The sequence below is a fragment of the Lutjanus erythropterus genome, chromosome 12, assembly GCF_056507025.1.
Source record: "Lutjanus erythropterus isolate fLutEry1 chromosome 12, fLutEry1.hap2, whole genome shotgun sequence".
Lineage (NCBI taxonomy): Eukaryota > Metazoa > Chordata > Actinopteri > Lutjaniformes > Lutjanidae > Lutjanus > Lutjanus erythropterus.
The window spans coordinates 26,396,510-27,524,910 of record NC_139328.1 but is presented as its reverse complement, the minus strand read 5'-3'; the positions used below and the strand labels follow the sequence as shown (position 1 = coordinate 27,524,910).

Genomic DNA, 1,128,401 nt, shown 5'->3' with positions numbered 1-1,128,401 from the left:
AAGAGTCTTGCTCATTGTTTCCCTTGCTGGCTGATAAAAGGATCAGGAGTCGCTGGATAAATACTTCAGGTAAAATACAGTTACAAGAAACAGAGATGCTGAGAACAAGGCAGTTTATTCTTGGCATCTCTGGGTTAAAGTTCCATAATTCCTCCTCCTCTTGGTTCTGTTTTCAAGCCTGTGACAGAAGACAGTCACAGATTGGGAATGAAATGCTGCAATTAACTCTCTTTCTCTAGAATTGTTTACTGCACGTTTAATGTTACATCCATGGGTGTGCCATTTGTTGGGCAGGGTTTATTAGAGTTATTGTTATTAATGAAAACAGCTGCCTGCAACTTCTGGAAATGGGGAGACAGAACCACACAGTAGACTTGTGGCCCTCAAAAAACAAAAACAATGAGCTAAAACATCTTTAAAGTTTCATAGAGCCGAGGGGAACTGCGGGGTTTGGAATAATTCTCTTTGAGTTTGTCACTATGACAAACACCTTTCACATTACACACAATCATTTGGCCAATTGTTGATATAAAAAAATGACAAGTGCTGTTTTAACGCAGCTGATTTAAGAGATCTGAAAAATGAAAGGAGCCTCAATGTGGCAATATCCTGTTATTGCCACTTGCAGCTCAGCATAACTTACAGTCTCACTTTGAAGATGACACAAAAATCTACTCTTTGAGTCTGTTGAATGTGTGATATTTGTTATTTTGTAGAAGAAAATGAAATGGCACACATGAAGGAAATTTTCACTCAGATTTTATATATCAATATATAGAGATATTCAAAAGTAATCCATTACAGAAAATCAAAAAGTGGAACCAGTTTGGTCTTAATACAGATCATCTTTGCATGTACAGTAGTTGGCTGATCCCTGTCCATTTCATGAAAAAATACTAAAGGAAAATGAAAAAGTAAACAAAAAGGCACAAATAAACAAAAATCAGTCATCTCATTAACACCAAGGTTAGGAAGCGTTGCAAAGATGTGGGAGTTCTCCGGGAGGGGACACCATGTTTTACGTGGGCTAACGAAGAAAGAAAGGGTGCACACAAAAAAGGATGCTAAACGATGCACAGCAAGAAACAACACAAACCACTTTGGTGGATAATTCAGATTTGATACAATCAGGGAATGCAGTGCTCTCCTTTTATACAAATAAATTAATATACCTGTCAACACTTTATCTAAAATCTTATGTACATCGTCTCTTTTACATAATTGTATAATACATTATCAAAAACCTTATGAAAACATATTTACAAATCAATGAATCAAAAAGCACCCTCAAAGCTTCTCCAGTGTCGTACACTGTCACACACATACAACACACACGCACGCGCTTACACACCTGTGTATCCACACATCTTCATACACTGTTTTCTTCCATGCAATACACAATACAGAAGGCATTCTAAGAGGGTTGTGCAACAAAGAGCATACAAAACAGTTCAAATATATGGCTGTGGGATGAACGTTAGCACTCACATGCATAATAATGATACACACACGCACGCAAGCACACTAACACACGCACGCACACACAAACACACACAGATTTTTAACGGGATAGTTCGGATTGATTGATGGGGTTGTATGAGGTACTTATTGATAGTTAGCATATTATCCACAGTAGGTGGTGGTTAGGCGCTGTGGACTGAGTCAGCAACCAAAGGTTTTTCAGCCACTTTGAAACAGTCCAGCTAAAAAAAAATCAAATCAACATCAGTTTAATTGTGCACTATATTTATAATATTTTCATCACTTCAATTTGCTATCAGACAGCCTTTTCTGAGGAGAAACCGCTGTTTTATAATCCAAATACTGGTCTCTCCAAATCAACCAAACTCCATCGGTGAAATCAGTAGGGGTGGGAATCTTTGGGCACCTGCCGATTCGATTACGATTACGATTCAGGGGCTACGATTCGATTATAAAACGATTATTGATGCATCTTTATGTATATTGATGCACTTTTTCACAAACACATTTCTTTTTGTCTCATTGAATAAGCATTCGTCACTTGCAATTTTTAAAAACAGGGCATTTGTAATAAGAATTCATTTCGATTATATTTTATTAAACTATTGGAAATATGTGCAAACTGGAAAGTACCAACAGTAGCCACTAGTAGCCGCAGCAACAGCAGCCTGCCGTCTCCCCGACTCCTCCGTCGGGTGGAATCGAGTTACGGCTTCTCATGTTTGTTGTGTTGCCAAAGTATTTTATTTTAGCTCGACACAGCTTACATATAATGTGGCTCTTGTCCAGTTCGCTTCCGCCGTCGACGTTGTAGAAGCCGAAGTGTTTCCACACGGCTGCTTTTAAATTAGAAGGAGCTGTTTGGACCTCATGGCGAGGTGGCTGCCGGTCGGCCATGTTTGTTTTCCGCTGTGCGCGTGTCGCTCCAGGTGCGCGTCCCAAAGTGTCCCATGACGCGTACCGCGCTTCTTAGTTCCACATTATTTAGAAGGTTCTGTATCACTTTAATTAACAGATTTAAATAATCGAAATTTGGACGTTTGTGAATCGATTCAGATTCGTCCACGTCCGAATCGCGATGCATCTAAGAATCGGAAATTTCCCCCACCCCTAGAAATCAGTAATTTTATGTTTCATTACACTGCAGCTGCTGATCCACTCCTGCCTCGATTTGTTAGTTCATTTGCATTATTGTGTGGCTTCATTGTGTTAAAAGCATTCACCAAAGTCACACAATAACACAAACAAACTAACAGATCGAGGCAGTGATAAACCAACAACTCCTGTGTTCTGAGAAGTAAAATGACTGACTTTGCCTGTGGAGTTTGGTTGGTTTGGCTAGAGCAATATTTGTCTTATATAACAGCATATAACAAATATATAACATATTTTTAGCTAACAAACCGACTATCAATAAGTACCACATCCAACGCCACATCAAAAAATCCAAACTATCCCTTTAAGGTTTATGAATGGACAGTGTTAATGACGGGACTAAACCAGCATAAAACATTTTCACTGATAGGACAATTTGGTCTCAACCTCATTACATCACAGTCTGATTTTAGTTTCCGTGGTTACATCACATGACAGGTCTTTTTCATCAGGCAGCCACCAGCTGGGCCCTCCCACATGGCTCTATCCAAAACTGTCTGCTCAGATATCGGCCTTCTCAGGAGGAGGCTATGGCATCCAGCTTGCTTTTGTGAATGTGTGCATGCATGCGCGTGTCTGTGTATGTGTCTGCGTGCATCTTGCCTGGAACAATGAATGGCTGCATTGTCAGTTGGTGTGCAATTATGCATGCTGTTTGTTTTCGGGGGCAAGTGCACATTGTCTCTGTCCCCTTGAGAACAGCGTGAATTAGCTATCACTGCGCCCCGTGTGTACTTATGTGTGCATTTGTCACAGTCAAAAGCGGGTGATCAAATAAAATTCTTAACACTGGAGGATTCTGTCGACCACGTAACACTGCGGCCTGCGAGCTGCAAGCCTATTGCTTTTCTCAAACCATTTAACACCCATAAACAAGTTACAATAGAGATGACAGAGCTCCTAACCTCTGCTCTCTGGTCATAGAAACAAAGTTCTAAATACTGGATGTCTCCATTTCTTTTTTCCAGTCTGCCGCCCTCTCTTGAAACTCTGGGGTGTTGGAGGTCAAATGAAAACATAACCTCTCAAATAAACTCTGTTCAACTGCAATCTGAAATGTGAGACAACTCACCCATAAAGGCTCTCCTCTGAACTAGAGAGGAAGCAAATAACGTGGGTGGTAAACGTTCTTTAAAAGCAATCAGGAGAATGGAAAAATGTCACAAAAGAAAACCCATCCAGGAACATGTTAACTACAAAAGACCAGTAATGACATTTATCATCGATTCTAACATGAATCTGTACAGATTGTCCCATCAACGCAGATGCTGTCCCAGTTTCAGAGCCCCTCTTTCCAAAACAGTGTTCCCAGAGCTCTAAGGCCCACCAGGAATAACACAAAGCCCAAATTAATATATCAAGGATGAAACAGAACCTCTCAGTACGAGCCCCGTCACAAAGTATAAGACACACAGCACACGCCTCACTCAAAAAAGAACCAGTCTGACTCCTATTTCCAGTTTAGGTCATTGCTGGGAACACATTATAACACATTAATTATTCTGTAACTAATTTACTGGAGAAAAAGTAGATCCAGCTCCAGCGCAGAAAAGGTATGAAACGTTTGTTTAAAGAATCATGTTAGTCTTATTAATGCTGCTGTTTTTCAAATGGAAATTGGCATAGAACATTGGCTGTGAATGGCTGCATGTAACACTTGATGATATGTTGTTCGTCCCTTCTGCAAACTCAGTCCAAGTCACCCCTGACCTTACTGTGTGTGCGTGTGCCTGAGCGGCCATCTTCCCCGCAATCTGCGCTCATGGGTCACTTCGCGGTGGAGAGCATGGGCTGCTCTGTGTACCAGTGAGTCCCCGGGTCAGGCATGCTGCCCCCAAGCGGCAGGGCAATGAACTGCGGGCAGGTGCCGCCTCCCGCTCCGACGACTCCCATGTTGACGCCCTGCGGGTACGGGTGGTGGTGCGCGTGGTGGCCCATGCCGTCGGTCCGCCCGATGTGGATCTCGTCCTCCTCGCCCTCGCCGGTGGTCTTTCGGTAGACGGGGTTGTCAAAGTTCATGCTCTTGGTGGAGTTGCGCCGCCAGTTGCGCCACACCAGGTAGACGCCGGCGCACACCAGGCCGAACACCACTGTGGCAACAATAGGAACTGCATGCGTTTAACACACAGCGGCAGGGACACGGGAAGGGGGGAGCGTTAACAAGGCATAACGAGTCCATGGCGTGAAATGAGAGGCACGGAGAGGAGCAGAACAGGCATGCAGGGGACAGAGAGGGCAGGGGGCAGCGGTAGAGAGGTTGTGTGTGTGGGTGGCTTGGCTAAACACTGGGTCAAAGTCGGGTCACATGGTCTCTAAATCAGCAGCGTGAAACATCATTAGTGGCCTGGCAGGAGTAAATTAGTTTTAAACTATCCTTGGGGACCAAAAATTTAAACTATCACATTACATCACAATCTCTTGGCAAATCATCCTCAGCAAATGTGTCCTTGAATAAGCAATGTAATTTAATAATGCTTTATTGAATTACACCAATAAAGCACCCATAAAGCTTGCACGCTTTATTGGCATCTCTTTTTCTCTCCTGTACTGTCTGTTCACCTTATGACGTTTGGTCCATCTGAACTCACTGGCTCTGTCATAGTGTTGCTTTTGTTTGCTCATACTCAAAAGATGCAAAGAGAGATCTACAGTAACATTTTCTACAAATGCTGTGTATTTCTTTCCGCAAGTGGTGTCAAAGCAGGACCAGCTCGAGAGAAAATATTCCCAGGGAAAATTAATCTTTTCATCAGACTGTATCCCTCTATAAGGCAGCAGCTCCATTAACCAGAGTAACAGGGACGCATTTTCTGGAAAAAAGATGTCGAATTTTTTAAATGTAATTTTTCAATGCTCTGAACACCACAAATTGACAGTTATTGTCCAATCATCATGTCTCTGCTGGGAGTTTACGCTCCAATAACCCGAGCTACAGTTACCTGAAACAGAGTTATGCTGGCCAAACACATCAGTGAGTCCTCAAGCCTACAAGGTTTAAAAGTGAAACCATTCTTTTTGAAAACATGAAGAATTTGTAAGCTATGACGACAAACAAGGTTATGTTAATGTCTTTTAGGAAGACATTATGCATGTAGCCATCAAATATTATATTTTAAGTTAAGCAACAGGCAGCATTTTCAAATGACTAATGAAGCTAACTTTGTATATATATATTTATTGCTCTGTATGCCCTGTATGCACCTTTCAGCCTTCACAGATTTAACAGATACCCATGATACCATGGGCTTTTGAAACTGGTGCTAGTAACAATCTGGATGGCCCAAAAACAATTTAAATATGGACTCATCAGACCAGCTCAGGTCTAAGAGAAGCCAGCGGTGTTTCTGGACGTTGTTGATATATCCTTTCATGCTGGTTTTTAATGCAGTGGCACTTGACAGGTCAAAGGTCACAATGATTCAATGTTTCTTTTGTTGCCCCCAACTTTTTTGAAACATATTGCAGGCATCAAATTCAGACTGAGTGCATGTTAACAAAAACCAATAAAGTTTGTTAAATATTTTGTCTCTGTACCGTATTCAATTGAATATAATTTGAAAGGAATCTGTAAATCATAGCTTTCTGTTTTTATTTACATTTTACACATCATCCCAACTTTTTGGAGTTGGGGTTTGTATTAGTGATCAGATCAAGACACATGTTAATGCCAAGTGTAAACAGCCTCTGTCTGGATACATACCACTAGTGGTAACATTTTCTGTAATTTCTGTAATTTTTTTGATGCACCTATCCATTACCTGCTTTCTAACTGCACTATAGTACACTAACTACACAGAGACAAAAGGTCTACTGACAAGTCTGGCTGTAGCAGAACCCAACACAACAACACAGTGTGAAGTGAATAATGTGGTGTGGCAGCAATGTCAGACGCACAGAAAATGACTCCTGAGAAACGTCAGCGAGGAAGACCTGTGGGCCAGGCTTCTCTCATCCTGCTGCAGCAGGCTCAGTGTGAATGGACTACAAACAGAGTGGCCACGGGCAGTAGGTCGACAGCAGCTTTATGCAGCCCTGCGGGCCCTCAGTGCGGACAGACAGACACAGACAAGAACGCTCCGGGTGACTTACCGATGGGGATGACCACTCCCAAAACAGCCACTGTCAGGTTCTCGCCCAGGAGGAAATGCTCGCTTCCAGCTGAAGAGAGAGACGGAACGAGAGAGAGGAGTTAGAGCGAGAGTCAGAACAGACAGCAGAGCGAGAGGGGATAAGAGTGAGAAAGTGTACGGGGATAAAAAATATGTGAGAAATAGAGTGAGAGATAAAGCAGGCTAGGGGAGGCAGGAAGGGGGGAGCCGGTGGAAGAGGAGTGAGATAAAACAGAGCGGGTGATCATGCGTGCACGGCTGTGAGTGTTTTACAAAGAGACACAGATAGAGAAAAAGCGTTTGGAATGAGAATGAAAGAGGGGGAGAAAAATGATGAGTTGCTTGGCATTTTGCAGGAGTATGACCTTGACACTAACCCCAACCTCCTACACCTCATCCATCCATGCTCCATCTCACAGGCATTTACATATCACAGAGTCACAAACATGCTTATTTATGTACAGTCGCACAAGTGCATGCATGCCCTCGTGGACATACAACAGCCTACGGCCCACACAGAGCTCGATTTATGGAGGGAAAGGCGACATTTTCAAGGTGTCAAGGTGCCATCCATCACTCTTATTAAAGTCAGTGGAGCGTGGTTGTTAGGGCTAGTAGGTATCTCACTTTAGTGTCATCATTACAGTGAGGGTGAGGTTGTTAGCTACATTATGAGTGCCAGTAGGACTATAGGATGTGGTACTTGGCAGGAGATGAGGACGCTCAGGTGAAAGTGCCGCTTTGTCAGAGAATTAGGCCACATTGCTTGATAAGTCCTCAATGGGCCACTCTGCCCTTTCTAAATTATACGGAGGACCCCGAGGGGTCACATGAAAAATGTTATAGAGAGGGTTGCACAGCAAAGATAAATTCAAACTAAGAGTAGGTCTATTCAGAGTTTTGAAAACCTAGGTTAAAAATTAGTAAATCCAGATTTAAAATTAAGCAGAGCTAAGGCGGCACAATTAACAACTGTTATCTCAGTTTAGTAAATCCAAGTTAATGAAATAGTTTAATCAATAAGGAGATGCTTGCTAACCCAAATGAAAATAGATGAATAAATAAGAATTCATTTGAGTGCTGTTGGGACCTAGTTAAGTTCAAATGGCTTCTCCTGCTATTGCCTGAAAAACATTACATTGTTTGCTAGCTTTGACAAAACTTTACTTTGTTTGGCAGCTAGCTGACAAGTAAGAAAACAATTCTATTGTTTGTTAGCTGACTAAAAACAAAAACAAACAAACAAAAACAATGTTTCAATCTTTGCTAGCTAGCTAAAAGGTTAACAAAACAAACAAAAAAATGTATATTGTTTAGTAGCTAGCTAATAAGTTAATATAACATCACATTGTTTGTTAGTCAGCTAAAAACAAAAATCTTTATATTATTTGCTAGCTAGCTAGACACTTAACAAAATCTTATATTATTTGCTAGCTGGCCAAAAGATTAAAAAAGTTAATTTGTTTGATAGCTATATTGTTTCTAGCTAGCTAAAAAGAGAAAAATAACATTAAATTGTTTGCTAGCCAGCAGAAAACTTAAGAAAATATTACACTGTTTGCTAGCTAAATAAAAAGTTAGTTAGCCTGGTTAGCCTTATTATTGCTAATCAATCAATCAAGCTCCTCAAGTTTAAGTTTAAACTTAAGACTGGATCACAGTTTTTTCACAGTTTAAAGTTATGGTGCAGCAGAAATAAATTTAATCTAGATTTAGAGTAAACACTAAATTGAGGTTTAAATTGAATCTTTCTTTATTTTAAACTAGTTTACAAATCAAACCATGAACAGTCAAATAAGCAGCCTTGATAAATTTCACTTTGAATTCAGAGTCCACTTACAGTGTTGAGAGACGCTACTGTCCCCTGCAGGCGTGGTGGAGATGACCATGGTGGTGGCGGTGGAGTGGGAGCCCAGTGCCTTTGACTCCTGTGATGACATAGGCTTCAGTGTGGAGAGCGGTGTGAGGAGATCAGGGGCACCAGATGGAGCTGTGGTCAGGTGTGGCGTGGCGTCCGCCTGTGATACTCCCCCCGAAGGAGGTGGGAAGTCTTCAGCAACAGTCGCTCTGGTGCCAGTTGTAAATCCAGCAGGAGGTGAGGGTGTCGGTGTCATGTCATTTCTTGGTGCTGCTGCAAAGACAGGAAGAGCACAGTACAGTACAACAGAAAGCTCAAGAAACTGAATTATTGTAGACGTGTTAAAGTTCCAAGAATGTGATTTCAAGTCTGATGTATTTCTCTAGAACCTTAATGGAAAACTATGGAGGATTTTTCCCAAAACAATGACTCATACAAAATTAATCCCTCTCAATCATCATCCACAACCCGCCAGACGAAGAAATGTCTGTATTTGACATCCTAGGAATGAGACTGAATAATAAACCATCTGTCAGGTACATTTACAAACAGCAACTGACAAATCCTGCGGATTTAAAGTCAAGATGAAATGGCACTCTAAAATGGGCAGTTTTATCTTGAAAAAAGAAATTTATCAGGCGCTGAACTACAGTTATTTCACATGGGGCTATAGATACTAATTATTTCCCCAGGATGGGAAAGTCATAACCCACCCTACTCTGCCTCTCATTGTATGATGCTGATATTCTTCCTTGTAACTTTAACCAATCAATCCTCATGTTTAAACCTAACCTACACAACCAGCAAAGGGAATGAGCACTAGCCAATCAGAGGCAGAGTAGGGCATGGTCATGACTTTGCCCTCCTGGGAAAAAATTCTAACCCTAACTCTATATTCCATTGTGTCCAATTCATAATTGTGTTCATTTTATGAAGAAAATGAAGAAATTCTTTTTTATTCTCCTGGCATCTTTTGCTCTGTTGTTGTAACTGTGAAGCACTTTGTAACTGTGTAAAACTGCTATATAATAGACAAGAGCTTCCTTAAGTGAAGCAGAATCTGATTATCTACACAGTAAGCACCGTGGCACTCTGCCCAACAAATCCCTTTAGGTGCTATTGATTACTAAAAAGTCTCAATTACAACTCATAAACACGCTCACCTGGCACGCAGCCCCTCATATCGGGCCCCAGGTCCTGTCCGTCGGGGCAGGCGCAGGTGTACTTGGGTGAGTGTTCGGTAATCTGCGGAGCCTTAAGACACAAGTACTCACAGCCTCCATTGGCCACACTGCCCAGATTACAGCTGTCTGGGCCTGGAGACAGTGACAGAGAGAAAGAGAGAGGAATGGAAAATTACACAGTTATGGGTATGGTTATATAAATAAGATTATCACTTATTCAACATGGGGAGATAGCAGAGAGTCAGACAGAGACAGCAGAAGTTGCTACACTTTATTGTTCTCCACTGTGAACGCTGCTGTATTCCCTTTCAACAAAGCCCTGTTCTTTCAGTAAACAAAATCTGAAAGAATGCAAAGGATAAAATGTGGCAACAAACAGAAACCTGCTGTAAATATTAAGCAGTTCCTGTGCTACTGTGGCAGGTACACTCTTAGAAATAAGGGTTCCACAAGGGTTCTTGCTGAAGGGCTGAGGCTCTACTCACAAACATTTGCTTCTGGAGAACCCTTTTTGAAAGGCTCGTCGAGGACTCTTACGGGTTTCATTTAGAGCCACTGTCATCCAAAGAACCCTATTTGGATGAAAGGATTGTTGAAATCCTTGAAAAACTCTTTTGTCAAAGGTTATATGTACCATAAAATAAAAGGCCTCTCCTCTCTTGAATATAAAAAGTTTTGCAGTAGACCCTTGGGTGGGTCTAGATAAAACCCATGGAATATAAAATGGATTTAGGGTAGAACCCTGTGGTTTAGTTCTAGATGAAACTCTTGGAATATGCAAAGATTTGCGGTATAACCTCCTAAATTGGGTTCTGGACATAACCCTTGCAATATAAAAGGGTTTGCAGTAGAACCTCCTGGTTGAGTACTAGATAAAACATTGGAATATAAAAGGGATTCTGGTAGAACCCCCTGGCTGGTTTCTTGTTAGCACCCTTAACAGGTGGAAAGGTTCTCTTACGGGGACAAGCACCTTCATTTCTAAGAGTGTACCGCTCTTGTTTAGATACGACCTGGGAAAGACAGGAATGTATGAAGATCGAAGTGGAAAGACGGTGATGAAATACAGTGAAAGATTAAAATATAAATGGGCCCAGACACTGAAAGGTAGGAATACAAAGGGACAGACAGGCAGAGACAGATATGGAAACTGACACACAAGAAAGGAAATACATGGCCACCACATTCATGATTAAGAGCTCTGTTCAGTTTGACTTAAATCTGGATTGTCCTGTTAGATGAAATCGGGTTGGAGGCAGGGTTTTGACAGATGTGTGAATGTACTGCTGCTCCCAACGCTTTGATCCCTCCACCGTAGTCACAAGCCTCAGTATCATTTATTCATGTGCCTGGGTTGACAAGGACCCACGGAGGAAACACGGTCGCAGAGATGAGACTCACACAGTCACGGCGAGGGGAGGAACGTGAAGCTGAAATGAACAGATGTCACAAAGTCCCACACTCATACTGTACACACACCTTGTGGCTGACGGAGCTGGTGGAAGACCACAATGTCATGTGGGTCGTTGAGGTTTTCAGCCAGCGTGTGGACGTCTTGACCGGTCAACCTGTTGGCCATGAAGACCGCAGCCCTGTCTCTGTCTGTCCAGTAGATACGGTCCTGAAACGCAGGGAGAATCATTGTGTTAATATGGGTAACACAGACATCAAGTTAGTGAGGGTTGTGTTGGACTTGAAGCTGAGGGCACACACTGGGAAACTGGGAAATTACAACAACTTGGGTGGTAACTTTTTCTGATGTTAAACTGATGCTGTTGAGGATGACGGGTACTAATGTTGCTGGGTTTGTTGTTTGTACGCTGTCCAGTCACCTGGACCTTTAGTCACGATCGCGGCACGGCTCTAGGGATGGCAATGTCTGTCGGTCGGTTCACCACTTTGCAGACCTGAAATGTTTCAACAACTGTTGACATTTTCTGTCCCCCAAGGACGAATTCTAATAACTTGGATGATCCTCTGACTTTTCCTCTGCTTCCTCCAGCGTGTAACATTTTTGGTTTTAAATGATGTCACAACAACTCTTGAGGGGCTTTTCTGTTGTCACTTTCGTCCATGCCGATTCAAAGCGAGCTGTGGTGATTCACATTTCCATCGGTCCTCTCTGGAGTGGGGTCAAAGCAAGCCCGACACTGACGTTTCGCCCACTGCAGCCAACCTGCGTCAATCCCCCCTCAAACAAGTGACCTAACACAGAGACATGAGATGTAGACTGTGGGAGAAAACACAGGCCTAACCGCTGTAAATCCTCAGCTCGGGGTACTCACAAGACTTATTTATCTGAGTAAAAACAATAGAGGGAAAATTAGCACAAGTGAAATATGCACTGATAAATATTTGTTGCCACACATAGTCTAATTCATTATGTTTTGCAGAGGAGAGAGAGAGAGTGCTAATTTAGCTTTCGTTGAAAATAATACAAGGGGATGAATGCATCAAGGAAATGTATATGCAGAGGTTTAACGGTAACTAAGAAACAGCAGGCATGTAATAACTAGGACTGTCACAGCTTGTTGCGGAAGAAGATTGAATCTATCTGCTGGTTTTCTTTTTATAGATTTCAAGTGTCTGCACATCCTTTCTGATTTGTTACAGCATCTTAAATCATTAAAAACATGCAATTTAGATCAAAATATGGTCGCTCAGAGGCACATTTTAACTGTGCTTGTTCTTTATTAATTGATTTGTTTGCTTTGTTTCCCCAGTTCCATCTCTCAACAGTTTAAAAAGACAGTTTTAGACTGGAGCTGACATTTTTTGCAGTTGCCTTAGAAACTACAGGCTAAAATCCAGTGTGTGTCGACACAATAAGCCTCACACAACATGAGTGTGTGTGTGCATTTATGTTGAGTCACATCATGGAGTAAGAAGGAGATGGTAATGCGTTGTACAATACAACAAGCTCAGCTCAATAATACAAGGATGTTCAGCATCCTGAACAAGAAGGTCACCTTGTAAACAACAGGGCAGAGAGCAGAGAAGCCCCTGATCGATTACGTATTACACCAGAGGGCGTTTATCATCATTTTTCTGAGTTACACTACAGAGCAGCCTGCAGGGTGGACTAACAGCAGAGTTCAGAAAATCCTCAAGGTTATGCCTGGACAACTTAACTATATTGGTATTTTCGTTCTGAAAAATAAAAACTGTGAGAAAAACAGAAAAGACCTGTGAACAATTTAATCTAACTATATTCTATTTCACTCAAGTACTGTACTTAAGTGTGAATGTTTTGGCCCTTGACTTGCTCCATTTTATGCTGCTTTATACTTCTACTCCACTACATTTCAGAGGGGAGTTATAGTTATATGTTACTTTGCAGATTGAGATTTTACGTATTATACAAAACATAAATACATATGAAATGTGATGCAGTTTTATAGACTCAACTGCCCATCAATAGTTAAGCAATTTATATCAGCTCCACCTCGCAAGGGGTGGCAATTGCAAGGGGATGTAGTGTACAGAGTTAACAGACAGCAGTTAGATAGTTTACTTTTTGCTAAAGTAGGCTAGCTAGGCGCCTACTTATCTGACTCGGCCCCAGGGTGCCAAGAGCCAAACCTGGTAAGAAAACCACCTTGGTACTTGTACTTGTTGTCAAACTCTCTTGGTTAAAGTCAAGTTGTCATAGCAAGAACCTCTCAAACAATGTCAACCTTACATTATCATGACATAATTGACCAAGTGACACTTAATGACAAAACTCATAAAGACTCCTTCATGTTCATGACAGTGTACTCACAGTCTTATGCACACCCCTCAAAAGAAAGTGTTATTATTGAATAGCTCAATAATAATCCAATATTATAACATACAGTATAACAGTATAACACTGAACAGAGTCATTCTGCAAAATGTGTAGTTTTACTTCTGATACCTTCTGATAACATCTGTACTTTTACTAAAGGATCTGGATATTCTTTCCACCTCATTTTTTTTAGATCAAGTCTGCAAAGACTTGCTACTCAAGGAGGGACATTTGAATCCAGTGTCTGTGTTTCGACTTAAAAAGTCACCTGGGACAAGTTTCATGACCACGTAGCACACAGATGTAATTCAAACCAAAGTGGATATTTTAAATGACTCATGCTTGTACATCTGGTCTGCTTGCTGAATGAAACCTGTATCCCTGCTTCCACTGAGACCAGTTCCCTCTGAGAGGAGTCCCACTGGGGAATAGGCCACATGGGTGGTGTCATTACCACCCATCTGAAGCCGGCTGGGACTTTGCTGCAGTGGCAACAACAGAAAAACCCCAGACAAGAGTTTGTGAGCAGATGCATGCTTGTACACACACAACACAGAGGCCGTGAGGCAGCAGATTTGCAGGACTGCTTGGCACGAAGCCAGATTTAAATGTCTGTGATGGACATGATAGATCACACACACACACACACACACACACACACAAGGACGCTGGCTGATGACCAAAAGCATGAGTGTGTGGGCTGCTTCAGGCTGCTCTCTACTCCTTATAGCTGTCTTCTGTTTAGTATGCTCTGCCAGACAATCCCACATGGACACACACACACACACACACACACACACACACACACACACACACACACACACACACACACACACACACACACACACACACACACACACACAGAAACTGAGCATAAAGTAAATTGAATTTAACAGTCATTACACTCAAACTCCCAGCCACACTGCAGGCCCCTGTGAGGCTGATGAGAGAGATGTAGATATGATGAGATGTGGGAGGCTGGATGATATCAGGAACAGCGGACCGACATCATTGAAATCTGTCGCGCACAAACCTCAAAAACAGCCAGAGCGTAGGGGTGTCCCAGCCTCTCTGCGGACGACATGTGAGTCCTGCGGTGAGCTCCGTTCAGGTCCACGCTGGCTATGAGGTGCAGCTTTGAATCCACCCAGTACAGACGCCTGTTGGCTACGTCTGGGAAACACACATACACACACACACATGGATAGGACTTTCCCAAGCCTGAGTAGAAATTGATTGTCTTTGCGGCAAGCACTCCTGCACTCTGACCAACAAATCCCTTTAGGTGATATTGATTAGGTTTTAAAATGTCAGATTCTCACGATTACACCACTGCAAGTTTTACTGTGTCGATCTATAACTTCTTAAACACTTCAAATATCACATTTAAAAGCAACTGTGATAACTTTAGAAATCATTTTTTGTGCCATCATTTAACATTTACCCCTCACTATTTCATTTTCTTCTGACCTTTACCGACAATGAGTTGATTGAGTGCATTAGCTCTTTTTTCAGGACTGTGCAACAGTAGAAATGATTTGACGTGCGTCTGCCCAGCCGCCATATTGGAGAGGTCAAGATCTGCAAGGAATTTCAATACGACAGTAGCTCACTTAATTCTTTCATGAAATGCGGTTTGTCATAAACGTGAGATACGTAAAGGAGGCAGTAAACTTTACTGTCCAAAGTGATACCAGATGTTGATAATGATACCAGTATTTTTAATAATACACCTGAAAAAAGAAATAAGTTCAAATATAAACAAAATCATGTCCACTATGGTTGTGATAGGCAAATATCCGGCAGATAATATTAACTGACCAATATATCTATCTTGCTCTAGTAAAGATATTCTCTTAAGTTGAAAAAAAAAAAAAATATATATAAATTTTATTAATGAATCTAAATAATTATTAATAAAATAACATGCCTACAGGCAGCTTTAAAGCAATATAACTGATATAGAAGTCTACATTTTTGGAGAATCTTGCTAAAGCTGAAATTAATAATTAACAACAATAATAGTAATAAAAATAATTTACACTTGAAGTTGCCTATTCATCAGAGCTGGTATGTCGCAGTGGAAGTTGTGACTCTTCTTCTGAAGTGCTACAACTTCTTCAACAACTGTTTTGGCATAGAGCTGATTAGATCAACCCCAGTAACCGAATTTAATTACAGTGAGTAACCAGTATCATGTTTAATTTATATAACAAACAAATTTCATGAAAATCAGTTCAGCATTATCCAAGTTACAGTCAATTTTGCACTGAAATCTGTGTCTGTCAGTACAACTGTATTTGTATACTAGCAGATCTTGACCACTCAAATATGGCAACAGCACAGATGGAAACACACAGCAGCAGCCAATCAAGTATCTACACTGCTTTATCAATGTTCAAGCACATTTAGCAACACACATTTGCCAAGTAAGTGGAAACATGTCAGCGTGTAACACATAACATAAGGACAAAAATTGCTCTCCTCTCACCTAGTGTGATGCCATTAGGCCATTCAATGTTATCAGCCACCAGCACCTGTCGGTCCACTCCATTCATCCCGGCCTTCTCTATCTTGGCTTGCGTGCCCCAGTCTGACCAGTACATGAAGCTGGGTTGAACAAAGGAAACATATTGTGTTGTGATGCTGCACTCAGCAAGAAATGTGAAAGTCATAATGTCACAGTCATATAGGGATGCTCTTCAATCAATGACTTTGTCTGGAACTATTTTGTTAAAGATTTTAGTAAGTTTTTCAAGTTTTTCTGAGGGTGTTGCTCTTCACATCGTCTATTCAGACTGGCAGCTGTCATATAACAAAGAAACTGCTACCAGAGACCAGGGGGCTGAGTTACTAACGTCGTGCCTCACTTTTTTTTTTAGGTACTAATGAGTCAGATAGAAGTCTTCTATATTTATCATGAGGACTGCACCAACATTTTTGCACTGGCAAGATGACAGAAAAGCAATGCTGCTAAATACTGCCAATGAAATATACAGCTTATTGTAGAACAATCCTATATAAGACTGAAAAACAGGACAGGGGAATGTCTTCTTCTTTCAAACAGCTTTGAAACAATTTTCCACTACAGCCTGAACACTATAGCAGAGACAATACTGTCTCTGATTTGATGTCTGAGAATAGCACATGTAAGATTTGTGCAACTGAAGGGGAGACAGACAGGAAGAATGTCTGTTTATAACCACCAGTACATTACAAACCCATGTTAGTGACAGCAACAAAGATAACTGCAGCAAATCAAAAGATCTGTGTACAGTGCACTCTGTGGGAGCTGTCCGTTCAGCACCACCACATCATGACTGGGCCTGTATCGAATGTTTTTATTCATTTATTTATTTATGTATGTATTTTTTAGAGCTACACTGCATTACATTTCATACATTCTATTTAGGTTTTCAAATGAAGCTTTGAATGTCTGTCATATTTTATGATGTCACCATTCTAAAAAAAAAACCTGAAAGAAAATCCTCATTTGAATAAAGTGATTCATCTGAATAAATTTGCAAGTATTCTTTTTTTTTTATTAAATCAGATCTCTTTGAAGACATAATTTGTCAGATTCGGCAACATAAATGTAATTTACGCCGCTGCCAGATTGCCGCTAGACTAGTTTTTTCACTGCAGTGGGAATGTTGGTCGATTAGTTGAGAAGAAGAAAATAAGCTGCCAAATATTTTGATAATCAATTAATAGTTTCAGTCATTTTTCAACCAAAAATGTCAAACATTTGCTGTTTACAGCTTCCTTAATGTGAAGATCTTCTGCTATTGTCATTTATGATAGTAAATGAGGAGTCTTTGGGTTTTGGATTAAACGACTCATCAGTTAATTATGAAAATAATGTGCAGACTAATTCATGTTGAAAATAATCAGTAGTTGCAGCCTTACTTTAAACTATTCCATACAGTCCTAGTACATGATCTTTCATACTAACTCTCTTACTACCTCACTGGATCAAGTCCGTTGTTGAAGCAACTACCATTCCTTACAAATTAATACTTATTAACTTAACATAATAGCTTAGTTACAAAGTAAAGCAGTCTTGCGTGGATGTGGTACAGCCGACAAAATCCCAGACAGATCGTTTATAATACTACGAGGCTTCTTTTTTTTTTTTTAAACTTAATCACAGACCTGTTGGACGAGCTGACAGCATTATTCAATTAAAAAAACAAAAACACTTTGAACTTGAAAAGCACCTGAGTTTTCGCTGTGATATTACCCAGTGTAACACTTCCCTCGTCCTTTCTTTTCTAACTATATCCTTAGGTAGAGATTCTGTCTTTGCAGGAGGAGTATACGATGCTTATTGTTTTAGTCAGCCAATACTTCATGTTCTCTGACAGAAACAATTTCTTTTGCTTTCCAACATCCCATTATGTCATAATTAGAAGCAGTGTGCTCAACTGAACTCTGCGGCTGTGCTAATTTACATCATCAGTGTCAGCAAGTACCCTGATATATGAAACCAGCCATGGTAGTGATTTATAGTAGGCTTAAACTAAACCCCACGTGTTTAAACACCACATTTAAAAGCTGTTATTGTACCAGTTCTGTAGAGTTTGAATGGTTATTGGGCAATATCAGCCAGCAATCACAGCAGCAAAATACACAGTGATTCACACCATCATTTCTATGTAAATGTGTATCACTGACATTAAGTGAATTTTCCCACAAAGACAGAACTCATTTGCTGTCACGGTAAGAAAACAGTGTGTGCTGGATTCCTGCTGGGCAGTTATGATTCGGTCTGTAATGTGCAGAACATCTCACTCGGTTTAGGCTACGCGCCTGTTTATTTAAGTTTATTTTTGTGCCTGTTTGTGCTCATCTGGGTTTGGATCATCAGAACACAAAAGCTGCAGAAGCACACGCTGGCACAAATTCATAAAGCTTCCCAGATTAGGAGCGATCATCTAGGACAGAATTTCTAAAAAAACTATTGAGTCAGGATGCTAAATGGGTCACCGGCTTGTTACTCTGGATTCCCACATACAGCAACAAGACATCTCTTATGTTTATCATTAGATGTGGTCCCACAAGAGGATTATGTTTATTCAATTCCTGGGCTGAAAAATCACTTTACAAATCTCTATCCAGGGTCACTGACTGTCATCCTCAGTATCATAGAAGAAAAGATGAGTATGGTGTCTGCCAGCATGTTCAAAGAGATCCAGTAGAGAAGGGTAACCCCTATAAACTCAGCATGACACTATTTTATGCTGACATTATGGAAATTCATGGAATACAGTTAAATAATTAGCATACTTATTGAAGTTAGAAGTTAGATGGTTCAGATGTTTTGAAGCAGGGTTGTATGAGGCACTTACGCATAATCAGTGTGTTACCTACACAACCTACAGTTCGGAGGAGCAGAGAGGAAACTGTACTGAATTGTACTGCGGACACGGTCAACAGAAAAATGCATTTTAGCTGCATAAAAATAGGCCTCAATATCCGTTTAGGTGTATGCTGTGTTCACCACTACCATAGTACCAAACCAGCTGTTTGGGGGAGAAAGTTGTGAGACGGAAATCAAACTTAACTTTGGGTTTTAAAGATGGTAGGTGGGTGTGTTTTTCTGGGCTGTTCAAGCAGCGTCCCAGAGCTGCATTCTTGCCTAACTTGCATATCCCATCTTGCCTGTTTCCTAAACATGGTTATTGGTGTTAGGACCTGATTTAAGAGAAAAGTCATTACAGATGAAGAGCTGAAAAATCAGTGTTCATATCCTACCTTAAGATAGGAAAAGTATATTAAACAAGTCCACTAGCTTCTCAAAATCTTCACTCTTAACTCTCCTAATCTTATGATATCTGTAAAGCCGTCCTAATTTTCACTTTTCCGCCTGCAGTAATAGCTGTCTTACTCACAAGCTAACATGAGCTAATGGTAGTTTTAATAGCAGGTAGTTGTAAATTTCCCCTAAAAAAGTAGTGTTGATTGCTAGGTAACAGACATTAAAAGTTGATAAGTGATGTGATAAGTGATGGTGGATTAAGTCTTCAAGTATTCAACATTTTCTAACCTGAGATAGGAGAGGATGAAGTATGAAAAGATAGGATTTGCTTCTGTAATACCAAAACTGGGAAAAATCCTGTCTTATACATGTTTCTGTAATACAACTCCTGGTCACCATATATACATATATATATATATATATATATATATATATACATACATATATGCCACTGTGTTCACTTGAGTGGTTTTGGCCTTAGACAGCTGTGACTACACAGCTGGATATAGACATCAACACTTCACATCTTCACATGCAAGACTGGTACAACTCTTTTTATGTGGCTAAAATAAGTTTTTCTGTCGACCCCGTCTGCAGCAGTACAATGCTGAGCTTCCATACTGGGACATGGTTGAGTACCTCATACAGCCCCACTTCAAATAATACAAACTATCCCTTTAACTGTGCAGGTAAATAACTTCTCACATTATAATTAACACTAGAGATCATTATTTAATGACCATAATTATTGAACCTGTCATTTGCGTCTTCAGTATCGGGCATTGCATGATGTGATTAATGCTTGATGTCTGAGCCTGGTCTCAAATAAACACACGTCTCCTCCTCCTTACCCGTGGTGAGGATCCAGTGCTATGGCCCGGGGTTCGCTCAGGTCGGTGCTGATGAGGACACGTCTCTTGGTGGCGTCCACCGAGGCCACGGAGATGGATTTGTCTCCGGAGTCGGTCCAGTACAGGTTGTGTTGGAGCCAATCCAGAGCCAGACCCACAGGGGTCTGCAGGTGTGAATCTAACAGAGGCACCTGCTGGGAGGGGTCACTGGCCTCGTGGATGAAGGCACTGCGGGGGAAGTCGAGTCAAGTCAAGTCAACAGGATCAATGAAATGAAAATCTTTCACAGGGCGTAAATTATGCCAGTAAAAAGTAATAAAATGAACTATATTGTCTCAGAGAAATGCTGACATGGCTGCTGTAAAAGAGGCACTCTGATACACTGTCTGGTCAGTGTCCTCACAGAGATCCTCCAGAGTGATATCCCTAAATGTCCTGTACGGTGTACACCAGGGGACAAAGTAGATGGCTTATCTGCAGGGAAAATTAGATGTGTAACATTGGGCTGTCTTGCTGCTAAATGGAAAATCATTATCAACTGGAAGATAAGAACTCCAACTGGTTTTAGCTTGTTTAGAAGCTGGCTGGAAGATTTTTTAAAATTTATATTGAAGTCCCACATTTTGTCATAAATGAATGTTCTAAGACACAGAGAATATTAATAGACAACAGAAGAAAACCAAAACTTAAATTTATCAGCGTACATTAAGAAAGGATATTAGATTAAAAAAGAACCAAGAAAACTAAAGAAAAAACTTATAACTTATGTACATATACATAAGTATATTAACAATGGGCTTCATCAGCTGATATTAATTTTACATGATGTGTGAGATCAGTCCTTGGGCATTGTCTATTAATAATACAGTCCCTGAATGGGCTCCATGTTTTCAGGAACAAGTCCTGGTGTCCTGAGAGTCTAGTAATGACTTGCTATGTTTGACATTAGTTCAATCCAGTGTTTGAAAGACGAAGCTGTGATTGTTTTCCATGGTCTCACAATAATTCTGCATTCAAGAATCTTTTGTTCAAACAAAAAACAAACATATTGTTTTGTCTGCTTTTGTGCACTTGTTATTCTGTGTTTTGTATGTCATTTTTGCATGTATTGTGTGTTTATATGAATGTAATTTCTGTGTCCAGTCTACAAAATAAAAGGAAAAATGAGTTAAGAAAACAACAAACAAAAAAAGTTTAGTCATGTAGTTATAAAGGCCAGAATCACAAATCACAATTTGCCCTACGGGGCTTTAGAATCTGTGCAGCATACAACACTCACTATCCTCAGACCCTCCATACAGATAAGTAGAGGGGCAGGGCGATGAAGCGAAGGTGGGAGGAGGGAGTATTTTGAGGGGGGAGAATATGGAAGTCATAATCTACAGCAAGCCAAGCGTTATTGCAAAATCGATGTGCGGTGGAGGGAAGTTGACTGCATGGTGGAGCCCTATTTTGTGATAATGAGTCTGTATACACTATTCTTCTTATTACATGCCAACCTAGCAAAAGATTTATCCCTCTAAAACATTCACTTTTAGCGATTCACCATTCCGCATTTTATAAACTTTTCCCAAGAAGAAGTTAGATTGTAACTGTACATAAAAGCAACCGCAATTACATAAGTGAAAGCAAATCTAGCAAAAATTGATCTTTTTCACACATTAATTTGATAAACTGTGAGTGGATATAAAGTAGATTTATGAGCATACACAGGACAGTGACAGAAAAAGTGGACAGCCTAAAGATTATGTATCATAAGGACGGATGCATACTGATTCTCCACTGTGCTGTAAAGCGACTGCAGAGTGAGGAGAGGGACTGGTGTGTGAGCTATAGCCTTGGGCCATGTGCTGAGCAGGTTCATCCGGGGGTTAGCGTCCTTCTTAGGTGGACCACTTATCAGAATAGACAAGGCCTAACTCAGGGGTTGCCCCGCTCGCTAATGATTTGGCCCCAGCAGAGGTGTGAGGTGAGGGCCGGGCAGCTGTGCTCCCAAACAGGAATTTCAATTTCGGTTTCCCCAGAGATCTTTTCTCTTAACATCCATTTTATAAAGAGAACACAGTGCTCCAATTAGAATACACTCTGGGGAGAAAATGTAGTCGGGATAACAATAGGAAGGGTGGAATTAATCTAAAATAATAGCAGGCTTGAGCCGTCAAGTCAGTTGATTAAATATCAAAAAGCATCAAAAGGCTGAACTTGTAGATGCTCACTACATCAACCACTGGGGAATCATGTCAGCATTCAACAATATAAGATTTGTCATATCAAGTGTTTAGAATGCCACATTCAGATTGTTTTGTTTGAACAGTCAAAATAGCTGAAATCTTCATATCACAGCTGCCAAAATCTGGTAATTTTGATTTGCAGATAAAAACTGAAGGAGAGATTTCTCCTTGAGACAACTGTCCTATTTCTTAAGCCAAACGCACGTTTACAAAGTCACTGGATTGTCTGAAAAATGCATTACCACAAAGCTGGAAACATGGCTGCTTTTCTAGGCTCATTAAACATTAACAATTTGGAGATAAGTGGTTTTCAGTGGACAGGGGTGATATGTTGCAGTGGTTCATTTTTTGGAAAACCAGGGATACATCAATAATGCAGTTAGGAGATAAGTTCAAATTTACATTTACATTCAAAAGTCATTCCAATTTCAGGCATTTGGATAGAATTAAACTTGAGTATTGTAATTTGCAATTGAAAATATAAAACATATTTCCTACTAGAACAACATTAGATAAGTGCACACCAAAATTTAAAAAATCTAATGTTAGAAAATGCTAGCAAACTAGCCAGCTACATCAAGTATTAGCTTAATAGTTAGCTATCTAGTTAGCTAGCTTTTGACTAATATTATCTAACTTAATATTTGACCTTATATATATCTTTTACAGGAAAATGAGAAAGTTCACTGAGGAACCAAATTGAGTCAGCTGTTATCGGAGCACAGAGCAAAAGGGGGCAGGACTTAAGATAAGTTCATTTCTGACATATCTGAATGGAACATAAAAACCAAAAATGTTTTGCATTTCAAGTAAAACTTTTGTTGCAGTAAAAAAATATCTGCTGTTTACTGAGACCTCGGTTTCTATATATAACCTCACATCCTGTGCATGGGAGAAGTAAGGCTTCAGGGCTTTCTTCTAGAAAGCATTTCTCTGTTCTTGGTTTACCTGTAGATTTTCCGGTGGAAGCGATCACACCAGAAGACTCGGTTGTTGGCCACATCCAGGTCCAGAGCCACAGCGTTCTTCTGGGTGGACACCACCTGGCTGTAGTCCCTCTTCACCAGGTCGATGCGTCGGATCTCATGCCGGTTGGTGAACAGCAAGTACGGACTCTTCCCTGCACACAAAGCGGAGAATATTTAATGTCCTGCTTTTGTGCAAAATCTTCGGCTTCGATTCAGGGTGAATTTAGCCAGATAAAATTTACAATCACAGTCACAGTCCAAAGCAATTAAGAAAAGGGTCTGAAGCAGGATCAATAGATTGTTAGTAAGAGGAATAAATTACTGGCGGGTGGAGCCGGGATGTGCTTAATAATGACCAGTCAAATCAGCTTTGACAGTTGGGTAAAGGGCCAGAAGACGGGTCAAAGCTGGTAACTCCTATTAGAAAAATGTTCTCGTCCAGGAGCTGCACAGATCCTCTTCACATTTATATCATTTAAATTTATTAAACAAGTATAGTGTAAAATAAACATAAAAAACATTAACATAAAACAGAAAATAAAATGTCTAACCCTTAGCCAGTGGAATTAACTCCTAAAATATTCAGGGCAAATGTGATCCAGATTTAGACTGGATTAGAAATGAGACATAATTGCTGTACCTCTGTGTCTGTCTGTCAATAATTAAAGGAGCAATATGTAAAAAAAATTAACATATGGCTCAATTCAAACATTATGAATATCTACTGCTTCTAAAAGCTTGTTGATGATTTCTTACGACTCATAAACAGACTCTAACTCATTCTGCAAGCATTCTGCATTAACTTGAACTCTAATTCACATGAAACGGGCAAACAATAACACAAGTTACTGACTAGGATGGAAATTTCAAAGGTCGACTGTGCAACTGTAGAGGTGAGTATTTCAACTTGTTTCCTTAACCTCTGATGCCATATCGTGGCCATTTTATGATTTATTACAGTAAATATATTACAGATTTCTCCTTTAAGCCCAAAACATAAAGAATTATTCTAAAGGAAAGGCACAAAAAATAGGATGCCAAAGCCTGAGAGATTTTTTTTTTTAGCAGAGCATCAAAAAGTTTTTTGTGTTGCAGTCAAGACGGTTGACCATGATGAGAGACGCTGCGTGACAGGAAATGATGTCGCCATTCCTCCACAGTAACAACACTGTGGTTTCACCAAAAGTCAAAAAGCATTGCACCTTAATGCACTACTGCACATCCGTAGCACAGGAGTCGATACTATAAATGTCATCTCTTAACACAGATAAATAACACAGCAAAGCTTTTGTGATACAGCTCAATATCCTTCTTTAACAAGAGTGTGGGGACAATAATCCTTCATTAAAAACTGCTGAATAGTTGCGGTATTGATCAGTGTGTCTGTATGCATCATTAAGTTGTACGCTCCTTATTATCTTCTCCTTGCAGATATAGATCAGGAGTACCTTAGCATTCGGCTGCACCTCTTTGAACAGCAGGCTGTCAACTTTCACACAGGCGGTAGAACTAAATTGACATGAATGAGTGCGCAGACACTAAAAGACTAGCAACGCAGTCATTTCCTCTGTGGGCTGACAAACAACCTTGAACAAAGTGAAATCAGACAGATCTCTTACCCTTGTTTTAGCCACCTAACACAAAACAATAAGGATCAGTTACTCAGTTTCCTCAAAACACTCTGCAACAAATTTCAACCCCCAGAATGCACCAGAATAATGTTAACCCCATCTTTTTATACCTGCACTGTGTCTATTATAGGGGCAGCTATGGTTTGCAGGTGTCACCTGGCAGCTGAATGCATCTCAAATGCATCTCATGTGATTAGATTTTCCTTTCCCTGCTCCCATTTGATTTTATCAGCAGGGAATCTGTGACCACCAAGAACTACAGAAGCATATCCTTAGCCACGCTAGCTGCTCTGAGAAACTGTACCATAGATAATGTATTAAAAAGCAAGGTTAGGGCGCCCCTATAGCTAGCTAAATATTCCACATTATGGCTTTAAGACCATGGAAAATGTAGCATTCTATTAACAGTCAGGACATCAGCAAAGTCAAAACGATTCATCCTCTGGAAACATGACTGCCTGCACAATGGCTGCTCAACCAACACTACATTATCATCCCTCGAGCTACACCACCAGGACGGCTAAAAAGACATTTTCTTTCAGCCAGAGTTATAGAAGAGGACTGCAGAGAATATCTGCATACTGGATAAAAAACACTACACACAAAAAAAATACAGAATAAGAAAGAAAAAGCTGGAAAGAAAACCCTGAAAATCTCAGACATAGACTGTTTTGTAGCTTTGTCATGCTACAGTATTAGCATACATGGCTATTAGCACTGAGCACCTACATCACAGTGTGTCCTTGTTTCATTTCAGCTGCATTCACACCTATTTTTAGAGCTGTCTGCTTGTGATAAGGTCACCCAGGATGCATTTTAATTAGACCCAAATCTGAACAGGGGGCTTTTATATTATCATGTCTTTATGTTTAGGTCCTTTTAATTCTGTCAGGAAAAAGCCAAGTGGGTGACAGTGACACTAACAGCGTGTGCCTGCAGGGAAGGTTTTATCACTCTGGCTAGCAACTACAGCCCACCTTTGTCTTGTAACATCTATATTGAGACTATCTCTTCCTGACACTGCATGGTAATAGGCTGGCAGCTGCAGCCAGTTATCTCCAGAGGCAGATATGATATTCTCTCATTAATGGCTCGCTTGACTCAGTTTCCCTTCTGACAGCCTGCGTCGTATCCTCAGTGTAGTGCCGTACTGCCGCACGTTCCCTCTTTCTTCCCTTTCCGTCCTCTTCGAGCCCCAAAAGTCCGAATGATAACACCGCTGTTCAGGACTAAGTGTTCTCAAAAACTGGCCATTACAGTGACAACACTCCCAGCCCCTTAAAGAGGAAAATGGCCCCCTGCTGGTTTTATGGGCTGTCACGGCAGCAGTAGTTTTCACTGCCTCAAAAACCAAGCGGTGGAACTGCTGCATTCGCTGGGACTCCTGCTTCCGCTGCCTTTGACACACGGCCAGACGCAGAGTGCTCTCCTGGCCACGATAAACTGATAGCAAACACACCGGGCAGTCATGCACAGAGAAATACACAAGTGCAGACAGAGGCAGGGGGAAGATACAACCCAAACACATACACAGTGTGTGCAAATTCAAACACACACACACACACACACACACACACACACACACACACACACACACACACACACACACACACACACACACACACATCAGAGTGTTGAGCTTTGATATGAGCTCAGCTTAATTGAGGGAAATGAAATCACAACATTTGACAGCCACGGGGACCGAATCACCAGATTTCGTTTGACTCACTGTTTCCTGCCAATTAAATAATGTACATTTTGGGGGAAATGAAGTGTAAGCATATAAACTGGCCTCTCTCTGTAATCTTCTCGCTAATAGCTCTTGGCCATAGTTGGAGGTCAAAGGAAATTAATTGGCCTCTTAGCAGTTCACTTTGTTCTCCGCTAGTCTAACAATTGTTGTCAACAACCCTAATGGGAGTCCATATTAAATTTGTTGTAATTAGCCTCCACCGTAACTCAGCCAGGTACCCCTGAAGAGTTGCTACACCTAATTATAAGTGTTCAGCACGGGTGAACACATCAGTCTGTCACTCATGAAACTGTCTAATGGGACGGGACAGAGGAGGACAGATTTGGCCTCGGAGAAACTGTGTGTGGTTGCCTTGGTGATACTTGAATTTCTTGTTTTTTTTTCTTCTTCGTTATTTGGCAATTATGTCAAGCGAGTGCAGAGCGACGATAAGAACCTAACAGCAGAAAGATGTTAGTGATTAGGAGATGTGGAGGGTTTGACACTGTTTCACAACAAGCTGAGAGTGAAGGGTTGCATTAATGAGGCAACGCAACATCTGAGAGAATGTCTTGTTATCAACAGCTCTGTACAACACAGCTTTTTAAACTTTCAGTACATCAACTATGTGGGTTATAAACTGCATAAATATAAACCCAACAAAACATTTTATTATCCCATAATGCAGGAATATAAAGCACAATCTCTGGCATCCTTTCTTATTCTAATTTTCAGCCTCAAAATAGCCGTCCTTGATTTAAATCTGATTCTCTACTTGCACAATGTAGTGTGACGTATATTCATTTTACAGGCTGCAAGTCTGTTTACTTCCTGTCAACGCTATAGGAACATTACCATCACCTACAAACTTCATTTCTCATTCTTAAGTTAGTAACTTCACTTTTCACAAATAGCTTGGTACATATTGTTAATAATAACAAAAACAGTAATAAAAACAGTAGCTTCATCATTTTCATGGTGAGTTTTATTTTGTTTATGTCAAGTTTAAATGCCAGCTAGCTAGCTAACGTTACTAACGGTTATCTAAGACAATGAATTTTGAAAATACTCAAAAACAGTACATTCAAAATGAACAGTAAATACTATATTCAAGCATGCGTACCAAGCTAGCTGTGAAAGTGAAGATTTTGTCCAACATTCTTTATACAGGATATAATAAATAGAATATAGTATAAGACACTTTTTTTTGCAATAGTTCCTCAAATGTAGTTATCAAACACTCACAAAGAAACAGTACGTAGTGGAGGATATTTTACAGATTAATAATACATTTTATTGTCCAAAATGGCATCAGATCACTGATAAAGTAAAATCTGGTATTTTTAAATTTTCTTAATAACTATAAATTAGAAATAGCACAAATAGAGCCATATACATAAACTTGAATTAAAAAAAATATTGCATACAAACCTAGTCATAAAGCTAAAAAAAACACATTAAAGTTTTTGGTGCATAATTGACAAAATATATGCAGATACCAATATAGACCAATATGGCTGTGACAGGCCAACTCTGGGCCAATAATATCAGAAGGTCGACTGGACTCTGAACACTACATTGTGCAAGTAGAGAACTGTCTCAGACATCCTGCATGGTTGACTCACCTTCTGCCTTGCAGGTCTTTGTAACAGGGTCCATCTCATAACCTTCATAGCATTCACATTTAAAATCCCCCTTGTAGTTGATGCAGATCTGGCTACAAGCGTCAGGGTTCTCACACTCGTCAATGTCTGCAGGGAGGAGGAGGGAAGACAGGTTATCAATCAACTGAGAGACAGAGACCGACACAGCCAGTGACTAATTCACCCCCATGAGCTGCGCTAGATAACTAAATTCCTAAAATGGAAAAATGGCAATGATTTTCAGAGAATAATGGCTGTAATGGATGAGTAAATATGCACATTTATAACTGCGAGTGCCAGAGAAACACACAGACATGTCGTCATTGGCGGTTAATGGGAAGAAAGAAGACGACTGGGAGACAGTGAGGGCGTGTCCCCGTCGACTTCTCTGTTCTGCTTCCCTCCAGCACATTTCAGGCGTTTTCCTTGGGTGTGATGGGGAAACGTTAGTGTTAAAAGGATGGGGAAGGGTGTGAAGGACGTGTGTGAGTGTGTGTGTGTGTGTGTGAGAAAGAGAGAGAGAGGGAGAGTGAGTGTGTGAGAGAGCAGTATGACTGTGCTAGTTTCCCTATGGGAGTGACAGGCTGGGCACATTAAACAAAGACAGACAGCTAGAGAACTGAGAGCAGCCCAAAGCAATACACACACACACACACACACACGCACACACACACACGCACACACACACACACAAACGCATGCATGTACGCACACAAACTCACACAAACTCATAGTAGCTTGAACAGCAGCCAGCCCGTCACTCGAATTTTTAATCTACTCTCTTAGAAATAAAGGTGCTAACTAGAACTGTGAAGGGTTCTTCAGGTTGTCCCCATGGGAGATCCTCTGGCTCCCAGTAAAAGTTCCACCTGGAACCATTTCAAAGTGTTCTGCTTAGATCCCAACATCAAGGGTTATATCCATCTGGAACCATCTGTGAAAGATTTCACCCAGACCCCCCTATGAGAGGTTCTACAGAGAACCCTTTTACAGTGTAATGGTTTTACTCAAAAACTCTCTGAAAGAATCTCTGCATGTTCTAAGAGTGCTACCAAGAATTTGCTAAAAACGTTCTACGAAGAACCCTTTCATATTATGATACATAGAATGCAAACCCTTGACGAAAGAGTTCTTCAGTGGATTTAAACAATTCTTACAGGAACCCTTAATGAACCCTTTATTTGAAAAACAAGAATGAGAACTCACTCAGGGTTTCATCGAGAACTAACATGGTGGGTTCTACTCAGAACCACTTTAAGAACCCTTTTATATTGTGGCATAAAGAACCCTTGACAAAAGAGTTCTTCAAGAATTTCAACAATTCTTGAAGAACAAAAAAGGTTCTTAATGGAACCCTTAGTCTTACAATGAACCCTTTACAAACCCTTCATTAAAAAGAGGGTTCTTTAGTAGCAAATGGTCCTGGGTAGAACCTCAGCTTTTAAGGAAGAACCCTGATTTCTAAGAGTGTATCTGTCTATCTGAAGCGTCTTTATTTACCGCCACAAGTCTTTTTGTCCAGTAGCTGGTAACCAGTGGGGCACTGGCACTCAAAGCCGATTGGTCGGTCCATGCAGACATGGGAGCAGCCGCCATTGTTGATCATACACTCATTCAGTCCTAGGAGACAAAGAAAAGCAGCGAGTGGTCAAATGTAGCCAATCACAGAGGAGGTAGGGACATAAAGGTCGCCCAGCAGGTCAGTTAAAAGGTCAAAATCTTTTATTTGCAACATCTTTTTATTTCCAAAGAGCGCACCATAACCAGCAACAATGGGAAAACATACAAAAATAATCAAGTACACTGAGTTTCCTCAAATCCTCCATCCCTCCCCTCCACTCCCAAACACACCCAAGTGAACAAAACAGATGGACAAGCAATCAAAAGAACAAACATACAGAGACAAAAAAAACCCCAAAGATGAGGTCAGAATGACCTTGACCCCACCAAAATCAAAATAATACATTCTTGAGTCCAAGTGGATGTTTGTGCCAAATTTGAAGAAATTCTGTCAAGGCGTTCTTGACACATCACGGACGGTTATCTCAAGAATGCGTGGGACTGTCACAGCTCTGATAGGAACAAAGACTCAGGTGCAGAGATATTCACTGGAGGCAAGGTAGTTTTCAAAATGCACAAAGTCTTCACTGACAGTCCCAACTGTCATACGCAGGAAGACGGTCCAAAATGGCAGGGAGGCGGCAAAAATCCAAAACCAGAGAAATAAGCAAAGCCTAAAACCATAGAAAGAAAACACTAGGAAAAGTGCATCAGCACACAAGGGGAACAAAACAGACACAAAACAGACAACGAGACATGGAAACAGGAGAATATAAATATACAGGGTTGACAGGGTTCATCAGGAACAGCTTAAAAGTCAGAGGGGATTCATTTTTCCAAAATAAAAGTATGCATTTCTTCACAAAATAAGAGTAATTAATCCTCTGCATTTAATTTAGATGCAACTGAAAATCTGGAAATAATGTACTATGTATATATAAAAAAGGGTTTAAATCAATTCTATTTTCAAGACTGTAAAAAGGTAATTTTTATATTATTCATTATTTTTGGAAAAAGTACAAGAGCAGTGAAATGGCCTGTGACATTTGATAAAGGTATATGAATATGTGTGGCACATAGGTGGGGTGAAAATGGATATCATCTTCATAATCTTCATTTTATCAACGCCTCTTGTACTCAGCTCTTTTCTATCCCTTTTGAATCCTTATCAGATGTTCTCAGTGCAAAAAGGAATCAAAGAGACGCAACATCACATGGTAAGCTCTTAAACCGAGAATCAGGTCCATCTGTGGGGATATGAAATATGTGTGGAGGGGGGGATTAATGCTGTGAACTGGGATTCTGAGATGCCCCCCATGGATCTATCACAGGAGAGAGTGAGGACGTCTAAATTAAACAGGCGTGCTGCTCAAATGGAGGCAGAGTGATGTAAAAGCATCCGCAGAATGAAAGACGAGAAAAAAAAAAACAAGACGTAAAAACACAACCACTCTCATTTAAAACTAGGTCAAAGCAGCTGGCACAAGGTTGGCACATAAAAAAAGAAAGCAGAGACAGTTAAGATTTGATTGTGCTGCACACAATGGCTTCCTGAATTACAGCAATTGATAGCAGGAAGGGCTCAAAAGTCACCGACGGAAATGATAGTGTCCATTTTTTCGCACCACAAATTTGTTCAGTGCAGCTGAGAATAAAGTATCGTCGCAAGTTGTCACACAGAGAAGCTTTTTTGTATCATTTCATTGTCGCAATCTGGTTTTAAAAGAAAAAAAAAAAACAACTGTTGTTTGAATGATTTATAGGAGGTAAGCCAACTGAGTGAAAGCCACAATCACGAGAAAATGATTCTCCAACGTTTCATTCAGCGGCATAAAGGCTTTGCGTTTTACACAAACAATTGAGCATGACAGCACACTGAACGACTGGAAAGGGGTGATAAAGAAAGAAACGGTTAAACTGCAAGAGAAACTGCACTCCTCAATAAGAGAGTACTTAATTCTGTCAGCAGCATCCAAACCAATCTAGTGTAACACATTTATCAATAGGTAGTGAGCTTTATATCATCAGTCACTGAAAGCAGGGACACTGTCAGTGTGTGAGGTGGGAAAGAGCACAATCAAGACAACCACTGGCTCTAAATGAACTTCATTAGTGGAATATTTAAGGAACAAACTATTTTTTTCTGTTATATTAACCTTATTATAACCATATTATCACTTCAATTTTCTAATGTTCACATAAATAATGGAATGCTTTCCTTTTGTGGATGTTTGTCTGAGTCAGTGTAGTTGTATATATGTTACTTTGCTAAATATACAGGCCATTAAATTCTTAGACTGTAAAATCATTTGTGGATTTAGCAGAGACTTTTATTTTTAAAGGATATAGGCCAACACTTATGGAGTTGCTGTTATATTTTTTTTTAAGTCAAATCATACTTGTTGCAGGACTGTTTTCTTGCCTGTGAATGATAATCCTGAATCCTGAGTCATGGTTGACATCTACGCGGTGCTTGTTGTTATAATCACTGTGCTGACATTATCAGACAAATGCAAAGTTTCTTGATATGCTTCACTCACAGGTGCGTGAAGTGACCTGGATACGAAGAGTCCGTAACACAAGCGACACTGGTTTCTAAAGAGATAAAATGGAGCCCCTCTCCTCTCTGTTTATATGCTTTACTCACAAGTGTGTGAACTGACCTGGATGTGAAGCGTCTGTAGCGCAAAATAATACAATTTTAGTTTCTAGAGATAAGATGGAGCCCTCTCCTCTCCTCTCATGAAAATGTGATCATATTTCCAGTGCATACAGGAGAAACCCTGAAACACAGAGTTAAACGCACCGACTGCAGGGATCCACGATGACCTGTTCAGCTCTTCTGTGGAGCTTTGAGAAAAACCACTTTTTGCTGCACAGCTACACAACACTATTCTTTATTTATTGTAGCAAAAATAAAGAAAGATAAAGTTGACTCTCCAAAGATTGACTGAAGGTTACTTTTGTGGTTACTTTGCTTTGTGGAAGTGCCAGCAGGCTTTGAGCGCTGCAACCGCCAGCATTAAATTCCCATCTCTAATTCAGCTGGATGGGTGACAGCAACCTGCCACTCACGGTAAAACTCCCGCTAACTCCCTTCATGTCAGTTCAGAATTAACTGCAGACAGAAGAAAGACCAAGATGTAGCTGTATGTGAGGACTCACTCATTCCTGCTTCTTTGCGAGGGGCTGTGTGGGCAGTAAAGATGCCCCCAGGAGAGGCCCTGTGTGACAACAGCTTTTTCCAGGCCGCTTCCAAGGACAGCAGCCATGATTTAGAGGTCACTTCTCCCTTCCCGTGGGCAAACCAAACACGACGTCTCTCCTTCTCCACCCCACCTCCATCTCTCTTTCTCTCCTCTCTCACCATGGTAACGCATTATGTACAGTACTACCTATTTTCAGCCGTTCCCCTCAGTGAAAGCCGTATGTGACGGTGCAGTGTTAAGAAATGAATGGTGTGCCAAGTAATGACTTAGTGCCGTGATAATGTGCCATTATTTCTAATGAGATGGGAAACATATAAAAACATTTGCTCGAGCACGGAGAGAGACACGTTGTCTTTATTTTCCCCTGATGTAAGGCTGATGCTGCAAATGCAATCACACCCAACGTCTACATACGTACAAGTGTGTTTCAGAGTGGCTGGGAATATCATTGTCTGTCTGTGTGTAAGGTTTTTTTTTGTGTGTGTGTGTGTATGTTTGGGTTGGGGAACATCTTGCGAGTAAACGGTTGAGCGGGCAGAGCGATGAGCTAGGTGTGTGTGGACACGCTTTTAATGAGCTGAGAACAAGACCTGAGCTGAAGGAGAAAGGGAGGGAGATATGAGGGGAGAGAAGGGGGGAGGAAGGGATGGAGGTAGAGGAGAATTACTCTCTGGAATACCTGTTTCGGTCTTGCAATTTCCGTCCCTGGCAGAGGTCAGTCTACTCTGTCAGCTGTCACTTTTCCCTTCTCAACTTTATGTTCCTCTGAGGGATGTCATTTTACGAACGTTTATGTCTGCTTCTCACTGTAAGAAATTTTCTTACCAAGCTCTTCAACACAGAGAGAAAGTAATGAAGGCACAGACCGGCTTGCATCAACAAAAATTAATTCAACCTAAGATTAAAGAGGATGAGTTTAGTAAAACTAGGTTTAAAATGAGTAAATCCTTTTTTAAAATTAAGAAGAGCTCTGTTGTAATGAATATGGAGATGCTTTCTAACCCAAATTAAAATAAATCAATAAAAATGAATCTGAGTGCCTAAAGTATAAAAGAGAGGAGAGAACTGTTAAATTTCAGCTGCTCTGTATTCCTTAATGCGGCACTGTTTGCCGTATATATATATATGTATATATGTATATATGTATATATGTATATGTATATGTGTATATATATATATATATATATATATATATATATATATATATATATACACATGTATGTATATGTATATATAAATACGTATAACTTTCATCTCAATAACACAGCTATTTTAAAAGTTAAACCTCTTCTCTTCTCATTTGATCACAGTTTAAAATAGAGTTTGATGTTTTGGTGCACCACAAATGAATTCAATCTAAGTTTAGAGTAAAAACTAAATTGAGGTTAAAATATAATCTTTCTTCATTTTAAGCCATGTTACAGTAACAAAGATTAATCTATCTCCAATTAGACTTTAGGTAAACTAGGTTTAAAATGAGTAAATCCATATTTAAAATAAAGACGAGCCCTGAGAAAGAGGACATGCATCATAAAACTGACTTGGGTTTAGTCTGTCCCGTAATTTTCTAAACTGAGGTTTAAAGAGATATTCAAATTTAATTCTACCTTAAGATAGAGTAAAGGTTTAGTGCAACATAATTTAGACTAAAATCATCATTTAATCAGCGTAGCCACAACGTTTGATTTCTTTATCAAAGACATTGCTTCCATTTACTTGTGGTCAGTAAAACAGTTTAAGAGATGAAGGCACATGGAGATGGGAAGAGAGATGGAGACCAGAGAGATTATCACAGAGCAGAAGAAGCCTTTTTCTTCTGTCTGATGGTAATTAGTACACGCAGGATGTTGTTCTGATCAACGGAGACTGCTGCTAATTTGAGTGCGCCTCTGAAGCCTTTGAAATGCAAGGTAATAGGTGGGAGGTAGTTGCATTTTGTTATGGCAAACACGATTACAATGCTACATTAAGCGCTTGAATCCATTTACAATAGATATGTACATGCTCCCTCCCTGCACAGGGCTGAGACAAAAGCTCCGCTGTCACACGGTTTCCCTCAATTCAAACCACTGGGAAATGAAGAAAAAGCTTTTACCTATAAGCAAGGCAGATGAAAAGTCATAAATAAGTGGTTCTCTTAACAGATGACACAACATTACAAGCAGGTACGTGCGCAGAAAAAGTCCTCTTACCGCACTCTTTCTTAGGCTCGTCTGATCTGTCCTTGCAGTCCTTAACAGAGTCACACACCTTGGAGCTGTCAATGCACTCTCCATTCTTGCACAGAAACTTCAGGGGTCCCTCGCATTTGGTGGCTGAAACAGAGAAGCAGAAGATATGATCAGCATTGTCTCAATAAACTTCATTTATTTGCATAAGCTATTGCAAACTGATTCATAACCTCATGCATCTCAAAGTGTGTGAAGTCAAATTGAATATCTCCAGCGGTTCACCAAATTATTGAAGGCTCACATGAAACAAGTGACAGCAAAAAATACTTCCCCCTTCGATATTCATATCATCCCACATAAAAAGCCTCGTGTAATAAAAACTGAACTTTAATTTGGTCCAGTTTCACACTGCCAGGGCTTAATTTCCTGCAAAATAATTTTGCAGCACCCTGGTAAATTATGCATCAATCAGAGGAGGGAGAAGTTATGAAATCGGCTCACAAAAAGGCACTGGACTGGATCCCCACAACACACCATCAATGGTCATTACAGCAACTCATTTCTCAATAATTTATGTACTGACAAACCTCACCTAAATTTATTTGAAGGAAGTAATAATACTTACGGTTTTCATTAAGTTAATCCCTATTTTTGATACGATTTATGGTCTGCAGTTTTCCTGCAATAGCCATTTCATATTCTGTAATTACCTTTCTAGGTAAAAGGGTATCCACGGGATACAAGGCAGCATGTGTTTTAGTGTTATGTTATCTCACTGATATCAGACTGTTTACTGTTCACTCTCTCTACACTAAATCAGAGATGAAACAAATGGATACTACTGATAAAGCAAATGGAAAACTTCCTACTAATATTGCATAACATGAAAAGCTTTTCATGGTCAAAACATGGGTTGGCTTTTACTGAAGCAGCCACAAAACTTATAGCATTTGCCACTGCTCTGTAATGTGTCATTAAAAATGATGCATACATTCATACGGAATAGCGCCCCTTACACTTCACACACGACCCAGCAGAAGTGTGTGGCAGCTAGGCTTGGGTGGGTATCAAGGTATTACGGTGTACCAGCTGGACCGAGGAACATGGCATCTGAAGGATAAAGTTAAAGGACTAACTCGTAAAAAAGAAAAATCCTTCAGCCCCTGTTTGGGAGTATTTTGGGAGAGAGTGAGCGGCAGAGAGTGACAATGAATGTGTGCAGAATGGAGGAAAAGGTGACTGTTTAAGTTGTTTCACTAGCAGGAATTGTACAGTTTAAGGTTATGGTGTGTCAGTGAATAAAAGCTGCAGCTTCTCAAAACCAAACTAAAGCTCCTGAGCGTGTGTTGTTTTCTAACATTGGGTATAGTGTCGATTTGATGATCAGCTTTGCCGACATAAAGGGAGTACTATGTACAGTGGAGTAGAGTCAAGTCATAATACCGTGTACCTCTGTAAGATGTCAAAAAGGTATTAACAGCCTAGTGGCAGCACCTGCATCTGCAATGAGCCTGTCCTCTGCCTGTACCTTCTTATTTTCTCATTATTTTGCTGTTCTCAAACGCCTCACCGACTCAAAATGTTGGTATTTGACATCCTGGGAATGAGACTCTATAATCAACTCTTTCTGATGTATTTCCAAACAGCAACTGACATATTCTACTTATTCTATCTTTAAACTCAAACCACAAGCTGGAGAATATTTAAAAGTAGCAAAAATAAACACAGACAGAGGCTAAAAATGGTTAAGAACCCAGATTTAAGCAATAAAAACAGATCAGAATGCTAACAATGGTTAAGAAAAGGGTGTTGTACTGTTTCATCGGTTATGGTACTTTTAGCTTAAATACCCTTTATTTCTGCAACAAATACAGCCAGGAGACTTTAGTCAACCATATTATGCAGACCAAACAGGTCATCACAAAGTCATCACTAGCCGTTACAAAGTCCCTCTTGTTTTAAAGTATTTCACAAAGGCAGACACGTGCGAAAGTCAGAGACACGCTGAATAAAGTATAAATAGCAGACAGAACGACAAATGGGAAGACAGATTCAAAGAGACACTTGCATACAATAAGAAGACAGATGAACAGCCAGGGAGGAGGACAAAGTGTGGCAGCTATGCACATGCAGACAGAGATGACAGGTGTACCCACCGTTGACACAGCCAGATTCATCGCTGTGGTCAGGACAGTCATGGACCTTGTTACACTGCTTGGTGCCGTGGATGCAGGACCCGTCACCGCACTGGAACTCATCGGGGCGACACGTCAACAGGGCTGTAAGAGGCACACACGCATTAACACACATGCGAAACTGGACTTGTAAATCCCCTTTAAATCCTTCAAGAGGAAAGCAGCATCCTGCGGTCCAAACTAACCCAAGACTTTTCGTTGCATTTCAGCTTTTTCACGAATCTCTCAACTTTTCTCTGTCTAATGAAGGCAACACATGTCAAGAAATGTATTATAGGCATGTATGGACAACATACAGTCCTGTGCTTCTATCTATTCACAGCCTGTGTTCGGTGCTGCCTACCAGGACAGAGACAGTCAACCTGAGGGCGTGTGATGAATGATTTTCAATATAGTAACGTGAAGATGGAGGCTGCATGGAGCCACACCAAATTTCATTAATATCCCAAGCACAGACAAGCTTTTCATCAACAGGACCCAGTATGCTCATATAACTCTCTCTAAACCACACTAAAAAGCAATATATATGACTGAGGGGGATATGATTTACTGTTATCACAGGATGAGCAGAACAGAGGCGATGTGATGGAAATGGGGGGGCCGCTGTTGCCTGGACACATGTGCACATACGTATGCACATACAAACACATAACACAGGAACATGCTCTGTATGTAATGTTTCTCTGTATCTGGGAGATCAATCTACAGATCTGATTGGCCAATAACCCAGTATTGCATGCAGACTAGGGATGCACCTGAATACAAATGGGTTATTCGGGAAAGTACAAATAAGGCAAGGGCAACAGATATTTCTACTATTCATATATGTTTGTTATTGTTATTATTGTTATTTTGGTCAAATAATATTTCTGAAATGTAATGCAGTAATACCAAATTAATAATAATGTCATATTTTTCTCAATATATTATTTTTATATATGACAATATATGTATGAATGCAGCGTCATTGCAATTTATCTTTATAAGATTGAAATCCTACTTAATATACAGTCTATGGTTAAAGCGAGTTGTTTCCCCCGCCTCCTCCTTTCCAGACTTGAGGAAGCCCAGGCAGGCTGCAGGAGCGCTGCAGGAGTGCAAGACGAATGCAACATTATAACCTGACAATTCGACACTTTGAGTTGATCAGCTGTTTATAACTGTCAATTGTCTGTTGATGTAAAGTTGAGCCTGCTCTTGTTCTGGAGTTTGAGTTCAGTGACTGCCTGTTTTACTGCCTGTCAGACTTGTTCTCTCATTAACATATCGCTCAACTTAACTGTTATAAACATTTACTCTGATCAAAAGATTATTCATAATCTCTTATGACTCATAAACAGACACTTACTCATTCAGCATTAATTTGAAGTCTAACTGGCAAAAAAGTTACAGACCAGAATACAAATTTTAAAGGAGGACTGTAGCAGTGTTGTCAGAGAAGCAAGTTTCCTTGATCTCTGAGGACATATTATGGTCAATTTATGATTTAGTACAGTACAAATATCACAGATTTTGCCTTTAAATCAACTTGATGCTTTGAGGGCACAACAACTGTACTGCCAATGAATATTAGTTTGGAAAACGCAACATTTTTCAGATTTAACATGACTTCTGCAATAAAGTACAAAGTAATTTTGTTGGTTGAACAGATGCAGAAACAGTGCACGTCTAATGCAGACACATTCATAAGAATAAACTGATGATTCAATAGCATTTGTCTTCTGCTGAAGAGCTGGTGGAAAATTCAATTTTCATGGTGAAGCAATCCTCATATAGACATTACAGTATGCAAATAGAGCAAAGGTAGTGAACATAAATGGGCTGCACAGTAACCTCTGGACAAACATGAGGTGGTGCCTGTAACGTCTCCAGGCTCCTCTCTTGATGCAGGGATCCAGTCGGCCAACAAAACATCAATCTCTCGTAAGTGCTGCTTACATGACACCACAGAGTTTGAGAGGTGGGTTTGATGTGCGCGCCGCACATCTTGATAATGAATAGTGGGACTATCTGGGCTTCACACTCTGGCTTAGTGAGACAAGAGCTTCAGGGCTCCGCCATCCATGACCAGCTAATAGGAAAACCTGTTTTATCACAAGGCCCCATCGTCACACGGTGTTTATCAACACAAACACATTCCTCACCAGACACATTTAGAAAAAAAAAACAAAAAAACAAACCCTACCCCAACTCCCAGCAGAGTGGAAATGTGCTAAATGACAAAGTAACACCTCAGAAGAGGAAGAAAATATTATTTGCTGTGATTTTTTTTTTCTACTCTTCAGTCTCAAAGCAAACAGATATCTTGACATACCATCCACAAAAAAGATCACGTAAAATGAAACTGACCTTCAGTGTAATTACTTCTGACTGTGCTGGAACCTGATTGGTCTGAAGTTTTCTTTGAACATGACAAGTATAATGAATGTAATAACTCTAGGTGCTACTCAACTGTAATTGCCACTGTGAAAATATTCATTGTGGCATATGCAGAATCAAGAAAAGAAAGAAAACTCAAACACTACTTGTGAATTTAGAGGAAATCCATCTACACTGACACAGCAGCCAAGGAAACACGCATCACAAATAGTAAACCACCAACTAAAAATGTAACTTATATTTGCTTATATTTAATTAAAACAATAATGACACAGTCGAACTTGTTCTGCATGCGAATTTGTGTCAGAATAACCTCACCACTATCATTAGGATGCTGGTTACAGTTTCCTCCTTTGTTTGCGAGGAGGCTGCACTACTGAGACTTCAACTGTGTGCACACTTGCCAAAGAAATTTGTCACAGTCATCCTTGTTTTTGTTTACTTTTGGCTCTGTGCACCTGGAACATTTTGAGGTCGGAACTGGGAAACACCTGCGACTTTGACTGAAAAGCAGCATTAGTATACAAGATTTTAATGGAATTTGCTGTTTGGTATGAAAGACATAGTATGCAACATTCTCCTAAAATATGATGTATAGACTCATATAGACATAATCCCTTCCAATCATCACTTATGATCCACGAGAAGTGTGTGGTGGTGTCTGTATCTGCAGAGACCCTGCTCTCATTATTTTGCAGTGCTTGCATTGCTTTACTGACCAAAAACATCGATATCTGACCTTCTGGTATCTTTCTGGTGCATTTATGAACAGCTCAGACAAAATCCTACTGATTCTACCTTGAACAAGAACTGATGCAATATATGTGTTCTGATGGAATTTGAGTCAAGGTGCTGCCAATGAATTTTTCAAAGATTTTATACGTAGTTTGTTTTGCAGCAATTACAGCTCCTCCATTTGGCACTCACTAATGTTGTGTTAGTTATTTGTGCTTGGACTCAGAAAACATCAGCGAACATATCCAGCTGCTGTCTGAGAGAAGAAGCCACTGTCTGTACTCAACTGTGGTACGATGTAAGAGGAAAATGGGCGCCAATTTTTTTTTTAAATGAAGATTTGTTAATTTCCTTAGCACAAAAGATGGAATAAATAACAGCACATCAACTAAAAGAAACACCCATCGACACTGGCTACCAGGTCTGCAATTTCTTCATTCTAGGGGCAAAGTCACTTTTTTGAGGACACAAATGGGACAGTAAGGCCATCAAATAAAATCATTATTTTATTCAACAGTTAAGGATAATTTTAGCTGAAATGGATAAATGAAATTGGTGTAATATTAGATATGCCTCATTTATTTATTAGCATTTTTACAGACTCAGACCAGTCAAAAGTTCATACACACTTAGCCCTGGACTAATCAGAGTCACTGGACTTGGATGGAGAGTCAAGGGGACTAACTTTACTTTTGTTAATATTAATATTACAAACATTGTACTACTTGTTAGGCTCGTAATGATTCTTAGGCCACTGGGTCAAGCAATGCGTAACATAATATTTTTCTTGTGTTATTCATTCCCTTATTTATAGAACTGTAGTCATAGATGGGCTAGTCTTTCAGCAGTTCACAACAGGCTAGAAGTTGAACCCACTACTGGTTATTTGCATTGAATTGAGGGGCAAAAGGCCAAACTGAGGGGGGCACGGCTGCCCTGCTGCCCTGATCCCTACACAACTATGGCTCCCACACTCAGAGATTCATGGTTATGTATGGATCATTCTCTATTGCACTGATGGTCTCCTCCAGCCTACTTACAACTCCATATGTACAGAAAACCTTTCAGGCAGAGCAACAAAGTCCTGCATCAACATAAGTGGAGAGGACAGCCTTTTCAATGATGAATAGAGAGACAGCCACCATAGAATAGACAATGTATGAGCTCTTCAGTGTTTAAAAAAAAGAGAGAAAGAAAGTGCACAAGAGGGTACGTTAAGGTAAATAAGGGTGGAAGAAAAGGAGATGTTAAGAGAAGAGAAACTCACGGCAGTCAGACTCGTCGGATTTGTCCTTACAGTCTGGATCTCCATCACACTTCCAGGTCAGTCGTACACACTCCCCGTTGGCACAGCGAAACTCCCCAGCAGTGCAATTCGCACGGCGGTTGGGCAGGTACGGGACGCCATCGCCGCCGCAGCGCTCCGGCCCCTCGTCCGAGCTGTCGGAGCAGTCGGGGTCTCCGTCGCAGCTCCACATGAGCGGCACACACTCCGAGGTGTTACAGCGGAGGTGGTTGGGGCCGCAGGTCAGAGGGGAGGTACACTTGAGCTCGTCGCTGCCGTCTCCGCAGTCGTCGTCACCGTCGCACACGTAGACGGTGGCCAAGCACTTGCGGTTGGCGCACATGAACTCACCATTGGGGCAGGCTTTGGCATCTAGAGGGGCAACAGAAAGACACAGAAATTACTGATACTGTGCGAACACTGAAGCAGATAAAATGTACAGTTTCGTCCAGTGTGTCTCTGAGGACTCTAAAAATTGCTCTATAAATAAAATGTATTATTTTATAAACAAAGGAGGAGCACTGTCCTAAATAAAATTTTGATGAAGACTTTCTGGTAAGCTTGAACAACGGTCAATATTTTCTTCTTGAACCAACCATCTCTAACATCCAGGGTGATGGATGGGTACCATTTTATCAGTAGTGATGCTGCTTATACATATGTATACAGTAAATATACAGATACTTATCAATACTCTTATCTGTACTACTTCTCAATAAAGACCTACCATGCAAAGATGTGAAAAATTTCAACAGTGTTTTAACTGGAATAACTGAGGTTAAGGCAGGGGGCTCAACCCCTCCAACCGACGACATGATGTCAAAAATATAATTCAATCAAGCCCACAAAAATGTTTTGTTTTACTTAATTATATTTTCTAGTTGTTTCATACCAGCTTAAACTACTCTTTCATATACAATTTAAATAAAAACACAGTTCGGGACTTGATGAAAGCAGAGACAAAACCAACATTTAACAGCTAGCCAAGACCAATTTGCCAAGACCAAGTGTGATGAAAATATGTTAGTACTGGAAATAAAAAAGTACATTTTTATAAATATTGCCATTTCCTTTTGTACTTGAGCACTGAAGTGATCCTCCTATGACATGACAACACCAGCAGTGGCAATAAGCCATTTTGAGTGTGAGACCCCTGGGTTAATAGCTGTGGTCATCTCCTGAGCAAATGAGAAACAGCTTGTCACTAAAATGAGAACAGTTGGTCTGGTCCACCTTAAAGGAGCAATATTCACAACTGCAACTGCATGTCAATAAATGAGCACTGCAGTCCAAATAGGAAGCTGCAGCCATAGATGTTAAATTTAAATAGGTTAATCCTATTTAACATACCATCTATGGTTGAAGTGAATTCTTCCCACACCCCTCCTCCCCAAACTGGAAGAACCTCAGGCTGCAGGAACACTGCAGGAGTGCAAGACGAGTGTAACTGTCATTTGACAATAACAAGTGAGTCCTACACTGTAGGTTGATCAGCTGTTTATAACCACTAATCGTCTGTCAGTATAAAACATTAATCAGCATTAATTTGAAGTCTACACTTCAACAGTAGTATTTTAACTTAGCATGTTTCCTTAATCTCTGATGACATATCATGGTCATTTTACAATTTAATTATATATGTATGTAAATATATTACAGATTTCTCCTTTAAGTGAGCCTGTGTGAAAGTTGTCAGCACCTTCAGCGCTAACCCCCTTCAGCAGCATGCGAGACGGGGGGGAACATGGCCTGAGGCTACAGTAGTAATGTCATCATGGCTCTTGCCATCTACTTTTCCTGTGGATGTGGTTGCCATTGGTTTCCAGTGCTATAAAGTCCCACTGTTTCCTCTGTGCATCCTTTGCCACAAAATGCTTTCTTGACGTCTACTGGTATTCAGATTTTCCAAGTATTCCAAGCATGAGGCGCAGTCATCATCGTGACTTTAACATATGAGAGTTGAGCTCACTTGCAATTAGGTCCACTCAGGAGGATCATAACATCTTTGTAAAATAGCTGGTGTGGCTTATCAACTTCCACCATCTACTGTGGGTGCACAGTTGGATATGCATTTAATTTATTCAGTCAAGCCAGGGATAAAAAAAACAAATGACCACATGGGGGGATATCAAAAGCAGAGTTGTGGAAATCCCCCCAATGCCTTCAGCAATTCAAACCCTAGTTTTGTCAATATGTTGCTAACTCTCCCTTAATTACTGAAAAGTGGAATTTAATGAATGTGTCTAGAGGCCTGCGCTTTAAAATGAACTGAAATGTAACAAGCAATTTCACAGACATAAAAAATGCACACCAGTGTTACAGTTTTTGCTCGCAGTGGATGAAATAAATCAACGCTGGCTGCAGCTGTAGGTAGATGAGAGAAAGTAAGAGCAGAAATGAGAGGCTTGGCTTAAAATAGCTGCAGATATAAGGACAAATAGGGTGAAAGAAAGACAGTTTCCCCAAGTAGGTTGAAAGTCAAATATTGGTATTATAACTGGGGAAGAGACAGACAGGTGATGCTGGACAGGAGGAGAGGGGATGATGGTGGTTATCACAAGGAGATGGTGAGAGGCTTCCTCTCCTGTGGAGCGAAAGATAATAGAGCTCTCTCTGCTATCAGCTGCTCCTTCTCCTCTCTCTGTGACGGCTCTCTATTATGGTATTTCCTCCTCACTCAAAGGATCCTTCCCTTTCTACTGTGTATGTTTTTCCTCGTCTGCTGCCTGTCTCATCCTTCTTTTGTTCATAACCAACAAGGGCACACTGGTTATCCATATGTGGTGTAGTAGAGTAGAGTACATACCTACATACCATAGGTTACAGTTGATATTCTACCTTACAAAAGCAGAAAGCTGTAACTATGGGGACAGTGAAGTACAGAAAAATGGTGTGAAGGTTACCTACCTCAAGCTGTGCAACAGATATACAATGATGCAATGCAACTGCGGTCAGGATCACTTCAAACTTGGTTTCATTTTTTTTAGTCTGCTATTTTTTGCTTTATTGCTGAAACTCTTATTACCTATGACAGAAATACGCTCGTAGGCATTGGAAAAGGCAGCGTGGGGTTTGCACACTGCATCTTTTGAGTGGAGGCAAGCCGAGATAAGAGCCATGCTAACCCAGCTCGGATCTTATGGTGACCTGCTCCACCACAACGACCCAGTTCAAGCTGTTGCATTTGACTGGCAGGATGTGTTCTGAACTGAGAGGAAGCTGATGCTTATATTCCCCACAGACACAAATTCAACAGAATTATTTCCAGGGTGTATACATATATATGTCTATTAATAACAGTATATAAATTGTTGTGTTTTTATGTTATTTTTTATTCTATACTATTCCATTGTGCATTTAATTATCCATATACATGGTACATGTATTTAATGATACAGTCACAGTCTTTGCACAAGACTTAAGATAATCAAACAAAAACCAACAAATAAAGCATCCCTCCTGCTTTTCTTTTGGATTTGAACTAATTAAATAATACACTTTCAGGTCAATAAATCTGAAAATCGCGCAGGGTCAGAAACTGAACCTAGCTTCTATAGCAGTAATGCCACTCTGCTAGCTGAGCTAGTTAGCTTTGAGCAAGCTAGTTTATCTGAGGTTAGGTTTTTCCTCTATTATGAATAGATTTAGGTACAGTCTTACTTATGGGCTATAACAAACACGGATACGCTAAAGCTTTAGCTTTAGGTGTTACTGCTATCTTAACTAGCCAGAGATCAGTCACTGCAGTTTGTTTACCTCTGTTTTGTAGTTGCTGCAAATCACATATTTCCAAGGTACAATATATTTTACCTAAAGTATTTAAACCTACAATATGTAAGTTCTGCCCCCAGAGTTCTCTCTTACATTAAAACAATAACAAACAACAGTGTTTGATGACATCATGAAATACAGTGGGATCATGGGAGCTGTTATCCTCACTTTTAAACAACCACCATAGCTGATGAAAGTCTATCTGACAAGACTCATGTTTATGAACGACGCTGAATAAATTTTAAAGTTTTAAAGTTTTATTCACGTTACGTGTAGCCAACATCCTTCCTCACTCTCTGACATGTGCGACATATCCCATGTTTTCACGGAAGTTACAGCAACTAGCTATCAATGGCTTGCAGGAAATGCACGGTTAACTTGCATAAATTACAGATTTCTGTGTTTTAACATTGTTGAAAGCATTTGGGATAATGTAACTGAACAACTTAACAAAATATATAACAATTCTAGCATCCTCAGACATTTAATGCAGAAATGTTACATATTATAGCTCTAAAAAAGTCACATTCTAGTTGTGACTTTATGATGAATACATTAATAAAGTTTATACAGTATTTTGGGGAGAGGACAGGTCTCCCTTAATATTTAGAACACGTGCATTTCTCCCCCAGTTTATTATGATAAACCACTTGCCTGAGAGCCTTACTGCATAATATTTCATTATATTTTTAATTGTCATCTGGCGGATGCATTTTGTGTTTTCCTTTACAAAAATAAAGACATCACTGGCTGCTATAAATTGATACAAAAAAACCCCAACACAGATTGGTGCACTGAAAAACTGCCAAAATGCAAGAAAAGAACTGTTTCATTCTCAAAGTTTCCTGGCCGAGGACTCATAAAACTTGTGTCCTTGACATAGTTATTGCAGTTTGGCTTTGTAGGGCAGTAGGTATTGTTTACGGCACGAAAATGTTTATGCAGGGTGGAAAAGTTTGTTGTCCCTCTCCTCTTCACAAAGCCAACTTCGAGGCTTATGTAAATCCTCTTCAATCCCTCTCTCCCTACCTATTCCAGATTCCTCTGTCTATACTCATGTCTGGCCAAAAGCACTCAGGCTGTGAGGAGAGTCAGGGTTCCCACTGCGAGCCCATAGCAGCGCAGAGGCCAGCATGGGGAGAAGCAGAATTTGATATTTACACAAACCACAGGGAGTTCGGCTTCACCACCGCTGCCTTTGGCTGTTAAGGCTGGTTACAGGAAAGGATTGCTGTTTTCAAACATTTTACACAGAATCAGCACTTTGTAAAGTGGAAGCATATTGTCAGTGACCTGCAGGAGAAATCTACCACCTCCCGAACATCAAGTGGCTGGTTTGGTCCTCAAGTCAAGATTTGCAGATCAAAACATTTAACAGTATTTGAATCGCTGCAGAATGAACTAGTATGAAATGTTTTGAAAAGAAATATGTTTAACCATCAGTTATAAATAACGATGAGCAGAATAAGTGTCCTTGTTTGACTGTTTGAAGCTTTAACTCCACCGCAGAAGCGAATGCAATCAAAAGCAGCTTCGGCAAAAAAGAGAAATCAAATAACATAGTAGAGTAGAAAATCATATGCATTCCCACGTGTAGAATTTAACTGGGTGAACGAACATCGGTTGCAAGATAGTGTCCTAATTACTGGGTTATGTAATTATACCATATGCTAAATCACTATCTGTTTTCTCCACTGCAAACATCAGTGTTGATTTAATTTGCTGGTACCAACATGAGTGCCACAGGAGCACGAGGAAAGCAACTGAAACCGAAAACAAGTGTCGTGGATTCAGTTCAGTGAAAGGGTTTACACTCATTAATATTAATCTCATTCTGACGTGTTTTATAACTACTGTCCCTGTTATGCCGCTACCCTCACTCCATACTAATTTGGCACTAAATAATTAACCAGATTCCAAAGACATGTACATTATTACACATGGGGCAAACCATTAGTAATGTACATGAGAGGCGCAGTGTAACCAGGCCACTCATGGGCAGAGAGACTTTGTTTTCCAGCGGGGAGTGAAAAGACTTTTGAGCAACTTTGAGCCCAGAGACTGCCTGCATATAATATTGTACAAGTCAGCGGGTTTTAAATGATAAATAAATCACAGAGGGACTCAGAATTTTACTCAGCTGGTTGAACATAATTAGGTATGGCTGATGTACATACACTGCATATACAGTATATTGTATGTATGTAAATACATATAAAATAGACATACTGAATTGACATACACCCTGTTAAAGTCAAAGGTTTTTTAGCCATGTTAGCAGCATGTCTGTCAGTTTGAGATATTTCAGTGTGGGACTAAGTGGTTATCCAGCTGCAAAGACTATTGCATGAGTTGGTATAAAACTTTCTACAGACATTTGTGGTTCCCAGTAGATGACAGGTACTGATTTTAGTGACCCCCCTGATGTTTCCTCTAATGTTACCATGAGGTTGACTCTGGTGGTTCAGAGTGAAATGTGTGCGTTTGATGGAGTTCAAGTAAATTTTGGTGCAGACACGCACATGTCCTTTTGGATAAATTGTAATAATTTGATGTCCTTTCTTTTCAACTGGTGTCATTACCAGATCAAAATTTTAATTTGTCCAATACTTGAAATACAAGAGACTTTACCATCATCATTAACTGTACTTTTATTTATGCTAATGAGCAAATGCTAACATGCTTAACTACGATGGTGGACACGCAAAACATGATAGTGCCTGTTTAACATCTGCTAGTCAGACTTGTTACTGGGAACATGTTAGAGTGCTGATGAAGAAGACTGGCTACTGCAACATAGTTGTTCTTAAAGTCTGCCACCGGGTAGGATTCTCCATGAAAATGAGAAGAAGTGAGACTGTGTTTACATTTTCCCAGCCAAAGTTACAGTGCATCATATTTTAGCCAGTTAAAAAGAAGCAGGAGGAGACTTTTATTGAGATGATTCTACTTTAACTTTGATTTGTATCGTCTCACGCCTGACAAGCAGCAACAACTGTTGGGCGTCAGTTTCTGGCTCTTTGGTTCCTTTGAATGAAAAGCTTTTTTTTCCATTAGTTTTAGATCAGATTCCATCAACATAATTTGAACAGGCTATATCTAAAAACTTCTTGCATATGAGACCATTTTCTCAAGCAAATTTTCTTTTAGCATCAAGATGAAAAAAACAAGAAACTTACAAAATAATTCACAAATCATTCAGCACAGCAGACATCTCATTACTGCTGTAAACACCATATGTGATGATAAAATCAACTAACTTTCTGAAACTGCTGACTGACTTGCAGCTTTTCTGAACTTTAATTTTATATCTCAATCTGCTTTTCTAATTTACTGAATTTCAACTTTTTCTACAGACAGGCTGCCTTGATTCCTTCAATTATCAAAATAAACAAAACTTTTGTTTGCTAGTTAAAATGAATGATATATAATTAGATTAAAAAATATATACTATAAAATCTACTAATAAAAACTCCATTAATATATTAAACTGACTGAGAGCCTTACACCGTCATATACTGCCCATGCTTTTTTCATTCCTTGGATGGAGAACCTTTTCCTATGACGACCGCCATGGTAGTCAGAGGCTGGCAGCGTAACCCACTTTACTTTTTCCAGCGGCTTTAGTGACGTGAGATTGTTGCCATCGGCAACCAGTGGCTCAGATGTAAAGGCAAGAGATGACTGGTCGTTCCACTCACATTAGTGTTACAGCTGATGAGTGTGTTGGTTCGTGTTCGTGTTCGTGTGTGTGTGTGGTCAGGATGCACAAAGGAAAGATAAAATAAAGGTAAAGAAATATTTTTAGCATCGGAGGAGGAAAAGAGGGAGAAAAGAGTAGAAGTGCGTTGAAAAGAGAGCCATTCAGGTTGTGTGTAAGTGTGCCAAAACAGTCTCGTTTATTTTTTATCTGTACACGCACAAATACGTCTGAGCACATCAGTCACTGTCCGTGAAGCTTAACGTCCTCTCAGCTCTCTCATAGATATTCATAGATTTAAACTGAAGGGACAGTCCAGACCTGTCCTCTCTGCTCAGAGAGCTTAGGTCCGCTGCAGCCACAGCCACTGCTGCAAGGTCACTGAGAAACACACACACACACACACACACATCCACTAAAAACAAAGCTAGGAAGGTAGAAAGACACACACTCACTCACACTGCCTGCCAGTTCAGACAGGTCAGAGAGGCTCACCAGGGAAATAGCTCAGTGACTGACCTTTCCTGTGATACCACACACACACACACACACACACACACACACACACACACACACACACACACACACACACACACCCACACACACACACACAGTTAGAGAGGATACACAGCTGTAATAGAGAAGAAACAACTCTCTAATCTACAGTAGCAATCAAGAGAAGGTAATAGAGGACAGGATGGGATGAAAGGGAAGGTAGTTTATAAGCTCCCCTCTGATAAAATGACAAACTGAGAAGGTAATAAATAAATTAAGTTTCTCAAGAAACAAAATCACAGACAGAGATAGCAGACTTCCCAGCACACACTGTCTGAGACCCTTCTTTTTCAGAGTTTGAAGAAAACATTCATAATGAAAACTTGAAGTTTGTCTCTTCACTGTCAAAATGAAATAGTTAAGAAATGTAAAAAAAAAAAATTACAACTTGTTTTGAGCCCAACTTAAACTATAAATTTTTGAAAAGGTTTTGCCACCCAGTAATGTTTTATTGAGAGAATCTACTCTTCTTCTTTGGACAAACTTGAATCTTTGAGCTTTAGAAACACCCCAGAATTTGTATTTCAGAAACTGTCGAGTATAAACTCATTGAAGTGAAAGTGAATAATAGTAAATAATTCAATATTTTCAGTTGCAACCATTTAATTTTCAAGCACCCAAATAAGGACAAATCAGGTTTACAGTTCAGTGCATTTTCTTTTTTCAGTTTGGGCAAAACTTTGTTCAATTTATTTCAAAATGTAAGTTTGAGTTTGATTCAAAACTTAAAAATCTAGTGAAGGCTGATGCCTTGAAATTATGATTTTTCTCAACTTTTTTTAGCGTAATACACTTTAAGTCATGGTTGTCTGTTTTCACAGTAATGAAAACACTGCGAACCATGGTGAAGGTTATTAAATTCAGCCTCTATCCCCTTTCATTTAAAATTTAATCAGTTTGGGAGCAGTTTCACATATTGTCTTTGTACCAATGCTGGAACAAAGTAGCTCCAACAGCAGCAGCTGCAGCTGCGAGCTCTTTGTGTGAAATGAAAAACTGAGAAAATGTAAAAGGAAATCAAACTTGTTTGTCATGTTCATCAGTGTGAAGGGTTGTTGGTTCAGCTTCAACTTCATATCTTAAGCTTATTGAACATGTTTTCTCAACTACTTCATTAATATCAAGTTTATTTAAACAGAAATGTTTATTTGTTTTAAATTATTACAAAATTACCTCAACTTGCTTTTTCAGATGCAGTCCACTCAAAATTTTAAGGCAGCCTGGACAACTACTAATGTTTTGATGAGATAATTTACTTTTCTTCTTTAGATAAACTTGAATGTTTGAATTTTAGAAACTCCCCAAAAATGTATTTTGAAAATGGTTTAGTAAACTCATTGAAGTGAACGTCAGTTATGGTTAATAATCTAATAGTTTCAATTGTAACCATTTAATTTTCAAGCACCCAAATAAGGACAGATCAGGTTTACAGTTCACTGTGAAAAATATTTGAAATATAATTTTTGGGGGGCTTCTAAAACTCAAAGATTCAAGATTATTTAAAGAAGAAAAGTAAATTATCTCAACAGAAGACAGATTGGCAAAACTTTGAGTTTGATTCAAACCTCAAAAATCATGTAAAGGCTTGAAATTCTGAGTTTTTTCGGAACTTTTTACAGTGTAGTTTATTTTTATTGTGTGGACCGTGTGCCGAGACATTTAGACATTTAGCTAAATTAGCAGAATGAAATGTTTTGGAAGTAAAGTGTGTGAAAGCTTCATCACTGTGGACACACAGTATCTAGTTCAGTTTCACTACAGGGGCAGACAGCTGTGAAGACTGCAGTAAGTAATTGTTTGCCTCATGGTATCCAAGCAGCTTTAAATATGAATAAAGAAAACAAGCCAAAACACAAACTCGCAGAAATATTATATGCACAAACCAGGTAGTCAACTCAACCCGACACTGAGTGCAAATGCAAACACACGTGAAAACACAGACTTGCAGTAGATCCCAGCAGACAGGCGTTCTCAGGAGGGACACCCGGTGAGCAAGTGCACATTCATCTCCACATCGCTGAGGGTTGAGGACAGTTCAACTTTCTTGCAGAGCCTCTTTAGAACTGCTGCTTAATGTAATGTTGATCAGGGAAAGCTTCCTCTGGTGAGGGCTAGATTCTACTTAATGCATAATTCAACATGTGGATGACTCAATTAGCACGATGCCTCTGCAAGATTTGCTTTTTCAAGTCTGCGGCGGGCTATACACTCAGTAAATTTCTACTAATAGCAGAGCGCGCTGGGGCTAACTGGTTACATTCAAACTCTGTCATTTTAGGGAGTACAACCTCTCCACTCACATTCGACTAAAGTGAAACGAGATTTTGAATGTTTTGCTTGTAGTCAGCTTGAGCATGCTCGCAAAAGCATGAGCGTGAAATACAACAAAGAGCAGGCTCGCGTTGGGGTGCTTTCACAAACCATTGGTTCGGTGCAGCTCCCACCGAAATCTGGTGCGTTTGGTTGGTTTGTTCAGTCTGGTGTGAGCGCTGTCATTCAAACTCTGGTGTGAAACTAACAGGCTTGTGCTGCGAATGCAAAGAGCAATAACTAAGGAATTGTGTGAAAGTGGATTTGCGAAACTTATGAGTTCAAAGGCTAAATTAAAACTTGTGCATTTGTTCTGCTGATCATGAAAAGTGTAACAGAATCAATTTCCACCTTATTTGACCCAGATTAAATTGAAAATGGGTTTGAAAATTAAAGGGGTGTTGTGCTTGTTTTATACACATGAGATCTGGCAGTTCACCTTGAAAACACAAAAAGTTCTGACAATCAACGTTGCACTGCAGCGAAAAGACCTCGTGTCCATCCTGTTTTACCTGTTCAGCCATACTTACGACGTGCTGCACAGACTGCAGGGGTTCCCAAACTTTTTTCATGTCAACTACCACCACAATAGATGCACATTAGACCACTTTAATGACCCTGTCTAACTCCCACCCCTTTTCACTGTGTACTCCAATGACCTGGCACCCAGCAGAACCTCTGTTAACCTTTTCCTTTCCTGTTTTCTGTGCTTAGATATGCTATGTACTGGGCTTGTCTATATTGAAAAGAAAACCTCATTTTGAAGATGGGTAAAAGATGTTGCTGGGGGACCTGTAAAAGCGACCTATGAAGTCACATTTTAAGTTAGATAATGTAAGATAATCTAGCTAGCTAGTTAGCTAGCTAATCTACAACAATAATTAGCCTGCTAGTTAGCTAAGGTCATATATGTCACCTTAATGGGAAAAGGAGAAAGTTACCCAAGGTACCAAGTTTGCTCAACTTTCATTGGAGTACAGAGCAAAAAGGGGTGGAACTTTGGAAAGGTTGATTGTATGTATAGGACAGGTGAGGATAGACAGGAATGCTGGGACAGAAAGAGGGGACAACATGCAGCAAAGGGCCCCGGGCTGGAATTGAATTCCAGTAGCTGCAAATCAGTCTTAGTCAATGGGACACACACTACCAAATGAGCTACCAGGTGACTTTTTTTTGGTTATGTTTTGTTTTCATTTTAAGGTTCTAAGATAATAAAGTCATAAAGCCCTATTTCCTCTCTTGTTGTTCCAACTTCTAAAAAATGTGACAAAGGTTCAAATATTCTATTTCTCTTTTTTTCGGGCAGACCCCTTAAAACCAACAAGGAGCCCTGTTGGTCCCCGGACCCAAGCTTGAAAACCACTGACAGACAAACAGTAATATTCTGATAAGCAACCACTGTCATGTTAACTTTTTTTGACCACAAGAGAGAATAAATTAAGCCACAAGGTGCAGCGACATGGAGAATGAATTGAGGTGACAGTCACTGGAATAAACTGATTTTCCCAGACGGGTCCACACGGCGCTGCAGGACGCCAGGTCACCAAAAGTGTCCAATAAATCATTTATGTGTCAGTACATGTGAATTCTCCTGGTTCATTTGTAACAAGTCTAAATAGAAAACAATTCAAAGGTGTGGAGGTGAAAGTAGAGTGTGAATGTTGGTGTCTGAACTCTTTTGAAAGCGTGCCACACACCTTGGGTGGTGTGTTGCAGTAGTATCCATCACTTCTGTCTAATAGGAACACTTGAAAAAGAAATTGTGCAACGTTTAAACTGGAGCACGCAGGATCTTCTGTTTCAGAAAGTAGCCCAGACCACCTGAAAGGGACTTTTCCCCACTTACAGACTGCTCAAAGAGCATGACAATTTATGCTTCAATATTTTGAATTAACTACACCCAAAGATGACTTGCAGCCTCACTCTCTGAGGTTTGCAGCTCAGCCTTTGCTGGCAGGCAGGAGCAAAATGCAATTGGATGCGTACAATATCTTTATTGTCGATTTTGTACGACCACTGCTGCATCATTTTTACACATCCTCATTCATTCATCCTCTCCCTCTAAACCCAAACATACAGCAGAGTTAATGCCGCTTTGAAGTGAAATCTCCAGCTGCCCCTGTGCCAACAGCTAGCCCGCAACGAACAGACACACTGAGACATGTTCAAACCAATTGGTAATTTCCACCACTTCTCCCTCGCATCACCACATGACTGTAAATGAGGAAGATCTAAAGACTTCAGTCTGCAGCACTTAAGAGTAATACAGCACTCAGTGTTTTGGAGACATGAGGTAATTATCGTGTGCCCCGCTCAAATTCTGTGAACTTCTTTGAAGTTTGCATTCACACAGGTTCTGTGTCATTCGTAACACTTTCAACCACACAACACACTCACCACTGAGAGGGCTGATTTGACAAGTCTGCAAAACATGAATTATGCTCAAGGACAATGATTTTACTGCAAATATTTTCTATTGTTTACTTCTATAATAGCCAGGCAAGGTCAGTACAATATGAGTAAGGACTGGTTCAGTTGAGGCATTAAAACTCCTTGTTATTGTTAAATATTTAAAGAAAGCTTTCTTTAATGTACTGCAAGGAGCTTTTAACTGTTTCAATTTAATACTGATTATGTGACCTACAAAAGCAAGCAAGACCATCAGTGAGAATTTGGCTATTTCTGTATACACTCAACAAAAATATAAATGCAATACTTTTGTTTTTCCTCCCATTTTTTGAGTTGAAGTAAAGAATCTCAGACCTCTTCTGTGCACACAAAAGGTTTATTTCTCTCAAATTTTGTTCACAAAATGTGTCTTTTTTCTTTATTAGGCATTGAACTAGGGCTATTTCAAATAGGGCTGCAGATACTGATTTTTTCCCAGGAGGGCAAACTCATGACCTGCCCTACTCTGTCTCTGATTGGCTTATCCTGATATTCTTATAATAACCCTAAAAAAAACTTCTCATTAGAGCTCTGTATTTGGAAGACACTAGAATACATATCACGATACAGGAGTTACGATTCAGCATACTGAAATGTTGTAAAAGGGGTATTTTTTTCAATCTAATCTTTTAGGACTTTTTTATGTAATCACAGCAGTGAAGATACAACACTTTTATGAAGTGGTGGACAGATTATCTTGGCAAAGGAGAAGTGCTAATGAACAAACTAAATTTGTGAAAAAAATCTGCGTGAAATAAATCTTTTGTGTGCACAGAGGAAATCTTATATTTCTTACTTCAACTCATGATGGGTCGGATTCTCCTGAAAATCAGATGAAACAAGCCTGTGTTTAAATTTTTCCCAGCAAAATGATACAGTATTTTATTCTTGATATTATATTTAATTTAAAATAATATTGTTTTTTATATTATGTGTTTAGGGTGCTGGAAACACTGCTGCTTTTGTCCCCAGCTGCCTTCAAACAACACAATATATGAAAGTTCCTTTAGTTCCTTTACTTTTGAGGATGTCATCATGAGCTTTGGGAAACACTGATCGACATATTTCACAGTTTTCTGACATTTAATAGACCAAAACAACTAGTCGATTAATTGAGAAAATAATTAACAGATTAAGGAACAATGAAAATAATCATCAGTTGCAGCCCTAGTCTGATATGATCGCTCCTTAGGTCACTGGACTGGACCACAAACCCCGAAGAATCAATGCTTGCTACCCTCAGATTGATCTGCAGTGAGGTAACATTTAAAAGATTCTTTCCCTTGGTTTAGACATCATCTCTCAGGCTGGCATGGGGCCTAATCAGTCTTCAGATAAACTGGCCTGAGCAGCACTTAATAGGCCTATAATTTGCGATGCTATCTTGCACTGTGCTGAGCTGGTGTCGGAGTCAACTTGTCCCTCCTGGTCACACTGGGTGGCGTTTACCACTGCGGGGATTTTGGCCTTTGCCTGGGTGGGCGGCAGCCTGCTGCCTGCCCTCATGTCATTATTGAGAGGCTTAAGACTGCCGCATCAATACAGACATTAGAATGAAAAACGGATTAGCACAGGCGAGACTGGGTCTCAATGGACAGTGCAGTGAAAAGCCATCTAAGCTAGGAAGCATTAGATCTAAAGTCAATCGAATCACTAGCACTTGTTCTGGCATGAGTGTGTGGGACCACTTTGAGACCGGGAGACATTGACAGGTCCACTTACTGGCTGATGTGGAAAAAAATATCTTTATTATACAACAAATTAAAAGCACTTGCATCAAGGTATCTCTCAAGGAGGTGAGGGAAGATATCTATTCACTCAGATTTGTTTTAGGGTTAGGTCAGTTTTATTGGTCCAATCCGGTGCATGTACTTGAACCAAATTATTTATATACCAATCGACTAAACCAGCATTTGTAATTATTATCCATTTGATTTTAATATATTTGAATACATGATGTAGATATAACTGTAACAAGCACAAAAACAATAATTATCAAGATAAATAAACCTGGATGCAAGTTAGCATATTAGCACTTTTGCTGTTGTCTTTTTGAAGTAATTTTTTTTTTTTTTTTTTTTTTGCCCTGAAATAAGGTCTGTGGTAAACAAAAGACTAAGAACATTTCATGTTTTCTTCTACAACATAATCTATTAATTAATATCCCACTAACTATATTTTTAAAGCTTTTATGTGTAAAAAATTGGTTAACAAGTGGTTAAATTGAGACTGCAGTGGTTGTCATGTACATTAAACGTCAACACGCTGAGCACCAGTCACTTAGTGGTGGTGACCTTAATGTCATGCAACTGTGATGTAATTCATTTGTTTCGTTCGATTGCACTCAGGTTAAAAAAATCATAAAAGTGGTGATCATTTGTGAAGATTATCTTGTAAGTGTCATAAACATTTGTTCTCTATGGAGCTCTATTTTCTGCACTAATCCAAAATCCAAAGGAAAAACCCAACTCGCTTTTTTGTCAGGGGAAGCAGAGCAATACTTCCAGGCTGGCTTACAAAAACACGTTGTCCTTGCAACAATATGCATGGGAGCGGCTAAGTCATGTGAGACATCTACTGGTAAAATTTGGTATTCCCCATCTGGTCTGGGTATTTGGCTTTATATCAAACTAGTTTAAAAAATGTTAAACCCTTTTATATTTTAATTTTTTGCCAAACTGATTTGGTTCTCTTAACAGAAACCCAAAATTGTGTTTATTCTTCACAAATAAATATGAATTGCTTAGACACCATCCAGCCGTAATCTGAACACCCACACACACCAACAGCTAAACGGGGAACAGATGCCTATTAAAAGGAACAACATCATTTATATAGGATAATAAGGAGATGGCTTTTTTCTCTCTTCCTCTGTGAATTTGCAGCCACGTGCCATTTTGCACAATCTTCAAAGTCTAAACACCAGAACCCCTACAGCTCTGTTGCCTCAATCAATTTTTTCTGACGTGAAGAGGCAAGGGAGAGAGAGGGAAAAGAAGAAGCCGATTCTTCACGGCGCCTCAGAAGTAGGGCAAGGATAGTCCCTGCAGGGGGCGGGGGGTGGGGGCAGCGCACGGTTGAGTTGTCTGATTGGCTCGGTAGGAGGTGATGTCATTTTTGATGGTTCTGAGGGCCCTGCAGTGGAGAGGCTAAAGACTCGAGGTTCGAAATGTGATGACAGAAACCTCCAAATATCAGCAGAGAGCTGCAGATATCTGATATTCCACACCAAAAATCACTCGACATCAAAGGGGACTTTGTTGTCGGGCGCAGCTGGCTTAAAACTCAAACCTCACTTCAAATCCCTCTAATTATATAGAGTGTTCCCTGCCGCGCTTTAATGTCTCAAGCCTCTGGATGATAAGACAGATCAGAAAGGGATGAGAGCTAATAAAATATAAAAAAAGGAAGAAATCTGACTGTTATTACCATCATCATTATTCTCTGAGTCTCATCAAGTCACTCACTTTTAGACCTCTGTTAGAATTAAAAGTCTCTCTCTTGAAATGCATTAAGCAGTGAAAAATGTACATAAACCAGCAGAAACAACGATTCATGTGTTTATTTGAGGTTACTTCCATTAGAGCACTGATACACTACCGCAGATTTTTGAGTTTTGAGCTCAACGCAAACTCTTAAGTTTTGAAGTTTTACCAACTACTGATCTTTTGTTGAAATAATGTACTTTTTTTCTAAAGATAAACTTAAAAAATTTCAGAGTAAAGTCACTGAAGCGAAAATGAATAATGGATAATAATTTTCATTAAAGCCATTTAATTTTCAGGCACCCAATTTTTGAAATATGTTTTAGTTTAGGTTTCAAAACTTCAAGGTTCAAGTTTATCTAAAGAAGAAATGTAAATTATCTCAACTGAAGATTATAGTTTATTTCAAAACTTAAGAGTTTGAGTTCAAAACTCAAAATTCTACTGCAGTAAGTTGCCTTAAAATTTTGAGTTGTCTCGACTTTACTCCATTACATATCTTTGCCACAAGTGTTGACCACGATTGAGAGATCATTGCACAAAATGTGTACTTATCTATATAGTCTATATTCTATATTTTGTATTATGCATAAAGAATATTGGCACAAATATCAATATCAGAATTCTTTTACTCTCTAATATTCCATTATGGTGAGAACTGACAGCCGACTTTGACACTTACCAGACGCACAGTCTTCTTCATCCGCCCCATTCTCGCAGTCCTTCTCTCCATCACATCTCCATGACAACGAGACACACTTGTTGGTGGATCCCCCACAGTCAAATTTCTCTGGGGGGCACGTCTGTTTGCCTGTGGGCAGAGATGAAAGAGATAGGGAGATTACTGCAGTGGTTTTATGGTCCCATAAAGGCAGCAACAAAAAACATCTACAAGACACTGCTGGACTCGATTTCTATCACCCCCACGATGCAGTTAAAACTCATCCAAATCTCCAGCACTCTGGCCAATTGATTTTACTGTCTGGACTGCCTCTAAAGAGACATGCAGAAAGATCATGAAATACAGCAAAATGCACAGTTGGCTGTAAAGCAAAAGAACAACCCAGCCCCCACCCCCCTTCTTTTCCTGCCAATCTGCTCTAGTTGGCACAGGGTACGTTTGATCCAGATTACACTGCGTTTAATATGAGGCATGTTGTTAATTATATATCTTTGCTTACAGTGCAGCCTTAAGCCTCCCGGAATGAAATCAAAGGGTCAGCTTATGTGGCGAATCATTTATCTTTTCAGTGATTTTATTTTTATGTCATATTTAAGAGCAATGTTTCCCAACCTTTTTTGCCACATGTACCCCCACAGTCCTGTCAGATGAACTCAAGCACCCCATCATTAACACCTGTTGTGTTACAAATATGTCCATTCAAAGTGCTGCTTAACACTATTTTTATACACTGCAAATGAAAATACTGTTGTAAAAATGTTTTCATACAAATCAACTGTCAGTGTAGGTCTGTTTGATCAAGTTTGTGTTTGTCTTTCTACCACTAAGACTGGTTTCAACTGGACTTTTCAACTAATTATCCATTACTTCAAAGGAACAGTTCACCCCAAAATCAAAAATACAAAATACAGTACAGTACTTTTTATCTCTCTTGATTGGTTTGATGTGAGCTGTCAAGTTTTGGAGATATCAGCCTCTTCTCTCAAATATAATGGAACTAGATGGCACTCAGCTTGTAGCGCTCAAAGTGCCAAAAGAGGACAAATAACGAGAAGCTCATGACAGTGAAAATTAATGCCGGCCTTCCTAGCTGTAACCTCTTGTCTATGACTAGATGCATGCTTCCTTTTTAATGGTGATACAGCAAGTGGCTGTAGTTCAGTAGATTAAAAAAAAGTCCTAAATGAAACTGCTTACAACAAGGACTGTGGATTATCTTGAGTAACCGGGTCATAATTTTCTGGAAAGAGACATTGCTGTTGAATTTTTCAAATGTATTTTTTTGGCACTTTGAGCACCGAAGCCAAATACTGTCTCATTCAAGTATCCTTGAGACATCTCTATGGCTGATATCTCCAAAACTCTGCAACTCACCAAAACAATCTGGATGGATTAGTAGCACTACAGGTAAGAGGAAAACTATGATTTTTTGATTTTGCAGTGTTTTGAAATATCACTTTAAGCCAACAATTTAAACAATTTATCTACTATGTTTATATCATTAAAATAACTGTTTCAGCTGTTTCTCCACTTCCTTCCACTCCAGTCAAGTTCAACTTTAAGTATATGACCTAACTATTTCAACCATTTACCCATTATTTATAGAAAACTGATAAATTTTATCTAATTATAGCAAACTATTTTTTATTCATTTAAGCTTTAGTATTAGCTTTTTAACTTGTCTTTCACCCACTTCTAATCACAACATGTTCACATGGTACAGCGGTATATTATTTCATCAAACTATAATTTCTGTTTTTCTCAGTTGAGCTACTCTACAATCTTTCTGGCAACTGCAGAAATATTGGAACGATTTTCACCAACACCCTTTGCAGCAAAGCATCAAGGTTCGTTTTCTTTTTTACATCAAGCTCACTGACAACATTGTTAGAGCTGATAAGCAATACAATGAGAGGATCATTTGTAGCGTGATGACTGAGAACACGCTCCATAATGAATATCATTTATGAGGTTAGAACAGAATCCCTGATGCTGTCACTGGCAATGTTAGGTGCAAACTGTTGTGGGTAATTGGACCAGACAGGGACACGGTCTGCCAAACCATATTTCTAAACAAAGCACATCTGTTTGTATGGAAATACATTTGTTAGAACACTGCACTTAGGCTAAAATTGAATTCCTTTTTATCTAATGTAAATCCAGCATGCATGCATTTTAATTATTAAATGAGCTACTGTGAAGTGTGGAGTGCATTTTAGTTTTCATTTGAATTGCTTTTTTCCGGAGTCTAAATGTTTTCTTTTTACATTAACTTGTATGTTTTATTTAATTTACTAGAGTGAAAATTCATTTTCTGTTATTCTGTGGTATCACTGATAAAAGCATTTATACAATAAGCGTGAACTACAATGCATTTTTACAGTTGTAAAAAACTGGACAGAACAATTTCTTCCAAGTCAGAATAATCGTGGTAATTTTCCTTGCAACAACACTTTTTAAAACATACCATTTTATAACAATCCCTTAAAGTTTGTTATTAAGGGATCACAACAACAACTACCCAGCGGCTGCACTATTTCTAAATTTTATTTTTAAGGATTTTTTTGGCATTTACTACAGTGACAGTAGATAGATGCAGTCAGGAAACAGGGTGCGAGACACGGGTACAAAAGAGTGTCCAGCTGCAACAACACAGGATATTTTATGCTGTGGAGCCAGAGCAGAAAAAAAAAGTCTTGACCGGAATGAGCAACCGCGGGGTCCTCGGAGCGACAGGGTGGCCACTCGTGCAGAAGCAGACGAGTGTAACGGCCGGGCCACAGTCATGGGGTTTAACCACGGCTTGGAAGAGGAAGGAGCAGCTCCTCTCACTGCCCTGTGTGTCAGACCCAGACTTCTGGACTGAGAGCTGCAACAGGAAGCCAGTGCAGCGAACGGAGAAGAGGAGTGGTGAGCACCTTCTAGTTACGTATCAGCCGATACATAGAACTGAAATAAGCAGGGGTGGAGGAAACAACTTACAACTACCCAAATTACTGTAATTAACTAATTATTTGGGTACTTTTACTTTTAAAAGTATTTTTTAAGTCTGTTATTTTACTCGTCTTGTGGATGCATTACACTATGTAATGTTATTTTTTAAGTCATAATTCCCAATTGAGTAGGTCTGCAGTTTAAAGTCATATCAAAACCTTTCATCTGCATTTTTGTAGCCACTGGGCTTATATGATTGTGAACTGGCCAATGAAAACCACACAGGTAGGGCTTTTCCATTAGTCATTTTAACTGTGCAGAGTCAAATCATTCTGCACTGATTTGCATTTCCAAAAGCAGCCACAGTGCACTGGACCCGCCTCAACAGCAGTAATTTTACTTGTAGTTGAGTAATATTTCAGTAGTATAACAGTACTTCCACTAGAGTACAGATTTTCAGTAATCAATACACTACTGACAAAAGGCTAATGACGGCTGACACATCGGCCTGGCAGAGAGGTGAAGTAACCGCCATTAGATGTCGTTTGAGCATCATGGCACGTCTTCAGCCCTTCACTTCTTCTGTGTGTGTGTGTGTGTGTCACTGCAGCATGTCGGGGTGACAGCAGAGAGGAGGCTGGAGAGGCAGCTGATGCCTGGGGAGAAGCAGCAGTGAGAATGGCTGATGCAGACAGGCCCTGACCCCCCCCCACACACACACATGCACGTGTACACACTGAACACTGGACACTGCAGTGCTCGGGGGCCGTATCTGCACCTCAGGCTCACAGAACATTGTATTACTCTGCTTGCTGAGTAGTGATATCTGCCTAAAGTCATTTTTCAGTCGACAAATTGTAGTTGTGAACAAACTGCAGCGTTAGGTCGGCGAACAGCAGCTTGCTGTAATTCACACTTTGTCACTAGACGTTCTTGACAGGTGTGTGCTAAAATATTCTGTCGCACCGTGTCCTGCTTGGTGATCATGCACCTAACCTCTTCCACCTGCCAGCTCTGGCATTCTCTGCCCTTTCCCTCATGGCTTATATACATCAAAGGAAGAGTTCTAAAAGTGATGTTTCATTTCTTCTGTTTAGGGCAAAAAAAGTTTATTTTATTATTGAATAAAGGCATAGTTGGGTTTATTTGAAGTGGGGAATGTATGTGGTGCTTATCCACAGTCGGTGCATCACCTACAGGAGATGCCAGTCGACGCAACCCTAGCGTGGAGAAGCAGAGACGTCTACCAGCATGAAAGCTAAGCAATGCACTGCTGTGGACAGGGTCAGCAGCAAAATGTATTTTCGCCACTAAATACAGTCCACCTAAAGAAAAAAATCAATATCAATTTAAGTGGGCCCTATACACTACTTTAGTTTCACAGAAAAGGCTTTTTGACAGGAAACTGCCGTTACATAAGGCAAACATTGCTCTCTCCTAACCGACCAAACTCCAGAGGTGAAATCAGTCATTTTACCTCGCAGATCACAGGTGTTGCTGGTCTGCTGCTGCCTTGATCTGTTCGCTTGTGTTTTTGTATGACTTTGGAGAATCCAGACTATCCTTTTAAAACACAGAAGACGTAATACCGCAACAAGCATTTAATCAATTAATCATTTGGTCTATGAAGTGTCAGAAAAATGCTCATCACAGTTTTCAAGAGCCCAAAGTGATGTCTTCAATCTGCTACTTTTCTCCAATCAACAGTCCAAAACCCAAAGACTCTTCATTTACTACCATAAATGAAAACAATCCTCACATTTAAGAAGCTGGAACCGGCAAATGTTTGACATTTTTGCTTGATTGAGGATTGAAACGATAAATCAGTTATCAAAATCATTGGTAACTCATAAAATACAATTCCATAAAAGTTGGGACACAATGGGGATAGTCATTTTCCTCTTTAGCCCAGAGGACATGGTGTTCATGATTTCCCCACTCAAAAAATTAAAATGCAGACTCATCAGACCACAGCACACTCTTCCACTTTGCATCAGTCCATCCCAGATGACCTTAGGCCTCAAAGAAGTCAGCTTTGTTTCTGGATGTTGTTGCAACATGGCTGTACACTTTGTATGGTAGAGTTTTAACTTGCATATGTAGATGCAGCGACGAAGTGTGTTTACCAACAATAGTATCGACAAGTGTTTCCCAAGGGTTTTTAATGCAGTGCTTCCTGAGGGGTCAAAGGTCACAGGCAGCCAATGTTGGTTTTCAGATGTGCCACTTATGTGATTTTCATCTGAAGACCAATTAACCCGATTAATTGCCGAATGTTCCAAACAGGTGTTTTTTGAGTATTCCACGACTTTTCCAATTTTTCATTGTCCCTGTCCCAACTTTTTTGAAATGTGTTGTAGGCATCAAATTCAAACTGAGTGTATCTTAACAAAAAACAACAAGGTCATTCAGTTTGAACATGAAATATCTTGTCTTTGTACTATATTCAATTAAATACAAGTCAAAACGCTTTTGTAAATTACTGCATTATGTTTTAATTACATCCCAAAGTTTTTGGAATGGTTCCAATTGGTTTGTATTTCGACGAAACAATTCATTGACTAATTGTTGCAGCTCTGCTTGTCTTTCTGTTTCATGTATAAGAAATTTGGAAAGTGTATAATCAAGGCATAAAACTATAAAGTCAAGGTGTGTGACAATCTTTGATGTTGCCTGCCTGTGATATGCTTTTCACTTCATTCCAGACACAACAGTGGAAAGTGACAAGTGAGCAAACACACTTAATGAATGCTGCAGAAACTCAAGACAGGAAGGAATGATTAGTCAAAAAGAAAGATTACAACTGAGCAGTGTCTGAAAATCAAACAGCAGACTGGCTGGTCGGGGATGAAATACAGGAAACATCTCTTAGAAATGTCTGAGATGAAAGAGACGAGGAGGTGGAATCTATGAGAGAGGAAATTACATGCTGTCTGAATGAATTCGAACTAATGTAGGTCCAACGAGGACCTGACAGAAAACAAGAAACAGAGAAGGAATACAGAGAAAATGAACGAAAGGGTGACGGAGGGCAACTTCAGAGGAGAAAAGGAATCCATAAGAAAGGAGACGCGCCAGGAGCAAGATACTGTATGAGAGGGAAAATGAAGAGACAAACTGCTGTATGACCTTTCAGATTCTTATCCTAAAGCAAAATCAAAGCCATCCATACCAAGTGGAAAGAGATGAAAGATGAGGAGAGGCGGGCAGAGCGCGGACTCGAGCAGAATCTGAATCCACCGAGCGGAGGGCGCGCTGTCCTGTCCTTTTAACTGATGAGTCTTTAATGAAGCGCGAGCTCTGTTCCTCCCAAATACAAACACAGAAACCAAACCGCAACAAACTGCACTCTCAGATGCAACAGTTCCAAAAGGGTTCTTCCTGAAGGGCTGAGGTTCTACCCAGATTTTAAGAAAGGGTTCACAAAGGGTTCTTTGTAAGACTAAAGGCTCCTTTAAGAACCCTTTAAATTCAGAGAACCATTTTTTGTAAGAAAGAATTCTTCTGTAATCCTTGAAGAACTCTTTCATCAAGGGGTCTTTGTACAATAATATACTATGAGAGGGTTCTTGGTAGAACCCTATGAGTGAGCTCTTGTTAGCACTCGTAAAAGGTAAACAGATTCTTGACAGAACCCCCAGAGAGGGTTAAGGATGGAACCATTGCACCTTAGTGAGTTCCAGATAAAAACCTTGGAATATAAAGGGGTTCTCGGTAGAACCCCCTGAGTGGATATGAGATAAAACCCTTGGATTGAAATGCTATTTGGTAGAACCCTTTGAGTTCTAGGTAAAACCACTGGAAAATAAAAGGGCTCTTGGTAGAAACCCCAGGATAGGTTCTCAATAAAACGGAATGGAAAGCAGCTTCTGGGAAAGGGAAGGGTTCTCCTTTAGAACCTCTTATACTGGGTTTTGGGTGACACCTTTCAGAGATGGTTTTAGGTATAACCCTTTATTTTGGGTTCTAGGTAAAACTCGCTAAAAGGATAACAAGTGGAACCTTTATAAAAGCTTCTTCCAGGAACCAAAGAAAACTCTTTACGGTTCTCATTAGCACCTTGACTCCCGAGAGTGCAGTGGTATCTCTGACAGCTATTGATGAGTGAAGCTCAGATTTTATAAAGACATGGGTAATGGGGTTTTTGCTTGAGAAGGAGGAGACATAATAAAAGCCAATTACTCAGAGACAAACTGACTGCCTGCCTGTTGTTTACCATCAGAGTGAAAAATGAGGATTCATCTCCACTGTGGCGTTTTGGCAGGAGATCTGTTTAGACTTAATCACCGTTTACAAACCCAAAGGCAGTGTTCACCTCAACACTGCTACGGTGTAATAGCTTGACTTTTTTTTTTTATTTGATCATCACGGTTGACCTTGTTTTTGCTGAGAGCCTTTTACCCTAAACCTGGCTTCTCGATGAAGAAGTGCAGAAATGCTTCAATTTGTCAGTTGTCAGGCAGGAATAAGGTATGTAACACCGTGATTCAAGTGGGGGCTAATAAGCACTGTGGAGCTGAAAAATCTGTTCGACTGATTTGATATAATGAACTGCGGCTTCATAACAAATGTAACACTACACTCCAATATGATATGGAGCTCCAGAAGTAATAATTTGCAGCCTATTCATATAAATTAACGTCTACTTTGCTGCCTCTAGTCGCTAATAGATGTTATAGAGTGGTGATTCATCCTACAGCCACTTCATGACAGCTTTTACGTGTGAATTTGTGCACTCAGCATATTTTGACAGCCTGACTTGTCTATTTAGGGCTGCGCAACACACTGTAAAAATGAAAAAGTTGTCAAATTTGAAGGCAACTTTCTTCAATAGATTTTTGACTCAAACTATTCTGGTTTACCAACCTATAATGTGAGCTCCTTGACATTAAAGTGAATAGAGGTTAATAATTTTCAAGCACCAGAATAATCCAGATCACAGCTCAGTGAGAACACTTTTGAAATACAAATGGAGACAAATGCAGTTATGGTTGCTATTGGTTTCCAGTGGTATAAAGTCCCGCTGTTCTGACGTCCCCGCTGCGGTCGACTTCCCCTGAGTCCTAGCTTCACTGCTACTTCTGTTTGAGTCAAGCACCCAGCGTTTTACCAAGAATTTGATTCAAAACTCAAAAACCTAATGAAGGCATTGTTGTTGCATTGAAATTATGAGCTTTCTCATCTTTTTATTTTTGCAGAGACACTGCAATATGATTTACATTTAGTGGGAATGATTTTTGCATCATAATTTTCTTTTTCACTGAAAAAAACAATTAAAATTATAATGATGTGACATTTTTTAGGTTCTGTACCAAACATTGTGCATATTTTCTTACATCTGGAACAATATTTGTAGACCAAGCCATGTCTGCAGCACCACAGTATATGATAAAGCTGATTTGTCAGACAATTTTCCTTAATGAAAAAATTGCAGCTACTGCAATTAGATATTGCACTTCCCCAAATTGCAATTTTGACAATATTTCAGTTAATTTTGCAGCCCTACTATATTGCTAGTTCCACCTAATGAAGAAATAGAGTTGAACAATGTCCAAATAAAGCAATAAAATAAATAGTCGTAGATAGTCGCTGTCGTGCTGATATTCAGTACAACTGTCCAGATGGATCCATAAAACTGCCTCATGATTGGATTCAGCTCGGTCTTCTTCATGGACTGAATGTCCATGTTGAAATTTTTGAGACTCAATCTGGTGCAGACCAAACAATAGCAAATTCTGGTGTGGTCTGTTCGTGGTCCGATATCAAACCAACCAACCACAGGGTTTTATGATGGCAGATATGTGATTTCAGTGTGATTTTAAAAGCTAAACTCTTATAATTGAGCTGTATAAGCCATGTAAATAATTGTGCCAACCATTTCATAACAATGGCTCACAACAAAAACTGCTGTTTTAGCATTCGACTCCATCATTACTGTGCAAGACGAGCCCTCCTTGTCCTGCTCTACCTGTTATTCATCATGACAATGTAACATTTATTAGAACACCTGTAAAGTGACGTGATATAAGTAGTTCTTTCTTTTTTCTCTCTTTCTTTTTCTTTTTTTTCTGAGCACTGCCAGCCCTCTTTTCCAACTGCTAGCGCTAAAAGGCTTTTTGAGGTCTGTCTGTGAGTCTGTGTGTGTGTGTGTGTGCATCTATTTGGGTCTGCGTACCGTAAGTGTGTTCCAAAGCATGTACTCCTGTGTCTGTCAGTGTCCAGGCTCTGATGGTGAAGGCGATAACTCAGTCCCTCTCTCTCAGCCTCAGAGCCAAAAAGGCACAAAACGCTGTGAGTCATACTCAGATTCACTGCTTCATTAAACCGTGTTAGCGTGTACATGTCCTCCTCTCTGAATTATAGATCTGCTACAGCGGAGAACACTTGCTGCTTGCAAACTACAAGATGGAAAATTGTTATTTTCAGCAAAGTGCATTAGCTAGTAATGTACTGTGGCATGCACCTCTGCTTAATATCAAGTGTTGTACCTGAACCCCCTGAGTGTGACTTCATCAGCTGAATAATGAATGCCAGTCTATCACATATACACAGCATTTAAAATAGCCAAGCTAGTGGGTTTTCTTGCCACAGCCGTAAGCACTGAGCCACCATGCCACCCTTCTTTTTCATTCATAGTTATTACTTATAATTTGGGTTTTAAAAGGTTACTATTCAGACTTAACTGTTATTTAGAGCTGCAACTGACCATTGTTGATTAATCAATAAGTCGCAGTGTTTGTGTTATAATTGTACAGGTAATGGGAACCCACCAGGTGATTAAAAAAAACTTTTTTCCCTCACTGCCAGAAATAAGTCATTGTAAGAGTTTGAAGAACTCAAATATCAAATATCTGAATGTCCGATTTGTTGAGATCAAATCATTGTAAAACAAACTGGAAATGTGTTTAGCTTTAATTTTGTTCTGAGTTTCTTTGTGTCAACATCACATGCCGAGGTGAAATTTTTCTCCAAGACAAAAATTTACGTCAATTTAAAAGCAGCAAATAAAACCCGACCATGAACACGATTTCTGCTTGAGTCAAATCAGATTTTCATCTGGAATTGTGGTTGTTTAACAGTGTAGAAAACAACTCCCATGATCCCATGCTACTTCACGATGTCATCAAACTGACCCTGACCCGAACCAGTAGAACCTACATGTAGTACATTTAAGGAAGTTCACAGGACTAAATGATTATCAAGAAAATAACTGACAGATAATGAAAGCAAACGTCATCTATTAGTTCCTATTATTGTTGTGTAATTGTTGTGTTACCGTTGTCTTTATCTCTTCTAATACAAAATATTATGGCCAATAATATTATATTACATTTTAAGATGTGCCATAAGATGTTTTTACAGTTATTTTTTGAGTCCCAAACTGAATGTCAGTACAGATGAGGAGCACCTGCTTCCTCTCCTGAACTCTGTCATATTAAGTAAGTAACAAAGAAAATGACTCCAAAATATGATGATGATACAATATCAGCCTAAAAGCTGATGACATCAAAGAGACAGATAAACAACACTTAGAATGGAAAGACTGTGTACAGAACAGCCACAGAGCAGATGTACTATACATTTATACACCTGCGTTCAGTGTGTGCATGTTGTCTTATTGTTGAGTGTCGACATAAACAGCCCACAGTAACCGGCAAACAGATTTCATAGCTTTCACAGCACCTGCTGTAACAATCCACATCTCCACGTGAATGGAAATTCAAAGGATTAAACAGACAGAGAAATGTAGGATCCAGTATGTGCAATCCAAACAACTTTACAAAGAAAATAGTCCCTATTATAAAGTCAATAAAAAAGCGAGGCTTTATTATTTACTCCCCCAGAGGAAATCTCAAAGGAGTTTGAAGCTCAATATCTACAAAGAGGTTTATAGAAGGAAGTTTTCATCAAACCCCCTTTCAAAGAAATATCTATAATCCACTAGAAATTACGTAACACTTAGAAGACCAAATCGAAAACGCAATATTGTGGATTTAAAAGGAAAAAGTTCCGTCTGTTTACATAGTCTACAATTTCCAAATATGCACCAGTTCGGGGCTGTGTCCTTCTCACACAATGAAAGACTCCACAAGAAAGATGGAACATTGTGAAGTCCCCCTACGCCTGTCAGCTCCTCCAAATGAATCTGAAAGCAGAGAGGACAAACTGACATGCAGAACTGAGCTGAACTCAGCAATTTTGCCAGAAAGCGTCAAGTGCCTAACATCCTTTAAATTCTTAAAAAGTGGCTGGGGCCAGCTACAAATGTCGATGCTCCGGCCGAGGAGCCGGGAAGCTGCTGCACAGCTGGCTGCTGTGGCCCACTTCCTCCTTGATTACACATTAATCTAATACAAAAACTATGAGCTCTGGCGCTTCACATGTTTCTCCAAAGAGTCATTCATTTTTCAGCGCATGAGAGTGACTCCCTCAGTGTGGCCCGAATTTGAATTCTTAATACGGCAGTGTAACGCTACTCCAGCGTGTAATTGGGAATCCACTCGGTGAGCCAGAATGATTGTGGCACAGATGTCTGCAGCACCGAGTCCAAAATAGTTAGCCGAGTGTGTGTGTGTGTGCAAATGTGAGCGTGTACTGTATGATTGTGCACATGTGAAACTGAAATAGACAGAAAGTACAGGAGGGTTGGAGGGCAAACTGAATGAAAAACAAGATGAGGGTTTGCTGCATGTGAGAGTACAGCCTGGCTTATCGAGCTCTGGCATAACTGGAGCGTGATGCATTAAAGGTGTATGCTCTGTCTATATGTAATTAGCCCGTGTAAAACTGACATGCGCTCACTGGTCTCTGCTATTTACATAATGGCATATTTCATATCTCTATCACGTTAAAGATTGGGCGCAGTCTGTGTGAAATCTGCCCTTCCCTCCGCTGTTAAGACAGCAAAACAAGTCCGACTTTAGCAGAGTCTAATTGATAAATGTAAAGCTTGGTGGCATTTGGATTTCAAGTGAAGTGTTGCATGGGATCGTGTGTAAAGCAAAATCCTGTGCCTGGATGCATAAAACCACTTAGCCTAAGGTTTCCCTTAAATTTTCATCCTTTCAATGCTTTAGGTTTAAAGTGAGTTGCACAAAATCCCCTTAAAGATTTCCATATATGTTGAGAGGGAAACCCTTAAATCTCTAAGTACAAAGAAAAAATGAAAAAAGTTGAGGAAACTAAAAATTTCAAGGCAACTCACTTCAATAGATTTTTGAGTTTTGATCCCAATTCAAACTCTTAAGTTTTGATAAAGTTTTACCAACTAACAGTTTTGTTTTGATAATTTCCTTTTCTTCTTTAGACTAACTTGAATCTTTGAGCTTTAGAAAGTGAAAAATATCTCAATAAAAGATTATAGGGTGGGAAAACTTGTTTAATTTGGTTTACTTTGTTTATTTATTTTGTTCATTTCAAAACTTAAGCATTTGAATTCGATGCAAAACTCCTACCTGCAGGTATGCAGGGCTAAGACACCATAATATAGTGTTTTGTTTAGTTTGATAGTATGTAACTTAAGTTTAATGATAATATGTTATATCAAAAGAACATCTGCTAAATGTCTACATTGTGAGAGAAGACGAAAGAAATAATTTATCTCTCATTTTTGTGCATAATATTAACCAAACTCATATGATATTTTAGTTTTAGTTTGTTTAGTCTAGTTTAGATAGTATTTCAGACATGGAATTATTTTTATAAATTTAATACTAAGTTTAAGTTTTTAATAAATATAGTTCAAGTTGCCATGTGGAAGTAAGAAAAAACAAAAAACAAAAGTGTAACTCTTTAATCCCACGGTCGCTGCAGAATATTCACAGCCTCTGTACATGAAGTGAACACGCCATCAACTGAGCTACCAGGCCACCATTTGTGATTTTTTTTTAATGAGCTACATTAGGAGAGTCAGAACTTCAGTCTGACTGATTTGGTCCAGTCGGAGCTGTGGAAAGCTAAATCATCCATCGTTGCTCACTACATCTAAACCTTTTCTTACCCTCAGGTGTGCAGAGACTAATGGTTACATCATCTCATTTTTAAAATGACAAAAATGTTACGTTTTCTGTTATCTTATGGGTTTCTAGCAGTTTTTTTGTATCGGCTGAAAAATTTCCATCATGCATGCCTGAATCTGGTGGCATGTCAGACTGGATATAGTAAATTTCCCTGACAGATGTACAATCCTCATTATAGCTGTGTAATCTTACCAAAAGGCTGAAACAGACAGGTAATTTAGCAGTGAAATGAGGTTAATGAGATAGATGATAAGAGAGCCATTCAAGAGTAGGCTGGTTGCTGTTGCCTAAGACGCTGCATGCACGGTGGAACAATGTCCATCCTTGAGTCTTTTTTTTTATCCTTTTCTTGTCTCACCAGTGTGATTATCCCACGGATGCATCCACTCAAAACTGAAAGAACGCTGTGATGAAGTGGATCTCATTAGGAGTCCCTCTGTTCAACACACAGCCTCGATCTGAACACATAATCAGGGTGACTACACAGCAGCAAGGACTACCTGGATTACAGTTAGAATTTTTTTTTTTACATTAGGAGGAAGAAAGAGGAGAATATAAATGTTTCTATTTTGCCTTCAGCTCTGTAAAAAGATAACAGACATCACTCCGCACCTAAAAAGACACTTGGTTAAAACAAATTCAGAACATTTCTGTCTTTTTTTTCACAGAGAGAAATATAAACCTTAGCAAAAATTTTGACTATTGGTGTACATGAAATTTTTACATAACAACATCATATGAATACATATGGGATTTCCATATAAATGGCTTTCTTCTCAGCCCAGATCTCTATCTCTTTATTCTGCAGCCAAGATGAATCCTGAAGACGAATCCTTCCTTCATTTATCTTTAATTGGATTTCCAATATAAACTTGTTATCCTTCAGAGGTCCCTTTATGTCTCCCTCCTTGCACTCAACTTTCTGGGGGTGACATTAGAAGCTTTGCTCGGCTGCTACATTATTCATCCGACCGACCCACACATCCACAGCCAATAAAATGTAACAAAACTAGAATGAATATCTGCTGAAAGATTCACTTGGCTTTTTCTTGATTCATTTCCCGCTCCGCTTGGTGCATTTTAATTCCTTCCCACAGCAACTTTAAAAAGGGGTTTTGCAGATCAAAGCGTGATAATGGTGGGTAGAAGTGAAGATATCCGTTTCAAACTTGTTACACACTGTCTTTATCAGCATTACTCACCAACCTCTGCTGTCCTGTCTAAACACTCTGACATCATTTAAGTCATTCTTGAAAAGTCCCACTGCTGTTAAAAAACAAAAAAACAGAAAAGTTATTTGAATATTTTTATTTGGTATGACTGATCATCCTGTGACTGTGACACTGGTACATTTTCTCAAATTTGAGGGGGAGTTTTAATGTTCTTGTGGATTTGCAAAGCATCATCGGTCACGGCCCAAGATCAGCTCATGCACCATTTTATCAGCATTGGGAACTGACTTGTGTGAGCTCGGGGCAGATAACTGCTGTATCCCAGCATGCATTTCTCATCAAACACAGCTGTCAAAGCTTTTCAAAACTTTCTCCATAACATTAAATACTCCAGCCCGGCCTTATTCCCAACTCGTCAAATATCGACATTTTGTCACGGCGCCTTGGCGACTCAAACAGACGCACACTGTAGCCGTTGAAAGAAACGCACCAGGACTGTATGGGGAGAAAGTCTGCAATTGGAGGAGGTGGCTGAATGGATGCTTCAAACAAACACACTATTAAAAGTTTTAAGGCACATAACATTACACGTGTCATGTGACTTGTATCATGTGAGTGAGGGGCGGTGACAAAATGCTGGTTGAGTATTAAAAAATAAATGAGCAACAATAAAAGTCAAAAAAGTCTATGCATTATTATTTATGATTAACAGTGAAAAACTAATCTGCCACATCAGGACTGTGTTGGTGCTGTTTGATCAGATTTGATAGTGATGCACGATATTTTGTCACATCACCTTTTTGCAACTTAGCCCCTCCCACTTCAGATCAATGGGTTCGCAGAGAAAAAAAAAAGAAAATCATCTCTTATAAACAAAACTGATCAAATTTTGGTAGCAGAATTGTTGTGTAGCACTCTGCCATTTATAGTAAACCTCTTCCAGGCTCAGGAACACACTCTGTTCTGACTACAGGTTGAAAAATATACAAATACAAAAAGAATACAGTGCTTTTTTATTGGGCATAATCAAATTGAGCAGAGACTTGACTTGCAAATAAATGCTTCAGATAATTTAGCCCATGAGACCCCCGCCAGTGAAGAATGCATCTGGCAGGCTTGTGGTCGAGAAAGATGTTAGGAAGCTGATGTTTTCAGGGCCTTTAAAAATTTAGTTCTGCAGCTCAGATTTGGAAAGATTTTTTGGGGTGAGAAAGGAATTGTTTAATATTCCAAAATAACGCCAGTTTTAAAGTCTTGTACACAATGTAAAGAGCCACTAGTTCATTAATTAGTTCATTAACTGGTGTCACAGATGTCTCTGTAGCATTTTAACATGAGATAAAATTTATTTCAACAGATACAATGAAATATTCACTGCTGTCACACTCAGCTTGTTTGGCTAAAGGTAAAGTCACTTTTTTTTTTTTTCTTAATTGAGCTGTTAATGCTTTTCAAATTTGGCTAAACCCACTAGAACTAGGCGACCGACCCTTTTCCCATTGCCTGTAGATACTTTTGGCTATCAGCTTTCATCTCTCAGTACTTTTGTAGCTTCTAACTGAATCTGTGGTTTGAAGCACAGTTTCTCTCCCGTGTGGCTACTTTAGATTAAATCAGACACATCCTGAAAATATAGTGTTTCATGTTCATTTTCAACTGAATAGTAGTTCCGTGAAGTTAGTGCAGTTGAAAACCGAACATTTCATGACTTCCTGCTTCATAATGAAATCTTTTAGATAAAATATACTATATATTATTTGGAGCTGCCAGACTCTGCTCGTCCGGCTGAAGTTACGCTCTTTTTGAAAGTGATCGCTGTGGAACAGCACCGCCTCAGTGTATTTCTGACTCCTACGTGCAGATGCCACACACAAAAACAAACAGAGGCAGTGTGGTGTACATCAGATGTTACAGTAAATGCATAATGAGGATAACATCTGCCTGATGAAGACCTGGAGATGCCTATTTAGTGTAACACATTTCTGATGCTCTCTGCTTTTCCCTGAGACATTGTTATTTATCAGTGCGGTGCCTTCAGCTCTGTCTGATATATGTAACCTCAAGAGAGAAGCGAGCAGTCACGGAGGAAAAAGAAATTAGCATTTAAGAAAGAAAGAAAACAATTAATAACTGGTTCAGGCCTCCCACTCTTGAGCCCCTGCTTGGCTGAGGAGATGTCATCTCACCTAACCCCCATCAGGACCCGTGTGTGGGTGCGCTAGACTGGCACAGGCTGAAAGTGAGCCAGCCAGAGATCCTTGGCTGTAACAGCTTGGCAGAGAGGTAATCGAGGCCTTTCTGTGCACTCGCCATCAGACAGCATTGAGCACTGAAGTGCGTGGGCGAGTGGAGGCAGGCGAGGTGGCTGAACGGCCGCCGGAGCTGAGATAACAAGGTAAATTAGCAATCTGAATACAGGTTCTCAGAGAGTCAAATTAAATCTCGTCTTGAACGATGGAGATGAAGGCATTACAGCGTATCAACATGCAACATGCGAAATGCCAACATATTTACCCAGCCATGGATTCTGCTTTTTTCTGATGTAAAAAAATCTGATCAACTGTAACAGCAGATCTCACTCTCTTAAGCAGTATAATTACCATACAAACTGCCTGTTGTAAACCTTTACCACCGATCTAAAGTAACTTACAAAAGTTGCCACATTTTCCCCTGCAAAGAGGAATTATGACATTATTAGTGCCCTCACTTTTGGTTTTACCTCCAAATACAACAGTTTAGATCCTTTCTGCCGGTTCCATCTAACATCTACTTGCAAACCTCTTGCCTCAGGCTGCATGCTTCCCTCATTAGACTGGTTCATTTTTCTTGATGCCTGAGGAGATACAACTATTCAATATTTCAAACTTGGCTGTTTCACTCTAGCGTGCTCGCGTCTAGAGGAGAACCCGGGATTGTACATGTTTTTTCTTCATTCTGCACCTCCCAAACTAAGGTACACACTAATTTAAGGACAAAAAAAACACCTGACCAGGGTTATGGAGAGATCATGGTTTGGGTTAAAATGGGGGGTTCTCTTCTTCTTGGTGCCTTATGTCCTGCATCACAAAGCATTGAGAGCCTGATTCTCATTGGCTCATGTTGGTTTGACAGTTTTTGGATCAGCTGGAAAATCATAAGCCAAAAAGTTGTTTATTAAACTAATCCTTGTCTTAACCCCAAGACTGAGCATAAAAGAGATGTCGCGGCTAATAGCAACAGTTGTGATTTTTTATTTGTTTGTGAACATCGATTTTCATAAATAAACTGCTTCATTTCTCTTCTTCAGCTCCTTTATTGCTGCCTGAGGCAAGTAATAAATAAATTAAAGGCTCTTTCACTCAGGATTTTTGATGTGTTACTATATATCACAGTGTCTCTCACTGTGCCTGTTCCCTTATTTCCATTCCCCTCATATCAGGATCATCACCGTCTTGTCAGTGTTGCATCTTGCACGGCACGAGGAACAAAAAGGACACTGTTCCTGAGATTTTTACTCCTTGTAATGCTGGCCCGGTCGCAACCACAACTAGGCTTCCCGGCAGATTTTCAAATAACTGTTACCTGACTGTTGACCTAAATGGTGCTAGAACACGACGACATCTAGATGGACTAAATATGTCCGACTACAAAAATCCACTGAGGTGGGGGATCAGCATTCTGATGTTAGTATGCTGCATCAATACCTGCCTGAACAGCACATAGGTGTGAGTTCAAATGTATACATTATAGGAAAACATGAACAGTATATTATGTAAGCCCTCATGCTTGACATGCATTAAATAGACTGATCTGATATTGTATGAATGTGCTCAGTTTATACAGTACACGGGCTAAAACGGTAACGAAGCTTGCTGAAGCGTGCACTGCGATGTCCTGCAAACCCACTTGTTTACAAGCACGCATAACCTGGCAGCACCCGCTGCACCCGGACAGAAAAACCTCTCCAACAATGCTCCAATGCTTCATCCATGTGTATTAAAAAGTGTTTGAGGCATTTGCTTTCCTTTCCCTTTCTTTTCTTCTTTTTTTTGGAGTTCAGTGTTACCCGTCTGTCAGCAGCTCGTTGGTTTGTGGTTTGCACTCAGCTTTTAGGTCTGCTGCTCTTATATAGATTTATTGGGGCATTTCTATATGCTTATTTCAAACTCCCTGACATGCGGATCCAATTTCATTCATCAAAATATCCAGGTGGGTAAGCACAGACCTGGCTGTCGGTGCATGTTGCGTGAATCCCATGAAATGTGTGATTTTCCTCTTATTGCTTTGTTTAAACACAAATAAGAGAAAAATGAAGACACATTCAAGCTTAATATTCGTAGCAAAACCACTGCTGCACCTATAAATAACACCCATTAACTGAAACAAGCTGGTAGTATCCTTTAAAGGGTCAGTTCACCCAAAATTAAAAATACATTTACATTTGTTTTCCCGGCGTGTAGTGGTATTTATCCATCTAGATTTATATCAGCCGTAAAGGTGTGCCTTCTCTCTTCTCTGGTGCTCACGTGAACAAAAAAATACATTCAAAAAATTAAAAAGCAGTGTCTCTTTCCAAAAATCATCATCCGATTGCTCTAGATAATCCACAGACCCTGTTGTGAGCAGTTTCATGTCCTAGATTTTAAAGTAGTTCTGGTAGATTTTACTGCAGAAATAAAGTTGTAGTTTCTACAACAACAAGGTGTGTGGATTATCTTGAGTAACTGGGTCATGATTTTTGGAAGAGACACCGGTTTTGAATGTATTTTTTGTTCCTTTGGGCACCAAAACCCAGGTGCCATTTAGTCCCATTATATTAAAGAGAAGGCAAACACCTCCACAGCCAACATCTCAAAAAACTGTACAACTCACGCTAAAACAAATCTAGATGGATAAACAGCACTACAGGTCAGAGGAGAAATATGTATTTTTGATTTTTGGCTTCACTGTCCCTTTAATAAAGATCCTTGACGCCCTTGTCCTTGATGTGAGCAGCTGAATGTTGTAACTTACTGCAGGTCTCCTCTGCCTCATCAGAGCCATCGGGACACTCTGGTTCCCCGTCGCATCGCCAACGTCCCGGGACACACTGGCCATTTAAGCAGGCAAACTCTGCTGGGGCACATGTCTTCCTGGCTGCTCAGAGAGAAAGAGAGACGGAGGAACACAGACGGAGAGAACAGGACAGTGTGAGGACAGGGTGAGAGCATGGTCAGTCTGCAGTGGGGCTTTAATCTCTGTCATGAAAACTGGTCACATTATCTGAATCCCAGCAATCACCCGTCTCATCAGAGGAGATCAGGTCCATCATCTCTCACATTATTCCTACGCAGCCCTCTGCGGTGCTCTCTTTCCTGATATCCTTCACTAATTATCTCCACTTTGCCTATTTTCTTGACTTTTATTCATTGTGCCGTCTCCTCCTCCCCTCCCTCCATCTCCAAAAATCTAATCTCTGCTTCAGGTTTTTCATCTCGGAGCAGTGAAATGGATACTGATTGCTGAACACTGCGAGCTCGGGGAGGTTAAACCTTTTACCTTCCAAACCTGTTTACCACAGAAAGCTACAAGCCAGCAACGCTACGGGCTGATAAACATGTCAAGCGTGCAGAGAATTGGAAATCAAAATCGCGTCAGCAAAAGGCCTGTTGAAGCAGTAAGAGGAGAAACAGAGGGTGATCAAAACTTTCACGGCTGCTACTCAAATCTTAATAACCCACTGCGTTCAAAGAGGAACATGCATTTCACACACATGAAGAAGAAAGAAAACAGATTCTCCACCTGTAGCAAGGCTGAAAGCTCGGCCGGAGAGCCAGAAGCAGACGGAGGTCAGAGCCATTCAATTTCCTGAGCCTGTTACTCCGAGAGGACCCGCAGTACGGTCTAATAAATCACTGGCTAAAAGGCCCTCAGCTGAGCTCTCCGGTGTTGTTACACAGCTGCAACTGTTCCTAAGCCGGCCCCATCTTGGCTCTGATGCTTCAAATTAGATAGAGCGTTTAGAGATGTGCAGGGAGCTTAAGCTTAGCTGAGGGGCTGTAAGGAAAGAGAGCAGGCAGCATTTTTTCCAAGTCTTTCTTTGCGGCGCTCACAATAATCTAACTCTGCTCACACTTCTCCAACTCCTGCTCTTTCTAGACCTCGGTATCAAAGGGTAAAAAAGTTGACGTGTGGGTTTACACGTAGAATTAGTTTGAATGTAGCAAAGGAGTTATACTTTAACTTAAGTTTAACTAACAACGATGGAACTTAAAAGTTACGTACACATTCAGAATTGTTTCATGATTTCAATTCGAAATCGAAAATTGATCGAATGAGCAAAAATGGATCAACATCAAAGTAAGGATCTGCCATTGTGACAGTAGTTTTTTTTCTCCAATCCCAACAACTTTTGCCTGTCCTCTGCATGTGTCAGGTGTGTGTGACAGTTTTCAAGGCATAAACCCACTGATCTGTTGATCTTTACAAACCCAGACTCTTTAGTAGTCTAACCATGGTCTAGTTGTCAGTGCTAAAATATGTTAAAGTTGGAAATCAAATCGAATCATGCCCTTAAACTGAAAGTCAAATTCAATCATGGATTTGGAGAATCGTGACGCCCCTAGTTACTCTCTACCACCACACCTTTCCAATATCAGAAATGGAGGGGATGATTTCTGTAACTTTACAAAACAGATCATACACACACTCCTCACATGTTGCTCGTTTAGCAGTGCAGAGGTGGAGAAGGAGCCAAGTTTTAAACCTTTCCCTCTAGGTCTTTATTCACAATTCACACAACTATTTCTGTTAGTTTTCAAGTAAACAATCGAGTGCAACACTATAAATGTGTTCCAGATGAGACTGACTGAAAATGCGCAACAGTATCCCCATATTTAAATGATTATTGCATCTCCCACCTCCGTGTCAGTCTGCTTTTTACGCCACTTTCCAGTGTGGCCATTTGGAACAGCTACAAAACACTTTTGATTTCCAATGTGCATTGGATGACACACCATACAAACCAACCCTTACTTGAAATAAACAAGGGCTTTCATTTCTGCCAGCCCCACTTGGTTAACATATATATGACCATATTTAAGTGTTCCAGCTATCATTACCTTAGAAAAAAAAAGAGGTACCTGATAAATGATTGTTGAATAATTAATGTGGTGATAGACAAACATACATTGGACTATAAGTCATCTCTCTTCATTTGCATCATTAGATAGGAATGGCAATTAACGTAATTCCACTTTCTGTGGATTACAGTTGATTTAGTTGGGTTGTAGCACAAGGAGAGATGCTGCAACTGATCAAAGTGGCAAGTTTAATAAGTGCAAACCAACTAGTTAGAAGTTTTAATTGACTTTACACTTAGCTGTCTGTCTTACTGTGTGCCAGACTCCATTAACATCCTTCTAAAGGATTACTAATGATTTCTGACTCATAAACTCATAAACACTTAACTCATTCAGTGAACATTCAGTATTAATTCAGCATTATTAAAGTGAATAAACTAATAAATATCAAAGTGAATGAACTTCACACAGAGGCAGTGTGTGGAATCACACAGGCCAGAGCACAAACATTCACCACCAGAAAGAAAACGCTGTATTTTCAGCTTAGCGTATTACCTTCATCTCTGATGACATATCATGGTCATTTTATGATTTGGTACTGAAAACATATTTGTGTCTTTTTTAAGATCATACTTGCATTCAGCTGGTGCAGCAGGCTCCTAACAAAATGTTTAAATAGTTCATAAAAATCAATTCTTGAATCAGTTAACTGTCTTTTACAGCCTAATTTTTTTTTATCCAACTAGAACAGTCTGACCTGTAATACCTCGATGGGTGTATTAGTATTTTGATAGACAGTTTCTCATCTCAGTTATGACAGACGGACAGTGATGGACTGGGCTTCTTAGGGTTTTTCAGTGAGAAAATTAAACTGTAAATGTAGACAGGACAAAGGTGAAACCTTGAAAAGTGAAGGGGAAGATGTCCAGTTGTGGTCCCCGTTTCTGTGTCACACTTCTGTCCTGTTTTCTCCGCTTGTCTTTCAACAGGCAGCCACTGAAATCTTATGATCGCATTTACAGTAAAAGCCACTTTATCTATGTGATTGTAAGTCGTGTTACTGCAGTCCAGCCACAGTACGGGCTGGCCTGCCACTGAGGAGCACTCAGATTAGAAACCGCTTGTCTCTAATTCTAAATCTTCTTTAATTGCCCCATTCTCAATTACCTCCCGTGTCAGAGTGGCAAAGTCAAAGCGATAACGGCTGATCTTGAGCTTGTTGACACTATCAAAAGAAAATTATGAAATGTCTAATAGTGTCACTCTAATAGGACATGTGTTACAGTGGTAAATGTGCTTTCAGCCTGTAAGCAGCGACCCTCGTTTCATTTCACTTCAACAATGTCAATTAACATTCTTTCTCGCCTTTTCTGCAAGACGTAATGAACTGACCCCATTAAACTACTGAGACAAACATTCCCTCTGCTGCCTTTGTTCCTGCACATCTCTCCTCTGTCTGAACGCCAAGCCTCTACTGTATGTTAGCCACCACAAAAAAATAAAATAAACACGTTTGATTGTTATTTTTCTTAGATCACATAAGGAGCATAGGTTTTCCGGAGTGTAGCTAAAGTGCCATTTGTGTTCTCATTAGAGTAGCAGTAATGTGGGCCTTTGTTAAAGGTGAAGACGGATGATTATGGGGCAAACAGGGATGTGACATCCTTTTAACCAACACCTCCCTCAAGTGTATAAACTCATTAGTGGCGTGCTCACATAAAAAAACAAACAAAAACAAACTCTGGTATTTCCTGCAACACATACGAATACACACATATTCGCATACTGCATGAATATCTTCAAAACCTATTCATCACTCACGAAGGTAGGTGTGGCGTCGGAGGAGAGCGCAAACCGAGAGGCCCTGAGGCGTAATACCAGCTTTAAAGGAAACAGAATAATTAGATTCATAACATCCTACAAATCCTGGAAGATTCAGAAAATTCTTATTCAATTAATTAATCTGACTCCCCTGAGAAGAGCAGAGAGAGAGTTGAGGGCAGAACTGAGAACCTAAGGCAGAGAAGCAGTATGTTCTGGTGCTTAAGACGGGGGCCGGGCAATATATGGGTATTATATCGATATTGTGAGAAGATACTGGGTATTGTCCTCAACTATGAATATCGTTAGATCATGATATGGCATAAGTGCTGTATTTTCTCAGTTTTAAAAATTGCACTACACTTAAATGATGCCATTTTCTGAATTTACCAGACTGTTTCAGATTGTCTTTACCCACTTAGCTATCAACTCCACTCAACCCTGGATTTTTTTTTAAATCAAAAATCTCATTATGTTTGTAAAAGTACCAATTGCAAATAAAAAAGAGAAAAAGAAAAATAGAGGCGGTTCTGATCCCCTCTTTTTTTCTTGATTTTTATTTGTTATTATTATTATTATTATGATTCTTATTGAGATTATCAGTAGTAGAAATAGTAACATCATTATCAAATTATGCTTTGCTGAGAGTTTGTTTGCCATTTTATGTAGCAAAATGCAAATGTTACTGTTTGTTAGTGTTTGTGCGGAACATTATCTTCTGCTTCTACATGCAAGAGGAAAGCATTAATAAGCCCTCAATTCACACTGCTTAGCATAGTGTTTACAAATAGCAAACACATGGCAAACACGTGCCGTTGTGACATTTAGATCAGAATGTGGATTTGTGTTGCAATCCCTTAGCAAAATTTACTTCATGTACTCATCATGCAGTAAAATGGTCCCTGTCAGTGTTTTTTTTTTTACACCTATATCTGAGATTTCTGGATTAAAGCTACTACCATGAACCTGTGGACAAAAGTAGTAGTGTTTCTGCTGTAATAACCATAAAATAGAACATCAATGATGTAAACAAAAACCTCCTTGTGCTTCTTTTTAACTGGCTAACCTACTAGTCAAAGTAGTTTAGCGCGGAAAAATGTAAACAAAAGTTTGATTCATCCGACTTCCTGTAGACTGTGACCTGGTGGCAGGCGAATGTCTTTACAGAAATAGCTGATCTTCTCGCAGATGGTCTTTTTAACTTATGTAGGTCACACTGAGGCATCAGTAATAAATCAAGACTGTTACATAACCGGTTAAAACTCCTTGTAGTAGCTTAAATATTACTGCTGCATTAATGTTTAAGTTGTATTTTTCTGTTGTCGTTGTTTTAAGCTTGAGCTCAGTTTAACTACTTTATGCACCGTTGGCTAGTTTAATCTACATCAATGCATCGCAGAGAAAATGATGATATATATTATATACCATGTAATAGCTGAGCCACACTGTCCAGCCCCACTTAAAGACTTTGTTTGATAGCGTGACAAAGACCTTGAAAATCTCATGTCGATCCATTACGTGGCCTCTGCAGGTCAGATGCGCCCGCATCGTGCAGCCTCTCCGTGGGAGTCTGAGCTTCTCACCCAGTCCAACTGAGCCTGGTACTCATTGAAGGTCTACGGGGGCCATGGTTCACTTGGCAATAATTACCTAGGCCAGCTCATGCCATCTGCTTGGAATGACTTTCTGTTTTAATTAGAAGGTTTTAAAATGTTAGGCTCGTAGGGGGACGGGTGGCGAGCGTGAGGGTGGGCTGAAGGGGAAAATGACAAGAGAACGAGAAGGAGGCGAGTCTTTGGATAGGAGGAGGAGAAATAACAGAAGTGAGTAATAGCAGCAGAGATGGAGACTGACATACACAGTAATAATGCTTTATGGAATCCTAATGGAAAGTGTAATACTGAATAAAACCAGGCAATATTACTGTAGATGGCAGGGATAGCACTTACTGAACATTAATCCCTGTGACATACACTGCATGTATGTAAACCCACTCATACACACACACGCACACACACTTTGTCTCCCTAAATGGAAGATTTTTTTCTCAGACGCACAGCTCCAGCATGTTGGAGAAAAATCTAAGACAAAACAAAAACAATAGCGATTCAGCGTTGTGCGAGTCGCCTATCGCGAGCGTTACAAATGGGATGTGACACAGACAGAATGAGGGCCCTGCACAGGGGAGTTCACCCAGCCATGTTATGTCTCCTGGAGGAGGTACAGTGGGAAGGAGCTCCACGCTCCGACAACCCCACCTGGAGCCTTCTCCTCTGGGGCCGATGTTGTCAAGGTTTTACCGCTTCTAATCTTTTCATCTTTCTTAAAAGCAATTCATGTGAATGTTGATGGTAGACCTATATACAGTATGGGCCGTTATTTTGGGGGTGATGTTGAGTTTTATATTATAATCAGATGTGGGGGTGTCAGGTTTGCTCACCATATATGTCGGTGATCTATGATTCTCATCAGCAGCTTAAGGCGAGTGTAAAAACCGTAATGAAATCTGTCGTATCCTGCCTTGAGGAGCTGCAAACCAGCTTTTAACATTTTAAACAAGCTAGCGGCGTCAAGTCAAATCAAGTCAAGTAAATTTTATATAGAGAGCACCAGATCATAACAGTTATTCAAGGGAACTTTTCATATAGAGCAGGTCTACACTGCACTCATAATAATCATAATATTTACTAGCTTCAAAATTAAATCGGAAACTCAATCAAAAATGTGGCGACGCCTGCGAGCTAGTTCAGGCAGTCAACTGCAGCGCCGATCACACGTGACATGCCTCACTCTCGATAGCACATACCAAACACACCCTTCCAATCTGGTGGTCGATTTGAACTGCTAAACCTCCCATTTCTGTCAGACTTATTCCGTGTTTTACAAGAAGTGATAGCAACTAGCATCTAGCTAGCAATGGCAAGTGGGGAAACGCAGTGTTACCATGAATAAATTATGTTTTGTTTGAACATTGCTGGAAAAATCTGGGATAAAGTAAGTACACAACTCAACAAAATATATAACGTATTTCTAGTTTTAATGTGAAAATTAGTTTTTGTGAAGTTTAGAATCTAAATTGAAAGTATTTGACAAGACTACAGTTTGATGGAAAGTGTCAGATTTGTTTATTTTCTAGATTTGTTAGGGTCAAAATAGTCAAAGGTATCTGTGTAAGATACCAACTAAGAAGCTCGACCTGGTGAAACGTGAATATGAATAACTATGTGTGAACATACGGCTGCTGGGTGTCGTTCTTAATGCATCCTGTCAAGAACTGAGCTCACTCAATCAATCAGCGATGTTGAAGAGCAGAGCGGCAGACAGCCTTCAGTCATCTGACATTCACACACACACACACACTCCCTAACTAACCCCTTGAAGAAACTTTTTTTTTTACCATGAAGGATATTAATGACAGCTCTTTCCATTTGGAGGCCATGAGGAGCTTAATAGGTAATGCAGTGATAAGCACATTCTCTTGGGCATCAGAAGACAAATGGCCTCATTAGCTGGGAGTGAAGTAGGGGAGTGTTGTCGAAGCAGGAAACATAATGTATCCTGTTGGCTTAAACCGGCATGCAAATGACTAAACCTTCTGAAATTAATGGGATATCACGATGGCATACAAAATACAGCGTGGCATCAACAAGTCTTGGGACACGCTGTTCTTGAAATTGCTTTTGCCAATGATTATTGGATTTAATTAGGCTAATTTGAGTTTGGAGGTTTCCTAGAAGTGCCAGCTGCTCAGGCAGACTTTTTCTAATATACATTCAGTAGAAGTTCCACATAGCTGACTTAAAAAGTGTCCTTAGAGCGAGCAAGCCACTTCTCCTGTTGATTCCAGCGCGCTATCCGTCAATAGAGGAAGTCACTACGTATTGTCTCCTGTCAGTCAGGCCCGTGTGGAAAGCAGTGAGCCACTGGACCCAACAGGAAGACAAAAAGCCAAATGGGACTCAGCTCTAACTAAGTGCTGGTTGATAGAGTATTGATCTAGCAACACAGAGCCACAGAGGAGTGGCATCTACAGATTAAATCTCTTTCCATCTCTCCCTGTACCTTTTTGCCCTTTTGGGCAAATTGAGCAAATCAAATGTTAAAGATAAAGTTAAAGGTATGCCATCAGATTGCTTACCCTCCCATGGGAAACCCAATTTGGGCTGCAAACCTAATCACATGTAATCTTCTTAGTACCTTGACCAATTCTTGTTTTTTGTTTTTTTTTTTTGTTTTTTGAGTTTGATTGGCCAGGAGGTGTGAAATATGTGATTTCGTCTGATGGTATGTCTCTTTCACCAAACTGAATATACATAGTCATGTAAAACTTGCACTCACTACTAATTGTATTTAAAGCAGCAAATTCAAATTTGAGAAACATTGGGAAGCAGAGGACAAATGAAGGAGGTAGGATATTCACAAAGTTTTGACAGAGGAGAAAAAAGGTTTAAATACTGTCTGAGAAAATATAATGCGTATTAAGAGCCATTTGAAACCATTACTCACATTCTTCATGTTATGTATGACACTGTAATGTTGACTGACACCAGAGATGAAACGGAATTAAAATGTCATATCACGATTATAGTGGCAAAAATTATCACTATCATCAGTATCATTGTGGTATTGTTAAGATGTGCTGAAAATGTTCAGAAAGAACTGATACATACACTAAGATCATTTCACTAAGTTATGTATTGAAAATATCATAACAGTTTGAAATGGCATTGTGTCCTTTGTGTATCATTGTTTTCACTGATGCAAAACAAACTCTCATTGCTGCGTCTGAGAGACCGTTGCTAACTTAAGTTGATGCTTAACAGTATTTACTAGCAGTTTTTCAAAGTGCAGTAATTAAACATGGTTTTCATAATAATTAAGATTTGAAAGATCAAGATCAAAATACTGCCAAACACACTTGTTTTAGGAGATGTCATTTTTGTCCAACTTTCCAATTCGCTGTATCAACATCCAACCATGAGAGCAGGAGAGGGAGGGCTGCTGGCTGCACATCATATCATCACCTTCAGGCAGAAACCTTGTATATCCAAAACTACTACTTTTCAGGAAATGTGTTTGTAAATGAATTGAAAGTTGCTTATTGAATGCTTTTTATCTGTTATATATTTGTAAAACCCACAGACACACAAAGGATGACTGAGTGCATTGATTTATAAAAAGAAAATTAAAATGTCAAAATATGAGATTTGTGGCCGACAGCAGCAATATTAGAGGCAACAGTTAAGTGGTGTTAAGCATTAATAAAATTGCTGTTGATGCCTGTTGATGGACAAATTAAGTGATTTGAATGGAACTTAGTCTGACTCACTGGATGTACACTGGGCGTACAAGCCTGCCCAGAAAGCCCTGGGAAACAACAGCAACTTCGAGCTAGCAACCTGCATGCTAAAAACAGCTAATCATCCCCTAGGCTGCTAACAGTACAAACAAAGACAAGCTACAAGCTTTTCTTTTGCAGGAATTCAGACATTTCTATGCCAAAGCTTGCCTCCTGACATGCAAATGTTCCACCAAAACAAGTTCCCCTCCGACACTATTAGGCAGGCACTGCTGCTGCATCGTGGACTTGCCGCCCAAGACGACTGTGATTGGTTTAGAGAAATACAAACAAACTAGAGCGTTTTTCTCCCTGTAGCAGAATGATAATGTGTGGAGCCAGAACTTGGTCCAGTGCTGAATGCTGTGGAGAGAGGTTTATCTATGTGAGACTAAAGTGTTAAACTGAAAAGTGGCCCTGATAAGCAATTTCATATCCTTACTCAACATAACCCAAAAAGTCTGCTGTCAGGTATGCATTACAATCCATTTAGGATGCCAGAGGTAAGGGAAGCTACTTGGTGCTGTTCACAGCCCAGCATTTCTTCTGACCTTGTGTACTGATCAAAGACACATACTGTGCTAATTATAGCTCTCGGCCTGCTAAAAGACATATTTTCCCTCCCCCTGTCAGGTCACATTGGCACAAACAACCTCCTGACCAAGGAGGAGACCAGGCAGGCTCAGCTAGCACAGCTCCTCGGTTCCTTGGAGGCAGCATGAGAGTGATTTATGCCGAGGACGGTTTGGTTCAGCTTGGCTAAACCCCAACAGATTTACCCTGAAGTGCGACAGAGCAATATCAGACAGAGGTACAGGTGGTTGTACACCGGCGTCTGTGAGAAGGCAACCGCTGAGCCACATCCGCATTCAGAACAGGTCTTGATTTATCGAACTGTTTTCAAGCTTCGGTGCATTTTTTTTTATTCGTGCTCATGTGATGGTCCACTTCCTTTAGCTCTGCATGCTCATATGGAGCATGCATAGGGGTGGACACACACACAAGATGTACACAGCGCAGAGCGGTGAAATCAAACTGACAAATATTGCTGAGATAACACATACATCGGTGTTTACAAGAAAAGCTTGCCACTGCTCTGACTATCAGCAAATACACAAACATATACGTATACACAAACACCCACACACATATCCCTGCCCTTCACTGCATGATGCCTGCTCCATGTGTCTGACCTTCTGCTACTTCCCTTTTTTCCTGCGTTTGCCGATTTAGAGAGGCAAAGGTTGGTTGATATACAGCCATATGTCAACATTTTCATCCTACAGCCTGGCATCTTCACTGCAACACACTGTTCCTTTATACAAACGAGAGAGCAGGCCAAAGCTACAGGGGACTTTAGTCAAACAAGCTGAACACTCTGTTTAAATTCAGTTTGGTCAAGGGTGAAAAAGAAATCTGAACGGCTGGAAACATTTCAGGATTCTGGACAAGAAGCAAATGTTTTTCCATACACTGGTCTCCACTTCCCTGGTGTGTTGAATGTACCGTCAAGTTTCATCAGAGAGAAACCTCAACCGAGTCCAGCAAATTTATGATGAGTGTCACATGTAAATGATGAAAACAATATAAAACAGTGCAGTAGGTTATACTTCATGAAATGAAACCCTATTATTCATGATGAGTGTTTTTTCAGCAATTCTGCTTGTCATTACTGTTCCACATTGTAGTTTTCACTATTCGTGGTGGAGTCAGCCAGTGCTGCATGAGATACGAATTTACTTCACACACACAAGGGATTCACAGGAAACAATGCATGTACTTAAAGAACCAGTGTCGTAGGATTTAGTGGCACCTCGTGGTGAGTTTGCAGATTCCAAACACCTCATCTCACTCTCTTCCTCCCCTGTGTAAGAGAACCTACAGAACGTATTTAAAGCCAGTGTTTGGTTTGTCCGTTTTGAGCCATAGTAGAAACATGGTGGTGCAACATGGCAACCTCCACAGACGAGGACCAGCACCCTCTGTAGATATAAAGGCTCATTCAAAGGCACTGAAAACACAACTGTTCTTATTTTCAGATGATTACACACCACCATATTCTGCCAATAAAACCCTGCAAATCTTACACACTGGACCTTTAATCCAGCATCACTGTTTGCAATTTTGTTTCCCTGATATCTGCTCACTCTCCGACCCCGACATCACAGTTGTATCAAGTTACTGTTAATGCAAACCAAACATTTCCTACTTCTTAACATTAAAAGAATTTAAGTGGTCAAACACTTGCACTTGCTGTGACCACCAGCAACCTGACTAAAATAACAAGGATTATAACTTTTAAATGCCTGGACATAACTTAAAGGTACATTTACAGAAGTCTCTGCCGTTACACCGACTGGAGGCAAAAATATGAATGGCAGGCAGGATTAGTGTTCAGCTTGAAAGTCATGAAAACTCACACATCTACAATAGGAGAGAACTGTTGGGTAAATGATTATACAAATAAATTCAACAAGAAATCAGAGCAATCTTTTCACAAATGGCCTAAAGCTAAAGCAATGAGACACTGAAACGTGGGTTTGCAGTTGCCATTTTCTGATAGGTATGTTACAAGTTTTGGTAAAAACATACAGTGTTTATTAATGTTACTTGTCAATTAAATATTTAACATCCTTCATATATTCCATGTAACTGAGCCTTTTGTTCTACAAACACACATTGCATTGTGCATCCCCTGTCCATCCCTCTGTCCGATTGAAGGGGCGTGTTCGGGTGGGAAAGCGATGTTATTGCATATCCTCTAATATATGCCGAGCGTCCTGGTTGCTGTTTGTGAACACGCAGTTCAAAGTTGGCCCCTTCTAGATAGGAGTATGTGCAGAGACCCTGCCCTCTCCAGATACCCTCCCCCACAGCACAGACACCACCCACAGACTTCATAGAGTGAATCATAAGTGATGACTGAGAGGAATTATTTAATTTTGTTGTTTAGAATAATTCTCCATAGTATACCTTTAAATTGCACCAATTACAGGAGACACTAGCTGTCAAACGCTCATTTATGGACTGTTTCTATCCAGATAAAATACATAGACACGACATGACCATTTGTTTACTATATTAAACACGGAGGAGGAAGTAATGAAACCCTGTTTAGCTCAATGACGTATTTGGTTGATGAAGAAACGTTCTGGGCATCTTTAGGTCACTGTGACTCACAACAGACTGCTGAATGAGAGGATTGTAGTCAGATAATGAACTGACCTACATTAGCTAACAATACTTACACAAGTTTAAGTCCACTGCGGTCACCTCCTTATCATTTTTATTGTGCACCCATCATAGAGAAATGTCACATGCGTTAAGCTGCTATAACTTGTAAATTTCAATTTTTTGCTATTGTGATCTCTCTTTGTGTAGAGTTGTATCCATAACAACAGGAAAACATCAGGTTCATCAGCAAAGAACAAGACTGTGAACAACAATAGTGCCCATCTGACCTATTTATACCAACCCTATGATATAAGATCAGAATGTAAGAACAGAGATGAGAACAGACAGAGGACAGTAGCTCAGATAATGTACAGCACATTTTTAATGTACTGTACCTGCTTTACAGCCGACATATATTTCTAAAACAGCACCGCTGATGCAACATTGCTGTAATGTCACACAATCGTATGTAATTACCATTTCTGCTGGGAAGTTTAACCTAGATTCAGCCAGGAATTTTTACGTCTCATTATGGAGTTAAAACAATTGTTGTACAAGTGGTTACACGATTATATTCGGCGGTTCAGGTTCTGCTCTCTGGGGGTGTTCCCAGTATGAATTCCAGCAGCCCGCTAATGATTCAGCGGGGAGCACAATCAAACCCCAGGGGTGTCAGAACAGAGCCAAGCAGACACGTATCACTGAGATATGGAAGACATAGCTTCGAGAGAAACGCCTCCAGAAACAGACGACAGGAGCCACACAGGAGGAAGGTGTGATGGTGGAGGGAGTCAACAGCAGCACAACCCAGTCTGCAGCAGAGCATCACTTACAAATATTTACTGAGCATTTCAGTGAGAAACCTGTGTTTGGAGTGAAATAAAGCATTTTGGCAGAGGACTCTAATTATGCTGGGCAGTAGCGGATACAGGCAAGGTTTTAACAGCGGGTGTTTGCAGGAAGCAGGCCCTACTGCTGTTTCTTAATCCATAGAAAGGGTCAGACAATGAGTACTTTTCTGCAGCTGGAGTGCATGCATCCCCAAAATCCTACTTTTATCAGAAAATGAGCAGGAAAGCAGGAATCGTCCAAATAAAACTAATCCTGCTTGACAGATGGATGGGCCTCTTGGTGGTACAATAAAATGCTGAAAGCTTTGTTTTGATAAAGGCCTGATTGTCTGACACAAAATCACACACAAAATCACAAGCCTTTGCAAAACGAATTAAAAGCATTATTTTCTACGTGCACAGTGTGGTTTGATGTATATCTGTTTTACCAGGTGCACAAACACCGTGCAAAATCCTTCAATTACTTACTTAACCTTTCAGAGTTAGCTTGGTATATACTGTCAATACTGTCGACTGTTCAATTTATATATGCTGTTTTTGAGCATTTTGACACAGTAATCACCTAAAATTACTGTTCGCTAGCAAGCTAGCATCGTTATTCTTCATTCAAACTCAGCAGATACAAAATCAAACCCACCAAAAACATCTTGTCTCGTCATTCCTCTGTGCCACCATTATCAACTATGGTTTGGTTGAAATAAGCGTTTAAAATGATCACATCAAATATGAAAATTTCACCATGAGAGGAGCGAGAAGAGGGTCAGACATCAGAGAAGCTTGAAATCAGAACTTTGAATGAAGATGACAATACTAACTAGCTAGTTAATGTTGCTAATAGTTGACTAAGACATCTAAGTAGCCATCAAAAACACCCCAAAAACCTATATATACACAAAACAAATGGTAAATACTATTAACAAGCTACCAAACTAAGTGTGACAAGTGAAATAACTAACTAAAGGATGAAAAATCACTAAGTTTACATGCAAGGAAGTAAACAAATGTGAAGCTCGTAGCACTAATATACATCACAGTACATTGAGCAAGTAGAGAACTGAAGCAAACTTGCAGATAATGACCACTGACATAAACAAAAGATGCACACCGCAGCTTCACTTCCTCCCACTGCACAAAAATGAAGCCAAAATTTCCCAAATACAAAGGCTGCCATTTTGCCCTGGTGCAGTCGTTTGGAGGCAGAATCTGCGCAGTAATGACCAGTGTTGGAGCTGTGCTTTCAAGTTACCACCCACATGGGCGGCTGACTCAATCACAAGCAGAGCATGAAACCCCCTTTTTACAGCATCAAAGAACTAATTAAAACCAAACTAATCAGAAAAATTAACACCTGAACAAACATCAGGTTGATATGAACAATCTAAAATGACAAAAAACACAAAACCAAAGCCAAATGAATTTTTAAAATAACTTCTAAAATAACTTAACCCTAATCCCACCTCTTTTTCTTTTTGATACAAAAAATGATCCAGTCCATTGACTCAAAATCGTCATATGATCTGAACCGTGAATTTTGTGATCCATTGCACCTCTATGTTTGGAGAGGTCTTCTGTTGTCCATTTCTATATACAGTCTCTGATAAATGACACATTGTCAAACAAACAGCAATGAAGCACACTTCTATAGCTGGTAACCCTTCAACTGAAGTGCAATCTAAATGAGAGGAGACAGGCTGGCTGGTGCAGTCTGTCACCTGCCCCACAGTTTTTGGTAATAAAGTCTCCCTGGTCTAGAAAACAAGGAGACACACAATTTGAGGACGGGTCCCTCAGCCAAACAGCTGACACCTCCACCGCTGTTCTTCCCTCCAGAGTCTCCCCAGCACGCTTCAGTGGAAATGACTCCAGCAGCCAGATGCTCCTTCTTTCTGGCCTGACACACCACAGTCAGCTTGGAGTTCAAACTAAGATCCTGGTGAATGTAACTTACATATTCTGCAGAGGTTGCACCCTTCTGTTTGGTGTCATTGAGTCCTGAGGTCTTGTATTTCTCATCACAGTCACAGTGGTCCACCCAGACCTTTTCCCCAGAGCTGTATTGATCGGACTCTCAGTTTTTAACCTTTAATGATTCAGGGAAGCTCGACTGCACACGTATAATCTTCCCTAGGAATGCTTTGCTTCACATCCAAACCATTCACATCACCTTAAACGGCTGTTCGGCGAAAATTCTATCATTTATACATCAGCTACTGCATGGCTCCAATGGCGCAGCTGGGGGTTCAGGGGCTTGCTTAAGGCAGATACTCAAATATATTTGGGAGAGGAAGGGCAAGATGTTTAACTAGAGCTCACATCTACAATCTCCAAAGATCACATCTAAGCAACATCTAGGCTTTCACTGCCCATACATTTCAGTATTAGTTTTGAAGTTACAAAAGAAAGCTGGAATAAAAGCTTTCAGTACAAAGATACAACTAACTTTACAATCTGACATGCCAGTTCACAGCTTAGAAGCAGAGGACTTTCAAAGCCTCAGAGAAGATCTGTGGGGAGAATATCACTGCTGTAAGTTTATAGTAAAGCATAGCGTGAATTCTCCGATTAATTAAGTGCATAAACACACTCATATGAGCAGTTCAAAAGACTGACTATAAAACATCTTGACTTCAAGATGTTTTGGGCTCACATAAGTGCCTACTTCTATGGCCCAGCACAAACTCAAAATGTACTTTTGCATGTGCATACGCATCAAAATTTCCATTCACTCTTATCCCACCTTACAGAATTGAAAAAAAAGACACAAAACGGCCTTTAACCCTCTTTTGCAGCAATTCAAGAACAAGTATGACTCAGAAATGAGAGTCTGTGCTGTGCAGCGATCAGATGAATGAAAATTAATGAGGAGAATCCCAAAGTGATTTCCCCCCTTCACTTGGACAATCTCTCGGTTTCAATGTAGCTGCACACAGGAGACAGTCTGCTTTAACAATCATTATCCATCTGTCAGAAGTAATTATGACTCCAGGACCAAATGCCATCAGTCACCATTGAGACCTGACTGACACAATCCATAAATTGTGGCGATGAATAAGCTGGTGGGTCTGTCATTTTACAGTAAGAGACTTTGTGATGGGAACATTTTACCTCATTTATACTCAACCACTTCTCATGTCTTGTTCAAAGCAGATCAGTGACAAATATAAAACATGAACATGAGTCTACAGCCACACTTCCACATCTGTGAGTCTGTACTAAGGTACAGCAATGCTTTGAGCTAAGTGCTCAGCATGCTCACAATGGCAATGCTTACACACTCATGTAAGCAACAGAGTCTGTATATCTAATAATAGACAGAGCTTCCAGGTCTTGAAAGTGAAGCCAATGCAGAAAGTCCCAAACCTGCATTATTTCTACTTCAATGGCTGCAAAAAAGTATGACTGTATGCACTCTTATGGCAAATGCAGTTTCTTAATTTAATTTATGGTCTCAGTCACAAGTTTCAAGTCCTCTTCTATACAGCAAAATGTTCGTTTTGTAAATTATGGTCTCACTTAGAGTTAAGTAGACAATGAAGCAGGGTATGCTCTAAGGCGGGGCTAACATGTGAGTCCATCCAGTGCAACAAACAGATCTGTCAGATCTGTCAGAACTGTCAAACTTAGCAGTGCTGATCAAATATGAATCAAGATTCTGTTACTACATTTCCTATTTCTGGCCTCAATCATGTTTTAGTGAACTGTTTAGCTGTAATACAAGAAATATCAAGACCAGACAGCCACCTATGTGTGTCTGGTTTGCAACAGAGCCTCCTGAAACTTGGATCTAACTGCAAGCCAAATGACACAGCCTAGCCAGCTTTTGAAAAGGTGTAAATGCATCCAATTCTCCAAGGTGAATGATTTTACTCCTTCCAAGTGTTACTAGGTCAGTAACCGATCTGTGGAAATAGCCGCTCACAGAGCTTGTCTCCTGTGGTAATGACAGCTGAAGTGACACAAATTATCCGTCCTTCTCCTGTCACATATAAAGTGACAGGATGAAAGCCCCTCCAGGAATTTTAACACATACAATCATGCAGAAGGTGAAACCTACTGTTGTAGGGTTTGTAAGAACCCTGATCAGTGCAACCACTGAAAAGTCTGTATGGGTGAGCAGTTGGCAGGGGTAACAGCCCATGAACAGTTGTTGGCTACCAAGTTAATTTGTTTTGTTGTAATTAAATTGCTAAACTCTACATCTTATGGTGTTATTTATCCATTACCAAAACACCTTCAGTTGCATTACCACCACCATCTGAACATAAGTAGTGTCAATCCTGATTCAGATCTTACACCAAAGTCATGTTCCCCCATTGTTTCCATGGTGCTTCCCATCATAGTTGGGGTTAGGTCTTAGGTTATGTTAAGGATAGGAATCGTGTGTTTATCTGGTTAGGAGCAGGGCTAAGGTTAGGTTCAAATTAAGACAAGGGAAGCACAAATCAATGGTGTAGTAATGGGATGACCAAGACAGATCAATCAAGATTCTTATCCTGATAACAGAGATACAAATAGGCCTACAAATATGTAGCTTAAGATATCTTACATATATGGATATGAGACTAGAGAGGTTCTGGTACCATTTTTGCTTCTTGATACCAATTCTGACACATGAACTTTTCATATCAGCCAATGCTAAGTATTGGTCAGATATAAATATCTTAAAAATACCAGAGTTCAATGCATTTGGTAAAAAGTCAGTTTTGTTCTCCCCACAACCCCAAAACAGTTCAGTCAAATCCAGATCATAATTGGAAAGGAAAGACCATTCAAAACAGCTGTCGATTCCCACAAAATATTATCAAAGGGTCATAAATAAAGACTGAAATAACAGCATCTGTATTTGCAACTCAATAACAAAAATGATGCCCCATATACACTCTGGTTACTCATGGTATCGTTGATCAGTCAGTCAGTAACTTAGTCAGATAGGTTTGCAGCATCAGCCATAGCTTCACTAAGACACCAGCAACTCCTGGAGAAACTCCTGACTGGGAAATAAACAATCCACTGGATTAGTCGTCCTCCTGACATGGACTCCAGAGACTTCCTGCTGACATTTCAACACAATCTGATGCCAAGGTAAAGGCAGCATTTCTCTCCACTGACCATCCAATTTGGCTTACAGGATGCTGCTGGGAAGTAGCAGGGTCCTGTTTCGCGGTTTTACACTGAATTGGATTAGTGCATATACTTATGGACTCACCAATGCTACATTTTCGGCAGTTTCTGAGCCATTATCCAATACTGATAATGGAAAAAACATATATGAGATACTTGTAAATGGGAGCATGATCTACAAGGTATGTGTCACGAGTATCTGGGTCTCTGAGATTTATCTGCATCCAGACTGCTGATCTTAGACTCTATAAATGAATCTATGAAAGTGCTTGTAAGCAACCAAAAGTATGTCAATCCTCTCTCTGAAAGCAACGCAGTAGATAAAATACTCTGAAAAGTCTTCAGAGAGGTTAATATCTATTCTAACGACTTTCCAGCACCTTTTCATTATGCATTTGAGTTTACGATAGGTCTGGATTTAAGAATTAATGCTAAAAGTGCCCTGCCACTCTAAGTCACAGGCGCAAAATGCATTAGGGGAGCCTATAGTCACTCCTGTATATGGAAATGTGTGCCACACTGGATTATAGTGTCTGTCGACTAACCGGGGGACTGTAATGGGAATTGGGAGATTAGCCTTTTAGCCTGAAAAGAGAATGAGCCACATCTCTCTTTTTTTTCATTGCTCCTTCTTTCTCCTTCCCTCTCTTTTTCTTGCAAAGACCTGACTCCAATAACACGAAACACAATGCCAGCTGGAGACCAAATTTTCAGAAGAGGGACCCTCACTGGCCTGAAGACTGAGGCACTCAAATTGCTGTGACGAGGCACTGAGAGCAGGATTTTACATTTCCCACTGCAGACGAAAATTAGCATAACTGTAATACTGCCCGAGGTCAAATTTCTTGTTCTAGAAAATCTGCCCCTAGCAACCAGGCAGCGTAATTAAGACACAGTCAGATTTTCATCCCAGCTGCTGTTTGCCTTTGAACATAACCCGACAGTTACATGCAAACACCACACACACGCACATTCACCCACTTCTGCACGTGTGCTGGTAGACCTTCTGTTTCTCCGCGTTTCAAGCTTCATACTTTGTCTGTTTTTTTTGTTTTTTCTTCGTCTCTCCAGTCTCCACACAGGAGTCAGACAGAAGAAACAAAGTGGCAGACAGCTATTGATGGACTGTGTGAGGGCTGACATCCTTTAGTGTGGGCCCACCAAATGCCCGCTGTCCAATCAAAGAGTCCGGCAGCCACCCACCATAGAAACAGATTACTCAGACCGTGACTAAAGGCTTCCCTCTCACCACCAAAGCTGGTGAATGTTAGCGAAGTAACACAATACAGCAGCTGTATAGGGTGGGCACATCACAAAAGCTGTTGCGAGTGATGCTTTTGATCAGGCCTATAAGTGGCCAGTGCCCCGAATCCAGCCCTTTAATGACCTCAACCAGAGTCTTTTATCTTTATAAATATAAAAAACTATAAATAAATAATTTCTTCCAGTAAGAGGCAGGCTAATTAGCGCATTCATGTGTCTGTTGTTAAGGACAGTAGGGTTGAGCAATTAATTGAAATTTTATTGAAAACCCAATATGGCCAATGGCAATTTTCAAATCGCAGGAGGTGCAATGTGTGCTAAATGCAAAATGTGTGTCAAACTATCACTTTAAATTAAGTTTTGTGCTGCGGAAAACACCATTTTTTATAGTCTTAAGATCTTTGTTTGGTTATACCTCAACCCGTCTGTAAAAGGTTATTATGAAAGGTTCTACAGAGAAACCCTCTATGGTGCCAAGGGTTCACACAGAACGCTGTCTGAGGATTCTGTCCAAAACCTTTCTACCTCCCAGTGTGTGCTAACAAGAACCTACCCAGAGGGTTCTACCAACAACCCTTTTATATTCCATGGGTTTTATCTTCACCCAACGCAATGGTGTTTTTACTATTTAAGGGTTCTTCCTCCTGTCCCCATAGGAAAGTCCTTTTTGGTTCTTGGTAAAACCTTTTGTAAAGGTTACACTTGGAACTCTTAAGAGAGTTCTACCTAGAATCCGATGTTAAGGAATATACCTAGAACTATTTGTGAAAGCTTTCACCTTGAACCCCCTATGAAATGTTCTATGGAGAACACTTGTGGTGTAATGGTTTCACTCAGAACCCTATCTGGAGGGTATCCAGAACTTTTCCATTTTTTAGTAGCATTAACAAGAACCCACCCAGGCAGTGCTACTGAGAATCCTTTTATACCATGTTACAAAGAACCTGTGAGGAACCCTTGACAAAAGAGTTCTTCATGGAACCCTTAGTTTTACAAAGGACCCTTGATAAACCCTTTCTGCAGAAAAAGAAGGGTAGCGTAGGACAGAGGAGTGTAGGATGACAAAAAAATGTTTTTACTGTAGTTTTGTATATAATGTTTCTTTTCCAATCATGAAAACCAGTTAAGCAGAGAAGAAAAATAAAAGGTGCATTGTTTTATGTGTTTAAATTCCAAACTTTACAGGTCAGAGATGGGAAATGTAAAAGTCAAGCCCCTTGGCACTTTTTTAAAATCTGTTTCTTTAAGAAAAGTAATTGAAAAGATCTGTTTTAGATTGATACTTCATCAAGGGAATGTGAACATATCTTGACATCCTGTGGGTCAGAGGAGCATATCAGGCCTGGATGTTTGCTTCCAAGCACAGAAAATGACTTGGAGTCGTACATAAACAGTGCATGTAAATTATTAAAAAGTCAAATCCAACCCCCATATATTCCTGTCAAAACACTGAGGGCTCGCTCTTCCTTTTAGCAATGCAAGACTATACATCTGCATGTGCTGAATATTATATTAGTATGAACGAAGACACTGCATCTCAAAGTGAGTCTTTGTGAAAATGCTGAAGGTGACACAGCAGCAACTCGATCTCTCTTTACTGCGAGAGTTTCTCTCATGCATGTAAAGCTCTGATGGCTCCATTAAAAGCACGGTACATTTGGTACACATTCGAGATGTAGCATTTCGGTTGGCCTCACTTTAACTAATAGAAGAGAAGTGAAGTGATTCATTAGCTGTTTTCATAAAATCTTACTTAAGCCTTAATGGGCTGAGGAATATTACAGCAGCCTTGATCTACATCCCTGACGACCAAAATGTCACAAGACAAAACTGATTTAACGCCACACTGGTAGAGTGAGCAAGCAATCTTCTTCATATGCATCCTATAAAAATGAAAATGATAAAAATGTAAACAGGAATTTTCATGTTAATTAAACCTAAAATCTCTACTATTTATTTTCAGAACACCTCAGAACTTAGAAACTTATAGTTCTTCTAACTGGAAGACTTTTGACTTGAAATGATGAGTTGAATGAATGTACAGTACAGAGTTCAATCAACTCATTAAATTAACTTTCTAAATAAACATGATCAGCATATTAGCAGAGATCCCAGCATGCATTATGTGAGAGTTAACACTCTCTAGGGACTCTTTCACTGGATGCAGTTTCACATATTGTCTTTTTTCTGATGCTGGAGCAAAGTAGCTCCAACGAGAGCAGCTGAGGTTTAAGTTTTTCGTTTGAAAAGAAGAACTGACTTCTAAAACTGAAAATGTAAACAATAATCAAGTATGTTTGAAATGTTCATCAAAGTGACTGAGCAGTTGTTGGTTCAACTCAACATCCTAAGTTTACTGAACATGTACAACTTAATTAATATCAGGTTTAATTGACTAGAAAAGGTTATTCATATTGAATCATTACAAAATTACCTCAACTTGTCTTTTCAAATTGAATCAACAAATTTTAAGGCAAACAGTTTTTACAGTGTATTATTCTAACAGTTACAGGAAAACAAGATGGCTTTGACAGTATAGCATTATCAATGGAATAAGATTTTAGAGACTCATTTAAAAGCACATTTAAGTAATTTACACCACTTAAATTAGCACAGTTTCTGCATTTGAGCTATTTTTTATAAGCGCTCAGCATAAAAAGAATGCAAGCTTGCACATTAATGTCGAGATCATAACATTTTTCATAATGCTCTGTGTGAAATGAGTTTGAGCCTTCAATTGCAACAGCAGCTTCTTGTTGCATGAGGCAATTAAATAAAGTTGTTTTTTTTTTCTGGGGCGTTTTTGAAGCTATTTCTACCCTGTATTCATGTATGTGGTGTCGAGATTAAAAGCAGGCCGTGGCACTATATTCTACTGTAGGCAAAAGTGAGCTTTCTGCTGTGTGGATACAAATAACACAGCTTTTCAGCCCACAACAAATGAAAGGATACAGAAAATTTGTGATTTTACACAGCATTCAGGTGTCTTTATATTATAGGAGGTGAAACGGCATCACCTGCATGTAATGCAATCCAGTGCAATAATCCTGCAACAAATATGTTTGCTTGCTTATGTAGTAGTTCACTATTGTATTTTTTTTTTTGGCTCATTATTAAATACAAGCTAAATCACAGGGTTGTATAATGAAATGAAGTCGTCGTTTGCTATTTGCTACTCCCAAAACAAATATTGTATACAAAATTTATAAAACATAGATTAGCTGAATAAATAACAAGTCATAGAGTCATAGAAATAAAAAACAAACTGTTTTACATGGTGGAGTGCTAAGAATGAACTAAGCAGTCTAACAAGCCAAGGGGAGAGGCCTCTGCAGATACGGCAGCATCTCTTGCCAAACACAAGCAGGATGAACAAGCTGTAGCTCGAGTGGGTATTATCTTTAGTAATAATAATGATAAACAATAATAATGATGGTGCACTTTATTATTATTGTTATTAAAAGACAATCCCCAGCTCAGTCACAGCCTGTTCGCCCTGCTGCTGTCTGGCAAGAGATACAGAAGTATCCACTGCTGATTTTGTCTTTTTGTCTCCTCTGGGCTCTGCACACACCTCACATCACTGATGCTTGCTAGATGGTACCAATAAGCTGTGATCGACTCAAGAGTTTGTGGAGCAAAATAAAAGGAGTCCTGGGCTGTGCACAACGCATGCTAGTTTACGTTCCAGTCAGAATGCTTTCTACTGCCCCTCTGTAAAAGCTAACAAGAACTCACAGAATTGCAACTAAATTTTCTTGAAAAAAATACAGCCATATGTACAAAAACTGTTATTTTAAATGACAATAAAGGAAGTCTGGTTTGCCACCATTTTGACCGATAGTTAATGGAAAAAATGCACTTCAAACAGCATTGTAAGTAGAGCAGGAAAGTATGCCAGGTGTTCCCAACAGTCTGGCTGTCTGATAGGATGAGCAGATGTTCTGCACTGACTTGGAGCTTCCCATAAAGATGCTCTGCTCGTCTTCATTCAAACCAAACAGGTGCCATTTTTTTCAATTTGGTAGTCTGGCTAAAGCAAGAGCTTCATGTGTCTTGTTTACTTTGTGCTCGTGTTGCTGTGGTTACTCTCTTTCTGTCCAGAACACGCATGATAAGACAGAAAACACATTGTCAACTTTGACCTTTCTGAAGGAGAGACTACAGTACAGGTGATTTTTAATGAGCTGTCTCTCTTATCCGTGACCCTTTATCTGATCTGCATCACAACAATAACACTGCAAAACAACCACTCTAAAATCAATGACACTGCAGCACTCTTCATTCCTGCTCCCACCCCCCAACCCACTCCACAACAACACCCTCCTTGGCTCGCCTCTATCCTGCCTCCTCTTTTTCTCCTTTTATTTTGCTCCGCTCTCCATCGCTCTTGTTCTTCTTTCTCTGTTGATCCCTGTCACAAAAGATTACATCATTTTCCGTGCACGATAGGTGCGCACAAACCAATAAAACCCCCCGCACACTTGAGTGTGAGTGCCTCTGTGTATCAAGCTATTCTGTATGTGTGTGACTGTGCGTGCTCGTGTGTATTCATATTTGTGAGTGCATGCGTGTGGCCGATGGCTATGCATTTAAAACATATCTATCTCTAGGCAGAGCTTAGCTGCTGAGCTTTGATCACAAAATTTCTCCCCAAAGCACATGAGGTCAGGCGCAACACAGAAAAACCATCTGCCGGTGAACATTTCCCACTACTCTGCTTTCTATCAGCATTATGCTCTCACCACTTTCATGAAAACTTCTGCCGGAGTAGTGAGCAACAACAGTGATGTTAACACAAATGGTCAGGATAAATCTTAAATAAGCATTAAATTCTTATATAGCCAATAATTTAAATATAAGCTTTCTAAATTAAAACAGGTGTGACCGACCTTTCCTGATATGAGATCTGCTTTTTCCTTGAAGGGACTGCAGAAATCTATTAAAAACTCCATATAACACTGTCATTAAAGATATAAATGATGAAAAAAGTAATTTCATTTCAAATTCAAAACTAGCTCCAGCATTTGGGAAGATTTGGCAAATTGGATTTTTGCACATTCTCATTTATATTCAAATCATCAAGACTGATCATAACAATTTAATTTCCCGTGGATTATACACAGAAAAATCCATATCAATTGCGCAAGGAAAATTCTGCACATTTCATGTCGATGTCCGGTCAATGTTGATGGTAAATGTAGTCGGATGAAGCAATCAGTTCCTGTGCGTGTTATACTGACCAAGAAAGTTTTCCTGCTCGCGGAGCCATGCTCACAGTGCATACATGTACCAGGGTGCATTGCATGCAAGCTCCTAACAGCCACACCCATTTTGTCATGCATCACCACTCTCTCCTATTAATAGTCCCTTGTACACTGAACCAAAAAGGCCACTAACACCCAGTAACATCTGGCTTTTGTCTTCAGTGGGAAAGAGTATAGTCGGAATTCAGTCCTGGGTCAAATGATTCTGCTTCGGTCAGCAGTGATGGAAACATCCAGGTGGACACGCTAACTTTAACCTCTTTAAGGTGTATACTGAAGGTGTTACAGATGATGCCTCGTTTTTAGTCACGCATCTGAACATTGGATAAACATTTTTATCTCCTATAAATTCTTCACAGAATAAGTCCACCATTATTGTGTGATCTAAAAGCTTTTATTAGAAGCAGCAGAATCAGGAAATGTTGCATTTTCATCTGAACTAACTTAACAAAAATCCAATTTAGTTGAAAGTGCAAATGAAACAGTAAGTTAAAGCAGGTACCTGAAAATACAAACCAGGATGCAGGAAAAAAACTTCGAACCACAGAGACCCTTATAAAAACCTTTTTCCTTCTCTGCTCTCCTGCACAGACATGGGCTGAGTTTCGGCTTTCCAGCATACACCAGAAAAAAAGAAAACAAAACAAAACTAAATGAAAAAACAAAAAGGCAGACTCATCTACTCGCAACACAAAGAGAGTTGCTTTTTAGCAGGTTCAGCCACGTTTAAAAACCAGCATATACACACTAACTTTGGTGTAAAAATGGCAGCTGTTGGCTTATTAGGTGACAAAAGTACTCATCAGGCACATCCCCTGACACCTCAGAAGCACAGACTAGGAGTCCAAACTGAAACAACCTGCAGTTCTTCCTTAACACCAATGACATCACTGGATACAGGAAGAAACTTTTCAGCACAAGAACTCAGCTTTCTCAATCAATATAGCACACACAGGAATTTATGACTGCATTTACCATCAATGTTGACTGGTCGTCCACATGACAAGTGCAGAATTTTCCCTTTAATACACATGTGTGAGGAAACATTTCAAAGAAAACTAAAGAATCAAATGGCAACTGCCATTTTAAAGTCCTAATACTAGAAAAGTGAAAGTGTCTTGCTAAAAAAAAAAAAAAAACGCTTTGATGTAAAACAGGCCTGCAGTGGGAAAAAAAACTGCTCTGCAGAAAAGCTCTGCACTCTGCACACAGCCAGTAAATTGTCTCAGAGTCTACTACACTCTATTCCACCAGTCATGACGTGTCAAAATTTTCTTTGTACAGTTCTGAGTGTGAGGCATCATAAGTCTGTCATCTAGACATATGACAGGATTGATCAGCCCATGTTGAAGTGCTCCTCCGCTAATTGGAAGGCTGGTTTTGTACGGACATAATTTGATTGCACCTTTCTGGCATCTCACACTTAAAAATCTACAGCTGAGTAAATTAGTCTAAGGCTGATTCTTATTTGCTATCATTGTTCAGGTAATGCAGTGTTTGACACTATTAAATCCCCATTTAACTAAGGTTTAGCTCATAAATTCTGCATTTGTGCAGGAAATGAATCACAAATCACTCCTTGACAGGGAGGGGAAGCTAATACGGCTTTACTCCTACAATGACTTAAAACTAGCAGGATGTTTTTTGCCCCCACATACTTGATGCAGGTTGATGCTCCATGAAAAAAAATTACAAAAAGCACATACAATATGCACGAAGCATTAGGGAGACCCAGGGTGCTCACTCCAGTTTCTGTGGTTTAATTGGGTTTTCCATGAAATTACACAGAGATCGTGTCAAAGAGCTATTCTGTCCTGCCGAGTGAAAATGAATACGGCCATGTTAAAAATAAACTGTCCATCTCCCTGGATCCTGGACCCACTGAATTTAGTCTTAAAGAAGATGAGTCTTTCTATAACCACAATATAACCACGATGAGAGATTTTTTTTTTATATTCAGCTGTTTTTATGATTATTTTCAATTTGAGCATAAAAATAGAGTAGTAACACCCTCGATAAAAGGAAAGTGCTAAAAAGTTTTTTATGCTTAGCTGAGGAGGAAAGGTGTGAGGGAAACAGACTTTATGTATTAATCATAAACCTGACACTATTTCAGATTAAAGCTTCAACTCCACTGAAGAGACTAAAAATTGCCGCTAATGAAAACACTGTATCTGTGTGGAGCGATGAGGAGAGTCTTCCATTCACCATATTTCCATTGTATTCTTTATGTTGTTTTCCATATTTGAGTTTTGACTGGCACTTCATTACATCATCTCGATGTGTCGTCCTCTTTTGCAGTAGTTCACTGGGACCCAGCTGGAGAATTAGTCCCATGATTCCCATTTTTTCCAGCAGATTTCCTATGAATAAATTTGCACCACATTTGCTGGAAACCTGAAATTTGGAATTTGACTATCTTTGGATCTTTGGAGGATGGACTTTCTGCCGCAGCTGAGTTTTGCCCAAGACTACAATAGTGCACTACGCCGCTATCACAGAGTTCATTCTCACCCCTCCATCACCATCTGGTAACCTGCTGCCAATACTAAGGGCAAGGCCAGACTGCGGCGTATCATTTGCTTCACGGAGAAGGTGATTGGCTGCAATCTGCCATCGCACCAGGGCCTGCACCCCTCATGCAGGTAAGATTGTGGCTGACCCACACTACCCTCCAGCAGGAGGCTGCGGTCCATCATGACCAAAACCTCACACCATAAGACATAACAATTTCTCCCCAGCCTCATCAACAAGGCGAGCGATCCCCACTGACACTGATTCTTATACGCCCCCTCCCCCCATAGACACCAAACGTTACATTAACATAAGGTCTACGCCATCTGTCACTGAATTACATTAATGCACATTCATTTTGGACGACACCTTTTTCTGATTACTCTCTTGCATCTTTTAGATATTCTTTGAATGTGTATTGTGAACTTTTGCACAAAAGTGTACAGTCACTTCATGCAAACAGTACATTTTTAGAATATGTTTCCATATCTTGTTGATGTTTGTTATTGTCAGTTTTCTACTTTCTATTATGTTCCTGACTTTCAGTTATTTCTTTGTATTGGTCTTTATATTTTTGTATATGTTGTGTTTGTTGTTATGTACCAGAATCACCAAGAAAAACTCCTCGTACACAGTATTGTGCATGCACATGTTAAAGGAGCACACTTTCATGAATATGCTCATGTTTTTGGTGAACGGTAAACTGCAACTAATGGAGGTAAGCACTAATCACTCCCAAGAGTTAACAATGCTCAGCTGCTAAAGTGTGATACAGACTCACATATAAAGCAGAGCGTGTGCATATATGGACTAATGAGGTGATTTAAAAAAAAATGTGTATGCCATGGGCTACACAACAGACTGGTGTCTCTGTTACAGCAAGAAACAGACAGATCTGCTTGTCTCATCTCTCACATCTCCCTCTTTCTCTCCTTGCACTTCTCGTACATTATGGTGTGTTCAATTTCAACTGGAAAGTCAGAATTTCCACATTTCCAGTTGGAAATTTAAGCAGAATGTTGTTGTTCAAGTTTGCTGCCTGCTTCAGTGTTCTCACGTTGTTGTAAATTGTTAGTTAAGTTATCCTGGCCACTGAAGTTAATACAAAAACACAGGGCACCCCTGTCACTCAGCTGGTACAGCAAGCTCCTCATTATACTCAGGCTATCAGCCCTCTGCAGTGGCTGCTGGTTCGACTCCCGTCTACGGCCCATTTGCTGCGTATCATCCCCTCTCTCTCTACCCCCTTATCGGTCATATCTTCAGCTGTCATCTATCAAATAAAGGCAAAAATCCCCCAAAATAATCTTAAAATTAACACATAAACATGACTATCACGCACCATTTAGTATGACCTCATTATATAGACTCAAGCCTCCCAATTAAGAGGAGTTTCTATTTAAAATTAAATTTAAAAAATGGAAGGAATGAACATTACTGAACTTTGAGCTAGCTCTTGTGAAGTGTTGCACAACACTGCTCATGTGTGTAAAAGTACTTGGCAACAAACCTGCTTAGATTATTAAGAATGCTGGTTGGACAAAGCAAGAAAACTGAAGACCTCACTTTAGGCTTGCTGGATTTTTTTTTACACACCGAATCATCTTGGTACATTTCTTTCCAGGAACAATGGAGTGTGTGTGATGGGTGCATTGATGGTGGAGACATGCAGGCAGGTGGAATGATTTCATGGCAGTGACAGTCAGCATGCAAAGCCTCAACACTGTGATGGTGGCGACGTAATGAGTCAGTGCGTGGCTAGGCAAGAGGGAGCCATTGTTGCTACTTCTGTGAGTGGAGGTGACGCTCATAATTCATCCAGCTACACTGAATCATCAATAAAAAAGAAAAGAGACCGAGGGCTTTGGTTACTGTGTCACAGCCATTTGCTCATCATTTCAATTCACTACCATGCTTGCTGCAGACACTCTCTGTTACCCTGGCTTGACTTCAGAGTGGCATAATGTCCTCTGTAGGTCTATGATGAGTGTGTGTACTCATCCACAAACAGATAAATCAAAATAAAGTGAGACTCAGAGCCACACTCAGCCAATCCCAACATCCCCGGAGCTGTCAGCAGAGATTCACAAGCATGTCTGTTGAGTCACATGAAGTGGCATTTTTCACAAAAATGAGTCACAAGTTGCAAAGGGCCACAGTTCTTGCAACGTGTGCCAACATCCTCCCTTGTGGGTCTGTGTTTTTTTTTTTCCTGACAGTGATTCTGGATGAAAGGCGCTGTCTTCCTGGGTGCCTGTGGCCCCAAGGCCTGGGTTCACAGAGCAGACAGCCTCTCTCAAACATCCAGCATGTGTCTTATTGATTTCCAGGCTAACCTGGGTTCATTTCACTGCCACTGCTGTAAATCACTGTTCCTAAAACTATAGCCATGAGCAGCAGCATTGACTTAAAACTGTAATGTTTTCATATAAACTGAACGGTGGGATTTCAAAACCAGCCCAGCTGTCAATTCTTTAGAAAAACAACATTTTGCCAGATGCATGCACCGACTAAAGATCCGATTCCATTTTTTTCCTTCCAATACAAGTGTGATAATTTACACTGAGGCTTTGAATAGTGAATTACCAACCTTTGGAGGCAGAAGTTTGATGAAAGGGAAAAATAATATATTCAACAATGGAGTACCTCAAGGTTCTGTTCTGGGTCCCCTTCAATTGATATTAAATGTTGCGATGACATCTATTCTTGTGTATTGTGTATACTTCTTTATGAGAAATATAAACACACACAGTAGACATATCGATCAAAATGAGCTGTGAAGTTCAATAATCAAACCTCACATACTTGCAGTATCTGTCACGTCTGAACAAGAAAACAACAATCCAGCATAACTTACCGGCCATAATATCACACTTGATACTGTAGACTTCTTCTTTTAAAAGAATCAAATAATGTAAATGACAGTTGTCAGGGTACAAAACCAATGATCCATGGATCTTTACAAATGAAGACTTGATGTAACAACAGCATTGCCGTCAGTGCTAAAAAAAAAGTTATATATATGGAATATAAGAAGGGAAATAGGAGTCATCCACATGGGGCACGTGACACAAATCCTTACATTTGAACTCTCTTTTTAACAACACGATTCAAGTAAAAGCACAAACCACACAGCTGATTATCCTGTTTAAAAACCAGTGTTGCAAAGACTACAGCTGATGCTGTTGTTTTAATACCATAGCAGTATTTCAGTGATTCAAATAAAGCAAAGCTGCATTTTTCATGAGGCCAGACACACTGCTCAGTGTCCCCAAGGAAATATCTACTTTCTGATTGCTGGGAGGAGTAATGTTCAAAATTATGCAAAGAAAAAGTTTAATTTTAGGTGTTGAACACTAAAAAATGAGTGGAGCGAGGGATAAATACATGACAAGAGGCTGAGGCTGAGTGATGTTTTATACTCCCACATTAATCCCTCTCTCTCTCTGGCTCATCCTCTCTCTCTCTCAGCATCTTTGCTTAGCGACACGCTCTAATCTGAGATAATAGCTCAATTGCAGACTTCTTAATGATCACTTTGGGCGAGCTGGCTTTGAGACACGCAGACACAGGGCAGTAGGCCAGTAGGGCCAGTGACCAAACAAACAAACAGACACAGTTTCACACACAGACACACACGGTGTGGACAGGGAGTAGACATAGGCTGTATTAGAGAGGAAGGTTTTAGAAACCTGATGCCGACACATTTACTGAGCACTAAGTGAATCCTTGGAGAAAATATCTAGTCAATATTGGACAAGAATTACTTAATTATGAATTGCTGTAATAATTAAAAGGTAGAGAAGCTCTGCATTTTTAATAATTTCTTTGTTGCACATTCTTGAATCCCCTACTTTGATGTTGTCCAGTGGGTGTGAATTTTAGGTTTCCACAGGCTTAATTCTGTTTTTGAGTGAGATTTGACAATCTGGTCTTTTACCATCATCACGTCTAGCCAACTAGCTTGTGCTTTCGGAGAGGGAGCTAGTTAGCCTACTTTGCTAGCTTCCACTTTTCAGGTAAAATACTAATTTAGTGGCACTATGGGTTCTCCGGAGTACTGCATTGTCTTAAATTGCTAATGGTTCTCATGCCGACAGTATGTGGGCTTCTTGGAAAACACATTCGTAGGCTACACAGATAGGGTTGTTCCAATACCAATGTTGGGACTGGGTGTAGGAGAGTATACGAATCTACGCACTGATCCAATATCATGACTGATATCTGATATGATATCAATCTGATGATTATATTGTTTGAAACAGATGTATCTGTTTTCATATGTAAATGGGGCGGCCTTTAACATCTTAGTAGACGTATGCAGCTGTTAAAAAAATAATATTTTTTAACACAGTGGTCAGTATTATTGGTCAGTAATAGTTCAGGTACCGTATTACAAAGAATGCAAAGTAAGGTATTGGAATCGGTACCAGAAAGGAAAAAAAATTTACCACAGCATCTCTATACAGGGATACGACATGCGCTACGTCATTTTTACTGCCATGGAAAATGGACACACAGAGGGAAGCTTTGAGGTTGTTCCCACTAATATGTTTATTAATGGCTTTACCGTCTTTTGAGAAATAGAAAAATGTGTGCAAACGCTTCAGCATCACTAAAGTTTATATTCAATTTTACTGTAAAACCTTTATATTCTGACTGTAAATACTGCTTCTTGCTTAAAAGACAAAAATCAAAAGGTAGAGGAAAATACTGAGGTCAATTTGACTTTCTCGATTCATAAAGTCAACTAGTTTTTCTGTAAAAACATTTCTTATCCATGCTATTAAACACTCGCACACTAATTAAGGCTCTATCACGATAATGTGAACTGCGAGTGAGTGAGTTAACAGAACATAAATTGACCACAGACCCCATGGAAAACATGCCTCATTGCGTGGAGAGATAAAGGCCTAATCCGTTCCACGCTGTGTACAGTTGTCAACAGCCGTGGAGATTACGGAGAGAATTTGATAGGAACACAAACAACCTCCTCGACTCGCCCTGCAGGTCAGAATTATTTCTTTCCCCAGTTTCTATCACTTCAACCTCACTTCTTTTTTTTTTATCCCACACTCTTTGTTTTTCCACATCATCAACAGCCCCTCGCTTCCCCGTTGTCAAACACATCCCTTCACATAACACAGACGAGCACAGGCAGAGACTGTGGGGGGAAAATGCAAGCGCACAAACCAAGACGCGTTTTCAACAGTGATAAGTCAGAAACACAAGATGATGGGTTTCTCTCTTTTCCTGAAACCTCTATGATACAAAGCAGAAAATCAAGTGTTACCCTATTATTCTATTATTCAGCATTTACAAGTAGATCTCAGCAGGTGCCCAAACTTACATTTTATTTACTTCATGATACTGCTGTAAACTAGCCTGGCTGGCTGTGAGTCCATGCGGCTACAGCAGGAGAAGAACAAGTTGCCAGAGCAATGAAAGCAGAGCCACAAGTCCTCAAAAAGTGGAGTTGAATGTTTGTGCTCCTGTCACCCATGAGCGCCAGAGGAAACAGTCACGATGCAGCAGCAAGTTACACTGTCAAGTCAGGGTTTAGTCCTTCATTTCTGCTCTCTCTGGCTGACACTCCTTAAAATACACAAACCCTTTCCCCTGATCATCTGTACTCAAAATGGTCAATTTTAGTCGACCAAATATAAGCTTCTAAGAACATTGGTTTCTCATCAAGTTACTTATTTAATAAATTGGTTGAAGAGGGATGTTTTAATATCTTACGGCACATTGGCATTTTGATCCAAAAAGTTGTACTAGTAGACTGTGAGGTTTGAAATCTTAAAAGTCTTAGATATTTAAATTTCCAAAAAAGAATGTTAATGGGCTGATCCATCCACACGCCATCTGGTTGTGGGCTTTCAAACTTTTGAAACATTAAATGTCTTCAGCTGTGCACGGGCTTGAAGAAAAAACAAGCTAGTTCACCACGTCGGGTTATTCCAAGATGAAGGAGCCAGCTCGTACAGATCTTCATCACCTATTAACCTTAGTTTCTCAAAATATTGCACCCTTCCCTGCTGATCTGTAATTTTTAGCAACTTCTACGTCTTCCTGAACCTTCCCAAGGTATAGACGTCCTGAAGTCATCTTAAAATTAATTTTCAGCAGGTAATCCAGTCCAATTTTTTTATTACTGTACCTAAAACACTCTGATCTACTGATACCCATGATAACTTTGAGGAGAGGAGAAAAGAGAAATGAGGAAGAGAAGAGAAGCTATGTTGTAGATGTTATGGGGCCAAATTGGCTCCACATGGGTATGTTTCAACTGAGATGCTGTTTACACAAGACATGAGTGAGTATTATAGAAGTCTGATAGCAAAAACTTTCTCGGTTTTTGAAAACTGAGAAAGTGAATGAGCAATAGATAAGCCAAGAACCAAACCAAATCCCATAATGTGAAGCCTTTTTGCTTTCAGTGTCAGCTGCTTTCAGAATAGCTAAAAAATAAATGTTTTGTCGTTGTATCCAAAGCAATACCTGGAGCACTTTAGGGCAGAAAATAGCAGCATTTTAAAGTTAGTCAGTTAGCGATTGTGACTATTGTCAAGACTTGAATGGAAAAAGCACTCAAAAAGGCTTTGGTGTCTTTCAGTGAGCAAGACACGATCTGTTCCCAGGAACACAGAGAGAGGCTCGATGGAAAAGAGACAATATGGTTGGAAGCCAAAAATAATCTTATAGATTATCTAATCAATTTACACACCATGGAAGAAAGTAGAGAGCACCCAAATGAACAGACCACATGCTTGAGACAAGAGCATAAATAAAAGATGCATGCACAGTGGATTTACCCTTGTGGTTTGATTCTCCTCAACTGGTGTCGAATGTAAGCAGAAAGCAGCTGAGGTTTAAACACCGCTGAATAAAGCATTAAATAAGAATTAACCCGCGGTGCAGGGATACTTTTTGCATTTCCAAAACTCGGTGTGCTGGCAGGACTTTGGTTACAGCGCTGCAGCAGAGGAGGCTCTCATCCACTGGAAAGGCTTTGGAATAAAGAAATTAGCTACGACTACAGGAGGTGTGGAGGAGCGCCAGCAGTTTCAAAAGTGAGTTTGCCTATGAAGGAGTTGTGCGGATTTATTAGGTAAAAAGAACACAAAGCGAGGAGGCTCGCGGTTTGTTGCTGAGTCTGCATCACAGAGGAAAACAAAAGAACACTTTGAGCTCTTCGTGGCGATGTGAAATGCCTCCCTGCAGGTATCGATGTTAAATTCATGAACACGGATGAAATAGATCGTTATCATATCCAGGGATGAAGAAGAAAGTCAAGCGGACATGCTGAACTTTGAAGGTAACGCAGCGAGATGGGAAAACCGGGTGATATGCTGCTATAATCAGGATGAAGATTAAACAGCGGCTCCATGTCACAGTTGGCACAAATCTGACTTTCAGAACTCAAGGCAGAATTCTTTTGTTGCCTCCACTTCTGTCAACTCCAGACGAGGCGACAGGCACGGTGGCTCTGCAGCTCATCCTACCCACAAATGTTACGCAACCAGTAAACAAAACATACAGTTTTTGTCCTGCTTTATGTAGACTCTAACTTTTCAATTATTTGCCAGAAAAAGTGCAGAGTTTATTGGTATGCATTCAAGAGTGTTTATGTATGTATGCATTTATGCTCACATGGTCGGCGCTTGTGTCCGCGCATGCTTATGAGTGCAATTATGCATGTATGAATGTATGGGTGCATGCAGCGAGGGACTGGTCAGTGGGGAGATTGAATGATGGGGGATGGTGATGGGAGTGCAGTCTGGGGGTGGAGTGGTGGGGGATGGGGTTAACAGGAGGAGCAGGGTGGATGGAGGAGGATCATAGTGCATAAAGGACGTGATACTGGTCTGAGCAATAACAATAAGGGTGTCACGATTTCAATACTGCATCAAAAATCAATCGCAATGAGCTAAATCTAAATTAAAAATTGACTGAAAATTGATTGAAACTGATAAACTTGCTGATTTTCATTTAGATATGGACACAACCTTGCAAAACATGAGCCCTGCATTATTGTGTTCATAATACGGGTATAATATTGTGTGCTTGAATGATATTAGAATATCCTGTTAGCAGACATTAGCTAGCTAGTCAGTCAGTGTTCTTGAGACTCTACTCTGAACACATGTCTCTTATTTAGTCCTTCATCTTATATCTTCAATATTTCTATTGTGCTGTCTTTGTTTTTCATACCTGTTAGGACATAACCTGGTGGTACCACTGCGAATACATCTATCTAGTAGCTAGCTTGCCGTTTCTGCTGGTAACATTTATTTGTTGTAAGTAGTGTTCCACATAACTCTGCTGTGAAGAATACAGGAGGATGTGGTGGTAAGATTGCAAAAAAAATTACAATGGCAGTTATATCAAACCTCATACCATGCAGTGTAAGGGATGGTTTAGATTGTCATTTAAACTGTATACTACATTTCAAATATTTTTGCATCTTTACTTTAATTAATTCCATTAGACGGCCTTTTACAATGGGAAACCACTGTTACACAAGTAAAATATCACTTTCTCCAAACCAACTAAACTCCATAAGTAAAATCAATAATTTTACCTTGCAGATCACCCAAACTGTTAGTCTATCGCTGCCCTGATCTGTTAGTTTGTTTATGTTATTGTGTGACTTTGGTGAATCCGAATTATTCCAAAGTCACACAATAACACAAACAACCTAACGGATAAAGGGAGCAAAACACCAGCAACTCTTGTACTCTGAAAAGTAAAATTACAAATTTTGCCTATGGAGTTTGGTTGGTTTGGAAACGGCAATACTCTGCTTGTATAACAGCAGTTTCAGCAAAGTAAAGAAGTGAAAATACTCTAAATATAGCATACACTTAAACCGATATTGTTAGGTGGACATTTTTAAGTGGTTAAAATGTGTTTTGCTCCTGATCCCGTCCACTGCAGTTCATTGCTTAGCTTCTGTTATGGTGCTCATCTCTGCTTCTCCAAACTAGCGGCTGCCACCAACCATCTACTGTAGGTAATACACTGATTTCCATTAAGTACCTCATGCAAACCCATGTAAAATAATCCAAAATATTCCTTTAAAGAAGACTTTGAAAATGTAAATGACAGCTGTCATAAAATCAACGATGCATTGATCTTTGCAAAACATTATATGCCACAGGCAACAGTGCTGAAATGAACTGAGTGGAATCATAATCTTAAAATCAAAAGTCAAATTGGATTGTGAAATTTGAGAATCGTGACACTGCTAATAACAATCTTCTAAGAGCTTTACACCTGTTCTGAGGTTCAGCTACAAGCACCAAGTCAAGTTGGAAATAAGGTGACACCGGCATGACAAATAAGCAGCTGCAGCAAAGGTTTCCTCCTGTCAGCATATTTCATAACCATGCTCTGTTGCACACATTCAGTCACTGGATTCCTGTGTTATAAAATAATACATTGTGAATACAAATAGAATAAAAAGTGAGACCATCCATTCAACCCCTCAGAAACTTAATTTAAAAATGCAACCACTTCATAGTCAACAAGAAACTAAGTGTGTAATTCCTGCCCAGGATTTGCTGTGTGTACACGTTAAATCCTCACAGCACTCTCCCCTTGTGCAGCAGCATATGTTGTACAGGTTTACACTCCACTGCACTACACCGCCTGTCCCTATGTCTTATTGCCTCCTCAGATGTAGAAATAGAAAAAGAGTTTACAGAGGCGACCCCTGAGAATGATTTTAATAGTAACACATTAATTAAATATTGCCAGAGCTGCAAAGTGAGCCAGGAAAACATTCTCTCCAAATCAAACATGGTAAAAGTTGAACAACCAATATCCTTCGCCAACACAGCGAGGATGCCAGTGCAGAGACAAGTCTGACTCTGCCTCATCTGCCTGCCCACGCACTTACAGCAAGACACACAGAGGAAGGAAACGGACAAAGAGTGAAGGCCGCTCTCTAATATAATGGCAAGTAATACTGGAATGTCATAATCATCGAATGGTGCGTTGATAGTAGTACGCTTTCAGGAAGAGTGTTTTCACTGAAGCTCTGCCTGATGAAAAACACACAGGGGCCAATAAAACCTTGCTGACAATTTCCTTTTTCATTCATAAAGTGGATACTGAGGAAACGGAGCCCGACAGAATGATGATTTTCTGCAAACATCACAGGTTTGTGTGTGAGTGTGTGAAGCGATGAATGGGGTTGGGTATCATTTGGATTTTATCGGCTCCGATTCTGATCCCGATTCTGCTTATTGATTTCAGTTCTTAACAATTCTCAATCCCAATTCTTTGAGTGTTCTCATGCATTCTTCACAGCAAAGTTGTGTGAAACGCTAATTATGTTATACTACGGATAAATGTTACCAGAAGCAGAAGCAGAAACACTAAGCTTAGCTAACGTTAGCTAGATAACCACAACAACAGTGCTCTTCTTTGTGGTTGCTTTAATATTTTGTGGTTTACTTCAGCTTTACTGCAATAAAAGAAAGTATTACAATCCTTGTAAAGGGTTTTGTTACACAGCATTTGCTAAATTGGGGTGACTCATGCAATTTGTGTTATTCACCTGCTAGAAAAGCAGCTTAGCAATAGCTGAACAGGTTCATGCTGGACTGCTGGAGATGGGAAGACATGGATGCATTCAACTCACATGTCTGTAAGCTAGAGCTGTGACAAAAACCACATTATCACAATACCAGAGTCATGTGATTATTGCTGTACAGTTGAGGTCATTGCCATCATCACCTCAATTTTATTTTGAAGAGCCAGTCTTAGTTGAGATCAGCACATCAATCTATTAACACAGCTGAAGATCAGTTGTGTTACACACAAGCCAGGAACACTGCCTCTCATTAGCCTACAGATCGCACCCAAGGTATCCTGGGATTGCCAGTGGGTAGCCAACAACAACATTTTTCAAGATGGAAAAATAGAAAAATGATCAAAGAGGAAATTCAGTGTTGAATTTATCATCATGGATTTTTTCTCCTTTGTTTCTCCAACAAAGACCCTGCAGTTAAATGATGCAAACAAAACTTCTGAACGGGACACGGTCTCCCTGGAACAACGTTGTAAAGGTACAATGCTAATGTTAGCATTCGTTTAAAGTTAGCCTTTCCTGCTCAGCTTACTTCAGAGCTAATACTGTCACTTTTCCAGCAGTTGAGGGAAAAAAAAAGATCAGACTTTTCTCGGTGTTGAGAAGATGCAGCGTTTATTAACTGACATACTGTAACATGTACTGGACATTTACTGCCAGACTGACAACTTATTTCTAAGTTTAATTTAATGCTCCACTATAAGCAGAACCAGCAGTATCCTGCTCGCGCTCCTTCACTTGCACACTGCACACAAATCACTAAACACTGCCCTATTCCTATACACTACACTTACGACAGTTTCCTTCAATAAAGTCCAATAAAACATAATAATTTGTGCAATCAGATGTAGCTTTGTCACCATGGTAAGCAAGAATCCATATAATCACAGCCCTTCTACAGAAACAAGCACAAGTGAAATCTGTGTAGGCATCAATTAGCAAAATCAAAATTAAAATTTCTTAGTGAGTCTTTTGCAGTCATAATTATGGAATCAATTCTTATCTGAAATTGGTTCTTGTTGCCCAACCCCAGCAGTGATACATGAATGTTTTAGGAGTGAAGATGCTCCCAGTGACCAGCTTTCTTTGACATGCCAGAGGCCTCGTCCTGCTGGCCTCAGAGACGGGGTGACGAAGGCAGCACCTCCAGACTAATGCACAGAGGAGCTGTGAGGCGGTTGTATACAACAGGTCTGTGTGTGGGAGTTTGGTGCAGAAAGATACAGAGCGGCAACAAAGACAGAAAGAGATATTAGGAGAAATAGAGAGCATGTATGTATGCATGTGTGGGGAGGTGCAGGAATTCCTCCCGAGCCACAATTAACCCAGACACAAAGGAACATAGCTGCACGGCAAACATGCAGGGCTCGGATTCAGCTTTGGCACAACTTCACTGGTTTCAGCGCAAGCATTCTTCCAGAATATAGGCCACTGGCTCTCAGTCAGAAAGGAAACTGGAATTCTATTATTTCCGCACAGAACAACACATCCAAGATACCTGTCAGAGCTGTGTGCACCAGACCGATGCGCCACGCAATCTGTCTCTCAGCTGGACAGCTTTTTATTTGAAGATGATTGGAAAATGGTTCCACCCAATCAACCCTCATGTAAAAAAACATGCTTGTTGAGCTTTCTATATTTAGGTGTAGCAGGGATGAAATCACCTGCACACACTCTTGGCCTCAGGCGCACACACACACACAAACATCTATGCCTAATCCCCACTCAGAACAGGATTTTATTTGTCTCTTTGTGAACTCTGGGAGCTTTTATGTCTCTCCTGAACAGATAAGGTGCTGTAGAAATACACGCAACAGAAATATGAATGCAACACTTGTTTTTGCTCCCATTTGAAGTAAAAGAAAATACTTTTTCTATGCACATAACAGGTTTATTTATCTCACATTTTGTTCATAAATTGATTAAAATCTGTGTTAGTGAATTCCCAGGAGGGCAAAGACAAGACACGCCCAACTCCGCCACTGATTGGCTGGTGCTAGTTTCCTTCATTGGTTGGGTTTAGACATGAGAAGTAATTGGTTAGGGTAAGAATATCAGGGTAAGCCAGTCAGATGCAGTGCAGAATTTGCTCTTCTGGGGGAAAAAAATAATCTCTAACCCTGTGTTAAATAGCCATAGTTAAGTGCCTAATAAATGTCTTTTTTCAAGATAATACTGACCATGTTGAGTGACCTTTTATTGTGACCACACTGGGGTTATCTTGGCAAAGAAGATGTGCTCACTAACAATTTGTTAACAAACTTTGAGAAAAATAAACCTTTTGTATGCATAGAACAAGTCTTAGATCTTTCACTTCAATTCATGAAAATGGGAGCAGAAACAAAATCGCTGAGTTTATATTCTTTGTGAGTACACATAAAATGCAAACAGAATAGCAAATCCACCATAAAAATAAGAAATTATGAGAGGACAGCAATCTAGGGGAGATATGAGTGCATTTTTCTGTTCATAGCTCATTAAGATAGAGGAGCTTCGATACACATTCTAGTCATGAACAGACCATTAAGTCAAGCTCTAATGGATAGCTGATGGGAGCAGTTCCAGGTATTGTCCCTTGATCATATTAATGACATAAATCTAATTAGTTTCTTTAACTTTGGTAACAGTTTTAATGGAGAAAAACTACTCAATGTATTATCTAAGATCTTAAGAAAACAATGGTAGCGCACATTTTCATACATGAGTGAGAAGAAAGGGAGGGGAGATGAAGTGACCTACTAATTAAATGTTTTCATTATTTTGTGATATGTATTGTTGTTCCAGGTTTTTCCTATGTTTTATGACACCTCAATCATCACAGGTCTTTTTTTTTTTTTTACAATTAAACGCACAATATATAAATTCTGCCGCTGGGGTTGACTCTCACATTAAAACAATAGCAAAAGACATACTGACGGCGTCATGAAGTGGCGTGGATTTATGAGATGTGTTATCTTCACTTGATGTTAATTTATCTGATATGACTCGAGCAAAAATCATGTTCATAGATGAGGTAATATTAAGCTTTATTCGTGTTCTGTTTCGTTGTGTTCGCAGACTTCCTTACTCACTTTCTGACATATCCTGAGTTATAACAACTAGCTAGCAATAACTAGCAGGGGACACACCATTAACTAAAATACATACCTGTCTGCATTTCAACACTGGGGATATTAGAAGTACACAACTCAACAAAAATATAACGTACGTCTAGCATTTTTAAACACTGTAATGCAGAAATGTTACATATGTCAAGCTCTAATGGATAGCTGACAGGAGCAGCTCCACGTATAGTCTCCTGAGGATATTAATGACATAAATCTAGTAGACATTTTTAGTGCCGACATCATAATTACGTCACAGTATTAGCTGGAGGCAAACATGAGTCACGTAAGAGTAGTAGCGAAAAGAGACCGACATCTGCTCGTCATGTTTAATCACGTACCAGTTGCCACTGCCAGTCAAAAAAGTCCAGAAAGAAAATATTCTCACACTTATTTTCATCATCAAAGAGAAAAATACAACCAATCCATAAAACACAACGCATTAAAACCTGGCAGACAAAAACAAAATAAAACCCATCAAAACCATCTACTCCGGTCTTTCAATGGTAGGTTGCTCCCACTGATTAATGTGTGACTGTGTATGTTCAGAAAAACTCAATTTTCTTCAGCCATTATAAAGAAACAGGCCGACAAAACTTGCTAGCTAGTGTTAGCTAATGTGTTTAGGAAACTGCTTCGCCTCCACCTAAGCTCCATCATCAAAAAACTCACGTTGTTTACCAACAGGAAAGCGATTTTAAGTTTTTTCTTCACTTCTGTAACACTGGAGTAAAACTACTCAGTGGACTATCTGAGATCATAAGAATATAATAGGATGCTTTTATGGTTTAGTGCACATTTTCACACATGGGTGGGCGGGAAGGAGGGGAACAGAGGAGGTGCAGTGACCTACTAATTAAATGTTTTCATTATTTCCTGCTATTTTTGATATGTTGTAACAGGTTATTCTGTGTGTGCTGTGATATTTGCATAATGCCTCACTTATCACAGGTCTTTTTCACACATAACAGCCCTCGTCTGACTTGATTTTTTTCCACTTACGACAGTTTTCTTCATCACTGTTATCCGAGCAGTCGTCATCGTCGTCGCACCTCCAGATGGTGGGTATACACCTTTTGTTGTTGCACTGAAACTGTCCATCCTCACACTCATCCGTTGCTGGAGAGAGAGAGAGAAAAGAAAAACAACACACACACACACAACAAAACAAGAGGGGGTGAACAACCAGCGTCCAGATGGATGAGCAACAAACGGATATAGTGGAGTAGTCAGCGCTTGTAGTTCAACTGTCATTTGCAAATGAATGCCTAATTGATATTCAGCATTCATTCAGGTCAATTGGCTGAGGCGCCGGGAGCGTCATGGTCTGCGTTTTCTTTCAGTTATTCATCTACTTTTAAGCGAGATGATTAAAAACTGTTGTGGGGAAAACAGGCGCACAAGAGGCCCCACAACACGAAGACAAAGATTCAGTCTGGGCTACTACAGCTACTACCTCTGATGCAGTATGGATGCTCACAGCCGGGAAACACATGACAGACAGACACGCTTCTCCGCCACCGAAACCCCTGTTGTTGTTTTTTACACCGTATGTGGGCCAAAGCTTTTTACACATTAATGTTAAATAAAAAGTAAAGTGTTTTCTCTTTTGCTCTCGTGGTTTTAAAAGCTCAAATCAAAAGCGCTGAGTGCCGGCAGCGCGTCCAGTCTGTCACCTCTACAGCATCACTCACACACACAAACACACACACACACACACACACACACACACACACACACACACACACACACACACACACACATCACGGTTTAGGCTGTATGTTAGTGCTCTACCGTCTTATACTCAGGTGAAAAAAAAAAAAAAAAACATTATACCGACCTTCCAAGAAATGAAGCCTCAAGACTAATGACTGTAAAAGTAGCAATGTCCTTATATCCGTCCACATTTCTGAAGGAGGTGATGGAGCTCATTCACATCCACAAAACAAAGCCCGACTATGAGTCGCTCTTGTTGTATCGCTGCTGCTGCTGCGACCGACGCTGCTGCCGCCTGCCTGCCTCTTCTCTCCGCTGTGTGTGTGTGTGTGTGGAACACCCCCTCCACCCCTCCACAGCCCAGGCCTCCGCCCAATTGGCCGCTCGGAGAGTGACGACAGCGCGGGGGGGCGGGGACAAGAGGCGAGTAGAATAGATTAGAATAATGATACATTGATATGGTATTATCTGTTTATGAGATTGAAAATTTATCAGCAGCAAAACGGGCCTGCATTTGATACTTATTGTTTCATAAACAAACACAATAGTGTATAGAATATAATATGCCAGGGGCCAATTAAAGAAACATACTATCTTAAGTATTAGGATGGGAAGAAAGTATGTTATCTCGGGTTAGCAGAGCCTTTCCTGACTTCCATGGGCCCTTCAGCAAAATTCTGCTAAGGGGCCCACTGAACTGACCGGAGAGCCATGTAAAAACCATTTAGTCACACCTGACACCCCAGTGCTTCCATTACAATCCCTCCTGCTTTCAAACAGTTTGTTTCTCAAATGAGCAAATGTATATAGAACAGAATGAGGTACGAAAACTAATATTTACTGAATAGAATTTTTTTGTGTAGAATCTTAAGATAAGTGAATACTGACATGAAAATAAATGAGACATTTTAGAATATATAAAATGTAGAAAATATTAATACATAACTCTGAGCTTTGTGTCTGCTTCTTGGTAATTAGTCAGTTAAATGATTTCAAAGTCTGTGTTAAATCAGCTGTGGACAAAGTACTCAACCCCAATACTTGAGTCAAAGTATAGATATTCGTGGTCAAGTATTACTCAATGATGCACTGACTCGCTTGTAGAATCACTCTGCTGCACAAAACCTATAGAAACACCTATAAAAACATCAGCACAGAAATGCAATCAAAAACAAAAAGGACACCTTTTGTCATTTTCTGACAACTGTATTAAAAACACCACATAAAATTAGACTGAAGCCAAATGTAACGACAAACTTCCTAGAAATGTAGTGGACTCAAAAGTACAATATTTCTGCTTGAAATGTAGTGAAGGGAAGTCAGATGTGTCCAAAAAACAAATACTCAAGTACAGATACTCAAAAAATCTGGAGAGGGCGGGGACTGTTTGCATATTCATGATCCTTGAATAGCAAATCAAGTCAAGGTGTAGAGCTGTATGTAAGCCATTATAACAAGGTATTTCAACTTCTTTTGCAATAATCAAAACCATATTAAATACAATGCATTACTTCTTGCATTTCTTACACCTAGTGTCTGATAACTGACATCTCACCAGCCATTACTCCAATAGGCAATATTACACTGTAACAGAAATGCTGTAAAACTTACAGTAACTTACTGGCAGCAATTACCTGGTAAGTTACATGTAAAACGCCAAAACTGACCACGAATATCAAAACTGCCAGCTTCCTGTTGGATTTAGCCTGTGAATAACTATTCAAGTAAAATTCAAAAGGCAAGCAATACACATAAATTCAAGCCAATAGTGCAGCACAGTCTAAAAGTTAAATGATATTGAGTTAAGTTGCAGCAGTTATTCCTGCCTTGCACATCATTATTTCATCTGTCTTCTGTAATTACATGAAATATATCAGCTGATAGTCTTTGAACAGCGAAAACAAACTTATTTTTTGATCCCTCAAGTGGTTAACATTTGTGACAAGTAATAGAGGCATTTTATTTTGCTTTACTGTCCCAAATGATATCAGGGCTATGAAACCATAAACTTTAACCAGTATTTTTAATAATTAAAAATAAGTATGCATTCAAAAATGCAAATGGAACAAAACATGTATATAATAAACCTGAATTAAGGAATAAGGATTGACTATACACAGAATGTACATAAAGGTTTGAAAATAATGCCAAGCACAATAATAGTGATAATTTTCAGAAATGTCTCATAACCCTGTGTTTCATAGTATTAAAAATAACTTACCTTTGACAGCTGATGAAAAAGAGACGAGGTCCGAAAGATTCTGGAGTGATGAACTGAGCCAGGCCAGTCTGCAGCACAGATCACCTGAAAGAATAGAAAATGTAGGTCAGTAGACTGGAATAATACAAGAAAACATGTCTAAAAAGATGGATGTGGGTAATCACATTTCAAATTGTGGGGAAAACTCTGTTGAATGAGGCTTAATCTATGAAAACATGTTTAGATCATGGTAGTTTGAGTAGCTGTCATTCATTACTTCCATCCCTGCTCACATGTTGCAAAATGACTATGATGCACTGATAGTCAGCAAAATATTTCATCATTGTTTTATATGGTTCCAGCCAGAGTTCATCTGACAATTTCCTGTTTGAGATTTTAAAGGTCATTCCCCGACATGGATGCATGAATACACTCTGTCATGAACACACTTTTCATAAAAATGAGCCACCAGACCAACAGCACACAAACAGTAACAGCAAATAACCAGAGTGGCAATGCAGCACAAGTCAGTTCAGTATAAATCAGTGTATTGATGGGACAATGAAAAAAACACATTTAACCAGAGAGAAAGTCATTTTCAGGAAAGTCCAAAAAAAATCTTTTCTCAATCTTAAGAGCTCAAACAGAAAAACACCACTTTTCAGGACTTCATCAATAAACAGCAAAAAGAACACAGTGCTGTGGTAAAATTGTAGTGGTTCGTTTTTTTTTTTTCCCCTAAAAAGTAAATCACCTCCCCAGCAAAGTTAATTAGAGAGCCCTGGACAGGTTTCCAGTCATTTACTGCAGTTTTTCCCCCCACACATAGTAAAACAGAGTAAAACCTAAAATATCTCTTAAAGCAAAACCTCAGACACTGTCACAGTTAACTCCAGGTGCAAGTTTGTCTTCAAGTTCACAAGACAAAGGATAAAAGAATCAAACCTCACAAAGGATAGACATATAGATTTTAAACACACAATACCCCTGGGTAATTTTTCACAATAAACAATTTCTTAAATTATTTGCCAAGCCAGACATAAACCCTCTTTTAACAAACCAACGCCATCAGTTCAAGATTTCAAACATTATCTTAATGGTCACAAAACTAGGTCAGTCCAGTTCCATGTAATTCAGGTCAGTTCATTAGGTAACACAAAAACTCCACTTCGGGATTTCCAGCTAATGCAAAGTCACGACACAGAAGTATACCCAATAAGAGAACCCCAGATCCACGAAAAGTCTCGCGAGTTATCATTTTTAACCCAAACCATAGGTTTTCTACAACCCTAACCGAGTGTCCTTAAACCGTCCACATTTAACCACTTCGTTCTCACATTTAAAACAAAATTGGTTTGTAAAAGCTGCACAATGAAGAAACTAACCCAAAAAATTCGCGAGTGTTCCACAAATCAAAGGTTCCCTTCTAGACTTATCAATAGCTATGCTCTCTCTCAAACAGAAAACCAAACCCCAAAAGTTTGTGAAAGAAGAAAATGAACAGGAAGAATGAAGAGTTGGCTTTCACCGTATTGTGGAGGGAGCTTATTGATCAGCTGGTTCAGGAGATGTTTTAACTTTTCGGAGGAGGATTGACTCTTTCCACCAGCTAGCGTTCAGGCACCATCACGTGACTTTCACCTCTCATAAAGGAAGTAAAGTGGGCCGACCGCTCGATAACCGGTGATTGGTTGTCAGGGTGGACAGGTGACAGGGGTGTGGGGTTTTGATTTCCAGGGGACAGTGCCTATTAATAGACATCACTGTAAATATGCCACAATCAGACAAAATGTTTGTTTTTATCAGCCAGATGTAAAGTTGACAGCCTGAAATCAATGTAAAAATTAAGATTTAATTTAATTCAATAAATCTGCTGTATGCCAAACTCAGTATCATCAACTTTTCAGAGGCATTATGAAGAAATGACAAGAAAAGAAAGCTGAATAAGAAAATGTATATAACTCATAGAAATTCCATGAACTCATTAACTGAAAACCAAAAAAAAAACAAAAAAACAAAAAAAACAAAAAACATAATTTCTTCATAAAGACTCTATATAAAACCAATATCAGATTACTAATATTTTATTCTCCTTTATTGCTTTATTTTTTCTTTATCACTCTATTTTATTATTATATTCTTTATTATTCTTTTTTACTTGTAAATAGTTTATTTTCATATTTGATGAACAACTGCAAAATAAACTGAACAGTTAAATAAACAAAAAAGCAAATTATTTCCAGCTTTTCTCAATCACTTTGGCTCATATTTTGAAACTTTTAACTTTTTGTAAACCAGGGACATTCAACTTGTTTTGCCTGAGGGCCACTTCTGCAAAATTACAGGAGGCCAGGGGCCAGTTAATAAACAAGCTTTAATAATAACATTATTTATCACATAAAATGAATAAACATTAAAAGCCCCATAGTTGCAAGCTAAAACACCTCTGTAAACTTTCTTAATTCAAAGTGACTTGTTTTATTTGACAACATTCATAGTTACCCTGTTCTGGACTGATGGAGGATTAGAGCGGCTTCAGGACTTCAAACAGGCAGCTTTAACTCACTGCTGTTTGTGAGGGAAAATGGACTCTTTGTAATAGCTAAATAAGGGGTGGACAAACGTTTACCCTTCGAGAGCCAAAGCTGAAACACACCTCAAGTACTGAATAGTTAAGATGCAAAATGATGCTAAGATCCCAAGTTCCCTTAACTTCCTGCGCAAAGAGTCGCTCTACCTGCCTGATCGGATTATAAAAAATAATTAATAATTAGAGACCCTATTTAAAGAGTTTTTTAGATTATTTTAGGAGATTTTGCTTCCATTGAACAAGACAGGTGAAGGTAGACAGGAAAGGTGAGAGAGACAAAGGAGACAACAAACAATAAAACAGAATAAATAACATGTTTTATATACACACATATAATTGTTTTTCATTCCTTTGTAATTTTTTAATTCATTTTTCTTTTTTGGAACAAATTCTTTCAGCCTCTGCTGTTGTTTTCTAATCCATTCCATGTATTTTGAGCACCATACTGACCTGACTCCCACACCCATGTTGCCACCTGAGCCTATAGCTGTTACTTTGGCCAAAACATGGTGGTAGGTGACAGAAATACTCATCTAGCACACTCCCTGGCTACCCAGAGGTGGAGACTAGAAACCCAATCCAGTGGAAAAGTGAAAGTTAGGACAGCTAAGCAGGTACCCTAAAGGTGGGAGAGTTTAAGATTTTGGGAACTTTCCTAACTTAAGTCAAGAACACTGACTTTGAATGTAATGTCTTTTTTTTTCCCAAAGTCAGGTCCTAACTATAATTACCATAACTGCAAGTTAGGAAGCTTCTGTAAAAGGCTAAGGCCCAGGACTACAAATATTACATATAGTAATCACTGAAGTGTTATGGCCAGGTGGAAGACTACTTGACAGAACATGTACTGGACTGATTTGGCTATCATATTAAGTTAAAATAACTAAATAAGACACTTAATAACTCATTATTTTAATCCAATAATTCAAGGGACCAGTGTGTAGGAATTAGTGGTATCTCAGGATAAACTTGCATTTTGTAAACACATCGTCTTGACTCTCCCATTCCAAACATGCAGGAGAACCTTTGGTGGCCGCAAAACTTGTGAAAAACCCAAAACTCTGTATCAAGAGTCAATGTAAACACACTGGGGATGGATGGAATAACAAGACACAGGTGAGGGCAATCAAGAACAGGTGAAAAGGAAGTAAAAACAGGAAGTAAAAACAAGGACACACAAGGGAAAACATGCCAAAATAAAACAGGAAGTGGCTATGGAAAAAAACACAAACTATGACAATTCCTGTAAATCTTAGACACCGGCCCTTTAAGTGTTGCATTATGTATAAAACTATCCTGACATTTTTGATAGTCTTTGTGTCATTTAAATGATTAATTAAACAAAAATGTTACATTCCTATATTGTGATAAATTTTCTATATTGGCTTGTGGTTTGGTGATTGCTAAAATGATGTCATACACGATTCACAAAGATGTAAACAGAAATGTGTAGGTTTATTAAAGGCCCCGCACACAAATACACACCCACCCACCCATACACACACACACACACACACAACACACAGGTGTTTTTAATTACCCTGGCTGATTAGACCACCACTCATGTTGAAGTTGTGAATTATATAATGTCACCAAATTGACTACTAACTAAGGTGCAATTTGTCCCTCCAGGTGCAATGAAACTAACAGGGGAGTGAGGGAGCTGTCAGTCAAGCACCACTGGTACAGCCCACACTGTCTTAAGAAACGCTCTAATAGGCCTTTGCACACGAGGCATGTGATTTGTCACAGTGCGAAAAGCACAGGTGTTTCTAATAACGTTAACACTGGCTCCCTTCTGTGACAGTGAGCCAGCGTGAACAACACCAAGACCCTGAAACAGAAGCAGCTAAATGGAATTCAGCCGTCATTAATTTCATTATTTACACCTCTGTCCTAAGGTGGCATGTCAATATGTCTACACTGAAAAATGTGTGTAGGTGAACTGTGGGTGTGCAGGGACTTAAGCATCTTATATAAACTATTTCAAACATACGTACATCCACAGCTCCCACTGTGGAGGACATTTCCATAACACAACCTGTGATGATGGTGAAGACCTGAAACAACCTGCTGTCATCTCTTACACAAAACAGTAAAAAACACAAAAATAATTTTTAAGATTTAGTAGCCAGCAATCCTCTAATCCCTATGAGAGCAAAGCATGCAGGTAGCAAACTAACCTCGAAAACATTTACACCTCTTTGGTGCAATTCAAGCCTGTGCTTGTGTTCATAATATGAGTGTAATATTATTTTCTTTTGTTTTGAAATAAACAATTTAAACATATTACAATAAAATTAAACTTACAGGAGACTATAAGTTCAAACAGACATGATTTTTTTAAATGTGATCACCAGTTACAAAGCTGCAACTGTGATGAACTGATATTTTAAATTACATTTACCTGCCTGATAAATTCTTAATGTAATATACTGGTAAATCTAATTGAATCTGGGGTTAAGTGGTAGATCTGGTAATACAAGACTTGCTTTCCCTCATTGTTTGATGCACTTGGTGAAAAATAGGTGAGTAAACTCTCAGCCTGATTTCAAAGAGGTGGATAAAATAGTGGGTTTACTCCCACTATTTCTCTTAACTAAACAGTACTAAATGTACTAATAGGATGGACAAAATTATGTCCAATGACAAAAATTTACTAAGATGTGGCGTCTGTATTCTGATTTCAGAGTAGTATCTTGCCCAAACAGGCTTACAAGGATTACAAATTTACCAAATTTTGGAAATAAAATTAGCCTAAACTTTGCCAATCAGTCCAACTTATTGTCATGTACTCAAGAACACAGGCTGGGACAGTCACAGAGCTCATCATACTGAAGCGTGCACCGCTAATGTCCTGCAAAAAAAAATAAAAAAAGTTTTTAGGCAGTCCCTGCTGTAGATTGCTGTTTTATTTGATTTGTGTCTGAAGTAGAATGTAATGTTCATTAACAAAACATTAAATATGTATTTCACTTACATTTGATGCAGCTGGGCTTATTGACCACTGGACTGACCTATCTTCAAGTCTGTTCAAGAAACATCAAACATTAATGTGAAAGATTGTCGTCGTCAGAGGTCAAAGGTCAAGCTCAATGTGACCCAGAGACACAGTGAGGAGGGGCTCCACCTGTCAGTGGCACCTTCCAGCTTCTTACTGACTCACTTACTCACTTACCTACTTATATACTGACTTACTTACTGACTTATCTACTTACTTACTTACTTCTGCAGAGAAAATGTTTTGACGATACTACTCAAAGAGAGGGATGCAGCTTTCAGGTCAGGTGACAAGAGTGGCATCAGGGATGCAAGGCAAATTTACTTACCTACCTACTTATTTATATACTTACATATTTACTTACCTAATTAGGTACTTACTTACTTACTTACCTGCCAACTTACTTATTTACTTACCTTTGCTACAAGGGACCACAAATGATCAACATCTGCTTCACTTTGAAATCTTATTTCAGTTTGTTTGTAAATCTTTCCTGGTTGCATGCGGCAGTTGTGGTGGCATTGCAGTAGGTGCCTCACCACCTATTCCCTTGTTCAGAAATCTGGTCACCTTACTTTTGTCATTATTTGTAACATACCATTACAAATGTAACACTCGCAGAGCTTTTTAGTCCTTTTTGGAAATAAAAGATCCAACAAGTTTTCTGGCACAGCTGTTTGGATGAGACATGGCTAACAGCAGGAAAAATAACAAACAGCCTAACTGCTGGATAGAGCGAAATAAGTGAGAAATTCAACATCAAACAAATGCAGCTTTTATCCAGACAACCCATCTCTTCCCCCTTTTTTACTGAGTGTGCTACTAATACCAATCAGAAAAGCACAACAGTGTTTATACATGGGTATGTGAGAGTGAGGAAAAGAGAGAGAGGGCCTTGGGTTGTCCATGTCACACCCGCTGAGCCGGTGAAATCAATCTCAGAGCATGACAGACCTGTAATAGTGGTACAGTGGTGGCCACCAGCAGGAGCAGACAGGAGCAGATCAGGAGGTCAAGCAATTTTGTGTCCCTGTGGTGTTTTTGTGTCAGTTTCGGGGGGACTAATTTAAAAAACCTTGACCAAGTAGCTAGCTAGAAGCCCCCTCAGGAATATGGCAGGTCATCTACACAGGTAACATTTAAAGGAACAGTTCACCCCAAAATCAAAATAAATTTTTTTTTCCCTGGCCTGCATTGTTATTTATTTGTCTAAACTGTTTTAGTGTGAGTTTTGGAGATTTAATTTTTTAGTACACATGTCAAACCAATCTGGCCCACCATCAACTTATTTTATGTTGCCTGCAGGAACTTGCTAAGAATATTATTTGCACAGTACAAATCTATGATACATTACAGAAGTACAATCCCAATTAACTTTTTTCCTTATTTATATACTCATTTATTTGGCTCCAGTTCTGCCACTGGACTGGACTGTTGCCAAGCAACACAAGCATTTTCCTGCACACCACCATTAGCTTGCTTGCTACTTTATGTAGGTCGACACGTTACCGCAGTAGAGCTTCCCAACTTAGTTGAATTAGTTGGACTGAATGTCCATGTTTAATTTTTGAGACTCACCCTGGTACAGACCAAACAACTAGAACCCAGACTGCATGAAAAGGTGGACCTCGGCCCACTTCCAAACAGAATCTGGTGCATTTCATTTGTAGTCTGAAAATGCACTAACCACAGGATTTTACAATAGCAGGAATCCTTTTTTAACTAATTTAAGAGGTTAAACTACAAATAAATCCATCTGCTGATTGTGAAAACTATTCAAGGAAACCATGAATATAATTATGCAAACCATTTTTAACAATAGTAAGACATACGCAGGTAAGTGTGGGTATTTTCCCTTATTAACAGATCCCAACCTGTTTAAACTGCTGTCCTCGTGTCAAACTTCATGTTCTGTCAGATTAAAAAGTGTGTGACAGCCATCTGAACACTTGAAAAGAGGAGTGATACATGTAGTTAAAAGTCTAAGTGATGTTACACTCTATATCAGCACTCATGGAATGTCTTTCATCCAATCAAATTACTTGGTCGGAGCTCACTGTTGTATAATAATTATTAATTAACCAGCACTTTGAGAGCAGCCATAACGCTGATGTGTAGAAAGAAAGTATATTTAGTATAATTCCTACATGAAACTGCTCACAACAAGGTCTGTGGATTAACTTGAGTAACCGGGTCATGATTTCTGGAAAGAGACATTAGTGTTTTTCAAGAGCACTACAGGTAAGAGGAAAAATATATGTGTTTTTAATTGATTTAGGAATGACCTGTACCTTTAAATTCTTCAAAAATGTAAACAAGAGGGAGAAGGGATGACTGACAGAGAGCGGGTGAGAGATGTGGCTCAACATGGCTTCAGTGAGGCAGAAAACCAGCCGCTCTGGGCTCCACCTGTTTCAGCATCTACACAAGTCTCGTGTACAGTACCGTATCCTGTTCAACAACCCCATTATTAATATACCCCCAATGCAATAATGTGATATGATTCTCATCTATATGCAAATTATGCGAATACGAAGGTGAACCACAGGCTATACAGCTTCTCGGAGGCAGCTGCAGCAACAGGAAAAGGCCCCCGTACCTCTTTCATTAACCAAACTGCAGCGTTATTGCTCTTACTAAACACAATGAGGTAATACTCCTCTGCAGATAAAAGTGCATCAGTAGTATTTACAAGGTCTAGTGGCTCCCAGCCAGAGCAAACAAGGCTGTCTTTCAAATCTAGGCCACGACCATTGCTGACAGCATAATCAGTCATTTTGATGGAGATAAGCTGAAGGATAACTTAATCCCCCTCCCAACCTCAACATATAGTTAATACACAGACAGACACTGCCACACATATGCACATATTTGCACACACAATTGTATCCACAGCCAGTAAAGTCACGGCGCTGAGGAGGAGAAAATCAGGATCGTTGGGGCCTGTTGTCATGGTTTCACGGCAGCCATCCAGTAAGAATGAGGCAGCGGGAGCAGAACTGGAAGTGGCTGTTGAACAGGTGTTCGAATCTGTTACAGGAATTATTGTCTGAAAATGAGTATGTTAGCAATATTGGCCAATGTGATATTAGCTCGTTCCAGACGTGCCCGTGACAAATGATGATTCTGAGCTGTGACCAGGGTGTTTAGCCGTACAGGAAAACATCCACCTTCTGAAAATCTCCCTGTCCCAGCCATCAGGTCTGCAGGTTGTAAGGGAAATGACTTTCGAACCACAAAGTAATGAGTTTTTAGTTTTAATATCTATGATCTCCATCATCATCACTGTAAAATAAATAAATAAATTAAAAAATTAAAAAGCTGAGAAAACTCAAGGCAATTGATTTGTCATTATTTGGGTGTTTGAGGGTTAAATGCTTGCAACCGATAATATAAACGTCGTTATTCACTTTTACTAAACTTTCGAGATATAACTTTTTGCTGTTGTTTTTTTAAACTCAAAGATTCAATTTTATTTAAAGAAGAAAAGCAAATTATCTCAACAAAACATCATTAGTTGGCAAGAGTTTGAGTTGGGCCTAAAACTCAAACATCTGTTGATATAAGTTCCCTTGAAAGTTTTAGCAAGTTTTTTGTTTCATGGTGCTTTGCACAAAAGACTATTTGGTTTAACCTAAAAGGTTCTTTTCTGGGTAAATTTTTAAGCTGACTGAATTTTTTAAAAATGAAGTAATTTTGTAACGACTCAAAATAAATGGACATTTCTAGTCAAATAAACTTGATATAAATTCAGCTGTACTTGAGAAAACATGTTTAATAAGCTTAAAATATGAAATTTTAAGTTCAATTAACGTCAGTAAATAAAACAGGTATATTTACATTAATTTAATGAGAAAAGATTAGCTGTTCCACTAAATTCCTGGATGATTTTTTACAGTTTACAGAACAAGCTGCTCATGGAAAGAGTAATTATACTTTGAAAGGTGATTATAACATGTAAAGTACAGTATGTGTTATCATTCATGCCCATCTGGCCTGATCAAGTAAAAATTAAAGTGAGGCATATTGATGTAGCTGAAGAAATGCTTTTGCTTTAGTTGAAAATCAGATTCTCTCCCATCAGAGATAACACAGACTAAATTGAATTTACAGTCAATTTGCTGCGAGGAGTGAGTCATGACTAAATGAAAATGCTTTTAGCACACTGAGGATTAAGCAGGAGGCAAGATATATCTGAGAGAGTGAGAGAGATTGCCAATCAACTGGAATATGAAAATACTAGAGAGCATATTTTGCATACCTAACACAGTCCGTGGTTCTTTGCCGTGTCCACTGGTCTTTTTCCACGGTCAAACATCCTGTGACTTCGGTGCCTCTAAAAACCAGAGAGCTGCTCTTGTTTTGCCACCGCTGTGACTGTACAAGTCATTGTTGCAAAACGTATCTACGAGAAAGAAAGAAAGACCTTGACCCTGTAAAGACATTCAAGAACTGAGAAAACAATTTATTTCAGAGCACAGACTGCATAATAAGTAGCGGATGTTAGAGGCCTGACATTTTTTTTTAGGATTCCTCTGGGGTTCCCGCGGGTCAAATTCACTATTCATCACTGGACTGGGACGAGACAGGAATCATTATAACAATAGGTCAGGTTTTGATAGTACAAATATGTTCTTATATGGTTCAGCACTATTTTAAAACACAATGCTAGTTATTCTGTTGTCTTTTTTTATTTGCATCCTTTTTTTGTTTCTCTTTTGTGCTCATTTGATTCATGCGATTGTAGTGGTACTGTGGGAGTGGGGTGGGACAGGAGTAAACTCACATACAGTATCACCATCATTTTAATTCACTGGGTCTATAGATTATGAAGCCAGTTGGTACATTCCTTGCAGATGTTACAGTAACATTTAAAGAATAATGGGGAACCTTAATAATTGCCTGTATCCTGATTGGATTTTACTGACAATGGTAGCAACATGTAGCTATGCCCTAAAGCATACACTACTGTAAATGGGACCATATTTTGGAAAATTAACATCATGTTGTGCAGAACAAGACTTGAAACTATAGCGACTGAGACCATAAATGTATTAGGAAACAGTTTACTGAGGTCCTAAATCAAGTGAAAGGCCATTTTCTCATACAGTTTTATACAATTTGACTTCTTTTTGCAGCCAGTGAAACCACCCCCTGCTGCCAATTAGGAACAATGCAGGTTTAAGGGGCTTGAACGTTGGCTTCACCACGAGTCTACAGGCACACTAGCAGCTTCCTGAGGCTGCCCCTAGTCACAGCAGTGAGCTAGATGCTAATGTCGGCATGCTATCATGCATAGCAGGTAATGCTTGTTGTGCAAAACATTAGTGCAGGGGTCTTAAACATTTTTCAGGCCATGGACTTCTTAACTGAAAGAGCAGAGACCCCCTAATACATATACTATTATACTACTATATTTTAGCTGCTAAGTCAGCAGCATGGCTAATGTTAGCTGCGTTAGCCTCACCCTCTGCTCTTTTGCCAACAGTTTCTTTTGCTCGTGGAGTTTCAAAACAATCCAGTGTGGCTCCGAAGAGTGTCTGTACTCTTGGGATCATAATTCAGTTAAGTGGCCGCTCAAAGCCACATGTCAGCTTGGTGGTGGCACAAGCAGAAATCATCATCATCCTCTTGGGACCATGACTGACAGTACAACATTTCATAGCAATCCTTCCTAGAATCGGTGATATACTTCGGTCTGAGTTTTCGCAGCCAGTATCAAATATTTGCCGTGTAGCAGTTGTGATTCTGTGGCTGAGCTGAGTTTTTGTGTGACATGTATTGCAATAGCAGTCTACTTCTTCACCAAAATGATACACTGCTGATGTACTATAGAAGACTTTTTGTGTTACTCTGCAGAGTACAGCACATGACACATCAAATCACTCATCACTCTCGCTTTTTGACAGACTGTCTACAGATCAATGCCGTTACTGAGATGAAGTCACTTCGTGTCACATCTCTGTATCTCTGCCTGAGGGACATCAGGCTTAACTACATCTGTGCGGGGGTTCATCATTTGTGGGGGAAGTTGTAGGGACTACTAAAGAGTCAGGATTGGCGAGGTTTGTCTGTGTTTGCCTAGTGTGTCACCTGGGCCTGAAAAATTGGCAGCAGATCCTTTTCATTTATCACAGCAGCAAGTCTGGGTGAGGTGTCACATTCTCTCAACATTGTGGATTCTTGAGACGCTTCCACCCTCCTCACATGCAGTCACAGTGATCATGAAAGTCTGCAGCTCTTCTTGCATGTGAACAGAATTTCAGTAAATACTGTGACTCCTACTCGGGCCATGTTTCTTATTTAATTAACCTTTAGGGAACATTTGCTGAGCGTGCATACTGCTTTCCCTGCTCTGCATTCGCACAGCTGCAGAAGCTGGCATCGATGGGCTTCACGGTTCATTTACAGTGTTTGCTCTGGGCCTCTAAGCGCGACCAAGAACAACTGGGTTTTAGTACCTTGCTCAAGAACACCTCAACAGCCAGCGTTGAGAGATGAGAGAGCCAGATTTTCTGAGTTTCGTCCCACTTTTCACCTGCTGGTTGAGGAGAAACTGGAGCAGCGATGCACTGGTCACAAGCCCTGTTTGTCTAACCCAGTGGTCTGCAACCATGAGATTAGTTCATCCTCTGTGGTTGATGTTACACCTGTCGGTGAAATCAGCTGCTGGAGTGTGGAGTGGAGCGGAGCAGCCAGAATGAGAAACTGTTCACACAGATCTCTCCATGGCACATTCTTCAACAGCAGTTTTTTCAGACAGCATACTGCTGCAAGTTTGTGGAGGCTGCTGTCTGTGCTCATCACTCCTCCAGACCCCTGCTTTCATCTTAACCAGAACCAACTATCACTTTTTTAAAGCTCAAAGCAGAATTTTATCTCGCCTCCTCCACACAATCAGCACAGTGTGAAATTATAAACACGAAGGATGGTCTCAAATATGTATTTAAGCTTATTTATAGTATATGAATAACAATACAGCAATCATGAGATTGAATCTCAGTATGAATGTGACCTTTCTGTGTGGAGTTTGCACATTCTCCCTTCACAATATAGTTGGCCTTTACCTTTATAATGTACAAAATATATGTGGTATATAGTATATATCATTCAAATGTATGAACATTTATTAGCTTAAATGACAAAAAAGATGATAATGCAACTACTTAACTGTTAAGCTCTGAGTTGGCAACCATTTGAATATTCAGGAAGTGGTGAAATGCAAGTTCTGTAGTTCAGTATTATTCTATATGTTGTCCTATATGCTCCGATATGGAAACTGTTTTTAAACAGAACATAATGGAGATTAATTAATTGACCTGCCGATTCAAGTAGTTAAAGATGACTGCTGTAAGGAAGTAATTGTTTTAACTGAAACCATCATCTTTTCCTAAACTGAATCAACACTCTTTGTTGCCTAAACCTGAAAAGGTACTCTCTTAAAACTATAACTGGACGTTACATATCAATTATTGCTAAGTTTTGTTTTTTTTTAATTTATTGAGAGACAAAAGACAAAATACTGACAGAAAAGTACAAGAACAGTGTGTACAGATCAGTTAACAAAATGTTGTCAGGGAATAACTACAGGGTTGTGTTAGATGTCATGTGTTGGTTTGATGTTGGTGTGTGTGTGTGTGTGTGTGTGTGTGTGTGTGTGTGTGTGTGTGTGTGTGTGTGTGTGTGTGTGTGTGTGTGTGGTAAATGAATAAGGTGGAGAACTAACAGTAGCATAAGAGAGGAGATAGTTGAGGAATGAAAGAAAGGAAAACAAAAGCACACTAATAATAGTAATCCAACCTTTTCTGCCACAAAGTGCTATTTCTAATTAATAATTAGTCATGTTGGATGAGCACCATTACTCTTTGGAATAATATAAGGTTAATTATAGAGAGAATGACTTTTTGGGTTGGATTTTTACTCTACATTCACAAACTCATTTTACTGATTTACTACTTATTTCACAGATTATCATACAAAACATGTGACCATCTCATTAAATATGATGCATCTTCATAGATTAAATAACCCATAAAGTACATAAAGGAATTAAAATGAGCTCTACCTCAGCCAGCTACAACAGTAAAATGAAACATACTTTTAATACTTTAACTACATTTAGATGTTAATACTCATGTATTTGTTATTTTGACTTTTACTTGCAATGGAGTATTTTTACATTGTACTAGTATTGCTTTAATTTAAGTAAAAGACCTCAATACTACTGCATTTACAGTACAAATATATACGGTATTATTGTATTGGCATTGCACAGGCTGCTGTAGGAACTTGGAGGCTGCTGCCCTCTACAGGTTGATCTGCAGCAACAACAACAACACACACTGCATGGGAACACAGATACTGCATATCACTTTACTGTTGGTGTATTAGTACAGTAAATGGGACAAGTGGCATTTGTGACAAAAATTGCATATTTTAACTTGGATACATGCCCCATTTAAATGAATAGAGTGAATATTGGTTTCTTTAAATCTTACTAAGAAGTATATTCACGACTATGTGTTGTGCAGTCTTCAAGTGTTTTGACCATTTTAACATTTTCTGTTGATGTGTTGTGTTGATGCATATTAACCCTTCACTATGAGGTTAAAGTTCCATCTTAAATCATTTATAAGAAGGTTTGAGGTTGCACTGTGGGAATCATAGCACTTTTAAAATAAATACTCAATACAATAGTCTTCTCATTCAGTGATAATAAATACAAAAATATCTCACTGTCCAGAAACATGTCACACTCTGTATATCATGCCAGAATAGTAGCTGAATTTAGTAATCAATAAAAAGCTGAATGTAAATGTATTTCATGGTCAAGAATTTATATGTACTGTAATTATATTTGCCCATCAGTTTTATACACCCACTTTTATCAGAGCCTGTTGCACTCTGAATTCTCTCCCAGAATGCAACAGGCAAATGACAGGCTGTTCTATCCCAAGGCAAACAAACATCAAACAAAGCATACACATCTACCAGCTGCTCCAAAAGTTACAAAACAGATGATAACCTGTCACAGTTATGTTTTCAAATGTTGTTGTAGGCCTGTTTTGCTTGATGGCTGGGTTAATTGCTTTAATTAATTTACACAAGGGCAGTATTGATAATAATATACGCTGTGTTTTGTAGCATGAAGAAAACAAGATTAAAACCCCTGTGACAAGAAGCAAAGGCTATAACAATGTTTAAATGAATGTAAACAATGTTTTAATGTTTAACAATGAATATTAAGAGTAATCAACAATAGGAATATTTATTATAAACTAATATGTCCTGCCTTATGTCTCAATTTGAGTGACTGTATTGATGGCCACAGAGTAACATGGTTCTTTGTTGCCACCTTGTGGTTGAATCAGATTGACTGCAGATGCATCAGTGAGAGACACATTTTATTTACAATAAAAGCTACTCAGAACTCTGACTTTACTCTGACTCTGACAGATGACTGAAGTCACTGAGGGTGCAAGATCAGACTTTAAATCGGGGAATTCATACATCTATCACAGATTCAGATGTCCATGAAGGAAAGTGTTGTTTTATTATTAGTGAGTCAGTCCCTGTGGATTCTTTTACCTTTCAAATGAAACTGTCTGGATGAAATTCTAAGCTGCTGAAAAACATGTTTAAGCCCCCATTCTCTACTAAAATCCTGAAACATGTTGGAATACTCATAAAAATCAGAAACACAGCAAATACAAAACCATCTCGGATAATGTTGGCTGCCAAGGACCAATATCAGGTAGAGTACACAGCGTCAGCACTTTGTACAATCCAAGTACATAAATCCTGCTACTTGCATTACCAAAACAAATAAATCTGCTTTGTCTTTTCCTGCCATAGAAAAGCTTATTCATACCGTTTTCTATTCATGCCTGAGCTATTGCAATGCTCTGTTTACATGCCTTAGTCAATCCTAGGGCTTCAGCCAGAGCAGAAAACTGCTGTAAACAAATCATAGGCTCCATATCACCCCAAGTCTTTTAATATCCTGTGAGGCCATGCTATTGTTCTTGGTAGTAGTAGTAGTAGTAGTAGTAGTAGTGGTAGTAATAGTATATACTGTGAGTGCAATAATATCTATTTATCCATCTATTAATTTATCTACCCTTCTAGTTCCTAGCTAGGGGAGACCAGGGAGTTTTGTAACAACAATTTGGTTGTAACTCTTATTGATCAGAAAAGTGCTGTGTTGATGTCATCAATATCGTACATTCTCATTTGAGCTCAAAGGAGAAGTCATATGTCTCCGTGAGCAACATTGTCGATTTTACAACCCAACCTTATTTAGGTAAAAAGGTAAAAAAACAAAACAATATCAGGTTTATTTCCTGCTTAGCATTCATTGTTTGTAAACAGACAAATATGGGTACCATCTATTAAAGTTTTAGAGATCTAGCACAAACAAGTACTGTGTCACTGATGCAAAACAAAAAGTGTCACTACCACCCCCGGTCTCCCCTACACTTATTTGTTGAAGATCATAATTTAACATTTGACTCCAGTTGATATTAAGTGGCTCAAAGATTCAAAGGCTGAGCTAATGATATTGTCCACTAGAGGGAGGAAATGCATCTTGAGATCCTGCAGACTCCTTTAATAAAGAGGCCTTCAGTGAGTTGCCCCTCAGAATTTGTATAATGGATGAAGGACTCCAGGGAGACTCAACAATTTTCTTTCTTTTTTTTTTTTTTTGTGTCACAGTCCCTCCTCCATGATTCTTGCCTGCTATGTGAGTTTTTGTTATTTTTGTTTAATGGGTGAGGTGTGCTTTGTGTATTTTGGTTTTGTCTGTCTGCACCTGATCATCATCTCCAATCAGGCACATCTGTCACCTCTTCATTATAAATACTCTGCATCAACAGCCAACTCCCTGCTGGATTGTTGTGCCATACAAGATTTTGTCTATGTTTTACGTTTCCAGCTCAGATTAGTTTGCCAGCCTGTTTTTCTGCTTGTTACTTTGTTTGCCTGCCTACTTGACAGAGATACTTACCACCTCTTCTTCCTGTCTCCAGGATCACCCAGCTGCCAGTACATCTTGCCAGTTTGCCAAGCCTTCCAACCGGCTCTCTTTTCTGGATTACCCTCTGTTAAGCCTTCACCCCTGGATAGCATTCCCCTCACCTTTGCCCAAACTCCCACTGCCAGCTACCATCTCATCCTCCTTGCAAATCATCAAAATAAAAGAGACTGTTTTTTTTCACAAACCTGCATGTTCCATGTCTGCATTTGGATTCTGTCTCAGATCCATGTCTCGTTGGGCAGACTGACCCCCTTGTTTTTGTGGTGGTTGCCAAGAAATAATCAGGTACATGACTGCCTGTAAAACCACATATTCTCTGTTTTTACAGTTTTTGTGTGGATTAAGCAAACCACGTTATTGCCCACATTTCTTGAACTGTGCTCCAGCAACAGTTGAGTGATCTATCAGAGGAACCTTGGTCACCCTTTCCTGTATATAAGCTATGCTATGTCTGACATGTGCTATTTTGAAAAGAAAACTTTGAAGAAATTTTGAAGATGGTTAAAATATGTTGCTAAAGACCCATTAAAAGTGGCATATTGTCACATCTTATGTTAGCTCAGTTGTTCCCGAACTGTGGACTGGTAGTGAAACAAAGTTAAATGAGTATGATTTATGCAGGAGAAATAAACAAGCAAGAGTTTACTGATACTGTTATGCTGATCTTTATTTTTAAACTTGAATCCTTTTCTTCAGTTGTTTCACTGGCTAATTAGCTAGCTAATCTACATCAGTTGTTATCTAGGTAGTTACATCTGATAGCTAATGTTAGCAAAACCTACAACAGTCATTGGCTAGCTAGATAGATAGCATTTTGCTAACATTAGCTAACTTATAATGTGGTCATACATATGTGCCTTGTACAGGTCCCCCAAAACACCTTTTAACCATCTTCCACATCTGATCTGGTTTTCAACATAAGTGAGCCTAGCATATAGCATATCTAAGTACAAAAGGAGAAAACTGATCCACCGAGTACCAAGATTACTCAACTGTTACTGGAGTACAGAGCAAAAAGGGCTGGTATTAGGAGGCTTTTTTTTTTTACCTATGGACAAAGGTTTCCCCCACTTGCAGTCATAATGCTAAGCTAACTGTCATCTGCTTGTAGCTTCAAATTTAAGACAGATATGAGAGTGGTTTCAATGTTTTCATGTAAGTCTTGACCAGAAAGTGAAAATATGTGTCCCAAAAGGTCAAACTAATCCTTAAAATTAAAGGCAAAATGTTTTGAAGACCCATCCTCTGATATGGCAGGTGTATTACTGGATGACACAAACCAGCAGGCCTGGGTCAGTGAACGTCTCACTGAGGAGAAGCAGCATTCACTGTAGCCTATCTAAGAGGCTCAGCATAGTGTGTGAGTGACGTTATCCTTAGGATCACAGAAACACCATTATCAGTACACACTGACATCACTCAGCCCTGCACCACAGCAACACAACACCCCTCCACGGCTCACACACACCACCACCCGCCTCCTGCAGCATAGTCATTGTGTTCACCGGCCTACCCATTGTCTGCATGGAGACACGGCGGACAATGTCGCCAATCTCTGTCAAAACCATGATCCAACACTGCTATAGTGACCCGTCTTTTCTCCCACTTAACCAGACAAGATGGTGTCCCCGTGTGATGAGACGTGGTGGAGGAGGAGGTGGACGGGGGGGTCCTGTGTTCTGCCTGGCACTGGGCTGGAGAATGTGAATGGGAGACAGATCATCAATCTGTAACGTGAGTACGCGCACTGCGGTGATCATGAGCAGACATGTGGACAGACGACGTGCACAACACACTGTCAGAATGTCAACATCACCATGACTTCTCTACTGACAGCGAGTATTACACAGTCTCTGCTTCTCTATGGTTGGGTCCTCACAGGATTTCTGCCTTCATTTACACTGAGAAGAATTGAAAACATCTGACAACTGGGCCGTTGGAGAATTTTCCTCAAAACTGGATTGTTTTTCACCATCTTTTCTTCAGAATGGAAACAACAAGACTAAAGGATCTTCTGAAACAACTGCTTTAGTGCGTTGACTGGGGTTGTGTGTTGGGAAGTAGATGGATGAACAGCAACACATGACACTCATCTAACACCAAGTGAGTAACTGTTACCACAGAGGCTGAGATGAAGTACAGGATGTTCCTGCTGATAATACAATTAATATCCCAAAGAACATTTTCCATTAGAAAGATGTTTTAAAAACGAACTGGCTTGGTAACTAGCTTGCAAATGATAAGCCAAGTGTTTAGTGGTGTAAATGACAGTCGTCGTCAAATAGACAGCAAAAAAAATTATCTGTTCAGGTGTTGTGATGTATTTAATGACGTTCAGACCACCTTTGTCTGCAGCGCTGCCTCCACTTTTGTCTCTGTCCCAAGAAGTATATTATTACAACCTCCTCCAGTGTCACCATGATTGCTGTTATCAGAAAATTTTGACTCTTCTTCTTCTTTGGGGTTAACTCTGAGCAGGGCCCTCTAGTGGATGTATTGCTTAACATCCATGCCAACATGTAGGACGCATGGAAGTATGTGGGCATTGACGGTTATATTGTTTAAAATGTATGTGTCTATTATTGTTCGTAAAGGGAGCTTAAATGAACGTTTAGACATTCAGACTGCATGCCAGCCAGTTTTCAAACAGAAGTTCATCAACACTGAAATCCTGGTTGGCGCTCATTGGGATATTTTTGAAGATTAGGTTGTCTCCAATCTTCTGCCTAATTCTACATACTTTACAGGGTGTCAGTCTGGTTTTGGGCTGGTTGAGCTGCAATCACCAACATGCCTGAAATGCAGACCTTCTACCAGCCCCGACACACCTTACGTCACCCCCCAGGTCTCTACATGGACCCCACCCTGATGCAGCGGCGTGTCCTGGAAGATCAAGTGGAGCTCTGGTGGTTCAGAGAGCCACGCCACTCCCTGCTGTGCTACTGTGCCTCGGTAGCGCTCATACTGGGGCTGGGCCTGGGCGGCGTGGGCCTCCTCTCCACCACCACCAGCCTGTCTGGGGAGTGGCGCCTCGGGGTGGGCACCACGCTCTGCCTCTTAGCCCTGGCTGTTCTGCTCAAGCAGCTCCTCAGCTCTGCCATCCAGGACATGAACTGCGTGCGCAGCCGACGACGCATCGACCAGCTGAAAAGCGGCGGAAGGGCCGACCCGGCGCTGATCTTGGCTGTGGGGCTGGCAGTGATGCTCTGTGGGACGGTGCTTCTCTGCGTGGCCACAATCGGCAGCCAAGGTCATGACAGCAAGGAGATGTTGGTGTCCAGTCTGGTGCTGATGGCAGCTGGTGCAGGCATGGCTCTGGCTGTGGTGGGCTACAGTGTACTCATCTACCTTAAAAGAAGACGAGAGCAGAGGAGGAGGAGGATGATGAGAGTGAGCAGAGCGAGGAGGCTGGGCTATCGAGCTGTCAGGGTGTTCAGTGTCTCAGGAGGACAGATGAGCCAGGCCACGAGAGAGACGTCTTCCAGCAGGACCAGTCTCATCTGAATGGACTGAAGGGGCAAATCCAGTGAATAAGGGATGAAAGTTGTGACTCAGATGTGCAAAAACAAAGAAGCAGCAGCTTTAGTTTTGGCTGCTGTGGCATTTTTCCAGTGTCTGTGTTTCCATTAGCAATTGACTGCTGTTGAACATCATCAAAAGAGTACCTGCAAATAGTTTGCAGCAGAACAGAACAGACTGATTTCAACAATAGCAATCCAATGAACTCACTGTCTGCAGTGTTCACATCAAACCAAAACTTTACTGTGTTGCATTATGGTTTCTTTTCTTCTTTTTTCTACCACTGACTCAAAGATTAAGGTTGACAAAGTAAATGAAAGGATGAATGATTATGACAGTGGAATTTATTAATGAAGTGCATTTCTAATAAAATTATTTTAGACTATACAAACACATGCATCAAAATACTTTTTGCTATTTTACATGAACACACTGAAACTCCTGTCACAATCAATGTACACTTGTGGGCTGCATTCTTTTTTTTTCTCTTACATTTTGTTCTGCATGTTCAGACTACAACAAAGATGATGCAGTGTCAAATTATTTTACCTCTTTGTTGCAGCTAACATAGAGTCAACCAACCACATAACTTGAATGTGAATACATTGCTTATTCAAGTGATTGACAGGTGCTATCAAAATTTCTCATTCACAACTTCAAACAACTTACAGATGGATATACACACAATATATTAGACATGTTACAGGTTTCAGCTTTAATGGAAGTATACTACAGGCGAGAGTGAAATCAGCAAGGCAAAGTATAAGTGATAGTTCAGAGTATTTGATGTAGGGTTGTATGAGATACTTGTTGTTGGTCAGTGCATTATCAACAGTAGAAGCCGGTTGGCACGCTCCCAGTTTGGAGAAGCAGATGGGGGCACCAGCACCCACACTAAGCAATGAACTGCTGTGGACGGGGTCAGCAACAAAAGATATTTTAGCCACTTTAAAAAAGGTTCACCTAAAAAAATTTTCACCACTTTACCTTTGTGTCTGACAGTGTTTTCTGATGGGAAACTGCAATTTCACAAGCCAAATATCACTCTCTCGTAAACCAAGTAAACTCCATAGGTAAAATCAGTCATTTACATGCAGAACATGGGAGGTGCTGGTCTACTGTGTTATTGTGTGACTTCACATTTGTCTTATCATCTACTGAGCACTTTCAGTGGTTCCCAAGCTATGGATCAGTGCACCTATAGCGGGTCATAAGATGATCTCAGAGGGTGCAAAATGATTAACTGGAACATGAAAAAGACGGAAGCAAAATTCTGATCTCTTTTTGACTTTTCTTTAGGCTTTTTTTTGTGATATAGTTTCACCTTTTCTGGCCTACCACAATTATGCAAAGGGCCACTGTACAGGATTTAAGGGGATACATTTTAAGAAATGGAATATAAAATTTATAACTATGTTTTCATCAGTGTATGATCACCTAAAAATAAAAATCAGTGTTTTTGTTATCCAATGAGTGATGAGCTAACAAGCTAAAAAAGCTTCTGAGCTAACAAAAACAGCCCTATATATCTACACAGGGAGTCTGTCCTCTTCCACAGAGGACAGCATGTTGCACCACCATGTCTCTACAGTAGCCCAGTATGGACAAACCACACCACATGTTCACATTTTTTCATTGAAGGGACAGCCACTATAGTTTGTCCTACATTCTCTGGGAGAAGGGGTATTCAGTTGGTTGTAATCTGCAATTTGCCACTAGATGCCATTAAATCCTACACACTGGACCTTGAAACAATATGAGACTTTTTGAAGGAAACTCTTTGGTGGAGCCACTCACAGTTTATAGACAAGTAGACAATGATTCATTTTACAAGGTCATAAGTCAGAAAGGTTTAGAATCAAATTCTACTCTTATGAGTCATGAACTCTTCCTTTATCTAATCACCCTATAGTGAACTGAAGATCATCATCGCTGTCTTCGATCTCCTCTTCTCCCTCCTCCTCCTCTCTTTCTCTGTCTGCCCTCTCTTTGTCGCTGGCCTGGATGTAGTTGTCCTCAATGAAGCCATCATCATCATCATCCAGTTCTCTTGGAGTGTCTCCAGCCACTCCCATTCTACCCATCACACTGTTAGGGAAGGGCGCCCCATCCTGGCCATACTGGCTGACCCCATCAGACTCCTGGAGCAGGGAGTGTCTGTAGCTGGCCAAGAAGCGATGGAAAACGCGAAGCTTGACGGCCATCACGATGAGGAGTGAGACGGTGAGAGCCGCGCCCAGTCCTGCAGCCAGGTAGGACCAATCCACAGATTTCGAGCCCTTATCTGGGTCAGATGCCTGCACTGGAAGAGAGCAGAAAACAAATTAATCGCATCGACTACATGTACAGGTAGTGTGATGTAACAATAAAGACAGCGAGGTCAACAGCAGTCCATTCAACCTGATTCCTGTAAATGAAGTGTTATAAAGGTCGAAGTTCTTCAGACACACCTGGTTGTAAATAGTTAGGTGGCGGTAAAATATCCAACAGAGTGCACCTTTTGCTACTTACTTCGAGTTTCAGTACTGTTATCGCTTGACAGATTCTCATCCTCCACCAGAAGGTGTCTCTGGGCTCCTTTGTGCCCCCCGACATCAAATACAGTAGCCAGATGTGCTTCTTTGATAAAAGCTCCACAAAGAAAAAACACCACAAAGAGGCTGCAGCTCCACTGGGCCATCTCTGTGTCCTGAGGGAAAACCTAAAGAAATCAGATCACCAGCTGAGTACATCTTCATAAGATCACGAGAGGTTGTTGTGAAGGGCACAACACTTTAACGTCTTCCTGTACTCAGAAATATGTTTCCTTCTTGTTTTTACATGTTTGAGAGTCACCGTGCAAAATGATGTATGATGAATATATAATATATGCAGAGTTTGACTTTAGAAGGCAGTTTTCAAATCATTTGCTGAAAGTGAAAAGTTTCTCCGCGCTCATTGAAAATGATTTTAAGGGGTGGGCCTCCGAACCTGATTTGTGACATCACAAATAGTTTGGAAGTCAATTCACCATATTGGCTTATTTCTTCTGACATCACATCCAAGGTGGGAAGCTCAAATGTACAGCTGTGTTCCAGATTGTAAATCATATTAATGTAGGGAATCACAACTTCCCCACTGACCAGCAACTGAAAAGAATGGATTGTGAAAATCTGGAGGGACATGGGGCCATATTTTAAACTAAAACAACATTTAGTAACCCATTAGTTACTGTTAGAAAACATCTAATGTTAGCCTTCAACCACTTCCTTGCTAATGTTAATGTTTGATAGTGCTGCATGATATGATAGGAAAGCCATAAATTAATTCTGTAATATCAATGTATATTTATTTAAATGTAAATGTAGTCTGTAACATTATGTGACAGTTTGCTGACAGGAGCAACACATATTTTTGTGTAATGTTTCATATTGATTATACCCAAAACCATAGTGTTATATGTATGATGAGGAAATGTAAGGTTCAGTTGTTTTTTTTTCTAACCTAACATAGCCAACCGATAGGCCACTTTAGCTCTTTAGTTTACATACGTGGACAAGAGACAGCAAGATAGTTAATGTCACATTGCAAGCATGATTATATCCAGTGTGTTTTACCTCCAAACTTAAAAAAAAAAATATCCAAAATGTGCATTGATATTTTCAGAATTAATTCACACTTTTCTTATCGTATCACGTAACAGTATCAAATGGTAGACCTACTGTTAAGTAACAAGTGACTGAAGGCTATAGTTAGCTGTTGTCTCACAGTAGTTAATGAGTATCAGATATGTGGTTTTAGCTTGGAATATAGCCTGATGTCGATCCAAAGTTTAAATATTCATTGTCTTTCAGCTGCTGATCAGCTGGAAGGAGGTGAAATGATAACAACTTATCAGATTCCCTATGTTTATAGACTTGTAACCTGGAATCAAGTCAGAGGAAAATGGCCATTGTGTGAATATGGTGAATCTTGTATGTCGCAAATTTGGACAAACATTGCAGGACTATGTGTGTCCTCTCAAGCGCATCTCTATTATTAACCTTTGGTGAGTATTTCAGTTTCAACTGGATTTTATTGGCTATACATGTATGTATGGAAGGAGGGACTTACAAACATGAAAATAAAAAGATATAGGAGTGGGTAGGGGTATGAGGGTATGTAGCTTGAATTTGAAAGTGTCTTGAGGGCTATGGGAATGTAAAAAAGACTGGAAACCACTGACATGAATATGTAGTGAATTGATCATTTGTTAATGGTTAGCAGCAGGGATTAATGGTGCATCCTGCATTAATTCATGCATTAAATCATCATGAGTCACACATTAGATAAGCAGTCAGTGATGTTTTGAGAAAACAGGAATCCAACCTTCAACGTATGGCTGATGAGGCATCATGTATTATAAACAATTAATTATTGAGCAATACCATGTGAAAATCAATAAGTTTTAAAAACTGGCACTAGACTAATAGTGTTAACATTATATGACTGCTCAAAGCATGTTTAGAGATGACTGGACAAATGAGAGAACTATTGTATTCTTAAATATGGATCCAAATTCTTCTGTATTGTTCTACTCCCTTTTATTCTATTTGACTGTAGCTGCCATTTACACACATTTGATTTCAAAGATTTGATTAGACTTTAGTTGTCGCTGTGATTTAACAATCACCATAATTATCATCAACCCTCTGTTTGTTCTAAATTACAGGGTATAAGAGAGAAAAAAAAGCCAGTGAATTTGTAATCCATGAACGAACAGGTGCCTTCAACCAGCAAATAAACACCTCTCTTGTAGCAGTGGAAAAGACGTATTAACAAACAAAAATATCTTCATAACTTTGTGAGGAAACAGTGATCTATTGCACACAGAAACTGTCACATGATAGAAAGCAGCTGACTTGCTTGTTGAGCAATGTTCATGGTCACAGTCCTGATCTGCTTACTAATTAACTTTAAACATTACATGAATATACACATTATGCAGATAATAATTCTTAAACCAGAGATCAGATATGTAGTGTTTCAATACAGAGTTTTCTGTCTTTTGAGGCAACAGTCTCAGTCAAACACTGGTCATATGACTACAACAAATGATTGCTGTCTAACCCACATACATCACCAAAGCATACATATGGCCACATATAAGGCACATACAAACCACAAACACACACACACAAGAAAAATCTAAGTTGTCTTACCTGTACAAAATCAGATAACTGACAGAGCAGGTGTTTGTCTCCTAGACGTGGCTCCTAACAATGTTTTTTGTCCTCCTTTTCAGTTCCCTCTGAAAAAGTAAAGAGACTTGGTGGGCAAAGGTCGCAGGCCATAATGTTGCCCTTCCTGCACCTCAAGACGGAGATGTTAATGAGTAACTTTATTAGGTTTCTCCTCGTAATTCATTTCTCATTCACTAGTCCAATCAGGAGTGAATATAAATTTTTTTTAAATTTCAAGATTCGAGATTCAATAGATTTTTTTGCCATATGCGCAGGCACACTGGAAAAACCTTGTGTGTTTCTCTCAGGATCACCTTTGTAACAAATATAAAGGGAGCGGCATAAAAGGAAAAAAGAAATACATATACATACTATATACCAGATCTATTCATTTATATTTTTAGGGTCAGATTTTAAAAATGTAAAGTGTCAAGGGGCCAGACAGCTACATTTCCTATGTCTGACCTGCAGATGTGGATTTATTAATCTTCATCAATAATGATCTTCAAAGAAACAATTAAAATACATGTAAAATTATAATGGTTGCAAGATATTTAAATAAAATTACCATGATATGTAATTTTTTTTTTTCATATTTTTATCATTTTTCATATTTGCCTGCTTAAGACCACCATTTATAAAAACAACTCACTGTGAATTCGCTAAAAATACACATCTTTATTGTGAGTTATTCTGGGAGCAAAAAGTTAATTTTATTTTTCAAAATAGATGTCAATAATCAGTCATTAGAAGAAATAGAAAAATCAGTGACAGGAAGGAAACCATTTGGATAAATTGTGCCAGTTGTTGCAAATGTGCTCTGAGGCCAGATAGTGGCGCTGTTACACACAAGACACGAGTGAAACACTCCACAGAGTCTTTATGAAAGTTAAACCTCTGGCTTTACGTTGCTTCAGAGGATTTTCTCCCATCAAAAGAACTTTTCCTTGAGCCACTTCTCTTTCTCTTTGGTGCCGTGAGGCGATGCCGGCTGACAAAAGCACTGACTTGAGTCCTCGTGGCCTTGGTCTCATTCATTATTCATGTAATGTGTCTTCAGAGGAGCTTCAAGTGTCTTAAGAATTCTGACTCCTGACTCAGATTCACCTCATTATGCTGCACTTTATCACCAAGAATGGAGCCTGCTTCACAAAGGATTACCGGGAATCCCCTTTGAACGGGAATTAAAAAAATTCCAGCTTAATTCACTTTAATTTACTTCAGTCCTTAAAAAAACTCACTCTTACCATGATAATAATACATGAGCCAGATCTTGAAGACATTTTTACATTGGAACAAGTAAATTTAAGTGGACGTACTCAAAACACGCAGTAATTTTGTAAACTGTTGTTGGTTTCTTCCTCTAGACAAGTCCTTTAATCTCAAATGAATGAAGCTATTTTCTTTGTGGGAATTTCTTCTTTATAATTAGCTCCAACCAGCATACACTTTCATTATGAAAATTACTTGGCAGACGAGGATAAACGACGAGGTTAAATCTGTCTGTTTTTAACACCAGCACTATTAACACCTTCTCCTATAATATTTAAAAATATAGCACTGAGTTGGTAAAGCAAAATGTTGGTAAAAAAGTAAAGTAAGAAAAGAAAAAGAAAAAGGGAAAGGAAAAGGAAAAAATGGTAACATAACATGGTAACATAAAGAATTTAAAATGGTGTAACCAAATTTTTTTCAAACTTTTTGTTATGATTCAGTATAAAACAACATTTGACAGAGATGACATCAAGTGTGATGCACAAAATAATATATATAATCCCTGTAACAGAGACAGGTGTGCCCTCTGTATATGGAAAAAGGCAACACTAAAGGGATAGTTCTGATTATTTGATGTGGGGTCGTGTGATGTACATCACACACCCCCAGTTTGGAGAAGCAGAGAGGGACACCAACACGGAAGCTAAGCAATGTAATGCTGTGGATGGTGTCATGACCGTTCTCTGCTCTTCCAAAACAGTCAGATACCCTCCTTTCTGAAAAAAGAAAAACTACACAACCCTCCCTCATTTTCTGAGCTCCCCTCCGCTTTTAGTAATTAGTGTACCGTCCCTTAATTCCCAGTTTTCTAGCCTTAGATATTAATGTTCTTTAATTTCTGTATAAAGCATTAATAATCAATTTTCCAGCCCATCAAACTGGTTTACTTCTCTCTTTTTTAGTTCACAAGTTGTATGTTAGTGAGCACCTCTGCTTTGCCAAGATAATCCGTCTGCCTAACAAGTGTGATATGTAGAGATGCTGATTAAACTGCATGAATAACACATATGTGCCTTGGATTGGTCGCAACACAATATCTTTAAAAAAAATACATTTATTAAGCACTGAACTATGGATATTTTAAATAGGGTTATACATACCTCATTTTTTCCCAGGTCAAAGTTATGACCTGACTTACTTTGCCTTTGATTGACAACCTGTTGTCTTTGATGGTCGAGTTAGTCAGGTTAAGACACGGGGAGTGATTGGTTGGGATTAAGGTAAGAATATCCGGGTAAGCCAATCAGAGGCAGAGTAGGGCATGTCATGAAAAAGTTTGGTATCTGTAGCCCTGTGTGAAATATTTGCCACATGCGTCATGTGGGTGGATTATCTTGGCAAGGAAGGGTGAACATGAATTTTTACAACTTTGTGAACAGAATTTGAAAAAAATAAACCTTTAGTGTGCAGAGAAAAAGTTCTTGCTCTTAATAGGAGCAAAAAGTGTTTTGCTTATACTTAATAATCACATCAGAGGTGTCAAGAATTAAATGACTTCTTGAAATAGAAGCACATCTAGTTACTACAGTCCACTCTCTGTAGTCAGCTGCCTTCTGTTATGTTAGGTCCTCACATTTACTGTGTCTGCGTGTTTTTCAAGCCTTTCACCTATGATCATTACTTTTGACCTTCAATCTTGACGAGGGGCAATCAAATCAACTTCATGCATTCATACTGGGCGGCGTAGATGGGCTCAAGCTGGGTAAAATACAACACCAACCCTGGCTGTTTGGTCAGCCATCACGAGCTTAATGCAGCTATGGGTATATTGTGCACATTTTCCACTTGGTCTTTTCCATTCAACAGTTAGTTCTCATCACCCATCCAGGACATTAGCATAGCTTATTACTACACTGACGTTTGAAGCGCAATATATGCTAATGGGGGTTTTACATGTCAAATTGCTCTCTATTTCAGGAATACATTTCTTGTTCAGTGTGCATATTAGTGTGTAGTTACACTGAGAAAGAAGCTCCATCCAGTTTTAATCCATTATAGCTTTCCTCATCGCGCTCACTCACTGTCAGAGCTGAAGCTGAGCAAAAAGTCGGTTGGTGAGAGAGTTTTCATTGGATTATTCATGTTATGGATGTATTAAATCCATTATCTTACCCAAGAAAATAAGGCCATGAAAAGACTGTCAGATGCTTATTACAATGATCAAAGCAGTTGCATTGTCACTCTCATCCTCTTCTCACCATGTACATCTTCAGAAATGCTCCTCCTGGCTCTTCAAGGCTCTGCCTGTCCGTAGAGAAAGATGAAGAACCCAAAGCCAGCACCAAATCTCAACTCTCTGACTTTAAGTCTCACCGACCCATCTCATCTTTTTCGCTTGAATTCTTCAACTGACACGGTGGCTTTAAAGCAAAGGGAAAGAGAGACAGAGAGAGCCTTCATCATTAAAGTTGCTCAGCTGGATGTGTTTACTAAAAACACAACAAACGTCAGCATGGCAGTGAAGTTGCCCATCAAACAGTTTCTCTTAAAAAGACGTTTGTGTCAAGAAACATTTAGTTTGACCAATTTAAAAAAATATATAAAGAAGAATAATTCCTTTCAGGGTAGTACCAGTACGACATACTGTTCTAATAGGTGCAAAAAACCAACAACAAAGAAATAATGTTTAAATCAAGACTATGTTATTTTTAGGATTTGACAGCCATTAGCAGATTCAATGTTTATATTCTTTAGCAGATAAAATATATCTGAGTGAGAGGCAGGTTGTACCATAAAAAATAAAATCATGGTTTAACTTTAAATTATGTGGCACTTTTAAATATCTAATGACCAAGCTAATTAACTTTTTAGCTATCTTACAGACAATATAATGTTTTTTTCTTTTAATGTGTAAGCAAACAATATGACGTTTTGTTATTTTTTTGGCTAGTTAGCAAACATTTGCTGTGTCTCAATTCTGGGACCATTTGTATTTACACTTCCTGTTTTGAGTGCACTGCAAGTACCCACGTGTTGTATGTAAAACAGCAAAAACACTTAGTGTGAAACACTGAGCACCTGTCACCCACCATCTTGTCTACATAGTGGAAGAGGTGAGACTAACAAACGTGTGAACATGGCGGTCCAGGCTGTCAAGGAAGCAGCCACAGTGACTACAGTGAACACTGAATTATACAGTTATAAGTCATGCATGTATTTGTATCAGTAAGCACCACTAGACTGTTATTGGATTGAAGTCGTCAAATACATGTATTTGGTTAAGTTTGTATAGATTTGGTATCAGGGATCAAATCAACACATTGGTGCATTTTCATCCAGTAGGAGGAGGGAGGGCCGGCCCATTGTCAACGGAGATTATGGCGTATTTTTAACCTCCTGAGAAACAGAAGGCAAACAAAAGCAAACAGAATTAAAATGATCTTTATGTTGATTGATGTGAAACTGAACACAAATTAATAAACAAGCTGGTAGATGTTGGGTGGGTGACAGTAAAGATCTGCCCAGCTTCAGTTTGGCCACGAAGAAGAAGAAGAAGAAGAAGAAGAAGAAGAAGAAGAAGAAGAAGAAGAAGAAGAAGAAGAAGCTGCGAACTCCTTCATTTGAAACAGCACGACCCTGTATAAATTCATGCACTACACAAGTGAGTACAAAATGTTGTACAACATGACATTGTACTAACGGATCTGCATTGAGACAGTTAAAAAAAGAACATTGTCTGGATTTACTCATTTTAAATGGCTTCAAAATCCTGTTGAATTTCACAGCACTTCACAGTGTAACCGATATGAGCAGGTTGCTTTTTTCACCACATGGCATCGGGCCAGTTCAATCTGCCAGTGGAATGGCAGCATCGATGCATAATAATCAGGATTCGTCTTTTGATTGAGATTTTATTGATGCTCTTTCAAGAACTGTGTAAATAAACCACTATGTACATTTGTGCAGTGCCTTTGAAAAAAACTGCCATCAAACACGGGAACAGGATGTGAAAATAAATCAAACACTCAGTCTTTCCTCTTTCATTCAGTGTGTGTGTGCTGTAGTAGATTACTACACACGCTTTGGAGTTGACATTTAGAAATGAACATAATGCATGAGTAGGGGAGACTGGGGATGGTAGTAACACTTTTGTTTGTACATCAGTAACTCAGTGGTTGTTTGTGCCAGATCTCTCAAAATTTAATACAATGTACCCATATTCATGTACTAAATAAAGCTCGTGTGGACATCTACTACACAAGCACAGATTATGTGAGTCAATGTCAAATACAAAGAGTTCCATTACAACCTACTCCACAACTGGGGTGAGTTGTAATACTTGCTGGAGTAATTATGATCAACATTGTCAAAGTTATTAAAGAACTTCATTAAAGAATAAAGAATAAATACTTACTTGTGTGTGTGTGGACTGTATTTCTTAATGTGCATGTGTCAAATAAGGATTTAGACAGTCACAGTTGAGGGAATTGTAGATAACTGCCCCTGGGGTGCAGAACTGACAACGTACACACTTGACCTACACATCCTTTGGCCTCGAGTTTGCAAAGTGTTCCATGTACACAAAGCAGAAATTCTCATCATTTTAATAAACTGTTACAACTGTTCCCACCTCAAGCAGCGATTATGTAGATAACTAGTTTAGCATGTGGCCTAAAGGTAGCATGAATGCAAAGCATCAAATTAAACTAAAGAAACTGCTACTTTAGATTATGTAAGTCAAACCACTCTATAAACAATACAATGAATGCTAGGCAAAAAGTCATCTTGATAAAATTAAAAGTTATTTGCTTATTTGAAAATATTTTTGTGTCATAAAATCCACAGTGTTGCTCACAGAGAAAATTCTCATGTGAGCTCATAAATTAACTGTGAGTGTATGATTTTCATGACATGTCACCACAGCTCTTTTCTGATTGGCCAAACTAACAATGTTACAACATTCCCCAGTCTTCGCTACAGCACAACAGAAACTCATCCAAACATTTGACAAATACACCAGCAGTTGATGATTTGTAACACTTTAAGGTAACTTGTACACACATTTATGAACACACTGTTAAATGAGTCTTTTCTCCTTTTTGCATTAGTGTAAGTTACTATTCAGAGTTACAAAGAAACAAGGGCACTTGAAAGCTTTGAGAAGGAAATGAGAAATGTAGCTTTGTGATATCTGATGTATGCCTCTTTATAATAACACTGTAAAGCGATCAGAACTCTTCAGACAGAAGTTAAAAGGCTGGTATAACAGTTAATGGCATTGCAAACTATGCAGTGTCATATTGCCATTTAATATACAATGTGTTTAATGTAAAATGCCGAAATGTATGTACTGTAAATGTGAAACGACAGATAAGAGGTTACTCTTACATTCTTTTCTCACTGAAATGTAATAAAGGATAGTTTCACATTTTTCCTGTCTGTCATAAAACCAATGGTCAACATAACCTTATGTGAACTGATTATGGTCCATTCTGGTTGTGGACAGATTCCTTCATAATGTCATTTCAGTGTAAAAGAAAGGAGACAGAATCCACAGTCTTCATTCTTGCATTCTACAGTTCAGCAGTGGTAAAAGGTCCACCATGTGAGATTTACAGGGATTTATTGGCAGAATATGGCAGAAATGGAACATAATATTCCTATGTTTTCATTATTGACAGACATCTGAAGCCTCATAATCAATGTACATAATGTTTTAAGACAGATTTGAAAAAGTATGAAACTATCATTTAAGTTGGTTAGATTAGAAAACAGACTGAAAAATGGCACAGCGATCAGAAAACTTTGTGTTTGTCCTGAAAAACACTCATACATATACTCATATGCAAAATGTACATGTATATAGGCTGGCAACATCCATTGTGCTATTTAGGGAGCAGCGGCTACAGAGACACCTGCTGAGGAAGAATGTACATGAGATGGTCTGTTCAACACGCAAACCTTTTCTCATGCTCTCCTTGTCCACAGCAGCACACTGAATAACTTCAGATGAGCAGATGAGCTGTTTTACAGTGGTTGGTAAAAGCCAGATAGAAGACAGACAGAATTTTACAACTCGGAAATGATCACAGCTGCAATTATATTATCATTTGTCACCACAATCACGAGGTACACAGTAAAAAATATGGCAATCTCGTTATGAAGTCATTTACCTGAAATGTGCTTTGATCGGCTACTGCAGTGGCTTGCCGGATAAGCTGAGTCAGGTTTAAGTTATTTTACAATGATGCATTTGTTCCCAGACCCCCACCCCCTGCACTGGCAATTCCTCTGCATCACCAGATCGGACTCATTCAAATGAATGGAGGGCTGCATTTTGATTTTTTTTTTTCTTTTTAATGCAGAGCTACAGTCAATCTGAACACAGCCTTATATTTGGTTAGTTGAAATAACTAAAATTGTTAATGCATAGCATTAGTTCAGTTAGAGCACTGAAGTCACACTGGTATTTGCGTAACTAGTATCAGCGGTTTCATTAATGCTTTGTGATCACTGGTTTATTCACTCTTGTGTGGTCTTCAGCTCACTAGTGTTATCATGTCTGATGAAGGGCTGGTGCCCAAAATGTTACATTTGGTGATACTATTAAATTTCCTAAAGGAGCGGCTTCTGGTGTGTGGACCTATTTTTGTATTTCAGCTTACTAGTGCCATCAATCATATTCATCCAGGTGAACATTCATGTCGACGCTGTTTGCTGCCACAGGTCCCTGCACCGCCCCAGCCTCCTCCTTACGTGCTATAGTTTTGCCATTGACCCTTCCTAAGTCCCGCCCTTTTTGGAACCTCATTCAACTTTCTCGTTTCCTGTTTCCTGTACTAAGATATGCTATGTATATATAGTCACATCTTAAGTTGGCTAATATTAGCAAAACACATGCTAACTAGCTGTAAGTCTACATCAATTGTTACATCTCATAGGGTGTGTCCAAAATCACTCACTATATAGTCAGCTACATCGTGAGTATTCCATTTTGTAGTGCTGTCAGAATGTATAGTGAGAATTATTATACTCTATATAGTGGACTCAGAGTATCCCTAACCCACAATGCATTGTTAAAAGTAGTGTACAAGTGATTGTCAAGCACCATATACCATCATGCATTGCGCTGAAAGAAAAACAACAGCAACTGCTTTACTGTATAGTGAGCTAACTATGTAGTCCCCTCTGTATAGAAATCCCCAGACAGCGAGTGAGGAGTAGTGAATGAGTGATGCAACCATAGTTAATATTAAGAAAACACTAACTAACACAGCTAGCTAGTTACATCTCATAAACTGTCTGAAATGGCTAACTACTCACATAAAAAGTCCACTACTTAGTGAGTTTGGCATTCTGTTGTGCTGCCTGAATGTATAGTGAAAATTATTATACCCTGTATAGTGGACTCACAGTATCCCACAATGCATTGTAAAAAGCAGTGTTCAACCAATGATCACATCCCAAGCGCTATATACCATCATACAGCAGTGTTAACAGAGATTAGTGTAGCAAAACACCAGGTGAACAGCTAGCTAATCAACATAAACCGCTAACTAGCTAGTTACAGCTCATAGTTAACATTAGCAAAAAGCTAGCTCGCTAGCTAGCTAATCTCAATTGTTAACTAACTAGTCATCTAGTGTTTTGCTAACGATAGCTAACTTCAGATTTGACTATATGTCAAGGACCTCATCTTTTGAATATCTTCAAAATGTGGTTTTCTTTTCAACATAAACAAGTCTACCACATATTAAATCTAAGTCCAGGAAACAAGGAAAGGAGAAAGTTGACTGAGGTTCCAAAAAGGGGTGGGACTTAGGAGGAGACAACTGTCAATTTACTACTAAGGAGGGATCAGTCCTCTCAGTCCTTGCTGCTGCTCAGATTCTTTGAGAGCTCCATCAAAGAGCAACATATGTTTAACCCTCTGCTATAACCAGTCAGTTGGTGTGTGTGGTGTGCTGTCTTCACTGTCTACTTTTAATTAAAGGCAAGCATGGCACAAAATAAATCTTTAAAAAATCAGTTATTTGACGTGTCTCTGAAATTGGTTACTGGTTTACTGACAGATCTCGGTGTCTGGTGTCAAAGTCAGGCACATCTGATGTTCCACCCCGATGATTAATAAGGGTCTCTTGTCATTAAAAAGTAAACAGGTTATTTTAAGCATTTGAATGAATAAACCATGCTGTCATTTTTATGGTGAGGAGAGTGGCATCATGCTGTAGATCCTCCCCACATATCCTTCAGTCCCTGAGTATAATGTACCCTGCGTTGCTACAAACCTTCACAGTCTTACTGTCCAGATTCAGCTGTCCCCTTGATACGTCAGGCTCTTTTTTCCTGCTGTCATTCACATCTTCAGCATCTTTCACATCCTGAATGTAAACTGGAATACATCCCTAATTGCTCTAGCTTTAATGATTCTTATTAGTCTTTGGCTTTCTCAAGGCCAATTACAAACATTCACATCCAAGAAGATGGCAGATAATCAATTTCCATGCATACAATTCCAGTTACTGCATGGTGCTGAAACACTCACTCACACAAAATTCATTAAGGCTGCTCAGAGCCTTGACTGTGTGCACTTGTTAAGTTTGGTCTACAGCACTCAGAATTGTTCTTTTTTTTTCACCAGGCGTTAGTGTTATGTAATATTTACTGCTCTCAACCACCATGACTGTACTCCACATTATTGTATGTCAGCCACTGTCACAGCAGTCCCGTGGCAACGCAGTCCTCCAGATTCACTGGTTCTCTTGACCTCTGTCCCGTTGGTCCCAACAACTGTCTCAGAGGCCTACGAGGGGCTTTCCACTTTGACGCCGGTGACGTTAGCTGTGAAACACCTCTGGAACAGCAGCTCGGGGTCCGGCGGCTGGTTATCACAGTCCAGCTTCCTGCTCATGAAGTGTTTTCTGAACCCCTGTGGACCGGTGGCTCTCGCATGACTGGATCCCTCACTAGGGTCGCCTGCACAAAAAGTGCACACGCACAAAAAGTGGGTAAATCATTTCTCTGAAATGAAGGCTTCCAGAAAAAGCAAATGAATTGAATACCCATTATCATAGTGTACTTAAGAGAGCCTGCACACACCTGGCGCTCTGAGGGGCAGGCCGTTGTCAAGGCGACTGGGTTTGGTAGCGATGAAGAGGTAGCAGAGGACACACACGGTGATAAGAAAGGCAAGGAGGACCACAGCCGCGATGGACAGACCAATCAGAGCACCGATACTGGAGAGGAGAGGTCAATAAAGAAAACATTATGATGCGTAGGATTGAAGAGAGAATATTGACAGTGAGAAGATCAAATATAGAAAGATAAATAACGTAGTAAATGGTATGAGATGAGATATTGCATTTACGGCTACAAAGCAAATCTGCCCACTGGCATGAATAAAGTCACCTGAACCTGAACATACCGGTTATTTTCATTATCGATTAAACTGTCAATCATTTTCTCAACTAATTGGTTAACTGTTTGGTCTTTAAACATTTAGAAAATGGTGAAAAATGTCAATCAGTGTTTCCCAGAGTCCAAGGGGATGTCCTGAAATGTCTCATTTTGTCCACAAACCCAAGATACTGAGCTTACACCTTTAGAAATAAGAGTTCCAAAAGGGTTCTTCCTGAAGGGCTTAGGTTCTACTCAGAAACATTTGCATGTGAAGACTCCTATTATGAAGAAAGGGTTCATCATGGGTCCTTTCCAAGACTAAGGGCTCTATTAAGAACCCTTTTCATCCAAAGAACCCTTTTTGGAAGAAAGAGTTCTTCAAGGACTGCTGAGATATTTGAAGATTTTTTTGTCAATTGTTCTTTGAACCACAAAAAATAAAAGGGTTCTGGTAGAACTTCCTCAGTAAGTTATAGATAAAACCCTTGGAATATAAATGTGTTCTTGATGGGTGGAGCTGAGGTTCTGCTCAGAACAATTTGCTTGTGAAGAGAGCCCTTTTTTGATGAAAGGGTTTGTCAAGGGTGCTTCATAAGACTAAGGGTTCAATTAAGAACCATTTTTCTCCACACAAGCCATTTTGGAAGGAAGAGTTCTTCAAGGATTGTTGAGATATCTGCAGAACATCAAGTGCTCTTTTTACCATAATATTTACCATGAAATAAAACAGAACTCCCACACAAGGTTCTGGATGGAACGGTTACACCATAGAAGGGTTCTCCTTTAAAACCTCTTATGGGAGGTTCTTGATGAAACCCTGAAGTATAACCCTTTTTGCTGGGTTGCAGCCAGAACTATATGACAGGGTTTATAAAAGGTTATGCCAGGAACCAAAAAAGGTTCTCCTATGGGGACAAGACAAAGAACACTTTGTGGTTCTAGTATTCGCCTTTATTTTAAAGAGTGTGCTATTGTAGAGTACTGAGAAAACCAGAAAATATTCACATTTGAGAAGCTGAAATCAGATCATTTGGACATTTTTTCTTTAACAGAAAAGACTCAGGACAATGAATCACTTATACTGGATTAAACTAAAAAAATGGTAAGGTATTAAAAAAATAAAACAAAACAAATAAAAGTACTTATATATTGTGTTATATATGTGTTACTATCTCACTGGGTTAGGTGGAGATGGTGCAGATGATCCAGCTTTGCTTGCTGAGAATGAGTGAAGACAAAGAGCTCCAGCAGCTGCAGCAATTAGCTATTTAAAATATTTTATATCAAGCTGAGTGAAATCTATCTGACAGGTGGATCGAGGTTCAAACGGGTGCTGCTGCCTGCATTACTGACAGTTCAAAGTGTCAACACAAAGCTGCAATATCAAGAAAATCTTAGTTACACACTGATTCTTCATATTTTGATTGTGAGTGCATTACCTGCAACATCTGTGTTTGGGAATTTGGTCAAAATAAATAGATTAAAAAGACTGCATTAGATTAAATATTTAAAAATGATTTTTGCCACATATGAAGTGTCGTTACCTCAGCCACCACATGTATCCGTACTCATAGGGGTAAAAGCTGTTGGGATCATCACAGCAGTACTTGACATCATTAAATCCGCAGCAGTAGACGGCGGTCACAGCGTTTCCCGGTCTGGGGCAGGAGAACCCGTCCACAAACACACCGTCAGCGCTGTAGTAGCTGCTGCACTCAGCGCTCATCATGCTGCAGCATGGAAATCAAGGAAATTTAAAAAAAAAAAAAAAAGAAAAAAAAGAAGAAGAAAAACTTGTTATCCTCAGATTAAAGTGAGAAGGAAGGTGGTCCGTGCATCCTCAGTGTGAGTGAGAGAGTCTGTGCGCTCCGCTGTCAGGCTCAGTGTTTCTCCATCAGCTGCTTGTGTTTCCCAGTAAATGAACAAGGAGGTGGAACATTTAGAAGCAGAAGAAAACTGGAGCCCTCTCCTCTCTGTCACACACACACACACACACACACACACACACACAAACACACACACACACACACACACACACACACTGCTTACTTAATCTGCTTAAGTTTTTGGACAGCACAAGCTTTTTTGTGGATCCTGGAGTTCCTCACTTCAGTTCACTTTGCAGCTCTTCGCGACGAGATTGAAGCTGTCCGCAAACGCATCAACATTTTTAATGTCGTGTAGTGAAACAAAGACATAAGAGCCCCTAAAGCAGCGGTTCTCAAATAGTGGTCACTTCATTAGGGGGGTCATGAAATGTTTATTAATTTGCGTCTTAATCTAACACTTAATAAATTTATAGGGGGGACTGGGGAGTGTTGTAACACGGGGTTATAACACTGGCTTGTTACTTGTAACACTGTCAGTTTAACCATTAAGAAAAGTGCTGTTGATGATGTCATGAATATCATACACTACGACCAAAAACATGAAAGAAAGTACATTTTTTTTGTCGTTGTATTAATGGATGGACTTTCATAACCGTATCAGTTTCTTTAGTTTAATTTGATGCTTTGCATTCATGCTAAAACAGTTAGATATGTGATGGATACATGAGTGGGAATAGTGTAGCAGTTCATTCAAATGTCTGCATTGTGTCCATGGAAAAAGAGTCACATGGTCAGTCACACAGCCTGCATCCCCAGGGCAATCACTGGTAGACATGATAAAGTGTCCTTTCAACAGACAAAACATGCACCATATAGGCTGACCTAGACGTAAGAAAATTAGTTGGCCTTTACTTGCCTCAATGGTGTGTTTTATGATAAAGGTGATGTAGTTGTTGTACCTTAAAGGTATAATCTGCAGCATTTTCCTAAAAAAGCAATTTATAGACTCATCTTTCATAATTCTTTTCAGTCCTCACTTATGACCCAATAGAAGTGTGTGGTGGTCTTTGTATCTGCAGAGACACTCTGCTTGTATTTCCTAATTTTTTCCTCATTGTTTTGCTGTGCTGTGAACGTGTCTCTAATCCAAACCATTGGTATTTGATGTCCTGATGCGTATCCGAGCAGCTCAGAAAAATCATACTGACTTTACCTTCACGTCATATTATAAAACTAAACCAGTGTTTGTAACTATTCTACCACAAATGCATCATGTCTTTGACTTTGTTTTTTTTTTTTTCGCCTCTGCCACTCAGAAGTTCACTACTTGGGGCAGCCATCTATGTTTGTACAACTGTGACAGGAATTGAACCTCTATGTGAGTCTTACTTTGAGTTGTTTGCGTTCTTCAAAACTGTTTATTCTTTATTCTACAGTTGCAACAGTGTCTTAAAATAATGAGATTTTTTGTTTTGTGTACATGGAACAAAGGAAGGAAGGCCAAAGGATGTGTAGGTCAAATGTGTACGTTGTCAGTTCTGGGCCCACAGCTGAACCCCAGGGGCAGTTATCTACAATTGCCTCAACTGTGGCAGTGGTTGAATCCTTATGTGACAGGAATCAGTCCACACACACACACGTAAGGTGTTTTTTGTCACCTAACATTATTCACTTTATTCAAAAGTGTTTATTCTTCATTCTTTAATGAAGTTCTTCCATTAATTGTGTGGATCTTAAATCAGTAAATTACCTTTCATTGTTACATCTATCCCCAACTTGTGTTACAACTCACCCCAGTAGTGGGGTAGGTTGTAACAATGGAACTGTTTGTATTTGACATTAAGTCACATAATCTGTGATTGTGTAGTAGTCATCCAGGTGAGTTTTATTTATTTGTAGATACTGTGTATCAAAGTTTGAGACGTCTAGCATGAACAACCACTGAGTTACTGATGCTAAACAAAAAGTGTTACGACCATCCCCAGCCTCCCCTACTTTATATAAGCCCTTATCCTGCCAGGAAAGCACACATCACCTTTTAATGATGGAAACCTGCTCTCTATATTCAAGTCTCATGCTAGGACTACTAATAAAAGAAAAAACAAAAAACAAAAACTTGTGCCTTAAAGTCCCAAAAGTTTTTTTGTGCATGCCAGGTAAGCTGTGTAGAAAGCATGACAAAGCTCACTTGTTATTCCCTGGAAGTCCACTGATCTTCTTATACATTCAAATTCAGTTAAACTCAGTGGAAGCAGCATCTCAAAACATCTTTCATTAAGGTACTGAACACAAATAGCCTAGATTAGTGCTGCGATAAATACAGTAAACCTCCTAGTGTTTTCTCATAAGTGTTATGATCCAGAGGTGTTGACTACAGATGCCATCTTCTAAGTCTGACCTAAATTGTTTTGTCTCCTGTGTTTATGACTAAAGCACAGCTGAAAGAATTGGAAAAGATAATCCACACAAAAGATCCCACAGATAAAAAAAAATGTGTGGGACAGGTGAAAAAAAACTTTTTTGAGAGGATCATTTTTCTTAGTTAATATTTTTCATCTGTGAAAACAGGTGAAAAAATGTTTTGGCAGATGAAATTTTTATCCAACCCAACTACGTTACATAGATAATGTGACACAACTCATACAATATTACACATGTGGTTTACATTTTAGTCACAGTTTGGTTAGGTTTAGGCATAAACCCTCAGTGATTAGATTTAAGAAATAAAACTACTTGGTTAGGGTTAGAAAAAGGTTCTGGACTTTCTCACTCCTTCTATTCCTCCTGTCAAACTAACTATGTCCACTAGTTGCTCCTCTTAACAATAGACGGACAAATCAGTCAAGATAAGCAGCTTGTACTCCGAACAACAGGCACGTTTTTCTTGTGAGGATTTTTCAAGGTGTTTGCTGTTGTAATGCTCATTTTGGCCACAAGAGGCTGAAGTGCACCACTACACCATAACTTGTGCCTCGTACCTTGTGTTTGGAGGAGAGTTGCAATTACTCAATGAATCATTAATCAATTTGTCGTGACCTCTTAATGAATCACCAACTACTTTGATAATCGGTCGATAATTTTAAGTAATTTTTAAAAAATGATTATTACAGCAAACACGACATAAACAACAACTATATATATATATGTATATATATAATATATGATATATATATAAAGTTGACTTGACTATAAAAAATGGATCACTTGCCTCAGGGCTTCCGTAGTTGACCATACTGTACACTGTGATCATTACAGGAGCAGTACCAGGGATTACGCCCCAGTAATTTTTTTTCTTGGTGCCTTTGTGAGGAATGCAGCTTAGGCTGGTTCACACCTTTCAGGGTGAAAACAGAGAACTGCTTCATGGTGAGAATGTGGTTCGAATGACTCAGTCTTTCCCATGGTGCAGTGCAGGAACATGCAGGTATTATCAGTATAGAGAATCAATATTCAGTGGGATATATTAGCACTAATGATGTGCCTTCTCTAACACTAATTAAAAGTCCAGTTGTCATTGTGTCATTTTTGACACTGTGATCACAAGTCTGACTCATAGAGCACTGATAGAAGTAGGAAGTAGGCAATGTTGTACAGTGAATTACTTCATAAGCACTGATTATTAATTTAAACATATGTTGCCTTAGACGCCTCAGGGTTTTTCTAAAAATTATACTATGAATATGATAAAATTAAATGCAGCAAAATCTCCACATGATTTACAGGCTCAGACACGGTCCACCCACACAGGTGTTGTCACTTTGCCTAATTAGATCTCCGCTCAGGATTGTGTGGGTTTTTGATAGACAGCTCCATCATTGTTGAAACTCTTAAAATGATGATCAACAACCATCATCATTCTCTTAAGCACACTGGCCATGTGCAAAACCTACAAAATCTTGTTGCTGTCAAGCCAGAAAAATTATATTGCTGGGAAAAATATATTGCTGTAATGAGATGCTACAACAAGATATTTTCATGTTATAACCAGTGATGCGCAACATGTTTTTTTAATCAGACGATACTAATAATTACCTGCTGATAATTCCACATTTTTTTTAATTAAAAAAAAGGTTAATATAACCTGTAGTTTATGTACACGTGAGGGTAAGAAAGGCTGAGATGAAATGAGCAAAAATGGATGATTTAATATTCCACAGTTCTGACTGAACAACATGGAACTAACAAAGAACAGTTCTGACTCTTCAAAGGTTTATTTGTTTTTTCTAGTAAAGTTAATTTAAAAAAAAACTTTACAAATTGGCTTTAATAGAGCATTTTCCTAAGAAATCAAAGTAAATGGTTTGACATAATCTGTCAAATCAGATATTTATAGGTTAATATATGCCATTACCGATGGTCATGTTATTAGACGTTTGTGAATTTCCCCCATGTGGGATCAATAAAGTTTATCTTATCTTTATTGTAACATTATAACAAGAAATATTTCTTGTAATAACAACATGTATTGATTTTGTTATAAAGTGAAAAGTTTCACATTATAACATAACTGAGAGTTATACCATAAAATATTTCACATTATAATGTAATAATATATTGTTATATCAAGAAACATTTCTTATTCCAACAGTTTATCTTATTATGAATGAAAATTTTCATTTAGCATGATAACTTGTTGTTATAACATGAAACATTTCACATAAGACAGTTACTTCACTTTATGACAACAGATATGACGTTATCACTTGAAACAAAACAAAGAACATTTGTATGTCGTAATAATGTGAAAACAATTTGTTATAACAAACTGATTTGTTTTGTTTTTTATGGCATGGCATCTGTAAAAAAATAATTGTAAATTCTCTATTAACAATCGTCTATCATATCTGTGCAGTATCAATATATTTTGTTTGTGCAATGTTGTAAATTTAACTGCTGAGTCTGTTTCTTGTTTGTATTGTTTTAATTCTTTTATTTCCTCTTGCTTGTAAGTTTATTTCTTTTTATTTGATTTATATTGCTTATTATTTATTGCTTTTTAATGACCCCCTTTGTGGGACTGATGAAGGAATATATGATCATTTATTACACTCCATCACATTCATCCACTACATATAGTCAGTGGTGGACAGTAGTGAAGTAGATTTACTTGAGTACTGTGCTTAAGTACATTTTTTGAGTATCTGTACTTTACTTGAGTATTTGTTCTTTTGGAAACTTATTACTTTCACTCCACTACATTTCAAAGACAAATATTGTACTTTTGACTCCACTACATTTCTAGGAAGGTTGTTGTTACTTTTTGACTGAGCTTTGAAGTCAGCTGTTGCTGTTATTTCTTTTCTAAAATATAATTGGTCACATGCTGTGTTCCTCACAGAAAGAAACCAATCACAGTAGCTCCTCTCAAATGGGATTGATGTAAAAGTGGAAATTTGTCATCCAGGCGCTCTCTGTAACAAGAACAAGCAAGTTCTCCCTCTTTCATTCAAACAAAAAGCAGTAATGGTGACGGCAGGAGAAAGACAAAATTAAATCTCAAGATGTTATTATAATTATTAATAATTCCAGGTAGCTTTTAAAGTTGTATTGTTTTTTATCAGGGTGAGAAATACAGCATAATTCATGTATATATACTGCCTCTGAAGACAGAAAGAAATTTGGAGAGACTTGGAGAACTCCTTACAGTTGTCTTCAATCTAATTTTATGATGTGTTTTTAATACAGTTACATCAGAAATTGACAATAAATGTCCTTTTTGTTTTTGATTGTATTTCTATGCTAAAGTTTTTATAGGTGTTTCTACAGGCTTTGTGTAGCAGAGTGGTTCTACAAGCAAGTCAGTGCATCATTAGATGGTTTCAGAAAGTTACAAGCTTACAAAATTTTGACTGAGCAACTTTCACTTGTAGTTGAATAATATTTGACCAGGAGTATCTATACTTTGACTCAAGTGTACTGTGTCCACCACTGCATAAAGTTCACTAAAAATGTTCCAGAATGGAACAAAAGCCTGAAGCCCTGCCATATACAACACCTTCCATTAACAATCCCACAATGCATTGCTATTTGTAAATGTTTTATAGATGCCGTGTCACCTGTCAGTACTGACACAAAATGATGATGATTCCTACGTTTTCAAAGTCTCCTTACAGAGGGAGACCTGAGCAGAGGCCTAATCAGGAAGTTTAAGCAAAAATGTCTGTGTAAATGAGCAGCACCTTGAGTCAGTAAACGCATCCAACAGAGTTCGACGGACGTTGAGCTTACACTCTAAAAAATACTTGGCTAAAAATTTACTTCTCACTCTGGACACAGCACTGGGTTAACATGACCCAGTACCAGCCTGCAGTTTTGACCCACAGCTGGTGTTATTTTTCCATTATTTCTGGATCACAGCAACCGTTCTGTTGGATGGATCATTTTCAACCCAGTTTTCTTGTTTGTTTGTACTGAGCTGAGGTATTGCTTGTGGATAAAACACATTTAGAGTTATTATTCTTCACCTATTTTGCTACTCTCTTGAATATCTTTAAATTCAAGAGACTTTGTTAAATTGCATTAGAATATTGTATTAAATGTCTAAATACTTTGAAATTATAATTATATAGTAGATTTCCAGCCATTAACTCAGTGCTACCAAGAGAGGCAACTAAACCCAACAAGCGTGTTGTGGGAGATGGTTCACGTAAATATCCGGACACAGATGCCTCACACCAGTCCACCATTCAAGACAATTAAACCCTAATTTGAAACGAATCCTGCTATACTGTCAGTTTACAGTATTTTTAACCCTCATACCACCCTGTGATTCAGGCATAAAACGATTTAGCTAAACCCTAAGCTCACCTGTCTCACTTCAAAAAAGTTGGGAATTCTGCTCTCACACTGGTAAGCTTTTAATTTTTTTTTTTTTTATCAAATTCAGTCAATAATATTGCAAAATGTCAAAGCAAACTAAGAATTGTGGTTTAAAAATATGTATTTTGATATTTTTGGCTGGCCAAACATTGTTTGCTTAGCTCTTCTTCAACCCACCATGTGGCATTAAAAAGTGGAGAAGCTCTTATTGACATCTACGATATTTCACTGGACAATGTCCAATGACCCTGTGACTTGGGGAAAAAACGTCAAACCTCTATTTGGTTGGAACATTGTTGTTGTTGTTTTTTTCTTGTTCACCAGACCCACAGTCTCAGGATGACTCATTCAGATTCACTCAATTTCATACTGAACCAACTCTAATGCTGACTGATACAATCATCCAATCTATGTCCAGTCATGGTTATTTTAAGTCTATTTGTCCTGCATTAGTGGAATAGTTGAATGTGGAGAACAGCTTGTGATTGTAACACAAAAGCTCTGGACTACATTTCGATCTCAGTGCAGGATGAGACACAACTGACTACTCACTGTTTTAATGACAAATCACAGAATGAATGAATGACTCTAACTGTAAAGAAATATATTTCTGAAACCACAGCAGCTACATGATGTAGATACTGAAGTATTTTAAGACTTAAATGTAGTAAACCTTAAAGGCATACTCATGTGTGGAAGTAACTAATTACAAATGTTGCAGTTACTATAATTACCTTTTTTTTCAGGTACTTTTATGAGTAGATTTTCAAGTCTGTACTTTACTTTTAGCACTTAGTTACTTTTAAAATCATAGTTGAGTACCAAGAACAATTTGAATTAATATCCAAACTTTTCATCTGCATATTTGTGGCCAATTAAGTGATATGTTCACAAATGGACCAATGAAAAACAAGGACAAGTGAAAAACAAAACAAAATGTTGCAGCAGCACACGTTTGGAGTAAGGATGTTAATGATTAATCATAAATCGATTAATCACTTTTAAGAATTTGAGCAATTAAATATGTAATCATGGATATTTAATCAATAGTCATAACAGTAATTTGCACCTAGTTTGACATTGTTTTGTCTGGTGGAGCCATTTGTTGAATAAGGAAAATCAAACTTAGACTTAAAATGAGAATTTGGTGTTGTGCAGATGTGGGCATGTTTGTGTATTTGTTCTTGCTAACACTGCTCACTCTCTTAATTCACTCGTTATGTCTCTCTCCCTCTCTTGCCTTCACTGAGGTGGAGAGGAGGGGCCATATTTAAATGGTGCATTTTAAAACAATGCCGCTTATTCTACCTTTATTTTACTATGCACTGTTTTAACAAAGAATGATAGTGAAAACTACGTCAGCGTTTCCTGGGTACTCCATATGTTCTTTGAGCCTCTGTTATTGACTGCACTGTAATAAGGCAACAGAAGCATTTCCCCCTACGTAATTATTGATCCGCCCCCTCCCTCCACATCAGCTCGCACTGACAAATGAACAGCAACAGTACAGCCAAGAAAAAAAAAATCATTTGTGATATCCTGGTACTCTACTACTCTGAAGTGCATAAAAACCCAAGCCTGCAGCATACTTGAGTGGTTGCATTAATATATATAAATAGTTTTGAGAATAAAAATGTAGTCTCTAATAAGTATGCCTGTGTGTGCGTGTGTGTGTGTGTGTGTGTGTGTGCGTGTGCACTTGGTGTTCCCGAAATTGTGGTGACACGTGTGTTTACATTTCCAGTTTGGGGGCTCCAAAGCTAGTCACCACAGTTTAATTATTTATTTTATATCTTCACTAATCATTTTTTTGGCCACTAGTAGAGAACAACATGTAAACACAACACACACTGATTGCCAGAGATCAGTAGTATTTCAATTTAATGGATTTAAAAGACATATTTAATTACTTTTGAGTATTTCGTCATTTGTATTTTGCTGGGCAGAAAAAAATAAGGTGTAATTTGTAACTAAATATGTTAAAAGCGTGTATTTATGTATTTGAAATACTAAAAATACATTATGTAATGTCATTTTATCCTCAAACAAGACACATTATCAACTCCAGGTTTAAACTGTAGGAAAAAAATGGATAACAGCCTTATCAGTCTGTGGCTAAATTCAGATGAATAACTTGTTGTTGAGTCCAGCAATGTTGTCATTGTGAATTATCATATTTTATTTGTGTTCATCACATTAGCTTGAGGAAAAAATCCCATTGGTGTGGTGGTGTCCAGGTCGTACCTCGTCTCTCGTGTAACATCAGCTTGGAAATAAAACAAATGAAGAGATAAATTAACACATGATCTACAACTGGAGCCGATGTAACATAGTGGCCAAATGGTGTAATGACAATATCAAGTGATGCACAGCAGGCGAAAAGCACTTTTCTCCATACACTTACACTGTGAAAGAAGCATCTGTAAAACAGTGGATACATTTTTTTAATCACAACCCCTGAAAAATACCATACCACTGCTAGGATTTCATCCGTTTGGTCTGATAATATTTGGAAAGTCTAGAGGAGCAGTCTAATTAAATAATCTTATCCCCACACAAGTTAGCAGAGGGCTCAACTGGAAGCTACTCTGGGGCACAGAACAATATGCATTCATTCAGAAAATTTCTTTCCAGTGAGATTTTTTTGTTTTTTGGGAGTCAAGCACCACTGAGCAACCATTCATTGGAATACAGGGAGCTACACTTCCAACTGTGTATCCAGTGTGTTAGGGTCAGCATACAAAATGCATAATATGTGATAATATTAGTTTGTATAAAATGTCAAATTACAAATAACTTAACTCAAATTATTTGTATTTTAATGAATTACATTTTCCATACCAGTATTATATTTGTATTTTGATACATTTGTTGAACAAGTATTTGTAATTTGTAAAAAGATACTGTTGATGATGTACTTGTACCCATCTCTACTGATACGTGTGCATCCAACCTGCTGCAAGCTGCACACAATTCATCCACTCCTCACTTCAGCAGTGTATCAACCCAGGTCCTTCATCTACTCATCGCCAGATCATTGTTTCACCTATAATGGCAGAACAGGCTTCAGGCCTCTACCATCATTTTCTTTTTATTTTAGTCCACACAAATCATTCCCTCTCTTTCCTGTGCTTCAAAATCATTACTCGCCTGCCCTGCTGCTCACATGCCTGCTCACCAGCCCATTAACCAGCTGGCACCTCTTTCCTGCCCACGCCATTCTCCCGCGCTCATCCGCCCTGCTACAGCCGGTCCAGCCATTGTTCACCGCCCCCTTGCCCTCTGCTCCAGCCAGCTACCTCCCTGCTCATTTAACCTCCACACTCCAGCATCTTCTCATTCTCAGTCTGTGTTTGGGTCCACATGGTTAAAATTATAATTGCCATCATCATTTAATCATCTTCTAAAGTTGTTAAGTCAAATGTGTTAGCAAACAGTTACCTATTTATGCAGTCAGCAGACACAGAGCAACATTAGCATTTATTTCAAGTCATGTTGTTATCATCTGATGAATGTAGGTCCAATGTTTGATCTCCTTTTAGCTCTGATTTGGGCTCCACCACCTCCTGAGGGAAATATCAGGCTCTTCTGCTATGTTAAGTCATCCTAACTTCGTCCTTTTATGCTGCACAGATAGCAATGGGTTTTTAAAGTTTTTATATTGGAAACAGCTGCTGGTTGTGTCTAGAAACAAGGAGCATTTGGAATGAAGCAAAACCACTGCCCTAAAACAAAACAAAACAAAGCAGTGGTAGGTCTCGTTCACATTAAAACAACAGAAAATGAAGTACTTTAATGATGTCAGTGGGATCATGGGAGTTGTTTTCTTTACTTTTTAACAACCAGTATCGATAATGAAAGTCTATCTATGTTTTATTCACATTGCATTTAGTCATGTTCGCCTTTCTCAGCCGCTGATGTATCCAAAGTTCAAAGTTATAGCAACTAGCCACTACCTACCAACAGCCAGCAGGAAATGCATCATTATCTTGAATAAATGCCAGATTTCTTTGTGTTAGACCACTGTCAGAAACATTCAGAATGATCAGGATAATATATGTGCATATATATATATATATATATATATATATATATATATATATATATATATATATATATATGTATATATGTACTGTGGAAATGTTCATTATGATAGCTTTAAAGTCCAACTGCAACTGAAATCACATTTAGGTATTCCTTTTTTCATCCTAAAATAATAACCTAAATCATTGTGTTTTTTGTTTTTCAAATGTATTGTTCATAGTTTAAGAAAAAGGGTCTCTGGGGAAATATCAGAAATGTTGAATAAGCAAAACTTTGTGTGTTTGTCTTTGTCTGTCACTTTTCTGTCACTGGAGGACAGCACGTAGTGGAAGGATCACACCAACATCTAACTGGACCTAAGTTATAGTTTGTGTACATGCTGCTTAATTTGCCACAGCTGAGCAGCTAATTAGCTCCCGTTAGTTGTTCAGAGTTTTTGGCTGTTGCGCAGCAGGCTGCTGTCTGGCTCAGTGTGACTGTCTTTTCTGCCTGACTGAACACTGACGTTGCTGCTTTATGCAAGATTTGACTAACTATTCGAAGTAAGGTCTCCAACATAGAAACAAAACAAAAGAATCGTGTCTAATTATGTGTAACGCAAAACATTATGAAGCCAAAAAAAAATATGTAGCTGTTAGCCTGTGACGTTTTTCTGAAACGAAAACACACAAATGATTTACAGAGCAGATATGGATGCTGTCTCGCTCCCAGCTACTCGGCACCTTGGTCAGTGTGCCCTACACTTCAAACTATGATGCTGTAGGTACTTCTCTAGCATCTGTTTGGCACATGCAGGTCAAGTTAGATGACCCACTCTGATGCCCCCGTGTTCAAAAAAAACAATGCTAAAGTGCCCTCTTGGATGTCATAGATTAAATGTGATAAAGTGCCCAGTAAGGTTGCTTTGTATTGGAGAAAATGTGAAAAATGCCCTCTAAAAGGCCATTTCAGTGGAAAAAAAACCATGGTAAAGTGCCGTCTAAAGTGCCCTTCTAGTGGACAAAACAATAAAATGCCCTCTGGGCTGCTTTTGTTGTGGACAAAAAACAATGGCATAGGCATGACTAACCCTACATACTAGAGAATTATTTGGCCTCTATGTGCCTTTAAATAGTTAAATTGTTCCCTGTGTGTTATTATAATAATAAATGGGTTTTGCCACACTGGTGCCCCATTATGTACAGGTGGTGCCTTTTTTTGTTGCCCCTACCCCTGAGACCTCCTCCAGTCCACCACCACTGATGTCACCTGACTTTGACAGCACATTAAAATGTAATGCTAGAGGGACTCCTCCAGAAAATATGCTACAGGAGTGCCTACACTTTGAAAATGTCAGTGGGAGTGAGAGCAGGCTGATGCTGTAGCAGACAAAAATATGCAATTTAATTTGGTCTTTAACCTAACACAAAGCTGAGAGGAGCTGAAGAGTCAGGTGATAATTCTCTGTGGGTTTGTTACTACAAGTGACCCCTGTCATGTCATTGATTATTAATATAGAAATTTTGAAGCAGCTTCAAAATGACAAATTTTAGGTGTAAAAATAAATCAATTGGTAAAGATAGCCTCTCTGATGTTGTCACAGCTCCAAAAAGCTCCCTAACAGTTTATGCTGACTAGAAAACATATCTGACATAACATGTTGCTTTTCAACACATTAAATGAGCTGGAAGTCACTGAGGATTAATTTGTAATTCTAAGACATTTATGATAAATGCCAAACAACGGAAATGTCATCCCTACATCCACGCAGCTGTGACAAGATACAAATCCCTGACAAACAAGCCAGAATGATATTTTATTCAAATTATTTTAACCCGTCCATCCATTTCTTTACATGACTTCTGCGACTTGCATACATGCAATTGGTTTAGGCTTCAAAGAAACTAATGTCAAACATAGAGGTGAAAGATTGACATTATTCTCCTGTGTGAGGTGCATTGATGGTGTGAAATAATTAACTGTAAGATGGGCAATAAAAGGTAAATTAACGTGCACAGGGATTTTTAATGAGACCGCCTGGCTCCAGGATCAGGGGCTCTCAGCGTGATAACAAGGCTCAGTGGAACACCTTCTGGTGTGAGGAGAGTGCACATTAAAGATGGCATTTTCATCATCTTAAAGAGGGAATGAATCACTCAGGTTCCTTATATTCTTAGTGACAAGCACTGACCTTGCTCTACACCTCAGTGGACAGACATAAATCCAGAGTAATAGTGTATGATCCTTATGTGAGGGAAGTCTCAGTAGGGAATAAATGTAATCCTTTAAAATGAAGAAACAGGAAAAGGTACTGAGCCAATTTAATAACATCTGAGGAAGCAGAAGAGTGTGGTTGTAGCTGATGAAACAAACAAAACAACACAAACAGTGTGTGTTCAGTTGAAGAGCTACAAACATTTCCAAATGATTTCCAAATGTTTGATTGTCTGGAGCGTGGAATATAATTATCTCAATCAAATTAACTTTTTTCCTGCAGAAATACTATTCTGAACAACCCTATAAATGATGTTTGTTGTTTTCACAGTATTATTACTGTATTTTCCTACTGTACAATCTGTGTCAGTCACTCAGTATTATCACAAGGCAAAGCATGCATTGTACCCTCAGTTTAATGTATATATTCAGGGTGTGCGTCTCCATGTCCACTTTCTATTTTGATTAATGTATGTGCAGCAGCGCAAAGTGCAAAGGGTTGGGTGAAATGTCTGAATGGGAAGAACGGAAACTGATTTGGTGATGATTATGTCATACTGACTGACAATTATTTAATAATAATTCTAATGTATTTCACCTCCTACATGGTCACATAGTTTAGTAATTAATGTTACAGTAATGTTTTGCTCCCTAGTGTTAGATGCCTTCTTTACTTAAAAAGCAAAACAAAATAAAACAAAACAGAGTTACATGGAGTTATAACTGGTAAGTCAGTAACTGGCAAGTAAGTAGCTATGTTAGCGTAGCATAGATATCCTGATAGCTTGTCAGTAAGTTATGTTAGAGTATATTTAGGCTTAAGGCCAAAATTAACTTAACTTTTTATGTAATTTAATGGAGCTTTGACTTTAACTTTGGATATCTGCAAGAAATGTAGGTCTTTTTTATTTAATTTTCAGTGGTTTGAATGCTCTCTTCTGTCTACACAGCAGGAGCTGCGCCATTTTGTGGCACCAAGACCATCTTTAGGATTCAAACCTGTGCATATTTCCATTAGACCTATTGTTAAATATCATGGCCTATTATTGTGGTAAGCCCTATTAAAATAGCTATCTAGTGATTTGTTGGATTTAAGATATAATAATAAATGATATTATTATTATATCTATTTTTATATTAAGTTGCGTTGGATAGCGTTTTATACTTCATGTTAAAACAAGCCACCAAAGCTAATGAAAATCTAAAAGGAAATGGTCATGATCACCAACTTCCTTGCTCACGCTGATGTATCCGGTGTGTCCTGTTTTTTACAGGAAGTTAGCAACCAGCAACTAGCGAGCAACAGCTTACAGGAAACATACCATTACCTGAGAAAAACTATGGATTTCTCTGTTTGAAGATTGCTGGAAACATTTGGGATAATGTAAGAACAAAACTCAACAAAATATGTAACATATGTCTAGAGATTTTAGACACTTATGATGTGGAAATGTTACATACAATAACTTTAACTATTTTTTCTTATACATCAACAGCTAAATAACAGTATTTTATTATAATAAGTACAGTAGAATATAGATCACTGAACAGAAGCACTGTAAACACTGTAAAAACTATAAACTATGTTAAAAACATACTAGTTATGTAAACAAAGTTAGTTTTATGGTAATTTCACCATGGTATCAAATACAGCAAATCCTAGATATTTGTTGCCAGTAAATTACTGTTAGTTTAACAATAATAATTTAACAATTTTACAATGTTTTTTCTCATTCTTTCTTGCCTGTACATCTGTTTACAACTGCACAGAGCTTCAAGAGCTGTTTGAACAAACACTTGACCTTTACAATGGGAGTGTCAGAAAGAAAAGATGGATAACAGATGGAGTCCCATCAGTCATTGACCTCCGCTGGATTTATGAGGAAAAAGACCAGGAACAGGAGCAGAATAAGTCAAAGAGAATTATCTTCCCTGCCATCAAAGGCAATGGGCAGTTTCCATCATACAAATGCACAAACACTTTGCTACAGCAACATTAATTTGGATATGGGAACATAAACTGGAAAGTGCCTGAGAGAGAGAGAGTAACTCAGAGGAGCAAAAAGAAAATTTAATTAGAAAGAGAGATGGATCAGATAATTGAACTCATCACCCGCCAGTTTTTGAGGACCACACTTATTTAGGCTGATGATGATGGTTCACCGCAGCCCAACAAGCAGCAAGCACATTCGTTCTTGCTCTCAGTTTAGCATGCAAAGTGCCCAAATCTGCTAAATTTTGCCCTGAGATGATATGTAATGGAATATGTTGAGGCCCACAGCAGATGACCTGTGGATGCTGAACATGTCTGCCCCGTCTAAATGAATGAGGAGCACACCAGGCCTGACTGCTCGCTCTAATCCCAGATTATCTCTGCCAGTCCAATCCAGCAACGGGGAAAAAATTGGCAGAAGAAAGGGGATTATTTGACGGTGGTGGGGGATTGTGGAGGGATGTGACAGTTAGAACACACACCTACTCGTCCATAAACATCACTCACAGTCACACACCCGCACGGACCTCCTCACAACAGTGCACACCCATCAGAAATGCAGATTGCAGTCACACATATAAACATATATGCAGTTTGGAACTCATACCAAGATCCGCTCACTCATAACTTGTTCATTCATGAAAGCGGTGACGCGAGAGGCAACTGATCACAGCAGTGACATGACCTCCCCACCCCACCAGCTCTCCACCCCCCCCCTCCTCTACCTTCCCCTCCCATCCATCTCTCCTCCATCCAGCCCACAGAGAAAACATCCTCTATCACTGCGCTCTGCCACATGACAGCTAATGCTGGCCACCCCTGCCCACACTGTGTGCTGCACAGCAACAATCGTCACAACCCTGCCACTCACAGCCCCTCATATCTGCTGCACTTCTTCTCACTCTAATTGTTTTGTTTTTTTTCTACCTTGCTTGAGTTCTTATGCACCCTGAGTCTAACAATGTGACTTTCTCTCTGTATTTTTCACCAACTGAAAACATAAAGCATCTATCTACACCTGGATGAAATCTCTGAGCTCCAGCTTTCTTTCCAAGCAATCAAATTTCAATTAACATCTCTGTTGGTATTCTGTGGGCATGCACAATGCTGTCTGGAAATTAACAGAACTGAAAATCAGAAAGGTGCAGAGCAATATGCTTTATTATTACAGTCAAACAACCCTTTGACGTTGATGTTTTTAAATGTCACACCATGGCAGAAACTTTTTAAAGGGATAGTTTGGATTGTTTGAAGTGGGATTGTATGAGGTGCCTGTCAACTGCGTGGACAGGGTCAGCAACAAAGGGTATTTTCGCAGCTTAAAAAGGTCCAACTAGAAAGAAATCTATATCAGCTTAAGTGTACGCTATATTTATGCATGCCATGATTGTCTTCAACACCCTAAAAATCAATAATTGTCTTCCAAAGATAGATAGCAGTCCCAGGGAGGTCACAAGGCTCTTGTCCCTTCGGGGCTACTGTTGCAACATGGCAGTGCAACATGGCAGCATCCATGGAAGAGGACCTACGCTGTCTGTAGATATATAGATATACTTTTGAGGTGCAATGTCTTTACCTGATGACAGTAAAAATCTTGAAGTGAGCCTTCAGGGTTAGGATTTTCAGTCCAGGATATTTTATTGAATGTAATTGTGATTGAAATTTATTAGCCATTAGTCTACTTTTCCTGCTTTGCATGTCAGCATAACCATCCTTTCAGAGTCTATAACCAAGCGTGAGAGACATTTCCAAAGCACATTTTGTCATCCTGTAACAATGGCAAAGACTGAGCCCAGCAACTGGATTAGACTGTGCTTCACCGATGGTCCATTTCCTGACATAGAGAGACAAAGGACAGGATTGCACCAGGATCCATCCATCAATATCCATTCCACTATCATTTGTGCCTATTTGTGCCTTGCAAACTCCACTTAGAGCATTTTGATTTTGAGTTAGACCTCCTTGTCCCTTGGCTTATCAAAGACACTGCTGTGAAAACTGCGTTGTTTCAGCTGTAGGGGCTTCATTTTCCTCAGGGAACGTTTCTGAAGGCGGAGATGTTGAATAGCTTTTTTTCTTTTCTGTGACTAAAGTGGCCTGTGGCCTTTTCAAAATGACATTTTCTGCAGGTTGCATAAATTGCTAGTGATTAGCACTTCAGACATTTTGCATGCAGGGGGCCCACCAGCATCCAAGTCTGCGACTTCAGCCACAGACGACAGCACATCCTGGAGCCCCGTCAGGGATTACGCAGCAGCCTCACAGCAGATGTGGCATCTGGGATTACAATTAGAGTAATATCACGCATCATGTGAAAGCTTGTTATGTTAACATAACAGGAGAGCCTCCGGTTTTCCCCATGTGTCACACGTGGGGCATTGTTGTTAATGGAAATGAAATAAGCTGTTTGCATTGTGCAGGTCTCTGATGTAATCACAGTGATGGAGGTCTTAGGTTGACATGTTTCCACAGGGACTCTTCTGTTGTTCATACTTTTTCTTTCTTGTTCTTATAACTTTAAAAATCGCTATACTTTGAACCGAATTTCCCTTACCTCTCATCACTTATATTTTTCATTTACTTTTTCTTTTTTTTATTGACTTTACCTTAGAATACCCTCCTATGTCCTTGTTTGTGTCCATCCAGAACAACCACTTTCTTGGCTTCCTGTTTTCCCTCTATTAGTTCTATACTGTGTGCTGTAATATGTAGCTTTCTGCATTGTCTACTCTATGATTTCATTGTCATCGCTGAGCAGGTCAAAGACGAGCACCTTATGGACCTGATGTGTTTTTATAACCATGTCTCCTAGAAATCACATTTCTATACAACTAATTTGCAGCAGTAAATATGCTTTGGAAGTAATGCAGTGCCATCTTTGAGAACAAAATACAAGTTCTGTGGCAATAACAACCATTTTATACATTTTTGGACAATTTTGCACATTGTTGCTTTGCTCCTTTCCGTTGGGACAAAACAAACACAGGCATTGTACAAATGCATTGACTGGATAAATCAACCATGAAACAAGCATTAAATATTTGGTTTTCCTTAGCCTAACCCTGAACATTTTCTGCAGATATAATCATAAAATAAATACATTTTTAATACTCCCATGACAAAAATAACACCTTGCTACTTTCATCAAGAGAAAAGGTCTATGTTGTAACTGTCCCCTCAGTATTTTTGTACCTGATCTCCCCTACTTTTCTATTAAAATATGAGTTTTTGTCAATATATGTTTGTTTTCAGGCAGATTATCTGATCTTGTTATTCATAATTTGCTAATTGCAACTAAAGCATCATTAAACTTTTTATAGTTTTATGTATGCACTGGCAGCTCATCATTAATGTTAGGGAAAGAAGATGGTTTAATACAAAACATTATAACTCATTATAATATAACATTGATCTCACTCTTGGCCAATGAATATGTAAACTGTGCTAAAATATGACATCACATATGAATTATAATTAAACTAAGTGCAGCCATCAGACCTCCATTAGACTAAATTAAAAAACATGGAGCTCATATTGTGGACAATACTTTTTATGTTTATACAGGATGCACTGCACATTAAGTCCTTTATGTTCTTGAGACACTTTGAAGAGCTATTCTTGGGGATCCTTTGTACATGACATGCTGTACATTTACAAGCAAGCAGAAGCTTTCAATAAGACATTAGCTCACCACAGGCTTTTAGCCCTGAGGATAATTGACTGATGTTTGCTGAACACTAAGCCACAGACGTACAGCACAGAGCCATACTATTTTAATAACATGAAGAGACGTGGAAGGAACAAGAGGTTCCAGTAAATCCTTCACCTTCAGCTTTTCATTTGTTTGGATGGAAAGTCACAGAAGAGGGAAAGTTAATGTTGAATTTTAAATTAGAACCAGTGCAGCATCAATACACCGGTTCCCCAGTAACAGAGAATAACACAACCTTAACAGCACAGATCTCACCTCAACTTACGGGGGATGGTGGTGAATTTTAGAGAGGACTAGAACTACTGTTTCAGTCTTCAGTTTTAAAAGCCATTTGTGCTTATTACTTGACTTTTTATTATGAGCTGAAAGAAGTAGCCCCAAACAAGTCAGTTTTAGTTACTTTGAGACCCTTTAGTTTAGTTCCTGCTTTCATGCTCTTTACAAAGTTCATTAAGGTCAGTCAGCTTAATCTATGTGAATTAGCCAGTAAAAAATTTAGTAACACGACCACAAAGACTCTTTTTTGATTCACTTTGATCCACAGAAACAGTCGGCACACATTTACTCAGTAACATCTTTAGCTGACCTATGATGTGTTTGCCACAGACGTTCACGTAGTAACTGGCCGTGCACTACAGAGCTTGTTTTGACCCTGTGACAGACAGGTCTTCAAAGTGTTGTGTTCTATTGAATATTGAAATTATTGAAATTAAATCATACAACTGATCATTTGCTAAACTACCCCTTCAGTCTTTAGTTTTGAGTCTTTTTTTAGCCTTTCCAAAACCAAAAATGTAAGACCAAGCATCAGGAATGGATTAAACGTTGTGTTTATCTGCTCTAATGTAAGCCACAAATATTAGTATGTCTACGTAGCACAGCTGACTACCTTACTACAGTAGTATTCAGTGTTTTTTTCCAAGACCACAAGTTAGCATATCATTAGCAAAATATGTTATTTTGTGAGGTCACAGGTTATGTAAAAGACCTTTTGACAACATCCACTGTATGGGAGCCAGCTGCTGCCAGAGTGTAGATAACATTAGATGCTCTGTCACGCTGTTTCATCTGGGAAAGTTACACTCCAGTAACACCTGTCAACCTCATTACCTGAGATTAGCCAAGAATTATGTGGGTTATGAAAGGAATAACTAGCACCATACAGACAGAATGACAGCTTCTTCATTTTCACATCTTCTTCCAGTCTCATCAACAGGTGAGGACATGTATCATTAGCTTTAGCCTGATAGCTCCCAGTGAACATGGCCAGACCAGAACAAAAACAGCCAAGACCAACAGAGGCCAGTGTGATAACACGGAATATGCTACAGCACCTAGGTGCTTTGCTTGCTTGGTTTGGCTTCCAGTACTGAGAAGGCACAGCTCACCGAGTTAACTTTAGCAACAAGTAAAGCTTTCTCTTCATAAGGAAACTGTAAATGAGCTTGGTACTGTATTCCATGTTGGTCTCAGAGTTGGTTTTCAGCCCAGTGTCCGGTTGTGTTCACTGGGAAGCTGCTGAGCCCAGTTCTGTTACCAGCTAACGGCAGCTAACAGCTAACAATCATGGTTAGATACTTCAGTAACAATTAGGCTAAGCTACCTGTCCATCAGAAAAACTTTGTAATTAAAATAACCGACAGTTGAAGCTGAGCAGCCAGAGGACATCAGAGGGGAAACTATGAAATCAATCAATCAATCAATCAATCAATCAATCAATCAATCAATCAATCAATCAATATTTTCTCCAGTGGATAAACTTATAAAGTTGTGATTTTGTATAGTGAGGCACATTGTTAGAATCACCAGTACAGATTTGAACCTAAATGCATGACAAAGGCAGTAGTGTTTCAGGCAAAGTTCTCTGTACTAGTCAGTTCAGGCAGACTCAAAAATCCATCGATGGCCACCAGAAACGTTGTCGGAGAAGTGCTAAGGTGCGTCTCACCCCAGGGTGGCAGGCCAGCTGGGAAGAGTGCCCCCACTGAAGAACCTGAGAACAGAGACTGACAGGGACAAACAACATGGAGCAGGGTGTTCAGCATGGGAGTGTTTCACCTTGTCCTCCACCTTCCAGGTTACTGCCCCGATAAAACAATGTCATAATTCCTTTCAGCAGGAGAGAAAAAGGCACGTGGATGAACCTTCTGATTCTCAGCCGACACCGGTGTCTGAAGCATCCACCTCCACAATAAACTGGCGAGCAGGATATGCTCTTCTCCTTCCATGCTCTGCTGCATTCTGAGCAAGAAAGTGTTTCATTGGGTGCAAAATTAGTGTACACCCCCAGGAATATCTAAAACAGTTTTTTTTGTCATTGTTGAGCCAGATGCTAGCATATAGGTAACGTATAGCACAATACATACTGTATGTGATGAAAACACAACATTGATTTTGACTTCATGGGAAATTTAAGATAAAAGCAACAAAGGGAACAGACTCAGCAGTCAAAGCATGTTTTTTCCGAAGTTATGAAGTTTGAGGGGAATGGCTAATTATTTTAAACATCAAAGTTACAATTCCACCAGGAAAAGCTCCTTTCTGACAGTGATTTGTCTTCATTTAATCCAACTGACACTGGCCAGCTTTTCTCAGCAGGCTGCTTATTACATTAGTTTTTATCATAGGCCTCATCGTATTGGGTCACATAATGTAATTGTGGTTGTCAGGTTCAGATTCCATTATATTCACGCTGAACACAGCATGGTCATCTCCCTGCTTCCAGGAGGGCTTCACAGCCGATTCACTCAAGTATCATTTCCATTTTCACAGTGTGCAAAATGAGAGCCTCAGTGGGAGATGATTTCCCTGGATATGAATGAAAACCAAAGGGTTTACAGTCAGAGGGTTTGAGGAATGAAGTCAATTAAGGGAGATATGGTAGCGATGGCTGGACTGTCTTAACTATGAATAATGTTACAACAGGACATGCTTTGAATAATGTTTCTTAAATAACTAGACAGTTCATCTTTTACTGTGTGAACCCTGCAGACTTGTGAAGTGACTGTTTTTATTTAGAATAGATGCCGATTGCTTGTTTTTCCTATAAATACATTAAGTATTAATATTTCCATGTGTGCACATGTTTATGCCCTCATTAAATGTGGTAATTTTCAGATATTACTGTTTTTTTTAAACCTTATGTCTACATTTACAGATACCTGCTGTTTGGGACCATAACAGCCATTTAACCAGTCAGAGCTCTTTGCACCTCTCAGTTACTTTCAAGCTTAATGCTCTTTTTATGCATTTGTTTCAGACTTATTTTAGATTTTCTTTACATATGTGTAGGAATAGGGTTTGCTGGCAACCTTGGTGTAGCTTCAGAATCCTCTGAGGCTCACATCTCTTCTTCACTGTATTTTGTTTCAGATCCCTGTTGATCACCTTTATTCTTTATTGAAATTCAAACGGCTTTATTTGCTTGACATAACAGTGTACATATTATCCGAGCGACGCTTTACTGAAAGGGACATTGAAATGCTAAACACGCTATGAAGACACATATTAAATCATCCTGCAGCTTAAGAGTTTCAGGGTGTGTGAACTCATGGGCCTCACTCTGAGGATGAGACCTCTGGAGTGCTGCATGCAGTCACTAATTAAGGTAAGTACCCTTATGCCATCAGCTGTTCTCTTAAACCACAATGTCTCATGAGCATTTGATTACATTTTTTAGGTAACTTGCCCAACACTGTTTGTAGTTACACTTCTGACAAGTGGCAGACTCAGGCTGTTTATGGGGCAGGGGCAAAGAAATTAAAACGGGCACTAGCTGTATGCAGTGAGCACTGGCATAAGTATTGACGTTACAATCAGTGCACTGCACTGGAGCCCAGAAGCTGCCAGCGATCACATGCACAGCCTTTGCAGTAGGACTGAGAAAAGAGATTACTCCCTTAACTTTTTCCATTCATTCTCTGCGGTGGTCCTTATTGCATCAAATGTAATATATTTTTGGCCACAAGGGGGATTTTGTGGAAGTTAGCATTATTCTGGGTCCCTCCACAAAAAGGGTTTTCCCATTACATTTTGGATTAGTGCAGAAAATAAACTCCATGATGAACAAAAATTTATGATGCTTATGTGTTTTGCTCAGCAAGATAATCTTCACGAGCCAACAGTCTCACACTTTTATGATTTTTGAAGTGTAATTGCAAATGGCTCTAGTAAAAAGCTAACAATAAGCTATGAACAAACTATACCACAGTCCCAGGACTTCATGTTGCCACCACTAAGTGACGAGCGTTCGCTGTGAGGATGGTCAGTGTTCCCGACAACCACCATAGTTTCATCTGGAGAGATTGTGTGCACGCATGAGCAGGCAGTGGGGAACCAATGTGCAGGAAGTCATGTTGCATTTATGGTGAAATAGTTACAAGCCTTTGATAAGATTAAAATTGATTTATTATGTGAGTATAACGGCTGCAAATCTGTAATAAAACACACAGCGTACTTGTGCTAACTATTAACCATTTATTTCACAACAGGTGATGATGTCAATGAGAAAGAGCTGTATAGACATCTACTCGCCCAAAAAGTCCATTTTTACCTGCCCCTATATAATAGTATTATTTCTTAGTGATTATCAAATAACAACAGAGACGTTAATTGTCATGTTAAATAAATATCAATATTTTGTCAGTCTAAAATCCAAAGACATTCATTCATATTTAGATTTTTGCCCTGAGCAGGTGGGCAATCCGTCTTGTTGAGCCCTGACAGATGGTGATATTCCACATTTGTTTCAGAGACAGCAAAAACCCATGAAAAGAACAAATCCAACAATGACTCAATCCTGCTGATAAGCTGTATCATACTTCCGTTAGTGTGATTCATTTTATTCCATAGACCATTTTATTCCACTGTTGTTTGAAAACTAATTAAAACATGTCAGTGAGACACTGTTGCAGCTACATGCTCCTTCATTGTCATGAACACAGCCACTGATACAGTGATAGTTTTGCATGTCTCGAGGCAACTTTTTGAAAAAAATCAAAAATATATACTCTTGCCAGTCTCTTTAAACATAAATGCATGTTAGTATTACCTGCACATGACCTTAGAAAACTCAGCGTGCAGCACTCTGTGAATGTAAAGGACTGCTGCCCACACAGCGAGTGTTACAGATGTATTAATTGCATGCAGTATGTACTGGCATTTGTGTTTGTTCCTGAAAACATGAATTATGAGTAGCGAACAATCATCTGAGGACACAGACTGATTGTGTGGCTATTTGTATGGGCCTACATGTACCTTTAGTGGTGCTGTCATCATTATGTTCAATCATGTGTACAGTGCCTCTGTGAAACAGGTCAACAACTGACCATGACTGTGAGGCCCTGTTTTTGTTTTGCTCTGTTATTTACCTCATGTCACTTGTTGTGCAATTTTTCCTCTCTTTTTTTTTTTTTTCTTTTTTTTGTGATCTGGAACAATCCGCTGTCCAATTGTTCAGAGAGCTCTCTAATCCAGCCTTAGATCTGAGTCGTGCAGCGCGGCCTAATAGGATCGTAGTATTAACCCTGATGACAATACCACCAGCTGTCGCAGAGCCCCCTGTTGGCCACCAGGAGGAGTGTGTTTGGGGGAAGAGGTGTGGGGGGGGGGGGGGGGGGGGGGCAGAGAGGGAGGTGACTGACAGAGAGGGAGACAGACGCAGATAGACAGGGACAGAGAGTGTGTCTGTGTGATGCTCTTAGTCTCATGTGGAATAACCAAGGAAGCAGCTCAGTGGAGGAGCACAGAAACTCCTGAAGTGCTTTACTTTTGGACAACTACCTCTTTAATTTTACTTTTCAACCCCCCTTTCAGACAAACTTTTTTCTTTTTTTTCTTTTTACACCTCTTATCTCTTCTCTCAATCCCACCCTCCTCTTCATCAGTCTGCATCCATTTTTCTCGCCCCACCTGCTGCATCCTCACTTCACCATTTCCTCCAGCGTGGTGGTGGCTGTTGGCTCTGTGCTGGCTCTATATGGCTGAATAGGTGCTTTAAAAAAAGGGGGGGCTTGCTCTGGTGGTTTTCTCTGAGGGGGGTTGTTAAGTTGCAGTCAGGACCAGGACAAGCAGGAGGAGGAGGAGGATGGCGGTGGCTCTGGATGAAGTGTGGGGGCGGGTGAAGAATGTCTGCAAGCAGAACGGACTGCTCATCCTGTCTGTGCTGGCCGTGGTCATTGGCTGCCTGCTGGGCTTCTTCCTCAGGGGCAAGCAGCTCTCCGAGCAGGTCAGTTGCTTCAAACGCCTGGTTGGTGATTGTGAACCCTGGTTCCCCCTCACACCCACCTGCCCACACGCCTAGCCAGCCTTATCTCCCCCGTCAAGTGTCCGTGTATCACTCCCCATCTTTATCTTAAATGCTGAGATGGATTCAGACACCAGAGCTCCTAATACGAGAGATTGCACCTAATTCCCTGTTCCCCGCATCTGCCTCTTTACCTCCTCACTCCATGTGCTACACGCCAAGATTTCCACAATCACACACACACACACAAACATGTACTACTATCTTTCTGAGGGCACTGTATTGACTTCCATTCAGGCTACATGCTTCACTCCAACCTTCACCTCAACTTCAACCTTGACATGACTCTAACTATATCTCTAAAGGAGAAATATGTAATATATATACTCTACTAAATCATAAAATGGTCATAATATTAGCAAACATGCTAAGTTGAAATACTTACTTCTCCGACAATAATGCTAAAGGTATGTTCTCCTTTGAAATATTCATTCCTGTGCAGAACATCTGCTTTTGTTAATCCTCTTTATGTTAATTAGATTTAAAATTCATGCTGAATGTTCACAGAATGACTAAGTGTGTGTATAGATGTTAAACTGGGCAAATGTTAGAGGAGTCTGGCAGGCAGTCACTGAACTCTATAGTGTGTATTTTCAGAGCAGTGGGCTCTGTTGCTGATCAACTAACAGTGTAGGACTCGTCGTTACTTGCTATTGCCAAAGTATAACGTCACGCTCATCTTGCGCTCATGTAGGTTCAGTGTTCCTGCAGCTTGCCTGAGCCTCAGTATGAGGAGGAGGTGGTGGGGGAAACAACTCGCTTCAACCAGAGATTGTATATTAAGTAGGGATTCAACTTATTTCACGTACTGTCTATCCCTTCAACTCACTATTTGGACTGGTGTCCTCATTTTTGAATGATAGGGTCTTTCATTTTGCTCCTTTAAAACCAATTGACGAAGAAAAAATAAACCATGTGGAGACTTGATTTTTGCCCGCATATTCACACAAACAGCCTCTCTTAGCCCATCTGATTCCACCAACATACAAGTTTTATCTCCACAATTGGCCACACTTGCACCATTACGATGTAATGAATAGTTTTGTGCCTCAGACAGATGCAGTGGCAAAAGCTATCAATCTGACCTAAGCGACTGATGCAAGTTTCTCTATCTGCACTCTTCAGAGTGGAATTGCAAAAGAGCTTTAGAAATACAGCATCGAGCAGCCTCCAGGGTCACTTTAGCTTGCGCCTAGAATGGGTATTAGTTCAGACTCATCCAAAAGCCAATTTGTCTGCTACCCCGGGCACATTGGACTGGCAAAAACACCACCAAAACATTCTTTAGTTTTGTGCTTTTTTTACAAACAGTCTCTCATCAGTAGCTCAAATTGCCCATTGCCCTCTCAGCTGGACTCAGTGCATCAGTGGAAAGGGATTGTCGGTGGGGAGATTAGTTCTCAATCACTCACAGAGACATCAAGTCAACAACAAACTGTTCGTGTTCACTTATATATTTTACACAAGACAAAATGGGAAGTGGAATTAATAGTAAAAGGCTGCCGATGAACAGAGAAGTAATATTTCAGCAGGTATTAGGATGATTATTTCTCAAAGCATGACCTGTTTGATGATAACTGAAACTTTTGTAAGAAAGTGAAATGTGAAATGGAAAAAAAGATTGCTTCAAATTCTAAGTCTGAACTGATGGGAAGGCATGTTAGATATTTGACATTTTCTCTGTTGAAAAAATGGTGGGTGCGTGTGTGCTCTTGTATGATGTATGAGGTGTGTGGGTAACGCCTTTAAAGCTGCAGCAAACAAAATACCACTGCTCTGATAACTGCAGCAGTTGTCTGTTTTATATGGAGCACATGTCTCCTTTAAGAAGAGTCATGTGACCAAACCCATACTTGAACAAGTGGGAAATTGAAGTCTCCGACCATGGCTGATGGAGCTCAGAGCACAGTGTCAGTGTGGTGAACAAATGGTTACGTCTGATTAAATGACTGCAGGTTAATATGTCCAGATCCAAACTTCCATCTCTCCCATATATTTTCTATAATTGCCACGTGTTCAGGGTCAACAACTCAACAACAGAAGCGATGGCGCTGAATTCATCACACTGAACTGGCAAAATGTCTCACGTTAGTTTACATTCCCCTGTCCTCAAACTGTTCAGTATAGACACACACCCGCAGCTGAATATGAGAATGAAAATTTGTAAAGTTTTGCAGCTGCAAGCAAATCTATTAGTTTCTTTCTACAATTTCATGTACTATAATTGCATACCACATGGGGGAATTTTCTCATGGTAGACTTAATTATAAAAAGGAGACACACTGAGACACTCTCGCAACTTCAACAAGCCTGGCCTTAAACTGAGTAATTTCGGAAATGATAACTAGGTCTAATGTGAAACGTGCAGGTTAAAAGACACACCTAATACAAAATATGGAAGCCATAATGTGACTAAATGAAGTGCAAAGTATTAATAAATACTAAATGCTAAATACATCCTGCAATGACTTATAGCTCATGCATTTGAAATAAGAATGCATTATAAGTCTAATGTAACATGTAAGAGAACACAAAACAAACCATCACACAAACATAGTTTCATGTTAGTTAACAACGTTAGCTGGCTTGAAAGAATTCCACAATTGTGTGGAAAAAGCTGATATTTCCTTTTCACACAGCATGTCACAGGCCAATGATGTGAGCACATGCTGTACTGTGACTAGCGAATCGATTGGCTGTTGGCGCTTGTTGCCTTTTGATGACAGTGGATACACATGTATTCAAAACTGTGTTCATTAGATCTGCTGTTTTCCAAACAGCAAATGTCAGTGAAAGGTGACAAGTTTGCATGACTGACTCACAAATAGTCTGTTAAGCTTGGGCAAAGACACTTCTACAATAATTTTAAAGGATATTTCCTTCTATCCTCCTCGAGAACAATAAATCATGAGGAAACTTTTGGTGTTATTTATCAAGCATTTACAGTATTTACCATGTTAACTACAGTAGCTTAGGTTAGTGTGATAGCATGCTAACATTTGCTAATTAGCTCTAAACACAGAGTACAGCTAATGCCATTAGTTTTGCAGGTGTTTAGTCATAAATCACAGTACTGGATAAAGTGAGGGGGTCATTTTGAATTATTCGAAACTACTACTATTTAAGATAATCAATAGACCTTGTTGTGAGCAGTCTTACCAAGGCAGTAATTCCTTTCTTGTATAAAGAAAGTGGGTCTAGTAGAAAGAATGTACTTCTGGTGGTTTTTGTACTGCAGAAAGAAAATAGTTCCTACCCGAAAGTGCTCACAACAAGGGGTGTGGATTATACAGCAGGTCACACTAACACAGTAGATGTGTAGCCTATTTGTTCTTTTATTTACAGATCAGACATCAAACATTGTGTAAATCCTTGGAATAATGTACAAAGCTATTACGCAGACAGAGCTAATTCATTAATTTATGGTGGTAAAAACACGAAACAGCTGTAGTTTATTATGATGAAAATATTATGATTGCACAGATTAACGAGAATGTGGTTTTCCATGGAGAAACAAAGCTCATTTCTGTGTCAGTGAGCTCAAACTGTTGTCAACGGGCAAGACAATCTGCCCACGCTGAGCCTGCCAAGGCGATTTTTACTCCCTCAGCAGGAAAAAAAGAAAATACTATTAGCTGCCTGATGGGTACCTCTCAACAATCCTGAATACCCTGACCTCGAGGTGAACAATTCGTCTTCACTATAAAAATTCAAGAGTGTCCACAACAAGTGGTTCCCAAAATGTTTTAATTACACTCACACGTGGAGAGGATTTCATTCCCTTGAAGAGAGCTAAATAATTCATTTATATGGGGCAGCACAGCGTCTTTGTCTCTGTCATCATCGAAAAATGGTTCTCAGGGTTAATTGTAGAATGATGAGGGTGGCGGTGGATTAGAGCGTAACAGATGTTAGGTTGAAGGTGAAGACGAAGGTGAGGACAGTCATGCTCACACTTCATGGGGTGAAAGCCAGAGATTAGAGCGTGGGGGTGTGTGTGTGTGCCATGAAAGGGAGCTCAGGATCCTAGTAACTCTTTCACATCTTACAGAAACAACACAATAGGTGTTTGTCTTTAAAGGTCAGTTTTATTGTCATATATAGTCATACAAGATGCAATTAAACAGTGAGATTCAGTCAGGAGCAGTGGGCAGCTGATGTAGCATACATGTTAATGGCGTGGGAAACTGGAGCACATGGAGTAAAAACCACACAAGCACACGCAAAACATACAAAGTCCACACAGACAGGCCATGTCCGAACTGGGATTCAAGGCAGAAGTGCTTAAAAAATGCTGACACTGCTCAATGTATACTGACCTTAAGGTTGCACCATATGGAGTCATATGATATTGTGTTGTATTGATGTTATTATATAACATGAATATATAAGATGTTATTATAGCCTATAGCCTATTTCTACTAAACAATCACAGACTAGACTATTGCTTTTCCCAACTGAAAAAACAAGCAAACAAGCAAACAAGCAAACAGTAAAAATGGTCTTGTCTCTGTTGCCCAGCAGCAGTTCATAAGATTATCTATTAATTATCTATAGCTATTCATTGGTCATAACATATATGTCTCAAACGATAAACAATTTAATTAAAGGCGAGACGCCTGCATGCAGAGACATGCTTTGTGTATTTATAATTATCTATTTGTGCACACGTTACATGTACATGTGCTAGCTCATGGACTGTGTTGACTCTGTGTGTGTGTGTGTGTGTGTGTGTGTGTGTGTGCGTGTGTACTAGACATCTTGCAGAAACAGTGTTTGTTCCACTGATAGCAGATGCCAAGACTCAGTGGCAGCTTGTCCTTCCTGTACACAGACAATACAAAGATACACACACACACACACACACACACACACACACACACACACACACACACACAAATACACCCTGAATATTATGTTCGCAGACTGACATACAACACAAAACATACAAATGTACCCTCACCCCCCTCTCCACACATGCTCACTCAGCCATTTGGCCTAAAAGCTCTTTGACTCCGAAACAGAATCAAAAAGCTTTTATTGCTCCATCATCTCACTGACAGCACAGATGTGCTGTACTTAAATTTCATTTTTTCATTTCCAACTCTTCACCTTTTTTTGTTTTATTCTGCCATTTTCCCCTTAAGGTCTTACTGTCATTATTATATAATAATATGTTTTTATTTTTGTTGTTTTTTGCAAAATTGTTAAAAAAATGTTTGCATCCACTCTATAACCTCGTGTTCTACTTACATTACAAGTGTGTTAAATGAGATGCATCATTTCACATTCACACCTTTCATGCATTAATTCAAGGAAATCATCCACTATTGATTGCCTTGATTAGTCTGCTAATTCCCCAGACACTTACCTCTTGTTTGGAAAGCCTTTGTTAAACATCCATTAGTTGATTTTTTTTTTGGCCCTTACCTTTAAAGTTGTTTTGGCAAACCCAAGCAAAAAGTTGTCCATTTACATATCAAGCAGAAACAGAATAACATTAGCATTCATTTGAATTTGTTGTGTTTTTGGCCACAAAACCACCTCCTATTTTCACTCTCCTCTTAGCTCTGTTTGGCAGATGTTCTACGATGTTCACCAGCTAGTTGCTAACTTCATTTCACTGTTGTTTGGTGCTGGACAAGTAGCGTACATCAGAGCTTTTTCACTGATAACAGCTGCCTGCTGTGGCTTGAAACAATGCCAACAGATAGATAGATTGGTGAGACTGAACCAAAATATTAAAGCTGAAGGCTGGAAAATAATCATCTAAAAGACATTAAAATGAAGTGCAGAGTTAGATAATTATTATCAGTGTTCGGGAAACTACTTTGAAATTTTAGTTTACCAAACTACTAGATACCTCACAATGAAAAGCAGTTAAACTACATCTTAACTACTCCCAAAACATTTAGCTTGTCAGACTAAAACCACTTTGAAAAAGTAGTTCACATACATCTAAACTACATCATGGAAAACTGTCACAACCTGAATCTGAAATCTCATGTTGTGTTCAGACTAGTCAAGTCTAGTCGAAACTATCTGATAGGAGCCCTAATCTGCAATTCGTAGAAGAAGAAAACTGGACTGGACTGCTAGCACTTAGTGGGTCCCTCAGCCCGGACCCTGCTAGTGCTGGTCTCTGCTTGCTTGAGCACTTTAGGTTTGCGTTGGATGGATCCCAAAAATGAAAGAGCTGTTTTTCATGAAAAAAAAAGCCTTTGAGGTGGAAAGTGGTTAGTCTCAGCAGAGCTTGGCACAAGCTGGTGTCACTGTAACCTTCATTCAACCACTGCGTGCTCCAACACACCTGAGCCTCGTCACACACCTCATTATTATTTATCTTATTTAAATAAAAGAAGAAAGAGGAAATGTAATTATATCATGTCAATACACTCTGTGGCTCAGTGCTCTCATTTTTAACCACAGTAAAAAAAAAAAAAAAGCTAATTAAAAAATACAGTCATTAAATAATGTTTGATATTGTATCCAGTTCAAGAGCACTGTGGCAGATAGGTGCTCCATTTCTCTTTTTGCCAGAGAAGTGAACCAATCCAGTCTGACTACGAAGCTGCCATCTCAATCTCGCTCAGCTGTTTAATATAAATGAAAGGTGTTTCTTGATTGTGGAGATGTGTGTGTGCATCTCAGCCAAGGGCAAGACAAACACACGCATGTTGTTAACTTCAATATTTACAACTCATTGCTGAAAGAAAATATATTCAAAAGATACTTTACTAATCCACAATCCTGTGTGGGGAGAAGACTTAACATAAGTGACAATGTTTTGTGACTGTGGAGATGTGTGTGTGTGTGTGTGTGTGCCAAACGTGCTGGGTGCTTTACTCCAATGCACCAAACACAAGGTAGCAAATGCATTGGACCTCCCTCACATAGCTGAACAGACTAGGCAAAAGTGCATTTGCTATCTTGCAGATGTGGCAAAAATGGAACTGGTGTAAGACAGCAACTCCACCTGCGCCACCTGACGCAACAGCTTTGCGTCAGGTGTAAGATGGGACCCATGATTTTCAATACATTTATGCTTGCTTGTGAAAAGCACACCTGTTTTTTCTTTCTTTTCAGTATGACATACACAATCTTAAGAAGGTGTGACAAAAACTAACAGCAGACTTATGAAGCTGAAAAAGCCAATCAGCTGCTGTATTTGTGTTTGTTGTGGCCCTAAAGGTTCAGTGTATAAGATTTAGGGGCATCTATTTGCAAAATATGGCAGAAATGGGTTATAATACTTGTATGATTTCATTGGCATAAAATTACCTGAAAATAAGAATCATTGTGTTGCAGTGTGTATGCACCAGTGTCTAAGTACTGCCTCAGAGTTGTCAGCATGGCTGTAATAGACTCTTAGGCTTGTCTTTAAATACTTTGTTTTGGCATTGCTAAATGTGAGTTCAGTGATTTTTTTTTCTATTGGAAGGGTCCATCATCATTATTTGAAGAGGATATGACTAAAAACATTTTGCATATAAAGAAACTGTGGTGCCCCTGTACCTCAGCAGCAGCCTTGCTTCTGGAAACTGGAATAAGAAAAGTTTAAGGTTATTTATTTAAGAGTTTAAAGAAGGCATTTTAAGCCCTCTGAGAGACTATTTCAGCTACAAAGATCATAAAAGCTAAAGGCGGTTGGAAACTTTTTTACAGCAGGAAGCCAGTGCCAAATGACCTGAGAGTTCTCTCTGGCTCAAAGCTATTAGCTAGCTCAAGGCTGTTCAGTAGATCTATCAAAGCTCCTTCATAGTTTGTTCTCTTTAGTGTCTCAGTTCCTGTCATAACTGTAGAAAATAGTCCTTGTGTGTGAGTCAAGGATGACACCGGCTTAAGACAAAACTGCAGTTTGGGTTTGAAATGATTTGAGGCGGTCGAATGCCTCCTGATGTTGCTGAAACCAGCACCATGCAGTCTCTTTGTGTCAGTTTCCTCAGTGGTGCGGAAATGTCGCTGAAGTTCAGAATGTACTTGCCACTGTAGTTCACCATGCCGAGGAAATGCTGTAGTGAAGCGACATCCGTGGGGACTGGCATTTCAGTGATTGCTGCAGTTTTAGCAGGGTCAGCTTTCAGGCATTGGCTTGTGAAGATGTGGCTCACATAGCTTACTTGGTCCAGGCAAAATTTGCACTTGTTTGGATTTAATTTGAGGTTGACTTCTCTCACCCGCTCAAGCGCTCTCTTTAAATTGGTTGATGCCGAAAGGCATCCATAGGAATCTGTAACGTCCAAATGGAGTGCTGAATGTTGTCAACATGGGGGATTTCTCATCAAGATGTACCTGCCAGAAAGAGTTTTTCACATCCAGTATAGAAAGCACTGTTGCCTCTGACATCTGCGCTGCCACCTCCTCAGCACTATTGCATGGTGGGGCCTTTTCAATGCTGTGTTGAGGTCTTTCGGGTTAACACACAGTCTTATTTCTGGGTTGTCTTTCTTATGTGCAGCAACGATGGAAGAGACCCAGTCTGTAGGTTCAGTGACTGGTGTTATGACACACGTTCTCTGTGTGCGTACTTTACCTTGCATTGCAACCAGGGATGCGGTGAGCTGGTTGAATTATAGGCTCTATGCTCCACCGTCATGGAGTATGTAAATGGGAGTTTGCCAAGCTCATTGTCGATCAGGTCTCTACTGTGTGAGAATCTGTGTGCTAATGTTTGTGTCACTCTCCATAGTGACGTGATGGACATCAGGACTTATTTTGATGATTCCTATGTTTACACAAGCATGAAATCCTAGCAGTGGTTGCACCTCTCTGTCCACTATGAAGAAGGATAACTGGTGGTATTGCTCTGTTAAAAACCATGATAGTGTAACTGTGCCTTTGGTTTCAATCCTGGTGCCACCGTAAGCAACAAGGTTTGTTGCTTTCTTTGGCTTTGTGAGTTGCTCGCGATTAGTCACTCATTTGAAAGTCTCTTGTGACATCACATTGCATTTTGCTCCTGTGTCAAGTTTGATTTCAGTGGGCTTGCCATTTATATGGATTGTTATAAATCCTTCATCCTGCTCATTGGTTTAGGACTTGACACAGTCAACATAACTGTCCGCCTCGACCCCATCCACATAAAATGTTTCATCTTCACGTGTTATGGGCTGATCCACAGTCACACACAGTCTGTGACTTTTTTAGTGTGAGCTAATTTGGCTTTTTGATTTGGACTTGCAGCATTTTTTGTAGTGGTTTAGCTTTTTGCAATTATGGAATTGTCCGTATGCTGGACACTTCTCCCACTTAGCGGCGTGGCTGCTTCCACAGTTATTGCACTTCGTGATGGTTTGGGAGAATGTTTGGGGTTTTGACTGGTGCTTTCTGCTTGGAACTGGCTTTACTACATCAACATTGGTAGCTTGTGTGGCTAGCGTTTTGCTACATTCCTCCGTCATCTCATGAATCTGGCAGATTGAAATGGCTTTGGCCATTATCTCTCAACAGAGATTTTCTTAAAGAGTCACTGGTAATGCCACACACTATGTGGCACAGATAAGCTCATCAGTCAAGTCGCCAAAATGGCAACTTTTAGCTCTGATTTTCAAATAACTGATGAATGACTCGATACTCCCACCTTGTTTCTAGTTTCTTGAATGAAACTTGTGTCTTTCCATTGTTTTGTTGGTTTGGCTGATTACAGATTTCACTAAACTTCCTCTTCACACAGTCCAGATCCTCCCTCGACTCCGCTGGGGTGATTACAGCTCTGTCTGCCCCGGGTCCACGCACCTCAGCTGCACAGACAAATGAACTCTCCCGTTCAATGGCTTCTGGCCCAGCAAGGTTGAGGAGAATGCAGGCTCTTGTCTTTGCAGGCTTGTCAGAGTGTGCTGCGGTGATAAACATATTGTATTCCTGCTCAAAAATTCGCCAGTTCTCTGCAACATTTTCATCAAAAACAACGGGGTTGGGTCTGTGAAATCCACCCGCTTTTACGTCCGGCTAGTGTGTCTCTCACTAGGCATCAGTACGGTCAAGGAAAAAAAATCTGCAACAGGTTGACCAGCGAAACAAAATAGCTTAGCACAAAAACTGTAAACAAGGTATAACTTCAGCTAGAAAATGCATTGGTCATATTTCAAGCAGCATCATATGCAACATGGAGAAATATGAGCTCCAACCCTGACCACTCTGGTGTGTTATTTGGTGGTATTAATAATTATTAAAGATAAAATATGCAGGATTGTTTGTTCAAGTACCATTCAAAGCTGGCAGCTCATCCCCAGATCAAGAAACAAGAGAGGTAGAGAGTGAATGAAGTGAGGGAGCAGCATTAACAAGAACAAACAACTGAATTAGAGAAATAAAACAGCTTTCAACTGCTTCTTGGGAAATAGGAAATATTTCAGGTAGCATTCTCAGGATACCAATTTCCCGGGATTAAACCCCAGTTGGCAGATGTTATTTGCACCCAGGTTTGAATAGCCACTGTGGCTATTTGCACACAGTTGTATATAGCTTATAAATATTTTTAGAAAACAACTGTAAATAACAGCTACCAATGACATGTAATTTCACACAGTGTCAACTTTGAATTACCCAGGGCAGGATTCAAACCCCGCTCCCCCACAGACAAATCACTTAACCACTTAACCCTTCATCCACCACAGCCTCTCATGAGGAGTTAATTTGTTGCTTTTTATAGCTGAAATAACAGTGTTGGATGTGAAAAGCCAAACAGCTGGTCAGCCTGTTCTTACCCAGGTACAAATAGACACATATTTTTTAACCTTTGGACAGAGCTAGGGAAGCCATTTTCCTGTTTCATAGCTTCATATGTAGCATGCAGGCATGAGAGTAGCATTGATCTTCTCATTTAACTGTCAAATACATGTGTTTCCCAAAGCGTCACATAATTTCTTCAAGAGATAAGAAATAAAGATAAGCCTTAAATTTTTGTCTCTCCTTTTTAGCGTCAGTACCATCAACTCTGTAAACAGCAAAACCTTGGAGAGTAATTACAAGTGTACTCTATGTACCCAGTGTGCTTGGTAATTGAATTAATGGGATAAGGGTCATCCACTTCTGCATCATGAATATATGTATGTTAGATGTTTAATAATAGACAGTTGCTAAGGACTGATTCTGGTGGTGCTCCAAGCCATGCTTGAACTGTTTTCTTCCATTAAAGAAATCCAATCATGCAAATAGGCATTGAATAAGTGTCACACTTTGGCCAATCAAATTCAGTTTTTCAATGAGTCCAATAATATTGTGATGCAGTGATTGGGTGATGTCTGATTAGTGCAGTGAAAACACTCACACAGCAATTAGCACATTGCACCACAGATGTCACTAATACAAACAGGAATGATGCAGGTCACCATTGTGAGCCAAATACTTGCATAACACACTTTGCTTGTATAACATGGTGTTTTTTTTCTCTGCCACTCGCAGGAGGTGAAGTACTTCCAGTTTCCCGGAGAGCTGCTAATGAGGATGTTGAAAATGTTAATTTTGCCCCTCGTCGTGTCCAGGTAAGAGCAACACAGCTCCAAACGCACACTCACACATAAACACGCACAAACACTTGCCAAATTCGAGATGATTGAATATTTTTTTTTTGCACGCATGTTGATTTTCACTGCAGGAATGTGATTTCGATAAAAGTCAGGGCAACAGAAAACACAAAAACACTTTCTTTGATATTATCTCTACCACCTGTTGGATCTACATCTTGTTGTGCCATTGAATTGTATTGTCTATTCTGAAAATAAATTGAACCACACTGAACTACACTGAACTGAATTGTAAGGAGGAGATGTCTGCAGTGACTGGGCGGGTATCGTTGTTCATGCAGCCACTCTTCTCCTACATGCATGCATATAAAATAAGGTTGCTGACATATGGTGCAGGTGCATTTTACAGATAGCACAGTGTTCCCACTGGCAGTGGTTAATAGCACTTTGAAAATGTACCATTCGAGAAATCAATGCTACTGACCCCACATGCCTCACCTCTTCTCCTGAATAAGATGAAACAACATTTACCAGCCTGGGCTATTTGAATGTTCTTCGGAGAATATGGAGACTGCAACAAAATAAGGTGTCTGACTCTACTTTGTAGTGGCTTCAGACAGAATCGACCCTTCGCCAGACCTTGTCCACCTTAGTTACTGTTACTATGCATGTCAAGCCCTCCATTCTTGCACTGCACATATGCCCCTTACAGCCCCTTATGTTCGCAGATTAAACATCGAAATCAGCAATAACTGTTGACACACCAGGTCTTCGACTCCACAGGGACGTAAACAAAAGCAGCTTCTTGTTTCTAGCTGACGACTGTGGATTTTATCGGCTAAAATGATGACGCTAACAGATTTACAAGGGTCGCTAGCTAATGTAAGCTAATGCTAATGCTTAAACTCATTGAGTCAGCTGTGAAGTCCATCTCCAGCTGACTTTTTAACCCTTCCATTTGACACATTTTTAAATGAGAATCCTGTAATAACATCTGAAAAATGTAAAGTTGCTTCACGGCAGCATACATGATATAATATTAATGCTAAAAACCTGACGCTAGAGCTACACCCCAGCAAACATTGGTCCGACAGTAAAATATGACACGTATACACACGATAGACGACAGCATATACTCATTAACGTGGAAAAAGGAAGGGCAAGGATGAGATTAAGGAACCTAGTGACAGTCACCCAGCCAGACTGCAATTACCCCAGACAGAAAGCCAAGATAAGAGCTAAGCTAACCTGGCTTAGATTTAAGAGAGTGAGCCAGAGAGAGACATTGAGTATTGCTCTTCATAGAGCCTCATGTACACTGCTTGAACATATAGAGAAATGTTAAGATTGTCAGGCCTATATGATCACTACTCTATAACTGGACATTGCTGTTCGGAGACTGGGCCAAGCATGTGGTCAACTGAATATGAACATTTGTCCTTATGGGCAGGTTCCACAGTTGAGACATTCTCAAAATCCAAGATGAAATTCTTTAGTTTATCTACTCCAGAACTGCAAACTTTTTAATTGCCTCAGAGACGCTTTAAGCAACACAATCTTTGTGTTGCTTGAAGATAAAAACAAGTCTGTCACTATCTGGTGACAGCTGGTGTTTCCCACTGAGGATCTGCACTGACTTAAAGCAAAAATCTGCTCTAGACGCCTGAACGCTAACAGTGTGTCTTTCACCTGTGGGTCATTTTTGTTGTTAGTCATAGCTGTGTCTTTCACTTTGAATTACCTTCTTTCATTTTCCCTTTTAATTCCAGCCTGACCCTCGAGCCAGTCAGCTGCCCTCAGTGACCACCTGTTGGTTGGTCAACTGTGAGGAACTGTGATAAAATAGAGGAAAAAACTATACATACTGTGCTTTGAGTAAATGAGCAGCTTACAGACATAGCCACTTTTAAGAAAATAACTAAAAGTTTTTAGATGCTACATCAAAAATTAAAAGTATAAGCAAAAAATTAACTTAGTGAGTTTGTAGAAATCTTGAAGCAAATATCTTAAAACTGCAGGCATCTGTTTTAAGCAAAAAAGCTCTAAAAACCCAAACCGCTGACAAACTTAACTGAACACAGCGCAGCATTTAATAACTAAAAAACAGATATTGAATATTGGACATTTTCCACGTGGGCAAAAACATGACATGACAGATGAAAGCTAATGTTGCTCTGTCTGCTGGATGTGGACAGGCAAGTATTTGCTGTTAGCCTTTTTAACTAAGGAGGAAATAAAATCAGTTTAAGTCTAAATTATGACAAAATAATTCAAAAGTTTGAGTTACCACATCAAAATCATTAGATAAGATTTTGACTCATTTTGATTTAATTTTTATTTTATCAATTGCATAATTTTCTTGGCAGAAACAGGCGTAATATTTTCATATTTGGCAATATTCATGAACTAAAACACCCTTAACTGGCAATATAAATACTGACCTGCCTTTACACTCACTTTTGACATAGAGCCAAGTTCATGCTGGTCTTTTTGAAAAGGGAAATGTCAGAAATTACTGCTAAAACTAAAGACAAGGCAAGGCACATTTATTTGTAAAACACTTTTCAACAGCAAAGTCATTCAAATGCATTAATTAAGGCAATTCTTTAAGACATAAAGAGGTATTAAGACAAGATATAAAAGAATCAAAAGACAATTATGAATATGATTTAAAAGGAGTAAAATAAAACAGAAGATACAAATAAGCTTAACTCAAATAAAAGGGATTAAGCAGAACAATAGGATTTACATTACAATTACACTGCAGTGCAAGATATGTATGAATAAAGAGAAGCAAAGAGAAAAGTTTTAAGAAAAACTGAAAGTTGAAGCAGACCTCATGTTTTGGGGGGAGTTTGGTCCACATACAAGAACACAAAGCAGCTCAGGAGAAATTATTTTAAAAAATGCAATATAACTTCTTGGTTACCAGGGTGTGCATAAGAATGTCATTACAATGTCATAAACATGTTATCACACCTGTAATGGCTGTTGTAATTAAGTTTCATTTGGTCAATTATGTTGCTTTTAACGCAAAGTAAATATTATTTGAGATGTCTTTGTTATGACAAATTGACATTAATCAAGACAACATAACGAGTCAATGTTTGTAAGGACAACTTCACACTATCAAACTTAAAGTTAATATGCAAAATTTTCCTCAGAAAATATGATGTTTAGACTCATTTATCATATGATTATATAAATAATGTAAATAATCCCTTTTAGTCATCACTTATGACTCACTGGAACTGTGAAGTCTTGTCTGTATCTGCAGAGACCCTGTACTGTATTCTCTCATTATTTTGCTGTGGACACTTTACCAACCCAAAACATCAGTATCTGATGTCCTAGGAAGGAGACATAGCAATAGACTATCTTTGTGGTGTATTTATGATCAGCTCTGACAAATCCTACTGATTCTACCTTGAAAGAAACTGCTTAGCTTTATGTTTTAATGCTACATTGTACTCTCAAATGTGGTTGGTTTTGACATGAGCCTTCATGATACCATATAAAAATTGTGTCATGAATATTTTCCTTGACCTCAAGTAAAGTGGTACCATGTGAACTTGTCATTAAGATGTCATTAAATGTTATCCTGTAAGGCCACTTTGACAACAGACTGCAGCACCAGGTTGATTTAGCTTACAAAGTTTCCTGATGGACAGACTGCAGTTATCTAGTTTACTTGGTGCTAAAGTAAGAAAAAGTAAAGTAAACCTGTTTTTTTTTTTTATCTGTAGCTTATCTGTAGGTGTAGCTGTAGCAGCCCCCAAACCAGGCAAGAAAACCACCACAGTACTGTATTCCCAGTCATCAAACCGATCACTCAAGTTTGGCCAAATTCAGCTAGACGCTGATGACACCGTGGTTTAGGAAAGTACTGATCAAGCGTGTGCATGTCCATTTCTCAACTTGCATGAAGGGGAAGCACGTGCATGGGTCTTTCCCTTTAATGAATAAAAAATCACACATTTAAAGTGAAGTTTTTCGATCAAACAATGCCAGTGACTGTTTTATGCATAGCCTGTGGGATTTAATACTCTGGCTAAGCATGGCTGCGTGGTGATTAATACAAACGAAAAGTACAACCAGATGAGGTTTTTAACTGCACCCAATTACCATTTTTAACATCAGGGATTAAAGAGTAATGTTTATATGGATGTAAACCCGTTGGCCTTTTATAGCTTTGGGTGCATTCTTAGAAGCGCACAGCCTGCCAGATTCTCCAGTTTGACTATTTTAGGCTCAAAGCTCTTAGTTGCCTGCATGAGGTCAGTGATGTCCAATACACAAAAAAACTCCCAAAACAAATCATGCAAACGCACCGGTTACATGCAGGGCGCTTTGTGCAATAAGCTACTTACAATCTATGCAACAGCAAAGACTGGATGAGAAGTTAATCCTCCCTCCCTCACTCTGTCTCTTTTTGTCTGTCTCTCTCTATCGCTCTGTGTTTTTGTGTCTGTCTCTTACATGTTTCTCTTTCTGTTTTTATTATCTATGTTGTACAAACAAGGCAACAGGCAGCAAGGGTATGTTTGTTCATTTATGCTCATGGACAGTCCCACCCCCCTCCATCAGACAGATTCAGAGCAGGAGATCACTTTAGTGCAGGTCTCCTGCCAAACGTGAGGCACGTGACGCCAGGAGACGTTAATTACAACTAATCTGAAACAGTGGGTGCAGGCAGGGGGCCAAACACAGCCAAGTTCAACACAGCACTTTAGCACACGGGAGCGTAAAAACAATCAGGGCGAACATTCAACATTCTGAACATGAGCTCAGGCTGCTGGAACTCCCGTAGAGTCTGCAACACTCACAAAATGTTCCTGGTGCCTGCCCGCGACTCGATGGAGGCAATAATGGATAATGAATGTGGAAGGCATGGCTTGTTACCTCACAGCTGTTGTGTTAAGACTAATCACTACCCATCCACTCCCATCTACTCTGAGATGATTTGCGGCCGTATCTGCATATCTTTGCAAGCCTCTGCAGACACGCACCCTAATCCAGCCACAGACACAAACACAGTCTTGTTCGATATCCTGCTCTTCTCCCTCTGTCCTCGTGCCCGCTGATGACAGACAGCAGAGCGTATCTAGATCGGGATGCACGGACCGGCTGGTTGACATGGTGCATGGTACAGTAGGGCTTATCTAGGGGTGAATATCTGCCCCAGCCCTATAGCCTGCCTGTCCCCATTTTTTTCTTTCCCAGTGCCATCTGCGCACCAGCCAAAGAGGAAACCAGATTATCCCATGAACGCGTCATGCAGAATCAATGGCCACTCCATTTACTGCCTCCTTATGTTCCATGTGTCTTTTATTTTTGAGATTGTAATTAAAATGAACTATTAAATAGAACCACATTCTGAGAAATTTATATATATATTTATTATTTTATTTATTGGTTGTTCTTTTTGTCATTTCTAGTTAAAGAGCACGTTATCACTTTCATAAAGCCCTTGGAAGCTCTTATTGAGCAACGCTATTGCTGAGATCTTAAGGTCAAAAGGTGAGGAGGAGTTTAATGTTATGCAGCACTAACATATGGCTGATCCACACCGTGTTCACAGTGCTGATAGTTCTGCCTTTGTGTGAAATCTTTCGGTGAGGTGTAAATGAGTCCCTTTTGCTTACGATGGCTACAGTGGAGCTGTGATGCAGCGCAGTGCAAACATCTCCAGATGTATTTGTCTGTCTTTGACCCGCAGTTTGTTCTCAATCAGTCTTTTCCTTTGCTGCTTTAAGCTAAATGCTCAGTTACACACGGTGATGGAGAAATAATTGGAAGAGAAAATGACAGCTGCAAAACAGAGTGGGCGTGTCCTACGGGTTGTTTACAAGGTTTTGAGTAATATGAATCACATATAGTCCTGGCAGCATTGTTTTGTTTAAATGTGAACTTGCCATAGGCGTTTTCTCTCATAAAATGTTAGAAACAGACTAGAATTCAAATGTGTGTTTGTTTACCTTGAATATGATAATATCATGAATACATTGAAGATTAAATAAAAAAACATCTTTAACACAAATGTAAGCTTGTGCAAGTCTTAGTATTTCCCATAAGTGCATTTTAATTGGACACCCTGTCCTGCTTTCATTATCATCCTCACATTTTCTGGATTTCAGATAAATAACACATTTGAGGGAGGATGTTTTAATCATAGTCTTTGTACGTGATCAATATTTTCCCTTCAGGGTGACATTTGTCTTGGCACTGCTCAATTTCTGTCTTCTCTTAGGAGCAGGGTGATAGATATCCCAATTAGTCATTTAATTCCCTTTGAGTATTCCTCTGACTGAAAGAGGAGAATAGAAGTGAAATGAGCCAGTGTTACTCTCTTGAGGCGGTGATCATGTGTGAGTGAACAGAGTGTAAGGGACTCTGATTATAGCCTCAGATTTAAGTCCTTTTCACTGGATGCCACCGTGACTCAGTGAAATTGGGCGCACGCCATGTGCTCATCAAGTCACATTGTGAAGGCTATTTGTCAGGCTGCATCTGTGCATCTCTTTAGCTTAATGCAGACTAATTTGTTTTGTCGCACTGCAAGAGGACCTGAGTTCACTTTAAATTATGAAATTATTTTAAGATCTCGCAAGGACATTGTCAGTGCTGCTGATCAGGAACAAGCGTACTTGCCAATCTTGTAAAATCACTTTTTTAAATTCACAAAGATCATATGTGTTATTTGTGGCACAATTTAAATGGAAGCAGAAAATTATTTGTCCCTTGCCACTGAAAATCGTTCTTATTTTTTCCAAAATAAGGTCTCATGGGACACCCCAGAGAGGGAAGAACTTCGCTTCTGTATTATTAGAAATCTCATCTAGGTTGTACTTTTCATCTGCGTTAATCACCACACAGCCACGCACAGCCAGAGTATCAGATCCTACAGGCTACACATAAAACACTCACTGACAGTGTATGGAGAAAACAGAATTTTCAGGATTTATTCTCTTCTATGTTATGATTTGTGGCACAAGCTTTTCCATAACTTACTTTTAAATCTTTGGACTTTGGGAAAGGTATCAAATATTTTCAAATGAAGGCATAAATTATTGGTGTTAAAGTTCAAGTTGAGTTGCAAGTCTTTTTTGATTTTGTTGAGTCCTCAAATTTGTGACTTGAGTCCAAGTCATGTGGCTTGAGTGCACCCCTCTGGTTTACAACAATGGAGAGTATAAAATTTGAAAGTGAGATGTTGTTAATAGCAACTAATTCATGTCTCCAATTCATGCATGTATTTACATCTCATTTGCTTGATAATCATGCTGCTCATGAGATAAATCATTAATTCATTAAATCAATCACTTATTTATTCCCTAGATCATGATGTCTGTGTCAGTGCTCGGTATTTTTCACTGAGTGGCAGTGAAAAGCGCTTCTCTCGGATTCATCTCGAACAAACTCTGTTTACCCGCATCGCCACAAAATTGGATCAATACATGTCTAAAAGCACATGTAATAACACTGACCAGCACTGACCTTCATTTGAACTGGTTGCACTATTTTCGCCGACTTGTATCGACTTTGTTGCACTGACAGTAACAGTGTTCTCGTCAGACATGCACTGACAGGAGACATTAAGCAGATGTCAGACTCATGCACCTAATATGTCAAAAGAGCAATGACAGTGTTTTTCCGCATCCAACATATTGATGCTCAGTGAGGATGCACTTCTTGTTATGGTTGTTTCAATGAATGAACTGGAAAGAGATTGATTTGAAAAAGCCTTGGAGGCAATGTTTCTCAAAGAAAAAGGAAGGACATGTTTGTAAATTTTTTATTCTTTGCATGTTGTGGCAGGTCCATGGAAACATCCTGGATTCCAGATATCTATTTTTGGCCATTTGTAGTCAACACTAGTTGTCAGAGCTGTTTCATGTCTGAAACTTTCCACATCGACTGTATGTGAATGTGAGAACTGGAGACTACAAATAAGTCTGGAACATCAAATAGTGAAACCACCATGAAGCAGAACATTGATGTTGTTTATAATGACCTGAGCTGCTGAAAAACAAAGGCCACAGTGTCACTACCACATGTCATGGATGTCATGGACAACCCCCCTCCAAGGAGCCTCGGCCTTCTTTTTTTCATCTGGACGAAGGATTACTGTAATGCTCTTGCTCAGCGTAGGTGCAGCAGGGAGGACTGTAAGCCCCATATGGTCCAAAAATCTTGTGGCAGATCTGCCGTACGTGAGCTGGAAACCTCACGATCGAGGCAGCTACACATGGCAGGTGACATACTGTAATCCAACCTTGACTCAGATATCAGAGATAAGGGCAGAGATCCCAGTGTAGATACAGTGAAGAGTTCAGTTGCCCAGTTTCCTGTCAGTAAGAGGCAGAGAAGCAACAGCTCAAGTGCACTTATCTGTTTCTCTGAGTTCGCAAGTTTTATGTTGTAAAATGTATTCTTAATTTCCTATTTCTGCATCACTGTGTGAGAGCTGATGAAAGAGCTCATGAAATGGCTGCACACATTACTACTCTGCCAAAGCTGAAAAAATGGTCTGGCTTACTTGTATTTTTATTTATTTTTTATATAATTATCTTGAGTGGAACAAAGCCAAGGATGCAATGTCAGTTTCCCTGCAAAACACGCAATAACCTGTTTTGTCTGAACATTTGCACATGGGGAGGCAAGACCTGCCATTAAAATGGCTTATTCAACCCAAAAGAAAAGGGGATAGTTGTTTACGTTCAGATGTGACCAAGGGTTAGGGTAACTTGCCATTTTCAGCATACATGTTGCTAACATGGAGGCTGTGGTTGTTTACTGTAATTTTGAAAATGGTAACATGCAAGTAGCAGGAGAATCCCACCTGAAAAAGGCAACCATTTATTTATTTATTTCCACAGTCTGCATCCAGTGAGTCAGACTGAATTTCATATACTTTAACTTCTAATTCGGCAATGTTATGTTGACTTTCTTCTGTTTCTGTGGCATCAATTTAAAAGTCATTTCTACTTCTGTAACCACCACTGATTTGTTTCATATATACCCCATACATTCCAGGTTACAGCCTTGTTTGGACTATGTACAGTGCAGGCCTACACCTCTGGCAGGTGTATTGGGATGCACCTATGGCCATGCGTGCTCTGAAAACCATGCCCACCATCAAACAGCAGACAGACACAGTTAGCAAAATGATAGTGAACCTAGTGACCTAGTTGGTAGGGCTCTAGAAACAGAGCTAAAAGGACAATGAATACTGGATTTACATTCATTCAAAATAATGAGAGTTATAGTTCCTTTATGCTACATACACATACAACATATAGATATAGATAATTAATTAAATTCAGGGTAGAATAGGATGGAAAATAAAATTAAAAAAATATATACAGCAATTTACATATATATACACACATATATATGTAAACAATAATTCTGTAGTACACTTTTTGAATTTACATCAGGTTGAATATAAACAGCAGCAACAAGATGGTATATATAATAATATGGTCAACATCTTCCCATTAAAAGTTCACAACTGGAAAACATTGTCCATCAGCTTTTACTGTGTTTATGCACAACTCATTGCTGAGTAAACACAGTGTCATGTGTTGCATCCTTTTTGTTCAGTGCTGGTGTGCCTGTCAAGTGCAGCTTGATCCGGGATGTTGTCGAGTCTCGCTATGTGGACAAAATTCGTTGCATTTTCCTGTCAATTCTCAGGAGCAGCCTTTCTGTAAATCCAGTGTGGGTTAGCATGGCTCTTAACCCTGCTCCCCTCCACTCCTCCTGGAGTGGTCACACGGGGCACTGCATTCAGCTGATCTGACTGCGGAGTCAAAAGTTCCAGTGTGAATTATGCATAATCCAAACTCCACGCTTCCTTTTGTCAAGCCTATAAGTCATCTGTCATAGGTGATTTGTACTTCAGAAATAAAGACGAAAAACCCCAAAAATTAAAACAGAAAAGTAGGTATTTTAGCAACTTTGTTTGACGAGTTCACCATATCAATTTTAGAGGTGAAAATATATCAGTGTTTTGTTTACAGCTTGTGTCCGCTGCCCCCAAGTGGCCAAAAAAAACTCAGCTATCGCAGGTTTAAAGAGTCACAAACCATAATGCTTGTATAGCATTTCACAGTTTCTCTATTTATACTCAAACCTATCCATCTCATATTAGACATCAGTGAACTTATGTTTGGAAGCTACCTGTGTGTCCACATTACATTAGAGTATATCTTTTCTGACTGGTTGTTAGTCCACAAGGACGTGTGTATGTTTATGTGTTTTCATCTGTCAGTGAGTGCTAAGTCAAAGTATTCATTTCTGTCTTTATCTTCACCTTTATTTATCCCATGTTAGGGAATAAAATATAGAATACATTAAAAATGACCTTACCTAGTGCTTATCTACCCAAAGCATATTTAAGACAATTTAATATTAAACTTTTAAATAATCTGCTGTCAAAGCAGCAACCGATTGGAATAATTTGATCTGAGATAAAATAAGACTTTGTCAGTTTGATAGATCAGTAATATGACATTTTAAAAAGATCTTTGACATTTTAATCAGTTACTGTATCACTATTCATTTTCTATGATTTTATCAGTTCACTCTGAGGTTTTATCAGTTTCCTAACAGCTGCCACCTCACAAGACAGCACATCAAAAACTCAAGATAAGACAGGACTTTTGGACAGATTCCATCAAAAATACAGCATTCGGCCATGATATTATTATCAGATTTAAATGCACAGAGTAGGGGAGGAGGAGGAGGAGGAGGAGGAGGAGGTCATGAAGTAAATCCCTGGAATAGCAAATGTAATTTTTTCCCATTTTGATCTCCTGGCTGCAGTTTCTGGTCATGTCAACTCTGTACCAAACATCTGGACCTACAATACCATACAATTCAGCAGAAACAGTCTGTCTGCTGTTTCCCAGAAGACGGTTTGGTGTTTTGTTGTGCTGTCAATCCACCTCATCTTTACTTTATACTTGTTCTGATTTTCCTCTGGAACATCGTCTAATCCCTGACCAGCGCAGGTCAAGCCCCTTAGTTATCGCTGCTGCAGCTGCACTTGTTGTCCGATATGCCAAAGGGGGCACGGTTTACTCACACAAGCTGTGAATCTGTCTGGCATTGTGATTCCAGTCAGTTCACACTGCCAGTCCAAGCAACAAACAAACAGTCAACAGGGGACCACCTTTGTTACTGAATTTCAAGAGGTTTTCTGTTTATTAGATGGAAACAACATGGTGGGTGGAATAATTTTAACTTGAATGGCAGTTCATTTGCTGCAGCATTTAATAGGCTATCTGTGATGAGATTTCGGATCATGGTGGCTGGTGATTGCACCCTGGCTAATCAAGCACAGGGTGACAGATTAAAGGAAAAATCAACAGCAAGGCGTGGGGCCAGTACATGCCAGCAGAACGACTTCAGTGTGTCCTTGGCATTGATTCTACAAGTCTATGGAAATCTACTGGAGGAATGAACACCTTTCTTCAAAAAGTTCCCTCATTTGGTGTTTTGATCATGGTGGTGGTGAATGCTCTCTGATGTGCTAGCGGGTCAGTAAGGTGTCAGGTTGAGATCTGACTGCGATGGCCATAGCATATGATTTACATCATTTTCATACCCATCAAATCATTCACTGACCCCTTGTGCTACACAGATGGGTGCACTGTCAGTCAGGATAGAAATGTGTCATCAAGGTGATCACTCAGGACGTCTTTGTAATGATTTGCAGTGACCTTTTCCTCTGTGGCAGGGGTTTTCAAAGTTCAGTCCATGGACCGATGGCGGTCCGCAGAAACACTTTGTGCAGTGCATGCATGTTTTAATCATTCCATTTCAATGCTTTCACTTTCAGTTGAAGGTCCCACCCTTTTCGCTCTCTGTTCAGATAGCAATTGAGTGAGATTGGTACCCAGTAGCACCCCATGGTCAGCTTTCACCTTTACTGTTTCATGTATGTAGATATTTTTTTGTGCTAGGCTCGTCTATGTGACCAGACCGACCTAAAGATTTAACAAGAGCGATCATTTTAGCTCAAACCACGGTCTTTCCCTAACCCTAAGCAAGTGTTATTTATCCTTAAACCTACCCACACTTTAACCACAGCACAGTCACATTACAAAACATAATTAGTCAGGTTGACAATGAGACTAATCTAGCAAATGTATATCAATTTTGCTAGCAAAAACACTAACTGACTAATTAGTATTGTAGTATTAGTATTATACATGTAATGTACATCAATCATTAGCTGTCCAGTTAGCTATTGTTTTGCTAAATTAGCTAAATTAAGATGGGTTGTGTCTAAGAGTGAACCCCTGATTTGCAACTCTTACAGTAGTAACTTTTACGATCTTAAAAAACTTGTTTTCTTTTTGACATAGACGAGCCTAGAACATAGTATATTATGCTATGTTATGTTTGCTTCTGAACTTATAAGTACAGGGCACAGGAAAGGAGAAAGTTGACTGAGGTTCCATAAGGGGTAGGACTTAGGAAGGGTTAATAGCCAACATCCCACCACGTGGCTACTGTGCCTCCGGAACAAGCGTCTGTCAGGTTAGGAATAACAACTTATAGCAAGCCACTTGTTGCAGCTTTTGAGCGTCACAGTGTTCCATTATCAATGATAATGCTAATGTTTTTATTCACTGCAACCCTACTATAACATCCCTCTCTATGTAATTATAGATGGACTGTTCTTGCTGGCTGATCAAATTGTGCATGAGTCACCTTGTTTTCCTTTTATAATGCACGAATGCACAAGTGTCGTCATCGAATGTGCGCAATTTAACACAGTTCCCGAACCTATTCACTGACGTCTTTCCCATACATTAACTGCAAATGTCATTTTAGTCACTATTCCTTATAAACACTTGCCAGTTGAGCAGTCTTTGGGACTGAGGTTCCTGCCATCCAGGTCCCAACAATGAAACGTCTTTCAAGTCACTTACATATTTTCCTCTTGCCATCTTGATAGAAAATCATATTGAAATGGGCTTGCACTGCATTTTTATAGATGATACATGATTGGATGCTAAGTGCTTAATTATACTATGCAGCGCACCTGTATGGATGCAGCTGCATTTATTATGTTTAACTACTAATTTGTTCAGGTTTTCGCTTTAATTTTTCACTTGTCTTATCCTTTAGTTAATTACATTTATGCACCAGGCTCAGGAACAGCTTCTTTCCTGAAGCTGTCAGACTGCTGAACTCGAGCCATGCTCTATAGCCTATATATTGCCTTGTGTATATTCTTCTCTTGCCTTACTTGTGCTCTTTAAATACTTTGTTTTTAATTATTTATGGCTCAATCCCGGACCCGAGTACCAATTTCGTACCATAAACTGTAAAGGTGAGCTGGTATGACAATAAAGTACCTTGAACCTTGAACCTAATGTACTCGATCAAAGTGTCATATGCCATAGGCCACAATTCACTGCTATTTGCATTCAAATGACAATCCTACCTTAGAGTCATTCATGCTACAAGTACAATGGCATAACTAAAAGGATAAATGTTAAAATGAGTGAGAATACATTAAGAAGGCAGCAGAAATATCAGAGTCATGAATCTAATACCTAATTTCTAATGGCACAGTCCACCTGCAGGGATGTTTTTGGTCAGAATGTTCTTTGATTTTGGAATACAGTATCCACCTGGAGTGCCTTCAGGAAAGCAAAGATTAGTTCACCTCCTGAGGGCACTGAAAAAAGTCATTACTGTAGGTGAAGAGAGAAGTATGAAGGAGAGGTAGAAATCCTTGGCTAGAGAGCCTATTTCATAGCTCTAATGATTCTTTCCTGGCCCTATGAAATTACAGGATAGAAAATGATTTGCCCAGAAAGGTTTAGCTCGACTCGACCTTAGAAAAAAAGACCTGATGACAACGCAGTAGGGTGATACATTTCTTTGTGCGCTTTTGTCAGCATGGGCATTGATCTTATTTTGTATGAGAACCAACAATAGAAGTAGCTGTATGGCTCTTTAGTTAACAGCCCTGTAGGTTGCATGAATACATCCCTTTGAGTGAAAAGTGGACATTTTATCTAGCTGGATATTTGATGCGCTATAAAATGCTAGTTGGATAAAAAGCATAATTTATTGAACATGTTGTGTTGCATGTTTACACTCACATTACATTCATATTTATCCACATGCCCAGAAATAGCCTGTCTGCATGGAGACTAAATGGCACCACTATTTAGCCACTCAGTACACTGTAAACCCAATTAAGTTAGCAGCACTCAAAAAATTTAGGCTGTTGGCACCTTTTTTAGTTCATAAACTCAAAAGTTGGATGTTATAAGATTTTAATTAAAATGACTGAATAAGGCAACTCAGATATTTTCAGTAATATAACTTACAATTTTCATTCACCCCTCTCATTGCATTGCATTGTTTAGAGCATTAATAACTGTAAATGTAAAAAGCCATTATTTCATGTTCAGTAAAGTTCATATTAATGGAATCTTTTGGGTTTAATAAATACAATAGAAAGAAAATTCTACTTGCGCTCAGCTTTTTTTTTAAGTTAGTAGAACTCCCAAACAAACTTTTCACTACTTATTACAGTTAATTAATTTGAGAAATTGGTTTTACAATGTAGCAGCTCTTAAGCAGCTTCACTGTTAAGTGGCTGCACCTAAAGATAAAGTTCAACATTTTTAGGAAATATGTGTCTATTAGCTCTTTTACCAAGAGGGAAATGAAAAAGTTGAGACCACTCTCGTGTCTTTTCAATAAATACAAAGGTAGAGGCAAGATAAGGTCAGTTTGCTTAATTCATACAAAAAATGAGCGCAAAAACTGCGGGACTTGTGGGATCTTATATTTCCAGACTATTCCTTTTCTGTTTATAACAACACTGATCATTGATTGGCAACAACATAATATAATTATTTGTCTGACTGTGCTGATTTGAGCTAAAACATAATATGGTATTATTGTTTGATGCTTTTAAATACCTGCCTGGGTCCAGACCTTCGAACCTGCCTGCTCCCCGGAGTCGACTGATTTTCTGGTCTGACATTGTGACGTATAACAGCAGTGTCTAGATGAAAACATAATCAACCAATCAGCACTGTGGGGAGGTTATTGATTAGCCAATCAGCAGCATGGGGCAGGATTAAAGCTGTCATCAAGCTTTTGTTAAACTGTGCTCCAAAAGCAGAGAGAAGTAATAACAACAGTGGTGACCGATATACACTAGATAGACGCTGCTGTCGAGGCTATTTTCAGTCAAACAAAAAAGAGTATGTAGATAAGTTTGGGTTCCCTTGGCTTGTGGTGCTCAAAGCACCAAAAAAAATACGTTTAAAAATTCAAAACCAGTGTCTCTTTCCAAAAAATCATCACCTGGTTACTCAAGATAATCCACAGGCTTTGTTGTGAGCACTTTCATACAGGAACTACTTTCCATCTGCAGTAAAATCTAGGGAAACTACTTTCTTTTTACTAGAAAGAAATATTTCAATTTCAGTTTTATTTATTGTAGTGCCATTTAGTCCCATCGTATTGGAGAGAAGGCAGACATCTCTATGGCCAATATCTATCTCCAAAACTCTGCAACTCTCTCTCTCTCTCTCTCTCTCTCTCTCTCTCTCTCTCTCTCACACACACACACACACACACACACACACACACACACACACACACACACACACACATACACACACACACACAAAACATTATTACCCCTAATGCACTCACTCTGTAACAAAACCAGTGGCTAGTATTTAGTATTTTGGCATGGCAACACACCAGTGTTGATGTCAAATGAGGTTGGTCTCTAATGACTGGTGAAGGAAAATCGAATCCCCCCCTCCATCCCCCTGGGAAATCTGTTAGAGTGGAGGCAATGCCACACTGAATATGGAATTGGAGTGCAATGAGCTGACAGTTCAGTCTGACATCAGGCTACAAACATGCCATCACTCAGTTCAGTGCACTCAGGCGTTTTGCCTTACAATGTGTCCTAACTGAATGCAAGTACTGCAATCTGAAAAAACTGAGCTCTGAGCTCAGGGACATACACTTCAGTGATGATTGAATCTTCAGTCCCTTAAAAAAAAAATACATATTATTATTATTAGAATAATAATAATTCTTCCTATTATTATTATTATTAGTAGTATTAGTTTTAGTAATAGTAGGAACATGCCAACTGTGAATATTTTATTTATTCAATGTCCTTTTAATTTGGCGAAAAAAGTGGCAAAGGGTCACTCTGGTGCTTCAAGCAGCATAACTGTGCTTCTGTTATGTAATCAAACCACATCCAGGGTGATGATGATGATGATGATGATGATGATGATGATGATGATGATGATGATCTTTGTTATATGCTCATCTCTAAATCTCATTTTCTTAACTTTTCCCTGCAAATCATTGCTTGCTTTAAGCTGAATTCATCACCAGATTAACTTGTGAATGTGAATTAGTCTGACAACTCTCAGTTCTTCTTTGATCCCCAAGCGACGTTGTCAGAACTTGCAGGTCAAAATGCCTCTGCACACAACTGAATGGACCTGCAGTCAATCAGAGCAATCAAACATGTGGTGTAGCAGTGCTTGGTTCAATTTCATACAGGGAACAAACTGGTGGCCACCTGGTTACAGCCTTTCTTGTATCACAGCTAACATTTCCTAAAATATGTTCCTGAAAACATTTTAAGTAAAAATAATAGGTAACACAGTAACAGAATATTGATTAGTACTGCCTAGTTTGAGAGTTTGTGGAGTTTCTGGGTTTTGGGAGCCTGAGGCGCTGGACCTGTTAACCGGATGCAATTAGATAAACTCACAACCAATCTGGGCCCCGTTTCCCAGAGCCTTCGTAGCACTACTTGCATCATAAGTTGTATCTTAAGGTCTCCCTTAAGCTCCCAGGCTGTTTCCCAGAGCTGGGAAACAGCCCGGGAGATGGGCAGCTGAGCTTGTGCCCTTCAGTGATAATATATATTCCTACCAGACTCATGTTGTGATTTCAGGCTCCAGTCCAAGCCAGATGTGACCTTATCTCTCATGCAAGTTTTTGATCACTGAGTTGTTTTCAGAGCTGTGGAAATGTGGCTGCAGTGTAGTGGAAACCTTTAATCACAAACTTAATTTTCAATTTTTTTAAAGGAAGTCCTACAGCCTCTATAGGCAGAAAATCACTGTTGCTGGTGATTCTTTCAACCAATCCAAAATGCTTTCTGATGATTCAGCATACTCAGTTATGGATAAATGGATGCTTCCTTGTGACCCTGCTTTTTTTGGCATCACAAGTAGTGGCAGACTGGCTATAAAATTAGATGACACACTTTTTAAAAATGTTAAGCACTGAGCAGACTCCAGAAAAGGAGGTGGAGGCTCTCTGTCACACATTTCAAAGATGATGACAGGATGAGTTTGAGCACAGACAGTGATGGCACAGAAAGACTCAGCTGCCCCATCCAAACGCTTGTCAAGTGAAACCAGATTACATTTTGGACAGGGAGAAAATCTTGTCACTGCAGCTCAAGAGACCCAGTAAAGATCTCTGTAGCTCTCTTCCTACTTTCACTGGCTCCACTGTCCAGCTGTGCCACTATTCCAACATCTTCTCACGCTTAGCGATCTGCCTGCATTTTTAAAATGTTTTTATTACAGCAGCTGAGAAGCAAACTCAATCTACAGCGAATGTTACCATGTCAGTGCAGTGAAAATGAAAATCTGAACGAGACTATTCAAAGAAGCCCATTTAAATGCAAATTACTCTGTTTATAATGTTTGTGATTGCAGTTTCCCCTCCCCCAGGCTTTCTGTGATAGAAAATAGAGAGGCACAAAACTCTGAATGGCTTCAGTAGATTCACAGTTCACAAGTAAAATATGAGGAGAAAGTGACAGAAAGACAAAGAAAGACAGACAGGTTGAGTTAATGATTTGATGAGTTTGATGCTTTTTTACTCTCTGTCATTTTCCCAGTGGCACAGATTGCCGTATTTGAGATGGCAGAGGCTGTTTCTTCTATAGAAAAGGCTTCTCTAGTGTGAAAATGGCTCATTGAGTTTAGTTAAGTGGTGCCATCATGTCAAAGTTGTGCAATCAGATGCACAATTTAAGCCTTGATGGAAGGTTTTCTTACATAAAGTATGTTATTAGGGTGAATAGTGATCATAAAGCCTGTCAAAGCTCCAACGTCCACTATCATTTTCAGTGTTCGTTTGAGTCCTTTGAACACTAAAAAAAAAATCATGCAGGAACGTAGTGGAATCAATTAATCTTTGCTCATTAACTTATCATCAACGCATGCAAAGTATTCAATATTTATTCATCATTTTGAACCAGGTTTATTTTTATTGCACCATTCAAAAACAAGGCAATTCAAAGTGTTTTAAAGGAGAATAAAAATGCATAAAAATAAAACACTGAAATTGCATTTCAGAGACCATAAAAACAAGAGGCGAAAGCAAGCCAATAAATAGTTAAAACATACATAGATTGCATTTAAAAGACATAAAAACATGAGGGAAAGCAAACAAATATAAAAAAAACAATAGCTCCAGACTACCTTAACAACAAGTTATGAATGCAATTTACTGGAAAACTGCAGGAAACAGTAATATGAATGATTTAAATGAGCTGACAGTTTCAGCTGACTTCAGGTATTGAGGAAATTTTTCCCACACATGTGGAGCAAACAAACTAAAGGCTGCTGGGTACGCCTGTGCGTGCTTCATAACCTACAAGTAAATCAGCAGTGTATTTAGGCTAGAGACTATTTAGTGCTTTCATGTGCACTCAAAGTGAAAGCAAATACAGTTGAATCTGAGTGGTTTGTTTTTTCCATCATGCACTTGTGACACTGTTGTGAAGCACTTATATCATTTCTTGTGTTTACAAAGGGAATTTCTTCCTAAATGAACAGAAGTAATAGTTACAACATTGTATTGAACCTTGGGAAGCCATTACTCAGTATTATATATTTATTAACCTTCAGTTTTGTTGTGCAGTTTAGTGCCACTTGCTTTGCTCCATAAGTGGTTGGAATGCAAATGAACACTAAGTGAACATGAACAATGAACATGAATGAACATCTGCAACAGCATGCCATTGAGCTAACATTTTTATCCGGCCTCCCTCTGCAGGAACACTGAAAATCACTTTCAAAGAATCCACTTCTGAAAACTGAAGCACAACAAAGGCAGTTCTTTAGCAGTGGTCTTTCAAAGTCCTTCTCGATTTCTAAAGTTTAACCTCTGTCTCTGTCTGTCTCTTTGTCTCCCAACTGTTTCTGTCTCTGCCTTTGTGTGTGTGTGTGTCCACGTACTCCAGTTTGATGTCAGGTCTAGCTGCCCTGGACGCCAAGTGCTCCAGCCGCCTGGGCATCATGACCATCTCCTACTACCTCTGGACCACCTTTGTTGCCGTGGTAGTGGGCATCGTCATGGTATACATCATCCACCCGGGCGGAGCTGCTCAGAAGGAGGACTCCGAAGACAGCAAGAAGCCAATGACCAGCTCTGCCGATGCTCTGCTGGATCTCATTCGGTAAGAGACTGTCATAAATCTCCTATTACATCCAGATGTGAGGTGCATGAATAATGCCACTGTGACACCTTTTCACACACACGTTTTTTAGTTTATTAGTTTATTCAACAGGGCCCATGCACAACACAACCCTTGAGGTAGAGTTAGCTATATAATCTAATTTACGTCTGTGGTCCCAGGAAAGGTAGATGTTAAAAAAACAGCAAAGTACAAACAATACAATGCAAATAATTAAGAAAAAAGCAATCAATAAAATGTAATTTTGTGGCATCACCACACAAGAGGCTGCATTTTACGTGAACCGCATTTTTATATTATTCTTTCAAACATACCCAAACAGAAGCAATAAATGCTCAAACCCCCTGTTACATCACATTGTCGGGCTATAAAATTAATTTGGGAAAATCTGTTGCTTTACCTTTCAGATTTCCCTGGAACATGTCGATACAATCTCCCTTTCAGACAAGAGCCTCAGATGTCTGGTTGTTTTCATCACAACCAATTTGAGCAGTTCGTTTGAGACACATTTTTCCCCATTAATTCAAGAAATGAAAAATGATTTAAAGAAATGGACCTGCTTGCAACTTCAGTCCTTGGGAGGATCAATGCTATTCCTTCCATGTTATCTGATTGCAGCATTTTTAAGTCACTGGACTTGTATTTCTCATTACATTTGGAGTTCTCTAAACTTAAATTGAAGGAATTAGGAGGTTTATCCTTGTTCAGCTTACAATTATACTCTTGGTCGGCTCAGCTCAAAATGATGTCAGATTGGTTTATGAATAGGGAAGAAGCTTTATAGATTGGTCTCGAGTCTCTCGCTTGTTACCCCAGAAGGCTTAAATCCCTCCCTTTTATCAATAACATAGAGCAAATAAACCCTTTTGATTTTACCACAATCATTTACAACACACTACTGGTGTGGAAGGATGTGAGAAAACATTAGGATATCCCTTTTGTCACTTCTTTTTGGTCTCCCCTGTGACCTTCCAATGGCCTATTGATTTTGCAGGCCTATTGATCTGCATTTGTTTGAGCAAATTTGAACAGATTTTAATATCCCTCACAACGATTTCTTAACGTATCTCGAAATTCAGCATTTTTTTGAATCTCTTTTCTCAAAGAAGAATGGGATTCGCTTGAAACTGTCAGAGTTGGACAATATGTTGGTCTTGGCAAAGTCTCCCGAGGGTGCAATTTCAAAGTTTTATGCTCTGCCGCGTCAACTTTTGACTCGTCTGTGTACGATTCCCTGAAGCTATTGTGGGAGCGTGATCGGAACAAAACTAATTATATGAACAAAACTTTCAATTTTTTCACAGGATTTATTCTAATCCTATCCGCCTCCAGAAAATGTTCCTCAACAGCTCAAACCTCACTTTTAAAAGTAAAATACAAAAAGAAATTTTTGTTTCGTGGTCATGTCAGTGCATCCAAGTATTTTGGGAAGAGGTTCATTCTGTAATTCAGGAGGTTACTGACAAACAATTCTTACTGACTCTGCTTGCTGCACTATACTTTGGACAATTTCTTTGATGAGGGTGCCAAAATCTCTGTTGACAGTTCTGTTATTTTTGGCTAAAGAGTGCACTTTGCTGCGATGTTGTGCCCCACAAGTCCCCACGGATGACGTGTGGTTATCACAGATATCAGCTGTGCTTCCTTTGGAGAAACTGACTTAGGCTCTCAAGAACAAATCGGACAGGTTCTGACAACTTTGAGAACCCCTGCACTGTGAACTGTGACTTGTCTACCCCAAGAGGGCATTAACTAATTGCTCCATCTACTGATGTCAGTGTCACATTATGATTCTTCTTCTTCTATTTTTTTTAATTGTTCATATTCTGCAGCATATGTTCTTTTGGGGTTTGTATATTTTTTTATGCATTTTATCATATTTTACCCCAGATTAATTATTGTGTGTGTGTGTGTGTGTGTGTGTGTGTGTGTGTGTGTGCCTCTGTGTATTTATGGAAGAATGGTTGGGTGTCTGCTGTGTAATGTACATTTATGAATCAAGATCATAGGCAATGGTTGTAAAAGTTGTACGCCAACATTAAAAAGGGAAATAAATATATAAATATAAATAATAAATAAATATGAAATTTAATATTACTGTGCTTGCTTTAAATTTAGTGAGACAGATATCAACAGCACTAATGAGAGCAGCAGGCTGAAGGGAAAAATTAATTATTAGCACTGAGAGTAATTTTTTAAGCTTGGGGATGTGTGAGAGATACAGAGCCACGTTATGCAAGCATGAATGCACAGTACCTTCATTTAAAACTGTTTTTATACTACCTGTAATATGTAAATGTCTCGCTCTGCATGCAGCTTCGTGAGGACTGAAGTCAGGGGAAATGTTTGAGGTCAGAGCATAAAGCCTGGAGCCTCGTGTGCCAGTGGGTTATTGCGCTAAGCTAATTAGAGCTGCTGAAGGATGGAGTGGGTGTGTTTGAGGTGAACCTGGGTCAACTTGCAGTGAGAAACATGACAGTGAGAGCCACTGTGTCAGTGTGACACTTGGTCAGTAGGGTAAAGTCAATGGCCTGTGATGCAGAGAGCTGCTCCACCACCAGGATTTTTAGGTTTATGTGTGCTGTTTTATTACAAACAACAGTTTTAACTGAAAAATAATTTAATTTTAGTAAAAAAAAAAAAAAAAAAAAGTAGCTATCTTTTCATCCTCTGTTGATTTTGGTGTTCTGTTTGATATATTTGAGAATTTTAATAACAAAATCAAATCATACAAAGAATAAATTGTATTTGGATGACTCACTCTCAATCAGAATATAAAAAAGGGAGTAATAAACTGGCCAAGCCCATGAAATCCAACTATGTACTGATCATGTGGCAGAGGTGAAGCTCTGTCGTTCACAGGATCTCAGAGCATGTGTGTGTGTGCGTGTGTGTGTGTGTGTGTGTGTGTGTGTGTGTGTGTGTGTGTGTGTGTGTGTGTGTTTCACAGAGCACAGCTGTGCTTTGGATTTATCTCGCAAAGCTTCTTTACAGCCTTCATCTATCATGCAGGCATACTATATCAGTGCACTCACAAATGGGCCCTACTGTCTGCAGCCATTTGTGTGTTTGTGTGTGTGTGAGTGTGTGATAAGTATGCATAATGAGCGCAGTATGTATGAATATATGCATACTTGGACTTATTAGGGGCATGGGGGTCAGAGGGGTTCATTAGCCTGCTTTGCCATGTCTTAGAAACAGGATAGGCTGCTGAATGGCTGAATGGTCAAATCCGTGCAGGATGCTAACTATAGTCCCCTGAGTTGCACCATATTGTCTCCATATATCTTTGCCATATGTTTTTTTTAAGTGACTCTGTCAAATGCAGGAACTGTAAAATACAATGTGCCTTTTAATCTCTCTGCATTTGCTCTGCCTGTGCTTTTTGAGCTCTGTGTTGGTGTGGGATTTACAGCCGGTGCTAATGCAATGCTGATTCTGTTGTGATTGACAGACACTCATACGTGCATAGAGATTGCTACATAATGTGTCTTATTCGAAAGCCTGCAGTCGGCAACACAGACACAAGGTGTTTCATATTGCAGATTTGATTGCAACACTGACATCATAACAATGTCGCTGTTCATTCACTGCAGACTACATTTTTTAATTTCAGTGGTCTAAAATCATTTATTTATTCTTTGAACAAAGGGCTAATTATTATTTGGAATACATTAAGGCTATAATATGCAACATTTCTGTATTAAAATGTTGAAAAACACTTGATGTATGTTATATATTTTGTTCTGTTGTGGACTTAAATAACACAGAGAAACCCCAAATTCATTCAAGGTAATGGTGTGTTTCCTGCTAGATGCTAGCTGCTACACTGTAAAAATGAAAAAAGTGGAGAAAACTCAAAATTTCAAAAGATTTTTTATTTCAAAACTCAACTCTAACAGTAAGATCAGATCACCTGCTGGATGTTGCAGAGTAATGTGAGGGGGAACACATATCAACGGGGAAAACAGATTTAAACATGACACCTATCATCTTTGCCACAGAGGTACAACAACAATACCTGGTGGACATAATGATAATGTCTTAGATAACACACATACAGTATGTCTGTAAGGAATAATTTATTCCCAGTTAAGACACAGATACACCCATAGCAGCAGTAGGGCACAAACTGACTGGAAAATATATATAATAAAATCAGATATTTGGGTAGTAATATCCCCAAGTACAGATATAAGACTTTAGGACATCCTCTGAAAATAGCTTAGGAAAATACACCAAATATATTGAATAAATAAGACTCTGCGATATGCACACCATTTTATCCAGACTGTGTCACTCTAACACATTCAAACTTGTTTTTCACCTAAAAAAAATTCCACTAAATCAATTAAGTTATACTTTTAATATATATCACAGGAGGGTATTAGCACCAATAAAAGATATGAAACATTACTATTGCAGTTTCTCTTAGGCTGGGCCCTTCTTTGAGATTGACTGAGCTATATATTGATCCGAGTTTTCATCTAAAATACTTCCGCATTATACTTTCTATTCAATATTATAATCAGATGGACTATATATATGTGTAGAGCTTTAACATCAAAGAGCTTTACACTGTATCTCTCAGCCATCTGGGGCATCAGCACTTTGCTCAAGGACACTTCAAAATATGGACCTGAGCCTGTGACATAATAGATATTCATGTTTTTCTCTTTTTTATCTTTGAGATGGTCATTCCAACATCACCAATATCCACTTGAGCTGTTTCATTTTGTCGGCTTTCTCCTCCGCCATGTAGCAGCACGACAAGCCTGTGCAGTCTCTGACGCTGAGCAAAATGGTCCCAGTTAATTATCTGGACTGAGTGGAAGCATATATGGAAATCAATGAACTGTATCAGAATTAAATTACAGTGATTAGAGACGGCCTGTGTATTATATATCCATATGCTCATCCATTATCCATACCGTGCTGGAGGCTAAACCCTATCCTAGTTCACATGGGGCGAGAGATTGAGAACAGGTCACCATCACAGTTCTGACACATGCACACTGCCATTCACTCTCAACAGCTATGAGCAATTTAGAGTCGATAATTAGGCTAATTTTGCATGTGGTGACAGTTAGAGCAAAGAGAAAGAGAATAAGACAGAGAATAAGAAAGAGAAACAGGATTATGAAGATTGTATTCAGCAGAAATTGATACGGAAAAAAAATATTCACAGATGGTACAAAGGAGTACAGAAGATAGTTACTCCTTTCATGAGGAACTCCAATGAGCCGAGTCCAATGAAAAGCTGTCTTCCTTCATTTGTTCCTACTTACTGAACTGATGCCACTAACAAATGTAGGAGATGTACATGATGAGAATCAAAACTTGCTAGAAAGTATTGAGTATATTGCATCTGTCATGTGGTCTCATGATAGCATCTATAATTCTGTTTCAGATACAATTTAAAGAGATACATCTCTCATCTCTATTTATTTTTTATGAGGCCTTAAATCAACCACTGTGAGTCAGTTGTTCTTTTATTCCTTGGGACTTTGCAATGTAGTATTTGTGATAATGAAAGACATTTTTGGTTTTTTACTTTGGGAATGCTTAGTTATGCGTTTCTCCTGAATTATATTCACATTTGACATTCACTGAAAGATTAACATTTCTCAAAATTGTCTTCCTCAGCAACATGTTTCCAGCCAACCTGGTTCAAGCTACTTTTCAACAGGTAAGCAAAAATGTTTAAGGACAAAATACACTAAAAATGAAAATAGAAAATGTGGTCAAAACACAAACAAATGTGCTTATTCAATTACTTGCTGAGAGTTAGATGACAAGATTGATATCATACACGTGTCTACATTAATTATGAAGCTACAGCCAGCAGTTGGTTAGCTTAGCTTAGCACAAAGCCTGGAGGCAGGTGAAACCGCTAGCCTATCTCTGTACAGCGGTAACAAAATAAATTATAGAACTTGTTTGTTTAATCCATACAAAAGCTAAAGTAAATGACAAATCCCAAGCTAGCTGTTTCTTCCTGTTTCAAGTCTTTATACTGAGCTAAACTAAGCTAACAGACTGCTCATATTTAGTGTACGGGCACGATATAAATCTTCTAACTTTTGGCAAGTCTTGAGTTATGTACTTAACTTATCTGATATGTTTCCAACAGTGGTCAAACACAGATAAATCTGTCATTTATTCAGAGTAACAGTGTTTTTCCCACTAAGTGCTATTCCTATAAAATCCAAACACAGGATATGATGATACATCACAGGGTGTGGAAGGAAGTTGTCGAATGTGACTAAACGTAACATGAACATAACTTTAATATTACCTCGTCCATGATCATGATTTCTACCTGAGTCAAGTCAGATAGATTTTCAACAGCAATGGCGGTTGTTCATCGGTGAAGATAACAACTCCCATGATCCCATGCCCACCACATAATCAAACTAGGTCTTTAAGTATTGTTTTAATGTGAGAGAGACACATAATATATGCGTTAACTTGTGCATTTAATTCCCTTCTCAATGTTGAGGTAGCAATGTTTATGTTCCCTTTCACCATGCAATTCTTTGTTTTAGATTAAAATCAAAATTATATGATAGCATATAGGAAAGTAAGTCTCTAGCCTGTATCTATAAACTCATAACATAGACACAGATTATAAAATAACACTGTCTAATGTGTTCATTGGCATCTCATTACTGTAATGTGAATCTTTTTTAAAAATAGAACTGTTAGCACCTCAGATATGAGCCCACAAATGTGTCATTATCATGTGACAATCAGCATCTCTGTTGGTCTTGTGTTTACTGTGCTGATGTTTGGGCCTGTGCTCTGATGTGGTTTCAAGTATCGAACCCAGAGAGTCCCCGAGCTCATCCCCAAACCAACGGTGGCTCAGCTCCTGGATGAGACCACCACACGTCGGGTCTACATCTACGGCATCCAGGATGACAATGGCACAGATGTTCAGAACTTCTCCCTGGATCTCACGCCGCCGCCTGACGTCATTATGAAAACGTCACCCGGTACCAGCGAAGGCATGAATGTGCTGGGGATTGTTATATTTTCTGCTACCATGGGTAAGTGGTTGGCATGTATCCTGTAATGTGCACATTGCATTACATGAATATGTATAATTGTATAATTGAAGTCTTGGTACACCCACATCTTTGCATAATTGTTTGAAATGTGTTGACCACCCACAAGGAAGATAAATGAATGACGACATTCTTAACAAACTCTATATTGTTGAAGGCATCATTGTGGGTGTATGATTGATGCATATATCAGTTTATTCATGCAACATATGTTATCGTTTTTTTTTCTTCAATCCAGGAATAATGCTGGGCAGAATGGGACCCAATGGAAGCGCTTTGGTCAACTTCTGTCAGAGTTTGAATGAGGCAGTTTTGAAGATTGTTGCCATCGTCATCTGGTAAGAGGTGAAAGTAAAAGCCCCAAAGTAAATCAACAAAATTTGTGAGCAGTTTTGTTGCTAATTAGTCTGACATCGCCAGACTGATTCTCAAATGTGAATCTGCCAGAGCAAATGAAAACCTGAGCTTGGCAGCAGGGGTGTAGTGCTATTTGCACTGGAGCACATAGATGATGCACGGGGCGTAGTTACAACTGTGGCCAGGTCATAAAAATTAACATTTTGATTAATAGCAGAATGGGAAATAATGTTTGTCTCCCAACAAAGAGAAACACTGTGTGCACATTTAAACCGTTCAGCTTCATTGATTGTTTAATTCTGTTTCCTCTGGAGTTTCCTATGTCCTGTCCACTTAACTTTGGTTAACCTTTCGCTGCTTAAATGTCCCATAATGTTTGCTGCAGTGACATTACTGCACACATGGAAACAAACCTGAAAGCAGCTTCTCTAATCATTAAAGTAAATTAAGAAAACATTTAGACATCAATACAGCACACAATAAAGAAATCACAAACTTGCACATCTCAACCTCTTTTAGAAAGGTAATATAGCCCACAGGGGTGGGTAAAGGTACAGGTCTCTGAATCAGAGAAATAATGCATTCAGGTGGGTGGCAGATGGATGATAAATGCATACATGCAGATTTGGATAAAGTCAGTGCCAATCTGTTGTTCAGTTGTGGCTGCGTCTGATCAGCACCATGAACATATGGACTATGTAAACTGGGAATATTTCTTCACATGGAAAAAAAATGTATTCTATATGCTCCAGCACAACAACACCTGTGCTTGGCAGATTGTTTCCAGGGTAGCTCATAATGGTAATAATGATCACAATCTTTTGCTGAAAAAAACATAAATTTGTCATTTTTAGTGTGGCTTTATGGTCGGCAGTGTCCAGGGCCACTACTTTAGTCTAGACTGAAATATCTCAACAACCAATCACTGTACTTGCTGTAGCTTTTGTTAATACTAATTAGCATCTTGGCATGCTAAACTAAGATTGTGAACATGGTACGCATTATTCCTGCAACCAGTCAGTATTGTCACTGTGAACATGTTAGCATTTAGATCAAAGTGCCACTGTACCTAAGTACAGCCTCATAGAACCACTAGCATGGCTGTAGTACAAGTCTTTGAACAGTAAATGCAACTGGATGAGAAGTAAAGGCTGATGTAGCTTCCATTTTATGAACATGCACTCAAATCGTGTTACAACCAAGATTTTAAATATTACTGATTCCTACAATTTTGATAAGCAAGTAAATTTGTAGCCTTAAAAGAAACTATAGGAAAGTTGAACACAGGCAGAAATCCAGTAAATTGCAGGGTCTTTTCTCCCTGCTCAAAGAACTACTGACTTCAAGGTCTGCTGCATTTAGAACCAGTATTTCTCTCAACTAAACTCTGCCAACCAGCACTGTCCCAGAATCATGATTAATATTACCAATCAGCTTATAAACTTTTCTCCTCTACCACAGATGTTTCCTGTCCAGCAAACCAAAATTTATTTAAAAATTGATCATATTGATTGATTGACCGTATTAGAGCAAATGTCATCCCTGCCACCTCTGGAGTTTACCTCCCCTGCCCCCCCTTGGATGTATTGGATTGTTTTGATCAATATCCATCAGCTTAGGACAAGTCACTGACCATCATCAACAGCTCTCTGGAGTTGTTCCAAATCTTTTTCAAACTGCTTGTGCTCAGTTTGCTGAATGGACCCGGTTTAAATCCCACAAACCTAAACGAGCAATTTCCAAATTGACCTTTGTATCAACAACTGAGAGTCAATTTCAAATGACTTACTGATGGCTGCTGACTGTGGTGCAAGTTTTGTGATACTATTGCCTGACCTCATTGGCAATAGTTGCCTGACACCATTGATCATGCAATCCTTATCAACACACTAGAACAGTGGGTGCCTATTTCTGAAATGGCTCTAGTCTGGTATTTCTTCTAGCCATCAGGAAATATCTTGTTTCTGTTTGTGAATTTACCTCACACACTCTTCAGACTATACATGGAATACCTCAAGGATCGGTCTTGGGGCCTGTTCTATTTACCCTGCATGTTACCCCTGGGACAGATAATCTGTCATTACATCTCTCTCTATAGCTATGCAGATGATACACAGCTGTACTTGTCATTTAAACCCTCTGACACCAGTAAATTAGTTTCACAACATATCTATATGACAGAAAAAGTTGGATGTCCCCAAACTTCTCAGATTTAATCCTGACAAGACAAGACTTCTTCAATGTTAGCCCTGAACACACCTCAGGAAAAAAAAAAAAACACTTTTTCATTTCATTGCAGTTTAAAGTGCTCTGAAAAATAAAATGATTATTATAATGATTACCTTCCTTCCTTCCTTCCATCACAGGTATTTTCCCTTTGGAATCGTGTTTCTGGTTGCCGGTAAGATCTTGGAGATGGATGACCCTTCAGCCATGGGGAAGAAGCTGGGTTTTTACGCCATCACAGTGGTAATGGGCTTGGTGCTACATGGCCTCTTCATCCTCCCAGCAATGTATTTCTTCATCACTAAGAAGAGCCCCATCGTTTACATCAGAGGCATTCTGCAGGCCCTGCTTATATCCTTGGCTACTTCCTCCAGGTAAAAGTGGAAGATCTGACTTTCAGAATATAAGACTACATTTAGATTCATTTGTACATGTGGGGATTCTGTGAATCTGGTTTGCTGAATGTCTTCAGGACTAAACATGTAGTGAAGAATTGATCCATGCTACATTTTCCTCTATAAAATAAAAAAGATGTTATTTGAGATCACCCAAGGCTCTTATTCAGTCATGATGTTTACCAGAGGAACTTCAGTGCATTGAGTACTATTATAAAATAATAATAAGCTTCAGCAAATAACATTCAATTAAGAGAGTGTCATGGTCAGAGTAGATACCGTATGCTTTTATACGCCATTGTAAGTGTAAATGCATTGGATAATGGAATTCACCTTGAATGAAATGGATGTTTGTTAGGTTTCACAGTGAACCTCTTAACCTCATGTTCCACTTCAGGTTTGTCATTGTGTTATGATTGGCTATATTTGACTTTTCCAACAGCACTACTTGTAGCTTTTCAAACGGGTAAAAAGCACTAGTAATGTGTGTCTAGAGGAGTGTTTACTCCTGGTTCATCATCAGAATGATTACAATTAGTCCTGACGCGTCCCCTTCAAATGCTGCAGCACTGAAGGTTCCTGAAAACATCTCACTATTTGATGTGTCATTATGGGTTCTAGCAGCTAACTGATCCTTCGCTAGCTCCTGTCTTCCTTCAGTACTGTTGCTGCATCTGTCAAGTTTTGCATTCCTGTAATGCACATATGCAGTTTACAGTGATAATGGTGGCAGGTTTAAAGTTGAAATTGGTAGTAATTTCGAAACACTTGGTCTCTGATTCCACATAGAAGTAAACAAAAGCACCTTCTCATTTCTAGCTGATGACACTAATGTAAGCTAATGTTAATATGTCAGCTGAGAGGTTTTCTTGAACTGACATTTTTAAGTCTCATTTTAAAATGAGAACGCTGTAAGAGAGTCTGAAATATGTAAATGGCTGTGTACATGATATAACGTTAATGCTAAAAGACACGTATATGTATACAACAGACAACAGAAATACACTCCTTGACATCATAAAACGAAACACTGTGATTAGATGATAGGTGTAGTGGACTTTGAGGTGGTCATCTAGCCAGACCATCTGGACATATTCACCCCAGGATAAGGGCTAAACTAACCAGGCTTAGACCTAAGACAGCGAGACAGAGAGAGATGCGTCATCCTCGTCCCAATTTGATTATGCACCAGCCCATGTGTGGCAAATCTGGTGGTATCTAACAAAAGTTTGGCTGGAGGGAATGTTACTGCAGGTCGTAAGCTAGTTAGCTGGACAAGCTAATGTTAGCTGCTTATGTTAGAGCAGATCAAGACAAAGTTTAATCCATTGAACATGGTTAATCCCTCAGGTTTGTTCTTGTGTTTTAGGTTTGTGACATCACCCTAAGCAAATGAGACAGAGTATCACACTTTTTAAGATTCATTTATGCAAAATGTCTGATACACATACAGACAGATGGCCTGTCCGTATTTTGCGTTCATCTCATCCATATTTCAGCATGTTTTCTGAAAGCTTACAGACACAGATGAAACGGAGCAGTACTTCTGGTAGTCGTGGGGTCAGCGTAGCAGTGTAGCCGATAGACGAGAAAGTATATTATTGGAAATGCAAACAAAATATTGGAAATAATGTCTGTTCTCAGTTAATGAAAAGAATTCCACGTCGTGACCACTGTCATCGACAACGCTGCCTCTGCTATCGCCTCTTCCTCAAAAGGTACATAATTACAACTTCCTTCAGCATCTCCATGGTTGTTGTTGTCACAACCTTTTGACTCTTCTTTGAGGTAACTTTTCATCCTGAGTGGCACCATCTAGTGAAGGCATTGCTTAACATCTTTGCCAACATAAAGGACGCATAGAAGTATGTGGACAGAGACGGTTTCTACATTTGGAACAGATATATCTGTTTTTGTATGTAAAAGGGGAATAAATGAGCCTTCAGAGCCCCATGCACACTACTTCAACATGTCGAGAAATGCAAAGCTTGACAGGCCTGCAGTGCCTAGTTATGGTTGCTAAACTATGATTGGACAGTTATTGTTTGGAGGAGGGGCTTAGCAAACGGTCAGTTGAGAGGCAGAATTTTGCAGTATTCAGTTTGTCTCACCTAACCAACTTTGCTCAAGCCAAGGGTAATTTTCTGCAGATTGTTATCACAGCATTGTGAAAAATATATTTACATGCATACTGGCTTTTTTACAGACCTTTGGGTGTGCTGTGGCTTTGTTATGAGAGACCCCAAACTACCCCACCCACACCGTGCTGGAGAAAATTACTACTTGTAAATAAAGATGTCGTCTTTGTTGTGTCATTCATGACACGACACTTGTTACAGAGGAGGCTCATTATCTGTAATTATGTATCTTTTTCTTGTTGTAGCTCTGCCACTCTGCCTATCACCTTCAAGTGCCTCCTTGAGAACAACCATATCGACAGACGCATCATCCGCTTTGTGCTGCCTGTTGGGGCCACCATCAATATGGATGGCACCGCCCTCTACGAGGCTGTGGCAGCCATCTTCATCGCCCAAGTGAATAATTATGAGCTTGATTTTGGACAGATCATAACGATCAGGTAAGGCTCGCTGACTTTAGATTGACAGTGGCTCATAAAAACGTAAAGTTTTAGAAACTGATAATGAATGTTGGCGTGTGAGGGAGGTCAAAAAAGGAAGATCAGCACAATGGCTCCTGTATCAAATATCTGTTAGAAGAGCAAACTGCTGACCTTTATCTGTTTTTTAACAGCAGTTTCTATATTTTTATTGATTATGTTGTTCTCTGGATGACAGTAGTAGTTTTGATTATTTGATGCAGGACTATATTATATATTACAGTAGATAACGGTCGTACACCCCTAGTTTGAAGAAGCAGAGAGGAGTTCTAACATGGAAGTTAAGCAATAAACTGTTATAGACCTCCTTGGGGGTCCCAACCCCCAGGTTGAGAACCACTGGCTTAGCTTCTGTGCTGTTGCCCTTCTCTGCTTCTCCAAACTGGAGGTGTGCCGACCAGCAGCTACTTTAGCTAATACACAGACTATTGATAAGTAAGTCATAGAACCCCACATCAAATAATCCGAACTATCTCTTTATACAAATTTAGTGAAAATAATCACAGGGCTTAAAGGGGCACTCCACTGATTTTACACATCAGGTTCAGTTCACTCATCACAGGGAATAATTTCCAGCCTGTAAAAACAGTTGTATAATCTACTCTGGATATGGAGAGAGATTTCTAAAGCCTAAAATAACCCTAATGATGTCATCAGGGTTAATACAAATTTTCAGCAGAAAGCCTGCATTACAGACAGGGGGATAGTTATCTAATAAAAGATGCTGTTAGGTTGCATTATGACAGTGGTTCCCAACATTTTCCACCTTTCCTTTCATTTAGTAAACTGATGACCCCTGACTAAATGACATTTTATAGATATTTCATATTATATTCAATGCATTATAATAACAATAAAGAACAGCTGATAAATTGTACAATGAATTGAAATAGTGAACACAAATACTAACAGAAGTTTGTATAAAACAAGTAATTTTTGATGAATTTTGAGCAGATTATTTCCTGTGAAACTGGTAAGAGATGAGTTTTTCTGATATTTCGGATAACATTTCATACAATTCTCTATTTGTATTACATATTTTTAAAATGTTTAACAATGAGTCATACTTGATAGGCTTCTTTTCGATAAATTATGATTTTTCTTTTCCCTGACATTGGGCCAATTTTCTTTCAGCTCAGTTATTGCAGCTGTGTACTTTTCTAATGCAAGACAGGGCTGATCAGCAGAGAATGAAGGCTCTGTGAATATATATAACTATATAGCTTTACCATCCTATCCTATCCTATGAGATTCTTTTTAAGTTGATATTTTTGGTCATAATCCAAACTGGGGCTTGCCTTTTTTCTCAACCAACTCTCATAAAGCATATGGCAATCATTTCCTTTGAAATGACTTCATGACATCAACAAGTCTTCAGACAGATTCTGCAGTTTGCAAATGAGGAAAAAACTCCCAGAGTCTGACAATGTAAACAAATTTCATCTGGGTCAGAAAATGTTACAGGCATACTTGTGGTTTTTTGAGTGCAACATGTGAATTAAACGTCACACATTTAGTTTAATTCTGAATTAATAAAAAATATTATAGGATTTAGTAGATACACATATATGTAAATGTCACACAGATTATGCCTCATATGAGCTTCTTAGTCTGATCTGATTTCTGCTAAATCAGTCTGGAAGCCCCGGGGACACAGACAGAGAGACAAACAGACAAAAACACAGACAACCCACCAACACCACCAGCCTGTAACCTTCAGCTACAGTACCTGTGGCCACCCTAGGTCTAGGAAAATGGCCTCCCCCTCCTATGATTTCATGGCCTTTCCTACTGTAATAACATTAAGCAGACCTCTCCTCATGGCTGCAGTCTGTGCCCATTCCCTCATAATCCCTTGGCGGTAAAACCCATATGACCTGTATTACTCATCTCCCTTGTCACGCCAGAATTATAATAATTTTCCCCTCTCTCTGCGTCCTGTTCCCGTGCCGTTTGGCTGCTGACCATGGAGATGTTCCATCTGCATGCTAACCCAACCTCCACCCCACTACACCACACTAGCCCCACCCCGGCCCTGCAGAGGAACACTTTGTCAGTTTGTGCTCAGAGGTCCAAGGTCTTAGACAGAACATCCACTTAATCATTCTCCCTACATCTCCTAGTCTCCCAACACAATTGTTGCTTGAATATTCAAATCTTTTTTTAGCCTTTAATTAAAAGTCCTGATTCTACAGTGTAAATATACTCTGTTCCAAGTAAAAGTGGTGCACTGAAATGTGCATCATAATCAAAATGTGTCCCCTAAAAGTATGCATTATGCTCCTATAGCTCAGTTGGTGGAGAGTGCGGCCCATGCACTGAGGCTTTTAGTCCTCTGCAACGGCCACTAGTTCGTTTCTTGCCTGTGGCCCATTTGCTGCGTGTGATCCCCTCTCTCCCTTTCCTGTCATATCTTCAGCAGTCCCTATCGCAAAAAAGCCCAAAAGTAATCTTTAAAAAAAGGATTCTTTATGGTGAATAGCTCAGCGCGTTAGATTATTGTACCTTATATTGTTTGATTTGCATTTTAGCAGCATTTTGCTGGTTGAGCCAATCCAGTTTTAACTGCTTTTTATGGGTTTGAGTTGAGACTGTTGGCCTCCCCTCAGTCAGCTTGTGATAAAATGCCCCCCCCCCCCCCCTTAGTTAACTTGCTCAGTTGGCTCAAATAAATCCCTGGGGGGATTTATCAGGGCCAAGATGTAATAAGTTTAAGAAGAAACAATACAAACACAACACTTTGTGAAGGCCCACAGTCATGTAGACATCCCAGCATCGATAAATATGTGCACCAATGCCTCCTCCTAGTTTCAGTTTTTAGTGTAATTTTAGTTAAGTATAATAACCTGGTGTGAAATCACAAACCCATTGTTTAAAAAAATTGTGAAGAGTGTAAACTGCAAATGTGTCGTGTTAGAATGGAAAGCTTGACAGGCTTACAAACAGTATTTAAAGGGGAGTGGACAAATGCAGTCATTTACCTTGAACGTATGTGCTGCACTTTTCCTTATCAGTGCTTGCATGCCTCCACAAAACTATACCTATCGTGAACTACAGTGCGCCATCAGTATCAAGGTAACCAGTCGGTGTCCACCCTCCAGCATTTAGTAGTACAAGAGAATGTCACAAGATCATGAAATTGTTGATCGAAAAACAGCCTGCAGCACAAAAGCAGAGAGAAACACCAGTAAGCTGATCATTTGTTTTGTGTGAAAAACGTGAACCTGCAAAGTAACTAGCTGTAAAAAAAATGTAGAGTAAAAAAGTACAACTATTAAATTGATTGCCAACTATTTTGATAATCAATTAATCATTCTGAGTCATTTTTTAAGACAAAAATGTCCAAATTATCTGATTCCAGCTTCAAACATATGAATATTTTTTGGTTCCTTCACTGCTCTATGAAAGTAAACTGAGTCTCTTTGTTGGTTGAGGACAAAACAAGACATTTGAGGACATCACCTCTGGCTTCAGGAAACAGTGATGAACATTTTTCAACATTTTCTGACATTTTATGGACTTAACAACTAAGAGACATCCTGTACACCTTTAATGAAGACTCGTTCCTGTATGTTATAAAAAGTAAATGCCCTTTGCTCTTCTGTCTCTTCGTCTCAGCATCACTGCCACCGCAGCCAGTATTGGTGCAGCTGGAATCCCACAGGCTGGACTGGTAACCATGGTGATCGTGTTGACCTCTGTAGGTCTGCCCACTGATGACATCACTCTCATCATTGCTGTTGACTGGGCTTTGTAAGTAAGGGTTAATCTCTCCATCATGAATAGATGGACACAAGCAAAGCAACCAATTAGAAGTAATTATAACATTTTCTTCCAGCAATTTAAATTTTCTTCTTCTTAACTGGAGTTAATACGTAAATGCAATAAACAGAATAAAATATGTATTGGGAATTTTACAATAGCCTCTAAATGGCATAAACCTGAACATTTATGTGAAAAAAATAACCACTTCGAAGATCTGCATGTTTTTTAGATGATTAGTAATATTTTCCCATGCTTCATTACCACTGTGGATGACTTCTGATTGTATCATTCAGGGATCGATTCAGGACTATGGTCAATGTGATGGGTGATGCTCTGGCCACAGGCATTATGGCTCATATCTGCAGAAAAGACTTTGTCAAAGAAGGAGAGCAGGTAAGAGCATGCAAGGACAAATCAATGAGGCTGCAAACCATCTGTCTGTTGTCTTCTTAAGGTTGTTGTGTAGGTTGTTGATCTGCGTATGGGATATTTGTTATTCATATTATGAAGATCAGCAGTTTTATACATATATATATATATATATATATATATGTATATATATATATATATATATATATATGTGTGTGTGTGTGTGTGTGTACATATATATTCTTTTTTTTTCTTTTATCATAAGTTCCTCCTGCAGTGACTCTCTGTCATCTGGTTTAAAACAGGCCAAATGACACTAACAATCCATTATTTATGACAGACCTATCATTGCAAGAGACTAGTGAAAACACATCAGTAATATTCTTTCACATTTTGCAAAAACAAATGAGACATTTTTTTAATAAATAAGAGCAGGAATTATAGCCTACATATATTTTCACAGATTTATTTGTTGTTCATATATTAATTTTTGTGACAAACAGAACAGGATTCGGGACAATTGCTTGTAATTTGGTACTGTCCTGAATTTGTCCGGACATCTGGTCACCCTAGGATGAAACTCCCTGTGAAACCACTACATATTGTTTTTGGATTTGTATTTGTGTACAGATTAAACAATAGGTGTTGACAGAAAACTAAATCAAAGGACTTGAGCATGGGATTTAATGGCATCTAGCGGCGAGGTTGCAGATTGCACATAGCTTGTAGGAGAAGCTACTGTGGCGGTAAAACCTACATAAGTCATGAAAGGAGTTATCAAGAGCCAGTGTCTGGTTTATCTGTTCTGTTCTACTGTAGAAGTATGATGGTCCAACCTGACACCGTCAGTGGAGGAAGACACTGTCAGTGAATGTAATGAAAACACAATGATTCTTATTTTAGGTGATTATAGAGTAATGACAGTATATTTACAAATATTATGTTCTATTTCTGATTCAACTAATCCCTGTAAATCTACACGCTTGACCATCAATTTGGGTGATTGGCACAAATTAACATTGCTGGACCAAGTGTACAGTCCATGATTACTTGCCCCAAACAGCCAACATACAAGCTATACACAGACATTTGGTTGTAAGCTAATCTATCTATTGACTTAGTATGTAATTGCACTGCCTCTAAAAAACAGACTGCTCATTGTTCCAACATGTGTTGGCCATTTCTGCAATGGTCCATCTCCTAAAAATACACACTCTCCCTGCTCTCCCTGTTAGTTCAGACTGCTGTGGACTCTGTCCATGGTGCTGAATCAGTGGGGACATAGCCCTTAATAAGCTATCTTTCTGGCCTTAATTTCAGTCTTAACGGTGAGGGTTAGGGTTAGGGAAAGTGTGCATTATTGAAGCAATGGGCCTCGGAGCAATGAACATTTGTTTTTATGTTGGGTAAATGAAAGCCCATTGACATTATTTAGACTATCGGGGTTTCAGAATAATAGCCTGGGCTGTCCAAACAATGGCATGGAAACACTTCCATTCATCACATTAAGCTTTGCTAATCAACTCCTGGCTCTAGCTCCATTGCTAACACAGAGACATGAGAGTGGCATCAATCTTATCATCTTACTATTGGCAATTAAGTAACAATTTTTCCCCAAAATTTCCTTTTTCATATTAGAGTTAAGCTATAAACAAAACATTTATCATATTTAAACTGATTACAATCCCTAGATTTCATCAAGACAGCAGTCTTAATAAAGGCAATTCTCACAGGAAGTTGTTGTAAATACATGCTGGTAAGTTTATCCATATTAATCAACAATAATAATGCAAAAGCTTTACATTTACTCATTCATTATTGGAGGAAAAAAGGCTAAAATTATTCTAAAAATGATGTTACAAGTTAACATTAACTTATCATTGTGTTATTCATGTCCTAATCTAACCTTAAATGCTAACCTACTGTATGAAAAATATATGAGCAATGAAAATGTAAATGCAGCGCTTTTGTGTTTGCTTCCATTTTTCATGAGTAAAATAAATCTAAGACTTCCTCTGTGGACAATAAATGTTTATTTTTCTTAAGTTTTGTTCACAAAAGTGGTAAGATCTGTGTTAGTGAGCACCTCTAAAGTCATTACCCGCTCTAGTCTGCTTCTGATTGGCTTACCCTGATATTCTTACCCTAACCCTAACCAATCACTCCTCATGCTTAAATCTAACCAACAAAGGCAACGAGTCCTAACCAATCAGAGGCACAGTGGAGTGGGTCATGACTTTGCCCTCCAGGGGAAAAAAAAAAAATAGAAGAAGTGTTGGACTAATTAAACTTGTGAGAAATGAGAGCAAAAGCAAAAGTGGTCAGTTTGTATTTTTGTTGAGTGTATTCCCAAATTAAAAATCAGGATCTACAGGTCAGTTTGCTGGCACATACAAGAAGTGCCTGTTTAATAACTTGATTCTGGGTGACTCTTCATCTTCTTCTTCTCCACGATTGTCCACAGGTGCCTCTGATCTGTGAAACTAAACCCATGATAAGCATCCAGCAGATGATGACCTACCAAAACCAGAAGAACGGCTGCTACCAGCCACCTCCGCCGGGCAGCAAGCATGACCACCTCTCCCCGGACGTGGCTCGCCTCATCCAGCTGGAGGAGGGGATCCGGCCAATAGAGAAGAAGAAACACGCTCACTCCTCTCACCACAAGAGAGAGCACAGGGACAAGGACCACTGTTCGGTTGACATGAACGGGCTGGAGACTAACGTATAAGAGCAGCCGCCCTGCCAACAGCTACTGGCTCGCCCACAGCTGCGGGGCCAGCAGGAGAGGAAGACGAATTACAGATTGAGGTGACTTCAGTTCACACGCTTTTCCCCTCTGAGAAGGAGAGCGGCACAGAGCGGATGAATGCAGATGACCCTGGAGGAAAAAAAAAAAAAGACGATTTTTTTTCTACATAACCTAAATAATGACCCGCATTCGATTGTGTATGTCTGTGTGTGTGTACATATTTATCAGAGATGTATTATTTGGTACCAGCAGTGACAGCGTGCTGTTCTAGCTGATGGACATTTTAAACCGGAGAAGTGATCCTGTTCGAGGTCTTACTAACATCCTCCCAGCCCTTCTCAGAGGAGCAGCAGTGGAGAGCACATTAGCTAATATCAGATATAATTTAAGGAACCTATCCCTCTGTGGACTGTGGAAAAAAACATCCACTCATATCTCTTTTTATTCATTATGATCTGATTTGGTATATTTTTAGCTTAATAATGGGTTTTTGTATATTTCTTTTTTTCTCATTCTGTTGTCTATAATGAAACTCAGGCAAAATGTTGCCTGTTTGGAGCATTTTTCAAATAGATTCACAACGCGCACAACACAGAGACAAAGTGGGACAACACATAATAATTGAGCTATAATAAGAAACCTTTATTTCAACACACATATGCAACAGTTTGGTTCACATTCAGAAAGATTTGGGAGGAATTTATTTCGGATTATCCAAATTTTCTCAGAAACACCTTTCCCTAAACTTCTCTGCCTTGTGGTCCTGAGCCTAAGTGGGTACTCTGCCTCACAACTGCAGCACTGTGCGGTCACTGCCAGAATCAAGGCAAAAAGGTGGCGATGAAAACAAAGAGTGTTTGCCCTTGTGTTGAAGTCATGTTACGTTGTCTTTTGCACCCCATTGTATTCCCTCTTTGCCTTAAACGACCAAAGGAGAGGCACACGGGACATGTGCGTCACTGACGTACGCAGCAACAGCAAAACAACACAAGTGGACGATCACAGGTCAATACTCTGAACTCTGTCCATATGTATGTGATATATGCTGTACACATGTATGTATTTCAAAAAAATTAAACAAATGTAGATTTTACTACCATGTCAGTATGTTTCAAGAGCTGCCATTCTGTATTTGTTAAAAGAAACATTTCACTGTAGTCCAAAATTTATAAAAAATGTACCAACTCTGTAAAAAAAGAATACATCGAGAAATGAAAAATATATGAAAAATGTGCAATTAGTAAACTGTTGGAGTTCTTTTTTAATGGTTTTGGAATCTGCAGGTGCAATAGAGGTTCAAGAATGACATTTTGGTAGCACTTTATAATAATCTTCCTTAATGAATGGTAAATTGATAGTTAAACTTTAGTAATAGTTATTTTATCATTAATAAAATAATAATATATAATATATATATATATATATATATATATATATATATATATATATATATATATATATATATATATATATATATATATATATATATATATAATATAATATAGAAATAATGTTTCTATATGCTTCATAAACAATTTGTTAAGCAATTGTAAAGTTTTGTAAACATCAGTTGCAACTTTAAAATGGCCAGCGTAGTGTCATTTTTGCACATCCAGGACTCTGGGCAATTTATCAATAATAAATATCCAACATCCAGGTAGATTTTCAAAATAAAGGCACAAAAGATAGGTAGATCATGCTTTGGATTAAAATAGCTTGCGTAAGTTCATGTACTTAAGTAATATACATAAGGTACGTACACAGTATGTAAGATATTATAATCATTATAGTATAGTATTATAGTAGCCATCCAAATAATATTTATATACAGCTAACAAACTAATTATTAACCATTTACAATTTGTTATAAATATCTGGTCCATCTTCTTATTTCATTATTGCTTAAATGTTTAAAAATCATTTGGCAATAATTAACAAATGCTATAATATATAAAATGTTATGTGTGCATCAGTAAACTGTTAGTTTACTAATTTAATCAGAATGTGATTGTCTCTAATCAGCTGTGATGCAATATACTGTATGATTTATAAATCATATTACACAACCTAATGGTAAAATAACATGAGATATAGCATTCCTAATGATTAGTTAGTATAATTAAATAGAATTCCATCATTTGTTAACAGTGGAATAACTATTAAGTAATGTTAGGTTGGTTATTATAAAGTGTTACCAACATTTCAAAGACTAAAATTGCAAAAGTGCACGTACTTAATGCTTTATTTAAATATCAGTATAGCTGAATCCTCTCTCTTAAAGGCATACAGAAAAAGCAGCTGTTTACTTGTTAACAGATGAGCAAATGTCCTGTTCAAATGTGAATTAATTTATTATCTAAACCTAACCAACTGAGCCATCATGTAAAAATAAACAACTTAAAAGGGTCTGGTTTAATCCAAGGCTAATTAAAGTTTCATTCTGCTAAAATCTCCTTACTGATTTACACAGCTGTGTACAGGTCAGCTCTGAAGGTGAGCACATCAATAAATGATTTCCTGGAATTTAGTACAACAAAAATCTAATTATATTTATTTATTCTTTGTGTTTTAACATGAAGAATTATATGTTTCATTGTTGTGGCTGGCCAAACAACCTAATGTACCTCTACTTGTCAGAGGATTTCCCATTCAAGATAGTTTTAGGTATATTTATTTTGCAGTTCTCACATAATTTACATATCCTCATGTTACACTTTGCAATTAGCTTGAATGTGTAATCACCTTAAATAATGAGGGCATTCAATGTGGGGGAAAAAGTAACCACAGAAATCCACATTCAAACGTACAGAAAAGCGAACACAGCATGTATTCTATAGACTGCACCAACATAGCAGGTTACATGAATCTGAAGGTCGCAGGTGAGCGCTATGACGTGTAATTTTACTCGACATTCTGCTGATTTAAAGGAAAAGCTCTGAGAAGGAGCAACAAGAGCAGCCTTGGAGTAGACTGAGCTATAGAAATCTGAGAAACACCATTACCAAGGCAACCTTGGAGAACAAATTACAGAAATTGTGTGCACTTGCCAACCCAGTGAAGATCACACAAGAGACTGAAAATGTTCACAGTGTAAAAGTATAAGAAAACATTACCTGTATTATAGCAGTATTCTATCTGAGGAATATAAATCGTACCTGACATTTCTCCCAGGTATTTTCAAATTGAGAGTCAAAAAGTCAAAAATGGATGTGTGTGTTGTTTGTTTGCTTGTTTCTTTGTTTTTTGGGAGACATAAGTCTGGACAAAGAACATGGGCATGTGCTAGAGTTTAATATAACATTTGAAATGTATTCAGAAATAGAATAGATGTGAGCCATATATTCAACAAAATCTGGACAAATAATGTATGAGGTGAAGGAGTGGGATACATGTTAATTCTTTTACATAAAATGAAATAGACCAAAAATAATCTTCATATAAAAACGACTGACAAAGCATAAAGCATCAGTAAGGTTACCATGGTTACATAATTGGTTCTTTCATTCATGTTTTTGAAAAGCTGAATGACTACTGCACATCCCACTATAGATTCATCTTTGCTTTGCTTTCAACAGCTGTAGCTCCTATGAGGTTTAGACACAGGTATCATGTGCTGGGACATTAATTAGCTTGTTTCCTTTAGCAGTTCTATTAAAGCAAAAACATTTGAGTATTTAATGTGCTTGAACTTTCAAGTGAGACTGTGCAATTTTTGAAAAACGAAATATCACAATCTTCCTCTGAAATCACAAGCAGTGAAATGTTGTCTTGTTCAATTCAGTGCACTCAGGAGTTTTGCTGCTGCAACCTTCATCTGGTGTGACCACAAACCTTAAGTTAGCTATTAGCTAGTTCGCAAATCTTATCAAACATTATATATATTCTCTTCTTGCACAATGCAGTGTGACATATATCCATTTTACAAGCTGCATATCGATTTATGAATGCTGTAGGTCATGAATGAATGAATGTCATGAATGCTGTAGGTGTTACTTCACCTATAATTTTTCTACAGATTTTTAATTCTTAAGCTACTTACCTTACTTTTCACAGTTAGCTTGGTGCATGTCAATAGTATTAAGCATTCATTTTGTACATGTGTTTTTGAGCATTTTGATAATAACCTCATTGTTTTAGATAACCCTTAGCAACATTAGCTTGCTCGCTTTGTCATCTTCATTCAAACTTAACAAAAAATAAACTTGAACTCACCAAAAACATCTTGACCCACCTTTCCACTGCACCAGCAATCACCAGGTTTGATTGGGTCAAAATAAATCCTTCATTCACTGATGTAGAGGTGAAAATATTCTGGCTCTTGACATTGTTTCTCCCTGCTGCTTTCCTAAGAACAGACCTCCCTCTAGCTCCTCTCTCTGTGATATTTTCATGTCTAATCCAATAAATTCAGGGTTTATTTCGAACAAACTTGGTTGGTGGGGAAGTGGAAAATGCTCAAAAATATTGCATACAAAACAAACAGTACATACTATTAACAATATGTGTCAAGCTAACTGTGAAAAGTGAAGTAAGTAACTTAACGTTAATATAGCGTTGACAGGAAGTAAACACACATGCAGCATGTAAAACAGATATACCTCACACTACAGTGTACAACTAGAGACTTGCTGTGCAGCTGTGATTTAACTGACGTCATAACTCTTCTGTGCTTGTGGAATTGTTACGCTACATTTACCATACAGATTGACATTTCAATGGTTTTATCACAAAAAGTAAAATAAGACATAAAAACACCAAACTTCAACCAAAGACATGTTATTATAGCCTCTTAAGAATTTAGTATTTGCCCTCAGATCATTAAAGGTCTTTGACTGTTATTGATTTCTTAATTTTAAAAAGACTACTGGAATTAGCAGGCGCCAACAGTGCAAGAGAAAATTAAAAGGTTTGGAGAACCATGAGTTTTATGTGGGAATTAAATTGTTGTAAAGGTTAGGGTGATAATTAAACTCTTAAGACTCGGAGAACACATCAGAATTAGTGCCACTATGATTATGTATAATTATTATATTGGGCAGGTGGTGAACTTTGGGGGTTGTCTTTTATACCATATGCAGAAATTTGTTGCACTGAACAAATGTCAAAGACCACAACTGATGGGTCTCATTCAAATACTGCATATTCAATATATTTATATATTTTACCTTCTAGGAAAGCTTTGTGTTGAGGTTATTTATTCGAGCACAGGCTGAGCTTCTTAAGTTGACTTGAGGCGAACCAAGCCTGAAAATCCTCAGCTAACACCACGCCACTTCACCTCATCCCACCCCTTCACACTGCGCTTGTTACAGTATATCTCCTAAAGACCCATTAGCCCACTGCTAATGGTCAGTGAGACAGGCCAGCCACGCAGCTTGGGCAGCATCTGAACATCACCATTTGGCGAGCTGGCCACCTGGCAAAGGGACAGGACGGGGGGGTGGGCTAAAGGGAGTTGGCCGGATAGGAGCAAATAGGAGCGCAGGCTGGATCTGGCAGAAGGTGCACAGTGGTGGGCGGAGGGGGTGCTGTCAACAGGGAGAAGACTGGATCAACTCAAAAATGAATAGACAAATGGAGAGGAAATGGAGAAAGAGGGAAGTAGGGCACAAAGGCTGGAAAAACAACTGAAATCCCTTTGTTTGTCAAACCAGTGGAAACTAGTAGAGAACGCAGTTAGAAGCCTGATGGTCAGTGACGTGTGAGGCCGTGACAGATGGTCAATAGCATCTGGCCAGCTATGCATTCACAATTTTCATTCAATATACTATCACAAAGAATATACATTCATGATTTAAATTAATAGTAATGTAAAATATGAATCATACAGTGAAAACTATTCTCATTAGAGATGCACCAGTCGAGCAGCCAGCAACCTCATTCAGCCAGTTTTAAACTTGACCGGCCAGATACGATTCTATGCAAGCCGAATTTCCAGGCATCCGTCGCACAGTGGTTCACATAAAGTATCCATCATCACAGACCATCATGTCAAAGCCATATTCAACGGCAAGTGTAAAATGTTTGCATATGCTGTCAATTATAGTTCTTAGAAAGAAAGAAAATTAGCAGGAGATTTCTAGAAACTGCCTCGACATAACCTTAGAAAAACATGTAAATATTTATTTTCTGCAGTATTGTTATCACATCTAAACTTGGGACTAGGTCCAAATGCCGTGGTCCCATTATGATGTTCAGGTGGAAATTAAAAAAAAAAAAAATCTACTTCAGCTACTTCAGTGTGTTCAAACTTCTGTTACTCAGGGAAAACAACTTCACATTTACCTTTTAAAAGAGATCAAAACCATGCATGTACTCCAAATGGTTCAAGAACAGCTTTCAGTTCACTTTGAGTATGAAACTGTTTGATACAGTAAAAAAAAAAAAAAAAGAAGAATTTGACTTAAAAATGTTAGTTTGCTATAACAAACTGATACACATGATAGAAAAAACTGCAAGGACTTGTTTTTTACCTCACAAAATTAGAGTTCTATTCATTACATCAGTCCTCTACAACTTCTTCAGTCTTTTTTGTTAGAAAATTAGAAAATATTTTGTGGGCGGAGCTCAAATGGAGGCAAAACTATTTCCTAAACAACTGCCATAAGTTGGGGGATTGGTTGAATATATATATGGTTAGTTGTTTTCATCACTGCCTGGGTTTTTGGGGGATAATTTTTGTGTTTCTCGTCAATTGTCTGCACAAGTGTCAGATGCTGCTCTGCGGGGCCCCGGCTCAGAATGGTGCACTTGGCCGGAGGACAGTGGGCTGAGCCGGTAGGATGAGAGAACGGAAAGGAACCTGTAGAACCAGACTATTTCCACACATAACACAGTGAATTAAGGATATTCTTTTCGATCAAACAAAAGATTGTGATTGTTGAAACAGTGGAAAGACCAGTCAAGATAGTTTTGGTGAGTTTTGTTTTGTGTATTTTACAGAGTAAACAAGGAAATTAATTCTCATCATAGTTCGGTAAGAGAGAGAAAATTAAATTCAGGAAGTGATCAGTTGTGTTTTTCTGCTTAACTTTTTTTTTTATTTTACAAAAGTTACCATTGTATTTTTTTTTTTCTTTGAGTGGCTGGTATGCAATAAACTTCAATTTTGAGCAATTATTTCTGTTTCTGGCACCCAACAAAGCAAGGTGACATTTTAGCTTGGTCATGTGGCCTACTACTCTGTTTACCTCCAGCTAACACTGCGCCATAATCATAACATCACCTCAGAAAAAAGCATCGACATACTGAACTCTGCTTGAACATCATGATCGTCATTTTTCATGTCTGAGGACTTCTTATTTGGTGGTTCTTATCGTTTGGGTCTCCTTATGTGTGTAACTGAAGGGAGTGGGATTTTTTTTAACTGTGAAGCACAAATATTACACTTGATAGTGTGTATTAATCTTTGCAGCGCCTGCAACAGCCTCTTTTTTCAACTTTCATTGGCAATTGCCCCATTATCCCTACAACTGTCAGGAGGGGGCTCATTGTGGCCATCTTTGCCACACTGGGGCTTTGTGCTCTATGGATGGTCTGCTTCTCTTCAGGGTATTGATTTTGATGAGAGTGGTCGGCTGCCAGCTGTGTCTGGAAGCATCTCCTGTTCGTGACTTTTTTTTCCGAGGGATCTGCAGGATACTACAGTAACATATGAACTGCAGCTGAGCGTTGACCACTCCAAGGATGATGGTGTAGGCAGAACTTGTAAATGGCTTAAGGAATCAAGCAAATCGATCCCACCCATGAATCAGTTATAGGCCTTCATAATGGATGGTCTCCTAATTTCACTGAAGGACTTGGATTTTTCCCATTGGGAAACCTTATACACTGGCTGCGGACAATCAAAAGTGGAAACAAGAGTAACTGACGGGTTGTCATTCATCCTCACAGTCTGCAAATGCCTTGTGGTTTTGTTCTGCAGGAAATGTTGATGAAAGCGTTCTCTCTAAAAACTGGCACGTTTACCCTGCACACTCCCTTAATGTACGTCAAAGTCACATATCAAAGTATACGAGAGATTCCTGTTCTTCTTGTAACGTCCAATTCCACTGAAATTCCCCTTAAAAGCAATCATCCTTTCATCCCGTTATTATGCTCCTCTGTCACAATCTGTAGGCAATTCCAATCATGGTCTAATCTCCCAAAGTCTTTCTTCTGTTCATCTGAAGCAAGTGAGGTTGTTGACAAAGTGGATGGATCAAAGAATGTACTGGAAACAGTTACAGAGCATTACATCAGCGTAGCACCATGATGTGTGTCAGGCTTTTTTACTACACCCATTCACAAGTACATGCATATCATTTGTTCTAGCTCTTTGACAGATACATCAGCACCTGTCCCGGGTTCCTGGAAACTGTACTCTGCCATAACTGGCACAATTGATAAATTTAGAAAAAAGGCGAGGCCTTTTTTGTGAATAAGTGATGCTCATTGACGTCCAGTGACACGTTTTCACAGCATTAAACAAATACTTCCAAATCATGTGCACTATTTTTTTCAAAATCATCACTAAATATTAGGGGTGTAAATCACAAGTTTCCTCATGATACGGCATTTCACTGATTCTTTGGAAAATACGATATTTGCCGACATCACAAAGTCTGTCTGGGATTTTGAAAATAAAGACAAATCTCAAAGATGACGATACGATACGATACGATACGATAGAACGATATTTTCACTTTGCATATTGGCTCATGCAATCAATATATTAATCCAAACTGATGTATCGTTGCAGCCCTACTAAATATCTTACTTATTGGAAAATTGTTGAAATTGGTCTAAAAGAGAGCGCTCAATGGGGTGGTCATATGGTACTCCTTTTACTCTCTATTACTTTTTTCTTTTTTTAACTCTCTATTACTTTTTCCAGCCAGATTGTGACAAACTGGGGGCTCATCCACGATCCAAATGAACCATTTTGGTAAGATGTGGCCTTACAGACCTAACTTGTTTAAAAGCACATTTGGGGAGTGTCATACATAAGTTTTTATATTCTTGTTTGGGGAGAGAGAGCAATATTCTAGTATTGTCCTTCTTTTGCCTTGAGTTTGGTTGTGAAAATACGTAGATTTATTATGATGTATATGAAAACAATGACATGGTATAAAATAAATAAACTGCTTTTGATTTTATTTCATAAAGAAAAGCATTTAGGATCTCACGCTGTGACAGATTTCTTAATTAAACTCATCACTCATCTTGACACGAGGACTGTCAACTATGATGAAATGAATATGATGACATACAAAGATGGTAAATACAGATTTAATTATCAACCAGGCCAAACATTAAGGGAAACAAAATTCAGAAGTTGTTACTGTCAGCGAATTATTTATTTTAAAAAATTATACTAGTGCTATAATTTACAGATATATATTCTATACAAAATTATCTATCAAAATGGTTAAGGCTAAAGACGGCGTTAAACAAGAAGTTTAGCTTTTACAGACGGTAAGTAGAGGCACACTGAGTGTTTTGACCACATGATTAATCCAACATGGAGAAGCATCACATATTTTTGAAATGCACTGATGTTGCACATGAGAAGCTCATAAAGACTCACCATGTGTTTCAGAATTTAAATCAGACTTAAAGGTGATGGGTCATTAATATCCAACAGCACGGTTATCAATTATTCTATATGTACTATGCAGTGTGGTCTGATATCAAAGCAGCAGCTGAAAGTGAAACTTTATGGGCCATATCTCAACATCAAATACATTATCAATGCATTCGATTAGCTTGTTGATTAACGCAATTCAGGATGGATTAAGTTTTCCAACAAATTCGTCCTTCAAGAGCTGGCCAGAGGACAAACAGTTAGCTCCTGGTCTCACAGCTTGGCCTTGCCTGGCGTGACCTGGAGGTTCTGCAGCTTCATAGCCATGCTCATGTTCCCAGTGATCTTCAGTTTCCCTTTGAAGAACGCCTGAGAAGACAGAAGATAAGAAGAAAAAAGATCAAACGTTTTAAGTTTGATGAAGTTAAAAGTCGATTTTGGCATTAAAAGTTAAAGCCAACGTTTGTGGCAATTAGGCTGAAATACATCCGCTCCAATGTTATAGAAACAAAAATAAAATGGCACTTTTATTAGCAGCTTTACAGTCAATGTAAAAGAGCTTTTTTTCCATTTGTTACTTTTGTTCATGAGAAAAACATACAAACAAATTTGTGTTTATACATCATTACATACCGTTTGTGCGTTCAACTTTCCTGTCATCAGAGCCAGAAGATCCTCATCACTCATGGACAGAGTGCAGTCTGCCTTTTTACCTAACAGGAAAGAAAACAACCCTTATTCATTATGGCTGGCTTCTACTATATATCAAATGTCTCAGAAAATTCACACACAGAGAAATATTAATATTTGATGTTCCTTATACACATATTAAAGAAAAATAACCCCACTTGCCTAAAAGAGAAAAAAAGTTAGATCTATAATATTGAATGTTGGAGAAAATCATTCTCAAAAGGCGTACGATGTTAGTCATCGTTATTACAATGCTCTAAATAGAAAGCACTCCAGAGTACACTTGACATTTTGATTAAACTTGCCATTACTGTTAGAGCATGTTGGAGTCACACAAGTCCAACAGTTTTTTTTTTCACAACGGTTCAGAAAGCTTTATGACTCATGCTTCCTATAGTCTCTGCTGTGTTCTGTGGCTTTCCAGAACAAAATGTCTGAATGTCACCATCAGCCTGTTAGAGCAGAAAAAAATCTCTTTCATCATTGTTAAAACGGGCATGATTTCTGCTTCAGTTATACTGGTGATGTACTCTATTGATATGAAACTGTGTATGTATATGTTGTGAACTGCTTAATGTCCTGAGGAATCCTTGCAGTCCCAGTGCATAAATTCAGAACAATTCATAAAATGGGTTATTATACGCATGCATAGGTTTAAAAAAAAAAAAAAAAAGCATCTAACTTAATTAATCCCTCATTTAATGCATCACCAGGCAAGGATGCTAACTGACCCAAATAAAACACACCCATGATGTTGTGTGACCAACAGATGCTTTGTTTATTTAGGAACCTTTACTTTAGTGAGGTGTCTGTTAGAAGTCTATTTTTTAGACAAAAACGTGCGCAAACACAAGGCTGGTGCCCAGTACAAAGGCACCTAAAATGTATTTTATCCACATTTTGTAACAGAGGAGGAGCTGAGTCTGCTCCAGAGCCAGAGAGCAGCTCCCTCTGCTCCGCTTTTATCCCACACACTCTCCCTTCAATTTATGAAGCAGCAAGACTTAGGAGCTTCTTTTATTTTTCCTGCAGTGTTTTTTCATGGGCAAACTGCACATTTACTGCTACTAGAAAACTTCACTGCTAAACTTAGTCCGTCTGCTCTGATGCTCTGATCACCAACACCTGCCTGCACTGAGCACAGCCATCTTTTTCTCTTTTTTCCCTTTTTTTCTTTTCCTCATCCACACCCACTATGCACACACTTCTGCAATGAGCACATCCACCGTGTTGATGGAAAAATAGATCAGGAATATTTCAGACATATCTAAGGAAAACTGCACACTGCACAAAAAGTTTGGCTGCTCATTTGCTGCTGACACTTTAACATGCGGACAAGACGGATCCTATATAGACAGAAGAAGAGCCATTTTTGTTCAAAAATGAAAAAATGCAATCTGGTGTTAGGAGCGATGTTGAATGCATGGAGGTAATGCGATGTTTTGAGGGGCACTGCTTGTAATTTCACCCTCTTCCTCCTCAGGTGCTGTGGATCATATAAAACGTTCCCTTCTCAACCTCTTACATTAGTTTCTCTCTGTTCATGTTGACTGCTGACTGGAGGGGAAACGGAAATGTGAAGAATCCAGCTCTGTGAGCAGTTCAATGTCAAACAGTGATTCATAAATGTCAGCATAGATATGTAAGGTCTACAGTGGAAACCGTTATACCAAGGAAAATCTCCTGCGGGTCATGGACTTGACCTGCAGGAAGTCTTGTCAAGACTTGATCTGGCACACCAAAGTGTTTTTCCTCCATTATATAGCAAAGAAAAAACATTGCCTGTGATGTATTTGTGTGGATCTGTCATCTGTATTACTTGCAATTCTTACAGTATACAGTATGTACATTATATACACATATATACAAATGTTTTTCTGTGGCTACATCTCTTAAACACTGTGTTTTCCATGATGTATGTATGTATGTAATTATGTCATATGTAATGACTGCTCAGTAGTTTTTATATACTGACTGGCTGTGTGTATCATCTCAAAGCGTTGTTTGATTTTGAGATAAAGATAAAATGGTTTTGAAGCAATTGCTTGATTTCACCAGCAGAGTCAGAGGTTTGGTGAATGTAGCTGGTTTTGCGGTTACAGTTTTGAGAAAAGCGTGATGGATTTCAAGAAATGTGTCTGAGCAATTAGCAATTGTGAAGAATTCTACTGGGCTTTTTTCACAGTGGCCATGCTGATAGGAAACAGCAGGTGTTATCAATGATACCAACTAAGGACCCATTCCATTTAGTGTAGTATAGCAGCACCCTGGCTCTGTTTGACCTGAATGGAACACTACTTAATTGTGTCACTGGTAACACCTGTGTTTACACTACTATGTCATGTCAAAACGGCTGCTGTGCTTTGTCATCTTGAGGAAGGTTATTATCATTTAACATTTTTACCCCCTTTTGACTTTATTTTTATTTTAAAAGTACTTATACTTGAGTGAAATGCCTCTAAAGTACCAGTACATTACCTGAGTATACTGTAATATTATTGTAGTCTTTTAATCCCTAGACAATAGTAACGCTCAGAAATAATGACTTAGATCCAGTGAACATCTCAGGAGGAGACAGCCTAATGGGAACAGTCAGGGAGCTGAGATATGAGAGAGAGGATGTGTGTGTGTGTGTGTGTCTGAGTGAATGTGTATAAAGGCAGAATATAACACTGACAATTTATCCATATACTTGAGGATTCAAATAGATGTGAATAGATTGTGTTTTTAGAGGATATTTGTGAGTGTTTTCCCTGAATTGTGAGTTTTTAGTTTCTGTTTTGACGTCCATAGCAGCAGCTTCATCAGTCTTTAAATACAAAGACGTTTAGAAGATAATTCCAGTTATTGTGATGAAGACTGCGATCAAAATTTCAACTGCTTCACTTGACTAGAATTGCAGCTATCCAACACTCAGCCAGACAGCCAAAGCCATCTTAAACATCTGAGACCAAAACACAATTAAATCTCCACCTTTCAACTGTATTGCCAAGATTCCCTCGTACTGTTAAAATGAAGACACACTTACCAAAGGTGAAGAGTTTCTCAATTTTAAACCGCTATTTACCTGAGTGATTTGAATCGATCTCTCTTTCGAGCATTAAAGAAAAAGAGCCAAACAAATAAAGTTGTTCAGTGTTGGTTTTTTTCAGCCTGTGTGGTACGTTTAAATTCACAGTGATGTGATAAACAGACAAGAAAGAGAAAACCTCATGAAATACTTTCAATAATAAAATCGTGGCATGTTGGCGTATGCACATACTGCTGCTGAGAGGTGGGTGTTTGGAAATAGACAGAGAGAGAGAGAGAAGTCCTACTGTGTCAAAACATTAGAGCTTTTATCAGAAAACACCATTCATGACACAAAGAGTAGGAGAATAAAACCCAGGATGACAAATTAAAAACTTTGACAGCAGAGTTAAGCTCTTTAACTCTGCAGGGAGTCTGGGGATGTGGTCGCCATTACTCTCTTTCAGAGGCTGAAGCGGGCTCAGGTTTAAAGCTAGAATATGAAACTAGAAGAACTTAAAGATCCATTAATACCAACCTGTCACGCTAGCTCCAGGAAGTTAGCATGATGATATTCAAAGCGGCTCCTTAACATCTCACCACAAGATATCTTAATAAAAATGGGTTCTGTGGATACCCAAGAATCTCCCCTTTATAGACATGCCCAATAATCCTAATCCCATGCAGTTCAGGGCAATAAAAATGCAGATTATTGTATGCAGTATTAATGTGTTATATTTACTTTTTCTACTTGGATATTTCTGCATGCTTTGATTCCTACACAGTCTTGTGGAGCTGCGTCGAGCCAACTGTGCTATGGTGACTTGCATTTCCATAATCACATAACGTGCTAAAATGTGCTGACTTGCGCCGGAGATGGACCATCTCCAGAGTGGGGCCACAGCTTGCTCAACCCACTTCCAAGCACGCTGAAGTGACATCTTACCGACTGCGGCCAACCCATGACGACCCCACTTCTACTCCTCAAACAAGCGAGTGTTGGGATACTCAACTCATGTCTGTTCAGAAGACCAGAGAGAAAGATGTTTGTAAAAATCTGTTTAGCTCTTAGTACTTTTGTAGCTTCTCACTGAGTCTCTGTGTTTTCAAGTTTGGTTTCTCTGTTGTGTTTGTATATTCATATATCAGATTTCGTGTTCATTTTCAGCCGTAAAGGAATCCTGAAAGCCTTTTTTTTTTTAAGCTTAATTTTGGGGCTTTTGCCCTTATTTTATTTTAATAGTGAAAGTTGAAGATATGACAGGGGGTAGAGAGGGAGGATGACACTCAGTAAATGGGCCACACAGAGGAACCAGCGGCTGCTGCAGAGGACTAATAGCCTCAGTACATGGGGCGCACGCTCTACCAACTGAGCTATTTGGCACTTTTATTGTGAAGATTGCCTTCAGTTAACAGACATGCTTCAAAGTGTGTAGCACTTTGTAGTAATGGAGATGCAAATCCCTGCCATGCTGAAATATTCAGTTTACTGTTATAAACAAGTAAAAAAAAACAGAAAATATTTACATTTAAAAAGCTGACATCAGAGATTTTTTTAGTTTTTTTTTTTTTCTTAAAACAAAAGACCCAAACCATTTTTTTTTTCGATTATCAAAATAGTTGGCAAATAATACTCTCTGTACCATTCCAGAAAATATTAGGCTCACCAAGTACCACCTTTTTGACCAACATTAGTGAGGAGCTACACTGATGCACACACCGGGCTGATATTGGAAAAAAAAATATTATAGATAGGACGGAAAGACAGAAACATATTTTAAAATGCATTTCAGCAATATCATAGTTCAAACAATTTCATATGAAATATGAATTATGAATATATTTATTATTTCATTTTTCAAATTTTAAGAGATTCACAGTGCACCACTAGAGGAAGCTCAAGTACCACCAGGGGTACTTGTACCACAGTTTGAGAAAGCACAATATTTATAACAAAAGTATATGACTGAAAAGACCTAACAAAGAGTGCTTAGCTGCACCTTAAATTAATCTTCAGGTTCACAGCTTTTGCATGACACTACTACTACTTCTATGTGGCATATACTGTTAACCTGCTATCCTCCCCTAAATACCCCTGCCACCACAAAAATAAGTGTATGGTACAGAGGGGTGGGAGTGGAAAAGGTTTGACACCTACGTTTAGATACATACCTGTGTCATTGGAGACAGATCCTTTGCCATTTTTCACATCCACAATCCAAGTCGCCTCTTTCCCACCTGGGCCATCCTTCACTTTAAAGGCAAACACTCCACCGATCTTCTTGACAAGCTGCTCTCCTTCCTGCAGAGAGGCAAGAGGGATTTTATTAATCCTTGTTATTTAAGGGATGTAGACAGGCAGTAATCACCTAAAGATTTCAAATTAAATGCACGCCTTCAAATGCAAACAGTCTGACGTCAATAATTTAAGTCAAAGGCAAGGCAGGTTTATTTCTATAGCACATTTCAACAAGGCAATTCAAAGTGCAATTAAGACAAAATGTGAAAGGAACATTCAAAGTCATATGGTTTTGAATCTGTTTAAGAAGTAAAAACTGTGATTTGATTGGTTGTAAAGGCTACTTCACTTCAATATATTTCAAAATATTCCCTATAGATTTTCCTGTTGAGATTCAGACTTATTCTCTGCAACACTGCATACTGAGATTTCTGGCCGTGTTTTATTAAATGCAGTCAAATGTCAAACCACTCATTTAAGGGATAGTTTGATTATTTGAAATGGAAGCTAAGAAATGAACTTGAACAGGGTCAGCAACAAAAGGTATTTTAGATGCTTACACCTAAAAACAGAAGTATCCATTTAACTGTGGTGAATCCAAACTAACTCTTTAAACACCAAAGTCACACATTAACACAAACAAACTAACAAATTGAGGGAACAATAGACCAGCGCCGCCTATGTTCTGCGAGGTAAACTTACCGATTTTGTCTATGGAGTTTGGTTGGTTTGAACAGAGTAATATTTTTCGGTCAGAAGAGGCTGCCTTATGGCAAGGAAAAGCAGTGAAAATATTGTAAACTATCACTTTGATGATAATGAATATCTTTGTTTATATAACAGTATGGTTTATACTTACACCTCAGTTTCTAGACTGGCTGGCGATGCAGTTTATGGTTACAAAGCTGTTCATATTATTTTTTGTGCCTACAATTCACTATAGTATTCAAGTAAATTTAGTCTTGCCAATGCTGGTCCAACAAGACTTCAGCTCTTTAGATCTCTCTCTTCACATCACTGCCACCTGTTTAGGTCTCTACAGTGACTGTTAGGCTGAAGAATAACTGACTATAACAAAAAAACACATTTCTAAAATAATCTGTGCACACAGTCATCCACATTTTAGCTCATTTCAGTGACAAAATTCTGAAAGGAACATCTCCAAACAATAAAAACAAGTCTAGGCTAGAACCAACAGTGTCGCCAAAACCATATGTCTGCTCTTGACAAATGTGAAACACTTGCAACCACCAATCAAACTAAATTCCTGCAGTTTTTAAGAGCGACAGCTTTTCACACTGGTGTGCAGCACAGTCATTGTTTAGTGTTGTGTTGGCGGGTAGAAGATGGGAGCTCAGCCCACATGCAGGAGTGAGTAGAATTACAATCAATAAATACATATACTGCGCACACATAAATATCTCCAGCCACCTGAGGCTTCCAGGCATTTCAGCGGACTTTGAAGACAGCCCTGAGGACTGCTTGCATACATGATTACTGTGAAGTGGTTCTCCGTTACATCAGCCACTGCCACATGCAGCTTATAAATGATAGATCAATGATGAGTTAGGCTTAAATCATCAGTGTTACTTAAGATAAATAGGTGTTTTTGTATTCAACAGTCACATTCACGCTCACATTAACATGTGTCTGTCTCTAAGTGTCAGCCCTGCAATGAAATGGTGACTTCAGCTGGAATACGCTCCAGCCCCCACACAACCCTTCAAGCAATTATGGACAATGAATGAATGGAAAAAGGATCCAACAGTGCCTTAGACCAGTGGTTGTGACAGTGGTTGGGGCTGGACAGCAAGGCTGCTGGTCTCTCTTGTTGTTGTCAATGTTATTCTTCATCTTTTCCTTCCTAGAAAATCTGCCTTCCCATCCTGGGAAATTCACCAGACTTTGCACTTACGTCCAGTCCTATGTCAAACCTCCAGAATTGGCTTCATAGGCGAATAGTTCTGATGGTGGCACAATAGCAATCATCTAAATTTTAAAACTTTAAAAAATTTTAACAAGTCATCCCTATGTGCACACACTGCAACATGCACCAGAATGTGGTTGAGCTCAGAGCATTAAAATGTTTTACTGTAAACAGTAGTGTCAACAGCTACTGCAAATTCTTGCAAAATAAATCTCTGATCCTCATGGAAAAAATTAACAAAAATTTGATGTCTAGTGTGGTAAATTCCAGAACTGTATCTCAAAAACAGAATTTAAAAAATGTATCATGTAAGCTATTGCAGTCAATAGAAAATAAAGCATATTTAAACATCAGTTTGTCACTTATGGAGCAATCAATCTTTGTGAAAATAAATTACAGGCACCTTTATGCTGTGCAGATGATTCTCAACATGTGAAGCTATCTGGACATGTAGCTCAACAGGGTTGTGACAAAACAGTAAAAGCAATGAAGCACACAAAACACATAAGCAGACAGCTGATGAGTCGCTGATTAGGGCTGATGCCATGTCAACTACAACATTTAGAGTTGTCAGTTGTTGCACTTACAAAGCATGATATACGATATGTATAATAATTGTCAAAAGTGCTCGGGGAGGACCTTGATGAAGGCCGAAATGCATTGGTGTGACAATAAAGTTGTTCTTTACTTTACAAGTGTTGCTGGAGTTTTGCTTCTAACATTTTCCCTGCTCCATTCACCTTGGAAATAGGTGAAATTTACATTGTTGTTGTTGTTGTCTTACTGTAACTGTGCACATACGTCTTTACCTATATCAATAACAGATAATATTGACAACAATGAGTCAGGAGCAACGTATGAAGGCCAGGATCACTCTGCTTTTTGAAGGATAAGACGTAAATTGTGAATGCCACGTGGCCATGAAACTGCTGTTTATTATGTATGATACTGCAGGTTGCTTTCAGAACCACCTTCATTGTTTATTTATCCTCCTTTACTCATAATGTTACATATTATATAGATAACTTTAATATTCATCTTAATTGACAATTTATTTCCCTCCTCCTCTAGGCTCCATGATTACAGGGATCACAGTTTGACTTGAATGACACATTTAAGAAATCCTTATGACCACCTATTAGGGGCTTTTGCACAACACGGGGTGATCAGTGAAAAGATCAGAAGGGAGGAAAGAAAAGGGAAAAGAAATCTATGCTATGGATGATTTTAATTGGGTGTTGATTCCATCAGATCAAACACAGAATAACTACAGTGTGAAAGGGGCAGCATGCTGTTCTACCTTATGTAGATGGTTTTCGATCTCTTTGAAGACAGAGTAAGCTTTAAACCCCTCCAGGCTGTTCACTGAGCTGGTGGGAACTGCACCTATATGGGAACTGTAGGAAACATTATAGACAGCTTAAGTACACACTATGAAGTATTTCAGTCTAGACAAACCATATGGACTGTCTAGAAAAGATGACAGAAATGCTTCTTAGAATTTAGGCAAATTCACATCATTGAATAACAAATTTCACAGGGGTGTGCATAAGACTGTCATTACACTGTCATAACCACGTCATGACACCTGTACTGGAACATGAAGTCTTATGACAGTGTCATTTGGTAAATTATGTCATTTTTAATGCAAATGACATGGTTTGAGATGTCTTTGTAGTCATTACAAAGACATCTCAATCAATGTCAACTTTGCATCAAAAATTAAATACCTGACTGAATAACACTTGATGACAACAGACATAAACATTCATAAAGACTCCTTCATGGTCATGGCAGGTGTTGTGACATGGTTATGAAAGTCTTATGCACATCTTTGTTAAAGAATAGACCTATAACAGCTGTGTGATATAGAAACAGATCTCATGTGCATTATTTCTCCAGTATATGATTCAGCAGACGATCACCTGCCTTTTTTTATCCTGAGACAATGGATCACTTAAAAAATATAAAAAAGTTGGTCCTCACCTGGTCTCCTGAGGGAATCCCATCTTGTAGAGAGCTACAACCACAGCTCCTCCCAAGCCAATGTTGTGCTGCAAAGCCACTTTTGCCCGTGGGACCTGCCTCCTGCCAGCCTGCCCACGGAGCTGCCAGCACAGCTCTGCACACTGGGCCAGACCTGAGAGAGCACAAAGAGCAAGAGGAGGAAAAGAAGGTGAGGGTGACTCATACAGGGTGGTGTGAGGACCTGTAATTTATGGCTGATGAAGCTGAAGAATCTGCCGTCACACACCAACTGAAGATGGGGACATTAAATCAAGTGAGAAAGACAAAAACAAGCAGGAGAGTTCAGGTGTCGCTATAGAGAACTACTTTTTGAGTCTCAGTTCACTGAGAGTGATTTAGATGCTGTAGTGTCGCCTCTCAATTTTCCCATTTCATAAACACATGTACTTTTAAGACAACTGAAATTTGCATTAGCTAATTTTTGAGGGCAGCAGAAACAAGTTGTAAACTGTGTATTATCACCTTATAAAGTTGATATGACAAGCTTGTTAGCAAACAGTTGCTTATTTACACATCAAACAGACAAAGACAAACATTAGCATTCATTTGGAGTCATGTTACTGCTGAGCTGACAAATTTAAGTCACTCTCCTTTCAGCTCTGTGTTTGAGAAAGATATCTGGCTCTTTAGCTGATAAATGCCCCACCATCAATTTATTATGCACCTTTGGACTTCTTGGTCAAGAACAATTTCCATTTCTATTAAAAAAAACATGGGGAACTTTTTTGTTATTTTTACCATTAGTGTCCCTTCTTTTTCTGTGGAGAACTGAAAATACAAATACTTTAAATGAGTTGAAACAGAAGAACTAGAGCTAGAGGAGCTGAGGAGAAAAATATGCAAATGTATTTTTTTTTAAAGATTAGAAATATAAAGTATAAAACAAATATGTAAACACATATACAAGCTACCACTGTTACAGCACTCACAATGTCCATTGCTCATGTTGCCCTCCTTCAGATCCCTCAAATGTCTCAACACAATCTTGAATCTAAGCTTCTCCAAATGGACAATGTCATGCAGCTCTCTCAGCCACATCAGGGTTACATAAGGTATAATAAGGTACAGGGTTCACCGTTAATGTTTTTTGTTTACCTGAACGGTCGAGGATTGGATGCCCGGCGTAAATTTTTACTTGCCCATGTACAAACTATTTTATTCATTAGCAGCTGTTGAATAACAATGAAGTCCAAAATCTAAAGATATTCACTTTAGGATGATAATAACCTAGGAGAGTGGAAAATCTCCATATTTGAGAGGCTGAAAAAATACCATTAATCAATTATTACATTAGTTTAACAGTTTAATTCTTTTTTACCACTTGCCCAGTCAAGCAAGTGAGGTGCTCAGTGTACAAGCCCAAGATGGCATTTCACTTAATCCTTATTGTTGAGCTCTGAGGTAAAAGGGTGGAAAGGTACCTAGATGTCTTGGCCAAGTGCAATATCCAAATCGAAGATAAAGGAGAAATGTGTGGCATTATAATGAAAAAGCTTTACAGTGAATTACTGCAGTGCCCTGGTCTACAAATCTTGTTCTCCAGATGTAAGAAAACAAAACACATGTGTTTTGCAGACTCCAACAAGTGTCACGTCATAATGATTTTAGTAGTTTTTTCAGTGATAATATACGATACAATATGATTTTTTGTCATATTGTGCAGCCCAACATACTTACATACATACAATAATTTTATATTGGTGGCATGCAAAAAGAGCTTTGTCTCTGTCGTGCATTCGAAAATACCAAAGAGGCTGCAATAATCTGAAGGGAAAATGTAGGTCAGACTCATATGCATGGAGATGCAATCAATAAACTTGAGGATGATCACTAAAGAAAATACAAAAACTCCAACACTGAATATGGCTATAAATCCGCCCTATGTCTTGGTCTGCATGTGTTAAACACAAAATATCCTCACTGAGAGGGGTGACAAGTTGACTCCTAATCTGACAACTCACTCCCTAATCTCACCAGGGACAGCTCCTGTGCTAGCGTTATGGCTAAGTATTTCATCCCATCTGCTTAATGAGCTTTTGCATTTCTCCATTATCCCAATAAGCTAAAGGACTTAAGGGTAAAGACCTCTTCATGGTCCGTCGTTCACATTCTGCGGCCCTCTCCTAATCTTCCCCCTGAGGACTTGTTTGTGTGACTGTAATTTTGTGCTAATTGGAAAATTTACTGTTGGGTCCACCAGGCTATTTATCGCTATTAAACAGCCTCTGTATATCAGCTCAGGTATATAATCTATACACAATGAAAAGCAACTCTTTTCAGCCTTTTCATTTCTGAAGGTTAAGGGCATGAGGTACTTCACCACATATGTCAAGCGCTGCATTGGTGAGGCTTCAAGGTCCCTGGATGTCAGCATGTAGAAATCACCCCCTCCCTCCTGAGGTGACTCACAAAGCCTCCAGCCTGTGAGGGGGTCCCTGCATGGGGCAGTCAATTAGCCGTCACTATCTCTGCTCTTCAGTGTTCCCGAGGCAAGAGGTCAGAGCTTTACAACCACGATTAGGAGCAACACCATGGATCAGACAGAGCTTAGCCGACTGGGGCACTCGCACTCTGGGAGAGTGACCCAGGAGACAGAGGGAGTATTGATGATGAGTGACAACTGAGAGTGTGTGGTATGAAGAACGGAGGGCAGAGAGGAAGACGATGAAGCAAAGGGAAAAGAAAAAGGACTGTATCAAATGAAGGGAAAAGGAGAATACTGCACTGTTTCACCCTTTTATTCCCTGTCACTGTGTGTATGAGTGACAGCACACAAACCTACTGACTTCACAGTGACTGTAAATATGAAAAATGATTTGCTTATGAAAATATTGGTTCTGCCAGGGAGAAGGTGAAAGCCGAGTGAGTCAGCTGCACTGTTAGCTCAGTCTCGTCCCTCAACAGTTTAGTATGTGGAGAGATTACAGGGAAGGCTTGCCAAAGCCACAGGCGGCTTCCCTCTCACATGCAGGCTTCAGCTCAGTCTTACCCAGCTACAATCCAGGTAGACATCACTGTGAGACACACGCCATCTGGTGGCCACTGAGGAAGTTGTGTGTAGGTATGATAATACAATGCACATGTTTATAGTGGCTGGAATAGGTGAATTTTGGATTCTGCTGTCACTTAAAAAGCAGCACTTATTGGCTCTTTTTCCTTTACTAAATATGTTTTTAACATATATATATATTTAATATATATATTATTTCTAATAAGAATAAATTCAGAGTAGGATTAGAAGTGAATATTTTTAATATAACTAATGTTGTTTCTAGACTGGCAAGAGCAATATTTACACCAGCAGAGTCACAATATCAACTCAATAATATCACACTAGAAACAAATGTTTAGTCTGTTTATGGTGTTGCAATACTTTTAAGGCCTTACTTTTAGATTTCTGAATTCCATACTTGTTAAATACTTTTAAGACCCTACAGGTACCCTGACAAATCCCTCCTCAGGCTTGTTGCGTTGACGAATTTTACCCAAATGACAAAGACTAAAACTAAAGACATATCCTGTATGTTTTTATTTTATTTTAGTTAATTTTCTAAGTACACAATGTCATTTCAGTTTTTGTTTTTATCTAAAGTGAGGTTTTTATTTTATTTTAGTAAACTAAAATGTTTTTTCACACCTACTTTTAATTTTTTGTTTAGTTTTAGTTAACTGTTATAACCTTGCAGCAGACTGGATTATGTTTTGTGCACTTTGTCTTCCAGTATATGACAAGTGGTTGAGTCAGAGGCTGGACGTACCTGTGGCACCCAGTGGATGTCCTTTAGAGATGAGACCACCGCTGGGGTTGATCACAAACTTGCCTCCATATGTGTTGTCGCCTCTGTCAATCAGCTCCCCTGCTTTACCTGCAGAGGGTGTGAAACACACGAGAAGATCACAGATTTATACAGAGGGAAATTCCCAGTAAAATACTATTACATGTTAATATAATCATCAGTACATGCATGGTATTAACTAAGCATTTAAAGGATCACATATTTATAAGGCAGGGTACTGGTATTTGACACTTTTGCGGCACTGATTCCCAACCTTCTCCCTCAAGAGACCCCTTTTACTATCATTGAGTAAACTGACGATGTCTGACTAATTGACATATTTTAGGGATATTTCATATTATATAAGAAAAACAACAATGCAAGCCAACTTTATATTTAAAAAGAAGTCTTACACCCCTTAAAATCAAGTACGCAGATTGAGGAAAAAATGACTTGCCTATTTGCATTTGTATAGTTTTGCTCCCAGCCAATCACCGCAAGTGTTCTTCATTTTAATGCATCCTGTGATTGGTCCACTACTGCAGCAGCTACAACCGTCTGTCTGTCTGTCTGTCAAACAGTCTGATGTGTTGAAGTGGAGCGTGATATATTTGACGGAGTTCGCGGTTCTGTGTGCTGAGATGCTACTAAAACATTCAAAAGTGTGGCTATACTACATGCCTCTGGCATCTGATAGAAATAAATACATAAAATGCAGAAAGATTATTTCAAGTTATTTTCATTCACATGATTGGTATCAAATGAAGGACTCTATTGCTATCAGTACCACTTTAAGGGTATTGGTATTTTATTTATTTTTTTAAACAATACACTGGCCTTGACTTTGTCTATAGTGGCTTATTGTTAAAAGTGATTTATGATTTAAAAAAATCAAATAATAAACATATTTGAAAAAATAAATAAGAAATACCACAAAGATTATAAAGTTGGTCTGATGTATGTCATTGTGTAAAATGCATTGAAAAGTAAGTCTCTCTCTAGACCCCAGGAAAGCATCCATTAACCAATCAACAAATACACTAATAGAGCTGATGAAAGTTAACTTAATGAGACAACATATTCTTCCTGCCGGATTTTGAAGTTGAAGATGTTTAACTTTAAACTGGATGAGTCACCATATCCCTGCAGTCATCAGAGATGTGACTTGGTGTGAAGTAAAGTCTAGAACTTAAAAGTTTCTGTCACTCACAAACCAACAAAGTCAGCATTTTCCATCTCAGACAGTGAAGCTCCAGATCAGATATATTTGTAAAAGTTACTCTTTATTTTATAAGTGACTCAGCTTGCTCTTATCATCCCTTATTACTGTGTCTCACATAAGAACAGACCTTGTGAGAGCACTAGGATCTGTATTTAGCCTCACAGGCAAATGTCTTCATAACCTAATAACAAAGAAGCAGGAAACTACACACAAAGATTCTGTGAACGAATATATTTAATTCTAGTTTATGTGGTGATTTCTTACCGGTTACACAGTGACACAGACGTAATATTGTTTGTTATACCTCATCCATTCAGCTAAGCATCCCTGGCTCTGTGTAGGAACATCAGCTAATATTTAATATTACAAAAAACTTCTGTAAGGATATTCCTAATCCCGGTCCATTTTCATGTCTATGTATTCTCCTAAAAGTAGAAACTTCAATTCAGGTGGAAGAAGGACACTGGAAAACTTCCTGCTGTAATCCTGCAACTAAAAGTTTTAAAACAGCTGGAGGATAAATGTGAGTTTAACAGTGACAGTCTTACCCTCCGGGCACAACCCCAGAGCCTCGTACGTGATAAGCTCATTGGCTGAGAAGCAGTCGTGCAGCTCGACCACATCGACATCACTGGGCTTCAGACCTGCAGCTTCATAACACTTTTTGGCAGCCATCCGCGACATGTCGTATCCCACCTGAGAAAGAGAACAAAAATAACATGAAGTATGCTTAAGAACTTATTAAAGAAACAAATGCATCATAATGGTGTTATCTTCCAGATCCAAATGTATTGTAAACACTAGAGTCTGTCAGGAGGATTAAATCTGATGTATAACTTCTGTGCAACACTGATGTAGGGCATTGTGCAAAATTGTTGGTGTGTATGGATCCGTGTGATACTGTATGTTAGTTGTAGTTTGTCACCTGTGTTCTCTCGAATGTCCAAAACATTTTTATCCTAAGGGAGACAACAGCTCAGCATTCAACACAGTCTCCTGGGCTTGAGTACTACACACTGCCATTGGACTTCAAACAGACCCCAGACAGTTTGAATTGGCACTCTCACCTCCTCCACTCTAGTGCTCAACACTGAAGCCCCCAAGGGCTGTGTGCTCGGCCCCCTCCTGTTCACACTGTCCACCCATGACTGCAGCTCTTGACATGGAGAGAACTCCATTGTCAAGTTTGCGGACGACATCGCCGCCACTGGTTGGATTTCATACAACGATGAGACTTCATATAAGGAGAGAATCAACAGTCTTGTAGAGCGGTGCACAGAAAACAACCGACCGCTCAGCATCAGCAAAATCACGGAACTGATGTTTTTGGAGAAAGGAGGCAAAGACAGACAACCATGTCTACATCAGTGGAGCTGAGGTGGGGCAGACAAACAGTTTAAAGATTCCTGGAAATCAACATCACAGAGAACCTGTCATGGACACCATCACATCTCCACCTGAAGGCTCAGAAACTGTTGCATTTCTTAAAGAAAACTTAAAAGGCAAAATTCCCATGCCATGTTCTTGAACTATTGAGAGCATCCACAGATCAGAACAGGGAAATTCTACAGCTGCTCATTAAGTTTTGCCACTTGTCTGGGTTGAGATACTCAACCTAGTTCTGTTTCTCACAGCATGTCTCACCCATGGGATAAAGTTTGACAAATTCAATATATCAAACCTGATGGGATTCATCCAAACATCACTGGATCCAGACTACTTGGCACCATCTTACATCATGCTCTTGAGATGCCAAACCAAAACCAGAATGCACAGATAAGTGCCAAGGACAAGGACAGCAGCTACAGGTAGACAGCCTGCATCCCCCCCACCAGACCTATGCTCAACATCACCCAAGGCATTCAGAGGATGTCTCCATCCCAATCAGGGATACAACAACCCCCCTCTGGCCCCCCACTGCACTCACCTAGGAGCCTCTGCCTTTCCTTGGATTTTGGACTGTTGGTTGGACAAAAAAATGAAATATAACTCCCATTATAGGCTGTTCTGATTATCTCTAACAGGCTAATGTGGCTAGGGTCCAAGTGCTAATGTAAATATGAGTGGAGACGCAGGCCAACTCTGTCTAGTAGAAGTGAACAGTTGAAAAGTTGGTGACAATGCAGTAGGATTACAATTAAGAGCCTTAACCCTCTATATACATGTTGTACCAAAAGCAAATTTTGATAGAGTATAAAGTAAGTTTGACAACTCTATCATGTCCAGTGATGATTCTGTCACTGGATACTTAATTGATCCTGCTTTTGTCATTATATGAAAAGGTCTCCGCGTGTTACTAGAGACAGGGCAACCAGTGATGAAACACACTTGATCTACTATATATGAAATAAAGATGAACGCTCCCTCTCGAGACATATTACAAGTATATTTGCAAACACTTTCTAATCATTATTTAACTTGGTGGATGTGAATTATTCATCTGCAGATGGTCTCTGCCTGGTTTTTGGCAACAGAAAAATCACAGCAGAACTCATATAGCTCTTGAAGCTCCACTACCCTGGGGCAGAAACACTCGGCTCTCACAACTTTGCTTTAATTTCTGTAATTCAAGCTCTTTGAAGTGTGTCCCTGAAGCACTGCAACATCACATGCCCAGGACTTTTAATATGAGATTATTTTATAAAGCTTTATTTTATTTGAGAGCCCATTTAGATAACATGGTATAATTTTAACAGTGTTGGATTCAAACCAAGTTAACAATTGTTACTTTTGCAACTGGAAACTGTACATAAAGTAGCGAAAACTGGAAAACTAGTAGTTGGCAAACAATCAGTGTATACCTAACATTCCTCCAGTCCTCATTATTTAAATGCGGACAGATACACCTTCATTTCTTTTATGTTTTACAGATATATTCAGTCACCTCCACAGTAACAACGAGCCTTGCGGGGTAGAGAAGGCTGCAGTGGATACCTGCTGTGTGGAGTTACTTCTTTATGTCCTTGTATCTCTATTCTGCATGTGTTTGCTGTATTTCCACTGGAAGATCCTGGTGGACATGAAAAGGTTTGAGCACACATGCATACAGTAACACTAACTGTTTTGTGTTTTGTCTTGCAACAAGGAAAAAAGGGGAAAAAAACAAAAATCTTTACATATGAAACAGGAATTCTTTCCGGGACATCTGAAATTTGCTGAAGCATTTCTTTCTCTTAGATATCTCCTTTTCTCTCTCTGTCTCTTTCACTCACTGAGGAGGGAGAGTTGTAGGGCCTGATCATGCTGTCCAGTGTCAAAAACAGGGTTAGGATGATGAAAAAGCAAAAAGGTGAGAAAACTTTGAAATCTGGAGAAATATAGGAGAATTTGGCACAAGGAGGAAACCGGGGGCAGCAATGAAAAACCGGAGTCTCCTGGGAAAATCAGATAGGTTGACAAGTCTATCTGTGCAGCACCAGGTTGTTCCTCCAGCTATGATTCAAAGTAGGAAACTCTGACCTTTCTTGGTGAGGTCTGTATTGCTCTGATCCACTTCATGTTTATCTTCTAAAAGCCCAATGCACTTCTCTGTATTGGACATTTTATTCAACACAGCCTTTGTTTCCTTCTTAAGATCTTAATATTTAATTATTTAGATCACCAAACTTTTCTGGGAACATCTCCTTCATGACTCTATCCTGATCCAGAAGATCTTGGGCCCAAGAGGTATGGACGGGTCAGTGTCACTTTTATGCATGATACCAATACGGCAACCTCGAGTATCTGCCAATCCGAAACAGTCTTTTTTCATCATATACTAGAAAACTTTGAAAATGCTTCAATATGACACACTCTCACAAATTCTGCATAGAGTGTAGATCTTACAAGGTCAATATTTACAAGACTACAACTAGATCATTTTGGTCTTCCTACATTTAGTTCCCAATATATTGATTCTGAATCTTCACTTTCCTGTGATAATCTATTGCTTGGCTTTTTTCACATATTTCCTCTAAAATAAATGAATACTATATCATCAATTTGATCCTAATAATTGTGAAATCTTACATCCATACATCTAAACTTCCCAAATCACAAACCTTCTCATCATTTTGGAAAATCTATAAATTTGATTGTATAATCTAAAAACATCAAAACATTGAATTTATTTACCCTTTAGAACATTTTTACATTAAGAACTGATTAATGATTCTGTCTGTTCTGATGCCCTGGAATTTTGTATTGTATATTAATAGTGCTTTTGTCAATTAAATGTTTTATGAACAACTAAATAAAAACAACTATATTGTACCAATACTGAGTATTAGATCAGCGCATCCCTACGAAAAGAGAGGTTCTTCCTCAACTATGCTCGGTTTCTCTGCAGTTTTATGTTCTTGACATTCATTCTGATGTTTTATCGTTGGAGGATTTTAATCTGATCAAGTGCCTGGTCTGTGAATGTCAATCTGAGTCTGTTATCATTGTCGTTAATTTCTTACCATCTTAATGCAGCTGTTTTCATCAAACGTGGAGGTGAGGTCGGTCACCATCTCTTGGGCCAAAATCTCCACTGCTTGCTTCTCCAGGTGGTGCTTCCTGACGAAGTCCTCGCTGGCCAAAACCGCTGCTCCAGCACCATCAGATGTAGGGCTGATGAGAGCAGAACAGCAGGACAAACAAATACAGCCATGGTCAGAACAGAAGCAATTACCATCAGTAACTCAGAATCTGCACTTTGAGCAAACAGAAGTAACTGCTACTTGGAGGATAGGAGAGAGGTTACGATACAATCTGTTCTTTCCTGATACCGTTTCTGATACCTGCACTTTTTTCGTAAAAGATGAACAAAAACATACAGAGAATGAATGCCATAGAACAGGACTTCGCCATCTCAGGGGGAAAAAAACAGAATGCTGCCAGCATCAGACTACAGAGCACGTACTTCCCTCAGGCTGTGGACACCTCACCCCATCCCCCACACTTGTGTAGCATAAAGGGATGACAACTAGCATTTCATTGTGCAACGCTCTGTTGTGAATGATAAATAAATGACCCTTGAAGATTCAATCTTGACCTCAGTGAGTCTCTTACCAACACTGCAGCAGAGTGAGGTACTCAAACACCTTCCTGGAGTTAACCACCTGCTCCAAACTGTACTCGTCCTGGAACTGGGAATACCTGCATGAATGTAAACACACAAAAGTCAGTGTTTCATCTATTATCTCTCTGTGTGCTTACCCTCTCCACACACACTGTAGTGAAAATAATGCTGCTTGAGTCCACAACAACTCATAACCCTGCTGTAAGTGCAATAAAAACTTCCCAACAAGAGTAGTTTATTGACGAAATTCATCTAAAAACAAAGGTGGGCAGACATCGATCCCAAAAAATCTGAAATATATATCTGGAAAGAGTGGTGAGGATGCTACAAGCTTGCTAGAAGCTCTATTGTTGGGTTTTATCAGTGTTCATGAAACATAGTCCCATGTTCCCTTACAAGGGAACATGGGACTATGTTACCTTTTAACATTTGGACTGAAACTTTTCGCTTTCATTCAAATAGAACTGGAAAGTTACTCAAAACAGCCTGTCCTAAGCCAAAAAGGAGAAAAATTACTTTAAATAATAAATATACATAACTTTGTTTGTAAAAAGAAATATGGGAAGACCGGTAAAATATGACTCCTTTAACCGTTTATTTGTTAAGGTCCAAATATTCTGTAATATTGTAATTTATTATTCTTTTATTGTAATCTTATTGTTGCAACCTAGAGAAAACAGTGAACACGAAAAGAAATAAGTTTAAATTTTGAGGTAATAATTTGTATTTGGAGTTGTGCCTTACGGGTTGTTGGTGGAATGCTTGTGGTTCTTCCAAGCAATTTTGGCAAAGTGTTCCGGTTTTGTGCCTGGAAGAGATTCAAACATTGACACAAACATTTACTGTATACGGTATAGCAAAAAACATGAACTCAACGCACAATACAACCCTCGCTTTCACACTTTAGATCCTTTGTATTTAGCACACGTGTAGCACGCTGTACCATATTTCTCCATGTGCTCCCTGCCGGCGTTGCCAAACATCTGTGGTGCTGCTGGAGCTGCCACCATCCCGTAGCGGTTGATCATCACCTCCATGTGCTTGTCCATGGGATTGGTCCTGTCCATAAACTAGAAACAGGCGATTTTACTTGTTTTGTTTTTTTTACCTCATAAAAACACGGTATAGTGTGGTGAATTTGCATTTATACTCAAATAAGCTGGGAGTTCCAAAATGTTCAGAAACAAAGTTGTGACAGAAAACAAACATCAACATCTGTACTGCTGTATGATATAGTAATGCCTGTTTTGTTCATGGTAGATACTAATACATTTATATATTTTTTATGTTTGATTACAAAAGAAAATTAATAAAAGACAATCAATTTGACAAACTTCTCAGCCTATTTGTATTATTTGTGTTTGCTCCTCTGCTCACCTGGAATATGAATTACCTCCGTAGCAATGAGCGTTTAATAAATACTAATAAAATAAAGTAGGAGTTTATTATTACTTTGTTTCACACTATACATCATACTGTACATCTATTGCGTCTGCTGTGATCAATTTTTAAATGTTTATCAATGAGGTGTATCCCTCTGTTTTACAGAGGCAGAGGATGAGTGCGGAAACCAGCTGATTTTCTTTCTTTTCAGCAAAAATGACCATGCTGCTAGCAAACACTACAGGACGTCAGGACAATAACAAAATCTATACGGTCCAGTGAAAAATATTGTTCATGTTATTTTGTCCACCTCTTCTACAACAACATATAGTTTTATACCTTTGCGGACAAAGAGCCTCTCTCCATCTTCTCAAACCCGAGAGCGAGCACACAGTCGGCAAGACCTGCCAAAGGAAATGAGATGTGCTCAGAGTTTCAGCTAAATCACAAAAACAATATATAACAGTTGAGAAAAAACTTTAAAGGCAACTTTCTTCACTACATTTTTGAGTTTTGGATCAAACTCAAACTTTGAAGTTTTGAAATAAACTAAACAAAGTTTTGCTGCACTCTGTTTTTACTTTTCCTCTTTAGGCAAACTTGAATCTTTGAGTTTTAGAGACTCTGAATATTTATATTTAAAAATTGTTCACAGTGAGCTGTGAACCAGATTTGTTGTTATTTGGGTGCTTGAAAATTAAATGGTTGCAATTGAAAGTAGTAAATTATCAACCATTATTCACGTTCACCTCAATGAGTTTATGCTCAACAATTTTTGAAATACAAATTTTTGGGTGGTTTCTAAAACTCAAATATTCATTTCTGGCATGAAAATCTTGGGAGGGATGGTTTGGACTGAAGTTCTGGCAGGTTAGTTGCAAGAGCTGGAAACAGACAAACAAGATGTGCCTAGTGGTAGCACATGGGGATTGGAGGAAGAGACCAAATGTTTTGTTGACATTTGATCTGACAACTTTCAAAGAATCAGCTGGGAATTGTCAATTATTCTTTTCAAGAGGATGAAAGACAGGGATTGATTTGAACTGACAACGCTTCAGATGCAAATCTGTCTACCAATCGATTGCAAATATAAGTAGACACAGCTCACGTATGTCATGACTACAGCACGCAGAAAGGTCACGTATAGTTCTTAAGTGCACTTACATTATAACAACGCAAAACTAACTGGATCAAATGTATACCACGTACAGTTTGGATCTTGGGAGTGAAAAGCGCCACAGGTTTTGGGTGGCTTGTCACATCCTGCTTGACTCACCTCCCTGAACCAGCTGTCGTGCCATGAAGAGAGCCGTGGAGCCGGTGGAGCAGTTGTTGTTGACGTTGATGATGGGGATCCCGGTCAGGCCCAGGCTGTGGTAAATGGCCCTCTGCCCACATGTGGAGTCCCCTGAGGGGAGAAGGTAAGAGAGATGTTATTCCATATTTATTTCACTTTTCTACCTCTGGTAATTACAATATGAGAGACATATCATTTTTCTTTCATGACCAAAAGCATTTTATTTTAGAAAATGTAAAATTATAGACAACAGAGCAGCATAGGAGGTTACAAGAGAATGAGAGAATATACTGAATGTACATATAAATATCAACATTTGTACTATTTACTATTTTAGTGGACATTTTATTGGAAATTGTTGTCTCAATTGATGTTTGTAGTGGTTGTTTGTTTTCAGCCACTGTTGTTTCAATTGTGGTTGATAGTGATTGTCTGTCTATGTCTGTTTTATTATTAGTTTTATTGTCTGTATTAGAGTACTGTATTGTGTTTAATTCCTTAAAAGTCTAACCAGGGACAAGGACTGCAAATTAGGTATTATTTTGATAATTGATTAACCAGTTTGAGTTATTTTAGGTAGTAGGAAATGCCCAAATTCTTTGATTTCAGCCTCTTGAATGTGGATATTTTGTGGATTCTTTACTCCTCTGTAACAGTAAGCTGAATATCTTTGGGTTGTGGACAAAACAAGATATTTGAGGATGTCATTAGGCTTTGAGAAACACTGATTTCTGCCACTTTCTGCTATCTTATGGACCAAACAACCAATCCATTAACAAAGAAACTAATAGATAGATTGATCGACAGTGAAAATAATCATCCGTTGCATTTTTTATTTAAATGTTACAATGTCTTCATGAAAAGTGCCTGTACCTGTAAAATAAATAAACATGACAAGGTCTTACCGTAGACGTATCCTACACAGGCTTGTTCAATGGCAGAATATGGGATTCCAGCATCTGCAAGAGCATTTTGACCTGAAACAGGATGAGGACATACAGTCATAAAACACTTTTTATATGTTACACAACAAGATCCATCTCACACATATTCTGATATGGTATCTTTTGAGTGACTGAACAATGTCCACATTTTGTGAAGATAAGCACCTGCTTCCTTGGCCATGTCTGGATAATCATAGTCACCTCTGGCTCCGGGCTTGTCAAACTGCAGCAACAAACAGAGAAACATGAGAGGCAGTTAGTGTCGCTCAACAAGAGCATTCACATCTGTTTTCCTGCTCTTGTGTGCAGGACAACATCCTGGCATTATTTCTTTTGCATTAGTAAACATCCAACTTTATAGCAACTGTAACCATTACATTAGATGACACTTGGCCACTTTAACAAAGCTGTCCTTATAAGATGCTTGTGATGAACCTGACTTGTAAGTAGAGCTGAAGCAATTAGTTGATTGGCAGAAAAATAATCAACTATATTTTTTATATAGCTTTGTACTGTAGTAAACATTTCCTGGCTTTGACAACATCTTTCTCAAAACACATTTTGTGTTATGAAATAGAAAAGACAGAGAAAGGACAAGACAAAAAGGCTGTATCCAAGGCAATGAGTAGTTTTTTTTCTGGGGTGGACATCTATTACTGATTGGACTACTACTAGGGCTGCAACTAACAATTAGCAGATCTTTGTTTTAAAAGGTGAGAAAATGGTGGAAAATGTCTATAAGTGTTTCCAAAAGCCTACGATGATGTCCAACAAAACAACATCAACATCAACATCTGAAATCCATAGAAGTGTTGTGGTAATGTGATGGGCATGGTAAACATTTAGGCGTCTAAAAGCTTCACATCTCTGCTTTCAAAGTGCTTTAACATAAGACTGGTTCTACACTACACTTAACTACACAGCTCTGGAGTTACACTTCATGATATCAACAGCAGCCTGAGAGATGATGACCCTTTACACAGATTTCAACTCAGGTGACCATGACCTATGGACTCAAAGTAGTGTATGTGCAGTATGTGCAACATTTAACCCACGTCTAACTTTAACACTAAGCACAACTTTAAAGCTCAAAATACAAACATAAATGACAACAATTGTACCTTGTTTGGGCTAACTTAGCTAGCTAATGTTTACATTGTGTTGTATCAGCTCTTGACACAATCTGAAAAATATGGTAAGTTTTAACGCCATGAGCTGTTAGCTAACTGCAACATTAATGTATAAAAGGTTGACATTTTTAAGTGGAACATGTTTAAGACATGCAGTCTGGAGTTAGCCAACTATGCTAGCCTCAACTCTTACATAAGGTCGCTCTTGTCGTCTTGTGGACTGAGACAATACAAATATAGAATAATAATATTACCTTTGTCATGCCCACACCGATGACAAATACTCTGTTCTTCTTTGCCGGTGCCATGGTGGCTTCTCTTCAGCAGCTGGTCCAAACGAAGACAGACAGGCAGTCAGGTCTGTGACTGTGAGCAGCTAACAGCAGCAGCACTGACAGGACCAGCTAACTCACTGTAGAGCAAAGATCGTGTATCTCCTGGTCGATGCGTCACTCGGTGGAGAAAAAAACGACACCTTTCTGTCTGTGGTAATGTTGCATACATGGGAAAGGTTATCCTGAAGACAACATCGTTCTCCTTAAAATCTTAATAAAATAGTAAATATACAACAGGAACAATATGTCCCAAATGCAAAATATATAATAATATATAATAAATAAATAAAATAAAATAAATAAATATATAATAATAACAAAAAAAATCAAGCAAAGTACCTAGGGATGCACCCAAATCCAAATGCATTACTCAGGAAAGCACAAATAACACAATGGAGACATATTTCTTCTATCCAAAGTTGCTGCTGAATTTTTAATTTTTGATTTGAATATTCAATATTCAATACTTCTGTCAGGTGTATTATCATTCAGTGTGCAGTATCAACTTTTCATTCAGGTGAATTTTTAATTCTAAAGTGCAATAATCAAGTGTATTATCATCATTTTATGCACAGTGTGAATATTCTCTCTGTGCAATGATGGAAATGATGGATCGTACTGCTCCTATTTTTATATTTCCCATATTTGTAGTGTTCCTATCTTTAGTCTCATCGTTCCTTATAGTTCAAAGTTTCCTTTGATAAATTAGATCAGCTAAGTATGCAGATGGTGTTGACTAATTTCAGGACAATTAGTCCAAGGGTTTGGAAGGAGTTTGGGAAAAAAAAGATTTTGATAAAACTGAGAGATAGGCATATAGTTGATATAAAACATGTATTAAAACTATTTGCAACATGTAAATGCAATACTGATGACATACATACATATACACACATCAAGATTCAAGATATTTATTTATCACATGCATGTTTGTACAACAGCAGAAAAATGGGATTGCACCAACTTTTGGCTGCACAATTATCATCAAAATATCATCAAAATCACAATATGACCAAGCGCAATATCCAAATTGCAGAAGCAGCAATTGTTTGATAAAGGAAAAATATGACAATTCAGCATTATAATGAAGTACTGTAGTACTGATGCCCTGTCCTAAACATCATGTTCTCCATTCTCCAAATAGTACAGACCCCAACAAATGTCAGAACATTGCAATTTAAATAGTTTTGTTTTGTTTTGTTTTTCAGTGAAAATGAAAACTGTGATGCAAAAATGGTCATTCCCACTAATCACGAATGATACTGCAATTACCATATTTGTAAAAAAAAAAAAAAAAAAATCACTATGATTTTTTTTAACCATATAGTTCAGCCCTACAAGAGACCAATCATCCTAATCCTGAAACCAACCTCAATTTGGGCTCAAACAACAGAGGGATCTCTTCATGACCATTATGGACAGGAGGATATAACAATCAAATCTTTTTCCTGTCTGTACATATGAGCATATAAGTATTGTTATTTGGTGAACTATAATTGTGAATCTATCCTTTAAGTTCATGATGTTATTCTGTGGGAATTCTTGTATTCCAACATACTTTGGTTTAACCTCTGCACTTGTGAGGATTAATGAATCAATTATAAAATCATAACTTTTCATAGATTTTGAAAAGCCTTTTTAATTTGACTTAATGCTGTGAAGCTCTTTTGTCCTCCAGGTTCACCACTCACACGTTTCAATTATCCCTGGCCACTAAAGGGAGCTATTGTACAATGTCTGTGCCCATGCAGGAGAGCAGCTTGGTGGAACAATTAATGTGCCACAGATACATACAATTAATCAAATAAATAAAACAAGCATGAGTATAAAAGTCTTTTTAGTCTTTCTTTAAGCCTTTCACTTGATTCTATCTCATGCTCCAGTTACATTAAACTGCACAGGAACTCCCCTTTATCAAACAATAAAAGCAAACTCAAATGAGAGTATCGATCATCTTAAACATTCATTAACTGCTGTGACTTTTTTTGTTTATGTGACATTATGGAGCAAAGGACATTAAACCACTCACAGGATATTAAGGATGATACAATGTATATAAAGTCAAAGATGAATGTAACTTCTTGATATGAATAGAGCAGGAACTGTCCAGGTGACTGGGAAATACCATAACACATAACAAACACTTTAAAGGAGAAAATCATCATCAATAACATCAAGTCAAAAAGCAAAAAAAAAATGTATATTGTATATTGTATTGTATATATGCAAATTGTGGCAGTAAGCAGTTTTAGTGTAGATAGATAGATAGATAGATAGATAGATAGATAGATAGATAGATAGATAGATAGATAGATAGATAGATAGATCTGTTTTTTGTGATACCCAAGGATTCTCCTGCTGCTCTATTATCATCTGACACCTCTGCTCAGACTTTGTAAAAATGAGATGACATGAGATGGAACATTATTTATCCCAAGGAAAACTGCTGTGCCACAGTTGCAGTTGCAGGGCCTTTCTCTGCAGAGTTTGCATGTTCTCCTCGTGTCTACGTGGCTTCTCTCCAGGTACTCCAGCTACCTTCTACAGTCCAAAGACGTGCAGGTGATTAGGTTAACTGGTGACTCTAAATAACCAATGGTAGTGGTGGAGTCTACCTTTTCTGCACAGGATTCAAATTGCCTCCACACACAGAGGACACACTGGAAATGATGTAGCATATTAATGATACTATTAAACTACGTTTTGCTAAAAAAAAAAAAATGCATCCAATTCTCAGGAGGACAATGTATTTGTCACTGGGGTTAACACTGACAGCAATCATGGGTATTTTTTCACAGCAGACTGACACGCTGCAGATAAGAATTCATGAAGGATCAGACACAGTGAGCTATTACTGTTTGTTCAGACAGAACGGGAGGTAAAATTTAGAGGTGAATTTTATACAAGGTCAAGTGAACGGAGGGATGAGATGCAAATTTGCCTGTGGCTGTTTGGACTACAACAACTTCTTAAAAGGATAGGTGTATGAACTGTGTCTGTCTGTGATAACACCTCCTTAGGTAAGGACTTCATTCAACAAACCACACCTATAAAACACTATTGACATCAATGTACATTAAGCTCTAATTCTTAAATTCTAATGCAGTGGGGTGTTTAAATCTAAACAGGAATTTATGTGTTTCATGTTTATCATTTATTACAGTAAACAACTGTAAAATCCTGCCTTCCTTAATAAGCCGAAAGAGGTGAAATGTAGCCTTTTCTTACTGCCTCATGATATGATGGCAGCAGATTTACTAAACTGGTGGTGATGTTTAGCTGATTCTCTATTGGTTAACTTTGCTCTTTCTTCTCTGAAGCTTTTGGTCCAAACCTTCAAAGTGTTTCACAAACTTGACTGCTGGACATTCTGTCTTTGTAATCTAGCTCAGCTTGAATATCCAGTCCTCCTGTATTTTCATGATTCCTTCTGTTAACTGTAAATAGCAAACCTATTTATGTATGCTGCAAACCCAGTCAGTAGTTCAACAGATGGTACTATTCTTTCACAAGATGTAAGCTTTCAAAACACTTCTGAGGTTTACCTTCAACTGGGCTTTTAAGTAAACCAAGACAATGATACAGCGCCAAACAAGAAAACAAATCTGGTCTCTAAAATTCACAGAAATCAGTGATAATACATTCCTAATTTCCACATCAATATCCCTCCCATAAATGAATGTAGAAAAATGATCAAATGAAAAACATTAAAGGTCCAGGTTGGTTTGTTTGTTTTGGTTATCATCATCAATGGGAAACTACCTGCACTCATCATAAATTATTCTTCTGCCAGCGTTGTTGCTGTTCATGCTGTCATCAGTGATGTCTCAGCTCAACTAGAACTGAATTAATGAAGAACAATTTCAACTCAGTTGCTCAGTTTCATATGAACAGTCCAAGTGACTTTGTTGCAAAACATGAAACAAGTCCTCCTGGTTTGAATTATTTTTCACCAGCTAAGGCCATGTCAAAGAAGAGGAGTGGCTGTGATTCACAGAAACTCTCCTGAAGACTTTTCCACATTTGAGTCACTTGGTTTTATGATAAAAGTCTTGTTTTAAGGTCATTTTAACATGCATTCATGCATGCAGTCCCTCTGAAAAACTCAAACTGTTTGTGCCCACAGCACACCAAAGGGCAGGCCAAAATCTCAAAGCACACCTCTCCTCATATCAATGCAAAATATTATAATGTTTATTTTTATTTACTAATGCCAAATAAAATTTGACAAACAGTCAAGACACTGCATGAATGGCAAAAACTAGGGTTCACTTTGAAAGGGTGTAAAATTTGTCTCTGTATTGAGAAATGAATGTGCACAAAGTACTGATATAGTAAATTAAAAATTAAATTAATAAGTTATACTTTTATATTGCAATGTAAATCTCAAGGCACACCTGGGCTTACCTCAAACCACACCAGTTTGCCTCGCCACACTGTTTGCGAATGTGAAATATTTTAATCTCAGCCAGGTGAGGATTCCAGTCACTTAAAGGGACACACCCTGGACATTCTTTTCTCTTCTGGTTTCACTCTCAAAAATCGTGATCTCTGCGAAGCTAGCTAGCATGTTACTGATCACGAAGCTATTATTTTTAAGGCCCTACTTCCACTTCCTGTTCCCACAGGTGGGGCTTTCTTACTGGCACTACTGGCTATGCCTATTCAAGCCGTGATGCGCTGATATGCATTACCATGACCACAGTAATCGTGCCGCACTGTGCCGCACTGTGCCAAGCTGTGCCCCACTGTACTCTGGTTCAGGAGGAGTCACATCCTCAATTGTTCTATTTTATTTTTATGATCTGGCACAGCTTGAATATCCAGTCATCCTTATAGCTGGAAACAACAAATCCTGTTCACCCCTCCCATCAGCGTTAATAAGAAATACCACTAGTTCTTTTAAATGGTAAAAAAAAATACAGAGCACATGTGCTGCATTTATATGAATACACAATATCAATAGTGAAGGCACAGGTGCACCAGGATGTGCCTGTGCTACCCAAAGGGGTTGTTAAGATCCAAAGACTGTCAATCTAAAATGCAGTAGAACGGAAGTGTAAAGTGGTAGAAAATGGAAGTACACAAGTAAAGACTGTGTACTCAAGATTGTACTTAAATATTTCAGTACATGTACTCAGTAGAGACAAAACATAAACACACAGAAAATCTTCTTTCATCACTTAAGGAATGTTTTTACTGTGAATCACACACAGGAGGACTGATTGACTTGATTGTTTTTTGTTTGTTTTTTTGACAACAGAGCTCCCTCATAGCTTTAATGCCAAATGTACAAAACAAACAAACAAACAAAAACACTGTTGTTGGGTTGAAATTTGTGACCTAATTTTGGCCAAACAGTGTAAAATGCAGGATCATAGTTAACTTAAATCTTTGAATTATAGCACCCTCATGTGGCTGAAAAAGTGTGTTGAAAGAAGCACATTTTTTACTGGAATGATAGTGTGAAAGCAAGTCAAAAGTATAAAGGTAAAGTCAAAGGATCTCAATATTGTACTTCATTAGAGTATTAGAGTAAATATTCTTGTTTTCATCACTTAAGGAGGCATTTCATTTACCTAAATCTATTCCCTAGATTAATCCTAACTATGACCTTAAAGTCTTGACACTAACTTTTAATAATTTACCTTCTGGGGGTTTGGATTTTGTCCCCAGAGGTTAGAAAAGTCCCCACAATGTGACTGCGTCCCCAAGCCACGAGTAATACCTTCACAACAGCTGCGCTCACAAACACACACTGAGGTCAAATCAATAAAACTACAGACTGCGTTACAACATTTTATTGACATTCTTGAGTTTAATTACATAAAAGTACATTTTATTACTGCAGCTTGGTTCTTCTGACCCACCAACATGTTTTTGAACTAAGTTCAAAGGATTTTCTCACTTTTAGACAACTGCATGGAAGCCACCATGATACAACCAGAGGGTGAATGAAAAACATTAACATTTTTATCAGTTTACTAAATATTTAAAAATGTCTTTATTTAGTGAAGCCTGAACCTGCCTGAACTGTTATTCAGTGGTTGGAACATTTCTTTGTTTTATACAGTTATCACATGTGAGCTAGAAATGAACTGCAGCCACTACAAAGTCCTCTTAGGCACTGATAAACAAATATTTCTATAATAACCTTTAGAGTTATGCTAGTACAAGGCATTACATGATTAATTCAAGAGGATACATTATACAATGCTGTGTGTCTTTATTATAAAAACAATGTCTTTAAATGTACAAGGCATGTTAAAGAAACAGTTCAGTCAAATTTCGTCTTTGTTCTGTGAATCCACAACTGACGCTTCACACAGCAGACTGTCCTACGTACAGCGGGTGCATCATTAAATAATATTTAAGGTGCAAATGGAAATATGCCATCTCATAACATTTTACTGTCAGTGCACTAAATTTTACTTTATTTTGAGTCTAATTTTGGATCATCCAACAACATGAGGGGCAGGTCCTCATGGGCTCACTTGGTTCCTAGAAACAGAGACTTGACCAGGGACTTGAGTCAGGCCATTGTCTGGTATCGTGAGATCAGGGTTTGCACACGTAATTTTGAATCATTTGGAGCATTTCGACCATGAATAAACGAATTCAGAACTTGGAAATTGGCAGGTTTTCCTTAACCTCATGTGCGAACCATGACAACATCAGTGGGCGTATGATATTCTACAGAGGATGGAGAACGCCCTCCATTGAAGACAATGGCTCCGATCAAAACATGGGCTGGTTCGTGAGATAGCACCAATGTTCCAGAGTCCTGAACAGAACTGGTTCAAGAACCAGTGCTGATTTGATGGAGAGACACTGTCAGAGGTGTACCCCAGACATGCAGCCTAATCTTTTAAAGCCTCTGGAAACGTGGCTTTAAATAATAAAATGCATATATGTTATCAAAGTTTCGTCTTTCAGTAAGCATCCACAAAGATCTGAGTGAAAATAAACATTCATAAGTATTTGAAAACCGAGTTTAAAAACTTCCCTCAGGAGTTTCAACACAGAAGCTAAGTAATGTCCTGCTGTGGACAACTGTAGGACCACCTAAAAAAAAATCAATATGGGTTTAAGTGTAAGCTCTATTTAGAACCCCTAACCCTCAATCCACCTTGGTGTTTCAACACGTTTGTTCAGGTCCAAACTCCTGCGTCCTGCGAGGGAAAATGACAGCACAGAGAGCGAACTAAATGCTGTCAAACTGCAAAATAAAGCAGGGAAAATATTCTAAATATAGTGTACACTTAAACCAATATTGATTTTGGCCAGGTAAAATCACTCCCTGTCGTTGAGTTGGCTCAGACTCAGAGAGCAGCTGCAGCAGCGGGAGAAGAGATGTTTTTTTTTGTCCACAGAGCAACTGACATGGATTTTTTATGATGGGTTTGTGGAATTATTTTGCGCAATTTTCATAATAAATCTCTGAGCACAAATCTATCCAATTCAACCCCATACAGGAAAGTCTACAAAAACTTAAATGGCAATATTTTGAATTTGGATTAAATCTGATTTCTAATACTTTTACATGCTTAGTATTATTTACATAAGACCCTAAATTACAGGACTTTAGTGGATTTGGGTTTCCAGAGGATTTAACGCACAGCTAAAAATCTCCTTTGACATTCAACAATTAATTAGAAAAAGGTCTCTAAAAGGAGGTCAGAGTTAATCAGATTTGACTAGATGTGTAAGTAGGCAGCAAAATTTGCTTATTTAAATGGGTCATTTATCATTTGTAAAACCAGGAAATAAATAAAAGGAGTTGCTCCTTTTCCATTGTGAGTTTTTTGCAGTGGGTCTGTAGGAATGTAACTGAAACCTGAATCTGTTTTTTTTGGAGATGTTTCACTGAAAACCATCCACTGAATGACCAGTGTCATGTTTTTGTCATGTTTTTACTAGTTAGTTAGAGGATGATCCAAATGCAGTCATTTGTCTTTATGCTCTCTGATGAGCCATGTGAAATTCATGGCGTTGGCGCACTGTAAGTAAAATGTTTAAATTTATTTATGTCTCGAAATGAGATTTCCATGCATAGTATTTTGAGACCTGCTGCATGTTGTAATAAAATAAAAGTCCCCCGACTACATAAATGTGTCAGGAAAAAAAATGTAAATACAAAATTAAAAAAGGAAATAATAAAAAATAAAAAAAAGGTTTCCTAGTTTTTGATCGTCATAGTCAATCATCCAACCAGCAGCAGTATTTTGAGTATTAAAGGTGTTTTGATTACCTAGTGATTGTCATTGGATCTGATGTCTGTGGAATTCTGGGTAACGTAGTTGGATGAATCAATTCAGCATCAAAGTGAGTGTTAGGAGTGTTGTGAGTTGTCTACATAATAGCAGCAGTGGCAGATGAGTTTTGAACTTAAAGGCAGCCAGTCAGTCATATATAACAGGAAGTCTTTCCCACTTGATTTTCCCCAAATACCACCTTGTGTCACTGGTAAAATGTGCATTTTGCTGCAGTTAGATTGGTCTTTTCAATGCAACTTTGACTGATTGCAAACTGGACAAAATCAATGTTTCATTCCTTTACAAATTTGTTTTTCCCATTCTTTTAAAAGTATTTAGTTTTGAATTATTTGTGTCCCATTCAGAGGGACAAATGTATTTGTATCACTTTATTGTAATGCCCTATTAAGCATTTATAAGCAATATATAGTTATTAAATGGTCTATAACCCACTATAATTCAGTTGTAAGCAGCTATAAGGACTTCTTCAGTGTGTAAAGCTAATAACTTTGCTTACAAATTGTATTATTATATTTATCTTTGTGTTTATGTATTTTAAATTGCCGAACAAATAAACAAATAAACAACAAATAAATAAAATGATAAAATATAGATTCTATTTCCCTCTGAATGAAAGTTCACATGAATTAACATCTAATAATTGTTTTATAAAAAGACTGTGAGAATTTAATACTTTATATAATTATTTAGGGTTAAACCTATTTCATCTTATTACACATGCTAATTGTAGTCATAGTTATGGAATACATTAATAAACACTTAAAAAGTCTTTTCTTTGCTCACAACTAAATTATAGTGTGTTGAAACCCTTTAACAAGTGTTTATATGCTGCTTATGAATGTTAAATTAATGTCACCATGAATGTGATTAAAGTTGCTTTGGAACGACAAATATAACCACAGCAATCGATTAAAACCTGAAGAAAAACCTTCTATCATCAACAACCTTTTATGCCGAGATCAGACGACACAATGCATTTGTTTTTCATGTATATTTCAACGTGTCATTTTAGGTGATCATAAAATCATAAATTTTTGCCGTTACCCGATTGAGGGACATTGCAGATGAATGCTGCATTCACAGGGATTCAGACAGACAGTAGACTGACAACACCTTCTGGACGACAAGGGAAAAACAAACAGTCCAATCGAATGACAAGACAGCAAAATGAAACACGCATGATGATATGTTGTAATGGTGATGTTGTTTTCTTTACAAAGAATATTATAAAATATTTTTAAATTATTTTATTTACGAAATTGATTAATTCTTAGCTTCTGCTTGTCAAGATCATCAGCAAAAAATTTGATAACTCTGGACAACAATGCCGTCTGCCATTACAATTTTCAGTATTCTCTGTCGCTTGCCTAATTTTACCACCCCGCTCTTGATCCAGATGCACACTGTGAGTATAAGCCTGCCACCGGTTGCTTAATCTCACTTGACTAAGGCTCACTTGACTTAGGCTAATTATATATTCTCTGAGTTGGCTACTGATGAGTACTGTAGGGGTGGACAACAAGAAACTAAATAAATGTTAAAAAATAAATAGATAAATAAATAAATACAAAGTGACACATGCACATTACACGGGCAAAAGCACCCTCCATGTTTTCGTCCACACTCACACCTCTTCAAAATCGTCACAGGACATGTTGTAGGTGTCGTCAAATTCAGTGAGAGAAGATGCAGTCATCGATGTCGTGAGGTAGGGCTGCCCCTGCCTAAAGATGTTAAATGCTAATGGCAGAGAGGGTAATGACCCTGAATGCATCAGAACAATCAGCTTCATTTATTTCAACACAGTATAACTTCACATACGTCTTGGCATTTAAAGATCGTGTCCTAAACTGATTATACATGTTAGAAAACAGTTGCTGAAAACACATGATAATGCTAAGAACTATGTCAGACAGTAAAACTGTTGCTCACAATTTCTGATTTTTTTGGGTGGACCTGAAATATGGCTTGGTGACATGCCAGTTACCTTGCGAGGCAGTTCAGGTGAGAATCCATCTTGCCAGGCTTTAAGTTATTGGTTTGGCTACACCAAAAGTGGTGCAGCCAATCAGCATACTAGGAGGGGCTACTGGTAGCTGCTATGGATGTAGTTTTAGGTATGACGACAGCGAGAAGCGTCCACAGAAGCGACTTGTCTTGAACAGACAAGAGCGGCTCCTGAAGAGGTTAGAGTAGGTACTGTGACAGCATCAGTTATATCAGAACTAGAGAGAATGTCTTCATTGAAGGAAGAGCAAAGAACGACACTGAGGGCTTTTCTTGATGGAAAAGATGTTTTTGTTCCTCTGCCGACCGGCTTCAGCAAGAGTTTGACCTGACTGGTTGAAGTTAGCCTATGTTAGACCTGACAGGCAGATGGTTCATCCAATCACCTGCCAAGTGTTTTTTTAATGAAAGTGCCTGCCCTTTTCCAACAGTTTTTAAGGTCAACCTCCCAGATGGTTCTGTGCAATAAACCATCTGACTTGTCAGGTTAAGGAGTGGAAGCCATGGTCCCCCAACACGATATAAGGCCCCCCACAAACCGACACACTAACGTCACCTTCTCCTCTCCCCTCACCCTCCCTAACAGACAGTTACAAACGTGCTTCAGCAACTCTCTCAGTCCAAATCAGCTCACTTCAGTTCCAATAACCCCACACAGAAGAACGTCTCTCATTTACAAACTCGCATCTCAATCACTTCACGCCTCCTGACCTCACTGGAATCTGCTATGTCGACTGTTAAGGGGCAGCCCTGGGGTTCCTGGATGCTGCATCAGTAGTCTTTCACTATCATGCGCTACAGAGGATAAAACAAGCAACAGTGGCACACTAGCGCTCGTTTTCATTCTCACGTCTGTCGGGTCGGGGTGTTATCTGGCTTGATATCATGTGTTCTGATCTCGGCATTAGGCGAGGATGATTCTGATTAAAGTGACATCACTTCCACCTCTATATTTGACAAACTGATCAGGTTTGAAATGTTGATGTTCGCTCTACAGGAAGAAGATAAATGGAAACATTGTTTTTTCACAACCCCCTACAGTCCTCTGTGACCAGGACACCCTCATCTCCCCTCCACATGTCCTGTGTAACCCGTCCTCCTCCCCAGCCAACCGTCATGTCATCAATCAGTGGCGTCTCAGGAGTTTGGAGAAGAATCCAGAAGTGGCCGGCTTGTCACTCTTGGCCTGATCCTCCTCTTTGGCCGGGGCCTTCTCCTCTCCCAGCCCCAGCTCCCCCTCCAGGTGCTCCAGCTCCGACTGGTCCAGCAGCTCAAAGTCCTCCACCTCGCTGTCCGACTCCTCGGCCAGCTCCAGCAGCCTGGTGGATTCTGGAAGCCTTGACCGCTCCAAGTCTTCGCTCTGCGCCGTGAAGCCGACTGCTGCCTCTATTCTCTCCTGGATGGCGGCTGTGACGGCGGCGGCGATGGCATCGCCCGCCATTTGGTGGACTAATTCCAGGGCTTTGTCGGTGGCTTGGCCTTTGCAAGCAGAAGGTATATGCTTGGATTTGATTGGCTGCTGGGGCTGAGTTGGAGGTGATGGAAGGCCGAGGCTGAGGTCATCGTCGTCGTCGCCATTGGTCGTTGTACCGTTGTCAAGTGATGGGAATTCTGGAAGACCACCAGTGAAGGCTTCTTCTCTGTCGAGGTCTGTGAGGTTGAGGTTAAAAAAAAGATTTTTTTTACAAAGCTCTGGCAATATTGTAAACAGCAAGAAACTGATGAGCAGTGGCCAAGATATTAACAAGAAGCACAACATGTTCTCAGTCTGAAAAAAGACGTTTACAGTGTATTATTCGTCATTTTATTTTTTTCTAATACTGAATTTCTAACTTCAATGACACAATATTTAATATTGTACTTAATAGTTCACCCCAAATACATATAATTCCTCTGTAGTGCTATTTTCTATACTGTTATGGTGCAGGTTGGAGAGTTTTGGAGGTCTCGGCTTTAGAGATTTCTGCCTTTTCTCCAGTATAATGGAACTAAATGGTACTAGTCCTTTTTTTTAAAATGTATTCATTTAAAAAACTCAACCGCAACATCTCTTTCCAGAAAACATGACCTGGTTGCTGAAGATAATCCAGACCTTGTTCTGTGCAGTTTCATGTACTTTTTACTTTCTACTGGAAAGAATGTTCTTCCTACATGACACTGCTCACAAGATGTCTGCAGATTTTCTTTATGGATCTGTTTGACTCGGCTCGTCAGCCGTGCACAACAAGGGTATACATTTCCATTACAGTGGGGCTATCCGCTTGAAGGTGTATTTTTTAATTGAAGATGAGTTCAGCAAAGCTCGAGTTGAACAGCTGTAAAGTGGTGGATAAACTGTTTATTATCTTTAGGATAAAGATGCTGTTTCCTTAAATTCTTTATAATAAAAGTCCCCTGCTGTTTTGTTATTTAAACACTTTTATTATGAAGCAGTACAATCAGGAAATGTTTTCATTCCGGCTCACTTTGGCCCCACTCCAGAGCAGGTCCATCTTGGGTTGTTGACACAGCTCAGAGCGATAAAAGTGGTAATGGAAATGCAAACCAACACACACGACTCGCCGTGGCCATAAGTGCAAGTGGAAAAGCCCCATATGATTCACCTGATTGCAAACCTGCCTATATATGCTCATATGTTATATATGTTTATAAGAGTGCCTGGTGGATTTTGTTTGTCTTGTAACCTTCATGATTTAAGAATAACAAAGATAAATCTCAAATATTTACTGTTTATTTGCACTGGCACAATTCAAACTACAAGACCAGCTTAGTTTTGTAACAGCTGTTCAGTCTCGTTTGGCTCTTTGCTCTCAAACCTTGTTTCTATTGGATAGGTGGTTTATTTTAAAACCATGGCTCCATCTGTGGGATGGTAGGGAGATGACAAACATACCCTCTGAGTTCTCTGTCTGTGGTGTGTGTCCCTCTGACAGGTTGAAAGTGCCATTGTCCGTCCACGTCACGTCAGACACCTCTGTGTCCGATACAGACATTTCCTTACACACTGTGGAGTCAAGCTGTACGGGGGAAACACACAGAGACGTCATATTATAGAGCGCAGACAGAGCTGCTTTATCTTGAGGCAGAAATAATCCAATTGGTTTACTCAGGCCTCAGTTGATGGAGCTAAAAGATGAAGTGGAGATAAAAATTTAATCCAATTTTCTGATTTACAAAGGTGAACAACTATAGAAATTTCAAACAGATACACAGTATATGTGCATGTCACATCCTTTTTAGGCATCTTTCAGTATTGTAGTTGGCAAAGGCCTTGATTCTAATGTTGATCATGTGGACTGAATTTCGGTTAGCGTTAGCTGGACCTTGTCAACAATTAGAGGCATAATTAGATTGAGATGAGATGATGAGCCAACCTTGGGAAACATGGAAGAGAGGTCAGACTCGATACCCTCTTTCTCAGTCTGAGCCTGCAGCATTCTTTTCTCTGAAAGGAAGAAAACATCATGAGTATGAGAAACTTTTATTTACACAGCTTTTGAAAGTTTAATCAACACTTTTTTTCTGTTTTTTTTTGAGTGAAAGAAAGAAATCACTTGCAAACAGTAGTTGATATTCATTGCACATTGAATAATAAACACTTATATCTAAATACAGTCTGGATTCTTATGATTGTTTAACAACTGAAGCCCTGTTTGCACATGACTAGTTTTACCTGGGGATTCCAACTTTGCACAGTACATTAAAGGGTGTCCATTTGCTGCTCTAAACTCTGTAGTTTCAAAGCTCTTTTATGAAAAAAAAAATAGGGGACAAAACTGTTTAGACATATAACATATTGACATGTTAGTTACCATGGTTCTCTTTGATTTTCTGAAGGAACTCCCCGATGCCAAAGTCCAGCTTCTGCAGAACTGGCTTCAGCCACAAACCAACTTCATGAGATGAAATGAGAGGCCACAGGAAAACTCCCAGCACTGCAGAGAGATGTCAAGAAGGAAAAAAAATACCACAAAATAAGTACTGATTCCAAGAAAATCCATTAACATACCAGCTATAAAAACAATTCCTTTAATTTTATTTGCAGAAACAAGTTTGCTCACCATGTTGGAATACAGTATTTGATGCTATATGCCACATAATTAGTTACTTGAATATCTGTCATCATTATTATACTGATGACACACAACTTTATCTCTAATTTAAGTGTCATGACTCCATAAAGCTCGATGCTATTAATAAGTTCTTGCAGTGGGAGAAAGCAGAAACTGATGCCTTCTATGACACAGTGGGATGATGTTCACTAGTTCACTAGTTCTATGATAACCTGGATTCACTAGATCAGGGCTCAACACTAACTTTTAAAAGGGGCTGCTAGGCCTATAACCAGAACTCAGCTTCTGGTTGCTTAAACTCAAAATATAGTTCTCATTTTTTGTCACCTCCGTACTTTTATATTATATTTTTTTATATTTTATATATATATATTTAAAAATTAGTTGCCACTGGTGATTATCAAAGGCCAGACTTGGCTGCCAATTTCTTGAAACTGTTTCCAATCACAAACTGGCAGCCATCACTGTTGAGCCCTGAAGCATATAAATTAGTTTTCTTAGCGTCTCTTCATATGCAAAACTGTAGTTTACTCACCTAGAATATATGAGATAACAATCCCTGGAATGTAGCGTCCTAAGACAGCAAAGAAGGTGCACAAACTGCAAACCAGCAGGCAAAACTAGAACAGAGAGAAAGCAAACACAAAGAGAGTAACACAAAAATGTTTACCAATGTAGTCATTTTCCTCTGTCAGTTAGTCACAGTATACAGTGACTGTCAGTTTTTGCAAAATATTGGTTTCATATTTCTATTTGTGTACAGATTAAACAAATGAGATACATATTTGAACTTAATTTCCCCTATCCTTGCAGTCTTTATGCGAAGCTGAATGATGAAATCACTTTGCATTTAAATAGGAAAAAAATCCTCCAGAAAGCCTGACAACTACATGCAGTTGAAGTTAGTCTGGAGTTGTCCGCAGCCTCACCTTGCCTGGGTTTTGCTGTTTGAAAGCAGACGTCTCCTGGAGGAAGAGTTTGAGGGAGTCACTGAGCTGAGGTCCAGTCCCGGACCGGCTATCCTGGCCTGAGTCAATGATCTCCCAGCTACAAGAGAAAACAGGCAGAAGCAATGTTAGTCATCTTTAAGATAACTGCTGACAAAAATTTTCTACCTTATTCAAGTAGTTTTAGCTGCCTAACCTTGAAACAAAGTGCTGCTGTTTTGTCTTTGTTTGGCCAGTGAGGGCACCAGATCACTGAGGAGATCATTTTGACATTTGAACCTGCATTGTAAGATTTTGCAAACACAACCCTGATATATTATCACCGCCTATATTGATGGTGTGAACAATTGCTTATTTACACAATCCAGATACAGAGCAACATCAGCACACAAGCAAGTGATTTATCAAATAATTGGCAAGTTTCTCTGTTTTATATCATTGTAAAGTGATTATGTTTTAGTGTTGACTGATGGGTGGTCAAATAAAGCACTCTGAAGACATCACATTGGGCTCTGGTAACTTGTTTAACTGATCAATTGTTTTGATCAGTTAATCAAAAAAGTTCACTGCTATATGCTGATGACAGTCAGCTTTATCTACTGCTAAACCCAAATACTACTACTATACTCTAGAGCTAGTAGTTCACAGTCTTTACAGTCTACAGTGTTTTAGTGTTTAGCCCAAGTGTACAGATTTCACTACACCCCCCCCCCCCCCATACATGATGACATCACGATGGGGTCTAACCTAATAAACAGCTGAAGCACATCCACTTAACCTCTTCGACTCTGCAGGGACGCCTACGTGACTATGACATTACTGTCTTTCTCATATGAAATTAAAGTACCTTAAGAATCCATTGGTACCAACCATGTCATGCTGGCAAGTTTCGCAAGGGAGAAACCAGCGTGGCCATTTTCACAGGGGTCCCTCGACATCTCACCTCAAGATATCTGAATGAAAACTGGTTCTTTGGATACCCAAGAGTGTCCCCTATAGAGAGAACCACAATCTAGAGACCTGGAGCATTCAAAGGGTGGATGGCTTTCCCAGATGTTTTGAATATAAGAGGATCTCTAAGAAATTCCCAAAATGGAGGTGCTTGCCATCCAATTGCTGAAAAATGCATTTAACAGAAATCTCAGTTTTTGATACCAAATTGCAGCATTTTTTTTCTATGGTGTTCCTGATGGCCTTGATGTATTTTGGATGGATTTCAGACCATTTTTATCAGTTCTGCAGTGGTCAAAAATGATAACATTTTGCAGCAACTTACAATCAACCAAAAAAAGTGCTGAAACAATTTAAGAGACATAATCCACGAAAACTACCTACCAATACCACAATGCTGTAAAACCTGTCCCAAACTAAAAGTGTCAAAAATGGATCTGTAGTAGGAAGTGGGGGAGTGGAAGAGGTTAAACAAGGGAAGACATAGAGGAACACTGGAGCAGTAATTTGATGGAGCTGTAGGATGGGCAAGGGGTGGAGGGGAGGTGATGGAAAATCTCCCAAATCAAGCCTTTCCTCTCACCCCTGACCTTGAAAATAGTTGCCTCAATGATTAAGATCAGTTTCCGTAAGGCTGCTGGCACATTAATAGTCTAGATTTTATAACTGTCTTGAAACTTTGTACAATAATTCGTTCAGATGTGCTTTACAAATAAATTTACTTGACTTGTTGGCATGTGTAGACGGTTATTATGTAATTATTGAAACAAAATGCAGTAACTCTGCATTAAAAATAGTATCAACATTTGACTTGACCAAGAGAGGGACTGAAGAGATTTATTTAGAGGCTGAGCATTCTACTGGATGAGAGTCATTGATAAAAATCAGTCCAAGAAAAAAAGCCTATCCAATGCAAATGTCATTGTCCAAAATGAAGAAGCCTACAATAGAACTGGCAGATGACTAAACAGACAGGTGGCATATGGGAGTAGGAATGTGAAAGTGCTTTCCATGCTGTAGCACCGCTGGGAATCCTGGGCCACCTGGTGAGATATAAAACTTTCCCCACCACCTCGAGGGCTCCCGACAATCATCTCCTGTTTAAAGCCCTACTATCAACCCTCGTGCTCGCTTCACATAAAACAGCTATAAAAGGCACACATGTGGCTCATGTGTAGGTCAGGTGCGATAAATAGAAAAGGGAGGGGGGGCAGCCAAAGTCCTGTCTTCTCTCTTAGCTAGCTTCTGCTACATTAACATGCTTTAACCCAGTGACTTCAGTCAGTGGGGGGTTTCCTTCATCAGTCTCTTTTTTTAAAGGTGAAATATGTTGCATGTGATAAGTGATAAATGTATCAACATCGGTGCAGGGCAGCAACAAAGATAAAACAAATATTAACAACACATCACGAGTCACATGTCAAATTTCCACTGTGGTTTGGACCAAATCAATCAAACTGCCTCAACAACTTCCTTCAGATTAAATGACAATGTACTAAATTTAAGTCCAACAGAGGATGGAAACTGTCCTGTGAAAGCAGCTGTTCTGGAAACAGCTGGTGTGAAATCACCATGGAGATCTGGTTACTACAACGGCTCAGGAGGTTCCCGCCAGTTAACACAGCTGTGAGGTTTCTGTGCTAATTGGGAGTCATGTGATCGTGCTCTTTCTGGGGGCATTAATAAGAATTCTATAAGAACTGGTATGTTATGTTCCAAAATGAGTTATCCACTATTTCAACAAGGGAGACCAGCTAGGATATGACAATGTTATAATGTACAAACTCTAAAGTGGTCTAAATATGTCAACAGCGTATGGCAGCATATGTTGCTCCAAAACATCTATGTACCTTTCAGCATTACTGGGGCCTTGACAGATGTGACAGTTACACATGATGCCATGGGTTCTAACACACCCCCAAAACCATCATAGATGTTGGCTTTTGACCTTTGTGCTGGTAACAATCCATGTTGACTGACAACAGTTTTCCAATATATTTGTCAGCCCATGTAGTATCCAATTATTTGGGTTTTTAATGCAGTTTTTAATGCAGTGCTGCCTGAGGGGTCAAAGGTTACAGACATTCAATGTTGGTTTTCAGCCTTGCTCCTTACGTGCAGAGATTTTTCTGGATTGTATGAATTTTTTTCATGATATTATGGATTGTAGATGATGAAATCTCTAAATTCCTGCAGTTTTGTGTTGAGAAACATTGTTCTTAAATTCTTGGTCTATTTGCCCATGCAGTGTTGAACTTCACCCCATCCATGCTTGTGAACGACTGAGCTGGTCGATGATGCCCCTTTAATCATGATACTACTGTTACTGTCTCCTGTTTACTGGTCAAATGTTCCAAACAGGTGTTTTTTGAGCTTTCTACAACTTTTTTCTTCATCTTCATTCCAACTTTTGTGAAGCTCGCTGCATGCATCAAATTCAGAATTACATAGAACAAAGTTTATCGGTTTATCAGTCAGTCATGAAATTCAAAATCATATCTCATATTATCCCTTCTTCTATTATCCCATCTCCTCTTATCTTATCAATTTCTATCTTCTCTCATCTCTTCTTTTCTTATCTCATTTCCAAAGGCAGATCTAGAGAAAGAGTCATGGGGTGGCAAGACGGTGGCATGGAGACTTTGAGAGGTGGCAAATAATAATGCAATTCATGCAATTTTAATTGCAAACAATAACATACATCAACATTTGCATGGAAAAGCCGCCAAATGAAGGCATTATTGTGGTACTTGAGCAAGCCATTGAATAGAGGAATCTAAAAGTGGCAATAAAAAGCAATAAATTGTTTTATTTTCATATCTTGAAAGATTTTTCCTAATGTCTGCATTTCATTGAACATACCTAGCCTAAAATGTGGCCAGAATAGGTCACTAAATTATATGTATTAGAGTGTCATCTCCTGCTGCATTCACTTGCACTCAGACTTTAGAGTTTCAGTCTTGGTAAATTTCCATCCAGCCACAACTTTTCATACATATATATATGAACAAGAACAGTCCAAAACTGGGGTGGCAGCTGGCGTGGCAAGGCATCTTATCTTATTCATTTATTAATTATTTACTGTAGATATAGGAGAACTGACTGTGGAACAAGTGCATTACTTACGTTTCCAGGGAGAGAGTTCATTTAATGTAGTGTTTCTGACACATTCCAGATTGATCCCTTTTGCTGGCAGCTCTTAAGGAAAAGTTTTGGCATTCAAAGTGGTGCAAATTAGCATTGCTGGCAGCTGCTGCTGACAGAAATCTTGTCAAGTACTACCTTTTCCACTGGTCAATTTTTCTCCACACACACAGCTGTTAACTCCATATTCACAACCTAAACCACCCAAAGCCACTCTGCCACTCCTGTTGAGCTTCCCTGCTTCAATTTTTTCTCCTGAACCCCATTACCCTTTCTCCCCCCATGCAGGCCCTTCCAAACCTCCCTCCCCTCTAATCATGTATCTGCTAGGCTGCAAGAAACAAGCACAAGAGACCACGAGAAGCTACAGTATCTCATATACACCCAACACCCCTCCCACCTGACCCAAACACCCAGCCTTGTCTCACATAACCCTTATGATGAAAGGTCAACCCACTGCTCCCTTCTCGACTTCCAGGCACATGCCCCCAGTATGAGGCTGATTTCCAGGGAAACATGATGGGTCGAACATGTGACAGTGATACCGTGAAGCAATAAAAGCACTAAGGGATAGACAAGATAAGCGTTTCACTGTTCCATGAAGGACAGACGTCTCCTCGGAAAGGGACACAAATTTCTTGGATAAACTGCCATCAAATTTCACCACATCACAGAACACCTGGAGTGTGGAGGAGTAGTTTGTTACAGTTTGTTTTCCCACCGGCATGGAGACGAACTGTTTTCTTGGAGGTGCCATGACTTCATGGCATGGGTGAAAGTTATGGCCATGTTCAGAAATCAGAAACACTTTTTAAATTTATGTCTCTTTAAAATTATTGTCGTGTTTGCAGCCAAAAGTCATTCTAACTTTTAAGCTAGTCCATATTTTAAATTTTGAAGGGAAAACATATTCAGAAATGTCAATTTAGTCTTCAGTCCTTCAGAGCACTGGTGTTGAAGAGTTTAACCAAACATTTTGCGCCTAAATGAAATCTTGATTCTTAACATTATCTGGTAAGTTTTTTAAATTGTTCTAACTGCTACAGCCAACTAACTATTAGCCAAATTTAGTAAGAAACTATTCTTCACTTCCACATCTTCTATTATTTTTCTTAAATTAGGGTATCACATCATGCATTATGGCTCTGAAACCCCTTTTCAACCAACAAGAACTTAGTGCTAGTTCAGTGCTGGTGCTCATGTCAGTTCACAGTTGGTTCAACTGGCAAACCATCTAAAAAAACGACTTGCGTTATGTAACTGTACACACCTCCCATTTCCCAGCAACGCTAGCTTCAAGCTCTTCAAACTCCGACATAGTAAGTAGCGGTAATGCGCTGTAACGTTGGTTGGCACTCACGATAAGAATCACAACTTCTAACAACTTTTTAACTACTACTAACTACTAGTACTCCCTACTAGATAAACAATTACATCTGCCATTACCAGCAGATTGATCACACTGAAATGTACTCCAGCAACACAATTGTACAATTATAATGGGCACAAGCTAGCAAATATCCAAATTTTGGTGAAAGTGATACCTTATTCCAAATCAAAGCTAATGATTATGCTTTTTAATTATGATATTTGACAGTCTACAGCTGAGCAGCTAACAAGCTAACTAGCCTGCAAACTGATGTTCCTTAATTTTCTTTCAATCAACTAATCGATTAATTGTTGTAGTTCCACTACTTAGGCTGGTTTTACATCGCCATCTGTCTGTCTGTCTGTCTGCCTCCGTCCTCAAGAGATTTTTCAGTGAATCACACTCCACTCGTTTTAATCCAGAGGCATTTAGACAACTTGAGAAGAATAACTGTCATGGGTTGCAAATCCTGTCATTTTTCAGCCCTCCAGTCACATGCTGTCTGAGCTCCACGACCACTTTGGATACTGACAAACGATCATGTTTCACTACTCCAGATCATTACAGAACACGCCAATGTGTGCGCCAATCAATCAGTCAAGAAGTTGTTTCACCCCAGTCTGAAGACTTCAGTCATCACTCAACAGAAAAATGTTCAACTTGACAACAACTACGTCAGAGGACTACAGGCGAGGAGGACAGCGGCACCACATGAGCAGCTGCTGGGCAGATATCACTTTTTACCCAACCAGTAATCTCTGAAACAACACAGGGAGCGGCATGTCTGAGCCTCTAACAAGCCCCAGTGACGGTGCTTTAAAAATAGAGCAAGACAAACAATGCGAGGAATGGCGGTAAAAACATCCCAGCTCTTCACTTGTAACTGGGAAGATGGGGGGGGGGGGGGGGGGGTAAAAATATGTTTACCCAACTGTCTGTGTGGGCATATACCACAGAAACCCTGACTCTGATGCACCTAATACCTGTTTATGTTCTGTGTACAGCCACATATACAGTATGCTGACATTAACAAAGTGAGGAAGCAGAGGACCAGCTGATCGAGTTTACAGTTAATGCCTTTGCAAAACTCCCCTCTGTATGTGTCTGCCCAAGATCCAAAGCCAAGAACTACAAGTAATATAAGATGGCAGTGTCGTGACGCAATGACGTGTGCCACTTTCCAAATAGATCTGTGACTTTAAGTATATCTCTTAGATTCATTTTGAAAAACTCAATAAATATACAGATATGATATACAGAAAAAAATGCAACTAAAACATGAAAGCAAATAAACAAAATTAAATCACAAAATGTCAAGAAAGGAATATTCTCACACCTATTTTCCTCACTGAACAGAAAAATACAACCGTTCACCTTCTGATTTCAAGATTCTCTCTTTTACCAGGCTTTAATTGGCTTGTTAATACATTTCATTTTAACTCAACAAACAAAACCAAAATAAAACTCACCCAAATCATTTTGGTCAGTCTTCCCACTGTTAAAACAATCACCACCTCTGGTTTGGTTGCAATAAATCCTTATTTTAGTGGGTAAAATGTGAAAATATTCTGGTTCTATAGGCTGTTTTCTTCTTACTTGTCATCCGGCTCAGTGGGTGTGTCCTGTGTCACTGAGTGCATCACTCGAGCAGATTATTACAATAGATAAAAATAATGACAAAAAACATCCCAAGAAAACAACCAGTGATGGACTCAGTTATTCATCTAACCGTACGGCCATAGCAGAAAGCTTGTCTATCCACTGAGAGGGCGTGTATGGATCAGCCAGTCTGCTCCCACTGGTGAATGTGAGTAACATTCATGGTCCTGGAGAGTGAGAGACTTTACATATTCAGAAGAACTCGTATTTTCTTCAGCCATTGTTAAGAAACAAGCCAACAAAACTTGCTAGGTAGTGTTACCTAAAATATTCACATCCACCAAAGCTCCACCCACAAAAAACGTCATAATGTTTACCAAAAGAAAAGGGGTACATATATCTGCGAATACATCAAAAAAGCTGATGAAGAGCTAAATCATTGTCAGATGATAACTAATACGATCCGAGATTGCATTTTGGCCAATGGGTTCTACCTCTTTTCCACAAGGACAGTTTGTCTGCATGCAACCAAACCCACTCAAACATGAACACGAATCAGACTACAGATTGACTACAAATGGAGATCAGAACGCTTCCTATACCAAAATCTTGCCTCTTTCCAAAAGATTCTGCATTTATCCAAATATCTATTTAGCGATCAAGCACTGCCAAAAGGTTCAGGTCACCAACAAAAAGAAAAACAAAACAAAGTTTCGTAATTATCACTGCTATTTTCAGGGCGATTTTGTAACCAGGAGTAAAGGCATGTTGCGGCAGAGATTTTCAAAATGTGTAAGTCTTTAAGCAACACCAACAAATTTCTATTTACCTCCTTTGTTTGAGGCATAAAAACACAAGTGCTAGGTCAATTCTCCAGTCAGTACCCCTGACCAAGGTGCTGGCTTTGAACTAGAGTTGGTTCCCCACAGCTGCGTAGCTGCTGCCCACTGCTCCAAATACTAGGATGGGTTAAACGCAGAGACTGAATTTGACTGTATAATTGTACTTTGTATGGTTACATATGTCACAATACACTTTGCCATTATCTTTTATCTCCAAACCAAGAGACATAAACCCCAAACTATCTGCATATCAAGATACCACAATGGGTGAGGAAAAAAGTCTATATTTATTTTTCTGTGATTTGGGTGAACGAACCCTTTAAAGAAACAAACGGATGCTTGTCACGTCTCTACTTCCTTAACTATAACACACACAACTCCAGTCATACCTCAGTCCTGCCCCACGATCTTCAGGAGACATCTCAAGAGCTTTGGACACCTTCAAAAGATTGGACGAAACTATTAAAGGCAAACACTGGATAGTCGAGATGAGACTTTTGCGATGCAGGAATCAGGAAACAGCTAGAACTTGTCTTTGCAGTAAAAAAAAAAAATGCCGCCACAAAGTCAGAGCTGAGCCAAATTCAGGTTTTACGTGCCACACGGCACAAGAGCAGCTTGTGTTTATCCTCAATGAAGCCCCGGTTGGAGTATTTCAAGCGGCCTCGTCTAAAAATATCACGGTCACACAACATTCCAACTGGCAGCCATCAAGAGGACAGAGGGACGGGGTTAGGGGGTGTAGAAACAGCAACACCCTCCTCCACCACCGACCCCACCAACACCATCACCCTCCCAAACACGCCTCAGCTTGTGTCAGTGACATGGCATGGACGTGTGACTCAGTGCTGTTTCCATGTTGCCGAAAGTGTTTCCTGATCACTGGTTGTTTATTTGAAGGAAAAAGGTTGACATTTTGGAAATAAGCATCCTTGTTGAGAGGTAGATGAGAAGATCAGCACCCAGGGGTTTAAACTCGAGTTAGACTTGAGTCAGAACTTTGATGATTTAGACTTCAGAAACCAAAAAAAGACTTGTAACTGAACTAGGACCGATGACTTGTGACTTCTCTCATGGTCAAACATTTTGACTTGAAAATACTTGATACTTTCCCCCAAGCTCAAAGATTAAAAAGTCTGTTTGTCAAGAAGTATGAGAACACAAATCCATTAGTTTCCCTTCATTTCCTGAATCAACCAGTGTTAGGGAATGTTGCTTTTAAAAGTAGCTTGTAACATTACACAGTTAACACATTACAAGATTACTGCCGTTAAAGTAACTTTTTTCTGTTTGTTTTGTTTTTGAGATGTGAAAATGACTTCACCTCAGAGTCTCCTCCAGTGACAGGTGGTGGTGGTGGTGGTACTTCTTGTGGTAGTGAAAATGGTGTAATTGTTACAGCAACTGACTCTATTTGAAAACATAATTGAATAATGGAGTACTTGAATTGCAACACTAACAAGTTAACTTGCTTGTTACAACAAAACAGTAATCTGAGTACTCTAACAAATTACTTTTCACTTTTTCTTGCACTGCACAGTGTGTATAAACGCTACGCCTCCAAAAGTCTACTGTTTCCACCTGGACAACAATGGAATTATGCCAAATGAGACTAAGAAGAAATCTCATTTCTTAAGGAAAGCTTTGAAGGAAAGGGGCGCCCATTTTCTTAAATCTGCCACGTCAATTTTCTTTAGGGGGCAGAGCAAAAAATAAATGAATGAAAGCAAATTGATGAATATTAGTTTATGCCAGAGAATTATGCAAATTCATGCCTAAGAGAAGACTTATTCTGTATTCTTTTCCTGAGAATTAAAAGTAAAATTAGAAGTACTTCTATAAAAATGCTGTTGCAGTGTACTTATTATTTTGCTATTCTATGTCTGTGTATACTTAGGCCTACATACTTATGTCAGAGTCCTACAAATATAACTATATTTTAAATCTACCACTGCAGTAACCTGGTCCCAAACATAGGCTTAAAATAATGAAAATTGATTTTCTAAAACATTTTAAACATTTTGATTTTTATTGTAAATCTTTCATGAAAGATTTCAGTGTCAGATTTAAGAAAATCTGAAAAAAATATGTTTACTTTTACAGTTTCACATGGTTAAGTCATGATGATGTATAGTAGGTGCATTCTACTACACATGTATTTTCTTGGAAGTTGCGCAAAGTCCTAGTTTAGCTGCTGCACACATGGTCCACAGTTTTTCAGTAAACATAATGTTCAGTACACAGGATATTAGAAATGTTATGGCAAATCAGGAGGATAAATTCTTTTCAGTTTGTTTTCTGTTTGTTTTCAGTTGCTGTCACTACTTCACTGAGCAGTTCCCAATACACAAAACGTTCGATGGATTAAAAGCCTCTAAATACAAAATAAAGACAAGTGACAGCTCAGTGAAAGGCCACAGCAGAGAAGAAGAAGAAGAAGAACACTGAACAATGATTGAAATATTGATCAAAATCACCCAAAATATCTAAAACTGCAACTAATTATTTTCATTACCGATTAATCTGTTGATTATTCTCTTGATTAGTTAAGATTAGTCTAGATTAGTTAGAATGATTAGTTGTTTGGTCCATAAAACATCAGAAAATGGCAAAAAAAAAAAAAAAAAAAGATGATCACTGTTTCCACAAGCCCAAATGTCTTGTTTTGTCCACAACCCAAAGATATTCAGTTTACTCTCAAAGAAAAGTAAAGAAAACAGAAAATATTTACTTTTGAGAGCCTGAAATCAGAAAACTTGGACACTTTTTCTTGTAACATGACTCAAAAGAATCAATCGATTATCAGAACAGCTGATGATTATTAAATTGTTGATTAACTATTGATTTTATCATTGCAGCTCTACAAATATCATCTATGTCATAAGTGACTCTGCAGCTTTGATCTTAATAATTTCAGTCTAAAATTGAATAACTTGTTACTTGACATATGGCTTTATTTGTTGAGAGGTAAATTAAGATTTTGTCAACTGTAATGTGATTATAGAAAATGTGCTGCTGTAATTTGCTGAATTGCCCTTTAAAGGTACATTATTTGCTTCAGGAGAGAGAAATGTAAATCCTCCAAATTAAAAAAATGTCAAAATTATGACTTACTATTATTACCTTATATTGCATGTTGTTTTGCCCTAAAAATATATATATATAAACAATAATTTGTGCTCTTTTCATGTCACCATTTACATCCGTTTTTTGGTGCCTACTAATTTATATTTATGATAATGGTTTTTACCAGGGTTGCAAAATCAATTCTGCAAATCTTAAATGAGTTAAATATTGTTATATATTTTGCGCAATAAATACTTTATTAAACACACACTTAGTCAAACAGATTTTAATTCATAACCAACACAAAACCTTGAGAGCGATGACTGTAAATGTGTGATTTTCAGATGAAACATCACAAATCTCACAGACTTTGACACCGTGACGACTCTTGTTTATATCTGACTTGTCCACATCAGTTGACTGTGATGAAACACTTGTGGCTGTTTTGTTGTGTTGTTTTCTACCAGTCGGCCTCCGTCCAATCAGAGTGTTCACTTCAAAGCACACCCCCTCTCTGTCAAGTGATCTGATTGGCTCAACTGCTTCATGTCACACCTCTGAATCAGTTCCGTCAATGCAGAAACAGCTGAGTCACACACACACATACACACACACACACACACACACACACACACACACACACAGATCATACACACATTGCACTCAGGTTTCACAACTCTTAAGACACTTTGTGTTTGTTGTGGGAACAAACAGGAGCACAGGAAGTCACAAAGCCACAAAAACAAAATCATTTAACATCTTGTGATGTTTGTCCACATGTTAACTGATGTCTTATTCACAGACAGGTAAAGATGATGATTGTGATCATCTACATGTGTTTTCAATGATGCAGGTGATATTACTTTATTTATTTAAATCATGATCTCATTTTCCTGAAACCTAAAACACTCAGAAAGCAACAAGTCCTCCAAGCAAAATATCAAAATACCTTTTTGTCAATGCGTACCAAAAGACAAAATGACACCACATGTCAGAGCCTCCTAAAAAAGTTAAAAAAGAGTAAGTAAACTAGAATGGTAACTAATGATAACTTATTTGTATATCACCTTTAAAAACTGAGTTTACAAAGTGTTTTGACAGACAAAGTAAAATAGCAGGATACCCAGGAGGCAAAATAACAAGAGAAGGCCAAAAGAATGAGGCCAAAAAGAAGCAACACGAAATTAAGCTAGAATTTGAGTAATACTAAGGCACAAAAAGTAAAAGAGCTCAGAGCAGAAAACATGTCAGTAAGAATAAATGAAAATAGAGGGAGGAGAATGCACAGATGACACTGCATGATGTTGTCTAGTCAGTATAAATAAATAAAAGGAATTAAATGAATAAGACAACATCACAAATTGTCAATATAAAAAATACAAATAAAAACAATAAAAAGATTAAAATGTATTAAAAAAAGATGGCATCCCATAAAAGCAAGTCCATAAAAACGGGTTTTAAGACGTGATTTAAAAGATGTGACTGATTCTGCAGCCTTACCTCCTCAGCCAGGTCGTTCCAAAGTCAAGACACCCTGATGAAAAGGGCACAGTCACCTTTAGATTTAAGCCTCAACTCTGGAACACACAGAGGATCTAAGGCTACATACTGGCTCATAAAGGGTAACTATGTAGCTCAGGGCCAGACTCATATGGGCTTTAAAAGTGATCAGTAAAATCTTAAAATCAATTCTTAAACACACCAGTGGAGCCAATGGAGGGAAGCCAGGACTGGGGTGATCTGATGTCATCTGTTAAAACCAGTAAGAAGCCTCTCTGCTGTGTTCTGAACCAGCTGACTGATGATATCTGGACTAAACTAAAACTGTGCACACTCAGGATGAGAACCCAGAGGAAAACAATCATCTTTTGTCTTATGAGAAAAAGATTAAATTCTTATTTTGAGCTTATTGAAGTCCCTGACTCAGAAGTCTCTTAGTTTCTCCTAAAAGCAGGCGTTCGTATAGAGCAACAAGACTTTAATTTGACAACCAAGACAAATTTAAGTTCTCGTTTAAGACAACAAAGTTTTCTTTGTGATCTCACTTGTATCGCAAGAGCTGATTATTTAATTATTTAAGACAAATTTAAGATCAGTGCATTGAGACACACACAAAAAAAAAAACAATTGAAAATCTTCAACCGAGCTCAAACGAGTCTTGGGCAGAGACGAGACGAAGGCTATTTCTCAGGAGCCAAATTTAAGAAGTATGTTAAAATAGTCCAAGTCACATATTGGTCTTAAATTGACCTCATTTATGTTGAGGAGACACAGGCAAAACAAAGACAATATCTAATTTCTAACTTTTCCTTCCCTCTGGGAAAATATGTAATTTTTCATTTTACTATAGTGTGTATATAATATGTCCAGGACCTATTTCTGTTTTTCTTACCTGTCTGTACTTTGGTTGTTAGTACATGTTGCATTTATTTGTGCTGGTTTTTTTAAAAGTAATTTTTCTGACTTGGAATAATAAAATAATCTTAAATCTGAAGTCTGAATATGAATGTGATACTAAGAATTATTTTGTACGTTATTTACCAAAAAGCAAAGATCCCTTTTTGTCAAGCTGAGATGTGGTCTTTTTCCACTTAATGTTGAAATTGGATGATTTGTCAGTCTGGAAGAAGAAAAACAGATTTGTTCTATGCTCTATGTCTGTTACAGAAAATTAACTCCATTTCATTTTCTATTGCTCTTTTTATGGGAACTAGATAAAAACAGATATTTATTTTGTAAATATGGATGATGCACAAAGATTGAGTTGGCTCTTCACATGAAACTTTTAGATTAATCAGCTTCTTGGAGAAAATTTGGGAGATGAGGAAAAAAACTTGTTTACTTGAAATTTGTTATTTCAAATGTGTTATTTTAAGGAATACAGAAGAACCTGAGAATGTGGTAGTCTTTGTTATGCTTTTTGTTTTCTTTGTATATGTATTACCAGAAACTTAACTGGATATTTACAGATATATATGTGCTGTGATTTACACACACGCAGCCAGAACAGGGAGGGATGTTGTTGGTTCAAACGTTCCAGCTGTCAGCTCGCATTTTGGGTCAGCAGCTAATCTCTCACAAGCCTCTGCCCAAGACTCGCTCTGAGCCTGATGTACAATTACCCATAAGACACCTCTGACAGACAACAGCAGGTGACAACAGCACAATCCCACCCTGCTACCCAAATGTCACAGAGACAGAGACAGAGACAGAGACAGAGACAGAGGAAGGCCGAGGGGTACAGAGAGATATTTAGAGGTATGAAGTTGAACAGAAGGAACCTCTAATGACTTTAACTGTTTCCTCAGTACAAGTAAAACATCAACTGGATGAACGGAGGATACTTTGCGTTACAGGGCTTCACAGTGGCCTAGTGGCACAATTTCCCTGACTTGAATCTGACCAGGGACCTTAGGTACAATCTAATGCAGCCCAATACAGCTGTTCTGCCCTCTGCCTTTACAAAGGTCATAATGTTCAGTTTCAGATCACTTTATCTGTCACCGAGGTCTCCTCAACCATACAATGTTTTTCTCTGCTGGCTTTAACGTCCACATTAAAGTAATATATTTACTGTGATAAATCCAATTTACAATGTTGTAATCGTCTTGCACTCCTGCAGCCTGCAGAGCTTCCTCAAGCCTGGGGAGTAGGAGGCGGGGGGGAAGCAACTCGACCACAGACTGTATACTAACCTCTTTAATATACAGTCTATGGCTCCAACTCACTAATTGGACCACAGTACTCATGTTTGCACACGCAACTGCTACATATCGGACCTGTAAACTGCTGAGTTGTCCACCAAAGTACAGCACTTGCAGTGATGACATAACATAATTCCTGTGACGCTCACATCACTCACAGTCTCTATATATTTGGACAATTAACCAGTCATCATAGCTTGGTGGAAACGTTGTGTCACGCCGGGCTTTTCTTCTGGCATTATCAGCTCCGCCATGATCACTTCTTTCTGACCCACAATGCCTGCTATTTCCATGATGCCTGCCTGCTTCTATTTGATTGGCTAATGCCATGTGGTTATTGCCTGGTTATTCTCTCCATTGAAATGACTTGAGGTGAGTTACCACGCAGCAGTGTGCGAAGGCCTTTAGGGGGCCACAGTTTGACACAGAAACTGAGTACATTACATGAAAGTGACAGTACTGAAATGGGATGATCAAAATAAAATACATGCATTTTAAGCCACACAAAATGTTTCGGGGGGCCACTACTGGACTGCGGGCCACACTTTGAGAACCCCTAATATTCCGAGATGGAAACCCAGCTTGTAAGGTCTGCATGTCTTTATATCCAAACAGTCCCTGACCTGGACTCACCGGACTATCAGTTATATAACTCAGATGTGTTGCATCCAGCCTGGCGCCCACAAATCCCTCTCACCTCCACTGAATCCCCCCAAGCCGTCAGATCTGGCATCGAGTAACACACACACACACACACACACATACACACACACACACACACACACACACACACACACACACACACACACACACACACACACACACAGAGTCACTTTCAAAATGAGGGCAGGAGTGTGTACCAGGCTACCAATGTGACCCCCCCACCACCACCTCCACCTCATAAACTAGAAGAAGTTGGTGTGGGAGGTGGAGGCATTGGGTCAGAAATCAGCGACACGGATTTATGTGTATCTGCTCTGATAATAATAATAACAACAATACTACTACTATTGATAACAGGTTAAAAACAACAACAACAAAAACAACAATAATAACAATAATAATATATTTATGTATACATTTTCCAAACAAGAGATGTTGACACAATATAATATGGATCTTTCAACCCAGTTCTTCTGGCCTTGTATCTATAAACTCTTAAATATTGTCACCTGAACAAACTGAATGAACAAACTGTATGTGCCGAAGCTCCACCAAGTGGTAAAAGTTAAAATGTAAAGATTCTGAAAGAATAACAAACACATCCTTCACATCCAGACAAAGAAATTCACTAAGACATGGGCTGTACTTCTAAAATATGCTTTTTTTTTTGTTTAACATTTGTAGATGCTAAATATACTAAAGGGACAAGAAAATATTCAGACAGATTTTTTCAGAACTTCATGCTAAAACCATTTCAGGCCTTCACACAAAAATCAGCTTTCTCTTTTACTAACAGTCTAATTTATCCTGTCTGGCATATCTGTCTCTCCTTCCTCGGAAAAAAATGAGTGAATGGGTTTTTCATTATGAACTACAGAATGGTCAGAGGACCATTTAGCACTCTACTGAGGGCCAGATCTGGCCCAAAAGTTGAGTACAAGGTCACTTCCACATCACTTGTTTGGCAATGACAAACTGCTCTCACCTGTTAACTCCAACTGAGTAATCAAATCTTGCAATTATCCAGTTGATTTGTCAAAATCAAATAACAGTTTTTTTTTACATCTTAGTTACTTCACTAATCCTTCATGTAAACACTTTTGTATCACAAGGTGAGTTTGTGATTTGTGATTGAAGCTGTACGTTTCAGTGTTTGAGCCGTCACATGGTTCAGTCTCAGTCTCAGAGAGGATTAGATTAGACAGTCATGTGTGACCAATCAGCTGCGCGGCTCAGCAGCTTCTCAACAGACCAGTGCAGAAATAGGATGAGTGCACTCATAGAAAGGATGTCTACTCAACACACCTGTGCATTCACTTTTCATTGCATACACATGTGTGCATGCAATGAAGGGAATTTCAGCAAAAACATGATAAAAATTTAAGAGAAAGAAATCTTTAAAAGTTGCCTGTAAGTGGCAGATCAGAGTCATAATTTTAGAACCATTTCACATAAACCAGAGTTGATCTGAATGCAAAAATAATCTCATTTTTCATATTAACAAGTTAATCAGATGTGCCTGCTGGTTTTTCTTCACTGTAAACCTGCATTTGCTGTGTTTCTGAGAAATTATTTTTTTTCTGAGTTTTAGATGCAAATCGCTTTAATATACTACAATATCCAGAGGACTTAGCAGGTGTTAAACACGCAGAGCTGCAGCCAATTCTGAATGCTTTTTTGCTGAAATAGGGAACAAACCCTTCTGCCCGCATGGCTGCTGAATATGTCCTGAGTTGACCCAGAATGTGAAAGTGAACTGATTCAAACTGCAGTGAGTTAGCAGCACATTTAACAGACTTGCTTAATAGACAAGCTTAAATCAGACGTGGCTTATCAGGGCAGGAATTTCACAGTGACTGTGCCTGTTTAGTTGGGCCTCATGCCCCTCAAACAAATCATATTCCCTGCACCCACAGAGGCGTCGATGCTCCACCCGCACCGTATGAACTGCTGGAACACCACAGGGCTATCTACGAAATGTCTGTATTTCCATGCATGCATGTCCATGCACTCTCTCTCTCTTTAGAAGCCCATTTCTGCAAATGTCATGAAAAAATCAGATCCTTTTAGTCATTATAATGTGAAGTTTTCTCAAAATAATGAGTTAGTATCTCAGCATAATGACTTTATCTTAAAATTAAGTCCAACCTTCTCAAAATATTGAGTTAGTTTAGTTTGCTAGTTGCTTTAAAGGCCATGTATGACAAAGACTGTAACACTATCACATAAAGTGTTTTCTCATGTTTAGGGCTGAACAATTAATACATTTGTAGCAAAATCACAATATGGTGCACTGCTATCGCAGGATATTTGATAAAGGCAAAATCATAACACATCCTTCTCTAGACTTTAGAAAACTTCTCTGTTTAGTACAGGTATCTGAAAGAAATAACACACCATAATTGTTTTTGTGTTTTCCAATGAAAATAAGAATGATGTAAAAATGACCCTTTCCTCTAATATCACAAATCAAAATTGCAATACCAATGAAAATAATTACAATTAGATATTTCTTCAAAAACATTCAGCCCTACTCATGTTTTCAGTTGTCCATCTTTTGTACTGGTGACTCAGCCGAGTAGGACTGTAGTAAATATCATTTTTTTATACTCTGAGCTTGAGTTTTTTGAATAAATCTTTGAATGCCTGTCATCACATTTACAACGTTGTCATCCTAAAATCATCCTGTATGGATGCTTCAAAACTGTGGGTTTTTTTTAAAGAATAAATAATCGAACATAATTTTTGGCCAGTTATGACGTCTCTCCTGCCTCGAGAGCAGATCTGCCTCTCAGATATGTTTCTAGAACATAATCCCTGCCCAACGCCAAACACACACACAACAAACATTCAGATGCACTTCAGTGTCCTACCTTGCAGTCATGCTGCGCCATAAGTGAGCTCCTGTGGGAAAGAAAGAAGAAATCTATTATTCATCATCACTGAGTAGGTCACATCACTGTCTGCAAAATAATGAGCCATAATCGTGAGAGTAAATTGACCGATAAAAAATAAGACAGATATAAAAACAGATAATGAATGACAGTATAGAAAAAGGCAGCTGTAATAATATAAAATGTGCTTTTTGAAAAATACTGTACATTCATAGACATGTAAAATGTTCGTTTATCTGCTCACATCTATACTTTACCTTCTTATGAACTATTTATTACATTTTAATTTAGTGCTTAAAAATATTGTGGTTATAGATTTGTTCACAGATGTTTTGTTGACACAAATATAAACTTGATGACACAAAGCTGGAAGAACATTATTGTCTAACATATCATATTGCAGCATTAAGATTTCCCTTTATTGGAAATAAGAGGCCCAAACCCTTAAAAAAAGACAAGCGCCAGACCAAAAGCAAAAAAATAAATGTGGACAGGAAGACATTATGTAAGACATGGCAGAAATATTTTATCAGTCTGAAGGACAACATGGACAAAATGCAGCAGAGAAAAAGCATCTTGTCCTGAGATGCTGTAGATTTCAGCTACATACAAAATGTACTGTACTGTACTGCACTATCTGATCTTCTCTCTGTGAGTACACAAGTTGCTCTCTGTGCCTCTTCTATCATAGATCATTTTGTCCTGAATTGTGGGTTAATATCAGTGGAAAAAGGTCTTGCTCTGTAACTTTTAAGACAGACACAAAAACCTACCATTAATGTTTGAGATCTCTGACACATATTCTGCTGCTTAGGTTTGTTGTAACTACTGGAGACACACACAGGGTTTCTGCAGGGTTCAACAAGTTCAATTTAAGACTTTATCAGACCTTTCAAAGACCATTATGAATGCAATTTAATATACTGGTGTTACTTTTTATGTTCTTGTTCCATTTATTTGTTGTTTTTTTTCCTTCTTCCTGTGGACAACCAGAACCTACAGCACTTAATGTCACATCCTGGTGTTTCTTTGTCATGTCCCCTCAGTATCTCATACTGTTGCACAAAGTATCGCTAAGCATCTGTATGAGATGCTGCCAGAAAGCGGCAATTTAACAGCACCATAAATTACATTCTTGGGGACAAATTGTCAAGTTATATTCATTAAGGAAAGGTGGGTCAATCCAATTAATCACTTTATTCAAATTTTTTATTTTTTTTTATTTTGGTGTCATGACATCATAAAATACGAGGACAGATGAATATAAACAAGACTTTTGCTACAGCCCTACAAGAGGTAGTGACACAAAAACTTTAGATGTTTAAGATCACAGAACCATTTCCTGCTCTTCAACTTAAAGGTCCAGTGTGTAACACTTAGGGGGACATATTGGCAGGATAAGGCAGAGATGGAATATCATTTTCATGAGTAGATTTTCATCAGTGTATTTCACCTGAATACATTCATACAGTCCACAGAAAGAAGAAAAATACAACAAAAGTGGAAATGGAACATAAAGACAGCAGCCAGTATGTTAAGTGTTAAAGTGGACTTTCCCTTTACCTGATGTTCCTTAAGACTTATTTTCTGGCTCTGTAGCTTTACAATCAGTCAATATTAAGACTCCATATATGGAGCCATAGGTCTCTTTCTGGATAAGTGAGTAAGAAATGAAAGTAAAAAGCTCTCTCATTTTTCTGGGTAACAGAAAATAATAGATGAAATGCATTTAATTTTCATTTCTCTCATAACAACATCACTGACATGAAAATGACATGTGTTTAAATATGAATGCAATAGTGAGTAATGGTCGGGCTGATCAGAAACCATCTGTCTCATCCTCATCTCAGACTCGTCCTGACTCATCAGGCTAATGAGTCACCACCAGGGTGAAATCATCTGACAATCTGAGCTGGACCCTGCCGGTGTTATTCAGTCATGGCTTTGTTCAAACCACATTTGCTTCTCCATTCAGATCTTTGAGACCGACTGTCCACACTGTTACTTCTAAGGGATCAGACATCACCAATCTATCTGCATGGGCTGCTGAAGTAACGACACACAGTAGGTGTTGGTAACTACGTACACTGGTTAGGGCAGCTTTCCAGTATGGAATTGAGATCCATCCTCTAGCCTTAAAAAACAATCACGCAGTGCAGAGCTCCTCCAATACGCCAGACAAACTCTGGATTTGACGCCGTAGCTGTGTGCTGTTTTGCAAGTTATGCAAAAAACCCTTTAAAATCCAACATGATCCAACATTCATTATTTAGTCTAAAAATGCAAAAATGCTCACAATTTCCCAGAGCCCAAAGTCGCATCTTCAAAGTGCTTCTTTTGTCCAACCAACAGTCCAAAACCCAAATATGCTTCATTTGTCATAAATGACAAAGAAAAGCATAAAAGTCCTACATTTAAGATGCTGGGAGTGGCAAAGATTTAAAGTTTTTGCTAGAAAATTGAACAATGAAACAATAAATCGCTTAAATAAAATATGTGACAACTAATTTTCTTTCGCTCGACTAATCAATTAATCAAGTTGCAGCCCTAGTGGAAATCGCATTTCAAAACCACCTCCAAATTTATTTTTTTTTTGCTGGCCAGACTTTCAAAAATCAATCTGGGTATGCCAAAAAATGTATTTTGGCTGCCTGTCCGAACAAGGATTTAGAGATCAATAACAATCAATCTGCCGAATACTTTCTCAATTAATGAATTTATGGTTTGTATAACATCAGAAAACAGTGAAAAGTGCCCGTCACAATTTCAGCCATAGACAGTAGAGTAAGTGGATGAGGTTCCAAGTCTGAAAACTAAAGGCAATGCCAAGTGTCTTAAACCTGCATTCTTTCTAATAGCCAGCAGAGGGCGACTCTACTGGCGGCGCAAAAATAAGTGTGATTGTATGACGTCCCTCCTGATGAGTTTATGGTTACAATAGCTAGTTCAAGTCTTCTTCTATACAGCATGATGTTCATTTAGTTCATGGTCCCATTTACAGTAAAACAGACCATAAAACAGGGTATACTTCAGGGCGTGGCTACCGTCTGATTGACAAGTCACTCTCAAGTCACAGGGTTCACTAACCTCAGATCAAACTGTCAAAGTAGACAGTGTTGATCAAATATGGTCCAATATTTTGTTAATTCACTGCCTATTTCTCACTTTAAATGTTTTCAGTAACATAATTTAGAGTGCTGTCCACACAAAATTATTCATTTTAGTATCACGTTAAGATGGGAAAAAATGCAAATTTCATATTTGAGATTTTTCAGCACATAGTGTGCAAAGTGCACTCTGTGACTGTGTATTAATGGAAGTATCCAAATTGAGACACAGCAATACTATCATCACGTATTGGTTTGATTCAGGAACCAGACCTTTAGGTGTGAACCCGACCAAACAAGGTAGACCTGTTGTAACTTGACGCAGACGCCGAATACCGACGCTGCTTTGTCACACCCCTCTGTGTTTCAAACTGATGCACAAGATGCCCTTTAGTGCCTGTATGAGACACTGCCAGACTCGTTAACACCTGCCTATATGGTCACAATTTGATTAGGTTCAGGCACCAAAACTACCTGGGAAAAGATCGTGGTTTGGGTTAAAAGGAGTATGAAAAAGGCCGACCTGGTGGCTCAGTTGGTAGAGCGTGCGTCCCATTTACCGAGGCTATGAGTCCTCACTTCAGCTGTCTTATCAATTAAATGCGTAACTCATTCATGCACGCCACGTCCTCCATACGTAAACTTTCTCACTCTTTATTTTTCTCCACTTCATACTACTTTTAGATTGAAGTTACCTGAAAGCCTGGTGCATCTAATAAAGAGTACCTTGTGTGTTTGTATGAAACACAGAGGGGTGTGATGAAACATGGGTATTTGATGACCTGGGAATGAGAGCAGGCTGGTGATAAATTGCAAATACAAGTAACTAATGTTATATTTTTTGTATCTTAATGTGTATTGATATGTAGGAACTAAAATTAAACATGTAAAAATAAGTATTTAAATTTGAAAGTTGCAAGAAGTTATATTTTCATTATCATTATTAATCTGCCTTCTTAATTAATCAATTAATCATTTGGTCTCCAAAATGTAAGAAAATTGTGTAAAATGTCTAAATACCAAAGTGATTCATTGTTTTGTTTGACCAACTTTCCAAAACTTTCCAAGATATTTAGTTTATTGCCACATAAAATAAAGAAAAGAAGAAATAATCAACTAATTAAGAAACGTTTTTGCTTGAAAAATTACTTAAAGGACCAATTCAGCTCTAATTTAGAGTTCCCTTTACCAGGTAAATTCAGAATTTACATACATATGATATTACTGATATCTGTTATTTTGGAGTAGATTTGTATTTTATGACAGAAAATGATAACATAGTTACAATGTCCTGACCCAGATAAACACTATAAGAAAGTGTTTTCATGTTACCTGTGGATCTGGACTGAGCGATGTCTCTGGCGGTTACCGTGACAACCAGCAGAGCCAGCAGGACAGCCAGGAGGCTGTAAGCTCGCAGAGGGCTGAAGGCCACAAACCTTAAGAGAAACAAAACAAAGATCCGAGCCATCGCTCCATTTCAGCATAAACCGTATCAGTGAGTGTTGTTCTGCAGACGTTAAAGACTAACTGAGGTTTTTGGAGTGAAGCTGTTAATAGCAGATAATAATAATAATTTATTAGGCTACAAATACCATTTTTTCCCAGGAGGACAAAGTCATGACCTGCCCTACTCTGCCCCTGATTGGATATTCTTACCCTAATCCCAACCAATCGACCAATGTCTAAACCTAACCAACCCAGCCAACAAAGGCAATTAGCACTCATAAATCAGAGGCAGATTAGGGCGGGTCATGACTTTTCCCTCCTGGGGAAAAAAACATTGGTATCTGTGGTCCAGTGAGCAAATAAAGTATCTAACAGGTAAAGACAATGGGAAAAGGAAATGCATATGTTAAAGAAAATTTCTCTTTTAAATGCCTGCTTAAAATCTGTATGCTTTATTGAATTGTAAAAACCCAGTTAGATTTTCAAGTTCTATTATTAATTTATGAATTCATTAATGCATTTTAAATGATGTGCTTACTGACTGTTTTATGTTGTTTTTCTTGTTTTTATTTTTATTTATTTATTTTTTGTAACTATTTACTGATGATTGGTATTTTTTTGTAAATTTGTATTAATATTCTTCAATTAAAATATCAAATGATTAACTACTCTGTAATTTAGTCTATTTATTCATTTTCCATTGATCAATTTTAAAAAAGAAATATTATTAACGTCTATTTTTAAAGTACAGTTTACGAAATGCTTTAATACTATTTCAATTACATTTGTGGTCCTCCATAGACTTTGGGCTACTGAAATCCTGCCTTCTGCCTTACTATACATGGATACTATTTATATAGGAAGTCTACTCATAATAATTCTAAACATAATAAATAGAGTAAAGTCTTTAAAAAGCTGTTAATTTTGAATAATGACACCATAAAAAATATAAATGCTATAAAGAATAGCAATTGTGCTCAGTAGTGGTGGCTTTAAAAGTAACTGGAAACTGGAAGTCATTGTTTGCTCTTAAAAAAATTATTAAGTAAAATAGACTGTTAATTCTTAAGGGGGGAAATGATTTAAAGAAAAAATATTTAATGGCTTAACTTAATTCAATCCATATAAATATGAATCATATATTTTACTGATGTACGGAGTCAATCCAAAGTCATAATTATTTCCCTGTAATTACCAGGAGCTCAGTGTAATCAGGATGGGAGTGTGTGTGATATCCCTGCGTCATGATGCCTACCAGAACACCGTGTTGGCTGCAGCAAACAGGGCTGAAGTCCTGCACGGTCTCTGCTTCCAGTTGACCAGGCCGGCGAGACGACACCCTGCGCGGCCGGCCGCCGTCTCTTCTCCGCGGTGTGCCCGGCCCTGCGGCCCCGATGGCCCGGCCGCCGCCTCCCCGCCGCCCGCGGTTCCTGTCTCCCGGCTCCCCAGCATTGGAAAACGACCGGGTCTCTCCGCTCTGCTCCTCCAGCAGAGCTCAGCGTCAAGTTCACCACACGGTTATTACTGCACTTCCGGTGCTGGCTTTTCAAAGTAAAAGCTTGGGGCAAGAGTCGTGACTACAGTCGGAAAGAAAAAGTTATCTGCTTACTCAAGTGGGGTAGCCTGGGAGCAGTTGTAACTGGGGACGGTTGTAGCAAGTCTTCTTCCTCCAAACAGAAAAATGTTTGACTGATGATACTCACACTTAGCTTAGATCTATGTTCAAACATTTTTTTTTTGTCTGAAGTTTGTTTTTATTTATTTACAACCAAAAAAATCCAGTTTGGTATTTTTAGAGGATTAAATAACCTCACCATCTGGAAATTTTGTAGAAAAACATTTTCCAACTTTGTAAGGACAAATTTCCCAGCTTTGTGAAGAAAAATCAATAGTATGATGACTAATAACAAACATTTTACAACATCATTCTCAAAAGTTGGAATGACAACTAGCTGTATAACCCTATAGCACTGGTTCACAACCTGGAGGTCAGGGTCATGAGATAAATCTAAAGGATAACAGGTGATTAATGATAAGTAATCAATTAACTAATGATTATGATTAATATAAAGGAGGGAGTTTTTTTTTAAAAAAAAACAAAACAAAAAAAAAACATATTCTACATATGTTAATTTTTCTTATATGTCTCTTTTCCTTGTGAAATACTGGATGTTTTTGCCTTTTCAGGGTTATCACCTGAAAGAAATGTTGATATTAATTCTTTAATGTATGTTGTGCTTGATTTATTAGAAACAAACAAACAAACAAAAACAACTGTGTTTTTTATTATTACTGGGGAATGAAATTAGGTGAAATTTTACCAACTTTGTAAGATGACAACTAAGACATTATATTTAGTAAATGTGACTCCACGTGCAGCTCACTTTCATCATTTGGGTCATAAATCCTTAGCAATGTCAGAATTTTTGTCAAGATTTAGTTTCATATGAAAGTTAGACTGTCCCATTACATCATGTCCAGCTGACACACAGCTAGTAAATTAAACACCTAAAGAGCAATAGTACTCTAACTGCTGAAATTGTATTGAATTTAGTTTCAGTGAACGTCTGTTTTTATTTAATCACTTTTATTGTGAAAGGCAAAATCGCCATACTTCCTGTTATTCACCAAGCTCTTTGCGACTTGAAGCTGCTTGTTTTGTTGTGGTTCAGGTCATTGACGTCAGGTTTGTGTGTGTGTGTGTGTGTGTGTGTGTGTGTGTGTGTGCGTGTGTGTGCGTGTGTGTGTGTGTGTATTGGAGTGTGACGTCATTTTAATAATACGTTATAATATTACAACGAAATGACTAGTGTTAAAGTGAAGATTTCTGATATCAAAATGGAATCAAATGACTGTTTACTATGAAAGTGTTGCTAAACAGCTGGTGAAGAAAGTGACACCCTCAGCATTCAAATAGCTGATAGGAATTTTTCTCAGGACTTTGTGGAGGCCAAACCAGAGCCAGAGTGGTCATAAATTATTTATTGCAGTATTAAAGGAGAAATCTGTGATATATTTACTGTAATGAATCATAAAATAAACACAATATGTTATCAGAGATCAAGGAAACATGTTAGATTGAATTACTTCATTCTCTGCCTGAACCACCTCAACTAGCTTTCTTTCTGTCTTTCTTTCTGTCTTTCTTTCTTTCTTTCTTTCTTTCTTTCTTTCTTTCTTTCTTTCTTGCAGTATTTTCTGGAGCCTGTTACCACAAAGTTGACCATTAGAAACCTAATATCATTCTGTACAGTACACACAACTGCCTTTTTTATTTTATTTTAAATTATTGTTGACATTTTATTGAGTAAACAATGAATTGGCAAACAAGATACTAACAAGATGAATGGAGCCTGTGTGTGGGAGGTGCTGTGTGTGACAGACAGCAGACTGGGCCGCTTGCCACACATGTCAGAGTCAGAATGAACCCATCCAGGGGAGAAACGGGTAAAGAACAAATTATGAACTACAAAGAGACGATGACCCATTTTACGCTGCCGCCTGCACTGTTCTGGACCCAAGTCAAGATGAAAGCTCAGTGCCAAACCATGATCTCCAACAATGACCTGCTCCACTTTCCACTGCCGGGGCCACTCCTTCAATCTGAGCCAGGCTTCCATTTCTAAGGTTAAGAGTTAACTTTCACCCCCAAATTAGTTAGGACCAGTCCAGAAGATATTAAACTAGCTGTAACCATGACCGAAACATTATCCTCAACAATAATACATGTTGGGACATGCTCAAACAGAACTAGTTCATATGATAAGTTGTCTGATTATGTCAGAATGCAAATGTGTTCACAGTAGCCCCTCATGGCCACACTGGAAGGCAGAGTGAAAAGCTAACTGCCATGGAGGGATTATATGAAGATAACAGTGCACCTTTTAAAACTGTCTCAGACATTCATAGTTCTGCATAATGTTGTTCACAGGAAAAGCGAAGAAATAGTTGTGCAAAGACTGAAAAGAAGGAAACAGAAAGTTACAGAAACAGATGTCAGATGTAGCCCCCAAAAACGACATTGGAACGGCGTGGGATGCAGGTTTCTTCAGGTATTCGAACATCCAATGAGGGATGTAGTTTGTGGTAGAGCTGCTCCTCAGAGTTTGTAGTCTGTGATGGAGTTTAAAAGACTGACAGGTGAAGTGACTAACACTGATCATCTCGTGACAATGATACATGCTGAAGTGTAGTATATATTAGATTGCAAGTGAACAATCAGTTTGTTAAGTTTATGTGTTCGAAGCAGGACAAATGGGCAAGAGTAAGGATCTGAGCGACTTTGACAAGGGCCAAATTAGGATGGCTAGTCGACTGGGTCAGCGCATCTCCATGTCTTCTGCAGTGGTCCTGGTATGCAGTGCTTAGTACCTTCCAAAAGTGGTCCAAGGAAGGACAACTAGTCAAGCCGCAACAGGGTCATGGGTGTCCATGGCTCACTGATGCACATGGGGAGAGAAGGGTGTATGCCGGCTATGACAGAAAGAGGCAGACCCGTCAGAGTGCCCATGCTGACCCCTGTCCACTGCTGATAGCACCTATAAATGGAACGTAAATGGTCGAACTGAAACATGGAGCAATGGAAGAAGATGACTTGGACTCCAAAGTCCCCACATTTCAATCTGATCAAGCATCCCTTGAATGTGCCGTGAAGACCCCACCTTGCAACTTACAGTCATCTTGACATCACGGTGCCAGATACAACAGGACAAAACTCAGAGGTCAGAGTCCATGTCTGGATAGTTCTGAGCTGCGTTAGGAACGAGGGGGACCTACACAACATCTAGCCTATATGGAACTTATTCTTGGAAGTACAAGAAATCCTTTTGTGCTTTTCCTTAAAGGCCCGGCCAATGTTCCTTTATAAATATTTGAAATATTTAGGTTTTATTAAAAGATATAATTGAATTATATTATATTATATTATATATTATAATTATATTGAAAATTAGACTGCGATTATGTGATTTGTCAAGAGGAGTCTGTGGTCAACTTTTGATTGTAAAAAAATGAGAATTGTGCAAGAAGTCCTGAAAAATGTACAAGAGAACAGGGATCATAAAATGCATTTAGCTGCAGGAATATTTGTTTTATGAGGAAAAATTTGCACACTGTGTAGAGAACAAACACACACATACACACACCCCTATTTATTCATGTTTTGTAGCTTGCATTCACACAGTTAAGCTCACGCACACACACAAACACGCAAATTTATTACTAGCACTTGCACTAGCAATGTACACAACTTTGCATATTTACACACAGACACACACGCACACACACTTAAACATTAACCTGCAGACACACTCATTCATTGTTTTATTGTGCATGAAAAATGATTCACAGTTTGGTCCACGTAGACTTCTGTTTCACTAACTGTACAGAGTTTTGACAATGTGACTTTAGTTTTGACCAATGCATGTTAGCACTTGACTAAAACTTGGCCAGTTTGCCCCAAAATCAAAAATAGATGTTTTTCCGCTTACCAGTATTGTTTTTCATCCATCTAGAGAGTTTTGGTGTGAGTTGAGTTTGTCTCCAATATAATAGGACTACATGGGACCTTGTTGTGATTAGCTTCACTGGAACTACTTAGAAAGAAAATAGTTCCAATAGATACTATCACAGAAAATGTGTAGTTCCTACATGAAACTGCTCACAACAAGGTCTGAGTAACCGTGACATGATTCCTGGTTGTTGAGAGAAGGCAGACATCTCTATTGGCGACAACTCTGCAACTCATGCCAAAGCTATCCACTATCCAACTGTCCCTCTAACATTTTGCATTGGTCTCAACTCACAAAAGTTTTGAAGTAGTTTGCCTTTAAATTTTGAGTTTTCTCAACATTTTCATTTTTACAGTGTACATGTTAGAGGTTGTGTTTCTGTGTGTGTGTGTGTGTGTGTGTGTGTGTGTGTGTGTGCGTGTGTGTGCGTGTGTGTGCGTGTGTGTGCGTGTGTGTGTGTAGAGAGAGAGAGAGAGCCACTAATTGGACTGAATTTCACTGAGCAACAAAAGATCAGGCTCGAAAATTCCAGCTCTGGTTTGTACAGGCTTTGCTTTGTTGTCCCTTCGCCTCTGTTTGTTCTCTTCTAATGCTGTGTTAACAGTTATCTCTCCCCTCTCTCACCCCTCTCACCCCTCTCTCAGCCCCCCCTCCCTCTTTCTCTCTCTGTGTCTTTCTCTCAGTCTCTCTCACTTTCTCTCTCTGTTTTTTCAGTCAGGGCCATGAAAGGCTTTTTTGCCCCAAACGAAGCACCGTTACCCCAACTGCTCAGAGGCAGGCAAACTCCAGAGGCCAGAACTCACCAGGGACTTCCCACATCGACTTCCAAATCTCTCTCTCTCACACACACATACACACACGCACACAGTGCAGGAGCCCGTTGGACAGCCACAATGAACCCCAGACCTTCAGTGGAGTGGACCGTTGTCACTGTCTCCATCTATGGGAAATTTCCCGCGGCCCTCAGTGCTGAGCCTGGACCTGTGCTTGTGCTTGGATTTTTCTGTTGATCTTGAAGCAGGATAGAGCTTGGAGTGAAGGATGATGATTGAGCTGCAGAGCCCTGAGGATGGCGGCAGAGGTGGTGGTGGTAGTGGTGGCCATGTGGACATCCTGAGTTCAGAGGAGCTGGAGTGTAAGATCTGCTACTGCGCATACAACCTCGGGAGTCGCAGGCCAAAGGTGCTCGAGTGCTGCCACCGTCTGTGCGCCAAATGCCTCGCTAAGATCCTTGACCTGGGTGAGTCACCTCCCAACGCCGTGGTGTGCCCGTTCTGCCGCTACGTCACCAGACTGCCGGGGGAGGCGGTGAACAGCCTGCCAGATGACTGCAACCTGGTGGCGGCACTGGCCCTCCAAAACAGAAATCAGAGGAACCTCCACTTCAACCAAGATGCCACCACAGAGCTGCTCCTCAGCCCCAGGCGCCTGAGCTCGCTGATGGGGAGCAACCCACCTGTGACATCCGCTTCTTCTTCATCCTCCTCTGCCTCTTCTTCCTCCACCACCTACTCCTCCATCCGGGGGTCCCCTAATTTTGTGGTCATTACCATCATGGAGCCTCCGCCGGTGCCTTCGTCCAGCCAAGACCTCCACCTCCACCGCCAGCCACGTGGATTATCAAACCGGGGCTACCGCTCGTCCAGTCTGGACTCCATGGCGTCCATCACGCAGAGGTGGACGGTGTGGAACTGTGCGGCGCTCCTGTGCCAGACGTCGGCCCGGGCGCTGGTGTGGGTGCTGGGGCTGCTGTATTTCAGCTCGCTGCCCATGGGGGTGTACCTGCTCATCATGCAGAGGACGACGCTCGGGGTGCTGCTGGTGAGCCTGGTTCCTGCCAGCCTCGTCATGATCATGGTCTACGGGTTCTGCCAGTGTATCTGCCATGAGCTATGGGACTGCATGCCACCGTAATGGGACCAGATGAATGGGCAATGGTTTGCTTTGAATATGCTTGACAATGGATCTCTAGAATTCACTAATGGGGATGTTACTGTGTAACTGACCATGTAAAGGCTTCAGCAGGAGAAAAAAATGTTCATTTCTTTATTGAGGAAGAAAACAAGAACATTATGTACATTACAAACAGAACCCCCAGTTTGGGACTTTTCTTTAATATCCATGTTAATTTGTGCTTTGTTTAGCTTGGTAGCCAACTAATTACCCATTAGAGCTCTAAGTTTATGATTTAGCTCAGACTTCAAAGGGAAGGTTTAACCCAGAATGAAAAATACAGGTTTGCCCCTGGATTGTTGTGCTATTCATCCATCTAGATTGTTCTGATGTGAGTTGAGATATCTGCCATCTCTCTACTATAACGGGACTAAATTGCACTCGGCCTATGGTGTTCAAAGCTCAAAAAAATTACATTTGAAAAACTCAACACCAGGGTCTCTTTCCAGAAATCAAGACCCAGTTGCTCAAAATAATCCACTGGCCTTGTGAGCTGTTTCATGTGGGAACCAGAACTACTTTCTTTCTAGTGGAAAGAAAGTAGTTCCAGGAGATTCTAGCATAGAACTAAAGTAACTCCTACATGAAATTGCTCACAACAAGGTCTGTGGATTCATTTAGTAACCGTGTCATGATTTCTGGAAAGAGAAATACTGGAGAGAAGACAGATATTTCTATGGCCGATACCTCCAAAACTTGACAACTCACACCAAAACTATCTGGATCAGGGGTATCAAACATGCAGCCCATGGGCTTGATCTGGCCTGCCAAACGGTGAAGTCGGGCCAAAGGATGACTTTGCAAAGTGTGAAAATTACAGAGAAGCTGTTAATTGCAATTTTTTTAATAAAATGCACAGCTAGTCCTGATTTATACTGCTGAGATTACACTTATCTCAGGTTGTTCATCCTCTGTTTTTCAACTGAATGTTTTCAGAATGTTTTACTTCTTTACACAGAAAAAAGGGGAAAATTCAGAAGTGTTATTCATAGCTGCAACATTTATCCAATTAATGGATTAGCTGTCAGTTATTAAATTAACTGCTAACAATTTTGACAATTGATTAATCATTTTGAGTTATTTCTTAAGGCCAAAATGTTTTCAGCTTCTCACATGTGAGTATTTTCTGGTTTCTGTAGTCCTCTATGACCGTAAACTGTGGACAAAACAAGACATTTGACAGATAAACTGATAATAAAAATAAACTTCTCTAATTAAAGCCCTAGTATTGTTATATAGGTTATTATGCACTGCGATGATTTTACTGGTCTGGCCCACTTGAGATCAAATTTGGCTGTATGTGGCCCATGAACTAAAAACACACCTAATCTAGATTGATAAATAGCACTACAGATCCAAGAAAAAATATCTATTCTTGATTTAGAGGGGTGAACTGTCCCTTTAATGCCAATTCTGGTGCCATCTGCTGAATATTATGAACAATAGCCTGCTGTTGCAGTGACAAATCTGACAGTATTTAAGGTGTTTATAATATCAGTCTAAGACGAGATATAATTTGTTTCAGACCACATCACAGCCAAAAATGTAGCACATGTTGAACTTAAAAACTTCAAAGTCCTGAAAGTTCTTGAAATCAGCATAATCAGCAGGGTGTCACCAAGTGCGAACAACACTTCCTGTGGGAGTGGGAGTGTCTTCTCACCACAATAGAATCATATGAAGCAGTCACATGTTAGCTAGTACAGAGCTAAAGTCAATAACTTTTCTCAAAAATTTTTCATTCTTATTATTAGTATAGTTAGGGGTTTTTTTTGGTGGGCGGTCTTGACACCACTGCAGCTAATTTGTTATCAGAAAACATACCGTGTGCTGCCATGGTGACCCCAGGAGAAGGAAAAGTACATTTACTCAGAGACCTGAGCCAAGAACAGCCATGCTTGTCATATTCTTATTTTTACTCAATTTTCTCAAAATCACAAGCTGATTATTTTGTTATCTTGAGAAAACAAGGCTTGCTATCTCAAAATACTTTGATAATCACCCCTGTTATCAGTAGAAAACAAAAGGCTGTTTCCTCTTATTAGTTATAATGTTTATCAGAGATCAGGAGGGCCATGTCAGCATGCATAGCTTGTGTCCTGAGTGACTGCAGTAACTGATTTAATCTGAAAATGTCAAGGAGGATCAAGGATCAAAGAGTACCTATTATTGATCAGTGTGTCAGACTATACTTCAATCAAGGTCTTAATAGTAGTTTGAGGTCACTGTCAACAGGTTTCTAGTATGTGGAGATGCTGTGGGGGTCACAGACAGGCTTGTGAGTCTCAAAGTAAACCAGAAGGCCTTAATAATGTCTTTAGCCCTGCCATTATAAAAAGCTTTATTTTAGCAGCCGCTCAGACTAGAGCTGGTCAACCTCCTGTTTCTGGCTATTGTAAGGAAGAAGGGATACTTAATTAATCATCTGTGGGGACATTTTTTCATTCTGCTGTTATTTAATACTCACACAGGTCCAAAAACACACACATGCACAACAGGACCTACAGTCATGCACTGGAGAGACGTCCGAGCAAAGGGGCTGTCCACATACATACTTAGACAGGCAGTTAGGGATTTGGCGCCTTGGTTAAGACACGAGGTGAACTGGCATTTCTCTAGCTACCAGTCCACACTCAAAGCAAGCAAACAAAACTACACGTTTAGGAACTGACTTATGTCTCAGTTATGAATCCTCATGAAAAGTCATTTTCATTTTGTGATAAATTATCTTGTTACAACAAGAAAACAGCTTCGTTAGCACAAGGGCACTTTTCATATGGAGCAGGTCAAGACTGTAATCATAGTTCCCTTGTCATGTTGATGGACGGGGAAATACTGAAGTTTTATCACCGTCACATTTGGTCACATTTACAACTTCTTTTTTAATGTCTTACATTTCTCTGATATGACAATTGTTAGAAATACTCAGCTCAACAAAATATATATAATATGGATCAAGCATTTTAGAGATTTTAATGTGGAAATTGAACGTATTGTAGCATTAACTCATGATCTCAAGATAATGGAATTTTTTAAAAAAAGGATTGCAAATACAACCATTCATTGCGTCTATATTGCTCAAGCTGTTACTTCATCAAACACAAATAACAATTGGATGAGAAAAATTAGGAGAAAAAATGTGCATAGTAAAATCATTTTGATGAAAAAGTGAAAGAAAGCTGTCAGAAGATTTGCACCATTAGCATTTTTTGTAAGAGGTATATGACAAACATTACACACATTAAATTAGATTCAGGATGTGCAAGTTAGTATTAATTATTGATGAATATTTTTTTTGCTTTGGGGAGGTTAATGTTCAAACCCAATTCAAATGGAAGACTGTCAGTTTTACTGTGAAGCTTTTAATTAATAATTATATCTAGATTTATTTGTCTAAAACATGTTGGTAGTCAGTGTTTGGAGAAGAGAGTTTGTTAAACTGTAATTAATTAAGGTAGATTGAGTTCAGTCTGCACTGCAGTGTTCTATCTCACTCTCTGTGGTGAGGTCGGGCCTGAACCACCAGAGGGTGCTGTGACAACTTCACCCCACCACCCTTAACCCCACCACCCTTCTCCATGGAACATCTTGCACTGACAGTTAATATCCAGTGTCTTCATCCAGTGTTTGTGTTAAATAACTAAATAACTGCCTGATGACACAAAATGACTGATGATCCTCCTCCACTGCTGCACCAGATTCTCTCTGTCTCTGTGTGAGAAAACAGTTTCAAAAGCTCAGATTGTCAAGTCAAAGGATGATGCAAAGGCTGCAGGAGTGTTTTCATAAAGAATTTGAAAGTCAAATCAAACTACCATGCTGTTATTACAACTTACTTGATACTATCTGAACCACAAAAAAGTCAGAGCCCAGTGACCCACCTGTTAGTCCCACTCTCTGTGCATTGTGTGTATTGTGAATAAATTTGATGCAATTAGGAATTATTTTGTGGAAACTCGATTAAGCACAAATTACTGTAGAAATATGCACCATGCATGTAAGTAGAATTTAGATTGAAATAATAAATACTTTAAAAACAGATGTTGCGTCTCAAGATTGCTTAATAATTCAGGTGTACATTAAAGGTGCCATGTGGAGTAAACAAGCTCACTGTGTGTATCTGAGGTTTAACAAACACGCTGACAGCATTTTGTTCCTCGTAAGATATTTGAAAAGCATTTTTTTTTTTATTTCTTTTAAATCATGTAAAGTTTACATCTTTGTTTACCAGCTAGCAGTCTTCCTGTTCATGCCTTTTTTTGCATGTTACTGCAAACAACTGTTGAACAGTATAAAACTGGTGGCAGCAATGTATATTGTGTTGTGCATGTACTGTGCATACATGTACTTTACTTGAGTATTTGTTTTTTTGGAAACTTCTGACTTTCACTCCACTACATTTCAAAGACAGATATTGTACTTTTGACTCCACTACATTTCTAGGAAGGTTGTTGTTACTTTTTGACTGAGCTTTGAAGTCAGCTGTTGGTTTTTTTTCTTTTCTAAAATGTAATTGGTCACATGCTGTGTTCCTCACAGAAAGAAACCAATCACAGTGGCTCCTCTCAAATGGTATTGATATAAAAGCAGAAACACGTCCAGGCGCACTAACAAGCACAAGCAAGTTCTCCCTCTTTCATTCAAACAAAAAGCGGTAATGGTGACGGCAGGAGAAAGACAAAATTAAATCTCAAGATGTTATTATATTTATTAAATCTTCCAGGTAGCTTTTTAAAGTTTTTACTGTTTTTATCGGGGTGAAAAATACCACATAATTCATGTATATATACTGCCTCTGAAGACAGAAAGAAATCTGTTATTTAACAGACTTGGAGAACTCCTTACAATTAGCTTCAATCTAATTTTATGATGTGATTTTAATACAGGTACATCAGAAAATGACAATAACTGTCCTTTTTGGTTTTGAATGTATTTCTATGCTAAATTTTTTATAGGTGTTTCTATAGGCTTTGTGTAGCAGAGTGGTTCTACAAGGATCAGTGCATCATTAGATGGTTTCAGAAAGTTACAAGCTTCTGTAAATGCATCATGAAAACAACACAGCATGTATTGATATTAGAAAATGTACTTTGTAATTTGTACTTTTAAATACTTAAGCATTTTTAAAAACATGTACTTTGGAATACTTAAGTAATTTTAAAACCAAGTACTCTAGTACTTTTGACTGAGAAACTTTCACTTGTAGTTGAGTAATATTTGACCAGGAGTATATATACTTTGACTTAAGTACTGTGGTCCAGTACTTTGTCCACCACTGCTTGTATCTAAAATCCCTACGTATTTAAGACTTTTAAAAATTTGAATTTTAGGCCTTTAAATCTAAGATTGTGCAAAAGAAAAAGAAAAAAAGCCCTGTTATTGAAGGGCACAGATGATTTATGGCAGTCCTATCTGAATTATATTGGACCTGACCTCTCCTCCACAACAAGTGAATAATTTTAAGACTGAACGTTATTTATGACCTTGTATCTAAAATACCTACCCATTTAAGACTTTTAAAGGCCTAAAATTTAAATTTTTAAATCTAAGATTGTGAAAAAAAAGCCCTGTTATTGAAGATGATGACATCAGTCATGTCTGTTGGAGAACTAGCTCAGTCCATATCATCTTCTCAGCCAGAATCAAACATAACAAAAGTAAAAGTACTTGTACTACAAGAAAAAGGCCCCTCTAAATATTATTAAATTAAATTAAAATTGATTCAAAATGTGTAAGCAGTATTTAACCATAGTAGCTGGATCAGGTTTGAACTGTTTTATACAGGATACTGTGCAGTTGTTCCCACTCTAAAGGTCAGTCCCCTTCTTCTTCTTCTTCTTCTTCTTCTTCTTCTTCTTCTTCTTCTTCTTCTTCTTCTTCTTCTTCTTCTTCTTCTTCTCTGAGGTTTAGTGGTGGTTGGCAAACCAGCTTAAAGGTGCATTACCACCACCTAATGGACTGGAGTGTGGATCTGAATACTGGCAAAAACAAACAAACAAAAAAAAAACAACAATAACAACAACAAAACACAAACAAACCCTAAACTCTATTATTCCTGTTAGTCTTGTGTAATTAATTAGAAAATGGTATAGTCTGCATGTCTTTCCCAGCAGCTTGCCCAGCTTCATTATTTAGTGCTGATATCAACTTAGGTCCCACTGTTCCTGCCAGATTTTGCACATATGATCCTGCATGTTTTAACCTCCACTTACTTGTTTGTAAATTAACTGTCATTTTAATGATTGTTTAGCCAATATGTATACCTGCTCATTTCCTTCCACCCTACATGAGCAGAAACTGTAATGAAGCCTGAGTAGCACATGAAAGATTTGATGCACAAGATCCTGCCTGCATGGCAGTTTTCCTGACTTAATACTTGAAAGCGCTGACAAACCATCAGAAGCAATTATAACACTAGTTTGATTATTTTCTGCCATTCATTATAGTGCCAACAATTTTGGCAGCAATGTGTATGCTGGAAGATGGTCTGTCTCTTTTTCATTGCTACCTCACAATGAGGGATGAAGCAGACTTGTGCAACGGACAGCAAAGTGAATCTCCAAGGAGGTGTGGCTGGTAATGTGACATGGGGCTAAGTTGTAGATTACATAGACCTACTTTCGAGCTTTAACATTCTCTACTGACAAAAAATTGTAAAGCTGGATTCATTATGTCCCTCTTGCGGAAGAATTGTAGGTCGTGATCCACAATGTCCTTTCAGAATAGCCCAATATGCCAACATTGGCTGGACAAGATGAATTCCCATTTTACTTCAGCTTGCATTGCAGATACTGGTGATTCAAATAGACTGAGCCTGTTCACCACCATGCTTTTTAAGCTTGGTGTCTCGGTTGCATCCCTCCAAAGGGTCACAAGATAAATCTGAGAGGTTGTGAGATGAGTCATGAGTCAGGAAAGAAGATAAAAGAAATTTCTGTTATATCATTCTGTACTTTTCTTTTACTCGTTTTTTTGTGATTTTTTTTTTTTTGTGAATTCCATCTATGCATTTCAAACTATTATTTAGACTGAACCATCTGAAAAGTTTTGGGGAGGAAATTACCATGACAGCTCATAGACGTGAAATGTGGCAGGTTGTGAAAGGTCATCAAAAAGGCTGGGAACCACTGCTTTAATATTTAATAATGTGCTGCATTTCAGGGATGCATCATACACAAATGTGCCAGAGGTGGGAATCAAACCAACAGCTGCCACAGAGGACTGATAGCCTCAACACATGGTGTGCACGCCCCACCAACCGAGTTATAGGGGCGCCAGAAAAATTTATGTTTTTATCTCTACTTTAAAAAATACAATCCTGGACTTAATCTGCATTTCTTTAAAATGCAAGAAATTGCATTTTTTTTCCCCTATACATATACAATATGTATTTATGTAGTCCCAGCTAATCTTCTTTCATAAAACCACGCAACAAACATTTCATTGTTGAATTTGCTCTGCAAAGTGAGTAAAGTCCATGACCTCTTTCAAATGCAAGGTGCCTGTCACTCACAGCAGGATCCACCATTTTATGCAACGACTGTTGGACAATAACCAAACTTGTTGACAAAGGAAGGTGCAGATTGAACTTCAAGGTAAGAATAAAGTTTGCAAAGTTGGGTGAGTTAGCTACAGTCTTTTCAGTTTTCAGATCGTTGTAGAAATAAAAATTCAGTAAACCAGTAAAGGGGCTTTTTGTGAAGATATTTTTACCAAGCGGCTTTTATGCAACTACTTTTATGCAATTTATATATTCATTCTTAATTAAAACTAGAAACATCTGGTGGGCTGAATCAAACATTGTGGTTAGCCAACTTTGGTCCGGGCGCCACAGTTTGGGCAGCCCTGATCTAAGTAAAGACTAACAGGCTCTACAGAGGCCAGATGAGTCTGTTTTTTACTTTCAATAGCTGGATGGTTTGAGACTATTTGTTTTAGAGGAATTTTTCATTTGCAATTATATAAAGTGCCTCTAATTTGTGGGATACTTAAGTACAAGAGTAATGTACTTAGTTACATTTCACTACTGAAAAAAGCATAACATCTGAGTACTTGGTTTGTTTAAGTGAACCCAACTCAAGTACACTCAGTTTGGCAGCTTTTTTTTACCTCAAAGTACAAGTAACTTATTTAAAACGAGCGTTAATAACAAATTAGGTGACGAGTTAGGTGAACTCAGTATTTGTAATTAATCTTGATGTTAGTATTTACAGTGTATGTTTTTTTTTTTTTTTTTTTTTTTGCAAAATCTCGAACTGAAAAGTAGCTTGCTGTCAAATAAAGTAGTGGAGTAAAAAGTTAAATGAAATCACCAGTAAACAGAAATATTTGCTACTAATTCATTAGTCATTTCAACTCTGTAGAAGCTAATAATTACTGGGGTTCTCTTTGCCTTAACTAAACTCACTGTGGGTAAAGCAAGAGCACGGGGACAGCTTCGTCTGAGTAACTCAATCCACTTTAATGTCCAAATCAACTGTAGGACAACTGAAAACTGGCATCAAAAGTGGCACATCACCTCCCACATATAACTCCACCAATCACAGTGATAACTCACATTACATGTACATAAGGTGCGCAATATTATATAGTTCCTAATCTAAATTAAGGAGCAGAACAGAATATGTGTAAGTGTAGTTACCATTAATTAAATTATGTAAATTCTAAATAATGAACCTAAATCTTCACAAAAATAAATCTCATCTTACATTATTTATATTTCTTTTATATCTTCAAATGAACAATGTGCAATAATTCAACTGTTTGATACTCAGTGCTATAATAATAATCATTTAGTGGTGCAATACACTGATACACTGGCATCAGAACTGCATTTATTTATTTATAATGTACATTTAAACCAACCTATCCTGTTATTTATAATATTCTTACATTCTAACACACTATTACCACTGTATATATTGTTTACATATTTTTAAAGATCTCTTAATCTATTTTTTCTACATTTTATATAGCGGTATAATGCACATATTTTTACATACATACTATATTTTCTATTTGCTTTTTACTTCTATTCTTGCATGGAAGCAGCTGTAATGCAAACAAGCCCTGCTGGGTTCAATAAAGTATTTCTGATTCTGATTAGTCAAGTTAAGTTACAAGCACCTCAAAACTTCACTTCATACAGTACTTGAATAAATGTGTTTTCCACTGGTTACTAGTTTTAATTCCAGAAGTTTCATATTGCAGTGATAAGTCAGTATTTGTTTCATCACTGTCAAAATGATGTTAAGCTCCACCTGACTAGCCATCCAAGTTGGATATAAAACAAACACTGAGGATCTGTTCCTCAGAACAGTTTGTCCCCGTTTGTCTCCTCCTTCAGCACACGTCCTGCTGATGATAAACAGTCCAGGCCTTCTACCATTTGTGTTTTCCAGGGGACTCTGAATCTGAATCTGAGCAAGTGCTTCCCTACAGGGAGCGTAACATCATTTCAGATTCCTTTTTACTGATGCAATGAACATTCCCACATGTTGGTGTGAGGGACTTTCACAGGCGGTGCAAGCCAAACTCTTCAGCCTGTATTCCGCCTCATAACTCAGATCAGAGCTACTGGAAACAAAAACAACGTGACAAAACATGATGGGTGAAAGGACTGTTTTAATTTTATTCATTCGCTGTCAGTCATGAATAATATATGATTACGTTGTACATATTTGTTGTTACAGTGTGTTGTGGCGGGGCGTTACCTTTCGAGCAAGGCTGGATTACCAAGCAGGCAACTGTCGCAAGGCCCTCAGGGGTCCCAAAGGCCCAGAGTTCAGCATGTGTTTATTAGTTTGGGGCAATTTGATCAGCTGTAAATTTGTGTTGTAATGTGCTCTACAGTTTAACGTTAGCCAAAAAGACAAGGGTGGCTCCTGCATTGTTAAAATAATTAGTCAGTCAAAATCTAGACTGACTTTTTTATTTCAGTTGAGATCATGCTGAAATGTTACATCTTCCTGGATAAAGCTGTATTTAATTAACTCACAATAAAGTAACTGATAAACTTAGAGAGTGGTAGTATTGCAGCACAGGAGCACTTATTGTTTTCTGTAACCTTGTCATCTATAAATTACATTACATAAACACACAGCTGACTTTTTTTGCCAGTTATGGTTTGAGGGAAACATTTACTGTGTCTCAATACAGATACTTCCATGAGTACACTGTCATGTGGTTCACTTTGTACTTTGTAAACTACGTACTCACTTACATTGTGTATGAATTTCGACAGGGTGCTATCTCAAATCATGGATGGCTGTTGTGCCTTTACCAGGATTGCCTATTGCAGCTTCTTCTTTGTGGGCGAACTGAAGCCAGATGGAGTTTTACTGCCACTCGCCACAACATCTACCGGCTTGTTTATTTATTTGTGTTCAATTTCACTTCATTCAACATAAACATCTTTTTAATTTTATTTGCTTTTGCTGCCCCTCTGTTTCTTGGAAGGAAAAAAAATGTGCCATAATCTCCTGAAAACACACCAATAAGTTGATTTATATTTGATTCGCAGTGCCAAATTTTTTACAAACTTAACCAAATAAAAGTATTGGTTGCTTCAAACTGACCACAGTATACTGGTATTTATTGTTAAAAATACATGCTTGACTTATATCTGTATAATTTAGTGTTCTCCATGGCCATTGTACTTCATGTTCACTAGTTTGGTAGGCCAGCCTCTTCTGCTACATAGACAAGATGGCAACTGTTGAGGATGTCCAGCCTTCCAAACTCAACTTTTTGGCCATTTTATTCATTCATTTTGCCATAAATATCAGTGTGAACTCACATTTGCACTCAAAACATCAAGTATAAGTACAGAAGTACACAAATTGAGACACAGCAATCCTGTCTGCCAGAAATATGTTTCGTGGATATGTTTTTATGCCTCCACACTGGTGGTAGGTATTATGTTTCCAGGCTGTCCATTTCCATGAAAGTGAGCTCTCTGGGATTTCTTTAAATTTTGCACCAACATTCTCTTGGACTCAAGAATTAACTGATTAGATTTTGGCAGTCAAAGGTAAAGGTCATTGTGACCTCATAAAACATGTTTTTGACTGTTGCAGCAGACTTGGATCATACTTGAATTCTGGGTGAACTATCCCTTTAAGCTACCTGAAAGACTACCTGAAGATTTTTTCTTTACTTTTCTTTCTTTCTTTTTTTTTTTTTTTTTTTGCCCATGTCTGCTTTGTAACCCCATAGAATTCGCTCACTAAATATGACACAATTTCACACAAATATCTAACAGGATAAAATGATAAAGCGACTTTCACTGTGGCATCAAACACTTTTCTGTCCATTATTCAACACCTTAACTCAGGAGCAGAAGGGTAGATTGTGAAACATATTTCCCATTATGTCAGATACCGACACTAATCTTGGGTGTCTACCTTGAAACTGTGTCGATTGTAGCTCCACTGTGCTGCAGCTGGGTTGAAGATGTGTGTGAAGCTTCTGTGCAGCAACATCCATATTTGAAGCCTTTTAGTCCACCACCAGCTCATTGTTTTTGCTGATATTGAGCTTCAGGTGATTGTTGTTGCACCATGTGACAAAACTCTCTATCGGTCCTCTGTCTTCCTCTGTAAAAATAGTCTGTAAGTTTCTCACTCAAAACTATACACTGGAATCACACGTTTGTATAGCGATAATTTCCATGATCAGAATTTTGGCAAAAAAATGCACTTTTATTAAAGTCCTTCACTACATATATTTAATGAGTCTGGACAGACATGGATGTAAAATGCAACTTGAACGGTTAGCAGAGACATACAACTGCAATACTCTATGTTCTTGTACCTCACAGATGAGTGGTGGATGTATGAAGCACAGTATTTTGAGATCAGGATTTTGCATCCTGAGTACCAATTGTTGTTAGGTTGAGGCAACAAAAGCACTTTGATTGACATTTAAAGATCTTATCAGTGTATTATTATTATTAGCGTTAAGATGTCTGTATTCTCCTCCTTGAACCGCCACCTTATCGTGGTGGAGGGGTTTGAGAACCTAAATGATCTTAGGAGCTATGTTGTCGGGGGCTTTGCCCCTGGTAGGGTCTCCCAAGGCAAACAGGTCCTAGGTGATGGGTCAGACTAAGAGCGGTTCCAAAGCCCCCTATGGAAAGTTCAACACCAGGGTCAGTTACGTCGCCCGGATTGGCGTTACCGGGGCCCCACCCTGGAGCCAGGCCTGGGGTTGGGGCTGGCAGGCGAGCGCCTGGTGGCCGGGTCTTTGCCCACGGGACCCGGCCGGGCCCAGCCCGAAGGAGCGACGTGGGCCCGCCCTCCCGTAGGCCCATCACCCGCGAGAGGGTTCAGAAGGGGCTGATGCACTGTGATTTGGGTGGCAGTCGTGGGCGGGGGCCCCGACAACCCAACCCCAGGACATGGAATCTCACAGTGGGGACATGGAATGTCACCTCGCTGGGGGGGAAGGAGCCTGAGCTGGTGCGGGAGGTTGAGCGGTACCGGCTAGAGATAGTCGGGCTCACCTCCACGCACAGTCGGGGCTCTGGAACCCAACTCCTTGAGAGAGGCTGGACTCTTTTCTACTCTGGAGTTGCCCACAATGAGAGGCGGCGGGCTGGTGTGGGCTTGCTAATAGCCCCCCAGCTCAGCCGCCATGTGTTGGAGTTTTCCCCGGTGAACGAGAGGGTCGCCGCCCTGCGCCTTCGGGTCAGGGATAAGTGCCTCACTGTTGTTTCGGCCTACGGGCCAAACGGCAGCGCAGAGTACCCGGCCTTCTTGGAGACCTTGGGAGGGGTGCTGGAAAGTGCTCCGACTGGGGACCCCATCATCCTGCTGGGGGACTTCAATGCTCACGTGGGTGGCGATAGTGTTACCTGGAGGGGCGTGATTGGGAGGAACGGCCCCCCCGATCTGAACGCGAGTGGTGTTCTGTTATTGGACTTCTGTGCTAGTCACAGTCTGTCCATAACGAACACCATGTTCAAGCATAAAGGTGCCCATCAGTACACGTGGCATGGGGACGCCCTAGGTCGGAGGTCAATGATCGACTTTGTGGTCGTGTCAACTGACCTCCGGCCGTGTGTCTTGGACACTCGGGTGAAGAGAGGGGCTGAGCTGTCAACTGATCACCACCTGGTGGTGAGTTGGATCCGCTGGCAGGGGAGGAAGCTGGACAGACTTGGCAGGCCCAAACGTACTGTGAGGGTCTGTTGGGAACGTCTGGTGGAACCATCTGTCAGAGGGGTCTTCAACTCTCACCTCCGGGAGAGCTTTGACCAGATCCCGAGGGAGGCTGGAGACATCGAGTCCGAATGGACCATGTTCTCTGCCTCCATTGTGGATGCAGCCATTCGGAGCTGTGGCCGTAAGGTCTCCGGTGCCTGTCGCGGCGGCAATCCCCGAACCCGGTGGTGGACACCGGAGGTAAGGGATGCCGTCAGGCTGAAGAAGGAGTCTTATCGAGCTTGGCTGGCTCGTGGGACTCCTGAGGCAGCCGACGGGTACCGGCAGGCCAAGCGTGCTGCGGCCCGGGTGGTTGTGGAAGCAAAAACTCGGACATGGGAAAGGTTCGGGGAGGCCATGGAGGAGGACTACCGGTCGGCCTCGAGGAGATTCTGGCAAACCATCCGGCGCCTCAGGAGGGGGAAGCAGTACCCTGCCAACACTGTTTACAGTGGTGGTGGGGAGCTGTTGACTTCGACTGGGGATATTGTTGGACGGTGGAAGGAATACTTCGAGGACCTCCTCAATCCCACTGACACATCTTCCGTAGAGGAAGCAGAGGCTGGGGACCCAGAGGCTGACTCATTCATCACCCAAGCTGAAGTCACTGAGGTAGTTCGGAAGCTCCCCAGTGGCAAGGCACCGGGAGTGGATGAGATCCGCCCTGAGTACCTCAAGTCTTTGGATGTTGTAGGGCTGTCTTGGCTGACACGCCTCTGCAACATCGCGTGGCAGTTGGGGACAGTGCCTCTGGACTGGCAGACCGGGGTGGTGGTCCCTCTATTCAAAAAGGGGGACCGGAGGGTGTGCTCCAACTACAGGGGGATCACACTCCTCAGCCTCCCTGGTAAAGTCTATTCCAGGGTACTGGAGAGGAGAATTCGGCCGATAGTCGAACCTCGGATCCAAGAGGAACAATGCGGTTTTCGTCCTGGTCGTGGAACACTGGACCAGCTCTACACCCTCCGCAGGGTGCTTGAGGGCTCATGGGAGTTTGCCCAACCAGTCCACATGTGCTTTGTGGACTTGGAGAAGGCATTTGACTGTGTCCCTCGTGGCATTCTGTGGGAGGTGCTTCAGGAGTATGGAGTTCGGGGCCCTCTGCTAAGGGCCGTACGGTCTCTGTATGATCGGAGCAGGAGCTTGGTTCGCATTGCCGGCAGTAAGTCAGACCTGTTCCCGGTGCATGTTGGACTCAGGCAGGGCTGTCCTTTGTCACCGGTTCTGTTCATTATTTTTATGGACAGAATTTCTAGGCGCAGCCAGGGGCCAGAGGGAGTCCGATTCGGGGACCACAGGATCTCATCTCTGCTTTTTGCAGATGATGTTGTCCTGTTGGCTCCTTCGAACCTGGACCTTCAGCTTGTACTGGGGCGGTTTGCAGCCGAGTGTGAAGCAGCTGGGATGAGAATCAGCACCTCCAAGTCTGAGGCCATGGTTCTCGACCGGAAAAAGATGGCTTGTTCCCTCCAGGTCGGAGAAGAGTCCCTGCCCCAAGTGGAGGAGTTTAAGTATCTTGGGGTTTTGTTTACGAGTGAGGGGAGGATGGAACGCGAGATCGACAGACGGATTGGTGCGGCGGCAGCAGTAATGCGGTCGTTGCGCCGGTCTGTCGTGGGGAAGAAGGAGCTGAGCCGAAAGGCGAAGCTCTCGATTTTCCGGTCAATCTACGTTCCTACCCTCACCTATGGTCATGAACTCTGGGTCATGACCGAAAGAACAAGATCTCGGATACAAGCGGCTGAAATGAGTTTCCTCCGCAGGGTGGCGGGGCGCTCCCTTAGAGATAGGGTGAGGAGCTCTGTCACCCGGGAGGAGCTCGGAGTAGAGCCGCTGCTCCTCCACGTCGAGAGGAGTCAGCTGAGGTGGCTTGGACATCTATATCGGATGCCTCCTGGGCGCCTGCCTAGGGAGGTGTTCCGGGCATGCCCCACTGGGAGGAGGCCCCGGGGAAGACCCAGGACACGCTGGAGTGACTACGTCGCTCGGCTGGCCTGGGAACGCCTTGGGGTCCCTCCGGAACACCTGGAAGAAGTGTCCAGGGAGAGGGAAGTCTGGGTGTCCCTGCTCAGACTGCTGCCCCCGCGACCCGGCCCCGGATAAGCGGAAGATAATGAATGAATGAATGAATGAAAGATGTCTGTATTCACTCCGGTATAATGGAACTAGACAGCACTTGGCTTGTGGTGCTCAAAGAACCAAAAAATACTTTTGAAAAACTCAACAGCAATGTCTCTTTCTGTCTACTTTTCCTATTTTCTGTCTACTTTCCACATAAATTGTTGAAGTTAGGGATGTAACAATATCTCACTTTAAAAAAATGTCTCAATACAGTTCTGATTGTGATCTATATTGTTATCTATATTTCATAGTTAAACTTAAAATCGGGCTTGGGGAGTAACTGATTACAGGTAACAAGATTACATGACCAGGATCCAAGAAAAGGTCGCTGTATTCCATTACCGTTACAAAAAAAGATGTAATCTGATAACAGCTACTTTTAGCACAAATGAGAATTAGTAAGATGACAATTTTAACATTTATTTTAAAATAAAAACAATATACAACACTTTGGGAGTCACAACATCACTCTGATCTCAAGTGAAACCAGCTAATCTGACAGTTGTCAGTTCATTATCATAGCCTAAAAAAAAAAAAAAAATGCTTCACTGGGTGGTCTTAAAATAAGAGAAGAGGAACAACATCACCATACAGTTGCAGTTCTGCATTCAGTTGTGAAAATACTGTCATCATCCAAGAACTCAACATTTAATTTAAATGTTCAGTGTTATAGGTTTGACTGATTGCTAATGTTAGTGCTAATGTTAGCTATGCAGAAATCCAGTTATCTAGCTGATCTATAAACACCTACTACTACTGAAACAACATTTTGGGACTATAGGCTAAAGAATTTGAACATACTTGGTATTGAAGTAATTCAAAAGTAATGAAAAAAAATCAGGTTGCATTACTTTAATATTCTGATACTTGGATTAGGTTATTGACTACATTTTTAAACAGGTAATTAGCAACTATCCGAATACATTTTTAAAGTAACCCTCCCAAGCCCACATACAAGGTCTAGAACTAAGGGTCTCTCATTGAAACAGTAACAAAAGACATTGTTTGATGATGTCATAAAGTGCCGTTGTTTTTGTTTTCGGCCCTTTTAAAGAGCCACCATAGCTGACAGGACTCAGACAGAAATCATATTAATGGATAGATAATATTGAAGTTTTAATGACATTATGTTTAGTCATATTCACCAATTTCTTTCCTCACTCTTTGGTGTATCTGACATATCACATATTTTCCCAGTATTTATAGCAACTAGCAGCTAGCTAGCAACAGCTAGCAGGAAACGCACAGTTACCTTGAATAAATTATGGATTTCTCTGTGTTTGAACAGTGTTGTAAACAGTTGGGATAATGTAAGTAGGCACCCCAACAAAATCTATAACATATGTCTAGAGTTTTTAGACATTTTTATGTGGAAATGTTACATATTGTTGCTTTAATTACTACATTGTTTTTGTTTTATTTTAGTTCAAAAATGCATTGCAACAGACAATTAATTAATGCCAATTTTTTGCATATACTTGGCTGGCTACTTTCAATTTACACAAGTTAAAAGAACCTTGAATAACATAAAAAAAAAAATGTATGAAGTGTATTTTTGACAAAAGTACAGATGACTGTTACAGAGCCTCAGGTGTTTTTGCAGAACATTATGATGTCACTGTGGAGCTGACCTTTGACCTATGGTCAAGATCATCACCTTATCATTTTATTATCTATTTAACTCTTAAAAAAAACTCTAATCAGCTAATCCTTGAGTCCACGTGGACATTTGTGCCAAATTTTAAGAAATTCTGCCCAGGTTTTCTTGGGATATCACAAGAATGGAACTGACATGAGGTCAGAGTGACCTTGACCTTCAACCTCCAAAATCTAATCAGGTCATTCTCCAGTCTAAATGGATGTTTATGCCAAGTTTGAAGGAATTCCATCCATGTGTTCTTCAGATATGTCATTCACAAGAAGTCAGCAAACTCAAAAATATAAGACCTATAGCCAAGGCTGTAGCCAGCATAGAGGCCTAAAAGCAAATTTCATGGGAACAAAAAATGCTGTAAACAACAGATTTATTATTCAATAAATATCACTTTTTAAATTTGTCATTTTTTCTTGTTTTTTCATATCGCATTTAATAAACTATCACAAGACTTTTCATTGTGGTGTTTTCATACCTTAGTATTGTTACATCTCTAGTAGAAATAATTCCTTATCTATTTATTTTTGCATTTTTTACTTTTAACATTATGTGATGAATACAGAATACTGATGATGATGATGAGGATGACTCACTGACAGTGTCTACATTGTAAACCTACAGATGAGTTAGTTCTTACCCTGTTTAAACACAACACCGTCTGTCTGCTGTACATTCACTGTCCATTCTGTGTATTTATTTCACATTCCCATAGGAAGTGAGTGGGGCTGCTCTCAGCCAATCAGATTGGCGGATAACGCTCCGACAACAAACAAAAGATCGAGGCTAGCTGAGCTCATTATACTTTGTCGATCCGTCTAGCCTAACGTTAGTAGTTACTTTGCTCCCAACAACGACCTTCTCCTCTGTCTTTTAACCACTTTCTTCTGATCCTGCGCGGTCGACAGTCTTCTTATAGTGTCTCTATTTGTGGCTTTGTGTCAGCTAATGTCAACCTGAGCCATTTCAGCGATCGCTTTGCCGTTGCTGGCCAAGCTAAACGCGTTAGCCAGGTTAGCTTCTCGGCTAACCAGCTCTGGCTGCCCCTCAACGACCAGCGGAGCCAGTTAGCTTAGCCTGCTAGCTAGCTTTGCTAAACCTCCCTTTAAAACTTGACACTGACGGACACAAGTGGCTCTGGCTTGTTGCTGACAAGCCAATTAACTAAAGCTCGTGTCGTAGCCATGTCTGGACAGTCGTCGGGCTGTGGGTTTCTCATGTCGGTCGTTGTCCACGGAGACTCGGCTCTGAACGAGCAGGAAAAGGAGCTCAACCAGCGGCTTCGACGGCTCTATCCAGCCGTTAATGAAAACGAGACTCCGCTTCCCCGCTCCTGGAGCCCGAAGGACAAGTTCAGCTACATCGGGCTGTCTCAGAACAACCTCCGTGTACACTATAAAGGTATGACACAGACACACACTGGAGTTTAGCACTTTGTTGCCAAATGCTAACGCCAAGTTGGCTAACGTTAGCCTAGCTTGACGGTTAGCGGATCAAAGCCAGCTGCCGTTGTGGCTAAAAACAAAGTAGGCTAGGCTAGTAGCTTCATCAACAACAAGGCAGAGGACATCTTGCAACCCGACCAGCTGGCGAGGTGTATCCACAGCCAAAATTGACCTACTAGCTCGTTAGCTTCCCTGCTACCCTGTTAACCAGATTCATGAAGTCTCACCATGAAGACAATCTGTCAAGCTGTTTTGAAATATCATGTAGAATAACCCCTAGACAAAGTACCTCTGTCACGTTTAGGCAAAATGGACAAGTGCTAGACATTAGCATTATTAGGTAATTAAATGACAGGAAATACACAGTGTCGAATATCATGATTAGCCTAATCTGCTCAGAGGAATTGACAGGCTTCCAGTGACTGATGACAGGAAAGGTATTGGTGGTTCTTTACTGCTGAGGGTTTAATATCAAGTGTCTTGTCTGACATTCAGGTTGACTAGTTGCTTAGCAAAGCTATCAAGTGTTTTTTTTTGGTGCAGGCCTACAAGAAAAGGCTAGAGTAAAAAAAAGGTGTAACTGTGCTTCCTGGGTGTGTTCTACTATTCTGGGTCTGACCGGCCCTCTACACACACTCTTCCTTGTCACAGCTAGAATGTTCTGTGTCTGTTCAACAAATTCACCTGAATCTCTTCTAACAGGTAGGCAGATGTTGTGGGACTTAAAGGGGTAGTTCACCCAACAGTGAAAATTCATTGTTTGTCCACTCACCCTCATGCTGATTGAAGGTCAGGTTTAGTTTTGTAGTCTATAAAACACTGCTGGAGTTTCACAGGAAAACAGCACTGCAGAATCTCCCAGACAGTTTAACTGAATTGTGACCTGTTTTCAAATGGAATGAAACAACCGAAGTCAAACAAACAAACAAACACAAAATTCCTCCATACTGCTCATCTGGTGTAATCCAAGTATCTTAAATCCCTGACATGCCAAGTTGACTTTGAAAGTTGTCTTTTACACCATGTTTTTAGCCTAAATCTGCACTGTAGATCCTTAACTTGGAGCCATGTTCATGTGTGTGTGTGTGAACATTGTCTGAACTGGGTGTGTGTGTGGTGTGAGGGTGTGCATACGTGAATGTTGGGGTTTTAGGAGATTTGGAATGCAGATGAGTAGTATGGAGGATTTTCATTTTAGATGAACCATCCCTTTAAGCATTCAAACACTGCAAACTTCTACATGAAACACTTACATGGAGCGAAAGCAGATAACCACTTAAAATAGTCACATATTTTGCATAGTTTATTTTCACAGCAGTGCTAAAGTGAAAATTTCTGGCCATCTACAATTAACTACTAGGCTACACTATGTCAAATGTCATAGTGTTTTTATACTTATTGGACTTAGGGTTGTAGCAATATACAGATATTGTCAATAACTGTAACTTAAAAAACATGTCATGGATATGTTGTTAATAACACACATATGATAATATTTTGTACACAATCCAGTGCATCTTAAACACACTATCTTGGATAATTTCCTTTTCTTTCCATTTTCACTTTGTCTCCCTCCCTCAGCACCTCCCCACACAAACACACTGATGTGATGCCATGTCAAAATGAACAAAGTGACTGATGGCATTATTGTTATTTTAGGCCTGGGTGATATGACTTATAATATCTCAGTATTTTTAGTCTGTTCCATAATAGGCAGTACATATCTCAATATACATATTTTCATTTAGATAATCTACCGTAAACTGTCAAATAGTGCAAACATATGATGGCCTTTTAGAATTAGGCCTGCGCAATATGGACAGAATCAAATATCACAATACTTTTGACCAAATATCTTTATCAAGAATAAAGCAGTGTTGTAGGGATTATTGGTGCTCTCACAAAATCTTGACACATTGAGATTTTTGATAAATAATCATCAGTTATGTGGATATAATGACTAAGTGGATAAAGGCAAATAATAGAACAGCCTGGTAAGTTCAGAAAATGCATCACTTTACTGTAATGCAACCTTGAAGACCAGGAAAAGAGTACACATTTGCCATATCACTATATAATGATATCTAAAATCTAAGACAATATCTAGTCTCATATCACAACATCAATGTAATGTTGATATATTGCCCAATACTAATGAATATATTTTAAAAAAAAATCTTTGGATATCATGATAACATTGTCAGTGTGAATTCTTTTGGCTGTAATAACTGTGTAGAGAAAATCTGATATTGTAATAGTTGTAACTGGATAGAATCACATTGTCATAAATAAACTGAAAATGTAGAAAATTACATTTTGTTAAAGATAATATTGGCTCTATCTGTCTGTCTGTTTATTTGGGTTGCAACTAATGATTATTTTCATAATTGATGAATCTGGAGCTTATTTTAACTTTTAACTATTTATAAAATGTCAAGTCAAAAAAAGGAAAAATGCAAAGAGGCCAGAGTGACATCTTCAAATTGCTTCTTGTGTCCAACCAACAGTCCAAAACCCAAAGAGTCTTAACTATCATAAATGAGAAAGAAAAACAGCAAATCTTTACAGTTAAAAGTGTAGAACCAGGAAATGTATGATATTTTTGCTTGAAAAATAGTGGGGAACTAATTTTCTTTGGATTGACTGAGCAATTGTTGCAGGTCTACAAACTATAAATATCCATTATTAAATGCCTTGTTTTCAACCCACTTAACAGGATTATCCATTATTTGTTTTTACAAAAAGTAAATGTGTCTTAAGTTTAAATGCCGAAGTCTCTCTAAATGTTGATAAGGACTTGAGCTGAAATGATATCCAAAAAAATCTGCTTCTCTTTTAATAATCTATTAATAGCTGGTTCCATCTTAAAATGCAAATATTTGTTTTCCTAGTTTTCTATTATAGCAACAACAACAACAAGAAGTATTAGTTTTCTGGCATTTATGGACCAAACAATTAATCGATAATTGAGGAAATTATCAGCAGATTAATAGCCTAAATTGAAAATAAACGTAATTGAGTCCCAGGGACTACGTCTGTGCCAGACTGGCGCTCTGCACACACTTTTCTGTGTTAAAACTAGTATGTTCTATTTCTGTTCAACACATTCACTGGAATCTCTTAAAGCAATTATGCAGATGTTGTAACTGTAGGATTCAAACACTGCAGACTCTTCCAGGAAACTTCTTCATTGAGCTAACATAGATAACCACTTAAAAATAGTCATGCTTTTTGAGCACCGTATTTCCACAGCAGGTTAAACTGAACATTTTCAGGACATCTGTGATTAGCTAGGCTTTGTTATGTCAAATATCCTAGTGTTTTGGCACTCATTGGATGGATTCTGAATCATATTGGCTGGTCATAAATAAACTGAAAATGGAGACAATTACATTTTGTCAGTGATAGTTTTGGCCTCATCTGTCAGCATCAATTATTAACAATCATGTAATGACTTGTTATCCCCGTCTTAACTGGATCTTTCATTATTTACTTTTTTAGAGAAACTAAATGTAATGGTAAAAGAACATTTGAAGAGTCAGAACTGTTCTTTGGTTTTGTTATAATAATGATGTCCGTTAGATTTGGTTCAGTCAGAGCAGTGAAATATTAAATCATCGATCTTTTTGCACTACATCTTAGCCTTTCTAAGCCACAGGTCTGAATAAACTACTTATTTTTAAAATACAAACTTATTTTTAAAATACAAAAATATTAAATTATTGGTTATCTTATTCATGTCATCCATGAGAAGCAGTTAATTATTGGTTATCATTATTGGCTAGAAAAAAATATTGTGCATCCCTAGTTCTGATTTCAGTGTCTGCAACAATTTAAAAAATCAGTCATTAGGACTACATCTTAAATTATTGGTTGATTCATCTGTAAGTAATTAAAATATTAATCCAGTAACTGTTTACATCAGTTAGAAAAAATGGTTCCAGCTACTGAAATGGAAATATTCACTGGATTTCCTTGTATTCAACATAATTTAATTGAGAAAATTATTATCAAATTAATAAATAAAGAAATATAAACAAACAAAATTAGATCCCCCAAAACTACATCGGTTGTGCCTTTTGAGACATTTGTTTAGAAAATAACATGTCAGTTTGCAGTGATGTCACTTATCTGCAAGGTGAACATGGTGATATAATATTGCATTTCTATAGAACACACCTGAAAAGCAAGTGATCTGAAATTTCAGAATAACTAAAGGAGATCACTAAAGTTAGTAGAAAATTGTATGGCACAAAGCATGAATAAGCATTATAATGGAAATTTCCGATTACACAACATATGCCAATAGCATTTGTCCCAGGTTACAAAAACACAATGTCTAAACAAAGCAATGATGGCAGTAAAGATCTGAATTTTCAATATAGTGTGAGATCTTCAGCAATTTAAATTAGTGGTTAATCATTCAAGTTTTTTATCAAGCAAAAATACCAAATATTTGCTGATTCCAGCTTCTCAAAGTTGAGGATTTGCTGCATTCTTGGTTCTTTGTAAGTTGAATGCCTTAAGATTTTAGACTAATTCATTTTCACGCATTACCTTGGACTCTAGGTTTGCATTTGTCACTTTTTTCTGACATTTTTTTTAGATCAAATGGTTTAGCTAGAAAATAATCAATGGATTAATTGGCACTGAAATAATACCTCACCTGAATGGTGCGTTCATCTGTCGACCATTTTGTCACAAGAACAAATATAAAATGGAGAAGAAAAGCTTTATTTTAGTCTGTCTACATCAGTTAGTTTTCCAGATTTGAAGGGGTCTTAGTTACAGCTGCAGTGATTAATCGAATAATTGATTATTAATCGACTATTAGATTAATTGCCAACAATTTTGATAATTGATTAATTCCTTTGGGTCATTTTTTAAGAAAAAAGATATCTAAATTCTCTGTTTTTAGCTTTTCAAATGTGAATATTTTTGGGTCTCTGTAGTCCTCAGTGACAGTAAACTGAATATCTTTGGGTTGTGGGCAAAACAAGACATTTTAGGATTTTTTTATAGACATTTTATATACCAACCAACAAATTGATTAATCAAGGAAATAATTGACAGATTAACCAATAATGAAAATAATCCTTGGTCGCAGCCCTAGTCCTGGGTATTCCCAAGCCATATCATCCAGATCACTAAGTAAACGTGCTTCTTGGAACAGACCCCTGGTGAGATGGTCAAATCCTAACAACACTGATTGTTACCCAGCTCTCATTTAAAAATCATGGTGTGTACAGTAGAAAATGTATGCAAACTAGCAAATCAGTAAAATGTGCAGCTGCTTGTTGCTGAGTTGCTCCCCAGGATTGTTTCTTAAACCATTTTCTTCAACTTCTAAGTAACCAAAGTTTTTTTTCTCTACAGAAAAAAATAGACTGATGTAGCTCACATTTTGTAAGATAGTACTGTAGCTGCTTGAGCTAATGTTAGCTGTACAGACAAACAGGATGAGCTGCTTCACAGCTCAGAACCCAGCAGGTCCAGATTCAGAGATTTTAAGGTGATAATCTTATCAGCACATCTTGTGGTCAAAGATATTCAGTAAAAAGGTCTTTTTTTTCAAACAAGCTCCACCTCAACACCCTGTTTCACGTGGTATGAGTCAAAACTAGAAATGTCGGTGGTTAACTGTTTAGTTTACTGCCAGTGAGGATGAAAGAAACCATATACATTAACATTTAGGTTAGATATTACAGACATTAAAACTAACCATTAAAATCTCACTGCCAGTTCTTACTGAAGAATAGACAAGCTGTGTTGACTGTGTCTCCCCAGACATTTTCACATCCAGACTTGTTTAGCCGCCGCCTTTTGTTTTTTCTCACCTCGAAGCATAAACATTACTACAGCCAGTTGCACTATGTGACATCACGATCCCCATGAAATCATGTAAGATCATTTGAGATTGTGCTCTGAAATGAAACCTAGTTGAAAACATACGCAACCTTAAAAAGACTTGCATTGAAAAGTGCTTGAGAGATGTGCCATCTGCTTCTTAAACACATTGTTTGATCTTGGCCTACAGCGACTGTGAAAATATTGGGTTGCATCCTCTTCACAGTCACTCATACCAAAAATCTATACAGTCTTGCACTTTGCTTTGAATTAAAGTGGATCAAAGTGGCTGATGAAAGACAACATCAGAATTTGTGGTCATTAGCATACGTTTCTGCAGAAAAAAATCTCAGTAGTTTTCTATAAATTTTAAAATTATAGATTGATCCATTTTTGTCATTTGTAATGATCAATCCCTGTTGATCTTGTATCTGTGTTTTACCTTCACCTTCAGGTCATGGAAAAACCCCGAAAGATGCAGCATCTGTACGGGCCACCCACCCCATCCCTGCAGCCTGCGGAGTCTACTACTTCGAGGTGAAGATCATCAGCAAAGGCCGAGATGGGTAAGGACACAGAACAAAGCAAAACATCCCAAAAAGACCATAATGCTTGATTTACAACAACTTTGGTAAAGTTTTGGTTGGACCGAAGTAACAATTACCATTCTAATATGCTAAATGTTTATCCAAACTTTTGGTATATACTACATGTTTGCATACTAATTGTAATCTAAGTTTACAATACACATGTCATCAAGCTAACTGTATGAATATTGGCATGCTTAACCAGCTAATGTGACAATTCTGACCCGTTAAGATGTTACCCTGCTAGATTTCAGCTATTATGGCTTCAAACTCAAGGCATGTTAAAGTTTTCATGAAATGACAAGCAGTGCTTATTGCTTTAGTGTTAGGGAGGGACTTGTTGTGGACATTGTCTGACGTTCAGAGTAGCTGGTAGCACTGTTTGTTACGCCCATTCTGTGATTCAGCTAAAGCAGTCCATGGATGTAATGCCAGAAGGGAGAGTGGTCCTATTATTAATAATAATTTTATTTATAATTTTATTAGGATAGTGTAAAGCACTATACTACACGTGTGAACCAAAACAGTCTGAGACCAGCAGAAGCCTGTTTGATAACAGGAAATAGGCCAAGATGGTTTTCATTTTGGGCTTGGCTCCTAAAATATGATGCAGTTTCACCAAAAATCAGTGAATAAAGTTACAAAGTTGAGCTTTTGTACATTGAGGCCTAACCCCCAGGATTGCTGCAGTGGATGGATGGTGGACAGATGTATTCCTCTTCCACGCTCCACTGCGTTTTAAGTGAGAAAGCATTTCTCAAATTTGGTGTATTCTCCCGAGTACAGGATGAGTCATCGACAGTTTTTTTATTGTTCTCCAGAAAAAGACAAACCCTAAAATACCTGATACTATATACAAAATGACTTATTTGTCATTGTTTGGCCTGATGCTAGCATGTACGTGACATACAGCACAATACATATGTGGTTAAAAACACTTTAATATCAGTTTTGACTTTATGAGAACTTGAACATACCAATGTTAGGATAATAACATGCTAATGCTAGCACACAGCTGATAGAACAGTTGAGCTTTACACTAATGAGCATAGAGCCAAATATATAGCCACACTAACAGCCCTGTGAGGTTGTCAAGTTTTTGACATGCAAGAAAACAAAATGGGATGAATGAAAAATAGAGTGAGAACTTTTCTACAGTTTTCTTCTGGTGTATGATAGATTTGAGCCTCATGGGGCTACGAGGGAGGTTATTAAAAGTTACTGAATTGAAATATTGTTAATCCTATGAATGGCCTAGAAATTTAACTACCATAACTAATAAGCTGCTTGTATGTGGGATGATATACCATTTTTCAGAAGGTGGAGAGTTGCTCAAAGCTTAATTTGTTAACAATGAAAAGCCCAAACAATCAACTTGTCTAATCTGGATTTGCAAACACTGTAATCCTGCAGCATTGTGACCCTCACTGTGGCTGTTTGTTGTTTAAGACATAAATTTACATAAGCATTTCAGTCAAATCATCTTACTGTACAACACTGCTGTACTGTATATCATAGTGTAATAGTTCGTATGAAATTGGTCCTGTTAATTGGGGTGAATTGGGCGAACTAAAGCATTGTAGTTTTTCTCCTTTAGGAAGCCCTGATTAACTTGTTTTTATTTGATTAGAAATCATCTAAAGAAAAGGTGCTAGCCAAAATGAGATTACTGGCCTATTGTCCTTCTTCATAGCTGAGATTCTTTTGTGCATGCTGCTATATTGTGATGTTATCAATATCTAATCTAAATGCAAGCAACGTCTTGAGCATATTTAGTTACTCAGGACACTCCTATATAAATGCTTATTTACATAATGCTCTGTTAACTCTGTAGGACCCCAAACTGTAAATCATTATCAATCGTTTTGTTATGCATTACGATGGAGTCATTAGTCTCCAGTTTATTCAATACATGCGCTGTATAGCAAATGAGGCTTTTAGAAATTTGTATCAGGAGACTGCACAACACAGTAAAATCTAATGAAGTGAAAGCCTGATTAAAATCTTCACAGGGCTAGAGGGCAATTTGTAATCCCAAATTGAGACTTCAGTCATCTAAAGGGCCTCATTTTACAGTCTAACAGCCACAAGTCACATGACTTCACTGGTTGTTTTCAACCAATTGACCCTCCTTGACCCAAGATGTCAGACTACTTTGATCCCTCCCCAAAATTCCCCACAATTAATTGGATTCTGTCATGGTGTAGTTTTTGTGCTGATTAGAGAACAGAAGTCAAATACTATCTTCAATTCAAAAGTTTAATCAAATAAAAAAAAAATAGCCACACTGGTATCTTGGCTCTGGTAAAGGCAATGTCATTTGGTCTGTCATCCCAACATTTTGACCAGAGAGAAATACAGCTACTGGATGGATCATATTTAAATTTATGTACACAGTTCATGGTCCCAAAAGATGAATCCTAATCAATGTGGTGATCACCGAACAATTCATTTAGCACCTCCAACAGGTCAAAATTTCCAACTAATAGTTTGATCTTGTTAGAATCTCTATCTAAGATACTTTACTGAATTCCTGTCAGCCTCAGCTGTACTTGGAGGTTAAAGCTTTGTTTTTGCTTGTGATAGGCTGCAACTAATGATAATTTTCATGATTAATTGATAAATTGTTTAGTCTATACAGTGTCAAAATTGTTTCATCACAATTTTTGAAGCCCAAATTCATTTCTTATCATAAATACAGAAAAAAACAAAAAGTATAATCCAATACAATCTATAAGGTAAGGCAAGGCAATTTTGCGTCACAAATAGCACCATTCATACACAGGGCAATTCAAGTTGCTTTAGACTAGCTAAAGACTAGCTATCACATAAATGCTTAACTAAACAGCAGTGCTGTCATCATGTTAGCTGTGGAGTTATTTTAAAAGAAGTAAAACTGTTGAGTGCTGATGCACTAACTTCCACACGCTAAATATTTTTGATAAATCACTTAAACATGCCAATCGTTAGTGCTCAGGTTGTCAAAAGTATAAATACTTCCATACTTTTTCAATACCACGTGTTTGAAATAATACAATATTCAATAATTATAGTACTGAAGGTACAAAACCTATAAAAAAAATTATCTTGGTGCTCATCCAAGACCTCACATCAGTTTTGATTGTCCTGCCCGAAATTCGGCTTGCAGAATAACAAAACCAGTGACTTTGTCTGTTAAAAAAAAAAAAAAATCTTATTTTGCATGCCAAGGACTTTTCTTCTTTTTTCTGTGGTATTGAAAGCTGTATTGGTTATCGTTTTTTAAGCTTAAAATTCTGGTATCGTGACAACTGTGACTGAGATGTTTGTCAGAAAGGCATGATTTGTGACTCCTCACTTGCTCTTCAGTCTCTCTCTTTTCTTCTCTTTTTTTTTTTTTTTTGTTTTACATATGCGAATAAACTCAACTGTGTGTTCCACAGGTACATGGGCATTGGCCTCTCAGCTCAGGGTGTAAACATGAACAGACTCCCTGGTAAGATGACACTCTGTATGTGTTTGTTTCGTCTCAGTGTTCACTGCCTTTGGGTGTGGTATGAAGAGTTTGTCTGTTTGTGTGTGTCTACTGTATAGTACACCGGAGATCTTTTTAACTGTATTTGTGTGGGTGGAATTTTGTCTGTGAACTTATTGTCTGGTAGAGATTAGCATTGGATGCACAGGGTGTAGGTGTGACTGTATGAGAGAATATTCATTCCAGTGAAATTTCTGTCAATTATATGAGTGCACATGCATGTTTGCATGTTTTCTTATGAGGCTTATTTATAGGATTTCTACATTGATTCCATTTATGAAGGTGTACCCTCTCCTACCAAATGTATTAGGTACAATATTAAAACAAAAATCCCTTTCAGGGATTCAAAAAATGTGTGTATAGTAAATTTCCGATGGAGGCAAATGACTGATCAACAGCCTGTTTAAAAGTGACTTTCCTGGTATATTTACCTGAGGGGAAACTCTTTTGGGAACGGAGGGGGGGAGGGGGGCTACAATAAGTAAAACTGATATGGCAGACCAACTGTCTTGTATACTGAAGTACATTGTAGGGATATTTTTGAGCTTTATAGGCAGCTCACATTTTCCTCCTGAGACAGAATATTGAAGGTGGAGATTTAATGCAACCCTGCACAATATCAGTGGAGTGTCTGAGTGTGTTTTGAGCTGTTCCCTCAGCAGTCTCAGCATATCAAAACACAAACACTTCAGTGACATCTGGATGTTGGCAGCCTGTTATTGATATTTTGTTAGAAACTGTTCTAATATCTGATTGCATGGATTATTGAAGGCACCACATTAATGGGTTATGATAAAGCTGTGTGCTAGCATTAGTGTGTCTCTCATCAAAATTGATATGTTTGTGGCTTTCGATTGACATATGTCAAATGATGTGATATGATGATGTGGGCCAATATTCTCTGCTCATTCGGGACATAACAATACCAAAAATTTGCAGAACGATAATGTTTGATTGAAAAATTATATTTATCGCAATATCAAAAAACAAAGAAAAATGACAACCTGAAAAAATCTCCTTACTAAATACTTCTAATGTGTAAACATTTTAGAATTTTTGCTCTTGACCTAAAGTGCTTCTGCTTTCCTTCATAAATGAAATGAAAATTGGCATGCATAGTCTGGCAATTAATTATTTTATTATGAATGTACAGTTGCAAAACAAAAACAATGCCGCAACCAGTAGCAGTCCTTGTACAAAATAAGGTAAAAAATAATAAAATAAAATAATTAACCTTGTAATATTGCAGTAGCTATTGTCACAGTCCAGTATGGTATTGAGACATTTTCTTCATTGCACTATAAGACACATTGTTACATCCCCGCTGCTTATGTTGACTCAGCACAGGTATATCAATATCAGTCTAAATGTTGTTTGATAAGTAACAAGAATTTAAAGTACAAAAAGAGCAATGACTTTATAAACCGTGTGATCAAAACATTACCCTTCTGTCCTCTTGAGAGTGATTTTTCATTTTCAGTTTTTTTCAGTATTTTTCAGTTGTCACATGTTTTGTAAGTACATATCCTTTCACGATTCTTGCATAACCAAAAATGTGTATTGAAGGTAATGTTTGCATTCTGGGAATTGTATTTATTTGTTAGACTCTTCATTTTTGTAGTTCTCTGGTGGTGAAACAAGTTACCTAAGTAGTTCGATCTGCAGAGTCCTACAAGGGGAAACAGCAAGCCTGGCTCTAATATATTTGCCAGTATTTTTTAACTCTGCAATATTAATGTAATTATTCACCTCAAAGATCTAGTATCTGTTAGGCTGTAGTTATTTTAATGATGACACAGATTTGATTATTTTCATTCAATGAATATGGTCAAAGCATAAAATATCAAGAAAATCCTCTGTCACATTAGTTAAATGTTAAACAGACTGGTAGAGTTTAAACTGGTATTAGCCACTTGCCACCTTGCTGCTTTTTCTCTTTGCCATGACATGGTACCATTAACACAGCGTTGGTACGTGTGGCACTAAACACTCCAGAGGTTATCAGGCCAAACAGGAGCCTCGACACCCCTTCACACATCTGAGAACTGGACCCACCCAGAAGCTCCAGTCTCTTCGTGCAAAGATAACAGGAGGCCCAGGCAAACTGTGGACTTCCAGCTGATGGATAGATGCTAATGAAATTCACTAATTGCGAGGAACTGATGCCAAACTGCTTCAGAGTTGAGTGCTCTCCTCCACTGATGAATGTGTCGATGGCAGGACTACCTCTGCAGCTCAGCAGTAACTCACAGGATCCTGCCACTTGGTTTCTAACGTTAAAACAGCCCTGAGGCCTTCCACGCTGCAGAGGCTGTTTCTTCCTTCCCTCTCCCCAAGAAATAAAGCTTGAATAAATACTCCCAGCGCAAACACATGAAATTACTTTTACATACCTAGTGTTCTCGAGGTTGTAAGTACTAAAGTAGGTCAACAGTGAAAAAATATTTTGTTGTTCCATTTTATGCTCACAAGTAATATTTACACAGGTTAAAGGGAAAGTTCACCAAAAAATGAAATTTCAGTCATTATCTACTCAACCTCATGCCAGCTGGAGATTGGGTTTAGTTTTTTAGTCCACAAAACACTGGAGTTTCAGAGGAAAACAGTGTTGCATAATCTCCCAAACAGTGGAAGGGAATGGTGACCAGTTTTCAAACAGAATAAAACCATGTCTCTATACTGCTTGTCTGGTGTAAGCCAAGTCTGCTAAAGCCCCAACATACCAAGTTGACCCAAAAAATGTTATTTACACCATGTTTTTAGCCTGAATCTTCACTGTAGATCCTTAGCTTGGAGCCATGTTAATATGCACATGCACACTGTCTGAACTGGGTGTGATGGTGTGCAAACAGCACATTGCGGCTTAAGAGACTTGGATCATGTCAGACAAGCAGTATGGAGGCATTTTATTTTGTTATGTTTTTTGGGAGATTCCGCACCACTGTTTTCCGATGAAACTCCTGCAGTCTAATGCAAACTAACCAAACAAACCTGATCTTCAGTCAGCATGAGGGTGAGTAGATAATGACTGAATTTTAATTTTTGGGGTGAACTATCCCTTTAAGAACACAAACAAACATGGCCTGTAGACTACAGGTATTTGAATCAACGGCCAAAGATGGAAATTAAGGTCAAAATGCTAAAAGTCTCCCAAGTTCAGGCAGCATCTCCAGCTCTCTGGAAAAAACTGAATGAGTTGTGTCCTGCATTTACAGTGAAACAACAAGCTGTGCCACTGAGTTTCAATTCCCATCATGCAGTCAATCATGCGTACTGTTGCGCTGAAGGTGTCTTTGAGCAAGGCATTAAACCCCTGCAGGTGTCTGCTTCACAGCCCCCACGAACAGGTCTCTATTACCAAAACACACCAGTATTGAGGCTTTGATATAATGACAGAGTGGTTCTATTTTTGTTCCAGCTATGTTTACTAGTTTTAAAAACCAAAGCCTATTTTTCTCAGCTTTCACATTTTTCTTCAAAATATAGTTGAAACAGGAATTGCAGACTTGGATTACATGTGTTGGAGTGAAATTATAAGGAGTGAAACTGATTGCATTCACAAGAAATTTTAGTTGATGTCTTTTTCTAGTCCAGCCATCGTTTTTGACAGTCTTAGTTTACATTTTGTGAGAACAAAGTCAAACGTTCAGTATTAGTGGAGGAGGTGTTTTCTTTTTTTGTGGTTTTTGAGAATAAAACTGAAATACTAGTTTGATTTTATTCTGGAAATGGCATTTCAACCTAATTCTCAACATTCTGACTTTATTTTCAAAATTAAAAAAAAAATCACCTTTTTGTTCCCTTATACCTGGCCCTAATACACACTACAGTCTTCCCCAGGGGAGTTGTTTTTAATCTTTGGACTGTGTAATTGACCCACATGTGTGAGGAGTATTGGAGTATTTAAAACACTAAATAGAAAATGGTATTCCTGAATAGTGCTGAGTAGGTTTTACTCATCTGTGTCATTATTTCCAATATGTTTCCAATAGAAATATTTTATTGTCTACAATTTGTGTGCAAAAGGCAGTAATGTCTTTGCTTACATGTGCAGAAACTGCACAACGTGTTTGCGGGGGGTAAGTTTTACAGACTGCATTCTCTCTTCACTGCTGCATCCAGTGGTCCATGCTACTGTTTTACTTTTGACTCAGTGTTTTTTCACTGCAATTTAATTGGTGTGTGTGTTTTGTGTTTTGTTTTAAATGTAGTCTAAAGCCACATTTTCACCCAGAGTACCTGTACTCTTAGGCCCAGGAACTACTTTTCAAGGTTCCTTCAACACATTGTTTTGTGCCCCCCCCACCTCGGTCTAAAGACTCACAAAGATTAGCCAGATTAGTCTGCTGTCGTAGGAAAAAGCAACAGCTGTTTTACAAACCATAACTGGATGGTTTTGTCTCACTGCAGCAAATTTTAACACCATATCATGTATTGAAACACAATGAACAAAAAAACAAACTGCTTTGTGGCTGCAGATTTTTTTTTTATATGGTGGATGAAATATAATGGTGTGAGCACTGAACCAATCAGAAATGTTCAGCACTGAAAGCCCCACCCACAAAGTTCTTGTGTTTCCCCTGAGCTGGACTGTTTTTGGGGGTAACATAACATCCATGAAACTTAATTTAGAGCCTGGTCCCTGTGGTGAAAACGCACTGAATCTGACCAAAGGTTCCTGTTCCCTGGGGAAAGTTCTTACACATGAACCATCTGTTGCGTTATTACACCTTTTCACTGCCTGCACAACACTCTTATTCTGACATTTAACATCCCTCAGGTTGGGACAAACACTCATACGGTTACCATGGAGATGACGGCCACTCCTTCTGCTCGTCTGGCACCGGGCAACCCTACGGACCCACATTTACAACAGGCGATGTGATTGGCTGCTGTGTTAACCTCATCAACAACACCTGCTTCTACACAAAGAATGGCCACAGCCTAGGTAAGAGAGTAAAGCCAGTAAATAACAATGCCTATATTATATTGTAGGGGCCTGTGGAAAGGTGGTGTCAGTAAACAGTAATAATGTGTTGGTATTTAGTATTTTGTACTAAAAACTATGAGAGACAGGTGTATCGGAGGGCAGCATACATTAAATAAGTTGATATGGGTAAGGGTGATATGGCACTATTATAGCACTAATTTGTTGGAAGCCCATTAGGACTCAGTCCACAGAACTTGTTTCCATACATCAATCATGCGTAAAGCAGTGATATCAATATTCTGGTTGCTTTTGCTTGCAAACATGTCTCCTCATGTCTCTTCCTCATATCTCGGCTCCTCCCAGTGGGGATGTGAAGGAGATTCAGTGAAGAGATGCAATGACTGAGGAGCTGAAAGTGCCAAATGAGAGCTCCTTGGTTCCTTATTGGCTTTAACCAACGTCAGTGACTTATGAAATTCTGCACAGCTGTCTTATCTGGCAAACTGGCTGGTACAAATGTCCACAGAACCTCTTATTTTAGAACAATTTCAAAACCTCTGTATCTTGGATAGATGTTGTTATCTGCACAATAATTCTCACATATTTGCATAAGAATGTGTGTGTTGATTGTAATGTAAAATTAAAAGCAAACAAAACAAGCTGCTGCTTTGTGTGAGGGCAGCTAAATCCTTGTATGTATTTTAAAGTGTTTTTAAGTAGAATTTATCACACAAGGTGACGATGCATTATCTCAACATGCCAGTGTATTGTGTTATATTATTTGTAGAAGCTGATAGATGCAACTACAAAGTAAGTGCTGTGAGAAAAATCTGTCACTAAAAAAGAATGGTTGAGTCAATAGTGCCACATGTGGAAATGCAGCATTTATAAGTCACGCCACTTGATAAGAGACTTCTATGTAGGAAACTACTGTTTTTCCTTGCTCGAAGCTCTTTCAGAAGCCTCCTCGCTCCTCACTTCTTATTTCCTCAAGGTGCATTTAAGAGATTGGATAATCCTCTATGATGGCAGAGGGGGAATGATTTCCGGGTCACGGGAGGAGAGAGGATGCGAGGAAGCATAAGTTAGCAAAAAGTTTAAAAAAAAAAGTACTCTCTGTCGTAGACCAAGCAGACTCTGAGTCAGACAGCAGCCTGCTACGCAACACAAGAGCCACAGACTCTGAACAGCAACCCTCATTAGTGTTCAGCTAAGGTCTCTTTCTTATCTATCATGAATAACAAACATGAGCAGACGTCTTATCCTGCACCATAGCTTGTTGGACAAGCAATCAAACAAACATTCACCAGAGAAAAGTGCTTTCCTAACATCAGTTTCCAGGCTAGTCAGCTTGTTAGCTGCCCAGCAGCAGCTCATTGAACAGCATCTAAACTTGCCTGCAAGTGTCACTTTGTTTTGTTTAGATGCTGTTGTGGTCTTCACTCCTCAGTGCCCCTAAAAACTTCCAGTCTGCCCATGGCGTGTTGATGCAGTTCAAGTTTAGTTACTTTTTCTTTTGCTCCCTGACGACATTTGGCCTGCAGGCCTGCTGTCAATAAAAACACCAACACTTCACTCCAGCCAGCTGAAATAAAAAGGAATATTTTTCCAAAGACCTAAATAACATGTAGACATTATTTTTGAGTGCAAAAAGGGATAATTACATGTGTTTCTATTTTGACTTTAAATATCTAGGTGCCTCAAAAGATGCCCCACTAATGGCAACAAAGCATAAATTCCAGACAAAAAAAGCTCCCAAGAAACCAGGTTGTCTGGAGAAATTAAGTTGGCAGAGGAAACCAGAGAATTGGTTTACATGAACTGTAGTAACCTGACTGCTGGCTAACCCACATTTACATGGAGCTGGTCAGTCATCACTGACTTCAGCTGAAGTTGCTGTGAGAAAGACCAGTTTTTACTTGTTGTACAGACATAGCAGAAACATCAGAAACCCATGTATATATATTGTAGTTTTAGTCATGACATTACAATTTATCATTTTGAATGTAAGGACACACAGCTTAGAATTGCAATCTTCTCTTTTTCTTCTTTTACCTTGTACCTTCTGCTACAGCGATTATGTTATGTGGGTAATTTTTCTGCCTAAGAAATCAGGATTTTCCAAGTCATTTGGACAAGGTTTTTCAGATCAAGGAAACTATATTTCTCATTTACATGGCTTTTAAAGACTATTATGTGGGATTTAGTGGCATCTAGTGGTTAGCTTGCAGATTGCAACCAACTTGCCTCACACTCCTTTTGTGGGAAGACCTGCCTATGTGTGAAAAATGAAGAAGGCCCTCTCTTGAGCCACAGTTTGGTTTGTCCATTCTGGGCTGCTGTGGAATGAGTAATCGATTAGTTGTTGAATATTAAAGTCCATCTACAGTCATGTTTTAGACAATATAAAATGCTTTGCAAGAACTAATAAATCCTGTCTTGATTTTTTTTTTCAAAATAAGTTCAAATACCTTGTAAAAGTGGCCTACATATAGCTCTACATGTTGCCATCATTTTGTATTCATTGATTCATGAATATGCAGAAAGTCTCCCCCCTCTCCACACTCCTCAGTCCCCACCCCTTCCCCTAAATTACTGCATCTGGAGTCACCTATTTGCTATCTGATCATGGTAACTAGCTACATCAGACTTCTCTTGTGGGCTGGGCATCGCTGCTAATGATATGCATAACACCCCCTCAGTAAGCAGGATTGGTTCCTTAGGCTGGGTATATGACATCATAAACCTGACTGAATCAATTTTTTTGAGACTGCCCTTGTTCACCACAGTTTTAGCGCAAGAAATCCTCAGACAAGAAAAAAAACCTGTTCTCTTATTCCAGCTCAGAGCTTATGTGAATCTTTACTGTCATAGATGATTAAATAAACCAGAAAGAATATCTTTGAGCTGTAGACAAAACAAGACATTTGAGGATGTCATCTGGTGCTTTGCGAAACACTAATTCACATTTTCATCACTTTAAGACATTTAAGGACCAAACGGCTAATTGATTAATCAAGAAAATAATGGACAGATTAATTGACAATGAAAATGTTCAATAGTTACCTAATGGTGGTTCAACATTGCAGCCTCCATTGCAGAAACCCTGCCCCCACTGTAAATAAATGCTGACACTCTCTGTCCTCTTCCTCTGCAGGTATTGCCTTCACAGACCTACCAGTAAGTACCCATGTTTTGTTCACTTCTGTGTTGTAAAGTTATGTTTTTGATGCTCCATTATTAATCAGAACTGATCATGAAATGTTTAATGGAGAATGTCCACTGTAGTCAAAATGTTTACACTGTGTAACATGTACCAGAGGCTGAAAAACTTCTGAGCTTCAGATGTTGATGATCAGGGAGTTGAAAGGTCTATGGATGATGAAAATGGAGCGTGTGAGAGAAACAAGTTTGGACACATTTTCATACCTGAAACTGAGACATCGTAAAACATTATAATAGGTTGAATCACCTTATTTGAGGTGTTATATTCAGCACGCAGTGAGTTAGTTATGCACTCTGCATCTATCTGCTTTTCTAAGACATCATTTGACATGTCCATTTGGTTTCTTTGGATATAACCGCTCAAACAGGTTTTTAATAGAGTTTATCCTTGTTTTCTTCTCACTTCACTTTCTCTTGCTTATTGAAGTCAAAGATTTGTGTGGTTTTTAACTCATAGCTGTCACAGGCCTGACACAGTTTATTCTTTTATATACAATTTCTGGAGTGCTATGGATTTATTTTTCCCACCAGTTGATGTATTTGTTATGTTAACCTAACATGGGACTGGAGTCTTTTTTTTGTAGGTTTACAAAACCAGGGAATCTATTTAAATTGAAATTGCTTAAGGTTTTTTTGCGTATGTGTTCTGCTGTATGTCACATATATGCTATCTGGCCCAACAATCACAAAAAAGTTATTTTGTAGATATTCTCTGCTATTTTAATGGTATTTCAGTTTGACTTTTTCCAGGAAATCATTAAAAATTTAATTTGCATTTGTTGCTGAAGGGTCAGATATTTTTCTGAGGACTTGATGATAGTATAAAACAGATAATGAGAGAGTGAATATTGAACTTCATCAGGTCACTAGGAACATGATTCCTGCTCTTGTTTCTGGTTGTGTAATCACGCAACTGTTAACACTTAATAAGGTGATATAGTCTGTACCATCTTTACTGCTCATTTCTACTGCTCCATAATGGACAAAACATAGTTATTGGAAGGTTAAATACTACTTGAATAAAACTTTATCTGCTGTTTGTTTCTGAACAGGACATCACTTGTTTTGCTTTACACTGTTGTGGCTTTTGTCAGACAAGTCTCACTCTGTTGGCTCCCATGCTTCACTATGTGAGCAACTCCCACACCAAATGGACATTAATTCTAAAAGGGATTCGTGCATGTATTAACCGTATCGCGATGTGAGGGGGACACTTGTTTTTAAAGGTTTTCTTTCCTCCCGTTCTTGCTCAGTAGCAAATGAAATTGGGTCCGGCTGTTTTCGTGGGAGTAGAAAATAAGAGTCTTAGCCACAACAATAATCCATTGAGCAGCAAAACAGACTTGGCTGTGAGCCAGACATTCATGTTCCTCCGGAGTTGTGCAGTGAAGTGCGTCACCTCGGCGCAGCTGACCTTTGTGGCTATTGGACCATGACAAAGGCAACTCTAAGAGACACACGTACCTTTTGTGCTACTGTTCTTATGGGGACTTTAATCGACTACATTTATCCTCTAACCCTGAACCTACTTCTAACTCTAATTTAAACTAGTTCCTTTACCCTGAAATATCATCAGTCTTGTCCTATTTCTTCTCTAGGACTAATCCTAAGTCTGATCTAACTCTGCTACATCATACAATCAACTTCTTTTCATCAGTACATTGTAAAGCAGGTTCAGGTTTTAAACTTTTAGTAATACTTTGAGGACATGTACCAATCTAAGAACAGTCTCTCTCACATGCACAGTCATTGTAGTGAACGCCTCTGATCAAATCAAGGCTGTGATTAGATTGGTAGAATGGTGCAACAGTGCACCCATATGAGCTTCCTCACCTCATATATCTGTTTATCTCCTCATCCTGTCATCACAGATGTCATCAGGGACTTGAAAGCAGAATGTCTGTTCCTAGGAACAAGAAATTGACATGTGCTTAACCCCTGGGCATTGGCATGCAACATGTCAACAACTTGTACTGAAACACAGAACGCTTAAGCACTTCACATCCCTGCTGTTACGGTTTTCTTGTCCAGTGTGTTGCTTGCGTGTCTGTCAAGACATTTTTACTAGTCCTGTTAATAGAAAGAAGCAAATCATTAAATTATAAAACAACATGAAATTAGCTAAATATTTTCAATAAAACCTCTAAAATCAGTGTGGGTTTACAGTGATGTTTCAGAGTAGACCGTTACTTTTTTTTGTCTCACTGCTCAGATTTGAGTGTTTTGGAGTTGGTGGTGCCAGGTCTTTGTTCTGTTGTGGTGTTATTACCAAGAGCCTGGCTGCTGTTTAGCTGAGCTTTGTTTTGGAATTTATCAGACGGTGTCTGTAATCTTTTTAAAGGATAAAACTGCAGTATTCTGTATTTTTCTTCTTGTCAAATTCAATGAAAAGCCAAAAACCAATGTATCCTCTGAACCGGGGGTGGGGGACAAGGCCAAAATTTTAGATCATAGTAAAGATATATATCATGTTACAGTAATAATCTCAAAAAACAACTAAGAAATTTTTAAATAACTATGCCATAACAAACACAACACACTCGATTATTTTCTTAATTTATTTGGAATTTCAATACATACAAAACAACTGCCTTGAATGAGACAACACTAGAGTCAACAAAAGAGTTAAAATCGTAAAACTAATATTCTTTCAAAATGGAAACTTGAAGGTTCTGTGAGAACAATAATTTCAAGTGTTTCTGGTTTTAGGGTTCAGACTGCCAGCCCAAATCCATTTTATGGCATGCAGAGATTGTATCAAGATTAATTTTAGAAAGGCTGGGTGGCAAATGCTGGAATTTTGCTAAACAGATCCAAGACACATTTGGAGGTGGTTTGAAATGTGGTTTCTAATCACATTTCTACAGATTTGGCTCCTCAAACTGGATTTCAAAGCATCACACAACACAAAATGATAATGTCAAATCCAGAGTGATGGAAGCGTGTCAGAGCAGTTGTGCTTGGGAATTTCTACCAGCCTCCACTGTTGCTTAGTTTAAGTGGTGGTGGTGGTAACAGAGGAGTTCTGCATTGCAGTTTGACAGTGTAGTGTTTGGAGTGCGAGATGATGGATCTCCATATCTTGGAAAGCTGCCTCACAAGTGTACTTACCTATGCAGATAGGTTGGTGATGTCTGGACATACAAATCTGTTCTGATAACTTGTAAATAATAGTGTGGACAGTGTGTCTTAAAGATTTGATTTTAGAAACACATCTGAATAGACCTTTTTCACAGCAGCCATTTCGGCGTGAAATAATAGTGTGAAAACAGGTGTTACCAGTAACACTAATACAAGTTCAGTTCTATTAAGGTCAAACATTATTATCAAGAATTTAAGGAAAGGTAAATGTTCATACATCGTTGAGCTGCTTGACTAAATACGAGTGCCTCATCAGTAAATACACACCTTCAAGTGGCTGCAAACTCCTCTGTGCTTGGATGCAGTCGGAATCCAACAGCATGTGTGTATGAAAAAGGAGCAAAAGAGATGACAAGCCTTCACTGCCTCTGCTGAAAAAGGGAGAAAGTGACATGTTCGTGTCAACGGGTGTTAGTGGGGATTTTGTCCTGTGTAAATGGGGCTATAGTGTAATTGGTAACACCTGCGTTTACTCTGCTATTTCATATCAATATGGCTGCCCTAAAAGAGGTCTATTTCTGCAGTCTGACCAAAGCCAAGCCTCTGTGCAGTAGAGCCCCATCATTGTCCAAAAACTATTATAAATACATGAATGACCCACACTATTTCACTGAATGACATGTTCCTTTATTACCATGAACACACACATTATTTATTATTTTTAATTTTTAATTAATTATTTTTTTTTGACTCAGTCCCACATACACCTAGCTGTAGATTAGGAAGTTGAGTGCCAAGACAGTGCAAGTCAGAAAGTGAAGCAGAGAGTCAGAAATCTCAGCACTTGGCAATATAGTCGCTGTGTCATTGGTTCTTGAGAACAAACCACTACACTGATCAGCTTAATCAGTGCATTATGGTCAATCTGTGCAGTATAATTCTTAGTTATTGCCCTTTAACGTCACAGGAGTTTGAACCCTGTCACCCTGTTATTGCAATTTAATTGTACAGTCATTTGCCAGCTAGTAAATTCGAGTTTTAAGGGATAATTGTGGACAAAAGCTTATTTCCTGAGATTTTCTGTTTTCCTGTTTTGCCTCTCATTGTTTCCTGTTTTGATTTATTGTCCAGATTACATTCCCACACTCCCTTTCCTCGATCATCCTAATTCTTTACTCTCTAATCTCTCTCCTGTGCAGCCTAACTTGTACCCGACTGTGGGCCTTCAGACTCCAGGGGAGGTGGTGGACGCAAACTTTGGCCAGCACCCCTTCGTGTTCGACATTGAGGACTACATGCGTGAGTGGAGGACAAAGATTCAGGCCCAGATCGACCGCTTCCCCATCGGAGAGCGCGAGGGCGAGTGGCAGTCTATGATCCAGAAGTAAGTCCACTGAGAAGTAATCGGGTTTGGATGAAATACAAGCGATTTTGGCAACTGATTTTGATGTAGTTTCAGTGTTAGCCTTTTGATGACAGCGCTTCCAAGACATAAAATTTCTATCTATTGAAAGCATTGCGAAGCTTATTGCCACCTTTGATGTTTGCAGTTAGCATGGTTGCAGGTGTTCTTGTCTATCACGGGGTTACTAGTAAATGGCATTCTCATACTGATGCTTCTATATGATCTATGTGTGTCAACAAGACCATCTGCGAGAAGACTGGCTATTTCTGTATAGCTGTTCTTAAAGCCTGCCACCAAAAGGAGCCTGTATTTATGTGTTTTTTAGGCAGAGTTATTGTAAGTAGCAGATTAGCAGGTTAAAAAGAAGCATGCAGATATTTTTATTTAGATGATTTTAATTTTGAGGTAATATTTTTTAGGCATCGAGGTGGAAGTGCTACCGCTTTGGTCCATAGGGAACTCCAAAAATCAACAAAACATGAAATTTCATTGTAGTAGCTCTAAATTAAGAACAGTTCATCACAGTGTTATTTCAAGGCTTTGATGAGGACACCAAAACGATGTTCTGATTGTATGTGGACAGATTTGTACAGATATTTATGTTTCGTTCCATTTTTGGAGAGACATGCAACAGTGTTGCATGGAATATCGCAATACAAACAATTCTCAGCATTGTACCAAATTATGACAATAGTTACTGCACTATTACATTATCTAACATATTTTATTATTTTTATTTTATCAAAATACTGCTACTGACAGTTGCATTGTTATTGTTTTTTATAATTGTACATAATAGTTCAAGCATTCAATGCTAGACTCATGCTCATTTTTTGCTCATGCTTAGGTCATAGCTGGCTACTTTTATTTTATTAAAGAAGGAAAGTGAAAAATGCTATACACATCACATTTTTACACATAATTATTTTTCTTTCCTTTTTAATATCACAATAAAAGATTAGATGATGACAATTTACCCAAAAATACAAAATACCAGACAGACGATGGCAACTGCAAATCCTTAATTCAGTGCCTGGATTCCAGGTGTTTCTGTGAATTGCAGCAATTTGGTTTGCTTTTGGCAGTTTTTAAAAAGTTGCTCTGATTTCTTGTAGTATGCAGAGTCAATTACACAACAGCTCTTTCCTATTTTAGATGTGGGTTATTTGTGTTTTTGTGGTATTTAAGCTGAATGTTAACACTGCCACTCTGTAGTCTTTGTGCCATTCAGTGTAACCACAGTGATTTCCTCATATTATGACATCATGTACATACTCTATTTATGGCTAACTCGGTCTCGTTTATTGACTTTATGCAGACCATCCATTTTTCTGCTTGTTCTACTGTTGTTATTTGCTGCTGACATGATGAGGATCAAGGCCCAGATGGACCACTTCCCCATCAGAGAGCAGGAGCTGTGATCCAGAAGTAGAAGCTGTGGGACTCGGTTTCTCTTCATGCCATGCCCTGATGGGATTAGCTCTCTGTTGCTATGATTACTTGTCCTGAATGGATTTAATCTCCATTTGATGGGGATTGGAGGTTGAGGGAGGGTGGAGTGGTGGGAGCCATCGCCTTTATTCAGGAAAGTTGCCTCACGGCTTGGGATTTAAAGCAGGAAGTTTTTAGGCTCACGTCTGATTGGTGGATAGGAACAGTTGATGTCTTTGTAGACCAACGGTAACATGATTACGAGTTGGGAAGAGCGGAGGCCTCTGATCACAAATCTCCCTACAAACAGAGTTGATTTTTAGAACTGGCAATATGTAAATAATAAGCAGTAAGAAGAGGATTCATTCCTGAGAAACACTAATGCATTGTGGGAACATCATCTTAGTACTGATGGGGGGGCAGTTTCCCATCTCATCTGCCAGTGAAAAAGTCCAACACACCATCACACACATTAAACACACATACTGAAAGGATAATTCCAGTTTATCATAACTGGGGTCTTATTTTTGTAGTTTTGGTCATCTTTTGTATTAATATTACTCACAAAGTTAATGACCCTGTTTTGGGAACACTAAAAACCAGTCAGATGTTAAGATTGGAAACAAGCCACCAGTTTAGCCACTAGTTGCTATGACTGCAATTCATACCCCCGCTTCTTCCAGAGTCCTTGCTCACAGCACCCATTGTTTAACCTGGCCTTCATTTTGATCTCAGCTACACACCTCTGAAGTTTCATGACTATATCTTGTACAGTTGTGATGCTGTCACACTGACAAAATCTGTTCATAGACATTAACACTTAATACACAGACATAACTGCCTCTTTGGCAGTTCAGGTAGTAGGTGACTCCATGACCGCATTTTGCCACGATGACACACACACATAGAGTGCATTTCAACAAATCGTAATTGTTGAATGTTTGGTTTGCAGTTTTCTAGTTAATGAACTTTGTCTCAAGTATTGTCACAAAGAAATCATGTGAATGGAAGCAAAAAACATTGTAAATGTACATTAAGGTCCAGGTTTTAGCTCAAGTCTGTGCTTGATATGTAAGAAGTTGACACTTTATTAAACAACAGTACCTACGTTAGTGTTTGACAAACATCTTAATACCAAGACAGTTTAATTAGGCTGACCAAATACAATGGCTACCTAGCTACATACAGTATATAACAGATCTGATGTTTCTGTGATAAAATTTAAACTTACCGGTCAAGAAAAGCACTTAACCGTGTTTGTGGTCAATATGTTTCATGACAGATGGTATACTTTTGGTTGAGCTGATTATCTTAGTATAATAGTCTGTATGATTTCTCCTGCTGCTGTGTCTAATCTCTGAGTGTGTTTTGGTGTTTCTCATCTCATCAGGATGGTGGCTTCCTACCTGGTGCATCACAGCTATTGTGCCACAGCTGAAGCCTTTGCCAAATCCACAGACCAGGCCGTGCACGAGGAGCTGGCCTCCATCAAAAACCGACAGAGTGAGTCCTCCTGTGTTGACATGTTTCTAGATATTCCTGTTAGCAGGTTAAAATGGGAACCAGGAGCTTTCTCAATATTTATTTTTGATTTGACTGTATGTTACTTACATTATGAAGTAAACTGCTTAATGTTAAATTTCACAACACGTTCATTAACACTAGGTATGCAATTTCCAGAAAGTGAGAAAAAAATGTTTTTTGTGAACAGTTGTCAGCCGTACTTGGGAGTAGTGGGAAAAACATGGTATAATAATTATCTGATGTAAACATGTTCACTGTTGGTTTGCAGAGATCCAGAAGTTGGTGTTGTCAGGTAGAATGGGTGAGGCCATTGAGACTACCCAGCAGCTCTACCCCAACCTCCTGGAGAGGAACCCAGACCTTCTTTTTATGCTCAAGTAAGACTAAAGCTGCATTTAATATTTATTTTTTTGACCACTGATTGAATAAACAAAATGGTTGGAAGCCTCTAATTTCTTGTTTGTTTGTTGTTGTTGTTTTTTAAAGAATATGTATCATATCAAACCTGCTGCTTCTCTTGCAAACAGCTGCTTGTCGACCTTTTGTAGGATCTTTGACTTTACTGAAACTGATAAATGTGTTGTGGTAGAGATTGGGTTTGTTTAAGATATTGTTTTCTTGCTTAAAGGAACTTCAGTTACAGTTTGACTCAGATTTGCTGGTGGACCTCTGGCTGTGAATGTTATGCTTTTTATTTTTGCAAAAAGGCTTTAGGGCTGCAAGTCAGCAATTTATTCTGTTGAAACAAGCTGGTTTTATTACAGGGCATCTTCTTGAATATGTTGATTTATTTAAACCACAAATAGAAGAAGATTGCTGAAAAACAAAAAACTGTGTTTGATCTTATCATTCTCAATTAGTGTTTTTCCTCCCTCTGTAAAACTGACTTACTCATTCTTTTTCATGTTCATTGCTTCATACTTAATATTCCACTTAATTTAATTATTTTTACTTGTTTCTTTCATCTTCTGTCCTTATTTTGAACTGCTCTATGGTCCTTTTATCTTGTCCAATCTGCTCCTGTTTTCATACCCTTTCGTTCCTCTCTTTTGTTGTTGTCTTCTTTGTCTGCTTGTTTTACTCTGTACTCTTTTTTTCACATTTTTGCTTCATTTTCCCTGTATTGTTTTTCTCTTTTCTTTCTGCCTTCTTTCTTTCGTACTCAATCTCTTCCTTACTGTCTCCTCTTCCTCCCCCCTGTCCTCAGGGTGAGACAGTTCATCGAGATGGTGAACGGGACGGACAGTGAGGTGAGGTGTCTGGGAGGTCGCAGCCCAAAGTCTCAGGACAGTTACCCCGGCTCCCCTCGGCCCTTCAGCAGCCCCAGCCACAAAGCCAGCAGCTCCCAGCCCTACCTCCCAGGTATGGTCCAGCTGTGCTCTGCATGTTCACATCTGGAGATCAGAACATGCCTCGAGTTCGTCCCGAGTGCAAATACTGCTCTATTTTACATCCAGTGATAACAGTTAACCTCTAGTATCTGCTCTGCACACTGTGCCTAGTATGATCACATACAACTTTCACACATTTACAAATAGATTGAATCCATTCTTTTAATTGGCTGAAACACTGACATTATCTGGATCGACAGCTGTGCATCAGCATTTATATTTACTTTGCACTTCAAAGTAAGAAAGATCTGTCACTGATTGCAAGTTGGAACATAAATGCAGTATATAGTGCTAGGATGTCTATAATGTTTGATGCTTTAGCACCATTTAATAATCACATATTAGTCAATATTAATATATTATCAGCCCAATATTGGTCTGTCACAGATATATAGGTATCGTTTTATGTGTTGTCTCATATGTGCCCATTTAAAAACTTTTTCTTTTGGGTCAGAACATAATGCAGATTGTGTGTTTAGTTTTATGGACAGAACTGTGTGTATATTTCATCCTTTTCGTAATTCAAGTTTAATGTATAGATATTTTTGTTTTTTATGTTATCTATAATTGTTGAAAATACCAGTGAATATTTACCATTTCAGAGCACTGTTGTCATTTTGATCAATACAGGTTATTGTTATACTTAAAATATCCTACCCCTATTTGCATATCTCTGTTCCAAGTGTTTGTTAACCACATTTGTGGATCATTGCCATGGCAGCTGATGCATCAGATTATTTTTTTTTTACTTAAATTCTACTTTAATATTGTAAATGGCATCAACACCAAAACTCAAGCATCAGCTGGGCTTTAAAAATCAACTCTTAACTCTGATTCAAAGTTAGACATTAAGGTTGGGCTGATGTAAGCATTTTCAAACCTTTTTACCGTAAGCCCAAGACTGGACAAGATATGCCAGATTTTACCTGTATGTGTTGTACATGACTCAGCTGCTCTCAAATGGAACATAAGGAGACCCCATATCTATATGAGGTCACTTGTTGAAATGTTTATCTTTCACTCTGCTGTGGTTTTTAGGGTTCGACAGCAACTGCTGTAATGGTGTGACGTCTAATAAGAGCCACAGCTCCTCCCCTCACAGTCACAAGCCCTGCCCCCCAGGCTCTGGCTCCACCCTCCCAGCGTCTGACATTAGCCTCAACGGGAGCCGCAGCCAACAACCCATAACCAGGTACTGTCTATAAAGCTGAATGTTCCCTTGACCTGGAAAAATACTGTAAATTCAGTAAGAATCATCTTAACTGATTTCTCTGCAAATATTCTGATTGAGATTTACTCGCATCTAATCTAATACAGAAAAACTGCAGCTTACTTAACTGTATTTTAAGGTAAAAGGTAAATTTATTTTTCATTTTAAAACACAGGGTTGTATGATATAAGGTTCGTTTCCTTTTTGCTCCTCACAAATATATAGTAAATTTGTTGAATAAACAATAAGTGACAGAAATAAAATAACTATTTATCTTACAAACACTATTTTGTGTGGTGGAGTGCTGTACCAGCTCGCTGCTTCTGATCTCTGCTGTCTGTGTCAAAGTTTGATTCACACACAGGGACTTCATGGTGCATTCAGGTTCACCTTGTAAACTCAAATCTATATTCAAATGTTCACAAAAGTTCTTTAAAAGGGAAAGTTTCTAATTTTTTTTCTTATTTTGCTTCGTTAAAATACATAGCCCCATATTTGTCATTACTTTCTTGTTCTTTCACTGCAGCATTTTCAATATTTAGATGCTCAAATTGTAACAATATTCCATTCATTTCTACATAAGCAGATTTTAAAAATTCTATTAAAAAAATCTTATCACATTATGAGTGAACTAAACCATACTCTTGTACAACATGTCTCCAAGTACCTCCAAACATTTTCAAATTTTTAACTGCTGGGGAGCTCATGTGTGCATCGTATGGTTGTTTATTACAGTCTTGTAAATAATTGCTAAATAAGATCCAGAAAATTTTATTTATCTACACAAACGCAAATGGATCAGTGGTAAATCAAAATCAGCATAGAAATGAACCTAGTCTGTTTCAAAATGTTGCTCAGAATGTTGTTTTATAAATCATAAGCTGTTGTCAGGAATTCTTAAAACAGAGGTACTGACCCCCAGCGTGGCTGCCACAAAGTGTTTCACAAGATCATCCACCAGTATTCATTGACGGAGAATTTACTTCTTCACTTCCTGCAAGCTGTCACACACACTGACTGTTTCTGTCCTTTTCTTCACGTCTTCCCTCAGTAGCGATGTGGATATGGAGGTTGACCACTTCACCAACGGAGTCACAGAATCGTCCTCCAATGGTTTCCTCAATGGCAGCTCCAAACACACCACCGAGCCTGACGACTGTGATGCAGACATGGGTGGGTAGAGTGTGTGTGGAGGTGTTATTAGATTGGAGTATTTATCAGCATGGCAACATATCCCTGGTTGCCTTTTAGTACATTTGCACTACCAAGGTTGTAGATTCTAGCAGCCTTTTTGACAAGAACTATGCTCTTTTTTAAAATCTAGTTGGCTGTAAGAATTCTGCAATTAACCACTGGAGAGCACCTCAAAAGTTTTCTATCCTGTCTCTTCTCTGTAAGAAAGAGATGGTATTGTTCTCTGTGTAAACGTTTTTATAAGACTGTTGTTTGGTAAGCACTTCAGCTAAATGCCTGTACTGTAAATGTGCCATCACATTTAACCTACATTAAACATCCCCCTTTTGCCTTCCGAACTGACTGTGGCTCTGCAGAAGTCGAGTCAGCTCAGTCAAAGAGGCAGCTTTGCGGTGGGAGCCAAGCGGCCATAGAGAGAATGATCCATTTCGGCAGGGAGCTCCAGAGCATGAGCGAACACCTCCGCCGCGAGTGTGGCAAGAACTCAGCCAACAAGAAGATGCTCAAGGTAACACAGAAAGCACTAGCATAACTTGATCTGTGTTGTGTCAACTTATTGTTGAATTGTACTGTAATTTTGCAGGCAAAGTTCATGTACTTCTGTACCTGTAACATACTAAAATACCGCAAGGTGAAGTTAATTAAAAAAGCTTTTGGTTTAAGTATTAAAACATAAAGACTGTATTGGCATTGTTAATATGTTACCCAGCCCCAACCATAAAACACAACTCAAAATTATTTTCATTCTTTACATATTTCACTTGTAGGGCAATTAGCTGAACTTTGGGATAAACCATTGTAAATCAGCAGCAGTTACTAAAGGAAAGACAAACATTAACAAGATGACAGATATAATATGACAGAGTTTCACATACAGTATTATTAGTATTAGTTAAATGCACTAGAGGGATTTAAGAAGGCACCTTCTGTATAGTGGGGGTCTTGCAGGAGTCAGGATTAAAAAACAAAAAGATGAATGAAGACGGAAGCATGAGAGGCTGAGAGATCCTGACTTTCAATCCACAGTTTACATCAAAAACTTTGGATCCTACATTTCCCATAATACAACTCCACAGCACCTTTTTGTTGTCCCTGCATTAGATAATTGGCTGCTGGTACTAGCTTTAGTCTTTTCATTTAGTTCTTGACAAGAAAACAAATTAGCATATGTCCCAGAGTGTTGAACTATTCCTCTAGTTGTGAAATGATCTAACAAGAGAGAATGATTACAGCCTAGGATGACAAAGTAACTATAGCAGTGTATACTATGATGATGTATCATAGTATGAGAACATGTGTAGTGGAGAAGAATAAGCAGTGAGCTGTGGTGTGATCAGTATCTGTTACTGTTTGTGTCTCCTGCTGCAGGATGCGTTCAGCCTGCTGGCCTACTCAGACCCCTGGAACAGCCCAGTTGGCTACCAGCTGGATGCCATTCAGAGAGAGCCCGTCTGCTCCACTCTCAACAGTGCAATATTAGGTAAGTCAGCTGTTTGTGCTGTTAGATAACAGTGATGATCTTATAAGTTTTAACTATCACCCACATCTGTACACTCAAGCTTTTGAATCATTAACCAGTTGTTGTACTCCTCAGAACGACAAGTTTAGTAGTTATAATAGGGCCGATTATCTATTTTTTTTTTTTAACCTGTCTTGATAATGGTATTGTGTGTTTGCAGCTGTAATATGGAGTAAAAGCCATGATTTTAACTTGTAAACAACAACATTCTATCACTTATACTCATTTAGGGGTAGGGTAAATACTTGATTCTGAGATGCATCGCAATGTGGACATGTAATGATTCTAAATTGATTCGTAAATGTCAAAAATCGATTTTCTAAATGTCAATTAACATGAAGTTGACAGAGCGAAAGGGGTGGAACTCAGCTGCGAGGGCAGTGCAGCACCCAGTCTATAGCATGCACACGCTAGAGTTATCAGCATTTAACAGGGAGATGCACTTCATCTTCTCAAAAGGCAGCTTTTGCACTCATGTTTTGATTTACTGTCTGGATATTGAAATTTGCGAGACGAATGTGCATACTTTTTACCGTCACCCAGAGGCGTTAAGACATTCACAGAGCGGAGTGGTGATCAGCTGTAACAAATGAGAGCAGCTGAGTGCCAAAACTGCGGCTTTAACGGATTTGACCAACTGTGATGGAGAAAATAAGTCTCTGCTCAGCCTTTTTCACCACAAAAACTCCTGCTCTGCATGTTGGATGTTAGCATGTTAGCAAGGCCTTTCCTCAGACCTCACAGTGCAGCAGAGAGGCTGCTCTCCACTGCTGGAGACATAACGTGAATAACACCACACACAGCCAAACACACAGTTAGCTTTTTCAAAATAAAAAGGGCGCCGATCATTTAATTGCCAGTTATGTTTCATATTGTATTTTTGGGAAACAGGAGCAAGAGACTGAAAATTGTGCCCCTTTTTCTATTTATTATTATTACAGTCAAAAATAGATTGTGAATCAAAGCAGACAAAAAGACCACCCCCCTCCTTAATGTAATATATGCATCATGTTTCCTTCTAAACGAGGCTACTTCTTGTGTTTTGGTGCAGATGGTTGAACATAAGCAGCTGACGATAAATACAATCCAACCTGCACCCCATGGCTTAAAAGTTTTTAGTTCTGATACATCGAGATGCCTCAAAGATACATCAAGAATCGTTTTCTCATCGAATCAAAATCATACATGGACATTCTCACCCCTAATAGTGGTGTAGCAGTACCATCTGTACGGATCAATCCCCATGGTTCGACTTGTGTGTGGGTATATAAAATGAATACAGCCTAGGGATGCTTACCTGTATCAATACCACAACCTTGAGTACCTACCAATACCAATCTGACAGTCTTCTTCCACTCCCTTAAACTAATAAATAAACATCCTGCTCAAACTGAAACAGTCTACATACGTTACTCAGCTCATCCCTATTGTGAACCACAGATTAATTGCAAAATTTAACCATCATAGTGTAAAATACAGTTTTTCTGCCACGTCCTCTCTCCTGCTCTTTGTTGTTTGTAGTCCTGACATTGTTCCTCCCCTCTCTCTCCTTCCTCTCTCCAGAGACTCACAACCTGCCCAAGCAGCCCCCCCTGGCCCAGGCCGTGGGTCAGGCTGCCCAGTGCCTCGCCATCATGGCACGAACTGGCAGCGGCTCCTGCGCCTTCGCCTCTGTGGACGATTACCTGCACTAGCCCTGCGTGTACACACACACACACACACACACCTACACGCACACACGCACACACGCATACACACACACATACACACACACTCACACACACACACACTCTCTCTCTGAAGAGCTGTCCAGAAGTAGCTCCTTTCACCTCCTCCATCAGTGTAGTCATATTAGCTGAGGAAATGCTCCTCTGCACGATAACAAGCAGTAGAAAGTTAACCACCTCACTCGCTTCTTGTTCTGCTTTTTACCGATCGGCACCACCGAGGATAAGGAGTCATTTCTGGGCAGATCTTTAGATTGCCAACACACCACATACATTTAGAACACACACACACCACCTCCCTTTCCATCGTAAATATGAAATTACGCCTCCACCTTGGTTGGCCTCGCGAACCCCCCCCACCTCCAGCCCCATGAGGCTGCGTCTGCATCATTCTGACTGACAGCGGGGACGCCAGCCAAGAGTAGCTGACTTGAAAATACTCGGAGAGACGAACTCGTGTGGACTCGCTGCAGATATCGAGCCCCTGTACACCCGGGGGCGTCAGACTGGGGCGGACAGACTGACTGAAAACCCCCTGGTCAGATATAAATAAGACAAAATACAACAAAAAAATAAAACAGACGAGTGACCGCCATGGCCGACCACCCTTTAAACGTGGTCCCTGTAAACCTGGCTTGCCGGGCAAACGCGCACACACACGTAACACACGCAAACAAAGCAAACATGGAGGCAGACCGATGCTGAAAACAGGATTGAAAAGTCCGTCTCCACCGAGGCTTGCTGAGCGCTCGAACTCCGGCCAGCGCCAAGGCTCCATTAGGGACAGCCTAACCCCCCTTTACCCCCCTGCACTGCGACTCCCCTCCCCCCACCATCCCTCAATCCACTCACTTCAGGACATCGGCGGAGATTTGTGCGACGCATGTGGACTCGAGGACTTCGAAGAAGCCAGAGAGAATCTACAGTCTCGACTCAACGTTCCCTGTTTTTAATCTTTTTGTTTTGTTTTTGTTTTTCATGGGTGAAGTGGGGGGACTGGGGAGGGGTGGTTACCTGGCTCTTGTTTTGTTTTTAGTTTTTCCAGGTTTACAAGGCATGGTGCAGACGACAACAATGATTATTATTATTATTATTATTATTATTATTCTAATTATCATTATATTAATTATTGTTACTTGCATTCACAGTATATTTGTTGAGCGCCAGCAAGAGCAAGTTCCACCAACTTATTATAATAAAGGTCCCGATTCCACCGATTACCAGTGACGAGCGTGTGTACATGTTAACGTTTATATATGAATTTAACAAAAATGGAATTATATCAATAGAGTGAGATATTTAGTTATCAAATGAAAGGAAATCATTGAAAAAAAAAAAACCAATCCTTTAATGCTTTGTACTGACACCAGTGACTCCTGAAGCGTGCTGGTTGGTCCTAGTCTGTACAGGTTTTTATGTTTCCTGTTTTGTTGACTCCAGGGTTCCTACGCAGGCAGAAAGCTGATGTATTCGACCACTTCCAGGTCTGTAAGATTTTGGAAAACATAACTTAAGTTCTGAAATTGAGTTTTAGAACTTTAATTTCATACATAGGGCTGCAGCTAATGATCATTTTCATGATAGATTAATCTGCTAATTATTTTCACGATTTGTTAAGTCTATAAAATGCCAAAAAATTGTGAAAAATCACCAAGAGACCAGAATGGCCTCTTCAGATTGCTTCTTTTGTCCAACCAAAAGTCCAAAACCCCAAAAGATGTCAGAGAAGCCATAATTGACAAAGAAAAGCAGAAAATCCTCACATTTAAGAAGCTGGAATTAGCAAGTGTTTGACATTTTTGCTAAAAAGAAAGACTAAAATGATTAAATAGGTTATAAAAATAGTTTATAATTTCCTTTTAATTGACTAAAAGTTGCAGCTCCATTCACATATGGTGGTACTTACTGTGAAGTAATCTGTCTTTACTACAGCCGAGCTAAATTTGGCAGATAATGGGGGAATTTTTTTTTGTTTTGTTTTGTTTTACACATTTCTGGACAAAGTCTGGAATTTCTGAAGTGGAAACTCTGCGTAGGAACCCCATGATGATCTCTGACCCCATTTTACTTGTTACCTCCCCAAACCCCCAGCTGCACAGCAGGTTTGATGCAAACATTGTTAATCTTTATTTTCGTATTGATGTCTATGCTAATCCTTAACCCACAAAGAACTCAGGAGCCAAAATGTCCCTTTGTTCCTCCTCCTCCTCGGTCTAGAATGGGAAGGTCCAACCAAGCAGCCGACCAACCCCGGGCCTCAGTTACAGGTTTTTTGTTTTGTTCTTTTGTTTTTTAGCGGCACAGTGATGGGCTTTTCAGACTTGAACTCAAACCAGAACAACAAGCAACAGCAAACCTGAGCTGCTATGAAGCTGGCCTCTAAATGAGCTCTGTGTTTGATTTAAAGCCAAACTGATATTTGAATTCTTTTCACTTTCTGCAAGGAAAGATAATGATACTGCAGCTCTTCTATTTTTATTTTTCAAAAGATGATAAAAGTATTTGTCAACATATTTGTGGAAACTGTCTCTAAGCTTCAAGCCTCTGAGTAGATGTTTTCCATCTTCTGGCTGACAACTGAGAGACAGTATTGCTAGGAAAAACACTATGGTGTTAAAATTTCTAAATATCAATGCAAGAGGATTTTTTTTCCCCTTTTCATCAAGTCCAATTAGTGGTCATCAGCCGCTGCCACTTAAAGCTATTTGTCTCTTTAGAACATATAACATTTGAGAAAAAGACTTTTTTTTTTTGTTAAATTTGTACTCCGCTCATCGATAAATAAAGATGGACAAAGCAAAGCCAAAATATCCCCGACGTGAGCATTGCCATCTGTTAACATGGAGGGGGTGTGGTTTATGACCTATACTGCAGCACGCCACCAGGGGGCGATCCCCTTTGGGTTGTCATGTCATCCATCTTTATACACATCAATGATTCAACTGAAATTGAAGTTAACAAACTAGGCTAATAAGCTTCCACTCTGAAAGTTGAAACTAGATCGTTTGCTAACGCTGGCACTGATTCCTGCTAGAGAACGCTGCTTTTCGTTTTTGGTCATCTGCAGCCTCAGTGCTGTGTTCATTGTGCATTATGCAAAGGAGGGCATCTTGCTAGTGTTAGCTGTCTCTCTTTCAATGCTTCCAGAATTAGCAGGGGCAAAATGCTAAATACTGCATATTTTACCGCATGATTTAAATCACGACACAGCGTAACTCATGCAGTCGCGTAGGGAGTACTGGACTATGCCAGTGGTTCCCAAACTTTTTCAGACTACACCCCTTCACCTCCTTTTTATTCATGAAAAGCCGTAAGCCAAGTAGCTTTCAGTGACTTTAATGAGTTTGTGTCACCAGCGTAACTGCATGTGTGCAAATGTACAGTTAGTCCTTGCAGTACCACAGGGTGTCTCTGCCCACCTTGGGAACCACTGGACAAAGAAACTGCAAACAGTGACGGCTCCCAGCTGTTAAACTGCCCGCGTCACTGTCAGAATTGAAGTGATAGTATGAAATATTTTGTGACTGTAAACACAGATTGACGACACGGCTCCACTTCCTCCCTCTGTACAAAACTGAAGCCAAAATATCCTGGATACGAGCGCTGCTATCATGTGCAGGTGCAGAGTTTGTGCAGTAGTGATCAGCATTGAAGAGTTCCTGCTCAGTTTGTAATTGTGGCACAGAATACATGTTTATATAATCAAATAACTAATTAAAACTAAATTAATCAGATAAATGAACACTTCAGCAAATATCACCGTGATAAGAGCTACCTGAAATGATAGAAACCATCCTCAGAAAAAATGTACTTTTTACATGTCTTAGTTTAATGCATGTTCCATCTCTTAACATTGGGAGGAAAGATTTATGACTTGTACTGCAGTGAGCCACCAGGGGGGCAACCGGGATGCGTTGGCTTCACTTTGGGCAGCTGTGATCCTGTCCATTTCTAATATATGTTGTTGTTACTTACGTCAATATTTGGTTGCAAAAATTCAGTCCCACCTGGAGAGCACTAACATAGGGGGTGCTATTAGTGCAGAACAATAAGTAAAGCTACAATTCAATTGTCAGTCAGTCAATTCAAACTGTTTTGATACAATTTTTTTCCTTTCCTGATTCTGCTATTTGTACATTACCTAATGGCTGATACCAATCTGATACCAGTGCGCATACAAAAAATACTTTTTTTAATGGCTGTGTACTACTAACCCTAAACAAATGTGATATCATCACTAGAATTTTTGTATGGTCTGGCTCAGGTTAAAAAAAAAAAAAAAAGACATACAGGACATTGAAGGATCCTCTTTCAGGGTTAATAGATTGTGATATCAACTCATAAACTCGACCCAGCATTTTGGGCTGTATCTGAGGCATTTCTGATACTGGTATTGATATCAGAACAACCCTAAATAAAACACTAAGGAACTATAAACTGATTTAATTGCAAATAAGAATTTATATTTCAGTTTGCTTTAATGTCGGAAGTGAAATATGTTGCTTGTTTTCAGTTTGCACGATAGTTAACATTGGACTCTGAGCTAGCTCACAGAGTTAACCTCAACTCTTGCCCGCTGTTAGCATTTTGCTGTCTAGTTAATATTTCAAAAGCTGCTGCTGAAATAACGTTCAGGTTTGAAAAGCCCTCAAGTCGCTTGTCTCCAACTACCCATGTCTACCCATCATCCCACAGAGGTGAGCTCCCTCTACCCACTAAGTTTTGCTTCCAGATCTTACTCTGGCCTCTTGCGTTTCTTAGTGCTCAAAGCATTGATGGGGAAACAAAAAAAAAAACAATAAAAACATTCAGTATTGTCAACTGCACTGTGGCTACCACATTTACAAAATAAAGAACCAAATACTTTAGGAAGACAACATTGCAGCTGTGTGTTTGAAGCCTGTGTGTTCGTGCTCGCCACTTGCAGAGAAACAGGAATGCCGAGGCTTTTGCTAGACATGACATCCATCTTTTCCTCTAGTTTTATCCCAGGGGTCCGGAGTTGACTTTTCTTCTCACGGTGGAACCGAGCTTTTCTGTACCTTGGTTTGTTTCTTTTTTTTTTCGGATCACAAGCAGTCATGGCATCGTTTAGAAAACTTCTTAGACAAAGTGTCTGTTGTCTCTTTCTGAGTAAGGTCTGAAACCTATGCATGCCATAGTAAAGTGGTGGTAAGATCAAGTTAGATGTCTCTTATTTTATTCTTTTTGTTTCTCCTTCTTTTAGCCAGTTCACGGTGTATAAGGAAGATGTCAACCAGTAAGTTGTCCACTGCTGACTGTGTGTCCATTTGGAGAAAAAAAAAAGTGCAATTTGTGTGAGGGTGAAAAGATTTATATTAAAAATGAGAAATGATGAAGGCATTTGTCTGGATGCTGCTGCATGACGTCTGGAGCTGAAGTCTCCCACCTCCAACCACTTTTGTTCTGCTTTCCAGTCAATTCACAGACTCTGTGACCAGCAGAGACTGCTCAGAGTTCAGTTTAATCATACGTGACTTGTCCGGAAACGTCCTGCAAAGTGTTTTTATGTCATTCTGAACACACAAACTCACATAGCCTTTGCCAAGTAGTCTAATAGAAGAGGTCCACCTTAAAACCCACCTGTTGATGTCCACTCAACAAAAATATAAACGCCCCAAATTTGTTTTTGCTCTAATTTTTCATGAGTTAAATGCAAGTAAAAAAAATCTAAAGCTTCCTCTAGGCACACAAAAGGTTAATTTCTCTCAAATGTTCACAAATTTGTTGGAATTCGTGTTAGCGAGCACTTCTCCTTTGCAAAGATAATCCATCCACCTGATGGATGCTAATTAAACTGCAGGTTTATCTAAAAATTAATGTAAAAATACATTAGGTACTAAACTGGCTGTTTCACACAGGGCTACAGATACCACATTTTTCCCTCAGGAGGGCAAAGTTGTGACCCGCCCTGCTCCGATAATTGTACCCTAATTAACCAGTCGCTTCTCATGCCTAAACCAAACCAACCCAACCAGTGAAGGCAGCAAGTACTTGCTGATCAGAGGCCTACTGTGAGTCCCCCCCCCATGTTCATGTAAAAACATGAACGAAATAAAGCATAGCCTACGTTTATAATAAATAAGACATAGAAATTAGTCTTGTCAAAGCCAAAGGGAGCCACTGGAGAGGGACAAAAGGGCCACATGAGGCTCTGGAACCACGTTGCTGACCCGTCTGTCATGAATCATTTGTTGGTTATCAGTCATATTTGGTCTGCGGCTGCACCCTCTAAAAATGTCCATCCCAGTGTCTTAAGTCCAAGGTGATATCTTTCCATGTCTTGTTTTGTCGGTCCGAAAATCCAAAGATATTCAGATATTAATATGATAAACTCAAAGCAGGAAATTTGTGCATGACATTACTTTAACATTTAAGTAATTAAACTAGAGTGTAATGGTTTAATTCTTTTTCTTTAAATGGCTTTTTTTTTTTTGCACAGTTCCCTTCAAAAGCTAAAAGAAGTTCAAACCCCACAATTTTATTTTCATCATTAACAATGATAGGAAGTAACTAATGAAAAAGGACCAAAGTTGAATTTTAGGGAAATAAAAGGTGGTCAATATAGAATCAGCAAACTCTTGTTGATTTTCTCTCCCTTAGTTTCACTCCACAGTTTGAGAACCCCTGGACATCAACAAATAGAATTATATAGTATAAATAGTCAATTGAATGCAAAAAGTATTTCTGAAATTGGGAGCAGTAGTTAGACAAAAAAAAAAAACTCAAAAGATCCACTTACTAGCTTTTTCAGAGTTTTCAATACATCTCAGTCTTCCCCAGCAAATGATACTCTGGAAAAATCTAGTATGTGGACCAGGAGCTAAAGGTAGAATCAGTAGGATTTGTCCGAGCTGTTCATAAACGCACCAGAAAAATAGTTTGAGTCTCATTCCCAGGATATTAAACACTGAGGTTTTGGGTAGTAAAGTGTCTCAAACACAACAAAAGAAGAAATGAAAACAGAAAGCACCACACTCTTCTTGCAGGTCATAGTTGAGGATTGACAGGGATTATGTTGATGAATCAAGACATTGTTTTTTAGAAAAATGTTGCCTTTAAGAATTAATTTTCAGGCTCAACTTACTGCTGATATTTTGATATTTTCTTTGCCTTTTTGCTTTTCTTTTTGGGCCAGTGCTGAATTGATTAGTAACAGTTCAAGAGTGTGTACGCTCAGTCTTACTGTGTGTTTTAAAAAATATGACAAGAATTTATTAAGTTGTTTTACAGAAAATGAGAACAGGTCATCTGATTCTCGGATCGCAGCCATGAACTTGTTGAGTATAAACTTATTATTACAGATAATCTATAAACATGAAACTGGATCAACACAAAATCTGCTCTTTAAAAAACACAAGGAAACTTTTCAGTTCATAAAAGGAACACAAGGTTTTTCCGTTCAGGTTATTATAAATCCATTCACGAGTTGTTGAACTGTGGAAATCAGTTTTATTTTGGTGTAATTTCACACCCCCTGCTGCACCTGCACGTTGTCCTCCTGTAGGTTTCGATCATTTGCTTGAATCTTGATGATGAACTGAAGGATTCAGGCAGCTGCAGTGTCTACATTAAGTCAATATCATTTGCTGTCTGGTGTCTCCGGCCCAAAGCCTGAATGACATCTTCCTCTGTCTTTACGATGGTCAACCGTGACTGTTGTCCATTTAAACTCCGGACGCAGAAGAAACAGCGAAGGTCTACTGGCCCGGGTCAGGATTTTTAGAAACATCTGAGCGGTCAGCAGGAGGGATTGTGCTGCTTGTGGATCCACCTTTTCTTCAGCTTCTCTGCTTTGGCTTTTTCTTTACAGGCTGGAGGATCAAACAGAGGAGATTCAAAGTGATGAGAGACTGAACAACACTGGGTTTATCAGGCCAAAATCAGTACTGACATTTGAGTTTAAACAAAACTCATGACGACATATCAGCTGATTAATTTTAACATGAACAAACAAATTAAAGCAAGAAAAACTTTTTATCCAGGAGGAAATACATACAATGTATTGTATTAAGTATTATATAAATTTAAAGGACTAGTATGGAGATTTAATGCCATCTAGCAGTGAAACAGAACACTGCAACAAACTGTCCGGTGTGAAGGAATAACAATGGTGGCCATGACACTAAAAATGCAAAAGTCTGTATGTAGAGCCGGTGTCTGTGGAACAGGAGCTGTGGCCTATGTAGATAAAAACAGCTCATTCAAAGGCAGGTGTCTACAACCTGCGGCTCCAGAGCTGCATGCGGTTCTTGTGCCCCTCTCCAGTTACAAAAAAAAATTACCTATATAGAAATGAATGATGGTTGTCTTTTTAACAGTTTAATCTTCACTATTATTTTCCAGAAATATCCAGCAGGGCTGCACAATATGGTGAAAAAGTCATATTGTCATATAAATTATTTTGACTGAAATTGTGATACTGATAAGGTAAGTGGGAATGATCATTTTTTCCATTACAATTTTCAATTTTACTGAAAAAAAATCTAAACTGTGATGATGTGATATTTGTTGGGGTCTGTAACAAACAAACATGTTTCTTTCATCTGAAGAACAAGAATTTTAAGCCAAGCACTACAGTATCTCTTTACAACGTTATTTTCCACAACATTATAATTATTGTCCAGTGTCGGAGGTAAAAAAACAAAACAAAAATAGTTTATTCTCCTGAACTTACCCCAGTCTTTCTTGACAAACTGCACTGCTGCACTTTTATTCCTCCCCTTCTTGTTCTGGAGGGAGAGCAGCTCGTTACCTGAGAGCAGAAGAACAGGAAGTGTAAAAAGGACTGAACGTGAGGCTGAACGCCACGGATGTTGCTGTCATGTCCGCAGTGGGAGTCCGAGGAGAGCGGACGCCTCAGCGGGGTTAGACGGCATGTCACTGTAGCAGAGCTCAAATTGAGACAGATCATCGTCTTTGCAGACTACTGCCACAGAGTGTAGCCTGCAGGGTTTGGACCTTTTTCACAATCAATTAGAACAAACTGCAGTTAAACATTAAATGGTATTTCTGGAAGTTGTCAGTCATAATTTTATCTTAATACTTTCTGACTTTCCTATACTGTCACTTCACTTTTAAAACAAAGCTTAATAACTTTGAAAAGCACTTGGTCCCTACAGCTTTCATCAAACATGGTGCATTTGTTGGGGACTATTTCAGCAGTGGACTAATCCACAAATTAGTGTTTTTAATGGACAACAGTGGAGCTCTATGACACAGGAGAAGACGAAATCAGGCTTTGATTCACACACAACACTTATTAGGATACATTCACTAATCAAATGTTTTGAGGGTTTTACTACCATGAAGATAATCATTTTGAGAAAATATGTTAAGTAAGGTTTCATGCTGTGACTAGTAAAATGTTACTTATTACTTAACTTTTTCTTTAATCATCTGTACATTAATGTTTTCTTGTTCTCAGTGTTCATGTACATCTGATTTTAGATCACATTCAGATTTGAAGCATCAAAGCTATGATGCTTCTTTATGAATATATGTATGAGGAGGGAAAAACAACAAGCATATTTATCAGAATTATATAGTCCAGTTCCCACTGAAGGTATGAAGGCTTGAATCATTTATACAAACTAAAGTGTTTTTTTATTACAACAGCAAACTTAGGCTCAAGATACTAATAACCAGACTTTAGTCCTTACTGGTTACAGCAACGTACTACTGGGTCAGCAACATCTGAGCTACAGCAGCAAGTGGTATTTTATGATTTAGCTGCTGGTTTTAATAGTTCATTTCAACAGTTAAATATGGTTATAAGTGATCAATCAACTGGTGAAAAACAGACTGAAGAGCCTCATTCCACCATCACTACATGTTTGAGCTGCAGTGTGATTTTCATCAGCTTACTTGTGGTCCTGCGGCTTCCTGGTCCGTACAGTCTGGACTGGATGAAATCCTCGGCCGTCTGCTGTTGGAAGGACGCCGTCGCCTGCTCCTTCACTGTCATCACTGTGTAGTTTCCCTTCAGACTGGCAAACAGGAGTCCAGTTTAATAAATGTAACAAGTCCTTTCATATCTGCTGACATTATCCAGTGGCGTTACAGAGTGGAGCGTCCGCCTTCACAAATAATCTTTGGGTGAGTTCAGACACACAAACTCAAAAGCCAGCCAGATTTAATTTTAGGTTGTCACGTTAAGAAGTGACAGCTGATATGATCTGACATCATATCATGAAATTTCTCATTTTAAAGGTCCAGCGTGTAAGATTTAGGGGGATTTACTCCTAATATGGCAAAAATGGAATGTAAAGAAGAAGCCCAAAAAAGGAGTCCAACACTGGCTCTATATTTGACCTTTTTGCAAGTTTTGCAGACACCGCAGCTTCTCCTGCACGCTTGGAAGGGGAGAGTGAGACGAGGTGTCTGCAATTTGCAAGCTCACCACTAGATACCACTAAAGCAAACTACTGGAGGAGAACTATGAATAACACCAGTCTGCTCTCTGTCATAATAATTCAAAGTTATTCTGATTTTATGATTTAGCTGCTCTGAATTGGTATTAACAACATGTGGCAACAGTTAATGTGGTCATAAGTGATCAATCTACTGGTGGAAAAAAAAAGACTTAAGTCTAATTCCACAATCACTACATATTTGGGCTGGTTCTTTAAAGGGTAACTCATCCCATGAATCTTTTGAATCTGGGAGTGTAGCCAGGCGAGAACACATCCAGTCAGATAACTGCAATTCTGTTTTATCATTTAACTGCTGATTATTCATTTGTAGCACGTAAAAATTCTGTCATTTTAAAACAAACTTGACTTAAGATCTTAGATTACTAACATGTTTTCAGCATCTCACAGGTTTCCTCGTGAGTTTTCTGTTTGATGAGGTTCAAAGCTTGTTAGTGAACCTTGAGTTGTTAATTTTATTCTGATGATCAGTTAGACTTTAGTTTTTTCCAGTTATTATTATATGACAATTAAAAGACATTTAAAATGTGTATTTACATACTTTCGGGTGTGCGCTATTTTCTCTCTCCTGTTCTTTTTCTTCGTCCTGCTCTCATCACCTCCCTCCTCTTCTTCCTCGACATCTTGCTGCTCCTCTTCAGCTGCGTCAGGACAGTTCAGGAGAAAACATGAGTCGTACTAAAGCAGTGTATCGTTAGCTAAATGTTTAAAATCTGACAAAAGGGTAGGATGTTTCCTTACCTTCATCCTCAGACTGTTTCTGCTTCCTGGAAAATAAAGGAGATGTTTAAGCAAAGTTCACTGAGCAGATGTGGAGGAGAAAATGTGTGATAGAAAAGAAAACTTACTTCGAAGGAGCCAAGTCAATTTCCTCCAACAAGTCAGCCGGTAACATTTTTCTCTTCTGTGGGAAACAAACAGCACAATGAAGGAAGCTTTATTGAACTTATTTATCATGTGGATCACATGTCTGGCTGCTGTCAGTCAGTCTGACAATTAATTTCAAAGTGGAAGAAGTTAAATTGAAAGTACACACACCATACAGTAAATAAGATGTGAGAAAAACATCAGAGAGTTTACAGCCATGTTGGCAGCTCTGTCAGGCTGCACTTACATTATCCTAACATTAGCATACTAACATGCTGATGTTTTACATCTTAGTTTAGTTTGCAAATTATGTAAATTTTGTTGAAACTAATCATTATATTAAAATTAAGTGTTAAAATGTTGAACATTTTGAACACAATAAATGTTATCCCAAAGATCTCTGGATTTTTTTAGTCACATAAAAAAACATTTTAAGACTTAAAACTTAAACACACTACAAAAAAGTAACAAAACTGACAAATTGTACAAAATTATGATGAATAAACATTATTCTTCTTTAAAAGTACAGATTAAGTTTATTTATCCCAATTCTGTTGGGATAGATTCTGTCATTATTTTTATATATGGGGTTATTATTATTTATTATTTTATTCATATTCTTGTTTCTTGTTAATATTTACTAATTTGCACTGCATACAAAGGACAGCTGTGCCTGATGGGAATGTCATTAGTTTTGCTGGCATCATGCGCAACTCTTGTACTTTATCTGGTGCAATATAACTTTTTATTACTTTCTATTTTAGATTACTCTCTTACTTATCTTACTGTTATTCTGTTCTGCACTGTTTCTTTGAAATTAACCCCTTACACACTTTATATTTAATTCTCTATTGTTGATTTTCTTATGTTAGTGTAATTTTTGGAGCAATCTCACACAATAATTTCCCTTGGGACTGGTTATAAACTAACCTGATATTTGAACCTGATCATGGCACTAGATGAAAGTTCAGGGGATCAACAAAGCAATTACAATTCATTCTGAAAAGGACATGAATGTCTGCGCAGAATTTTAGGATAATCCATCCAAAAGACCATTTTAACACAGTAAAATTGACCTACCTTCTGTTCCTGGAATAATTCCTGTCTCTTCCTTCTCTTCTCTTTCAGCAGCTCCTTTTCCCTGCAAACATGGAAATGTGCCACTGTCTTCACTGACGAGATGCAAACACATCAAATTAGGGCTTGGAGATATGGACCAAATCAAATTTCTTTATTTCTTTTTTTTTTTACAAAATACCTCAAAATCAATATTCATGCAACAATACTGTAGGCATGACTATTGGTACTTTCACGAAATATTACACTGCTTTCTGAAAACTAATAATCAGTTATGTGGATACAATGACTTAAACTGGCAAAGGCAAAGAGAAACAGCTAGAACAGTGTGCCAATTTTAGAAAACTGAATCACTTTACTGTAATGCAGCCTCTAACACCAGAAACAGACTAAACTTATCACGCTATAACGACAAACACTATTCATGTCGGCAATCACACAGCCCAAAGACAAAGCCTCGTAAAAGATAAATAGATTTTAAAACAAAAATCCATCAACTTTTCTACCGTCTAAGAGCTAACTAACGTTACGCACTAAGTGCTAGACTGTGAATCAATCACATATATTTTGTAAAGCAGTGTCCTTCTCACTGCTGACTTGCACGCCGATGTGTAAAGTGTTTTTTTAGAAATCAGAATATATGAGGAATGACTCGTTATGGTGTATTTATTTTGCTCATTAGCACGAAAAGCTCCTTAAGTCAGACTGTTTTGAATGGAGTTTGGCTTAAGGAACTGTCCATGCATAAGAACAGGTTAGCTACCTTCTGGCTGTGTCCAGCGCTTGTTTCATGCTCAGTAAAGCCTGAGCCTTCGAGTCTTCAAAGGTCACCTCTTCAGGCGCTTCATCGTCACTGGAAGCCGCCATTAAACCGATATCTTCTGCCTGTTTCTCCATAGCTGCTGTCTTTGACGACGAAGCTGTGTCCCCACGTTGTTTCTTCGCCATGTTTGCTAGTGAAAAACGTCATCATGCTGCGCCACACAGTGACGCTAAACGATGCGACCGATGGGAACGCCTGTCCTCGTGAATCACGCCCAAAGAAATAAACATTTCAATGGATTTCTAATTTAAACAATTAATTTCAAGGTTTTCATCAGTAACATACTTACCATACATACACAATAGTTATATAAGTCTTAAATTATATTTCTAATAAATACTATGACTGAAACAGTTTGATATCTTTCATTAATTAGAATAGCGTAAAATACAATACAACTGTATAGTAGGGATGTAACTATGCCAAAAATTCAAGGAACGATGAGATATGATATAATTTTCATCACACTCTTAAAAAAAGACAACTTGAAAAATAAATAAAGTTAAATAATTCAATAATAAATAATAAATCTAACGTGCACACCAGGATAATATATCGATGCATCCCTAATATACAGAGTTAGTTAGATTTCTTTGTGGCAAAGATACATAATAGTAATGTATGGTGTAATGTATGGTCTATGGTGGTAAAGTGTAACAGACAATGAAAAACAAAAACTTTTTTTTTCTTTTTTTTTTTTTTTTCTTTTTGATAAATGCTTTTATGTTCAAATCTTAACAAGAACCCAAGTAATCCAGACATTTATTTTTGTTGGAATAAACTTTTCTTTTCAAGTATTTGAATCATTTTGCTCAATACTCAGGTTTAAACTGGACAAAACAAGTAGTGAAGGTGTTACTTTGTGCTCTTGGTTCTCTCTTGGTTCAAAAACAAAATAAAAGAAATATAAATAAATAGCTGGAATAAATAAATATGTAAACAAACAAATAAAACATTTTTTTATTATTATTATTATTTGGCCATGCCATTGTGAATATAAATGTCTTATCCGGTACTAATTCGTTTACTATGCTTTATTCAATTAAAGTTCTGAGGGAAAAAAACGGTTTTGAATGATTTCATTTCAATTGTGCAGATATCATATTAGCTTTTATTTTGAAAACCAAACCGGAAAGCCTTTTACGTCTTACAGCATCAAACTTGTTAGCAGCAGGTGCGGCCCGTTATCTATAATAATACCAACTGGATCCGTCAACAGGATTCCGGTCTTTTTAGGAGCGATGCACCGACTGTTGTTCACATTTCTGGCCGTTGCCGGGGCGTCTGTTCTCGGCCTCCCCAGGCTGGATGCCTCCCGGGCGACCGGGCCCTGCCTCGCCCCGCTGCAGTGGGAGGGCAGGTGGGTGCTGTATGACCACAGCACCGGGAGGAACGGCCGAGCCGCCGTCTCCTACGACGGCCTGAACCAGAGGATCCGAGTCCTGCAGCAGCACAAGAAACACACCCCGTGTCAGAAGTAAGAGCCCAGTGTCCTAAATTAAAAACATGTTATAGTCTGAGTTTTTATCAACCTATTGCACACAGTCAATATGTAATGTAAAAGTGAGTGGAATAGATTAACATTTATATTTATATTATTATCGTGCAGTATACCTTTTTCTACAATATCGTTGCTGGAAACATCTATGGGCCTACTGTAGTAGAGTATTATGACACTGAAGATATTCAGACAATAATGTCTCCCAGCCTTCCAAACCCTTCCAGTAAATACATTAAATTAAGTTGATTAAAAAAAATGCACTAAAAGGACTTATTAACTTTTTTTTAGAAACAATACATATAAATAAAACATATGGATTGGCTATATGAATTATATATAATATCTTAATAATAACAACAATAATAATGATACCAATACCAATAATAATAATAATAATAATAATAACAACAACAACAACAACAACAATAATGATAATAATAAGAAGAAGGCAGTGTTATCATCATTAGACACCTTTTATAAAGCATTAATAAGGGTTTTGTCATTGTTAATAATTTATGAAAGCTTTAAAAATCAATTATAAATCAGCACTGAGAGAAAATCTTTAGCTGCTATTTATACCTTTGTTTGGTCATAATGCTGTTTTAATTATATTTTATTTTGATATTTTTTTTATTTTTCCCCTCATCTGTAGTGCTGCTTATTCATTTTTATTTTTTAGTGTGGCTCAGAGATTTGGACATGTCAGGTCTGGAGATGTCTGCCGTCTCTCAAATATAATGGGACTAGATGGCACTCTGCTTTCTATACATTTTCCCTCTTACAGTGGACTCTTTGTATTAACGGCCTGTAATAACCCTGCAGCTCAGTCCTGTCCAGCAGCTTTTTTAAAGTATGTATTATTTACTTCATTAGTGTTGCAAGAATAAACCAACACTGAGTCTCTGCCAGGACTGAAGTCTGCAGTTGAGAAATATTCTCTGGCAAAGGACAAGGACAGAGCCTGCTAATCGACTTTGGTTTGTTTAGTTTGCAATGTGGCTTTAACTCTGCCACATGTTTTACAGAAGTGCAGTTTGTTGCCAGAAGTGTTGGGCACCCATATCCTCAGCCCTCTGTAGCCTATCAGCCTCTTTTAGCTTTTAGTTTTGCTTTTGCTGTTTGAATGTGACTGTCGTTCTTTCTCTTATACTGTAATAAATCTCCCACCCAGATGTGCTCTCAAGTACCAAAATTTGGCAGATTTCAAACATATTCACCAAAACAACTTTACAGGGTGATGGTATGTTGCATGTTGCCCCCTAGTGGCCAAAGAATCAACGATTACAGCTCTAAGTTCCTCGTCTCACCTGTCCTCTCTCTTTGTCTCCTGCTCCAGGTTTTTTGAGTATATCTACTTATACCAGAGCATGGTGATGTTCCAGATTGACCAGAAGACCAAGGACTGCGCAAAGATCGCTCTGACGGATGCCTGGGATCCCTTCGACATCCCAGATAACTCCACCTTTGAAGACCAATACTTCATCGGAGGTCCCGGGGACAATGTGGAGGTTCAGGAGTGGTCAGACAGGAAGCCAGCACGCCAACGTAAGTCTAGTTTTTAATGCAGCACCTTTGACCTTGTTGCAAATTCTTGTGCTAGATCACTCGTTTTAGCTCTGGTTTGGTCTCCACCAACACCTACAAAAACATGTTTCTTAAGCTGCTTAATGCAGAATTTAGTAAGAAGGATCTGTAGGTTCATTGCATACAGTAATATCCATTTATGTCTACTGTTGTTATAAAAAGACATTTTAGTGCAGCTGTCAGTCTACATTCAACGTTTCCACTGCAGGAACTTTCCTCAGGGACAAGGAACCTTTGCAGAGATTCTGTGTGATTCCACTGCAGGAACCAGTGTCTAAATTAAGTTGTAGGAACATTATTTTACCCCCCAAGAAGTCCCTGTTCGGCGTGTAGTTTCCTGAACATATGTGATTGGTCGAGTACACACAGCATTTTATTTCAGCCATCATTTTAAAAAAACAGTCATGAAGCAGTTTGTGTTTTGTTTATTGTGCTTTGACACAGCAGGTCTTTGAACAGCTTTTTCCTACAAAATGAATAATTGTACTGTAAAAATGGATTTGGTGTCAAAAAACAGACAGGATTTATCAGATTTAAAGTGCAGCTCCTGGCAGCTCAGGCGGTAGAGCGTACGCCACATGTACTGAAGCCAAGCCCTCTGCAGCGGCCATAGGTTTGATTCCAGCCCGCTGCATGTCATCCCCCCGCTGTCTCCCCCTTTCCTATTGTAACTTCAGTTGTCCTATCAAATAAAGGCATAACTGCCCAAAATAAAAATACAGAAACAGATAAATAAAGCGTAGCTGTTGGTGAAATAAAACCTCCATTTCCTCTCTGAGCTGCCGTGACGTCTGCTCGTCTCTCCACCAGATGAGACGTGGGTGGGCGTTTACACCATGAAGGACTGTTATCCAGTGCAGGAGACCTACACCAGGAACAGCAGCGTCACCACCTCCACCCGCTTCTTCAACCTCCAGCTGGGCATCAGCGACCCCGACGTCTTCACCCCGCCCAGCACCTGTCAATCAGCTCGACCAGAGAAGATGGCTGAATCCGACTGCTGAAGCCTCGTTCGCCCTCACCTTTGACCTTAGATACTTAACAGCATTCTGAGTCTGAAATCACTCCCTCAGTCTCTTCTTTACTACGTCTTATAGTGAGATTTCAGACATTTAAAGGGACAGTTCACCGCCCAAATACATATTTTTTTCTCTGGCCTGTAGGGCTATTTATCCATCTAGGATCATCTCATGTAGGAACTACTTTATTTAAAGTAGAAAGAAAGTAATTCCAATAGATTCGACTGTTTCTAGAGAAAAGGGTTTTTTTTTAGTTTGTGGATTATCTTGACTAACTGTGTCATGATATCTGGAAAGAGACACTGGTGTTGAGTTTTTCAAGACAAGTGCCAACTACTTCATTTTATTGGAGGGAAGGCAGACTCACACCAAAACTATCTAGTTGGATAAATAGCACTACAGGTAAGAGGGGAATGTTGTATTATTTTGCAGTGAACTGTCCCTTAAATCATTTTGCATCACCACTTACAGGTGTGGTGTCACACAGCTGTTAACTTTTTAATCTATGAAAATCCGTCAAATTTTGAGCACAGGAAGTAGTGTAATACAATGGAGATTTTTTTTTAATTTATTTCATTGTGGGAATTTTTAGGCACTATAGTACAATCATGTCACACTCAGATATTAGACACTTGGCATAGAATGGCATAGAATAAATATAATGCACTATATAGTAAAAAGGAGTACAGAAAGCCATTTCTGTCAGGGAAAGAAAAAATATCCCCATGATAAGTCATAGTTATGCAGTAAATAAGTCAAAATGGTGATATAAGAAGTTTAATGAGATAAAAAGTTTAAATTATGAGATAAAAAGTAGAAATTATGAACTTTTCATCCCATAATTTTGAATTTGTAGTACATAATTATGACCTTATCTCATAATTAGCACATTTCATCTCATAATTAAATTTTTATCTCACAAAAATGACTTTTTATCCCAAAATTTCAACTTTGTGTCTTATAATTATGACTTTTTCATCTCATAATTAGCACTTACCGTGGGGATATTCTTTTCTTTTACCGGTGAAAACGGGCTTGAGGGAGTGATTTTGGACACAGTGTTTATTTAGTGTTTTATAGAATTGTTTGTTTATTTACTGCTAATTTGCTTAAACTGTTATCAGGACCAATGAGCCCTGCAAGCTGCAACCTTACAATCTAGCTCACAGCTAATAGTACCAAGTGGTTATATTGTTATTAAATTATATCTTCCTTGCAAACAATTTTTAAAATTAATTCACAAGCTATGTACAAGCCTAGTGTACCATGTTGGGTTTCAGGCAGTTTGATAAATACAAATATGCCATCACACAAATAAAGTGCCTCATAAACATGAGTGGACACAATAAAATCACAGGCGTTATGGTTTACAGTTCCTTTGAGATCCAGGCATATTTTCTCTCAGCATTTTCTGTACTTGCAACTGGCTAGAAATTTTCACACTCCACACACTGATAGACATGTGTCTGTTATAAACTGAATAATATGGATTTCTATACCAGAGACATTTTGACATGTAAAAGTAGATAAAGCACAGGTGCAAATTTCAAGATCTTGTGTTAGAACAAACTTTATTTGTATAGCACCGTTCATGCAAGAAATGCAGCCCAAAGTACTTTACAACAAAGGAATTTCATACACAAGTGCTTCATATATGAAATACATAAGATTAACATAACACAGGAATAGAATGCCATAATTAAAATAAAATTAGATGAAAAGTAAGACCCACAGGTAGGCGCCTGCAAACTAAAATTTTTCTGACACGGGTTACCGAGTTACTTAGTTAATAGCCGGCCCACTTTTATCAGCCAGGCTGCACCATAACGTATTATAGTTCTACTGTTACCATGGTCAAAGTACAGGAAACTGAAATCAACCTTCAAACTGGAAATGCCCCTGGTTTTAATTTCAGGATTCTGGTCACCTAACCTCAGAGATCCCTTTACACTTGATGAAATACCTGCAGAACAAGTTAAGATTGTTGGTAAGCTGATTGGCTCACACCACCTGTAGTGCAGACACAAATGGAGCTTGACAAGATGGATTTGCAAATCCAGCTGCTTCAAAAGGTAAAGAAAACATGGATGCCCGCAGCAAACTGCTGTTTGTATGGAAAGTCTCTGAACTTCATACAAACACTACATATAGTAACTGTTTAGTGTTCACTATGTGTGCTGCCATATTGCGGTGCCGTCAAGTGTGTTTATGTCGGCAAACTCAAGCTGCATAGATCTTGCCAGAGTTTCCAACTTGGAATCCTGACTTGAATGACTGTTCTATAGCTTTTTCCATGTCGGAGGTCAATTTTTACCCTAGAGTTCCAAGTTCAGTGGATTCAGTGGAAGGGAGTATGCCCTCTTGGCATATTGCAGTGGTTCCCAAACTGTTTCGCAGGTGTGCCGTGGGATTTTGTGATAGCCATACATTATGTAAGGGATAATCAATGAGTGGGTGTGTGTTAAAACACCTTGAAGACACAACATGGAGTCAAAGAACCACCTAACGTGAAGTGGAGGGTGGTTGCCTTGGCGAAGTGACTCGTCATACTCATTTCCTCACAAGGCTTCAGTCATTTTTTTCCTACCCTGAGCATGTGCAAACATATGACCAAGTTCCATATTTATCAATCCTGACTAAAATAAAGAAGGAAGGGATTTCATTGACTTTCTTAACCAATTATGTTCATCCCATCAAACCAAGATTGTGGAGAGCTGCAGCTCTGTCTGAAGAATTGCACCCTAAAAAAAGAAAATTTTATGAAAACCCTGCATGCACATATGTGGAAATATAGAAAGTAGCAGAGAGATACAAACATGATGAAAAAAAAAACATGTTGGACAGATTTTGTTGGGATGTTGCCATAACCATAAAACTAAAATTGTGACCAGAAGATTTGTCTACAACAGCTATGATTTCCCTTACAACATTAATTGTTTTACTGCACTATTACAGGTTAAACTACAGTGCTTTATACATGACACAAATACTGTGGGAAGAAATGCATTGTAATGCTTTATATGTACTGCAGCATTCACTCAAATATTAATAAACAGACAAGTTTGAACTTTTCTGAAGTTCTGAAAGTGAAATTCTTTCTCATTCTTTCCTGATATACAAATTCAGGTGCTCTACAGTCCAGGGTCTCTGTTGTCGTATTTTGCGCCTCATTAATGCACCACACATTTTCAGTGGGAGACAGATCTGAACTGCAGACAGGTCAGTGTAGTACCTTATCTCTTTTTTTAATTCAGAATAATGGGCTTAGCTTTACATTTACAGATGACTTGAGTTATAAACAGGTACTTAAGTTAACATCACTAAAGTGTGTTTGGGTTTTATTAACGTTGAAGCTTTTGTGTGAATAATTGTATTGACACTAATCAGAAAAAAATTTTAAAAACTCACAAACTTATCTTTGTGAAAAACCTGAAAGGATGTGTGTAAAGGTTATTTTTTTCCAGATTCATTCAGATGCAACACTTAACTTATTTGCTGTATTTGATGAAACTCATCCCACATTAAAAAAAGCTTGATAACCCCTCCCTCTTCTTCCTGCTCTCTCTCACACAGTCAGTTCCACTCTGTCCATGTGTTTCCTTTTCCCCTCCCCTTCAGATTTCCAGTCTGAAGATGGGTGTAACCAACATTTTTGGAGGGCAAGAACTGACAGACCCCATTCATTGCAGGAGCACGTTGTTGGGATCAGAGATCAAACTAGTTTCAGTTCCAAGTAAGTGAAACTCAGACGGTCGTTGCCACTGAGAGCTGAAATGGCGCAGAAAGGAGTTCAGCTGGACCAGGCAATAATTTCTTGTTCGATCTGTCTGGATCTATTGAAGGATCCGGTGACTGTTCCCTGTGGACACAGCTACTGCATGAACTGTATTAAAAGCTTCTGGGATGAAGAGGATCTGAAGAAAATCTACAGCTGCCCTCAGTGTAGGCAGACCTTCACACCGAGGCCTGTCCTGGTGAAAAACACCATGTTAGCAGTTTTAGTGGAGGAACTGAAAAATGCTGGACTCCAAGCTGCTCCTGCTGATCACTGCTATGCTGGACCTGAAGATGTGGCCTGTGATGTCTGTACTGGGATAAAATTGAAAGCCCTCAAGTCCTGTCTGGTCTGTCTGGCCTCTTACTGTGAGAAACACCTCCAGCCTCATTATGAATCTCCTACATTTGAAAAGCACAAGCTGGTGGACCCCTCCAAGAGGCTCCAGGAGAACATCTGCTCTCGTCATGATGAGGTGATGAAGATGTTCTGCCGTACTGATCAGCAGTGTATCTGTAATCTCTGCTCTGAGGATGAACATAAAGACCACAACACAGTTTCAGCTGCAGCAGAAAGGACTGAGAGACAGAGAGAGCTTGAGGTGAGTCGACAAAAAATCCAACAGAGAATCAAGGACAGAGAGAAAGATGTGAAGGTGCTTCAACAGGAAATAAAGGCTATCAATCAATCTGCTGATGAAGCAGTGGAGGACAGTGAAAAGATTTTAACTCAGCTTCGTCTCATGGAGAAAAGAAGTTCTGATATAAAGCAGCAGGTCAGATCCAAGCAGGAAACTGAAGTGAATCGAGTCAAAGAGCTTCAGGAGAAGCTGGAGCAGGAGATCACTGAGCTGAGGAGGAAAGACGCTGAGCTGAAGTATCTCTTACACACCGAGGATCACAACGAGTTTCTCCACAGCTACCCCTCACTGTCACAACTCAGTGAATCTACAGACTCATCCAGCATCAATATCCGTCCTCTGAGGTACTTTAAGGATGTGACAGCAGCTGTGTCAGAGATCAAAGTTAAACTACAGGACATTCGAACTGAGAAATGGACAAACATCTCACTGGCAGTGACTGAAGTGGATGTTTTACTACCGCAACCAGATCCAACGACCAGAGCTGGATTCTTAAAACATTCACGTGAAATCACACTGGATCCAAACACAACACACACCAAGTTGTCATTATCTGAGGGGAACAGAAAAGTCACGAGCAACCCGCAGTCTTATCCTAGTCATCCAGACAGATTCACTGGATCTCGTCAGGTCCTGGGTCGAGAGAGTCTGACTGGACGTTGTTACTGGGAGGTGGAGTGGAGAGGGGAAGGAGTTGATATAGCAGTCGCATATAAAAATGTCAACAGAGATGGGGGATTTGGAGATAATTATGAATCTTGGGTATTAAAGTGTAACAAAAGCAGCTATACTTTTATGAACAACAGAGTCAGAATTCCTGTCGCAGGTCCTCAGTCCTCCAGAGTAGGAGTGTACCTGGATCACAGTGCAGGAGTTCTGTCCTTCTACAGCGTCTCTGAAACCATGACTCTCCTCCACAGAGTCCAGACCACATTCACTCAGCCTCTTTATGCTGGACTTGGTCTTTACTGGTGGTATGGAGAAACTGCTGAGTTCTGTAAACTCAAATAGACACAAGTCATTTATGTGACAGTGGGTTAAATTCTGTGCTTGAATTCGTACACTTGTGCAGACATCACCTGTCAATCAAACATTATAGGCCGCACTTTGAAACCTGCCCATTTGTTCTTCTGTAAATGTTTGCATTTCTTTTAGTCTTTTCTTTCTTTACTCCCTCCTGTGTCTGTTTAACCATGCTACTCATGATTTTTTATATTAATCTGAATTGACATTTATCTGCATGAAAATGTAAAAATTCCTCTGTCCTCTAAATGTTTGTTGAATATTTGTATGAATTATTAGTGTATTTGTATGTTGTTTCACTTTAGCTGCGTGGCTCTTAAGAGAGAACATGCCAGGCCTTCTTTTATCAAAGATACTTTGTTCTTACCACTTTGTAAATTTGTAAAGAATAAATAAAAAAAAAAAAGAAAAGAAAAGAAAGAAAAAAAACATGCACATATACAACTGTAACTATCACAATCAATAAGGTGATCATTCATTATTTTCTTTTATATAGCTGAGATTCTGTTCAAACTGACTGTGTGGATAAAGTCAATCTGTACATGAAACCATCCAACAGACTTTACTGATAAGAGGTGTCAACAAACTTAAGGTTTACATACTGAATAAAGTTTTTTTTTTGTTTGTTTTAAGATTGAACAAAGTGTTTTCTTGTCTTCATTTCAGGGTGTCATACAAACATGAGGGAGAAAATGTTAAACTAATATCAGAGCATAACTAAGGCAGTTTTCCTCCTGAAACACCACAGAGTACAGTGTTCATGTAAAAGATGTACTTTAAGAAAGACTGACATTAAAAAGAAATGGAAACTACATGCAGCATATATCCGGTCCAGTCATGAAATGAACATATGCCTCTTCGCTTTTTGTTACAAATATTTACAAGTTGTTCAATCAGCATTAGAAGTCAGAGAAATTTAAACCTCCAACCTCAAATTTCATATTCTCAAATACTGTTTACAACCTGAGAGCTGATGTGAATAATATTTGTAAACTAGAAACTCTTTTCTACCATCTGTCCCATGTGAGCTAAACACAGCATTAGTGTTATAAGCTGTGACTTCTGTGAACAAACTGACATATTGTGATGTTACATATATTTACATCTGTCTTTTTTTTTCATGCCATCCTGCAGCGAGCATCACAGCAGGTTGACATTTGAAATGTGAAAGCTGATGTACAACACAAGAGGGCGCCTTTATTCTGCTAACCAGGGATGTAGCGCAGGACCTCAATTCAATTTGTCTGCATTTTCAGTTAGGAACATATTTTAGACTGATCGGATAACTTGAAGGAAAAAGCAAGACGTAATAATCACAGCTTGTAGTGTACAATTTACGTAAGTCTTTAAGAGCTTTTCTTTTATTAGGAGAAATGGGTTATTCTTCATTAATATTAGCTTGTGCTTCCACTTACAAAAGTTTAGGTTCACTACACTGTGTTTGGGTTGTTTTAACATTGATGCTTTAGTAAATAGTTGCATTGACACTGGTAAAACTTAAAGCCTTTATTTGTGTGATGACAACATTACAATTGGCACATTTGGTTAATTATGACAAATCTGAACTACAAAACTGTAAATTTCCCAGATTCAGCCAGTCATTGCAGTCAACCAAACTGCATAGTCAAATGATCTGTTGCATTCAGGTTCTGTGAGAGTCATAATTTCAACAAAAACTTATTTGATTTTTTTTTATTGAAATGCATCTGACATTAAAATACATCTTTCCCTCAAAATGATCATCTGAATTTCATTTAATTTCATTATTTCTACAAAAGTGATTCATTTCTCCATTTTTCATGCACTGTATTTGAATTATTGTGGCTTATTGTAGTTATTGAAAACTAATCATCTCCACACCCGAAAATCACAAGGAGAATTTACCTCCTAAAAGCTGAAGTAGTCACTGTTTTTAAATGAGAAATTATCTCTATGGTAAACAAGTGATGACTGTACAGTTTAGCTGTCATGCTGTTCCTCTTCCTGGAATGAACCAAAGCTCGATGGACCCACCCTCTTTTTCCTGCCCTCAAACACAGTGAGCCCGACCATGTCCATATATGGTGTTTCCTTGTTCCCTCCCCTTAAGATCTACAGTTTGAAGATGGGTGTAACCCACATACAGTGCAAGATCCCATTCACTGAAGAAAGAATACTGTTGCTATTAGTTTTAGTTCGAAGACGTAATCTCAAACAGTTGTTGCCACTAAGAGGTGAAATGGCACAGAGAGGAGTTCAGCTGGAACAGGAAATGATTTCTTGTTCGATTTGTCTGGATCTACCAAAGGATCCGGTGACTGTTCCCTGTGGACACAGCTACTGCATGAACTGTATTAAGAGCTTCTGGGATGAAGAGGATCTGAAGAAAATCTACAGCTGCCCTCAGTGTAGGCAGACCTTCACACCGAGGCCTGTCCTGGTGAAAAGCACCATGTTAGCAGTTTTAGTGGAGGAACTGAAGAAGACTGGACTCCAAGCTGCTCCTGCTGATCACTGCTATGCTGGACCTGAAGATGTGGCCTGTGATGTCTGTACTGGGAGAAAACTGAAAGCTCTCAAGTCCTGTTTACTCTGTCTGATCTCTTACTGTGAGAAACACCTCCGGCTTCATTATGAATCCGCTGCTTTTGAAAAACACAAGCTGGTGGACCCCTCCAAGAAGCTCCAGGAGAACATCTGCTCTCGTCATGATGAGGTGATGAAGATGTTCTGCCGTACTGATCAGCAGTGTATCTGTTATCTCTGCTCTGTGGATGAACATAAAGGCCACGACACCGTCTCAGCTGCAGCAGAAAGGACTGAGAGGCAGAGAGAGCTCGAGGTGAGTCGACAAAAAATCCAGCAGAGAATCCAGGACAGAGAGAAAGATGTGAAGACGCTTCAACAGGAGGTGGAGGCTATCAATCAATCTGCTGATAAAGCAGTGGAGGACAGTGAGAAGATCTTCAATGAGTTAATTCGTCTCATTCAGACAAAAAGCTCTGATATAAAGCAGCAGGTCAGATCCCAGCAGAAAACTGAAATGAGTCGAGTCAAAGAGCTTCAGGAGAAGCTGGAGCAGGAGATCATTGAGCTGAGGAGGAAAGATGCTGAGCTGGAACAGATCTCCCACAAAGAAGATAACAACGAGTTTCTACATAACTACCCCTCACTGTCACGATTCAGTGAATCTGCAGACTCATCCAGCATCAACATCCGTCCTCTGAGATACTTTGACGATGTGACAGCAGCTGTATCAGAGGTCAGAGACAAACTACAAGACATTCTGAGTGAGAAATGGACAAACATCTCACTGAGAGTGACTGCAGTGGATGTTTTACTGTCACAACCAGAGCCTAAGACCAGAGCTGACTTCTTAAAATATTATCGTGAAATCACACTGGATCCAAACACAGTGCACATAGATCTGTTATTATCAAAGGGGAACAGAAAAATAACATACAGTAGTGAAGAAGTTTATCCTAGTCATCCAGACAGATTCACTGATTGGGAGCAGGTCCTGAGTAGAGAGAGTCTGACTGGTCGTTGTTACTGGGAGGTGGAGTGGAGAGGGGAAGATGTTTATGTAGCAGTTGCATACAAGAATATCAGGAGAGCAGGGGAAACAAATGAATGCAGATTTGGATTCAATGACAAATCTTGGGCATTGTATTGGTACTTGAACAGTTACTCATTTTGGCATAACAATGTTGAATCTCCAGTCGCAGGTCCTGAGTCCTCCAGAGTAGGAGTGTACCTGGATCACAGTGCAGGTGTTCTGTCCTTCTACAGCGTCTCTGAAACCATGACTCTCCTCCACAGAGTCCAGACCACATTCACTCAGCCTCTCTATGCTGGACTTCATGCTCAGTTCCATTATTCATTCTCTGCGAAGTTCTGTAAACCCAAATAGACACAAACCATTTCAGGGACAGCAGGTTAAATTCTGTGTTTTACCTGTCCAGAAAACATTATGGGTTGTACTTGGACATCTTCTCATTTGTTGTTCTGTAAATGTTTGAGTCCTTTAGGTGGCGTTCCTTCCTGTGTCTGTTGGACACTATGCCTGCTCATGGTGATTTTGGTTTTCTTGAACTGAAATTTCTCTCTCTCTTGAAAACATAAATGTCTCTATGGCCTAAATGTTTTTTCTTATTTGTTTTGATGTAATTATATGATGTTGTTTCTCTTTCACTGCATGAGTCTGGAGAGAGAAAGCACTAGACCTTACTTTATCATAGATATTTTGTCCTCATCACTTTGTAACCTTGTGAAGAAATCCATAATTACATTGCATGTATTTGTTTGTCAGACCAAATGTTGTTGTTGTTGTTGTCCAAATTGACATACAAATTATAAAACTGTACTTGATGATTGATGATTATAATCAATAAGGAGATCATTATATTCTTTTACATAGCTGAAATGCCGATCAAACAAACTGTGTGCATGAATTTAATCTTTACATGAAATCACTGAACAAGAGCCTTTTTTTCAGACTATACTAACAGGGCAGGTGAACAAACTGAAGTATCTTCTCCATCTATTCATTCTAGAGTATCATAGAAAGCTGATGACAAAATATGACACAGTATAACAGTTTTACTCCTAAATCACCACAGAGGTCAAAGTTCGCATTTAGAGCAGGAGAGCACTTGTCAGTTAGCCTCCATTTCGCACTAAACCAGCTCTATCACAGAGAAATGATCAGAGTTTTCTATCACTTGCTGCTTTTTACAACCAATATTTTATTTGTTCACATGATCAACAAAGATTATTTATTACACAGACTTAAAAAGAAGAAAAATGATCAAAATTCATTTAGTTAAGTTTGGGTGTGAAGAGCTGTATTAGCCTTTATACACATAAGGAAAGAAATAATGTGCAGCTGTGTACTTGAAGTCATTTCATTTATTGCTGTGTTGATTGTCATGAAGATGAGACTTCAGATTTAGCACTGCCATCTTGTAAACTTTGAATTCTGACTAGATCAAAACTTCTTGTGAGTCATTTTGTCCAGGGTGTAATCTGTTAATCCACAAAACGGCCTGCTGTGCTCAAGACTTTGTCTATTTCATCCTCAATTGGCAACATAAAAATGCATCTTTAATAGCGATGATTAGATTTCCTGACAACTGTGATTGATTCATTGCAAGTTACGCCATTTTTTCCAGTGTATAAGTACTTCAGGAATTATTTTTTATATCACCATAACATGCATATGAAATGCTGCATTCAGCTGACACAAGTGAAATATTTTAACATCAACAACAAATGGAAAACATGCAGCCATCAGGTTCAGTCATAAAATCATGGAAACACAAAATGAATATATTATTTTTTTTAAACTTTTGATTAAAAGTATTTCTATGTTGTTTACTCAGAACTCAAGAAGAGAGCTGATGTGAATAACATTTGTGAACTGAAAACTCTTCTCTCCCATATTTCCCATGTGACCTGAATGCAGCATCAGTGTTACAGGCTGTGACTCCTGTGAACAGAGATGTAGTGAAGCCTCAGTTTGTCTGCATGTTTTTGACCATGGTTTTAAACTAATAAAAGACTTTCTAATTGTGATGTACGTCACAGTAGGTCTAAAGGAATGATTCTCTTACTTTAAAGAAATGAAAGCAAGATTTCTTGAATTTCCTGATGATGGTTCAACTAATGACATTGACTAACTGCGGCGTAACATCTTTCATTTTCATGAAAACATCCTTTTAAAAAACTTCAGCAGTGTTTTGCTGTATTTTCTACTAATTTTAGTGTGTTCTATCAGCTACAGATATTCAGATTGACCACAGTGTGTTTGGGTTTTGTGTCAGATGATGAGAACTGCATGCAGTGTGATTCCTGCTTGTTAAAACGCAGGAAAAATATAATGATCAGATGTACACATTCCTCCCATGGTGTCAGATTCACCACGGGAGGGGAACAGTCTCTGCAATGTCCATGATGCCAGGATGAACACCTTCAAATCCCACTGGCTCAATTTAAATGTGCAGGGAACATAACATGGGAGTGCTCCTCCAAATTCTAGTTAATAAAGAAATATCTTGATTAATATTATTATCATTATCGTTAAATATGACATTCATTCAAAACTCTCCTCAACTCGATATATAAATGAGTTTAAAGTCAAACTATGTCTCATGCTTGTGCTGCTCGTACTCACCCATGTTCCTCATCATGCTCCTGCAGGATTTTCTGCACTTTCTATTGAAGTATTTGAATGAAATAATAAAACATAACGAATAAATGTCTTAATAAACAACCTCCTTCATGCCTCTCGATGGTGACACTCTTGATGATGCAGTAGTCATGCATACAATGCATAATAACAATGCAATCTCTAGATATCTAGAACAATATTTCAACGTTTAAATTATAACATGGACCATTACATTTAATAATCTGTCACAGTTCTACAGTTTTACAAGAGTAAAATTCAAATACTTTCAAGGTCTTCTGACCAAAACTTTCCAAACTCTCAAAACCTTTATCAACGCATCTACATTCTTACAAAATTGTGTTTTTTATTTTACCAACATAATGCCAACACTGTATTTGAAGGGATATGCATAAGACCACCATTAAACTGTCATGACCATCTTATGAGACTTTTATGAATATGAAAGCGTCATGTTGACACAAACATTTATGATGTGTTTGTGATGACAACTTGACATTAATCAAGCCATTAATGTCTTTACAAGGACAACCTGACTTTAACAAAGACAAATCGTTCTTGTTGTGACATCTTGACATTATCAAATTTAGAGAAAATGTTTAGCTTTATGTTTTAAACTCACATTAAACTGTCATATGTGGTTGGTTTTGACAGTGGCTGTCATAAAACCATTATAAGTGCGTTGTGAATATTTACCTGGACCTTAAGTAAAGTGGTATTTTTTGGATGTATCATAAAGATGTCATTATGTTTTATTACACTGTCCAATGCTTTTGTAATGGTGTCATGAATAATTCCTTTGACCTCAGATAAAATGGTACCAACTGGACATGTAGCTTACACAGGGGGGAGCCAGTTAGTGATTGGCTAGTTTAATTAAATGTCTTGGTCGGTGTGAAAATTAGCAGCTCAGCATCACTAGCCTTTGTTTTCAACCTTGTTTTACTACAGCGTGCAGCTGCTTTGATTACTCAGTGGCATGTCCTCACTAATGAATGTGACATAACGGAACAAACTGCAGTCAACAGATATTTACATTTTTATTTCCAAAAGTCTAGAAACAATATTTATGTTTAACCCTCTATTGTACACTGCAATAATTCTGTGAGCTGGATAATGTTATGCTCTTGTTCCTGGGAAAAAAATGAAGAAGTGTATAAAATCAGTTCAAAGTCACAATCATCCTGTTAATGAGCAGTTTCTTTCAGTCTGTCGTACTGTCCGTCAGGTGATGTAAACTTTGCTCTGATGACCTGCACTTCACGTGCCTGCAAAGCTGGATGATTGTCTCTCTGAAGTCTTTCATCCTGCAGAATTCACACAAAGAAATGTTGGTACTCTGTCAGGCCCTGCTGTCTGCAGAACATGAACACAATATTAGAAAGGCAAGTTATTTACAGTACACAACACATTTTATACCAAAGCTAAAACTTTTTCTGACATACGTATGTTTATATTTCCCTCTGCTGTGGTCTTTCAGTAGTTTTTACAGTAAGTGAGTGGTAGTATGGTGGACATGATGTTGTGAGTTTGGAGTAGTGAGATGACGCCACTCTCTGGATGCGACTTCTTATGGGGACGGACTGAGGCAGCGATGAGGAAGTGCAGTCTGTAGTTTGAGCAGGAGCCTGAAAGCTGTCACCTGGCAGACTTTTGCTGGAAGCAGATGGAGGGATTTGAGAAAAAAGGTCTGAGAACCACTGCTGTGCCACATATGATGACATATTTGATTTTTTTTTTTACTTAAAAAGGATATGATCAGCTTCACAGTCAACAAAAAATCCAGCAGAGAATCCAGGACAGAGAGAAATATGTGAAGATGCTTCAACAGGAGGTGGAGGCTATCAATCAATCTGCTGATAAAGCAGTGGAGGACAGTGAGAAGATCTTCAATGAGCTGATTCTTCTCATCCAGAAAAGAAGTTCTGATATAAAGCAGCAGGTCAGATCCCAGCAGAAAACTGAAGTGAGTCGAGTCAAAGAGCTTCAGGAGAAGCTGGAGCAGGAGATCATTGAGCTGAGGAGGAAAGACGCTGAGCTGAAGTATCTCTTACACACCGAGGATCACAACGAGTTTCTGCATAACTACCCCTCACTGTCACAACTCAGTGAATCTACAGACTCATCCAGCATCCATATCCGTCCTCTGAGGTACTTTGACGATGTGACAGCAGCTGTGTCAGAAATCAGAGACAAACTACAGGACATTCTGAGTGAGAAATGGACAAATATCTCACTGAGAGTGACTGAATTTGATGTTTTAAACTCAAATCCACAAGCAGAGCCCAAGAGCAGAGCTGATTACTTAAAATATTCATGTGAAATCACACTGGATCCAAACACAGCAAATGCACAGTTGTTACTGTCTGATGAGAACAGAAAAGCAACATTAATGTGTAAACAACAGTCTTATTCTTGTCATGTGGGCAGATTTGCTCACTGGTGTCAGGTCCTGAGTACAGAGAGTCTGACTGGTCGCTGTTACTGGGAGGTGGAGTGGAGAGAAGGAGGAGTTTGTGTAGCAGTCGCATACAAGAATATCAGCAGAACAGGGAACTCGAACGAATGTAGATTTGGACTAAATGACAAATCTTGGGCATTAGATTGTAACAAACACAGTTATAACTTTTGGTACAACAATATCAGGACTCTCGTCTCAGGTCGTCCATCCTCCAGAGTAGGAGTGTACCTGGATCACAGTGCAGGTGTTCTGTCCTTCTACAGCGTCTCTGAAACCATGACTCTCCTCCACAGAGTCCAGACCACATTCACTCAGCCTCTCTATGCTGGACTTCGGCTTTATTATATTGAAGACTCTGCTGAGTTCTGTAAACTCAGATATACAGACGTCATTTAAGGTACATTCAGTTAAATTCTCTGTTTTCATTCTTAAACTAATTTTGTCTTCACATTGCTCAGAGATCAATCAAAATGATGGGTGGTGTTTTGACAGCTCCTCATTTGTAGTCCTAAAAATATTTTTTTGAGTTTTTTGTGTGTTGTTCTTTGAGTGGCGCTCCTTCCTGTGTCTGTTTAGTCATGGATGCTGTCCCAGCTCATTGTGATTTTTGTTTATCTAAACTGACATTTCTCTGCATGAAAATTTAAACTTCTTTGTGCTATAAATATTTGAATATTTGAACGAATGCTTGATGCTAATGGGAGAAACCATTAGACCTTCCTCTATTGTAGATATTTTGTTCTTACCACTTTGAAAATTTGTACAGAAATCTAAAATAACATCTACATTTATTTGTTTGGCAGACCAAAAATTTATGTTTTTCATGTCGACATACAAATGAGATACTATGAGGTATTATAAAACTGTAATTATCATGATATAATCATACAGAGATTATTATTTTCTTTTACATAGCTGACACAAATCTGAAGGGTCATGAGATGATCAATGAGACGGGAAAGAAGAAAAAGATCTCTTAACACAATATTTTTTTTCGACTCTAATCTTAGCTTCAAATAGTTATCAAAGTTAAACCAGCTGTGAAGTATTGAGAGTGAATGTATTTTCAGTGGAACTGTTAACAGCTCATGGACATCTGACGCATGAGAAGAGACCTCAACTGCTTTTGTGTGAAGGTGTCACAAACCAGAAAGATTCGGAAACCAGTGGTTTAATCTGTGTTGTATTTTCTAATGTAAAAAGAGTCCAGGCCATAATCACTCAGGGGTCTTAAAGATGTTACAGGACCAATTTTAATCTCTTGGGAATTGTCAGATTGATATGAAGAGAGCATCATTAACACAGAAGAAGTTGAAATGAGTTAACTTTGTACAATAAAAGCTGATGATTCACAGTATCAGAGGCTTTGTGGAAATCAATAAAAATGGCTACAGTGACATGACCTTTACTGAGTGAAGTTATTTGTTCATTGAATAATAACTATAAGGCAGACGTGGATGAGCAGGCTGTTGCTTTCAAGATGGTTGCGTAATTGGTTATAAAGATTTTTATATATATATAATTTTGATGATTTTGAGAGAACTGATATTGGCCTGTAGTTTGAAACTAGAGTTGAGTCCTCATATTTAAAAACAGGGGTTGATTTGAACAGTTTTTCAACTGGAGGGGAAAAATAGAAAGCCTGATACAGAGATTCATCAGATGTCGTAGAAGAGATGTGAAGCTGTCAGCATGAAGCTTTAAAAAATTGCATTTCAACCCATGAATATCACAAGCATGAGAATATTTCAAGTGTTTCAAACAGCTGTCTGTGCAGACTCAGAAAAGGAGAAGTAGGAGACAAAACATATGGGGCACAAGAAGGAGTGTCAAAATTAGATGATAATTCTCCATCATTGAAAGCACTTGCAATCTTTTCAGCTTCAGTGCCCTTCTCATTTTCGCCAGTAATAAGTTCAAATGTCTGCAATTATATTTTCAGTTTAGAAGCACTGTAACATTTGTAAACTGGAAACTTGTCTTCTCTCTTCTCTCCCATGTAACTGTGGTGTCACAGGGTTTGACTCCTGCGAACAAACTGACTTAGTGTGATATTACATATATTTAAATCTCACAACACAAGAGGGCGCCTTCATCCTGCTAACCAGGGATGTAGAGGAGGTTAAAGCATCTCATCCAATTTGTATGCTGCAAGTCATCAGTAATTCACTCTTGAAGTGTAATTATGCGAGGAATTTCTTTCTTTTCTTTTGGAAATGGTACAAAGACTAAATGATCTGTGTTTTTACGGCTGTACTTTGCTCTCATTAAAAGGTCAGTAATCTACAGCGTTTGTATTTGCATTACATAAAACTGTTCTTCAACCTTCAACAGTTCTGCTTACTGTTACTGAAGTTCAAATACACTGTTTGTTTGGGTTGTTTCAATGATGATTCTTTTGTGTGAACAAATGTATTGATTTTAATCAATAATTTATCTGGTGCTTTCAAGTCCTGTGGGAGATGCAGAGATACAACAATTATAGTTTATTACATTATTGCAATTCTGTTGCCTTTTCAGCAGTAATTAATTTGTCTTTCATGTCTACTGCATTTGAATGATTGTAATCAGTACAAACTGATTAAACTGAATTACAGGACAACACAGTAAATTTGAAAACAGAGGGAACATCTCCAAACCCTCTGATCATAAGAAAAGATTACTTCTTAAAAGTTCAATTGACCCATGTTTTTAAAAGAGAAACAAGCTCTATTGTAAACAAGTGTTAAAACCAGTATTTCTCTCAAACCACTCCTCTTCCTGGAATGAGACAAAGCTTGATAACCCCTCCCCCTTCTCCCTTCTCCCTTCTCTCAAACACAGAGCCATTCTGCACACATACTTCCTCATTCCCTCCCCTTCAGATCCACAGTTTGAAGATTTGTGTAAACAACATGCGGTGAACTGACAGACCGCACTCACTGCAGGAGCACTAGTTTTGGCTCAAAGAAAGTGAAACTCAGACGGTCGTTGTCACTAAGAGCTGAAATGGCGCAGAAAGGAACTCAGCTGGATTGTGAAACAGTTTGCTGTTCAATCTGTCTGGATCTACCAAAGGATCCGGTGACTATTCCCTGTGGACACAGCTACTGCATGAACTGTATTAAAAGCTTCTGGGATGAAGAGGATCTGAAGAAAATTCACAGCTGCCCTCAGTGTAGGCAGACCTTCACACCGAGGCCTGTCCTGGTGAAAAGCACCATGTTAGCAGTTTTAGTGGAGGAGCTGAAGAAGACTGGACTCCAAGCTGATCCTGCTGATCACTGCTATGCTGGACCTGAAGATGTGGCCTGTGATGTCTGTACTGGGAGAAAACTGAAAGCTCTCAAGTCCTGTCTGGTCTGTCTGGCCTCTTATTGTGAGAAACACCTCCAGCCTCATCATGAAGCAGCTCCATTAAGAAAACACAAGCTGGTGGACCCCTCCAAGAAGCTCCAGGAGAACATCTGCTCTCGTCATGATGAGGTGATGAAGATGTTCTGCCGTACTGATCAGCAGTGTATCTGTTATCTCTGCTCTGTGGATGAACATAAAGGCCACGACACAGTTTCAGCTGCAGCAGAAAGGACTGAGAGGCAGAGAGAGCTCGAGGTGAGTCGACAAAAAATCCAGCAGAGAATCCAGGACAGAGAGAAAGATGTGAAGATGCTTCAACAGGAGGTGGAGGCTATGAATCAATCTGCTGATAAAGCAGTGGAGGACAGTGAGAAGATCTTCAATGAGCTGATTCGTCTCATCCAGAAAAGAAGTTCTGATATAAAGCAGCAGGTCAGATCCCAGCAGGAAACTGAAGTGAGTCGAGTCAAAGAGCTTCAGGAGAAGCTGGAGCAGGAGATCATTGAGCTGAAGAGGAAAGATGCTGAGTTGGACCAACTCTTACACACAGAAGATCACAACGAGTTTCTCCACAGCTACCCGTCACTGTCACAACTCAGTGAATCTACAGACTCATCCAGCATCCATATCCGTCCTCTGAGATACTTTGACGATGTGACAGCAGCTGTGTCAGAAGTCAGAGATAAACTACAGGACATTCTGAGTGAGAAATGGACAAAGATGTCACTGGCAGTGACTGAAGTGGATGTTTTACTGTCACAACCAGAGCCTAAGATCAGAGCTGACTTCTTAAAATATTATCGTGAAATCACACTGGATCCAAACACAGCAAACATGCAGCTGTTATTATCAGAGGGGAACAGAAAAATAACATTAATGAACCAACAACAGTCTTATCCTAGTCACCCAGACAGACTCACTACATTATTTCAGGTCCTGAGTAAAGAGAGTCTAAATGGACGTTGTTACTGGGAGGTGGAGTGGACAGGGGATGGAGTTCATGTAGCAGTCGCATATAAGAATACCAGAGCAGGGAGTCCAGATGAATGTGTATTTGGATGGAATGACAAATCCTGGGCGTTAGATTGTAACAACAACAGTTACAAATTTCTGTACAACAGTGGTGAAACTCTCATCTCAGGTCCTCATTCCTCCAGAGTAGGAGTGTACCTGGATCACAGAGCAGGTATTCTGTCCTTCTACAGCGTCTCTGAAACCATGACTCTCCTCCACAGAGTCCAGACCACATTCACTCAGCCTCTCTGTGCTGGACTTCGGCTTTATTATTCTTATGGAGACACTGCTGAGTTCTGTAAACTCTGATAGACAAAAGTCATTTAAGGGACGGCAGGTTAAATTCTGTCTTAATTCTTGAACTTTTTTAGTCTTAATGTTTGTTGCTGAAAGCTGATTATTGTGGCATTTCTTCACTGCACTGAAATAACCTGTCAGTCAAAAATTATGGGCTGTATTTGGACATCTTCTCATTTGTTGTTCTGGAAATGTTTGACTGTCTTTAAGTAGTGCTCCTTGTAGGCTATCACTGCTCATTATTAGCCTGAACTGATATTTCTCTGCATGAGAATAAACGTGTGTTCTAAATGTTTGTTGAATATTTGTATTACTGTACAGTATTTGTATGTTGTTGTGGTATTGTAGATGTTTTCTTATCATTACTTTATCATTGTGCAAAAAAAAAAAAAAAAAATTGATATTTTAATTTATTTAACAGACCAAATATTATTGTTGTTGTCCAAATTGACAAACAAATGAGGTACTATGAGGTATTATAAAACTGCAATTTTTGTAATCACAATCAGTGAGGAGATAATGTATCAAGACCCTGCCCTCTCCTTGCAGTTTATTTCTTCTCATTGTTTTGCAGTGGTTGGGAAATTTCACCAACCCCAAATGTTTCTGCTTCCTCTGTACTCTGACTGTCCATTAGCACAAAGAAGACTGTTTCTTTTAAATTGTCATAAAGGAAACACGAAGCAAGGTGAAGGGAAATAGATAGAATAATCTTAAATAAATAGAAGCTAACAATAAAAGCTAACAAAAGTACATAATGTCTCCTCTGAAAAATAATGACCTGGTTAATCAAGATACTCCACAGACCTTGTTGTGAGCAGTTTCATGTAGGAACTACTTTCTGTCTGCAGCAGAATCTACTGGAACTACTTTAGAATTTACCAGAAGTACTTTCTCTTGTACTAGAAAGAAAGTAGTTCCTACATGAAACTGCTCACAACAGGGTCTGTGGAGTATCTTGAGTCACTGGCTCATGACTTTTAGAAAGAGACACCCATTTTGAATTTTTTAAATGTATTTTTTCTGGCTCTTGGAGCACCACAAACCGTGCCATGTAGCCCCATCGTGTAACGTTTCTTCAGCTGATATCTCCAAAACTCAGCAACTCACACCAAAAAAAAAATAGATGGTTAAATAGCACTACAGACCAGGAAATCTGGGCCACAACATTAAAGGGCCAACCTTTACATTAAAAAATAAATAAATAAATAAATCAAACATGTTTTAAAACAAAAATGATTATAATAGTACATTTAGACCTCTCTTATCAGTAGTTATTGTTAATTTTAGATTTGTAAAGCTATTAACACATTTAAATGGTTTGAAATTGTGAATTCTTGTCTGGGACAAGAGTATTCTGGTACAGAGTACCAGATTAAAGATTAGAAATTAAAAAAATTAAAGGAAACCAAAACATTTCATAAATTACATATATCTCAACATATATGTAAATCCTAAAAAAATACATTTTCACCAACAAATTGGAATTTGAATATTGGTATTACTAATTATAAGTTTTATGTAGGACATGATTTGTCCCAAATCTCAAGAATGAACTTCTACAATGGGACAAAAGAGGTTAAAAAAAAGAAAATCCAAAAAATTAAAAAGCTACAGCACATTCTTAATAGAAATGCTCACACAAAGACAAGACAGTGGCTCCTCAACAGTGCCTAAATCTTTATTTTTCAGTAAGCTACATTTTTTTCTCGAAATTAGACAGTTTTACATCATGACACAGAGTAACTTAAATTATCTATAGCTGACATGTACGCTTGATTCCAGTCTCAATGGAAGAATAGACCCAAAAAATAACAAAAGAAAAAAAAAATCATAACAAACAAAAAAAAGAAGCCCTCTTGAACGCAACCTCCATTCCACGTCTGTTAAAGGTGTCGTTAGGCAAAATTATCTGTCCAAACCCCAACGCGATGGAGTCGTCGATTGTCCACAGCTGTTAGCGTAGCGAGTGTTAATGAGTTAATCCACAGTGAGTTGATAAAGAGATCGAGTCTTGTTCCAGTCAGTTGGTGTGCATTCGTTATTATATCTTTGAAATTAAGAGAAAAAAAAAACACAAGGGGGTCCATTTTCATAACAAGATGCAACCCTCGAGGAAGAAAACTAAAGAAAAACAATGGCACTGTCAAAACGGGCGAACAGGAAGGAGGAGACTGAGAGCTGAGGCGACCGACAGGCTGATATGAGGTGTGACGCTCCAAGTAGAAGTCCATGAGAAAAAGGAGCTCCTCAAAACGCCACAACGTGAGCGTCTGCGTTAATGCCAGCAATACAGGGGAAGCGTGCAGAACTTGCGGCCCTCTCACCGCCCCAAAATGAGAGATCCCTTCGAAAGCGGTGCGGTCCAGTCACTTCAGAAAGAGTCATCTTTGCATCGGTCTGGATATCTGGGTGGTACGTTTATTAATTCCACACATGCACACATTCACAGTTCAGGGATTTTCAGTTTGTAATCAGCATCTGTGTTTACGTCTCAGAATTGGAGGTCAAACATGCCTCGACCTCGGTGGGAATCGACCGCAAGTTACACGAAAGCTGCTCCTACAGTCAGTGGTGTCACATTGTAGATTTTTCCAGATGTGAGAAGTCTTTGATGGACTTTCAGTAACAGGAAAATCACATCTTCAAAATGAAAAAACAAAACAAAAACAAGAACCCAACCTAAAAGCCCGAGATGGCAAGCGCTCAGCTATGTACAGGTTAAACTGCCCAGTCAAGACAAAAACAACAGTTGTATAATGGCACAGTTATTGGTTTTCTTTGCCACATCAAAATGCAGTCCACGTGATCAAATGGTTTGAACAGACATCTCCATCTGCGCATGTTAATGTACTATATGTGCCAGAAAACTCCGCACTGAAACACGTGGAGAAAACAAACTGAACTGTGATTCCAGTTTAGCCTCTGCTTCTGTCCCCCAAAACAAACAAACAAAAAAAGCCCAAAAGAAAATTATTTGTACATTTATTTCTCAGGAGAGGAAGTCATGAAAGCTGAAGAACATGAACAAACAGATAAACCAGAAGGGAAAAAAGGTGAAGACACAACAACACTGAGCAGGTTTCAACGATTTTTTGGCTGAGTGTGATCTCTCGTCTGGTACCTGCAGCGACACTCGGGTGGGGGAATTCGAGCTCAACCTGCTGCAAAAACAACCAATCTGACATTTCACTTGATTCCCCAATAAGCATCTTAAAAGAAGAGACGCCTTTGTGTTGCCCAAATTTGTCGTCACCTTGCAAGTGGCTGCAGACGATCTCCCACCTCAAGTGTCGTGTGCCGTACAAGCTGAAGGTATGAATGTTTTGAGATGTGCTTCAAATGTGCTTCACTGTGCTCCGTTTTAATATCGTCCATGGGAGTCACACATCAGATCGTCTTGAAGCAAAAGCGTGTCAGAAGACAAAACTGTGACGTGTCCAGCAGCCATCGCTCTTTTTATCTGGCTAGTCGAGGTGCAGCTCGTAGTGAAGTGTAATGTCATAGAGGCGAAGTGACGCCCCTTCCAATGTGTTGCATGGGACCTTACTTTGCAAAAAACTTTAACAGTAGTCAATGGCGATAGACAGTCTTTTTTTAGGGTTGCAACTAAAGATGTTGATTATTTTCTCAACTAATTGATTAGTCGTTTGGTCCAGAAAATGGTGAAAAATGTCAATCAGGGTTTCCCAAAGCCCAAGGTGACGTCCTCAAATGTCTGTTTTATCTTGTTTTATTTTATTTAATACTGGATTAATAATTGGTTAATTGTTACAGCTTTAATTTTTTTGATCCCATTACAACTGTGCCACAAATTATACATATGATGTTTGTCAATTTAAAAGATAATTTTACAAGACAAGAGTGCTGAAATTTATCGTAGGTTTGGCATAGTATTTAGTTTCATTTGAAACCACTCTGTGAAGTAAGTCTCTCGTCGTGCACAATATACATTATCAACATCAACATCAGTGTTTGTCGCAATGTCATCTTCCCTGAAGTGTTTTATCCAGTGACTCTTGGTCATTTTATCAGCCAGAGAGAGAAAGAACAAACAAGATCTGTTGTTTGTGTGACTGCATCCCAGTACGAAAACGCACAGGCAGCTTCCCCAGCTTATGTTAGCTTTTGAAGGGAGAAAGTCATGAGGTCATTCACATGAACATGACGTGGGTGTATAATCTTTCTAATTATTTCTCTTCACAGTCTATTGCGACAGTTTTACAACAAACAGCGGCTTTCTTGGCTTGTAAAATAAAGTTCTAAATTGACAAACGTCACATGTGATTGGTGGCATAATTCAAACAGGTACAAAAGAAAATTTGTCTCTCATGATTGACTACATTTCATATGTTCTGAAGCTCGGTCTCATGGTAATCCAACAGAAGGGGCATGACTTCTCTCTATGCCAACATCAGTGTGCTGAGACATGATGGTTATACAGAAAGAAGTTCTGCCTAATTTCATGCTTTGCCTCGGTTTCTCTAGCTTTTGTTGTATTTTGTTGTTAACAGTTTCTTTTATCAGTTTGTCTGAAAAACTAAAACCAAGTTCCTGTGGTTTTCTATCAATAAGTGAAACAACAGCAGCTTTTGTTTAGTAAGATCCAACCCAAGAAAAAGCTTCCCGGCCAACAGACAAATTTGTTTCCAAACAAGGAGTAGACGTAATATGAAACAACAGTTACACCTAATCTAAACTGTTAGACTCAACCGGAACCAGAAAACAGAATACCAGTATCAGTTAGACATGTATATAATTTTGAGCAGGCTTCAGTCTCAGATACAAGGAAGAAACCAGGTGCAGAAGCCTCCACTGTACAGGACAGTGAAATCTTAACAGCATGTGTCGACAAAGATACACCCAAAATTTACTGGCATTCAACAACTTCATGTCCTATTGAGTGTTAACCATAGATACACTATTAGAGCTTCCATGTAGGAATGGACTTTCACCTCAAAACCTTCTTTTGTACTGACCAAATTGTGTCGGAGCATCAAAAACTGTCACCAAGAACTGCAAACTTGTGTCTGCTGTTCATCAAAAACCACAAAACCACAATTAACATTTTTGTTTGTGTACATATTAAACAAAAAAAGATGTGTTAATGAGCTTTAGAGGAGTTGAAAGCTTTCACACTGAGCTAGTGGTTCCTCTTTGTGTCCTGTGTTTGTGCTAAGCTAGGCTAAACACCCTGTTTCACAAGCTCCACACATGAGGGCATGGGGTGTTGATTTTTTTTTTTTTATTTCTGTTTCTGTACTGCAATTTCTTGTTACTTACTGGTCAACATAGTCAGAAACACTGATATATATATACAATCATATCTGTCTTACTCTAATGTGCAGAAAACTTTAAGTCACATGCATGGACCTGTTTCATCATGACTGCATCTGAACAGGAACTGAGACATTAGAAAACAGACAAAAGTAACTACTCCTTCAGTATCAACAGGCTCCAATTTTACCATCCAGCACAGTAAAAGATAATCAGTTATCTTTGAAAACTGACAGAAAACCTCACATTATTTCAGCCTTGCAGGAAAACTGATAAAAGAAACACATTATCGTGGAGAGGTTATTCTTAAAAAGAGGCAGAAGTTCAGCTTTCTATTGCCCTATTATTAACATTGTTTAACTTTAGATATTTTGGAGTCATGCTGTCCACCTCATGTGGACACAATGCAGTTTGATTATATACTGTTGAGTTGCATATGTATGAACATGTCATAATATATTGATGTGGAGTATTAGTGTCATGGCCCTGAAATTATTACAAATCTGTTGGAAAATATTCATATTTTAATGCCTTTTGCTGTAGCTTTTAAGTCACATCAATACATTTCCTTGGTATTATAACAGTAGTATTTAAAGATGTGAAGAATACCTGGCATTAGCGGCTACTGCTGTTGCACAGTGACGACTAAAAATCTGACATGTAGTGCTTTTTTTTTGCTTAACAGCTTCAGCATTCAAACGTCAAGATCCTTGTACTTAAAAAACAAAGTGAAAATGTCAAGAAAAAAAAAGAAGCCAGAGCTTTTAAAGAGGATGTTGGTGGACACGCAGCTTTGTGAGGTTCATTATTAAGATGCTTGTCAGTACCACAGGCTCTTTCCAATTAGTGCACAGTGAGGAGGGGGTGGGGCTAAGGATGCACCTGTACACCCAGGTGCAACCGACCACACAGGTACGAAAAATGGAATGAAAGACGACAAAGAAAAACAAAAAAAAAATTTACAATCAGACAACTTGCTCACCCTATAGAGTGGAGCAGAATTCAAACTCCGCACACCCAAACAAAAATCTTTAAAAAAGTTAAAGAAAAATATTTCCAAAAGCACAACATTAAGTTTTTTTTTTTTATATCCTACATCCAGCTCGATAGCAACATTAATAGTTCAACAAGATCAATATATTTTTATAATCATTTTAAGGTACCTCTTATATTTTCTGAGTATTTACAACTGTACAAGCAAAGCACACACTTCAAAGTGCACAAATTTAATACAGTATTGACTAGTTTTGCATTTACAAGGTCTATATTTTTCCCCCAACAAAACAACCTGAAACTATTAAACAAGAAACAAAAAGAACAATCCAAATGATTCTTTTTCGTACAGTTTACAAAATCAAAAAAAGGGAAAAGAAATAAAATGCTGCTAAATTTGTACTCTCTCTCTCTCTCTCTCGCTCTCGCTCTCTCTCTCTCTCTCTCGCTCTCTCAGTAAGACTTGTGACGTCTGGTACGACTAAATATTTTCCACGTGTCACGCTTCGTTAACATTTTGGGGATTTTTTTTTTGAAAAGAAACAAACTCTATGCTCGTCTTGTATAAAAGTTAAGGCAAAGTCATTTTTCAAGTTTAAATAAAATTCAAGTTTCTCAAACACTGGATGGATTTTTTTTTTTTTACATTTTGCGTATATATAGAGACGCATCGAAGTCTCTATTTTTTTTTTCTTCTGCGTAAAAAGAAAACTTAACGATATTTCTCATGGAATAAACAGCATTGGTTTATATAAATAAGTGGATATGGTGCATTTTCTCTTTTACCATTTCCACCAATGAGAAAAAAAGAAAAAAAAAACAATCAAACCATCCAAGTGCATCTCAGTCCTTCAAAAAAAAATCCCAAAAATATATATATCTATATATATTTTTAGCAAACTCAAGATTTAGCGTCCAAATCAAAAGCAGCTATGAGCAGGAGTACAGGCTTTTTAATGAAGCTTTCCCCTCTCCAGATGGGCTCCTGTTTTCTCTTAGTGGGATTACCCAGAATGCTTCTTGTTGCAGGAAGACTTTGGCGAGACATGCAAGGTCCCACGGCATGTAGGTTAGTGGCCCCCCCGCCCCAAACAGATACTGTGTATAGTACAGTGTTTTGTTTTTTTTGTTTTTTTGTTTGTTTGTTTGTTTGTTTTTTTAGGGTGTTTTGCATCTGAGGTGACAACTGTAAAAGATTAACCCGAGCACACGACTGATGAGCAGGGAAGAAAACCCAAAAAACTCACTTCTGACAGTTTTATTGCTCGCCTGTCATTTTAAGACTTGCACATCAATAACTCCTATTTCGCCAGCCAATTACATCTTAAGAATACAGTAAAACATTCCAAGACTTGGTTGGTTATCTGCCAAAGTGGCTGCTACAGTAGACAGATGTCCCAACCAAAACTTCAATTTAACAAAATCTCATCCCTGCAGCTCAATTCTTGCTACTTAACTCTGATGAAGGAATGAGAGTTGTTCACCAACTCCCCGACAAACAGCTTCCATCCCAAATGGTGCTTGATATAAGGAATAATTCAGATTATTTGAAGTGGGGTTGTACAAGGAGTCAGTGTATTACCTACAGAACATGGCCGACATGGCCCAAGTTTGGACAAGGAGAGAGGAGCACAAGCATGGATGCTTAGCAATTTATTGCTGTTGACAGGCTCAGCAAAAGCACGTATTTTAACAGCAAACATATTTTAACTACCTAAAAATTGTATCAGTTTAAGTGTGGGCAACTTTTAAAATATTTTCACCACTACTACTAGCCTTTTCTGAGAGGAAACCTCCATTATATAAGCCAAACATTGCTTTGTCCAAAACAACCAGACTTCATTGGCAAAATCATTAATTTTACCTCACAAAACACAGGAGTTGCTGGTCAACAGCTGCTTTAATTGGTTAGTTAGTGTTATTGTGTGACTTTTATGTTTTAAAATGTTAGTGCAGATTTGCCCAAGTCACACAGTAACACACACAAACTAACCAATAAAAGGAGCAGTAGACCAGCGACTCCCGTGTTCCGCAAGCAAAAATGACTGATTTTGCCAATGGGGTTTGGTTGGTTTCAAGAGAGTGATATTTGTCTCATATAATGACTGTTTCCAGTCAGAAAAAACTTAAACTTAGATCGACTCTTTTAGGTATCTAAAATATGTTCAGCTGTTGGCCCTGTCTGCTTCCTACACTTGTACACCTGCTGCTTCTCCAAACCGGGGACACGTCAACCATCATCTACTCTAGGTAATACACTACCTATGGATAAATACATACAACACCACTTCAAATATTCAAAAGTATCCCTTCAAGTCCAACTGAGCCTGAATTTGTGTGGTTGCTAACAGAGTCTTCATCCTGAGCCACATTCTGTAGACTCAGGGTGAGTAAAGGATGTTTTCCTTTACTCTGTGCTTTAAATTAACTCCCATCAGGTGCAATTTATCCCAGGGACACAGGAGTGAAGCAGTAAGTGTGCTTTGGTCAATCTTTTCCAATGTGTTTTAGAGAAAAGTGTGCAAACTCAAACTAGAGGAAACTGACGAAGGAGCGTATAGACAGAAAAACACAAAAACTCTTGTTGTTAAGACTCAATGCTAAGGAAAAAGCGCAAGCTGAATGTCTTCACCTCAAGGATGGATTTCACATGACAGTTTCAGACTTTCCTGACTGCACTCCTGCTGTAAACCCACCTGTTCTTTGTCTGCCTGTTAACGGTTAAACATCTATATTTTTAAAGGATGTTTGGTTCAACACTGCTCACATGAGCCACAACAGGACTCCCAGCAAAATCTCTTTCACACTCAAACATGGCAAACTACATTCCCAAGAAACCCACTCAATATTAACCTCCGTCGGTTTAGTTTTAGTAAAATATTCTAGGTCTATTCAACCATCTCACTTTCCGTATTCATCACTTTTTACAAGCACTCAGAACCAGAGGCCAAAATCCAAACCACTGCATGCCTTTAAGAGCACCAACTCCTTCAGCAAACAATAAAAAACATATTAGCATCCGTTAACAAGCTGTCAAAAATATAAAGAGTAAAGTCATGTGATGCTGCCCAAGCGTCTGCCCTTCACTACAGTGTGTTCAACAAAAACAAAAAACTTCAGCGATTGTGTTGACACAGATGGTGTTGCAGGGTGGATAACGTTCACAGATTCTTTTTTTTTTCTCTCCTTGACTTTAAGGATCAATTCCCTTTTTTTTTTCATTTTAGGTAGGATGATCAAACATTGGCTCTCTGAGTCCAAGAAGACACTTACAGTGCAAATAAAGTTCTGCAGATGTAAATCTACTTTTTCTACATAGTATCAGTATCAGATGAGATGTAGTAACAGATTCCGGGATTCGACAGCTAGCACCATATCTAGGAGAAGGAACTAGAAAATGCCACTGATAGAACAAGAAACATCTGTATCTGTACCAAAACTCCATACTGAGCTCTGAACTTGTGCCCTTTTTGGTGCATTTTTGGCCTTTTTTTGTCCCCTGAAGAGTCACCTTTTCTCAGCAGATGTTCGAAACAAGAACACCTTGTAACTGAGGTGGGATCACCAAGCATCTGAAGGGTAGCTAGTGTTAATCTCAGCTAACCAGTGTTTCTTCACCTCAGCAGCTGTCTTACCATCACAACCGGATTTTAAACTTGCCAACCGAAAACTCGCCGGCATCTTCCTTTGACATCATGTGCCTGCTGATCCGTTTATTCCACAGTTTTTAAATAGGAAATGAGACGAGAGGAGAGTGCTGCAGCTGAGAAAGCTTCCCAAGTTTTCCCAAAAATACAATGCCAAGAAAACTGAGCTTCCCCTGACTCATTATATGTGCAAGCAAGTGAAAAACCTCAACCTACTCCCAGACATTTTCAACAGACAAATAAATTTTTTGCCAACAACAACAGGTGCCTCAATGCCTAATTTAGCAAAGTTCAGGTTGCAGATATCGCCATGCCCTTCCTGTCTGACGCTGATCTCATCTCGGCTATGAAATGGGCAATATAGCTAGCTTGTTAGCAGTGTTAGCAAACAGTAAAAACAACCAAACAGCAGAGGGAAGTGATTCTTTACAGAGAAAATGATCAGAGGAAGAAAACACTGAGGCGACCACAGCAACAATTACCAGCAGTATCTGTACCGATAGTCAAACAAAGCTGAGCTGCTGAAAAAAAAAAACTTTATCAACAAAGTGTAAATAAATCTGCAAAAAGAAAAATTCACTTTGAGGTGACGTAAACCAAAGGATCTGAGTCTTGCTGTGAGATGTTGATGTCAAGTCTTGCATATGGATGTGAATATGTATAAAAAAAACATCTACTAATTATGACCCATAATTAAGCTACATAAAGTTGCACAACAGTGCTACTCAACATGCAAACAAACCCCTCACTATAAGAGCCAAACAAGGTGGAGTCTGTTGTATGCACTCTGTCCCATCATCCACTGGGGTGGCTTCAAACAATGCCCTGCTGCTTTACACACAAGACTAATTTAATCCCAAAGGCCATTTGGACAGAATGAATAAATTTCAGTGTCATCTGTGCCGACTTTTTGGATGACACAACTATGTAATGCAAAAAGAGAAAAGGAAAAATAAAACAGAAAATAAAAATAAAAATAACAAAAACAAATAAATAGAATAAAAAGAATGAAACGGTGCTCTACATGCACAGTAAAGTGCTTTTTGTCTGCAAGCCCTGATCCAGAAAAGAAGGCGTCCTCTATGCTTGTTTGTGACTGGTGATTCTGGGATAGAAGTATTGAGTAGCCCTGACTTATATTTCCTTTTTTTTAAACGCATCTGTGGAGCATAGTGGGGAAGGGTGGAGGACACACAGAGGGGCGGGGAGTCACCCTACTGCGGGGACTTGGGCGGGGTGTGGTGGGGATCTTTGCTGGGGGTTTTCCCTGGGTGTGGGGGCGGGGAGGCCCACCGCCCGGGTGGCCTTCGGGCATCCCTCGGGGGTCTACCCGGGGCGGCCGAGCCGGGTTTGGAGGAGGGGGTGTATGTCTCTCTGGCCTTGGCCTCCCCTGCTGGGATGGAGGCATCGGGGCACTTCCTCTCCTCGCCTGCTGGGGCAGTGCAGGCTGGCTTGGCTTCCTTGGGGGTCAGTGGTTGCTGTAATGTCGGGGCATCCTTCACCCGCTGGCAGATCTCAGCGTAGGAGGGCTTCCTCAGCTCCTGACAGGAAGACAACAACAGGGTCAGTACATATTCTGAACAACACCTGTACCTGCACAATACACCTCAACTGACCACAACACATTTATCATCAATGTTCTCCCCTCTGCACACCAGGTTAAGGCACGGTGAATATTTTTAATATGATTCATGATGATACAATAAGAAAACAGAGACTTGTCTACCACTTAGTCTTGTCAAAAATATCAATTCTGAATATTTGAAATGCTTTCAATACTCATTTTCCACAGTACTGATTCCCAGTAACAGCTACGCTCTCTCACTCTGTTCTCTCCAGTGGTGAGTTGACAGACAAACTGCTGTAGTGTCCACACAGCCCTTCCTACTGTGACTAGGGTTGGAAGTAAATTGATTGCTGTGTGCTTAACACACAGTGCTATTAACATTATTTAATTTCTAATAAGTTAATTCAATTAGTTATTTTTAATTGCCTGATGTAAAGAGAAAAAAACCCCAAATGTTTCTAAAATGGTTGGGATAAACATATGTATATGTTATATCCTTGTTGTATTTATCTTTTGATAAATATATACAATTTTATGTCCTAAATGTTGTGTAAAGTTCTCACTGTGGTAACGAAAATGGTAAAGAATATCAATATTTCTGACAACACTACTCCTAGTATAGACATTGCAAAGTGTGAGGCTGACACCTTGTGGACAGTTGGTCTACAATCTCTTATCCAACCAAATTTTGTAAGGAGAGAAGCATTTCTTAATGTATTGTTGTTAGGGGGCAGGATGTATGCAGGCCTGATGTATTTTATTTTATATAAGGAATCCGTTGTGACCCCATACCGCTGGTGTGTGCATAATGTGCATGTGTGCGTGTTGTTGCCTCCTTTTTCGGCCACTCAGTGCACTGTGGTTGATTTAATTAAATCAAGTATCTACAGAAAACACGCAGATTATCCCCCACTCCCCTCGATCAATAAATTGACTGAAGTGTGCAAAGAATTTCAGTCGACCAAGCTTTTCTTTGGTTGACTCCGGTAAAGTGACCACTTCTAGAATTGTCAAGATACCAGAACTCTAAACAATACTAGTTAGGAATGTTATCAATCAATCATTAGTTGATTGAATGCTGTTAAAAATGATTTACTGACAATGTATGTTTTGTGTAGTATTTCTCTGGAGCTCAGTTTGGTTTGATTTGCTGTGGTCTTGTTGAGTAAGAACAGCTGTACAAGATCAGCAGTTCTGAGTGAGAGCCTTATTGTTTTATTATTGTTTGTTACATAAATTCATGTTTCACATAACTGTTTAAATAAAAGTTAAACTGAGAGAAAGACCTGCATTTTGATCAGATTATTTATGATCAATTGATTATTAATTGTTACTGTGTTCACTTTTTGGTCAAGGAAACTGCACAAAATTTGCAACTCTAATATAAATATTAAAAAAGGATACCCGATCATCTCTTTCTATAGGATGACTAAAAGGGAAAAAGTCCTTGGCACACAAAACTCTTTTTTGTAAAATCAGCAACATGCTACCGTGCTGGTACAGAAAAATCACTGTATTGTATGATTTTACAGCAAGCCAAATTTCAGACAGGACAATAAAGACCGAGCTGAACAGAGGTCTTTAGATCGTTTAAACCACATGGTATTGAAAAAATATTTAAGTATTGACACTTTCAACAACTCAAATTTCTTCAGTGTTTTAGTTCCTGCATATCCTGATTAAAGGGTCACTGTTTGGTGTGAGTTCAGTACAGAGGTGAAAAACAAAACAATCCAACTCAATGCATAGGGATCTGTTTCTTTTCATCTTGTTGATGTTCTCACCAAACTAAATACATGACTTTGTCTGCAAAACAACTTGTTCCTGAAACATTTGGGATTCAGAGGATTAACCTGAGAGCAGTGATAGAAGTGATTGTATTTATTTGCTGCATCTTGGACCACATTTCACCTCATCTTACAAGCCCTTCGGGGATTTCTGCTCACACCTACATGTTTGTAGTCTCAGTCTTTTTATCATAGTGTTTCATCAGCCACAGGTTTTAACATTTTGTTCATATTTTACTGCAATGCTACAAAAAATTAAAGCTGAGGAGAAATTCACAAGTACTGAATCAAAAGTTTGTCTTTTGCAGAAACCTTTTGTTGATCTATGAGAAAGTGAGACGTGCAAACCTCAGATAAGAAAAAAAAATTCCTTACAGTTATTGCAGTAAATCTTTAAAACTGATACTTGCATCGGTTTTAAAAGCACACAATATTTTCCCCTAGGAGGTGTAAGATATGTGCTTATCTGCAATCAAAATCAATATGAGGCAGTGCAGAATAAATGCATGATTAATTTACCCCCTTTTGTTCATGCTGAGATTGATCTGTCTGTGATTGAGATGCCTGAGAGGTGGTTATTAAAAAGAATACAGGTGAAGAAAGAAAAAACAGGAAAAGAGAAGAAAAGAGAAGAAATCAATACTGACTGTGGCAGCACCGTTGACTTGAACTGATTTACTTGCAGTGGACAGAGTGCCAGGAACACGTTCCACTGACAACAGCACCTCCTTCGGCTTCACCTCCGTCACCTTCACCTCCCTGAAATAAACACCAACAGGAGGCCAAATGAAATAGGTTGTGAAAGGGTAGTGACATCTAACAGTAACTTATCGTGAGCAGCCAGACTGACTCGTGTGAATTACATGATCACAATAACAGCATTTAGGAAGTCTGTCAGTCAGAGTCAAAATGTGAGAGGAAGTCCATTCTTTGCACAGGCGAAAGATAAAAGTCTTGAAATTGCTGCCGTTGCTACGTCATATCTTGATGTGCTGACTCACATAAACCTGCAATGACACATCTTGATGATTTTTCCTGCTACATTATTGTACACAGAGAAACACAGGAAAATAACATGAAAAGGAGATTTGCCCCATCTGCAGGTGCTATTTAGATATCTATAGTATTATTGAAATAGCACCGGTGATGAGTATTATCCATAACAACATACATCCCTGATTCCAAAAAAGTGGGTTAGGGTTAAATAGTGAAAGGTAGATATTGAAGTTTTTTTGCCTCATTTAATACACCTCTATATGGGCACCATTAGTTGCACAAAGCACATCAAGACAGTACTCGATTTCTTGCCATGTTCGCTGTAGCACAGCCTCATCAATGGTGGCAATGGCATCAGTGATCTTTGTGGACACCCTGTAGTATTATCCTTTGTTACATGTTAGGTTTTTAATGCAGTGCTGCCTGAGCATCAGAGGCACAGGCATTCAGTGGTGGTTTTCAGCCTTGTTGCTAACATGCAGAGATTTCTCTGCATTCTCTGAATTTTTTAATGACATTATGGATTGTAGATGGTGAAATCCCTAAAGCCTTTGCAGTTTTATGTTGAGAAACATTGTTCTTCAACTATTTGCCCACACAGGTGAACGACTGAGCCTTTCAGTCTTTAGTTTCTACTGTTCCAACTTTTTTGAAATTGCAGGCATCAAATTCAGATTGTATATTTACAAAAAAACACAAGTAAGTTTGTAAGTTTGAACACTGTCTTTGTACTGTTTTCAGCTCAACAAAGCTCAGCAAATCATCATTCTGTTTTTATTTACATTTTTACATTTTACAGAGTGCCACAGAGGAAAAAGGAGCAGAAAGCAGGTAATCAAAATCATGTAATAAGCTGTTTGAAGTCAAGTGATGAAAGGCCCTGATTTTCTTAACATTGGCTCAAACTTCAACTCAGAGTGGGAAACTGTTTGAGGTACAGCCCTCTCTCATCTCCAGTTTTACTATTAGTTTTCATGTGTATCCGTAAAAGTAATTGCTACTACACTTGTCTGGAAAAACAACTGGCTTGTATTTTGGCAGCCTCTTTATTCAGTAAGACTGTACTGTAGAGTGCTACTCTTGCTACTGCCAATATTCTCATTCCCATATCAACAACAGTTGGTAGAAATGTACTTACAGACCCTGAGATAAATCTCAAAACACATTCAGCACTGTCAGTGTGGTTCTTACGCTGCTGAGAGGGAAGGAGCAGGACTGTGCGGTGGACCGGCAGCTGGGGTCAGTGTCGGGACTGAGGCTGGGGTCGGGGTGGTTGGCGACGGCTGGAAGCTTGTGGGCATCGGGGAGGTGGAGGACCGAAGGGGCTCTTTGGGGCCCGCTGGAGAGAGCGCTCCTCCAGTACTGGAATCAGCACTTACATTCTGCAATGAAAACACACAAAGAGGAAGAGATTTAAAGTCAGCCATTAAAGTTATTCCTTTTTCCCTTTTTAGTGATAGTGTATTTGATAAATTTATGGCCTTTATGTTATATTATAACCTTGAAACTGCTTGTAGTTGCACTAGATGATGACTTCATTTTCGACACATGGTTAACTCTTCAGGAAATAAGAAACAAAGCGTTGTATTTAGATAATGTCCAGTGTACTCTTGTTGGAACTAAACTAAAACTAAGTCAACATTTTCTGCCAAAATTAACAATGGATCACTTGTTTCCTCTTGGCTTCATAATACATCCATGATGGCTGTACACAGAGCTGATGCAACCTTCATCACATTACTACACAAAACTAACAGAAATGCCTGATCCCCATCCCATTTCTACATTGTGTTTCACTGTTTGAGGTTCAACTGACGCTTTGTTAATTACATCATCTTGTTGTGTCCTCTCCTACAATGGAATAATGGTTTTCCAAATGGAGGACTGGTGCCACCTACTGGTTATCTTAATAATCCAACTCCTAATAATCACATATTAGTAGTGGATGGAAACAAGGATTCATTCGCATTTTCTTGGGCTGATTAATTCTAAATTCTGTTAAAATTTGCAATACATTTTGATGGGAACGCAGCTGTAGACAGAAGTTCAACTCTATATATGCTGACACACATTTATAAGCATGTGGGACGTAATGCAGATTTACGGTGTAGCAGGCACGTGCAGAGGGGGGGGCGGAGGGTGCTGGAGCACCTGCCCCTTTGCCCCTTGATGCCCAAAGTGCCCTTTTGTCAAAGTGTTTTTTTGTTTTTTTGTTTGTTTTTTGTAAGTGTGTGTGTGTGTGTGAAAGTCTGTCTGTGTGGCCCAAAATAATAAATAAAACAAAATAATAATAATTCAGATTTACCCTTGGTCGGTCACATGATCCACGCAGACATGCCCTCACTGCCCTGACGTGGCCAGATGTGCCCTGTAGCTAAGCGCTGCTAAGCAACGGATCGCAGTTGATCCGTGTCCCGTACGGATCGCCCTCTACGGTTCGGCATGCATGTGATCCGCGGACCACATGTGAGCATCATAGTTTTACTGTCACTGTTACTTTTGTATAAGTAAACAGATAGAAACAGATCATCAAACTGTGATGTTGATTGAAACTTTGGTGATATCAGCTGTCTTAACTTCTACACAGCTCCTCTCTGCTCACCGGTGCAGCTCTGTCTCACCCCGTCTGTAACGCAGTGTGTCTGCTGATTGATCATGACTTCTAACCAATCAGATGTGCTGTGCTGTAGGCGGGACATTGAGCCAGACTACAGAGCGTAGTTGTGTATTATACTGTACAGTGTATAATGATCTGATATATGTGTAGTATATACATAGTACAGCACTGTTTAAGTTTGAAGTTTTTAATATTATTACCATTATAATTACTATTATCATTATTATTACATTACATAACTATGGTGATAATTACAGACAGACAAAGATCAAAGACAAGTGCATTTTTAAAATAATTTAACCCTAATCCCACCACTTTTTTCTTTTTTGCTGATCTGAAAAATTATCCGATCCGATACTCAAAACCGTGATACGATCCGTGAGCATCTTGTGTGTGTGTGTCTGACTCTGCACACACCTCTCATAAGTTATACCCGCTAGTTAACCACACACAGCGTGCTGAGAGAAAAAAGTCAGGCTTCATTTTGTTTCTATATGTTTCTTTTGTCATGAGCAAAGTGCATTAGAGAGATGTATCATTTGACTGTCAAGTTAGTTGCAGTGTTTTTCCTCTGTTTCTAGAGGCAATGAGGCATAGGCTGTTATTGCACTAAAACTATGCAATGTACATGCATATTCACATAATTTTGGACTATTACAGTATAAATACAACAACAATAACAATAATAATTAGAAGAATTTGAAGTGTGATTTTCTCAACCTCTCATTTAAACATATCAGTACTTGTTTATAACATTTGTATATATACACACAAATTCAATATAATATGCATAAATATAAAATATATAACTTTTATAACTTTGCTGTCTTGCACAAACTGGATAGTCAAACTGAATAAAAGCACAAATACATTTAAATACATGATTTCTATATAATTTAATTATTTTTTACTTTATTATTAGCACTACGAATAATAAAGGGCAGATTATGAATCAGCACCATGGAGCAAATTTGTGGCCCCCTTTTAAATTTGAGCACCTGCCCCTCCAAAGGTCTCTGCACGGCCCTGCGGTGTAGAGGTCCAGGGATTCTCCTAGCTTGATGCCAACTATTGGGTACAACTTGTCTTCAGTGTGGTGTCAGACCTCAAGTCCAGTAGAGAGTTGTTTTTTTTCAGCACATGATTATGACTGATTGGGCTGTTGTATGAGATTTTACAGTTTGTCAGATAAATATTTGACCAAATTTGTTGTCTGTGAAATTTGGGTAGTTAAAGAATCCCACTCTGTAAATGAGCTGTAAAAGATATAGAAGTAAAGACATACACTTTTTAAAGCTACCCCGTGTAGAATTAGGGCTGTTCAGGTATGGAATTTTTCTTACCATGGTAACAAAGCAACATATTCCTGCTAGATGGCATTTATGACGACTGCCTTAATAACCACTTTTATTGGACTTAACTGAAACATACTGTCATGAACGTAGTGTAGCTCCTTTAAGGAATAGGGCAATGAGTATGTGTGCGCAGTGTGCAAATGAAGGAGAACGAGTGGCAGAGTGACAGCACTGCTTATAGCGGAGCAGAAACTTAAACTCAGCTGAAAGTTGTAGGTCTGGCAATAAATGCACTGTGCAGGTTTCAGTGTGTCAGTTAAATGCTGCCGTTTCCCAAACTGTTGGAAAAGTGACAGGATTAGCCGTGATGTAAGCTGAGAAAGGCTAAGCTAACCTTGCACTTTTACATTGAACACTGAATTTTACATTGAATGTCTTCTGTGATTACTTATCCATTTTTCTATCATGAAGACAGTTGATGTTGTTAGCCACCAACTGGCAAACTCAAGATACCTTGGATTAAGTCTGTTGACCAATCAGAGACTGTGTTCCTGACTTGTGTGAGACAGCGTGGATCCTTAGGTGTATTACTAGATCAGTGCACTGATCTCAAAATGAAACTAACCCTTCAAAATGAAATTTGTGGTGATGATGGTAATGGTGGGGATCACAAGATCATGCTAATCGTCACAGCCCTATTTCTGACTACAGCTCCATGATAGTATTATCAAACCAATTGCGACAGATGCCAGTTTGTAACCTGACCTTCACCACAAAAAGTACAAAAATGCAGAAATTTAGTATAGGTGTTGATGATATGAGGGAGATCATTTCTTTCAAATAACAGCAATAAGCTGACAGCAGAGGGCTGAATGATGCATGATTTTTAATCCTCACAGCATGCAACATATGAACAACACAAAGAAACCCAGTGAGTTAGCTCAGTTTTAGCATCAGTCCTTACCCTTTCCTTTGTGGTTCCAACAACTACGCTGCTAGCCAGCCGATTGTCGAACACATCGTCAGTCTTGAGCTGGCCGGCTGCACCGGGCAGGGGAGGAAAGCTGGAAAGGCCCAGCTCAAAGCTCGGAGATGGGGGTTTGGGAGGAGGCGGCGGCGACTGTGGCGTCACTCTCTACATGACAGCAATAAACACAGAGTCAGGACAAAACTTAGCACAGGAGGGAAAATAAACAACCTCAAAACACAAAGTGAAATTAGTCAAATTACAGCAATCATCAAAATCATACGACTTGTACACAGTTATTTTAGAGGTGATGTTTTATCCATCTTTCATTATTCCCTTTATATTAGTCTACACATAAAAAAAGAAAAGCTATATTCACACCCAAACTATGTAATTTTTGTGAGTACAGCTACATTAAACTGACAAAGAGGACACCAAAAAAATACTTACTGTAAACTTTTCATCCCTCTTTTTCCTAGAAGCAGAAACATTTTTCCTTTAAGAAAAAGAACACTTCAATTTACAAACATCCATTCTAACTGAAACAATAACTTAACCTTGCACACAGTACAAAAGCAAATCATTTTTACACCATATTAATCATATTGATTATAACTGATATCCTTTGATTGAACAGCCAGCACTTAACGGTTTATATCTCAGACCATCTAAGCTAGGTCTCACGTCTACTATTACAACACAGATGAGGTAATTCTAAAAGAAAAGACTGTCTGAGCAACTTTCTGCCCTTCTTTCATTCATACTATAATAAAATTGCATGTGGATCAAACAGGAGTTACTATGCATCTTACAGCTGTGGGTTGCATGCTACATCATGTCTGTGTGCTTTTATTCCTGTACGTAGTAATTAAATTGTTTAAGCTCAACTTTCTGTAATTTTACTGATTTGAAATTGAGTTCAGAGCTTGAAATTAACTTTTAATTTTGTTAACTTTTACTTCTTTATTTACTTTTAAACTGATGAGTCTACAGCTTGAGATTAACTTTTTGACTGAATGTCCCCAAATTTTACTTTCAACTGTCCCAGAATCACAAACTATAATTGCATTATAAACTATGCAGTTTAACTTGCATCACTTCAATGACTTAGTCTGGTTCACCACGAAATTTTTCCCTGCACTTTAGATTAATAAAAAATTTAAATCCCATTAGGTGTTTGGCCACAATCAGTTTTCAGTATTCTCTAAGTCATTGATTGAGTTACTGTTTGATCAATAAATGCATCACCGCAAACTGCAGTGCAATACAAATCCGTTTCTGATCGGTATATATTGATAGAAATAATACAAATAGTAGAAAATCCATGATCCATAAACATAATTTCATTTACAAAAGGTTCTCTACGGCCCCAGAATTGTCACAGACACTGTATTTGTGTGTCCCAGGTGCAATTTCTATTGTCCCTGTGATAATGGGACATCCCAGATGACTGATGCTCGTGGTAGCTTTTGAACTGTTTTTAAACACATAAAAGACATTTCCACAACTGCTCCAGGTACTTTGTCTGTTGATTTATCTCAAAATTATTTTTTTTCCAATGCATACCTGTATTCAAACTTGCACTTTCTGCATACTTGCTCTTTCAGGCATACTTATAATCAGCCCAATTTAAAAATGAAGCTGGTTGTCATTACTACAAGTGAAGCCTTTTACCATTTAAAAAAAATGGGAACTGACAATGGGAACTCTGACAGCATGTTTAGTAGGGATGCTCCTAATGACCAGCTTCCCTGCTGATTAAACAGAAATTTAAATAAAGACTTGTCAAGTAGTCTAAAAGTAAGACAATACTCAGACCAGTGCTAGCACCAGAGGCCTGCTCTCCTTGCAGATTAGCATCCACAGGCTTCAGCTGAATGTGGTTACAAACTGCTGTGGTCGGGAAGCTATATGGCAGTTCACTCTGACACAGCCTAAACACAACCTGTAAAACAGCTTTTGCTTAGACAGCTTTTTCTGTGAAAAGAGCAAAGTCTTGAAACTGTCAGTGTGAACATTTGAAATCTGCAACAGTCACAATCACTTTTATGAATGCTCTAAATCCTGGTTAATTCAACAACAATCATGTACACATGTCTAGCTTTTAATTGTAATGTCTTTAAATGGGGGCTTTAGTATTTTTTCCTGTTTTTTACTTTTTATAATATTCTCCTGTATTCAGTTTATCATCTTCTTATGTCACTGTTCCAATCTCTTTTTTCAAAAGCCCTTCTAGAGATGGGTGTTCCAAATTAGCATTCCCAAACCTATATTATCAGGACAACATGGTCCCATTTTTAAACTACAGCAATGCTGGATAAGTGTCGTACCTTCCTCTGCCGATGCCAAGAGAGTAGTCTGTGGTCGTGGGCTCGGTTACTCGTCCCGTGCCCACTGTGTCCCTGCGTGGGAAGGCGGTGGTGGAGGGTAACCTGGTTCTGGGCTGGCTGGTGGGGAGTCGCGTTGGTGGACTGCTGCGGACCCCATTGAGCCTCTCGCTGGGGAAGCTGGGAAAAAGGCCTGGGTTGTCCAGAAGCCCGGCGCTGCGGTCTGCTGTGGGGATGGCTGGCCTCAAGTGAGGTTTACTGTGATTCCTGCAGGAACCGGGAACACTTCAGTCAAAAAGTGTGAAAAATAACAGTGTACACATCTGAAATTAAAGTCAGTTTAGTTTTGTTGATTTTGGAGAAGCTGTGGTCAAAAGCAGCAGTCTTCCTACTGCCAGACCCACAAAATATAACATCAAGCGCAATTATCTAACCAAAAATCTCCTCCCGCCTCTTTTTAACCGGCTAACATGCTACTCACTGAAACTTCGCCTGGGAAACTGTAAAGTCAGGTTTGTTTCATCTGGTTTTACAGAGAAATTTATTTTGTGAGAGGACTGGTTATTTATGTATAGTTATTCTTAATGGCTGCCACAGACAGTCTTTTTAATCTATATAGGCCATAGAGAGGCATCTGTATTGAATTGAGACCGTTTCATGACTAGTTAAAAACTTCTTGTAGTAGCTTTAGCCATTTTCAGGACTCTGGGACCAAACCAGAATACATAAGAAATTCTGAACTTGATTATTGGACGGATACAAAATAATGACTGATTGATTTGGCCATGAAATATTGCTATTCAAGTAGGTTTACAATGTAATACAACATTTTCCTCTTACTTCAAGCCATTTTGTCACTGCTCAGAAACAAAACCTTCATCACCATTGTGATTATGAGCCATCAGAGTTTGTTTCCCTCCCTCGAAGTTACCAGATATTTAATCATTCAGGTGTATTCAGTTAACCGATGCTTGTTTTCCACCATTTTTGCTTTGTTAGTGACAGAGAAGCCACGGATACCAACCTGTTCCTGGGCGAGTAGTGTCTGACAGTGAGGGGGGATGTCGCTGGTTTGAAACTGTGTGATGTGGTGAATCCATTGATGAACTGGTTGTTGTGAAATGGTGCAACCTGGTACACAGAAAACAGAGTCACCTGCTGCATTAACAGGAAGTGGCAAAAGGTTTTAGGTAACAAAATAATGAGTGAGACCTGAGTGTAGAAGGACAGAATCTTGCAAAGATATTTTTGGATCTTTTAAAGATAGTTTTGGATAGTTTCAAGCTGTATTTTATGTTGCACACATCTGGTAACAATTTACAAGATCCCCATCTGTTTTGAATTATCATCAAATGAACCACCAAATCAAAGGTGCAATCTTCACAAAGATGTGAACTATACAAGCTGCTTGTAAAAATAGTTTAACAGGTTTTACTATAAATAAACAGTTCAGACAGGACACTCTGAATTCTTAAATTTAGTAAACCAGATACCATGAATAAAATTTTGTCGTATTGTCTCACCTAATATCTGCATGCATACTGACTTTGACAGACTCATTGAAAAATAGAAATGCAAGCAATAAATGTTACCCTACTGTTGCTCTGTTTGCTTTAATACCCAGCTGCTTAATGAAAATGCAAATTTGAATATTAAAAACAAAAGCACCAGTAAAGAGTACTTTTGCCATTTGAACCTAAATGTGGGTAATTTGCTGTTTTAACACACAACTGACTTATCAAATCATTAAACACGCTTCCTTAACTTTAGTCATGATGTCAAACTAGCCTCATCTTTCTGAAAAACAGAGTATCACTCTTTATAATCTACAAATTAAAATTTACCAGCTCATTCTTACCAGTGTGGGGTCGATGAAGCTGTGTGTGGCAGACCAGGCCTGTGGCGTGATGAGGCTGTATAAGGGGAACTGCTGCTGCGGGCTGTAAACTGGTGGGATGTAGTAGGATGTGTAGCGCTGCTGGGCGTACGGGTTCACCTCCACCGGCCGGTAACCGTTCTTTGGCATGAAAGTGTTGATAGCGATTGCCTTCGCCTTTATCCTTGCCTGGGAGACAGAGCCAGAACACAGCGGGAAATTAGCGACAGCCAAAACATAGATACAGAATATTGGACATTTCTTGCATACTTTGGCAGCATTTTTGCAACTTCTAAGAATTACACATAGAAATGCTATAAAGCATGGGTCTAAAAACAGGGGGTCCAAGATGTACTGCAGGAGGGCAACTAAATTATTGTTTGATCATTTTTGGAAAGGTTTTTTTCTTTAAAAGAATTAAAATGCGTCTGAAAATACACATCAACTTGAATGTAACATAGCAAAGATATTATTTGTGGGAAAAAAAAGAAAAAGGGGGGAAAAAAGCATGTACATAACATTGACAAAAAGCTATCCATGAATCCTTGTGCTGTCATGTGAGCTAGTTAACATGCTAAAATCACTGTAGCACCTATTTATATTGGCAAACTGCTCTGTGTCAGCGTCATCTCTCCACCAGAAAAGATTATAGATTCACTGACAGATTTGCAAGTCAGAGAGATTTTTACATTTATCTTGCGTTTAAGTCCAAATTTTCACATTTAGCATGATGATAAATATTGGCCTTAGTCTACATCCTTTTCTTATTAAATTACTGTTATTGCATATACACTTGTGCTGTTAGTACTTGTGCTGTCAGTTTATTGCTAATCACTTTGTAGATAACACACTACCTGACAAAAGATCCACTAATGAATAATATTGGCAGCTGGAAGGTAGTTTTGTGCTCTATAATTGAATGTATTCATTAAGTGTAAATAAGTAGTAATAAATCAAAGAACCAATAAAATCCACAGCTGTATGCAGTCTAATAACACGGTATATAAATGAGTGGGAGAAGAGGCAGCTCTATCGAGCTGGGCTCTTCTTCTGTGATGCTACTGTGGATTTTCATACATTAGTGGGACTACTTAAAAGTGTGACGTCACTTAACCTCCAAATGAACCTCTTAAGAGAAGATTTGTGATTTCTCTGCTGAAAACCTTGATGTGTGTTTCTTTGTGACACTGATTAATTATGCATGAGGAAGGATATCGTTGTCTGTCCTTCACTAATGAAAATTCAACATTTAAAGACTGTGTGGGAGCACAGATATGCTTGAAGTGCAGACACTGGCTGCAACATATTTCTGTTATCTCAAAAAATAAAAGAATAGCCCACAGACAGATGCATGGTAAATGTAGGTGAAATGAACAAAAACAAAAACTGCGTCTTTTAGTGTTGACAGTCACAGGAAAACCAGGAAGTTCACACCACAGATGACTGCTTGAGTGTCTTTCATTTAGACATTTTCTTTCCCAAAATGGTTACAACTGACCAAAGTTCATAGTGATAAGATGCTCTGATCTTTGCATATCACTCTTCTTTTACACAAAATCAGTTGGCTTAGATGGCTTTGCAGTAAGTCAAGTTCCCTACCTTAATAGGCTTCCCTTGAAAGGTCTTCACCTCCTCACGCAGATACTGATATGCCTTTATCAAGAGAAAGACAATACAGCATTAGGTAAATAGTTAAATGCCATGACAAACCAGAGGTTGCATTAGACATTTTCATCGTCTGTCATTTTGACAGCCAGAGTTGGACAAATATGTCATGACATATTTTTCAATGAGACTTAGCGTATTAGTTAATATAAGTTAATCACAATATCATTTAATAGACAGAACAAACTTATAAATTATGCATTTATAAGGCCATGGAGAGAAAAGATGAACAGAGACATCCACCATGCATCACCTTTCATGTCAACACCACATGAAGCAAATGGATGACAGCGGAGGGCACTGAAACACCACAGCCATTGTCCCTGAACCGGCACATGTGAGCAATGTAACTTTATACATACCACTCTTAACATGGGATTTCCCCGTGCTGGAAACACTTGCTTCATTCTTCACTAACTTCTGTTTTAAATACTAGAAAAATAAGACAATATATATTCATTTTTCACTTGTGTTTTTACCTGCTGTGCATCTGCTTCTGATTCAAAGGTGATGAACCAGTTGTCATTGTAGGCAAATTCACAGTTGATGAACTTAGGTAAGTTGTCCCCTTTAAAAAGAGCCTCAACCTCCTGCAGAACAAAAAAACAGGAGATGAGGTCAAGTTATATTTATAGTGACACACTAATAAAAAAACTCTCCAGAAAATATCAGCTATGCACTAGTGAAAAAAAGTTAAACCAAACCATTAAACACTGGGTCATACAGGAAAACGTATCTATTAGTTTGCCCTAAAACTGATATGAACAGTTGGTCTGTAGTCAACATCCAAAGTCTTTCCACCTTAAGAAAATCTCAAATTTAATTTCTGGATTGTTAAAGCACTAAAAAAGATTTATGAACAGCGGAATTTAAACTTTTAAAGGTCCAATATGTGCAGACTTCAGTTTTTGTTTTGCTTGAAGAGAACTCAAAACTGACTTTTGTTTCCATTTAGTTTTAAACACCCATACCTGCTTGCCACAATCAATTAACACCGGACTAAAATGTCTTTTAAAAAAACAAACAAAAAACCCCAAAACATATCATACCTGGAAATTAATGTCTGAATGTAGTTACACTGTAGGCAAGGGTGCTGCAGGCAATTTGTTTGCAAGAGTGCTATAAGGTCATGTCTGAGCCCTGTTGTAAATAATTTATTTGGCTCTGAATACTTCATGTGGCTGATAAATTTAAGGATATGACAGATACTATTACTGGTGCAGAATACTTCAGTAAAGTTAAACTAAATTTACTGTTGATCAGCGACACTGTCAGCTGCTCCATTACCTTGTAGACTGTCTGTCCTCTAGTAATCCTGCTCTTGGAATCTATCGCCAACTTCACACTACTGACTATGTCGCTGAGTGTGTGACGTGACCACCATGTGGAGCATTTGTGTGAATTTGACCAGCACATAATCAGATATGTGACGCCGACTGGCCAATCACCGGTCAGGGCCAGTCAAGATAAAAACCGGCCAGTTCCAGTCTCTGGCCAATCAGTCAGTGCATCCTTAGTTTTGAATAAAACTGTCAGACTCCTCCTGGAACCGCCACAACTTCATCTGGATGAGCAGAACCAGACCGAGGTGAATACAATGTTATTTCAGGTTGGTTTGAAAAGTAGGTACGTGGGAGTTGTCAGGCTTTATGGAATCAAAAAATCAACACATGACAAAGATTCAGATGAGAATCTGGAAAAATGTACATCAAAAGCTTACATCTGCAGCTGCAGTTCCTCTGACGTTATTCTCAATTACTGTGGCTGACATAATCACAAACATATTGTAGCATTTCCTGACATGTTTCTTTAACAATCAGACAACATGATATAATAACATTAATTAGTGTGCATAAAAAGCTTTATACTACTAGAAACTGTGGAGCTGAAAATGCACTGCTGTGGTAACCCTCTTTAGCTCTGAGTCATTTGAACTGAAAATGTTCTGTCATGCTGAGGCAGATATGTGTGTTACTGATATCACAGACATTCTGTAAATATTCTACAGCTAATGCTCAACCGTTCAGGATGTTTCAGCTGTTACTGCTGTAGCAAAAAATGTCTTCTGAGTAGCATTAAATCCTCTAAAATCTGCAAACAGCCTATACTTTGGCTGCATCAGTGGAAAAGGATGATGTTTTCTCTGTATTAAAATTCTGATCAGGTGTAAGGAACAACAGTAAAACAACATGTTTTACTTGGATGTCTGAACGTGAAACTGGCTCCCTTGTCAACGCATCACACTGCTGTCATGGTTTATTCAACTGATTCTATAATACAGACATTCCTCTGTAAACTTAATATTTTCTGGATCCCATGTGCATCACCTAAATCTAGAATTGTGTAAGGTACCGATATTAGCTATACCAATAATGCATTCACAAAAATGCAATTTCCTTAACCAATATTTGAATGCATTAACAATTAGGGCTGCAACTAGCATTTCCATTGTCGATTAATCTGTCAGTTATTTTCTTGATTAATCTGTTAGTTGTTTGGTCTATAATAGGTAAGAAAACAGTGAATAATGTTAGTCAGTGTTTCCAAAAGCTCAAGATGACATCCTCAAATGTATTGTTTTGTCCACAAGTCAAAGATATTCAGTTTACTGAGAATATATTCACATTTAAGAAGCTTAAATCAGGGAATTTTGACTTAAAAAAATAACTCAAACCAGTTAATCAATTATTAAAATAGTAGGTGATTCCTCTTTGAGTTTAATAACTGAGTCATAATTAGGTTTGGGTACTGAGATCCCAACATGACCACTACGTACCCGACCGAATCACAACACAGATTATGGTGCCACACGCCTGAGCTGTCTGTTGAAATGGTTGCCCTCTGGTGTGGACATTAAAGATGCATCACTAAACATGCCTTGTTAACTTTACAACTCTCTCGCTACATAGCTCTGGCAGCAAGTAGCCTTCCACTAGGTCAGATTTGTTATGCGTTTAGAATTAATTTATATTTATATATTGAAGTATACTTTAAACTATTAACAGCTAATATATTGATCAATTTTTAATTTGCATTAGCAATGAAAACTGCTGTTCTTTCATGTCATCGACAACATCATTTTGTGCTCCCTTTTTAAAAAAGTTTTGGTTCAAGTACCGTTGAGTATCATTTTAGCTCTGGTATCAGAAAAAATACCACCAGTACCAACCCCAGTCATAACAAATTATTTGCTGCAGCTCTACTAACGATTGATAGTAAGTTATTATTAATAAGATACAAAACATACATCTTTTTCTCAGTTTAATTTGAATTTTAACAATTTTAGCTGCACATCAATTATTTAAAATATTAATTTATGAAGCACAAACAATTCAGACAATAAGAATAATATAACAAAGTTGAAAACCTGTGAGCTCCAGAGAAATGGCACACAAAACAAGAATTATCGGTTAATAAAACCTTAAAACTGTCTTTACGGTGAATAATCAAGTCATGATTAGCCATTTACATGTCTTGCAATAATGCTTCAATTTTTCTTATTTTTGGCATCATTTTCTTTTTTAATTCAGCATTCCTAGACTTGGAGAAGACGGGCTGTTCCTATGAGCATCCAGTCCTTGTATAACCAACCAAAAGGATTTCGATTCACCAGCTGATCTACATTCTGACCCTCACCTATAGTCCTGAGCTTTGGATAGTGAGCAAAAGAATGAGATGGCAGATACAAGTGGCCTTCGCATCAAAACCAGCCTGGTGCAGTGGTTCAGGCATATGATCAGAACGCCTCCAGGGCGACTCCCTTTGGAGGTTTTCCAGACACGTCCAATTGGGAGGAGACCCTGGGGTAGACCCAGAACTCACTGGAGGGATTACATGTCTCATCTGGCCTGGGAACGTCTTGGGATTCCCCAGAAAAATCTGGAAAGCGTTGTGAGGAAGAGGAACATCTGGAATACCATGCTCAGCCCGTTGCCATCACGACCCAACCCCGGATAAGCGGAAGAAAATGGACAGATGGATGGTTTTGTAAAAAATATTTAAAAAATTAAATAACCAGATGAGGATTTAGACTACATTTTAATTTACACTGTAAACACCGCATTAGTTTGTTATTTTAGCTCTGTAGCCAAATGACAGAACATATGATTCTACCTTGAAAAGCCCTACCAAGACTGTTAATAGAATACTTAACAACAATGTGACAAGATTATGAAATCAAATTATCAATCACCCATGCAGATACGTTTGGTATGTTCAATGCGATAAGTTATGCTTGTATTTAGGGCGTGAGGAGTAGAGTCAGCAGAGTAATTATACACCAAGTCTCTGTTGCCTCATGCTGAGCGATTTCTGGGAGAATGAAGACGCTGGTTAACATCTTTATAAAAAAGTAAGGATCATCTCATTGTTGCCACAGTGCAAATCGAACACCATGAACACCCACTGACCTCTATAGGCGTGCTCTCAGGAACCTCTCTGAGGATCACGATGCAGCGGTTCTGATTGGGTCGCACCTTCTCCCCCTTCTCATCCACTTGGACCAATGGCAGAGCTGGAGATTAGAATGACAGAATGAAGCATTCACAGATTTTAACCTTGAACTCCTTACTCTTGGTCTATTAAACTGCATATTCTTAAAGTTAGGTACTACATGGATTTGGTTATCATGCATGATTATTATTCACATCTTACGTCGGGTTATGCTGTGAATTTCAGACACTGAAAGTACAATGAGGGGAAAGACCGACAAAACAACAAATGTTTAAATAAAATAGAATTATCTGGGAGGATTATGTGAAGAGCAGCCACGTTTCCCTGTTTCATCTTTTCTTTCCTGTTACTCTGGTATCCGACTGCTTCCTGTCTACACTGGTATGTGCATGTCCAGTGTATGTGAATGGTACTGTGATGTGCGTTTTCAAGCGTATTGGTATGGATGGAGATAATTCCTGAAATGGTGGCAAAACAGCCATCTGGACTGAGATCGTTTTAGTTTTAAAACAAAAACCTAGTGTGGATGTAGCTTCAAAATGCCAGGTAATCAGCTAGTTGCTAGTGTTAGCTAGTGTTACACATTGCTGGCGGTGCAGGGGAGCTGAAAAGGGGCAAGGGACTCTGGAGCGCACATAAACATCCTTTGGATTTTCCAGGAGAAATTGCCCCAAGAAAGTTTTGAAAGTTCTCATTTTTAATGTCAGATTAAAATCCATTCAGCTATGCTATGCTGAATGGATTGTAATGCATGCAACACATGTAATCTGCTCCACATAGTCCCTCCACTTAGTTCCTTTAATGAAAGTTAACCTGAGTGCCTTCATTCTCAGTGAAAAAGATTAAATACAAATGCATGATGCCATACAGCAGCACAAATAAGTTTATTCACAGTATCTCATCCAATTTCATAAATAAAATCTTGACACTTCTCACATCACTGAGCCATAAAATACAAGTGCAGCTTCAAGCCTGTTAGGATTAATTTTAGTAGTAAATTAAGTGTGTGTATAAATCAAACTCAACCAGGTAAGACTCTGCTGAATGCACTTTAACAACCTCTCCCGGGAAATTAACCCCGACCGCATGCTGATAAACATTCAGTGCGCCTGGTAAGTTTGTCTTGTCATAAAGCCTCCTAAGCAGGTAAGCAGCAATCATTAAAGTCGTGCTTTACTCTAAGATTCTAGTTGGTAAGTAAAATCATGAAGTGGCTCATAAATGATGGAGGACAAACACTTAACATTTTACTCACATCGTAAAATGTCCACGATCAGCTCCACGTCAGTGCTGAGCTTTTTGACATGGTCCAGGTTGGCCACCGTCACAATTGGCACATATTGGTCGCTGTCCATCTGGGAGATGAGGTACATGTCACTGGCCAGATTCTCCCTGAAAGATAAAGAAGAGGCAGAGGTGATTAGTGACACCTTCAAGCGTACTGCTCAGATGACAATATGATATCTTGTAACTGTGCAGAGGTGAAACTGTACCTTTTTTTTTTACTCAGACAAAGTTTAACAAACTTCTCTGTTTAAAGGGATAGTTCGAATTATATAATGTGAGGCTGTATTAGGTAATTATCCATAGTCAGTGTATTAGCTACAGACAGCACACCAGTTTAGAGAAGCTGAGAGGAGAATGAACACAGAAGCCAAGCAATGCACTGCTGTGGACAGGGTCAACCCCAAAACGTATTTTAGTCACTTAAAAAATTGCCTAGTCCAACTTTAAAAAGAAGGGAAAAAAATCAATCCTGGTATAAGTGTATGCTATAAGAAGCATATTTTCACTGCTTTACCTTGCCATTAGACAGCCTTTCCAAAGGGAAAGGGCAGATACATAAGCCAAATATCACTCTCTCCTAACCAACCAAATTCCATGGGCGAAATCATTTATTTTACCTTGCAGAACACAGAACTGCTGGTCTACCACTGTCTCAAACTTTCAGTTTGTTGGTGTTATTGTGTGACTTCAGTGTTTTAAAAGCGTAGGTCAGATTAACAGAGGTCACACAATAACACCAACAAACTAACACACTGAGGCAGCAGCAAACTAGCAACTCTCATTTTCTGCAAGGGAAAATGACTGATTTGGAGTTTGGCTGGTTTGGAGACAGTGATATATGGCTTATATAAAAGAAACTGATACTGATTTTCTTTTAGGTGGACCCTTTATGAGTTGTTAAAACACTATTTGTTGAGGACCCCATTCACAGCAGTTATGAGCTGGGGTCCCTTCTCTGCTCCGAAACCAGGCGAGCGCTAATACACTGACTATGTTAAGCACCTCATACAATCTCATCCAAACCATCCCTTTAACACCTGCCGAGTCACACTTGTCCTAACTTTAAAGATCTCACAATAAACTACAGCTTACATCTAGTAAACATCAATCAGCTTTGTTTGGGAAACCCAACGTAACAAATTTGTGAGTCTGAAACAGTGCACTTCTGGCCATAAATGAAACTCCTGATTCTGTCAGCTATTTCAGTCTACAGCTGTTGCACACTTGGCTGTTTTACTTATGCAACTGTGAGCCAAGTGGTTTTCTCAAAGGAAACGGAATGAAGGTGTTCATGGTTTCGCCTTCTCTAAACATTTCCTGATCCAGTATTTAACAACCCAACACTGCCCTGGTTTTTCTGTCCTCTTAGCTTTTGTCTCCTCTCTATGTGTGGTCATTATCATTTTGGTTTTGTTCTTTTTATTGAAGTTTTGTCATAGAGTAAACTATACTCTATGGCCTGTTCCAGGTTGATAAAGAAGAGGAAAAAAAGCAAAGTTAAACTCTGCGAGGCCTTGATTCCCTCCAAACCAGTAGCCACTGCTGCCACTACCACAGAGGCATTTAACAGTATGAAATAAAGCTTTCATTCAGACCACGCCTGACGCCCACAGAGAGCAGGAGAAAAAGAGGGAGAGATGTTTCATCAGTATCACACACAATGCAGAGCCCCACTGTACACTGATGGCAGAAGCATATGGAACTGATTATTAATAAATTTACAGTACCAAGATTTATCCCAAGTTTAAGGTGCCCACATCTAATCACATTATTACGTCTAAAGCCTCAAATTCCAAGTGAACATAAACGGCAAGCATATTTTCAGCTGCAACAATTAGTCAATCAGACGAAACCTGGTGTCAGCTTCTTAATGTGAGGATTTGCGGCTTTTCTTTATAATTTATGATTGCAAATGAAGAGCCTTTGGATTTTGGACTGCTGTTTGGACAAAGGAAGCCATCTGACAACAGCACTTCAGACCCTGGGAAATTGTGATGAGAATTTTTTTTACAATTATATAGATATTTATAAACTAAATGATTATGCAGTTAATGGTGAAAATAATAATTATCTACTCTGTAAACCACTTCCAGCGTGACTGCGCTGTGGTTAGATAAGTTTGGTGTGGAGGAACTCAACTGGCCTGCACAGAGCCCTGACCTCAACCCCACTGAGCACCCTTGGGAGGGGTTAGAGTGACAATTGCAATGCTTTCTGGTCCAACATCAGTTCCTGACCTCACAAATGCTCTTTTGGCTGAATGGGCACAAATTCCCACAGACACACTCCAAGCCCTCCCAGAAGAGTGGCAACCGTGTCAGTGGCAAAGGGGATCAACTCCATATTAATGCTTACGGTTTTATAGAATGGGATGTCAAACAAGCTCACATAGGTGTGATAGTCAGGTGTCCTTTGACTTATGGCTATGGTGCATCATTGGCAGAGCAGAAGGTCACTCTGAGCCAGACAGCAGCCTGCTACACAACACAAGAGACACAGACCCTGCAATCCAAATTAGATTTGCTGTCAACATCTCTTTCTTACTGAATCTAACTAAGCATAAACACGTATCTTGTCCTGCACACTGGCTTGTTGAATGAGTTACCAAACAAACAAAAGTCGTCAGATCCCTGCACCGTTCACACTACACCACTCTGTCTTGTGATTGTGAGTCTTGAAGTTGCTGTGCTGTACACTACATAACTGATTAAAGAAAAGAGGTCACCAATTACAAGATCATTCACCCAAGGAATCCAAAGGCTCTCCAAACTGCATTTTGTCATGAAAACACACCAGAAGTGACTTTAGATACTGAAGCACCAGTATGAAGCATGTCACTGTTGCCTTTGCATTGCTAGATCTAAATGACCTGGATGCGAAGTGTCCATACCAACTAATAAAGTTTTTACAGTGAAGACAGAGCCCCTTTCCTCTCCATTTATATGCTTTATTCATAAGTGTGTTATTTAACCTAGAAACTAAGCCTCCATAATGCTAAATAATACAACACTGGTTCCTCCTTTCAAAAAAAATAAAAAATAATTTTTTTTTTATCAGCAGTCCACTGCTGCTTCTAGTTGCATAGAGGAAACACTGAAACTATGTGTTATCATTAGAACACACTAGAAGTAACACCACATTGTTAATAACGAAGCATCAGTGGGCAGCATGTGTTGTCTCTCACAGTGCAGCATCAGCGCTACTGGAGGTGAAACTTGTTTCAACTTCTTTCTAACTTAATAGTGACTGCAGGTTTTTTATTAATTTTTGCTGATTTGCAGTTCAATACTTGGGCTTTACTGTCTGCTGCTCCACTGCTCATCCATCTCTCCCTTCCTCTGTCTGCAGCTCTACGCCTGTGTGCTGTGTCTGCTCTCATTGGCTGTAGCTGCTGCTGGCTCCTCAAGTTGTCCCAGACACGACCAGCTGTTAAACCTACTAAATTTGTTGCTGAGTGGGAGATCAGGGCTACACTCACATAGTGTGGCCCTGGCTTTACTTGTTGGATACTCTAAAGTAAGCTTCAAATGCATGATTTGATTAAAACTTCTTTTAGCTCTGACAGATATGCCATTGTTAGATTATCCAGACTTGATTTGCAAAGATAAACAGATCACTATTATTTATACCCTAACAACTAACATTTAGATTTTAGAATTCTTCTTTATTAGGATAAGCTATATGCTATCAAGTGTGATATATCAACCACCAGTCAACTGGGAACTGTTAAAAAAGAACAACAGTCACTACATAGCACAAGAGTACTGTAACAGACTGTTCTGTGTTTACTATGTGTTTCTCTGTTTGAGGTAGCGTGTCCCCTCAGAGTTGCCATAAGGCAGGAGTTGTTGGCAGAGTTCTGCTTTTGACACGTGTGAGAGAAAAATAAAGAAGCTGTTGCTGCTGGCCAGCGCACTACATCTCTATGCTATCATTTTCTTTCTAAGCCTGCCCAGTTGGGTGAATCCAAGACGGTCGGTTACAGCTGGCAATGGTGCGATTAAAATGGCTTGAATTTCATCATCTGCAAGAAGCCACAAAGATTAGAAATGTTGAAATTTAGAAAGAACTGAGCCACAGTGGTAACTTCAGGGAAGAGGGAGGTTCTACTCTTTCTCTGTCAGAAAAAACTCATTTCAGTCCATTTTAGGTTTAGAATCGAAATCGTGACATCTCTACTCTAAGGCATGAACACAGTTTACACAATAACAGTTATCTGTGTAGGTGGTTGTGTTCACATGTGAGCAGTGGGTGTGTACAGTCCACAAAGTCATAAATGTTTAGCTGCATGCAGACGTCCACGCAGAGTAGGAAGATCACATCACACAGACCCTTGTGGACCCATGTGGATTTGCTGACATGGAACACATAGTTTTGCTTAATGGATATGCAGCCTTACTTTCTTATGTGTTGCTGATGAATGTAATACTGATCAATAAAGCCAGTATTTTCAACATGTTGGGATGGTCTGTTGTGCTGCTAATGACAAAAGGGATCGACAGTATTTCAGGAGGCAGAATAACGAGAGGGGGGATTCCACAGAGTCATCCTCCACAAGAGCCTGTAGTCTTGGGTCTCTGTGTTCTTTAATGTTCACTTAATAGTGGATATTTTTCTTGCTGTAGCTCAGTCTGAGTGCTTTTTCCCATTAACAAGTGTAAAACAGCTACTGAGCAAGTCTGAGATTTTAGCATGTCTAGTCTGTTGCTAGGAATTCCTGAACAAGCTGAATGTTCAGTAGCACATTTTTTTTCCATCCGGTGTCACATTGTCTAGAAAATGCTTACATATTTTTAGAGATGGGATACAGACAATCCAAAAGGGAAAAAAATGGTATATCGACCGTCCAAAGAAAAGTACTACTAATTACATACAATAACCGATGACAACATGCCTTCAGACAATTGAGTCTATAATTTAAAGGACCTGAATGACTGACTTCACCATTCTGTGTCCTGATTTTCCAGCCAAAACGAATTTGCTGAAACATCTTTGTACGCAAACCTACTCATAGTCTGGTCAAAAATACACCCAGTGTCTCATTGCAATGTAATGTAATTTGTAAAATCATCGAGGTAAACTCACCGGGAAAGGCAGAACTCCAAGGTCTTCTTCAGGTGCTCCCTCAAGCCCTCCTGGGGACTCTCTTGCTGGGGATCACTGCCTGTTGACACACAGTTTGAGATGCTTTGGTCATTTTTACAGCAACTTAACTGATCCCTGATCCTGGGAGCAAAACATAATTCAAAATCAACATGTAAAACATTTAAGCATGCTTTTAGCAGTTCAACTAAAACTCAACCAGTGTGATTTCCCTGTGAACCACTTTTTTTTTAACTTGTAAATACACCCCCAGGTCTGAGCCTAACTGAACCCACTGCATCATTTTAAAAAATGCTAAAAAAAAAAGAGGGTGAGATGCTGAGGAGGGGGCAGGGTGGGGATACACAGAACAACCGCTGTAGGAGGCTTGGCTATGACAGAAACACAGAGAGCCTGGTGGAGTGTTGATGGTCACAAGAAGCACATTTGTGGCCCTTTCTGAAAAAGTTTCTGTGTTGTGCCTGTGCTGTAGCTAGCTGAGCTAACGCTAGCATCTTAGGGAGGCTGCAAAGAGGCTGCTTTCTCTGGTGTTTGTGTGTCTGCGCTGTAGCCCTGCTGTTGCAATCTGGTGGAGCTTCAACAGCAGCAAAATTGAAAAATGCTAAGTAGAAGGTTAGCAAAAAATAGTAAAAAATCCTGGGAGTATTTGGAAATGAATGCTGTTTTACAGAAACACACTTAAGAGCAGGGGCCAGGAGAGGTGGGCTGCCCAAATCAGATTAAAGGGCATTAATCTGCTTTTTTATACAAATTTTATGAGTTCCCCGAACAGTCGACTGTATATCAGCATTGGCCTTGCGAAGCTCAGGATGATTTTAAAGCAATGTTGCTTTAGCTATTTTCAACCCACGAAACGCAGATTTTTATACATTTATCAAGAGGTATCAATATTAACACTGATGTATTTCATCACAGTACATTTCAGTAATATAATCTAGTTTACAGTTCAAAAAACATGCTGATGTGTGCAATATCTCATTAAACAAATTTTCTGACAGAGTTCACTGAGAATTCATTCAGCACCAGGGATTGAAACAACTCACCACTGTAAAAGTTAGGGTACCATGCTTGTCAGAATGTTACAAAGAAATAAATCAATGGGAAGACAACTAAGCAAAGCTTTTAATTTGATAAAACATCAATAATGGTTATATTTTTTTTCTTTGGTTGGTTAACAAATTAAAGTAAGTTTCCCCAATATATTAATGGCTAGGGCTGTGGAACTACCAATTACTTTCATTATTGATTAATCTGTCAATCATTTTCACAATTATTCATTTAGTCTATAAAATGTCAAAAAAATATGTGCAAAATGCTCATCACAATTTTCCAAAGGAAAAAGTGACGTCTTCAAATTGTTTCTTTTGTCCAACCAACAGTACAAAATCCTAAGACTCATTTACCATCATATAAATGGTGGTGAAAAAGAGCAAATTCTTGCATTTAAGAAGTTTAAACCAGCAAATGCTTTGCTTGGAATAATGAGTGAAATGACGAGGCAATTATCAAAATAGTTAACAATTTGTTAGTCTCCAACATAATTAAAGCTCAGCCTAATCTGCAGTAGGGTTGGGCATTATTCTCAGTATGAAATAGTATAGAAACTTCTACAGTTCAATGATACCTTCCCTTTTAGTGCCAAGATGTAGAAAAAAAAGACAATATAAAATGACTTGCAGACAATAACTGAAAGCCTTCTTCATAAAGAAGAACTTTCAAAAAAGATAACAAAGGCTTAGACATTAGATGCTCTCCAGAAGTTAGGTTGTTGAAAGATGATTCAGAGCAGAACTTTAACCATACTCATAGACAGCTGTGGCTATCAGCATGCACTGCAGCTAAAAAGATGCTGGCTATCAGATGGCAACCACCGCACACTCTATTCATCAGTGAAATCACTCTTTAATAGAGATATTAACTATGGAGCTCTCAGTTGCAAGGATGAACGGGGCAGGCCAGAGTATGATAGAGGCTAGGAAGGAGGCACTCGTTGCATCTAGAAATATGATATGAATGCAATTTATTTGTTTGTTTATTTTAATTCTGTTTACTATGCATTGCATGGAGATGAAATACCACAAATGAGCATAAATGTATCATGGAGACCCAGGGGAGGGGTTAGGGTGGGGATAACTAGTAATCAAAAGTGTAGAGGTATGCTTGGTGTAGCTGTAACTGTATGATGAATTGTTCTAGATATATTAATGGGACTATAATGTGGTTAAATGTAACTTGAAGTTATTAAGAGAAGAGGACAAAGTACTTTTGTATTATATATTATTTTGTTTTACATTTTTCTAATGTATTGTTCCCTTTCAGTCTCTTGGTATGTTGTATGTTATGTGACAGAAAGAGTTTATTTGTTTATGGACACCTGCAAACCTTATGGAAAATATAATAAAAACTTGGTCAAAAAAAAGGTATCAAATGAACTACTCAGTTGTTATTGGTACCATTTTTTGTAATAATACCCAGTCCTAATCAGTAGAAAGTAACCCCTGGAGCTGATCATTTGATGGGATGTGGGGTTGACATTGAACTATGGGACTGAACCTGAGACACATACTTTTAGTGTTTAACAATATTTCTCTAAGTGCCAACCCTCCCTTTAGCTTTGGTCTTCTTGTTGACATTCCTTTCAGGTAGAGGACATTTACAGACAAATGTCTTGTCACAGATAGTGTCTGGTACTGGTCAATGAAACTTTAATGCTGCGATAAATAAAACATAAAACAACAACCAGCTCTTAAGCCATCACTGCATATATCCCGGCAATAAATTTTGCTGCGTGAGGTTTAAGCACAGCTCTTAACAAAGTGATGCAATTTTATTCAAATCAGTAAGATTTATCAAGAAAAATAAAGAGACAAATTTGCCAGCACCCCCCACTTGACCTGCCAACAAGAACAAGTACATACTATCCGCTTCAACCAGGACCACTTTGACAACTAAAAATTGCTTAATTCAGAGGTATTTTTTACATCGAATTGCATGTGTCCCTGTCTCTTTGCTAGTAAACACACATTTTTTTCAAACTGAAAAAAACTTTCCCATATTAACCAAATATAATTTTTTTTAAAAGACTTTTGACTCAAGAAGCCACAAAAAGTAATTGCAAAATTACTACCTGTTTTGAGTAACTGAAAATGTATGCAAGACTTATTTCAACATGCTGCATTCTCTTTTCCTGTACCTTAATGTTTCTTATCCAATTGAGAAGACTAATTAAGTGGAGAAAAACAATTAAAATGTGCACTGTTACACATATACGTTCCTAACTTTATGGGCAAACATGGCAAATGTAAATTCTAGCCTCTTGGCACTCAATTTTTTTTTCCAAATCGGGCCGTTCTAAAAAAAAACGAAGTTGAATTGGCCTGACCTATGCAATCCGTTTTAATCGTGTCATGAAGGCTAGACACCCTGCAAATGTTAATTCAAGCCACAAAGACTACACCTGGTCATTTCACTGTTATCAATCCTCTAAACCTTGTAGACACATGAATAATCCCCACTGATCTTGCAACCAGCCCACAGACTGCTCTGACAGACAACCAATCACTAACCAGCCCACCTGTGCGCCCTGGTTGCCCAGGCTCGGGGTATTCTGTGTAGGCTGGCTCGGAGCACTCCAGGGTGACGGAGGCCACAGGGGCCGGCTCGGCCAGCATTACTGGTACCGGTGGAGGCTCATCTGGGTCGGTTAGTAGGGGCTCCTTGTAAGCCTTGTCTTCACTGGCTTCATAGCCTGTGACAATGAACAAGGGGAGGTATAATAATTATCAAAGTGTGTTAGAAAAGGAAATTTCAATAGCCAATAGAAGTGGTGCCTTTTAAAGGTAAAAAAAAGATATAGTTATGCAATAAAAAAGCCAATTAATACCTGAAGACATATATGGAAGCTGGTCTGGCATGTATGTTTGACCCTTTTTTCTGTTTTAGTAAAAGCCAAAATGATGCAAGGACCAATCAGTTGCTCCCCTTCTCCCAACATTTTACATCACTATATTTTTTTAATGCTACTATTCAAATAATATGAGCACCTTAAAGAATAAATGGGGGAAGGGATGGTCAGCACAACCAAGTAAAGGTTGGGTAAAAAAAGCTGAGTGGGAACACCTGTACAGTACAAGGTTATTATAGTTAACTGAACCTATGTGTGATAACACATTTGTTCATTGAAAAATCAGACAAAGCAAAAACTCACTGAAGCAATATTGTGCACTTACAAAACTCACTGAGGACAAAAAGATATGATAAAAATATGCAGGAAATTTAGTTTAGTTTTAGTCTAAAAAGTTTGTTAACACAACCAGCACGAGGATGCTTTGGTGCATCTGTTTCTTGAGTCTGAGATGTATCTTACTCACAGTATATAACAATAATAATCTATCATAAACATAAAGACAAAAAAGCAACGGTCTTGGTATACTATCAGTATTAGCAGATATCCAAATTAAGATATTGGAATCAGATCGGAACTGAAAAAAGTTGATCAGTACATCTCTAGTTGTCTCTGCAGCTGAGGCAAATAAAGCAACCATCCACTATTTGGGGATTTTCAGTCAGGAGGCCGACCGCACAAAAGTGTTGCTGCAGCATCAACGATATCAAACCAAATTATAAATAGCTACATGGTACATATAACGATTTCACTAACTTGTGACAATGTCATATCAATCCTTTTGAATTAAGTGTTTATACAAACACATGCAGTACAGCTGGTTTATTCAAGATTTTGTATTTCCTACTCTAAACCAGAAAACATTTGGTGGTCTTTTTCTTTGACACAGAGGAAGCCATCAATTTGAACCATCAAACTGGTTTGGAATAAATAAGAATACCTTAATAGCTTGTTTGAGCTGCAACAGCCACCATGGCCTGACAATGGAAAGTGCACTCCACCAGTACCAAATAAACCCTGACATCACAGTACCACTCCCTGCGTGTGATTGACAGGTAATCTCTGCAAAGTGCAGTGTGTCTCACAACATCACACTAGTTTTTTCAGGTAGTGAACCTGCAATTACCAGCTCTGTAACTGTCTTTCAAACATCCAAGTTAAACCTCCAGTTATCCTTTCACATTTACCAAATTTAAAACATTTAATCTAAAAACTGCAGACAACTCCTCATGCATTTTAGAGAAAATTATTTAAATTGTCTGCAACAGAGGACCACTTGCCAGAGAGCAACACAAATGCCGAATACAAAGTTAATATCCAAAGTGGTGAAGTTTAATTGAGCATATACACAGTAAATAAAGCCTGTTTACCAGACGCGGATTAAGACTAATCCTTAGAGAGAGAGGCCTTTAAAGGAGAAATTGGAACATGCACCTGAATGCAATATAAAAAGACATGATTAGAAATATTCAATTTACTTACAACATTTTTAAGGATTCAGGTAAAGGATTCCAGTAAGACATGTACTAAGAGTACTGTAAATTAGGGGTCACCAGATCACCACCTGAAATTGTTCTTCGTAACATAAAATAATGGTGAACACCTAACCATGCAAATCACGTAGCCATATCAGGACACAAGTAAATAAACTTTTTCCAAACTATATAGATTTTTTTCTAAAATTGTTAAAATTTTAGACTCAAAACAAAAGGTGCTCTGGTTGATTGTCCACCAGCTTTTATGGCAGATATACATTCTACAAAGTTTGACTGGTGGTCTCTGAAACAGATGGTCAGAGGAGTCAATCAGATACTGCAAAGTTCAAAATGAACACCCACCCATTGTCAAAAAACACAGACACAGACACACACAGACACACACACACACACACACACACTCTCATACAAAAAGGGACTTCATGGTGCATTCAAGGGCACCTCGTAATGGCCAGTAAAGTTTTTTTTTCCTTTGTTAAAATACATCTGTCACTACTACAGTAGTCAAAAGTATCAATACTTCAACATTTTTCAGTACCACATAGACCAAAACAATAAAACAGTAATAACTGATTTTACTGAAAGTACTGAAGATATGAAAAAGAAAAGTTCAGTCTTCATTTTCCTGCCTGAAATTTGGTTAGTAACATAATAAAACCAGACAGTGTCAGTGAATTTTTCTCTATCATAACATCCCATATTTATAAAGAGAAAAAAAAATCCTCCAGCAGGTCCCGTTATTTTCTACCAATACAGTACAGCTATAGTGGTAGTGAGTGTTAGTTTTAGTGCTGAGGAAAACAAGTTTCCTTCCCTGTTGGAAAATTCATGGTAAGTCTGTAGTGGTGAAAAAGCCTCCTACATGAATGGTCAGACTATAATAAGAGTCCGGTCTTTGGTAATAAATTTTCCATAAATGTCCTCACAGACGTAGGAGTTGAAATAGGCCGGCACGTCAATCAGAGTCAAACGCAGACTAATCAATAATTTCTGTTTCGCCACCATATCCTTGTTGCCTCTGCATTGGCTATACTTGGCTGGGCACATTAAAGTGAGTGATTACCATCATTTGTGTAGAGGGAACAGTGACTGTGGTTGGAATATTCATAGCTCATTCTAAATTGAGTATGAATGATTTAAGAGGTGTCTTGGCATGACGAGAAAAGTGACAAGAATGGACAGACACAGGCTGCAAAGTAAAATAAGGGTTTGTGAGCAGAGACCTACTAATTATTTCAACAAGCCGACATTATTGGTCAGTATTGTTGGATTATTACAGATAAATTGTATTAGCATATCTGAGCAGTAAACAGGCTGCATTCACAACACAACACAATAACACTTCAGCTTCTTTCAATGCCTGAACTCCCCCTGAGCCTTCAATTTCAAATGACCTGTCAATTCTGTTTAGTGTCTCAAAATTAACAAATTAACTCCAGGGTTCAAGTCAACACTTTCAATTACTTTCAGTGCTTCAAATGGAACTAAATGCAACTAACATTGCCACAGAAGTTCTTGCACTTCATCTCCTTTAGTGCTTCAACCACATGCTACTCTCATACCAATACAACGTAAAGGAATGAACTTTTCAAAGACCATTATGCAGCTTCCAGTGTTAAACAGCAATTTATAACCATATTTGATGACATAAACAGTATGTTGGGAGGTATTGTGATACTAGGTATTGTGATACTAGTAATTAACAATTAATTTACCTAAAATACTTATCGAAAATTTTCAATATTTTCAATATTTTATTCAATCATAATCCTGAAAATAGGCACAAAGCACGAGTAGGGATGCACGCAATTAGTTGACTATATGATTAAACATCCATACCCACGCTAGTTGGCACCAGAAATACTAATCATTTAAAATATTTATCAATATTTCATTCATTCACGATGCCAGTTATCTGGTGCCTCTAACATTTTATGCAGCCACCCACCACTAGTTGGGGCTGCGGCACTGTCAGACAGCAGCCCCTCTTGCCCAGCGCATATGCCCTGATTGCCCTGGCAACCCCGGATGTTTATATCAGCAAAGTCGGACAGATGAATGTAGACTGTGACAGAATGACCTGATATATATTCATTCGACTGGAGAAACGTGCCCACATTAAGCACATACAGACATAAACCTGCAAGCGGAGCTGCTGCTGCTACTGCTGCTGCTAGCACGCCAATGTTAGCCACACTGTGTGTCAGGCTGGCAGCTAACGTTAACTCTGGGTCCTTTACCTGCAGACACTGTCACAATCTTCCGTCTGAAAAGGTGAAGCATTTATTGAGTTGTCGTGTTTTGTACATTAGTGTGTAAGGCTTGTATTGCACAGCGCAAAGTAGCGCGCATTTTAACAGGAGCATTTAAAGTATGATTTGGCGATTGTTGACTGTGATTAGCAGCTTCAAATGGTTCAAAATACACACAGTATTTTTTCGGACAGTGTTTAACAGTATAAATCGATAAATTCTGCTAAATTTTAACTGCTTTCTGAGTGTTTTCTTCGTGTTAGACTAGTCGACTAGTCTAAACTAAATTTTGCGTTTAATCGACAGGGAAATTAATCACTAGGAACATCCCTATTTTAAAGTTAGTCTAATTGCGACCTTACATGACTACTCCATGTCAGATGCCTGATCAGAAAAATACTGGCCCTCAAATCAAAAGGAGCCATGATGCATATTAATTTAATCACTAATCACTGTCAACACTTCACTGAACTGGACAATCAGTATTTTGACTTAAAACTTAAACTGGTTATGACATATTAATTCATTTCTGCAGTCATGCAGGTAAGATTATCACTGGCAGTGTATTTCTGCATCATTGTGGGCCAAAGAAAATACTTTTTGTTGTTTTTCTGCTGATTGAAATGCATTACAGACAGTCGTTAACATTAGTTGTAGCCATTTCTGACTCATACGTGGCTGATAAAGTGAACAGAAAGTACTAAATGGCAGAATAATACCGTGAGATGACTCATGGTGCAAAGTTAACAGCAGCAGTGCAGACATCATTTTTAACGTGGGGGTGATGAAGAAACTTATAGAAAATCTATCTTAAGTAACATCTACTAACAGAAACATGTTCCACATGCTGCTAATCCAGAACATGTTGAGCCAAAACCATCTCTGTCTAAAATACTCCCACACTTTTAATGATTGCGTGAGTCTCTTCTCTGCCACTTGTTCTCCAGGTGAATCCATGCTCTGGCAGGGCACAGCAGAGTAATGGCACGTTGACACACAATATGCAAATTTACATATTTTTGTAATCAATGACGTTGATTATGTCGACAAATTACCCCAAGCCTAGTGATGTGCCTTGTTTTTGAGAATACCATCATGATATACAGTCTCTAGAAATGTCTGATAAAAAATAAATAACAATTGCAATAAATTGTAATATGGAATCAACTGGCACCAAAGTATAGCAATAGCATCGAATCAGGAGACAAGTGTATTGTCCATAGCCTAATGTGTTTTCACACTCCAAAAAGCAGGGGTTCTCTGAGTTTTGATGACCAAGTGCCAATTTAGGGAGCCTGCATACGACTGAGTACTGCGCATAGATATATAATAGAACTAGATCGGGTGTTGCTGCTCAGCCTTGCTTCCAATTTTTCCCAGTGGCAATTACAAATTCCCCTGTGGCCATAAAACCAGTTTCCCCTTAAGCCACCATTATAAAAAAAAATAATAAAAAATTATTGCAGACACAGTACATTTACTTGTAACATTTTGTATCTCAAATTGTTGGCTGACCTTCTGGGCCGGGGTCGGCCGAACTATCGCAGCCGTCCTTCCATGGCTGCAAGGCAGCAGTTGTAGTGTCAGCACTCCCGCTGGGGTCCAGGCTAAACATGTGGTTGGCCCATGCTTTCGCATTGGGGTTGAGGTCTGAAACCTTGGCGGATTCCTGTCAAGAGAACACAGAGGCTGGTCAAAGATGTGCATGTTAGCTGATTTATATATGCACAATAGCAACTTCAAGTGAAAAAGAAATATTTACAAACAAATTGTACTTGATATTAAATTTAAATTCATTAATAAAAAAATATTTTGAGTTAAAATGTTCAGTGATGAAAGTGTGTAATTCTTTCAGACTACATGCAGAACAATACTTAAAAGTGCTGACAGGCCAATGAATCAGTCAGCTGATTCATCAGGCTAATTATCTGGCATTTTGATATGATCGCCATCGGCCGATGCCTGTGCTTAAGATCAACGTTCACGGTCCCCCATGAGTTGTGAAAAAGGTGGTGAAAAAGTTAGTTTGGAGCCCTACACTAAAACTCTCATGGACTCGCTCTGGAAACACTCTGATTTCTGTGTTGGTCAATCCATGACTGAAAATGATGTCTCATGCTCCCTGAACCCCTGTTTCACAATTTGAGCCTGATCAATCCTGGCATTGTCATCTTGGAATATGCCTGTGCCATCAGGGAAGAAAAAAATACATTGATGCAAAATCCTAGTCATTCAGTATATTCAGATAGTGAGCTGACGTCATTTTTTGGACACATAACATTGCTGAACCTCAACCTGACCAACTGAGTCAACTCCAGATCATAACAATGCCCCCACAGGTTTGTATAGTAGGCACTAGGCATGAAGGGTGCATCACTGCATCCACCTCTCATCTTATCCTGATACGCCCATCACAGGGTAAATCTGGACTCATCAGACTACATGACCATTCCATTGCTCCAGAGTCCAATCTTTATGCTCCCTACCAAATTGAAGCCATTTTTTTCCTGATTAGCCTAACTGATAAGTGTTTTTTTTAAGGCTACACAGCTGTTTAGTTCCAATGCCATGAGTTCTCTTTGCACTGTGCATGTTGAAATGCTCTCACATTCTCTATTAAACAGCCGTGAGTTCTACTGTTGTCTACATATCAACATTAGCCATTGACTCAACCACTATAGAAAAGTCATATTTGCTAACGTGACAATAAAATGTATTAGAAGTTTGTGACATACTTGTTAGTAGATGAGCCAAGAAACCTGACAGTGGCCTGAAGTGACATATTATTATCTAATGTCAAACAGCAAGATGCCACAAACCCTTATGCACCTCTTGCTGAACTACACTTACATAATGATTTTGTGACAGACAGCATCAACAGGAAAACCATTACTGCAAAATCTTAAAAAACAAAACTGAAAGTTTAAAAATCAACCACCAAAGTGACTTCTTCTGTCAAATAAAGGACAGAATTAACCTTTTCACTTTGATTGAATATTTTAAGTAAATGGGGTTCTGTTTATCACTCAGGTTTGTTAAGTAATAAACCACGAACTGATTAAAACACTGAGGAGCACTTTTCTAAATGCTTTGCAGAGCAGAAGTTTATAACCAGGTTATCTGAATAGGACTCATTTTCCCTAATCAATATGCTAATGGGTATGACAAACACAAAGTCCACAGAAATGTCCACAATTTTAATTCATTTTCTGAGCAACAGCAATACAATAATAATATAATATATATAATAATAATGATGTCATCAGACCACCTCATTTGCCAACAAGACTCATCAGACCAGCACCATCTGACAGGAACTACTTTAAACACTGGGACACTGGTACAAGCTGACAGTGACCAGGCCCATAAAGCCCTAGTGCCTGCTGGACATACTCACAGGATCAAAGTAGCAATTCAGCATGCACGTCTCACAGGCTAACAGACTGTAACCCAGAGCCGTGGTCAGAGCCAGCGTTTCATTGAAGTCCTGAGGCAAAGCGGGCCAGGTGGGTCCTGACGGTGGTGGTATAAGGCTCCACTGCATCCAATCCATGATTAACACATATGAACAGAGTCTAAGTATCTCCACAAACAGACAGAGGAAGACTCCCGACCATCATTGTATACCTTAAGCCAAAACCCAGGCTCCTTGTGAAACTGCCACCACTACACCCCTCTAAGTCTTCCCCGTCAAATCACAGCCACTGCTACGCTCTGTTTGGTCCCTCCGATCCGAGCTGCTGGGTTGATTCAACAAATCTGATGACAGCACTGAGGCTCTGCTGCCCTGGTGGGCTAGGCTGACGTTGCAGAAGCTGACTGGCTGTCTTGCTCCTGTTAAGCAGCCGTCTCTGCTTTTGTTTTGTCGCTGTTGCACTGAGTCATTCTCTGGCAAAATACTGGAGCTGTGGAGGGAGTGTTGAGTCGCACACCTGAGATCAAATGAAGCCTGCTCCAGTGATCCACGTGCTCAATCAACCCTGAGGCATCACTCAAATTAAAATCAGCCCTCTTGAGCCTTGGTTTTAATATATTATTCTGCTAACGAGTTGCTAAGGCAAAAGAAAGGCTGGGAGTCCTGCTTCTTATTCAAGAGCAGCAAGTTGAGTTAAATATAGAATTAGTCAAAGAAAGAAAGCAAGACCGATTATAGAGCAGAGTTGAGTAGTGAGGACAGAGAGAGATAAGCCTGACTTGAGACAAGATGAGCAGCCAGAAACATTGTTCCTGGGTCGTATTTCACAAATGCTGCACTACCAGATCATTCGGGATGTGTCTGGCCACACACACACACACACACACACACACACACACACACACACACACCTGCCACTGCTAATAATTCAGCCCCGCACTAATGTAAATCTCCCACTCCTGTCCGAGCTGGCTGCCATAGAAACTGTTGCTGACATCACCGGATGTGTATGTTTCTGGGCACCGCTTGACCTTTCAAAATTTTAAAATGTTCCCTTCCTTCACAGAGGAGGAAAAGGTTAGCTGCTTCCCTGATTGAGGATGTATTTTGGGAGGAGAAGAGAGGATGTGATTCATCATGAACCGCGGACAGAGACGAGTTATTGTCGGTGTCATCGGAGGGCAGCCGGCGTAGCATTGGGTTTATTGCTCTGCCTCTCTGATGGAGGCAGGCTTGCAGCGGCAGACAGAAAGACAGAGACAGCAGCCATGCAAGAGTCCTTCAGGGGAGAAAACAAAAACAGCTGAATTTGGACTTATCTGGCTGTCTGTCTGCAGACCTGAGGCTCATCTTCCCTCTCTGACAGTTACAGAGCTGAAGGGGACAGCGAGCCCAGATGAGCGTTGAGCACTCAGGAGTCAAATGCATCACAACTACTGTAAAATGCTTCAAATTCTTATAGACTAATAAAGCATCAATAGAAGTGGCTCAAGGTGATGAAGTATTAGCCGTTCAGTTTCTCTAAATGTAATATAGTATTCAAATCGAGTGTTTCCTTTATGTAAGTTTTCAGACAGAACACACAGACACAAACTCCAATGACTGATTAACTTATCAATGACCAAAATCTCATTTAGGGATGTGTATTGCCAAGAATCTGGTGATATGATATGTATCATAATAAAGTGGATACAAAGATACTGCAGTACTGTAAGCAAGGTGCTATATCTATTTTTTGGAAAACTGTCATAATATAAAAGAACACATCACCATATGGATACAATTTGGGTTTAAAAAGACTAAACTTTTTTTATGCAATCATAAGGTAAAGATATAATCTTTGCACGTAGTGTTTTTGCTACCTATCTGCATCCATGAACAAACAATAGAAAAATGGGCATAAAATTGGCAAACGGCATGTTGCATCGACTTATAGAAATGAAATGAAATAATCATTAATAATTATTTTTTTTCCTCATTTTAATTATTTCTCACATTTGGAAGTTTAATTACTAGTTTCCTTGTTCAACAAATGGCTCTGGTAGACAAAAATTAGATACAATTACTCCCATTTCTAGACTATTGATTGATAGATACATTTTTAATTGGTCAAACAGTGATTAATGATGAATTAATGATTAATCATTAATATCCCCACCCCCTTGTCAGACAGAACCAAGCTGAATAAACTGAAACTAAAATCTGATTATCAGGCAACTTTAAGTGGGGTAATAATTTATTTGTCATCAAATTTGGGTAGAATCATATTGTGATATTAGGTTTTCCTTTTTTGCAAAGTTTCCAGGCAAACTGTCGTTAAAAACTAACAACTGGGGTGGCCCTATAGCTCAGTTGGTAGGGCGTGCGCACCATGTGTTGAGGCTATCAGTCCTCTGCAGCGGCTGCTGGCTCGGTAATTAGCCATGTAACGGAGCTACATGTCAGTCTCACCTAACATTAGCAGCTGAATGGAGAAAAGTTGAGCTGTTCTTCAACTGAATGACAAACACCTTTTCAGTATTTACATTTCACTGACTAAGAATGACACTCCAACAAGACATTTTTATACCTGCAAATGCTCTTTAACTAAATTGTGGCTTGCCTTGTTATTCAGTAACACTTCAAACTCAGATGAGGTTTTGTTTGGAGCCCTTCCAGCTTATGTCCATAACTGATTTGATTTTACACACAAGGCTATAAATAGGTCATGTTCTATTTCTGGTCCGTTTCTAACACATATGTGCAAGACATATGGTGTATCACTCTGTCTGTGTGTATGTGTGTGTGAATAAAGAATGAGGTGGAAAAAAAGGGTTTGTAACACATGGCTTGTGTTACAATGACACCTGTTTCATTTGGGACTGAACTAGATATTTGTTGACTTTTTTGTTAAGAGAAAAGGAGATTTCTGTACAATTTGGTCTCTAATTGTATTACTCTCCTAGAAAATGTGAAGATTACAATTAAACACAATTATGATTGTAGTTTTTATTTTAGTATTTCTATTTTAAGGTCTTTGAGGTGCTCTTAAATGTTTTAATACTGTCAGGTTAAATACTCCATAATGACTAACTGTGCAATTATCTGTCTAAATTCCGAGAAAATTAATGACTATTTCTATGACATCTGTAGTTCAATTTTACTCTGTGGTCTAAACACAGTTTCCAAACCCCCAGCCCATTTCCATTTGACTGTCTCAAAATAATGAAAGGGCTACCCACACCAAGAACTATAACCAGGGTCCAACGTTAAGGTTTTTTCCTACTTGCCCTGCAGGCCAAGTACTTCTCAAATCTACTTGCCCCATCTAAATTCTGACTTGCCCTGCCGAGGAGGTTCTTCTTCTGGCTGTGTGGTGCATACTTTTGCTCACAACTTATTTTTTAACTAAAACCCATTGCCTGTTGACCATCTAAAACACTATACAACACTTCTTCCTTCAGAGAGCAGTATTTATTAGCTTTATTATAGCCAACAAAGAAGCGTTAAAAGAGTTAAAGAAACTAAAGAACAGAGAGGGTAAGACCAGTTTTTTGTTTTATTTTTAAACTTCCTCTTACCCCTACTGAACATGAACAATATTATTTATGTTAATTGTTTGTCGTTAATGTGTTGTTGAGGATCCTGTTTGTCTTTTTTCTTTTTTATAGCTTGTTTTTATTTTGTTCAATAAACTTCAAACTCAAACATTTCACTGTTCTGACTGCACTGATCTGTACAAATTCCTGGTTAAATATAATGCTGAGTTAAGTGCTATTTCACAGTAATTAAAAACAGTACCACTTACTAGGGTTGGGTGACTGTACGAATACATCGTCTGCTGATGATGGGCTGAAGCTGTCGCCAATTTTTTTTTTTTTTTGGCCAATTTGTCATTTTAGTCTGCTAATGTAATAGTCTGCAGAGTGACAGCTTCTGCTCTGCACCACACTCTCATCCAGCGACACTCGTAGCTCCAATTTCTCAGACTTTGCCCAGGAACCTTGACATCCTGAACTTTGTGTATTCAACCCTGGAAGCAGTATTTTGGTTCTCTGACCGCTTTTCCCACCACTAATCCAGGCTTGTAATGAGACCTACAGCCTGCAGCATTAGCCAACTGGACTGAGAGAGTGTGTGTGTGTGTGTTGGGGGGGGTCCCTTCCTTTTCACTGCCAATCTTCCTTCCAATCTTGAGCGTGTGTAAATGACAGTGGAAAAAAGACAGCGGGCTCTTTCCATTTCCTAATTTTGGAGCTCTCAGGAAAAATAACTTTTTCTTCGCCTGAAGGCCATCCGCTTACTTCTTACCCATTTCCTTAGTTCCACATTTTTTCCTATTTGAAGAGGTTGATTGAAACCCATCAGGGAACATGAAGACAAATCTTTGTGCTTGCTTTGTGACAGATATAGGGTTCACTCTCTCAATTCAATCCCCTGCATTTCCTTTGTACTGAAGCAGCAGTCAAGTTTCACTACCATCACTGGTAACACTGAGTGTTAAACAGAAAGAATGGATTTCTTTGATGTGGTGTTTTATGAAATATTTATCCATATTTGGTGTATTACCTACAGTAGATATTGGTCAACGTGCCTCCAGTTTGGAGAAGCAGCAGGAGTACCACTGCAGGAAGCAAAGCGATGTACTGCTCTGAACTGGGTCAGCAGCAAAATGGATTTTAGTCACAAAGAAAAAAAAATAAATCAGTATCGGTTTATGTTTATATTATATTTACAAAATTATTCATCGCTTTACCTTGCTGTCAGCAAAGATTTTCTGACAGGAAACTGCTGTAATATAAGACAAATATCGCCGTACAATGCTTGGCTTCCTACACTGCTATACCTGCTACTTCCCTGGGAGCATGCTGACCCCCATCACATGTATGTGACACAATGACTATAGATGAGTGCCTTACACAACCCCACTTCAAAATACCTGAGCAATCCCTTTAATGTTAAAAGCTGACCAAGAATGATTTTCCTCTAGAAACATGAAGAAGCATGATCTTTGCCAAGGAGGAATGATTTGAGGTGCTGGGGCCTACTCTAAAATCATAACTGCCACCAAAACAGGGAGTAATCTGGAACCTGAACACTTTCCTCCTCAAGCCACAGTGCTGCTGCCAAATACAGCACAAGTAAAACTGATTTTCAATCCAAACCAAAAGCCTTGTGACGCCACCAGCCAGAAAAACCAGACACCATGCCAGAGCAGTGGCACAAACACTGTTCAAGGAGACAGCATGACATCACTGGGACAAGGAATACTTATGGTTTTAATCTATCTTACACAGCCACCACAACTCACCACCCACCTTCAGTCTAACCAGCGGCATCCGTTCTTAGGAAATAACCAGAAATCTAATCGACAGCTGATTAAGTGGCTAGAAGAGGAAGCAAGTTTACTCAGCACAGCCAGAATTCACCAGTATCTGGCTTGAGGCTGGTGTAATATCCCACCATGGTGACTGTATTTAGCCTTGACAGTGTCACATATGCTAACGTCAATCAAACCTGTGGGGTTGTGTAGCACCCTGGCAGCTTCATAAGCCATAAGACTGTGCAAATGAACTGAGGAGTCTCTGGAGATAGCAAGTAGGATTACCTACACAGGGGGGTCTGTGAGAAAAAAAAAAAACAGGCATAATCACCTTAGTGCGTCCCCTTACAGTAGGCTTTGAACCCACGTATGTTTGTTCATTTTCACTGCATTTCATGGATAGAAATGCCACATTCTCTACCCAGAAAAGGTTTGGGGACTTAGAAATGCTATTATTTGGTACATCAGTGGTGCCATACATATTATGAGCACAACTCTTGTTTTCTGAAAATAGCATTTTCAATTTGTAACTGTGTAACTCAATTTGTGCAAGTGGTATTTATTAGTTGATAGCTGTAAGCAACAGCAGATTATTAGGGCTACAACAAACCATTATTTTCATAGCCAAATAATTGTTTGGTTATTTTTTCGATCAATTGTCTGTTTTCAAATCTCAGAAAACGGTCAACGTTCATGTTTCCAAAAGCCTAAGGCAACATCCTCAAATGTCTCATTTTACTCATAACCCTAGATATTTAGTTTTCTGTCAAATGAGTACAGAACCCCAAAAATATTCATATTTAAGAAGCTGAAATCAGAGAATTTTGATTTTTTCTTAAAAATTACTCAAACCCATTTATCGTTGCAGCTCTACAGATTACAATTGATTTGTTCTTTATCATTTACTTGGCTCCAAAACAATTCATTCTGCTACTGGACTGGGACTGGACAGCCAAGCAACACAAACAGTCTTGCACATTAATGTTAACTTGCTAATTATTTTGTGTTGCCTACACATTACCACAGTACAACTCCAATTAAATTGTCCATATGGTTTCAGTTTGGTCTTCTAATAGACTGAATGCTGATGAATGCTGAAGCTCACTCTGGTATGGACCAAAGAACCGGACCAAGACCGTTTGAAAAGCTGTATCTTGATTGGCTTCCAAGTGGAGTATGGAGCAGTCTATTTGTGGTCTGAAAGCAAACAACCAACCACAAGATTTCATGATAGAAGGTAATGGTGTGACTTGAGTATGATTTCAAAACCTAATCTACTAGGCTAATAACTTCATCTGCTGATCATGAAATGTCATTGGGAAGTAGTCTTTTAATTGATCTATATAACCCAGGATTTCCACCAGATGTGGCTTTGTGACGTCATGTGGGTGCTGTGGTTTTGTTCCGTCATACACGCAACTGCAATTTCCACCACTACAAATGTAGCATTAATTGAATCAAAATGTAAAGACTGACACATTGCATTGTCTTGTATTGCGTCCCATCGTATTGTATCATGACAGAGCTGAATCGTATCAAACCGAATCGTTGGCCACTTAAAGATTTATAAAATATATCGTATTGTCGAACATGTATTGAGATACGTGTCGAATCATCTCAGTCAGTGAGATACACATCCCTAATAAGCAGGCTACGTAGTTATATAGTTTATTTTCTGTCTGTCTTTATTATCGTGAGTCTGCACGGGGTCCTTTATTTTGAAAACTAACCGGATTCTCCCTGCCTTTTCTGTGCCTGACTTCCTACCCATTCGACCTGCTCTGTGCTAATTGGCACGCCATCCATCAAAAATAGACTTGCTGCGTATTCTCTGCAGAGCAGAGCGCCAACCCACTTCTGGGACATGCTTGAAACGTGCCGCGGCACTTCTGGTGGAAACACAAGCATCGTCTAGAATGGCCGCGAATCAGTCCGAGCGCCATGGTGCAGCCATGACGTGGCACAGCCGCATCTGGTGGAAATTAGGGGTTAGCCATACACTGTATGTAAATCATTGTTGATGTCAGAATTATTAGGATGCCTGTTAGAGCTATGCCATATCATACCATCCATGATAACACTGGTATAAATTTATACGTGATTAAAAAAAAGTGTCATCTCGTGATATCAATTATGTTGTGACACATCCCTTAGTGCACACAGAGCAACAAAACCCAAACATGTCTACATTTTCATGCACGTCAAACTGCCTTGACACTCACACTTTGAACTTGTTTCAATTTTGGAGTGTCAAACAAGGGCCAGCTTTTTCCTGCAGCTGCAGCTTGTGTTTTGGAAGAGCTACATGGAATAAAAAAGGCATGAACGTGAGGAAGGAGTGCTGATGGAGATGCAGCTCCACCTGAAAACAGGTAAAAGAAAAAGAGTGGGAGCGAGTGTGCTAATATGTACAGATGTGCGGACTTGATATAAAAACTTTTTATGATCATGAATCATAATATTACTGTACACTTCTGTGGTGTGTGATTTTTTACTCCAAGTACAACTTGTGTACTTTTAAACATTTAATTACTTCATGCCAATTAATAATAACTGTGAGGGAGGAGAGAGAGACAGCAGAGAGGAGGGAGGGAGGGAGGGTGTGTGTGTGTGTGTGTGTGTGTGTGTGTGTGTGTGTGTGTGTGCAGACTGATATCAAAACTTTTTTGATGATAATATGATATTGCGCAGGCTCCTGCAAAGTTACAAGCTTAAGTTACTGTCATCAATGACAGCAGCTCACTGGATAAGAAGGATGGAAAATGCCCTTCATTTTGTTTGCGCTAATAAATGCTGCTGCCTACAAGCTGCAATCACCGATAAAACGCTGAGCAGTATTTTTTTCTGTATTATCACAAACTTTGTTATCGGAAATTTCCTTCAAATATCATGATATAATTTTGAGGCTACATTGCCCACCCCTAATGCCTGTAACACAGAGTGATACTATTAGTTAAAAATCCCACTGCTGTTAAAACTCTATATTATATTGGCACTCATGAAATGCCTCTTGTCTAATCAAATTACTTGATGTAGACTAATAGTTGTTTAAAAAGTCATGCAGCTAAGGTGCCCAGGTAGCTCAGTTGGCAGAGCATGTGCCCATATACTGAGGCTATGAGTCCTGCAGTGGCCTTGCATTTGAATCCAGCCTGTGCCAGCCTTTGTGTACCAAACAACCATGTTTCCTTTCATCTGGAGAACAAGATTTTTAGGCCAGGAGATTTCTGCAGTACCACAGCACTTCATTATAATGTGGTTTTCTCACCTATTTTCCTTCTTCTTGGTTCTGTGATTTATATACTGCACTTGGCCATACTGCAATTTCAGTACTGCTGCAACCAACTGTGCAGCCCTATTTATTTGTCTTGATGTACTGTTCTTTTTCACAGAAGCAGCCAAACAAAGATCATGTAATATGTTAACTGACAAATTTCCAGTGTAGATACAACAATACAAAATGAGAGGGAGACTATGTTGTCACTCACTGCTATGGATGATACCACTGATACAACATTTGAATATGTGAATTAAATAAAATCAAATCTTTGTTCCCATTTACCAGAACATGTGGTAAGCAAATCAAAGCAAATGATAGCTATATATCAAACTGGATGCTGATGAGATGCACAATCACCAACAGGTTGGGATTCAGTGATACCATACAGTTGTACCAATCAGTCATTTAGGAAGTAAAGAATTTAGTTTTTCAGAGTACCTGTCCAGAAACTTAATATCACTCTCTCTCTGTACTTTGAAATCTTTTCCAATAAAGTCTGTTTATGTTGACCCATTTACATCACCTCAACCTCTGGGGAGAAACTGCAGCCATGACTGATGACTGCAAAAAGATACTGTTTGGTCTGTCTGATGGATGATGACAGGCAGAGCACTAAACTATCAGCTCAGAGGGAACACAGATCCTGACGCAATCTTTCTAAAAATAGTTTCAAAAGTAATATGTACGACAACTCTGCTGGATGTTTCCTCTCTACTACAATTACAACAATTTAAACTAATGAACTACTTGGGTTTAAACAATGGTAAATGTCTGATTAACACCCACGCTGACCTTTTACAAAATTCGAGACACACCCATCACAAAAAGATTAGATGGATTTACGTTAATGATGCTTCATGTGTTGCACATTTATTATAATGACGTGTGGCTACAGAATGAATCTGGAAGTTGCTTCAATGAGGTTTATCTTAAGAATATGATATGTATTGAGGAACAGATTACAGACACTGCCAAAAAACTAATGTACTCATGATAGTCTGTACACACCCAGTTGAACAGTTTTTCTTCCTAGGAACAATGACACAAGGCTCATGGCTGCCTTCTTAAATCAACCATGCCACATATTATTTCAATAAACTATGAAGTGTGTAACGATAGATACATAATTAATTTTCTTAAAAGGTTACAAAACCTGGCACCGACATTGGGGGAGACTCTTGGGTACCCACAGACCATCAATCATATTATCAAAATCAAAATATGGCCAAGTGCAGTATCCTAATTGCAGAACCAAAACGAAATTTTTAAGAGGTCAAATGTGTGAGAAAACAGCATTATAATGAAGTATTGTAGTGCTACAGAGATGCCCAAAAATCTTGCTCTTCAGAAGACATTTGTTTGGTAAAGACCCCAGCAAATATTACACCATCATGATTTTAATAGTCTCATTAAAAATGAAACCTACAATGCAAAAAAATATCATTCTCACTAATCGTACAACATATTGCAATTTAAGTCAAAATAACCACAATATGACTTTTTATTTATTTATTTTTACCACATCGTGCAGACCTATGTAGAGGCCATTTTCATTCAGATATCTTGATGTGAGAGGTCAAGGGATCTGTCTGAAAATGGCCATGTCAGTTTTTGCCTCACCAAAGTTTAGGCTTACTTTGGAGGGTTGTTTAACCCCCTTCCTGACAAGCTAGCATGACACTGTTTTCAAGTTCAAATTCATTTTGGAAGGACGTTGATTTATAAGTTCACTGGTCCTGTGTGCAGTTTTCTAGGACTCTATTTATTTTGGCCTAACATATACTATTCATTATTATCTCTAGGCACTAAATGTAGCTGTTTATTTCATTATTAGAAATGATGCTGCTGAAATAAAACTCAGAATAGGTCGTGTACATTGCTTTTGGAAATATGACTTGTGATATAAACTCTAGAAGTTTTTTCCCTCCCAAATTGCAATCCTGTAAAAAACAAACAAAAAATGCAATTAATCGTAATATCAAATCACAATACTTACGAATTACAAAACATTTTAAATTAGCACCCAAGAATCAGGAAATAAGCACATGGCTCAAGCACTCGGTTGCATGATTACTCATGACGGTTATTTTGAAGGGATGTCAGCTTGCTACAAGTCTTGACATTTGAAAATGTGTTGTATTTATTACATTTTAAACATTGGGATATTGTGCTGCTTTAAAAAAATAAATGAAGTCAAAGAATGATGAAACTTCAACTAATTTTTCAAAGACACCTATATTATGTAGTTCTTCAATGATTACCAACAAGCTAGCAGGGCTACAAAAAATTAGCCCTCAACAGTGTCCCATCTATAATAACCTGCCACTGATATGCTTAAAGCTTGCTTAAATGTTTAATGAAAAAAGAAAATGTAAATTTTTTTCCTGGTAGCTGGTTTTAAAGTTCTCAAATCTTTCACCATGGGCCTCAATGACGCCAAAAATGTAAAGCATTCTCTGCTTACTACACACATGCACAGTTTCATCGACAACCAGCAATTAACTTTGGCAGCTACCCCTGTATTAAGAGGGAAACACACTGATAGAGGTGTAGACAAAGTGTTAGGGCTCTGCAGTCTTTGGAGGTAATTCTACGTCTAGGTCTCCACAGGAGGACAAATGGCATTGGGTGTGTTTGAACTTTTCTTAAAGTGACAGCTGTCATATAACAGTTTTAACCTCTGCGAAACTTCACTGGTTCTTGTTTCTAACTTTCTATTGGTTTACTGTCATCAACACGACAGAATTCTTTCACACTTCTATTCGGTGTTGCCATCAAGTCTTTTGTAGATCAATCAGTCAGATCATAGAAAATGACTGGACAATGCAGGGCAAGTACTTCTCATATCTACTTTCCCTGCCTAGGAGGATCTTTTTCTGGCTGTGTGGTGCATACTTTCACTCACAACTAATTTCTAACTAAAATCCATTGCCTGTTGACAGTATAAAAAACTATACAACACTTCTTTCTTCAGAGAGCAGTATTTATTAGCTATATTATAGCCAACAAAGAAGGGATAAAAGAGATAAAGAAATTGTAAAGAACAGAGGGTAGGACCAGAAAAGTTCTTTTTAAACTTCCTCTACCCCTATTGAATGAACATGAACAATATTATTTATATTCATTATTTGTCGTTAATGTGCTGTTTAGGATCCCGTTTGTCTTTTTTCTTTTTATAGCTCATTTTTATTTTGTTTGTATTATTTTAATATGTTCAATAAACGTCAAACTCAACTCAACATTATATTTAACCAGGAATTCGTACAGATCAGTGAAATGTTTAAGTGCTTTTTCACAGTAATTAAACAGTACCGGTTACTAGGGTTGGGCAATTGGACAAATATATTGTCTATCGACAACGGGTTGAATCCATCGCTGATCGCTTTTTTGGCCAATTTTTAGGGCTATATTTGTCATTTTATTCTACTAATATAATAGTCTGCAGAGTGACAGCCTCTGCTGTGCACCACGCTCTCATCCAGCGGCGCAGTACACACCTACTCAGCCGATTGTGAGTGCGCTGAGCTGAGTGACAAGTGAGAGGAAAACAGCCTGCAGAGTCAGACTCTGTACACTGATTTTGCATGCTGAATTAAGGATTAATTTTGACCTGACCGATTCTTGGAAGAGTGGACAGACTAACAAAGATGGTTTGGTGAGTTTTACATGTTTTTCTGTCGAGTTTAAATGAGGTGTGTGTGTGGAGAGGGTGGGTGGGGGATGATGATATCGCCAATCGCAGATGGATGGGCTGACAATGACAGCTTGGAAAATTTTAGCATATCACCCAACTCTATTATATATGATGGGAATTCCCATTGATGGGCTAATGGAAATTAGCATCACAATAATATTTTAAACATTAATTTTACTTGACATGCTTGAAACAATGTGTGCTCCTACTTTATAACAACCTCAAAGGGTCAAAACTCAAAATTCACAATTTCAAAGTTCAATTTCATATGTAAAGGAGGAAGACTCTCTTGCTGTGTGCAGTTTTCAGCGGCTTTATTCATTCTGGTCTGGCATCTGATTTTTTTTTTCTTAGGGCACCAGCTTGACAAGCAGGAGCAGGTAGCTTACATCAAAAAAATATTTTCTTTACTACTTTTATAAGGAGTATAGCAATGCTGCTGTTGAAATAACACTCAACCAGACTGACTGACATGAGATGTGCAGTGTTTTTGGAAACATGACTCTAGTCTAGTCTCTACAAGTGCACGGTTGAACTTTTTCCCCAAGGTGTTAAAAAAGCAAATAAAAATTGCAATAAAACATAATATCGAATCGCAATACTTGTAGAATCACACAACCTAACAAATCCGCACCCAAGTATTGTGATAGTATTGAATCGGAAGATAACTGTATCATCCCAGCCCTACCATAATAGGTTTCACATACCCAACCCCACCCAACACTCTGACAAGGTCTCAACTTAAGCTCTAGTTTGTATAGCAGATAATGCATTATGTTGATGTTGTCACATCACATGAAGGCATGAGAGTCACAATTTGACCACTGCTCTACTGCAGCCAAGATGCTCTATTTTCAGTCCTGGCCTTCATGCTCCAACAAGGAACAAAATGTCATGCCAATGATCAATAATGCCACTATGACTGCCTGATGAAAACAGAGAAAAAAAAAACAGGTCATGGTTATTTAGTTACAAGAGTTGCTTCTTTTTCTGCCTCATGTTTCTTTACAAAGCACTTTTCTATTATACATAATCAGTGTGGGAAATCAACACCAGTCAAAAGCAGGCTGAGGTTGGTATGACGCTCTCTGTCAATCAGCCAGTTTGGAAGGGCACTGACAATGACTTGGAGGACTTTTTCTAAAAATCTAGGTGGTTGGCACAACAGCTAAAACTATGAGACTTCAGCCACTCCAGCTGATCAACAACAAAAACTCTCGTGTTTTGAATTCAAACATACTGTAGCCACATTGATATGTGCTATATCTACCATCCAAAAGTTCACTTTTTGAAGCCTGTTATGCTGGTAATGCAGGAACTGAAACTTTGTCAGTTTGTTTTGCATCTGTTTAAAACCATCTAAAGACTGACAGATCTAGCATGCAAAATAAACCAGAGCCGGACAGCACTGGTAAAGCTGCTGACACATTGGTACATTTACATGTAAACTTCTATGCTTAAAAATATAGACCACTAAACACTGGCTCAGGGCTCAGGGCAAAGATTGCCCACTTGACCAGGGCAAGTAAAATACCATTACTGGGCAAATAAATCAGGTGGGCACTGACCCACTTGCCTGACTGGGCATGTGAAGAAAATACATTAACACTGAACCCTGCTGCTGAGACCACATAGAAAGCATGTGCAGGTAGTGCCAATAGAGGGGCTGTACTAAATGCTGCTAAGCTTTGTTTGATGCAGTGTATGTGGATGGCAAAAATCGGTGCTCAGATATTCGTATAGACATTTTTCCATCACTGGCCACCTAGGTGTTGCTCAAGTTATGCTCCCACTAAAGTTGCTGCTACTTCTTCTGGTGGTCCCTGTGCCACTTTGAATACATCTCAATCTTTGCTGCAGAAGCTTCAAAGCCTAAAAAAGCTATTAGGGACAACCCTAACCAAGAGTCAACCCAACAGACTCAAAAGCTCACCAGCTATAAATTAATAGTGCACTACAAGAGACCCTTTTACAGTTTGTAAACAATGAGAAAGCTGTGTGCGCATTTTGGCAGCGGAAGTACGGGAGACCACAACAGCTTGTCAAAGGGCCGCAGCAAACACGAGCAGTTTAGATCGCGTCCTCTGTCCAGTCTATACGGCTACTCCCTTTCAGCCTAGTATCAACTGAATCAGGGAAACACCAAGAAAATGTTTTCATCACAACCTGAATGAAAAAAACACTTGTGTTGCAATTAATTCTGAGGTGTCCGTGCCTTTACACCAAATTTAACTGTACTGTAATATGATACATACTGTGAGAAAACATACATTCAACCATTAACCAGCACATTTCAACTAGATTGTTTGGGGGGGGACAACACAAGTGTAAGTGTACACGAGTGCTGTTACACATTAAAATTTAGGGGAGAAAGAGCAGGGCAACTGAGAAAACGTGTCTCTAAATTAAAAACTCACCAAATGAGAGTTCTCTTTTGCCTCTTGTACTTGCTGCACCTGTGGTTCAGCTACAACTTTCGTGTCCTGGTCAGAAGTCATGAGCCGTCTGCTTCTTGGCTCCTCAGGGAGAAGTCTCTGTGTCACCAAGTAAGCTACAGGGGGGCAGAGGGAACAATCAAGTCAGATTAAAGAATGGATGTTTATCACATAACTGTGGCACAATATCAGCTGTTACACGTGTAAGATGAACAAGGCCAGGGGGCAGTGTCCGATTGTTACTTTACAAAAGCCTGTCTTTAAAAAAGAAAAAACACAGTGAACTCCCTCCTGTGATAACAGACATAACATGCTTTTTCATACAAATGTGCCTTGTTTTCTATCGCAGTACGTTTCAAACCCAGTTTGAACATGAAGATAAATAAATTTGACAAAAATAGAGGTTAAACACTCAGTCTTGACCTCAAAATCTAAATTTTTGAGGATTAAGACCCAATAAAGGTAAATTCTTCTTCCCATCATGGTCCTCATTGAATAAGAAAAAGGTTAGATTAAAAGATCTGAAACAAAACAAGCATACGATGAAACTAGCTAGTTACCATTGTACTACTACTACTGTACAGAATACTGTACATTATAGTGAACAAAACAGAAAACACAACAAATTTAGAGTTGCAATTCTAAATCAGATCAACCTTAACAGATGTTTTATTTAATTCATAGGCTATTCAAGTGGAAAAGCATCATTATGTCTCTAAAAGTTGGCCGCCATGTTTACCTTGCAATTTATGCAAACACAAAATCTCCTGGATTCCTTGGCAGGAAATAATTTAAGACCCTGACAGGGAGGTGACAAACAATTTGATTCAAAGGGCTACATTTAATATCAGATTTAGCAGCAGTTTAGCAGTTCTTGTCAAGACACAGAAATATTTAAAAAATAGACAGCATTCAAAGCAACATCCCAATGAAATGTGAAAAATCATCTGTGAACTCTTGCAAACATATTGGTCTGACTCGACTTGCAGGCTTCGGGGAGAGAGAAGAGACATACATTTAAAGGATCAATATCTGACAGTAGTTTGACATCTACTGTAGACAGACTTGTTTATTTGGTTTGACAGGTTTAACAGATCTTAAAACCCATAACAGGAACAACCAAACAGTGAACAACAAGTGACATATTTCAGAGGGGTGCTTCATATCACAGAATTTTTTTTAGGTCTTAAGCTCAGATTTTCACCATGATTTCAAAAATACATTGTATTTCCAGTTGCCTGTGGATACTGTTCACTGGTTTATAGTAAATGAGCTTCTCTTAAAGACATGAGCTGAGAACAACAAGAAATTGCAAATGGAGTTCTGAATATGTTTGTGTACCAAACTGTATTTTTAAAATCACTTTCACTCAAAGTTTGTATTTGATTTTTGCATATTTCCAGATTTGTTTGACCAGATTTTTTGTAATAAAAACAAAAAATAACCATTTAGATTAATTTTAAGAAGGCCATGACCAACACAGTGCTAAGAGCAAGTAAATAATATGCGACCATTGAGGCTGCAACCAACAATTAGGCCTAATGTCCGTTCCAACGATCAATTTATCATTTATTCCATTAAATTAAAAAAAAAGGTCACCAGAATTGTAAGCTATAAACGTTAAACAATTAGTTGACTGTTTTGATGACTGATTAAACATTTAAAGGACCAATGTCAAGGATTTAGTGGCATCTAGCAAACATGTCTTACTCTATCCTTCAAAGCGAGTAGGACATCCTACAATGGCCAAGAAATATGCACAAAAAGCAAAAGGACGAATCTAGAGCCAGTGTTTGTTTTGTACATTCTGGCCTTCTGTAGAAACATGGCGCTGCAACATGACAGACCTCGTGAAATCTTAAATACACTGGGTTATGCTGTTGATTTCAGAACATGACTGGTATGTAAGGGAGAGTGGGGTACAGTATGTAAGAAGCTACATCATTCATCTAGCCAGTAATGGTATTAGTTTAGCTGTCATTTAGGATGACATGAGAAGCGTGTTAAAATTTAGAAAAGACTGATGATGTTCAGGCAAGCATTTACAGCAGATATAACCTGCTGTAGATATAGTATAAGGTTCGAAACTAGGTTTTTCACCACCCTCCAAAAAAAAATTGTTCCACAGCAGCCACACTGACAAGACTGCCCTAAAATGTGTCTGTAGGCAAGTCTCAAAATGCTGGATAATCAGCCTAATCAGTCTATCACCAGCAAATATAACTGCTCTTTGTAGCCCTGGTAAGGAGCATGCAACAAGTGGCTTTGCAGATTTAGGAAATTAGCCATAAGTTAGCGATTTGCTCACAAAAATGGCTGTTAAAGTAAACACAAAATAAAAAATTACCACATAACAGCAATGGAGGAGGCATGGTGTATTTTATAGAATATTAATATTCAAAATATTTAGAAATACTAGGAAAATGAATTTTAAGTGACTACTAACAGAAACATGTGCAGCCTGTTAATATATCATGCTTGGGTGCTGACAAAAAGTAAACAGCACAGTGCTGTCTCATGCCTGCCCTATTCAGCACAATTGACCATCAGTACCCACACAGACTTCAGTTGGTGTGGTGAACCCTCTATAGAGAAATTTGTTTGCATTCTCTCATATTTTTTCTATCAGTTGCCGACAAATTTTGCAGCCCTGGTGTGTGGAGTTTAACATAATTTCTTCATAATTCATCTCACTGGTTCATCAGTTCCACTACATCTGACCTCAACACTACACGTTCACCGAGAAAAAAAGGGAGGAAGACCGCACAGAGTCCAAACATCACTGGAAACACCTTCTTTTCTGTCCTGTTAGAGCCATTTGTAAAGCAGTGATAATCCACCCCAACAATCGGGTGCCTGTCTCTGACACGGTCCCTCTCTGTGTTTGCATACAAAGCAGAAAAAGAATGGCATGGCTGTAAAGCTGGTGACCTTTGATCCACATACTGATTCCCATACACGGTGTGTGTGTGTGTGTGTGTGTGTGTGTGTGTGTGTGTGTGTGTGTGTGTGTGCGTGTCATGCACTGCAATGAATGGGGCTAAACACAACTCTCCATCAGTTATAGTCAGCTATCAAAACAGCTGTTGTGTTATGAGACTTTTCTAAATGGTAGACTTAAACAATGAGTTTGCCAACTGAAATGCACATTTAACTTCTGTGACTTTTGTGTGCCTTTTCAGCCACACCATGGAAAAGCAAATAATATAAATAAAAGGCTGAGGAGATTTGTTAAATAAATATATTTCTGTGGTTTTGGGCTTTGATTTCTGTGTGTCATTCAAAATGCTACTTGGCAACACAGCTTCTTTTCCCTTAAACTGAGCAACTTGTGTAAACTTGGCCATACAGATCGTAATCTGCTACAAATCCTGACAGTTTGTTGTGTTTGAGAAACTACATGCTGTTACTGTTGCGTATAAGCTCTGAAAACTCAATGCTCGATTTCCATTTTTTAACTTCATGGGGGATTATATCCTCCTAGATGACTCACAGAAGCCTTCTTCATACATCTCACTGTTCAAGGGTGCCTACTTGTTTCAGCAAGTTAAATTTAATATTTTTTAAGGCTTTTAAATGTCACAGTTTAATTAAATTTAAGGCCAATTTTGCAATTAACTACACATCAAATGTGAAAATACAGGCATACTCCTCTGAGTAAATACATATATTGTTTGTTTAAAACTCTAAATAAGGCAAAATGACAATAACTGGTTGAGGGAAAAAAAAACATTTATCCATTACAAGGGTAGTGGTATTAATACTGGTATGGTAATTTTTTTTATACCCACCCCTACCTGTTACCATGTCAGATTTCCTGTAAAATCAGATGAAACAAGCCCGTCTTCACATCTTCACAGAGAAAGTTACAGGCATAAGTACATTAGCCAGTTAGAAAGAAGCAGGAGATTTTTTGGGCTTTGTCTCACTGGAGAGGGCAAAACCAGCTCGTAAACAAATACATTAAAGGGATGAGCTGCTTTTTTTTGATAAAAAGGACTATATTTACATTTCTCAAGTGATGCCAGTGAGTTGTTTTTATATTCACAGATTCATGATCTTGATCATGGAGCAAGTTAGTCCCTACTTCATATACATCATGAAAACTTGTAAGTAACATGACTCATTGAAATCGGTTGAGAAATGTAAATCTATAAAAACTGGAGCGCCCTCGTTTACGAGTATATAGGCCAGTCTTGCCTTGTCCAGTTGGCGGTGATGTAGTGCAACAATGGGCTGAAGCGGTCGATGCAGCGTCTGCACTAGCTCCTCCATGTCATTCAGACAGACGCTAGTGGTCACCAGTAGGGGTGTAAGTCACAAGTTTCATCACAATACAATATTATATTCTTTTAAACTACAGCTGCAACAATTAATCAATGATTAATTGATCAGCAAATTAATCGCCAACTGTTTTGATACTCGATTAACTGGTTTGAGTAATTTTTGATATCATTACACCCATAGTTGTTCAAATTCAACTCTTGTTGATTAAATGGACAGCCATTAGGGATGGGTTATCGTTTTTTAAGATTCTACTGATATAGATATTGATACCGCTTATTGATATCTTGATCTGTACTACACAAAGATGTTTTCTTAAGTCTAGAGAATGATGTGTCGGCCAGGACACCTCTGCAACACCACAATATTTAATTTATAATGGCATTTTGACACACATTTCTCCTTTAACAAATATTGTGCATCCTGTGATTTGAAAATTGCAGAAGACCATATTATGATTTCGATAAAACTTTGATTAAGTGTTCAACCAGTCAGGAACTGGTACCAGTCTTTCCCCAACAAGTAAACGTTTAAAGCCTTCTCAAGCAGAGTTTAATACTATTTAAAAGTTTTTAAGGCCTTTTATTAGTAAATATGAATTTAAGACATTTTAAGGAGTTGTAGCCACCCTGGGTTCATCTTAAAACAAGGCTGCTTTTCCTTTGAACCTGACACACTGACAGCTTAGAGATCTGTGACTTAACTGGAATGCTACAAAATATTATATGTCCACCACGCTGTAATTTTAAACTGTCTGACTCAACACTTCTTACAAACACACAATCTACACTGCAGCAGGATGCAAGTTTTGAAAAAATAACTATATTGTAAGTGACTCCGGTCTTGATATTTATGTGATACAGGGCAGAGGGCAATCACAAGACTCCTGACAACGTTTGCAATGCAGTTTGACCTGATACATCCCATAAAAAGACTGACCCTGGTCACAGTGCATGTCATCTCTACAGATGCAGTGAGTCAATCACAATGTCTAGACAAGGCCTGAAGCAAAACACACGCTTTGCTCGGCTCTCCCCCTCCTCTTCCACTGCCGTGTTTCCAGCCTGCATAATCACAAGAGGTGATTTATAACCAAAATGTTACTCTGTTGTTCCAAAATAAGCATGAGGTTCAACCCCACTGGTGTAAAATGCAACAGGGGGCCAACAGGTTTATTTTTAGTCAGTGGGTTGCCGATGGTGGAGGCTGGTTGTTGCAGTGTTGCCAGATTAAGTGTGTTTTAAACAGCTTGTGATCATTTTGGCTATTTTTTTGTTAAAAAACGGAAGCCTTTACATTTTATTTCAATTAAGTTTGACTACGTTCCTACTGACTGGCTCCTCCACTCCTCCAGTTATAATTGATACTGACAGGGTACTAGTACTATCAAGACAATGTCTGTTGATAATGATAACGGATGTCATTTCAGTTTATTATAAGTGGGCTGAAAGTGTTGTTATCTTATTATTTGACCATACCATACTAAGATAAAAGCCTGAGACTGAATTTTGTCAATGACAATTTTCACAGTAAACGCTGGTTGACAGTCTTGTATTTCAAGACTTAATTGTGACAGTGACATAAATGACAAAACTATGAACATTATGACAAAATTTAGAATTGAGACAAAACAGTTTGCTCTGGTGGGGTGGAAAACCCAGGTTCGATCACAGTAATCAGCCATCTCAAAGGACTAATAAATCTGGTTGGCTTAAAAAAAGTACATGCCTCATCCTTGCCAGCAGCCTGTCAGGTCGAAAGAAAAGATAAGGAAGAGGAGAGATGATCTCTGGACACTTTTCTCTTACATTCAAACTGAAAGAAAGATCAGCTGCATCTCTCCCAGTAAGGACAAGTGCCTTGTTGATTTAAGATGACGCAAAAAACACACAACAGACACATGAAAACACATCATCCTTCAGTGTCTGCCAAGGTAATCAGTTATGTAAGTTGATGGATTCAATACCATATATGTTAATTTCCTTTTCCCTTTTCCTATATTTTTAATTTTAGTATAGCTGGTGGTAGATACTGATTTATCGGAGTTCTACTGGGTGTAACATGGCACCAGATTTAGCAGAAGACCTCTGTATAAAAAGTGTCTGATAACCAATAATGATGTGCGAATGGTGACTTATGCCTTTATTTTTTGCATGATATGAAAGGATGTGTTACGGACACATTCTCAGCCTAGATGACTAAACACACAACTCATAGTATGTTTACTTGTCATTGGAATTTTTACAGCCAGGAGGAATATTGTTCCTAAAGATCTTAAGACTTGACAGAGATCATTTTTTAATTACCGGATCAAACTTTCCTTGTGTTCAGCCAACCAAGAGGCTTTGCCATTCATGGGTATTTCTGAGAAGTAAAGAACCTTGTCATAATGAAAACAAAATATGAATCTACTTTTTTGTAGTGGTATGGCAGGTTCAAGACTCTGACTGGGCTATTCGGTGTCAAATCTGGCAACGCTGGTATCAGTCGAGGCATTTTACGTGTTTTAAGTGTGCATCAGTCAGCCTCACACAAATTGCAACATAAACAAAAACTCCATGGATTTTGTCCTTGGTATATAGTGAATGAGAGAAAAAAACTCTTCAGGAATTGTACAAGGGAAAGGTTTTAAAGTCACATAAATTTAATACTACCAAAGACTCCTTTTTTAGTACAGATATTTTGTGAAAAAATGTGGTCAATCTCACATGAATTACTGACAGAAAATCTAACAAAATTACTCAAAACAGTGTCCTCTATAACATATATTCTATAAAGTTCTAAGAGATCTAAGTGGTGGTTCAAAATTGTTTTGTAACCATACCCTGGCACCACTTTTTTGCTTCCTAAAATAATAATTTAAATCCACATCATTATATATACAGCATCCAAGTCTACATAAATTGGCACTAACCCATTAAAATGTTGGCATTAAAAACAGCACTTTCATATTTACTTTCAAAACATCTGTGACTGCCAAATTGGCACTAATGAACAGAATTGTTGGCATTGATGAATATCAACATGTTAGCTTTTGAGTAAAACTTGCTTTCATTACAAAGATACTGCAAGAAAATGAACCCAACAGGTCATTTTGACCCATTTATGCATATAAAGGAAATAATAATTGCCTTTTGCACATTAAATCATGTAAATAACAGTTTCTGGTTGATTGTGGGCATCAGACAAGAATACATGCATACTTAGGATAGGGTATAAGTGACATATTTAAGAGACTAGAACAGTTGAAAGAGTTTTGGTTGCAATTTGTGTCGGGTCTTTTAATATACTTGTACCAACATTTGTCCAGGTTAAACTGATCTGATAAGTGGATGATTATTACAACCAGTTTTGTTTAATTTTTCTTCATTCCTGGTGCAGATTACCATCTAAATGACAGCTGTATATTAATTACACCACCATAAAGCAATGAAACAAAACACTTCACTATTCACTGAATTTTACTGACCATTTTAAAACACAGAGCAGCTGTTTCAAACACTGTATGATTCAAATGCAGTTCTGTAAAAAATGTAGCTTACTGCATCACATTGGCTCATTTTGATAGCTTGTCATAGTATTTGAAGAGAAAAAAAATTTAAGTGACAGAAAATTACTATATTACTTTTTTCCTGTCATATTAATATGCACTTAGGGCCAGTGACAGGTAGCCAGCAGGAAGTATACAGGTTACTGTGAAGCAAAGTATCATGAGAGTAAAATAATATGTTTACAATACATATATAGCCAGTTTTCCATATGTTGTCATGTACAAAAGCATGCAAAATATACACTTTAAGTTAGATCAGTAAAGTTAACCAAAATATTATCTAAACCAATATGCCCAAGTGTAACTGCAGCAGTTTTTTTAATAAGAAAAATGTTTGACAAAACAGCATTATAATGAAATATTGTAGTGTTGCAGAGATGCCCGAGAACTACAGATCTTGTTAGGACCCCAACAAATATCACATCATCATGCCTTTAATAGTTTTCTTGGTGAAAATGGAAAATGAGATGCAAAAATTATTGTTGCCAGTAACCACGAATCACATTGCAATACTGGTCAAGGTACTCACAATATCGTTTTTTTCTGACTACTTGAATAGTCGGCTGCATACCAAACAGCAAATATAACAATAATAGCAAATTATTAACACAGCATTTGCATAGGAATGATTCTGCCCCAAGCTTATTGATCCATATAAAACAACTGATAATTAAAAGATATTTGCATTGTACTGGCCATTTCAGAAAAGTAAAGTTAGGACCAAAATGACCATGTCAGAAGGGGACTTCTGCGGCGAGTTGAAAGGTTCAAGACTCTGATTGGACTGTTTGTTGTCAGTCAAATCTGGCATCACTGGTCACTAGGCATCATCCCTATCCCTGTGGGAGTGTTTATGTCCATCTAACCAGCCTTCCGCATATCTCACATGCGTTTGTTTGGATCAGCTTTACCAGTCAAACACTGCAAGTTCTACTACAGACGCAATGCAGGCGTATTTAGTAGCTGACACAGCCGGGAAGGACTGCAGCTCACATGCCATGCCCATGCCAAGGGCCATGCACACTGCACAGCGACACTCCTTCAGCACTGGGCAATACGCAGGTTTTATGAGGGCGATGTACAGGCTGAGGTTGGGTAATAAATAAACCTAAGTGGAGGCGTTTCACTAACTGATAGACCATAACATTATGTTGTAAAGTTGACTAGAAGTAGCAGCCATGTCTAGTTAGCTGGCTTGCAGCAGCATCCAATGAAAGATGGCGACCTCCGGCGTGATTTCGCGGATTCCCCAACCCCCCCTCATCGTTTTGAATCAAGCTAATATTTAGATAGCAAGTAAGCTAACTTCACTTGACTCCACAGAGGAGTGATATGAGTCAATCACTGTGTTTATTACTCTAATGCCCACTTTGACAAACATTAAAACAGTTTGTTACTCACCTGTCAACTCTCACTGCACGGCAATGCAAATACTCTGGTGGTGGTGGTGGCAGCTGATGGTGGTGCTGGACTGAGGCCTTGAATTGGCTTCCAGGCTAAATACGCAGGGTATTAGCTAGCAGGCTATATCGAGCACGCTAGCTTGGAACAACCGGCTTACCGCTTTAAACCTCACCACAAACAGTCTTCAGATGTCAGGGGAAACAGTCAAGACCAAAAAACGACGCCCCCCAAAACTGTCTGCAAAAACGGGCTCTCCCCCGACCAGCACTGCAAGCTAGTTAGCAAGTAAGCTAGCTAAGAGTTAGCTAGGTGGCTAGCTAGCTAGCTTGCCTATCAACTTTGTGCAGTCGGGCTCGATAAATCTGGCACCGGGAATTTCACGCGAAGCAGATTCCTCACGATCAACAGCAGGCTCTAACGGGAGGGGGGGTCCGAAAACAACCGAGAAACCCTAAAGCCGAGGAACAAACGTTACTGGTCTCAACGGTTCCGATCGATCAAACACTCGTTACAGCTAAAGATGAGAGAGAGAAGGGGGATTTGGAATGGAGAAGTCGCCGTTTCCTTTCCCTTTCGTGTGCAGCATAAAGATCGTCTATTGTATAACAGATGGAGCATTCAAACAGGACTGTCTCCGTAAGTGGCCTTTATGACTGAGTTTCTCAAAAAAAAAAAAAAGAAAAAAATAACTGGGGACCATTTTTGGGATATATTTGTTATTTACACTTCTGCTTGGTTACATGAAAGAACAACACAAAAGAGAATTGTATGCAAATTATATTATACACAAATTAAAAATATTTGCACCATGTCAACAAAGAATAACATCCAGCCACATCAAGAGAGTCTGTTTGACTTGACAAGCACATGTCAAATAAAATGCATATAATTTGAAACAATATACACTAAAAATATATAAATAACAGCAAATCTAAAATTAGCCTAATACTATGGATATAACAATCTATTGAAGATCACAATACTGTGATAAAAAAAAATTCTCAATATCAGTACTGTACCAAAGTGTGACAATATATATTGTGATATTACATAATTAATTTTTTGTTTTTTGTTTTTTATTTTGTTGTATAAAAGGATTGTTACTGACAGCTACATTGTTTTTGTTTTGCAGTTCTACATACATAACTGAAACACTGATTAACTCACATGCAGCCAAAGTGCTTCACATAGCAAAATTAAAACAGACAGGAAACAAGTAGAAACAAACAAACTAGCAAAGAATAATAAAAAAATATATATTTTTTTTTTTTGCAGGAATAAAATTACTATATAAAATGTTTTTTTAAATGATAAAACCCTAAGGATATAACTAATGCAAAAAAACAACTATGTTTGAGGCTTAAAGACCAAAGTTATGACATTATTCCATATTTAAAATTAATTATTCACTTTTCTTTAAAAAAAACAACAAAAAAAACAACAACAGAGCTTTCCATTCTGATGTCCAAAGGCAATGAATTACACAGTTTAGGAAGATAAAAACAGTAGGAAACACCCCTGATGTATGGAGGAGCAAAGAGGAGCAAGGTCATTCAAAGTTTTATAAACAAGTAAAAGATTCAATTCTAAAACAAAGACAATTCATGCCAGGTTTTGCTCATGCTTAGGTCATGGCAGGGAAAACAAATTTTTATACAAACAAAAATCATGTACATGTCAGATTTATTTCCGTTATTTTTCAAGTCATAAGTCTTTGTTTCTTAATATTGTGATAAATATCATATTGTGAAGTTTTTATCATGGTATTATCATACTGTCAGTTTTTGAAATGGTTACACCCCTACCTAATAGTGTAAAAAATAATAAAATAATAACATTTAAAACAACAATAATAGACATAGGCTGGGACTTGAATATGATAGGCACAAAAAGTTGTTTGCAAAAAGGAAATAGTTTGTGTAAATAAGTAATGTCAAATCTTAAGTGCAGGCTGTAAAAACACCCTTTGTAAATAAATAAATAAATCACTTTTTATATCATGATCTTTTAAAGGAATGAATCTGAACATTTTTCATGGATGGATACGGATCCGAGAAGGTGCCAAATGAAAAACAGTCTTTAGTAGAAAGTACGGGCTCTGAAATTAACTCAAAGACTAAACGTAAAAGGTTGTCCTCTGAAAGACATTTCTACTGACTGTTTCTGTGCAAAGCTAACCTCATCTTTTCTCTGCAGTCGAGTCTCCTTCTCTGATCTGTTTCATCTTGTTATGTCTTTTCCACTGTTTTCATGTTGTTATCATATATCTTGTTTCATTGTGTTTGTCTTGTCACAGAGTTTACAGCTTGTTACATCACTGATGTCTTGTGGTGTTTTAATCTTATGTTGTTTTCACCTTGTTTTGTTGTTTTGTCTTGCTACATCTTTTTCATCTTATGTCTTTTACATTATTTTTGTCTTATGTATTTTGTCCTGTTACATTATGTTCATCTTGTTACAGATTTTCATCTTTTTACATCTTTAACCTCGTTTTTGTTTTGTTGCACAGTCATCATTTTCATCTTCTTACCTCTTGTTACGTTGTTACCTCCTTAAAATCTTGTTACATCTTTTTCATCTTATGTTGCGTTGTTTTTCATCTTGTTATGTAGTTTTCATTTTGTTACATCTTTTACATTGTTTCTGTCTCATTGCATCTGTTGTGTGTGATATGCACTGATGGATGCACCATGAATTGTCTTTTCTATGTGGTCTGTCTTGATGTTGAGAATCAATCATACAATTGTGTAAAATAATAATAATAATAATAATTCCCCTCAAATGTATTAAAACTAAAGTAACAAGCCTGTTTTGAAAATGGAAGGAGTAAAAGGTACAGATATTTGTGTTCCAGTGCAGAGAGTAAAAGTAAAAACTTGCCTGCCTGAAAAATATACACTGACAAAATATTTAATATTCATTTACTTCCCACCTCTGGGTTGTTTTTATCTGTCTTGAAATGGTGACATGGTCATTTGTTGCTATCAGTGTTGTAGTAGATGTTTCACTAAGAATATGGAGAGAGTTTGGTCTAACAAGTGGGCGGGGTGCAGGTGAACTAAAGACGAACAGCACTCAGGTTATCGGAGTGAGACCTCGTCGTCTTTTTCTTCTCTCTGGTGCAGCACTGAACCCGGAGCTGTCACACATAGCTCGAGCTCCCGCCCCTCCTCCTCTCTCGCTCTCACAGCGGGCCGTCCTGATTGGTCGAGACTGCCAGTGGGCGCACGCGGACCCACTCGTGATCCGCTCGGGTGGGTGTGTCCCGAAGACAAAGGTGGCCGCTGATTGGTTATTCCTCGATCAGCGCGGATCACAACAAATATGGAGTGCAGTCGTTTCCGGGTTGGGAGGTGTCTTTCCTCACAACACAATAACCCAAAACAAACAGTTTATTGGAGTCCCTCTCATATGTTTAAAGGATAAGTCTGGTTATTTTTTATACCATTCTTTTATTACTGTCAGTAAAAGCCACAAAACAACGCAAAACAACTAAATGTATCCTTTGATATATGATCAAACCCTGGGATAGGGAAGACTGGGGGCATTTGTAACATTTTTTTACATTTTCCTTTGTAACTTTCAGATCACTTGATATACACTTTTCACTTTGATGAAAGTAACATACATATGTGCACTAATTAATAATGGAATTGATATATTTTCAACAAGTACAATACTATAATATTAAATTTAATGTAAGAAATCAGAGAAAAAAAGCACACCTCAAAGTAATCGCATTACTGCTGCAGTGTCTAATAATGCTAATTAAGATAATTTTGTATATGGTTCAAATGTCAGGCACCATTTGTGTTCAAAGCAAAAGTCTTTGCAGAGGAGTAGACCACCAAAGTTTCTGCTGGTAATTAGATTTCAATCATTTGAATTGAATTTAAGGTAATTTTACTTTGACTAAAATATGTTGATTTTCTTATATAATAGTGTGTCAACACACTTGATAAAATATTGTATGCTAGCTAGCAACACCTATATTTGCATAGTTTATTCATGTTTACTTTAACCTTGAGATAAAATTGATGTAAGTTCAAATTAGCAGTCATTTAAACTTTAGACAGCAGAAGAAAAAAATGTCCACTCAGAAAGTGACTTTCACACCCCAAAATCTTTTTATTCAATATCAATATTGGCCATGGGAAGCAGGTTATTATCAGCCATCCGTATCAGCTGAAAAAACAATCCATATTGTACATCCCTAATATTATTTATCTGCTGAACTGAAACTCTGCTACCTGACAGCTCAACTCGGCTCACAGTGGCTGCAACATTCATCACTGTCCCAGGCTGAGCTCCCTGTCACACGTGTCTTATGCTTTGCACAGATGTTTACAGCAGCTCTCAAATTTCTTTCAAATGTGGCCATAAAGTAGCCTTGTCATGAACATTTTTACTTTGAGTTAATTAGCTTATCGACACTAATGTTATAACAACGCTCCTGATATGAACAAATAAGGAGAATAAACACGATCAATAACAAGCAAAACCTGATAAATTGAGCAAAATTGAATATAAGCAACACGTTGTTTTTTTTTTACACAATATATTAATATGAATTAATATGAAAGACAGACAAACAGATCCAACTCTGAAATGGCATTTTATCATTGAGTCAACCAGGATTTACAAAACCATGCAAAATGTATGTTGATTACATCTGTTGACTATAATCTTTTGATCATTTACCAAAGCTGTTTTGCTCTCTGAATGCAGGCACACCCTGAAATGTTCGTAAACAAGAAACCTGTCTATACTTTGTATGTATTACTATACATGCCTGATTATTTAGTAACTAATTCCTCTTTAATCTTCCACTGCAGGGAAGAAGACTCCAGTCCAGAAAGAGGATTTTTTTCAGCTCAGGAAGAAAACTTCTTCTGCAGTTTTGGTTCAAATTCAATTCCAGGGTTTTTATTCATTTTCACTTTTAAAGGAGCAATATGTAGGACTTGTGCATGCAAAAATGAGTACGAGTTGTCGAGCTAGACGGTCTATTAAGTAGGTTAAAATTCTATTTAATATATGACCTATGGTTGAAGCGAGTTGTCTCCCCCTGCTGCCTCCTCCTCAGACTCTGGGAGCAAAGTGAAACACTGCAGGAGTGCAGGACAAGAATAACATGGTCAACGGACAATAACAAGTGAGGACGAGTCCTCCACTGTCAGTTGATCAGCTGTTTATAACTCTGTCAGTTGATGTAAAGTTCAGTCTATTATCCTGAAAATAAAAGCCCACGGCCCTGAAAATACACACTCTGGAGTTTGAGTTCAGTGATTGCCTGTCTTACTGTCTGCCAGACTCCATTGACAGTTTTTTCAATTTAACCGTCATAAACATATATGTCTTCTACAAGATTATTAATGATGTCTTATGAGTCATAAAGATACATTAACTCAATCTGAGAACATTCAGCATTAATTAATTAATTAATTGCTGCCAGTAAGTTACAGAAATGTATACAAAACTGTTACAGTGTTTCTGTTTTCTAATCATAACACAAAAAAAAAAAAAAAAAAAAAAAAAAAAAAAATGCATTTGACAATACATGTTCACTGACTAAAAAAAATCTCTACATAAGTAGACAGAATGTTGTGATTGTAAATCAACTTATGAAGATCATTGGTCACATAAACAATCATCAAGATGATGAAAAAATAAAATTTAAAGAAACTGTGGGCAGCAGCAAGAGAGCACCAGGAACATTAAATAAATAAAGTAATGGAAATAATTCTTTGGTAAAAAAAACATTTTTGTTTTTTCTATCATTTGTAGTACCTTTGTTTTACAATTTTGAGTTACTAATTTCCCAAAAAAAGTTTAAAGGGATAGTTTGCCCCCAAATCAAAAATACACATTTTTCTGTATGTTTCTGTATAGTGAGTCCACATCATTTCATAATATTTGTGTTCTAATTTGTTTATAATTGTTTATTTATGATTTAGAAAGTGTTTACAACCTAATCAATAATTACAAACAGTTTATTAATCATAACATTTATGAATAATTTCTAAGATAAGATAAGATAAGATGGTTCTCAAACTGTTATCCCTAACACAGAGGCACTGCAGGGCAGGTGCAGAAGACCAGGGGAGAAGTAAAAAAAAACAAAAAAACAAGTTTGCTGATTCTATCCTGCTAACTGTTATTTCACTAAAATGTTTCTTTTTAATCTTTTTTGTAATCAGTTACATATATTATAAAATGTAAAAAATAAAAATATAATCGAGAGGAACTATAAATATCTGAGCAATTTAAACACAAGGAAATATAAAAACAGGAGCAGAATATACAATATCAACACGCTCAATGTTTGAATTTACACCATTGCACAGAGGTAATATTGATATTACACATAGAATAACACACCTGATTGAAGTATTGATATTTTGCACATTGAAATTAAAATTCACCTGCGTGACATATTGCGCAGTATATAGTGGCATTACACCTGAATAATTAATAATATATGGTGTACATTATAGTGCAGTCAATTGTCAGTTTTGGTGAGTATGTGGTGATTATGTGGTCTACTGTAGTCTTATTGTAAACTGGTACCATTTCTGCTATGTCTGTGTTGGACCGTTAGGTGGCGCTGTGCAGAAAAACCCACCAAAATATTTCGGTGTCTTTTCCGGTTCTAGCGGAACGAGGAGCGCTCCTTCTCCGTGCCGTCAGCGGACAACAACGTGTCGCGACAAAATGGCACTTTATAATTTCAAGAAGATTATGGTGGTTCCCACCGCAAAGGTGAGTTTTGTCTCCGCGTCCGTAGTGTTTTAAACTTGTGTCGTTTTGTCCGTCTCGCATGTCAGCTGTGAGAGACAGAAGAAGAAGAAAAACATGGTAGAACTGTGCTGGGAAGGAAAACACGTGCTGAGCTGCTGTAAAGAGACATCAGCAGGTTTACGTCTATGTCCGAGTACTTTACGTAGTTTTTGGCTTATAGTATTACAGGAGGAAAACAGAATAAAGAGATGAGACATTTAAATAGTGTGTTTGACAAGTCTTAGACAAAGAATAGGCTTTGTCTTCGTTACTGTTGTCACAGTTGACATAAGCCCAGACTTGTCCTGCACCAAACTCCGTTACAAAATCTAAAAATTAAACACTCCAGTCAACAAGGATCCGCTGTCCAACCATATATCATACATACATACCATACATCAGTAATCACATATTAAAACAAGCTAACTCGTGCTTCTCATCTGTTGCTCCGACAGTGTAAGACCATTTAAATACTGTCACAGAATCAAGTCATAAAAGTTGGGCTCTCTCGAGAAAGTTATGTGTATTATATATGTGCCGAATTGACAAGAAGACACCTAGTATTTGTAATATGCATGCAAAAAGTTATTATAATGTGACCTCTTTTGCCGAGAAGCGATTATAAGTTAAATTAAAGCTGCAAGCAGCGATGAACGGGCCCGAGCACCCCCGCGCCACTCGGGGGGCCGGCCACCGCCTCCAGATGGCCGGACCCGCCCCGGAGCGGAGAGGCCACGCGTGGCCGCGACCGTCCAACGTCGCCCCGAAGCCACAGTGAGCCCGGAAAACCAAACCGCATTCGACACCCACTCTCCGCCGTGCTGATGCAAGGACGGGTGAAGACCTCAAGTGCGCACAAATAACCCACAAACTGTCTCCGTACCGCTCCTGTGGTGTGATTTAAGTGTCTGTAAGAGGTGACAGTAAAATGTAACCCAAAAAGACACCATTTACACCGTGTTTCCAGCCTCTTTGTCAACTGTAGCCTCTGAGACTGGAAATGCATGCACACGGCTGAAGTACGTACACAAGCTCTATCCCAAGCGGCACAGCTGCAGCCAAAAAACACTGTTTCTCTTCTATGTCCAAGTGCTCAGACATTTTCTTCTGTTTTGAAAGTTTGCTAAGGAAACTCTATGCATAACAGGTCACTGTTTCTGAGAAAACTCTGTATGTTGTCTGAGTGTTTTTCAGGATTAAATCATTCGTGCAGCATGGAGACATTTTGTGAGCTTTTTGTGTTCATTTTTACGTTATAAAACTGATCACTCTTCACTTAAATTGCACTGGATGTCACTATGGTTTTGTTTTCTGAGGAAATTGTTGGAGTATTTTGTGTACTGGAGATCTTCATCCCTCCTCACATCAGCACAGGTATGAGTAGATATTGAGTGCAATTTCATTTTTAGGTGAACTACTTTTTAAAGGGATTCAGTGTTTTCCTGCTCTCAGTATTACGTATCTGTGTTCAGGGCATGCCTATTATCACACATGTTAAGTTTGATGCAGATTGGACAATTCTGTAGCCTCTGAGACTGGAAGTGCGTGCACACAGCTGAAGCTGGTACACATGCTGTAGCCCAAGTAATACAGCTGCAGCAAAGAAATGATGTTTCTCTTCTATGTGAAAGTCTTCAGATATTTTCTTCTCTGTTGAAAGTTTGTTAAACTGTGTGCCTAACAATTCACTATTTCTGAGAAGAATGCTGTCTGTTATCTGAGTGTTTTCCAGGATTACAGCATTCGTGCAGCATGGAGGCATTTTCTGTTGTTTTTCTGTTTATTTTTTTTCATTTTAAATCTGATCACTCTTCACTTCAGTTGCACTGGATTTGACTACAGTTCTGTTTTCTGCTTAAACTCAGGGAGTGTCTTGTGAACTGGAGATCTTCATCCCTCCTCACATCAGCACAGGAATGAGTAGATATTTAGTGCAATTTCATTTTTGAATGAACTACTTTTTAAAGGAATTTACTGTCATTTCATGCCCCCAGTATTACATAGGGCATGCTTATTATCACACATGTGAAGTTTGATGCAGATTGGCTCATTTACATTAAAGTTATAGCAATTTCCTGTTTCATGGCGAAACGCCAAAATTCGCCACCCCGCTACAGCCACAGCGTTTAACACTGACTAAATCTTTTAATAAGTTTTAATCACACACTTGTCTAGATGCTCCACACCAGTGTTGAAGTCAATTGAAAAATCTTTGTAGGAGGAATTAATTAAAATAGGTCATGTGGAAAACGCCAAAATTGAGCACGAAATTCAAAATTGCCGACTTCCTGTTGACTTTAGCCTATGGGTCCAAGAGACTTTTTTGTTTATCTCCCTGTGATACATATGTGTACCAATTTTCGTGCACGTCGGCGAAACTCACTATTTGCGGCACCGCACGTCAAAGGGCGTGGTCGAGCCATTTGACCACGCCCATGAATAAAACTCATATCACATGTTCAGACTGAGACTGTTAATGAACATGTAAAATTTCAGCCAGTTTTGACCAAGTACAGGGAGGTTAAAGCCACTTCCTGTGTTTTGGCGAAACGCGTTAATGGGCGTGGCCACGCCATTTGGCCACGGACATGGACGAAACTCACATCATATGTTCAGACCGGGACTCTTAATAAACATGTCAAGTTTCAGGCAGATCTGACCATGTACAGTCCAGTTATAGCAACTTCCTGTGTGTTGGCGAAACATGGACATTCGCCACGCCGCCAGGGCAACGCCGTTTGACGAGACGTCCTGATATTCAGGATATAGCATCATCATGGTCTTAAGGCTTGTCAGACCAAATTGGAGTTTGATATAGTCAACGTGGTGGGAGCAAGACCTCAGACTGTAAAACATGACATTTCCTGTCACCACCAGGGGGCGCTATGAGAATTATGGAATATTTTCATATAGGTGTGTTCAGAGCTGGACTATTATCAGACATGTGAATGTTGGTGCAGATATGACCTTTTTTACTAAAGTTATAGCCATTTCCTGTTTCATGGCGAAACATCAATATTCGCCGCCACACTATGGCCACGCCCTTCAACATGAGGACAATCTTTTAATAACTTTTGATGAGAGTGTAGTCCAGAAGGTAGCCAGCGAATTTGAAGCCATTCTGACTCTTCCCCTAGGAGGAGTTCGTTAAAATGCGTGACAAGTGAAACGCCAAAAATGACCAGGAAATTCAAAATGGCCAACTTCCTGTTGAGTTTGGCCCATGGGTCCAAGAGACTTTTTTGTGCGTCTGGGTGTGATACACATGTGTACCAAGTTTCATGCATGTCCGAGAAATGTGGCGGGGGGGCTGAAGTTTAAAGGGCGTGGTCAAGCCGTTTGGCCACGCCCATCAACGAAATTAATATCATACGTTCAGGCCGGGACCGGTCACACACATGTGAAATTTCATGCCGATATAAACTTGCACACAGAAGTTATTACTAAATATGTCGTTTTTTCAGGCCGCGGTCCTTCGCCGCTCTCCAGCGTCGACACCCTTCGCCAGACCGTCACGACCTTCAAAATGTAGCATCACCCACTTGTTAATGTCATCTTCACCAAATTTGAGCTAGAAATAATCAACACGGTTGGAGCAGCAAGTCACAACCTAAAAAAACTAATTTCCTGTCACCACCAGGGGGCGCTATGACAATTATGGAATATTTTTATATATTTCCATTTAGGCCCATAGACTGATCATACACATGAAGTTAGGTGCAATTGTGACCATGTACCCCAAAGTTATGGCCATTTCCTGTTTCATGGCGAAACGCCAAAATTCGCCGCCACCTAACATCCAGGCGCTTTAACATGACGTGAAACTTTTAATAACTTTTAATCACAAAGTTGTCTAGATGGTACACAGCGATTTTGAAGTCATTATGACGAACCGTGTCGGAGGAGTTCGTTCAAATACGACACGTGGAAAACGCCAAAAACAGGCGCAAAATCCAAAATGGCCGACTTCCTGTAGGGTTTAGCCCATGGCTCCAAGAGGCTTTTTTGTGCGTCTCGGTGTGTTCTATCTGCGTACCAAGTTTCGTGCGCGTCGGAGAAACATGCCGTCGGGGCTCGTCTGTAGATGGCGCTACTGAGCCATTTCGCCCCGCCCTTTCGCGAGACCCTTAAAATACGTAATTTTTCGCCGGGACTGACGCGGCCGCCAAATTTCATGAGTTTTCATATATGTTAAGGCCTCCAAATATGCGATTTACTATTGCCAGAATAATAATAAGAAGAAGAAAAATAATCCGAGCAATTTCAATAGGTCCTCGCACCGAGGTCGGTGCTCGGGCCCTAACTACAGATTTGTTAATGAAGTTTGGCAGGACTCTAATAGGCCAATAGTTTACACAAGATTTTGCTGAGTGTAAATGTAGGGAATGCCATGTTTTTGTGAATGTATGTGAAGTAGTTGTTCCAATATTAGAGGAGGGAAGCTGCAAAAGGAGAAAAAAAATATTTGACAAGTATAAGATGATGGATAGGGTTCATCTTCTTGTAAATGCCAATCCAGTTGTGACCAGCGTAGATATTTCCTGAACCAAACTCTGTTCAAAATTCTGGAATTTTAAGACTTAAGTGAGCAAGGATCCGCTATCCGACCTGGTGTTATTGACCCACATTAAACAGGGCATACAACATCACATAGCACGTTAAACTCGTGCTTCTCATCTGTTACTACAACAGTGTGACCTGCTATGTTTAAAGTTACACATTTTTAAGGATTAAAAAATGTCATGTTTTCTTGAAAATAAAATGTTAATGAATGGTTTGTTTCTCTGGTCACCAGTGAAGGGAATAATGTTAAAGGAAAAATGTCCTGTTCACTTTTCTTCACTAAAACCTTGACCTTCATACTGTTCCCCTCTCTGCAGGATTTCATCGACATCACTTTATCCAAAACACAAAGGAAGACACCCACAGTGATACACAAGCATTACCAGATCCACCGCATCCGACATTTTTACATGCGAAAGGTGAAATTCACCCAGCAGAACTACCATGACCGCCTCACTCAGATCCTCACCGACTTCCCCAAGCTTGACGTAAGTAAAGATGCTCAAAAAAAAAATCTTGTTTCATTTTGTCTGACACAAATAACAGATCATTTTTCTCTGATGTCTTAGATCAGTTTGTGAAATTTAACAATGTGTTGTTTTCTTGCAGGACATCCATCCATTCTATGCTGATCTGATGAATGTGTTGTATGACAAAGACCATTACAAGTTGGCCCTGGGACAGATAAATATCGCCAAGAATTTGATCGATAAGTAAGTTTGGCTTATTGATTTGTTTGTTTCAATTCACACTAACTATCCAGTTGTTCCTCCAATGACCAGCATAGAAATGGAAATGTTAAAATCTGACTGGAAAGAACTGAGCGTTGGTAAACTTTTAGTATAACAAGAGCAAAAGCCTCCATTGCCTCTTGTACTTTATTTAGGTGTTTCCTTGGAACATAACGTGATGCTATGTATGATATTTCCTGCTGCGTGTGTGTTTATTTTCATCTGAGGTTTGTCACAATCTCCTCCATGATTTAAATTGCCTTTAACTTTAATGTATAGGACTTCTTCTGAGGCAATGACTAGCAAATAAAGTAAACTATGGGAAGATTTGTTAAATAGGGGAATTTTTGAAAAAGAGGTTTTCAGTGTTTCTTGTTCTGACTGTATTAAGGCCGGTCCAGTATATATGAAACAAGATCTAGACTTGATCGGCTACAAACGAGAAGGAAAAACAAGGAATAAGAAATGCAGTAACACCAGCAATTTAGCAAAACCCAGAAAGAGATCAAATACAGACTTAAAGAATCAAAGCAGTGAACTAATATCTTTTTTTCTTTTTCTTTTTTTCAATCTCATCAGTGTTGCCAAAGACTATGTGCGTCTGATGAAGTATGGAGACTCTCTGTACCGTTGTAAACAGCTAAAGAGAGCTGCTCTGGGTCGTATGTGCACCATCCTAAAACGACAGAAGTCGAGTCTGGAGTATCTGGAACAAGGTAACAGAGAGGACATGTCCTGTGACTGAAATTCTGTTATAGAGAATAAAAATCAGGCTTCTTAGAACAATGTATGATCTGTTGGCTTCATGTTGATTAAATGTATATCAAATTGTCTTCATTTCTTTTGGCAATTTCATTATTTTTCGGCCTGATAGGTTTTCGTGAGCCAATTTTAATACAGTGATATGTTTTTTCTGTCTTTAATATTTGAAAATAACTCATCTCCCTGTGGGTCTCCTTCAACAGTGCGTCAGCATCTGTCTCGTTTGCCGACCATTGACCCAAACACGAGGACCCTGCTGCTGTGTGGTTATCCCAACGTTGGCAAGTCTAGTTTCATCAACAAGGTAAACAACTATAGTTTACATAGACAACTGCAGTGTATGAGTTGGAGATGTTTGTGTGTTAGGATCACGTATCACGAGAAGAGACTTTGAGTCTTTCAGTGTTTGTTCACAAAAAGATTTATTAAAATTAAAGTCTAAGAAATAAGATAATTAAAGGGGACATATATAATGTTATTCTCAACGTTTCTGTTAATTTTACAGGAATTATCATTATTGGCTTCACGGTGTTTGAGCCCCTAGACGTCTCTGTTTATAAGTATAGTTAACATGGTGTAACTGTATAAATGGTCTTCCCTGTCAGGTGACCAGAGCAGATGTTGATGTCCAGCCATATGCTTTCACCACCAAGTCACTGTTTGTGGGTCACATGGACTACAGATACCTCCGCTGGCAGGTAATGCAGCTCTGACTGTTACACATCACTCAGTTCTTCTCCTTCACATGCTTGTTTTCTTGCTTCAGATGTGCCTTAATGATGAAGTAATTTTAGCTATATGAAGACAAACTGACTGTGAGGTTAAAATGCTTACTGTTGGTTTTAACATACAGATCTTAGTTTTCTGGTCTGAGATTTGTGAAAAAAAAGTAAATTGTCTTAGTGTGTCTGTGATTTAACTTGTATGCTTGTATCATTTCCCTGATTCAACCATAGATCATGGTCCTAAATAATCTAACTGATGTTAAACTAACATGTGTAGAGCTGTTTATTGTGTTTTTATCCGGGAGACTCTTTAAGTGAAAAGCTAAAGCAGTGACAGTGACCTATTACACTGGGCTGTGTATATTCATGTTTAAATTCGTACTGATATGCAGTCTGCAGCTTAAAGGTTTTTGAAATTTTTATTTTGTTTTTTATTTATTTAACATAGCCTCAATGTACCTCAAAATAAAAGAAAAAATACAGCCTTTAGGTCATTATTATTAAAATAGATACAGATAGATCCCCTTAATATCATTATACAAGTGCAGAAACACTCTTGTTTCCCTTATTATTCCACACTTTCATGCTGTGACTGTGATCGTCCTCATTTTAACTGTGTGTGTGTGTTTGTGTGTGCATGTGTAGGTGGTGGACACCCCTGGTATCCTGGACCACCCCCTGGAGGAGAGGAACACCATCGAGATGCAGGCCATCACGGCTCTGGCTCACCTGCGAGCGGCAGTTCTTTACGTCATGGACGTGTCCGAGCAGTGCGGTCACACCCTGCAGGAACAGCTGGAGCTCTTCAACAACATCCGACCACTGTTTGCCAACAAGGTCAGACATCAGTGAAGGTCCAGCCGGTTTTCCACTAGGGCTGAACAATATGCAAGAAAAAAACATATTGCAATTATTTTGTCAGATAGTGCGATTAAAGTACGAGTCACAATTTAAATGGGAACTGCAATTTTTCCAGTTCATTTTCTCTGAACAAATACAAAAATGATGATGTGATTTTTGCTGGTCTATACTTAGTAAGGTTGTTCTCTTGTCTCTGAAGATTGTGAATTGTAGGCAGGGGCATCTCTGTAGCACCACCATGCTTCAAGTATAAAATATGATATGACACATTTTACATTCATCAAAAAATAACAGCTCCTACGATTTGAACATTGCACACTTCCTGACTGCAATTTCAGTAATATTCCTATTAATTGTTCAGCCCTAGAATAAATTTAATGCATTGTTTTGAGAGGATTTCTCATAGTTTGGAGCACCAGCTCCTGTCTGCCAAATTGTCAACAAAAAGCACAGTAGGTACAAACTTTGCTTTCATAAATTGATGAGCACATTAAGTTGTCAACATCCAGCTGTGGAACACCAAATTTAATTTGATATAAAAGTTAGTGGGAAGTATTCTGTATATTTAGCAGGTCTCTCCAAGAGTAAATAAAAGGATGAAAATTGGTCTGATAGTGTAATATGTTGAAGTGCAAGTAATTGAAGTAACTTTGGTGTGTCGCTCCCTGCAGCCTCTCATCATTGTGGCCAACAAATGTGATGTGAAGAAGATCAACGAGCTGCCTGAGGAGAACCAGGTGGGTGATTCACAGTTTACTCTCGACCTGCCTAAAATGTCTTATAGGCTCTGAATGAAGTCAGGTCATCTTGACCTCAGTCTGCTGACATCTCTGACTGTTGTGTTTTTTCCTGCCAGAAAATCTTTGCAGATCTCTCTGCTGAGGGGATCTCCGTGATCGAGACCAGCACCCTGACCGAGGAGGGAGTCATGCAGGTTAAAACTGAGGTGAGACGCTGCAAACTTCACACTCACTCTGGAGTCCTGGAGGTGTTGGGGAACAAGTAATTGTCCTCTGCTTGTTGTGGCTCATGGTTTATGTTTGTTAGGCCTGTGACCGGCTCCTCGCCAATCGTGTGGAGACCAAGATGAAGGGCAAGAAGGTCCACGATGTTCTCAACCGGCTCCACCTGGCCATGCCCGCCAAGAGAGATGAGAAGGTGAATACCAGATTACTAACAGAGCGCTGCTGCTGCTCATGTCATTTTAGCTCATTTTTTAAATTAATATTAACCTCCTTTCACCTGTTATTTCCAGGAGAGGCCTCCATTCATCCCAGAAGGAGCCTTGATGCGCAGGAAGGCAATGGAGGTGGACGCTCCCAAACGCAAACTGGTATGTCTGTTTTTAAGTTCAGCCACGACAACTGTAGGGTTTGTCCAAAGTCTTAAAAGTTTGGAAAAGGCCCATTTTTAACAGTTATGTTTAAAAATTAGGAATATGCTTAAATTTGAATGTGCACATTGAAAAATGTTTGATTTTCAACATTATCTGGTGTTTCATTGACACAGTCATGTAAATATTTTTGTAAATCTTTTAATATTTGAAATCAAATGATCCCCAGATTTGTCATTCATTGCTATGATCAAAACATACAATCAGTAATATTGTCTGGTTTGTCCACTTTGATCAAGACAGACTGACATTGATCAGAAAAGACAGCATAATTGTTAACCTCACTGGCTGGCTGGATTTTGACTTCTAATAGCAATAAAGCAGGATGTTTTTTCTTATTTTGCATGTTTAAACTGGCAAGGACCACAGAATTTGTGTTTGCTGCCAGTCAAATTAGGTTGTTTACACCCAAAAAGGGGCAGGGCATGACACAGAATCAAAGTGGAGGGTATTTCTACTTCACCTGAAAACGAGGATCGCAACAAGACAGGGGTGTGGTGACACAGGGAGACAAACCACCTAGAAAGGGTGTCTCTCACTCTTCCTCACGGGTGAGATGAATGAGTGCCTGTTCTTCATCAGCCAGCTCCACATGTCCCTTGGCTAATGAGCTGTTTATGTCCTGCTGGTTTTGATCAGTGGCTGTTTAATACGCCATTTTATTTTTTGTCTTGCAGGAGAGAGATCTGGAGATGGAGCTTGGCGATGACTATGTTCTGGACCTACAGAGTAAGAAGTGTTTTCATTTCTATCATCAATCTGCCACTGTGAATTTTTACAAAGTAAATGCTTTTATCTGCACTTCTGATGTTGTTTTATTTTGTTTTCAAGAATACTGGGACCTGATGAACGAGGATGAGAAGCATGATAAGATCCCTGAGGTGTGGGAGGGCCACAACATCGCAGATTACATTGATCCTGACATCATGAAGGTGAGTCTTCTGCACTGCCCCTGGTAGACTGTAGTTACCATGAAATCCTGCCCTCCTCTAAACATCTTGATCTCCTCTCACAGAAACTGGAGGAGCTGGAGAAGGAGGAAGAGCTGAAGGAGAGAGCCGGCGAGTATGACTCCGATGACGAGAGCGAGGACGAAGAGATGCAGGAGATCCGCATTCTGGCCAAACAGATCCGCGACAAAAAGCAGCTGCTGGTCCTCGAGTCTAAAGAGAAGGATGTACACGGGCCACGCATGCCCAGGACCACCACCAAGGTGAGGGAGGCACTTGAGTTTCTAGTCAATTTATGCTCATCAGTGCCACATCAGTATTGGTGTACATGTCAGCTGATGAGTGACAAGAAACGAGAGGCTACTCACTGCATCAGTTAGGGTTAAATACCTTGTTGCCAGATGGAACATTAATCATGCAGTAATTATCCAGTGGAAGGCTCTTTGTTTGTCCTCATGTAAGACCTTGAAACTTGAGCAGTTACATTTGTTTTTCAATTTTGAAGCAAAGTAGAGTTCTACTTTAATTTGATTTATTTGAAAACCCTGACAAATTTTGTAGCGTAACTAGAGAAATATTCTGTGGAGTTTTGATAGAGTCCTCTTGGCATTTTAATTTGAAAAGCCACTCAAGTTTGCCTTCTTTCAGGTGTGACATAGTGGAGAACTCTGCAAAAGTATCAAATAATGCCTCCGTTATATATGTTTTTAATCTAGGTGTCTCCACTTGCATTCAGCTCTGGCAGTGATTGCACTTTTGTTTATAAAATTACTTGTTTACCTTTTGAAACATGATTTTGTATTTCACTAAAATGTACCTCTAACTGTGAGTGTTTGATGCATACAGGTTGAAAGAAAGAAACTGGAGAAGCAGATGGGCGACCTCGGTCTGGACATGACTGACAAGGATGATGTGAGTTTATCCTTTAAATTAGAAAACATTGACTCTGTGATATCTTAGAATCGATCTAATCATGTGGACTATGTCCTGTTTCATATTGTTATGTGAAAATATTATGCATAATTTTTTGTTTAGAAAGTACAAAACAGTTATGTCCGCAGTATTAATGTGCATTGTAGCTCTGCTGTTTTTTAGTGCTCAAGTGACAGTGGAAAAAATATACAGAATTTGAATTATTTTTAATTTATTTTCAAGCTTGTGGTTGAAATATTATGAAATTATAATAATTCCCCACAAATTTTGAATTTCAGAAAAAGTTTTTGAAAATAGGAATTGCCTTGAGGGCTTATAGAACGAAGTTAAAACACCTAAACCTCCGTGTTGTCTCACTTTGTCCTTGGATCAAAGCCTTTTGCACAGTACCATTTCATGCTATTTCATATCTCACCCCAGTACATGTCAAAATTGAGTCTTTTACCAAATAAGACCTTGAGAGTCACAGAGTAATCCTTGTGGATGTCTTAAACCTGCTGTGTACATGAACATTTGAGGAATAGTTTCTTCCACACAGAAGCACTGATCATGAGTATTTTCCTCTTGTATCTTCAGAGCCACTATGCACAGCAGGCCCGGCGGTCCAGAAGCGTCGCTAAGAAACGCAAGCGTGAAGCTTCAGCCCCTCCCACCTCCAGAACCCGCAGCCAGAGCGCATCCCGTCCACCACGCGACCAATCTGGTTTACGAGATGCAAAGGTACGAGACTGGCTTTAACTTTATTTTATTTTTATTATTATTTTATTAAACTATGCTGTTCAGTTAGTTGCTTTAGTCTTTGTTTTTATGAGGACAGATTTTCTGGAGAACAAATTCATATTTTGTTGACTGTTCTATTGTCTGCTTGTTCTTCTTGTATTGCAGTACTTGCTTTTCATCTTTTTTTTGTATTTTTCTACTTGTGTTTATTGTTGTGCACCAAAACACCAGACCAACTTACTAATTTGTGAAAACCTACTTGGAGATAAACCTGATTCAGAATCATGAAATCATTCTTATTTTAATGTATCTGCTGTTATTTATTTTATTTCCTCCAAGTTAAGTCTTTTTGCTATTAAAGGGATATTTTAGATTATTAAATGTGGGGTTGAGGTACTTATCCTTATCCTTAAATATCTCATGCAACCCCTCTGCAACAAATCTGAATTATCCCTGTAATCTAGTGACACTGATGTGGGACAGTTTTGGCTAATGTTAAATATGGGCAGAGGAGGCAAGAGAGGACTCCAAACTGATGTTTATTTTATTAATTTGTTTGCACATAAGAAAAATAAGTATATGATATTCATACACATTGAGTACTCGTCATTGCGCACTTCAGCAGCATGGTGTAAAATGTAAAACTGTAAATTCAATAACGAGGCCTTGGTGCTGCTTCTGAAAGTTAATTTGAAGTACACTCAGTGTCTTCTTTGTTTGGTCCTCAGATGGTAAAGAAGACAAAGAAGATGATGAAGAACTCCCAGAAAGGCATGAACCGCCAGGGCAAGAAAGGAGAGTCAGACCGACACGTGTTTGATCTCAAACCCAAACACCTTCTGGCCGGGAAGAGGAAATCTGGCACCACAGATCGCAGATAAAAACTGTTCTTTTCTGGACTGTTGAGACCTGGACATTCATTTGAAAAGAGAGGCCTCTCTGTGGAGACATTGTTTGTGTCTTCATTCTATATTTAGAAATCTAGAGAACTGTTAAGCTGCCGGGGAAATGCACCAACCCATTAAATTGTTCAGTAATTATCATAATAGTGTTTCTTCTATTTGTCAGCTCTCACCCATTTGCTCACAGAAGAAAAGTGTGAAGAAAACAGAACCATATGGAAAAGCAGAGACTCAGAAACCAGTTGTGTGATGGTCTTATTTTGTTTCTGCAGTTGCCATGATCAAATTTATTAACAAAATGTCAAATATTATTCAGTTGTTAAACTGATTTGTATACAATTTCACAAGTGTTTTTCTTTGCAATAGCAGTTGAGTGAACCTTTATGCCTTATAGCCAGTATGGACTAAGGCAGTGATGGGTTTACTTTGGATAAAGTGATGATGATGATGTTTCTTTTACAAGCCTCCCTTTGAGAAAAAATCATTAACAAGGGAGGCAAATAAATATACACCTGAACTAAACCAGTCTGTCATGTTGTCTCATGTCTTCATTTTCAGCACATATATTGTGTGCTTTTTTCTTGACAAAGCAAAGTTGTGCACAGATATTACCTTGCTGTATTTTTAACTTTACTATAGTATAATAATATAGATATTAACTTGGAAATGTTGGTTATAATAATTTTACTGCTTCTCTACTTCTGTAGTAGCTGCAAAGTTTCTCTTTTGCAGTAGAATGGACCCCAGATATTCTGTTCTTTCACACTGATATAGCAACTGAATCACACTTGATATTTTAACAATTTTAATGTTTTCTTCTGTCACATACACAAACATGGTAAAACATGAGTTAATATGCTGTACAAGTAATCAACAACAGCTATTTAATTTAGCATGTAGTAATAAAGAATGATACAGTAACAATACAATTGTACTTAAGATAAAATGGTTGTAGAGTATGTTTAGAAACACTGCTTTTTTGCTTATGTGTTACTCTTAATCATTTAAAAATATTTGTTTCCTAATTTTAACCTGTTTGGTAAGTTTTTAATATTACAGGAACATGATGTTTATTTATAAAAGGTTTTGGGTGCTGCTGGCAAATGGATTAAGTTTTAACATTCCCTGCATATTTTATTTCATTTTATTTAGTTTTGTAAGTACACATGATCATTTCAGTTAGTTTTAGTTTCCCTATAATCTATTTTTTGTTTTTATTTCAGTTAACCAAAATTGTTTTTTTCACACTTAGTTGAAGTATTTAGTTTTAATAACTTTGTGTGACTGTTATTAATTTTAATTTGTACTTTGAATTTTAGCATGTTTTTAATATGCCGAATTCACAAGATGTCAATTATTTATGAAACCCTGTTCGAGGTTAATTATTTGGGGTGCTTGTGTGTGGTTATACCCAAGAAAACATTAAACTGACGCGTTTCGAGTGGAATCTGGTCTGAGGCGATCCTACAGCTGAGTGAGGGACACTTTTATTGTGAAAAACCTCAAGCCGGAATTGGCTTCGTTATCTTTTCTCACGTAGCGGAGCTCGTCAACTGTCAACACGGATTCTGGACAAAACCTGCGCCGCTTTGTCGCACATTGAAGAAAATGATACAAAGGGCGACATTTCCCAGAATATCCAGGAATAAGACACTGAATTTGTAGACTTTCGGGTAAGTTGGAATCCATGTTTGCGGAAGGTTGTCTTTCCGTTAGCCTATTAGCATGCTTGGCACCAGCAGCTAATGGGGATAACGGTAGCTTCGTTTTAGCTGCTTAGCTGTGTTGAGCACAGCGCTGTAACAAGGCTAACATTGTCTTGACCTGCTGACTTACAGCCGAGGAATTGTATTCAGTCTTAACTGCACTTTTAACGTTACGTATTTTTTTTCCAAATGTACCTACACAATGTAGCCGAAATGTTTTTTTTCACAGCCCTGACATCCTCGGGTCACAGTGACAGTCAGTAAGAGGAACTAAGTACCAGCCGAGGTGTCTGACAGCTCAACAACAAGGCAGCTCCTTTATTCAGGACAGAGACACATTAACATGACAGAAGTCTTCAGTAGTTACAAGCTTGCTGGTGATAGAAAAACACCTGATTTATGTGTCTAGAGACCTTCTCGTGTCAACCCAAGGGCAAAGATTAGTGACAGCTGGAGCCATGCAGCTCATGTTGTGTCATTACTGTGATATGAACATCCATAACAATGATCAAGGAGTCTTGTTTGTCATTCTAAGTGGAAGACTTAAAAATATGACTGAGATGTTCATTCTTTTATACTAAGATAATAACTTCGTTGATCCTACACTGGGGAAATTCAAACGTTACAGTAGCTCAAGCAACCTGACTCCAGGAAGAAAATGAGCAGTGGTAAATAGAACACAAGTAAAATAAAAATAGACTTAATATAAAAAACACAGAAATATAAAATATGCCTTAAAATAAGCAATACCCACAGACTATATACATTATATTCACCTTTCACTCATGCAGACATATGGCCAGATATATGGATAATTGTATAGAATAATTGCACTTATGTTGTAATACACACATGGCTATACTAGGAGAAAAAGAGGATGATTCACAGTATGAGGATATTATTACACGGAATGAGTGTAAATATAAATATACACTATATTGTGCAATGATAATTGGACGTTAGAGATGTGAAAAACTAGCTGTATGTGTATATATATAATAAAAAATGTAAGGATATATTAAGGATATAGCCAGTAAATGTTTGACATTTTTACTTGAAAAAATGAGTAATGGATTATCAAAATAGTTGGCAACTAGACTAATTTTATTTTGAGCAATTGCTTAATCGACGTTGCAGCTCTACAGTTAATATGATGCATAGGTTTGTATAGTAATAGACCTTGGTGAAATTGGGAACCTACAGGCTTGTGTTTAAAAATGATTAAACTCTGGCTACAACTGGGAGTGGGCAAGATACTGATCAGCTTTTCTTGTCTGTCATTGTAATAGTGTAAGATTGTTTTTATGTTATTATTGAAGTGCTATTATGTCATTATAAAGAAAACCAAATATCATATAATACTTCTATCCATATTGTAATAATATGGCTGGGATGACTGTTAGTGTTCTCTCAAAATATTATCACCATGAGAGTTTTGATAAATAATCATCAGTAATGTGGATATAATGATTACATGGGTAAATGCAAATAATAGACAGCAGCTAGATCAGTCTTTTGAATTCAGGAAATTCCACACTCATGTCATATCATGATATAACAATATCCAAACTAATATGATGCCGAGTCTACCATCATTATATCGGTATTATATTGATAGAATGCCCAGCCCTAGTCATGAATCATAATAATCACAACAAGTTGGTTTCTCACATAAACGCTGCAAACAAAATACACAGTTTACAGTTCTCCCTGAATGATGTGTGAAATACATTGAAAAACCACTGAAGTAGAAAAAATCTAACAAGTAATTTATGAATTAAAACTACCAAACATATACTAGCTCCATCTATTTAAATATACATTTGTCCATTTATATCATCCATACATTTAATTAGAGCATAGAGAGTTGGATAATTGAGCTACTTTGCAACTATCTGGAGAGTCTAAATCAGTTTTTAAATAAAAATCATCAAAAATATTACATAGTTGAATATCTTTTGATTGGACTGTTGGTTGCTCAAAACAAGCTATTTGAAGATGTTATCATGGGCTCTGAAAATACTGTATGGTGAGCGCTTTTCACATTTTATGGCTTGTCAGTGAAGTTGCTAAATCATTTAATAGTATACTGGCACTAATAATTTGTTGCATCCTTAAATATTTAAATGCCTGCTTAAAATGACAGTTGTATCTTCCATTACTTTACATCCCAGTGTGATGAGCAATAAAGGGTAACTCAACCTTCACCCAAGTGACTAATGGGGAAAACAATTTTTTGAAACTGATCCAGTATTGAGCGCTGCAGCCGTTAGCAGTGAAACTGGCTGCAATGTAATCCTTATGGGCAATAGTGAACCACTGAAGTACTTCTACTAAAAGTGCTTTTTGTTGCCACTGACAGGCTCAGATTGTTAATCTTAAGTATCTGATAACATTATGGAAAGGATCCATATGGAAACTAAATAAAACTCACCAAAACCGTCTTGGTTTGACTTTCCACTAAAACTGCAACAATTAGTTAGTTAGTTAGTTAGAAAATCAATTGCCAGCTATTTTGGTAATCAATTAATCATTAATCATTTATCATTAATGGTAATTTTTCAAGCAAAAATGCCAAACATTTGCTGGTGCCAGCTTCTTAAATGTGAGATTTTGCTGCTTTTCATTGTCATTTATGATAGTAAATGAAGATTCTTTGAGTTTTGGACTGTTAGTTGAAAAAGAAGCAATTTGAAGATGTCACTTTGGGCTCTGGAAAATTGTGATGAGCATTTTTACAATTTTACTGACTGAACAATTAATCCAATAGTAATCGGCAGATTAATCATGAAAATGAAAATGATAATGATAATTATTTGTTCTGACAATCACCAACTCTGGTTTGGTCAAAATGAACCCTTAATTTATTGAGTTAGATATGGCTGGCTCTGCATGCCGATTCTCCCCACTGCGTCTTTGATGTCTGCCCTCCACCCCTTCTTGGTTCTCTCCCAATATTTTTACATCTAGCATGGGAAAATAGAGTCCAGGTTGAAAAATGCTTAAGTTACCTTTTAAGTAGACTTGGGGAAATGATTTTGTGGCTCCATAGCTAAATGGATCAGTTAAAAATCCACAGTATTCTGAGAATTGTATTTTTTCCCCTTCCATCTTGTCCATCTCAAGTTAGAACATTTCAGCTGTCTCCAACAAAATGCTGGTATGCCAACAATTGTATGTTTTTAGAAACAGGAAGAAATGGTTCTGTTATTGTTGCACACTTCTCAGTTTCTGTCCCAATAATCCCTCATGTTTCATTTGAACGGTCCCACTGAGGGTGTACGCTCTCAGCAACACTCTGTTTCACACTCTTTCACTGTGTCAAATCACACATTCACACATAGTAGCTGCCAAATACAACCTCTGCCAAGTGCAGCACACTTGTTGTCTTATACTTTCCATGGAGTGTAGCAGATTATTTCAACCTTGACCCTTTGGTCACCTTCTTCCTACAATTTTGTATTTTCAGACCGTGGTTACTTCAGGTTTGGAAGGAGGGATGCCGGTGGAGAGTGGGAGCAGCGCAGCCGCCCGCCAGGCCAAGCAGAAGAGGAAGTCTCATAGCTTGTCTATCCGCAGGACCAACAGCACTGAGCAGGATCGCTCCGGTCTGCAGAGAGACATGCTTGAGGGACAGGTGACGACTCACTTACACTCTGAAAATACACAAAAACCCCAGGAGAAAGTGAAGACAAAGTATTTAAATAGTCAGAAGTGTCACTACACTGTCACTACCCTGTCTGTCATCATTAGCCTGCTGTCCTGCTGTCTCTGTCAGCATCCATAAGCACTCTAGTTGTAAGCCTAAGCCAATTAGGTTTTCATGCACCCATTTAGAGGGAACATAATGGTTCATATTGTTGCTGGCTTAAGCATCCTACAATTACTGCATGATTGTTTTGAGGTTATTTTAACTCACTGGTTAAAACAGACGGATTCAGAACAGGCTTAGACATTTGTACTTCGCTCAGGAGGATCAGTTAGATGAGTGGTGCATAGTTCTCATGGGTAAACACCTTGCTGGGTTTCACTCCAGCCAACTAATAAGGAACTAAATTACTCATATTATGATGCTGGGTTAACACAATTACTTGGAGTTTATTATCTGAATAGATAATAAACAGAGAATAAAAGTAGTGAGAGCTACTGAATCAAGGATCGCTACATTGCACTGAGATTCAGCTTGGTGAACTTTGAACTGCATATGTGTGTGACATGTTTTATTGGGCTGTCCCTGACCCAGGATTTTTTCAGTTGAATCAGATTTGGTTGTACAACGAATATGCAATGACTCGTTCTTTTTTCTGTTCAGTTTGTGTTTAAATGCCTTTCTTCATCTTCTGTGATATGAAAGCAACTTATTTTCATATTGTCAGATAAAGTTTAAGCCTGTGTCCTCTTATAGTTCATTTATAAATCAGTGTACCTGGAAGCTTCTCTCCCAGGCTGCAACTGCATTCCGGTCCCAGCTGCTCCTTTACGCCGTGAAATAAATTTTATTTTATTTTAATTTTTTGAATCAGAGTTGGTAATTGCTGGAACAGTGTGAAGATGTCTGTAGCAGTCCTCTCCATAATGTTGCCAGTCACTTATAATAACAATCTGAGTCTATCAGTGGTAAAAACAAGCAAGCATTACCTGTCTTGCATGCTCCAGCTCGGTGCACTCTTGTGAAGTGACTGACATATGAGCTCTGGTTCTGTCACCCTTCTCTTCCATCACAGTTAATTTCTTTGGTGATTTAGAGACTCAGTTTCTAAAGTTCACAGCCTATTATACTGTTGCATTGCTCGGTGTGCAATGACATGGCTAACAAACAAGAGCTGAAACTTGTTTACCAAGCACTCATTCCGCCTTCTCTCATCAGTTAACCACAAGTGCATGTTGTCACAAGGATTTTTTTAAAATAAGTGCACCAGCTAATATAAAAATGTTAAAATGCTCATTATTTATAATTCCTCATTGTAAAGTTCTCTCTGTGCATTTTTGTAAACTTTTATATGTTTAATCCTGTAACTGTAATGCACACTGACTGACAAAGGAATAAAAAGACTGCTTGACTGGAAGAATCTCAGTCAACTGAGGGGTCTCAGACTGATGATTCAAATCTTAACCTTCCAGGGGGCAGCTCTAGTACTTTGTTATAATAATTTAGCTGATTGAAGAGCTGCTCCAGCAGCCCAGTATTTTAGTTTAATAAAGTTGCTGGAGACATAAAAGAATAGTCAAAATTGATGCAGGTCAGGATAGGAAATCAGGAAAGGAAGCCTAAAGACATGGGAATTAGAAGCCTTAAGGGTGGTCCACACCAAGGACTATTACTATGACAATAAAAAACAAAGTTCTAAAATCTTAATAACTCAAGTAGAGTCCAATCATAGTTGTAGTTCTTGGTGTGGACGGGCTTTTATGTCTATGTCTTTAAAACTCCACTTCTCTAGTCTGTCCTGTTTCAAACCAAACGTGGTGCCAACAGTGTAATCCCTTCCTCATGACATTTTTGTTTTTTTTAACTCTGGTCCCTTTTGGGCTCAGTCGTCTGATAATCTGGAATCCTTCACGAGACTGGAGGTAAGTTTCAGGTGTCTAGCCCTCCATGTGACAGACAGTAGTGTAATTCCCCAAATAGTTTTTAGAACTAGCTTCACTTGTGTAGGTTTGGTGTAGTTTAGGTTTGATTAGCATTTAGAGGTGGTGTTTTTTCTATTTTGAATCAAAACCTTTGAAATGTGATATTCTAGATATTCCATCAACATTTGTCATTCAGTCACACACACAATAGGTTTTCTTTTGAGAGAGGAAGTAGACTTGACTGTATTTTGTATTTGGTGCAGTTTCCATTCACATTATCCACTTACAAATAAGTCAGTGCTTGGAACCCAAGATCACATGACTCACAATGAGCTTGTTCATTGGACAGTTTAGTAATTTGTCATGATTTTGATGGTGAGAGAGAGTGGAAATAAATGTCCAGTTCTGTAAGTTTGAACCTTAAGCACTTTTTGCAGTGTTTGCTGCAACTCTTTTTTTTTTATTATTGTTTTTTAAATGCATTTTCAATTTGCTCACACAAAAAAAGTAGAAAGTAGTAAAGTGAAAAGTTGAACAGAAAGTTTTCATGGTTTGTTGAGGTGGAAAAGTTGGCGTTTTGATTTGAATAAAAAACAAAAGTGCAAAGAAAAGAAGCTTAGAAAATAGCCTAAATCATGGCATACCCACATGGAGCATGTTACTTTAATATCACATAAGCTTCCACTGAAGAGTAAAATAATGCTGCAATGAAAGAAATTTCTATTGTGTTTTTCATTGTTTGAGGATTGGCTGATGTTCTTTTAATTGTGTTATCTTTTTGCGGACTGTTCCTCTTTAATGGTTTAATGAAATCTGATGAATTGAATTGATCTTAACCTGACCTGATCTTGACCTTATCTCAATGCTCCTAACTCCTAATGTTATTGGGATATGAAGGAAATTAAATGAATGAACGAAAGGAAGGAATGAAAAAGAAAGTGGAGTAAAATTCCTTGTAATTCTTTGAAAAATATTGATATTTGATACCACAGGGAAAATTTTAGATTTTTATTAAAAGATCCATATAACAAGGCTTTAACATGACAACTGATATAGAAAATGAGTGGAGTGATGAGAAGAAGACAACAGTGTGAGTAAGTTAAAGGATGTGGGACTACGTGGGCACTGCAGTAATGTGAGTCAACTTGCTGTCCGAGTGAAGAGAGAAGAGAGAGTGAGAAAATGCAGCTGGTACTAGAGTATCAATACTGTGAAACATGACATTTCAAATATTCAGTATTGATACATCTACATTTTTGACAAATATCATTGGCCAATAAAGCTGATTCTGATTCACACCAGTTATAGTGATAACCCTGTAACTGTCAAACTGGGTGTTGTGATGATATGCCATGATGATTATTAGCTACACAAGGCTTGTTTCGCAATTTGGTATTTCCACTATGCCACTTTCCCTTAATGTCATCTGCAATTTTTCCTTTATTTCCTTTATTACATTTTATTTTTATTTATGTATTGCTGTCAGATTGAAAAATGATGATCTGTTATTTGGTTGGATGTGACATCAAAGGTTCTGTCAAAGGTAAAAAAAAAAAAAAATTATAAAAGTCTATTTTTTACTTGTTACACACCTTTTTTGTTGGTCAGGTGTGTGCTGGCACCTGACCTGGTGCCAATCTCTGATGAGAATAATGAATATATTTCCATCAGAACTGAGTATTAGCAGTTTGTCTCATAGCAGTTTTACCCATAAATCCATGCAGTTCAGTGTGGTGTCCTGTCATTGATTTGGGTATCTGTGTTGTGTGTAATGAACAGTGTTGCATAAATAAACCAAATAAAACAAGCAAATGCTCCAAATTGGTTGCTCCACACATGTTCTCTGAGAGTAAGTTCTTTGTGGGATTTGTTCTCCATCCATTGTCAATATACCCAGCCTTGTACAGCACACAGTATGTCATCAAGTACCTTCCCCCCACGCTGCAGCCTTTCCTCTCAGTCGGTCTTTATTCTGTGCAGTTAGTTATCCTGATGTGTGCACTGTGGCACAAGTCTTTCTGCTGCCAACATCAGCCTGTGAATACTAACAGCACACTTGACTGAGTTCTTTAGAATATATAGCTGTGAGCAGCAATTCAGCTCAAGCATGAGTGCATTATGCTGAGAACACAGTATGCGGGTACAAAAACCACAGTTTCATCCTGATTGGACAAATCTTTGAGGAGAGATGACCCACTTCCTGTTTCTGTCCTTGCTGCAGCCTCTGTCACAGCAAGACAGTCTGTTATAAATTGTATTTGTGATAGAAATGCAGAAATGTTAAAATTATTCAGTAATAGCCCACTGAAATGTAAAGTCTATATATTGGAATATACCGGTATTTATTTTAAATGGGTTTAAATGGGTAAAAATTGAATTTATTTATCAGTAATACAAAAGTCTACATGCTATACATGACAGAACTAAAAAGCAATTGCAGGACACATACTTTTTACTATGTATATTTTTAAAACTTACTTATAGGCACCCAGTCAGCATATTATTGGCATTTTCTTCACATTTTTCTTTTCACTTTTTGTCACGTAAAGCATCATGAGCTGTGGTCATCACAAGATAATTTACTATACTTTTAATTACTAATTAGTGTCTTGTTGAATGCACAAAATTAAAGTTAAAATAAGTTGAAACTGATGAGCTTCTGGCTAAAGTTTAAGGCTTGTTCGTCAGGAGCTTGTAAGGCATCGTCATACCCCCTTTTGCTCCATAACCTTTTACTAATTCTTTCCGTTCATAGATACTTTTATTGTATTTTCTCTCTTATCTCCATTAAGGTTTTTATTGTGTGATAAGAGTCTTTTCTTTTGCTTTGTATTGGAGGTGTCAAATGGTAAACTTTTATGTTGTGAAGGCTTTCATATACTCAACCATCTCTAATCACCATCTTATTTTACTGCATATGGCATAGTTATATTTTATTTAGATTACTGTGTTAGTCATCTGACCGTAGTGATTTGTATTTATTAAGCAAGTTGAGACTTGGTTGTGTTTTTAAGGGCTTTTTTTAGATTTGTTTTTTTAGAGATGAAACTCCAAATGTTGAGGTTGCAGAATGGTCTAAAATGACCTAAAATCACAGCTCACAATCTCTTATTTTCTATAGTTAAAGCCCTGCAATCACACTATAGCTAGTCCTCCACTCTGCACCACTCTCACACAACTCACGCTTCTCTCCTCTATGACAAACCGATTTAGGTTTCATGTTCTCCTCTTCTTTCCCTCTAGGACTCCAAACTGCCTCTGACTCTGAGGAGCAATCTGCTGGACCTCTTCAGTCAGATCGAGAGGGAGTTTGAAAACCTCTACATAGAAAACCTGGAATGTAAGTTGTAATGAAAGTTTTAACTGTGGTTTATATAAAATAAATAAAATAAAATAAAATAATAATAATAATATATATATGTCTATATATACATATATATACATATATGTATATATGTATATATATATATATATATTTTTTTTTTATTATGTCATTAAAGACCTGCATTTCATTTACAAAACTTCAAATTCAACAACTATTTGACTTTCTTTGATAAGAAAAGGAAGAAGGAGTGCTAATTTTCACTTAACTAAATTTTCATTTAGATTCTTCTTGCCTGTACATTAATAGTAGGCAGCATAGAGCTATTAACCAAATGATAACTTGACTTAGTTAGAGCAGTTAATTCTTGTATAAGTACAAACATCTTTGGTGTCAGTGCTGAGTCTTGAACCCCTTTCACATGTCCACTATAACAATGCAGTTGTCTAGAAACTATGTTGATCTTCTTGCTGTCAGTCTTTTAACACACGACCTGTAACTAACTCTCAGTACGCAGGGAAATCGAAACGCTGAACGATCGTTTGGCTGCAGAGGGACAGACCTTCGAAGGGGCAGATTTGGCCAAAGGAGCACTGAAAACAAAAGGTGAGAAACTTTCACTCTCCATTCACCGTAGGTTTATGTATATTCCCATTTCCTTTGTATGAAGTATTTTAAAAAGTGAGTATATAGTGAAAAGTTGATATGAATTTTAGGACTGTACTGCTTAATAGTTTTGAGTTTCTGCGGTTTGACTTTCAAATTCTAAATCAACATACGAATGCTGCACAGCTTTTTTTGTGCATGTCTATTCATTCTGTTTAAACCTGCGCAGTTGTAGATAAAAATTAGGTTTCACTAACATAACTAATTTACTGTTTGTGTAATTAGATTAGCTGTAGCTGTATAGGATTGTTTTCAACTTGTGTGATATAAACAACTCCAAAGTGTTGTAAATTCCAGAACTGCAAATATATTGAAAAAGATAGATGTGATAATTTCCAAAATTCACAACATGTTTTTATCTAAGGAAATATTCTGCTGTTGCCATTTAGCCTTTTCATTGTGGTTTTGTTCTCCTGCTTGCTGTATTCACAGGGAGGCAGCAACTGTATTAACTGGGTGGTGTAGCTGCAGTCTAACAGCACCATAAATTTTCATTGATGAAACTGATGACTTCAAGAAAGTTTATTAAATAAATTATTTAAGGGTAATGACATGACGACAGACATTTCAAACCTTCATTCAGTCCTTTTTTTCCTTGAATGTAAAAAAAAAGTACAGCCCTAATGATTGCTTAATTTCCCCAGTGTGAAATATTTTTTTATTGTTGTTTTTTCTGTCTTATTTTCATTAGCTATTTTTGTCTCTTATTTCTGACAATCCACAGCGAGTCATAGCACCAGCCAGCTGTCACAAAAACTAAAGACGACCTACAAGGCTTCCACAAGCAAGGTAACAACTATTCTATATGTTATTTTTTTGCCAGTGTAAATTATTGTTATACTTGTTGTGCGTTGACGTCTACTTGCAATTCAAGTGTGTGTTAATATTTATTTGTTTTATCAAAGCACTGTTGAAGATGGTTTGAGAAAATGTTGATTTGAAAACTGTCCATTGACGTGTATCAAGGAAGGTAGAAATGAATGTGAAAAAGTAAATTGGCTTCACTGTGTTCTAGCTCGTCAGTGTAACATCATATGTCCTTTGAATGTTAAAGAGAAGAACTGCTGTCTTTTTCACCTTTTTGCTCATAGCCGCGTTCAAACTCTTGCCATGCCAGAGTAGGTGGATCCCGCAACTTCAGCGTAACCAGTTGGGAGTTGTGGGGTGGAGACTCATGGGTAACTTGTTGATTTCTCCCCCTTGTGTGCCAATATGCATGAACAGCCCAGCCAGGGGGTCGACACTCCCTCCCCAAGAGACTTGGTCATTCAAATGTAGGAGTTTGCGCTTTTTCTATCAGTTTCTGTGTGAGATAAAAACACTATTATCTCACTAACAGGCTTTTTCAGTTGCCCCTCCTTGGTTTTGATTTGACTACTTGTCGGCATTCACATAATGGTACACTATGGAGACATCTTTAACATGAAGCAGCTGTTACCTCAAAATGCTTTTTGTGCCTCGATTAATAAAATAATCGAGGTGGAGGAGCGTTTGGTGGCTGCTTTAGATCATTGCTCAATCAAGGCAGAGTGTGTGGTCCGCTGAAAAGCGCTCGGCCATATCAGATTTTGCTCTTATTTTTAAATCGTTTTAGATTAACACTGACTTTCACTGGGATTTGAATACTTGATACTTTTTCAGCTGGGGATCTATCAGATATAGTGGCTTTGAAGAGTCAGTTATCTCTATTCATGCAAAAAAAGTAAAAAATATTTCTCACCAATTACTTATGTTTTAGTTTGCCCAGGATTTAACGTAACTGTCACTAATATTGCTGCCTCCACCCAAGAGCCCAAATAATATTTATAACAGGATTTTTTTAACCTGATACTAATTGTATTGAGATTTGGCAGTTTAAAACCTCATATAATGATAAATTGGCCTATATTACTTTTATTTTTTTCATAGAAACACTACGCAAACATTTTTGATGAGGATCTGTTGGATTTGGTCTTTCAAGATACAGTATGAACTGAGAGGGGAATTTTAAGTTGTATTTCCACCACATGGTACAACTTGACTGTATTGGATTTGATATTTCTACATTGTTTGCCAGTGCAGATAGTATTCACTCAGGATTGGCAGAGATGATCGTTTTAGCAATGCAGCAGTTGGGAAACAACACATACACACACACACACACACACTACACACACACACACACACACACTACACACACACACACACACACACACACACACACACACACACACACACGGGTGCTTTGGTCTGGAGAAGCTGCAGCCTTTATTCACTAACAAACTGAAACCAATATATCTGTGATAAGCTACTGTCAGCCAAGGTCACAGTTAAGCTGTCTTTCTATCCCTTGGCAGATAAGTGCTAACTTTTATAACTATTTCCGAAAAGGTATAATGTGCAACATTGTTTTAAAAAAACAACGTATAGACTCATAATACACATAATCCCTTTCAATTATCACTTATGACCCACTAGAAGTATGTATCAGTGGTTGTATCTGCAGAGACCCTGCAGCCCTCTACCTGTATTCCCTGTTTTTCTCATTATTTTGCTGCTTGGGACACTTTTATATCTCAAAACGTTGGTATTTGACATCCTGGTATCTCTCTGGTGCGTTTACAAAGGTTGTTTTTACATTTATCAGTTTAAAAATCCATCCTCTTGGCTCATTTATAATGTAATAGAAGAGAGTAAAACTGGCAGTAAAACAAGCAAAATCTTGATGTGGCTCTGGCAGACTGCACACTGGCGCTAAAAAACAGTAGCGCATTAACTGCTGGGTGCACTAGATTCATTGCTCAGCCAGTTACTTAAAGCTTATTTTGCGGTGCTTCGCGTTTCCTTAAACCTTCCACTCCCTCTTGCTTTTTTTTTTTTTTTTAACATTTGAACAAAAAATCCATGGACAGCTTTTGACTAATTTTCACACTGTCGCACTGTATTTGCATTATAAGACAAACCTTAACTAAAGAAAATCTTGTTATATTAAATATAGATAAAACAAAAACCACACTGTTAAATATCACTGGACTCAGTTGCTTGATAGTTTTTTTTTTAAGCTGTGCTGCTTGCTAACACTAGCAACCACTGATTCCCAACATGCTTAGCAATGATATGTTTCACCATATCTTCAGTGTCACTTCTATCTGTTTTCTTTTCTTTTATAATTTAATGATTTGATAAAACCCTGAATGAAATACTCTGTTTTCTGTGCAAACTGAGATCCATTTTTCAGATGAATGACACCGTTCTTTATGCTTTCCTGCTTCCTTTCAGTTGGAACTTATTTAGTGGTCTGTGTCCAAAACGAACCAAGAGTCCAGTTTGTATCATCCCTATCTTTAATGTAAACACCTCGACCAAACCTTGATTCAACTGATAATAATTGCTGATCAATTTCTTCTGCCTCAACTTAACTCAGTATTTTTTGCTCCCTCTTCCCCCTCTAGATATTTATTTCTTTATTGCGGGTTTTATTTATAGTAATCCTGGTATGATAAATGCACTTTACAGTACTGATTCGTAATGTTTTAGTTTGTGTTGATACCAGATCTGGGTTGATTGGTCATGGAGAGATGCAGATTTCACCACAAAATCAACTGTAAATTGCTTACTTCTGACTCATGAAATTTGGTTTGTTATAAATGTGAGAAATTCATGATAATAGTTATTTGTTAGAATTAAATTCAGTTAGTGGGGGTGATCTAATCAGCTCTGTGCCAAAACATTAACCTTCTGAATAGCCAAAATTTCCAGTGGGACATGCAAGCTCTTATCTATGAATAGCCAAGAACATGTGTAAATTATTTAGAATTTAATCTTTTGTGAGCGTCTCCTAAAACTGTGTTGTATGTGTCAGTGTCTAAAGTGAAAGAATGAAGATTAAAATAAAGTATTTGGGCTGTACAGATGTATACTGAATAAATCTGTGGAACAATAGATATATTTCATATTATTAATACAATAGCAGGCAACCAAGTAACTTCATGACCAAATAATAAAATAAATAATAAATATAGACACATATTTATGCGGAAGCTTACAAAAGCTGAAATTCTAAATAATATATACTTGATGTTTCTGATTCATCCATATTCACAGATCAAGCCTGCATGTCCCAGTGGAAGTTGTGGCTATTCAGAAGATTAATGTACATGTGCTTAAAACAAACGCCTCCAAAGACTTTTTTGGTAAAACCTCTTGAACCCAGGACTGATATGAATAAACGCTGTTCTCAACCAAAGCTTCTTATCCCTGGCTTACTACAAGGACCCTGCTGAGCAGCTTCTCAGTTCTGCTGACCCGCTTCCTCCCTCTGTCATACCAGGGTTCCTACACAGCTCTGCAGAAGTCAATCAAAATAGGATCTTTTCTAATCTGTAAAATGTTTGTAAAAAGAGCAAAAAGTGTGGGAAATTTTTGAAACCTTTTGAAACCATATTTTATTGTATTAAACTTATTAGTGATATAAATAGCATACTTTGTTATACTAAACTCAGATGAGAACTAATCTTAGATTGAATTCATCTAAGATTAAACCCAGTCTTAAAATGTATGGATTTATTGATTTGAAGCAATATCAGTGACATTTAGCTTTTAAAGTCACTAAATTAACTCAGTTTGAGTCTTAACCCCAAACTGTCAATTTAGTCCTTGTTTTAACAAAAAAAGTCTGACAATTTGATATTAAGATTAAGTGTGGAAATGTTGAAACATTGATTTCCGTCTTAAAACCCACACACAAACCCAACAAAAACGTAGAAGATGCCATTTTGAGCAACAACATGTGTTGGAACCCTGATAGGTTCAGTATGTGGCTATGTTTCTTTTTGTGTTAACATGATTTGATGTTGGTCTCAGATTGTGTCCAGTTTCAAAGCGACCACATCCCGAGCTGTGTGCCAGCTGGTCAGGGAGTATGTCGGCCACAGAGACGGCATCTGGGACCTGAGCGTCACCAGGACGCAACCTGTGGTGCTGGGTACTGCATCTGCAGGTAATTCACTCATTTTCATCGTTCCTGACAAAGACTTTGTCTTTTCTCTTTCTCATTCTCTTTTTCCCCTTGCTTTTTTCTGTCTTGAACCCAACTCATTACTCTACTCTCTGCACCCTTACATTGAAGAATAATTTGTATTTTGTTTTCTTAAACTGAATGTCAGCATTCCTGGTTTTCACACTGTTATTACTGAAAATGACAGAGCCTCTTTTTCATTGTCATTCATTTGTCAAATCTAAAAATCTTTTAATTCAACAGGTATTTAACCCCACTGAGAAAGCAGTTAATGTCATGCTGGATTTAATTTCATAAACTCTGTATTACAGTAGTAGAATAAATCTAGTGATTTTTCTCCTCTTTTGTCTCAATAATATGTGAACAGACCACACTGCGATGCTGTGGAGCATTGAGACAGGAAAGTGCCTCCTCAAATATACGGGCCATCAAGGATCAGGTACAGTCTTCATAGACAACACCTCTTTCAACAACTATTCTGCACGATTTAAAATGAAAAAATGTTTTTTCACAAACATTCAAACATACTGTATATATACTATATGTTTTGCATTTCAGATATGTTCTGTTGACCTCATATGTTTGTTGTTGGTTTGCCAACATGATATCGTTGAAATTCTGAAAAGTCTCTAGCAGTCAGTATTATAAATATACATATGTACAGTACATTATTAGAAAACTTAAGTACTCTCTTCAGAATATGTTTATTCCCTTTTAACTCATCAAAAAGGCTAAAGGTTATTCTGGAATGGGAGTTTCTGTAAAGTGGATGTCAGGGATTGAAGCATTCAGACATTTATTATTAAACACAGGGTTGTACAATGAAATTACAGTTGTAGTTCCTTCATAATACAAACAAAATACAACATATACACAGATGTTTAATTAAATTCAGAATGGAATAATGGAATGAAATTTCTCCACAGGAAAAGTTGAAGGATGCTGACTTCATTTGTTGATCGTCTCATGGTTTCACTGCTCTTAAATCCAATTCTTAAATTCCTTTTACTTTTTGTCAACAAGTGTATTTCTGTCATAGGTGATGCCTGTTTCAGCAATAAAGCCGAAAAAATAACAGATTAAAGATGAAAAATGGTGAAGTTAAAGGAGCTGCCAGCCACTGCATCTACATGTACTGTCACTGCCATAGCTACAGCATTCAACAGCAATCAGCACTCTGATTCTTATTCTATTAGTACTTGTCACTAGATTGTCATTTTCAATTAGCCTTTTTAATTAACTTAAAAGGGAAGAAAGTACTTAGATTTCATAATCAACATATGGTCAACATGTTGACAAACCCACAAAAAAATCTGAAATGGAAAAACATACATTATATATACAGTATTTTTTAATATTATAGTGTGGAATAGTTCTGGAGAGAGGCATCATACTACAATATATAACATCAGTGTAAATAATAATGATGAAAAATTTGATCTATAAATGTGAACAAGAGTAGTACAGTAGATATAAGAATATTAGTTGAAATGTACAGTATAAATGTAATATTAATGGGAGAATAAGTACTATAGTAAGTACTATATATACAGTCTATTATGAATGTGAATTGTGATGTAATATATCTATTTCTCTGTCTCAACAGTCAACTCCATCAAGTTTCACCCCACTGAACAGATGGCTCTAACGGGTAATGATCCAACAACGTCCTTAAAATTCTGTCACATCAGTCTCACTGTCACAGCTGGGAAAATTAAAACACAATCAAATGTTGACCTTAGGAGCAGTTTCATACAGGAATACTTCAACATTTCACAGCATTTTACTCATTTTATCTTGTCTTTTTCTCCTCTTCAGCTTCTGGAGACCAGACAGCTCACATCTGGAGATATATGGTGCAGCTGCCGACTCCACAGCCTGTTGCTGATATCAGTGTAAGCATCAACAGAAACACAACCTGTCTGTGTGTCACTGTGCTCCTGATTGAGTCTCTGGTGTCTTTTCGAGTTGTTTGGGCCTTTATAATTTAAGAATCTTATTTCCTCCATCCCTCCCCTGTCAGCAGCAGACACCCTGCGAAGACGACGTGGACTTTTCAGACAAAGATGAAGCTGACGGAGAGATCGAGGGTCCGAATGACTGTCCGTCTGTGCGAGTGGCGACTACAACTCTGCGCAGCCATCAGGGTGTGGTGATCGCTGCTGATTGGCTAGTTGGGGGCAAACAGGTTGTGACAGCATCGTGGGACCGAGCCGCCAACCTGTACGACGTGGAGACCTCAGAGCTGGTCCACTCCCTCACTGGTAGGAAGACAATATTATTTCACTGTCTTCACTATGGATTTAATATAAAGCTTTGGGCTCAAACAACACAAATACAGTATGGTCAGATAGCTTGACTCTGCCCATGTGGAAAAAAAGGTGCCTACGTTCTACATAATGTGAAAGGAATCATTTTGTTTTAAAAGTGCTATATACAACATTTACCCTCAGGTTGCAAATGCAGGCTTCATTTTTTTCAATCAAGTTGGGGGAAATGTGCCATCTGAACTCATACCCTTCACAAAACTCTGATCAAGCTGTCAAACTAGGCAGTGTTGACCAAATGCAGATGTTAGTACAGTGTTTTCTTACTTAAAATGTTTTCAGAAACACATTTTAGTGACTGTGTACTTGTAAATCAAGAAGGATCAAGCAGCCACCATTCCTGTTCTTGCACCTGGAGGGGAACCCCAGACTCATGAAATATCTCACTTTAGCCCAAACAATGATCTTTCTTTAACCTTAACCAGGTGTTTTGTGTCTCTAAATCTTCCCAGATCTTAAACAAAGCATTGTTACATTATAATACCTAATTAGTTTTTACAGTATGAAGAAACATGTACAAATCTCGTGAGTTTAAGAAATCTAGTGTTCCCTTTCATACATGACCATTTATAACAGAGACTCCTGAAACTAAGATCAAACTGTCAAACTACGATTGTTGATCAGAAATGGATCAATATTCTGTTACTGCATCATCATTTCACGCCTATTTTTTTGTGAAACAGTTTAGTGACTGTTCACCTATTGTATGACCAAGTTACTCACTAGTCAGCCATGTTGAAAACGGATGCAGGGAAGACGGAGAGGGACACACATGCTGGAGCATGTACACGCAGCTGTCAGCTTTTATTTCTATTTTTCAGTTTATCCCTCTATGACCATGAAAAATAAGAACACCTTGTATTCGTTTTTGAATTTTAAAACAAAAATCCAGTCAATTTCTAATACCCATTTCTGAAAGGAAAATCCAATGACCAAAAAATACACTGACCCTGTCCTAAAAACAGGATTAACTTAAAACAAACAACAGTTAAAACTGTAGTAATTTTAGTAGCAATTATTGTAGGAAAAACATCTAAAACAAATATTATCACCAATATACTGCGTGTAGCCTGCATGACAGTTTTAGTGTTTCCTTCTTCATTTCCTTCTTCTTCTAGTGGAGATGCATCAGTGTCTTGTAAATTTGAGCCCTATTCCTCTAATATATGTTACTATTACCTTTTCACAATTTATTACTTACAGAAAGAAATTAGATTGAAGTCTGGAGTGCTAAATGCTGCATAATGCAGCAAGGGGATGTTTTTTTAGAAGATGTATTTTTTCAGTGAATCAGTGTCCAACTCAAAGATGTTTCAGCAGTTTGTTTCCCAACATGTCAGCCTTGAACCACATGGTCATGATTCAGCTGAAGTACATTTTCACTGTGGAACAAACCAACCTGCTGCCAGATAAATTAGATTGTAAAAGAGCTGAAGATTGACACAGTAAATTCAGCGTAGATATGAGAAGTATGTGAGGGAAATTTTCTCTGTGTTGGTTTCTGTGGTTTTAGGTCATGATCAGGAGCTGACCCACTGCTGCACGCACCCCACCCAGCGTCTGGTGGTCACCTCATCCAGAGACACCACCTTCAGACTGTGGGACTTCAGAGACCCGTCCATCCACTCTGTCAACGTGTTTCAGGGACACACAGAGTCAGTCTCACACACAAACAGAGATATTGTACCCCAATAGTAGTAGTAGTAGTAGTAGTTAATATTATTTAATATTTTGTGGCTATTCCAAAATATGTGTGAGTGATCTGCATGTATTGCTCAACACTCTCTCCAACTTGGTAAATTTGTACTTTTATCTTTACTTCTGACAGTGGGCGTATATTCCATATTCGTGAAATAGTGGATGTCTGATGAATTTCCCACAACTTGCCACTCATCATTTGAAATGTTTGTGTTAAATTCTGATTCCCATTTTCATTTTATATATTTAGTTGAATGTTTGTTTCTCATCAGTTTTTGGTGAGGAGCAGATATAATTCTAATTCTTTTTATTCCTTTGCACTAGCTGAGTATAATTTGGATCACACTGCTCACTTCCAAGGAGGGATCTACCTTGACGCCTTTCTTTTAATATTCCTTTAGTTGTAGGTTCCTACAACAATCATGCTTATCTAAATCATATTTATCTTTCATATTCTGAAAACTCTCAAGCTCCACATCTTTCTGTAAAGTGTACCAAGCTGTGATTCTCTTGCTTTCCCACTGATTGAATCCTTTATGATGCACAGTTTAAAATTACTGTCAAATGCGACCCATTTAAGCATATTTGATTCTTTCTTTATCTTGTGTTTTTTTGTATTATTCTGAACCATAATTCCAGTGTAAATAATGTGATTGAATCTGTTATTTTTAATCTATCTAATTCTTGTATGTTTCTTCATCTCTAATAATGCTCTGGATTGGGTCTAACCTAAACTCTTTTTATTTATTACTGTTCTTAAATGAACAAAATTTAATTGTACAATACTACAGTTTAATTTGATTTTTTTTTTTTTATATTTCAAAAATAAAACATAAGTAGAAAAACATAACAGAAACAAACAATAAATAATGAACAAACTTACAATGAGAAACATAAATTAACATTTGATGTCTGAAAAGGAATAGGAAGAAGCAACATGCTTGTCTTGCTCTACCCCTAATCTATACTAATCCATCAATAATCAATCTATTACATAAACCCACTCTCCTCCCCATCAATCAACCTGTTAATTACATCACTGTACTTCTTAATACCTAATTAACAATACCTGATGTAATAAAAATATGAAATAAAAAAAAAGTACATTTTTGTAAAACTCTCTGATATTTTAACTCTGATATATAAACTAACATGTTATTTTCATATGTGCCACAGGAAGGTGACAAAACATTAGTTGCAACAGCTACGCATGAGAAACTTAAATCAATCTTGTACTGTTAAAACAGTATACTTTAAATCAAGTGAAAAAAAGTATTAAAAGTTACTGCCATTTACAGCTGTTTTATTTAAATACATTTCTTTCGATGATACGAGAAGAAATAAAACATCTGGATAATTGAACCAAGTTAAGTTGTCACAGTCCACCCTCTCTTCTTTTATCTTCAGTTTAAACAAACCTGTGTTCTGGTCCTTTGCAGCACGGTGACGTCTGCTGTGTTCACGGTGGGAGACAACGTGGTGTCTGGGAGTGATGATCGAACTGTCAAAGTGTGGGACCTGAAGAACATGAGGTCGCCCATAGCAACCATTCGCACAGACTCCGCTGTCAACAGGTCTGTGAGCTGTAAACAAGCATATACATGAAAACTCTATATATTTGGAATAGGTAGTGATATATCTCCAGTAATTCTATCATGTAATGACTGACATGCATAAGAAGCAAAATCTGTGCTGTGCTGTTACCTGTTTATGATTTTATACACAACACTGAAAGGAAACATCTGACCCCTTTCATACTGCATTGTCCTACTTATTGTTCTGTCCAGGATCAACGTGTCGGTGAACCAGAAAATCATCGCTCTTCCTCATGACAATCGGCAGGTCCGGCTGTTCGACATGTCCGGGGTGCGACTGGCTCGACTCCCACGGAGCAACAGACAGGTCAGTCAGTGGAGGTGGAAGCATTACATTACGTTTTGAATTTCATAGCTTAAAAATGGTCAGAAATAATGTACATGGTGGTGATGCAGTTGGGACGTCCTTAGCTCAAAGTCTGGCCAGAGACCTTTAGCACTAAAAGCACAAAAGACTGTAATAATGAGTCAAAAACTCAGACACAACACCTCACGTGTCTGTGACCTTAGTGTTGAACCGTTGCTGTGTTGTCTGTCGTGGTTCAGGGTCACCGGCGAATGGTGTGCTGCTCTGCCTGGTGTGAGGACAACACCTCCTGCAACCTGTTCACCTGTGGGTTTGACCGGCAGGCCATCGGCTGGAACATCAACATCCCTGCCCTGCTGCAGGAGAAATGACCTCCTTCTCTTCCTCCTCCTCCTTCTGCTGTCACCTCACAGTGAAACTCCACCCAGAGTCTTTGGAGCATCAAACGCTCACATCCAGCAGGCTTAAAAGGCGGCTTTAAAAGGTTTTGTTTCATGCTTCTGTTTGTCCATGAACACTTGTCAACTGATGTCATGTGAGCACTGCCTCCATGTAAGATAAAAAGATAAAATTACAGACATTTAACAGCTGTCTTTTGAGCCTGCAGGACGTCAGTATTTGACACTTGAATGTCTGTCCCCCCCAGACTGAGGGGCAGAAAAGAAAAAGTACTTGCGCTCGCTGTCTACTGAATCTGTTATGCTCTCTAACGCACCACCACCAGTATACTCAGAACACATCCGTGTGTTCTTTTGCGTGGAAGCGATTCCTCACCATCCAAAAGAAAAAAAAACCCAAATACCTGTGTACCACTGATGAAAAAAAGCACAAAGACGTAACACAGGAGGTTCCTCGTCTTTTTTGTTAAAAATAAAAAGCAGAACACATTTTTCTGATGCAAATAAGTGGCGCGCTGCACCTGTATGCTTGACGCTGATTTAAGCAACAATACAGCAAATCTGTTCTGTGCCCTAACAGCAGATTTATGTTTGGGACAAGGACGGCATGCATTTCAGGAGTTAATCTGTGATACCTTACCATTGAGCTCCTGCTTTACTTAAAGGGTAATTCCATTGTTATTAAACCTGGGCCCTATTTAGGTCCCATATTTTTGAGTTTAAATTACTAAAAGGTTTAGAAATAATGAAATTTGTCCAGTAGTTTGCCTCAGCCAGCAGCCACAAATCGGACTGCAATGATTGCAGCATAATCCTTGTGGGCCATTGGGCCCGTGTGTGACTTTGATGTTTTAAAGGGATAGTTCTGATTATTTGAAGTGGGTTTGTATGAGGTACTTATCAATAGTCAGTGTGTCACCTACAACAGATGGCGGTCAGCATGCCCCCAGTTTGTAGAAGCAGAGAGTATCAGCATGTACTCATATTTTAGACACCTAAAAGAAATTGTTGGTTTAAGTGTACACTATATTTAGAATATTTTCACTGCTTTGACTTGCTTTTCTTTTCCACAGGGAAACTGAAGTCACAAAAATACAAACTAACTAACAAATGGAGGCAGCTGTAGATCAGGAACTCCAGTGTTCTTTCCTGTAAAATTAGTGACTTTCCTGTGGAGTCTGCTTGAGCAAGACAGAGTGATATTTGGCTTATGTAACTGTGACTTCCTGTTGAAAAAAGCTGTCTGATGGCGAAGTAAAGCAGTGGAAATATTCTAAATATAATGTACACTTAAACTACTTTGTTTTTTTTTTAATGGAGTCTGGTGGCTTTGAACAGAGCGATATAATGTCTAGGTCTGTCTCTGTAGGGATCCTTTCCATAATGTTGTCAAACAATAACAGTCTGACCTGTCAGTGGCAAAAACAAGCACTTTTAATGGACGCACTTTAACGAAAATTTCCCCAAGGATTGTGTTGTAACTATTGCAGCCTGTTTCCCAGCTGCCATCTGAGGCGATTTATTGGAACAATTACAAAACCTTTTGTCATTTAGACCCCAAAATATATAATTACTCTTTACTTCTCCTGATTTTTAGAATTGCAGAAGTGCAAAATGGCAGGTCAAGAATGTCACATTTTCTGCTTCTGGAAACAACTTGACCATACAAAGTGTCTAAACTGTGTGGATGATTATCCTTTTTGGTTAGCTTGATGTTAAAAGTGGATTTTTCCTCTTGAATATCATTCCAAAACATTTTATTTGGCACTCATGCTTCATAGCTTAACATCTGTAATACACAGAAAACAAAGCTGATAAGTGACACCATCACTTTATTAACAGAACAGCTGGTTTTTAATCACATTTTGGAATGAAGCTCTCCTTTTGTTTGTCACAGCTTGGTTCTGCTCAGTGTTCAGAGGTTCTCGAGTCTCTGTGTGATACAGTAATGCACCTTTTTGAAAACACCAATAGCTGTTACAATATTTCTTCTTTTTCTGATTTAGAAAAGTATGCCACTTCGCAGCTTCTGTAAATAGTCAACACAGTCAGAGTGGAAAAATTACCTAACAGTTCAGTGCTGGTGAGTTTCAGTTGATAGGATTGTTGTCTGCACAGGCAGACATTTTGGCACATAACCCACAGGGGTTTCATGGTCCTGTTCTGTAGTAGAAACCAGTGGCTGATATAGATGTAAAAATAGCTGTTTTATCTTCTGTGGCGACCTGAAAAAATGTGAGTAAAACATTTCCTGTGCTGGCAGTGGTGGTGTGTTAGTGCTGGAACGGTTTCCCTCTAGTGTGGATATATTTATACTGCAACATCAGTGACATACTGTAAAATATCACGATTCTGAGTGGCTTTCAGACTGAACCTGATCATCCAGTCATCACTGAATTGGTTAAGAAATTTGTTAGAATATTTGTAAAGAAAATATTCTTAGTGTTTTATAAGAGGTGGAAAAATATTCCAGGTATATATATAATAGGCTCTCTGATGCTGAGTAGAGCAGGTTGAAAAAACTAAACCACTTCAAATTTTGATTATCTGTACACCGATATATAAATAAGAGTATTGGTTTAATAATTAAGCACTCCAGCCAGTAAGTAAAGAAGAAATCCTGCAACATTCTTTTATTTAAATTTGCTGCTATTTTAATCTGTTTAACACATTTTGCTAACTTTTTTTTAAATTAAAATGATGGATTTGTTTGAAAGCCATCCAGGACCATGTTATACAGTATAGTACTGAGTAGACAGTCTGTAAGAAGGCTGGTATGTGGTTGAATGACTCTCATTTCCTGGTCACAGTGTTGTGGTTTCTCTCGCTCCACTGTGGACATGCAAACTTTTGAATTCGGACCCACATCAGTACAACTCCTCTCCAGGAAGGATGCTGTTTTTTTTTTTCTCCTACCACTATCTCTGGTGTAGTCTCCCTTCAGCTTGTTGGTGTTAAAACTAGAACTCGTCTCACATCGATCACATGTCAGCTTCCTCTCGTTTGGGAAGACTTCAGAGTTTCGAGTGTGTTCTGTTATGGACTGAAACTGCACCAGCGTTGGTCCCAGTAGTTGGTTTTTCACACATATGACCTCCCACAAGATCTTTGATCTGGTTGGTCACTATAGACTGTGTCTCTGTTTCTGTAAAGCCATGAACCAGCCACTGTGTGTCTAGTAGACAAAAAAGTCAACTCCCTGCTGTGTTGTTTATTATTAGAGGCTGATAAATGTGTAGACACACCGGACTTGTGTGCAGGGAGGAAACGTGATTTCAGTGTTTTTGTGTGTGTGCAAATGAAAAGTTTAGTCTCTAAGAGCAACACCTGTTGAAGTGGTTGTTAGGCAGGGCTGGGTACCAAGACATAATAATCTCTAATGTATGAGAAAGTATTACAGAGTGAGTTCTCATGAGAGGGCCTGTAACAATGCATTATGTACTAACTCGACAAAATGTAACAAATATTCACTAAATTTTCACAACATTATGTAGTAACCCCACATTTGGTAATAATCTGCCTCATTTTGTAATAAACAGCCTGAATGCAATATGCAATAAATTTCCCCACATTTTGTAACGAACTACTACATTTTAAGGTGGTTATTAAATTTGGGGTCTTTTTTTATGACACCGTTCTAACATTATTAACCCTGACTTTGAGTTACTAACTCAAAATTCATTTTAAACGATTCAGTTAGTTCAGTGGATGAGTAGTGTATTTCTTTGGCCAAAACCTCAAGTGTCGCAGTATTCCTTAGCTTGAGGGTAAAATCAGTAAGTCTTGTCCAAGATGTTTGTAAATGCACCAGAAAGATGCCAGAACATCAAAAAACAACTTTCTGGGTTGGTCCTGAGTGTCCCAAGCGCCGCAAAATAATGAAATTTACAGAGAATAGGGCTGCAGGGTCTCCTCAGATAAAGCCTCCACCACACACCTCTAATGGGTCATAAATGATGAGTGAAAGGGATTATGTTTATATGAGTCTATCCATTATATTTTAGGAAAATGTTGCATATTATCCCTTCAGTAACTACCACAATATGTAATAATTTATTGCAGCATGCATTTTGTGTTCATGCTGTTACAAAATGTAGGTCTTATTACATAGCGAAGTGAAAATATATTACCAGCAGGTATGTAAAGAAATAGCTGTAATTGCTGGAGAGTGATAAATCATTTGTGCATGTTACATAAAAATGAGCTTACTCATATAATGACATCTGACTTCATTCAGCAAACATAAATTTGAAACTGTTCTCTGATTCTAAACATTTCCTCATTTTCCCAGCCCTGCCTGTTGAACCAACACTTGACATGATTGTTAAAAAAGAAAAAAGAAAAAAACTTTTGTTAGTTTATCGCAGTGCCCTTTAGTCATTAGTGTTGAAACACTGTCGTGGGGATTCTGTCAGTGTCATATTTGTTATGGTACTTTAAAACTAGTGAAATCTCAGAAGAGTGTTGTGATGCATTTGCTGTCACCTGCTTTGCTTTCCCACTGCCACTAAAAATACTCTGCCAAAGCTGCATTCAAGTGAATGGGAGAGGCTGTAATGATGTGTGTGTGTGTGTGTGTGTTTGAGATGACTTCACTACAATGCGAGAACAAAGTGTGTATGTGTGTGTGTGCCTGTGTATTGAAACAAATCAACGTCTAAAAACGTGTTTAATGTTGTAATAACAGGCAGTGCAAGTTTCGACTGCAGTACAGCCGTCGTACTGTTGTATTCTGTCGTACTCGGCGTGTGTTTTCAACAGGCCTCATAAGTTACAGCAGTAACACGATGAACAAGCACAGTTCAGTTCAAACTGATTGTTTCTAAGTCTAGCTTTAGATTTGTGGAGCGTTTCACTGGTTTGTAAAAAAAAAAAAAAATGTTCATTCAAACAAGTCCATTGATATGATGAACATTTCTCCTTACAGTGGGTAAAAAGCACATTTTTGATGGATACTCACAGTTTGTATGTGTTTATATTTGGGAACACTTTACAGCTGCCTTTTTGCAGTGTATTAGTTTGGTGAAATGTGAAAAAAATAATTACATAAATAAATGTTTGTTGAAATAGATTTGAAGGTGTTAAATCAGCATCAATACATTTAAGATAAATTAAATGTTTAATTTCAATGCACTGAAGTGATTACAGTACTTGTAAAAAGGCAAATGTAAAGTGTTAACCTCCTCTCACTTTAAAACCATAACATTTGTATCATATAAATTGTAATATATGAAGAAAGTAGCTGGTTTTGCTGTATAGTGTATTTCAGCTGCAGCAGTTTTATTAGCCTTTATAACTTGATGACATGATCCTGCATTTCACTTGTTTTTATTTTGTGTAAAACAATTTTATTGCTTCATGATGGATGATTTTAGTTAATCTGTCAAAGGCTTTACATTCACATAAAACTGAGTTAATTTTGTCATTTATACCAGGGAGGGCGAAAGTAATGTCTGTGTTTCTTGGTGGAAAGATTTTGTATCTGGCTAATTATGAATTAGCCTGATTTTTCCTGATAAATATGTCAACTCCAGACTGGGCTTTCTTGAAAGCAATTTGAAAGTAGTTACTTTTTTGCAAGTAGTTATTTATATTAGTTTTCAGGTGTGAATTTTGATATATTTTTCACTGTAAACTACTTTTTTGTCAGGCTACCTGCCAAAAGTCCTTAAAGGAATAGTTTGGATTTTTTGAAGTGAGGTTGTATGAGGTTTTTCTCCATAGTCAGTGTGTTACCTACAAGAGATGGTGGTCCGCACAACCTGAAATATCAGTTTAAGTGGCACAATATTTTGAATATTTTCATCACTTTACTTTGCCATCAGACGGCTTTTTCCATTTGGAAACTGTCATGATATAAGCCAAATTTTGCTCTCTCCAAACCAAACAAACTCAAATGGCAAAATTAGTAATTTTATCACATAGAACACAGGAGCTGCTGGTCTGCTGCTGCCTTGATCTGTTAGTCAGTTTCTATTTTTGTGTGACTCCAGTGAATTCAAACTAACCTTTTAAAACACTGAAGTCACACAGTAACACTGACTAACAAATCGAGGCAGCGGTAGACCAGCATCTCCTGTGTTCTGTGAGTTAAAATTGCTGATTTTACTGATTTAACGGTGGTTTCCAGGTGAAAAAGGCTGTCTGACATTAAGGTAAAGCAGTGAAGATATTCTGAATATAGCGTACAGGTAAACCAATGTTTTTTTTTAGGTGGCTAAAATATGTTTTGCAGCCGACCCTGTCCACAGCAGTACATTGCTGAGGTTCCTACACCTATACTCCTGCTGCTTCTCCAAACTGGGAGCATATTGACCGCCATCTACTGCAGGTAATACACTGACTTTGGTATCTCATACAAGTCCAATTGAAATAATCTGAACTTCTCCTTTAAATGATGTGTGGCTTTATTTTCTCTTTATTCATTTCAGCTGCAATGACCAATTTAAAAAAATGGTTTTAGCCAAAATGGGAGTCCAGATCAATGATATGCTTTTTTTTTTTCCCAAATCCATTCTACAAAAGATGTCCTCCCTGGTTTAACTGACGAAACATTTTGTTTGTGTGAAGAAACTTTAAAAGCTGTGTGTGTGTGCGTGAATGGTTGATCTCCAGTTTATCCAGTATTGTTTTCTTCTTTGCTGTCAGTTTAAACACTGCATTCAACTGCATTTTCTACCAACACTGAGCCACTCTTCTGCTGCCGCGTTCATAACTCACCTGTTTTAACCGAATGTTCAGCCACACTGTTCACACTCTGTCACAATTTAAACCAGATCACATCGTCACTGAGCGTCAGCCATCTTCAAATTCACCGTCTTGAAGCCTTGTTAAACTGTGGCTCCTTGGTGTTAACAGTGTTTTGTGTGATCAAAGTGGTTGATGTAGAACAACGAACACCACAGCTCAATACTCAGAAAAAAAAAGATGAAAATCTGTTGGATCGACTTGACAGCAGTTTTGTGGATTATAGCTGTGTAATAAACAAGGAACAAGCATCTGCTTGTGGAATCAAAATAAACCTTTCGTGCTGTTTGAACATTTTCTAGTTGAGTCATATTTGGGCTGTATGTTATTGCCTTTGCACAGGATTCAAATTCAATAAACTGTACACTACCTGCTCAGCACTAAATAACAGCTGGTGAAAACAGTGGAACATGTAGCAGCTGAAGAGCCAGATATATTCTCAGGAGCTGGTTGAGACCAAAACAGAACTTAAAGGAGAGTGAATATTGAGCTTATAATCATCAGGTGAACACTAATGACTGCTCGGTGTCTGCTGGCGCTGGATGAAGAAGTAGTCAATTGTTTGCTAAGAGTTAAGTTACATAATATGTTAAAATAAGTTTAAGTGATACAGTGGCTGTGTTTTTGTCAGCTTGCTTAAAAGATTATAAGATATAATAAGATTTGCAGGGATTTCTTGGTAGAAGATGGCAGAAAGTTTCACAACCACTGTAAGTTCTGGACTTCACATTTGGAAGAAGGGTTCCAATAGCAAGCTCACTACTAGATGTCACTAAATCCTATTCAATGGTCTGTTTGTTGTCTAAATGTTTTTAGTAAATATGTCTGGATTACTGCTCAATCAGTTTCATTCAAAGTTCAGTCATCCAAGTTACTTTTATGTGCAGACTCTTATGAATACTATGCTCAATATGTAAGTGGCCATTTTCACACACATGAGAAACAGACTATGAGTTTTGACTGTGATGTGATAAAACAAACAAAACCACAAAAACTAACACAAATAAGATTTTTTATTCCCAGTGATAAAAATAGTCATGATCAATATAGACTACATCCATTCTGCATACCTCATAATAAAAGTTTACATAACATTCAAACCAGTAGCTTTCAGTTGAATTACTCTTTCGCATTCTTTACCTCATAACACCTTTTTTAAATAAACACCAAGACACACTGACAACACAAAAATAACACTTTTTTTGGAAAATAAAAGCCTTTGGGACAGTTGTAAGTAAATTAATCTGTTTAAGAGATAAAAGGAGAAATTAAAAGAACAAAAAAATGAAGAAAACACTCTTTCTTCAGGAAAAGCTAGACTGTGCATCTTGTAATGCACACAATTTCCCACTAGGAGGGAGCATGTCTTCACTCCTGAGCCTCTTATCCACTACAACACTTCAAAATGCATGAGGGTGGAGAACAGTAACGTATCTGAACAAGTGAGACACAAAGTTATATCAAATTAACATTATTGAAACAACAGAACACTACATTTCTACAAAATAGACAAAACAAACACAAAAACTAAGTAAGAATTAAGTTAAAGTGTGACTTTCAGTTTTGTTGTGAAGGAAACCAGAAGCTGTTATTACTAATACACCTGATTCTGCTCCTCAGTCATTAGGTGTGTTGTTGTCACGTTAGGGGAAATATAAATCTTCTCACACGGTCACATTGTGGGGACTCACCTGTCATTTGGGGACATAAAGCTGAAGGTAAACCATTCGATGTAAGGTTAAAACTTGTTTTTTTTCGTTGTGTTTAGAATACAGTTGGGGGTAGGCATGTAGAGTTTATGGTTGAAGGTTCAGGTAAGCCACAAATGAATCAATGTAAGTCAATACAACCTCCTCCTAGATGAGAAGAAAAGGATTTTATGTGTTTGCACCTGTATTGTACTGTTTGTGAGGAGCAACATGGGTTTTAGACCCTGTAAGTGAGGACACTATGGACTCTGATGACATTTGCCTGTTGTCACTTCTACAAATGAATGAATGATTGAGGGCTACGATTTGGTTTAAAGGCAAGATAAAATGGGATTAACGTGTCTGACTGTGTTATCTTTGGGTACCTAATACTACTTTTACACAGGGGCGGCAAACACAACAATTGACCTTCTATTCACATTTATTGCATCAGATCGAGAGTATCTTCCAAAGTCTATTTCCTGTAGGACTACACAGCAAATCTATTTGCAAAAAGAAATTCATGGAAGGTATCCCTTCATTTTTATTTTTTTTAGAATTGTGTTAAATACCTGGAGTGTTTGCCAACATATAAAACCAGATACAGTGCATTTTAAGTGTAATTAATTAATTTTAATTTGCAAATTCAATTGTGTTTTGGATTTAATTGGATTTTCAAAGATACTGTAGTCAAAGATGTTCCTGATATCAGACAAATATTATACGGGTGACATATTTACTTTACATTCTCTACAGTATGACAGTAAAGGGCCTTCCACACCAAGAATGATGACAATAACTATAAATATATGGTTTTATAAATCATTTTCAAAAGCGGATGGCAGAATCCACATCATAACTATAACAACAAGGTCGGTGGCGGATAATCCTTGGGATCACTTCCAGAGCAAGTTGATAAAATAATACACAGCTCCTGACAGCCAATCAAAATCCAGGGTAGGCTACAGCCTACAACTTATTAAGTACTTATATAAAGTAGTAATATTAGGCTGTAAAGTAAACATTAAAATACACATTTTTACCTGAGACACACTGCCAAACAGTATTTATTGCTGATATGGTCTCTGATGTACAGAACTGATGTTGATTCTTATCAAATTATGGATAAATCTTTTTAATTAAAAGATGACAGCTCTCCTAACACTGTTGAACTCTCCTAACTCCTCTCATCTTTTAAACTCATAGCTTTAGCCTCAGTATAGATTTTCCTAAGCTGCTGACACAGCAGGAACATGCAGTGCATGCTTGACGTCACGGTTAATGAAACATTATCGTTCATCTGTGTGGATGCTCTTATCATTATTGTTACCTTCTTGGTGGAGACGACCCTTGATACATTTCTAGTGCTCAACCCACATTTACACATCCGGCTCTAACTCTGCATTTGTTTCTTTGCAAGTTAACGATTAGCCTTATTAGCAAATAAAATGTTATGTATATTGCTCAATAAAACTAACAGAAAATATCTTTCGTATTACTCCAGTGAGCTAGCTAACTAGCTAAATGGTTTCAGTAACATGGCTGTTAAGCTAGCCAGACAAGCTTCCAGATCTAAATTTAGATTACTTAAAACTACTACTAGGATTTTTCACACAGAAGACATTTTGTCTTGTCAATGCAGGAAAAGCACAGGAGTCACTAATCACAGTTTCCCCATAAACCACACCAGTAATTCTGCAACAGAGACCTGGAACCGACACATCTAAACGACTGATAATGTTGTTGGTCACACTTGAGTTTGACAAGTAAGAACAGGAAATGACTTCAGTGTTACTCCAGTGAGCTAGCTAGCTAAATGGTTTCAGGTAGCTTTAGCTGTCAGAGCTGAATTTATCAGTTTTTGGACCACTCAAGCTAATGTAACACACTCAGAAGTTTACTCCAGTTTTTGCATAAAACCAATTTAAATTCTGTATGCACTATTCTCATGTGCATAATTGATTATTTACTTGTCTGTCCAATGTCACTCCAATCAATCATTTTTCACACAGTTAATGTCATAATAAAATAAATGGTGATGAAATTCCCAACCTTGTCACATTCTTTGTACCGCATTCATGTACTCAGAAAGAAAAACATTCAAGAATTCATTACAATCCTCAGTATTCAGCCTTTAACGCAGTTTTTCATTCACTGACATTGAAATCACCCAGTTCTGGAGGTTTTCTGAGCCAAGTTCCCAGCCCTCCAGCCTGCAGAGCGCTGGTAAACTGCTGCATCGCCTTTTGGTAGCGCCCGACAGCCATCTTGGAACCAGAATACGTCCTTGGAGTGGTTTCTGCACCATCCAACTGAAAAAAAAAACAAAAAAACAAAAAAAAAAACATGACTTTTTTTGGTCATATCTTAATATGAATAAATAAATAAATAAACAGAGACTGTGGATAATCAAGGAGATATTTTGCAGTGTTACAATCACACAAAGTGTTTCTTGCAATTTAATATGAATGCTGCTTTCTATTCAAAGTCAGAGATTAGAATTTTCCACTTGAAATTTCCAACTTCCAACCTCCAAGCATAGTTCAAATGATGGGGGACGTAAGGGGAGCTCGGCTCCCCTGGAAAGGACATGAGCTTCCCGGAAAGTTTACTGAAGTTTACTAAACTATATTTTACAAATATTAAGTTTAATTGATTTACCATGTATTGTGTCATTCTTGAAGGGATGTAAATGAAAGACACAAAAGCATTGCCTTTGTCCCCCTTTATTTATTTTTACCACTGATTATTCTTCGATTTTGAAACAGCAGCCTTATGTTGTTAGTAAGCAGCACTGACCAGATGTTATTGATAGTATTAAATGCTTGTAGTTGTAACAGTAGAATGTTTTTCACAGCATCTCTGTGATTCACTGTGCCACTGCACACTTCCATGTATGCATGTGCATATGACATGTTTTAGTAGCAGCGTGCACTGCAAAATAAGGCTCCCCCAAAAGCTGCTGGGTAATTTGAACCTTACCTCCGAGCATTCCAGGTGCACAATGCCAATGTTAACAAAAAACATGGCTGACTGTGAGAGGCTGATGTTTCTTTATGTATATATAATAGTATGTAATATTTTAATTAAATACAGGCATATATACTTGACTTTGCCTTTCAGTTGATGGTTTAACATTTACAATGTGTACCGCCATTGTTGTGTGATGTCATACAACTGCTTCTTCATGAAGTCGGGGTAGATGGATTTGCCTCGAGTACACAAGTAGGAAAGTTCTCTGACCTTGGGTGGTGTTGCTGTGTAATTTTCTACCAGGATGTCAGAAAATTTTAGGCTCCGAGTTGTCCAGAATGCAGCATATGAAGACCAATGACAGTCCGGCGAGCAGTGCACTCGTCCATTTGTGTTCGAGAAGGGTTCATGTTGAGTTCCCGGCTAAAAATAACATCTGTTGTCCTGTTCAGCCTGCTCAAACTGACACTTGTCCCATGGATATTCATTCCTCTTTCACACAGCAGATATTTTGACTTGTCAATGCAGGAAAAGCACAGGTGTGACTAATAACTTTAAAAGTTTTCCCTGTAAACCACACAGATGATTCAGCAGCTTAGACCTGGAACTGACACATCTAAATGGTTGATAATATTATTGATCACGCCTGAGTTTGTCAAAATATCAGCAATGAGAAAGGTCTGTTCAGGCTCTCCAGGCTTGCAGCATGACGGAGATCACATTTTCAATACTTCCTTTGTGATTAATTGCTGTGTTTACAGTGTTTATTTACTTTTTTTCTATTTTTTATTTTTTCTAAATGTTTTGCTCCTTGTTCCTTTACTTTGATGTTTAAGCTTCACTGTGTAGATTGAAGTCTGCATATGACACCGGAAATCTGTTTTCACATTAAAATTCTGAAAGGTAAAGCCAATTGTGGTCCAGTATGTACTGTACAAATTACAAGTGTAAAAACATTATTCGCCAGATGATTTGTCATACATCTTTAGAAACTGTTTGGAAATGGGCAGGCATTTTCAAAAAACACTTGATGGATGGAAGAGCCATCTGTCTATCACATCTAACACAGGCCAACTTCAACCAATCAGATCAAACTCTTCTCGAAGCCAGTCAGGAGAAGATCGAAAAACATCTTTTTCATGGAGAAAAGCGTTCAGTACTGTTCTCTACTCTTCTTTCAATTAAGAAATACTCTTCAATTCTGATACAGCTGATGCTATCACAGTATCTAACCTCTTCATGAGCTGCCAGTGTTTGTTCGAGACGAGTCACTTCCATGGACGCTTCTTGCTGTTGTCACACCTAAAACCATGCCTGAAGTGCCAGCGGTCTTCCTGGGAGGCTGATTGGCTTTGCCACTTTTGGTGCAGACATAAATGGATAACTTGAAGCCTGGCAAGATGGATTCTCACGTAATCTTGTGAATCCAGCTGCCTCGCAAAGTAAGCACCAACGCTGAGAGTGGACTTTTCAGTGTAGTAGCAAAGGAGTAGATATAATTTTAATACTTTTTAAATAGGTAATTAAACTTTTAGTAGAAAAACATCGAACACAAATAATTTAATACAGTACATATATATATGTATATATATATATATATATATATATATGAATAAATGTGAATTTATAGCCCTTTAAGAGCAGACATTATGACTAGTCATAATGTCATAAAGTGTTATTAATTGCATTAATAAAACTGCATTTTGGGTGAGATTTCTGCACTATTTAATGCCTGCAAAAATGTGCAAATTTGCAAATTATTTTTCACTTTTGTTAACACTGGGAAATAGGGTATTTGGGCTTGGTGGAGTCCTGCAGTCCTGTTTTTCTAGTTAGCTCATGTTACCACAGTACTGTGAATAAATTGTGATCAAATCACACACAGTCCTCACGAAGCAGATTAGCTGAGCTTTTGAATGTTTAAACTACAAATAATAGTATAGTGTTAAACTGCTAATAAATAAGAACTAATGATGTTCTTTCAGTATTTTAACTAGTTGCTTATTTAGTCATGAATATTAAAGATTGCAGCAGAATACTTAAAGTTATTATAAAGAACTTTCATAGTGTGTTGATTTTGGAGCCCCCAGTGGAGAAAAGCAGCAATGTTTCCACCGTAATAACCACAAAATATAATATCAAAAATAAAATTGTGAAAATTTAAATTCCCTCCTTCTTCTTTTTAACTGTCTGACTCACTGTAACTTTGTCTGGGAAAATGTAAACACAGGCTTGTTTCATCTGATTTCAAGGTGAATCTGACCTGGTGGCAGCCATTAAGAAAACTATATAGAAATAGCTGGTCTTCTCTCTGATGGTGTCGTTTGCTTTTGCAGGTCACACAGAGGCATCATGATTAAATCGAGACCGTTTCATTACCAGTCAAAAGCTCATCGTAGTACCTTTAAAACAAAGCTTCAAAGTGTCTCTTCAGAAGCATTAATCTACAGTGCATCCATGTTTTATTCACATTAAGAGCTCCTTTTTTCTGTCTCTCTTTGTTTTTAATTTGTAGTCCTTCTTCATTCCTCCTCACTTCATTTAATTCTTTTTCAAGTCATTGAGTCTTTAAAGTACTGTGTCATTATCTGCCCCTCATTCAGTCTTCGCAGCTCTGTCCTGTCTGCCTCCCTGCACAACATTTTAAAATTTCAGAACGGTCCATGTCTTCTCTTCTAAGCGCAGCTTTTCTTACAATGAATCCAGTTGCTTTTGTAAATAATTACGACTCTGCCGTCATCAAATTTTGAACCGAGACTGTTTGAAAAACACTCTCTGCATACATATTTTAACTCACAGTGTAAATTAAACCCTGCTTTTAAAAACATTTTTTTTATTTTCAGAAAAATGGGTCATTTCTGTGTGTTAATGAAGTAGAAGAAGCCCTCAGCCAGCATGTAAACTTATTGGTTCATTTTTTATTAGTGTGTTTTATTTTATTTTTTTAAGGTAATGTCATTTTTATGTGACATTGTGGGGCATCTCCTGGGGCGTCTCCAGACAAGCTCCAGTGTTTCCAGTCTGTGACCCACCTGCTGCTGCAGCCTCTGCCAGCGGGCGAACATGGAGCGCCTGCAGAGCCGCGATGGCATCCCTGAGTCCTTCCTCCTTCCTGTGGAGGTGCTGATCTCCTCCAGGCCTCCGTCACCGCAGCTCCAGTTCATGCTGACATTCGGTGCCTTCCCTGCTGGTCGAACATTGCTGCTGCTCAGACCTGTGCAGACAGGGAACGGTTGAAAACACACAGTTACTGAGACCGGTGTTCCCACACAGTGTGTTCTCACAAACACCAATGATTTATCATAACAGCTTGTTAGTTGCTGTAATAATGAGCAAAGATGGATGATTTAATATTCCACAGCTCTGACTGAACCAAATCTAAATGACATCACTATGGCAACAAAAACAGTTAAAGGGACAGTTCACCCCAAAATAAAAATACATACTCTGCCCTGTAGTACTATTACTGTAGTGATATGCTTTTAGACTTTATTCTAAATCATAACCAGGTTGCTCAAAATAATCCACAGACCTTGTTGTGACTTCTTACTTTCTGCAGTACAATCTATGTGAAGTACTTCAGAATCTATGGGAACTTCTTTCTTTCTATGAGAAAGACAGGAGTGTCTACATGACACTGTTCACAAAGAGGTCTGCGGGTTATCTTGAGAAACCAGGTCATGATTTTTGGAAAGAGAAGCTGGTTTTGAATTTTTCAAATGTATGTTTTGGTGCTTGGAGCAACACAGCACTGTGGATTATCTTGAGTGTCTCCATTATATTGGAGAGAAGCCAATGTCTCCAAAACTCATACCAAAAAAATCTAGATGGATAAATAGCACTATAGGCCAGGGGACAAATATGTGTTTTTGATTTTGGGGTGAACTGTTGCTTTAAGCTTTTATAGATGATTTTACCAACAACAACAATTCAAATCAAATTCTTTGGCATGATGTGTAAAAGCAGATATTATTATAGCTGATATGTACTGGCTATATATAATATGCTGATACCAGTACAGACCAATAAGCTGTAATTGGCCAATACAGGTAGATATTTTATGGGTCCGATAAATACCGTGCATGCCTATTTATAATATATTTACAGAGATGGAACAATTTCCACCTGAACAGACACTGAGCGACAGTGGTGAAGAAAAGGCAGAAACCTCAAGCCTCATGCAAACTGCCCAGTTCTTCTCTGGTTTATCTCAAATGAACCAGAAACACATCACTGTGTTGATGAACTGGATCACTTGAAACAATTTGTCATGGATTGGGTTTTTTTTTTTCTAGTTCACTTCCTGTCTTATTTTGGTATGTCATCCCTTGTGTGTCTTTGTTGTCTTTACTTCCTGTCTTTGTCTGTCTGATTGGTTTCACTTGTTCTTGATTGCCCTCACCTGTGTCTTGTTATCCCCCCTTGTCTGTTTCCTCTTCAGCTGCTGGTTTGTCCTTGTCTATTGGTTTAGTCTAGTGCAGTGTTTCCCAATCCTGGTCTTCAGGGCCAGAACAAAACAGGGGCACTGACCCCACCTGATTCACATGATCAGCTCGTCATCAAGCCTGATAACAACCTGATCATTTGAATCAGGTGTGTTGGAGCAGAGAAACATCTAAAACATGCAGGACAGTGGGCCCTGAGGACCAGGATTGGGAAACACTCGTCTAGTGTTTCCATGTGGCTTTCACCCTAGTGCTTGTTCCTTTCTGTGTTTTTTTTTTTTTTTTGTTTTTTGTATTTTTTGAACCTTTTCTTCCTAACATTTTGGATTTATTGCTTGGTTTTACCTTGCTTTGGTTGAGGACTCTGTCTGCCTTAATATTTAAACATGTAACACATAAACCTTTTGTATTACTTTTTTCAGCTCATTAAAAATCTGTTCCTGTCTGCCTCTGATGTCTACATTTGGCTCAAAAACCTGTATTTCTAGATGTCTTACAGAGTTAATATTTTAGGTGTGTAAAACAGGCACTTTATAGGACTGCACTTTGACCTACAGCCGAGCAGCAGCTGCTGCTGTCGGTATGGGAAGGCCAGGCGCTTCACGGGCACGAGGCGGCGTGCCATGGCTCGGCCCAGGTGACCCGTGTGGCTGAGCGTCCCCACTGTTAGGCTGTGCAGGTAAACTGGCTCCACCAGGCGAGACAGGAGCGCCCCCTGGAGGCCTACAACACTCCACCTGTTGAGACAAATCAGTTTAAAAACACCGAGCAGAGTCATGACGGCAGCCTGACAGATTTTCAGCTGAGAATATTTTCACTCAGGGCCCATTAATGTTTGACTGGTGTTTGACTGTCTAGACGGCTCCAAGCTGATACTCTGCTGCCTCAACTGAGTGAATATAATATGAAAACCAGCTGCAGTGTCCCTGAAATAAACCAACTGGGCAACATGTGATTTTACATGTGTTTACATCCACTGACATATCTTTAAGAGGTGGGGGCGAAGGTGAGGGCGAAGGTGGGGGTGGAGAGAAATTGGTGCTATTTTCCCATCTAGATAGTTTTGGTGTGAGTTGCAGAGTTTTGGGCAACTCATGGGAAAAAGGTTTGTGCTTGTGAATAAATTTGTTGGTCCTGGTGGTGTCCTCCTCAGTTGAGCAGATGTCTGCTTCCTTCTGCACGGAGATATGTTGGTGGGTGTTGTTTAGTAGAAATAAAGTAGTTTTTACATGAAAAGCTCCCAACAAGGTCTGCAGATTATCTTGAGTAACCTAGTCATGATTTCTGTAAAGAGACACTGCTGTTAAGGTTTTCATATATTTCAGATATTCCTTGGCACTCTGAGCACCTCAAACTGAATGCCATTTAGTTCCATTGTATTGGAGAGAAGGAAGACATTTCTGTGGTTGGTATCTCCAAAACTCTAACTCACACCAAAACTACCTAAATGGACAAATAGCACCACAGGTAAGAGAAAATGGATGTACTTTTGATTTTAGGGTGAACTGTTCCTTTAAGTATAATTCATGGACATTTTATTACACCATCAAATAAAGTGAACGGCTGATCAGAAACTCACTTTGCCATCTTGTCAGTGCAGGACATGGTGACGAGAGGTTTTCTCGCCGCCACACCATCCCATTTCTGATTGGCTCTTTGTGCTGTGATAGGCAGTGTCCCCTCGCCTCCGTCCACCTTCACCCTGAGGTGACAGTGGAACCTCCTGCTGGGGTCTGACACGAGAAGAAGAAGTAAAAGTAAAAGATGACGTACAACCATTAGTTAGACTTTGGTCCAGGCTGAAATATTGCAACCATTAGTGGACAGATTGCGATGAAATTTTGTACAAACCAGCAAAATAATCACAATCCCATCAGCCTCAGATCAATTAATCCTGCTATATATGACATTACTCATGTTTTTGTGATGAAGTGCTGCAGTTTGTTTTATTTCCTCTTCAGGGAGATCATTAAACTATGGAGCCTACGGGTGCCACAAAAAGAGGCACAAAACTAAGGAAAAATAAAGAGAGAAAAATGAAGGGAGGAAATATTAAATAACATAGAAAAGTAGAGTAATATGTATAATAAATTGATATTTTAAAAGTTGTGTGTGATTGTAATGATGTAACTAAGATCTTTGATGTGAACTGTAGTGCCTACATTACCCAGAATGCCCAGAATTTTCATAGAATGGTTGTGACTGCTCTGTGTTCAATTAGCAGCTTTAGACAAAAGTCCTCACTCTCTTCAATTCTGATGGACCATCAGACACTAAAAACTGATGCTTACTAATGTTTTGTTCTGCATCAGTCCCAAAGTGAATTTATCACATTTTATTCAGTCACCTACAAGAAGAGGAAACACAGACTAAGCTGCTTAATGAAGCCAGAAGTTCTTGTAGTTATTAATTCATGTTTTCACAGAGCTTAAGTGTTTTGTTGTGAATTTTGCCTTTTAAAATAAATGGAACTGTCCGAAGTTAGTGGTATTGTGCAGCAGCAAAGAGCAGAATATAAATAGTTGCAGAACAAATACATATTAAAGATATTATTATATGTATCTACAACAAAGTGCATACTGTATTGATAGTAAAAGCAAAAGTGCAAATGTACATCTATCAGGTATAGAAGCAGAAATGTCAGATTTCTTGACATTTATGAAACTTAAATACAAAACAAAGTGTCAGTATCATCATCATCTCCATCATCTAAATGTGTTGGTCTCACATGCAGCTGTGGTCTCATACGGGCAGTTGAGTCGAGCGTCTCCACACGGCGACGAGCTGATGTACATGTGGAAGAGGACGCCGTGTCGGAGTCGGAAGACGCCACTGCTGCCACTTCCACAGTCTTTATTTGGTACAAAGATGGATTGTTCCTCACAGTCTGCTGGCTTACTTCAGAGAGGAAAGAAACAGGTCCAACATGAGACAGAGACAACGTGAAAGAAAGAAACAAACTTCTGACAAAAGACTCACATCACAAACTGATTGAGGGATCATATCATCTAACTTGTGACCTAAAACTCAGTAGCAATGCAATTGTTTGATTTAGTCATGGCATATAATTAATTATGAAATATATTTCTACATCATTTAACTGTATTTTTCATCGCTCTCCCTCTGTTTTATATTTTAATTTTTAACTAAGTTATGTTTTATGAACTGAACCTACCACTACCACCCAGGGACACTGAACAATCAGAAACTGAAGATAAGATTTTTTAAGTAAAAAAAAATCTGTTTTACATTTAAATAAGAACATATTATGGGAAAGATATTAAAAATATATGTAGCCTTCAGTTCAAGGGAATAATCTTAAATTGCAGTGATGCTGCATTCATGTTTTTTGATGTATTAATCTCACTGCAGTTCACAGTAATAGAATATTATACAATTATTATTATCATACTATATTATAACAATATTAAAATTAAATACTTGTGTAAAAATGTACTTATAAAAGAGTAACATTACTGCATTTTGTAAAGAATCTTTTCCTGAATAATAACAAGCAACTCTAGGTAGAAGAAATCGCTTCTTTTTTTTTTTTAGTTGAGATTTCCTAAATAACAAATTTATATTTGGGCGCCTCCCTAGAAGGTATCAAGTGTTTTCAAGTAAAAAGGTTTAAGTCTAGGTGAAGTCACAGGTCTTCGGTGTTAAAGTCCTGGATAAGTCTTTTTTGATTTTGTCTAAAAACATCAAATTTGTCTGGTCATGTGACTCACGTCCACACCAGTCAACAGAAACATAGAGTAAGTGAATGATTCAGGGTCGTACCAGAGCAGCAGCTCCAGCTGAGCATACAGGAACTGAACCAGTGCCCTCCGGCTGACGACTTCAGCGTGGCAGTCGCTGAGCGTATTGCCGTGGTCACTCAAATTGTCCAGACACTTTGTCCCTGTGGCCACAGACACAACCTGTGCTGATCTGAGGTCAAGTCCTGGAACGAAATGGAGGGTGCAGAAAAGACAGAAACAGAAGAGAGAAACACAAATATCTGTAACAGCTCCGATTTGTTAATGATGTAGTTCAAACAAGACGCTGTACAAGACGTTTCCTCTTTACTCTCCTCCGCCTCGGCGTCCCTTCATAACCACAATGTTAACAGGCTGAGACGGGCTAATGAAAAGTGTATGACTGAACAATCACTCCAATGCCTGAAAAACAGGCGGCTGTGTCACAATCTGGCCTCATCAAAGATTCACAGGATGGTAAAGATGGCTGTCTCCCCTCTGGGGTGATTTGAGGTAACGTGTTCATTTGAAATGCAGTGATACATTTAAGAGGGACTCAGATGCTCCTGCACTGGCACTTTAAATGACGAGTGGTAAAACATATTCATCTCTGTTTTTATAGTGATAATGCAGAAGATGTGTTGCTGCTGTAGATGCACACAGAAAAACAGTGTGGATGAACCAACATGTTTTTAGGTGTTGGCTCATATTGGATTTGACATAATGGACTTTGAAGGCAAAGTGGCTGGGTTTTGCTTGACTGGGATCAAACTACACAATATTTTGGTCTTTTAGGTCATCACTGCATCACAGTTATACTAGCTCACTAGTGTACTCTGCATCATATATTGTGGCTCTCTGCTTGATTGGTTTGTTTAAGTAGGTCGTAACAATCGCTTTGTGATCAGCTTGTGTCTAACTCTGTCTGTCTGCTGTTTGCTGCTGTGCAGGGAGTGTACAGCGGCTTTGTAGAGCTTTTTCAGTGGAAGCAGCTGCCTGATGTGGCCAAAAACGCTATGAGAGTGGTGAGGGTGAACCTAAACAGTTGTGACAAACAGTGAGTTGAAACACACCATAAAGATCCATAAAAGTGGAACTACAGATTTAGCTGATGGAGTGACATTTGATACTTTCTAAATATGAAAATATCATTTTTTGGGGGGATTTAGAAAACTTTGAAAAATTGTTTGTGGTATTCTTTCAAGGGACAGTTCACACCAAAAAGTACATATTTTCCCTCTGGCCTGTAGTGCTATTAATATTTATTTTTCTGAACAGTTTTTGGTATAAGTTGCAGAGTGTTGGAGATATCACCATAGAGAGAGAATCCAATATAATGTAACTAGATGGCATTAGTCCTGTGTTGCTCAAAGCACCCAAAAAGTGATTTTGGAAAACTCAACAGTAATGTCTCTTTCCAGAAATCATGACCCAGTTGCTCAAGATAATCCACTAGATTGTTGTGAGTAGTTTCATGTAGGAACTACATTCTTTCTGCAGTAAAATCTAGCAGAACTACTTTCTTCTAATAGAGAAAAAGTAGTTTTTTCTAATAGAAAGAAAGTAGTTCTTGCATGATACTGCTCACAACAAGGTTTGTGGTTTATCTTGAGTAACCAGGTCATGATTTCTGGAAAAAGAAACTGAATTTGCTTTGAGCAACAAGGGCCAAGGGCCATTTAGTCCCACTACACTGGAGAGAAGGCAGATCTCTCTACAGCTGATATCTGCAAAACTCTGCAACTCATACAAAAATTATCTATGAATAATTAACACTACATGCCAGAGGAAAAATATGCATTATGATTTGGGGATGAACTGTCCCTTTAACTGTATTGTACTGAAAGATGTTTTTACTGTCACATTTATATCAATGAAGGTAGACTAGATATCTCAGTGTTTGACCTCACTGGCTTCACTACTCACCTCTGGTCATTACAATTCCTGCCAGGACCTTGTGTCGGGCGTGCGAGGTAGAGAAACAACTGTCTGTCAGCTCTGTGTACTTCTCTCTCACCAGGTGGAAGATCGACTCTGCAAAGAACTGAAGAAGAAGAAAACGTAAAAACATTATTTTAACTATAAATGTATAACTTATAACAAAATTTATAACTAAAACCTGAGGATGCTGTGACTTTTGCTGTCTAACTGTCCACGAACACAAAGTCTGCAGAGATGCACCAACAGCTGTGACACTTGCCTGGACAACGAGTACGAGCTCGCCAAAAATCTCTGACAGTCTGTCAGTGATGTCCGAGAGTTTTTCTCACTCGAAGTTCTGCGGAGGAAGAGGTGTCGCGCTCCTGCTTGTCAAAATGTGCCTAATTATAATTTTACAGGACTGTCACTCTTTTGGCAGACATCAGAAAGTTACAGTTAGTTTTATACAACAAAGTTCAACGAAACACCAAGAGGAGGATCAAAACAAAACAGCTGTGTGGAGGCTTAATTGGAGGAGGACCAGTGACGCTTTTGACAAGATCATATAAATATCAGCCGCGCCTCTTTAACTCGTCTGCTGAATATTTTAGAGAAAATAAGACTTCTCAGACCATCAGTCTCGCTCCTCAGTTTGGAGGAAGAAGATGAAATGTTTGACAGTCTGAATTGAGCTGCAAAATTATTCATGTTGGATAAATTTGTGTGATGATGGGTGGGTAAACCAGACTTCCAACAGACTGTCTAAACCTTAAACTGCTTATTGCACCAATACGTGATCATTCCATCAGAAAAAACACATGTAAAAGATTTGGATTCAAGGAATGTTTCCAACATAGTTCGCATTTTTAGACCATATACTGTTGGTCATAACAGATTAATGGGTAGAACATGGCACTGACACAGTCAGGGTTTCAACAAAAACTGTTTTGTCATGAAAGATTGACAACACCTGACTCATGTTATAGGCAGAGAAATGCAGCCCTCACAAAGCCGCATGACTAAAAGAATTTTTTTGGAAGGAGCTGTAAACACAACAGTAATGTTTGTTCAGTTTTCAGTTTTGTCTTTGAACTTCCTGTTGCTATTGCTGGCTACACGCAACTCAGAAGTCACAGTTCTGATTGGTATAGTTGGGAACCAGTTTTAGGACAAACGCATTATAATGTACTGACAATGACGATGTTCAATCTGCCACTGTAATTTGCAAACACGCAGAGCAAGAATGGAAAGCTTGACAGACATAGCAACAGTAACCAGGGAGGGCAGGGCTTTGTAAAGGGTCATCTGCTGAAAACTGGGGTACATATCTGGCAATCAAGGCTGGATCTGGATTTGAAACTACCTGGACAGCAAAGAGGTAAAGCTGGAAATAAAGTTAATAAAAAGTTACTTTAAGCCCATTTTTCAATATGAATTAAAATACAGCTTTTCACCCAACTATGTTAGATATTATATATATTTTATTGATGCTGTAATTTTGAATAAGCTTACTACATAACTAGCTACAAAACCAATGCTACACACAAAAAAATGCTTCACTGGGTGGAAATTTCAAGATTATTTTGTCCTGGAATCAGAAAAGAGGAACAATATCACAGTACAGTGATGGTTCTGCCTTCAGCTGTGAACTCTTTAAAGAAACATTTACAGGAAAGACCAGTTGCTAAAGTTATCTACACATAACAACTGCAAACGTTAGTTACACAGAACAACCGACAACCTCAGCTACACATACTAATAATCTAAATATGCATTTATGCATAACAAAATAAAAGACCTACAAGGAACACAAACCTCATATTAGGTTAAAGAATTTCAACATATTTTCTATTGTGATCCAAAAGTAATGGAAAGTAAGTCAAGTTACATTACTTTAATATTGTGATACTTGGATCATGTTACTGATGACGTTTTTTAACAGGTAATCAGCAACTGTATCAGAGTATTTTTAAATTAACCCTCCGCAGAACTCGCAGACACATGGACACGACCTCAGTGTCTGTAACCTTCTGCATCTTAAATGTCTTTTCTTGTGGCTCTCATTCTGTACGATCAGGTGTTTCTTTGGAGCGAAAACTCTCTTGCTCAACGTTTTCTGGATGACAGTGGCACAAGGTCGGGTGTAATGAGTGTGTTAAACAATTATCTGTCAGATTATTATGCTCTTCACACCGCCTTCTCGCTCCACCTCAATCTCCTTGGTCTGCTGCCGCTCCTCCTTCATCCCTAATGTGCTGTAATAATGTTCATTAATGCGTCACGCTGCCTGACAGACAGTTCATATTGAAGGGGAGATGATGCTAAATGATCAGTTGGGAAGGATATGAGAAAAATCTACACAAAGAGGAGGAGGGAGCTTCTGCAAATTGTTAAGTTTTGGTGTATCGGCCTTAAGTGTTGTAAAATCTCTCTTTTGCTCAAAATCAGAGCGTTTATTCATCCAAAATATTACAGTTGCATCCTCCTGTCTGTGGATACTCTCATCAAATCTCCCCCAGGCTTTAATAAACTACCTACATGTCTGTCTAAAGACTCCATAGTCCTTTGCATATCTCATGACAGTGTGCATGCTCAGTCCCCTCCTTCAGCTCTGTGGAGTCGATCTCGGGATTCAAATCTCCTTGTATTCATAAAGCACGACAGCAAAAGACGTCGAGGACAATTCTCGGAGGCTCGGAGACATAATGAAGTTGTTTAGATGCTACAGACGAGTGTACAGGACACCATCCAGCTCTCAGGCCTCAGGACATGATGGCCATGCTGATGTGCGGCTCACTCCATTTGGTAGCATACGGCGCACCTCGGACCCATTTATCCAGACCATTTAGAAGACTGAAGACTGAAGCTAAAAAGATAAGGGGGCGAATTCAGTGTCACTGCTCGAAGCTGCCGTGTCTCCACTGACGTCTCCAACTGAGAGAAATATGTTTTTAACATGTGAGGGACATTTACTGAATTTCACATCCTCCTTTCTCCGCACTGCATACAAAATGCTGACCAGATATTTGTCTACAAATGGGTTGTGTGGTCCTGTCTGTTCTGTCTGCAGCTAACCTTGCATACTAAGGGACTCAGTGGAGGGTCCTTTATAACCTACAACTGAGGGTGATGGTGAATGTCATTAGCTTTGTAGGTATTTGGTGATTAAAAAAAGTAAAAATTAAAATCTTGATCTGTAAATTGTCCCAGATGAAAAGTCACCAATTTTATTGGAGTCACTGTCTGAGAGCTATGAACGTCTCAACCCAATCTTGTGTCAACCCACGGCCCCCTTTATTATACTGCATCGGATTTTCCTCGTGAATCCTGGACTTTGTTGCTGTGAAGCCACTGTTCCCTAACAATCTGATCACATCAAATGCCGTGTACTTTTTGTTAATCAAAAGACATCTTTACATCTAAATGCTGTGTGGTGATGACAGAAGACTGACCTACTCACCTGAGGTAGTTGATTTTTGGCTCTGCTGCCCTGGAGGCCCATGAGCCTCCTCTCGGGTCCCAGACTGATGTTATAAATGGACTGCAGGGCGGCTGCTGCTGCCTGGGCCTTGGCCAGCCTCTTACTGTGACCACAACCTTCAAACACCCTCCCCTCCACCCTAACCACCATCACAAAACTCCTTATGGGCCTGCCGTGAACTCTCTCTGTCAGGCACATGTACCTGAGTCCTGGTCGCAGCTCATTGAGCAGCACCACCGGGCTGAGGTGCTCTAAAAGTGAGGTGCTCAGGGCTCGTCTTTTTGGGTTCGTTGAGGAGACCAAGTCCAGTGTGAGTCGGACAAGTCGTCTGTGGTTGTAAATGCTGGAGAAAACTTCGTTTTTTGCTGTGTTGCGTTGCAGGACATCACAGTTTTCACGCAGCGATGGCTCAAACTCTTTGAGGAACATCTCCGGGATGTCAATTTTATCCGCTGTGAAATCCGTTGTAGTGCTGGTGAAGTTCCCCATGGTGGCATGAGCCTGTGATGCATTCGGGAACTGGATGAATGACCGCAGAGCCAGTTCTGCAGCCCTCATCTTAGCCTGCTTTTTTGTTGGTCCCCGACCCTCGAAGTGGAAACCATTGACCTCCACGCCAATAGAGAACATTGGAGCATGCAGCGGACCAGTCTTTGACATGATCTCATATCGCAGGCCGGGTCGTAACTCATTCAGCTGCACCAGCGCGTTCTTCTGAGTGACAGCCCAGGCTGCTCTTTTACAAGTCAAGTGGGTTTGGTAGAACAGCCGCTCTTTTCCGTCCACCAACGGCTGCTTCCTCTTCAGAGCTCTCTGTCCATGTTTGGGAAAAGTTGTGCAAAAAGTTGATGGATGATACTTTTGTAGTAGATCACAGTCCATCTGGCTTTTATCATCCTGATTCTCTTTCACCTCCAAACTGCTTGTACCTGTTGACAGATCAAAAGCAGGATGGGACATAACATGAAGGAAAAATTAGAGATTTTTTTTGTTAAAATCATAATCATAACGACTCTCAGACTATACTTGATAGTCTATTTTTAAGCCATTAGAGCCCTCATGAACCTAGAAATGGAAATGCTTAGCACTGCCCAAGACAACTGAGATGAAGAAACATAACCATGGCAGAGAGATCATGTATGGAGCAAGACCAGTCTGCAGAGGAGGTAGTTCTGGCTATTTGAGACCAACGTAAAATCAGCAGGCACTGAGGACTTTATTGCTTCATTTAGCATTAACATTTGTCCATCTAGATTGTGCCTACACATGCAGGAATCGCTGTGAGCAGGGTTTGAACCTGCGCGGGGAAACCCCATTGGATTTCGAGTCCAACACCTTAACCACTCGGCCATCACAGCTGTTTGCAATAACCACAGTACCTGTGATCATCAGTGATCATATAAAGGAAATGTTTCCAGACTCAAGCATACAAATACACTCTAAAACACAGCTGCTCTTGGTAAGAGATCGCTTCACTCAAGCTGCTGTCTGCCCATGAGGATGAGGACCTACTCCCTCTTAAATATAAAGGGCTCATTCTAAGGTACAACAGCGTGGCTTCATAATACAAGAGTTCAGGTACGAGACTGAGCTGCCTGCAGTCCAGACCTGTCTCCCTTTTGAAAATGTGTGGTGCATTATGAAGCACAAAATACAACAACAAAGACAGCTGAGTACCTGAATTCATATATCAGGCAAGAATGGGAAAGAATTTCACTTACAAAACTTAAATAATTAGTGTCCTGTTGTAATAAGAAAAGGTGATGTATCACAGTGGTAAGTGTGCTGCTGTCCCAACTTTTTTGAAACGTGTCGCAGACAATTCAGAATGAGTGTATGTTTATGAAAAGAACATTAAAATATCATTAAAATCTTGTCTTTGCACAGTGATCTTCTAAATTTAGGTTGAAATGTTTTTGCAAATTATTGCTTTCTTTTATTATTTAGGTTTAACATGCCAACTATTTTTGAATTGGAGTTGTAGGTTACTTGGCACCTGCATTATCATGCTCATAGTTATCTGTCCATGGTGGCATAACATGGAAAACTTTCAGTCTTATTGGCATGAAAAAAACAAAAGACAGATCAAGGAGGAAAAAAGATTTACTTGAATTGTCTGCATCCTCGGCTGATGATGCTCCAGTATCCCAGCGTCTTATGGGACTGATGAGGGTTGATAACATGTTGCTCCATCCTGAAAAACAGAAACATAAATACATGAAGTCATTGAGCATTTTCTCCACAGCAGGATGCTACATCATATATATCACAAACAGACAGATATCGTGTTTTTATGTATAAAAACAACTCATCGTTGACATTTTTGTGTTTGTGAAATGAGCCCAATTACTGTCACGGTTCTGAATGTTTATGCTGCATAGTTTTATATTCAGACCTGACCATAAAAATAATGAAATGGACTGAGGTAAACACATTTATGGCGATAGTGCGAACGTAGTGAGTGAGTCCAGGAGGGCCATTAGAGTTCCCACTAAATGGACGGAGTGAAAACAAACAGAAAGGCGGCTCAGAGGCAGCCGGGGTAATTGAAAGGTGTCGGCGATAAGGACTGAGGTTTCCAGACCGAACGCATCGAGGGGCTTAAACTGAGTGAGAAGCTTTGTCTTAATAACCCAGTCACACAGTTTTTGAATCAAATACAACAGATTTCATTAGATTTCAGCAGAGTCTGTGAGTGGTTTGAAGGTTTCACTTAAGCAGGTTATCTCAGCGTGATAGCGGTTTTTTTTTTCAGTTAAAAATATATATTTGGACCATAATGATATTCTGTAACACATCACCATTTTTATCCAGATTTGGTGGTTTTCATCTTTACCCACATCCTGTCTCATCTCCCATCAGTTTTCTTTGGAAAGACATCCCATAAATCTACTGTTGTTTTATGAAAAGTGATGCAATAGGTTTTTGATTCTGGTCAGAGGTCACAGGGTTTGCAGAATCACATGTAGGGAATCTACTAAGAGGATTTTCAGTAAGGTGAGACATCCGATCTCTCTGTGGTTATTAATTAATGAAAACTGATATCCTAAGTAGAAATACTTTGTTAGTGTACTTAAGCAGATTTTTCAGATTTTTAATTAACTTGAGAATTAATTATTCTGAAACTTTCTACTTTTATTCCCTACATTTTAACACAAATATCTGTACTTTCCACTTCATATATTTTCAAAACAGGCTTGTTACTTTAGTTTTAATGCAAGACAAAAACACTATAAGATGTAACAAGGACAATACAACATAACAAGATGAAACAAGACGAAAATTACGTAATAACACATGGATGACAACAATTACATAAATGACATAACAAGACGAAAACAATGTAATAGGATGAAAGCAACATAACAATACATAATGAAACAAAAATGCAGACCTCTACTCCCTACTTAAACTTACTATATCTTTCACATCTTTGGGATTTTGGCTTCAGGAAACACTCGCAGCTCCAACACTGTAATAAATCACCTTCTGATCCCTATTGGCCTCTGCACCAGTGACCCCATTTATCCCCATTTAGATTTATCTGGTGCCCTGCCACCATTTAACAGCTTTTGTTTAGCAGTGCATGTAGGGCAGAATATAGTCCACATACAGACATAAACACAGAGAAATATGGGCTGCGGTGGCAATTATATTTGATATCTACTGTTTATGAAATATTAATGCCTGCGTGCTGCATATAAAACATGTAATGGATCAGCATTAAAATAATGAGCCATTTAAAGACACCTTATTATTCATGGTTAAGGCCGTACTGATCTGTAGGTACCTGTGTACTAGTTACAATGTTGTAGCATCTTGTGATAAAATAATTCATTTTTATTCAACTTTTAAAGGAGCAATATGTAGCCATTACACATGCAAAAATGAGTGCAGCAGTCCCAATATCGAGATGGAGCCAAAGAATGTATATTAAACAGGTTGTTAAATGTACAGTCTTTGGTGGAAGCGAGTTGTTTCCCCCCTCCTCCTTTTATATAAAAAACTATTTAAAATAATACATTTCTTTGTCCTCAATAAAAATTAGTAGGCTAATTTGCATTCTACTTTGTAAGCTCTCAAGCTTAAAGACAATTATCAAAGATTCTAAGAATAGAAACCATTTAATTGGTGTTTATTTTTGACAATGAAGCTTTGGAATTAATCACTTTTTCTTCTGGTGTATGTGCACTTGTATGCGAGTTGGGAGGCTCAGCTTTTCTTAGATACAAATGGGGAGAAAAAAGGTTGGGACGACAAGTTAAGTGGCTGCCTGTGTCACTGCCTGCCAAACCTTATTAACATTTTAACATTTATAAGCAAACAGTTATAAACATCTACACCTTCTATATAGCTTATTAGTGAGTTCTTCCTCATCATAAACAGACACTTACTCATTCTGTGACAGTTCGGCATTAATTTGAACTCTGATTAATGTGAATCTGACATAAAAAACAGTTATTCCTGTCCGGAATGGAAATTTCAGAGGGGGAAATGTCAAGTGAAGCGAATATTACAACTTAGTGTGTTTTCTTGATCTCTGTTGACATATGATGGTCTTTTTTAGTACAGTAAATATATTACAGATTTGTCCTTCAACCGCATAGGAAATAAAACAGTTTACAGTAAATCATTGCTAAAATTACAATCAGCTTAAAGCTGGAAAATACATAAATCAAATTAAGCCAGTTGTGCTCTGAGGAAAGCTGTCAAGCACTGGTCATCAAATTGTAATGAATCTCAGTGAAATTGTAAAACAGTTATATTACTTTTAAAAAAATAAACTCTTAATGGTATCAAATTAGTTGTTTTACTTCTTACGCAATCACTGTAAAATGAAATATGCACGTTTTTACTGCCTGTTTGGCCCTTTTTTCTTTTTTTTTTTTTACCCCTGGTGACTGGTGATTCTGGAGGGCACAGCAATGCAAACTACAAGTCATTAGAATAATGAAGAGTGCACACTAAACTATTCTGCATTAACCTTGCACCTTGCAGTTATATTAGGCGTGTGATGCCATTAAGTGGTGGGTTGATATGAGCGAGAGCTGAGATGGGATGTGAATGTAATGATGTGAGTCTGGAGCTTCTGAAGGCAGCGGCAGGTGGAGGTTGGAGATGTTTTAATGACCTGCATCATCACAGCTAATGGGGCCATTTATTTTGGGATGAAAGAGATAATAACTGTGTTTGTCTTTGCGTTATATTGGCTAAGCCCTCGCACCTTCCCACACTTTCTGCCATTTTCACTTCTTCAGTCATCTCTCAGTTGATTTCTCCTCACTTGCTGACACACTCCAGTGACACTTCATCAACTCACCCAGTTGTGAATCGGAGTATTAGACTTTAGACTTGGTTTAAGTAGAGGTTAACCAGGCTGCAATGTGACAATCTACCTGTAATCTTCACAAATCAAAATCCTCATCTCACTCTTCATCAGCAAATGTGCGACATGGGTTTGTGAAGCAATTTAGAGATGAGACTGTAGCTGCTGTTTTGCAACACAGGTGAAATGAAGGTCTTCTGGTTTAAATAAATCTGAGTGCAATCAGATTTATTATACTGTAGATGGTTGGTATGCCATTAAAACATCTATTTACACCACTGTCAATACTTGACTTCTCACTGACTTCTAGCAACATGACTGAAGTCAAAGGAATTCTGATTTTTTTGTGACTTTTGCCTAAAGGTCTTCCTGCATCCAAGAACAACAGATTTTGCAGCAGGAGAACTCAGCTCTTTCTGTCAGTGAAACACCAGTTCCACTCTGGCCCCTAAACACTCCCCCAACTCCGTTTGCACGCTCACATGGAGGGTCTGTCTGATTTGGTGTCAATTGCGACATTTGTCATCCAGCCTCTCAGTCTGCACTGATGCAGGCTTACAAACCACACTCCTCAAATGTACAGTGCCACTTTTGTGTCATGGATGGAGGAAAAGCCAATAAAGTTAGTTCTGTTATTTGCAAAGTGTAAGTAATAATTTTCTTTATCTCAAACAGACATTTGATAGACATTTTTGTGCACACATGATGGATTTACATGACAAAAAAACAACAAAACAAAACAAAACAAAACAGAGATGTGGCAAAAGAAGCATGGTTATTTATTTAATTAATATTTTTTCCTTTCACAAGCTCAATGTGACATGTCATACATGTTTGTCAGTGCTGTGTATAAGATTACCATTTTAATTTTTATTTAATTAAAAAACTCATCTTGATGACTATTCCTGTTTCCATCAGAGAAAGGCACTTTCATCTTATTTAAGTCAGCCAGCACAGCAGCATGGATTAGGAGCGTGTAGACTGGCTATAAAGTGACTCACCAGATGTAGAGCATCTGAAGCAACAGCTTCAATGCCAGATACTCCCTCTAAAGGCAGTCAACCGCTGTGAGCAGGGTTTGAACCTGCGCGGGGAAACCCCATTGGATTTCAAGTCCAACGCCTTAACCACTCGGCCATCACAGCCTGTTTCACCCTGCTTCCTGTTGTAACTTCTCTGCAAACAGTGATTGTTCAGTAGTTATCCATTATTACAGTCATAACATGCAACCTTTATGCTACCATTATACAGCTCAGTCAACCAATCACAATGTGGAGCTCACACTGAATATACTGGGCCCAAATTTCTCCTTGGTGCAAAGTGGTGTGCAGCGCTATTTTTTAGCCAACACAGTGTATTTGTGCCCATCTGTGCACCCATGGGTCTCTTGGTCTTAAAATGAGGTGTGGTTAGGCACATTATGGGTGCATTGCTATCTTGAGGCAACAGAAAGCGGCTGTGCCACTGACCAACAAAATCCTGGTTTGAAGTCAGTGGTGTAGAGACATTGTGCACATTTACACACAGTAGCTGTAACTTTGTCGATTATTTAAATACACCAGGATTGGCCAGGATCTGTTTGTTGTTCTTCTACACATCCAAATGGTCTCACACACAGGTGCAGTACATACAATGAAATTGTTTGGAGTAAAACAGACGTAAAAATCCTGAGAGTTTCTTCTGTCCTGTCAAGTTTCTACAGTTTGTTGTTTTGATGCTTAAATAAAGTGTGACTTTTGCCTGTAGTTCCTCTTTGCATCCAGTGACACTAAGTGACATCACAGGATGCAGGACAAACAAGAGTTGCAGTTGCAGTTGAACTCAATAATTAAAGGTAATATAGTGTGAATCACCAGATATAGATTATGAGTATAAGCCCACTATTGGTCTACTTTAGTTGCCATACATTACACCCACTATGTCTCAGCAAATTACTAGAGCCATGAAGACGATGTCACCCTCTATAGCAGAATGATCATATGTTGAGCAAGACCTCTATGTGGAGACAGGTTGGACAATGCTACAATAAAGCACTGGCACCTTCTTGAAATGCACTCAATCGCTGTGAGCAGGGTTTGAACCTGCGCGGGGAAACCCCATTGGATTTCAAGTCCAACGCCTTAACCACTCGGCCATCACAGCTTGCTCTGGTAGCCATAACCTGCAACATTTAGCTCACATGTAGCTCGCACTACACAGCTCAACTGACCAGTCACAACATCAAGCTCACACTGAACATAGTGTGTCACAGTACAGCCTCAGTTTTGACAGCAAACTTAGCACCTGGGTCACAAAATGTACAAAAATAAACAAGCTAGCAGCTGTTATATTTTCTTTCTTTTCTTTTTTTAGCCATTTTAAGACTCAACCTACCTTGCAAAGCTATTTTGGGGGTCCTGCAGCCCACAGTAACAGAGGAAGGGCCAAAGTGAGTTGAGCCCAGCTTTCCCAAGGCCGGTTAATGCACGCTGACTTTGGGTCAGAGCGGGAAACTCTGGCGATCGCCAGCGACTCAACTCGTTCACCTCTGAACGTGTGGGGGAGGTCCGCACCACGCATCCCATCTAAGGGAGCTGGGTCGACTCCAGCTCAGTTGATATCATCTGTCCCCAACAGACCTGACTGAAATGAAAGCTGAGACCTTTTTTTTATCATCATTTCTGATGTCACAACCCAAGCATGACACACTACACCAGGCCCATTCAAATGGCAGCCCACAGGCTACATGTGGCCCAGAAGCAATCCCTGAGTGGCCCAGTCCGTGGCCCAACCAGAAAAGCAGAGAAAATTGGCCAGAAAAACTGAGAAAATCGTTTTGAGCGAACCTACATGCTACAGAAATTCCTACAGTAGTTCGGATCGTGAATGCAGCACTCTGCATAGCCTTGCAGCACTCAGTGTTGTGAAAATGTGGGTGTACTAGTGGTAACATTAGAAGTAGTATTCCTATAATACAACCTCTAAAAAGAATTCTTTCTCAACCCTGAAACACAAAATTGACAATGAAAACCGTCGGTTTAACTCTGCCTGGACTGACAAATTCTCTATTTATACTATTTAATTTGCTGCCAAATCCAAGTGCCAAACCTATGTGTTTAATTTGAGAGTGCATTGCAGTGTTTAAAGATTACAATCTTCAGAGGCACCACATTGAGAAACAGACTTTCCAGACAAACTTTCCTGATGGATCAAAGGAGATCACACTCAGCAATCACAGCTTCTTTCTGTAACAAACATTACCATCTTGTACTTCACATAAACTATATGCGTAACAAACTCACTTTTTCAGCTTCAACATTTCTTATTTTAATTCTAGGCCTATATATTTGGCATATCTAGTAAAGGCATGACTTAAAGCTGAAAGTTTTTTTTTTTTAAATGCTGATATTAATAATTCACAGAACAGCCACTTGGAATGAAAAGACAATAATTTACTGGTCAAGACAGAAAAGACAATGGAGCTGATAATATTCCACAATGCTTGTGTTTATCAAACCTTAGAAGCGAAGTTTCTCCATCCAGCCGCTGTTAATGAACCTTATTTAATAGAATAATGAAATTAGGCATGGCAGGGGGGAAGCAAGAAGCACCCGCTCGCTGTCCGGTGTGTGTGTGTGTGGTCTGACAGCTGTGGATAATCTCATTTGCTAAGCGTAATTAATGGCAAGTGGTTTCATTTACTTGTAATGTGGACTGTCTTTCCTCAAGGGCAAAGAAATATGGAAACTTTTTGAATAGTTTCTCTATCTACTGATATTTGTAATGTTAGATGTTTGGACCATTGTTTTCATACTAATAAGATTTCTTTGACCTTTCTTGCTTGTTACCTCATGCACTTTACCGAGGTTTTTATGAGCCTGAACACAAAGACTTATCTACCAGTGTGATAGCAGAATGGTTTAGATGTTGGACTCAACATATAGGTTGAAACACAACATTAAAGTAATGCAAACTGCAGAAAAATCTTTCCTGAGACAAACTTCCTAGTCATGTGATCATGCAACAAAGATCCTTGCACCTTACAAGAGTAAAAGCCTTCGTGCAGGCTATCTAACAAATAGAGAGGCAAAGTCTGGCCCCTTCTGGTGGACCGCCATGGAACTTTAGTTTGTAAAAAATATATTGTAGTTTATGGTGACAGACAAATAGTTCTTGTTCCTATTTGATTTGTATCACAAATGACACATATGATGTTTGTGAAATTAAAAGACAATTTAAATTAAAAAAGTCAAGAAGCAGATAAATTTAATCACACAATAACAATGGCTCTTACTTGCTCTATCTTTGCCCTGTATGATTAAACACAAAGTCTAAGATGGTTGAGAGAATTGAAAAACAGACAATAAACTAGGTAACACCAAGTCGTGAGATGACTCACTACGTAATTCTAGAATCTGTCCGATTTCCAGCCTGCTGTTGTTGGACATCCTGTTTGAAAGGGTCACTACGCCTGATTAATTGCCTGAGTGATCAACAATCTGTCGGATCTCGGTTGGATCTCTGCCATGTCAGAAAGTCTGCCTGTCTGTCTACAACTTGACTGCTGTCAAAAATCTTGACTGAGGCCGTGCCTTGACATAAAACTAATTGACCTATGTTCAGTGTGAGCTCCACATTGTAACATGTCAATTAATCAACATAATGGGAGCATAAAAGTTGGGTTTTGCCTGAAATAATGGATACGTACAGAACCAACTCTGTCAGCTCTCCCTGGGACTGCTAGAGCAGTGCTGGAGGTTGGTTATGGGTTTTGCATGCCTGATGGTCACACTGCACTGATCAATCGACAGGTCACAACATGGAGCTCAGGTTAGTTCATCACATCGCTGTCACTGCATGGGCCATAGTCAAAACTTTCAAAAGATTCAAACAACAGTCTCATAGGCGAATCATTGGTCCTTCAGGCAATTACTCAGGTGCTGTGTCCCTACCCAAAGACAATGTCAAGTGCCAACCAGAAGGAAGCTGAAAAAGTTTCAAAGGCCCTCACTCAATTATCTTCCCATGTCATATTTATTCTCTCTTTTTAAGTTGTCTCAACCAGCTCAGACTTTATTCATTGTCAGACATTTTAAGAACATACTGTGTTCAAAATCAATGTGAACAGGGTTTTAACCTGCACATGGAGACCCCATTGAATTTCAGATCCAGTGCCTTAACTGCTCAGCCATCACAGCTGTGGTGGCTTTTTGTGCAAGCTGATAGACAGTTTATCCTGATTTATCATCATTTTCCTGTGAAAAAATCTGTGGATTTTTGTTTTATTTGATTTTCCCATTTCCTTTCTGTCTTTCCTGTTAGTAGAGCCTTACCAATGAGCTGTGATGGCCCAGTGGTTGAGGCATTGGACTTGAAGCTCAATAAGGTCTTCCTGCATAGGTTCAAACCCTGATCATAGTCATATGCAGTGGTGGACGAAGTACTCAACCCCAGTACTTGAGTCGAAGTACAGATACTCATGGTCAAATATTACTCAATTACAAGTGAAAGTTGCTCAGTCAAAATTTTACTTGAGTTAAAGTACTAGAGTACTTGGTTTAAAGTTTTCAAAAGTACAAATTACAAAGTACATTTTCAATACATTTATCAATACATGCTGTATTGTTTTCATGATGCAGTTACAGAACTTTGTAACTCTCTGAAACCATCTAATGATGCACTGACTTGCTTGTAGAACCACTCTGCTACACAAAGCCTATAGAAACACCTATAAAAACTTCAGCATAGAAATGCAATCAAAACCAAAAAGGACAGCTATTGTCATTTTCTGATGTACCTGTATTAAAATCACTGCATAAAATTAGATTGAAGCTAACTGTAAGGAGTTTCCAGCTACTTAAGAAAATCCAAAAAGACAGAATGAAGTGTCACCAAGAGTCCAGTGACCATGAAAGTCTCAGACTATGGCTGTTAAAACACTACAGAAGAACAGGTCGACTCTGAAAGTTGAGGGGATAAGGCATTGGGCTTGAAATTAAGGATCAAACCCTGCTGACAGTGATTTATGTATTCAACAGTTATATTAGGTAAATGGGCAAGTGGTAAGGTGAAGTTCAAATGGGTCTTACACTGTCTGGGAATGGATGTCAAGAGTTGAAGATGTGCAGGGAGCCTCTCTCACCTTAGTCTTCATTTAGGCCAGTAACCTTTGATTCTTATAGATTAAGCCACATCTTGGGGAGAGAGTTAAATGACATTAAGGTAATCGCTGTGAGCAGGGTTTGAACCTGCGCGGGGAGTCCCCATTGGATTTCAAGTCCAACGCCTTAACCACTCGACCATCACAGCTTATTTCAGCATTTCGCACTTTGACCCCTAGACCCATTTCAGAGGGTCTTCATGATTACTGCCATAACCAGTGACGTTTACGCTCACACTGTACAGATCAAGTGATTGGTCACAACCTGGAGCACAGTCCTAGTCAAGATCACTGGTCAAACTCTAGACACAGGGGCAGAATTTCTGACATAGCAGAGATCCGACCAATTGTCCAACAGAGAAATCACTGATCACTTAATTAATCAAACAATAATCAGGTCTTGTGACCCTCTTCAAAATGAATGTCAAACAATAATCAGCAGGAACTTGGGTGGATTACAAAAGCACAGAGTCAGCTGTTTTACCAGTTAATGATACTTAATTTATTCTCTCCTTTTTGTCATCACAAATATTTCATTTAGAGGGATAAATGTTTTAAGTTTCTGATCTTGAATTAAGTCTGAGTGTTTGCGACTTACTGAGATAATCCAAAAAGTTAAGTTATATTTCATCCAACTTCAAGACACAATAGGCCATTTGGCTGGAGTAGAGACAGTAGGCAGGACTTAAACTTTTACATTTTATACAATTCTCATTTTTACAAAACTTCAGTGGAACAACTGTCCACAAGAGAGTTTTGTTTTCCTTATCTCATGCATTTCATCCTGTCTTTTGAACACTGCCATTCAGAACAGGTATAAACACTTGTTTTTAGGTGTGGCTGGACAAACTACTTTCTTTTCCTACCTATTAACCTACAGAAAACACCAATATTGGGCACTTTCCCTACAAGGACCCTGAAGTGACACTAATACAGAGCATTATGTCACATAAGCATAGCTGTGATGGCTGAGTGGTTAAGGTGTTGAATTTGAAAATCAATGGGGTTTCCCCACGCAGGTTAAAACCCTGCTCACAGCAATTTGTGACTTTAACCAGATGAGTGCAAATCCTCATCATCGATGTTAGTCTTGCATAACTAGACAAGGTCTGGCTCCACACATGATCATTCTGCTATATGGGAAAAAACACCCTTCCTTGTTTGCATCTCTTTAAGCCAATCACAAATCACTTGCACTGCACTAAACCCGAGATGCAGTCATGATGCTGCTTCACAATAATGTTGAGGGGAAACTTGTTTTGGTGGAACATTTGCACATCAGGAGGCAATATCTGGCATTAAAATAACTACATCACTGTAAAAGAAAAGGTAACAGCTTGTAGCTTGTTTATGTTCATACTATTAGCATCCCAGTTGCTAATTTGCAATTTTCAGCGTGCAGATTGCAACTTCTAGGTTGTTTTTGTTTTCCCGGGACTTTGAAAATGTAGATAGAGGATGCTGCAATACTGCTCAAAGCAAGCGACCAATGGCAGGACGAAGACTGAATTTGGAATAGATGCAGTGGACACAACTTAAGATTTGTTTTGATTGTGTTTTCTGACTCCCTGACAAAATGAGACTACTAAAGACTGTGATTCACATTGAATAATGGACTGAATTTTCATATTATTAAGATCTTATTCTTGTTCTTGTACTTGTTCATTTTGAAGTCAATCTCAGGGACATAAAGAAAGATCAGTGCAGTAGAGCTGAGACAACATGACCTAATTCCTTTTTGCAGGAAGAAAAATTGAACCATACCAATTACTTTTTAACACAAAGGATGTTAAATAATGTAGTTTACAGTTTCCTAACTCAGCATAAAAACCAAAACCTTCCCTCTTACCCTTTTTTATCTTTCATCTCTCAGAAGATATGCTCTGATAATGCCACACTTGGAGCTTTGATCATCTCTTTGTAGGTGTGTGGGCACATCGTGAAAACAAATAGCTGAGCGCGTTCAAGTGAGCTGATGAACACATAAACATTTGCGCATAATACATCATTTTAACGCCATTAAATAAATATGCACACACACACACACACATATACACTCTTACACCCCCTAGTTCACACACCTGAGACTGAACCACACAGTAAACCGAAACTAGGTGCTAAAAGAGTCTAAAACAGCTGCAGTGTCATGGATAGTATTGGAATCATTTAAGATAGAGAAAGCATTGAAAACACGATCAGCGTATGTGATCGAGGGTTTTGCAGATTTGTCCAATGAACGTTAGTTCAGGTGAATGGATGCATCCTTGTGTCTGCAGTGGGACGACGTTAACTTTGCAGAAAGATTTTTTTTACTTCCAAAACCCTGGACGCTCCTTCAATACTGTGCCTCATTTAAAGAATATCAGTTTTAAGGTGATTTTGTTTGTTTTTTTCTTATTCTTTTGATATTCCTTATCCAGATTTTTATCTCTCTTATCAAAGAAGGCAGATTTATGAGATTTATGTAAGGACAACATGTTGAGAAAATCCCTTCACTTCTTTGCAGTATAATATCACACTGACTGACTCATCCTTGGACAGTGACGTTGCTTATCTCACATAACATAATATATATGTTGATTCAAGTGCAATAGCAAAGACTTGGTGAGAACTGGGGATGCATGAGGACCTGAGGTCTGAGAGTAAATCAGGCAGGCAGTCATCAAGTGACAAGGCAGGCAGCAGCTTGAGTGAAACAACCTCTTAACAACAGCAGCCGTGTTTTGGTGTTGATGCTTGAGATAAGAAGAATCTGATTGTGGAGGAATGGAAAATGTATCTGTATGCTGATGAGTTCTGGCATCATTTCCTTTCTGGTCATACAACCAGATAAGTGATGATCTGTGATAAGTGAACAATCGCAGTTTCCTGCTCTGACCCAAAGTCAGCATGTATTAACCGGCCTTGGGAAAGCTGGGCTCAACTCACTTTGGCCCCTCCTCTGTTACTGTGGGCTGCAGGACCCCCAAAATAGCTTTGCAAGGTAGGTTGAATCTTAAAATGGCTAAAAAAAGAAAAGAAAGAAAATATAACAGCTGCTAGCTTGTTTATTTTTGTACATTTTGTGACCCAGGTGCTAAGTTTGCTGTCAAAACTGAGGCTGTACTGTGACACACTATGTTCAGTGTGAGCTTGATGTTGTGACTGGTCAGTTGAGCTGTGTAATGCGAGCTACATGTGAGCTAAATGTTGCAGGTTATGGCTGCCAGAGCAAGCTGTGATGGCCGAGTGGTTAAGGCGTTGGACTTGAAATCCAATGGGGTTTCCCCGCGCAGGTTCAAACCCTGCTCACAGCGATTGAGTGCATTTCAAGAAGGTGCCAGTGCTTTATTGTAGCATTGTCCAACCTGTCTCCACATAGAGGTCTTGCTCAGCATATGATCATTCTGCTATAGAGGGTGACATCATCTTCATGGCTCTAGTAATTTGCTGAGAGATAGTGGGTATAATGTATGGCAACTAAAGTAGACCAATAGAGGGCTTATACTCATGATCTACATCTGGTGATTCACACCATATTGCCTTTAATTATTGAGTTCAACTGCAACTGCAACTCTTGTTTGTCCTGCATCCTGTGATGTCACTTAGTGTCACTGGATGCAAAGAGGAACTACAGGCAAAAGTCACACTTTATTTAAGCATCAAAAAAACAAACTGTAGAAACTTGACAGGACAGAAGAAACTCTCAGGATTTTTACGTCTGTTTTACTCCAAACAATTTCATTGTATGTACTACACCTGTGTGTGAGACCATTTGGATGTGTAGAAGAACAACAAACAGATCCTGGCCAATCCTGGTGTATTTAAATAATCGACAAAGTTACAGCTACTGTGTGTAAATGTGCACAGTGTCTCTACACCACTGACTTCAAACCAGGATTTTGTTGGTCAGTGGCACAGCCGCTTTCTGTTGCCTCAAGATAGCAATGCACCCATAATGTGCCTAACCACACCTCATTTTAAGACCAAGAGACCCATGGGTGCACAGATGGGCACAAATACACTGTGTTGGCTAAAAAATAGCGCTGCACACCACTTTTCACCAAGCAGAAATTTGGGCCCAGTATATTCAGTGTGAGCTCCACATTGTGATTGGTTGATTGAGCTGTATAATGGTAGCATAAAGGTTGCAGGTTATGACTGTAATAATGGATAACTACTGAACAATCTCTGTTTGCAGAGAAGTTACAACAGGGAGCAGGGTGAAACAGGCTGTGATGGCCGAGTGGTTAAGGTGTTGGACTTGAAATCCAATGGGGTTTCCCCACGCAGGTTCAAACCCTGCTCACAGCGAAAACGTTTGTCATGTCCTAAGTGTCATCATCAAGATACACCTTTGCATGAGTTTCACAAGATTTGTGACTTTGAATCACTGTAGTGACATCAATTTCAAGTGTACAAATATCTCATCTCCCTTTCCGAGCATCTAGTAAGTAAGCAACCTGTGCCTTCAGAGCTGTATATGGAATAGTCCTTTGTGGCTCCCTGTCGCTTTGACAAAAAGTTATATGGAAATGAATAACAGTTTGCCTCTAAAATTTTAATTTTCATTTATCATTGCCGTAAGTCTAAAGTGCTTCTTATATTATCTAACTGCAAAAATGTGTAACCTACGCACAGAGTAATGTTTTAATATTTTGTGAAACTAAAATGTGCATCATAATCTACGACTTAACACCTTTTCCTTTTGCCGCTGGCTGGTCTTGAGACTTGCTATGGATGCCAAATCCCCCCAGAAAAAGTAAAGTAGAGAATAGAGAATTTAATAGTTGCAGCTCCTGTTTTTTTCTTTTTTAGTCAAAAATGGCTCTTTTGATAGTAAATGTTCCAGGTCAGTGGTCTAGCAGAACCTAAAGTGACTGTAGAACTTGCACAAAATGCAAAAGGCCATATCCACAGGCAGTTTTAGGGCCCTATTCTAATCCAGCCCCAACACACACCTACTGCATGACTGAGTGTAACTCTGTGTGGAGTAACACTCATGGTTGTGGAGGGTCACTTAAAAAGGGGAGGCTTTAAAGACCCCCTCCAGTGAAAATCATGGTTTTAACCTTGTCCATGTGGCATTATTCATGTGTTAAAAGACATATCAGAAGTGAAACAAGCAGTAAATGTCATGTCTGAGCACTTCTTGCTCTAAAACTGCAGTGGGCAAGGGCAGTCTCAAAAAACAGATTCAGTCAGGCTGGGTATATGACATCATAAACCTAAGGAACCAATCCCATTAATTGGTGCTATACATGTCATTATCAGCAACGAGAAGCCAGGTTTTGGGGTTGATGTGGTTTTGGGGCTTGGATACTAAATGAAGGCAAGGTGTAGAGCTATTTGTAAGCCATTTTAACAAGGCATTTGAACTTATTTAGCAAAAAGAAAAAAGAAAAAAAAAACATACCAGACACAATTTATTACCTCTTGCAGAACATTTTATATTACTCAAAACAGACTGGAGGTGAACTTTAAATACACTGGTGAGCTTTGGGATGCCCTCGCCTTTCTCTCATGATGGATGTGGTAATTAAATAAATAACAATAACAACTGGTCGAACAGATTTGGGTGGTTAAGAACATTTGTTGCACCTGGAGTTGACTTCTCTTATTTTTTCACTTAACAGAAAATATAAGACAATTTAAGAGACTGTTGCTGCATGAGGCTCAATGACTTTTATTTTCAGGTTATTAATGAAAACATACTTGTTATTTTATCATAATATATTCAATTTCTCCGATATTCTGCCAATAAATCTTACGCAATGGACCTTTTATGGAGGGAGACAGGCAGCTGCAGCTTGAGTACAGCTCTGGTGGAAGATGGTAGAGATGACACAGACAGTCACATCCTCAGGAGAATGTTTCCATCCAGGCAGTCAGGAAAAACACAAAGATATTTTTTCACACGGTATCTCTAAAAACTACTGTTACTATTTTGTCAAGACGTTACCTAAGTTTTATTTATTTGTTTTCCAAATGCAAGGTATCTGATTTTGGAACACTGGATTCAGCCATTAGCCTTAATTATGTATTTTTCAATTTAACTGTTGCACTTGGGAGTTTATGATTTTACTGCAGATCCATTTCAAATATTGTTTTCTTTCCCGCACAGTGAGAACAGACCACAAAGCTTTAGTCTAAATTTAGTTCAATGCAGCATCTCATCAAATCACACTCCAGCAACAGAGCCAGCCACAGCTAAACGTCTGCTTTCAAATCAACAGACTGATGATCATTATTTGGAAATGAGTGATGAAATTATTGCCTGAAACATATGGTAATGTGCAATGAAATTGCAATGAGAGATAATAACAATGACAGCAATAATCTATGGCAGGCTGTTGACTGCTGACAATGGCCCCGTTTCAACTTCTAATGCCCTCGCCTGCTGCTTTACTGTCACTTTATCAGTTTGAAAGATTACATTTCATTTCTAATTCTAATTGTGGACTGAATGTGTTGGTGGTGAATAATTGTTGTATGTTTTTTAAAATTTTGAATAGAATTCTGGGTAAAGCTATGAGCAATTCAGTTTAATCTAACTGTCACCTGCAAAATCTAGCAGTGAAAGAGGAATTCTGATCCTTTTTGAAGTAAAAGTGGAAATATAAGTAAGACTGGGAGGCATGTTAGTGGCTGTGTGATGCTGCACGTAGAGTTCAATCAGATTAAGCAGGTTAAATGTTTAAATGCGTCTTTTCTTCTCCATTTTGGCTCTCCATCCAGACTAACGCAGCGTGCAGGATTTATATTGACGGTGACCGATAATATGATTGTGTTAAAGCATAGTACGTATTAAAAATGTAAAATATGACAGATATATATTTTCTGATTTGTAGGTAAGTGGATTTTTTGGTGGTTAAGTGGCCATCAGAGTAATGGCCTGTGGGAAGAAACTGTTTCGTGTCTGTTGATGTTGTTGAGAGGGATGAAAGTAGTGTAATTGATATTGATGGTTTGCCTCATTGACTTAAGCAGCGCAGCCAGTGTTAAATCTGGTCGGGGCTGATAGGGCTGGGACTTCCTTGTAGAAGTCCTGTTGTATTCCTCGATCTCTCCTATTGGAGAGGGAAAGGAATAAAAACAATTCTTAAAAAAGAAAAAAACATCTTAAAGAGGACTCCTCAACAAGTACAGTGCCGACACAAGAGAAGTGTCTGAAAATAGCATTCTGTTCTCACACAGACACACTTAGTAAGACACACATTTAACAACTGTTTTCATTCGAATCATTATACATTAACCATTAACCTTCTCAGGTAGCTTTGCATATTAATATACTCAGCTTTTGAAATGTTGAAATGTTTTGGCCAGTGGGTAGAATCACATAAGAGGGCCCTCCTCTGCCCCCCTCTATAATGCCTCGGGGTTCATATGTTGTCTCAAGCCAGGAGTGAGGCCGGTGAGCAGAGGTCTAGTTGTGTAGGGGACCCACAATGGCAACCGGACAAAGGACAGGGAAACTAGCTGTAATTTTTCTGGGGGCTAAGGGCTCACTAACATAGTCCACCGATCCGTGAGTGCCGCAGGCGGCAGATTAATGAACGGGCCGTTGTTGGCAGGAGAGTCTCAGTTTTTTCAAGCATTTCTGAGGGCAGCCCACTTTTAGAAAATCCACCTGGAAAGGGATTTCCTGCCACATAAAACACACCCCCGAGAGCGAGAGCAGCGGTACAGCATCTTGTCCTCTGTGGGGCTCGCTTCAATGTTTAGTGCCTATCACAGGGGAGAAGTTGGCACAAGTTGAATCCAGGGTGTGATGTGTTTACAGTGGTGCTTAAGAAGAGAATTGACTCTAACTTTCCTGGGTGATTTTGTAGGAATTGTGCATGCAAAATGAGTAGAACAGTCTAAATAGTGAGTTGGAGACACACTGTATATCAAATAGGGATGTTCCTGACGACTCGCTGTTGAGTAAATGCAAATTTTAACTCAGAAACACTAAAAAAGCAGGTAAAATTGACTACAGTTTATTAATTTATAATGTTAAACCTTGTCTGAAAAAATACTGTGTGCATTAAGAGCCATTTGAGGCCTTTAATCACAGTCTACAATCACTAAATTGTATTGATAATGCTGGTGAAAAGTGACACTTATCAGCTTGTCACAAAGTGTGGCTAGTGTTAGCAGTGCTAGCAGCAACAGCCTTCTCTGCTTGCAGGTTAAGGACCGTGTCTGTGCTAATTTTGGTTGTGTACCAGTTTATTTTGGCACTGCCTACATCCAACCTTATTTTAATTTTCTGTATCAAAATACTACCAAACCGTGCTAGTATTTATGAGCTTTCATTGGGCCGTCTTTGCTTATAACAATATCTTGGTGGGTAATTCGGGTATATGTGCTGTGAGAGAGCAGCTGCTGTCTGACAGGGCCACAGCCCCGACTTGTGGTGGGCGGCTACTTAATACCGCTGAGGCAACATTTAATTGGCATTGTGCATGAGTAAAATATTGATAAATAGTTTAAAGGACTAGCATTTCTGGTGCCGATGAGCGAGTGGCAATGTTTAATCGTATAGTCGATTAATCTCACACATCCCTAATATCAGATAGGTTGTAAACCTGTCATTTGACATGTTTGTCTGGCTAAGGTAGAAATCTGAACTGACTGGATAAGTTTGATTATGTTGTCCTTTTATATAGTTAAATTCCAGTTTACATTTTCAGTGAAGCTTCTCTAATGTTCTTGCTTGTCCTTAAAATGCATTGTTTTGATTTTCAGAATTATTATATTATTTACTGTCTGAGAAGGACAAATTAAGTTGATGTATTCTTATTATATTAAAGCTTTTCTTTTTTTGTGTGTGTGTTAAATATTTGAGTATCTCACTGTGATAGCTCAAAACAAATGTAATTAGAGGACCATTAGATAGAATTTGCTGCAATTTTCCTGAAAACATCTCAGACTGACTGAATTGAAAAGGCATAATCATGTTGTCTGTCTGATTCTGTATTTGCACAAAAAGCAGCTGTTTAGGCAGATTGTGAAAAGTCACTGCTGACTAAAAAACACACAACAAGAGGATGCTCAACAGGTTAGAAATTTTTGTTTGATCCCCCGATCACAAGGACCAGCCCTCTTTTAGCGAGCAAGCTCCTTTACCATAAAGCTCCAGTAAAGCTGGTGGTGTCTCAGTGGTTTACTGAAGCTTTCAATGAAAATATTAACACTGAACTTCAGTACAAAATCGAGGTTCGTGTCACTTTACTTTCTTAACTTCTACTCAACCATATTTTTGAGGAAAATCTTTACTCCACTACATTTATCCAAAGGTGCCAAAAGTCTAAACATTCTGTAATCAAGTAGAAGTGCAGATAATTGTGTAAAAAATACTTTGGTAAAAATAGAGGTACCTATTCACTTTCTCGACTGCAGTAAAAGTAAAAAGAAATGCAGGCTCTGTCTAAAGTATAAAAGTTACAAGGACATTTCTTCTGATTGTTTCTGAGCAAAGATAACTGAACCTCACTTTTTGTCCACACTCAAGTCTCAGACTCAGTGCTGTTTTTGTCTTGTTGTCTTGTTTTCACCTTGTTTTTTGTTTGTTTGTTTGTTTGTTTGTTTGTTTTACATTTTTGTAGTTAAGTCTTTAATAGTATTTTCATTTTGTCACATCTTTTACTTTTGTCTTATTATGTTGTTTTTGTCTTGTTCCATCTTTTGGACTGTTTTTTTTTTTTTTTTTGTTACATCTTGTCACATCATTTTTGTCCTGTTATGTCTATTATGTAATTCTTTTCTTGATAAAAACACAAGTAGAAAGTACAGATATTTATGTTCAAATGTAGGGAGTAAAAGTAAAAAGCTGTCAGAAAAATAAGGACTCAAGTAAAGTACAGATACCTGTAAACTCTATTCAAGTGTAGTAACTAAGTCTTTGTACTTAGTTACCTCTAATGGATGTCCAAACATGGACGAGTATGGGCAGGAAGGTCAATCCCAATCCATAAACATATCTAAAATTAAGCATAAATGAACCTTAACATGATTGCCTGTGGCCTGCAAGATGAGCACTGATGCAAATCTGTGGTTATTTTTTTGTAGATATACAGTCGGAGGATATCCTCTGTATCCCTGCATATACAGTGTTCAAAAAAAGTTAAGAAAACTCATACTTTTCAAGCAATTCAAGGCCTTACTCATATTTTGAGTTTTAAGTCAAAGTCAAACTCTTACAGGTAGAATAAGTAGGATTTGTCGGTTGCTGCTTGTAAACGCACCAGAAAGATGATTGATTGTTGAGTTTCATTCCCAGTATTGTTTCTAGAGCCAAGCTAGGAGCTCTCCCCCTGTGTGTCTTGTTGTGATGCTAAGCTAGGCTAACCACATCCTGACTCCAGCTCCATAAAACTGATGCAGATGTTAGTGTGGTGTTAATCTTCCAATCTAGCACATGGAAAGATCATGAGAAAAAGGATTTCCCAAAATATTAAAACAGATTCATAATCAAGGCACTTAGCTGTCAGACTCGTCTGCAAGTCAAAGCTTATTGTTTACCCAGCCGAAAGTCAAGTGAAGTTAAGAGCAAGGATGAATAAAACTGGTAATCATAACATTCATTTTTGCTTTATTTCATCCAGTTCCACCCAGTGACTGTTAGCTCATCATGCTAATTCAACACATCAGCTGCACTCTGTAGCAGAAAAATAAAACTCTCTCGCTGTTAACGATCACTGGACGAAGTCTGTTGAGTACATTATGAAATTACTGTGTTAATAAGGATTTTCCTCTGTGTGCAGATGACAGGATGGCATTGTTGCAGGGTTTTCAGTAAAAACAAATTGACATTTGGCTGTAAAAATCCCCTTCTGCTGGCTTTTTAGTCAAATTATGAAAAAACTGTCATTTGTTGGCTGTAACATCTAGATGGAGAAAACATTTGATTGTCCCGCTTTCACTGAGGATTATAATTTTCTAACATGGAACAAACAGCTGCTGTCTGTGGCGGGTCTGTCAGTGTTTTTTTTTTTTTTTTTTTTTTTTGATGATGCGTCATGCGTTTGGACATATCTGTATATTGGATGCATTTTGGATAAGTGAGCTCCATCGTGCAGTCAAACTTAGTGGGGCGTGTCAGTGTGCAATTTCACTGATGGATTCTGCAATCTCCACACTTCTCTGGGGCTCCGGCTTCATGAAAACATTAGCAATATGGTTTGTGTGCCCATTTAACTTAATTGCAGGGATGCTCAGCGGGTAAAGTGTGCTACTAACTCTGCAAGGGTTAGAGGTCCCATTTCCTCTGCAGCTCAGTGTGAGGAGAACTGCTGTGAACACTGCCAAGATCTGAGTTTTGATCCCCACTGGTGCTGAATATGTTAAAAAAAAAAAAAAAAAAGGTAACACATTTTTATGACACTGCATTATATTCATATAGTGCATAACAATCTGCTAACAGTGCTGTATAAGTAAAGTGATAAGCACTCATGAATAATTCATAATGCTTTATAACAACAATCATACAACATTATAAAGCATATATAATGACTTATAAGGACAAGTATCATAATGCTTCATAATTGTTGGTCACTCTGACATTTTAAACCCTAACCACTAACGCTTAAAGCAGTGTGCATACACTAACTGTACAGTTAATAACAATAATTCACATGTGCAATACTGACTTGAATCTACTGTTATACATGTTACACACTGTTGTATATGATTATAGCTTGATGCACATTTGTTTAAGTAATTCTTAAATCAATTTTTATTTTGCTGTGATATATTGTAGATAAGGCACATACATCTTTACATACCTCTTATTGTGTATATTTATTATTGTTATTGTTATATTATCTGTTTTTTTATATATTGTAGTAGAATGTACATATTTTTACATACTTCTTAGTTTCTATTCTTTTAATTCTCTAGGCTTATACATATTATCTAATCTTGAAGAGGGGCATCTGTAACAACAATTTCCCCATAGGTATCATTAAAGTATTTCTGATTATAGTTGTAATAATAGTTAGATGAAAAGAAAAGATTAATAGTAGGAGTACATTAATGAAAGCAGTTTTATTTGATTATTTTTCATTTCTAAACATATAGCCTATTTGGTTTAACAGTGTCTTTTCCTCCAGTGAAAGACACCAGAGGCAGGGTTTGGGTTATTTGATTTCACTTCACTCAAAGCATCCAATGACCTTTAATGCATTACAACTGTTATTATAATGCATTAGAAAACAATTATAAGTCACTCTAAGAGATCACTGAATGCTTTGCGTGAAATAACCCAAACCCTGCCACTGAAAGAAGAAGACACTGAGCAGTGGTGGAGAGAGTACTGAAAAATCTGAAGTCAAGTAGAAGTATACTGTTACATTTCTGAAATCCACTGGTGTTTAAAAAAATACTTAGTGGTGAATTATCATTTTAAAAGTAGATTACACAGTGTAAGACATACTTAAAGCTACCACAAGGAGTTTTTAACTGGTTATGAATCTGTCTCAGTTTAATGCTGATGCTTCTATATGACCTACAGCAAATGAGACCATCAGCAGCTAATCCTTCTGCTTTTGTCCACAGGGCGCTCAACATCAATAACAGATGAAGGCTCCTTGTTGTAGTTTTAAGAAAGAGTAAAACTACTGGATTGAAAAATACACAATAAGCACAAAATACTGACTTATATAAAAAGTTAAACAATTCACATGAGTTGTATTTCATTACTTCCACCTCTGATCATGATGTATTATAATACTTACTACAGTATTTTGTCACTTTTTTAGTGTTTTGTTTCCATCCTTAGTTTTTAACCCTTGTTAACCCAGCAGATGTTGCCCTCGACCTGCACCATCTTAATTTCTGATTATTTTGCTGCTTGGGGTGCCTTACTGACCCAAAACATTGGTATTTGATGTCCTGGGAATGAAATTAAACAATTAACTGTCTTTACGGTGCGTTTTCAAGCAGCAACTGACAAATTCTTCTTATTTCAAAACGACTTTATTTCTAATTATGAAAGTAGTTCCAGTAAATTCTACTGTAGAGAGAAAGTAGTCCCTACATGAAACTGTTCACAACAAGGTCTGTGGATTATTTTCAGCAACTGGGTCATGATTTCAGGAAAGAGACACTGGATTTGAATTTTTCAAAAGTATTATTTTGGTGCTTTGAGTACTACAATCCAAGTGCCATTTAGTCTCATTATATTTGAGAGAGGGCTGAAATCTCTACATCTGATATCTCTAAAACTCTGCAACTCACACCAAAAATATCTAGATGGATAAAGAGCGCTACAGGCCAGGAGGGAAATAAGTATTTTTGCGATGAACTGTCCCTTTAAATATGAAGCTAAAGTTACCAGGTAATTAGCCTAATAAGCCTAAAGACTGATTTGTTTTTATTCTGAGCAAATAATTGAACAGTTGCCTTTAGTGGGGTAAAGTTAGAAGATCCACTTCTCTGTGGCTGCCTTTGCTTTTTGTTGCAGCTGACTAGAAACACACAACCCAGTTAAATGTGTAAATGCCTCGTTTTCTCTCTGTTTCTGCACTGTATCTAAAATACACAACCTGTCCACAGCTGTACACTGCTGATGTTCGCCACCATCTACATACACTGACTATAGATAAGTACCTCATACAACCCCACTTCCAATTATCCAAACTTTCCCTTTAATGGGGAAAACTGTCTCTCTCCTGGGTTTGAATTTCACAGTGGCTTTCAGGGGAGCCCTATTTTCACGCACACTGCATGCACACTCATGCATGAAAGTGTGTGGCAGTGCGATCAATTACGTAGTTAGTTTCAAAAGAGGTTCTACTCTTAATACAACAGAAAATATTAACTATCAGTAACATTTTATACTTTTAATTGAGGCAGTAACAACAACATAAGGCTACTGTTTCAAAATTAAAGAATAATCAGAGCAAAAAAAAAATGAAATTGAATGTGATAAGAGAATAAACACACAACATTGGCACATTATACTCTTATTATTTATCTCAGAAACCTTAATTCACACAAAATAAAATACAACTTAAAAGAGTTTCTGTCCTGCTGTGCATTGAGGGAACTCTATTGTAAACAGAGACGTCTGCCATTTGTGAAAAAGATGTCCCCTTCTGTTTCTATAATGACAGCTGGCATTAAAGCACATCTCATCGTCGTTGGATACAGCGAAAGCATTAGTTAAGTGCATTATGGCCCTAAAATAGTGGGATTTGAGGAGCTGCAATGAGTACTGATTTTTCTGGAAGCATTTATTCTTCAAAGAGGATGTGTTCGCTCCAGCGCTGTTGTACAAAAAAGACCAGTGGGTCATTAATGAAAGTGGAATGGGCTTAGCGCACTTTGAATAACCATTGGACTTAATATAAAAGCCATCATGGAGTAATCTGCAGCATTTACCGAGGATTAGCATGTGGAGAACAATGCCAGTTTAATCCTAAAAGGCCGACCTTTTGCCCAGACGACTGTAATTATGATTAGAAGAGCACGATGATGAGGTGTTTCATTTATGCACAGAATATGTATGATACAGAGTAAATAGTCTTCAGGTCTAGAAGAGTTTGTTGACTCAGTTGAGTGTCTGATCTTCTTGTCTTGGTGTTCTTAAACACAGTAAATGTGAAACAGTAGATAAATAAATCAACACTGACACTACTGTGACCTGTGGAGATTTGAAGATCAAAAATGTGATTTTATCATTTATCTCCGGGAGCAAAGGAGATGCATGTCGACTTTCTGTTAATGCACTTTATCAGCATGAGAAATTATTATTTTAATATTGCAGTTCCTTATCTTTTTTATTTTGTAGTTCTTGGTTGTAAATTGTTCTTGTACTACTTCTGTTTAAATGCTGAGGTTTCTCCCAGTTTCACTTACATTAGCAGAGGGTCTCTGGGGCGGGGGTTTCCATTTTTTTTTATCTTAAGAGACCCCTTTTTTTAATCACTGAGTAAACTAGCAACATGTTTTATGGATATTTCATGTTATATTCAATGCATAACAATAACAGAACAAAACAGCTAAGTAAACAGTGAACACAATGACTGCAGGACATTATGTAAAATGAGCAATTTGGATGAATTTGGAGCAAATGATTTCCTGTGAATATTGATCAGAGATGAATTTTCCTCTCACCCCCACCCCCATTAAGCTTTGGCAACCCCCAGTGAGGGTCGGCACCCCCATGTTGGGAACCAGTATTCTGTGGCTGTGTTGCTCTTGATCCATACTTTATTTAAATTGGCAAATATTGGATGGAATGCCACGAAATCCAGTACAGACATCAACAATCTCTACTGGATGAATTGTAATAACTTTGGTTATTTTTAATCAAATGTCTGACTTTCCTTTCGAACCATCATCATCATCATCATCATCATCATCATCATCATCATCATCATCATCATCATCAAGTCAAAATTCTAATTTGTCCAATAGTTGTTAATTGTTTGATTGATGATCAAATACCTGCAAAACAAATAGTGCTTCCATCGGCCTCAGCTGTACTTTGTGTTTAACTCTTATTAACAAATGTAAGAAGGCGACCATGGTAAACATTATACCTTCTAAACATCAGCATGCTAGTCTGCAGACATTTAACTTAAACAATGCAGCGCCTTCATGCAGCCTCACAGAGCAGCTAGCTTTCCTTTTCTAAATCAAGTCAGCAAAGGCATCACTTTGTGTTGAAAAGTGGAGAGGACAGATGGAAGCTCAGATGAAAAAACATTTTTTAAGTGATCTTCAATATAATGGTGGAATTATTAGGTCAAAGTAGACTTGGATAGTTATCGCACGTCAGGGGAAAAAAGGTAACAGCAACTTAAAAGGGCACAGCCTTGGCTACTACAGAGTCGACAATGTTATATAAAATATTACATTAAAAATACTATAAAATACTATATTATATATAAATACTCAGCTAAAACACAAAACAACAGGGACAGTGCAAGTCATCAATCAGATCCACAGCTGCAAAACCATGTCAAGCAACTGAAAAATGCCAATATCACATCTACTGTAGAAAGCACCACTTCATGTCAGCCAGCCAGCGATAACAACATCCAATCCTGAATCCAAATCCAAATCCTAAAATGTGACAAATAGAAACAACTGAAGGAAAAGCTAAAGATAACAAATCAACCTTAATTTCAGATGTTAAACTGCTTTGCTGTTTCAGTGCCACATACTTTAGATTAATATTAAAGAAACAGAGGCCACAAGAGTTGAGTCAGTCAGTCATGACTCGTTTTATGATTTTTTTTATTGTGCAAATAAAAAACTTTAAGAGTGTTCCCATTTGTTAGTTGATGTTACTTTTATTTTGTACTTTTCAGAACATTTTTAGGAAATGAAACTTTTAAAAATGATGGGACTCAGAAAGTGGTCATGTCCCCAGACACTTATGCAAGTCAAGTTGACAGGCAATTTTATGACATTGATGATGAAATTGTTTTTAAAATAGATTAGTCAGGTATCTATCTGATACCTGATCCAAGCTGGGGCCATATAAATAAATGTGATTTGATCCAACTTGAGCTTGATTACAATAAGATTAGATTAAAGTTCTGATCACATATCACAATTATCTCAGAGCCTCAGCGTGTTCTAGACGAGGAATCATTCTGTGTTGATGTGCAGTTTTATGCACAGTGGAGTTTTGATTCTGTAACAGACCTGCTTCAGTCTCATTGGATGAGTTCAGCCTCAATGACAGGAGCAAAATATACTCTGTTTACCCTCACATCTAGACAGCAAATTCTGGTTAAACGTGATTTGAATAAAACATTAAAATAAATAATTATTTGTTTCCCATCTGGGATTCAATTTACATTACAAATCCGATTATTTGGCTCTGCCCACAGAGGTTTAACTCAAACAATAGGGTAATTTCAGCTTTAAAAACACCACAAAGTATAATAAAGTCATTACAAAAACACTCAAGCTACGATAAAATCCTACAAGAGGATTGAACTGTAACTAATTTGGTAAACACACACCAGAGAATAACTGTAATTTGATGACATGGAGCTCTTTCTGAAGTTGTTCTGAAAGAAATCATCAGTGAAATGAATGTACTGTGATGTGATGTAGTAATCCTGATATCACAGCAAATATCACAACAAAACTGTAAAACTGTAAGCCTACATAAGAACTATGTATTATATTGGCATAAAACAAAACTACAAAACTACAAAAATAGTCTTTTAAGACACAAAATTGATCAAACAGAGACAGGGAACCTGTAGAAGATAATTTTTAAAAATGCCATAGATTAGTGAATATTAGTGTAGTGTCATCAAACATGCCTGCTGCACTAACCTTTGCCTTTACTCCTCCTCCTCCTCCTCTTCCTCTTGGACTTTCCTTTCATATCACGGTCTGACCTCTCCATGTTTCTGCTGCACGTCCCGTGCACTGGCGCCATTCAGGATGAGATTTTCTTCTTGTTGTTGTAATTTTTCCAGTAGTTTGTCCTCTGCTGCTTCTTCTCGTCTTTCTGTCTGAATCAAAATGCTTAGAGGAGATTCAGAGTGCAGTTCTGCAGCGGGAAGCCCTGTACAGTGACTGACTTCTCCCCCCTGCTGCCAGCTTTAGGAGGCTGTTCAGGCTGTGACATCATGAGGAGAGCAAGAGCTCTGGTCCAGGCTGTGATTCAACATCTGTCATATTCAATATGTAAATATAACATTACATCATGTTACATTCATTTAGCTGATGATTTTTAGGGCCGACTGGTGTGAGTACTTTATTTTATCTGAAGAAATAATTATTTTTCTTTGTCCAAATTAATCATATGTTTGAGGGCCTAAACATGCTCGACAGTGTATGAAACTTGGCACGCGTGTCAGTCGTGGTGAAAACTTTGGTATTTAATGGGTCTTGTGCATGGACATGGCAAAATGGCTTGATAGTGCCCCCTACAAAATTTCCACAAAGTAGCCCCAGCAGTACATTTCACCTGTTTGTATGAAAATCATATCCAGATTTATATAAAAAAGTGTCTTGGAGTCAAACCCTAAAACCAACATAAAGTCAAAAACAGCTGGTTGTCTGTGCATGCAGCTTATTACAACCCACTTATGTTCATTGTTAGGTGCAGCCTCTTGTGGCAATAGTAATTATGACAGGAGTAGTATAAAGAGTAAGATATTCCATGTAGGGAAGAGGCCAGAGTGGATGAATGAAACACAGGACTTTCACCCGGAGATCAGGATTCATGTCCTGAAACCAAAAGTCAACCTTGACTTGTTAAAAGGTTTACGCCACTTAAGTAATGTTACATCATGTGACTTACGTGGCATATTGTACTTATTTTAAACTAAACCATGACATTTGCCTAAACCTAACCCAGCTCTGGCGTCCAACAGTACAGACTCATGCTGTATCTCTGAACCATGTCTTTAAACAAATCCTATACATTTAGGCCATTTTATGTGACCTATGATCCATGTTTGCAACATACTATGTCCCCAGGGTCCTTTGTTCCCAGGATCCTATGTTCCCAGGGTCCTATATTCCAAAATATTATGTTCCCAGGGACTTATGTCCCCATGTTGTATGTTCCCATGGTGGTATGTCCCCACAGTTCCATATTCCCAGAGTCCTCTTCCCCAAAAGTCTTATGTTCCCAGGATCCTCTATTCCCAGGGTCCTATGTCCTATTCTCCCAGTTTTCTATGTTCCCTAGGTCCCATGTGCCTAAAGTCCCATGTACCCAAGGTCCCATGCTCTTAAGGTCCTATGTTTCCAAGGTCCTACAGTCCCAGGATCCTGTGTTCCCATGGTCCTATGTTCACAGGGTCTTATGTTACCAGGACCCTGTGTTCCCAATGTTCTATGTTCCTAGGGTCCTCTGTTTCAAAAGTCCTTTGTTCCCAAGGTCCCATGGCCCCAGGATCCTGTGTTGCCAGGGTTCTATGTATAGTCATAAAGTGTTATGTTGCAGGGTCCCATGTTCCCACACTTCCAGCATCCTACATTCCCAGGATCCTATGTTCCCAGGGTTTTATGTTACCAGGGTTGTATGTTTTCAGGGTCTTATGTCACCAAGGTCTTCTGTTCCCAATGTCCCATGTACCCAATGCCCTATGTTTCTGGGGCCCTAAGTTCCCAGAGTCCTGTATTCTCAGGGTCCTATGTAAGACAAAGAAAGAGAAACAAGAAAGAAAGAAAGAAGCAACAAAGGACTAAAATAAGACATTTTTATGTGCCCCATGACAGACCTGCTCCAATTTGAACCATTCACTACACTATTTTGCATCATAATGCCAACTTTGCATAATCTTCCCCACTTCCTTTATACTTCCAATTAACATCAGCTGTTTAATCCCTGCCAATCACCTTTATCAAACTGATAATTTGACTGTGTTACATCCAAACTCAGATGCAAATTCTTTCCTGTTTTGCTTCCCATCATCATTTTGTTGTTGCTATCATCATATTCCATCTTCACTCCTCCTCTCTGGCCTTTTCTGTGTTTCAATCATCCTGGCTTACTAACATCCTCTTCAGAGGATTAGCAAGATGGTGTACCTGTTTGTTTATCTCCAGGTGAGCGCTGAAGGAGATGTGCTGTATGGATCAGGTTGAGCCTTTGGGATTCACATTTCTTGTGTTATGCCACCTCACTGAGTCACAGCTCCACTGCTGCCTTCTTAGGTAATTATCCATGTTTCTTATCACGTGACACCAGTTATGTTGTGTTGTTAGTGACTTGTGATATTACATGTGCATGTCCCATAGTGCTGTATTTGAAAAATGACTAAAATGAAAAATAAATGTATATTGACAGTTGGTAGCTGTGTTTTAGCCATGCTAGCAGTGTGGCCAAAGGGATAGCAATGTTCTGTCTGGTCGACCTATTTGATCCAGACTGAAATATCTCAACAACTTCTAGACATGGAAAGATGTCCAAACAAAGTATCAGGAAGTATCTATACTCCTAGGGCCCTCAGCTCCCGAGATCCTATGCTTTTGGAGTCCTATGTTCCCGGGGTCCTATGTTCAGGGCCCTATGTTCCCAGGGTCTTATGTTCTCAGGGTCCTATGTCTCCAAGGTTACATGTTCCCAGGGTCCTATGTTCCCATGATCTTATGTTTCCAGAGCCCTATGTTTCCTCCTGCAGAGGTAGTCTCAGTTGGTATCTGTTTTTTTAGCCATGCTAGCAGCATGACTCAAGAAATTGTAGTGTTGGTCTGCTGGCCACTTTGATCCAGACAGAAGCATCTTAACAACTAACAGACATGGACAGATATTCAAAGGACAGAGTCAGGCTAGCTGCCCCCCCTGTTTCCAGTCTCCATGTGGGCTAACTACAGCATACTGACACGAGAGTGGTATCAGTGTTCTCCTTTAACTCTTTGCAAAAAAACAACAGACAGTATACATCTTTTATTGATACGCCCACAGTTTCATCAGATGTTTGTGTTGGATCTCTGCTCTAATTAACTACCTTATTCTTCATCACTGTGGGAAGCTTTGCCCTGAAGGCTAGAAGCAAACTGATGGATGTGGTTCTTATATTTAATACCCTTAAACCATCTATTCATTTTCCAAAACTTTTTAATGTATTCTATATTCTATTTATCTCAATTTTACTAACTTTTTTGGAGTTTCAAGGCTCTTTGGATCTCTGAAATAAAGAAAAGGCAAAGGAAATCTGAAAACAGTAATATGTAAGACTAGATTTGATACCAAGTAGATGGAGGTGAACCACAGATAACATTATGGAGCTTGCACACAGACACTCCAGAGAGAAGTCAGCAGAGAAATGTGCATCTTTCTGAGGTGTGCATGTGATAGAAACAAAATATTTCAGCAAAAATAATAACATGTCTATCATTTCCTCCTGGTGTTTCCAGACATCCAAACTGTTAAGGTGAGATAAAGTGGATGTGAGACTTTAGCATCATGCAGACACAAGTGAGAGGCTATTACTGCGTCTGATGAAAAACAGATAGATTATACTGTATTTCAGCCTGTGGCTAAGATCCCACAGGGCAGGCAGAATGAAGTGTTCTCCAAAATGAGCTCAACATTGCAGCAAATAGGACACAGCAGCGTCCCTGTGTGCTCCTGAGGCCAAACATTATACTGTACATTAGATCCATCTCACTGTTCCTCTGTAAAGAGCTGCTGCTGCAGCCTGTGGCCACTCCCCAGCCTCTGCAGTCAGGTCTTTCTGCGTGTATACAGGATAAATGAAGACGTATTGTTGAGTCATCTGAACATTTGTGTCATCTTGCAGAATTAACATATTTTTATCTTTCTGTCAGTCTCTTCAACTTTCTTCTTCTCAGTCCATACTTTCCTTTGCCTGGTACATGTTGTGTGTATGTTTTTTTCCCCCTTTTTTCAGTTGAACATATTATAACATGATTAATAATAAAATTTTATTTAGAGTAACTATGTGTAAAGTCTAGGAACCATATTTGAAAAGTCATATGTCACCTGTTTCCCTGCTTTGATTGGCTGTAGGTCTATCAAAGTGCCTCCAGTCAGCAAGTCCATCCATGATTGATCGAATGATTCCGATGGTATCCATGGTATCCAAAAATGAAACAATCCCAGTGACAAGTTTGTGCAGTGTTGGATGCATCCAATCCATCACTGCTGTCTGCATCTGTGTCTTTTCTGTACCACTGGGAGGAGGTGCCAAAATGAGATGATTTCAAACTGGTGCAGGGGCAAAACATTTGTTTACTATTTCTGTTGTAGATAGGACGGGTAACATTTAAAAACAATACAATACCAGTACCAATACCAGTGCCTTTAAAGTGATACCCATAGCAAGTGAGTACTTTTTTGAAAGTTCTTCTTTATGAAGAAAGGTTGTGGTGCTTGGCTGCAAGCAATACCATATTATCATTCTGGTATTGTTTGACTGGAGATGTTTTGATGCAACTTGTTACTGGGTTATTTCAATTGATACCCTGAAGGTACTGGGTACCAATATCCAACCCTAGTTGTGCATTCCAATGAAAAGTATGAATCATGCATCAAAATGAGCTGTTTAGTAACATCAGCCTGCACACTCATTTACAGAGATGCTTTTGTATCCCATGCTAGCAACATGACAGTGCCGATTTCGGTCTGTTGACTGGTCTGTGCATCCATCATTTTGCTCCAGACTGAAATATCTCAACAATGATTTGATGGATTGTGATTGAAATTTTATGCTCCCAAAGGGATGAATCCTGATGTTGACGATTCTGACTTCTCATTTGTGACATCATCAGGCCAACATAAAGATTCTGTAGAGCAAATAACTGTGCAATCTGAGTTTATCACACCACAAAAATGTGTTATTAACCACTTTGCCAAATTTGAATGATAAAAAAAAATCTCTAAGTATATAAAATTTGGTCTCAAAATCATGACAAATGAGCAGTTTTCTCTGCTCTGAAATGCTTGGAGTGTGTCTGTCTTAGTGTCAAACACCACTATGACCTGAAAACAACCTGAAACATGGACACTCCTTCTAGCAGCTTTATTGGACTCGTCCAGTCATGTTTGAGCCACCAGAGCCAGAGGATGACAGGTATGTTTATAACTGACAGGGAGGGTGAAGGGAGGGGGAGGCGAAGTCGTTCATGTGTCGGTTCATGGGTCTCATATAGTGTTGAGGGACCGTGGCTCGGGTACGTCTCTGAGTCATGTTTCACATCTGCCCAAAAAATCCTGAACACAGGAATTGTGAACAACAGTTTAACAGTCTAACTACAGTATTTGGTACAACATAGTTATTAGTGTTTCCATGTTTTTCTGCAACTATGTTCTAACAGTCTAACAGTTTGAATATAAAAGGAAGCACTCAAAATGTTGCCTCTGAATTATAATCCTGGTTGCACTTGTTTTTGTCATTCCCATGTAATTAGGAGGTCAATTTAGTAATATGTAAATATAATTTTGAGGAGACAGAGCTGGGTAAATATTATACCTGCACAACATCAGCATATAAGCATATTGGCATTAGCATTTAGCTTGTAAGCATTTAGCCCACAACACCACTGCTGTACCTACGGCCTCATACAGCTACAAACATGGCAGCAGACTAGCTTAACCCTTTTGTCAATTAATTTTGACCAGAACTTCAGATAACAGTGCTGCACAACACTTTGTTATTGTAATTATGCACATGAATATTAGAAACTTTGCTAGAAATGTAGCTTCCTTTTGTCCTTTTGTGTTTCTGTTTGATTTCTCTTTTTGCATTTTTTCTTTCTCTCCCGCATTAATGCACTTAATGTTCTGCATGTTTCTTTCTGTAACTTGGCACGCCTAATATTTTTCTTTCTCTCCCTTCCACCTTCCCCTGCTTTTTCTCGTTTAAGTCTGCTTCTGTTTCTGTGTGAGTGTGCGTCTGTGTGTGAGGATGAAGGGCGCATTAGTTGTTAGTTTTATTTTTTGTGAGAGCGACGGCATGAAGTCAGCCACCCTGGTCACGACTGAGTGAAGTGGCGGGGAGTTTCATTACGCTGTGAAATAACGATCACGCTGTGATTAAGTCGATTAGATTTCATTAATATTTGAAAGGCGAACCAAATTGCTGATTAAATATTTGCTGGTGGTTTCCTTCTTGACAGACAGTGAGATCTTATCACATCTCCCAAAGGACTGACTGTACTGTACTGAGGAGTCTTTATGTCTTATAGCACTACACTCCAATATCACATAACTGTAATTAAATATTAATCAGGTTCATTATTGTCAGTTTTAATGATGTTTATTTTTAAACAGGAAGTTGTTTACATGAGATGGTATATCTATTGTGGTTTATAGTTGTAGTAATGATAATAAAAAATGTGCCTGAGGTAGAAACACAAAAAAATATTCTACTGAACTGCTGTTACTAGCTGTGATTTTATTTATGTTATAATAAATCACTAATGCAAATATCTGGAAGAAGTGCACAGATCTTTTACCTGTTAAAGTACCAATATAACAATGTAAAGATACACCTTTGTAAGTACAGTATACAGTGACCTCTGCATTGAAAATCATACCAAAGTAAAAACTATAGGAAAAATAGCAAAAAGCACTTAAAATAATATAAGGAAAAGTACTTGTTCTGCAGAAAAAATGTCCCCTGCAGCTTTTTACTGAGGTGAAACTATTTTCTCTACTTTTTGTACAGGTGTTTAGTCAAGGTCATGAGATGATTAATGGGGAGAGAGACAAGAAAAAACAAAGTTCTTCAACGAACATCTGTAATTTTTTTTTTTTTTTCATATTTGCTCCCTTCCTGATGCATTGGATTTTAAAACAACAACAAAAACCAAAAAACAGTCATTTAAATACAATTGTCTGGGACGTTTAGAGGTGAAAATGTGTTTTTGGTGGAACTGCTAACAAGTATTTGACATCTGAAACCATCAGATACTGCTTTTGCAATGGGGATCAAAACTTACAAACCAAGGAGTTAGCGAACCATTTGTTTAACAAATGCATCTTTACCTCATCACAGTTGTTTCATGTCAAATATTAATTTGAAAAGTGATTAAAAGAAATAGTAGACAAAATGTTTGTTCTGAAATGTAGTGGAGGAGAAATACAAGTAGTGCTCCTTTGACAGTTTGAAACATTACATATTCTTTTTTTTAAACTAGAACAAACTCTTGACATCAATTCATTATTATTGGCATTAATTTACTGACAAGCATTTATCATGTCACTTATTTATCTGTCACTGATTTTATACCCCCCACCCCTCAGACAACCCCACTCTAATGAAAAAGTATTGATAGTACAAAATGACAAAACTTAATATTAACTTTGTCTTAACATTATTCTTTGTTTTACTTATATGACACAATTGTGTTCTAGGTTTAAGAGCTATGGCACCCACAATGCATTGGGAGATGTAAAAAGGAAATATATTGCTGTTGTTGTTGATACAGTTACAACTTAAAAATCTGATGATTCTTAGGTAATGTCTGGAGTTTAGAGTATCTTTTTTCATTTATTTCTAAGCAGAGTTATGGACATTAATTTGACAGATGTATCATTTGGTTCTGATAGCCTTGGAAAGTATAGTATTCACACTGAATCTAGAAATATGTGTATCATGTTTGTGTGTTTGTGTGTTCCGATTTGAGTTGAGAAACACTCATTTTGACCCAAATGACAGAAATCAGTGCTAAACCTTATTAAATGAGTCAGTGCAGCTCATTTACATTTTTTGCATATGAGGGCTGTTGTTATTTGTTATACTGTCTTTTGCTTTTTGTGTCTTGAGATTTGTAATGCAGAGTTCACCTTAACAATCCCCTGAAAGCAGCATTTTTGCAGACATGGAACGATGGTGGCCCCAAGTGGTAGCAAGAGGGAAATGTGTGAAATTCGTGTAGTGATTAAAAAAGTAACAGATAGGAACAGCATCTAGATTTTTGAAGTAGCCTGATATAACTCAAGTGTCATTTTTACCTCATGATTGATATTGCAGACTAGCACCTCACATGTCTGACAGCTGATGGAAAACTGAGAAAGAAAGAGAGAGAGAAACAAAGGAAACAAAAGGTTTTTTCCCCCTTTCATTCATAAGAAAGTGCCCTAATAGAATTTGTTGAATCTGTTCACTTGAGTAATCCCATAAACCCTTTGTACTTTGCTTTCCATTCACATATCGATGTAAAATAAAGTGAAATGACTAAAAATAAATAAAGTGCAAATAAATAGTACATATACCCGTATACTCAGGATAAGACCAAATGTAAGAACATCAGTGTCAACACATTTCAATAGAATCAAATTCACTCATTAAAAAAACAGGAAAAAAGAGAAGAAATACAAAAATAAAATAAAATAATAAAATTCTAACCTCTATCTATACTCCCTTTGTCCATAAGTTTTACTTTGCACACTCTTTACCCCAACCTCCCCCACCTCCTCTCCACTGTGGCCTGAGTTCTTCGTTCTTACAAGCTGTAAAGTTATACTTGCATTTTACACAATTTTTAAATTCCCTCCTTGATTTCTGTCTTTCTTTCTTCATGGTATTTCATGGAAATACATCACACACTAAATAAATAAACATACTAAGAATAAAATACACACACACACACACACACACACACACAAACAAGAGAGCTTTTCAGGCTTTTATGAATAGCTCCCACTTATTTTGACTGACTTCATTTTCATATGAATCTTCTCACACTGTGTACACAACCTCGATTTGGGGGATAATTGTCTTCTAAATTTAAGAACTATGGTACCCATAATGTGAATCAAAGAGAAATCCTTTAAAAATCTGAAAATGAAGCATAATCTGAAACTCATGATTCTCATCCAGACATGGCTGAATAGTATAGGATAATAGTTTATATAATGTTTGCAAATCTATTTGTGTCATGATTGCAAAATTAATGTAGAAGAAAACATACTGTATCAGTTTCTGAAAGTCCTGTAATCATTTCATGTATTGGGTTAGGGAGCGGCAGTAGTTCAGTCTGTAAAGACTTGGCTTGGTGACCGGTTCAAGTCCAGCATAGACCACAGTATGGCATGTGGGCTTGTAGGACAGAGAGATGCCAGTTCACCTCTTGGGCACTACTGAGGCACTGAACTCTGAACTATTTCAACCCTACTCAGACTCAATCTAAATTTTGAGCTTTATCTGCTCTGAACCTAAGTAACTCCTTTATATGCTCGGCACTACAGCTGGCACTGAAATTAATATGCTCCCTATCACCTCCTTGCAGACATATTGATAAGATATCTTGCAATGAGCAGCTGGTGCATTGAATGAAGTCGATCAAAGAGATCTTAATTGCAGCAGAAAACTGAAAGTCACTCTGCTTTACACAAAACATTTCCAGCTTATGAGGAATATCTACGTTATTGATAACTGAAAATGAGAGCAATCAGCTCATCGTTGAATTATAAGATGATGGTAGACCTGATGATGCAGATGCTGTTTGTTCCTGCCACAGTGGCAAATCATAGACAGGTCTCTCAGGTGTCAGGATTATAGGACAGTCTTATTATAGTCACCCAGACAGATGCACTAATAATTCTCAGGTCCTGAGTAAAGAGAGTCTGACTGGACGGTGTTACTGGGAGGTGGAGAAAGGTGAGGGAGGAGTTGTAGTTGTAGCAGCATACAAAGACAAAGGCACTTTAAATACAAGATTTGGAGATAATGACAAATCTTGGGCATTAGGTTTTTACAAAAATCGTTATGAATTCAGACATAACAATACCAGAACTCCTGTTTCTGGTCCTCATTCCTCCAGAGTAGGAGTGTACCTGGATCACAGTGCAGGTGTTCTGTCCTTCTACAGCGTCTCTGAAACCATGACTCTCCTCCACAGAGTCCAGACCACATTCACTCAGCCTCTTTATGCTGGACTTTATCTTGATTATTGCTCTAGAAACACTGCTGAGCTGTGTGAGCTGACAGTTTGTAGGTAAATACTATGTGCTCAACTCTTTGCATGTTACAGTTTAAGTTACACAACCACAAATGTGTGATCCTCAACTAGGATTTTCATTTTGTCAGCATATTTATTTTTAAGTGCAAGAGTGGTTGTCACTTTGGTATCCTGTGTTTGCTTTACCATGGTGCCTGTCACTGATAATGCTATCCATGCAAATATTGCTAAGCTTTAACAAAACAAACCAGACATATAAAATACATCATTCCAGCAGGATGAGGATTTTCCCAGGAAAAAATAACTACCAGCCAAACAAGAAAAATGTTAAATAAACCGGATGTAGTTTTAATTGCATTAAATAATTGAATTGAAGGTAATCCCAGCCTTACTCTAAGTAAAGGTATATTGCTATCATCCATCAGAAACATGTGGCTAAGAGTAATGCTTTTAAATTACACATTTTCCACTAATGTATTTGCTGTAAAGGTATGAAATTAAGTACTAGTTTTTTGGCAACATTGATGTATGAAGATAGTGCTCTTTCATTGTTGTAGTTCTGACATATACTCTATCTGTATACTGATGTAGAGTTTAAATTGTTTTGAACTTTTATTTTCATATGTGTTTAGGATTTAGGGTTTAAAATATTAAATATACTAGTGCTCTATCTGTGCTCATTTATTCATTGCTCATTAGGTTTATTGATATACTTAGGTATTTTGCACATATTTAAAGGTAGGGTGTTAGCATGCATAGTGTTAAAGGAACCGTTCACCCCAAAAATACATATTTTTTCCGTGGCCTGTAGTGCTCTTTATCCATCTAGATTTTTTTTGGTGTGAGTTGCAGAGGTTTGGAGTTATCTGCTATAGAGATGGTGGCCTTCTCTCCAATTTAAGGAGACAAACTGGCACTCAAAGCACCAAAAGTACATTTTACCATTACTATTTTCTTTCTAGTGGAAACAAAGTAGTTCCTGTAGATTCTAAAGTAGTTCTAGTAGATTCTACTGCAGAAAAGAAAATAGTTCCTACATGAAACTGCCCACAACAAGGTCTGTGGATTATCTTGAGTGACTGGGTCATGATTTTTGGTAAGAGACATGGTTTTGAAGTTTTCAAAAATATTTTTGTGGTGCTTTGAGCTCCACAAGCCCAGTGTGACTTAGTCTGATTATATTGGAGAGAAGACAGACAACTCTACACCACATGTCTCCATAACTCTGCAACTCACACCAAAACAGTCTAGATAGATTAATGGTAATACAGGCCAGGGGAAAATATATACTGTATACATTCGATTTTTGTGTGAACTGTCCCTTTAAAGCAATCAAACTGAAGGTTAAATTACAACTTAAATGCTAATAACTATTGGATCAGTGTCTAATGTGGCCTTCATGCAACTATAACCTTCTGTCTTGCTCTCTGTCAGCTATTTGCAGGTATTAAATTGTCCACTAGATGTCACTCTTTACTTTGCTGCCATTTACAATATGGCCAAAAGTTTGTAGACACTCCTTTGTGTTCTTTTGACGTGAGGCTTTTTTCATGGTTTGGTCTCAGCCCCTTAATTCCAGTCATGGGAAATCTTAGTGCTACAGCATAGAATGATATTTGTGCTTCACTTTCCTGTTTCAACATGAAAATACCCCCGTACAGAAAGCCATATCTATACAGAGGTTGGTGTGGAACAACTTGACTGGTTCTTCTGATCTCAGCCTCATCCAACACCTGCCTCACCATGCAGATCTGATCACCCAGCATCAGTGTTGGACCTCAGTAATTCAGGGAGCAAATTCTGGCAGCCACGTTTCAAACCCAGTCGAAAGACAGAAACCAGAAGAGTGGAGGCTGTTACAGTAGAGGGTTTTGAAGTAGCATTGTTCAGCAATTATACATAGGTGCCATTTTCAGGGGTCCATATACCTTGAGTGGGTGTCCACATACTTTTGGCCATGTAGTGTATGTCAACATCAACATAATTGGAGGCACAAACGTTCAAACAACAACTGCATATGGGTATAATATTAATACAGTGTTTAATAATGTAATGAGATACCATAATAATATCATTAAGAGTAGGTTTTATTTATATAATCTTAAATAATGCTTTAACTTTCTACTGAATATCTTTTAACTAACCTTTTGGCATTTTCAACAGTCAAAGACAGAATGTGATGAATGCAAATACTGTCTGTACATAGCGACTGGTCATGTATTGTTAACATTATCTCATCCTCTCAATTGATGTGACAAACAGATGTTTATTTATTTATTATTTTTGGTATTTTATTATTTTTCTAATTGATTACTGTTTCTTTTCCTGTCTGATTTGATAAAATGCTTATGATTACAGTTCTTGTTGTATCTGAAACTTTCTCATGGTGTGTAGAATGCGATGAGATTAGAGCTTGGCTCAGAAATCTACCATGCTGAAATGTAAAATATACTGTGTGCAAAATTTACTGAATAAAATCACAACTTGATGTAAAGGGTTATTGTTTCTTTTCTTTCTTTTAACTCATAGGACAATTCTCCTGTGTTTTAACTCGATGCAGTCAATATGGTTTCAAACAAAAAATGCACTTTTTTTAAGAATCAAAAATGTATATATGTATATAGTATTTATATGTAGAGCATATTTTGTTGCAATATTTAGAAGGTAGAGAACATGAACAACAACATGAACAATTATCTGAGCCATAAATCTGTGTAATCAACATCCACATTAAAACAATTACAAAATCAGACTGCTATTACCTTAGAAATATAGAAAGAATTAAATAACTTGAGCTTATTCAGAAAGGAGAAAGTGGGTCACATTACTCCAGTTGGAAGATATTTTCACTGGCTACGTGTGTGTTAAAATACTGCTTTTGGTTTTGCCTACTGTCTCCAAGGTCAAAGTAAATCATTGAGAAGCAGTGTTCAATTTGTCCAGCACACATTTGGAATAACTTACTACAAAACTTTAAGACTACTTCTGCTTGTAATTAAATTATATTTGAGGTTATTTAGTCATATATCTCACAGCACTATTAACTTTTTCTGTTTTTATTTTTATCCTGTGTTTTATATTCAGATCTTAGCCATGCAAGTTTTTTTTTTTTTACTATTGCCTTGTTTGTTTTGTATGTATATTTTTATTTTCCATGTCCAAAATGTACTAGTCAAATAAACTTGACATAAATCAAAAGTGATTGCTTCCAGCCTCTCCCCTGATGCGACCCTAGTTATGCTTTTATTTTATGTGCGTTTCCGGTCAAAACAGAAGATGTTTTGTAGGTGAGATTTTAAGATGAACGTGTTTTTTGTCCTTTTTTATCCGCCTGTCCTCTCACAGCGTGGTGGTGTTGCTCGGATATGAAGGTTTAAAGGCTGTGTCATCGCGTCAGATTGTCAGGTTAGTAAAACGCAGTGTTCGCCATTATTATTGTTGTTTTATTCATCGGTCACCGTTACCTTTGCGGGTTAGCTGCTAGCTGTGCCGCTAGCTGGGACGTTAGCCGTGTCTCAAAGAATGACTTCTGCTTGTACTTTCAAAGTAAAGTCCCAGCCAAGTCGATGATAGTCCTGGATAAACGCTTAACTCCATTTAAAAATCGGACAAACACACCTTAGAACAGAACAGAAAACATTTCTCCAATGCATCTACGTTTGTTTAAGGTCCTGGTAAATCCTGCATATATGATTTAACTAGCTATTTCCTTTTTAACAGTAAGCTAGCGTTGATAAATTGTAGTCTTTATCCTCAGTTGTTCTACCTAGCTAACGTTAGCTGCTAAAGTAGGCATTTGACCCAAACCCTGTGCAGTTAATTCAGTGTCTTGAATTTCTGGATTATTAGCATTAAATGATATTAGGCATAATTTCCCCCACTTTTTGTGCCTTTGCTCAAAGTTGTGCATGGTTATTGGTGTTTTTAATGCGATTTTTTAAAATTTATAACTATTTACCTTCTTGATTATGCGTTTTATTCTTACTGTACTTTAAATTTCACGGTTTTGTCATGTCTTTAAAATTTCTGTAGAGGACTTTAATTTGCCTTGTGTCCAAATGGTGCTGTATTAGTCTTGCCTCGCCTTACATGTGGAGAGGAAATACAACGATTGTTTGTTAAAACTACACCCCAACATATTTAAATAGGGTTAACGCCCTGAAATACAAATTATTCTATCATGAAATGTACCTTAATAACAGTTTTAAGTATTTTCAAAGGGTTTACCACATATTAGGTCAAGCAATTAATCAAACTTTATTACAAAGACCTATTATACAGGTTAGTGCACTTCAGAGTGCTTTACAGATGACTGACAGACCAGACGGAGCAAGTGTAGTCCACAATAAAGTGAAATAGAAATTCTAGATTAGACAGATTAAAAAGATAGAAAAAAAGGGAGCTGAATTTGTACACTACGTTTCAGAACAATTTGAATGAACGTAACATTTCATGCTCTTATTTTGAAGTTCCGGTTTCCGTGTGATTATCTTTCTAACTTGACGCTGTTTTGTCTGTTTTGAAAAGAGACAGAGCAGCTGAGCACTGCGGTGTTTCTGAGCAGCGTTCTTATCCGACCAGCCCGTCACCAGACTCCCCGGACTTCTCTCGTTTCATGTTCGTTTTCCGCGACGGCTCTTCTCATTTTCTAATTTTTATTTTTTCACACACATCCCAAGGGATTTACACAGAAATATAATCGCTAAATGACAGCCTCTCTCGCCCGCTGGGAGGACAGCTGGTGCGGCGATAACATCGGAGGGGGGGTGATGCCCTTGACTTGGGGAGGAGGAGTTAGGAGGAGAAGGGGGGTGCCATCATTTAATGTACCCAAATAAGTGATATTGTAACTGTGTGATCTTCATTGGCAGACGCTGTCAGGGATGCGGCGCATGCTCTGCAAGTTCATGCCATCCCTGCCAGCCGCGGAGCAGCAGCGTCCTGCTGATAGAAGCCATCGACTGGAAATGTTGTGCATCTGCAGGGAGCCCTGGCTCTGGAGCTCCGCTGGTCAAGCTGAGGAGGCCTGAACGGGTCTCCACCTCCGGATTAGATGGTGGCAGAAGGCAAATGTGCATGACAAGATAAACAAACCCAGAGGTTGTCCTGCGGGCGCTGCAGATAAGCAGAAGCTGTGAGTCTACTTTCTCTCTGGTTGACATTGTTGCTTCTTTTTTTGGGCCTCTTTGTGTGCCAGACTGTGTTTGTGGGAGTAGATGTTCCTATTAATAATAAATGAAATGGGCAGCAGCCCCTGAACTGTGAACATAGGCTTGGAACTGGGGCGGTTTACTCTTCAAACGCCTAAAGATAGGTGGGTTTGAATGGAAATAATGGCTGACCACGAGGAAGCAGAGTTGTCCGAGTCCCTTCAAAAGGAGGATGGGTTTTCCAGTGAGCAGGAGGAGTCAGGTTCGAACTTCAAATCTAAAAGTTTGCCGATTTTAAGCGAAGAGGCACCTCAAGAGGAAACCTTGCTGGCTAGTTCTGTGCGGATGTCTATAACGGCAGAAGAGAGTGCAGAGTTTATCCAGCTCCCAGCCAAGACTGAGTCCTTTCAGGCAGAGTCCCCGACGAGAACGAACTACTTGCCCAAGCCGGGGAAGTCGGCGCTGAACAGGCCAAGTTCGTACATGGAGAACACCGAGATCCGTAGGAGTAAAAATCTGGCAAGAAGGAAGCCCCCAGGGTTTTTCGCTGCTAGGTTAGCTCAGATTCGTCTGCCCAGCAGGAAATATCTAGGCGTTATTTTACAGGATTCTCGCTGTTTCCTGTTCTGCATGTGTTACCTGACCTTCATTCAGTCACTCATGGTGTCAGGCTACCTCAGCAGCGTCATCACCACCATCGAGAAGAGGTATAGCCTGAGGAGCTCTGAGTCAGGCCTCCTCGTCAGCTGTTTTGACATAGGGAGCCTCCTAGTGGTTGTGTTTATCAGCTACTTTGGCGGGCGAGGACAGAGGCCTCGCTGGCTGGCGGTGGGCGGGGTGTTCATCGCTGTGGGTGCAGCCCTCTTCTCCTTACCTCACTTCATCTCACCGGCATACCAGATCCAGGAGGTCAACTCGTCTTCCAGCAACGAGGGCCTGTGCATGAACAGCAACGCTAGTGGCAGGGACCGTGTCGACATCACTTCCTGTCCCAGAGACCAGGAGGGCAACGAGCACAACCTGTATGTGGCGCTGTTCGTTATCGCTCAGATCCTGGTGGGCATGGGATCCACGCCCATCTACACGCTGGGACCCACCTACCTGGATGACAACGTCAAGAAGGAGAACGCCTCGCTGTATCTAGGTAAGAGCTGCTGTCAAACAGCCAGCCAACCTCTGCAGCAGCTGATGTCACTGAGTAGTCATCAGTGACATCAGCTCTGCACTGATTGGTTTGAATAGAAAATGGCAGGTGTTTGGGCAGTAGGGACTTTTGTTGTTGTGTTTATGTTTTCTGTAATCTTTTCAGAATCAGTTGACGTTCACATCCAGCACAAGACAGCACCTGAAAATATAGTTAAAGATGTCCTTATAATAGTAAGGCTAAGGCTAATAGCAAGTACTTGAGGGTATGCTGGGGTCTGTGTGATGTAAATTTCGTCATCAGAGGGTCTACATGTACAACCATCCATGTACTCCTAATTTCTTGTGACCGCACAGACTCATCTACTGACACTTGTCCGTGCAGCCAGACACCAATCCATTGCACATGTGTGGAACAGGTCCTCCAAGTCTGCTCCAGGAATTAGTATAAACAGAGCCAATAGGTATCTGTGGTGACCACAGCTCTCTGTGTGTATGTGTCCATCCAGGACTATAATAGAGCCATAAGTCCTAGGCTGTCTTACAGGTGACAGTAGTGAGCAAGCAGCCTCAAAATACAGTGCTCATATAGAGTGCCTGGATCACACTCCTTCCACTCTGCCCCATGGGACCTACCTTCAGAAAAAATACAAACAATAGTCTGTGGCAAGAGAAATCATTTTTTTATTCCATTTGAACTGTGCCACGAACTTCACATATGCTGTTTGTCTCATTTTACAAGTCAAGAAAGTCTGTGCATTGGTAGTAGTGGTTTAGTTTTGTTGAAACCGATTGGTGAACTACATCTCTCGTCTCGCACAATATACGCCATCGACACCAGTCTCACTGTCCCTTGTAACATTATCTTACCTGGAGTGTTTTAGCTCCTTGTGGTTTTATCAGCCGGGAAGAGGAAGAACGAGTAGGACTCACTGTTGTGTGAATACATCCTGGAACAAAAACACACAGACATTAGCTTCAGTGGCTAATATTAGCTTTTTGAGGGAGAAAGTCATGTCACTTAGTTGACTTCTGGGTGTGTAGTCTTTCTAATTACTTAGTAGAAAAGGCTGTTGTAGGCAACTTGACTTCTTGAAGACGGTTTGTCTCTAATCCAAGATCCAAGCCTCTTGGATGAGAACCAAAATGTCTTTGAGAACTCTATCAAGTCCAGTTACCTATGACAACCTTTTCGACGCAGACATGACCTGGATGACTAAGAATCTTCACAAACATCTTTCTAATTGCGTATCTTCACAGTATGATACTTCAACAGTTATATGCCAAAGATAGACTTTTTTGACTTGTAAAATTACCTTTTAAATTGACAAAAATCATAGGTGTAAATAATGGCACAGTTCAAATGGAGTCAAAAAATAATTTATCTCTCACCATAGACAACAGATCATATTTTTGCCAAAGTTAGGTCCAATGGTGGTTGACTAGAAGGGGCATGACTTAGGCACTCTGTTGGTAAAATTAAGGTTCCTCATTTTCTGAAAGCCCAGCAGAGCCAATATGTGTGAAGCAAGTACCCGAACAAATAACCAACCAATCAGTTGTGTTGGTGCCATCAAACCAGAAACGCACTAGATGATTTTTATGGCTCCAACAGAAAAATGATTCAGTGTCACACATTTAATGACAGTTTTTAGCTCAGACACTGAACAGGTTTTTGCCATTAATCATCATCAACATGTTTAATGCAATTATGACAGCTCAGAGTTTCTTCGATAGCAGTCCATCTTGTATAAACTCACAAGTTAAACCATTGAATCTTGACAGTAAAAAAATAAATAATAAGACACCAGTATTTTGGTAGACATTTTAACATTAACACATAATATAAAATTAACATCTTCATCACAAAAAATGGTCAGAATTCACTCCTCTGCCTGTCACTGAAGTGGTTTACATCTGTCAGTTAAGAAAATGTCTATTTTCATTAGGTCTATTTTTTATTATGGATTAATTTGCTGAGTATTTTCTGCCCTACTTGTTTAGAAACATGTTTCCCCAGAACCTTTTTCTGGGGATGCATGTTTTAAAAAGGACAAACTATCATGACCCATTGCACAGTAGGCCCAAACAGGAAATCTTGGGAAGAATAAATTTGTGAATAAATGAACATTCCTGACCATTTTCTACTGCCATTTCCAAATCACCTTAGACTCCTGTTTTTAAAAATGCAGATACATTAAATACCTTTCTTATGAGAAATAAATGCATGTAGACGGAGTTAACAAGGCATCTCATTGTTTTTACTTATTCTTATCAGAAAAACAAATATATTACATTTCAGCTTGTTTCTTAAATGGAAAAACAAAACAAGCATTTAGGCAGAATTAACAAACTTAATTTTTCCCTCTCATCTGTAAAACAATGTACACATTTCAAATGCTTTATAAAAGGTGCACTGCAGATATAAATCTTAAATTTGCAGAATTTCTCCCATAGTCTTTTTTTTAGTTGGTGACCCAAATAAAATCTCCTGTGACCCATCTGTGGGTCGTGACCCAGTCTATGGGAATGACAGGTTTAGAAAAGAGTGAAAAGTGCGCAACACAATTTCCCAGAGCTGAAGGTGACATATACATATTGCTTGTTTTGTCTAACAACAGTTCAAAACCCAAAAAGACAAAGTTTTCTGTTTCATGTTACTTGCTACATGGCCAAAAGTATGCACACATGAACATTGAACCCATGTGTGATTGCTGAACACGCCATTACAAACCCATGAGCATTAATCTCCTGCTATAACAGCTCTCAGTCTTAGGGAAAGGCTTTTCACCAGATGTTGAACGTGGCAGCAGGGATTTGCTCTCATTCAGTCACAAGAGCATTAGTGAGGTCCAACACTAGCCATGTTTCTATCCAAATGTTTTGCAAATTTTAACCAAATGTTTGGGAAAGAAAATGCAAATGAATGCTTGGTTCCATCCACTACTGTTATATGATAAAGAATTGGTTCATCAAGATAAGCAGTAGGTAGTTGTAAAAGCATTTGGCTATACCACTAGAGAAGAAGAGGGCTCAAAATTAAAAGAGGGCCAGACAAACCTCAAATGGTGAAAAACAATGTAGAAAACAGGATGAAAATATGACATTTTTGTTGGTTTCATTTATTAATGTGAGAAAGGTTTTATCAGATCTGTGGTGATCATGGATGTATTATAGAGCCATGCGAGCCTTGAGGAGACTGTCATGTGAGTTAAATGTTTGGTATGCCAGAACTTATTTGGAAAAAGTGTTTCAATCTCCGATTAAGTCCATTAACTCTTTTTAGAAAAAGGCACCTCAGTTGCAGAATTTCTTTTGAAATGTTGTCGTTTCCATCAACCTTTTTTCTTGTGATACTTCACACTTAGCTTATTGAAACATGGTTAGTCATGCTCTGTGCAAGCCAGTCAAATTCCTCTTTACCAAACTGGGAAGACCAATTCTTTATGGACCTGGCTTTGCACGTGGGCCCATTGTCATATTCAAACACAAAGTTTGAAGCACACGATTGTCTAAAACATCGTGGTATGCAGCCCAAAGATAAACTGGTCAGGCTCTGTCAGCAGCTGTAGACAATGTACAACTGCACATACATTCACCATGTGGCAGCTGTGTGCATTTCAGCAACCTGCAATTTGAGGATGCAACTGCGGTGAGCATCCATCACAACAATTGTCAGGTCACCTAACATTTAAATTGTATTGTATTTGCCACTAACAGGGCCTACATGTCAGGCATTTGCTCCAGATAGTTCTGTAGCCAAACTAACTGTGCGGCCTTCGCACCGCTCCCCCTTCCTTTTCCCTTTCACATTCTTCCCCAGAAGTTCTCGCCCCAGTGGACTCAAACAAGGTAAAGCCTAATTAAACCAACAAATGAGAGCCGGGTTATGAAAGAGAGTAGGGGAGGCAGATGGAAGAGCGGAAGGTCTTATGTGCATTCCTGTAGTTGAGGGGGGAGAAAAAGTAGGTGGAAGTCCCACAGAGGCTCGGCACTGTTCCAAGCCCTCTTTTCAACCAGAGTATAAAAAAGACGGGCTTTGATCAGCAGGTTGGTGGTAAGATGTCACCTGCAAGGAGTCTGGAGAGTGAAATGTGATTGGACTCTGTCCAGGTTGGAATATAAAACCTTAAAAAGTTGAATTTTGAAAAATGCATGAGTTTATTCAAGGCAAAAAAAAAAGAAAATTCCAATGAAAGACAAAATAAAATTCTTGTATAAAGGAGTACTCCTGACACACTGTCTCGCTTTCTAGTGATTTATTGAATATCCGACGTTTCGGTCCAAACGACCTTCATCAGGTATACTGGCAGCATCTTTTTTTCAAATTGAACTTTTTCTTCCGACGCACCAGTCAGACATTTCAGGTGTGCAGAAACCTTCTCAACATTGCTTGCACATTTTTGAGGAGTACTCCTGACAAAATAATCCTGATGACTGGGCATGAGTTTGTGACGCATGTGCATGTTTGCCAGGCAGGAAAGGTCTAATAAAAAGATAACACTGAATTAAATTTTGGGAAGAGCACCAATATTTTTAGAGCTTTTCCCATAGGAACTAAAAATTGAGATGTCCTGGCTATACACCTATAGGTGTATCAACCGAAATAACCCCAGTACCAAGAAGTATCAAAACAATAACTGCATTTGATCCTTTGTGTACCCAGATCTAGAGAAAATTAGTATTTTTATGGTTTTGTTCACAGCCAGTCATCCCAAGCATTCCTCAATTGTCCCACTATTGCAGCAGCTGTGGTGTGGTGAAGTCAGGTGTTGTGTATTTGATGGAGTTGTTAGTTCAGAGTGATGAAATGCCAGAAGAAAGGTTGAAAGTATGGCTATACTGCACGCCTGTGGTGTAAGGTAACAAATGACTATTGGTATCTGTATCACTTTAAGGGTAATGGCATCATAGTTTATTAAATGATATACTGCTGTAGCCGTTGCTGCTTTTTGACAGTTTTGTAGTGTTGTTTAAATTTAATGATTAAATGTTTAATAAAAAAAGAGACAGGTCAAAGCACAATGAAAAACTTTTCTTTCTGCCCTGAATTTGTTTTGTGGAGACGTGTAGAAAAATCTGAGCTTAAAAACTGTATTAACAAAAACTTTAACTAACCTAAGTTAGGTCATTGCCCTATCTGCACTACCAGCCACTTTGGTAAGTAACCAAAACTGTTTGTCTGGCAAGACCCACTTGACCAGTAAACTCCGCTATTCAGTTGCTTTTGTGAGTGCTGAATGAAGACATTTGTTTCCCGGCCTTAACAGTTTACGGTCAGCAACGGCAGGATGGAGCAAAGCAGAGCAGAGTATCCCAGTCAGCAGGAGCAAATTCTGTTTGGCTGCAGAAACATGCTGGTGTGGTCTGTTGGTTTAATGGCAGCTGACAGCTTCTCCAGTCACTGGAATGAGGACACGGCCTGTTAAAAACCATCACAGTTCAGTCCAGAATCCTGAAAAACACAGACCAGCAAAGTCCCGCCAGTATGATGCTAGTAAATGTGTAAAAGCTTTGTCGCACTTGCTATTATTTTCCAAAGTAAGCAGCTATCAGTTGGAGAGAGTAGGCTATTTTCACATACTTTAGTTGTCTACCATATTATTATTAATCTGTTCCATAGGATTAAAGACTAAATGTACTTTTTTCTTCATGATGTCCACGTTTTACTAAATACTACAAACCAAAATTTCAAAAATGTTGGAACACTGTCAAATGTCAATACGATTAACAAAAAACAGAATGCAATGATTTATTCAATAATATTTAATGTTCATAGATAGTTATGTCCGGCAACGATCTGGATGGTCTTTTTTCTCTTTAGCCTGTGGAGGACATGACATCAATGATTTCCAAAAACACTTTTCAAATATGAGCAGTTCAGGCCACAGCACACTTTTTCATTTTGCATCTGTCCATCTCAGATGAGCTTGGGCTCAGAGAAGTTTTAAACACTTTCCCAACTTTTTCAGGATTGGGGTTCTACAAAGTAAGCTGCTATCACTTGGAGACAGTAGTAGTAATCTATTTCTTGTGATTGAATACCAAATTGACTTTTATATCTTTTCATAATGTCCACATTTTCCTTTTTTGCCACTAAATACTACATTTGGATGACAACATGACTAGTGTACAACTGGCTGTGTTACTGCATTTTGACAGTTGCTGCTCAAGTGGAAGCATAGAAAAGCCTAATTTTGTTTCAAAATACAATTTTAAAGTTTAAACTGCCTTTCAGGTATTTTACAATGCCACACAAAGTAATGTGGAGTGTGTTTGTGTCCAGATGTGACTCCATCACTCGTTTTAAATCTGCAGTGTGTCTGATGTTGACCATGAAGTGTGCACAAAGGGCTGACTGTACACAGATAGGCCTCTTATGCTACTTAGCCTACTTAGGTTATTATGTTAGTGGCAGAACATGAGATGAGCGGAGACAGATGATGTCTTTAGTAAATCTGCAGCTGGACTGTGGATTCAGCAGGAATGCCAACTAGATAGACCACTGCTCTTTTTATTTAGACCACCAGTTCATCACTTTAAAACACAGATTGATCAAGCGCTTACGAAGGCTCCTCCCACATGGCCGCCCTAAATGCAAACCGAAATCAATCGGTTCCATTTGTCTGGCAATCCCTTGACAGATCAAAGGTGTCTTCTGGTTTATCTGAGCTGCTAATGGAGATAAAATGCCAAGTGGGAGGGAGATTTAAACTTGAGTTTCTAGTGAATCTTAAGTAAGATGGCTGTGCCCACTGGGAACAGGGCCAACCCAGCAGCAACACAATGCAACATATTCTATTTGGGCCCTGCCCCGCCTCAAATAAGGACAAAGGACGTCACTAAGGGACAAAGATGGGGTTTATTCCTGGTTATTTGTTATTAAATGGGGAATCCAACTGAAGACAAGGCCTTATTCACACAAGACATGAGCTTTTAAGCTACTTGGTGTTTCTCATACTGGTTGTTGTGGTGTTGACTATTGGTACTACTGATAAAACACATGGCTAGAAGTATATGGACACCTAACCATTGCACCCATTTGAGCTAGTTGGCAGTGTGAGCAGTCAGCTGCTTTCAGTCTTGACTCACAGGTTTCAGTCTTTCCACTAGATTTTGGAACCTGGCAAACTCGCATTTAACCACAAAACCATAAGTGGTGTCCGAGTGCTGACGTTTGGTGATCAAGTCCGGCTTGCAGTCCGTGTTCCAGTTCATCGAAAAGGTGTTGATATCAGGGGTCTGTGCAGGCCAGTCAGGTTCATCAACACCAAACAGGGAAAACAATTTCTTTATGGACTGGCTTTATGAGAGGCTAGGCAGGGCCTTTCCCAAACTGTAAATAGATATATAGTCTTAAAAAGATTATAAAACAACAAAAATGTCTATAGTACAAACAGGAAACATACATAGAAACATTTTATCAATAATATAGTTCATCCACCAGAAAGCACAGACGGATCCATATCGATTGTTGTTTATAATTTATTTTATTGCTCTTGGCTGACACATTGTTTCATCGTTTTTGTTTTTTTTTTTAATTCCAAAATGTCAATGTTGGTATCACACTCAAAACTCCAGTATTGGTCAGGCTATACAGCAAAATACAAGTAGGTTAAGAGTATGTTTTTTATTTTCTTGAGGTATAATAGATGTGTTGAGCTTGTCCCTCTTCGTCACAGGACATTTGATTTTGTTTTGAAAATTATTTAAAATCTGTCCTGTTTATTCTAAGGCTGACACCTTGTGGTCGGTTGGTCAACTGGTTGATCATTATGCCTTTGTCTAAATAAATTCTCATTGTTCGGACAGTCGCTGGTGATAACTTAATACGGAGAGAAGGACCTCTCAATCATTCACTGGTTTCAAACTAATTTACATTATGTCAAAGTGTGGTCCAGGACAGAGGAGCTGAGTGAGGAGTTACTTTGCCTGACTGCTTTCTTAATGAGCGCCTGCCAGTAATATTTCACGCTCAATGATGGATAAATACCAGCTGTTTGTTACCCAACTTCAATCTGTAAAGCTGTACATTTTGACATGTTTTATGTTGTTTTGTGATTTTGGTAACTTTGGTGCTGGCATCTTGTTAATGTGGTGACGCAGGCTAGACTAATGTTGTAATATTGAGGGACTGTTAAGAGAAACTGTGTGAAAGTTATGCCTCATTTGAAGCCAACCTAATAATGAGAGTAGTGGATCAGATGCCAGTAACTGTTGCCTTTTTAAGCATGAGCTGCATTAGTTTTTAACTTTGTTTACATACAGAAACCAGTGTGACCTTTGTTGGTGTGCACCTAATACTTATTTTGTTGCTGTATGTCAATCTACTTGAAAGACATAGACAAATCAATTGGCTGACAAGTGGTTACACTTTTAGTCAACCAAGATTTTGTTTGGTTGATGACAGCCCTAGTTTACGCCCATGTTACCATTAACCAGGACTTATCTTCTTCTCTGGATTGTGCGCATATTTTCTTTGAATGTATGATGGAGAACCTGGAAAGATGTTGCTGCTTATCCATGCTTCCAATTTTCCCCAATGGCCACTTGCAGAATTATAGCCAATTATTCCCCTAGGGCCCATTGACTCAGGAAGCCTCAATCATAAAAGGGGTTTTTGTAATACCGTTGATAGGAACTGGAACTGGAAACAAGGTCAATTATGTTTCTTTCTATTCAGAATTTTTGATCCACGGGGGTTTTGTGTAGTAAAATTGTGTAGTAAAAAACAATGTTGAGCCCACAGGCTGAGTAGGAACTTGTAGGTGAGACTACTGTACATATTCAGAGGGATGCAAACCCTGGAAGTGTATCCTGTCATACACCCATGTTATTTTGCCACATTTCTAGGAGTGTTTCCACCACTGTTGTTGATCAATTGACTGAAGTGAGGGTTGTTGTATCGCCCACTTTTTATTTGATAGACATAGCTGATGTTTGAGGTAAATGTCAGTTTAATTTACCATCACAAGGGGTGATTTGGGTGATTTGTACTAAATTGAAAACATCAAGAGGTCTGTGATGTAGCTGCTGGGCAAACCATGCAGTGTGTGAGAAGTTAACACTAATCTTCAAATCGTTCCCAAAGCTCAAAAGGCTCCAGAGTAAGAAGAACAAAACGGACAAAACACAATCTTGACTGTTTTTTGTTCAAAATTGTCAGCTTTATTTTGCACTTGAGTGAATTTTTGCTGGGAGTAGAATAACAAGGCTGATTAGAAAATTAGAAATAGTAGAGACATGGAAAGCCTTAATTCTGGCCTTGCTTTTGGCATTACTACATTGTTTTGTGCCAGTATGGGTGCAACACACTTCCTGTCTGCTGTAGACGAAACATTCCGGTCCATTTTGGCCCTGCTTTGCGTTAGCCTACATATGAGATCATGCCCAAAGGCGTAACAGACATCCATTAGAATAATTCAGCACAATATTGCTTTGTAACCCCAATAAGAGATGCTCTGTTTGGCTCCCATGAGCGGCAGCGGGCTACGCTGCTGCCACTTGAAATTTTAATGTGCCAGCTCAGAGATGCAATATGGTCCTCACTGAGTTGAACAGCGCCAGTTTGTGTTTGGCATGCTTTGTCATGTTACAGCACTGCGAATGTGACCTCAGACCTGGGGTTTTGTGAGTTATTTTTGGACTGCTGTTGGTGGTAATCCGTGTTCTGTACAACTGAATTGTCAGGTTTATATAGTACTATAATAATAGTAATAAAGATTGAATCAGTTTCCGATGTGATGGGATTGAAGTTCACAGTGGGCTCAGATATGTCAGCATGTCCCACACAGCATAAGGACGGGCACATCACGCACATATGCTTGAGTCAAAGTGCTGATTGGTTGTTTCCTTTTTTATAACTTAGGAAACAGCAGTCAATGAGCAAAAGAACAACAGTATTTTAAAAGCTATAAAAAACTGAGATATGGATGGCAGCTGAGAGGTCTGAAAAAAGGTCATCGCCAGAGTGGTTAGCTTCTCAAATCTAAATCTGTCATGCGGTTTGTGTGTGTGGTTGCATTGAGCACAGTGAACAGTGAAAACATCCTGTTCTTGAGTTTTTTTCCAATGTATTGACCTATATTTTAGTTTAGATAATAGCATTAAAATGTGTAAAAGACATATTTGCTTGTCCCAAATTACTTTCACTCAACAAAAATAAGATAAAAATGTTAAATGACACCATTAAGGATTTTATAGTGATCTAATATCAAAATGTTCGTCAGTTAACTAATTGTTAAACTATTGGATTGTCAAGAGCATCTGTGTCCTTAAAGTACAGCCAGCTCAAACTGCAGTTTGTCACAAATAATATGCAACCTGCAAACTAAAGACTGTCAAAAAATGGAGGGTTAGAAGGAGACATTTGAATGAATGAGAAAAACACAACTTGATCTGAGTTGTGAGTTCTGGGTGTTGCACTGGACTGAGAATGCCTTGCTAATTATAAGATGGAAACACCCAAAAATATACCCTGTTCTATCATCTGTTTTGCTCTAAATGGGGTCTTATTTCACAAAATGAACATCATGCTGTATTGAGGAGGACTTGAAACTACTGATTGAGACCATAATCTCATGAAGAAAATGTTTACAGAGGTCATAAATCAAGTGAGAAGTTTGGTCATTTGCCCAAAGACTTCTTACAATCGGACCTCTTTTTAAAACCAGTGGAGTCGCCCTCTGCTGGCCATTAGAAAGAATGTAGGTTTAAGTCACTTCCTCATTGGCGGCAGTTTTCAGACCTGGAAACTCTATCCACTATTTATTTCACGGTCTGTGATCTGTGATGCAAAATATCTAGAGAATCCTGTTAATCACTCAGTGTTTCTGAATATTAATCTGTAGATATTGTAGATGTCATGTTGTCCAGCAGTCACTATCAGCATCACCTTAATAAACAGACAACTGAGGATCAGGAAAATACTCAGTGCAGGAAGCCTGCTCAAAGATTTCATTGAGGTAGGGAGTCTGATGTTGGCGTTGCTGGCAGCCCATTGGGAAGTTGTAACGAGACAGTGCTGTGTCAGCAGGTTGGCATGACAACACCGTCGTCCCATAACGTTTCATTGTGCCTCCCCTCTTTCATGTCCCCACGGTCCAGCCTGGCCTCAGCTATGTCTTTCTGTCTGTCTGTCTGTCACTCCAAACACTACGTCACATGACTCCTCTCTACTCTGCTGTCGTCTGGGTGAGATTAAAAAAATGCAGCTGCCGTTTTGTAGCGTTTAGAAAGTTGTACGTCACAAATAAACTGATCCATCAACTGGTAATGAAGCCTCAAATGAAACTTGGCATCTCCAATCCTGATTTATATTTTTGATTTGTGATCAAATGGACTGAAAGCTTACAAGCTTTTTGCTTGTTGATGGTGGTGGTTCACATCTTCCTGAGGCTATTGAAACCCCTAAAAAACCCCCCAGTAATTTCAAAATTACATTTTACATTTATTAATCGTGTTTTGCCAGCAGTTACTCTCACACAGCTTATCCTCTAATTTACAGCTACTGTAAATCTACTTTATGGCAGTGTTGTGGCGTGTGTTGCAGGCCCAGCAGGTCCAGACTCGTGTAATCAGGGTTGTAGAGAGCCAGACTGCAGATGCTTTTTGTTAGTGAAGCAGTAACACCTGAGAGAGCTCTCTGTACTCTCACTAGGGATGTTTCTGGCGACTGATTAATTGATTATGTAACATTGTCCCAAAAATGCAGGCAATAGTCAGTCATTGTTGTACATTAATTAAAAATTAATAAATAGTTTAACCGACAAATATTTCTGGTGTTTGGGGAGGTTGGCGATGTCTGATTGACTACACGACTAGTCACACACATCCCTAACACTACTTGTCTGTGTGATGGTGATCAGGCAACACCTTGGCAAGATTTTATTGGTACCAATGCCATTATTGATTCAGCTTATCAGTTGAATTCTTTATCTATTCCTTTATTGGTACCTGATCATTTTTTTGTGCAGGGAAAAGGTAGCCTACTGCAGCCTAGCAACCGCGTGTCTGTTATCATGTAAAATGAAAGAAATTCTGTAATATTTGTACAGTATTTTCATTTAGGTGTTCGTTGTCAAAGAAAAAAATCTGCTAAGCCAGCCTGCATGGCGCTTATGTTACTATAACTGCATATTTACCCTCAGTAACAGATATGTTGGGAACCAGTGGTACTTGTGCATACTGTGAAATACATGGCATTCCTGGAATTTAAGCCCATGTTGCGTAGAAAGAGCTTTCAGCATGTCTATCTATCTATCTATCAATTATCTATCCTTGAGATGATCATTTTACACATTACAACTAACACTGTTCTTTGGACCATTTCTTCCTCTGTGCCATCACTCCTTGTTGCAAGTGTCCAGCAGTGTAAAACGTATTAGTTTGTCGTCATTGTTTTACAATGTGCAATTGTCAGAAAGATCATTAAAAGAAATTGGTGGCTTGGAGGCATACACTTTTGATGGATTAGACAGTTTGGAACTCCTTTTCAACTGGAACTGGTTCTCGATTCCTATCCCTATACTAGCGTGCCTGTGATCCATGTAAGGAACCCTGCTAAGGGTATTACAACACATTAGAGTATCATTGCAGTATTTTCAGCAGTTCCCAGCAAATTGTAATGATAGAAAGCTGCCTCAGTTATCTGCACAGATAGGAAGAAGCAAGTCTAATGGTTAATTAGCTACCTGCTCAGTACAAGAGCTGATCTTGCAGTTAGTAAAACATGACTCATAGCACAGTTCAGAATGTGTCTTAAACCAGATCTGACCGGATGAGGCTGCTTGGCTGAATCTACCTGTTGTCTAACAGGCAACATACTGTATTAAAAGGCACACTGTGTAACTTCTGCACACTTGATGACAGTTCTGCAGGGATCAGACTGCATCACATCTAAGGGACATGTCAGCCTGCATGATAATCTTGACCGATACTAGCTTGTGGTTTTTCATGACCTGCATGACAGGAAAAGGTGATCAAGCAGAATGGACCAGAGAGAGATCTCTGGAATCGGGAATGTTAAAAAACAGTCAAAAATTTTACTGTGCATGTTTTAGAGATATGACATTTATCCAAAGGCCAGAGTTGTTCTGAGCAGACACTGTGGGGAGCAGACTTTTAAATAAAAGAAATAACACTTATTTAGGCTAACTAGCCTATTATTGTTTAATATGTTCACTTTCTTTTTAAATGTCACATGGCATGACAGAGTCTGACATTAAGGTTTTTTCCTACTTGCCCTGCAGGGAAAGTACTTCTCAAATCTACTTGCCCCATCTAAATTCCTACTTTCCCTGCCTAGGAGGTTCTTTTTCTGGCTGTGCGGTGCAAAACTTCTTTCTTCAGAGAGTAGTATTTATTAGCTATATTATAGCCAGCAAAGAAGGGATAAAAGAGATTAAGAAATTGTAAAGAACTGAGGGGGTTGAATAAATAAAATAAATGTTCAATAAACTTCAAACTCATCTCAACATTATATTTAACCGTGAATTTGTACAGATCAGTGCAGTCAGATCAGTGAAACGTTTAAGTGCTATTTCACAGTAATTAAACAGTACAGTTACAAGGGCTGGGTTGATTGGACAAATGTATCATCTATTGACGATGGGCTGAATCCATCGCCGATTGCTTTTTTGGCAGTACACACCTACACAGCCAATTGTGAGTGCACTGAGCTGAGTGACGAGTGAGAGGATAACAGCCTGCAGAGTCAGCCTCTTTACACTGTTTTCGCGCGCTGAATTAAGGATTTATTTTGACCTGACCAGAGTTGGTGATTGTTGGAAGAGTGGAAAGATTAACAAAGACAGTTTTGGTGAGTTTACATGTTTTTCTGTAGAGTTTGAATTAAGTGTGTTTTCTGAGGAGTTAACGCACCAATTAAGGTCGTCTTACTTTGGTAAAAGAGAGAAACCTGAATTCAGAAGGTGTACGGGTGTATATCTCTGTTTAAAATGGAAAATAAGTGTGAGAGCATGTAATTTCTAGACAGTTTGTAAGTAGTGAACGTACTCAGCATGCAACTGCTAGAAATTGTAACTTTAACACTTTTTAGATAGAGAAAAATAGGTCGGATATTAGCTCAGCCATGTTATGAGGAATGTGACGTCCGCTTACAGAAACATGACACATTTTGAAACATGATGCTTCATTGTATTTGAAGAATGGCAATAATCATTTTGAGTATATAAATATCTAATTTACCACAGCTATAAGATGCTGGAAAAGCTTGAAAATGAGCTTGGAAAATTCTTGAAAAGTGCCTGTATTTGACTTTGGAAAAGGTGCAAGAACCCTGTGTTTCTGCAGGGGTCTCAGGAGACATTCACACACAGGGTTTCCCTTGTGAAAGTGGCTGGTGGAAGTATAGACGCAAACCCCCTCACCCTGTCTGATCAAAGCCATTGATGAGATAAGTCCAGCTTACACAAACCTCAGACTCTTTTGAGTAAAATGTGTGTCCAGCTGGTGGTTATCCAACTAACTTCAGCCTTGTGTTTCTGAATCATGATTAATCATTTTATTGGGTTCTTGCAGTGTCATAATGTAGAGACTGACCTTTATTCTACTGTCACAGTTACTGGTATTGACTAAAGAGAGCCGAGGAAAGAGCTGAGTAGGTTTTGTGCCCTGCACATATCCATTTCTGGGTCATACACTGTTCATGAAAGTTTCCATGAAAGGAAGCCGTAACACTGGAGGATTGAACCGTATCAGGCTGTGGATTGGTGGATTTACTGGATAAAGGTGTGTAGGAATCTAAGTCATGGCCTGCTTACAGTAAACGGGTTGAAATGCAGAGCAGTGATAGACGTGAACGATGAGGCTGAAAATCAGTTTGCTTTGATACTTAAAAAAGATTTCCCTCCATCAGCATAAACACTGCTGCCTCAACACAGACTTGTGTCCACATTCTCCATCTCTGTTTTCTTTCTCCGTCCTGTCCCATTTCCCATTTTCCCTCACTTTCTGTTTGCGTCTCTCTTTTTCTTTGTATTTCACTCTTTGTCTCATGTTCTGTTTACCATCTGTCAGTCTTTTCAAGGTATGTTTCCACTCCACTGGCTACAAGAGCAGTTTAGCTCAAACTGGCAGTAGTTGGGTCAGATTGAGGTTGAATCACATTCTCACCAGAAAAGAACCGCTCTAGACCATCTCCACTCAACGATCTCAGTGCGCTCATTTAGGTCAGCACCTGAGCACATAGGTGTGAAAACAACCAAAAAGCATTTTAATAAAAGAAGCAAAAGTTCATTAAACAATCGAGCATGTTTAACCACAATTTTTATACCTCCCTGCTGGCGACAGTTTGTATGTCCATCTGTTCATTCGTGCCATTCTTGTGAATGTCATATTACTTCAGTTGTAGTGTAACATGCCATTTAATATAGGCCTATTCCTATCAAGGTTGTTAATTGACACCAGCTGTGTTTCATTAGTTTTTATGGACAGTTCTAAATATCACATTAAAAAGGTTGATGGAAACAGCTGAATTCGAAGAAACTTCCTTAAATATGCTAATATAAGATAAGTTTTTCATGCTTACTTATGGCGACTTTAGTTCGAATTTTTTCTGGAAATAGTTAATGAGTTTATGGGAGATGAAAACACATTCTCCTGAATAAATTCCAACACAGTGAACATTAAACTCACTTGACAGTCTCCTAATGGCTCCCATGCCTCTATAATACATCCATGATCACTCCACACGGATCTGCTAGAAGCTTCCTCACATTATTACATAAAACTAATAGAAGTGTCACATTTCCATCCTGTTTTCTAGATTGTTTTTCACATTTTGAGATTGGACTGTCACTTTTTTTTGTACCTTCTTTTTCTGCAATTGCATAATGGTTTTGCGACTAGAGAATTGGCGCCACCTTCTGTTTATCTTGAATAGAAACAAGCATTCATTTGCATTTTCTTTTGCTCATTTGCTCAGATTGTTTCAAATGTACATTACATTTGAATGGAAAATCTGCTCTTTTCTTCACACTCTTCTTTGTCAAATATAACATCTCTCATGATCTTTTTCAGTCTTGTTTTCTCTTACAACCATCTGCTCTCTCCACCTCTCTCATCATCATCCTCCATGTCTGTCAGTTTTTTCTTTTTCTCACTTTCTGTCTGGCTCCTCACATGTCAGCTTTGCCCGGTCGTTAGCACACCAGCAGCCCGGTCATCTTTTATCCCTCGGCTGATGGTCGGCATCACGTTGCGTAACGCGGCAGGCCGCCAGCCGAGGGTTTTCCCTCTCCTCCTGCTAGATAAGGGATAATCCTTGATGCCGCTGGGTCCCCTTGGAAAGCCCAAGCCCACAATCCCGATGCTTCATCATCCCAGGCTCTGGCTATCTCAGTCAGATGATGTAATAGTGGAGTGGAGAGATGTGGTGGAGGCTCAGAAAATATGTGTCTGTGAAGATGCTCTGCAGATGAGTAACTGCAGTGCTCACGCTGATGCTGGCATTTTGTGGAATGTTGTTGAGTTTTGATGGAAAACGGCTTCTGAAAATGAGAGCATTTCAATGTTTCTCTAATATATTAATCAGTTTTAATCAAGTAAACATCTTTTCACAGTTAGTGACTTTATTGGACAATGGACAATTTTGATAATAAACTAATTGTTTAAGTTATCTATCAGGTAAAAGTGTCTGTAGGAGCTGTGAGAAAAAATATTTTGTGGTAATATGAAGGTGTGTGATTGATTATATTTTGATATATTATATATATATATATTTGATAGTGTTTATGGTATCATTGATTGAGTGATTGTGTTATTTGGGAGATAGTTGGTCACATAGTAGAGCAGATGCACCTGTTCACATTTGTGGTTACTTGAAGAGAGATTGAGTGAGGCCGCTGTATTCTTTGTTGACCTCTTTGATTATGAGCTTGTACCCATTATGATAAGTTAATAATAAGATCATGTTTTTTTTTAATAAAGAGTTAAACTTCTTTTCTGATCTGAATTTTGAATGAACTTTTGTTGGTTTGGCAGACAAAGCATGACCAGGCCCAACTTCAGCTTCTCACTGTCTGTTGTTTCTAAAGTCACCAAACTTCCCATCATTCTCTGTTTCCAGCTTTCCAAATGTGAAGATTTGCTGGTTTACTATATTTTATTTCACCGTAAATTTAATCTCGTTGGGGTTTGGACTGTTGGTCTGACAAAAGCAGTTTGAAGAAGTCACCCTGGGAAATAGTTTAAGTTTTTTTCTCTTCTTTTAGTTTCTTATACTTTATGAAGAATGAGTAAGCAAGTTCTAATTTAATAAGATTGCTATGCAAAGTGCTTCTTTTATTTAGGATTTTGAATATGTTTGCTATGTATCAGTTACAGGAAACTTTTACAGTTTTTCCAATCATAAGTTATCTTCAGTCTATATTGTACCATAACCAACAACCTTATCATGCTCACAAATTACAAATAAAGCTGTCTTATATAAAGTTGAATTTCATTTGAATAGAAATCATCTCCGGTGCAAAATAACATCTTGGCTTCTTGAATAGAGCCTGCATGAAAAACATTTTTTATGTCCCTGTGTGACAGCTGGAGGCTATGCAGCTATCAGCCAAGTTCTGATAATGAATGTCCTATCAGTGCCAATTAATCAGCCAAACTGATTAATCAGTTAACCTTCTCACTTTACAATTGTTTGCTGTGACCTTAAAATAAAACATAGAAAAAAATGGAATAGTATTTACTATTTTTTTCCTGACCTAGGAATCTGACCTAGATTTTTTTAAAATTTAGAACTTAGTCCCTGCAATCAGCCATGATAGCTGTTGATGCTAGCAAGTTGTCTTTTCATTTTTCAGCACTGGTGATTAGAAATTGTACATGAGACGTTTTTGAAACTACAACTGACATGAACCCAGTGCTCCCAGTGAGTTCCCAGGACAGTTAGATAACCTTCAGACTGGTCCAGTGCCTGGCCCTGCTTTGAGTTTTTAAGTCACGCCACCAGATTTTTGTGTTTGCTTTCAACTTTAGCCAAAGACGTTAAGATTTTAATTCCCTCTAATTGGAGAAATCTTATTCTCAGCCTCAAGCAGGCCCCTTATTACACGGTCATATGATCTGCACACATGACCCACACACATGGCCTTTTGTACCCCGTTCTTAATGCTAGATTAGTTTGATTCAAATTGTTACATAAGGGTTAAAGTTTGGCAATGAGTTCGGATAATTGAATACATTTGTTGACCTACAGTAGTTTTTCTCAAATCATCTAAAATCATGTTCATAAGACAGAGACAGTCCAGGGAAGCAATCAGGATGATGTAACTGGTTCAAAATGTGGAGCTGATGTGTAGAGGAACCATTTGTCACCTGGCTAAATATGTCATGTCATATCATACCTACAGGTTAGTCACTCTTTTTCCTGCCACTCTGTGCATTTTCCTGATCATTTTTTACAGTCTGCAGGACAAAAGCAAGACAATACAAAATGAGCAAAGCATTGAGTAAAAATTAAAGGAAAAGCAGACTAAAAAAAAAAAAAAGTTGGTTTTAACTCCGGAAGAGGTTCAAGCGTCCCGTCTGTCAGTTACCTTGAGGATATCCTCAGCAATCAGGTGACTGGTTAAAACAGAGGAAGTGGATTAAGAGCTTAGTATAAATAAAATATTAAATTAAGGGTACAGTGTGTAGAAGATATAGGGGGGTTTATTGGCAAAGTATGGCAGAAACAGAATATAATAATGTAATAATTCTAAGTATGTTATCATTAGTGTATATAAGAAGTTTTTTTTTTATTATCATCATTATTATTATCATCATTATCATTATTATTATTGATCCTGTGTCTCTCCTTGCGTTCACCTTTTGTCTGTATCCAAGTATAGGTGACAAGTAGTTGATTTATAACTACTACTTTTGAGATAATTAAAACAACATGAATGAACACTTTTGATATTAACATTGAATGAAATCCCTTTGATGTGCAAGGGTCTTCCATAGTCCAGACTGCACAAAAACATCACCAGCTCTGCATCTGTGAGGAGGGTTTATCCTCTTTTAGCTCATTATTTTGTTTTTTATAATGCATTCATTCTAGTAAAATCAGCGTTTAGTGGTTTCAGCAGCAGGCAGCTGTTTTCATGTAACAAGCTCTGACAAACCCAATGTTCACTACCTGCCCACCACAAAATAGCAGACAGACACAGTTGAAGACTAGCCAATGAAGAAAATTGGCCACTTGGCAGTGAAAGAGAGACCGAAACAGAGCAAAAAGTAGAGTGAATATTGGACTTACATTCATCAGATGGCCAGAAACGCAACTCCAATGGGATGATAATGTTGCTCTGTGTCTACTGGATGTGGAAGGAGGCATTTGTTTAACTTAATGCAGCCTTATAAGACAGTAATATGTGTAATTTGTATTTGTCAGCTTGTTTTACTATTTTTTATGCATCTTTGTGGCCAAAAATTGACCACTGAAGCTTGAAAATTTGAGCACTCTTCTTATCTCTTTTCCCCTCTCCCCTCCTTAGCCATCATGTATGTGATGGGAGCACTGGGTCCAGCAGCTGGTTACCTGCTGGGAGGAGTCCTCATCGGCTTTTATGTGGACCCCAAGACTGTTGTCAACATTGATCAAAGTGATCCCCGCTTCATTGGCAACTGGTGAGAACAATCTGGCTGCTTTGAACTGGTTGAATTGTGATATTTTGTATGTGTGCCAGTATAATACCTGTGTTTCAGCACTGACAACAAAGCCATATGTTCTTCTTAATCCCATATGTTCTCCTTAATCTAAAATTTGAGATTATAATGCTACACACTTTTAAAAAAATATATATCTTTTGAATATGTCCCATTGTCAACAAATCCCATAAATGGGAGAGCCCAACCGATATATCGGTTTGTCGATATTATCATTTTGATGTTGACCTATCACAGCTACATTATAATTATTTAAAAATGCAAATGAAAGTTGATGTCAATTTGGATTTTATATATCTGTATAAATGTTAATTTTATAGACCCTTTCAAAATATAGTTCTAAGGTGCTTCACAAGAGCAAAATAAAAACTGTATCCAGTACTGAGGCTGTATACTAACAGGATACCTACTATGTCTTAAAAGTATTACAATGGTATTATTATCGTACATTTAAAAATCTTAAATTAAGGCCCTAGAAGTATTGCATTTGATTTACAAGCCTTGAACTTTGTTAATAAGGGTCTTCATTTTTTTCTTTCCTTTTGTATGATAATATAAATACCATAACGTTATAAATACCTGACAGTACTTGACCCAAGCTGTATGAACTCAACCAAGTTCAAGAAAGAATTCAGTATGAAATAGGTTTACTGTAAGTTTCATGCAAACCAAGCTGGTGCATTGAGCAACTCACTGTCTCAGTTGCACGTTTGTTTTTATATCATTGCATAGTCCTCCTATTGTGGGCCTGAGTGTAACTTTTTACCTAGATTGACAAGATGTCCTTGGTACTTCACACAAAATTAACTATTTCCTGAAAGCAATGGTGGTTAGATTTTTTTCCTGTCTTCATGGGAGTTTGGTGCATATGCCTTCCTTCCACATCTGTTACACCTCTTAGGCAATTAAAAAATAACTTGTTTATTAAAAATCTATTACAGATGATTCAACTTGAATATTTACATATGAATAAGAACAAACAAATAAATGAACATGAATGAACATCTAACAGGGGCATTCAATCACCGATTTTGGGTGATATCTTTAGACGTGAATGGCCAACAATTGCCAGATGTTTCAAAGCTTAACAGGGTGATAAGGAGACATTGCCCTCTCCAGAAATGAGTAATGGGGCCATAAAAGGGCAAGAATACACTTTGCTTACGCTCATTTCTGTGCTTAAAGTGTGATTATTGAAGCTTAATAATAAATAAATAGGGGAAAAGTGTCATCAGTAAAGACAATCAACCACATTTGAAATTACATAGTGGGCAGGAAGCTTTACAAACCAAGAATCTTCCAAAATGCTGCATCACTTTGCGTAAAGGTCCATGTTTGCGCTTTGGGTAAAGTTTTTGTGATCTTGTATCCATCTGTAAATCTGTTGGCGTGTATGAGATGCGGTTAGTCATCTATTTACAGCTCTCAATGATGCCATCCTCTAACTGACAGCATAACCAGTGACTCACGAGCTAACAGCCACAGGCTTCCTACATGAATTATAGGTGATGATCGCAGGAAGAGGATGGATGAGTGTACCAGTGATTTTGCACTTGCCTGACTCCAGTTTATTTATTTATTTATGTATGTGCACAGTAATGAGGCGCAGAGATAAAACGATACCAGACTGAGAGTCTTTGATTGCACAGAGTGAAGAGTGAAGTGTCTCATCCACGACTGACTCAGCTGAATTCACTTCTTGATGGCACTTTGTTTTCCTGTATTTTTGACTTATTTCAATTGTCTGTCCAGGTGGAGCGGGTTCCTGCTGTGCGCCGTGGCCATGCTGCTGGTCATCTTCCCAATGTTCACCTTCCCCAAGAAGCTGCCACCCCGACACAAGAAGAAGAAGAGGAGGAAAAAGCTGAGCCTGGACGACCTGTCCAGTGACGACGACGTCCTAAAGGAGAAGAGCAACAACAACAAGACCCAAACGGTCACCTCATCCATGGGCTTCGGAAAGGACATCAAAGGTACCAGAAAATACTGTGACTTCATGTCACTGGTGCAGGGGTTCCAAATTTTTTCATGTCACTATAGATTCACGTTAGACCACAGAGCTGCAGTTTGGGAATTTGTCTTAAGAAATCTTCTCTCTGTATTTTTTTTTTCTTTCATTTTTAGATTTGAAGATAATAGCACCATCAGAGTCAATCAATTATCGAACTACAGTAGGATCACTATAAATTACAGTCAATAAAATATTTATCTCTCTTGTTTTTCCAGTTTTTCAAAAAATGCTATAAAAGTTAAGATATTTTATTCTTCCTGTTACACACAATATTTTTATGATTCTGTCAGTTACAGAAGACACTGCTGGAAACAAAATATAACTATAAACTTTTTCCATCTCTCTTGTCCTCTTCTTCTCCTCTTTCAGACCTCCCCAAAGCAGCAGTGAGGATTCTCAGCAATGTAACCTTCTTGTTCGTCAGCCTGTCCTACACGGCAGAAAGCGCCATAGTCACAGCTTTCATCACCTTCATCCCCAAATTCATTGAGTCTCAGTTTGGCATTCCGGCCTCCAGCGCCAGCATCTACACAGGTGAGCTGAACTAAACACCACATCACCCAATCAAATTTGTGATCCACTCTGAAAAACTGATGGGGTCTGGTTGGCTCCACCAATCATCATTCATGCAGTTACTGTTCTCTCTAAATAGGATTTTTCAAAAATAGGATTTGTTTCCCATGAAGTTTGGGAGGAACTAGAGCGTTTTGAAGGCAAAACAGCTCTCTGCTTCTTTCTCTGAACCCCTGTTTAATGTCTATGCAGCAGCACAGGCAGGATGTAGACAGACCAAAATATTCATACAACACCCAGGACTTTAATTTCTGCCAGTTCAGCGCTGCTCTGCTAGTTTTATCTCAGATCAGAGCAGGAGAGGCTGTCGGCCCAGAGCTGCAAGCCAACACACATTAATAATAAAGAAACTGCTGGTCTTCAAATGAAGGGGGCACCTGGGACACCGAGCTGGAGCACTGAGTGCATTACACACACACATTTAAAAACACACACACAAATACAGGCGCAAATGCACTCGACATAGACACGCAACCACATGCTGAAGCACACACATGCTTAAACAGGCATATAGGCTAATGCATTACAAACTCTCACACAGCTTGATAACATGCTAACTGTATGCATGTTAGCATGATACATTTGACATGTTTTTGTTAAGTACATGTTACATGTTTAGTTTTACATTTTATATATTTATATTTGATAACCTGGCTACAGCTGCCACATTAACATGCTATTGTTGGGTATAAGCAGCTAGTCAGAGCCCATGTAAATTTGTAGTCTACAAATAGTTATTGTTGCAGCAGGCTTCAGTTGGTCTTCTTGTGTTATTTTCAGTTTGTAATAAAGAGTACTGAATGTTAAAGGGACAGTTCACCCTAAAATAATAAAAAATGTTTATTTATTTATTTAGTTATTTATTTATTTATTACCATATAATGCACCCCTAGTGCTGTTAAATCTGTTTTCTTCTATACTGGAAGGCAGAGTGAAAAGCTGGCTGCCATAGAGACACAGTATCGTTTGAATATATGGATAATGCTCTCCTCAGTATGCCTATCATGGCGTGAAGAGGGTGTGAAATGTCGGATTGTTGGTTTCTGAAAGTTACAGAAATTGTGGGACATTTTACAAAGCTCCTCTACTGTCCAACAAATAGTTCTTCTGATGGAGTCTACTGGCAGCTTAAGCCTGAAGATCTGAGATGGCCTGAAATAGCCATCACAGAGACCCTTTGATTTGGATTACAACATGGCCTTTCTTCTGGCACCACACATGATTTTATGAACAGAACTGAATACGATCTGGATTTTCAACTACAGTGCCACAGCACAGAAGCATTTTCACCATGGGCCTCCATTAGAAAGGGGTGTCTGTAAAACTGTTGACAGGATGCTTTTAAACAGCAGATAAGGGCAATTATTAATCCTCACATTAGGATTTTTTTCAACCTTGAACATAGTCATCTTGGATGTATAAGATGTCATCTCAGTGTAAAGCCTATGTGACGAGCTGGCCTTGTTTTGTGGAAGAGACACCAGAGGAGCATCACAGAGCCTCTAGGATTACTACAGACTTAAAGTCTTCTTAAAGAAAAGGGCACCTCTTTGTTGGCACAGTGATCATTTTATAGACCATCTCATCTTTGTGTCATAGAAATTAAATGACCCTCTGCAGAGGAGTATAGCATTGTGTTAAAAAAAAGTCTATTTTTAAGATAGAGAGCCACTCAGAGGAGTCTCACTGCTGTGGCTGATAACAACAAGCTGAGAGGAATGATGGCCTTTTCGAGTGATGGTGGCTATTTTGGTATTGTTTAGCTGCTGATAGCAAGAAGTATTTCCACATTTGGAAGTTTCTGTGGTGTCTTTGCTTTTTTCCTATAGATTTGCTGAACATTAAACATTAATCCAAACTAGTGGGATGCAGCTACAACTAGTGGGGCTGTGCTAATGCTGACATTGTTTGTATATAGTACACCTAAAACATCATCTAACTCCCTCACTACTACTACTACTACTACTACTACTGCTACTGATACCTTTATTTATATAGCACCTTTTCTACAAAATGCTTAGACAGGCAAAGCAAGGCAGGGAGTCAGAAAGCAATATAACAACATTAGTTAAACAGGAAACACAATGTCAAAATAAATCCAGTGTAAATTCTGTATATGTGACAATATAAATAAAAGCAATAAATGTAAAATAATAGAAAAAAAAACAATAAAGCAGTAAAAACAATAACAAGATGGCATCACATAAAAGCAAGTCTATAAATATAGGTTTTAAGAAGTGATTTAAAAGATGTCACTGATTCCTCAGCCTTATCTCCTCAGGCAGGTCGTTCCAAAGTCGAGGGGCCCTGATGGAAAAATCACAGTCACCTTAAGATTTAAGCCTGAGGATGTGACGCTGCAAACTGGCTCATAAGGGGTCAACATATGTTAAGACTCCATAAATTGTCTCCCTTCTTGTGATTTCCATATTTTTTGCATCTTAGATTATATTTTTTGAACTCTCAAAAGCATTGAATTTGACTTTAAAAGACCCAGGGCATAGGATGCCTGGATGTCTAGACTGTCACAATGATCAATTTTTGGCTACGCGTGTGATTATTCTTTGGTTCAGTTTTCATGAGTTTAATTACAAAATAAGGCAGTCAGCTTTTGAAAAAATGTTTGTGATTCCTGGCGTTAAAGTACCACACATCATTAGTCACACTTGCAGACACAGTGAGTCATCTGAACTTTCCACACAGAAATCTCTGTTATTGATGGCTGAAGTTTTCAAACACTAAACAAACACATTTTATCCAACAAAATCCTCCATTGATATAGTTTTGGAAACCTTTTAGTCATACTGGCACTGGCTCGGTTTTGTCCGAAGAAATTCCACTTTGGACGATTTCTATTGTCAGAAATGTTTTAGTGTTGAGTTGCATAAGTGTCTCAGCTGTAGGTGGAGTGGGCTGTGAAGCCAGTGATTTAAACTGCCACTCATACACATTTTCATATTATGCCAGCCTCTATTTGGTGAAATCAAAGTATTCCTTGGGAATCTGCTCAAGGATCTGTGAAGGTCACAGGACCCCAGTTTGGTGTATGTTGCTGTTAGTTCTTTATGCATCATTTTCAGGTCATGAAAGGGATATGAGAGGTCTAATGACACATCTGTCTTGTCAGATTGTCATCTATCTTGATTGGACCTTTCCTGAAAAGACAGATTTGTGACTTTCCAAGTAGCCAAGGTGTTTCTGCATTTAATCTGGGTTCCTAAACACCAAAACCTAGCCTATTGGCACAATGTTTGTCCTGCTGAAGATTTGCCGTGCTTGTCCATTCAAACTACAAAACACCCTAAGAGAGAGAAATCTCAATCACATTGGTGATTTGACTGGAATGGAATAGAGCTGCAATGATTAATCAATTAGTTCACTGAAAGAAAATTATTTGGTAACTAATCTGATAATCGATTAACTGTTTCAGTAATTTTTCAAGCACCATAAATATCAACAATTTGCTGGTTCCAGCTTCTTTGTCATTTTTTGAATTTTAAAGAGTAAACAATTATCTGTCAGTTGTTTTCTTGATTAATTGATTAGTTGTTTGGTCTACAGAATGTCAGAAAATGGTGAAAAATATTGATCAATTTCTAAAGCCCAAGATGACATTATCAAATGTCTTGTTTTCTCGATGTTGTTTGAAAATAGAAGAAAAGAAAAATATAAAATGTTCACATTTAAGAAGGTTTTTTTGCACATAAAGATGATTAGGTTACCAAGACAGCCAGACTGTTTAAGAACAAATATAAGAAAAAAAAGAAAAAGAAAACATCCATGCATGAGACCCATTGTTTACATAAAAGTACATCTTTTCAAATGCTGTAAATCTCTGAAACCAAAGGACAGCTGTTTTCAAAATTGCATGGCATCACTCAAAGCATTGCTTTGCACCGACTCATTACCTATTTATCAACAGTTGTACATTTATTTTAGAATATAAGCAGTGAATCCAATATCATGCATTCTGAAAATGTTATGGACTAGAATTAGCTCTGAGGAAAATCGTTTGCCTGGACGGTGTATCAGTAATGTCACTGAAACTCAGAACTGGACTCATAACACTGATGTGCACAGGGCATTAAGCTGCACAGGACAGGACACAACATTATCTAACACCTACTGAGAAGGCACTAACTCTGCCTGGGTTAGAGGAGGCTCCACTCCCTTCGGGGCCACCCACACTAAAAATATGTGCTGTCATGGTAATGCAAGGCTGCCTGGAGGAGGCTGTTGTTGCGATTGCTGCATTTTCTTTAGGATTTGTCTTGTCATTGATGAGAAAGTGAAGGCTAAAAAGACCACAGCTATAAGATTTACAGCTGATTGACTTTGTGAAAGCAGAATTTAAGGTAAACTATGACTCTTTGGAAAAAATACAGCTTGGCTTGCAAAACAAGGTCAGATTGTTTTGTAGCTTTCTTTACTGCTTTTGTTTTTTGTTTTTTTCCCTTGCTGCGACACATCTGCAAATTCTGATGCTGCACTGAACCCACCATAGAGTTCATCATTACAGGCAAATGTTGTCAGCCAAACCTGGATGAAACACATTTAGTTTGAAGCTCAAACATCTTGAATATTTCCACTTCATTAAGTGGTGCAACCAAGACCAAAGTGGTATTTTGGATTGAGAAAATTTCACTCAATGTCAGTATTATTAAGGTGTCCATATATAGGAGCAATAAAACACATAAAATATGAACCATTTCATAATTTGCCAGTTTATTATGCTGTGTTCACATCTATCTGGAATTTCTGACTGCAACAATGTTTAACAATTATTTGGACTAATATTGTATTTGCGAGTTGACTCATGATTTGGACATAATTAACATTTTTGCATAATTATGCTCATTTTTGAAAAATACACTAAAATGATCATTGTGTGATTTTTTTGGGAAGAACATTTTTTTGTATGTCTGTAGAGTATGATTTATAGGCTGATACAACTGTGCATCAGTTCACAGCAGTATTTTGGTTCATCCCAGTTTTCCAAAGTCCAAGGTGATGTGTTTAAATGTCTTGTTTTGTCTAAAACCCAACAAATAAAGAGCAGTGAGAAATCGTCACAAGGATGAAAACAGTATTTCTGCAGTTTTGCATGACAAATTATTGTAACCATTAAACAATTGTCAAAAAAATTTAATAGTTAAATTTTTCTTTATCACTTTCTTGGTCGGGCAACTGAGTTACCAAATTCACTGGCCCGACATGGCGTTGTCCTACACAAATGGGCAGTCATTCCAGTTGAGCCCTGTTATGGCTAACGTGGTAGCAAACAGTTGCCCATTTACACATCCAGCAGACTAAGATAATCATCTTTCAGTTGGAGTCATGTTTGTTTCCACCTGATGAGTATAACTCCAGTTTTCACTCCCCCTTTGCCTCTGGTTTGATCTTACCACCTGCCAAACTTCCTAATTTTCTCACTTTTCATTCCCCTCTTCCCGTTCCCTCCTGGGGTCACAATTCTCCAGTATTTCTCATGATAAATTACAAATTTTCATACCTTTTTTTTCCTTTTCGTAATTACGACCTTTTTCTGGCAATCTACAGCGTGTATAAGCTCTATGACTCTAAAAGTCTGCTGTTCCCACCTGGACAATACAGCTACACCAAATGTAATTTCCTGGCATTCACAAGAAGTTTGAAAGGAAAGGGGCACATTTTGAACATATTCCTAGAAAAACATTTGCAAAATATTCACATTTTGTTTTCCAGCTAACAGGTGTCAGTTATTTGTCATCTACAGGCATCTGTTTACAAAAAAAGTGTGTCCTTAATATTTTGTTATTTTCATTATTTAAATGTCACCAGAATGTGGGAAACAAAGTCTGTGAATCACAGATTTTTCTGGGGGAGGAAACCATAACCCCTCGCCTTAGTTTCAAAATCCTTCTTATTTTTGAGCTCTCGAGGTTGGCAAGTTTACTCCAGCAACTCCTGAGAAAGATATTTGGCTCTTTAAATGCTCCACTTTCTTAACTAGTTGGTTACTTCACTTTGAGGGTTGTGTACAGTCAGTTTATCAGAGGTCCTGAAAACAGCTGCCTGCTGCTGAAAACCAAAACTGTGACTAAAGAGTCTTAAAAAGCTCCATGAAGCTGCAGAATTGAGGAACATTTTCTTCAGGTTCATCAGTGTGATTGACAAATAAGTCGTTTGATTCATTGTTATGTATAAATTCTGTATGCAGCGCCAGTCACAAGTCTGGTCTTCTCATTCAAGATTTTGTCTTTATTCTTTCTAAGAAATTGTTCAGATGATACCAACAGTGTGCAAAGCTGTCATCAAAGTGAAAGATGGTTAAAGATGACCTTTTGCATACTTGGAGGTTGACAGTGTGTAGAAAAAGACCATGGGTTGGCAGTAAAAAGCAAAAAGACTGGAATCAAAAATGCTATTAAATAACAATGTTATTAAATCTGTGGGAAAAAAAATCTGTAAATCTGTAGAAATTCTGTAAAAAATAGTGATTCATGGACTTCTTAAGCAACACAATAGGAATAAGACAGACACATTGTCATTGAATACATTTCTCTGCCCTGTCTCATTTTTCTACATCGTAATTTCCCTGTAAAATTATCTTACTAGACTCTCTCTAATATGCTTAGAATAGAAAACTGTATGTTAGTTCACCAAGCAGTGTATGAAGAAAGAGTTCTCTGAGATTCTAATATGCGTCTTTCTTTCCCCCCCAGGTGTGATTATTGTGCCCAGTGCCGGCGTGGGCATCGTCCTGGGTGGCTACATCATTAAGAAGCTGAAGCTGGGAGCTCGCGAGTCGGCCAAGCTGGCTATGATCTGCAGCGGCGTCTCGCTGCTCTGCTTCTCCACGCTGTTCATCGTGGGCTGCGAGAGCATCAACCTGGGAGGAATCAACATCCCCTACACCACCGGGTGAGGACGGGAACTGAGAGGGCGAAATTCGGGGAGGTGGTGGGTTGTCGTGCATCACTGCAGACGAGAAAGAACCCCATCAATGCAGTGTCGAGGCTGTTTGTTTTGTGTCTAATCTGAATTGAACACATTTACACTGTGTGTTGAGTGGTCGGCCTGTCAGTTTCCACAGTGATGTGATTGTGGAGGACGGAGGGAGACAGCCAAACACACTTGACGGATAAAGGAGAGAGGGGAGGTGGAGATAATACGGGAGAACAAGCAGACAGAAGTGAAAGACAAACAGACTGCGAAGGAGTTAAAAACACCCACAGAGAGAAACACAGAATTATGAAAGAGGCTGAAAGAGAGAGGCCAGGTGGAGAAAGAGAAACAGCCTTGGTGACCGTTGTAGCATCATCTCAACATATAAATAGTCTTTCTCCTTTATTGGTCTTATTCTCTGTCTGTCCCTGTTCAGACGTGTTATATTGATGGTAATTTCATTCACCAGTACTTTTTGTTAGTGTTCGTGAAGGACAGAAAAATGTCCAAAGGCTGCGGTGTGCTGTGACGTACCACTAGTACGTTAAAGAATCCAGAAGTAAGTTTTTACAGGCTGCCCAAGTCTGTAAGAAGACAAGAGTGGAGACAGACACGACGCATCAGCGGGATGAATGGGGAAACTGTGGACCCTGACATTCAGTAATTTTAGATTACAGTTGCTAATTTGTCCAGGCTAATTATAGAAATTAAAGATAACTCAGCTATTAAAGGCCTGGTTGTATTTTACTTCTGGTCATTCAGTGGGATCATTTCTCACAGAGCAGTGAGGTACAGAAGGGAGACTGAGATTTACTGGAAATTTGAGTTTGTCAGTTTAACTTTTCCTCTCCTGTAGACATAGGGTGCTAAAATAATCTGTTTTTAGCGAGCTATAGTCACTTTGTTAGCTTTTAAACACTTAGTTTCATATTGTGGCTCTGTCTCTGTAAGGTTCTACATCACACCAATTCTTTGAGTCAGTAATTTTGGTTTATACTTTATATTAACAGACCATTTTTCTCTACGCATGAGAAACACGTTACTCCGAATCTCCTGAACATTAAAAAGTAATCTGTTAACAAATCATTCAGATGAAATAAGGATTTCATCTCATTAGCACAGAGATGACCTTGAGAAATTTCACAGTTAAAAATCTTTTTAGTGTCTCTATTCTAAAATCAAAGCATTTCATATTTATGTCTGATGTTTGGAGGCTCCCATCTCACATCTCCACTAATGGCCAACATTGAAATGAATTTATGGACTCCCAAAAAGGATTGAAATGCTCCATGAGACACAGTGTCACAACTGAAACATTATCAGACACAGGACAAACACATGCACTATAAAGTTGTGTTTAAGTGTTCAAGTAAGTCATTCATTTAGTGTAGAGACAGAAAAAGCAAATAAATTATCAACAACTATCATTGGTAGAAATACATATAAGCAGCTTTCACTGCACTGGATGTTGTCATGGCTAATACAAAGAAAGAAGCGATCAAATTTTGATGCATGCAAATATAACCATCTATCATAAACAGATCCGTCAGGGTCACTCCTCTCAGGTCTCAGGATAAATCCAGGAGTAAACAGGGTCTTTGAAAGATTTCACTTAAATCAGAGACAGCCGTTTACTGACTGCAGTTTGGCCTTTGTCGTATTAAATCATTTCCCAGTGTGACAGAGTCAGTGGTAGTTTTTATCGCCCCATCTGTGGCCGATGTCGGGGAGGAAGCGAGTGTTCAGATCGGTGCAGGATAACAGATAGTGAGCCAGTAAACGGAGGCGTTTTCTTTTGGACGGAGAGTCCCTGAGAGCGATTACATGGCAACGGTGGAAGATGTCCAAGGACAGCTTGGAAGAGAGGATCTTTGGCTGACCGCCCTCTTTTTTTTTTCTCTTGTGTTTCTCCCTCTGGTCTTCTTTATTTTCCTACGTCAGTCTGTCTGTCTGTCCTTCCTGCCCTCCTCTCTTCATCTCTACTTCTGTGTTTTTAATGCTCTTTTTATCTTTTTCATTCCTCTGTTCTCACTTTCCTTTCAGTGTCCTCTTTGGCTCATTATCTTTGTTATTTTATCTCCTCTCTCATCCATCAGTCTTTCTTCCTCTGCCTTTCTCCATCAATCTTTTTTACCCTCTTTTCCCTCTTATCTCTCATCCTCACCTCCTCCTCGTCTCTTGTCTTCCTGTCTTGCGTCCACGTCTGTCTCTCCTCATCATCGTCCCTTTCCTTTATGTCTTCATCCATCACTTTACTTTCTCTTTCCAACTCTTCTTTTATTCTGCTTTATCTACCCTCATTTCCTTGCTTATTGTTTTGTTTTATTTTCCTTCCCTCCTTACTTATTTCTGTGAGCAGTAAACACTTCAATCATTATGATATAGACTTGTTCACTGTTTTGCTTGCTATTCACTTGATTAATATTGACTATTAGCCATGCTGTGAGTGTGGCTCCAGGGATGCTAGTGGTTGGTCTGTGCATTTGATCTAATCTGAAAAAATATGGCTTGCCATGAAATTTTGTGCAGACATGTATGGTCTCCACATGATCCTGACAGTTCATCAAGGCCTTACAACAGGACATTTTTTCACATTTTCCTACTCTTCAGTTCACAAAAGTTGTTTTTTTTTCTTTCTAAAAATTAATGCTCAAAATTCTGTCAGCAGGAGCTGTGTTCATAGATCAGTGCTAATGCAGAATTGTTGATATACTACCATTATCATGTAAGTATTATCATGTTACAATGTAGTCATGTGCACTGGACATGCCAAAAATTTAACATACTAATCATTGCATACAAGACACTAGTAAACATCACTACTTCATAATGGAGCTGCAACAATTAGTCGGTTAATAAATTAGTTGTCAACTATAATCACCAACTATTTTGATAGTTAATTAATCACTAAGAAAAATTGTCCAAACAATCTGATTTCAGCTTCTCAAACAGTAATATTATCTGGTTTCTTTATTTCTCGATGACGGTAAACTTAATATATTTGGGCTGTGGATAAAACAAGTCATTAGAGGATGTCACCTTGAGCTGTGAGCAACATTTTTTTTTACAATTTCTTGTATTTTACAGACCAGACAGAAATACCAATTAATTGAATAAGTGAGAAAATTCTTGACAAATTAAATGGAAATAGTCATCAGCTGCAGCCTTACATTTTAAGCAATAGAATTTAGTTTCAGGCTTCGAAATGTTGGGGTTATTCAGAAAAGTACTAGAATTTCATACTGGCTCAGCTGGAGATCATAGAGGTGACATTCCTCTAAAGCGGCTCTGGTTAGATTCCATCCAGTGGTCCTTTGCTGCGTGTCATCCCCTCCACAGCAATCCTGTCATAATAAAGTCAAAAATGCCTGAAAAAAAAATACTTGAAAAAAGAGCAGAAAACTGTGATTAATTTCTAAATATTTGTGGATAATATCTTTACAGCATGACTACCAGAGGTATTTTAATTATCCTGTAGCTGTAGGTTTATGTTTTGAGCATCAGCTTTTGCTATTTCCACTTTTTTGTGTTTGTGTTTGTTTCATGTCAGATTGTCATGACAGATGGCTTGAAATTTGTTACCCATGAGCCTCAGCTGCTTATTGATGAGCTCCATGCAAAACTATTATCCAAAACTGGCACAGGGGGAAATCTTGAGCTTCAGCTCACTGTTACAGGAGAGAGGACAAGGAGTTGAATGAAGTGAATGGTTGTTTGTTAAAGAAATGCACCTTGGGAGTCGTAGTTATCTATAGGATTGTAGCTTTTTGACTTCAAAGAACTGTCTGTCACAGTTCCTCATCTTTTGTACTGAAGAGTCAATCAGGAGAGTCATTAACTGCCAGTCATTGAAAAAAAACACAATCAACTCTTTACACAAAATAAGAAATAAGGCATAGAAATAAGATGTAAAACCTAAAGAACTGCTGTGAATCATGATCTTGTTTTCTCTCTCCAGACCAACTCTCACCATGACCCAGAGGAACTTGACCGGAGGTTGTAATGTCAACTGCGGTTGTAAAATCCACGAGTATGCTCCAGTATGTGGCTCCGATGGCATCACATACTTTAACCCTTGCCTGGCCGGCTGCAGCAGCGTGGCCAATGACAGCACCGGGGTAAGAGGCAGGCACGCTGGACAACCTGGACAAGAAAATGCAATTGTACATCTATGATTTCAGTGCCATACAGTGTTCATGAATTCAATGTTTCTATGCTGGTTCAAAAAGTGTGAAAAAGCTGAGAAAATAAGTTTGATGCGCAGTAAGAGTTTGACATTGTCGCTGCTGCTTTTTAAATTAACTTGAAAAATTGTGTTCTCCAGTCCTAAAGAGTTTAAATAAGCTGATAATGTAGGATGGTGTCTTTTAATTCAAGTCAAATTTAATATGTAGCCGCTGAGAGAGCCTTCTCAATGATGATGCCTAAAACTCCACACGACTTCCCTCCAGATTCGCAACTACTCAGACTGCGCCTGCGTCCAGAGCCGGCAGGTCATCACACCGTCGTCCAGCGGTCAGGGCAGCAACCAGCTGCAGCTTGTCATCGTCAAGACCTACCTGAATGAGAACGGTTATGCCGTGTCAGGGAAATGCGACCGCACCTGCAGCACACTCATCCCCTTCCTCATCTTCCTCTTCATTGTCACACTCATCACTGCCTGCGCCCAGCCCTCCGCCATCATCGTCACCCTCAGGTATGACCTTGAAGAAAAGCTACTGTTGGTTTTAACACAAATTACTAACTGGGGAGTTTAACCAGATATTATGGGCTGAAATGGACACTGTAGACACTTCTGAAGAATGAAATATGAGTGACCATCTTTAAAAATAATCACAGAATGATCGATTGTTTGCCAGTAGGTTGTCCTTAAAAATCTGTAATTTTCCAAAGATGAAAAGTTTAAAAAATTGTCTTGAAATTAGAATTCATGAGGTCTGAGTGTAAACGTGAACGTCTTTATTAGTCATCTTGTCTGAATTACTTGTTCTTTAGCAGAAAAATCCAATATTTTTTTTAACTCCATAAACTCATCAAGCTTATGTTTACTTCCTCTTAACTTCTTGGACCCCTTTATATTTCACTGCGACATTTTATGTGGCACAATTGGAATTTGGATAATCTAATTCCATTTAAACTGATCTATTGTACTCACTGAATGAAACCAACTAAAAAAACAAGGAAGATTTGTTAAATCTGTCCAAGTTCTGTCTGAAATATACTTACTTTTGGTTTTACATTTCCAAAGTGTAGAATTTGTTTGTAATTGTGGCATCTTTCAGGCCACTCTGTTGGCATAAATTTAAACCTGCTGTGTGGGTCTTTTAAATAAATTATTGATTTAAATAAATGAACAGCTCTTGCCAAATAAGCTCACACAGTGCTGACTAAGCATGTCACTGCCAGGTAAATTTCTCTGTATTACAAGTACAAACCAAATTTAAATAAAAAGGTGAGAATTTTTTCAGTCCTTGATGTTCCTTTCTTTACCTACATTAAAAAGTTAGACGAGTCTTCATCGAATTATTAGTCCTTGCTGTTAGTGACTGGAATTAACTTTTAACCCTTCATCAAAGCCAGGCTTTGTCTGACTTTTCCAGTGATGAAGAACAACACTTGAAGCACCAGTAAAGTCCAAATTTGGATATAATGTTTGGATATATGTGGTGCTAGAAGAGTTCCATCTCCTAATAAACACAACCTGGCAAAAGTTTGATACTCCAGATAAAAAAAAGAAACTGCATTGAAATGAAGGATTTAAGTAAAAAAAAACAAAAAAACAAAAGCGATCAGTGGTGAAAGAAACGCGGATAATCATCGGCACCCGTTGGCATACATCATAAGAATGCTTGACTGTGTATAATTACTCTCATTGTCAGAGGGGGGCGACAAAGGTTCTGCACTGAAGGTTTAAGAAATATGAGACAATACTGCTGAAAATCGGTGCAGTTGTCCATTTTTTAAGCATCCATTAGTCAAAAAATCTTGTTTTGTTATTTAAGTTGTTATTTCTGGTGGCAGATATCTTTTTCCAGGGGCTCAGTGGCTGCATGGGCTAGCAACAGACTGATGGCAGCAGTAAGATAGTTCAGTATAGCTTCTGTGATAATTTAATCACAGCTAGAATCACATAATTGAGGATTTAAAAAAGCCATAACACAGATTTCATATGGCCCTGCATCAAGTCATTGCTAAAAGCTGACTGGAAATGTGAATTTATTCAAAAGTACATCCCGTGAAAATGAAATTTCTAGATGCTCAGGCCTGCTGGGGGGTCAACTTATTAGGGGAAACCCTGTACTCTGTCACACTGCTGCCTGTTGTTTTCACAACCAGTAGTGAGGTCTGCATTTCCTTCTTGTCAAATGCTGGTAAATGTTCAGTTCTGGCTTTGAAGTTCTGTGGCTGGTAACTAACTGTGATAAAGGTGAACAAGTTGATTTCATCATCATCTTACATGTGATTATCACTTGTTTTTACGATTAAAAGTAATGTGATGTAAGAGCTTTTGGTGAAATGTTTTCATGTCTGCTCTGTTTGTCTCCTTCTGTTTCTTTCTTTGGCCATTTTGACTTATTTTTATGTACAAGCAGCTGGTTTTGCAGCTCCGTTACTATAATTTTTTTCATAGCATTCTGTAGCTTAGTCTTAGCGTTAAGATTTCACAAGCCTTTCTTAAAAACGTTCTCAACCGATTTCAGTGAGTTTTTTTTATATTCAAGAGTTTATGATGTACACCTCCCCCATTTACTTGTATTTGTTTAAAGGCCAGTACTGCTCTGTCCAATATGGCGGCAGTGTTGATCTATGATCCAAAGGCCAATGTGGCATCATGTGGTTGCTAAATGCCCTCCCCAGCCCTCCGTCTGTAACTTATGTCGCTGCTTTGTGCTAACGGCTGATTGCGAGTTTCCATTTGAAGCACCTGGAAAAGGATGCAGATGGAATTGCCCTTTAAAGTGTTTTTATATTTGTTGGTTTATGAGAGCCATGTGCTGTGGATACGACATGAACAGCTTCCCACTCCCCAACTTGAAACATGATATATTTTATTGTTAATTTTGGCTTTTCTTCAGTTTTTGATCCCTCTGTGTGGTGTGTGTGTTGCAGGTCTGTAGCGGAGCAGGAGAGGCCATTTGCTCTGGGAATGCAGTTTGTTCTCCTCAGGACTCTCGGTGAGTGAAAAAAAACAGGACAAAACAGAAAACTACTTCCTTATTTTATCTTTTTATGATGACATAGAATTTCAATCATCAATATTTTTACAGGATTTGTTTTTTTTTATCAACAGAAACATTTTAATGTAAAGATAGAATATCAGCAGTGTTATCTGAGGACATCCGACCATCCAGCTGTATGCAGGATAAGAGCGTCAGCTAAATACATTGATTGTAAATGGACTGCACACTCTGTAACTGCTGAGCAATGAGCTGATGTAGCGTTAAGAAATAAGATGTTATCTGTTTAATGCCTGAACATCACTGTGCTCCCGAATAAGGAGGAAGGAGGTAAATTGGATTTGATGCACGTGACGTTGAGGCAACTGCTGTCAGTATGAATCAGTCAGAAAACAGTTAGAAACTGGGGGTGTGGAGTTTGAAATACGTAGGCATTAACCAAGCAACAGGGAATAAAAGATTTGCTTTGCATTATGGGAAACGTAGGCTCCGGTATTGTTGGTGACATGATATCTCGTCATCAAGGACTACATTTTCATGCACACTAATTTTCTACTGTTATTCATAATATGATTATATTTCATATTTTCTGAATTATTCAAATTCAGAATATATTGTGCGTGTAAACATAGTGTTGACTTTTCTCAGTCACTGAAGTAAAAGTAACAGGATTTTGATGAATAGGTTTCTTAGTTTGGTCAAATTCTGTGGTGACATCTCTGCTCATGAGTTTTCTCTTTTTCTGTCCCTCTTGTTCTTTCCCTTTTCCTCTTCCTCACCTTTTATCTTTCTTCCCTTTCTCTCACATTTTCCTCTCTTCTTTGCCTCTTTTCTTCCTCTTTTCTTTTCTTTTTACTATATCTTCTCCTTTCTTCACCATCCCTCCTGTATTTTTGTCCTCTTCCTTTCTCCCTCTTATGTCATCTCTTTTCACTCTTCTTTGCCTCTTCTCTTCGTTTATTTTCCTTTTGTACTTAATCTTCTCTTGTTTCTTCACCCTCCCTCCTGTTTTTTCTTCTTTTTTCCGTTTCTGGCCGATCATTCCCCTTTTCTTGTCACCTTCTCCTTTTTCTTTGCTCCTTCTCTTTTCTCTCCTCCACTTCCTCTCCTATGTCTTCTTTTTTCCTCTCATCTCTCCTCTTTTTCTCTGGTCTCACTTTCCTCTCTTCTGCACTCAGCCTATATCCCGACACCCATTTACTTTGGTGCTGTCATAGACACCACCTGCATGTTGTGGCAGCAGGACTGCGGAGTCCACGGCTCCTGCTGGGAGTATGACGTCACCTCCCTGCGCTTCGTCTACTTCGGCCTCGCCGCCAGCCTCAAGTTCCTCGGCTTCCTCTTCATCTTCCTCACCTGGTACTCCATCAAGTACAAGGAGGAGCGGGTGGAGCGCTGGCTCAAGCGCCACCTGTCGCCCGTCGACACCGTGGGCAGCCTTGTCTGCCACCCAGGCGGCCACAAGGGTCACGCCCGCACCCGCTCCTGTCCAGTCAATATCCCCCGAACCGATCCCAACTCTCTGCCCGCTAACGCCCCGCCGCGTGCCGGTGCCCTCAACCGTGGCGTCAGCACGCAGAGTTGCCCTGGCAACGAGCTTAAAGCAATAACTCCTCCCCCTCCAGCCACACCAACGCCTGCAGCGCCACCTGCCCCTGCGCCAGCCCGTTCGCTGGAACACGTTTCAGTCCGAGTCTGAGTTTCAGAAGGGGGATGGGCAATGAGGCAGGTCTCATCCGCTGACATTTGTTTTATTCTGAAATCCAGACCGCTGGATTTTAGCCACTGTCGAAGGCACCAATCATTACGCCGAGGTCCTGCTCTCATCTCATAACTCTTGTTTGCCGGTAAAACACTCAAAGTGGCTTTTAATTTCTGCAACACCGGCCTCTGTGGGTCAGAAACCATCAGCTGGACGTTCTGAACCTCCAGATCTGCGGTGGAATGATGAAAAGTTGGACTAATTTGGGCACCAACCAGCCTGGAGACGGTTCTCTGCGTCCTCTGACACGAAAAATCTGCTTGGCTGGTGAAAACGCTGAAAGCCGCCTGGTGTTTTCTTTGTAATGCACCAGCCGGTGCAGTGAGCGGACAAAAGCTCAGCTGGATGGAGGAGAGTTCATCACTCATAAACCCAGCTGCCCCCCCTCACCTCACCTCGGCAATATGTGCCTTCTGTCACCATGGTCCTCACATGTACAACAAACGTACGAACACACACACTGACACACTGGACGCCCCTCAGACAGACGGACTGTGGTCACCTTGTTGGAAGAAAACTCACCTGAACAGATACCTCAGCTTCCCCTTCACCTCACTTACGTCTGTATGCTTCTTCTTCATTTGTGTTTTTATTTCTTCACAATCATGCGAGCGATTTTTTTTTTTGTCGTTGTTGTTTTTCGGACACTGCATATCAAAAAAAAAAAAAGAAAAAAACACCCTATGGAAATGTGATAACACTGCAATTAAGTGTTAAGAACTGGAAACCGATGGCATGGTGCTATGTGAAAAAACAATGTTTAGTGTCCATTTCTTTTTTTGTTCTTTTTGGTCGTTTTTTGGGGGGTTAAAACACTTGAAAAGAACCCAACTGGACAACAGGTCACTGGGCTAAGCAGCTTGGCACGCACAGAATGCATTCCTGTCCGATGCAAGGCCTTTTGTTGCTCCCCTGACACAATGATGTGTAGTATTACCGCTGGAAGTCGGATTGTTTGGCTTTCTCCCCGCTCCATACAATGCATCCATACATCCGAGCCGTTTCCCTCCTGACTGGCACCCTGATAAGTGGTTTAACCTGAAAAGAACAGGATCAGCATTTTCCTCCTGACCACATTCTTGGCTCGACGAGTCGCTGGGGATCCTCCACATGTCTGGGAGAATACGGGAAGCTTGGAGTACGAAGTATTGGATTGGGAGAGAGCAAAGGCATTCTTGACAGACTGGATTTCTGGATATCTGGAGACACAGCCAGCCATTTACCAACATTTGTACTGAACATGTAGGCAGATTTAGTCGACCATTAATGTAGAGGTCATTGTGTACTCATCTATTCTTTGTTAGCTCCAGAAATGAAAGCTGCTGGTGAATTTTGGGTCGGATCCTGGCTAGAAAGTTGGTTTCTTGCCCTGCATCATGTTGGTTATTTGTTAAACAGTAGTCCCAATGATTTATGGGTAATGACCTTCTTGCCTAGAAGAGTTTCTTTGCCACATGCCAGATCTGACAACAGTTTGCATACATGCAAGTTTAAGTGTGGAAAGTAAAAAGAAGGCAACAGTTTACAGGTCATGAAAAGTTTAGGAATTTAGCTAAATCACTGGTAATGTACGCAAAATGCTACTGTTCACTGTTGAGCTGCAGCTAATGATTGTTTTTTTTAATCTATAAATCTAATGATAATTCTTTAAATGAATCAAAGAAGTGCTTGATCTAAAAGAAACAGTCAGAAATAAGTGAAGAAATGCCTGTCACAATTTCCACCGCCTTCAAATGTCTTGTTTTGCTCCAAAAAATCCCAAAGATATTCAGTTTCTTATTCAGCTGTAAAGATGTCTGCCTTCTCTCTAATATAATGGAATTAAATAGCACTTGGCTTGTGGTGTTCAGTGCACCAAAAAAAAACTGTTTCTTTTGCTAAAAATCATGACTCTGTTACTCAAGATAATCCATTCATATAGACCTACACCTGACAATTATAGCACTGCGCAGAAGGAGGCGTGCATCTACTCATGGACAAGAGGCTTGTACTGAGGCCTGTACACCGACGCAAGTGTGGTGCTACAAGAAAGAAAATATTTCCTACATGAAAGTGTTCACAACAAGGTATGCAGATTATAGCATGATTGCCATTTAGTCCCATTATATTGGGGAGGAGGCCGACATCACTACAGATCTCCAAAACTCTGCAACTCACACCAAAACTCTCTAGATTGATAAATAGCACTACAGAAAAACCATATAACTGTCCCTTTAACTTTGAACAGTCTCATCTCGTCTCACTGTTCTGGAGTTTTCATTCACATCACATGATCTTCATCAGAAGAAGTCGTCAGTCTGCTGTTTAAGTGCCCCAGTTCCAGGACAACTGGGTAAATTGTATCTGCTGATGAAGATCATGTGATATGATTGGCAGTTCCAGGACAGCTACAGTACTAATTGGACCTGGCGATTGTCACTTCCAAGGTCATAGAGGAACTTTGTTTCAAAGTTTTGTCTCCATCTGAAGACAGAATAAGACAAAAAGGTGAGACTGGTTGATTTGTTTAAATTATCTCACCATACTGGCAGATTTTTCTCTTATTTTAAGCAAATCAGATCTTACGGAGTCCACAACAAACAAAAAGGACTTCATTAGAAGACTTTTATTGCAGTGTCGTGGGCGTCACCCCAGAATATGTACTTAAAGAAAGCAGGGAGAAATTCTGCTTTTCATTGTTCAGTATTAACAGTCCAACCACATTTGAACTGTATTCTAAAATTAGTTAGCTGGTAAAAACTTAACAGCCTGTGGAAACAAAAATTTTTATAAGCGCCTAAGTACCTAACTGAGAAATTCGACCACTACTGAATACTTAATGTTGAAATTGTATTCCCACCATCTGTTTGAATTTATGTGATTTGAATTTACCTCTTTGGAAATTTGCAAAAGTTATTTCAAGTGGTGCAATTTGAGAAACTTGATTATTGTTCTGATTCACAGATTCAGGTAATGGTAGCCTGAATGTTCATGTTCGAATTTTATGTTGAATTTTTGTGTCTATTTCATAGATTTGTTTTTGAATATTCAACACTTAAATCCTAAAATAAACAAGCAAACATTAAGTATTCACAGATGGTTCTGTTTCACCATTAGATCATCAGTTGCTCATAAAAATCTGATTATTGAGGCGATTATTCTCTTCCACTGTGTTGGGGGGTGAAGTTTTTCGATTACTCTCTACATTTTAAAGGATTAGTCCAAAGCATTTCTGAGCTGTGAGAACTGGAGCAGCAGTATACATTTTCCATCAACTTAAAGCAGTATTATTTCCTAATAATCCACTTATTTCCTAAAGAACAGCCTCATTTCTGACGACAGGTGGTATTACAACAGTATGAATCACTGATGCTGAGATCATGTTTGTTTGACTTCTTTTACAAATCCCTCTTTTGTTTCTTTTCCCACTGCTCAACCTGAATCTTCAGACCTAAATGAAGACACTGTGTTTGGGACTGTGGTGCTGCCCGTCCAGGGTCAGTGTTACATGTATATACAGTATATACACATACGAGATGCAGTAGACGGTGTGAGCTGTCCTCTGAGGACACCTGCTGGGTAGATATGGAAGAGCATGTAGAGATTGGAAGTCCTGAATTGAACTAACATCATGTCCTAGAACAGAACAAGAGAGAGATGACTGAAAATTGTGATAGAAAGACAAAAAACTGTGTTTTAACAGAAAAAACTTGTGTCTCATGCAATCGGTATTTTTACATTTGAGACTTTTGAATTAATGATCACATGTAGATTGTTTACTAAGACTTCCTATTTTATCATCAATTTATCTGCTGATTATTGTTTGAATGAATGGTTAATAGTTTTGTACATAAGATGTGAGAAAATTGAGAAAAACGCCTGTGACCATGTCCTAAACACTGATGTCTTTAAAAACAAAAAATTTATTTTTTGTCTGACCATTAGTCCAAAACCCCAAAATATTTAATTTATCATAGAAGACTGAAACAGCCAGCAAATCTTTGCATTAGATAACCTGGAAGCAGCGAGTTTTTCACTGTTTCAGCTGTAGTTCAAACAACAGGTCATTTGTTAAGACGCTGCTTTTTGAAAATGTTTCTGAAATCCTCATAACACCTGGTGAAAAGAAAATAAACCTGTTAGAACTCCCTGCAACCAAATAATGAATGGCTCGAAACTTAACTTAATCCAAATAATTTAAACATTTGTAAGGAATATAGATATAAAGGAGCAGTTATAGCTGTTGACCAATGAAGACAGCAACTCCCATGATCTCACAGAACTTCAAGACGTCATCAGAATACGTCTTTTATTATTATTGTGATGTGAGACACCCTGTGGCAGAAATGACATACTATGTGTTAAATAAACTCTTTAAAAAATTCTCACAGCTGCTTACAAGTATATTACAGTGTTATAAGCCATTATGTACTGCTTATAAATGCTCAATAATACTATTGCAAATACAAGAACAGAGTTAGCAATACTTTTTCATAGCCATTATTTTGACTGAAATTGCAGCTGTGATAGGAATGATCATTTTTGCATTCAATTTTTCATTTTTACTGAAAAAAAAAACCTATTAAAATTGTGATGATGTGACATTTGTTGGCATTTGTACCAAATAAACATGTTTTTCTTTTATCTGCAAGATTTGTAGGCCAGGTCATCTCTGCAGCGCTACAGTACCTCATTATGTTTCCTCACATCTTTCCTTTTTCAACAAAACAAAAAACATTTGGTTCTGCTTCTGTGATTTGGACAGTTGTACTTACAATAATAATATTCAGATTAATTGTGCAGCTGTACCACTAATGTTGTTTCAGCACTAAGGCTATAGTTAACAGTTATTTCCAATATTTAGTAATCAGCCAGTTATTTTCTCAAAAATATCCAACATATACCGTTTTTGTTGACAACATTGTCAGGCTTGGTGAGTAGATGGGATATAAACCTGCTTCATTGTGCAGATAGTGATTTAGGATTTCAGAAATATTTGTTTTTGTCAAATGACCTGCCAGGTTTTTTAAACCCTGAAAGAGTACTTTTTTTTTATGGAAAGTCTCAAATGTAAAAATGATTCTAAGGTGAGAGACACAAACTGAGTTGACATTTTGATGAGTTTTAAGGCTCTGATGAAACAAACTTTTGAAAGAAAACAAACAAAAAAAAATTAAATTTGGTGTGTGATGTTTTGCAGATAAAGATTGGTGGTCACATTTGATGAAAAGATGTTTTTGTGGTAGGTAGATGAATTTTTGTGATGACAAATAGTGGGGGAAGAGGACAACAATCGTACATAACCGGTCTGTCAGATGAAGAGAAAAGTGTGAGGGACACAAAAGAAAGCCGCTTTTTGGTGAACGAAAAGGGGAGATGTAGTCGGTGATCATACCACACCTGCCAAAAAGCAGTGAAGAAGAAAACTTGACGCATGGTTTCAGTACTCAACACAGTAGAGACAGTAGACTAGAGTAGAAACACACAACACATTCCATTTTCATGTAAAGTGAGAACAACAAATACAAAAGTCACAACTTAACTCCAGTGTGGATCTGTGTCGTCTCATTCACCCACATTCAGTTTCTCTGTGCCTGCGGTTCACTTTTAACCTGCCCTTTCACTTTGTTTGTGTGACGCTCCTGTTCAGCTGGTGTCGGGATGAAACGTGGAGTCCACCTGCCTGATAGAGAAAGCTTCAAAATCTTGCTTGAGTTTCTTAGGGTTATAGTTATTTTATTTAATAACCAGAGCTGCTGTGAAACATTTTACATGTTCAGGTTTTCTTACGTTTGATTTGGTGCAAATGTTTTTCTTGTTGGACATAGTTTAGTTAAAGATAAGATTCAACAATGTGTTTGTCCGTCTCTTAATACTTTCTGACTTTCTCTTTGTGGCTCTTTCTCTCTCTCTCTCTACACACACACACACACACACACACACATATATATACATATATCTTGCAAATATATAGTTTCATTTGTTATAACATGAAAATATGTCAATTAAATGTGAAAATATCTTGAAAATCACAAAAGACTCTCTAAGGCGCTCTGTTTTAAAACAATAAATCGCCAATGACAGTGATATTGTCACGGGATGATCATGTTTGACCTTAAAATAATCAAAACAAACAGATTTTAAGGTCCAACATGACCACGCTGTAGCATTGAAAGCATTTTAATTGTTTTAAAAGAAGAATGCCTTGCAGTTTCCATAGCCAATGAGAAACTGACTTTGAGTCCAGGAAGCGCTCCTACCCAAACATTTTATGGAAACATCTTGTTATAATCTGAAAATATCTCATTTAGTTTGAAAATATTGTGTTACAAATAGAAAATTTTCACATTGTAATCTACTGTAATCTGAACCATTTTTTCCTTTTTTTTTGGTGTGGCAGCATTATGTGAGCAAGTAGCTTCAGATTTGGTCCTGTAGTGTCAGAATACCACCAAGGGTGCAGACAACTGGCCCAAATAAAATTAAAACAAGAATATCAAGTTAACAGTTTTGTGTAGGTACTAGTTATAAAATTAACAAGGCACTTAGTGAGCCTTAAATGTGCTGGTAGGTGTAATTTTGTTATTTTTTTTTTTTAAACTTTGGACAGAGGGCGCCTAGCTTTCCCCTACTTCATGCTAAGCTAGGCTAACCATGTCCTGACTCCAGCTCCATAATTTACACACAGATCAAACATTGAAATCAATTACTTTTGATAATTAAGCATCATTAACCATATTTCCCAAAGTGTTGAATTATTCCTTTAAAAACACCAACTACTGGCACAAAACCCTGTTGTTTCATGTACTCAAGTGTTTTCTTGTAATTTACTTACCTCATTTATGTTTTTGTCATTATTTTGTTTTCATTTTGCAAACTTAAGCTGAACAAAATTAGTATTTTGGACATAATTTGTGAGTTTTAACATGTTTAAATGTCCAAAGTATCCCAAAGATCCCGGAGGACATAGTTACAGTATTTTAACCATGAATGAACACACACAAAAAAACTGCAGTAATGAAGTTTACAGTCAGTTATGCAGCTGGTCTCAATATTTCATCCCCATGTTGCTGATTTGTGGACACCAGCTCCAGGATTTCACTGCGTCACTCGGTTTTACCCTCCTCTGCTCCTTTCACTTCCTCTGTGGGACGAAGGAGTCTTTTACCTCCACGTGTTGTGCAGTCGTTTCATGTAGTAAAATAACGTGGCATCATTTCCAGACTGTGACTACAAAGACTGAATCTGATCTGTATGAACTCCTTCAGGCAGATGTAAGTTAGTTAGAATATTCTGAGTTTACTTTGTTCTTTTTTTTTTTTTAATCAGTATTGTATTTATTTCAAGAGGACAGTGTTTTTGACTGACTGAAAGGCTACACTGATGAGAGGCAAAATGTAGATTTGTGGACACTGTTTACAGATGCCTTGGATACTTGACTTCTGTCAATAAAAATGTGAAAAATAATAAAACAGTATTACAGAAATGGCTGGTGTGTGGGTTTTATTTTGTGTAACTGTTGTTTTACAGAGTCAGTGTATTTTCTGGTAGTTTAACCTGAAGTGAATATGGCAGCAGCTTCTTTAGGGAAACAAATAAACATAATATTAATTTGAATTCTAAAAATATAGAGATTATCTAACTGTGAAACCTACTGAATACCTTTAATTCTAACATGTGTTTACTAATTTATTTGATAAATGTATTATATAAGAGTCAGTTTTCAGAGCTGTTCTATTCCTGCAGATTTTATTTCAAAATTCTTGACAAAGACTTATAGGACTTTTATTATCTACTGTTGATATTTCTGCACTGTAGTATCACTACTTTTACTTAACTACACAATCAGAGTACTTCTTCTATCACTGAATGTTGATGCCTTAAATAAAAAAAACTGAGTAAAACACAGGAAAAAAATGAAACCACAAACAAGATTTCACATTTTAATGATTCTATTTTACAGACAAGCTTTTCATAAAAACAAAACCACTCTGCTTGCAAGGCATGCATGAAGATATGTACATGTATTTTTCAACTCATATTGAGCTCCATCTGTGTTTAACAGCAGCTTTTGAGAGCAGCTTACAGTTCAGAGAGAGCAGCCCAACATTCACGTGTAAATGCTGCAGGTTTATGGCTCATTTTGTTTTAAAGTAAAACACTTTTACACTCTTTTTGAAGCAGACGGTATCCTTCAAGTCTTTATACTGTAATGTTCTTTCGATGTTCTGTGCAAGTTGTTCCACTGCTGTTTAAGACCTGGAAGTAGTTAAACACATTTCTAAGAACCTGGTTATAAACACAGTAAATTGTAAATATTCCTCCCCCTCGTTTGCTACAAACACGGTCCATAAGCTCAATACTGGCCGAAAAAAAACCTTCTGTTCTGTATGCAGAGTGTGTGGACAAGCTTATTTTCCTTTACAGTGACTTCAAACCCAAGCAGGTGAAAACGATCAACAGATTAAAAGTAAACATAATGTTGTAAATATAAGATATTAAAGGGATAGTTTGGAGTATTTGAAGTGGGGTTTTATGGGGGATTTATCCGTAGTCAGTGTATTACTATTACAGTAGTTTGGAGAAGCAACAGGAGTACTGCTGTAGGAAGTTTAACATTGTACTGCTGTGGACAGTGTCGGAAGAAAAACTTATTTTTAACACACGGTATGTGAATTCTGTCGCTTGGAGTCTCTCACATCAAGACTTAAGACGTAGTTTGGTGTTGTGGTAGCAGTGGTAGACCAGCAACTCCTGCGTTCAGCCAGGTAAAATGAGTCTGGCTGAGAAAGCAAGGGTGATATTTGACTGATTCAACCATGGTTTCCTGTTGGAAAAGGCTGTCTGACAGCGACGTAACATTGTGAAAATATTCTTAACATGGCGTACAATTAAACTAATGATTTGTTTTTTTTAGTTGTCTAAAATACGTTTTGCTACTGACCCCGTCCACGGCAGTCTATTACTTTACTTCCTACACTGGTACTCCTGCTTCTCCGAACTGGCAGTGTGTCAACCACCATCTACTTTAGTACTTTAGATAATACACTGAATATGTAATGCATACAATCCCACTTCACATAATCTTTACTATTCCTTTATTACCAAACAAACTTTGTGTCACTTGAGAATAAAACTGAAGACTTTGAATTATGGTCCGATACTGAAATCGATCTAAAAAATTTTATTCAACTGAATTCTTCTCTGGGAGTCTCGGAAACAAAGTGCAGTTTTGTGTATAAATATCCATTAATATGAATTTTCCTCGAAATTCCACAGTTCCTTAAATGTGGGGAAGAAGAATCCTAAAAATAACCACAAATCATGAGACTGAAATTGCCTTTTGAGCAGCACTTCTCCAGTCCCAGTTTACATGCAGGAGGCTGGTATCAGAAACTTAAGTGCATTCGTGGGTATGAATATACAAAGACTTCATTGAGACGAATAAAAACTAAAATGGCAGAATGTGTAAGGCAGAATTTTCCCTCAGTAGCACAACAGGAGCAGGAGAAACACCTTCAGAGGTGGAGATCCTGAGGAGAACAAAAACCGACAAAAGAAAAAATGAGGTTCATGATTGGGGTCAGGATACACATTAAAACTACATCATCTTCATGACATGTTAGTACACACTGTTACCTGTTAAGTCACCTGCTGAATGAGCCCTTTTTCTGGATCATGTTTATCATCCAGCTCCTCATCAGAGTCTGAACACAGAGAGACACAAATCAGTGTGAAGATACAACAAAAAGTCCAACCTGGAGCCCTGAGGTTTAAAGGGATAGTTCCACAGTGTTCAGTGGCTCTTTGACTATTTATATCATCAGTTTTAAAACTGATCTCAAATCTCAGTGTTCCTGGCATCAGTTTGTACTTCATCCTCCTGCAGAGACATGAACCTGAGATTCACAACAGTTAACCATGATGCCTTTTTTTTGTTTAAAACAGATTATCGATGTGTTGTAAGCAGTTGCAGAGAAGGGGGGATACTCTTAATTTATGACCTCAATTTTTTTGAGTGGTCCAGTCAACCAAGGACAAACAACTAACTGCTACAAACAACTGTGTTATATACAGTGACACGTAAGAATATTTTATATGTAATATTTTATATGTCTGTTGTGTTTGACATGGACAACATGGATAATTGCACTGATGACGTTACACAGCAGCCCTCAGTACCTGATGAATGTATGTTTTTGGATGGAGATAGTAGTTAGACACTGTTTGTGATGATAATCAGAAATAAATAATGGAGGGATAGATAAAAAATTGGACCACCTCCACCGCATTTAAGTGATGAAATACTGTGTAATAAATATATTAAAAAATATATATGAAATCATATTTGTCGTAATGTTTAACGTTACATAAAAAGGAAACGTAATGTATAACTTTAACAGTGATGTTTTCAAGTTTAGGAATATACTTGAATATACTCCTTTTAAAATTCTTAATTTTAAACACAATCTGGTGTTTCATCTGTACAATCACTCATCTAAACCAAAAATATTTTAGTATTTAAAATGAAACAATCTCTTTGTTTGTCATTCATAGCTAGATAAGTTCTCTTTGATCCCAGTTAGGGAGCATTAAATATATATAATCAAAACATACACTCAAATATAATATGAACAGCTGGAGAATCAAAGTGACAACATACATTGATTGCTGTGTGTATAAATAAATTGGCATTTACATTTATAGTAATACTTTATATGTCATAATAAAAACTTTGAGCCTGAAATTTCTGGTTTGGTTGAATTTCACTCTTAAAAGCTATAGCAACTGTATAATTTAGTTTTTATTCATTTTGTCATTGTTAACTTTTTTGCTTAGTTAAGTCTCCTTTTTGTCATGAAATAAATGTTTTCAACAATTACTTTTTGTCAGGGTTTTTTTTTTGATGAAATTGTGAATCAAGAAGAGCTTAATGTAAGTGTGAGATTTGTCAACAGACCTGCAACAGACTCTGGTGGAGAGTAGAACTGTCCGTCAGATAAAGGACCTGGACCCATGAGAGGAGCTCGCTCTGTGGCGCCCATGATGGACAAATATCCTGAAACACAGTGAAGACAACACATGAAGGGAGCTACAAATGTGACAGCACGAGATAAACTGATTGTTATTCAAAGTATGCAATAACATTAACTATATACTTCTTCCACCACTGAATAATGGTAGTTGTAGTAGTGGTGAGAATATTAGTTCCAGTTTTAACAGTAGTAATAAATATATTGGATTAGCAGAGTTTGGTGACTGTGGCTCACTGTTTTCGTCTTCGGCCTCTTGAGGCAGAACCTTGAAGTCGAGCAGCCATGTTTCTATCCAGGCCAACACGAATGAGATGATGGGCAGCAGGTAGCCGAAGGCCCCCTGACTCAGCAGCTGTGCACAAACACACATACACAAGTGTATAATACCTTTAGTTTTCAGTGCACAAACTAGTACATTTCATGCCAACAAAAAAGAAAATTCGATGTAATCTGTCTACACTATGAGTATTTTTTATGTTATCTGGGATTTTGAGCAGAATATCTGCAATATAAAAACTTCTAAATCTAAAAATTTGATGCAAGCAGGTAATCAAACAGCACTTACAACAGCACCTTCAACTAAGAAGGTGAAATGAGCAGAAATTATAGTTATTACACAAAATTATTAAATCCTACTAGAGTTATTTGTGATTTGGGAGAGGAACTATTGCCTAAACTGTATGGGAAACTATTGTATTTGATAATAATAACAACAAAAATAATGGCAAAACAACAATAACAATAACCTAAATGCAAGGGCCTCCAAACAGAACATTTATTGTTTAGATGTTTTTAAATATTGAATATCGTTCTCTTAATGAACAGCAGGTGGCGCCTGACCTTCCTCACAGTATTGATGTCAAAACTAAACAGAAATGTCTCTTTTTACAGTCATGTGAGTCTTACCTTTGATAAAATGACTTTAACAATCAGGAAAGCACAGCTGACTGCAGTTGTGATCTGTGCAAACAGAGGAAACACCGGTCAGACTCTCACACTGCAGACGTGGTGTTATTAATCATCTGGTGATGTCAGTCTGGTTATTGTGTTTAGAAAGGCACAGACAATAGTAAATGACTTACAGTTACAGCTCTAACATGTAGAATGAACTATTATAAAACAAAAATAAAAACAATCTCATCTGTTAAAAAAGTTTTCTTATCAGCACATTTCAGAGAAAATATATACTGATACCAACAGACATAGATCTGATAGGCCAATGTTTGGTCGATCAATATATCAGTCAGACTCTAGTATCATTCAAATCTTTCTCACTGCACTATTTTAAAACTGCATTCTTTTACATTTTTTTCAGTGTTCTAACTGATTTGTTGTTGTATTATTTTCAATGTCATTTATTTCATTGTACATTTCTCAGGTATTTCTTGCTTTTACGTTTTTATAAATAACTTTGTATCTTGTAACAAATAAACTTGTAACAAATTAAGTTATTATTATTATTTATGTAACGACATTGGCATTTTGAAATGTATTTCAACGTATGAATGATTATGAAGGCCACAGAGAGTTTACTTATGGGGACAATAAAGTATATCAAATCCTAATCAGTAGAAGATCTACATTACACTGAAATATATGACACCCTGATTACTCATTTACATGCATGTAAATAACAACAAACACAGCTGACTGTGTAGGAGGTTTCACTGCATATAAACAACAGTATGAGGTTGTTGTTTTTTTTTTAACACAACAGCGCCCTCTGTTGGTATGAAGAAACACTGTCAGACTTACTGCGATGGCCCACCAGTGACGAAGCTTACAGACGGCGTAAGCCATGATGAGAGTGGCAAACCTGAAAACAGCCAGGAGCTGAGGGAGAAGAGGGAGAAGAGGGAGGAAGACATAAAAATAAGGGAAGGAAAGAAAGAAAGAGGAGCAATGACAGGAAGATAAAAAACACAAAAGACAATAAAAGAGGAGGGATAAGAAAAAATACAATGAATGAATGAACGAATAAAGTTAATCAAACATGATAATAAATAGGGTATTTCTGTAAGAGCTTACAAAAATATCAAAGAAGGAGGCGCGGTAGTCGTAGTGCAGGACTTCTATATTCAGCTGCTTCTCAATGCCACCGTTCACCTGTCAAACACAAACACAAACACAAACTGATGATGGAAACTCTATTACTAATAGAACCAAAACACATTCCTGATCTGCTGCTACGTTATGAATCGAGTCTGTGTTGCATTTGTTAGAAAAGTCCAACAAGTCTAACAAGTCACGGAGAAAACAACAGTATTATTCATAATTTCATATGAAATTAATAACACTATGTGATAATAAGAATTTGTCAACTACCCATATATCTAAAGAATATCAGCTGATATATCAATATCAAAACATTTTTACCTCTAAACATCAGCATCAACCAACTGGGCCAAAAACAACTGAGCCACTTTTCTGTTGGTCCACTTTAAGAGGACTGAGCTTGGTTAAAAGAGGACTATGTGTGAAAATACCCTAAAACTAAACATTTACAACTTTCTAGCAACAGCAAGATTTATGTGTCGAAGCCACTGCTCTTTTCTCTAGAGTGTATTTAATGAAACTATTTAATGGAGGTGGTCTTTACTTCTGGGGGGGGGGGGGCTCTGCTATAAAACACTGCAAGAAACTCTGAATGTCAAAAATAGACACAATGGGAATTTAGACTGACAATACAAACTATCGGACTCGCTTGACTGGATTCAGTTTGCTCAGCAGCCGCATCAGCTCCACTGGTATCATCAGTATGAGTGGAATGAAATGTTTGGCAGAAGTGTCACTTGAGATGTTGAAACTGTTTGGTGAATAAACTTTTTCTGGAACTTCCCGGCCCTGCAAAGGTCTACTGTGTGTTTATGAAGTCTGTATCTTTAATTCTTAACCAGATTATCAGATTGCCAATATTATTCAAGTTATTTATTTGTCATGTACACAACAATTACAATGAATGGTGGACTACTGGTTTGTTTAGGTTTGATTAGCACTGATAGCGTGTGCTAGAAAGGTGTTAAATAACGTTGAGGTGAACAAGGTGTCAAATAACTCTAAATAAATGATTGAACAATCATCGACATTAGCACTTTGAATTTCCTTGTGTCTAAATGGTGCTATGTAAATAAGCTTGCCTTGTTTTTTGTTTGTGTTTGTGTTTTCTCATTCCTAAGATGTTAAATACAGATGGAAAACATCCCAAGCACATTAAGATAACAAGAAAATAAGGAAATGCAGATACAGACACCACCATGCACCTCTAGTGGGTCACACATGATGATTGAAAGAGATTATGTTTACAAATCTATACATTTTTATGGAAAAATGTTGAATATCATGCCTTTAAGTTACTACTTAAGGAAAACAAGCTCACTCTCAGTCGATTATTTGATCGACTAATCAATGTTGTTTGTTTTAAAAGAAAACTGTGGAAAATATCAGAGTTCATGCTCAAATGTCTTGTTTTACTCACAACCAAAAGATACTCAGTTTACTGTCACAGAGGAGTAAAGGCAGTAAAATGGAATTAAGACGTTGGAATCAGAGAATTTAGACTTTTTTTTTCTTGAAAAATAACTCCAAATAGTTGCAGAATAATTTAATAATCGGTTATTCAATGAACTACTCCAGCCCAGATAAATCTTCTCTGATATTTGACAGTGCTGATGTTGACTTTATGACCACCTACTGGCCCAGTATGTTTGAGCATTTGAAAACTTTTTTGCTTTCTTATTTGTACTGATATGTTGTAAAACAAAGGTCATGTGGAAAGACTGTGGGGAATAATATTTGTTAAAAAATGTTCTGATATGTGTAGACAAAACCTAACTTTACTGTTTGTCGTCTGATGCTGGATTTGAATGAGATGCATTATTTTTAAAGCCTGACCCTGGTCTGTACACAGTAACATAACAACCAAACCACTCAAACCAGTGTTACACTGGGGAAGGGAAGGAAACTGCTGAGCTGAAACTGTTATGATTGTGAGGAGTTTTACTGTTTTTAAAGTGAGTCACCGGAATGTCCTTCAAAAAATACAGTTATACATTAAGTGTGTTTGCGTGTGTGTGTTTACACACATCTGTGTCAGCGCTCAAGGTTCACTTTGCTGAAAGTGGAGCATTATGGGAATGTGTCATCACTTCCTCATTCAGGGCACAAAGTTTTATAGCTTCATGACCTCGATTCACTTCTCCAGCGGCACCTGACCAGTCTCTGTTTGATGGCGACACAAAACCACAAAACCATGTGGACACAAAGTCGTCACTGTGTGTACGGCTGTAGCTACATTAGAGATATATTAATATCATAAAATCATAAACATACATCAAATCTAATAACTCACATTGACCAAGTTGAGTTGGATTCATCACCTGACACAGAGTACGTATAAATGTTAGTTAATGTTTGATTAATGTCTCTGTCAACACAACTGTGTCAACTCATGTCACACAAAATCAAACACAATAAAGTCCTCTATATAATTCTCCCTCATTACAAGCATCCTTACAGGTGAATTAGAGACAAAACTGATGGTAACAAAAGTTGTCATCCGAAAGCCAAATACTAAAATGTTCAGCTTTTTTACTCTATTTTCAGCCTGTTTTTATACACAAGATTTTGTGTGTGAAGTAATGGCAAATATTTGGAAACGCAAAGAGAATATTTAGGTATTGGAGAAAGTACCAAAACAGCTAAACAGCTCCATTTCAGAGACATATAAGTATTTTTCTGCCTTACTACCTTTATTTCTACAATCTGTACATAAACATTAGCATCCCTGTATCAGAATTTAATAATATATCATGATTCAAATGGTGTGTACCCCTGAAAACTGAGACACACATTCAGTATCAGACAATCATCCACAACACAAACAGTCTTCTTACATTGAGCTCTATGATCCAGAGCAAGGTGATGAACAAGAGGTCAAAGGTGACGAAGAGGCAGAAGGTCCTCCTCACGTCCGAGATGCACTTCTTCTCCCCGGCTTCGTACGACTCCACCCTCGCACAGATAGGCGTGGTGTTGACAGACGCCATCCCCCTGCCGGTCAGCCGTGAATCGGCGCTGCTGCTACAACGGCTGTCCATCCCCGGTCGCGCACCCCTGAGCAGGGCCAGCCCCGCCCGCCGGTCAACAGAAGGTGGACTCAGGTGGAGTCAAGAGGAAGAAGATCATTGGAGCAGGAGGCAAGGCCAGTGTAGAGGATGTGAACTCAGTCAGTGGAGGTAAACGTCATCACTGCATCTGCAGGGATGATGAAGCAAAAAATAAGATTTCAGAATGACAGATTTATCCATTTACCTACTTTAAAGCTGCACTTGACTATATAATAAAGTATGTGGTAATGAAGTGACAGTGAACCATTTTCTGTTAGAAGTTCAGCTCTTTGATTTGGCTGTATGGCGCTTTACTGGTTTGGTTCAACCTCAGTGCTCTGGTCTACCTTTTTACCAAAATATCTTCGATGAACCTGTCCAGTGTCAATCTGCTGGTGAATACGGTGAAACATTTAGCAGCACAAGAGCCAGATATTCACACCAGATATGTCCCCTGTCTGGTCCCAGAGCTAAAAGAAGAATAAATATTTGGGATGTCATGATACCAAAAATTCAAGCTAAAATAATACAAGAATTAAGAGTCCACGATTTAATATTCATTGCAATATTTAAAAAATAAAAAAAGAAAAACAACTTTGTTCACGTAAAAGGATTTTTTCCTTTTAAATTAAAAAGTGTTTCTGTTTTCCTCCTTTAATTAAATAAAACAAAAGTAGCTGGCAATGACTGAAAAAGCATGTGAAAACATTTGGCATTTGGGTGATGAAACAAAAGCGATATCTATCAGCGACAGACACATCATCAATAGCAACAAAAAAGCAGTTTGAAAATGTTCCACAGTGTCACTTGAATGGATTAAATGCAAAGCAGCGCTGAACACTTAAGCAAAATGTTACCGAAATCACAATACGATCTGCTGCAATTTTCAAATGACAGGATATGCAATATTTGTTAAAGCCGAAATGTGTGTCAGAATGCCATTTTAAATTAAACACTGGTGCTGCAGAGTCCTGGCCGACACACCATTTTATAGACTTCAGGAAACATCTTTGTTTAGTACAGATCCCTGAAAAAAATAACACACCACAATCACTTTAATGTGTTTTTCAATGAAAATGAGAATACGGATGTAATAATCTTAGAGATCCTTTCTTCTAATATCGCAACTGCAATATTAGACAAAATAATTGCTATTAGATATTTCTTCAAAATCGTTCAGCCCTAACCTAATGCTAACTAGCAAGAAAGCATAAACAACCACGCCCCGGCTCATAAACAGCCACATCACAACTGATGGGAAAAGCTGATGACACAAGTGTCACAGTTAAGGATGGCTGTCCTAAGTTGTGCAAAACTGCGTTTTCCGAATTGTTCTTGCACAAGTTTAGATTCAAGCCACAAAAAAATGTACTTTGGTGACCAAATTTAGAGGCTTAGTGAAATGTGGGGCTAGTGCTTAAGAATACTAGAATCTATCTGTGCTCCCTCCAAGTGGCAAAAAATAATAAACGTAGTTTCAAAGTTTCCAAAGATTTTAAGTTTTTCAAGGAACTGCATAAAGTAGTTCCAAAACTAAATACAGTGCACAGAGTCTACAGAGAAATCTGTAGATTATTTGCATTAATGTGGTCGCATTCTTGACAAACAGACAGTTGTGTCATTTTCAACAACAAAGCAACAAAAACAGAATCCCTTTTGCATCCATTGTATTGGGATGCAGATAGAAATTTCAGATATCTTAAAACTTAAATGAAACCAACTATGTCAGCTTGCACTCTTCCGGTTTTAGGCTTTCCTCAAGATGTTGAGCCATTCACAAGCAAGTGCATCGATGAATTAATGAATGTTTTCTTGCTGATGTGTAACTCTGCCCTACTGGGGGAAAAAAAATACATGACTGCTTAATTTCACTCACATGAATATTAAACTGTTGTTCCATGACCCAGACAATAGTGTTGTTATTATCTGGATGCTTTGAACTTTGACCAGAACACTTGTTGCTTATTATGTCTATGTTGTAGGAAGTGAAAATAGGCGAAGTGTTCTGTAAGTCACACTGATGCAGAGTAACTAAAATAAGAGTGGACACATGAATCCAGCGGTTTGGTTCCAGCAGATTTTCTCTCCTGCCTCAATATAAACTGGTTGTGTCGTTGCACATGACCTAAGGATTTTCATATTTTATGGTTGTGTGGGAAACCAGCCTCATCTCAGCATCGCACACAAAATGCATCTGCTTTCAGCGTTACGTGACCTTAAATTATCTGCAAACTCTCTGCAAGAGGCTGGTCATTAATCATCATTAAAAGGTATAAAGATAAGATTTCAAGGTTTTTATTGAAGCAGAAAATTTCCAACCTGAAAAGCAGCCTTAGATTAGAGCTGCATTTTGTAAATAATTTGTAAATGATTCAGAGGTTTAATGGATAATGTCAATGTGATCTACTGGGAAAAAAATATGAGCAATTGGGGGCAAATAAAGGCCAACATACTGTAACTCCTAATCATGTCATGCACTGCAATTTCTCACAAAGAGCCTCTTCCTCTTCACATGTCTGTTAAAGTTACACCACGCTTGTCATCTAAACTGATTTGGCTGATCTTTTTTTTTTTTAGGGAAGTGGTTCTCTGACAAAAATCAAAATTTCGTATTATAGGTATTTCTCAAGTTAGTTAAGCTTCATTTATTCCGGACATCTCACTGAGGTCCAGACATCTTTTGCAGGAGATGTCACAGTGAAGTTGACCTTGGACTTTTTGGATATTAAATGTCATTACTTCATCAGTTTATCCTACTAGATGTTTGTATGTAATTTTGTCACAATTAGTGTATAATTTTTTTAGTTAAAAATGTGTTTAGTGAGGTCACTGAGTGAGGTCATTGAGACGTTTGTCCATCAAAATCTAATCAGTTCATCCTTGAACCAAGTTTGAAGAAATTCCCTAAAGGTGTTCTTGAGATGTCCCAGTCATAAGAATGGAAAAACATCTTTGGTCATGAGAAGATAAAGGCATAACAATCATTAAAAAACTTTTTTTTCCTAAAATTCTGAATCAGTATGCAGTCATGGATGCACACAAAAAATGAGGCTAACTGGTTGAGAAGTATTCAAGATTAGCTCCAGACAAGATGCTTTCCATAAGTGGGTCAAGAATCACTCATATGCATCTCCTACAAAGATTTTGGGAAAAAAGACTTTCCATTGTAGACAGTACAGTATATGTGTATGTATATCTCTGCCAATAAGTAGCAAGAAAATTGCAGTGTAGAAATGCCAAACTAGGTTTTTAGGTCATTTAGAAAGTGTGTTACATGCTGCAGTTTGTCCATCAAAGGACTGATAAATCTTTAACTGTAAAAGTCCCTCACAGTATGTCTCTCAGGCACAGTTATTAAAGAAACCAAACAAGTCTTCAGGATTAGGATCAACATTATTTGTTCATGTTCTCTGTATGTTTGCTTTTAAAATGAAGGTCAATCCCATGCAGTTGGTGCACATGCAAACGGCAACCTTCACATTCAATTTCACCTTTACAGTCTAAGTCTAAGAATCTTTTGGACTTACTTGTGACACAAGACCATAAAATATTTTACATTGTTTATTTTGAAATCGCTACGTCATTTCTTTCAGGTGAGATTTTTTTAAAGGATAGCAATTTCTCCGGTTTTATGTCAGGCAAACTTAATATTTGATCCTTTTAGCTGGAGAGTTGAGGCTTCGTGCATTAAGACTAATGAGGTTAAGAAAGCCAGCGTGCCTTGTGCAGAACCAGCCCCAATTTGAGGTACTGTCAGGAGATACAACACAGTCTTTAACAAGAAGTCACCTGAGAGAAGCTGATGGGAGCACAGGTCTGACTGGTTTCTGCGAGCAGGAACTGGAAATGTCAGATGAATAAAACTGGAACACCAAAGAAACTTCACAGACAGCAAAGAGTCTGGCTCTGCCAGCTAGACAATATTTGTCCAATGGCCCGACCCTACATGCAAGTTATATTTCATATTGTAATTCAGGGGAAGTGGAGCGAGAGCTGAAAATTATGGTCTCTGTTCTATTTAGTCAATCATGAATAGATACTGAATCAAATAAGACAAAAAAATCCCTTAAATTTAACATGTGTATCATGTTTAGGGCTGCAACTAACAATTATTATCATTATCGAGTATTCCCTTGATTAATTGATTAATTAATTAATTAATCCTGTCACAATTTTCACTTGAAAAAGAGGTTCAAAAGTGGAGCACACAGACAACACAGTCCATCATTTTCTTGATTAATCAATTAGTGATTTGGTCCAAAATGTAAAAGCCAAGATGACGTCCTCAGAAACCAGAAAATATTCCTATTTAAAATGTAGAATCAGAGAAATAATTATTCATTATTTTAAAATTCTGTATAGGATTTGATGCAGAATAAACAATATTAAAGGACTTGGGTTCAGGACAAAACAGATATTATTACTTGCTCCTTCTTAATGTTATTAAAAGATGTGGAGAAACATTTGCAGCAGGCCAACTGAATGATAATGATCTGTGTGTTTAGATTCCCTTCAGACTGTTCTCAACTTAAATCATAGTGGATGGTTGGTCACAGGATTTTTACGGATTAGTGGATTTCAATGACATATTTTCTGAAACAGTTTCTCCAGTGTAATCGCTGATCTGCAGATGAATGCGGTCATGCTGAGGAAGCTCTTTAAATCTTGTGCTTATTTGAGACCAAAGCATATTTGTGGATATTACTGTGGTACCAGAGCTGTGACTATCATGTCCTAAGCATGACTAATCACTACCAGCTCAACCACACAAAAAAGACATTAAAATAATATCCAATAAATTTGATTACATTTCTTAAAGCTGGATTAATCTGATCTTTTGGGCCACTCAAAGGAAGGGGAACTCCCAAAGCTTTTTAACACACAAATGACACACAGAGAAACATACTCAATAATGGAGTAGTGTTTCACTCTCCTTTTTGCTCTGGTTTTGTGTCCACCAGCTCCTACTAGAAGTTATATATGAAGTTTGGCTCTTTAGCTGCAATATGTTCCAGTTTCTTCACTGGTTGGTGTCTACTAGATACTAGAAACTGTCTGATGAAAACTGCTGCCTGCTGCAGCTGGAGGAGTACAACACTGAGTAATTTGATTTATTGTTAATATAAAAATGCTGATTAGGGTCTTGAAGGTGAACACAGCGTAAATAACCAGTGTGGGTCATTACTGGATAAAGAGAACTTTGCTTGGTTTAGTTTGTACTGGTGAGAGCAGCGACAGTTAGTCGATTACTCAGTTAGTGAAAGAAAATGAATCAATAACTATTTAGATAATCAATACATGATTTTAGCAATTTTTCAAGCAACATGACAAATATTTGTTGGTTCAAACTTTTCATATATGAGGCTTTGTTGCTTTCCTTTGTCATATACAGTATGACAGCAAATGAGACATCTTTGGGTTTTTGGACTCCTGGTTGGACAAAATCAGCTATCTAAAGACTTGACTTTGAGCTCTGTTATGGATATATTCCACTTTTCTCAATTTATGGACCAAATGCCAAATTAACTGAAAATATAACCATGAAACAAGGGCAAATCATCAACAATGAAAATAAGTGTTAGCTGCAGCAAAGATAGAGGAGCCAAACTTAGCAGACTGGTAAATACTGAAACTGGGTTCATTCTCACCGCAGAAGGAAACTCATCAATGAGGTGTTAGGACAGCAACTAAAATGATTGTCATTCTAGATTAATCTGCCAGTATTTTCACAATAAATGGATGGATCAAATTCTGATAATGAAAGGAGTCATTTACACCCATGACACTCAAAAAAAAATGTATCCACCTCTTTCAAAATGTAAGTCTATGGGGGAAAAATCTTTTTGGAATGCAAAACATTACATGGCATTGTCATTACACAGTTTGGCCACTGTCAACCTAAACATGTAAGCATTAATGCCCCAAAGCATTAATAAGAATATAACTTTTCTGCCATGCGCAAATTGGCTCTGCCCACTGTGAAGCATTTAATTTGTCAGAAATATGACAGAATAATAAGTGGTTCCAGTTTGCAAGCCACCAGTAAACAAAGAAGAAGTGTTTCCACCTGCCAATTTTTAATATGGACCCATGTCACTTCCTGGGAACAAAATTAGAGTCTTAAAATCTTTTAAGGTTTCTAAGAGAAAAGTTGTATCTGCTACTCACTAGTTCTGTTTTGCTGCCACAATGTTTCTGTCCCTCCTGGAAACTGACACATTACCTACCTCAATAATGGGCAGACATGCACAATGCTGTTTTGTCACATATTTTTCCTTCATCCAAAAATTGCAGCATCTGTAATTTGGATATTGCACTTGGCCATATTGAATTTTGATAATACTGCGATTAACTGTACAGCCCTAGTTAAAGCCTTACCTTTAAGAAGCTGGAACCTGCAAACTATTAATTGATTATCAAAATCGCTAGGAACTAATTTTAATTTGATTACTCAATCATTACTTAATCATTGCAGCTCTAATTTTGCGATTAATTGTGCATCTGTACACCAAGCAAAGCCTCACATTTAAGAACCCGGAACTTGCAATGTTCAAAAAATGACTTAAACTATTAACCAATAATCACAATAGTTAGGGACTGCAACTACTATTTTCATCGTTGCTTAATCTGTTGATTAATTTCTCAATTTATTAATTTGTTGTTTGATCTATATTATATCAGAAGATGTCAATCAGCATTTCCTAAAGCCTAAGATGATGTCCTCAAATGTCTCGTTTTGTCCACAACCCAAAAACATTCAGCTTACTGCCATCAAGGTGTAAAAAAACAGAAAATATTCACATTTAGAGGGCTGGAAACACAGAATTTTGACTTGTGTTTTTTCTCAGTTCTCAAAGTGATTAATCAGTTATAAAAATAGCTGGCAATTAATGTATTAATGTGCTGTGTTTTCTTGATTAATTACTCCTGTCACAATTTTATCAGTTGAAAAATCAGTCCAAACATGTCAAGCATGTTGACATACAGTTTTTGTCACAATTATTATTTATTATTAATCAATCTGTTCATCATATACTCCATTAATCTATTACTTGTTGGGTCCATAAAAAATGAAAAATGTTGATCAGTGTTTCCCAAAGCCCAACATGATATCCTCAAATTGGTTTGTCATGACTCAAAGATTTTCAATTTGCTGTCAGAAAGGAGTAAAGAAACCAGAAAATATTCACATCTGGGAGGCTGGAATCACAGAATTTTGACGTAATTTTCCCCCAAAAAAAACAAAATCTCAAACTCAGGTTATGACTCAAAATTGTGACACTAGATCTACTAGTACATGTTGACTGCCTCCCAAGGCCCAAAATACTGTCCAAACCCTGGATGGCACCGCACCGCACACAAAAGCCTGTTATAATGGGTGCACGGTGCTGGATGATCCTCGTCTGCAGCTCTGAGGCCATGTCAGTTCACTAAATGAACACATGAAGCTGCACTGGACGAGACTTTCCCTGCACAACTTGACATTACTGATGATGACAAACTGCAGCAGGAAACGCAAAGTGCAACACTGGTTCATCAAAAACACGGACAGTCCGAGGTGCAGAGGAGGCCAACAAACAGCCACAGAAACGCTGTAGCTTCATTAACGTACACTTGAACTGCTTTATATCAAATAACGAACACAGGAAGATGAAATTTACCTACACAACTACTCATGATGCGGCTGCAGCCGAAGATGCCATCATAAAACAGAGGTGTTTACCAGCATCGTTCAGTTCATTTGACAGCTAGTTAGCAAGTTAGCTTAAAGACACGTATTAAAACAGGGTTTTAAAAGTGTCCATTATGTTGCTTACCCTTAAAACATGTTCCTGGAGGTATTTTAATTCTCCTAATCAGCCCTCGGAAGGTTTCGGTCGGCAGGTTTTAACGCAGCAGACAAGTCATCTGTTTCCTCTTCGTCTGCTCAGACAGGATGGAGGCAGCATATGAAAAAAAAACTGACGCAAAGGATTCTGGGATATGAAGTCTGAAGCTGGACCGTCGGTCTTCTACAGTAAAAATTCTGATTGGTCAATAGCTTTCTAGTTAAATTAGGCAGCAATTTAACATACAGGGTGTCCATAAAGTCTCTTTACAATTTAACAAATTTATTACAAAAGCAAATGAATAGACAAATCTGTGGAAATTATTACAAAATGAAAAGAAGACATTGAAGGTTTTTTTTTTCTCATTTAATACACCTCTATATGGGCACCATTAGTTGCACAAAGTACATCAAGACGGTACTCGATTTCTTGCCATGTTCGCTGTAGCACAGCCTCATCAATGGTGGCAATGGCATCAGTGATCTTTTGCTTCATGTGTGAAACATGAATGTGATTAAAAAACTTTGATAACCGCTGAGTGCATAGAACAAATCTGATTAACATATCTCATCATTTTTTTTTATTATAGAGACTTTGTGGACACCCTGTACATTTTCAGTGAAAACAATTTAATTTTCAGTCACCAAACCAATGACAAAACAGGCTGCTCTGACAAATGTTTGAAATATAACTTTTTTGAGTTTCTACAACTCAAGATTCAATTTTATCTAAAGAAGAAATAGACTCTGTGGTTGTGTTTTAATCACTTAAGGGTAGAATAAGAAGGATTTGTCAGTTTCTGATTGTTAACAGACTAATTGTTGAGTCTATGTATGAGAATGTCAAATACCAACATTTTGGATTTGAGAAGCGTCCCAAGCACTGCAAAATCAAAAATCAGATTTCTCATGAAGTTTGTTATTGAACTCCTAAAAATAACAAATAAAAAAGGAAGATTTTATCAATATTGGACCCTTGTTCAATGTTTCCATGTAATTGTCACCCTCTTTTCTTGGTTGTTGGCATTCCCCAGTTCTTCCAGGCTGTGGGTAATAAGCAGGCTACAACTCTCTCCATTTAATGTTCACCACAATGGCAAGACAGTGTAAACACATTATTACTACCTAAATGTATGTATAAAGTACCCACTACAAGTAACACAAAATTACATTAGTTTATTTTAACAGTGTAAAGGTAAGTAAATGGTCATTCTTTTGACACCACTGACCATGATGTATGACACAATTTTTTTTTTTTTTTTTTTTTGTAAAGCATCTTTGAGTATCCTGAAAAGTGTAATATAAGTATAATGAATTATTATTATTATTATTATTATTATTATTATTATTATTATTATTATTAATTACAATCACAAAATCTCTTATCAGTTTAAAATCATGGTCTAATGCATGCAAACAAACTGAGCTGAGCTGCTTTAACTGCCATGACATCCCTGGCCAGCAGGATGAAGACGCCCTCTTGTGTTGTGTATCAGTTTTTACAGGTCAGTTGTTAACCTGCTGTGACGTTCACTTTAATAGCTAAATTTGACTATCCGGAATTAACATTATAGATATCAATAATTTCATTTTGACTAGTCGTAATTATATTATGACTATTAAGTATTTTCATTGAAGATATCTATAACTTCATTCTGACTAGTCAAAAGTACATTTAGAGATATCTGCAATTCAATTGTGACTAGTCAAAACAGAATTGCAGATATCCGAAATGACGTCACTTAAACCGACACTCGACTCGTCACACATCCTAAATGACAATTACAGATATCTGTAATTCAGTTTTGACTAGGCGGAATGAAAATTAAAGATATCTCAAACGTAATTATGACTAGTCAGAATTGTTGTGCAAGACGTTGCGCATGCGAGGCTTCCCATTCGTTGCTCATTATTATGGCAAGCTTTCCATTGGATACTGGCTCAGTAAACAAAACAATTGAACAGTGTTAGAAGAACAAATGCACATGAAGAAGAAAAAGTAGAAGAAATGGCGGTTGCTGTTGTGGACAAGGTTGTCAGAAAATGCCACGAAATAGAACAAGTTTATCGCCAAGGAATTTGGTTTGAAGGGTTTTGATTGATTGAATAGGAAGCCCTATAGCCATACACATGGCAAGCCGCTCCTACCACCCACTTGCTCCCGCCTCCCACTTTTACAGATATCTGCAATGTCATTTCGCCTTGTCAAAATCCCAATACAAGATATCTGCAATTACATTCTGACTAGGTAGATTGCAGGTAAAAGATATCTCCAATTCGAGATATCTCTAATCAAAATCCATTCCAAGATATCCACAACCCCATTATAGATATCTACATCTGAATTATGACTATCCATAATCCCAGCTAGAGATATCTGCAACATAATTTTGACTAGTCGTAGTTCCAACTCAAGATATCTATAATGTAATTCTGGCTAGGTAAAACTCATTTTAAGATATCTCGAAAAACAAAGCAGATATCTTGAATTAAGGGCATTTGGAGATATCTTTAAATGGAATTAGGGATATCCATAATTCAGATGTAGATATCTTTAAATGGAATTAGGGATATCCATAATTCAGATGTAGATATCTGCAATGCGAGTTGTGGATATCTGCAATTTAATTACGGATATCTGTAATGACAAACCCCATACACATGAATGGGGAAAGTGATGTCATTTGTCCTAGTAAAAATTACATTGTGGATATCTGAAATGATAATTGTGTATAGGAAGAATTACTTTGTGGATATCTGAAATGTTATTTTTGAATAGGAAGAAATTAATTACAGATATCTGCAATACATATCCAGCCTATCTATTAAATGTTAAAACGGCTTGCCATACAAAACTTCACCCGAGCCTTTGGCAGCTTCAACCAGTTCAATAAACAGAGATTTAAATATATGTGATATCACACTGTGCGAGTTTGTTCACAGGTGTCACAGCAACACTGATGCTGCATTCAGGTCACATGAGAAAGATGGAAGAGTTTCCAGTTTCCAGTTCATTTTCAGAGTTAATTATGACTTGACTTGACTTGACTTGAAATGTGTGCATTTAACTTTAATTACAAATAATCAGATGGCCAGATCCAGTTTCTTCAGACAGTCTCCCCTCCTCCATGCATATAGTGTATTGAGCTCCAACAATTGTGACTGCAACCTGGATTGTTTGTGCAAGATTGCAGATACTGGCAGAATATTGAGAAGATGAAGAGGCTGAGTATGCAACTCCCCAACTGTAAACCATAATAAAAACAGTTCTGTTTTCTATAACTGGCATCATGTCAAGTCTTTCACTTCCTCACTAATAAGTTACAAAACAGGATACTGAGAGAAATAGAAAACATACATAGCAATACATTCACGTTCTGTGCAATACAGAGTTAAACAAGTAACTTATTAAATGTATTTAAAATTAAAATACATCTTTTATTCAGACTGATTCTGAATTTAACCTGTAATCTTCAAAGATAGTGAAGGGACTTCAAAAAATCTTGAATTATATTTTACAATATGTTTAGAGTTTCCTTACCTTTACAGGAGTGATTCATTTATCTGTTAGGAGTTTTCAAAGTCTGAGATGGTGGCCCCTTACTTTCTTCATATTTTCATTTCAGAAACTTCAGCATTTTTCTCAGCATTTTATATTAAGTATTGTTTAATAATTCAAGGATGGCTAGACAAGAGAAAAATATCACATTTGTGTGGGTCCCAGCACATTTATGTAGCCTTGGTAATGAGAGAGCAGACAAACTGGCAAAAGAAGCAGTCAAAAAAGACAAAGCTGAAGTCAGGTTTGAATAATCAGAATCAGAGGGGAGAAGTGTAGTGTAGAGGAAGTGTGGCAGCAGTATTGGGGTAATGCAATAAGAGGCAGGCATTTACACTTGATCCAAAACACAGTAGGTATTTTCAGAAGTAGAGGAGCAAAAAGGATAGAGCAAGTTATAACACGCACACTGAAAATAAGCCACAGCAACCTCAACAGCACACTTTTCATAACAAGGAAACATCCAACTTTCTTTCGTGATCATTGCCGTGAGGCTGAAACAGTAGAACTTACAGTATACTCCCACAGGAAATTTAAACAGGAGAGACACGAAATGATGACAGCATTTTGAAAATAGGACAGGTGGAGGACAACATCTGAGTTGTGGGGGACAGTATGCAAGGAATAAAATGATTGTTTTGTTTTTAAGGATGCCTGAACTAGAAAATGACTTTAAAGGAATAGCTCACCCAAAAATGTAATGTAGTATCAGTCACTTTCTACTCACCCTCATGCTGATTGAAGGTCAGTTTGGTTTTTTAGTCCACAAAATACTGCTGGAGGAAAACGGTGTTGCAGAATCTCCCAAACAATGGCAATGAATGGTAACCAGTTTAAATGTTAAAAAAATTAAAATTAAAATTAAAATTAAAAAATGAGAAAAAAAAAATGCCTCCGTACTCTTCATGTCAGGACTGTTGTTGTTTTGTTTTTTTTACATTTGAAAACTGGTCACCTCTGAAACTCCAGCAGTGTTTTGTGGACTGAAAAACTAAACTTGACCTCCAGTCTGCATGAGGGTGAGTAGATAATGACTGAAATTTAATTTAGGGGTGAACTATCCCTTTAAAGTGAATGGATATAGAGGGGTACTGAACCTCAAGGTGGCAGTAATGCGAAATATAGGATGGAAGATGCCGTTGAACGTCAAAGAAGATGAAGAGGAAGCAGAAGAAGAGGAAGAAGAAGAGCGGAGAGGGAGGGGGAGCGCTTGTTTTGTTTTAGGAGACGTCCAGAAAGAAAGAGCGGTGTAGACAGAGGAAAGTTACAGCGGCACTTCCTCGATGCCAAAAATAAAACACATGCACGTCCTCATGTGATTTTTTTTTCTCGATTCAAGACTAACTGGACTAGACCAACCAAATCTTGATATACTAATACTAATTACTACTACTACTACTACTACTACTACTACTACTAAAACTACGAATTTCCCATGTTATTTAAAGATGATTGCATATCACACATTGTTGGCAATATTTATTTGAAAGTATGAAGTCAGGTGTTGCAACTGTCCCCACAGGGGGTGGTTTCAACATATTAAAAACTATATATGTCACAAAGTAAATGTAATTAAAGGAATGTTTTATGCCAGACGAGGAGTCTGGATTTTCTGTTTGTTTTATTTTTGTTTTTTTAAACTTATTATGTCTTAATGCTTGTTGATGAGATTTTTTTTTTAAGAATGAAGACAGTAGCTTTTGTTTTCTTCATTACAGAGTATCATACAAAGCTGATTGAGAAAATGTGAAACTAATATGAGAGTATAACTGAGGCAGTTTTCTCCCTGAAATACCACAAAGTACAGTGTTCATGTTTAGAGCAGAAGATTGTTTGTCAGAAGAACATTTCCCTGCTAAAACAAGCTTGGTCACAGAGTTTTCTACCACTTGTTGCTTTGTGCAACCAAGATTTTGTTTGTGCACTTATGCAACAAAGACAGAATTAAACAAATAAATTAATTAATTAACAGACAAATGCAAAAAAACTAACTCGACTTTATTTTAACAACAAATTAAATGTGCAGCCTACATCAGGTTGGATCATAAAATCATGAAATTAATTATTCTTTACATTTTATTACAGGTAATTCTATGTTTAAATCAGAAGTCAACAAGCCATACATTTTAACTCGTAGCCTCAAATCTAACTTCCCCAAATACTACTTACAACTTGAGAGCTGAGCTGAATATTATCTGTAAACTGGAGACTCGTCTCTGCCATCTTTCCCATGTGACCTGAATGCTACATCAGTGTTACAGGCTGTGAATCCAGTGAACAAACCCACATAGTATGATACTGCATGCATTTAAATCTCTTTAGCAATGTTGTTTGAAGGTGTCAAAGGCTCGGTGAAGTTTTTTACATGTCCTGCTGCAGTGAACGTCACAGCACTGAAATGTGAGAACTAATGTACAGCACAAGAGGGCGCCGTCATCCTGCTAACCAGGATTGTTGTGTCGGTTAAACAACACAGTTTGTTTTAGATGGTCAGACTTTGTAATTGTGTTATGCATCATGGTCAGTAGTGTCAGACTTCTGTAAATCAAAAGGGACAATCCTTTAAAGGAAAAAAACAAGCAGAAAGTATTGATTTTTCTGATGGTAGTTAAGCTTATAACACTAATTTGGGCATTTTTTATTAAATTTAAAATAGCTTGCTCAGGTTGCTTGTGTGTAGGGTCCATGACAAAACCTCTGTGTGCGACGGTCCTTGGCTGCTGTCGAGCCTGTGAACATTTCTATTTCAACACAATATAGCTTCTTTTATTGACCTCAATCTCCAACAAGATTTAAACATGTTTAAAAAAGAAGAAGAATTGAAAATGAACAATCCACCATCGCCCCATTTTTGTCTGTATATGATGCTGTAATGAAACCCTTCCACTGCCACTGGCTCACTTTAACTCTGCAGGTGTAGCTGAGCACATCAATTATTTAATTTTATTTTGGTGAATATTCCCCAAATGTAACTGTGTGTAATATTCCTTTATATACATTTAGAGAGAGCTGTTCTGGTTAGTATCAGTTTTCAGTTTACATAAATATGCCTCCATATGTATTATATTTCATGAGACACTCTAGATTACAGACAGACGTTCTTGTTCAAAAATACACTTTTCCTCTTACCTGTAGTCCAGATAGTTTCACTGTGAGTTGCAGAGTTTTGGCTGTAGAGATGCCTGCTGTCTTTCCAGTATAATGGGACTAAATGTTATCTTAATTTAAAATATTGATAACTCTATATCACCTACATAAGCAAACAAGACCACCAGCAACAAGGTTAGCTCATATAGTTATTCTTCATACCTGTCACCAGGTCAGATTCTCCCTGACATCAGATGAAACAAGGCTGGTTTCACATCTTGCCCTGAAAAGTTACAGTGAGTTGTACGTCAGCCAGTTAAAATGTCTATTCCTTAAAGAAACAGTTTCTTTAAGATTATTTTGTCCATCTACCACTTCCAAAAACAAAAAACTACAACCAAAACAACTAATGCTCTACATACATACTTTGCAAAATTGCAACTTTGGTGCCCCTAAGTGATCATATGAAAAAGACAGTGTGGCAGACAAGAATCAGTCTAAAAGTCTAAACTTGAATGTGCAGCTCTGTCATGCTGCTGCTGCTGTTATTCCTCCATGCTGTCATGAATCTGAGAGTTTTAACACAAGTTCAAACATGGAGCATCTGTGTCAGTAATGGGAAAGTAATGATGATGGGACAGCTGCCACTGCCAGGAGACAAGGATGATGATGATGATGATGATGGTGATGATGATGATGATGATTTTAGTGAAATGACCCGCGGTGTTGTTGGTGTCCCTTGGATCAACTTCAGCTAAAGCTTGTGGTGAGAGTAGATGGTGGAAGCAGAAAAAGACTCATGTAAAAAGTTACTTAAAATGTTTATTCTCTTTAGGCTGGAGTAGGAGTCACAGGAAACAAATGGAACTATGGGAAATGTGGTTCTCTAAATTTATTTGAAAATTTTAACTTTGCATCAAAAATTATTCAGAATTATACGTCAAATTTATGTAAAATGCTCTCCATAGTGCCATAGAGTCAATGGCTAGCTCTATTAACCCACTGTACAAGGTCCAAGGTAGACTGATTTCTTGTTCACAACCTGCTCTGCAGCAAACACCAGACATAAAAAGTCATGTTACTTTCCAAATGTACTGCAAAATTTATGTTCATCAAGATGAGCAGTAGGGGGCGCCAATTTTCCAGCCAGAAAACCTATATACCAATGCAGGGGAAGGAGGTGCAGTAAGATGAAGTAAATAAATGAGCACTAGTCAATGTAAATATGCCATTTATCTTTGTTTCATGTAATAATTAATGTGAAGAAGATACAGTCTCCTCATAGCACCGCACCGATCTGATGTTTTCGTCTGCTGCTATTTTTCGTCGCGTTCAGTTCCAGTGGATGTGTGCCACATGCTTCATGGAGGTTGTGATTTATTCACTAAGAGTGATTCTGTTGCACTTTGTCACATTGGTTGTTGGGGTCACAGCTTTGAATTAATGCACACACATAGAGAAAAACACGTGTGTGTGCCCCTTTAATTTAAAATTAGATTATTCTATTATCATCCCCATGATTAACATGTGTCACAATTTTGAAACTGCTTCACATGACACCTTTAATTAATGCCCTTAATGTGTTCTTGTGGGTTTTGAAGAGCTTAATTTTTTTTTTTTTTTTTTTTTAAAGCCAACTTTTAAAATGCTTTCTGTGCATACTTCATTTGTAAAACAAAACAAAACAAAATAAAATAAAACAAAACAAAACAAAACAAACAAACAAAAAGAAAAAACAGTGCTACAGTACTGAATACAAAGTTCATCAGATTAAATCAACTCATTTGATTCTCAACAAGTGAATAAAATGTATGCAATACCCCCTTTTTTGTTCCATATTTTTTAATATCATGGAAATATGACATTATTTTAAGGAATATGTGCTTTATCTGTATGTGTAGTTTCAGTCAAGAAATAGATAGATAGATAGATAGATAGATAGATAGATAGATAGATAGATAGATAGATAGATAGATAGATAGATGTCATATGGCGCCCTCTGGTGGTTATTTTCAGTTTAATAAAAATTAGCAGTAGTTTCAATTTTTTCCTCAAAACATAAAATCTACAACTTCGCCTGAAGTCGATGAAAATGAAATATTTGATCTGTGCGTATTTAATTTCTGATGTTTTCATTCCTTCCAAAGTCACCTACAGTAAATTCTACCTGCGAGGTGCATCAATATCGTCGCAGTTAACAGACAACAGACAGGAAGCTAAACGACTTCACCTTCAAAATAAAAGCATGATAGAATTACAGTGGAGTGGGGGTGGTGGTGGATTGGTGTCTGTAAAGCTACCAAAGTTGTATCAAAAGTAATGGGCTATTGAGATTTAATTGTGGCATCTCTTTACAAAACACAAACCAAAGTTGCTCTTTAAACAGTTAAGTATTTTAGTCTGTTTCACCGTGGCCATAAACTGTTTAAATCTCTTGTCCTGTCCTCTTTGTTCTTCATAAATGACTTTATAACTATTGCGTGATATTTGCTTTTGTGTGCAATCAATATTTATTCAATCAGTTTTCTGTTTATTTTTAAGCTTTACCTCCTAATGAAAGATGGATAAAACAAGAGAATATGAAAAACACACCAGAAAACCCATTCATCTATATCAACTGTCGCAGAAGTAAAATGTAACATTTAAAAACAGTTTCTGCAAACCTGTGAATTAGATATAAACAGCACCAACTGAAATTAATAAAATAGGATAAAACACATAATACAGCTCATAAATAGGCTGTTTAAACCATATTAATTGCATTAATTGGCTTACATACAGTGAAACTTTGCGGTATTGTAGGCCAACATTAATAAGACAAGGACAGAAAAGTCTTTGAAGAATGGCAGTGACTTCCAAACAACATGAATTTAAAAAAACATGTGGGATTAGATACATTACATTAATTTCAGGGGTTCTCAAATAGTGGTCCGGGGACCCCCAAGAGTCTGTGGCACTCTGGCCAGCGAGCCCAATTAAAAGTTTTGAGACTGATTTGCTTGAATGCTCAAGATATGAAAAACAATGTTTGTTTGTTTATTATTTATAATTCGACAAAAATATGATATTTAAAACTAAAATTGTTCACATGGCTCTCTCTAACAGACTATAGGCTTATTATCAAACTTTTTGTAATGTTTTTATTTCGAGGGCTTATTTTTCTTCCTATTATTTAGATTTTATGAAGATTAATATATCTTTTTTTTTTAAAACTCGTTTGTTTGTTCATTTGTTGTTCTCACAAAACTAATTTATGTTGGCCGAGAAAAAACACAGAATCTCGAATCTGTTGTTTTGAAATAAACGCGGTTTTTATTTTTAAAGTAAAAGCAGCGGAAGCAGAAGCGCCGTGTTGTGTCCAGCTTGCCGCTGGTCTGCAGAGGGAGGCTGACAGCGCTGCTGCTGCTGCACGGAGTGCGACACACACACACGCACACACACACTTACTCACACACGCACACAGTCAGTCTGACTGACTTTGGATTTTGGGGGGGATTGAGGAGAAGCCTGGAGAGAGAAAACAGGGAGAAAGAGGCGGAAAACAGAGATTGAAGTCGGTTTCTAACGGCGGAATGGCGGACCGGGACCCGGTACCGCTTCCTGCGGAGGTGCGGGCCAAACTGGCCGAGCTGGAGCTGGAGTTATCGGAGGGTGAGTACTTGAATTTCACCGCTGAGCTCGGCGGCTCTGCCCGGCTCTGCTGCTGTTGCTTCCCAGGCTGTTTGGGTTGCTGCTGGTCGGTGTGTCTCGGGAGGACAAACCGGTCCAGAGTTTGAGCTGCAAGGAGGGAAAGTGTTGAGCTGCAACTGCCACAAGTTCAAGTCCATCTTCTTAAACACACACACACACACACACACTCACACACACACACACCATAATGCCATAATGAGTGCTTTAGTTTATCTGGCTGTGATTTGGATGCAGGGATGTGGTGTTTTGGTGCTGTGGCAGTGAAGTGGGCTTAAAATGCGTCGTAAGGACTATAGTATTCTTATGATATTCTAATGGTATATCACATTACATTACTTTATACAAATTAAATCAAAACTATTTTAAAAAGTGCAATTAAAATCACATTTGAGCACCACACTTTACAATGTACATTTCTCATGCAATTTTACAGAAATATAAAATTATTACAGAGACACAACATATAGTCATTACTTAGCACCAGTTTTTGTAAAATATTACGGAAAGCACTATATTAATCCTAAAATCCTTATAATGCACCAAACAAAACTATAGAACTCTCGAGACAGGTTACAGTGACATAATGAGGGCTGTAACTGTTGATTATTTCCATTATTGACTAATTTTTCCAATGAATTACTTCATGATAGTAAAATAATGACCATTATAAGTGCACAGAGCCCAGTTAAACATCTTCAAATTGCTTTTTACAACTTGCAAACCCAAAATATTCAGTTGACAAAGACATAAAATGTCAGCCATTCATATATTTAGATATGCTAGAAGCATACATTTGACATTTTTTGTGATTCATCATTATTGTGTAAATGCCAGGAGCACTCAGAGCCAGAGGTGATGTCTTCAGATGACTTGTTTTGTCAAACCAAGCCCCAATGTTCCAGTTAACAGTGATATAAAATAGAGAACAGACATAAATTCTTATTTAGATTACGCTAGAAACTGAGAAATGCAGCATTTTTCATGATTAATTAATTTATTGTTTATGATGAAGATAGATCCATATTGAATGTGTTCATGTAGCACATTTAAAAACAACAGGTGTCCAAAGTGTTAAAAAATAGTGAAAAATGCTCATCATGAACCCAAAAGCTAAAAATGACATCTTCAGATGACTTGTTTTGTCTATCTGAACCCCAATATATTGAATTTACTAACATATAAACAGAAAAAAACAGCAAATTCTCACATTTAATAGAATATTTGGCCTTTTTAATGATTGATTGTTTTAGTGTTTACACTGAAGTCCAATCCAATCCAAATCTATTCATAAAGCATATTAAAAACCAACAGGTGACCAAAGTGTTAAAAAAAAATAGTGAAAATGGCCATCATGAGCTCTCAGAGCTACATGTGACTGTTTTTTTCGTCTTACCAAATCCCCAAATACTCAGTTTATGATGATATAAACAGAGAAAAACAGCAAATTCTCACACTGACAACGCTGGAACCAAAGCAATTAATAGTAGGTCTTGTTTATTATTTGACTAATCTTTCCATCATAGCAGATAAACATCACCATGAAGTCCACTTAAAAGACTCTGTCCGAGTCCCAGAGGGACATTAAAGCCCCCAGTGGGAATATCATAGGAATACTATAGAGATTTATCTTTGGGCTTGTCAATAAGAAGTTGTTGTTGTCAGGGAGGTTTTTTTTTTTTTCATTGTCATTTTGGAAAATCCCGCTCAGCAAAGCCCTGCATGCTGCTTAGATTATGTGCACAGAGCGTGCAGCTGTTACCAGACACAGTTTTCACATGACACACTGCAGCCAGGCAGCTTTTGGAGGGGATGAATGATTTCCATTATATTTCAACTTCTTTCCATAACACCAGAGCACATATTGGCTTCTTTTGCAAGACGGCTGTAATGCAGCCTTGGTATTGATTTTCTCATTAGCCCCCCTCCCTCCTCCTCCTCCTCCTCCTCTTCTTTTTCAGATTGATATGTCACATTGCTGCAGACTCACTCTCAGCCTGGAGAGTATCATAGTGTCATATTTCAGCTGCCTGCGAGCAGTGTTTTGCCTGTTTCTCATGGAGTCTGGAGGCTTTGCGGAGCTCAGCCATGTATGGAGAAAGAAAGAAAAGGCACAGAGGGAGAGAGGGGAAGCGATTTTAACAGCTGACTGCTAATGCACACATCGCATTTTAATGTTTCCACTGCTGCTGCTGCTGCTGCTGCTGCAGACGCAGGTTTCAGAGGATCTGAGTTGAGAGGAAAATGAGGGAGGAGGGGGATGGATGGGAAAAAGGTGACACACATTCCTTTTCTCTGTCTTTTTTTATGTAAACCGCCAGCTCAGAGTTGCTCCAATGTAAACAAGTGCGTCTGGGGGAAATGGGGTCAGATGCCCCATTGCATTATTTACATGCTTAGCTGACGTTGTAAATGCATGCCGGCAGTGAATGCAATGCTTCCTCGCATCCAGCAGACTTTGACCTAATTTTTCGATTTCCACGCATCATCCCTTCCTCCTACAGAGCCCCTCGCCGCGGGGGGAAACAGCGCTAGAAAATATCATTATCAACAGTCAGGTGTCACTACAGCTTCACAGGGACCTCGTGTCCCACTAAGGAGTCCTTGCGCAACGCGTTTAACTCCTCTATTCCCCACTTCCCTCACATCCTTATGGAGGTTTGTGTTGAATCGTCGTCTGGAGGTGGAAAACATCCTCACAGCGCCACATGTCTTGGCTCCTCTGAGGTTGTCAGGTTTGAAATTGCAGTTCTGTCTCATAGGGAGAGGAGAGGTGGGATAGGATGCTCACCGACTGAGGATCCAAATAGAAATAAACTCTTTTGGTGCATGATCAGGCAAAAATATCACAACTTTTTTATTTATGAGTGAATTAAATAATAAATCAAATACTTCAGTGCATTCCAAGAGTTATTTTAACATCAAATGTTCACTGTTCACTGATGTCCACCTCACCTTTTGGCCACTGACGCAGTCGGGGCTTCGCGCACATCTGTGTTGGTAATAAGAGACGGTCAAGTGCTGGTCTGAGAGTTGAACCACCAAGCATGTCAAACATAAGCTGAACTTTTTCTCAGTTGCTTGATTTCTCTCAGCCTTTCTCTGTTACTACTTAAGTCAGCAAATTCTTACATTCCCAGAAAGCCCCCTGGCAACCTTAAGAGCACGTGTGAACTCACACACATTACCGTACATTAAAATACTTGCTCCCATTGTTCACTATGGCTTTCTTCCTAGCGGTGTTGTCGTCCATACCACTATGTTAGTAACAACATGGATTCTGCTCAGCCGGCCCCCTAGATTTGAAATTGTTGTTGTTTGTCAGAATGCGAGTGACACAAAAGAGAATTTGAAATTCAGTTCTAGTGTTCAGAGTGTCCAGACTGAGATGCATCTGTTGAAATTTGATTGGAAAGGCATTTCAAACCACTTTTCCAATATTCTGCCAAACATGGTGAACTTCTGCGTGCCATGGCCAGGTTTGTTTCCACTGTCACTTCCTGTCTTCGATTGCGTCTTGGGCGGGGGCTGTATCGGGGCTACTTCCCAGGTGTGGATTAGTGGCTGAAATCTTTTTGGGAAAGGGATTCTTGTGGGATAGTAACCAGTGGGAGTGAGCAGGAATGGGAATCATAATAACAATAAGTCAGTTTTTTGCACTTGACTGGGGCATCTTATGGGTGGGTTTTAGGACAATACTGAAGGGGTACTGTGGGGTACAAATGTTTTTTGTTCTTGCAGCTTGAGATCCTGAGATTATTAACACCCGCTAGCTCAAGCTCGCAATGGTGCAGTAGTGGAAAAGCAACTATCATGGCCTGGATCCAGTTAGCAAAAAGAAAAAAAAAATGCGTCTGCAACTAACAGTTACTTTCATCATGGATTAATCTGTAGATCATTTTCTCTATTAATTAATCATTAGTTGGTCGATAAAATGTCGGAAAATGGTGAAAAATGTTTTCCAAAGCCCAAGATGACATTCTCAAATGTCTTTTTTTGCCCACGGCCCAAACACAGTCAGTTTACTACCACAGAGGAGTAAAGAAGCCAAAAAGTATTCACATTTAGGATTTTGACTATTTTTTCTTTAAAAAATTACTCAAACCGACTAATCCATTATCAAAATAATTGGTGGTGAATTTAATAATTGATTAGTAATCGATTATTTGATTATTTGTTGCAGCTCTGATGTGTTTTATTTTTTTGTCTAGACTCTCTGAAATACAGTCTGGATATGCCAAAAGTGGATTTGGGCTGACAGTCTGAACAAGGCCAATATAAACCCATAAACTGGTGGTGTTTGATGCAGTTCAACCTGCGAGATATTGCAGAATAGATAACACGTCACTTCCAACTGTTTAAACCTCCAGAAAAGCAGAAAATTTTATCGCAAGTCTTTATCCTGTGAGTAGTTGGTTAACTTTGTGGAGCCACCTTTTTATCCTCAGATAGGAATCTCCATAATAATACTGTTTCAATGTGATAAATACAACATACTTGTGAGAACCTTCACTGATTAAGAAGCATTTCTGAGCCCCTTTAACCTCCACCTTATTCTAACCCTGAGACAAACCACTGAGGAAGTAACGGCTGGAGAGAAAATGTCCCTGCTTCATTAAAATGTCCTTGTTCACTTTTCAAGGTCTAAAAACTCCAATTGGTCCTCACAGAGACTGAAGCACAAGCCAACACACACACACACACACACACACACACACACACACACACACACACACACACACACACACACACACACGAAGCCTCCTTCACTGTCTCTCCATCAGTGTGTTTCCCCCTGCAGCTGCAGACTGACAGGTTGTCCTGAACTAATCTGGCTGCTGGCTGAATATTAAGCTCTGCAGTTCAGCCCTGATAACAAGCTGTCCACCTCAACACACACACACAGATTACACACACACACACGCACACGCACACACACACACACACACACACACACACACAGAGAGAGAGAGAGAGAGAGAGAGAGAGAGAGAGAGAGAGAGAGAGAGAGAGAGAGAGAGCTAACCCCACCTGACCTGCAGTGTCTGTGCATTGTTGTATCAGTTGTGTTTCTGTTGTAAGTTTACTTTCCTTCCTGGTCCGTTATTTTTTTCATTTGCCATCTGTCAGTCAAACAGTGTGGGTGGGGCTGTGATACAGTCTGATTTAGACTCTTAGTTACAGTTTCTGTTGGCGGTGCTCATTTCTGTAGCTCACTCTTGAGTTTTCTTACCCAAAACAATCCAGGAAAAGTCAGAAGCATCATTTCATGGCTGCAAATGTAGAATACTGCACATGTGAAGGGCTGCATGATACGGTAAAAAAAAAAAAAATCATATTGAGATTATTTTGACGTTGCAATTGCAATATGATTCATGGTTGGGGGGATGCATTTTTGCATCATAATTTTAATTTTCACAAGAAAATATATTAAAACCCTGATGATGTGACTTTTGTTTGGATCTGCACTAAACAAACGTGTTTTCATATTGCAATTTCGAGAATATTTTGATTACTGTGCAGCCCTAGCTGGATTCATTTATTGCTAGACAGGTGAAGAACAGTTTAATTGAGTCTTAAAGTGTTCAGTGTCCATGTGACATTTGAAAAGTTCATGTCTTTATCACTATTGATCCTTTTTATACTAAAATCACTGCTGCATCTTTCATTAGGCTGATAAAGTGATCTTGTTTAATCAATGAAGCGAATAAAGGGTTTATCTCGACAGATACATTCAGACTCGTAGATTTTTTTATTCACTGTGCTTCCTGGACATTAAAGGAGCATTTACACAGCCTGTACATAGAGTAGAGGCATTGGTCTCATCATTGTAATCAAGCTAAGTTGCTGTAGCAGCAGGATGAAGGTTGTTTGTTCATCAGCGAAGTGATGCTGTGAGGGGATAAAAAACACTTGATCCTCTGGTAACATTTCTCTTTCTTTTCCTCTGAATCATCTCACTTTAAATGTTGATTCGTTCCTGCAGCTGTGTTTAAGACCTGTGAAATTGAGATGACACCAACAGTTGCCCACAGCTGCTACCTGCTTCATGCAGTGTAATTTGCATCTATAGCAGAGTATAGAGCATCCAGTAAATCTGTCCTCTGGACACAAAGACATCTGTGAAATTTGCACGATGTTGCTGTACTCGTAGGGAGATCTGACGGATTTGATATACTGGATCGATATCACCGCTGGTATTGACCTGATTAAGCGGATCAAGTATTGGCTGTGACATAACTGATCCACATTAAACACAGTCTGTCTGTTGGTGCCATTATAAAAATCAGTGTTTCTGCCCACAGTTACATTCGCTCAGTCACTGCAGGACACTGACTCCATTTTTAGCACCACAGCGATGCCTGGCCTCATGTGACTTTATAACCTTAACACTTTGGGAACAAAGGGATACAGTATTGATAAATACCCAGACTTGTGGTATCAGTCGATTGGTGCTTTCCTACTTGTTCTCGTCACCCTGGCAGTACAAGGCAATGTCACATTAAAGTGCCCAGATATACCAATAGTTTGCTTGCAATAATGTGTCTGATAAGACCCACCCCCCACCAAAAGTATAAATTGTTTAGTAGTATTTTGTGTAATTGCATCATTAAAAGTGCATCTACTTCTTCTACCTCATTAAAAATCCCAGAATGAATGTGCCAATTTTGCCAATTTTTTAAGTTTTCCTGTTTGATACAAGCTGTTCCTGCTTCACTGTTTAGTCCATTCTCAGTGTACGTGTACTGGCAGCTTCAAGTTTCCTCATCACGCTTGCATAAGTTGCAAATTGGACCAGCATTGACTGTTTGTAATGTCACAATTCATGCTCGTGGGCCCACCCCATAAAATCTGATTTTCATTGAACATGGAGAAGCGTTGTACTTTCACTTTCAGAGTAGTGCGAAGATCAGTCTGCACAGTGAAGCTCAAACTTGGGCAATGTCCACTTTGTGGAGAGTTTGGAGGTGGGATTTTAAAAGAGGTTGAAATTAATTAATCATTAATATCCCATCATATAATTGTTCGGTCTATAAAATATCAAAATAAAGTGGGAAAATGTCCATTATTTCTAGTGCCCATGCCTTTGATTGTCTTGTTTTGTCAAACTGAAACATTCAAAATTCAAGAATTCATTCAAAAAATCATTCTTCAGCTGGTATTAATAGATGTATTGTTTAAAACTGAAGCGTGTCTGTTTGGTCGAATGCGCTTCAGATAAATAATCCAGAAATGTAAATAAAATCACATCACATAATCATCACATCACAATCACTTATATCAAATTAAAATCTGGTCCACAGACTGACTGAATGATGTTGAACTCTTCTATAACACTGTAGATTTCCTTCTCTCCTCCTTCATTCACATCTGGTCTTAATAAGATCCCTGTGTCTGTTATTTTAAAGCTCTCGCTCTTCTCTTTCTTTCTTTTCTGATAGATCTGTGCGCGCAGGAACAGAAACTCGTCCTGCTGCCTCATTTCTGATAACTACAGCAGTCTGTTTCAGATGAGTTCCAGTGTCCGTGCATGATTTATCAGCCTCGTTCTGGTCCACAGTCACCGTGTTTTGCTCTGAAAATAGCTGTAAATGTGAGTCTAAGCTCAGGCAGACTCCTGCTCTGTTAGGGTCAGCTCCCAGAATGCATTTCCCCAAACTTCTGCCATCTCGGTTCGCTTGGTTCACAGCTGATCTGAGCTCAGAGGGGCTTTTGGAAAACGTAACTGCACTTGTAGGCTGTTATGTTTGTTCATTTGAGCTTCATATCCAGAGAGTTTGGGGCTATAACTCAGAATTTGTGTCATTATTGATTTGTACATAACTGTTGAGTCGATTAAAAGGCAGAAAACACTAAAGAAAACAGTTAAAAAACACTTCTCTTGACTAACCAGTGGTCGAAGAAGTACTCACATCTTCTACTTAAATAAAAGTAGCAATACTACAATGTACAAAAAAGTACAAGTACAAAAAGTATCAGCATAGAAATATACTAATTTCAGAATAATATATATTATAATTCTTGATGCACTGCCAGGTTTAATCTGTAAAAATCCATTATAATTTATTAGTTGATTATATAGGCCTACTAATAATCTAAAACTGCAAAATAACAAAAGTCTTAAAATAGATGTAGTGGAGTAAGAAGTACAATATTTTCCCAAGAATGTAGTTCAACAGAAGTATGAAGCAACATAAAATTACTCAAGTTAAGTACAAATACCTCAAGAAGAAAGGGCAGTACTTGAGAAAATGTACTTTAGCTAAATCCCACCAGTGCAACTAACTGATTCCAGTTGTGCAGGTTTTTGTTTTGTTCCCAGGGAATCAAAACCAGCTTCAGGTTCCTCTGTGAACTGTAAAGTGGACCCATGTTGTGGTGGAAAGAACGGCTCCTCTGGTGCTTTCACAGTTCAGTCCGGTGAATTTGCTTCGCACTCGTCGCCAGGACAGGATGTGATGTGACATTTTTGACAGTTTTTCAGGAGACTCTGACTGGAGCAGAGTGACAGCATCTTTGAGGAAAAGGAGAGCTCTGATCCTGTGAGCTCAGCTGCTCGGTGTTAATACTGCAGTTTGCAGATGCCTAGTAGGCCTTTCTTGAAATAGTTAAACATGCATTTGTCACTAATATTGAGAGTTAATTCTCTCCTTATGGGTGAAGCAGATGTTTGGAGAAGTTGTTGACAGGAAACTAAACTTTAAAGCTGTCTATTTCTGTTTTCTTCTCTAAAATCATTTAAGTATTCAGCGTTTAGAAAACTTGTTTATGAACACAAGAAAACTCACGAGTGTTCATGTTGAAAGTCAGACGGATAGATTGATCTTTGGAAGTTGAAATTGTGTTTTTGTTTCTCCAAGTCAAAGGTGCGAGGTCAGATATTGATCATGGGCACTTATGCAGGACGGATGCTCACTGAACTGGGTTCATCATCAGTACGAACCATTGTGACTGTAAGTTTTGAAGACTGCAGTTATTGTGCTGCTCTGTTGGATCAGATTACTCTTACAGTTAATTGTTAAATTTACAAAATTGTGAAAGAATGCTGCACAACTTCTGAGAAGATGTCTTATTTTGTCCGACCAACCGTACAAAACCCAACGATATTTAGTTCACCGTGATAAAAAAGCCACAAACTGACTGTGACCTTTGACCTTTTTCTCATGAAAGTCCCTTCTCTTGTTTTTCCTGTGCACTAATTAAGCAGAAACACCCAAAAAGTTATCAAAATATTCAGATACATGTCTTCACTGTGGCTCTTTACAAACAACCTGATGAATTTTTCATTTGCTGACGACTGAAACTCCAACAAAGATGTCATTTTCCTCTTTGACGGGCTGAACTGAACTGAGGGATTTCTTGCTGTTTAATAAAAGGCCAGACTTGCCAAGCTTCCTGCTACACAGTTTAATGTATTCAGAAGTTGACATTTCACTGAATCACTTACAAGTTATGGACTGAAAAATGACAACCTTATTTTGTTGTGTCTCTGTCTCTTTTTAAATTTTTCTTTTTCTTACTTTAACCAATGCAAACTGATTCACCAAACTGTCAAATTAAGACATTCATTAGCTGAGTTTGCATCTGTTGGGCTGAAGGAATAAATCAGATTACTTATTGCCAGCAAAGTCCATTAGAAAGTTTTGTTTGTTTTCTGATCTCTGCTATCAGTAGCTGTATTTCATGCTTTTGTTAATGCTAATATTCATCAAATCAAGTGATGGACGCACAATCAAGAGGAAGACTTGGAAACTGATGATGTGCATGACATTAGTTTCCATGCTTTCACTGTAATTTATCACCTTCTGTACTGACTGATGTGATTTTGTAGAAATTTGAGCAAATTCAGCGTGTCATGATTACTAAAAATCAAAAAAAAAAAAATTGAGCTGCAAGAAAAGTAAAGTGTGATTCACTTTACTTAAATGTTCAGTCATCAGATCATAACAGTAATGCTGAAAAAGACAGGTGCTATCTTGCGACAGGTAGGCGCCACAGCAACAATGATGCCTGCTGTCACTTTGCCGAGGCTTTTATTGGTTGCCTGGTGAATGAAAGTGGGTGTGGCCCGACCTTTGGATGAGAGCATGTACCAGATTATGTATGTTTTATAACACACTGAGGACACACACACACACAAACACACACTTATCTTATCAGTGACCCAGACTATGAATGAATACTCAATGATTACCTGTGACTCAGTGATGTGTTTCAGTCTGTTTCATCAGTGGCAGTGACTCATGTTTGGAGACCAGATCTCTGCAGGCCGGCTCACACTCTCAGGTCTCTCTGTGGAGGATGCTGTTCTATCAATTAAAATTGTTAATTTGTCATATTAATTCTGTTTTTCACAGCTAGGGTTTTAGTTTCATGGCCTTGTCTGTCATTTCTATCAGTGAGAATCACGTCGGACCCATCAAGCACATAGCTGACATCTGGGAAAGTGACGTCACTAAAAGGCAGGGATGGGAATTGATGAGAATTTATTAAGTGATTCTGCATATCAATCTGATTCTTCATCAGTTAGCTCACTGATTCCTGATCAGTTATCTGTGTAAAAATATAACTGGACTACACAGCTTTTCAGGATCAGATTTATTACCTTTGAGATTGTAAGCAGCTGTTTTGACTATTGTGTGTAGATGGGAACCACAGACCCACAAAAAGATCTTGTGAAAATGATCATTTACTGAAAGTTCAACCTTTTCCTCACCGCGACCAGGTGTTTTCTGTCCCTAAACCTACTCAGATCTTAAACAGGTGTTGTCACATTATACAACATAACATAATGTTGCAAGGGTTTGACAAATAGAGTTCCCTTCTAGACACAACCGTTTCCAAAAGAGACTCCTGAACTCTGCTTGAGTTTAGAAAAGTGGATTACAGATCAGTGATTTTCACAGAGACTTTTCTCTCATTTTACGTTTTATCATCAGAAGCTGTAAATATTTGATTTCAGTTCTCAAGGGAACAACAACCCCTGCTTGTTTTGTGCTGTAAAGCAACCTGGAAGATTTCTCTTTCTAGGTAATGTTGATGAAATCTCATTTCATTTACAGGCATCAACATGCGACAGGTGAATAAATCAATGCTTTCCTATTTCTGCCTCTCTTCCCTCCTGCTGTTTTTGTTTCGTTCTACAAGTAATTCAGTGTTTTATTTAAAGATGTACTGTCACTGCAGGGTGAAAACATATGTTTCTGCTTGCGTCCTGCAGCCTGTGGTCACCGAGTCTTCTGCTGCATCGTAACGTCTCACCTTTAGACCGGCAGTTGCCATAGAGATATTATTTTCTCTCCTCCTTCCTGGGAGATTATGACCTGTGGGGATGGATAGAGGCTTGTTCTACTTTAGTGGCACAGAGCTTCTATCTCACAGCAGGGCCATAAATTCATATTTGGTCTCTTTGTTGGCTCCCTCGAGCGATATGAACAGTGATTCCAGACTCCAGACGTGCAGTCACTTGACGTAAATCGGCCGCTGTCCTCACTTGACTCCCACTGGAGAAATATCCGCCGAAATTGTCACTTTATTGCAGTCGCGGCTGTTGTTAAAAAACAGTCTGAGGCGAGCCGGCTGAGGTGAGAAACACTTCAGATACAGTCTGAGATGATCAGCCTCTCGAACGTGCGGCTGTGGAGGGGTGAAAACCTCCTCTGGGCACCAAAGTTTTTTTAGGAGGGAGAGAGAAAAATTATTTTCTGTCTTTAAAAAAAAAAAAAACAACTCAAACAGGGTTTCAAAAGCCCACAGGGTCATAAAACTCAGTCGGCACACAGAAGAGCGTGTAAAACTTTCCACTCAAGGAAGAAAAACAAAATGAAAGTTATGTTTTCTTTACCAAACAGCAGCTGTAAGGATTCCCCAGAGCGCCAAACGCTGTCTTCATCCACAAACACTTTTTCAGTTGAATGCAAATCATCCTGCAGCAGCTCTTGTCCTTGTCCCTGAGTGGCCTCTTCATCTCCTTCTTCTTCTACTTTATGGAACACTTTGCTGTTGGTGGACAATTCCCCTGAGGGACAGGATTCCATTCAGTGCCGGTACCCAACTTTATCTTTTTCTGTACTTTACTCAATTTCAACTTTTTTATTTATTTAGACCATTTTGTTATTTATTTAGAACATTAAAAAAGCCACCCATATCTGTCCCTGCAACTTCCACCTCCCCTAAGAGTTGTCAAGATGCCAGAATTTTAGACTTTGATGCAATACTGATATTGAAATATGATACAAAATTTGTCTATTGATACCACATCAAAAAGAAAAAAAAGACCACCATACAAAGGCGTGCAAAATAGGATAATTTTGAGTTCCACTCAGAATTATACACCTCCAAACAACAATAAGAGGTGAACAACATGAGAGAAGTTCTTAACAATACAGTAGCCTTGTACACCTACAATTGTGGCTGCATTTAATGATTATTTTCATCATCGATTTATCTGTTGATTATTTTCTTGATTTATTGATTATCAGATGGTCTCTAAAATGTCAAAAATTGTGAAAAATGTTTTCAATCAGTGTTTCCCAAAGTCCCATACGACATCCTCGATGTAAGAATTTTAACTATTTCTTCGTATGAAATTACCCAAACCAATTAATCCATTGATGATCTTAAGTTTTTCTTGAATGTTTGTATGTTGAAGCCAAAAACAATAAGGCAGATTACTGAAAAAAAAAAAAAAATCCAACTTTTTGACTTTAGAAACAGTTGTAACTCACTTTAAGAGTCAAAGACTTTAATGGCTGAATACAATGCCTGATACTGCTTTTGTTTTTTGCAGTGCAGCTCTCTGCATACAGTCAGTAGGATTGTACGGTATGAGGGTGTGACTGTCCTGAAAAGCCACAACTCCTGAAAACATAAACACATCAAGTGGATTAATAAAGCTTAAAAGCGGAGCATTTAAAGTATAAACACACCACGAGGTTGAGATATATGCAGTGTGGCAGTGCATGCAGTCAGTCCACATGTTTGTCATCAGCTGTCATCCTCGGTGAGAACCGGGTGGCTTCTCGCAGGAGGCAGCAGCATAAATATGCATCTGCCCTCGCTGTCAGCCTCGTAGCACAACAAATCTGAGGGCTGCAAATGTCAGCGGGGTGAACAAACGATTGTTTCAGCCCGCTTTAGGCTGTCAGTTCTCAGCAGGCAGACAGAGGACAGGGGGATGACCAGTCAGGTATCAAGCAAATAATAATTTTAATTGGCTGTGTTTGTTTTGTCTTGGATGAAGCCCCCTGTGGACATGCGCCTCTTTATGTTAATCAATTTAACATGTCTGAATCAGCACCTGAGTGGCTTTTACATGAAAGTCACTCGCAGTTTTACGGGTCAAACTGAGTCACATCTCTGGATCAGTTTCAGCACAAGTCTGAACTGAATGCTGCCAGATGAATGTAAAGGCTGCAGCAGCACAAAGTTTAATATGTACAGAGAGATGAAATGTTCTCCTGTTCCACCTTTTAACATCACTGTAAAAACGTTATTGGTAACACTTAACTACTCTAAGTCCCCCTGTGTAGCACTTACGCACAATTAATCAAAATTTTAACAAAAGGCTGGTGCTAAGCTAATGCTAACACTAATGCTAGTGATGTATCTTTACAGTGATGGCTCCTGTGTGATCGTATACTTTTCAGAAGCTTTGTAGTCCAGCCTCGAGCTGCATCTTTTGTTTGGAAATGTAAAATAATTCCATGATGACAAATACAACTCTGAATGTCTTCTGTGGTTATTTTTCAGTTTTCCATCTTGAAAACAGTTAATCAATCCCAAGATGCCTTGATCCTGACTTTCAACCAGTCAGAAGTTGTGTTCCCAACTTGTGTGTGACAGTGCTCATCCTTAGGTGTATTAAAAGAACAACATGAGATTGACCCTTCAAAATAAAATCTGAGCACATCCCTGTGGTGTAGGCATCATGTCATCACAGTAATCTGTCATTGTCACCGTCCAAGTACTGTTATTGTAATTTTAAAAAAGATACTCAGCCCTATGTAAGAGTCACTGTTAAAGACGCAGTTTGTTGTTGTTTAGGAGATTCTTTTCATATCAGACCCATCTATAAAACCTATTTTCCTCTTGTGGTGCGACTGGGACAAAAGTAATAATAGTTTAAAAGTAAGTAATAATTTGGCAACAGTCTGATGCTTTATTTTCAGTGTTCAAAAGTCACATACTCTAGGTGTGCATGACAAAATGCCATCACAACAGATAGATGAAGCCATTCTGTGTCTGTAAATTCACTTTTTCCACGTTAACAGCTCTTGTTTCTTGTCGGTCAAGCAGTAACGGTGGTGGACAAAGTATCACAAAGGCCTTAAAGTTAAGTGTTGACTGATGCATCAGCAGGTCAGGCACTGCCTCTCTGAAATGCTGTAACTGCATCGATATCTTCACTTTTAAAAATCCACTTATAAACCGAAATAAGTGCTGCAGCTGTTGCTTTCATCTTTACACCAACATGAAAAAAAGCACTTAACCTTTCAGATTTCAACCCTCCTCTCAACATGTTGTCTGAGATTAGACATGAACCCTCAGTGTTTATCCGTCTCCTCCTCCTGATCTGAATGGAGATGGCATTTGTGCTTGCTCAGGCGATTTGGAAAAACCCTTCGGATGCTCGGTGTAATGGGCTTCGGCCGCTCCATCTGCCATTAGAGCAATCAGAAGACCCCCAATCAGCATTTTCATTTGCTCAACCTCCTGTGTCAGTCCGATCAATGTCAGATTTCAGAGCCTGGTTTTACAGCACGGCAGCTTCTGATGCAAAACCCCTTCAATCACCTAATTGGCTTCAGCGTGCAGGCGCTGATCATAAAAAGCTGTATTTTCCTGCAGAATCAATGATTAATGAGCTGAGTTTACAATTCCCAGACTGTGGTGATTGTGTGAGTTTCTTTGTGGCATCACGGCAGCTGAGTTTTGATTGTTTATTTGGAACTCAGGCCTGTTTTTTTATTATTATTATAATACATGAATGTGCAATTTTGGCAGCTGCCTCCTTGGCTGTGTGGAGGGGTGTGGAGAAGGAGCTTCTGGGTAAAATGTCATGTCATGCATATCCACAGGTTTTTATGCCAAACATGTGGTGAGTAGGAAAATTTCTATGGTAGCAGTGGGACCACACAACAGCCAATACCTAAAAAGTACCACAGATTTACAAGATTATTTAGAAATAAGGGGCTAAAACTAGCAATCACTGACTAATCTGGCTATTGTTTTCTTGATTAATCATTTGGTATATTAGGTTACCAGAGGCTTAAAGTCATTCATTGATTATCAAAATTGTGGTGCAAGAATTTTCTGTTGATCAACCAATAAAATAATAATTTGACCTCTCATTAGATTTTTTTTCTAGGGTTGAAAATGACGGTTAGCTTCCAGCAGTTGGTTTTCTGATTATGTTTCAGATTGGCAAGACACCTGTATGTCTTGAGCTGAGATGCTATAATTAGGACAGCAAAAATCAAAATGCTGTTAGTCATCAAATTATTGAGAATCTCCTCCTGTAGATTCAGCTCACTGGATGGTTGTCATTGATTTAGGCGTGACACAATCAATAATTGAATCAGAATTTGCGCAGGTAATAATGTTTTTTGGTTACTGTTCTAATTTGAGTTGGAGATGTTTGTTTTCATGCTAAAGGACGCGGCGTCCAGACTCCAGAGCTCAGGCCATGAGAGGCCGTGGAGGGTTAATCCCGTCAGACTAACCAGGAGAGTTCACTCTCTGCCACAATGAGAACATTTAAACCCTGTAACTCCCCATCTGTCCTCCAAGGCAGCCTGTAAACACACCACTGCAGTGGACTACAGCACACTCATCAATACAAGCTGTGGGAACACCAGAGAACCCAGAACCCAGAATTATCACAATACTTAAGTCGTCATGTGATATTATTGTGATTTTAAACATTTTATGATATGATGTGTTTTGCAATTACATACATTTAAATTTCTTGCAGTTTCCTAACTTTATCTACTGCAAATGATGTCCTTAAGTGCAAACTTTGTTAATATTTGTTTTAGTTTACAGTCTGTTCATCTCAGTCGAATTGCTGTCATAAAAACCAACCAATCCAGCTGACAATGACCTCGCACCCAAAAAAACAACACAAAAAACAACTCTAGTGGACAATTGATTTTATTATGAAAAGTCAAATTCACATTTGCAATTAATCGGCTGATTATTTTCTCGATTAATTGAGTAACAGGTGTTTGTTTTAAAATGTCAGAAACTGGTGAAAATTGTCAATTAGTGTTTCCTAGAGCCCAAGATGATGTCCTTAAATGTCTTGTTTTGTCCACAACCCAAAGATATTCAGTTTATTCTCAGGGAAGTGCACGCCTCTACGAAGGCCAAAAGCCTTGTTTAACGAAGTTATGTATCTATCCTGTGATTTGGATTTACTCCGAAATTTAATGTGTTCTTTCTTTGCCCATGTTACACCCTTCTACCAAGTTTCATGAAAACTGGGCCAATAGTTTTTCTGTGATCCTGCGGACAAACGGACAAACAAACAGCAACTAACCTCGCATATGGAGGTAAATATTACTTGGAACCGGAACTGTTGGAACTGTTTTACAGTGTAAGACAAAAATAATGTGGGTCTACTATGACCTCCAGTTGACCGTTTAAGTAAAATCTTTTTCATATGTTTGACATGTTTTACCAATGAATCTAAATCATGAAAAAATACAAGCAGATGTCACAATAGATTTACTCTCCTTTCCACGCAGCGTTGTGCAGCTGGATTTCCATCATGTACGCCCACATTTCCTACTAAAATTAGGGAATTACGGCACATGAAGTCACTAATCTTGGAAACAATTCACTCTGTTGCTGGTGTGACAGCTTGAAGTAACGAAACTGCTGTCGGAAAAAATTCCCAACGACCGCACGCAGCCCTGCAACTGTTCTCTGCCATGTTGCTTCTCAGGGAGGTGATGTCATGCTGAAGTGGGAAGGGGGAGGGAGGGAGATTTGGGGAGGCAGCAGCCGGGGGAGGATGGGGGGTGTGTTTCTGGCAGATTGCATCATTAAGCTGCTCAGACAGGCACTTTCAGCCCCTCTCTTGCCTGTTTTCTTCCCTCTTTGCCACTTCCCGCCTGTCGTGGAAGCTGGCGTGCCGCGAGGGGCCCGCCGTTCAGAAAGTGAGGTCTCGAGGGGTGAAGGGAACAAAAACAGCAAAGCAACACCCCCTTTGCCCTCTCGCTGGGAAAATAAATGAAACTGATAGGGAAACACACTCCCTTTTTTCTCTCTTCTAAAACACACGCCACAAATATTTGCTTTAGATGATGCGTTTCCTCTCCATCCTGCTTGTGTTCGCTGTAACAGTTAGTTTACGGTTTCAGCTTTGACCCTGCAACCCCTTGATCCTTTTAACCTCGACTGGTCTGAATGATGTGATGAATATTTTCCTCTCCGTGTTGCTGATTGTGGGTAATTACCACCAGCTTCTACACCAGATGCTGCCTATTTTTGTTTTTTTTTTTAAAACACTATTATGTTCAAAACTTTGGAAAAATATAATATAAATTATAAGTTTGGGACCAAAACTCTCTCCCAGCTCTATTACTTGTCATATTTTAAAGGGTAATTTGCATTATTTGATGTGGGATTGTATAATGTACTTAGTGTATTAGCTACAGTGGCACCAGCACAGAAGCTCAGCAATGAACTGCTCTGGACAGGGTTAGCAACAAAAGGTATTTTTAACCACTTAAAAAAGGGCCACCCAAGAAAAAATCTGTATCAGGTAGTGTACACTGTATTTAGAATATTTTCACTGCTTTACTTTGCTGTCAGACAGACTTTTCTTAATGGGAAACCACCATTATATAAGCCAAATATCACTCTCTCCAAACCAACCAAACTCTATTGGCAAAATCAGTCATTTTACTTGACAGAACATGGAAGTTGCTGGTCTACTGCTGCCTTGATGGGTTAGTTTGTTTGCAGTATTGTGACTGTGGTAAATCATAACTATCCTTTTAAAACACCAAAGTCACACAATAATACCAACAAACTAATAGATCGGCAGGCAGAGGTAGAGCAGCAACTCTGTTCTTCTGTGAAGTAAAATGAGTGATTTTGCCTTAGGAGTTTGGTTGGTTAGGAGAGGGTGATATTTGGCTTTCACTGAAAATATTGCGAATACAGCGTACACTTAAACTGAAATCGTTTTTTTAAGGTGGATCTTTTTAAGTGGTGGTGGTGTAGCTTCAAATAAGAAATGTTGTCCTTTTAATCATTAAGGATTCATGTAATTAATCACTTCTTTTCATCTATTGGTTAAGGAAGCCGCACAAAATTTGCAACCCTCGTCTGTGTTATCCCTTTAAAAAGGTTTTAATGTTCAAAATATAATATACAGTTTAAGTTAGGGTCAAAAACTTCCCTTCAGCTCCTTTGCTCATCATCCAAGCCAACTGTTGTGTCTGGAGCTCCTTGGAGAACAATACTCACAATTAATGATCCCAAGGGTGACACAGTTCCTGCAGCAGATAGGGGAGGGGGGGTGGCTGGCTGCTGAACTCTCGGGCTGTAGGGCTCGCACAGACAGCCTGGGTCGGACAATGAGGCTCTTAATCCGTTTAAATAGCACAGCTTTATTAGACTCTCTTCAGAGGAATGAGATACGGAGCTCCCGTGTGATTGATGTGGTTGGCCGAGCACCGCCGGATTCCAATTTTGTTTTTCGGCCTTGGCAACAGCACCATCAGCGTTCACTCTCACAGTTTATTTCACCCTTCTAACTTGTTATTTGTGCGTCCATGTATCCCTGTCGGACTTTCTTTGACGCCATTTATGCTATGACTTTTATTTCTTTGTCTCCTCTGAGGTTTTTATTGCCTCTTTTTCAGCATTTATTTTTTTCATCTCTGCAGGTGAACGAGGCAGAGAGGTATGCTCGTCGTTCATGCCGCTCGTTCTGTCCTGTATGGACCCTCCTCTGTCCTGTTCATGTCACTGTGTGTGGAAACACTCCTCTTCAAACGCTGCTGCCCTGTGACTCACCTGCTGCCAGCCGGTGTTCTTTACACAGCAGCTAATGTACAAGAAAAAAAAAGTCTTTGATACAGTTGTAGTATGAAAACAGGTTTGGACACAGGAGGAGAGATTGTTCCTTGTGATCTCAGGATGGTGTTTTTGTTTCTTTATGCTATTAGCAAGATAAATAAACATCCTGTGATGCTTGTTGAAGTGCCCTTGAGCAAGATCTTGACACACTTTCTGCTCTCTATATAAACAGTCTCTGCAGTCACATGAGTTGATTAAATAAACCGTAAAATGTGCTTTTAAAGACATAATTAGAAACAAATCAGCAGGCCTGTGGTACAGCTTTTGCAGTATACATTCAGTTGTTAGTTTATTACACCTATCTAAAACAATGCAGTCTAATACAACAGTCCTGCAAAAATCCTGTCTGCATAAAAGTTAAAATGTTCTGTTTGTGTTTTAGAGAATATAGGTAGTGCTTTTCCTCTTTTTATCATCTATCAATTAACTGCCATTAAGAATTTAACTGATTAAAATGTATAAATTGATAACTAATTGATGCTCTAGAAATGGCAGTAATTCCACCTTATTTGACATTATTTCTGGGAGAGATGTGTTAAACTTAAAATGAGAAAAAAAGATGAGGAAAAAAGAAAAAATACAGAATCTCAGTTATTAATGACTAATCGATAAACTGATTGTTAGCATTTTTAACTCAGTCAATGAAAAGGCACAAACTTTGCAACCTTAGCTACACCGTTCTGCGCTGATATGCACTTCCAGGATCAGTTTCACTGTAAACTAAGTTAGCAGTACTTAAAATAGTTGAGGCAGAATCTTCATTCACCCTTCTCATTGCAATAAGTTAACAGAACTAAATAAATTTTAAGTGAATACATTTAAAAATCCATTATTTCATGTTCACTAAAGTTCATATTAATCAAAAATTATGAGAGTAATAAACACAAAAGAATGACAGTTCTACTGGCACTTAACATTTTTAAGTTAGTAGAACTTCTAGACAAAAGTTTGCAGCTTCTCATTGAATCTCTGTGGTTTGAAGTTTAATTTCTTTCCTTCGTCCCTGTTTGGGTTTCTGCTTTATTTTACCATTTCATTGTCACTTTCAGTCGGGGAGGAATGAAGCATTTGAGCAGGAAATTAGCATTTCTTTGGCTCCCTCCACAAAAATAGGATTTTTCTGTTTGGATTAGTGCAGAGAATAAGCTTTGTGGCAAACAAAAGTTTATGATACTTGTTTCATTCAGTGAGATAATTTTTACAAATGAACACCACATTTCTGACTCTTGAAGTATAACTGCAATTACTACACGGTGGTCGCAAGACTCAACATCACCCCCACTGAGTTTGCTTCTTGTTTAAGATCTGCAACAACCACTGTAGTCTCATTTAGACACTTTTTGTAAGACACGTAAAATCAAAAAAATTCAAAATTCACAAGTAGGGCATTTAGTGATGAATCTTATTTTAGATCTTATTTCAGACAAATAATGAAAAACCCACTGACTTCGAGACAAGGGAACCAGAAGTCCTAATATGCTAACTAATTTCTGAGTTGTAGGACTCATTCCTGCAGCACTCTATCATATTAAGTTACTGTGGATGGACATTTTCTGATTAATGGGGGACTTTAATTGTGAAGAAAATGGCACCATTTTACAGCAGCTCGAGTCAAGACAAGCATTTGATCAGTTAAGAGATGTTGACTGTGATGGACTGATAGCCACGTCTCTAAATACGTATAGCCTTGCAACGTATCTCTGCTCTTTTTTCCTCTAAAAGCAGCACTTAATACATATTTTCTCAAAACACTGACATTTTATTACCATATAAACTTGTTGTGGCTAAGTTGCTAGCAAATAGTTGGCTATTGACACATTCAGCAGACACAGAGCAACACTGATATTCATGTTGATTTGTGTTTTTGGTCATCTGATGAATTTAAGACCAATATTTTAGCTCTGTTTTTGTCCTCAGCTACAAAAGAAAAAACTATCTGGCTCTTTAGCTGCGAGATCTTCCACTTTGTTGCCGGTCAGATGGCGTTCAGCAGGTTTATCAGAGCTTATTTTTATGAAAACAACTTGTTTGCTGAAAACAGCTGGGGACAGGGTTGATGTGAGCACTGAGAGGGAATCAAAACAGTAAAGCTGTGGGCTGTAAAACAATGAGCTGAAAGATGCCAAAAAGCTTCTTAGAGCAGCAGGGGAACTGCAGCGTTGGTCGGTTGGTTGGATATTGATCGTATCATCCCCCACTGGTCACTGATACATATGTTCTGTTTTGATTTATTGTCTCGTAAAACCCTGATTTATTGCCCCTGTAATTCACTGACAAGCCCTAATGACATAGGTCTTAAGTATCACTTCCCACATTGCAAAGATCAAGCTGAACTTACTGTCCTTAAGGTAGTTTTAACATCCTAAAGCAGGTTTTTAACACTCAGCTCTGTGGGTCACAGGAGGAAGCATCCTGATCTGCACAGAAAGAGTACAAGTGATGAATTCCATCTGTGCCACTACATTAAAAAGCCCTCTCTTCTTCTTATCCTTGGAATCTGCCTAAAATTGCCCTCATCCTTGAAGACATTCCCCAAACTGGTTTAAACCACTTTGGAGATTAGAAAGTTGTTGGCTTTAAGAGACCAGAGAAGAAAAAGGAGCAGAGGACGGATAAGAGGAGCATTGTGCTGTGAACGTTAACAATGCCACGGCCTGCTGGAGCTGAGGCCCGGGCCGTTGGAGGGTTGGCTGCTTGTTTGTCTCTCGGTATGTCGGGGTGATAAACTTTTGAGCGGTGCAGATCCACAGAGCCTGCCAGGAAAAGCTGCCTGGCAGATTAGTTGCAGTACTACGTGGACAGCGTTTCTTTGACCACCTTCCAAAACAAGACCACACTCTCATGCTGTGCATTAAAAGACTATTGTAACAGGTCATGCGATGCCGTGTTCGAGCTTTAAATCTGCAGAAATGCAAATAAGACCCGAACGATACCAGTTGTTTCCAGAGCAGCTTGAAATATCTCAAAGGCCAAGAGGCTTGAAACAGCTGGAGTGATCTGCACGGCAACTGTCACGGAAAGTTTGAGAGGAGTAACGAGACACACGCCACAAAACTGGAAGAGAGACAAGAAAATAAATAAAGGATTCTAAGCTTGTCAAAAGTATCAATACTTTGATACTTTTTCAATATCAGGTGTTTAAAGCTAGGGCTGCATAATTAATTGAATTATTATTAAAATTGCAATAGGGCCAAGTGCAATATCCAAATAGCAGAGAAAAAATGTGTGACACAACAGTATTTTAATGAAGTGCTGTAGTGCTGCAGAGATGCCTTGGCCTACAAATCTTGTTTTCAAGACTGTACAGACACTGACAAATGTCGCATCACCATGATTTTAATTATTTTTTAAGTGAGAATGAACATTGTGATGCAAAACTTGTCATTTCCACTAATTTTGAATCACATCACAATTTCTATATATTTCAAAAATATTCATAATATGCTCTTTTTCCATACTGCACAGCTGCATTTAAAATGATAAAATATTTATTAATTACAGTATTGAAATTAAATAAGCTATAAATAAGATATAGGTGCTGATTCAATAGCTCAGTTCAGTTCGGTCTTAATTGTCCTGCCTGAAATTTGGGCTTCTGCAAAACCAGACAGTGCTCAGTGTACTGACACTGTGTGCAGGCTACTTAAAGCTACTAGAACTTTCATTGTTGTTGACTTTGCAGGCCCCTGTGGACAAACGTGGTAGTTTTCCTGCTGTAGTAAAAACGAAATATAATGTTACATTGAAAATTATTTAATGAAAATCTCCTCCTGCTTTTTAACTGGCTAGCCCACTACTCACTGTCACTTTGGCTGGGAAAATATAAACACAGGCTCATTTCTTCTGATTTCACAGAGAAGGGGCACTTTTCCTGTAGAGCAGGTTTAGACTATACTTGTTATATTCCTTATAGCACCCCAATAGTTGACACCATGAGCAAGCACTAAGGCAACAGTTGTGAGGAAAAACGTTCTTTTAACTGGCAGAAACCTCGAGCAGATCCAGACTCCATGATGGGCCGCCATCTGTCAGTCTGATTTAGAGGTTGGGTTGGGCATCAAGAACAATTACCATAATTACAGTTCCAGAGGAATCTTGAAGAATCATTTAGATTTTTTTTTTTATTTCACGCACACTTGTTTCAAATTATACCGTGTACTGCAAACACCCACCGTGTATCGACCTGGTTGTCTGTCTGCGCCTATAGCATGCAAGTTTAATGCTTGCATGCTTTTTTGTCCCCTTATGCATTTGTCTTGTTAAATTGTGAGACTAGAATTTTTCTCAGTTAACCTGGTCAGACTAAGTAGCTTAACTAGCAGCACAAATTGTGTAATTGTGTAATAATATTCAAGAAACCAGAAGTGAGACCACTATAGTTACAGTTATGTAGCTAACATTAGTTTAGCTTAGTGTTTCCACTGGTAACATTTATCTGTGGTAATTAGAGATTCATATAACTGCTGTGAGGAATACAGAACGCTCAAAGAATCGTAATAGAGAATTGTTAAAATCCAAACAATAGCCAACCCTATTTTGAGGCAACAAGTATCATTTTTGTCATACTAGTATTGAAGTTTAAAATTCTTGTATCATGACAACTTGTAAACATTCTCACCTCTCCCCCTTGAACTCGTAAAATCTTGGAATCGACTCTCCAAACAGTCTGACAGGTCACTGCAGGAGACCACACTCACAGCTAAACACAGATTACGTCCCACAAACCAGAATGTAAATGAACTGCATGAACTGATGATGCTTTTATACGGATTCAATCAGCCGGAGAGGCACGGCATGAATTTCAGATGTTCCAGCTTAATTACCGGAATCTTTAACCATGCCTTCTCCTGTAGTGACTACGTCTTCCATACGACCTGAAAATCCTCCCAAAGTTGGTGTCATTACATCTGCCCAAAAAAGTCCAGCCTCCAACTTGCCCCGGGGACAAGACACTTGGCTCGGACTCAGTCTGTACTCATCGGGACAGGTTTTGGCAGCCTCTTCCCAAGCTTACGGAGGAGGAACCGCTGGAGAACTTCGACCTCTGCCTCCCTCTTTGTATACAAACCTTGTCGCTTCCCCTCTAAATGATGGGATCCAACCCCGGACCTGACTGTTGGGAGCCTGGAGCGTGGCCAAGTGTGGCTCGGCGGGGCGTTGGAGGTTTACAGTACTCCAGATGGTGTCTTTTACATATGTAAATAAAAATGCCTCTGTACTTGACAAGTAGAACCCCCCCCCCCCTCCCCCATATTGTTTGGTGACTTCCTTGTGAGGCAGCCAGGTGCTGATTTTACACAACTGTCTCTGACGCTGTGGCGTTACGATGCTTCGTGGCTCAGGTGGAGGATATCACTACATTATCAAAGATATTAAGTTTGTGTATCCTGCAGGTGTGCAAAAATAAGAGGTGTCTCTGTTGTTTAGTCAATCCCCACTGATATGAATAGGGTGGACAAAATAATAGAAACACCTGCTGCAATGATTAATCGGTTATTAAATTAATCGCCAACTATTTTGATAATTGATTAATAGTTTTGAGTAATTTTCAAGAAAAATAGTTCAAATTCTCTGAGCCTGTTAAATGTGAATATGCTTTTTTCTTTATTCCTTCATGTTTGCAAATTTCTGACACTTTATAGACCAAACGACTAATCCATTAATTGAGAAAGAAACTGATAGATTAATCAGTGATGAAAATAATTGTCATCTGCAGCCCTACACCTGTCAATATAAGGCTGTGCAGCATCACTGCCTCCAAAATGATCATGCAGTTTAATCCACACATCATAGTGCAGAACCCACTGAGAATCAACAAGTCTACAGCTTTATTCACCTTTTAGCCTCTTTCAGCTCATTGTTTTGGCTCTTCAGCTGCACATAGACTGTGTTTTCTTTGGTCTTTATTTTGTTTTTTCAGGCAAACTTTAAAAATATCATGTATCACTATTTCTGCTTTCTGCACTGATGTGTAAAACCTGCTGATGTGACACTCAGTTATGTCAGATTTTCCCACAGAGTTTGAAAAGCAGTAGATAACATGAGTAATTGCTGGTCAGATGTGAAAACACATAAATACATAGATGTTTTGATATAATGTATTACTCAACCACAGCAGTTTCTTTCCCCTCCACCCCCTCTTTGTGTAATTTTCATTTCAGGCTTGTAATCTTTAAATCTCACCGTGTAGAGAAACACGACACCTTTTTTTTGCCGTTGATGGTTTTTGAACAGAGAATGAAGCTGATTTGCATTTTTATGCTGTTGGCTGGGCTCCATGACCAGGGGGCAGATTTATCTTGGTGTAATCAACACATGAACAAAGAGAAACAGTCTCTGGATGATTATGGAGTCATGAAAATGACTTTGCACCAACTGCTCATGTGGAAAAAGCTGCTTGTTTACAATTGAGCTTAAACCCCGAAGAACAGTAGCAGTGTTGTGGTTGGAAAGTTTGGGGCGCAGCGTGGAAAACGTCTCGTGACTGAAAGGTCACAAGTTCAACCCCTGCAACAGCAAACGTGTCCATCAGCTGCAGTTTGTCCTGTCAAAGCGAAAAACACTGAACCACAACTTGCTATACTACTCTGGAAAATAACTGTTAAAAATGCAAAACACATAACATAACATCTTTCACACGTTTCACAGAATAAACTCATTAAAAACAACTTACATTGAACATGATACTGATACTTTATTCATCTTTAAGTCTCTGATGTTAAAATTAGGAGGCAGTATTGCCCTCGCTATCATAGTGAAACACTCAAACTCAAAGCTTTGTTTAATTTGGAGAATGAGTTGTAACCTGAGTCTAAACGCTTGTCATGTTCAGCAACAGCTAATATTTACCATTTTTCATAACTAAACTGTCTTTATCAACAACTTCTCTGATATCCTAAAATAATTGTAATCACTCAGAACTAATTTTTGCTTTAACTTTGTGTAATTACATTTTCTGGACACTGTTTTAATATTGTAATGTCCATTATTTAATTTTTCCTTTTCTCCCCTCTTGTAACTCTTGTAACAGAGATCAAAGGTACACTGTGACTTTGTTGTCTCACAACTAATATATTTCCTCGCTTTGTTTCAGCCTGGTGTTTTTGCTTTTTTATTCATGCAGTCTGTAGTCTAACTTTAATTTAGTTGTATTATTTTGTGCCCGACAATGGAAGCCCATCTATACCAATAATTAGAAAACAGATTAAATGTCAGGAATTTGAGCTGCAAGACAAATCGATTAGTTGTCAACTATTAAATGAATTGCCTGCTTGATAGTTGATTAATCATTTTGAGTCCTTTTTTAAGAAAACAAACTTTTCTTTGCTCCACTATGACAGTAAACTGAATATCTTTGGGTTGTGGACAAACAAGACATTTGAAGACATTATCATGAGCTTTAGGAGACACCGATTGGTTTAAAAAATCAAAAAAAGAAAAAAAAACAAAATCCCTACATATTCTGACATTTTATCAAACAAACAACTAAATGATTAATTGAGGGGAAAAAAACTCTCAGAATTAGGCAGAATTACTTAACATGTGAAAATAGTCAGATTGATTCAGAGTCACACTTTTGAATTAATATCATGACTTCAACTGATTATTGCAGCTCTACTATTTTTTATTAATTATTTCATCTAATTGTTTCCACTGATATGTAATCAGCTGATTATTTCTGTCTTCTTGCCTGTTTTGAGAAGCTGGAAGCAGCACATGTTTGGTATTTTTGTTTACTGAACAAATAATTGATTATCACTCAATCATTTTTTTCAGTTAACTAATTGTTTCAACAGAACTTGTATCTCATCTGTGTTTTTAGTACTGTTTATTATTCCTCTTTTTCAGCTATTTTTTATTCTTCTGGCAGAAATGGTCTTCCACATAAGCACTTTGTAAGTCTTACTTTGAAAGGTGCTGTACAACTTAACGTACTTCCACGGTGGGAAAACAGTCAGGAAACAAAAGGAGCGGCAGCACTCATGCGAACAGAAAGCTCTCAAGTTTATTGAGTGACGGCCATTCTGCTCTGCTGAGTGCTGCAGCTTTTGACCCTTAAAAAAAGGGCAGAAACCTTTTTCACCCACGTCATCTGTTAACGTGCACACGGCCCATTTAAATGAACGGAGGAGAGAGAGAGTATGTGTGCGGGGGGGTGTCACTGTCTTCTCTGCTCGGCGTTGAAGTGATTATCCAAGTCCAGCTCATGATGAAGATGGATGATTGGTAGTCGTCCTCCCTCCCTCGCGAACAGTCAGAGGCAAAAGCCTCCAGCTCACATAGGATGTTCCGCTTCACGTTGGAGCTGATTTTCTCTCTGCAGGAAGGAAGGAAGGACGGGGATTTCATCATTTGTTCTTTTCAGGCTAAAAAACAAAAAGGCTTTCCATATTCTCTTTTGCGAACCGGAGCTAACCGGCGCCCCCAATTTGCTCATCAATAGCATCAAATGACCTCCTCCTCACTCCTCAGTCTGTTGTGTAATCCTCAGCAATGTGACTTCTCTGTGCTCCTTCAAATGAGCCATTGTATGCTTTTGGGAAGAGAGTGAGCGGTGTCTTATGTTACACAGGCCCCTTTGGTTTGTTTTCTCACATAACTAGGCAACTGGGGGAGCCTTAAGTCAGTAAGTGAGACTGTGAAAGTGCTCATGAAGTCCTGGTGTGTGTTCATTTTGTCCAGAGTTGGAGAATTTATCCCTACACTGAGAACAGTGCAGGACGATTTGGATAAAAAGTGTCCAACAAATGGCAAATTCTACCTCAGATTGTTATGCGACAGTGAATATGACTGCTTTAACCCAATAACAGACATGCTTTCAAAGTTACACAACACTGGCCTACTTTGAATATGATGGGGGCTGTGACCTGTACAGTATTATGTCATGCTAAGAGGGCTCTGTCTGTAGGGATCCAGCTGATCAGTCTGTGGTCACAGCAGTGTTGTGCAGCATCACTCATCACAGATATGAGGCTTTGAGCCTTAACCTCATTATTACTGGTGGCTTTTAGTGCTGATGATCGAGGAAACAAAATGATTTTAGTGCAGCAGGCTAAAAGGAGTGCTCCTGTATTTTGGGAAAAAAGTGTAAATGACTTTTCAGTTTCAACTCTGTGAGTTCAATATAGGGGGAATTCAGGACATGTTTAGCTTAGCTTAACATAAACACTTTTACAACTATTAAAGCTGCCCCTTTAATATATTGGTGGCCAGCTTGCTAGCCAATAAGGCAATGCGATCGATACGAGACGATATCACATGACTAGTTAATACAGTCAGTTACCACCCCTTTTTATTCTGCTTTTGGCCATGAAATTAAAATACAGCACATAAATAATTGCAAATAATTGTAACTGATTAAGTGCAGCAAAGTTTACTTCTAATTGACTCCACTAACTGACATAAAACACAGTTTAACAACATTAAACAAAAATATATAATTTGGCTCTAAGCTTCATAGACATAGCAGTTGTTTTTGGCTAATCACCATTAATTTCTTAAATCTGTGGCATTTTACATTGCATAAAATTGAATGTATTATTTACACTTTTTCTTACTCACTGCTGGTTTAAGTCACTGCATGTCACAGAAAACAGTTCTCAGCATAACATCTACAAAACGTAGCAGCTAATATTGGCGTAGTGAGAGCTACAAGTTCGAAGGCTGGATGCTCGGCCAGGTTCTTCACGTTTCCTGTGGATTTTATCTCTATGGCCAGTTATCTTTGCACAGAAACAGCCCGTAGAAATGTTCCTCAGAGGGTGACTTTTTACTTTTATACTTAAAGTACATTCCTCAGCCTGTACTTTTTCACTTTTACTCACTTACTTTTACTGCCTTGTTCAACTTGTACAGTGTATTCCTTCCAAACGCTCGTAAAATTGCAACTCACAAGTCTCCTTTTTTGTTTCTTTGGCTCATGTGCACATTAGAAAGTCTGACATTTGGCTGACACTTTAATCTTGAGGTGTCTACGATACAGTGAGCACGAGGCTCAGTGTCTCTTCTCAGCACTGATCAACTGTTGCAGGGATCAAACATACAATCTTTCAGTTACAGGATGCTCTGCCACGCTCTGGCCTCATCGTGGCATCGCTCCAGTAATGAGAGCCTGCTTTTGGCCAATGTTGTCAGTGTTATCTAAGTGTTTGGCTGAGTGGGAGCTGTGAGTGGTGGGAGCTTTGTGTGTGTGTGTTTTTATTTTATCTACCATGCTCGTGTTTCTGTCTGATAGCGTCTCATCCAGATAATCGCTCCCACTCTCTGCTTCAGGGATATTAGCATGTTGTTCAGCCTGGCTCCACATTTTTTTTCTTTTTAAATCTCTCAGACAAAACAATCTGTGGGCAGGAGAGAGGCTGGAGGGAGGACGAGTGTGTGTAGTGTGATTGGCCAGGTAGAACCAAAACTGTGTGTGTGTGTGACTCACAGTATGAGCCAATGGTCTTATCAGCTGATCAGAGGTGCCGCCAACATTTTTGGGCCCCAGAGTGGAATCTGACACCGCCAACCACCGGCTTTTAAAAGAAATTGACAAAATAAATACATGAAAAGGAAATGATATAATAAAACCAGTGAAATTTAATTAACAGGATAATAAGGTAGCATTTAGATGAAAAGAAAATAAACAAAGGAGTTCTGCATCATTTTCAATAATTTGAAAGATTCATTTTCCTACACAAATGGAAACCATTTCTCTTAAGGCTCATTCAAAGTCTTTTAAAAACACTTAAAGTGAGACTGTAACTCCAGTAATATAAAAATATAGCATTTCAGTTATATTTGTGTCTACACTTAGTGGCTCAGATGTTGAGAAATCAAGACACACCTGCAGGCAGACGATCAGAAAGCTGGATTCTGTTGATCACGTGGATATGAAGAAGCAGGTTTTTCATGTTTTATGTAAATGTCCTATCATGAATATGATCAAAAACAGGACAAGACTGAAAGCCAGGATAATTGTGCACATGCAAACATAGTTAAAGGCAGTGAAATGACCCAGTTATGCTAGTAAAAAAGACATATCTGCTAACATTAGCGACGGTAACCCTTAATTAGCTCGCACAAATTAAAGCAAAGATGCATCCTTTCAACTTGATAAAAAAAAAAACATCAGTTTAATCCAGACTTTATGAATGTACTTCTGATAGTCTCCAGGACACATGTGTTTTCCACCCCCTTTGGTCTACTACTAAAAAAACATTCTCATTCAGCTAAACATGTTCTTAAAAGTGCTAAAATAATTTGAGTTTATGGTGACACTGTGTGTATTTTATCTCACAAGGACAAGTTGTAAGATGATGTAGCAGACGCTGACTTTGCTTCTGGCTCGGTCTGGCTGTGCAAGTGGTAATTTAATAAAACTGGCTAATGAAATAACAACTAGAATGTCGTGAAATGTACCTTTAAACAACACAGATATGTGGTAAACACTGTGCAAAATGTGATTACATTGAGGAAATTGATGGGAATTTAGCAGCTTCTCCGACAGAGTCGAACATGTTTAATCAAATTTATTGTAAATGTAACAAAATGAGCGTCCTTGTGATGAATCAGCACTCATTACAGGAGACATTTAAGGACACATTATCATCACATACAGTATAATCTGTGTAGAAAACATTATAATTCTTTCACAACTTAATTTTTATCCCTACAGTATTAAATAAACTGAAGTGAATGAAATTGAATGGACAGAATGAAAGACAGAGTCATGCTAGACTAATAAAGAGTGGACAATTAAATAGAAATACAGACAGACAGAGACAGGGACTGACAGAAATAGAAGGACCGGGTGAAGAAGAGTCAAACTGTGTAAAGTGAAACCTGAGGCAGCGTCGAGGTCTTCAGGTCAGAGGTGGATTCACGGCTCTGTGAGAATGGGTTTGTGGGAGCCTCAGGTCACGTTGGTTTGGACTGCTGCTGAGAGAAAACATATAAACTTTACAAACACACAGAGGAGGCTTTGGAGCGCCCACACACTGTTTATATGCCTTCCCTCACATGTAAACACGTTCTGATAGGCCTGCTTGTAATTCCCAGGCTATTTTATTGATTTATTTATAACAAAATCTTTGTTAACCATAGAGGTTTTGCAGTTGAGTCAAATCCTTAAGTAGGGCTTGGAACTGGCACTGTGCGCCGTTCAGGTTCAGTGTTTGTTTCAGGTACACTTTAGTGTAGTAGAGTTTGGACTAAAACAGTGTACAACGATCAAAAGAAGAAGTAACGTACTGGGACAAACTGAGGAAGGATGCCAGAGAAACAGAGGTGGACAATAACAAGAATAAAACTCTAATTTTGCAGATTTATTTACCTTGAAACACCTGAAGCATGCATTATTTCTTTGTTGAATTCACTAACACTTCATAATGGGTTGCAGTCAGTGTATCACAATACATGTGTAAGCTTAAATTTTGTGACTTTTTCTTGGATGTTCAAGGAGTTTAGTGAGGTTCTTGTCAACTTGTCAAATTATTCCCCCACATTTCTTAAACATCGTCAATTGCAGTGTGATATAAAAAATGGAAATAAAGGGCAGTTGAGCAAAAAGTATTAATGAAAGTTTGAGAATACCTGAAGTTTAATTGAGTTCTTTAATGCTGAATTAACCACAACACACTAACAATTCATAATGGGTGGCAGTTGCTGTTTCACAATGCATGTGATGTTTGCACATTGTGATGCAACCTTAAATTTGCAGATTTTTCGAGGGAGTTTTGTGACCTTTTACTTGGACATTTAAGGAGTGCATTGCTGCTTTTTTCACTGAGGTGAAGAATGTACAGTTTTTACAAATGTCATTTCCCAATATTTCTGAATCATTGATAATTCAGTGTGATATGAAGAGTGGAGAGAAATTACAGTGGACTTAGGAAAAAAGCATGAATCAAAGTTTGAGAATAGACCTGTTCTCAAATACCTGAAGCTTGACTGATTTCTTTGATGCCGAATTCATTAGAGAACACTAACAATTCATAATTGGTTACAGTCAGTGTTTCACAAACCATGTGTTAGTTGCACTTTGCAAGACAAACTTAAATTTCCATTGTTACCTTGTAAAAATATAAGGAGTCATTGTGGACTGATGTTACATTCTCTCCCTCTATAAATATATATATGCAAAGTTAGTAATTATCTTTTTCCATCATAAACCCTGAAACACAGAACAATATGGAAATGTAGTGAGATGTAAATTTGCACGACTGCTGATACTACAATGAGTAAGACATACAGGAGGTTGTATGTACACACACAGGAGGAATTTGTGTAAATCCAGGATGTACTGAGCTGCCAGGCAGAGATGAGAGGATTAACCTGCTAGCAGTCCGGTCACACGCTGGAGAGGAGGAAGCTTGCGTGCTGAACATAATGCTAAAAAAACCATGCAGAAGTGGTTTTGGGACGAAAACGTGCCGTATAATGTTTTTTTTTTTTTTTTTTTTTTAACTGCTTTGAAGAACCAGTGTAGTCATAAAGAATCCTCAACATGTATCATACTGTATAATCATGGCAATTCGTATTTCAAAGAGGCAAAGCATTTAAAGGGAAAGGAAAAATGTTCTCATTTTCAAGCTCTGAGAAAGCTATTAAATGGAAGCTGATGATCAGACTCACTTTTCATTTCACTTAATGCACTCAGGCGTGGAAACCAGGTGAACCTTTAAGTTTTGAGTGTTTTGTCACACTTCACTCTGTTCCCAAATTCAAAATGAACCTCAGAGCTCAACTGGAGCTGAAGTTTACTACTTTTTCTGCTAACATTGTAAGAGTCCCTTTTTCCTGGCATATCTTTCCTTTAGGGCTGCAACTAATGATTATTTCCATAGTTGATTAAGTTGATTATTTTCTTGATTAATCGTTGTATAGTTGTTTACCTATAGAATGTTAGAAAATGGTGAAAAATGTTTCCCAGTTTAGCTAAGATGGCTAAACTGGGCAAGTTCAGCAGTTCTTGGGAAAGTGTAGTGACATTTTTGTTCAGACTGATTTTGTGCCTGGTCACTCTGTGTTCAGGCTCAGTGTGAACACTTTAATCCTTTGCCTTGAACAAAGTTGAGTGGAAGCATATCTTGAGAAGTCATCGCTGTGATGAACTATTATCAGTATACACACACAAAGAAGCAAAGTTTGAAGAAGCTACCTGCTGGTGAAGCTGCATGTGTAGCCGTTCCCATGACAGCTACTTGTTTTGGGTTTTTCTTTTTTGTTTTAATTTCTGGTGCTGACTGGCAAGGGTAGCAACATTTAATCTTTTCGTCAATAATCATGTAGACATTTTTCTCATTCCAAACTTCCACTGGGCGGATGTTTATTTAGACTCAGTTTGCTCCACATCATCACCAAGATGATGTGATTTCAGCTTTTTCTCTTGAAATAGAATTGCTTGTGTTTATTTTGACTGAGTATAAAACTCCTCAGTTCAATGTCAAATGTGGTCGAAGCGATTCTCTCCCTATTCAGATGTATGAAAATGCTCCACTCTGAGGGTTAATGACTCCAAATGTATTCTTTTAGATGTAATTAGAAGTTTTGGTAATTAGTTAAAGATAAAGCGTTAAGATGCAAATTTGGTTTGATTGGCTTTATCTGATTAAGTGTAGTGGTTTTGGATCAAAGGTAGATGAAGAGAGATGTCGATGGTTGACCTTTACAAAGGTCAGTAATGGGTCTGTTGCTCTCTCTGTGGCCTTTAACACAGATATACCTTACCCTTACCCTTTAAATCTCAATTATACCTCTGTTCTTTTATAACGATGCTCCAGTATTCCCTTTTCCTCTCTGTTTTCCATCCACTTTTCTCTCTTCCTGACTCCATCCTCCCACATCCCATTCATTAACCCCATGTGACTCTTTTATTTTTCTATTTTCTTTCTATTCAAAACCAGCAGCTGGGAGATGAAGACTTTTTTTTTTTCCTTTCTCACTTTGTTTCCTCAGATTTCTCAGTGACGGAAATCCTTTTTCTCCCCTCTGGTCGTCCTTTTTTTTTTTTTTTGTGATTGTCAAGAGATTTAGAAATCCGAGCCCTAATTATTTATAACCCGAGCACTCCTTTATCTCCATCTCCTCTCCCTCGCCATCCGACCTTTTTTGAAATCACGTCTTAATCTAGCCGGTTTTTACTAAATATTTAATGTTCCTGACACAGCAGGCTGTGGCTCTCTGCTTCGCTTTATTGCCTCGAGGTCGGTGTGTGTGCGATCTAAGACGGCAGAAACGCTTGACTCTGAACGTCTGTGAAAGTGCTTCGTCTTGTTTAAGAAGTGGAACCTCACCGCTCCAGCCTTCTTCCCTCCCTCCTCTTCAGCCGGCGTGGAAAATACTCCTGAGCAGATGGTCGCCGTGGCTTTGGATGGAAGTCAGGGCCGCCATCGAGTCCTGTGTAGTCTGCTGTACGTCCAACACTGTCCCTCTGGTGCTGAATGTGACTTCCTGCTGCCCTTGTACCATATGTTACTGATATGCCTTGTAAAAATCTATAATTTATTAGGATCAAAGCATCAGCTGCACCAGCGTCATCAAGAAAAAAGTCTGCATTTTCGTCTCACTAGAGGGAAATTACAGACTCTGAGTTCTGGGCATTTATCTGATGGTCTCCTCATGTGATAAAGCAGGTTGACACCTCATTAATCCTCCATCAGACAGTCTTGAGTCCTGTTTTAGACCATCAACTGATGTTTTAACCATGACCGTGATCTTTCTGTACCTGTTACTGAGCCTAACCAGCACACAGAAGGATCAAATCATCTACATAGTTCTTAATGAGCGTAATACAAGATGGGAATTATCTAGTATCAGCATTCTGTTGGGTGAGTCGGTTACATCTTATGGTTGCAGTCTGGACTGTAACTTCACAAGCATCTACAGCAGGTGGTTTGACTGATCAAACACAAATCAAATGAATGGAAATGACAACTGCAAAGCTTTCTGCTCACTGTGTGTGCTGTTATATTGCTGGAAGGTCAGATGTGTTTTTATGTCAGAGATCTTGAGCGAGAACGATCTTGCCAAGCTTCTGACTTAGAATACCGACTAGAATTAATGTTGCTTTTTTTTTTGTCAGAGTTTGTTTTTGTTTAAGTTCCTTGTAGAATAGATTTCAGCAGCCAACCACGCTCCATACCTCTCCTCTGAGACGTTTTCTGGAGCTTACAGTGTTACCCTGTGATAAATGATGACCAGTACTGTTGTGTGTTCTGTTGAGCATGGGACATGTTGCAGGATTTGGACTTTTGAAAAGAAAACAGTGTTTTTCTTTTATTACCTGGGTCTTTGCCTGCTTTTGTTATTTTGACCATTATCTCTGTTGGTTATGATAATAATTTACTCACCGCATTATTAATTGAGGTCTTGGGATATAAAGACAGGAGTAGAACAGAGACCCAAGGCCAAAATCAAAAGCAGTTAGATGATTAGAGGAGTTTATAATTAAATGATGAATCATTATACTTTATCACATCTCTTTTTATTAACAAAATGTGAGCGCTTGGCTTGTGTTTCTGTGACAGAAAAAAGATAAATCTGCTAAAAAAACCATGTGTTTTCTATTCATAAATGCTGGTATTGTACCTTTGATTGGGCTCTAGGTTGAACCTGTCATCATCCAGCTGCTGAACAGTGAAAACACAAGTGATTCAATAAACAGTCGATGACAGTTGTTGTCAATAGATGCCAGATCAGTTGGGAAATCTCATCCAGAGCATCTTAACTCTATCTAACAGACATTTGTGTTTTGCTCAGCTTCACCTCATCAGGGACCTGGAGTCAAACCCTCTGATGGTCAAATTGTAATAATCCACATCAGCATCATCTCAGGGCCGATGATTGCAGTGACTTTGGTCGACATTCGGGTCAGTCACGAGTCCCTACATTGTGTGAGATTTCGCTGCCAGCCACATTAGACATGGAGCTATGCAGAGTCTATGTGTCTTATTGTTCTGCGTACTGTAGCTTTGCCCTGTAGGGATGGAGGTTGGCTTGTGAATTAGGTCATCACCAGCCCTACTGTATGTTGTCATTGTTGCCAGGCCGCAAAAAAACATGGCATCTGCTGCTCCAAGCAGCATGTGATGGTAGTTTGTGGGCCAATTTGTTGCCAGTTCCTTCAGTTTCAATCAGACATTGGAACATGAATTAATTCTATTATTGTAATAAAGCTTTCATTCATTTCTTTTTTTACTCTATGCGTTTAGGAAACAGCAACATTTTTTTAGGATTTTTAAGATAAACCCAAACTGAGTTCCCTTTCTTCACAGTCAACCTATTGTCCTCTAAATGTGGATCATAGAAAATTATGTCTCAGTGGCATTAATGAATGGTCATGAAATCACATGCTGTGCACAATGATTAGTTAATTAAATATTGGAAAAACAGGTCAAAATTGGCACAAAAAAACTCCACAACTTGATAACACAGAAATGCTTGATAGAAATTCATGTATACAAGTAGGAAAACAATATGCAGCTCAAAACCAAACACTAGTTTGCTGTTTTTTGGAAGACTTAGGAGGACTTTGGTATATATAAATGGAAGTGGACAGTGTTTTCTTGGAGCTGGAGACAGTAGTTCTTCTTGTAAAGAGATATAAATTACAGCAGATTGTAACCAGCGTTTCACACAACAAAGAAAGAGATTAGCTAGTAAAAAAAATTGGCACAAAACCTTACTTGTTTCAAAGCAAATGATGGTACACTGTCGGTAATTATATGGTAGTTTTGAGGCATTTTATGTCACTGGGAACATTTGCAGATGAATAGCATGTTTTCTAAAAACTGGTGTGTATTTTCTAAAAGTCTGTCTTGGATTGAAACTCTTGTGTTCACATTAGGTTTACATGCACATTTTCAATTTGTAAATAATTACTGGACATGCCAGATAGGGTTGGGTATTGGTACTCAGTACCTTTAAAGTATTGACCAAAATAAGTACCAAGTTGTATCAAAGCTTCTCCAGTCAGACAATAACTGCATTCAATCCTGTTTGTACCCAGATCTAGAAAAAACAAGAATATGTGTATGTTTATTTTCACTGCTAATGTCCGCTCGACCTGCTCTGTGCAGACTGGCGCAGCATTTGTCAAAAATAGACAGAGCGTGTTTTAAGTGCAAGAGACTATTAGACAGTTGGTGATAATGTTCTCTCTCTTTTTTTTGGTTTTCTCTCTTTCTGGTTCATGTGCGAGCACCTCCCATAATCCCTCTGTGTCTGCTGCAGGCTCAGAGAGGGCCGTATGTTCTGCCCTTCTGTCTCAACCCTTGTTTTGGGGGCAATGAGTGAACAGAGGGGAAGAGAGTGGGCAGGGTTGAAATGATGCGAACCTGACACATGGACCTATACTGTAGGTGCCCCAAGGGGTGGTGGAAGGTTTACGTACAACCTCCTGCACACACCCACCAACCCTTAACACCCCACCAACCCTCCATTTCCATCATGATCATAAAGGCAGACGAGGTGCATGTGCTCTGACCTACATTTTAGCCTTAAACATCCTTCACAGCAATTATTGGATGCACAGATCACAGGTGGTGAGAGGAGGGGGGGAGGGAGTGAGAGCAAAATCTTGCTTTGTTCTTCAAGTTGAGCCAAAATGTCAAATTTTGATTAGCATTTCCTCAGTTTTCAGACAGTTGGAGTTCCAGCAAAAACACAAATTGTGGCCAGTGGTTGAGAGACTAAAGACCAGTAACATGTGTGAACAGTAACATGTGTTTGTGATATTCAGGATGTTGATCCTTGTGTTTCTCTGGCTGATGGGATACAGAAACGGCATAGAGAATCCAGTCACTTTTCAAAATAAAAGATCCTATGCAGACTCTGAATCATAAAAAAACAACTAATAAGAAATATGCGATATAGCCTAATTACCCACCTTACTCTTGCAAATCAACAAAATCTGAACCAATCAGATGCTTTCTGTCTGTTTCTGTTAGTTATTTTTTAAAACAGTTCATCCTGACTGCATTTAATATACGGAACAAACTTATAAATTATGCATTTCTAAAGGCATGGAGATAAAGAATGAACAGAGACACTGATAGTGGAGGTCTTCTGACAACAAAAAGCACTGCTGTCAGCTGAGGAATGTAGTTTCAGCCACTTGTTTGTCCTTCATCTTCTACCATATCAGTCTTTCATTTTTCACCTAGTTTATCAACCAAATCTTAATTATTGGGTTCTGTCTACCATTTTTTATGGCTTAAGGTGATCTCTCCTTCACTGTAGCTGACACAACCACTCACCGTCAGTGTTTTAATCTGTCAAAATGACAGACAGCCCTCACATTTTTCCGTCATTGTCAGAAACTTCAAATATTTGGTTAACGCACACTCTACTAGACATAGAGTGACAGAGAGAGAGAGAGAGAGATTCTCCATGTGCCCTCGCTCCTCTCTTGTCATCATAGTGTCAGTTTGGTGACATGTTGTCTCGAATCGGTCCTGTCCAGACAGCGAGGTGATGGAGAGGTCGACAGGGGTCACACAGGTGACAGAGGAAGCTCCACCGAGGTGCCGCCCCTCCCTCTCACTAACCCCCAACATACCCGCCTTCCCCTTTGACTCCCAAAGATCTCCTTTCCACATCCGTCTCCTCCAGTTCCCCAACTAAGGCAGTTAGGTGAAGATGCTGCACAGACAAGCATTAACACAGTATTTACAATCATCTAAAATCACAAAAATATATAGTGCACATAAAAGTAAAGGGAAAGAAAAGAGGAAGTAAATATTCTTAATTTCAAGAAGAGATTGCATGATGGAGCGATTACACTGAATGGAGCGTGTGGAGGGATTGGCTCGTGGCAGATATTGGCAGCAGGTTGCCAAAGACTTGGTCTAGAAACCCAGTTAGTGCTTCTTACTGGACGGAGTCCAGAGACGATGCCTGAGTGAGACCAGCTGATCTCCAAGAACGCTGCAGATTAAACTGCCGTTACACAACCAGCATCTTAATCTGATTGGATGATACAGCTCAGTGGCGGTGGGTGATGTGGCCTTAATTTTCCACTGTGCGGGGGTCATGTTTTAAAGTTCACCGATGAGGTGAAACGAGGTGAAAGCTGTTACATCTAAGTGATTTTCTCTTACAACAGTCAGAGAGGAGGTGATGATGATGTTGGTCTGAGGTGAAATATCTCAACAGCGTCTTGTAGCATTGTCATGGATGATGGTACAGGCATTCATGGCCTTTAGAAGATGAATCCCAGTGACCTTTATGATAACTTGATTTTTGATTTAGCGCCACCAACAGGTCAAAATGTTTTGACATTTACACTTAAATTAGAGACAGGAAACCCCTTAAAATGGGCTGAGCAAAGATGAATTTACACAGCATACTAAATAGCCAGTGTTTAGCATGCTGAAATGCTAAATGAAGGGTTGGGATGGGACATAACTTACAAAATAGGAACATTAGGCTGGCTTTACACAATCAAACTTTCATCCAACTAGTTTCAGGTTGCATGAGCCATAATTTCCATGCAACTTGACAATGGCATGAAGCAACTCAAAAATAATCAGTCTCATGCAACACAATTTAATTATTAATTTTGCTATTTTTTAATAAGATAATTTTATCTTTAGATTATATCAAATGGGATGTGTCTACATCTACCTAACTACATTTGCATCTTTGCATCTTATTTTGTATAATTTCTCCGCTAGGTTGTGTTTGCTTTTTCTTCTAGCACTGGCTCGCTACTGTGTTTCATAATTGCTGTCCCATAAAATAAAAAGAGAGCTATCAGTGCTTTAATGCTTATTGATATGCTGGAAGAAAAAACACAACCAACTGGCTACTCAAAATAGAAACCAATGGATCATTTCACACCATTCAGGGAGCTTGATCTGATGAGCCTTCAGTGAGTGCATTCACTCTTTGATTCAAGAAAAATAAAGAAAGAAATTGCTCTTTAGTGCCACATTCTGACATTAGCATGAAGTTATAGCTTAATATATGAACAGCTGGGATTCTCATCAAATCTTTATATTAAAACAGAGCTATAACTAAGCTAGCAGTAACAATATTCATCTCCTAATTGCAATGTAAACAAGCCTCACTAATACTTGTTTGTTTACAGCGCAAGTTTATGATTATAATCTTCTGATTCGAGAAGCAAATGAAACCGCTATCATCTATGTCTAAATGGTTTCAGATGATCAGACTGTCTCTCAATATAAATGGCATAATATAAAAGATTTCAATTCAACAACTTCTTTTTTTTATCATGAAAACAACAGTTAAAATCAATTATAATGTTTGGAATCTTGAATGTTGGATGTCAACGTATGTTATCAGCAGTTTGACCTGTTTTTGTAATTAGAGTTTTGCAGCTGTTCAGCTCAAAGCACCACTGAGGTGACGTGTGGCAATGGTTCCCAAATTTGGGGTTGGCGCGCTCAAATAAGTCGCTAGCCGTTATTTTTCCCCCAAGACTGTCCCACCCAGTCCCAGCCCAATAGTTGTGTGAGTATAAGTCCTGCTCAAATGTGTTGTAAGCGTGAGTGTAGATATTGGCAACTGGAAGATGTTTACAGAGGAGGATGAATAACTTTTTTTCAGTTTTTAAAACTATTTTCAGTTTCAGTTGCACCAAAAACACTTGGTAATGTGTAGGACAAGATGGTAATGTGTTAGAAAGACTTTCTGACAGTCACAACTCACAAGAAGTGATAATGGATTACAAGCCAGTAAGATTGGGAACCTGCTATAAACTACATTGTTGCATACATTAAGTGAAATATTGAAATCTATATTTCAGTATGCTGCACCGTTACATCAGATGGATATATTCTTGATATATTGGACGCACATTTCCCTGTAATTCAGCTTGACCTGTTTGATATCTTTGGAATATTCTCCTCTACATTTAAGTAAATCAGCAGTTCTGCACATTGGAACAAAACTCAGCTGTACTGTCAGTGTACCTGGGAGCAAGGCTTTCTGGGAGATTTACTGGTCAATTGCAGAACAGAGATTTAAAGAGGATGACGGAAGTGTGAGTTAGTACAGATGACGAAACAAAAAAGACTTCACCTCCTGTCTTGTTTTTCTCAGTCATCATCAACACTAATAACTATTATTATTTCTTCAACCTTCTCTGTTTGAGCTCACACACAAACACGCTGTGAAGAAACACACTTTTCCACTTGAAACCAGACTCTCACCTATCTCATTTATTCCCTAAACTGTCTCATTATCTTTCCTGTCTCTGTGTGTCATTTTGATTTCCTCCCCTGCAGTTTGCACTCACTTATTTTCTCATGACATCCTTATGAATTTAGAAGAAAAACTACATAAAAGGCAGAGCCAAGGCCGCATGTTTATTTTCAGCTGCCTCACAGTATATGATGTCGTAAACATTTACGTCATCCTGGTAGCAGAGGAACAAAATAAGCAGGGAGATGATTTCATTCATCTGACTAACTAAAATGGAAAAAAAAAACCATTGCTGTCTTCAGATTCTTACCAGTGAAAAATATGATATGCAGCATTTGGCCTGAGGAAGGTGGTGGAGAAATACTGCTGAGTACCATCCCACCTTAACCACTGATTTTTGGAGACCTGTAAAAGGCAAAATGATTCAGTAATTCACCAGAAACAAAAATAAGCTAGAGGAATGTCTGAGAAAAAAAATTGTGGCTGAAAAGTTTTTTTCTTAGTTTTTTATTTTATCATCTTGTGGCCTTTTAGATTTATCTTGTGTTCTTCAGTATGGAAAGTATAGTACTGGCTAAAAAAGTTGGGGCATTCTGTAAAACATAAGTAAAAACACAATGCAGTAATTTTCAAAAATCTTTTTTGACATATGTTCAAGTGAATGCATTTTGAAGACAATATATTTAAGTTTTTTTTTTGTAAATCTACACTCATTCTGAATTTTAATGCCTGTAACATGTTTAAAAAAAAGTTGGGACAGGAGCATGTTTACCACTGTGATACATGACATTTTCCTTTAACAACATGCAGTCAGCATTTGCACTTTAAAATGTTAAAGTTTTGAAAGTGAAATTCTTTCTCATGCTTCCTTGACATATGACTTCAGGTGTTCAATAGTCCGGGGTCTCTGTTGTCATACCGCACATTTTCAAAGGGAGACAAGTCTGGACTGCAGGCAGGTCAGTCTAGTACCTGAACACTTTTACTACGAAGCCACGCTGTTGGAACACATCCAGCAGTGAAATGTGAAATGTGGACACACTTTTCCACATTGCGTCAACCTGCATTTGTAGATGCAGCATCAAACTGTGTTTGCTGACAGCACTTTTTCAAAGTGTTCCTGAGCCCCTGTAGTGTCCTTCTTATAATTATGTGGGTTTTTAATGCAACTTTTAAAGCAGTGGTCAAAAGTCACAGGGATTCAGTGTTGGTTTTCAGCCTTGCTCTGACATGCAGAGATTCTTTTAATGATATTATGGATTGTAGATGGTGAAATCACTAAATTCCTGCAGTTGTGCATTGAGAAATGTTGTTCTTAAACTATTGGACTATTTGCCCACACAGCTTTTCACAAAGTGATGAACCTCATCCCATCTTTGCTTGAGAACAACTGACCCTTTCAAGGTTGCGCCTTTAATACTCTATACTATCATGATATTGTCACCTGTTACCAGTTCACCTGTTTACCTGTCAAATGCTCAAAACAGCTGTTTTCAGAGCCTTCCACAAATTTGTCAGTCTTCTGTTGCTCATGTGCCAACATTTTTGAAATGTGTTGCAGGCATCAAATTCAGAATGAATGAAGACTGCATGCTGTATCAAAAAAGAGATGCAAAATCTTCAGTACTTGTGTTCAACTTTAAAAAAGGTTTAATAAATTAACAAGAATGTCTTTTAAAATGACACTAATCACTCTTCTGAATAAGTTTCCAATACTGTACAGATTAGGATACTGTCTTCCTGCTGAGGAGCCATGAACACACAAATCATGAAGTCTGAATTTACATCGCCATCCAATTGAGATATTTCCATGGGTATTTGTAGTTGGTGTGTTTGTTAAAAGCGTTACGGCTCACTGGTTCGCCTCCAGGTTTGGAGGGCAGAACTCGGTCAGGCTCCGGCTTTACTATGCTAATTTTCCTCCTAATGAATTTTTGAACAGAGTCCAAACCCAGAAATGTGTGTTTGCTGTTAAGTGAGGTTCTTTGAAACACTGGAAGCACTACAGGCTGCTTATAAGTCCTAGCACACACACACACACACACACACACACACACACACACACACACACACACACACACACACACACACACACACACACACTCAGCTTCCAGTTTGTTGAGCAGAATATGTACATTTGACTCAATTCACTGTCAGTACAACTGGATTATTTTTTAATCTACTCACATGAATGTACACACACTCTGTGACGATGCCTAGCAACCGCCTCTGCTGGGAATGAGAATGACTGAGGTAAAAATGTGATGACACAGCATTAATAGGTTGAACGCTGCAGAATCTCCTTTCAACATTTCCATAATCTCCAAATAAGTAGTTTTGGGCTCCTTTTGTTCCAAAGGAGATATTTGTATTATAACCATGGAATATTATCCTCATTTTGAGCATTCTTTGGATGTTTTCTTCCCAGAACTGTGACTTTTTAGTGGATACGCTCTTTATGTCTTTAATTTCAGTGTGGAAGTTCTTTCTTGACTTTGACAACAGTATGTGTCACAATATAATTTGAGATTGAAGGTGCAATTACAAGAATCTTTGAGCTTTCAGCATCGTCTCACTGTCTTTGCTGTCTTTGATGCTTGAAGAAATCAGTGAATGTGAGATGTGGCACAAGACTTTTGAATATTCATTTTAAATCCCTTTTATTGAATAAGTAGTCATGAAAGCACATTGGGTCCCAATGTCTTATAATTCTTCATAATACTGATCATTTCTAACTGAAAGTTATTTTAATAGTGGGTCATGAATCCCTTCTTCTGCCGACCTGTTTCAGTAAATATGTTTGCGATGCGTTGTACATGCTGTTCTCACTCCCAACATGTAGCTAGGTACTCTTCTAGCATCATTTCTGGTGACACGTCTCTAGTGTGATGTTTTGATGTATGGTTGAAGTGTGTCCCTGTCCCATGTGTCCCATGTGAAACCAAGAGCCAGTGTTGATTTCTTTTTAACTTGCACACCTTATGTTATATACGCAAGTTACGTTACATACGTGAACTCACTTTTCTTTTCTGAAACTTACCCAAATAGTTTTTGTGCCTTTATTTTGAAAATCTACCTCGATGTTGCATGTGTGTTATTGCTAACTTGACCATGGAGCCCCGCACTTGCAAAACTGACGCTAGAGTGGTACCAGTCTCGTGATACCACACAGTTGGAGTTCTTACCACCTACCGGTTGTCTGGGGATTTCTAAATGCAAGTAGAGAATTGAATGGTAGCCGCTTCAATGGCTGCTAACAAACGATTACCCCTTATTTTTTAAGGACACATCCAACCAGGAACAATGCTCTTTTCTCTTTAGTATAAGGCATGGCAAGTTTATTTATAGCAACATTCAGATGCAATGCAATTGGAAGTGTTTTACAGGAGCAGAGAAATACATTAAAATAAAACAGAACAACAAACAAATCTAAGCACACAGTGTAATTGTCCCAGTATAACAGGTGGGTTTGTCAGTGCAGGTTTAACTCTCAGTTTCCACCAAGTTTTAGTAATGAAAGCTGGGAGACTGTCCTCAGTCTCTACTAAGCAAAGGGTTTAGAGACCGACTTGGCCATGAGTCTACATGGGTACCAGCAGTATGATAGTTAAAAGCGTGAGGCACTGACCATGCTGCCTTATTTGACTTTCTTATCATAGTGTCAACATTTTAAGTACGAGATGGAATCTCATTACATGCAAACTATCTCAATATAGCTGAAAAATCTATCACAGTAGTGGAGTTACATATCAGTCAGTATCAATAATTATTGATCACATAGGTTGTGACTGACTACATGTGCATATTCCAAGGGGTGGCTAAGTTGACAAAATGAGAAAAAATTCACAATATTTTTGACTAAATACCTTTTTACATTGCAACAGTATTGTAGTGATGACTATTGGTGCTTTCACAAAATATTAAACCAATGAGATTTTTTGATAATTACTGGCTATTATGACTAATTAAAACAGCTAGAATAGTCTTGTACGTTCAGAAAATTCACTCACTAAATCACTTTACTGTAATGTGGCATTTAAAAACAGGAAAAGACATCACTTATGCCATATCACTATATAATTATATCCAAAATCTAAGACGATATCTAGTCTCATATCACAATACAATAAAATTTTGATATATTGCAGAGCCCTATGAGAGACATGTCATAATTATGAGAAAACTATATAATTACAAGAAAAATATCATCACACACAAGTTATTTATAAACTTAAATGATGGTATATAATTGGGAAAACATTTCTGGCAGTCTCATAGATGATTGATACAAATCTGAGATACGGATGCACCTTAAAAAGGCAAGAAAGGCAGAAGGAGGACAAAAGAACTTGTAAGATTTTGGTCAAAACTGATCTGTAAGATGGAAAAATATTTGTGAAAAGATGTCACAACTTCTCTGTAACAAGTTTTGTTTTAACAGTTGTAATCATTGGCATAAACTTCACGTCTTACTCAGCTTAACAAAAATGTCTTTTTCATTCTTCATTTGAATTAGCTGCGGTCACATTTTGTTCAACACACTCACAGACACCCATCTTATGACTGTCACGCTCGCTCTTGCTCTGCAGGCTGTGCCGCCTACCGCTTGTTGAGCCCCCTCCTTTCAAACCTGAACAGCTCCCCGGGGCTTCTATACAGCCACTTTGGGACACCAGTTCCCATGATCCCCCCCTGCTGAGGTCAGAGGTCATCCGTCTAGAGAGGCTCAGGCCTGCTCATTAATTGTAACAATTGAGTGTCAACTCTCTGTGGATACCATGTGTTTGGACTGATATGATCCCACAAAATATTTGAAAAAATCTATGTATAAATTATTTGCTAATGCTTAAAGGGATAGTTCAGATTTTTTGAACAGGGATTGTGTCAGGTACTTATCCATTACTTCCAGTAGTAGCTAAATAATGCTTACCTAAAAAATAAATATCAGTTTGGAATATTTTCACCATTTTTCCTTGCTGTCAGACAACCTCTTCTGATGGGAAACTGCTGTTATATAAGCCACTCCATTAACGAAAATAATAATTTTACCTTGCAGAAGGCAAGAGAGTCCTCGATGAGCTGCCTTGTTTGTGTTATTCTACAACTTTGGTGTTTAAATGGTTAGTTCAGAGTGACCAAAGTCACATAATACCACAGAAACTTAACAGATAAAGGCAACAGTAAACCAGCAACTCCTGTGTTCTATGAGATAAAATTACTGCTTTTGCTCAAGGAGTTTGGTTGGGTTATAGAGAGCGATATTTGTCTTGTAATACATTGGTTTCCCATTGTACGAGGCTGTCTGATGACAAGGCGAGGGGACAAATGTATTCTAAATACCCTCTGCTGTTTGTAATACACTGACTATGGGTAAGTACCTCATACAGTCCCACTTCAAAGGATCCAAACTCTCCCTTTAAAGTGATTTTCTATGCAGATAACATGGTTTTATATCAATCTAGCAGGGTCTATTCCCTCAGTCATGTGCCATGCATGCTTCAGACATGAACTATTTCCTTATTTATTCATGTGTGACCTTCCAGCGTCAGCAGGCAGACCGTGACGCTGGGCTTTCTGAACTCCAGGCCCTGAATCCAGTTTAAATGCTGGTGGGCTGAATGTGCAGCCATGTGATCTCCGCTCGGCTGTCAGCTGCAGCACTCAGCAGCCAGCAGAACAGTCAGAGCCTGTTTGAAAGTCTCCAACAACGGGTGGTTGATTAAGAACCCACACACTTAAAAAAAAAAAAAAAAAAAAGCAGATTAAACAGAGGGAGGAACACGTCACCGTAACAGCTTTCCACAGTTCTGCAGAGACCAGTGACAGACGTGAGAAACGTAAGAAGACGACATTTAAACCCCATCTCAGTGTTTTATAACTGCACCAGTCCATCATATGGAAATATTTCTATCTTTTGCAACATATTTGGTATCTTTAGAAACTTTTGGAACTCCACTAGAACTTAAAATAAATTTCTAAAGGATTGAAAGTTAAAACGTACTTAAACAAAAGGACACAGAGCTATTTGCGCGTGAATTTTTCAAGTACTGACACTCTTGATCGTTAAATTCCCAAACGTTACAAAATTTATGTTTGCAAAACATAAATGCGGTTCTAATACATACCGATCTGTACAATGCCGACATCCACACAGACAGCGGCAAGAAGACAACTCTTTAAATCCTCTATCAACAGGTCGCTGATTCTCAACAAACATGTTCAGAATCCCAAAATATTATAGGTAATATTATATAGTATTTCTTGATTAATCAATCATTAATTTAGTTTAAAAAAGTAATGTAGTGAAATATGTTCATCAAGATTTTTCATAATAAACTTTATTTGTATAGCACCTCTCATACAAGAATTGCAGCCCAAAGTGCTTTACAACAAAGAAATTACATGCACCAAGTGCGTCACATAAAAAAGGCACAGATAAGGAAAACAGGAATGTAATGGCATAATTAATGTTAAATGAGATTAAGAATAAAACCTGCATGTAAAGATAAGGTAAGATGAAAACAGAGTAGAATGCACAACATAAGATGTAAAATAATAAAATCTTGTTTATGTTTTGTTTTTTCCAATCAGTAGTTCAAAGCCCCAAAATATTAATTTTGTATAATTTTGCAGTGCAAACTGAGCATCATTTGATATGTTGAAACTGTCACATTTAGTATTTGTGATAAAGACTGACTTAAACCAAGGGTTTTAAAAGTCTGAGACTGTGGGCCTCCCCTTACTCACACTTGTGAACTGAGCCAAGATGGCGTAATATTGCTGTTTGACATAACTTCTGACCCAATACATTAAAAAGGTCTGTCCTAAAAATGTATTTGTTCATGACAGGGAAACACTGTTAAAATCTATTCTGTATGATCCCCTTTTGATAACTAATGTAATAACTACAGTAATATTTTTTCACTTTACTGAACCTCCCCTGAAAATAGTTTAAACTTAACCGATGAATTGATTGTCATAATAGTTGCTGATGCATTTTCTGCTGATCAATAAATCTACTAATCATTGCAGCTCCTAATATAATGTAATAAGGTCGATTAGTCCCTCGCCAATCTTGTGGTTGGTTGCCATGGAGATCAGCCTTGGCGCAGTCATTTATTTTGATTCAGCACACATGGCTGCTTCGCCCTGCCAGGAGTTTGTTTTCCTTCATTTTATCGTCTCGTTAAAGTTCAGGTTAAAAGTTTAGCTTTAAGTTTCCAGAAGAACGTCAACATCTGAGGTCATGTTACACCTGGAGGGGGTGTGCAGTGCATTCTGGGTGCTGTAGTCTATTTGAATAGTCGTTGTACTTCCCCATATTTTTCATACTCTCCAGTCAGGCCATGCTTTGCTTTTTTTCTCGTCATCTCACCTCCCTTTCTGTCTCTCCCGTCTTCCATTCCTCCTCCTCTGTCCTTCTCTCCTTATCTGCCCTCTTGTTTTCCATCTTCCTGAGCTGCCTCTCATCTTTTTCTTTCCACCTTCTCTCCTTTATCTATTCTTTCTCTGTCTTCCTTCTGTCTCTCTTCTTCATTCTCTGTTGCTCTTTGCCCCCCCACCTCCTTGTCTCCTTCTCTTTCCTTCTTTTGTTTCTCTTTCCTCTGATCCATCCCCCCCCATTCCTCTCTTCTCTCTTCCCTGTCTCCTATTCTTTTCATCCTTCTGTCTTCCTTTCTCTTCTGTGCTTTATTCATTTTCCTCCCTCTCTCCTTCTTCTTCCCTCCTCTCTCTGTCAGGAATGCAGTCATGTGGTCTGAACTCCAAACACACACACGTGCAGTAACACACTGTGACGCACACACAAACACACTCATCTCCACATGTTTACCTCTGTGGTGGAAAAATGGGCGTAGCTCGAATCTGCAGAGAAAACACACAGAATGCACCTTTACAGAGAGAAGCAGACTCTGAGTTAATCCTCGGGACTTTATTCTGAGTGTGTTTCAGTCCAGCAGCTCCTGAATCTCATGTTCATTGTGCTGAACTCTGTTATAAAAGAAACTCTGTGTGGTCAACTGAAGACGTACAGAGCTGCTTTTGTTCACAAAGGACAAAGAAAGTGAGGAATTATTTCCAGAAGCTGGAAAAATGTGTTACAGTTAAACTCCACACTGGAACTCGGTACATTCTTTGTGTACTTGCAGGAAAACATAGTATTTAAGTACATTATAAAGCTTATGTTTCACAAAGAACATATTTTGTAGGTTTTATTTTAGTATGGCCTCAAAATTTCACCAATGTTTATGAAGAATTAGTGATTTATGTAGCTGGTTAGCACATTGTCAGTAGGGCTGGGATGACATACTTTGACACCCGATTAGATACTATTGCAATACTTGGGTGATTTGATATGCATTGCGATTCTAGAAGTATTGCAATTAAATTTATGGCAGTAATATTTCCAAAAACACTGCACATATCATGCCAATCAGTCATTCTGAGTTGTTTTTTTTTTTCAGCTATACTGCATATAAAATTGCATAATAAAATACTGAATATGAAGTACACTGCTACTCTTGCTCATTACACTGGAACCTCAAGAAAATAATAAACAAAACTAGATGTTTGGGCAAAATGAACAGAAGTTTGAGTTTTGACCCTTTGAGGCTGCTGTAGCTGCTGACTGTGTCGAGGCTGCAGATTGAGTTAGCAGTGTAAAATTAGAAACTATTAGTTTGTTTCCACAGATCAGAGGAAATGCCTGAAAGGCTGAACACACATGTTGTTTTATGTTAAGCATGTGAAGTAAATTGGACCCATTTGTTAAGATAATATTATCTTGGGAATGGTAGTTCTCATTATGTGTTTGCACTGAGCTGAAAGACTAAGCACAAATTAATTTCATGTATATATATTAAAAAATCAGTTCAGTGATTGAAAAATTGATTCAGGAATAATAATAATAATAATAATAAAAAGAATCATGTTACTTAAGAGAATCGATTTATTCTCCCATCCCTAATTGTTAGCTGTCTGAAGGATTAGATGTTCAAAAGGTCTGCATTAGTCCTGGTTTATTACAACTTTGGCCTCACTTTCAAAGTTTTAGCCATAATTTGAGACCTGAAAGCTTGCTAAGACGATATCAGACCGGTTGGAAACAAACCCACAGGTTGGCTGAAAACATTTGGGAGATAAAACAAAGGAGAAAAATACAGCTGTCTGCTGTAAACATTCATCACAGTTTAGAAACCAGATGTCTTATGCCATGGGGGATTATTACAGACATACAGGAGAGCTTTAGGTTTGATTTAGATCATCTGAGAAAACCTTTGAGTCTAGTACTGTCAGATCATCTGACTGCTTGTGTTTCTTGCCTCGTCAGACTTTGTTGTTGTGATTTCTGTGTTCACAGATCTCAGCGACCAGTTTGATGAGTACAACTAATTGCTCAGTCACGACTCCAACTATGAAAATGAGACCAAACCACAGCAATCTTATATTATGTGGGATTTAAATACATTTTTAAACTCTAATTCCGAAATTCACATTTTGTAGCCTTTCTGTTAGTCCCCAGAAACTGGCCTTTAGTCTATTAAGATGCATTAGGATTAGCATTACCAATAGCAACTCAGTTTACCTACCTGTAAGAATTTAGCTCAAATGAAAATAGGCGATATCAGCCTGAAAGTATGTCATTAAAGTTTTATTGATATGTTAATCCTCTAGCTTTAACCCTAACCCACAGCAGTATATTGCTTAACTTACCACACCAGGGGGATGTGTTACCCACCATCTACTGTAGGAAATACACTGGCTATAGATAAGTACATCATTCAGCCTTCACTTCAGAAAATCCTGAACCATCCCTTTAGATTCTGCTTGACCAAAGCACAGAGGAATTTCATCCCAAACTGTGTACACAGACATCTGTGCCCTTTTGTAATAGCGTAGGAAACAGATAAAAGAATCAACACTTTCTGTGTGTCTGGCTGGAGGTGTCGTCCCGGTCACTTCCTCCCGTAGGCTGAGGAGGAAAAGTGTCGGCGGTGGTGGGAACATGGTGGAAACTCCCAGCATTTTACGCCAAAAACATGTTTTAACACCTGTGCAGTTGAATGAGTGCAACCCTTACCAGGACAAAAAGAGAAACAAGTCATGGTTATTATTGAGTTGTGTTATCAGTTTAAGGCCCATAAATCTATTAGCTACTAATAAATTGTTACAGTGCAGATTAATTCTTTCTACAATGCAAACTGCATGTAAAGTTTTCCAAGTTAGTTTGAGTTGAGACTTTTACTAAATCTATGGGAGACCATAAAGAAAACTAGCTTCATTTAACAACTCTTATGTTCTTAATGCTGCTTTTACAATCATGTATTTTAAGCTGAAATAAAGCTGCAAGTAACGATTATTTTCACAGTCAATTAGTTTTTGTCCATAAAATGTCAGAAAATTGTGAAAAATGTTTATCAGTGTTTCCTGAAGCCCAAGATAACATCCTCAAATGTCTTGGTTGCCCCATAACCCAAAGATAAAGAGTTTACTGTCATCAAGGAGTAAAGAAACAAGAAAATATTCACATTTAAGAAGCTGAAATCAGAGAATTTGAACTTTTGACTCAAATTAATTGATGAGCAAAATAGTTAGCAACTAATTTAATAATCCATTCATAATCTGAAATACACACATGAACAGGTGCAGTCAGTCCTCTGCCATGAAAACACTGTACTGATTGTTGTCTTATCCATCAAAATCCAAAACTACAGACTGTAAATAACTGAAGAAACTGAAACAAAGTCTCTACACTAAAGCCTATAAGCTAAGATTAATGATGTAAATGAGGCGTTGAAGCTTTTAGAAAGAGGATAAGGTTCAAAGAAACCAATCAAAACTACTTTAGTACTACTATATCTACTTTATTGTCTTACATAGGTGCATTTTCAAGAAGTTCAGAGAAACAGCGTTTTATCAACAAATTACATTCACTTTTTTGTCAAAAAAGCTCCACAGCATGTAGTAGAGGGTGCAGTCTCACATTTCATGCAGAAACATGAGATGTCAGTGTAAGTGGAGTGAAGATTTCGTTCTCATGTCTGAGAAAAACTCTTTTCTGGTTTGTTGTTCCTCAGCAGAACAAAGTTTGCAGGAATTCCAAAGCCGAAGAAAAAAAAAAAAAGACAGAAAGCAACGGCACATTCGGCATTCAGGCTGTTTTCAATTTTCTATCTGCTGCATATGTGTGTGTGATAGAGACACAGTTTTCTGTTTTTGGATACCAGGAATGTGGATGTAGCTGTTAGTTTGCTGATGTGTGTGTAACACAGAATGTGTGTGTGACTGTGTAACTGCAAATGTGTGTGTGTGTTACTGGAGGAGGAATGCTCTCTCTTATTCTGATGACCAGTGACAGATGCCCTGCTCGAGACGGGGCTAACATCTGCGTGTACACGTGTGTGTGTGTGTGTGTGTGTGTGTGTGTGTGTGTGCATGAATGTGCCATCAGCTTCCAAGAGTTAGTACAAAAAGGCTCCTGTGTGTGTTTGAGTTTGTTTGTGCGCGCTGCGACCACAAGGAATTATGGGATGCGTGGGAGCTGGGACACCGCTCATAAAAGCAGAAGGAATAATGAGTGATGTGCTCAAAGGTCTGTCTCTTAAATAAAACTACCTCAAAATAAAAAAAAAGAAACACCTCATCACAAACCCTGTTTTCAAAACGTTTAACAGGATCACAAGTATACTTTATGGTATTGCTTTAACTTGACTAAATTATTTGAATACTTCTTCCACCACTGCTGCTTATAATCAATTTCACTGCATGTTACATAATGATTTAATGGATTAATAGGGTAATATCTTGATGGTGCGTTCAAGGACCTTGTTTCAAGTCTTCAGCCCGTTTCCCTTTCAGCCTCATTTCATGTCAGCTGCCTTCATTTTGAACAGAGCAGAACTACCTTAACACTGAGCTTCATTCTTGGGCGTGGAAGCAACAGCTGACAACATTTAGTTTTTTTTTTTTTTTCAGTTGTTTCAGTTGTTCATATAGATTTGCAAATTAAAAGTTGAGTTTCGAAGTTTAATCAATCAATTTTTTAGTGAACAGGATGTCTACAATAGCCATATACAGATGATTATTATACATACAAACAGAATACACGTCACTAGTCTCCATATTTTAATTTAAAAATAAGAAAGTTATTAGTTATTTAGCTAAGTGCTAAGTAATTAGCACTTATAGTTGCTCCAGTTTTCTCCCAATGGTACTTTTCTGGCCTCTAGTGGTCAATGAATGCATTTATTCATTGTCTGTTATATTGGAAAATTGGAAAAGTATCATCAGTAGGTAAAACAGCAAATAAATGTTACTGCATTTGTTAAAATCATATCTGTTAGCGATATTAGCATGGCCGCATTTCTCTGACAGTGAATTACATTTACTATAGTGGAGAATATTAAATATTAAATGCGTCTGGTTGGATTCGGCTTATTTTGTCTACGTTGAGTCGTGTTATGATTTCATATTTGTTGCAGCATCTTAAAATATTATTTTGTCTCAGTTTGTGTCTGATAATGCTAAAAAGACAGCCTGTCCTCGCCGGTCCTCATCTCTCTGTCTGTCTTTTCTCCCCACTGAGGCTATTTCCAGCCCTCATCTTTTATTTCTGAATTATCACGCATCATCCCCGTCTGGCCCTTGAGAGTCTGATTTCAGGCGCAGAGATGGACGACCTTTCAGCAGCAGGGAAAAAGCTTTGAATGGCCGAGTGCAGCTCCGCACTTATTGATGTGGTGTAATTGTCTTCTTCTGAGCGGTGTAATTCTATCTCCGTCTATTCAGGCTGAATGCCAGGGCGGTTATGAATAAAAATGTGCTGTAGTGAGACTGTGGGATGAAACAGAAATTCAGCCCCTTTTTTCTGGTTGGAATGGTGTGATGGAAAGCTGTCCATGTTGATGCTTTATTTATCCAAGAAGTGTGGACTTAGCACTTAGTTATTCTGTCCAGGACATGACTGCCTGGTCAACTCTGGACAGCTCCAGGAATATAATTGGCTATTGACATACCTTACTCAAACGGACACTCAAGGTTTTTTGTGGAAAAGTTAAAGAAAAATAAAACTACTTTTTCTCCTGTACTTACAGTATGGGTCCCCCCAAACTTGAGGGATAGCTCTCCAGCTTTTGGAACTACAGTTCCCATAATTTGGAGGCTGTGGTGCATGTAGCCTACACAGGAAGTATAATGCTGCCATGGAATCAGCTATTTAGCTGTGGCCTTACACAATATGCTAATTTCAAAATAAAGGTGCTTAAAGATGATGATATGGTTTTGTTTTCACTTATCACTTAATGACCATTTTTTTCTAGTATTTTTAAGTGGATTCATGGAATTATTAGGGCTGTTATGATTCGATTTGACTTAGCATTGACCACACAGCCATTGTTGGACTATTGAGTCTTAATATATAAAAAGACTCTGATTTTGGCCTCGAGGACAACTCTTCTATAAACTCTACAGCTACAATAATGGTAGAGTATCATCATTAGTATGTCAGCGTTCCAAAAGTTAGCATGTTAGCTGACAGGCTTTTGTTCCCTCATACTTCAAACTGAACTCTGAACTCTGGCCACTCAGAGTTCCCATGATACAATGGGGCATTTCGGGTCCCTGCTGAAGAGCACGCTGACTGTAGAGCCATCTTTGGTTTTTCTTTGTGTTTTTGAGTGTGGATTAGCTAAATGACGGAGTATGAGATGAGATCACAAGGCCAGCAGTGGACTGTGTGTTTGTGTGGGTGAATACAGCTTTCTTTGTACTTCTCAGTCAGTGTGTGTGTGTATCTATGGCTACCTCATCAACACACCAAACTGCAGATAGACACACACACACAGTGGCCATTGTCCATCACATAGCATACAGGACACACAACCTACACACACACACACACACACACACACACACACACACACACACACACACACACACACACGCACACAGACTTTGAACTTGATGTACTGAGAAACATGCAAACAGGCATCTCCTGTTCAGGCTGTGAATGACAGTTTTATGGCTAATTCTGCTAAAGAGATACCCAAACACACACACACACACACATGCACACACACGCACACACATGCACACACACACACACATCATGGATGGTATTCAGTCATGCATTCCAGTCATATGAACAGCAGCGCTGGCAGTCAGATCCTCAGCTGTGCCTGAAGGTCACCATGAACACACACACACACACACATGCAGGAACACACACTCTCCTGTAGAAAACAAGAAAACACACAGACTCTCTCACACAGTTGGTTTTATTAATGTAACTGGGACAGTGTACCTCTGTTTATTGATTCATATTTAATGTGTTTGTTCAGGGGCGTCTGGCTGAAACCATGTGAAACAGCCTATTGTGTTATGTAGTGTGTGTGTGTGTGTGTGTGTGTGTGTGTGTGTGTGTGTGTGTGTGTGTGTGTGTGTGTGGTCTAGAACAATACAGCACCAGGACACACACACACTCTCTGTTCCCACATCATGTTGAATAAAACTGGGCTTCAAATGTATCTAACCCAAATATTTGACCGGTGGCTCTTTTGTCCTGCAGCTCGTCTTGCTGCAGCTCAAGCTGGTGCCTGTGTTGTGAGAATTTGTTTGGAGCAGAGGTTTGGACTTTAGGGAGACTACAATGGACCTTTTTGGATCATAGGTGCTTTCCCAGGAACTGTTTTAAAAGGAATACATGACTGACATTCTTTAGAGTATCGACCACCACCTGTGGGCTTCAGATGTGGCTCTGAAAAGTTTGTAGCATGGTCTGTCTGCTGGAACAGCAGCTGTAGGCCGTTTAGATTCACAGCAGTCATGGTGGATTCCAGTGGTGACCCAGAGTCATGTCAAAAAAAAACTCCCATAGAAGCATACCAGACCACTCCTGCAACATAACCCACCTTTACACTCTTGATGTAATAGTGATGTAATATCTGCACAGTACTGGATTATATAAAATCTAAATAACTCTTAAAAACTTCTAAGTCAGAATTTGGTGTTGAATGACAAACCAATTTTCCATAGTACATAGTACTTGAGCAATTCTATCGGTGCCATAATGGCATCAAAGTTCAGTAGCCAGCCCTAAGTTTTTCTTTGTCTTACATGTTAGTAAATATAATAATGAATATCTTTGTGTTTGGGACTGTTTGTTGAGTTTGAATGCGTCATCTTGCAGGGTTAGCCACAAACATCTTTAATCACTGGCCCAATGTGCCACCAAGTCCCTAAATTTGGTGGCCAGTTCATGAGCAAGCCAGCTACGAGTATTGATCGTTGTTGACTTAGAATGTTGAACTAAAAAGCACAAATTAATCAGGAAATTAATGTTGTGTTGGTGTAGACTCACAGTATGGGGATAAAAACACCGGCACTGGATATTTGGTGGCCACAGAGTAAGTTTTGTGGCCTTGGGCCATTGAGCTATATGGTTAATGTCGAACCCTGCCATGGGTCTTAAATTATAACTCTCCCCTACTTTCCAACAACATAATAATCAATGAATTCATAAACCTAAGTTGATAATAAAAAGTTGCTTACAGTCCTAGTTCTCAGTCCTTTACAGGCCACTAGTTCCTCTACAACAGAAATACTTCAGTCATGAAAGACAAGTGAACAAAATGCAGATGCTGTATTTAGTGTTGACCTTGCAAAGTGGATCAGTTTATAGGGCCTAAACTGTATTAATAGCATCAATGATGGGGTGTTTTCACTGATGGCTGTGGGGTGGAGGGGTGACACAGCATTAACTGCAATGATCACAGAGAGAGGAACATACTGAAAGGTAGTTTAAGCTCCAAACACATTTTTAGTTGAGTATTTAGCTTAATTTAGATATTTAATGGAGATGTCTAGTAAGTTTGACCACAGGAACGCAGTCCCAGTTTTGGTCTCTGGTGTCATAATGCTCTTATAGCATGTCACTTATTCCTAAAGTAGGACTGTCTAATGGCCTGTTACCATTGCAGAAACTTTTCCAGAGGCCTAAGAACTTTTTTTTAGGGAACATTACTGCAGGAAACCAAACTCTAAATCCAGTCCCTCAGACAAAATTCATTTCCAGGTTGAAGTGAAAATGCTCTTCAAGAGTAAGATGGCTTTCTGGAGGTTCTGTGCAACATGATCAGTTCTTCTTGAGGAAACTTAAAGACAGAGATGTGTGTGATCAGCTGTCAGAAGTTTATTTAGCTGCCACTCTGCTGCTTCTCATGACCTCCAGATGCCTGATATAGGTGACCTGTCACATCCTGGTCTGTTAAGTATGGTGTCATTTAACAAAAGAAACATCACTGCTGTTATACATCGTCACCATTATCAGTGAACAGTCTCATCTGATAAAGATCAATGAAATACTGTAAGGTTCATTCATGTAAGGAAACTCTTGCCTGTGTTTCTACTTTCTTTTTATGTGCGTGTCCCTTAAGACCTAACATATGCCCCTGTGAGAGTGTTATATAGTTCAGCTCTTTGGTCTTTTTTTAGGCGGGTAAACGTAGACTCTGGCTCCTGAGAGTTGACCCTCCAGCTGACCTCTGTGACCTCTGACACGCTAAATACACTCACTGCTGTGCGAGCGACTTTATTCAGTCCTCCAGTAATCCGCCGGCTCCACACTTCTCCACTTCTTCACGTTTCACTTCTGCACATAAATCACCGAAATCACCTGTCAATCAGACTCTATTTTTTTTTTTTTATATATATGCTTTCGCTTTTTTACTTTCTCACTGTAAGCTCCTGAGTGAGCGAGAGAAAGAGTGAGCAAAGTTGGCTTCAGGTAAAATTCAATTAACTTTTATTGTTTTTGTAAATATACGATCATTGTGAATTTGATGCCTGTAAGACGTTTCAGAAAAATTGGGACAGGGACAACAAAAGACAGAAGGGGCATCCTTGAAAGGGTCAGTCTTTCACAAGCATGGATGGAGCGAAGTTCACCACTTTGTCACATAATCACCTGATTATTTCACTGAGACAAAGCCAAGACAGATTGTGTGTGTTCCAACAGCATGGCTTCGTAGTAAAAGAGTTCAGGTACTAGACTGACCTGCCTGCAGTCCAGACCTGTATCCCACAATGTCCCAACTTATTTAAAATTGGGGTTGTAGTTCTTATCGTCCTGATGTTTGTTCAAGTTTGGTTTCAGTAATTATTTGATGCTATATAAAGGGGGATTCGTGTCATGATTGACAGCTGAGCCCTGCTCACCTCGGCGTTCATTCGGTCAGGTGTACAGCACCTCATAACACCACCAACACAAGATGGCAGGACTCATTTCTGGGATATTTTGGCCTAACTTTTGTCCAGAGGGAAGAAGTAGAGAAGCATCATTCATCTTTATTTACAGCTCGTGGTCGTTATTTCCAGTCGTCATGTTTGCCACTTACTCATGCCTGAATATCAGATGAATATATGAATGTACCTCTGAAACAGTTTGCATGTCTGCTCTTATGTTTTGAAGCTCAGCTCTGTTTTTGAAAATCAGTCCTCTGGAGTGCAATTTAACAGAGATAAAAAAAAAAAAATAAAATTATAACCCCACTGCGGATTACTGAGGGAGTTGCTGGTTTTATATAATTGATGTTCTTAAATTGTTGTTCAACTTTATGTGTTACATGCTTGTTTGTCGGTGTTGTTTCACCTTAATTATTTAAGAACGGAAGACATCAAACACAGGTTGGATTTGACTTGGAAGTGTTGCAGTCTTGTAGTTCATTTATATTTCAGGCTCTCAGTTGATGCTGTGATCCAAAATGACTTTCAGTGAGCAGGAGAGAGGCTCAGTGCCTGTTGATAGACACGGCTGGCTGCTGAGAGAATTCAACCAGACACTTTGGAAAAAGACCAAAATGTGGAAAATACTAGTTGGTTGGTTGTTTGACACTGAAGAAACTTTTGTGACTTTAGTTACTGTATGCTCTTTTATTTAAATTTGAATTAATGATTGTTGAAGGTAGAAGACCTGTACAGAAGGTTGCAAGTCTGCGTACTTCAGGAAACAACGAAATGTCATTAAACAAGGCAGTTTACAGCCTGTTTATGAGGTGAAACTTCATGAATGAATAACTATCAACATGAAGCAGGGTTTCCAATACCTTTTGTGTGAATAAATGCAGGCGTTAAATGGAAAAGCAGCACTTTAATACATTAAATGTCCTTAATTTCAGGGACAAACAATTCCTGACTGTGCTTTTTGCAGACAGTGTCTCTTCTGACTGGGTTTGACTGGAGCTGTCAAGCTCTTTAACCTCATAATACAGTTTGTTAGTTCTTGATTCAATTTGACAATTAGGAGTGATTTTCCAATCGTTGCCCGCTCGTCCCCGAGGCTGGATGGGGGCCAGTTTTTGTCCCGAGTATTTACTAGAACTGCTCCTCTTTCAGCTCATTTGTCTTCATCTTTTGTCTGGTTCTGAAACCGGTCCAGGCTCTTTCAGAGAAGCCTCTTGGCTGTCGCTTTGCATAATTCAACTTTGGACTGGAAATGATTTGCATGCGTATTGTCGACAAAGGGCGGAAAATTAATCAACAAAGATCTGTAATGTATAGATCAAGTAGTGCCAATGGACAAAAAAAGAGTTGAAGTTGTTGGAGTTCTCATCTTCCACGTCGGAGAAAAACTTAACTGTTAATTGTGCTGCAGAAATGATGTCTGGCTGTTAGATTTCATCTGCCTGTGATGCTTGACATCCTCCAGGAGCTACTTTGAAATGTTAAACTAAACCTCCCTTGTTTTACTTCTGCTTTAGTTTGTTGTTTTCCTGCATTTCCCAGAATTCCTTTGAATGAAAATCCCTTTTGGGTTGGTGGAGAAAGAAGTGACAGCATATATGAGTTTTTTTCAGGTGAGATAGAGCAAAACCTTACCTCAAAAATGCCTTGCATCTGTGTTTTGGTGTGGTCTATTTTCTGCATCTGTAGAATTCGGCGCTGCAGTGAAGTTGTTGTGTTGCACAGTGGTAAGTTTCACATCTGTAAAATGTGGCACATTGCATTGTGGGATTGTTAGCAGCAATTAGTATGTATAGCCACCATTATGTCCTTCTTTGATTGGTCGTCCACCAATCGTATTAAGTCTAAATAGTTTGATTGGCTGTTTGTCTCTATAAAGGCCAATCAGATGATGAACAGGCAGCCAAATGCAGGTAATTTTTCTCTGAACTGCAGGGGCTTCATGGTGCATTCAAGTGCACCTTACACATTCAGAAATCTATATTTGAATGACCACCTAGTTTGTTTAAAAACGGAAAGTTTTTTTTCTTCTTGTTTTTTCTTTGTTGAAATACACAGGCCTACATCTTTCATTACTTTCTTGTTCTTTCTGCATTTTTCCCTTTTTTCAAACACAGATTTTAAAAATTATCTAAAACATCAAAATCACTAAACTCTTGTACAAGAGGTCCCCAAAAACATCTGTGATCATCAAGTTGTTTTATATCTATGCTTAATACACAGTGTTATTAAGAATAGTTAAGTAATAGATGGATAATGCTCCATAATTAATAGAAGACTTCATATAAACTTGATGATTGGTGATTGATCCTAATAATCCTGACAAGAGCTTTACTGTGGGACTTTTGAGGGAACGTCCTGTGTATTGATCACATTATTGTGGATGCACAAGAAGCTTATTGCTATCAGTTATTTGGTCTATAAAAACTAAGAAAATGTTGAAAAATGTAGATAAGTTCTTGCCAAGATGATTCCCAAGATGACGTCCTCAAATTCTTCATAACTCAAAGAGATTCAGTTTACTGTCATGAAAAATTAAAGAAACCGGAAAATTGGACTGGTTTTCCTAAAAAATAACTCAAACTGATTAAACAATTATCAAAATAGTTGATGATTAATTTAATAATTGATTAATCAATTAATGTTTGCAGGCTCTAATTCTATCTGCCACTTGTTCCCCACATACATCGTGCCTATATTGAGTCTCATCATCTCTTGTTATGCAGCATTAACAGTGTGATGTATTTATTTTGTACCTTTTCAGACATTCAGACAACTTTATGTGAGGGATTCTCCCCTTTAACGATCAAATAAGAAAGTGACATTAATATCCGGGTTAATAAATTGATTTTCACACTGACAGACGCCCTGTTATTCATTGGAAGAACTAAAACGGAAACAAAAGGGGCAGGTTATATGCTTATATAACACACAGAGACGTGGCTTTTTAAGAGGATTAACTGGATTGTTCTTGTGGGGTCGAGATGTCGAGGGCCCTCGCTCTGCACTGATAGGTCAACAGCATCGTTGACCCAGTAAATCTGGGCAATTAGACCAATCACAGCGCAGCGGCTGGTTAGATGACAGAGGTGGGGTCAAGTGAATCAGGTCGACATTGAAACTGAATATTTATGCTGTTTGGTGGCTGCTGTCATCCAAAGCCTCTTGTAGCAGAATGACTGTTATATATAGGCATTATAATTAGGAATCAAGCTGTGTTAGTGTCTTGTTGAGCTGCATTTAGTTAGCATCAGCTCTGATACATAGTTTTTAATAGAAAGACATTAATTAATGTAAATAACCACTAATATGGATAACAAATGAATCATATTTTCGGAAAATTATCATTTATCCCATTAAAACACAGGATGCTCTTAAATGTATCACTTTGTATAACTTTGATGCCACCTACAATAAAGATTATTATGAACTTACATGATGCAGATGATTAAAAAAGAAAGAAAATAAACTTTTTACATGTATAAAAAATGCATGAGTGTTATAGTTTTGTACCTTTAGTGCCTCCGTGGTGCATAAACATAAAAGATAAAAGCTTTACAACACCCCCCTCTTCACCGTCTCCCACAGCAACCCTGCGTCCAGCAGCCCTCATTACATCCTCTGCTGCAGAACATTATTGCCAGCTTTATCTTCATCCTCCTCATAAATGCTCTCGCTGACTCCATTTGTCATTTGTGTTGCTCTCGTTTTAAGTAAATTGGCTCGTACACTCACCGAACTTCACAGAGTTCATTAGTGGAATAGATGTTTTTTCTCTCTGGGTCCAGCTTTTTTCTTTCCTGGTACCAGTTCCAACACCTGGACTCAGTGTCTCTGCCAAATACTGCTACAACGCTCTGTTTTTTTCTCAAATTCAAAATAGGATCATTTTCATGTAAGGTAACTTGAGCTCAGGTATGCAAAGACAGAGTGATCTGAACTGGTGTGACAGAATGCATGTAACCAAAAATGAAGATCATTGAGACAAAGAAAAAGAAACTATTTAAAGGAACATTCCATTTATTTATATTTGCATCTTAGTTTCTTAGTTTTGGTTCCTGTTCACGTGGACAAACAAGCCAAGAAGAGCAAACATTAACTTATACAGAGTGGCAGGTAACTTGTTGATTGGACAGTTTTCACAATTGTAGTCCTTCATCGTCAGGACCCATGTGAGGAAATCAAATTCAGGTGACTCATGTAAGTTTATGCAGCTTTTTAATGCTTCTGATGAATATATTTATGTTCTTAGTGAAGTAATAATTGATTACAGGCATTAGTAAGATTATTAATATTCATGTAATTGACCTGACAAACAGATATGTGCACACATTTCTTAATAAAGACCCCAAATGCTGCTCAAATCATTATTAAAGGGGCAGTTTGAATTATTGAATGTGGGTAGGGACTATTTGCATATTCATGAATCCTTGAATAGTAAGTGAAGGCAAAAAGTAGAGCTATATGTAAGGCATATCAACAAGGTATTTGAAAAAAGACAAAGACAAAAAAAAGATATGAGGCACAATTTATTGCTTCTTGAAGAGCATTTTATATTGTTTAAAACATGACTGGAGGGGGACTTTACAATATTTTCACCAGTCCACGCCATCACGGATGACAAAGGCAAATGAGCACATGCTAATAGCAGGTCAGAGCTCAGTGTCCGTCAGCTCCAGGATTTATACTCGTCCATTTATTTTAAAATCATCTCCCTCCTCTGACAGACACGACATTTAAACAGCAGCGGCGTTTGAAACAGAAACCCTGGTGTCACCTGCACTCCTAGCTAACAAGGTGACAGTGAAAGTGAGATGACGTCCCTGCAGGCGACAGAAATGAGAATCTGCACCTGAAGAAGTATTTCTATAGTATGACAGCTCTGTTCCAACTAGAACTGAATGTGGAGCTGCAGGGTGATGGGATCCTGACTGGCGTTTGACAGACGCCGTTATTAAGACGTTTTCTATGTAAATCCCTCTCACTGGGCTGTAAGTAAGCACTGAATCTCTGCATTCATTTTGCATGTGTGCAGTCAAACGTCCAGCTTCATCCTACAGGCTGGTTTTTAGATTGTGAGATTGTTTTGAGCTTAGAGGAGCTGTACTGCACATGAAAAAAGCTCAAAGGTTCAGTCTCCAGTACATGAAACACTTCCAGCATCATTCATTTCCAGTCAGTCTGAGAAAGAGCAGTGGATAATATCCAGAAAACACACATGTAAATCAGCTCTCCAACAGGTGAAGATGAGTCTTTACTGTGAAGCTTCAGTAAATTATACAAATTTTAACTTTTTGTATCAGATGGGAACTAGCATGGAAAATGAGATTAAAATGTTTATTTTTAAATAGATTTTTGCCTTTTTCAATTTAAAGGTTTGTAGTTTCTCAGTTCTCCAAGTGCCCCCAAACTGGAGACCTCCACCAAGGTCCAAATGCCCTGTCTTGCTATGGTAATGACAGTGGAAAATAATTTTTGTATCCACTTATGATTTGAATCTGCCCCAGAATTTAATGGGTTGTCCCTTGAACTATCCTTCACCTGCCCACCAAGCTTTATGAAAACTGGGCCAGTAGTTTTTTCTGTAATCCTGCTGACACATAAACAGGACTGAAAACATAACCTCCTTGGATAAAATACAAAATTAAAATTTCATTGATAAATTATTTAGTTATATTGTTACTGGTTAATATTAATGCTTTTGTTTGAGAGGTCGCTATGGAAAATTATGTAAAGTGGTGAAATAGATGATCAGAGCTGACCCACTTAACTGTAAATGCTGCATGTTGACAAATCAACCACTTCTGTTTAGGAAGAACAGACATGTCTGGTTATTAGTAGAATTCATACTGGGAGACACATTTTCTAATTGCAGTTTTATTTTTTGTCCCTCTGCAGCACATACAGCACTCGTCTTCACACTCAGCTAATTATCTTCATTATTAATTAATAAGGTGGTGATTAACCCACTCTCACACTCCTGCAGCAGCCCCATCTTTCCCGTGTTCATGACTGCTGCTCTTCACCAGCTCAGCTGATACTGGAAATGTCAGTGTGTGTGTGTGTGTGTGTGTGTGTGTGTGTGTGTGTGTGTGTGTGTGTGTGTGTGCGTGCATGTGTGACAGACTACGGACGCCACGTTAGAGGCAGTGCAGTATAATCAGATGTGACATTTTGGCATGGAGAGGGCTGCTGCTGTTACAGAGATATAATGATCGTTTGTCATGGCAGAGCCACATGGTTAACCCTATGAGGAGTCAAGGAGGGAAGGAAGGAAGCACTGAAAGAAAATGGGTAAAGGTCTGTTTAAATAAATAAATGAACTGAAAGCACAAACATGGATGGATGTTTTTTTTTAGTTTGCTGACTTTATATTCTACCTTTCACCAACCATTCCATCTCTGTTCATATGTCTTGTCTTCCGTCATGTTTTTCGCTGCTGTCCATCTTCTTTCCTCTCCCCTTCTGTCTTGCTTTCCATTTCATTTTATTCCATGCGTTCATCATCCTGTGCTACCTTACTTCATGTGGATATGGGGAGAAGAATGTAAGGAAACATGAGGAGGGAGAGAAGGGAGGGAGAGTAAATGGGAGGAAGTGAGACAAGGATGAGGAATAGTGGGAGGAAAGGGAAGCAAAGGAAGAAGGAAGCAAAAAAGGATGGGATAGTGGGATGAGAGGATAGGGAGAGGAAAGTAAAGTGTGAAAGGGGAATTTGCTTCCTTCAATGCTACATTACTCCTCTTTCTGCCTTTCTTTTTCCCTTATTTCTCTCCTTGTCATCTTACTATTCTTGCTTGCTTACTCACCTTAAATCTCCCTCCCTTCTTACTCCCTTCCCTTATCCTTACATCTTTACCATTTGTTTCCTTCCATCCTTCCTTTTTACCCTACCCAGTCTTCTTTCCCTCCACCCCTCCTTGCTTCCTTCCATCTAACTTTGCATTCTCCTTTGTGTCCTGTTTCCTTCCCTCATTGTTTTGTCCTTTCTACCTTCATATATTTCTCTTCTTCTTTTTCTTTTTCTTAATCTCCATCCTCTCTTCTTTCTCCCATCACTTATTTGTACATCGATCCTCCTTTGCTTCTTTTTATGGTTCCTTCCTACCATACCCCCTTCTTTTCTTGCCCTTTTACCTTCCCTCCTCACCTCCTTATATTTATTATCCCTCTCTTCCCCCTTTCTTTCTCTCTCCCTTATATTTACATCCATCCTTCTCCATACCTTCTTTCACATCATCCTCATCTCCCTCCCTTATTTCTCCCTTTCCTTACACTTACATCCTTCCTTCCATCTTTCTTCCCATCTTTCTTTGTGTTCCTACATCTCCTTTCTCTTTTCTTATACTTACATCCTTCTTTACTTCCATCTTTCTTCTCGTCTTTTTTTTGCATCTCTCGGTGTTCCCTCCATACTTTACACCTCTGCCTTTCTTCTTCCTTTCCTTGTCATCCTACCATCCTTCCCCTCATCTATCCATCATATGTCCCTCCTCTTGTTCTCCATTTCCTTTCCTTATTGCTTTTTCTATTTCCTTTTTTCTTTCTGTTTTTACCATCTTACATCCTTTCCCACTTCTTTCTACTACTCAAGTTTTTTAATGCCTTGCTCAAACGTGAGTGTCAAGTTTAAGGACATACTGGCTGCAGTGGGAATTGAACCTGCAGTGTCTGACTTTGCAGTGTGTGAGCAGAGGTGAGTCAGATCGCATAGCTCTTCCTCCTCTCTGTGTGTGTGTGTGTGTGTGTGTGTGTGTGTGTGTGTGTGTGTTGACATTGCAGTTGCTGGTTGGGGACGCAGTCAGTCAAGGGGAAAGAATCTGTATACTGACTCTGACACACTCTCAGCTGCTCAACTTTACATAATCATTTTAACACACACACACACCTTGACTCCCACACCTTTGTGCGTGCGTGCGCGTGTGTGTGTGTGTGCCGACTGGAGCTTAAAGTAGAAGATTTTATGCCTTGCTCAGCGGCATGTGGGCAGTATTTGTTTGAAAGAGGAGGAGACGACGCTCCCGGAAAATCCAGTGATTCAAACTTTGTGGTTACAAGTTTGTCTCTGGTCCATTTGTAGTATATAGAAACACACACACACACACACACACACACACACACACACACACACACACACACACACACACACACACACACACACACACACACACAGAGGCTAAATGCTGTGTTATTAATAGAAGTGTCAGGGTGACACAGTAATCCCACATGGCGGAGGCATTCCTCCTCTCTGATATCAGCACACACACACTTCAACTCAGCACTTTACAGAGACAGAGGCTGTGTTTGTGTGTGTGTGTGTGTGTGTGTGTGTGTGTTTGAGAGTACTTAAGACACCTTAATTATTTCTGTTTAAACGAGTCTGATTGACTGGTTTATTAATTGGTTGACTAGTACTTTAACACTAAGGAAAAGTGTGTGTTTTTACCTGGTGTGAACTTGCCAGCACACCTTATCTCACCTGCTCCTGTGACCATAATTTAATGGTTTAAACACAGGGTTGAACAAAGCACCGACACCTATAGCTGCTGTTTGAAGTCTATGTGGTTTAGTGGTCTACAAGCTGAGTCTATTTGGGTCGGATTTGGGCTAATTAAACTCACCTTTCATTATTCTCATATTCTATTAGTTACCTATTAGGTAACTAATAGGTCTGATAGGTCTGGTCCCTCTGTGATAGAGGGACCAGACTTTTACTTCAGGGACCTTGGACACCCAAAATAACTTTCCCTGCATCGCTACTCTGTTGACAACCTGACTGACCAGTTGACTGCTTTAACAGGTTTACCATGAGGCTGGTTTACTGGCTGGCTGATCACACCGCATGTTCATGAATTAATCGGTAGGCCAAGCCAAGCTCTTCAGCTGGGACACCAAGCTGTGATTTCCAAAAGAACAGACACACACTCAGTGGATTCAGAGGACAGGACTCCTGACTGTTCTTGGGACTGACACAGTGCGTAGCTGCAGGGTTCTGGCGATACTCTGGACGCTGGCAGAGACTGAACCATGTGACTCAGCGACTCGTCAGAGCCGGCTCTCTGTTCAGCCCAGCAGCCTCAGGGAGCAACACATCTCACAGTCAAGATCTGAGTAACACACACTGGGTTTTAGTCCACAAAGAAAATATTCACCCTAAAAGACACAAACATTAAAGATGAACATTGAGTAAATTAAAAAAACAGGCTTGAAACAGGAGACAGCTGAGCAAGTCTGTTGGTTTTATACTTTTTTTTCTTTAATTACTATATTTGGTTTTATTCAGACCAAGTTACAATTGTTGATGTTTATAGAGACCCGATAACTCAGGTGGTCAGTGGAGAGCAGAGCATGTTTGTTATTTATTTTTTATTTTTTTGGCTGTTTTTTTTTTTTTTTTTTTTTTTTACAGTTGTGTTTTTTTAGTTTGTGTATTTGGTTTTATTTAGACCAAGTTATAATTGTTGTTGTTTGCATAAAGTTACAGTTTATTGTACCACTTCCCGTTTTTTCCCCACAGTGAAATTTTGCATTCACATTTCCAGAAACTTCATGCCGTATACCCGTATTATGAGCACTCCTGTGTTCACCATTATTCCAAACGGTTACAGATAAATAGCTGAATCACATCTCACCACACTGGAAGAGATCTCACCCTTCTGCATTTCACGCCTCATTTTCCAGGCAACTTCATTAGCTTTGTCTTTTCCTCCAAGTGACAGCGAACCAGTTTCATATTTCATTCCTGGCACCAGTTTAGTCGGACAGTTTTGCCAGACAAAGGTCTGGTTCAAAACATGGTGGATTGTGTTCAACATCCACCATCAGAACGAGAAATGACACACGGTTCACGCCTTCTGCTGACATGGTTGTCTTACTGCACCCGACCATGTGTGCACTGCAGAAAAGACCAGTTGTCTGTTGGCATGGTGAGACCGTGAGTCTTATTTGTGTGTGTGTGTCTGTGTTGGTGTGTATCTGGATGGGTTTCTGTGAAGCTGGATGGAGTAGAAAGCCATGGGCTACACACTGTGTGCTTTCTGCTGTTATTATTACTATAATGGCTTAAATATAAGACAGCATTTTCATCTGACATCTTGTAGTGGTCATATATCTGAAGGCTGGCTATTTACATCATCACAACAACAGATGTTCTTGTCGGAGTGAACAATTACTGGCTCTTGTGTTACAGTGAAAGCCTCTTATTTTTAAGAGTATTACGGGTTGTTTGTCGCTATAATGTGGCAAGGTTAGCAAGTTTCAGTCTGTTCATCTGCAGTGTGTTTATTGAAGTTTTGCCATATTTACATTATATCCAGATCATGTTCATGAGTAGCCAAGTCAGGGAAAAAAATGGTTAAAGTCAGCATCCTAGTTCTGAGTCTGAGAGTGCATTCATATTTAACATGTTTGGTTTAGTTAAAACAAACACTGGTGTGTTTTCCAGGTTAGGGGGATTTGTTTGGGCTGGTGTGAACACAGGTGGTCATGGTGCGGTGCCAGATGGACTCTGGAGCGGTTCATTTGTGGTGAAAACGTGATCCAACCTCAAACCAACCCAACTAACAGGTGAACTTAACAATTTGAGCCAAATGTTTTTTTTGTTTTAACATGTTGATGGTTAACATGTTGTTCTACAAGCCCAATATTAGCTCCCTCGTTCTGCTCAGTCATCTGAAGGCAACTGAAAAGTGTGCAGCAGTACAATAGTTTCTTCGCAGTGCATTCAGCGTTCTGATCGTGTAGTTTTGCCTGATACATTGCCCAGATCATTATCACAGGTTTGAGCCAATTCCAACTCTGCCGTTTGTGTATTTATTTATTTATTTTTTATTTTACTGTCATTTTGCCTGGAAAGTCAATTGAAATCCAATTCTCATTAACAATGAAGACGCCAAAAGGCAGCGGCAGGAGGCAAGTTGATACAAGACAATAAAACATAGACACGTCTAGAACAAGAAAACAATCTCATACGAAATTAAAACATCACAGTATATACAGTATATAACATCGGTCTTCCAGAGAAGCAAACTCAGAAGCTGGTGGAGTGATCAGAGATAATTGTTTGTAGAGAACTGTTAACAAATCAGAATGAGGGTGTGGAGTTTAGCTTCTTTTGCAATTTGTTCCAGTCACCATGAGCAGCAAAGTGAAATGATGAATGGCTGAAGGAGGTGCAGACTCTTGGGTTGTTAATTAAGTTGCTAGAACATCAATTGCGGTTGCTGTTGGAGATATTGTGAAGTGAGCGGAGATATGGGAGGTTTGTGCCAGTGATAGTTGCTTCATGTTACGATGCATGGACTAGTCCAGAACACATGACCTTTGTCCTGCATTTACTTTATTGCTTGCGCCACAGACAAATCTGACCAACCAGTGAACACTCTGCTGTGGTTTGCAGTGATGCATTTTGGTTGACTTGGATTTTCTCTGTAATCAAACCAAAGGAAAAAAGTTTCCAAACTGATCAACTGATGTGGACAGGAGCAAACAAACTATATGTGTGTAGCTGTGAAATATCAAAGTGGAAATGATAGTTCAATGGCTGTAAAGAATTAAAACTGAAACAAATCAATCCAGCGCACTAAAGAGTAAAAACAGCTAAATACATAACATTCCCAAAATTACATGCTTAGGCTTAATTCTATTTATTATAATGAGGATAGCCATCTTGAATTAATGTATAAACTCAGCTAAATCAGAATAACAGAACAGAAGTGACTAAAACCAGTTCAGTATTATTCTAATGGTTCATGTTACATGTTTTTCTAACATGTAGGAAATAAACTCAAGATTGTGTAGCACAGACACAGATTGTCATGCGTTAAAAAAAGCCTATAATATAAACGTCAAAGAAATCAAGTCTGTGGTCCCAAAACCATCTGCTTACACGAAGCGAGGCCTATCAAACATGTAACGGCTCAGTCCACAGGCTAAAGGGACGGTTAACTTAAACTACAAATTAAAACGTCAAGTGCGATCTTGTCATGCAAATAGCCTTTTATTTCCTACGTTTTCAAATATTCATCAAGATTTTTGCTTTCAATCAGATACAACCGAATGGAATTTCTTTTTGTGGCGTTTAAATGTTTGAAAAAAGTACGTGGAAAAAAAAAACCTCTTTTCAGACACCGTTTACCTGTTTCCATAAGTTTTTAAAGGGACTGTTTCTTTGGTAGAAAGCAGTTTTAATGAAAAAAGTTCTTCACAGTGAGGTGGTGATTCTTTAATATGTAGTTAGTCATGTTCACTCAGGGTTCTTTTCCCCAGTAAATGGAAAAATGTCTCTGCATCACCACAATCATATGTCAGGGCTTTCATAATCTGTCCCATGTGATGTCTCACATGAAATCTTTTGCTTTGACTTCTAAATACGCGCATCTCATGGAAGTCCCCTGATTCATAACGACAAGGTGATTTGTGTACACATTTATACATTTAACTAATGCACACAGTCTTACTTCTTGTGTTGCCTGGTTAAATAAGGGTTAAAAAAACAAATTACCAGAATGTAAATGGTTGAAAAATGTGCTGACACCAGAACATTGTTGGCCGTTTATGATAACCATGTAGAGCTGGTAGACCTCGAGGGATATTTCACTGCAGTCCTTGTGCACTTTGTTGATTTTTCTCCCCCCACAGGAAACATGCGTATCAGTGTATCATAATTAACTGAGCTCTAATTCCCTCTCTGGCGGCCTCCATGTGTGCTATATGGGTTATGCTGTGACCCAAAGCAGTGATAATTTATTTCAAATTCGTATTTTTAATTAATGCTGCCTCAGTTGGTGCTGTGATTGATGTGTTACAGCTCGTAGGGACGTTTAATGGCCACAAATCTCCATGGAGAGCAATTATTCAGCCGCTACTGGGCATCATCGTGTCAACAATGTCACAGAGACACGTCCTCGTGTGCTTTTATTTGATTTTTCACTGATTTTTCCTTTCTCTTACATAATCCCAACAGCACAAACAAAGTGGAACATTCCTGCTCTTTTTCAATGAAATCCGAGCGGATTGCACAGCAGCGCCGCAGGGCTATCTTTGGACAGATGCATTATTGTGCCAAGTGTACTTCAGTATTTAAGGAATGCTTCTTTTCTCCATTACAGAATTGCCATTTTTGGACTAGGGTCAGCTGGTTTGTAGCCTGTTGTGAGGCTTCTACCTCTAACAACACAAATCAGACTGAAATGGTACAGCTACTACTCTGGTATCTAAACTTCAGCCAGTATGATGCAAGAGGGCTCAGAGCTGTGTACATGCGCTCACAAACCTTCTCCAGTAAATATTTTTTTACATCAACTTTGAATCAGATGACTGTAATGTGATAGGGATCCTTTGTAGTGAGAAATCCACGTAAAATGATTATAACTCTGCAGCTTTTTGAAGCTATTTAATCTCTTGTTGCTCTGTTTTACGACAGTTTTACCACATAGTTCAGACTCACTGTACGATACCTCCTCAGCACCGTGGTTAGTGACTAGCTAAAAGGCACCACTCGAATGGGATTATAATGCTGCTCAGTGTCTGCTGGACGTGGACGTCGAAGCTGTTTGCTAACAAGTTAGCCATATAAACTACATTGCTGGAGGCAGGTGGTGACTGTGTGTGTATTAGCTTGTTTTGCTGTTTTTCCGACCCTTGTGGCCCAAAACCAATTAATACAACTTTAAAAAGAGAAACTCAATGCCCTGTTTCTGATATTTCTAAGCTCATGTCTTTCTAGCATTAATGCGTCTCTTTAGCTGTAAAGAAGTAGAAAGAAAATTTGATAGAGGATCCATATCAACCTGTTCCTACTATACATATTTACCAGTATGTCTTCAACAAGCTCTTTTTGGCCGATTTATCGCTCCAGCTCTGTTTCAAAGTTCTGTTCCCTCAGACTGATTGGCACTGGTTTCCAGTTCGCTCATGATGAGAGGCTCATTAATGATCGCCTCTTAGCTGAAAGCCAAATGATGAAGCCAGACCAAATCTGGAATCACTTAAAGCCTTGTTGAATTTACAGGGCATCAAACTTTCGCTCTATACCTTTGGAAAGTACGTAACTCCCAATATGGTCGTGCGATATGAAGATATACAGTATAACACAAAACAAAAGAAATGTTCCAACTGTGAACCATTTATATCACATTACAGTTGTTTAAAATGTTTCAAATCAATGAGCTGGATGGGGAATGCTGTTCTAGGGGATGTTTGGATCAATATAGTGAAGTATCTTGATTTGTCAGGCATTGAATTCACTAGATTATCAAAGAAACCTTATCCTTTGGTTATTTAATCTCTAAATAGTTTCTTATTTTATTATTTATTTTAAATAATGCTATATATTGCTATCAGGATATAAATTTAGATGATTTCCATTAATGTTTACAACCCTAACCCCACCAAAATAAGTCATTTCGACCTTTTTGGAGCAAATCTTTTGCCACAATTTCACGGCTGAAAGAAGCTATTGTATTAATTGGATTTCCATCACTGTGAATGACCATGGAGAAGAAAAGCCCTGACCAGGCGTTAATCTGGATTAGCATGGTTTAAGTGTGGTGGAGCCTCATTCACATAAAAACCTTTGAGGCCTCAGTGTCGACTCAGGTAATTATACTGGAAAGTGAAGAGGTTAGATTGTTATTTCACATCGTGACTGAATGAGTTCAGAGGCTTTGGGAGCTACTGAAAATGAGGAATTTGATATTTAGCCTCAATCCTCAGTGTCTAGATCTTGTTTTTCAAGGCGTATTCGTACTTTTGAATATTTTGAAGAACCTGTGATTTCTTCAACACCTGTCAAGTGAAAAGTTTGTAATTTCAGTCAGCCTTGTAACTGTCTGTTTCATTTATGCCTGGGGAGTCTGGACTATTGTCTGGGAGTAGTTTCCCTGAGTCTGGTGGAAATATTATTTGATGTGTTGCTGCAGAAGTTGAGTTTAATCCAAGTTGTACCACTGTGAACCCAGTGACATGCTCATTCCTGCACTCTCCTGTGCAAAACAGTTCATTTAAACCACCTGTCTTTATCTCGGTCTACTGCGATCAGAATCAAACTTACTTTAACCACAAAAAACACAACAAATTAAAGAGCTCACAGACAAATAGCCATAAAAAAGCTTTCATTCATGCACACCACGTAGTAAGATGTATTTTAACAATTCGAAATAAATCAAAAGCAGTCAGTGAAACATTATCTTTCAAGTGTTTCCTCAGTCCTGCACCAAACTCTGAAATGGTTTTAATGAATAAGTGGAACTTAGTAACTCCTCACCTAATGCAATTTTAATCTTTCATTTATCTGTCAAGGCTGTAAAGTTTTTTACTGTTGCACATAATCCTCGGAACTACAGATTTATGATCAAACCCTGTCTCCTAAAAATTATCTTTACTGACTACTAAATGTTTTTTTTTTGCCAAAAGCATTTAGGAGGAAACTTAATTTGCTGCCTGGATTCTGTTCAGCGGCACAGCTTTTTCTTTTGACCACTCAATACATCCTTTTTGAGACTTTCATTATAAGAAATGTGAACATCTTTTAGACTAGATCTGAAAACATCACCTCAAAGAAGGCAACTAGCCAATGAATCTACTTTCGTTGACTGACCTTTTCTGGTGGATAATCAGCACCAAATATACAAAATATACCCAACATCACAACATCATGAACCCTTGTATGAACTGATGCAGTCAGACTGTGGCTCAGGAGGTAAAGCAGGTCATCTACTGATCACAGGGTTGGCGGGTTGATCCCCACCTCCTCCTGTTCACGTACTAAAGTGTCCTTGGGCACCACACTAAATGCCGCAGTGCATTCATAATTGCCAGTCCCAAGACTGGATAAATGGGGAAGGTTGCGTCAGAGAGGGCTTTTGCCATAAAATGCCAATGCCAAATCAAATATGTGGATCATAAAATTAGATTTCCATGTGGGTGGTGTTTGGTTTGAGACAGATGATCTGTGGTGTGATTCTCTGTGGTCAACTCTACTTGGGGAGCAGCTGAAAGAAGAAATCTAATGTGGAAGTACTGAAACAAGTATTGTTCTTATGAAGGGTTAAAGTTCAGTTAGTGTTAAGACTGCCAGATGTGTGTTCATTTAACACTTGGGGCTCCTTAAAATAGGGCTGAACAATTAATCATAATATTATCGGAATTGTAATATGTCCAAGTGCAAAATCCAAATGACAGGAGCTGCAATTTTTTGATGAAGATAAAATGTGTCGCAACATACTGATGTAAATGTAGCGTTGTGCTTCAAGATGTCCCAACCTACAAACCATATTCTCCAGACAACAACCAATAAAAATAATAAATGTAACTGACATTAATTAAAGTTAAATATATTGTTATATAGTGTTTTCCCAGAAGTTATAGCAACTAGCTTGCAAAAGCTAGCAGGAAATACACCATTACCTTGAATTAATTACAGTTTTCTGTGTTTGACCATTATTGGAGACATTTTGGAGTACACAACTAAAAAAGATCAATGAGATAGAGCTGATTCAGCATCTCTCCAAATTTCTTATTTTCAAAAATATATTCCTAAAAAAAAATTTTAAAGGTGGCTTGTGGGACATATAAAAGGCAGATGCTGTTTCAAAGACCTGGAATCAGCTGGAGAAACTGTTTGCTTTACGCACTTTACTCAACCTGTATAGCTGGACTAAACTGAAGAAAGTGATGAAATACTGCTACAGTTTTGGACTATATGAAAATATAAACAAGTCTCAGAACTCCTTGGATATTGAAATTTGGTTGAATAGCAAGACGATGAGGCAACTGAAGCAATTCGCAGTCCTAATCACCACCATGTAAATGTATTTCACAGTCTAACTCTAGTATTTCAGTCTGGAGTCTGGTGACATGCTGGCGTACTGGTCACATAGCATTTTATGCATTGAAAGTTCCCCATTGCAGGATCAGTACAGTAGATTGAAGTACATTGTGTTAGATTGTACTTGTGCACATATGTTCTAGATGTTGTGACCATTCCTTTTTAAAATCATGATTTCTAATATGTCATATTGGTAATTGATTTTAGCTGTGTGTGCCACACCTGACGTTTTGCATACTAGTATGACCCATCATCATTATGCTATATATTTTTCCCACATCTTCCTGTTACATATAATACAACATAATATTATAAGGATAATACAATATGACTAAAAGTTGTTTCCGTGACCCAATTTCCTTGTGAGGAAATTCAAATTTCACAGGCCTGTCTGACTTTTGTACTTACGGCTACGTGGAAGCAGAGAAATAAAGCTATGAACCGAGCCGGTGTTTCTCTTTACAATAACAGAGCCAGGTGCAGCAGCCTCTGTTTGCCTTTCTCCTCTTTGAAGAGTCATATATGGCTTGTTGACTCAATGATGTCAGTCTTTTAGCCACTTGTAGGTTTTGAATGTAAGCGATTAATGTTTGTCCGGGCTCGTATATGAGAGGGAAGACAAATATCTACTTAAGTTGGGTGGATTTCTCAACTCTGTTTTCTTTAATTAGATGCAGTGGATGGAAATACTTTAGATCTTTAAGAGGATTTATTAACAGGACATTAGCCCAACCCATCGTTCAATAATTTTGTTGTATTTTTATGGAGTTATGGAGTCATTTATCCATGATTATCTGTATCATTTAGTTCTGCAGTAGAAACTTTTTTTTTTCCTCAGTTTTGCCGATATTCTGATATCTGATAGAGATTTATGATGCTATCTCCACCACACAGGGAGGATCTAGAGGCAGTTTAAGTGCTCACCATCACTTTCTCACATGCTGTATATCTAATCTTGCAATGAAACTCCTCTTTTGTTAATGTCATCACAAAAACTGCCAGCTGCACATCGTTCCCATCAGCAGGATTCTGCAGCACTTGCTTTCTCTTCTCTTTCAAGCTTTGCTGTTCAGCTTTTTTCCCTCCGGATCCTCTGTCTGCGTGTCTCTCTCTGTCTGTGATTGATGGCTGACAGAGAAGCCAGACGGAGACCGAACAGACTCGACTGCTCTGCTCGCTGCTATCGATTCTTTTTCACTTAGGCCATAATGAAGTATTGGTCAGCCTCGGTGAGTGTCAGCAGTGCTTAGCGAGGCAGCAGGTGAAAAGAGCCCCGAGACACTAGACTTAATTACAATTGCTCCGTGTGTATTCAGCGTCTCTGTGAGCGTGGTGTTAGTGTAGAGGTGGTGGATGGACAACAGGAAGCTGCATCCTGTGCACGTCCTCAGAAATTAAGGCTACACGTCCGCAAGATGCAATATACTCATGAAAGGTAGGGGCAGTGCTGGGGCAGTATGAGGATGTGACAGAGCTTGGTAACTGATACCTGTTGCTTACTCTGCGTTGTGTTAAATTCATTAATTCAGCTGCCTAATTTCACCGAGCAAATCATCAAACGTTGTGACATTCTTAAATACTGGTGCTACGTCTCTGTCACGTTCTCACATTGTCATAATGAGTGAAATAGCCTATATTTGCCAGTGTTACGATCTGTTTTATTTAGGGGGATTAGATCTATGATGCCGCTGTTGCTTTTTCTGCCCTGATGTAAGAATTAATGAATTAGTAACCTCTGTGAGTGTTGCAGTGTCAATTGTTTACGTCATGCCGTCTCCGCTGTGCCCTCTAGTGGTGTCCTCCAGTAACACATGTGGTACATAGGCAAGTGTCTTTTTTTACATGGCAAGTATGTCTCTGACCTTTAAAGTCCTGCATTCAAAATGTTATTTAAGTAAAAGTGTGGACGGATTTTTTCACAAATATACAGAAGTGTCAAAAGTAAAAGTCCTCATTATTCTGCAGAAACAAAATAGTGATGATTTCATTTCATTTCTCAGACTTTCCTCCTCATGTTGATGATGGCTCAGAGCTGAAACATTTACTCGACCTGCTGGCTGATTGGCTTAAGGCAACTATAAGTGGAGAATCTGTAAGTGGGACTTAGATTTAGAAATCGCTTCAGTAGAGGTTCAGCCACAGCAACCTGCCAGTAATTAGCTAATTGTGCAAACGTCAACATTTCAGTATGGACCACTTAGTAGATGCATCGCACCATAACGAGAAAAAAATGGTTGTTCAGAGGTGTTTGTTTCTTTGCTCAGCTTTTAAGCGTCCACACTCCGAGCTGAAATGTGTTTTGTTTTTTCGCCCACTTTACTATTTATTAGTGAGTGCCGGTGTTTTGTTGCTTTCGATTCTCACTTTAATGGTGGACTTAATACATAAGATATGAAGCTGTGTGTGCTGCTACTTTTTATGTTAAATAAGATGCGACACTGACTCACTAAAAGCTGGACCTTCCACTCTACAGGTGTATTTATAATACAATCAGTTACAACCCACTGACTTGACTACTACCATGATTTATGTGTCCTGTTAAACACACATGCAAACAAGTGTTTTATAACTCAGCTTTGCAGTTAATTTAGATCCCATTGGAGAGAAGCAAATTAATCTGCATTTATTCAGTCTTGTGAATCAATTAAACATGAAAACTTCCAAAGAGGGGTTCATATTTTCATAGTCACGGTATCTTATTTTGTAGCAGTTTGTTGAAAAAAACATGGTGGCGGTTGATGAAGGTTGTCCTCACAGCTGCCAGTGTATCCTTGAGCAAAGAAATAAAACACCTCTCTACCTGCACAGCCATCCTAAGGTGTTATGGAAGAATGTATCTGCTAAATGTCGCAGATGGAAATGTTGACGTTTGCAAAATTAGCTTATTACTAGCAGGTTGTGTTGGATTAATTTCTACTCAACAGATATGTAAATCTTTAAGTCGCCTTTAAGACATCAACACACACACACACACACAGTCTCATTCTCCAGTTACAGTTGCCTTTAGCCAATCAGATAGCAGATAGTGTACATGTTGGGATACATATCAGAAATGTCCCCAAGGCACGGACACACATTGGAAACATATGCTTGTGGAAAAATTCTTGCATTATTTATCGTGTGCTGTCAACAACATGCGCCTCCTAACTGTCGCCTGATCCACAGAGAACCATGTGTTAACTCCCCTCCTGTCTATATGTTGGTGTTACGTGTGTGTCCTTGAGGCACCCGCCCATTTTTATCTGATAGGAGCTAAACATTTTGGGGATAAATATCTACTTGTGTTTGTTCTGAATGACCACAGAGAGACTTATACTTATAGACTTCCAGACTTAAAGAGACTTAAAGAGACTTGTAGAGACTTATAGAATACATGCAGAGAGACAGAGATTCTTGCCTGTTTGATATGAAAACTCATGAAACTTGCCACAGATGCAGTAGATAATTTGTCACAGTCGACGTCAAGTTTGCATTCATTTTGTAAGTGCAGAATGATTTGAATGACCTTCTAACCTTCTTGTGACATTGATGGATCATGCAACGCAGGTGAACTTCCTTTACAGTCAGTATGGAAATTGATGGAGGATAATGGCAGTCTGATATGTTCGTTATATACGTTCAAAAAAGCTTGAAATGCAACAGATAAATGTACAAAATGTTTAGATATGGAGGATTGTGTATTTTCTATTTCCTCTTCCCTCCTTATATTCACCTGTCCGTCCCAGCAGGACCTTGTTAGTCAGTCTGGATGGAGACAGACACACACAGTGGATGCAGGAAGGGATTGCAGATTGTGACACTGTCGGGTCTGCTGGCACGTCCACACCTTTGCATGCCAAGAGATGGGTATGTGTATGTGTCTGCTTGTGTCTGTGTGTGTGTGTGTGTGTGTGTGATATTCTTCATTGCATCAGCTGAACATGTTGCTGTGCAAATATTGGTCTGATTACAAATCAGTGACAAAACAGTGGTTTTCTTCATGATATACAGCCATTACTGTATGCCCACTACAAAATGAAATAGTTGTAGTCTTTTTGTTTAATGCAACTAAAGATTATTCAGATTTTTTTCATTTGTTATGTCAGTTAGTTTCATGATTAGTTGCTAATTAATTAATGAATGGCTCGGTCCATGAAAAGTCAGAAAAAGTTTCTCAAGACCCAAGGTGGCATTTTAAATGTTTTGTCCAACAGCAGTCCAAAACCCAAAGTTATTTGATTTAAAATGATATGAAACAGTGGACAGGGCCGGCAGCAAAATGTATGTTGTCTGTATGTTCATAAGTCATCTAATGGGAAAACACTAAGTATTTCTGTCTTCAAACCAACCAAACTCCTTTGTCAAAACAGGAAATTTTACTGCATAGAACAAGAGAGATGGTGGTCTATATATTAGATCTATATAATTGTGGTTTCCTGTCAGAAAAGGGTGCCTAAACTGATATTGAATGTTTTTTTTTTCAAATAATCTGAACTATCCCTTCAAATAATTCAAATAATCTTCAAATAATCTATTATCAAAATAATTGGAAATTCATTTTCTGTTGATCAGCTAATGGAGTCTGTGATTTAGCTCCAACTGTTTCTGCATCTTGTTCTATTTGGTGTTTAAGAAACACAAAAATGACATAGATTAACAGTGACAAGATACTAAAATTTGTATTTTTTATTAGTTCAAGTCAGCACTATTTAGAAAAACTGAAGTGAAGGTATAGAGAAGGAGCTGACAGGAAAGAGGGAACAACTATCTTAAGATAAATTGTCTAAAGTCTATGTGAGTTTGATCAAACTTAAGATAATTAAATGCAACTTGGAATAGGGAAGGGCCGAAATATTTCACAACTGACAAAAAGAAAGCAACTGTTGGCTCATCAGAAAAAGTCTGGGTTACTGCTGGGAGCATTTTGTGGTATTTTTCCTGTACTCGACAGTCAAGACAGTCAGGAAACGTGGAGAGACATCATGCAACAAAGGTCCCTGGCTGAACTAGTGACTGTGATTACGTGGCGTGCATCTCAGACCACAAAGCCACAAGGACACCGCAAGGACTTTTGTCATTCATTTAGATCACAGAGACAGCACATTAACTTGTTTGAGACTGCTGAGGATAAATTTAGGATGTCAAACACTAAATCTAAGCATTTGCGGTCTGGAAAACTGAAGGGATCGGGTGATTTGGTTCAGTGTTTCTAGACGTCTTCTCATGGGGTTTCTGACTGTACAGTATGTGCTATGAGCTGTCACTGTAACCTGTCTTTAGCTTTTCTCTAAGACATTTTGACAGAATGTGTCTGTTGTAAGGATCGAACCAGTTGCTCTCTGGCAGGACGCCATGCAGTACTCCATTCCCCCTTAAATCCAGGGAAACACTGACTGTTGGTTTGCCTGAAGGAGATTTAGCTCTGAGCACGCTGCCCATAAATGGACACAGTACACACTGAAAGGAGAGGACAGAAAGGGGGAACAGATAAGAAGAAAAAAGTAGAAAGGGGTGTATAAAGAGTACAACAGGAGGGGGAACAAGGTTAAGAAAATGTGAGAAATGTGAAGAGAAAGAATAAAAGGGAGGGAACTCAAACAGGGAGAGTTTGAGAAGGACGAAAATAGGAGAGGAAGGAGTGCCAAAGGAAATGAAAGAGAAGACGAGAGCGAGTAAGGGGGAAAAGTGATCCGTAAGCCAATCCAAACACAGGAAACGCCAAAAAAGAAAAAAGAGGAAAGAAACATCTTTTAACAGAAACAGAGATTCCCTCCTGACTCTTCGGCAAACACTGCCAACCTGCAAACACTATCCTGAAGTGAACTGAGGTTAGGTTTGTTGCACCTGTTTGAGATTAGTGACCCCAGCAGACTCCCATTTGTCTGATATCAGACTGAACTGTCAACTCCATTGCATCATGACTCGACTCTAACCTATTTCCATGAGTGAAGTGGACTCGATTTTTCCCAACCAATCGCTAGAGACCGACATATCCGCCTGAATCTAACGTGAGCTTAACAATAACGTTAGTCCAACTCAACGCTTACTGGATCAGTTACTTTTTCAACTAACACTTGAATTGGTCTATATAAAACAAAAATTACCCTCTTTATCTGCAATTTATTTTTCTCCCCAAAAAGCAAAGTCATGACCCTTCAGTGCCCACTAGTAATTATTGCTTTGCTTGGTTTGGGTCATTTTGGTTGGGTAGATTTAGGCATGAGGAGTGACATCGGTTAGGGTTAGGGTAGGGCAGGTCATACCTTCATCATCCTGGGAAAAAATATTGTGTACAATTGTTAGGGAGATTATCTGTAGAGAACAAAACATTTTTTTTGTACCAGGCTGTGAACGTGTTTATTTCTGTTGTAAGATTTAGGGTCAATGGGGATTGACGTATTTGGGGAGCTAGCATCAAGCAGCCATTTGAGGAACTGCAGTTTTTGGCACTTCGATGTTGGCTTCATTTTTCAGCTGCTCGTAGTAGATAAATCAGTCAGCTTGGTGGACTCAAAGGTCTGGACCCAAGCAGACCTTCACCTTTATAATAGGTCCAATCAGACAGGATAATGACTAGATGAGAAACATCTACAGTACAGTATAAGTCAGATTCTTGAATCATAATTGGGCTGCACCGCTTTTAGTTATATGTCACAGCCTATTTAGCAGGCATTTGATACAAGAGTCCTGCAATAAATTGTGCCTTCATGTTCAGTTTTTGTTTAAACTGTTTTTAAGGGTGTTGATGCAACTTTATGATCATGTCAGAGGCTGTAGTTTGTGCTGGTTTTCAGCTGCAATGCATTAAATTGAGAAGTGTTTCAAATATTTAGTCTACCCTTATTGATTTAAGCACTGCATAAACAAAACGCTGCCTCCAGCATTCATTTTAGAGAGTTTCAGAGAATCAAACCGCCTTCCTTCATTTGATGGTGGAAACTATTTTTGTCCTCTTTGGACTACCTTGAAATCTTTATGATGATATCTTAATCATAACTGATGTCTATGTTTCTATACCAGCATCAAGGCTGTAACTCCAGTTTCAGCTTGCAAGAATGGCATTTAGTGCTTTTATGTGCATTGCTAATAACATTTCTAACACTGATTCACATAACTTCATGTGCACAGTGTACATGAGCTTAATTGCTCAGTAAATGTGAAACGCCAAGCTCATGTCGGCTGAGATTTTCAAGTGATAGTATGGATTTTTTGAAGTGGGGTTGTGTGAGGTCCTTATGCATAGTCAGTGTATTAGCTACAGCAGATGCCAGTCGGTACACCCCAGGTTTGGAGAAGATGAGCAGAGCACAGCACAGACGCTAAGCTTGAGGACAAGTCATGAAAAGGTACTTTAGCTACTGAAAGAAATTAATATAAGTTGATATATACGCTATATTTAGAATATTTTCATTGCTTTACTTTACAGCCTTTTCTGATGGGAAACCATCGTTGTATATTGTTCTCTCCAAATCAACCAAACTCCATTGAAAAAATCAGTAATTTTACCTCACAGAGCACAGGAGCTGCTTTTCCCACTGCCTCAATCTGTTAGTTTTGTCCTTGTGTAGTTTGTGTTATTGTGAGACTTCAGTGGATCAGAACTAACTTTTTAAAACACCTAAGTCACACAATAGCACAAACTACACAAACACAAAACTAACAGCAGTTAACAGCAATAAACAGAAGAATTATAGATTTCACCCATGTAGCTTGGTTGGTTTTGGGAGAGCAATATTTGATTTATGCAATGGTGGTTTGATAGAAAAGTAAAGGAGAGAAAATATTCTAAATATAGAGTACACTTAAACTTATACTGATTTTTTTAGGTTTCTAAAATACATTTTGCTGCTGACCCTGCCCACAGCAGGTACTCCTCTCTGATTTTGGAAACAGGTGTTGTATAGGTAATGCATTATTAATTAGTATCAGCTCCACTTTAAATAACCTGAACTATCCCTTTAATGGTAAAGTTTCATTGGACCTTTTAAACAACTGAACTGGGTTATCCAGTCAGGAGGAACAATGTCCTAGAAAGCAGTGAGGATGAAGTATGTGTGTGTGTGTTACAGTTGTGTCTGTCTCTGTGAGTGAATATTATATGTGCATATATTATATTTAATGTGGTCTGTGGGTCAGTCTGTGTGTTCATAAATGACTGCACAGGCTGCATCTTGCTGTATTTTTATGCAACGGGACACATATTCCTGCTTAGGGACATTTTCTGCTCTAGGTGTATGTATGCACATGTCAGCCTGTGTGTGTGTGTGTGTGTGTGTCCGTCCAGAAGGGCCCTGTCACCCTGAGTGTAGTGCGAGGTGAAGTGACAGATTTGGATCAGCGGGGAGAGTGGCCACTGCAACTGTGCCACAGTTAAATAATGCAGCAGATCTAATTCACACACCTGAATTATAGAGAGATGGAGCCGCAGTGTTTCTAGGGAGCGTTTTTCTTGTGACACTGTCTGTGTCTGTCTGAGGACTTCATGCCAGACACCCAGCGGAGACAGCAGACAGTCTGGAGGTCAGTCAGGGAGAGACGACGAGCTGACAGACAGATCTTCCACAACGTTCTGCTCACTCTGGAGGTAAACGGATGGAATCATTACATCAATATATCGACAGCATGTTAACTTTAAGATTTTTGTTTATTTACTGTGAACAGTGATGTTGATGTTGTTGTTTTATTGCTCAAAACAAGTCAGAGGCTGCCGTTTTTGCAATTGAACAGTAAGTAGACAAAATGAATCTGTTAATCGTTTTAGGGAAAACCATGATCATTTCTCGATCCCAGTCTCAGATGTTGTTTCTCTTTGTCATACATGATTTTAAACTGAATATCTTTGTGGTTTTGGCTTGTTGGTGAAATCAAATGAGACATTTGAGATGTCAGTTTGTGTTGTGGAAGTTATTATATTCATTTGTCCACTATTTCCTGCTATTTTATAGACAAAATTGATTTATATTGAAATAATCAACAGATTAGAAAAATGATACATTTATTTTTCTTATTCTTTATAAGTCATTAATTAAGCAAGGCTTCAAGGTTGTGACGAGTTCCTTTAGCTGGTATATCATAATAATGATGTAGTTATAAATGACAACAATTGATCGATAAAAACATGTAGTTGAATGTAAGTAATTATTTATTAAGTATTTTTAATCAATCAAGCTCAGTTAGTCAAAAAGTGGTCATACAAAGGGATTTTCACAACTTCGCAACCGAAATCTTGCTAATAACTGATCATTATTTACTGATGTATAACTGATAATAAAGCTCTAGTTGTGTTTTAAAAACTCATTATGAATGGTGACTTATTAGAGAGCGAACCTGTGTGAACTGTGTTGATGACAGATTATTGAAGACCAATGAAAAATCAGATCTGACATTGGGTCAGAGGGGTTGTGGGAAATGCTGTTGTGAGAGCAGTAATATTACTAGTAATTTGAGATAAATGCCAAACATATTGAACATTAATGTTTATGAATGCTTCTCTTAGCTCTTTTAAAGGTATTGTCCTCGCATTTTTATAGGTAAATAATTTTCTTTCATTTTGTCTTCATGAATTTGTTCATGTCAGTGCGTAGTAAGAATGAACAAAATAGTTTTAACTCAGTGCGTGCACCAAAAACCAATATTTAGGAATGGAGTGACACCTGTTGTGTGTGTTTATCTGTTTATCATGTAATTTGAAGGGAATGCTCCTCCACAGTAATAATGGCTGTTATTTAGTCTGCAGGAGGCTGGACAGGAAACACGCAGCACCACCAGCCTCGCACACTTTCAGCTGTCCTTTCCTCCCTTCACACATCCACAAACTGACAGTCGCAGATAAGAACTCTTAAAGGTCTTGTGTGAGCGTCCTGGTGTGTGTGTGTGTGTGTGTGTGTGTGTGTGGTGCAGGCTGACTTATTTCAGCTGACACCTGATCGGAGTGAAGTGTGGACTTCCTCAGCTGCAGTTCTGACTTGTGAGGTCATGTTCAGTGTCACACTATTTTACTTTCATAGACTTTAATGTCATTGAAGGAGCGTTCAGATTTAGCAAATTTTTTTGATTCACTGCCACTGAAAATCACATGAAGGGGGAAATAAATAAAAGATAGGACCTTATGCTGAAGACATAATTGGTTCATAAAACAGGAGGAAAGTTTTTCTGAACTATAATTTATTTAGTTTTCTGCAATTACATTGCTTTACATAAACACCACACCTTCATGTAGTATTAAAGGATTCTTGAATATGTCAGTAGCCCCCACCCTCTCTGCATCCCCCACCACCCCCAACCCCCACCCCTACCCCTACCCCTAAGCACCTGCACCTGGCTTCTCCTCTGTTTTGCTAGCTTATCACAGTAACTAGCTACATCCGACTTCTCCTGTGGGATGGGCCTCGCCTCTAATGATATGTATAGTGTCACTTCCTCGATTAACAGGATCGAACATGGTTTTTACTGCTCATTTTGCTCCTGATATGTCTTATAACACATTAGGGATCCTTTCCATAATGCTGTCAGACTCCTAAAATAACAATCTGAGCTTGTTAGTGGCGAAAACAAGCACTTTTAGTGGGCATCCTTTGCCCAGAGGGATTACAGCATCTCAGTTTTATTTCTCCCTCAATACTGGACCGGTTTCAGAAATTGTTGTCCCCATTAGTCATTGAGACACAAAAAAACATGGAAAAAGGGATCAGGTTGAAAAATACACAAGTTACCCTTCAATTTGACAAGATGACGATATTTTTAGGTCAAAAGGTTTGATTTTAAAACATGCCTGAAATCCTGCATGTTCGTGTTTGAATTGTGCATCTATGACTGTCACAGAAAATAAGGAGTGCTCCAATTACAGTGCTACAGTTTCTTGTTTGTGTGGTTTGGCTGGGCGTGGACACTGTCTGTCAGATATTGAGGCCAGACGGAGGAGCCGAGAAAAGGGAATGCTCTGGAGATCAAATAAAGGATGAAAGAGACGGCAGCGTAAAGGTGGAGACACGGAAGACAGAGGAGGAAACACACAGTGGGTCATCCTGTCAGAGAGGGAGGTAGACAGAGACAGAGTGGTGAGAGGTCCCTGGTGTGGAGATGAACCCGTTTCCACAGCAAGGAGGAGGGGAAGGGTCTGTCGACGGGATTTGTTCCAGTGTGTGTTTTTGCTGTTTTAGACGGCATGAAAGATTCATGGAGATGAAAAGGCGGGCTGGTCGTCTGGGTAGGACGCTCTGATGGAGACGCTGGTGGTGCAGGAAGGAGCTGAAGTCCACATCTACAGACTGACAGACATACAGCTCGTTCAGGAAGGTACGGTGAAGAGTGAATGATGTATGTTGGGTTGGTTTTACAAGTTGTTCTTTGATGTGTTCTGTTACATGTTGCTGCTGCAGAGGTTTAGTTTCCCTGTGGAGGTTTTTTAACCTTAATTTACAGTAATGATGTGTCTTCTGGTAATATCACATGATTGAAACGACCAGTGGTGGAAAAAGTATTCAGACCTTTAAGTTACCCTGTGGCATTTTTGACCACTAATGGCGCTACAAAGCAATGTTGTAATGAGCGGTTTTGTTTTTATCCCGTGCTCTTATAGCAAATATGAGGACTCATACGCACACGAGCATGGTCTATGTACATCCCTGTCGACGACTTCATACTTTCCCACTTACCAAACCTACCAAAACTAGAGCTAAACAATTAAAGTTGAGTGGAGTTTCCCCAAGAGTCTTGTTGTAGCTGAGGCTGACTGACTACTGACCGATCAATAGGACCCATGTGCACCAGGTGTATATATTGTACATCATCTCAGTTATTGAACTACAGAGAAATGCTGTTATGTCTCTTTTTTTTCCCAGATTTGGTTTGGTTTTGTGAGGATCTGCGGCTCCTAAAACCCAGAGCAGACATTTTGAGTTCTACCTTTTTGTCATTGTGAAGTGGATTGAACTGTTTTGGGGATGAGACAGAAATAAAACAGATTCTTTAATGATTGGATTGAACTGCTTTCTGGTGACATATTTTATTCTTATTTGTTATTGTTTTGTGTGCTCTGATGGAGCTATTTTTTTTCTAGTTTCTACTTATTATTTGTCAGACGTGAGTTTGACTGGCACCCCTCGTCATTAAAAGTGTCATCTCCGATGTAAACAATCCATCCATATATCAGATTTCTATAACTGCTTATCCTTTTGAGGGTTGGAGATGTAAATAATGCTGGTCCCAACATATTCAAAAATAGCTTTGAACATTTGTTTCATTTAAGTGTTTTTTGACACCTGAAGAAGTGTGAAGTATACATTATTTCTCTAGTAAAAAGCAATCATTTAAGCATACATTTCTACTGTATGACAATGTTTTCGTACCTCTCATATCACTTTATCTCAGTATAACGGTAAGATGAAGGTAAAATCGCCCAGTGATTTAGCTGTAGATCTGTGGCATCTTGGTTCTGTCAGCACTGTGAATAAAGAGCGGTGAATTGCCAGAGATGGCAGCAAAGTTTTGTTACACTTTTGGGCTTCAGTCGCAAAACTTCAATCTGTTGCTTGACGTAGGAAGTTTTTAAACTCTATTTAAGCAACTCATGAGGAGCTACAGGCCTGTTGGAGAGCATGCTCCTGTCACAGGAAAGATTTGGGAAATAAATACTGACATATATATTGAGAATGTACTGAGTCCTGATAAAGACATGTTGGGGGTTGAAACGTTAGCCAGTCGATAAAACTTTGTCACCTTCGTGCTCCAGTATATTTGGGCTTATTTTCCATTTCTTTCCTGTGCCTTCGATGTGTTGCCCGTTCTTACATCAACAGTGAAACGACTGCAGAACCAACATTTGTGAGTGTGTCGAGACAGTTTGCTCATTCAGAGCTGTAGTTTGTGAAAACAGGCACAGCTGTTCCTCGAGGTGGACGACAGAGTAGGATTTGCGCCGGTGTTTTACAGTAGTAAGCAGAGCGCTGCATTATCTGCATACCAGAAGTTCCTCTGTCAGTCTGTCACCACATTCCCCTCAGAGGGACCACCTGCTGAGGGGAAACCACGCTGAGGGAACACAACTGACTCCTCCGCCTTCGGTTTTATCCATCTATCTGTCACCGGAGCAGTTCGTGTTGTTGTTGCTGTTATGATCAACATTAGTTCAACATGACAACGACTGCAGAGAGACCAAAAGGTTGTTATCTGTCCATCTAAACTCTCTGAACTGCAGGTTTAGTTTTTATTGTAGGGTTTATTCTTTGTTTATTCTTTGTTATTCTGTTACTTTTCACATCCCAGGAAGGCTTTTAGATTCCTAAGACTGGGATTGACACTAGAATTTATTATTTACATATTGTTTATTTGATAGGGACTGCTGCAGTATTTATAGACAAACTGAAAACAGCTATCTGATGAAAGTATCATAGCCTTTAAAGCAGATGATAATTTGCACTTGTCCCTAGAAGGACTTTCATGAAAATAAGAGATTAAAACAGTGTTGTAAAATGAAGGGAAATTGACTACAGCAAGATACCATGAAGCTAAATATAAGCTAGTTCTACATCACCTTTATTTTCATAATAATAACCTGCTCACTGTGCATTATCCCATTTATTTACATGATTACTGACAGATATCAATAGTTTGACACAAAATGTGAATTTAAAATGATTTCATGGATTCAAAAATGATTTTATTGCTCTCCAGAGTCTGTGATCAGAACTGTGCCCGTAGCAACGGCCTGTTATACAGAAATAACAGACCTTAGACTGCTGTAATTGATCAGTATCAGTATCAGGTATTTAACAAAGCCATGTAATAAGACAGAGTAAAGTACACACTTAAAGACAGTTTGCGCCTCTGACAAAAAATGTCAATCTGGATCAATTTTTGAAGAGATATAACATGAACTTTTTGCTTTTACTACTCCCCAAACTCTCTAAATATCCCTAACCCCTAACCTTAACTCATTATATACTAATTAAAGCAGTGTACGGTTTACTTTCTGTCCACCTCTTTCTCATAATCCTATGTACACTACAGAAGTGGATCCCAACCTTTTTCCTTGAGGGACCTCTTTTTGACCCAAATAGTGAACTCAACAACTGCCAGAGGTTTTTGTAAAATGATTTGGATAAATTTACTTTTTTATTATTTCTGTGAAGAGGATTTCCTGAGATTTATAGGAACTTTCTACAATTTTAGTCTGTATTATGTTGTAACAGTCATATATATTTTATATTTATTTATATTTTTGATTGTATTCAGATCTACATGTGTCCTAATCTAAACTTTAAAAATCAAAGAAACATTGTGACCCTCCTGTGGTGCTTTGGTGACCCCGAGTTGGGGTTGAGAACTGGTCCACTATAGTGTATGACCAAAAGTAGTGACTGTAGACACCTTGTCAACAGACTTTTGTCCACTTCTGGCCTGGCTCTGTTTTTCCTGGAATGGGATGGTTCAATAAATGAATTCCAGTGATAGGAAACTAGTTGAGTGGAGGCTGTAATAACAGCAGATTAACTCCCATGGTTTTTGGAATGACACTTTCATTAACCACATGTTGCTGTGATTGTCAGGTGTCCACATACTTTTGGCAATGAAGCGTATCTTGTGTTACTTCCTATGTCATTCCCCTCTCTCTCAAGCACTCTCTGTTATCTCTTTTGGCTTGAGTAGCGCATTGTTTGCTAATCTTGTCTGGTGTGACGGAGCGCTAACAGCCAGGAGAGGAGGTACGGCTCCCTGTCGAAGGAGGCGTCGTCCTCCCATGATAACACCTCCACCTCTGGCCTGCTCCTCCACGGCATGCTGGGGCATCTTATCTGGCCAAGAATGAGCAGCTGTCACCCCTTTAGCTTCAAAACAGATAAGCTAGGCTAACGGTTTAGCTAAGAGAGCCCAGACTTTCAGGATCAGCAGCACACCTGGGGTTCACCAGACATTTCCAAGGTAACTGGTACTAGATAAGCCAGTGGGTAAGATTACAAAAGAAGCATCTTATATCTCAGCTTTTCAGGGATAAAGTCTGCTCTTTTTTGAGGGCACGACAGCTAAGCTAAGTGAGCTTGGAGAGCCTGCACCTTAATATTTCTATGATATAGTAAACAAACAAAAATATAAAACAAACAAAGTAAACTAAGAATAAAAATTTAATGAAACAATGCCAGATTTGTAGGTAGGGTTTGGTATGTTTTGGTGCAAAAATAATACTTGAAAAAAATGCGTTTGAACATTTGTCACATGTCCCGATGTTGGAATACTTTCAAGTGACATTTTAGCTGTGTTTAAGGTAGCTACAGGCTAACAGTAGGCTCTCAGCCTCCATCAGACTGAGTGTAACATTAACTAGCAAAGGCATACATGATGATGCTTCTGTTGCCTGTAACATTCGTTTCAGAGCACCACAGGGCAGTATTTGACACCTGAGGTATATAACTGGATTGAGGCACCAAAATCTGAGTTGTGATTCGGTCTGGTACATTGAGATTGTATCTGAACTTGCCCCCAGGTTTCAGTACCGAGCCCAGTTTGTAGGGTCACCAAACACAAGCCAATGTAATTACCTCGCCATTCTTTGAACATTGAAACAAGTTCAGTTTTATTTGTACATTGGAAGGTGGACATGTCAGAACCCGACATACCATGCTTATGTTAACTAGCTAGCTAAATAGTGAATCTCAGCTCTGTGCTGCTAAAAGTTTAAGATTAATTGATGGGTGATTGTCGTGATGTGGTGAATGATGGTTCAAGCCCATGCCATTTGTTGTATCACAGGAAGAAAGCATGAAAATATTGTATTTTTATGTAAGATTTTATTGGCCTATATTGTTAAATAGATGCACAGTATGATTGGGGATATATGGTCTAAAATGTTTAAAAACACATTTTTCATTTCATTTCATTTTTCATCTCTTCAACTTTAACTGATGAAAACATGGTATATATACAGAGGTAATTCATTTATCATATAGAAGCTACATGACATACGGTATGGTTTGCACAAAGAAAATTCTCATTTCAACGTTTTATCTTGCTTAGATCCTCAAAATAGAAACACACAAAACTCTTGGATAATTTAACAATACTAAAGGGTTAATGTGATGGAAATATCTAACCTGAATTTAGTAGAAATTGTGGCTTTTCTGTCAGTTTGACTTGGCAGAATGATTTATTAGGTGCGTGATTAGTATAATTTTTTAGCTTCAGTTCACCAGAATTGTCCACAGCTTTTGAGATTTTAATCAAAGAACCTGATATTATCTAACCTAAATTTTAATCTTTTTATCTTTTTCAAAAAAATCCTCCACAACATCAGATACCCAACAGTCATTCATGCTAACAAGGCTATCATTCCTGCCTGGAGGTTCAACCTTCAGGTGGTTTCTCAGTGCAGCTGCCAGCAGGCGACCTTGCCGGCGCCATCGTAAATTGATTTTCTGCTCCGCTTCATTCCCTTCTGATGGTGGACGGCTTTAGATGGACAGATTCAGCTGCTAACGGCAGCTAGCAAGGCTAATCTCCCCCCTCAGCCAAAACCAGGCATCATAATGCAGCAGGTATGTCTCTCTGCTGCTTTCTGCTATATCACGCTGCTGCAGCTGAAGGAGAAAGAAGGTCGAGATATGAGAACCAGGGGTTTATTTTAACAGTAAAACAACTTGAACTCACTTATTGACCTGTTTTATGAGGAGGGCAGTTAACCCATGTGGTTTGGCAGAAGACAGAAGACAGCATCATGGATAAAAGTCTAATGGGCCTCCAGAGATTTACGGTGCTCAATAATGACAAACATGTTTTACAGTTTTGTCCAATGTCAGTTGTGTAATTCCAAGTATATCAATCATTTTACAATACACTAACCCTCTAAAATGAATTATGAGCTTAATTTAAGTGTTTTTATTTAAGTCATACAAGAGCAGAGAAAATAAAACCTGATTTAATGGTCCTGTGGAAATATAATTGCTTTTTGTTTACCGTGGTGGTTAGATTCCTCCTGGGAGTTGGAGTAACAGTACCTTCCTTATTGTTTATCATCACATCAATAAAAATTCAATTTCACATTGATTTTCAAATTACAGACTGGATAATAGATCATGATATTATCAGAAAAATGTGAAAACCACCCACGTCATGTTCTTAACAACATAATTTCAATGCAAATAGTCCAATTATATCCTTGTGCACTTGCAGTTTTTGGCCAAGATTAACACACATGGCTGAAGTGTCTTTCTTTTTTCCTCTTAGTTCTATTTAAATCTACGTGATGTGAGCTGCAGTGAAAAGTTAATTCAGGACAAAACCAGAGCATAAATTGTTCTGCTGACTTCAGACCCAGACAGAGCTGCTTCCTCTTACAGAATATGAGTGATTTTACAAGACTCATTACGACTTTTGGTGCGATGGAGCTGCCAAGGTGTCGTCCTCGCCGAATGAACTCCTAATCGTGTAACGGTTAAATGAGAGAGTGTAATTAGAGTTGATGAGGGGGAGCAGAGGGGTAGCGGCAGATGAGGACACTGGGTAGAGACGGAGTGTGTTCGTTTTATTCCTGCTGCAGTTCAGACACCAGAGAATCACTGTCTGACTTCTCATCAAAACACTTTCCCGTTTTGTTTTTTGCCATTTCTGCATCAAAACACCCACTGATCATTAAAAATCCTCTCAGATTCTGTTTGGCTCTCTCTCCCGTTGCCTCCGCTGATGTTTGAAGTGTTGACGCTTTTCGCCCGGGTCGCAGTCTGATTTGTCAAAGTGCCATTTAGGGCACACGAGGCTCAGATTGTGATATTGTAAACACTGGTGTCAGGCAGGTTCATTTGTGCTGGAAAATATCAAAATGCTTCTTGCTTTACAGCCTAAATTTTCATTCTCAGAACCAGTCAAAAACATGCAGTGAAAAGGAGATTATAATCACAACCGCGTTTCTAAAAACGTTGTTAATCAAAACAGAATGCATTAATGCAATAAGAATGCAGTACTTTGCAAAAACTTTTTGACATATGTTCAGATGAAAACAGCACAAGGACAAGAAAGCAGAGAACAGGGAACAGGAAAAGACCAGGACAGACTTGGACGAAAAAGGATAACAACATCATGTTAACAAATATCTGAAAGCTGAAAAGTTGAATATATTTTTGAAAAAAAAATAAAAATAATGTTGGAATTTGAACCATCCTTATGCTGTATTTTCCTCACATTTGCCCTGGAAAATAATCGATTGGTGTCTGTTAAAATCATGTAACAGGGTTAGTTAAACAACAGTTTAGCCATAGTCCTAAATCAGTGTGGAATGTATGTCAAACTGCAGGTAACCATAACAGAATAGTTACAGTGAGCTGTCCTAGTGGCCTTAGACTTTAATGGAATATTTCAGAATTTTTGAAGTGTGGTTGTTCTTATCCATAGTCTGCATATTATCTATAGTAGACGGCAGGCGGCACAACCCCAGTGTGGAAAAGCAGCAGGAGTAGTGGTGTAGGGAGCTAAGCAATATATTAGCATCAGTATTTTAGCTACCTAAAAAAAATCTATATTGGTTTGAGTGTATGCTAGATTTAGAATATATTCACTGTTCTACTTTGCTGTCAGACTGCCATTATATAGATATCGCTCTCTCCAAAGCAACCAGCAATTTTACCTCACGAAACACAGATGTTGCCGCTGCTGCCTCAATTGGTTAGTTAGTACCAAAGTAACTCAATAACACTAACTACGTATCCAAAGGAAGCAGCGACAGACCAGCGACTCCTGTCCTCTGCACACTAAAATGACTGATTTCGATTCTGAAGACAACATGCACGTCACATGCTTGGTATTTTTTGTGGTGCAGGCAACCAAACCCTCCTGAAATCAATTTCAAAGAAAAAAAGTAAATTTCCACACTAACGTTTCCTCTGGATTGATTCATTAAAGAAGTGCTGATGTTTTGGTCACAAGAACATTTCTCAAGACACAGGCCTCATAAAGTGACATAGTGCTTAAATATAACCCACAATTGCATGATAGCCCACAGCTGTGTTGGAGGTCTGTCTATAGTCACATGCAATAGCTCACTCAAAGCCCTGAACTGCAGCAAGGTCCTTGTGACTCAAGGGTTAGGATTAGGGTCTATAAAAAAAACAAACAGTTTTTGCCAGAGGAGTCTGGTGACTTTGGAGACAGCAATATTTGTCTGTGAGCGTGTCCACCACCATACAATTTCAGTTTAACTTTAATCAGCTTTATTTTAGATCAAACCAAAGCAACAAGTCATATTATACACAATATATACAATATAATATACAGTAAACAGTAAATGCTAAACATGAAATGGAATAAGAAAAGAATAGTAAACCTTGAACATTGAAATATTTTTTGGTTTGTTTCATGCAAAAACATATTCTCCTGTCGGTTCTATTGTGATGCTGTCTTCTCCTAGAAGGGTTTGAATGAGTCTGTTTTTTGGAGGGTAAGAAAGTCTGTGATTTTCTGGATGAATTTTGGGAAGAAATTGTCTCTAACTGTCTAATATTCTCTGCACACAGATACATACAGTCACCACCACACACTGACTATGGATAGTACCTCATACAACTGTGGTTATGTAATTGCAACATCTTCAGTTTGAGTCTTGCCATTTGCTGCGTTTAATTCCCCACTCTTTATTTCCTGTCATATCTCATATCTACACAAGGCAGAACATGCCTCAAGAATTCTTAAAAAAACAATACTTCTTTTTGATGCTGAATCACCTGATCATAATGCTCTCTGTTATGATTTGAACATAGCCGACCTTGGTTTTCTTTGGTACGTGTCCATGTTATGAGTGCGGTAATACACTATGAAATTTCCTATTGTAGAAAGTAACTCAAAGGGGAAATACCACCTCGCTTTTCATCATGCTGTTCTTTACCTCTGCCTCATCTGTTATCATCTTATCAGGCTACTGTGCTGTCATGTCTGAGGTGTTGGAGGAAAGTGAACTCTTAACTCTTCAGCTGTTAGTGTGTGAGGTATCCTCTTTGTAGGTGTCGTCCAAGCAGAACCACCACATCTGTTCTCATGTTTAAGGACTGCTGGGATTTGGTGGGGTGTAATGGATAGATGTAAGGTAATACAGGGATTATTGCAGAACAATGCAGACTCCTGGTGTACCTTTAACACAGATCGCTTCACTCCCTTCGAGTCCTGCGACAGACACTGAATGGAGCTGCTGACGGAGCTTAACAGCGATTTGCCTTCGCTGTGTTTTTCCAAACGCACCCCTTTAAACCCCTCGAGGTCCGGTTTCAGATATGCTGAGAGGGCAGGGAACGCCGCCGCTGCCTCTGACATGATGCCAAACAGGCATTATGCTTTTCAAGAACTGATAATAATACTCTTTACTCTGCCTCCCACACAATAAATGGCTGGATTTGAAATGGCTTCATGAGAGCAGAGAGACAGTGGCGCACACTTGGGTCAAATTCAGTGCAGTTCAATCCGAAATATCATTTTCCTGTGGGGGGAAATTGGCTTCACACAAAAAAGGCACAACACTGAATTTACTGTACAGACACATTTCCTTCATTAAAAGACAGCTTGATTAAAAAAGCTTATTCCTTGTTGCAAAATAGTCTCCTAACCTGATAGATTATAGAGACTGGTACTTAAGAGTTTCATGCAGCAATCTGATTGTTTTAAGGTACTGTGTGAAGCAATTTACATGCATGAATTGCTTTGTATTGCCAGTGTGTGAACAGAATGTAACGTAACTTAGGTCTAAACAATGTCTTGGCCCCCAGAAGTTGGGCCAAGACATTGTTTTGCAAGTGACAGGAAAGCCTCAAGTGTTTGCACTCACATCTCAAGTCAAGACAGGGAAGTCCAGAGTCCCAAACCTTGAGTTTCACATCCTAATCAAATCAAATCAATGTGCACTTCACCAACAACAGTTCTGTTCTTTCCAGTCTGCATTTTTTGTATATTTTAATTCCTTCTTTGTTGACCACCATAGTCATAGTTTGTATATTTGAACAAAATATCTTTGGTATCATTTTTTCCAACTGAAGCTTACCAATGTAACATCAGTTCCTAATGGTTCTCTGCTGTCTGATTGGTTCAAACAAACTTAATCTCTGAATTGAGTGTGGACTTGCTGAGGATGAACACTGTACACGTAAATTCAGGAAATTTGTAGAGTCATCATTTAAAGTCGACAAATATCTGACTCAAGTCTATCTCAAGTGAAAGTCATGTGACTCGATTCCACACATCTGTGCCTATAACAGCCCGGGGACTGATTTTTATGTGAAGGACTCTGAACCGTTTTTCTGTGCAAATCTTAAGGATGTGATGTTTATGCCCTCCTGAGTACCTTTCCTCTCTTCAGCTCCCCAGCAGCACTGACAGTGTGCAACGCAAGCTAACATTAGCTGAGAAATGAGTCTGCTAACATCAGCAAACAACTGGCACCCGCCACAACACGGGCCTAACTTCACTTACTTCATCTATCCATCACATTCAGCCTTGTGTATGTCACGTCACTGTTTCAGCCAATGCCCAGGATGCTGACTGCGCTTCGGCGATGTCATTAACGAAATTGAATTGTTTAAATGGGGCAAGAGATTACATGAAATCTAATTAACTAGATTTTCGGACTGTTAATTAGAGTTTTTTTTTCCACACATGTAACATGAGCATGACAAAATATGGCTGTGGCAGCAGTGCAGAAAGGAAACCTCATTACTTAATGTCTTTGTTTCTAAAGTGACTGAATCCAAAGTACAACTAAAACTGTTTCTGCAGCTATAATGTTGATTTTATTTGTACAATTCAGGCACAGAAAATGTGTGATCTTTCCTTGTAGCAGCTGTCCTGTCATCTTCATGTAATGCACGCCACAGTTCGCAGGGCCCTGCTGCCCCTGAAGTGGTGAGACAGTGTGAGGAATGTTTTTTTTTTTTTTTTTTTGTAGATGGATTGTTGTTGAGGCTGAGCCCGGCTGGGATCTCCCTGTCTCAGCTCTTTTAGCCTCCTGGCCCCACTAAACGGGAGAAGGGACGCTGTGTGAATGAGGATATGTGCTGGGTTAAGCATGCATGAGCATTCATCCATATGTTTGTGTACAATATTGTGTGTCTTGTGTGCATTTGCATAATTAGCAGATTTTAAGTTCATGTTTTGTAAAGGTGTGTTCGGACTCAAGTTAAAGTAAATATGTATCTCGCTTTAGTCTTGTTTATTTTCCACAAACTACCAATGTGCCAACTCTAAAGACATTACTTTTAGTTGTTGGCAAGCTGACAATGTGCATTGAGTGTTTTAGGAGTGTGTTGACTTATAGCTCAGTCCACATATTTCTATTTCTGTTTCAAATTTCTGTCCTTTTTTCTCATAATGAAGAATTATTAAAGTTGCACATAGCCAGATAAGTGCCAATTTGCTACTCGGTATGAAACATTTTCCACTCACGCTGACGTGTTTCATGCTACCTCAGTGAATAATTTGTTCACATCCTACCTTCGATTTTGTGTTGGTAGCAGAAGTTGTAAAAACAGTAATATTACCAGAAAGCACAGCTGTGCAGTAAGGTTGAAATATGCAAAATCACATATTAGAAAATAAATTGGTTTTCAAAGCAATGTAGTGTGTTCCACTGTATTATCTCAGACAAAACTCACATATATACTGTAAAACAGAAACACTGCAGTAGGTAGTTTGTTAGATCTTAATGACAGTTTATCTATAATAAGCCTGCCTGTGTGTGTGTGTGTGTGTGTGTGTGTGTGTTTGTGTGTGTGTGTGTGTGTGTGTGTGTGTGTGTGTGTGTGTATGATAACCTGTCTGTAAGAGCCGTCTCTCACCCCACACTGTTTAATGGAGTTTAAAATCATCTTTATGGACTGAAGACTTCCTGTTCAGAGACTGTAGCCGCCTCTGCCTTCTTGACTCTGTGTACTGCATTACTGTTGTTGAAGTTCATATTTAAAATAGGGATTCACCGATCAACCGGCCAGAGACCAGAACTGTCTCTGAACTGGTTTTCAACATGAGCAGCCCTGACCGGTGACCCGCTGAGTAGCATGACATATTTTTGTCTTCTTTTCTTCTCATACCACCCGTCTGTGTGAGACCTGTGCTATAAAAAATGGACTTGTTATTATTTATTATTGTTTCTGTTATTTATTATCTGCTAAACAAAATTAAATATCAAATCAATCAGAATATCTGATTCTACCATATTCTGTCATTGTGTGCGGCAACACAGACAGTAAAGTCACAGCCAAAGACACTCAGACACATACATGTGTGAAGTCAGTGTTAGCGATTGATTCCAAGAACAGGATGAAAAGAAAACAGGCAGTCTACAAGGAGTCGGAGCAGCTGAGCAGCTGATGGTAAACTTTCTAGCTCTTCAGGCTCATGGTTCCTTTCTTTCTTTTGTTCTCTTTGTTATCAGATTTCTGCTGCTCTGGTTTCATGTTTTCTTTTGTTTGTCTGATAAATGTTGCACTTCAATTGAAAGTGAAAGATTTCTTTTTGTTCAGGGTTTGGGCTGTGTTATCTTTGAATGTTCTGCTGTACAGTTTAAAGGAAGAATAAATGAATAAAACAAAGCAAGCATACACAAATATGCATCTGTTGTGCACTTATCCAACACATCTTAAACTCAGTGAGTCTCTTACTGAGTTTTAAAGAGTTTTACTTATGATATATTTGATTCTGTCCATATTATCCACCTCTACTGTTGTGTAGTTTTATCAGTGACAATAAAATGCACTATTTGAGAATTAAAGTGTGTCAGTATTGAGGTAAATATAATATATTGCTGCATAGCCTAAAAATACTGAGATATTATTCTCAAGCTGAATCGCCCTAACCTGACACGCCACATGGCTTTAATCTTATTTTTAATTGTACAGCAGAACATTCAAAGATATTCAATTTCAAACCCTCAACAAAAATAAATCTGTAACTTTCAAGTTAAGACCAGAGACATTAATCAGACAAACAAAAGGAAACGTGAAACCAGAGCAGCAGAAATCTGATAACAAAGAGAATAAAAGAAAGAAAGGAACCATTGTGATGAATTCAACCAACAATAATAACCTGCACTGACACGAGCAGGTTAAGTGTGTGTCTTAGTGTGTATTTGTGTGTGTGTGTGTGTGTTTTGTGAAAATATTCAGCCATATCTAAAATAAGCAGTAGTTGATGTTAATTTGTGTTCAGTGGCCTGTTGTTACCGTCTGAACCGCACAATTTCAAAATAAAGTTTTTATGGAGCTTCTGAGTTAAAATGAGAGGCTGCTCCGCTGCTGAGCAGTGTCCTGAGGTTTGAAGTGTCTCCCTGTGGGATTATGGGTATTGTAGGCTATTGTTAAAGTTGTTCAACTCGCATTTACCTTCCCAGTTAAGTGACATGCGGGGGAGGACTGAGGTCAGTGTGTGTGTTTTTGTGCTGTACTGAATGCGTGTTAACATGTCATCACCTTGACGCAGAAGTGTGTGTATGTTTGTCTTAGCATGAGTGTGTCTGTGTGTGTGTGTGTCTCAGCAGGATGTCTGTGTCCTGACTGGGTTGGCTTCTCAGTTCCCTTCTGTCTTTTTCCAACATCCTGTTTTCACACATATGTAACACACAGAGAAACATAAACACACACCTGGGTCCTCGCTCCTCTGAAACTGGAAACATGAGACAGCTAGTAAGCTAGCATGAAGCCTGTTGAAGCCACATGAGACCTCACAAAACAGCACATATGTCTAGTCTTGACAGTTATACTAAATGATATACTAAAAGCCATGGATAAAGGATAAAGCCCTGTCACCAGATCATCCGCCAAATTTTGTTTGTCACTGTCTTTTTTGGATTAAGGTTTGGCTCGGTGTTGACCAGTGGGGTCCACGCTGAATTAAGAGATATGTTTCGTATATTTTGCTGACAGTTTGACTGCACAAAGTTTACTTGTAATGGAACATTTCCACGGTGCAGTGTTGGTGCTTTCAGGATCTGAATACTTCCTCCACCACATACACCCCTGCGGAGCTACAGCTGCTGGTATAATGACGTTATGTCCGTTGCATTGTCTCCTTCTTTGGCAGATAGTTCTTACGTGTTGATAAAGTTTAAAAATGCCTTGACGTGATTGCTTCATATTTGTATTTGCCTGAGTCACAAAGCTCACGGGTTATGGAACAATATGGGAAGGGACATTTGATCCCCTAGTTTGTCCTCGAAGGGACAGGTCACTCCAAAATCAAAAACACATATTTTCTCTCTTGCCTGTAGTGTCATTTATCCATCTAGATTTGTTTCACTGTGATGAACTTTCAATGAAGAGGGACTATTTTCTTTCTCTGGTAGACAGAAATTAGTTGAAACTGCTCACTACAAGGTGTGTGGATTATCTCGGGGTAACTAGATCATGATTTCTGGAAAGAGACATTCCTGTTGAGTTTTTCAAAATAATCATCTAGTTCCATCATACTGGAGAACAGGCTGACATCTCTACGTCTGATAGCTGCAAAATCTCATACATGCTGTCTGCAGTTCACTCCAGTAATAATGTAGATGGATAAATAGCACCACAGGCCAGAGGAAAAATATATTATTTTCTTTTTTTTTATTTGTAAGTGAAATGTCCCTTTAAGACAGTGTTCCTCTCCAGACTTTGTGCAGTTTTATTGGGTTATTCTTGTAGCCTGGGAGGATTGAATCAGAGAACACCAGAGATTACATGAAAGACTGAAACATGATTGACTGGAGTCTGCAAGACTGATGCAGTACGTATGTGAGGCTATTCTTAGGTACAGTAAATCCCTCTGCACAGAGGTGGGAATAGACCATATACAGTACCTGCATACTGTATCATTTCAGCTCTGGTTTAGACACAGAAACTTGAAAATGAAAATGAAATTTCCCCAAGTAGTTCTTCTTCTGTTTCTCACTTGGTTAAGGTTAGAGAGAAATTGTGTTTGTGGTTAAAGGAAACCAACTGTGACTGTGGAACTATAATGTTGTGCTACTTCAGCTTTTGCCTCTGATGAAATTATTTACACAGCCAGTAGATGTCCTATACCAGTGCAAGCAGGTGTAGTATTTTGTTTTTTTAGGGTACAGTAGTATTTTAGTTTTTTAAGTGTGTCATTTTTTGGGGGGGTATAGTATTTTTTTTATAGTTGTTTTTTCACAGTTTAGTGTTTCTGCTTGCCTCTGTATTTGGAAATTAGTGTGTTAGTGTACAGATTTAGTTATAGATCTAGAAACATTTATTCATGAATATTTGTATAGTTGTACTTTGCATCAATAATGTATAACTGGCACAAAATCCCAGGGAACACCTGGACACTGTTTTGGAACCACTGGTCTACAGAACAAGCCCCTAATGCTGTAATTTTCCCTGGGAGGACAGTCTCATACCAAAACAGGAATGGACACCCATTAACAGGCAGTTTGTCTTGGTAGTTTACAGTAAAAGTACAGATTTAAAGTCAGCTTGGTGAGATGGTGGGTGGAGAGGTGAACAAATTCTGATGTGGAGGTGAGAGAGGTGAAGGTCATGTCTGCACTGACACCTGGATGGAGGGGATTATAAAATAACACCCATGGCTCACACCTCTGTTTTTCTGTTTGGTCGTCATCTACAGGCCACTCTTTTAAAAATGATCTCTCCTGCTCCTGATGCTGGCTATAAAAATCATGTTGAAAATGATGACTGACATCATGATTAAAGGGTTAGGGTTACCCAAAAACAAAAGCAGAAGTCTCAGGTTACACTTCCACATTAGAGAGATTTCCTCTCAGTATTGAGTCTGATGTACAGTCATGTCTCACAGTCATACAAAAGGATACGTTAACAGTATTTAAGTCTGTCTGTGTTAATTTGAAGTCGTCTCAGCTCTGAGCAGTGAACTGTGAGCTGTGCTGAAAAACTGGGTGAAAGTTCAGTCTATTTCTGCTCCGCTTCCATTCAGCACCACGTCCCTGTTATATCACCTGTCCTCCTCATCCCTTTGATTCTGTGTGTTTTCAGTAGAGGGAGTGGTGGTCGTAGTAACTGATTACAGGTCAGGCTTTTACTGTTTGATCCTCAGAAAGTTGGTCGTTGTTTCTTTCTCGATCTTATCTCACTTCTCTTGTTTTTTTTTTGTTCCATTTTTCCATTTCTGTAAAGCAGCTTGTAATTACTAGCGCTGTCATGAATAAAACTTTTGTTGCTTCGAAGCTTCCATGAGAATCACTTGCAAATATTTGCAAATGTTCAAAGCTACTTTGCTATTATTGTAAGTATGAGTTTAAATGCTGCAGAGGAGCTCTATTTCCTGCTCTTTATTAGTCATTTGCCTCTTTTTTTGGTGCAAACAATGCATCATTTCTTTCCTCTCAACAAAAACAACAAAACAAAGCATTCAAATAATGATTTGTTGTCTCTCTTTGTTCCACATCATAGTACTTTTTAGTCTTTTCTTCATCTTAAGTTTTCATGGGCATTAGTATTTTTTCAGTGCGGTCTGAATACATTGCAGCTGTCCCAGCAGGTCGCAGTGTGAACTGGTTTTCCAGGTAAATCTGGGCCGTTTGGGGCACGTCCTGTCACACCTGCCCGTGCCTGCGGGCTAAATAAATAACCCCCAGTGTCCAGTTACAGAAGGGATCAACTATTTATCCTCGTCATCTAACGGTAACTCGCAGTAGTTTTGACGTATTATTCAGGTACCACTGATGCAATCAGTGGAAATATGTGTCAAAGGACTAACTCATGGTAATCCAAAAAGTAATGGAGAATAATCAAGTTATATTACTTTTATATTGTGATACTTGGATTACGCTACTGTCTACATTTTTTTAACAGGTAATTGATCCTTCGTTAAGCGCTGCCTCCAAACAGCAGCTGTCCAATCATAGCTTAGCAACCCTAATTACAGTGCTGCAGGCCTGTCCGTTCTTCCTTTCCGTACATGTTGAAGCAGTGTTGGCTCTGTTATGTTAGCTCCTATCCCGGTGGACGATTGCAGTCCAGCTGGTCTGGCTGGGTGACGCGTCTCAAAGTCCTCTGCACTAATCGAGTCCCTGTGCTTCCTTTTCGCACATTAATGAGTGTATTTCTCTCATCAGTCATATAGATAAACCTGCCGCCTTTCCCCATCCAAACAGTGTTTGCTGAGATGTAAGCTAGCTTTAGCCTCAGTCTTTTAGCATTAACATTATACCATATGCAGACGCTAGGTAACTTTAAATTTACACTTTGACAGGGTCCTTGTTTTAAAACGTGGAAACATTAAAACATCAGCGAGAGACGGACTCCTCAGCTGTCTCAAAGAGTTAGCAGTAGCTAACATCAGCCAGCTACACTTTTCAAATCTAATTGTAAGTCGTAAGTTTAGGCGACAAAATCCACCATCATCAGCTAGAAATGAGAAGCTGCTTTTGTTTACGTCTCTAAGGATTCAAAGACCTCGTGTTTCAACATTACTCCCAATTTTCATGTTAAATCTGTCACCATTATCATCATAAACTGCATAAATGCAGTGCAAAAATGGAAAGTTTGGCAGGTGTAGCAACAGAAATTAAGGAGGGCGGGGCTTAGTGAAGGGTCAATCAGTGACTGTATCAGAAAGTAACCTGCCACACCCCTTTTGAATGACCAAATCTGACTAGTTTATGGTGTTTTTGTCCAAAACAGCAGATAGAAGACCATATTTCCAGACCCTCAAACTTCTAAATCAATCTCTTGTCCTTCAGCTCAGGTTTTCATCTCTTCACCTGAATAACAAAAAGCAAATATGGGAGCAAAAAAAAACATCAGCTGCAGCGGGAGACTGTCTGACAGTGTGTCAAGTGTGTATATAAAGTCTCAACCTGATGGAGGAGAGTCGGAGCACCACCTGTTGAGACGGTGGTGACATCTGCCTCTCATTGTGCAGCCGAGTGTCTTTGCGATAGAAAGCTTTTTTTTTTTCTCCTCCCAAATGGAAACAGTTTGCAGTGGTGGCTCATCAGTATGCGTCTGGGTTTGGTAGACGAGGCTGGAGCGTGTTGCTGTGGTGAACGCATCACAAATCATGACTCTCTCCGTCTTCTTTTTTCTTCTCCTCTCGCTTCGATCGATCGGTCCGATTTTTGTCTGAGCATGAAATGGACCAGCTGCTGTGAGGCGACTTGTTAAGGTGGGGAGTCACGGTGTGTGAGTCCCGGTGTGCGTGTTTGTGTGTGTGTGTGTGTCTTTTGCTGCATCACTCGCTGCCTCCCTCTCAGCTGAATTCAATTCATTAGTGTTTATTGGCATGAATGTTACATGAGCCGAGCTGCCAAAAGATCCTGAATGCAGCAGCAGTTTATCATGAAAAATAAAATCACTGTAAACATCTGCCAAATGTGCTGCTCGGCCTCTCCCCTTCTCTTCTTTTTATTTCTTTCCGCTTCTCTCCATCTCTCGGTGCAGCAGAGGCTCATGGGAGCAGCCCCGAGCGACCCTGTGGGATAAATCCATTTTAGAAACCCGAAATCTTGACAGATACCATTTTTTTTTCTGTATGAGAGAGCAGGAGGAAGAGGAGGAGAGGGAGGATAAGAAAAAGACATAGTGTGAGCATGTACACACACAGACACACAGACACACACACACACACACACACACAGCAGGGAGCTTGGAGGGAAGCAGGCAGGAGCCTCCCAGGCATTTTACTCATGTAGAGAATGTAATGAAATCTGAGCCACTCTTCCTCCTCTTCTGTTTCCCCTCCTCTGTCTCCTCTTCCTCATGCAGCTCATACAGGTACATGGCATTAAAAGAACAAGATGAAAAACAGCACAAATATGATTGTTGTCTGCGGATGTGATGATGATTTGTAATGGTATTGTATTTAAATACTACAAGGGATGATGGGGGGTTTTGTGAACAAAAATAGTTAAAAAAAAAAAAAAGTTAAGTTGAAATATCTTGACTTAACACATAATTGGCTTTAATATTTACTTCATTGTACCCTTTTAGATACAAAAAATGATTATTGTCCCCAAACATAAGGCCACCTGTTGATTGGTTTGTTGCATTCTAACATTACTTTGTCTACTCAGGTAGCTTTAAGCTTTATATCTATATAGCTAAATATCACGTCTGTGTCAGTTGGCTGGACAGTATCATGTATATTCAGTATTCAGCCTGTAATAGTTTAATGTGCTGTCATGATCAGTAGTATTAAGAGCAAGAAAGTTTGTGAATACTGTAGGGTTGCATGATATTATTGGCATGCCATTGGTATGGGAAGATATAGGTTTTAAAATGAAATATCAGCATTGGCTTGAAATGCCAGTATTTCTGCTTATATGGTGATGCTTTACGATACGATATGATACGATACGATACGATACGATACGATACAATATACTTTATTGTCCCCATAGGGAAATTTGTCTTGGACTCACAAGCTGCGCACAAACATGCCTCCACAGTTGTGGTAAAACAAACAACATAATAAATTGCACATAATCCACATTTAACATTACAAGAAATTACACATACATAGCACATAACTCATATTGACAATTTTTTTTTTGCATAGATATATTATAATGAACAAGATAGTGAATGGAAAGATTGTTCCCATTCAGTCCAGTGAGAGTTGCTTGACTAGTGCATAAGCCAAAAAGGTTTTCTTGCATCCTGGTTTACCTCCTGGTTATACAGCCCACTGAAACTGCACAGTAGTGTTTCCCCCCATTGCTCCCGAGTATAAAAGAAAGATTATTTGCAATTTGAGGTGTCTTGTCAACAGTTTTACAGACGTTTCAACATTTTCTGACATTTCATGGACCAAACAACTAATCGATTAATTGAGAAGATAATCGACTGATTAATTGACGATGAAAATAATTACTTGCAGGCCTAAAAACATTATATTAGGCTAAACAATTTCACCATTTTTTATTTTGAAGTAATCCGAAAGTAAAGGAAATCATCAAGTTACATTACTTCAATACTGTGATACTTGGATTCCTTATTACATTTTTTAATAGGTAATTAGTAACTGTATCAGAATACATTTTAACACAAAATACTTTATTTCAAGAAGGGTTGTTTGTTTGTTTTGTCTTGTCACCCCTCCCTCTGTCTGCTCTGTGTCCATCTTTATCAGCACATTATGAGTTCTGTTAAACCTTCATCACATAATCATACACACCTGAAATGAGGTAGTTGTGGAGGCGGGATTCCAGCTGCCACTTCTTGAAACAGCAGCTGGCACTGGGCAAAGAGGCGGAGGATGGAAGATGGAGGATGGAGGATGGGGAATAGGAGAGAGATGGAAGAGAGAGGGAGAGCTGAAAGTGGAGGAAGAGGAGGAGAGGTCACAACACACTCCCCTCGACCACCTCTTCTCATTCCCCTTCACCACGACAAATCCCCAAATCATTTTCACTAATTTGGGAAAAAAAAAAAAACTGAGACGAATGATCAGGTTGTGGAAAGGAGGAGGCGGAGGATGAGGAGGTAGTGGTGATGTTGGTCATTTATGGATCTTAATGGGCTCATCTAAATGTAAATGAGCACTGAGGTGGCGACAGTGTCTGTCTGTCTGTCTGCTGCAGGGAAAGCAAAATATTTAGAAAGAGGAAAATTGTGTTTCGAGTTCACCTCAGTTCACTTCAGTGTGTTTTAATGGCGAGAAGGTATCAGTACTGAGGAACGGTTTTCATTAGAAAGTGCCGTGAGCATCATTTGAACATCAGTTTAAAGACATCACTGAAATCACAGTAAATAAATGAGGCCATGAAGGTAAAAACTGCCAGTTTAAATATTTTGATTTTCAGCTAATGGGTCCGACTAGGAAGGAAATCTGTTTGCTTTCAAAACATGCACTAATTTCAGGTCTGAATCCATCTGGAGTTTGACTGATGATTGGTAATTGTAGATTTTTGTAATGACTATTAACAGTGATGACAGTGAATATTCTGTTTCCAGCCTCTAATTCAGCATGATATCATGAGATGGTGTATAAATAGGATGCCACTGTTAAGGACATTTCACGTCTCACATTTTAAGCTTTTTGTGTGTCATTTAAGACCATTTTGTCTGGTGCATTTTGACTTTTGGACATGGTTACAAAAGTTAAAGTTGTTCCACCTCACATAGAACAAAGGGAGTGTGTCTGAGTTCACTGCAGCCACTGACTGAGCAGTGCACTCAACAGACTCCGGTTGTTTGTCTTTTCACCCCTCTCCTCTCTGTCTGTGTGTTCATAAAGTAAAGTACACCAGCTCAGGACAGAATCCAATGTGAATTCTTTCTTATTTTACTATGATAGAAAACTGAGAAAACCAGCAAATATTCACATATTAGGACCAGAACCATGATAGTTTTGCCATTTAAAAAAATGACATAAACACTAATGATTGATCATCAGAATTGTCACCGATGAATTTTGAGGGTGATGGGTTTCAGTGGAATATTTAGCTGTGAAATTGTGCTGTTGTTCTGCAGAAAGTGACTGGTTTAAACACGTTATATTTTGATGAGAGTCTGCAGTCACCAGCTGCTCTGTTAGCAGGTCAAACAGGGATTTGGTTTGTTGATATCCACCCGCCACTGCGGATACAGCCACCCATGGTCTGAATGTGTGTGTGTGCGTACACATGTGTGTGTGTGTGGGCCGGGGGATTAGCCATATTAGCCATGTTAGATACACACATGTGGCCCGCACAGATGCTGTGGAAACTCAATCTGTACAGTTGGAACGATTGGGGTCACCAGAGGTGGTTAAGCACCAGCTGTGTGTGTGTCTGTGTGTGTGTGTGTGTGTGTGTGTGTGTGTGTGTGGAACCTGCTGGTATAACGAAGGCATAGCTGAGGCTTCTGGGCTCCCAGTATGATGGCCAGGATCCAGTCTGAGGAATTCAGGACTGCAGGATGACGTCCAGCTTCAGATTGTTTGTTAGTAAAATCAGAGGCAACAGAAAGGACACAGATTTATTTTGTACTTCTTTAAATACCGTAACTCGTAAAACATGCAAACTATGTTTAATTATTTGAACTTTTCCGCCTAATTTGCTCCAGATGACTTACTGTTTTCTTGTGGAATTGCAACAATACTAAATTACACTTGTATAAATAAAATAAAATAAAGATAAACAATGTCGATCATAGCAACAATACTGAATTACACGTGTCTAAATAGAGTAAAGTCATGGCAACAAGGTAGAGTGAGATTTAGACAAGTTATCATATATATAAATGAAGTGAATAAAGTATATAAACTATTAACGTTAGGTTGGTACAGACCCCAAGAAAAGTCACATTATCATGATTTTATTTTATTTTTTCTGTGAAAATTAAAATTATGATGGAAAAAAGATCATTCCCACTTATCATGAATATCACCATCGCAATATCTGTCAAAAATAATTGCAATATGACTTTTTTTTTTACCATATTGTGCAGCTATAATGTGCACATAGGCAGGCAGGCACTGGCTTTAAAAAGACCCCACAAAAGTTCCCACAAAAGAAAAAGTAGAAGCTGCTAGCTTGTTTACATTATTTCCGTTAAGGTAATTTGCCATTTTCAGCATGTGAGTTGCTCAGAGGTTGTTGTTTCTCGTAGTAACACAGATTTTGAATACGGTAAGGTACGGGTTTTGGAAAGGGAGGAGAATGCCACCTGAAACAGGTGGCCAATGGCAGGCCTTAGTCAGACTACATGCAAATTTATTTAATATTTTAAGTAGGGCTGGGAATTATTTGAAATGTTTTGGGGTTTTTTTGGTACTAATGGGGAAATTATACTTCTGTTAATTTGACTGTTATCTGAATCAAACAGAGGTTCTGATTACATGAAAAGTGCCTGACATCACTATACCACTATAATACTTTATTTTTTTGTTGTGCAGGTAATTTAGTTGGTACCAAAGAACTACTGAGGTCAGATACTTGCATTTAGAGCCACCTATAGAATGGGGGACACCACTGAATTTCTTCTTGCTCAAGGACAATTTGATAGACAGTTTGCCTATTGTAGAATAAACCGTGACCTTCCCTTCACAAGATCTTATTATTTTATCTTCTTCACCATCAGCTCACCCTGCTGGACAACTTTCATACATCACTTTGAGCAAACCAGAGCTGTTCTTTCACACCCAGTTCCTGTGGTCACATCGGGCTGTTTTGGTTGTAACGCCCTTAGATTTCACATTTCTGCTGCCACATGGTCATAAATCTGCTCCAAAGTGTTAGGAAACAAGAGTATTTATTCTTTCATAGCCTCAGTATTAAGTAGAATATACTGTAGGTCGAGTTGAAGAGGGAAAATGTGTGGGAGTTGGGGTGTATTTCACTTCTTTCTCAGTGTCATTGTGATTCCTGTGTATTGAAAGATGACTTTTTGAAAGAAAAAGAAAGTTCTTCCACCCAGACGACTTCTCCTTCAGCCGTAAAATGACGGAGAGCTCTGCCACCACCCTCGCTCATTATGCTGTGGTGAGGAGTGGAAAAGAAAACTCTTTAAAACCAAAGTTCACATGTCTCTTCTCGAGAAGGCTCTGGAGTCTGAGGAAGGTCAGCATGACGTCTCAGCCGCCCAATTATTCAGCACAAACAGATCCAAAACTGACAGGAAAAGATGCCTAACGTGTCCTTCAGTCGTGTTTTTTAATCATCTGTCAGCTTTGATCTGCTCTCAGCTGCATCTGTACCCCACTCTGAGCCTGACACGAAGCTTTTTCTTGTTTTGCAGTGGTCTATAATATTAATGGTTGCAGCCATGTTTGATTTGGGCAGAGTCTTGAGGTGTGAACAGCGAGGCATCAAGGTTAAGGGAGTTTCTGTGTTCCCACACTTCAGCGCTCTTCCACACTGTGTAGGAGTCCATTAGCGACATTCGTGTGCCGACTACCAGAAGAGCTGAAGAGGCAGGTAGGGAGATGATCAAAAACAGGGGAACAAAGAGAAAAGAGAGATGGAAAAGAGGTTTCTGAACCATCTTCTGCTGACTAAACCTCAGGAGTGAAAGTATTTTCTTGTACAAAGCTTGGAGAGAGAAAGAGCTGGAAAAAAAAAAACGCTTCTGAGAGACCGAGGGAGAGACTGAGTCGCAGTTTTAAAGGCCCGCACTCCTCTCAGATTAAAACCACATTGTTTTAGCAGCACACGCTGGTATTTCCTCTTGGTCGGACTGCTCAGGGGCTGCTGGGTGGAGCACCGGGGGAACGTGAATGCCTTGCCAAGCAGCACTGCAGCTGACTCTCGGCAGCACATGAAATTACCTCCACTGCTCTCGCCATGCCAGGCAGGAGAGGGCCGGGATATTTCAGAGAGGAGGTCATCACTAGTCGTTAGGTCCTGGAGGGCTGAAGGGTGCACTGGTCGGCTTTCTCAGGCTACGTCTGTCGACTGGAATAAAAATGCAAATAAACTTTTGGCAACTTAAGGATCATAAGGGGTGCTGACAGGCTGGTTGTGGCACTGCTTTGGATAAAATGTCCTCAGTAACACCACAGCTGCAAACTGTTAACGCTGCAGACCTGTGAAAACTTTTCATCTCTAAACTGTGCAGGTAAAGAAAATAATTATTTGGTGATTTGCAGATCAAAACATGTCTGACATCTAGTTTAAAACTAGTAAAAAAGAAACCCTTTTCAAGGTGACAGCTAACTTTGTACAACTATGTTTCAGCTGGAGTGGTTTGCAGTTGAACATACACTATATATGTATATAAGAGTTAAACTCTGTAAGAACTGACAAAGTTCAGTCTAGATGTTGGAAACAATACTTATGTATACTTACAAACTTTTTTCAGAGGTTTCAATCAGGGATGTTCCTAGTACCTAATTTCTGTGCCAATTAAATAGTAATTTAAATCTACACTAAGTCATCTATTCTGAGAAAACACTCAAGGGTGGTAAATGATGTCATAATGATGTGCTGAGTGTGGCTAATGTTAGCATTGCTAGCACCAGCAGCCTGCTCTCCTTGCAGGTTAGGGTCTACATGCCCATGCTGAATGTTGTGCATTGCTCCAGTTGGGTAGTTATATACCAGTTTTTTCTGACACAGACTACATGCAACCTTATTTTCATTTGTTAGATCAAGCAAGCTCTGAAATGTATAAAAGTCAAATTTGCCCTCTGAAGGAAATCTCTACTGGCTGTTTCTGTGCAAAGCTCACTGAACCTCACCTTTTCTCCCTCTCTTGTCTGTTTTGTCTTGTTAGGTCTTTTTATCTTGTCATTCTGTCATGCATTATATACACTGATGGATACACAAGTGAACAGTCTTTTCTCTGTGTCATTGTCCCATCTATTTAGGTTGAAATCAGTTTTAATGGTGGGAGCATGGGACGCAATGATGCAAAATTAATACCCCCAAAAATGCATTAAAATTAAAGTAAGGAGCCTGTCTTGAAAATGTGAGGAGTATAAAATACAGATATTTGCGTTAAAAGGGTGTGAAAGTAAATAAGTTGTCAGAAAAATAAATACTTGCGTAGAGTGCAGATACCTGAAAGTGATGTAGTTGTGCTTAGATACTCCTCATATTCATATAGGCTACAGCAGTTGACATGTTGACAGTGAAATGTAAAAGGAACTACGCATCTACTAAATATAACCTAGAAGCAGAGATGAAATTTGCAAAAGGAAAAATCAGTACTCACTGCAAAACAATACAACAGCCCAGCATGTTTTGTTACTTTTAAGCTCAAAATTGTCACTTTTTGTTTGGATTTCGTCAGAGTTGTGGATTGTGTGTCCATAAATTATGGATTGTTTTTGTATATTTATGGGTAGATCTGACATCCATTTTTGTAGCTTGTTTTGGGATGTTTGTCTTTTGTTGTTTGATAGGGATTTTTTTCTTGAGAGGGAAAAGGAAAATGTAGAGAATAAAATTCCACAAAATAAAAAAAAAAAACCACAACTGTAGATGAAATTTAAACAAAAGACACTGTCCGGTCTGCACACCATCTAATCGAGTAACGTCAATGGCTTTTTCATCTTCAGTTCTCTCAGGAAATCACAACTATTTTCCACTTCTGAACGTTATAAATCAAGTTTAAAGGCAAAATCATGTTGGCTCAAAAAGACAAGTCACAGGGAGAGTCACAGTTCATAGTTTATCACCCAGAATGCCATTTGGCAGTGAGAAACATGGTACTGGCCCTGTGATTTCCGGCCTTAGATACTTAATTTCCAGTGAGCAGTTGAGAGAATCCAGTCATATCTGGGATCTGGGTGTGAAAGGCTAATGCTGTGTGATGGTTTTACACAGCCACTGGATTACGCACTCATCTGTGTGTGTATGTGTGTGTGTTGTACAGTATATAATCTGCTGGGATTAAAGGCACTGCAGTCAAGCCATCAGAGGAGTTAACAGATAGTGATGTTTTCAACCCATTCACAGTCAAACCGAAACAGCGATATTATCAAAGAAAACTGGCAGCAGTCTTCTCAGAAGCTCCGTTTTTTTTTTTTTTTTTTAAACACAACCCGTGCCAAAGGACTTACGATCGGTTTAACCTGTACTTACTGAAGCTTTATTTATCCAGTGAAAGCTAACTGAGCACATATGTTCTTTTACAGCAACGCCCTGCTTCATAGCTTGCACATTTACACGACCATTCGTCCGCCGCCGGCCAATGAGCTTCTCCACTGGAGCAAATGGGGTTCTGTTTATTGTTAGAAGACTCCATGAAGGGATGGTAGCTGCTGAAAGACTCAATAGTCTCTTTCCACACCCACATTTTCTGACCAGTCGTGGACATTATAAACTTTGGTTTCCTAAACTTACACCCGACTGGCACATTTTGCATTAGAAATGGCTCCCGTTCAGAGAGTCATAACTCAGCCAAATCAGAAGACATACTACTGGAATCAGTGGAACTTCCTCTTCTTTGTCCAAATAGAAATTCTGCAAAAATGTACAGATCTTGCCTCATAATTTATACATTTTTTTCCGACCGACCGTTCCAGTTGGCAGTCTTCTCTGCATTCTTCTCCCTTTCCACTGTGTTACCATTTTCAAAGGCCCCGCTGTGATGTCATACAATCTCTGAGCTAGAAACCTGCACACTAATGTTTTGATGAAGATTAAGATATTGCTGGATTGTTTTTACTGTTTTATGCGGCATTTTCTTTTACCATTTTAATACCAGGGATTTTGCAGATCATGCAAATGCTCCACCAAAACAAGTTATCCCCTGACAGTATTTTGCATATATTTTCCCCTATTTCAGATTGATAGTGGGTTCATGCAGCCATAGACATGTGGAGATAGGACTAGTGATGCACCACTAGATCCAAATAGTATATTCAGTATAACCAGGTAGTATTCATTGTTTTTTAGTATATTTCTAATAATAATTAGCATTCTATCCATTTTTGTTTGTTCAGGTTTTTTAAATTTGGACTAATTATCACCCAGTTTTAAGTAAACTAGGCCTCACAAAGTGTAGTTTCATCATAAGTTGGTGATGTAAGCTACATTATTTATGGCTGTAATAAACAGAGTAGAAGAAGTAGAGGTCACGAACTGGAAACAAAACTGGCTGTTTGCCAACTGCCAATGAACCTCAAAGAATAAGACGAAAAAGAAACTAAACTTGTTGCCTCAGACACCTACGAGAGAAAAGTGGCAAGAGGTCAGGAATATTTTACAACTGTAGTTTCTCTTTCATTGGATAGTTAATGGCAACAGCTGAAAAAGATTTTTCTTTTTCTTCTGTCGGAGCTTATCAGTTGTGAGTTTATTGTTTGGAACGTCAGAACTTACTCAAAAAAAGTGCATATGCACATGAACTCTTCTTTGAAAAAGGCAAAAACCACCTCAAGTGAGCGTAAGAACATTTTGTGGAAATTAGGATGTTTTTTTTAATTTTACCTTTTCCAACAACATTTTCTAATGTGATACATAAAAATACACATAAATAAAATGCTGTTGGAAACATGTCCATACAGGCAAAATAACAAGCAACTGCAAAAAGTGCAAAACATATATAGTACAACCTACATTCCAGTTAACCCTACCTCTGTTAACTTATCCTGAAAATAACAATGATTTATGACATGTCTTGCTAATGCGGTGATGTTGCAATAAGCCTGTAAATAAAAGGAATGAAAATCAGGCATGACACAGCCGAGGGTTCAATAGGCTAATTTTTAATCTGTCACCTCTGTTACCACTGGGACTGAACATAATCTAAAGCATCACAAAGACCCGATGAGAGAGAGTGTTGTAGCTGCTGCAGTGCACCTCTCTGCGCTGTGTTGTACATTTCCTGGCTAACACAGCTGCTCCGCCGCTCTGTTCCCCCCTGAGATCACAGTCAGCTACACTGAGAGCCAAAGTCTGGGTCACCACTTCCTCCTTCTCTTCCTCCTCCTCCGTTTCTCCAGATTGCAGCTGGCGGATGTAATTGAATTAAGGAGGAAGCCTTGTCTTTTGGCCATTGATGCAGTAGAAAGATGGATGTGATGTATAGGATTGAGTACCTGTTGGTGTTTTTAGCTGGTCTTTGATTTAGAAGTGACTGCTAGGGATTGTACAATTTCAAGAAGCTTATTTTCCCTCTAATATTCTTGATTTATGCTGGGAAAGGATTTGCTGAACACTCATGCTGTTGTTTAGCCTCACAGTCATGTAGTATAGATATGCACAGCTGGGAGCTGCCCATTGCAACAGCTGTCTGTCCGCCAACTCGGCACATCTGCCAAAGCAATCAGGAGTTCAAGTGTTTTGCTCAAAGAAGATATTGGATTTTGTAGGCAATGGAGAGGGCTTCTTTTTCACTTCCACTGTCCAATTTTTTTTGTACCTTGAGGCCAAACTCTCCAGCACTGAAGAGTCAGAAAAACTGCCAACCCTGATGTCACACCCAAACAAACCAGTCCTGTCACTAAGATTTGAAATCAATTTTATTTTGGACCCTGAAAACATGAGTTTCTGCTTTGTTTGAAATTTGAAGGAAAACTCCACTCAAAATCTATTTTTTTTTTTTTTTGGGTGTATCATCACCACCAGTTTACTTGAAAGGTGACTTTTGAAAGGTTTGTGAGGTGATGTAGCTCACTATTTTGTCCACTGGGTGTTGTCAGTATAGGATGTTTCGGCTTTGTGCATCAACAGGTTCTTGCATCAGTAGCTGAAAACCCTTATTTTCTGATCAAGGAATACAGGAAGAAAATGTAAAATCAGAAAGTTCAGAGTGTTAAATTTACTAGAAATGCATTATGCAGAATTACTAAAGGTGTGTAAATTAATAGCCCGTCAAAGCAGCCCGTCAGTGGCCTCAAGTTTAGATGTAGCCACTACCGATTCCATCCAAAGAAAGTCTTGAACTGCTCATGCAGCTCCGCTTCTATTGTTGAGCCGTGTATTCAAAAAATTATTCCTTTTACTGATAAGTTGTTTAACACACTATTAAGGATGGCTTCCATTTGAGAACTGGTTCCATCAGAATCGTATGCCCCTGAATTTATCAATTCCTCTTATCGATGCTGTTGTGTAATCCAAAACAATGATGTCAAACTTGTGTGTCTATGCTGCTGGAAATGTTCAACTAAGAACTCAATCTGGCCTTGTTTCAGGAAGAAAGATGACAACAATGCTCATTATGATGGCTGTAAAATGATAATTTCCAGTAAGGGTTGAAACACCTGCTCCACAGAGGGATTCAAAGCCTCGGGATATATCAGCAGTGCCATGTATTTCACACTCTACACACAAGTTCCACTGCTTCCCAACTGAGCTGCCCAACCGTTACCAAGGGTAAATATCCTGTTGTAATAGTATCTGTGTCACGCAGGCAGACTTAGCAGCTTTTTTCTTGGATCAAGAATCAATAAAGAAACAAACTTATTAGCAGGATTGATAGTGTTATTAGTATTAATAAGATGTTATTAATTCAAATCCCTACATGCTATACTCAACAGAGAGTCACAACTACGAGGACATGACAAGGAATATGAGGGTATGGAAAAAGTAGCTTATGGTGTCTAATGGTAGCAAACTTTAAATTGATGTCACAGACATTACTAATCAGACTCAATGGTCTCACTCTTCTGTGGTTGTGCTACTTATATAGTGTCTTTTAACATGTAACAGATATATATTTCAATTATTTTAGAGCAAAAGATTGCTAATTTTAGGTTTTGTGCCATCCGGCATCCTCTAAGTTGAATTACTGCCTCCTTTTAGAAATAAATCCTTGTCATTGCCAATTAATCAGTTTCTCTCAGAAGACCAAACAGCCATCTTCAGCCCCACTAAATACCTCAGAGCAGGTACTTAGGAGGGCTATTGCAGGAAAGCAGGCTACTGGTGATGTTCATGTAGTTATTGTTCATAAAGCAACATATATTAGGAAATAATGGGAAATTAAAAGAGCTACTGCCCTGTCATTACCACTTGGCCACATTTCAGCAATAAATACATCATCATTGACAAAACCATTTTAACTTAAGGTGTTTTAGTTTCCTTGTCTATAGCTTTCAACTGTATCTCCAAGTCTTTGTCAGTGGTAGAGTTTACTCAGTTGTCATACAGATAGCTATTAGTTATTATCATGTAACTTAGAGTAAATATGGTCACGTCATAACCATGACCAGACTGTTGTTTCAGTCACTAAACAAGGACTGAGTTGATACCAGGGGCCAAAATGGATCAGTTACTCACCTGCCCTTTTGCCAAATTTCACAGGAATCTGTTCTTCGAAACATTCTCCAGGCAGAGAGCCAAACTAACTCATGGCAGAAAGAAAGATAACCTTTTTATTGCAGGGAAAAATAAGAAAACGTGTTTCAAGGTAGTTGATGGTGTTTTTGGCACAGACGGAAAGCAATCAAATGTCTTGGCAGGTTATACAAAGCAAATTAAACCCAACCTTTTACCCCCTTCAGTAGAAAATTGAGACGGGAGCTTGTGGGCTCCATTCACACACAATGCATTTTGGGAAGTGTGCGTCTATTTTGAGTATGTGTGGTCGCTCCTGTGGGTTCCCTCTAAGTAGCTTTTAGCAGGGTTTGATAAGACTTACACACACACATATACACACACACACTCAGTCTGTTAAACCCAGTAGTCTTACAGGCATTAAACCCCCATTTTCATTTTCTGTAAAGCAGCTTTTGTTTGAAGGCGTGTGAAATGCAACGGGCTCCCCTGATAACGCCGCACTTTGTAGGTTATCGACTGGCAGAGGTCCACGCTGAACTGATCTCTATCGGATCTTTACTGTGATGGGGCGCGTACTTTCTCACATGCCAGCTCCTGTTGGGTTATATCTTTAATCTTTCTTCACCTAAAGAGCTTTCAAGTTGTTTCTTTCCTCATTGCAGATGGCCAAGGATGGATTTGGGGATTATTTGTCATCATTTAGGCTGAAGGGAAGTAGAGAGGGCAGAATGGAGGAACGGGCAGGTTAGGAGAAAAGAGATCCTCTTTTATCTACACAAGCTGGATTTGACTTTTCCTGCCCACTTTTCTGCCAATATCTGCCCTCTTGAAGCAAATGGATCCTTGCCAGCTCCTGGGCTGGAAAGTGACCAATAAAAGTATAACAAAGAACCAACAAAAGTAAATTTTAAATTGAAGACCATTACAGTGTTATAACACACTTATCAGTAGTTTATAGACATGTACAAAGCTCTCACGTGTACATGTGTAAACCAAACTACTGAAGATATATTTATGATTAAAGTACTGTCTTATTAATAAGCATTCATATGACAATATGACAGGAGAAGAAAAAGAGCGAAAAAAGGAAAAGAAAATGTAAATGAAGAGTTATTTCAATTTTTAACCCCAACCATGATCTTATTCTAAACGCTACACTAGTATCATGGCTGTTTTTTTTTTTTTTTAGACAAACAACAGTCATAAAATATCCATCCAAAGTATTAGTTAACACTTCAGTTGATAAGTTTGTCAGGAGAATAAAAAAACAAATAAACTCTTAAACATAAACTTAATAAGTGAAGCTAAAGTTACTAATGTTGTTTGCTAGCCAGCTAGCTAACAGTACTCTGGTGGAGATAATTATGACTAATAGCAAAAAACTTCAAATATAAAACACATATTTGGCCACTAATGGTGTCTGTTACATTTATGTGCTGTTTGTATTTCTATTTTTGAAGTATGCTAGAGAGCTGAGGGTGACTGCTTCATTGACATTCTCACATTGTTGCCTTGGATAATATTTGTCTTTACATACCTTGTTGGATGCCGTGCAGTAGGTGGTGCAATTATCTTCTGTAAATGGACCCTCATGATTGTTAGCTAGCAGAGCTGGATGCCTGCAACATGACTCAGCATTTTCTGTTTGCAAAACCGTGTCCCGTATGTGTGTCAGTGCAGTTTCCATTAGTTTGATTGAGATTTGTTTTTATTGGAGAACTTCACACCGTAGCCATCCTGTTTTGACAGGAAGAACTCATTACAGTGACTGTAGATAAACGCTAAAATGTTTCTGTAACTGTAGAAATTTGTAAGTAAAGACCAGAGGACTCACACTCCTCTTCCATTCATCCCAATTTGTACTCAGTTTTTGTTTCTTCATTCATCTTGTCCTCTTCTAATTCTCTCAGTAGACTTACATTACTGTGTACCTACAGCCTATTCAGAGCTGACAGAGTGTGACTGAGGAGGTTTAGACTCCATGATGGGTTCAACAGAGGGTGAACTGGGGTCTGTTGCCCTCTCAGCAGTTGATTTAAGACCTTGGTTAAAATGACTTGAGTTTTCAACTGCTGCATGAAGTTTTTGCCCCAGTACAGTGTGTTGCTTGTGTCACCTGTGATGTACTGCACTCGTGAGAGAAATGTTTAAATCAAAGAAAAATGATTACTCAGAATCTCTGTGGTTCTGAATTTATTGTGCATGTGTTATAAGACAATACGACACACCTGCCCACCATCAAACCGCCTGAAACGTAGGAAGAATTCCAGTTGTTTCCCTGATATTCTGCTTGTTTATCTTAGAGACGTTCAAGACAACCACAAACTGCCAATTTTTACATCCCTAAAGCAGACATTTATAGTTTTCTCTCGACCCATGTCGCTCCATAAGGAGATCGAAGGGTAAGGTCAGGTGGAGTCAAGTGAACAGTTAGCATTTTGTGTTATTACTGCAGACAAACTGTCATGAGAGCTGCAGTTGTAAAAAAAAAAAAAAAAGTTTGTTTGTGTGATTTATGTGTTTGTCAGAGGTCTAACTGTCTCAGCCCTGAAGGTAAATATCATCTGACTGACAGCCAATTCTACCTGCACAGGTGCAAATGTTGTTTCGGTGTGCGAGTGTGTGGATGAGTGTGTGTGTGTGTGTGTGTTGGCTCAGTGGGACTGCAGCAGTATTGAGTATCAAAGGTTATCTCGTTCTATTTTGAGAATCTCTTCTGTAGGCAAATTTCTACTGGCTGTAGGATCCGGTCTGTTGGTCTCTCTCTCTCTCTCTCTCTCTCTCTCTCTCTCTCTCTCTCTCTCTCTCTCTCTCACACACACACACACACACACACACACACACACACACACACACACACACACACACACACACACACACACACACACACACACAGATATACACTCCCAATGTTCATCCAAAACATCTTGTGTATAGTCTTCTATATCTCTATTAAGAATATTGGCTTGAGATTAAAATAAGTCAACTTAAAAATGAAGACTTTTTGCACTGTCAGTCTGTCTCTGTTAAGTTTCCCTGTTTCTATTTTGGGAATCATTCCAGCAGGCAAATTTCTACTGGCTACAGGATCCAATCTCTTGGTGATATTTCCTTTACATCGCCCTATGAAATGTAATGAGGTGAAGCTTTCCACGTTATAAATAACCAAAACTCAAATTTTCAGTGTAGATCTATTATCACCTTTTTTGTTGGCTGAGAAGATGAAATGCTTCAGTCACATGACGTCACCGAAGCGAGGTGAGGAAGCCATTCGTATTTGACTATTTGGGGATTAGAGAGGGCTGGTTCATTGTGTGGCTCCCCATCCCATCCCTGACTCAACCAGATATTAAACCTGCTTGACCACTTTCAGGCATTTAAGAGGCATCGGGCTGCATTTTTGGGCAGCTCACACATAGGAATTCAGGCCTGATTTCCTTCTGGTCAGGGGGCTTTTTGTCAGGGAAAAAATCACTGTACTTTGAAGAGAAATCTCATCGTTATGAGTTTAAAGACTGCTGCAGAAAAGTTCTTTGGTCAGTCTCTGATTTGGTTTTTATTAATTGTGATGAACAGCAGAATAATATGAGTATATAAAATGTCTATAAAACTTCCTGTTATTACCAGAGATCATTAAACATCCCTTTAATGCATGTGTCAGCGGGTGAAAAACCTCATCAAAGAGCAGCGGAAACGTGTTTTTAATCTAAACCATGCATGGATCTACTGTAACAGACACATGACACTCAGCCTGGGTGATCTGCTGGAAAATCCTCGACCCCGAGTCGGTCCGCTCAGATCACAAGACGCCCAGCTAGACAGGGGACTTTCCTCGGACATGTAGGTCAGGTTGTTGAAGCTCAGAGTTGTGAGAAAATGGGCTCCCGGGAACTGCAGCGATGAACCTCTGCTGCAAACCTCTGTGTGTCCTTTGCTGTCTGTTTTCACTTCAGACTGCAGGAAATTAAATCACTCTGCAAGATTGTTTTGCTGCAGGATGACGTTTATTATTATGGTTGAATGTATCACATCATTTAGTTTTAATAGTTAATTATTTGACAGAGCTGTAGATCTTTTTGGAGGAGGGTTTGATATCTGGATAATTAGATGTGATGATCTCATGTTTTAGAATAAATGTGGGCAGCCTTAAGGCCTCAGTTTTTATTTTGAGCGTGGGAATATTCTGATGTGTTTGACCATCAGGAAACGATTGTCATTACAACGAGCAGCACAACACGGATCCCCCGGGTAGACAGGAATTCAAAGAGGCATGCAAGGATACGGTGAAAGTATTCGAGTCTGAGTCTCATCTACAAGAGCAGTAAAAGTGAGAATTCTTGATCCTGGTGACATTTTGGTTTTTTTTTATGTCCTTCACTGCAGTGTCTGCTCTGCACTTCACAGAGACCAGCTGCCAAACAGATGTCTGGGATTTTCTTTTGATGAAGTTTCTGTTGGTGGCGCTCTTTTGCTGTGCATCCACCAAATTCTTCTTCCATTTAGTGCAAACAAACCAGGAACTTACACCTCCCTTTTTCCCAGGAAGGATCTAGACAAGCAGTTGCAGTGTCAGTCTGTGGAAGTGACCTTTTTTTGGTATAAAAATAGGTGCGTTATTTACTTGAAGTGTTTAAGTTTTGTCGCTGAAGGCATCAAATGAGATGTTGCAGACTGGCTTGTTGGAGCCTGCAGGTGCAGTGGAGTTGAATTTGCTATGTTCAAGACAAGAGTCTGAAGAGACTGATTAACTCATGAAATTAAGTGAAAATGTTATGATAGTTCAAAGTTCTGATGTTGTGATGAGTCAGTTATAATCATATTTAGTTAAGAGCATCTTTTTTTCCCAATTTATCCTCTTTGTTGAAGGGCAGCTTCATGGATTTCACACATGAAAAGCTGTTTTCAGATATTAATTTTGATTTTTCTCACATGTCGCTAAGCACTGCACTCCTTAGTTACTGTTGCTACACCTCTCAAGGTTTCCATTCTTGCATTGCATATATGCAGTTTACGGTGAAAACGGTGGCAGATTTAACATTGAAATTGACACTGACATGTTTTAAAGCAAGAACCCTGTGAATATGTGTGTGTGTGTCTAAAGTTACACAACAGCTGCTTTTGTAATAATGACATTATTGCTAAAAGATTGAGGCTAAAGCTGGCTTACATCTCAGCAAACACTGTTTGGATGGTGAAATACAACAGGTATATCAAAAAAGTCAAAAAGTGTTTCAGGAGCAGGAGTCGTGTCTCTTTCTTCTCTTAGTGTCCATAAAAAGAGTATTGTTTGTCTTGCTATATAAATGTATTATGACAAAGTTCTCATGTTAAAATATCAATATTGTCTCAGTTTAGACTAATATATCAAATTTTAGCACAATCTGTAACATTGACAGGTGTAGAATATAATTGAGAACACAAGTCCCAGTGTAATTCTGAATATTTCAGTCAATATCAATAAATATGTCTGAGATTGCACCCTGATAATTATCACCATATTAATTTCATCCACATCGCCCCCCTTTTGTTGGCAGTTATCGCCATAGTAACCACCAGAGATGGGTGTTCCTGTTCCCGAGGGTTGGAAGCTGGGGATATGAGGACAGGCCCGGAGAGAAGTGTGTGTGTGTGTGTGTGTGTGTGTGTGTGTGTGTGTGTGTGTGTGTGTGTGTGTGTGTGTCCCCTCTCTCACCTCACTGTGAAGTCGGCCGACAAACAAACCAATTTGTTTGTTTTGCTGATGTCGCCCGGCAGCGTGTTTGGGCAGGCAGGTTTGGACCGTACCAACTGAGGGGAGACGGGGGGGACATGTTGTTTATATTCTCACACACACACACACACACACACGCACACACTCTGAACTGAGGTTAAAACTAGTTCCTTCCCAGGCTAAAAGAGGCCAGTAAACGGTGCAATAATTGCCAACCAATCCCCTGCTGCAAAGTGTGTGTGTGTATGTGTGTGTGTGTGTGTGTGTGTGTGTTAACAACAAAGGCAGCATCAGTAGCTAAATGTCAGCAGACACCTTCAGCTCTTTGTCTGTGTAGAGGAGGTTGACCTGCTCCTCTTTGAAACTAATAAGCTGCTTGTCTTTGTGTATGTGTGCTAATTGAGAGAGAGAGAGTGTGTGTGTGCGTGTGTGTGTGTGTGTGTGTGTGTTCCCCTGCCAATGGGGAATAAGCAAGCACTGTTTTCACACACTGAGTGGAGGGAGGACCACAGACGAGGACGGAGTCTCGTCTGAGAGGAGCATGAAGCTGAGTTTGACTGCTGTGTCACTTGTTTATTCCTGCTGCCTGTTAGCATTATGCTCGGTGAGTAGAAGGACGCACGCCTGTGTCTTCAGGTGTGTGTGTGTGTGTGTGTGTGTGTGTGTGTGCGTGAGCTGATTTTCTGGATCCAATTAGCCTAATTGGAGAAATGTTTCACAGTTCTTTGGCGTCACTTTGTTTGTTTTTCTCATTGATGGATGAAAGGAGTAACTGTGAGTTTTTTAATTTTTCAAAACTTTTACATTAACTTTGGTATGACTTTGGTTCTAGCAGAACTGCAAATGTCACTAACGGTACTATCATTTGTAGTAGTTCCAGTGGTAGTAGCAGTATAATATATTGTATAATGTTACTGTAGTTCTTCTCCACTGTGCTCTGTGTATCTTGCAGTGTGTGAGTCCTGTCTCTTGTGAGTTTGTGTACATGTTGATGATGTGATGAGTCATGTTGTGCTTGAGACAAATTCTGCTGACTCTACGTCTGTGGCCATTTAACTGCAGTGAAATGGGTTATATGATACCCTTTGCACCAATATGGTTTACATGCAAAAATAAGTGTGCAATGCACAAAAACGTGTGCTGATAAAACAAGATAAAGGACCACGGGGAGGTGAAGAACAGGTGCTCCCCTCAGAAAGTCAATTATTTTCTCTGTCAGAGCACCGCAGAGAGCGGTATGGCACTCATCAACCATCTTTTAAAAGGTTTTTGTGGTCAGTGAATTGCTAATCTAGCATGAAGCTTTGTTATTATTGTTAACAGTAGTTGAATAAACCTTACGCATGCTTTAGAATAGCAATGATCCCATATCACCCGAATGATGCTGCATTCAGGTCATACAGGAGTTACTGTAATTAATTATGAGTTTCCAACTTAGAAATAGCATTTGTTTTGACATTCAAGTTGAAATTATGACTGTGAACTGGGCATTTTCTTAAAGGAGACAAAGGACTGAAGCATAAAAACTTAGCAATGGCTGCATGAAAGTTGTGAACCTTGTTAACATTTTCCATTTGCAATGCAGATTCAGAAACACAAACCTTTCATGAACAAAAGCATGTCGATGCCTGTCATGGTTTTTGGGTGTTCTGCTCAGCTAACAAATGGAAATCATTCAACCTCACCAGATGCATCTACTATTGCAAAGTTTGCACTGGCTGTGTCTAAACTTTAGAAGTGTCTACCTTTGGACTTAAGATGTTATGTTGTACATTTATTATTCATGGCTGTTTCTTCTGTTGATACATCTATTAAGAAAAAAGTGCTTTATGGATATAAACTTAAGTTGCAGTTGAAGCATCAGCAGCAGAGTAGCAGTATGGTTACAGTCATTAGTTTTAGTAGAGTTCAAATTAATCCCACCTTTACCAAGAAGGGAAGCACACACCTTAAAGTGTATAAGATTTATGGGGTATATTGGCAGAAATTGCATATAATATTCTTAAGCATGTTTGAGAACGCCTCAATAATCCAGTGATATAATATATATTACTTGCATTCTGAAGCCAGCCATTCTCCGTTTTAATATTCTGATATGATACTTTTTTTACTTTAGCGAAAGATCGGAGTGCTTAGCCTAGTGATGATAGCAACAGCAGTAGTAGAAGTTATAAAAACAATAGCATGAGTAACAGGGGCAGTGTTAATGGTATTTGGTGATCATTTTAGTTCAGTACCTTTGAATTGTGCAGAATGTTCCCGTCTGATTAACTTGACTCACTCAGTCTGCATTTGAATGAACTGGCTGCACTAATGAAGCCACACGTTTAACACAAATTCATTTCCTCGATTGTCTCATGCGGTCAAACATAAATTGTTCTGGGGACTTTTCCACCCGGACCTTCTTATTGTGCGTGTAATGGTTTAATGGAGCTAAAGCCAGCACAGTTAGCTCCGTTTTTCCACAAGTGCGCTGGATACCCATAAATCATTTAAACTGAGTCCTGAAGTCCAGCTTCCATACATTTATAATTGGTATGTGCCACGCGGAAAAATGGTTACATGCTCCTCTCTCAAATTTTATGACGAGCAGAGGGGAAATGTGTTATTTAAACGCCTCTGACAAGTTATGTGCTCTAGCCATGTGTACTTTGTCTCTCACTCAGATGGGAAATGGTGTTAGCATTAGCATTTGTGGTTTTCTTTCTTTCTTTTTTTTCTTGTTTGCTTCTAGTTTGGAATAAAAAGAATAGAAAACTGACACTCCTAAACATTACACAGGCAAAAAGAGCAAAGGTGGCAAAAGTTCACAGATTCTTTACTTAAGCAAAAGGCCAGATACATGTGTGAAGAAAAGAATGAGTAGAGAAGTTGAATAATTACTTCTGCTTTTACCAAATATACTCAAAGCATATAATTCAAAATGTTGCCCTCTGAAGGACATTTCTTTTGTTTCTTTGCAAAGCTAACTGAACTTCACTTTTTCTCAGTGGTTACGGCCTCTGTCTGATCTTTTTTCGTCTTTTTTGTCCTCAATCTTTAATCTTTCATGCCAATTTTGTCTTGTTACATCTTAATGCCATTGTTTTCTTGTTATGACTTTCTTGTTGTTGTACGTCTTTGATGTCATTTTCATCTTGTTGCATCATCCCGTCTTTTTTCTTTTTACATCATTTACATTTTTTTCATCTTGTAACATTTTTTCTCTTGTTAGGTCTTTTTTTAATCTTATGTTTAATCTATATGATGTTTTTGTCTTGTGTTTTTTTTATCTTGTTGCATCCTTTTTTTTAATGTCTTTTTCATCTTGTTACATCTTTTGTCTTTTAAATGTTTTATGTCACTTTTGTCTTGTTACATCTTTTTTGTTCTTGTTATCTTTTTTATCTTATGTCACCTTTCCCTTCTTACATCTTTTACATTGGTTTTTGACTTGTAAATATTCTTTTTTGTCTTTTTGCTTCTTTTTTTGTCTTGTTAGGTATTTTTTGTTGTGTTTCGTCTTTACATCACAACTGTCTTGTTACATCTCTTTTGTCTTTTTTTTACGTTATTTTTATCTCATTGCGTCTTTTGTGCACCATTATGCACCGATAGATAAACCAAGGAATTATCCTTTCAATATGTTATTGTCCCATTAGGTTGTATAAAAATAATCAATAATTTCCCTCAAATGCATTAACAAGCCTGTTTTGAAAATACAGAAAGTACAGATATGTGTGTTAAAGAGAAGGGAGTAAAGGTGAAAAATTATCAGAGAAATAAATACTCAACTCAGATCCCTGAAAACTCTACTTAAATAGTTAAACAGTTACTTCCCACTTCTGAAAAACAGTCCAAAAATCTCTCTTAGTTTTGCTGTCCAGGGGAAACCTCACAATTTCAGAAAAAGTTTTCAGTTTTCTCGTCACACAGAAAATGGGGGGTTAGTTAAGGTGAACCATGAAAAGCACCACCTGACAGCAATGAAATGTAAAACCATGTAATGCAAAGTTCAGATGTATAGTGACAAACAAGCTTGATGTGCCTGTATCTGAGCTCCTTCCTGTGTGTGGAGGTGAGTTTCAATCCTGACTCAGCGTGTTGCTACTGCAAACACCTGCTGCCTCCAACTGCACACAGGACCTGCACTCACTCAGGGGCCTCTGTGTGTGTGTGTGTGTGTGTGTGTGTGTGTGTGTGTGGGTGTATGTGTGTGTGTGGGTGGGTGTATGTGTGTGTTCCTTTCCCTCTTTCCCGGGGGAGTCCTTGGGCGTTTCCTCTTGGCTCAACTGTGTGTTAATGTGTGTTTGTATGTGTTTTCATGGATGCAAAGCTCTCTGTGTGTGTGTGTGTGTGTGTGTGTGTGTGTGTGTGTATTGGGCTTTCTCTCTCCATCACTTTAGTTATGAGAATATGTCTCTAATCACAGCTTAAATGACAGTATTTAATGAAAAACCTGAGAAACCCCAAGATAAATGAAAATGCACCTGCTGCTTAAAGACTATTTGGTTAAATCTTACAGCAAGAGAAATGTGAATGATAATAAAGACAGTGTTGATAAGTATTACACCAGCAAGATATTTACGTTAAATTAAAGGCACTAAATTGTAATAATGACAGTTAATTTGACACCCTGCTTGAGATAATTAGGAGTCTCCATCTCACACTAGTTGTGTGAGGTGTGTTATGCAAAAAGGAAACACAGTCACACACAAGTCCAGTTTTCTTTTTTCTCTGAACCTTTATTTCTTTCCTCTTTATCAATAAACACATTCTCCCACTTCAACAAAGAAAATTAGTCCAGTATATTTAGTTTTTATTCTCTGGACTTCACACTCAAGCAAATTTGTACATATAGTACTGTAAACGTTTGCAGCCTCAATACAAGAATAAATGTTACTAAATGTAAAATAATAACAGAAATTGAATGTCTCATATTACTTCATCACTGCTCAGAGTAATGTATTACTGTAACACATTACTTATGTCGTTTGTTACCCTCAATACTGTTTTCACCATGTTAGCAACATGTGTGTAGGAATGCCAGAACTGTATCTGAACAACTACTGGATGGATTTTGTAGATAAGATCAATTGTGATAATTTTGGTGATTCTCTGCACCACCATCAGGTAAAAATATGTCCAAGACTTTGGTTTATGGCCAAATGCCCTCTAAATTAATAACATTCCCATCAGCCTCGGCTGTTCTTTGTGTTTAGTAGTAATTGCAGCTAATGTCAGAATGCTAACACGCTTAACTAACTGGTTTATTCCACTGGTCATGGTATGTCTGCGCCACAGGTTTGATCCATCCTTCACATATCTGCAGCCCCCACCAGCAGTGGAGCATGCTAGTCTGATTACGCCGACTTGCTCAGATTTTGTTGATTTGCCTCTTTCCTTGCACTTTGTGCTTCTACCATGTTCCTAAATAGTTTATTTTCTCTCTGCCTTTATGATTGCAAATGCATGGCATCTTTTATTTTGAAAATGGACCGCTTTCTCTCTTTTTCTGTGTCTGACTTCCTGCCTGCTTGCTCTGCTCTGCGCTAATTGAAACGGCAAGCGTTGTCTAGAATGGCAGCGATCAGTTCCAGCTGCCACAGCGTGGCCATAAGTCACCGCAGCCATGGCTGCATCAGTCAAGCATCACTATGTTAGCATTGTCACTTTGTACGTGTTAATGTTAGCATTTAGCTCAAAGCACAGCTGTGCATCACAGAGCTGCTAGCGTGGCTGCAGACTGAGTATTGCTTTATGTCTTTTTTTGTCTTCTTTCCATAATCTCAGATTCCTGCATCTGTTGGAGAGAAATATTAAGACAAACAGATATAGAGGGGTATGTTATGGTATTTTAGCTTCCACTGGCCCTGAGTCATACGACATATACCTCTTTTTCTCTCCTGTTTTTCCTCATTTTCTTACTTTTTTTCTTCTCTTCCTCCTCTGACTTTTTCTTCCTATTAAACATTTTTATGCCCTCGGTCCTCCATGTCTGTCCTCTATTTCTCTCTGTCTCTACTGTTGCAGTGTGGAAACAATAAAATCAACTCTGTTTCCTTTTTAGGTGCTGGACAGATGCAACGCTCCTCTCTCTCTCTCTTTCTCTTCATCTCTCTGCTTCATTTTATCAATGTAGCTCTTTCCCCTGCTTGTTCTTGTTCTTTCCTTCTCTTACTTTATCCTTCTCACTCTTTTCTTCATATTTCTGTCACACCCATCTCCCTCTCTGACTCAGTCTCTCTCTCTCTCTCCTTCTATTTCTCTGTCTCTCTCTCTCTCTCTTTGCCTGACTGTATATGGTCACAGACGCTCGGCTCTGCTGTTTCTCGACAAACTAAAGCTCTATACACACACATTCTCTCTCTGTGTGAAGTTGATTTAGTAGAGCAGAGTTTTGCCCTGAGGCTGCAGTTTTATGCAGAGCATATTTGTGCATAATATGGCCAAAAGTATGTGGACACCCGTATATTATCCATACGTGATAGTTCAGGGGTTTTCAAAGTGGGAGGTTTCCCATACGGCTCAGAATGATGCTCCTGAAGCTTTTCTAAAAAACAGTTTTAAACTATGTTGAACAAGCTTGTCTACAGGATCAAGTTGCTGCTACATGACTCTACAGATGTGCAGGAATTGACCCAAGCTGAAGGCAGTACCGTTTTCTGCCCACAGTTTAACACTTTGAAAACTCCAGTCATAGTTGAACATTTCAGTCCAGAAACATGGACATAAGAAACATGGACAGTTTTTCAGACTGAAGAGTTTGTTGTGTTATTACATAATCTGGAGGTCATGGCATCATCAGTTGCTATGGAGACTTCAGGAGCTCCCACAGATGTAGTGTAAGGAAGGGTTAATACATCAACCCTCGGTGCTTGACTGAGGGTCAAGGTTTAAGAGCAGACGAGCTTGACGTCAATGCCGGGGGTCACAGAGGGTGCAGGCTGCAATATGTATATCTTTGAGTGTCAATAATTCATAAGAAGCTTATAGAGTGGTCATACAGCCGTCATCAGGCTGCTGCATGCATATTTCAAAACAGTATAATGCACTTTACTTGGAGATTAATGCAGGACTGCAGCAGTATGGTGCACTATGAACTGGCTCTGAACTAAAGGCTATAGGATCTTCGTGTTGTTTTTACTTTCATTTACTCTCTTTACCTTTTCGTTTATTTTTCTATATTTACTTCACTTTAAAGTTTGTCCGATCCCCCAGACCTTTATTTTTCCACTTTTTTTCCCTGATCTGTGCGGTGCAAAGCAGATTCACTGTCTGTATTATGACTGCAGTTTGTGTTTATTACATTAACTTTTACTACAAACCGATAAACTCAATTTATGTGAATAATGCTCTGCTCCTGTCAGTCTTTAAACTGTTAAACCAAACTCCATTCTAAAAGTAGTGTTTTTTATGGAAAGTCTATATATTTTTTCACAGTTAAAATTTGAGCTATACCAACACTATGACTCTTTTCTAATTTGGTATTGATCTATTTACTTTACCATCATCAACTAACCTGTGATGAAGTGTTTGCCACAGACGTTCACCACATGTATTGACTGGCCTGGCACTACAGCGCTTGTTTTCACCAGATGAAAATGACAGTTCATACCACCCAGCAGGACAGATAGGGGAGGACATTAACACCTGAAAGCAAATAAATTGTTATGTTCGGTGGATGGTGATTTGCTTGCGGTGGTTATTGATCTTTAAGTCTTAAGATACATATTTAGATGTGGGTTTATTTTCCTTAATTTTTGTTGGTTGATTATCTCATAAATGCATTGTCAAATGAATTATTTCTGTTTAAGGTTAAAACTTGAAATAGGTGACATTTCATGAAAAAACTGACATTCTGAAGATGCATGAGTTACCTGGGCTGTATATTTCAATATTGTATGAATGAGTGTCTCACTTGTAGATATATTTCAGGATGGAGTATTTGAAGTTTATTGTATTCATTACAGGAATGTTTGTGTGAAGTGGCGACCTTTATAGTCCAAATGCATTTTATCTCCTGTCGGGGACAAACTGACTAAACTCCGAAATTTGTGTGTCTGATTCAGGGAGTTTAAAGTCGAAGGTTTCATCTTAGTCTAAACTGAAAACTTCTTTGATATGAAACATGTTGTCAGGCACTCTGTGTGTGTGTGTGTGTGTGTGTGTGTGTGTGTGTGTGTGTGTGTATGGACGAAGTGGAAGCCTCACAGTGCTTCACCAACTCTCTCTGACCTGACTCTAACGGCCTGTGGCAACATCCACAGCCCTGTTTTTCCCAGAAAGAAAGAGGCAGATAGACGATGAAGGAAAGAGTTTAGAATTGGGCAGTGGAGGAAAAGCAGAGCCTGAGTCATCCTCACCTCCTCTGAGTCTATTTAAAGATCTTCATCCTTCCATCCACATCAACTGCTTCTTCATTCCTGTCTCTGGACTAAGAATTGAGAAGTTTATTCCAGTTTATTACAACTTGGTTGTAATTTTCATTGTTTAATACTTAATTTCTTCTGGTAATAATATCATCATGAAATCATTTTAATGATTCATGATATTTTGTTGAATAAATTATTAATCCATTGATAGAAAAAAAAATCATTGTTAGGTTAATCCATAGTAAAGGTGAGATTACTACCAGCATTTTGGGTGCTCTCATGTAAAGTCTTCAAATCGAGTGGTTTACTTTCGTGATTCTCAATGTTTTTGGCTCAAGGACCCCCCAAAATGAAGCATTTACTTCTGACATTTCATGTTAAGAGTTTTGAGCTATAGTGATTAATAATAGTGATAATAGTGATTTGTAACATTTTGGGGTCATTAGATCAGGAAACACAGTGTTGCTTGAAAAGTAATAGTCAAACGACATATGTCTCACTCCTCAGGAAATGTGGCATTAGACCCAAATGCAGACAAAGCAAGCAGCAGGATGACGTCAGTGTTTTATTTGATGAGAAGTACAGGCAGGTTGTGGGAGGCAAACAGGCAGACAGATAGACAGGTTCAGGTACAAGTTTGTGTGATGCTCTAGTGCTGTGTTTCAAATTGCATACTTAAAAGTACAGTGCAGCTGCTCTTAGAAAGTACATACTGGTGCATGCAGTACGCATACAAGTCAGACTTACCAATGACAATAAATAAAGATAGATGACATGACTCCACTTCTTCCCACTGTACAAAAACGAAGCCAAAATATCCCAGATATGAGCACTGCTATCATGCGCTGGTGACACAATTTGGACAGTAGTGACCAGTGTTGGAACCACGTTATCAAGTTTCCGCCAATAAAACCAGCTGACTCAATCGTGAGCAGAGCTCAGCTGTCAATCATGGCATGAAACCCTGTTTTTTTTAAATCAAATAACTAATTAAGACCAAACGGATCAGAAAAATTTACACTTGAACAAACATCAGCATGGTAAGAAAGACCTAAAAATGATAGAAACCATCTCTGAGAAAAATGAAGTTGTCTTGTACTTTGAAGTTTTAGCTTGGCCCATGTCCTCTCTCTTAACACTGAGAGGCAGGATTTACGATACGCAGCCAGCCACCAGGGGGCGACCAAGGTGCTTTGCCTTCACTTTTGGGGAGCAGTGATCCTGTTAATTTCTAATATATGTTGTTGGTATATACTACTTGTCCTAACAGTGTGCCTTGAACTTTGACCCTCTTGCTGAAACGTGTTGCTGTCATCTCTCATTGCATCGTGGCCTACGTCGTCTGTCTGTCATCTCTGTGCGGCTCAGTTGGTGCGTCTTCCACTGCCCAGAGGATTGTGGGTTAGAATAGCCAGAAAAACATTCTGATGACCATGGAGTCCTACTGCAGATATGTACAGATACACATACAGAATTTGTTATCCTTTGTAGTACATGTTTTTCATTGCAGTCATATGACTTTATGTCACAACTGCTGCAACTAGGACTTAAATTTCCCTGACAACCACTGTATTCTTATTTACAGTAGTGATTTATTTTGCAGTAAAAGACACATAAAAACCTCAAATTCACAAATGGTGTATGTATGTATTACATATTTTAGGTCGTAGAGCAAAACAAAAAAATCTTTAAACTTTGTGACACATACAATTTACTCTTATTTGACAATGTTGATCTTGTCCAAGCGGTCACTCGTGACCAGGCTGATTGACCTGTCTCGCTGACTGACTGCCTGTCTTGCTGTCTGATTGGATGGAGATCATGAGCACAGCGGAGCTGTTACAATATCTGACAGAAGAGCTCGCTGACTGACATGTTCATTTCACTTTGACTCCTTTTCCCTGATAAGTCAAGACAATGGTTGGTAGCTGAGTATTTGTGTGTGTATGTGTGTTTTTAAAGAAGTTAGTCTGTTGAGGACAAGGTCAGACCTCCCTCCAGTTGTCCCTTGTGTCTCAGCCTCCCTCAGTGTCTCTCTTTCTCTTTTCAAACTGAATCTTTTGCCAGTTCCTCTGTGTCTCTGCAGGGTAGTCAGATCCCCTACCAGAGATGCTAATTATTGCCATGTGCCTTGGCTTCACGCTACCAGAAACACACACACACACACACACACACACAGAGAGCCAACAGTGTCACCGATGACGTCCGTGCCCACAGTTGGTTTCTTGATCCGAGCCAGTTAGTCACATGTATGTGTGTTTAAGAAGGATTTGTCAAGCCAGCCGCACAAACAGCTTTTTCCGTGTTCAACAAATCCACTGCAGATTTAACGTCACTCAGGTCTGTTTCATGTGTCTGTCGGTGCTTGAGTCAGGCGACGTTCTTCACTCTGATTTTCTCTGAATTTTCTTAATTCTTTTCACTGAGTCATCCTCCAGTCAGAGAAATCCTGAAACTGAAACACAGATATAGACTTTCACTTAAAGTCATCCCAAAATCTTTGTCTGTGTAAGAAAGCATATTTAAGCCTTATCAGTTTTTGAAAATGAACATTTACTTTGTCATTTTTGAGAGTTTAAGTGGTTTGCTTTTAACCTGTCAGAAAACAATATATACATACTGTGACACAGATCTTCAATTACAGATGGCAGGTGATACAAAACTAAAAACCATGATTATTCAAAATAGAAAGCATTTAGATTTAATGAAAACTGTTCTGCTTGACACATTATAAAATGTTTGGCAAAAGTACAGGTGGTGAGCACCAAAAAAAGTCACAAATATGAGTAAATCTTGTGTATCAAGGTACTATTTATCAGATTGTGTACTTTTAAACAGTAGTTCACAGAAATATTCGATTGCTCTTTCTATTAAAGCTAACGTGATCCAGCTGTGGTGCAGTGAACTGCAATAGAGTTTATTCAATACACAAGATGCAACAGGGAAAACATAAATTTCTTCATCTTCCTATTTATTTTTGTGCCTTTTCTGTTTTCTTTCTCCTTTTCTACACTTCTCACCTCCTCTTCCTCCCCTTTCTTCTCTGAACTTGCTATTCTTGTTACAGCTCATTCTCTTCATCATATAGATCACCTTCCTTTAGTCTCATTGTCCAGCTTATCTTCTTTTCTTCCCATTTCACTTTTTGACCCCACCCCTCTATATTCTCTTGTCATCCGTCTGTCTCCTCTTTTCTTTTTGTCTCTCACTTTCCTGTCAGTTTGGCACCAAACTCTTATAACAATCTCCATTCATATTTATAAAAGCTTATTCTCCATTGACTTGACCTCTTTCACCCACCTGCCATCACCAGTTTGATAGACAGGCCTTAATATCTGTGCAGAGAGATCCATCCCTGCCACTCAGTATTACAAACTGCATTACCCACATGTCCCCTCGGCTTTCACACTAATCTGTCTTGCTTTTGACTCGCCATCAAAGAATTTTTTTTTGTTTTTGGTACTTCTGTCAGTTCAAACTCCAATTCCCATGATGCTTATCTCTTTTGTTTTCTGCTCTCCTCTTTAGTTGTTGGCTTATTTCACCCAGAAACTATTTGTCACTGACTCCTAGTGTTTGTTTCACTTCACTTGGAGTAAAAGCAGAGCGGGGTTAAATGAATTCAGACGCTGTCAATCAAAAACAAACACTCAGTTGATATTTATTTACTTTCCAGTCATTTCCCAATTTCTTCTGGCTCTCTTTTCCAAAATGTTCTTTGTACACTAAATGTGGCAAACCTCTCCCATCTGGTATTCCCTGGTGGTTAAAACACAACGCCAAGAACCGTTCTGAAAGAGCTATTGGATTCAGATGTGCTTTGTGCTGTGTGCAAATCTGCTGATGGTACCGTAGGTAGGCGCGATTTATCACTTTACACGGGGAGATCAGTCAGCAAGTTTTGAGGTGGTTCGTTGCACCGTGAAAGGTGAATTAAGTGCATCTGCAGTGCTTTGAATCTCAAATTTATGCGCGTACACTCACACACACATACTCCCGAACTGCACCATCTGGTCATGGTTGAGTGGAGAGAATGACGAAGCATAATGTGAAGTCAAACAGCTTTCTCTGTGTGTTTTGATTTCTTAGACTGCAGCTTTTTGTAGATCATTTATGTTTTTGTTTCTTTCATTTGGTTCCATGTTTTCTCTGCAGATAGAACAGAATTTACGTTGGGTTTTCTAGATTTAATATCTTTTGTAACTTTGCAACAAAGTTCTCTGGGGTCTGAAAAGCCTTGATTTGACAGCATTTGTGAAGATGAACATGCTTTACTCTATACTGTGACTCTGCAGGCTTCAGTACTGAAAGTTCTATAGAAGAATACAGAAAGTTAATGTGTCTTTCTCTCTCTGTTTCTCTGACAGGTGATATCACACAGAAGGGCTATGAGAAGAAGAGATCCAAGCTGATTGGAGCCTTTTTCCCACAAGCACCAGGTAAACCTGACATTCCTTCACCTTTTCATTCAGCTCTTTTAGCAAATGTCAGCTCTTGAAACTTGTACTGGAATACTGGTTCCATGTATTGTCAGTGCAGCTTTTAGAAATTAGAAAAAATTGGCAAATAATAAAAATGAGAAAAACTTTGCTCAAAAACCTTGAACATGCTGCAGTTTGGTTGCCACAGTTTTCATCTTGGGAGACTAGCAGTGGGATTGGCCTATGAAAAAGGCTCATAACCCTAATGATTCATGTTCCATGATGTGGTGATTTATAACATTTCAGCTAGAGTGCACTAAAATATTTCTGGAAACATCCGAGGCGAGAAATGGGCGATGAAGTAACAGAATCTTTACTCATTCGATCCGTTCTGCCAGAGTGAGAGTTTTATCTGAGTTTTGAGAGTTTAGTGTGTTGCACTTGAAACGTGACGTGTGGTTTTTCAAATCTGCACCGCTGAGACTCTTCTGTCAGTCATTGTATTAGTCCCGCCCCATATTAAATAAACAGTTGTGATTGGCCTGACAAGAGGATGGGTGGAAATCTGGGTGAACAGCAGGGTAACAGGACATATCTGCCAGAGCAAATGAAACATGAGTTCATTGTTTCACTGACTGTTTGAAATTGCAGTGCTTTCAATCCTACCTATTTATTTATTTAGATGTTTTGTCCAATAGACTTACAATATGCACTGTTAGGATTAGGTTTTCTTCTAAAAGGAAACTGAAGAGTTTGATTTTCCTTTTTATAGTGTGATGTGTTGATTTAGATCTTCGTACATTTAATAAATCATCACCAGTTGAGTTGTTTTTTTATAATACACTACAGATGGATGTTATTGAGCTCGACCACAAAGGATCTAAAAGTCCATTTTGCAGTAACACATCAGACTGACGGCTGAGGATGGGACTGGAGCGTCACTGGAGACCAGTAGACACACTGGCACTGCCAAAGCTATTACTGGAACACACTGTGTGTGCATGTGTGTGTGTATTTGTGTGACCGTGTCTTCAAAGGGTGGGGGGAAGTCAGGAAGTGCATTATGGGAAGGAATGAGGGGTGTGGGATGGAGAAAATGTGTGGTATTCACATTCAGGCCCGGTGGGGGGTCGTCCCTAGTTCGCTATGGGGGACCGGATGACACACACTCCTCTGTGCACGCCCACACAAACACACACACACACACACACACACACACACACACACACACACACACACACACACACAGTGTTTTTTACCCTACACTGCTCATTCCTTCTTAGTCCCACTGCACTTTTTCATGTCCACACACCAGTAACACACATTTTGGCACATGCATACACACAATACCCCCTTTCTCTCATTTTCAGACCCTCTCTTGCATACACCTAACAACACAATGCTCCCTTTCACACGTGCACACACACACACACACACACACACACACACACACACACACACACACACACACACACACACACATACACCAGTGACATGATTCCTTCCCTGTGATGTATTTCAGCCTGTTAAGCTGCACTGCTTGGTACACAGTAAGGCTGATTATCATTTGATTAAAGAATTTACGGTGTTCAAAGCACTGGATTTTCCCTCAGTAACCCAGATTTACATGGTTTCACATTATAGATTAGGCTTAGTTTACTCAAAGAGAACTTAAGATCTAGTATGCTGCCCTTTCAGTATCCGTAAAAAAAAAAAAAGTTACAGTATCAGCATATGATTTGCGCAGGGTTGCGCAGGAAAACTCATGAACTTGTCATACTATTTATGATAAGTCTCATAACAGTTTTTAACAGTAAATTCCTTGAGCACTGAATTCACCTGCTACAGCAGATTAGTTTATCTGTTTCCCAAGGTCTGACAAAGAGTTGATACAGTTTTCCTGAAATCTTATTTTGTCTTCAACCATATTGTGTTTTAATGTTTCTGCATCGACAACAGCCATGGCTAGAGGAATTATATTTTCAGGTTGTCCGTCCACCCATACATCCATCCCATTCTTGTGACATTAATATCTCAAGAAAACTTTGCGGGTTTTTTTCCTCTGAACTTGGCACAAACCCGACTAACACAACATAGCTGCAGGAATGTAGTTTCAACTTTTGTGATGTGATGTTGTGGTAACTTACCGAGTTCAATTCAAGTGTCATCATCAACACGTCACATTATTTTAACTGCTTCTACTAATTTTTGTTATGATGTTTTAACAACATTGCAGCAGCATTATTGCATAAAGTACAGAAAACATCATGCAGAGGACATGTCAATATAGTGTTAACTTTTGCCAGAACGTCTTCACTACGTATATTATAACAATTTGGACAGACATGGACTAAAATGGATTATAAACTGCAACTTGACTGGTTGGTTGAAGCATTCAACTGCAAGGTGATAAATCTAGTTTTCCATCTCACTTCCACTTGACAAGTTATTTACCAATACCACTAGCTTTAGCTTGCACTAAATCTCTCAGGCCATGACACCAGGAAGTGTAGGTTGGCAGAATAAATTTAATTGATAACTTTTGAGTCAATAAGTACCTTAAACAACCAATTTCATATAATGAACTATCCTTTTAACTAATTCTATTCTGCTGAAATATGAAAAAATGTGTTATTGTTAGACATTGACACTTGACTGCCTTCTGTATAAAAATGCTTTTCCTGTTCAGGAATTAATCTACTAATGTTCCCCCTATTCCCATAATGTGTCAAACCTGAATAGTCACACTTTACGAGAACCAAGAACACTCTTGCTCCTCACAGCCACTCCTCTTTTTGGAATGAAGACAAGCCTGCAAAGCCCACAGTCATTTCTTATCTTTCAGTCATTAGACACCTGTTCTTGTCAGAAAGCAACATGGCACAAGGGATTCAACTTGAACGAGGAAAATTCTGCTGCTCGATCTGTGTCGATCTACTGAATGATCCAGTGACTATTCCTTGTAGTCACTGCTACTGCATGAACTGCATCAAGAATCACTTCGATAAAGAGGATCACAGAGGCATCTACAGCTGCCCTCAGTGCAGGCAGACCTTCACACAGAGACCCGTCCTGGTGAAAAATGACATATTAGCATTTGTAGTGGAACAGCTGAAGAAAACTGTAGTGCAAGTTCCTCCTACTGGTCCCTGCTACGCTGGACCTGAAGATGTGGCCTGTGATTTCTGCACTGGGAGAAAACTGAAAGCTGTCAAATCCTGCCTGCAATGTTTGGCTTCTTATTGCGAGAAACACCTCCAATCTCACTATGAAATAGCTCCGTTAAAGAAACACAGGCTGGTGGACGCATGTGCAAAGCTCCAGGAGAACATTTGCTCTCGGCATCAAGAAGTGATGAAGTTGTTCTGCCGTACTGATCAGTGTTGCATCTGCTATCTCTGCTCCAAGGATGACCATAAAGGCCACAACAAAGTCTCAGCTGCAGCAGAAAGGACTGAGAGGCAGAGAGAGCTCGAGATGTGTCGGAGAAAGATCCAGCAGAGAATCCAGGACAAAGAGAAAGATGTGAAGTTGTTTAAGCAGGAGGAAGACGCTGTTAATCACTCTGCTGAAAATGCACTGAGGTGCACTGAGAAGATCTTCTTGGAGCTGATCCGTATCACTGAGAAAAGAGTCTCTGATGTGAAGGAGAATATCAAATCTCAGCAGAAAACTGATGCAGGTCGGTTCAAAAAGGTTCGGGAGAAGGTGGAGCTGGAGATCGCTGAGCTGAAGAGGAAGGACGCTAACCTAGAGAAGCTCTCACATACAGAGGATCACACTAATTTTCTAGTAACCTACCCCTCGTTATCACGTCTCAGTGAAGCTAAAGACACACCCAGTGTCAGAATCCGCCGTCTGCGGTACTTTGAGAAGGTAACGGTGGCTCTGTCAGAGGCCAGAGATAAACTACTGGAGGTCCTTGGTGAGGAATATGCAAAGATCTCAATGACCATAACTGAAGTAGATGCTTTATCATCAGATCCACTAGCAGAGCCTGAGACCAGAGCTGACTTCTTACGGTATGCACGCGAAATAACACTGGATGTTAACACTGCAAACCCACATCTGTCACTATCTAATGGGAACAGAAAGGTAGTGTTCGTGAGAGAAGAATGGAAATGTTCTGATCATCCAGAAAGGTTTGCATATTCCTGGCAGGTCCTGAGTACAGAGAGTCTGACTGGACGTTGCTACTGGGAGGTGGAGCGGAGCGGGAAAGGAGTTTTAGTCGCAGTCGCATACAAGGATATAAGCAGAGCAGGGAGCTTTGGTCAGTCCGTGTTTGGACACAATGACAAGTCTTGGGCGTTAGATTGTTACAAAGATAGCTGCCAATTCTTGCACAACAACATGAAAACTCCCATCCCAGGCACGTGGTCCCCCAGAGTAGGGGTGTACCTGGATCACAGCGCAGGTGTTCTGTCCTTCTACAGCGTCTCTGAGACCATGATTCTCCTCCGAAGAGTTCAGACCACATTCACTCAGCCTCTTCATGCTGGACTGTGGCTGTCAGATGGAGCTGCTGCTGAGATGTGCAAGCTCAAATAGGCAGGAGTTGTTGAAGTGCTACGAGACAGAGTTTGCATGAAAAGTAAACTATGTAAGGAAAAATGCTTAAAACTATTTATAGAGGTCTAACCACTCATACAACTGGAGAGGTAAACATTGTGTAATATTTTATGAACCTGGTGTATTTTTTGGTCTATAGAACTTTATTCTACATGGTAACTTGTCAGTACAACCACTCAAAGAAAGGAGTGAAGGAAATAAGAACAGCATTTCTCTTGGAAAGACATTGATTATATATATGAAGTTTCACTAATGAAAGGCTTGGGGTACCACTTCACTTTCAGCTCACTGTCACTGCAGTTCATGAAAGAGTCAATAAAATATAATGTACTGATTCGTGCACATGGACACTAACTAAATATTTTCCCAAGTAATAAGGACGAACGTAGCATTAAGATGATCATTTCCTAAATTGAGCCAATTTTTGGTGACTAAATCTACCCAAGGCCTTTATTTTGAAAGTATGACCAGACATTGCATATTTATTATTAGTAAATTGACTGCAGAATCAGAACAAGGGGGGAGAATATATTAGTCATGAAGTCATGGCGAGTGTCATAAAAGACAAGTGAAAGCCATGCTCTCGAATCTAATAGTTAAAATTTTGTGATTATTTCACAAACTGTCATTAGACTGTCCTTATTTTACAGTTCTGACATTTATGAATAATAATTCTCTTTTCCTGAAAAAGAACTATGTAATGTGGCACTAATTATAGGAATTTCCTTGAAAGAAAAAGCTCTGTTGTTCATTTTTATTTGAAAAATGCTTTCTCCAGCTTTCTCTTTTTTCCATATTCAGCTGACCTGCTTTGCACTGACATAAATTCCCTCTTTTACACTTGCAGTTAAACAGGAATTAATTAACTGGCGTTACTCCAGTTGAGCTTAATCTCTGTTTTCCCTATAATTGGTACAGTACCAAAATGTGGACTCTCCAGGAAACTACTTAGTCAAACTATAAGGAAATTGTTTAGAATCTATGCCATCCACATTTGCAGACGAAGCACTGACTAACCCACTGGTGTTTGAGTCAAATGTTATTGAGTTTGTCTGCACCTAATGCTGATAATGATAAATAACTGTTCCTCTTTAGTTGAATATTTTACATTAATATACATTTTGAACTTTACCCATTCTAATTTGTCAAGAGTACTTCCTCATGTCAAATTGTGGTTTGACTTTGATTTTAGGTTTAATGACGTCCCTGTGCCGTGGCTAAATGTTGCTCAGTCGGCACTGATACTATGACTCATCATTGTCCTCTAACCAGAAAAGGAAATAAAAGTAAACTGAAGCGCTGGTTGCAGTAAATGTGACACATATGTCATCAGAAAAATGTTGCTGCTTACATTTGAGGTCACTGGATCATGCCAGTAATAACAAACAAATCATCTGAGTGGAAGTAACCTCACCAGTATGTGAACATTGCACAAGTCGCTGCATGTAAAATAATATCTGATTACACATTTTCCACATTATCTTATCATTGTCTGAGCTGTAGGCCTGTTTCTGTAACAACAGCAGGAAATCTTTGGCTGTGATAGACATATCTATATGCTTAGAAATCAAATTTAATCTGTTTGTGAAGATTTAAATCATGAGTTACAGTAGGCTGTTCTGAATGTAATGGTTGGAATAATAATAATACAATCAAGTGGTAATGAAAGTAATAAAAGGGTTCATGTCTGTCTTTTGTTCAGTATGTATGTTATGTGTTCTTAGATTATTTTACTCATAATACTCATAACAAATTTGCTCATTTGGCTCAATTCTTTCAGACTGACAATGTTTGCTTCAACTTTGAAAACCACCCCTGAACTCTTGAAAAGTTTTCACTTTCTAGCACAAACTGATGCAGGAGAACACAAAGCAGATGAGTCACAAGATGTATGATTCAAGAAGGCAGTGTTGGGATTTCCATCTTTTCAGCAAAACTTTGGTAATGAAAAGGAGGTTTCAGAAAGTTCTTCCTTCAGATCATATTTTACAAGGGGACAATATTTATGATAGATGAGGTTCAGTTCCAACTTGAAATTTTTTACTGAAATTGTGATCCTCCCCTAACTGCAAGGCCAGAGATATCTATCATTGCTGTAATGTGCCGTCAGCCATCAGGTGATGTAGTATAAAGCAAAAACAAAAAGGCTTGCCTGCTTGCCCGAGGCAAGTAAAATACCACATCGGGCAAGTAAATCTGATATCTGATATCTGGTATAAAAAAAAAAAAGAAGTGTGAACTATTAAACTATTTTGATAAATGATTAATGGTGAAAGAAATTTGTCACAAAAAATCACAGAAAATACTGTGTTGAGCTTCTCAAAGGTGGAGATCTCCCACTTTTCTCATTTTATTATCATATAAAACTGAGTATCTTGTGTTTTGGACCGACAAAACAAGACCGTAAAAGACATCACCGTCAACTTTGAAAAACTGTGATGGACAACTTTCACTGTTTTCTGACATTTTAAAGATTGAACAAGGCAATTAACCTGATAACGGCCAATAAATAAAAACAACAAAATACTTCGGGCAAGTAGATTTCTGACTCACTTTCCAAACCGGGCAAGTGAATAAAAACAACCCCGATAGAGAGCGAGAAAATTAGGGTTGGATGGATGGAAAGAGACACAGGGCTTTGACCCAGGAGACTGGGGTTTGTTTTTTGTGTTAAACCATCAGTCAACACTGACTTGTTTTTAAAACTTAACATATGTGATGTAACTTATGTACATAAATGATGAAATGTACATTACTTAACTAACATATGTTGCATTAAGTACCTGAATTCACATTAGTAAGGTGCCTATTTTAAAGCATGATATTTCCTTTAACCAAACCAACTAGTTTCTGTGCTGTTTTGGTCTACCCAGATGTTACTTATTATTATTGCTGTCCTGGAGCCCTGCACGTGCAGGTGGTAGAAGTTTGAAGCATAGGACCATGATTCACGCTGCTGTATTTGATGAGTTGGGTGTAAGAACATGTTAGATTAGGTCTTATTATTGAGTTATACAGTATGTACACTATCATCAACAGTTTAATCATAATCTTAGATATTTCACCCTTTACATAATATGTTTTAAACATTTTAAGACAGGGCTTTATTTATCCAAAGTTCTTGAATTGATAAAAAATATTGTTCTTGTGTCAGTAGATTACTGCAGTTCAGTGATTATGTCACTGAAAACTGTCGGATGATACTCAGCCCTATGCAAGCATGAAGTATGCAAACTACAGAGTGCCTAAACCTGTCGTATGGGTTACCTGTCAGTCTGACTGATGTCATCTGTCCACTGATTGGTTTGTTTTTTGATGAGTCAGCGTCAGCCTAAAAAAAGGTTGAACTACATCTCACTTTGAAGAGAATCAACTCAAATGAGATCATCTACTTTCTTACACTGATCAGCATTTACTTTCCCCTCTGAGAATTGTTCATCTCTTATTCAGAACGGGCTGTGAGCCACGTAGTGTGAACTTTTTAAATGATTAATTCAGGCCTTTGTTAACTTTTGCTTTGATCTGGAAACACACCGACTACAAACCTTAAATTATACATGATGGTCAACGGAGACTTGTGGAAACTTTTAAGGAATTGGATTTAGTATTTTCATGAGAAAATCGATTTAATCATTAACCTCTTTGTTAAGATTAATGACTTATGAAGATCTGATAATGTGAACGTGAACACATGCTATTATATCCTGCGCCATTTAAAACAAACCATCCCGACTCCCAACGCATCAAATACGGCAGTTTGGTCAATGACCCTGTGTTTCAACTGTGACACAAACACAGGACTTTCACCCAGGAGACAGGGGTTCCTGTCCCATGTGAAACCAAAAGATAACATTGATTTATGTCTCCTTTACATCTCTTCATTACAGCTTTTAAGGATTGTTGCAAATGTCTTTTATATTCTGTATATTGTATTCTGTAAAAAGAATATCTGCTGATGTAGCAATATCTGATACCTGATCTGGTTTTATCCTCCATGGCAATATATTTTCTTCTCATCTGTGTTTAATAGGGTATGTGGCTCAAAAGAGTTTCATAAAATATCTGTCTGCGGGTGTTTGGTGTTAGTTTTTTGGATAGTTGGGAGGGTTTTTTTTGTAGGTGTCAGGTCTCCACTTCATCCATCTCACTTCTTTTGTGTCTTTCTACCGGCAGTGGTTGACAGAAAGGGAATGACTGAGAGGCCTGCTTTGATTTCCTTCAAGGTTTCACTGTGTGCCTGTGTGTGTGAGGTCTTATCACATCTGGGTCAAAGAGTGTTGGATGGAGTATAACTGGGGAATTAAAGAAATGCCAGATAGATGATTGATTTATTGAATGTCAGCTACCTGCTCGTATTTCCCAGCAGTTGCTGTCGTGATACCTCACCCATCTGACAGCAGGAATTTATACATAAGCAATAATAAATACTTGCAGGTATGAGTCAAGTGCACTTGTATGGAGGTTCTGTCAGGTAGACATGCAGGTGCATCATGTGAACATGCATGTGTGAAGGTTATACAGATGCTCTTAATTAACTGCTGTAATTTGCTCAGTATAGACTCATTGCTGATGGATGATATGATAAAACTGAAGCAAAAGATGGAATCAAATTAATAAAAAGCATGGTTCGTAAGGATTTTTGCCAGTTTCACTGACTGGATGTTTTTAGTTGACAAAGTGACCCATAAAAATGCCTAAACAACATAATGACAGCTGCTCTGGTGCTGTTGGAAACCTTCACCTATACGTGATATTTCCCTCCTTCTCTGACATTCTTTTTATTGACAGGTCTGAAGATTAATGGAGCAGACAAAGGTAGTTGTAAACACTAGATCAAGGGCACATCTATGTCCATTTATGATTAATTGTGGAAGTGGAGTCAAATTTGTTAATTTATGCCCATTTTCACAAAGATTAAGATTTATAAAACAGAACTGTGAATATGCACAGGTATAAAAATCTGGCGTAAAGAATGCATGTCCATACTGTTTGTTTTAGTAATGAACCTACAGGGTTTTAGGCATTTGGACCCAGGTGCTTAAAATGCAAGGATCTATACATTTTTTTAAGTTTCAACACTTCAATCTAAAAACAGATGTTACTTTAACTCAAAATTAGCAGCTGAGCTTCATAGCTCTATTTAAAAAAAACATTCCAATCATTTTGCTGATGCATCTTTTAGATACTGTGCAATGGAACCAATATGGCTGAAGTCCTGTGGACCGAAGGTGATAAATGAGATTATGCTTGTAGATATTAATTTTAACGATTAATTCTCATGGCAGCTAATCAACAGATGTTGAAACTTTAACAGGTGTCTGTGAGCAAATGTTAGTGAATGAATGAATGGTTGATTGGACACAAACATATATAAGCCTGATGTGCATTTTTGTGTCAGGAGCCCTGATGAAGCCAGCTGGTCACGTTAATTAAACTGTATCAAATCCCCAAATCCAATTTCTGCAAGTTTTGTAGTTTTAATGATTGTTATGTCTATGCCTCAAATAGACAAGGCTGCATTTTTTCAGTTGTTTTGTATTTATAATGCATTTAAACAATTAGCGACCTTATTCTTCTGTTATTTATTTAGATCTTACAGCCTTAATTGCTGATTGAAAACTTTAAAAATCAGGCCTGTACAACAAACAAGACATGCTGACAAGACAAGACAGCCATGTCAACAGCACTTGGGCTCAGTGATGCTTTAAGTTAAAAGCTAGAATTTATAGAATTTATAATTTGCATCAGTCTGCAAATCGAAAATTATCAGATTATGTATAAATCTATAATAGATACATAGTATCTATTAATATTAGTATACATAACTTAAACTCTTCTGCAGTCTGAAAAAGGTATAGACTGAAACCACAGCTTATAGTGTAATTACCAATACACACAAAGTACAGCAGAGACTGATGTGATTGGTGGTTTTGTTGAATAGAAAAAAGTATTAGACCAATTGAAATTTTGGCCAGATCATGGCATTACATAAAATGTGACAGGAGCACCTGGGCATCTTCTGGGCATCATGGGTATCTCTATTAAATTTCATGGCTATCTATCCAACAATTGTTGAGATAATTCAGTCTGGACCAAACTCCTGGACCAACAGACAAATGACTGACAGCCATGCTTTAAAATGTAAAAATGTTCTATAGTTATTTCCAGTGAGCGTTTTTAGTTGAAAAAATGTTTAAAAAATGACTAAGGTCACCAGTGAAACGGTGTTCAGAATAGGTTCAAAAGTGCCTATTTGAAGACGCTGATTGAACATTCACATTCAGAAAATTGTGAAAATGACATTTTTTCATCCTTTACAATGTGCAAATAAAAGCCTAGCATCACTTTGAACCCTCTCTCACTGAAAAACTACATCCAGTTTTCTCAGGTAAAAGCAGATAAAAGTCTGTCGTGCAAACCTTCTTTCCAGGGAGTTAAAAGAAAATATAAAATGATTTAACATGACAATGTGAAAGGTTTTGAAATTCCTGTTTTTGAGATGTCAAGGTTGGCAAGTGTACGGCATGCAGTGCAATTTCCTTATTTTCCCCAAAGCTGCTTTTTGGCAGCACACAGCCTATATAATTCATGTTTATGTTTTTTAATATAAAACATTAAATTTCGTGAAATTCCATCATGGTGTAGACCAGATTTCACCAAACAGTGACATTTGATTTTGGAGGAATATCTTCACACTTATCAATATCATTCCTGTTTTATCCTACAACTGAACAAATTATCAAAATGATGAAACTAATTTGTGAAACACACACAGAAATCAAAGTTGAAATCCTGGTTGGTCACTAGGTTCTGTGACAAATGAATAAATGGACAAATATATAAATATAAAAATAAATTGAGTCAGAATTCGGAGAGAGAAAGAAGACATTTTTACAGAGCATGTAGAATGAGTCAGGAGGGGTGAATCCATCTGTCCAGACTCCCCGGAGGAACCGGGAAGGAGAGGTATTTCCCAGATCTGCCATATATCTCCACACTGGCTGCTGGTCGTTATATGGTCGGCTAATCAACTTTTAGCTTCCCTCCTGAGCGGCCGCTGTGAGCTGTGCTGAGAGCTCTAATGAAGACGGACGAGGTTCGAGGTGTGAAGCTGAGATGGATGCTCATAGATCAGCAGCTGTGGAGCGGCTGGGGCTGTCAGGAACAGGGTGGTTGTTATCATCAGACTTATTGATTGGTGTGTGGGGAGGTTGTTTTCCCTGTGAGTCTGTGTGTGTTTTTACAGGCAGACGTATGTGTGTTTGTGTGTGTGTTGCTGTATTTCACATGGCAGGCTTGATTCAGGCTATTTTTAATACTTAATACTTATTTATTTTTACCACATTTCTATTTTTTGTATTTTGTATATTTTTACATGAATACCATTGTGTTGACTTTCCCATTTTAGTGAAAATTATGATGAATGATGACAAATTATACTTAATTGGCCTCATGTGGCACATATTTTTATTGCTAATGTGTAATTAATTTATTTTACGTAAATATTTGATTAGAAAATATTTTTAAGTTTTTATTGAATAGCTTCATTCCTGCATAAAAATGTCGAAAAACGACTAACCCTATGTTATACATGTTGTTGAGTGGTGGATTAACATTATCCCAGATGTTTCCAACAATGTTCAAACCAAAGAAATGTGTCATTTTATTCAAGTGTTTATTTGATTGCCTGTTGCTAACTGGATACATCAGAAAGTCAAGAGGGAAGTAGGAAAATGTGACGAAACGTAACTTAACATGAACTTTAATAAATTACATTGCCTTCCCTTCAGATTTTCTTGGGCAATGGTGGTTGTTTAACAAATGAAGACAACAACTTGTTCATGACCATTTTCATGATTGAGAGATCCATAGCAGCGCAAATTACAGACAGTGCTTTTAACTTGGTTTGAGAATGTTTAAGAGATCTTCAAAAGTCAGCCTGTACTTTGAGTGTGACACACCAAAACAAAGGAACAAAAAGAACAAATCAGAAAAAAATAGTGAACAGGTAGTTTCGTAGCTGCTGCAAGGTGAAAATTACAAGTAGTATTGTACAGTATAGTTATAATGTATAGTCACAAAAGAGCAAGAGGATCATAGAGACACTGCTGCCTTGCTATGATCATTCTGTTTGTCTGTGCTGCTGAGATACATCCACAGACCAAACTAGTTTAGATAGTTTTCCGCTGCCAAACACAGAAAAAAAACTGAGATAACTGTTTTGGGATCCAAAGAACAAAGACTGAAAGTCAGTCCTCACCTTGAATCCGTGACACTAAAACCAACAAATCAAGTCAGAAATCTTGGTGTAGAGACAATTACTAAATCAGCCTACTACCACCTTAAAACATGGAGGAGGAATTAAAGGATTTCTGTCTAAACTCGACACAGACAAACTTATTAATGCTTTCATTTTCAGCAGGCTGGACTATTGTAACGGTGCGTTCACAGGTCTGAGTAAAGAATCAATCCGACAGCTGCAGTTTGTACAGAACGCTGCTGCCACTGTCCTCACCAACACCAAGAGAGTGAAGCATGTTACACCAGTGCTAAAATCACTACACTGGCTTCCTGCATGTCAAAGGATAATTTTTAAAATCCTGCTATTTGTCTATAAAGCACCAAATTGTCTCAGGCCTAAATACATCTCTGATTTACTTGTACTTTGTGAAGCAACCAGACCACTCAAATAATCTGGAACAGGTTTACTCAGTGTTCCCTGGATCAAAGTGAAGCAGCCTTTAGTTTCTCCTTTCTTTAGTTTTCTACCTGCAGAACAAACGTCCTGAATACCTGAGGACGACTGAAACTGAAATCAGAGACATTACTGTTTACTGCAGCTTTCCAGTAGATACATAACTACTTGTTAAGATAATCTTTACGTTCGCTTTTGTTTTTAGGTCTTTCAGATGCAGTTTCTGTAATGTTTTAACTATTCATTGGCTTGCTTTTAGCTTTTGATAATGTAATTTTAATGTTCTTTTAACATTTTATTTTAATGCATTTCTATGCAACTGTAAAGCACTTTGAATTGCCTTGTGTCTGAAAGTTGCTATATAAATAAACTGGCCCTGCCTTGCCTGTAGGGACATCCCATCAATTGAAAATTAACAAATCACCAACTGAGAGCCGGTGTCAAAAATATTAATAGAAAATAAAAAATACAAAAGGTTAATATTTTGCAGGGCTGTTCTGTTGAGTAGATTTTATACTGGAAGCATATGAAGGCTGTCATTTAAATCTGAACTTTTCTGTTGCAGGAATGGATCCGTCCATGGGCCAGGAGAGGAGAACCCCAGTCACCCCGTCTTCGTCCTCTCGCTACCACCGCCGGCGATCCTCTGGCTCCAGAGACGAACGTTACAGATCAGGTAAGAGGCAGGGCTGTCCCTGATGATGCATCTGTGGGACATTTGTCTTCATGTCTTACTAACCCCACACAAACCAGATGAACCGCACAACAAAGCAGTAATATTAACCGTGGTGTGTTCATGTCTGACATGCTTGCAAAGAAATATTTGCTAATCATTATGTTAATCAGCTTCATTAATGACCTCATTAGCATAGTGGGTTATGGGTAATAACTTAAACAAGACATGATAACATTTTTTAATTTTACTTCAAAAGTTCTTCCAATAAAGGTGATGGTGTGATTAGAATTTGGAGGTCTTTGCTGCATAAATTTGCATATCAATAAGCTGCTTTTATAACTGCTATAACTCTTTCATGCTTTAATACATAGAGTTCATATTAATATTACCCATGTGTCACATGTAGAGATGGACACAGAAATACTTAAAGTGTATTAACTGGCTTAAAGGGGCACTTTACCAATTTCACACATCAAAATTGGCTCACTTGTCACCTGAAGTTACTGTCTCCAGTGGTTCTGGGAAGACGGGAGCTTTTACCAGGCAGGGAGGGTCAAACCACGGGATGCTATGGCAAAGCATTATGGGAAATCCAGGATCTTGTGTTTTTGGAGCTTGGATATCAGAATATCTAAACCACCACTGCTTCAGCTTTGACCATTTAGATTTTTAATCTGTTTCTCATGACTCCTGAAATTTAAAGGGACAGTTCGCCCCCTAAATAAAAAAAATACATATTTTTCCTCTTACCTGTTGTGCTATTTATCTGTCTAGATAGATTTGAAGTGAGCTGCAAAGTTTTGGAGATGTCAGTTATAGAAATGTCTGTTTTTCTTCCTCTGCTTCCTGATGTCCTCAACCTGTCCAAGAAAAAAAACATTTGAAAAACTCAATAGCAATTTCTCCATGACCCAGTTACTCAAGATCATCAGCAGACCTCGTCAGAGCAGTTTCATGCAGGAACTACAACCATCACCCCATCACATCCCTTAAATGTTGTTTGTTACATCTTCTACATAATTCTTGTGTTGTCACATTTTGTTAGTTTGTTTTCTCCATCTGGTGTCCAGTGAAGATTAATATAGGATTAACAAACTTGGGTAAACTCTTTTCAGTAGCAACTCATTCAAAATTAATCTGTAAGAATTTGCTGTGGTGAAATCTGGGGTAAGCAGTAAAGATAATAAAGGAATGCAGCAGCCCGATAAGTTGTTATTTTTAAGGTTTGTGTTGCGGGACTGGTGGGAAAACCAGGCTGGCTTTATTATTATAACATTCCCACATGCTGTTGGAGAGTCTGAGTTTGTTTGAGTTTGATTTGACAGAAAATAAATCCTATGAAAACCTTTTAACCCATTAAATTGAAAAAGAAAAGCTGTGTGAGCACCTTCAAACACCACACACACTCACTTTCACGCACTGTGCGGTCACACTCAGTGAACCGTAAGACAATAAACGTGCACTTGAGATTTAAATTACCTCCGTTCCCCTACATAAGCACACACACAAGCCAAACAAACGTACATCTGTGGGGCCCATTCATTCTGACAAATGTCTTACTTGTGTCATTATCGGGCCAACAGCCTGCATCGTTAGCCGCTCTGTGTTTGCCTTCTGCCAGCAATGGACACCATTCAAACAAACCCAGCTGTGGCTATATCGCGGCGCTTTATCTCGCTCTTAGAAACACTAATTTGCAAAACGTCTTCGCCGACACTCCCTGAACTTAATCCAGTCGGAAACCACAGGGCCCCCTGGGAGCCGCTGTCAAGCTGGGAACATTTGTGTACGTAAACTGAAAGTGAATAAATGGGAACATGGCGCTCATTGTAACAAGAACACTGCATCACAAACGCAGAGCCCAGCTGATCGTCCTGCTGCTGTTTTTCTACTCTGTCCTTCAGCGATGGTGCTTTGGCTGAATGGACTCTCTGATTTCTCTATTATTTAACCGCTTCCCCAATGTTTACGCTGGACTCCACAGCTATTATCAGTGCCTGAAGAATCAGATTCTTCGCTTAGTTATTTAAAAGGCCCTGTCATGTTTATGGTTAGCAGTGGTGGATGGAGTACTCAGACCCTGTACTTAAGTTAAAGTACTCCATAACTAGGAATAGTCCTGCAATAAAATCTTACAGACTTAAGGGACAGTGCAGGATTATTATGAGCTGACAAGGTGAAATTCAAATTATGTCCATGTCTTTTAAGTTATACTCTGTTTTTTTTTCATATGTGCCTATTTTATTTAGACCAAAATTATAAATCCACAGCAGTGAACTTACAGTATGTCTTAAATATTAGGGATACAATACACCAATGACTGCCATTCATTCAGGTGAACAGTGCTGGTTTAAGTTTTCAAATGTGTGTTTTCTTCTCTGCATGCAGCAGCTGTCTGTTACAGCTCATCTCACACTGCATTATACAGCAGCAATAAGAGCTGATAAGGATATGGATTATCAGTCTCAAACAAATTTCAAGTGTCTGCAAGATCATTTTATTACTGTACAGAAATGAAAGGAAATCAATGGCTTTCTGACATGGAGAGAAAACAAAACCCGATGAAGGGTTTTGAGGGTTGTGATAATTTATTGTGTATAACAACTGTAAATTAAAAGCTTCTGAAAGATAATTCTCATCTGACTTGAAATCCATTGTTCGTCTGTCTTCAGATGTGCACACGGAGGCCGTACAGGCAGCCCTGGCCAAGCACAAAGAGAGGAAGATGGCAGTGCCAATGCCCTCAAAGAGACGGTCGCTGGTGGTTCAGACCTCAATGGACGCTTACACACCACCAGGTAACGAAACACACTGCTCTCACAAGACTGCATCAAACACAGACACAAATTATAATCCCAGTTATTAACTATCAGTCTCAGCTCTACATTGACATACGTGACTCATTTTACATCAGAAGAAGCAGTTTTCAGCCACAGGTGTAATAAAGATAAACTAGACTAAGAGGTGAATGCTTATGTTCAGCTTGTGGTTTAAAATCCAAATATTAGTGTATTAATTTCCATGTTAACTGGTGGATGTTTATGGTTAGCATTTAGCATTTTATCATGCTAGAGTGATATGATAATATGCCACCATTTACCGTGTTAATGTAACATTTAGTTGGTTGGCTTGCTAAGGGTTAGGGATGAAGACTGATGATTGGTTAGGGTAAGAATATCAGGGTAAGCACATCAGGCACAGCAGGGTGGGTGATGCCTTCGCTTCACCATCCTAGGGGGGAAAAAAAAATTACCTTATAAGTAAACTGAGTGAAACACCATGTTTGCTTCATCTTGAATATATCTTATTTGTATGACTTAAGCCTGGTCCTTGACTGGCCCTTGACAAATGATTTAATCTTATAATGGTGGCACACTGTGGCCTACACATGTTGTAAATTAAATGTAGAATACATACAAGGTGAGAGAATTTTTTTTTTTTTTTTACTGTATTGATTGCCTCAGAGCAAAACTATATGATTACATCATTCAGTTAAATCATTCATAGAAACTTCATGTATGTTCATAATGCACAATTAAAAAGCAATTTTTATTTTAAAATATATGAATCATAAATGATTCTCTCTTTGTGTTTTGTGAAATCAACCTGATTAAGGTCATCACATCAAAATGTTGTTAATAAAATGTTTAATTTCCAAGTGCAGAAGACAGTGTGCGGAAGTCTTCTTGCTTTTTATTATACTGATTGCAAAATCTGGATCTCTTTTGTGGCTGATGTTAATTTCATAATGATCCCTTCCTGAATTCAAGCAGCAGAAGTTAAGTGACAATGTGAAAAACTGCTGGCCCATTTTTGGATGAACTAAATATGCAAGAGTAGTCCCGTATGTCACTGTTTATAAGCAAGGGAGTTTATACTGGATGCTGCTTAAAACAAAATTAAATGTGCGCGTGTGTGTGTCGGGAGAGGTAAATTAGGAGGATACAAACCTGTTTAGGCATCACTATTCATTAGGATTCATCCTCTAAATGTCTGTAAATGTCTGCATCACATTTCATGACAATCTGCTGGATAATTGAAATATTTCTCTCTAGACTAAAGTCTTCATCAACAGACCAAAAATGATTTTGATCCATAGAGCCTTACCACACTGTTAACACAACCCAAAAGTGCATTAATAAACACTGGCAATTGTATCACTCCTCTAGAGATTGTTTCCTGTGCACCACTGTGGATAAGACTTGAATGTTCTTTCTACTGTTTTAACGTCTATAAAATCACTGTGGGTGCAAGTTTCTCCTGCATGCCTAAAATGTAAACGTGTGATACTAAGCAGCATCCTCTTGTAAGCGACACATTATTCTGTCACAAATCTAGTTTGACATTCAAGCTGTCAGTTAATTTAATAATTAAATAAGTCAGTCATGCAGTGAGTCTGTCAGGCTGCTGGCAACCTCCACAATCATGTGGGTGATTACGGAGCATTTTTTATTTTACGTTTTGATGCATGCAGAAATTTTAAGTGCTTCTTGGAGTAATTATGTCAGCATTAAAGAGAGACAGTGATCAGTTTGAATGAATATGAAGCTGTTGCTGCAGCAGGTGATGTAGCCGCAGTATCGATGTCCTCCTTGTGTCGGGGACGTTAGCCGATGATTGAACTGGACGAGTCTTCATTGACTGTTTTCTCTGCGAGACCTGGAGATTGATGGGCGCTCTGCTCTGTGGTCCAAGTAGAAATAGCTGGCCATCACTTTCAACTGTCAATACTGCAAGAAAAGAGGAACTACTTTATCACGCTGGCTGTAGTCACTACTTTGGCATTTTAAGCGGATTATGGTTTGGGAAGTGAGAAGGCTTAAACCTGGAAAATAGATTTCTGTAATTTTCTCTCATCAGTTTGACCGTCGACCACAAGTTGTGGATGTCAGAAAACGCCAGACTTTAGTGGCACAGCAGACAGAGAGTATTTGTTCTGGCTGACACTGATGGCAGATTTAATTTTATGTTCCGCTCTCATGAGTTGGGATATTGACTTAACAGAAAGAAAATGGTTTGTTTGGGTTATTACCTTTGGGTTATACAGCAGTGAAATATGTGACTAAAAATATAAAGAGAAAACAGAATTTTGCTGTTTAATCTTTAAATCCTTTATGAACCTGCCTCCTGCCTCCAAGAACATCTGTCTGTTGAACTATGTATTAATGCTTTGGGCTTTTTTTTATTTCAGGAGAGAAATCTTGAGGTGTTTTAGTTCAGTGAAGTTCAATTATTTAAACTTAATTCACATTCTAATTTCTAATTCTGCAGTTGGGAGTTGGGGTTAGGGTTTGATCAGCCTATATCTGATGACTGACTGGGGCGCACCAACTGAAGTAAAACTGATTTTACTCCAACATTGGACATTTGTCTGTGACAGTAAAATCACTTGAAAGGTCTGAAAGATAGCCTATTAAGGGCAAAATCCCCGCCAATTCAGCACCATTGACAGGGCCGACAGTCACTGAATTAACAAGTGCAGAGAGAGTGTGTATTGTCAGAGCAATGGGCCTTTGGAGTTGTGGACATTGTACACAGGGTGCAAAATTCACTTTTTTTGTCAAAGGGCCAAATGGCTGACAAATGTTCAGATTTTACCAGCCACTCAAAAGATTAGCATTGTTTTTTTTGGCTGCTAAGTGAAGTCTACCAGCCTCATGCATATTTTACCAGCATTGGGCTGGTGTCTGGTGCTAATTTTGGTCCCTAAACAGGCTGTTGGACAAATGGGCTTTCGGTCCAATGAGACATTTTTGGAACCATTAGGGTTTGAGAAGAATGGGCTATAGGATGGCACCATGATGATACAATGCACAAAAAGAGGAAAAAACAATACAGGAAATGTTGTAATACAAGACAGCCAGTCATCCAGGGAAAAATAACTCCCAAAAGTGTGAACCACTCATATAGTTTATCAATTACTAATATCTGAATGTTATTCAGTTTTCTTGAATTTTGTGGAAAACTGAACAGTGTGAAAGGGTGACAGAGGTCTGAGTCCTTTTGTCACACACGGATCAACATGTATTGTATCAATCGAATGTAAAACTAACAAAAGGCAGGACCTTCACAAATCAGAACAACTGCAGACTTTAACTGCCTGCCATTAATGAATAAATTGCAATTTACAAAATGTGCTGTGCAATAATAATGTATTGCCAGAGGAAGTATCATACATGATTTATTGCTGTGTCAATTACTTCGCTCTTATAAAAGAGGCCATTACGATGTTTATGTGGAAGGTTTTTGTTTTTTTTTCAGACCAGCTGAACTCAAACTTGTCAAACCCTGCAGGGGATTTTCTGAGAGAGAGCCATAATCAATAGGATCCATTTGGAGGTTTTTGATAGCTGTATTTCCCGCAGGCTTTCATTTTTTCTCCTGACCGAGTAACACCACTGTTAATTGGTTAGTTATATGGTCAGGTGCCAAAAAAATGCCTAAAATTCTCCTCATTTCCTCTTTCCACATCTGAGGGAGTTATAACAATGAAACTGCGGGATTCATTCTTGTCAGTCTGAGATTTGATCCCTGCTCCTCTGACCTCTCTGAACATGTCTATGAGACATATCGCCTGTCTTTAAATGTGCACTGGATACACCACACAGTTGATCTTATTCCTGTTGCGTGCGAAGCAGGATCTGTCCCGTGCGGGAGGTGGTGGCGGCCATCCATGTCTTTATAGAGCTGGTGTCATTTAATGAGGGTGTTAATGAGGCCATTATTTCTCTGGCTGCAGGGTCGAGCTTCACAGAGATCCACTGAACAAGGCATGATTTAAACTAGCGGAACAAAGTGCGCAACAGCCAAAGATCAAATATAAGGGCATTTTATTGGATCAAAGCAGACTGTACAAACACCGTTCCCATGTGATGTTTGACTAATTGTAATACGTCCATCCCTCCATCCTCTTGCATCTCTTCCTCCACCTGTCTTCTTTTTTTTAATCAGTTTTCATTTTACTTCTTTACTCTGATCCTGCTCCACCCCAACCAAGATGAGATGGAGATGGATGTGCTTGAATTTACACCTCAATGCAAGTTGTAAAAACCGACCATATTAGTAACATGAAGTTCAATTATTTTGGGGAAATAACCTCAGAAATAGGGTTCAGTAGTATTTTATTAAATCTGAGTACTAGATCGAGTTCAACCTTCTAGTGACAGATGTAAAAGTAAAACTAGAAGTTCCACCAAATTACAGTTTTGTCCATTGTCTGTTTATTCTTAATAAAAATGACAAAGTAGTAAAAGATGTCATTAGAAATGTGATGCATTTTTGTTCTTGCAATGCCAGACAATTGGAGATCCCGCCACCTACTGGTTGCTTGAATGGCGGTGAGTATAGCAGCTAACAAGCCTACGCCCCTTACATTTTTTGCAAGGATGTGTTTTACCACAAACAATGTTCTGCCTCAGTACTCCTCAGTACTAAGCATGCACAATGTCACCACCCCAGTTTAAAGCAGCACCTGAAAGATTTCAGATTGGGTGAGAGTTTTTTTTTCTTTAACTTTCTAACTATTTCACCCAATTTTAGAATCGAAAGCTGGAAGATTGCCCTCACTCTCTATTGAACAAAGCGTTTAAAGACTGACTTGTGAGTCTACATGAAAAGCAGCACATACTCATACCTAAATGACAAAACAGGTTCTTTGCCAGTGACTCCCAAAACTACATGTCTGTTGGAGAGTACCAGTGACAGGTGTGCTGAACCTTCAGTGCTTTCCTGAAATGCTGGTCGCTGTAGTTTTCATCAAACGTCACTCAAACATCAGGGAATAGTTCATTTATTGGGGACTATTTTCAGTTGCAGATTGTTGTTCTAGTGAGTATTTGGGCAGCACTGAGTCAAAATAAATATAGTTTTAGATACACAGATGATACTTATGTGTGATCAGTTCATTGTTGGTTTTGGTCTTTTGATATAAAATATCACAGATCCGGGAATTTTTCGCAATTCAGAACAAGCTCCCAGATTGAATTGGCTGCCAAAGTTGAGCCCTTGTTGCAGAATTGGTATCTGTTATTTTGTCAGCCCCTTTGTGCAGTGAGCAAAATGTGTAAGCTCATAAATATAACACCCAAACACACACACAAACACACACACACTCATATTTATAGACACACATGCATGCAACAATCACCAACTGCTAACATAAATCCTGCACAAACACATCCTCCACATAGACATCACATTCATCTGCGGCTTGTTTGTGTACTGTGAATTCATAATACACAGAGTAATACTTTATGTACACACATATGCACAGTATTCACATGATCTTTTTTACTCAAAGCATACTCTCACACATGACACAGAAACACACACAGTCCATCTGCGGATTTAGAAAGCGTTTATGTCCTGAGGGAGCGGTAAAAGCAGTCACACACACACACACACACACACACACACACACACACACACACACACACACAAACACACACACGGCTGTCTGTCTGCCAGTGAGGTTCACTTGAGGACAGTGGAGTCGCGTGTTGCCGAGCAGCATGTCGTATCGTGCAGAGATGACAAGCGAGGGAGGACTCTGATGTGCTCTTTACTGGCTTCTGACTGATTTTCACAGCTGCATTTTCTCGATTTCTCAATACATCATCAAATATATTTCAGCCTTATAAAGAGCTGCTTCATGTCAGGGACTCTCTCTCTCTCTGTGTCTCTTTTCTCTTTGAGTGGTTGTTTCATGAGATTCCCAGGTTGCCTGGCAGCATCTTATTTTTGTCAACATGTTTGTGTTTTGTCACTGGTCGTCTCCGTGGGGCCCTGCTGATAATGAGGCGCTGATTGGCCAATCAAGCAGGTCAGCAAAGCAGTGTGGTAGTTCACATGTCGAGGCTGTGCTCAGTCCTACAGCATTTTCAACTGATGAACAAGAAATTTCACGTTTTAAAGTTAACAGTGACCAAAGGAATATAAAAATGCACTTTCAGTATTTTAAACTGTTGGTTAAAATGTGATAAATAGAAAAGAGATGAGAACAGACAATAAAGACACAAAAAACAAAAGTGCAAAAAATAGTAGAAACGGGTGTGACTGTTACTGAAATAGATGAAGACGCTGTGCACTTTTAGGAGTGCAAAAGGTTTGACATGGAATGTGCAAGTTCACAGTCCATGCTATGAACTGTGGGTAATTCTCTTAGGCAAAGTATGCAGAGATGCAAACTTATGCAAAGTGTGCTTAAAAGGCTCCAAATGTCTGTGAGAGAACCCTCATGGACCTGATGATTTGACTCTGGGACAGCACTAAGTGCTTGATGCCACCTGCCACAGCTACGTCACATTCTGGTTGCACCTCGGCCACCAGAGCTGATTGCCGTCGTTCTAGACGACGCACGTGATCGCACCAAAAGTGCAGCAACACATTTCAGAAGTGGGCCTCCACTCTGCTTCAAATACATGCTGAGCCCCCTCAGGCTTCACAGAGCAGATCAAGCTGGGCAGGAAGTCAGACACACATAGAGAATCCAGTCAATTTTCAAAATAAACAACTCCATGCAGCCTTCCAATCATCAAAAACAGACAAAAAAAGTAACCGCATGCTTATCCAAGATAGTGGCACAAAAATCAAGGACAAATAACCAAGTCAACAAAAACAGGCAGGCAAAACGCTCCGCATCTGAAACGGTGCTGGCGGGGCATCATGTGGCGGAAGGATGAAAAACCGCTACAGAAAAGTGATGTTCCCAGTGGAATCATGGCAGAAGTCCTATTGGAGTGTGGACACTGGGACTGGACTGTGATTTTACTGAGCCAGCTTAGCACAGAGCCATCCCCTCTGATCACCTCCACCAGCACCATTTGGTTGACTTTCAGATGTGTCTACGAAGTGGTCACAGCCTGGCATCAAGTGTTTTATTATTTTGTAAGCGCTGAAACCACAAAATCATTTGAATTTTAAAGATTCTATTGGCATTCGCATTGCAGCAATGCAACCTCATTACTGTGATTCATTACAACAAATTGAGTGTGTCTGTCCACCTGAAGAACGTCCAATATTCATCTCCTGTGTTAGTCTGATTTGGTCTCCTGACAAATATACCTGGTTCTTTTTTGTTCTGGTGATTGCTGTCAGTCATTTACTCTGTGTGTCTTCTCTGCAGGACAAATACACACACACACGCACAACACATGCACACAAACACGGAGCACCTGCGTGTGTGTGAGAACTGGGTCAGCTTCTGTTGTTATTCATATCACCACTATCCGTCTCATAGCCGTGGGCATTATGGAAACCACATGCAAACCATGTGCACGCACACATACACACACACACTCACTCTGACACACTCTTTCTTTCAGTCTCACACACAGCTTTCGAAAACAAACTTTACTCTATTCCCCCCCTGTGGCAACTCTAAACAGATGGGAGCTGAAACGTTTCCAGGCTACAGACAATAAACTGCGACATACATAGAAACTGTTCGTCTGTCTCTAAATATAGATTATTAGCTTATTATAGACCAGTCCGGATTGGATTAAATAAACCTGGATGATAAAAAGATAGTGATATGTACAGCCGATGGACACTTCATCAACAGCAACATAAGAAAATAGTTCAGTATAAATGTTTGATGGCTATCATTTAAAAAATTATGATACAAGTGCCATCACCAGTACCCTTAAAGTTATATTGATACCAATGGAGTACGTCATTCGATACTTTTTTCAAAGGTTCTTCTTCATTAATATTATTTTTTTTTTCTAGATCTGGGTACTCAAAGGATTGAATGCAGGCATCATTTAACAGGAGAAGTTTTGATATTTTTTGGTGCTGGGTTACAATACTTTAAAGGCATTGTGTACCGATACTCAGCACTAATCATATCCCTTGGCAAGGCTACAAACTTGATTTATGGTTCTATTTCACTTATTTATCCTTCTCTTCCTCATCTGTTTTCCTCCTCAGATACCTCCTCAGGCTCAGAGGGCGAGGGACAGGGCGATGGGGACGAAGAGGAAGGAGGAGATGGCGAAGACGAGGATGGAGGAGGCGGCGGAGGAACCTCATCCAGCCGGGAGGGGAGCATCAGCATGGAGCACTGGATAAGCCGGGCCATCCACGGTACCTCCTCCACCACCACCACCACCTCCTCTACGGCCTCCTCCTCCTCTTCCTCCACGCGCAGCGGTGGGAGCGGGGCAGCCGGCGGCAGGCTGGCTGACGTCTTGGCCCAACATGTCCACATTTCCGCCCACCACCACCTCCGCCACCACCACCATCATCACCACCACCACAAGACAGGTAAGAGGTTTAGACAGACTTATCCCTGATTCTAGAGTGAATCCTGACACCTTTTAACCAAATCTTAAAACTCCAAGTCAAACACAAACTCTTTTAGCAAAGACCACAGACACCTTTAGCAAACCAACACCCTAAACCAACTTACACCATCGTCAGCCAAATACAGACACTCTTAGCAACATCTAGACACACTAATCCAGGGTCTGCAATGATATGGAACTGACATAACATTTGTTTCTTAACATTTTAATTTTCGTTTATCAATGCTGTAGGTCTATGAAAAAGTTGAGACAACTCAGAATTTCAAGGCAACGTAACTGCAATAGGTTTTTGAATTTTGACCCCAACTCCACTCTTGAGTTTTGAAAAAGTTTTACCAATTGCTAATCTTTTGTTGAGACACTTTACTTTTCTTCTTCAGATAAACTTTTAAAACCCCTAAAAAATCATATTTATATGGTTCAATGTTTATGTCAATTTGTGATGTTTAAATTTTGCATTTCTAAAACTCAAAGATTCAAGTTTATCTAAAGAAGAATAGTAAATTATCTCAACTAAAGATTATAGGTCAGGAAAACTTTATTTAAAACTTTTAAAAGTTTATTTCAAAACATAAGAGTTTGAGTTGGAAAATGACTCAAAGGAAAGGAAACTAAAGAAACTAAAGGAAACAAAAGAAAATATATTTCTATTTATATTTGTTCCAAATTTAGATTCAGAGGTATTATTGCCGCCCACCATGAAATTTGTCTGAGCTTTTGTTTTGTAGACTCGTAATTCCAGTTGATAAAGTTTTCCTGTCAGGGAGAGAAGATTTGTTGAGTCTTGAGCAAAAAAACTCCCATTAAATCAGTCTCATATATATAAATTTTTCCTACTTTTAGTTTCTTAAGAATAGAATATAAACAGTGTTCTTTCCATATTTTGCTGAAGACCTACAATCCTCCTGAGACCAAGTGGAGGCCCCTGAATCCCAGTTTGGGAACAACAAGGCAAAAAACTGCAGCAGAACTTCAAAGCTTGTCTGCTTCAGTCTTTAAATAAAACAACAATCCTTGAGTTTATTTAGTTGTAAGCAGAGTTCGGAGGTTTCTAATAAAAGTGTGTTTGGCCGGGAGGACTGTCGGCATACAGTAAGTGAGTGAGTGGGTGGGCTCACCGCTCAGTCTTTGAAGTTTAAATGTGTGAACTGGGGATGTTTGGTGGTAAAGTGTGTTTGGTTGGAGGGTCGTATCTTTGTGTGCTGTGTGTAAAGGCAGGTTTTAAAGTGAGCCTCTGCTTCCTGTTTTAACTTTGGTCTGTTATCTGTGCTGCTGTCTGTCATATGCCTGAAATGACAACAGCACCTTTAAACTTTACTGTTTGCTGCTGCTCTACATTTTATAGTTTCTTCCTTTTTCTTACTTTCATTGATATTTAATTTTATCATTATTTACAGATTAGTTCCATGAGTCTGATTAACTTGGGCTCTTTTATATTTTATTTTATTTTTATCAATTATATGTCCATTTCTTTCCTCATCAAAGAACATAACTTTTTTATATTCTACAGTATTATTGATACACCTTTATCGATATACTTGTTTTATGGTCTACAAATTACAGGAGCCATGAATCAGATCAACATCTATGTTCTTTTGTCATATTATGTATATTGTTATCTATACACATCCATTTTCAAAGCTTGAAATATACTTTTCAGACTGAAAAGTCCACAGAAATACAATATTTGATATTTTAGATATTTTACCACCATCCTGGGAAAAACTAATCTTTTAAAACATCAACTTTTCATGAGCCAGGAAAAACAGCCCCGTTTCAACTTTCTGACAATGTATTTTTCAGATAATCTGATTGGTTTTTAAATGGTTTATTTAGCCCAAGGAGCAGGATAATTTTCTCAGCCTGTGAAGAAACACTTAATCCTTAACTTTTAGTAATAGATTCACTTAATTTGGTGATGCATGAGATGAGAGATGTGGACTTGAGTCACATGACTTGGACAAGAGTCCGACTTAAGGCACAAATTAGATGACTTTAGACTGGCCAAGTTAAAAAGACTTACATCTGGACTTGCACCTAAACATCAGTGACTCGTCACTTCACATGGACTTAAACCTTTGGACTTGAAAATACTTGATACCTTCCCCCTAAATCAAAGAAGAAAAAGTCTGTTATTTAAAAAGTGTCAATGCATGATTCAATACATTTCCCTTCATTTCCTGAATCAACTAATGTAAACTATTCATTCCCAGCAAGTCAACGCTTAATTACCCAGATCCACTGTGTTTGAACCAATCTGACAACACTGAATCAAGTTGCAGCAGAGAACCAAGACCTAACGCTGTGTGACTGAGCTCCATTTGGAAAAAATGACACAGAAGATAATTTTGCCCGCGTACAAAAACTACAAGGTGGTCAACAAAAAAACAAATTGCAGTATGCAAAATGTGTGGCATGAAAATTACAGTCTTCCAACTTTGTTTGACATTTAAAGACATTCAACAAATGGAAAATTGAGGCTCTGTCGTCAAAATTGCTTTACATTCTGTAAAGAACACATTCTAACTTTCTTAGGACTCCAAACTCAATGTTTTGTTCAGAATACATATATTAGAACAAAACGTTTCTGTCAAGGGATGTTTTCTTTTTTTAATGCTTCTCAGAAATACTTTGCCACAATAATAAATCAAAGAGAAGGATCTGCAATAATCTTATGTACACTCAGCAAAAATATAAATGCTACACTTGTTTTTTGCTTCTGTGTGCACAAAAGGTTTATTTCTCTGTTAGTGAGCACTTCGCCTTTACCAAGATAATCCATCTACCTGACACTGGCTGGTACTGGGTGCCTTCTTTGGTTGGGCTGGTTAGGTTTAAGCGAAAGGAATAATTAGTTGGGATTAGGGTAAGAATATCGGGGTAAGCCAATCAGAAGCAGAGTAGGGCACGTCATGACTTTGCCCTCCTGGGTAAAAAAAACTGGAATCTGTAATTTTATGTGGAATTGCCAAAGTTTAGTGCCTAATAAATGTCTTTTTCAAAGTAAAATTGCACCTTTTACACAGTAAGAAAAGAAGAAGTGCTCAATAAAACAAAACTTTTTACAACATTTGGGAACAGAATTTGAGAGAAATGAATCTTTTGTGTGTAGATAAGTCCTAGATTTCTTACGTCAACTTATGAAAAATGAGAGCAAAACCAAAATTGTTAGGTTTATATTTTTGTTGAGTATATCATCTTATTAGGGTTACTCTTTTCACTCACTCATAGAAAAAATAGGTAACTGCAAGGTAACTGCACTGACAGTCAGTGCATGAGAGAGTTTATTTGTAGAGCATATTTTCAAAAAAAACCCAAAAAACATTAAAACCTAGTAGCCAAAGAACTGATTGTAAACTCATGGCACCAACACTACAGCGGGGAGGAGGTTCCTTTGTGCAAAACATACGCTACACACATAAAAGTGAAAAGCCATTCTGCTGCTGTCACAGACTCTGTTTGCTGAGGTGGCGTCATGACTAAACGCTCTGGTGGCGACAGGTTTGTTTTCATGCTGGTGCTGTTGGTATCCAGCTCTGAAGATAATGCATGAGCAGACAGACAGAGAGAGAGAGAGAAGAGCCCCTGCCAGCTTCGCCCAGTCAGCGTTCAGCTCCTTCACCGCTCAGACGTGACGGGAGAGATTCTGTGCATGCTGTTGGTTAGCTACCCTGTTTTTTTTAGGCCTGTTTCCTCTGCTTTCCTGTGTCATAATTCCCTGCCGTCTCAAATTAGCAAAGTCAGAAAGATGTTTCAAAAGGAGCAGCCGCTGAGGGCATGTGGCAGAACGGCACTGAATTAAAGAATCAACTGAGAAAGACGATGAAGTTACCGGAAGAAAACTGGTGTTAGAATATTTTAGAAGAATGAATGAAGTGATGACTAAATAAAGTAGAATGAACTGAAATAAACTATAGGAAAAAGTTAAAAGCAGCTCTTGAGGTGAAATTCACCCAACTGCATCTTGAAATGACTGAAAGAAGGGGGAAAATGAAAAACTTTGTACACTAGTTTTGGATCATTGATTGAAAATAATACAAACTTTACATTATTCTTACTTCATAGTTAGCACTTCATTGTTGAAGTTTGGGGCAGTGAGAAAGACTGAATAGCTTTTAAAGTTTTCTTCATCAGTGAAGAAGCAATCAAAGTGGCTTCTGGTGGATATCATTACTGGATCTAATGCTGACTTCTTCAGACTACTCAGTATCAGTCTGTTAATGGCCTGATCCAACAGATTTGGGGTGTTGGGGAAAGAAAATGAGCATTTGGGCAGACATAGCTTGTTTTATCTCGTGTAGCATCTCAGTGCAGCAACATCTGAGATTTTAAAAAACTCTTGACAAAAAACACGGTTAACATATAGTTGGTTTTCCATCCAAATTCAGATCAAGTTTTTACAAAATTTCCCAAAAATCAGCAAAAGAAGATATTCACTAATACTCATTTCCATCCACTATTCCTTTGCAAATATTAGGAATCGGGGCATTGAGATAAACAGTTGGCACCAATTCTCCATTTGAGTGGCATTAAACTATTGAAGAAGACAAAGGTACCTTGATTCCACTAAGCAATGGTCTGTGATGTCAGGTCTGTTGTTTTGTTCCGTCTTCCATATGGCCCACTAGCAGCGTTTCAAAAGCAGAACATTTGACCCCGCTAACCTTGTTGATTTGCTTGTTGTTTTTGCTTTATTTTTGTCCTTTTACTCTGGTTAGGTAGGCTATGGGTGCAGCAGCTGTGCTCCTGCAGCTGTCAACATCTTTCCATAGTGATGAGCTCAGCTTGCGGCTATCAAAAGCAAATACTTTCTTCAAGCAGCAAAACTACTGACGATGTTGTTCTTACAGTCTTTGAGTGCACTAGACTTCTCCCATACATCCAACTTGGCTTTTGGTGTCCTCCGATGGCTATTATTGCCTTTATGTCGTCAGTGTTAGCTATCAGCTAGCCTACATCTCTGTCAGATCAAACAGTGACATCCCAGGGTTTGGCAGGATGTGGTCTAAAGGGTTGTATTGTAGACATTCACAATAAAAACTTGCCAGCTGAATAGGCTTGATACTACTGTATTAGCTGTACTAGTAAATGTTAAAAATACCAGTCATTTTCATTTCTCCAGTATGATCACTCCACACAGATCTGATGTTTTCATCTGCAGTTTTTTTTGTCTCCTCAGTGAATCTTCATGCACATCATGATCTATTCTCTTCATCTATTTCCATTGCACATTTTGTTTTTATTAGTTTTTATTGCAAATTTTCCATCTCAGCCAAGTGTAAAAACTTTTTATAGGATATTTTGATTTTGAAAATTCTGAAAATGCTCATAAATGTATAATCCTGTGATCACCTAATCTGACACAGGACAAACATATGATGTCCGATGTGCACTGACTTCTGGTCCGTGACGGTTAGCGTTTGCAGACAAAATTTACTTTTGGTGTTCATTCAGTCATTCATCCAGGCTCCTGGCAGCCTCTTTGCTTTTTATTTTATGTACCAAACTCTGAAAGTTACAAATGTCCCTTCATCACTTCATGTTGTTGTACAATAGGAATAAGTTTCATTGTGTTTGAGTGTTTTTGTCTTGGTTTTACTGAGTTCATGTTTATCACAGAGGAAATCCTCAGTGGCGTGCACACGTGTGGGTTACAGCTCTGTTTCTCATTTCCTTGTTCAAGGCCAAAACTGCCCAGCTCTCCAGTGTGTGTGTGTATGTGTGTGAGAGTGTATTTAGTACTTAAGGGGAGTCGTTTTCCGCACAGCCTCATTCCAACCTCGTTTTCCATTCAACTCTTATCAGAACAGCCCTGCCTGCTCGTGCAGATAACTTTTTGTTCTCTTTCCCCAATTTGTCGTCAAGCCTTTCATCCAGCTGTGTTTCCCTGCAGGTTTTACAGAATCATTTTAGACAATCTGGCTGTTTTGGTTGACTTTTGGCTGAGTTTAGGTTCAATAAAGCATGCTGTGTTTGTGTCACTGGGTACCTTTTTTTGTTGCACATAACAGCAGTAAGCGTTTGTTTGTGCTGCTGCTGTTGCCATGTGATTATTGAAAACCCTTTAGAGACAGATGGTGCTCTTTTGATGAAAGTTGAAATGTTTTTAATCTCAAGCACCCTGCATAGTGAGCACTAAACTAATCTAAACTCTCAGCATCTAATAAATTCTTCTTTTCATGTTGATTTAATTTAAATGTCGGGTTATACATATCCTTTTCAAAAAAAGAGCAAGCTATACAGTATCTTCTTTTTCTTTCTGCCTATCCCCATTAGGAGTCACCACAGCGGATCATCTTTGTCTTGCTGGCAAACTGGGTCCCGACCAACTTGGCATAAGGAATGTTATATTTACAACACAAATATTTGATTTGGCATTGAGTTTTTTGATGATTTGGCAAGAAAACAAAGCTACATTTAAAATGAAGTAAAAATGAAGAAGTTTTACTTTTTCTTTTTCCTCCTTTTTCATTTAATACTCTCGTTGTCAGACTGATTTATGAAGGCATACTTGTGTCTTGAAGGTAAATCTGTTTTAAAGATGCATAACACTGTGGTGATTGCACTGTGTTCAGACTCCAGTGGTGAGGTTCCAGAAAGACACACACAACTTGATGCCACTTTTCAAGGTTCCCCTCCCTTCTTGTTCCTCACATGCAGGCCTTTTAAGTCACCTCTCCTTGAGGAGGAGGAGGAGGGCAGCGCCAGCTGCTATGGTAGAGAATGGAAACTCTGGGCCACAACGCTCCGGTAAGTTGAGATCGGGGCATGGCTGGCAGAGAGTCGCGGAGCAGAGTCAGTCTCCTGCCATCCCTTGGCTCAAGGCAGGGATGCTGTATCGTTCCCCCAGTGCTCCCCGTTACGTGCTTGCTGTTCAACTTGTGCCCCTTGTTGTTTTTTTTTCCCTGCTAATTAGTTTGTGCTTACCCATGTTGAGAAAATATTTCAATGCTAACCTCACCAGGAATAGCATTGAGCGTTGTTGTAGATGCATGAGAGCAATGTGTTTTTGTATGGATTTAAAAAAAAAAAAAAAAAAAAAAGCTGGTGCTCCCAGCTTTTTAGAGTGTGAATTGTTGATGAGGAAAATCAACAATGCTTTTAAAGAGGCTAGATAGCAGCTTGAATGAATAAGTCCTCACTCCTTTCAAGGTTACTCTGTTTGTCGTCGTTTATTGATTTGGCTAATTATGCAGCATGTTTTTAGTTGTTTGCTCAGCCAGAGGCAATCTGCTTTCAAAACGGCTTTTCATCTAAGCCGGAAAGCAGATGGTAGTGGAATGTGGGCTGTCTGCCTGCTTCCTCTTTATAGTTTTCTGTTAGTCTATAATTTTATGCAGTATTCTTAAAATCTGCTACCTGGAATCACTAAGAATGTATCAGAGATTTTGACCTCTGCTTTTGTGTTGTTAAGACCCTCATGAATAGATGCAATGTGTAAGCACTGGCCACTAGCTGAATCCCTACTCCAAACAAATAGGAGGCAGCATATCACTAGAGTAACTGCTCGCTGCTGATAGCTGTAGCTGCCATTAGCTAGTTAGCCCACTTAGCCCACTTAGCCATGCAACTAACGGTCCTTGAGTCTGTCTGGATAGTAGCTTGAAGCACCAGAGAAGTGTTGGTGCATACACTGCTAGCACAGGAGCTTTGGACCGCCAAGAGGAGTCCTAATGGGACATTTGGTACCCATCAGGGAATGCTGGCAGGTATTGGCGCCGCAGCGGACAAAGGACCCAGGCTCAGCAGCCTCCCAGTAAACAAAGCCTGGATACACGCCCTGATGCTGACATTGCCGAGTTTGACGACAGCAAGATACAGTAGAAAGCTGTTTTACAGTTGAGCCGACCAGTACTCGATACGGTGAGGCACAGGAGAAGAGCAAGAGGGAGCTCAGGCATCAGCAGCAGGGAAAAACAACATGTTGAACCAGAATATTTTCACATCTAACTTAGTGATTTAAGACTCAATTTCGACCAAAACCAGAGCTGATAATTGTTGGAGCAATGGAAAGATGAACCAAGACAGTTTTTGTGAGTTTGATTTTGTTTGAATCAAGTGTGTTTTACGATGAGTTAGCAAAGTCTTAGCTCTGTAAAAAAGAGAAACTCAAATTCAGAGGGCATATGGTTGTATTTTCATGTTCAATGAGGAAAATAGGTGTAATTTTATGAGGTTATTTTGTTTATTGATTCATCAGATTATTGCTTCTTGAGGTATAAAATGATATTACAAGACTAGACAGGGCAAAGCTAGCTAGTTAGCATGCTAACGTCAGATGATATCTCCACAGCACGATACATAGGCATCTATATAATGCCATTATTTCCACACATTCTGTTGATGATTTCAGTCCCTTCCAGTGGACCATCATGGGACCTTAGTTTGGGAAATAAAACATGAACTCTTAGCCAAATACGAGAGACAAAGAAATTTTTGATCCCGTTTGAATTGTCCCATGAATCACACATATTATGCTTGTCGATTAAAAAGATAATAAAGTCAGGAAAGGCAACATTTATTGTAATACTGTTGAAGTACCAGACTGCAAACATACGTAATTATAAAGACTACTCACCAAGAACTCGTGTAAGTGACATCATGACTTTTTCCCTCAAAAAACTAAAGCTAGATGCTAATGTTATGATGCCTGTGTGTTTGTGTATTTCTGATGTATTTGTGTGTAAGATGGCGATGTAGTTCACGGAGCGCTTCATACTAAACTAAACTGAACTACAGCAAACCTACCGCAAACTGGGAGTTTCTTGTCTTGTAAAATATTAAATTAACAAACATCATATGTGTAATTCATACTAAAATTTAAACAGGAGCAAAAAATTATTTGTCTCTCACAGTTCACTAGTGTGCATATGTTTTCTGAAGGTGGGCCACGCTGGTGGGGAAGGGACTTGAAGTGCTATTCCTACCTGAGGAGTACTAGTCCTACTACTACAATGTGAAGGCTCCATCAACCAAGTCACTGCTTGGCATGTGAAAAGGCAGCAGCTGACACTCTCATTTATTGAAGCGGCTCCCTCCGTTTCTCTTACATTGTTTGAGAATACAAAGCAATCCACACTGGAGCAAACAGTGAGCATGCACTTAAAGAAAAGCCTTAAGACCAGACCTCTAATCAGCCATTCATCATTGTCAGAAAAAAATATACCCCGAATCCATTAACACAGTGCTGGAAGTTTTCCCATATCCAATGTAATTAAGGCTGCCGTCTGGATGAGGCCCGTTGGGATTTCACTGTAGCTTAGCCTCCCTGTCAGTGCTGTATGTCTGCCAGGGGAATAATCTGTTGTCTCTGAGGAATAACAGTTCAGCAGTTTGGGAGCAACAGAAGGTTCCTGGATGCTATTCATCAGGTGTCTTGTGATGCTGATGTGAGAGAAGGTTTTGCTGAAGGATCATCATCAGATGGAAAATTGATTGAAGTTTTCATCGTGCATGAGCTCGCTTGACTTATGGAAGTCTCATAAATCTTTCAAGGTAGAATTTCTCTTTCTAACGGCTGCTGTTTGACAAGATGATGATTTAAAGGCAAGGCAAGGCAGTTTAGTTACATGGCTCTTAAGTAACCTTGCCAGACAGTTGAATTTGCAAGATCTCTAAATCAAGAGATCCTGTGCAAGGCTTCAAATTCAGCTTCTGTCAAAGTAATTTTTCATTTGGTTACTTCAGATCAGACTTGTTTTGGCATCAAAGAAAAAAATTGATTAATTCATATCTTTCTCTGGTTTCCTTTACTGTTAACTTTGTCTCATGTGTGCGTAGACAGACAACATGGTGACTAATACGCAAATGCAATTTTACCGCTAAAGTCTCATGCAGTTATAGGGCATTTGTTGCATTTGTGTGTGTGACATAAATTCTAGGATGTCTTCCTTACAACATCTTGATTTTCTCTGTTGGTGTTACTGAGTGTTTGCTATGTTTGAAACAGCCTTAGTCAAAGTATTTCTTCAGGACTGTAAATTTAAAAAGAAGAATTAGAAAAAAACCCACCCTGAAATAGAGGAAACTTATATACAGTATGTTCTGTCTACAGTATTTTACAATATATATATTTATGACGTCTCTGTTTAACTGACTGTAGTTGTGATGTCATTCCTGGAGCTGCTCCATAGACAGTGAATAATGGAACAACTGCTTGGACCCTGTGACTGCAGCCGGTATTTTTTTTTACTGCTATATGGGCACATTTTCTGAATCACAGCTGGATATCTATACCTACACTAAGAGTCTGAATAAATATTCTCAAAGACAAATTCTGTAGATTCATGGAGACAGTCACTGACATTGAACCATTCCCAAAAAGCTCAGATTTCCCACTTGGTGAGATGTTTTCTGTTTGTAGGTATTTACTTTACCATCCAGTATCACTGTATTAGCATGATGTTTTAGTGTTGATTTTTTAAATTAAGAAAGTGACTCTTACTATCAAAGGTTTGAGGAAAAAAACAGCATAGCTTAATGACAAGGTTGGTCATTGCTGCCTGCCAAAACGACCCATATTATGGTCCCAGAAATTATTCATATGAGTCTTCTGATCTAACCATTGCATAGTAAAGGTGTGGTTAAGTTTAGGCCTCTGTGATATGTTGTTACCTTTTAGTTCCAGTCTGTTTTGTTTTGTGTTTTTCCATTTATTTATCACAAATAAACTGAAAGAAATGACAGTGAAGTTATATGGACTGACAGTTACTCAGTCCTTGGATAGCTTTGATGAATCAGAACTACAAGGACCTGTGAGGGTAAAAAAAAAAAAAAGGTTTAGTCCTGTGACTGACTGGTGACTTTTCAAGGCTGGATTCATATAGTGCCTGTCAAGGTACCCAAGGCCACTTTACAGAGTACGAAAAAACAAAATTAAATGAAGGAAGATAAAAAAAAAAAAACAAGAACAGAACAGCAATGACTGTTGGCCCTGTCAGCAGAGAGTTTCACAGGGTGGGGAAGGTGTCACCCTGAATGCTCTGTCACCGAATGTTCTCAGGCTGGTGTGTGGGGTGGAGGGCAGACCTGTATCTGAGGAATGTTGGTGCTTGGACAGGGTATTGGGGTGGAGGAGGTCAGACAGGCGCTGGGGTCAAGACCAGGTAAGGAGGAGGATTTTGTAATGGATGTAGGACTTGACTGGAAGCCAGTGAAGCTGGATGAGGGTGATGCAGGTGAGAACCCTGGCGGTTGTGGAGTTCTGCATTCTGGAGCCTGTCCAGGGCCTTGCTGGGTACCCCAGACAGGACTTTGTTACAGTTGTCTAGACACATATAACAAGTTACTTTTTGATGAGAAACTGTTGTAGAACTGGAGAAAAACACAAGCACAAGTGTTTTAACCCTTTTTTTTTACATTCTGATGTGTCAGGAAAGATCCCCACACTCATATGCTGACTCATATGTTAACAAGATCAACAGCTGGATCACATGAATTTGACATTTTCTTTCATGTTGAAGTCATAATAATGTTTAGCATAGTTTCTTCACACAAATAACAACTTTAGACTTTGAAATACAATGCAGTGCATATGCCATATGTCAAATTTTTAGTGCTGGTGATACACCAACCCTTCAATTAACCTTCTGTGGAGCACAGATGTGTCCAGATATCGCAGGTGATGTATTATAAAGAGGGAGAAACTCTGTATAAGGTAGAGGTTGGGATTGATGGATGGGTCAAATAAACAGGACTTTTACCCAGGAGATGGGGGTTTGTGTCCTGTGTAAAACCAAAGATCAACTCAGACTTTTTAAAAATGCCTTTAACTTATGTCACATGTGTAACTAATGCACTTACAGTAACCAAAACTATGATCTTTTCCCAAGCCTAACCAGGTAGATTTGGTGCATGAACCTAACGAAACCACGACTGTTTCACAACATTGAACACATTTCTTTTTGTTACCATGCAGAGTTGAACATTAATGTCTTTTTTCACTTGTGTGGGTAAATGAGTCATAAATCTACGTGCCAGACAATTTTTATTTGCTCCAATACAGTTGATACTATATTTATTACTGGTTGTCAAAAAACAACAAAGATTAAAGTTAATTGTCATATTTAATCTAGGGCTGCAATGTTCATAAAATGGTTGATAGTGGATAAATAGTGAAAAATGTCCATGCCAGTTTCTGCCAGTCCAGTTTCTGTCAGGCAAGTGGGCAATTCTTATCGCTGAGCCCTGCCATGACGATAAAGGTCACCTGACAATAGATCTGCTCTCCACAGAAGTTAATGGAAAGGACTGGCACATCACCTGCACACAAAATTGGACTTTGGCACATGCATTGCACACAATTTAAAATTGTATAGTCGTGTTATTTGTGCGCAGAATTAAGAGAGCAGGTTGTAATGTCACATACTTATAACACTTCCGTCAAATCACATAACATCACAAATTTGGTTCAGAGGGCTTTACAAGCTACATACGTAATGACAACATCATACCATGTCCTTAGACTCTTGGATTTGGATAAGGAAAAACTGGGTTTGGCACGAAAAGCACCATAAAACTCACTGATTAAGTTGACAAAACAATGTCACCACGAGCTCCATTCAGTGGCTGTTCTGCAGCTTCCAGCTGAAACATGATCTCCATCTGGAGATGAAGTTTATCCATGCATATGTCATTACAATTTCAGTTTTTCCAATCACTTTAAGGACTTTTAGTCCATTCTGACTAAATGTTGAGACTGAAAATGAATTCTAGAACTTGGTTAAAAATCAGTCTGTACTTGATTATACTTTGGAAAATATTGTCTTCTTGGTTACTAGTGTTGACACTTGGTGGGAAGTGGGCTGCAAACTGCAGTCTCCAGTATCAAAGTGACGGGCTTTGTACTGTAAAACCTGAAACATTCCTGCCCCACCTTCTCCTTGTAGCTTTTTCTGGGGGTACAATAACTATCACACGACTAAGTACATTTCTGCTGAACATTTAGTCACTATATTCGTGCTTGTCAAGAACATGTCCCCTGATTTGCTTACTCACTTATTTGCAGAAACACCTAAATAAGAGATGTGCAGGTGATAGAGGCATTTGCCCTTGCGGGGCTTGAACATGTGACCTTTCAGCCACAGTATCTTTAACCATCAGGCCACCTTTAAACCCTACTTGACCCCTGTGGCGAGACGGAAGTTTCGCATCCCTGAATCAGGTCCCTCTTCTGATCTGATTGGTATTCCAGCAGTGAAGGAGGCATTCATCATCATCCTCCTCAGCCAGGGCTGATATTCCTCCCTGTCACACATCAACATAAATACATTCTGATGAGGTCACTGGATACTTGTGCACGCACACACACACACACACAGACAGGAAGGCATGCACACACAAAAACACACATTTCCAGATAGATAAACAGCGTGCAACTTCAGAGAGTGCATGTCTAGTTCAGTGTAGCTCAGACAGACAGCCCAGATGTTGCAGAGACAGAATACACAGCGTGTTACAGTAATTAGCATGCCTGTGCTGTGTGCGCTGCTGTATTGATATGCAGTCCGTGTCTGGAGAAAGAATTCTGTTTGGTCTCGCTGGCTTTGGCTCACTGCTTTGCTGGGAATCATCTCCCTCTCTCTTCCCTTGATTCCGCGTTTCTCTGTTTTTCTCTCACTACATAACTGTTTTTTCTGAGTCTCCCTCAGCCTTTCAAATCATATCCAGTTGAGTTTTAGTCAACTTTATTGGCATGATTGAATGGAGGAGAACAAACTTTTCCAAAATCATCCCAGTGCATTAATAAGCTGTCAGTTTTGTTGCATTTAGCATAAAAGTAGGCAAAGTCATGGACATTTATACAAAAAAGTGAATGAATACAAGATATAAAATAGTACAAATGGGAGGAATATAGTCCCAGAACTCCTGCTATTTTCAAAGACAATAAAAGTAGCTTAAGTCTTATAAATGTAACTATTTATTTAATTTTCTGTATTAGTATATTTTATCCGATTAATTTGGCTTTAAAGCTTTTTTTGGTAATGTAAATTAAGATTCTAGTAAGTTAGATTTATGGGGATTTATTGGCAGAATATGGCAGAAATAGAATGTGATATTCGTAAGTATGTTTTCATTACCTTAGAAAGAGTTCTTTATAGGGTGCAGGTCCTCTTCCACAGAGGCCGGCATGTTGCAGCACCATGTTTTAAAGTCGCCCACAATGGACAAACCAAACACTGGCTCTTGATATGGCCTTTTGCATTTTGCACAAATTTCAAAGCACTGAAGGTTGTCCTATGCTTGGAAGGGCTGGATGAGGTGAAGAGGTTCCAGTTGGTTAAAGCTACACCCTATTAATGAGTGGATCACAAAACTCAGATCAAACTGTCAAACTAGGCAGTGCTGATAAAATATGGATCGATATTCTGTGACTGCATTGCCAATTTCTCACCTAAAATGTTTTCAGAGACATTTTTTAGTGGCTGTTGAGTTGCCATTATTTCCTGCTGAATGGACGACCAAAAACCAAGCACAAACCTCGTATCATGTCCCCCACCAGCCCACATTCTTGCTGGTACTGCGTATCCTCTTGGTGCAAAAAAAAAAAAAATCAACATGGCAACCCCCATAAAACCAAACTCAAGGCTTTGAAAAAGGTTGTCCACAAACAAACGGGCCGCATCATGGTTAGTTCACACTTGGTTACAATCTACAAACGCACTGCTAGATGCCACTAAATCCTACACGCTGGTTCTTTAAGCGTGAATAAATAACTCAAAATACAGTGCAAAGAAAGTACCGTGTTTATATATTTGTATTATTTAGTATGTGAGCTTATTTTTTATAGCACCTATCACAAGCAGATGTCAAAATAAAATACAAAAAAGCAAATAAGAGACAGAGCGGCACATTAAATGCAGACATAAGGCTAAAAAAATATGAGGCAAAACAAGAATAAAGAAAAGAAATTAAACAAAAGCGCATCTAAACAAATGTGTCCTGAGCTGCTTTTAAAGATATCCACAGATATTAAATCATTTGGCCATCTGCTTGCATGCTAACCAACTGTCCTCATACAAGCTCTTCATCTCCCACAGAGAACGAGTGATGATGAAATATTAAGTAAGAGAGAGATCAGAGCGAAAATGCATCTTTGTTCTATCTTTGTTCAGTTTGTGTTTTTTTAAGTAATGAAGAACATGCATTTAATTCTGTTCACTTCTGTTTGTTTGAATAGGGAGTAAGATTGAGTACGTAAAGTAACAGCAGGAGTAATCAGTATTACCGTACTAGCAGATTATTAACAGTAAGGAATAAAATAATTAAATACTTTATATATCAAATATGAATACACTACATGACCAAAAGTACGAGGACATCCATCATTAGCACAAAGCTGTTATTGGGCTATATTATATTTGGAGGTGTTTCTAATATTCTGTTCCTGTCATGTATGTAATTAGGGAGGACACATTGAAAGTCCTCTTAATCTAATGTAGTCCTTTATAAACTACATTTAAGCACCGTTAACTTAAAAATAAACATATTAAATGTACATTGTCATTTCTGCCAATGTGAACAAAAACATTAGAAACTGTGAAAGTAGAATTTATAGCAGAGCTGTTGTATTGAGTTACAATTTACTTCTTTTCCTTCCTTATAAAACATTTGCAAAGCTGATTTTTAAAGTATTTAAAATCCTGCTTTGTTTGCATCAATATTTACTAGTTACTTCCTTCTTCACTGCCTTGTTGGCGGATTTCTGCGTTTCTTGCTGTGTTACCGCCACCTGTTGATGATTCAAATAGCGTGACACCTCTGGCAGGTCTGTGTATTGCGACACATGCATGGTCACGCATGTGCATCTTCATGTGCGTGCATGACATAAACAAAACTGTGACCCATTCATACAAAAACAGCTTTATGGCGCTAACAAAGGTGAAAAACATTTGACATACTGTGTGATCCGCGGTTTGACATGACTTTCCACTACATGTTGTGATTAGAAAAAAAGAAAAAAGCTCCCAAAAGTTCATGTATTTCTATTTGCCATGTCTAGTCATTCACTAACATGACAGAAAAGTGTGCTTAGACCGACATATTTATAAAAAAGAAAAAGAATTCCTATTTCAGCAGAGGGAGGGACTGAAAGTTAGACTTTCTTGTAAGTTAGACTCCATTGCTTCAATCAACATCCCTCCATGAACTGCCATCAAATATATGAAAATATGCACGACTGAAAATGTGAATATGTAACGTTCTTATTGGATGAAAACATGCACTCAGCACTATACATGAAATTAATTAATTCAGTTCAAATGAGACTTTCAACCCTCTTCTTGATATTTTAAAACAGAAAGTAAATGATGTAATGAGGTTATTTCTATACCATTTTGTGTGATTTTAGAATGCATGCTTATCAAACAGCTTGATTTTCAAAGAAATAATCATTAGTGGATTCAATTACAGCCTGATGATGGAGAAGAGGTTTCTTTGTATACATGAGTAGCACTTCAGAGTAAAAGCACTGAAATGTAACTTGTTCTGCTGCCTTTTCACTGAGGGAACCTTCACACTGTGAAGTGCGTTGGGCTGAAGTAGTTTGATTCCCTTTATGTTCTCATTCTTGACTGAAGCAGTGGAGCACCACGTAGGAGACTGAGAGGAAACACGTGAGTAAGGAGTCAAGGGTTTCGCGTTTAAATCATCTGAAGTGGTGAATTTTCTAAGCGTCCATTTCTCAGAGGATGTTTCAGAAGTAGTGTAAAGTGAAGAGGCACGACCTCCACGCTTGATTTCCAGTACAGTCAAGTGAAAAATTTGTGTCACTGAAATGTTGTATTTTTCAGACTTCAGTACATGGTTAAATCTTTGATAGAGACTAATTATGTTCATGCTTTTCCCTCTACTTCTCATCCATTATGCATAAATGTATCCATATTTTACATAACCGTGTAATGAGGTTCATCTTATCACATGAAGCTGTCTTTATCTCATCTTAGAAAACTGTGGTTGATTATGATGCATATTTTCTATTATGCAGTTGGTTTTCCAGGCAGTACAGTGGCCCAGTATCATTATTAGACTATTCTGTGGAGCATTTGATTTCAAATCCCCACTCTGCTGAAGTACCCTTTCGCAAGAAACCAGACAAATCTGCCGAGCTGTTTTCATTTGCTCTGGTAGATACGTCTGGATCCCCTCCTTCCATTCAGACAGAATTTTACCACCCTTGGATCTGGTCAAGACAATCAAAATGGGACAGGTTCTGTATGAGGCACCTCACTGGTCCAAATTTGAAAAACTTTGCTCCTCTGGTCAGCTGAAGGTCTATGCAATTCAGTCCAGTCAGCAGGTCCATCCAGTCCAACTCCTCAGGCTCCCAAAACTCAGATGAAATTCTCAAACTAGGAGTGCTGATCAAATATGAACCAAGATTCTGTTACTACATTGACTATTTCCCCCCTAAAATGTTTTTGGAAACATATTTTAGTGCACTATTTAGTTGTAACATGAGAAAAATTGGCTGCAAGTAATTAGAAAGGGTTTCCCAGAGGTCCAAAGCCTCAAAAGGCTAAAATTGTCCATGGTGGACTATAAAGAAGCTTGCAACCCTATCTCTAAGGCTGAGCTCAGCCACCGTATAATGGAAACTCATTTTGGTCACTTGCATCTACAGTTTTATCCTTTCGGTCACTACCCACAGTTCATGACCATAGGAGAGGGTTGGAATGTAGATCGACTGGTAAATTGAAAGCTTTGTTTTCTGGCTCTGCTCCCTCCATGAAGGTCTGGTAAAACACCCAAATTACTGTTGACAACACCATTTTGCAGTCACTCCTAAACTTAATCAATTTGTGCAGCAATTCCACTCCCAATCTAGATGGAGCAATCCACTGTTTTCCAGCAGAGAACCGTGGCCTCAGACTTGGAGGTGCTGACTCTCATCCCACCCGCTTCACACTCGGCCGTAAACATCCTGGCCATGAATATCAATTCTATGTCTGAACCTGAAATTTGAACTCTAGGAATAATTTAAGGACCGATTAGGAAGGGTTTCCCAAAGGTCTGAAGCCTTAAAATGCTAAAGTTGTCCACGGTGGACCATTACAAAGCTTGCAACCCTGGAACCTGATAATATAAGATCAGTATTAACATGTTAACAATGTTATCACAGCAGCAGCCTGATGCAAATTACACACTTAATGCCAAAACAACAGAACATACAACTTCCATCAGAATATACATAGGTCTTTTTCCTTTATAGGGATAAGGATTTATCGAACTGAACTGATTGAGAACTCCGACTGAAAGCAAAGTGACGGTAAACGACACAGCATGCTGCACCTACACACATCCCTATTTAGATTCACCACACATCGCTCTCCTTGCATCATTTCATGCTCCGACCACTCAAAATGAAGAATCCCCAGGGCAGAACAGTAAACACCGTTTGATGTTGTTGAACAGCAGCTGAGCCTCATGAAAGAGGTAAATGTGAAAAATTTGTGGCATGGTGGGAGCTTTGAAACATCAGGCGCACCAGATAGGCTGAAACACAATCTAAATGTAGCACAAAATAGGGGCAGAAACGACCTAAAAACGAATGTTAAGGTGTGGGTGTCGAAGGGAACAGAGACATTTTTTTTTCCTCAGAGAAAGGCAGGCGTCGCAGTATGTGATGGTGGGAAACGAGAGGTTTGTGGAGGCATGGTGATCCGTGAGGAAATGACTGCAGGATTCTGGAGGGAGTTTAGGTGATGGTTAGATACTGGTGATTTTTCTTCTTTTTCTCTGCAGGAACTTAAGTCAATATTTTGCAGTACTATTTTGTAACCATATTCACTTTCTGACCATTAGAGATTAGCATTGATTATTTCTAAGCCTGAAAGTAAATAACTCTATATATTCTTGAGGAGTGTATTTGAGCTTCTGCAAACCAAAGTCCCTTTAAGTTGCTGAGTTTCTTTCTTTCTTTTTCTGTTATCTCTTTTTCTTACCCACATTTTTCTATGAATGAAGGAAACCATAACACAAATATCAAATCCTTTTATCTCACTTTTGATTTAGTAGGTATCAGTTTTGCTTTTGAAGTTACTGTGAATAAGAATGACATCCCTTAGTTCATGTTAATTCATTTATTAGCAGAATTCACAGTTTTGCTTTCAGACTGTTAAAGGCAAGGCCCTTGATCACCTTTTTTCCCAATTGGCACCAGTACACAACTTTTATTTCAACTGACACCTCAACTTTTCATTGTTTGAGCTACATTTCCACTGCTTGATACAGCTTGACTCAACTCTACTCACTCTTTTTGGTTTTCTATTCCATATATTACCTTGCACTTTTTTGGTATCACCTCAATCAAGGTCTTAAGGGAACTGAGCTGATACTAAAAGGTGACGTAGTAACACTGTAACCACTGCTTGGTTGCACAACACAGGACGTCCTGGACAAACTGGGCTACCATCAATAGCAACTAGAATCTTTTTATTCACTCAAAAATGGCAGTCCACAAAACCATGCAGTGATTTTTCTGATTTGCAAGTGCAACTGTATCAAGAACACCATCCCTTCATATAGCAGTGTAGCTCCTTTTTGTGTGTGTAGTGAATGAGGGAGAGAACGTGAACAGCAGAGAGTGACGGCGAATGTGGCAGAGCAGAAGAGAAGTTTTCAATCTTGCAGTGAATGTGTAGTGCAGCTTCTCAAGACCAAAGCACTCGTATGTTTGTTGTTACCCAACTGCTGAAATAGCATTGTTATGACGATCAGTTCTGCCTACACTGAAGGAGTACTGCCTGCAGTGGAAAATGAAGTAGAAGTACCAAAAGCAAGTAGAGTCAAGTCATACCATATAGTGGAAATATGGCCTAACTGACAGTTCAAGTGACATTTCAACTGTTTTCAGCACTTACATTCAGCTAGAATTTAGAGTAACATCTCAATATTGTGTATGCCAGTTGCAGAAAACACTGTTATGTCACAAATTATACGTCACAATTGTGATGTTGCAGGGACATACTGTGTTTGTGGGGTTAAACGGCTCACTCAAAGGCAACGAAAACACAATGATTCTTATTTTCAGGTGATCATACACAAATGAAAACATACTTATTCCATTTCTGTCATATTCTGGTCATAAATGCACATACATCTTACACATGGGACCTTTAACTGACTCCTCAGTCTGCTCATTTCAGTGCTTACACTTCAGCTGACTCTTCAACTCCTTTTCAGCCAGTATTATACTGTAGGTGCTTGCGAGTGCACAAGGATCCACTAGGGTCTGTGTGTCGTAAATCAGAGGGTGTACATGTAGGCTCCATGCAGACATCTATATACATCCAATTTGTTGTGACCACACAGACTTGCCCATGCACCCTCTACAGATGCCACTCCGCAGCGATCTGAACGCATCCTCCAAATGGATTAACGGAACTAATAGGTGTCCATGTGTCAGCTGAACTTGAAGGACTAAAGGCAGGATAATACTCCCAAATGGACATGCACACAGACAGCTGTGGACATCATGAACTACTTTAAGTGCTTCTGCCTTAACTTTTTTAACAGACAAATTACATTTTTGGAGGAAATTGTTTTTTTTTTTTACCCTCTTTGCAGTCTTTACAAAGGCAATTTTCAGAACAAGAGAGTACTTTTAAAGTTGCCTATTCTAGTTTTCCAATCTAACTCATTAAAAGTACTTTTGTAACAGTGGGATGTCTATCTGAACTCAACAATTAACACTCTGTCATGTGTCTCCCCTGGCTAATTGAAATAGTTTCCATTAAAATGGTTTTAACCGCAGAATGGGGGTGTGGGGGAACTAACCAGGCCTTCCTTCCCTCCTCGATCCCCCCCGTTTTCTCACATCACAGAGAACCACTCTGCCCCTCCAGATGTCACCGGCTACACCAACAACACCACCAACACCACCGCCACCGATGGGATCCAGGTGGAGAGAGCCCCGGGAGCCGGCACCGCCACCCAGAGACAGACGCCCAAGTATGGCAACGCTGAGCTGATGGAGACCGGAGACGGTGAGTCGGGACTGGGAATATGAACTGGGGAGAGGAATTTGAGGTTGGCAGAGATAATTATAGTAACAATAACACCACAGCCACCATAGAGACTAAAGTCCTTTTTCAGGACTTGAAACTTAAATCATGAAAGTTTATTTACTTATTTCTAGCTTAGTTAACGGTGAGCTTGTTGCATTAACACACAACAACAAGTACAATTATGAGTAATAAATCTAAAGAAAAACAGGTCTTCACAGTAAAAGTCTCCTATTATTGTGTTATTTAAAGGCTTTAATTATGAAGCATCAGAGATCTGGAGATGTTGAGTTCTCTTCAGCAGTAACTCAACCCCTTCCCAGATGAAAGTAAACATGAGACAGTAAAACAAAGCAGGTACCTGAAAGTACACATAGCAACACAGGAGCGAAACTTCAAACCACAGAGATTCAGAGAGCAGAATCTATCAGAGCTACTTTCTTTCTAATGGAGAACCAACACAGTATAGATGGATGAACAGCACTAAAGGCCAGGTGAAAAATATGTATTTTTTATTTTGGGGTGGACTGTCCCTTTAACATCAAACTAAGCTGTGATCAGATTCAGGTCAGATTTAGAAGCTTTGTAGCATTTGTAAAGATGAATCCAGATATTTCTGTGGATTCAGAGATGAGCGACTTCAGTTTACTCATTTCATAGTTTCATAATTCCCTCTCTGGAGGGACGTGAAGCTGCAGCAGACGGACTCATTCATCAGACACGATCGATGCCGCTGTGGACGGAGATGTTGAACGCAGCTCACAGCGGAGCAGCTTGACAGATCAGTTGCCAGAGTTTACAGATGGGAGCTTATTGGGATGTTTGGCTGAAAGAGACACAACAAAACTGAGGCTCTCCATCAAAACACTGAGAGGATTTCATCAGAGATTACTCATCTTTGCATTATGTTGCTGACAATGGGTCTTTTTGAGGATTTAACCTTGGATTCACTGTGTGGGGACAGAGATTTCACTTGAGTGGACTTAGTTGTTTTTTCCCTCAATCAGCTTTTTCATCATAACAATCTTTTTTTTTTTTTTGCCCCATGCATCATTTGGTTGGAGGCATTTCAGAACTATTACTGGCCTACAAAATAAAAGATTTTCAATGTCAAATAAGAGTCCTATCTTATTTTTCCCGATTATTTTTTGTCATTTTAAGCCAAAACAGAGCAATATTTTTGTACAGAGCAAATGTTGCACCTCCTTTTTGATGGTTAATTTTTCTTTGTCAAGTCAAGCCAAACTTTATTTATAATGCCCAATATCACAAATCACACACACATCCCATCACATTTGTCTCAGGGGGCTTTACACAATGTGCCAAAACTCCTGTCCTGTAGACCCTCAAAAGAGTGAACAAAAATGCCTCAAAAAATATTTTAACAGAGAAAAATGGAAGAAGTTTCATTCAGAGCCGCAGAAGAGGGGTACTCTTACCTGGGTGGGCAGATTATTGGATGTTAAAATGTGTTCAAACAAGGAATGCATCAATTTATTGGCCAGTCATCGGTAGCAGACAATATTCGCCTTGTTGACTATTATTATTTTAAACCTAAGCCTAGTTCAAACAAAACTAAAGAGTGTCAGAGGTGGAGTGATTGTATATAAAATCAGCGCAGATATCGGGGGCAGTGGGAGAGAATTTGCTTTGGGCGGTGAGAAATGAGGCAGAGACATGTTCACGTATGTTGAAAATATTTCAGCTGAGAGAAAAATGAGTCCTTGAGTCTTGGGAGGAAATATCTGGCTAAAACAATAGGTTGTATATTAAATAGAATTGTATATTAACTAGGATTTCAGCCTTTTTCTATTACCGTATATATGGCTCCAATTCACTATTAGGACTGCAGTACTCGGTTTTGGGCACACAATCGCTGCATATTGCTCCTTTACCTATTATTATTTATTACCTTTTACTATTATTAATGTTTTATTGTTTTAAGGATTTCATAATGTTTGTTTCTATCTGCTCTAAACATTCTTTTAAATGTTTGTATATGATCTTTTATGCTCTTGACTCTGTATTTAATGGATGGTGGATTTTGTGGGTCCATGATTGTTTTTAAATTCTTGTTCTGTAACTATTATTATTATTATTATCATTGTTATCATTATTATTATTATTATTATTATTATTATTATTATTATTATTATTATTATTATCATTTTACTCAAACCATGGTATTTTTTCTAAACCTAACCAACTAGTTTTGGTGCCTAAACCTAACCGAAGTGTGACCATCACTTGAAATGTATCTCAGCAAGCTTTACTTTAAAAGTCTCACCAGATATTGTATATCTATTATTGCTAACTTGCTCACAAATTGAGAATATGTGTGTTTTCATGAGGCAAAACGTGACACTTGAAGGAACCCAAAAGTCTGTTAGATTGTTTGTCATGGTACTGGCGCAATGTGTATAAAAAATACTCCAGTGCTCAAATCTGTACAAAATAGTAAGGTATAATTCACTTTGCATTCAGTATTAACACACCTTTTGACTGCAAAAAAAGTCCAGCAGGGAAAAAAAAAAAAACATTTTCATGGACCTCAGAAAAACTCTCTGTAAATGTTTATTATCTGTTCGCCCATGAAGATTTCTTTGTGGAGACACAAATAGAGAATTCACTGGAGCGCTGAGGGACAATAATGAACTCCTGACTTTTACATCCAGAAATACACTACCTGTCTCCACAGGACTTTACAGTACACCAACTTTAATTTTGCCAGGCGCTCAGTTATGACTTTGGCTCCAACCAAGTCTGCCAAAACATCTATTTGTTTCCAGATCGCAGCACTCAGACTTCCATCCTACATCTCCGTCTTCAAGCTCCACAATCTGCGACGGTCGGGTTTAAAATCAGCCTTAATGAAAGAGCAATCTGTACCCACACTTCATCTCGTATGCCGTCTTCACGTCTTTCCCGTCAATGAGTGTCATGTTCAGTGGTGGTTCTGTTGATTGCTCACTCGAGGAGACGCACCACTTAAATTTAAAAGTTGTGGATATTTTTATGTATCAGAAGAAGAAGCAGCGGGATGCACTCAAGATATCACTCAGTGGAATGTGAAAGCAATGACTGCTTCTTATGTGCACCTTTGAAAGCACAATTAGGAGTTTAGTCTTTGACTTAGATTAATGTGTGTGTGTTTGTCCTCTGCAGGTGTTCCAGTCAGCAGCAGAGTTTCAGCCAAAATTCAGCAACTTGTCAACACTCTGAAGAGACCTAAACGGCCACCGCTAAGAGAGTTTTTTGTTGACGACTTTGAGGAGCTCCTGGAAGGTAAAAACTTCACTCTCTTTAATTTTAAAAACATTGTAACTTAGGCCTGTATAAATGCTGATAGTTGAACACAAAACAGAAGAAGTATAGCATTAAAACAGTCACATAGACTGCAAAGAGATGTATTTGTAAATTTAAGCTCTTGAACTACACAGTATATCTTGTATACTGACCATTTTGAATATATCCTTTACAAATTTAGATTGTATAAACTAATTTTTCATACAGCTCCAGGCAGCTGCTGTTTGATTTTGTGTTTCATTATGTTTCATTTTTTAATTCAGTTTAAGGTAGCAATCAAAGATTTTCATTTCAATAATTGTCTGTTAAATCCAAGGCAGGTATTTCTTGGAGTACCCTGAAGGTCATGGCTGCTGTGCCCCCTCAGTTTGGCCTCATGCCCCTCAAAATATTATGCCCCACCCTCACTGCTCCAGCTGATTTAGCTGTTTTCTCCTCTGCTTCTTTCCTGTCAGTACGACTTTTAGACACCAGTGCCTTTTGTCTAGATTTTTAATTCTTATTAGGCAACGTCAGGCCAAACCCTGCACACTTCACCACTGGTGGGTTTGATTTGAAGCCTGTTATGAACTGCTGGAAAACCATCAAACTATTAATGATTACAGTTTGATATATAAGGGAGCAAATAATATAATAAACTCAGCATACATATTGTAACATTGACTTGCAACATTGACCCAGTGACCTGAGACGTGTTGTGTGTTCGGTGCCAGGCAGGATAAGAGCCTGTTTGTTGTTTTCCCTCCTGTCTGCCTTCTCATAATTAACAAATTATGTGTAAAATTAAGTTAACCCTTTTGTTTTATTTAATTTAACTTAATTTTACACATAGTTTGTTAATTAAAAAAGAGGCTTTGTTTACACCTTTGTCTCAGTTCTCCCTTCTTCCTTTTTCTCCCAGTTAAATTTATTTATTGTTACACCCCTCATCCCCTAGCCCAACTTGGGGGTTGTAACATATGGGTTTAACAAATATTATAGCCTAATATTTGCAACATTCAGCCTGACTCCCTATCTTCAAACTGTCGGTGGACAAACTGTTTATTTATTTAGGAGTATTTTTTAAAAATGCATTTTATTCATCCATTTTAAATGAAACATTACTATTTCTGTAGACTTAAAATTATTGTTGCTACCCTGGCATTTGGCCTTTGTGCCCTTGAAAAATTGACAGCGCCAAAGGGCTTTGCCCCTAAAATGATTAAATTCCAGGCCTGGTTAATCAGTATCTATCGCTGAATGACCCAGCAATCACCCAGCAATGGTTGGTTCACCAAAAAGGGTAGACAGACCTCACACAACAGACTCACTCTTCATCTCACTTGTGTGTGAAGCGGTGTACTGTTTTTATGATCTCTGTTAGCACTGTGAGTAAACTGTTACTATGGCCGAACAAACCAAGAGCAGATTCATGACTACAGACAATGATCTCTGTAGCTCAAGTGCAGATTGATTTGAAATGTCTGGACATCACAACATTTAATGACCGTCCACACCAAGAACTATAAAACTATAAAATATAAAAAAATTGTTCCAACTCAAGTGGATGAGAGAGTCCACACAACAGCTATAAAGTTGTGGTCAAGACTCCTCCATCCACTTTAGTTGGAATATTTTTTATAGTTCTTGGTGTGGATGGGCCTTAAAGCCTCTGAAAACTTTTCTTGAAATAGTAAAAATGCATATATGATATCAAAGTTTAGTTTTTCATTAAGCATCCCAAGATTGGAAATATTACAAAACCAGTTCGCTGTTTAGACCATTTATCAAGAGTGTGTGGGCTCACGTTTGATTGACAGCTGCCTCAGGAGTCCCCAAATAGAAGCTAAGCAATGTCCTGCTGTAGACTGTTGTATGAAAAATGTATTTTAGCACCTAAACAAAGCAACACTTAAAAAAAATCAATATCGGTTGACTGTTCATTGTTCTACACTTTGACCAAGATTAGACTCATGTTCGCTGGTATGGAGACCATCATTTACTGATCAAAATATTTGGGAGAAACTGATGATACTGGCCCTACTGCTGCTTCTCATAGTGGTACTGACAACAGATACAATGATATAAAAGTTACCCTCCAGGTTGGCCCCAGTAAGCCTTGAACATTTAACCCTCACTGTGTTTTGATGCCTTGTTCGTGTTGAGACATTAAAGGTAACACAGGAAAAAAAACATTAAAAGTCTGGACAGTAATCCACACAACTAAATTATTTGAGCTGAGCTTTTTAGCTCTTCATTCCCTGATGTCTGCTGTGACAAAGTAGAGTCTAACTGATGAATATTTCTTTTTGTTTCCAGCATCAAGAGCTGCAGAGCCAGACGTTAATTCATAATTCAAGCATGAATAGCAAATGTTGGAAAGACTGAGTTTGATTCGGTGTGCCACAGAAATGTTATCAGCAAAGTTAAATTGCTTCCTATGTGTGCTCTCTGCTACACAGCAATAATAAATCATGGAGTAAATGCTGCATTAGTTTTCATGCACACCTTCATAAATCACAGTGTGTAATTATCCCAACATAATGTCTAAGTTATGATCAGGGTTTTGGAGTATGCCTGTTATGTATCATAACCCTAAAACATACAAACGTTCACTTTCCCATTGTAACTTGTCCTCCACCAGTCCAGCAGCCAGACCCGAACCAGCCCAAGGCAGAGGGGGCCCAGATGTTGGCCATGCGGGGCGAGCAGCTGGGTGTGGTCACCAACTGGCCCCCGTCTCTGGAGGCGGCCCTGCAGAGGTGGGGCACCATCTCTCCGAAGGCCCCCTGTCTCACAACCATGGACACCAATGGCAAGCCGCTCTACGTGCTCACCTACGGTAAGAAAAGCCTCCGTTCACACTGATCAGGAAAGGACATGGGGTCACTGTGGGCGTGGTTCAGCACTTTTTGATAAGATCAGAAACATTTTCCGCTTAGAAGATCAATTCTCATATGTACTTTTTAATTTTTGTCTCTCAAGCTTTTTGCTTTTATTGTGCAATCATTGTTTTGCAGTTTTAAAATGTGCCTCTTGACAGCTTAGCAGGGCTCTGCTTCTTGACTCACTTGTTAAACAGTCTAAGCCACAACAGTGCAACTGCTGATTCTGTTGCCTTCACTTCACTTCAAACAAACATAACAGAGCATTTCTGGGTCTAACTTTAGGCCAAAGAGTGTACCGATGCCCAGTTCTACACTTGTTTCCAACATGCTTGCTAAGGAAAGACTCAACCACACCCTCTTCTTCTATCACAGCTGAACATCATCTGATTAATCACAACAAATCCAAAAATAATTCCTCAAAATATTAGTTTGACATCATTTCATAAGTCAAAAGAAAAAATCTGTTTCACTTCAATAAATTAGCAAACTGTATGGATATAATTTGCAATCAATACATGCTAAACTGGATGGATTTAATAATGTCTCTACCTCTGCCATTATAATTGTTATTTGAAAAGCTTCTAGCTGAGAAACGTTGTTTTCCCATGATAAATTTCCTTTATCTTGAGAAATCAGTTGTTTGTTACATCAAGATAAATTAACCTATTATCACAAGAAAACAAAATATTTAACTTATGATCTTGAGATAAAAATAGATGCAAGTATAGCATGTCTGAGCTTCCATAGTTTGATGCCAGCTTTCAACACTTGTTTTTGATAATTAGTCTCCAATATCAATCAAAAATCTGAATCTGCCTGTTGATCTGTGACCAAAATTGAACTGACTTTTTCTTCACTGTCAATAATAAATGCTTCTTTTGTTTTTTTGTTTCAGTAGAGGTTACAACACTGAAGCTCATCGTGAAAAATAAGTGCTTATATGCACAAACATAACAATCATATCAATCATAATAGCCAGTCAGTTCTCAATATTCTGTCATAACATACTGATCAATATTAGAAATTGCTTTTGTAGTATATGAATACAGCAGTGTTTTTCTGTGAATTGCTTCCTGCACATATGGTGGCTTTCACAAGCTGATTAACTGAAGCACCAAACAATGTTTAACGCCCGCTGTGTGAGCATAATTCCACTAATGGCAGCCAGACAGAGCGCTAAGCACATTAGTAAAGTGTGAAGAAGACGCTTTGAAGAATGCTGCTCTGCTGCCGAGGGAGGGAAAGTTTTTGTCCCAAAGGACACAATATGTTTTTACATGAATTATTTTCTGAACAGTATATATCCTGAGTGACTTACAGGGCAGCCTGTGCAGGTCATACTTGTCTTATTTTGAAAACTTTGTGCTGTCTGGAGGATTTTGCTCCTTATGTCATGATTCAGACATTTATTTGTATTCATAGATGCAAATAAACAGGTAGCCACATCAATTCCATTTGCAAAGACCAAATGCATTATTGTTTTTTATAACCAAAAGCCCAACAGTAATTGCCAACATGCTTGGACAAACACAATGTTTTTACACAAAGAAATAAATATCTTAATGCACAACATTTGCTGAAAGTACAAGAAGGCCAATCAATAAAATGCATCAAGTTTCTTCTTACTCAACAACTTGCAAAATTGCAAGATTTTGTCAGGTAGCCTGGGCACTTTCTCCACACTCAATAAAGAAGTAGCCAATATTAGTTACTGTTTAGTGTATTTCTAAAATTTTATATGTTAATCATCAATAAAATTTTGGCATCTTTCATAAATTTAGTGCAAATGGTGAAAACAGTTGAAACTGAGTTTTTTACCATGAAAGAAGCAAAAGAATTTTTGGTAGCCACTTAAAAAAATGTATTAACTTCTTCACCACTCAACAACTTTCAAAATGAGCTTTAAAAAAAAAAAAAAAAAAAAAAAAAAAAAAATTTGAGTTAATAATTGAGAATTATGTGGTTACTACTTCTTATGGTGGAAAAACAGGTAATTTTCATTACAGTGAATCAAATGTAAATCAGACAGCTGTTTTGTGTGGAGTTGCAGTGTGGTCCAGGACAAATTTGCGACCACACTGTTGACAGAATGAGGTTAAATGTGTCCCAGACTCGGTGCATCTTGGGTGTGTTCACACCTGTCCTCAGAGCTGTCCACCAAGTTAACATCAGGTGTAAACATTACCACAATGACACCATGAGTGTTTAAAGAAAGGCTCGTCATATTTTACTTTTCAGTAACACCAGACAAATTTGATGATCTACCAAAGTCATTTACTCTGCACTCTATCATTTCTTATCAGAAAGTGAGTGAAAAATGTGGTCACAGTTGTGGTTGTATAATTAAAGCATGACTCATCCGTCTGTTGTTGTGGTAATGCTATCAACAGGTGAAATCTGACATTGAACTTTATATTCCTACGCCAGAGGCAATTTACACAGAAGAATAATTCCACCTTTAGTCTTGAATCCATCAGAAAACAAACTGAGCGTGGAGGAAAACAAGTCTTTAGCAGCCAGAAGTGAGAAGACAAACACACAGCATGGAAAAAGTCATAAAGAAATGCTCCAAAACACGTATCAGTCGTCTCGCCTGCAGCAGTCCCAGCTCCATCGTCGCAGCTCCCTGAACACATTTGCTGCGGCTGAATCACATCACGTCCTCACCCCCAACTCACTGCCACAGTTTTAGTCTATATTCATTCTATATTGGAACAAACTCTTTTGTTCAGCAGCTGAAGGCTGCAGATCCAAGTTATTCATCTCCCAAACGGCAGCGGAGAAAATGGCTTTGGGTCCGGAGGGTGTGAAGAGATTTAGCTGCAGTGAACAGAGATGATTCTCTCATGTCCTCGTGAATTTAGAGCCAGACCTCCCTGCTGTACAGCGGAGAGAAAGAAGTGACGCCAAGAGGACCTGCACACGTTTATGCACATAAACGCAGAGTTTGAAGAAGTAGTAGTCACATTTCTCAAGATAATATTAGCAGTAATTTAATCAAATATGTGAAGAGGAGTAGACTTTAGCATGTAACTTGATTCTCGGCTTTTCCAGAAGTTTTCAGCTGTATTTCACAGTTTTCATCAACCATTCAGGGCTGTCTGTGGTTCTTTTTTATTATTTTGTCACACGAGAAGTGACAACCCTTTTCTTCAGTTTTTAAAAAAATTGAAATCAGTCTAGAAAAGAAAGAGTAGGAAAGTAAAAAGGAAATATAGAAAAGAGTAAAGGGATTGAAAGAAAAAAGGAAAAATGATACTGTAAAAGACAGCATGTTCTCATCCCGTTTTTCATGCTCCTCGGTGTCTCATACTGATGCACAAGGTACCCTTTAATGTCTGCATAAAATACTGCCAGAGAGCCTTTTTAGCAAATGGTTAATGTTGTGAAACAGTTACAGTTTGGTTCGTTCTAGACACCAAAACTACTTTGTAAGGTTTAGAAAAGCATGTATTGTTTCAATTTTCCAACTGGTCCAGTTTGCGTTCACAAAGGCAAAACTAGGGTTAGGTGAGTTAAACATGTATTCAGATTCAGTTAGTAATTACTAATTAAAAAGTATCCAGGTATTGAAGTAAAATAACTTGATCACTTTCCTTCCGTTACTTTTGGGTTACCTCAACATAAAATATAGTGAAGTTGTTTAGCCTAATATAGGGTTTTTATGGCTGCAGCTAACAATTATGTTCAACAATTAGTTGATTATTTTCTCAATTAATCATTTAGTTGTTTGGTCCATGAAATGTCAGAAAATGGTGAAAGATTCCAATCAAAATCCAAAATGACGTCCTCAAATGTCTTGTTTTGTCTATAACCAAAAAATATTCAGTTAACTGTGAGAGAGGAGTAAAGAAACCAGAAGATATCATGTTTGGACCTATTTTTCGAGTCTTTCCTGTATGACTATTTTCATTATTTAATAATCTGTTGATAGTTTTCTCCATTAATTAATTGGTTGTTGTGTACATAAAATATCAGAAGATGGTGAAAAATGTTGGTCACTTCTCAGGCCCAAGATGACATCCTCAAAGTTTTGTCAACAACTCAAAAATATTCAATTTACCATCAGAGAGTAGTAAAGAAACCAGAAAATATTCACATTTAAGAAGCTGAAATCTGAGAAAGTGGACATTTTTACTAAAAAAAATACTTAAATCAGTGATTGATTATCACAATAGATGCTAATCAGTTAAATAGTTGTTAACCACAGATTAATCATTGCAGCTCCAAGTGTTTTATGTTTTTTTTTTTTTTTGGTATGTTAGTTTGTCCAAGTGTTCCTTCCTTTGTTGTGTGCAGTTTATTTATTGATTTATCCATATAAAGACAAAAAATGGTGAAATTTTTGGTGAATCTGTGTCATTATAAGACATAAAAAAAATAGCTGCAAACTCTAACTTGCATATGTTGCATATTTTTCAGATAAATGTATGAAAAAAATAGGATATTTCCCAGTATTATTTACAAGTACTTGGCTACCTCCCACCTCTGTTTTGGTTGGTGGTCTTTATACACATTTGTACCACACCTGAGTGCACACACACGATCATTAACCCAGAGGATTAATGCAAAAAGGGCCACAACTTTATCTCATCAACTTTCTTCAAATAGGCGTACAGTGTGTGTGTGTGTGTGTGTGTGTGTGTGTGTGTGTGTGTGTGTGTGTGTGTGTGTGTAAGCGAACAAACTGATTTGTGAGCTTGCAGCTGATGATGAGGAGATATGAGCGCTCACCAGACTGTGAAATGTCTTCAGCCAGCACTCAGGAGTCCTCCACCAGAGAGGCAACAACATGGTGAGCCTGTGTGTGTGTGTGTGTGTGTGTGTGTGTGTGTGTGTGTGTGTGTGTGTGTGTGTGTGTGTGTGTGTGTGTGTGTGTGTGGTGTGCAGTGCTGAATCTAAATCTCAATCTCTCTCACTATCTTCCTTTATCTCTCAGTCCTGTGGTGTTCTCTCTTTGATGTCGGCCGACAAGGACAAACTTGTTTTGTTTCCTCCTGTCGAGTCGTCCTCCGCCCCCCGAGAACAGACAGAATTCATGATACCGAATCCTCTCGCTGTCCTTAAACTCAACCCTTAGCACGCTGCACTGCAGATAACCTCACATAATTGGCAGGAGAGAAATTTCTATTCATAAAAAAAGTTTCAAACGAGGAGAAAAGTATCTCAGGGAGCTTTGATCTGTAAACAGCAGGGCTGGTGGTATTTATCACCAAATCACGTAATCGATAATGACGTTTGGATTTCCATATGGCATGTGGAGGACATAAAGTTTTCAGGCTCTGTGTGTTTTGATCTTCCTCTTTGATTATCCTTTGTGTGAACATCTGCTTTTGTTTGGAGTGTTTTCTGTAAACTTTAAAAAACTAAAAACTAAAAAACTACAATTGCCATCAGCTTCAACAGGACTTCACCAGGACTTCTTATGATGTCCCCATGAAGCAGGATTCTCTGTGCATCTTCCAGCAGAATGCAGCTGAATCAGATGGAGCTCAGTTCGAGGATAGCAAACTTCCAAGGAAAAAAAAAAGAAGGACTTGAGCAGCTGATTGATTTGTTCTTTTGATTCTGCACTGCTGTGTCTTCATCAGAGTCTCAGTAGGCAAAAACCTGAAGGAAACACACACGCTGATCAGCCACAACATTAAAACCACTGACAGGTTAAGTGAATAACATTGATCATCTTGTTAGAATGGCACCTGTCAAAGGCTGGGATATATTAGACAGCAAGTGAACAAGTTTATGTGTTGGAAGCAGAAGCTCCCTATCTTAAGTCTCAAGTTAAGACAGGAAGACTCCGAGATAGGATTTTTCCCACTTTGGTATTACAGAAACAAATCTCAACCAAATATGGGAATACTATCTTATCATACTTCATGCTATCTCAGATTAAAAACTCAACTCAATCTGACTTTGCTTATCAACTTTTTTTGAACATTAGGCTCTTAAAGACTGATGACTGAGAGATAGGAACATTGTTCAAGGAATTCAAATATGTTCTTTTTGGGAAATTTACAACAATGCTAACTTGGGAGATACAAAAAATAATCTAACCACCATTAGCTACTGTTGGTAATTTAGCTACTACTACAGGTGGAAAAGTGAACATTAGGACAGTTTAACAGTTATCATATAGTTAGGAGAGTTAATATAAAATGTTGGGAGGTTTTTGGGGAACTTCTTCTATCTTCACTTATGATAGGAACATTGACTAAACTGTTTATCTGAAATTTTACTTTCCCTAAAATCAGGTTCTAAGTCAAGTTACTGTAGTAACCAAACACTTAAGATTGGATCTGCAGCTTAGGAAGTTTCTATAAAACATCCCCAGGAATAATGCCAAGCATAATAATCTGAGCAACTTTGACAAGGCCCAAATTCTGATGGCTAGGCGACTGGGTCAGAGAATCTCCAAAGTAGCAGGTCTTATCGGGTGCTCCTGGTATGTAGTAGTTGGTCCCTCACAAAAGTGTTCCAGGGAAGGACAACTGATGAACCGGCAACAGGGTCATGGGCGCCCAATTAGCTCATTGAAACACATGGCGAAGGACAGTGCATCACAGCTTGCTGCATATGGGGCTGTGTAGTCCTGATGCTGACCCCTGTCCACTGCTGAAAGTGGGGCACGTATTGGGCACGTAAGAGTCAGAACTGGGGAGCACCCTGGTAGCTCATGTAGTAGGCTGAGGCCTCTGCAGCGGCTGCAGGTTCAGTTCCAGCCAGCAACCCTTAGCCGCATGTCCCCCAACTCTCTCTCCCACTTTCCTGCCTCAGCTCCAGTCCTGTCGTATAACTCCAGTGCCTAAACAACAAGTTCAATCCATGGAAGCCCAGCTCACAACTTACAGGACATAAAGGATCTTCTGCTAAGGTCTTGATGCCAGATACCACAGGACACCTTCAGTTCTTGTGCAGTCAAATCCTCGACAGGTCAGGGCTGTTTTGGGGGCACAATGGGGACCTAGACAATATTACAATATTAAGCAGGTGGATTTATTAATGTTGTGGCTGATCGGTGTATATAGTCAACCTCGAACAGGTGTACATTTGTCATTGGATAAGTGGTAAACAGTGTTTTTTCTTTTCTACAGGCAATACCATGCCATACCATAACAATATGTTACCAATTAATACAGTGCAGTAAGGTGTATAATGATTGGACACAAAGAAAAAGCATTCCAATAATGGTGAAAATCTAATATTGATTTGTTTTGCTCAAAGGTTGATGTAATTTTTCTCACAAAGACAAACTGAAACTGCTCATTTAAAAAAGTGTATATTTATCTGTAAAGAAAAAAAAACATCAATTTAAATTCAGCACTCCGATGCAGAGATGTGTTTTCCATTTGTCAAACAGTGACTCAGTATGTGACCCACTGTTCCTCAGAAAGAAGCAGTTTTGTTTTCTGAGAGTGGCTGCCGCTCTCAAATGGTGAATATCTCATTTCAGAATAGAAGTACCCTTTTCAATTAAATTAAACTAGATGAATGGACTGTTTCGTTCTCCTCTCCTCAGTTTCAGAGGACAAAAGGCCGTGGGATGAGTCTTACACGGGTCGGCTGAGTATTATCATCCTAAAAAAAACACAGTCTGCACAGAAACTCTCTGATTACATCTGGAGCAGCAGCTCTCTGTTTCAGAGTCCTCTGCAGTTCAGCAGCAGAGAAACTTTCCAACATGCCAGCAGGAATCCTCTCCTCTGATTGTTGAACATGTTTTCCAGCTGGTGGATGGCTGCTTGTTGCCTCCAGGGTGTCCACGGTTACTGCTGAGGTGCCCTTGAATTAGGTGTCTCAAACCAGTCTCATCCCAAAATTGATTCAGGGTCGCGCCAGTAGTTCCTACACCTATAATAACGTGTTACGCGTGCACAGGTCTTGTAGAAGTGCTATTTTTTGCAATATTGGTTGAACCCCCTGGGTGGATTCTAGCTGAAACCTCTGGAGTATAATAGAGCTCTTTGTAGAACCTCCTGCAGGTTAGATACTGTAAATCCCTTGGACTATGAAAGGGTTCTAAGTAGAAGCGCCTTGGTGGGTTCTAGTTAAAAAACTCTTATATAAACTGATTTTTGGTAGAACCCCCTGTGTGGGTTCTAGATGAAACCCTTGGAGTATAATCGAGCTCTTTGTAGAACACCCAGGGCAAGCTAGATAGATACCTTATAATATATAACATATAATATAATCTGACCTGCTAATTGTTTCTTAAAAGTTTTAACTACCCTTCAATTGAACACAATTGAAATAAATTTGGCGAAGGCAAGCAGAACCAACAATGCTCAGCCATTTTCCTCAGAGGCATTAATGACCAATTCGAAGTGATAGAAAAGTTGTTGAGTTTGTGTCCAGTGCACAGCTAACTAATATATAAGGAAATGTAGAGAAACTGCTGTTTGCATTTGTTTTGTTAAAACTGTTACAAAAATATGTTTTGTAAAGCACATTTCAGAAGTATTTTGCATTTTTTTCAGTACTGGAACACTATGAGATGACAGTACCATCAGTGAGACCCTGGTCTAAACTGTAGTCACACTTACTGTAACTGAGTCACTCTTTCTCTGCCTGTGTTTGCAGGTTTCTTCATTTTTCTCTCCTAACAGTCTATTTTTTCTTGTGGGATCCCAAAGCTCTCATTTTCTTCAATTCATTAGCTCTGACAAACACCACAAAAACCTCATTTTGTGTGAAAAACAATGAGGAATTCACGCTGGATCGCTCATGCATAATATCTGCGTCTGCCAGTCTGAATTAGGAAAAAAAAAAAAGGATGGAAATTGATTCTGTTGTTGTGAGTTACGGCATTAATGAACTGAGCCAATTCCGTCTGGCAGGTAAAATGAAACTGATCGGAAAGATTTGATGGTATTATTTCACTTAATATATGCTGGATGATATTTGAAGCAGCAGTCACTTTCACAAACACCTCCTGTAAAGTGATAGTATTTCTCAAATTGCTTCTTAAACTTTTTGAGTTGTTTATTTTTAAAAGGAGTTAAAAGATTGTTCATGTTTCCTAAAGTTGCGTGAGCACTGAAATTAAAATGAAATGCATTCTTCAAGATACCAAAACACTTTATCACTGTAATTATATACTGGTGTGGCCCATATGACTTCCTCTGATGTGCTGTGGTCGTGTCTCTGTGTGTAAAGTATCACTGTACATGGATCCAATTACAGCACAGTCATAAAGTGGGTTTGGTTTTCTGGATGTTATGAAATCTGTGTGATCATCTCCATACCAGTCCACCCGTGAGGTGAAATAACGTGCCATAACTCTGAGTGTCATGTCAGGGCAGTAATTTCTTACATATGGAGACTCATGATGTCACCCTTTGTTCCACTATACAATCAAAAGTCAAAAAAGAGAAGTTGCTCTCTTCACATGGCACCAAAAGGTTGCCAGACAATCAACACTTTGATCTCTTTATTACTTTTTTCATAAACTGGCCAATATCATAAACTGTCACTGGATTCTGTCGTTTCAAACCTTCTACAAAGACCTGCAGCCTGTCCTCTCACTTCTTTGTTTTATATAGTTGAATAATTCTTTGTATCTGCCTTTAGGAAAACTGTGGTCCAGAAGTTTGAAGGTGGCCTACAACCTGCTGCACAAACTGGGAACCAAACAGGAACCACTCGTCAGACCTGGAGACCGGGTGAGTTAAAAGAAAACCAAACCAAAGAACACAAACATGAATTTGCAATAGCTGCGACCAGATTTGTACATGCATTTACTCACACAACCTCACAAACACTTGACCTCCGTGCCTTATGTTTAGGAGGGAGGACAAGCTCCCACCAATGAAAAAGGAACTCTTTTAAAAGTCCAATGATACCTCCTGCAAGGTTCTATAATAAATGGTTATTTATGGTTATTTTTTATTATTTACTCTGCTGAGTCCAGTGAGGCTACCCAGAAGTGTTTACGATAAACTGTTTTTTCATGGTACGTTCATCCATTTAGAAATCATGTGACTTTTTGTTAAAAGGCCACTGCCACACCCTGTGTTTGCCTTTTGGCGTGAACAGCAACTTTCCTCTGGCTCATGACCAACCTTTCTCTTGTGCAAGTCTGTGAATCCATTAGGAAGTTATTAACCTTTTTGCAATAGGCCACTTCCATTAACACGCCGCCTTTTAGCCACTTGGCATGTACATAACCTTTATTTAACTAGATATTCACACTGAGTTTAAAATCTGAGACCAAGCAAAGACAGGGTCAAAATAGCAGCAACTACATCAAATCAAATCACAATAGCAGCAATAAGTATAAAAATACATTTCATAATACAGTGTATAGTCAATGCAATAATATTAAGGCATGTGTGAAGCAGCTGGTAGTAACACTTTCATTATTTTGCTATTTAAATTTATATAAAGATACAAGGGTCTCAATTATAAGTTTGGCCTGCTGATCATTCCAGGACCAAAGTAGAACAGGGCTTGATTTGCCGGCCTGTGATCTGACTGAAGGACCTGAGATTATGACTGTTTTGCAATTAGAAAAAAATCCTTTGTTAAGTAAGCAGGCAATTTGCCTAACATAATCTTGTAGTTTAAGATGTAGCAATGAGGCATGAACACACACTTGACCTCCATGCCAAGTTTCAGCTTTCAAGGGGTAAAACTGTGGCTGCAAATGGGCGCTGAAATTTTCGTGGACTGACTGACTGAGCGATCTATACTGTAGAGCATACTGCCATTTAATTTCACTTCACTTCAGCCTGCTCTTGTGTTTATGTTAGCTGATTTCTATGTGGAAGGAGGAATTATTTTGTTTTGTTTTGCTCTCACCAATCAGTAATGAGTGATGAATCGTCTTGCCAAATTCTAATCAACAAGGAGGCTGCACTTACTCAAAAATTTTTCACAATGATTGAAGAAATATGTTTATTCGAGAGTTGATATTTCTGGAAGTCATTTATGACAATGTGTGTCAGGGGCGCCTCTATATCTCAGTTGGTAGAGCGTGCGCCCCATGTACTGAGGCTACTGGTCCTCTGCTGTAGCTGCCGGTTAGATTCCCACCTGCAGCCCATTTGCTGCATTTCATCCTCTCTCTGCCCCCTTTCCTGTTACATCTTCAGTTGTCCCTGCCCAAATAGAGGCAAAAGCCAAAAAAATTATCTTAAAAAAAAAAAAAAACAGCCTGTGTCAGTCTCATCAGTGCTTGTTGTTATCTTGGTGGCCATTTGTGTAGTTCATGGATGTGCCCACATTAGATAGCTAGCAAGGTATTTACTGTCAACTTCTAACTCATCAAATACGGCAGCTTGGTCAGTGGCCCTTCACTTCAAACTATGACGTTGTAGGTACCCCTCTAGTGTTGGTTTTGCATGTGCAGGGCTCCACGGTCAAGTCAGCAATAATAAATACGCAACATCCATGTAGATTTTCAAAATAAAAACAAAAAGATTACTTGGATAGGTTTAGGAAAAGATCACGGTTGGGATTAAACTGAGTTAGTTATGAAAGTCAACATTTGTGATGTAAGATATGCAAGTTGCGTAACATAACTTGCGTTATGGAAGTTAAAAAGGTTGAAAGTTGTTTGTTTGACCCATCCATACACCCTACCTCAGCGGGAATGTGCTGATACAGTAGGAAGATCACATCCCTAATCTTGCGTAGAAAGCTGTGATTGGTCTTTTGTTTCTCTAACTGGGGAAAGAGCTGTCAGTGAGTCCTGCATATCATTGACTGGACCTGATATGGACACCAACATGTTTGGGCAGCAGTGGTTCAGTGATCAACAGAATAGGTTGTTTAACAGTGACTCTCAAATCGACACAAACGACGTGGACTTTAGGTTTCAGATGGGCCACTAACAGTGGTCTCTTGGGTGACAGGCTATTTTTGACCCATGCATCCACCCTAATGTCCTCACCACATGGACTTTGTCGCTCTTTATACCACCTGACTTCTTCTCTTGCTGCCGTCATAATTACTACAGCCACTAGAGGTCACCGCCTGACAATAAATGTGAATATGGTTGCAATAAGCTGCTTGAAACAGACAACCTATCTGGTTGTTTTTTCTGGTGAGAAAGGCTGTGCTTCCACATGGATGCATTAAAGTCCAGACAAAATGTCCTCTGGATAATCCACAGAACCACACAGAACCTGTCTACAAGTACAAATCTCGTCAGTAGAAAGTCTGAATGAGCTACATTGCTGTTTTCCAAATGTAATTTTTCATTTTCACAGCAAACTATCTGTGAGGCTACAGACCAGCAGAGGTGAATGAGAGAGTTTAACAAGAGTCGGTACTCTACTACCTTTTCCTCTTTGGTTTCCTCTGCTTTTAAAGCATCACAGAGCAGCAGGGTTGACAAAAACAAGCAGTGTAGTTTGCTGACATCACCGCTCAAGATCTTTGGTCTCTGTCCAACAGTCCTTGGCGACTCAACACATGGCCATTACTCAATGTGTTAAACATGGACATGTGTAGTCCTTCCTCCGTTTCCTGTCAGTATAATCATCACATCACGCTCAGGACCTCTTTACTCAGCTCTGCATACGCCTCCACATATGAACAGATGATCATACTGTGCAAAAGGGTTCAGTAATGGTCCCACATGTGTCTGCTGCCATGTGACACCCCCAACTGTCTCTGTTCTCCTTCTCGTTGTCCCTCTTTCATCTTTATTTTAAGCTCAATTTCCCGCTTGGCTGGGGATGAAGTCAAGACGGGCACAATGCCAGTGTGTGTTTTATACATCTCAGCTGGGAGGGTGTATGTTTAATTACTATACAACTTCTTTTTCTTCCAGCTCAGTGTGAATTACAAACTGGACTTTTTCACAGTTTTACTGAAGTTAAAATAAGTTTCACACAGCGAAATGACAGTTTTTATTCTGGTACAGGAAGGAGTCGTTAAGGATTATTACAGAAGTGAGTTTTACTGACTGCTCAGAAGGCTGAGGAGATTTAATTACGCTGAGAAAGCAATTGTTATTTCATGAAAATACAATATAGGAGGTGTAATTGTATGTGAAAGAATGAGAGCTCTAAACAGTCTCGGGAAATGAGCCCAGTGAAGAATCAAAAATGAGTTGCATGATTTGATTTTGAGAAGCAAGAAATGTTTGAAATGTATGTTTGAGTTTACATGTTAGTGTATTTCTTAATGGTTTCATAAAATATAGCATACACAGTTAACACAAAGTTTTGAAAGTTTGCAAAATGCTTAATTTAAAAGGGACAGTTCATCCCAAAATCAAAACTACACTTTTTTCCTCCTGGCAGATAGTGCCATCTGTCAACCTATATAGTTTTGGTGAGAGTTGCCAAGTTTTCAAGACATTTGTATTTCTTGAACAGTAGTAGTTTCACTTGTACTTGAGTAATATTTTAGTAATGTAACAGCACTTGTACTTGAGTACAGGTTTCCAGTAATCTCTCCGCCACTGACTGACATGGGCACAGAAATGAAAAGGAGGCATTTTTCTGTGTTTTTATCATTCCACTCAGCATCACAATTTCAATGTGATGATAAAAGCTTTGAGAGACTAGAATTTTTTTAGTTTTAGGTGTCTTGAAAATGCTTGAAAATTGCTTGAATTTTAATTTAATTGGGTCGTAGTGACATAAAAATCAGGCAAAAATCAAGTCAACTATCTGCTGGTATTTTAATAAAAGCTTTAATGAGCCATTCGTTTGTAAAATGTTTCTGTCCAGTATGACATTGTTGAATCTCTACAGCCTGACATATACAGTACCAAACAGTAATTTCCCTCCACTCGCTGGTATCATCTACAGTTGAAACCTGAAGAGCTCCAGTGGGACCTACACGACGACATTAGTCCAGTTAAAGCATCATTACACCGCTCTCATTCACTCAGGTGCACTTAGCTTATACCTTTAACCCCATGCCACCTACACACACACACGCGCACGCACACACACACACACACACACACATAGAGAGAGTCAAGTACTGTATATGGAAGCTATTAAGCAGCACTTAAGCTTGGGTTCACTGTTATCATCGCAACATGCAACTGAAGCCAAACTGCATCCAACATGGCTGAGCAGGAGATAAAGGCTCTGCTGTGACGTGATAGAAACATGTAGGATCTGGTTGTTATGTTCATGTCCTGGCTGTAAGATGGCAGATATAGCAGAGGAAATATGTCTCAGATGAGCTTTCATGGCATAGATATGATCATGGAATGATTCACAAGCAAGAAAAGAGGAATGGAATGAGTGCTGACAGCAATATAAAATAAAATTCTGACACGATTCCCCAACAGAAATGACCGCAGAGCTCAATAAACTCATAAAAATGAATGGAAATAGACCCTGTAGAGACAATTTTTAGCTGAACTGTGGAAACAACGTTTCTCAACAGACGCTTTCATATTTCATTTTTTTCATATTGTTAAGAGATTCAGAGAATCCAGAGAAGTAACTGCACCAAAATGATTGTATAAAGGATATTATTACATGAACTCGAGAACACTTTGTAAAACACTTTGTTGCTACAGGTGCATAAAGGTTTTGGAGCAACATATGCCGCCATCTAGATGTCTTTTTCAGAATGAGTGTATATTTACAAAAAACAATAAAGTTGAACAGTTCAAACTTTAAACAGATTGTCTTGTACTATATTCAGTTCAATAGGTCAGAAAGTTTTTGCAAATCATTGCACTCTCTTTTTGCATAGTATCCTTGTTTTTTTTTAGAATCAGGTTGTCTGATTCTCTTTTCTTTACATTGAGAGGAGAGTCATGATACTTGCTGCTGTTACATAACAGTTTTGGCAGTTTAACATAACCTCAGTGTGCCAGTATAACTGTTTGAACTGAAGTGAAATGAGCTGAAGCAGAGAGGGAGACGCAGAGGGATGATAAACAAAGAGACACTCAGCCAGAGGACGAAGAGATGAAGGAGAGGGAAGTTGTGATGGTTGATAGGCAGACTCACTGAGAATAGAAAGCAATGTCATAACAAAAGTAGAAAGGGAAAGTTATGAGGGAAAGGATTTAGTGAGAGCAAGCAACAGACAGTGACCAGATGCTCCCTGAAAGATTTATCTTTTTCTTCTCTGATAAGACCCATCAGCTGAACGTCTGGTTCACTGGCGACAGTTCATATCAGTGATCATCATTTTTTATTATTGGGGAGATTTTTGACTTCTTTGATGCTTTGCATTTTTTTCTATCATGAAACACAAAAACAACAAAATACCTCTGTGTTGGGACAGATGGGTGACAAATCATGAACAAAATGAATCTGATGCTGCCACACAGGTCATTAAGGCTCACTGAATGGTTTGATGAAGCTGCTGTGATGGTTTTTCCTTTCATTCGTCATCCATCTGTACATTTTAAAAACAATTTTTTGCCTAAAAATCAGAGATAGAACCATCTATTTCTTGGGTAACAATGGTAACGACAACATAACTCTGCAATCTTCAGATATACCTCTTACCGCCCAACTCTAACATCTCTCCTTGTTTCCTTCTGCCTACAGGTGGCGCTGGTCTTCCCAAACAACGACCCTGCTGCCTTCATGACTGCTTTTTATGGTTGCCTGCTGGCTGAAGTCGTCCCTGTGCCAATAGAAGTACCACTGACCAGGAAGGTGAGCTTTCATGATGCGAACTTGTGTGTCTTTTGTGTCCAGCAGTCTATGAAATTATGTCATATATACTGTATATACTGAGAGGTGTTATGTAATAACCTGTCCCTTGCCTGGCATTGCCGACCTAATTTGCAACTGAGAATTAGTCTGCAACCTCTCAGTTAATTTTTGATTCCCAAGGGGTGTTATCAACACCTCTGGTTGCAATTGGATAGACCTACATCAGAGCAATGCAACATGCCACATAGCAGTGTGGTGCATAGCAATGGAAAAATGTAAACAGTCTTTAACATGAGCTAGTTTAGTTAGCCAGCTCCTAACACATGCAGTCTTTGGTATTTTCCTGGAATCTATGGATGTTAAGGTTATAAAGACTGCAACACAATCACCCGTCCAGTTTGACAACATTAGTGTTACCTTGCCAACACTGTCTATTTTGACATTAACTAATTAGTTAATTAAAGTTCTTCGCACATTTAAGCCAGCTAATAACTCGGTTAAGACACACAATTATTTCCAGTGTATGATGAACAGCTATATAAAGTTATTCTAAAATTCTTGCGTCTGCAGCATTCAGGTTAATAGATGAATCAAAGAAACTCACCACAGTCTTTTAAGAAGTAGAAAATGTGCTGTGAAAATGCTGGTCAGTGTGAAGCAACAAGGAGGTAGACAGAGCTTTCCACAGTACAGAGAACTTTCCAGAGTGCACAATGTCTTGTAACTCTTTCACCAGCACTGGGGGGTATTTTGCTCTTGCAGTTGTTGTAAGAACTCTGACAGAGCCTGTGTACTTTTACACTACATATTTTACACCAGAAATTTGCTGTGTAAAAGTGCTTGTTTTGCCACTGACAGGCTGAGAAGTGTCTGACACCATTATGGAAAGGATCACTACAGAGAAAGACCTTTTTTAAAGAGTAAGATCTGTCTTGTTTAACAAGACGCGGCTGTTATATCACTCTCCTCAAAGACAGCAGACTCCACTGACAAAAACAGGCATTTTACCTCACAGATCATCATAACACATTACATTTAAACTGTGCAGAAATAAAATAAAACTCACCAAAATCATCTTGTTTTGTCTGTCCACTGTTCCAGTAAATCACCGACACTGGTTTGGTCAAAATGAACCCTTGATTCAAAGAGTTAGAAATAGTCTGACTCAGTGCGCCCCCTGCTGCCTGATCAAACCCGTCCAATATTAGATAAACAGTTGTGATTGGCCCAACCAGATCCAGGGCAGATGGAAATCTGTCTGATTGTGAAACACAAGCATTGTCCCTAAAAGAAGCTTCAGCGTTCTTCTTTGTTAGTTTTGTTGGTGCAAACCCAACCATGAGCACTAAACATTATGTACAAATACACCTAATTTGCACAAAACATTAAGCATGCCTCCCAGATAACATTATTTATAAACATGAGGATGAAACATTTATAGTGAACGCATCTGCAAATGGATGATTGATAGATGGAGAAAGAAAGTGATGGAGAGTTTCTGTTTTCAGTCGTCTGAGAAACAGTTGGACCTCAGGCTGTCGGCAGAGAAGTTTTTGTTGCCATTTCATCTCTTTTCATCACGTCAAACAGCATTAGCGATTTGAAAAGAGGACGTGCAGCAGAGTCAAAATTGCGCTAATTCACACCAGTCAATGGAGCTAATTCTTCACCGGGGGATTGCATTGGAACATGAGTCATCAGAAGGCATTGAGGGTAGAGCACAGAGGACAAAGAGCTCTGCTGAGGTGTAATCAGAGCCAAATGTCTCTGAAGAAACACTCTGCTGGTTGTAGGTTTGTTTGAGTCATAGTTTGGACAGGTCATCACAGTGAGCACACACTGTAACGTCGTCTGGGTGGAATCAGGAGGACTGGAGTCTGTCAGAGTCAGTGGAAGTCCGAGTGGTTTTGTGTATTTCAGCCTTTCAAAAAAGAAGCTTTTTGATGAATATTTATTTCCAGCCTTTTTTTTTTCACAAATTTACAAGGTTGCAAAAAACAATACATAACAAAAATATACATTAGTAAATAAAAAATAGATAAGTACATACTTAAGTAAACAAAATGAGAAAAAAGGAGGCCAACCTTTTGAATTTACTGGGAGTTTTTCTTAAATTATGCATCATGTTTTCATATGAAAAACAGCAGATCAACTCACTGAAGCACACTGACAGAACAGAGAGTTACTGTCTTTTCAATAAAATGCCATCTACACAAATATTATCTATTGTTATTGTATTTTAAAACTTTCATACATTAATACTAGTCAGTTTAGGTTGCATCTTTTTACTTACACACCAGTTGTTGTAGTCAAAGTTTCTGCAACATCCAGTAGACTAGTCTGTCTTTATTGTCCACGACTAAATTTCCCCTTCTAAAGCCAATAAATATGTCCACATGATCTAAGGACCTGCTACATTTTGAAATATAAAAGTTTGAGTGCTGTAAAAACAAATGTTATAATATAGAACTTTTTCCAGCCCATTCTCACTCCCATTTCATCAAACATGGCAGCTTGGTCAGTATTTCTATGCTGCAAACAGTGATGACGTAGGTACCCCTCTAGTGTCATCTCTGGAAGACTTCCTTATGTGTTATATTTTGATCTAATGTCTACGTCAGCTGAGATGGTATAAAGAGTGAGGAGGTCCATGTTTGGTGGAGGTGGGGTGGAAGGATAGGCCAAACAAACATGAGATTTTCATCAGTGAGACCTGGACTCTGGTCCTGGACATTGGTTGAAACATCATCCAATCAATGTTGACTTGATTTTATTTTGTGTAAGTTACATTACGTACTTTAACTTGCATAAGTCACTTTACATAAATGAACTTACTTAACATATTAACATTAACATTATTTTAACCCAAATTGTGATCTTTTCCAAGTTCTTATGCCTTTATGTGGAAGCAAAGGGCCCCTGACCAAGCTGCTGAGTTGGGAGTGAGAACATGTTGTTTTTTTTCACCTGCAAATCACCAAATCCATCTTACTGAACAGTGTTGTAATCAGCTTCTCAGACTTGAAAGCCAAAAAAAAGCCCCTCAAAATCTTGTCCATGTTTAAAATTTTGTATGTTTTAGGTTACAATGGCATATATTCATCTGACTATAAGGTGGGGCTGTACCTCAATCTAATCAGATTTGGCCGATCAATACGAATCTTTAACGATCCGTTCTTGTTTTGCCAGTTCAGCACCACACTAGACTCCTATATCAGCCGTGATGAGTATGTTTTACCAGTAAGGCTCACCTTTTAATGCCTTTCTTCTTCGTCTGTGTTATGAAAAGATTTCCCCACAGTCAGAAAAGTAAAATTATTTGCCCTTTCTCTAACGGTTCAGAGCTTCTCCCAGGGGCTGTTGACAGCGCATCACGTACGCCCCATTTCTATCACTCTTCTCTGTTTCCATCACAGTTAGTTTGTGGTTTGTGGTGATTTAGCAACTCAGATTGTAAAGTTTACAGCCTGTCAAGCTGTTGCATTGCTCTGTGTACAATGATGCAGCTAAAAAACATGAGCTGAAACTTCTAACTGTAATTATATACGTATAAAAAACTGCATTTTTGTAAGCTTCTATCTGTTGTATCATATTACTGACTGACAAAGCAAAAAAAAGACTGCTCGACTGGAAGAATCTTCACTCAATGGAGGGTTTCCAATTGATGATTCAAATCTTTGACTTTCAGGGGACAGCACTGCTATAATGTGTTAACGAATATATAAATTATCTGGAAGATTAGTCTAAGTGGTATCCAGTGTTGCAGTTACAAAACATAGGGTATAGAACTGTCCAGTTCAGTAATCTAGCAGAAATTATACATGTGTAACTTAACCAAAGGATATTAAAAGACAATACCCAGCCCAGCTGCTGTCTGTTCACCCTGCTGCTGTCTGACCATACAGAAGTATCCACCAGACTACAGAGCAGCTTCTTCCCTCAGGCTCCTCAAGTCGTCCTCCACACTCCATCATAAATAATTTTAGTTTTGCAGCATAAAGGGACTAAAACTTTTAAAAGATTCTGTTGTACAACCCTGTGACTGACTATCCAACCACTGACCAGCTGATGAACCTATGAGGATAGTATCTCATTTCTATAAGCAATATTTACAAAAGATGTTTATTTTTAGATTACAGCCAAATGGGCATGTATTTATAAAGTATGCTGATATGAAGTGGTCATCCCTATGATTGTTTCGCTAACACATACAGTACAGCAGATTGCTCTGCAGGACTTCATCCAAACTTGATACAGAATCTCGCATTTAAACTGTTTAATGTTTTTAGCATATTTCTACAAAGAGGAAACTTTAGTTTTGCATTACAAATGCGTGCAAAAGAATTGTGGGTTTAGTGATTGGATTTTTCATACCAAAATGAACTTTGAGAGCCGTAGCTGACATCTTTCCTTTCACGTAGCTTTGACTTTTTAATGAAGAAGCAGATTTCAGTTTCTAACACAGTTGTATTGATGATTCAGCCAGGAAAGTTTTATTCAATCCTTGAAGTGCTGCAACAGCCAGACACCTAACTTCGTCTATAAGAGAATGATCAGGACTTTCATGGACTGTCATGTTTTTTCCTGTCAGAACCCTGGATGCTGAGCAGGACCAGGAAGCCACTACTGATTGATTAGCATCTAGGTGATTAAGCATATTTGATCCCTGTGTCTTTCTGCAGGACGCTGGCAGTCAGCAGATTGGGTTTCTGTTGGGGAGCTGTGGAGTGACGGTGGCTCTGACCAGTGATGCCTGCCATAAAGGGTTACCCAAGAGTCCCACTGGAGAGATCCCACAGTTCAAAGGTCTCACATGAACACACACACGCACACACACAGCTGTCACACCTGTGCACACACTGTGCACACACTATTTGTGGCAACATGGCAGCATATACTCTTGTGTTAAATATCTAGAATCTACATCCCAATATTAGTGGCAGTTCTTGCAAAAATGTGTCCCCCTTTCCTGCACAAATAACTGTGGAAACCTGAAATTCATAGTTTTCTGTGCTTGTGTGTTGAAGAGGATCATATGACCTGAAACAAAGATGGCTCTTCCAAACTTTATAGTCACCATCACGCAGTTGTCATAGCTACGTTAAATCCTTTAAAACCTTAAAATGCTGTTAACAGTAAAGTAACTGCATAATCTCTTAACCTGCAGCCATTTCTTTGGATATAACTTTATTTGAAGGGTTGTGTTTGTGTTGACCTCAAGTAAAGTGGTACACTTTGGACTTGTCGTAAAGATGTCATTAAATGTTATAAGGCCAGCTGTGATGTTAAAACATGGAACTAAAAAGATTTCTAATGTCAAGTTGTCGTTACAAACACAATTTTGTCTCATCTAATATCAACTTGTCATAACAAAGACAATGTCAACTTTGACATGTCAAAGTAAAAAATTGACCTAATGGCACTTAATGACAACATTGAAACATTCATAAAGACCTCTTCATGCTCATAACAGGTGTCATGACATGATTTTTGTGTAATAACACTCTTATTTACACCCCTTCAAATAAAGCGTTACCATTATTTTTCACACTAAGATCGGTGCACACAGTTCACATGCAGTGGGTTCAACATGTGACTCAGTCAGACATGAAGGACCATAAATACTGTTATAATGCAGTTACAAGGCAGTAATAAGCCCAGTGCAACACACAAAAAACACTAATATCGTAAACATATGTGACACACTGATATACATACAGTAACAGTACGCTGCATACACACACTCACACACACTCAGAGTTCAAAGGCTAAAGTGCCGCCGTGCTTCTCTTGTTTCAGCACAGCTCTCCTGCGTCTCTCAGCAGGATGAATGAACAGACTGATGGCAGCAGACAGAGAGGCTGAGTAATGGATGACAGGATGATAGAGAGACATAGAGAGAGACGAGAAACAGAAAGAGAGAGAGAGAGTCAGTGAAGCTGAGTTGTAAATCGATGGGAAGCAGCTGATGAGGAGGCGGAGAGAGAGAGAACGGATGGACGGAGACGCATGATGAATGGAGAACAGAGAGACATCAGCTCTGAACAGAGAGAATCTCCTCATGATTAATAACCACTGTTTGCTTTTCAGTAATGGATGTATAAATAGCAACACAATGCCGCTAGATTTACTGCTCCTCACTCAGCACAGACTTAGGACCGTGTGTGTGTGTGTGTGTGTGTGTGTGTGTGTGTGTGTGTGTGTGTGTGTGTGTGTGTGTCTCATTAAGGTGGAGTGCTCCTCATATTGATCAGCAGGCTTTAAACTCGTCTCATGGCTGATTGTTTCTTCTGTCTGACTGCCCAGGCAGCAACAGCAGCATTAATTCAGACATTAACAGCCCTCACACACTCAGGATTTTACATTCACTCATGTTCTGCCATGTAAACACTCAACACATCATTGCTATAATAATAACGATCTGTCTTTATTACAGTAGAAGTAAAAAACATTCACATGCTTCTACTTTACTGAATGACACACCAGTTTTCTTTGCAGTGGTATGTCAAGAAATGGGATTTTATATATCTGTGAAATCAGGAACCACTGGCAATCTGACTTTAAATGCCGGACATCAATTAAGAAAAATCTGGAACCATTTTTGTTTTCAGTTAATTCACATATTAATGGCATCTTCAATTAAGCAAAGAGTGCCAAGATTATTGGAGTTATCTTTGGCTATAGATGGGTTGTCATGTAGCACAATCCTGTTTTTTATCAAATTATAATTTGTTCAGAAATTAATTTAGCCACACCTCGTGTGTGGGTTTTTTTTTCTTCACATTTACCTGCTGTAGCTCCAATGGTGGAGGGGATTGATAATTTTATAATTGGTAGTTCAGTCCTCCTTGAGCAAGACACTGAACCCCACATTGCCTCCAAATACAAGAATGCAGTACAATATAAAACTTGTAAAGTGAACCACAGAAAAAAAAGAGAAAAACAAATGCATTTATGAAATTTATGTTTTATTCCCTTCTAATCTAGCCCGGCATCACCAGATCAATTTCAACCTGACAAATTACTCTGAAACATCTCAGTTCAGTTTTTCAATTTCAAGAGGCGTTATGAATGTGGGCAGACCAAAATGCTTCTGACGCAAGTGGATGGATCTACAACTAATTAGAGCAAAGACGCAAAAAAATGCTTCAGCAGTCAATATGGCTGGGCTCCTCTATAGAGCCAACCTGCCCAATACACGGTTATGATTAGCCTGTTTAGATGACAACCCCAACAACCCTTACAAAAGTGTCGTCGATGGTGAAGCTGGCTGGATTTGTGTATCATACATGTCTGTTCTTTTTACATTCATTGTCCCCTGGAAATTATAAACTGGATTGTTTGTCATAAAAAGAGTTTGACGCATGTAACTATTACCAACTTTTAAACTTAGAACCAAAAAGGGCAAACTGTAAGTATGATCACGCCCTCAGTCTTAACTCTAAATCTAATCCTAGCATTAGTCAAAAGCCTGGTTCCAGTCCCAGCCCACTCAAAAAGTAGCCTGGCCTAATTTACAAATGTGTATTAGTCTGGAACCTCTCAGTTTGTTTTTGATTTTCGAGGGGACGAAGACCAAAATGCCACTGGACACAATTAGATTGACCTACTACCAATCAGAGCAACAACACACGTGATTTAGGGGCAGCTGGTACAGCTAACAGTACACTTAAATGTGTTTCTAAGAACATATGAGGAAAGAGATAGACAATGCAGACAGAATCATTTTTAATTGTCACTACCTAGTTTGACAGTTTTGTGAGCCTGGGGCGTTGCACATGAAACACCTACTTTTCAAATCTGGAGCAGTGACACTCCTCTGTTAGTCTTTGAATCAAATCTGTCCCGTATTAAATATGGTTTTGATTGGTTAGACAAGAGCCAGAATTTGTGGAAATCTATCTGGATGGGACAGTAGCCAGAAATAAAATGCCCCCCAGCATTCCCAGAACCCCCAGAGTTCTGCAACTGAGGACGGTCTCGGAGCATGCATTTCATGGCACAAAGCTTTCCCAGACATTGGAGACATGAGGGTGTTATTTTTGTGTCCCTGTGTGTCCAGGCTGGCCCAAGGTGCTGTGGTTCGTCACAGAGTCCAAACACCTCTCCAAACCTCCTCGAGACTGGTTCCCACATATCAAGGACGCCAACCAGGACACCGCCTACATCGAGGTAACACACACGGATACACAAACTGAGGCGTGTCTTCTCTGGGGCATTGAAACATTTCCACTTGCGTAGTTCTAGTCATTATTTTCTCGTGAATGGAAATCAATGGTGCTTCATGTCCTTTGGATTAGAATCACACTGCAGCTGGTTTCTCTGCCGGTCACTGGCATCATCTCGTCTGGTTGATTTGAATTTACCTGACGTCCGTCTAAGCTGCAGGCAGTAATTACAAGGTGAAATGTCTCCCTGATTGCACCGGGGATTGAAAAAGGCCGAGAGGAAAATGATGAAAGTCGGAGAGGGGGTGATTGAAAAACGATCGACCTTTTGTTTTTAACCGAGGCCATACACGGCCCAGGCACAGACAGATGAAATTACTGTGCCTCAAAGAAATTAGTCTTTTTTCAGTAACACTAACATTTCTTGTAAGATAATGTCTCAATATGATTCATAACTTTAATAGTAGCCCCATAACGTGGTTCATTTTCATGCCAGCAGTCATTTGTCAGAGGAGATGGTTTTGGACAGAGGAGATCTTATTTTGGAAGGATTCTCATCGATTACTGGCAACTCTGCAGCACTCAGATAACATTTTGGTTTATAGAACTTATACAATCTTACTACAACTGATTCTCAAAAATACATTAATATTGCCATCACAGTGTGTCAAGATAAAGACTTCATGGTTTTGTAGTTGCACAATTGACTGACAGCTGTTATTATGACGCCACCTGCATTACAAAGGTAGTCAGAGGAAACAGGCTTGTTCGCTGTGCCTGAATTTTTCAGGAATTATTAGACATAAATTCAATTTAAAAGATCAATTCCAGAAAAAATGAAAATAGGGTTTAAAGATTCCATTTGGGGTAAAAAAAATGACTTTGTTACTCTGGCACTGCCACTACAGTTCTGTCCTCATCACAAGAGGACCTCATTCACTGTAAACAGTGTCTTCTTCATGTATGTCAGTCAGTGAGCCTGAGGCACGCAGTAATTATACCTTCCGCTCGCTCACCCAGTCTCTCTGTCTCTGTCTGTCCAGTATAAGACCTGTAAGGACGGCAGTGTCCTCGGTGTGACGGTGATGAGGATAGCCATGCTCACACACTGCCAGGCCCTCACACAGTCCTGCTCATACACAGAAGGTAACACACACAAACACACATTAACACTTCAGTTTGAAGTTCATTTAACCTCAGATGGCTGTCAGAAGTGTAGATTACTGCTGTTAAAGGGTAACTTTGGTATTAATCAACCTAGACTCTACTGACTAATGACTAATCGGTTCACCAAGTTAGATCTGAAAATATTTTGGCTGTACACACCGTTTCTCCCACTGCTTCTCTGATGTCTGACCTCCCTCTTGTTCCTCTCTAGATATTTTAACATCTGATGTGGTGAAGTTCAGTGAGGTTGACCAGAGCAGCTGTTTCTGGTTAAACAGAAAGGATCTTATTCTTTAACAAAAAAGTCTCTCTCTATAACGATCCTTTCCATAATGTTGTCAGAAACATATTATAACAATCTGTGCCTGCCAGTGGCAAAAACAAGCACTTTAAGTGGATGTCAATACTGGAACAATTTCAAAAGTTGTCACTATTAGTCACTTAAACTCAAAAAAATGAGAATAGAGTCCAGGTTGAAAAAGTTAAAAGTTACTGTTTAACTGAGACAATTTGATTGTAGAGCTGTATTTACAAAAATGTGTTGTTTCCCTGTCTGTCTTTTGTCCTGCAGCTGAGACCATAGTGAATGTATTAGACTTCAAGAAGGATGTAGGACTGTGGCATGCTGTCCTGACAGTAAGAAAAACACATTTTATCTGCAATCATTTCATGTGACGAGTTAAAGTGTAGTAGCATAATTAAACTCATTATTGTATGTATTTTTCTCTTAATGCAACTTAGAAAATCCTTTTTATTTTGTTCTCAGAACTACTTGTAATTTTTCCTAACTTAATAGTTTACATAAATAACTCTCTCATATTTCCTGCCTCTCTTTATCAGAGTGTCATGAATATGATGCACGTCATCAGTATTCCCTACGCCCTCATGAAGGTCAATCCACTGTCCTGGATCCAGAAAGTCTGCCAGTACAAAGGTAACGAAATACTTTGGAAATAAAATGATTCTAAAGTCTTTGTTTTATCTTAGTGTGAGAAATGTTACCAGGAAGAATTTCAGCCACTTTCTGTAGGTTTGTATTTTACATTGTGATCCATGTGAAACCTGCTGGACAGTGTTTAGATAAAACAGAGACAAACTCTGAGTGATTTATGTGTAATTATGTTAGACTCCACCCAAGTTTTTGTTACAGACAACAGCGCTATTGCATAATTATTTTAGCTTCATGTTACATTAAAGGCTTTTTGTTCCACTAATTTGCCATTTGTGATATTTGAACTTTGAAATCTGCAAAATAACAATGATTTCAGACTATTTATATCTGTGCAATGTCGGTGTGTGTCTTGTGTGTAGCCAAGGTGGCGTGTGTGAAGTCGAGGGACATGCACTGGGCTCTGGTGGCCCACCGGGACCAGCGAGACATCAACCTGAGCTCCCTGCGCATGCTGGTGGTGGCTGACGGTTCAAATCCCTGTAAGAACCAGAGTTATGTAGATTTTTTTTTAATCACATGGGGATATTTTTAAATAAGATTTAAAAAGTTCAGAATAGGTATTACAATACAAACACAACACTTTTTGAAGTCAATTGACTCACAGTCATGTGTTGATAAATTTGACCAAAAGACAAAAACTGTAAGGACACAATGTTTCAGTTTAGTTTTCTGTTTTTATCTCAGTTATCTAAAATGTTTTTCTCACACCTAGTTTTATAGTTTTTTGTAAACTATAACTATTTAGTTAATCATGGAAGAATATAGCCTACAAAAATGTAAAAGTTTATAGTGTGGATGTCACTACAGGGAAGGTCATGGATTTCTTAAAAACAAACGGGTTCATCTTCTGTAGACCATATATCTCCAACCTCAGATTTAATGGTAGCGTCCAGTGCTGTGGTGTTGATTTGTGTTTATGACTACTGCACTATACTATTTATAGAAGGCTGTATTTTTAGATATTTTAATTAATCTTTTACAAGTAATTCATATGACATTATGATGAAACTGAATGTTGTTTTTTTCATAGTAATGGGGTCTAACAACAGAACTAGAAATGGCATAAACTGTTGTATTGTTAATGCACTAACATATCACTAAAATCACTTTCTTTATGTTTGTCAAATGTATGTTTAATCTTTGATTAATGGTCATTTTTGTCTGAAATTTAGGAGAATATCCTAATCACATTTGCCACAGGTTGAGCAACATACAGATTTTTTTAAAAATTAAAAAAAGAAACATGTTACAGTGGTCCAGAAAGCTTGCAAAAAAAAAAAAGAAAAAAAAAAAAGTATGAGAGATGAAACCCAGAGCAAAAACATCCACATCCATCCCCAGTGGAAACTATGTCCCTGGGCCAGTAGTTAAAAATAGAATATATAAACCCAGACTACTGTCCTCTGCAGACAGATGATTGAACATTGTATGACTGGCCAGTTTTCAGAGATTCAGAAAAGTTCACAACATATGCTCATAAAAAAGTGTAACTAAAATTCAGATTACAATTATATACAATTATAGCATCAAGACTCCCTGTGATGAGCCTCGTCTGCACTGACTATTAATTGTGTCCGTTAGGGTCGATCTCATCCTGTGACGCCTTCCTCAACGTCTTCCAGTCTAAAGGTCTAAAGCCAGAGGTCATATGTCCCTGTGCCAGCTCCCCCGAGGCTCTGACTGTAGCTATAAGGAGGTACGCACACACTCACACACACACACACACACACACACACACACACACACACACACACACACACACACACGTATACACACAGGCCAGAGGCAATTTTTCCACATACTGTATACACGTGTTGTGTTTTTTTACGGGTGTGTGCACATGTTAGACATCACGGGAAACACAGAAATGCTTATGAAAAGTTTCTGCAAAACTTAATTTAAATGTAATGAATAAAAAAAAGACCAACATCACCTGTTTTTTTATTGTAGGGTGTACGACTCCAAACCTACTTATTGAAAATATAATCAGGTTGTCTTCATCATAAGGCGTCAAATTCTCCAATTTTAATTAAAAAAATCATTAAATGTAAAACACTTATTTTATGGCCTCAACAGTTAGTTTGATATTAAAATGATTTTACATGACATATATTTAAGTGATTATTTAATATTTACTGACTCTCCTCATGAAATAAGCAGCTGTTTTACTGACTTCACCCTCCTTCCACTACATCCTGTTCTTATTTTAACTCATTAAAACTGACTTTACAGTTTTGTGGTTTTTGAGACACTAAACTTCCAGCCTTTCCACCTCTTTCATCATCACACTGTAGTTTAACATGTAAAAACCACATTACAGTCAAAGCGGGGTGGCTTTCATTCGTGTGTCAGCTGTAATTTTTCCTCCATGCTCTTAATTATGACACTGTAAAAGCCGCGTGTGTGTATGTTTAAGTGTGTGTGTGTTTAAAGTTTGTGTGTGTGTGTGTGTGTGTGTGTTGGTGACATACTCAGGCTAATAAATACCACAGTGGGTGTGGTGGTAATGAACTCACTTTATTTTCAGAGGAGCTGCTTCCAAACTCAGGACACACACACACACACACACACACACACACACACACACACACACACACACACACACACACACACACACACACACATACTCAGACATGCACACAGCTGTATGTGTACTTGTGAGGACCCTCATTTATTCACAGCAGTCCTCAGCTCCTAACCTTAGCTTTAACCTCAGTTCAAGTCAATCTTCTTAAAAAGTATTAAACCATCCAGACAGCCTGGAGACGACAGGGGTTGACTCCTGGTTTTTTCCTTTCTAAAGTTGACCCCTCTTTCTAAACATATCCAATAATGGCTTTGCTTTCTAAAACTGTCCTAAATTTCCTGTATTGATCCCTGATCCTCACTACAAAAATGTTTCCACTTTCCAAAACTGTCCTTACTTCCAAAAAATGTTTGGAAATTGTGACTCTTTACAGTTGTTTTCTTTTAAAAATGTCCTCACTTGCCAAAATTGTCCTTACTTTTCAAAAATATCTTCATATTACAAAATTATCATGATTTCCTGAAAATGTTGTCACTTTCCAAGTTTGTTGTCACTCTCCAAAGATGTCCCCAGTGTGAAAAATGTCCCCTTTCCAAAACCCCCCAAAGTGTCTTAGTTCTCCAAAAATATTCTCATCTTACAACAAGAGTTTCCAAAATTGAAAGTGTGGGTCTCCTCTCAGACTGCCTGCTTTGAAAACCTCTGGCTCACAAAAGAGGTCACTTTACAAATTTGTCCTTTCTTTCCAATAAAGTTAATAAAGTTAAAATTAAAGTCCTTGGACTCAGTCATCCACCTGTTGCAAAGCAGCGCACAGCACAGCTGTTATTGCTACTTGCTGACTGTCATTTTCTTATCCAGCACCCAGGTTATATAGGCAGCAAATGTACTTGTACAAATGTACTACTGTGCCCACAGGTGTGTTGGTGTTAAAATGAGGTGTGGTCAGGTGCATTGCTATCTTGAGGCAGCAGAAAGTGACTGTGCCATTGACCAACAGAAACCTGGTCTAAAGTCAGTGGTGCAGCATTTTCCTGCTAGTTGAAGGACGCATTATTCCCATTGTAAGATGGACCTATGTTGGCAGGTTCACGACATACACACACTGTGTTTTTAGGTTGCTGCTGTTAATGCACAGGTCATGAAAATTAATATTCTGATTAATAACGGATGATTGTAGGTGGGTGCCAATTTATGCACAGCAGCTGTTGTTTAAATCCTACAGGATTGTCAAGATCTGATATAATTCATACAGTCGAACTGTTTTGACTAAAGCAGTGTACAAATCCTGATTTCCATCTGAGCTGACTAGTAAATTATTTCATTCAGAGTTTCCTTTGTCCTGTATGTTATATACAATTTTTAGTTGTCCTGCTTAAATATTAACAATATTTGCTGCAGTGACATTACTAGATGCATGGAAACGAAGCAGAAAACAGCCACTGTGATGATTAAACCAATGTTTAAATTATGTCAGGCAGCAGTGGCTTTTGAGCTAGTTTCTTTATTGTGTGTTGTCAGAGGCTGCTTTCAGTAATTCATGTACTGTAGTCATGTTCCATGTGTGCTGTAATGTCAGTAGTCATCCCTCCGTGGTTCAGATCATCCGTAAAGCGCACACACCCAGTTAGGACAGGGGGAGACACTCCATCCTGTTTCCCCACCTGTAGCCCTCCAGTGTTAATGGTAATGTTAATTATAGCTGCATCAGTACCAGTGGGTTATTTTATCATCTGTGTTCACTTCTCCAACCTTTCAAATCCATCATTTAAATTGGACTGAAAGATGACACCTCAAACACACCTATGATTAATTAAGAGATTAAATGCAACTTCTTTGCGCCTTACTCAGCACCCAGATTGTGCACCATGTAAATATCAAAATGAAGTTGGACACACCTTAAATGTCCTTGTGCTACAAATCATCTAAATAGGGCCTCTTAGTATGAGTTTAAAGGTTTAGCCCAAAAGCAAACAGAGACACAACAGGTAAGGTGAAAACCTTTTATTTGGTGGTGGTTGGCTGGAGATTGGGGCTGAGGAGTGGAGGCTTTGAAGAGTAGTTTCCAGGGATTAGAGCTGGTTGACGGGTCTGGTAGATGGTGAGACGGACAGGCAGGCAGGAAATCCTAATGATAGGGAGACAAGGGGTTTAGACTACAGGCATAATGGCAAACAGACCAAACAACAAAATTACTTGACTAGAAGCACAGCACATGGACAAATTGTGAGTGGAACCAGGGTCCAGCATCGACTTCCTGTCAGAGCTGAGTTCTTGTACAGACTGGTGACTGCATGCAGGTGAGCTGATTACTGATGAAGGGCAGGTGTTCAGTTTAGAGCAGAAGTGGGAGCCAGGAGAGTGAAGACCACATGCACATACAAACACAGAGAGAGAGAGAGAGACAGGCAGATGGAGAAGCACTGGGAGCCACAGGGAAACACAAAGAAGAACACCACTGAGGAATCGCCCATGGTTGTGACTTATATCTCAAATATTTCCTCATATCACAAATCAATTTAGTTTCCAATTTAAGAAAAAGTTCTCCACCCTCAGGATCTAAATTTTGTCATCACAAAGATAGACATCGCTCCACTAACCTCCATGTGGTCTGATTGGCTGCTCCCTGTCTTCCTGCAGGCCTGTGGAGGAGGGCAGCACCCCTCCTGGTCGCGGCGTGTTGTCCATGCAGGGTCTGAGTCACGGCGTGATCCGGGTCGACTCGGAGGAGAAACTGTCGGTCCTCACGCTGCAGGATGTCGGCTCCGTCATGCCCGGAGGTGAGACAGACGGTGCAGGTGCTGACACTTAACCTGATCCTGATGATGATCCTGAAATGAACAAACACTTACAGAAAGACGTACGCAAGTACGGTTGTAGGTTCTGGTGGCTGACTTGAGCATTTAGTTGTTTGAAGGACTTGCTTCTTTTCCTCCACTATATTTCAGAGGTAGATCTGATAGCAAGAGTTGCTTATTTTGCAGATTCAGATGTCTTTGCTGTCAGGTAAAAATCCTCTGAAGAGTCTCCAAAATGTTGATGAAAGGAAGAAAACAGACCACAATAACTTAAATAAATAAATAAACTTTAAAATAACTAAAGAAACAGGGACAGTTCACCCACAAATAATAAAATGTTCACCCACAAATAATAAAATGCATGTTTTTTTTTCTCTTATTTGTAGTGTTATTTAATCATCTAGATAGTTTTGGTGGGAGTTTTGGAGATATCAGCTGTACAGATTTCTTCCTTCTCGCAAATATAATGGAACTAAATAACACTTGTGGTGCTCAAAGTGCCAACAAAATACATTTGAAAAATGTAAAACCAGTATCTCTTTCCAGAAATCTTGACCTGGCTACTCAAGATAATTCCTTATTGTAAGCAATTCCATGTAGGAACTATTTTCCTCACTTCTTTGAAACTGCTCACAACAAGGTCTGTGAATTATCTTGAGTAAGAAGGTCATGATTTCTGTAGATTTTTTCAAGTGTATTTTTTGGCATTTTGAGCACCACAGGCCAAAGTTATGTTAGGTAATGAATTTTAGACAACTTTTTTGTTATATTTGTCTTCAGTCTTCAACAAGGTTTGCTAAAGCTATAGCGAACTAGTCACACAAGAATGGCAGAGAAAGTTTGAGTGTGTGAATATTAACAATAGCATTATTTGTTGTTTACATTCATTATAAAATGTTACATGTTTTGTCTCATGAAATGAGTAGGACCCAGTTAGCGACTTCTCCCTCAGCAGTAGTCATGTGTTTGGGGAAGTTACTATAAAGAGAGGCCAGAAGGGAGGAGGTGGGATTTTTTTCAGTTGGGTAGTTTCAGAATCTAGCTGACCAACAGTACCAACCCCAGCTTTAACAAAGAAAATGTCCACAAAAAAATACAGAAATCTTATCACATCATCATTTCTGTCTGTCTGTAGCTCTGATGTGTGTGGTGAAGCCAGAGGGTGTCCCTCAGCTCTGTAAAACTGATGAGATCGGAGAGTTGTGCGTTTGTACTGTTGCCACGGGAACCTCCTACTACGGTTTGGCTGGCATGACCAAGAACACCTTTGAGGTCTTCCCCACGTCAAACAACGGCGCTCCCATCAGTGAGTTCCCCTTCACCAGGACCGGCCTGCTGGGATTCATTGGCCCTGCAGGTCTGATCTTTGTGGCAGGGAAGATGGACGGTCTGATGGTCGTCGGGGGGCGTCGGCACAACGCTGATGACATTGTAGCCACGGCACTCGCGGTGGAGCCCATGAAGTTTGTCTACAGGGGCAGGTAAGAGTTTGGTGAAACATTAATGCTTTACAATGCTGCTTAGTTTTATGATTTATGTGATTATTTTGTATAACAACAACACAATAATATGTATATCTGGACATCACAGTAATTGTTCTGGCAAATTTTATGAATAAATATTTCCATATCATGGGCAAGTTGTTCAGGAGAAATCAGTGTAATTTTCTATCTTTCTGTCTCAAAGAAATATTGTATTTAGAGTTATATTATAGAGACTAGGCACATATTTTATTAAATCCTTTGATTAGTTATTTATCTTGAGTTCATTAAACATCATCTTTTTTGGCAAGTGTCCATATTAAATTAATGTTGTCTGAGGTGATAAAGCAAAGCATTAGAACTCAAATTTCCTGTTTTGAAAATGTTCAGCTTGTCCTACAATAAGTCCTCCTCCTGCTCATGCTTTATAGCCAACACATTGTCTTTGTACAAACAGAGAGTATTATTCAGTATTGGCTGTTGTTCTTTGTAAACTTTCTTATGTTAGGCTAACTATAGACTGAGTGATCATGTACATCAGTCACAGTAATGTGGTTAGAGCTGAAAAACAAGAGGGTTACATCAGACTGACTCACTCACAAAAAAAAAAAATCATTGGCCGTTTAGTGTGAATGTCAGTACAATAAGCTCTATCCTGTAGAGACGGTTTGTTTGACTGTTTGTCTCCTCAACTGTCTCCACTAGAAATCGTTCTGTGACTCTGATGGACCAGTAGCTGAAGTATTCCCAGCTCTTGATGTCATCGAGCCTAGCAGCATGTTGACGCTGTTGTGTTTGTGTTTCAGGATAGCGGTGTTCTCCATCACAGTGCTTCATGATGAGAGGATCGTGGTCGTGGCGGAGCAGCGGCCCGACTCAACTGAGGAAGACAGCTTCCAGTGGATGAGCCGAGTCCTGCAGGTACGCGCACACCATAGACTATGTAGATATATAATAAATAATAAATATATAGTGGATGGAGCCTCTGGATCTGAAAAGTAAAGCAGATGAAGAAGTTCACCTCCAGTCATGTTTTAAACAATATAAAATGCTCTGCAAGAAAGAATATATTGTGCCTGATGGTTTTTGCAAAATAAGTACACCTTGTTAAAATTGTTTACATATAGCTCTACACCCTGTCTTCATTTAATATTTAATGATTCATGAATATTCAAATAGTCTCCACTCTCTACACACACACCCCACACCCCCACCCCTAAGTAGCACCTGGCTTCTCCTCTGTTTTGGTAGCTAATCACAGTAACAAGCTACATCCAGCTTCTCCTGTAGGCCCGGCATTGCTGCTTATGATAAGTATAACACCACCCCCTCGATTAACGTGGATTGGTTTAAGTTTATAACATTATATGCCCAGCCTGACTGAATCTGAAGCATATATAAGCATAAACCAATGTCATACACCACAGCATTTATAGTTAATTAGTATAAGTTAATTTACAATGCCCGTCCCTAGCTGGGCCTTTAAGATAAGAAAGACTTGGCAACAAATACATAAACGACAGAACAAAACACAAACAACAAGGAAATATAGACAGAACAACACAAGACACAATTATTATAACCACACAGACACAAGTTGAATGATAACTCTGAAAACATTCTGTATAATGGTCTTATTGCCAACAATTTTCCCATGAAAAGACAAAAAATAACCGTGAATGTATCCTACTTACAAGAGTTTCTGTGCCTGATATACCTTCTCCTCCATTGCTGGGCAGAAACTATTAAGAACGTATCGGTGGGCCACACTCTTGCACTGGCTTTTATGGACTTTGATGGCTAAAAAGTGATCAGCTGTTTTGGGAAATAAGTGACAGACATTGAATGGGAAGTTGGAAAGCACTGACAGACAGACTAACACATGGTTGGTCATTTCACAGGGTTTGTTGACAGTAGGAAAACTGTTGAATAACACCAGACTTCAACACAAACCAGCTCAAGAAAACTGTTGCATGCCAGACGCATTTTACCAGGCCACCTCAAAAAGAGACAAAACAGCTCACACACATTCTTTCACACCACATTTCTGTCTCTCTCGCTCAGACGCTCTCTCTCTCTCTCTCTCTCTCTCACACACACACACACACACACGCACACAGAGTATATGTTACTGTGTTGTACATTCATACTGTGCGTGAACAGATAAAATCTCAGTCTGAATTCAGCTCCAGATCTCTGTAAGCCAGCGTGGAGACTGCGGTGAAGCCATAAAAGCCGTCTGCATTTTTACAGCTGCAATAAAACCAGATCTCTTTATTCCTTTACCATCACAGATACTGTACTGCCTGCCTGTTTTTCCATTCAGCTCGTCTGGTTATTGACACAGTCAGCATTTTACATCGAGGCTGAGATGACAGGATGTTATGTCACATTATGTGACGGCCACTGAGGAAGGATGTGTGTGATGGGACCCTGGGGTTGCCTAGCATTCATTTTTGGTGAAAATATGATTAAAAAATTATGAATAATGTATAGTTTAAAAATATAGGTATACAGATTTCCTTTATTAATTTTTTATGTGTCATTTAAGCTAAGACTTGTTACCGTGTATCAGCTGTTATAGCACTCACAGCATTCACATCAAACACTAAAGATGCCATATCATTGTCTTTGAAGTGTTTTTTAACACATTTAAACACATCTTGATGTTCCAGGCGATAGACGGTATCCATCAAGTGGGGGTTTACTGCCTGGCTCTGGTTCCCTCCAACACTCTGCCCAAGACTCCTCTGGGTGGCATCCACCTGTCAGAGACCAAGCAGCTGTTCCTGGAGGGGTCGCTGCACCCCTGCAATGTGCTCATGTGTCCGCACACCTGTGTCACCAACCTGCCCAAACCCCGGCAGAAACAACCAGGTAGAGTGTCGACGGACAGGCCACGGTATGGTCGTGTGCAAGAGGACTTGTGTGCGCCCTCCCGTTTCACCTCATGTTTTCTTGCTCCTCTTCCTCAGAGATCGGCCCTGCGTCTGTGATGGTCGGGAACCTGGTGTCTGGGAAGAGGATCGCTCAGGCCAGCGGAAGAGATCTGGGACAGATCGAAGACAATGACCAGGCAAGGAAGGTGTGTGTGAGAGGGGGGCTGCTGGTTTTCACCACCACCATCATCATCATCATCATCATCATCACATACACACATATACATATAATGAGGCCTTTGGAGCCATTTTTCATGCTTCACATCATTGTGGTTAACTCCCAGTCACACTGTTTAGTTTGTTTGGATCATTTCTTATCAGTTACTTGGCCTTCAGCTGCACTCATCCATTCATTCATTATAATATTCATTATGATTTGGGGCAGCAAAACTGTTTGTGTGTGTTGCTTTGCTTCATCGCCTTTTTACCTGGAAAATCAGGCTGAAAACACATTTCAAGGTTTATATCAGACTTTAGAGTTCCGGGCAGGAAGGAGCCCTTTCATAGGATTCTACTGAGAACCCAGCTAACGAGTTATACCTAAAAGGGTTCCACCCAGATGCCCTATGAGAGATTCTACAGAGAACCATTCTGTGGTGTAATGGTTCAACCATCCCCTGGGTTCTATCAAGGATTTTTCCATGTTCTGTAGGTGTTAACAAGAACCCTCCCAAGGGATACTACCGACAACCCTTTTATATTACTTTCATCTTGAACTCACCCAGGGGGTTCTGCTGAGAACGCTTTTATATTACAAGGGTTTTATCTTACAAAGGGCTTCAGAACACTTTACAAAACTTTTCTTCAGAAAAGTGTTCTCCAGAAGCCGATGGTTCCTTCAGGAAGAACCCTTTTGGAGCCCTTATAAGAGAGTATGACTTGACATTAAAAAGCAGTTAATGAAGCAAAAAAGGAAAGTCTGATGCTGGTAACGAAAGTTGGAGTAAAAGCGAAGTGCATCTGGTTGCTTTGGCAACATTGTTTATGTCATGTTTGTGCCAATAAAAATGGTGAGAAAGGAGAGAAAAGTCGGTGAAGAAACAAAAACACAGAGCCAGAGAACAAGACAGAAAATAAGAAATAGAGGTAATAAAAGCCAGGAAAATCAGACATGAAGAGAGACAGAGAGCATGTGGACCAGAGAAAATGAGAAATAAAAAGAAAACACTGAACAGAGAGAAACCAACAAAGAGTAATTTAAGCAGAGAGAGAACAAAACAACAAAAAGCGAGAGCAGGAATGATACAGAGGAACAGGCGGTATGTGTTACTGACAGAACTGATTTTCTCCTCGTCTCTCGTGCTGAAAATGTCATCAGTTACAGCGTCAGGCAGCCAGCGGCTGCACTCGAGCTGTAGACTGTAATGAGAAGAGACAGGCCCCAAATAATAACAACCACCACCTCCACCGCAGCACACTGGGAGGCCGCAGCAGCCTGTGTCATCAGCCTCAGCAACACGCTGCTCGTCTGCTTGTTTGTTCGGATGTCGCTAAACAGATGGTGATGAACTTTGTCTTCTGGTGTTTTCAATATCTTGCCAACTAAACTCCCCAAGCTTCCTCATATTGAGATTTCTGGCCCTTCAAAAATCAGCATTGCCAGGAAATGTTAGACTGAGCACGTAACAGCAAACATCACTTCTGACACAATATGTCTCCTTCTTGGGTTTATGAAATGGTTCAGTCTTTTCACACCTAAAAGTCTGAACCAAGGTTCATGTTCATCGCAATTACACAACTGCACTATCCTTGACATAGTGTGGTTGTGCACAAGAACTGTCCCTGACATATCTACATCCTGTCGTCATCACCTGAGCTGTGAACTGTCTCTAGTTTTTTTTTTTTTTAACATTTTAATTTTTGTAGGCCTAAAGTGATTCTTTCATTCTCCACCTGTAAAAACGTGCAGTCTATACACTGAATAATAAATAATATTTTCCTCTAAATTTCCCCAGTGGCTAGTCTTGAGTCTCCCTTGACTAACTGTGGATGCCAAATCCAACAAAAAGAAAAGGCTCAAAGGAAAACATAGAATATTATAGCTGCGGCTTCATTTTATTTTATTTTTTTGTGTCAAAAACAGCTCTTTTGAGAGTGAAGTTGCAGACCCCTGCCCCATACAATTCAATTTTTCAATTCAATATGCTTTATTGGCATGAATGTTTTATAAACAATATTGCCTAAGTGTTGATGATGCAATAAAAAAGTACATATTAAATCAAATCAAGTCATATTAAAGAAAAGGGAAAAACACAATTCATTAAAAAAAAATATTCATTAGGTAAAATAAGATAAATATATAAAGAAAAGCACAAAATGGGTTTTAACCAGCAAATGTGTGTGTATGCAAATGTACTGCTACTTCTCTGAAATTAGGAATTATTAAATTATTAAATTATTAAATATTATTCTGCCCTGACTTTATTGTATTTGTCACATTTTAAGAGGAAGTTCATCTCCGTCTCTCCCTCACCTGTCATGCAGTGTAGCGGACTCTTTCCTCTGCTGGTAGCTGGGACTTCTTGTATCGTCCTCTGTGGACAGACTGTGGTCACTGAGTCTGTATTTGGTCAGGATCTGTCTCTGCTTTGTATCTCTGGCAGTAAAGAGGATAATCTGCCAATTTATATTCATGGTTTGGGGCCAGATAGCAATTACGTTTGTTTTGAGTTTTGGTTTGATTCGTCCATTGTTCCAGATAGGCATCTTGTGTTAATTTAATAATTTGGTCTGCTCTGATTGGTGGCTGGAAAGAAATGCTGGTCTGAGGTTGAGCTGTATTGGCTGTGGTTTGATTAGTAAGGCTCAGGACCAGCTGACAGAAGGGACTCTTGAAATCTCACAGTGCCTTTGGGGGATGTAACCCAAATTTAAGTGTTGTTTTTTAATTTATAGAAATCACAGAGTAACGGACTAATTCTGCCCTGCATGCACTGGTTGGTATACTTGCAATTGATTGGTTTGTAGATGCAGGGCATGTGCCTGACATCAGTGTGTTGTCAGTGCAGTTTGATAGTTAGTCAATTAGCCACTACTACAAGTGGAAAAGAAAGTTAGGTCAGCTTAATGTTTATCCCACCATTATGAGAGTTTATTTAAAATGTTGGGAAGTTAGGATGCTTATGCAAGTATATGAACAATGACTTGGGAACTGTTGCTCTGTAATTTTCCTAAATCAGAACCTTACCCTAGTGGCTACCAAACACTTAGACAGGATCTGCAAGTGTCTGTAATATGCCTTATTCTTAAATTATGATGTTGCTTGTTATAACTGCACACAGGTGTTGACTGTCTAAAGCACAAACCTGCAGACCAATCATGGGAAAAAGCCTCTAAATCACTGGCATGGATGTTGCATCTAATTAAATTTTGACAAATCTGCTCTGCTATTTTCCAAATTCGGCTGAAATAAATCTAATCGTCCTGAGGCTTCATGCCATAATTACAAGTCCAAACAGGATGATCATATTGGTAGCGATTAGCTCAGATGTGGGCTGCATCTATCGTACAGAGCGTTGTGTCTACTCTTCCTTGTTGAAATAACAGTTTAATCGCAACTTTCCTCAGCAGATGAAGCGATGGGTCCGTCAGTGCTGCTGCAAAATGAGTTTGTGATTGGTGAATGCTTGTGAATATGGTTTAATTTGTCTGGCAGCCAGGCAGACGAGGTCTATTTAGTTATTTTTCACAAGGTCGGGAGGGTAAGCTTCATTCAATATTAAATTTGTGATTCGGGGGTTTTGTGTGAAAATGCTAAATCTGCCTCCACATCTCCTGAATGATAATCAGGTTTAGAGGATGATATTTCTGCTCACTTACTATTCTTTTCATTCCTGCTGCTGCTTCTCATCATCAATAAGTCCATCAGCTCATTGATTCATTCCTTCATCCGTTCATTCATCCATCACTGCTTGTCCAGTCTCTGTCCTCCATGTCCATCCCACTGAAAACCAAAACCCCTCTGTGTGAATGAGCTCCTCTCTCTCTTCAGACTGTTGGTGCTGCTTTTGCAATCATTCCTGTGTTTATATTGAAATGCTCTCTCTCTCTCTGTAATCCTATAGAGTGAAATGTAATTTACTTTGAATGTCCTCTCAGATTCCTCCTCTGATAACATTTATTTATCCAGAGACGGCTGACTGAGCCCTGTGCTGCTACACATCGACTCTGCAGACATGTGTTTAACTGCTTTTCTGCCCACAAAAGTTGTTTAGTTAAAGCTACTACAAGGAACTTTTATATTGTGTTGATATCAGTGGCCCCTATGGACAAGGGCAGTAGTGTGTCCACCATCATAACCACAAAATATGGTGTCTAAATAAAATTACCTACATAATAAACTCCAAACCACTGTTCGCTGCAACTTTGCCTGGTAAAATGTTAACACAGGCTTGTTTCATCTGATTTCAAGGAAGATCCGACCAGGTCTCAGGCATTAAGACTAGACAGGTCTCATTAACTTATGTAGATCACATATAGACATCAGTATTAATTACCTGTTTCATAACCAGTTAAAAACCATAACCATAAAGCAGCATCCTGCTACAGGTGGAGAAAAACTGAACACGTTTTTTAGATAAAAAAAAAAATCTAAAAAAAGTATGCTATATTTAGGTATGGTAAACAGTGAAAGTATTAATCAAGAAATAATTTCTGGAATTGCAGATCAATTCACAATTATTGCTTGAATTGTTTTTCTTTTTTGTTTTGTTTTGTTTTGTTTGTTTTTTTTCTTTTTTCCCTACTGAAAGAGCTGCCTTATTTCACCAACTCTTAATAACCATACAGAATTAGGTCCATCATGGACAAGGCAAAGAGTTGAATTTTAAACTTTTACTTTCTTTTTTGGGGGAGGTGCGGTAAGACATTTTTAATAGATATAGGAAACTTTTAACTGGAAAAAAAAATGACAGGACACATCACACATGGCAGATGAATGGCCTGAGAGAGCATGTGTATGAGAGGGTTATGGGTGGTGGAAAATTGGTCTAGGGTTTCCAGAGCTTGTTTGCCCATGCTTATATGAAAATAGCAGGAAAACTGCACATTCCAATGCCAGCCCAGAGGTAAAGTGTTTGGGCCCACCTGCTTCCCGCCTGTCACTCCGTGGTCATGTCTGGTGCTTCACTGACAGTTCATTCTGTAGATATTAAACATGTGGACAATAACTCAAAACAAAACTTTACATGGAGAAAGGGGAAACTTCCCAGTTCTCTGGTTGAATTACTCAAATAAACCTCTCTCTTCACATCAGAGTCCCACACCTTTTCAATCTAACAGCCATGCAGGATAGCCAATAGGGAGACAGTATAGATTTTATCATATGAACAACATGGGAATGGTTGAGACACTGATGTCTTCAATTTAAAATGCTGTGAATAACAAGTATAATGGGTAACAATGTGAAATAAGTGCCAGAAAGAATCACCACCTAATATTACATTGACTCAGGGGACACACTCCACAAATTACAAATGCAAAAAAACAGCTTGGATGAAGAAATGTAACGGCCACCTCACTCGTGGTTACAACTATAAACCGGCGCAGAAATTACAGTTAGCAACGTAAATCACCATGTTCTGAACAAACACATTACAAACACTTGCTTTACAAAACTTTGCACATAAATGATCAAACTAGTGAGTAATGCATCATGGGGAATGAAGGCCAGCTCTCAGCACTATCTGCAGCACATGTGAACCTCGCAAACCACAATCCCACAGTGGTTGGAGGATCGCACAAATCCAAGGTGATACAAATTAACATGCAACCACAGTGGATCCCGCCCTTAATGAGGGTGGACTATTTTTTTTAATAGTCAAAGGTTACTTACTTTAATTCAATGCAGTTGTGGTACCACCTACTAGTACTACCTGTAGTAGAAGAGAAAGCAGTAGTGGAAGAAGTCAATCTAAGTACTTCTTCCATAGTTTTCTCTTCTACTACAGTTAGTAAAACTAGAAATACCATTTAGTGTGAAAATACTGCATAACAGGTCCTGAATTTGGCAAGATTGCTGCTCTGACAGTGTCTGATTTATCAGTTTTTAAATAAATTGAAGGCGATACCTGCTAGGTGGTCAATGTGTCTGGTTTCAGTGAAATCATCCCCATGTCTGATAATGACATCAGATACAACTGAGCAGCAGGCTTTGGTGTATATTAACATGAGAATTCAACACCAACGCTCACAAACTGATAAAACCCAACTGTAGGAGAACAGATTTATATCTGTCGTCTGGAATTTACAAAGACCAACAGCAGACAGAGGCTCTTTGTGTTGGTGTTTATCATGCCAGTCCTCTCTCATAGAGATAACATGGGTTTTATCTGCAGGCAGGTTCCAGTTTGTTTTATCAGTCAAGCTGTGGAAGTTTAACCGAGGGTCACAGCATCTTTTACACACAATACAACACCAGTAACCACTATTACACATGACACCATTTTACTAAACAAAACCAGATGTTATTGATGGTTAAAAACTGTGAGCCTGAAACATCAAAAGGTATCTCACTAACCCACAAAAACTTCATCATGTCTGAAAACTTTACTTTATCACACACTGAAAGATTGGTTTGAGATTGTGGTTTGATACATTTTGCGTTCATGCAGTTTAAAAAAAACAAAAAACAAACCAAAACCTCGTCAGTGAGATACGTCTGGTAAAACTATGTGGTTTTACTGTATTTGATGGATCAGAAAAAAAGATTTTGAAAGTCAATATAACAAGAAACTTAGTGTGAATTTGTATCACAAATTTATGAGTTAGTATCCAAAAAAGATAATGAGAAAGTTTCTCAAAATAATTTAATAATAATAATCATAATAATATAATAAAGACTCATTATTTTGAGATACTTCCTTAAAGTTATGAATAAGTATCTTAAAATAATGACTTGGTATCTAAGGGAAATTTACATGAAAATGACCCTTTATATATGTTTTTAAGAAAGTTCTGGTTGAGTGAGAGGTTTTGAATGATTATGTACAGATCGGAATGCTTAATCCATTATTAATCGATGATTAAATTAATCAATTAATAATTTTACCCATTTTTTTAGGAAAAAATGTCCAAATTCTCTGATTTCAGCTTCTCAAATGTGAATATTTTCTGGTTTCTTTACTCCTCTCTTACAGTAAATGGAATATATTTGAGTTGACAATTGAGGGCGTCACCTTAGGCTTTGGGGAAACAAGGATCAACATTTTTACCATTTTTCTGACATTAAGTGGACCAAATAACTAATTGATTAATCGAGAAAATGATCAGATTAATCATTAATGACAATATTGTGCATTGTGTATCACTTTTCTTGAGAACATTTTGGATGAACACCTCCACCAAATGGTAGATGTTAATGTCTGAGGCAGGAAACTGAAGGAACTGGAGAGGAAGCAGACTTTAATTTGCTGTTATGAAAGTTTTATGAAAGCTCAGAGTCGAGCTGACAAGCAGCTGAGTGATGTTTCCATCGGGGGAGAAAAACCTTCTTTGAATCTTTTAACCCTCGAGATTTGTGATGCATGAAGTTGGCGGCGAGTGGATGAGAGGGCGTTTCGTCAGCCAGACTCTGTGACTCGACTATGCGAGTTTAAACAGTGAAACAGGAAACTTTGGCTGATGAGGAGCTGAGTGATATTTTCACCAGCAGAGGTTATCCTACATACACCACTTAAAGGGTTCCTGTACAACAGAATCACTTAAATTAACAGTCATGATAAGTGAAGCATTAGTCTTTGTGACAGCTGAAAAACACAGTGCAGTGATCACATAACCTCACAGTATTAGACAAAATATGAACATCTGACTTTACTTTTGATCCTTTATATTACACCATCATTTAAAAGAAATGAATACATTTTCTTTTCACCACACAAGAAAATTAATAAGTTTATCGCCTCTGTATTACTCCCTAAAACAAATGTGGCTCACTTGCATTAACTGCATTCATAAATTCAGTTTCCTGACATTATTACCATAACTTGTCTAAATAATAAGTATTTTTCTTTGAAGTTATAAACAAGGACAGAACATTTAGCCTTAAATTATTTTTTTGCAGTTCTCCTAATTCTGATATTTTTACTTGAGAGCAGGTAGACATGAGCTTTTTGATATTAAGAACCAATAAAGTTGTTAAACATCGTGAACAGACCCGTAAATCATAAATCACACACAACACTATTGAAACTGCAGTGCAGTAGAACATGTTGGCTTGGTGGCAGCATCTGAGTCACATTAGTTTCACCCACTGTTTGCTCTGTAACTGCATGAATGTGAAACAGGAAAAGAAGCACACTTGCATATTTCCACCCTCAGCTGGAGGAACAAAGGTTCACAATGAGCTCCTCCAGCAGAATAATTCACGTTTGAACAGCTGGTCTCAGTCGGTGAAATTTGCAGTACAAATCAAGCGCGCCCAGAGTCCTGCCAGACATGACGAACGTAATGTGGCGCAGAGCAGAAGTCCGTTTACTTTGCGGTTGGTGGGTTAAGACTCTGACAGCTGAATCCTCATCACCGATGGCGACAGGCTGGCAGCGCACACACACACACACTCACACACACACACTGGCAGAACAATACGTAACATGATTTACACTCCCTCGGATTCACCGCTCTGCAGCAAATCTTGAAAAATTCATGAAGCCAGAAACAAACTCACTCTCATTTGATTTGTTCTCTCTTCCCATCTCTAATTTTCATCTCTATCTTCATGTCACAGCTGTTGTAAAGCAGGAAGCCCTGTTACCTTACCTTGCTCTCCTGCTTCCACCCATATTAACTTTGTCCTTTTTTCTCGTTCTTTTCAAAATTAAGTGCACCCAGCACACTGCAAGTCACAGAGCTGCCATAATTACACTTAATCAGTCCGCTTTATTACTATTTACCGTCAGTATGGTGATGAGATCATTTTAATACTGTCTTACAAGTTTGCAAAAAATATTTCAAATTGTTAATCAGTGTTGGGCAAGTTGCATGAATAAGGTTATAAATTATACATTACATCTGATGCACATCACCAAGTTAAGTTCCCTGACTTCAAGGGAAAAGACTAAACTAAACTAAACTAAGACGTTATGTTCAGTCTACAGCAGTTCATTATCCTGATATGTTCTCTCTGTTTGATGGAGTTTAAAGGCTCAGTCTGCATTAGTCCTTAAGGCTGAGGGTTTAACTGACGTAAATCCTAAATTATTCAGGTTTATTTGTTTATCTAAAAGAGACAGCCATTAATTATCTTAACCCACATACAGTGCATGCATAGAAGTATGTTAAAGGGATAGTTCAGATTTTGAAATCTGTTTGTATGAGGTACTCATACATAGTCAGTGTGTCGCCTTCAGTCGATGAAGGTCGACACGTCCCCAGTTTAGAGAAGCAGCAGGAACACTGGTGTGGGAAGCTAAACAACGTACTGCTGTGGAGAGAATCAGCAGCAAAACATATTTTAGACTCCTAAAATCAGTGTCAGTATTAGAATATTTTCAGATGGCCTTTTCCGGCAGATAACTTAAATTATATCTCTTGTTATATTGCTCCCTCCATAACAACCAGACTTCTTTGACAAAAAAAGTTATCATAGTAGTCGTTGGTCTACTGCTGCCTTCATCGGTTTATTTTGTTAATGTTGTGACTTCTGTGAGTCCAAGTGAACCCTTTAAAACAGTGGAGTCACTCAGTGACACACACTAACTGACTGATCAGGACAGTGAGAAACCAGCAGCTCCTGTGTTCTGCGAGGTAAAATTACTGTTTTTTTTTCAAAGGAGTGTTAAATAAGTTCCATGACTTTTAAGTCAGAATTTGTGATTAAAATCTTTGAAACGGGTCTGCAAATGACAATTTTAGATAAATAATAATACTATCTATTTGCAGTAAGTGATAAGAACAGGATGCTCAGTGTGTTGGTATGTGATGAATAGTTCTGGTACTTTTCCTGTTAGCCGCTCTGTTGCCTTATTCATGTGTTCAGGATGGATGTGTGTGTGTATTCATTTGTGAATATGTGTGTTTGTGTGTGGTCACTCAGTCTCACTGTACCTGTGTTTGTTTGTGTTTTCAGTTCCTCTTCCTGTCAGAGGTATTACAGTGGAGAGCCCAGACCACTCCGGACCACGTCCTCTACACACTGCTCAACTCCAGGGTAAGACTTCACAACACACACACACACACACACGCACACACACAAACACACAAATATGGGTTGAATTAGAGGCTGCTAAGGTCCAGCCAGGGGACAGTTTTGATGCAGGTGTATCCTTAAACATGCACAATCAAACCTTCAGTTTCTACCTTCACAGTTTTCACATTTATCTCACAATAATATTAGTTACTAACGAGGCAAACAGAGGAAATGTCAGATCAGACTGACAGAATGACAGACAAATAATGATATATTATTTTTTCAGCTTTGTTGTCCAGTCAAATTCCTTGTATGTGTACACCTACTGGGCCAGTAAAGCTGAATCTGTTTCTGTTTATGCTTTATAAGTGGTGTGTATGTGAGATTGTGTGTGAATCGGCTCTGTATGACGGTTGTGTTAGTTTGCATAATGGCAATATGATCCACTGGTGTATTTACAGCTGTTCAGCACCGAGATGCTGCAACGGAAAATATGACATGACATCTGCTGATACACACCACTGATTGAATGTGTCAATCATCTTTCTGTGTGTGTGTGTGTGTGTGTGTGTGTGTGTGTGTGTGTGTGTGTGTGTGTGCTTGTGACCTCCTCCAGGGTACAATAGCCAGCTCTCTGACTTGTGTTCAGCTGCATAAGAGGGCGGAGAAGATTGCCGGCATGCTGGCTGAACGGGGCCACCTACAGGACGGAGACCACGTCGCACTGGTCTACCCTCCAGGTAAACATTCAGTTCAGAGAATCAGTATTAATCTGCAACTCACTGTCCTGATGTTTTCCATGTTATTATCACTGGGCCTCATGCAAGAACATTTTCGTATTCTTGTCTTAAATTTCTCTTACTTTTGTACGAACGTCACATCAGATTTAGCAAATGCTCTTAACTTAAAATGTCTGTGTAAATGACCTGTGCGTATGTGAGTGCCTGTGCACGAGACTTATAAATTAGCATAATTAACACTATACTATATAAGGCTGTTTCCTGCTCCATATGTCAAGTGTTCATTCATGAAAATGGCATCAAAGAGTAAAAAGAACTTTCTGAGTTTGGAGATTGACGTTCTGCTTTCAGAGATCCATAAAGGAAAATCATAATAACAGCGTCAGTAGTCGAATTAAAAGACATGGCGTGAGGATGAACAGCAACTTCAAAAACACCTTCTCACCTTCTCACCTGTCCCCTCACCTACCATGTCTTCATCGTCCCCAGAGTCAGAGTCCTGGGTGGTGCCATGGTAAATCACCTTGGTACTGTATTCCCTGTCATCAAACTGTCCTCCATTGATCTCTGAGGCTGTGTTAAATAATTAAATGAATTAATGATGTTTAAAAATGTTCTTGTGTCACTGTTGCTGTAAATGTTGTGTCCTACATGGGATTACATGACATAAATAATACTTCATATACTATAAATAGGGAAAGCTGTAAGTGTCTGCATTACTGCATTACTATGCAACAATGATAGGACTCTGACAATACTAAAACTGGAATTTGATGGATATTATCAAGTATAAATGATTTGCAGTAAATTGACTAAAATGTGGAAGAACTTTGCAATGATCCTTTAACCTGTAAACAAGGACAATCGGTGGATGTTTCTAAATGAGGAAGGACATGACAAAGACATTCAGAGCAGCTCAGTCGGGCAGTCAGATTGAAGAGACGACGCAGGGAAAATTAAGGGAAAGAATTGTAATTTCCCTTCGAGACACGGAGCCTGATGTCCATCACGGCAGGACGGACGCAGCCATGCAGGACGAATTCCCCCAACACGAGGAGATTGTCTCAGAGCAGCGTTCAATTAATCGCCTCCAGGGCCTGCCGCTCAATACTTAACCTCCTCGCCTCTGTCAGTGTGTGTGACCAATTCTGTTTTCTCCAAATACTCCTCTTCTTGTCTTTTCATGACTTCTTCCCTTTCTCCATTCTTCCACTTCCTCCCTTGTCCTCCTTTCTCTTTCTTTCTCCCCTCCTTCTCTCCTCCTCTTTCCACCCCTTACATCCCTCCTACCCTTATCTACTCTCTCTTCCCTTTCTTGTGCATTTCTGTTTTTCTTATCAACCTTTTCCTCACTTCTCCAACCTTTTCACGTCCCTTTTTGTGCTCCTGCATTTTCATCTGTCCTCCCTCCTGCCCTCTTTTCTTAACCTTTGATCTTTGTCTTTATTCTCTTATTTCCCTCCTCTTCCCCTTTCCTTCCTTCTCTCCTTCCTCTAGGTATCGACCTCATTGTGGCGTTTTATGGCTGCCTTTACGCCGGGTGCGTGCCAATCACTGTGCGACCGCCACACCCGCAGAACATCGGCACCACGCTGCCCACCGTCAAGATGATCGTGGAGGTAAAAATAATATTAATATATATATTAATATGCTGTATTATTTATGATGTCCAAAGAGTGTTTTGTTTCACGTTGTACCAGTTACAAAAATTACTAAGTCACCATCTCACACTGAGAGAAACCAAAAATAAATTTCCAATCATTCTGTTGTAAAGGTGCACTATGTGAGATTCTGAAGGAATACACATGTATTAATCACTTTTTTTACAATGTGTGAACAATTTATAACTCAGCTGAAAAAATGAGACTTTCCCTGACTTTCCCAGTTGCCTGTAACAGCATGTGGACTGACCAAACTGTGCTGTGTATGTGCACTCCAGAATGCCTTGTCTCTCTTCTGCTGTGCAGAACTAGATAGTATTAGCTTATAATGTGCAAAACATGTGAAATATATTGTGATCTTATGGTTTTAGCTGGTTAATGTTAGCTAATATTATCTTGCTTGCTAACATGGACCAATTGCTAGCTATCTAATGTAGCAAAATTCTGTCCTGAATGAATAACGTTGGCTAAGTCATCAGGATTGTTTTGGCAGCCGGCATTGCAGTATAGCCAATGCTTTTTCCCCAGGATGGTGGAGGCGTGACCCACTCTACTCTGCCTACCCTGATTGGCCTTAGTGTGAAACGTTGCTCATCAATTATTGAAAGTCTAAAATTGGTACTCAGTGAAACTGAGAAATTGATTCATTCACAGTCAAGATGCATTCATAGTGAAACTATAAGTTGTGTATTTGTTGTACATTATTACGTGCAACGTGTTGCACAGGAAGTCACTCAGGATTGAGCAGCTAGCCAGCTAACACTCTTTGTGAACCTTCAAAATGAACCTTTTTATACTGTTAGAATACCATTTGTGTGCAGATGGCAGAAATTTGTCTTTGCTTACATGTGCAGGAAAAAAGGTGCATTAAAAACATACAAAAACAACAAGATGCACATCCAAACAAAACACATCAAACATACATTTACACAGAGATACAATAGTAGCTGGATTAAAAAGAGCACCAGGTGCTCGATGGTGAGGACTGAGTTTGGTTTAGTAGAAAGAATAAATAGATGTAGTGCTGTGTGCTAATATAGTAGGCTGACTTTAAAAAGTGACTGTCCTTACTGATTAAGGTAATTCATGGCAACAGGAATAAATGATTTTCTATAGAGATATTTCTTTGCACAAGGGACTCTTTTCCCTGACGGCAGCAGCTGAAAGTAGTGATTCAGAGGATGGCCATGGCCATCTAAGATTTTGCTGTGTGGGTGTTGGATTGCTCTGCCATGGTGACAGGACAGTTGGGTTTGTTGCAGCCTGTAGTTGTACTGTCCAGTTTGACCACTTTGTCTTGTTTTTGACACTTGATATTGACACAATGTTAAAGGTGAGTATACTTTTACCAATTTGGGATGACATCAGACTTCCTTAGTTTAGGCAGCACAAAGACTCTTTGCTGTGCTTTTTGTAAATGCACTCCACATGAACATGCAACAACTGCCCAGGATGATTTTCCAAGTTCCGTGCATAACCTTTAATATGATCCTGAATGTGAGCAGTAAAAACCTGAAAAGAATGAATGGAAAAAGATGATTATTTAGCACAGTTGTTCTCCACACGTCATCAGTTTAGTCAGTCATTCATTAAAGGATATTAGGTGGCACTTATTAAAAATGCAGTCTGAAAAAAAAAACTGAATTATCATCATTATTCTGTTTTTCTCTGTCTGTACACTAAAAACACATTCAAGTCCTATTTGGATATTTAGGAATCTATAACCTAATTTTCACCATTGGGTACCTTAAAGCCCAAGAGGATCTGGCCTTTGTAGAAACAAATAGTCACCCATGTTCAACTCATAAATACACATAAAAAGATGGAGTGAAAACCCCCAAAAAATGAAGTGAAGGGGCAAAGGAGTTGACAGCTTACAGAAGCTGGGAAACTAGCCAGCAGTCTGGAAAAATAAGTGAATGAATGGATGTGAGTTGTGAGTAACGATGAGCCTCGTTCATCTTTTAAGAGCGCTGGCAGGAGGCACTGTAAGAGGTCAGAGCTGCACTCATGTTGCTATAAATCTCACGAGCAGTTGAATTTAACAGTTTTGTTTCAGATATTTAAAGTGAAGCCAACTCTTCCACACTGTTGGAAAACACACGGTATAATGTGACGTGGTGCTTTCATTCATTGGTGACTGCCGATGCATTTTCTCAGGTTAAAGTTGTCTGTACTGTGTCGTGCAGGTGAGCCGCTCAGTGTGTGTGATGACCACGCAGCTCATTTGTAAACTGCTGAGGTCGAAGGAAGCCTCGGCTGCCGTTGACGTCCGGACCTGGCCCCCCGTCATGGACACAGGTACACACACAGACACTCAATACTTTGTCATTGTTGTCTCTGATGAACAGGTGTGTTATAAAAAGCCTCTTTCAGTCTCTTACTAACTATAAACACTGTAAAATATCTTAATGCTGTTTCTGCAAAGTTTTATTGAAATTAAAGGCATAGCTCAGATTATTTGGAATGGGTTTGTAAGAGGTACTTCTCTATAGTCAGTGTATTACCTACAGTAGATGGAGGTCACACTTCCCAACTTTGCAGAAGCAAAGTGTATTTTAGCCATGTTAAAAGTCAGTATCAGTTTAAGTGTACGCTATGTTTAGAGTATTTATGTTGTGGTCAGAACGTGTTTTTCCAACAAGAAATTGCCATTCTACAAGCCAAATTTCACTCTCTCCAAACCAACCAGACTCCACTGGTAAAATTAGTAATTTTACCTTGCAGAACATGGAGGTTGCTGGCTTACCACTGCCTTGATCTGTTTGTCTAACTGTGTGGTTTCCATAAGTCTGAGTTAGCCTTTGAAAACACCAAAGTGTATGCTATATTTTGAATGTTTTCACCTCTTTACCCTGTCATCAGACAGATTTTTCCAATGGGAAACCATCATTATATAAGCCAAATGTTACTCTCTTCTAACCATCCAGACTCCTTTGACAAAGTCAGGAATTTTACTTTGCAGAACACAAGAGTTGCTGATGAGACTGTCTACAGCAGTGCATTCCTTACCTCATACAACCATACTTCAAAAAATCTGAATTATCCCTTTAACAGTTTAAATCCCAGTGTCAAAGACATGACGTGTGACAGAGAGCACCACTTCAACTGATGAAACTCATGTTGTTTAACAGACAGGTGATCTGTGGGAAGTACAGTGCAGGAATGCTCTAACAATGACAACAACGCATAAGAATTTCACTACATTAATTTCAAAAAGTAGTAGTGGATTTAAGTGTCTGTGTTATGTACATGTGATGATTTTCTTTTCAGACGATTTGCCAAAGAAGAAACCTCCTCTGCTGTATAAACCGTCCAACCCTGACACCCTGGCCTACCTGGACTTCAGTGTCTCCACCACTGGCATGCTCGCTGGAGTCAAGGTAAACACACACACACACACACCGAGCTGAGTCAGTAGCCTTCACAAAGATACTATCTGTCCAGTTTTTACACAGCTTTAATGATTCATATTTTTATTTTTTTACCTTGAGCGATGGATTTTTGGCAGGCATAAGGCATCATGTTTATTTGGTTTTCACATCGGTGCCAAGTCAGATATCGCTAAGATTTCAGAAAAAGCAGAGTTTCTCAGTTGTGATGTGAATTAGATTTTGACACTGTTACATGTCAGAAGCTGGTAATTATGTTCAGATATTAAATGAACATGGTACAGTGCTAACATAGCCTGCTAATATGCATACATTAACATATAATGTCTATATGTTGTCCAGTAAGAATTGATAACATGATAAACATGTGGACTTTGAATATGTAACATTAGCATTCTTAATGTTACATGCTATATTTTATCATTTGTCATTGATAACTTTTAATATTAGCATGCATTCTAATATTAACATTTAATTTAAAGGCATGATATGTAACTTTTCCATATTAAAAAGATGAGACCTTTATTATGAATTTTGTTTAGTTGTGTACTTAATTTATCCCAAATGTTTCCAACAATGGTCAAACCAGAGAAATTCATAATTTAGTCAAGATAAAGGCGCGCTTCCTCCTCATGACAAAGGAAATCAGCAAACTTGACTAATACATTACCTTGTCTGTGAACATTATTTCTGACAGTCATGTCAGATAGATTTTCACAGGCAGTGGTGGTTCAAAATAACAACTCCCATGGTACTTCACAATGCCATCAAATTACATCTTTTGTTATTATTTTGATGTGAAGGAGACTTGTAGCAGCAGAAATTACATACTTGACTTTATTCTGAACACACTGACTTCATTCTCAAAATACAAAGTTTTAAAGAACTGTCTAATCAATATTTTGTTATGGCTGGTACAAATGCTAAAAGTGTGCCTTTACTCTTGACATTTCAACTTTATTCTCAAAATGCAAAAAAAAAAAAAAAGTATCTTTCTTTCTGCCAGGACCTAATATTCTTCTGTAGAAGAGACAGTTACATCTGCTCCATGGCTCATGGCTATAGATGTTTAGTCTTGTGTAAAAATTAAACTGATTGGATAGTTAGGAGCTCTACATTGTAAGAGAAATGTCATATCTAGTCTGAGTTTGACATCAGCCCATTCATGTTTTGACATTTGAGGAATTATCTTGATTAACACTGATTAAAGGTCAAGATTTCAAAGCCATAATTCTGTAATTATGGCCCAGGAGCAGCTAACATGTTTCTGTGTTTATTCAGTAAAACACTATTGTTATATTTAACAATATAAAATCTACTGTGGAATGGAGGCTGTTGAAGGTGTGTAGATAGATGCTGGTGGCATTTTAAAAAATTAAAGCGTCTATTGATCCCTGCTTCAGCAAAACAACCCTGCATCCTGTACTCAACTCATTGTTTCTCTGCCACTATTCATCTGTTGCAAGTGTGTGTGTGTGTGTGTGTGTGTGTGTGTGTGTGTGTGTGTGTGTGTGTGTGTGTGTGTGTGTAGGTTTGAAGCCAACTTCTATTAAACAAGGCCTTCTCTTGTTTGGCCTGTAATTCCATCCACATTGAAACCTTTTGTTTGTCAGCTCACTGCTTACAGATGCTCACAGAGAGCAAAAGAAACACAAAACATTATTTTGTAGCCATGTTTTAAACGTGTGATGGAAATGATCTGTTAGAAATGGAACAACACTCTGAAGGGCTATTATTCTCTTAAAATTATAGCTTGAGAAAATTCTGACATTTCACACAATAACTGGAATTGTAAACCCTCATTTGACAAAATAATAAAACCCAGACAGACAATGGACTTCAGGCAATGGCTCTATTACCCACATTTGATTAAAATGAGACCACTCAGTTTGTTCTATTAGTTGGAACCAGATTTTGCAGATTAAACCATATCGGAGTCCTGACTCTAACCCCTTGTCGGAGCACTTTCTCTGTGATGTGTTAATATATTTTATCAGTTTTTAGTCTCACCTTCAGCGACCTCAGATAACAGTGTACATTAGAGAAGACTGAAGATAATTGTAGATTAAATCTTTTTCACTAGAGATGAGGCTGCACATTTCAGATGTTGAAATATGAATGGATGTGCCCATCTACTGCAAATCTTGGATTCCATTAATATAATCTTGGCAATTAGTCATTTTTTCTACATCTAAAATTTGTTCTATTGTTGCTAACCATAGTTTTCGTTTTGGTGGATTTATCTGTTTGCATGTCCTTGTCACCTGCTTAATTAATACCAAAGTAATTTTATGGTTTCAGATGTTCATTTAGCTCAAAGATGTACATATCTATGTTTAAAATGAGAAGTTTGGACTTGTGAACCCACAGTGCTCTGTTACCATTGTACTATGCTATGCAGCTTCGAGAAAATTTTGCATCTATATAAGAAAACTTATATACACTATATTGCACTTATACAGTATTATACCACTACTTTTCAAACTTCCGCTGGAAGTGTACATATGGTACGTGCTGATGTCTGTATATGTGGAATAAAATATTTATCTTGAGTTTTTTTTAAATCAAAGTTTTAGTAGCAGCTCAGTACAAAAAGCTAATAGTGTAGTCAAAATAACATTGGTACCAGGCTGGAGGCTAAAAGTTTCAGACGCTTTCTGTTCAATAAATCTGCCTTCCTAGCTCTGGGTGGAGTGTGTCTGTGTGGAGCTGTTCACCCTGTGCTTTGTGGGTTTCCTTCTGGTGCTCCAGTTTTCACCCAGGGGTGTCCGGGGTGCACCTCACCTCTCGCCCAGCATTGGCTGAGATCGTCTCCAGCCCCTCGCAAACCTCTGAAACACACATAACTGATGGATGGATGGATGGAGCACTTTTGAAACCATAGCAGAAACCTCCAGGGCTACTTTCTGGAATGCAGCCTCAGGAATGAACCACTTCAAAACAACTTGTTCTTCACCAACTGTGATGTTCAGATATGTGGTGAAATAATCAGTAAATCAGTGCACCGTTATCCTCCCACTGCTACAATTGAATCTACAGCAGTAGCAACCTCACTTCTTACCCTTTTGAACAACTTAATATATCTAAGTTAATCGCAGAGCTGTAAAATTATTCTCTATTTGTGGTCCTCGCATCACACCGTTTATTATAAAATATTTCTTCTGACCATGTTCTCACCATCAGTGACTGTTTTTACGTCACTTTGTATCATAATCCCGATAAAAAACCCCACAAAAGCCTCATTAATGAACACTTTCAGAAACAAACACTAATCAGCAAAGAGGAAAAGCAGGCCAGGAGGAAACAATAGCAGCATGTTTTCTCACATGCTGCTAAATTGCCTGTCCATTATGTTTAATCACCGTTCTTAATGAGCAAATCAGTCAATGCTGCAACGGGCAGCACTGGTGCCAGAACACAATGAGAACAACAAGGCGGTCAGTTCATCTGGTCACTGCTGCACGCAGGGAGTCCTCATATCTGAAGTTTTGTTATGTTAATCAGTGCACTGCGGACATATTTCTAGGTGATCAATCATTTTTAGCTCCACCAGGGCAGGAGGTCCTGAGTAGATTTTCTTTGTGTGTGTGAGTGTGAAAAAACAACTTTTGTGTTTCCCATTTCTGTTTCAAATAGAAAGATCACACAAATCAGTGACCTCTTTTAAATCTGTTCTTAAAACATACTTTTATTGGAGAGCATTTCCTGATGTTTGAACTGTTTTGGGCTGTTTTTATTTCTTAAAATGTTTTTACTTTCCTAGTCTGCGCTGTGCGATTTTTATTTTATCTGTTTTACCTGTTATATGACTTTCAAGCCTGTCTGTTTTATTTTGCTGCCTTTGTGAATCACTTCGTAATGTGAATTTTGAAAAGTGCTCTATGAATAGATTATTATTATTATATTATTATAAGTACTCAGACCACTGAGAATATCCCCACTTGTTCCAATTACTAAAAACAAGTCAAGACAGTCATTGTTTTACAAGTCAAATGTCAAGTCGAAAGTCTTGAACTAGTGGTTCCCAAACTTTTTCTGGCATGTCCTCCTTCAGAACTTGAAAAAAGTTCACGCCCCACCCTCCGTTAACAATAGTTGTGGAAGGCAACTGATAAAATATTATCCAAATTGAATTTTAGTGAAACGAAAGTATGAAAGCATCCGCAAACTCTTGTTTATTTTCTGTACATATACATATTCATTTAAGCTTTTTTTCGCTCTGTATTTCTCCCCTGGTCAACCCCCTCTGCAGTGACCCACCCCTCAGTTTTGGAACCACTGTCACCACTTGATTAGATGTCTGAAAAAAGGTCTAAACTTAAGAGATCTAATGTTATTCTATGAGATAAAATCCATCAGTAAATACCGTGTGCATGAATTTTGAAGCTTTTACCTGTCTTTAAAAGACGCCTGCTAACAAGTGGCTAAATGAGACTAAATGAGAAGTTGTTGGTGACATTAAACATCCCGCCCAACTCTAGTCCTTTACTGGAGGTGACTTGAAGTCATGCAGTCATGCTATAGTTCACTTATAGATTAATGATAGCTTTTTACTTCTGCTTTTTACATCTTGCTGAATAAAACGTGCAAGTATCATAAACTTTTGTTCACCACAAACCTAAGAAACTATTTGACTTTTTGAAGAGGGAACCAAAGAGATGCAAACTTCCAGGTTGGATTACATGGATATGTCATTCCTGCAGCTCTCAGTCAAACAAAGTTGTAGCTGTAGTGTCTCCGTGTGTAATTTTGACCAGCATGTTTTGCATACTGCTATTTGTTTTTTGTTGACGACCACATAGTTTCCATGCACAAACAAAATGATCATTTTATCCAACCAGAGCTCATTAACGTAACATTACAACAGCAATTTTACTCGAGTCCACACCTCTGTTAGTTACTTTGCCTTAATTGAGCATCATGCGTCTGCCTGTCTGTCTCTTGTTTAGATGTCTCACACAGCCACCAGTGCCTTCTGCCGCTCCATCAAGCTGCAGTGTGAGCTTTACCCATCCAGAGAGGTCGCCATCTGCCTGGACCCATACTGCGGCCTGGGCTTCGTCCTCTGGTGCCTTTGCAGGTCAGGCAAGCAAACAATGCCCATGCACAAAAGTAGGCAAATATATATTCAAATGAAAAAGCATGATTTGAGATTTTGAGATTTCTTGTAATTTCCTAAAAGGTTGTACAGGTTTACACTTTGTGTGTATGTGGCTTCTAGAATACAAGGTAATAACAGAAATATCACAATAAATATTTAAAATGTAATATGATACACGTTTTATTAAGTAATTTACACTGAAAGTCTCTAAAACTTTGTCCACATGGTGTTTTCCACACTCAGGTTTTCTCTTGCCTTGTGTCTCTCTGCAGTGTGTACTCAGGTCACCAGTCCATCCTGATCCCTCCGGCCGAGCTGGAGGTCAACCCAGCTCTCTGGCTGTCAGCCGTCAGTCAGTACAAAGTCCGCGACACTTTCTGCTCCTACAGTGTCATGGAGCTCTGCACCAAAGGTCTCGGCTTGCAGACCGACTCTCTGAAGGTAAAGCTGGCACTCTGTCTCAAGGAGAATTTGTACTGTGCGCTTGATATTTAACTAAAAAGAAACACAATATCCGAAAAAAATAAGGTGACAAGTAAATACGAAAGGGACAACTTCTTCTCATTCTGCGTCTTTGTCCCGTTCAGTCTCGAGGGCTGGACTTGTCCCGGGTGAGGACCTGTGTGGTTGTGGCTGAGGAGCGTCCCAGGACAGCCCTGACGCAGTCCTTCTCCAAACTGTTCAAGGACCTGGGACTCCACCCTCGAGCCGTCAGCACGTCCTTCGGCTGCAGGGTCAACCTGGCAATCTGCCTGCAGGTCAGTCCGACTTTCACCTCTTTGTGCCTGTTTGTCTCTGCTTCCGTTTCACGTCTCGGCAGGGACTGAAGACATTTCTTGATGTGACATTTAGCTGGATCACACTGGCTGCTTTTGTTTTTTATGACAGGGGATACATCAGCTGATGTCAACCATAGCTGCTTATTTTATTTGTTTGTAGGAAAAGTTAGCTGAAGCTGAGCCCCTTGTTACCAGGTTTTATTTTGTGAGATATCACAGTTAAAAGCAGTTTTTATACTTATGCATGCAGTTTTTAGGAGTTTTGTTGTGTTGTCCAGTGCATTGTGTAGTCCACAAGGTACAAAAAGTAGTTTCTCTCTTATCCAAAGTCAGATGGACATATAGTGCCCATACTACGAGCCTTTGCCAACATGTTACACTTCCACAAACATCTGAATTCCTTTGGACCTTTTTGTTCAACATTGTACAAAAATAGTGAACAGTACTTGTTGCTGGCTAGCTTCCAATGTTGCAGCTACTGAAGTCTGGGTCTACTAAGCCTGTATGTTTCTTCAACTAGCCAAGAAATCTAGCTTTTTTTTCATCAGACACAACGCCTTCAGGAAACACTACATCATAGGTGTTACAGTTAAGGAAGGCTGTGTTGAGTTAAGCCCTTTGTAAGATCAGTCATTCTAAAAAGCCCTAGACATCTGAGTTAGACATATCATAGTTTAATGCTACTGATAGTTTACCATGAATACAATCATTCTGAACTCCTCATGTGATTATTTGGCTTTTGGCACTTGGTAACACCGATGTAGTAGTACCTTCTGGTCTGCTTCTTAGTATTTTGGCATTGATTTTACAGCTCTTATGACTTAAACACCAACTGATTACTGGATGCACATAACCAGATTTAAAACATAAAAAGACAATGGAAAAAAGGCATTGGAAGCTGTACATTTTCCCTACTCTGTCTCTGACCGCCTAGCAGTTGTTGCCTTCATTGGTTGGGTTGAGTAAGTTAAGGCATGAGGAGTGGTGATTGGTTAGGGTAAGAATATCAGGAAAGCCAATCAGAGGTAGTGTAGGGTGGGTCATAAATTTGCATCCTGGATCTATTGGATGCATAGAGATGACACTTAGAACCATCTTCTCATCTGACTTTGTGTAAGAAGGCAAAGAAACATGATTCCCAAAATGTCAGAATCTCTATATAAACAGGTCATTCTTATAGAGTTGTTTATGTGGGCGAGGAGCTGTTTTTCATGTGACAAAAAACAGATGTGAGCAGATAATGTTCTTTGAGCGAAACACTGTCACTGAATATACAGAGAACGGACACTTCTTGAAGGAAAGTTTTGGCTGATAAATTGGTGCTTTCAGGGACAGTCGACTTACTTTTGCCTTTCAGGTTCACAGATACTGTTTGGGTGCTGCAGGTTAGTCCATCACTGCTGAAGCATGGGAACCACATAAGTACAATTTTGGGTGTATTGCTTTGTACTGTAGTGAAAGTTTACAGCATTTTTGGCTGAATGGGAACTTCAAACCTATTAATTTATGGCTTTAAAGTGTAAAAATATAAATGGATGTCAATGCAAGAATGACCAAATGCACGTCTTGCAGATGCAGGGTGTTACATGATGTGTTTGTGGGAAACTGTAGAGATAACAGCCTCAGTAGTTAGGGGAAAAAACATAAAAATTGAAGCCACAGTCCTTCTCTTCTCTACTGTCTTTCATCCAAACAAAGCAACTTTTTAGACATTCTTTTTTTCCCCCTCTGGTTGTCTCTCGGTTCAGCTTCATCCTTCCATTTCAAGCTGGTCATTGCTTGTACATTTCAGTTATGATTTGCATCCTTAAATGGATCAACTTTGGTTATTTCCCAGAATGTAAATGCCAAAATCTTCCTATTTGCTGTTGTTAAAACCCGAAGAAAAAATTGGAAAGAAATACAAGGACCCCTTGTGACATCCTCGAGATAATTCAGTTAGTTGTTTCTAAATTTTTATTAAGTTAAATCATTGCTTTTTATAGGTACTGATGGTAAGATAAAACAAGAAGTCAATCCTATATAAAGGATTTGGAAATATTATGACAGACTTTTGTACAGATTAGTGATTTCTAACTGCATGGCTCCTAACTTGAATTAACAGAGTCAATATACACTAATATTACACAGTATATTGAATTAAAACTCTGCACCTAAATTAACCAAACTTTTTCTAGCAGCTTTAAATGACCAAACTAACATTTGGCTGAAAAAAAAAATTTTTTAGTCCCGACTGCTTGTTTTGTTTCTTTCAGTTTTTCCATTTTGACATTTTTCTTCCTTCCTTCCTCCCTCCTTGTTTAAATCATAACCCCGCCCACATATCTCATACTTGGTTTTGTCTCCACCCTCCCTTCTCCTCCTCCTTACCTCCTCCTCCTCTTCCTCTCCTCCGCCCCTCTTTGCTGCTGTAGCCTCACAGGCTGGGAAAGCTTGCCGACCAGGTAGGGAACCACCATCAATCCCCCTCCCCCAAACCACCACCACCTCCACCCCACTGCTTGTCAGCACATCACTCATTCGCTGGCTGTAGATCAGAGTTTTTCAGGATTACTCCACTGAAAATGTAGATTTTGAGTTTCCAATGAGCCCTTTAGGGTTTTAATGCGTCTGTGAAAAGTTTGCTGCTTGTTCTTTCACAGACAGGAGCTTTATTCACTTTGGATAGAGACAAGTTTGGACCTGGTCACACCACGTTTTATGATGAAACTATGAGAGAATGGACCAAAATCAATTAATTTTACTGGAATCACTGCAGTGTGTGGATTTGCCCACTGAAGTTAAATAGTATTTTTTTCAAAATGGACTCCCATTTTCCCATGTTTTTGTGTTTGAGTGACTAAAGGGAACAACATTTTTTTTTTTTGTCCAGTATTTGTCCACAGCATCTGACAAAAGCAAGACTGAGCTGTAGTGTAAACCTTCAGGGCAACTGCACTGTCAAAGCACGTCCAATAAAAGCGCTTGTTTTTGCCACAGAGAGGCTCAGATTGTTATCCTAAGTGTCTGACAACATAATGGAGAAGAGTAAGATTTTAGCATATCAAAAACAAATTGTTAATAAGGTTAAAAACTTTTCATCTGAGGTGGTCTTTAACTTATTGTCAGTACAATAATACTGCTTTCACAACCACCCGCAAGGATGTAAAAAATTTTTCTGGTGTGACCAGAGCTTATGTTAGACTGATGATGACCGGGGGTCATAACAAAATATTTTAAATATTTTATTAAGTCTGCAAAAACTTCTCAAACCACTTCACCACCATTGCTCCATTTGTTCCACCCATGTGTCATTTTGCAAGTAAAACAATAAATATTTGACTTCAGGTGGAGTTTCAAAGTTAGAGGTAGAGCAAAGTATTTAACTATCTTGTGGAGATGATGCTGTCTGCCAGTTTGTGCTCTGGGTGTGGGCTTTGACTCCCAGCATGCCGCTGTGTGTCCGGTGGTGGGCTCTGTGAATCACCTCTGAGAGAGAAAATGGGATGGAGGGGATGGTGGAGGAAGAGAGAGGTCGGAACGGGGGTCTTTATCTCTATCTTTTTCTCTCCTAATTTTTCTTTAAAAATTTCATTCTCACTCACATTTAGCAGCTGGTTTCTACAACATCTGCAGACCAGGCAGGAGTCAAATCATTTGTCAAAGATTTTATATGTGAATATATTTATTTCAGGGCCAATTTGTTGGCTTTGCCACTAATGGGTTTTTATGTAACAGGATGTAATCACTCAACTACATCATCATCACCCCTTTCTTCCATCTTTCTTTTCCCCTGGCCTGGTATCACTTTCCTCTCGTTTCTCCCCTCTAAGAGTTTTATTGTAAGTTTTTCATGCATGTCTATCAATAAAATCCTATCTAATTTAACAAAGTTTTTTTATGTTGGGAAATGATTTTACATGTTCTGTTTTGTTGATTTAAGTTTAAAATCATCCCAATGCCGTCACTCCCACATTGTTCTCTCGTTTTGTAAATATTATTGACGTTTTGTGGGATCCCATCATCTCAAACCCAAAGCTTTTCTCTCTGCTGTGAAGGAAAAGCTTGTCTCCATGAGCACTAATGCACGAGCAGTAGCATCCACTGCGCCCTGGTAGGAGTAGTTGTAGTAGCAGTAGAAGAATTTCTGTCATGGACTTGTACAATGATAATAATTGTATAATAGGTGATTGTGTGATCCCTGCAGTGTTTACTGTTGTTGTTGGTGTTTCTTAGGGCACCTCAGGACCTGATCCCACGACTGTGTATGTTGACATGAGAGCACTACGGCACGACAGGTGAGTTAAACAAACCAAACATCGAAATGAACTTATTCACAGTTACAGCTGAGAACTGGGAAACTAACTATAAGTCAAAACCAAGATAAATAAGTCATTATATTATTAATTCTTACTCTCTTTGCAATCATTAATAATGTCCTAGCTGTTGAAAACACACAATTAGATACCTTTCATCATTATTCATGCCAAGTGATGCTGAATTTTACTCTGTAGTCTGTCATTTCTTAATAATTCCCTTGAAAGTTTCCTGGAAATAACAGCTATTTGAGTTTAATAAGTTTAAAGCAGCTGTTGATTTCCAGAGAAAATCCCTTGATAAATGAGTTCAATTTAAACCCAACCAAATATATCAGTTATAGTTCATTTATTATTGGACATTTTGTCCCCACATGTGGTGAATAATATGCTTGCCTGTTGACATTTTTGCAATTCAGTTATTTAGGAAAAAATAAATGCAAGTGTACCAATTGAACACAGTCGCTATAGTCTTTTCAGGAACTTTTCTATGATTCATTACAAGTTAACATCCAGGAAATTACACAGAACCATTTCCAATAAGGTCTATGAATTTCTTTTGATTTTATATAAAGAGATTCCAGTATTCCACTATCTCAACTTCATTTGATTTATGTAAATGGTTTGGGATCTGTGTGCTTGTGTAAGCTCAATAATAACATCCTCCTGTATTTTCTCATATGGAATTTCATCCTGCGATGGATCTGTTTTCCATCCTCTCACACTCGGACATTAAATATATTCTGTGCCCACATCGTCTTGTGTTTGGTCCTGTGGGATCTCAGTCCTGCTGCAGCCTCTGCTGGGCAGTTTCAATGTGAATGTGGTGAAGCTTGTGAATGTGAGGCAGCAGGGTGTTTGTGTGGCTCCAGAATAAATAAAGTGCTCAGTAGAGATCTTTATTCTAATGCACGGCTTGTTCTAAGAACTGTCGCTCCTGGCTGATTGTACAGAAGTTTGGATATAATGAGAAGAAGCTGAAAGTTTCTTCAAGACAATAATTTCAGGCATGTCAGCTCGACACCCCGGCTGTCACCTTCACAGCCTCTCCACTTCCTCTGAAACACTTCCAGTCTGAGAAAGATGCACTTAAAACCCATCAAACCCAGTCTGAGTCACATCTCATGCCGGCTGACACCATAAATAGCATCTCGTGAGTCTCCAGAATTTGTTTTGCCAGAGTTTTGGCTCAGAGGAGCAGTCTGACTTTATGAACCAGCCCTAGGTCTGAAAATTGCCGCGAGGGCTCAACATTTGTGTCAAATTTCATGTCTTAAGTTGCTGAAACGCTGTCGGTTTCCAGGCAACAGAGATGGACACCAACTCCACCAACAAGCAAGACTTAAATCTGTTTGAATATGTCCTGACAAGGTGGTCCACTGGGATTAAAGGAAGAATACTGAGACCACTTCAGCTCAGTGTGACTCCAGCTCACAGCTGAAACTGTAAAATGTAAATTTGAACACGGCAGGAGCCCGAAAGTTTCCCAGTGAGTTTCTGGGAAGCTTCAGCTCCCCGTTCTCTGATCTAGCAGATCATTACGGCCCTCAGCCTGCGACCGCTCTGCTGTCATTTTCTTCCAGAGAAGTCACAGAACATGAAGCAGCGAGGCCGTTCAGTCCTGCTGTGTATAAATATAACTGTCAGCGAGCATGATGACATGTAATCACTGTTGATTTAAGCCGGCCTGTTTCTCCCGGAGACGCTCCATGTTTAGTGTTTATGATCCGACCAACCACTTCTGTCACTTTCCTTTAGGAATCAATTTTTTTTTTTAACTACAGTGGTCTGAACAAAAGTATAATTATTGTTTTTGCACAGTATTCTTTATTGTTTCATCTTAAATGTTGTGTGTGGATGTACAGGAACAGAAATATATTTCAAAAATTCACCAAACGTCCCAGATTCTTTCCTGTCAAAGTGCGGTTGTGCACATGGTGATAATCAATAATGAATCATCAAGAAAGAATATTAAACCCTCCAAAAATGACAAACAATGAAATATCAAATATTTTATTCTAAGAGTAGAGAGAAAAAAAACATTTAGTTAATTAACAGATATGTCACATTTGGCAATCTTGTTTCCTTGATTCTATGTTAATGTTGGTTAAGGACATGTATGTTCGTTAAAGCTGCAGGAGACACTTAAAAAGAGCTAGTTCAAAGTTCAGGTCACAGAGATTTAAATGAACCAGTTCATTTTTTTTTTAATTTGATGCCTGACAGCTAAAAGAATTTGCACCAGAGAGAGAGAGAGAGACAGGGTTGTGTCTAGAAGGGATCCCTTGACTTATAAAACTATTGCAAGATTTGTATGCATTGTTTATTTATTGTGCACATTGTACAAACTAATTGTTTATGTCGCAACACTGTGCTTAACATTTGGGTAGGTTTAGAGACAGAAAATACTTGATTAGGGTTAATGAAGATCATGGTTTGGGTTAAAATGATCAATCTTGTGAGATCTTTCACTAATGCCGCTCTCTTGGTTTTCCTAACAGGGTCAGACTAGTAGAGAGGGGGTCACCACACAGCTTGCCACTTATGGAGTCTGGGAAGGTCAGCTTTTCTTTTTCTTTTCTCTTTGTTCCCATAGTCATTAAATGATTTAAATGAAGATTTTAATGTTTTGTCTCTGGTTTCTAAACAGATCCTTCCGGGAGTTCGGATCATCATCGCCAACCCAGAGACCAAGGGACCAATGGGAGAGTCACATCTGGGCGAGGTTTGTCTGAGTTTAATCTACAGATCACTTTGATTTGAACTAAGATCAGCACAACAGAATGCGAGACCACAGCAGGAAGATTTTTAGGGACGTACTGGTAGAAAAGAAATGTTCCAGACTTTGGTGTCAATTCTATTGAGGCTTATGGGAGATGCAATGTCAGTCATGCTATTTGGAGACCAACATATAAAGAAATGCGCACAATCTGAAAAGTCAGTCAGTATGTTGTTCTCTGAAGTGCGCCCTTTCATTTTTATAGTGGCAGTTTTTCATCAAAGGTCATACAACAGAGACACGGTGGATTGTAATGTGCTTCTCCATGCATCTCTTATACACTTCAACAGAATTTGCACCAAGCGAAACATAAAATGTCCATTAATGATGTAATGACCCTTTGCTTCTTTCTTAGTTTCCTTAGTTAAGTATTGACTCAACTCTTCCTGCTTTGCATACAGGATTCCTCCTTACCTGTCACCATACTCCATATCTCACATTAATTTGGGCAAACTGAGATTCATTTAAAGGTTGTGGTACAATAAGTACTTTGAGCTCAATAAAATGATTAAAATGTAACTGTTGAAGTCATTCATTCAGTCTTTCCTAGAGGCAAAAATTGTATTTAAATCTAAAAAAAAAAATTAGAAGCAGACATCTTACAATTGTCAAATACAGGCAATACTTTCTCCTTAATTTTATTTTAAATTTTAATCATCAATCAATCAAATAGTTTATGAAACAAATATTTGTTGTTTACTCCTTCTCAGGTTTTATATAATTAAAAACTAAACAAAACAAAACTTGTGATGTAATTTGTAATTATCCTTTTCGTATGACATTTTATAGACACAAGCATTTCATTGATTAATAATCAGTTTTTGCCCAAGTGCTTTAATTGTATTCCCTCTTCCCACCTGTTTCTCTTTTTTTCTTACTTAGTACTACAGCAGAACTTCAACAGGAGTGCCACCTGCTCTATGTGGTCTAATACTGTTGTATGTTTTTAGATCTGGGTGCACAGCGGCCACAACGCCAGCGGTTACTTCACCGTCTACGGAGACGAGGCGCTGCAGTCGGACCATTTCAACTCCAGGCTCAGCTTTGGAGACACGCAGACGGTCTGGGCCCGGACCGGATACCTGGGCTTCCTCCGCAGGACCGAATTGACAGACGCCAGTGGAGGTGAGAATGTGGACTACTGTCAGCGTGTGACTGATGGGGCTCACGCTGACCTTTAATGTTCTCATACAACAGAGAGGAGGAGGACAGGATTAAGCAGCTGCAGGGCTGATTTTAAGTGCTGCCAACCTTGAAGTAATCTATTAGTCTGGTTTTCAGTGGAGAGATACGTGATGGTCTGAATACTGTTTGAGAGGCTACTCCTTTCTGATGAGAAAAAATCTGACTTACTGTTATGATGATGTGCTATATTAATATTTTTTGGTATTAAAATAGTAAGTGTTTAGCCATTGAATATTGGGGGAAAAATTGCTGATTGAAACTGAACTGATGATTATATACTAGAGCTCCAGCGATTAGGTGATTAATAGATGAAGTGTCAACTAACAAATTAATCTGCAACTATTTTGATAGTCGATTAATCAGTTTGAGTGCTTTTTTAAGAAGATGTGTCTTTGATTAAGCCTCTCAAATGTGAATATCTTCCAGTTTCTTTAGTCCTCTTTGACACTATCAATATCTTCAGCTTTTCCCGAAGTCACACTGATCAAGGTTTTTCACCACTTTCTGACATTTTATAGGCCAAACAACTAAACAATTAATCGAGAAAATGATCTACAGATTAGTTGTTAATGAAGTAGCAGCCCTGATATGTATATTCAACCATCAAGACCCATAAAACACCTGAACATAACCTGCAGCGAACAGAAAAAAGCTGAGTTTATTTTGTGACTTTAATAGCTGTTAAGTCAAAAGACTTCAATCTGTGCAGGTAGAACTCGTTTGATTTCAAGTTCAAAGTCTTAACTTTTCAGCAACGATGACGAGCACTAGCGGTGAAAGTTTTCAAGGCCATATGAAATATTGAACACCATCTGAAGGTTTGGGAAAACATAAATAACACCAGTGCAGGTCAGCCAGCTGTCAGTGTAGTCAAACCTTCACTGTAACCAGTCGAGGGACTTTGCTTCAGGTGCATTCATATTCTGTATATGCTTGCATCAACCTTTAGTTTATTATTTGAGGATTTGGTGAAAGTGCTGTGGTGAAAATGGCAGCACAGCCATGTGAACTAAGACAACACACTTGCAGTATTATGCTCTGTTTTTATGTGATTCATTTACAGACATTCATTGATCTGTTTTATACATGAGACTCAAGTGGATTTTCTTCAGCTGTGTTTTCAACCAAAGTACCAGCAACTTTTAGTACCAGGAGCTGCTGTTCAAGAAGCTAAAAGGTTCCTTCAGCCTGTTGCTGTCTGCGTTTCCACCAAACACCAAAGACCCATGAAGATTACGCAAATTGGTGTGCTGATGTATGAAAAAGTGGCGTCTGTTTGACATTCATAGCAACGTCGCTGGCCCATCTGTTGTATGTTTTCTTCTGTGACTCCATGTTGATGTGTAAAAGCACAGAAAACAAACTGGAGATGTAGATTTAAAAAAATATCGGGGGAAATTAAAATGCTGTGAGTGCTGGTCCAATCAGAACTGTTCATCACTGTAAGTCCCACCCAAAAGTTCCCATGTTTTTGGAAAGTATATCTCAGAACAGGAACTTTTTTGGGGGTAAAACAGTGTCTCAGGAAATTAATTTAGATCTCGTTCCTAGGTTCCTAGTCCCTGAAGAAAGTTCTTAGGGTGGAAACATGGCTTTTGTTGTAAACTTCTATAAGAAACTACAATCATTCTGAATCTGAAGAAAGAACACTTGCTCAACAAAAAACATTGTAGATGCTCCTCAGAGTATATTTGTCATGGAGTTCCTGTCAGAAAACAAAGTTTGTGTGTGTTTGTGTGTGCAGAACGTCATGACGCCCTGTACGTGGTCGGAGCTCTTGAGGAAGCCATGGAGCTGAGAGGGATGCGGTACCATCCCATCGACATTGAGACCTCCGTCATCAGGACGCACAAGAGCATCACAGAGTGGTGAGGAACGACACTGACGACAGGACCCATAAAATGAGACTCAACACAACACTGTCTCTACACAAAACCTTAAAAGTTTCAGCAGTTTTTCAATTATGATTCAATCTAAATGTAGTGCACGTTCTCAGCTCGCATTCACCGTCACTCTACACACTCACTATGCTACGCTACTCGGACCAGTCAGAGGTCTGCAGTGTTGCTCACCTTTATCAACGGGACTAAGCCCAAAATACTGTCCACCAGTAGAAAGTCTGACCTCTGGTGGCATGTGCTGTGCACTACAATACACCACCTCAATACAACATCCCTGCATGACTTTAATAGAAAGAGGAACACCTCTAATTTTTGTTAAATCATACCTTCTGGGATTTCTAAACTGCCCAAGCCTACTATAGCCGGTGCATGTATGGATGGTAGACTAAAAACACGAGCCAAGTTAAGCTAGTTTCTGTTAATTAAAATAAGCCCCAGTCCCTCCAAATAAAGAATAGTCTTAGTCTAAGACGTTCTCTGATTCATAATATGTCATGTTCTGTGCCTCCAGTGCGGTGTTCACGTGGACCAACCTGTTGGTGGTGGTGGTGGAGCTGGACGGCTCGGAGCAGGAGGCCCTGGACCTGGTCCCGCTGGTCACCAACGTGGTGCTGGAGGAGCACTACCTGATCGTGGGCGTGGTGGTGGTGGTCGACATCGGCGTCATCCCCATCAACTCCCGCGGCGAGAAGCAGCGCATGCACCTGCGCGATGGCTTCCTGGCTGACCAATTGGACCCCATCTACGTGGCGTACAACATGTAGCACCCCCTGGTGGCCGACATAGTAGTGGATGAGGGATTACTTAGGAGGATGCAAAGGCAGTCTGCTCCTGAGACTGAAAAGAACAAAACAGGAGCACCACGGATGAGTGTGTGGCACGAGGGGAGAAAGTAGGCCGCTTTTTTTGCCCTGAATTAGGTCTGTCAGGCAGCACTTACTCCCAGGATGCCAACTAGCTCCCAGAATCAAGTGGTTATATTTAGTTCATTAGCATTCAGGCTGAGGAGGTGAGATTTGTGCAGCCACCCCTATCCAGAGCAAGAAATTCCCCCATTTGTGCCGACTGTTTACTGAAAAGTGGCAATCATTTTGGCCTGGAGATGGCAGTAGAGGACAATCGTTAACGTAGCGATTTGGGTGTTTAAACCGCGTGTGGCTCACTCTATATTTTTTCCCGTTAAGTATTTGCTGAAGTCGCTTGTTTTAGTTTTGTTTGTATTTTAACATGTCCTCGATAAAGTTTAGGCTATTTTTTGAAAAGGATATTTACATAAAAACAAAACAAACTGTGGCAAAAATGATATTTTCCGTTTTTACGATATCAACCATTACAAAGAGTGAGATATGTTTTGATACGAGGGCGGGGTCTGAGGGGGCGAATCGCAGCTGTCCTTCAATTTTACGATGTGGTACTACACGTTTGTTTCATGTTAGCTTGTTGTTGGTTTTTTGTAAGTGTAAGTGTTACAGTTTTTTTATTCGATATTATTTTCTGAACCGTCCGTCCCATCTCAGCGGGAAATCAGTGTGCTAAGTTTCACAAACTAACAGCTGCAGCCTTTAACTCCGCTTATTTTTCCATATAAACACGCTTCGACTGAAGCAAAACAACACATAAATTCATATCATGTAAGTATGTACAAAAAGAAACTGATTTAATTTATTTTGTTTCTCTTTTAGAAGTATATGATGAGACGTTCAAGAATGTTTTGCTCTTGAATATTTGCTAATATAAAAAAACAAAAAAGCATTGTATTATCTGGAGTGAAACACTCACATCAAGCATATTATGGAAAATAGAAATGATATATGGTTATAGATTATATTAGAAGATGAGTACAGGATTCACAGCAGACGGAGGCAGTTTGACACATGATGCTTTTTATCTGCATGTTGGTCTGAAACGTTTCAGTCAAAGTCAAGTTTTGAGGAGTTTGATTCCACATGAAGAGTTCTGAACCAAAACCACCCAGTTTGTAGAATAAACATGGACTTTTATTAGATAAAGTCTGCAAAAGTTTTGACCTTTTTCCTTCCAAACATTCACTGGGAAAGATTTTTTGATTCGTCATGCTTTAAAATTAGTAATTTATGTCCTGAAATTACAGATCATTCCCTCAAATGTCTCATCGGTGCACTCAATATTTTTTAAATGATACATCTGTGTAATAATAAACCTAAAATTGCTCAGCTTTCCTCTCTGCTGGAGGGCAGCAGTAAAACTTTGCCACATTCGGGAATCTGAATCCATTTTTTGATAAAACAGTTAAAATCCTTTAGTTTTTACAATAGATACTTTTATCTTGTGTAAAGTTTTTTGATGGCAAAGATAATGTGAGTGTAGTTTGTTCAAAAGAGCCTATTTTCATTGATCTTTATTGTTAATATTCATTAATTAACTTGCCAAACTCTTCAAAGTGTAAAAAATGTTAGACTTACACTTGCTGATACTGATTTTTTAGGTGGCTAACTTGGAGGAGTGGAGGTAAACACTGACTCATAAAACCCCACTTAAAAAGTGAGAAAAAAAATTTCAGCTCTAGTCCCACCCAAACAGATCATTTAAAAATCCTTTCCCAGTTTGGATTCTGTGACAAAGTTGTACTTCACATCTGCTGTCTCTAGATCGAAATGACATTGTTTTAAAAACAAGTGTTTGATAGAGAGATAATGTTAACTTGAGGGAATCGATTCCAGGGCACATAATTCTGAGGAATGGTTACATATTTCAAGCAAATAAATGACTTAATTCGGCAGGGAAAACAAAAGATTATGATGAAATAGTTTGTGATTTGGAAAGTATTCCCAGCTTAACATTCTCTGCCCAAAGGGAACGCCAAGGAGGAAGTGATCCAAGACCTTTGCTGACCTCTAGTGGTGACTAGGAGGAATTAAAACAATTCTGTGATAAGTGAGTTGTTGGAGTTTAACTTTGGATCAGAACTCTTCATGTTTTGTTTTGTCACATTTATCATGGAACAAACAGGTTTTCCGATGTTTCAAATGTAATAAATAGGCATGAGGTTTTAATTTCTCTGACTGGAATGAAACTCCTCAGTTCAAACAGACCGACAGCAGTACTGGATTACTTCCTCTGAACACCTCCGGCTGGGAACAGGTGAATCCTCATCGACACCTCCGAGTGTCCCCGTTAATGGCAGGTAGGCGAGCAGCCGCTACTATTGTAAATATCAGAGTCAGAGGTCCTTCATATTTTTACATGGACAGATCAATCAGGGCTCAAACAGTGATGTCACAACAGGAGTGAAGACTGAACCAAGAAGCAGAAGGTGAAGGCGTTTTACCAGTGACCCTTTAACTCATTACAGAGCCGCCGAGAGGTCGAAGGTCGCAGGAACACGACATTCAGTCTGTGATTTGAGGTTGAAGCTTCTTGGCCGAGAATGTTCTAGTTTCAACACACAAGGATTTTTTTTTTTTAAAGAAAAAAAAGCACTTTCTTCACCGTTTGTTTCTCTTTCTTTTATCAGCAAATTGTATGTTCCCCCAGTATGTTTTTTTTAAGGTTTTAAAAATGTCTTATTTGAGTTGACATAAAGTCTTTCAATTAAATAAATATTTCAACAATTTTGACAGTAAAACATTTGATGTTGGCGTATTTATTATTAATATTATTAAGCAGGTTTTGGTCTAAAAAAATGTAATTTAGTTTAATTTTAGTGTGTCCTGCTTTGTCTTTAGGCCATTTATACATACAATAGCACTTTAACATACTAGATTATGGTTGCAAAGTTTTCTTAATTGATCATTGATAACAATAATGATCAATTAATGATTAATCATTATTAAAATAAACAAAAAAATATGCTTATATCAAACAACATCAAATGTCCTTTTCCCCAACAATCAAACTTCATTTCCACAGTAACGTGTTTCATGTTCCCTGACAACATTACTTTGCTTATGAAACATATAAAGGCCAACATATTAAAGACATTTACATGAATATCAGATAACATGGGGAGCTCCTAAAAATAATACCTATTATATTTCCAATCTGTAATTGATAGATCAGTCAAATTTTATTGGTCAATTAAATTCTCTCTGTTTAATTAATCATTGATTAATTGTTATCATCCCTACTCCCAATAGTAAATAATTGATTTTCTATAAATTCACATGGGATTCAGAGCATGTCTGATCAAATGCAGATATTTAAAAAAAAAAAGACCAGTCTAGTGTTTTAAAGGGATAGTTTTTTTTAGTCTTATTTGAAGTGTGGTTGTATCATTACCTACAATAGATGGCAGTGGACAAGCAGCAGGAGGACTGCAGTAGTACTGCAGGAGTACTGCAGTAGGAAGCTAAGCAATGTACAGGGTCAGCAGTAAAACACATTTTTTCTCCTTAAAAAAAGTCAGTAAAAAAAAAGTCAGTAAAAAAAATAAGAAATCGGTATCAGTTGACGTGTACGCTATATTAAGACAATTTTCACTGCTTTACCTTGCTGTCAGACAGCTTTTTCTGATTGGAAACTCTCATTACATAAGCCTATTATCACTTCCTCCAAACCAGCATTGCAAAATGTCATTTTATCTCGCAGAACACAGGAGTTACAGGTCTACCACTGCCTCAATTGGTTTGTTTGTTTGTGTTACTGTCTAACTTTGGTGAATCCGAACTAACCCCTTAAAACTCTGCATACATTTTGCTGCTGACCCTGTCCACAGCAGCACATTGCTTAACTTCCTACAGCAGTACTCCTGCTGCTTCTCCACGCTGAGGGCATGTCGACCACCAGCTACTGTAGGCAATGTGCTGACTGTGGATAAATGCATCATACATCCACACACAAAAATCTGAACTATCCCTTTAAACTTTACATAAAAAAAAGGTTGGAAAATAAGCGTATTCATTAATAATCTATACTTGATCAAGCTTGATTTTAAGTCTGTGGCGTGTTCACACAGGTAAAACGTAACAACAACTAGCAGTATTTTCTAAATGATTAATAGTTTAGGTCATTTATTAAGTGAAAATACAAAATATTCAAACTGAAAATTATCAAATAATTATCTTTTTAAATGGAATATTTTTGACTTTGAACTGTTGATCAGACAAGACATTTAAAGATGTTATTTTTGTCTGACACAATGAAATGATGGGTGGATGTCATGGTACTGTTGGTTGAAGCCTGTTTTATACTAGAATACAAAGAAAGGAACTTTTTTTCTTTAGCATATATTGTTAAATAGGTGCACAAAATGACCAGGGATGTGATCCAAAACTTTCTATATATATAAAAAAGGTGCAGTTCATGTCATATTGACTTTAACAGGCTAAAGGATTAATTAAAAGAACAGGTGCTGACATTAATAATTAGTTGCAGCCCAATTTTATTCCTTTGCAGTGAACCACTTTAATTGCTTATTAATCTATCAAACTGCCAAAATGATTCTTTTGAGCCAAATAGAACTTAGTCCATATTAAAACTATAAAGGCTAATTAAAGGATAAAGCAGTGTTAATACTCTTATTATCAACAAATCCCAGGAAAAGACCAAAGCCAACAATGTGTTTGTTTATCTGTCGATGTATTCTGACTTACTGTCTGTGGCTCTCAGTAGTTCACTGGTTCCTGCTGACATGAATCTTTAAACACCATAAATAATCAGTTTCATTTTTTAGAAGGAGTCTCAGTAACTTCCTGAAACTTTTTTTTTATGTTGCAGACAACAGGGGTGTATTAATACACATTTGGTGCTCCAGTGAGTATTTTACGCAGCAGAATAGTGTATGTGGGTTTGAGTCAAAATAACCTGAAGAACATGTCATCCAGTGTAACAGTGTGACCCACTGACATGTTTTTAATAGTTTTTTTTGACAACAATGAAGCTCTTTGGCTCTGAGGAAGAAGATATATCAGGTTTTGTTACACAGATTATACTTGTTGGTAACTTACTGTTTGGTTTTGGTCTTTTCATGTGATATGTGGACATTAAGAAAATACAGGAAATCACCAGGGTCATGTGAGATAATTCAACAAATGCAACTTAATGAGACTTTAACAGCGTACTGCAATGGCTAAGACTGATGGGATATGTAGTTGAATGCTAACAAAATACATTTTATTGTCTTTACCAAGATTACAAAAGAGATATAAATTTTGTCTTACCTGTAGTTGTATCTTGTCATGCAGATAGTTTTGGTTTTGAGACGTCCATCTTTGAGATTTGAAACAAACTTTAGCAGTTTTTCCAGAAACGGTCTCCTGGTTACAGCTGTCAGCAGTTTCTAGAGGAACTACTGTACTTCTACAACAGAGAGTAGTTCCATTCAGTCATCATTCAGAGTAACAGGAGTCCTGCTTCTGGAAAGAAAAGTTACTCTTACATCTTTTTAAAATATATATATATGAAAATAGGTAGAAATTTTTTTTTGGCAGGTATGAAGCCAGGGTAGGGGATTAATATTCCAATATAAAAGTTATAGATTTATGGAAAAAAGTGGAAAATTTAAAGGAAAACAACTGAATATTCTTTGAGATTAAATTAATTATTAATTATGATTAATTGATTTAAAGTCATACATTTGCGAGAAAACAATCAGAAAAAGGGTCTTTGCAAAATTTTGACAACATATGTACCCACTGTCACAGATTAAAAAAATAAATCACCTGTTCTTAAGTCATCAAACCAGGAGAGAAACAATTTGGATCAGACAGAAAATGGATCAACAGTTTTTCTCATTTGTCCCTCAGGGTCTCTGTCCAGGACAGCAAAGTGAAAAAATGTTTTGTAATTTTGGTGACCGACACTTTAAGATGACAGCATGTTTACATTTTATTGTACAGTACAGTTGTAGATTATTGATCTCAGAATATAGACAAACAGAGAAATACATTTACACTTTTTCCAAAAGATCTGGTGAAATCCATCTAAAATTCAGTCATCATAAATAACAAATCTGGAAACACAGGAACTTGTTGATACATTTATTTCCTCCATGTTAGCACATAGAATATATTTATATACATATTGCTAGCTAAAGCATCAAAAAAAAAAAGTCAAGAGCATAGAAAATGTTAAGCCACAATTAATAGTTTACATATGGACAGAACAGAAGATGACCTACAGGAGGTGAGAACAAAATTAACTTCACACTGCCTTTATTCCAGTTTGAAGTACATAGATACTCTTTAAGTACAAACAGGATTTCATCTAGTACTCACAAAGTATAATGTACTAAAATAATCTCGAATAAGCACAGTGAGAAGTCTGGTTATGGGTGAGAATCTGATCGATTTACTCACTTTTTCAAGCTGTAAAACCGCTTCAAAATATGTGATTTAGCTTGACTGAAGTTCCAGAAAATAAAATTAAAAAAACATCATTGTCATATTGCATTGCTCTGAGGGAGTGCAACTATGTCTTTTCTTACATGAGGAGAAGAAACAAATCAAAAAGAAAAGGAGCCGTAGATACACACACCTTTTACTCATGCAGTTAAAAACCAGAGATACAAACTGGAATGACATCAAAAACTTTTCCACATAAGGAGGAAAAAAAAAAAAAAAGAAAGAAAAAAACTTTTCACACTGAAATCTTTACGGCTGGATGGACGAATATAAAAACAGTCAGGTCGTGTGTGTGTGCATGTGTGTGTAACATAAAACATGTGTCACCTTCAACACGTGTGTTCGTTTGGGAGAACATGCGTTTATTGGTTGGTTTTCAACATGATGTTAAAAACAACACACACTGAAATATTCAGATACATCAAAGGTGCAGTGTAGCTCTCACTCAGTTTAAAATAAAAACAGTTTTAAAAAAATAACCAAACCAGAAACACGTCATACATGCTGAAATTGACACAAACCTCACTCAGAAGCCAGAGCTGATATGGTAACGGTTGTACATTGTACAAAACTAGAACTAACAGTCATCCAGATCGCTGCCAATACAGAAAAAAAAAGAAAAATAAAATGTTGAAATATTTGTGAGTTAATTTACAATGTACATATAATATGATGGAGGAGATATTGACAGAATGACATTTTATTTACATGTAGTGCAATGATGATTAAAGGAAAAGATGGCATGTTTAAAGCCTGCAGAGGAGAACTGTGATAAAACAAAACAAGAACATTAATTTCCAGAAATCAATGACTTAAATGAGGAGAGAAATAAAACGTGATCTGCAGCGCGCCGGATCAGACGAGAAAAGGTCAAACGGGAGCTGAACTGTACAATATCATGTTACATCATAAAGTGATACACTTAAATGAGTTTCCAAAGAAAGACTGAGTGAACATTTGAAATGTGAAACAACGGTTTACCATAAATTCTCTGATAATGGACAGTTTTCAAACAATAATAATCGTAGTTTGTTCTTATCCAATAGTAATTTTAGTCATCAAATCCAATTAAAACACCAAAAACCAACAATGATTATATTGTCTTTGTATCCAAAGTCTGAGTTATCTTCAAAAACTACACTGCAAAAATGCCAAAAAATTTCTGGTTCCAGATTTTAAATGTGAGGATTTGCTGCATTTCTTTGTGATTTATGCAAATGAGGAGTCTGTGGGTTTTAGATTAAAGTTCAAAGTCAGATGAGCATTTTTATTACTTTTTTATACATATATTTTATAGACAAAACGATTAATCGTGAAAATAATAAGTACATTAATTGACTACATCACCCTGAACAAACACTGTAGTTTATGACTCAGGTTCACATACAGACGGTCCTGGACTCACTAGAGCACTGGAATAGTCCGAATAGTCCCCCAACAAGTGCACTATTTACATCAATAAAAACTAGTGAAATCTTTATTTCATTTCTATATTTGTGAGGCGTTTTAAAGATTTACATCCTCAGTAGGAACCAAAGGGCATAAAGCAGCCATTCTCAAGTTTTTTTAAAAAATGGATAGTTTAATTTGAGTATTTTCCAAAACTTATACCCAAATTTGCACAAGAATTCAAAGAACTAAAAACATGTCCAATTAAAATACATAATTTCAGTGACATGTAGCTAGGTGACGTTCCCTTCGATGCAGAAACACAAAATGGATCTTGTTTTTTTAAAGGTGTTCCTTGGACATTGTTAATGTGGGCCTTAAGTTACAACATTTTGAAGACTCCTGTCATGAAGTATTGACATACAGAATAACACATTGTTGGTTTTGGTCTTTTGTTTAAAAACAGATTTGCTGACAATAAGAAAAATATAGAATAAGAGCAGCCTTACTTCAGTCTGCTGTTTATGAAACTCAACACTTCCTGTACATAAATGAAGAGTCTTTGGGTTTTGGACTGTTGGTTGGACAGAAGAATCAATATGAAGATGTCAAATGTGAGGATTTTCTGTCTTTTATCTATCTGTAAGCTGAATATCTTTTGGTGTTATTTGAATACTTGTCTTTGGGCTTTAGGAAAGTTCAATGGATATTTTCACTATCTTCAGTCATTTTACAGACAAAAGTTAATATAGTTAGATCAGTCAATAATGAAAATGATCAGGAGCTGCAGTCCTTCTGCCCACAATGCAACACACATAGGAAACGGAAAAGTTACTCAAAGCTCCAAAACTAAACCTGAGGATGGTGAAGAATACATTTGTCTTGATGCCACACTACACACTAATTCTAAGCAGATTTCACTGTTCACACTGTGACAAAACTAAGTTTACTCAGAAGAGTCAGTGTGCAAAACTCTTGAATTTAAGTGCTGTTTTGCTGTACATGATTCTTCCACAATGTGATGCACAAAGGCACTGGAGGAGCTTAGTGTGGATGATGATGAGTAAGAAAAAGTAACTTTTCTATTAAGATTAGCTGAATTACTAAGTCAGAATTTATATGACATCTGAGAATACATGACTTTCAGGTTAGTATAAAACAGTGAAGCATGCCGATTTGTTTAACGAACTGCAAAAATAGTATATAAACATTAGTGAATAGTAAGTACTTAATTCAGTAAATATGTAGTAAAGAACTGGGACAAAGCTTCAGTAAGATATCAGCATCATTTGACATTCCCCAGTCTGCATTTGATAGATGTCTGATGGCTCATGTCCTGTATTATTTCTTACTAGTGCAGAATGAAAGAATAACTTGATTTCTTCTGTCTGAACTGGTGAAAACATTTATTAGGAATATATACATATATTTATATATGTATGAACAGATGAAGGAAGTTCTGACTTTTCATTTACAGCAAAAAGAAGCAGCAGGAGTTAACGACAACAAATGAGATAAAATGAGAGGAGTCGGATATAAAGGCCTGCTTCTCTTTCCTCAAGCTGAGTAAAGGCCTTGCCCACTATGTGAGAATTTACGGCATTTTATTTGTCAAATATTAACAGAAGCACAAACTGATAAACAGCAATCTGTGTGTAAAAAAAGCTATGCGTCTGTACAGAGTAACTGAACTATTTTCCTCCGTTCAGTCAATCTTCATAACTGAGGAAACAGTCGACAAATTTTAAAAGCGTCACTTCTCAAAGAAAATCAAAATCCGGCAATTTTATTGCCCCTTTCGGAAAAAAAAAGAAACAAAAAGATTCCAAGCACCATATTTATACACCATTGACACTCAGGGAGAACTATAGAAAAGATTAATTTGATCATTCACATTTGCATAATGTTTTATATTGGTCCATCCGTCGTCACTGCTTATTAAACACCAGGGAGCTTCTGGTCTTCTGTTCTTTTTCTTTTTTTTTTGTTTTTTGTTTTACCGTCATGATGAAAAAAGACAAACTATGAAACTATCAACATGCATGTAGCCTCACTGGGTGTACGAGAGGATGAGAAATGAAAAAAAAAAAAAACAGGCACTGACCACCAACTACAGCATAAGCAGTGAAAGAGTCTCATAGCTAGTCACTTCAGGTTAAAAAAGAAAAGAATTTCGAGTGTACATCACTATAAAAATGACACCGACGACGCTCGGAAAAATATACATTAGATTTCAGGTTGTAGGAGAGCGCAGAGGAGGGAGGACTCACACCGTCTTCTCAGGTAGGTTCAACAAAACGTCTGATTTTTTTTTTGGCAATATTACAAGCATTTGGGTTGTTAAGAAAATGAAGTGTGCAAAAAAGTGGAAAAACTGTCAAATCATGGAACCTCTCTAAGATCCAGCTCAGTAAAGATTGCTATACATTTCCCCAATTTGGAACAAATTAAAAACTTGACAATTCTTTTTTAATATCCGACTCATAAAAATTACAGTCCATTAAAAAAGGCCCCCAAAATGTGCATAATAATATTAATTATAATAATAATAGTACATGGAAGATTTATCTTGTCGGCGTCTTTTAAGGCCGATCTCGTGACCCTGTTCCCAATAAGTGACTTAAGGACAATAAGATTTTAGGTAGAAATGATAAAAGGTGCTATCCACCGCAATCGTTTCATGAAAAAACAAAAAAACAAAAAATATATTAACGTCTGTGAGCCATGTCTTCCACTATTCAAGATCTTATGCAGTTTTTTGTCTTTTTTAAAATGGGTTTTCTCTATGAAAGCAGAGCTAGTTCAACGCTGTGATGGTACTAATGGTGTGTTTTATCTTTTCTGTAAGATCGATGGTGTGTATTTGTTGCATTTACAGTAAGAAAAGTGATTTTTTTAAAAATTCAGGTAATAAAATGTATTCAGTTAATGCTCATCTCTGTTACTAAACACTTAAATAACACATTCTCTGACACGAGCTCAAAATTAGCACTTCAGTAAAGAAAAAAACAAAAGAAACAACAACAACAACAAAAAAAAATCATTCCATAACTCTGCATTTTGAGCCGTGCTCTTGAGCAATCTGTTCACGATCCAAAGAACAAAATGAACAAAACCATAGAAGGAAAAATCAATACAATGGGTACATTAAATAAGAGACACAAAAGGATAAACAAAAAAGGAAAAAATTGCTCTTTTTCACGCAGAAAACATCGGGTCCACAAAGTTTTCAGGAAGGCAAGTAGAGAAGCAGGAGGGAAGTGTGTTTGTGTGTGTTTGTGTGTTTGTATGTGTGTGTGTTGTAGACACTGACTGACAGGAAGAGAGGGCAAGAGCCAATGGCGTGCTGTGTAGGGTCAGAAGGGGGCGGGGCTTGTTCATCTCTTCCTGCGGCAGGTTCGTTTGTGGTCGGCGTGCCAGTGCTCTTGCTGACACTTGATGGAGCAGTACGAGGTGTTCCAGCAGCAGTGGTACATGGCCTCCTCCTCACAGTTATAACACTGGAAACAACACAAACATGTCAACTTCAGTTAAAACACTAAAATCACTTCTAATTTACAGAATGGAAGCAAGTATTAATAAAAATCACTGAAAAAAGTTTTCTGATTATTCAAAAATACACTGAGACTATATGACTAGAAGAGGAATGACCAAAGTGAAGTAGACAAACTGTGGTGAAACACAAAAAATATGCAAACAATCAAGTTAAATCACTGAAAAAGCAGAGAAGAACTAAGCAGGACTAAAATATGTTACATGTAAGACTGTAACTAAATATGAGTAATATAAACAGTAAAACTGTATGTATAGCACAGGAAAAACTGTAAATTATACTACATCTTGACCTTACATGTAGGATGAGAATCACTGGTGATTTTTTGCTTACCTAAGACTGAATTTAGATTTCCAAAATATTGTATATACACCAGCTAACATCATATATACCACACAAACTAGGGATGTTTGTGATGAGTCATCTAGTCCAGTGTTGTCCAACCCTGGTCCTCAGGGCCCACTGTCCTGCATGTTTTAGATGTTTCTCTGCTCCAACACACCTGATTCAAATGATCAGGTTGTTGTCAGGCTTCTGCAGAGGCTTGATGACGAGCTGATCATGTGAATCAGGTGTGTTGGAGCAGGGAAACATCTAAAACATGCAGGACAGTGGGCCCTGAGGACCAGGGTTGAGGAACACTGATCTAGTCAATCCAAAATAGCTCCTCTCACTAGTCTAATACTAGTTAGCTTAACTTATTATCAATATCTTATTTAAGTATGGTTTACTGCTGCATGTAAGATCTTAGGCAACTAATGCCTAGATGTCAACCAGTGACATGTAAAGTGGAACAAGGTTGACATCTTGCAAAAGCAGCATGGTGGCAGCATTTTGCTCTAGATAATGAAAATCAGGTTGAATGTAGACTTTGTCAGAATAAACTGGCATATAACCACTCAGGAGTATATAACCACATTCAGCCAAGGAAAGAAGACACCATTGTTTACTGATTAGAGTCAACTGTAGAAAACCCAATTCATTTTTGGGCATGAATTTATTGTGAACACAGTGCTTCCTGTACATGACCAGTCAAAAGCGCCCAGTCGAATTCACTTAAAACACTGGATTTGTTTCCAAACACTAATGTAAGCAGAGCCAGTTTGAGTTGAGAAAGAAGTGTTCATTGTGAGTTTATTTCAGCAATATTTTACAGTAATATTCAGTAACAGATTTTTAGGGCAGAAGACTCCACCATAAGCTGAAAAACACAGCCTTGACATCTCATCACTTTATACTTATATTAAATGTCCAAATTAATCTAGACAAAGGTCACACAAAAAAACAGAAGGATGGTTTCAGTTCAGGAAACAAATAAAGGTTTAGTTTAATACATTCAAACTTGAGACAGAATCAACTAAATTACAGAGCTGCAGATGAAAATTTACAAAAGCAAATGTGCCCAGAACTCACCCACTGCTTCTTCTTTGTCTGGGAGATCAGCTGTTTGTGTTGAGACACAAGCTTCTTCACCTCCTCCACCAGCTCCTCTTTACACTTCTCCTTCACCTGTTTACACTTCCTCTCCATCTCCGCCTGAGCTCCAGCCACCGCCTTACTCACCGCCTGACGCTTCTCCTCCTCCATCTCTGCACGGAGCTGAAGGGACAGAGACAGGTGGGACATGCTGTGTTTATAACTGAAACTCCCAAAGATGCCATCATCAACAATCACCAAACACAAACACACCTTCTCCAGAGCTTCTCTGACGACCCTCTCCGTCTCCCTCTTGTTGTCAGCCTTCATCATCTCCTTGACGTCGTTAAAGACCTTTGTGTACTTCTCGTGGCACATGTTCTGACAGGCGCCGTCACTGTTGGTCTGGGTACCGCGGTGCAGTGTGCGCGGCGATCCTCCGTTGGCCTTCTTGGTCTGCGTGGACACAGACAGCTTCTCAGGCTGCTGGGGCGCCGAGGAAACTGGGATTTCCTGGCTCGAGCTGACAGCCTCCATCTCTGGTTCTGGGTCCTGGAGGAGAGTAGAGGAAGGGAGGTAATTTTACATAAAACATGACTGAAACAGATTTTTAGATGTTGCACGGAGTTTCTGCAGGTTCACCAAGCAAAACCTTTTTCATACCACATTGGAGATTTACAAATGCCAAAAACCCCCAGTATGACTTAAAGTCCATAATTTAATTTTTTAACAACTTAAATTAATAAAATCGCGATATTAAAATTTTTACTTTAAATTAAAGTGCGTCTGCTATAATAAAAGTGGCACGAACCGGCGTGAACTGTCTTGGCAACGTTGCAAAACAAAAACAAAGCAGCAGTCAGTAGCACTCCTTTGTATAAGAAAATAAATATAATAAAACAACATTAATGACACATTTTTAATTATGATACTGCAATATCCCATAAATTATTACAAACCTGTATCACACTGGATACAATTCAATACCTGTTTCATGGTCAAACTGACCCAAACATTAAAGTTTAATGGAAAACCAGCAGGGACAATATGGCCTCAAAATATTTATCATCAAACCAATTTTTTTTTATTTTCCAGCAGAACAGAAAAATAATTCCTACTGAAATAATTACTTAAATTTAGCTACTTCAATCCACTTAAGTGGTATAAATATAAACTAAACAAAAAAAAAAAAAGATGAACATTTCCCTCAAGTCTTGAATGTTAAATGCAAATCAGTTTCCAGAAAACCAAACACTTGGATATTATTGGAAACTTTTTGTAACATGTAACACATTTTCCTGAAACTTCTCTACAGAGCAGTAGAGCTAGCAGTAATAAATAATCTGGTTCTCTGCATATAAGCTGGATATAAATGTGTCAATTAAGATGGTAATCTGTGCATATGAGTTCCACAGGTTAGACTTAAAATGTTGGAAATATAACATACACAACTCCAAAGACCAACAAAGTGGCATGAAGTCTGTAATATCTGTATAGCTGGCATATCCATGAAGCATTAAACAGACAATACATTTTTCTAACTGCTAACAAATATGATTTTGGTGTGATGACAGTCTAACTTACACTGGCTTCTTCTTTGGGCTCGACCATTTGAGATCGACGGCTTTTCTTCGCCTTGGGCTCCTGGCTGCCTTTGAGCTGCGGAAAGGAAAAAAAAGGACAGAATATTATAAAATAAATGTGTCTTGATGTTTGTTCCAATTTAGACAGAGAAAGCAATGTGGGGAAATACTTCAATTAAGACAATTTTTATATTATCAGTGTGTCTTTGTAAAGGCAACAGGCTGGGCTGAGCGACATAGACAAAATCAAATATCACAATATCTTAAACTAAACACCTCAATACAGATATTTCAATAACATTGTTGGGATGACCATTGGTGCTTTCAGAAAATACACAAAAAGATTTTTGATAAATAATCATCAGTAATGTGGATAAATAATCCAGAAGAAAAGCTAAATAAAATGCAGCCTTTAAAACATATCATATAAATATAACAACATCCAAATTCTAATATATAGTCGCATATCATAATATCAATATAACCCTGATATATTATCCAGCCCTGGCAACAGATAACTTTTAAAATAATAAAACTGCTAAGCTACGGCTAACAGTTGATGTTTTCGTTGTCTGCAATTCTCCCTCTGACACTTATTATTATTACACTGGCATTAAAAAAAATGTGATGAATATTTAACACTTGTACCATGTTGTTCTAATAATGTGCAGTTCAGCCAGCAGATGGCAGTGTTTGCTGTATTTATCTTCACAGTATTTCAGTGTGTCTCATTTTAACATACATATGTCACCTTACAGTACAGTACTCTTATGTTATTTTTCCCCTTTCACCCCTTTTCTCTAAAGCACTATATAAGTGTGGCTTGATTAAGTGTCACACCAAACTGCCTGTAGGTTTGGTGTTTCTGTGCAAGTCTGCAGCATCACATGGAGGATTCATGTTTATATTAACAGATCTGACAGGGAAGTACAATAGAAGTGAAAACTGCAGAGGAAGTTCAGGCTGGTGATAACGAGACTCAAAAGTAAAGGTGTGAATGTTTAATGTGTTGTGACAGCTAGAGATTCTGTTTGTCTTAACAGTTAAAATCGGCTGTGGATGGAAAACAAAGATGACAGAAAGATAAATAAACTAGGCAGCAAAAGCTTCACAAAATATGACAAAATGCACATCAATATTCAGCGTTGAAAGGCCACAGAAACAAGTAAAATTTTTTACACTAATGTCAAACGACAGCAGAGATTCTGATCCAGCAGCAAGTAGAAACAACCTGTTGATCAGTGCTTGATGACCCGAGAGGTCTGGGGGGGGGGTCTTAGTCTTTGACAAGTCTAACTGGAGTATTTCAGTGCTTTAGAAGCTTAAAATAAGATATTGTGACTGCTCTCATGCTTTAGCCACTGTTAAAACTCTATAGCTGCAACTACCAATTATTTTCATCATCACTTAACCTGTCAATTATTTTCTCAATTAACTGAATAGTTGTTTGGTCTCTTCAACGTCAGAAAAGGGTGAAAAATGTTGCCCAGTGTTTGCCGAAGCACAAAATGATGTCTCAAATGTCTTGTTTTGTCCACAGCCCAAAGATATTCAGTTTGCTGTCATAAAGGAATAAAGAAACCAGAAAATATTAAAAATATGTGACTTTTTTCTTTAAATATTACTCAAGTCAATTATTCAGTTATAAAAATAGTTAGTGATTAATCTAACCATCTATTAATAATTGATTAATCCTTGCACCTCTATATAACTCTGCTGGCTGCAGCTTCTGGATGAGCTGCAACTGTCCCAGAGTCTTGTGTGAAGACCTGGTTAGTCACTGTCTTGTCTTCTGCAAAATACAAACCGTAAAAATCTAAATTTTAGAAACACATTAACACCAAGAGAAGTGGCCATTAACTCACTGACCCCACTTACATGTCGGACCTGCTCATTGCTGGTGGAGGAGATGCTGGACTCTGCCTCGTCCGTCCGCTCGAGCCTGTCTGTCCTCCCGCTGCCCTCCTGCTGCTGCCGCTGGCTCTGATTCTGTTGGAGATGCTGGTGTGGCATGCTGGCATCCTCCATCTTTGTTTTCCAGAAACGGCCTTCCCTCAGGAAGCGCTGGTACACCTCCAGCTCCTCGCACGCCTTCTTCCAGCCGTTGCTGCGCTTCACCTGCAGCTGTTGGACGCTCACCTTGATGTCCTGAATGTTGTCTGAGGGGATCCACGCTCTGAGAAAGACGGGGAAAAACAGTGCTCCAGGTTAACCAAGCAGCATTTTAATTTACTTTAATCTGTTCTAATAGTGTTTCAGTTAGTTACGGATGACCTGGTTTAAATTTAAGCTCAGGTTTGTTTCGAAATCAAGAAACCGGCCTGTTTCTGTAACTACAACCCTGATTACAGCAGGGTAAAAAGGAAATAAACACAGAATGCAATCATTTTCTAATCCTTTTTGAGCTATATTTAATTTAATACAGTACAAAGACAAGATATTCAATAATGTTCAAACTAATGAGATGCATTATTTTTGTAAATATACACTCAAATTTGATTGTATTCTGTTTTATTGTACATTTTACACAGCATCCCAACTTTTTGGAATCCAGGTTGTATAATAACATTGAATCTGGGTTGTTTTTAGACTGGTTTCAGTTGCACAAAGTTGCTTTATAAATGGTGTGTACACCTGTGAGAACAGTGAGGCCAGGCATATACTTGATTTTACGTCATGTCTGTGTGACCATGATGGCTATCTCGCATATCCTGTGTCCATTTGGACCATTGCTTTTGCACATCCTCAGTAATTAACATGTGATGTCAACAAGATGAAATACACACAACAGCAGGGGCAGTTTGGGGATATGAGGGTCAGGGGTCAGTGGGCACAGGATCGGCAGTGACAATATTGAAGACAAGCTAAATGGAGACAAGTCCTGGGCTGTTATGCCTGTACACAGCTAAAAATGTTGGAAAAATGGAGTAGCGATGGTGCTGATGGTGTGTTTAAGTCCACCATTGATCAGAGGCCTGACCTGGCAAAGCGATTTCATCAGTCACCAGTCTACTGAGATCAGTTTTACACAAAATAACAGCATAAGTGTTTTACACTTAGCTTATACAGCATGAGTTCTCTCGTGTGCCCTCTAGTGGAATTTTCCAGGGACAAACGTAGTGAGTAGACAAGTATGTGAAGGGCTACGTTCACGATGCAGCCGGGTGTCTATCCAAACACATGATTAAAAAGTAAGCATATCTCCAACCTAAAAGTCCTCATTTCGAAAAATTTAAAAATTTTGTATTGCCAAGATGTAGTAAAATGAGGACACAAACAACCTGAGACCTCCTCAAACAGAAAAGTGATACCGTGGGTCATCTGCCAGCTATACTAACCTCTGGTGCTGGTGGCCAAAGAAGCGTACGTCCACCTGGTTGTCTTCCCTCTGAAGGACTTTGGCCGGCCAGTAGCCAAACCCTTTCATCTTGGCCCAAACTAAGTCATGGCTGGGGCTCTGCCGAGGAAACACACACACAAAATTGCAAATCAGATTTTTTTTTTTTCAGTCCAGGGCAACACTACATTCTTATATACATTAGTATGTTTTACCAGTAAGAATCACATTTCAATGCCTGTCTTTTTCATCTGTGATATGAAAACATCGGAGAAAAGTTAAAATGTACATCCTCTTACAGTTCAGTTAATCAGTGCACTGTGGAGTATCTTTCCCAATGCTGCAGCAGCACTGCAGCTGCTGTCCGGTGTCACCTGCCCTACCCTGCACAAGCATTTATTTCGACCAAACTAGAATTGGTGTCTTTTGTAACAGCAGAAGCACAAACCTCGCTTTTCTCCCCCTCTCACAAATTAACCCCCAGTGAATGTCACAAGAATTTTTGCACTAGCTAATATGAAAATATTTATGATTCCCCATATCTGAAAGTCCTCATTGAAATATTGTCCCTATGCACTTTTGTAAGCTTCTGTTTGATCCTGTTATTGTACTGCACTTTGACAAAAAGAAAAAAATAATGCTCCACTGGAAGAATCTCAGTTGACTGGGATGTATCTGACTTATGATTCAAATCTTGGTCCAAAGAAGCTGTAGTTGGGTTGTTGAAGTAGGTTTGATTGTACTCACACAGGGATAACAGAACCAGTTGTCTGGCCGGGCGTTCGACAGGTAAAAACAGTTCTTACACAACAACAACTCATTCAGCTGGAGGAGAAAAGAAGCAGGAGGAGAAGGGGAGTGAGAGATAAAAGAGGGAGAGAAAGAAAAGAAAGTTTAACTTTTAAAGCAAATCTGGAATCAACATATATTTAGAAATCTAAGGAAGTATACCAATAAACTCTCAACCTAAGAAATAATCTCAGACTAAATCTTACTGATCTGAACTGTGAGATAAAAAAATAAAACAACAGTACCTCATGGCATGTGTCACTGAAGAGCAGCCGCGCAATCTCTGCCTGATCGCTGTGAACTGCAAGAAACAAAAACAGACTATGGTCACCTTCAATCAACAGTCAAGTGGATTAATGTGTTTAAGTATGTGTGTAAAAGAAAAGACATTCTTAACATTTTTATTAGATAACATCCATCTAATAGCAGCCAAATCATCTTTGTTAGTTTGGTTCAGTCTGGGTCATAAGCAGAGAAAAAAAACACAGATCAAGTGAATCTATAACATGTTAGGATTAACACCAGTTCAGTTGGCATTTACAGTTGGCATAAATGGTACTGAAAACATTTTGAGCCAGAGAACATGACAGAAATCACAATCACACCCTATTTGAACTTTGTGTGACAGTGATTATATTTACAGTATATTCTGTGCATTTTGCACTGCATATTTAAGATTAAAGCGTCAAGATGTTCATTGTCACAGCAGTTGTACAAATACATCTGAAAAACTTGCTTGGCTGGGAAGTTAGATAAAAAAACAACAACTTTAAGTTAACTAACAAAAATAAAAGCAAGTAACAAAAGACAGAACAAGAATAGAAAAATATACAGTAATAGGCCCTTTATAAAATGGAATGCACAATAACAAAATAAAATATTGAGTACAAATACATAAACAAAGAACAAATAAATATAAGAAAGCAGTGAAAGTTTGGACAGTTGTAAAATACTGCACAGAGACTGCATTGCAATTATTTGTGTCATGATTCTAATTTTGATACCCAGTGTTGCTCCAAGGCTCATTCTGGAATTATATTCAGTGGGTGTTGCAGGCTACAAATTATGTTTTTAGCAAGATTTTCAAGGTGACATATGGACAACTCTGCAGTAATCGCAATCTTTTTGGTCCTATGTAGTCTTGTGATACCAGACAATCAGAGATCTCACCACCTACCCATCAATTAGGGTAGTAGTACAGTTGCTAACAAACCTATAAGCCTCACATATTTTCAAGGATACACCGTACCAGAACAGATGCTCTGCCCCCATTTGCCTCAGTCATAAGCACACAATGTCACCACCCCAACATGCAAGGCTCAAACAGTTACGTCTGTGCAAAAGCTACATAAAATGATATATACATATATATATACATTTTCATTTTCTGACGTTTTACTATGCATAAGTCAGGGCATTCCCATGAACTAAAACCTTAAAGCTTATTGTAGTTTTTATTTAGATTTTGATCACCGGTAGGCTGAAAACATAAAACACAGTAAAATATTTAAATGAATACTCCTCCCCCACTTATATAATTCCTTGAAATCCTCCTTTAATTGTAAATCAGTAATATTCCAGGTAAAATTTGCACTGAGAAGAATCAAAGTATGAAAGTTGACATCAGATGTCTTGTCAGATTCATTATCTTGTTTAGTTGTTCTTTCATCAGATAGTTTACTATTTAAAGGAGAATTGTGCGTGCAAAAATGAGCACTGCAGCCTAGATAGTAAGTTGGAGAAATATACTATGTACTAAATAGTTTGAAATTGTATTTAATATGCTCACACAGGGCAACATATTTTAACATGTACAATTTTGGCTTACCTCCATACAAGATGGCGGTGTTGTGAACAATCAGCTGAGCGTCTGCTTTGAACTCCTCAAAGCTTTTATATTTTCCTTCAGACAGGTTCTGGGAAAGTCAGAGAGAAAAATATAGACAGAGAAAAAGTTGGTCAGAAAGAAAGAGGAACAATACATAGAGGTGTGTTCACATGCTGGGCATTTGTGTGTTTGGTGAGCGACATGAGAAAGGTCCAGGAGAGGGCAGTGTACTTATTAACACACACAGACACACACACACACACACACACACACACACACACACACAGACACACACAGACACACACAGACACACACAGACACTGGGCAGTCTGGGCAGTGCTCCAGTGTGTCTGGCAGAGGCTGGTTGTGATGCACCACTGACCACAGCACAGCAGAGTCCTGCCTGACCTCACACACACACACACACACACACACACACACACACAAACTCAAAATTCAACCACAAAATCTCAACTTACTACACTTGCCCTGAAAAAGGTGTTACGAACGACATCTCAAATCAAACTCTCTGAGCACACTGAATCTGTACCCAAACTGTTGTCATAACTTTTATTGATAATTTCCAATGCAGTCTCCATAATTTGCCACTGCAAAGGAGAAAGAAAATGAAAGGAAACAAAAATCTTTGCAAAAAAAAATTCAAAGAAAGAAAAGATGTCGATTCACAAAGGACTAATATTGCCACATAACCTCCGTGTTGAAATATGGTAAGTAAATATGGTAAGTGGAATTTTTACCTTACAAATTAAGGACAAAACAGATTTGCATGGGATTAAAATTACATACAGCTTCTGCAATCACAATTACAAATTACTAGAGGTCCCCAGGAAATAGCAGTCCTGGGAAAATATTAGTGGTGGGACAAAACAAAATCTGATTGTAATTAGAATCATGATTCTTTTTGTTACAATTCCTGAATTGATATTTTGGATTGCTGAAGTGATTTTTATACATATAAATAACTACTGCTAAGTCTGTTAGCGCAATACTAACACATTATATCGACTTGATGAGCAAGAACAGCTAGGTGCAGCACTTTACCTCAAAAAGTATATATTTTATTCTTTCTCTTGTACATTTTACCTACTGGTTTTATATGCACTTTTATAGGCATTTTTTATATGAATGGCCTGTCCTTAATTTCATGTGTGAAGCATGTTCATTTAAAGGCTCACATTTGTGCTGTGTGCAATTTTCAGGGGCTCTATTCATTTTAACATTTTATTCATTATTTTGTATGATACTTGCTTGCTGAATAGGGCTAAAGTTGTCTATATACGCAGCTAACATAAGCAGCTAAATGCTAATGTAGCAAAACTTCAACACAGACAGTTTGCTATAATGTAAATATATACAAATATTTAAAAAAGAAGCAGTTGTCAATTTTTCAAGTGTGTAAAATAGAAGGAGAAGGACAGAATAGAAAAAGTGGGTGTGTGAATAAGTCATCAGATAAATAAAAAAGTATGTCGAAGTAAAAAGGTTAGGGCAGTGAAAAGACAATTTCACAGAGTGACATTGGGCATGATGGTTACCTCCTGGATGTTTGAGACATCCAGCGCGGTGTGGATCAGCCGTTTGAACATGGGATGTTTAGTGTCTTTGCCTTTCTTGTTCAGGTCCACTGCCTGCAATGTAGAGGAGGGATAATGATTTAATACCACTTTATAGAGAGGAGGAGGGGGGGGGTGTTAGATGGAGTAATGAAGCAGGGACACATGGGAGGCCTAAAGAGATGGAGGGTAAATGAGATGAGATTTGATACCATTTTTATAGGGAGCGGAGGGATGAAGGGAGACGGGAAGGGGAGAACAAGAGAGGTGGAGACAAAGTAATGAGATTTAACACAACTTTTATACAGAAGAGGTTGGAGAGAGAGAGGAGAAGAAAGAATAGAGGAGATCAGAAAGCACATAGAGGTGTACTTGATAAAAAGACTGAGGAAGGGTGGGGTAATGGAAGGAGATTGAAGGGGGCGTTTTTTCTTAATTGGGCAGAAAGTGTGGGTCATTGTAGTAGTTTTACAAGAGGAATACTTTAAAGACCACAGCAGAGGCCATAACCACAGAATAAGGGCAGAATTAAGGCCGTCAAATCCAATAAAATTACACAAATCAAATCTGTTTTTACTATCTTTTCTTTTTAAAGCTTACACATATTTTAGATGTTTCAAAAATGCTCATTTAGCCTCCAACCTTCGAGCGGACAGGCTGGCATATGTGTTTGACAGCTGAGCCAACAGAGGCACCAAGATGCAATGTAAACAAAATTGTGCTGCTAACTGTGCCATGAAAGAATGAGGCCCAGTGCAAGTGCAAAAGCACAGGCTAAGCTATACTCACTGGCTTTAAGGAAATAAAGTCAATCTAACATGATTAAAACTTCCTGCAGTATAAGAACAAAGCTAAATTAAACAAAGTCCAGTTCAAGTTAAATCTAGCTGAAAATAGCAAACATACCTTGTGAGTGGCAAAAAAAGACCCTTTATCTGCTGAAAATAAGGTTGGTTTTGGCTATCAACATGTACATTTCTTTAAAACATGACAAGAACAAAGAGCTATAAAAATAAATAACAAAATGAATAGATTTAAAAGGGCAATTTATAAAATTTGGACAACACCCAAGCCCTTGGAAAATGGCCAGGGTCAGTTTGAAAATATTAGTCTTTCTAGGACACTTCAGCGAGTGAACACATTAAAATGGCAGGCCAAAGAACTACATCGTTACAAAGTGCAATTGACAACAATCTGCATAGGGAGTTTAAGGAGGATAACAAGAAAAAAAAATCAATATAAAAAAAGCATATGGTTGTTCTCACCCTCTCTTTCATACGCTGGACAATGAAGCGCAGGTATTTACTCATCTCCTGTTTGTTCAGGTTCTTCTTTTTACTGCCCTGCAGGAGGAGAAGGGATAACATGGAGAGAGAAGGAGGAGGGAGGGAAAGTTAAAACACACAGCAGGTTCATGCTCTAATACACAGACACACTGAAATTTAATATCTATATTAGCTTATGACAGAAATACAATGTCATAAATAAACAAATGCAAGAGTCTGACAATGGAAGTGAAAAAATGAACAAAGAGGGACAGAGACAAGAGAATTTGGTCTATTTCTGCAGTAAACTGATTTCTTAAATATCATGAACACAAAACCCTTCATTGGAGTTAGGGTCCAATGAAGGGTTTACTGATGATGTCCACTGTCAAACATGGATGATGGACAATGAGATCATTGTTAGATATTGTTCTTGGGACGGGAGTATTATAATTTTTGATATTATATAGTAGGACACAACTACAAACTTGGCACAAACCTGAAGAAAGCACTTCAGAGACGACCAAGTATAGCTTACCGGTGGTTATGTCACACCTGATACATATAGACTTATATTTTTAAAGAAACTGAAAATGTAAATGACAGCTGTCAGGGCATAAAACAACTCACATGTCGTTGTTTTTTTTTTTTTTTTTTTACATATCCAAACCTGACAATAGCAATAGCTAACCGTCAGTGCAAAATTAAAAAAAAAAAACTTATTTGTTTATGGCTAATCAGAAAAACAGTAATTAATTAGTTCATGTTGCTGAAGCGCAGCCAAGTAATTAACCAAATGGTTACTTTCAATGTGACCTGAATGAGACTAGGTGTAAAGCCAGTTCACAATCTGTGGTCAGTGACTGTCAGCTTTTATCAATGGACGATACCCAACCCTGATCTGGGTAAGAGAAATGCTGTCATCACCATTTCTGCTGGAGAGACTTTTTTGTTTCTGTACAGACACATTTTAGAGGTCTCAATGTCAGTAAGAAGCCCAAATGTAGAGAGCAAGTTTGTTTTTAAAACATTTTCTTCTTTGCTGCAATAATCTCTGGAATATTGCAGAAAAAGTTATTACATATCAGCTAAGCGAAGACTTCAGAAATAAAAGTATTGCCGTTGTGGCAGTGTGGAGGATGAAAGAACAGATCATGACTTGTAGAGGCACATGTAAAACCAGCAGCATATAAATGCCTAAATTTCCTCCATACTCTAACATTCACCTAAACCTTACCTTAACCCTAATACCTGTTCTTAATCCTTAAACTTCCCTCTGAAATAAATGAGGATTGGATAAAATATCTTTATGCTCATTCAAAATTAAAAAATGGACATAATAGTCATTTAAGAGTAGACGCACTTCGGAGATTTACCACCTACCCTGCAGACGACACACTGCCAGTGGGATCCTCCGTCTCTGGGCTTGAAATCCTCTGACAGACACTTGAGGTGATAAACTCGGAAGCAGTTGTCACATGTGAGGACGTCGCCTGGTAGGTGACACTCAAAGCAGTACCAGTCGTGGCTCTCTGTCTCCCACTCCTGCAGGGAAGACACAGCAGAGTACAAGTTTGGGTGACCCCCCCCTCCAACCCACCGACCACGGCAGGGGAGGAAACAACTGTCTTCATCCTCCGGCCTTGATTAAAACTAGCTCTAAGTTTTATGACGACTGAAAAGATTAAGTTAGAAGAACCAGGTTTAAGTTAAAGCTAAATACAAAACAACACTAACTGCAAGATATACCAAAAAATTGCTACTTTTTATTTGCCACTATTCCAAAATGCACCAATCCGACAAATCCTAGTACTGCACAGAAAATATGTGTTCATAAATTCCACTGAGGGTGACCAAATAGCTCCAGATCATAGCATGATTGTAATATCTATGCACCCTCTCACTCCCAGGTGTATTTCAACAGCAACAACTTTTTATTTTACTTTGCTTCCAAATGTGAATATGGACATATACCAAGTGTAAGAGGAGTCAAACTGGCCTTAGCGACAGCAGGTGGTGATAGCATGGAGTTCATAGCATTTAGCCAAGAGGTGTCTAATTCAAATTGTGAAGCAGCTAAAAAGATCCAGGAGGAGAAATGGGTGAGTGCCTGATTCTAATCAAAATCGTCCATTTTTACTCTATTTGATTAAGACAAAGTTGGTCAAATGTGTAACATTTGAGATCTTTTATGTCCTATGTTTTGATAAATGACATGTTTATATGTTTCCTATGCAAGGAATTTAAAAAAGTATCATAGAGAGGTTTTGGTACCTTAACTTGGGTATCGTACATTGTAATACTGTAAACCAGTGGTATCCAACCGTGGTCCTCAGGGACCCCTGTCCTGTATGTTTTAGATGTTTCACACACACCTGAACACACCTGATTCAAATGATCAGCTCATCATCAAGCCTCTGCAGAAGCCTGACAACAGCCTTATCATTTGAATCAGGTGTGTTGGAGCAGGGAAACATCTAAAACATGCAGGACAGGGGTCCCTGAGGACCAGGGTTGGGCACCACTGCTGTAAAAGGTCTGAGCGATATGCAGCTCTCTGCCTATCATAATGTTAATCATAGAAATGCTCTACCAACTGAACTACAGCAGCACCCCTCTAATACACACACTTGTTACAGTGTTCTTGTCTTATACTAATTTTCATTAATGGGTTCAAGTGAAGGGCAGAGACGGGAAGCATGAGCTGTTAAAAATTCAACTACTCATCAACCTGTCAAGAGTCCAACTCCACCCACTCACAGTCTGGACCTACTGAGCAGGGGAGAGCAAGAGAGTCGTGACTGAGTGCCGCTCAATGAAAGCTAGAGAAAAGAAAAAAAAAAACAGTCTCTTTCTTGATCTTTTCTCCATGTGTTCATGTGCTGCTGGCCATGTTGAACTGGAGGAAGAAATTCTGATTGTGTGGTTTGAATCTTAGAAGAGCATCTTACCGGGATTGTGTAATCGTACATAGCCCTGATAGGTCTTTACACCAAAGACTTAAACAAGAATGTACACTACAGCAGGTTCTTCTGCCTTAAGACACATAGCGATTTAAAACAAGTTAGGCTAGAGTGCCTCAGTCGGAAGTGTAGGGGTGTAACGTTACCAAACACATCCATAAATAGTCATGAGGACAAAAGGAGTGCAGACAGCTCTGACATTCATGCTGCCAGTGTGGCTGCAGTGCCAAAGACCCTGATCAAAAGCAGGACCTGCCAGGAGGAAGCACTCCACACTCTGAAAGATAGGGGTTCCTCTTTTACAGGACAACCTATAACTGTTAAGATACCTCACCAGAACTGAGAATGGGAGGTTGTGATGGGCAACTTTTTATAACTAATTAATCAATAACATATCAATAGATAAAAACCTTTTATGTAGCCAGAGGGTTGGCTGCTTTTAGCCATCTTCCCACTGCTTCCCTACTCTGGTTAACAGCTCTGCACTGTCAGTGTCAAGCTGGGACATGCCAGATAGTGGAGCAAGGCTGAGCTGCAGGGTTAGCGTGCCTTCTAATGACCCATTTTTGTTGTTTAAATAACCCAGCTACGGTATAAACCTGAAAAATATACTACCTCCCTACCTTCAAAGCAGTCTGGCAGTCCACCAATGTAATAAAGGTATTAAAAAAGTATATTCAAAGCAAAGCCTGACAGACATTTTTTCTACTCTCTCTAAGTTACCTCAAACTTATCTTGGACTTTTCTACACTGACATTTCTTCTTATCTGCTGACAACAAAGCTGCGATAAACAGGCTGAAATATTGGCTAAAATAATTGTCCCTACATACATAGTTTTTGTATTTATAGCAGACTAAAATTTCTTTCCACATAAACAAGCATTAGGGTTGAAAGATTTTGAAAAAAAATCTGATTGAAATTATTTCGACTAATATTGCAGTTGCAACATGATATGCAATATTGGAGGGAATAATAATTATAATAAATAAAAATATATACATCATTATTACATGGTTTTCTTCACTTGTCCAGACAGGCAAGTGGATCAGAAATCTACTTGCCCAAGGTAAATTTTTACCTGCCCCTACACAAATTGTTTTATTAAAAGTTATTAAACAACAAAGCCTTAAGTTAATTGTGAAGTTTAATGTAGGGATAGAACATCTATAAAATGTCATAAAATATTTCAAAGTCTAAGGTGATGTCTTTAATTGTCTCCTTTTGTTCGTCTAAAACCCAATGATATTGAGTTCAATATGATAACAAATATTGTACCTACTGCCATTTGAAAATTGCAGCTAGGTTTGTGGATTGTTGCATTTTTAGTAATTCTTTGGCTTATATACAGATTCGTAGTACATGAGCAAAATACTAAATCATGATCATGGTTAGATCACATTCTTAATCCCAGACTTTATCTGGAAACAAACAAGTTCAACCACTGTGTTCATGTGTTCCCAAAATGAACAGGACTGAAGGAGGAAAATTTCGAGTCAAGTCAATTAAATGTGAATATACTCTGAAAACCAGCCACAGATTCCTCAAAGGACTTCTATTTTTTAGGGCGTAAGAGACTCTTCACCCACACAAACACTTGACAATATAGAAATGGTCCTTGAGTTCTGCCGAATGTCAACAGGCACTTCACTATTGTTGGATTGTCTGATGAAAGACAAGTGGCTGACTTCAAAAGGCTGAAGCTCTCTAAGCCAAGGACACAGTGTCTGTAGTTTCAGCAAAGTGAGTTACAACAAGAGCATGGACAGAACTGGGCCCAACATAACGTTTGAGTACTAGAGGAAAAAGACACTGAGCGTTAAAAAAATTGCAAAACACAAGAGTGTTTTCAGTCCATGCACAGGTAAGATATTCAGATAAAACTGGGTTGAATACAAGCCCCAAAATATTTAATCCCTCAAATTTAGCTGCAAAATCTGGAAAAAGATTCCAAAATAACACCAGAAATCTGTCTTTTGGTTCTTCTCTAAACACCCGTGAAATACCTTTTTTTACTCTTTGAAGGGAGGAATGGGCCTTGACTAAAAGCTGCCAACAAAGGCAGGGACTTGGATCGTGAGAGAGGAGGAGTTGAGGCAGTTGGAGGGCTGGCTGCCTTTAGCCAACTTCCCACTGCTCTTCTACTCTGGTTAACAGCTCTGCACTGTCAGTGTCAAGCTGGGGCACGCCAGAGAGCCGAGGAAGGCTGAGCAGCAGGGTTAGCGTGCCTTTTAATGACCTACACAAAACAACTCCAGGATTCACCCCAACATCTGGCTTCTTTTAGAGGTAAACTGGTTTCACCTTTAGTCTGACATATTCTTAACATCCATATAAATCAAACAATGCGTTGTAACTAAAAATGCACTTTTGTGAATTGTACCAAGATTTCTACAGTCTTTTATCTTATAAAAGATGAAGATATTGATTGTTTCAGCTGATAACAATAACCAATGAGTACCTGGTTCTCATGATCAATACAGACAAGATAACCAATAATTTCACATTTTTATTTTAAAAAGAAGTTCAAATGACCTGTAGTTAATGCACACCTGAGGATAAGGAAAGTTAAGGTGTAGTGAGTAAGGACGGATGATTTAATATTCCATAGCTCTGACTGAACCAAACTGAACTCACGTCACTGTGGCAACAACAACAACAAAAAAATCAGTTCTGACTCTTCTTAGAAGTTAAACAAAAAACTTTGTAAATAAGCTTCAGTTTTTATAGAACATTTTGCCCAAGAATTCAAATTAAATGTTTGACTTTATTTGTCAAATCAGATATCATTATAGGCAATATTTACAAGCTAATATATGGTGATGTCAATATAGACTGATAAAAAAATTAAATTATTTGTTGCACACTACTTCAGGGTAGGGGTGGGCAATATGTTTAAAATCAAATAACTATCACAGCTTAAGTAATTGGAATTATAATATCATATATCACATTCCATATAACAACAATATTGCTAGTGGATACAATAAATAAATATGGATGTCCGTTTTGGCTTACTTAGCAAATTAAATACCTGAATGAATCACATATTAAATCACATACTTAATCACATTGATGCAAAAATCATATGAAGTCCAATATTACCATAACGCTGTCCTGCTCAGTGATTGCCTATGATGTTAAAGGAAAAGACAAAATTGTATGGTAAAAACTGTGACAGTACAAAAGCATATATACATTTTTATTGTCTTGCATCATGTATCCTCCTATTGCCCAGTCCTAATTCAACATTTCCAGGAAACTGCTTAACCAAGATGGTAAGCCACTCATAATACTTGAGGGTCACAAACATTAAATATAGCATTCACGTCATTTTTATGATGTTTGCAGAGTGGTCTTGTGTTTAGAGCAAAGCAGCCCACGTCCCACTATGAAACTTGTATAGGAAATCACTGAGGAGGGTGTAAAGATGAATACAATGTTTGCACAAGGAAGTTCACTCAAGTTTGTCAAAATAATGGGTTAGTAAATTCAATGAAGTCGTGTGCTTGGGCTCTCTTTCACAGTGTAAAAATCATTGCTGTCAAAGTGCATCAACACATCATATCATATTCATCATCATGCATCACAAGTGCACAGACTTAAATTAATGTAACCACCAAACTTTTAAACTATCAACAAAGCATCCAACTGTTTTTAAAAGATATTCATTGGTATGAATTCTCAAATCAAAGGTAATCGTTTTGGGCAAACCTGGATTTCATCCAGTCTGACTTGAGCAGTGCATTTAAAACTTGTTTTCAAGAATCTGACTGTGCTATTTTTAAATGTTATGGTCAGTGTATAAATGTGCAGTTATCTGTTTGAGGAGTAAATATTTCTGAGGTCAGGACAAGGACACTGCACATGCCAGCTGGACTGAATCCAGGTACCTGCAGAGGGAGGACTGCCTCCATCTAACAACTGCTTTACAGTGTGTCTCACATTCAAACTCTGTCCACTGAGTGATTGCTAACCAGAAAGAACCAGTCGACTGTGTTACTAGCAGCAGGCACGCAGGAAACTAAAGAGCACAACCACACAAACCACAACCACCCCTTCTTCCCTTGCCCCTCCTCTGAAACTCTGTTTCATCAATTAAATGAAGAAAAAAGGAAAATAAGCATGCCAGACAGAAGTTAAGAACACGGCAGAACACACCCCCTCTGAGGAGAACTACAACTACCAAGACCAAAATACTACAAATGCACAGATGCTTGCTACCAACCTGCGGCTATGCTAGCATTGCTTGTCATCTCACTTTAAAATGTGATTCAATTAAGCAAACGCTGATTACTGTTCAAGCTGTAATTTACACTTGATATTGGGCTCGAGTTAGCAGTGTCTGAATGCCAGGGAGTGGGCACAGCTTTGAGCTGAACCAGCTGAGTGTTTGTGTTTTTAAATCAAGCAACAGCACATCTGTAGATAAGTAGCGAGCACATATTTCATCAAAATCACTGATCACTTCCACAAGAAATTTGGCCACGTAGACACAGCGCTGCAATGGACTTTCATGAAGCTTTTTACAGTGTAACTGAATGACAGCAAGTAGCTTCTGGCAGTGTGTTTAATACAGTACTGTAGGCCAGCATGCAGAGACATTTCCAAATGGAAACCTGATATGTTTTCAGGTTCCACCTAGCGTTAAATTTCATTTAAGATGCAGTGAGCAGAATCAATCACAAGCATATAACACAGTGCAAGATGACTGACTTCTCGCCACTGGCACTGAAGGCTTTCCATAAGAATTTTGATACAGCCTACAACTTGTGCACTAACCAGAACATACTGTATGCTGTTTAGTTTTTCTGCAACCTGCATAAAAAGATTCACTCAAATCCCTGACTGCACTGCATGTGGCAGAACCGATTTCTCACAGAATGATGTTAGTTGAGAGAGGGGGGAAAAAATGAAGTGATCAAATGAAGAACAAACCCTGAATTTGAAAGTAACAATGCAGCCCTTACCTTGCTTCCCTCCGCTTTCGGCTCCTGTGATTGCAAGTGATTCAGAGAGTAGTGTTTAAAAGTCCTGCTGCTAGAATAACCTGAGCTCCTCTGGACAACAACAGTATCATGTCTTCAGAGACCAACAAATTAAAAAAAAAAGCTTTTTTAAATATTGTCAGTATAAACAGACCCCATAATAACTCAATTCCCCAATCTCGCATGCTTCTTCCCATGATTCCCATGGCTCCTTTTCTGGCCTGCTCTCATAATAAAAGCCCTGGATGCAAAGGTTTCATTTATAAAACTTATTTTTAAGGGATAACTTGGATTATTTAAAGGAGGGGTTGTACTTAGCCATAGTTTGTGCATTTGCTTACAGTTGTTTTTATGTATTTTACATATTTTAGATACCTAAAAAGGCCCTTCTAAAAAATGTTTCAAAATCAATATCCATTTAGGTGTGTGCCATATTTAAAATTTCACCGCTTTACCCTGCCATCAGACAGCCTTTTCCGTGTGGAAACCGCCATTATATAATCCAAATATTACTCTCTCCAAAGCAACCAGGCTCCACTGACAAACTCACTAATTTTACTTTGCAGAACACAGAAGTTTCTACCGCTGCATCGATTGGCTACTTTTGTTTATGGTATGACTTCATCACTGTAAAAGGTGAGTCTGGATTCACCAAAGTCACACAATAACACAAACAAGAGTAACCGCTTGAGGCAGTGGTAAAATCACTGTTTTTACAAAAGCAGTTTGGTTGAGTGAGAGAGAGAGAGAGACCTATATTTAGATAACTTCTGGCTCAGATAACTTCTAAATATAACGTACCTTTAAATTGATATAGATTTTTTTAAATGGGCCTTTTTAGGTGGCTAAAATACATCCACAGCACTGCTTAGTTTCCTATACCAGCACTCCTGCTGCTTTTCCAAACTGGGGGTGTGTCAACTGCCATCTTTAGGTGATACATACCTCATACAACCCCACTTCAAATAATTTAAATTGTACATTTAAGTCAATGTACACTGGTTCATGTTGCATACAAGCACATGTTGCGCCAGAACTACTGTTTTAAGCAAAGTAGTACATGTTATAACAAAGACAAGAAGTGTAATTTCCTATCATATTCTATTCTATTCATATTCTATCACTATTCTGATCCAAATCTCATCAGTTATTTCTGTTTTTTCCTGCATATTTCTGTAGTTTAATGGGAAAGGCATAACAGATACTGCCTGAGTGTTAGTACCCTGGGGTAAAAAGCACTGGGATTAAAGCAGTCACCAAATACATGTTAATGCTACTTGCACAGTAATCCATTAAGTGCTCTTTGCATTACAAATGATAAAGAGCATGACGATTCTCCCCAGGTAGTGCTGATACACTGAAATGACACAGTCAGTGCAGAGCTACTGTAACAGAGACAAGTGAGAGCATCACTACACTGTCAACTGTTCCCCAAAACTAACAAGGGAAATAAGAGAAAATGAAAAAAAAAAGAATTCCACATGAAAAGAGGAAAATAATAATATCAGAACACTGGATAGCAGGGGCTGCCTGAGCAAGTCAAAAGATGATGCAGGCTACTGAGAAATACATTGAAAACTGTGGTTGGTTTGATGTCTTTTAATGCTTGGTTGTGGCCAAAATATCACAATTTCTTGATCTTGTATAGGCTTTTTAACCATCCTTGATCATTATACAATACTAATATGTCCTCCATGTAATGCCTGCATGCTCTGACTCTGTTAACAATGTGTTCACACTGCGAGCAATGTGACAGATAGGTGGTTACACCCGGATTTCACTATCTGTGTGGTGGTCTAAAACAGGGCCAGTTCACCACTGCACAAGTTTCAAGCCACCAAAAGAGTGCGTGCACTTGTACATGTGTCTCACTTGCACAGAAATCCATTACGTGGTCTTTGCATTACAAATGGTAAATGTGATTTCTATTCTAAGCATGTATATACTTCCCCTTTATGGACAGTATTTACTGAATTTGTATATTGTTTTCTGTCACAAATCTGCAGCCATTATAAACTGATGCAGTAATCAAGCTATTGTAAAAATTAAAAACTGAAATTCCCATAGATGAAAGCAACACAGCCATTCTGCATGTGTTGCTTTTGAGACTTTAATTTGTTTATTATTAGCCTTTCTAAAGCTGTGAACAATTAGTGGACAGAAAATTAACCTGCAACTATTTTGATAGCTTGATTAATCATTGTGAATGATCTTTCCAGCAAAAAATGTCAAACTTTGTCTGGTTCCAGCTCATCAAATTCCTGAATTTTCTGCTTTTATTTGTCTTATGGTAATGTGAATATCTAAAACTGATCGTCATCACATTTGGCTCTAAGAAACTGCAATGGACATTTTTTACTTCTTTCTGATGTTTAACTAGAACACATTATTAATCGATCAATCAAGACAACAAACAGCAGAATTAAAATAATCATTACTTACAGCCCTAAACTATTCTAATAAATGTTTTAGTTTTGGCTGGCTAGAATTATATTTATCATATTGAATAAAACAAAATCCCATCAGCAGGGAAACAATATATCAAGTTAAAGGCTGTTGAAAGCAAGGTGTTGTTATGCAGTTGTTTAAAGTTAAATTGAACTTTCAGCTCTTGGGAAATGTGAACTTCCAGCGATCTAAAACCTGGTGCTCACAATGTGAACACAAAGGCACCAACAGAAGTCTATTGCTATACATGGAGACACACACCAGTAAATACCTTACATTGAAATGTTGAATTTGCTCACTTTTGACCACTAACGCAAAATCTAGAAAAGGGATGCACTGTTCACTGTTGCCTGTTAAACTTACCATCTCATCCCCGGGCAACCAGTACCCTTCCTGCTCGATGCCAGCCTTGGAGCCCTTGCAGCCAACAGTAAGGGTCTCCACCACGAGGCCATCCTTCACAGCCAAGCTCAGCTGTCTGGCAGTCTCTTTAGGGTGCATGCCAAAGACACGGCTCAGGTACCTGTGCAGGTGGAAGTTGAAAAGAAATTGAGCAATGTGTGATGGCAGCTGTGCTGATGGTAGCCATTTTTACATGCTAGCCAAACATGACCATTTAAATTCTCAATCTGCTGTCGGGGGAGACCTTGGCGGAGACCTAGAAACTGAATTACTGCTGCTGTCATAAACTTTAAAGTTTAAACGGTTGTTTATGGGTCAAGTGAGGCTTAAGACCCTTTACATCCATGAAACCAGTTCTAATAAACACATGATCATCAGTCAAGGGAGCATGCATTTTTTTCCACGGTCTTAAAATTACTTTCCTTTGTAATTTTCCACCAATAATTCCCCAATGCTACATAAATTAAATTCATTCTACCCAAGAAACAGATTACAGGCAGTCTTTCTTATCTCTGTCTTCCTTTAATGTTCCTACGTTTTCCTGTTCGCGAGCACATGCAATTCAAATAATGGCCCACTTGATTCCTGCAGCTGCCTGCTGACTGGCAGTAAACCTCTCTGAACAAGGTCACGTATCCTCTACTGTGGCAGACAGCCAGCGAACAGAATAAGTCAGTGGGGAATCAGGTGAGAGTCTGTATTTACTCCTCTGACTTACAAAGAAGGGGACTATAGTGTGACTGTGAGGTGAGCACAAGTCAGACAGGATTACTTAAACCAGAGATTCTAAAACGAAGATACCACAGGGAACCCTGAGGTAAACATTTATCAAATTTCTGTAGTTCCACATTTTGCAGTAAAACAAATTTTTAGGTGATTTAGTGTTAAAACTCACACACACAGCTTAAAGTGTTTTAAGAACACCTAGCTTTAACCCAGTCTGGTGATTCGTTGAAGTAACCAACGTCATCAATTATGAAAACACGTCCATTTGCATGACGTGCATCGACATGTTGCTATGAACTGCTGCAACTGGTCAGAGCATGGATTCACCCAAAGAAGAAACTGTAGTGAACAAACCTCCCCTCGATCTTCTTATGTGTGGGAGTACTTTAAACAGAGATAAAATAGTTTGCTCCTCTTTAAGCTCTCTTAAAGGCTTAATGTGATCACAGCAGTAGAACTGTATTCACAAATGCATGAAACGAAGCACTGGGTGCTCTGTCCTCCTGCAGCAGCAGCAACAGACAGACAGCACCTTCATGTTTACTTTCTGCAAGCACCCAGGCATGATAGGATTATCAACACGTAGAACATTTCTTTTAGTAGTAGTCAGTCATTTAAAAATTATTTTGTTTCTTCAGTGCCCACGTGTTGAAAATGTCTACACAACTGCGTTAATGTAATGTTCTATCTTGCGTCATCTAACAGTGTTATTCAGCTCCTTTCCATTTGCTGTTTACTTTAATGGCCATGTATGAGTGAGAAAATTGCTAAAACAAACATTTCAGGCCATTTCAATTATTTTCCTTTCCCCACACTGATGCAAAAATACATTGCCAGAGATTATCTTATCTACATATGAGTCCTGTGATTAAATAAACTGGTTGATGAATGATTTATGATTTAAGTTTTAAGTCAAGTACTTAAGTAAAAATACAGAATGTCCAGTTCAAGAAAAGAGTTGAAACAGTGACTAGAGATTAAATTAATATCCATCACATTAATCCTTTTAAATTAGACTAATTTTAAAATATGACACTATTATATTCTAATGTTCTTGCATGCATGTCTATTTTTCAGGATTAAGACCGAATAAAATCTTTTAAGTATTAATGAGAAGTTTTGGATATTTTATTTTGATTTATTTTAATTGTTATATTATTGAATAATAAAAAAACAACAATTAGATTAAGAGATAAAGTAATTATTGGATAATAAAAAAAACCCCATTAAATTAATTGGTAAAAAAAAATAATCATTAATTGCTGCCCAACTCAGATCTTTTGAGTACAAAGATAAAATGACAAACTTTATACGATTTATTGCAACTATGTAAGACTGAAATTAATGATTATTTTCCGTCTATTTTCTCAACTCACAATTTGTTGATAAAATGTCATAAAAATGCTCATTACAATTTCAAAATGACATATCTGCATTGCTTGATTTGTCAGAAAAATGGTTCAGAACTCAAAAGATGTCTAGTTAACTGTCATATAAGACAGAGAAAACCAGCAAATGTTCACATTAAGAGGCTGGACCCATCTAATGTTGGACAGTATCGTGGCCAAAGGAATTCACAATAATGATACTGTAATATCTATACAATGTTTCTTTAAAAGCCATCAGTCAAATTCAATTTTATTTATTGTCCATTTTGTCTCTTGATAAATGAATTACACATTACTTTACACTAACACGCAATGTCAGCTTTACCTTCAAACACATTCTGGTGAAAATTAAATCATAGTTACAAAACAAGTTTATTTCAATTTTATACCAATTTAGGTTTTGGGAAGCAAAACAACAAAAGTTAATGCATGTTGTGTGTTTTATGCCTTTGTTTTGTTTTACATAGTTTATTTTTATGGATATTTATGGTTGTTTTGTCATATGATTTGAGTGATCAGGCATTTGCATCTCTGGTAACACAATTTTTATGAACTGATTGGCCATTTCAACTATAAAATGTTGATTAAAAACACAGTGGATTAAAGTAAATGTCAAGAGTCAAAATTTCCATAAAATCTACAGTCGGTTAAACATATACCAGATTGTGTAAATCAGCAATTAGCTTTGTTAATGATTAACTAATTGATTTTAAGCAGTCTGACTGCTGTGGTTGTGCTGCTGCTGTACAAGGAGATTACATTTCCAGCTATGTGAGAGGGTGGTTAATTATTCGCTCCTGCCTCTCTGACATTCGTCTCCTCTATTTCCACAAAGCCAAAGCCATCACCCTCTTAGCCACAAAGCCTCCTCGGTGAAATTAAGCTACAGTGGGACTGGATAGGGTGGAGGTGTGGGGGAGAGCTGGGGCTATCCGTTGCATGCCGCTGCTTAGTGTTGCTATGACAACACTCACTCTCCGCCAGTATTCATTTGGCAAGCAGCCAGCTCCAAGGTGCTCGCCAACTTGCCGTATGAGATGTGCTAAGTGTTTCATTTAGTCTCTGCTCCATCCGCCGAATGAAAGGAATGACTGATCAGCGAGGTCTGCTGTTGATGATTCGTCATCAATTTGCATAGTTTGAACAACGTGAAATTCCCCCCACAGATAAAATAATGATGTTTAAAGCATCATGAACCCAACCTGCTGTAGACTAGGTCCAGTTTCTACTAGGAGGAGGTTGCAATATGGGGTGGCTGACTTCATGGCAAGAATGGCAATGAGTGAATAGTAGCTGGAGAATGTCAGAACTCCAACAGCTGTCAATCTAACTATTGATTTTTTTTCCCAGTGTGGTACTGAATGCAAACAGGCCTCAACAGAACGTCCAAGCTGTGTCTTTGCAGCTAACACCAACACCCACTGCAACAACAATGCCAAAAAACTAACTGATCAGTCAGTTGGCCATTCAACAGACAATGAATCAACAATTATTTCTGATGATTAATTGTTCAAGTCAATTATCAAGCAAAACTAGAATTACTGCCTCACAGTTGTACGACTCTGCCAACCAGTCAAATTGTGTACATTCATGAGTGTAGTAGGGCTGCAACTAATGATTATTTTCACCACTGATTAATTTGTTGATTATTTTCTAGATTAATTGATTCGTTGTTTGGTCTACAAAAGGTCAGAAAATGGTAACAAAAAAAAATGTTGATCACTGTTTTCCAAAGCCTAAGATGATATCCTCAAATGTCTTATTTTGTCCACAACTCAAAGATTTTCAGTTTACGGCCATAGAGGAAGAAAGAAACCAGAAAATATTCACATTTGAAAAGCTGAAATCAGATATTTGTACTCAAAATGATTAACTGATTTGGAAAATAGTTGGCAATTAATTTAATAATCGATTAATAATCAATTAATCATTAAAGCTCTACCGTGCAGTGCAGATTCATTTAATAAAAGGCATTACATGTATTTTTTGGCAAAACTGCAGTTATCACTATAGTGACACACATAAACATACATAAAATTTACAGATTGCAGAACAATATGATGCCACAGTGAAGTGGACCTTTGACCTTTTGGATATATGATGTCATCATTTCAACACTAGATATGTTCGTGAAACAAGTGTGTCACACTTTCAATATTAAATTGAGAATTATTCAAAATGAGCCTGCAATTTCAAGAATCCAAGAATCGTATTTGTTTTTCTCTTGAGCCCCACCTATTTGCAGCATCTGCTGTGAGTCCACTTCAAAGACGACCATGTTACACAGATGTTATATCACACTTGATACCCTATGCCATCAGTTCAGCCAGAATAAATATACTTTTAGAGTTGAATCAAATAATTGATCTATAGGAAAATATAGAACATAAAGTGAGCAAAGATGACATGGTTTTAGCTTCTCAAACATGAACTATCACTCCTTTTGTGTAAAAGCAAAGTTCCTCATTCGTCATATGTTGAAAGGAGAGCAGAGAGAAATCCGTTTTCAAAAGTGTCTTTATGTTCACCTCTCAGTACTTGTGTAGCTACCAACTGAATCTCTGCTTTGAAATGTAGTTTCTCTCCTACGCTGCTGTTTGTACTTTTAGGTATCTGCATTATTTTACCATTTTATGTTCGTTTTCAGGTGTGATGGGCTCGTGGTTACTGCTGATGAAACCCCTGAATGAAAACATCTCCTGTTTGTGTTGCTTCATAATAAAAGCATTTAAATAACAGAACACAAGACTTTTATTATGAAGAAATGAAGGAAACAGCATGTTTATTCTAGAGACGTATGAATGGTTTATCTACAACTTTACAACCACTCGACTCAAGCCTGCTCAAGCTCAAAAAGACACACATTCAAGTGGGCAGTCCTGCTGTAAAAGAAATGCAAACCTCTGCCATGTTGGGCTGACCAGCAGAGTCACGCCAATTCAAGCCAGGGCAGCTCTGTGTATGAAAAAGGGCCACATGTTGCACCACCATGCTTCTATAGTAGTCCAGAACAGACAAATGTTGGCTCTGGATACAGATTATCATATATATTGTGACCAATGTAGGGGTGTGTGTGTTTTTGTGTATCACTAAATCCTGCAGACTGGTCCCTTAAAAGTATCCTTTGGCAGTATGGTGTGAAAGACACATAGACACATAAAGATATACATCATCCTATCTGCCACATCCATGGAGAACTTACTTGGAGATCCTGTCCATGTTTGCAATCTGTTTCTGGTTGCGGATGACCTCAATGGCTGCCCACACATACTGGACCACCTTGGGGTCCGCCTGCCTCTTCTTCACCACACGTGACATGATTTCCTTATTCATCACAACTGTGGGAAACAAAGGGAAAATTTAAATCAGCAGATGTATTTTCTTTTGTATTTCTTTTGTCAAACAGATGCATATTGCATTTTTTAGAAAGTTTTCTAGTCAGATTAAAAAAAAAAATCTGCTTGTTGTTAATTTAGAAAACACAACTACTCCAATATATCACAATATAATCACAAAGAAGCATGATTAACAGTGATATTAAATTATTTTCAAGCCCAAAATGAGAACATAACACAGACATACCATTAGAACAGACTAAATACTTGCTGGGCAACAGTAATTGTACAGTAAAATATAATGAAGGCACTTTTGACAGCACTGTGTTATTTCTTCACAGTTTTAGCCACAGTGGTGTAGTCACTTAGAAGTTAACAACACCATAAATTACTTTCGCTATTCACTGTCGAGAACGTTTTGTTTTGCAGGAGTCATAGACAAACTGAATTTGTGGCTTTTTGAGATTACAGGCATTAGCAGATGCCTGTACTCACAAAGCCAATAAATAAAAAAAATGTTTGCAAGCACATCTGCAGGCAGCCCCATCAGTGTGGCAACTGTAGAACAATGTTAATGCTCCCACTTGTGACCACCTTCTTCAGTTACTATTGTCTTCCTAAATATTAACATCTTCCTCTCATCCTAAATAAACAAAAATTTAAACATTACTTGCTAGTGTTGAATTATATATTATGATATAATATATAGAATGCAGTTGAAAGATGTAGCTTTTGACATACTGATGACTTTTTTAGTTGCCATTCACATTCTGAAATCTACTGCATAACCCAATGTATTTTTCCATTTCATTAGATAATAAAAATTACATTGAAAAACAACATGTTAATAGCTAAAACAACCAAGTATATTAGATAGTAATGTGCATAAAATAATGAAATTATACATGACTCTTCTTTGTTTTGATATAAGCATTACATATAGGCCAATGACTGACCTGATGTGGACCGCTGTTTGTAGCTGCCTCTAACAAATTCATCATGTGCTAACTATTTTTAATTTATGTTCAGCTAATTAGACTAGATAATCATCAAGACAGCTGGGAAACGCAAGTTTAGGTTTTGTAGACCAGCTTAGATAAAGAGCCACTGTTTTCCTTCCAACTGATTTGCATGGGACGGGAGCACGCAGTGGTCAGCAGGGATGACAAGTGAACACAAAGACTGTGCAGAACCAGATGAATCACATGTGTCTGCAAGACATTACTGACCATGATGATCAGGTAACTAAAGATTAAGGAAATGCTATGAGTTAAAAGACAGCTGTCTTTAGGACTATCTGATGCAGCTCTGTTGTTTACATGTTGGTCAGTGCAAACAAGAGTATCTGTGCAGACTTGCTGAGGATCGCTTGAAACTTCTCCACAATCATGCTAATTGAGCTCTCAGCTTCAGAAAGCACATAGGTTATTTCTTATTTTCTAAAAAAGTCATTACCTATATCTTGTATCATATCCTTTAATAATCATCCTCAACTTATTTGAATCAATGGTAAAATTGACTTGATATCGATTACATATCAGTGGAGGAATTTTTATATTATGCCTTGTTGTCATTAGGAAGATATAATACTCAGACCTTTTGCCTCTGTGCCATATGGACATCAAAACAAATATCAGAAAATGCCAGAGGGAATTTGACAAGGAAAACTCCTAGAGACCTTCAAAGGTTCTGAATAATACTGGTTTGCCTCTTTACTGCGGTGCACAGGCCTGGCCTTGCCCGCATATCTTGAGAAATTCAAATCCAATTTTATGCGGTCTTCCTCTTAACCATCCGTGAAACTTAAGATGTCACTTTCATAAATCGCAGCCAAAAGCTAACCATGGTAATGCTTAGAGCGACACAGAGGAAGATTTTTTTGGCTTTAGTGTACTTTGTGGTAGAGGATGCTGTGACAGATGTTGAGAGAGAATGTTCATCTTCATGGCTATGACCTGTGGTTTAGCATGTAACAAGAATATTTAAATCACCAACAACACCAACATATTTAGTAATGAATGTAAATGAGCAAAGCAAAGCAGTAATGCTTTGGTACAGACTGGTACAGACTAGATCTGAGCCTGGGCTAAAGTACACAAATCAGTAAAGCAAGTAAAACTAATTTGTCATTGTCATCATCATCTGGACTACTGTAAATGTGACCGGATCATCTATCAGTATTAGATTTCTCTGCCTATTTGTTATTCATTAAAAATCAAAATGTTTCTTACTTTCAAAAATAATAAGATGACATCTTCCTCAAAAATGACACAAATCTATCAGGGAGAAACTGTACAGAAAAGTAAATAATATTAATTATGACAAATAAGATAATACTTTTCTTATCATTTCCAGATGAGACAAGTTCTGGAATTTCTAAATAAAGCTACAGCTACACTGAATGCAACAATGTGGTCTCCAGAGTCCAAAAGGTAAAACAGGGAAAGTAGAGGTGGTATTATTGCTGGTAATAGTATGATTATTTGGATGCCAACAAGGAAGAATGTGTAAATATTCTGACAATTACATATGGGTGCATATCATGCTATGCAGGACTAGGGCTGCATTACATGGTAAAATAAACATATTGTGATTATTTTATCAGTGATGTGATTCCCGATCAGTGGAAATGACCATTTTTGCATCACAATTTTCTTTTTCAGTGTAAAAGAAAATTAAAATCACAATGGTGTGACATTTGTTCGCTTTCCTGCATCTGTAGACCAGGCAATTTGCAGCACTGCACTACTTCACTGCAATGCTGTTTTGTCACACATTTTATCTTTATCAAAAAACTGCAGCTTGGCCACAATGCGATTTAGATAATATTTAAATTAACTGTGCAATCAGGAAGATGTTTTTTTCATGACAGTATGAACAACACAAATCACTTGGAATGTGAACTTTTCAAGTCTGATTTGGGCCACTTTCATATGAGCTCCTAAATCAGATACAGATCAGATTTTTTTGCAATGCAAGTTCAGTTCATATCAGAATTCATGCAAATTTTGTCACTCACTCTGTCCTCTTGTGAGGAGAAATCTGTTTCAGTGCTGCCATTCATGCCACAATCCCACCACTTCCAGCACTAGCAGCCATTGCTCCCAAAAGAGCTAAAAATTTGGCTCTCTTTCTCCTCATCCTTGTTCTCATTATCATCTGCTCACAAATTTGCTAGCTTCCACTCCACATCAACTCAGAAATGTAACCACAAATGCCTTGTTTAGTTTAGTACAACAGCATGTTGTGTGTGAAATAATTGTTATTGTTCTTTTGCACATGCAGGTCAGTTCAAGACAGTACCCAGTTCACAATGGAATCTGAGACTGGCAACATTTAAGAAAAAATGTGAACAGCCACACAAAAAAATCTGATCTGAGCAACAAATCTAAATAGAGCAGTAAGGTTTGCAGTGTGATCGTAGCTTAAGAGGAGAGGAGGAACTTTTTTTTTTTCACCTATCTTGGCTTAAAACATTGCTCTTGGTTAAGAGAACCCCAGTGACTGGGAAATCAACCTAGAAATTAAAATCATGTAACTGCAAATATTACAGCATCTCAAGCAGAGCTGGGCAATGTGGCCTATAAATATCCCAATATTTTTAGGCTATTCTGCAATATACAACATCAATATAAATATTTTCTAAAAAAAATAACATAGTTAGGGCAGGGCGATATGGACAGAATCAAATATTACACGATTTTTGACCAAATACCTTGATATTGAGACTATCTTCATCCAAAATAAATAATCAGTTAAAACAGTCCCGAAAGATCAGAAAATTTAATCACTTCACTGTAAATGCAGCCTTAAAAACCAGGAAAAGACAATACTTATGTCATATAGTTATATAGTGATATGAAAAATCTAAGACAATATCTAGTCTCATATTATAATATTGATATATTGACCAGCCATAATCTCAACACAACTGAAGGAAAAAGAGGGAATAGGAGCAGTAAGGTGACAGTAAGTAATGTAAGGTTCCCTATTCTGTGTCAACTGCAGTAGGTGTGAACAAGGGCCACCTGTGCCATGGTCACTCTGGCCCCTCCTCCTCCATCTGCATCTGCTGTCCTGGCATGTATACAACATAGCCACCTCTGTCTGGCACACCACTGCCACCCTCTCCAGAGGGCTCACACTACATGATGACAGGACGACGTTGCTGCACGCCAGCGAGCTCCCCAATCAATTAGACAAGGTGTGTGCGACACAAGAGGCCAATTAGAAGACAGACGACACAGGTTGAGAGGGTTTTGTGGGTCCCAGGATACACAAAGAGACTATACAGCTCTGTTGTTCCCTCTTAAGAAAACCTGACAGCTCCTCTTAACATAACTTTAAATACCAAACCATCCCTGTTGGTTATGATACCAATAAAATCATCTATTATACAAGGGTTGCCAGGTCTGCAGTCTTGAACTACTTTTTAAGTGTTGCCTCGGGTTGATATTTTTTATCCACTGGTTGGGTAGACCTATTCTGCATAACATTTACATGAATAATATATAACGCCATATTCCTGAAACCATATTTTAATTTAAATAATTCATTTATATCAGCACAAGACAAAGCAACAGGTTAGTTTTCTATATCAATGAATTGGTCTACATATTTACAGAGATATATTGAATTATTGATAATATACTATATTTGAAACTGTTTTTAATGCCAGCAAACTAAACATTGTGGTGTTACTTTGTACATGTTCCAATTATTGGCAAGAATCAAGTGATACAAGGGCTTATGATTAAATATATACCTATATTATAATCAAGGTTAGTTACTGAGATTTTATTCTCAACCTAATTTCCGGAACTTTCATAGTATAAACTGTAAACAACATGCTACCATATGGATAGCAGTTCTCAAAAAGTTTACTTTTTAATACAATCATAACAGTGGAGATTGATAAGACTATCAAGCAGTCAAAGGTTTTAATCCCTGGCACGAAATTTTGCATGTATCAGAATCTCATGATGCAGTATTTTTGAGAATGAATACAGGATCACATAATGTCACATTACTCACGTGTATAAATGTTTTTCCCCCCATAATTACAATACATTTGGCATTCACAACAATTGTGTAAAAGCACTGTATATAGTTTAACAGAGACATATTGTTAGTTTGATATTGGGTTTTATTGGCCATTGGGCTGGTTTTGTCACACAGACCTGGCAACCCTGTATTACAGTCACACAGGTTTAAAGGATGCAATGCTGTCTAAAGGATTTAGCATCTGCCATTCACTGTTAGCCAGCTAATGGCAACTAGATTGACACCGATGGAAAGACTAAATGAGCCGTTGTGCGAAAGGAGATCTGGATATCCCACTGTAAATAAAAACTCATCCACAAATCTCGTAATCAAATGGCAGACTTTACACCACTCGTACATTTGCCAACAAAGAGGTAGCAGTGGAAGGCCACGGGCACTGCCATTCAAGAAGCTGAATTTAGCTACTAGCAGGCTAGCTAACATCCAAACCAATGCTTGTTAAGACAAAAGGACCGATTTAATTTGTTCTGAATAACTTAAACCAGCAAATTAGCATTCCTTATGAGTTAAATTATAGCACAAAACCCTCAATATTCAAGTAAAATTAATGGTTAGCTAGCAGGCAGGCTATCCTTCTGAGTTAATTTTTGTTAGCGGTGCTACTAAACTGTTACGTAGCTAACCATAGCTGGTTGGTGTAGTATCTACAAAGGAACCCCAGACACGCGATAGTTCTCGCGAGAATAGTGATTTTAACCCAAATCGTGATCCTTCCCTAATCAAGCGTTTCCTGGGTTTAAATCTACTCGGATCTCTAACACAGCGTTGCCACAATTTCAAACATAAAGAATGTGTGCAACTTGCACCATAGAAACGACACGTACAGATCTCGCGAGATGTTCACCAATCTAGGGTTGCCTTAAAGATAGAAACGCAGGTTGGTTGGTAAACCGAGGCTAGCCAACTTGTCAGCGAACCTAGGCAGGGTTCACAACTAAAGCGACAAGCTAGTAGTATTTCTAGCACACATGAAGCTCTGTCCGTCGTAAGAAAACAGCAAACACAATATGCGAACTAGCAACCTACTTGTTTGTTTTGGAGGGCGCCATGTTCACGATCCTCCATCACGGGATAGAAGAGGAAGCTACTAAGCTAACGGTGCTAGCGCCTATAGCTGCTGGCTAGCTAGCCGCAGTGTTGTCATTGAGCGTGTGCCATTTTCATAAGAATAAAAATCAAACTCACCTTTGCTACAGTGTCACTAACACACAGCGCTGCAGGAAATCCGCTAAGGATTTAACGCGAAGCAGCTTACATTAGTATTTTTCGGGAAAGTTGAGGCTGAGGATGGTGGTTTGTGTCCAGCTGGCCACAGTACAGCAGCGCTGGGCTGGCAGGTAAACACAGACAGCGCAAACAGCCGAGCCGAGCTGCTGAGCTGAAGGGAGAACTCTAGTGGTGAAATCAGATTACTGCACCTGACACAGGGGTCTCATCAACCGGGATGATTAAAGGGACAGTGCGCCGATTTTATATGTCAAAGTCAATTAGCTACTCGTCTTGAGCAGTGATTCTCAACTTTTTTCCTTAAGGGATCCCCTCTCCATCATCGAGAAAACTCACGACCCTTAAGGAAACTTGAATACACTTGATTTATTTATTTTTTTTACATTTGAAGCCTGGTCATCATTGACTTACACTGTTTGGGAGATTCTGCAACATTGTTTTCCTGTGTTTTGTGGACAAAATAAAATACAAAAAACAAAATAAATCCAACCCTCAGTCAGCATGAGGGTGAGAAGATAATGACTGAATTTTAATTTTTTGACTGAGAAAACTTCTCACAAACAACATAAATCTGTTGAACATTTTGCGTTCAGTCAAATCCTCCTGATGTTCAACTGCAACAACTTCACGTTCAACTGCATTTATAACATTTTTAAATCAAATATAGCTTGCCCATTTGATATCAGTAGACATTAAGAACGAACATTACTGGAACCACTACAGAAAATTGCGGATGAACATTTAATATCATCCACATCATCAGCACTGCTACTGACTAATTGTGTAACAATTTGACCACAGTTTCTCACATTCTCTTGTAAATCAGAAGGGAAGGGAACTAGGAAATAATAGTTATGGAGAAGAGGGGGTTTATCAAGCCTTTCCACATTCCAGGATGAGGAGCAGCATTGTGAATTTGAACTTTATTTCCTCATTTAACATGGAGCCTCAGTTAAAACCTGAAAACACTGAAGTTTTGGCACTTCAGGCTTTGGTGTTGGCTCCATATTTCTCTATTTCATGCAGTAACTTCATTGGTTAAAAACAGTTGACTGTCAATAGAATCCAACTGTCATAAAATGTGTAAATTGTTGTATAATAACTTTCTCACATATTTAATGATCTACTTTAAGCATTTGTGACAAAAAAGTTCAGTTTCAGAATATCAATCTGAGCCAAACTGGCATATCAAGCTTCAGGTATTAAAAATGCGAGGTGAGCTTCCCCAGGGGATTCAAAACAGTTTAAGGCGAGGCTCAGTGAATGGAAATGAAAAAATCTTACATTAGTTGTTGCATTGTGAAAATGAGACCAGACAGAATAGCCTAAATGTGTGCGATTTGGTAAAACAGATGGACTATTGGGGAATTTTTACTGTTTTTGTCAGAAATTTACAAATGCTTTTGGATAAACCTTATTTATGTATTTCATGTAGTCTTAGGTTATTTATTTTAATTTATATTTTCCTTTCAGTTTTTCACAACAAATCAACAGATATCACACTCAAAGTCTTACACACTGAAATGTTATTTTTAGCGTATAGGACCAGAATGTTGGATTAGTGGCATCTAGCAGTGACGCTGCCTTCCCCTCCCCTTCTCAGCATGTAGGAGAAGCTATGACTGTGAAACTCGTAAAATACAAAAGGCCGAATCTACTGCCAGTGTTTGGTTTGTCCCTTCTGGGTTACTGTAGAAACATAGTGGTTCAAGATGGTGTAATCTGAGGAAGAAGACCCATTATCTTTGTAGATGAAAAGGGCTCATTCTAAGGAAGGGACAACACAAAAAATCTTATTTTCAGGTCATTATACACTGAAAGATTCCTCTAAACCTTACAAATTTAACCTTTTCAATTGTTAAAGGCTGATTGGTGATAAAATCCTCTTCAAACACACCATGGTCACCCTGAACTTTAGTGGTGGAATAACGTAAAATTAGCCTAAATTAAGTGATATCGAAACTAAAGGGCTATCTAAAATAAAACCTTCAGTCAGAGTATCATAAGCTAAAAAAAACAAGAATGCATATGAAATACCATCATGTATGACACCAGTTTTTAACTGAGTTAAGGAACCCTGAGATGAAAGACAGAATGGAGGGTTTATCAAGCTTTATCTGCATTCCAGGATGAGGATCAGCGCTGTGAATTTGAACTTTGTTTCCTCATTTAAAATGAAGCCTCATTTTTAAAGTTTTTATCCTGTGCTGCAGATTTCAGGATATTTTCCCATCAGGAGCACTCCCATGTTATGCATCCCTGTATACAGTACAGAGACCACTCCCTTGTGACAAACATTAACATTTGTATACATCTGATCATTATACATTTTCTGTTTTGTAACAAACAGGAATCACACTTTAGTGTGCAGTTCTAATCATATCAGTGAAGGATTTACACACTGATCAGCCTGAACTTCAGGAGGTGGACGCATGAAATAAAACTGAAGAAACCAGAGCTCAGACATCATGTCTGGTGAAGGGCTGGTGCCCGAAACATCACATGTGGTGATACTATTAAAAAAGTCCTAAGGAGCAGTTTCTGGTGTGCGGACCTATTTTTGGATTTTTGTACTTGTTCTTCTGTCCAGCACCCAGTGCTCATCAGTTTTGGATATGCGTGCTGTTTTTTGAGTCTAAATAAAGTAAAACATCACATTGGTGAGTATAACAAGCCAAACAACCAACAATGAATATGAATTATGATCATGTATGACAAAATACAGTCTTATTATAAAAAATTTTAGCAGCCTAGAAATGTTCTCATCTAGAACATGCAGATAAAGTTTAACCCCCACTGCCTCCCTGGTTAGCAGGATAAAGGCGCCCTCTTGTGTTGTGCATCAGTTCTCACATTTCAATTGTTAGCCTGCTGTGATGTTCTGCAGGAACAAATGTAAAAACTTCACTGAGCCTCTGGCAGCTTCAAACAACATTAGTAAAGTGAAATTTAAATATATGTAAAATGACACTACATTAGTTTGTTGACAGGAGTTGAAAAGAAAGACTGAGTGACACATGTTCTTTTTAATGCTCTACTTAAACAGGGGCACTGTACTTTGTGGTGTTTCAGGAAAAAAACTAAATGGGTTATATTCTTATATTAGTTTCACATTTTCTCCACCAGCTTTATGTGATATACTGGCATAAAGACAAGAACAAAATCATGTGTTCAGTCTTGACAATAAAAACTTTGTTCATTACATAAACCTTCAGCCTATCCACACATCTCATCAATAAAATCTTTTAAATTACTCTTGTTGAATCCTTTCATGTACAGATTCACTTCCTGCATTCTTTTCTTTTATATAGCTGAGATTCTGGTCAATCGAATTGATTGTGTGGATGAACGTCTGACAAGTACTGTTTTATAATAAGTCATAATACTTCATTTGTACATTGATTTTGATAACAGCAACATTTGGTCTACCAAGCAAATGAATGTAAATGTAATTATAGAGTTCTTTGCAAGATGGGAAAAAGAACAAAATGGCTATGATAAAGGAAGGTCTTGTGCTTTCTCTCTTAAGACTCGTGTAGTGGAAGAGAAACAACAATATAAAAACAGGAACTACAATTTTAGGGGATGTAATTAACATGCATAATTATTTAATGAACACACTATTAAAATGACTAAATATACCTCATGGCTCATACAAGCATACAGTACACACAAATGCAGATGTGGCTGTGAAATCAAAACAGGTCAAAATCTGGATGGAAACTGAACAATGTTCAAGTCTGTAAAAACAAAATTCCCAAGAAATTTCATTAAAAGACTTGCTGGTGGCTTTAAAAGAAAAGTCAGAAAAAGTCACTGGAACCGATAAATTTGATGTCCTGGGGACCATGAATGTCACAAAATCTCATCTAATGGTTGGTGAGATGTGTCATTCTGGACAAAAGTGTTGGCCTGACTGACACAACGAAATTGCTGTCCATAAAGCCATGTCTCTAGCATGGCTAAAAAAAAAGTTATGTATTAATTCTTTACGGTGCTTGACATTTAGATCAACATGAACAGTTCATAAAAAACACCTGAGGACATTTTAGTAGGGAAGAGAAAGGGGCTAAATAATACTGTACTTTTTGGGCTCATGCCAATCCCAATATTAGGAAGGATCCATATTGGAATTGAAAAAATATGATAAACCATACATAAAATTATGCATAAAAAATAAAATCAATCTTCATTATGTTGTGTTAAAACATAAAAAAGGTTTCATATAGGTGCATATCAGACAACATACTGATATAGACCAATATAGTCATGATAGACCAGTATTATGCCACTAACATCAGTTATCCAGTGTCTTAGTCTGGTTTACACATTCAAATATCTCACACCCAATTTATTCAAAGCAAAAACTTTTACTAATATTAAAAAAAAAAACTGTTAAAAACTAATACTGCAATTGCGATATTGTTGTTATATTATTATATGCAGTATTACAGTGAGTGGTAATTTTTACATTATTATTCTCATTTTCATTGAAAAACATATTAAATTGATTCATTGTAATTTTTGCAGGGATCTGTACCAAACAAAGATGTTTTTTCAGTTTGTAAAACATGGTGTTTAGCCCAAGAAGCATGGCAATATTTAATTACAAATGGCATTTTGACACACATTTCACCTTTAACAAATATTGTGTCTCCTGTGATTTGAAAATTGCAGGAGGCCATGTTGAGATTTGAAAAAAAAAAAACTTAATTTATGCGGAATTTTGGAACATTTCGGAACACGACCTTTGATGTGTCATTAAAGAACGTGTCACCACATTCCGTGTTCCATGAACAACAGGCATAAGAACACAAACTGTGGACAGTTAGTTACAAATACACGTGTTGGATGGACATTGGCTTGTTAGTGCGTAGTGATTGTTTTGGAAACTTGTTGAACATTATTATGGAAAACAAATCTTCACCAAAGATTGACACTGGCTGTTCTCTGGTCCTCAACAGAGGTCGAGGTAAGTAAGAAATCCAGACAAATCTGCATTAATTTGTGTAAATTATCCATGATTTATCAGGTAGAGCAGGGACTAATTCAGAGTTAATACCTCGAGATAGACCTCTGATGATGTTGAAGGGTTTTTCCTCACTCTGATAAGATGTCTGTGATCTGAATCTGTACTGTGAGATGTTTAAAGGACCTTTTCATATAGTGAGTGGAAAGAATTCACAACAAATCCATGTTCCACTGTTTTTCTCATTTTTAGACAGCAACAGCAGCACAAATCAACATTGTGCAGCGTCTGGAAAGGATGGCGGGACTAAAAGAAAAGCCAGTCCTGACGAGAGGACCTCCAACAAGAGGACAAGGGTATCTGAATATGAGCCCCAGAACACCTCTTGGATGGACGTTTTCGCCAAACTCCTGGACAGGAAAGGTATGTCAAACTGTAACCTGAAAAGTAACAAGTAACTAAAGCTGTGAGACTAATGTAATGATCTAGAACTATGATCTTTTTTGATTACAATGTCATCTATAGACTTAGCAGAGGAGATTATGCTTAGTTGTTAAGAGTTGCATGTTAGGCAGTTTCAATAATTAGAGTATAATGAGCTAATAAATTGCCCAAAACTGGAAACTTAAAAATCTAAGTCAGGTTATAAAGGCTGCCAAGTACAGACAGGTGACATATTTTGAAATGTGAAACTTTGTTGTGTGCTAATTTAGAGAGCAGCAGCGGCCCATTAGAGGAACACAACTCATCTGTGGAGGATGTTAGTGAGAGGAGCGGGAAGAGAAAGGCCGCCGCTGATGAAGAAGGACCGAGCAGGAAGAAGCAGAGGACCCTGGACCTGCAGAAGATCAAACAAGAACTGATGGTAGAAGCCCGAAGAGGTAAGTAGTGATTAATGTCTGACTTTATTTTAAAGTAAAGTAAAAAATGAGGATTTACATGAGGTATAACACAGGAAATATCAATATTAGAGCTTTGGTAACATGGAAATGATGTTCTTCAGAACTGTGACTCAAAAAAATATGTGTATCTGTCTGTTCAGCTGATTTCGAGGCCAAATATCAACAAGAGAATCAGCTCGGAGAAGGAGGCTGTGGAGCTGTGTTTGCAGGATATCGCAAAACAGATAATTTACCTGTAAGTGTTACACACAAGCGCACACCATACACACACATGTATGCATAGTGGTCAGAAAGTGCTAACCAAAGTCTTGTTTGTGTCTTGTAGGTTGCGATCAAACACATTCCAAAGGACAACATTTTTTGCAAACACAAGGTAAGTAAGTTTGGAGATATATTTGCTTAAACTACACATTCATCTACAGATCCATCTTGCATCTGTTTTGAGCAACGTCCTGAAATGGTTAAAAAGAAGTTTATCACCAAACAAAAGCTGTTGAAATCTGCTGTTTCTCTGCTCTCACTGGCTGAATGTATTCTGTATGAATGGTGGTTCTCTGAGTCTCTCGAACTTCTTCCTCTCATTCTCCATCTTGTTGTGATGTTTCAGGACCAGAATGGGACCCAGATCGCGATGGAGGTGGCCATCATGTTGAAACTGCAGACTGGAACAGATGGTTCAGTGGGGACGTCAGCACCAGTGTCCCTGCTGGACTGGTATGATCTGGACCAGGAGCTCATCCTGGTGATGGAGAGACCAGTCCCCTGCAAAGACCTCTTAGAGTACATTGAGGCCAACGGAGGCTCCCTACAGGAGGACCAAGCCAAGGTAAGTGGCCATGTGTGTTTCAAGCCTTTCATATCTTAACTCGGGTTAGGACATCCTAAATACTTAATCCGACGTTGCTAATCAACTTTTATGTCACCCTAGCCACCAGCACTACTTTTCTCATTTCACTGAGCTAAACAACTTTGCAGCTGTTTGCTTTTCTCAATGAAACATACTGAAACAATAGAAACAGACATAAAATGGACAACAACAGGCACTTCAAGACAGATGAGTTAGAGGTTTTACTAACACTTGCTGAGAAATCCAACTTAACAGTTATCCTGAAGTTAGGAGTTAGGTTTATTTAAGTTTTTGGGAAGTTAGGATACTTGTGTAATACACTTTTCCTATCTTCAGTTAGGAGAGGAACACTGACTTAGGAACTGTCATCTGTAATGTCTTTTCTCTGAAATCAAGTCCCAACACTAATCACCCTGGCAACCAAACAGTTAAGATAGAATTTGCAAGTTAGGAAGTTTCTGTAATACCCTGTCCTGCCCTGTAACTTAACAGACATTATCTCAGGTGCATTTTGTCCTGGTATTTGAACCAGTTTCGATGAGTAGAAACACAAAGGTAGAAACACAATGCAGAATCTGGAACCAAAGCCCCACAGATTCCTAAAATATACATTATTTCAGTGTCTGTAGGTTTGTAGATAGTTGTAGAAACTGTGTATGTTGCAGTTGTTGTCAGCTTTGAATCACAGCCTTGAAAATTTGATACCTCACCCTTGTCTTTGTGTCTCTGTCAGATCATAATGAAACAGCTGGTCGACGCAGCAAAAGAACTTGAGGAAAAGAACATCTTTCACCGGGACATCAAGGTGGAAAACATCCTAATCGAGACCGGCTCGGATGTCCCGCGTGTTCGCCTGATTGACTTTGGCCTGGGCTGTTTTACTGAGAAAAGATCATCCTACAGCATCTTTTATGGTGAGATGTTGAACTTCTATGCTGCTTTCTACTCATATTTACCTGTCTGTGACTTTAACATTCAAACAAAGCTTCTCCCCATCCTCACATCTTGTTATTATGTTTGTGTATTCTAGGTACCTCTGCTTACATCCCCCCGGAGTGGTACAGCCGCTGCACCTACAGGCCTGGACCCTCCACGGTGTGGCAGGTGGGAGCGGTCCTGTTCGAGTCACTACACAGAGACACGGTGTTCGATACCAAAGGATTTCTCAGAAAAAGGATGAGCATCGATAGTAACCTGACCAAAAGTAAGAAATCAAAAACTTGTTCACATTCTGTAGTTCACATTCTGATGGATCACTCCCATCACCTTCACCTTTCTCCTCTTTCTTTTTCTCCAGACTGCCAGAGCTTCTTGAGAGCATGTTTGGCCAAAGCACCTGAGAAGCGCAGCACCCTGGAACAGCTCCAGCTTCACCCATGGCTCAAATAAGTTTAATCTACACACCTTATTTATCCACTACAGACTAAAATAAAAGCTCAATCACGGGCAGCACGGTGGTGCAGTGGTTAGCACTGCTGCCTCACAGCAAGAAGGTCCTGAGTTAGATCCCCCGGCTCGCTGGGGCGGGGCCTTTCTGTGCGGAGTTTGCATGTTCTCCCCGTGTCTGCGTGGGTTCTCTCCGGGTGCTCCGGCTTCCTCCCACAGTCCAAAGACATGCATGCTAGGTTAACTGGTGACAGTAAATTGCCCATAGGTGTGATGCGATGAATTGGTGACTTGTCCAGAGGGATATACTACGAAGCAAGTTCAACACAGCCAGGCTTTCTTTGCATGATCTGGATCAACAAAGCCTAAAACCGCAATCAGAGATAACAGGTATCACGATGGTGGTCACCAGCAGGAAGTCACCGCCGATCAGCGCAGAATGACAACTCAACAAGATGTAGACGCAAAGCAGCTCAGATCAATGGATCATCAGGAAGTCTACGCAGAGCGGCGCAGATCGACGGATTATCACGAAGTCAACGCAGAGCAGCATGGACGGATCATCAGGAAGTCTACGCAGAGCAGCGCAGATCAACAGATCATCAAGATGTCAACGTAGAGCGGCGCAGATCGACGGCTCATCAGGAAGTCAACGCAGAGCAGCGCAGATGGACGGATCATGAAGATGTCAACGCAAAAAGCATATGCTCTTTGCTAATGCTATTTATCTATATTTCATGGGCAGCACGGTGGTGCAGTGGTTAGCACTGCCGCCTCACAGCAAGAAGGTCCTGGGGCCTTTCTGTGCGGAGTTTGCATGTTCTCCCCGTGTCTGCGTGGGTTCTCTCCGGGTGCTCCGGCTTCCTCCCACAGTCCAAAGACATGCATGCTAGGTTAATTGGTGACACTAAATTGCCCATAGGTGTGATGCGATGAATTGGCGACTTGTCCAGAGGGGTATACTACGAAGCAAGCTCAAAACAGCCAGGCTTTCTTTGCATGATCTGGATCGACAAAGCCTAAAACCACAATCAGAGATAACAGGTATCACGATGGTAGTTATCAACTTGCTTTGTTAATCCAGGTTCTCATCTTAAGGCTTTGTGCACGCTCACATAAAAGGGGCGTTTGTTGCATCATTTGGCTCTTCTTCCACATGAAATGAAGCGATCGCGACTTAAGTCAAAATCATCAAGTTGTTATAATTATGAGCTGTGGAAAATATACAAAATACGTTACAGCAAAAAGCAACAATGTTGCTGCAAATAAAGCAGGAGAAGAAGAATGCTGTTAGAAAATTACTGATCGACTAAATGCAGTCTTAATGCTGCCGTTTTTTCTAACATGAAAACTGCACTTTAAACAATAAAACTCCATACAGCAAATTTAAACATGATGAAGTCTGTCTGACACTGTCCTATGATGACAGAGACGTGGAGATCACTGAAGTTTTTGACCAAACCAACGTAAAATGAGTGTAACTGATTTAAGATTGTCTGTGATAAATGATGAATTTTCTAATCAGTGATCCGAGCTGCAATATCATCAAGACAAAACAGATAAAGTATTCAAAGTGTCTGTAGTTGCTCCATCATTATTTTACTGTGTGGATTATATACCATGTCAATTTAAAGTGTTGATATGATCTGGAGCAAACGGGGAAAATGACCATGACAGCGTGATGCATTCAGTTTGTGCCGCTGTTACATTTTTACATTATATGGATTCGTTCGGTGATATTACGAACATACAGCTCAGCAAGTTTTCATTTTAAATGTCTTTCCTCAGTTTAAAAGCTATATCGCTCATAAACAACCTTGTTAGAACAATAATTAGTTAAAGAACAGACAGTTTAATCATAAACTCTGAACATAACCTGCTCCCGACCAGGTTATGAGTTAAGCATAAGTTACCATGGTGATCTAGCCAGGTAAAAAGAGAGCCACCTTCGTGACACTGAAAATCCTGGCTTTAGACTCAACACAGCTCGCTAACCCATTAATCTCGCTTCGTAGTACACCCCTCAGGGTGAACCCTGCCCAATGTCAGCTGGGATAGGCTCCAGCAAACCGCGACCCTTACGGAATATGCGGTTACAGAAAATGAATGAATGAATGAAAATCAATCACTTTCAATAAATATGTACATTTGTATTTGGAACTATCCTGTGTCCATGACTTGTTTATGTTGAAAAATGTTGTTGTATGGGTCTGTTTTTATATTTTTTCGGCAGTTGCAAGAACTGTCTCAAGGTTAAGTAGCCCTGACAGAATGCTGTTTGCTAGCTAGACACTGTTACTTAGAAGTCCACGAAAAGATCAAAATGATGCAAGGTCTGATTAATTTATGCATTTATTTTTTGTCATTTCTTTTCTGCCATGACTATTGATTAAATATCAATGCATACATTTGTAATTGGTTAAATTTTTAATGTCAAGTAATTGATTAATGGTTAATCATTAACATCTTTACTCCAAATTTGCACCATTTTGTTTTGTGTTTCATTTGCATGTGTTTGCTTTCATTGGCTCATTTGTGATCAGATCACCTGAGTGTCTTGTAAAGACATGTTTTACACTTCAATGTGCTCCTCTATGCAGATTGACAATATCTTACTCAAATGTGGGCAGAAAGGCCTTAAGACCATTGTAATGTTACATTGTGACATTGACATATCTCTCTCTAGTATAAAGCCACTTTCTAAAAATATCCTCACAAAAAGCCTCTGGTTTATTTTATTTTTATTTCTACAATGATCTGAAAACTGAAAAGACTGTAGCTAACTCACCCAACTTTTTAAACTTCATTCTTACATTAAAGTTCAGTGCATAAAATGGCAGACCTCGCAGTGTGTGACAGGCACCTCGCATTTGAAAGAGATCACGTGACTCCACTCTGTTAACATCATAGATTTGATAGTGTTACATTTATATCCTCCCTTTTTTTCAGTGTGTTATGTGTTTGTCACTTTCTGCTTTTAGCCTACTCCACCACAATTCATGGGGAATTTTTTTTAAGTAGGCCTAAATGTAGGCAATAGTGTTATTAACAAATTAAAAATGGTTGTTGTATGTACAACACTGTAAGATCTTATAAATTATCACGTTTCATCATAAACTAAACTAAGTGCTGCCAAAATGATCAGATTTGGCATCTACTTTTGCCCTAATAATAGAAAGTGATTGTGAATATCATGCCTCTTTTCCTAAGGCATTATAATACCAACATTTTACACATGAATGGTCTTTTTGTTTATTAGTTTTCCTTTAAGCAAAGAGATCGGTGAAGGATCTGCTTCCTCTGCCACTGTGTGGCACTGCTTTTTTCAACATTCAGACGTGTGCAGATCACTCCGCCTCTTGGCGCATTACCTTACTCTTAAAGACGCTTGGACATGTCCAACTGCGGGTGGATTTTGTTTCAACAGCAGTGGCCATTCTTGTCAGCATTACTGTGAATATTGTGTTTGCTACACTGATTTGATGAGTAAATAATTTTGTGCTGTCTTGTAGAAATTCAGCGCCAGGTTTATGTGTTTGCTGGTTAGTGAAAACTTATCTTATCCATTATATCGCCAACAACATGTGGTCATACTGCTGCAACTTGACTAACAAGGATAAAAATGTACAACCCAGGACTTTGAACACTTTATGTAAATTCCTCACCTTTTGGCAAACTCGCCATTCAAAGTTCAAAATGAGAAAAAACAGTCAGCGACTACATTGGTGTGGATCTGATGAGAAACTGGGTGGTGGGTTGAGTTTGAAGGGTGTTCACAGTATTACCTTATGTAGCTGGTTATCTGGCACAAGGTGTGTCAGGACAAGGTGTTGGTGCTACTTGTTGTTTTGTCTGGTGTTTTTTGAAATATGCTGAATCAAACTCGGTCTAGAAAGCTTCTTGTGCCACATTTGGTATCAAATTAAAGAGGAAATTCAGCTGTTCTTTTTTTTTTTTTCCAAATGAAAACTGCTTGTGATTGTCACTTTCTTTCTGTTTCGGAGATAGAGCTGTTTGTTTGGGTAAATTTTCATTTAAGTGAGGATTCTCAGTGAAGTGCAGCAACATCCCAGAGTTCTGCTGGGGTCTGGAGGGTTAAATGCTAAATATAAACACCATTAGTGGTTATGTTAGAAGAAAGCCAACATCCTGAGATATCAGAGCTACACTGTCAGGTCACACACTGAAACAACTGCGCAAAAATGATTAGTTAATGAAAAAATAAGTGAGGAATGAATGAGGAACTAACTGCTTGTTAACCACTAGTTCATGAGTAACCCTGATTTAAATTTGGAGTTGTCACAATTTTATATTCTTTCCAGTTGAGTTGTAAAACTACTTTACTTTAAGACCTAGTTTAACTCTACAAAAATTAGTGAATTGCACTATTCATTGCCAAATGCTAATTTTGTTTGCTCTTCATTTCAACTCGCTCGCTTAGCCTAACATTTGCACCTTGTGGCACAGTTGATGCATTTAAACTGCTTTCTCCATTGTCAGTAACTGAACATGATTTAGCATCATCACCATTTCTGCTGTAGCAACAGCCATCTTAGATTCTGACTGCATTTCACTGGCTTTGAACCTGCACTGAATAACACAACTACCATAAAGTTGAATCTAATGTAATCTAATGTAAATTATGATAGTGAAGAAAAGACAAAGTAAATTTCAAATGTCAAAATTATTCCAGTTTTAAATCAATTATGTCAAAATATAGTAAGGATACATTTTAAAAAGGCAATTACTCAAATAAGACAGTAGAAAAGTATTTTTCCTTCTTTCCACTCCTGTTCACTTGTGGCATCCTGCACGTGTTTACCAAAAAATAAAAATAAAAATAAATAACACTTCAAAGATGACAGTGTAGCTTACTGGCCATTATATCACATTAAACAATGGGAAATTTAGAAATGAAGAAAAAAAGCAGAAACTAACTATAAAAACTAGAAATGATATAAGCAAGAGGAAATATCAAAAATAGAGACAATATATACAACATTTTTTTTATTTTCCCTCTAGGATGGCTTCTTCATGTGAATTCAAACATTGTACCTGATTGTTACAAGCAAGCAAGGAAACTATCTTTACATAGTACTTTTCAAAACTTGTTACAGTGTGCTTTGCATGAGAAAGAGTGAGTAAAAGAGACAGACAGTTTTATAAGGACACAAACTGTGCAAACAACAATTTACAAAGCTATAAAATTAAGAAAAAGCTTGAAAATAAATTGATGTAATAAGACTATACTTATTCTCTTCCTATGACCACCAATATTTAGAATTTATAACCAGTAGTCCACATAATGTGGTTGTTAGCAGATGTAAATGTTTATTAATTTGTTTCTAAATAAATGCAACATTATTATAGCATGTCATAAACCAAGTTTATATAGTGCTTTAAAGGTGATGGTAAAAGTGTTATTGGAGGTTTTAGGTTTTCTTTGCAGGAAACTGTCCTAAAATAAAGATGCAAAAACAACAAAAGCACAATCTCCATCAACAGCCGGTTCTGCTGAATATTCATTTCACACTTCCAAGCACAAAAGCTTGTTAACAGGCTCTCATTCAGTCTTTATAGTCCACATACTCAACCTTTTAAACCTGTATGTAAAGTGGCAAACAGCTCAGAACATGTGACGACTCTCTCCACCCTGTCTGCCTGTTAACTACTCATTTTTGCACAATGGAGGAGGGTGTGATGGTCATCTGAAACAACGCCAACAGCTGGGCCCTGTATGACAGCCCTCCATTAAAAACCTTCTTGGAGCTCAGCTGCTTGTTCTCTCCACCATAAGTATATACGTAAATATACACACTGTAAATGTTTCTTTTTCTGTTTTATCATAAGTTAAGTGAAGGTATTTGAAATTTTAACGTGTCAAATATCTCTTATCTTCTGTGTAGTCTTGTTTGATTTATCACACCCAATGAAAGGTAAAAGAGACATCCGCACTATTACCAGACACTCTTATGTCTTATGTCACTCTTATGTGGACAAAATGAGTCACAAGAATTTTAAATGAAGTCTGGAACTGTGCGTCCAAAAATGAGTACTCCAGTCCAAATCGGAAGTTGGAACCACAGACTATATATTAAATAGGCTCTGTAAAGTAAAGTTAAGTCGTTATCCTGAAAACAAAAGCACACTGCTCTGAACAGACAAACTGGAGTGTGAGTTCAGTTCAGTTCAGTTCATCTCCTGCAGTGACTAATCTATGTATCCAGCACATGAAAGCTTTCATATCTGCTTATTCTGGAAGCTCTTATAGTAACTTTTGTATTTCATATCATCTGATTGGGGAAAGAATAAAACCGGAAAAAAACAAAACAAAAACCAACAACTCCCAGCTTCCTTCCTTAATATCTGTCATCTATTTCAGCTCACAGAACTCAGCAGTGGCTCCATTATAACCACTAAACCAAAGTCCAGCATAGAGAGGCTGAGTGAATGTGGTCTGGACTCTGTGGAGGAGAGTCATGGTTTCAGAGACGCTGTAGAAGGACAGAATACCTGCACTGTGATCCAGGTACACTCCCACTCTGGAGGAATGAGGACCTGAGATGCGAGTTTTGATGCAGTTATGTATGAATTTATAACTACTGTTGGTGTTACACTCTAAAGCCCAAGACTTGTTGTTGAATCCAAATGTACACTCATTCATGGACCCTGCTCTGCTGATATTCTTGTATGCAACTGCTATTACAACTCTTTTCTTGCTCCACTCCACCTCCCAGTAACAACGTCCAGTCAGACTTTGTCCGCTCAGGACCTGACGCCATCTGATGAATCTGTCTGTGTGACTGGAATAAGACTGTTCTTCTCTCATTAATGTTGCTTGTCTGTTTCCGTCGGACAATAACACCTGTGTGTTCACCGTGTTCGGATCCAGTGTGATTTGATGTGAATATTGTAAGAATTCAGCTCTGGTCTTGGGTTCTGGTTGCAGATTTGAGTCAAAAACATCAATTTCCATCTCCGTCAGTGAGGTGTTTGCCCATTTCTCACCCAGAATGTCCTGTAGTTTATCTCTCACTTCTGAAATAGCCAACATGACATCCTCAAAGTACTGGATTTTGGGGCTGGGTACCTCTGTATATTCACTGAGTTGTGGAAATGGGAGATAATTTTTGAGAAACAGGGTGTCATCCTCCGTGCACAAGACCTGCCCCAGCTCAGTGTCTTTCCTCTTCAGCTCAGTGATCTCCTGCTCCAGCTTCTCCTGAAGCTCTTTGACACGACTCACTTCATTTTTTTGGTGGGATCTGACCTGCTGCTTTATATCAGAGCTTTTTGTCTGAATGAGACGAATCAGCTCATTGAAGATCTTCTCACTGTCCTCCACTGCTTTATCAGCAGATTGATTGATAGCCTCCACCTCCTGTTGAAGCATCTTCACATCTTTCTCTCTGTCCTGGATTCTCTGCTGGATTTTTTGTCGACTCACCTCGAGCTCTCTCTGCCTCTCAGTCCTTTCTGCTGTAGCTGAGACTGTGTCGTGGGCTTTGCGTCCATCCACAGAGCAGAGATAACAGATACAATGCCCTTCATCCCAGTGGGTTTTAATACAATTGCTGCAGTAGCTGTGTCCACAGGGAATAGTCACTGCATCCTTCAGTAGATCCAGACAGATCGAACAAGAGGTTTCCTGGTCCAGCTGACCTCCTTTCTGCTCCATTTCACCTCGTGGCAGTGAATGTCTGACTTTCACTTTCTTAGAGCTGAAACAAAAGTTTATGCTGATTCAAAACAAAACTTTGTCCTTTGTTCATTTGCGAATCTTCATTGAACTGGGCTCCTCAGCTCTTGCTGTAGCACATGTTGGTTACTCCCGTCTTTACACATGCATATCAGTGAGGGGGAGAGAACCAGGAAATGTGCTCAGAGTGGAGCTTCCCAGTGGGGAGGAGTTATCAGTGTTTAATGCATTCAAGCAGGAAGGAGTTTCTTTTAAAGGGGCAGTGTAAGTTTTTCATCACACATTAAAGATTAGAACAAAATCTGACATTATTGTGCTGCAAATGAAGTTATGTCAGTCACTTTCAGTTCACAACAGTTGAAGCTGAGACTGCAAAAATAAGCAGTCCAAACATAAGGGTTGTAATGTTATTTTTAAGATAATCCTTAATTAGTCCCAAATTTGCAGCAGCAAAGTGGATAGAAAGGGCATCAATAAGAAAACAGAATATAAAAAAAAATCAATATAAACAATAGGAAATTTAGAAATGTAGAAAAAAAGCAGAAACTAACTATAAAAACTAGAAATGATATTAGCAAGAGGAAATATCAAAAATAGAGACAATATATACAACATTTTTTTTATTTTCCCTCTAGGAGGGCTTCTTCATGTGAATACAAAAAGGCTTTAAAGGTGATGGTAAAAGTGTTATTGGAGGTTTTAGGTTTTCTTAGCAGGAAACTGTCCTAAAATAAAGATGCAAAAACAACAAAAGCACAATCTCCATCAACAGCCGGTTCTGCTGAATATTCATTTCACACTTCCAAGCACAAAAGCTTGTTAACAGGCTCTCATTCAGTCTTTATAGTCCACATACTCAACCTTTTAAACCTGTATGTAAAGTGGCAAACAGCTCAGAACATGTGACGACTCTCTCCACCCTGTCTGCCTGTTAACTACTCATTTTTGCACAATGGAGGAGGGTATGATGGTCATCTGAAACAACGCCAACAGCTGGGCCCTGTATGACAGCCCTCCATTAAAAACCTTCTTGGAGCTCAGCTGCTTGTTCTCTCCACCATAAGTATATACGTAAATATACACACTGTAAATGTTTCTTTTTCTGTTTTATCATAGGTTAAGTGAAGCTATTTGAAATTTTAACGTGTCAAATATCTTTTGTCTTCTGTGTAGTCTTGTTTGATTTATCACACTAAGTGAAAGATAAAAGAGACATCTGCACCATTACCAGACACTCTTATGTCTTATGTCACTCTTATGTGGACAAAATGAGTCACACGAATTTTAAATGAAGTCTGGCTTCAAACTTTGTAACCTAGGATGGTTTGGCTGTGAGGTGACAGAGATAAACAGTGGATCAACATGACAGCCTCAGTCTGAAATTTCATCAGTCTGAAAATCAGTATAACAAAAATATTCAAACCTGACCAAAAAAGTTATGATTATTATCCAGAATTTAAGGCTATGCAATAAATCCTGTTCATTAACTAAGCTCACAAACAAAATCTTGGTTGTAAAAAGCAACAAGTGATAGAAAACTCAAGCTCATTTCTCTGTGACAAAGCTGTTTGGGTGGGGAAAGGATAGAGACTGACTGACAAATGTCCTGCTCTAAACATGAACACTGCACTTTTTGGTGTTTCAGGAGAAAAATTGCCTCAGTTATACTCTCATATTTGTTTCACATTTACTCCATCCATGCTGTGTGATACTGTGGAATGAAGACCAGGACAAAACTTTCTGTTCATTCTTGAAAACAAAAAATCTTTATTCAATATGTAAACCTCTAGCTTGTTCACACATCACTAAAGTCTGTTAAAGTATTTCATATACAGATTCAAGCTACACAATAAATGTATTTGACCAAATTCTCAGCTATATAAAATAATATAATGATCTCATTAGTATTATTATTGACATGATAATTACAGTTTTATAATATGGTATAGTGAATCACTTGTATGTTGATCTTGACAACAACGTTTGGTCTGCCAAGCAAATAAGTGTAAATGTAAGTGAGTTCTTTACAAATGTATAAAGTGGTGAGAACAAAATGTCTATGACAAAGGAAAGTTCTCTCTCAATGCTGATGCAATGGAAGAGAAACACAACATACAGATACATAGATACAAATATTCAAGAAACATTCAGATCAAAGAGAGGTTAACATTCTCATGCAGAGAAATGTCAGTTCAGAAACTCAAAAATCATCATGAGAAGTGATTGCAAAACAGACGCAGAAGGAAACTCCACCTAAAGAAACTCAAACAGTTACAGAACAATAAATGAGAAAACGTAAACCACCACAAACACGTTCACCCACTGACACATACAGACAGACAACCACTCACACTGACATTCACACACAGAAAATTTAGAGTTATCAATTAACATATTATGCTGCATGTATTTGGACTGTGGGTTTAACCCATGCGGACATGAAGAGAGCCTGCATGTGTCCGAATCCCCCAGCCCACAGCTGGCTGGAGGATTCAAACTCAGAAACTTCTTGCTGTGAGGCGACTTTAAACTTTTTATCTTTCTTGTCCCTTTGCCCTACATCACCAAGTCAAATTCCTGTGCACTTACATTATTACATTGTACATTTGGTGAATAAACCGATTCTGATTATGTTTGATTCAGGTTCAGTGATCTAATGCCACAACAATCACCTCTCAGCAGATAACATGAAGACAAAATATGTCAAAGAATGGAATCACATATTTGTTCTGTCCCCTGAATGACTTCGGTCTATTTGAGTTTGCAGAACTCAGCAGTGTTTCCTAGAGAGAAATCAAGCAACAGTCCAGCATAGAGAGGCTGAGTGAATGTGGTCTGGACTCTGTGGAGGAGAGTCATGGTTTCAGAGACCCTGTAGAAAGACAGAACACCTGCACTGTGATCCAGGTACACTCCTACTCTGGAGGACGGACGACCTAGGACAACAGTCCTGATATTGTTGTACCAAAAATTATAACAGCTTTTGTCACAATCAAATGCCCAAGATTTGTCATTCCATCCAAATATGCATTCATTTGAGCTCCCTGCTCTGCTGATACTCTTGTATGCGACTGCTACATAAACTACTCCACCGCTGAACTCCACCTCCCAGTAACAACGACCAGTCAGACTCTCTCTACTCAGGACCTGACACCAAGTACTGAATCTGTCTGGGTGACTAGAATAAAATTGTTCTTCTTTCGTTACAGTTGCTCTTCTGTTCTTCTCCGATAAGTTCAGATATTTTTGTGCTGTGTTTGGATCCAGTGTGATATTACGTGAATATTTTAAGAACCCAGCTCTGGTCTTAGGCTTTGCTTTTGACAGCAAAACATCCACCGCAGTTGTTGTCAGTGACATCTTTGTCCATTTCTCACTCAGAATGTCCTGGAGTTTGTCTCTGACTTCTGACACAGCTGCTGTCACATCGTCAAAGTACCTCAGAGGACGGATATGGATGCTGGATGAGTCTGTAGATTCACTGAATCGTGACAGTGAGGGGTAGTTATGCAGAAACTCGTTGTGATCCTCGGTGTGTAAGAGATACTTCAGCTCAGCGTCTTTCCTCCTCAGCTCAATGATCTCCTGCTCCAGCTTCTCCTGAAGCTCTTTGACTTGACTCACTTCACTTCTCTGCTGGGATCTGACCTGCTGCTTTATATCAGAACTTCTTTTCTGGATGAGACGAATCAATTCATTGAAGATCTTCTCACTGTCCTCCACTGCTTTATCAGCAGATTGATTGATAGCCTCCACCTCCTGTTGAAGCGTCTTCACATATTTCTCTCTGTTCTTGATTCTCTGCTGGATTTTTTGTCGACTCACCTCGAGCTCTCTCTGCCTCTCAGTCCTTTCTGCTGCAGCTGAGACTGTGTCGTGGCCTTTATGTTCATCCACAGAGCAGAGATAACAGATACACTGCTGATCAGTACGGCAGAACATCTTCATCACCTCATCATGACGAGAGCAGATGTTCTCCTGGAGCTTCTTGGAGGGGTTCACCAGCTTGTGTTTTCTTAAAGGAGCTGCTTCATGATGAGGCTGGAGGTGTTTCTCACAGTAAGAGGCCAGACAGACCAGACAGGACTTGAGAGCTTTCAGTTTTCTCCCAGTACAGACATCACAGGCCACATCTTCAGGTCCAGCATAGCAGTGATCAACAGGAGCAGCTTGGGGTCCAGTCTTCTTCAGCTCCTCCACGAGATCCGTTAACAAGGTATTTTTCACCAGGACAGGCCTCGGTGTGAAGGTCTGCCTACACTGAGGGCAGCTGTGGATTTTTTCCTCATCCTCTTCATCCCAGTAGTCTTTAATACAGTTCATGCAGTAGTTGTGTCCACAGGGAACAGTCACCGGATCCTTCAGTAGATCCAGACAGATCGAACAAGAGAAGGTTTCTCGGTCCAGCTGAACTCCTTTCTGCGCCATTTCACTTCAGTGAAGTGTCTGAGTTTCACTTTCTTAGAACTCAAAGTTGTTTGAACTCTGATCTTAACAACATGTGTCTCTGCAGTGAAAGGGGTCAGTCAGCTCTCGCACTTCACCACATGTTGGTTTCACCCACCTCCCAACTGTAGATCTGAAGGGGAGGGAACATGGAAATACAAGAACAGAGTGACGCTCGCTGTGTTTGAAAAACAACAAGAAGGAGGGATTATCAACCTCTGATTCATCACAGGAGGAGGAGCGGTTTGAGAGAGATATGTGCTTAACACTCGTTTACAATAGAAGTCATTCCTCATTTAAAACCACTGGTCACTACAGATTTTAGGAGATAAACTCCTCTTAGAGTCAGTTTGGAGATGGCTTCTCAGTTTTCAAGTTGTCTTGTATCAATATAATCAAGCTTTTGTTATTAGTTACAACAGACAGATACACTGATCACTGCTGTAAAAGCATTGAAACTCCAATAATGTCATAAAATACAACAAAACAGTATATCAAGGTATCAAGGTCATTTATTTTCATTACACAACAAAAGTTGTACAAGGATATAAGACTTGTAGTTCCTTCCTGCTACACACAAATACAATATAATATTCAGGTAATTACATTCAGAGTAGAATAGGATAAAAACAAAATAAAATAAAATGATCTGCACACTTATTGACATGTATAGATATACATGTTTACATCCAGGAAATAATTCTTTAGTGCACTAAAAAACAAACATACTTTTATTTTTTCAGTTTTATAGAGCGTTTTGCCAAAGAATTCAGATGAATTGCTTTGACCTAATCTGTCAGTCTGATATTATTATAACTGATATTTATTGACTAATACTGATGAAGACCAAGGAAGCTGTGACAGGCAGCATCAGTGGATAAATTATTGGACCTGATAGTTACTATCAATTATTGTTAATGATTGATTGAAAATTTTAGGGTAGGAGGACTCAAACTTTTGTTGGCTTCAAAAAGGGGTGTATGCCGGAATCATTGCATTAAAGCCATGCAGTTATAGTACGGAGGCATATTTATTCAAACTGAAAACAGCCAAAACAACTATTAATATGTATACTATGTAATGTATTGTAATATATTTATGTGAGAAGAAAATATTACACACAGATCACATGCACCACGTACAGTACAGAGCCCCATCCCTGGTGAATCAGAAACATTAATATTTCTAAACATCAGCTCATATATATATATATATATATATATATATATGTATATGTATATGTATATATATTCAGTTTGGACACAACCCAAACACAGTAGCAAGTAGAACAAAGGACAATTAATAGCCATAAGTACAATTACCACCAGAAAAATTAATAATATCTGGTTCGTTTTGTTTTGTTTTTTAATTTAAAAAGATATTATCTTTTGACTCAAATAATTTTGAAACCACTGACCAAGATGTATGACACAATTACAAAGTTCCCAATCAGATGAAAATCATGGTCTACAAATGCAGGCAAACTGAGCTGAGGGGCTTAAACCTCATCTGCATCCCTGGTTAGCAGAATGATGGTGCCCTCTTGTGTTGTGCATCAGTTTTTCATATTTCAGTTCTTCACCTGCTGTGATGTTCAGTGCAGGAAGAAATGGAGAAATTGTGAGAACAACGTAACAATATCAGTACAAATGTTCATGAAATAGAGCATGGAGAGGTTCATGATTAACATGGCTAAATAAACACAGGAAGGAATGCCACCCAAAGAACAACAAAAGAGAAGAGGTCAAAGTACCACCCATTATGTTTGATTGACAGGTGATCTCTGTGCAGTGAAGAAATGCCACAAAAATCAGCTCTCAGCAACAAACATGAAGACAAAAGAAATGTGAGAATTCGCACAACACAAAATTTAACCCACTGTCTCTTAAATGACCTCTGTCTACTAAAGTTTACAGAACTCAGCAGTACTTCCATAAGACCAGTAAAACAAAATCCCAGCATAAAGAGGCTGAGTGAATGTGGTCTGGACTCTGTGGAGGAGAGTCATGGTTTCAGAGACGCTGTAGAAGGACAGAACTCCTGCACTGTGATCCAGGTACACTCCTACTCTGGAGGACGGACGACCTGAGAGACGAGTTTGGACATTGTTGTACCAAAATTTATAACCATTTTTGTAACAGTCTAATGCCCAAGATTTGTCATTCCATCCAAACCCACAGTCATTCCAGTTCCCTGCTCTGCTGATATTCTTGTATGCTACTGCTACAAAAAGTCCTGTCCCTCTCCACTCCACCTCCCAGTAACAACGTCCAGTCAAACTCTCCCTACTCAGGACCTGGCAACATTCAGTGAATCTATCTGGGTGACTAGAATAAGAGCGCTGTTGATCCATTAAAGTTGCCTTTTTGTTCCGTTTAAATAATAACACCTGTGTATGTGCTGTGTTTGGATCCAGTGTGATATTACATGAATATTTTAAGAACCCAGCTCTGGTCTTGGGCTCTGCTTTTGACAGCAAAACATCCACCGCAGTTGCTGCCAGTGACATCTTTGTCCATTTCTCACTCAGGATGTCCTGTAGTTTGTCTCTGACTTCTGACACAGCTGCTGTCACATCGTCAAAGTATCTCAGAGGACGGATATGGATGCTGGATGAGTCTGTAGATTTACTGAATCGTGACAGTGAGGGGTAGTTATGCAGAAACTCGTTGTGATCTTCTGTGTGTAAGAGATACTTCAGCTCAGCGTCTTTCCTCCTCAGCTCAGTGGTCTCCTGCTCCAGCTTCTCCTGAAGCTCTTTGACTCGACTCACTTCAGTTTCCTGCTGGGATCTGACCTGCTGCTTTATATCAGAGCTTTTTGTCTGAATGAGACGAATCAACTTGAAGATCTTCTCACTGTCCTCCACTGCTTTATCAGCAGATTGATTGATAGCCTCCACCTCCTGTTGAAGCGTCTTCACATCTTTCTCTCTGTTCTTGATTCTCTGCTGGATTTTTTGTCGACTCACCTCGAACTCTCTCTGCCTCTTAGTCCTTTCTGCTGCAGCGGAAACTGTGTCGTGGCCTTTATGTTCATCCACAGAGCAGAGATAACAGATACACTGCTGATCAGTACGGCAGAACATCTTCATCACCTCATCATGACGAGAGCAGATGTTCTCCTGGAGCCTCTTGGAGGGGTTCACCAGCTTGTGTTTTCTTAATGGAGCTGCTTCATGATGAGGCTGGAGGTGTTTCTCACAGTAAGAGGCCAGACAGACCAGACAGGACTTGAGAGCTTTCAGTTTTCTCTCAATACAGACATCACAGGCCACATCTTCAGGTCCAGCATAGCAGTGATCAGCAGGAGCAGCTTGGAGTCCAGTCTTCTTCAGTTCCTCCACTAAAACTGCTAACATGGTGCTTTTCACCAGGACAGGCCTCCATGTGAAGGTCTGCCTACACTGAGGGCAGCTGTAGATTTTCTTCTTATGATTTCCATCCCAGTGGGTTTTAATACAGTTCATGCAGTAGCTGTGTCCACAAGGAATAGTCACTGGATCCTTCAGTAGATCCAGACAGATCAAACAAGAGAAGGTTTCCCGGTCCAGCTGAACTCCTTTCTGCGCCATTTCTCCTGTCAGTGGCAACAACTGTCTGAGTTTCACTTACTTCAAAACGAAACTAGTTCGACTAGCTCTGACCTAAACAACATGTGTGTGTCAGTGAATGGCGCTGGTCAGCTCTCGCACTTCACTACATGTTGGTTACACCCGTCTTCAAACTGTAGATATGAAGAGGAGGGAACACGGAAATGCAAGAACAACATGTGTTTGAGAGCAGCAAGGATAGTGAGAGGTTATTAAGTGCTGAGTCATTCCAGGGACAGGAGTGGTCAACACTTGGTTACAATAGAGCTCATTTCTCATTTAAAAACTCTGGTCACTTCAGATTTTAATGTTGCTTTTTTGTTCCCTTCAGATAACAACAGAAGTGTGTTTATTGTGTTTGATTCAATTTGATTTCACATAAAAAAGTCCAGCATAGAGAGGCTGAGTGAATTGGTCTGGTTTTAGAAAGGGCAGTTGTAGATTTTCTTTCCATCCTCTTCATCCCAGTGGGTTTTAATACAGTTCATGCAGTAGCTGTGTCCACGGGGACAGATTGAACAGCAAAATGTCTCTTGGTCTGGCTGAACTCCTCTCTGTGCCATTTCACCTCGTGGCAACTAATGTGAAAGCTTCACTGTCTCATAACACAAACAAAAGTCTGTGCTCTGATGCAGAACAAAACTCTGTTCCCTTTGTTCTGGTTCATTTGTTCAGCTCTTGCTGTATAACACTCTAGTTAGATTTGTCTTAACACATGCATTTCAGTGAGAGGGAACAAGGAAATATGTGAGCTGCCCAAGAGCTGATGCATTACAGTAGGAGGGATGTCCCCCCTTAAAGGAGGAGTGCAAATTTTTTGTCTTTTTCATCATGAAGTGAAGCTTAGAAGAGATACATGTGGAATTACTTAAGTCATTTTCAGCTCACAAGACATAAAGTTGACATGGCAAAGATTATGCTATCATGACAAAATCCTATTATGAGAAGCGTTGTTATGTTATTTTAAAATTCTCACTGGAAGGGCAGCTTAATGATAAATAATGGATTAATCATTATGGGCTTTGATAATTTAAATACATTTGTTATAATCCTACTTTTTTTTTTTTTTTTAGAAAGCATTTTGAATGCAGGGGTTTCTATTTATATTTCTTGAATTGTTGTGTTGCTAAGTAAAGGAACTGAATACTTCTTCCACCATTGAAAATCAAAACCCAGTGTGGTGAGGAGTTAATGTGCAATGGGATTAATCAGTACACCATTTATATTTCAAACAGGATTATGGTCCTTAATTTTCAGCCTGAGGCAGAGCACATCTAAAGACAAAATCACTTTTTATTAAAAGTAACCATAATCTTTGTCCAACCATAAACAAATGTTTTAGAAGCTTAACCGTAATCATATCTTCACCGTTGAACCATAATCATTCCCTCACCTTAATGACACTGGAGTTTTCATGTGCAGAGTTTGTAGAAAGAAATAATTTCTAAAACACCACTGACCATAATCCAGACTTTTGCAGAATTGTCTGATATGGACAGTATTTCCTGGTGATTGGGTTGCTATTTCAAAGACTTAGTCCCTTTTTGTTGTCCCTAACTGTGTCATATTTTTTTATGTTTTAGTTACCAGTACAAATAAGTAACTAATGACAAACTAGACCATGGGTTCCCACACTGTTTCACAATGGATGCATATTGCAACATGGACCCCCAGTTTGATAAGATTTTGTCTCAATTTTTAGGTTTGAGGATAATAAAATCTTCATAGTCAAACAATGATTGCACCTTTGGCCAAAACAAACAGACCTGCCTTTGGCTAAAACAAACAGAGCTGCCATCATACCAGGTCACTGCCTACCTGACCTGTCTGCTTTCATTGGCTTAACGTTTTACCCATGTCATCTGTAATGTAATGTTATTCTATGTTGTCACCTTTTAATGTTAAATGTATTTCTGTGCTATGTCTTCTGTAATGTGATTTTATGTTGTCATGTTTTAACCGCTTAAGTGCTGACTGTCTGCTTGAAACTGTTTTGTATTAATTGTCTGCTTGTTACATGTCCTTCACATGATGTTGCCGTACTTAAACCTTGCTGTTCATGTTTTGCTTTCTCTGGCTCTAACCTCATATGTTGTGTTTTACTTGTTGTGTTAATTGACAATTTAACATCAGGCCAACGGGACAATGGTAGGAAATTAGCTTTTTGGGTAACACTGGTACATTTACAGTGAAGTTGTGCATTGTCACAAAGAATAAATCAATTAAAAAGAAAAATAATAAAATTAGCATCACTATAGATACAAATAAAACAACTTCCAAGGATGTGACAAAAGAAAAAAAATTTATTCTCCAGTTTGAAAACAACTGAGCTAGACAGTCCCTCTGAGATTTCAGACTTTTTTGTCTAACTGTCTCAGCATAAAATGTCTGATTTCACTGCAGCTTTTCTCAAAAACTGTGATGCATGTTACAATGTTTAGGAGACTTTTGCAAAAAAAAATAAAATAATAATAATTGCGAGAATAAGTGAAAATTGCACAAATTCTCTATATTTTTTTCTTTTGTATAATTCATTAAGAATCAAAATCATCTTGTTCCAGGGAGAATAAAACTGCACTCTGTTAGGAGTGACTGCCCATGTAACCTTAACAAGAGAGCTCAGGATTACATAAATTCTAACAAAACATGCTTTACTTGTAAATGAGGTACAGCTGGGGGGTATTCCACACAACAGCACGCATAATAATATGAAATATAAAAGGGTACAAAACATCAACTAATAACAATGACAAACCTTGCATTCTCTTCAGTACCTGTGAAAAAATTAAATAAAAATACCAAAACAAAAAAACTGCAAATATAAAGCTTTGAGTTGGTTCATTGAGACGCACATACATGACATGGATGACATTTGTGTAGGGGAATGGTATGATTGGTAGAACCTGCTGGAGGATTGGTCGAATTTGTGGAAAAGTTTTGGTGACTGGACAAAATTGCAAGGTTGTGCATAATTCACAGGGATTAGTTGAATATGTGTTAATTATTGCAATCACAACATTGCAGTTTCCTGCTAGACTATCTATTGTGAACAAGTTGTAAAAGAAGAAGGGGCCAGGAGTCCAGACCCCTTTCACTGTCTTTGTCAGCCTTTTGAATAAATGTCTTAAAGGAGGAAAATACCAGAATTGATTAATAGGGGTAAACTGGAAATGATTATATTTCTCAGAATGATTAGAGATTAAAGATTTACATTCTCCCTTATTCCTCTGATGTTCAACTTCAGAGCATTTCCATTTACACATATAATATGAATCAGTATAGACGTACAGCACATAACACAGAACCAGTTGTCAGAAACTGAGCTACCACTGGGAGGCGAAAGAGTTCCACTGATACCCCACAAGTGCATGTTGAAGTGACAAGAGGGCTGTTTTTTTCTGTGTAATTGTCTGTCAGATGATTTTTGTTTACAGAACTCAGCGGTATTGATTTTGTCCTTAGATGTGCTCTGCCTCCCGCTAAAATTAACAACCATAATCCTGGTTGAAAAATAAATGTCATATTGATTCGTTCTGTTGCATGTTAATGCCTCAGTAAGGTGTTTGGTTTCCAGTGGTAGAAGTGGTATTCAAATCCTTTACTTATGTAAAAGCACCAACACAACAATGTAAAAAAATACAAACAGAACAGGTATCACATGCACAATAACTCTGCAGTCGCATAATAACATCAAAACCAGTTAAAGTTGACTGATTACAGATTTTAACCATCATTCTAAATCTAATTAGTTATCATTATGGATTTCCCATGTTTTTTAGGAGTCTGACAGAGGCGAACAAAAATGATGATAATTTTGTAAGAAAGCAAAAATATAGGTGGGCATGTAGCACACCTTCCATGTACTGAGGCTGTGAGTTCTCTGCAGTGGCTGTAGGTTCGACTCCTGCCTGCTCCTCTTTGCTGCGTGTCATCTGCTGTCTGAAGATGCCTGCCTTAAGTTAAGGGCTACATATAAAATAGCCGAAACTGGAAATACTCAAGAAAAGTACAGGTACCTGAAAATTTCACTCGACTCCAGGACTCAAGTAAGCGTACTAAGTTACTTTCCATCACTGCTGATTGTCTGAATAAACAGCTTTTACTATTCAGAGGAGGAAAACCTGTGACCCCTCAGAGAAGGTCAAAAGTTTCTATGTCTCACTTAAAAAAAAAAAGATTTATATTTTGGATGCATCTCAAGAGTAGACAGGAGGGGGTGGAAAGAGCAAAGAGATCACATGCAGCGAAGGGCCTCGGGGTGGAATTTAACCTCGGCCACTGTGGGGCACACTTTATTTGACAAACACACAAAACTAACTGTGAAATAAAGAGTACATTTATGAAAATTTATTTTTTCCTTCCTCCACCAAAGCTAACTGAACCTCACCTTTTTTCACAGTGGAGTTTCCCTCTCTGTCTGTTTAGTCTTTTAGGTTGTTTTTATCTTGTTCTGATTTTTATGTAATTTTCATCCTGTTATGTCTCTTTTTGCATTGTTTTCATACTGTTATGTCTTATTACATCGTTTTTGTCTTGTTACATCTTTTATGTTATCCTCATTTTGTTATGTACTGTTAGGCTGTTTTTGTTCTGTTACGCCACTTTTCATCTTGTTATGTAGGTAATTTTCATCTTGCTATTGTTACATCATCATCGTTACACCTTTTACATCATTTTCATCTTGTTATATTTTCGTCTTGGTATGGTTTTAAGTCTCTTTCGCCTCATGTTGTTTTCATTTTGTCATGTCTTTGTGCTGTTTTTGTCTTGTTACATCTACTTCATTACTTTCATCTTGTTACCTCTTTTAATGAAATGTTCATCTTGCATTAAAACTAAAGTAATTAGCCAGTTTTAAAAAAGGTGAGGAGTAGAAAGTACAGATATTAAAAATGCTGTGAGTAAAAGTAAAAAGTGGTCATAAAAATAAATACTCAAGTAAAACACAGTACAATATTTGTACTGAGTTACTTCCCATCTCTGATTAATAGTAAATAAAGATCGCTCATTGAGATAAAATTCACAAATACTCAACATGATAATTAATGTATAAATACAGTCCTCAGATACAAACTGGAAATAATAATTTAAAAAGTGCATTTTTTAACTCGAACCACACACTGCAAGGTGTGTTTCTGCCCCCAATAATCACTACCTTGTGCTTCATATTAAATGGAACTTGAGGTTATGTTTAATGCAGATGCTCTTTATGTGGCCTTTAGATCACAGGTTTTGCCAAAACCAACACTTGACATTACATGACAAATTGTAATGAAAAAGTAAATTTCAATTTTCAGTATCTTAAATTAAACCATCCCCAAAACTCTACACTCAAAAAATAAGCTTGAAAGAGGTTAGGGTGCTTAGAGACATCAGATTGTTCTCCCGTTCTACACTGCAGCAAAAGATGATCACATTGTTCTACTCAAACCAGTACCCCTGCATGTAGACGAATTTGGCTCGTGTGTCAAATGATTCAAAGTGGAGTTTCCAGAGCTTGTGGGCAGGGGTTCAGTGTTTCATGCTGCCTCTGCAGAGCCAAACAAGTGCACCGGGTTCCTATTTTCAGTCAAGAATGTCATAACAGGAAGGAGTCTGCAGGACATCCTGTATTTTGTTAAAAGTGAGACTCATTAACCTCACTAGTTTCACGAGTACTCATATCCTTAAAGGGATAGCTCACTCCAAATGAAAATTTGGTCATTATCTCATTTTCATTCTCAGCATGGACAGACAGACTAATTACCTTACTGTAAGCCATGTGGTCAGCTCCTCCATGGTAGCTGCTGCACGCAGGTTTCCAAGCAAATGTGTAAATAAATCTACTTTTTAAGATTCTTTAAATGGTGAAAACAGAGCCAAGTGGCGGTCACTTAATTTACAATATGCTGAAAGATTATTATGAAATTATTTCTCAATCATTTCAAAACAATGTTGCCTACCTCAGCTTTAACACGCACACGAAATGTTGTTTTATTGGGTGGCTGCTGATGATTGACAAATCAAGAATGTTTTAGATATTTACAGCTAAAAAATTGGATTACTGAAAATTTTACTTTACAGTATGATCCAGTGCCCGGATCTTTTGAGGTCCTTTTGTTTAAAGAGAGAAAAAAGGAAAAAAGACTTAGTAAATTATATAATATGTTATTAACGGAACAACAGTATTCACTTCAAAAAAATATATGATGGATGGAACAAAGATCTCCATTTTAAAGAAGCTGAAACAAGATGGAAAGAATGTTTATACCTCACTAACAGCATCACCACAAATGAAAATCCCCGGTTAATACAATATAAATTAATGACAAGAATATATTACACTAGAGACAGAATTCATAAGTTTTATCCAAACTCCTCTGATCGATGTGTGAAGTGTGGCTCTCATGACTCCCTTATGCATTCATTCTGGTCTTGTACAAAAGTGAACAAAGTGTGGAACGAAATCCAAGATTGAATAACATGTAAAACAAAAATAATTTTTCCAGCTCAACTGTGCATTTTTCAATATGTTAAAAAAATAAGATACCCTTTGGGATGGCAGATTATGTTCTCCTCCCTCATCTATAAGAAGCTCATTTTAAAATACTGGAATGAGAGAAATGTGTCTTGTATTTTATGTTTTGTGTATATAAACGTATGGAGGGAGTGATGTTTTGGGTTGCATGACACCATTCAAGGATAGAACATGTTATGTGTTTAAAGGTATTATTAGTCTAGCAGCTGAAAGACTGTAAGTAAAACTTCATGGTGTACAGTATGAAATCAATAAAGAAAATTATGCAAAAAAAAAATGTCATGTCAAATGTCATTCCTCTTCAGCAACAATTTGTTTCATGAGTCACAGCAGCACCAATGAACTGATGTGCCAGAGTGCAGTGCCTGTTACACATGGCTGCTCACTGTGTTTATGTTAATTAAATTGCCTGAAAACGCCGTTCTGCTACAGTATAACCTACAGACCTGTTCACACACCAGACTGATCGATTATAACTATATATTCAGCTTTTTTATGAAGGAAACATCTGGTTAGCAGGGCTCATCATAAGCTCTCCAACTTTCTTTTCAGCAAAAGTAGCTCATGTTTAACCCTTGAAATCATGCACATCCTGCTGAGTAACATTAATAAGTGAACTATATGACTGCATGCAAGCATTGTTAAAACAGCACTGGTCCAATGTAATCATCACCAGATGGATGCACAGGTCTGTTCGCTGTGCATTTCTGCCTGACGTAACCTCCGACAGTAATATACTACTCCATTTGTGACGCTCTGAACCATCCAGACGTCTCCTGACACAAAGCTTTGCTGGGCTGTCATCACGTTTAACTGTGCATGACTGGCACAGCTGTTTCAGAGCGATGAGACCTATGATGTGACTAGCTGAAAGAGTATTTAATAATCACCACACCTGATCTGTATTCACCTGCTCCTGCTCTAAATATATTCTCAAATGGAGGCGCACATAGATGCCTCATGCTTGGAATTCATTTTTAAATTTCAACTGAAACATTTTACTGAGGTTGCAAAGCATGGTTTTGCACCCCCGTAGAACTGAGCCTGCAGTGACTTTACTTTTAGCCTGTGTAATACCAGGAGCAACTTTAAACACAGCCTTTTCCTATTCTTTCCTGTGTCTTTAGCAGTGGAGTCATAATAGCAAGGCCAAGATAGTGATGAACTAGCCTGGTGTTGGAGCACAATGACAGCTTAAAGCATCATATAAAAACTGGTGACAGCACACCTTTACAAGGATGAAAAACATATAGGTGAACAGGTGACGGTGCACCTGCACACAGACAGACTCAGATGCAGGTTAATATTATATTGTCTTGTGAAGATTAGGGCCCATATCTCTTTAGTGAATGTTTGGAGGCTCATGCACATGGGCCCTAGTTGGTCGCAGGCCCTAATGCAACTGTATTACCTGCGTATATGGCAGTTCCACCCCTAGTTTTGTTTTTTCTATAATCTATTTTATCTGATAAAATCTGAATGACATTAAAGGAGTGAAATGAATAGTAGATGACTTGATAACTGCCTGTCAGTGTCTCTAGATAGAACATACATATGGATCATGTGGTAAATTGTTGCCTGAATTAAAGTAAGTGAAGAAAAGTGAATTGGAAAGACAAGAGTGAGAAAAGTAACTTTCTCCGTAGTTTTCCCATCGAGTATTTCTGCCAGCGATCGAAATGTATCTGTTGGAGTTTTAAAGCAGTTGTGAAATTGCGGGAAACTTTTGTGCTTCGCTAAACTGCAATTTATCAGATCTGGCTTAAACATAACACTGTCTCTGCAGACAGCTACCTCGTTAACAGTGCCACGTCTGATGTATTTATGGAAAACAAAGGCTGTTTTACTGCCACAGTTGGTTTAGATGGAGCCTGTCTGATACGACAAAGAGCCGGCGCCCGCAGCTACAATTAAAAAGGATATCTAATCTATCAGTGGGGTTGAGGAAAGCAGCTCAGAGTGGCTGAGAGATGCACAGTAGGTGAAGATGAGTTAGCGCCTGCTTAGTTTTAATGAAACAAAGCCTGCAAGCTTCCAGTTCAGGCAGAGGACTCCAGAGGTACTCACAACATCACTGTCTGGTTGCCGTTCCTACACAATGTCTAGCAGAACAAGTCAAAGCCACAGGAGATCAGTTGTAAGTTTCTCCTGAAGTCTTATCAGCACTCCTTCAGACTAAAACATTATATATCAGGGAGCTGCTCTACTGGCTCAGGATTTACCAGTCACAGACAAAGGATACAGGCTGTTTTGGTGTGATTATTTATTCGTAAACCTGCTATAACAGATTTTTTTGTCCGGTTGGGGGCAGTGAAGCCAGCTGAGGTGGTTTGGGTGTCTGATCAGGAGCTCCCTGGGTGCCTTTGTTTGGAGGTTTTCCTGGCACATCCAACTAGGAGGAGACTTGGGGTAGACTAAGATTACACTGGACTGAATATATGTTTCATCTGGCTTGGGAATGCCTCGGGTTCCTCCAGGAGATGCTGGAAAACACTGTTGGGGAAAGAGACGTCTGGAATACCCAGCCCAGCCTGCTGCCACAGGAAAATGGCATCCCAACTCCATTAACACACACCTCAGTTTAACCATTAAAAAACAGGCGTCTCAAATGGTCTTGGTCTCCCTCAAGCTTGTAACTTGATGTCAAAAATATTATATAATACAGCCTACAAAATTAATTAGTTTATTTATTTCCTCTAGCTCTTTCATACCAATTTAAACTCTCCCTTCATATGCAGCTGGCATACAAACACAATCAGATGCTTTATGAAAGTGCAAACAAAACTGGCAGTGATCAAAAAGACCAAGTGGAAGTGTCAGAAAAGCTGCTGAGTTTATGTCCAGTGCAAATGTACAGACACTGCTGTTTACATTTTTAAGTGTGATGACACTATGTTAAAAATGTAAATAAAAAAGTTATTTTTTTTTTAAATATTGTGTTTTCTTGAGGTAGCTGAACATTGAAGTGGTCCTCTTATGAGATGACAATACCAGAGATGTAAAGTGCAGAACCAGAATGTGAACCTGAAACTCGAACATATTGACTGTAGAATTGTTTTTAGAAGAGTTTAGAACTCAATACGTTTCCTTAAAGAGATAGTTCACCCAAAAATTAAAATTCAGTCATAATCTATTTACCCTCATCCCAATTTTCTGAGTTTTGTAGTTTTTGTAGTCTGCTGGAGTTTCAGAGGAAAACAGTGCTATAGAATCTCCCAAACAGTTGAAGTGAATGGTGACCAGTTTTCAAATGTAAAAAAAAAACAGAATAAAAACTTAAAATGCCTCCATACTGCATGTCTGGTGTAATCCAAGTCTTCTAAAGCCATAACATGCCAAGTTGATAAAAGAAATATTATTCACACCAGATTTTTAGCCTGAATCTTCAGTGTAGATCCTTAGCTTGGAGTTACATTCATGTGCACATTCACACTGTCTGAACTGGATGTGCGTGTTGTGATGGTGTGCAAACGGCATGTCGGGACTTTAGGAGACTTGGATTATGCTAGACAAGCAGTATGGAGTTATTTATGGTTTTTTTTTCTTCCCAGTTATTTTTCACATTTGAAAACTGGTCACCAGTCTGTTACATTGTTTGGGAGATTGTGCAGCACTGTTTTCCTGTGAAACTCCTGCAGTGTTTTGCAGACTAACAAAATAAACCTGACCTTCAATTGGCATGAGGATGAGAAGATAATTACCAAATTTGCATTTTTGAGTGAACTATCCCTTTAATCTCTGATGACATTTCATGCTCATTAAACAATTTATTTCAGTAGATTTATTACTTCTCCCTTAAAAGATAAACAGAACTACAAATCCCAACACAACAAAGTGGCACCATACAAATGTAATTTAAAACTTTATTAAGCGCTCAAAAAGCAGACTACATACAGAAGAAAATAATGCAAAAATATTCATCAAACAGTTGGTTCGAACTGAGATTCTGCCTCTGACTGGGCTGATAGCCAATCATAGTTTAGGATTATGAAGTGGCATCTGGGCTGGCCAATGAGATTTCAGGGGTAACCCACCCTTGGCCACTACATGGATACAACCATGAACCCCCACTCCCACTAAAACAGTTAAAAATACAGCATACATTAAGAGGAAATAATATAAACAGGAAACAACAATAAATGCCATCAGAAAATACATACTGAAGGCTGCAAATACAATTGTTCTATATCAGCAATGTTATGCAAAATGTACATAGTATACACAGACTGTATTTAATATTAATGGCAATGATTTTTTTTCCATTTCTCTAAAGTTGACAGATGTTTCAAACATTTCTGAATTAGTATATTTTTCATAGCAGAATTAATCAACAAAATATGGATAGCTGATTTAAATGCTAAAGATCCATTTTCAAGAAGAAAATGAACAACTTTGAACATTGTTTAAAAGAATGTAAGGAAAAACACTTAAAACCACTTATAACAGCAAAAATATTTTGTAATTATATTTAGGGATGTATCGATCCACACTGATCCAATTCCGATACCTGAATATCAATAACTGCCAATATCAATACTGTACTGATATCAGAGCTCTTATTTACTGTGTATTTTCAGGGTATCTTGGAAGGCATTTCTCTTAAATGATACATGCCAATGTGCAGTAGATATAAAGGTATAGTATTTACAAATAGAAAGCACGCGGGTCTGTGGAATTTAGATCAGAGCACAGCTACTGAGAACCCTTTTATACCCTTGACACAAGAGTTCTTCCAGGATTTCAACAATCCTGAAAGAACTCTTCCAAACATGGTTCTTAATGGAACCCTGAGTCTCACCAATAACCTTTGACAAACCTTTTTTTTCCAAAAAGGGTTCTTCAGAAGCAAATAGTTCTTGGTAGAACATCAGGATCCCTTCAGGAAGAACCCCTTTAGAAGCCTTGTGTCTAAGAGTGTAGAATGTGTGTCCTCAATATGAAGTGAAACTAATAAAAATAAATTGTTGCAGTTAGTATAAAATCACCTGTTTTGTTGTAAGCCACGTTAATGCTTCAGGTGAGAGCCAAAAGGCTCTCTGCTTCAATCCATCACATCTTTCTGGAAAGCTGCTGCACAGAGCCCGACTCTACATCACATACCTACATCACATCAGAGAAGTTGTCACAGCATGATAATGCCACAATGAGCTGAGAAAAACAAAACTGATTTTCTTACTTTTCACAGATGAAATTATACTTGTTTTGGTCAGACATGCTGTACCACTGATGGTCTTCTGTTTTATTCATGGCAGCACTCATGTTACAATCTTCTGTTTTACGCCCTGGAGCCCAGTTACTGAATATCAGGTGATGATCAGCGACCCAGAACCAGAAGCTCAGGGTGCAGGTGTAGCGAAGGCCCAGCCACACAAATGGAGTCGTGGCATTCCTGGCCTCCAACTCAGCGAAGGCCTGGGTCTCTTCATCAAGGATGGAAGCCAGGTCCATGTTTCTGTCCCTGCAGTAGTCCAGGGCTTCTTCCCACGTCTTTTCCTCTTTAACCAGTTCAAAGGGTGATTCTAGAAAGGAAAAAAAACTGTAGTTAGGCTAAAGCACATCTACTTCTTAGCTATCAATTATCTGTGGAGACTAAACCTCTTATTTATTAATTTTTTTGGCTAAACTAAATCAATACTCTTTGGAATTACCTGATTGGGTGTCTACATGATAATATATAAATGAAAGATAACAAAGGTTTATGGTAGCTGAGGGTTATCAAAAAAGAAAAAAAAAACCTTAAAGAATATTTATTGTAAAATTTAAAGTATTTTTGTTATTACCCAGACAGGATATCAAGTTTGTTTTCATATCCCTGAATATTTTGTTATATAGGGGTTGATGTACCAGCTAACATAAGTTTTGAGGATGTGTCATGTATGTGTATCTGTCTGTCTGTCTGTTAGGGTGTATTGGTTTTGATTTTGTATTTTTGATCAGTTAATGTCTGTTAATGTGACGGTAGTGCTGTCCTTTTTTGTGTTTATTGTTTATTCTTGTCTGTGGATTTATGCTATGTTTTTGTTAATAAAATACTGAAAAAGAAAACAGATTCAGTGAGAACACACAATGAATTTTAAAACTGAATATAATTATTTATGGGAGGATCCAAAAATGAACTGAATCACTGCATAGTTATCCAACTTAGAAGAGACTTTTATATATATTCTATATACTTAGACCTGTAACATCCACTGTTTTTCACTGCTGTTGCCAGCCTGCAATGTAGATACTAGTGCACCCCCACTTATTTCCGATGCACCCCCAGTCATTTTGTTTTGCAACTGGCCTGCATACAGTATTTACAGGTGTCAATTTTAACTCATCCTACTGTAGTTTTGAATAGTGTCAAATTTGCCATTATATCTGCTTTTTGTCCGCCATTAAAATATAAAGGAGACATTTAATTAAAGTATTATCTCATCTCTGACTATCAACTAGATCTTTCATGTGTGGGTAATTTCTTGTACCTTTTTTTGTGCCGTTGATCCTCATTTCACACAGAATTACAAAACTACGTACTGCACGGAACACAGTGATGTAGCGCCCAGAAATAGGTAGTGTACATTTAAAGTCATTGCAGTGATCCTTTGTGAAGTCTGTGATATTAGCACACCTGGAAAAAAGAAAAAAAATGAACACAGTAAAGGGGAGTGAAACAGAAAAGCAAGGAAGAGTAACATTTGTTGTTCTGTAGGATGTAATCTCTGATTTTCTTGCTTTGAAGATGTGGAAGGTGAAAGGTATCAAGTTCTAGGGACACCTTGGCATCCAACACAGTTTCTACCCACACAGTGACACAGGAACAGTTCCCATAAAGGGCCAAAGTAGACTAGTAGATTCTCATGGGTACTACTACACCAACCATCATCGCTTCAACGCTTTACGATGTTCTCCTCCCACCTCTGGCTTCATGAACACTCACATTGAATTCTTTTTTTTTTTTTTTTTTACAAAGGGGAGAAATGTGTGAGAAGACAACATTATAATGAAGTGTTGTAGTGCTGCAGAGATGTCCGGTCTAAAAATTTTCTTTTTCACATGACAGAAAAAATGTCTGTTTGCATCATGATTTTAAGTTTTTTTTTTTCAGTAAAAATGAATGATGTAGTGCAAAAATGACAATTTCCACTAATCATATTGCATATTGCAAATGCAATTTCAGCCAAAATAATCACAGTATACCATGTTATGCAGCCCTACTTGACATGAATAGTAAATTATTTTTATTATTAATATTATTTTTATTTTAAAGGGTGTAGCCAAAGAGTAATTTGTATTGTTTTAAATTAGAAGAAAATCACAACTAAATTGAACAGTTTACAAGGTTCCGCCTTTGAATTTTCAGAACTTTTGGTACATAAATAAAAGACAAGATTATGTCAAGTTGCTAAAATTTCTCAAAATGTCTTTTACAGTATGGCAGATAACCTCTAAGCATTTTTTTGTTGGTTTGGTCGTAAGAAAATCAAAAGCACAAGAACAAGAAATCAAACGTACCCTTTCCACCCAGGCACTGTGAGTTTTGGAAGTAATATACACAAATGAGCCTTAGCCTTCACACATTTCCATCAATTAAATGTCAATATAACAACTTCGACCATTACAGTTTAATTCTTCCACTCTTTTTTCACATGGAGTGAAAGAAAGAAGAGATGCATCATAAAACTCATTTGGGTTGAGTTTGTTTCTTAACTTTCTTTGAGGAAAGTTAAACCCTTTAAATTGGACGTCAAAATTTCAGTGTAACAGTATTAAAGTTAATTTCAGTTCAGAGATTAGATCTGTCCAGACTCTTGAGATATTTAAGTTGTTGCTGAAGACTCATCTCTTCTCGTTGGCTTTTGACTCATGTTGAGCCGAACATTGCCGATTATGGGCTGTTTTATTGAATTTTGTGCTAATTGTGCACTTTATTTTGTTTTCTATTGTTACATGTTAATATTTTTTGTGTACTGTGCGCTCTAATATTGTACTTTTCAATTTCTGTAGTTGTATTCTAATACTTTAGTGCTTTCTAGATTGTACAGCACTTTGGCAAACCTCGGTTGTTTTAAATGTGCTATATAAATAAACTTGACCTTGACCTAAATATCAAGCTAGTTTACAAGTTTGGTGCAACATAATATAAAGTCAAACCATGACTAAATTAGGTTTAAAAATTATTTCTTGTTGGTGCGACCCAGCCTAAGAAGTAATGTATAAGAAAGCTTTGACGTGGAGGTTGTTTTTAATTTAAATTTAAATTTAATCTAAATTTAAATCCCATGGCATTGTTTATAGTCCTGGTTAATTTTTTGGAAATCAAACATAAATATTTCTTGGTAATTTCAAACTTAGAAAAATTGTAGCTTAGAAACATTTTAATTTATTCTTCATGACCTCTCAAGGCCCATGGATTGACCGCGGCCTACACTTTGTCAATCACTGCTTGAGAAAAGTTTTGATACTTAGGATCTGTATTTGATTTTAAGATGTCTTCTTTTGTACGTCTATTATAAAATATTATGGTACGTTGGTCATGTAGATTTTGCATGTATTAGATAATGAATTGATTTTTTCCATATCTTTGATATTTTTAAGTTGGTTTTTGATTGTTGTATCTTTTCTATAAAATCTGTCTGCAATTTATTGGTTAACCACACTGGTGCCATACAGCTTGTCAGCTTCAGTGGGGTTCCCATTGTTTGACATTATGACCCCATGAAGATCCAAGTGTGATTGAAATGTCTATTAAACATTTTGTGGCATGGAATAAGTGTGCAAGAGTTACATTTTTTCTTTGTCTGCCAGTGGGCTATTTACAACAAGAGACTTGATACCCCCTGCAATTAGGTGAAAAAAATATGTGCATGTAGTGGAGTTGGCATTGGCCAAAATGTTAGTGGAAGCATGGAAATTCAAGTCCATTATGACCGGAAAACTCTCCTTGAGGCCAATCATAGATCCCTGCAAACCCTTTCTCAATAAGTATTGGACATACTGAAAATGTGAATCAAAGTAAATTATAGTAACATTAAGGTATTACATTTTGTTGGTGGTGCCGTTGTCCTTACGAGAGTTCCCAATGAAGATCTGAGCACCTTTTATATTAGCATGGGTACCGTCTGTGTTGTAGATAGTGATGTTAAAAATGGTGTGGACACCCAGCAGGTCAACTGTCCACCAGTTGTCAGTCTGCTCTGAGGTGTGAGCACATGTTGACATGTTCCCATCAAGAGCTTTGACAGAAGTGAAGACATTATCACTCTCTGTATAGACTGATGACTGGCATGTGTTCCAGTTCAGTCCTGGCTTTTGTGAGTTGATGAGAGCTGTATATAAAAACAATAAGAGTAGTATAAATATTGGCATACTCAACACAGAAATACTATCATACTTTTTTGTTATAACTTGAGCAAAATTAAAGGAGCAATTTGAAACAACTGCATGTCCAAAAATGAGTGCAGCTGTCCAAATAGCAAGTGGGAGAAATCTTTAGCCAAAACATCACAAACTCATTACATGGATTTTATACAGTTCTAGTAAAAGAAAAAAAAAAACACATTAAAGACCCCCTCCAGTGAAAATCGTGATTTTAACCTTGTTAATACATAAACGTCAGGATTCAGTCGGACTGAGTATATAGGACATCATTAACCCAAGGAACCAATCCCGTTAACTGATGTGGTGACACTATCCAAATCATCAGCGGCGATGCCCAGCCCAGAAGCTGGATGCAGATTAGCTAGCAAAACAGAGTAGCAAGGTACTGGGGTGTGGGTGGAGAGGACGGGGACTATTTGCATATTCATGAATTCTTGAATACTAAATGAAGGCAAGTTGTAGAGCTATTGTTGTAAAGGTATTTTTAACTTATTTCGCAAAATAAAATAAAATAAGTCTGACAGAATTCCTTACTTGTTGCAGAGCATTTTATGTTGTTTGAAAAGCTCAAAATAAGTATTTATGTAATTTACAAGCTATACGAACATCCTAATCCAAAGAGAGAGAAAGTTAAATCCTACCTTTACATTCAGGATCTGGCTTAGTTGTGCATGAGGGGAGAGTACCCAGTGCTGCTGGCAGAGAAACTGTGGATTACTCTGGGCAACATGCATGGCAGTGAACTATAATATATAATTATATATAATTTGAATACATTTCTTGCCCTTTCCCTGATGGTCAAAATTGGGGTTCACTTCTGCCCCCCTGCTACCCTCTCCATCTGCCCCCCAACATGATGTCACAAATATATAATATAATCTGGCTTGCATTTTTCCCCTTTATTTATTTATTTCTATTCATACCAATTTTAAATACTCATCAATTAAATAAAATTGAAACAAAAACTCAATTTTATTTTTTTGCACTAATTCTGTGTATGTATTTCTGAAGTGTCACAATCTGATGTAATTCTATGTCCAGAAAAGAACAGCTTGTTTAATAATATTTCTCAAACACAGTGGAAGAGTGGATCAGCAAGTTATCAAGTGACATTTATGATGAGTTATGTGAGAGAACTAACCTAACACAGACAAAATCAACAATGCTCAGCAGCCATTTTCATCAGGGCCCTTAACGACCAACTCAAACTGACAGAGGAGTTTGTGTCCAATGCACGGTTACGGTACTGTATACAAAAATGCTGTTTTCATTTTTTGTTACATATGATGAAAATATGTTAGTGATGAAGACAAAGAAGTTTCAGTACTTCAGCACTTCTTGCAGGGCATGAACATTTAAGTCACCCCTCTAAAATATCAATAACACTGTTCTCAGTGGCCGCAAACCAATTTGAGCTTGAGACCCCTTAAATAATTGGCTGGATTTGTCAATACTTACTTTTTAGATTATGTTGCTAAGAGGGTCTGAAAAGTTGCTAAATCTAGCGAGAAAGTCACCAAGTTGGCAACACTGAGCCCAATAATTATGATGTGGTTGATAAACAAATTGAATAAAGAGCGACTGATATGGTGGAGGTAGCTAAAAATATGTTTATCAGCCAGCCAGCATTTGTTTTGTCAGCCTCCACTGCTGACATGAAAATCGACTGCACAGCTGGTGTGTCTGTTTCTCTTTTCTCTGCCTGCCCTCATAAATGCATTATGAAATTAAAATGAAATGCTACTAGCCAAAAATACAAAATTATAGGACATTTTAAACTGAAAAAAATTACAGTGCAAGGCTGAGGCACACCCTGTATGTTCTTTACAGGACATAGACTTGTTTGTGACTTTGACAACTTTGCCTGCTTGTATGATCATTTTGTTTTTAGAAATTCTAAATTTTATGTTTTATAAAACAGAATAGGGACAATGGTCGGGAAACACAGACATTTTTCCACACTTTCTTATCTTTTTTCCATACTCATTCAACATGGAAATTACTGAACTTAAATTCTATACCTTTTCATACTGTGTAGGAACGCTGACTTTTTAAAAATGATTTTATCCTTGATTCACATTTTTGTGGACATACCCTACATCCCATTCTGTGTTCCGATAATTATAAAGATCACTGACATGCATGGCCATAAAGTGAGCTACTTACCAATCAGAGGGATGAACAGACTCCACAGCATCTTGACTGTGGAGGAAAAATAGAGAAACATCAGTTGACTCAGGACAAGTTCATTGTTTTTCATATACAGAAATAAAGCTTTTAACTGCACAAATACCTACATCTAAGAGGGAAAAACTTAGTGAGGACTCTAACAAAACAAAAGTGAAAAAATGACTTTAGGTTGTATTAACTTCACTCACCTTGTTTGCCTTTTCTGTTTCCACGGTGACTTCAATTTGATGCCCTCTCCAAGCTACAGCTGTACTTGTACTCGTCTCCCTTCCCTGGCTGCTGAATATAAACGTGAAACTGCACTAATCCAGCAATATAATCTTTCAGTGCCCAGCTGTTATTTTAACCTGCTAAGTCCACTCCCAGTCCAATTTACATGACCTGTCGAGATATCACCTGACATGCTGTCTGTGAAGATAACCTCATGGAACCATGCTCACCACACAGGAAGTGTACTCTGGTTTCAACACATACATTCCTGCATTCCCTTGACATTTGCATCAACTGAGTAAGGTGTGGGTATCAAATTATTTGCAATATATGCAAATCTATTTTTGTCTCTCAAAATAAAGTACTGTTCATTGTGGGTTTCTTGCAAAATACATTTGATTATCAGATCTTTCCGTATATGCACACCTTACCACTGATGGTTTAGTTCAGTGGCTCCCAAACGTTTTCCTTAAAGGGCCCCTGTCTATCACTGAGTGAACTGACAACCGCTAAGTTACATATTTTATGGGTATTTGATATTAAATTCAATGCATAACAATAACAGATTAGAATTTTGAGCAAGTTATTTCCTGTGAATATTGCATCACAGTTGTATTTTCCTGACAGTTTTAGTAACTTTTTACACAATTCTCAGCCTGAATTATGTGTTTTTGGCACCTGGCATTGATTCATTAGCTCTTAGACTGTTTCGACTGCATACTTTTCTAATTTCAGGACGAGGCTGTTGGGCAGAGAATAAAAGCTCTGTGAATATAGCTTGGGTTCAGGTCTTTTCTGAGTTTTTTTTTAAACACTTATATCTTAAATAATAATCTATGAAGGAGAAAGGGAGTTTTCTCCCAAGCACATTATGCATTTTAGAAAACAGTTGCTGGAAACATTTGAAAAGACTGAGAACTATGTTGTACTGAAGTTAGACTAACATAATGACTACTAAATGAACAGTGGCTACAGTCGGCCCACCAACCAGCAGGCTGTTTTCCTCTCACTCCTTATACAACGCTCAGCTCTGACTGAGTAGGTGACAACTGTGCTGCTGGATGAGAGCACGTCATGGAGCTGCAGCTGTCCCTCTGCAGGGACAAATATATAAAGTTATAAAGTTATCACATATTTACATAAAAACACACACACAGCATAGATTACTAGAAAATAAGACCATTGTTCTTGCTGCTATGTAATGGAAAGTGACAGTGACATTGCATTTCAGTATTTTCATCTGGGATCCTGCACAGCTGATACTTCCTCTTTTTAGCGGTTTCAATTCAGATTTGAATTGAGATGTGACAGGTTTAAGCTTCATTCTTTAGAGGATGTGCCTTATCTCCTCAGGCATGTTGTTCCAAAGTCAAGAGGCCCTAATGTAAACAAACAAACAAAAAAAAAACATGGTCACCTTTAGACCTGAGGCCTGAGGATCTAAGGCTGCAAACCGGCTCATAGGGGGTCAATGTTTCAGCAATGTAACTTGGGCCCAGACCCAGAAGGGCTTTAAATATTATCAGTATTAGCAAATGGAATCCAGGATACAGGTGATGCAATGTAATCTGTTAAAACCAGTACGAGGCCTAGCTTCTGCTTTCTGAACCAGTTGTAGTTGAGGGAGTGATTTTCGGTTCACACCAGAGAGTTGCACTAGTCTAGTCTGGAGAAATTAAGTGAGGAGGAAGCAGGACGGGACAATCTGAGGTCTGAATCAAAGATTACTTCTAAATTTCTGGCAGTGGAAGTGACATTTGTGCACAGGGGACCAAGGTTAGTTTCAATGGGATTAATGAAATTTGGTGGACTGAACAAAATAATTTTTAATTTTGAGCTAGGGAAAGTTTTGGACCATCCAACAGTTGCTATCACTGAGACAATTGAAAAAAAGGCTTCTTGAGTCATCGGTTCTCAGGGGCAGGTGCATCTGTGTGTCATCTGCGTAGTTATGGAAAGACACTCTGTGAGGGTGGATAATTTGGGCAAGTGGGAGCATACAAATAGAAAATAAATTAGACCGAATATTAAACCTTGCAGTACACTATATATAGGTAATTGGAGTTGTAGAGGATGTGTAATTGCTTATGGTGATCGCATAGGTTCTTTCTAAAAGGTGAGAATAAAAACAGCTAAGTGGAGTGTCCTTGATGCCAACCCAGGTTTAAAGATGTTCAACTGAAATGGGATGATTAAAGGATGAATTGAGGTCTAAAAGGATTAAAATTGTGCTCTCTCCCCTGTCAGCTGCTAAAAGACAGTGATTGGTTACTTTGTGGAGGGTAGTTTCTGTGCCATGAAAAGCCTTAAACTCAACTGAAATTACTCTAAGATGTTATTATGGCACATAAAAACTAAAAGTTGGGTTGAAACTACTTTTCGTGCAACTTTTGATGAAAATGGAAGTTAAGAAATTGGCCTAAAATTGTTAAGAACAGAAGAATCAAGGGCAGGTTTCTTTAAAGTAAGCAGGATCACAACATGTTTAAAAGAAAACGAATTCTACTAAGAACCTGTTAATAATCAATAAAATACCCAGTCCAACTGTGTCAACCTACTTACCTACAACCTACCTCATATGGGAAAAAAACCCCAAAATGACTGGCATGTAAAACACAGTCTGAGGGGGCAATTTGTTGTCTTATATCTTTGAGTCATTGTGAAAAATGTAAAAATTTCTCACACATCTCTTGTAAGGTCATCTTAAAATGACCTCGACTGACTCTATTACAATGAATAAAATCCTGGGGTTATAGATTAAGTTGCCAAAATCAAATTTGAGACAAAGAATGCTCTTTCTTTTTTAACTGCCTTTTGATATTTCTTCATTTGATCTTTCCAGGTTTCATAAAATACATGTAAACCTCTTTTTTTCCATAAAGACATTATGCTGATTTTTCCTGCTGTATTTTGCAACCAGTCCCTAATCCTGTTGATGGATTTAATTTGACACTAAGACCCTACATAAAGTTTTTGTTCTCTAAAGCTTTTGCTCCAGGTTATTTTGGCATTTGCAGTTTGCTGCAGTTCATCAGCTGCAGCCGATCCACTGGTCCCTGATGATATATCACCTGTTGTCAGTGGTAAATTGTGCCCAACTCAGACAAAATCAGACTTTGAGAAGCCTGAGTGAGGCTATGGGACTGCACCACAACAAGAGGTTCCTATAGGGACACAATGTAGTTAAGTCCCATGCAATTTCATTTGAATCATTCAGCCAAACTCATTATGACTGTTGTGAATGACCAGAGCTGCAGTACCAGGAAGAAAATAAATTTCAATCAGGAGAGACTAAGAGTAAAATAAAATGGTTTATTGACACGTGCATGAGATATGAAACATGATTCTTTGGCGGTTAGACCCCATTGAGGTGAAACAATAAGCACATATATAAATGGGAGTGATGAAGCTGTAGTGAAGAGAACCCCCCGGGGTCTAGACTCCTGCTTCCTGGACCTGAAGACTGGAGGAGAGGGCTTCAGGGAGGATCGAGGTGAACATCTTCTGCTACCTGGGTCCAATGACTGGAGGAGAGAGGGGTGGAGGAGGGTCGCGCGACTGATTGAATGACAACTGATGGAGCAAAGACAGAGGTGATTTAAAATTCGGCAGCAGCAAATTGACTGGCTATCGTGACTGTGGCAAAATCTGATTGGATAGTAAAGATGAAGGTGAACGCCCACAAACAGCTGATTAGAGGGAATCGGTTAGATGGTGAGATGTGATGAGAAGAGGGATTTTCTATCTCAGGAATATCTCTATATCACAGATGCATACTATCCTGATGTATGTAACTTCCAAACCTGGCCACTTTAGTGTGTCATCTGGTGGTATCAATAATTACTGACGCAGAAGAAGGCCATTTAACGCCAATATAAACTGTGCATGCTGCATGCACCTTCACTATAGCAGCGGGTTAAAAGGCATAGGCAGCCAACTGCCTGGGGCCTCAATTTTACAAAATATGTGTGTTCTCTCAGCAGAGCACGAGAGAGGAGAGCTCAGGACGAGTGAAAGAGAGAGACTGTGTTAATATGACCAGAAGTTGCAGCTTAGTATAAACACTGTCTTTGATCACAAAGCCTGATGTTTCTCTATAATTCTGAGGTGTCTCAGTTAGTATCTCAGTTTTTCAAAGACACTAAATTTCTTTTAAGATACTAAATAATTCTGTTGAAATACAAAGTGATTACTTAAAGATACTAAATCATTATTGAAGTTACAAAATCACACAAAATCATTATTGTTAAATACTAAATAGTTATTTGGAAATGTTAAATAATTAGCTTAAAATATATGAAATATTTATTAAAATATACTAAGTCATCATTTTAAGACACTAAATCATGCTTTTGAAATACTAAATATTTTCTAAAGATGCTAAATCATTTTAAGATGCTAAATCATTATTTTGAAATACTAAACTTTTTTTTTAAAGATACTATGTCATTTTCAAGATCCAAAATAATGATTTAAAGATAATAAATCACTATTTCAAGACACTAAATCACTATTTTGAAATACTAATCAAGATAAATGTAAGATAAATCCTATGCAAATTAATCTCTGCACCCAACTGAAACTGATTTCCAGTGTCCCTGCTAATGATTATCAATCATAATAATCATATTTTAAATTATTTAAATTATAGATGAAGAAAAACTATAATAGGCAGCCACCTTGAGAATGTTATAGAAAAATCCAATATATACATACTTACTTTATTCAGCTCTGTCTTAATACAATACGATATGATGCAATACAAGACAAGACAATGTGTGAATCTTTACATTGTGGTTCAATTAATGCTACATTTGTAGAGTGCTATTAGTTGCAAAAAGAAATCCTGATTTACTAAATGTAGTAACAGTAGAGACAGAGAGGAGACATTACAGTGGTGTTAAAATCTTATTATGAGTCTTGTGTAAATGAGATACTGTAGCCTAAATGAGCATCTGTGAACAAACTTTAAAACTGTTTGAAATATGAGTATTTTTGTAGTAAGATGATCTGCTGCTCTGTGTCATATGAAGAGTGCTGTGGTTTTGATTAGTGTAGAGGAACAGTGAAGCTCTGTTACCTGCTCTCACAGTGACATGACATCTCTGTGGGTCAGACTCGTGTCCCTGTACTCTGCTGTCAGACACGTTTTGCATAAATGATGTAATCTTTCTTATGAAACCCAAATTTACTCTACACTTGAGCACTATGAAAGTTTGGTGGTGCGATGTGGTACAATGTCACAATGACACAGGAGAGGGAGGGGGGAGCGCTTGTTTTGTGTGAGTGCAGCAGCAGGCGTCCAGAGAGAGCCATGCAGGCAGAGGCAAGAGGCGAGAGAAAACGGAGGAAAGTTAACGTGGCAGCTCCCTGATGCCAAAAATGAAACATCTGTGTGTCCTAATTAGAGGTATTGGCGTGCTAGTGCCACATCGATTTGCTTCCGATTCATGTTTAGCTTTGAACTGATACAGGCCATCTGAACTGATGCACTCGTATCTTAGACATTAAAGTCCGATGAATCGGCTTCATGGGTGAATTGTTACACCCCTAGTACTGGGTTGTCAAAAATTATATATTTTAATCTTTTTCTTGCCTTATTGTCCTCTTTTAATTGAAAGTTATTTAAGTCATTGGATTGAAACAGCTATAATTGTCCTTTGTGTCGGTCCTTTACTTCTGTGGCTTTGTTAAATGAAAAGAACTGCCTCCAAAATAGGTGCAATTGCATTAAGCAAAATGGAGAAGGGCCTTACATTGGTTTTTGCCTGGGGCCTCCAAATTACTAAAACCGCCCCTGTCTGGACAGACAGAGTGGTCTCTACAGAGGCTGCTGCAGGAAAGTGTGCACACGCATATGAACGCATGTTCACGCATGTTCACGCACGATATGGTTGTCTTCTCTGACCTACAGATTATAAACGCTGCTGCACGGTGGCACTCATCAAATAATAGTTTTATTTCATTCTCACTTATGTCAGACACAAAGTCACAGAGCAGCCCTGGATGGGTCTGTAAGCACAGACACAGACAGACAGACTGCAGCACAGCTAACATCAGACAAACAGAAGAAGGAGCACCAATTTAATATTACTGTGAATTAGGGCTGCACCAACCAACCGGCGAGAGACCGGAAATTGCTGGTTTTCAGTGCGACCTGACCTGACCGGTGACTGGTCGGTCAGTGTCACATATCCGATTCTATGCCTGTCACTGTCACACACGTGTTCTACACGATGGTCACATCGTGTGTGCAGCTGACAAACTGACTGTGATATCACACCCACAGCTACACACACTCAGACACACGCTTGCATGAAGTTGGTGTCAGCAACAGATCCCGAATAAAACTGGTTTGTCCAATTAAGCTTTAACAATAATTACATCAAGTGGATTTACAAAAAGAGAAGAAATTCTTCCCACTAATTAAATGTTTCTCTTTTTTTCCCCTTTAAACCTCTGCTGACCTTCTAAATGGTCAAAAACACATGAACACCAAAGAAAACTGAGATCTCAGAAAACTCTCAAAGTACAAATAAATAGAAAACAAAAAAAGTAAATAAATAAAATGAAAGAAAATAAAATGAGTGCATTCAAAGACCTACCACCCCCTTTTCCGATCAGCGTCCATCAAGATGGTCCTGTGTGATGACTGTGATGTTGGTGGAGTGGCAATGGATCTCTTGGATGAAGGCGAGATGGGATTGGGATGAAGATGTGGATGGATGAAGGTAGATGAGATGGATGATGACTGAAGTTCCAACTGAAGAAGTCCACAAACACCAGCCTACACACATGTGCAGGACAGTTACTCATCACAACTCTATAAAACATGTTCATTAAGATCTACATCAATATAGCTCCTGCTAACTCATAACAATTGTAGTTATAATGATACAAGTCAAGGTGCATGAATTCAACCTAAACATCTGAAAAAATAAACACATCCTTACACTGCTCACATCACATAATGCACCTTTAAATACAAATTCTCATTTTACAATTCAAAACACATTTGCAACACAACTTCATACATAGCTTACATGAAGGTTAACTGCATGCCAAATTTTGCTAGCCTCAACACCATGTGCAGCAACTAGCTAGCTTGCAGGCCCAATGGTTATTGACCATCTCACACACAGCTAACTAGCATGAATTATTTTTATCCTCTTCAAAATTATTCCAACTGGTTTTGATAGAAATACAAGGCATATATATCTCACTTTTACCTGTGTGCATTCCTTGCTAATTCAGTTACAATTAACAGCATTTAACTCACAGAGATCCAATATCCAAAGTTCAAAGCATTTGATTGATTAAGTTGCAGCTCCTTAATTAACTGTCCTTGTTCAGTATTATCCTTAACTCATAAAAGTTACAGTTATCAGCTCTAACTTGGTTTAACCACAGACTGCTGGGAAAAAAGATAGTGCTGAAAGGAAACTTGACAAAAATTGTGTGACAAGACAGAGTGCCACTCTTAGCATTTTCTGTGCACTAAGGTAACTATCAACCTCATTAAAACGGACTGTCATACAATTCAGATTTATGTTGATACTACCCTGGTTACCTAAGCAAATTGAATTGAATTGAGTTATGTCTTTTGAAGTTAACGTTTGACACTACTGATGGAGCAGCCAAACTGCACAGTTTTGTTCTGCAAAAGTAGAAAATAGTACACTTTTTATGACAGTGCTCATTCAAACACACAACACAACACAACATTGTAGTGATGGCAGCTTGTTTACTGTGCTACCGATAGCTCAAAAACACCATGAAAAGCATCTTGAGAGGTGGTATGTGGTTAATGGTCATTAACAGTGTACAATCTCACCTCCGCTGTGGCACTCAACACTGGAGCCCCCCCCAGGCTGCGTGCTCAGCCTCTTGTGTTCATGCATTACACCCATGACTGCAACCCCTGGCATACTGAGAGCTCTTCTGTGAAATCTGTGGATCACACCACCACCATCGTCCAGATTTCAAACAATGATGAGACTTACTAGGAGGAAATCAACAGTCTTGCAGAGTGGTGCACAGAAAACAGCCTATTCTTCAATGTCGACAAAACCAAGGAGCTGATTGTTGATTTTAGAATAAATGAGGCAAAGACACACATCCCCGTCTACATCAGTGGAGTAGGTGAACAGACTCAAAATCACATTTAGCCTTTCATAGACATCACTCATTTCCAACCTGGTCAAGAAGGCTCAGAAATGGCTGTATATGTTCTTAAAGAAGGCAAAATTAGCTTCATGATGCTTCTTTGCATTTCACTGATGTTCATAGAAACAGAACCACTTTTACAAACTAAGTATGTTCTGTTTCTGTTAAAATGAAGTGATGATTTGCACGAGCATTTGCCAGAAGTGAATCTCTGAGAGACAAAGTGAAGCCTGGTTGGAGATATTCAGGCCTTGTTGATTCAAAAAGCGACAGCGAGACCTCTCCACTTGTACGGTAATTGCTCTCTACTTTGTTATGTGAGTAAACTAATGTGACACACGCTTGTGCATCAAATATTCCCACAAGAGGTCCAGCATTTAACTTCATGGCATCCCATTATGGCCCTCTAATCGGCTCATCAACAGACCACACAAAGCCCTTAACTGATGTATAGGATCTGCACTGGTCCATATTAATTGCATAATTAGTGTCTAGTTCTCAGAATATGGTGATGAAGATCAGTGACCTGTAAGTTTTACAGGCTGCTGACATGTTTTCAGCTTGTTTACATCCCTGTGTATCCACACAGAGTTCCCCTGCTCAGGAACATAGTGAATGATATTTTCTGTTTATTTCCCTATAGTGAGGGGAACATCTTTATTATTTATGATAAGATTCAGAATATTGAGAATTCCTCACTGGCACTGAACTGAAACTTACTTACAATTTAGGCATGGATCTGCCAGAGGAGGTATGGCAACTCAGTCTGCATCACCATCACTATGAAAAAATTATTTGAACCATTTAAAAGCACTTTGTCGAGGTCTTTTCATGTACAGTGCACGGGAACAACAGATTTTAATCACAGCATCCCAGTGTAGCATATGCTTCAGTCTTGGCCTGAAGACTGGTGTCTTGGTAGGCATTTTCTTTTTAGAAAACCAATTTTCAAAACCAATAATGCACAATTATGCCTGCATAACTCACTTCAACAGGCAGTCCTACTTGTTTGTTACACTGATGCCATCTGCTGGGGGGAAGAAGGTCTGGTATCCAGACCTCAGGGGCACAGAAAAAAATTCTGTATTTATTTTTTTCGTGTGTATCAAACATCCAGTTGAAAGACTGTTTTCTGTCCTAGATGTCTTCTTTTACCCCGGACTACAATATGTAGACACTTTACCACAGCTATTCATTGTGAAGTAGTGGCTCACCAGCAGAGCTGATGCAGGATGGTAGGGGGTGCTTGTTCAGGCCAGTAGGAGCTGACCAGTCAGCACAGGGTGGGCTTTTCAGGAGTGGGGTGACCTCCCTAGTTTCCTGTATCTTTTACAGTAAACACAAAATAGCGCTTTGCAAATCGTCTTATGGGAACTATAAGATTAGGGAAGCTTAATCATTGTTACAGTAATAATGGTGATGTAAAAATGGTTAAGGCTTGGAAACAGATGTTCATATGTTGTCATAAGGGCTGCACAATTAATTGCAATATTATCAAAATCATAGTATGGCCAAGTGCAATATCCAAATCACAGAACCAGAACCAAATTGCAAAAAAAAAAGAAAAGAAAAGAAAAGAAAATATGTGTGAAATGGCATCATAATGAAGTACTGTAGTCTTGCTTAGATGTCCTGACCTAAAAATCTTGTTCTCCACATGAAAAAAAAACACATTTGTTTGGTACAGGCCCCAACAAATATCACATTATCGCAATTAATCATTTTTATCAGTAAAAATGAAAACTGTAATGCAAATACAATCATTCCCACTAATTATGTTGTGTATCGCTATCAAAATTTCAATCACAATAATTGCAATATGACTTTTTTGTTTTTACCATATCATGGAGCCCTAGTTCCCATGTGTTGGTTGTCTGCAGAACATTGTTTATTAATTGTTTGCAATGTACATGTTAATTTTAATGGCTAATCACTGGCCAATGGATGACAGTTAAAAATTAGCCTTTTGGCTAATGATGATCAATATGGATTAATGTCCTTGTTAAAAAAAACTAAATAAAAACACACTTCAGCTTTGGACGCCTATGGAAACCTAGATCTAAGCTTTCCTTCATTTTAAATTCAACACATTCTTAAATACGGCAGCTTGGTCAGTTGCCTTATACTATGATGCTGTAGGTACCCCTCCAGTGACAGTTGCAGTACTCTGCAGTCAAGCAATAATAGGGTAGACTTAAAGGCCCAAAAACTTCTTGGTTAGAAAAAAATACCTTTAAAAAAAAAAAATACCTTTGTTATGCAAATTCACATATGAAATGTAACTTATATATGTTAAATAAGTTAAACGGAGTCAAGGTTGACTAGGTTTAACATCTGACCCGTGTCGTCGTAGTTTAAAGCAAAGGATTACTGGCCAACCTGAGGAGTTGGTAGTGAAAACTCCCTCATCATGAATATAGCAACTGTATTTTTTACCAAAGAGGAAACAACCTATACTGTAGGACTGAATAAAATATTCACAGGAAGTAAGAAGCCCAAGAGAGAGAAGAGGAGAAATACTTTCTTCAAACTTGTACCTGTGTGGGTAATCAGGTCCCAGCTGAGCTGAGAGAGCTGACAAATGAAAGGAAAGTCTGCTTTGCAATTATCTTGACAACTACAACCTCCCTCCATTAGGAGACCACTGACTCCCTCATACCAACCTCATCTCATTTTCTCTGTTGAAATCAATTATTCAGCTGTGGAGAAGCAAATAAGTTCAGGAGTGAATGTCAGACTTCCACTGTTTGAGAGAGAGAGAGCAAATTCAACACAAAGGTGACAGATAATAATCCAGAATCTAAATATGTACAGACATGATATCAATACATCAGTTCAAATCAAAATACATCAGGGATCATTTGCACCAAAACAAAATTTATCATCTTTTCTCACAGAGAGCTAATCTGCCTGATACGTCTATGTGGTTTGCCAAGAGATACCCCTAAATTTTACACACTGGACCTTAAAGCAGAAAGTCTCTGGAGAGTCACCAGGTACCCAGTTTCAGAGCCAGTCGGCCCTATACACACACTGCACAAGTTGTGTAGGGCCCCTCGAAGTGTGCAATGGCCCCATGTCTCCCTCATGTCAAAGCAGATGTCAGTGTTTACAACTTTGATGAATCAGAACTAAAGAGAAAATAATATTTTGAGAATAAATGGAGTCAACAGTCATCAGGTAAACTTGTGTTTCCTCCTCTCCAAGTTTGATATCATTCATTCACAGTAACGTTAAGTTTATGCTCCTCCCTCTGTCTGTCTGATGTTAGCTGTGCTGCAGTCTGTCTGTCTGTGTCCTGCTTACAGACACATCCAGAGCTGCTCTATGACTTTGTGTCTGACAGAAGTGAGAATGAAATAAAACTATTTTATCACGTTTGATGAGAGCCACTGTGCAGCGGCGTTAATCTGTAGCTCAGAGAAGATAACTGCGTTGCGTTCATATGTGCGTGCACACTTTGCCGCAGCAGCCTCTGTGGAGACCAGTATGTCTCTCTGTCCAGACAATATATGGACATGACGTTACTCCTCCGAGGGGAAAGTATTCAGATCCTTTACTAATGCAAAAGCACTAATATCAGACTGTAAACATACTTCACTACAAGTAAAAGTCCTGCATTCACAAAACCTTACTGAAGTAAAAGTATGGAAATATTATCAGATAAATATACTTAAAGTAAAAGTATTAATGTTGCAGTAAAATGTTCCCTGTCAGTGAAATTATGCCTGATGATTCTGGATTAATATTATTGCTTTAATGTTAATGTTAATGTTGACTGCTGTAGATGTTTAAAGTTGAGCTCATTTTAACTTTATAGGCCACTGTTGGCTAATTCAATCTACAGCAATGCATCATGGTCTATAAGACCATCTAATGTCTGTAGTGTCACTGTGCTGTGAGAACCATGTATCTCTAAAAAAACATGAAAACAGCCTTTTTCAGCTTTGTGGATTAAAAAATATAGTATTATATTGGCCTCTGGGATGTAGTGTAGAAGCATAAAGTTTGATAAAAAATGGCACTCAAGTACAAAATAAGTACAGTTCTTCATGTAAATGTACTTAGTTACAGTCCACCACTGATTACAACTCTGAACTAATACAAGATGGAAATGGACTGACATTCACTGATGATTGATTAAATATTGAATTTAAAATCAATTAACTGACTAATTACCAGGCAGCAGACTCAAAGCTCCGTCTTGTGTTTATTTTTGTTGATATTTTATATCAATCTTCTTATTCTTTGACTGACAGATGGAGCAAACTGTTTGAGAGGAGGATGGTTTGTAGTGGAAGTACTGGGATGTGACTGTGTGGAAAATATTTTATGTGGCTCTCTGGTCAGTTCAGAGGGCCCCTTAGCAGAATTTTGCTTAGGGCCCCATGGAGGTCAGGACCAGATCTGCCCAATTCCTTATGTGATTATTCCCTCAATTCTGGTTCAATTCAATCAGACAGTCAGTTCCTTACTTGTTCACCACCCTGATAAGTTAAGTGCTTCATTTTCACCTTTAGACCGATATAATTCACTGAAATAAGGGTGAGACAAACCTTTTTAAAATCAGCTGTCCTCAGAAGACTTGGATGAATTGAACCAGAGGCTATATGTGTTTCACAAGCCCACTTAAACTATTTTTATCTTCCTTTCCTTCCTTCCTTTTGTTTAATTCATGAGCAGCAAGACAAATGTGCTTACTGAGATATATTAAATAGAGTCGTAATTTGTCTTTGGGTTGTCCCAATTCCAGATATTTGGAGAGACTGCAGACTCAGTGTTGCTTTCACGCAGGCAGAAAAGACAAGAAAATCAAAATGCCACAGAAAATCATCCACCATGGTGTTCAGTTTTTTGTTTGTTTGTTTGTTTGTTTGATCCAAGACTCCACTGATCCAGGATAAAACAACAGAATCCAGGCTTGATCTATCTGTTGCCAGATTAAGCAGTTTTCTGCCTAATTGGACTGTTTTGGGTTGGACTGTGCTGGTTTACCATGAGTTGGGCTGTTTTGTTTTAAATCCATTACAAAAAAATACAGTATATTAATAAATATATTTATAAATTATATTCCTTTACCATACAAACACATCCATTTACTCAGTATACACAGATATGACAGATATGACAATTTTTATTAATTCTGAGAGGAGATATGAAACAATTTTTTATCAGATTTATTATGTTGTCATTAAGTTGACATTTTTCTTTGTTAATATTTTTATCATGGTATTATTGTCAAGGCTTGTTGTAGCTGACAATTTTAACAATTTACCTTTTATCATCTGACCTGTCCCTTATTTTTTCTTTATTTTTAAGGCAGATGGAAGAAATTAGAAAAAGTTTTATAGATGCATTGCCTACTACGTATGTTCCTTTTAAATTTTATAATGAAGTTCAATCAATCAATCAATTGTGGTTCATCAATTTGTGATGAACCACAATGGTGTTGCTAATGTCTAAGAATTCATCTGTTTTGTTTATTACAGCTAGTATTTGGATTTTTTTAAATCAATTTTGGGCAGATTTTGAGCAACTAGTGGGTTAGAAAACATCAAATCAATCTGGCAGCCCTGGTCCCAATGAACTCAGTTGCTGACCTCTGATCTGGAATAAATAGGAAACTCTAATAATGGGAGATTTCTTCAATCCTGAATCCAACATAGGAGCAGCAGGTCAGCACTATCCTGCTCCATCATACATATAAATCATCTAAATAACTTTTGTATGAAAAATAAAATCAGATTAATTTCATATAAAGCAAAGCCTGATTAAAGAGCAAAGAAAAGTCAAATAAACCTCTGACCCAAACTAATACTGTAATCATAAGGATAGAGGCCTCATAACCATTGCCATTTGTTTGAATAGTTATCTTAATCCAGGTTACAACATCTGGTGAGAGCTAAAAATAAAATCCAGGAAAGATATCATTTTACTATTCAATGCTTCATCAGTTGTTTTTTCTGAAGCCTTTCAGATGCAGGTGTTTGTTTTGTCTGGTGCGTGCAATATTAATATGAAAAAACAGCTCAGCATTTCAAAGGATCAAGTGTTGAAGTAACAGCAAAAAAGCTATTTTCTTTCAATTTCAGCGGTGTCTAGCCAGGCAGATAGGTTTAGTTTTATGTGTCCAGGTTTTGTGACTTGTCTCTCTGTGCCTCCAACTCCCAAATAAAAGTGGTTAATGGAATTTAGAGGTGGTGTAATAGAACTGAGCATGTTCTATCCATGGTCTGTCTGTCCATAGATCTCTGCTCTGGTGCAATATTATGGAAAGCGCTGCACCCACACAAGCACTCCCTCATTTAGCCACGGTGTTGCGTAGCGCACACAAGCAAAGTTTTGCTGCCTTTTTTCTCCAAGTGAGGAAATATTCAAGTTCACAGCAGTGTTGCAGTGAGACGGACAGAGCAGGCAATCTCTGACTGCTGCGTAATATTCTCAAGTGCAGCATGATGAAACTCCTCATAAAGTCGGTCTAACATTGGATTGCGTGGTCAGTTACAGTTGACAAATGCATGTAAACTTGACACAGTGCAGAGGTTAATGGAACAGTGAAACCAGCCTCTGCACCTGGGTGCATCCAGGCATCATAGATGCACTCTGGGAATTAAACAAATAGCATCACATCTCTGAATTCAGCAAGTTTTCACACCATTTAATGACACAGTTGCCCACCTGGTTTGCTATGGGGCTTATAGTAATCATAAGATAACATTAAATAATACGCAAACTTTATTTAAAGATTTTGACATTCCATCACTTATTGCGCACGATAGTTGGGATATAAAAATGCTCCTGCTGGTATCCTGATTATTAATTTTCATATAAACAAAAGTTTTATTTTACACATTACATTTCCTCTAGATTTTTTTCTTCTTTTTTTGTGAACCTCCAGCCTTAGAGCTCAAACTGTGCCTATGCTTAAAGCAGGGGTTGTCAAAGTTTTGATGACTGAGTGCCATTTTAAGGAGGCAGCATATGATTGCGGGCCACACAGGAAAACCCATGAACTTGTTGTGTTGTGATTTGTCTCATTATGGCATTTAACAGTAAATTCTCTAAGCACCAAATCCACCAGACAGATATGACAGATCACTTTCTATCCCTGAAACCTCCTTTTCTCCTCAACCATCAAGTTTTTCCCATCTCACTTTCAAATTGAACTGCAGAGTCCGCTGACATGCAGCACTGATGACAGACCGTAACTCCTGCAGCACTCACTAGGTGCCAGTGATATTCTACTAGTTGTCATTCCTGACCTGACTGGAGCACAATTTCACGCACTGGATTCAAACAAACTTAAAGCTTGTTTGAATCCAGGACTTTTACTTGTAATGAAGTTGATGTTCTGAACACATCTTCCATCACTGATGGCGAGGCATTCAGAGACGGATCCAGCAGCCTGCAGCACAAAGAACATTTCACTCTCTGAACATTTTAGTCACAGAGTGTACAGATGAGAGGCAGTCAGACGATAAATGTTTGGTGCTCTGCACTGATAAAACCTGACTCTTCTCCTGTCTCTCCATCAGATTCTTTTATCTGCACAGCAGCAAACAAAACATGAAACATGAGGCAGACAGAGCAAATCTGAGCCATTAACACTCAATATGAAGGATAAAGATTTCTCTCAAAAATTACTGCCTGAAATAAACTCATATTTCCAGTCATTTAGCACTGTTTTATTACTGATTGTGTTTATCTAAGCTGTGCGCATTAATGTTGTAACTGTTTTCTCACAGCATGTTCTTGTTCAGAAAACTTGCTTTAATGCGGTTTTCTCTAAATGTGTGACAAGGCGAGATGAATTTTAATGGTTGGCAGAGAATATTTAATGACTAATTTATCCTTCCCTGATTCATGATGTGTTCATCCTGTTTTTATGTGCATTTATGTCATCTCTGCTGCTCTGAAAAGCACTTTGTAATGACCTTTTCGTGTTGAGTACCATTAATAAATGGCATCTTCCACAAAAAAAAACAAGAAATACTAAAATAATATGTTCACAGCTGTAATTTTGAACTAAAAAACAGACTCATTCATATTCTGATGGAGCAATCAGACTAAAAAAATGAAAGCTCATTTTCTAGTCAGTGATAAATTAGTTGGTATGTAAGGTACACAAAGGAAAATTCTTACTTTTCAGCTAAATCTAAATTGCACCAGTGACTACTGTGAATTGTGAAACAAAAATACAAAGGCACTTTCATGAACTTTATAGGGCACGTCTTTTGACAGAGAACATCATTTTTCAAGAGCTTCCTGCCAGGAGATACTAATTTGCTGTCAGGCAGCTCTGAGGGACCGTCCATAATCGGAGAAAAAAGATTCTTTCATGTGTGACAGCGACAGTGAGTGGTGATGCTGTCCTGAGGACGTCAGCCAGGCTTGTGTGTTTGCGTGTGTGTCTAAGTGTGTGTGTGTGTGTCATCTGAAGATATCTTGACTCTAACACAGACTGACACAAGAGTCCAGCAGGCCTCCCTGCTGTTACAACATGGATTTCTCATGAAGCGGTGAAATCCAGATCGTTGATTTTCTATTAAGTGTTTGAAACGGTTTCTTTAATCCATCATCTCCCGTATCAGTGCAGTCCTTCAAGCAGTACCATCAATGGCTTGAAGGAATAGTTTGAAATAACCAGCTAGAGGTGATTCATTTAGCACTTGGCATAAAGATTGACAGACAGTCACTCTCTCGTTCATTTCTTAATGAAAACAGGTAGAAGTCGACGCTAAAGCGTCGATTCTGATGCCTCCGCCTGCAACAGTTTCATACAATTGTGACTCTTTGTGTTCCCTACACCTGATTGAAACAATTGCAAGGACAGAGCTATTACCTTTATTACCTAATAGTATCCAACATAGTTATTCAAAAATATATCAGAGTCAAATATAAAAAAGCTTTAAAATTGACCAAGTTATTGACATAAGTGTGTTTTTAGAGACAGGTCTGTCAGGCGGCCATTTTGCAGCCATCTCGAAAGGGTTGGTCTCCAAAATTTAATCAGTTCATGTACCTGTTATAGAGTCTAAGCACACAAGATTTGGTGCAAATCCATCCACCCATTCAAAAGTTATCGTGCAAACAAAAATCTGTGACGGACGGACAGAAGGATGGACGCACGGACTCACGTACAGCCGGACAACCGGAGAACAGTATGCCTCCGGCCCGGCATCTTTGGCGGGCGGAGGCATAAATACTAAATACACCCTGTAACATACATTTGTTTATTGACTAAAGAAAAAAAAACACCTCAAACCCCATTTGGGAGCTGCTGTGCCTCACCGTTTGGTCTGGAGGATTATTGTAACACAGGCCTTTTCTCTTGAAACCCTGTAGTCACCAGCACGCTGTTGCTAACTGTTGCTGATGCTGTTAGCAAGTTAGCTTAGTTAGTGGCAGAGGTGGATTGTAACTAAATACAAATTCGTTGTTACTGTACTTAAGTAGAATTTTCAGGTATCTGTACTTCAATTGAGTATTGGTTTTTCTGACAACTTTTTAGTTTTACTCCCTACATTTTAACACAAATATCTGTACTTTCTGCTCCTTACATTTGCAAAACAGGCTTGTTATGTTACTTTTAATGCATTTGATAGGAATTATAGATTATTTTTATTTTGCATCATTGCATGCTGCCTTCCCAACATCAAGACTCATTTAAACCTAAAGGGGAAACACAGTGAAAAGATTCCTTGGTGCCTCCATCAGTATTTTTCAAGGATGAAAGCCATTTTCATTAAAAGTCACCAGAATGCAGGAAGCAAAGTCTGTGAAACTCACTTGATTTAGTTTCAAAAAACCTCCCTATTTTTGAGGTCTCAAAGTTGGCACACACACACACACACACACACACACACACACACACACACACACACACACACACACACAGACACACTTAAACAAGCACCCCTTACACACACAAGCTGGGCAGACGTCTTTAGGATAAAATCACCTCGCTGTCGCTGTCACACATTAAAGATCTTTCTTTTTTCTCTGATTATGGATGGGCCCTCAAAGCTGCCTGACAGCAAATTAGTATCTTGTGGCAGGAGACAGTTGACAGTTAATATATTGTTCAATTTCCAGTTCGAATTTGCCTCAGCAATGAAAAAAAGCTGCTTTTTACTGTGGTCATTTTCTGCTTCTTTCCTTTTTTTAAACTATCAGTTTAAGCATTGTGGTTTTATTGGAAAAAACCTAATCAATACTCAACTGTAGATCTTCTTTCATTTAATGGTAGAATAGGGTAGTCTGTCCATCAGCAAGAATCACTTGTTACATCATTTATCATCATTTCCATTCAGTCACATATGAGGCTGATAATTCCTGACCGCTGGGTTTGATATGAGTTACAATGTTTTAATTTTTCAAGTATACTATCAATAAATATAGAGACAAATAATGAGTAAATGATACAAATGCAATCTACCAGTAGAAATGCTGTGCCTCTCAGCAGGACATAGTATAAATTCAGAATGTAGGTTGTTAGTCATGTGCAGGTGTTTGTATACTCTGCTGCTCTGGCACTTTATTAGTGTAGCAGACACACACTCCATCAAAAGTCTGTACAGCTGTTAAAGCTGTCTGACAGTTGATCCAGCTGAGATCACAAATAGACATCTCTTCAAGTGACGCTTAGTAGAAAGGATGTCTCATTTCTCTTTCCTGTCTCGCTGCATGGTTCCTTTCATCTTTCCAAGCATCCTTGGTGGGCATTACACTCAGACGTGAGAAGGAGTAAGGAAGAAATTAGGGACATACCCATAGAATTTGGACACTCCAGAGGACAAATAGGAAGTTGTTTCAGGTCCAACCTCGGTCAGCAACAGCTGCTAACACACAGACATGAGATTCATATCCATCTTTTCATATCACACTTGGAAGAAAAGCGATTTTGTTCATGTTTCCCAAAATGTTGAAAAATGTTCTTTGGGTAACTGTCAAGCATGACGTTTTACATCATTGCCTTGACACACAAATGATGATCACTTCATTATTTAAAAAAAAACTTTTTGCACATCCAGCAGATATAAGCCAGGGCAACATTATCATTCATTTGTAGTCATGTTTGCGTCTATCTGTTAAGTCCAATATTCACCCTCCTTTCAGCTCTGGTTTGTCCTCCTGAGGGAAATATCCGGCTCTGTACCTGCTGTAACTGTGTCTGTCTTTTTGTTGGTACGCAGGCAGTATAAAGTGGGTTTATGGAGGTTTTGACTGAAAACATCTACCTGTTGCTGCTGAAAACAGCTTTGATTTGAGATTTTAATAGTGATTCTTAAATAGACTAATAAATATAATGAGCTGAGAGGAACTACAGAGTTTGTGATTATTCTCTGTGGAGCAACAGCACTTTTAATTCAATGTTGAAGAATACAATAGCACTTGTATTTGTACCTAATTTTATATGGAAACGGCTCATTTTCTAATGAAGTTTGAAACAATGAAAAAAAAAAAATTTAATAAGAATTGAAATAAGAACAATTTTGCTGAGGAGGATCTAGATTTCTATGATTCAAGTTATAAAAACAAACAAAGGTATTAAGAAACAAAAAGACAATACAATAGAAAAAGACACATCAAAATAGGATTTGAAAGACTCACAAAATATGAGGTAACTAAGGTAACATAATAAAATAGATAAAACAGGAGAATAAAAATTATAGTGCTGTCACAGTGCAGTGCAAGATCAAACTTGGAACCCTTCAGCTGATGATGATTTAGCCTCTGGGGGCAACAGCAAATGTTTGAGGACTTCTGGTGTCGCCAGCATCTGGATAACAGCTGTCTGGGCCAAGACTTCCTCTTCCGCACATCAGTCATTGTTTACAGTTCAATTAGCAACTGTAGATGCAAAACTGAAGCTGGGGGCTAATGTCTATAAACAGATATCTGCATATGAATGCAGATACATTTTTAAAAAGCTTTCAAAAAGCTAAATTATTGTCAGGTGATAGCAGGTTCTGAGATTGCATTTCAGCAGATTTTCCATCTCTTACTCTGGCAGGGTGTTGTAGCAGCTCCCGGTGTCTTGTTTTTTATCTGCTAACAGGTATCTTGTGCGTTTGCCTGTCATTGAAGGGCATGTAAAAACATCAGTGATGACTGGTCAATACTGCTTGGACAAAAATGGAAACCAGAATTCTTCTGATACAAATACAGACTCTGCATTTATATGCAGATATCTGTTTAGTGCTAGATGTATTAATAGTGCCTAGCTAAACTTAAAAAAAGGCAATGGCAAAAAGAAAAGTTTTCAGTTTTGATGTAAAAGAAATCAGAGTTGGTTGATCTCGAGTTTTCTGGGAGTTTGTCCCAGATATGTGGAGCGTTACTTTCATTAGTTTTGACTCTGAGGACAGTAAGTATGCAGGTCCCAGGTCATCTGAGATGTCTAGACGGTTCAGAACAGAGCAGCACATCAGAAAAAAAGCCATTCAGTGATATTTCAGTCATATTTTAAAGTCAGTTCTATGACACACAAGAAGCCAGTGCAAAGATCTAAGAAGTGGAGCAATGTGGTGTCTGCTGGTCTTAATGAGAACCTCAGCAGCAACGTTCTGAATTAGCTGCAGCTGAAAAGTGTAAAAATGTTTCCTTCAGTGGGCGGCAAGTCGAACTGAAATAACAGCCTGTCCTAATCCCATTTGTTGTACCATTGTTTTGTCGCTGTCCCTCAGTCTCATAGTGATGCACTCGGTTCTCTTTAGTGTCCGTATGAGATGCCACCAGAAAGGCTTTTTAACATGTGGTTAATATTGTGAAATAGTCACAGTTTGGGTAGGTTTAGGCACAAAAACTACTTCATATAAGATTATGTTTGGGGTTACAATAACAGTGGGAGGAAACCGAGTAGCGTTATTTATATCCTTGGTTAGGAATGAGAACAAACTGAAAGTAAGTGTATTGTTTTTTCTCTCTGTGATGTAAAATCCTTCAATAGTATTTCAAAGCTTCACTGAATAGAGATGAAATTTAACAATATAAATCTCTAAAAATCTTATCATTTATGTCTCGTGTGCACAGTTTATCAATGCAGATGAACCTCTCAGGTTGATCACTTGAAATTCTGCTCATGTTGCAAAGTCTGACTAAGTTCCCTTCAGAAAAGGACATGATATGCCCATTTGTTGACAGAGTAAAGGTCAACAAAAGCTCAGGAAATAAATTTGACTTTCATTTGAATTGATTTTTTTGAACTTCCTCCAAGGTGACGAGGTAGACTGTTGGCTTGGATGACTGACGGCGGCTTGATGGTTGCAGGTTTGGCCGCGGTCTCAGACACACATCTCAGCTGTTGTCGGCTGAGGCGGAGTGACAGCTCAACCCCCCGAGCCCTCTGGTTGTTACCGTAACAACGCAATCCACTGGTGACCCCTGAACCCCGTAGACGTCAAGCTTCCACTGGGCCACCAACTGCCTGCGCTAGACTGTCAGTCATTCCCCCTCAGTTATACACACAAACACACAGATAACCACACACCATCATGTCCCCTCAGAGCTTTCTGGGACACAATCTCACCACATTCAAGTGACAGGTAGAGGACACATCAGAAGAAATAAATAAAGGAAAAAACCTGGAGTGCTCTGGTGGCAATGAAAAGGTGACTTAGCTGGGAAACTGTGTGTCCCCAGCCATCCGAAAACATCAGCTGGAAGGTTTCTGGTGCAAATGAATTATTTAATTATATATTATATAACTTCTTTTTAAACATTAAAAAAGTAATATGTAATATAATAATAATGTTATATAGTAATAGTAATATGTAATCAGCAATAATGCTAAACAGAAGAACAAGGACCTAACGTTGATTTAAAACCAAAGGGGAAACCATTGATTAATTGAGATGAAACATCAACAAAACAATGTCTGAGGTTAAATGTGAACATACTTGGAAATGCTGCTCATGTGTTGAAAGTTTTCTGTTCCCAGTGTGTCGCTTGAAGTTTAAGTTAAAAAAAAAAAAGAAAAAGAAAACTCTTTTTCTTTAAATGTTTAAAGCTGCAATAAATACATTTTTGACCACTTGGAGCAATGGGAACAAATTGTGAATAAACACTGATATTAAATAGTTGGCTTTTTAAACAACCAGCACTTACAGAGAAACATTGTCCCTCATTTGTAGTCGCGTTTGTGTCAGTCACCCCATACTCCCGCAGCACCTCCCACAATGTCTCCCATGGAACCCGGTCATACGCCTTCTCCAAATCCACAAAACACACGAGACTTCCACGACCGTGGTGTAACCCGCATTGTTCCTTTTCAATCTGAGGTTCGACTATTGGCCTGACCCTCCTTTCCAGCACCTTAGAATAAACTTTCCCAGGGAGGCTGAGTAATGTGATGCCTCAATAATTGGCGCACACCCTCTGGTCCCCCCTTTTTGAAAAGGGGAACCACCACCCTGGTCTGCCACTCCTTAGGCACTGTCCCAGACTTCCATGCAATGTTGAAGAGACGTGTCATCCATGACAGCCCCTCAACACCCAAAGCCTTCAACATTTCCAGGCGGAGCTCATCAATCCCTGCGGCTTTGTCACTCTGGAGTTGTTTGACTACCTCAGTGACTTCCTCCAGGGAAATTGATGGTGATCCCCCATCAGTGGTGGACAGCAGTGAAGTACATTTACTTGAGTACTGTACTTAAGTACACTTTTTGAGTATCTGTACTTTACTTGAGTATTTGTTTTTTTGGAAACTTATTACTTTCACTTCACTACATTTCAAAGTCAAATATTGTACTTTTGACTCCGCTACATTTGTAGGAAGGTTGTTGTTACTTTTCGACTGAGCTTTGAAGTCAGCAGTTGGTGTTTTTATCTTTTCTAAAATGTAATTGGCCACATGCTGTGTTCCTCACAAAAGAAAACCAATCACAGTAGCTCCTCTCAAATGGGACTGATGTAAAAGCAGAAACACGTCCAGGCGCACTAACAAGCACAAGCAAGTTCTCCCTCTTTCATTCAAACAAAAAGCGGTAATGGTGACGGCAGGAGAATAACAAAATTAAATCTCAAGATGTTATTATAATTATTCATTATTCCAGGTAGCTTTTGAAGTTGGATTGTTTTATTGGGGTGAAAAATACCACATAATTCATGTATATATACTGCCTCTGAAGACAGAAAGAAATCTGTTATTTAACAGACTTGGAGAACTCCTTACAATTAGCTTAATTTTATGATGTGATTTTAATACAGTTACATCAGAAAATGACAATAACTGTCCTTTTTGGTTTTGATTGTATTTCTATGCAAATTTTTTTATAGGTGTTTCTATAGGCTTTTTGTAGCAGAGTGGTTCTACAAGCATCAGTGCATCATTAGATGGTTTCAGAAAGTTACAAGCTTCTGTAAATGCATCGTGAAAACAATACAGCATGTATTGATATTAGAAAATGTACTTTGTAATTCGTACTTTTGAATACTTAAGTATTTTTTAAAAACATGTACTTCTGAATACTTAAGTATTTGTAGAACCAAGTACTCTAGTACTCAAGTAAAATTTTGACTGAGCAACCTTCACTTGTAGTTGAGTAATATTTGACCAGGAGTATCTATACTTTGACTCAAGTACTGGGGTACTTTGTCCACCACTGTCCCCCATCATCCTTCAGCTCTGCTTCTACTATAGAAGGTGGATTAGTTGGGTTTAGTTGGGTTGAATACTACATGATAATAAGCACAGGTGGGGGGCGACCCTCTCGTCCACCGGGGTAAACTCCAACATAGCGGCACTCAACTGGGGGCTTGTGAGTATCCCCACACCCGCCTGGTGTCTCACACCCTGGGAAACTGTGGAGAAGAACCCCTACCCAGGAGAACGGTTCCAGATCCAAGGCTGTGGGTCGAGGTGAGCCCCACCGGATCTTACCGATAGTGCTCCACCTCCTGCACAAGCTCCAGCTCCTTCCCCACCAGAGAGGTGACGTTCCACATCCTCAGAGCCAGCCTCTGCCACCCGGGTCCAGTCTGCCAGGACCACCTGCCTTCACTGCCACCCAGCTGGCAGCGCACCCGACCCCAGCAGTTCCTCCTGCAGATGGTGAGTGCATGGGATGGGCCACTGTACTTCCTCAAATTTACAAAAAAGTCTTTAAGCTTGCCTGAGGTGGTTTTTGCCTTTTTCTAAAAAGAGTTAACACCTGCTATTATTTTGTTTATTTTATAGAGTCAGACTTCTCATGTGTTTTGGTTGCTTTTACTGCCTGTCTTCATTGTTTTCCTGTATTTTTTGATTGGTTTCTCCTGACCCTAATTAGTTCTTTGTGTATTTAGCCCTCATGTGTCTTTGTGGACTTCAACCATGTTTCCTTTACAGTTTGCCTTTCATTTTTTGCCATGATTTTTGCCTTTGTCTGGACTGCCTCTTCACCCCTATAAGCCTTCTGTATATATTACCATTTGCAATTAAATACTTTGAACTGCATAAGGGACAGGTGAGACCAATCAAAAAAGGTGGGAAAAGAACAAAGACAGGAAGTAAATTCAAACAAAACACACAAGAAGACTGACTCTACAAATTAAAACAGGAAATAACAAAGGTGAAACCCGAAATCATGAGAGTTTACATTCATTCATTCATACATCTGACACAAATTTGAAAAAATGCACAGTTATTTTTAGGATATGTAAAGGTGTTAGTAAATAACTGCATATATCGTTTTATTTAATGTTGTTTTATCTGTTTGTGTGTGTTCACCATGAAGGAGCTCTCATTTCGTTGTGCAACCCTCAGTTGTGTAATGATAATAAAATGAACCTGATACGTCTGATTTGAAATACATTTCAAATCATTATAAACATCCTATGCTGGTGTCAGAAACCTGGATAAATTGTTATTCCGTTTTTTAGAAACCCATCTTCACCTGCTGGGCTACTCTGAAACATTACATTATTGCCTGCAGATAACATGAAGAAGCCAAATCCAGGAGTGTGCAGGTAGCCAGAAATAGAAATGGTCTGATATTGAACTGCTGAGGTAGCTTCATCTGCAGAAGAAATGACTGAGGCTGGCAGGAGAATCTGAGACATCTAGTATCTGCCACCTGCATCTAACTGTTGTGGAACTGATGCATCATGACAAATAATGACACCTATTACATCCTATCCTCTATCATTTCATCCTGTCACTTCACACTGATGTATGTCAACATAGGCATAAGCTGCCTGTGAGCGAGTGTACAAAGTTTAGGAAATACTATTTACAGCTATCTCATGAGAAAAGCAGAAAAAAATGATTTGCTCAATGTTACTGGACTAAACATGCAGCGTGTTGGTAAAATGTTTGACCAGCAGTTATTATTCTGGAGCATGATGCTTTGTGACATTATGACACTGACCCTTTGCCAACATGGATGTAACTCTCTGCCAGTAGCCTAAGTGTTTTTAAATGAGCTACATCCTATTATGGAAATGTGCTGATTAGAGTTGTTTACTTTTTGATTATTAAAAATAAAGTAGGCTTCATTAATATGCAGCGACTCTTCAAGTACATATTGTCAGAATGAACTGAGGCAGGCTACAAGCCCATTTTAATTTTACAGATGGACAGGATTTACATTAAAGATATCCACATAGCATTCATTTCATGATATCTTCATTGTAGTTTAACTAGCCAATATTTAAATGAACTTACATATGTCTTTAATTGACCAAAATCAAAGATATCTTACTTCTCTTTTTGGATTCTCAAACAAACATTTTCCCAATCAAAATTGAATTATACATGACATATCCCAGCTGTTTGTTTGACATATTTGCTCCAAATTTAAGCTAACTTTATCACCTAATTACATTTAACTGTTTTAAATAAACCAGTGTAATCAAGCATATTTTAAGATTTAAATGAATCTGTTTAAAACTGAAACATACTAAACATCCAGCACGAAACATGAACACATCTGCTGCAGTGGGCAACTGCTAGCAAATATCATTTGCTAACAAGCTAGGCTACACGTTAGGTCCAATCACTGAAAATGCTGCATAACTCAGCTGTACTGAAAGAAAGACATTTATTTATACATGGACACATTTTATGTATAATGAAAGTTTATGCTTTTTCTTGATCTCCCAGCAGTGTTTCATTTATCTGAGATGTTAGAATGTGACACTCAACAGTTACACATAGGGATATTTATTTGCATGCAGTTTTTATGCCTCCATGTAATGTAATTTTGGTGGTTAAATTTCCAGGTCAGTGTGACTTTACAAAACATGTTTTTGGCCATAACTCAAAAATTCATACACTGAATATGACCAAATTAAACACAAATATCCAATAAGATAAAATGAGGAGATGATGACAAATTATATCCAAAAGGTCAAAGGTCAACTTCCCTGTAACATCGTAATGTTCAGCTCTATATCAGTCCTCTGTCCTCCTGTGTCTCTAATAGAAGACAGTATGTATTCACTGGAATCACACATATATAATGAGAACTTCCATGTTGAGAAAAAATACACTTAATATGTTTTACTACATTATTTTAAAGTTACAGGTCAATATAATGATAACTTCCATATTAGCTTCCTATAATTATGATTCTGGACACACATGGATGTAAACTGTAACTTAACTTGTTGGTGAAGACATACAACTGTGAGACAGTAATTCTATATTTTGACTGCTCTATTTTATACATCCATTGACAGCTGACTTCTCACTCTTCTTCTCCCATTTGCTAGGGGCTGCAAGTGATCAACAAGTGCTTCAGTGTGAAATTTGTTTTAGCTCAGGACAACATAGAATATAGTGGTCATGTTATTGTTGCAAATCTCTGCTGGTTGCATCTGGCAGTTGTGGTGGCATTGCAGTGTGTGCCATCCGTTGTCTAGTGGGGATCTATAGTCTGCTGAGTCCTTGTCTAGTAAATTGCTTACCAACATTAAGATGAACTTATAATATACATTTTGTTGTTTTTCTCATTTGATGTTAATTTTAAGCAGGGAACACATTTTCTATTAAAGCCAGGTGCAAGACAACAGGTTCAGTATCTGCATGATTATATAGATGATTATCCCAAAAGTTTTGTTTCCCCCTGTGTTACAAGGGTGACTGAGTATAGATAAGTGTAGAGAGCTGAGGCAGACAGGATGATTTCAGTGATTTATTCAAAGGGAAAGGTTTACAGGCAGACAGACAAGGCAAGACTGTTAAATCTAGTTGGGACTGAGTGGAAATGGGAACAGGAAATGGAAATGTGCGGATACTCTCCTTTTCTCCTATAACTTAACTAGAACAAAAATACCCCCAAAACCACTTTCAAAAAGCTAGACATCAAATCATGAAATATAATTTCAAAGTGCTGTTTCGTAATAACATATGTCCTTTCAATGCATGCTGGGACAAACTTAAGCCCCTACAACCCCGAACAAGTCTGAATAAGCAGGAAAAGAAATAATACACTTATTTACTCCAACTAATCAAACTCCCTGCAGCATGAAAATTGTTCAACATCTTCATGAGGGGCTTTCATTTCCTCTCAGTTTATTCTAAGATGCTGAAGTAACAAACTGCAGTGCTCATCTTCATGCAGAAGCTGTAATCTGCTCCCTCACTGAACCTGTAAACATGTTAATGAATGAAGATTCACAGCGGTGACCTAAAAGTGTCAGAAAAACTACCAAATAAAAAGCAGACCTTACCCACAGGGGACGAGGGGTTTTCTCTGTCACTCCATCTGTGTTACGTTCTGTTTTTACATTGTATAAAAATATATTTTCTGTCCATGAAACCTTCTGAGGCTGAGGTGAAATTCAGACTGATGTAGCTGTCTGACCCAGTCTGCAGCTCAGGTGAGCAGCTCATCCAGGTGTTACCACAAGTGAAACTGCTGGTGCAGGTGTTCAAGCACTTTTAATCCGTACCTGCCAACCCTCCTGATTTACTCTTGTTTTTCGTTGCCCTCTCCCTATTTCACAATTCTCCTGTAATTTTCACGATTTTCTGACAAAATTCTACACTCAATTTTCAATGTGTCCCTTTTCATTATCACAATCTGTTTCTGCGTGTATGCCGACTCTAAAAGTCCTCTGTTTCCACCCGTGCAAAATAGACACCAAACCACCAGAATTCATATTTTTTAAGGAATGTGAGAAATAAAAAAGTCATGCATTTTGTAAAATCTATTGCATCAATTATGTTTTAGGAGCAGGACAAAAAAAATAAAAAAAATAAAATATGAATGACAGAAAACTGATGAATATTAGTTTATGACAGAGAATTATACAACTTAATGATAGAGGGATGAATTATTCTCTATTCCTCCCTAAGAATGTAAAGTAAAACCATTCAACATAAAACTGGTGTTGCATTGAAGAGCTGCATTGAATAATTGATTATGAAGCGATTATCAAATTAATAATTATTCAATCAACTATTTTGATAATAAATTAATCATTTGTATTTTGTTTGTATTTTTTAAGATATAAAGCAAAAATTCTCTGACTTCAACTCCTTAATATTGATAATAATATTGATAATTGATATTTTCTGGTTTCTATACTCCTCTATAACAATAAACTGATATTTTTGGGTTGTTGGACAAAACAAGGATGTCATCTCCAGCTTTGGGAAACTGATTGACATTTTTCAACATTTCCAGACATTTTATGGACCAAACAACTAATCATTCAATGGAGAAAGTGACCGACCGACAGATTGATCGATAATGAAAATAATCGTTACAGGAAAGACTTGAAAAATGGGTCCAAACATGTGGAGCACATGGGCGTTAAAACTGATTAATCACGAAAATGATCAGCAGCAGCCCAGTTGCAGTGTACTTATTATTTTGTTATCTTTATTCTTAAAAATCACCAGAATGCAGGAAACAAATGCTCTGAATCTCAAATCTTTTGGTATTGAAATCCTCCCTATTTTTGAGGTCTCAGGGTTAGTAAGTACGCTTTAAATGTCATGTTCAAGTACTGAATTATTAACAATCACTGTCATATGTCATCGTATGACAGTCACTGACAACATCTTTTTAAAAGGTCTGAGCATCAGAAATGTACAAATTTTTTTTGCGTAATTTGAGAGAAAATGAAATTCAAATTATCAGGTTAAATCATTTAGAAAAAAACAGAGGGAGTTCTTTGAACAAACATTGGGGAGCAGTGATTAGTCATTAGGTCCATTCAGGGCTCATTTATATGTCTGTCTGGTTGATGGATGGGTGGCTGCACTGAAGTTATCCAGTGATTTCCCCACTCTCATTAAAACAACAGGTGGAAAGAGATTTCAACATGCAACATTTATCTCATGCCAGATCAGGGCGACTTTTGTATGATCTGTGTGGGTGATGAGAGCATTGATCTGTATTAGTAATTAGCCCATGATTGCAAGACATCTATGTATTTGTGTTAGTTTGAACATATTTGCCAGGTAGCTCAACTGTGAGGGACTTTGTCTGCCAAAGCATTTTTTTTCCCCATCTGAAAACATGTTACCAACAGACTCACATCACCTGAACTGTTCAGTGCCACCATAAGGTCAGACCACATTAGATCATAGATTGTGGAATGGGGTGTGTTTGTTTGCTTCATCTGCTGTCCCCTGCAGTTGCCCGCTATTTTCATGTCAGACAAAAGTAACGAGCCCTTTTAAATGTCAGTATTGTACGGTAATTGTTACTGCTGAGAGTAGTGGAATTAAAGTAACGCGTTACTTTGTGGGAAAAACACAACATGGTGAAATCTTCTTGTTTATTGTTCCAGAGGCTAAATAATTACTGTCTGGTTAGTCTCAGTAATAACTGCAGAGCGTGAACCTGTTACAATGAACCTATGTTTCCCTAAGACGTGATATAATAATAAAGTTCAGACAACTGATCAGTTAACTGCTCTTTAATGCAACAGTGTATATGGTTCTGAAATACAAAACAATACAATAAAGCTATTAATAACAGCTCACTCGCTCATCATAAAGGCAAAAGCAATAGATATCTACTAGCTTACAGCTTATCTAATATAACTGCACTCGGCCACACCCTTAGTGTACGTGTCCAGTTATATCTTCACAATATTTATATTGTTACTATTTTTTTGTAATATTTCCTCATTTATGTTGCTTGTTCACTTATTTATTGCTGTAATTACTGCTTGTATTTTTCAACCACTTTTTACTGCTGTTAACACTGCAAATTTACCCGTTGTGATACTAATGAAAGATTATCTTACTGGAACTACAGACCATCTGTGAGTGTCATTTCAGCTCCTCTTGTGAAACCTCACTTCTCTTCACAAAGTGAGTTGCAGTGAATGAGCAACCGTGATGCTCCTGAAATGAAAGTAAGTGACTGGTGAACAGATGTTCTGTCGCTGACAGATGGAGAAACCAGATGGCTGAAGGCATCCGGCTCTTCACGCTCGCTGATCTATTCCTCACTAGTTCACCAACTGCTTGTTAAAAACATACTGTTTGGAATGGGGCCGTGCGATATGTTCAGTGGAGAAAGTCAATGAGAAAATGATATTGTGCATGAAGCTCACAGTGAGGACAGTAATCGAAGTAATACCGTGCTGTTAGAGCATCCTTCACTGTCCACCTGATGTGGATGTAAACACCCTCTAATGTGAAACCTTAAAGTCAGCACTTTACCTGACACACTGACGAAATGAGGTGCAGAACCGTGTGTCAAGCTCGGAGAAACTCCTGGCAGTTCAAAACTTAATTCAGATTTCAGTCACATTTCTCCTGTCTCTCTTCTGGAACCACAGCGTCAATCACGTCCATCACAGAGGCAATGGTGCAGTTCTGCACTGAACACGAACAAGACTTCCCTTTTCACACATGTGCACACCTTACCAAACACTGTAGAAAGCAGACATGGCTGTCAGGTTGATGGTTGCAAGGATTACAAAGTTTGGGCGATGCAGAAGTTGGTGTCGTAAAGTTAGAAATGAATTTTCACACCATTCACTTTATTTATTTATCTTTTCCCATAAAAAAAACTTTGGACCTATGAGGACTCTAAGTCTAGTAGTCTTGAACAATATAAAGAGTCAAAAAGAGCCTTTAAGGTGAAATCTTTAATTATTTGCTGTAATAATTCATAATTGGCCCATTTAACATTAATTAGAGTTCAAATTAATGCAGAATGTTTGCCGAATGAGTTAGCGTCTGTTTATGAGCGATAAGAATTCATTATAAATCTTGTAGAAGCCATAGATGTGCATAACAATTAAACTGAGCAATATGTTAATGGAGTCTGGCAGGCAGTGAGACAGGCAATAACTTAACTCAAAGTCCAGTGTGTATTTTCAGAGCAGTGTGCCTTTCTTTTCAGGATAACAGGATTAGCTTTACATCAACAGACAACTGACAGTTATAAACAGGTGATCAACTTACACTCCAATATTTAACGCTTGATATATGTGGTCAATGAAGGTTTAATCTGTTAACAAGCATATCTTGTGTGGTTGATAAAAATGAAGGTAATTTATGTCTCACTAATGGAAACAAGCAGCTATAAAGTTCTTTACAAGGCAGACATAAAGAACAGAGAGTCATGAAAAGTACGGGGAACGCTCTGCTTCAACTTCATCACTTCTGGCTTGTCTGCAGGTTTTTGTTGCTGCTGCAGTTGCCTGATCTCGTCTACTTTCCAGTCGAGGCACACTTCACCTCGAATGAGCCTGCTGTTGGACCATAGAAAAAACTCAACTGCTTTCCTTCTCCAAATGCCATAAATTCTGTTAATTTAAAAGGAGGAATCAGTGGGATTTGTTCAAGAAGTTCATAAACACGGCTGAAAGATAAGTACCAACATTTTGGGTTGGTGAAGTGTCCTAAACGCAACAAAATACTGAGAAAAACGAGAAAATACAGGCAGAGGGCAGAGTCTCTGCACAGCCACCACCATGTGCTTCTGGTTGTCATATTTGATGACTGAAATAGATTGTTTTTATATTGTTTTGTAGTTAAATGATGCATACTATACTTTTAATATGGCTGGCCACAACTGATTAGTCTACAGTAGTGGTTTTAATAGTTAACAGTTTGACTGTTCTGTGAAACTCCTACTCAGTAATCATCAGCGCTCGCGGGTCAAACCACACCTATCTTTGAACTTTGCCGCCATTTAGATCTCAACTCCAACCTATAAAGCTTTGAGACTGCATCTTGCATGTTTGTGACGCCACTGTGTTGGCAAAATGTGTCAACAGCCACACCGTTGCAGCTGGTAAATAGTCTTAAAAGGCAAAAGTAACAGTGGTGTGATTAATAGCAGCATAGTCAGCAAATCTACTGTACTGTGCATAAACAGTGTACACCAGACTAACAAATAATGACACTTGCTGTTTGTCTGTATTGATATAGAGATATAATATATGATGCAACTGTTGTAAACGTGGCATATGAGTTATGATGAATTTTCTGTGCACATGCCTGTAGCATTTGGGCAAAAGGCGGAGAAGAAAATTATAATAAGCTGACTTGTTAGCTCCAAAGTGGTCAAATAAATCACCCAGTGAAAGCACTGGATCTTTCATCATCTGGAAGTGATTATAATGGATGTGCATGCAGTGGTCGAATTAGGCCTGCAGCCCACTAACCTTACAGGGTCCTGCCATTAAATAAATGTCACTTCATCTCAGATAAACTCAGAGAAGAGGCAGGAATATGCTGCTGCTCTCCAGAGGTGTGGATCAGTTCAGCCTTACTTGGACAAAGCTTGGACTTATCTTTGTCATCCTAAGTCAGTAAAGGTCCTGCCTTCACAGTGATGTGGAGACATGTATGAGGTCCCAGCAGTCAGAGACAAAGTGAAAACTCATCTGAACTCGGTCTACTCATTTTTGAAGCTGTCCTGTAAATCTCTGTGACATAAATGCATATGCATGCTGGTTATGACTCAAGGTTTTTTTAGATTGATCTGTTGCAACCTTTAAGAGGGAGTGATATAACTTTACCCAAAAACTTTGTCAAAATAGAACCAGGAAGACAAGAAAAAGGCTGCTGAAACACTGTTACAATTGATTATTTTTATTTTACAAAAACATGATTAAAAAGATAAATCCACACTGAATAGAAAATAAAGCTTGATTAGTCTACAGAATCTAACAGAATGACAAAACTAAGCTCCCTAAGTTTACCCAACTAGTTGAACAGGACACTCTTGGCAACCAGTCAGCAAAGACACAGGAGGAGGAAACACACCTGTATCAAGGTACTTTCAAAAACACAACATTTGAACAGCAGCAGCACCAGCCAACAAACAACTCAGTGGCCAAATGGCAAGAAGCACCGGCTCTGCGGGTTGATGTACGCCTGCACTGATGATTGAATGAAGTCCAGGTGTGGGGGGGCATAGTGCACCTGAAACATGAGAGAAACAGCTCTCCTCCAAAAAGAGACCATGGAAATTTAGTGAATTTAAGACAAACACTAGTGAGTAGATAAAGTATTGGTACAAATCACGGGCCGAGTTTGAAAAATTTAGGGGAGCTCTAAAACATGATGTTCCTGAAATAAAAATGATGTATAATATATAATTTGATAAACTAAAATATGCTAATGTTGTGTGTTTAGTTTCTCATTATGTTAGAGTTTCCAAACATTTAGGCTCAGTAATTAACACAATTCTGTGTGTGCAGCGTGTTATGTGCCTCTGGACAGCCACAAGTAGAGGTGATAGATAAACAAACACACAGTTCAGTTCCTGCATGTTTTTCATAGTTGGAAAAAGAACTTTCTGCCCTAAATATATTTCCCCCCAATTATAACAATCCACAGACAGACGGGCAATGGTGGGGAAGTGAGGAGACAGTCTATGAGGGAGAGCGTGTGAGAGGGAGAGATGTGAGCTGCGAAACAGCTGCCTCTATGTGCCTGTGATGCTTTATGCATCCTCTCACGTAAAAACAACTATCTCAGTGAGTTCATTTTGAGTCAAGGTCTCTTCACGTCAGTTTACATTCACAAACATCAGATGATGATGTTGATACCTGATACCTTAAAAGTCTTAAACAGTGCAAGAAGTCTCTTTATTTCTGAAGGTAGGTTGTAGTCTGTGGTTGACCAGTGTTTGATTTAGGCTATGATTCATGAAGGGGAGTGTATGAGAAGCAGGAAAACACACGCTTATATTCTTATTATTTAGCGTCTATGAAAGTTTCAAAGTATTAACTAACTGTAGTGAAATGTTTTTTACAGTAACCCTGTAACTGACGGTGCTGCAGCACATTTCCATATACAAACGTGCATGTGACATGCTTATACAGCAGGGCTTACCAGAAAATAGGGCTCTCCTGAAAGCCACTGTGTAATTCGAATCCTGGATAAAGTGTTGACACAGTGAACCTCCATTAATCCATAAAAAAGGTACTGAAATAGCCTGCCAGGACATATCAGCTTTATTTTTTTATGTATATGTAGACTGATGTCTGTTTGTTGCATGTATACTGGTAGCTTTTGATGGGGAACAAGATCTCATACTGCAAAGTGCAGTTGAAATGACAGACCTCTGCCATGGCAGCCATTTTGATAGGAAATAGAGAGTAAGCAGAGGTATTAATAGTGATAATGACTAAGGTCTCTCCAGTGGACCAAAAGGCACAGTAGGAACACAATAAGCTTGTCCTGAATGTAAAAGTAGGAGTGTCACAACTGGTTGTACCAGCTGTCGCTACCTAATGAATCTTTGCTCTGTGTTGCTAAAAGATGAAGATTAATTGATGGGTGGATATCGTCATGTTATTGGTTGAAATTAGTTGGTCCAAGCATCGATAAGCACACGTCATATTTTGTTTTGGGTTGTATTTTAAGCTGTTAATTAGGTGCACAAGATTTCTTTTTTTTTTTATTATTATTTGATCTCAACTCTAATACATGAAGTAGTTTTTGAATAATTAAAATGGTACATAAACGAGAAAAATGAGACTGAGACATCTTAAAGGTGTAGTTTACTTATCCAAAATCACTTTATTACCAGCAGATGGCGGTCATATGGATGCATTGTGTTTTTGACTTAAGAGCAGGTGAAAAAAAAAGATTTTGCAACAAGACTATTCTTATTATTTTTTGTCAGGATAATTTTTCTAAAACTTTATTGTAATACTCCTTCTGCCCATAAGAGGCTGAGGTGTACCACTCCCCCATATTCTCAGTAGGAATAAAAGCAGTATTCTTTCTTCCACATTTTTACGTCTCCATGCACTCTGAACACATGCTTCATTTATTGTGTGCTAGCAACTCATGAAGCGTTACTGTTAGCCAATGGCTCAGGTTGTAGAGCACTTCAGCCTCTTGTGGCTGAAATTAATATTACAACAAAAATACATTCAGAAGTGATCCTAACCAAAAAAGAAAGAAAGAAAGAAAGAAAGAAAGAAAGAAAAGTCCTTACATAATGAATTTTTTTCCTGACAAAAGTTTCCCCCACCTGTTTCACACAGGAAAAGAAAATGAAGAAACTTAGAAAGTTTAACCTGGTAAAACCATTTTTTTTTCACATACTCTTTAATTAGCTACTGGCTAGCTTTGGACAGGTTCAGCAGCATAATGTATTTTTACAATTAAAAAAAAGGCCCTAATATAATATAAATTTAAGCCCATGCATATGTATGTGTATTTTCACCGTGTTGTAATCAGACCTTATATGAGCCAAATACCACTCTCTCCAAAGCCACCAGATTTCTTTGGCAAAAACAATACAACAGTAAAATAATGGAGTTGCTGGTCTTCTGCTGCCTCAACTGGTTTGGTGTCTGGAAGTCAGTTGTTTTTTTATTGGATCAAATTAGATAAAAGTCCCCCATAAAACTAAATGTACATGCTGCTTTGTATTGCTTTTTGGCAGGTTCAAGCACATACAGGACTTTTTAGTGAATTAATTGGTTTTTGAACATCTGATGTGGCACTACAGCTGAGATTGTGTCGTTGCAGAACTTAAGTGTCAGTTTTCAGTCACAGTTCAGCGAAAAGCTTCAAGTACTTTATCGTCTCCTCTCTTATTATAATATTTTGTCCCAGGCGAGAATCAACACCATACGCTTTCTAAATCCTCTGTTTTTACTGTTGGCTGATAAAGAAACTGCATTAAAGATTCATTTTCCCCCTCTGGAGGACTCTGGTTTCCACACGCTGAAACCAGCGAAAGCGCTCAGTCATCGCCCCAACACGGAGCCCTCACCCAGCCCGCCCTCTCCTTCCCAATTAACAGTGTCTTTGCCTCAAGTGGCTCTGTCAGTTCAGATCAAGCCTGCACATCTTCTCAGAGATGACTGAACATCCAGCTCGCCACCTCCAGGCCAGGCAGCCCCGAGAATGGATCCGATATGTAGTAAGGACATGAGAGAGGAGGAGAAAGAAGGAAAATGAGAAAACGTGAAGGAGCTGTAAGCTTCGATATGTCTTTTTTACTGTGTGTTCCATCTCCATTACTGAACGTTAGTCAGTCAAGCAGTTTGAGTGGGACCGTGGCATCTTTTTCTGTTAAAGTTTGAGCTGAAAAACTGTGACTGGAGCTCTTTTCTCTCTGTCTTTTTTGACATGATGCACATAGAAACTAACTGCCCTGTTTGTCTGTTCACTGTTGTCTGTATATGTGTGTGTGTATATATATATTATATTTCATTTATTTTTTACTTTAATTTTGGTGTATATATAAATGTATATTTATTTGTCTGTTTTTCAACGACAACATAAATTACAACTTTCATTCAGTGATTTTTTTTACTAATACTACTGTAAACTAGTGGAGGATAGGGTAGTAGCCAAATATGTTGGTGAAATAATCCAGGGTTTAACTTGTAGTTCACTGTTTTGAACACAGGGTGTCGCTGTAATATTCTCATGCTCAGGTATTAAGGTAGGAGGGTTACTGTTACTGTCAGGTGTTTGACCCGGAAGGGCAAAAGGTTTTTGACCACTGCGGCACTAAAATGTTTGTCACGCCGTATGCCGAGTGTTTTGGACATTGTTCACGCTTTGCATGGAAGAAATAAAGTATTTTTGCTGCACCAAAGAACAACCTGTGGATTCAATGAAGAAGTGACACAGCGTACGGTAATCAAACTAAAAGTCGAGTGCGTCAACCAGGTCACTCCTGAGTTAAACATCTCAGTGGCTAAGTAATAAGAACATTTACTCAAGCACTGTACAATTTTGAGGTATTAGTACATGTACTATTGTGAGTTTTTCAAATTTTTTGTTACTTTATACTGCTCCAATACACAAATTTGACAGATAATGTTACAGAACAAGATTTTGCAAACAAAACCCAAACAAAAGAAATACATAAGCTCATAAAATAAAACATGGCAAATATTATATTGATTTCTAATATTTTTGGTTTGTGATGCCTTATATAAGATCTAGTTCTCACATTTCAAATTTCTAAACCTCTGAGATTATTTATTTCATTTAATAAATTTGACATCCAAAGGCAGAACATTTTCTGTGGCAAAAAAAAAGTTATTAAAAGAAGAAAGAAAATCTGAGAAGTAATAAAAAATTGCAAATTTAGAATTTTGTTTTCACCTAAGTCAAATTAAATGTTTTTTTTTTTTTCAGATTCTTTGAAATGTAGATGTATGAGGTATTTATTACTACTATTATTACCAACAGTAGATGGTAGCTGATACGCCCCCAACTTGACAAAACATTAGAAGTACTGGTGTAGGAAGCTAAGCAACTTGCTGTTGTGGACAAGGTCAGCAACAAATTTTGTTTTAAGTTCATGTTAGAATGTTTTCACTGCTTCACCTTTTCTGACAGCATTTTCTGACAGGAAGCTGTAGTGAAAGAAGCCAAATATCACTCTCTCCAAACCACCCAGACTCCGTTGGCAGTATCAGTCATTTTACCACACCTCAGTTAGTTAGTTAGTTTGTGTTATTGAGCGACTTCATTGTTTAAAAGTTAGGTCAGATTCAAAGTCACAAAATAAACACAAACAAACGAACTGACTGAGGCAGTGGTAGACCAGCAGCCTGTGCTCTGAGAGGTAAAATGACTGACTTTGCCAATGGAGTCTGGTTGGTGTGGGGAAAGTGATATTTGGCTCATATAATGACTGTTTCCAATCAGAAAAGGCTGTTTGACAGCAAGGTCAAATGGTCAAAATATTCTAAATCATAGCATACACTTCATACTTCATACTGACTGCATGCACACGATGGCTATACCTCGCTCAACTACTGCAGCCGGCACACCTGCTGTGTGTTTGCAGTTTGCAGAAGAGTTTTGAAGAGAAGAAAAGAGCTGTATTCAGAAATCAGCAACCACCACGCGTCACTCCACCCCAGGAAGGGAGGGAGAGTGAAATGTTGCCCTGCACCCAATATTTTCATGTTGGTGATATATATTCTTCAGATATAGACACTGAAAATGTAGTGAAAGGTGCCATGTTGCTGATATGATGTCAATCTGACTTCTTATTTTCACTGTGTATTAAAAATGCACACCTCCCACAGAAAAAATAGGCAAGGCTCCAGATGAGCAGCACTGCACATGCAGGCTGTGTGAGTGAGCCATAAAATACATTTTTCTGCTGACCCTGTCCACATCAGTACATTGCTTAGCTCCCTATACGTGTACTCCTGCTGCTTCTCCAAACTGGAGACATGCTGATTACCACCACAACCAGTAAAGTGCTCTAAAAAATACAATAAATACAATACTTCCACTTGTAATGAGGTAATTTTATATGAATATATTAGTGCTTTTACTCAAGCGAAGATTATGCATACTTTTTCCACTGCTGCAAACTGCTCATAGGGATAAATAACTATTTATGATCATCAAATAGGTCTTTTTACAGTATACCTTCTAGATACACCCACATAGAGCTGGGTTTCTGAAGAGAGATAAGAGTGAAGAGTGTTCTGCAGATGTTAAGGTGTGCTGCCTATCTGATGGGCATTTCACCTTTAGGAGGTATTATACGTGACAATATCCACAAACCAAACAAAATAAAAAAAAAAGGAAATGCAAGAAGCACAGCTATAATTTTTTTTGTTCCAGTTGCCATTATTTTTAGCATTCCAAGCATTTCTAACAGCTGTTGATTTTTTCTTATTAACGTTATGTAGCTCTCTTCTGTGGCTGCAAGTGACCTGGTTTCACAACAGTGGGCTGCAATAAATTAGCATTAATTAAATCTAACAGTCAATTTTACAAAGGTAAACATAGTCCCATTTTGCTTTTGCAAACCATTTAACAATCTGACATGTTCACACAAGAAATGTTTGGCATTAATGCAAATTCCCAACTGAGGATTAGGACAAACTCAAAATTTCACATAGTCACAGTGATTAACTGCTTTATTAGTGTTGAGTCAGAAATAAAGAAATATTTCGTTGTATGACTTATCTCTGCTGAGATTTCTACCTTTTCTTTAATTGATAAAGATTTTGTGAAACAAATAGCCAAATCTCAAGTTATAAATTAATGAGATTTATTTTTTCTTCCTTTTTAAAAAATCGATATAGGGGATTTTGTGGAAGAACGTAAAGCCCCAGGCACTTAAACTGAAATTCATTATGCATTATTCAAGTTTTCCATTAAAATGAAACTTGCCTCAGCCACATGTGTGTGTGTGTGTGTGTGTGTGTGTGTGTGTGTGTGTGTGTGTGTGTGTGTGTGTGTGTGTTTATTTCCAGCTGTAGTGACAGTTGTATGAACTGACTAAAGAGCCCGGGAGACTGCGGTCTATTGCTCATGCTGTTTGCACTCTTATCTGATAAATGAAAGCAGCTTAATTAGAGCGCAGTTAAAAGGACTGCAGGACATTTGACAGGCAGTATTCTTTGAGGAGGAGGAGCCACTGACACACTCTGCTTATTTTAAAGGCTTCATAATAATATTCTTCTCCCACTCATACAGAAAGACATCTTTATTAATAAATATTCCATCATGTATAGAACATCATTCAAGAGCAGGATGCAAAATGGGAAGAGAAGCTGTGACAAAACACTATAGCGGACTGACAGGGAGTTCATCTCACCTTTCACACAAAGCGAACAAAACACATCAGATGGGAATATATGTTAACTTTGTTTTTCCCCCTCAGCCTACTGACACAGGTGTGTCCAATTATGTCTGATTTCACCTAAATGTGAATTATGCGCACACAGGTGCAACAGGAGAGTCAGGGAGGAACATTAACACACTCCACACCCCTGGGAAGAGGTCCAGTCAGGCATAGTAAACAACTGTGTGGGCTGACTGTGAGTGTGCTTGTGTTTTTGTCGCTGTATTCACATCATGTGGGAGTTTCGCTAATGACCACTTTCTGACTGTTCCTTAAATATGAGCTCATTCCCATCAATCTGTGTATAATAAAAAAAATCCAAAAACAGGACATTAGACATTAGAGAAATTACGTGCCAAAGTCCAATTTTTGCGTGCAGGTCACATGCCGATCCTTCCCATTAAAAAAAAGTCAGGTGATGTCGAATGAGAATGAGAAATGAGAAAATCCGGGTATGGAGGAGGTAGGGTGGTTTGATGGGTCGAACAAAAACTTTCAGGAGGCCTTCTTGTGTCAAATTAAAACTCCACCAGTGTTGAGGTGGGGGTAGGGGCAAAAGAATTAAAGAGCACCAGCTGTATGCATTGGGGCACCAGTCTGTATTACCAGTGATGAAAAATGATTGGTCCACACAGACTTCTGTTTCGCTGACAGTGTGAAGAGCAGTTTTGACTGATGCATGTTAACAATTGACAAAAAAGAAAACTAAGATTGGCAGTTGCTGTCTTGAGCTGTCTGATGATGCAAACACTTGCCAGTCGTAAACATGGGAATCCCACATGATGTGAATGTGGCAGTAACTCTGTAGCAGGCACTGTTTGCTTGGACTGGCTACATCATGTGTCTGAGGGGCATATAGCTGATAAAATAATCACTTCAAAGTTTCTCAAAGTATAGAATTGTTTTCAGGGTCTCTGCATAGCTCGGGGAGTTGTATATTTTTCATCACAGTGCAAACAAACTCTTTGTTGGCTTTTATGGATACAAATTTTCAGGGTGTATTCTTAGAAGCCAACCCTACAGACTCCCTCTTCCCCCTATTTAAATTTGCTCTGAAGAACCCCCCTAACTGGTAACAAATTTTGATCTGAAATGTGAAAATGTGACTTTGTTACCCAGAATCTGATTACCTGTCGCTACGCTTCTAAACACACAAACAGTATCAAAATGCTGATTTACATTCACACAGTGCAGTGCTTACAAAGATAGCCTTTATCAATCGTCTTTTGCATGACATTCATGGTGTCTCTATACAAATACACGTGTTGAATAAAGACATGATACTCAGCATCACGTCAGTCAACATTAAATATGAAATCACTTGACGAACCAACACTATGTGTGGCGTATGTGGTCTTCAGTGTTTTGTATACTCTCAACCAGACATAGATGTCTTATGATACACTGAGTAATATGGTGGCATCCTGTTTGTAAAACATTTGGTAACACTTCTCTTAAGGCATACAACTGTATCAGATTAAAATGTCTGATATTTACATAGCAGCTATCAGAACCTCTTATCAGTTTTTTTCTTTTCTTTAACTTTTATTGGTTTAAGTATTTCTCACAGATCAGTGTGATTCTCCTGACCCATTTGGGTACAGAGTACAGCAGAGCTGAAACAATTAGTCAGTTAATTAGTTAATAAGCTTTTTTTTTATGTCAAGCAAATTTACACTTTCTGCCTTCTTAAATGAGAATATTTGCTGATTTGTCTCCTAATGTAGTGAACTGGGGTTTTGGATTTTTTTTTTGAATACAGATTTCTAATTTTAACGCAGCTTGGGTGTCTGGGCATGTCAACATTTCTCATAATTTCCTGAAATTTATAGACCAAATGATTAATTGAGAAAATATTCAGGAGATTAATTATTCACAGAAGTGATTGTTAGTTGCAGCTCTGCAGAATTCAATATCTACAAAATCACTGCAATCAAACTGTCAAGGAAAACAAATATGAAACAAAAGATGATTATCTTAGATTAGATGAAGCTTTTCCAGTTTATATTTTTACACTTTACATCCTCCTGAAAAACTTCTAATATATAAAAAAGTGCATTAGGAGGAGTATTCCGATTCATATTGTTTAATATTGTGATATTGTGCCTTTAATAGGACTATTTGTTTGCTTAAGTGACAGATTTCAAACTGCTTTCTCATCCCACCTCTTGAAGTCAAACCCTTTTTGCAAAATCTTGATTTTCTGCTTTTTGCAACCTGCAATCAAAATGACAGTTAATAAATAAAAGTTTCAGGCCTTGTACCTGAAACTGAAGAGTATATTTAAACCTTATTCTCTGAACTTTTGCTCTGTTACAATGTAAATTCTTCTGCAGCTCATATGTGGTGTTCAAGAAACTCCCTATTATTCTCAATCTACATGCAGGGAAACATGCCTGCTGTTATGTTACGCAAATGATGCTCAGGTGTATCTATAAATTAAGGGATTTTGGGACCCTAAATTGCTTCCGTGTTGTCTGATTTTACCAAATTTGAAAAAAATATAAAATAAAATAATAATAATATTTTTTTGTTTTGCTTCCCAAATTCAGATTCTGAACATCAACCAGGAATTCATCTAAATTTGTATTTGGTCCAGACCTGTGTTCAATAATATAAGGCACAGTGGGGTCTGGCTCTTGCTTGATAATGTATATCAAACTATAAGTTTGATTTGGATTTCCTCAGTAGGAAGATTATTATCATTATCATTGCCATTTTAAAATAAAATTCCTTTAAAAAGTGGGACCTAATCATTCAGAATTAGACACAAATGAAACAAATTAAACTGTGGCACTTATTCTCTTGCTGACCAAAGATCTTAACAGGAAGAATACTGTCTCAGATAGTGAATAGGTTATAATCCGTGGTGTGACAATGTCTTTTCTCAAAATAAACTCTGTACTCTACTACTACTACTCTGTACGCCTTAAGTTAAGTGTCACCAGAAATTTTTGCCTTGTGGCGACAATTAAATACAACATGTAAAAGACAAATATAGCACAAAGCTGCACATAGCAAGCTCTTCCTTTTTTTAGAGTCTACAAAAACTTGACACATTGACAGCTATTTACCAACAGCAATGAGAAAAGGCAAAAACACTGAGAATATCATGCAACTGATGCGTAACACTTGCTGCATGAATAAAAACAATATTATTCCCCTTAATAAGGAGTTATTTTATTTTCCGTTCCTGTATCCACCTGACACTTCTGCTTTCACTGGTGGCTTTAAAGAGACACTTCAGCCTCTTCTGGAGTGAATGAAAATACGTTGAGACAGATTGTTATTGACTTTAAACTTTAAAAAACAAATTTAATTCCCCATCTTAAAAGCTGTCATCCCAATCATTATAATGAACTTGTGAAAAACAGAGAGAAAGAGGCACTGGCAAAAAAAACTGTAAAAATTTTATTTTATGTCTGCATCTACTGGTGGGACATCGTGATAGGGGTTAGAATAACAATATGTTAATTTGAGACTTTATTTTGCTGCAATTAGGAGCAAAAATATGTGCTTATCAGTACTGCCATCAGTAATCAGCCAAAAGGAGTTGGAAATGGTCAGATTTTGGAAAAAAAATCCAATATTGAGCTTTACTTATTAAATGTATTATTAAATGGACATCTGCTCTGTCCTACAGTGAATGCTATAGGCTGCTTTCTGGAAAACATAATACTGAAGTGTAACATTCCAAAATCTGGTTTGCGATGCCCAACATTTCATCTGCTTCAACGCCTTTTAGCAATGTTTGTTTTTAGTTCAAGTTTTTAAAATTTGGCTTACCAAACCAAATCTTGAGTATTTACATTTCTTCAGATTAAAAACGTTCCTCGATGGTTATACGGGTCTTATTTTCCCAGTGGGTTGGGGCAGAGAGGATTTTCAACAGAAAACAGTACGGTGGGTGGGAGTGATCAAAACTGCTACATGAGCAGGTGGGAGTGGATGGAAATTCTACAGTAGCAGGGCGTGGGTTCAAATAAAAAGCTCTGTGCAAACCTCCTGCTCAAGTCTTTGATAAGGTGAATTTGTTTCATTATTTTGCGTTTCTAAAAGCATGCACAGTGTAGATCAGCACACATCATTGTGGGACGTGATCCCTCACTGGCTTCCCACTGATATCTCAGATTACACATTGCAATGAAATACATACATCCTCTCCTCTTCCAGCCTGAGATTCCAGACTGGGTGAAACTTGAAAACTTGAACTGTATGTTTGGATGCGACAGCTGTCCTGATTGTTTTGAGCTTGTCGACTAATCAAGTGTCTTACGCCACCAGTCTCAACAGAAGTTCCCCGTGGTCACACTTCCCTTTTAATGACATGATATCATCAGTCTGAACACCTGCATTGTTTGATAATAACAGCACAGTGTCAACACCATCATAGCACAGATAAAGGGTTTGGAGCATGCACAGCACTTGATGACAGTAGATCATTAAATGTACATTACAAATGATGCAGCTTATCAGAATAGTTTGGGTTCTGAATTAGTACAAAATAACCCTGTCCACCAGTTGCCCTGATACCCAGGGCTCATGTGCTGACCTGGGTCAAAATGCATTCATGAATCATTCTTAGCAGTAATTTTGACAAGTTTCAAGTATCAGATGGGTGGGTGTGGCCTCTATGGACCCCAAATAAAAAAAAAAAAGATAAAAACACTGTTGCATTTGAGCTGGAATGAAAACTTGGACTATACTTAACAGTCTGAAGACCATTTAACTATATGGGAAGAGATCTCTGTCTGTCTGTCTGTCTGTCCTATATCTCGAGAAGCATTCATCCAGTCTACTTCACATTTGGCGGGTGTATTGCTGGGGACCCAGGGACATGCAGTTTGGACTGGTGACACATTCAATATCAATAAACCTTGCATAAACAGTAGAACTGTGGCTCTTGGACTGAAATGAACATGTATTCACCTCCGTCCACAGAGGACAAGCGTGCTACCTGAATGGCCACTCTCTTGACAGGCACTGCACTAGTTGATTCAATTTACCCTACACAAGTATCTGTATACATATATTATGTAGCAGACCTACTCTTCTGCTGCTTGGTTGAGTGATACTTCGATGGGTGGACCCAAAGAAACTCTGTCTTTAAAAGTACAAGTTCAATCTGATCCTGTCGCCTCAACATGACCTTCAAAATGCAAAATATTTTTCTTGTCCACGGTCCTGGAACACCATGTTATGTGTTTTTTATCCGGTACTATGTCATGTCAGTGCATTCAAAAACAAAAAATACAATCGTTTTCTGATCTGACACTGCTATGATTAAGGATCAGTTGTATTTAGGCACAAAAACTACTTGGCTGGGGTTATGAAACAACTATCCCCATGTTCCAATCCCTACAACCACTGGAGGGCTTGAACACAAACTTATGTTGTATTGGGGCATTTGTTGAAATGACTGATGCTGACATTAAGAGGGCCATCTCTTTTGCTTCATCAATGTATGTGGCATTATGAAAACTGAAGGCTTATGCAACAAGTATGAATTCCAGGTCAGTCATGCTAACTTCCATCCAGTTTCTTCTGCTTTTCTATTATTCTATTATTGTGTTGGCAGCAGACTAAGCAGGGTATTCCAGCTGTCACTCTCCCTGGTAACCTTTTCCAGCTCCTCCTGGGGGATCTTAAGGTGTTTCGAGGCCAGCTGGGATATTTAATCCCTCCAATGAGTTCTAGCTCTACCTCCCAGTCGGACTTGCCCAAAAAACCTCCAAAGGGAGGTGTCCAGGAGGCAGCTTAACCAGATGCCCGAACAAGCTCCCACCAGCTGTCTGAGCTCTGCACCTTATTTTTAAGGCGGAGCCCAGCTACCCTACAACGGAAACGCATTTCATCTGCTACCATTGGCAATTTCATTTTCATGACTGTACACAAGGGTTGGAATATAGATCGACTGGTAAATTGAAAGCTTTTCATGATGGTCCAGAACTACAAGTGCATTACTGCTGACACTGCACCAATCCACTATCTTTACTTATGAATAAAAAAAGTTGCAAGATATCCCTGTTAACTAATGTACTAGACTTCATAAACTATTATTTTCTCTCCTGTCTTTTTCACTTCCATCAACACATTTTTTTTACCTCAACCATCAGTACAACAACATAAAAAACTGAATAAAATGGTTCTTTGTTGACAGCAGTGACAGGCTCGCCCTCACAGGATGGATCAGATCCACTTTACATCCACTTAAGATACAATTTGAAGGCTGGCAGAGATTTGTAAAGCTAAAACCAATCTGCTCTGAAATGATGAGCAGGTCCCACCCATGTGGTACTTCACCTCAACTTTGTGTTAAAATCATTTTGTTAAACTATTCGACCCAGGTCAACCTGGAGACTGTATTTGCTTTTGTTTTTTGATGTTTTTTAAAAGGATCCTCATGTCCTCACAGCACTGTGGTCTCTGACTGCAGGATGGACTGGGTTCGGGAGTTGCGGTGGAACTGCACCATGTGCTCCGAACCATTCCTGGAGGCGAAGGTGCTGTTAAAGTGGTGATCTCTGCTCAGGCGGCAGTTCAGACATATACTCCGCCACTTTCTCTTTAGCTCACCTTGAACCTGCAAAGTTAGATAAAACAAATTGTCTTTTAACTAAATTTATTTAAATGTTACAAAAAGATTCAACGGTGAATCAAACTTTTGTTGGTGATGGTGCAAACCAACCTTGCTAAAGCACCAAAGCACTCGTTCCTCTGAAAATGTGTTGAAGATGGTTCATAGTTAAAAATACAGATTTGCAAATGTTAAAATGTTGGAAGGGTTATGTCTAACACCTCATGATGAAACAGGGTAAAAATATTAGTGTACTTCTTGTTTAAAATGTGCTACACTGTAAAACAAAACACAATTAAACAGATTAACAGCCATATAACTTTTATGAGAACATTGAGACAGACTCATATTCAAGACACATGATGTGTTTGACAATTGTACGGTCACATGTTCAAGTATTAATGCGAGGAATTATACTTCAATATATCTTGCTTTAATATATCTGATCTGGAGGCAAGGGAGGATAATTCATGCCACGGTTGGTGCAAACAATGAACATGTCTGCTGCAACTACAATATGTTCCCTACCACGATACCCTGTTGTCCTTCTGTTCTGTCTGCCTGCCTTGGTAGGGACATGTCCCAACACTCCCTACACAATTCTACGTCCTTGTGGGGTTGATTCATTGTGCTTAATGCCAGGATAAGACTATAGGATATTTTACCTTTTAAAATGATCACTGGGTCAAATACAAGGACCATAGAGTCAATAATTCTTGCTGCCAAGAGACATGACAGACGACACACTGGACAACAGTTGTAATTTGTGTTTTTCACAACTTGCATGACATATGACAGAGTGATCAGCAAAAAACTGCCATAGACTTACTTTACCCCTCCATCTGACACCACCGCCATGATTCCTTTATCACTTTGCCATGTTTACAGTTTACAGTGTGCAATTCTCTGGAACACGTATAAATTCTGTCATGCTTGTCTTTTTTTGGGGGGGTGCTGTATCAGTTGTCTTCTACGGTGACACATTACATGATCCCAGCATAACGTCACAAGAGTTTAGTCATTTGGACTAATGAAAGACTTTTTGACAAAAAACACTGGACTATATGTTAAACATATCAGGCTTTTTTGGAGTAAACGGGAAAAGTAGTTAGCAACAGATGTATTCAGCAAAACTGTACAGACGAAGGGAGGAGCGTCCCCTGCAGAAGCATTATTTGTGCAAATTTGAATGATTATTAGAGCAGTCTGTGTTTATTCAAGCCCAAAAAGCAAACCTACTGACAGTACATGCGTTTGCTTTGTATCAACCATTATGTGTGTGGATTGTGGATGTTTGTTGTCTTTGTGTGACAGCTCAGCCACAGTCTGATCTAAGAACTCAGCAGGAACTCCCAGGATTCACAGGAAGTTAAAAAGTAGAGCCTTGGGTTCATATGTGTGCTTTTTTCACTTGAGTTGGAACATTTTCAACTTGTCTAGACGCATTTGCCTCAATTTTTATCTATTTCTTCTATTGATTTTCTTTTACATTAAGTTACTTGGTCAAAGTTCACTTTCAATGTTGTTTTTTCCCCACTATCTTAAATGCTGTTTTTTTTGCAATTTGCAGAGGCAAAATTATGACAAGCAGTCTGTGCTTACACAAAAGCCAGTCTACTTTTGTCAGCGCTTGCTATATAATCCAAAATATATTTAATTACAAAAAGAATCTAATGATGAAAATAGGGCACATTCAGAAATTTTAGCTCCAACCAAATATAGCCAATATAATTTACTGTTATCAAATGTTTCCACTTTAAGTCACATTGAAATTAAGCTGTGTATTTTGAAATAAGCACATTATCAGCTGAATGCAGACACATTTATATGGATATTTTAATTATATATTTATAAGTATAATTTATATATTATTTTTGCCTCTCTAACATCAGGACTAAAAAGGAAAATATGTTTTATGCAAATAGATGTTAATTGGAGGTGCAACACTCAGTCCTGTTTCTGTTTACACTGTTTACTTAGTTTCACCTCTCACTAACATCACTAAACACAATGTAATTTACTGTGTCATTTCATATAATGAAGCTTACCTCACTGTTAAGAAAGCAGTATAGAATAGCCACCACCAGACCCTAAAAGAACAACACAGTAATCTTAAAACATGATAAATATCAACTTCTAAATCTTAAACTTACAGCCTGAAGATGGAGACAAGCACTTTCATTCATGAGGAATCACTGAGGACAATGGCAACAATGTGGTCATAGACATGTGGGTGGAATGACTAATAATACAGCACCTGAAAGGATCCAAGGGCCAGATCGAAGAAAATCTTATAATCTTCTGCGATGGATTCACTGAAAGAAACGAAGACAACGTAGTGGATCCCAAACAGAGGGATCAGCAGCAGAGTGGATTTGGCCAGCCTCCTGAGAGAAAAAGAGTAATCAACAATTATTTCAGCATTTAAGTAGAATCTACTGGAAAGAAAGTAGCTCCAACATGAACTGCTCATAACAAGTTCTGAAAAAATCCAATCCAAGATGGACCTGTGAAAAACCTCTGAACACAACATGGATAAACTTGAAAACAGATTCACCGAGATCTGAGACAGACCAGAGGATAATTAGACCAGCTCCAAAATGCAGACAACTCAAATAGACCCAGATACAACAACCCTGTTGTTAGCATGGTGCTCCATGATCGCTGTGGTCAAAGAGAGAAGCGATACATATCTGTTTTCCTGCATTTCACAGTTTACGCTCTCTGGTGGACTGAAAAAACATGTTTTCAGGTGATGATTATGATGCATCACAGGATCCGAGCCAATAGAAAGTCCACTTGGATCCACTTGGTTTTGAGATATATTGATCCAGACACTCTGGACACGATCCGTTACCATGGCAACCAGATTGGTCAACATCATTAGCATGGAGAGCGATAACATTGATATTAACATGGAAAACAAGGGCCTCAAGGACAGTGTCATCAAGACAGTGAGGTTGTCTCTCTCCCTCTGATGGGTTAGGTGAATGAGAGTCCATTCTTCACCAGCGTCCTCCATATGTCCCTCGGCTAATCAGTGGTTTCAGTTGTTTAAGCTGCTGGTTAAGTTAATGTTATGTTAATGTTTAAACGTTAGCCCAAAACTGCAAAAAACAATTTGCCTTCTGGTGCTTTTCTCTTCGGCTCATGTCATGCCACTAGAGAAGGAGCAGCTAAAGGGTCAAGGGTGAGAAAATGATTAAAAAAATATATATATATGACATATCATGAAAATGCCAAAATACAGTGTGGAGCGGGGCTTTAAATCTCAGCAGTGGATATCTCAAAATGTGGGCAAATAAAACCAAAACCATCTGCACGGTTGTGTAAAAGTGGTAAAAAGCTTTTGTACAAATTAGGCTTTAGGAAATCACATTTCTATAATAAAAATACTCGTGTAGTACTGTATCAACTCCCATAAAAGACGGTCAAATCCCTCCTCCCAGTGTCACTCTCAGCTGTCAACTCAGCTCAGCTCTGAACTGAACTCCGCTGCGCTGACACCGAATATTCCTGCACACTAACAGGAGATTCTGCAGAGGAACAAACGGGGCACATCCAGGCTTTTCATCACCTCTCGCCTCGGAATCTCAGATCCCTGCAGCTGCAGGACACGAGAATACCTGACAACTCAGCACAGCTCAGATTTCTCTGGAGGGTAAAATTGCCTGAAGATTAAACACACCGCCTCTGACTGGGCCAAGACTCAAACAGACACTGAATCGTGCAGGAATGTGCTGCTCCATGGAGGCCCCCCCACCCTTCCCCAAACTCTCCATTTCACAAAGGCTGCATCATGAAATGCTGTCTTGTTCCATGAATGTTAGTAGCACTTTTATCTCTCCAGACAGCAAACACAGAGGGGATAAAAATTGTTCTGGGCATCTCAGATGATCTGCTTGTTGTATTTTGAGGTGTTTAGCTGACTCCTTATCTACAGTAGCTTACACCAACTGAGCAGTTTTACTGAATGACACATAAATTGATACAATTTGTCAACTTTCATCAAAAAAATTAAGTTGATCAGCTGTTTATAGCTGTCAATTGTGTGTCATGGTCATTTTATGATTTATTGCAATAAATATATTATATATTTCTTCTTTAAAGAGCATCAAATCTGTGTCACATGTCAGATACCTGTATTGTGATTGGTCATTGCCACCCACGTCAGGACACCTAAGCTTCTGAACCAAGATCCGGATGATGCTGATGAACAGGATAAAGTTCACCTTGGAGACATGGAGGAAATAACAAATAATATCAGAACACCTGAAGAGCGAGTTATTTTATGTAGCCCCATTGGATATTTTTCTACTCACAGCAAAGACTAAAAAGTTAGGACAGAAATAAAGAGTTTTGATAACAGCAGGCGAGTGCTCTGTTCAGTGCATTGTCCAATTATGTCTTAGTAATTAGCATAACTAGACCATGGCAGGTCTGTCAAGCTTTTTTTCAAAGTGGTGTGCACGGTGTGCTATACACATTTACAGAGGCATGGATATGAGCAGCATCTGGATTCCCCTGAGCTGTGATGGTAATCCAGACACTGTGTTTACGGACACTTTCTTTTAAGATTTCTCCCCAATGATTGGCCCAAAGTACATCGATAAAACTTTGGTATGCGAGTAAGACCTGAGACCTAAGACCCCAGAGACAGAAAAGGCAAACAGGCAAATATTTTCACCGATTGATATATTACGAAGTGTCAACACAGTCAGTCAACATTAGCTCTCCTGTGTTATGTCGCCACTTTACATTAGAGTGGAAAAACACTTTTTACATACACTTACACGTTCTTGTTTGTGCAAGCTGCTACCTAGCTCACTATCTATAACACTAACTTTGCATTATTTCCAAGCCCAAGAGTTAGAATATCATTTAGCTAAATGCATTATTTTGTGGATTTAAAGGGGAACTCGTGCAGGAGGGGAACACTGCTCCCGTGTGGCATTCAGAGTTTATAGTCGATAATGTTAGTGGATCTCTCCTGCTCTTCATGGGTTTTGTTTATGGCAGTGCCTAACAAATCAGATTGTGCTTATCTTTAATGATATTTTTGCAAGTAAAGTGAAACATATACCTAAAAAAATACAAAAAATGAAGCATGACACTGCTTCCTAACTGGAGGCAATGCAAGCAAACATTGGATTGTTTCAGTTTTTTTAATGAGGACGTCCTCATGTATGCATCAGCAAACAGGCTGCATGACAAATTGCTTGACTGAAAAAAGACGTTCGCCCTGGGTCTATTTCAGCTAAGTTTTACACAGTGTCTTCACCTCCACCTCCTTTTATTTTTTTTCAAAATCAATGCTGACGTACTTGGCATTTCTGTCTCCTCTCATCAAAACGGTCAACAGGGATGAGAGACTAATTAAGACGTTTGAGAAGCAGCACATCTTATGTGATCCACAGCAACCTGTTTACAGGAACATCCTCAAAGTTTTCCAAGGAAAATGGGAGTTGTTAGGAATTACAAGTAAGTGAACTGTCCCACGGTTATACAGAACCAATGTTCACTTTAGAAAAGTATGTTAGTTATGAATAAATAACTTTCCGAACTCACTCATCTGCAGAGTGAGAAATCACAAGCACGGTGTTGCAACATCACTCATATTATATATGGACATTTTTTTTTACCCTCCATCCGCTTGAGTTCATTCACTCACTTCCAGTTAGGAAGCAGGTTAAATCTGACTACAGTAACTTATAACTCTAGTGTTACTTATTATTGTGTAACATTTTCAATTGAAAAACTGAGCAGCATCTGTTCTGTTTGTACTGTTACTGTACAAGGCTAACACAGCAATGCAAGAAGTGATACTGCTCCTTTATTTCTATGTCCGCTACATGAATCACCAGTTTATTAGGTAATTTTACCTGGGAGTTTATTAATCGCTCTAGAGGAAATTCAATTTTTATCCTTAAGTCTTTATTACATTATTATTACATTACAATATCATCTATTCCATGATTTTAGTCAGGAAAATGAACAATTACCCATTAAAAATGGGATGCCTGCTTTTGTCTACTTGTTTCTAAAATCAAGGACTAATTAGCAGCACCTTCAGCATCCTTCCACCCATCGATCCCTCCTTCATTATCTGTTTTTCCATCTGGAAGCACTTGAACACTTTTTAAACTAACAAGCATCAGAAACACCTGCAGACAAAGAGGAGGATGTAATGAACTTCAACCTACCATGATGGAGAACCCAATTGGTCCATTGATCACCCAGTTGGGTATAGGATTGTCATTTGTCTCCCAGCATCTGAGGACAATACAGATAACCACAATGTAACTATTATAGTATGCATAATATATATGTAAAACACAGCAGCAGAAAAGTAGAAGCAGGGAGACAGTTAGGCTGCTACCTACTCAACATATTTGGAGGAGGTGTTTTCCAGATTGTTTGATGTGAAAAACAAGTTTGCAAGGTTGAATCTGTTTCAGAACTTTTTTTTTTAAAGTAGTCACGACAAGTCTCACAGCCTTCAGGGCAAGTCTAAGTCAAGTCACAAATTCATCTGTTAATTTTTGGTCACTTATTCACGTCCGGGCTGCAGTAGCCGTGGGCTCAGCAAGACGTCCTTCTCTTCAGTCATGTCCTTGAGCTCTTTGTAGACTATACAATGTATAGTATATAATCCCTCCTGAATGTTCTGCCCTTGAGTCTCCTTCCAGCTGAACACAGCAGGAAAATGGAGGCATCATTGTCAGCGGACCATTTTAATTGGCTTGTTTTGATATTAAGGAATGTTTAATTTCCCAGCATCTTGCAAATGTCTGAGCTCAGTTCTCAGCCTATCTCTGAGGATGAGCCCAGACACCCTGATTAGGAAAGCTATTTCAGCTGCCTGTATCCTTAGCCTCATTCCTGCTGTAATTAAGCGAAGTTCATGGTGAGGGTTGGGAAGTAGAATTAGCTCAGCTTCCTCTTTTCCATTACAGCCCGGTATTGCATCCGTATTATGACTGAGGCACCAATGTGCCTGTTGATTTCATGTCCCAACTCACAGTAGTTGAAATCTTTCATTAGCAACACGGTTGTGGAAGAGTAGACAAGCTCTTTATTCTTGCAAGAAGTCAAAGCAAATCTGACATGACGTAACATGACGTGATGAAACCAAAATAATTACTTTTTTCCCCCAAAACCTAATCCAGTAGTTTTGTGACCTAAAACTACGGTCACAGTTCAGTTAGTTAACCACATGTTTAACATGTGTTTTTGTTACAGTGACGACAAGGGTCACCTGACAATGGATCACAGGTGGTGTATTAACTGCATGCAAAATTGGACTTGGTGTGCAGGCAAATTGCCAATGTAAAGTTGTGTTATTTGTACGCAGATGCTTACAGATCTCACATTATCTCAACTGAAGTCACGTCTGAAAGTGATAAAGTTAACGTTAAGTCTCAAGATGTCGTTTTTTCACTTGATCTTCAGTCTCTCTCAGCTCCAGAGTTTTCAACTGCTTCTCGAGCTCTGTATCGAATGATTTGAAAGAGTAGTGTGGATTATTTTAAGTGTGGTTGAATGAGCCACTTATTCATAGTCAGTTTATTACCTACCTAAGAGGCCGGTTTAGAGAAGAAGAAATGTTGTTTGTGTTATTGTGTGACTGTGTGAAGCTATTCTGATTAAAACTCTAAAGTCAAACAATAACACAAACAAATCAATCAGCAATCCTTGTGTTCCGCAAGATTACTGCCAAAGGACTTTGGTTTGTATAACGGTGGTTTCCTGTCAGAAAAGGCTGTCTGACTGCAAGGTAAATCAGTGAAAATACTCAAAATATAGCATACAAACTGATTTAACAGAAATTGAATTTTTTAGGTAACTAAAACATGTTTTGCTGCTGACTCTGCCCACATTACTACATTTCTTCACCTACTACACTGATATTCCTGCTGCTACTACTGTAGGTAATGCACTGACTATACTGAACATAAATACCTCATACAACCCAATTTCAAATATTCTGACCTATCCCATTAAAGCATCAGAACAAACTGCTCAGATTATTTTGTCAAACTACCGTTTCCAAGGTTTCCACACTCAAGCATCATTTTAATTCTCCACAGAGTCTCCTCTCACTATGGAGCTGTCGCCTTGCTGTCCTTTGTCATTAGACTGTTGCTCTGTAATTGTTGTTGCAGCGTTGTTTCACAAAGTCTTTTTAAGAATACGCCCACTCAGTTCAACTCGCTCAATAATGAGCTGCGGTGTCAGCTGTAATAATGTGCAACACAAGCCGAGCAAATCCGTGGCACCAGGCTTATAATGATGAATACTCAATGCACATCCCACTAGCTGACTTGTTTAATAAAGTGATCTTTGACATGCGGGATATTTGTCTCATTATTCTGGAACCCACATTCCACATTCCCATATGGTTATCTGCTGACAGAAACTAATCAATAAAATGTCATTTGTGGACTAATGAAATGACAGATCCAGTCCTGCTGAATATCAATGCTTGCAACTCTATAATGTCAATGAAATTCTCCTTCTCCTACCACATAATCAAGGAGAAAATCCAAAGAGCACATGATGTATGTTCATATATCCCCTTGACACATAACAAATTACAGTCATAAATTTTAATACAACACATAGTATACAATGATACCATTTCATGTATGCAGTGTTACATCATATTATGACATTATGATGCACACAAATACCAAAGTGGAATCACATTTTCATGCCGATGAATGACTGGTTCATGATTGGTTGGCGGCACTCACCCTGTGTCCTCCAGATAAATCCTCGTCATCACCCACGCAAAGACAAACACAGTTGGGATTCCTGCAAAATGTCACAAGAAAAAAGAAACATAATATGGCAAAAAGATTATCTATATATATATTTGATGATTGGTTAGAGTTGAGACAATGCCAGCCTTTGTTATGAAAGAATAACACTTCATTCTTTATTTTACTGATTACTTTATTTTCTATATTGTATAAATGACTAAATTACCAGTTGTTTGTTTATAGATTATACAGCATTAGATACAAGAAACAAGTATGTTGTTTTTAACACAAATTTGAAACAAAAAAGGGGTCCAGGTTGAAAAAGACAGATGTTACTCTTTAATTCACTCATTCATTCATAATCAAAAGATGCTAAACTTCAAATAAAATAAAAGCTGACAGAATATAATTTTTAAACTTGAGGCCAGCCTACCCCAGCCGATGAACATGTAGACGACAAAGTGTCTGTTCTCTGAGAAGATGACAACAAGCAGAGTGTGGAGGTACAGGCCCTCCACCAGCAGCCAGAAGAAGTTGGCCATGATGAAGTACTGGAAAAACACCAGGCTGGCTTTACATCCCACCTAAAAAACACAAAGGGCAAAGATCTGTAACTCTGTAACAAGCACTGACATGAAACCATTACCAGTGACATGAAATTAACCTTTAAGTCATTTTCTGATATGAATTCATAGTGCACACCCTCTTTTTTGTCTCAGCAATGATGTACAAAGCTCCTCCATCCACAAAAATACTTTGGGTTAATCAGCCAATTATGCTAACACTTCAGATATGTGAGTACACGTTCCCCTTTTCCACCGGGCTGTCAGTGAGTTCACCAGGAGGATAAGCTTTAATTTGTACATCACAATGTTACAGGCAGCTAGTAAATGGGAGTATAAAGGTCAGAGCAACCTGAAAGAATTCCTTCAATAATTACAGGGATTTTTACACAGAGCAGATGAAGGAAAGTTGAGGAGGAACATTAATGGGGAAGAGTCAGCGAAATGAGAAAGGATCAAATAGCAATGTTTTAAGATTAGATCATCAGAAGTTTTTGATTATCAGAAGCTGTCAAGTGCTTTAGTCTCTTTTAGTTTTTTCTGTTTTTATTATTGAGTAATGATAGTAGAGAGATGACAGGAAAGGAAGAGGAGAGAGGGATGCAACAAAGGTCTCAGGCTGGGTTTGAACCAGGGAAGTTCAGAGCTGCCATCTTAACCCCTAAGCCACATGGGCACTCAATCTCAAATTAAGTTTGGTATATTTTATACTGTAGTTTACAACCCCATTTCCAAAACATCTGGGATGTTGTGTAAAACATAAATAATGACAGAATGTTATTTTTGCAAATACTTATTGATCGGGTTTCAGATGAATACAGTAAAAATGCAGGATATTTAATGTTCAGACTGATGAACTTTATTGGTTTTTCAACAGTGACAAATGGTGGTTGAATGAGCTGCTTATCCAAAAACAATTAGTGTCCTCAGTCCCCAGCCACTCAGTGATTGTTGTTAAAAAGAAACGGTGATGCATCACAGTGGTAAACATGCTGCTGTCTCAATTTTTTGGAAGATGTTGCATCGCATTCAGAATGACACTATATTTACAAAAAACAATGAAATTACTCAGTTTGGACATTAAACGTCTTGTCTTTGTACTGTATTTAATGGAATATTGGCTGGAAAGGATTTGGAAATTATTGCATTCTGATTTTATTCATGTTTTACACAACCCCAATTTTTTCTGGGAATTGGGGTTGTAATAATTTAGTTTAATTTATACTGAAATTTATTTAGATAAAGTTCCTCTAAAGCTGTTATTAAAAAGAAACTTCTGTTATCACTTCCAGCCTGGGCTGCCAGTTATTATTTGTAATTGCCACTGCTGTGGCCTGGAAACCAGACAAGTCTGCCAGCTCCTGTTTCATTTGCTCTGGCAGAGAAGTCTGGCCACCCTCCCATTCACACAGATTTCCACCCATCCTGGCTCTTGTCAGACCAGTCACAACCCTCTATTTAATGTGGAGTGATGTTGATATGATTGATATGATATGACTAACAGAGGGGCGTCATCAGTCCAGATTTGAAAAGTCACATGTAACTTTTGAGGTTACGCAGGTTTTGAGCCAACACACCAGGCTCAGTGGTGGTGCTGATCAAGTATAGCTCAAGATTGTGTTACTGCATCGTCTATTTCTCAAATATTTTCAGAAACACATTTTATTGGCTGTAGCTGGAATTTGAGAAAGTTTGTGACTACATAAAAATGATGACAAAGATGAAATCCAACATAATACATAACAAGATAAAAATGATTAATGCTGTAAAAAAAACAAAAAAACATCTGTAATGATCGTTCGAAATTAAAACCTCAAAATGCTCAGTTGCCAGTTTATTAGGTACCCAAAGCTGAAACAAATGCAGTCGAACAGCTTTAGGTAGGTAGTTAGGAGTAATTAATAAATTGGCAACCAAGTGTATAAGCACAACAGTGCAGTCTCAGTATGATGTATTGCAGCCCTGTTACTGTGCCAGTTAAGTTGGATATTGTTGTTCTCACATAAGTGCAAAACATAGTAAATGGTCTGAACAGATATTCATGAACCCAAACCATCCAAGAAGTAATGCATTGAAGCATTTGGGATTCAGCACCATACAAAAAAGAAAAAAAAAAGAAAAAGAATAATAGAAAAAAGTAAGCCTTTGTAAAATACTAATGCCAGCTATCACCACATGAGTGAGGAAGCAGGGGTGACTCAGTTCTGCAGTGCAGTTTGGGATTAAGCGACCTGTATTCAAATGAATTATTCAAATTATGTGTAGTTCTGTAGTGAGCTTGGATTTACTAAAGTTACAATGGTTTTCAACAGTAACTGAGATTCATGGGGGGAAAACTGAACAAAATTAAGTATTTTTTAATCTATCAAAATGTTCAGGCAAACCTCTTAAACCACTGCCATAAAGTCCACCTCTTCCCCATAAGTCTGTATTTTTCAAACACTCATATTTTCCTCAGTGTAGCTACATATGCTACTTATGTGCCTTATAGCTGCAAAGCTCTACCAAATGTAGAATATATTCTGGGGTGGTGGTGACCGCGCTGAATACAGATCAGAAAAGAACAGAGGAGAAATTGATTATGCTACAGAAGTAGGAGTTTGTTTGCTTTTTGCCGTGACTCTGGATCTCCAATAGAATCCATTGTGACTGCTGTGTGCTGCTGAAGCCTGTGAATGATAGATTGTTGGCAGTGCATTCCAATAACAGTGATTAATTGAAAAGATTGGCTTGTTTTTGTTAAGTAAAAACGTGCTTTGTAAGAAAAAGTTTGCAAACCTGAGAAGTGAGGTATCAAAATCAAAACAAAACAAAAACCATATAGTGGCATTGCTACCAAAAAAAAGGTAAAACTTTATATTAAGGTACTTTTAATAATGTAATAACGGTCTACATAACTATAATAAGCTTTGTTCACACCTTGGATCCGGCACCCCCAATATACATAATCAACTGTGCATAATAAAGTGCATAGTAAAGGATTAATTAACCTTCATTGTTCACACTTTAGGTCTGGGACCCCCACAGTGCATTAGATAACTATTAATAAGTGCATAATAAAGGATTAATTAACCTTAATAAGCCTTGTTAACAAGTTTCTTATAAGTGCTTAGAAATGTCTTATAATCTAACATTAAACATGTTTATTATGCTATTATTAACTCTAATTAATGTTAATAAGCATCTTATGAGGGCATTATTACCAATTAACTAACACTTATTGTAAGCCCCTTAATATAACATGTTACCAAAAGGTGTAAAACAAAATGCAGCCTCAATCACAATACAGTATGTGGTTAGAGAAGGGTTTTCCATCGTCCTTACTGAGTGCCAGACAAAGTCATCACAACTAAATTAAATTCTGGTATCAGTAAATGAGCTGTCAGGCTTGATGGTTTGCCAGTTTTATCATTATTATAAGATATGAGATATTTGAAAAGAAATGCAAGTAAAGAGAAAAATGTAAAGTTTTCTGTAAAACCTCATTCACAGTTTCATTTCAGTTTACAAACTGTGGCTGGAAGCATCACACCGAGGCAGTTTTCTTTCTGTGACATTTGTGCTGTTAACACATGAGTGTGTAGCTCCCTGCTCTCTGCGCTGCCTCAGGACACCACTCGGCTCAGGGAGGACAGAGGCGGTGACCTCACCAGTGACGGCTGGTTGGAGCAGTGCGAGGTTCGGTTGAAGAGGATGTCGTCTTTCACCAGCACGGCCACGGCCCTCAGGATGAAGGAGAAGAAGAGGTTGAGGTGGATGTAGTTCCTGGTGCAGTGGAGCTTCCTGCACAATGGAGAATTAGCTTTGTGTGATGAGTTAAAAAAAATGACACATTCACACCTACAGACAATTTAGAGTCGCTAATTAACCTGCATGTCTTTGGCCTGTGAGAGACAGCCAGAGGAGATGGAGAAAACCCACGTTTTATTGAGTTAACCCTAATACAACCACCAGTCAAAAGGTCTTAATACTTTTACAACTAGGGTGCCATTCATCATGGAGACCACCAGCGAGTTTCAGCTTCCAATCAAGCTAAAAAAAAAAAAGATTTATAGCCACTACAGTGAAAATATAATGAGCTTTCATACAGGGAGAAGAGCAATAAGAACTACTGCGGTATTTAGAATTTTGATATCCGTGGGACAGAGGAACTTTAATCTACCATCATCAAACACATGTAGACTGATAATGTAAATTACTGATCATTATCAAAAGAAAAAGACTTAAAAGAGACGGCTTGTCATACACACCCTCTAATTTTTACAGTCTTTTCAAGTGTTGATGTAATGAAGCTTTTTTATGTCCCTTGATTCCAATATCTTGTCTTGTGATTTGATGCATATTTACCACATTACTGCTCTGGTCAAACCTCCAGTGGCTTTTTAAAACTATTCTCAACAGCAAAGTAAATCAACATGATTTAAATGAACACACTGAATAAAACAAAATCCAATTAATGCGTAAACTAAGCGGCTGTCGCACACACACACACACACACACACACACACACACAGACACACACATCTATGGACAATTAAGGATAAAGCTGTGAAATTGCCAGCTGCTTGTTAATTTAAAACCAAATTAAACTGACTCAGACTCTTCTGACACATCAATCAACAGAAGATACAAAACACAAGAAACAAACCAAAAAGACCTAAAAATTAGCTTGAAATTAACACCACACAGTCTTCTTCAGTCATTTTTTTCTGCATCTTTTTGAATCTTAAAGAACCAGTGGGACTACTGAGGTTTTATCCACTGGTAGACTCAAAAGTGCCATTTTGGAAGATCTTATGTGGAGAGCACACAATGCAGCGCCATGTAGGCTGGAGAAATAGTTTGTTTCTATGTGCCTCTAAATGTATGTTGTTAGGATTCACCAAAATCACCCAGAAACCCAACAGCAAATAATTTGAACTATCCCTTGTCCATAAGTCCTTCAGAATGAAAGTTTCCCATTACTCGTGACTCTGATAAACAGTAAATTCATCAAATTATCCGCCCTGTGTCACTGTTTTCCAAACTGTAGCTGTATGCCTTCGAAGCTTTCATCATATGGAGGTGGGCATGTTTTTTTTTCTAAACTGGGCTGGGGAAACATAGTTGCCCACCCAGAAATCACTTTTACTACATATTTTACTGAGATATGTGGTGACTTGTGTTTGCCCTAGGAAAAACATGCAGGAAAAGACAAATTATTTAAAAAAAAAAAAAATTCTCAGAATATGAAGCTATGCAAATTTTGTCCATGCCTTCAAATTTTTTGATACAGGTCTGTGAATTGTTTTGCACCACACAGACAGCAGCAATTAAAGCAAAAAATGTGAGCACATGAGTTTCTTAATTTGTGATTTGTAGCATAGGGTTTTGTGCACCTGCAATAAAGAATTTGAGTAGGTGAAACTGTTGTGTTGTGTATGTAGGAGTGAAAAAAAGTTTACAACAAAAAAAAAAAACATCTCTTAGTGACTTCAAATTTGATACACATGTGACTGTTTTCCACAACTACAAATTCCACTGTCACAGGTGCATAGTATAAATGGATCAATAGTTAATTGTTCGCTGTGTGTTGTTATTACAGAGGTGTAGAGGTGAAACATTTTTAATCTTCATCAGGGTTCGGAACTGTTTCACCATAAATGCATCACGACTTAGTGCCCCACCACATACAGCTGGTGCCCATTGTTTTTTATGTCATGACTTATTGTTGTGATATTTGCTCTTACCGGAACAGACAGAGGATGGCACTCCCCGTGGTGAGGGCGATCAAAGACAGGCTGTGACCCAGAGTGTACAACGTCTGCACGACCACGTAGAAGACCAGCTGTAGACAGAGAGAGCAGGAGCATGGTTATTGGTGCAGGTGGTGTGTCGGCAGAGCTGTGTGTGTAAGTGAGCGCAGCAGGTATTGCAGAAGTTGCAATAAACATCACAAACTTCTGATCACGCACTATTATGACCATCATGCCCAGTTTCCCAGGTACACAAGTGAAAATGTCTCAAGTCATAGCCTGCAGGATTTCAATGAATGACAGAGGAAGCTTTTAAAGAGACATTTCACCTCCAAATCAAAAATGCACATTTTTCCTCTGGCCTGTCGCGCTATTTGTCCATCTTGATAGTTTTGGTGTGAGATATTGACCATAGAAATGTTTGCCTTCTCTCCAATATAATAGAACTAGATGTCAGTCGGTTTGGGGTGTTCAAAAAGCACACACACAAAAAAACTTCTGAAAAACTCAACAGCAATGTTCCTTTCCAGAAATCATGACCCAGACACTCAACATAATCGTCAGACCTTGTTGTGAGCAGTTTTGTGTAGGAACTACTTTCTTTCTACTAGAAAGAAAGTAGTTGCAGTAGATTCTACTATAGAAATAAAATAGTTCATATGAAACTGCTCACAACAACGTCTGTGGATTAGCTTCACTAACTGGGTCACAATTGCTGGAAATTCTTTGTTTTTTTCTTTTTTGAAATTTGAGCACCACGAGCAGGGTGCCATCTAGTTCCATTATTTTAGAGATATGGCAGAAATCTCTACAGCTGATCTTTCCAAAACTTGTCAACTCACTCCAAAACAAAACAAATAGCACAACAGGTAAGGGGGAAAAATATGCATTTTTGATTTGGGGGTGAACTGTCCATATAAAGAGACTCCAATGCCTAAGAGTAAAGCACAGCACACATCTGTCTAGTCTTTTCACTGCAAGTCTGCATCAAGATTAAGGAATTATTACTATAAAAAGTTACAGCAGCAGTTAAACTGCGTTTCTCGCTAGGATGATTACACATCTGTGATTACATGATTACGTGTGCTGAACTGACATCAACTACGTTTCATTACTCCACTAGTTAATTCATGCATACTGTACAAAATATTCATTTGAGAGCATGGACTGCCAACACATGCACAAATTATAAACAAATCCCCTGACACCTTCTGTGCTCTGGAGAAACTACTGGTCATGATGCTGTGAAATTTGGTGTAGACATTCATGGCCTCCATGTGATCATTCTGGTGACCCCTTGTCCTTTCCTGTAGCCCTGTCATTGGCCGAATATTGCACATTATGAACATCTAAAGAGAAGATACAGTGAAATGACCACATTGCTGCTCCCCAGAAGATAAACCTTCTCCATCTTGGATGCCTAATGCGCTTTCCTCTCACTAAACCATTTTATTTGTAATTTCTTTGTTATTTCTAGGGTCTGCCAGCTTTACACCTTCTGTATTTACATGTTGTACAGCCAATATTAAAGGCAGCATTTAAAAACTAACAGACACTGATAGTGATCGGTCTTATACCAACACAGCAAGATTACTAAAGTGGCGTACAGTTAAAATTTTGTTCTGCCCTCCCACTCCATCTACTGTAAATATAGATAAATGGAGGCAACATTGCCTCCATTGAGATGGCCCTCCTCTATTGCCTTATTGTTGATTTTTTTTTTTTTAATTAGGATCAAAAGTTATTAAAAGATTTGGTCAGTGTTAAACGGTGTGGCCATGGCTTAGCGTCGACTTTGATGTCTCGCCATGAAACACGAAAATGCTATAACTTGGGTGTACATGTTCCAATCCACACCAAACTTCACAGGTGTCATAAAAGTCCCAGTCTGAACACATCTACATGACAATCAGGAGACAGAGTCATAGCGCCACCTAGTGGTGACAGGAAGCAACATCGAATTCCATAAGGCAATGTCTGAAGGCTGTGACAATCGAGAGCCTCTTTGTCTGGGACAAATCCAGCCAGGAGGCCACCAGCTCCCCTGGGTGGCGCGGGGGTGCTAGGGCCCATAAAACCCTGCTTGCGGCTTTAATTTACTTTTGTTTCTGCTGTCAGCCTCTGATTATGTGTATAATTTATGAGGGTCCAGTGAAGAAAGAGATGATCCATTTATTTTCTGAAACGTCTTTTTTTCTTTTTAATTATACAGAGTTTTTCTTTTCAATGGTGGCTTTTACATCTCACAAGTTGCAGGATTTTCTGGAGGATTTTCTGTGACTGAATCAGGCTGTCAACATCTGAGGAGATGTACATGTGCATCTGCATTTATGTAGCAGCCGACAGGAACATCCTGTCTCTGAAATGACCTGTGATTGGTTAAAAGCTTTGTTCTCTTCTCCCACTCCACCAAACAAAGATTTTTCACCCAAAACACCAAAAACCAGGGAAAACACCAGGGAAATTGTTCAAAAATACGCTAGAGGCAACATAACACTGGGATGTAATCTGTTGTTTAACAGTACAAGCAAAAGACAGCCCTCCACTGCACCCCCACTGTTGATGTTTGTTTGTGTTTTTCTGCTCTGCTGTCAGCCTCTGATGATCTGTATTATTCATGAATGGCTTTTTGTCTCTATAGCACAGATATTATATTCTCTGAAGAGTTGTCAGAAAAACAAAGGGCGTAAAAGGAAGATAAAAAGGAAGAACATGAAAATAAATAATAAATAAGTAAAATGTTTTATTGCACTTAATTGAAATGATTGGCATTATGTTATGACTAATTATTAGTTACAGCTGTAGGTCTGGCAACATTTGCTGAATTCAGTGCCAGCAAAGCTGAGTGATTTGAGCTGCAGTGAACGGAGAGGGGGAGGTAGTAACAGACAGAGAGAGGACAGCACAATGGGCGATTGAGCGGTGCCATTCGTGACTCAAAACAGGCCAAACAAGTGAACGGGAGGAAGCTGCAGTTATACAAGAGCAAAGAGCCAAAAACAGGAACTCAAAGGCAGAAGTTTGACTTCACAATCCTCAGTGTGAGAACAGAGAGACAAAGACCTCAAATGAAGGCCGATACAACAGACAAATCAGGTTCTTCACTGACACAACATGTAAATCAGGTGATCTGATGATGTGTGGTACATTTTCACATGGTGGAATATCTTTAAAAGCATAGTTCAGGCTTTTTGAAGTGGGGCTGTACGAGCCACTTATCCATCCAGTCAGACTAAAAGGGGAAGCAAACATTTGAAGAATTTCTCCTTTTATATAATTTGTTTTTTTCATTTTACTAAAAATGAAAAATGATCACAGTGACATTTCATTTAAAATGAATGTACCATTCAACTTTCAATTAAGAGCAGGTATCTAAGTCTTCTAAAATATTTCACCAAAAACACATATTCCTAAGAGAAAATCTTGGTCATGTAATTGACCAGAAATCCAATCCTGCCGACTCGCTCTGCTTTCATGCTTCACTATAAAATAAATGATTATAATTTCCAGTCTAATTTTCTTCATTATTCTGATGCACATTTTCCAAAACCTGGCTGTCAACTTGTCCTTGATTGATAAGTTTTACTGACTGAATTAGAAATCAGTTGTTTTCTCTGTTGTTTGCAATTACATGTAAAAATGTGCCTCCTAAACTGATTTAAAAATATGTTCAGTTTTGGAGTGAAAATGTGAAATGAAGCAGAATTCACAGGATGGAAACATTTAAATAAAGCAGGACCAGTTGATTTTTGTTCTCTTTTTTAGAACTTTCCCTTCAGAACGTTCATCAGGACATAAAATATTTGTTTCAACATGAATGTGATGCAATTAGGGCTTTGTGCTTTGAATGAGGGTTTTGCATCAGATTTGCTCATTATACTGTAAAGAGAATGAAATCAGAGAAAGTGTTTTATTATTAAGAAAACTTCTTGGCACGAAGAGCTGAATAATTTCCTGTTGAAGAGAAGAACAGAAAGATTGAAGTCTGACAATAAATTCACTCTGAGTGTGTGTGTGTGTCCTGTTATCTTGCTTCCTCAGAAAAACTGTTATGTTTTCGATTTCCCCTCCTCCGTTCGCTTAGTGAGAAAATCAAAGCAGGTTTGTTTGACGAGAAGCTAAAACACGTGACATGAAATGTGGTTGTCGGTTTAAATGGGCACATCGAATCCTGTGTGTTTGTGTGTGTGTGTGTGTTTGTAAGTGTGTGCAAGACATGTCTAACTCCATATATCACTGTCCCTCACCAGCTTTGACACACAATCTGCCTCTTCGGTTCATCTCAGCAGATCTCTGCTCAAAATGTATATTTAGCCCCTTCAAACATCCATGACATGTTGCTCTCATGTCCGAATGAGCACCTAAGTCACCTTGAAGGCGGTGAACGTATGCAGAGAAACAGATTAAATGCACTCCCTATTCAGACTTCTAAAATGATTGTAATAAATGTATCAATGATCATAAATGTCATTAATAGTCATTGCAGAAAGAGAATAAAGTCTATTTCATTAAACCTCCAAACACTATGAATGATTTTAAACATATCTCCTTGTCACCAGATGCAAAAACACTGTGGTTCTGTACCAGCCTGAATAAAGATGTCATTACTTTAACAGATAAATACATAAAACCACCAATGTTATGTAATCCATATCTAGATGTGGATGTGCAACTCTGTCTCCTAGAATTTACATGATTTAACATGACGGTGGTAAAAAATACTAGTACTAACTAACTAATACTAACTAGCTTCTGCAGCCAGTTTAGGGAGAGGGAAGCTTTTGTCTTCCTCATGTAGTGTATGGTATATTTACACGCAATAAGCAGTGGTTTGGGTAACAGTGGTTTGGTTTTTCCAAAGACAGACAGTTACAGCGAGGCATTTTTGGAAAGAAAAACATTGTTGGAAACGACACTGAGTTACTCCACTTGGTAATAGTTGCAATCATCAACAGTTATGGGACGGTGGGGTGATGGAGGCTACAGCTCCACCGTGAAAAAAACTGGATTGAATGTTTGAGTTTTGACTTGCAAACTTTTAAATTTTGAAATGAACTGGAAAAAAAAGTTTCCTAGTTGTTTAGATTATTTACTTTTCTTCTCATAAAAACTTTTATCTGTGAGTTTTAGAAACAAAAAAAATGTATTTCAAACATTGGGTGAGTGAATTCATTAAAGTGAAAATGAAAAATGGTTAATAATTTATTTCCAAGTGCAACAATTACATTTTCAAACATCCAAATAATAACAAATCAGGTTCATAGCTCACTGTGAGCTTTTTTGTTTTTGGTTTGTCAGAAACTCTAAAAATGACATCTATTCCTTCTTCCTCACCGAGAAATCCAGAATGAACAAATATGCAAATATTTTTTATTTAAAAAGTTTAATTTCTACACTCAAGATGCTTCCTACTTCACCTGAAAGTCTATTCTCTGTGTTTGTATATGGACCATTGCCAATCTGGATAATACTGGCTCCAAACGAATTGTAATGTCATAAAACCAAAACCGCAAAGCCATTGCACCAGTGGCACAGCTGGATTTGCTATCTTACACCAGCGAAGTTGCCACGTCTATAAGATTGCAAATGTACTTGCACCTGGTCTGTTCAGTCATGGGTGGGAGGTCTAAAATACAGGCAAAATAAAGGTGTGGCCAGATGCATTTGCTATGTTATGCTCGGCACACTGGAGTAAAAACCACTTGTGGCATAGACCAGTTAAATCCTGGTTGAAGAGCAAAGTCTATGGCACAATCGGTCTGCCAGCACAAGATAGCATTTGGCTGGGGCGCACACACACACACACACACACACACACACACACACACACACACACACACAATCACAGTCACCTTCATTTATGTGAAACCTTTTCCCCACACAGGACTGTAGATTACTAAAGTGTCCTTTGAACATATTTTCTACCAGAAATAAAGTTAAAAGCTTGCGGGTGTGTGTGTTTCACGCTTGGCTGAAGCACACACACACACACGTCTCCACAATCAGAAACACCTTTTCATTAATGTTAAATTGCATGTGCACACTTGTGTGTGTGTAAAATTATTCTCATGAGAAATAATTATTAGAAATAAAACCCAGTAAATCTCAACAGACCTGAAAAATGCACACGGGATGTGATCACAGCTGTCACATCGTCTTTATCAGATTAGTTACATGACAGCTGGAGCAGCTGTAGTGTTTGTGTGTGCGTGTTTATCAGGATCCAGGAAAACAAAGATTGAACTGTTATGATCCCATATCGTTATATCTGACCACGGGACCAGTCTGACCTGGTCTTCTGTCAGAGCCTGATGCTGGGTGGATAACCTGTTTGGAATTTTGCGCGCAGGTTGAAGCTGCACCTCAATCCAACTCGGACGGGTATTTAGTCAAATTGAGGTGCAGCATCTCAACCAGTCTCCCCTGCCCACCGGCTCCTTCTTCAGAAGCTTCAGCCAGCAGAGCTGCATAATAATGATGATGATATTAATAAATCATAAAATATAACATAATTTCAGAGTGCTTTAGTATAGAACATAAGCAGTTACATATGTGCATGACTTTTACGGTTTTGGTATTCTATTACTTTTTGCAGGCACTGTAATATAAATGTACACATGAAGCCTGCTTTGGAGACATCCTGCCATCTCCATATATTGCATGCTCTCGTGCTTTCACTTGTAGAATCAGGAGATCTGTCTCTTCACTTAAAAATCTTTTCTGTTTGTTTCCTCCTGTTAAATCCACCGTCATGCTGCCACCACTTGCATTCCTGGTGCACCTGCTTCTTAAAGGTGATGAGAGCCGACTTTCTGATTGGTTCATTGCATGTTTGGCCTAAACTCGTCTGTGAATTAATCAAGATACTTGGGCACAGCTGATAGGTGTGTCAGGTCCTGCCCCTGATGCAAGTCGGCAACTGTGGATTTGGACACACCTTGAATAAATTAAATCCACTGTGCCTTGTGCTTTCCACTTGCACTTGAGATCAGTGTATGATAGGGTCCTATCATGATCACATAAATTATTCCACTTTGGCAGATGAATGTAAAACCTCTGCATAGTGAAGCTCAAACATCCAAGTGAAGGAAAAAGAAGCAAAACACAGTTGTAAGTGGGGGCAACTTGTTTTTTGGGTTTCTAGTCAAACATTTTGTCAGAGGGTGTGGGTGCACAGGCTGCAGCCATGATTAGATGCAAAAATGCAACAACACGCAACCCAAAAGAACAGTAAATTAAAAACATTTATGCATATAAAATGAGGTTATATTCCTCTGGTTTGTTTGAGTAGTGAAAGAGCTCTCGTTTGCAGCTGCATCAGCTCAGTCTGGGAAACAGAATGTGTTGAAACGAGCAAACAAAAAAAAACAAGATGATTTTAACTTTTTCCACTTAACTTGCTTTTGTCATTTAAGGGGTGACAATGATCTATCACATCCAACATGTCCATCGTGTCTTCTAGTGCCTACTCAACCACCAGCCCTTAGTTAAAGCCAAGAAATGTGAGTTTCACATTCCTACTGGGTCTTTCTTGGGGTTCATTGTTTCTGAGGGGACAATGCAGATGGATCCAGCTAAAGTTAGCAGGTTCAACGTTTTTTGGGGTTTGCAAACTTCTACAGATGTTTCATGAGAAATTTCAGTAGTGTTGCAGCCCTTTTCCATGCTCTGACCTCTACCAATGTCAAGTTTCAGTGGACCACTCAAGCTGACCAGGCGTTCCAGAAACTTAAGACCTGTTTCACCACAGCCCCCATGTTGGTCCTACCAGACCCGCACCAGCAGTTCATGTATGAGGTAGATGCCTCAGATACTGGGATTGGGGCAGTACTCTCCCAGCACTCCAGGAAGGACAACAAACTTCATCCATGTGCATTTCCTATCCCAAAAACCACAAGAACCTGGAGTATTTCTGAAAGTATTTCTGAAGATAACACCACCATACTTACTGTTGTGGACAGATTCTCTAAGATGGTGCACTTTGTTCCTCCGCCCAAATTGCCCTCTGCCAAAGAAACGGCAGAGGTTGTCCTGTCACATGTTCCATTTGCATGGTTTTCCCAGAGACGTAGTTTCGGACCAGGGTACCCAGTTTGCTTCTCAGTTCTGGAAGGCTTTCTGCTCCCTCCTTCTTCTGTCAGCCTCTCCTCCTCATCACCCTCAGTCCAGCAGCCAAACGGAGCGACTCAACAGGAGCTGGAAACCCATCTGTGCTGCCTCGTCTCTCAAAACCCTACCACCTGGAGTAAACATCTCATTTGGGTTGAGTACACTCATAATATAAATGCACTGAAAGAGGGAGAGACCAGCAGAGGATTAAAGAAGTGTGACTATCAACCCCCTCGTTTCCTGCCCAGGAAGGTGAGGCCAGTGTCCTGTCTGCTTTGGAGTCGGGCCCAGCAGAAGCTTCTCCAAAGCTCTGCACATTACAAGAAAGCCTAGAGGACTGCCTACAAGACCTCTGTCCCCTCCTACCAAGCTGGCCAGAGAGTGTGGCTGTCGACCCAGGATCCCGTAAGTTGGCTCCTCGCTTTCCGGGTCCTTTTCCTATCTCTAAAGTGATTAACCCAGGACCGTGACCCTACCTTTGGTTCATGTGAAGCCAGTCGAGGAGAGTGCTCTGCTTCCTTCCTCCAAACCCCACCAAGGGCCCCCGTTTGTTGGTGGAGGTACAGTCTATTTCAGCAAGCGGCTCCTGGCGGTCCAGCGCTGTGCTCGTGGGCACCAGCAGCTGGTCGACTGGGAAGGCTATGGCCCTGAAGAGAGGTCATGTGTCCCTGCCAGCAATATTGTGGATCCCAACCTCATCCATGGCTTTCACCGATGTCATCCTGACAAACCTGGGCCTGTTACATCCTGATGTCCCCGTTAAAGTCATGTTTTCATGGTTTCCAGTTTTTGGCAGTATTTCCTGTTTTATTTGAATACTCACCTTTGTCAGGTACTTTACTTCCTGTTCCTGTGTGTTTCCCTCCTTTGTGATTACCTACCCCGCCCTAATTGGTTTCACCTGTCCCTCATTACCCCTCCTACCTTGTGTATTTAGTCTTTGTGCTGCCCTTTGTTGATTTTTGCATACTTGACTCTTTTGGATACTGTAGTTTGTCTTTGGGCTGATTACCTGTGCACCAAACTCTTTTTTTCAGTAAAAGACCTTGCTTTGTTTATTGGCTCCAGTCTGATAGCACCCAGTAGCAAAAGCCAGTGCCCACTCTTCTCCTGTCAGGAAAACTGTGGACTCCTGTGTCCTGACAGGCAGGAGTTTATGCACCTGTAGTATACACTATGATTTGGCATGTGAGAGGTCAGTGCTAGTGTTCAACTCGCTAAAACATAGCCTAAATTTGGAGCATTATTTAACCTCCTTCCCAACAAGATAGTGTGACATGGTTGGTACAAATGGATCCTTTAGGTCTTCTAGGTTCATATGATATCAATATCTTTATTCCTCTAAAAGAGAGTAGTGGTGGCTGAGGACGTGGACCTCCCTGCAGAGTTGAAGAGGTTTTAATAGTCACCTTATATGCTGAAGTAATGTTTCATTTAATTAACATAAGACATTTTTGCATTTTTCATTTACATAATTCTGCAGTCTTTTCCTTTCCATTTTTTTTAAAATGTGCTGTGGTTTAAGCTGTAAACTAATTTAATATTTCAGTCTCAAGTTCAAACCGTCGTCACATATAGTTCAGAAAAACCTTATGTGCTGCTTCCAGATCAAAGTTGGTATTTGGCTCTTTTTGACTTTCAGTGAACAGCTGAAAATGAAAGGCACATTTATATTCCTTTATAGCATGAAGCTCCTTTGATTTCAAGTCAACTAATTCACTTTACAAAGAAAAAGCATGACAGACGTCAGAGTACTAACCTGCCACTGCGTGTGTTTGTGTAGGAAAAGCTATGAACTGCGAAAGGTTTGTCATTTCTTTTCCTCTTGTTATGAAAGCTCAAGTTCATTCATGTTTTGACAGAATGTGATGAGTCTTGCACCTTTGAATCTCTTCACACAGCTATTGATGTACTGCAGTAACACAGAAGGAGTCTGCAAGAAATAAATGCGTCTTTTCTTCCTTTGTCCTGCAACACCTCAAAGAGGACAACTTTGATCTGACAGAATATTGTTCAGGCTGGGAGACGAGGGATTAGAAAATCTGATCAAGATGAGGAAGACAGAAAGAGAAGGAGGGTTGAATATCCAGAAGAGGAAGAGTGAGAAATGAGAAGACAGATGAGTGACAGAGACGAAGAAGAGAGATGGAGGAACAGCTGATTTAACAAGCACAATGAGTGATTCAGAATTAAGACCGGTCATGACCCAAACTGAACCTCAGCAGTGAAAGGGGAAGGGAGCAGCAATTATCACCGTTGAGGCCAAACAAGGCCAAACATTCAACTTTCTTCTGCTTCCCTGAACTGTTTGGGTGAAGGAATCACAGCACAACCAAAATACTGTAGAACTGCTGTCTTGCAGTTGCATGCCTCCACCAGCCAGTCAAGTTACAGTTTACCTCCATGTCTGTCCAGACTCACAGGATACATGTAGTGAAGACTTTGATGTAATTTATTAAAAAGCTAAGAACATTTTTGTATGATGCCAGTGAATAATTTCCAGAGAGAAACATGCTATCTTCATTTTGAGACTATTTTTACAGATGAGCACAGAGGACAGATAGAGACCTTCATCATATAATGCAACAGTGATCATCTGAATATCACTGAAACCAGTGAGTTGGTGGTGGACAGCTCTAATATCAGACCTGCAAATTCATAAAAAGGTGGTAAAAGGTGAAAAAGGTGACATGTCCATAAACCAATCCCCACTTACGAATGTGCATTTTTAACATGTAAACAAAGGACGATTGTTTCAATTTAAAGAGTGACCTACATCACCTGTCTGTGTTTTCTGCAGACATTACTACTTTTACTATCACCTTAGTACTCAAGTAAATAGTACTAAGTAAGCTACCAAAGTAAAAGTAAAGTTACTTCAAACAAAGTGAATCTGGGGGAGTAAGTGTAGACTTGCTGTGAATGAATACCGTTAAGGTCAGTTGATTCAGGGAAGAAAGGGAAATGTGTGGATTTGGTTTGTTTGTGTGGTTTGTGGATTAACACTTTTTAAATAACAGACTTTTCAATCTTTAGGCTTAGGAGCAGAGTTTGAATTGTAAATAGCCTCATGGAAGTGATATTTTACAATTCTTTATATTATAAACAAACAGAATTTCTCACAACAAGCTATTTGGTGTTTTCACAGTCATTCTATAGAGCTGAAAAGGATGCAATATTCTGCTCACGTTCAGAGGCTCCTGCTGCAATTCCAGCAGAAGGTTGGCACCGTGCAGACTGCTATGTTAGATGCAATTTAATGATCACTCAAAAGTAGTTAGAGTAGTTTAGAGTTCAAAAACTCTAAAACAGCTCTCACTCACTTGGTGTGAGATTCTGGATGGATTCTTCAGGAACTTTAAGCCGTCTTTCTGCACTTTGCCACAGCCTACCGTTGGAGGTAAATCCATTACATATTGCCATATCTCACTATTTCACCCCAAAAAGTTTTGGATAAAGTATGAACCCAGTGTTCTTGAAGCTTTTTACAACTGCTTTTTGCTGCTTTGTCTCGGGATTGAGGGGTCTTGAATTCTGGGGGGGTCATAAAATCCAAACGTGATATAGATTGTGCCTATGGACCTGAAAATGTTGTGCCAAGCTACACACATTATACAGGTATTCTGGGAAACGCAAAATGGAAACACTTCAGAAAGCGACGCTAATGGTGTTTCCAAGAAGTTTGTTTTTCATTCAGTGACGCAAAAACCAGGCAGAGGAGCACAAACACACACAAATTGCTCACATTTAAACATGTATCACACTATTGTTGGACATGTTGACCTTTTAAAGATGCAGCCCTTCACCACTAACCAGTGATAATTAACATCCAACCCTGCAGGCTTCGTCAATTACAGGCCGCTAATGGTCCATGTAATGTTGCAGCTCTTTTCCTGCTGCACAGTCAGAATTCATCAGTGTTCAGGTGAAACACTGCTCTGACATTTACAGCAGCAACAGACAGCAGTGCAGATGTTTATTGTACCTTGTCCTGGCTGGTGTCCGAGCCACACACGCTGGTGATGTTTGGGAAAACGTCCGACCATCCCGCTGACGTGCAGTTCCTGCTAATGTTACCTGTGAGAGAGGAAGAGAGATAGTACACAACTTATGTTTACACTTTATCCCTGCACCAACTGAGACGTGTTTATGAGGCTGTTTATGAATTTGTGACGTAAAAGAAAAGAAACAGAGTTTTTATTTTGTCCCTGCAAACTTAGCAAGAACACATGACCAAAGGTGTTGGTTTGGTTTAATAGTTGGTAGGGACACAAAGGTGAGGTAGAATATGTAAAGGGGGCATGGAAGAAGAGGTTTTTGAAATATTTATATGTAACAAGAACAAGTGTCTCTCAATGTGTGTTTTATTGTCACTTTTATGTTGTAGGTTCAACACGTTCTCACTTCTAAGTCATCAAATACAGCAGTTTGGTCAGTTGCCCATTGGCTACAAACACCGTAGGTACCCCTCCATCATCAGTTTTGCACCTGCAGGACACCATAGTCAAGTTAGTAATAAGAAATATACAACTTCCTGGTAGACTTTTAAAATAAAGCTTGCTGAAAAACATTTCACATTTTATGGGTTTTAGATGTGCAGGAAAGGAGAGACAGGTCGTCTTTGTCCTCATAGTCAGAAGACCTTCATCGTCATGATAACAATAATAAACACAGTCATAATTTGGTCAGATTTAGTAAAAGGTCATTCAGTTCAGTAGTGACTGTTTCATTAGTGACAATTTTCAAGTGCTTTATTTTAGCTGGTATTCGTCAAATTACAGAATTTTAAATGACATGGAGTTTACTAAACTAACTTTACTAACTGGCCTTGTCGCACAATACATTGATAAAGTGCTAAGTAGCATGGAGAGTAACAAGTGAAGCTCAGTATCACTCAGTGTGTTTCAAATGAGAGCCACGTCCAGCAGGCAGTGAGCTCCTGAGAGACATTTTCTGGGTGTCCCAATGCCAGAATCGCCCCAGTGCATGGGAAGTTCATCTCCCTCGGAAATTCCCAGAATGCACTGTAAAAAGCATGGAGCGTCTCATGCTCACTGACTGGAAGTAATGTCACCACACTTCTGCCTCACTACGCTCTGAACAAACCCTCTTCACAGTGTCACAGCAGGGTAAACACAGCTGAAGCTAAGAGAACTTTGTAATGGCCGACAGTATTTATATGTAAGTGTGCCAGTTAACAAGAAGTGATATTAACACTGTTGGTATTCCTGCTTTGAGCTGTGTTTACTCTGCTGTGGAAAATCCCACATGGAGCAGTTCAGTAAAATGCCTGACCAAACCACATTTATAAATCTACATATTGTTTCAGCTTAATTATTTCTCTGGCCTTGCAGTTCATTCGTTTTGTCATGGTGTTTTTTAGCCTAAATTCTGGATGTAATATGAGAAATGACAAGGGAAAAAATGAGAGGAGGAAGAATTTATTTTATTTTGCATATACAGAATACAAAGTTATTTCTAAAACTTGTTGTTGTTCATCTTTTGAAGTAATTCATTCAACCAGAAGAGTTTGAAATGCATCCAAGCGTTAATGAATTCCAACCTATTATCTCATGTGGACAAAATTAACAGGACCTTTTCTTCCAGTTAACTTCTTCCATTTGCCACCTATTAGGCTTGAGCGAAGTAATTTGGCTTCAGTTACCATGATAAAGGTGAGCCTGCGAACACTGCAGACTACAAACTGGTCAGCGTAGTGCAGCATAATGAGTGTGTGGACTAAGTAGAGGAAAAAGTGAGCAGAGAAGTTGTCAGTCTGGCACTAGTATGTGTTGAGTGTGTGTTGTTTCCCAACCACAGGAAAAGCATTGATATGATGATCAGAGCCACTTACATTGAGATAGTACTATCTGCAGTGGAGTAGAGTGGAGTTGAACCGTTCTACAGAAGTTGTACATAAGTTTTACTCAAATATCACCATAATATTGTATAGCCCGGTAAAGTGTCAGAAAGGTGCGAAGCTACAAAAACATAGATTCTGCCCAAGTCTACCACCTGACTCCAGAAAGAAACTATATGTTGTTCAGTTGAGGCTGCATGTAATTACAACATTCATGCAATATTATATAACAATCTGTGTCTGCAACCTTGTTTGTTGTTGTAGTGATCCACCACACAATCAAAATCAAAGTTGGTTTCTTTGAACCACAATCTTTCACTTCCCTTTAATATCAACTAAACAGTAATCATACTGGAGGCATCACTGTTTGCATCAGTCATATGGTTTTTTAGGTTATAGGGGAGCTGCACAGAGCCGCATCCTCACTGAGATTGGCAATAATACCAATTCTAACACATTTCATGTTAATGAGGAGAAAATATCGCTGAGTGCAACAAAATAAAGTAAAAGCAAAGAAAAATAAGAAGTTTGAGGCAACTTTAAAGTGCTTTGTATTGATTTAGAGAAAAATACAATTATCTGTCCCAAATGTTGGTTATCTCCTTTTGGAAAAAATCCTAATCAATTTCTTGTTGTCTCAGCACTTTCAAAGGAAATAAAGTCTTTAGGATGGCTGGTGTTCAGCGCCCTGCTGATGCTGTGTGTCCATTTTACATAACAACTCTTTACAGTTTCTGGTAAATGCAGTAACTGTAGGCAGTTTGGATGATACGCAGACAGGGACGCCTCAGCATGAGCTCTGACTCTGAACAAGCCGCTCAGAGCGCTGCTTATGTAATGTTTAGTCATCAATGTAAATCAGAGCACGTCTGCCATCTGGTCACTGGCTGGAAGTGGATTCCCTGCTGGGGGAATTCTGCAGGGAATCCACAGCACACATTCGTACAGACAAGAAATGACTGAAGGTGGAAAGAGGAAAAAACAAGGAGAGAAAGCCTCATCAGTTTAAATCTGTATCAAAATAGTCTTTTCAGGTGATGGAGAAGATGTCTTAAGATATCCAAAGCCTGGATTAGGGTTAATAAATTTTATCATTCAGATCTCTCAGTTGAATATTAATGCCATTATTTGATTGTGTATTTTCTAATACACAATTTATATGACTTATATGGAGGACGAGCGAGTATGAAGCTTTACAACAAGACAGAAAACTAGAGAAAGGGCTAGAAATGTCTGGATTGTTAAGGGGCATTCCAGCAGCTCAGCTGGTCTAGCGTGCGCTCTGTGTACTCTGGTTTAAATCCAGCCTCCTGCCATTTGCTGTCCCCAATGTCTTCCACCCTTTTCCTGTCTATCTCCAGTACAACATTAGTGTAATACAATGCAAAAGCCCCCAGAATAAAAAAAAAAAGTTTGGATTCTTCAGAAGTCCATTAAGACACAACAATGTATGTTTACATGGGCTACCCCAATATTTAACATGATTAATACAATTATCAGTAAAGAAAAAATCTGTCATATTGTTAGTGTTTTTGTCATAATGTAATGTAACCTGTTGGTCGCCAGAAGTATAATTCCAATATGACATTTTGAGTTTTCCTTAAAAGGCTGTGAAATAAAAAGAGAAGACTTGGTATGTATTGTGACATCTACTAAAGGTGCAGCCTTTCCTGTCTCGTACAACATATTCTCACCCCACCTCATCGACTACAAGCTCTGCTTTGTCACCGCCCCTTGGCATCTCATACTAAGATGCTACTTTTTAAGAAGTAGTTAATGTCGTGAAACAGCTGCAGTTTGGGTAGGTTTAGGCAACAAAACTGCTCTGGTATGTTTAAGAAAAGGTGTTTGGAGTTACAATAAGTACGTTACATTGTATAAGTCACTTGATGTGAAGCAAAGATGAGATGAAAGGGACATGGCACATGTCAAAAGTCACATGATACAAACTTTTAATAACATTTTGGTTAAACTTGAGTCTCCTGGATGAAAGTCCTGACTTTGTTTGCGCCATCTATCAACCCACCTTGCATTTATATTACGCTGACAGCCTGGTGCGTCTCACACGGCCGCCAACAGGTTTTATGGGCTTGACAGAATGATTGTTTGGAGGTTGACATGACGGATCTCTATTTCTCATGCTTCCACACTAGAAAGCTGCATCACCACGACACATAGTTACTAGGGGTGTAACGATTCACTCATGCATCCAATTCATCAGACTTTAATGTGTTAGATACGAGTGCATCGGTTCAGATGGCCTGTATCGGTTAAAAGCTGAACGTGAATTGGAAGCACATCGTTGCAGCACCGGTGTATCGATACATCTCATTAGGACGCACATGTGTTTCGTTTTTAGCATCAATGAACTGCCTTTCCTCCGTATTCTCTCTTCCCCTGCCTCTGCCTGCACCGTTCTCGCTGGACGCCTGCTGCCGCGATCACACAAAACATCACTGGTCCTCCACACTAATCAAAACTACAGCAATTTTCATATGAAACAGAGCAGCAGATCATTTTACTGCAGAAATACTGGTTTAAAGTTTGTTCACAGTTTCTCATTTAGGCTACAGGATCTCATTTACACATGAGACTCATAATAAGATGTTAACACCACTGTAATGTCTTCTCCTCTCCATCTCTACTGTTACTATATTTAGTAAAACTATCAGGATTTCTTTTTGCAACTAATAGTACTCTACAAATGTAGCATTAGTTGAATCAAAGTGTAAAGATTCACACATTGCATTGTCTTGTCTTGCATCATATTGTATCGTACTGTCACAGTTCTGCAGGCCCAGTTTCCCTTGATCAGCTCCCTATTCTCCCAGTTTCCCTCCTGTCCCTCTGCCTCAGTAATTTTCCACTCTACCTGCTTCTGCTCCACTCTACCTGCCAGCCACTCCCACCTCATCAGCCCAGCTCTACCCACCTGCAAGCTCAGCCGCAGCTCATCCCCAATCAGCCCAGTATATAAACCTCTCCAGCACACACTCCTTGCCAGACTGTTCTTCAGTATTTCCCTAAGACTCTCCAGCCCTTATTCCCGGTTTGTTTTCCCCATTGCCTACCCTGCCCGTCTCTGACTCTCCTGCCTTGCCTGATTCCCAGGTATTCACCACAGCCTTCTGTCCCCGACCTTGAGATCTGTCTCAACGTTCCTGGTTTTTGCCTGCCTATAACTGTGGCTGCTTGGTGTGTCCGTCTGTCATCACAGTCTCATCCGGTCCTGTCTTGTCTGCCTGGTCCCTACTTCCCTGCTGCACTCTCCTCGTCTGCTCCTCTGCTTCGTCGGCCTGCTCTTCTGGTTTTGGATTCCTCGCCTTGTTGGCCTTGCATCCAGTAAACATCTCTCTGTCACTCCTGCCTGCGAGAGAACAGAACTGTTCGGGTCCAAGGGCTCACGTCTTCTCCCTCGGTTCGGCGTCCAGGTTTGGTTCAACCCATTCCTTGAGTCTGACACCCAGAGACTGTGTTTGGGCTCCTAGCCCGAAGAACAAACTGTTACCTGTGTTTTCTTGTCAGCTCAAGTTCCTGTTCTGCTTGTGTGAAAATAAAGATCATTACCAATTATCGTGGTTGTTCAGTGTGCTGCAATTGGATCCTAGATACACCTGTCACGTATCGTGACAGAGCCGAATAGAACCGAATCGTTGGCCATTGAAAAATTTTAAGATGCATCATTGAACATGTATCGAGTCGGTCTCAGTGAGATACACTCCTCTAATAGTTACTGATGCATATGTCATTAACACAGTCTGATCTGATTACTTGATGACTGTGTTAAAGATCTGATCTGAGAAACTAATCTGACTTCCTGACAAAACCTTCCTTCCTTTTCCCCGAGCACTTGAAGTTAACTTTAGGTTGGCTTGAAATCTGAGGTACAAAGTTTATTCTTGACATGTGATATGAGTTAAAGCTGCAAAATGGCCCTTGGGGTGAGACTGTTTCTATATTCAAGAATGAATTTTGAACCTCTTGAATTTTCTTGCTAGGAATATTAAACAATGACTTGTCTTTCTTTTTTAACATGAGTGTTTGTTTTTATCTGGTATTATGTCACGTAATCCCATCTTTATTCTCTTATTGTTCTAAATGTAGCACTTGAAGCAACTGAGCATATTTGAAGTCTGATGTAGTTGTATGATTATTGTAGTTGTTGAGTTGTATCCACATAGTTGAATGTCCTCATTGCAAGTTGCTTTGGAAATCTCCTGGACAATTTGTGACTATCCCTTATTCATGCGTCAACTTTGCTTTTGAGAAATGAAAAAACTGTACATTATAAAACAGAAAAAAGGCAAATTAGCAACTCATTATTAATTGTAAATGACTAAAAACCTACCATTTCTGCCAAATACAGTCTTGAGGACACGGGGACAGGGGATGGTGACGATCTCTCCAATCACAGCTCGCTCCCAGCATGCTATGCTGTCCCATTCTCCTTTGCATCCCAACTCTGTTAAAACCAAACATGGCTTCATGAGTACACTTTCACACAGAGTTATAAATGAAAGACACTGTCCTCTCCAGAAAAACAAAAGCATTAGTCACAGTGGGGGACAGGGGGCTGAAATCCATTCACAGGTTAAATGCTTGCATCTAAAACATGCTTGCTTGTCTACACATGAAACACACTGTTTCAATCGCAGCATCGTATAAACAAGTGTGTTCCTGCTGTTGTTAATTACACCTGGTCTGGTGTTTGTCAGTGTACCAGGCTGGAGGATCATCACAAGTTCATTCACTCTGTAGCTGATTTGTCACTAAACTGTGTCGCTGTGAGCCAGCCATGTTAATCTTTGTGTTGTTGGTCAAAACACACACGCGCACACACACCTGTGGGTGGTACTTTCTTATCGCTCTGTGAACTGTGTGTGGTCTTTGATTTACTCAACATCAAATACAGAGCTTCGGCACATATTGTACACCCATATACTACAGCAACAGACCACACAAAATAAACCCTCTCCCTACCTTCCTCCCAAATAAACTTAACTCAAATTTTCACTCAATTGACCCTTATGTAGATGTACAGTTGTATTAAAAATGTAAAATGATGGGATGGTTGTTTATTAACTTTTCAGCAACACAAACCTTAAGTGAAGACACCACGAGTGCACACAGTGGTTATCCTCACCCACATGTACGAGAGTGTACAGTCCACAGGTGTGACGGGCTAGTCTGCCTTCTGGGCTTTCTGACAGAAATAATTTTGTTAGCAGGTTTTTTGGTAGTATTGACCAAATGACTTGATAGATGACACTGGCATAATGTACGAGTTGTGTGAGAATTTTTAAACAGAAGTTTTAATTTAGTTTTTTCTATTTTAAAAATGGCTGCCATCAACTTCAGTCTTGATAGCATGTTTTGGATGGATTGATGTACCTGGTCGTCCTTCTGGTTAATCACCATGTAACAATGACATCAACTCAGCTAAGAACCAGCTCAAGTATCACCAGTTTTTGCAATCAGCGACTAGAAAATGCTAATTCTGATCTTCCAAATGCATAATTTTACTGAGTCTCGACCAGTTACGATCAGCATTCAAAAACCATGACAGGTCCTTGAGTATACAATCATAAATGTGCACAGAAAATTTTAGGCTGGTGAATTCAGTACTATACAAGATTAGCTGCTAGATTAGTTAAATATAACTCTCACACACGCACGCACACACACACACAAAACTCATAGTTCCCTCCAAGCTTACACCTGGCAGAGATAACAATTACTCCTAAAACAGGACCTGGAAGAAATAATTCTGCTCCTCATGAAGTATAGTGGATTTCTAACACACAGTCTTTCCTAAAGAGCATAGTAGACAAACTGCATATATGCAGGGGATTCAGACACTAACAGAACAGAACATAAAGGAGGAGTGGCCCTGAATAAATACTACACTCCCACCCACCCACCCTCCAGAAACAAACCAAACAAACCGTGTCCCAAAATAGCTCTCCCCGCTCTTCAGCATGAGCCTTAATGGGTGCAGAAGTGCTGATGGCAAACTGAACAGTCAACTAGGCTTTTTAGCGAAAGATCAGTAGAGACAGTGCTTGGTAAAATGTAGCCCTCATCTCCAACATCCCTGCTAAACAAACACAGCCAGCCACCGGGGCATCAGAGCATGAAAGAGAACAAAAAACTGAAATAAAAAGAAAGCTATTAGTGTCAACTTGTTAAAAAAAATAACATAGCCAGTGGAGGTAAGAGGCTAAAGAAACCAGTGATTTATTTTCCGTTTTTTCTTTGCATGTTTCTATTTTGGCTCCTATAGTAACTGGGTGAAAACCGCATACGATTAAACTCAGGTGACGACTTCATTATCCAGAGTGACAAGACTGAAGGATTGTTGTTTTGTCAGACTCCATGTTGCAGAGATCAAAGTTGGGACTTTGAGGTGCAAGAGATGCAGACATCTCAACACCAGCAGGACTAATTAGAAGCACCTCTCGCCTTTTCAGTTTCAGGTTTTGCAAAGATCTTAATCCACAGTGACACATCACAAGAACATGAAAACGGATAAATCTTTTTTTTTTTTTTCCTCCAAAGCACAAAACTGCAACACACCCAGCATCAGATGGTGATACAGACACTTTGTGATTGCTCCATACATGAGATTAGAACATAGTTGCTGAAAACGTGAAAACACTGAGAACTATGTAGAACTGAATTGTAAAGTGTTTAATGTGATTTTCAGGTCATTGTGGTGTTTGACACTGAGACGGCGGAGTGGACACGCCCCCAGCCTTTCAGAGCAAAGAAAACTGCTCATTTTTCATGATTTTGAGACCTAAATTTATGAACACACATTTATTTCTGCTTTGCAGTCACTTTAACATCACATATGTAAGAGACTGAGGACACGGGATGATTTGTTCTGATCTGCTGTCTGGATGAAAATGCCCTGACCTTTCACCTCCTTTCACTCGGCTGCCGATTATATTTTTAATGTAGGAAATGAAGCATATTCTTGTCTTAACCTTACTATAAATTGCCTCAGCAGAAAAAAAAAGCTAAATTCAGTGGATTAGACCATTGGAACAGTTTAATTAGAAGACTGGATAGAGAGTAAAAGTGCTGTTCAGACAAAGGGAGGAAAGAACATAAGGGAGAACCAAAGAAAAGAGAACAATCTACAAAGAGACATGAAGATGAGGAGAGGAAAAGATGGTAAAAAGAAGGTGGTTTGAAAAGGAAGAGTAAAAAAAGTGCAGAAATATAGAAGAAAAACAAGAAGCGGTGAAAGAGAGAGTGCAAGTGAGGACAAAAGAGGAGGAGAGTGAGAGAACAGATGTCTGCCGGGTAAAAATGGCCCCAAAACAAATCTGAAGTCATCAGTGCATGAGGAAAACTCCATCTACCCGCTAAGTGATCCATCCTTTCTCTGTGCACTTTCACAGAAACACTCAGGAACACATCAGAGGCCAGACCGCCATCTTTAAGCAGCGACGTACCAAATGCACAGCAGCACATATCTGCAGGGAAATCCTCCTTCTCTCCTCCTATTCTTTATTCACCATAAGGTTATGGCTCACTGAGCACGGTGCCCTTTTTCAGCATTCAGCCCTCATTCAATTTCATGCAGTTAGTTAAACAAACTGACTTCTTTTATGTGTACTCTATGACAGTATTCCATTAACCTTCTTAAACTGCAGACTCTTTTCTCTGGTACTTCAAGTGTTTCAATGGATGTTCTGCAGGCAAACTCCATTTTCAGTCCTGTTCAACATCCCAGATCTGTTTGTGGCTTCCAGCAAACACAACTGGCTGTAGTCAGTGGTGGGAAGCCAGTGAGAGATCATGAACTTGATACACACATCTAGTGATGACAATGTGAACCTCCTGCACCGTAATCTTTCTGGCAGGGGAAAAGAAGCAGCACGCCTGATTCAAAAGATCAGCGTGTCGTCAAGTCTCTACACAAGCATGATGATGACCTGCTTATTTGAATCAGGTGTGTTGGAGCAGAAACATCTAAAACATGCAGGGCACTGGGCCCTGAGGACCAGGACTGCTTTATTCCAGACCTTGAAAACAGTAGTTGACAAATCAATATCACCTCCAGATCCATTTAGTAGCAGTTCTGGAGCTTCTAACGTTCAAGAGTGAACTCTGAAACTCGACTCCAGTCCTGACTTGAACTTGGACTCAAAACACTTGAATAGCTTTGGTAGATTTCAACCATGAATAAATAATCTTGAGCTCTGTGCCGCTGAATGTGTAGAGGAAGGCACTGACACTTAAAGGTTGCGGGTTTGATCCCTGCTGGGACTGAGCAACTTAACTGTTTTGTATTAAAATGATCACCAGTGCTGCGGCATCAGACAAAGTCCTGACAGCCTCATCGGTCGTCTGATCTGGTAAAACAGCTCTGAGAGAGAAAAGCGGTCTTTGCAGCAGTTTATTTGCCTGCAGAGAATTTGAGCCGTGTTATTATTTTGCTCTACTTTGTGTCATTGAGCTTTAATTAACACAGCAGGGGGGAACTCAGCGTCCAGAGCTCACATCACTGCAGAGGAAAGTCAGGCTCGTTAACACTGCAGGGACACTCGGGAAAAATACAACTGTGTTTTAGGCTTCAATCTCGAGTCTCTGGAAGAAAAGAAATGTAGGATGAGATTGTTTTTCATGGGCCTTTCACTTCAGAGATAAGACCACCAGTTGTGTATTTGTATGTGCTCTTTAGAGGTGGATACAGACAAAACTTTAAGGAGGTAAAGGAAAAGTTCAAACAAATTGGATCTTATAATAAGTAAGACAGGCAGGTGGTCATATTTAAAAAATGTCGAGCCAATTCAATGCCGGGATAATTATGTGAGATGTGGGTTGCATCAGAAATGAGCCTTTCCTCTGAGGATAAAGCAGCAGCACATTTCATCTTCACAAGTTTCCTTCCAGACTTCTGAACATCTGTTAATTATATCTGAAGACTTCATTGAAGCCACTAATGACTATCGCTGACTTTATCAGCTATCCGAGATGATTTGGAGCACAATGTCCCATGTTCTAATCCAAAATGATCTCATTTAAGAGACTAAAATGTGAAATAAATTGCTGAGTTTACAAGTGTTGTTATTATTAAACTACGGCTAAAAAGTGCACATGACTGATTCATGATGAAATTGTTCTTCTGTATAATTGTTTGATTTGAGCTGTTCATTACCTAAAAGACAAATAATAAATAAATGGAGGCGATTTTAAATGAAGAAGCAAGAAAACAAAGTGCAGTTAGAGAGAATGCAATTTTGTCATTTGTACAGGACAACCACAGCAAGGGGCGTGGCCTCATGACAATAATACCAATCAGCAGAGTGAGTGAGTGGTTTGGTTTGACTCATGTCGACTCGGCATATTCGCCCAGCACTGCAGGGATTTGCAAACAGGGCTGCTCGTTTGAAGGTGTGTCTCATGACTAAAGTCGAGCAGCTATAAAAAAATAAATAAATAAAACACACTGTATTTCCCATAAATTATTCACAATAAAAATCTTATGTTATTGTGTTATTATGAAGGGGGTCATCTGGGGGTCATCAGTGGTTGGCCGCTGGTTGGCCTCGAGGCATCTAGCAGTGAATGTAGAGACTGCAGTCTCCCTGCCTCACTCTCCCCTTCCAAGCGTGTAGGAGAACCCACCGTGGGCAAAAAACACAAAGGGCACTATTCAGAGCCAGTGTTTGGTTTGTCTCTTCTAGGCTACTGTATAAAACATAGCAGTGCAACATGGCGGCCTCCAAGGACCCGCTCACTCCATTTTGAGAATTTTGTAATCATTTATTTATTCAGCAAGAATTGTCTGGTGAACATACCGAAGACCAGGTGCAAGTCATGGTAATATGACATATTGAAGAGAAGATGACAGTTGGCATGTGTGGTTGAAATACCAGTGATACAAGTTAATGGAGGTTTGTGTGCAGTCATTTTCTCTTTAATTTAAAATTGTCACGGTGTGCAGTGTTATATTACTCCCCTTCCGTCCAGCATACCAAGTAAAGTTCCACTCTGCAAAACTAAAATACCAGCATTTAAAAAAAATATTTAAAAAAAATTCAGGGCCGAGGCCACTTACACTGACTATATCTGCACTTCAGCTGGAGGAGCTGCACAGAAACACAGGAAATGGTTATTTATTATGTGCAAAGAACACCATTTGTTTTTGTCCTTGGAATCAGAATGCTGTGTATTAGGAACAGAGAAGCTATAGTTAAGTTTTTTTTTCCAGCCTTCAATAGAATCCAAATAAAAGCAAAATATTTCAGTGAAAGGATTTTTTTTTTTTTATCAAAGATGGTCCAGACATGTGCCTGCACACTGAAGGCTGCTTTTATACAGTGAGAAACGATGAATATCACAGCAGGTTTCTGAAACAGACAGGATTTGTGTGTGTATGTTTAATATTAGTTTTCTGTTGTTTTTTTCCTTAATGTGGACAGGTAATCTCATATTTCAACATGAGACATAATCTGATTAGTCAACTCAGCAGGTCAAATCAGGTGCTTTTCATATCCAGATTTAGTCCAGGTATGATTTATTTAGAATATGTTCCCAGCTACATCACACAGGTTTGCAGTATCCTGCCGGTATCAGTTCAATAAGAGAAAGTAACCTGAACAGGAATCTGCTGGTTTTTCATTTTGTGCAGAATAAAAAGGCTGGACAGAATACAGAGATGGAATTAAACTGAAATGTGAAAGCTGCTCACGTCCTCACATGGTAGAGGTATGAATATATGCAGAGTGAATGTATACGAGAAGGAAACGTCATACCTTACACATTTTTACACCAGCTTTCAGCCTACAGACTCTACTGTGGTCCACCGTTTTAAAAGGTATCTGTGTATTTTTTAATCTGAACCCCTATTTTCACATGTTTTGTGACTAATTGAGACAACATTTTTTGAAATTGGTCCAGTGTCGAGCGATACAGCTGCAGGTGGCAGCCACAAAAATGTCTTCAATATAATCCACATCCTTAAGGGCAACTGCACCTGTCTATGTCCACTTAAAGTGCTTGTTTTACTGACAGGCTCAGATTTTTATTATTAGTCTCTGACAACATTATGGAGAGGATCCCTACAGAGATAGACCTTTGTGTTAAAGATTGAGATACGTTTGGTTAACCAGAAACAGCTGTTTTATTGCTCTCGCCAAACTAACCAGGCTCAGTTTACAGATACAGCTATTTAATTATTGTCATTGACATATACTTGACAGAAACAAAACAGAACCAACCAAAACCATCTTGGTTCATCTTTCCACTCTTTCAACAATCATCAGCTCTGATTTGGTTGAAATAGACCCTTACTTAACTGCATTATATATAAAACATATCAGGAGAGGAGTAAGATGGATGGACATCAGAGAAGCAGTGGGTAGAAATGGCATGTATACAGCCAGAATATATTAACATCTAACTCAGGGATTTAAAAGTTTATTTCATACAAGCCCAAGTTAGTGATTGCTGGAACAGTGGAAAGAGGAAATGAAGTTTTTTAGAGTTTTATTTTGTTTCTGTCGAGTTGGAATGAAGTGTGATTTTATGATGATAAAATTACTGTTTCTGTGAAGTCTTGTGGCTTTGGCAAGAGCAATAAAACAGTATAAATGGTCTAACAAAAAAGAAGCAAGAAGAAGAAACAAAAAGCTTTATCTCTGTAGGGATCATTTCTGTAATGTTGTTAAGTTCACACTTAACTAGCTCAAAGTTCAGTTCATACAGTATAAAATTAACTAGTTCATGTTCATAATGTACAGTTTTGAATTATTCATGTTTAGATTACCTATATCTATAGTTACTGGAGAATGATTTACACTACAGCTGATGCCAAACTCGAACACCAACATACTGTTGAAATTTCCAACTTTCTGGTTCAAACTGAACACACCATGAGAACAGCACTGAGATCAAAAGGGATACGAGATCTATCTGTCTGTTTCTCACTGTAACAGACTCCAGTCTGCAGTGTAGTTCATATATACACTCCATCCTACTTGATCAACTAAAGTTTTTATACATGTCAACATTTCTGTACTGTATTGGATGTACTTTGACAACAGTCCATGAGGATTACATTATGGACTGTTTTGTGGCTGACAGTTGCGCTGGTCTTCAAACCAATTAAAAAAAAAATCTCCATTAGTCACTCAGACATTAAAAAAAAAAAGAAAATAGAGTCTTGTTCTCTTGTTGTTGCTAGACGTAACGTGGTGTCTAGTCTCGCACAACCAGACCTCTCTCCACGGTGCTCAGCAACGGAGAAAGGTCTGGTTCCACACATACACATTCTGCTATGGGGTAAAAAAATGCTCTAACTTGTTTGCATTGCTTTAAACCAATCACAGCTGTCTTGGGTGGCACTAAGCCAGGGATGCAGCGATGATGCTGCTGTGAAACAGTGTTGAGGTGAATTTGTTTTAGTGGAACACTTACACGACAGGAGGTGAGTCATTAGAATAACTACGTCACTGCAAAAGAAAAGGTAACAGCTGTTAGCTTGTTCACATCCGTACTATTAGTGTCCCAGGCTCTAATTTGTTTGTTAATTTTCAGTGTGTAGGTTGCAGCTCGGAGGTTGTTCTTGTTTCCCAGGGACTTTGAAAATATAAATAGCGGACGCCTTGATGCTGCTTGAAACAAACAACCAGACTTAGACAAAGAAGTGTACATCTGGTGACTCAGATTGTGTAGTGTCTAACTGTACTTTCATTGAGGTAGTGTGACCTTTATTGCTGCTAGCGGCCTCCTCCTCCCTCAGCCTCCTCAGACACTCTGCCTGGTCTCTCTCCACCTCCAACAAGAAGTTACAGGTTGGATGTCGCCCGTCAACCTGTAGAGGAAGAGGTAAAAAAAAAAATTAGATTGATATGTTAAATTTGTACAAAGTCGGGTTTGGAGCTATTCCAATGTTAGATATTGTGACAGTATTTTAGGGATGAACATTTCCTTTCATGAGGATTTTAAACAGCGAAAGAAAGATTATTTCCCATGTGGATTTGACCAAGCAGGTGGAAATATTTGCTGTCTATTTCATCAGTAAATAACCTCAGAAATTGGTGTCACACGGCTCTGACATGAAAAACACAGATTGAAGTGCGGCAATCCAGCCGTCCCTCTCTCCAGCAACGTTTTTCAGCTCCTTGTGGGAGATCCAGAGGCGAGTGCTGCAGCATGTTCTGGGTCTACTCCATGGTCCCCTACCATTTGGACGTGCCCAGAAAACCTCTAAAGACACCCGGGAGGCCTTCTCATCAGATGCCCAAACCATCTCAACTGGCTCCTGTCGAGTCTTTCCTTTCCAAGAGGAAACTCTTTTTTTCAACCCAAAGCTCATGAGGCTCACACATAATCTGTGCCTGCAGAATTCTGGAAACATATCTGCAGGCTTTACACAAATACAGACACTGCTTGTAATATCCATGTTAACTCATGTTAACAAACACTTTACCAGTTATTTATGCATGTATTTGTTATGTGTTGAACCTGGAGATGAACAAATGGCTAATAGTTCTGCAAATTAATTTTTGCTGCTCCATATTGAACCTTGCATTTTAGTGTCCACATGTCCTGCATCTTACACTGGTTGACTTTTTAAATATGTGTTCACATTTTGTTTTGAACTGTTTGTGATGGAATAAAATCTCCAATTTAAAGGTTCAATTACAGTCAGTCAGTTTTTTATATATATTGTGCATGCTTTTTTTTGCTGAAAAACAATCTTTGTTATCTTAAAAGACTACTCTTTCACATTACAAGCAAAAAATATGCAGATATCAGCAGATTTAGATCAGTGCTTAAAAATGTAAAAAGTATCTTTGGATTCGTTCGGCACTGACAGAAAATCAACCCACTGGTCCAACCCATGCTCCATTTCACCCTCACTTGGGACCAAGACCCCAAGATACTTGAAATCCTAGACTTGGGACCACGGGCACCCACTTGGGTTTAACCTTGGAGGGCAAAATATGTGTGGTGGGAAGTAGGGATTAATATTTTTCCTGAAAATGAGACATTTCTACTCTCTCTGGAAAAGAGGCACACTAAATTCCCTTGTTTTTAAGGTACAGTTTTGGCTATGGTCAAAACAAGGTCATATTTCAAGCAACACCATATGTAACAATGAGACATAACCACTTTAGTGTTATTAATAGTTACTGAAGCAGAACAACAGCCTTTCAATATTAATCAACATTATAATGAACATAAATATAAACTGCGCTTGTGCAAAGTGGTGTATAGGACACAGCTGAGAAGCAGCAGGGGCCTCTTTTGGGTTTAATAAATTATATGTCATCAGATTTGTGCACAGACCTTCATACTTGCAGATACCTGATCCAACTTTTTAGACAATATCAGTATCAGTCGTATTTTCCAATACGACTAATTCTATCAGAACAACCCTAATCCCAAATCTTCGACTGTAAACCACCCCAGTGCTTGTTAAAGGATATCTTTTTTCAAGATGTATTTAGCACTATTAATATTACCTTGTTGTACTGACCAGTTAAGGGTTCTGATTAAATATCTAGGCTTTTTCCATAGTCAACTCTCTTTTCCTACAAAAATTATGTGCAGGATGTGTGTCAGTGGTATTTAATGCTGCCATGTAAAGTGATCTGTCCCAATTTATAGTCATTAGAGTGAAAATGATGTTTGCAACACTTAAGCCTCAGCTGATATTTAAGCCGAAAAATTAAGGCCCTGTCCACATATAGATGGGTATTTTTTAAAAACATAGATTTTTCAATACATTCACACACTATACATGAAATACTCCATGTAAATGTTAGTTCATTTATTTACCATTTTGTTTGTCCATATTTTGTTTGTATTATTTTTAAAGGTTACTGGTGGATGGAAGTATTTCAAGCTGATCCACGGGGAAAGTCAAGGTTATGATTGACGGATGAATACAGGGTCAAGATAAGCTGCTTAAACCAACCAGCCAACATTCCCTCTTTGTGTGTGTGTGAGTGTGTGTGAGTGTGTGTGAGTGTGTGTGTGTGTGTGTGTGTGTGTGTGTGTGTGTGTGTGTGTGTGTGTGTGTGTGTTTATAAAACCAGGAGAAGCAGATGAATTACAAGTGTTGCCACATATAGTAAATCTTTCAGAGAAAACTCTGAGACCCAAACAACAAACCATCCTTTTAATATTAACATCAGCATGTGTGTGTGTGTGTGTGTGTGTGTGTGTGTGTGTGTTTTAGCATAAGTTAAAGCCATGGCCATTATCACACAACATATGCAGAGTGTGTGTATGTGTGTTAAAGAAAAATAAGCCTGTGATCTGATTCCTGCGGTAATACAGACTCGTATAAACGCTGCAGCCGTCTGGTTACATCATTGTTGTTGCTACATGAGTAATATTCTGATGTCACTGGCACAGACACCAGAAACAACGTGTAAACACCACTGTGGCTTTAGTTGTTTCCAGATGGATTAATGCTTCTAAAATCTAAAGTCTGAATCATCTGATGTAACAGTAACTTCTGCATTCCCTACAGCAGGTTTTCAAAAACACAAACTTTAAAAAAATCTTTGCAGAAACAGTGAGGAAACTATAACATATCACAAATGCAAGGACAACTTTTAGAAGCTGAATGACTTTATAGTTTGTAGTTTTGTCGTTGTTATTTGTTATGATTTCTTACCAGTTTACAGCATTTATTAACCAATGTGATTGCTGATATCTCAGGGGAACTGACATCTGCTCTAAAGACAAAGACGCCAACTCAACTAGAATCCAGTTTATATTCATTTTCTGGCTTCACTAATCAATAAACAATGAATCAAAAGATTAAGTGTTGATAATGGAATCACTGCAATCAGCTAGAGCTACAGGTCATCCTCACTGTGCTCAGTATGACATGATTTGCCCACCGCTGGTTCACATCCTACCAGTCAAGGAGTATATTAGAGGGTGATCAGTCCAGTTTATACTCATGGTATTCCTCAAGGGTCAGTGTCCGGTCCCCTTCTCTTCTCAGTACACAGCACCTCCCTTGGCGCAATAATCCATTACCAGGGTTTCTCATGCCACTGCTTTGTTGAAGATACCCAGCTCTGCCTGTCGTTCCCTCTGGATGACCACAGTCTCTGCTCAGATCATGCCTCACCAGTATCTTGAAATGAATGAAAAATGCCACCTTCAACTTAACCTCTCCAAGACTGAGCTCCTTCATGTCCCAGCAAGTGCCATTATACAACAAGAGATCAGTATCCAACTCAAATCAACCCAGCTCACACCTACAAACTCTGCAGGAACAGGTCATGCTGATTTTCTCTGTATAACATCAAGAGGATCATACCCTACCTTTCTGTGCATGCAGCACAACTCCTGGTACAGGCTCTCGTGATATAACGCATTGACTACTGCAACTCCCTACAGGCAGGCCTCACTGCATGTACATTCAAACTTCTGCAGATGATCCAGATTGCGGCAGCTCTTTCTGCACTATATGCATTGCACTGCCTGTGGGTACCTATGTCCTATCAGAGTTAAATTTTGCTTTAAGGCACTTACTCATGTTGTTCTCGCCTGACTAGATCCTTGCTTGTGTTGTATCAGCTCTCAGATGTATGTCATTTGGGATAAAAGCATCTGCCAAATGAAATTGAAAATTCTAAGTGTTATGTAAATGGAATCACTTATTGGGGCAAACCCAAAGATACTTCAACTCATTTGGTCACCCCATATGGCTTGTTTAAGCATCATCTGTGTCCACAGAATGAGTAAGAGCTGCTGCTCAGCTAACCCTGCTGCACAAGAGGTGCTGCACACATACCTGCATGAATATATAAGTAATCGCACTTTTTGGGCTGACTGTAGCCAGTTGAAAAATTTTCACATATCACCCAAATGCTAACATTGCTACTAGACATGTAAATGAGCAACTGATTGCTATCTTGATCACTCCTTCAAAAGTAATGTCAGATGTTAGGTTTACATTGTTCCCCCCAAGTGGCCTGACAATATACACATTATTAAAATTATGATGCATCAACCTATTTTTGAGATGGATCCCTTAAATTTGGCAGCCAGCAGATTAGCGCTGTGACTCACTCTCCTCCTTGTCTCTCAGACATGCCCAGACAAGGCCCACGTCATGCTAATCCAATACAGTTTGGGACAATAAAACGTGCATTTTTTTGCAGCCAGCATACAGTAAATGCGTTTCGTCTTTTCTCTTTGAATATTTCTGCTGATGGAGGTTGTCAAACAATATTTGAATGTCATACATTTGGTATGAATGGAAAGCTTGGACGTTTCATAGTAACCATTTCATTGTGATGAGACTGTTTTTTTCTACAGTGTTCATAAATGTCTTGGTGTATTAATGTGGTATTTTGGAGGAATTTAGGGGCATTTTTATCAACTCTAGAGGGGTAAAAATGATTAAATTGTGAACCAATCCGTGTGAGGACTGGTACTGTTGAACCCACTCAGTACTGATAATGTGGTCTTCTTATTTTTCTATTTCCAACAGCATTTGAAATAGTCCCTAGCAGACATGTTCCTCTCCTGTCCATCACTCACAAATCCTGCCTGACAGTTTGCAGCCCTTTATCCCCTGGCAGGAGACTCGGCTGGCTGTCATCAAGACAACACACAAATTCAAACATGCACACAGTCACTCACAACCACGAGCCAGAAGTGGCAGCTCAACAGCATTTTGGTGCATCAAACACCAGAACAATTCATCCTTGCATAACAGATTAAGATGGTCAGATTTCTTCAATTACCTGTCAAACCAAATTAACTAAACTGAACGCAAATCAAACAGAATCTGGAGACGACAGACGCGTTTTAACATGTGGCAGAATTTTGAGAAATTCATCAGGCAAGATGACTAAAACCAACACTTCTATTTACTGCAACCGCTTGGAGGGAGAAGTGAGGGGGGCATAAGGTCACACACACACACACACACACACATAGAAACCACATTCTCTTTACCTCAGGCTATATCGACATCAACCAGTAAGCAGCGATTGATGATTCACTGGTCAAAAAGCATAAAGACATTCATATAAAAAACAAAACAAAAATGTGTTTGAAAAGTGAAATATTTTTCAGTCATCCTACATAAAACTGTGGTTTGAAAGAATTTACTGTCTAAAAACGAATGTTTTGCAAAAAACTGCAACAGTTTGCATCATCAATCTTTTTTAAATTATGTCAGTTTCTAATGAAATTATGTTCAATCAACAAATTACACTATCTTGGCAGAGTTGGCTTTCCTCTACAATCAAATTTATTTTTTAATTACCACAAGTTTATAAGTTACTCAAAATTCCGGCTAGTTTTTCCAGGAGTTTTAAAAGACATTTTTAAGTGTTATGTACTTAATTACAATAATTGGAAACACAAATTGACAACCTCTCAAAAAATGTAGTTGCTCCACATTCTGTTCAGTAATTTTTAGGTTTTTCTTGTTTTTGTTCCTGTTTTTTTTTCTTTTTTTTTTTTTTTAAGAAATTAATTTATTACATAACAAAATATGTTAGGCCTATTTAAATCTTCACTAACAACAACACCAATTTATATTGCTCCACAAATGCTAAATAAACAAATTAACATAGAAATCTTACTTTAAATCACACACAATATTAAGTTGATGTAACTGCTAACACTATTATGTCAATACAACTCTTCAAAATAAGGTTCGCAAATCAAAATGTTTATGTAAAGCAATAAATTTGATTTTTTGTCTTGCAACCATACCTTTTAATAGGTCCCCTGAATTACTTTTTAGAGTGTTAATGAACATATTTCAATGTGAATCAGGTCTTTCACTACATGTTGAAATAAAGTAAATGATGAAAGTGATCAAATTTAACCCCGTCTATGACCTGCACATCACTGAATCAGTGTTATGCTGTAAAACCAATTGCAAATTCACTTCCATGAAACAGATTTATGAGAATACACAAAGCTCGCAGCCTACCCTGAACACATCAAATACATCAGCTTGGTCAGTGCCCTGATGCTTCAGGCTATGACGCTGGAGGCAGCCCTGTAGCATCATGTTCTGATGTGCTGTTGTAGTGTAAAGAGCAAAAAAAAGTTTGCATATGGAGGAGGGGGATGGAAGTGTCAAACAAACACAGGCTTTCACCCAGGAGACAAAGTATGCATTATGATAATTCCATCACTTTTGGTGGCAACTAGTTATGTAATTGATCTCTTTTTCAAATTAATAATGCAGTTACAATTGCTGAAATTTAAATGGGCTTGGCAGTCATTACTTTTGCCTTACCTGCAAAACAGTGGACAACCGCAGAGGAAAGCAGAGACCAGCACTTTGGACATTTTGGACATGATTACATGTTCAGCACCTTAAGGTATCAATTTGCTTCAAGTAAACAAAGTACTTCAAGGAAACCAAGTGTTTGTTGAATCATCAAAAATCACCTGAAACAACTCCCCCAACACCTTTCCAATCTCAGAATTGAAGTTTTTTTTTTTTTTTTTTGCAGTTTCCCAAAATCAACAATCCTCACTTCATTTAGTACTGTCAAGATGTGTCAGGCTTTGAACGTCTATGATAATCATTTATTGATTATTATGACTACATTTGTCTTTCTCAAGGTCTCTTTTTTTCATTTTTCACACAAGTATTTGTTTCCATCTATTTTTCATGTGCACAAACAAGTGCAACATGGTTGCCTTGGAGGAGAGACTGCAGCAATATGCACTTTTAGTCCCATATGCAGTGGTGGAATGTAACTAAGTACATTTACTCAAGCACTAGTGATGTAATATAAAGAAAGAGAAAGCCCACTTTTAAAGGAGGGGTGGTGGATGGACAGGTCAAACAAACATAGGACTTTCACTCAGGGGAACAGGGTTTGTGTCTGCGTCAACACTGATTTCTCTTAATCTTATGTAATAAACGGAAGTTACAATAACTTCCATAACAAACACACGATACTGAAAGGAAATATCAGTAACATTTGTCCAGGTTTTTGGTAAACACATCATTGTTGAGTCTCATTCCCAAGATATCAAAGAGAGATGGATCCAATATTAGTATCAGGGACCGATACTGATGTATGGCATTCACTGGGTATTGGTCTCGCGACATCTATCCACAGTCTGATACGTGTTTTCTATTTGGAAACACTATGCTAAAGCAATGCAAAATGAGAACCGAGTAGCACTTTTCACTTATGCTACGCATTTATATGTACTATTAGAACAGTAACCGAGCACAAAAATTAAATGAAAATTACCAACATAAACCACCAAGTTCTGAACAAACACATCAGACACACTAACAGACAAACAGCAAAATTTGCATTTTGGAAGATAAAATAACAAACTTAAACTCTCAGCAATGTATCATAGCAAATGATGCAAATAAGGGTCATGACTAGAATCCTACAGCGCCCAAAAAAGGCTGGAGGATGCCTGTACACAAGTTACATTACACAAACTACATAGGCTTTCAGTTTCAGTCTCGTGTAATTAAATAATCATAATCATAATCATAATCACAATCATAATAAAAATAATCATAATCATAATAATCACACAATTGTCACAAGTATCACACAAGTTTTAAAGACAAATGCCTTTGTTAAAAATATTATGTAGTAGCTAGCAAGTGAAACTAATTTATGAAAAAACAAACACCTGGCTGTTTAACACCTGTCCACCACAGTGATGTCTATTGGACTGCTGAGGTGCATGTTTAGTGCACTTGTCATCATCTACTCTCCACGGAATGTAATGGGAAGGATGGGTGTATCGCCTGTGGGGAAAATTCAACTTAGGCGTATGCACTGTATGCTATTTGAGAGTATGAACTCATGTCATTTATATGCAGATTGAAGAGACTGGGGTGAATTATTCAGTTCTTCTTCTTTTGACTTCCAGCCAACCAGAAACTGTAAATTTTCTCACTTCCTTTTCACCAGAGAATTTTTCCTGACAGCGATTGTTCAGCTCCTGGAAAAACTTTAACAAACTGGATATGCACCAGGCTGAATCACTGGTGTATTACAGCCGCCAGCACAACTGACACTTATTTACATGTGAATGTGGAGGAAAGTTTATTTTACAGCTGGATGACATGCACACACACAGAGTCCTGGATGGCTGCCATAACCAATTCTAGCATTTCATGCTCGACAAGTTCTGCCTTAAGTATACAACTAGGGCTGAACAATTAATTGAAATATTATCGAAATCACAGTATGGCCACATGCATTATCCAGATCACAGGAGCTGCAACTCTGTGATAAAAGTAAACTGTGTCACAACATATACTCAACAAAGTATAGTCAATGCAACACCTTTGTTTTGGTACTGAACTATGGCTGTTTTACATAGGGCTACAGATACCAATTCTTTCCCAGGAGGGCAAAGTCATGATCCTCCTTTTTCTGCCTATGATTGGCTAGTACACGTTGCCTTTATTGGTTGGGTTGGTTACATTTAGACATGAGAAGTGATTAGTCAGAGTTGGAAAATCAGGGTAAGGCAAAAAGAAAAAAAGGGTGGCCTATATGAAATGGTGTACATAAATAAAGCATTGTGGTGTTATAAGGTGCCCCAGCTAACAAATCATATTCTCCAGATGCTTTGTTACGCCTTCACCATCATATACAGACACACAAGATGCCCTTGAGCGTCCGTATGATACACACCGGACTTTCAAATAACTTCAGTGTAAACCCATCCATGTCAGGTGACATAGTATAGGGTGAGACAGTTTTTTAGCATGGACTTTCAACGAGAAAGCTGAGGTTCATGGCCTAAAAGGCAACCCCTTCATGGCAATTCCACAAATATCTGTCAAGTATTTCAGTCTGGATCACAGTGATTGGCCAGACAACAGAATGACATTTCTACAGCAGAACTATCATTCAGTTTCTTTTATTAATAGGGATAATGGCTTTGAAAATGGACAATTTAATTAATAGAGATGAATGAATGTGATTTGACTCCCCCTTGCATAACCAACACTGAGCAAAATAGAAACTTTGCTATTCGTTTCAGACACTTCAGAAAAACCTCCACACTTCAGACATAGTTGTGGTAGATTATCTGCCTATCATAATGGCCAGAAATGAAAATTTATGCTGACATATTTAATTTTAAAGCCTTTATCAGCTGATACTGATGCATCCCCATCCAAAACCAGCCGGCACAGTGCCAGATGTTGTGTCACAGGGCCACTTCCGGAGCTGTGGGCCCTCCAACATGTCCCTGGCTCTGTGCTGTCGTCGATGATTCGAGGTCTGAGGCTCACTTCTGAGCATGAACATGCACACACAGTGACTTATTCAACACATTACCACCAGAGAAACTCTGAGATATTGTATGAAATAATAATGGAAAGTTTGTTTGTCTGCCAGGTCTTTTATAATCCCTGAATTTTCCAATTAAAGAGCTTACCTTAAATTATTACAGAGGCCTAGAAAATTCAGTTTTGTGAAGCTTTCTAAAGTCTGACAAGTACACACCATGCAGTCATTTGGTGCTGTGTTACCATTAAGGTTCTGAAAAAGTAAATGTTGAGAATAAATAAATAATCGTAGGAGCATTTATTTATTATGAGTCTCCCTTCAGTTCATGTCTGAGCTTTAGAAATGCTAATGAATCTGTCTTATCTGCGTCTTTCCTCATGTGTTCGCCTGCTGTGGCTTCGTTCAGCAGTGATGCACACCAGTGGCTACTGGCCACTATCAAATGAGCTCTGGGAGATGACTGTGTTGCCAGTTTACGGAGTTAGATATAACAGCAGCAGAAGTTGACTGAGGAGGAGCGAGCAGGTGCAGGGCTGCCAAGCCTCCATGGTCACATCAAACAGTCTTTTAGTCCACTTTAAGTGGAAGATCTGCCGTCCAGACAAAAACAAGTGTGATAAAGTCCAAGAAGCAGCAGCAGACAGTCACCAGATACCTGCTGCATTCCAGCAATGTTTGAAAAGTTGGAAATCCCAACTTCCTACTTGGAAAACTACAGTGTTTATCTTGCTGAAACCAACTGTCAAATGTCTGATTAGTATAAAACTATAAAGTAAGTTGTTTTCTTGTATATGAGCTACAAAATAGTTTACTACAAGGAGTAGCATAAAGTACACAATGTACAAAATTACAGTAGTGTGCAGTAAGGAAGTGGGACACAGGTTTTAAAGGAGAAATCTACCATATTTACTGTAATAAATCATAAAATGACTAGAACAGTTTACAATAAAGTAAACAGGAATATAAAGTGTATACAGCTAGTATGCAGGGTGGAATTGGGACACAGCTTTTAAAGTGCCACAGCAAGGAAAGCACAGTTGGAAAAAATAAAGTTAATGATGATGACACTGTTCCAGCAAGTACTGCAATGGAACAATTCATGTCATTAGTTACACCTGAAATGTCTCTTTCTCTTTTCAACTTCAGCTTCACTCCACATTATTTCCTCCTGCTCATGCTTCTCCCACTCTTAAGTGTGGCTGATATTTGTTTTACTTAAAAAGACGATTACATGGTTGCCACAGCGCTACATGAACAATTAAAAAAGCATCAGCCTACCTCTCCCCAGTTTCTTGTCTATCTACAACCTGTCCTGTCAATAAAAGTTTACAAGCCCAAAAAAATAATCTTAAAAGAAAATAAAAAATATTGAGAGAATCAAGGATAACACAAGAAAGTCACAGGACTTTTGAGCATTAACAGACTCTATTAGACTAACTGGTCCATTAAATAAGGTACATACAATCTGCGGTTAATCTGCAGATCGGATGATAATAATTAGCTGATAGCAGTTAGGTTGCAGGTTGGAAATAAGGTAGTGTCTCCATATTAAGAGGGATTCTGTGTGTGCATTGAGGCACAGCAGTATAACTTCATTGATCATTTAAGTGTCACAACACACAGAATTTTTTTTTTATTAATTTCTTTGAGTAAAACATCCATCCTGATGAATCCTAAGCTCATCAGAGCTGTCTAAAAAAATATATTTCAAAAGCTAAACATTTCTCTTTGTGTTTCCTCTGGCGTTTCCTCTCTCCTGTCAAGTTCATAACTACTTTTTTTTTGTTTTGCTGCTTAAATATTAATGATACTTGCTGCAGTGACATTACTGCACGCATGGGATCTTTTGAAATGACTCAAAGTAGTCTCTCTATCATTAAAGTAAATAATTAAAGAAAACATTCATACATCAATACAACACACAAAAGAAATTACCTGAAAATTCTGCTTGACATAATTTAAAAGGCAATGCTGAATTGCTTTTGGTCTCGGTGGACGACTTATGTGTATTTGGGTTTGGGTGAACTCAGAGCCCATCCACTCATCACTGCTGTCTAAACAAGCCCTTCAGGATTTTGTGGACAGCTCAAATTCAGTCAAAACAGCAAGTGCAAAATTATAACATATAAAAGTCCACAGCACATTGATGTTAGTAACAGTGACAACCCTCAGGCTCTTTTCAGTATCTGTGACAATATAAAAATATAATAATAAAATAGAGAAAAATAATAATAGAGAGAATAATGAATAATGACACACGGAGTTCATTGAGATGCAGAATTCCCAGGGATTGGTTTAATTTGAGTGAATTGCTGCAACTAGAACATTGCAACTTCCTAGAGGGGACTGCCTAAACTAAATACTATCTCAACAAGGGCACATAATCTAAAAAGCACTTTTTTAATTTTGTCTTAAATGTGTTTCAGATTATCAGGAACCTTATTCCAATCCAAGTATGTAAAGGAACTTGGCTACTATTTCTAGCCGCCATCAGATTTGCTACACTGGATCTGGTGTTGTGTCTGCGTTGTGTCTTCTCAGACTTGCAAGAAAAAGATTTCAAGCTGCACCATTTATAATTATGTGAACTTAACAGAGTTTCGACTGTCCCTCTGGACTCCACAGGAAGTCGATTTAGCTGCATGAGCTGGTTCCTATATCTGCTCTTGTGGGCCGAGACCTAAGACCACTCTGATCAATTTATTTTGGGAGACCTGAAGTTTTATCTTCCATAAATTGGGAAGATTACAGTGCAGGGATGTGCCAGTGTAATCACCGTGGATTAAACTGGATGCCACAAGTTTCGGACTTAACCTGTGCAGAGGTTTACAGCTCAACTATTTGACAGATGTTTTAACGGAGATGTCACTTCCCTTAAAATGTATTTTGAAATCCTAAACTTTGTGTAATCTGGTTTGGAGCTGAACAGACCTGATTCTGGTTTCCCAAGTTGTGAGGAGGGTTTATTATCAGAGAGACATGCACTGATGTTAGTCAGCTGTTCACTCAGCCTTTCACAAGTTTTTATCAACAACCACCAGAGCTGAGTCATCTGCTTTTTGAGTTTGAGAGTTCATAATGTGGTGGAAGTCTGTCTAGACCTTCCTGCAACAGATTCACACTGACATCCTCTCCGAAATATTTTCTTAATACAGATGTGTTCAGCTATAAAATGTATCTTAACTGCCTCACTAAGCTTAATGTGAAATGTGCACTGCAAGTGATCCAGTGACAATTAAGTACTGGAGCACAAGACGTTGTCAGGAAAGCCATTAGTAAAAATCAGGCATATTAATAACCATGTTATGCTCCATATTCAGTGTTTCCAAATGAGAAGGCGATAGGCCTACTTCACTACAAAACCTCATCTCTGCAACACAGAAATGGATTTAAAACCCTGGTGAAGACCTGTAGTAGTCGAAACAATATCGGTATTTTAAATTATTTAGTCACTAGAATAAAGTCTCTTTCATTTTTCCTTAAGTTGATTGACTTTTTGTTTGACATCAGCTCTGAACAATGGTGGTGATATGCAATGTATTGCTGCCTTCAAATGGAACTTGTGATCTCGTAGTTATGGGAGGTTGTGAACTTGGAGCTAAAGAAATCCTCTGCTCTAATACTACTGAGATTTAATAACCAGGAAGGGGCACTGCAGTACACAAAATGCTGCTGAACAGCTTTAGACATTCTCAACAGAGGGCAGAACAAGTGTCACTGGTCCTACAGATGAGAATTTTGCAGTATCTAGAAAGAGTCTGCAAGTATGTGGTGGCACATTGCCAGAGCAGACCTGGCAGATAAGGTGGATCCCTAGAAATTGGCTTTTTTTATGACAGCAACTCCAATATGATGAGCAGCAGTGTTTGTTGCACGTACTCAATGAATTGGACCTGCTCGTTATGGTGTTTGTGTTTTTAATGACATTATATGTTATAATTCAAAATTTTTTGTGCTTTTTTCTTCTTTGTGGAGTTTGAGTGTTAAGAGAGAAAATTACAAAATTGTCCAGTCAGCGTGAAAAAAAGAAAAAGCTTAACAAGAAAAACAGCATTTTCCCCCTGCAGAAAAGTGGGTGAAAATAACAGGAAAGGGAGAAAATGAGGACTGGATAATCACTGTACTGCTGTGCTCTTTAGAAGAAAAACATGTCTGAAACAGACAAGTAAATGTGTACCGGATGAAAAGGCCAGCATGAACAAAAAAACTTTAAACTCCAGTAATTGACAGTGATAACAGGGGCCATTTTCAAAGGCCAGATCATTATCTTTATATTAGTTTCTTCCTAAATGCATTCATTCTCTCAGCCATGTTTGTACAAACCTGAAAGAAAGACCTACACATAAAAATGTTATGATCAGAGCTGGATATGATCAGTTTTATAAGGAAAAGACTAGCTAGCTACCCGGTGGGCAGTGATTCACACCTCTTACTAGAGTCCTGCACCAGGCCCTTCAGGTAAACCCCCAAAAAGTTGTGTAATAAAAAAAAATAAACTTAAAATTCCATACAAGCAGGAAGCAGTTTAGAATAATATAATATATAAAATATGTTGTTTTTCCCTGGAGGTAATAAATTTGATATTTAAATCCACTAATAATATAAAATCCACTAAACTGCCAGGGCTTTATTTTGAAAGCCAACAACACAACCTTTGACATCACATGACGCCGTATCACTATTTGACGTGTAAGTGATACTGGTTATCTGATAGCTAAAAACCATGCCATAAAAGCACAAATACACAGTGGAGGATACCAGATTCTTGATAACACATTACTGAAGGCTAAGTCAGACATTCCGAGAAATTTTCTGTCTCAAAGGCTGTGAGAATGACGCTGTCAGTGGTTTTGCTGCTTGTAAAAAAATCCACAAATTCACTATTCAGTTGCTGAGCAAACACATCAACAGTCCCAGTTGATAATTGTGCATCAGTGTGTTTAATCGCGGGTGCAGGTCAGATTGGACTTATATTAACAGTTCCAGGCGAGTCTGGAAATGGGTTGGATCTGGTATTCCGGATCAGTACAGGACTCTGACTCTTGCGCATAATAATAATAATAATAATAATAATAATAATAATAATAATAATAATAATAACAAAAAAAAAATTTAAAATATAAATGATGGAGTTGAAAGTCAGAATTTCATTCTCACTTCTGTCAGACACAAAGTCACAGAGCAGCTCTGGATGTGTCTGTAAGCAGGACACAGACAGACAGAGGGAGGAGCCTCAACTTAACGTTACTGTGAATGAAGGATATCAAACTTGGAGAGGAGGAAACACAAGTTTAGCCGATTACTGTTCACCCTGTTCACTCTCAACACGTTACTTTCTCTTTAGTTGTGTTTCATCCTCTCATCAAAGTTGTAAACACTGACACCAGCTTTGACACGAGGGAGACATGGAGCCATACACATCTTGCGTTACTGTGCACACAGGGCCAACCGGCTCTGTCCCTCTCCTCCTCAGACAGACTGTAGTGGACAATCAGCAGCTCTTGTGGTTATAAAATCTAGATAAACGTCGGTTTTTCAGCAGTATGCTTCGAGGTTTGTGTTTGTGTTATCTGTGGACAGATGACAGATGTGTGATATGCCAATATTCTTTAGCCTCGAGCTGTCGTGGCTGCTGGCCTCATGTTCAAACCTTTTCCTTGACAAGTTTTCATGCTTGACCTCCAATTTGTGCCTTGGCATCATCTTTGAAACATTTTGCTTCAGTAGGCGGTCCTCTGTTAGTGATGAAGATGTCAAGGAGGACGGGAATGAGGGTTTTGCGTGGAAGACTAGTGACAGCAAAGACCATGAGTCAGATTCAAGCCTCTGGCGCCGCACAATGCATCACTGGAGAGAAAACATTTAACACTGAATGTATCTGACCTCTAACACATTATAAATCTGATTTGTTGGAGGCCATTTCAGAACTTTAGGTAACAATTTCAGTGAGCAGTTTGCTGTCTTGGTGTCTTTTTCTGTAATATTATTCTACAGGTATTCTGGCTTGCCAAGATATACCTTAATTCATATGCAATGCTATTAATTTAGTTTAACACCATCTAGATTCTTTTGCAGGAAGAATTAGTAGTCAGAAAGCAGGGTCATCATCCAAGAAAGTTCTAGGGGAAGGGGAGAGCGTAAATATGCATTTATTTAATTAATATTCCTGCGAAGGTAAGACAGGAGCGTCAGGTTAACAAGCAGATTGGTGCACTGCCGCCAGTAATGCACTACACCTGCTATACCACTACAGTCACTGTGGAAAGAAAAAGGTGATTATTAATGGAAAATCAGTTATCACATGATCATGAGCTGTTGGGATTAACACAGAGAATGAGACCAGATGCAAGTTTAATTTGCAGAGTAGCTGGGCTCAGCCATAAAGTTATAATCCTCAAGAGTTTAATTCAATCAAACCCTCATACTATTTATGAGCAGTACTTTATTTGGTAAAAGCTATTTGATGTATTTACATTCAGTAATTACCTCTCTATGTAACAGGATTCAAACTGGTTTCACACATGCGAGGGATTCACAGTCAATGATGCATGTCCAAAACAAAACACTGCTGTAATCAGTTTTTGTTTTTATTTTTTTGTCAGTGGATCAGTTTTAAATTATGTTAGAGAGTAATGGAAGAAGAGGGAGCAGCCACGCAGAGCCGTTAGAAGAAGAGCTGCAGGCGACAGGCTGCGCACCTTTAACTCCACAGCAAGGTACACAAATTTACTGTGTCCTGCTGTTGTGGTGAAAACTGCTCACTCTGTGTGCAGCATGAAATCAGGCTGCAGCTGCTTCCAGCAGAATGGAAATTAGTAACCGACTTCTTTATTAAAACAGTTTGTTCAGTCATATGTTCTGGGTTCAAACCCACAGAGGTAAGGTTAATTAGCAACTCTAAACTGCCTGCAGGTGTGAATGTGAGGCTGTATGGATGTCAGTGTGTTTATACCTGGTATTTACATGCATCTTCGACGATCTGATCACAAGTGGACAGCTGAGTACATCAGTTCACACCTGGCATTAAAAGGTCTTTCTACATGCGTCTCAAGTGGCCACTTAAGATTGGATTTCACTTCATGAATTTAATAAAAAGTGTATTTTTTGGCAAGATGGAAGTTATCACTATATTGACGTGTGATTCCAGTGAATAATTTCCATTTCGAGTCTTCACTTCTGATAGAGAGCTGAACATTATGATGTCACAGTGAAGTTGACCTTTGACCTGTTGGATATAAAATGTCACTTCATCATTTTATCCTATTAGATTATTATTTGTGTGTGCTTTTGTCATAATTACCATATGAAATTTTGAGTTATGGCCAAAAATTAGGTGACCTTGACCTCTGACTGCCAAAATCTAATCAGTTCATCCTTGAGTCAAAGTGGTCATTTTGAGCAAAGTCTGAATAAATTCCTCCAAGATGTTCTTGAGATGTCCCATCCACAAACACAGGATGGATGGAAAGACAAGAAAACCCAAAAACATAATGCCACTGCTGTCGCCAACGCAGAAGCGTAAAAATGGTAGATACTGCAGAGAAGCCCAGCTTTCAATGACTACTACACAAAAGCACAACTTTTGCAAATAAGAGAATATTTTCTGGTTTCCTCTCTGATGTTGTTCGGCTGCTCTGCATCAACGATCTGTGCAATCTGCTCTCCAAACAAAGCTAACTAACTACTATTTTATAACTACTTATTGTTCTTTTTTTCTCTCTCTAAATTTGGGTTTTTCTAGCTGGTGCTCCGGTGCTCTTCCATCTCTCTTTCTCCACTCCGCTCCTCCCCAGCATGTGTCTGCTCTCATTAGCTGTAGCTGATGCACGGCCCGACACATCCTCAGTATGACCAGATTTTAAAGCAACGGTTCACACATGGCAATCGTGTTCGGATTTGCCTCTGCTGGCCAGTGGAAAATCAGGGCTTAAATCCTGTAGTGAGAACCTGGCATTAGTATGCTTCAAACAAAGACAAATCTATTCAGAATAAAAATATAGTCTCCTGTTAAGAACTCCAGAAACTCCCTAAAATTCTGTCTGTCTCAGTTTTTATTTAACAGTGGTGTCAGTTAGTCCTGGGGATAAAATCTAAAATACAACTTTGATCTTGACAGGCATATTATATAAAATCCATTGCTTTAGTTAGCTTGTTAACAACAGTATGGATGAATCCAGTGCCACCACCATCGCTGCAGTGGCACGTCAGGTCTGCTGATTGGGTCTAGAAGGGAACCCCAAATTTCACGAGATTTTTCCTGGTTTCCGTCAAAATGTTCACTCTTGCGAGATCTTGCAGATCGGGGGAACCCCTCTAGACACCATGTCTGCTGTTGCTAACAGTGACAGCATGGATAACTGGATTGACGATGTTATACAGTGGCTCTCAGTAGCTGATGACGGTTCCTTTTAGCATCATGATATTACTGTTCTTCAAATTTTAGTTAGTTACACAGTGGTTGTGACAATAGCCAGAAATTGAGGAGAGAAAAAATGGACCACCTCCCCCACATTTAAGTGATGAAGCACTGTGTAAGATATATTTAAAAAGTATATATGAATTCACTTTTTTCATCAGGTATTCAAGATTTTCATGAAAAAAGTTCCTTTCTGTCAATATTTTTGATCCAGTATGACACATCATAGTCCTCTGTACACTCGGTGAATCCCTCTCTAACTGCCTGTTTTTACAGGAAAGACATCAATAGCACCATTTCATGCTGACTTTATATATTATTTCAGTCCATGTTTACAATTTATGTAAAGCACTGTAAATTGCCTATGTGTTTGAAACGTGTTCAACTCGCGTTATAAGGGATGACTAATCACTGCTATGTACTGTTATAGAGGCAGGTTGGAACAAACAGATCTTTTAAACACGCATGTTTATGAAAAAGAAATAAATTGGTGAAATGAATCATTCTCCTCACTCTGGATAACAGCCTCAGCAAACGTGGCGTCGGGCATCGACAAACAGGCAGCTGTAGTCGTGCGACAGATCCCTGAAGCAAAGAGTCCATATAAAGAAGTGTTCACAGTCCTTATCAGAGCCATGTTTGTGGGCAGCAAAGCCTATTAGGAGACAGAGCTCATACAGTCTATCTATCAGATTACACAGATAGTGGAAAATGTGGTTTCCTGATTCCTTTTATCACAATAATCACACTGCAGGGGTGACTTACAGCACCATGAAGCTCCACTTCTTCCAACTCATATTCCGCCTCACTTTATAAATTCACTTGGATAAGGTCTGACATGGAAACTTATTGTTAACATGTGCTGTGGAGGGAAACGTCTTATCTCAACTTCAGCATCTGCGATCTCAGAAATCATCTCTTCTTAGTGAGCAGCTCAGACCGGGTCTGTTCAAGGCTCACTGCCTTGCTCAAGGGTGCTGTGCAGAGCTGATAGACTGCTGCTTGTTCATTTCTCCAGCTGGTCCTTTTGGTAACAAGCCTGCTACTCTGACCTGCAGGCCATGGCTGGCCCAAATTTATGTCATATAAATCAAATGAGACTCCGCCAGGATCCACAGACATGACTGTTGACCTTGAAGCCAGATCCTGAGGCTCGACTCCACCCCGGCTTCACCATCTGCTCCAGGGTTTCACAGTCACTCAGAGTTCAGAGTAACATCAGAGCAGAGCAGATTCACCCGACCTCCCTTTACTGTAATAACACTGTCACTAAATACACAGGCTAGAAACCAACATGCCGTTTTAAAGCCAAATTCTAATATTATTGATAATAGTTAGTTCCAACCAAGTAATGTGATTGGAAAAGAGCCATTCCATGTTTGCTGATATCAAGTATAACAGCAGTGGGACTTTTAAGTATCACTCCACTTTACAGATGCTTTAATAACTGTCACCTTAACATTACAGTGACTAATAGCTAGAGACCACAGAAAGGAGGGAAATGAGGTGTCTTTTACAGTGATGATTCAGGGCTTATCACTGTCACACCTTTCAATCTGACAAAGCACACAGTTGGATACAAGGACAGCAGTTTGATCCATTAATCAGGGGAAATACCTGCACTTACGTACATACCTGTTATGGCTGCTAAATGATTTGCATAAATATGGTCTATGGCCAAAACAGATCAATTAAAAGATCATTCCCTGAATAGCGTTCATGGTCAGTAGATTCATAGTTTATTCATAGTTTAGCTTCTTAAATCAGCAAAATCACATACTTGATATCATAAAATCGTCTGATTGGTTAATTTGCTTCCAACAAACCACACACAAGAGTTCACTTGGAAGCCGACTGAGACCTTCCTTTTCATCCGGTCTCTGTCTTGTTGCCTGGTCCAAACCAGGGTAAGTCTCAAAAAAAAAAACATGGACAGTCTCTTAAGAAGTGAAAACAGTTTCATTGATCAACTGTGGTAACATGTAGACCTACACAAAGTAACATTCCTACGAGTTCACGTGCAGGAAAATGTTTGTGTGGTTTGGCAACCGTCCAGTGTTGATAAAGCCAAATAAAAAAAATAAATAAAAACAAACAAAAAACAGCAAATAAATAAAGAAATCATAATCTGTTGTCCCTTATAATTGCAAACTAATAAATGGTGCTTGTAGAATTGTTGTATAAAAGCAATAACACACTCAAGGTTGTGCTGCTGTTCTGAAGAATCAGCACAGCTGTAATTATAATCAGCCGAATCTCAGCCCTGCTGATATGTAGTCCAACATCACTCCCTCTTGTATGATACTGCTTTTATAATTCTTAATCTGCTAGCTGGTAAATTACATGAAAAAACATCTTCATAATCCCTTTGATTAAGAAAAAGATTAGAGGCTATAAACAAGAGCATAACCATATGTATTGTAAACAGTCCTGGGCAAGTTGTTTACAAAATGTAATGTATTACAACTTACTAGTTAATTTAATTTGACAGTAATAACAGGGTGGCTGCAAGTCCTTCAAAGGACTTTAAATGTCTTAAATTCACATTTAATTTGTAATAAACGGCTTTATTAAATTATGCTTAAATTTCTGTTTGGGTAGGTCTTAAATATTTATTCATTGAATGCTGTAAGCATGGTCTAAAACACACTCCGGGCTAAAAATGCCTTCATATTTAATCTTTGGTGAAATGACCAAGAGTTGGATTCCAGTGTCCATGTTATCCTCATGCAATCTTTTAGGTTTTTGCTGGTCATGTTTGCCAACTTTGCTTTCTGGTGACAAACCTTATGCCTTCGACTCAAATTCACATCATGTGGTATCTCACACACACCCTATTTAGAATAGAAATACAACAGACAATATTGTCTAAAAAATGTAGGAAGCAACTCCATCGATGTTTGGGTAAAAGACATGATGTAAAAAAAAAGTGGGACAATCATCAGTCCAATCTACACGAGGAAGCTGACGAGATTCATTATGACAACAGACTGACTGTAGGCTAAATGAGACAGGATGACATTTAACTAGAGTTGTTTTTAGACCAATATAAACCATAAGAGAGAGAACCACAATAATAACAATACAGCTTGGGTCTAGATGACACAGAAATCAGGAATTATACTTTGATTCTGCCTTATTTCAGACTCTGGCTGTAAGACAGTTCTATTGATTAATATCATCAAGGGTTTAGAATTGGTTATGGATGGTAGTTACACGTCCCTACCAACATCAAGGGATTACTGAATTGCTCCTAGCAATAATTTTGATTAAAGAAATTAAATCAACTGTTGTCTGTTAGTGTCTGTTAGTTAGTACATTCAGTATTATTCAATACTGCAACAAGTATTCAGTATTGCAACAAACCTGTGCTAATTATAGACACAAAACAATGCATTTTAAGTTTTGAGGGATTGCATGTTCCCTCTCACATTGGTTTGGTCAACTACCTATGGATCTCTTTTTGCTGCCAAAATATTTAATATAAACTGAGCGACTAGTGACTTGCGATCTTGCCAATTATTCAGACCATCAGGCAGAACGTGATAAATATACACAAATCTATTATTTTGTAATTTATTCTCATGCATGCAGTAATCTCAGTCAGCACTCCTTTGGTAACAGCCCAGCATCTCTCCATCACCGTTTTATAATCTTATAAAATACATTTAATTGTTTCTTGCTCTGAGAAATTCTAGATCAAATTTGAATGGAATCTCTGATGGTTATATCCTACAGAAAAACACTGCTCTGAATATATGCCACCATTATAGTTTATTATACACAATGGCATGTTTATTGACAAATGCATTTTTAAATTTATCATATTGATGTTATTTCATTTTTAAAGGAGTCACAAACAGAATAAATGCATTAATCTTTTATTTTGGTATTAATAATGAGAGACAAGTAAAGTCAAAATGGCTACTTACAGAAGTTATGGAATTCTGACACGTCTAGTGTTCAGCCACGTCTTAAGTTTGTGTTTAAAGGTTGGAGTATTAGCGCACCCTCTTAACTCAGTAGGGTGGACTGTTCCAGTAGTGGGTGGTTCTGACAGAGAGGACTGATTGGTACATCTGTACCGTACAAGAGTCCCCTCTGAGTTCTGAGTTATGAACTGGCTCAGTGGGGGAGGGACAACTTCACGTAAGACCTCTAAGATGAGGCAAGCATCTGCAACGAATCGATTCTACTAATGAGTATTAATAAAAGCATGTTATATCTTACTCATCTGTGCCATAGAGCTCCATTGTTGTTCACAAACTATTAAAATCATATCAGTGAGCCACACTGTTGCACTGGGTGACATGTTCCTTCATTACCATGAACACACACACTCTACAGTAGTTTGTTTTGACTCAAACCCACACACACCACCCTGCTACCACAGATACTCCATTCTCTGCCAAGAAAGTCTATTTTTTTACTGATGCCGTGTCTAGTTGCACAGTGCATATCGGGCAGGCAGGAAGTCAGACACAGGGACGGCATAGAGAATCCAGACAATTTTCAAAATAAAACACCATGTGCAGACTCATGATCATATAAACGAACAAAAAAGCACTGGCTTAGTGCTAACCTAAACTGCTTAGTTTACTTTGCTCTTTTCTGCAGTGTTTTTATAACTGACGCACAGTAACCTGAACTGTACATTCACTGCCACAATGACAATTTACTGCTAAGTTTAAGTTTCTGTTCTGCTATGAGCAACACCAGCCAGTCTGCTGCTCAGTCTCCTTCACTTGAACGCTGCACACACTTACGCACTGCCCTATTCCTTAAAGGAGCAACACTACACTTATGACAGTATGCTTCAATGAAGTCTGATAAAACGTTATTACTAAGGCAGTCCCAGTAAACCGTCATCCTGCAGGATTATGTTTCTTTAGCACAGCAGGAAAAAATCCTTACTGTCACAGCACTAGAGCCCTAAACCAAAACCTGCACCATGGTTGGACACACTGCACGGAACTGCTGAGCAGATGGATAAACCGACAAGTGAACACACACTACACTACAGTTTATTTTAATTCAATCTCACATCCTGCTGCTCAAAATACTCACTTGTGTACCAAATATTAATTAATCCACCACTGAAAACAGTCCCCAACAAATACACTGTTTTACTGTTTCAGTAACATTTGCTGTAAAAACCACACTGAGCATCTGTTTTAGGAAACTTACTTTTTTTTTTAAGAAAACTACCATTGATGTATGTGTGCTGTTTTTTAAAATTTTTACATAATCAGTAAGAATGAGTGCTTATTGTTAGTTTTGTTTTTCTCATGGGATTTGTTGAAAAAAGAAAATTATAGAATAGCACCAGACTTATCCTCTAATTGTGAAAAACTGAGTTTGGGACAATAAGTGGTGTCAATCCCATTTAGGGATGTTTAGCTGATGCTTTTATCCTGCATGACTTACAGCACAAAGACTCCACCAGTGAAATGCGCCTAAACCAGATTATGAGAAGTAGAAGACACCAACACCAAAGAAAGCTGCTAATATTTTTAGTGTCTATTATATTCTGCTGTGTTGTGTGCTGGCTGCATATAATGAAAGCCAGCGCTTCATCTCATTGTGTTAATGTTCATGCTCACGGCACAAAAGCAACTGTTGGTAAGCAACTGCACATGAGGATTCATGGCACTATGCTTAATCATAATGGGTTCTGCCTCGCTGCTTTCTGTGGCCTAAATACAAAGACAAAAAACAGCTTTTCAAAATGAGATATCCTCCCTTTGGAAAAAATACACCCACTCTCACTAAAATGAAAAATATATGTAGTATAGGTAACTTTGAAGGGTTGATGACCAAATGGTGACTCTTTCAGTATCTTCTACAAGGTGTGATGAAAAAGTGGGGTTGTTTGATGCTGCAGATTTCCCTGAGTGCTAGGATTTCATCTGTGGTGTGCCTAAAACTCAACCAGACAAAGTCCAGTGCAGACCCTTGCCAGGCAACAGATGGTGACGCACCTACTGCAATGCCACCGCAGTTGGAGATTTACTGGTGACTGGCACTCCCTGTTCTTCATTGTCCTCTCCCCATTTCCTCCTGGGATCAAATTTCTCCTGTTTTTCTTCAGATGTTTCACACTTTGTTTTCCTTTTCATCAACACAATCTGTTTCTGTCATGTACGTGTATTAGCCCTGTACAAGTCTACTATTTCCACTCCAAGAACATCACAGCTGCACCCAACCAGCTGAGTCCTGATTCTAAAGAAAAGCATGAAAGGAGATGTCCATGCATTTTGTAAGGACAAGCAGCTTTACATTTATCTCAATCACCATGCAACACTTAAAAGAGTTTCACTATTCCAAAGGTGATAGAAAACTCTATCAACACACACACACACACACACACACAAAAAAAATGCTGTTATCCTTCCAGTAAAGTGAAAACATGTTTGAGTTTTCCACACAGCAGTAAACTGCCTACAGGAGCCTCATATCAGAACATGGTCTGGTCGTGAAAAATCAATAGATTTCCATATGAGAGAGGAGACAGCTGCAGCTCTCTGTTCCTCTGCTATGTGATCCCACAGTGAGGCTCAGGTGACTCGTGCAATTTGTTTCCTTAAACACCGACAAGTGGAATAATTATAACCTGGCAACATTAATTAAGGTGCAGCTCACCAGCTTGGATTCTACCACTTTTGTATGGCTCATAGTGTATAGGACAAAGGAGTAAAATTAATGAATGAGATGGATATATAGCCATCAATGCAGCCTCACCTGCTTTAATCCGTCCAGCATTGTTATTACTGCTTTATGTTGCAGCCTCATATATAAAGAAGTGTCCAAACTATTCTACAAAGTGTGATCATTTGTAGTAAGAAAAGCCATGAGTTTTGTTAGGGCAGGCAGCAGTTTTGCATTTCTAAAAGCTAAAGAAGCTTTTATTGAGTTATTACGGTGATCAAACTTCAAAGAGTTACATAAATCTTATGTCTATTTGGAGAAACGTAGGCTTGAAGCAGTGTTTCAGTCTCGCTTTACAGCTTGTTCCCTTTTTGTTGCTTCCTATTAGAGAAGGTGTGTTCAGCTTTGATCACTGCTAAGGTGGGAGTTGTGATTTTCTATACTTTTATACTGACGCCTCAATGCCTCGTTATTGAAAGCCATCATTAAAATTCTCGGGGAGCGTTCGGTTCATAATTGGATGAATTACCGGCTGACTGCGAGCATGATAGCGTAGGTGTGATGTTTCGTGTATGCTGAAGCTTCCTGTTGATCCCCCCGGAGGTGGAAATACCTGCTCTCATCCGTCCTGCTGTCCTCTATCAGCCCTGCCAGGTCTCCATGTAGGCGCTCTTTTTGAGTTAATACCACAAGGGATGCATACAACGCATCTGTGGTTTGGGATAAAAAGCTCAATTCAATCCAATGATATGAAAATCTAGAAAGATTTGAGGGATTTGGCTGCCACTGTTATTCGGTTCATGTGGTCCAGACCAAGGAGAAAATTACATGAAGCCATGTGGACTAACAGGTCATTCACTGGGCACTACTGATGATGTCATCGCTCACACCTTTTTCACCTTTTTACTACCCTTTTTTGATTTTTCTTTTTTATTTGATTTGATTGATACTGTATTATACACATACATTAGATTGCATTCCTATATTTATAGGTGCACATAATTTTTTGAGATCTGTACTTGTTTTTCTTACATTGACAGGTGAGCACAAGCAGCACTGCTCAACAACAGTGTAAGAGACAGTGTAACCTCCTTGATGATGTTGGAGTAAGCATCTGGATTGCTTGCATTTACAGTTTGGACCAAGTCTCACACGGAGGAGGCTGCCAGACGTTTTCCTGCTTGCTTTAAGCACATCCATTCTCTCACAGTGGTGTCTCTGTCAAGTTGCAAGGCCTCATATTTCTGAGGAATGGTGCAAACTGTTGTGTTGCAAAATGGTAGAGATCTTGCATTTCCTGAGGCCAGGTTAAAACCACAAATCCTAAGAAATGATTGCATGATTTGAGTCATATCTGATTTCAAATTCTTCGATTTAACCCCTGAGTAAGTCTGTCTTGTCCCTGTCAGCATCAGCATTAGAGACAGTATGTGTCCTTCAACATCAAGCAAAAGTGTGAAATGGCCACTATGAGGTCATCCTTACATTCTCCAATGGTCAGCTTTTCCTTCTGAGATGTAATGGATGTGATCTTCATGTTGCCAATGACGAGCAGAAAACACTGAAAACACTCTGTGAAGAAATGCTGCAGGTCATTGTTGTCACTTGTGGCTAGTTGCATTTTAATGGCTGGCATTACTCTTTATATTTTTGTAATTTTATAAGTGTTTCATGCTCCCATGCAGACAAGCTGATACTGTAAAACTTACCCAGTTTCACAAAGGAAATTTCTTTACACTTCTTACTCACAGTAAGGAATTTTGCAATCAGCTGATTTTGCTCAGTTCTCCAGTGTGTGCACCGTGCACAGGAGTGCACACGGGAGTCTCCTACCACAGCCAGTTGCCATAGTTTTGGCACAATGCCACTGGACATATCGACATTGACAGCAGCCCCATCTGCGCACAAGGTGACCAACTTTGTCATCCAATCATCCAAGCCTGCATCCTGGAAAAGCCTCACAAGTCCGTCTGTTTTAGCCTGAGCAGTTCTCTCAGCACCCAGTTCAATCAGTCCAAGAAAGCAGTAAGTAAAGTAAACTCTCCGTTGCTGTACACAGACTCAGTTTTGTGATGTTATCAGATCCATCAAAAAGCAGCCCCCAAAATTCAGCAGCTCCAACTTAGCTCTTAACTCCTCGCTGATAGTTCTGCATTATCTGTGTTCCAACTTCACATGAATAATATACACCTCCAACATTTACTTCTAGCCACTTCACTGGAGGAATAAGCAAAGGAACACATGGGACGTGCATGTTTAGTTTTATGAAAGGCGAGGAGAAAAATATAACACAGAGCTTGCTGCTGTTCTTCATTCACCTTGTTTTGCCATCTAGCAAGTGGGTGGCTGGATATTTCTTCTTGACTAGCTTGTTTATTGGCTATAGCTTGTGCCACACTCATGTGTTCCTTGCTCTTTTCATGTTCATCAAACTTAAATGATTGAAATTCTTTTAGCCTGTATAAAACACGTTTCGTTTGCTAGTTGTGGATGTAAGTGCCATATCTTGCAACACATTTCTAGTGCTTGTCATTAGCTTAAGGCCACTGCAAATCGTGGAGACACTTTTGAGCCACTAAATGCTCACAGCAATACTACGGAAATTTGCATCATATTTCTTATGTACATTTTAATAATTATGGAGACTTTAAAATGCTTCTCTCTCATTTTATTGTTGTTACTTTGTTCCAACTACTGCACAAAAAAGCACTACCTATTTTTAGGTTTTTCTGGTCATGCAAATAATGAGTCTTTTGTGTCTCTTTTCTCTGTGGGAAAGGTATGAATGTGATGTTGTTATAGCATCCTACTGCATACCCTGGACCCAGAGACAGACTTAACAGGTGGTTACTGTCATCAGCCTTCTGCTGCTCTAATACAAAGGTTTTCACCTCTCTATCACTGTTTGACCACTGGAAAAAGATATTTTTAACACTGGCTGAACTGTACAATCCGACTGTTCCCCCTCATTACAAGACTGTGTGCCCTTTAATCTCACCCCTGAAATCTCCCATGCTTGTTACAAAGGTTTAGTCTGGAAAATATCCAATTAGAATTGACTGAGTCGACCACTGAAAGTCTTTGGCCAATCAGCAAGAACACGAGAACTTCGGGCTGTCTTCATCACACACACATTGTTATGCCATTGATTTTTTGCACACATTTGGCATCTATTTTCTCAAACAAAGAAAGCTTTTTCCACACATTCAGCTGACATTCTGAGTGTTAAAATGGTCCTATTTTCCATCTGTTTCGCTATATAATACTGTTCCATGCAGTTTCACATTAAATCCACATTAAAACAAGAAATCAAATCAAATTGAAACATGCACAGACAGACAATCGCAGTGCAGGCTTTGACTCATGAATGTGAGAGGGTTTCTGGTCTGTCAGTCATCAGGGAGGGAGAGTGAGAGAATGCAAAGCTCCTGTATCGACATGTAGATGAGAGCAGCGCAGTGAACGGAGGGGAGACATTTTGACAAAGACCTCTCACATTCTTAGGTTGTGTAGTTTTGCCGCAATTGGGCAGAAACCCTCTATTTCCAAAACCATTACCCAAGTGCCTTGATTAATTCATGGTAAGCAATGCCCACAATTATATCCAACCAGCATCAGGTCTGACTAGAGATGTAACGATGCACTGCAAGACAGTTATAAATCAATAAGAAAAAAGGTATGTGTGCTTCTGACAGAGCTGGTTGGATATTTTGTGTGTAATTTTGCACACTTCAAACTTCAGAAACACTTTCAAATTCTGTTCCTTACACCTACAGGACGGGGATTGAGGAGTGAGGATGGGAGGAGGGGATGAGGATGATATATTGCGTGCTCTCGTGCTTTCACTCCTCAAACCAGGAGATCTGTCTCCTCGCTTTGAAAATCTTTTCTCTTTGTTTCCTCCCAGTAAATCTGCCGTCATGCTGCCCTCGCTTGCGCTCCTGGCGTACCTACTTCTTAAAGGTGACGAGAGGCGACTTTCTGGTCGGCTTATTGCATGTTTGGCCTAAATTCGTCGCTGAATTAATGAGGACACTTGGGCACACCTGATAGGTGTATCCCGCTGTGCACTGGTGGTGGAAGGGGCAGGACAGGGCAGGATACCCCTGCACCCCTGGTGCAAGACGGCAAAACACGCACCTTGAATAAATTAAATCCATTGCACCTTGCACTTTCCACTTGTGCTTTATATCAGAATAAGATAGGGCTCCCTGTGTTCAAAAATGACAAGGGCGAGAAGATCACAGACAAGATGAAGGCTGCATGCAAATATTGCAAGAAGGCAATGACCTACACAAGTAGCACAACCAACATGATGCAGCTTGTCACCTGGCAGCATAGTGAGAAGCTCAAGTCAGCACCGTCTGAGCAAAGAAACTGTTAAAAGGACAATACACACTGACAAGCAGGTTTTCAAACTACGAACACATGCAAGCCTTAGTTTGTTTATTTGAAAAGATTTCATTTATTTGTATTATTCATTCAGTTATATTGATGTGGGATTTGTTTTAAAAATCCAATTTTTATCCATTTTTTGTTATTTAAGATAAAATATATATGGGTTGTTTTGCACAGTTTACTCTAAAATTTAAATTAAAAGGATTCTCTTAAATTTATTAAAGATAAGACAAAATATATGTTGTAGTATATATATATATCTATATATCTATATATCTATATATATATATATATATATATATATATATATATATATATATATATATATGTATATATATATATATATATATATATATATATATACATACATACATACATACATACATACATACATATTATTATTATTATTATTATTATTATTATTTTAATATACATTCACTGCATAGTTTGTGTTTTGCAGCTACACCCTACCTCAGAATACCTTTGTCTGAGAAATAATTACAGGAATGTATTTCAGTCATAATTTGTCTGCAAGCTCATTCTGTTAAAAAAAAAAATCATGAAAAAATCGTACCATGAAACCAGTATCGGAAATCATATCAAATTGTGAGTTGAATGTATCGTTACATCCCCAGTTCTGACAGAAGGATCCCAGTCTTTTATGGATCCCAATAAACACGCAGACACAAACATTTCAGTTGCTCCAGCTGTCATGTTGACTGATTGAGCATGACATTTTATGTTTGTGTTGTGTGTGTGTGTGTGTGTGTGTGTGTGTGTGTGTGTGTGTGTGTGTGTGTGTGTGTAAGTGTGAGCTTCAGCCAAATGCACCGGTTACTATCTTGTGCAAATGAACCTATTGTGCCACAGAAGGTGCAAGTGGTTTTGACTCCAATGCGGCATGCACAAGATACCAAATACAATTGGCTACACCTTCATTTTGCCTTCAGAAGCTGCACTTAATACAGGCACGTATTTTGTTTACTTTATTATTTATTATTCTTGTTTTGTGAAACACCAGACATCAGCTCCAAATAACTGCCGACCAGTGCTTTGTATTCTTCTACAGTTGTATGAAGCAACTAAAAACTATTTTGACTCAATACCGCTACCTACTGGAAGATGCACAAAATTTAACGAAATTGCCTTGTCACTGTTTACCTCTCGCTCTACTGTGTGCGGCACTTCACTGAAAATGGAGGCGGGTGGAGCTATGAGGTTTTGCCAATGGAGTTAGGAGATTCAGTAACAAGCTCATTTTTATTGGTTAAATATTTGAAAAAACCACAAATAAATATAAAGGGTGGAGATATGAGGTTTCTGCCTTAAGTTATTTTGCTTTCTGTTTGATCAGTTCATTTTAAATTCACGTTATTTATTCATTTTGAAAGGTAGGGAAGTAAGATACAGCTGAGCTTTCTTCTGCTCCTTTTTGGTCATGAAACATGTCAATTGGTTACAGTAATTTTTTTTTGTGTGAAACTTTCTGTTAGAAGCGGCGAGTATGTAAATGAATGGATGTTGCATGAAAATTAACTTACACCTAAAAAAGAATTATACATGCTGCACACATCTGAGACTGTTCTCTTATGTTCCTTATCTCTTAATTGGCATTAAGAGATTATCCTAAAATGGAAAACTGTTATGTTTCATTACATATTGTGAGATTATTTTGAGTTTTTTTTTTTTTTTTTCATCTTTACTGTCTCAGTATCTTTAATCACTGAGTTGCTTCGTTGTTGTTTCAGCTCCGCTCTGGCCAGGCTTCACCTGTCAGTCAAAGTTCTGGGCTTTGATATCCTCTTACAAGGATTTTCTGTGGATAGTACGGGTGTATTAGAGCTTGATATTATACAGCAGAACGTCTGCCTTTTCATTTAAATTTAAAAGGCTCACCTAGAAGCCAGAAGTTTTCTCTGCTCCTGGTTTTACGTTTGCATTCTGCAGCTCATGGATGAATTGGTGTTGTTCTGAAACTGGGATTATTTATGGAATAATAATTTGACCTAACTGACCTAATGTGCCTATTGAGATGTCCTGTCAGAAGTCTGTTTCAATAATTTTGGGAGAATGCTTTGTAGCCACAGGGAACTTGTTTCATTTAATAATATCCCACATATGTTTTTTTTAACATTTTGGGGTATGATTTGGGATATGCACGATATTAAGGGGTCCTCACTGCATCAGCCTGGGTTCAATGCACGCATGCCATCCTAACCCTCTCTCTTCCCTGCCTTCCCTGTCTCTCTTCTGTCATCTCTCTGACTATCATCATAATAAAGCAGCATAAATGCCACCAAAAAAAAAAGCAAGCATAGATTTGCAATGTGACCACATATGCACATGCATCCACCCATCCATGCATTCATACACACATAACTGCACAAACTGCATGGATCTCCACGTCAAATTTTAGCCTCATAGATAGAAAGTTGCAGTTGTGTGTACGTGTTTGTCTGTGCATATGTGTTTCTACCAAGTTGGGTCATGGAATTTGAATCCGTTTATTTTTTTTTTCCATCACTTTGGCTTTAAACACTACAATACCCAAGAGTTTTAGCCACCACTGCTGTGGACATGAAGCCTATCAGAAAAACAAATCAGCATTTCAAAATGCTTTGTTGTTGCACCTCAGTTGCTGAATTAAAGTACATTTAATTTAGCCACAGATTGTCTAATCAGTTGTCTAGATTTCCATATCAGTCTGATTTTAATGTCAGTTTTGAAGACCCTGAATTTTCCTCTTTTATAAAGAAAAAAGTCTGAGACTGTGGGCCTACCCCCACAAAATAGCTTAGATATGATTAGCCTCTGACTCTGGACAAAACAGTAGAATTCCCCAAAACTACTGCATCGCTTTACTCTCTTTAGCCAAATCACACACACTCCGCCTGGGGAGGGTCACCTCTCACTTTCAAAATCAAGGATGTTAAGTTGAAATATTTACTTCACTTGACAAGAATGCTACAGCCACATGTCCCCCTTTGAAATTTCCATTCTGGACAGGAATAACTATTTTTTGTGTCCATTTACAATGTTGCGTGCATCCTGCGTTCCTGTTTTGCTCCTGCAGTGTTCCTGCAGCCACCCTGAGCTCCCCTGAGTCTGGGGGGGAAGAGCTGGGGGCAAAAGCTCAGCTCAGCTATAGACTATATGTCTAATGGCTACATATTGCTCCTGATATATGATATATGACTTTACAACAAGATGTCCCTGAAATGTGTTTCTTTGGCTTAAACTTTATTGAAGGTTAGAGAGTCTCTATGGTGATTTGGTACTTCAAAAGCACACAAAAGATGAAAAGAAACAGGATTTCTTTTCTTCTCTCCTGAATGAAAACTCATTTTTAGCATACGTGTAGGGATCTAAAAAATCACCAAGCTACACCTGATTCCAGGCACCCAGCACTGTTTGTTCTGCCAAATAATATTAGATAAAATCAACACAGTACAACACACAACACCTGGAGTCAGAACACTGGCGGTGTAAAAGTTTTCAGAGCCCTCCTCTGCTCCTGCTGCGTTCTCATTTTGAGTAACTGAGTTTTGTGTTTAAATCCACCGTGCTGAGCTGGATCAGGCTATCCTGCAGCTCCTGTTCAGACAGATGAGCTTAATATACCACTGAGGCCGCGAGTCTGTTCACACCTGAGTCCCTGCTGTCCTCTGGTACACTCAGGCTGCACAAAACATGCACACACTGGAACATACACAAAGGAAAATGACAGAACACAGCCAATACAGAGGCAAGTCTTGGCTTAACTTCTTCAACTCTTAAGTATCACATTATAATTAAGTGTTAATTCCATGTAAGTCTACTACACTCATTTGCAAATCCAGGCTTTACTGAATGTGGAGCTCTTCTTGTCACTGCTCTGTTATCAAATTGAATATGTTCGTGTTTATTTGTCCACCTGTCTCTGTTCACACACAGTATGTTGCTGAACCTCCTTCTTCTGCACTTACAGCAAATATTAGGTCTTGGTGATTGAAAGAGCAAAGCTTCGATGAACTTTAGATACGCAGCTCCAGTCAGTTAAGTCATATGAATCAGGGGTGTAATGACCTTTTGTTTAAGGCTGCACCCAAAAATATTCCCTTACTAGGTAATATATCACTTGTTTATCAATCTAATAGTAATTTAGCTCATAAATCACCATCATAACTTCCCAGAGCTCAAGGTGACAGCTTCAATTTTCTTCAATTTGCAATGATGTAAAAGTGAGAAAAGAAGCAAAATCCTCAAAGGCACTACAGATTATTTGGCAATTTTGTTGTCAGTAACTGTTGTGTCAAAAAAGACCAGGCCAGGCTTTGGACCACAAAATTTATCCTTCAAACACTACAAAAATGTTACAGGACCGCACCAATCCCTTTCACTCCACATTCAGAGACTTCTATTAAAAAAAACATCCTTGAAGTTCTCATGCACTATGGTGTGTTCAATTTGAAGTGGTAACTCAGTTGGAAATTTCAGCAGTACGTTGGTGCTTTCAGTTTGCTCTCTGCTGTGTTTTTTTTCCTCAAATTGCTGTAACTTGTTGTTAGACAAGATATATAGATAAAAGTTATGTTTTTTAAATTAAATTAAATTTAAAAAATTTTAAATTTAAAATGAAAAAAATAGAAGGAGCCATTAATATCTACAGAGATGTAAATGTTCTTTAACTAGTCCACTGTGTTTCTACAGTAGCCCAGAAAGGACAGACCAAACAAAAACAAACATTGCACAAGTTTAGTGGCCACCATAGGAAGTGCGAAAGGGGAGAGTGAGATGAGGTGTTTGCAAATTGCAAGCTCATTTCTAGACACCACTAAATCCCACACATCGTCATTTAAATTGAAAAACAACACTGAAGCAAAAATCCAGGAAATTTCCTCATGCATTTTGTCACTGTAGGGATAACTAACTCAAACAGCCAACAAAATGTCTAACATATCAATTATTTTTTTATATCAGCCAGCCTTTAAACAAGCATCTCAATGTACAGATCCAGCTTAGCTTTATTCATTTTGGGAAGAAGTTTGTTTTTGAATCACGCATTTACACCAAACCCCATTAACTTTGCTTGGAATTTACCGTGAGAACAAAGGAATAAATGAACATTTGAAATTAATAAAACAATTTTACAGTTATAGCGATCCGGTTTGAGATCAGTATCCATCCATTCTTTGGAAGTGCCTTTGAGCAACAAAGACAACGAGTCCCTGCCAGAACATAAGTGGCCAGCAGAGCAGAGGGGCTGCTGACGAATCAGCGCTTACGTGAGAGGGTTTCTGCGTACATGGCGTGGCAGTGCTCATCAGTTAGATCATTAAACCTTCACATTTGTTTTGGGTGATTAGAACATTTTGACAGCCCAGTCTGCTTTCAGTCAGAGGAGGCTTATGGAAGGAGAGAGAGAGAGAGAGAGAGAGAGAGAGAGAGAGAGAGAGAGAGAGAGAGAGAGAGAGAGAGCAGTGTTTATCCTGTGAGGTGGATCAACACGAGAAAAGGGCAGCTCGAGTGTGAGGGACTGAAAAAAAAAAGAAGTGGGATAATAGGTGCAGGACAGCTCAGGAACAACCAGTGTTTACAGATTATTTCCACAAATGATCTTCATTAGTGAAAAGAGAAATGCTTGAAGAAAACTTTTGTTGCTCTGAATATTCCAAATAGTAACTTACATTTATATTATCTATTGATCTGCCAATTATTTTCTCCAATAATTGTTTTGCCAGAAAATAATGAAGACAGAACTGAAGGAGATGTTTGCTGTTTACTTCTTTTGTGTGCGAACACCAGTCCAAAAAACATAGATAATTAGTTTCTGAAAGTATAAAGTAAAGTCTGACCAATATATCAGTCAAAGGATATGTTCAGTGTGATACTGGCCTATCACAGCTACCGGTACCAGCATATATGCTGCAACAGATTGTAAGGGCAGTAGTAGTTTATTGCATAATGCTTGGAGAGCTTGTCACTTTCTCACTAATCTGCATGTCTACACGTGTGTAAAATTAACAACAGAGTGAAAGAAAACTACATTTGCCCCAAAGGCGATTAATAAAGTATCTCATCTTAGTCATTTTTATTTTTTAGTTTTATAGACAGCATTTTATATATACTTATGTTTGTATTCTTTATTTTATTTATAGTTATTAGTTAGTTATAAGTATAGTAAAAGTTAATCAGCATCAGCCCCAAACTCCAGTATTGATCAACAATCCCAAACCTGAACATATTTAGGGAAATTTAATATAAGACTGAGAAATGGTCAAATAGACAAACAGAAACCAGGGTTGTTGCTGAAAAAAAAAAAATATATATATATATTATTGTTGTTGTTGTTGTTGTTGTTGTTGTTGTTGTTGTTTGTGCTTTTGGGAAACTTTGTTTCTTCTTCATTAATGGGAGAGATAATGAGCAGATTAATTGATAGTCTTAATTAGAGCTGCAATAATTAGTTGTTTAATTGATTTAGTTGTAAACAATTAAATTAATTGCAAGCTCATTTGATAGCTGATTAATCATTTAGATTTTTTTTAAGAGTAAATGTCCAAATTCTCTGATTTCAGCTTCTTAAATGTGAATATTTTCTTTATTCCTTGACAGTTAACTGAACAAGCAAAACTGTCAAGCATTTGCTGGTTCCAGCTTCATAAATGTGAGGATTTCCTGTCTTTTCTTCGTCTTTAATGACAGTTAATGAAGAGTCTTTGGGTGTTGGATTGTTGGTTGGACGAATGAAACAATTTGAAGATGTCACTTTGGGGTCTGGGAAATTGTGATGAGCGTTTCTCATCATCTCATTTGACATTTTACAGACTGAGCAAGTTGCAACACTAGTCTCAATACCAGATTCCAGATAGTTATTATACTGCAGGAATATTTTTACTAAAAGAAAAAAGAAAACAAAATATCAAGTAGATCAACTCCACTCACCTTACACGTTTTTTACCACAAAGGTCAAGTCCATACAACTGCAATATTATTAATAAATAAATCATATTATAATATATAATACAAACAGTAATTACAGTTAAGCTGATTCAAATTCTGCTTTTTTTGCACATCAGCATCAATGTGTGCAGTATAAATCTGAACCATTAGTATTCAGCAGGGTGGGAAATTAACTTTTAAAACATCCATCCATGTTCACATTCACCAGCCACTCAGTAATAAATCATCATTTTGTGTCTGAAATCTACTTTCATATTTAGTCAGCATGTGGATGGTGCTGCTGCTCATTTCCCTCACTGGTGTTCTGTATGATTTTATTTAATATTTACATTTTTTTTGACAGACTAATTTCAGTAAAACTGCAAAAACAGACTCACCATGAGCGGACACGTCGAGAAACAGAAGGTGACAAAGATCAAAACTTTCATCTTCAGTTCTCAGGTAGAAGAAGCCTCTCAGTGAGCTGTCCTAACAGGTTATAACGGACTTCATTTAAACTCCACTTTAGACTTTTTCATCCCGTCATCAGGACCTGAATATTTTATTAACTCCATGAATGTGGAAAAGAAAAGGAAAAGGAAGCCAGAGCCGGTGATGTCCTGTGTGTATCCACACTGGTCACTTCCACAGAGCTGAATGTGCAGACAGATCAGCTCCCCGCAGCTGCCTTCAGCTGTCAAGTGCAACGATAAGAACACGGACTTCCGCTGTTGATTTTCAAAATAAAACCTTTTATTGAGGTTTGCTGTCATATACGATCAATCTAGTTTCAGATTTCTAACAAACTTAGCATTATTTTATCAATGTATGGAGTACAGATTTACAGGTTGTACAAAATGCAGCTGTCATGGTTAAAAAAAATAAATTATGCATATGCATTTTTGCATCTTTGCCTTGACTTCCTGTTGCTTTTAGAATTGATATTTATTTTTTATTACTAGTTTACAGAGCTGTCAGTAGTTTAGCAGGCCCACACATTTCTGACTGTGCCTCCTTCTATAGTCCCTGTGATTGCCATTAAAGGGACAGTTTGGGTGTTTTTG

General features: G+C 38.7%; 30 protein-coding genes, 1 long non-coding RNA gene and 7 other non-coding genes across 51 annotated transcripts; 18 read left to right on the top strand and 20 right to left on the bottom strand.

The window, feature by feature from the left end:
* Window positions 1–2,874: 2,874 nt before the first annotated feature.
* Window positions 2,875–121,117, bottom strand: LOC146318111 (low-density lipoprotein receptor-related protein 8-like). 3 transcript variants are annotated; one of them, XM_084731609.1, is made up of 18 exons: window positions 120,918–121,117; window positions 120,080–120,196; window positions 77,977–78,099; window positions 58,860–58,988; window positions 41,891–42,280; window positions 37,471–37,593; window positions 35,336–35,458; window positions 29,875–29,994; window positions 28,357–28,482; window positions 23,349–23,520; window positions 20,170–20,397; window positions 16,049–16,167; window positions 14,591–14,730; window positions 11,268–11,409; window positions 9,768–9,920; window positions 8,587–8,877; window positions 6,727–6,795; window positions 2,875–4,745 (listed from the first exon to the last, which is right to left on the bottom strand). In XM_084731609.1, the coding sequence occupies exons 1-18, from the start codon at window positions 120,982–120,984 to the stop codon at window positions 4,405–4,407; spliced, it is 2,973 nt and encodes a 990-aa protein (XP_084587735.1). In that variant the 5' UTR covers window positions 120,985–121,117; the 3' UTR covers window positions 2,875–4,404. The 3 variants fall into 3 exon arrangements, with proteins under 3 accessions (XP_084587735.1, XP_084587737.1, XP_084587736.1); XM_084731611.1 differs by having other exon boundaries at window positions 2,875–4,727; XM_084731610.1 differs by having other exon boundaries at window positions 8,587–8,874.
* A 19,481-nt stretch (window positions 121,118–140,598) lies between these two features.
* LOC146318110 (transmembrane protein 125-like) lies at window positions 140,599–143,699 on the top strand. The gene is made up of 2 exons (XM_084732349.1): window positions 140,599–141,725; window positions 142,370–143,699. The coding sequence occupies exon 2, from the start codon at window positions 142,413–142,415 to the stop codon at window positions 143,124–143,126; it is 714 nt and encodes a 237-aa protein (XP_084588475.1). The 5' UTR covers window positions 140,599–141,725; window positions 142,370–142,412; the 3' UTR covers window positions 143,127–143,699.
* Window positions 143,700–144,952: 1,253 nt separating this feature from the next.
* On the bottom strand, window positions 144,953–148,451 carry LOC146318109 (uncharacterized). The gene is made up of 3 exons (XM_084732483.1): window positions 148,322–148,451; window positions 145,653–145,842; window positions 144,953–145,443 (listed from the first exon to the last, which is right to left on the bottom strand). The coding sequence occupies exons 2-3, from the start codon at window positions 145,819–145,821 to the stop codon at window positions 145,043–145,045; spliced, it is 570 nt and encodes a 189-aa protein (XP_084588609.1). The 5' UTR covers window positions 145,822–145,842; window positions 148,322–148,451; the 3' UTR covers window positions 144,953–145,042.
* Window positions 148,452–158,246: 9,795 nt separating this feature from the next.
* On the bottom strand, window positions 158,247–160,848 carry LOC146318108 (protein shisa-like-2A). The gene is made up of 3 exons (XM_084732231.1): window positions 160,501–160,848; window positions 158,657–158,793; window positions 158,247–158,533 (listed from the first exon to the last, which is right to left on the bottom strand). Exons 1-3 carry the CDS (start codon window positions 160,683–160,685, stop codon window positions 158,361–158,363), a joined length of 495 nt encoding a protein of 164 aa, XP_084588357.1. The 5' UTR covers window positions 160,686–160,848; the 3' UTR covers window positions 158,247–158,360.
* A 24,541-nt stretch (window positions 160,849–185,389) lies between these two features.
* On the top strand, window positions 185,390–236,988 carry slc1a7a (solute carrier family 1 member 7a). Its single transcript, XM_084732124.1, has 11 exons — window positions 185,390–185,772; window positions 197,254–197,333; window positions 216,613–216,828; window positions 222,493–222,535; window positions 223,667–223,898; window positions 224,155–224,254; window positions 226,640–226,873; window positions 229,278–229,472; window positions 233,130–233,264; window positions 233,570–233,669; window positions 236,110–236,988. Exons 1-11 carry the CDS (start codon window positions 185,632–185,634, stop codon window positions 236,374–236,376), a joined length of 1,743 nt encoding a protein of 580 aa, XP_084588250.1. The 5' UTR covers window positions 185,390–185,631; the 3' UTR covers window positions 236,377–236,988.
* An 8,527-nt stretch (window positions 236,989–245,515) lies between these two features.
* On the bottom strand, window positions 245,516–271,064 carry scp2a (sterol carrier protein 2a). Its single transcript, XM_084732658.1, has 16 exons — window positions 270,906–271,064; window positions 269,687–269,744; window positions 269,483–269,554; window positions 268,557–268,688; window positions 267,620–267,684; window positions 266,841–266,967; window positions 266,642–266,705; window positions 265,888–265,974; window positions 265,296–265,446; window positions 261,402–261,549; window positions 259,614–259,721; window positions 255,814–255,967; window positions 255,128–255,224; window positions 251,834–251,963; window positions 246,596–246,675; window positions 245,516–246,331 (listed from the first exon to the last, which is right to left on the bottom strand). Exons 1-16 carry the CDS (start codon window positions 270,957–270,959, stop codon window positions 246,236–246,238), a joined length of 1,623 nt encoding a protein of 540 aa, XP_084588784.1. The 5' UTR covers window positions 270,960–271,064; the 3' UTR covers window positions 245,516–246,235.
* A 9,665-nt stretch (window positions 271,065–280,729) lies between these two features.
* retreg1 (reticulophagy regulator 1) lies at window positions 280,730–310,553 on the bottom strand. The gene is made up of 9 exons (XM_084733135.1): window positions 310,333–310,553; window positions 308,961–309,067; window positions 304,501–304,531; window positions 286,272–286,389; window positions 285,878–285,962; window positions 285,082–285,204; window positions 284,644–284,714; window positions 284,163–284,286; window positions 280,730–282,919 (listed from the first exon to the last, which is right to left on the bottom strand). Exons 1-9 carry the CDS (start codon window positions 310,527–310,529, stop codon window positions 282,396–282,398), a joined length of 1,380 nt encoding a protein of 459 aa, XP_084589261.1. The 5' UTR covers window positions 310,530–310,553; the 3' UTR covers window positions 280,730–282,395.
* A 4,927-nt stretch (window positions 310,554–315,480) lies between these two features.
* Window positions 315,481–316,873, top strand: rnf182 (ring finger protein 182). Its single transcript, XM_084732471.1, has one exon. The coding sequence runs from the start codon at window positions 315,629–315,631 to the stop codon at window positions 316,499–316,501; it is 873 nt and encodes a 290-aa protein (XP_084588597.1). The 5' UTR covers window positions 315,481–315,628; the 3' UTR covers window positions 316,502–316,873.
* Window positions 316,874–334,152: 17,279 nt separating this feature from the next.
* ranbp9 (RAN binding protein 9) lies at window positions 334,153–368,765 on the top strand. Of its 2 annotated transcripts, none has more exons than XM_084731590.1 (14): window positions 334,153–334,918; window positions 341,264–341,375; window positions 344,819–344,871; window positions 349,691–349,858; window positions 352,998–353,020; window positions 357,346–357,530; window positions 360,373–360,485; window positions 360,775–360,883; window positions 361,714–361,868; window positions 362,936–363,089; window positions 364,162–364,280; window positions 364,658–364,809; window positions 365,670–365,781; window positions 367,384–368,765. In XM_084731590.1, exons 1-14 carry the CDS (start codon window positions 334,702–334,704, stop codon window positions 367,512–367,514), a joined length of 1,803 nt encoding a protein of 600 aa, XP_084587716.1. In that variant the 5' UTR covers window positions 334,153–334,701; the 3' UTR covers window positions 367,515–368,765. The 2 variants fall into 2 exon arrangements, with proteins under 2 accessions (XP_084587716.1, XP_084587715.1); XM_084731589.1 differs by having other exon boundaries at window positions 334,158–334,918; window positions 364,159–364,280.
* Window positions 368,766–374,754: 5,989 nt separating this feature from the next.
* On the bottom strand, window positions 374,755–380,928 carry nol7 (nucleolar protein 7). Its single transcript, XM_084733143.1, has 8 exons — window positions 380,709–380,928; window positions 379,949–380,009; window positions 378,850–378,905; window positions 378,743–378,768; window positions 378,543–378,642; window positions 377,436–377,557; window positions 376,246–376,323; window positions 374,755–375,382 (listed from the first exon to the last, which is right to left on the bottom strand). Exons 1-8 carry the CDS (start codon window positions 380,891–380,893, stop codon window positions 375,309–375,311), a joined length of 702 nt encoding a protein of 233 aa, XP_084589269.1. The 5' UTR covers window positions 380,894–380,928; the 3' UTR covers window positions 374,755–375,308.
* Window positions 380,929–381,902: 974 nt separating this feature from the next.
* Window positions 381,903–385,119, top strand: epdr1 (ependymin related 1). Its single transcript, XM_084733183.1, has 3 exons — window positions 381,903–382,245; window positions 383,606–383,814; window positions 384,664–385,119. The coding sequence occupies exons 1-3, from the start codon at window positions 382,010–382,012 to the stop codon at window positions 384,855–384,857; spliced, it is 639 nt and encodes a 212-aa protein (XP_084589309.1). The 5' UTR covers window positions 381,903–382,009; the 3' UTR covers window positions 384,858–385,119.
* A 3,451-nt stretch (window positions 385,120–388,570) lies between these two features.
* On the top strand, window positions 388,571–390,433 carry LOC146318100 (tripartite motif-containing protein 16-like). The gene has a single exon (XM_084731576.1). The coding sequence runs from the start codon at window positions 388,646–388,648 to the stop codon at window positions 390,296–390,298; it is 1,653 nt and encodes a 550-aa protein (XP_084587702.1). The 5' UTR covers window positions 388,571–388,645; the 3' UTR covers window positions 390,299–390,433.
* A 2,030-nt stretch (window positions 390,434–392,463) lies between these two features.
* On the top strand, window positions 392,464–394,673 carry LOC146318099 (tripartite motif-containing protein 16-like). The gene has a single exon (XM_084731575.1). The coding sequence runs from the start codon at window positions 392,529–392,531 to the stop codon at window positions 394,200–394,202; it is 1,674 nt and encodes a 557-aa protein (XP_084587701.1). The 5' UTR covers window positions 392,464–392,528; the 3' UTR covers window positions 394,203–394,673.
* Window positions 394,674–398,296: 3,623 nt separating this feature from the next.
* On the top strand, window positions 398,297–400,587 carry LOC146318098 (tripartite motif-containing protein 16-like). The gene has a single exon (XM_084731577.1). It carries the CDS (start codon window positions 398,299–398,301, stop codon window positions 399,334–399,336), a length of 1,038 nt encoding a protein of 345 aa, XP_084587703.1. The 5' UTR covers window positions 398,297–398,298; the 3' UTR covers window positions 399,337–400,587.
* Window positions 400,588–401,877: 1,290 nt separating this feature from the next.
* LOC146318097 (tripartite motif-containing protein 16-like) lies at window positions 401,878–403,969 on the top strand. The gene has a single exon (XM_084731574.1). The coding sequence runs from the start codon at window positions 401,929–401,931 to the stop codon at window positions 403,597–403,599; it is 1,671 nt and encodes a 556-aa protein (XP_084587700.1). The 5' UTR covers window positions 401,878–401,928; the 3' UTR covers window positions 403,600–403,969.
* Window positions 403,970–412,136: 8,167 nt separating this feature from the next.
* Window positions 412,137–475,139, bottom strand: larp4b (La ribonucleoprotein 4B). Of its 3 annotated transcripts, XM_084731571.1 has the most exons (17): window positions 474,457–475,139; window positions 465,204–465,337; window positions 448,611–448,764; window positions 443,018–443,191; window positions 439,426–439,504; window positions 434,309–434,445; window positions 433,011–433,114; window positions 429,081–429,191; window positions 428,536–428,589; window positions 426,919–427,125; window positions 426,085–426,191; window positions 425,064–425,327; window positions 423,184–423,229; window positions 422,731–422,901; window positions 419,046–419,236; window positions 417,506–417,617; window positions 412,137–415,045 (listed from the first exon to the last, which is right to left on the bottom strand). In XM_084731571.1, exons 2-17 carry the CDS (start codon window positions 465,282–465,284, stop codon window positions 414,719–414,721), a joined length of 2,319 nt encoding a protein of 772 aa, XP_084587697.1. In that variant the 5' UTR covers window positions 465,285–465,337; window positions 474,457–475,139; the 3' UTR covers window positions 412,137–414,718. The 3 variants fall into 3 exon arrangements, with proteins under 3 accessions (XP_084587697.1, XP_084587698.1, XP_084587699.1); XM_084731572.1 differs by lacking the exon at window positions 443,018–443,191; XM_084731573.1 differs by lacking the exons at window positions 465,204–465,337; window positions 474,457–475,139 and adding an exon at window positions 450,493–451,394.
* A 5,950-nt stretch (window positions 475,140–481,089) lies between these two features.
* On the top strand, window positions 481,090–494,305 carry gtpbp4 (GTP binding protein 4). The gene is made up of 17 exons (XM_084732323.1): window positions 481,090–481,221; window positions 486,120–486,290; window positions 486,412–486,515; window positions 487,113–487,249; window positions 487,499–487,599; window positions 487,901–487,993; window positions 488,666–488,857; window positions 489,553–489,618; window positions 489,738–489,827; window positions 489,929–490,039; window positions 490,137–490,214; window positions 490,952–491,003; window positions 491,106–491,206; window positions 491,290–491,487; window positions 492,071–492,136; window positions 492,734–492,877; window positions 493,606–494,305. Exons 1-17 carry the CDS (start codon window positions 481,174–481,176, stop codon window positions 493,756–493,758), a joined length of 1,905 nt encoding a protein of 634 aa, XP_084588449.1. The 5' UTR covers window positions 481,090–481,173; the 3' UTR covers window positions 493,759–494,305.
* A 1,003-nt stretch (window positions 494,306–495,308) lies between these two features.
* LOC146318094 (WD repeat-containing protein 37) lies at window positions 495,309–517,328 on the top strand. Of its 3 annotated transcripts, XM_084732729.1 has the most exons (15): window positions 495,309–495,452; window positions 498,955–499,122; window positions 504,300–504,396; window positions 504,889–504,984; window positions 505,769–505,833; window positions 506,136–506,222; window positions 509,887–510,022; window positions 510,408–510,479; window positions 511,647–511,691; window positions 511,859–511,935; window positions 512,067–512,304; window positions 513,881–514,022; window positions 515,505–515,639; window positions 515,853–515,967; window positions 516,207–517,328. In XM_084732729.1, the coding sequence occupies exons 2-15, from the start codon at window positions 498,985–498,987 to the stop codon at window positions 516,336–516,338; spliced, it is 1,575 nt and encodes a 524-aa protein (XP_084588855.1). In that variant the 5' UTR covers window positions 495,309–495,452; window positions 498,955–498,984; the 3' UTR covers window positions 516,339–517,328. The 3 variants fall into 3 exon arrangements, with proteins under 3 accessions (XP_084588855.1, XP_084588854.1, XP_084588853.1); XM_084732728.1 differs by lacking the exon at window positions 506,136–506,222; XM_084732727.1 differs by lacking the exon at window positions 506,136–506,222 and having other exon boundaries at window positions 512,064–512,304.
* Window positions 517,329–526,861: 9,533 nt separating this feature from the next.
* LOC146318086 (inactive double-stranded RNA-specific editase B2-like) lies at window positions 526,862–570,317 on the bottom strand. Its single transcript, XM_084732378.1, has 10 exons — window positions 570,096–570,317; window positions 543,467–543,553; window positions 541,339–542,288; window positions 537,885–538,002; window positions 536,002–536,164; window positions 534,947–535,116; window positions 533,798–533,951; window positions 532,774–532,955; window positions 530,806–530,987; window positions 526,862–527,112 (listed from the first exon to the last, which is right to left on the bottom strand). The coding sequence occupies exons 1-10, from the start codon at window positions 570,199–570,201 to the stop codon at window positions 526,948–526,950; spliced, it is 2,277 nt and encodes a 758-aa protein (XP_084588504.1). The 5' UTR covers window positions 570,202–570,317; the 3' UTR covers window positions 526,862–526,947.
* trnas-cga (transfer RNA serine (anticodon CGA)) lies at window positions 542,636–542,717 on the bottom strand. The gene has a single exon. It is a non-coding gene; the product is annotated as a tRNA-Ser (tRNA).
* Window positions 547,749–547,830, bottom strand: trnas-uga (transfer RNA serine (anticodon UGA)). Its single transcript has one exon. It is a non-coding gene; the product is annotated as a tRNA-Ser (tRNA).
* On the bottom strand, window positions 548,746–548,827 carry trnas-uga (transfer RNA serine (anticodon UGA)). The gene has a single exon. It is a non-coding gene; the product is annotated as a tRNA-Ser (tRNA).
* On the bottom strand, window positions 552,892–552,973 carry trnas-uga (transfer RNA serine (anticodon UGA)). The gene has a single exon. It is a non-coding gene; the product is annotated as a tRNA-Ser (tRNA).
* trnas-uga (transfer RNA serine (anticodon UGA)) lies at window positions 553,783–553,864 on the top strand. Its single transcript has one exon. It is a non-coding gene; the product is annotated as a tRNA-Ser (tRNA).
* trnas-uga (transfer RNA serine (anticodon UGA)) lies at window positions 556,039–556,120 on the top strand. The gene has a single exon. It is a non-coding gene; the product is annotated as a tRNA-Ser (tRNA).
* On the top strand, window positions 557,036–557,117 carry trnas-uga (transfer RNA serine (anticodon UGA)). Its single transcript has one exon. It is a non-coding gene; the product is annotated as a tRNA-Ser (tRNA).
* Window positions 570,318–583,276: 12,959 nt separating the features above from the next.
* On the top strand, window positions 583,277–626,177 carry LOC146318085 (solute carrier organic anion transporter family member 5A1-like). 2 transcript variants are annotated; one of them, XM_084732901.1, is made up of 10 exons: window positions 583,277–583,556; window positions 585,023–586,445; window positions 605,947–606,079; window positions 607,871–608,091; window positions 608,499–608,663; window positions 615,407–615,605; window positions 619,588–619,747; window positions 620,081–620,325; window positions 622,740–622,804; window positions 623,986–626,177. In XM_084732901.1, the coding sequence occupies exons 2-10, from the start codon at window positions 585,476–585,478 to the stop codon at window positions 624,504–624,506; spliced, it is 2,679 nt and encodes an 892-aa protein (XP_084589027.1). In that variant the 5' UTR covers window positions 583,277–583,556; window positions 585,023–585,475; the 3' UTR covers window positions 624,507–626,177. The 2 variants fall into 2 exon arrangements, with proteins under 2 accessions (XP_084589027.1, XP_084589026.1); XM_084732900.1 differs by lacking the exon at window positions 583,277–583,556 and having other exon boundaries at window positions 584,658–586,445.
* A 7,548-nt stretch (window positions 626,178–633,725) lies between these two features.
* On the bottom strand, window positions 633,726–648,639 carry stard3nl (STARD3 N-terminal like). The gene is made up of 9 exons (XM_084732932.1): window positions 648,507–648,639; window positions 640,477–640,837; window positions 637,613–637,690; window positions 637,340–637,417; window positions 636,491–636,544; window positions 635,819–635,936; window positions 635,509–635,607; window positions 634,188–634,255; window positions 633,726–634,081 (listed from the first exon to the last, which is right to left on the bottom strand). Exons 2-8 carry the CDS (start codon window positions 640,678–640,680, stop codon window positions 634,191–634,193), a joined length of 696 nt encoding a protein of 231 aa, XP_084589058.1. The 5' UTR covers window positions 640,681–640,837; window positions 648,507–648,639; the 3' UTR covers window positions 633,726–634,081; window positions 634,188–634,190.
* A 9,892-nt stretch (window positions 648,640–658,531) lies between these two features.
* Window positions 658,532–916,463, top strand: LOC146318082 (disco-interacting protein 2 homolog C). Of its 6 annotated transcripts, none has more exons than XM_084731550.1 (37): window positions 658,532–658,814; window positions 794,161–794,232; window positions 808,047–808,157; window positions 810,830–810,955; window positions 819,087–819,422; window positions 840,286–840,447; window positions 843,631–843,750; window positions 846,395–846,592; window positions 856,206–856,297; window positions 862,118–862,228; window positions 866,911–867,034; window positions 870,291–870,400; window positions 871,440–871,542; window positions 872,135–872,199; window positions 872,404–872,497; window positions 872,875–872,994; window positions 874,097–874,211; window positions 877,683–877,822; window positions 878,976–879,321; window positions 880,128–880,242; window positions 881,997–882,198; window positions 882,297–882,397; window positions 892,324–892,404; window positions 893,000–893,123; window positions 894,621–894,742; window positions 896,974–897,085; window positions 898,058–898,167; window positions 903,126–903,256; window positions 903,550–903,718; window positions 903,865–904,035; window positions 906,471–906,500; window positions 908,272–908,333; window positions 910,853–910,910; window positions 911,002–911,076; window positions 912,081–912,255; window positions 914,060–914,183; window positions 914,728–916,463. In XM_084731550.1, exons 1-37 carry the CDS (start codon window positions 658,736–658,738, stop codon window positions 914,978–914,980), a joined length of 4,839 nt encoding a protein of 1,612 aa, XP_084587676.1. In that variant the 5' UTR covers window positions 658,532–658,735; the 3' UTR covers window positions 914,981–916,463. The 6 variants fall into 6 exon arrangements, with proteins under 6 accessions (XP_084587676.1, XP_084587674.1, XP_084587678.1 ...); XM_084731548.1 differs by having other exon boundaries at window positions 882,297–882,406; XM_084731549.1 differs by lacking the exon at window positions 658,532–658,814 and adding an exon at window positions 745,025–745,440 and having other exon boundaries at window positions 882,297–882,406.
* On the top strand, window positions 797,092–799,883 carry LOC146318083 (tripartite motif-containing protein 16-like). Its single transcript, XM_084731555.1, has one exon. The coding sequence runs from the start codon at window positions 797,092–797,094 to the stop codon at window positions 798,763–798,765; it is 1,674 nt and encodes a 557-aa protein (XP_084587681.1). The 3' UTR covers window positions 798,766–799,883.
* Window positions 916,464–924,302: 7,839 nt separating the features above from the next.
* Window positions 924,303–961,410, bottom strand: zmynd11 (zinc finger, MYND-type containing 11). Its single transcript, XM_084731537.1, has 17 exons — window positions 960,767–961,410; window positions 954,385–954,520; window positions 949,030–949,189; window positions 946,201–946,224; window positions 944,336–944,362; window positions 939,653–939,814; window positions 938,270–938,347; window positions 936,987–937,079; window positions 935,431–935,518; window positions 933,848–933,903; window positions 933,561–933,638; window positions 932,815–932,933; window positions 931,355–931,652; window positions 929,478–929,552; window positions 928,167–928,445; window positions 927,891–928,076; window positions 924,303–926,424 (listed from the first exon to the last, which is right to left on the bottom strand). The coding sequence occupies exons 2-17, from the start codon at window positions 954,513–954,515 to the stop codon at window positions 926,302–926,304; spliced, it is 1,977 nt and encodes a 658-aa protein (XP_084587663.1). The 5' UTR covers window positions 954,516–954,520; window positions 960,767–961,410; the 3' UTR covers window positions 924,303–926,301.
* Window positions 961,411–967,294: 5,884 nt separating this feature from the next.
* Window positions 967,295–968,985, top strand: LOC146318080 (serine/threonine-protein kinase pim-2-like). The gene is made up of 4 exons (XM_084732417.1): window positions 967,295–967,505; window positions 968,260–968,440; window positions 968,557–968,730; window positions 968,824–968,985. The coding sequence occupies exons 1-4, from the start codon at window positions 967,311–967,313 to the stop codon at window positions 968,913–968,915; spliced, it is 642 nt and encodes a 213-aa protein (XP_084588543.1). The 5' UTR covers window positions 967,295–967,310; the 3' UTR covers window positions 968,916–968,985.
* A 6,114-nt stretch (window positions 968,986–975,099) lies between these two features.
* On the bottom strand, window positions 975,100–976,590 carry LOC146318079 (tripartite motif-containing protein 16-like). Its single transcript, XM_084731530.1, has one exon. It carries the CDS (start codon window positions 976,588–976,590, stop codon window positions 975,286–975,288), a length of 1,305 nt encoding a protein of 434 aa, XP_084587656.1. The 3' UTR covers window positions 975,100–975,285.
* A 2,349-nt stretch (window positions 976,591–978,939) lies between these two features.
* Window positions 978,940–981,044, bottom strand: LOC146318078 (tripartite motif-containing protein 16-like). Its single transcript, XM_084731529.1, has one exon. It carries the CDS (start codon window positions 981,037–981,039, stop codon window positions 979,363–979,365), a length of 1,677 nt encoding a protein of 558 aa, XP_084587655.1. The 5' UTR covers window positions 981,040–981,044; the 3' UTR covers window positions 978,940–979,362.
* Window positions 981,045–982,942: 1,898 nt separating this feature from the next.
* LOC146318077 (tripartite motif-containing protein 16-like) lies at window positions 982,943–984,760 on the bottom strand. The gene is given in 1 exon segment (XM_084731528.1): window positions 982,943–984,760. A coding segment is annotated over 1 exon segment (1,689 nt). The 5' UTR covers window positions 984,632–984,760.
* A 10,900-nt stretch (window positions 984,761–995,660) lies between these two features.
* On the bottom strand, window positions 995,661–1,000,813 carry LOC146318076 (secretory phospholipase A2 receptor-like). The gene is made up of 4 exons (XM_084732309.1): window positions 1,000,192–1,000,813; window positions 997,634–997,779; window positions 996,343–996,685; window positions 995,661–996,253 (listed from the first exon to the last, which is right to left on the bottom strand). The coding sequence occupies exons 1-4, from the start codon at window positions 1,000,515–1,000,517 to the stop codon at window positions 996,208–996,210; spliced, it is 861 nt and encodes a 286-aa protein (XP_084588435.1). The 5' UTR covers window positions 1,000,518–1,000,813; the 3' UTR covers window positions 995,661–996,207.
* Window positions 1,000,814–1,001,170: 357 nt separating this feature from the next.
* Window positions 1,001,171–1,003,046, bottom strand: LOC146318075 (uncharacterized). Its single transcript, XR_014771649.1, has 3 exons — window positions 1,002,908–1,003,046; window positions 1,002,696–1,002,731; window positions 1,001,171–1,001,221 (listed from the first exon to the last, which is right to left on the bottom strand). It is a non-coding gene; the product is annotated as an uncharacterized LOC146318075 (long non-coding RNA).
* Window positions 1,003,047–1,049,428: 46,382 nt separating this feature from the next.
* Window positions 1,049,429–1,127,969, bottom strand: vipr2 (vasoactive intestinal peptide receptor 2). Its single transcript, XM_084732208.1, has 13 exons — window positions 1,127,736–1,127,969; window positions 1,091,422–1,091,527; window positions 1,083,044–1,083,157; window positions 1,076,821–1,076,912; window positions 1,064,721–1,064,818; window positions 1,062,642–1,062,774; window positions 1,058,862–1,059,012; window positions 1,058,420–1,058,480; window positions 1,055,867–1,055,936; window positions 1,053,804–1,053,895; window positions 1,051,921–1,052,050; window positions 1,051,712–1,051,753; window positions 1,049,429–1,049,669 (listed from the first exon to the last, which is right to left on the bottom strand). The coding sequence occupies exons 1-13, from the start codon at window positions 1,127,784–1,127,786 to the stop codon at window positions 1,049,496–1,049,498; spliced, it is 1,314 nt and encodes a 437-aa protein (XP_084588334.1). The 5' UTR covers window positions 1,127,787–1,127,969; the 3' UTR covers window positions 1,049,429–1,049,495.
* Window positions 1,127,970–1,128,401: the final 432 nt, after the last annotated feature.

Coding starts and splice junctions, on each gene's coding strand:
- LOC146318111 (XM_084731609.1), bottom strand. CDS start 120,984: ATGTGGACGGATATAAGGACATTGCTACTTTTACAGTCATTAGTCTTG. Junction 120,197..120,917: donor GAGGCTTCATTTCTTGGAAG/GTCGGTATAATG, acceptor CTCTCTCTCCAG/CAACGGATGAGTGTGAGGAT. Junction 29,995..35,335: donor CGAGCCTAAGAAAGAGTGCG/GTAAGAGGACTT, acceptor TTTGTCTCCTAG/GACTGAATGAGTGTATGATC.
- LOC146318110 (XM_084732349.1), top strand. CDS start 142,413: ATGCCTGAAATGCAGACCTTCTACCAGCCCCGACACACCTTACGTCAC.
- LOC146318109 (XM_084732483.1), bottom strand. CDS start 145,821: ATGGCCCAGTGGAGCTGCAGCCTCTTTGTGGTGTTTTTTCTTTGTGGA. Junction 145,444..145,652: donor TAACAGTACTGAAACTCGAA/GTAAGTAGCAAA, acceptor GCTCTCTTCCAG/TGCAGGCATCTGACCCAGAT.
- LOC146318108 (XM_084732231.1), bottom strand. CDS start 160,685: ATGATGAGCGCTGAGTGCAGCAGCTACTACAGCGCTGACGGTGTGTTT. Junction 158,794..160,500: donor GGATACATGTGGTGGCTGAG/GTAACGACACTT, acceptor TCTCCTCTCCAG/TATCGGTGCTCTGATTGGTC. Junction 158,534..158,656: donor CCTGCCCCTCAGAGCGCCAG/GTGTGTGCAGGC, acceptor CTTTTTGTGCAG/GCGACCCTAGTGAGGGATCC.
- slc1a7a (XM_084732124.1), top strand. CDS start 185,632: ATGGCGGTGGCTCTGGATGAAGTGTGGGGGCGGGTGAAGAATGTCTGC. Junction 222,536..223,666: donor TTCAAGCTACTTTTCAACAG/GTAAGCAAAAAT, acceptor TGTGGTTTCAAG/TATCGAACCCAGAGAGTCCC. Junction 224,255..226,639: donor ATTGTTGCCATCGTCATCTG/GTAAGAGGTGAA, acceptor CTTCCATCACAG/GTATTTTCCCTTTGGAATCG.
- scp2a (XM_084732658.1), bottom strand. CDS start 270,959: ATGGCACCGGCAAAGAAGAACAGAGTATTTGTCATCGGTGTGGGCATG. Junction 269,745..270,905: donor TCGGTGTGGGCATGACAAAG/GTAATATTATTA, acceptor TTGTTGCTGCAG/TTTGACAAGCCCGGAGCCAG. Junction 265,975..266,641: donor AAGCATTCCACCAACAACCC/GTAAGGCACAAC, acceptor ACATTCATGCAG/GTATTCCCAGTTCCAGGACG.
- retreg1 (XM_084733135.1), bottom strand. CDS start 310,529: ATGCTGGGGAGCCGGGAGACAGGAACCGCGGGCGGCGGGGAGGCGGCG. Junction 285,205..285,877: donor TGTTATCTCATATATTCTAG/GTGAGTAAACTA, acceptor ATCTCTCTGCAG/TGCTGGGAGTTTTCCTGTGG. Junction 282,920..284,162: donor ACAGACAGAGAACTCAGAGG/GTATGTTTGTCA, acceptor TCAACCTCACAG/ACCTCGACAGAGAAGAAGCC.
- rnf182 (XM_084732471.1), top strand. CDS start 315,629: ATGATGATTGAGCTGCAGAGCCCTGAGGATGGCGGCAGAGGTGGTGGT.
- ranbp9 (XM_084731589.1), top strand. CDS start 334,702: ATGTCTGGACAGTCGTCGGGCTGTGGGTTTCTCATGTCGGTCGTTGTC. Junction 360,486..360,774: donor CTCCATCAAAAACCGACAGA/GTGAGTCCTCCT, acceptor GTTGGTTTGCAG/AGATCCAGAAGTTGGTGTTG. Junction 361,869..362,935: donor CTCCCAGCCCTACCTCCCAG/GTATGGTCCAGC, acceptor TGTGGTTTTTAG/GGTTCGACAGCAACTGCTGT.
- nol7 (XM_084733143.1), bottom strand. CDS start 380,893: ATGGCGAAGAAACAACGTGGGGACACAGCTTCGTCGTCAAAGACAGCA. Junction 378,906..379,948: donor AATTATTCCAGGAACAGAAG/GTAGGTCAATTT, acceptor TGTTTCCCACAG/AAGAGAAAAATGTTACCGGC. Junction 378,643..378,742: donor GAAACAGTCTGAGGATGAAG/GTAAGGAAACAT, acceptor GTCCTGACGCAG/CTGAAGAGGAGCAGCAAGAT.
- epdr1 (XM_084733183.1), top strand. CDS start 382,010: ATGCACCGACTGTTGTTCACATTTCTGGCCGTTGCCGGGGCGTCTGTT. Junction 382,246..383,605: donor AAACACACCCCGTGTCAGAA/GTAAGAGCCCAG, acceptor CTCCTGCTCCAG/GTTTTTTGAGTATATCTACT. Junction 383,815..384,663: donor CAGGAAGCCAGCACGCCAAC/GTAAGTCTAGTT, acceptor TCTCTCCACCAG/ATGAGACGTGGGTGGGCGTT.
- LOC146318100 (XM_084731576.1), top strand. CDS start 388,646: ATGGCGCAGAAAGGAGTTCAGCTGGACCAGGCAATAATTTCTTGTTCG.
- LOC146318099 (XM_084731575.1), top strand. CDS start 392,529: ATGGCACAGAGAGGAGTTCAGCTGGAACAGGAAATGATTTCTTGTTCG.
- LOC146318098 (XM_084731577.1), top strand. CDS start 398,299: ATGCTTCAACAGGAGGTGGAGGCTATCAATCAATCTGCTGATAAAGCA.
- LOC146318097 (XM_084731574.1), top strand. CDS start 401,929: ATGGCGCAGAAAGGAACTCAGCTGGATTGTGAAACAGTTTGCTGTTCA.
- larp4b (XM_084731573.1), bottom strand. CDS start 450,648: ATGGATTGGATGCAGTGGAGCCTTATACCACCACCGTCAGGACCCACC. Junction 439,505..443,017: donor TGGGCAACCAGGGCGCACAG/GTGGGCTGGTTA, acceptor GTGTGTCAACAG/GCAGTGATCCCCAGCAAGAG. Junction 429,192..433,010: donor CTGAGAGCACGCCTATAGAG/GTCAGTGGGTGT, acceptor TTTGTTCTGCAG/GAGGTTGAGGCTCTTTTTAA.
- gtpbp4 (XM_084732323.1), top strand. CDS start 481,174: ATGGCACTTTATAATTTCAAGAAGATTATGGTGGTTCCCACCGCAAAG. Junction 491,004..491,105: donor CTATGTTCTGGACCTACAGA/GTAAGAAGTGTT, acceptor TTTGTTTTCAAG/AATACTGGGACCTGATGAAC. Junction 491,488..492,070: donor TGCCCAGGACCACCACCAAG/GTGAGGGAGGCA, acceptor TGATGCATACAG/GTTGAAAGAAAGAAACTGGA.
- LOC146318094 (XM_084732729.1), top strand. CDS start 498,985: ATGCCGGTGGAGAGTGGGAGCAGCGCAGCCGCCCGCCAGGCCAAGCAG. Junction 505,834..506,135: donor ACAAGGCTTCCACAAGCAAG/GTAACAACTATT, acceptor TTTTGCTCATAG/CCGCGTTCAAACTCTTGCCA. Junction 512,305..513,880: donor GCTGGTCCACTCCCTCACTG/GTAGGAAGACAA, acceptor CTGTGGTTTTAG/GTCATGATCAGGAGCTGACC.
- LOC146318086 (XM_084732378.1), bottom strand. CDS start 570,201: ATGGCGCCAGTGCACGGGACGTGCAGCAGAAACATGGAGAGGTCAGAC. Junction 543,554..570,095: donor GAGGAGGAGTAAAGGCAAAG/GTTAGTGCAGCA, acceptor TCTGTTTTTCAG/GATGGAGCAACATGTTATCA. Junction 535,117..536,001: donor CAGCTGGAGCTGCTGCTCTG/GTACGACCCTGA, acceptor TCCTCTCTGAAG/TAAGCCAGCAGACTGTGAGG.
- LOC146318085 (XM_084732901.1), top strand. CDS start 585,476: ATGGAAATAATGGCTGACCACGAGGAAGCAGAGTTGTCCGAGTCCCTT. Junction 606,080..607,870: donor CCCCGCTTCATTGGCAACTG/GTGAGAACAATC, acceptor TTGTCTGTCCAG/GTGGAGCGGGTTCCTGCTGT. Junction 608,664..615,406: donor CAGCGCCAGCATCTACACAG/GTGAGCTGAACT, acceptor TTTCCCCCCCAG/GTGTGATTATTGTGCCCAGT.
- stard3nl (XM_084732932.1), bottom strand. CDS start 640,680: ATGGACAGCCGTTGTAGCAGCAGCGCCGATTCACGGCTGACCGGCAGG. Junction 636,545..637,339: donor GTCACTGGTGGGCCATCGCA/GTAAGTCTGACA, acceptor CTGTTTGCACAG/ATCACAACTGCAGTCAGCTG. Junction 635,937..636,490: donor TTAAAGTCATTTTATCAAAG/GTAAGACTCACA, acceptor GTTTGTGCACAG/CTGCTGAGTCAGGGGGCCTT.
- LOC146318082 (XM_084731548.1), top strand. CDS start 658,736: ATGGCGGACCGGGACCCGGTACCGCTTCCTGCGGAGGTGCGGGCCAAA. Junction 846,593..856,205: donor GCTCTACGTGCTCACCTACG/GTAAGAAAAGCC, acceptor ATCTGCCTTTAG/GAAAACTGTGGTCCAGAAGT. Junction 903,257..903,549: donor GTCCTCTGGTGCCTTTGCAG/GTCAGGCAAGCA, acceptor GTCTCTCTGCAG/TGTGTACTCAGGTCACCAGT.
- LOC146318083 (XM_084731555.1), top strand. CDS start 797,092: ATGGCACAAGGGATTCAACTTGAACGAGGAAAATTCTGCTGCTCGATC.
- zmynd11 (XM_084731537.1), bottom strand. CDS start 954,515: ATGAATAAGGAAATCATGTCACGTGTGGTGAAGAAGAGGCAGGCGGAC. Junction 933,639..933,847: donor TCAGTGACACATGCCATGAG/GTACTGTTGTTT, acceptor TTTCTCCTCCAG/CTGAATGAGTTGTTGTTGTG. Junction 928,446..929,477: donor AGCCCAAAGAAGAAGCCAGT/GTAAGTTAGACT, acceptor ACTCTCCTCCAG/GACCCAGAACCAGAGATGGA.
- LOC146318080 (XM_084732417.1), top strand. CDS start 967,311: ATGGAGGTGGCCATCATGTTGAAACTGCAGACTGGAACAGATGGTTCA. Junction 968,441..968,556: donor ATCCTACAGCATCTTTTATG/GTGAGATGTTGA, acceptor TGTGTATTCTAG/GTACCTCTGCTTACATCCCC. Junction 968,731..968,823: donor CGATAGTAACCTGACCAAAA/GTAAGAAATCAA, acceptor CTTTTTCTCCAG/ACTGCCAGAGCTTCTTGAGA.
- LOC146318079 (XM_084731530.1), bottom strand. CDS start 976,590: ATGGAGCAGAAAGGAGGTCAGCTGGACCAGGAAACCTCTTGTTCGATC.
- LOC146318078 (XM_084731529.1), bottom strand. CDS start 981,039: ATGGCGCAGAAAGGAGTTCAGCTGGACCGAGAAACCTTCTCTTGTTCG.
- LOC146318076 (XM_084732309.1), bottom strand. CDS start 1,000,517: ATGCCAATATTTATACTACTCTTATTGTTTTTATATACAGCTCTCATC. Junction 997,780..1,000,191: donor AACGGCACCACCAACAAAAT/GTAATACCTTAA, acceptor TCTTTTTTCCAG/GTGTGCTAATATCACAGACT. Junction 996,254..996,342: donor TATAATTTCATCTGTGAAAA/GTAAGAAAATCA, acceptor TATGTGATGTAG/AGTCGGGCTCTGTGCAGCAG.
- vipr2 (XM_084732208.1), bottom strand. CDS start 1,127,786: ATGAAAGTTTTGATCTTTGTCACCTTCTGTTTCTCGACGTGTCCGCTC. Junction 1,053,896..1,055,866: donor CAATTGGGTTCTCCATCATG/GTAGGTTGAAGT, acceptor CATGTCTCCAAG/GTGAACTTTATCCTGTTCAT. Junction 1,051,754..1,051,920: donor TGGCCCTTGGATCCTTTCAG/GTGCTGTATTAT, acceptor TTGTTCTTTTAG/GGTCTGGTGGTGGCTATTCT.